This window comes from Hesperophylax consimilis, chromosome 1 (assembly GCF_061612785.1).
Source record: "Hesperophylax consimilis isolate HC1 chromosome 1, BYU_Hcon_1.0, whole genome shotgun sequence".
Taxonomy (NCBI): Eukaryota; Metazoa; Arthropoda; class Insecta; order Trichoptera; family Limnephilidae; genus Hesperophylax; species Hesperophylax consimilis.
In genome coordinates this window covers 10,316,745-11,470,177 of record NC_142836.1, presented here as the reverse complement: position 1 = coordinate 11,470,177, position 1,153,433 = coordinate 10,316,745, and the positions used below count along the sequence as shown (strand labels likewise).

Genomic DNA, 1,153,433 nt, shown 5'->3' with positions numbered 1-1,153,433 from the left:
TCCTATTCACGTTCTGACATTTGATTATAGCTGGCGTGATAAAGAAACATCCATTATAACCGGCAGAACATTTTCACTAACAAATCCTTCAGACTGGATTACGCAGAATCCCTGAAGGGGTTGTTACTTCTCGTCAGACAAAGTATATCAAATTTTGTATTGTGTGAATAAATTTTGCAAACAAAAGTGAAAACCTTCCTTTTGAAGTTAAGTAAATAAATTATGTAATTGTGTAATTATTTGCCGTTGTTTCGATAGACTTTTTTCGTCAGTCTTCGGCCATCAATTCTATTTTGAACACAAATGACAAACAAATTGTAATGCTTTTTCACAATGTTCAACTATTTTAAAACTCAATAAAAACAAAAGCCAGTTCTTAAAAATACGTTTTTAAAGTCAGAATTCAACTACAAGGTAATTTCAGAATTCTGGAGCGCAGAAACAGTGTATCCATTTATTTTTACGAGAGTGCGTTATTATGTAATGTTGTAATAGAAAATCGTGTATCTAACCATACTATATCATACGAAAATCACATTTCTGATTGCTTTTCACTTTTCTTGGAATTCACTTCGTCTTTTTATTCAAATAAGTAAGATAACACCTAAGAAATTTCCCATTAGATTTTGATACATTCACAGCAATGTGTCTGATGATAAAAGCGTATTCATTGGCAGTGGATTTGCTCGTAACAAGGCAATTCGTCTCAGGTGTCTTGTCGGCAATCTAGAGTCCAATAATTCCCTTCGCACCCCAGAAGGTCCGCAAGGAAGGTTTTATTACACAGTTCCGACCCTTGCGGAACACGCGTCATTCAAAGGAAGGTCCGTTGTCATTGGCCATTATTTTCTTCACCCTAGAGGGATACACTTATTTTGAAACATTGTTGCTTTAGTACAATTTAAAGTGACATTCTGACCTCTTTAAATTAAAATTACTTTGAGGCTGTTAGTTCATAATTTGTTAAATTTAAATCATAAGGTCATAAATTATTTAGTTCCTAACAACATGCAATAGATATGCTGTGAAATTAAAACTTTTTCCCTGATAATAATAATATTTGGTTAATTTATACAGCGCCGTCTTCATGAAAAATCACCTCAAGGGCGCTATACAGATATATCTTAAATAATAATTAATACTAGAACTACTGACTGAAAACAAGTGGTTTCCATCTAAGACTTATATCTAGTGACTTACGATTAAGGCCTATAACTTCTATCTTAGTGACATGTATATTTACAAATGTAGAAACATACAACTAACATTAACACTGACAATTTAATTTTACAAGCCCCAGAAGAAGAAGGAAGTTCTACGATATTAGGGTGTATTTATAATAAATTTTAGAACACGGGTGCAAAATGCACCCAATTGGTTAAAAGGATATATATTTTAGATAAATGAAAATAATCATCAATCTTTACCGCATTTAGATGATTCATCTGCCAACAATCAAACCGATTAACGTATTCTGTTCCCACTGATATTGTCCATTGGTAGGCAAGTCTTTTTGACTTTGTCATAAATAGTTGAACGGAATCGCTAGAGAATTTATATATATGCATCAAAAATTAAAGAATTACGGATTTATGGTAAAGAGTATCTGAAAAAGTAAGTTTTTAGTTTGGATCTAAATTCTGTTGGGCTGGTTATGTACCTCAATCCCAAAGGAAGTTTTTTCCAAGCCTTAGGGCCAGATACTCGAAATGCACGATCACTAAATTTAGTGTTTGGATTTCGCTTAGGTTCTTTCAACTTTCCAATTGCATATGTGTAATGTAATGACTGATAAAATAAACCAGAAAGATTTTACAATATTTTGTATTAGCATTGTTTATTTATTTTGGTATATTATGCTGAACTACACTTTTCCTTCTTCTCGAGCCAACGTTAATTGAAAACTAGTAAAAATAGTTGTTTTCAATGAATAATTGGTTTAACTTATATTAAATAGAAATGACTGTGATACGTTATATCTGATTCAGAAATAAGCGTTCCACTTAGTGTTCACTATACAAGTACATATAATTTTACTCTGAAAAATCTTCCCAAACGTTGACTCAAGAAGGTGGAGGAAGAAGTACCAAATAACTGACTCAGAACAAACTAGAATATTAGAAAAAAACCTCTTATATTATCAAATAATCTCTTGAAACCAAAGGTATTAAAACCATTCAAATTGTAATATCAATATAACCCTTCTCAAACAAAATGTTCTGTGGGAATGTTATAAAGACGGAACGGTCAAGGAAAGGGTCAAACTTTATTCTTTTGTAACCTTTTTATAACCTAAAAGATCAAATCTCATGCTGACTAGGTGACACAGTAAAACTCTATACATCGTAAATGTTAAAGAAACTGCAACGTTGTTAGTTCACGTTTTTCTTTTGACCCTTTCCAATACTATAGCATTTTATTTCGGAAACCAATAAAATCTCAGAACTTTATTCTCCGTGAAAGAAATGTTATACCAATATCTTTTTAACCCGAGACAATAAATCATGAGCAACATATGGAACACGGACTCAACATAAAACCTAAATGAATCTATAATCCCAACCTTCAGATCAAAATTTTATGTAAACTGTCCCCCGGTTCATTGAAATATACGAGGACACCAGGAAATTACTCGCTTCAAAAACTGGATAATATGTTTCATAAATTGAGAACTGTGAGGTAGATCGAATCAAATTCGATAATATGCTAATGGGTTTTTGTAACTTCCAATTGATAAATCTTCCATGTTTCTTTTTCTGCCTTCACGGTAGAAAAGATGTCGTGAGTAATGTTTTCCTTCACATTAAGAAAATATGTTGAACTCGAGGCGAATTTATTTAAAAAGCGGTTTTTTTATATAGTATTTTTCAGATTTTAAATATCATACATCATCCCGTCGATCTGACTAGCGTGAATATCGTATTGGAGGTTCTGAAATGATTTAACTGTCAGACCGGTTATGAAAAGAATCCATTGAGAAAGCCTTAGAGAAAACTCAGTGGTTTGGACGCCTTGATAAGCGCAATGATAATTCTAAAAGCTTTCGAGTGTCCTTGCAAATGTACGATAGGTATGATGTTAGCACTTACAGTTGACCTTTCTGTAGACGGTAAATTTATCTAATCTCTACTAACAATATTTAATATTATGTTGCGTATTATTATAACTGTTATTGTTATTATTTATTTAATGAGCAGCCAGTATTCTGATGAAGCAATCAAATCTGATTTAACAGTAAGTTTAACACTGATTATTGTGATTTATCTTTACACATCTGCCCTCTATCCCTGATAGAGGGTAGATGTAAAAAGATTGTGGTGAAGTGTATGCTTACAATCTTTACACATCTACTCTGATGATGGATACTGTAATGCTGTCTGAAACGTTGGCTAAAGAGTGAGGTAGCGCAACATGGCATAATACCCTAAATATATCACCATAACACTTTTTGCAGTTGAAAATTTCAAGTTAAATGGTGACTTTTAAATATCAAGTTGAAAGTTCTGGCCTAGCTAAGTTCTGCCATGCGTACATAAAACATGTATATTACATATTTAAATTGAATGATGGCATGTATACAAAAAAATACACATCCCACTAGGTATTATCTATCTGCGCGACATAGGTAACACAGGAACTCTAAGCTCACGAATACGTGAGAGTGTGAGCTTCACCAATTTCTCATACTAACTGCAAATAATTTGTGCAAGTAGTTTATGAAAATAAAAGATTATTTTATTTTTATGATACCGTACAAGAAATGAAATTTTCGGAATAAGCTGTTATCTGCAGTAGATTTACAGCATCTCCAATTATTCGGAAAATTCAGGATAATGGACGTCGAGAGTGAAATGAGAACGTGAGGATGAAGGTCGGGAACTTAACTTCTACCATCTAGCCACATCTGTTTGAGCATGACATAACATAGAAGATCATTCTCTATGTAACAAATAAACCATTGTTCAGTGAACCATGTTTAAATTTGATGAAATTACATTTATGTTATGAAACTCATAACATTTTATTTTAACGTATTATTTTACTCGCTATGCCTTTACTTAAGCCCTTAACCTCTAGGCATAGACTAAAAAATCATGCCGCTCTGCTAAGGTCATAGGGTGTCGTAATACGGAAGAGGGTTGTAAATTGTGGGACTGTAAATTTAGTAAGATTGAACAAGGTGATCTAACAATGGAAAGCAGCTGCGATGGTATTGCCGATCTTATCAGAATATAAGACCAAATGACTGATGGACATAGGTTAGGAGTGCATGAGTTATAATAATATAATAATAATAGCAAGTAGATACATTAATAATAATAACACTTTACCTAAAACAAGCGAACACCTTAGTACAGGTTCTCCTTGTGAGGTGTTCACAAAACATTACTACTAACCCATACAGATACTGATGATTAACGTTTTATGTATAACTGGTACTTATTATGTAAACTGTATGTAAGAGAATAGAAATTAATAAATAAATAATAACCACAAGTAGATGGGGACGAGAGTATATTTAGAAGTTTCCAAATTACTAGTATGAAAAGGGATGAGGATTATAAGTATGTAGGATACCCACTTAACATAATCAACAATTAGAACAATCAGAATCAACAATTAGTACAGAATAAAAATAGTTAGTAAGAGTGTATACTGCTTGGTAAATACGAAAATGTAGCAGAATACTGTGGTGTTGCATCATATTTGCCTACCATGGCAAATAGGACAGAAATAATAATTTTATATAAGGTATATAAATTATATATAGAGAAAAAAAATCTAATGGTAATAAACCTAAATGCTGATTTTTTTAATGACTACGTAACTAACAATACATTTTGCTTTTTTACAGTATTTTATTAAATTAATGGTGTAGTGATGAACTTGCGTTATTATTCTTTTCGAATATAAAAGAAATTATAAGGCCCGACCGACTCTAAAGTAGTTTCATTTTATAAAGCAGTTTTACTGCTTTCGAGATATTTTCACGAAACCGTCGCTTTTTATGGTACCTACGTTAGAACGTGGATGAAGATTTTAGAAATACATCATCTGAGATAGAACATTTTAAGAGCGTGCGTCCACCGTAAGTCATAAACATTTAAAAAGAATAAAATAAAGATGAAGTAAGTTTACGAACTGATTTTATTCGTGTAAGAATGGTTGGTTACGGACAAGAAGCGAGGTTAACAGTGAAATAATGTTTAACTCAACAGTAAGGTTTTACAACGTTTTTGAATTTGAATGCGTGAGGTAATCTTTACATTAAACACAACACCCAATCGTCATGTAAAAATTAAATAAAAATAATGCCTCAATATGAGAAACAACATCATCAAACATGCTAATTGCGGTTGTGCGTGCGTTAGTCTTGCGTGGAATCTGGTTCAATGAACTCGAATTCGTTGTGAATATTTAACTATTATTATCAGATAATATAGAATTAGTTGGTGTTTTAATAATGTTCAGCATAGTTGCCTTCAAAGTAGATCGGAGTTCGATTCTGTGCTGTGTTCATTAATTTTTTTTTATTTATTTTTTTAATTTCAGCTTCACAAATCCTACAATTATCTCGTGTTATTTAATTTTGCTTTGAAGGGCACCCGCAAACGAGATACTTTAGTTGCAACAACTATTTCGTCGCAGTCGCCGTCTTCAAATTGAGTGTTCACACGAAAGATTTTGGTTGCGGCAACTATTTATTAATAAAAATACAAAACATTAGAAGAACAATTGATCGGATAATCAAGGATCTGTTGCCGGCAGCCGCAACTAAAAAGTCTCTCTTGTGCGCATCTCCATAGAAACTCCATATACAATAATGGATTTTTCTGCCCGAAACTGTTGCAACGCAACTGTCTCCGCAACTAAAGTCTCCCATTTGGGTGGGCTCGTAGAGTCTGTATTTTGTTTTAAAATGGTTTCCTCTTGGAATGTTCCTCTTGAACCATTTATTCGGGGTTTAAAATAGATTTTTTTATTTGAAAATAGGAGAAAAGTATTTATCTTCAAAAAATATTTGTTTTATTTATTAAATGACGTTGAAAATAATGACAATAGAAAGACATCAGAAATGTCACACACAAGAGACGAAAATTTCGTTTTCATTGTAACTTATAGTATATTTTTTAAGATATCAGGTATCGAATGAGAATTACGCATTTAGAATACACGATCATATAAAATTTTAATATCTTCTACAAAATCTCAGAAAGGTTCTTTACACCCCCTTTATAATATTTTTTTCATAGACAGTCAAAATGGAGTATTTTTACAGTTATCATTTTAAAATAAAAGGTTATTTCCAGTTGTAATGTCAAAAAACCTTTAATATTCTCTCAAGTCAAACGCAAAACTTTTAATTGTTGAAAAAAAAAGGTGAATAAAAATCAAATGAAGGAAACAACTCTCGAATTTTTCTGAATAGTAATTTTAGAAAAAACATAGATATATACTACCATCCATTATATTTTATTGATTTTAAAAGGATGTAAACTGGAATACAGCAAAATATTAAATAAAATCCGATATGACGAACTTACAACCAACCTTCGATGAGTGGTGGAAAATATATATTATTAAATTGACTCCAACTGGGGCCCTCGGGGAACCAGCGGAGAGGGGGGGACTTAAAGAAGGGACTTACTCCAACAACCACCGCTGAGGAAGACAAGGTAAAGTCCCTGTCAGACGGTGTGAAAAAAATTCACATCAATAAGAAACTCAGTGGGGCTGCGAGGAGAAAACTCAAAAGAGAGAAGCAGGGGCGGCAGGAAGGAAACCAGGAACAACCAGAGACTGTAAAAGTCCGCTGGGGACAACCAGGGACCTCGAAGGCCGGAACCAGCAAACCAGGGACAGACCGGAAGCTAACGGGGACCGCACAAGGTAACCGGGAGCAACCTGGAACGTCCGGGGAAAAGAAGGCCGGGAAGAGGAGAAGAACCTCACCGGAACCTAAACCCTTGGGGCTTTCACCGGTAAATACCAGGAAAAAGCCCCGAGGAATTCTCACCTCTGCTACCTATGCGGAAGCCGCTGGAAATAAAATTCGGGTGGCTGTCGTCCATAGAAACAGAGAGGAAGAATTTACAAAAGAGCAGGAGGCCCTCGTGAGTGAGGCGGCCGCGGATCTGATTTTGAGCATCCCAAAGGGGCAGTTCAAACCCAGATTCGACGAATGCTTCACTCAGAGGGGCGTCCTGAAAATGACCTGCTCCGACAAGGAGTCAGAGACATGGCTAAGGGAGATGGTGCCGACCATACGGAAATGGCAGGGCTGCGACCTGGAGGTGGTGGGGTTGCAGGAACTGCCAAAGTACGTAAAGGTTAGGGCAGTAATCCCCGAAAATGGAGCAGTAAGCACCGAGAGGTTGCTACAACTGCTGGAGAACCAGACTCCCCGGCTACACACAAAAAAATGGATCGTCCACGACTCGATCAGGGATAAGAACATGTATCGCCTGATCATGAGTGTGGACGAGGAAAGTGTGAAGGTGCTGAGGGAGATGGGGATGACGGCGCATGTCGGGATAAGGAAGGCCACTTTCACGGTGCGCTCTCCTAACACCGAGGAGCGTAAATAGGAGGAAGAATGACTTAAGGATTAGGCAGTAATGGCTAAAAACTTACAGTTCATTCAAATAAACTTGCACCGCAGTCCGGCAGCGACTGCAGTGCTTAGCAGTAGAGTCACCCGGGACAGTGTGGACGTCGCGCTGATCCAAGAACCCTGGACTTATAGGGGGAAGGTCAGAGGACTAAACATGAACCAAGGTCTAATCTATTATAACGAGTCGGGGGACAGACCCAGGGCCTGTATTCTCATCAGAGGGATACCTGGCACACTGCTACCCGAACACTGCAGTAGGGACTTAGTGGCTGTGAAGCTACAGGTCACGCTGGACCAAAGAAGCAGGGAAGTAGTTGTGGCATCAGCATACATGCCCTATGACTCTGTGGAACCACCACCCTCAAGGGAAATAACGAGACTCGTCCAGGACTGCAGGGAGAAGGGTAGGGAACTGATACTCGGAGCAGATGCTAACTCGCACCACACTGTGTGGGGGAGTACGGACATCAACAAACGAGGACAGGACCTCCTGGAATACCTGATGACAGTGAACCTTGAGATTCTTAATAGAGGTAGGGAACGCACCTTCGTTATAAGTAACAGACAGGAGGTGATAGACCTGACCCTAGGAACATTGAGAGTCTCAGGATGGAGAGTATCGGACGAACCATCCCTGTCGGACCACCGACTCATAGAATTTAAACTAGAGGGAGAAACAAGCAAAACGGGGACCGATTCATACAGGAACCCAAAAGCAACTGACTGGACTAGATACTCGGAGGAACTAAATATAGGAATGACAAGATTCCCAGCTAAATACGGCTGCCCCGAAGAAATCGAGGACGCAGTAGAAGTACTAAGGGACTCAATGATAAGAGCATACGAAAATAGCTGCCCTCTGAAGACAAGTACCAGGGACAAAATACCGTGGTGGAGCAGAAGACTGCAGGAGCTACGGAAAATAGTAAGGCAAGCTTTCAACAAGGCCAAAAAGTCAGGAAACTGGGATGCCCACAAGCAATACCAGAAAGAGTACAAGGTGGCAATCCAGAAAGCCAAAACATGCTCCTGGGAGAAATACTGTGGGGAGGTGGAAACCATCCCACAAACTGCAAGAATCCAAAAAATTCTTGCAAAAGACCCAAGGGCAGCAAAAGGCCCATTCAAAAAAGCTGATGGAGGATATACCAACAGTTGGGAGGAGGAGTTGGAGGTACTGCTGGGGAAACATTTTCCCGGCTACAAAAAGTTAGAAGCAGATGATACCGGTCCACCACCAGCCCGAGTTACACGGGAAGGTAAGGACTAGGACACTGCGGCTAAAATAGTTACTCCCTCCAGAGTCAAATGGGCAATCAGAGGGTTTGACCCTTTTAAAAGCGCAGGAGAGGATGGAATCTTTCCAGCACTTCTACAGAGGGGCCTAGATACAATCCTACTTCCGGTGACGAAGATCCTGAGGACATGCTGTGCCTTCGGATACATCCCTATACCATGGCGGAAGACAAGGGTAGTGTTCATACCCAAACCGGGGAGAGCTGACTACGACCAACCAGGTGCATTCCGCCCAATTAGCCTCACCTCATTTCTTTTGAAGACAATGGAGAGGCTAATGGACAGGCACATAAGGGACGGGGCACTGAAAGAGAAGCCCCTCCACGAGTTACAGTTTGCTTACCAAGCAGGTAAGTCAGTCGACGCGGCACTGCACAGGTTGGTGTACAAACTGAAGCAGGCACAAGCGACTGGGGAACTGGCGGTAGGGCTATTCCTGGATATAGAGGGAACATTTAACTGCACCACTATTAAATCCATTGATAAAGCGGCAGAAAGACATGGACTCGACAAAACCACCAGAAGGTGGCTGAGGAACATGCTCTCAGGCCGGATACTTACGGTGACAAGGGGTGAGGTAAGCATCAAAGTGCTGGTGACACGAGGGTGTCCACAGGGAGGGGTCTTATCACCCTTGCTGTGGAGCCTGGTGGTGGACAACCTCATCCGGAAACTCAACAACAGGGGCCTATATACGCAAGGGTATGCGGATGACATTGCAACCATAATAAGGTGTTGGGATGCAGACACAACCTGAGGCCTTATACAGTCAACACTGGCAACAGTGGAAGAATGGTGTGAAGAAACAGGACTGTCAGTCAACCCAGACAAGACAGAACTAGTAATCTTTACGCGTAAAAGGAAACTAGAAGGATGGAGCAATCCAACCTTCTATGGAAAGGAATTAGAACCCTCTGACACGGTTAAGTACCTCGGAGTCATCATAGATGCCAAACTGAGCTGGAAAAACCAGGTGGAAACTGTAGGCAGAAAGGCCTGTGCTCTGATGTGGGCAACTAGGCGAATCTGCGGCAGAACGTGGGGTCTCAAACCTAAAATGATGCAATGGCTTTACACAGCCGTTGTAAAACCAAGGATCATGCACGCAGCCCTGGTCTGGTGGAGGAGAACAACACTGAAAACAGTGATGGTCACACTCAATCACATACAGGGACTTGCATGCAGAAGCATCACAGGAGCCATGAGAACCACTCCAATACTAGCCATGGGAGTGCTGCTGAACCTACCCCCACTAAACATAGAAATAGAGGGGGCGGCGATGGCGGCAGCCTACAGGTTACATTGCAATGGCCAATGGAGAGGAGAGTTGCCCAGAAACAGTCACACGGAAATAGGAATAAGACTGAGGGCAATTAGTCCGACGGCTGGGATGAAGCAGGACGACAAGCAAGCCGAATACTTCTTCGGACAGCTGTTTAAAGTGACGTACCCCACAAGGGAGGAATGGGACTCGGTCCCAGGTCCAAACTCCAAACAGGAACTAATCTGGTTCACAGACGGGTCCAAGATGGAGGAAGGAACAGGGGCCGGGGTCTGTCTACAGGGATCTAAGAGGGAACTCAGTATACCTCTAGGAATGCACTGCACTGTGTTTCAAGCTGAGATGAAAGCCATCTTAGCCTGCGCACAGGAGAATATGAGTATCGGGTACAGAAATAAGAACATAAACATATGTTCGGATAGCCAGGCGGCCTTAATGGCACTGGAAAGTAACCGATGCGACTCCAGACTGGTGATGGAATGCAGGACTATCCTAATAGAACTGGCGACCATCAATAAAGTAACCCTGCTCTGGGTACCAGGACATAAAGGTATTGAGGGCAACGAGCGGGCTGATGAACTAGCAAGGAAAGGGGCGAAAGCACCACTTGCGGGATCCGAGCCGGCCGTAGGAGTAGCAGCTTGCCACACCAAACTACATATCAAGAGGTGGGTCAAATCCCAACACTGGAAGGAATGGAAGAAGGCACCCGGAATGAGGCAATCTAAAGTACTCATAAACGGACCGGACCCTAACCGAACCAGGCAACTACTCGATATGGACAGAAACTCACTGAGGGAACTGGTAGGACTATTAACGGGACACTGCCATCTCAGGAGACACATGCAACTGTTGGGAGTGGAAAACACCAACATCTGTAGGAAATGTGAAGAGAAGGAAGAGACTCCAATTCACCTATGGTGCCAATGTCCCGCTCTGCTGGGAATAAGGCTCAGATACCTGGGAAGACACAGTGTGGAACCAGAAGACATCGCCACATATCCAATGACAGCCCTGGTGAACTTCATAAAAGGGACCGGGTTACTGGCAAGGGAATGAGGTAAAATGGGAGATAGTACAATGGGCCTATGGCCTAAGTGCTCGCGAAGAACGTAAGTAAACCACCTCCGACTTTAAAAAAAAAAAAAAAATTGGCGCAAAACAAAAAACTTTTCAGAACATTTGCCTTTGTCTATCTCGCATTTACGCATTTATAAAAAAAATCCGACAACTTTGGTGTTTCCTTTATCTACATTCCGAGAACAACAATTGGTTTAACTTTAGGAAAGTATAGGTGCGTAAAAATATTCATGAAAAACGAGACGCATTCAATATTTTGAATAAATAGTGCACATTTCGTTTTTTTTCTTTTTTTTTAATTTTTACCTTGTTAATAAATATTTTTGCAAAATATATTGTTAATATAATACTTTTTTACAAATTCACACTTTTTAACAGATTTTTTTAGTATATTTTTAACAGACATTATTTGTATATCACTGAAAACTATAATAACTACACAAGAGAAATTTCTTTCATGCAGTTTTGAATCGAAACTAATTTCGCTACTGACGTGGTAGTTTCACTGGCCTTTTAGTTCTAGCCCTTTTAGCATGTCGTCTGTCTCACATGCACTTGCCTGATACCATATATTTGCTATTCCATTTAATCAATATGTATAATAATGTTAAACAGGTGTTTTAATTAAAAAAAAAAAAGCATTTCACATTTTTACCAAAACAGTAAGTAATGAGTTAACGTTTTGTTTTTATGGCCTCATACTTAATATTAGTTCATTATAATCATATTAGTATGTTTACACTGTACATATATACTAATTTTGTTGTTTTGCATTAAATTTTAAAGCTATTTTTTTGATATAATTTGAGATTTTCATCGCTAAAAAAAGTTTGGTGGTGATTTATTTTTGGGGTATTATGTCATGTCGCGCTAGCTTCTTCTATAGCCAACGTTTCAGACAGCATTACAGTGTGCAAAATCACATCTGTCACACCTGCTATGATGATGGATACTGAAGTGTTGTCCGAAATGTTGGCTAAAGAATGATGTAGTTTCACGGCGTAATATACCAAAAATATTTTTTTTACATTTAATTTGCCATTTACTATTAATTTTGTTTTAAATTATAAAGAAACCCGTATTGTAAAACTCATAATGGCGACCATTTTAATAGTTCATCATTGTTTTTTGCTATCCTCTCACATCGGTAGTAGAATGTATATTTATGATTGAATAATATATGTCACAAAATGATGAATAATGAAAATCATGAAAACATTTTTAAAGAGACGCATAAATATTATATGCGTCCGTACATAAAACCCTTAATAAAATGTTTAGCTTTTAGACGTGTCCTAAAATTTTTTTTTCAAATTAGTCAAATTTAATTGTAATTTATTTTGAGCCCGTTCTAAAACTCATTTTAGAACGGGAGAATCTTACAAAACTTAAAGTGGGAAATAATAGGTACAATTTAACATTGTTATTTATGTTTTACGTACAAAACAGAACAAAAATGGAAAAAGGGAGGTTAAGGTTGAACGCAACGCTCTTTGTATTCTACGTGTTCACAGATGGCGTCAATTAATTAATTTTGTTTAAATACGCTTTTGCAAGGTATTGCTTTACAGTATTAAGACAAATTATTTGTTTGCGCCCTCATATACGCAATATGAATATGAATAAATAGTTCCTCATGGCTTGAAATTCGTTTCTATATATTTCCGCGAATGTTCACAAAGATTGTGTACATTTAGTATGAGGCTTATGATTCTCGGCGAAGAAAATACGTCACAATAAATATAGATAATATCTTTGAATGTTATTGCCGCATAAAAATCAAAAGAAAATAAATTGTTTTGGCTCACAATAACTATCTAACTACTGTTGGTTAAAGTTTTCCCAAGAAACCCGCACTCGTTCTTGTTATTCTTTAATCTTTCGACAAATATACCTAGTTAAAAACAATCGTTTTGTACGCAAAGCTACTTCAATTTGTGCTGCTTTACGCTTATCATATTATGTTTTTTAATTAATATTATGGTGTAATGAAGGTACATAATAGTCATTCTCCATTTAATAACTTTTTCCGTCATATTTTTTTACATTAATTTGATCCCGTATATTTTTTAGAGAATTAATATTCCGTCTTCTATCTTTTCTCATCCTTTTATCACCCTCAAAAACGTGATTCTTGCTTTATTTCATTATTGACCTTACCCCATTTTTGCCAGAGTTCCAAAATTTATCGCCAAGGTCGACGATATTAAATTGACTATAAAAGGACCAGCACATTTAAAATAGTATCAAGTGAAACATTAAAAATACTGCGACATTGATACATTGATACCTGAACACTTTCATGGACTTTTGTTTAGAATGTCACCCAATGCAATTATTGCTTTGTAGCTGAAACATTCTCAATTTAAAATCCAATCTGCAACATGAATGTGGATGGCAGTATCAACTGTCTCTAACAAACAATAGCTCCTCCCCCACCCCAACTTTTCCACCCACTGAGGAAACGGCGTGATTTTAAAAAATGTAAATTAGTTTTTATTTATAACCTGCATATTATGTTAAACAAACACTGTAAACACTTAGGATAGGTTGAATCGAAGATTTAGAACAATTCATCAAATTTAAATGTTGATTTTCAAGTTCTGTTAAGGGTCTATTCAAGTTCTGTTACTATACCATTTTTGGCCAGTTGTTTCACAAAACTAAACTAGTGATAGAACTAAGAGAAATCAACTTTTAAATATTATGAATTGTTCAAATTATGTGAAACAACCATCTTTTAGATGCCAACATAATAATTTCATCCTAATTATGATTATCAAGTTTTTTAACATCAACTCAATCAATAAACAACAAGATTTACTTTTGGATATCACTTTCGGGTACGTCCAAGCTTTGGTGAATGGATTCATTGAAAAGAGAGCCATAAATCACAAAAAAAAAAATATATAAAAAATGCCAAAATGAGCCAGGCTCATAGAATCTTCTTTAATTTATTTTTTTTTACATTATTAAAAAAACTATAACTCGTTTGTATAGATTTTTACCACTAACGTCAAAATTCCTATAACTGACTTTACCGCCTATATTAAAAAACTTTTTCTTGGAAAAGACAATTCTTAAAATTGAGATGATAATTTTTCCGCTCGCTCGCGCTTTTATTGGGTACAAATTAAATTATTCTCGTGGATTGGCTATTTACATTTCAAGTTAGTTCATTTCACAGATTTACATCTCGAAGGCTGAATCGATCAAAAACACTGTTTATTATTCAGTTCTTCGAAAAAATCACCCTTAAAAAAAATTCTTACTCATTTTGTCGGAATTGATTTCTAATGAAATTTTTAAATTTATTTTAGCGAGATATTTTGGGGTAAAATAATTGCTTCTTTTAAATTATTTTCTTACTCCACAATCTTCAAGGTATTTTAGTAAATTAATTAACATAGCATGTTATTTTGTTGTCAAGTTAGTTGGTAGATTTTCATTAAGAATTTAAGTTTTTCGTATTTAATATCACACGACAGAACTTGCTAATTAAATCTTTCTTGATTAAATAAATTTCTTATTAAATAACGATTTCTATGACTCCTAAATATAACTACAATGAAACTACCGCAAGTTCGATATAAGCGTATCGAAAAAGCTTTCTGATCGGGTAAAATTATTTTGAAGAACTCTTCTAATCTTTAATTTTTACAACAAATACAAGTTGAAAATCGCCTTTTTTTATTTGAACCTTCAGTAATTATGTATGTAGATAAACAGATGTTGTAAAGGTACCAACCAATATCTTATTGGATACAATAAAATAACAATAGTGCAGAACTGTAAAAAATGTTTTAAGCCAGTGCACAGTGCTGATTACCAACTATTATTCTTCTGTGTTTTAAAAAAAGAAGATAAATATTATTATGCAAATAAAATGTATTATATGACGCGGAAGTGGGTATTGGTGATGTGTCATAAAGATATTGTGGAATCAAGTAAATCAAATATTTGAGTCGGGTCGTGTCAAGGGTCGGAATAAACGAGCATCTATAAGAAGATGGATGATTCTGAATAAAATAAAGAGCATCTGTCAGAACAGGTTATTTTGGTGTCCATATTTCTTTTAACCACTCAGGCTAATTTGTTCGGATTTGGGAACAAACAGTTATTACCGTAAAGTCAATTTGTTCACTTAGTCACATAGTCTCCTTGAAATCGTTGTATTGTCTAATGTCATGGTAAAAAATACGATCTAACGGTGTTAAAAAGAAAAAACAATACGCTTTACATTTAAATCTAGAAATTAGCCACGTAAGTAAGAATCGTGGCTCCCTTATCAGGCACAAGAGCTCCTCTTTTCTGATAAGGTATACATGACCAATTATGAACCTTAATATTATATTTTGCAAAATATGTATGTAATAATGTAACCCATATGATCTATATTAAAATAATAAAAAATAAAAAAATGTGTTAAAATGACCACCAAAGGTTCCGACTGCAAATTGAAAAAAAAAAAAATTTCAAGAGTTTTTAGAGTTTTTGAAATGCAATTTACAGCTTCTATATGAAAAAAAAGTAACAATAATTATTCTTATTACGTTTGTTTAATTCAGCATTACAGAGCAGTGAGTGCAATCCTCTATCTACCATAAAATAATTAATATATTAAGCACGTGTACTTGGATGGCCAATATAACTGTCAATGTACCAGAGGCCTGAGGGGTAGGTAGTAATATTTTTCTAGATAATCTTTTCTATTATGATATTTATTACCTTGATCAATAGCATAGCTTGGATTGAGAATGCATTATTTCTGTATTCGGCTCTGAAACTCGAATTTAAACAATTTAAATAACAGACAAGCCTTTCAATCAGTGCTATCTATTATAAGTATATTCTTACAAATACCTACCACTGTGCGAAATTATTTAATACCTTAGTCAATCCGTGTTAATTTTATTAATATAAAAATTTATTTAAAATTGATACACAGCTGTATTGTGCTGCCTTGTGATTCATCTTAAGAGTTGGATTCTTATATTATAACATTAGACAAACTGATCCCTAGATTCTGACCCACATCTCATACCTTTTAACCTTCCCAGATTTTCTGTCATTCTTTTAATTAAAAAGACCCTCCACACAGCATTCCCAAAGATGACATAAGCCTCGAGGGAAATTATTTTCCTCAAGGTCTCCTGTGTGGAGTTAATGTAAAAAAGTGCATTTGACCTTGCCCCTGAAAGCCGATTTGTTACTTAATTCCGTTAGATTCGTCGTTTATAAAAAAAAGAGTATGCAACATATTTGTCAGTGTCACGCCTTAAAAGAACTGAGATTTTTTTACTGATCTGCATTAATAAAATTATTCATAAAACTTCACTATGCCTGAACATGAAGAGTCTTAAATTAACAAGTCATCCCTGCTTTTAAACATAATATCTTCAATACACACGTCAATCAAACAACAAAATTAACTAAAATTCCGTTCATAGATAAGTGCTGCCTGAATTATTAAGTTCATTCGGTCTTTTCATGTGTTTCCGTATTCAGACGGAAATTAATAAATCATCAAGTCATTTTGACTCTTCTTCTGAATAGGGTCTACTTCAAGAATCACTTTAGTTTCATAGATTGGTACATATGCTGCCTGAATTGTTTAGTTCATTTAGTATTTTGATGCTCCATTCTTTACATTTCAACAGCGCCCATTTCAAGAATCGTATTAAATTAATTCCAAAAGTTTGAAGACCGATAAAGTGCGAATAAAAATGGAAGACTTCGTTTCAGATATTTCATATAATTTTGGGGTATAATAGTTTGCGTTTGCCATTTCGACTGATGTAACGTTCCTTGAAATAGATTTCGGCATATTTATTTACGAGACCGGCAAGGTAGTTCCGAACCTTCATATCATTCTAACCCTTCTCGTCCCTCACTTCCTTCGGCGTCATAACTTATACTTTTAGTATCGCCTTGGTGAGCGACCGCCATTTTGACTCGTAACGTTCCTTGGAATGGCATTTGCTATAGTTAGTTAGCAGAATAGTCATGTACTTCCGCTCGTTTTCTTCTTGCCACACTTCTATCCGCTTCATAACTTTCCCCATCTGGGAATGTCGTAATCCCACACATTCAAAGCAGTCAGAATCCTACGCGGTGTCGCGATAATACGACATTTGAAAACGCGTGTATTATGTTATAAATCACCTTTAATTCATTTTCACACAGTCATATTTTAATGTACCGGAGTAATTTGGAAATAAATTTAATATTTAATTTTACTAAAAACCATTTCAAACACGGGTTTTAATAAAAATAAAATTTTGGGTTATTTTTTACTGCGCCTTTTTTTGTAAAAACTCACTTTAACGGGTATACCTATAAGTAAAATTACGTTCGTAGAGCGTTTGTGTCTTTCATTTCAGCAATATTGGTGACAACTTAACACCAGTGGCACGAGATGGATAAAAATATTCAAGCTTTTTAACCCTCGGCAGAAGACTTTGCGCAAAATTACCATCAAGTATTGTCATATCCTTAGGTGTTATTACATTTAGAGTGTCAAGGGTTTTAACACGTTTTGTCAATACAGAAGTTTTCACGCCGAAGATATTTCTCACAGAATTTTATTATAAATGACATTGTTGGATTTCTGAACACATTAATAGTGTATGTTTTTGGACTAACCAAATAATTGTATTTGTCGTAATGAAAAAGCTTCAAGTTAACTGAATATATATTTTCATTATACCTCATTTAATTTGGATTCAAAACAACACAACTATAATAATTCATCTAAAGTGATCTTATTTGCCAGACAATACTCATTTGTAACACAAGAAAATTAATTTTTCCATAATTGAAAAAACAAAAAGGTTAACAAATTATTATAAGCTATATTCGGTTTATTCCCAACCCGCCAAATAATTCAATATGTACAAGTACTTGAATCGACAATTACTGCTTACTATATTTATTTTCACCTGTAAACAACCAAATTTATTTTTGTAGGAAAGCCTTTGTTAGTGCTTAATTTCCCACTAGATGGCGTTAATATATATATTATATTTTCATTTGTTGGTAAAATATTTATAAGACGAGGTTTTTATGCACAGCACAAAGGATTATGTTTGCAGCGCCATGCATAAAAACATTGTCTTATAAACATTACTCAATCATTAAAAAAATAACAAAAAAGGTTGTAAAAATAATTCTTAGAAAACAAATAAAGGTTAATACTTATTACGACATACGCGATTTTTATTCTGTTTGAGTTTACACACTCAAACATAATCAGATACACGTATCCAATTATATTTGTCACATTGTAGTGATTGTAATGCCAGTTACAAAGCAAAAATAGCACGCATTTCCCCGATTAATCAACGTTCTACGTCTTGTTATAACGAGAATAACAACATCGCATTATAATTATCTTCGTGAAAGCTTTTTCTGTCTAAAAAGCCTTTCGAATTGACGGAAAGATTATCCATACCCTTGTGAACCAAATTCAGTATGTTACTTGTGTTCCATTCAGCCCGAAATTGGTTTACCAACAACTTTCACCCCGCTGAGATGAGAAAGAAGTCACGATTGGGTAAGCCAGCAACAATGTAATAGGACTATTTGGTCAATTATCTTGTTTTCTCCAAGCAAACAATTGGTATAATGAAGAATATATTTAGATTAATATAATATACGAGTTACACGCAGTAAAACTTTTATCAATTTGTTAGCAGAGTTAAATCAGCAGAGAAACAGAAAAATTAATATTTTTGACTTTAATACAAAGAAAATGACTTATTTTATGTAACGGCTTTACATATTGTACTCTAATTGTTCAGGAGATCAAGAAGAGTACAATATATTAAATTAACTTTTAGCAACTACCTACTGAACTATCTGATTGGTCAATGAATTAAATACCTATATCAAAAGGAATTTTTTTTAAAGAAAGAAACATTAATTTGCCGAGTTACGAATAATCTGATAATATTTGAAAATCTCCTACTACCACCACATTAAGCTGAAAATGTTGCTTGTATTGTGATGGAGGATTAAGCCAGCTGAGGGATTGAATACATGACGCCTGGGTTGATATGACCTAAATGCGATGCCAACTCGGTGACTGACCTGTTAGATTTGATTAGTTTTTGCTACATTTACCATTAGGTACTTTTGTAGACTTCTTGTTCAATTTAAATTTATATTTATGTTATCTCACTTTAAAGCCCCGTAGCACTGGAGAATTTTCTTCCCACTCCGACACAATTAATATCTCCGAAAGAAAGCCACTTCTGGATTGTCTTCAAAACCGGCAAGGTTAAACATTTGCCAACGAGGAAGGAATTTTTAAGTAGGCGGGCTAATTGGGTAACAAAAATATAGTATTATTTCTTTACTTCTCCCCAATCTCAGGTTTTTGAGCAAGGACAACATGAAAAGACAATTTTCTAAATGAATTTATCTGATAAAAGAAGACTGCTTGGAAGGATTAATTTCACATTTGAAATTAGGGGCGCGCTTTAATTTTGAAAGTGGTCACTTGAAAGAAGTTCATGAATAAATTTTACGAACACGAAGAGAAGTTTTGTAATTAAGAAATTAAATCCTTCACGGAAGACTTGGTCATGCATAAGCTGAAAAATTTAACAAACCTTTTCAGAAGTAAAATTTTATTGAATTTAGAAATTGTGTTTTGTAATATTTATCATTACAGTGTGCAAAAACTGCAGAAAAGAAAGAATACTAACTTCCAAGCATTATAAATTGCTACATGGTAATATGCTTATAATTAAATCGTTTGTGAGAAAGTTAAAAGATTATCACAGTTTAATCAAAATTAATCACATTTATTGATTAGCTATAATGTTCCTACATTTTTGAGTAAATGTAATCATTTAACTTACGTATTCAACTTTAAAATATAAAGAAACCTTTAGCAATAATCCCAAAGCAATTTTGGTATGTGAAAGCACATATAAAAAATTATCTGTTTTCCAATTATTATACAACTTCACTTTAGTCATGAATAGTAATGAATAACGGGTCACTTTAATAACTAATTTTAATAAATTCAGTTTGAAACACCTGGTTAAGAGAAGTGAAAATTCGTGAAAATTTGTATTTACACATGTAATTGACAGGCACAACAAACAAAGTTTGTTATTTTTTTAATTTTAATGAAACATAAATGACTGATGAATGAAAACTGACGTTTCTTATTAAGATTTTTTCAGATGTGCCACATTTTATGACGTGAGTTAAATTATTTGACTCATCATCTAAAAACTTATTTTTTTAAATAATATTTTTCACCTACTTAAAATTGAACTCAGATTAAAACTTTCAACATTTTTGATAGTTAAGTTAATAATTATTGCCAGCAAATTCTCCTTTGACAAATCACATTTTAATAAATCGTATTCTTGAGATATTTTCTTAGGGAAGTTTCCATTGAATCGAACATGTCAATGGTTGATATCGGAATATGTTCAATAATTCTACTTTTTATAAATCCTTTCAGTAACCAAAATATTTATAACTTTAGTTAAGCTCCCACACAAATTTTGGTATTTGGAATTGATACAGAGTAGGTACCTACACAAAATCAAATTGCTTTTCTTTTTAACCCATTTACGCCCAAGACTAAAGTAATCGTAGAAAAAAGAATTAATTCATTTTATGTAGTAGGAAATTGAGTTTTTTAACAAAAATAAAAAAAAAATATTTAATTTTTTTTTATTTACTAGAAAAAAAAGTGCCGTGCTCAAATGGGGACACTGGGCACATTCAGTATGGTATTTCTCGAAGGATGGTTTTTCAATACACAAAGTTTTTTTGCATTTTTTGCACTCCTAACGTGCCAACTGTTTTGTCAACTTCTCCGGAAAGTGGCCAAAACCAACAAACTGTAAATTGAGCACTACAGAGGCTGATGGGTGAAATTGTAGCTGGTCCATCTTCACGTCGTTACTAAGTATGTGTACATCGAACATGTATGTAAATAACACCCTCCACCACTTCTTGCCTCATATTGAAGTTCGATCCGAGCATCAAGAACCAAAGTCCCTGCTGAGCTCAAGACCGATAGGGAGAAGGAGCCTGGGAAGGCCAAGGTTAAGATGGAGCGACAACGTCCTCAAAGATTTGTCTGCCTTGGAGATTCGAAACTGGAAAGAGCTGGCGCGGGACCGAGATGAGTGGAGGAAGACTCTTGAGGAGGCCAAGACCCACCAGGGGTTGTAGAGCCAAAAGTGATGATGACGATTGAAGTTCGTTACGTTGAAATCGACTGATCGGCTTGATCGACACCGTCCTTGCCTCTGTTGTAATTCATAAATACTTGAGGAATATTTTCATCGATTTTCTTCTTTTCGATTGAGCTCGGAAGAAAATTATTGTAGTTTGTTCCCATTGTACAAACGCTGTTATCCAGCCAGCGAACAAACAATATTTTACTGACCGTGTTGAACCGGTAGTCAAAGTCAGCACGACTTTTCTTTTTCATCTCCTTGACGGGTGTGAGAGGAAATTTGCAGGTCCTACCCCCACGTACAGTTCCTGTAGCCAGATTCCCATAAATCCCGCAGCAATGCATAGCTAGTGAAAAAATTATCGAAGAACACAACATGGTCTCTAGGATCTGTGTTTAGCTTGTTCAAAAGGTTTTTCACAACTCGTGTACTCAACGGCTCATTGGTGGGTATTTTCGACTTGCCGCAATAAATATCAAAATTGTAGCAGTAGCCATCAGCACTAGCGAGCATCCAATTTTTATAACCGAAGCGTACAGGCTTACCTCGAATAAATTGTTTCGATGGATGACGTCCAAAATATTTCACCATGGATTCATCTATTGACAGATTTGTGTGAAATACTCCCCATTGCATAAATTTCTTCATGAGAACCTCAGCAAGGGTTCTCATCTTTTTCTTCATCGTTTCGCATCTTGAACATTTTATCTGATGTTTCAGCAGCTACAGTATTATCACAAAAATGTTGGTACTTTTTGATATCTAAAAATCTGTTTCTCGTCATTGCCTTAGAAACAACAGGTACATTACAGTCCTCGTCTAAAGACCAAAATAGACGTTCGCGAGGCAAAGTGTGATAACCAGATAGAGATAGAATGCCCAAAAATGTTTTCATCTCACCAACGGTAATATTGATATCATGTTTATTGTTTTGTGATGCATACAAATCAGAATATTGAAGAATCATATCGATTACTTCCTGATCAAAAATCTTCTCAAAAATTGAAACAGGATTTTTACCTTTGAGATCAGTAATTAGGTTTTTGCATCGTTGTTGTACATTATTCTCATCAAAAGGCATGTGATCGTAGCTAGGCTCGCATTTACGCCAACGGGCCCCAACATTGCATCGTTGCCTTCTAGCGGAATTCGACAAAAGCTCTTCATCAGAACTGTCCCAATCTTCTTCGTTTCTGTTAACAAAAACTTTGATATTTCCAGGAATATCTCTTGGCATGTCATTGGTAATAATATTGTCTTCATCGCCTTCTTCTTCGTCAGTGAGGATACTTGTTTCTGGGGGAAGAGCAACGATATCAAATTCAACATCTGAGCCCTCTTCTGCCATAATAGCATCAAGGGCCTCCTGGAGTCCATGATAGTTATCGCTTACTTCAAATTTCAGTTTTGACATATTTATGTGCAGTCAAAACTCTGTAAAAAAAATAATATTTTACTCTTTATGTGCCCACTGTCCCTATTTGGGGACACCAACAAAAAAAAGTAGTTCACAGTTCAGTAAATTATATATTTTACCTTTTCAAATTTTTATTCCAAAGTAAACAAAGTGTTCAATAAGATTATGTAGAAAAATTAAAAATTTACGAACGTAAACGTATAAAAAAAAATACTTACATTTGGTAATCACTGCGACTCTGAGATTCACTTTATTTATGACACTAAAATACTTTTTATAAATGGTGTTATCCAAAATGTTTGATATAAAATGCAAGACAGATCAATTAACTCGACAATAATGCACTGTTAGCAAAACTTACCACATTAATAACAAAATGGTGGGTAGATTTGAAAGCGTCCTCGTTTGGGCACGGCAGGCGTAAATGGGTTTTAACCAAATCTCACGAAGAAATAATCTATTTATATAAAAAGATCAATGAAATTTTGCACGCTTGACCTTTTAAACAAGAAGGAAGTCACTGTCTACAGTAGATTTAGTAATACTTTGCGTAAAGCCCGTGCAACGCCGGGGACTTCAGCAATTCGGAAATAATATTGTAAGGGTGTGGTGTCTTTTTAACGATGACTGCCACCAATTATCTCTTACTACAATAATTTTATACTTAATTAAAATAATAATTAATATTTAACCATACCTAAATATTTATTTAGGATAATAATGATAGGGCACTTACTTTAAATAGTTTAATTTGAGAATTTTTATAAAACAACTTTCGAATCATTGAAATATCTTACGCAATTATGCGGTTATAACTTAACAATATTTTAGTAATGCATTTTCGATATTCAATTAAATTTCGTATAACAACGATGGTTAGGACCCCGGTATAGTAACCGCTTACGAAGATTCAAATTTAAAATTTCCCAACTTTATTGCACATTAAAACAGGGTCTGCAATGTTTTAAATTTGCGCATAACACTTGACTGCATCTGAATTGGAGAAATTCAAGGAATAAATAGGGCAAGAGCTTTCCATGGAAATATTCCCCTAGACTTAAGTAGTTTTCTAATAAACTGGGTCGGAAGTATACTGTATTGGGGCTTTTCCACCCTGGGGATAGTTAGGATGGCTTTAGCCAGATGCCACTCTTAACGTATTCATGAAACTACTGGTGGACTTACTCGAATTATTCCTAGTATTAAAACGAGAAAACTTCGACTCAACTATTTCTCTCGCTGACCAAATATTTGATATTTTTATCCCCAGTACCTAGCATTATAAGCATCCAAACGCGATAAGAAACAAATCAACTAACGGTAATAAATCATTTTATTATGTGACGAGTTTCGTTTTCAAATTTTTGATGTGACACCCAACAAGTGCGCATGTACATAAAAGAGAACAATGTCGCCACCCGGTTTTGCAGTGTTGTGAGGCCAGTTAAGGTATAGGAGCTTTTTAAATGCGGGTCTGGAAGAGGATTATTTGAAGAAGGAAAAATAGTTCGTTCCACATACGATTCGACTTACACAAAAACGAGTAGAAGAAACAACCCGTTTTCATGAAGCCTACACCAACTGTGAACAGGTGTTCTCCTGTCAGTGAATTTCCACCGGGGTTCAATGCCGCCAGTTCCTTAAAGTGGGCTCCATTAAAATACCTGTAGAACTGACTTAGCATGCCTACATTGTGTTTGTGCATTAGAGATCAGTATTTTGACAACAGTTATGGTGTACATTATTTGTATAATTTTTTTTTAAATTGCTTGTTTTCAAAATTAATTATATGTTTCCACATCATGATAAACATTTGCGATGATATTGGATTACTTATATGACTTTTCAATAATAAACCAATCATTTCCTGTGTTAAAATAAAGTTTAAGTTAATTTAGCATTTAATTGTTACTTTTCAATTTCATTTCCGAATTGGAAAATACTACTCTATTCCCACAGCAACCCGATTAATGTCGTTTTTTGGAATAAGTTTGAAAATTTTATCATTATTAATTAATCGTGTTAGTACTAAAATATCAATCCAGATAATTATCTTTTTTTCAGATACTGCATTAGCAATTTAAACAATATTTGTGTTGTTTTAATATAACTTATCAATAATATGATGAAATGAGATATTAAAGGGTATAACAAACTAATTTTTAAGACTAATTTTATTTTGATTTGTTGTTTTACAATAATGATTTATTTCGTCAATCGACAATTTTAAACTAATAAAACTAACTATCCGTCACGCTATTTTGCCGCAAGGGTTGGTTGAGAGAATGGACCGTCTATGTGTTTTATTATCTATTGAATGTTTTCGATGCACGTTTGTTATTTTTCAGAGCAGTAATTAGAAACCTTTCTGAAAATCAAGAATAATGACTTATCACGGGTGGAAAGAAACTTCACCACATTAATTTTCAAGGAAACAAAACAATTCAGTCAAAAGTAACATTGTTAAAGTTTTGGAAATATTTTCCTCCAAGGCTTATTACTTTGTTGAGTTCATAAAATAAGAAATAAATACGTTTTATTATTTTAATATGTTCTAGAGTTTCATGTTAGCGAGACTCTTGAAATATAACAGCAATTTTCGTTGAATTGGCATGTTCGAGGGTTTCGTATTATAATATCTAGTAAAATTTTCCATCGAAAATGTAAGGAAGAATTAGTTACGTTTTTAAATGGCGTATATAAATCGCTTGGCGGTTGTTCAGTTTGGATAAAAAACACAAGATTCCCCGAAAATTTTTACTTCAGTGGCTTTATTGAAATCTTGAATATAAAATACCGTTACAAATATTTATCATGGATAAATTTCTATCTCTTTTTAACTCATTTTACCTCGCAAAGCTTTTAACAGCAAATATTTTTTACTCAAAAAGATTTAAGTCTAGAAATAAATACCATACAAATTAATTTGTATTCCGTCCCTCAACGGTAAATTATTTAGTGCGGTTATTATTTGGACAATTTAAGAAAAACACGATAACGATTATGGAGTCACTGAGTGTCTCCTAAAAAACCTTGATTCCATATGCTTATTTATAAATACCGTCAAAGATTTTACTGTGAAGTCTCACTGATGAATTCTAGTTAATTCACGGAGAAAAATACAGTACACATTTTAAAAAGTACTGCTATCTATAAGACAAATGTAAAACGAATCTTAATTTTAATGACTTGAAGCAGATGACAACCTCAATAAGAGAGTTGATAATCATCCATTCTAGGCAGCGACATTTCATTGCTGAAAGCCTCTCATTGCGCTAAGAAAAACGATTTTATTTTCCTGTTCTTTTTTTAATGTATTCAATTTAATTTTTATCTGCGTTTGTTTCGGGTAAATAAGGGGTCGTCTAATGAAAGACCGTCATTTGAACAAAAGTGTTGCTTGAAATGGCTTTGGTCATGTTGGTACTCCTCTTAACCTTTCTCTTGACTCTGTCCTTCAAATTCTATTTCATTAAGGGGTGCTTTAAATAGCTGACCGCCAAGCAGTGGGTTTATGGTCTGGTGTTAAAAAAAATTGACGGTTTCTTGGCTTACTATAGAAGACAACCTTATTGGACCATATACGAGTAGTTAGAATGAGTAGTATTTATGAAAAAAAAAACACTTGGGCTAACGTTTTTTCGTGGAATATTTTCTAAAAAGTGAAGAGTGCTAGCACATGGGTACCTTTGATCAAGATATTTCACTTAAACAGGATTTCCCAGTCGGATTGCAGAACATGATTTCCTAGCCAAACAAGCACAGCACTCCACTCAAGTAGTAAATAACTCATTAAACGATGCTGAAGATAAATACATTTTTAAAAGTGATTTATTTTTATAAATGAGAGTAATGTCAGCCTAACGGGGCTTTACAATTAGAGGGGTTGTTGGCGTAACTAGTAATTAGTGTAGAGTGGGGGGGGGATGGAACGTATTTTGAAAAGGAACATGTCCAAAATAAGATAACATTTTTTATTTATTTATTGATAATGGACTCATTATTAATAATCGTTTTCTTTAGTTTTAAGTTCTATATCTATTGGGTTTCATTTATAACTAAAACAATTTTATCATTATTTTCTGTAAAAAAATTTCAAACAGAATAAAACAGCAGACAACTTTGAATGCTTAACATACCGCTCCTAGCTATGTTAATCGAAAATCTGAAAATAAGGATGTAACTGAAGTTTTCAGGAATACTTTTTCCTCCGCACCAGTTCAACCCCAAACAATGGATACGCAGATTGATACACCAACGCATCAATCCAAACAACAGCCGTCCATTGTCATCTTACCTGGGATGATCCAGCAAGCAGTACGCAATATGGCAGGAGGAAAATCTGCAGGTCACGATGGACTTGTCATAGAATATGTAAAGCATGCGGCGGAGTACTTAAGTATTTAGTAATGGTCGCCTCTCTCATCAAATGGACACATTACGAAATAACTATCAAAAACCAGAATAATATTTATTCCAAAAGGCCGTCAACTGAACCTGATATCATACGTTAATTACAGGCCCATATTTCTTGATACAATAATTACAAAATCTTCGAAAAAGTGAAATTAAATTTAACAACAAAGACAAACTCTGTACAGAAGACTCACAAATGGGCTTCAACGCTGGTTGCTCCCCTGATATAGCCATATACAGCATAAAACAGACAATAAAATTCTACAAAGCAAGAAAAAACTACGGTGTAAGCATGCTTCCTAGATTTAAGCAAAGTTTTTGATAGGGTTAATCATAATAAGTTGTGGAAAAAACTGATCCAACAACAAGTACCACCGCAAATTGTAAATAATTTGAGTACATGTTACAATCAGCAGGAAAATTTTGTCAAATGTAATGATAACTTATCAGAAGCATTATTATTATTAATAATATGACGAATATTCCATCTATTTTTTTTTTCAAAACTATGATTGTTCGCCATAATGTGGTTAATTAAATAAAATCTGAAGCATTATTATTATTAAGACACTCAATGTCGAAATAACGAGTTGTTTTCCGATATAAAATGAAGAACAGCTTTCAAAGCCTTTAATGTATTATTTTTGGGAACTTTGCTTTCAGTTGAGTGGTCTGTATATCTGTTAAGCCTTCCGTCGATAGAATTGAAAAAATAAAATAAGAATTCATGACCATTTCGTTACAGCGTAAATATGTTTCATATTTCGGAACAACGGAAAAAATAACCCCAACATAAATAAAACATAAGACCCTTTCTAAGGCCTACAGCGAAAAACTGTTCTAAATACAAAAACTTTGCCCACCTTGAACAATGTAAAAAAATCCTTTATTATTTGTTTATTCGGCTTTGAAGCTCGGAATTTTCATTCTGTTATTTACGTTCGTTTGGCAAATGTATTTTGTATAAATTCAAATAAAACTCGAAATCATTTAAGGTAAAACCATGAGGATGTACTTAATGTCAACATATATTACTGCAAGATTGTGAAAGAAGATTAAAGAAAAAAGATGCAGAGTGAAATGAGTTGCATCTTCTTTAATCTGTGAATATTGGTACCAAACGTAATTCTATATCATTCTTCTTGTCCAAAAAATATTAATATGTTAAGAATTTTGAACTAGAAATACCAAAAATTGATTGCATGTCGTAACTTTTAAGATAATGTTTCAAACCAAAGGGTTTATATTGGTAATTTTATACTAGAAATGTTTTTTTTTTGCTTTGAGGCCTTACGAATATGCTTTTTAGGTTTTCAAACATTTTCATTTCTTTCGGCTGAAATCATTCCAAAACTGCAAAATTGAGAATATAAAATAAATAAAACCTCTGCTCTGATCTGTCACCTATTAAAAAAACAGAATTTAAAACCATTTTCGAGTGGCTCAATGAAATTACTAGTATGTAATTATTTTTAAAGAACATCATTATATTTGACCAAGAATGTAAATCTCTTGAAAACTTTATTTTTTTTATTATAAAATAAAACATTTTTCATTTTTCATTAATATAAATTTCTCTGACACCACATCTTTCATAAGAAAGTTCGGGGATAGTTTATAAACGGCATATTTGAGATGTTCTGACATGTTTGGCTTGCGATGCCGCAGGCCGCCTCGAAGCATCAAGCTCTTCTTATTTTGTGATTTTCCCCGAAAAGTTTCATGAAATTGTTTCACAAACGCAAGAAAGAACTTTTGCACTTAAAACAACTTCAATTTCAGCTTGTGGTACCCACGTCACTTTCGTTCTAGAACCACCTTTCATTTAACCTCATTTTTACCAGTTCCAAATCTCTCATTGGATACTAAGATGACACGCAAGCGTTATTGGAATATTTGATTTACACATTTATTTGAGAAAAACATCATGTATTAAAAAAAAGCGTTCTCAGTAAATAAAATAATATTCACTTTTGTGGTTTGACTTTCCATAAAAAAACGGCGCATACAAAACGTATTCAAACATCGCAATTATTTATCTATTAAACTTACCTATAATATTCTGTAATATATAGAGTGTCTGCTTATGTCGGGTAGCAATTTGATTAGAATACAAGCCCACAGTTTAATTCTTAGGCTAGTTTGGTCACTGTCTACATAAGATATCTAAAAACTATTAATTCCCTTTTTCCACCCCTTAGATTAGTATTTTGATTATTTTTTATGAAACTTTGCACACCTGACGTTCTAATTAAGTGGAAAATTACTGACTACTTCTGATTTCGACATTGTCTTTTCGGATTTGTTTTTTATAAAAATTTACAGTTCTGAGATTGGTGAAATTTTTGTACGATTGACCTCTAAACAAGAGAAAGGTCACCGTTCACATAAGATTTAAAAAACACCACACCCATCTTGTTTTCACACCCTAAAGTAGAATTTTGATACATCATGTTGAAAATTTGCAAACTTGACTCAAAACTCAGTGAAGGTCTTAGGTCAACGCTCAAAGTACGAAGCTCAAGCTAAAACTCATAGCTAGAAGCTCAAAACCCAATGCACAAAATTCGAAGCTCAAATCTCACAGCACGAAGCTCTGAACTCAAAGCTTAAATCTTAAATCTCCTACCTAAAAACTAAAAGTGCAAAGCTCATAGCTTAAAGCACAAAACAAATCTTTAACCAAAGTTGTTGTCGTGGTTAAGCTCCCCACGCATTGAGCGAAGGATGCAGATGATACGGCTACCACGCTGAGGAACGATCCGTCAATTTAAATTTCAAATTAATTTATTTTTCTTGAAATGTAATTTTGCATAATTTTTCTCACCAAATATGGCAGACTGGAATAGCAACGTCCATTTATCCAATAAGGATATTGATTTATAAATTAAAAGTGAATTGTAGAAAAAGTTTGGGCGCCCAACGAAAACATGACACGATCAAGTAAATCAAATGATTATGTGTGACAAAATAAGTTATAGGCGATGAAAGAAGAGAAGGGTATAAGCAGAATATATGAATGATAGAAGAAGTTGAGGTCGCCCGAGGAAAACATGAAACAAATACTTATCCGTAGTATAGCGAGGCGTATGTACAAGGCTGATGTAGATTGGATAAAAAAATGGATAAGATTAAGAAAGGGATGCTTAGATTATTTAGGCATAGAAGAATGGAGTGTTATGAGACTATATGACGTGGAAGTGAATGCTAGAAGAAGACGGCGACGCCCGAAGAAGATTATTATTTCCACCTTAAAACTATACAACTTCGCCGGGTCAACTTCAGCTTATTTCATATTAATCATTCATTTGAAATATTTCCCCACCTTTAGTTAATAATATTTATATCTGTTGCATTTTTATAAATTTCCCTATTATTCATAGTAAAATTCGAAAATATTTTTATGACTACTTGCTTTAAATTTCAGCTAATGACTGGTATTTTATAAGCATGATATATATTTAAGATAATAGAACTATTATAATTATATGCTTGCTAACGTAAATAGCCATATGGGAATGTTAAGGCCTTTATATTTAGAATTATTTGAAGTGTTTACACTTCTTAACTTCGTAACACCTCTTAATCAATAGTTTATCCAGTGTTAATAATATGAATCACCAATTTGAGCCTAATCAGGTTGGGATGTCTCTATATGCCATCTTGACGTAGATCAATAATTGGCCGAAAGACTGTTTCTAAACATAAGTTCATTCAGTATACCTCTGACCGCAATGTCTTGATTAGCACAAAAATAATGATTTTGTGTTTGAAGTCCCCAATGGAAAATCTCAATTTTATTATACACATAAACTGTGCAGATCAGTTATATCAACAAACTCATCGGCTATTGAAGTACTGAAATAACAAAAACGCATTCCTGATCATGAATCTGATATTCAAAATTAGTGAATATTCAACGTATGTATTGAGACACGGTGAAAACTTGAGAAGCAAATGTGTTTTTTTTTCTGTGAAAAAATTTACTGTTACGAAATTAGATCAAAATTTTGATTTTTTTCTTAAAATTAGTTTATCATGATCCAGGAAGATGTGACGTTCTCAAGTGTATCAAATATTTACTGTATTTTTACGATGTATAAATGTGGATGAAGCTAAAAGTGTATGCCAGTCTTGAGGGTAGTAGTTAGTTAGCTTAATACATAAAATGTTGTCGCATTTTTTTCGGTCTAATGTTTTCTTTTTATGTTTTTTCTTTTTTTTCCAGAATAATAGTTCCATACACAAATTAGTGTCATTTTAAATACCCGCTTAAGCATTACTTTGAGCAGTAGTTACGTGAAAATAATAAATTATATTTATTTGGTATTTTGTAAAACGCCCTTAACGTGAAACTCAAGCAAAATTAAGCTCTAGAAATAAGCTTTGTATAAAATAAATAATTTATTTAATTTTTAATTATCTTAAAACAAGGATAAAGTGGTCCTCTTTTTATTAAGCACTTCATCAAAATCCGCCTGATGAATTTGTAATGAAGCACTTGTTTTTTCGTTTTTGTATTAACCAGATAAAATCTTATATATAAAGTCAATATTTAACATTTTTCAATGTCGTTTGTGGATTGTAACTAACCACTATTTTACCGACTGCACACTTCAATAATGACATTCTGTCGGGTAAAACTGGAATAATGCTAGCTTAATAATGCTTTCGGAAGACGAAACAGATGTCAAACGAATTTATAATTAGGTAACACGACATAACTTATTTATGGAAAAACTGTTTTTTTTTCATTGAGTTTAATATAAAAATCTATAACAATAATTAAAATGGAGTTCTACATATTTAACGTGATGACAATAAATAAATAATAGAAAATAATGCCTCAACAATGAAACTACTTTGCGGATGAAACATTAAAGGATGTAATCTATTTATTGATATATATATATATAAATTATGTACATTTTTATAAATATAAATTGTGTATAAATATTTAAAAATATATTATTTGAAATATCCAATGTTTTAAAAATGTTGTGTTCTTTCGGGGAGATTAAAAAAAGGCCAATTAACTCTGTTGGTTTTCACAAAACATATTCACATGTTTTTTCTCCGCCTCTCTTTTTGCACTGAGACACAAAAGCTTGTCGTCTTCGCTCATCGCCTACTTGTTATAACAATGCAATATTAGCGTTATTATGGTTATATCCAGCACGATTTTGATGAAATGGGAAAGCTTTTTCAAAAATAAATGGGCCCTATAATATTTTTGTTCGGGTTAAGCGATGGCGCCTCCGCGACGTACGTTATAATAATGTGGGTGATATTTTTTTCAGGCCGGAGCAGAGCACGCGCGAACTGTGAAATAATGATACATCGTCAGTGGAGATGGATGGGGAAAACAGAATCATACTCAACGTGGGGGGCATAAGGTACAGTATACTTAAATCTTTTGTGATCCTTATATTTTTGTATGTCTCATCATCTGGACCCAAAATAATGACGAGGTGAGACCCACATGGTGTCCTTATAACTTTCCTTCTTGTAGCAGGTGCAACAAGGATCTCTAAAAATTATTTATGGTAAAATTCTTACTTAAATTCCGGTATAATTTATTTTTATTTTTTATTGCTAGTTTTAAAAGAAAATTATTTGTTTTTTTTTTGTTTTTCTGTGTAGTTTTATATTTATCGTAAGCCATAACTTAACATAATTAATAAAATTATTTACTATTTCCAAACCTTAACTCCAAGAATAATTACATTTTTTAAACTTATTACCATAATTTTGCACAAAATTTTATTATATGTGTTGCTTTCTTACAATTAACTCCATTTATCTTCTTATGTTCAATTATTGTAATCAATGTAAATGTATATTTTCATGTAAAAGCCCATTAGGGCGTAAATAAAATAATAAATAAATAAATAAATAAATAAATAAATAATTACGGTGATCAGTTATCAATTTTCTCATGATTATAATCCTGTTTCCTTCAATAGTATTTTTTTTTTTAAATAACTAAACGAGTGTCTTTATTATAATTATATGGTGTTTGTTTGAATTATTTAACAATAAATAAGTTTGCACCCAAAGTACAAATTCAACTAACACATAAAGTTTTACTTACAAAACAAGAATGAAGAACCCGCCAAAACTCGGCGTGACACCAGAAAAGTCGCCTGTACGCATAGTTTTATGTAGTTTTATAAAAACTTATTTAAATATTCATAATCGGCGTTTTGTTGATCTTTGTGAATATTTTTCATTGGATTTCCTTATTCTTTGATGCTACATCTACGATTCACAGATGACCGGAGTAAGTGAAACAATGGTATCACAACATAGAGATAAGTTGCGAGGTTGTAGATAACAGGATAGGAGGTGTGTGATATGCCCTGCGGGCGTATTTCGTGATCCAAATATCTGCCTAAGCGAGGCTTTAATTTACAATACAAAACTGTGTTTACAAAATTCAAATGGGAAGTGATACAGAGCTATTAGGTAACATTTTTGTATTGAGGGCACTTCTATGTTTTTTACATAGTTCGAAATATCCCAGTTAATCAAACCTATTCAATAAACAGCCAAATCCGTCCCGAACAGCGATTGTATTTTTAATATTTCTCACATACTGGAGCGATATTTAAGTTTTCTTTCAATAAAGAACATGGTTTAAAATTGAAAAATTGTTATAGTCACACTAGATTCGTGTAGTAGCTCTTGTTTAGAGTTTAGATCCTGGTATCACACCTGCCCTGACGATGGACACAGTTAAGCCGCCCAAAACGTTAGCCTGTCCAAGCGTTATACTCGAAAATTTAATAAACATTATTTTATATTTAGGTTCTCGGACAAATAAATTTTCCTCTACTGTACACCATGGCCAATCTATATTCTGATATTATGAGCAAAGGTCTTCCAAAATGTCAATGTTAATTACTTTGTTCACTTCAGTGATTCGACGTATTGACGCGTGTCATGTCGTCAGAATCGTAGTCCACAAGACTTAATTACATAGATATGTGTTGAAACAGTAATGTACTTAAGTGAACTCATTCACTATAATGTGTTAAAAATTTTCTTACATATTTGCCTAGAAATGACACTATGAATTTATCTATGTAGAGCAGAAATACAATAGGAAGTTAGGTGAGACATGTAGAAACGTCTTTTGTTATTATTTACTCTTTCGATAAATGCTTAAAGAACGCAAGTCGGAAGAGATACTGTTTGTATGCCATACATTTTGTAAACCACATTAAGGTGGAATCACGTGTCAATAATTCAATCGCTTAAAAGGCACAACCAGAATCTATTGTACCATTTTCTTTCTTTGTATTTCACCTTTTCGTATTCGTTTCGGTTCTGTTTTTCAAATATCTTCTCACAAATACGAGAATAATTGAATAAATTTCTCTGAATACTACAAAAAAATCAATTGTCTATGTTGACCTTGCACTTCAATTAATGTATGTGATTTATTAGATTTGACGGTGGTTTTATCGCAATGCAAACCCCTAGACAGCAAACTAATTTTGTTAATAATAAATATATATAATTTATTTATTAATTAATATTTGGGAATCGTGTAAACAATCAAAGTAACTAATCTAATATAATAATAAGGAAGTTGGTTGAAGAATTTCTGCATTAGAAAAGTTTCTTATTTCTCTTACCTATTTATTACAAATTTGTAAAAATTATCATTGAAACCAATTCTTCATCACATATACCATACCAAAATTATATCTTTCTCAGAACGCTATCTAATAAATCAATTACATTTAAATGTTTTACAACCCATTTATTTAACTACTTCGACCGTTGCTCATAAATAATATTTTTTAATGGTTTCTTTTAGGTTTTCTTTTCCCTGTGGATAATTGCTTCACAGATTTAGTATTGGATTCTCAGACTGACAAAAAATATTAACGATAATAACGACTGAATACGTTACTAGAGAAGAAAGACACCGATTACAATACTAACTACATAACATAGGTACTTACTTGCTTTCCAAGGAGCGAGATCATAATAAATCACATACACAAAGGGGAGGAAGATATAATGTATCGTAATAATAGAGACTAGATATCATTTTGGTTGGAAGAAACCATAAAACAGCATGATCTTTTATAGAATGGATGCTAATGGAAAGTAAAATTAAGCCGCATGAAAAAATATGGGATTATTAGTGTAAAAAATATTCTCATTTATATTTTTTGGAAATTACTGATTTTTTATATATCAGGATATTACCACTTACATAAGATGTCTTATAATGGTGATATAGAATATTTTTTTTATTCTTCCAAATGATTAATTTTTATTAATAAACACATCTAGCCATAATTTAAAGAATTGTAAAAAGCATTCACTTTGTGGCTCATCATAATTTATAATAAAAACACATAAATTTGTTTTTGACCACGATAGTTTTATTTTCACTCTACCGGTTTCGGAAGATCCCTTCCTTCGTCAGGAGAATATTTAAAACTTTAAAACAGTTAAAACTGTTTTAAATATTCTCCTGACGAAGGAAGGGATCTTCCGAAACCGGTAGAGTGAAAATAAAACTATCGTGGTCAAAAACAAATTTATGTGTTTTTATTATAATTTAAAGAACTTGAAAATAGAAACCAAATAATAATATTTACTCATTTTAAATATATGCTCTCATTATGCTATATTATTACTGTTATGTCTGCTTTAAATGTATCTTATGTAAAATAAAAAATAAATAAAATAAATAAATATAATACGTATGGAAAAATTGTAGGGAAATAACCATAATTTATTGCATAAACTTTTTACTCGGAAATTAATAAGAGCACTGGCAATAAAAATAAAAGTAAAATATTTTCACCATGGGCCTAGGACCTTTACAGAAATAATTTAAATAACGTAAATAAATTAAATAATATTAATAATTTAAATAAAATAAATAAATCAAATAATATAAATGATTTAAATAGTATAAATATTATTATAGGATTATTGTAGGGTAACGAAGGACTTTTTAAATATTTATATTGAGGGATCAGTAGAATTTATAGGTCCAATTAGAAGTTCTGATATAAAAATATCTGGAGTCGGTGAATTATTTTCCCATTTAATCTCTGGTGATTTGACGTGTTGTATTTGTATTATTTTGTATTTATTATGTTTATATAATGCACTTGCATAATGTAGATTGTAGATCATTTGTGGAAAAAGTGTGTGGAAGGGTTTAGTTTTTCCTGTTGGTAAGATTTAACCCGAACATAAAGTCGGAAAAATATAAATAAGTGGCTTCACCACAGTTTGTAAATGCAGTCAAAAAGCGAAATGGCTGTCACGCGTGGTAAAAAACTTTATGTTGAACTTGCCCCTTGTTTACGTTAAATCCCCCATATCAATATTGTGCATAGTATACTATGCCACATGTGTATATGCTGTATGGTTTAATTAAAATTAATTGCATAATTTTATGTTGAGTTGTTAACTGTTAATGTTACAAGAGATTATTTAAGTACACATAGTGAGTTCCTTTACATATGTAAGGATATTAGAGTAAAGAGCGCTTGGGGTAAGATATATTTTGGTTGTGAAATGAATTTACTGCATTTTTTATCGTAAATCGTACTAATTTATCGTAAATCAAAGAGAATTAACAATAGTTTTAGTGAAATATTTCAGTTTTTGAATACGAATTTAAGGAAAAACACAACTTGGATAAAAAAATAAATTATTTTTTGTGTCCTATAGCGCATTTGCGAGATTTTTGGCATTGCATATACACTGCATAAATGGTACAATTATAACGTCTTAGGCTATATTACCTGTAATTGTTATAAATAAATGTACAAATTATATAAATAAATAAATAAACTTGGTTCCAAATGTCTTGTACTCATTAGTTTGATTATACTATAAAATTAGATTTATTGAGTAATATTTATATCGGTACGTAACTAAATTAAATAAATCCTTTTAAAGTGTTTTCTTGGTACAAAATCAAAAACAAAAAACCGGGCCAAAACTTTTAGGAAGAATACATATCTGAACTATTGTCTCATTAACAATATTTTAAGAAATCACAAATTAAACAGATTACTCAGAACGATTGCCGCAGAGTCTAACATTTCTTTATTCCAAGCCAAGGTCGACTATTTCCAAAACCCTAACAGAGTGCGTAAAAACACAAAATCTTTTCAATATTTTCTTTACTCATTATCTTGTATCTTAAAAAGGTTTTTTAAAGTCTGAAACAGTGTTAGAGCGAAATCTAATTATGATAATAGAGAGACTATCCGTTTTTCTAAGAGAACGATTAATCTAGCTAGGACCCCTCTGAGAGTTTTTCGCTAATGGTTCTTACCCACGATCAGTGTCTGGTAAACGCTGCGGGCGTCCAATTTACGCCATCTTAAAGTTTCCATCTACTTCCACCCACCAAAGGATTTAAATTTCGTAAGGGATGATTGATAGCGTTACAATCACGATAATTACTTGTGAATTCTCACTGATAATTAAGGCTGTGTTTAACAAAGCCATCGCGGTGAGCATTTATGGAATAGGAAAGAGAAAAATTGGATTAGACTGTCAGTTACCGCCTTAAATGAAACCTCCTTCACTCCTTTTATTCCTTCTCCCATTTTATCCCCCCATCAGCTCTATTCGTTAGGACTTTTAACTAAATTTTTTAATAGGCTAGGTGTAGACGCCTTCATACATTGATTTTTCGTGACAGTAGTAAGTAAAGTATTTTCATTTCCGAGATAGATATATTGTAAGAATTGCTTGATTGAATAGATCTGGGGGTCTATCATAGTGAAATCGATTACTTTACTATATCAAAACGAACGGTATAACTATCGATGATTGTATACCGAATTCCCAAGCACGGTCCCGATGATTGATATCCAGGTCGATGTTGATAACGCAATAAATCATAATCGACAGACACACATGCAATACTGGTGCATCTCTCTGTAAATTGACTCTCCCAAACGTCAGACGGCTATGTAAAAGTAAAGAATGCTAATGAAGTGATCATGTCGAATTAAAATATTAACTTTAATATGCATTGGCATTCCGCATGTACTTTGAGTCATTTAGTTCATGAGGTCATTAGTCATAGCATAAAACTTTTATTTCTCGAAGGAACTTAACGGAATCAATTGATCGCGTCTTAGATGAATTAATTAATTATATGGATCATGTATATGATTGCAGTTCTAAGAGGATAGGAAGTTCACCTCCGTTCATTAACAAGCCAATTATTTTGCATAACCAACGAAATTATCCAAAAAGTCGTGTATATTGACAGCTTATCTGCGCTAAAAGGTGCAGCTTTTGTCTACCGATTGACAGAATTATATTCTGACCGTAGTCGCAAATATCGCTAACTGACCATAAATGACGGATTTTGTCAATATCGTATTAACATAGAGATTTATTGATCATCCGTTCTAGACTTCCTAAACAAACTTCGTTACTGGGGGCTAAGATCTTAGACTCTGGGCAGAGATCGCGAGCTTAAAATTATTCGATGCACGGTTTTTCTAACATAATATATTAAAAAAGTGAGTTTGTACTTTGACTTAGGTTGCAAGGCAGTATCAAGCTATAGTGAAAAAATATTAAAATCTAATCTAGTATTATTATGTTAATGACTTTACACTTAAGGATTGTTGTAAACCGAAGTGGCGCCATCTGTTATTTTGAAAAAAAAAATTAAAGTTTTCAAAACGCGGCAGCGATTTTTTATCTGATAGTATTAATAATTGATTAAAATGCATTTAGTCGTATTTAGTGACAGTATCAAATACTTAATAGCCAAGATCTTCCTCATACTTTCTTTTGCTTGTCAAAATTCCCAGCCGCGTAAGGCGAAGTTCCATTATATTCGTACTCTTGTGTTGTGTCATATACAAAATAAACATCCCGCACAATTCCCAGCCGTTTATTTAGAAGTTCTATATTTTAAAAATTCCCGTAATATTGAGTTTTGTCACATACAAAATAAATAACCCCCTACAATTCCCAGCTGTGTATGGAGAAGTTCCACTGTCTCCGTACTCTTGTGTTGTGTCACATACAAAATAAATATCCTGTACAATTTCCAGCCGTTTATGGAGAAGTTCCACTGTCTCCGTACTCTTGTGTTTTGTCACATGCAAAATAAATAACCCCCACAATTCACGATATAAAATTATTCAACGAATAAGCTCACTAGGTAGTTGATCGCCAATCTTTGTTATCGTGACGTGTAGATTGGTTTCTTGGGTTCCACATACATTTATTTATTTATTTAGTACAACGCATTGTGCCTACATTCCTGGCAAAGAAATATCTATTCCACTTTATTTTTTCTCCCCTTACCAAACCCAGAACCTACTATCACACATCATGCCAAAAAATTTGTAAATATAGTGTTAGACTGTACTTGACCGGTCAGTGGTTGAGTGGGCATAGCGCTTGGGTCTCACCCGAGCGTCGCGTGTTCGATTCCTCGGCTGGCTAAGTCCTCCATCACAACACAAGCAACATTTTCGGCTTTTTGTGGTGGTAGTAGGAGATTTTCAAACATTGTTGGGTTATTCGTAACCTGGGAATGTTTGTCTTTCTTTTAAAAATAAAAAATAAAATAAAAAAATTAATTTTAAAATTTAAAATTTAAAAGTGTTACCTAACGAACTTTATACAATTATCATAGTATGCAATTTGTAATTGGGTGGAAACTAAAAATCACTGCTATTCTTAAGTGAAAAAAAAGTCCAGGTAAGTTTTTTAGAACACCAATCATGAGATAAAAAACATTACGAAAATGAAAAAAAATACGTCCTAATTTTTTACATAGCAACCGTTTTTTCAAAACCATGTGTATCCAAATTATGAAACTATTATATTTTATTCTCAGATATGATCTAATACTATCGGAACAAATTAAAAAGAGATAAACTCTAATTACTAAATACACAGAAATCTCTTATATAGTGAAAAAATATAATAATAAAAAATAACTTGTTCATAGCTTCTGTAAAAGAAGTGATTTTCAAGCTTGACTCGACCAACGCGTCTTACCCGTATGACTATCAAGCTTGGCTCAACCAACGTCTCTTACCAGTCTGACCAGACTATCAATTATCTAATCTAGGTAGGCTAGGTACATAGGTTATTCATTTTCAAGCTTGGCTCAACCAACGTGTCTTACCCGTCTGACTATCAAATATCTCATGTCTTTGCAATTTCGTCTGGGATGAATATTAAAGTAATATGGTTATATAATATTAATAATTTCTAATGATGTAGGTATGAGTAATAATAACAAAGAATCCAAAATGGGAAAAAAGTGTAGGAGGGATGTATAGAAAAAAATTAAATCAATAAAAACACGAATTATAAAAGACTATCAATAAAAGTTTGATGAAAAAATGTCAAATAATGTTTAAATGATTTGTCACACTAAAAAACATAGATTTTTACGTTGGCAAAGATTCCTAAAAATGTCCAAAATTAGCAATTGTTTGTAGTGGGTATAAGTTGTGGTTGCACGAGTCAGTTATTTGCTTCATTAGTGTTGTTCGCTTCTTTACGAAAAAGCGTTGTGTGCGTGATGTCATTGGAACAAACCAATGACAGATAGCAATTCGGGAGTATTTTTTTTATTATTTAGAAGATTATGTAGAAATAGAAGATCCCAATGTGAATTGTAGTATTTCTTGAAAAATTATTAGAAATTTTATTCCGTTTACTTTCCACTACAACTACGTATATTTTATACTGAGGATTCAACAATGTAGGAGCATACTGTGTTATGTCTTTTAACTCGTTCCGAAAACATTTTTGTAATGTTTATCGCATCCTACGCGGAATAACAAATAATGTTCCCGTAATATAATTTGCTGGAAATAAGGAAGATTGACACAATTAAGAAGACGACAGGAAATTCAATATTCTTGTTAGAGTGCTACTCCTTTAGTAAGTTAGAATGATAGGAATATACAGTCGCTTTCCCTTAATTTATTTTTGGGAAATTTGACGGTGGTAAAACGTTTAATAAAATTTATGTTTCGAGTATGGAAATGTTTAACTAATGGAGTCTCGTTATTTCGAAACATACCTGAATACTCATTTTCTGTAGGGATATCTATATTAAAATAGCCAACCTAAAAGAATTTATGTAACTCTAGTCCCATTCATCGAAAAAAACCGTGAAGCCGAAAATATAGTTTTTTTTAAATTTTATTTACAGAAATAAAAATCGTACTTGGAACGCGTTGTATCACAAAATTTGAACATTTCGTAAAATTTAAAATTTAAAATTCATGTTCGATTATATTATCCATGTACTGTAAGCAACCAGCCCTTGATGAAATAAAAACAGAACTTCAAAGTAACGCTCACGGAACTTGAATTTTTACTTTGAAATTTCATTAATTGTTAAAATTTTGTGAAACAACCCGTCCTTAATCTATCGCTCGACGTTTACACATTTACTTGAGCTTGTTCCTACACATGTATTATTATAATGGTTGTTAATAAGATAATAATCTTTTTTTCTCTAAGATTTGTGTAAAAAATATTTGTGAAGGTTAATTGCTATTTTTTTTATTGTCTTATTTATTGCTGTCCGTATATATATATATATATATATATATATATATATATATATATATATATATATATATATTATTTTTTATGTACCCACATAATACCTCTGTCGACCTCCCACTGCGACGTGCTCGGATTCATTCCTTAGCTTGCCAAGTTCTTCATCATTGTGTGTGCATATTGGGAGTAAGAGAAAAAAAAGTGGGTGTGTCAAGCCTACGCAAGACAGAAGTGAAACTTCTTTTGTTAAACCGTATGAACCACAATCAATTACGTATTTCACTCGTATTACACTCACGACGCAGTATACTAACCAAGCAGCTGATGCTTGGCGTGGCGCAGTTCGCTGGTGTCTGAGAGAGAGGAAAGAAGAGAAGAGAGAGAACGTTCGTGAGCGGCTCCCCCACCTCAACAAGCGCATATGGTGAGAGAGGGACAGTGAACGGTGAGCGGTGGTGGGGGTACCCGCATTTTCGTGTCGATCCTGACTCGGTTTTACTCCGTCCATCGAAAATCCATTACGCGCCTAAAGAAGTTTCACTTCAATATAATATATTTTTAAAAATAATGTACAATGTACAGAAATAGAATCCCACACAAGATCGCGTAGTGCGCTCTAGCGAACGGATATTTTATCAGAGGGAGATAGTTTTAATTTTTTTTTCTGTAAATTATTACATATTATCAAAATAAATAAATTAATTAAATAAATGTAATACAATTATCATAATATACGGATTAGATAATAATTTTAATCCAACACAATAACGCAAAGCGCGCTCTAGCGGAGTAATGTTTTATCACAGTGAGATAAGTGTTTTTATTATTTTGCAATATTATTTTCTTTTAAAAAATGTTCTGACCTACTAAAAAATAAGATATTGAATGAAAAAGGCGTTAAAAACAAAAAAATAATGTGCGATGGCCGAGAATCGAACTCGGATCAACTGCTTGGAAGGCAACTATGCTGACCATTACACCACCAACGCCAGTTGTCGGGATGAGCTAAGAAGCATTTATATGTTACTTCAAAACTTTGAAAATTATTACATATTATCAAAATAAATAAATTAATTAAATAAATGTAATACAATTATCATAATATACGGATTAGATAATAATTTTAATCCAACACAATAACGCAAAGCGCGCTCTAGCGGAGTAATGTTTTATCACAGTGAGATAAGTGTTTTTATTATTTTGCAATATTATTTTCTTTTAAAAAATGTTCTGACCTACTAAAAAATAAGATATTGAATGAAAAAGGCGTTAAAAACAAAAAAATAATGTGCGATGGCCGAGAATCGAACTCGGATCAACTGCTTGGAAGGCAACTATGCTGACCATTACACCACCAACGCCAGTTGTCGGGATGAGCTAAGAAGCATTTATATGTTACTTCAAAACTTTGACTAGATCAAATGAACTTTAATCGGTGGTGGGGGTACCCGCATTTTCGTTTCGATCGTGACTCGGTTTTACTCCGTCCCCGAAAATTCATTACGCGCCTAAAGAAGTTTCACTTCAAAAATGTGTTGTTGACGGAGCGTAGCAAAGTCCTGTTTTAATTCGATCGTCTATCTGTTAATTTGTTTGTGTGTCCCGTTTTCGTTTTCGAAAATCTGCTGCAACCAACATCATTATACAAGCAAGCCTTATTTTGTCTAGATGGCTAACTTTAAATAGGAGACTTACTTTAATTATAGCACAGAAAATATTATTTTTAAATTTTGCTTGTTTTGACTTTTTTATTCGATTTTTTTCAATTTTATGGCACCTGACTGAAGACAGTTTGAAAAATTAATTGTCATTGAGACAGTGACGTTTCTTTGGACAAATTGTAGAATTTATCATTTTACAAAAAAATGGTAGGGGTATAAAATTTTATACAAATTAGGAGACCTTTAAATACAAATATGTCTGAATACTTACTTCGCAACCAAATATGTATATTTAATCAAAAAAAATACACCATATAGTACTATGTTTAACTTTCCGTTCTTACTTAACGTTTCCTGCAATCCATCCCATCCCATGATATTATATTCGTGTTATATTGGCTTTCTTAGATGTTAAATAAATATTATATGTAGTTATTATTGTAATTTTTATTATAATGTAAAATCATCATAGATGTAACTTTTCATCATACCCTGCGGTTTGTAAATTTACTTGTTATTAGATATGTGTTGTTGTACCACTCCTCGAAATATTAAAAATCAATTTGTTGTCCTTTTCAAATATTTTGTCCAAATCTTTTATTCTTTTAAAGTACATTATATTCTTTCTCCCTCTGTCTGTCTACTTATATACTCGATGAGTAAGTCTAAGAATTTAGTTATTATTATATCCTGAAGATACTTGACTTAAGCGAAACCGGTCGATATGAAAAATAATAAAAGTTCGTGGTTAAATACAAAATGTTTTATTCTATTTATAAAAATAATGCCTTGCCACAAAATAATTTCTTCTTACGACAAAAAAACATATTGTCTAAAAATAATGTAAGTAGGTATTTAATCAATTTCTGGATAATTCAGAGTGGAAGATACTACCAGTATCGCCCTGGTGTAAGACCACCATTCAGAATTGAAACGTTGCTCCAAATGGTTTTAGCCGTGTTTATTGACTAGATCTGAATAGCCAGGTACTTCCCCACCTTCCTCTTTCCCTTCCCCACTTACCTTCAGCCTCACAACATCCCCTAATTGGGGATGCCATAGTCTCACTGGCTCCAGACGGGAGCAGTTGGGACTCTTGTGAGGTATTCACTATAAAAAAAAATATCTCACGATTTCAGGGGAAATTTTGGTTTTTATTTATTATTAGAGAAAATTAGAAACATGCTTTTATGAAGGCGAGTTTTAAGCTCATAAATGATTACAAGCAATAATTAGTAAATTATTGCTTATAATGTAATGCTTATTATATTTTTTCAGCAGTAATTGTTGATTGAAGTACTAGTACATATTAAACTATTTAACAGGTTGGAAATAAGCCGACGTAGCTTGGTGGTCCACAGCGTCTGACAGGACAATTCGGACATTAAACTCCCGTCGGAGGCATTTATTTTTACTCGGGAGATATTTTCAATTTGTATTAAAATTGATTGTAGGCGACTAATTATTGCTTCTTATAATTTACTATCCTTTGTGCTATGCATAAAAACCCTGTCTTTTAAACATTAGTTTGTCATAAAAAAGAATAATAAGAGTCTTAAGCTGTTCACATAACTACTAGATAGGTTATTCGTAACCTAGGAATGTTTGTATTTCTTTAAAGAGTTGAAATATAGGAAATTTAGTAAGTCGGAAAATCGATTTGTGCTCGTGCCGATGACATGCAAGCAGAATCATATGCTTTGTTAAATAAACCATCGTCAAAATGTCAATCTTCCCGAGATGCAATTGCTTTTAGATTTCCTATTATGCAAACGATATTGATTTTTCCATTTAAATTTTAATCAAACGTCTATTCGTGTCGCTACCATTTTGCATTATAAGAACGTACTCTGTACCGGACGTAAGCCCCGAGACATGTTGGTTGGTTAGAGACGTAGGGTTGGAAGTATGATCAATATCCTTTCTCATCATAAACACATCTCCTAATCAATCTAGCATCCCTAATCTCAAGCCAAGCATCGAGGAGGTATATATTAGACATACGAGTGATTTATGGGACACTAGATGAGACCAACAAGTAGACAAACGAATGATATCCAGCATCCTAACAAAGTGTTAAGTAATAATAATTTAATAATTGTAGGTTAATTTTAAATTCAGTGAGGATTATCTGTATTTCTTACTTATTATGAATTATTTTACCACTACGCTCTTTCTGCGAGCGGTTAAGCGTAGTCACCCTACTTAATCTGTTTTTAATCAGACTGATGAAATGAGGTACCACAGATATTACGTATGTATTGATGGAGGGTCCTTATTTTTTTTACCTTAACCTAGTTTACTCATATTGAACTCGCATTAATATTGGATCATCTCATTTTTAATATACATGTAGTTTGACATTTATCACTCTTACACTTTAGTCTTACTTTTGTCCTTGCTTTGTAGTCATAACTATAATATGTCTGACAGCTATAAGTCAAAGTTGAGAACTCCACAGTTAAACTGCCAGCCTATTCTGTTATTCACATTTCTCGTAAAAACACAAAGCGTTGTCTCATTTACAACTATAGCGTTATCATGTGGTTCTTAACGGTAAAACCTTACTAAGAAGGCACTGAATTGTTGATTCAATTACATTAAGTAAGCCAAATATACATTCAAATGATCAAAGTCCTTCCTCCTAGAAAAGCCCAATACTAATTCATTAAATGGGGAAATATTTCCTGCAGATTCCAATTATTCTTAAAATTTAATTACCAAGGGACGATTTGTATTAAGTACCCACGGGAAAGTTTCCTTTCGGAATAAGATTTAGTCATTACGCTAAACAAGTATTATTATTTGAAGCCCCGGAGCTAAATTACAGAAATTATCTAATTTAATTCGAATTAATCCAATTTTCCCTCTAGTTTGTATTCAAAGCACGTGCTTTATACTTTTTCTAACATTTCTAAACCCTGATCAAATTTTTTACGTTTTCAATCCAATTCGTGATACTTCGTTAGAAAATTTAAATATTTTTTTAGTAACTCGGCAGGTAGCGGATAAAGGTTTGCCCAAAGCCATAATTTAAAGGTATTAGACTTATTCAATAAAATAACCAGACTCCATAAAAATGTTTAAAACATCTTCAGTTCAACATTTTTCGATCCTATCTAAAAATTAAAAATACCAAGTTATATAACTGAACTTCGCTTATTAGATTTATTAGGTACATACCTACTCTGTTCGGAATGTTTATGAGATTGTCATTTTGCGTTATTAATTTAATCTTTTATCAAAATCTAGAATAATTATCATATTATAAGCAACAATAAATAATGTGGTCAATTTTGATTTTTTAAATATTTTGTTGAAGACAAGATTTTCAAGAAATCGTTTATTACTTGAACGAGTTCTATTGATACTTTTTTTATACATTATTCTAGGCAGTGTATAACAATGTATTATTTTACAGACCAATTATTTTTATACCGACTTTCCGTGATTGTTTAATTTAATTTAGTTTTAATTTTTAAAGTTAATATTTGCAATCGCGAGGGTTTTTATGCGGTTTTCTGTTATAAGTCTATGTGTCATGATTTTAATATATTTTGTTTTCCTTAATATTGTAAGGGATTTCGAGAACCTTATGGTTTTATTACAGGATTCACATAAAATTCGGCTTACATTTAATCCGTTCATATTTTATTTGAGATAACGGAAAAAATAATTTGTCGGGAATTGCTAAATATCCTGCAGAATTCATCGAGAGCAATGTCTCGCGCTGTAAAACTGTTAGCGTAAAACTTTTATCTTATTACATACTTTAATAATTTATTTAATAATTTGTTTAAGTTCTTTGTCAGTTATAACTCCAAAATTAAACACAAACTTTCACAAAATTTGAGGACCTTCAGAACTTTCATTATTTTGCCTTCGTTTAACATTGACATATAATTTAAAGATGGAACTTTTGTGGCCATCAGCATGCTATTAATATCTAGATGTATTGTGCTTATTTTTCATTTCATTATGACAAAGATAGACTTTTGAAGGGCAGTTACTGTTACAAACTATGGCAGAACCCAATTAGTATCCTTATGTTTATCCGCTATGATCCAATATTTTCGTTCTCATTTCAAATTCCAACCCCTTTTTCTTTTGTACTTCGCTTCATCCTTCAAGAATTTTCTTAGCTATCATTTTAATTGAGTGAAAAAAGGAATACTAATTTATCCTTCAATTGTTCATAAAATGACAAGAAAAAATTAATTACCGAACTGCTGAAATGTATATGTTACTAACTCTTATTATGATAATTTAAGAATTTTATAAAACCACCTTAGCGACAAATTGGTTAAGTTTTTATTTTAAATTATTTATTTCTATACATACATTACAGTGCCTAAAATATTACAATAAATTTTTACATTTGTATATTAAACATAAATTTAGAACTGTTGTTAATATGGTATTTTTTTTTATGCTGGGTGTGAGGTAGGTTTGAGTAGGTGACACTGTGGTGGGTAGTGTTATATGTTTCGTGAACACCTCATTGGGAGAACCTGTTCTGAGGTGTTTACATGGTTATGATTAAATGGTACATGTATTTATGTGTATTGGTTAAATTTTTTTGTATAAATGTAAGTTGGGATTATAATTTTTTTTTAATGGTTATTGTACTTTGTTATTTAAAGATAAGGAAAAAAATATTTATTTATTTGCACATATATACATACACCCATGTATACACATACATACATAAATACACATATATGCATGCATGCACACATATAATTAAACACATGTATACATACATTCACACATACACATTCATCCATGATTATGTTTGTTTTGGTGTTATAATGTTTTGTATAAAGTGGATATCTTGTTTTTTGATCCAGTCTATGATCAGTTTTTTGTGAATGTTTGTGTATGTATTTCCCGTTAGTAGTAGTTTCAGAGTGGTGGGCACAAATTAAAAAGTTTTGTAGCGTAATACTGGAAGTGTCTTTGTCCATGTGTGGTGTGTTTTACCTGTATGTTCAGGGTATTGTTTGTTGACGACCTTGTTTTTATTGTTGTTTGAGGTGGCATTGGAATGTGTAGTTTCTGTTGGAGGAAATTTGGTAGTGCAGATTTGGCATAAAGTTGTCTTATTGACATAACGTCTAATGTTTTTAAAATTTCGCTTGAATTTGTGTAGAATGGTAGTTGAAGATGAATTTAATTATTGCCTTTTGAATTTTTTGTATTGGGTCGATTGCAGTGTTTGTAGCGCTTCCCCAAGCCAGTATGCCATGTGTAACAATTGATTTACAGAGTGCGAAATATATAGATCTAAGTATTGAATGTGGGAAAATGTTTTTAATTGACTTTATTATGTGCGTGACTCTTTTTAGTTTATTAGTTATGAAAGTAATGTGGTCAGTCCAGCGTAAGTGTGAATCAATAATAGTATACTCATACTTATAAATCCGTACATACATACTATTATACACTCGGAACGGGTTTCTCAGTGAATATCATTATATTTAAAAGGAAATTTTTTATTTTTTATTATTTAATTTAAGCAAAATGATAAGAAAATAATTAAACTAACCATAGAATAGCTTATTTTTCTTAAATTTAAAAATGAGTGGAGACACATTCCGTGTATTTTAGTTCCATGTTGCCATATTACAGAGCCTGAACATATCAAAGTAAGCGCTTATCTTTCAAAAACATAATATTCAACCCTCTGATGAATATATTTTTTCCTAACCTTCATAGGTTTATAGTCAGTAAGGGGTGATTTAATTCCAAAAGTATGAATACGCCATCTTTTTTTTAGTATCAACATTTCCTCATATAGGTGAAAATAAGTGAATTAAAAGGATAGACCGATTATTATTATTGTATTTTATATTTATTTTACGTGTTGACAAAAGATGGATGGTTAAAATTCTTTTTGTTAGGCTTGTTGTGAAAGTCGCTGTAGCATATTTTGTAGTAGAATTACACAAACTTAGTTTGCATTTAATGAAAAATGCTTGTTCTTTGGAAGTGCATTTTAGAAAATTTTACTGCTTCTTCCCTACGTTAGTCCTGAATAAACGCACCAATGGTTCACCTTGTAGTAGAGAATATTTTCCGTTTGAAGGTATGCTCTCTTTGATGGTTTATGAGCTACCTTTGGTGATATGTTGATTGGTTAATGAAGATCGCTTATAAACAGTGCCGTGAAGTAGTGCTTGATTATTTTTATAAATGAAATTACCACTCGCTTAAAGTCCGCCCTAAAGCGGCGATACGCATTACAGGGTTACCCAGCTGGCAGGAAGTTTTCATAAGTTAAAAGCTTATCAGAATGTTAGGCTGTTGCATTATTCAAAATACGTCTTAAGATATACGGTTTGTGATGTAAAGGATAAAAGCTTACTCTTCCGGAAAATTTCACTTCTTGAATATTTTAGTTCTTTTTTATTATCAAATAACTGTTGTACTCCTTTCGGGCATCTGGAATTAATCTAGTTTTGATAAAACTTACCTTGCCCTGATTGTTCACAATTGTTATTGTCGGGTATGTCGGGTAACTAACGACAATTGTAACCATAGTTTTTTTTACATACATACCTACTCGCCGTCCTAAATTTCCCCACCTTCTACGACTTATGCCTAATCAGAAATTATTTTTGTCTAACCTTCTGTCTCATTTTCGAAGTATTTTATTTTGCTAAAATAGTGTTCTTTTATAAGAGGTAAGATAATTATTATTAAATTTGTTAAAAATATTATTTCAAAAGAAAGAGAGAATGGTTATCAATTTTAATATTTTTGAGGCAAAGGGAGACGGATTATAAGTATTTCTCGTTTTTATTTTAAAACAAAGGGAGAGTGATTTACTATTTTATACCCGATTAAACTTCAATAGGGTGGAGGTTCATGTGATTCTTTTCACGATATTATCCTTTATCATCTTGTTATAACATAATCTTAAAATGTCATTATTCTGAACGTGTTTCATCATCATCATCATCAGATAGTATTATTGTCCCAGCGTCTGGACGATGTAGGCCCTCTGATTGGTCAAATTAAAATTGTCTGTTTCGGGTAACTTGAATATTAAAACACGATTCCATACTAAAATAGGATCGCCTCATAATAATACGAGATTTCTTCAAAAGCATCGTTTCTGCTCATATAATTTTTGGATAATATCGAAGAAAATATGTTTTAGAAAGTTCATAATCCATTGGATCAATTACATTACAATGAAAATTCTCCACAGTTACGTGATTATGTTTGACGTTTATAAAAATTCACGCGTTTCTTCAAGATGGCCGACAGAGCGCACCTCTGGCGGTTTAAAAACGAACCAAATGCCTGGCGCGAATATTTAAATATGCAGCTCACAATACTTGACTACTTACCATTAACAAGCGTTTTATAAGAAGATTTCTTCTGGAAGCTTATCACTTTGTAATGGCATTTATCATTATTATTTATATTTTTTTTCTTATTAATTATATCTGATTTTATATTGGCATGTTTTCTAATTTCTAAAATTTCTAAATTATTTATTTACAATGCTTTATATCCTGAGTGAAGTATTTTAAGACCTGAATTTTTATCGAAAGTGTGATCATTATTCAAAAGATTATTTGCAAACTCAGATTCACTATTTCCATTTATAGCCCTGCGATATTCTTTAGTTCTGACTTCAAAGTTTCTATTGGTTCTACCTTTGTAAAAGAAATTAAAATCATCTCAATTGAGTTTTTAAACTCCTGATTTTTTTGGTTGAATTTTGCTATCTTTATTATTAAGAATATATTTCTTCATTGTTATTAGTGTAAAACGCCAGTTGAATGGTACCAGGATTGTTTATATATATAATTTTAGAAGTATCGTTATCCACAAACAGAATTCTACGCCATTGTTTATTTCTATCTTTAGAAAGACCGTTTGAAGAGAATGTGTTTAATTTTTTTATTTAGTACCTATTTCAACTATCAATTTATTAGAATAACCGTTATTAAATGATATTTGTCTTATGAATATATTGTTTTATGGTTATATGCTATTTGTTTTTTTCAGGTCTTAAAATACTTCACTATAAATAATTTTGAAATTTTAGAAATGAGGAAACATATTAATATAAAAGCAGATATAATTAACAAGATTTTTTTTATAAACTCTCTTTTAAATATTTTCCCACTCAACTGGTCTTTCCCGTCTAACGATATTGTAATTCCTAATTATTATAAACCCAGCCTACTCTTACCCCTCCCCCCTCCTTCCACTTCTTCTTTCCCAATTGCAATCTATATTTAATTTTTGACTTCGGTGTATACACAATAAAATGTAAACATTTATTTATTGGACAATTTGCATAGCGCCGCTTTTGTGAGATATCACCTCAGGGGCGCTATATTGTAATAATCTACCTTTATATATAGATTTTTACCCTCCTGATGAAGGTGTATATATAATCTAGCTTTAAACTTTATTAGATACAGTAACAGTTGTAGGTAAAGAATTACCACCAGTTGGAGTAAAATTAACACATTTTAATTAAACCGACTGCTAATGTCATCGCACAATTACCCTCCTTTTATTCATAAACACGGGTACAATTAATCAATATGTTATAATCTATTATTTAAGTCAACTTTGTTAAAACTATCTTTAATTGTGACAAACTAAACGATATTGATTCAACTTATAGACATTGACGGTTGTAACACATATTCAAGCACTGCAAGTCTCCTATGAGCTAATTATATTAGGTACGATAACAGTTAATATCAGTTGTAGACATGTAGTCAATAATAGTGTTTCATTTGAAATAATCCATCACAAATACGTAAAATTTCATTTATTCAAACAACTGTCATTCTTATTATGCGTAAATTTAGCATGTTATTATTAATTAACTCCTTCCTGTTCCGTGTTTTAACAATATATATACCTACTCACCCTCTCTCTGTGAATGCTCTAATATCTATCTATTAAATGTAACTGTTGTTAATATCACTTAAAATGGGCGAAGCTCAACGAAGAGCCGCCCGCAGGGCCTAGCAGAAAAAAACCCGCGGAGCGGGTTTTTAACTGCTAGTTTAACTTAATGTCAGAGTTAAAATTTGGCCACACCTTTGTTATTGTATCATTTTATCTGAACTCGACAGGCCCGGACCGACAAGAGCCTGTCTACTTCTCGCGTGTCTTTTAGAATTTGCCCTCTGGTTCTGATGCTTTTTCATTCAAAATCTAACCTATCGGTCAATGTCCTTCCTTCGCACCTCTCAAATACAACATCGTATATTTTTTCTCTGGTTTATCAGAAATTTCCTACTTATAACATTTGTTTCCTTTTTGTATGTCTAAAATTAGTCACTCTAATTCTGGTATATATTTCATATACACATGCTGCGCGAAAACCTCTTTTATACTGTATTTTGTTGCATTTTTCTCAAATTAATTTCATCAAACCGTAGTTTCTTGTCCATATTTCATTTTTTTACCAATCTGTCGATTTGAATACGTCTATGTCGCAGTGTTTCCCATCCATCTTACTTTTTGCTTAATTTTCACTTGGGTAAAAATACTAATTCGTTTTCAGTATATTCATTTTCACCTTTCTCTTGATTTTGAATCAATTTCACTCATTGACTTTCTAAATCATATTTCTCAACAAATTCAGCATCTATTTTTCATCTTTACGTTTATTTTAAATCACACTGTAATTTTTTCTATACCTTGGTGGGACTTTCTCACACTTTTCTAAGTCCTTCCCATCGTGTTTCCTTTTGTAAACTCAAACTATTTTACAAGTGTTTTATGTATATATTTACTCTACAATTTTTTCTATAATTATAATTAATCTTTCCTTAATGGTGTTGTCATTAAATCTTAATACTGTTAATTAATCCAAATAACTCCCATCTTAGCCTTAATAGACTTATCGCCAATAAAATGTAAATTGTTGTCTTTATTACCCATTTCCTTGTATTACTTATACGATAAAAATGAATAAATTTTTATGGAATATCTTCAAACTCCTTTTATCCAAGCTTGAAGTATATTTCAAAGGTAATTGATCTTGCCACGTCTTACCGCAGTACTGCAGTTTAGTTGTTTCTATCTTGACTATTGTTTATTTTTTTTATTTTAATTTCCCAGACTTTTTGTATTACCTCCAAACTTATATCGTTTTCTTTTTGTTTCGATTTTGATTATGCTGTCCATCCTTTATATTAATACATATTTTCTACTTCGAGCCATCTGTCATCAAATACTGTCGTTTATTTTCCAAAAAGCTGATTTCTGGACTTTCTAGTGCATTTATGGAATTCTATCCCAAATTTTGCCGATTCCACTCAAGATAAAGAGAATATGTGTGTTAATAAGGAATTTTAAAACCGTAATTTTTTTTACAGTTAAAATTATTTATAATCTATGTGTTTACAGTCCTCTGTCAGCAATTTGGTAACCTCCATTAGATGCCGCTGATATCCTGTTTTTTGATTATGCAACTGCGCTCTATATTTAAATAAAAACTTTATAGAAATCCAAACTCTGCCGGAAAATGCAAACCATTACAAAGTACGGCACTTATGATTACGACAGTATACCGCATATCGCACATCAGCATATTGACGCTGTTTTTTTATGGGCAGTAGTGTTTGTAGTAATTAAATTGTCTTCAAAACTTACGTGAAGATAAAAATTTAAAAAAGCAGATAAATTTTTTTTGTAGTTTCAGATTTTCCAAATGGCTACAGCCTCTGCGTTTTTGTAAGCGATAAAGATGAAATAAAAATGGTTTAAGTGAAATTTCTTGGAAAAAAGGTGATAGAATAGTGGAGTGTCAATTTACATTCGCCGAAGCAAATTTGAGTTCATTACGCAGGAATATTTCATATCACACACATCATCACAGACAACCGAAATTATTATGTTGTTACGTTGAAAGTTTAAAAATTAACGATCTTGGTAAAATTTCAGTAACAATCAGTTTTTCAATCACTGATTCAGATCAGTGAAATGCCACGACAACTAATGCTGCGGATAAATTTGCGAGCTGAAACGCGAGAAGCAGAAACAGAATTGAAGATCTATAGTCTCTCGTGTCTAGGATGAACGAAGTATGTATGAAGAAAGAGTTAATAATGAATGTAAGTAAGTCTAAAGTCATGGTGTTTGAAATAGAGAGTACGAAAACAGTGTGCAATATAGTTGTGAATGAGGAATACTTGGAGCAGGTGGATGAGTTTGTATATTTAGGGAGTATGTTTACGATAAATGGGAAGGCTGACTGAGATATTAAAAGAAGGGTAAATGCAGGTAACTCCATTAATGGAAGACTGAACGCAGTTATCGCTAACAAATACGAATGAGACGGTCCTAAAACCATGGGATATTGATGTGATTGGAATGTATAAATCCAAAATTATGACCGTAAGAATTAATTGCACTGTAGTTTGAACGAAATTATTATGGTGGGTCATGTTTAGAGCCGAAATAATAGGAAGTGTATGTAATTTGTGGCTCTATTTACCCTCTGTCCACCCTTTAGAGACATTTCACGTTATTTAGTTAGTTTTCGAATAAAAAACTTAAAGCCCCCTCTCTCACCAAGTTAATCCACATTGCGTAATTAGCTAGGCCCGGAAGCAGGTAAACTATTAACAGGTAATATCCCATGTGATTTATCTACCATATTACAACAGCCTGTGTTTGTCCACTAACAATATGCTAATAGATTGCATTATTACTGCAGCGTACGTAAAATATCTATGAGCGCTTAGGCCACGTTTCAAAATTAGTCTTATATAAATTATTATATGTATAAAACAATTTTTTTTATGAATAAGAATTTATGAAATGTATATTTAAATGGTACATTATTTCTAGGGAGGTTTATTGTGTGATGGACTCGCCCTGGGATAAATTTTTGTTATTGTTGATTTATTATGGTTAGAAAGAATTTTTCAGTTGATTTCACGAAGTAGGAGTTTACCAGATGTTGGCCTTAAAGCTGCTTTAGAAACAAGTGTTTAGATTTATTAGGGTAGAGAAAAAAAAATAGGAACATGACTGTATCGTCAGAGACCTCCGTGATGGTGGTTGATAATAGTAAGCCGAGCTAAAATGCTGGTGGGCCAACACGCCACTGGACTGGGGGTAGTCAAGTTTCATCCTTTGAACGAAGAATTAGACATTTTTCTGGAGAAGTAACAATTTATTGGTTTTGAAACGATTTAAAATTAATGTGACAGGTTCTAGGGCCATAATTGATGTGTTCCTTTAGTGCATTTCTGTCTTTTGAAAACAAAAAGCATTCAGAATTCAAAAGAACATAAATTAGAAATCGCATATGGTGATTTGGGGGGTTGGTTTGGGGAGGGGGAGTCTGGATTTGAAAGCGCGGGGAGACGGTCAAGACAGTCAGCGTTGAAGGGCGGAAGAAGCAAGTCGATAGTCGTGGTTAAGGAGCGCGGGCGGGTAGTCAGTTTTGATAGTCAGGTTTTGAAAACGGTGGGAGACGGTCAGGAATAATCAGGATCGGTCAGCGTTTTAAGATAGTCGAGTTAGTAAAAACTAAGAAGCGCGTCAACAAGAATTAATCGTCGGGACGCAAACACGGCTAAAATCTTTTAGTGTAGAAGGTGCGGTTTTCTAACAGCATGAGTTTTCTGCATGTGACTGTGTTTGTTTTTTTATAATTATTTGGATTGTTGACACTAAGATGTATCGGTAAGTCTATTATAATCTAATTATTAACACTTATTTCCTTAATGTAAACCGAATAATCCAATTGTATTTTGAAGTAAGGGTATTTAACTTGAGCACTATAGGTCCGGACCTGTTAGCAAGGGAGGCCATAAATCACCTAATGCATTGAAGTGACCGGGTCTTGGCAATTACAAAAGGACTAAGAGCGGTTACCCTGAAGCCGCTTAAGATCATTCAACAATAGACATTGTTTATGAGCTAGACAATTTTGTTTTCTGCAATTTAAGATGATTTAATAATTCTCCAGTAATAATATTTAACGATTAGGTTATACGGAATTCATAAAATATATTTAATTAAATATAACTTATTCAAACATCACTCTTTTCATTCATTTTTGAATCGGGATAACGCAGCGGGTTACAGCTAGCCGCCGGGAGAATTCATCTGTCTGGCATTCCTATTCTATGAAGTGAGATTTTCATTTTTCATAAGTTTGACGGGGACGGAGTGTACGAATTTTCCGTAGGCTGTCCTATCTTACCAAAGCGACAAAAGCGAAGGGAACGAAATTTGTAATTTGGCTTGCCTAATAGGGACTCTTGTGTTAGCAAAGTCGATAACCCTGGATACCGATATAACGTCTATTTTAGTATAGCAGCGCCGGCTTTTTCCCCTGCTATTGGTGTGGTTGAGTTATTCCCGTACAAGCACCGGTTTCTGTCGAAGGTGTTGGCGGACCAGCCTTAGATAGTCACCTGGAATAGACCCCTGTTTCGAGTATTTTCAGCTGGTGAGAGGACGCTTTCACTGAGTTCAGATCGAAGGGAACAAAAATTGCTAATGGGCTTTCCTACTTGAGTTAGCTGGTAGACGAAGGAACAAAGCGGATAAGGGCTATGCTATTCTTGGCTGGCGTGTGAGGGGGATTTTCTCGCTGACAGAACGAAGGGATCGTGACTAATATGAAGTTGTTTCGGCGCTTTCTGACGTCCTTCCTGTCAAATTCAATAAGTATTTACCCCACTATAGGAGGAGAAGTCATCCAGAATTAGGTTGGAAATTGACTCCGACTGAAACCGTTTGAGCTGACGGAGATCGGATGATTTCAGATTCACGACCTGATGATTCCAGTATCCCTGATCCTTAGCGCCGGAAGTCGAGGATATCAATTTCTACCATTCATTGATATTTGAAGCGAACGGAGGGTAACAAACGATAGAGCGAATGACCATGACTTTGAAGTGGGGTAAAATCTCCCGTCTAGGAAACATTCGTTATGTCGGATGGACGCCCCGTTCAAATTAAATATTGACATGACTATTTTGAGTGTGGACGAAAGACTTGAAGTATGTTCTGTATTGTACATATGATGAATATGTGTCATTACCTCTACTGGAACGGGAAGCTGTATAGACTGGAGCCAGGAGCTATTTGGAGTAGCGTGACTGCAGAGGCGAAGTCGAACAAACTGAAGCTGAATTCATCATTATCTTTACGAGCGTAAACCAGAGGGGTGTTCACGGGACTCCCGAACTCCTGACGTTGCTGATGCAAACCACTTCAGTATATGTTTATGTTTGAGGTTAGTAGAGTGGACTCCTAATTTTCGGCATGCTGGCGAAGCTCAACTCATCATCGATTTGGGGGAGGTTGACGCGACCTAAACCTCGCGCTACCCACGTGACCCAAATGGTTCCTGACACCAGGCTATCATGCCACCGGACCAGAGCAGCTCCTTGTACCTAACGGTATAAGATGAATCTTCATCATTCATCATCAACATCAACATCAACAGCTACCACCAAGGACCCACATTCCACCTTCATCACCCTCCGGCAGGAGGCAAAACATGTCATTATCTCATCTGTCGCTGAGCGATATTCAATTCATTTCTGGAGGTGTTGGGATTGGACCATCAACTTGGCTGCTCTCGAGCTGGTCACGTTGATGGGTGGGATTTGGACGGAGACCAATCGAAAGCAACACATGTTTTGTCTCTAGCTATTCCCGAAAATACCTACTCATAGAAATAACTCACAAAACTAACAATCCATAGTCAAATCATTAACTTAGAATCTTGTGCATCTTGAATTGAATTGTCTATAGTGAATTTTATGTACTTAATTTGTAATTAATTGTCTCATTATATTAGCACATTATCAACTGCAGCAACCGGAAACGTTTGGGCGAGCAAACAAGGTAGGAAAAGGTAGTTAAAATCAGGGTAGTCGGTCATTGTCTTATTTTCAAACCATACAGAATGTAACACGCCTCATCTAAAAAGAACCAAAGTTACCACAACCAATTAACAGGATCCTTCAATGAATTAATCCCTGTCGAAACAAAAAAATTGACACAACGTGACATATTAATTCGTTAAGATTGAAGGGTTGATAAACCGCGAGAAGAGCCAAAACAAACGTGACGAAAACATTAATCCGTTAACGAGAGTAAGGGGGACGGGAAAACATTACAGTGATGCCGTTGGACCAGGAGGTGGGGTTTTAAAATGTTTTACATTCTGTTTGGTTCAAGACAATGAAAAAAATATATAAAAAGCCAGGGCTAATAGTTCAGTATTTTAAATACAAAACTGCGAAAAGTAGTGAATTTCTACAGTAATAGTTGAGCTATACGTGAATTTATCAGTAGGGTAAAAATTAATTTATTTAAATTCCAAATAAAAATATACAAACGAAATTTTATGATGTTATCCAACCTCCGATAGGACACAGTGAGTAAAGGTATTACATTGTGGAGGGAGAAAATAGTTCCTTCAGTAGTAGACCTAAACCAGCGCATTAGTTTATTTGCTTTAAATGCAAATTATCCGAAATAAAAATATCTGTGAATTATAAGCAGAGAATAAATTAGTTTATTTAAATTTTAAATAAAATTGTATCCGTAATAAAAATATCCGTGAATTTATCAGTAGGGAATAAATTAGATTATTTAAATTTTAAATAAAATTGTAAAACAAAATTTTGTATTGTCATCCAACCTCCGATAAGACATAGTTATTAAAGGTATAACATTGTGGAGGGAGAAAATAGTTCCTTCAGTAGTAGACCTAAACCAGCGCATTAGTTTATTTGCTTTAAATGCTAAATATCCGAAATAAAAATATCCGTGAATTTATCAGCAGGGAATAAATTAGATTATTTAAATTTTAAATAAAATTGTAAAACAAAATTTTGTATTGTCATCCAACCTCCGATAAGACATAGCTATTAAAGGTATTACATTGTGGAGGGAGAAAATAGTTTCTTCAAGTAGTAGGCACAAACCCAGTTCATTCTAGAGGCTGATGTCCAACCTCCGATAAGGGCTGAAATAACAGATAAAACTTTTTTTATGTTTCCTTATTCATTGAAATTATTTATTAAATGCATTTAGTATTTTTTCGACCACCATGCTAGGCACATACCCGTGTTACTTTGGGGGTAGAAAACCAGGGACAACAAAAAAAAATCACTTATGATAACAGTTTTTTTTTGAAGTTCAACTTTGAAGGGAGAGTGCAATTTAAACAAAACATTTTAAAGTCAATAATACGTACGGTGAGAAAGTTAAGGCGGTTGTAAAATCTAAACAAAGATGTATTGTACTACTAGACCGGAGCCTCTTCCCGGGGGGGACAAAACCAAATAATAGCTTATTACGTCACTTATTATGAACTTGACCATTTATAAGTGGGTCGACGGAACAGATTTATATTATCTTGAAATGTTAGAAAAAATTCAGTGAACAATAAAAGTTGCGTATTATGAATAAAGGGTTCGTGAAAAAAAAAATATGTATACATATAAACATATTTATACCTAGGGTTTCCCTGATACTTTTCAGACTCCCCATCGAATCAAGATTAATTACCTCGGTAGTGTCATCAACATTACTAAACCTTTCCCTGTCCCGATTTTCGACCAACGATTAAACTTCATAATTGGAGAATTAGATAGTTTCGCTGTAATAATATCACACAAATATTAGCAAGCAGAAATGGTTTTTTTTTCCTGCGCTATCGCGTGGACGAAGACGCCAGCGTGAACTGAGCGGATCAGCGCGGCATACTGAAAGCTTCACTCTTTCGCGGTTTTATGCAATGAAAAAGGGAATGACAGACAGGGTGAGAAGGCATGAGTGACTCTGGGATGAAAAGAGCGTAATTCGCTGTTGGAGGCGTCTAGCTGAAGGTGACCTGCGAGGTTCCTGCAAGGTTATGTGGAAGAGATGTTCGCGCGATATTCCGTAGGAATAAACCCGTTAAAGTTCTATCAAATACTCCAATGGCGTCGACCTGGAACCTGATGTAAGCCAACGCAATCTTGGCTTAATTACAACAGATTCTAAGAGGTGAAGTGTAGGTCTGACAGCACGTGGAAGGAGGGCTTCATCAGACGAAACTTACATGACACATTTTCGCGTCAGCATCGTGATATGGGATGCAATTACTTTCCCCATTTAGAGACAGTAAAGTAGGTTCACAGAAGTGAATACGCTGGAACAGTATCTGGAAGTGTTGGGAAGTCTCAATTCGTTTTCCTTCAGGCGTGGTGGGTTCTGGTAGGTCACGGTACCTTTGAGAAGTGGGTCGCCAGCTATTAGAGTATAGCCTAAGACACGCTGAGGTCAATGTTTGAGTTCTGATCACCATTCACCGTTATTGTTTGGCTAATGTAAGACAGCGTAGTTTGAAAGAGATTTCATTTGTATAGTTTACCCCTTTTTCCTTCCCCTCCCCCTCCACACTTCTTTTTCCTATAATACGACATAGTTGTTCAACAAAACTCTTATCAAAATATTAGTAGCTACTACAATATTAGGTTCCTTGAGTTAGCTTTTCACGAAAGCGGCGCTATATAAATTATTCAATAATAATAATTATTATTATCAGGCGTCCTGTAAGGAGGAATAGGAAATAAGGCACACGGTTTTACGAGAAATAATTTATCAATTAAATTGGTAAAGAGATTATCCACTCTAATTAGACGGAACTGAATTACCGCAAAACATATAGGTACACTAATAGATTGTTCATATAGAAGGAGTCCTATTCACATGAATTAAAACATCAAAACAAATTACCCAACGCTTAAAAATGCAAATAATTAGTGCGAAATAACTCTCAAGATCTTGGTTACTGTATGCTCAGTCATAAAACAATTAACAACGGCAGGAACACACAAAAGGTTAACAAAAGGGCCCCATAACGGACCTACCAGAGGTTTAACTGATAGCGTTCGGCCTAGGGAGAAAGATAAGATATAACGTCAAGTGAGACAGGGGCGGATTGGGAAATCTTTCGTAGAAAAAAAATAAATATATATAAAAAAAAAATAACATAAAAGGTAAAAGGGATTAGGAGTTTTTAACAATTTTAACAACAAGAACAGAGCAGTGGGGAGCAAGTGAAACCTAGGAAGGTTTGAAAAAAAAAAAGTATTATTGGCGAGTTCAAACGTGTTCTGCTGCTAAGTTGATGGAACAATAATAGCTGACAATAGCTTATCTCCGTATCTACTCCCACTATTATTTTTCCAGAAGGGAGCTGTGATGGACTCGCCCTGGGATAAATTTTTGTTATTGTTGATTTATTATGGTTAGAAAGAATTTTTCAGTTGATTTCACGAAGTAGGAGTTTACCAGATGTTGGCCTTAAAGCTGCTTTAGAAACAAGTGTTTAGATTTATTAGGGTAGAGAAAAAAAAATAGGAACATGACTGTATCGTCAGAGACCTCCGTGATGGTGGTTGATAATAGTAAGCCGAGCTAAAATGCTGGTGGGCCAACACGCCACTGGACTGGGGGTAGTCAAGTTTCATCCTTTGAACGAAGAATTAGACATTTTTCTGGAGAAGTAACAATTTATTGGTTTTGAAACGATTTAAAATTAATGTGACAGGTTCTAGGGCCATAATTGATGTGTTCCTTTAGTGCATTTCTGTCTTTTGAAAACAAAAAGCATTCAGAATTCAAAAGAACATAAATTAGAAATCGCATATGGTGATTTGGGGGGTTGGTTTGGGGAGGGGGAGTCTGGATTTGAAAGCGCGGGGAGACGGTCAAGACAGTCAGCGTTGAAGGGCGGAAGAAGCAAGTCGATAGTCGTGGTTAAGGAGCGCGGGCGGGTAGTCAGTTTTGATAGTCAGGTTTTGAAAACGGTGGGAGACGGTCAGGAATAATCAGGATCGGTCAGCGTTTTAAGATAGTCGAGTTAGTAAAAACTAAGAAGCGCGTCAACAAGAATTAATCGTCGGGACGCAAACACGGCTAAAATCTTTTAGTGTAGAAGGTGCGGTTTTCTAACAGCATGAGTTTTCTGCATGTGACTGTGTTTGTTTTTTTATAATTATTTGGATTGTTGACACTAAGATGTATCGGTAAGTCTATTATAATCTAATTATTAACACTTATTTCCTTAATGTAAACCGAATAATCCAATTGTATTTTGAAGTAAGGGTATTTAACTTGAGCACTATAGGTCCGGACCTGTTAGCAAGGGAGGCCATAAATCACCTAATGCATTGAAGTGACCGGGTCTTGGCGATTACAAAAGGACTAAGAGCGGTTACCCTGAAGCCGCTTAAGATCATTCAACAATAGACATTGTTTATGAGCTAGACAATTTTGTTTTCTGCAATTTAAGATGATTTAATAATTCTCCAGTAATAATATTTAACGATTAGGTTATACGGAATTCATAAAATATATTTAATTAAATATAACTTATTCAAACATCACTCTTTTCATTCATTTTTGAATCGGGATAACGCAGCGGGTTACAGCTAGCCGCCGGGAGAATTCATCTGTCTGGCATTCCTATTCTATGAAGTGAGATTTTCATTTTTCATAAGTTTGACGGGGACGGAGTGTACGAATTTTCCGTAGGCTGTCCTATCTTACCAAAGCGACAAAAGCGAAGGGAACGAAATTTGTAATTTGGCTTGCCTAATAGGGACTCTTGTGTTAGCAAAGTCGATAACCCTGGATACCGATATAACGTCTATTTTAGTATAGCAGCGCCGGCTTTTTCCCCTGCTATTGGTGTGGTTGAGTTATTCCCGTACAAGCACCGGTTTCTGTCGAAGGTGTTGGCGGACCAGCCTTAGATAGTCACCTGGAATAGACCCCTGTTTCGAGTATTTTCAGCTGGTGAGAGGACGCTTTCACTGAGTTCAGATCGAAGGGAACGAAAATTGCTAATGGGCTTTCCTACTTGAGTTAGCTGGTAGACGAAGGAACAAAGCGGATAAGGGCTATGCTATTCTTGGCTGGCGTGTGAGGAGGATTTTCTCGCTGACAGAACGAAGGGATCGTGACTAATATGAAGTTGTTTCGGCGCTTTCTGACGTCCTTCCTGTCAAATTCAATAAGTATTTACCCCACTATAGGAGGAGAAGTCATCCAGAATTAGGTTGGAAATTGACTCCGACTGAAACCGTTTGAGCTGACGGAGATCGGATGATTTCAGATTCACGACCTGATGATTCCAGTATCCCTGATCCTTAGCGCCGGAAGTCGAGGATATCAATTTCTACCATTCTTTGATATTTGAAGCGAACGGAGGGTAACAAACGATAGAGCGAATGACCATGACTTTGAAGTGGGGTAAAATCTCCCGTCTAGGAAACATTCGTTATGTCGGATGGACGCCCCGTTCAAATTAAATATTGACATGACTATTTTGAGTGTGGACGAAAGACTTGAAGTATGTTCTGTATTGTACATATGATGAATATGTGTCATTACCTCTACTGGAACGGGAAGCTGTATAGACTGGAGCCAGGAGCTATTTGGAGTAGCGTGACTGCAGAGGCGAAGTCGAACAAACTGAAGCTGAATTCATCATTATCTTTACGAGCGTAAACCAGAGGGGTGTTCACGGGACTCCCGAACTCCTGACGTTGCTGATGCAAACCACTTCAGTATATGTTTATGTTTGAGGTTAGTAGAGTGGACTCCTAATTTTCGGCATGCTGGCGAAGCTCAACTCATCATCGATTTGGGGGAGGTTGACGCGACCTAAACCTCGCGCTACCCACGTGACCCAAATGGTTCCTGACACCAGGCTATCATGCCACCGGACCAGAGCAGCTCCTTGTACCTAACGGTATAAGATGAATCTTCATCATTCATCATCAACATCAACATCAACAGCTACCACCAAGGACCCACATTCCACCTTCATCACCCTCCGGCAGGAGGCAAAACATGTCATTATCTCATCTGTCGCTGAGCGATATTCAATTCATTTCTGGAGGTGTTGGGATTGGACCATCAACTTGGCTGCTCTCGAGCTGGTCACGTTGATGGGTGGGATTTGGACGGAGACCAATCGAAAGCAACACATGTTTTGTCTCTAGCTATTCCCGAAAATACCTACTCATAGAAATAACTCACAAAACTAACAATCCATAGTCAAATCATTAACTTAGAATCTTGTGCATCTTGAATTGAATTGTCTATAGTGAATTTTATGTACTTAATTTGTAATTAATTGTCTCATTATATTAGCACATTATCAACTGCAGCAACCGGAAACGTTTGGGCGAGCAAACAAGGTAGGAAAAGGTAGTTAAAATCAGGGTAGTCGGTCATTGTCTTATTTTCAAACCATACAGAATGTAACACGCCTCATCTAAAAAGAACCAAAGTTACCACAACCAATTAACAGGATCCTTCAATGAATTAATCCCTGTCGAAACAAAAAAATTGACACAACGTGACATATTAATTCGTTAAGATTGAAGGGTTGATAAACCGCGAGAAGAGCCAAAACAAACGTGACGAAAACATTAATCCGTTAACGAGAGTAAGGGGGACGGGAAAACATTACAATTGTAAAACGTACGTGGTGATTTATTTGGACATATAACATGTGTTGAATATTTAATAATTATCCGCATGAAAAAATAATACTCTTACAATTTTATGTAATTAAGTAAAATATTTTATAATTATCAAACACGTAGGAAAAATAATTTAATTAATAGTGACCAATGTTAAACTGCACAAGAGTATCCGATGATAAAAGCCAGTGAATCACCCCATTTTATTAATGTTGTGAGACTAAGTAAAGTTTATTATTGACAGAAATGATTGGAAGTTCCCAGATCTTAATGAGGTATATAGATATTACGTATTTTTTACGCCAAGATGGCATTAACATAAATAAAGGTTGTATAACTGTATCGAACATGAACAATTATTTTATTGCATTTAATTTTAATTGCGACTGAAGTTGAACACCTGCAAGTTTGATGACCCCTTTTTCCAAATCATGATATTTACCAATTGAAAAATCTATCAATCTGTTACCAGGCGGCAAAAAAGTCTGAATCTAACCTGAAACAGTTCGATAACCCTATTTCCTAAAACGAAATTAAAATATTGACAAAGCCAGTCGCTGAGCGAAATTATTATTCGCACCTAAAAACACCTGCGTCTGGAACGATAAACAAAGTATGGTGATGATATTGACGTCAAAAGAACTTGTAAGAGAAATTATAAATAGCAAATTAAACACAATATTGGGCATTCAAGTTTTAAAAATTAACACGCGTGGACAGAACACTTCAGTTAAAACGCGATGTGTTAATTATAATTTAAAAAGTTTTAAATTACTGAGTTTCAACTGAAATCTGTAGTCGCCTCTGTTTCTCCATCACGACACAATCATTTTAAAGATTACAACTATTTGCAACGAGCTGTTTACGGCCGGCACTTTATTAGCTGAACCAGACGCATCTGTCATCATTACAATAATTGGGCGTCTCCGAGTGCCGGCTCTTATAATCAAATGTCCATGCCGCCGCTGAATATCTGCTGGCTACCAATTGAGGCTGGCCAATCTCTGCTGCATTGATGCTGACAACCTAGAAGCTGATGAATTCTTCCTGGCTACTGACTGAACCGGCCACAGATGCTGACAACCTAGAGGCTGATGAATTCCTCCTGGCTACTGACTGAACCAGCCACAGATGCTGACAACCTAACGGCTGACGAATACCTGCTGGCTACCAACTGAACTTCCCACTGCCGCTGATCACTTAGAGGCTAGCCAATCCCTGCTGCATTGATGCTGACAACTTAGAGGCCGGCCAATTCTTCCTGGCTAGGAAGATAGCCTTAGAGGCTGGCCGATTCCTGCTGGCTACCAATTGAACTGGCCACTGCTCCAGCAGTCGCCTACGCCATTTGCTGTATCGTATGGCGCTATGATGCACAATGTGCTCCAATCTGAAATTATCGCTTCGAGGATTCCGATTGTATCAGTTTTCTATCTGTGTATTAAAACCCAGTTGTATTGAAATACATATAACTATTTCTTGTGAATAAGGTTGGCTGTAAATAGGAAGTACCTATAAGCTACACCCCTATGTACGTTCTGTATACCAGTACAATACTTGTAATTAAAATGTGAATTTTGATTTAAATCGTCTTTCTTTTACGATAGTTTGGATAGAACACCTCACGGCGTTTTACTTAAATCATTACCCAGGTTGAGGACTGATGTGTGCTGGTGCTTATTATTTACAGTTTTTTTTATTGTGCAGGCAAACACGTCCCGTACAATAACCTTAACGTGAGAAATAATTTTGAACATGAGAAAGAATAGATAAAAAATACGTACATGAATTAATAAAATAATAAATTTTGAACTTGGCTATATCAATGCCTGGATACTTAATGGTTGTCTCTCATCGGAGCTGTGTTTAATTAATGTACTAATTTTTTTCAAACGTTTACTAATTTTTATCTGATATTTAAAAATATTTTTAACTAATGTTTTTATAATGTTTAACTAACACATATCAATATTAAACTATTGGTTAAATGATGTTGAATTATTGGTCAACTAATGTTTTACCGTCTTCCTAATTTCATTCTTACACGCACGATCAACTTAAATGTGGTAAAGCTGGATTCGGGCCTGGTTTAAGACCGCTTTTAAGCAAACAAATACCTCAGTCAAGGTTTTCACTGTTCTGACCTTACGAGCCTCGTAAAATTTACACCGCCTTTTTTAGTAAGGTTGTTCATGTTTAACTATCATTTTGTGCAGTACGAGTGTAGAAAGGTGAGAGCTCGAATGTGTATAAATCAGTTACCACTTTTATTGACCGGCTATTGCTATTTTGGCATTACCGGTGTGTGATGTTCATTAAGTTAAACATTGTTTCAGGTACTGATAAATAAATATTATTGTAAATCAGAACTGGACTTATTGATTACAACTCCCTGATATAATAATTAACTAATGAACCATATTCAAGATATTTACATCCACTACTAACCATATTCAATACTTCTACACTCACTACGTTTTAAATTAATTATCTTGAATGTGAAAGAAACCGTTTTTATCCCTTTCAGACTCTGTATTCACAATTTTGAGGGTAAGTTTAATATTTAATTTTTGATGATGCAAATGCTTCTATAGGATTGTGAGCATGGCTAGCTTCTTATAAAATTTTATTTAGCTGGTTAAATTACATATTATATGAAAAATGCATAAAATTTGATGTTGGTCAAAAGAATTGTTTCTTTTCATTGCAAATAATCAATGATTTTTGTTAACTTACCTATGAATATTGTGTTCTACTGATTCATTTTAATGGCGCTGTTGAGACTCAGTATTGTTTTTCCCAAGAAAATTAATAAACATTTTTTTTTAAATATCTTATTTTGTTAACCTAATTCATATTATTGCAGTAAAAATACAAACTGTTTGCCAATAAAGCTCGGGTCTGAAAGATATATTAAGCTGCACCACACACATACTACGCCACACCCACAATTTAATGTATTCAGTACAATAGTACGATATGAAACCATTAACTCTGCCGCCTAGTTCGCAGCAACTATTTTAGGAATCCTACAATTAAATTATTTACTTCATTAATTAACGTAGTGATAAATCGTAATTTTACTTTGTGTTCGAATTAATGCATGATATTGAAATGCTAATCAAAATCATTTGAAAATTTCAAATGGTTGTTCACGTTGGTTGCATTTTGAAAATCATGTCTGTATTAAAGCCCCATGTTAATAACAGCCTAAATGGCAGAATCGTGCTTCGGATGGGGTAGTCATATTACACATATTGGATTAGTACCGCAGTAAACGCCAATGAACGCTACTGAACACCACTCAGCGCCCTCTAGTAAATCAATACTGTCTCATTTGAGCGCGATGAATAAGATCAAACAATTATTTATTTTGCTCGGCCTATTACGTTACTTATTCATTAAAATTGGCAATCACGGTGTTTATTAGTCAAAGTAAATAAATTCAACGGAATTTTTTATTTATAAATTAACGCCCTTTTCCGGGCTTTTACATATGAATATTAAGAAATATAAATTCTTTATTTACATACCTGAATTGCTTCATTAACAACATTTTATATTTGTTTAAAGATACATTGAAGATGTCAACTGACTTTGTATAATTGTTTCCATCCATTAGTATTCTGGGAAAAGAGGAATACATATGTTAGTTAGTCCCAGAATTTATGCACTGGAATAAATAGTGACTTCTAGTATTATGGCCTGTTTTGTCCAAGTTTTAAAACCCGTATTTGAAAAACCTTTTTTTAATTGAATAAATGTGAAATTTTCAACAAAGAAAATAGGTCAATTGAATAATTTATACATTTTTGGTCCAGCTACCTCTTTTTTGTAGAGCATAACAATTATTTCGACAATACTACTGTGGGCAATATGCTCGAAGAAGATAAGCTAAATTTTTTTTTTTAATCCACTAATAGTACTTTTGAGTAAATATTGGACATTAAAACTCAGAAGGTGTAAACGGTGATGTTAAATAAGCGTAGGTCTAATTATACAGTAGCAAGTAATATCAGTTATGTCCACAACAAAGTAAATGAATTTGTGGTGTTTTCTGATTTCATAAATATATATATCTATTTATATTTTTTTTTAATTGCCGGCAACCCGGGCGTTTATTGCAATAACATAATTATATACAAACATAAAATTATACCGCCTCACTAGAAGATTTCTGGTCTGAGGCGGGTTCTGAGGCAAAGCTGAAAATGTTGTTTTAATAAATAATAAAGATTTTTTTTAAAACAGGTCTATCATATTTCACCACGTTGTAATATTACAACCGGCCTTCATACGCCAAAACAGTTCCTACTTTTGCCGAAATTTCATACGTGATTCAAACATGCTTACATTTTGATAAAGGAAGGGCGGGAAATGGAAAGAGGCGGGAAAAAATAATTGCGTCGTCACCGTTTTATCTGCACTGACCAGACTACAGGAGTTACATAATAAAACGAGAGGCTTAAAAGCAAAGTGCTTGAAAGCCCAGAGTAAATCATATTATCTAGAAATTTATTTATAAATTTAAGGTTCAAATATTTTTTGGGGGTATTTTTTGAAGCAATATGTTGCTTCCTTTTATGATATGAATGATTAAGCTTGATGAAAATAACTAAGTCTTACCTATTTTATGATGAATTATTAGAATACAATTTGGCAGTCTTTTAGTTTCAATACGTTCTTCGTAAATTTTGTGGTCATTTTCAAAACAAATACGACACTGAAATTTTACGTTTATTCCAAAATAAATACACATTTTGAAAACTCGTTCTATCCCTTTTTCTATTACGACACTAAATAAATATTAACAGATTTTAAAGGAGAGAAAACAAATCTTCCAATTTGTCTAACGTTTACCATAGACACTCCGGAACAATTAAAAATAATTATATAGAAGAGAAAACCGTCAACCAGTTCATCTTATCAAGGTTTGCCAATTATTTTAATCATTATTTTTATGCAAAACGAAAATAAATGATATCTAAATTTAAAAAAAATGATCTTTGAAAGGCGTTTTAAAGTTAAAGTTTACAAGAAAAATAAACTATCAAGCTAGCAATTTTAGAAACTTAAGCTAAATTTGCGTTCAGTTTATTTATATTTTAAGCTGTACCCCGCCATGCATTGCTGTGGCAATACGTGTGCTGCTTTTACGTCCTCAGATGGCGCAGTTTAAAAAAATCACCTTCTACAAGTTTTATTTAAATAATATATAAATAAAAACACATGCACATTCGCTGTGTCCGAATTTCAAAGCAATCGGCGAAGAACTTGAATATTTAATATTTTGAACAAACGAACATTTACATTTTTATTTATATAGATAAATGGCACAATATTTTCCGTTTAAAATACTAAAATCTGAAATAGTATTCAATCTGTTTTCAAAATCATTTCATTTCAGTACACATTTAAAACAGTGAATTTAATTGAAATTGAATTTCAAGCAAGAATATTATTTGGTAAGATGAAATTTTTGTCTAGACCTGAAAGGTAAATAATTGTACCAATTTTTCAACTCTTAAACCACATCTTTTAAATCTGATTGATAAACACTTTTTATCTTCTTCTTGCTCATATCTTCTTCCTTATCAATGCTTTTCAACTTAGCTCAATAAACAAAATAGAGGCCAAACACTTGAATACCAAAGATGACCCCAAGTGGCTGTCTAGGTCTTGGCGGGGATCGCCTACCTTATGCATGGCGGGCCAAATCGGGAGACACCGGTTGAGCGAGATCTTTTGACTTTCTTGAACTCAAACAACCAATCGTCTTGCACCGCAATATGAGGGATGGATCCATACGTCCGTCGCTCCTGGACACATTCACCACCAGATTCCTACACACCATACATTTTTCCTTCCCGTAATTTCACCTCCTTCGTAATTTCACCCCCGTGATAGAGATGTGTTAAATTAATTAACAAGTCTTAATATTTCGTTAACCTAGTATTTACTTATAATTTTGCTTAATATAGCAGTTAATATTAAAGCTCCGATGAAGCTTGAGATAAGCGAAGCATGGTCGAAACAAAGTGTGTTTTCACAAGTAACATTAAACATATTTAATTAAATAAAATACTTTTTTGTTTTAAAACCACGATATTTATTAATTTAAGAACCGACCGGTTTCGCTTTACCTAAGCATCATCAGGGTACAAATTAATACTATTATATTATAATACAAATTAATACTATTATATTATAATATTACAAATTAGTACAAATTAATACTATTATATTATAATAGTATTAATTTGTACCCTGATGATGCTTAGGTAAAGCGAAACCGGTCGGTTCTTAAATTAATAAATATCGTGGTTTTAAAACAAAAAAGTATTTTATTTTATTAAATATGTCAAACCACAAAGTGATTGCTTTCTACAATAATATAACATTAAACATGTTACAAGTAACATTAAACATTTATTACAAAATACCTATAATTGTAATAAATGATAATGAAAGACCTGTACAACATATATTTTTAAAGTTGTTGAAGTCTTATACGTTGTCTTGACTAAAAACCAAATAAATATTAGTTTGTATCTCGCATCGAGTGTCTTCTTATTTCATATCCAAGTTGCGTTTTGCTAAGTGAAAATTTCAGTTGATTCTATAATTTTTTAGTTAAATTGTACATATTTCAGTTGAAAGCCTTGCTTAATCTTTTTGAATTAGTTAGCAAGAATAAATGACCGCAAATAATGAAATACTCACCGCAACCCACAACCAGCTTTTAACCCTAGCTCTCTAGTTAAACCCTACGTCAAGTAATACTTGTAGGTATAGAAATTCAATGTGGTGGGAATTTATTTGTCTTGCTTACTTAAAACATTACTTTCTAATAAATTCAAGTTAAATTTTTGTAAGGAATTAAAATTCAAAATCATTAACACGTTTGGCCGTCAACGTCGTTTATTTTGATAATTGATAAAACAGGGTTTTATTGTGCAATAAGTATGCTTTTTGTGAAATAAATTCAACATTTTGCAACCATAAACCATAGAAAGGTTTCAAATTTCTTAAGTACCTCCTCAGAACATGTATATTTTTTCATCAAAAGATATTAAATATACAAATCCTCGAGTTTTGTGAATGCCTTAAATTCGTTTAAGAAATCAACTTCTTATGTATCCGAGTGGTCGGTAAAACTGACAAGTGTTTTTTTTTATATTAATGTAATTCTATAAAAACGAGATGTATAAAATAATATTTATATTTTGTTGATTTGTATAGCGCCGTTTTTGTGCAAAATCACCTCAAGGGCGCTGTACAAATTTGTGATTTATTTATGCAATTATCTATTTTATTACTACCTATAAACAAGTCAAACAATTATCAATTTATGTTTTGATCACTAAGCCATATGTACAATGCATTTGATTGATGATAGTGATGCTAGAATTTACATATGTTATTATTATTATTTATTAACATTTTATACGGATCGTTAATATACAGTACCACTCTTACCTGGTAGGTCACTTGAGATTATCACTGTTTATTGTTTATTCGAGAAATCTAATCATATTACACTGTTTATCCCAAGAGTATAGAAAAAGTCGTGCTGACAGAAGTGTAGGGAAGCACATCGCCTGAACCGGGCGATCTATCGTAAAATGGAGCGAAACTATTGAACGTTCTGGAGTGGTTAGCATATCAAAGGTAACATGGGTTTAAAGCAGGGGTAGGCAAATAGCAGTCGGCGAGCACACTCCTGAAAGCACCGCAAAACAAAAAATACATCATTCATTTCGGATACATTTAGTTATAGTTAAAAAAATAAATAAACATAAATTTGTTAAATATTTAAATAAACTTTTTCATAATTATTAGATTCTAACACGCCGTTTTAACCAAACAAACGCCATGGTAATAAATCATGTTTTTCACTGTTATGATAATGTATTTTTATAAAAAGGAAATACATAATTGGTTTCTCAGTTAAGTAAATTTCACATGTGTTAACCAACCACGTGTCAACTGTTGATTTTCCTAAAATAAAATAAAATAATAATAAACAAATTAACAAAATAAAATCATCTTCGTTTTCTGTTCAAAATTATAAAATAGGAATACATTTATGATTAAAGTTGGTGGACTGGTGGACTCGTACGCATATTCATAATAAAGTTTAAACTAGCCTTGTGTTCAGAATGATTCAACTGATTCAACTGCTGACTCATTTCGGACAAAACCACTCTCCTGTTCCAAGCACAATTATAAAATTTTATTTGTAAACTATGTGCTGTAAAAATCGCAAGAATCATTTTTGAGTTCTGTGAGTATTATAGTTGAACCCGGAGATGCGCACACAGATTCAATCTTAAGTTCAAACCAGTTTTGTGTTCCAAATGCCGGATGAAACTCGAAAGCGTTCTTAAGCACTGAATGGAGTCTAAAATTTTGTAAAATTCTAAGGAACACCAATTACTTGATCCGCAATTGTATAGCCACAGTTTTAGGGACTCGCACACCAATCCACAGTTAAGCTAAAACCAGTTTTGTGTTCAGAATCTTACGATAAAATTCGAGTTGTGTGTACATCTACTGACATATTTCCAAAGATACCATTATTGTTTTCCATGGTCAATACATGAAATTCGAGTTGCAGACTATGTGCTGCGAAAACCAGAGTTAAAACATTTTCGTGTTGTATGTAAATAAAACTGGGATCTCCCAAATGGGAGCGGGCTCACACTAACTGTATTTAAGTTAAATCAAATTTTGTATTCATCTATAATTAGAATGAACAGTTAAAACTCATCACTGTTACTGCTAGGGCCCTACTCCTCATCGTCTGGAGACTTTGGTAGCGCATTTTATCGAGCAAATTTTCATGATGCATGAATCGCGGATACTCTCCATGTACAGGTATCTAAGGAACTTTTTTGAATCTGTTCTAATTTTTTAATGCATCTTTTCTTGTATGGGGCCCATACAGCTGAGACGTCATCAATTTTAGAACTTGTAATTCAATTATACATTACAATCATTGCTTCTGGATTGCAAAACTGTTTGCAACACTTTATTACAATCCCTAGAAGCTTTTAGTATGATGATGTCAACCCCAATATATGGTCTGAATACATAAGTTTGCGATCAAAGAATACTCTTAGGCCCTTGATGGATTTTACTGGTGACAATATGTGTTTTTTATAATACAATATTTAAATTTAGTTGGGTTTTTCGAACGTGTACATGACATTTCATCTCACATTTCTTTGTATTAAGTAATAATTTATTTCATCAGCCCATGATGTAATTGAATCCAAATTGATTTGTAATTTGACACAATCTTGCCCGTCACAAATTTTCATAAGTAATTTGAGAACAAAACGCTGCGCGCGCATATTGCATGTTAGTGGCATATTTGATGCATTTTTGAATGTCATCAATTAAAATTATTTATTTATTTATTTATTATCGGACATCGTCCAAATTACAAAATAATAACACGAATAAAGTAAAATGAAAAATATAAGAGTAGACAAAGGTTCGTGAAAGCAAAGACATATGGTAGATGTAATATAAGAAAATAAAGTGACAAGTCGAATCAAGTCAAGAATACGCCGTGGGTCAGGACCACAGGACACTTATAATATTCCGTCACTTGTTTAGCGAATGGCAAAAATCATTTAGACTTATCCCAAAAAAATTAAGGTTTTGACTTGAGTTGACCAGTCTACACATTCTGGACAATGGTGAATAATATCCATAATTTGTCGAATGATGGTTATAAAATAAGTTATAAAATTATAAATAGAAGAGGCCCTATGTTCGACCCCTGTTATACTCCAGAGAATGTAGAGAATTCCTTAGACTTGTAACCCTCGATGCATACGTACTGTCTACTATTCCTCAAATAGGTGGCAAAAAATATGCTGAATTAAAAACATTAACCCTCTCCCACCCTCCTTTTTTTATTTTTATATTAACTCCACACAGGAGGCCCTGAAGAAAATAATTTCCCTCAGGGCCTATGTCATCTTTGGGGATGCTGTGTGGAGGGTCTTTTTGTGGAGAGGAAGGAGTGAACATGGGTCTTGAAGAGTCCCATGTTGTAGGAGGGAGGAAACACAGAGGCCGACAGTTCGTTCCACAGCCGAGCTGTTGAACTTAAGAACGAATCGTAGAAGCAACCCGTTCTCATGTGACAAGTGTCAACTGTGTACAAATGTTGGGCGCGCGTTTGGCGTGTATCCCGACTACGCACCGGTGCCGAAGAGATCAATGACGCTAGTTCCTTATCGCAATTTATCAATCACCCCACCGATAATCTTTTGATTCTCCGTCTCTTGCAGCGGAGCTAATAGTTGTATTTTCGTATTTTATTTTCTCTTGTACCTTTATTCCTTCATCATTATTCAAGTAATAATATTACTTTATTCCTAATATTGTTCCACCGCAAAACTAAAATAAAACAAATACAAGTACATCTGTCAAATGAGATACTGTACCAGCGCAATACAAAGATCTCACCGGTGAGAACCTGTGCTTTTTCCCCCACAATGTGTTGGTTTGTTGTGAATTGCGGAAAGATTAGAATATAAGAAGCAGATATAAATTAATATGGATTGGGTGTGGTTGACTATTTAAAATCCAATTGAAATACTAATTTTATTTAGATTTCTACTTGGGTGTTTTTGTGATTTGAATTTACCTAGGTAGCATTTTTTTAAATTTAAAACCATCATCGCAACTCATAATCACTACTTAAATTCGAGTAAAAATCCAAATGGTTTTAAACATAGTTTATTCAAGGATGTAACAAAAAAAATTAACCATAAATACAGACTTAGAATCAATGTTTATAATCAAAATAATCGCGATAGCTTGGTGTAATTAATGTATATATTCATATACGCTTGTTTCAACATACCACACATATTTCAACTTGTTTTTAATTATAAATACAGATTATTATTCAATGTTTTATATGATAACTATCACGATATCTTGGTCTAATTAATTAAAATAATAATTATACTTACTTCAACTGGTTTTGGACATAGCTAAACTTCATTCAGGGAGTTACAACAACTCAGTTGTTAAAAACTTACATAAATACATATTGAGAAATAATCTTTATGATCAAAATTATCGTTGGGGTTAAGTTAAAGAATATAAATAAACATTTGACCGGTCAGTGGTTGAGTGGGCATAGCGCTGGGGTCTCACCCGAGCGTCGCGTGTTCGATTCCTCGGCTGGCTAAGTCCTCCATCACAACACAAGCAACATTTTCGGCTTTCTGTGGTGGTAGTAGGAGATTTTCAAACATTGTTGGGTTATTCGTAACCTGGGAATGTTTGTCTTTCTTTTTAAAATTTTTTTAATTAAAAAAAAAAAAAAAAAAAAAATTCTTTCCCATCAAATCAAAGAAATCATCAAAGAAAAAATCGAAATGTTCATATTTTTTAGGCCAATAATACGTTAGTTAAAATAAAATAAGCCAATGAAGAGAGATAGGTAGGCTAGTTGAGTGGAAAGACAAAAGAGTTTTTTTTTTTTTTAATAATTTTCCTCTCCAAGACACTTAATGTAGAAATTGGTTAAAAAAAATAAATTACCTACAAAATTTAGACGCCATAGCGCTCTAAAAAGGGTTTCATTCTTATGTGACTACACGGAGAAAAACGAGTATTGCTAATTATTTGTTCAAAGTTTATTAGAAAGGCCTGCATTCCCGTTTTTAACCGGATTTGAAGAGATTCTTAGTAAATAATACTTTTTTTCCATGTAAGTCCTCCATCATTGTGCAAGGAATATTTCCTGCTAAATATGATTGATACCAGACTGTTTTCTGAAAGCAGTCAAAGCAGCAACATATATTCCTAGTTGCAAGTAAAGGGCAACCTCATGCATGTATATCAACGCGAAGGATGTATTGGTGGGTTGTCAAGGCTGCGTCGCTCGCGCTGAAGTTTGTTTGCGGTTGACAAATATCATCAGCGATATAGAGTGATGAAATTTGTTCAGCTTCTGCTTTGTTCTGGAACTTTTCTAATGTTTGCTTTCATGCAAACCTGCGGGGAAAGATAAGAGTGATTGTTGATTGAATTGTAAAAACAAACAAGAAGCATATTGGATAAAAAAATGAATTGAAAATATTCAATAAAATAGTGATTTCGCTTTACATGAGAATGTCGCTTTTACAACAATATAAAATAACGAAAGTAACTCGTTTTGCCAAACTGCGGCAGCTATTGTAAATACCATATATTTTTATACCCGAAAGTGTTAAATTAATACAAGTTCGCTTGTGGATGTGTTCATACCTACATGCTGGGAAAATGTGAAATGGAAAATGAAAGAAAATAATGTAAATACAATGTCGAACAATATCCTAACTATAAAACCAGAAAATAATGCCAGTGGTGTAAAATATCTTTTACAAGTAATTTATTTTTTTACAATTATGATTGTTTTTTTTCATCATTGATACTCCAAACATTAATTATAAACAAAACTTACATTTCTCAAATTACACCGATTCTATTAATTACAACAACTTCAACTCCCTTCACACACGACGTTTGATTTTTGACCAAATGTTATTTTTTTAAATTCTTAACAATGGCCTCGACTCACCAGAGCTAACCAATATTCATAATAATATTCATATCCCAACAAGATCAATACGGCAATCCCATTTGTTTCATTTACCTACATACAGAACTAACTTTAGAAAAAATTCACCAATTCCACGTATATGTGCCCAATATAATACTAAATTTCAAAACATATACATTTTTAGCAATACACTTCACAAATATCGATTAGAAGTAACATGTACGATCAAAAATTAATACAATAGTATGGATTGTTTCCAGACCATCTCCTATAATGAGTAGAACATGAGAACGGATCATTTCTAGGACTGGTTCTTGTATTCAATAGTTCTGTTGTGAAATAATTTTAGGGCATTTGTGTTTTCTCCTTCGTGTCTCATCAAGAACCAGATTTAACCTTCTCTTTCCTCAAACCGACCCTCCACACAGACTCCCCAAATATTTGGCCCTGATGGTACTGATTTTTACTATGCGCAGATAAAACAAAACAACTGTTTTTTTTTTATTCTATGGGAGAGTCATAACTAGTCTAAGACAAATTTATTCTTCATACGAGTGTGTTTATGGAGTTGATATCATCAGTAAAAATATTATTATTTAGCCTTGTTGTGGTAAATGAACTTACGACCGCCGAGTCGTGCTTCTTTGACTCCGGGGAGTTCGCTAAACCCATAACAAGAAGTTACACCATTATTATAATGTACTCGGAGCATTGTGTAATTATCGACATTGCGCTGCCGCGAGTTTCTGCCAAACTTTAAAACTTTACCTAGTCATTTCAGTTGATTTTGAAACAGCTCCCTTGAGGCGTCTTAGTTTCTTGTGAACATACTGCGCTATGAAATTTGCTCATAATTTATCCATCTTTGAAACTATTTATAGTCTTGTGTTTATATTTATATCAATTTCGTTTCCTTTATTATGTGACATTTATAGACTGCAAAGAGATATTTTTTATTTTAGTATCAAAATAGATTTATTGTTCAAATTCTCAAATACATTTCCCCAACCTCTCATTCTCCAAGCCTTTTATTTGCGTGATTAGTTATCCTCGTGGTTTTCCATTTTTCCTCAATATTCCATAATAATATGTCAAAACAAGTGGTTTGGCTTTTTTTAGTTTTCTTACAAATGAAACACATAAAAATATAAAGAAAAATTCAACAAGAGAGTGCCTGCCCCAATTTGGTTACGGTTTTATTCTCTTCCTACTCTACTTTAATCCACTAGACTAGAACGATGTGCGATGTTTGAGAAGAGGGAAGAATAGTCGAGAATGATGAATTCGGGTGAAAAAGTACGCCATTATAATATGACTGAAATTGATGTCACCATCAATCTACTTACTATTTTAATATTTAGCTAATATAGAAGGTAAAAACTCGAAGCTTTTTTAAAGATTTCCACAATAGATTTCTAGAATTTCTAAATGCGGAGGATACTGTCTACAGTTCAATGCAAAGCTACTTAATATTGTTCAAAAATCGAAAGTTATGTACAAAAAACGTAAATGTAATGTTTTTTTATGTACAATAGCTGTAGATCACTCAAATAAGAGATGTTGAGAATAATTAAGGGACAGAAATTTTTATATAAATAAAAATTGCGACTAACATGTGCTAATAAAGCCATGTGAATTTTTCAAAATAATAATAATAGTAGAATCCTATCTTTATTTGTTTTTGGCAGTTTTTTTTACCATCCATCTTATTTCTAAATGTAGATTTTTTTAAACTAAAGTACCTATAAAATCTATAAAAACGCACTTCTTATTTAATGAGCTTTTACGTCATAAAAGAAAGCATTTCCTATGTGGCTTGTTATAATTTCAATAGACATATTCGTCAAGAAACGATGAAATTGATAGAGCAATGGGTAATTATTAAAATAAAGTTAGTTTCAAACAATTTTTTTGTGATAAGATTTTATTTTCATATCTGGATGTTTGCAGGTAAATGGTTAAATATATTTTTCATCTGAGTGTGGAAAATGAACCATTTGTTATGTTTACCATGGTCATAAATTCAAATCATATTAGATTCGTTGGATAGTAAATAAAAACAGTAAATAAGAGAATTTTAAAGGACGCCAAAATTTTAACATTTTATTCATAATAACAATTGGGGCAGAAATGTTTGTAAAATTGTTCAATAAATAATTATTTGCGCTGTTGCGAAGTTTAACGTTTGCATTTGAGTGAATCACCGTTTATGTGATACATATTCACTATGAACCTAAGAAAGTCATTTTGAGTGTGTTTAAATATGATTCCAAATTTAGGGATGATAGATATATTTATTAATTTTTTTTTTCATATCTGTTATAATCATTTCTACAATGTTCTTCAATCTTTTCGATCTGTATTTTTGCGCTGCCTTGAGCTTTCTTGTGCTAACATATGGTTAAACCGGGAATCGAACCTGGTTATTAAATTGGCTAAGCTCAGATAAAATGGTAGAGCAGGCGACTCGTGTACTATCAAGGGCGGGCAGCTTCTTTGGTCATCAGGCTCGTCCATCGGTTAGGAGGTCAAAGGGTAGGTTTATCACATAATAATAACACATGGGTAGTAAGGCACAAGGTATATTAAATGTCTCGAGAAATACAGGTTGACATAGATCTCCCTACTAACTCTCTCTACTAATTTATGACGACCGGATCAAGCGTGGATTCTACATGAATTTACGAGAATTGAACACAAGAAAAGGGGATAGGTTGAAAGCTTACGATTCGTCTTGAGGAGTGGTATGGGGCATCATGTTGAGCCAGACGTTCCCGCGCTCACAGGCGGCGGGACAGTTGAGGCAGAGATATGCACTCGGGGTTTTACACGGGAACGGGACTCCATTGAGTTAGCTCGAGCCGTAATAGTAAACATGATTGTAAGTCGATTAGCGAAATGCCTCTAGTTTGGAAACTGTTACGAGATCGCGTTCGTTATTGCGTAATTTATGCAAGTCATTGGCGGGTAGATCGTTTCCGCGAGCGACCATGCGGTCAAGGCCGAGGTCGGAGCTAGACTGTCGGAGCGCGGCGAGGCGATTAGCTTGTGGCCGCGGCGCTGTGTGTGGTCTGTGCCGGTCACGTATTTTGACCATCTGGCGGCGTGTTCGACACACGCGGTGAGGGGAAGTTGGGGCAACTATGCCCTATTTAACAATAGGGAGACTGTATTACGTAACACATTCCCACTCCGCCAGTAAAAGGCGATGTGGTAATGAAGCTTTAGGCGCTAAAAATCCTCTTCATCTTGTCGTGAGGTGAGTAGAGAGAGAAAAAAAGTTGATTTACAAAAAAAACAAAGAAGAAAGAGTACATGGTTATGCAATGATGAAAAGACAACATACAAGGTTATGCAGTGATGAAAAGACAAACATACAAGGTTATGCAGTGATGAAAAGACAAACATACAAGGTTATGCAGTGATGAAAAGACAAACATACAAGGTTATGCAGTGATAAAAAGACAAACATACAAGGTTATGCAGTGATGAAAAGACAAACATACAAGGTTATGCAGTGATGAAAAGACAACAACCTGACTCTAAAATTTCATTGGTCTGTAAGCTAAGTTTGAAGAGCGTAGTGTTCGCTGAGTACCAAGTAGACGTAATTTCACTGAAGTTATTTAAGTTACACTTTCACTGTAACTTGACCCATTTGAGATTGCACTCAAGTATCACTAGGGCCATAGAAATTGAACTGTGCTTCTTGGTTGTGGTTGAGAGATGGTGATGCTGAGGGCCAGAAGTGTCCGGGTTCTGATGTTGTACCAGCGTGAATTCCATTATGCTGATGTGGTGGGGCAGTGGTTGTCAAGGTGAAATGAAGTTGGTAAAAACATGGAGTAATACCAGTAAGTTGATTGATGATTGATGCGTGTGATGGCTATTATGTTGAGTTTGCGCATCGGCAAGTGGTTGATTTGTACAATGGCCCGTAGTTGATTGTACGACGGCAAGTAGTTGATCTGTACAAATGGCAAGTAGTTGATTTGTACAAACGGTAGGTATTTGATTGCACAATGGCAAGTGGTTGATTTGTACAACCGGCAGGTAGTTGATTGCACAATGGCAAGTGGTTGATTGCACAACGGCAAATAGTTGATTGCACAACGGCAAGTGGTTGGTTGCACAACGGCAAATGGTTGATTTGTACAAACGGCAGGTAGTTGATTGCAGGAACATAACTAACCTTGAGCTGGCATGCTCTGAGGTTGGTTCTTTTGAATGTGGTTTGAATGATGAGACAACTTGATTTGCAACTGCACGCACGACTCACACCTAATTTGGGTGCGGTCGGGTGTTTTTTGGTACGCAGAGATTGGAGAGAAGTGAGTGATGGAAGAGAAGGCGGCAAAGAAGTGAAGCTCAGCTTGCAGGTGATGAGGAGGGCTGCTGGTCTTCTTTTTAATCCGGGGACAGGTTATTATTATAGTCAAAATTCTTGAAGTTTACCTGCCTGGTAGACCAATGATGAAAAAACGTTTGGAGAGAAACAAATTGTGTTCAAGAGAAAAGACAAAAAGACAAAAACGTTGTTGGTTAGAGAGGAGAGAGGAGAGAGTAGAGAGAGATCTATTATGCTGACTATACCATGAGTATCCCGAGATTGGGGAGACAAAAAAACTATCACGACTGGCGTGAGGTTACCTATTTGATTTACAAGGTACAGGTAGGTGGTTGTGCCGTAGTAACACCAAGTTTCTGAAAGAAGTTGGCCTTCCATGGCCGGTGTTAGCGCTTGAGCGATAACAACTTAGACTTTCAAAATTACAAGAAATGTGTTGATTACCTAGGAATGGGGTGAAGAGGAAGTTTTTGAAGCAGATTTCATGGATAAAGATTGTCTTAAAGACAGACGATACGCTATGTGCGTAGGGTACACCTTCCAGATTCATGAAATTAACCTCAAGAATAATGAGGGATGAGGAAAAAATGGCGTTGAGCGAGAAGGTCTGCTGGTGATGGAGCTGATTCTCCGTTCGATCTTTTTCAGAGAACGAAATGTGGTCAACCAGCAGATTTCTTAGCTCTTTACAAATATACATGAGTTTGATGGAAGGGTGAAGGATGGAGGGTTTGAGCAGCGAAAATTGATAGTGACTGAGCTAATTCTCAATTCGATCTCTATGTGAGGACGAAATATATCAACCAGCAAATTTCCTAACTCTTTACACATATACATGAATTTGATGAAAAGGTGAAGGAGAATACACAGTAATAACAATCTAATCTTTCACGTGTATTTGGTGAAAGATTAGGGGTCGTTTTTAATCTTCTACAGTTTGTGAGAACATGACAGACCCTTGCTCAAGCTTCACAAACCTGGGAGTTTTTCTTATTCGTCTCCCAGACAACGAGTTAGGTGGTTTTGTGTCACTGTCTCAATTAACTCCCACGACACGATACCTCATAACCAACAGTGAAGCTGATGGCTAGTCCATGGTCAATGGATAGTGGATGGTTCTTGGGTCCGCTTGACAAGAAGTCCACAGGTATCAGTTAGCGTAAAAAAATTGCTGAATGCACAGCTTCATGTTTGTTTGAAGAGAACAAAAAATTCTCACTACAGTGAAGGACATTTCCCTCAGTGTCATGAGTAATACAAAAGGGTCCCAATTAAGGGCGACAAGTCAGGGTAAAATGATCTACGTCTGGTAGAACAAGTACATAGTGTCAACTTATTTAAAGAAAACAACAACAAGATATTGTATCGTTCGCACGAATCATGGTAAATATTATAACGTTTCCACGTCTCATGTAGAAATTGAACGAATTACGAAAGAACCCTAGTATTGAAAGGACGGTACAACATAGATATTTATAACCATTTATGGGACAAATTATCTCTTTGGCCACAGTGTATGTGAGCCAGTAAAAAAGTAATTATAACAAACTTCTCGTATCACGGTAGATATTGTAACATTCTCATGTATAGTGTTAGATTTTATAACGATCCCTCGTCTCATGGTGGATATTGTAACATTCTCATGTATCATGAAAATAACATATCAACGTTCAATAATAAAAAAAAAAGTACCATTTCAATACCGGAAAAAAAAAGATACATACACAATGTCAAAAACAATCAAGTAGTGGCTATTGGTATTATCAAAAAGACGATGGCATAACCTTTGGTTGGGTTTATGCGTTTAGTAGGCAATAATACAAGACATATGCCTAAAGATGTCTTACGCGAGACACACAGTATAGCAGAAGAGACCTATTTGGTTTTACTAACTCTTTGCTTACAAAAAGGTTTGTAGTGGTTTATTTAAGACCTTTTAGGGTTTTACTTACTTAAAATGACCAAACACAAAACGAGGAACACACTTGGTGTTGCCAAAATTGCCACAAACACGAATGTTGTGAACTTTATGATACAAATTGATACAAGTGGCACCTAGAGACACAGGATGACTTAATATAAGTGACCTGGCTCGGTGTATTTGACAAGGCAAATTAATGTCATTTAAGTCAAAGTATAGTACATAATATAACAAATTGGGGTCAGAAAGTTGAGATCTTAAGACTTTACATACTCAATGTGACCGAAAGGTGTTATTGTTATTGATGAGGAGGACAAAACGGCGTTTGTTCTCCTTTACAACAACCTTTTTCAGAATTGACGTGTCAATATCAAATTCTGAAACAACAAAAAATTAGAGCAAATGGGAATATTGAGCGCCATTCAATTTTTTAGACAAAACTGAAAAAACTTTAAAAAAGGTAATTGTAACTTTTATTTGTTACACCTTTGTAAACATGAATCAAATGACGATACCAAACTGGAATTTACACACGCATTATGATTACAAGTTACAGGGGTAGAAAATTCACCTCAATTGGGTGTATGTTGCAAAGGGTCATTGTTTTATGTACGATGGAGCCCAATGGAACAAATGTGACGAACAAATGTGAAAGAACAATGTGAAAAACAATGTGAATAACAGAGAACATGAGAGAGTTAAAAAAAACATTTACATACAATGTTGTACGTGACTTTTGTGGTAGTTATGACAAAAAATAGTTATGTATTTAGTGTCGTAAGTGTCAGAATGGTGACGACTGACAACTGATGTCCAGGGTCATGACTCCGGGAGCATCAATCGTTTTGGAGGTGGAAAAAGTCTCTTGACTGGAATGATCAGTTCCAGAGAAGAATATGTACAAAATATGAGTACAATTTATATACATTACACGGTGAGGTGTGACAAAGAAACAAAAATAACAAAAGGTTTATACAAAAGAGCATAGTAGTGCATGTATGGGTGAGAAATGATTAAAAGCCACAGTTGACACTTCTGTGTTTTTAGAAAAAATGAGAAGGTTACCTTGCAGAGGTCGAAATGCGAGTTTTTATATGAAACTAACGCGATAAGACATGCTGTTTGTCTGCACGAGGGCCAAATCTCGTGGGACAAAGGTAGAGCCAAAAGTTTGTTAGCTATGTGTGTGTGACCTAGTGAAGGTGATGTCCAATGTGTCCACGCTTCCTAGTTTGACAATATCTTTCACGTGGTAGTTACCGATGTGTTTACCAGAGGCGTCCGATAGGGTATACACTACATCTGAGATTTTTCTCAGCACTTTTGCTTTAACAAAGCGAGGAGCCAGTTTTGCAGAGAAGTACAAAGCACCTTGTGAGAGTGTGTTGTTGCGTCTCCAAACTGTGTCGTTTTCCTTAAAGGTAACATGTTTCCTGCGTAGATTGTATCTGTTTGTGTCAGCAATTATACTGCCGGGTTGAAATTGCAGTCCTTTTATGTATTTCCTGTTGTGAAATGCTGCGTACTTAATCAGGACGTTTTTGGTTTTGATGAAAGGAGAAATATTCCTGTCTTTTAATTCCTTTTCTAAGCTTTGAGTACTTTGAGAGCAGATGTTGGCTATTATGCCTAAGGTGTTGTTTCGAGGATTCATTTTGTGGAAGTTGATTTAGACTTTGTGAGAAGAAAAAGAATTGTCTGAGTGTGTGGCTGGTTGTTTTTCAAAAAAAAAATACCAGGGGTTTGCTTGTGATGGTTGGTGGAGAATTTTGTGAAATTTTTCAAAGTCCCAGTATGGAAAAAAAAATGGCCAGCGGTTTCCTTGTGTTTTTGATGGAAAAGTCCCTGAGATGTGTGTTTTTGAAAAAAATTTCCGAAAAAGTTTCAAAGTTCCAATTATGGAAAAAAAATGGCCAGCGGTTTCCTTGTGTTTTTGATGGAAAAGTCCCTGAGATTGTGCGTTTTTTGAAAACTTTCCGAAAAATTTTCAAAGTTCCAATTATGGAAAAAAAATGGCCAGCGGTTTCCTTGTGTTTTTGATGGAAAAGTCCCTGAGATTGTGCGTTTTTGAAAAATTTCCGAAAAATTTTCAAAGTTCCAATTTTGGAACTTTGCGTTTTTGAAATAATTTCCGAAAAAATTTCAAAGTTCCTATTATGGAAAAAAAAATGGCCAGCGGTTTCCTTGCAATTTTAGTGGAAAAGTCCCTGAGATTGTGCGTTTTGAAAAAAATTTCCGAAAAAAATCCTAGTGAAGAAAATTTTTGAAAAAAAAAAAAAAAAATTTCTTCCGAAAAAAACAAAAATTCAAAGTGCAGATTTCGAGAGAGTATTGTTTGTTTTTTCAACAATTATTGGAGGGTTTGTTTGTGATTCGTGCAGAATCTTAAGAATTTAAGCAGAACCAGTGTTTGGTTATTTACTCGTAAAATTCCCTTTCCCTTGGACAATCGACAGGCCATTGCGGAGAAGCGCCGAGAGTCCGGGTTTACGTCAATCGCGAATCTCAATTATATGTAATGGGTAAGTCGGCTTTCAAGACTTTTCTTTCAAAAAGGATACTCTACCCACCTTTATTACATATAAAGCGGAATTATCAAATGACAGAAGGGCGTTAGTTTTCCTTGTCTATGTATTTTGCAGAACGATGCTGGCTTATGGCTCCACTAACAAGGAATTTATTTTGTATCATGTACAAGATTTTTTTTTTTTTTTTTTTCCATTATTTCTGGCTTTCACCCTTCAAGGGTGTTCTTGGCCATCATTTAAAATTATTGAGAAAGGTGTATTGAAAGGTGAATTTAAATATTAATTTTATTTAAATAGGCAAATTTCAAAATTATAATGAAAATTGGAGTCGAGTTCAGACTTAAAAGAGATGAAATGTTGAATGGAGGGGAGGCAATTTTAGTTAAGGCTTGATAGAAGAGAGGATATTTGTTTAGAGAGGGACAACCAAAAAATATGTGATCTAAAGTTCCCACTTCTAGACCACAGAATGTACAATCTGGGGAGTCAAGGACGTGAATTTTAAAAAGATGGGAAGGAACGGAACAATGACCGATCCTCATTCGAATGAGTGAAGAAATTTCTTTTTTGGAAAAATGAGGGAATTGCTGAAACCACGGTTTTGATGGTATGAAACTGTTGAATTGTATTTTTATTGTGGCTCATTCTCTCTAATAGTTGCACTTGGAAAGTAAACCATTGTGGTTTTGGATCACTATGTGATGTTTGAGATGTCCGAAAAGAAGTAAACGTCGATTGCGCACTTTGTGATAGAATACCGGTACTTAAAATTTGTCGAGTGACGATTCGTAAAACTTGTAATTTAACACCGAATGGCTTTAATGTGACACAGTTGTTTTAGATTTGACGCTATGGTTTGTAGAACAGCTATGATTTATTGGAAGAAAACATTGTTATTCAAAGGTTAATACAAAACAAGGCATGAAAACAGAGTGAAGGAGTACAAGATTATTTCCAATTTGACCTCCCGATGGACGATTAATTACCAAAAAAAACCCACGTTGCGCCAGTGCTAACATATGGTTAAACCGGGAATCGAACCTGGTTATTAAATTGGCTAAGCTCAGATAAAATGGTAGAGCAGGCGACTCGTGTACTATCAGGGGCGGGCAGCTTCTTTGGTCATCAGGCTCGTCCATCGGTTAGGAGGTCAAAGGGTAGGTTTATCACATAATAATAACACATGGGTAGTAAGGCACAAGGTATATTAAATGTCTCGAGAAATACAGGTTGACATAGATCTCCCTACTAACTCTCTCTACTAATTTATGACGACCGGATCAAGCGTGGATTCTACATTAATTTACGAGAATTGAACACAAGAAAAGGGGATAGGTTGAAAGCTTACGATTCGTCTTGAGGAGTGGTATGGGGCATCATGTTGAGCCAGACGTTCCCGCGCTCACAGGCGGCGGGACAGTTGAGGCAGAGATATGCACTCGGGGTTTTACACGGGAACGGGACTCCATTGAGTTAGCTCGAGCCGTAATAGTAAACATGATTGTAAGTCGATTAGCGAAATGCCTCTAGTTTGGAAACTGTTACGAGATCGCGTTCGTTATTGCGTAATTTATGCAAGTCATTGGCGGGTAGATCGTTTCCGCGAGCGACCATGCGGTCAAGGCCGAGGTCGGAGCTAGACTGTCGGAGCGCGGCGAGGCGATTAGCTTGTGGCCGCGGCGCTGTGTGTGGTCTGTGCCGGTCACGTATTTTGACCATCTGGCGGCGTGTTCGACACACGCGGTGAGGGGAAGTTGGGGCAACCATGCCCTATTTAACAATAGGGAGACTGTATTACGTAACACTTGTTTTCTCTTAAGCGTCTCTGAATCACGATATTTGTTCATCAGTTGTCAATGCTTAGAGCACTACGTCTTGCCTGCTGTAGTTTGCTTAAGGTAAGGTAAAGTACTTTTGTTTTCTTTCCTCTCCTATCGGTGACATCATCTAGCATGCGTTTCTACATCAAATGTTGCGGTGCTTTTGTTATTGGATCTTTTTGTATTCAGTGCTGTGGCATTCAGAAAATATACCTGCAAAAAATAAACAAAATCTTAAAAGGTAAATATAAACTACCAAACCCAAATTAAGAGTAAATTTAGTTAAGAAATTTAAATTTATTTGCAGCTCTGAAAAGATTTCGATCCGACCGAATTCCATTGCTTTTCGCTTTTTATTTTTTTTGTACTAGGTTACAAGACTCTCTTTGTATTTGGCTTTCACACTTGCCTTTCAAAGCTCTCATACTATTCTCAGCAATAGACTGTTATGTTAGGTTAGTGTTAGGGTCGAATAGAATGCGAATAATTTATGTATATTTTAATGAATAGATATACCTTCCACAATAATGTAGAAATTGGTAATACGTGATTAATTTTAGAAAAGACATGTTAAGACATAACTAAGTAAAAGTCAATACACGAGACTAAACAAGAATCGCATTTAATGAATCTGCCTCTTTCTGACTGTCCTAAAACAGGTAATCTCCTAGTTGGACAGCCAATGATCACTGTAATATGTAATATGTCGTGTTTTTTTAAAATTAATAAATAATAAATAAATGTAAATTAAGAAATATTAACGGTCTTACTGACGTGGTGAAAAATTTAATCAATAAAATAGAGACTAGGAGTTTAAATATCGCTTAATTCTTATTCGGTCAAAGAAGATTATTTATCGTAAAGGGTTAAATAATTAACTAAAATAATAATAATTTATGATTTTTTCAATGGTAGATTAAATGTTCTATATGTTTCTTCATTTTAAAGATTTCGTCAAAATAAATACTATTTTAGAAACAAGATAAAATTACATTTCATTTTTATCTGAAATATACTTAAATATTACAATATTTTAATTTCAAACATGAAACAAGTTGAAATAAAAACTTAACACACATTTTAAATCAAAACATCGAAAAATTTCAAAGAATTGAAAATGAAAAGAACACACTATTTTTCGCAAGATAACGGTCACTTCACTTTAACAATAAAATGATTTAATATTATAAAAACAATTTGAACAGAATAACCAAAAAATCAGTCATTGTGTCGTCAATATGAACGCTGATTTTTTTTTACTTTGTATTTACATACACATGTATTAGGCATTTATGTTATTAAACAACCTAACTCTCACAGAAGTTTTGTCAAATTTACGCGGTAAAATTCAAATTAAAAATAATAATTAGGATACATGCTCACTTTTTCCGATAAGATGAAACTATATTACACAGTCATTCGCGGGTAACTGACTTCCATGGCACGCGTGCGCGCTGTTATAAAATAAAATGTAAAATTGTAAGAAGAGCGCAAACGCTTAGTTCTGAAAATTGAAATGTTACGAGACATTTTTACTGTTAATAAAACTGTCTAATGTAAACAGTATACAATATTGAACAATGTGTAATAAAAACACCGTTTGACGAATTGGAAGTGGTTTTTCTTTAGTAAGGCTGTAAGTATAATTTATTTATAGTAGAACACTAAATTTTATGTAATTTTCTATCGCTAGATTAAACATTAAAAAACAATTATTATTTGAACCTACGTAAACTGAAATTACAGAATAAAATGTTAAAACATTAAATTATTGTAATGATTAAGATCAAACGAGTAAAAATGATTTTTTTTTTTTTTTTTAATTTTTTTTTATTTTTTTTTTTATTGTTTTTGTGTTTAATTCGTAGAACTCCATTTAATTTTTTTATAAATTTAATTTAGATTAAATTTGATAATATTATTATTAAGTTCTGCAAGTGTTTTAGTTTTTTATTATTGTGACAGCTGTTTCGGCTTACAAGGCCATTTTCAAACTGTAAAAAAAAAAAAAAAAAAAAATCATTTTTACTCGTTTGTACTCGTTTACTCGTTGTTGGTAACTAACAAAAGCATGTTTTGGAGTAAACTCAATTTTAAAGTTTGATCTTCATTATAAATCGTTGTTTTGGGAAATAATCTTAATGTTAATTCGAAAAATCATTCGAGCGTTGATTCTCAAATAAACAATATTTTTCGTGTCTATCAATTATAAAAAAAAAATTAAATTTTATGAAAAAATCCAATGTTTTCAAACCAACTTAATGACATAAGGGGGGACTTAGAATTATTCCATATATAGATTATAATACATTAAAACCATCGCTATCAAATGTTATGTTATGAAGCATCACTTTGTGAACCAACATTATATAATTTTAATATATCGTGGGGTTACTGCCAAATATTGGTAACTAACAAAAGCATGTTTTGGAGTAAACTCAATTTTAAAGTTTGATCTTCATTATAAATCGGTGTTTTGGGAAATAATCTTAATGTTAATTCGAAAAATCATTCGAGCGTTGATTCTCAAACAAACAATATTTTTCGTGTCTATCAATTATAAAAAAAAAAATTAAAATTTTATAAAAAATCCAATGTTTTCAAACCAACTTAATGGCATAAGGGGGGACTTAGAATTATTCCAGATATAGATTATAATACATTAAAACCATCGCTAATTCAAAAAAACAAAAAATTGTAGGTACCTACTTTTGGCAGTAACCCCACGATATATTATAAACTTTTTTTTAATTTTATGTGAAAACAAACAAGAGCCCGACTTCAAACATTTACAACGGGTCGACGGGTTTATAAATGCATACCTGCGTACTCATAAAAAAATATTATTGAAAAATATTATTATGTAATATAAAATGTAATTCTGTTTTTAATTTAGTATAATAATATGTGTGCAAGCCTGATAAAAGTTCAGGCTGAACTGAAAATATAAATCATAAAATAGCGACGTTCTCTAACAACAGTTAGGGAGAACCGACTTCTACGTCTGAAAAATACAGATGCACAAACACTGATTTTGTATATGCAAAAAAACATTATAATTTTAAAAAATTCCGAGTGCTGTGATGCTCAGAAAATAATGAAGTTAACGTGATATTGTCTTTGAGGGAAATGACATGGTGATATTATAGAGGGACGATATGATAGAGGGATAAAAAAACTCCCTTTCAAAAATTTCTATTCATAGTCCTTCACATTTTGCATCCACGAATACAAAGAAATCGATAAGTATTCAGGATGTTTCCTTTAGGCACCGCGATCACTTATACCCATGTTCCGGTCCCACGAAGCCAAACGTGTTTTGTTTTTCTAATGTCGAACTTCCTAAAACAAACTGTCACTTGAGCTTGTAGCATAAAATAAATACTGAATGAAGCAAATCCCTTGGATAAAATATGTTATACTTTATTGTTTACAGTGAGATCTGAGCCCGTGGCGAATAGCATCCCCAGATTTATATTGCCCCTTTTACAGTAGGAGCTGGAAGCTGGAATTGTGAGATTTGCTCTAAGATTAATGTCTCCGACATAAAGCAGCTGAAACAATAAAGCGCATTGTTATTTTCCCTTGTTGCTGTCCAACGTTTTAAATTGGCTCACATTGGGGGAATTCAAACAAAAATAAACAAGATCATTGCATAATACATCCTACCGTATTAACTTTTCATTATGTAATATTTTAATTCAAAACACTCTTGTCGTTCGTAATGCAAAAGTTATTAACATGATTGAACTATATACAGTAACTCTGTTTTGACACACCACTCGTTAATATTATTTCAAACGCCGCATTCAGTGAAGGTGTTCTTGTATTACTAAAGCTGTATAAATCAGTAAAATTTTGCACGAAGAGTAAAAGTTGAAACATCAATTTCAATGGTTTTTCCCGATAAAGACCTATATTTCAGGTTTTACTAATTTATCGCTGCACTTATCTAATAAAAACGGCCTTTAAGGTTCTAGCGAATAAATCTCATTTAGTCTATAAAACCTTTTTAACATTACGTCACCTCAGTTGGAGAAGGTTTGGAATGATATTTTTATTCAAAAATGACCTAGATGTAAAACCATTTTTTTTGCTCATTTTTGTAACCAAAATAACTTTCAGAGCCATCGGTGTTATATTTTCTTAGATACCAACCCTATGTCGAAGTTCTAACATCAAGTTTTTAAAGTTTGCGTTTATTTTACGAGGTTCTAACATCACTTTGAACCTTTTGCAACTACCATTATGTTTGTATCTAACAGTTGATCGTTTTTACAGGGCACAGTGTAGTTCGTCACTTTTGTTGGATAGTATTTCTAACTTTGCCTTACCATGTTCTGAGGTGTCAAAGTTTTCAAAGATGATTTCTCATAATCTGTTTACCGATTTCTGATTTTGGGGTTGATTCCGAGTTAGTGTCAAAACCTTTTGTTCGATTGCATATAACATCAGGTCACCGAGTTTTTTGAGGAAGTGAAATATCTGGTGGAATATAAGTGTTCAAGTAAATTTTAGTTTATTAATTTATTTTAATTTAATTTTTTTAAATTAAAATAATACATAGTACATTTGCGGCAAGTTCCAGAGTGGAAGATAGTCTCATTGTCGCCCCGGTGTAAGACCACCATTCAGAATTGAAACGTTTACTTGAAATGGCTTTAGCTTTTGGTTGGTGACTAATATATTTTGGTAATATTGATCTAAAATTGATATATATACATATATATATATATTACCTTAAATCCATACAGGAGGCCCTTATGAAAATATTTTTTTCTCAGGGCCTATGTCATCATCGTTGATGCTGTGTGGAGGGTATTTTTGAAGAGATAATAGAGTGAACATGGGTGTTGAAGAAACCCATGTTGACGGAGGAAGGAAACACAGAGGCCGGCAAATCGCTTCACAGCCGAGCTGTTCAACTCAAAAACGATTCGTAGATGCGACCAGTTATCATATTTACCATGTATACAAGTTGGGCATGCGTTTGGTATGTTTTTCCACTCTGCACCGGTGCCGAAGGGATCAATGACGCTAGTTCCTTGGAGCATCATCTATTATAATATCTGTAGAACAGGGACAGAATACCTACCTGACGCCTGTACTCTAAGGATTGAAGGAAGTGCCAGGTATTTCCCTACTTACCTCTTCCTCGTCTCCTTCCCTCCCCACTATCTTCAGTCTCACAACATACCCCAATTGGGGATGCCGCTGGCTCCAGATGGTTGGGAGCAGTTGGGATTCTTGTGCTGTATTCAGATACAAAAATAAGTTGTTAAATTAAAAATATCACACTTTTACGAAAATACATGGCGAATTGTTTAAAAATACTTTTGCAGCGATTAATAAGTAATAATTGTTTAATCTTAAAAAATCCCCGAAAGGAATAAATTCTGACATAATTAAACCCAATATTTGGAAGAAATGATTAAGTATTGGTCGAACTAGCAAAAAAGCGTGCCAAACAAATTAAAAATGGTACCAAACCTTTTATCTTTCCATTAAGATCGGGAATTAAAATAAATGAATTCGGACAAAATACTAATGTTTACGCTACGGGTATCAGAGAAGAAAGATACATTTTTGCTATAGTAGATGGTTTTCAAAATTGAACACAGAACTGGATAAATTTTTTTTTTCAAATCAAATGAAACTAGAAGGTCAAAATTTAATATAAAACCCAAGGATAACAAAAACCTCCTCGCATAGCGCGTCAGTGAATCACACTTTTACATTAAAAAGCCAGGTGCTAAAACCAATGCTTTGACAATGTGATTGATGAAAGTAAGCAAGACCTTAAATATATAAAAAAAAAATTAATTTTGCAGGGGAAATTAAAAACAAACAATACATTTTTTTCCATTTCACCGTACATGTAATATGTAAAAAAAAAATTATGGTCATAAAAAATGTCCTTTTCAATCATGAAAATGAAAATTCAAATAAATAAAGCTTAATTTAAATCGCTCGTTCCCTTAGCTCTTTGCTAAATACTCAAATAAGACAAAGAGCCGGTTCCTAGGCAAAGATTTCAGAAACGTATAAATTGAATGTCGAGGTGAAAGGTGTAGGAATAAATCGCTCCCAGCCGGTCACGTCCCACTGTTATCTGCAAAGGGATTGAGAATGGCGCTCCATACTATCAGTTTATTGGTTCTGAAATATTTATAAGGCCAAATTGAAAATCATTACTACAATTTAGCGTGCAGTCGTGGGTGTGAATAGTGAAACACTGATGCAAAAATATCTATGAGGTAATTTACAAGTCATGTAATTTGTGATATAAATTACCACATTACAGTTACGTTTTATAGTTCTGTCATGAAAACATCCTTGCTATGTATGGAAACAAGAAATGAAAAAACAGAGCTATCGGCGGCATATTGTCACTTTGGTCTATAATTAGTTTTAAGTATATTACCGAAGGTCTGAAAATTTGCGAAATTCAGAGCATGGTACACAACATAGTGGAACTGTTCCACCTCGAAGAATTCGGCCAAGCAAGTGAACTGGGATATAAGTTATTATAAGTATTAATTACTCGCCTGAAATATACATACAAATTGAAATATCTCCCGAGTATCGTGATTTATTTTTGTGGTACTATGCCATGGTTTGATTCTTCTTTATATAGCCAACATTTGGGACAATATTAAAGTGTTTCAATTTAGCGCTGTCCGAAACGTTCGCTAGAGAAAGAAGAAGTGCAACATAATACCCCAAAAATAAATCACTATAATACTTTAGTTTGTGAAATTCGTAACCATATCTGGGATTTCAAATAAATGATTGATAGAAGTCAGTGAAGTATCACTAAACGAATAGTGAAATTATAATATTGACCAAAACATCTAAACCATAGAATAAAGAATAACACCTAGAAGTGCCTTCCATATGAATTAGAATGGAAAAAAATGTTAAATTTATCTCAAATCCCACTAAAACTCGTTTAAAACAATGACAATCAGTAGGAATTAGACACCTAGGAGCTGGGCGTTTACTAGACGTGACCAGTGTCAAAATGTGGAAGAATCTTTTTTCACTGTTGATTACATCTCATTTGAAATTTACGAAACAAAACACAGTTTTGTATCGTAAATTTAGGCCACGATTGATGATTAGTTAAATATTTGGATGAAGAAAACACGCCTATAATGCACTTCTTGTGTTATTATTTATTCTATGACCTTAACATTGCTGTAATCCAAGCTTAACGGATAAAAATAAAACGCCTGAACCTCAAAGTATATCCCTCTAAAATAAAATAAAAATAAAATCTGAGTGTGTTCCACAGTTTGCTATGAGCGGATACTGAGCGGACCTGTGGGAAGTTGTATTATCTCCAACCCTAATAACATAATAACTTACAAAGTCAAATGACGTTATGTTGGGTTATGCTTACATTGCTTACACACTATTCAAACAGATTTATTGCAAATAACTATTGTTTACGGCACTCTTCAAACATCGTAAGTTGTTTAAACAAACAGCTAAGATCACAGAGCTGAAACAGATGTCTGTTGTAGTTATTATTAATGATTTATCAACTTAAACCATAATCTATGTTTATTTAGTCTTCAGACCGTATTTGTGAAAATAATTCTTTGCTAAAGAGGAACACATATATACAACTCCTAAGCAATAGTATCAGCTTCATGTAATTATTAATCACCCGTTTTTTGTAGCCGATCCTCGTAGTGTTCCTCGAACGAAATGGCATATATTTGCTTTTATAGTTGCGTGCGAGAGGGAACCTGACCAAGGAAAGTGGCACATCTGCCTTGATGATGGACACTGTAATGTAGTCCAAAATGTTGGCTAAAGATGGAAGTAGCGCAACACGGCATAATACCCCAAAAATAAATCCCTGTAATAATTTTGACTGTGAAAATCTCAAATCATACCCGAAATGATATTATATTTACAAAACAGCGGTAATTGTTTTATGCCGAAGCTACAAAAACTAGATGAAGTTCTGTTTTTTTTTCGAAATACCCGCTTCGGTTTACATATATATACGTCGCATTAGATATAGACAAACAAACATTGGTCATTTAATAGGTAAGTACCTGCGATCTTTCGACGAAAATAACTGATTAATTTAGAAAAAAATAATTGGAGACATTTAGACACTTAATTATTATTAGTACAAAAGACATTAAATCTCAATGTACATGAATATTTCTATGTACTTTTTACGCTATAAACAATGCACGACCTTTCTCTCTTAAAACAATACTGAATAAGAGAGGAATAAATTACTAACGTATCGTCACGAAACGTCGAGCATTTACCGAACGCTGCCAAAATATGTTGAATTGATAATGCGTCCGGTGTTTTCACTTCTTTTACATAAACCGATTATCAAATAAAAATCGACCTGCAGGCTGGAGGTTGTGGGTTCAAATCTCTAACTAACTTATTAACCATCACGCCGTTACCAAGCAGGGGTAGGCACAGAGGACGGACCGCCAAACAACTTGGTCTTGGCACAAACTTCTTGCCTCATTCATATTCATACATCGTCTCATTCATACTCTTCTATTATTCTGACTCTTGACATGGCCCGACTGGAGTATCTGATTCACTTAATCGTGTCATGTCTTTCTCAGGCGTCCCTGACTTTTGCTACCATTCGAATTTGCATCATATATCCTCCTTACACTCTTTTCTTCGCTCATTCGCTCTATATACCCAAATCATCTGAGCGTACCTTTCTTAATCTTACTTATTACGTTTACATCGTAGCTTGCGGATCTCTAAATTTTTCACAAGATCATACATGATTTTACCACACTTACGCCTCATAAATCTCATTTCAATTTACTTTCATCCTTTTTCTGCTAGTTCCATGCCTCACTTCCATACAGGATAGGTAGTCAAATCTCAGCGTGCGCAATTAAATTTGATTTGATTAATTTGTGTTAGTTCACAAATTACTCATTTTAAATAATTTATAATATATTTACTGAAACCGAGTGGCGTCTTCTTTTTAAACGTTTTTTAAAAAGATAACGCCACTCGCATGGACAAGAACACCTTATCGTTTGTTCCATATTTTCAATTTCTTAGTAAGAAAAAGCTTTCGGAAAAAAATGTTGATCTCAGATGATGCATAGCCAACACGTTACAAAAATATCAATTATCCCGTAAGGAAGTTCTCCAACTTTGACGGTTTGTTTTTCAAGATCAGACAAGCGAAAATAATGTTGAATTCAAAACTTCCTGAAATCCGCTTTCGCCAGTAAAATAATAAGCATATTTATTTTTTAAAGAGAGATTGTAAAAACATAGGTAGTATCCGAAAAACCCACTAACTCACGTTGAAACGTTGGCAGTGCCCAACGTGGTATTGATATACAAGTTATGTGACACAAAGTTGGCTTTGTTTACTGTCATTGTTCCGATCTTCGACAACATTGTTACGTGTAAAAAATTATTTTACTTGCGGTTAGTGTCATTAAACCTATATGATATTACATAATGATTGTTTTTTTTCAGATACGAAACGTACAAGGCCACCCTCAAGAAGATCCCCGCTACCAGACTGTCCCGGCTGACGGAAGCTCTAGCCAACTATGATCCTATCCTCAATGAATACTTCTTCGATAGGCATCCCGGAGTTTTTGCGCAAGTCCTCAATTATTACAGGTTAGTGTTATGATGTGTGATGTTAGGTTACTGATATATTGTGACTATGTACCGATATCACGGTATAATAGTCAATGAACTATAATAATGCCGAGACGCTGGAAAACGTTGAACATTCTTGTATACCTATTAGTTGTCTCTTTTTCTTAATGCCTCTATCATACATGGCGCTAGTCGCAAATTCGTTACAAATATTACTGTTTAACTTTATATTTTCATCAATACTGCTCTTGAGTTGTGAATATCATTTTTATAGCGTAATATTTTTAGTTTTCTGTCTGTTTTGTTGAATTTTAAAAGTGACCAAAGGGATTTGAAGTTAAAATGATTTTTTTAGATCAACGGCAACAAGTAAAAAATACAACGTTGTATTTAACTACATTAGGAGAGTTACAAACATATTAAGCATTTTTACCATAGAAGCTGCAACCCTGAAATGCGATACGGAGAGAATATGACCCTTTTCTAACTTATAAAAATCAACACTGTTGGACTCAACATGAAAGAGATCGCTCTTGTTGACTCATTCCAGATCTTCTAGTTCGTCTTAAGGTGAAGCTTAACGCTAAATCACTATTTTGATTAATCTTTATAACGAATTGGTGTACATTATGAACACCTAAAAATATGCTCTAGATAAATTGGAGATTTTCCTATCGTTTCACTTGAGCAGAATACAAACAAAATAATAAATTACTCAATAAAAAATATAAATCTCTACTACTAAAAAAAAATATTTTTTCAATAGAAATGTATGAACGCCTAAAGGAAACAACTTTATAAAATACAGTATTTGGGCCTGCCAACACTCCTTCGTCCTGCAGGCCTATTATAGAGATCTTACATACTTTCAGAATTTTTCAATACCCAGCGGAACTGTCCCAGTTTAAAACTAAATTTTATTATTGACGGATATACGAAAATTTACTTAGCTCATAGTTGTAGTTCATCCACCAAATACCACACGGAGAAAAAACGAGTAATGCTGACTTATTGAAAATCTTTTCAAATTATTAGTCATCAAATCAAATCAAATCAAAAATTATTTATTGTAAAATAAAAATTACAAAAGGTGTAGCTTATGGGTAGACCCCATTTCTTCCAGCTAACCACATTTATTTAATTACAATGTTTATATAATATTATTTGTTTTTTTATAATAATTACAATGTTTATACAGATAAAATAACAATATACCAACGAAAAAATAAAAATATATATCCATTGATGTATTATACTAGATTGGCCCTGTCTATATTAAATCCATTTTAAAAATGACCCCACATAGCGCGTACGTCACAAATATGGAGATGAACTTAACAACCCAACTCTGTTTAAACTCTTTGTACAACCGTTCAAACTCGTAAGCGAAACCACGGAGAATTTGTTGTCAGAGGTGCTGTAATATGGACATAAAACCAAAAAGAAACTAACACTTACAGCAAATTTTATGTGCTGAATAAGGGCTGAATCAGGAAAAGAATTGATAAAAAACACAAAATGATTTAAATTTATTTTATTTGTGTTTTTGAATTTTATACAGGTCCTATAGAACCAAAAACGTTTATATTTTTATTACTGTGCATAGGTTTTTTTTTTAATTTACCATAGTTTTTATATAGAATGGTATATAAATATTGAAGAAAGCAATCACTTTGTGACTTGACATCATTTTATTTCCTTTGGTTTTATTCCCAGTCGGGCTTTTGCATGCATTTTAATACAGAATATATCTAGTAAGCTATCGAAAATTATACAAAATAATTAAAGCTGATGAATATAAAATAATATTAGTAAAACGTTTAACAGTAACATAAAAATTATAGAGACTAGAACAACACTATGAAGCATTAAATAATTATACCACTATCATTCAATTAAAGTTATTTTGTCTTCAACCACTTTGTTAGAATTGAGACATTGTGTCAAATAGTTTATCAACCTTCTTCAAGATAGCATTATTGAAAACTAACCTAAGTACTAAACGACTTTTCATTAAACATAATGTAAGATTAACATAAAGAGAGAGATAAATCATATAATGTTGCGTGTTCACAAGCGAGCTGAACCACGACTTATTAAGAAATATAAGATTGCTTCGTTCCTTTCCCATAATTCGTAGTTCGGCTCGCGTTCCGGTTCGCAAATGAATAAGCAGCAATGATGAGGACAGAGCTTCAGGGATCGTATGGGAGAGGGGTAAGGGGGGAGGGGGTGGAGGTTACATGATTACAATACATACTTATTTATTTATTTACGCCCGTTAAATAGAATTTTACGTGTTATTTACGGCATTCACGCACATCGGTTGTTGCGATTCTGGTAGAGGAACAACCGGCTTGTCGATTACAGAAGAAGTTTCAGCAGGATCCAGAACCAGTCCTGTTCGAGAAGAAACAATGACGGTATCTCCTTTCGCAGGACCTGTGGCCATGGTGGACAGCAACTGTCCAATAAACAACGACATTATCAATTAAAACCTGTTTAAAAAAAAACTTAAAAATTAAAACCAATCAATACATAATAAACTTGCTTAAGTTTTCACACGAAAATCAAACCAAATAATTACCGGAATAACAGGCAAAGCTTTTCAGTCTACACGTCGGAAGCCGCTTGCAGTTGAATAAATATGTTTGGCGTGAAAATTATTGAGCAAACGCGGTTTCCTGCTGATGGTACCCAGTTATTGTCACATAATTGAATGCGGATTGCTTCTAACCATTTCTCCATTTTTTTCCGGTTTATGTGGAAACCTAAGCGAAAATACACAAAAAATAAATGAAGTTATTAAATGACGCAATTTTATTTCTATCAATTCTTCTGCAAAAAATCGAAAAGGCGAAGCCCGAAAGGCAATGACGACTTAATACAACCCTGATTAGCAAAATGTACGGACCAAATAAATCACACATACACATGAGTTGTCGCGCCTCTCAATGCGTGTCAACGCTAGACGACTAATACATCCATAAGTATCACGCGTTGGTTGCGTGATTTTCGTATGCTCACCATGTGATAATAATTAACTTGAATCACCCTATTGGTCGAATCACTTGGAGGTGTGTTATGCATGTGACGTCACAAATTTGCCGGAAATAAATCTAATCTCGTTGAATTTTTCACATTTGTTAATACGCTGCCCTCAATCGATCTGTAAGGTACTGATATTTTTTTGTATTCAGATAGCTGATTACATTTCCTAAAATAAAGTCCGCGATGGGTGCAATCTAAAATATTTGGAACTGGGTTATTTTTGTGATTGAAAAAATGAACTTGCCCAGCATAGCTGACACGCAAAATAGCTTAACTCTAGACCAACAAAAGGTAAAACGCAATGCACAGTTGCAATTTCGCATTGCGACACAATGCGTGCGCCTTTTCATAAATGTGCACGTGAACCAAAACAAAATTGAGTTGGTGTTATTTTTCACTGGTTACACCTAGTCTAGTTGTATTTAGTCTATGTATATATCCCAATAAAAATAGGCGTTTCATTTACGTGAGGTATTCACTCAACGTGTTGTGACATTTATTAACAAAGAAAGTGTTTAGTAACGATTTGAATTTGTGTGTATCTTGTATTTGTTAAATATTATGTTGTAGGTTGTTATATACTTTAATGGCCATGTAGTATGGTCCTTTTTGGAATATTGTTTTGTTTGCTTTTGGTATTAGTAAGTTTTCTGTGAGCCTTGTAGCGTATTTATGTGTTGAGTTTTTTAGTGGGAACTTGTCTGTAGATGATCGCACTAACATGCATAACTCCATTATATATATGTCTGTGACTGTCAGAATTTTCAGATTTTTAAACATAGGTCTACATGAATCTAAACGATCTGAGTTTGTAATTTTTCTTATGCATCTCTTTTGTATGATGAAAACATCTTTAGCGTTTACCGAGTTTCCCCAAAAAATATTACCATATTTTATTATTGAATATACATAACCATAGTATGCGGCTATTACTGATTCGGTGTTTAATATTTTTCTCAAGGTACCCAGAACATAAGAAAAACTACTGATTTTTGCTACAATTTTTGAGACATGTTCTTTCCATGTTTATATCTTATTCTATTCCCAGTAGTGAACAGGTTTGGAAAGGTTCGATAATATTATTGTCAATGTTTACATTTATATTTATAGGTGTAGCTTGCACTGGACAAAATTTTAAGATTTGGGTTTTGTTTGTGTTGAGTGATAGATGTTGCGATAACAGCCAGTTTGCTATTAATTGGCAAGTCTCGTTAACTTGTTTGTTAAATTCGTCAACGTCTCCATTACATTCAAACAACAAAGCGGTGTCATCAGCAAACATTGAACATTCTGTGCCAGCATCATCAGCTTCCTGGTAAATTTTGGTAAATTCGTAATAATATCAGAAAACGTGTTCATCCACCTGTGTTGGTTTTATTAATGTATCAGGACGAAATGAAAAAATGTGAGGACTTCTATAAAACATGTTCTGACACCGTGACAAAACAATTTTTTCACCGTGACAAAACAAGTTTTTTAGTGTACCTTTCAGTTCATTCGTTAATGACCTATAATCCCGTTTTTAACTGTATTATAAATAATTGGTCGAGATTTTTAATAAATTATCATTATTTTCGGTAGTTAATTTGATAAATATGAAAAATTAATGTTTCTGCGCGCATATATCTGCAATGTATATTAACTATTAATTGTAACATATTATCTGCATTACCAACAATATAATGTTATGATAAAACTATTAATTATGTGAATTAATATTATTGAAGTCACAACCATTCGGGACCTAGGCGTAATATTTGATAAAAAAACTAACTTTCACACCTCATATCGACAGCATTATTTCCAGATCCCTGAAAATGCTAGGATTTATCAAACGAAATAGTAAAAATTTTCAGAATCCCAAATCAAAAATAACGCTGTACAATTCCTTCACCCGCAACGTGTTGGAGTACGCAAGTTCTATATGGATTCCAACCTACAAAGTTCATATTCAGCGAATAGAGCGGGTTCGAAAACATGTTATGTACCACCTAGCGTATTGTGATAAACGAGCTCGATCACTCCCTCATTACACCGATAGACTAAATTTCTACAATGTACGCACCCTTGAACAGAGAAGACTAAATATTGATTTAAATTTTCTTTTCAAAATTGTTAATGCTCTAATAAACTGCCCTTTTTTACTCTATCAAATTATGTTCAACGTTCCTAGAATTATATTCCGTTACATATTAAAAAATATAAAACTAAGCTGGGGTATGACTCACCTTTACCGAGAATGTGCCGTTATTTTAACGAGACATATAAAAGTTATCCCATTGATTTGTCAATGTCATCACTGGCCAGCTTCAAATCAAACGTAAACAAGACTTAAAGCTACCTATCGTGTTGATCTAAAAAATAATTACTGTTGCTGTTATGAAATGTAAATGTGAGTGTATGTATGTGTGTATACATGTATGCATGTAGATGCATACATGTACATTATTCTTTACTTACAGTATTGTGTTCATCAATGTTGTGTTTGTCTGTAATTAGTGATAGTATCAACCAAGTTTAATTAATGTAATTGTATTTCGAAAGCTTTGATATGAATCACTGTTGACAAACCTAAGAGAAAAAAAAAATTAATGTACATATATAACGAATACAAAATAAGTATTAATTTTGAAAACAAACTGATATAGAAACGGGTGACAAACAAGGCCACTTGATATGCAATGCTTTCCCTTAACATAGATACCAGTGCTGCTGGGAAACAGGAACCTATACTTCATAAACAAATACAGAAGGGTTCCTAATTAATCATTACGATGTTAATCGTGTAGACCTAACGCCTAAAGCAACTTTTGGATTGCCAGTGAGATTAGTATTAGTTTAATACGTGAAGATACGACCTAACAAACAACATAATATGTGGAATTAATTAAATATAAAGACAAAGTAAAGTAAAATAAATTAAAATTTGTCTCTCTAATTGATTTACCGTGATGTAAATATGTCACTTACATATTTAAAAATGTTTGGATCGGGTAAAAATCTTTGTTGTGAAACATGTAAAAAAAAAGTGGGTGTGTCAAGCCTACGCAAGACAGAAGTGAAACTTCTAGTTTCAGCTGATGCTTGGCGTGGCGCAGTTCGCTGGTGTCTGAGAGAGAGGAAAGAAGAGAAGAGAGAGAACGTTCGTGAGCGGCTCCCCCACCTCAACAAGGTTTCACTTCAAAAATGCCACAGCCGAGAATCGAACCTCGCTTAACTGATTGAAAGCCAACCACGCTGAGCACCAACTGTAAGCAAAGCCGCATAAATTGATTATATTATGTAGGTTCTGAAAATATGAGAGCTTGTTATGTTTTATAATGTTACCTACATCACACCCAAAATATAATATATTTTTAAAAATAATGTACAATGTACAGAAATAGAATCCCACACAAGATCGCGTAGTGCGCTCTAGCGAACGGATATTTTATCAGAGGGAGATAGTTTTAATTTTTTTTTCTGTAAATTATTACATATTATCAAAATAAATAAATTAATTAAATAAATGTAATACAATTATCATAATATACGGATTAGATAATAATTTTAATCCAACACAATAACGCAAAGCGCGCTCTAGCGGAGTAATGTTTTATCACAGTGAAATAAGTGTTTTTATTATTTTGCAATATTATTTTCTTTTAAAAAATGTTCTGACCTACTAAAAAATAAGATATTGAATGAAAAAGGCGTTAAAAACAAAAAAATAATGTGCGATGGCCGAGAATCGAACTCGGATCAACTGCTTGGAAGGCAACTATGCTGACCATTACACCACCAACGCCAGTTGTCGGGATGAGCTAAGAAGCATTTATATGTTACTTCAAAACTTTGACTAGATCAAATGAACTTTAATCGGTGGTGGGGGTACCCGCATTTTCGTTTCGGTCATGAGTCGGTTTTACTCCGGTCCTAGAAATTGCATGACGCGCGTAAAGAAGTTTCACTTCAATATGAAAACATGCATTTGTATACACTGCAGCGATTTACATACAAGCAAATTCTTTCGGATACAAATGTGCCTTATTCTAAGCACTAAAACACATCCTTTTCTCCTCTTAACCCATCAGATATCTCCCTTCCTCTTTTTCGGGTATCATTTATCTTTTAATTTAATTAATCAAATAAGTTAATTATGTATGAAAATGTATTATAATATTTAAGGAGTTAATAACGACAGTATATTAGTTATTTTATATCGCAATGATGGAGCAATGAACTTTAAAAGCGAACTTGGATAAAACTTATACCTGTGACGTCACCAGTCACAATTCGAAAATCGAATGGTAGTAACTCATACTGCAGCGCCTACGATATCTTTGTAACACCAGTTATTTTGGATTTTGAAACCGTGACGTCACACGCTTATTGGCCGGACGGAAAGATTGTCAACATTTTAACATTTTATATCTTCGATATTCTGTGTTTTTCAAAATTTCGAAATGTTCTGTACTCAACGTGTTCAAATGAATTTGATACATTGGTAAATAGCACAAATTTGTTGTGTATGAGACAATCTTATTAGTGAAAGGTAATATAACACTTATTCGTTTTTTTTTAAAACATTGATTTTCTGCATTATTTATCGAGTTGTTTTTCAACCATGAAAAGAGTACGCAGTTGCCTGGTTTATCCATCAACTCAAAAAAAGTTCTATAAACCGAGACTTTTAAGAAATCATATTTTTCTATTAATTATTCTATTATTAACCGTTATCTGATAAAAAAATCTTAATGAATGCCGTCGGAAAATATCTCATTGTTTTTGGTTTGAAAAATGTTAAAGTAACTGAAAAATTTAGCTCACCCGCCGACCGCCTGACAAGGAATGAGGGGTGAAAATAACACCACCCTTTCTTGGGGTGAACTATAAAGAAGTTATACAAGGGGCGTGTGTGTTCAGGGTTGGTCCTGGAAAATTCATTATTTTCACACGGTGGGTGATTCTGTATTCGGTATTCTCTAGTTCGCCGGAACTATAAAAAATAAGATTAAAATGCACCATGGGGTCGAATATACTGGATATTGTGACTTGAACGCCAAGCTGGGTGAAAAATGTATCAGTGAATTTGGTAAAATTTTAGCTTTTATTGGGTGAGACCACTCCCAAGTCACAATTATAATTTTTTGGTGAGAAAAAAAGGTTTTTAGTAAACAAAAACATGCACTGCGGATACACTTGGCTGGCAGTCATAAGGTCGAGATCGAAACTCATAGCGGGTACAGTTTTTTTTATGCCTTTTTTGTATCATCTTAAGTATACGATCACATATTTTTACTTTCTAAGACTTCCTTAAAAACTAAGTGATGGTTCTAATCCATTATGCCAATAATGATACATGCAATGTTGCCATTACTTCCATAAATTGATGTATAAGTAGATTTATTTATACTCCGCCTCCTTCCGAATTTGCTCGTGGCGAATTTATGAATAAGAAATGCTTTGTGCGAGAGGCATATAGATTTAATGGTCTAGGGTAGATGCTATTCGATTTATCACATAATAAATTGCGGAGTTTAGCTGACATAGTGTGGTTTAAGCCAAGTGAAGCATTTTTGATCCTTTGTTAAAGATCGGCTAATTGTTCTGAAATATTGACGACTTTTGTTCATACCCGCCGAGCAGCTACAAAGGGATTATTTACTAAATAAAAGGGTGTATTAGAAACTGTCTATTCATGTTTATAATCTGTATCTTCTGTTTTGTCGTTTTGAGTGAAGATTACCGAAATTATGAAGATTGCTAAAGTGGATTCTTTACAGAAAGAGGTCATAGTTTATAAGATCTTTTGGCGGATTACTCTGACACCATACATAAACTATCGTTCTTCGTCAAAGACCCGCTCCAGCCCAACGCCAAAGTAGAGTGCTACCTCACTGGCCAAACCTATTCTCTGCCTGCCTGTTGTTCCAAAAACAGTGTTAGGAAAAGGCATTATTTTTCAGCATAATTACTGCCATGCATTTTTAGTAACTTTTTTTACTCAAATTATTAAATTACTACACTTAGACATCTTTCATGATTCTTTGCCAGCATGTATAGTCATTTATTACATTTTATGGTCATACATAACAGGTACATTATATCTTGTAGTAAAATGAGCGGTGAATGTCAATTAAATAAATGTTTGGAGCTTCTTGTAACCAATGCAGGGGATTAATACATGTCGAGTCATTAATTATCTTCAATCCAGAGTGGTAATTTTCTCATAATTTCCCTTGTGAAATATCACCTTTAGGAATCAAAACGATGTCTGAAATGGCTTTAGCCATATTTTGTGACCAGAACTGAATAGCTAGTACGATCAAACATCATTTTCCATTTTATTGTCTTCTCTGCTCCCTTCAGCCTCACAAAATACCTCAATTAGGGATGATATAGACCCACTAGTTCAGCACTCACATTAATAACCTTATTTTCACTTTTACGCAATATACCAACATTTTTTAAGAAAATATTTCTGGATACGTTCTCCTTAAGAGCCCCATGCAACACCCGTATTTATGGGACTATAAACTCTAGGGTATAAAATAAGTCGAGCAATGTTATAATTAGTGATAAAATAAAATCCGCTCAACCAATTAACCTTGTCTCTTCGACAAGATCTAATTTCTAAATTACCCAGCCAATTAGCATATTTTCAAAACGATAGTAGAATTAAAATATTAAGAATATAATTGTACGTACTTTATTATACCTACTTCATTGCTAGTTAAGCTTACAATAAATTTAGATAAAACAAATTGGGATTCAGTAAAAAGAAAGTTTTGTAAAGAAATTTAAAAATCAATTATATGCTCCAGCTAACATTAAAACCTTACATAATGTTGAAATTGTGCTGAAAATGACAGTGACAAAAAATACACTACGTGATCCGTTCAAAGCGGTTAGCTGGAGTTACAATTTTTCTTCAAATTTGCACTGTTTACACAACACACATTTTTTTTTTGCACCATTTACATAATTTTTCTTTTTACTTGAAACAATGTGATCGTGATTTTATTTGTTTAAAAATATATAGAATGATGTGAAAGGTTTCATGTTTATCTGTTTTTTTGTTAAAACTTTTGGTCAAATAAACTGCAAATACCCAGGAATAAAATCGTTTAACATTTTTTTTATAAGAACTGTGCATAGCTTTTTATGTAGTAAATATATTTACTTAAATATAGCTGAATGTTTATGGAAAAAAAAATTACTCCATATTATAGACAATATATGTACGTAATACTCTGTTATATTGTGTTTATATTTTTATATTAATTCCAATCATAAAAAAAAATATTTAATAAAATTTTTAAGTCAAATAGTTAAGGATGTTATTACATCTTGGTCGAGGCTATCATAACGAACAACTTGTTGTGAGGTCTTACTTCACCAGTGGATGCATAAATAAACTTGTCGGTTTTCCTGTAAAGACATTTTTAATTTGTAATGCTGCAAAATCAATTTCAAGATAATAACCAATAATAGCTGTTCCCTAATATAGATCGGTAAATTTAATGGTCCAAAATAGTATCGCTTTAATGGATTTTGCTTTCGGTTATTTAATTTCTAAGTACCCCTAGATAAATCGACCCTTGATTTTCTAGATAAGGCACCATAATGGTTACCCAATGACCTTCGTAAAGCTCCCATGTTTAAATAACCCCCTGAGAATTGAAATTCTGTGGTGTTGGGATCAGGTTTCTGCTTTTCCAGGTAGCTTCCTGAGGTAACTTAGCTATTTTATTACTTATTAGGTAACCGTGATAATAGTTCGCGTTTACCCGTCGGCCATTTGAGGTAACCTACTTACCTCTATTCCATATAAAACTAGAGTAGATACCTTTTTCAACATTATTCCGAAAGGTTAACATGGGGAGAGGAATCATCCACGTTATTCTAATGGGTAATTTGTTCTAACGTTTTCAGAAATTGATACTCTCTATGAGTTTGAATTTATATGATAATGCGTTATTACTTACGCACACGTAGAACTAATAAAATAACGGGTCGGGGAGCATTAAACGTGGTCCAATTTTATTGTTTCACCTTGGCGTTTTCAATAAAGTATCAGAATATCATTATTCTAAACATGTTACAATCAAAATGTTTCAAACAATCCAACATCCCGAAATCAACCAAAGGAAAGAATAAAATAGGTTATGATTACTTTTTTTATATAAATAATTATAAGCAATAGTTATTTGCCTGAAACATCCATACAAATAAAAAAAAATCTCCCGAGAATAAAGAAATGCCGCCGACGGGAATCGAACCCGAGGCCTTCTGATTTTTTTTTTGCGTTTCTTTATTCATAAAAATTTAAATGATTACAGTTTTTGTTTCTACAGCCACCATACTAGGCACATGTCCGTATTATTGCCGGTCAGCTGCTCTAACCACTAAGCTACGTTGGCTTATTCCAAACCCGACAAATAATTCAATATGCACTAGTATTTTTCTTACAAAAATTATTCCTAATTACATTTTTTCCACCTGGAAACACCCAACTTTATTTTTATACGAAAGGTTTTGTTAGTACTGAATCTCTCACTAGATGGCGTCGAGAAATATTAATTAATAATTTATCATAATAATGATTTTTTTCTTCTTAACTTAACCGAACTAAACTCATATACAAAACAGGTTTAATTTTGGGGTACTTTGCCGTGTTACGCTACCTCATTTTTTTTAACCAACTTCTCGGACATCATTAAAGTATCCATCATCAGGGCAGATGTGTAAACTGATAAAAAAATAAGTCACTATAATACGGCTGCGAAAATCTCAAATCATATCTCATGAACTAAAAAGTTGCAAATAAACTCATTTAAACTCTTTATAAATTAAATCTTAATTTCTACAAATATTGTCCTTTAAAACTAATTACGTTATTGATTTCTTATCACTTAGGTACTTGGTACACTAATTCACTTTATCTAGGAAACTCACTAATGTTGTGTCTTCATTAATTGGTATTATTTGCATTCCTTGTAAGTTATGAACTTGCGACCTCTAAAGCTGGACGAAATATCCTGCCACTTTGTCACTGCTGCAAATGTCACAAAGCACACCCGCATAGATTAATCATTGTCAACTGAGACAGATGCAACTGCCGCGTAATGTTGATTGGACCTAATGTATTTTATAGAATTAGGTCATTTGTAATGAGCCATATTATTATTTCGTTGTTGATATTTTACATTGAATGATTTTCTTTTAAAGATTAATTGCTTTATTCTTAGCAGTAATGATCGAGTAAACAATTTTCCTAACTTCATAAATAATCTTCACCAGCAGTTAGTTCGTAAATCACAAAATTATTAGTTTCGCATGTTTTCCCCGAAGTCCAGCAAAAACAACAAGAAAACGCTTAAAGCCAAGAAAAATAATAGCAGTTAAATGAACGATGATCATTATTCTTTGTATTATGTATTTGAAAATTCAATTCTGAATATTCAACGCTCATCGTTTTTAAGGTTGGCACTAAGTAGAATGGGAATACAAATATTAAGGCAGTAAAGTAACCGTCTACTATATCAAATGCTCTTTTTAGTATTCTACACGTAGGCATCGTATGAATAGTTAAACTTGTACGCAGAATCCTTAATATAACACTGTTGTGGATTTTATAGTGATCCCCGTGGAAAGTGTTCAAGTAAATTAAATTTTTATCGAAATTGTTTGGTTCACATTACATAGTCTTCTTATCGAGCTTTTTTCTTATTGGCAATGCTGAGGATAGTCACCCTATTCCGTTTGCGCTGGGGGCCTAGCATGATCAAATTGATAATTCAACAATATCGGATCGATTAGGCACAACTTCCGATAATTTTATGCCGATATCCCTAGCACGGTTGATTTTTTGATATTCAAACCGATATTCACATGAAATAAATAAGAAAATATTATACGGTGGCAACACTGGCGATTCTGTTTATATATCAACATTACTAAACGTCAAATAGCTACGCAAAAATCTAAAATACAAATTATTTATGGTGTCGAATCGAAATACTAACTTTAATATAATATGATCGCAGTCCGCATTTACTTTTTTATACTAAAAAGTGTTAATTATTTAACGAGATCTTCAGTCAAAACTCGTAATGTTTAAACATATTTCGTTTCTCCAAACATGAGCAGAATCAATTGTAGACCTCTTTGGTCAATTATTTAAGTCTATGGGTCGCGTATTCGAATTTTGTCTATTCTTAGATATTTGTTAGTTCACCTCTATTCATTGCCAGTTATTTTGCATAACGTGTATATTGACAGTTAACCGAAGAACACCTCGGAGGCCACGCCAAAAGCTGCGGCTTTTGTCTACCGACTGTCGGATCACATGCGCTAGCTGACCATAGATAACGGATTTAATCAGTATCCGATCGTGATAGCTTTCTTGGTGAAGTCTTCCTGATCTTGCTCCATATGAACTACAAACACCTCCACCCACCGTTCTAAACGCATTCCACATTCGGTCAATCCAATGATCTATATCTGCTTTCTCCGTTGCCGGGTAATCTGAAATGCTTAAATCAGCCATTGGCGCAGTGTAGCCAGGGGTCATGCCAGCTGTCAATGTTTGTTTATTCCCATGCAGTGACTCAACTTCCTCGATGCCGTATTATGCCTTTGTACTCCTCGAGTACTTTTGGACATAGGTTTTCAAGTGATGAGCAGAGACAAAATGCATCTGAAATCTATTATAATTGTAATCACAATCTAATTTGAGCAAAACTATATTTTAATGGCAATTAAACATGCTTATTTCATCTTTCGGTAAATGCATGCAAGATGCGAAATATTTTTGCAAAATTCGTTAAATCACTCTGAACTTTTAATTTTCAAAATTGGAACTGATGATTGTAAAATCATGCTAGACAAGCGATAAAGTATGAAGGTATCACAATTAATTTACTTATTGCAGAGATTCAGGTATTAACTACCATATGTATTCCTAATTGCCCAGAATATTTATATAGGCAAACCATTAAATATGAGTCAGTGGACATTCAATTAACAAATACAAACGATTGTTTCTGAGGCAGTTTAGTTATATATAATAATTAGGTACTTGTAGTAAAATATATTTTTTTCTACGTAAAAGTCCCTAAAAGGGGCGTTAATAAAGTAATAAGTTAATAATGCGCAATAATTCTATATTTGAAATGCTCTTTTCTTTTGTTTACATTTTTTTACAGATCTCGCAGTTTGGCGATCGACGTGTTGAAATATTAATATTAAATTAAAATGAATTATTTAATTCGAAATACTTCATTTGAGAATTTTGAATAGCGGCACTCAAATTGAGACGACTTTGTGACTCGAAATAAAATAAAATAAATTCTCTGCTGAAAATGTCGATTAAAGGTAAGCCGCCGCTATCCAAACCAGGTAATATTTCTATTTGAAATTTATTTATGCGTAAATTTTCATCTCTGTAAATATTATTCTACGAAATATATATAAATTTATTAAAAGGTTACTCGTGTTAACCTTATGCGGTGGTTCAGCCTAAATTCACTGAAAGCTGCGCAAAACATTCGAAAATTTAAATCTGTTTCCTCGGCAGGTTTTGTTATACATTTGTAAGCTTTTCACGATGTTATTTATTATGTGCTAGTAAAATGTGTGTAGTCTATTTGGATTTAGGCGTTTAATCTAAGTTACAGAAAGAAAATATTTAAACGGAGTGTTTGATTAACTCATTCTGATCAATTAATTATTATTGCAATTACTAATCATCATCTTAGTTTATTTATCAAGAACTTGATTCGATTTCACTTAATATTCAAAATTTTTAAATTAATGACATTGGAAAATTCTTTCTTGCAATCCTTTGGGAGGTAAAATCTATTTGCTGGCTTCAATTTTCATAATATAATGCAGCAACTAGTTCATCGAAATACTCTTGCAAAATATAAAAAAAATTGCTGTCAATTTGACTAGATTAAGAAAGTAAGCATTGAAAAGAATACCAAATTTTCTAATTATTTATTTATTTTCTCCATAAAACGGTTGTGCATCAATATATTACGGAGAAGATTACAAATTTGGGGTATGTATAAAAGGTCATGGGGGCAGTCTTAATTTTTTTTGTTAATTCATCAAAAGATAGTTGCTAAACTCGAAAACGTCGATAGTCAATGCAGAATTGTTAAGTATTTGAGTCGATCCGTTGATTGGCGCGTTCTGGGGTATAAAAAATGCATGAGATCTCCCACGAGTTATACTTATTAGGCATAGTTGGGTATAGTTCATAATTTATTTATGTTTTTGCACACACTATGTTTTAGCAGTCGTAGCATTTATTTAACTGAACATAAACCGTTAAAAAAATTATAAAATTGATCACGCCGAGGACGTTTTTTGTCAGAAACTTACATGTCGAATTTTTACTTTAGTAATTACACTATTTTTATGCAATAATGTTTCTTTGGATGACGAAAATATGATTCATGTTCCAGATTTAATATTATTATCTTACAGAATTCAAACGATTTATATGTAAATATAAATATATATTGTTAGTATATTATTTGATACAACAAAAAGATTATTTGTGAAATAAAAAAATCATTTTTTCAAATTAGTTAAAATTGGATATGATTTGAGATTTCACTCTTCCAAAAGAATTAGAGTAATTTATTTTTAGGTTAATATTACGCCGTATTGCAATACCTCCTTCTTTAGCAAATCAAGTCCGTCATCTGCTGATGCTCTGATGATGAGAACTGTTATGTTGTCCGAATAAGCAAAACAATATTTTCAATCGTGAAAGATTCAATACAACATAGTTTTTTCAAATCGAATGGTATAATTTAATTCTTTTTCTAGATAATAAACATCTAACAAACAGAAAAAAAATATTTTCGTTCGTTTAACAATAGATTCATTAACCATGTTCATGGAGGGAAAATTTCTATCTTATTTTGCTTGATGTCTCCCTGCGGCGAAATTATATTTTACTCCACCCTTATTGGATTGTTTTCCTTAAGAAACTCAAGCTTTATTTCGGAAACAGATTTTATCGTTTGATTCCACGGAAAAAAATAATTGGATATTAGTCTAAAATTATTCAAGCGTTAAATCCAAGAATACAAAAAAATGACGAATAAATGCAAGCTGGTACTTTCAAACACGAGAAGGCAGTGTGTAGAACGTATCGAAGCAATTTTAACATTGTTATTATCTGCACCTGTAAACAAAGTGGTTTGTTGAAACAGCTCTTTCATGTTTTGAAATAACTTTGTATTTCTGTTTTAAGTTGAGCCGATTTTGTAACTCATAAAATATCGAGTTTTCAATTCATTCACATTATTATCTTATGTAAAGCGAATTTGTTTTCTTTGAAGTAATGGATCGGTTTTAGAATTTATGTTTTATATCATATCTTTGCTTTTGTTTATCAAAACTCCTTCTCAGAAATGTAAGAAATATAAGGAGACTTTCTGAAATGTTTTACGTAATAAATACAAGGATTATTGCTTTGAACAAAAAACAAAAATATTATTTTTCGATGGAACTGTTGAAATAATATCAAGAAATTATAATTGATAATATAATATCCCATCCTGAAATAAATCATAGGTATTACATTTTCCCCGTCACTTGTGACGTGAGTCTGACATCTTTGATGACACCGGTCCAACACATCAAACTAAGATTTTGATAATAAGCAAAATTCCATGTTACTTTTACTTGGTCAAATTTAAAAATTATATTTTTTTAACAATAAAATATGTATCGTAAATCACATCTCATTCATCAATATTTACAAGTATGTACTTAGAAAACTAGAGAATACCAAGTTTGTTTTTAGGATTATTTTAATATATCATAACTTTTAACAATCATAATTATTTATAGATAAATCAGCTTGTGCAGTCTTACGACGCTAGAAACTATTAAAAAAACAAAAAAAATATTATCCTTCCGACCAAAAAACGTGAAAGGTCAACATTTAAACTATGACTCTTTGACTTGCGTAGTCTGTGACCCCGGTATCACGCACCGGGTTGGCGCTAAAACTCCTATATTAGCGTCCGCATCTCTGGAACAGAGTAGACTAATGGTGGGGGTCCCGCAAAAAGGAAAGTACATGAAATCACAACTTAATTCGACGGCGAGTAAAAATTTATTCGAATTTTTCGAACCACCCAGTCTTACAGACATTAACGTCACCAATGGAGGGTTGAACAAGGTTTTGTGTTCCATTTGCTTTGGAAGATTCATATTTTACAAAGCACTACTTGTTCTAAAAGGTACAAATTCGGTAATGTCGTTTGAACATAAAACGTTTGACTACAATACGAACGATTTATCAATAAATTTGTGTTCGACAAATTCAGACATAGGGGGTGATCAAGTGGAAATGGTCTGGCGACAAGGATGGGTGATAAGCACTTTGGCTCACTAAAATGCAAATTTCCACAATAACCATTAAAATTGGGTATCGTACCGATTCTCCGTTCTCGTGAAAGATATACACATTTCACAAGGTCCGTAAAGATTTCCTTTTTAGTAAAAAAAAATGTTCCAAAATATCAAACGAATATTCAATGTGATGTCTACAGAGAGAGCCACAAATTCCCTAAACAGTAAGACGAACACTTTAATCTACAATGAATCAAATAAAACCATATCCCTGCAAAACTTTACCAAAGAATACCTACTTCGATTCCTCAATAATATTTCTAAGGCGGAAAATAAAGAGATGTATCGTAAGGTGAAATATGGCAAAAATTCTCGATAAAGATTATAAAAAACAACCTTGCGTTGGGCTCTTCAAAACTTCCTTGGTTCATACAATGACAATATAAAGACGAGATTGTTGCGTTTTGTTGCATTATAATATCACAGAAAACTGTTATAGAGGCATGTTTATTAAAAGAGCATTGAAAACTTTATTACTCCTCTGAAGTACGTAAATCTTTTCATGTAAGTTTTCTGAGGGAGCCTGTTGTTCGTTGGGTTTCATACCTTACACATAATTTTAGTTCTTGAATAGGATTCTTGTTGCAGGGGAAACACGTTTTCACTGAGTTTGGTACAACTTTCGAGGATGTAACATGAACTGTGAAATATTATTTTAACGTGCTCCTTGTAGAATAATGCTGGCGCGTGATATTTTGTAATTATACGCATAGGTACTATTTTGCAAAATATAATGTTTTTTTTTTTTTTTTTTTACAGTATTACCGCACAAGAGTCCCAACTGCTCCCGTCTGGAGCCAGTGAGACTATGGCATCCCCAATTGGGGTATGTTGTGAGGCTGAGGGTATTGGGGAGGGGAGGGGAGGGAGATGGGGAAGAGGAAGGTGGGGAAGTACCTGGCTATTCAGATCTGGTCACCAAACACGGCTAAAGCCATTTCAAGCAACGTTTCAATTCTGAATGGTGGTCTTACACCAGGGCGATACTGAGAGTATCTTCCACTCTGGAACGTGCCGCAAATATACTATATATTATTTTTTAATTAATTAATTGTGAAATAACACAAATTAATCAAATAAAATTTATTTGCGCACGCCGGGTTCGAACCCGCGACCTTCGGATCTGTAGTCAAAAGCGTATACCACTAGACCACGCCGGCCGTCTTTGTGAATGTGAAAGTTCTTTGAAAATTTTGCTCTTCTGAATGCAATGTTTGAATAAAATTTAATTGAACTGTGGAGATTAAACATGAATAGTGAATGATCATAAACTCTTGTCTTTTTTATCGCCGATTTATTAGTATGCCTTTCAATGTATCATAAAATACTTCTAAATAATAAACGCAAAGAACTGATGATCTTAAAAATAAAATAACGCGGTCCAAAAGGAGGTTCTTATAAAATATATTAAAATATATATTAAAATATATACAAATATATAAAACGTATTTTTAAACTTACCCACTCCATTCATTCATATTTTTGAGCTTTGAAAAATGGTGTCAAGCCACACCAATGAATCATGCACACTCACTTCAAAATAACGTATTTTACGATCGATTTGTTTTAATTTTATAATCGTTGTTTACTGTCTACCTCCTTGTCTAATAATAAAACGACCCCGTACCCGCTAAAATTAACATACATTTCATACCACTTCCACAGTCCTTCTCGTTCCAACAAACTTAGTACCGCTCGGATAGTTTGTTGTACCATCATACTTAAAATCTCCCAACCCACCTCCTATGAGTTAAAACGCTGTGCACCACGGCTCGATGGGATTTCGTTCATGTTTATGCATGTTAACCTTCTCGTCACATTTGACATGACGCGAAGAGTCAGTGCCCTAGTCCAGAATCCTAGTCCGGTGAGCCTTGTGAAATTTTGCAGAACTTTATAAATTTACCTACGATCTGACATGTATAGATGGTACTATAAAGATGTAAACATATAAAGTTCTCAGTAACAATATAACCTACTCAAAAATATATTAGTATTATAAATAACACCAAAGGAGGATTAATGGCACTATTGTTACTTACAACATCAACTAAAAATCATTTTGAACATTAAGATATGAAATTATTCAACGATGTTCCAACGGACAAAATAACAGAGATAAATTACGAATTATTTATGAAAAAGCTTTAAATGTAATCAAAACATCCTCTTTCCTAAGCACAAGCAACAATAGCTTAATCTAGGAAAGACTTCTTACTATCCATGTTCAACATTGGATATTTTGCCTTAAACACGGACTCTTCTAGATAGGTAAGAAAATTTATATGTTGGTATACAATAATTAGTAAAATTTAAATGTTCGATATACAATAATTAGTAAAATTTAAATGTTTGGTGTACAATAATTAGTATAATTGAAATGTTTGAAATACTATAATTTAAATGTTTGATATAAAATTATTAGTAAAATTATTGTAAATGTTTGATATACAATTATAAGTAAAATTATTGTAAATGTTTGATGTACAATAATTAGTATAATTTTGCATTCATTTTTTTCTTACTTTTTAATATTTAAATTTGTATTTCTTTAACATATCCTTTCATCACTCACTTTAATCTTTATTTTTATTTCTATTACTGTTTAACCCATATGAGGATATGTATTTTTTCCCACGTGTTCTTTTCCCTTATGATTTATTATTTGTTTCTAGAAAATATTATTTTTGTAGTTCTAAGGCCCGCCATACACGTTCAAGTGTACTTGAGCTGAGACTGCGTACAAGTATGCTTGAAGGTGTGTGGGACGAATATTTGAAGGCGTATTGCGAATCTACATTATAATCTAAATCACATAAGACTACCATGATCCGGGTGTGAGGCTAGTATAGTTGTTGAGACAATCGCAAAATTGTAATATGTTAAAAATATAAATAATAAAAAATTAAAAACGTGTAACATAAAATACTGCCTTCTGAAGAAGAAAAAATCTCGACTTTTATGCATCGTATTATGTATTTTATTTATAGAACTCCATGTGTTTTTGCAAAGTTTTTCACTGCAATTTTATTTTTAGCTTTCGAATCTATAAAATGATGGAATATATTGATCATCTCTTCAGCGGATTAAACAATGATTGTAGGGTATAAACGATGTACGTGATTGGAAGTTAGTAACAATGTTACAGGCGGTTACAATGTATGTTTGTAATGCAGGCGGTTACAAATACACGAAAGATTAAGGCGGTTGTCAGTTGTAAGCTGTTGATAAAATGCTTGACAAACCGAGAATTTTTCGTGCGTATGTTAAAAATGTAAAACGTATGCCAAAGTTTGTCTAGAGATTGAGTTAATGGTGATGAAAAGTTATAGTTTAGTCCAAATTTATGCTGAATCAATCGAGTGAGTGCATTTGCTCTCGTACTTTTTTTTTTTTTTTTTTTTTTTTTTTATTATTTATTGAGTTAGTTTATACATTTGAATATAAACTAATATAAACAAGATCATATTTCATTTTGTAATTTTACATATTTTTACAATAAATATAACATTTCTTTTTAAATACATTCATTCTTCCTTCATTCTTCAGACTTTCAGGCATTTCATCATACATTTTTAGTCCTTTGTACATTAGGCAGTTCTGTGATTTTGTTTTTTTCATATGTGGCAATCTAATCCTATTTACATTTCTGGTTTCGTAATTATGAACATCTCTATTAAAAACAATTTCATCCTTAAAATATTTTGGCATTTGGTTGTTCATGATTTTATGTACAAAAATTAACACATTAAATAATAGTCTCTTTTTTATAGAAATCCAATTTAGCTGTTCTCTCATTTGATCTATGCTTGCGTATTTTCCTTTTCCTAGTATACATCTCATAGCTCTATTCTGTATAACATCTAGCTTGTTCAAGTTTCCTTCATTGGCCAAATACAACATAGTAGAGCAATAATCTAAATGTGGAGCAACTATAGTTTTATAAATCAGCTCTGTAGTGTTTCCATTTAGTTTATTTCTTAATCTTCTAAGAAAATTGACTTTTTTAGATACCTTCTTTAGCACATATTCAAAATTTTGCTGCGAAAGTTAGTTTTGAATCTAGTATCACACCCAGGTACTTAATTTCATTTACTTTTTCAATTTTTTCGTCATTAATTGTCAATTTTAACTCTGTGTTATGCGTTTTGTTGCCTATTTCCATATATTTTGTTTTGTTGACATTCAGTTTTAATTTGTTTAATTTCAGCCATTTCGCTATATTTTGTAGGTCTTCATTTAATTTATTGATTGCATCTATGTACTCTTCACATGAAATATAGATTAATGTATCGTCTGCAAATAATCTAATTTTGCAATGTTTTATGGTTTTAATTATATCATTAATGTAAATAATGAATAGAATTGGACCTAATACCGACCCTTGTGGAACACCGAGGTTGTTTTCTATCGGTTCTGATTCTGAGCTTTCCACTTTTGTTACCTGTTTTCTTTCATCCAGATATTCTTTGAAAAGATTTAGAGCTACTTCAGAAAGACCTATATCTTCTAATTTTTCCAAAAGTTTTTTCCTTTCTATCGTTTCAAATGCTCTTTTAAAATCTAAGAATGTTGCAATGGTGATTTTTTTATTATCTGTTTCTTTCTTCCATGTATCAATCATAATGTTTATTGCAGCTTCACAAGAGTTATTATTACGGAATCCTGATTGTTCGTCACATAATATATGATGTTTTTCCAAATACTCAACGAGTTGTTTCTTTATTACAATTTCTAGTACCTGTTCGTATTTTAGTAACATATTTATAGGTCTAAATTCTTCACATTTTCTGGTATTAACAACTTTCGGAATCGGGATCACAATGGATGTTTTCCATGTGTTTGGAAATTTTCCACTTCTTAACGATTCATTTATTATGTTCAGTAGATGAGGTCCTATCACTGGCATTGCATCCTTTAAAACTGTAAAACTTATTCCATCTGGACTCTCTTTTGATTTGGTGCTGTTTAGAATCTGTAAAAGATATGTTTCATCAATCTCTTTAAACACAAGTTTTTCTCGGTTTAGGGGAACATTTCTCACGCGGTTGTCTTCCTTCAGTTTTGGTATACTCTGATGTAATTCCGTTATGCTGTTTACAAAATATTTGTTGAAGCAGTTCTGTATGCTACCCTGTATCTGATGTGGAAATTCAATGTCATGTTTCATCCCTTTATCTTCAGTTTGCATTAATCCTTTTATGGTTTTCCACATTTTTTTAGTGTCTCCCTTTTCACAGATAATTTTATTTTTGAAGTAATCGTTCTTACAAACTTTCAGTTGTTTTAAGTATTTATTTCTTGCATTTTTGAATGCTTTCCAGTCTTGTGAGTTTTTTGAGATTTTTGCAATTTTGTACAGTCTATCTCTTTCATATTGTATTGATTGTAGTTCTATGTTATACCATTTATTTGTTCCTCTTATTTTAGTAGTTTGGATTGGTATTAACTGGTCGATTACTTCTTGAAGGTTATTTATTAATGATTTAGACTTTTCATTAAATTCCATTTGATGAAGTTCATTCATATCACCCAGAAGTTCAATTAACCTTTCACTGTTATATTTTTTTATAATTTCTGTATTTTATTACTTTGCTGGTTTTCGTATTAGTTCTTTTTGTGTTATCTGTAATGTGGATAAGGTTATGGTCGGTTATTTTTGACTTGGGAAAATGAGGAGGGCTAATAACGACATTTACCTAAATGTGTATAAAGACAAAACAAATAAAATTGATCAAAAACAAAGTAAATGTATTCCACGGAGTTAATATGGTAAAAAAGTTGGAATGGGGAACAAAATTTTAAAATTACCGTATAACCGTTAACAACTAAAAGTGTAAACTTTATGAAAATATAGTTAAATCGAACGAAGTTATTTATTATTTTCATATTTAATTTTTTTAAAACACATTTTTATTTTTAAGTTTTTGTATTATCATACTATATTTTATTTATTTACTGGGCGCCCGCGGGGCTTTTACAGACATAACACATTTCGAATAATTAATAATTAATAAAAAAATCATTAGGTTCAATAAATTTTTTTATAATTACTTCTTATAATTATTTTTCATGTTACTCTCTAGGAACATTATCAAAGAATTTGCATAAAGTAGTATGACAAGTTAATAATATAACTTTGTCACTGCCGTTAAATAGACTTTTATATATTTATTTGAATATTTTATACAATATATTCACAAACACGAGAAAAGGGAAAGATATTTCATTAATTTTTTCAGATGTTAACCAACTTCACACACCAGATTTAAACCATTTCACTAAATAAATTAGCTCTATTTGATGACAAAAATGCATCAAAGAAAATTTATAATATAATGCAACATTGTTGAAATAAATATATCTACTACATTGGATTATATGTTCCCTAAATTTTCGATTCATCTGATAAGCGCGTAAATACTGAGAAGTTGTAGAAGAATTGCTACAATTAATAGTATATGGTATGTACTGTCTTGTAACTGTCCTTCCAGGAACATGGAACAAAATTAAATGTAGCAACTTAGGGGTATTCAACATCGTTTTGATTATTTTAAACATACAGTCGCAATCAATTTATCGTTATGATAAAAACGAAAATAAAATTACATTTAAAAACGGTTTATTTTTTGTTTTAAAGTTCTGCTGAATAATTATTACTATGCGTGACAATTGTCTCTCCTTCCGGGGGCATTAATTAACGTGAAAATGTATAGGTACTTTCATTTTATTTTCTTTCGTTTTTGTCTCAATTTTTAGGTCCTTTCTGGTAAAAAACACTTATTCAATTTACCTACTTAATTCCGTTCGAGAAATGGGATTTTTGTGTAGAGCAAAGATTCTCTCAAAATCTTGTTTATAATAAATCTTTTTCAGCCCGAACTCCCGAGAGAGCAAAGCTTCACAAGATAAAAGGATAATTCTTGAAAATTGAATTCACCGCTAAACAAACACGCGGTTAGGTAGCGTTAGGTTAGGTTCTAACAACCAATTTTATCGAAATGCTAAAATTCTTCCGTTGACCTTTTGTATTATATTATTCGAGATGTAGCTTCGAAAATATATTTGTACGGGACGTGTTTGCCTGCACAAGAAAAGACTTCAAATAATAAGCAGTTCTCATCTGGGTAATGATTTAAGTAAAACGCCGTGAGGTTTTCTATCCAAACCATCGTAAAAGAAAGACGATTCAAATCAAAATTTACATTTTAATTACAAGTATTGTACTGGTATACAGAACGTACAAAGGGGTGAAGCTTATAAGTACTTGCTATTTCTTACAGCAAACCCAATTCACAAGAAATAGTTATATGTATTTCAAAACAACTGGGTTTTAATACACAGATAGAAACTAAGACAATCGGAAATCTTTCAGTGATAATTTCAGATGGGAGCACATCGTGCATCATCGCGCCATACAATACAGTAAATGGCGTAGGCGACTGTTGAAGTAGTGTCCAGTTCAATTGGTAGCCATCATAAATTGGCCAGCCATTAGGTGATCATCATCATATGTTATGTATGTTTTCAGCATCCGTGGTTTATTGGCGTGGAATTGGTCAGCATCTAGGTTGTCAGCATCAGTGCTGGTTCAGTCGGTAGCCAGGAGAAATTGGCCAGCCTCTAGGTTGTCAGCATCAGTGCTGGTTCAGTCAGTAGCCAGGAGGAATTAGCCAGCCTCTAGGTTGTCAGCGTGAATCGCTTATTCAGACGGTAGACAGGAAGAATGGGTCAGCCTCTAGGTTATCAGCATCAATGGCTAATTCATTTGGTAGCCAGGAAGAATTGGCTAGCCTCTAGGTTGTCAGCATCAATGGCTAATTCAGTTGATAGCCAGGAGGAATTGGACAGCCTCTAGGTTCAGTCGCAGTGAACAGTTCAGTAGGTAGCCTGCAGGAATTCAGCGGCGGTATGGTCACTTGATTATAAGGGCCGGCACACGGAGACGTCCCATTATTGTAATGATGACAGATACGTCTGGCTCAGCTGATAGATTGCCCGCAGTAAACAGCTCATTGCACATAGTTGTAATATTTTCAAATGATTGTGCCGTAATGGAGGAAGAGAAGCAAATAAGGCTATCAGTTGAAACTCGGGAATTTATAATTTTAAATTATAACAGATCGCGCTGTAACTGGAGGTGTTCCGTCCACTCGTGGTAATTCTTGAATTTCCGAATATTTTGTTTTAACTGGCTATTTATAATTTCTCTTACAAGCGTTTTTGTGACGTCAATATCATAAAAACAACTTGTTTACCGTTCCACATGCAGGTGTTTGTATGAGTCAGCGTCAGGTGTTTAATTTTAATTTTTTCCGGCTTGAATCGCCTAGTAATCGATTATTTTGATGTATTTTTCAACTGGTAAATATTATAATATTAAATGCAATAAAATCATTTTTTCATGTTCGATAAAATATTCATCGAAATAATCCTGTTTTTTCCAATTATTTGAAAAAAAAAAGATTTTTGGAACTTACCTAGTAATTCTTTGAGAAAATATGCAAGAGGAACTCCTGTTTTATTTTTACTTACACCTTTTTAAATAATGCACATAAAACTTTTTAGCATGCAAATATATCGTGTAGTTTTAGAACCAAGATCAGTAGAATTTTCCATAATACGAAGGCTGAGCAGTTGCAAGTTACGGGTAAATTTAAAAAAATATATATTTTACGATTCCGTTTCCAGTATTTTTCCATAGCCAGGTATTATTTCAATTTTATGATTGCACCACTCAACCGTAATTTTTCCATGCCATTCCACATTGGATAAGGCAGAAGCACATTGCGGAGTACCTACCTACTTGACTATGAAGATCTGTACCCTAAGGGTCGGTGTTTTTTCGTGTTCTCTCAATTTCCTAATACCGATCTATTTCGTATGTCCTGACGTACTGTTTAATTATCGTATAATTTGGAAGGCAGGTTTAGGTACTGCCACCTCGAGAACTATTTATTGGAATACAACACTTCTGCCATAGATTTATCAGGAGTGCCCGAGTTTATCGGATGAGGTGTGTTCAGGATGCGCCTGTCATTCCCAGAACTTTCTCTCCTTCTTTTCTTTAAAAAAATATCCTCCACACCACAGCGTCCCAAAAAAAGTGGGGCTAATGTAAAAAAATCAATAAACGCTTTGGTTTGTCAAAGATTACGAGTACTTTATTGTCGTAAGATAATTAGAACGAATGTCTTGCAGGACATCCGTTTTATTATAAATCATGAGTTATTCTAACGAGGAAAGCAATTAGAATTGAGCTTCCTACATAGGGATCAGCTAGCATCGGCTGTATTCATTCAGATACAACCAACATGCTATCTCTGTCAGATGGCTTAAGTACCGACATCTATGGAAAAATCTTAAAACTACATTAACTAGATAATAATAACTTAGATCTGCACACTATCGATATCTGGTGGGCGCCATCAAAACTACAACCATGTAACAACACTACACATACCAATAATTGTAGAATTTTATATTAATATATCTACCAAGAAGAAATACTGCATTTAAAACTTCAGGTAGCTGGCCCTCAGTTAAATTTAATATGTACTATGGTTGTCTAGCCCACTTGACATGTGGTTTGTCTGAAAGTTCTTTGATCCACTATATTCAGAAACGGTATTTGACCCACTTCTATGGCATGCCGAAACCCCTACGGCCAACACTGTTCCTGAAAATTCCTTCTGTAACCCGAGCCCTAGTTCCTCCCTTCTTGATCCTGTCCGTAAAATAGAAGTATTGCTCTCTGGAGGACGAATCGAGCAATCGCACGGAATATATCTTTATTAGCATCTTAGCGAAGGTAAAAAAAATGCGACAAATCAGCTGAATACCTATAATGCCTACCCTATAGAGTACTAAGCAGCCATGTTAACCGCAATCCTGCCAGAGTGTTTCTAAGGGCGATTCTTAATCTTAACTCCCAACATGTCTACTCTTCCATATATATACCAGCATCCGGCAAGATTCATCAACACGTATGTAATTCATTTGAATCCAATTTTGTTCAATCACTGTTTTGCAATTTTTTTTTCATACCAGCCCAAACTGCTAAAATGTATGGACCCCTATTTCACTGTTTTGTATGAACCTTTATCAACATTTTATAAAAGAGATTTCTTGGAATGTTGTTAAAAGTGTCATTTATGGGGTGATCGGATAAATCATCACAATGATAATTCATCACATCTTTAAAAATTTATATAAAGTCATGGAAAGTGATGAAACAAAAAACTTATTAACTGGGTTAAGTAGGTTAGGTTAGGTTAGGTTAAAAAAAAAATTTCATCTTTCTAATGACTTTATATCACTTTTTAAAAGTGTGTTGTATTGTCATGTTGAGTTGAGTTATCATGGAACCCATTTGTGGATAGCAAATAGTTTTTTATCAAATTCAGAATTTCATTATTTTATTCAAAAGAACCCCTTTCTAAAACAGGACGACAGTAGGTGCCAGTGTTAGGAGATTTAGAGAGTATTAAATTAGTATAAAACTCAAGAAACGCTTGTTTACGGGCCATAGACAGTTAAACCCATTGTAAATAGTAAATAGGCGTTCACTGATTAAAAACCTTTGTATTTTACCACCATAGATGGAAGTTCGAACTCTGCGAAGATTAAATAATTTAGAATCGTTAAATATATGTTTTGCGAGAATGATCGGGTAGCTCTAATTATGCTTCGTTGTAGATACTTACAAATTTATTAGAGTGAATATGATGATTACGAAAGTCTTTATAAGTTGACAGTTATTAGGTGAGGGAAAGCAAACTACACTACACTACAACCTACCTAACCTAACCTACACTACAGCATTATAATTTATACTCTCTATCAGTATTTCCAGAGTTACCATTATTATTATCCTACGAGTATGATCTCGATTATTGCCTAGGGATTATACTTAGTCATTTACAAATTAAATTTTAAAGTTCACATGGCGTGAATGAATAAATTAAGTATATTTTACAAAGTTAAAAAAAACTGTAAGTTTAAATATGGCATAAATCAGAAAAAGTAACGCGTTTTGTATGAAACTTTCTAATAAACATTATGAGACTTTTTTTGGGGGTGTCATAATTAACATAACTTTTTAAATGTTGTTGTCACCCATTAAAATCACCGTGATTTCTAGTTCCGTACAGAGCTGTTAAGATAATTTTTAACATAGCTTGGGTTCGCCATTTTTATGGCTGGGTCTATGCGAAAAACGGGCATATCCGCCGCAGGCCTCTCCTACGCACTTATTTACCATTTCCGAAAAAGGAGCACCTTAGAATTTCCTGTAAAGGAAAATGTTATCGTAAAATAGCAGGTTTAATTTCCTGGACGCTTTACTTAACAAGAAATTGTTATCTTTTTAAGTAGATACTTTAACAGGTTTATTCTTAATCTCGGAATGTTTACAAAGAAAATACTCCTTTTTACGTCTACTGAGGTTGGCTATGTGTAACGTATTTCAACGTTATCTTAAGCTAATTTTACTTATAAAGGCATAAATTTTTAAGCAATGATTCACTGCATAAATGAATCATTTTTCTGTTTCAACCATTTTCCGTACACGAGGAAAAATATTTTATGGCACAATAATTTTTTTTTACCTAGGTAAAAAAACCAATGTTTGACGTTCAAATAATAATAATGTTTATTTTAGCTGAACAGAACGGTCAGTGCAATATTCTGTCTGCCATATAAAAGCGTATATCTAAATAAATAAATAAATTACATGATATTTAGTTGAAAATCAAATTAAAAAAAAAAACATATTTAGCACTTGTACTACGGTGGCTTGAGAGAAATTCTTCATTTGTGGTGGGGGATTATGATAAGTATTATTTATATTATAATGATAATTCATGGATTTTTTTTTTCAATGGTATAATATTAATACATATTTCGTCAGTTGTTTTTAATTATATTTCTTGTCAATTTACATGCAACACCGCACCAGTCCCCTAACTGACCGAATCCAATGTGGAAATAACTTCCCCATTTTGGGAATGTTGAAAGTTTGAAGGTAGTAAGAACGAAGGTGAGAATTTTTAAAATTAACTACCGAACTGGTTACTGAAACAGAGCCTTATTATTAACTATTGTTTAAATATTTCAAACATTGTTTCGAATATCAAATGTCATAAAATACTGATAGCATCTTCTACTTTTGTATATTTTTTCGATTATATCTTTGTATTTCTAGTTTGATATTAATTAAGATGATCAGTTTTAACCTTTTTTTAAATATTATGTACCGTTGAAGCCTTATCTAAAAGAAAACAGCCTGTCATGTGTTTTCACCTGATTCATTTCGATTCACTGAGGAAACTTGTCTATTCGTTTTAAAAACTGTTGTTCTAGTACATTACAATAATACTAACTTTATAATACTAAATTAATGGATACGTAAGTTTGGTAGATTATTTTTGTAGAGGGATGATGATGGGTGGGATTTGCTTTAGAATATACAATTTCTACATTGTACATCTACTTGAATACGGCTGGTACGAGATAAAGACATTACATCCGCAGTTGTATAATATTTTTTTTAAATATTGCACATTCATTATTAAAAATGAAAGTGAAAAAAACAAAACTTTTGGAATTCGAGAGTTATGAACATAAACAGAAATATCAATATCATATTCGATTACTTTTTTTTAAATATTTGTTTCGACTCCACACTTTTGTAGATATTATGTCGAGGAGAATCCTGTACGGAGACTAATTTAATGAAACGAAATCAGCGATCCTGTAATACATCACTTTTTGTTAATTTTTTACCTACGAAATAGAAGCCTTATAACCTACATTTAAATACCTGTAAGTGTACACCTATTACTAAGCATAAATTCTGTTGAAAAACTACTTTTATGTCGGTTATTCGCTGTGTGTGTCAATTTATGCCCATCAAACTGCTAGCCAAGAATCGTATCCAACAGACTGTCAATCCGACAGAAAAAACTGCACTCAATTCAGTTTGCTAGTTTTAACAACTTCGAACAAACATGTTAATTACTTTGTTTGTGAAAGCAGTTAAGAATTTTGCCCAGAAACCTTTACAGGGAGTTTTTTTATTGCTATGAGAAACAGATGTGTGTCGCCTTCATGTATATAGCACGATGTGCGGCAGTCTTCCTTACAACTTTCAAGTTGGAATATGATATTAGTAATTCCATTTGAAGATTTGTGTATCGTTAAACATTTGATGATGTATATTCTGAAGATGTGTCTCATGATCATAATGTCAAAGATTAAAAGTTATGAGTTGGATTATTTTACTATAATGTCGAAACTCTTGACTTTTTATAATTATTCATAGTTATGTTAAATCAATTATCAATACTTTACCACGTCTCTTGGTAGATCTTACTTGTCTATAAATTAATAAGTCAAAATTTACTGTCACCACGATTAAAAAGAAAGAAACGAAGATAAGTTTAAATATTTTGGAAAATATAATTATTTTTTATGGGTAATATTATTATATATTTGTTAGGTGAGGGAAAATTAAATAGGCGCAGAATAAAATTACACTATTAAGTTCAAGTAGGTATGGTTAGGAAATACGTTGACATACGAATAATTATAAAAGTTGGAAGAATTTATTTATATTAACAAGAGCTTTAAATTTGATTGTAACTACCTATTTATAACTTTAACATACATGGTACATTATTCAGATTAACCATCAATTATTCTCTATTCAGCGACAAGACAGACACGTGGAGTTATAACCGCGAATAGGAGTAATCACAATTTAATTGAAGATTCCACATTGGAAACGAATGTACGTATCGTAATCCGAGATAGAATCGTCAATACGACAGTAACTTGGCACACTCTCACATCGTAATCTGCTTCAAACCGTTTCATTTTGCTTTGGAACGTACTCAAATATCTTCAAAATAATAATACGATGCATGATATTGCGTTACAAGTGCCACTTCATATCGCACGAGGAATATTTACTTCGAAATATTATTTCGACAAGTTTCAAATATTATCGGATGAGGTTTTTTTTTGTTTTTTGTTTTTGAATCTTTATTTAGATGTACGCAAATTTTTTTCATACATCTAGTAGGAAAATATAAAAATACAAAAAATAACAATTACATTTTAAGAGAAAAAGATAAATACACAAAATTATATTATATATGATATCTAGGTGACTAAAATAATATTGATGAGTATGTTCAACAATCAAAAATTATTTTTTACATATAAAGCACATGTCCTACGAAAAGTGCTAAGGCTTGAGGCTTCCTTTATGACATTTGGTAGGTTATTATAAAGTTTTTGCCCTTTATAAAACGCGCTGTTTTGTGTGCATGAAAGTTTAGTTTTGGGAAGCCTAAAATCTCTGCGTCTTCTCGTAGGATAATTGTAAACATTTTCATGGTACATAACATTTCTTTGCAGATAATTTGGGAGCATATTATTTTGAAGCTTATACATCATTGTTAACGTATTATATCATTGATGTTTAGTCTATGTATTATATATTATATGTTGTTTGGTTGTCATCATATTTAAATTTTGTAACATAATTTTAACTCTAGTAAAAATGTTGCATTTTGTTGCAGGTTGCCATTCGTGATAAAAGAAAATCGATAATCATAACTTACTTATTATTTTTATAGTTTTAAGGTTTTTATAGCAAGATATTTCTTTATTTTTCAGGGGGAAGAAAATATAAATAGCACAGTGGCGCAAAATCCGAAATTTTTAATTTATTTAAAAAAAAAACTAAAAAAAATGGCTACTGCCTTATTGTTTTTTATCATACATAAAAGCTTAGATAACTTTATACCATTGGCGTTAGAATATTAAAAGCAGTAATTTGCTAAATATAGAGATCTGATTGCTTGTTCCAGAATAAAATATTATTTAGTGCTGAATTACAAAACGATCGTTAATACAAAACCATGTTTGAATTCCAATTTCACCCGAAAGAGATTTAAGCTGAAAAGGTGAAATTCGAGCAAAATTTTCAAACCGTTGGTTAAAATTATAGCGGAGCCTACATTTCGTAAACGCTGCCAATTTTGTTTATAAGTTCAACGTGCCGTGGACCTCCGCACATGTTACCATATTTGCTGAACGTTTAAGCCAACTTTTCTATGCGTTCTGACACTAATTTTATCGAAATCGTCGCAGACATGTTGGCAATAATGTTATTTCGCTTATAAAATCTGGCTAGAATCAAAAAAGACTAATCTCTTTCCCTTTGGAAAGATTACATCATAATATAGCACAAATTTGGTTTGAATATTGTAATAATATCAATCAACTAATTAATTAACCTAAAACATGACATGAATAATCAGATTATCATAACATTTCCTTAATTCATGTTTTCATCTCAGAAGAGAAGGGTAGAAGTAATGGATCTTCATAATATTTTTTTTGTATTTCCCCGATATGCAAATATTTTACCAAATAAAGGGAAATTAATGCGGGCAATTATTCTTACACATTATTATACTATTATCATTCCATATCCTAAAATAGAGAATCTTAATTAGGTCTCGCTCTATCCACTGAAGTGTATTACGTATTTTCGTAGCGCTGCTAACGCTTTTCATAGAGACTTTCAACATAGAACAGTTAGATACGAGTAGTACAGTAGTTGGAAAGTGGTAAAATTTATAGAGAAAATCTTCTTAGACTCCCTTATCTACAAACATAATATCTAAAATACCCTCTTTCTATTGTTTGCTATACGGATACCGATCCAAATTATTTTTAGTTACTATGTAAAGGAGAAAAGATTGAGAGATCTTCAAGTCCCTTGTTTTTATACTTTGTGGTATTATGCCACTGGGCTAGAACAATGGTAGGGTATTTAGTTTTCCATCGAGTTTTTCCAAATTATAAAAGAAGCAGATTTTGATCCGAAAACTTTGAAACGATTTCCAATGTGCTGGCTTAAATTAGGTAAAAACATCTGACAATGTTTTAAAAGTAATCTGAACTTTCAACTATTTGCAATCGCGTCAAAAAACCTCAGCTTGGTCTTATTGATAAAAATCTTTTTTTGAGAATTCAGCCCTTGCTGGCAAATAACTAAAATAAATACCCGTATCACGTAATTCGCGCTAATTTCCTTGTTTGTTTTCTCCGTTAAATATGCTATTTTTGCTTTGAACTGAGGACAAAATTAAAAGTTTTTGCTAATTTAACAACACGTCCTGTAAAATTAGAAACACCAGTAAGCTTTTGTGTATTTACTAAAATTATTTCATTACGGTTTCGTGTGCCTCATACGAATTACTGATAATTATTTCGATTCATTCTTGTGTGTTACGAATAGATAATATATAATATTTACATTGAAATTTAATTATTTGCTAGCTACTTGTTATGCTCTAGAAGCATGGGACAAAAATCTAAAAAAAGCCATGTATTTATTTATGTTTTTTCCACGTATAACTGGGAAAGAGATGGATTAATATATCTAGGCATAACAAAACACTGGTTTTAAGTTTAACACTAGCGCAGACCCATGAAAAATCACGGGAAAGTTATAGAGGCGCTTTTTCGAACTGATATTACACAAGCATGACGCGAGGGACCGGATTCGGTAGTTTTCGGTCGATTTGCGTTACAGCGTTGGGAGCATTTAATCTCAAATTCGACTAATTGGGGGTAAAAAAGTAAACCATATTTTTTTGCTACATGTCTCATCTAAATATGATAGTATCATTTTAATTATTTGTTATTGTTGTTAATTTAAAAAAGAAAGAAAGTAATACCCGGGTTACGAATAACCTGACAATATTTGAAAATCTCCTACTACCACCACAGTAAGCTGAAAATGTTGCTTGTGTTGTGATGGAGGACTTAGCCAGCCGAGGAATTGATCACACTACGCCTGGGTGGGACCCAAACGCGATGTCAACTCGGCCACCGACCGGTGGCGCCATGTCTTTCTCGGACGTCCTCACCTTTTTTTACCTTTAACATTCACCTCATTCTTTCTCCTTGTACCTCTGTCTCCCTTCATCACATACGTCTCATTTTACCACAGATAATAATTTGATTCATATCTTCCTTCGACGTTCCCGACTCTTTGAATCTTTCACTTCATGTTTCATTAAATCCACGTTGTTAGCGTATTTTTATCATCGTATCTCATTTCAGTGCAGAGATCATTCGTTAATTCTTCCTTAGATGTCTGACTTTATCCTGCTACAGACCGCCTTCTAGGTAGGGAAGTTAAAAATTCTGGTTCTATTTATTGTTTTAAAAATTTCGCTGAAATTTTAAGATTTGTTATCTCATAAAATAATGACTTTATAGCATGTCTGATTAGTTTAAAATAAAAATCACACTACTCAGGAATATTTCACACTTCCGACTTACCTACCCATTCATCAATGCACCAACAGCCGAAATCAGTATGCTTGTTTAAAGTACGTGCTTACTTACATGAGAAAAGCAAGAGTGTCCTACAACAGCTAAAAAACTCTTTGTGTCACATTTTTACGAGCTATATTTGCATTCATATAGAAAAGAAAACGCTGGTGTTATTATGTACTTGTTTCATGATATTATCCAAAATAGCTCCAGCTCGAACAACAGTGGAAGAATATTAAAGTAACATTAGAGTAACATAACATAAAAAGCAACATAACATAACATAAATAGAGTAACATAACATAACATAACATAAAGTAACATAACATAACATTAACAACATTAGAGTAACCGGACCAAACAGAACACTTTTAGAAATTTATATACAAAGTTGATGAAAAAAATAATTACGTAGTCTGACCTAATCTAACATAGCATTTCATCAGTGATCGGTTCGTTCACTCGAGATGAAATAAACGTAAGCTTTATTGGAGTCACTTGAACACGTTGAAGCAAAGTATTATTTTTACCTTGATCAGTTGTTGCCTTTGCCGGTTGTACTAGGGGGATTGCATAGTATGCAATCCTGTTCCTGTGTCTCTTGTGGCCTTTGTAAATCGTTCCTGTTTGCATTACCACGTAGTCTGTCTTTCCATTTTAACATTAAACAATTTGATATCTTTCAGATTTTGATGATTATCAACATAGCAAGTATCATTTTAATTATTTGTTACCATTGTTAATTTTTTAAAAAGACAAACATTCCCGGGTTACACCTGACAATATTTGATAATCTCGTACTACCACCACAGTAAGCAGAAAATGTTGCTTGTGTTATGATGGAGGACTTAGCCAGCCGAGGAATTGAACACACTACGCCTGTGTGGGACCCAAACGCGATGACAACTCAGCCAACGACCGGTCGAAACCGGTTATGTTTAAATGTCTGATCCTTATCGTTTTTTGTATGAAATCCTTGGCAGATGCATTCCTTAAAAGCGGTGTTAACTGCAGTGACAGTTATAAAACGAAGTATTTTCTATTTCAGCAACATATTTCAGATATATTTAATTGCATAACGTTAAAAAGAAAAACATTGCTAGGATACAACAAAAATTTGACAACTTGTGAATTTCCCAGTTCCCATCACGAAAAGCTAATCCTATTGCTAGTGCAATAGTGTATAAAAGCTAACAAAAGATTGAACTCAAGACGAGTCCGACGATTTTAATCACTCGGCTACCACATACTCCGTCTATTTTCACTATTTACATATCTGGTTCTACGTATTTCTCCTTTCTTAATAAAATGATAATATTTTCATCCCTGAGGGTTTCGTTAATAAGTCTATTCTTAATTGTGATTAGTTCCCTATCAAATTGTCTAAAAAATAACATTGGCTCGTTAAATTTGAGTTCCGTTCCGGATAATTTAAAAAATGTTATTTCAAGGACCTCCAATTCGAACATTGTTAGTAAATTTTCTTATTTGTTCTATTTACCAAATGCCATTGTTCTTGAAGTAAACATAATACGAAGGATTCGGAACATAAAATGTTTTGTTGGATTTACATTTCGATAGGTATAGACGTTAGAGAGATTGACAAATAATGGGTAACGATAATATATACAATCCAATTTCTGTTTTATAAGCAATCAAATATAACGTTAAAAGCAACAATTTCCGCATGATAAAATATTTAAACATCGCGCTTGTTAAATCCAACTAGAATGAATTTAATGCAATGGAATCCGTTTTACTTTTCGAACGTTATTGCTTAGATATAAATTTGAAAATATTTCAACACAGGAAATACTTATTCAATTTGATCGTGCAATAACACTGGTGTTTATCAACTTTACCCCTCAAATCTACATAAGACATAAAAATATCAAACTGAACTCAGAGCAACTTTTAGCATTCTCCAATCATAACGACTATTAGTCAGGCATAATACAAGGTGTCCGGGGTAAATTGCGCTAAATTTGGGTGGTGATTCTACGACATAGTACATGTAAAAAAGACAAATTAGATAAAATCCTTAATATTTCGGAATATATTTGTCATACTTTAAATGATTGTAATAAAATCATGGATAAAATATCAAATTCATTCTCAGTACTCCATTTAAATATCAGATCAATGAAACAAAATTTCAATGAATTTTTACTCTCGATTAATTTACTAAATCATAAACCGGACGTTATAGTGTTAACTGAAGCATTCACCATTGAATACATTAAATTTTGCATACCAGAATATAGCTACTTCGTAACATCTTGTGCTATTAATAGAAATAGTGGTATTGTTGCATTTGTTAAATCTTGCTATTCAAACATTGCAGTGGAAGAAGTACTTATGCAGCCAGTTAATTGCTTAGATATTAATCTAAATGTAAATAAAATATGTTTTAATATTAAGGAACGAAATTACTAATGCAGCCAATCAAGATATGAAGTTTATAAAAAATTGGTTCGATGGCAATTTATTATCACTCAACACAGAAAAAACATATTGTATTCCTTTCACTCTACAAGAAGATGTGCCAAATAACCTAATTAACATGACAATTCATTTTAAAAATTGTGTAAATGACGGGACATGAAACTAAATCATAAATATAATTTAAAATATCTTGGTAATAGATAATTAATAGATAAAAAATTTTAAATGGAAAGACCATATATTAATCTCACTGTTGAAAGAATAAGAAAACTTATCTATATTTTCTATAGTATAAGAAATATTTTAAACAAGAAAACTATCAAAATTGTCTATTATGCATTAATTCAGTCCATATTGCAGTACGAGATTATTGGGTGGGGAGGGGCTTTTAAGGCTTCTTTACAGCCCATAATTACAATTCAAAGAATAATTATAAAAATCATCCTTAGGAAACCATATGACTCCCCTACTTTAGAGATATTTCGGGAATTTAATGTACCATCTATCACAGAAGTGTATAAGAGAATCGCCTTACATCAAATTTAGAAAGAATATTTTATTTATAAAATTCACCCCTCTGATAGCATAAGCAATAGATTAAAAAATAATGGCTTAATAGCCATTCCTATGCTTAGAAAGACCACGGCTCAGCACCACTATTCGTATTTAGGTGTGAGATGGTACAATATATTATTGTCCAAAAATAAAATTAGTGTAACCGAAACTGTGAATTATGAACAATTCAAAAAGTTAATTAAGTCCCTAAAATTGGATGATGATATATTGTCCCCCTAAATTCTTACACTTACTCAATCTGTAAAAAATATATATATTAATTTAATTGTCTTTAAAAAACTATTTTTCTAATTAGTTTACCTGATATATTGTACCCTTAATTTCCTCACGCTTACTTAATCTGTAAAAAGATATATTATTTTAATTATCTTTAAAAACATACTTTTCTAATGTGTGTACCTATGTTAATATTATGTTTGTATTTATATTAAAAGTTTTTGATTATTGTTTAAAAAATCATTAGAACTAAAGGCAAATACTTCTCCCATAAACACGAGCTCCTGGAGCTCAACTTATGGAGTGGTAGAATAATAACGAAAAAAATATACATATGTAAGTCTGCATATTATTATCATTTATAATATTAAATAATTAACAATTAATAAATAAAAATAAATAAAAATACTAAATTAATATTCAATTTTACGTTTTCAGGTAGTTTTTAGTTAAAAAAACGTTGAATTGTTTGTATAGAAAAATATTTTTTAATGGAAAATAAAAACTTCTATCATAATTATTTGAAAATTATGCAGCTATTTTTTTATAAATAATTATTCATTATAAATAGCATTTCATTAAAATTTATTATGACTCGAGATTTCAGAAATTCTGGAGCACATAAAATAAAATAATTTGATTTGCATGTTCAGCGGGTGGATGAAAAAGGGACTCTCAGGAGAATAACTATCTACATATTATCATGATGCCGAAGCGAATAGATAAAGTTTTCAGACACGTCTAACGAAGACTTGATACATTCAAAAGAATCAAAATTTTGATTCAGGTCATGAAAATATTATAAACTATAGATGGGTCTGTTCATACATGCTCATGAATATGAAGGTACAAATGTGGAAAAAATAAGCACTGTGTTCCAAAAAATGTGTAGCATTAGATTATCTCTGCCTACCCTTGAATGATAGTGAAGTGATATTTAGTCAGTTAACTTCACTTGAAAATCAGTCATTGCTTTTTTATCACTGATTTCAAGTTCTCCAGATTCTACCGGTGTATCTATTGCAGAAGCAACGATCAAATGCATTTTCATTGTTCTAATCTCGTCAATGCTACTATCATCTATGTAGTATATTGAAATAAGGTTAAATGAGAAAACTGAATGCAGTTGGCTCCATAATGGAGTGTTGGTACCTATCCTAATGTCTGGTAGTGAGGCATAGAACCGGCAGAGGAAGGATGAAAGTAGACTGAATGCTTTAGAAATAAGATCCCTGAGGATGCGTTGTAAATAAACGTGGTAAAACCATATGTGATAAATGTCGGGTTTCGCAAAGAATCAAGACTGATGTAAGCCTAATGAACAAGATTAACAAAAGGACGTCTAGATGAATTGGGTATGTAGAGCGAATGAACGAAGAAAGGAGTGTAAGGTACGATGCAAATATGAATGGTGGAAGAAGTCAGGAAGGCAAGTAACGATCAAGTGAAACAATAACTTGTAAATAAAAGTCAGAATATCAAAAGTGTATTTATGTGACGGTGTATAAATTTGATTGAAGCAAGGATTGAATGCCAAGACCTAGTTTTTTGGCGATCTGTCCACTAAAAATAACCAACTTATTTAGCCGTCCACCTATTATCTACAAATATTTCTATATCAGTATATAATAAGTTCAATATTCTACATTTTGATGATTTTTCAAAAAACTAGGTGAATTTTCGTGGTGTTTAATTGTGTAATCTGCAAAAATAAAACAATGTTTTTTTTCAATAGAACTGGGAAACTGCACTACCCCACAAATGTATGCGGACCACTCTTCGAAGAGGAGCTGGAATTCTGGGGTCTGGACTCCAACCAGGTGGAACCATGCTGCTGGTCAACCTACAGCATACACAGAGATACACAGGTGAGTAAATAACTTTCAAACTTACGTTATTTATCTGAACTTAATGATATTCAATATCCTTTGTTAGTCACATACGATTTTCATAAATATTCATCGCTTTGTTATAAATTAATCAACTTATATACACTCTCTGTACAAGTCTAATTATTCAACTAAGTGTGTCCTACTGATAGAATTAGGTCGTTAGTCTACTTTTGAAAGGTTCACATCAGAATAATATTGTATCCACCTTTTTGTCGGTGTCGGGATGAAATTAAACAGTGGTGAATTTCACATCAGTTAGTACTTTTATTCTGTCAGAATAATACACGGACGAAATAACACTTGGAAAGAATAAAACCTACTCAAATCATTGGAATTACACAGGTATAAAAAAAAACAATTTAAAAAAACTTTCTGCGTCTGAGCTACATAATTTAAATATTTGAAAAACACAAGGTGTAATTCTCGCCATGTTTAACTGCGTCCATGTGTAATTCCGTTCATGTGAAATTCTCGCAGCTTAGTGGTACGTAAAATAATGCCTGTGTAATTTTGTCATGTAACCCTTTTTATGCGTTACAGTGGCGTTTGTTCAAAATCTTTAATTGCTTTTACATAATAACACAATGTGTCATGCCTCCGGTTGATTATTCGAATGAAATTATCGAAATCAAAATCTGGCTGAAAGTATACTCAAGAAATTTTGTTTTTTTCAAAACGAGAATATAAACTAAACAACAAATATTCATTAAATGAATGAAGATCATACGTCCATATAATAATGCGAAATAAATATGTGTGTACGCTGCACGTGAATCGAATCCGTATTTTAGTAGGGAAACCGCTTGCACAGCGCGGGTATAAACTGGGCGCCTTAAAGTTTATGTTTAGACTTACAGAATTCAATACTTCGTTTATGTGAAAGCACTATAAAACAATACATGATTATTACTTCAATGGCGTTAGCCAAAAAAGCCGTACCAGCTATTAAATGCGAACTTTGGCGTTGTAATCATATGTTAGTTTCTAGTTTCAAATGATCGCCGGCACAATGTACGCAGGTAAACAGTTTTGGGAATAGTTTGGTGGAAGTCATTTCCAACTAGAGTGCAATCTCTCGCGTTATGGAAATGAAAATAGAACTCCGCTACCGAGGCGTACCCCGAAAGAGAAACAACAAAACCTCATTAAGTTCACATTCGGCTATAAATTACGTCTGCTCTGTTCAGGAGAAATAATAATTTTCCTTTGCAAAAGGCAAACTAACAAAATTTTGCATTTTTAATACGTTTCTTGGTGTGAATAAAGCGCAAAATTTCCAATGGTTTGGAGCCTGTGGGTTTATGGCATCTTTAATTGGGGTATGTTGTGAGGCTGAATGTAGTGAATAAGAGAAGACGATGGGGGGAGGAAGATTATAAGGCTATTCAAACTGGTCACCAAACACTGGGTCGATTCTGATTCTTATGGTCTCTCGCTACTAAGTATACTGTAAGTACTGTAAGTATCTACCACTTTTAAACGTGCCGCATCATTTAAAAAAAACTAACACAAAATAATCAAAATTGACCAGCGCACGCCGATATAATATGAACCCGCAACCTCTGGATTCATAGTCGATGATCTTAACCTCTGGACACTAAAGGCCATAATTTAAATAATTATGGAATTATGGTATATAAAAAATTTAAAAAATTCAATCGACATTTCAAACACAACTTTTACAAGAACACTGCTTAAGTTCACTGTTCGATCCTGGTTGATGTACGCAAAGCATATATTGGAGACATGAATACAAGTAGATTGTTCGCAAAGCATGTATTGGAGACATGAATACAAGTAAGTATTAAATCATCATCGTTCTTATTTTTTCTCTTCCAAATAAATATCTTTTCAGCTGTCAAATTATTCAGACAGACGAAAAAATAATAATACTGCGAAGGAACAGAATTTCATTAAGAGGTACCAGGAAAATCCTAATTGAGCACAATTTTTCCCAAAACAATGCATTAAAAGGAAGCCTTGGTGATATAAATGTACCTAATGACATTAAGCTACGGTCCAAGATTTTAAAAATATCTTTTAAAAGTTGATCCAATTAGGACATCAAACATAAACGACAAACTTTTATAAATAAGCCAATATTATTAGGTATTTAAGATGAAAATTAAATCTTCGGCTTTTTCGTTTTGGAAAGATTTAGCCATCATTTGGTATGTGTTTCCAATTATATTTTCTTTGACTTATTTACTTGGGGGTATTGAAAAAGCTAAATAAAAAAAGTAACTTAACATATATTCGACCGGTCAGTGGTTGAGTGGGCATAGCGCTTGGGTCTCACCCGAGCGTCGCGTGTTCGATTCAGCCAGCCAGACTTAGCCAGCCTCGGCTGGCTAAGTCCTCCATCACAACACAAGCAACATTTTCGGCTTTCTGTGGTGGTAGTAGGAGATTTTCAAACATTGTTGGGTTATTCGTAACCCGGGAATGTTTGTCTTTCTTTTAAAAAAAAAAAAATATATATATTATTTTTAACAGTGAAAGACATTATCCGAAATTTCCTTTTTTTAATTCAATTATTATATTTGATAGAAAGTGTCTTTCGAGTCTTGCTGGTTTCTTTAAAATTCCATCGCAAGCATAATTTATAGTTTATAAGTGTACACCTCATACAATCACAATTTATGTCAAATTTCCACAACACAACTCTGTTTAGTTTCACCACACGGTAACATTTAATTTTAACGAACGATTAAATGGCCTTTTAAAATAATTATCCAAGCAGCGAGATAATAAGATATAGCGATGAACCATTATCATTGACTACGATGTTATGAATAAAAAACAAATGAATTTAAACACAAAAACAGAAACGATTTGATTTTTTCACATAGCGACGGTTGTCGCCGATACATTCTTCTGCACGTGACCTTTTCTATATTCCCCCTCTTTCCCTAAAATGCAACAGCCCAACAATTACAGGTTTCACTTCCTTTTATTGGGAATATACGAATTTCACAATCGCATCAATGAGCAACGATATTCGAACCATGCATCGACATAGTTTTTAGTACATATATTAAATTAAATAAAATCCCCACATAACAGATTAAAACTCGGGTAAACTCGGTACGGCGTTAGTGAACGTTGTTGGCATTAAATTTCAACTGATATAAAATGCGATGATATTATATTTACTTTTCTTTCGAAAATGTGAGGATCGTCCAGTAAATTTTCAATTCCTTGTTTTTTTTATCCCGTAAAGGTAGATTTTTTTAAACTATTTATTTTAATTTTTTATTTATTTAAAATAGATTTCCCATACTTATTGAGTACTTACCATTAATGTAGCACTGTTCTTATTGAAAGAAAAAAAACTCTCGATAAAACTGTGGCAATAAAGCCAAAATCACATATAAATAATTTTATTAGCACATGCGCGAACGCTCATTTTAATTCATGATGTAATGCAATACTATGACGGATAGGTTTCTGTTCTAAAATATTTATTTTAAATTTTTCTAAAGTTTGTGCAGTAAATTTAAAACTCCGTTCTAAATTTGCTCCCTCCGCGTATTTTGTGAATCATGAAAAGAAGTTACTATTCACAGATGTGTCGCAATCTGATGGTGCCTGGAATCCTTTGAACAGATTCTAAGTAACTTAGACTCATTCATGTAGAAAAACTTAGAATGAAGGCAATGCTATTAAACTCGGGCTCCTATTGAGCGAGGTTAGCCTCCTGACCTTCCTGCTAATTACGAGAAAATTGTATTAGTACCCTTACCAGCGAACCAACTCATCCAACTTACCCCAAAGGGAAATTGATGAGATTTCCCAGGGATTTATATTAAATTGACATTAGATGAGAGCACTTCCGTGGATCGCGTATGAATTGGATCACGTAATAAGGAAAAAACAAACAACGGGGGCGGTTTTTAAGTTTTTCAATATTTTCAGGCATTTTATCAGAGATTTGCGGGACTGATAAATATCGGACTTTGAAGCCCTTAACCATTGATTAATGAAACAATCAAAACCCTTCGGCAGTTTCCGTGTTGGCTAGTGATTCAAATAGATGAAGGCAAATCTTCCACTGTCATACCTGCTTTGTGACCAAGTTTTCTTTGATTTCCATTAATACGAAATTAATTTATAAGTAGGACGAATTTAAGTTTCTCTACCACAAATTTAATAAAATTTTCATTTTATTTTAATGATTATTCGCATTTATTCAAAACATTTTTATAATTTTGATCTTTCAAATGTTTCAATTTGAGTAATTTTGGCTTGTTAAAATAAAGCCAGTACATACTTAAAGAAATTACATATTTCTTCTCATATAAAAAAATCTTGAGTAATTTGGTAGGAATTCGGTGAAAAATATCATTGGAGCATTCTACGCCCTCTACAAATTATTTAAATAATGTTACCAGTCGTTATAAAATCAAGTAAGAGTTATTTCAGATTTATAACTAAGTGGTCGCGACTGAAACAAGAACTGAACGAAATGAAACCAGGAAAATTGAAGAATCTTTTATAATTCGTCCCAAGAATAACCCGTACGACACAGAAAACGGCTCACTTTAGCCTTTTGCCACCATTTATTATTAGGTTGAGGAAGGTGTCACATTTCGGGCACAGACATTTTCAGCTTGGCATATTTATTTCGAGAAATTTCGCGACGTTTACAAAGTAATGTATGTTTTTTATTACTTTACACATCATCATTCAACAGTGATTTGTGCCTTTATGTCCGCTCTCTATAATGAAGCATTTTATCACACTTTGTTAATAATAGGTATCATACGCGTATATTTATGTTCACGCATGGTTCATACCAACAACTCACAATTCTAACGGGTTTTATAGTAAAAATGTGAATGTTCATTTTTTTAAAATCTTAAATCTCCGAAATTTCTTCACCGATTGCTTTTAAACGTTGACACAAGGTTGCATTTGAATACGTATGTATTTTTATATTATACATAAAGATTTCATCTGTGACAGGTAATATAATGCTTTTTGTGAAAAACAACGCCATCTGTGTTTGTTGGACAAACATTTCTTTTAAGCAGCGCCATTTGTTAGATTTAAGATTAAGATGAGCCAGAGTGGAAGGAAATCTGAAAGTACCCGGCTATTCAGTTCTGGTCACCAAACACGGCCAAAGCCATTTGAAGCAACGTTTCAATTGTGAATTGTGCTCTTACACCAGGGCGAGACTGAGGGTATCTTCCATGCTAAAATATTTGTCGTGCTCTTAATTATTTGAAATGTTAGTTTTTCTTTGTCCCAAGATAACACCTAGTATGTTGCATGTGTCTTGTGTGACGTTTTTTTATCCTAATCACTTTCTAACAGTGAGTATACACAATCGCACTCCAATCCAATCACTAAGGTTTCGCTTTATTTCATAGAATGTACTATTTATCAATCTTGTTTGTGAGTACCTACACTGAAAAGTTGTAAAAGCTTCCACGAAAATTACTACTCATCTTCATTTAGTATATTTTGAAAGCTTTACTGTAAAGTATTTTACCAATTAGTGCCAGTTTTACGTAATGCTAATGTACATCTTGAATGCTGACAAGTTCAAACAAAGTTTAAAAAATATATACTTCCAAGATATTGATTATTCGCATAACATTACTTCTGGAAAGTGTTAATCACGTTGTGGTTGAGTTCACTTTTCTTTTTTTTTCTTCAAAACTCACACTCATCACACTGATAATACGCCAAAACCTCCCACAGCTTTTGAAGTTTACTAATAGTGGATGGATTACAATGATAAACCTCCAGACACATTAGCAGTATTTTCACTCCCGCAGTATTTGCTAGAAACCCTAATTTTGTCAGCCGAAAGCTAACAAAAACGAGCAAACAAGTATAATCACACTGGTTCATTAACCCCATCCTTTCAAGCAAAAATACCAAAAGCTACTTACTATACCACCAACCAAGAACGGGATAAATTTCGGAGCTTCATTCTGTTTGAATTAATGTTTCAATATCAAGTATTTGTCGTTAGTGTCATTGCCCTTTTTGAATGATGACGCGTCACCGATTGTGTTAAATACTAAAAGCGACAAGCGACACGTCAACCCGTGTTATTTCAGAACTAATATCAACTTGCGAGGGGTGATCACCACCACACATGTGCTGAAGTTTCGGGTGGGTCCATCTGAATAGATGGCTAAACCTTTTATCCGCTCGCCGATCGAAACCATTTGGTAAAGCCTCTCCAAACCAGATCACAGCCTCCAATCTTTGGTGATGGATGTTTTCGGCTCTTTCATAATATCATATTACCCAACCCACCGAGTGTGTGGTACCAAGTTATGATTGCATTTTTTCTATTTGGGGTTGTTTGAGTTAAATATTTCAAATTCGAATGAACACTCACTTCAAAAAAAAAATCATTAAACCTTTCTTTTACAATATTCGTGTAATAAATGTTAATAATTATACATTTTGTAATATATCTTGTTTTAAGTACTAACTCAGTACATAGCTTTCACTATATGAAGGTAGTGCCATGTAATAATATAACGATGGTTTTACTTCATTTTATGATAGTAGCTCAATGTTGTGTTCCCACAAATAGTTTTCCAACTCTTCGTGGAAGGAGATTTTTAATAATAGGTTCTTGTGTTTAAATCAAGGACTTATTAATACTTCGTATTACAATGGTGACTCGATAGTCGACCTAACTAGAAGCTGGCTAAATGAGATCTGAAAACACCAAGTTTTTCTGGGAGCATTCTAACTGGTCCTGGCGACTACTGGCTGCTAGCTGCCATTTTGCGGACTTCCAAGCAAGCTCTATGCACTGCCCTTTATGAGTGTATCTTACAGTGCACAAAGCTCTTACTTTCCAACACTCAACAACAAAATTCAAGTAGTAGTAGCATGCAAACATTGTGTAAAATGTAGCACTACTTACTTACTTTGACACATGCGACTTAAATAAAACTTTTGCCGAAACTTCATTCTGCCATAACCAAAAACTTAAGAGCAAACTTTAAAAGCCAAAGTCTTTTTGTTCATTCTATATATGATCGAGTTGGCTTACACTTTCTAAATATCAAAATACATTATGGTCCGCCGAGATGATAAAGTGTCACACCTCTTGTTGAATTTAAATTTTTGTGGATGGTATGTAAAAGAACTACTTTATCGCTATTGGCTTGACCCGACTCTATTTCTATTAATTTGATTTCTTTGATCGTACTTCTTCATACCAGAATGTGCCCAGGAGATTGGTGAAGTCATCAAATCGGCGATGGATGGCTTCATACAATCGACTACTAAAGAAACTGGTGTGGGCTCAAAGCCGTGGTTCAGTCGACAATGCTCCGAAGCAGTCCGACGAAAAAACGCGGCTTACCGAGCCTACAACACATCTCGAACGCCCGAAAGCAGATCAGCATACAACAAATCGGCAAAGGAATGCAAGAGAATCATCAATAGGTCAAAATTCGAACACGACCTGCAGATCAGCAAAAAGCTGGCTGCCTGCCCACATGGCAGCAGAGCATTCTGGTCGCTTGCGGGCTCAAAAGGTCGAAATTTTTGCAAAACCAGTTTGCCACCTCTTACCAGACCTGACGGCTCACTAGCAAACACCGCCACCGAAAAGGCTAACTTATTAGGGAAAATTTTTGCGGAAAACTCGACCCTCGACGACGGGGGTGCTGTTCCGCCGTCGGTTCCTCACTGCGGCTTCTATATGAAAAAGCTGAGGATCCGGCATCGGGATGTACTCCACGTCATACGGGGGCTCGATGTTAACAAAGCTAGTGGACCTGATGGAATACCTGCCCTGGTATTGCAGAGGTGTGCTGCGGAAATAGTTCCAGTTTTGACAAAGCTCTTCAAAATGTCCCTGAAGTGTGGCACTGTGCCCTCTGGTTGGAAAAAAGCGGTAATTCACCCTATTCCCAAGAAAGGTGACCGCTCCAACCCGGCCAACTACCGCCCCATAGCGATCACATCAGTTCTGTCCAAAGTGATGGAACGTGTGATCAACGACAAACTGCTCACATACCTCGAGAAGAACAAAATTATCAACGACCGTCAATACGGATTCCGGCGGAACCGCTCGTGCGGTGATCTTCTCGCGTATGTGACGCATGTTTGGGGGCGGTGCCTGGAACGTCACGGTGAGACCCAAACGGTCGCACTAGACATATCCAAGGCCTTTGACCGGGTCTGGCACCGAGGACTTGTCAACAAATTGCATTCTTACGGACTTCCCGCATCCCTGTGTACGTGGATTGCTGACTTTTTAAGGGATAGGTCGATTCAGGCGGTTGCTGACGGTTTCACCTCTTCCTCGCACTCCATAAATGCTGGCGTCCCACAGGGATCGGTTCTGTCTCCGACTTTGTTTTTGTTGCACATCAATGACCTTTTGACATGTGCACCGATTCATTGTTACGCGGATGACAGTACAGTTCATGATAGCTTTTTGTTTGACAAGCCCCCAAAGGGCACACAAACTCCAACGGCTCGGAGGGCTTTGAAGCAGAGAATGGACGGTTATCTCGAGAGTATTTCCTCCTGGGGTAAAAATAATCTCGTCGAATTTAATGTTTCAAAGACCCAATCCTGTCTGATTACGTCTAAAAGGGATCCAAATGATAATCTAGTCTCCTTCAACGGAAGCAATCTTCCGAACAGGCCTTCCATTGATATGCTTGGTGTAACTATAAGTGACCAGCTCAGGTACGGGGGCTCCATCGAAGCCAGAGTAAAGTTGGCCTCTCAGAAGCTGGGCGTACTGTACAGGGCCCGCAGATACTTTAATAGTACACAACTGCTCACCCTGTACAAATCGCAAGTGCGCCCTACTGTCGAATTTGGCAGCCATCTCTGGTCTGGAGCCCCAAAATACCTGAAAAAAACCCTTGACTCTGTGCAGAAACGGGCGGTCCGTTTGATAGATTCCCCAATCTTAACAAACGGACTGCAATCTTTAGAGCACAGGCGTCAGGTAGGTATGCTGTCCTTGTTCTATCGGTATTACAATGGAAGATGCTCTGAGGAACTAGCGTCATTGATCCCTTCGGCACCGGTGCGTAGTCGGGATACACGCCAAACGCGCGCCCAACATTTGTACACAGTTGACACTTGTCACATGAGAACGGGTCGCTTCTACGATTCGTTCTTAAGTTCAACAGCTCGGCTGTGGAACGAACTGCCGGCCTCTGTGTTTCCTCCCTCCTACAACTTGGGACTCTTCAAGACCCATGTTCACTCCTTCCTCTCCAAAAAAAGACCCTCCACACAGCATCCCCAAAGATGACATAGGCCCCGAGGGAAATTATTTTCTTCAGGGCCTCCTGTGTGGAGTAAATATTAAAAAAAAATGTGTTATGCGTCATACCATTTTATGATTTCTACATTAGCGTCATTTTGTTTGTAACGCAAAGTTTGCTAAAAAACGCTGATTCTAGGTCCGTTTCAATTTACTTTAACAAATTGTGATCAGCCAAAAAGCACAACTAAAATGCTTGTCAGCTGATCACAATATGAGGGAAAGCTGAAATCGGCATTTAACGGGGACCTTTCAAATGGAAATAATAACAAAATAGACCTGTTTGGATATTTGATGACATTATTTGAGTTTCTCAGATAGACTAACCTAAAAATCCAATGTTGGTATTTTCCGTGAACAATAATTTAGCTGGTTACCTCCTATTGTCTTAGATAATCCATTTCCTAAGTGCGGTATTTCCTGGTAGTTTCTGGAGTCGGTAAACACTACTAAAGAGAGGGAAACTTAAGATTATATCAATTCAAATGATATAAGTTTCAAACAGTGATGTAAATTTACCAATTTTTCCGGAAAAGCTATTCTAGGAATAACCCCATCGCATAGCGATCGTATAAGGAAAACAAAACTCGTTAAAGTTTTTGACCTACTTATGCTTAACTTTTCAGAATTTTGTTTCAGCTCTAAAAATAAATCGGAACGACTGGTAATGTAATGTAAGGTCTTGGCTATGACTTTCTTATTTCATTTTATTATTTCGTGCAACGTCTAAATGACAATTTTACTTTAATTAAATGTTAGCTTAGGACGGGTTGTATCCTAAAAGTATGCATCTATTGGGACGGGGTTTTCAGATAATTTGAACAATTCAATAAATTTCAACGAGAATTTTATAAATCTCTGTGAAGCTCTGTAAAGGTTCAATTCAAGTTTTGTTATCATTGCATAGTTGTTATATATAACACATATAAAAAAACGGAAATTGAATAGAACCTTCACAAAACTTGAATTTTAGCTTTCAAATTTGAAGAATTGTTGAAATTCAGTGAAACAACCCGACCTCACTGTTATTCACATAGACATATGAATATTAGGTTATTCATAAAATTAATATTGACATGATGACGAGTGACGGCCTCCGTGGTCGAGGGGTAAGGCTCTCGACTAGCAAGCTGGAGGTTGCAGGATCAAATCCTGACGTGCGCAAAAAATAATTATTGGATTAATTTGTGTTATTTCACGATTTACTAATATAACATAATAAATAGTATATTTGCGGCACGTTAGAAAACACTATCAGTATTGCCCTGGCGTAAGACCATCACTCAGAATTGAAACGTTGCTTGAATTGTCTTTGGCCGTGTTGTTGGTGACCGGATCTGATTAGCCAAGTACTTTCCCACCTTCCAAGAGAAAGGAGAAGACCTCATCCTCTTCCCCACCTACCTTTAGCCTCACAACATACCCCGATTGGGGATGCCATAGTCTCACTGGCTCCAAACGGTTGGGACTCGTGCGGTTTCACATAAAAATAAATAAATTAAAAAGCGAAAATTTAAAAATGTTTTTAAACAATACTTTGTTAAGTGGTATGTAAAACCTACCTAGATGTTTTTTTTTTAATGTAATGTTTAAAAATATGTATATTATTTCATATTTTTTTATGAAACTACGTTGGTGAAACTTAATATATACCTGAATACAAAAAATTTCATTGGTTTTTTTTTTAATTCATACGAACGAAAAATATATCTTTGAAAATAATAAAATTGGATTATAATATTCTTTCTCACTGTATAATTTACATGTTTTATAATATGAAAACAATTATTCTGAAAGTCCTCTCGACAGAATTAATAAAAATTTGAATATTAATTATCATTTAGGTGCTCTGCCTAATGAAATAAAGATTATGAAATTGAAAATTTTGAATAATGTTAACCGTAAAAAATTAAGGTAAAAACAATTCTCTTGCGTTGAAGATTAACTGATTTTTGTATCCAAGTGCAAAGATACAAAAAATCTTTAATTAAGTGTTTAATATTTTACCCATTTAAGTTTATCGCATGTAAACATTGATTGTGAACATAATCATTATATTTTTAGTTTTTTGAATAACTCAATGAGTAAAAACTCAAATTGTAATATTTAATTATTGACAAACAAAAATTTGAGGTAGAAAAATCAGAAAAAGATATCGTCGTATCTAGGAATTGAACCCAAGACCTTGCCGGGGCGCTATTCTACCACTGAGCTAATCCGACCCTATTATCTTCGGTCCATTTCCTCTCATCATATTTCGAATTAGGTCTACCAACATTATCTTCACGATTTTTTTTATTGGCCGCTATCTATAAATATGATCACAAGATTTTTCCCGAACTAAATGCAATCTAGATAGTGTATTGGATAAATGTATCCTATTTTTTTATTTTAATGGGTGACATCCATTGACTTTTCTGCAAGTCTGGCATGAATAAGTGATTTCAATTCAGTAAATACACAGTGACTTATGATGTTTTTAAATTGTCCTCTCATTAGAAACATACTTCACTTAAGAAGATGTTCCTTCAACCAAAGCCTTGTCGTTTTATCAACGGTTTTGTTTTATCCAAATTTATTCTGTTCCACACATTTACCTAAGCTTTTAGAGATAAAATACATTTCAGAAGTCTCTCGTGTGGAAAACGAAGGGTTTTTTCCGACAATTTTTTGGAGGAAATCACACTGTACCTTCGTGAAAGCCTAAAATGATGTTCAATTTGTTGTTCAACCACAATACATTTTGAAGCAATCCATTTTCGTTTTAATTTAAGCACACTTAGTAGAAAAAACCGCACCAAATAAAGTGCGAAAGCAAAACCAGCAAACCTTTTTTACTAATTACATCAACGCGTACGAGTTTATACCAACCCTTTTCACCAACCAAGAGTTTTATTTTATCTTCTTTATCTACCCATTAATAAATTACTTTTAATTGTGATCATCAATTTAATAAACGAATTTTTTTATAAATAAAACAATGTTTGGTATATGATCAACTATTTTGAGGTTCGTTTGATATTTTTAGTTGATAATAATAATATTTGGATGATTTTATTGCTTTGTTTTATTACACAAAATCGCCTTAGTTATTGCATCTAGAGATTCAGTTATGCAAATTTGAGACTTTTGATTTAGTTTGGAGTGTAGTAAATTAAACTTTCTGATCATCTAAGTAGCAGTCAGACAAGAGACAAAATGACTCGATTATTTTAGCATCATTATTTTTAAATATAATTACGTAAAGTGGACCCAAAACGAATCCCTAGGGTATCCCTGTAGAAATTGTTGCGAAGTTAGACAGTTTTTTTCCCTTTTATGGTTTGTAAGCGATCAGATAGGTAGAAAGCCAGCCACTTTTAGATGTCGGAATTCGAACCGATGGTTCTTAATCTTTTAATGTGAAAGTCGTGATCAATCGTTTCATTTGCTGCATTCATATCTAGGAGTAAGTTAGGTGCTAATTTACCCGACTCTATGGCAAGAGTTATGTTTTGACAGCATATGAAGTATAAGAGTTATCGTTGAGTGGAACCTTTTTTATGCGGATTGACTTGATGGGGGGGTTTTGCACATTGACACCTTAGATACATCAATGTTATGCCATAATGAGCTCTAGAAAAAGTTATTTTAGAATTCAATATCACATGTTGCCGCTTTTTATTCTAAGAGGTCAAAATAATATTTTTGATTACTGTAAAACAAATAATAGATATGTTTTCATGATGTGGTCGATAACTTGGTAGCTTTAGTCCTTGTCGGTACGTGGTTGATTATAAAACTCTTGACAATCGTATTATATCACGAGTGCCGGGGCATTGAACTTTGCGAAAGGGACTATTTAACACCTCGAGCTAACAATAGTTTCCTAAGACTGGCTCACTCGCTGATAAGTAGGTACTTGTATACTCGTACATCATAATGGGAAATAGATCAGCAAACAACTCTCTCCTACGTAGGTTAGTGAAACCCAATACATCTTTGCTCGGGTTAAATCTGTTAACATTTCTAAGAAACATTAACGGTAATGTGTGACATTAGAGGTATTATATTAAATACATCTGTAGTGAAGTTAAATATATAGATTTGCTAGTTTCTCACATAGCATAATAGGTACCATTGACTGTAAATTTTACTTTCAACCATCCGTTATTATCGTGATCATCTAATTTATTTATTTTGTAGGAGTTGTTCCTACAAAATAAAGTTGGTTGTTTACAGATGGAAAAAAATATAATAAGCAGTAATTGTTGATTGAAGTACTAGTACATATTGAATTATTTGGCGTGTTGGAAATAAGCCGACGTAGCTCAGTGGTCTGAGAGCACCTCATCAGACATCAGAATGCGTGGATTCAATTCCCTTCGGCGGCATTTATTTTTACTCGGGAGATATTTTCAATTTGTATTGACATTTCAACCCAATAATTATTGCTTATAATAATTTGTTATCCTTTGTAATTTATTTATTTTAAATATCACTAAAATTAACTTATAATGAAGCTGTTTGATATAAAAAAAACCGGCTTTAAAAAAACCTGTCTCCTAATTTTTTCAAATACCAACGTTAAAACAGAGCTTGTGTTTATAATTAACCCCGCAAGTTGTCATTATTTTAGTGGAAGATTTTTCCGATTCGATTAGGAGTAAAGTAACTTTTCAATGCTGGACTTCAATGACAAGTTAGTTCATTTGTTCTCAGAATGTTTTGGATTCCACTTTTGCCGAAACACAAGTAGTATGCTTTCATAATTATATTTGGGTTACCTTAATGAACGATGCGCCATGCCAAGAGCTGAACACGAAGGAAAATACTGAGCGAATAGAAAAAACGTCTTTGCGTGTTGGAATTTGTCTTGGGGAGATCTCGATTTCAGTCACAAGGGATTGTAACTTTCGATGTGACAACATAGCAAGCGTGTTCTCATGTTAGCCTGCTAATTTATTGCTTGATATGGAACACTTCCTAACATCATATACCACATTTGATGTTGCCACAGGCTCCAGACGGTTGGGAACAGTTACGACTTTTGTGAGGTATTCATAAAAGATTTTTAAAACAAATGTTCGATGAATAAGTTGGTCATAAAAAAGGGAAGAAATCATCATAGGAAATCCAAAAATTTGACGTACAGAACTGAACGCAAAATATAATTATTTTTATTGCATGTAAGTACATTTTACTAAAAGGGAAAATTTACTGATATGAACCCGCTGAAAATATCACTCAAATATACAAAAAGTGACAATTGAAAAAATTTTGTCTCTTTCACTGCTTTGAATCTTTTCTGTTTAACATTACGAAATATGTACATAATGATTAACATATTCTAAGGATTTAAAAAAAAATTCAACGTCTCTAAATAGTATAAAACAAAGTCACTATCCGCGTCTGTCTGTTTGTGCGTTTAGTTCTTTTAAACTAAGCAACTGCTTTTGATAGGGTTTTCACTATCATTTTTGTTTTTAATGAGTTTTATTTTTCCAATGTACATTTGTTACGTATAAATTTTATTAATTACCTAAATTTTATTAATTATTTTGTTAATTTTATTAAATCACTTCTATTGACAATGTTCCCCGTTATGTTGACTCCTCCCTTCGTTTTCCTCTCAACCCCCTCCCCTTCCCTCAAATCCCCTCCAAAAAAGAACCAAACTAAATAAAACCCCATATTTCTGCACTTAAAAATTTAGTTTTAACACATTTTGATCGGGCAGTTTTCGGCCGCGTACTAGTGCTGGTAACGGGTGATTTTTCGCGTAATTTCGCGCTAACGTCTCTAGAAAAATTGCGATAACTTCAAAAATATTTGTTTTATTTCAATAATTCTTTTTGCAAATTATTTATTTTATTTCATTCTATTTTATTATATTTAGAAATGTATTCTTCATCGTTAAACTAGTGCAGAATTTTACATAAAGTAGGAAAGTTATGAAAAAAATAATATTTTTTACATAACATCCTTTATTTTACAAATTATACACAAAAATTATTTCTAAATGTAAAATAAAAATTATTATTGCATGGCTACAACCCTACAGACGCTATATAGCGAAAACTCAAGTATATTGGAACCCGTATTTTAACGTGACCCGCGCTCCACTAACAATTTATCAAAAACGTATAAATACGTGATCCGCTCTCTAGCATTAATTTGCTAAAAACGTATTAATACGTGATCCGATTACAATGTGTTAAAATAGCTAGTTAATGACATTGACGTGTCGAAACCATAGTGAATGCCAAAGAAATACAAAAAATTTTCACTATCATTTAGAAAATTTGTTCCGAAAGATTTATATATATAAATAATATATGCGTATTATATTAATATATGTAGCAACGCCGGGTACACGTCAGCTTGTTTCTAATATAATCTTGATTGTTAAAATGTATTATAATTTTTTATCGTGTCTTGTATTATAATAATTTTATTTGTTATACTTCACACATTTTAAATATGTTTGCATTGTGAAATTTTTTTATTTTTGATTTTACTGAAGAAGATATTCCAGTTCACCCTATATTGATTTATTAATAATCTGACACTTGAGATGATGTTCATAGAGTTGTAAAGTTCATGAAATTAGATTAAGTATTTGAAAAGGCTTCACAAATACCTAAGTATTACTGTTCGTACAATTTATCATTAAATAAGAAATTGGTAACATGATCGATTGGTAATCAGAAACTTATCTAGATTGATCGGTTATTGCAAAACAAAATGTCTTTCTCCACTGTGTGCTTTCTATTATTCCATCAGAACATATTTGATTTATTCCGTTTGATCGAAGTTCGAGGAAGCGTAATACGATTCAATCAATGGTTATGGTCCATTGCCACACAAATGGGTAGTTTTCTGCTGATCAAGGGCAAATACGTATTATAATTTGATGTAATATATTGTTTATTAAGTTTTTATTTTTTTCGAAATGTAATAAATATTATAGATCTTACTAAAAGTTGAGAAGGTCCCTTAGTCCTTTAATGCATTTCCTCTATAACGATTAATTTATATACTTACCTTTAAATCACTTGCGCACCATATATTCTCACTCCCATATATAATTAAATCCATATACTCAAATGATAAAGAAAAGTGCAAAAAAGTATGTGCCACTGTTGTATCCCTCTAACTTTATCTCTGGAATGCTAGGACTATATCGTTTAGACCAGTGATTCCCAAAGTGGTCTATATCGACCCCCAGGGGTCTATGACAACCTGCAAGGGGTCTACGTCAGCGAAAAATAAAATGGGGGTCCATGGAATGAAAATGGGGGTCCACGATAGTGGATCTCAACATAAACTGATAGTACCTATTTACTTACACTTAACCGACACTAAAAGTGAATCAATATTTTATGTTTTGAAGGATTACTTCATTGAAAAAGCAATCCCTTTATCAAATATAATGTCAGTAGCTACAGATGGAGCACCTGCCATGGTTGGACGTTATTGTGGATTTATAAGCTATTTAAAACAAACTTTTTTTGCACTTTTTGAGACTATTTTAGAATTTCTGGATACTAAAGATAAAATTTTAAAAGACAATTTAATTAAGTGGAAAACAGACATCGCCCATTTAACAGATTTGTTTACAAAATTTAATATGGTTAATTTGCAGTTACAAGGCGACAGTCTAAATTTGATTTAAACAAAGTCCATCTTATCAGCGTTTCTTGCCAGAGTTAAACTAATGAAGCAAAATATTGGACGGGGCGAATTTTCCCAGTTCCCCAATTTGTCACAGACAAACTACCAGGAAAACGACGTTTCAACCTACGTTCAACATTTAAATGCTCTCTATTCAGATTTTGAAACTAGGTTTGAGGATGTTTTGACTATGGTAATACCACCGTGGATAATTAACCCATATGGTGACATAGAAGAAACGAATGTCATAAAACAAGAGGAACTGACTGAAATAAGTACAAACGAAGAACTTAAGGTTCAGTTTAAGCACGGATATCAGCACTTCTGGCTGCAAATAAACATACCCGTTACTTATCCCGTATTATGGAATATAGCGAGGAAATTTTTAATTTCCTTTCCATCGTCATACCTAGTGGAAAGGGGGTTCAGCGCTGTTACCAATCACCTAACGAAAAAAAAGAAACAGACTGGACATCATTAGCCGAGGAGACTTAAGATTAAACCTTACAAAATTGACGCCAAATGTTGATAATTTATTATTAAAGCATCAGGTTCATCCTTCCCACTAAAAATATTTACTTATTGCTTAGTTTATTTTATGTTACATTTATTTTATATAACAGATACAAAATTTTATTTTGAGTAGTTTTAATTTAAATTCAATTAATAAATGTATAAAACTGAACATGTGTTTTTACTTTAAGTTTTTAACACTAAACTTCACTACAGTTAGAAATTTACAAAAAATCAATATCAGGTAAGTAGGGGGTCTACCAAAAACAGAAAAACATGGCAAGGGGTCTACGACACAAAAAAGTTTGGGAACCTCTGGTTTAGACCTTAGGAGAAAAATTGAAATGATGCAAAAAGTACGAAACTTGTAAAATTGTCTTAATGGACATATATGTGCAATCCTGATGCTCTGGAACGTATGGCGTTTCTGTATCCGATACCTTCAACAGAGCTCGCAGCACAGGTTTTTTTCCAAGAGGCAGGACCAACCTACCGATGATCATGCCTCTGGGGAGAATGGCTACGCTATGAAACCACATTTCTTATGAGATAGATATTTATGTGAACAACCTCAGCAAATTCAAGATGAAAATAAATAAATAAATTTTAACACGAGGCTGCATCTCAACAGATATAATTAATGTACTAGTATGTATGTTACAATGTGTAAATGTTGTGAAATATTAAGACTGAAGCCGGGTTTTTCCAGTAATTTCGACGAAATGTAAAAGGAGTGTGGTATTTCTATGTAGTAATGTAATTAGAGGAGTTTTTTTCAAACGAGCTCGTCGTTTCCCTGGAGAACGCTTACTTCGACCGTCTTTTCGGGTCTCCCCATTCGCGTATAAAAAATAATCTGCGTAAATAAACTTATGTGTACTACAATAGGTCTACTTTTATCCTTCCTCTACCAGTTCTATGCCCCACTGTCATACCCTAGAGTTTGGAAATCAGATTTCTACTGTGGACTGCTAGACTCATGCTAGCTAGGCAAAACTTTTAGTTTGGCGGCAATTGAGTAATTGGCGCTATATATTTTGAAGGTTTTAATGCAAAAAATTATTTCTCGTTACGCGAATAGATAAATGAACAATAAGGGAACCCATTAGTATATTGCTGTTGTTTGAAATGTGTGCCTTGGTCCAGGGTAGTAGGCGCCCAAGGGAGTTGGAATCAGGGCCGCCTTCTATGTGAATCATTCATTCTCTGAGAGTATTTACTCGCGGCTGCTTAAATATGACAATCGTGACAATTAATGATGGTCGAGAAATCAAGTTAGAGCTTGGGGGTTTTCCAGATGTTACATGAAACTTTTCTTACTGTCTCCCTGGAATGTTTAAAAAAAAATTAAAATCTAATTCATCTAGGGCTAGTGAGACTATCGCATCGTAGGGTATGTTGCGAAGCTGGAGGTAGTGTGGAAAGACAGGAGATAGAGAGATGAAGCTTGAGAAGTACCTGGCAATTCAGATTTGGTTGCCACACACAGTTAAATCCATTTCAAGCAACGTTTTAATTCTGAATGACGGGCTTTCACTAGGACCATAATGAAAGTTTAATTATCTTTATATTATATTTTATAAATGAATCTTCCATTCTGGAACGTGCCGCAATAAATTACGAGTTATTTTGAATTAGGGAGACATAATTAGTTAAGTAATTAAACGGGATCTGAACCCACAATTTCCAAATTGCTAGCCATCGAACACGAAGCGTCAAATATATTGAATCGCTTGCTATTAAACCAGTTTCATCTTGCAGCAGGTAGAAAAAGTATTCTTACAAAAGGGGAAACATTCTTAAGAAACATCTGAGTTAATAAAGAGTCATGCTATTCTCATCACTCTTGCGTATATTGTAAAGGACCGGAAAATACAGTCTGATTTTTAAAATAGCCCCTTGCTCAGAGATAAAGTTTTTTCTAAGAAGTATAAGGTAAGACGCTAACAAGGTATATTTCCGTCTCTTTTTTCTGTTTTTGAGTTTTATTATCTTTCACATAGACAACCTCACTCGAGATCTCAGCAATCCCATTAAAAACATTCAGGCTTCGCCTCGGGACAAATTTTAAATATATTTATCAAAATATAAAATATTTGAAGATTTTACGACAAAAATATTTTTATAAGACATAAGTCACCAAAAAAATATTTTAAATATAAAAGTACAAAATTTGCTAAAAAGTGCATTATTTACTCATATTCCTTTCGAACCAACCAACTTGTATTTTGTATGATCCAAAATAATGACGTTTAAATAAAGAATTATAAGAATCTGAAAAATAAAAAAATACATTAGCAAATTTTTGAACTTCAAATATAATACTCAAATGCATGCACTGAAAATATTGATTACTGATATTTCACGAACAGTTTACTAGTTTTGCAGAGACAAACAAAGTTTGATGTAACTCTCCTGAATAATTAATTTTATTAATCCGCCTATTGAAGATTGATGTACTAAAAATGCAAACCTGTATATAATGGCATGTATGTACGCCAAAATAAAAATAGACCAAAATCACAAAGCACCATATATGCATTAATTCGCTTGCATGAGTGGAACAAGCTCACCCAGACGTGCCGCCCACTTGGTAACCTGTTATTTTATGTTGGTCAACAAACGCCATTTTACCGCACTACGTCATGTTTAGACCTGTTTTGCAGACCATATCCACTATTTAACAAGATTTAGAAACCACAGGTTGCCATTACGCAAATCCTCTCTTCCTCTACCTTTATCTAACTTACATCTGAAGAGCTGCCAAGTAACTACCCAAATAACCATTTATGTTAGTTGTTTCTTCGTGCATAATATTTTATGTTAACAAATCAATGTTAATAACCTCACTATAACTAAACATGTATCGAGGTTAACCTTAATTGCCAATTATAAGGTTGATCTTTTCTTATATTTGTATGCGTTCTTTTCCTGCAGACCACCCTTGCTATCCTGGACAAACTGGATATAGACAGCGAGAAGCCTTCGGATGAGGAGATAGCCAGAATTTTCGGCTATGAGGAAGCATACCTCGCAGGGGACCTGTCCATGTGGCAGAGACTCAAGCCTAAGGTTTGGTCTTTGTTCGATGAACCTTCAAGCTCTACTGCAGCAAAGGTATGTAATTCATCGTTTAATATTTTGTAAATGTTTTGTACGATAGTATGGTATTGCCCTAGCTAGATAAAATTAAAATAAAATCAGACTTACTAATAATAAAAATACTTTCAACCGTTAAACGGTGTTTCTGTTACACATTGTAAAAATACTGTACAATTTGTATTTAGAATTATTACTAACAAAAAATGTCTCTTACTGCGCTGTGAAAGAACTGCAAATATTGAATGTTGGCAGTGTGGCGCATGCGCCTGGTGTGCCACGTGCGTGATTTTCGCGGGAAAACGAAATTTTTGATTTGTGAACTGTGATGTGTGATTCAAATATTGTTTCTATTAATAATTTCTAATCTAGTGACCAATTCATCATTCATCATTTGTTAAATTTTTCTTTATTCATTGAAATGGTTGTTACAGTTATTAGGAATGTTTAGACCACCAAGCTAGGTATAATGCAATATGTTTACTATTATTTGTGTTATTTCTCATTAGTTTTATGCCATGAATAGTGTTTTATTGTTAATATAGTTTTATTTTATCGGAAAAAGCTAAGATATTTTAGAATTATTAATGTTTATTTACTTTTACCGCGTGAATTTAATCAACCTTCCATGAAAATAATGTTTTTTAATAACATAAATACAAATTTAGAATAGATATGATTGATAAATATTTTTTTACATCTGCGTTTATATTGTGACAAAACTTTTATTATAATTTGTAATAATGTTTAATTGTACGAACGAGATAAAAAATGAAGTAAAATTTGCAAGTTATCTTGCAAATTCTCTAAACAAAATAATGTGTTTTTTGTATTTTTAATTGGCTAAAATTTATCAACGTTTTGTGTTGAATTAAAGTATGTTTCAAATACAAAAATCTAAAAGATAATTTTATTTAATTTCTAAAATGGTTTTAATTTTATAAAACAGAAAACAACCCTCTTAGGCTGGATAAGCAAAGTATATATCTATCATTAACTACTTTCTAAATTTTATGAAAATTTATTATATTTAACGAGTTATTAACGACAAAGTTAACATGGGTAAAACGTACGCAATGGTATCCCGTGACGCCAATACCGTCGTGTAACACTGGCGAGCATTATACTGTGTTGCCACAAGCTTTTCGGCACGCCGAAAATATAAAATTTTAATGGCTATATACCTTCGGTATTTCTCAAAAATTCTAAAAGTTTGTTTCTTCAAAATCCTCTAATTAATATGATTGATAAAAAACACAAAATTACAATATAGGATAGTACCTCATTCAATTCCTCAGTTCAATTCCTACTACTAAAAATGACAAAATAACAATAACAATTCCTACTACTAAAATTGACAAAATAATTCTGCCGAATCGTTAACGAATACCTACAGTATTTCCACGAAATAACAAAATACCTTTATTTTGTTAGATTATAATTTATTTCTTTATTTTGGGATATGTAGGCAAGTAAATAGGTAGTCAACTTTACTATTTATAGAATGACTTAGGTACCAAGAATTTTGAAATTTATTTTTAAGAACCCAAAATCATAATACTTTTACTCGCTTTTCGCCACATAAAATATTATTATTTTTTTATCAACATTTTCGTAAATTTTCAGCAACATGTCTAGCAGCATCGTCTGCCTTTTTTCCTAATAATCGCTCTGTTGAAGGACCACCAAGAATTAAAACATGCCTGAATTGACTCACATAAAAAGATTTACCCAAATTGAAATAGCCAGGTTTTCAAACCCCACGAACCCTTCCGAAACTCCCTTCGGCTTCACAACATTCTCCAACCCCACGAACCCTTTCAAAACTTTATTCGGCCACTTAATATCTCCAACCCCAAGAACGCTTCTGAAACTCCCTTTGGGCTCACATCATATCCCAACCCCACGAACCCTTCCAAAACTTTATTCGGCCACTTAATATCTCCAACCCCAAGAACCCTTCTGAAACTCCCTTTGGGCTCACATCATTTCCCAACCCCACAAACCCTTCCAAAACTTTATTCGGCCACTTAATATCTCCAGCCCCAAGAACCCTTCTGAAACTCCCTTTGGGCTCACATCATTCCCCAACCCCAAGAACCCTTCTGAAACTCCCTTTGGGCTCACATCATTCCCCAACCCCACGAACCCTTCCAAAACTTTATTCGGCCACTTAATATCTCCAACCCCAAAAACCCTTCGGAAACTCCCTTTGGGCTCACATCATTCCCCAACCACACGAACCCTTCCAAAACTTTATTCGGCCACTTAATATCTCCAACCCCACGAACCGTTCTGAAACTCCCCACAACATTTTCCAATTGTGTTGATTTATTGATTACATTATAAAATCATGAACCCTTTAGTTACTTTCAACCAGATATAAATTCTAAAAACAATGTCATATTTAACTGATTATTAACGTTATTATTATTTATTCTATGAAAGAACATAATAAATAAATCTACTTAAAATTAAAGACTCGGATGAAATGAGTACGATAAAATCATGAATATTAAATAAAGTAACCTGATTATAATAGAAAAGGCTTGACATTCAATGAAATGGAAATGTTGCAAGACTTTTCCGATTCTATGAATAATGAGTCAATGATAAATTATATTTGCATAATTTAGGGACTCGCATAGTTTCGTGCATGTGGGTTGCATTTGAGTGACTTTTACATGAAGCGAGCATGTTACGCTGCCAAAATCTATTTAAATATTGTTTAGAACTACGAAATGATTGAGATTAGTTGAATTACTTGCTAATTCGGGACGCAGATCATCAATTTGCAAATTTGCGTAACAATTATTTATCTTATAATTTTTCGGACAGACTTTAAAACGAAAAAGACGACCTTATTTTATGTAGAGATTCTTAATCTCGAAATAGATTTCGATGACATTTAACGAGAAATGTGTTGATCCCACGCCTTATAAAATATAATTGGTCACTCTCGGTACAATTTAAAAATACCCTCGTTATGCCGGATCCTTACAGACTCCCTGACCTGTAACATTCGCTTAATGATCTCTGACTTCCACGGCACCCACTTGCCTTTACTTCCTTCACTCGCAAGTCAACCAAATTGAACTAGGCTTTCAAACCTAATATTAACAAATGAAATATTGTTCATAATATTTTGCATACCTAAAAGAATAACAGTTTAAAAATTCCGATATTTATCTTCTGCTAACATAAAGCTATGCATAATATTTTTGATATTGAGGCTCAATATAAGTGGGTACCTTAATGATGTACACTCTTGTTCTTGATCTTATATTCCATAGAGCATTTGGCATCCAACTTCGGTAAAAGACCTTTGTTCAAAGTCGCTATCCAAAGTTATCGTTCCCCGGTCGTCAGTCCATCCCATCTGTAGGGCAGCCCTGATTGTCTTTACTATCTAAGGACGCCATCCCATCCATCATATTACAATATGGTTAGGTTTTTGAATTTCCCAACAATGCTTCGCTTAAGTGAAAATTACAAGAACTTCAACTGTAGAACTTATTTTACACCAATAGGCTTCACTTATATCGTAATTTCTATCTTTAAAGTAGATACCGTAATATACATAATCACATTTTATGTGAGTAAGGGAATCAGCTTAACGTTAAGAATTATTATTACTATTATATCAACACAGTGGTTTATTATTCACATTAGCGAGGTAGGTATTTGAACAGCTTTCGAATATAATGTAATTGAACAAAACTTGTAAGTGAAATGAAAATATTTTTGAATGATTAAACTTTCAAATTCAAGAACGTAGGCATTTTGCTATCACAAAAAATACAAACAGAAAACGGTACCTATAGGTATACATAATTACTTCCATATTTGCAAAAGTGGGAGCTGAAAATAAACAGACCCATTTTACTCCTGAAATTTCAAATTATATTACCAAGCTTCTTTTTTCCTTTTTTCAGGATCTGAAAATTAATCAAAATTCTAACAACTTCCGTGATTGAAAATGTCGTTATATTGCTTGTAAAACAACCGCAAGGTATTAAAAATACGACAATCGAAACAGTTTATTTCCTTTTCAGGGGAAAATATATCGTGTTTCAAGATTAGTAATAATGTACAAGAGAAGTGTAAATATTGAAAGATTGTAGATATTCTATCAAAGGACGTTGGTTTTCATAATATTGCATGTCGCACTAAGGGGGCTAGCACAGTGAAATCAATAAATTTAGGATGTCGGATCGATAGGCGTAACTACTGATGATTCTATACCGATCTATAAAACCCTATGCCAATATGATATTGACAAAATCCAGCATCTATGGTCGTTTGCGATGTTTGCGAGCACTTTCAAAATATGATTCCGACAGTCGGTAGACAAAAACCGCTTCTTCTGGCGAGGCCTCCATGGTTTCGGGTCAATATTCATAAGCTATTAATATGCATGTCGTTCGTTATGCAAAATATCTGGCTAATTAATGAATGGAGGTAAATCAACTAACCACTTAAGTTGAAAGAAATTGTATACACGATCCATGGACGATCGAAATAGATCAATTGATTCCATTCTAACCTGGAGGAACAAAAGTCGTTAGTCATAACTAAAGACCTTTTGTCTCAAAAAGTACATGCAGACTGCCAGTGTATATTAAAGTTATTATTTCAATGCAAAAATGTCAATTTATTACGTAGCCGTCTGACGTTAATTCATTTGCAAGCTGCCAGTAATGCTATCTATATCAATTTGCATTACCGATATAGGTTGGCGTATCAATAGTTCAACCGTGGTGGCTAAATTGCTACAAAATCGTCTGTAGTTCCGCTTATTGATCCTATATTGTAAAGTTATTGATATATGTTGTTGAGATTAGAGCTAGAGTAATTTGACATTCCGAAATATCAAAAGTCGTACATTTATGTAATAATATCAATAAATGAGAATATTTAATTGAAATACTTACCTAAATATGTATTTTGAGATTAAAAAGGAGTAAATTAATGGGTTCCTTATTCTCAACTGTGTTAATTGGTCAATGAGATATATCCATAGTACGAGATTTACGAAACAAGTAACTGAATTGTGTCTGTCCAAGTTCAAACGGATTTAATTGATCGCATTAATGACGTCTTTCAATCCTACGAGCTTAGTTAATCTGCCTCCGTTCATTAATAAACCAGTAAGTTTGCATAAAGAACGATATTATTAAAAAAACACTTTGCGTCTACCAACAGTCAGCCAAATTTAACTGACAGCTAAGTAGATTTGGCGGGCTTTTGTTGGAATTGCTTTTCAATCATTGAGCGTGCTAGGGAATGTTGCTAACTGACCATAGATCACGAATTTAGTCAAAATCCTATTGACATAGGGCTTAGATCGTCCATGCTAGACCTCCCGATGTAGGTATTCCAGAAAGCACGTTACAAACCTATGTTTTTCTGCAAACATGTGTATTTTGCTTTGTTATAATAAGAATTCATCAATATTGGGTTTTTTATTTCATTCACCTTATCAATTCTGAGAGTTCATAAAAATCACTGAACAGAAAGTAATTAAATATAATACAGCCTCAGTACTAAATTTATTAATGGTACTTGATTTCTACTAATGGCCACTGTTCGTAATACATTATATTGTATCGAGTTTGTTCTGGGTAATTCTGAATAAATTAACATCCATTGTAAAATCGCTGTATATGAGAATTTTAGGTTATTTACAAGATTCGTAACAACCGCAAGCCTAGGAATAAAAAATCTTTTATTGCACAGATACAGTACACCGCTCTTCAGACAAAAGAGTTGCTTCTCATTACTTAATTCCTCAGGCTAATTTGTTCGTATTTAGGACCGAGCAGCTATTACTCGTAGAGGGACAGCTCAAAGGGTTTCATAGATATCGTTGTGTCACTCTTACCGCTATAATTTGAAGTATGAATTAAACGGTGTCAGAAAGTGAAAACACAAAGTTTTATATTCAAATATAGAAGTTAACTACAGCATAATTAAAATGAACCCCTAAACGAAACCAAAGATCCCGACCGAATTATTGTTATATTAGATGACAAAAATGAGTCTAATAAGATGTTTGTTTTTTTGGTTCCATGTTAACTCAACACAGTGAAAATTCAAAACACTTTTGAAAAGTGATATAAATTCATTAAAAACGATGAAAAATTTTTTTAAAACAAAACCTAACCTAACCTACTTAACCCAGTTAATAAAGTTTTTGTTTCATCACTTTCCATGACTTTATATAACTTTTTAAAGATGTGATGAATTGTCATTGTGATGATTTATCCGGTCACGTGTTTTTTTACATCAATAATTTGCTTGCGAATGTTTAGACGAAAATCGTAAGGTGAGGTATTTTCATTTTTTTTTTTTAATACAAATTTTATTAAAACATTTCAAATACAGTTTTCAGTTTTCGGATACGTTCTGTAATATACCATTTATTTGAATTTTATTGAGAAGCTGAAGCACGCTCATATTATACGACTTTCTGACAGCATTTTTAAGAAATATGAAGGTCAATATGCTAGAGGCCTGAAGGGTGAAGTTATATATGTGAGTTTCTCTGAAGAGATAAGCCGATTGAAGTGTTTTGAAGCTTTGTTAGTATGCCTAAAGTAAAGTCAATTCTATCGAAATTGATCAAACATTTTCAAATATTCTTTACAAAATTCTTTCTTGAATACTGAACAATTGGCCCGTCTGAGACCCAAGTGACGAAATGTCACATGTAAATCAGTTTTCTTCCAAATAAGAATGGATCATACTTCTAGAAATAAAAATTAGCTGTTGGAACATAAACCAAAAAAAAAGAAAAAAAAAATGTTGAATACCATAAAGAACATGAAAATTGAAAATAAAAATGATGTAAAAAATACAATATGCACCAATTATATAACAAAAGTAAAAAAAATCATATTATAATGTGACATTCGAATATGCGTGTGATTTTAAATACGTAAATGTTGTACAAACATGAATTTTTTTAAACCATCTGTTGGACGTAAAAGCAACACGCTCTACTGTTTCTCTATCTTTGACAGACGGAGCCACATGGGGTACAGCTAGTTATAAATGAAATGTTAATGCTCAAAGATTTACAAAATTGATGAGGACTGGGTTAAATACAAAGGCAGGGATCATTAAAACTGACAGCGACGAACTTTTTTTTATAACTGAGAGCAGTTCTAGTGACAAAATTGACTAAAACCGTAATTTAAATTAAGTAAGTACTAAACTATATTTACTTTTTTTTATTTATTCGAGACACAAACAGGATATTTATAAAACCATTAATTATGGATTACAAAATAAAAAAAAATACAATTATAAATATCCCTAGACTAATGTGTCTGCGGCAATCACATTTACACATTCACATAAGCAAACATGTAAAAAACAATTTTTTTATCTATTTATTTTTCCTTTTTTTTTTCTAAGCACAGCAATCGTGGAGATATTTCTTGAAACAAGTTATATTATTTGCAAAAATATCTATGACAGTGTGTGTTTTAGCAAGATCATTGTATGATCGAGACATTCTAGACATAGGATTAAAATATCCAGTGTTATTGGCAAAAATTTCGGTCCAAAATATGTTCATATTTCTAGTATATTTGGGCCTGGCGTAAAAATTGATTTGATTGACTAAGTTACTATTTACACGATTATTCACAATTTTGTAAAGCATTAAGAGGTCATTTATATTTCGTCTTTTAACTAAACTCTCTAGTTTGAAATATGTAAGTCTTTGTTCATACCCATTTAGAAGATGGTAGACACCTGATCGATAAGACGAAATCCGTGTAAATTTTCTTTGGACAGATTCAAGTCTGGATACCTGTGTAATGTAATGTGGATTCCAGACTGTTGACCTGTACTCAAGAACACTACGGATTAACGAATTGAATAGAATTATTAGGCTATTAGAGTTCTTGAACACTGAACAGTTTAGTTGATCTTACAATAAAACCTAGTACTTTATTTGATTTATTTACAATGTATTCTATGTGTTGGTTGAACATTAGTTTGTTGTCGAATATAATTCCTAAATCTTTGATCGATTCAACTGTTTCCAGATTGTGACCACATATGTTATATGAGTATAGAGTTTTGTTGGTGTTCTTGGTGAAATTCATAACTTTGCACTTAGCTATATTCAATTCCATTTCATTGTCAATACACCAGGCAGATAATGTGTTAAGGTCTTGTTGTAAGAGTTCACAATCTTCCATAGATTTAATGGCTTTATATATCTTAAGGTCGTCAGCGTATAGAGAAAAATTACAGGTTAAAGCTTCTAAAATCTCACGGGGCAAACGGACATTTTACCCATTGCACTTCTTTATTTTACTTAAATTGATTAATTTTTAACTTTATCTTTTTTCTTTTTTCAATACATCAATGATTATACCAGCCAATAAACAAGACATTTTGTTCGTAACATTTTATTTTAAATGAATATATCAGCAATACCTAATAGGGTGTCCGTTTGCCATACTGTTACCCGTTCGTGTGTGCGTTTTTTTAAACTCTTGCTTATTATTTACTTAGATTTTGACTTTGGATTTGTTGATGTCTTACCGACCCATATGGGAATGGCCTTACCGTTAACCGAAAATCCGGAATATGTATGACGTCACACGTACCCCGAAAGATTTTTCGGTTGATTGTTTCCATCGTCTAACATTGAAAATTATTTAAACACTGAAAACGACCTTATAAAAAAATACTGGTAATTATTTAAGTAAGAAGGCAAATAATAAAAAAATCCTTATTTTCCATCCCTTGCGTAAAGCTTCACATGTCCCTGGTGTATATAGTTAATGTTTATTTGTCAATGCATTCACTTACCTTAGTGTCTTACGTTTTCCACTCGGTTCCGTAAGATTTGACTAAATAAATAACATTTTAATACACAAGTAGAAGCCATCTGCATTGACCTCGTCTCGCATGGCCTCTAAAAGGTGCTGCGCATTTAGCTCTCCACTTAACTGCTTATCTAAGATGAAACAAAATGGAACAAAGGTGTTGTTCATCCAGTTAAACGTAAGTATATGTAATATGGATAAACAAACAGAACACCATTAAGTGCGCATTTCCAAGATTGGATGAGAAAATAGAACAAAGCCCATTCCTATTTTTTTAATATACTTTAATGCTTCTCAAGGAACTCGAAAATATTTCCTCGGGGCCTACCCATGGTATAGGTACCTACCTATTACATTATATGCCAAACGGGTGGATTTTGAGTGGACGGTTTCTTAAGGACACGAGAAGGGTGAAAATGAGCCTTTCATGACATTTCATGTATTCTACATGTTTTGGTGTTGTTATTATGCGGCCGATGGAAACAATTTTTTTTTTATTTATCATAATTTTTTTATAAAACCAAGAAAACTCTCATAATACAAATAACCTGAAATTTTTTGTAAATCTCATATAAACATAATATAAGATTATTGTCATAGAAAGCGGAAATTTTGCTTATGTCGTGATGAAAGACTTGCCAGCCAAAAAATTGAATTCATATCATCGCCTGGGTGGAAAGCAAACGCGATCCCAACACAACCACGCACTTTAAATACAGCAAGAATCAAATTGAAAACTCTGCACAAAACGGCGCTATACAAATCATTCAAATATTATTATCATTTCTTAGGCAATCACTGATTGTAATATAATTCCAGTAAACTGTTGATGAACCAACAAAATAAAAAATGTCACCTTGATAATTCTGTAATGATTTATAAAATCATATGAAAACCACACGGAAGTCTGCTTAGTATATATATTAAACCGTTCTGATGATTCGTTAATCAGTTTATCGGTTACAGTTTAACGGTTATTATCTAACTACAATAATTAATATTTGGCTAATTTATATAGCGCCGTTTTCGTGAGAAATCACCTCAATTGTTAGATAATAGATCATTTGAAACAATTTTCTCTATTCTTCTAAGGAAGGCTTTTTGAAACAAATATTTTTTTTTTATTTTAGCTAAGTTGTGTGCCCGCTCTCTCTTTCAAAATTAAAATTGCGGCTCGATTTCCTTCGATAAACCTAACGATTGTATCGAGTATGAATGTGTTTAATGAGTTCATTTAATTGTCGTTTTGGTGTCAAAATGACCACCGTCGCCGCTTCATATAGCGGCCTAATTCTAGAAATAATCACTTCTACCCTAAGTAACGAATAACCCAATTTTCTCATTTCACCAAAGCTTGCTCCGACAAAATTCAGACCCAAATTAAATAAAACAGTAATTTTCTTTTTACCTACCCTGGTAATTTTCATATAGACCTTTATAAAGCTTCTCGACATAATGTTTCGTTAATTTATTTATAATGGAGATTATTGACATATATTTCTTATACGCTACAGAAGCTCTGTCGATAGCTATATCACTATTGATATGGCTAAAAACGGAAACGTGTAAACATTGACGCAATAAATTAAATTCACGAGGGACACAAAGGCTGACAATGACATTAAAAGAAGGATGAATTATAGAAGTGAAGCTGGGAGCCCGAAGATAAAAGCTGAAAGCAGACGGTATGCTAGAAAAGAGAACACTGAGGCGTGTGTACATTTAAACAATGTATGACATCATTACAAACGAAGAGATTCAAAAATAATGCAATGAAGTAAGCATAATTAATAAAATTAAAAAAACGGACGCTAAGATGGTTGTGACATTTTGTGCCAATAAAAATATAATAAAGTGCAAGGAGAGTATGCATAGTATAAAATGGTAGGAGAAGGCCCAATGAAGACATTATTGTGTGGCAGTCCATTCTCTACGTATTCCACACGAAAAAAATGGTGTGGTGGTTAATAGTTACTAAAAAATAAAGTATATTAACCAATCCTTCGATCAGTCTCATCAGTAAATTTTAATTTCGCGTTAAAAACAAAACGTTTTCCCCGTTAAAAACAACAAAAAAAATGCCGATCCTACTTTGTCATTTATCGGGAAAAAAAAAATCGATCTAATCCTTCAACACTCTTTTTTATGTAAAATAACAAAAGAACCGGTAGCTTTTAATAACAATTCGAATCCAATGGAAATTTTATTGTCGTTGGGGGATTGGTTCTCAAATACACATTTGCATATCAATTTGCATACAACTTCACGATGGTTTTCCGCCAAATACAAAATAAAATCATCAGAGGGACATAGCTTATAAAATTGATCAAATGTTTTGAATGGACAGACTAGAGTGCCCAATATTCAACGTCAACATTAGCATAATTTTCCGTGTTGAATTTCAAACATTCCGTATTCGTTTGAAGTATCAAACCTTGTTTATTTGATAATGTTTGGAAATTCATAAACTGATGTCAGTACTCATATATATATCAACATGTGACATGTGAGTGTTTTAAAATTATAAAATCAAAATTTACACATGCTAAGTTTGCAAAATTAGTACCTTATATCACTCTGTCAGAATACATAAACGACCTTAATGTGCCTTATGTTCCTAATAAATATACAAGATGTCCGTGGGTAAAGTCTATAATAAAAAAATCACTTTTTTTTAAATTCCAATGTTTATTTTCCCACACAAAGATATTTTTCCGTAGAAGAATATTTATTTTCACATGCAAACCATTCAACTTATTTACCTAACAACTAGCTTAAAACATTGGAATTTCAAAAAACTTATTCATATTTTTTTCTTCAATCATTTAAAATTACCCCCTGAAGTTCGCGCACTTTACCCATGGGGGTAAATATGTGTATGGACACACTTTATAATAATGATATAAGTGTAATAATATTATGTTCGAGTGATGAAAATTGATCTTAGCAAAATGGAAACAGAGGCTGAAAGTTTATTTCATCACACCATGTATTGCAAAAACCTGTGTTAGTAGAATTTCGTTATTAATTATTTTTGTTCTCGTTATTATAAATTGCTCAAAATGTACTTTCCTTGGGGTAAACACGACCGATTACAGAAACATGCTTCTGGAAGCATAGATTGAAAACGGAGTCCAAAATAATCTTCGTGAAAAAGTTTTTGACAGGCTAACCAATACAATACCACTGTCTAATCAACAGTCTCACACGGACTATAAATGAGTATGGTTGATTTATTGAAATCCTGTTAAAAACGTGATTGCAATCCATTTCTTATAAAATATTAGTATGCTCAGAATATATTGGAGTACGTGTTCATGCAGATGTCCTTTTCCTGATTATATAATATAATGAAGAAAAGTTACAATATTAGATTGTTTTATGAACATATTGTGTTCCGACATCCTGAAAATAAATTCGTATTTTACTGACGGTTGGTTGGAAACAGTTTTTTAAAAGCAATACGAATATTTAACCAGACTTTCAACAAATTGGCAAAAATTTATGTCAGAAAGTTTTCTCTGTGCGTGTACGGTGCAAATTTGTGGAGAATTACCTTCTCTGAGGTAGAAAAGTGTCCACTGGTTTAAAAATACTCAAAGTGAGTTCAAAGAATAATCCTTGTTCCTAGACAAGGTATTATAGTTCAAAGAGCTACAAAGTTTGACGTCATTTGACCCAAAAACCCATCTAGCCAGTGGCGTTTAAGTCCGAAGGTTAAATTTGTCACTTTGCCAACCGAAGGAAAGATATGGGAGATTACGTGGTGTTAGGATGTGAACAACATGCTGACTTACCTGGAAAGGCTGGGAGAACGATTTTGGAAGCAAAAAGAGCAATGGAGAGTCAGGATTGGACTGGATTTAATAAGGGACTAAAGCTTTTTTAAACAGATATGTATGTATGGTCACAAAACTAAATTGGCTAAAAAGTTCATGTTATTAAAAAAATTAAAACGTTTTTAATGGAAGAGACATTTTCATTTAGTATTGCAATTGCCACAAAAAATCTAAAACCCTCATCTATAATAAGACAGAAATTTTGAAAAATAATAGATAAAAATAAAATTTTAGAGATTTGTGTCACAGTATTGTTATGGTTCATATTTTATTTTATGTTACTGCCAATCGTTAAAAATTGTTTTCAGTTTTACATTAGGTACTGAATTACATGAATACATTGAGGTATCTACCAAAATTGACTACTTTCTGACATTCTAGTTTTCGTTGATCATAGTACGAATAGTTAGAATAACATGACGTCTTCAATATATTGTATGTGCGAAAGTATTTCTTTTTCACATAGCCCTGTGATAAAAAGATACATTGCACCCAACATCTTATTTATACTGCGTCTTTAATCATAAACAAGAAAATTTCACCGCAATTGCCAAACTTTACGTAGGTAGAGAAATAAAAATATATTTTTGTTTTATTTATCATCTCTCTGTTTCAAGTTATAAAGCTTGTAAGAAACTAGTTTGAACCGCCAGCATAGCGTTGCATTTTTGTGGTCTTCATATGCGGTTCAGCTACGTAGAGAATCCGAATTTCAGGTAGACGATAGTAAATAACGAATATGTCATAAAAATCTACGAATTTTCGATACATGCAACACGTTCTGCTTTGTAATTATTGTTTCGCCTTTTGTATTATTTTTTAAACTGTGTTGTAAAGAAAATTCAGAAAACGAAAAACAGTACGATAAGTCCCTCAGAAAGAAACACCTGACACTCGTAATAATAATAATCAAATAAAAGGTTTATTTTCAATTTTATTTGAATAACTTTTATTTTAACAACTTTTGAAGGGTATACCTTTTTTTATTTTTCTGTCTTGTTCTGTTTCACATTTTTTTAGATTTATTAGCATTATCTTATTTTCAATTATATATTGATAGGTACAATTTTCAAAAGTTAAGATACAATTTATTCCAATGAAAATTTAATATTCATGTACTCTCTGAAAAAGTCAATAGGTGTCTCATATAAATTAAAATCGGATATGTTTATACGAGAAACTATCTAGGTTACAAACAAATTCCTTAAAATTTTATAATCCATCAGACAGCAGCTTAATATACGGGAAAATGAGTTGAAATAGTATTGTTAATTCTTAATTAAAAATATAAGATCAATAAAAATGACAAGGTCCCAATTGCCGAGTTGTTAGAGGCTTTGACCCTGTAAGACATAGACCCTGGGTTCGATTGCCAGTTGTGACCGTCACATTTTTATTTTTTCTGTGTGTATCATTTATTTCATTAGGTTTTGTTTAGAATTATTAGTATTATAATAATAAACTGACTATAAATTTAATAATAATATTATTTAATATGTAAATTAAAAACTTTGGATTAACATGTCAGAATAATAATACAGTAGATAAGTATGAAAGAAGCAGAATGAGAGTGAAGTCAGATGTGTGCGTCGAGACAGAGTTGTATGACGGTTATTACTACCTATGATTTTAATTTCTACCGTATATCCTTCAGTTCGATAGAAATCACACATCAATTAAGAGGAATGGTTGCGGTAGCCCCTTTCATAAAAACCTTAAATTTGGATTTGAAGCCAAATTACCCAACCAAACTAAACAACAATTTTTTTTATCAAAAGGTGTTGCAAACATCTAGAACGGATATGTGGGATTTTATTTATTTGTAATGATTTTTTTTAATGTGGGCCAGTCTTGGTAGATTTTTGCAATCATTGTACATATTTGTTTTTTAACTGAGTTTGTGTAACTGAATTGTGAAAAACCTAGGTAGTATAAATAAATTAATTAATTAAAGAATTCAATTTAACAGTCCTAAATCTGGTAAAAAATGTTTTGGATGATGTTTTGTCCAGCGAGCTAGTGAATTTCAAAACTACCGATAACGAATAAGGTATATTGTAATATGCCTAATTATAATAAATGTATTTATAGAAAGCAAAGTATATCCCCATCCATGTCTCGTTAATTAAAATACCACGGAGAATATTTTACCGCCGAGGCGACCGCATCTACCAGGGCAGCAGAGCAGGGCGGAAGGTTATCATGCGTTAACATGGTTTAATTAATCCAGTAGGTTAACTGTGGATAAACCCGCAACTATCTAGCTTCCATACCTACTAACTGGGACATATAACAACATATTTCTGACACGCATCATATTCAACAATATATAGTAAGCCGGATTTGTACTGGTTTTTCATTATTTCTTCGGATCGAATTATCGCAGTTGATAAACTGGTATACCACTCTCAATAGTTATGCTCAATGCGTAAATTAATTGAAAAAAAAAACTGTTGAAAGTGTTGAAAATTATGTTTACTTAGGCTAATCAAAAATACTAATTTCGGTTGGGTCTGTTACTCTGGTACATACACATACATTAGAATTTGGATTTGCTTTGAGTGTCATTTCCAAAATTGGAACTGATTGTAGTAAAGCGATTAGTACCTACAGAAGGTATTTAAGACTTATCTTATTTTGTAGCGCCTACATAAAGTACCTAATTAAATAGAATTTTAATAACACTATTTTGCCACAAGGCGGCTTGTCTGCAGGTTCAACCATTTTCTTTAATTAAACACTTTATCATTTTGTTGATAAATTTAGTTAAATTTAATTTCACGACAGTGTCTATATATAATAAACGGATCTCTTATTCTGATTGTAGACGCCTTCTTTATCATATTTACACTATTCCTCCTCTAAATTATCTTTCGGGTATTTTTTTAGATATATCGAATTCAAACACAACTGGGCGATTCCATTTTTATGAATTTTTGAAAGTCAGTTTGATAAATTTTGTATCTTGAATTCAAATAAAACAATTGGACGAGTCCGTTTTTAAATTCTTCGAGTCAATGAAAATAGTTTCAGTTAAAAAAAAATTACCAGTTTTAAATAACCTCCCGGTAAGATGCGGGTGAAAAACTGGAGGGCGTTTGTCCTATTGTTTTTAATATAAAACTCTTTAAATTTTGGGTTAATCATGACAATTAGGGTCGTGTTTTGTGAATTTTCAAGGGTCTACGCTTTTTCTATATTAAAAAAACTTTATTTACTATCTAACTTACTAAGTTAACATGCATGGACTAGTAGTTACCATTCAAGTTTCAAATAGAATTGAGTTAATTTATTTCCTGCAATACAATTTCAAAGTTATTTTAAAGTTCTTAGCTCATTGCAAAAAAAAAGTTTTTTTAAAGACAATAGAGCTTCCCGTTTGAAAGCAGATAAAAAAGTTTATTGTTTTTTAATAATAGCTGCTTTTTTATCCTAAAATTTTTATAGCGCCATTTAGTGATAAGCATTACCTCAGGGTCGGTTAGCTTTTGTTTTAGAAAATAAAATATTTGCTGAATTTGACAACACTGACCTGAATCTCAACAACAATAAGTTAACACTGTTCTTTAGTTGTTGATTTTTAACATACAGCATTCGTAAAACAATCAACAACAAGTACCTACACTTTAGTAAAAATAATGCAATTAATAACAAAACCTAACAGAAACATCGGATCGAATACAAAGCATGTCATACTACCGAGCGCGTGGACAGTAGGGTATTTTCACAGTTTTTTTTATTCCCTAAAAAAAGAAACAATTACAATGATTTTATTTTATTTTTAAAAATTAAATATATAATACATATAAATATAAATTTTATATGACGATTTAAGTGTGCCATTTTCGATTTTCCGCCAGAATGACATGTGACAATGACATTTGGCTGCGAATTGGGAACTTTTCTATATCATAACGACGCTGTAGTTAGTTGGAATCGTCTCGGATTGTGCGGTTTTAGATTGTTTTTAAAATCAATAATTATGGATGTAAATATTAAAATGATGTGTTTTTAGTACCATAATCAGAAAATATGTATTAAAATTAAAAATTACGCACACATTTTCTTAAATAAATATACCCCATTTTCAATGGAACATGTATCGGCAACGCAGGCAATATATCTTTTTTTTTTTATTTTTTACATAAGCTGATTACAAACCTCGCCATCTTTGGAGATGCTGTGTGAAGGGTCTGTAAACCCCGTTGCGGTTATCCAGGCTGACAAAAAGTTTTATAGAAATAGGTGATGTTTTTTGGTAACCGGATAAATCATCACAATGATATTTCATCACATCTTTAAAAAGTTATATAAAGTCATGGAAAGTGATGAAACAAAAACTTTATTAACTTGATTATGTAGTTTAGGTTAGGTAAGGTTAAAAAAAAAATTTCATCTTTTCTAATCACTTTATACCACTCTTTAAAAGTGTGTTGAATTGTCACTGTGTTGAGTTATCATGGAACCGTGCGGAGAAACTCAAATGGCTCAGCGTGGCTCAGCGGAATCCACATGGCTCTTTCGTGTGTGTCCAGCTTTAAACGAGTAAATCTTCAATTTCTGATAATGTCTCGGCCTAGATTCAAAAAATATTAGCTGCAAATTTTTGTTTTTGTGTTTTTTTAAATATTTTTCTCCGACGATTTCAACTAATTTTACATTCATTTGGTCAAAACAATTTTCGCTAATCTTGTGCACATATATCTAACAGTGATTGTTATAAAACTTACAATGCAATTTACCCCCGGTCAGCCTGTACATTAAGCAATGCAGAGCAAGCACGTTGAAGAGAACTTAATACTTTACAAGGATTTTTGTTAATAACTACGTCGGAAGTTGAGAAAATTAGGAACTTATTATTTTGTTATTTTTTTTTAAGTTCAACGGAACTACTATTTCATCAAGCGCTTAAGACTTATTTGTCCACTTAGCTACTAACCTAATAATATACGTGTGTAATGACATACATATATTTTCAGTTTCCATTTTCTTTTCCGACGCCGGAATTTAATCTCAATAACTTAAAAAAAGAGGAAAAGATGTTTTTTCTGGGAGTCCGAACATCTATACCTCTCGATTCAGAGCTTACAAAGTTTCTGCTCTACCACGGATGTTGTCGCGTGGAATTAAAAACATTTTTCACACAACATAAAGAGATTAAACGTTTTTTTCGATTATTCCGGTTGTTAAGTGCTATCATGTGCGAGGGTGTAACGAGTAACGAAACGCCGGACGCCGGACGCCGTTTTGCCGAAGGCTGTACGATATTTTTAGCCTCCGTTGTCCGTCCAGTGCAGACTAATAGACACAACACTAATCCGTTCAGATTACCAGCCCGCCCGTGTCTGGGGGAATTTTCGCGCGAGTCTTGTTCGGAGGTGGGCATTTGTTAAGGATGAGTGACTTTGTGTGAAATTCTATAGATATATTATGTTTAATCGGCTCGAAAACTTCTTTACGCGAGGTAATGACACTTTGCTTCAGGAAAGGAAGTTATATAATGTAGGTATGAAAACATACAATCGGTAAATATACTGTACGGTAAATATCTTATTCTCAGCGTTGATCGGGTGTGGATTGGAATAAAGTCAATATAGTATTTCTTTTTTCCAACAGTGTTCTCATTTTTACCACCAGTGTCAAAAACAGCGCTACTGCACGCTGACGGTATGGCTGCGAACCAGATTTTAATGAAGTTAGTGAAAATTACAGATATCTAAATCTACATTATAATATGTACATAAGATATTCAAATGAGTACATAGACATGCACAATTTTTTGTTTACATTTTTTTTTTCGGATTCTTTGGGGGTTTGGGGAGACATTGAGAGTTCGGAGACCTATTTGCAAAAACAGTTCTCTAACATAATTTTTGACAACAGTTAATATTTCTTAGGACGGGTTGTTTCGGAGAATTTGAACAATTCATCAAATTTCAACGTTCATTTTCAAGTTCTGTGAAAGATTTTTTCAAGTTCTGTTTTTATTTCAGTTTTGTCAAGCAACTAGCCTACAATTATATAATAACAGAACTTGAATAGGACTTTCACAGAACCCGAAAATGAACGTTGAAATTTGATGAATTGTTCAAATTCTCCGACACAACCCGTCCTTAGAGACGGAAAAGTGACAATACTAGGAAACTTTTCTTAACTTTTGTATAATATTGATGTTGCTGTATTTTATTATTATGAATTTAAACTACTTCACTAAATGAGTAGAATCGTGTGATACGCGATAAAATATGAGATAAAATCTATTAACAAAAAATCAACCGTGAAAATTAAAGTAATTTGTACTGTTTTATTAAAAATATATTTTTTTACTTTGACTGAACTTTTTTGAACTTGTAAAACTGAATATTTAAAAAAAATACTTAATCGCTTTCGCATGTCATGGTATACCAACGTCATTGCTATCTGATGGTGGTCCTCCATTTCAGTCCATTGAATTTAAATCATTTTTGTATGATTGGTATTAAGAAAATGTAGTTAACTAGTCCATGTTATCATTTTCAATGTAATGGTCAGCCAGAGAGCTATACAACAATTGTAAAAAATATACTTAAAAAGTCTAAAGAAAGAAAAATATATCATTATATAACTTTATTACATTATACGAATACGAGTACACTTCTTCACACCGTCACCTGCAAAATATTCCTAAAACTTAAATATAATTAATTGTAAGAATATCTAATTATAAAAGGTGTTAAAAATATAATTCAAAATATTATAATGTAAATACATAACTTTATTAATGTTTAAACATGGGATCATTTATTTAATTATAAATAAATGAATATATAATAGGCCAATAGCTGAAGTTAAAAAAAATGTAAAGGTCTTGTATAATTTAAGATTTTTATATTTTTTATTAGTAACAGAAGAAATAGCGTACACTGACTCAGGTATAATACTGACATTGATACTGACCACGATCATGCGATCTGATCCATCACTCAAGGAGGAAGAAGTTGGAGATAAAGGACAGGTGGGGGAAAATATATTTTAAGCCCATACAATACCAGAAATGGCAGAGAAGTCAAACAACCGGATAGATATTAAAATGTTTTAATTGTTTAATGTTACTGTTTTACTTAAGTTTAATATTAAAGTTTTATTATATTGTTTAATTTAAGAAAGGAGATGTCACATCACTAATGTCCCGTATGTCACGTCACTAATGTATATAGTGGGTAGCTAAGATACTAATATCGTCTCTGATATAATAATAATAATAAAAATAATAATAATTGGATGACTTGTATAGCGCCGTTTTTGTGCAAAATCACCTCAAGGGCGCTGTACAAACTTATAATACATTTCTACAGTGATCTATGTTATTACTTAACTATTTATTTATTTTAGAGATGACATAGGCCCTGAGGGAAATTATTTTCTTCAGGGCCTCCTGTGTGGAGTAAATATAAAAAAAAAAAAAAAAAAAATTATGGAGAAAATATACAGTACAATACTTACCTGGTAGGTCACTTGAGATTAACACTTAATTAACATAATCTAATTGTTTATTGGCGAAATTTAGATACAGGATTAAGGACTTAATTGAAAAATTGAATATAACTGGACTTTCTCTTAGGAATGGTATATTTAATCTGAGGGTACGACAGCTTAAAAAAGAAACAAGTCTAATGTCGTCTGGATTAATAAGGTCAAGGTTATCATTTTTTGCCATAAATCATCTTAATAAATACAATACGAAACAGATTGAATCTTTCTCCCCAGGGACTGGAGTCAATCACTCTAACAACTGCGCCAAATTGGCATTCATTTAGTGTATTAACTGCTATAATGTCATCCAATTTCAGAGAAATGCATATATGTCCGCGTGGGTATCGTGGTTTACCACTAACTTATATAATGTTAATAGAATGCATTTTCATCGACAACATAATCTATCTGCCTAGATTCAGCTCGATGCTCGATGTCGGGAAGTTTGTTAATTTCCGCTTCCAAACCAATCATTCACTATCGAAAACAAAAATGAAATTCAAATGTTTGTATTTAAAAATACAAAATGAGTAACGTTACAAAGAACAGGAAAGTTCCAACCACAAAATGAGTAACGTTACATAAAGCAGGAAAATTCCAACCACAAAAAACATTACTAACAATATCGTTTCCTTTTTAACCAAGATTGCAAATAAATAAAAAAAACGCACCTTCTACCTATAAATACTGGCTCCAAAAATCTTTCTTACGTGTTTTAGCCCTTTGATTGAAAATAAGAACGTTATTTCCGCGTTGTTGCCAGATGCACAACTGTTTTAAATACACGATAAAAAGACAGGTATAGTTTTACACTGTTGCTTGGCTTATTTATTTTCATAGAAGGTCGATACTTTCAGTCTACTGCACAAAGGGTGAATAAAATTTGCCAATGGAAAATAGATTTACCTATTGTTGAATCTTTTAAATTTATTACACAATATAAATTCTTATTTCACATTCAATATTGACAAATATTGATATTGTAATACAGTGATCAAAACGATTATTGCATAAAAGAGATAGACTCCTTAAGCCGTCAAAGGTATTAAGAATGGAACCAAAAAATAGAGATAATTTGAATACAAAGAAGTTCCAATTAGACCATGTTTTATTGTATTATTAAAAATATATAATAATATCATTTAAAAAGATAAGTATTATTGAAATACCTTCGTCGCATAGCGATCCTTGAATATAAAACCCTGCGAAGTGCATATAATGCTTATGCTAATTGAAATTTATCATGCTGCGTTAAATTTTGTTCAGAATGGAAGCTCTTGTATAAATGGGTTTAACTCAAAGATATTAGAAAGTTTAACTATATGAACTTGTTTTGAATAATCACGTACTTACCAACCATTCCCTTTCACATCCACTATCCACCGTCAATAAACAATCTTCCAGTTACGTTATCACGGACCCGAAAGCTTTAAGTAGTGATTCTTTTTTGTGGTATTAACGCAAAAAATGTTGTTTATTTTTGAAGAGTTGGAAATTTTGCGCTTTAAATGTAGCAGTACAGTCGTATTCCTGCTTATGTATAAAGAAATATTTCAATGAAGGATTTGTTATCTATAAAACGTTAATTTAATGGGTTAAATGTTTCGTTATATGTTAATTTGGATGGTAACGTTGAGCTCTCGTGTCAGTTCACAAAAAACTAATTAGTTTTTTAAAATCCGCAGATGTGATGTTTTTTGACTGCAGAGCTTTCACTGCAGTTTCCGATATATCATTAGATTGTTCCCATGAAGTAGCTCGAAAGTTTTCTAGTTTTCATCTCTGGCGTATTCTTTTCGGACTAAGATAGTCTCGAAGTAAATTTTGTGACCCAAACAGCTGCATAAATTATTCAGCCGGCGATGCACTCAACCCTCGTTATTTTGAGTAGTATTACTTTTTGAATACTTGTGGCGCTATTTCTAGTTTTCGAGGGAAAAAATCAGTGTCAGCCACAAAAATACAAATTCATTTTTTTTTACTCCTGTTTTTAAAATCGTCTATTTATATAGATTCAAAATCCAAAGAGATGCATACTAATGGAATAAAGTAATATTGGAAAGTATTTTCTAAGGACAATTTTTTTTCAATTTTACATGTATTTCTGATTCCTGGAATGACCCCTTCTTCGTGTTCAATAATAAGAGGATGAAATATAAAACTTATTATTTATCTCACGAATTTCATTTTCAGTTATTTTCCTGAGCATTTTTACATAATAAGCAGGTGCCTCATTTCAATAAAGGCGAAAGTTGGAAGAAATATTATGTTATTGAAGTAATGAGGACAATCTTTGTGAAATGTTTTATTTTTTATATCATCTCATTTCCAGAGTCTATCTCTTATAAGAATCTTATTGAAAATTCGTCAAATACGATTATACATACCTACTGGCTCATATCAAAAGAAAAAAAAACACTTTTAATGGTAAATAATATATCGTTTCTACGAAAAGAAACGTTATTCTTGAAATATTTTGACGAAACGAAACAACATTTTATTTAATTTGACAATTTTTTAGGTGGATATAAATATTTATTATGATATATATTTTCATTTATTTTCAGAGCACAGTGGCAACCATATTTTATTTAAATATTCAACTAACAATATATTCATTTGAAATAACTTCAAAATATTGCAAAATGTCAAGTGCATAGAGATTTGACTACCATCGGGATATAAACTCTAATGCCTTTAACTAGCCGAACCACTGTCCTAAGTCATTTAGAAAAAAAGTGAAGCCTCAATACCAATATTTATTATATTTTATTGCCCTTATTGATAAAAGTTGTTTCAATAATGACCTTTATTATTAATTCCAACTCCATTTTGGATTTTTGCCTAGTCCCCTAGTCTAATGATAACTAGACAATGATAATTTTTGGTATTTTTTTTTTAAATAAACTGTTTTGAAACAGATATTGATTAATATGAACTTTAAAGTAAGTATTATTTTTCTTAATAAAATCGGAATGATATTGTTTGTAAATATAAAGAATGCAAATATAAAGAGTGCGTATTGTGCAGAATTCTTCAAATTAACCAGTGAGGTATTTTCTTTTCAAAAGGCCTAAAAACCCTATAAAACTTTTAAAACTTCTTCTACTTGTGAATCGTCGTACGGATATTAGTTATTAACACTAGAAAGACCGAAGCGGTCATTTTGACCGTTTCTTGATGTAATATGACGATATTTTGCTTAAAATTTATGGTAATGATCTGATTTTTTTTTACTTTTCATGATTCATGTTTTAACGACCATTGTGAAAAAAACAGGTAAGTACCTTTTTTATTTATCGAAATATAATGATTTATACCTACAAAGACCGCCGCGGTCAATGTGACCGTTAGGGCCATTTTAAGCTGGGTTTGTTTAGGATCTTCTTTATCCAAGTTACGCTCGCGGGGTTTATAATGCTAGCCACCTGTATATTGACTTATGTATTATGGTTGACATTATGGGGACCCCTCATATTCAAAGAAACTATGAGTAAGAACAGGTTCAAAGAAATTGTGAAATATTTGCGTTTTGATTTGCGAACTACGAGATCTTCACGACTGGCAACTGATAAATTTGCACTAGCATCGGCAATTTGGAACAAGTTCTTAGAAAACTGTAATCTGTGTTACGTTCCTGGTGAAAATTTGATGGTCGATGAACAGCTTTTTCCTAGCAAAACTCGTTTTCCGTTTACTCAGTATATAGCAAATAAGCCTGACAAATTTGGAATAAAGTATTGGCTTCTAGTGGACTTAGATACTAAATACCTATGTAATAGATTTCCATATTTAGGTAAAACTGTGGAACGTTCAAATGAGTCATTACCAGAATATGTAATAATGAAACAACCGTTTCTCAAAAAGGGACGAAATATCACAACTGACAATTTTTTTACTTCGATGAAGCTGGCAGAGAAATTATGAACTGAACAAACAAGTATTGTCGGACGATGAGAAAGGCCTGGAGAGAAATACCAGCAGTTTGCAAAACCGTTTGTACTCCACGTTATGAATAATTTATTTTGAAGGATAAAAATGGTACTACACTAAGGACGGGTTGTTTCGGAGAAGTTGAACAATTCATCGAATTTCAACGTTCATTTTCAAGTTCTGTGAAAGATTTTTTAAAGTTCTGTTTTAATTTCAGTTTTTTCAAGCACCTAGCCTATGATGATATAATAACAGAACTTGAATAGGACTTTCACAGAACCCGGAAATGAACGTTGAAATTCGATGAATTGTTCAAATTCTCCGAAACAACCCGTCCTAACTGTTTATCTAGGAAAACCGAAGAAAAATGTAATGATATTGAGTACAGTAGACAAATTTTCAATTTGGCGACAGAACAAAGAAAATTCCCGAAACGATTGAATTTTACAATTCTACAAAATATTGTGTCAATATAAATATTACGTAAGAGCTGGAAGTAGAAGGTGGCCTGTGCACGTTTTCTACAACATACTTGATCTAACCGCTATAAATGCATGGATAATTTATAAAAAAATATATCTCGTCACAATTTTACTCTATAGCTTGTTGGAGAACTAAGGACAGCATATACAAATAGCAGAGCTGGTGCAGTTGTGTTTGCTCCTGAAAAATTGACAGAAAGGGAACCGGAAAATAAAACTTCTAAAAGACAACAGTGCCAAATTTATAAAAAATGTAAGCAAAATAAAACAACCGACACATATGATAATTGTAAGAAATCTGTTTTCGGAAAGTGCCTCGGATATTATTAAAAAAAAACAGTTTGTACTAAATGTGCACCTAATTAATTAAAGTTTATCATTTTAATATATAATTATTGTTTAATTTATTTAATATTATGCCAAATATTACAAATATTACACAACTACAATAATAATAAACTCGCATGTTATCAGCGGTCAAAATGACCGCTGCGGTCTTTATAGGTATGGAGCAGTACCCGGTCTTTCTAGTGTTAAGTTATAATTAATAATGAAAGCGCATAAATACAAGGCTTTCGTATGCAATGCAGAGATTACACTAGCAAAACACTTAAACAGCTTCTTCTAAAAGTTTAATTAATTTTTCATGAAATATAAGGAAGGTGAGTTGATCCCCATTTATCGGCTCTGAAAAGATAATAGGGAGTGATACAACATCTCTGAATCGTTCCTATTATCCTGACAAACGAGCGCCACTTTTCACGGCCTCCTCTCCTCATTTATTACCCAACTATCAAAATGTCTCCCGCTAACGCTTTTACCATCTATATTGAAGAAATTTGCATACTGAAATAATTCATCTTTTCCTTATCCTGCATAACATCTCTCGTATTTTCATGAGACTATGACAGGGTTCTAACCACAATAATCTTGTTCGGAGATAATATTTTTCCCATGGTGAAACATTCATTACTTAGCTTTGTATAACTAAATATGTACCTAATAATAATACATACGCATGCATCAGTAGTTGATACACTATTATCATAAATTAACATTAACAAACCATCAAGAAAATCGACAAATGGAAGATAAAGGACACTTCTGTAATTAAGTCTATCACACAAATACAGGATATTTCTCTGCTTTACCGCAAAAATTAAGATATTATGACACTGCTCTTGTAATGATGTAGACATTCTTAAAGCTCCATAGTATGCGTTTAAAAATAAGAAAAAGATTGTTTGAAAGGGAGGTAAGTAAATACGAATGTTAGAAGGAACGCGCTGATATTAAAAAAAGACATTATTAATTGAGCGAAATTATTAAAAATAGCAAAAATCTCTCTGTCAATGTCTTAAATAGCACATAAATAAAAACTGCGATTTTTCACATGCTTGCAACATTTTAAATAATAGAACCAAATGTGTTATTTTGTAATTTTTGGGGCATACTTTGGTATTTTTTCTATTGAGACAATTTCATACTTTTCAGCTCGGAAAATGCACGATGATTTTCTTAAAAATAACTAATGTTTTTTAACATAAAACTCAAAGCTTTTAAGATAGTCGTGTTGCAATACACATTTTTTAAAATTTATTTCAAGCATTAAGTAGGAGTCAGTTACAGTGAAGGTTAGAACGCTATCGTACTAATGTTTTAGTAGTCCCCGGAGTAAAACGATTTCGCAATTAATTTTCTATCATATTAAAACGAAAAAATAATAAGAGCTTGAGAGATAATTATAATTTTGACGAGCTTTTGTTGATAACATCCTATACGATCAGATATAAAAAAATGTTTTTGTTTTTATTTTGTTTGACTTTTTAAATTTTAAAATTTAAATATTAGAGTTAATTATAACGATAAAGATATTATTGATTTTATAATGAAACTTTTAAAATGCACCGTTCTTGCTAGGAATGAAACGGTTCTGATAGCTAACCTTTGATTCAAGAGATTTAAATTAAAACTTTAAAAAATATTAAGAAAAATAATATTATGGATATTTAAAAAATTACAAGAACACCTATTATTGCATTAATTTACAAAAATAGTAAAAAAAGTATTTCCAAACTGTGTCAATCTATTCTTCTTTCGTTTCTCCTCTGTACGAGTACAAATATGGTCGATATGCCTCGTCATGATAAAGTTCAGACACGACGGAGAATGTGACGTGAAATATGTCGAATACCATTTTTTTTATTTTTTATTATTTAATATTTGTATGTTTTTTACAATAATTTGCAATGTATTTCAAGAGGCTTCCGGCTCGCATCTCGCATCTAAAGACATGATGATAATAATGCGAGCTGAAAGCGTTTGAATGTACGGGAAATGGTTTCCCATCAATGCTTTCAACTATATTTCATGTAGACATATTGACTTATGCTGTAATATTTCATTCTAACTACTGCCTTTTTGAATTCAATAAACTGGTATAATTACCGTTTCTTGTGAAAATTTTGTTTAATTCGAAAAATATTTTTTAGATTTTCAGGAGAGTATTTTATAGCTCCTTGATGCACTGAGAATTAGTGTTTTATATATTTTATCTCATTAATAGAGCCTCAGAAATCAGTATAACATACGATATATAATATTGTGCATCTAAAAGTGGCCTTACGAGAAGTGTAGAAATTGTTGGTGATATTTCTAATCTCATCCAAAAACTATTCTGATTCGAAACGGGTGTTTAGTTTTTCACGAAAAACGTTAGTAATATTATATGGTTTGCCAAAGATTTAATTTTTTTTTTAAACTGCTTTTGAACCATTGTCAGTAAAACACAGTAATAATAATTTGATGAATTACTTTGATTCATTTTATTTAGGTAATTACGGATCTGTAAGTTGGATTAGTTATATTCACCATGCAAGAAGAGCACATCTGAACAGCTTGCCGATTAAGCAAATTTACTATAAATTATCTATTTTTTGCATTAAAGCAAAGTTACTAATTGTAAACTGATTATCTGCCTAAAAAATAATATTTGACAACTCCTTTCAGGCCACGTTTCTGGGCAAGGAGCCAATTAGCAAATTTCGAACAAGGTCCTTTGATTCACTTCAATAAAGCAATAACCACCCCATTTTCCCCCTTTTCCAAGATTGGTTAGATTTTGCTACAGCGTCCATCTTTCAATATTCATACATTAAAATCATGACTACGAAGCGAGGTAATGCAGCTAGAGTTCATTTAAGAACATGTATTTTTTCTCCAAGTAAATGAACTAATTTGGAAATAATGGGTAGTAAATTGTTTATAAATTTATTTATTACAGGAAGAAGTAATTTTTTTGACTGCATTAAAATTTAACGGTTCTGATCGGTAAAACTATTCAACCTCCAAATCGAATTCATTGTGTTGCGGTAGGTATAGGGAGAAATGATTGTTTATAGTAACTTTTTCGATTTGGTTACCAAGCATGGTGTATACAATTCCAAGTACCGCGACGACTCTGGATGGAGTGGGGTCTCACCTGGGGTCATTCTTCTATTATTTATAGTTTAAACTAAAATTACATTTAGTTCACTTTCTTTAGTTTAGGTGTTCTATCAAAATTAAAATAGTTATACTATATTTAGTTAATTTTAAATTAAACTTAAAATTCCAGCCCTTTTTTACTAAAACACTGAGAGATTCTAACTTAATTCATCCAAATGCTAGCTGAGCATCCTAGAAATAACTAGTCAATTTTATTAAAACCTTTTTTGCACTTTACCGACCAAAAATAGCCAGTGAAAGCTCTTCCTGCTTTAGCTCAGATCCAATGGAAATTTTATTTTTTTCACATAGTGTATACCCTTTTACACTACTGCTCTGGATACTACGATTCCTTGCAATGAAGTAGGGTTATGCTTTATACTTTAAATAATCTTCCATGCGGCAGTTTCGCAGCTTGCGCTCGGGTAGTATGAATCAGAGGATAGGGTAGGTACAAACAAATGCGGGCCTTATGAATGGGGGCGTAATAATTACATCCCTCTGGCAAAATGACAAAATTAACACCTTTCACGGGGCAAAAGCCAGGGATTAACCGAGCGCTTCTTCCGGCGAGCGCGATTCAATTAAAGACCATTTCACCACGAAATATTTTGTATGCGAGGAATTCAGCTGTAAGCTGAAATGTTTCACGCAAATTATTCTGACGTGAGAATCAAAATTATAGATTGCAAACAGATTTCTTTATTTGCGTTTCCAGAATTTATAAGATGTTTTATTTATACAAATCTGTGTAATTTTGAGTGATTTTTCGAGACATTTTCCAATCCCATTGTGAGTAAAATTTAAAAAGTAAGTGTTTCTGAAACGGTTTGTTTGTGAAATAATGTAGTTACTTCAGTAATGTACCAAGGAATTTGATTTATCTATAAAAAGGCTATCATTACTGCCGTAGTGGTACTAAAAATATTTATTAATTTGGGAAGATAATATTTTATAAACCCTATTTTCGGTCAAATTCTGTTTCGTAGACACATTTTAAAGTTAACCGATCAATATAATTGGAGTATAGTTTTAATTTCATATTCAAAATTTGATTTTTGATTGAAAATCCAATAAACTTTCACAAAATCAGTCACACACCATTTAAATTGACATATCTATGACAAATTTGTAGAACAGCACATTAAAAATAAAAATATTAACACTCTCTCCTCACCCAAAGATTAACTGATTTTGAGCATTTATTTTGTGGCTCGCCATAATTTACTATTGTAAACTTATTATTTTATTATTTTTGGCAATAATTACTCGCCTGAAATAGACGTACAAATTGAAAATATCTCCCGAGTAAAAACAAATGCCGCAGACGGGAATTAATCAAAATATGCAAATAATTATTGCTTATAATAAATTGTTATACTCTGTGCCATGTATTAAAAAACCTTGTCTTATAATCATTAAAAATTTATTATTATTTCATCGTATTTTTCATTATTTTTTTTACTTCTTTGCTTTCAGTGGCGAATTAAAAAAATAATTTCTATTGTTGTTATTATTGATATCGTTATCCTTTTTTAAATACAAACTTTGGTACTATTTTATAATTATTGCCATATCGTAGGTACTTTATCGGAACTGTTTTATATAATATATTAGACTGGTTATAGTATAAATAAATATTAAACTTGATTCCGATAGCAGCTTCTTTAAGCGGTCAATTTTGTGTAGAATGTTTCAAGTTACCCGTAAATGTAAAATATTCCTCGACGATGCACTCTTCGTGAAGGTATTACGGAATGCAAAATGTAATTTTATTGACTTTTAGTTGAGTGGAACTTCTTACTAGTGTCGCCAGCTAATAATTTAAGAATGTTCACAAAAGACAACTGAAAGGAACTTGTGCTTTGATGGGTGGTACACAAAGAGAGAAAAAAGTCGTTTTTTTCTTAGGTCTGTCTCTTATACTATACCATTCGGGCGTACGTGGGAAAACTGTTGTCCCAGTAAAATTTCACGGAGTAAAGTATACCCCGAAAGTATTTTATGTAGTTGTACAACCTTCGTATATCTTGTAACCCATCGATTATACTGTCCTAGCGTAGCGGTGTCCTTTTCAAATCGACCATTTTGTTTTTTTTTCTGTCTGTAGATTTGTTTGTACGTTCCTTTTCCATTTCAAGATGGTGGCCGTTATTCTTTTTCAAACCATCATTATTTTTTCAAATTTGAAATCGCCGTTTTAATTTGGACTTTCTTATTGTCGTTTTTTCAACATTACGGTACATACCTACCTTAGGAAAATTTAAAAAAAGTGTTGTCATTGAGATATTGTAATGTGATAATGTTTTTTTGACAAAGTGAATAATTCAATTTTTGAAATTTTTAAAATTCTACTTAAATATAATATGATTTATAATTAAGATACTTAAGTACCTACTTGCGAGTCATGTGATTTCAGTGAAAAATTTGGTTTTGATTTATTCAACAAGAGAAAATTGGAAACAGTGGGCTCACAGAAACTAGCAAAAAAAATCATTTTCCAGGTTTCAAGATATTTACAAAAGTAGATAAATTAGAATTGCTGTGTTTAATGCACCTTTCTCAGCTTGAATAGCTATATTATTGAAATCAGTCTTTGAAAAAATTTAATATTTCAATTTTTAGAAACTTAAAAGTCATCCTGTGCGCTCGAGAATTTTTGACCCGTGCTGTTCATAATGCAATGTATTCCTTAAACCAATCTGCTGCATCCGGCTCCAAGTGGAATTCAATAATCTGATACCGTATAAGAATTCGAGTATAGTCGAAGTGTAGGTACCTAGGAACACACAGTATGTTGGGCCAGAAACTATATTGTTACCCTTTAGCCTGAAGCAATAATAAAAATCCCTCATGTATTCACCCTTCGCCGGTTCGTTCTGAAAGTATTGAGATTAAAGCGAGGTCATATTATATCTACATTACTTTATAACATGTTAGTATTGATTTCGGACGACATAAAATACAGCGACCTTTTGGACTCTTTTGTACGTCAATCTTTTTAATGGCAACTCTACACTCTACAATGCCTCTCTGCAGAGGACAGTTATTTTATGTTTTTTGAAGTAGCCTTTTTTTCCGGCTGCTAGGGGTGTTCTCTTTCAAATTTCAGCCTCTTCTTCCGTCATTCCATGTAGTTTATAATATGTGAATGAATAAAGGACAATAGTTATCTAGTATAAATTAAAATGTTAATGTTCGTTCATTCAAAATCAAAAATCTCCGAAAGCCTTCACAGATCACTTTGAAATTTTGACACAACGCAACGTTGCATTCGAAGACGCGTATGTTTTTATATAGCTTTAATATATATGTTACAGTCATAGTGATTAAATAGATATTATACATAATGACAAGTCCAACAGCCCAACCTTACCTATAATAACCTAACCCAACCTAACCTAACCTAACATATAATAACCCTACCCATCCTAACCCAACCCAACCTAACCTAACCTATAATAAACCAACCTAACCTAACCTAAACTAACCTATTCTAACCCAACCTAACCTAACCTATCCTAATCTAACTTTATAAATTAAAGGCAAATTGATTTATAATTTTATAATCTTTACCTATTCCTACTTGTTTTATTACATTATCCAAGTCTTCGAAGATATTATATAAAATGGCTAGTTAATGTGATTAATTCTGTGTCAATTATCACTTTTTTTTAAATTGATTAGACATTATAAGTAATGGCTGGAAAGTATGTATAATATCTGGATTTATTACTTTGGCTGTGACATATATATGTCATATGTGAGAGGTAAAAACATGATTTTTTAAAAAGAGCCATCTGTTGGACGTAAAAGCAACATGCGCTATTTTTTCTCTATCTGCACAGAAATACTGAGCCACAGCAACACGTGGCGGGGTACAGCTAGTGTTATTAATATATTACTAGCACAGATCTTGAAAAATCATAGGATATAAGGCTTTTTGTATTTTAAATATTCTTTATAATTTCGTTTTATATTTTTATTATATTATTGTAGTAATATGTATGTATACAATAGGGTGTATCGATTTTTAACTTTTTTTTGTTTTCAAATTCCAAGTTGAAATAAAGTTGCTACTAGGTACCACAACTTACCACAATTTTTTTTGGATTTTTAAAAAAATGTGTAGGTCTCCCGCACAAGGCCTAAAGTTTTAATTTTTTTCAAAAAATATCAATTTTTTTTTAAATTTAAAAATATAAATTCATAACTTTTGTGTTTATTCCAAGTTAAAAAACAGTAATATTAGGGCATAAAAATAAGTAAGAAACGGTTTTTTTTTATAAAATATGGTATTTTGGTCTCCCGCACAAGCCCTAAAGTTTGTTAATTTTGATGAAATTTTGTAATTTTGTGTACATATATGAACCATGTTTTTTTAAAGTTTAAGCCACCGGAATTAATTGTACTTTTCTTACAGAAGGCATAAAATGAGACAATATATATATATACATAATTCTTATATACATACACTAAAAATATATAGCACATATATACTATATATATAATATGTTTTATACCTGAAAAAAGATAGTTGGACGGTGTAAATTGTATGAGAAAGGTGTTGAAAGAAACTGATGTTATTTGCTATTACTGTTGTTTATTACAAAAGTATAAAAGGTTATAACATGTCATAAAATGTAGTATAAAAACTAAGTACAAAATGTTGCTGATTACTTTCCATACGACATAAGTGGCAGTTTTCTTGTTCTACTGCAAATTTACTGACTTGTTTAAGTATTCGTCCTTTCATCTTGGCTTCAAAACCTTAAATCAAAGTTATGTATAGTATTTACATAGGCCTAGTGAAAATTTTATAAATGTTATTACAGTTCCCAAATGAAATTTCAATTTAATATGGAAGACAATTCTATTGCAGAAGAGTTGGCCAAACGAAACCCCGGCAACATCTCGCACGCCAGATGGCTTACTCTGGCAAATCGAGTCCTTCGTTTGTATGTAGCCACCGATGATCCGACCCCTCAGCTAAGAAAGCTTGCAGAGTTCATGATGAAGGTCTACATACCATCATGGTTCTCAATTAAGTGCAATCCCCAAATCCCGCAACCTTCCATTCATTTTTTTAAAATGATTCTTTTCAGCAATTACTTGGTAGATGAGCTAAGAAAAGTCGTCCATGCAACGTTACAGATAAATGCTTTCATGGCTCACCCAGAGCATGTTTTGATAGCTATGCTGTTCGATGAACGAAAACATATCAGAGCCTTGGCTTATAAGAGAATCCAGAAAGCTCGCTCAACCGTAAGGAAAGGGGTAAGGGTATTTAAACCCCCTCAGATCAATTTTGATGCCGAAGACTATATAGATATGATTGATTGGAAATCCACTTCAGTAACCGAACCCCCTCTTGTTACTGATATGAGCCTTGAAAAGTTGGAGTCAATTGCGGAAACTGGCAGAAGTGGAAGGGTTGAATTTAGAATTCCTTCTCACACTCAAGCGGTGGAACGAATTGTCAAGGAAGTCACAGAAGCTTTGAAGCGAGTATGTGGGCTAATCGAAAGAGATAGTTTTATCCGTGCCAGACTGGAAGACCGTAAAGAGTTACCTACGTTCGAGACCAAGATCCAGTACAAAACCTCTGCAAAGGATTAGAATTTAAGTAAGTTTTTTTCGACTATTTTGTAGTTATAATGTTTCTAAATAACGTCTTTATCATACTGTCTTCCATATTAAATTGAAATTTTATTTGGGAACTGTAATAGAATTTATAAAATTTTCACTAGGCCTATGTAAATACTATACATAATTTTGATTTAAGGTTTTGAAGCCAAGATGAAAGGACGAATACTTAAACAAGTCAGTAAATTTGCAGTAGAACAAGAAAACTGCCACTTATGTCGTATGGAAAGTAATCAGCAACATTTTGTACTTAGTTTTTATACTACATTTTATGACATGTTATAACCTTTTATACTTTTGTAATAAACAACAGTAATAGCAAATAACATCAGTTTCTTTCATACCTTTCTCATACAATTTACACCGTCCAACTATCTTTTTTCAGGTATAAAACATATTATATATATATAGTATATATGTGCTATATATTTTTAGTGTATGTATATAAGAATTATGTATATATATATTGTCTCATTTTATGCCTTCTGTAAGAAAAGTACAATTAATTCCGGTGGCTTAAACTTAAAAAAAACATGGTTCATATATGTACACAAAATTACAAAATTTCATCAAAATTAACAAACTTTAGGGCTTGTGCGGGAGACCAAAATACCATATTTTATAAAAAAAAACCGTTTCTTGCTTATTTTTATGCCCTAATATTACTGTTTTTTAACTTGGAATAAACACAAAAGTTATGAATTTATATTTTTAAATTTAAAAAAAAATTGATATTTTTTGAAAAAAATTAAAACTTTAGGCCTTGTGCGGGAGACCTACACATTTTTTTAAAAATCCAAAAAAAATTGTGGTAAGTTGTGGTACCTAGTAGCAACTTTATTTCAACTTGGAATTTGAAAACAAAAAAAAAGTCAAAAATCGATACACCCTAGTATACAATAATATCAATAGAGTAACGCATGATGAAACAGCAACTGTAAATCAAACAATGCAGTGTTTTTAATATTTTAGTGTCCTCTTCGTGTAAATTCGTATCTTCTCAAAGCTTTTGTAAACTAACTAAATAAAGCGTATTTATCTGAATTTATTTGCCAGGTAAATCTGACAAAAAAATTAACTACAAAATTATGCATTTCAAATAAAGAATAATTAATTAATAAAATACTTTTGGTGCCTACTTCGCCGCTTGTCTGATATAATTCATTGGTAATATTGAAAATTGAAAAATATATTAAAATTTAATAATTTAACGCACTACGAAGTAACAAAATTTCAAATCACACAAATGCACCTTTGCCTGACAACCTAAAAGAGTATTTTTGTGATTATATATAAATAGGTAGACACCACAGACATCGGAAGAGTAAACTGAAGTAAATGTTTCATCCCATTTTTAAAGCTTTGTCAAGCAGAGTCCGCCTCGGGTTTATAAACAAAGTATACCAGTATCACTTTGTCTCGTGGTTGAAACGCATTGGAGTGGATGGAGAAAAAAATCACAATCGTATCATGAAGGTACAATCAAAATGCGTGAAAATAAATTGAAAAATATCATTTATCCAATAAGTATACCACAAAGACAAATAAATATTATTTATTTTACTCAACGGTCATTATCACACATTCTAAATGACTACAGATGTAACTTTATTAGTGTGGATGTTAAACTAAGGAATGCTTCCCCGACAAGATAAGGGTCCCGGGTTCGAGTCCTAGATGAGACCGTATCTTTTTATGATTTTTCTGTTTCAGATTTTTATTTAGGAATCGCTAATATTTTCTTCAATAATTAAATTAAGAAATGCTTGTTTCATAAATTTTTAAATGTTTCCGACTTTATGTCCGGGTAAAATCTTCCCCATTAGGAAAAATTAAACCCTTCCACACACTTTTCCACAAATGATCATTTAGTCAATCCACATTATTCAAGTGCATTACATAAGCAAAATATATACAAAACAATACAAGAACAACACGTCAACTCACCAGAGATCAAATGGGAAAATAATTCACCGACTCCAGATATTTTCATATCAGAGGGTTCGGCACGGTAAAACTCCTAACAGGGCCTATACATCTTACTGATCCCTCAACATAAATATTTAATAATCTTTCGTAATCCTACATGTATTTAAAATGACTGATTTTTGCATTTTAAAATTAACATTTTTTGATAGATCTAAAACGCCTAAATTTTTAATGAGAGAGCTAGGTATAATGCCAGTAGCCGAAATAACAAATGGTAATATTTTTATAGCATGAGAATGCCAAATTCTTTTTATCTCATTTCCTAAATTTGTGTATTTTCTTATTTTTTCATTAACAGATTTTTTAATATTATAGGAATTTGAAATAGCGAATAATATAATATTTATTCTAAGGCATATCTAATATGAAATATTTTACTAACATCAATTTATAAGTATGCATTTCCAATGGTACGATACTGATTTTTTTAAAATTTAAACAAAATATTGTATTATTATTTGTATTGATGTTATTAACTGCTTATGTTATAAACTGAGACTTAACATGTTAATACAGGAGTTCCTAGTAAGACAGGCACAACATATCACCAATGTTATGGAATAAATATAAATAAAGAATTTTTTTTATTTAAATTGCTCATTAAGTTTTTTCAGAAAATTAAAAAAAAAAAATTCAAAGCTAGTCGAAGTTTTGTTTTGATTGAAGTTTTACTTAATCTCGGCTTCGATTTTTTGACGATGAATGGGAGCTATAATAAATGTAATCTAAAAAGGAATAGATTGTTAAAATTCTTTTGTAAGTGAACCTTACGGGGTACCCCAGTAAGGACACATTTTCTTATATAAAAAAATTGTTAAATAAAAAAAAATAAAAAAAATAATGCACTAAGTAAATACATTTTTTATTCAAATTATGTTAAATTTCTGAAAACACATTTTGACCAATAATCGCCTGGTGTCGCGAAGCTGCGACTCCACTATATATTTTAGAGGTGGTGTGATATGCCACACGCCCGAAGGACCAGTCCCAAACTACTCCGAATGATAGGTATGGGACGATATATGCATCCGACAAACCCGATGGACAGTGCAATAATCAAAGGTATAAATCTGGGCTTCTGGAGCACAAGATAAGCCCAGATTGGAATGCAGGAAAGATGGACTCACCCGTTGATGACTATCACACGTCTCCAGGAGTATTAGTTGATTTCACTTCACAAATTATATGTATATTCGCCCTGTCTGATATTAATTATCACTCCGAACTCTGATAAGCAACTGACACCACTTGTCAGATTTTACATGTGTTGCAACAATATTTTTAATATGGTGACATTTTGGGATGGGTAAGAGGGTAGGTAGGACATTTGCAGGATTTGGTATTGACATTACACTTGTCCTTTAAGCCTGTGGATGCATACCTAACAATCCCATATATATTGCGCGAACATTCTCCCGGCGTTGAAAGTACCTTCCGAAATTTTAAGTACTTTCAAATAAAGTAAAAAATTAAATGTAAAACGAAGTAAGATGAAATATAAATATTCTAATCAATACGCTATTAATATTACAAAGTTAAAACGAGAATTTATAAAATAATGAAATAAAGAAATAATACTTATTGTGTAGGCAAAGGAGACAATTTTACGACTGGTCGTTTAAAGTTCCCGGAAGGGGTCCTTACGCGTGCGACACGAACCACTCCGTCTTTACCAGGGAACACCTCCTCAACAACGCCCACCGGCCAATAAAGTGGAGGCGCATCCTCTTGATGCACCAATACTATGGTACCTACTAGAATGTTATTCGCGGGACTATTCCATTTTTTTCTCATCTGCAGAGAGTGAAGATACTCTATATGCCACTTCTTCCAATAAGATTGAACGAGGTGGTCCAAAAGCTCTTTCCTTTTCAGTAGACTAATGCGTTCATTAGTCAAATCATAAGCAGGTAGATGCTGAATCGGGGTAGTCATCAGAAAATGAGCCGGAGTAAGAGCTTCTGGATAATGAGAACTGCTTAATAAACATAATGGCCGTGAATTAAGTACAGCCTCTATTTGTGTCAGAACTGTGAGAAGCTCTTCATAACATAAAAGTTGAGTACCCACAACCCTATACAGATGCGATTTAATGCATTTAATATTTGACTCCCATAATCCTCCAAAGTGAGGAGCGCGGGGTGGAATCGTCTTCCATTCAATTCTCCGAATGTTAAATTCATTGCGAAGAACTTCTTTAGTTGAATTTGCCTCTAAAAAATTATACAAGTCATCCAGACAATGCTTTGCGCCTATGAAATTTGTCGCATTGTCACTGTACATACACGAAACCGGTCCGCGTCTGGATAGAAAACGCTTAAATGCGTTTAAAAAATTGTCCGTGCTTAGATCTGATACCACTTCCATATGTATAGCCTTCGTTGTTAAACAAATAAATAGACATATATATGCCTTTTGACTTTTTACCCCACGACGCCTAGAAAGGGTTATATTTATTGGTCCGGCAAAATCTACACCCGTATGTGTAAATGCCTTTGCTTCCTGAACTCTAGCTGTAGGTAAATCTGCCATTAGCGGTATAATATTAGAAGGTGCAGTTTTAAAACAGAAATTACAAGCATGTACTCTTTTGCGTATTAGATTTCTCCCCGATAAGATCCAATAACGCTGTCTAATTATTGACATAAGGAGATGTGCACCAGTATGACAATTCACACGATGGTGAAAGTCTATAATTATATCGACAATATGATCCTGTCTTGGCAAAAGTACTGGATGTTTGTTTTCAAAAGGTATATTCGCGTTTGTTAATCTACCACCTATACGTAACAAGCCATTATGATCTAAGAACGGGTTTAGTTTTCGGATTGAAGGTAAGCATAATTTATCCCTCTGTATTAATTGTATATCGGCACTAAAATACCTATTCTGTAAAGCTTTTAATACATTCATTTCAGCAATGTTTAATTCCGTGGAATTTATAACTGTTGAGCGTGATAACTTTCGCATAAATCGTAAAATATATACCACAATTCTCAGCAGTTTTGGCCATGAGGAAATTTTTAAAGCGAGATTATATATCGGAGAATTTTCCTCTATTGACGTTATCGTAAATGTATGCGATTTTTTCAATTCCAAAGTATTCTCCTCCTCTCGTGAGGGGGAAAATCTTTCGACAGGCCACTCGGATACTGGGTTCGCAGCCCAGGGCGGACCGTGCCACCAAAGAGAATGATCGACTAGCTGTGCAGGCAGTAGTCCTCGTGATAAACAATCACTAGGATTGGTAACGCCATCTATGTGATAAAAATGTTTCGCGGGTAAATTTTCCTGAATTTCACTAACTCGATTAGCTACAAAAGTTTGCCACCGGTGCGGGGACGAGTGAATCCAAGAAAGTGCTATTTTTGAATCTGAAAAAGCAAATATATCGTTTATCGAAACGCGATTTCTATAAGTATCTATAATAGATCTAACAAGTCTAGATAAAATAAGCGCAGCGCATAATTCCAATCGAGCGAGCGACACTGTTTTCAGAGGGGCCACCTTGGATTTAGAACATATCAAATTCATTGTAGTGTTGCCACCCTTATCCGTGACATGAAGATATATTACACAACCGTACGCTTTCAAACTCGCATCTGCGAAGGCGATAATATTTATCGTGCAGTCCTCCTTTACTCCCAAATATCGAGGTAAATTTAAATTAGAAAGCATCGGTAATTCTTCCTTGAATTTGACATATCTATTAACAATACTTTGGGGTAGTTCCTCGTCCCATCCTACTTTCTCTAACCACAGCTCTTGTAAAAGTAATTTGGCATATAAAATTACCGGAGCAACCAAACCTAATACATCGAATAAACGAGCTATTGTGGAAAGAATTGATCTTTTACATATAGTTTTTTCCTCCGTCGGACATATCATAAATCGAAAACAATCAGATATCGGATCCCATTTTAATCCTAAAATGCTACATTTATCCGAAAAATCCATTGTCGCGCGGTGCGACTCTGGTAATTGGGCCAGTAAATGAGGAGAATTACTCGACCATTTGACTAATTCAAATCCTCCACACTTGAACATCGCCATTAAATCTGTAGCCAAAGTGATGCCTTCACTTATAGTATTTACAGAATATACAAAATCGTCCATATATAAATCATTAATTGCAACTTCCGCCGCTTTCGGATAACGATTTCTTTCATCGCTCGCTAGCTGCCGTATAGTTCGCATTGCTAGAAATGGTGAACAGTTCAAACCAAACGCGAGTGAATTAAATTGATAAACTCCAATTTGTTCATCTTCGTGAAATCTATAAAGAATTTTTTGATATTTACGATGGCTTTCCGTTACCATTATACGTAGATACATTTGCTTAACATCTGCGGTTAATGCTACAGCGAATAAGCGAAATTTAATTAAAAGTGTAAATAAATTAGATTGCAAATTTGGACCTGTATACAAAGTATCATTAAGTGACAACCCTGAACTGGTCTTTGTACTTGCATCTAATACAACACGAGTTTTAGTTGTTGATTTATCTTTACGAATTACTGCGTGATGAGGAATGAAATATCCCTCATCAATATTAGATGAAGACGGAACTTCAACCCTCATATATCCCTTTTCCAGATATTCAGAAACTACTTCATTATAACTGCAATGCAATTCTGGCGACGTATTAAATTTCCGTTCTAAATATTCATATCGACGCTGCGCGACACGGCGCGAATCACCTAAATTATTAGGATCTATCTTAAACGGTAAAGATACAATATACCTTCCCGATTCATCCCGTTGGACTGACTCGAGGTACATTTTCTCACATTCTGCATCTTCAGCACTCATCAACGACTTAATAGGCATGTCTTCCATCGTCCAAAACTTGGATAACGCATTATATAAATCTACATTGGTTATGGGGCCGAACGTCCACGAAACCTCCGGCGTACACGTAGGTATTTCACCCATTACAATATACCCGAATACTGTCTGTATAGCCGGTGGTGCATTCGTATTATGTTTAGATAAAACCTTATTCCCCAGCAGAATATATGGAAATAACTGTGCACCTAATAAGATATCAACATCGGATGGAACGTTCCAGGATTCATCCGCTAAGTTTAAACCCACTAAATGCTCACATGACTTTGTGTCAACATGTTGTGTAGGAAGCTTATCAGTTATTTTATCGACAACTAATAGACTAATTTTATAAGTATCTTCTGAAACGCGGGATTTAATTTTTAACGCAACGTGTCCCAATATTGGTGTCTCTACTGAACCAACACTTTTAACTACTGAATTATTTAAAGGAATTATTTTAAGATTTAATTCATTACAAGTGTTTAAACTGATTAAATTTTGTTGCGAGGCGCAATCAATTAAACACCTTACGGTTACTTGATTATTTTTATTGTCATAAGCAAATAACTGCGCGGTTGACAGTAGTACATTCGTAGCTATATTACCCGCAGAAAAATTATTATAATGTTTATTATTACGCGCTATTAATGTAATGGCTTCGTTTTTCGATTGACTTTCAGTATTCACCGTGCTCTCAAAATGCAGAGCGGTGTGATGTCGTTTTTTACAAATTCTACAATCCGATTTAGATGGACATTTCACAGTTTTATGTTTATCGCTTAAGCAGTTTACAAATAAATTATTTAATTTCACAAACTGAAAGCGAGCATTTGGTCTTAATTCGTTAAATTGTTCACATTTAAACAATTCAACATGATCAGAATGATTACATTTCCGGCACCTATTACGATTATTATTACTTGACTTCTGTTCGACCACAGCGAATGAATGCGTAACTTTGTTTTTATTATTAACAACTTTATTATCATTTTGCCCAGTTCGTTCTAGGATTTTGACATGCGACCGAATGTATTCTATTAAATCGGTATATGTAGGTATAGCTTTCTCCCGTATAGACATTTCGAAATTTTGCACCAACTGTATATCTAATTTTTTCAGTGCAACATGTAATATTATAAAATCGGTTAGGTCATCAATACCTAATTCCTTGAGTGCAGCTATGGAAGACGCAAACCTTTCGATAAAATTATTTAACTCATTTGGGTTACTAGGTGCCAATAATTTTAAATTCAAAATATTGTTCAGATAAAAGGTACCTAGCACGCGTTTGTCCTGATATTTCTTTTCGAGAGCTTCCCAAATTAAAAAATAATTTTGTTCGTTCGGAAGTATTCCCGCAAAAACTGATAACGCCTTTCCTTGGAGTTTCCCTATCAGATATTGCATCTTCTGCGACGTATTCAAATTTTCATTTGAGTGAATGTTTAATTTAAAAGCTTCATAAAATATCGACCAATTCTCTTGATTACCATCGAACGATGGCATCTCGATCGGTGGGAGCTTAATTAATGGTGAATTATTTAATTTCTGTCGATCACGTGATGAATCTTGCTTTGCTATAATGCTTTCGCGTATAGAAACTACAAAACAGTACTTATTTTCGAATTTACTCCATAAATCGAAATTCATATTGTAATTTGAATCCTTTTTCAACTGAAGTGTATGAAATTCATCACACAACGTATTAAATTGTGCATAATATGTAGCTATATTAACCGTTTGTTTAACAAAATCCTCCGAACTTCTCGTCTCCCTGTCCGCAATACTTTTCCCTTTCTCATATAATTCATTAACACGATTATGCATCAAATTAATCTTCGATTCTAGTAACTTGATTTTAATATCCTGAGTACTATCGCTAGTCGCCATGATTAATTGTATGTAGGAATTTAAACACAACAATAATTACAAATGCAACCTAGTACATACAAATTAACAAAGTATAAAGAGGAAATAATATTTATTTATAACTTTAAATATGTTAATTTTAAATACCCCGTTGGTAATCCGGCTCGAAAGAACCAAAAATGGTGTCGCGAAGCTGCGACTCCACTATATATTTTAGAGGTGGTGTGATATGCCACACGCCCGAAGGACCAGTCCCAAACTACTCCGAATGATAGGTATGGGACGATATATGCATCCGACAAACCCGATGGACAGTGCAATAATCAAAGGTATAAATCTGGGCTTCTGGAGCACAAGATAAGCCCAGATTGGAATGCAGGAAAGATGGACTCACCCGTTGATGACTATCACACGTCTCCAGGAGTATTAGTTGATTTCACTTCACAAATTATATGTATATTCGCCCTGTCTGATATTAATTATCACTCCAAACTCTGATAAGCAACTGACACCACTTGTCAGATTTTACATGTGTTGCAACAATATTTTTAATATGGTGACATTTTGGGATGGGTAAGAGGGTAGGTAGGACATTTGCAGGATTTGGTATTGACATTACACTTGTCCTTTAAGCCTGTGGATGCATACCTAACAATCCCATATATATTGCGCGAACATCGCCTGTTTTCACCATCCATTGTTTCTTTCCTGTTCTCATTTTCTTCCTACCCTAATATTCTCCGTTCTACGTAACAGATTAATAATGTACCATGTTTATTGCAATATGCAAGCATATTGAAAAGCGATGCGCATTGACATTATTTTCTTTGCAGTGCACTTTAATATTAGACCATTTTTTTCACTATCAATATACATTCACATGTACATATTCCCTTAAGGTTGCAAACTAACGTTAACTTGTCATCATAATCCACATTTGTGTTTACACTGATTCTTTTGATTCCTATAGACATATAGTCCAGTCAAGTTAAACATGAAAAGGGGGTTGTGCTTGCAAAAGGTCCAGTCATTCTGAATTTTTTATATGTTGTTAGGACCTAAACCAGTATTAAAAAAAAAATTTTGCAACTTCGAAAGTGCTGTGCGAGCGGCGGTGGACCTAAAAAACCAGGAAATTTTCGGATTTTTTTCAGTTTTTGCTCAATATCTCAGTAAAGGAAGGGTCTGACCGGTGTAGTCAATTTTCATACTTTTAAAGTAAACTAAATTTGCTATAATTTGAAACCAAAGCAAGCTATATAAAGCCATCGGTTTTCAAGATACAGTTCTTCAAAAATAGGAAATTTTTTCCAAAAAGTGAAATTTTTCCGAAATGGTTACTTATTTTATAAAATACGCATCCCACGTCAAATATTATAGGAAATAAAGTTGTTGTAAATTTAATTAGCTTTTATTTGAAACTAGATTGATATCTGTAGACTTAACGGTTCTCTCAAAAATGGCAGATAACCAAAACAGTCATAAGTGGATTTTGGGTGAAAGGCAAATAAACTACTCTCACGTCTTTTTATGGTTTTATTTATCAAACAGTTAACAGATTTTTGATGAAAAAAAGAAAAGATATTACATCTATCGGGAATTACGTCATCTTCAAATATTGTTTTATATACCTACATACCAAAATGCTTGTACAAACATCATGGTACCTACTATAAAGACAAATTACATGTACACAAAAAATAAAACTAATATAAATCATGTAGATATTGTGTCTTGGTTGCCAAATCATGTCTTTCTTTTTATCTTAGCTGGGAGAGGCGCCCAGTCTGTAGTCGGGTCATCTTCATCGTCTGAGCATTTCAGCTCCACATCCGGGACGTTAATGCAAAATTTGCCACCGCATAACTGACAGAGGACTGAGCAGTGGAGCCCAGCCTTTCTACACGAGCAGCTCCCAGAGCATCCTTTATTGCATTTACACGAAATTTTTCGCAAAAGGACAGGAGGTGCGGGATCCATCGTGGTGGAGATGGGGTTGAGTCCTTGAGAAGACAGCTTCCACCGCCATTCAGTGGGATTCAAGTTGACTCCCCGCCACTTCTGCACTTGGAGGTAGCACCTTGCTGCATGGTGGCCTGCAGCATCTTCCGTCGGTGGCAAACGGGCGAGGTTTATGTTTGTTGAAGTGACAAACGTCTTATACCTCAGTAAATCCAAAGTATCCCTCGCGATGTCACCCCCATATAGAGCCACGAAGCACTTGATGCCTGCTTCACTCACGGCTCGTGGGATAGAGTCTGGCCGAAGGAAGACCTCCACTTGCTCAGCAAGTGGTTCACTCTTGCTCAGAAGTGTGCTGATTTTGGTCTTTCCTTGGCCAAACGGTGCTGAGGTGGTATCGCACCCGGCAAACGCGTGGGTAAATAGTACCGTTCCTGGTAATTGTCGGGAGTCCTGGTTGTTGTAGGAGGTCGTAGAGTAGTGACAGCAACCAGCTTCACCCTTCGTGCTCTTCTGAAGATAGACGTTTGTCTCTTCAGCGCCTAAACCATCGAGAAGAACGAGCAGGTCGACATCTTCTCCCACTATGACGACCCGATCGGCATCTGCTAGTTTTTATAACGCCATCATGACGATCTCTCGATCAGCATCTTCTTCGGCGACAGACACTTCTACTCCCTCCTTCTGAAAGGCGTCACAGAGAAGAGTTATAAGGCGTCTCTTATTGTTTTCATTGCCCAAAACATGCTCTTCAGCAATTTGAATTACTGTGGATTCATCGAAAGTCAATTCGTAGCTGGAATGAGCTGCGTAGCGCCGGAGTCGTTCCGCTGTTTTGGTGTTTTTTTTTGGTAGCATCTTCGGGGTAGCCGCCAAAAACGATGGAGACGTTCTTCCCAAAGTGGTTTCGGACGTAGGTGGTATAACGCGCCAAAAGTGCTCGAACCGTGCTTTTCCGCTGCCACACGACCTTGTGCAAGAGGTAGCCAACATCCAAAATGACGTGAGTGCTGGCATCTGTCGGCGTGTGGCTGGAAAGAGGAGTGAAGGCAGAGTACAGAGTAGATTTTGTGCCCTTGCGCATCCCTTGTTCATTGAACAGAGACATCGGGAACGGGGCCAACTCATACTTGAAGTCATCCTGTAAATCCTGTTCAGATTTCTTTGCAATACACACTCGCTGAAAAATTGTGAGCGGATCCACAGCCACTCTTCTGTTTTTGTCCGGCAGTTTAACGGTAGAGGTGATCGATGCCAGCGTGGTAACTTTATTTTTCCGTTTTATTACTACCTTGTCGTTCATTTTCCCCACAATTTTCATTACTCCTTCCGTTCCAACTCTCTGGGCTGTGTGGCAATTAATTTCAGGACCTGCCAGTAAACCACTACTGATAGAAATTAAACTGTCAGTTTTGGGAAATGGAGGGTCGAGAGCAAACCAGTTTTTTAGTTTTTCCACATCACTATTATCTCGGATGATTCGAAAAGGTCTCATGTCTACATGCTGCTCTCCAGTATGACATGATAAGCTGCAAAAACTTTCCAGTTCTTCACAAATGTTCAACATAAACACCATTCCTGTTGTCCACCTTGCCAGAACACTTTCGGAGATTCCTCTTCCTTGGGTCAACCCACCGTAGGTTTTCATGGATCGCATCAGCTTCTGCTCAATTGTTAGGTCTGACCACAACCCAGACCAAAACTCGTCAGACCGGCAAATGGTGAAGGATCCTTTTGTGAACATGTCGTATTCACTTTTATCCATCCGATCTTATAGAGCCATCATATCCTGAAGATAGAGGTGCGCGCTCTTAGCATACAAAAAATGTCCAGCTGCGTGAAAAAAAGGGAGCATCTTGTGGACAGTGTACAAATGAAGGTTCCAATCACCAGCACGCTCTGCCTGGATGAATAGTTTTATCAAAGTGGTCATACGAAAGTATTGGACCCACAACTGTGATGTTGGACCATTCGCTTCAATTTTCTCCAAGGCACTTTTAAATTTTGCCTTTAGTATTTGGTAGGTATCAATTTCTTCTGCTGATATAGTGAGAGACCTTTCAGTGTCTCGCAGCAATTTTTCAGTCTTGTCTCGCTCTTCAGGAGTTATGTCAACCTCATAAAAAACAATGCTGGCCAGTGTGAGGTTTGCCAAAATGTGGGCTCGAACAGCTCGTGAATATGCGTGCCCATTCATATGGGTACCCATGGGTATAGGTACTAATGGGTACTTAAAATTTGAAATAGTCGTAATTATATTATAACCCTAGGATAAACCCACGATGATTAATGGATTTACTTAAAAAGACGCGAGAACAGTTTATTTGCATTTCACCCAAAACCCACTTATGACTGTTTTTGGTTATCTGTCATTTTTGAGAGAACCGTTTAGTCTACAGATATCAATATAGTCTCAAATAAAAGTTTATTAAATTTACAACAACTTTATTTCAAACAATATTTGACGTGAGATGCGTATTTTAAAAATTATTTTACAAAATAAGTGAATATTTCGAAAAAATTTAACTTTTTGGAAAAAATTGCCTATTTTTGAAGAACTGTATCTTGAAAACCAATAGATTTATATAGCTTGCTTTTGTCTCAAATTATAGCAAATTTAGTCTACTTTAAAAGTATGCAAACTAACTACACCGGTCAGACCTTTCCTTTACTGAGATATTGAGCAAAAACTGAAAAAAATCCGAAAATTTCCTGGTTTTTTAGGTCCACCGCCGCTCGCACAGCACTTTCGAAGTTGCAATTTTTTTTTTAATACTGGCTTAGGTCCTAACAACATATAAAAAATTCAGAATGACTGGACCTTTTGCAAGCACGGATGTACATCTTGACTGGACTAATAATATTTGAGAGAACATTATGTTTAAAGCTTTACAAAGCATTAATTTATTGATAAAACATTGCATGAATATTTAATTGGTAAAATAAAATAACTAGTATTTACTTTCCAGTGGACTTTTACTAGCACATTGAAAGGAAAAGATACCAATTATGTGGTATGACTTGACATTTGAAAGGCATTTAATTTTTATTTTTTTTATTATTATGCTATTGTCAACTAAATCAAAAAGAAAACTTTTATAACATAACAACAGCCGTATATTATTTCAAACGCTTTTGTACGGGACGTGTTTGTCTGTACAAGAAAGGACTGTAAATAATAAGCACCGGCACACATCAGCCCTCAACCTGGGTAATGATTTAAGTAAAACACCGTGAGGTGTTCTATCCAAACCATCATAAAAGAAAGACGATTAAAATCTGTAATCACATTTTAATTATATGTATTGTACTGATATACAGAACGTACAAAGGGGTATAGCTTATAGTTACTTCCTATTTCTTACAGCCAACCCAATTCATAAGAAATAATTATATGTATTTCAATACAACTGGGTTTTAAAACACAGATAGAAACTGAGACAATCGGAATGTTTTCAGCGATGATTTCAGATTGGAGTTGCTAAATATTGCAAATGACCAGAGAAATGTTTTTCTAGATACTAATGCGGAGGTACCCAACCTTTTAGAGCCCGATGTACACTTTTCAGGTATCTTTTTCTTCAAAGTCCAAATCTGAAAAGAATAATAACGAATGGATTATCGCGTATACAAAGAAAGCGTCTCAGGCAAAAATTTTATTAGGTCTAACGGCAAACAAATAAATGCTGTTGTTTCGTATTGATTGGAATATAACATTCCAAAAAAAATCTGAGTTACGAAATCTTTTGGAATATTTTGAAACGGATTCTTTTAAATTCCAACAAACATAGATCTAAAAATGGCGCCAAATTATCTACAGTATTTATAATAAAGTTTGTACACAAAGTACTTGAGCTTGTAGTTTGAAAATCGTATTAAATCCGCTGCCAAAGCACTTTTAACTCTTGATCGCCCACAAGCGAAATAATTCTCCCACTGGTGGGTGTTATTGCCCAGGATGGGAATCAATGTAATGAAAAGTCATTTATAAAAAAATAAAATAAAACTAGCCACCAAAACCTAATTCTACCTAGGTATTGGCAATTAGGGTTTTTGGACCTAAAAAAGTTGCGAAATGTACTGACAAAAAAGGAAATATCAATAATATATGTGGTAAAATTAAAGAATTATAAATACTATCTGTCTCTCTGGACAATATACTTATATTATGATACATTCTTAATAAAACATTAAAAAATCTGAATCAATTTATTTCATCGTCAGACTTTTCCTAAAAAATGTCAAGAGGGTGGGTGTTTATTTCCGGAAACGTGACAAGTCCCATCCGAAATGATATTTCAAAATACACGGTATTAAAGTTTTCCGCCATTTTACAAACCTTGAACCTTCGTGAAGGTGTGATCTCTTCATTACTGTCATATCCCTTTATATTATTTTCTATACAACCCATACGACATAAAAAACTGGGTCCACTTTTTTATTTCATACACCGAGTAAATTCCGGTTGGAAAGGTTCAAAAGCAACAGTTCGTCTACATTATATATAATACATTATGGGAAGAGTTCTATGAAGTATAGACTACACCTGTCCGATTTGGCCGTATATTTTCTGTTATCTGAAAACCGATGTATACAATATTTCACTGTTTAGCCTCGCCCAGGGCTTTCATTTTCGGGTGAAATGACATAGCGTGAGGTAAGGCTGTGATCGATGGGCCGTTTTGGAAATTATGACCAGATTTTAACGTGAAACATCCCCAAACACGGCCAATTTAATCACGTTAAAGACGTTGGCGCTCAACCGCCAACCATCATGATAAAAAGCATTGGTAACTTTTTAATATTCTTTCAGAAATTTCATTTAGTTTCGTATTTTTTTCAGGGATGAAACATTGTACTGCATAAAACATTATTGTAGGTATCTGTTAAAACAACGCTAACAGCCACTTTCACGAGAAATTTATTTGCATAGTGTACTATGTTAACCTAGACAAGGCAAGTGCTTAAATTAAAATAATATTGCCAAAGAAGAACAATTACATTTCACTAAAATTATTGTGGATTTTTGTAAAGGGACCAGTCTCAGTTCTTCAAATTTCGCGATGCCTATGTGGAATTTGCTCTTTTTAGCAAGATTTAATTTGAAGAAAAGCGATATTCTAATGTAACGTTAGCTCCCGAAAGTGGAAAAATCCTCTCTTGAATTCTAAAGTTTTTTAGATTTCAGAAGATTACCTAATTTTGTGGCAAAATTGCAAAAAATTACAATATTTCGAAACCCTGAAATTGACCCTTTTAGAAGCAAGCCCCAGTTTTGAAGATTGGTAAAAAGATTGTGAGCGGTTTGCTAATGGCCACTATGTATTTTAGGATTAAAGCATGTCTAGAAAAGAAGCCTTCATTTTTTTTAATTTTAAATTTAATTCGATAGTAAAACACATATTTCACTTTCCTAACTTAAAAATACAATTTTAAAAAATGTTAATATTACTAATTACTACCAACTAATAAAAGTACATTCAAATTTAGATCACTAATCTTAAACGCATATAGTTTATTTTGAATGTAATTCAAATACTGTGTTTATTGCGAATAAGTGCACAGAGAAAACTTCCTAATATAATTTTTTTTTTAAATATTCGTTTTCCGCAAACGGCACTGCAAGCCTTTGACAAATGAATTGACAGAGTTCCTATCAAAGTATTAGTTCAAAGTATAGTATCAAAGCAGCGAATGTTTTATGAGCACGGTGGAACACGTGTTAATATAATAACTCATATGTCATGTTTGTTGTCATGATATTTATTAGGAAAAGAAAACGTGCTCGCTATTTATTCTGAATAACAAATATTTGACACGAAATTGGCATGCTGCAGCTGCTGAATTGCATCACTGTTTTCACAGTATTACTTTTCTCCGTGTAAATAGGTAATTTACAAACCAGAACTTTAGGACCAAAAACATGACATTTAATTAATAGGAACAGTAGTAAGGCTTAACTTTAACAATCTATTTCATGTCCATTCACATTGATGCAACATGTAATGATCTGCCCTTTCTACTTCAAACTTTTCCTTCTCTTCTTTCTACGATAAATTTTCTGTAAGTCCCATAGGAAACTTTTCCATAAGGCTTTGGTTATGTATATCCGGGGTAGGAATATCCTCCCTGTGGTCTTTATAAGCCTTTCCTCCTCTCTTTATTACACACCCCTTCAAGTGTGTACATCCTAGTTTGTCCACGTGACGTACGACCTTGAACGTACTCATTTCACGTGACGGTTCAGTATAAAAAGGCTTCACCGAACGTTGTGTTGGTTTTTTTTTGTTTCTCGGTTTAGAATCCTAGTTATGTATGTATGTGTGGTATCCCTCGGTTCTTTTGAGATAGAGTGAGTTGAATCCATTACCGCTGTGTTTTAAAACCATTTCATAAACCTTATCTTCTAAGTCGCCTGCTCCCCCAACTAGCTACGCGATTCTATCTATCGTAGGGTTATGTGAGTATAATAAAGTGTTAGATTTTATATATGTGATATACATACGATAAATTTATGGTGTTAGTTGTCGGCGCCATCCATGTATATATTTTGGGAGGGGAAGGAGAGGAAAGGAAATGAATTTTTTTCAAGTTAAGATTGACTCCTCCTCTTACCAAACAAAACTGATGGATGATAATTTGAGCAAGGCGATCGATATCTGCGTGTCTGGATATCACAACCGGCCGGGTCTCCCCTTGTTCCAAATCGGCAACCTTCACGCCAGAATAAAGAAAACCAGGTCTCATCACCAATTTCAGAATTGCCCCAATCTCAAACACCTCCAGGAAAATCTACTTTACTGAGTGTAGAAGGGGAAAACCATAACATCCCTTTATCACGAATCTAGTCGCGAAAATGTGACACGTAAGGTCCTAAGTTACGTGCCACCTCCAGAAAACGTTGTAACTCCCACGTCGTCGGGGATTTACATCCCTTTCTAGGTCAATACATAGGTAACACACGACGATCTTGTCGACATTTTGCCTGCTTATTAACGATAGGTTGTGTGCCTACCCATTCAGCCAATTATCATGTGAGATATATGTAAGGTCTACTCGAAATGCCAAATTTGGGATGAGGACTGTCTGTATTTTAAAATTCGGTTCCAGTATTTATTTTATGAGGTTACTAGCATCCTCGTGTATTAGGTATGGGTAACTTCTACTGAATACCTATCCTCTCAGGTAAGGTATAAACGGATAATTGGTTTGATTTTTTTGCATTTAATTTAAAGAGGCTGCCTACCTCTCGAAAGATACCTGTTGAGAAAAGTTGTTCGGTTGGTAGTTTTATTTCGGAGATTACCATCTCCCTCTTTCGACTTTAGATTTGTTTTTGTGCATCCCAATTCGTAACTTAGAAAGTCAAATAATAGATGAAAAGTATTAAATTAGAAAGTCAAATAACAGAAGAAAAGTTTTCATTTTGTTCCGTCTGGTTGCATCCGATCGCTTTCAATTTGGGACGGCATACGCTAGCAAAACTTCCCCCTTTGACTGACTGTACCTGCGTCTTGTCCTATATATGAAAAGGTCGTTGACTCGTCTCTCGCTCACAGCTGATTGACAATGCGTCTAGCATATCCCTTCTTATGGGAAGATTATTTGGGTTGCAGGCGTTGCAAACTCGGTTCCTGTACCTCGGTTGTATCCTATTATTAAAAGGGTCCTCTGAAATTTAATAAATAATATAAAAAACCTCACCCTGTTAGTCACCTCCAAATCCTCGTGTGAAACTTACCTGGTTACACTATATAGCTAAATCACTTTAATTTTCGACCTCCTCCCTACGCTTATAAAAGGGTAATTAAATATTCCTGTAAATAAAATTGTACCTCCCTAATCTGTTAGGATTCGAACCCACAGTTAATAATCTATTTGATTCTCTGGGTTTCGGTCTCCGTGGATAGAATGCCATCTCGCCAAATCAATAACTTAGCCCGATTAAACACTTCCTGCCTTTATATGTTCACTTTGTTTTAAAAACGCGATCATTATTTTTATTATTTTCATGTTTTTAAGACAAGCAATCTAGTTCGAACTGTATACGAAATCACGTTTAAATCAACACAACTTTATAACACAATCGCGATTGCACAACACCTGGCGCCCCTGAGGTGGGTTTTTACAAAACGGCGCTCTACAAATTATCCAATTATTATTATTGTCATTATTATTAATTGTTTTCTCACTGAGTCGAACCACTTTCACTTCACACAAACACCGGATCAATAATCTTTCACTTTAATTCAATATTCCACAATATTCTCTAATACCATTTGAATTCAATAATTAACTGCAATTTCAAACAACACTTCTGATTTGTATCCATTTCTCGGGGCTGTCAATGCACCCAAGTTCAAGCCTCGACTGCCCGTCCCTGCGCCCTGTCCCGTGTGAATGTGTTTACTCCAGGCCTGTCTGTCCATAAATCTCCCGTCGTTGTCTAAACAAAAATTTTTTTTTGAGCACGTTCGTTTCGTTTATTTTATGTGAGTGTCCAAAACATCACAGCCTCCCTTTAGTTCTAAGCCCAGCGGGTAATCTCGCTTCCTCGTGTTAGTCGATGGGATTAGAAATAACTATAGGTAATTTACGTTTCTCGAATACCTCTGTATTTATTTTTTATTTTTATTTTAAATTTTATTTTAATTCTTCCAAAATGTTGAGCGCCCCTGTTCTTCGTTTCTAACCTAGCATCTGTTTATTTTTTGGTTCCCGTGATTATCGGCTTGTTCTACTGGTGAGTTTTTTTCCGCCCTCAGCTTTTTCAAGTGCTTTCGTGTCTCTATGGGTAGGAATTCAATATGTCATGTCACACTTGTTTATTTTCGAATTTTAAACTCTGAGTTAATTGTTTAAACAGTGTTGTTTCATCTCAATACGTTATTTGTATTATGTTCGAGTGTTATTTATTTCCATGTTGATTTGTTTTTATTTTGTGTCCTCGGCTGTGATCCGATGGTTTTTTGTCCGTCTGTGTTATTTATGACTTAAACATTCTCTGCCTTTTAGATCTGGAATAAACAATAATTGTTTACAGTTATTCTAATATCAACAGTATAAAATATGCCATATACTTCACGATATCAGAATGCAATGTTTATTTTAGATTTGTCCCAGCTATCTTATTCTTGTGTTATAATTAATCCGATTTCGATGTTTGTTTATCCTTTGGCTTCGTTGTTTATGAACATTTTAGATGTTTTTTGTCGTCACAATGAATTCAATGTTTTCCGGGTCTGTCTGTTTATTCTATTTTGCCTTTGAAGTACGATGTCTCTGTTATCATTTTTGACGATAGGTACCATTTCTTTTGCTGTTAATGTGAATTAATAAGGTTTATGAAATCCATTTTTTTCTCAACAACAGTAATGAACTCAAGCCAGCTTTTAAATCTATCTCCTGGTCACGGCACCAGATGTAATGATCTGCCCTTTCTACTTCAAACTTTTCCTTCTCTTCTTTCTACGATAATTTTCCTTAAGTCCCGTAGGTAACTTTTCCATAAGGCTTTGGTTATATATATATCCGGGGTAGGAAGGTCCTCCCTGCCGTCTTTTCTTTATTACACACCCCTTCAAGTGTGTACATCCTAGTTTGTCTACGTGACGTACGACCTTGAACGTACTCATTTCACGTGACGGTTCAGTATAAAAAGGCTTCACCGAACCTTGTGTTGGGTTTTTGTTTCTCGGTTTAGAAACCTAGTTATTTATGTTTTGTGTGGTATCCCTTGGTTCTTTTGAGATAGAGTGAGTTGAATCCATTACCGCTGTGTTTCAAAACCATTTTATAAACCTTATCTTCTAAGTCGCCTGCTCCCCCCCCCCCCCCACTAGCTACTCGATTCTACCTATCGTAGGGTAATGTGAATATAATAAAGTGTTAGATTTTATATATGTGATGTACATACGATAAGTTTATGGTGTTAGTTGTCGGCGCCATCCATGTATATATTTTGGGAGGGGAAGGAGAGGAAAGGAAATGAATTTTTTTCAAGCTAAGATTGACTCCTCCTCTTACCAAACAAAACTGATGGATGATAATTTGAGCAAGGCGATCGATATCTGCGTGTCTGGATATCACAACCGGCCGGGTCTCCCCTTGTTCCAAATCGGCAACCTTCACGCCAGAATAAAGAAAACCAGGTTTCATCACCAATTTCAGAATTGCCCCAATCTCAAACACCTCCAGGAAAATCTACTTTACTGAGTGTAGAAGGGGAAAACCATGACATCCCTTTTCACGAATCTAGTCGCGAAAATGTGACACGCAAGGTCCTAAGTTACGTGCCACCTCCAGAAAACGTTGTAACCCCCACGCCGTCGGGGATTTACATCCCTTTCTAGGTCAATACATAGGTAACACACGACGATCTTGTCGACATTTTGCCTGCTTATTAACGATAGGTTGTGTGCCTACCCATTCAGCCAATTATCATGTGAGATATATGTAAGGTCTACTCGAAATGCCAAATTTGGGATGAGGACTGTCTGTATTTTAATATTTGGTTCCAGTATTTATTTTATGAGGTTACTAGCATCCTCGTGTATTAGGTATGGGTAACTTCTACTGAATACCTATCCTCTCAGGTAAGGTATAAACGGATAATTGGTTTGATTTTTTGCATTTAATTTAAAGAGGCTGCCTACCTCTCGAAAGATACCTGTTGAGAAAAGTTGTTCGGTTGGTAGTTTTATTTCGGAGATTACCATCTCCCTCTTTCGACTTTAGATTTGTTTTTGTGCATCCCAATTCGTAACTTAGAAAGTCAAATAATAGATGAAAAGTATTAAATTAGAAAGTCAAATAACAGAAGAAAAGTTTTCATTTTGTTCCGTCTGGTTGCATCCGATCGCTTTCAATTTGGGACGGCATACGCTAGCAAAACTTCCCCCTTTGACTGACTGTACCTGCGTCTTGTCCTATATATGAAAAGGTCGTTGACTCGTCTCTCGCTCACAGCTGATTGACAATGCGTCTAGCATATCCCTTCTTATGGGAAGATTATTTGGGTTGCAGGCGTTGCAAACTCGGTTCCTGTACCTCGGTTGTATCCTATTATTAAAAGGGTCCTCTGAAATTTAATAAATAATATAAAAAACCTCACCCTGTTAGTCACCTCCAAATCCTCGTGTGAAACTTACCTGGTTACACTATATAGCTAAATCACTTTAATTTTCGACCTCCTCCCTACGCTTATAAAAGGGTAATTAAATATTCCTGTAAATAAAATTGTACCTCCCTAATCTGTTAGGATTCGAACCCACAGTTAATAATCTATTTGATTCTCTGGGTTTCGGTCTCCGTGGATAGAATGCCATCTCGCCAAATCAATAACTTAGCCCGATTAAACACTTCCTGCCTTTATATGTTCACTTTGTTTTAAAAACGCGATCATTATTTTTATTATTTTCATGTTTTTAAGACAAGCAATCTAGTTCGAACTGTATACGAAATCACGTTTAAATCAACACAACTTTATAACACAATCGCGATTGCACAACACCTGGCGCCCCTGAGGTGGGTTTTTACAAAACGGCGCTCTACAAATTATCCAATTATTATTTTTGTCATTATTATTAATTGTTTTCTCACTGAGTCGAACCACTTTCACTTCACACAAACACCGGATCAATAATCTTTCACTTTAATTCAATATTCCACAATATTCTCTAATACCATTTGAATTCAATAATTAACTGCAATTTCAAACAACACTTCTGATTTGTATCCATTTCTCGGGGCTGTCAATGCACCCAAGTTCAAGCCTCGACTGCCCGTCCCTGCGCCCTGTCCCGTGTGAATGTGTTTACTCCAGGCCTGTCTGTCCATAAATCTCCCGTCGTTGTCTAAACAAAAATTTTTTTTTGAGCACGTTCGTTTCGTTTATTTTATGTGAGTGTCCAAAACATCACAAACACTTAGTTAAAATGTTATGGTAATTAGAATTTAAGTAAAACTCATATCTGCAAACATATTGATTTCGGTTGTCTGTAATTGTAACACTGCTTCTGAGCTCGGATTTGTTTTGAATACAAGTGTAACGTTCAAAATTTTAACTGATTGTGTCTAACAATCCGACATACGATAAAGCCTCTTAGTAGTAAATGTGATGATATTTTAACAAAAAATATTTTAATTCTCATTTTCAAAATTGGAACTAATGAATCAAGAATTCGACTATCCTGTGATTTGTCACAGGTCTATGCTAGTATGTTATATTATATACTTAGTTATTATAGTACTTTAAATAATTTCTGACCGTTTCGCCTTATTTGTACATGAAATAATTATGAACAAATAAACCTACATAGAAATATTACCCATTATTTGTATAGTATACGGTTATTTTATTTGCACTTATAACGGGACCAAAATCACGAGGGACGAGTGAATATATCAAACCTGTTCCGCCAAAAGTGCGTACTTGAGAAGGGAACTTGTTAAACAAAGATACCCGTTTCCTGGTGTATAAACAATTTTAGATTATTATTTTTAGTACCTACTTATTTTGTTTGCTCGTCGCCACGGGTATATTATAATAAAATAATGCCTGATAAAAGGTAATGAGAATGGATTACATGTCATAAACAAAAAAGTTTTAGTCCTGTTGGCCTTTTATACGGGAGTGGAACGAGCGCGGCTGAACAAAAAGTTATACGTGATAATATAGTAGGGCGAATATATTTGCGAGCTGAACCTCAAAATATGGAAAGGAACGACGCAACAGCAAATGGCACGAAAAGCCGCTTGCGGTTGCTTCGTTATTTTTCATAATTTGAGGCTTGGCTAGCGTTTCGGCTCGTAAATGTATTCGCAGCATAATATTTGCAATAATTTCTAGTACATTTTCGTCCTTTTCGAGCTTCGTTAAGAATATCCATATGTCTGATCTTAAAAATGGACACCTGACACTTCAATTTAAGGGCAAAGGGTAGTGAAAATGTAGTCAATTTCAAAAAAAAGTTCTTGTGTATTTTGCAAAAAAATTATTGTCACAGGCTGTCAGATTTTTTTCAACAGTGTAAAAAAATATGGCCGGTATTTTTAATAATAGCAATGCTAAGAACTGATAAAAATATTTCAATGCAGAATGAAGACGAAAATAGGTTAGGCTAGAGTAGATTTGGAGAAGTTATTTTAATGAATAATTGGCGTTAAAACAAGCAGGTACTCTTTAGATATGCCACATCATGTTTGTGATACACGATATTGTTATGATAAGTGGTTTGGTTTCAGACATATTGACCAATAGACCTAAAGACATATTGTTTTAGGTTCCCCTCCCTTCCATTGTTGCCATACTATTATTCAATTGTGTTAGGAATGAACATTTCCTCTATACTATCATGTGTATATATATATATATATATACTAGTTGTTTTGTGAAATGTAAACCTTGTGTCTAAAAAGCAATGCTTCTGATTTTCTTTTGTTTAATAAAACAAAATCAATATTTCCTCTAAAATCGTTTGATTTGTGAGTAGGTACTGAAATACCTACCCACATAATAATAAACCGAAAACGTTTTAAGTAACCTTTTTTTCAAATATGGAATTATACAATTTGTTAAAATAAATGTCACCATCTCTATGGAAATTCTTTTTTCAAAATTTTTACAAGCCGGTAGGTACCATAATATTAATTATTCATATTTAACATCACGAGCATGCATACTCTGGCGAGATATAAATGTAGTAGTTAATACGGCCACCATCTTGAACCAAAAAAAAAATTACAAACAGATGAAATGCCAATCGGTCGAGTTAAAAAGGAAATTCGCTAAAAGCAACCGATAACTGAACATCTCTTTGACTAATTCCCATGCAGAATTTGGTAATTGCAAAAGCGGCGCGCAAATAAATCAGTGGAAGCCTGTTTTATGTAAGTGTCAAACTAATAGTTCTCAACATCACAGCCAGTTATATTTTTAACCTCAATTCGTAGGCTAGTTGAGGCAAGGTTAGAATGTTTTATGAGAAAAACATAATAACATAAGCCGATCCTTTCACCCCGAAGTTACCAAATTCGTCGCAAGTAATTCTTAGACAACTACTGCCATGAACCAATGCCTTCAGGGTTGATGTTATTAAACAATGTTTTTTTTCTATTTTTCTTTTCCTTTATTTGTCAACCGAAGAAGAGCTTAACAACGCGAAGCCCACGTTAAAAATATCCTACCAGTAATATTCCTCATGAGACAAATCTTGCCTTGGGAAGATATTATCCGATTGTATATTTTGTTTACAACACATGGACCAAGAAGGGCGTGTGTATCTCACATATCGAAAAAATGCTTCTCTTTCCACATTTTTCGTCCGTATTAACGTTTCGATCCTGGGAAGGTTTATCGCAAGCGTTAATAATGACAAATACTTCACATCATTCAAATACCTTAATTAAGATATACATTACTGCCTTATGTCATTAAATACACCAAGATTTAATCATATATTTTATTGAAGAAGAAGATAATATTAACAAATCCTAACAAAATATAAAACAGAACAAGACACAGATAATAAAAAGGTAACGGTCACAACTAGGACTCGAACCCACATCTCTTATCTTACCAGGACAGCGTCCTAACCACTCGACCATTGGGAACTAGTTATTAAAATTCAGAAGTAAAAGTATTATATTTAACTAATTTTTCCCACTTTTTTTGCGGCTTCCTTTTTTGAATGGTCACAAATTTCTGATGAATTGGTTTGTAACCTAGATTGTGTCTCGGATAAACATATCCGATTTTTATTTATATGGGATACCTATTGAATACTTTTTAAAAGTGTAAATTAATTTTCAATTCTATATTTTTACAACTTTTTTTAACTTTTGAATGTTGTACCTATTATTTTATTTATATTTCCTACCTACCTATCTATAATTTAGGAAAGTTTTCGGTTTTGAGAAAGCGAATTCTTTTTTCGCGAATCCACCTTGTGGATTTATCATCGTTACGCAGAATGTGGACAATCGTGTGTTCATTCGTGTTTTGATTGTTGTTTTAAAAACAATGAAATAGCGCTTGATTTCCAGAAAAAGGCCAGCAATCAACCTTTCACCTTCGTGTTCCCCATCTCCTTCCCCTCCCTACTACTTTCAGCCTCACAATTGGGAAGCTATAGTCTCACTGCCTCCAGGTGGTTGGGAGCTTGTGCTGTATTCATATTTTAAAAATTAAAAAACAAAAATTATCTCTTGATATGATTCGACTTTATACTGACATCGTTATTTTCTCATTGAACTTAATTATTTTTTGAGAGTGAATGTTTTCATATATTATTTATAATGAATATACCTATATCATAAAAGTAAGTATACAATGTGCATTCCGCTAAAACTGCGTGGTAGTCTTCTATCCCCATCCATGAAGAAGGTTCCCGTTTTTACCTGAAGGGCGTGCTTTTGAAAATATAAGGGTTGGAAGTTTCGCCCTCTAGAAATTTCTAGAACAGTCGAGAATATTCGAGAGTATTCAAGACCATTCCACAATATTCCAGAACATCCCGGAACATTCTGGGATCGGGATTACAGGCCGTTTCCTGATAAACTTCTAGTAAATATCGTAATGTGGGTATCTCTAAATAGAACAAAACAAAGTCACTATTCGCATCTGTTTATTTGTGCGCTTAGTTCTTCTAAGAAATGCAATGGAGTTTTATAGAATTTCATTTGAAGAATTTCTTCTGGAAGGTTTATACACGGTGTCCGGAAACTCGTAGTACAAGCGGGAAACTGGAGAATCTACACCACATGGGGAACCCGAATAAACATAAATTTTTTGATTTGAGCATTTTCACAAAAAAAAAACCAAAAAAAATATTTTTCGGCTATTTTAGGGTTAAAGTTTTTTCTGGTGTTTAGGGTTGAACAACAGATGTTTTAACCCTGCAGAGCAGAAATATTTTATGATTACACCGGATTAAATGAAGGGTGATTTCAAAATAATGCTTCAAATCCGAGTTTCTTCATTTGTTTTACTTTCAAATAGTTTTAATTAGTTGGGTACTTTGATCTTCAGTAATAATTTATAAGAATTTGATTAAAAAAAAAAAAAAAAAAAAAATCAACTTCTAACTCGATTAACTCGATAACGAAAGCTCAAATCAAAAAAATATATACTACAAAATCGACTCCAAATGTGATGTAGATTCACCAGTTTCCCGCTTGTACTACGAGTTTCCGGACACCCTGTATATACATTGATTTTTTTTTACTAAAGCGACTATTTAAAAATTGTACATACAAAATATGATTTCTCATTCAAATGTTCTATTCGCTTCATATGAGGGGGGGGGGGGAGATATTGTGGAGTTTCTTGGCTGAAATATTTTTTGTCATTGTAATTTGAACTTGTTTGATGAATACGCGGTATTTAAGAGGATTCAGTATTTTTTAATAGATTCAATATTATATTATATTTATTAAAAGTATAGAAAAGTCAAGCAATGCCGGGTCCACATCAGCTAGTGAATTATATTTTTTAAAATTAAATTAACTATCGTTAAGTTCTGCAAGTATTTTGGTTTGTAAATTTATCATTTATCTTTAATTTAATATAATATATAAAGTATTTTTATTTTTAATTTTCTCATTTATCGTTAAGTTCTGTAAGTATTTTTGTTTGTAAATCCTGGTAGAACTTAATAATAAACTTCTTTAAACTTAATTTACTTTCAAATAAAAAAATAAAAATAAATTAAGGTCTATGAATTATACACAACAACAAAACATATAATTGGGAATTAAAATGTGAACTAAAAAATGTTGCATAACAAAACAAAAACCATTCTCATGTCACTACACAAGACAATTATTATGTTTTACTGCCTCAAAAATAGATTTTCGGTCTTGGGTATAATTACTATTCTGGATAATGGTACCTACTACAAGTACCAGTTGGTAATATGTGGCACAGACAAGAAACTGGGACACAGAACAAGGCCAAGATACACGCCAAACCTACCATTGAACAGTCTTTGGACGAAAAACAAATTAAATAAGATAATTAAATGTAATGGACGGTCACACCGCGTTAAGGAGCTGTTTGCATGAAGAGTAATTAAAAAAGATCATCTTATTTTAATTGAATTTTCTTTGTTTCAGATAATATCCGTCATATCAGTCTTCTTCATCTGCGTATCAGTCCTTTCATTTTGCCTAAAAACTCACCCAGACCTTCGCGTAGAGTACACAATATATAATTCCATAGTGGGAGTCTCTAACTTTACAACAGGCAATCCGACCAACATCTCATCATGGACCACGAGCGAACCAGAACGAAAGGTGCCGCTCACAAACCAAAATAAATCACACAACAAAAGCTCCAACTCCACTATCTTGATGAACATTACACATGGGAAACCGAAGAACTTGATGAGGATAAGAAAAAGAAATGAATACAGCACGTTCTACGGAAATCTCCATAGAACGAATCCCCACGATGGAAAGTTCAAGTATTCAGCCGCTACGGCAAACAAATGGCAGGAGAACTACGGGCAACCTCACAAAGCATTCTTCTACGTCGAGCTCGTCTGCAATGTTTGGTTTACCATTGAGCTGGCTGTGAGATCCGTTGTAAGTACAAAACCCCTTTGTTTTACATGTTAAATTGTTGGTAAACGTGTAGCCATTGCGATACTACAGTATTGTTACTTATATTTTTGCAATTTTAAAAATTAGAAAGATTATGTAACTAGATTTTTTTATAAACATTAATATATCTGAAGATCGTGTTCATTTTATAGTATCAAGTTTCTAGTAAAAACCATTAATTGAATAATACACACTAGAAATGCCTTTGTGTGGATTTGAATGAAAACCGATGTCGCCATTGATTCGGCACCTTTTAGTTCTAGCCTATTAAGCACGTGTTAAATAGTAAATACGTAAACCTTTCGTCTTTAAAAGAAGAAAGAAATATTTTCCTTGTTTTTCAATTAAATATTTGACCGGCTGAGCTTTTATTTAAAAAGTATGTTAGAAATTATCATATTCCCCTATGCGGGATGATACGTAAAGTGGTGGTTTGATTCGCTGATGCATCTCAAAGACGATCATAACTTCTTGTGTCCTTGTGTGAAATGTATCCTTTAAAATTAAAAAAATTATAATATGCAAAATGTATAGTAAAAAATCATTATGGGAAAGCCATGATGTTTTCGTAAAATAAAGCCTAATTATATCATAAACTTTTATTTTACAAATGCTATCAAAACAGATTAATCAAATCAAAAGAAATTTGCCATAAACGAATTTTCCCTAGTTTTTCTTTTGGTCAATGAATTAAGCCCTTCTTCCACAGGGATACGCAAGGAACCAAAATTCAGAAAACCAACTTCATTAACCTGTCTGAGGTTTAGTAGCCGAAAGGGATTAAAATATTTTTCTCACTATCAATACTAGGTCATTTTGAGAAATACTAGGTAAATACCGTGCATTTTGTGAAAAATCACCTCAGCGGAGCTATAAAAGCTTTATCTATTTACTAACCAAAATAACCTTAGAAGGTATACAAATCTTTAAATACGAAATCATCAATTTTTATTTACGTTTTTATGCATTTAGTTATATTTAGTTAATATGTCACGCACTGAAAATTTATATATCGGTAGCTCAATTCAATTGCGCACTAGTCCATGAAATTATTTAAATTTTGAGAGAAGTAACTTTAGGTAAGTACTAACTAGCTTACATTTCTAGCATTGATGGATGTGTTTGTTTGAAAGGATGGGTTTTAAGTTTAGCTCTGAAATTTGTCGAGTCCGTAATCATTCTTAAATTATGTAGCAGTTTATTTCAGTCTGTAGCTCCTGACATTTCAACTTAATATCTGGTGTGTTATTTGGTTCCTCCAACCTCCTGATAGCTGATGACCCTGCTAACCTGAGGGTTGACTGTCGTGATCTGGTATTTTTGAATACTTATTTTTAAATGAAAATAATAAAGCTTTCGGCGTTTCTCTTTAACTCTTACTTCTTCGAATAATGAATCAGGTAGATACATATCTGAATAATTTAAACAGGCATCATCCTGTTTCATCTTTGATTCGTAGTCTAAAAATAGTTCGGAATCGATTTTTCGGCCAAAAGCCTCCAGATATCTTGCGCAGTTCAGAAAATGGTTAATACACAGGCTTAATGTTTATGTAAATATCTTTCAAAGTATAACATTTGTTTATTCATTCATTGTTTTCCTACACATGTTAATTTTTAATTAAAATATCCTACGTCGTAGGTTTGATACTTCAGCAGTTCAGGAAAAGTGAATTTGTAGGAATTCAATATTATTTCATATGAATGTTCAAAAATTGGAGGAAACTCCGCATTATTTTTTCATCTTCAGCGTAATTTATCTTTCTTTAGAAATAATTAAAATAAGGTTTAATTTATTATTGGTGTAAAACAGGCATTCATAAAGCTTTTCATTAACTACTTGTTGTCAATTAAAGTGTTATTTCAAAGCTCTAGAAATCCTGGATAGAGAATGTTTTTTAATTCACAAGACGCTTAAGCTCACTTTTTTAATAGCTGCGTTAATTAGATCAAGCTGCTTCAAATAAACACTGTTTCTGCTTAATTTAATATTATAGTGGTTTGATTTAAGGTATTTTAGGTAATGCACAATCAAATGTATAAACTTGGTCACTGGAGCCAGGATGCGGCTAGTGGCCTCTGCCAACACTTTGGTGACTGCAGCCTACCAGCACAAAACGCCACCACTGAATGAGCGCTGGGCCCAAGCTCACTCAAGACCACGCCCTGCATAGTTGTTAATTTATTTTTCGTCATATATTTTTTCAATTTCACATACCTACTGTACAAAAAATATGCATATATATGGACCGGTCGGTGGCCGAGTTGACATCGCGTTTGGGTCCCACCAAGGCGTAGTATGTTCAATTACTCGGCTGGCTAAGTCCTCCATCACAACACAAGCTACATTTTCAGCTTACTGTGGTGGTAGTAGGAGATTTTCAAATATTGTCAGGTTATTCGTAACCCGGGAATGTTTGTCTTTCTATTAAAAAAATTTAAAATAAATATAGGACGTGTGGGATTGCACTAACCTCCCCACATCCTGGAATAAAAATTATTATTATCAATAAAACTCCATCTCCAATCAATTTTAATATAGTAGACTTTTTTGGCTTGACTGTATGTAACATGTATATATTTATATTTATATTTTATGTATAAGCTGTTTGTCTCTTACCTTTACCAATAAATAAAATAAATGAATTTTTATTATAAACTAAAGACTACTTTTTTTACAGGTAGCCCCGAATCTGATACAGTTCATCAAATCTCCAGTCAACGTGATCGACTTCATAGCCACTCTGAGCTTCTACATGGACGTTATAGTCGAGTCCAGCATGGCCCAGCGGGTCAGCGACAAAACCGACATCCTCGAGTTTATCTCCATCATCAAGATACTTCGGTTGTTCAAGCTGACTAGACATTCCCCGGGGCTGAAGATCCTCATACACACCTTCAAAGCATCAGCCAAGGAGCTAACTCTGCTGGTGTTCTTTTTGGTGCTGGGTATCGTGGTGTTTGCCAGTCTCGTCTTCTACGCTGAAAAGTTACAAGTAAGTTCTATTAACACATTTTGCCTTTTTTTCATCTGTTGAGTACTTTCACTTCGCCTGTAGGAGGTTTTAATTTACCGTACTTTTCCGGGGCTGGAAGTTGGCAGGCAAAAATGAATAAATTTTCTGACCTCCTTAATTCAAATGTCGTTAAAATTTAGAGACGTTGTTCAGTAATTGCTTTTCGAAATCTTTACTTCATAGCTGATTACATGAAGCAGAATTTTTTGAACAGATGTTTAGCACAACTTTTACTGTTTGGTGTTATACGTCAACATTATTATTAGTAAATTATCATTTTGATTATGGACTTTAAAACTAATCATTATTAATAACTTCCCGAAAAATAACGTGAAAATGTGTACTTAAATTTTTCAACTGTAAATAAGTCCTCATAAAGCTTGTTATAAAGCAACTATACTACCATATGAAAAAAATAATCATAAAGCTTGTTATAAAGCCACTATACTACCAGATAAAAAGATCATCCCACAACTTGTTATAAAGCCACTCTACTACCATATGAAAAGATCATCATAAAGCCTGTTATAAAGCCACTATACTACCATATGAAAAGATCATCATAAAGCTTGTAATAAAACCACTATACTACCATATGAAAGGATCATCATAAAGCTTGTTATAAAGGCACTATACTACCATATGGAGATCATCATAAAGCTTGTTATAAAGCCACTATACCACCAAATAAAAAAAACATCACAAAGCTTGTTATAAAGCCACTATACTACCGTATGAAAAGATCATCATAAAGCTTGTTGTAAAACCACTATATTACCATATGAAAAGATCATCATAAAGCTTGTAATAAAACCACTATACTACCATATGAAAAGATCATCATAGAGCTTGTTATAAAGGCACTATACTACCATATGGAGATCATCATAAAGCTTGTTATAAAGCCACTATACCACCAAATAAAAGAACATCACAAAGCTTGTTATAAAGCCACTATACTACCGTATGAAAAGATCATCATAAAGCTTGTAATAAAACCACTATACTACCATATGAAAGGATCATCATAAAGCTTGTTATAAAGGCACTATACTACCATATGGAGATCATCATAAAGCTTGTTATAAAGCCACTATACCACCAAATAAAAGAACATCACAAAGCTTGTTATAAAGCCACTATACTACCGTATGAAAAGATCATTATAAAGCTTGTTGTAAAACCACTATACTACCATATGAAAAGACCTTCATAAAACTTGTTATAAACCCACCATTCTGCCATATAAAAATACCTTTACTTGAGGGATTTGAAATTAATAATAATTCTTGAATAATTTAAAATATTTTTTTTCCCAAAATATCACCTCGAGAGTGGTTCGTTACATACCTACCTTCGTGGAATGGATGGTCTTGAGTTCTTCGAGTGGAACATTATTTTTTGAGTAAGTAATCTTGAGGATTAATACCAAAAAGTCGAGTTCAACTGTTGACCAAAAAAAAAACCGTAAACCTTCATATAAAGTCAATTAAAAATGAGATAATTTTTCTTATTATTAAGAGCCGGGGAAATTTAAATTTAAACTATTTAAATATGTTAAAATATTTTTAAATCGAACAGGTTTTGAATGAATAATTTTCAAAGGGAGTATTTGCGAAATTACAAGTATCAACAACTAACAACCGACTGATCTTGGTTGTGGCATAATAAACAGTTACCAAAAATATTATTGCTTTATCTCGTTGGTTGTATTTTTTACATCACCAAATCCAAAATTATAATTTCGGCAAACAAATTTACCTCTACAGACTAGCCCCCCACGTTTATACTCGCTTTTTCTTTTTAAAATGTGGTCCTTAAAAATATCCAGCTATCTGGAAGCTTTTCCGCCAACACACTTTCTTCAATTACGGAAAAACATCGTACAAATATAATCAAATGGGATATTATGAAAGGCACAAGAATTACTCGGTTTCTTAATAAATGAAATGGGTTGCCTTAAGAACTAATCCTGTTTTTTACCCTATTTTATAAGTTATTGCTTTGCTTATTTTGGATTTCTAGTTATACCAATCTTCTTTGTAAAAATCTAAAAAAAAACTTTAAATGTAGTCATGTTGCGTAATATTATACTTGATTTTAAGCCTTATTTTGTTGATCTAATTTGTATCTTTCTTGACGACCAAGCAGAAAATTTGTTTGCAGAAAGAAACTCAAGAACGCGGCGAGCTTCGGCGTCATGATAATTTTACAGTTTTTTTCTATCCAGGATTTCTAGGTCAATGTAATTATGTTCGTAGTCATATCCATTTAACTGCCAAAAGTAAGACAAAATGCTGGCGACCTTTATTGTTTGTTAAATATTTTTCAATTGATAGGTGTCTATCCTGGGCGAAGTCGGTCATTCAATATATTATTTAAATTTGGTTTTGATAGTTAATTTGATTAACAAAACTGTAGGCTTAAAAACAGGTTTTCCCAACGAAGAAATTTGAATTAAGTGAGAGTTTAGCTAGAGGCTAATATCCTTAACAGAATTAATTTGCTGATCTATAAGGGTAGAACGTTATTACATTAACGAACGGACTGAGATAAGTGAGTTATTTTCCACCGCCTTAGACTCCAACGCTTTACGGGCTCGGAAAACGCTCAGGAATCATTGAAGCAAGTCTTCTAGTTTCTCAGTGGCGCTGTGGACTTATTACTTTTACCGAGTCCTCTGCTGTCACCTTGCATAACGATCGTAAAGCAAGTTCCAGTCAGTTTATTAGGTAAAAACAGAATCAAACTCAACTTTACTTGAGTAACGTGTCTTTTAAACTAGTTCTTACTTGTTACGCTAGGTGATTTCTTAAAGTTTTAAAAAAGTAAGGTTTCAAAAATCTTTTCTACTGTAACAATTAAAATTATATGGCTAGTCTTATTCTGTGACTGCTTTATATATAACTGAAATCAGTCAGGTTGACCTAGATATTCCTGATAGAACAACAGCGCAAATTTTAAGACTCTAGTGCTCACCATTCCAGAGATGAAACTTTCAATTAACTTTCTTTAATCTTTAAAATTTTCAATAAATAAGATGCTTGCGTTTAAAATAGTTTTTTTTCTGATTATTACATGATTTATATTACGGAAATAGACACCTATTGGACATGCGGTAACAACAATGTCAAGTTTATTCTAATCATTTTGCCCTTACAATTGGTCGAATCGGCTAATTTCTACTAAATTAATACATGTATCGATCTTAAATTCTGATAATGTATCGAGCCAATAATCCATAATGTAAATTTATTCAAAATTCTATCGCTTGAAAAAGCCGATAATATACCTGATATATTTCCTCTTAATAAATCTTTTGAAATTTTACGGATTTTTGTAAAGTACCCCGATGACAAAATAAAGCCCATTTGTTAAAATTGGGTGATTTACCCGGAGTGGGTAAGCCAATACACTTTTTTACCCGCAGTTTAAAATTTATCTTTTTGAATCACCATAAAAGTGGGATATATTCTCGAGTTGGGTTTTTATTCCAACGGGTTGGAGCCAGTTTTGGGGCAAACTAATTAGACTGCCCCACGTTTCAACAATTTTAGTACCATAACAAGGAAAGATATTAAAGCTTGATTGATGGTGTACGTGCTAAAATTAATTAAATCTCTCTTGATATGACATTTATCCTAACGTTTCCCAGTTTACGACCGCTTACACAAATGTGTACGTAAACAGGGTTGTAGCTGAAACTCTAGTGATTATGAATGCTTTATTCTGTATGGATGTGACACTTCTTTTCAAATTAATTTTATTTTTATTATACGTTAATATTTAGTTTTATTTCATCATCATTCCTCTGTGAACATATTTTATTTCATCATTATTCCCCAGTAAACATTTTTTTATTTTGTATTTTTTTTTATTTTAATAATAGAAGATACAATATAATAAAATAATACATAACAATCTTAATTAACTAATTACAATTCCCGGTTTGTGGAGAATTATTCTCGAGTCTAACTAGGTAGTTAGTCAATTTACTAATTTATTTATTTATATAAATATTTTATAACATTACATTCTCCTGTAAATATATTTTATTTCCGCATCATTCCTCTGTAAACATATTTTATTTCAGCATCATTCCCCTGTAAACATATTTTAAAACGTCTAAATGAATTGATATTCCAATAACTGTATTACGAGTTATTTTTCCAATTTTCTCATATTATTTTTATTAAAATTCGATGATGAATACCTATTTAATATTATGACACCATATTATCAATCATTTCCTCATAGTTAAAAGATTTTTGTAAATGTTATGGTGCGAATCCCGGTATAGGCAAACCAGTAATCGGCCTCTTGAAAGACTACCCTTCAGAATTTAAACGTGACTTGGAATGACTTTAACCTATTTTCTGACCAGTTCTGAGACTTCCCAACCTTCCTATTCCCGATTTCTGTTTCTTCTTCCCTCTAATCTACCTCAATAAATTGGAGATCACAGTTACACTGACTCCGGACAGTGAGAAGCTGTTGGGAACACTTACGCGGCACATTTTTAGTCACATCACAAGAGAAGAGAAAAAAATCTATTTTGGACCAAAATGATTATTGTCTGACCAAATGACCAAAATGATTATTGTCTTACACTTAAAAATCCGGCATATCTAAGTGACAACCCTGCTAATTTCCATTCTTATTCACCCGGTAACACACAAATAGAAATATAATCTGGTTTGTACAAAATAAACGTGGCAACATTCACACATAACTTATTTAATTTACTTTACGAGAATGTTTTATAACGCTTTATTTGTTACTTTAAATGTACGATTTTCCATCTAACTTTTCACTAAATACATACAATACAAGCAAGTATCTAGTGGTAAATATTTATATAGAAGCATATGCTTTTGAATCTGAATGACTATCGATCACTTTACGCAAAATTTTTCTACAATAATAAATAAGATAATATTTAATCTTCAACCGTTGCACAGTGGGTTCTTAAAACAAATTGAAATATCAAAACTTGAAACTAACTTGGAAAGCACTTCCGTAATTAAGTAACACAGTGATAAGATTAATTCAACAATATCTAATTTATGAAAATATTATCTTCGCAGAGCAAATGTTTTGATTCAATGAATATTTGATCAAATATAATACGGCCAATATGATAAAAATACTTTCGAACTTTCGTTTTTCTGAAGCAACAAACACTGGTGTCTCATCATTAAACCAGTTTAATATGCCTTTTTACAGCTCGCAATTTTTTTGATTTTTGAAAGTGTTGAACCTAATTTATGAATATGTACGAACCTGTTTTGAATGAATATGTTTCAGTAAATATAAGAACAATTTGGTTTCGCTATTTGAATAATTTAACGAAAATTACAATAATTTTATTCTGTGGACAGAATAATTTTGCTTCAAAATTCATGTAATAACGAGAAGCACAATAAATTATTTTGGTTCACATTTATTTCACCAAATACTTTCATTTTACATTTGGTTAACATTTATTTTAAATTATCTGTAAATAATATATATAATGGTTTCTGTTTGTTATAAGTGTACCGATTTTTACTTGAGAATTTTGAACAAAGGCTTCCTATATTTGGTAAATAATTCATATATCTCTTGGGATTAGGCAAAATGCTAAATCAATAAGAGACTGATATATATTATCTTTATGAATTATATATATTTAAATAGTCTATTTATCATTCCACGTTTCTCGAGAAGACCTAATCTAAAGTACACAAAGACTTGCTCTTTAAAGTAACTAGCTTAAAGGCTTTCTTTTAATCCCTTCTTACGGAATTTTGGCATTTTCGGCGTCAATATATAATAAATGTTTTATATTCATATTTGATTATACTCGTAAACAGAATTTTGTTGGTTTATAATCTAATAAAAATGGTGTTTGATTTGATATGTTTTATGATGAACCACATTTTAACAAAGCAAGTGTCTTCATATCTTTTAAGATAAATTGATAGAAATGTGTTTGAGCAAGTCTGTGTGCCCGAAGTATGTTATTGTTTTCTTACTTCTAGTGAAATTGATGAAACGTTAGAATTCTTTAAAAACCCGAGCGATCGCATTAATGATCGAAATAATGAAAACTAGTCGAGCGACCGTAATTTCTGAGTATCCGATTTTGAAATTCCCCCCCCCCACATCCATAAAAAAAATTGAAATGCGCGTATTCTATGAATTAATTCTATTCCAATTGCAGTTCGAGGTACTTATTTGGCTCAAAATTGAATATTTTATATTTTTGTAAGTCATATTTGGCCTACTTGATAATAACAGAAACAAATATTTATTAGTAAACATAATTTAAATCGTTAACAGCTGTTAAAAAACTTTATTATTAGTATTAAAAAATATTTCATAGAATTCGGTTTTGCTATCGGATCGCAAACTGTCCACATTAAATTAGGATATTCAACACAAATACCAAAGTAAATTTACTGTATGTTTTAAACAGACAGCCAATTTCACAATGTAAAAGATATAAGGCGGAAAATTCAAGATTTTATTACGAAAAAAAATGACAAGAGTGTAAAATACGATAAATAGATAGGTTATTAAATTGCAACTTGTGAATAAACAATTAAAAAATAACATTTCTTAACTTATGAATAAACAAAATTAGAATTTAGACACATGTGGAATCGGCTATATAATGTCAATTTGAGACATATGTTGATAAAAAGGAAGTTTTATATCAACGTTCTACTAACGCAAAGTTTAGATCGCAAGATTGTTTAAAAGAAATGTTTTACAAAAGGTAGATAAATTTGCCACATTTTGGCCCGAGATCGCTCACAAAGTGTTGCATAACTTGTAATGATATGCCAAAAATTGCAAGAGTGGATCAAAGGTGGCGGGCATCCTCCAATGATCAAATTCTGTGAAACAATACATCCTAATACTTCCAAGATTTTCTCCCGGTGACTTTGAATTACTCAGTCGTATTATATAAATAATAGATCTTTTTTCAGCCTAAGAAATATTTAACCGTGGGCAAAATAAGAACATAGCAAAAAGCAACAGAATGAAACAAGAGCTAGAAATATAATGATGCTCCTTTTTATTCAACACGCCTTTCTTTATTTTACTTTTTAGTTTTAGAACTGCAAGAGGACCTAGTTGCGAAAAAACAGCGTAACCCTCAAAACACATTGTTCAGATAATTAGTTTATCCACACACTCAACACGCAATTCCCAAGCTGTAAATATCAAATACGTAATAATATCACTCTACGGGACGTGTTTGCCTTTACAAAAAAATAATGTAAATAGTAAGCACAGGCACATATCAGCCCTCAACCTGGGTAATGATTTAAGTAAAACACCGTGAGGTGTTTTATCCAAACCATCATAAAAGAAAGACGATTCGAATCAAAATTTACATTTTCATTAGATGTATTGTACTGGTATACAGAACGTACAAAGGAGTGTAGCTTATAGGTACTTCTTATTTCTTACAGCCAACCCAATTCACAAGAAATAGTTATATGTATTCCAATACAACTGTGTTTTAATACACAGACTAGCTTTTCGCCCGTTGCAGGCAACTAATGGGTCAAAATTAATCGAGTAAGTGGATGTGAAATATAAAAAATTACATGTTTTTTGGTGTTGAATGTGGATGAAGCAAAGAGTGTGTTTCGACACTTTTGCTTTTTGCCCGAAACTAATGGGTAAATATTTGGTTTAATGTTTGAATGTGAATAAAGCCAGGAGTGTTGTACTACAAAATTTTAAAAAAGAAATGTCTATATGGAGAAAAAAAAATCTCAAGGAGCTTACTGATCATTTTTTTACCGAGCCGTTCGGTTTGTGTAGGTCGAGACGCGTAATTTGATACCCATATCGTATGTACGGTTTTTGTCACCGACATTCTTCAAAAGTTGTTATTTTGGAAAAAGAATTGCTCAATTAACACGCAAAATTTTAAAACTTTAAAAATGTAATATAAATGTTTGCATGTGAATGAAGCAATGAATGTGTGACCACAAATGTATTAAAATTTATGTGTGTTTAGAAAAAATTTGATATTTTGAGAAAAAAAGAGCCAAGGAGCTAACTGATCATTTTTTTACCGAGCCGTTCGGGTTGTGTAGTTCGAGACGCGTAATTTGATACCCATATCGCATGTACGGTTTTTGTCACCGACATTCTTCAAAAGTTGTTATTTCGGAAAAAGAATTGCTCAATTAACACGCAAAATTTAAAAACTTAAAAAAATGTAATATGTATGTTTGCAAATAAATGAAAAAATGAGTGTGTGACCACAAATGTATTCAAATATATGTATGGTTAGAAAGAAATGGAAATTTTGAGAAAAAAAAAGCCAAGGATTTGACTGATCATTTTTTCACCGAGCCATTTGGATTCTGTAAGTTGAGACGCGTAATTTGATACCCATATCGTATGTACGGTTTTTGTCACCGACATTCTTCAAAAGTCCCAGCGAGTTTTATTTTTGAAAAAAACATTGCTCTATAAACACGCAAAATGTAAAAACTTTTATTGGAAAATATTTTATTAAAAAAAAAACTTCAAACATAATATATTAAAAAAAAAAAATTAAAAAAAAAAATATTTTCATAACGCAATTAGGTACCTACTCGTTAAAAAATAAAAAGATAAAAACTTTAAATATGAATGGCTCCCGGGGCGACGGTACCCATGCCCGCCTCTCAAATTTATTACAAACACTCAAACTGGAAAAATTTTTGATTAAAAAAATGTTTATTTTACAAAACAATTAACATCGCTTCACCCTATTAATTTCTGCGCTCCTGGTCCAAATTATAAATTTGCGTGACGCTATTGATGTTGTTTTTCACTACGGGGCGACGGTACCCGTGCCAAATTATTTTTACCAAACTAAATTTTATTTCGTTCAAAAGCATTATCGATTTTTCAAAAGATAAACTACCAAAGTAAGTACCTGCACAGATTTTATCGTTTTTTTATTTTATTTTAAATCCATACGTTATATTACAACACAACGGACCTAACCTAGAAAAGGGCTAAAACATGCACTGAGTACCTGCCTACCTAGGACCTCTACCCGGTACCATCTGTGTAGGTACCTGCACCTACTTAAAAAAATACCGAAAAAATATTTACATAACGGAATTAGATACCTACTCATTAAAAAATAAAGAGATGAAAACTTTAAATATGAATGGCTCCCAGGCTAACCTTACCCAATTTCTGCGCTCCTGGTACAAATTATAAATTTGCGAGACGCTATCGATGTAGTTTTTCACTACGGGGCGACGGTACCAGTGCCAAATTAATTTTACCAAACTAAATTTTATTTCGTTCAAAAATATCGATTTAAAAAAAATTTACTTCCAAAGTAAGTACCTACACAGATTTTATTGTTTCTTTGAATTCTAAACATTTCGCTGCTAGTCTATGATTGGCTGATTTCTGATTGACCAAAAACCCGACTGTTGGCATTTTTCGGATCAAATCGCAAATGTCAAAACTTTAGCCGGTTATTGTGAGACATTTTGAACCGAGCGCCATTTGAAGGACGGCCAATTAACGTTCCTATACCTTCGGACGATGATTTTTTTCGAATATTTTAACCGTAGACTGCGCCTTTTTGACGAAATTCAATCATTAGGATGACCGCGTAGATTTGATAAAAAAATTGTACCACGTGGTTTCGTGGTGACCACGTGACTGTATTTTTTCCAATGATACCACTATGCAAAGAAAAACATTTCCTCTTAAATTAAACCACTTTCCCTGAAACAGGGGAAATTCGTAAAATTTTTCGTGAAATTAAAAAAAAAAATCAATGTTACCTGATTAAATCAGACCCGACGCTAGATCAAAATCAATTGTCTTTTTAATTTACGTTAGAGTAATGCAAAAAACGAAACATTTTCGAGCGAGAGAGGCGTACGAAAAAAAATTGAATCATTTCGCGTTCGGGGTGCGTTCGAAATTGAATAAAAATATAAACGGTGAAGGAGAAAAAGTTTTACAGATCATCCCGATCGATGAAAACGAAACATTGCGAAAATGAACAAAAATTTTGCAAAACCGCGCGTGTGGCAACATTCGTGATTCCTCGTCGGGAAACGTCGATTCCCAATCGGGAAGCTCTGACAATTATACGGCCGCAAATCGACTTTTGCCAGAGTGGGGCCGTTCTGGCGGCGGGAAAGCGCACTGAGGCGCTTCAGTATGGCGCGCCGCGAGCGCTTTCAGTTTCCGCCGCCAGAAGTTCCTCAAATTTTTGTCGACATCTCCCCCCGTACGAATCCGGTCGAGTTAACCCAAAATTAGGCTGACTCGTATTTTAGGTTTTTCCACGCCGAATTGAACCCCGGGTTCTACGCCGACAGAGAGGCGTCTCGGTCACTTTTCGCCTGAAGACCGAAACAAATGAAAGGCACCTTTTTCCAAAACGCCGCGCGCGCCAAAACGAACCTCGAGTGTGAGCGACTCGGGGGGAGAGTGGTCGCTTTTTGCATAAAGGCCCCCGAAATGAAACAAAGAAACTGAGTATTAATATATGTATAGAAACTGAGATAATCAGAATTCTTTCAGCAATAATTTCAGATTGGAGCACATTGTGCATCATCGCGCCATACGATACAGCAAATGGTGCAAGCAACTTCTGCAGCAGTGGCTAGTTCATTTGGTAGCCAGGAGGAATTAGCCAGCCTCTAGGTTGTCAGCATCAGTGGTTGATTTAGTCGGTAGCCAGGGGGAATTGGCCTTCTTCTAGGTTGTCAGCATCAGTGAAGCAGGGATTGACCAGCCTCTAGGTTGTCAGCATCAGTGCTGGTTTAGTCGGTAGCCAGGAGGAATTGGCTAGCCTCTAGGTGATCAGCGGCAGTGGGCAGTTCAGTCGGTAGCCAGCAGGAATTCAGCGGGGACATGGTCATTTGATTATAAGAGCCGGCACACGGAGACGCCCCATTATTAGGTTATGATGACAGATGAGTCTGGCTCAGCGACTATGTGAGTGCCCGCAGTAAACAGCTCGTTGCACATAGTTTGTAATATTTTAAAATTATTGTGCCGTGATGGAGAACAGAAGCAAATACAGCTACAAACAAACAAACTACCATTACTCCAATATTTAAATCTGGTAACCCAGAAGAAGTTAGCAATTACCGACCCATATCAGTAATCTCGAACATAGCGCAAATTTTCGAAAAGATAGTTAAAAAAAGGATAAACCAATTTGTAAAATGTAATAAATTAATAAATGAAAATCAGTTTGGTTTTATGGAAGGTAGAAGCACTCAGGATGCAATTGCAAAATTAACTAGTCTTGTTCATAATTCATTAGATAAATCATTAAAATGCATTGGAATTTTCATAGATCTTAAAAAAGCTTTTGATAGCATATCACACGACAAACTTATAAGTAAATTAAGAAACATTGGATTAAGTGGTACAGCTATAGAATGGATACAAAGCTCCTTTTCAAACGCCCTCAAGTCGTAAAAATCAACGATGTACTTAGTCAACAAAAAACAAGTCACTTCGGCATACCTCAAGGTACAGTCCTGGGACCGTTACTGTTTATCATTTATGTAAATGACATATTCAATCAAAGATTAAATGGAAAAATAATATCTTATGCTGATGACACTGTCATAATAATTTAAGGTACTGATTGGAATAGTGTTAATAACTTAGCAAATACTGATATTAATATACTGAAAAATTGGTTCGATAAAAACCTCCTCTCATTAAATACTGAAAAAACAAAATGTATCCCATTCTCTATCAACAAATTTAAATCAATACCAGAATTAAAAATTATAATACATCAACTTAAATGTAACAGAACTAATTGCAATCAAGAATGTTCTATACTTAGTCTAACTTCTGAAATTAAATATCTTGGTATATATATATATATAGATCAACATTTTAAATGGAAAAAACAAATTTGTGAACTTGTCAAAAGAATTAGAAAATGTATTTATATATTTATAAGACTTAGAAATATTCTTAGACTAGAAAACCTAAAAAGAGTGTACTATGCAATTGTACAATCTATATTACAATATGGTATTATTGGCTGGGGAGGAACTTATAACAATATATTAAATCCACTTAAAATAGTTCAAAGATTGATAATTAAAGTAATATTGAAAAAACCATCCAAATTTTCTACTGAGATTCTCTTTTCAATATTCAATGTACCCACAATAGACAATATATATAAAAAATATTCAATTCTACAAATTTATAAAGAAATACAGTTAAATAACTTACAATTCAATTCATCAGCAAGATATCAAAAAACTATCAAAATCCCAAAACTTAATACAAAGCACACACAAAATACCTATCTTTATCTAGGTATAACATATTTTAACATCCTTCCATTGTATCTAAAAAATATTGAAGATATTCAGGAATTTAAAATAAAATTAAAAAAATACCTAAAACTACTATAAAAGTCCATATCTTACTCTTATTATTATTTCCTTCAAATCTTGAAACTGTATTATTGATAAATCTTGCCTATTTCTTACTTATCCTTTTGGTTTTGCAAATATATTATTTACTTACTTACATGATTCCATATAATTGAGCTAGGATTCACTCACCAAACACAAGAGCCTCGTCTCTTTATGGTGAAGAAAAGCTATTATTATTTACCTTGATAACACCTTATAATATGTATAATTGTATATTTATTGTAGAAAACATACAAATATTAAATAAAATAATAAAAAATAAATAAAGCTTTCAGTTGACACTTAGAAATTGTAAGAACAGATCGCGTTGTTACCGGCGTAGTTTCAAAACTTGAATCCCCAATATTTTGTTTTAATGAGCTATTTATAATATCTGCTACAATCGTTTGTGTGACGTAAGCTTGCAAAAACATGTTTAAGTTTTCAAAATGCGGGTATTATGGTGCAAATAATATTTCGCCCAGCAACAGCTTTTGGCTTTGTCAACATTTTAATTTCGTTTTAGAAAATAGGGTTATCGAACTGTTTCATGTTCGATTTAGTCGTTTTGCTGCCTGGTAACAGATTGATGCATTTTTCAACTGGTAAATATTATGATTTGGAAAAAGGGGTCATCACACTTGCAGGTGTGCAACTTTAGCCGCAATAAAATCATTTTTCATGTTAAATACAATCACTGAAGGACGAAATAAAATGTATAAAATCAATGATGACGATATAGTTTCGATCGGGCCTACGCATCAATGTTGAAATATTTATTAACTTACGTGCTAACGTGAAGCTATTGATTTTAAGGCTTTTAGTATCTAGGCACTAAAATTAATCATTATGTCCTTGCATATCTGCTTGAGGTGTTCTTTTCGAAAACAAGTGTTCATTTATGATTTGATTTTTAGAGACATTATTACACCCGCAATTTTTTTTTCTAAGATTCCGTAATTAACTGTCCATTTTTGATTTGATACTGATAAAATGTCCTTTGCCTATAATATATTGTATTTCATCTCATCACGTATTCATAACAAATAACAAATCGCCGATGTCCGGAAAAAACCTATCTCCACTTTGATTGGGTTAGGTTAGGGAGTCCAGAAAACGGCCTAACCTCCACCCTTGTCCCCTGGATGTAGCTGTCAAAGGCTGGAAAATATGATTCAAAGCCTTTTTATACGTCAATAAAGCTTTGCCTATGGCGATTTATTTATTATTTATGGAACTTGTTTGCCAGGGGCTTTGTCAATCGCATTGAAACATTTATTTTTTCAGTTGCAAAAAAGGAAATCATTTAAAATATAGTTTGAAATCGAAAAGAGATATTTGTAAAAAATTATAAAGAGCAATTAATACTTGCCTGAAATAGCCATACAAATTGAAAATATCTCCCAAGTAAAAATAAATGCCGCCGAGGGGAATTGAAAACGCACCTTCAACTAATTTTTGTGTAAGTTATCTGAAACGGCATTGAATGTAGATTTTTTTTTTATTTCACGTCCTTTAAGAACGTTTTTATTAGTTTTATAGTCTCGGTTTCTTCGGAGTTTTTTGTGATATTCAATAAAATTAGTGGAAACTACATGATACTTTTTCCAATTAAAAGTATTCACATTTTGGCGTTTCGAGCAGAAAACTTAAGGTACAAGACTGCATGTATCGGAATTCTTTAATGCGTTATTTCTCTAATACTCAACCTACTGCAATTTTCTCAATCATTTTAAATTATAATGAATTTCGTAAAAAAAATCTTTTTTTTCCTCCGAGAGAATATAATTTAAAAAAAATTTCTTTGTCAAATCAATTTATTTATTTATTTATTTACGCCCTAATGGGCTTTTACAAAAGTAGTTAAAAAGTAAAACAGTTGTGTTACATAGTTTACAATAAATTATGATTTTTGATTAAATTAAGGTAAATACAAATTAAAAGTGTGGATTACGGAAAGCTAAATATGTATTAAGGAACCAATACATATAAAAACAAAAGTTCATTCACTACGGAGTTGTGAATTCATACATTTACCAAATACTTTTGATATTTGGCTCTTCCATTTTAAAATGAAATTTTCTTAAAATGCAACATTTCCCATGATTTCAAGCCTTATATTTTGGATTTACTGAATTTGGCAATACTCCAGATTTCTTTGATGTGACGTACTCCGATAAATATTTTTGAAAGCTAGCTTTAAATAATAATAACAAATTAAGTAAAACATGATTAATTGGAAGATAGTCATACTAACTGTGATTTTTACTGAAAAAAATATTCATTATCAATTTTTAGAAAAACACCTTTGAAAATATCATTTGGAAAAACAAAGTTTTTTACTCCACCCATCCGTTTTCTATTCTTGGTGTAAAATTAAAATTAATTATGAAATCCAAAGTAAAATAATAATCCTTTATAATATGAAATACAAGTAAACCACATTTTTTAAAGGAATACATTTAAGGCTTATTTTAATAATTACTGAAAAATTAGTAGATATTATTTTAGAACTAAAACACGTGGCGGTAAAGGACAGAGGATTAACAAGAATGGGAATATCTGTTAAAGACCTTTTCTCGGAAGTGGGCGGATTATTCCTAGTGATAATAAATAATAAAAGTCTAATTTTAGTTTTTCGTTGCTGTGTGGGTGATATAAAATAAATCCTTACCGGTGTTAATACAGAACGCAGTTATTTGAATATGTGTGAGTAAATGCGGATTTGCAAAACATGGAATACGATGACTTTAAATAACGAGCACGATTAACATTCAGATTGGAGCAAGTTTTCAAAAATATGTTTTAATTATTTAAATGATTTGTTTTACTTAATTCCAACTTTTGAAGTGAACACAATTATTCACCCTAGTGAATACCAACATAAGACATATCGTTATAGAAAATCGGAAAAGACATTACTAATTTGTTTAAAATTTCCCATACTATTTTTTGGGAGACAACTTCTTAGCCGTATAACCACTTATAGTATTTATTTTAATGTGCACGGTTGGTATGCTTGCATTGGATTTCTTTGTAAAAATATAATTATGTCATCGCCGAAGGGGCTTAATATTAAAAAAAATATCTCTCGGCCACGGAAATACGGAAAACGGAGTCACTGCAGCATTTACACATGCTAAAATATATTGCAGTGTTTTTCAGCCTTTTCCAAATTTGATTAAAGAGAGAAAATTGACATAATATAATATGATAATCATAAAAAATGGGTTTCAGCTTAACCGCGTTGGTAAAAATTGTCGATAATATCAAAACCGTCAAATAACTCTATTTTGACAATAAATTTAAAGTATTAACCCATTTTCTATCACCATTGTTACGACTAAACAAAAATAAATCTTTGCCTTAATAACTACCAATTTCCCGTAGCAATTAAAGCGTACGCATTCTCGCACTTTATTTTATGACATTTTTAACGATTCCGATTTATAGCTATGACAGCCCTCAAATTCGCAGAGCCTACTTCCGCCTGGAGCTTTGTGTGTATATCCCCGGCCAAATCTACTTCCGGCCCATTAATGCCTCCAGTGCCTGGGGCATGTGGGGGTCCTTTCCTGGAGGTACCTAGGCATTTTTTTATGTTCCATGATCGCAGGTTTGCTAGAAACCGGTAGCTTATTGATGTTTCCTGATTACTCTAGATATTTTAAACTTAACCTTGGTAGGGAAATGATCATTTCGTAAGTTTTCGATCGCAAAAATAATTTTGTGTGAACAAAAATAATAGAAATAAGATGAAGACACTCACATTTTAAATGGATCTTTTCTTTTTTTTCAAAAGGAATTTTAAAGTGGCACAGACCGATATAATGTAAAAAATACACTTTAAATTATATGCACAAATTAATAATATACTCAGTACATACCTAAATTTAATAAAAAATTATAATAATTACAGAGTAATACGTTTATTTAACAGCACGTTTGCACATTTAAAATATTTTCATTGAAAAAAATAATATAAACAACTCCATGAAAATATGAAATAGACAAAGACACAGAGAATTAAAAGGTGGCAGTCGCAACTGTTGTATATCAACTTCTTCAATTATTTTTTTCTTCGATTTTTAAATTACAATGAAGTTTTTAAGCTTCAATTAGTTTTTTTCTTATAAAATTAAATATTTTCAGTTGTTTCAAATATTTTCGATCATTGTTCAATAAAATTATCTATTACAAATTATAATATTTGCTAAGTTTACTATAAAAAATGTATCTACGTAATGTATTAATTTTTTTTTAAATAAATCCATAAAAATTCGTATAACTCCGATTGAATTTAAAACCGTTGAAGAAAACTTGACCCGCCTGATTGTGTCACCAATTGGGTCACCAACCACCCCAAAAATATGTCATAATTGACATTTAAAATTAAAAAAACCAGCAAATTATTTAAAATAATGCTTTATTCGTATTTGACAAGGTCTATCGCTCGTCTTCCGGCTTCAGAGCCAAAGTTCTTGCCCTTATTCTCATGCCGTAGCGTAGGTAGTTGGTTTTGGTATTTATTATAAAAAGTATTAGCATCCCTGCTCCAAATTATAAGTACTATGATTCCTTACAAAGCATATAGGGTTGTATGCTCATATTAAATATCCTCTCAAGCGCTTCCGAACGTTGCATCCTGACTGTGAATGGATTAAGTAATAATATATATACCAAGTCCGTACAAATGTTAAGTTTCATAATATTTTCATGAGTTTCCTAGACAATAATTCATTAAACTGTCTATCTGTTCATCTGACGTAGAAAAACTATCGAATGAAATGAAAGCTTTAAAGTTTTATTAAGAGAGTTTCATACATTTATATTGTTAGATGAAATTTTATGTCAACGCATTTTTTTCGTCACTACCGATAGTGTTTTCAAATATCCATTTCAAAATAAAAGACCAAACGATGTAAAATGATTGTTCGTGTTATTTGATGGTATAACCTGTCTCAAAACAAACATTGTCCGTATGGCAGTTCGTAGATGAGTATATGCCTAAGGTTTTTAAAGTTTAAATAAACACCCGGGCTGCCGGCAATGTATCGGAATTGAAATCTGAATTACAATGAGAGTGTAGATTTTCAAACAAAGCTCGGCAGTAAAATTACTATCTAGCAACTTACATTATGTATAAGATGGAAATTATAAATACTAGTAAAAATGTAAAAAGCTCCTTACATTTATATTTTATTCCTCATTAGCGATGTTGCAAATTTAATCAAAATGCTTGTAACGACGGAGTTTCTAATCAATATTGATTTAATGTCTTTTTAAAAGCCACTATACTCTGTTTCGAATTATGAGACTTTGGAGTAAATTTCATTGAAATCTGATTGAATACTGATTCGAACTCCCTACCCCTTGGATTTAATTAATTTTACTTCTAATCAGAGCTGAGTTTTGATTTTTGTAAAAGATCCGCAAATCGACTGAAAATATACAGAGATTTTCATTTTAAGATCTTGCTTTCTGTTTAATTTTCTGATAAATTCTATCAAAGTGATAAATTGTACTAATGGATGTAGATTATTCTGATTTATTTGATTTTAAACTCTATTTAAAATATTCAATCGGAACTTTTCCGCTTATTTTTTTAAATGCACAGAAATTCTCATCAAAAAAGATATTGCTAACAAATCAAAATGATGAAAATCAATAAAAGATGTAACAGAATAAGATAATGAAAATACAAATATAATGGTATCAACGGTAAGATAGAGATCTTGGGTTCATTTCCCAGTTGATTCCGTAATTTTTTTTCCTGTGTCTTGTTCTGTTTTATGTTTTGTTTAGATGTATAAAATCTTGATTTTCTGACTCGATTGGATGTTAAATCTCAATCAGGGAGGCTAAAGCGTCACCAACAGGTTAAAAATGAACTATGAAATCAATCAGTATATGACGGCCCCTGAGGTCGGGGGGTTAGGATCTCGATTAGCAATACGAAGGTCATGGGTTTAAATCACGGCATGAGCACGTAAATTTTAAGATAAAGCGTCACCGGTAGGTTAAAAATGAACCATGAAATCAATCAATATATGACGGCCACTGAGTTCGGGGAGTAAGGATCTTGATTAGCAATCCGGAGGTGGTGGGTTTGAATCCCGGCATGAGCACGTGAATTTTATTTCAACAATTTGTTTTATTTTACAATTTATCAATATCAAATAATATAAAGTATATTTGCTTCACATTCCAGAGCGGAAGATACTCTCATTATCGCTCTGGTGTAAGACCACTATTCAGGACTTAAGCTGTGTGGGGTGACCAGATCTGAACAGCCAGGTACTTCCCACCTTCCTCTTCCCCAACTCCTTCCCCTCACAACTTTCTTCAGTTTCACAATATACCCCAACTGAGGATGTTATGTTTTATCACATTATTATTATGAATTAAGAACAATTTACTAAATAAACTAACTAACGATGAAAAAAGCAGATGAAACGGTACACACTCAGCACACATTCCTTTCACACTCATATACGCTGACTCAACTATTAAGCTGTTCTGTAATGTGTCAATGCCTACCTATTAAGCTGTTCTGTAATGTGTCAATGCCTACCTATTAAGCTGTTCTGTAATGTGTCAATGCCTACCTATTAAGCTGTTCTGTAATGTGTCAATGCCTACCTATTAAGCTGTTCTGTAATGTGTCAATGCCTACCTATTAAGCTGTTCTGTAATGTGTCAATGCCTACTTATTAAGCTGTTCTGTAATGTGTCAATGCCTACCTATTAAGCAATACTATATATGAGATTTCAACCCAAATTACACAAATACGATACATCATCGCGGAAACCTTTTTCCAAATAGTATGATAAAAACAAACCTGTTGCATCTGGGGCGGGTGTTGCTCAAATGACACATTAAGGACGTGTTGTTTCAACTTTCATCGTTTTCAACGTTTTCTTCGGGTTATGTGAAAGTCTTATTCAAGTTCTGTCACTATAGGCGAGTTGTTTGACAGAAATTACAAAATAACTTGAAATAATCTTTCACAGAACAAGAAAGTTAACTTTGAAATTTGAAGAATTGTTCAAATTCTCCGAAACAACCCGTCCTAAGTCACTATTTTACTATTGTGGTAAATCGTTTTAGTAGCCACATTTGGGTTCCTATTTTAGTTACAGTACCAAACCAACAAAGGGGATTGCCACTACATTACACATTAACCGCTAATTTAGTCACCAAAGTAGTGTTTTAAGTGAAATTCTTTGAGATTACTCGGATAAGCCGAAAGGTTTTTCTGATTAAGGTTTATCGGGGTTTGAGGATAATGTAAATGTCGATTCCTGGATTTCAGAGAGCTGTCGGAAAACCGCAATGTAGTCGTCTGGGTTGTAAAAGGTTTTCTGCTGTAATAACTTATGTGTCATTTAAATATGTAGATAAATTTGAATTGAGCCTTACCGTGGTAAACTAAAAATAATTATTAAACGAAAATGTCTCAATATAATTTTACTGTCATTGTTTTCAACCGAAAACAACAGACTTCTTTTCACAATAATACTTACTTTCCTAGAAAAATCTTGTTTTCGTTTTTAAATTTTGTTGTTTTAATCATTTTATGTTTATTACGACAGTAAAATATACTCAACACTTAAAAAAAGTATTTAGGTAATCACATTCATTATAGTAGTGCTCTCAAAAAGTGATTACTCATTAACATCATGTTTTTTATTGTTTATTTTGAATTAAATCAAATGTAATAGGTAATGTTGTTATTAAGTTCTGCAAGAGTGCTTTATTTTGACAGCCGTTTTTACGCTCAAGGTCGTGGCAAGCATAGTAAAAATTATTTTCCCACCGCGTGGCCATTATTTACTTATGTCTTATTATTAGAACTTACTCGGAGAAAACCTACGGATAAAAAATATTGCTGATTCATTAAGAATCTCTTCAAATAATTCGTAATCCGGTTAAAACGAAATTATAGGCCTTGAATGAATTGCCAAGTTTTCTAATAAATTTTCGTGTTATGGCAACGTCGGAACACGTGTTCATAATTTTTTTAATATTTTCGCATTTACCGTTTTATATTATCAGAAAAAACGCAGGTGCACGAACACGAGTTCCGATATATTATGAGTGTACTAAAAGTTTATTAGGTGTGTTGAATTGTCATTATGTTGATTTGCGCGGTTACCAAATCTCTTAAAGGTGTGTTTAATTGTCACTATGTTAAGTTGCACGGTTACCGAATCTCGCCAAGGTGTGTTGAAATGTCATTAAGTTGAGTTACGCGGTTACCAAATCTCTTAAAAGTATGTTTAATTGTCACTGTGTTAAGTTGCGCGGTTACCGAATCTCGCCAAGGTGTGTTGAAATGTCATTAAGTTGAGTTACGCGGTTACCAAATCTCTCAAAGGTGTGTTGAGTTTTCATTATGTTGAGTTGCAGGGTTACCAAATTTAATTATACTGTCTTAATTAATTAAGTTGCGGCCGCCTAATGACTTTTTTTAATTAACCATCGGATCTTGTTTATTTATCCCTTATTGGAATTCTTGGGTTATTTTTATAACTACTCTCTATGTTTGGTGTTCACATTTCGTGTAGGCTGGGGTAGAATTGCTTGCGTATTAACTACCTTAGACAAATCTATAGATCCAAGCTGACAATCGAACTGGCAACTGGCGCTTCCACGTTCCTTGGTCTGCCATTGCTTGGTGCGAATTTTTTGGGAACTAATCAATCTTCCGCGTTCCTGTGGCGGGATTCGTAACTATTTTTCTAGGTAAATCAATTGTGCGGTTGCAATGGTTTTCCACACTGTACTTGCTGTTAATTATTTTATGAGGCTATGTGCAAATCATAATACCATCTCTTATTCATGTACAAATTGGTGATAAATAATGCTACCTATTAACCTTCACACAAATTGAACGCAGTAATTCGGTGACTTGGGGGTACATGTTACGAATATGAAGGATCAATTTATGGTTCTTTAAGTTATTAGAAACAAATAGTTTGTATTATATGAAATTTGTCTCAAAAATGGTAATCAGTAAATCATATAATAACCCTTTATGAACAATTATTATTTTATTCAATAATTGAAGAGAATATTAGCAATTCTCAGACGAAAATTATAAATAGAAAAAATACTTCGATTAAGCACTTCCCATATTATTTTCATGTTCTTAACCCATTTTGTCTTCGGAATTGAATCCAGGACCCTATAATTATAATTTTATCTTCACTGTACCTACTTGGAGAGAACTCAAGGTCTTTTCGTAAGATTATATCAACCATTGAGAAACAAATAAAAAATAACACTAAACGTAAAACACGTTTTGAAAAGTTTTGGTATCTTTATAGTGAATTTGACTTCGGTAGTGTCCAAATATATTTTTAAATGGGACAATCTAGCCGCTAAAACGACTCAGTTTTAAATCCGAGAAGCAGTCAGTGATCATTAGCACAAGTTTTATCTTAAATGGTCGCGTTTTAACTATACAAGTAAAATGTAAACAGAAGCTCTGTATTTAATCAGATTCAAATTCACATTCGCTTAATATAAACCACTTAAATTATTTTTGCGATAAAAGAAACAACTCCCGAAAAGTTTTCAGAATTTTACTTTTGTTCTAGCAGTTATTGCTTTGTTTGCATGAAAATATCCCGAAATACGATTATTCCAGAATAAATTCGCGGATAATAAGAAAAGGTAGAAATTGTAATTTTAATGTTATTTATTTGATTGCGTTGCAATAACTTTGGAATATTATTATTGCTGTTTTATGAACGCACAATCCGATTATAATATCTTTAATAATCCTGCTTTCGAATTACATGCATTGCATTACTCAATTTCATAGCACAGCGAAGTCCTGTTTCAACTCGACCATTTGGCATTTTATCTCTCTGTTAATTTATTTCGCTCAGGTTCCGGTTCCAGCCGAAAATAGTTTTGCTATTTGCCAGAGTTGTAATGATTGGATTATTTGTATTGCGCCGTTTACGTGAGAAAATCACCACAAGGCCGCCTTGAGATTTTAAATTTATTTGGACAAATATTTGAATTTTTTTTACTTAAAATATAGATGTATGATTTATAATTAGGTATGTAGGTTTTTAGGTACCTTACAAATCTTGTGTCTTGAGAAGAAATTTTGGTCTTGATTTAATAAATTAGAAACATACTTTTTTGAACACTAGCTTTACTGTTCACAGAACCACTATTTATACATTCAGTTTCCAATATCGATAATATTCAATATTTTTTCCAATTTTCCTTTGCTTTTAAAAAGTTATTGACAGTTATACATTATAAACATCTTAGTAACATCATTTCCTTTCCGCTGAAATAGCTAATAATCTTTTCATGAACATGTTACCCTGGTAGATAAATAATGTCATACATTTTAGTTTTATACAAGTAGATGTCCAATTTTGAGGAAATGGTTTTAGCGTGTGATAGAATTCTCTTACCTATTATCAAGGCCATAAGGGGTGATGAATATTGGAAAACAATAAAGCGCTAACTCTTGATAAACCTTGCAGCTTAATGTCTTGTGGATCCATGGCTATTTCTTAACCCAACATTGTTGGCGAACTTAGAGAGTGAACTAATGTACAACGTACAGTTGGCTACTTAAGTTAGTAAGAACACGCAGTGCGTCTAGTTACTTCCGACAGATTCCACGTTGCTTGCAAAAAGTAACATATTTCTTTAAACCGAAAGTTGAAGTACAACCCAAATTACGTGTTTAAGAAAAAGCAATCCTCGTCCAAGATAAAAATTGCCTGTAATTTCTCGGATATACACAATCATATTCATATTAATTATTAATTGGGAAGATGGTACTATTATGATGTAGAAGGAAACAAACATTATTGACTTATATAGATATTAAATAGTCTTGTTAATTAATTAACTCGACCACTTTGCATTTCGAATGTCTGTAAATTTGTTTGTGAGTTCCATGTCTGATTAATCCTGTCAAGGTGGTAGCCGTGTTTCATAGTATTTTTTTATTCCACCAGAGCGCATAAGCCTTGCGAGCTAACAAGTTGGAATAATCTACTGCTAGTCTAACATTTCGATTTGTATTCTATTATCTAAAAACAAGTATACTTTTAAAGGAGATGAAAGGTCTTTCATTTGGAGATACTCAGTACAATTATTACTATCGGTTACTACATAAAAAATATTAAGAGATTTCTGAAAAATTCTATTATGTAAGTTCTTATATTTAACGTTAATGCCTCTGTCATACTTTACTATAAAGAAAATGTTGGCAAGAAGTTACGCCGCAATGTATTTTTATTCATCAATATTTGAAAACCGTTTCCGTGAACCGTTTAAATCTATTTTCATGTAAGCTCTATCCACGGTAAGGGTCTTAGAGAATATAAAATTTCTTCAAGCGAGTTGGCGCGGATGTTATTCAGCCATTTGAAATATCCACGAGTACAGATATAAACACATTTTTCTTTGAGTTTGTTTCCATTCAAATAATGAGGAAACATACCACCCGTATATACAATATAAAACTGATTATTTGAATGTTTTATTTTAATAGAAATTTTAATAGAAGTACAAAAAAAAATATATATATATATTTTATATATATTTATATATAATCTAGTTGTGTTTTCGTCTGTAACTTTGGTTCAATAAACTGTACAACATCGGATTTACTTAGGACGGGTTGTTTCGGAGAATTTGAACAATTCATCATATTTCAATATCATGAGAATTTGAAGAGTTCATTAAATTAAAATGATCATTTTCGGATTCTGTGAAAGTCTTATTCAATTTCCGTTAGTAAATCATTATAGACTAGTCGCTTAACAAAGCTGAAATTAAAACAGAAGTTGAAAAAATCTTTCACGGAATTCTAAAATTAACTTGGAAATATGAAGCATTGTTCAAACTCTCCGAAACAACACGTCCTTAGAATTTAAGTGTCATTTTCAAAACTGTAACTGATTAAAAATCAGAAATATGGTATATAGAGGTACCTACCTATTGCCATAATATTTTAACAGGAGATGGTTTTGATTTTCTTTTCCAAAATTGAAATAATTATAATCCCTTGATTTGTCACGTGGTCTCCGCTAGTATTTTATTTGAAAAATACCAGTGAGTAATGAGTTATTTCATTAATCGATATCGTAATCACACAATTTTCTTACACCAAGCCATGACGTGGAGAGTTCGTGTTTCAGAATACTTTGACGAGCAACCCTAAACTTTATCAATCCGAGATGAAAAACATTGTGCTATTTGAGAAACAAGTGACTAGCAGAAAACTTTCAACATCATCAGCGAGCCTTGGACCTTATACACCCTCAAAGGTTAGGGATGCGATTACTCCATTGCTTCCTTAAGTGAAATAAAAAATAAATAGCATGCTAGCACTTGTAATCCATTGAAGCTGCGCTAAGATTTTTCTTCGTTGCCTGGCTTTAATCGAATCTTAGTAAAAAATAAAACATGTTTCTGAACCGTTAATCTCGTTAGGAAAAAATCGATTCTCCTGTTTTCATGCGGACTAACGATAGACATCGTATTGTTCTGTATTTTCACATATTTGAATGTATTTAATTTTTTTAATTTACTATCAACGCACTGATGAGCTTTTACATATTTTGCGGTTTACGTGATTAAGTGCAAACAGTGAACAGGTATAAAGGTGCACTTAAGCAGTGGCGGCTCGTAATGTTTGGGTGTTCTAGAGTGCTAATATTACAAAAATGGCATAACTGGTGTTGTAATATATTTTTTCGAAAATTCAATTTTTTGTATGAAATTTTAGGAAATTTCAGTTTGGCCGTGCGTAGCGTAAAACGTATTTTCGAAAAAAAAACGGTTTCAGCTACAAAAACGTCAATACGCCATATTTTTAATACAAGCACTCTAGAACACACAAAAGTCACGATCCGCCACTGCATTTATGTATAAATTTTAATACTCGTATATATAAATACAAAACCCAAATTAAATCTTCCTATTTCTCAAATAGATTACAAATTATTAGAAAAATCACTAAAAACTGAAAAATGGGAAGAAATTTTAATAAATAAATGCGCCAACCAAAATGCATTACTGTTTGAAAACACTTTAAATAAACACGTTTTAGAATCAACAAAAAAAAAACAAATCGTCCCCAACTCAAAAACAAGAAAAATTAAACCTTGGATTACTCTAGGATAAATAAAAGCCACTAGGAAAAAAAATAAACTTCATAAAATAACACAAAGGCCACTAGTTAACAATAAAATTGTATTATACTATAAAAAGTATAAAAATATACTAACTACACTAATAAGGAAAACGAAAAACGACTACTACTCAAAAATTATAACAGAAGCTAAAGACAATAATAAAAAAATATGGTCAACAATAAATGAAATAATAAATAAAAAGAAAAAATATAAGCACATATCAGAAATCTCAGATGGGTAAATAATATATAACGTACAAAATGACACAAAAAATGTTGTAATATTTTAAATAACTATTTTAATAACGTGGGAAAATACCTAGCAAAATCCATAAATAAGACCAATATATCTAATCCACAACAAATAACACAATGTCAAATTAATAAATTTCACCCAGTCACAGAAATCGACATTGACAGAACTATTTCGAAACTAAAAGGAGATTCTGCCCCGGCTTTGATAACATAGATACTAAAACAATAAAATCGATGAAAGAATACTTAATTCACCCCATAATACATATAATAAACCTTAGTCTAGCAAATGGCGAATTTCCCAATAACTATAAAAGAGCAATTATAACCCCCATTTATAAAACAAACTGTCGTAAAGATCCACAATATTATCGCCCGATTTCACTTCTCTCGAATATATCAAAAATATATGAAAAAATTGTAAAAAAACAAATTTGGACATTCTTAGAAGAAAATAAAATAATTAATTATAACCAATTCGGATTAAAAAAAAATACAAGTACTCACGACGCGATAGCAAAAATAATCAACTATTTATATACGGCCCTAGATTCCGATAAAAAATGTCTTTGCATATTTATAGACCTCAAAAAAGCTTTCGACAGCATATCACATAAAAAATTAATAAGTAAATTAAAATCAGTAGGTATTAGTGGAAAAGTCTTAGCATGGATAACTAGTTATTTATATAAAAAGACCTCAACAAGTAAAATTACTCAATCAAGTCAGCGATTCAAAATATAGCGACTTTTCAATACCCCAAGGGACGGTTTTGGGACCATTGTTATTTATTATATATGTCAATGATATATTCAATATTTCCAAATATGGAGACATTGTCTCTTACGCTGACGATACAGTCCTACAACTAAAAGCAAACACCTGGTCAGAACTAAATAACATGGCAAATACAGATATCAATGAACTAAAATTATGGTTTGATGAAAACCTGTTGACTTTAAACTCTAAAAAAACTTATTATTTACCATTTTTCATTAAAAAACAAGAAACACCTAAAGAAATAAACAAAATTATCCACTCTGTGAAAAATACAGAAAACCACAAATGCAATATGTTATGCACAAACATAGAAAGCAAGACCGATATTAAGTACCTAGGCATAACAATAGACCAGCGTTTAAAATGGTCCCCACATATAAATATTCTGAACAACAGAATAAGGAAACTAACATATATATTTAGATGTTTAAGAGATATTTTAAACGAAAAATTACTTAGAACCACATACTTCGCTTTCTGTCAATCAATTATACAATACGGCATTATAGGCTGGGGCGGTACATATAAAAATCAAACTCAAACAATTTACATATCACAAAAACTAATAATAAAAACCATATTAAAAAAACCCTATTCATATTCGTCCGAACTTTTATTCAAACAATTTAAGGTCAGAAAATTAAGTGCATTATACTTTTACCATGCAACATTACAAATTTATGAAAACTATATTCAAAATAAAATTGCACCCTTTAAAAATAACAGAAATCTTAGACAAACATCAATACTTCCTACTCCTAAATGTAAAAAAACAATAGGACAGTTCAACCATGAATATCTCGGAGTTAAATTTTTTAACTCATTACCAGAAAAAATTAGAAACATGAATGCAAATATAAACGAATTCAAAAGCCACCTTAAAAAGTATTCAGTACAGTTGAACTGAATCGTACCAAATATAAACAAATATAACAACACCCCCATACACACAAGCCCTGCTTATTTATGGGGGTACATCGAATACTTATATTATGTAATTAATAACCTACTATATTGTGTAATTATATTATGTAATTGTTATATTATGTAATTCGTGTATCTTTTTTTTACTAATAAAAAAATAAATAAAAATAAAAAAATAAATAAAAAAAATAAGAACGAGAAATAAAAAATAGAATGTACTTTTCAACTGCAGATATCATTGAAAATAATAATGTAATATAGGTTCATAATACATGATTTACAAGTGTACAATACATTCAGAAAATAAAAGAGAGGAATATGTTTTTGCATTTTAGATAAATAGAAAAAATATAAAAAGACTCCTACGCGATCTTCCTAAATAATTTTGAAAAAATATACATTTAATTTAGGTAAAAATATCTTTTTGGTATTTCTTAAATCGCACATGTTATTTTAAATATGTCGAAATTTGGGGTTAAATTGTTTCCAAGTGCAAGAAGGTTAGAAATAGGTGCATCTATTTGGTAGTTTTTGGGGAGCAATTTTTATTGAAAACTTATATTAATGTATATAAATATGTGTGTCTCTGTGTGTGTGTGTGTGTGTGAGGGTGAGGGTGGGTGTGTGTGTGTGTTTGTGTGTATTGTGTATTGCCTAGTAGCTCTATTTAGTATTTTAACGTCGATGAGGTGCAGAAGTTCACAACATTCTAGTTCTGAATGAATAATTAAAAAAAAATAAGTTAAGTCAGTAAATTTTCCTCTACTTTCTAGGGTATGTATTTTAACTGCATTCAGTATGAATGTACTTATTGTGATTGTTGCGAAAGGAAAAAAAAATCGAGGCATTTCTAAACACGATTTATTTATTTCACAACGACATGAATAATGTTATAACAATGGTTGTGAAGATACTTATCGTTCCCCATGGAGGCGCTTGTTAAATGTACGTAACCGGCCATTTTTCCAAGAGAAGAAGAATTAAACGAATTTAAAAAAAAACTATCTAAGATCGTTCCGTTAACCGAATCTTTGTTAAATCAACTATTTGTAATTCTGCAAGACTTGTACATTGTATTGGGACAAAACAGTTACTGCGCACATTTCCAAACACTAAATTTCATTAAAGAAGGAGATAATACTAAAAAATCAAAACGAAACATGAAACAGAACAAGACACAGAAAAATAAAAAGACAACGGTCACAATTAGGAAGCGAACCCAGGGGCTCTTGTTTAACCGAGATAGGCGTCTTCACTAACTTGACCATTGAGACCAATTTATTAAATATATCTAATATTTCAAATTCAGAATTTAAAATATCATCTTGCAACTAAATTTCATGGTTGTATTACCACATTTGGAAAGACATAATTTTATCTAAAGCATAAGTATTAAATTTTTTTGAATACTATAGAAAATAAGTATTTAAGGACACGTTAAATTATCTATAACATAAGTCATTCAAATTTGAATGAAATTAGGATTCTTCCAAAAAACTTTTATGCAATCTTTTATGTGAGATTTTAAGCATACTAAGGATCTTAAAAGGTCTACTTAATAGGCGTAATGAGTCTGGCTCGTATCTTGTAGAGCTCGTAGCAGGCAGCGTATTCTGCGCAGAGGCAGTACGTGGTATTGGGTGTAGGGACTCGGTACCAGCTGGCATTATGCTCTGACACGACTGCGGCACGAATACACCATCGCTCCGCGCCGCATTTTCTAAATTGCATGGCGTTGCACAAATGCACAGCGCACACTGCACATAGCACGCTGCCCGCCGCCAAAGGGGGAAATGTGAATTCCGCTTTTAGAGCTACGTCATCGCGCCAAATCTATGTCCATGACAGCAGAGAACAAAGGAACAATGAAGCAGTTACAACAAAATGGCGGAGCACCGTATTTAAAATGGCCGAGCTTAGCGATTGTTGAATCGGAAGTGTTTTCGGTAGATAGCGGGCGGGTGGGTCGCTTTGTTTTTCTTTTTTTAGTTGAAAATAGGTAATGCGGAGGCTGTTAAAGAGGTCGTGGATTTTGGTGAAGGCAGCCTTTACCAGCAATATTACTTTGACCCTTGAACCAGTGCAAGAGATTATTACTACCTTAAAAACCATTTTCGTATTAACAAAAAAAAATATAAAAGGCAGGTACCTGCCTTTCTTTTTATATATTGAATAGTTTTATTTTCAATTGTCTTTTAACTTATTATTTATAATCTGGTATCGGTTTCAATAAGTCCATATCACTCGCTAGCGGTTTTTAACCCTTCAGTACTTATCACATTTGTTTAGTTTGAAATGTTTTCTGTGTATTTCAGATGCGCTATATACATCTTATTTTTTAATTTTCCGTAAAAACAAATCCTGCTTTAGAAACTAAATAAACTGACCTTTCGGGTGTATGCATTTAAAATAAACATTACTTTTTTTAAATATTAAAATATTAATATCAAACGTAAAAACTGATGTCGAAAACGCTAACCACATTATTATTTAAATTTTTTTCTCCAATCTTAAAAAAAAGTTCAGAGAACACGATATTTCGAAAACGCATTTGTTTTGTTTGGAGAACCTGCTAGAAAACTGTTTCTTCACTTTTATCTCGTTCATATAATAAAAAAATAATAAATTATTTTTAAAGTTAAGCCGATTGTTACGATCGCGGCACGATATATGAATTATTATTTTTGGCTATTTTTAGGATTTTATTAATGGAATCCAGTAAAAATATTTGAGGCAAACTGTAAAGAATTATTATTTTTCTTTTTAACCACAAAAATATTATGTATTTCCGCATGATACAAAAAAAATATTTTTATAAAATATGGACGCCCAATTATATACTCGTATGACCCTCACTACGCTGGAGGGGTTAAAACTAACCAAAGATAAACAATTTTAGAAATAACTATTTCAATTATTTTTCAATGTAAAACAAAACTCTTTAAAAACTAAAATATAATTATAGCCCAAGAGATTAAAATATATGTAACTTTTGAAGTGTGGTACATTATTAATTATATTTAGTTTTAACAAAATTTATTTCGAAAAAAAATGTTGTCTTATTAAATTGTAATTTTTCCAAACGATCAATTTATAAAATTGGTTCTTAAATATTTTTTATTTAATAATTTTTACAAAAAAACACTGGACAACTTTTTTTTACACGGTTTAGAAATATCACGGTGCTACATTCATCGATGTCGTACTAAATGTCCGTAAACGGGTTCGTTTATTATCTAAAAGTGATAGTGAATAATCTTGATCACGATTTTTATAAAGAAATTTAAGATTCAACAAACCGAAATAAATTTATTTTTTTATTTCCTGTATATATTTTTAAACAAGTATATTTCTGTTACACGGTTTTGCATAAAAAATATCCACTATGTTAAAAAAAGAGTCCAATATACAGTATAATGTGAAACTACTTATCAGTGAATTTAAGGCCAACTTCTTTATTCCCGGTATCATCATGTTTGATGTTTTTCAGAAATCTGAACGCTACTGAGGTTGTGGCTCACCTAAAGCTTCATGTTAGTAAGGTGGTTCTTTGTTAACACAAAATAAAATAAATGTAAATTACAAACTTAATATTTCATAGTATGTCCTCAGTGTATTCAAGTTGATTGCAAGGGGGACTCATCAACATAAATTATTAAACTTTGCTTCGTCAATTTAAAAGTTTACTTCAAAAGACGGTGGTATGATTCGTGATCTTACTTTCTACATTTCAAAGGAATTTCCAGAAGGAATAAATTTTATTGGCTTATAACAAAGCAACCAAACCGAAATATAGAATATATAGAATGAAATATAGATAAATATTTCAACCATAACTGCAAAATTGCAAAGATTGGAAGAAAAATCACGATACATCTATCTCGCAAGAACGAGTCCAATAATAATCAGTTTTGGTGTTGGTGTATACTGCAATTTTTAACCGCAGAATCCGATCAACATCAAATTTACCAGAATATAAATAGAACAAGGTACGAAAATTAAGTATCCATACCGTAATTTCTGGCGCCATGTAATATTATTTATACACGCCTTCCTGTGAGAATATTTTCACAAAATACTTAATTACTTAATGTACTTAGTAATTTTATTGTTGTCTTCCAGTAGCAGAATTCAGCAGGTACAATATTCAATTCTGTTATATTCTTTTACTTCGGTGATTCAATCCATACATTAATTACTGCTAAAATAAGTTCTGAGCCAAATGGGACAAAGGATGGCCATGATTGGCACCAATATGATCAATTAGGAAAAATTCCTAAGCTCGACGTATTCGATAATTCGCACTACCGACGAATTCAGAACAACCTAAAGGTTATCAAAAGGGCCCGGAACTAGGTTTTTGTGAAAGAAATCTAATATGAAAATGTTCAGACTGAGAAATAAAATTTTTATTATATATATTATGAAAAGTTTATACAATAAACACCACAGTAGTTTCATCTAATATCATAAAATACTATTTGTAACCTTGTGCTTAAGACTTGTGCCTCAATATGTTATTTGTCACACTCTTAACGTACCTACGTGATACACAAGAACAGCTTGGAATGAACGATTTTACAAGGTAATATGTAGTTTTTTTTTAAATTAAAATGTACTTTAACGCTAACATACGTTGTGTTATTTATCGGAATCAATTAAAACACGGTTCAAATTGTCATCTTTGACAAAGACACGAAACTTTTGAAACGTGAGTCTTATTAATAAAGGTAGTTTACACATATATGAAAAACATCCATTTGTGTATGGTAAATGGTTGTTCAATAGTTGTGTTAAATTGAAAACACGTTTATTAGTAAGAGGGTAAAATAAATATATTACCCAATTCGTCCACGTTCCTGCCACTCAATTATACGGGGTTAAATGTTCAGGCTTAATCCAGAGCATTCATTTAGGCTTGTGCTTCGAGAACGACTCAATTCGAAATGTTTTACCTTAAGGATTATTCTAAACGCGACCGTAATCCAGATAAAAATTCCTACAACTACCTTAATTTATTAGTAATTATCATCTAAAGTGGATCTCAATAATTGGAAGCTTCCGTATTTAAGCGAGAGCTTTTATTGTTAATGGAAGTTATATTGCACAGATCGGATAATTGAATAATCCATTGTTGAATTTGTCCAAGTTGAAGGTATTGAAAAGAGTTTTTAGTAATCCATAAAGAAAATAATAAAATTATTTCTTATTTAAGGCGATGCACTACGTCGTGTAATATTTTAAATTGAGCCGCTATCAATAACAACCCTCACGTAGATGGCGATAAGGTTTAAATTCCCGCTTAAGACCATCCGCCTGTTTTGATTTATGCAAGAAAAAAACATGGCCAAAAAGTGCCTTTTATTTGATTTTGTGGATGTTCAGGCATAAATATTTATTTTTTTTCCATCATTTTATATAAACAACTTGATTATCCAGATTACACAATAAAATCATAACCGAAAATGGGTTCGTAAGTAGGAGATTTTGAACTTTAAAGCAGTTTTCATTGGCCTTTGCATTATTTTTTCTGGGCTTATAAAAAGACTTATCTAAAAAATACACGAATATTTCAAAGGCCAAGATGTATTCTAGCATCTGAAACATTTATAGGCGACCAAATTTTCAAACCAAAAACACATGATTTTGAATGACTACGTATGGCATCGCCTTAAATTTCAACGTATGTCGGGTAAGAATGCAACTAGTCACGTTTTGTTTATACGGCCTTAAACATTGACGTTTTCGTTCAAAAATAAATATGGCGGTTTTTTCTGCCGGTAAGCACAAAAACTTTCAGAATTAAATTAAGCACTGGTGCATTATCCAGTAAAGTTTTAACTGTAAGAATATAAATATGCATACATGTTTGAAACCATTTTGATTGCTTTACCGGTTTCGGAAGTGGCTTTCTTTCTTCGGGAGAATATAAAAAAATGTATGGGTTGATATTGCAATTATGATCTGCCACAAAGTAAGTGTTTTTTTTCTATACCCACGTGAGTAAACTTTATTTTACAAACGACTGAAAAAGTTATCTAGGAAAATATAAAAAAGCAAATTAAAAGAAAAAGGTATAATTAAACAATGTAAGCGTACGATTCACAAAACCAGAAACCAAAAAACCTCGCGTTAAAAAATTAAGGTTTCTAGTTTTCTCTTATTCAATAAATTCAAACAAAATTTTCTTTGAAATCATATGTTTTGAAAGCACGTATTTTAATTTCTACGTACTTAATTTACTATTTAATGTAACCCTTTTTATTTCAAATAAGGAATTATGCTATTGGTTCAAAGAAAGGTAATTATCTCAAACACAATTCTTTTTTCAAATTTTCTTCACATGCAGATAGTATTGAAAAGCTCAGTTAAAACTAGCCACCCAATCCAAGTAAGGTTTTCTTGAATAATACAATGTATGCAGCTGATTATCAAAACCTGAAACGGAGTACGAGTAGTTAAAACGGGACCTTGCCACACTCAGTAAATGATAAATGAAAAACATTATTGGTGATATAAAACAACATAATTAAATTAAAAATGTCAAAAAATTAAATAATGACATTGTTGTTTTCATATCGAATCCCATGCTGGTGGTAAATTAGGGAGTTGGCACGGTGAAAATGATGCAATTAGAACCGCCCTCGTAGAGCGGTACCTTTGTTACTTGATCCGGTGGTCGCCAGTTCTAAAATCTACAAGGTCCAGGTTAAATAACTATTAATTTCCGTTTTTTCATTTATTTTCCGCTAACCCTTTGATTTATAAGTTAATGATTTTCACATGAAAAGAATTCACCAAAAATGGAAAAAAATATGAACTCCTTTGTCTTTTTTTTCAATACCCTCACTATTACTCAAACGTATCTGTCTTATTTGCATCATGGATATAATGCATTTTTTGTTGATCATCGACCACGCCTCATAAAATTAACATGCTTGTGCTTTCTGGAACGCGCAGTATAATATAATGTACACGTAACTGTATATCAAAACAATGTTTACATTAATTATCGTGAGACACATCTACTGGAAATTAATCAAACTGTAATGTCGAGCAGTTGGGTGAAACGAGCATTGCATTATCTCGTGCTGCAAGATTGTGGCTGTGGGTAATTGTTATCTCTGCTGCACCGTACTGAATACTTAACAGATCAATCACATAGTTTATTCCCAATTCTAATTGGCATTCCGGAACATCTACACAAACACATTAGTCAAACAGAACCACTGTTTCACTGAAGCGCTCACAAAGTGACGGAGTAGCGAGTTGAAAATTCACCAACATAGCTTTGACGTGTTCCTAAAACCAATTAATATATTAAATTATTTTCTATGTGTGTTTTCAGAATCCCCTAAAGGTTTTTTTAGATCTTACAGTAGTTTTGTCTTAAACAAACTACTCGGTAATGATAATATGTATTTAATCAATTGTATAAACCCTGTGGGAGTTTTACTTGTCGTACCTAGCACACATTTTATTTCAGAGAACTTTATGAAGAACTCCATTACACCAACCTTGAGCCAAATATGAATTTAGTATAGACAGGAAAAATAAACTGAAAAAGCAAACAGAAAAAGAGGAACCGAACGGATTATCTTATTGGGATCATCTTTCGTTCAACAGCTTCATTGGAGCTTTTATTATGGAATTGAAATTACAAGCTGATCTCCATAAACATATGTAATATCGAAAAGAAGACTATTTTCCACTGTGGTTGTGGTTTACAAAGATAAAAATAAATATACTAGGCGCGACGTACTAAGATTGTACCATGTTACGATCAATTTTTCAATATATTCAGAAAAGTTAGGAGTCAGAATGTTATTGGGTTGGATTGATAATCTCAGCAACTGAAGGTAACGTGAACATAACTCAAACCAAGCTTGAAATTCAACTATAATACCAGCGTTTTTAGGTTTTAAATAATATTACTTTAGAATAAGAAAACTACAAATCAAAATAATGATCGAAAATACTAATTTCACTGTAATTTCATTTGTCCGTGCTGCAAAAGTCTGGTTCAATGAACTCTAGAAATTGCATTGGCTTTTAAGTTAAATATCAAGTTCAAAATTGGATTTGTTAGGTTGAAGAATTCAGCTAAGCGATAAAATACCTACTTATGATGTAATATTTATAACAGAAAATTATTTGTTCCTGTGAGGCAGATACTTTGTGATATGATAAAGCCCAGATACAGTTATTGTTGTAGCGACACCCTGTCGGCATTACGTATAATAAATTAAAGTGGTGCTTGGTAAGTTATTGTTTTATTTTAAATTAAAAGAATATTATTTTATCATACTTCGAATAAGAACTACCAACGTTGTCTTCATTTTTTCACCGCACATTTTTATTGGCAACTATTTTTATGTATGATCGCAAGATTCAACCCGAACTAAATGCAATCCTAGACAGCGTCTTATAGATAAACCTATCTTATTGTTTTTATTTTTAATGTGCGACATCTATTGACTTTTTCTGCAAGTCTAGAAATGAATTATTATTTTTCGGAATAACTTATTGAGTAAAACCTCAAATTATAATATTTAAATATTGAAGACAATATTAGTGATTTTTAAACGCAAATCTAAAACAGAAAAATCAGAAAAGGAAACGGTCACATCTGGGACTCGAACCCAGGACCCTTGTCTTTCCGGGACAATGCTCTACCAACTTTAAGCTGCTGCCAGACGCAAAGCTCACATCAAAAGTTAATGTACAGCGCATCATCTTTTCTACCGACACACGACGCTATCAAATATTTCTTCCTATGGTAGGAGAGGGGGTCAGTTGAATTCGAGAGCGGCCGAGGAACATAATTTCATCTGTCAAAGTGACAACTTTACTTACTGACAGCTTGAGCGCGTTTTCGAAATGGATGATACTTGTCGCCTATTGCTGGATCTGTTGGACAGCTCATCCTCAGATGATGATGCCGCCAACTATATAATTATAAATGCTATTTATAAACTTTTTAGATTTTAAACAATCTGCGCGTAAATAGCGCATTTTCACATAACCTGACATAACCTCTCCGTCGAATCAGGAAATTCGCAGTTCGCACGCCAATCGACTAAAGCGACATATAATTAATTATTGTAAAATAAGTTCACGTCGATTTCCAAAAATTTCGAAGGCAAAGGCGGCAAGGACCAACACCAGGGCAGGGAATGAGAAGAGAGCACGAGAGCTGACGAGAGCAAACCAGATTACCCAGGAAAACAATTGAAAACAATCAACAAACGAACAAACTAGAAGCTTCTCTATGTAGGTATCAGGCCGTCCAACTTTATCAAAAAACCGAATGATATTACCATATAAACATACTGAGTTAAAAATATGATTAATTTTGAAAGGGCGAAAATTTGTTTACTTCAAATTCAAATATTGATTATATTTATATTTTAAATATATGTGAAGTATGTTTGCCAAATAAAGTATTTTTTTATGTTTCTAAATTTACTAGCACACATGACGATATGAGCTAACATAATAAATAAGAAATACATTATTAGGCTGATTATATCATGGCTGTCAAAGGGAACACGGAACTTAGTTGGTAGCTCCGTAATTAAAATGACCCCCTCTCCTTTTTACGGCGGAGAGGGGGACGCAAAACTTTTCAAATATCGCGTCGGGAGCGGTTACGTAAAATAAATTCGGTTAGCGAAGTTCAGAACCACACTTATAGCGCGTTATCTTTTTACGTGTGTCGGGTCTGTATGGGATTGTATGGCGAGCGCTATTGTGCTTTATATTATCTGTTGATGTGAGCTTTGCGTGTGGCAGCACCATTACTCTACCAGTCTTTCCGGGACAATAGGGTCCCATTAGCGCAGTTGGTAGAGCATTGTCCCGGAAAGACAAGGGTCCTGGGTTCGAGTCCCAGATGTGACCGTTTCCTTTTCTGATATTTCTGTTTCAGATTTGCGTTTAAAAATCACTAATATTGTCTTCAATATTTAAATATTATAATTTGAGGTTTTACTCAATAATTTATTCCGAAAAATAATAATTCATTTCTAGACTTGCAGAAAAAGTCAATAGATGTCGCACATTAAAAATAAAAACAATAAGATAGGTTTATCTATAAGACGCTGTCTAGGATTGCATTTAGTTCGGGTTGAATCTTGCGATCATACATAAAGATAGTTGCCAATAAAAATGTGCGGTGAAAAAATGAAGACAACGTTGGTAGTTCTTATTCGAAGTATGATACAGTTAAAAGTGACCGATGAGGATAGGGTCCCATTAGCGCAGTTGGTAGAGCATTGTCCCGGAAAGACAAGGGTCCTGGGTTCGAGTCCCAGATGTGACCGTTTCCTTTTCTGATTTTTCTGTTTCAGATTTGCGTTTAAAAATCACTAATATTGTCTTCAATATTTAAATATTATAATTTGAGGTTTTACTCAATAAGTTATTCCGAAAAATAATAATTCATTTCTAGACTTGCAGAAAAAGTCAATAGATGTCGCACATTAAAAATAAAAACAATAAGATAGGTTTATCTATAAGACGCTGTCTAAGATTGCATTTAGTTCGGGTTGAATCTTGCGATCATACATAAAGATAGTTGCCAATAAAAATGTGCGGTGAAAAAATGAAGACAACGTTGGTAGTTCTTATTCGAAGTATGATACAGTTAAAAGTGACCGATGAGGATAGGGTCCCATTAGCGCAGTTGGTAGAATATTATTTTATTTCTATTTTCAAAATTGAAACTGATTTGTCGATAATTCAGACTTTCCCGCGATTTTCACGGATCTGCGCTGTTAACGTTAATACAACGTCGTTTACATTGTTCGCAATTAAAAGAAGATATATCACAACAGGGTGTTTTAAAAGCTACCGTGGTGTTAAAAAGAGGTTATGAAAGTATTTAAAAAATATATTTTATGAGCAACTTACAAGGTTCCCACCACCAAAACCACTGCAACTTGTGCAAGTTGGTTATCAAAAAAATGGGATATGGGACGGCATCACAGCAATTACGTTTTTTTTCTTCAACTGATTAAGATTATGATATACTGTGAAAATTTCAATTTAAAACTTTATACTTCCCGCTGTGCCACAGAGCCCAGATTTGAGTGGCATGTTTCAATATCGCTATGTATATTATTATCTGTATAGGCAGGCTACATACCATCTTCAGCTATTTAATCATGTTCCCTTTGGCTATATCTCCCAAAGCGCTCTCACAACGGGGGAAGGAAGCAATTAACTCTGACCAATCTTACTACTTACTACGCTCACCTAATCAGGTACCTCAACTTAATTTAATCAAATTCTAGCTTCGGCACAGTATTTATAACTATTCAATTATGTATACAGATAGGTATCAATTGTATAAATATTTTTTATAACAATCTATGACCACTTTTTAAGGTTTTTCTTATGACCTTGTTTTGACTTCAAATAAAAGATAATTCTGAATTTTTATTTTTTTATTAATGCAATAATGTTATACATTTTCAAATATTGTCTGATAATGTGGGCCTTACCGGGTACTTTTTCCATGCTGGGGCCTCCATTTATAATTTAATAAAATTCAATTTAAAATTAATTAAAAAATTGAAGGCAATATATTTAAAAAATATATCTCAAATATTTTGAGGTACGGTTGTAATGTATTGAACGATTATGAAGTGTGTTTTGTATTGTGTTGTGTATTACGTATAGATATTTTATTATTTTTTTGTAACATTGCCTGTTTGTCAGGCTTAATCGTCAATTGGTTAGAACATAAACAATGCGTTTAAACGTTATTTTATAATACGAACAATAACAATAATAATAATTGGAAATTAGTTTAGTGCCGTTTTCGAGAAGGTCAAAAGTCTTTGCAGACTCGCTGCCGCAGGCGACTCGTACAATAATTGCGCGGATCAAAACCACAGGTTTGAATCCTGGCTCTGTGATATTATAAGCACTATTGATGCACGGAAATACTAAGGTCAAAATCAACTTTTTAATTTATGCATCAATAAATTAATTAATTAATAATTATAATTTAATATAAGTAATTCTATGAACCAAGCCGAGTAGTTCAAGTGATTTTATTCGCGATAAGTTTAATGTATCGCATTCTAAAGTGACCTCAAGACTTTTAAAAAACGTGACAGTAGAAAGACAATCAGCATTCAGTTTATAATCATAGAATTTAAAAAATATTATTTTGCTTAGTTTAAATGTGTTTTTTTATTAAGCTAAGCAAAATAATACGTAATATTTAATGAAAGTGGTCAAATTCAAATGTATCCAAATGCAATCTTCGTTACTGTGGAGATAATATGAGAGCAATATGTTTCCTCAGTTAAGTGTATCTATTCTCGTAGATACTGAATACTCGGAGATTACAAACTCTCTAAGGTTTCCTCTTCGGGTTGAGAAGAACTTGTAGGGAATATAGCGGGATTCTTTTTCAACTAGAATCCTTAAAGGTACCACTGTTTTTTTATCAAGTATTTTTACAAGAGGATATAAAAATAGAAATCTATGTTGTTTGGATTTGAACGCTTCTTATAGATGAACGTATTTAGTTAAGTGGCGGAGGAAGAGTGGAAAGAGTGGATATAGTGTTATTTAATAGACAGTTCACTATCATTTGGAAGGTGAAATTTCTATTGCGAGGCGGGAAATGAGGGTGGGATTGCTTATAAATGACATGAGAACGATTAAGATTGTGCGATAGTGAACTGGGAACTGTAAACTTGGTCGTATTGGAAAAAAATAGGATAAGCTGGGAGCAATTTTGGACTAGGTGTTTCTACTCCAATTTAAAAAAGTGAATTCTGATATTATATTTAAACTTTGTTAGGCATCTAAGCGATATATTTAAAAAGGAACATCCATTTATGACACTCTAGTATTGTTAAGTACATGGTATATTTCAAGGAGCATTTTAATTACACCAATCTCTAACGATCAACTTTGCTTAGCTATATAAGAAGAAGGAGACCGATAGGGAGAAGGAGCCTGGGAAGGCCAAGGTTAAGATGGAGCGACAACGTCCTCAAAGATTTGTCTGCCTTGGAGATTCGAAACTAGAGAGAGCTGGCGCGGGACCGAGATGAGTGGAAGAAGACTCTTGAGGAGGCCAAGACCCACCAGGGGTTGTAGAGCCAAAAGTGATGATGATGATAAGAAGAAGGAAACGTTTTTCATGGAAATTAGTACGTCAGTTTTAATTCGGAGTGCACACATCTGGTTAAACATAGAAATGATTTTTTTTTTGTTTAAACTTAATTATTACAATCATATGGTAGTGATTACAATAAGTAATTCTTCACTAGGTTCCTTTAGATATTTATGGATACAGGGATTGTGATTTTATTTTCCACAGATTTGTCATTTTAGCGCAGGGTTTCTCATTTTACATCTATTTAAAATGTATTTTAACTTAGATGTCGTTTCTACAAAACATTGGTTTTATGAAAAAATTGAATCATTTTATTTTAATAAATATGTAATTACACCACATAACAGTTAAATTTTTTTTATTTTTAAATTTATTATTGAATTTTTTTTTATACATACATGGTTACATAAAATATTGAAAAATGTATAAAAAATATTGAAATAAATGTACATAATTTTAAAAAATCCAACGAAGGCGGAGCCTGAGTGTGGGTATTATAAGTATTTTTATCTTATTTATATGGTTTAAGTGGAGATACAATATCAAATATAAATTTAAGTTATTTTAAAAGAGTTACTGTAGAGATGCAATACAAGAAACTAAATCATGAAATATGCAAAAGTTTTATATTAACACAAAAAATTAGTTAAATACTAAAATTAATATCTGAAATTTATTTAAAGCTCAATCAGAGCACCAATTAGTCCTTATAAATATTCATGTTTGAAAACGTATCTTCTTTTCTAGGATATTTCAAAGGGTCTTCAAACCAGATGTTCAAAGCAGGAATGTGACAGGATTAAATCAGAAGAAATATCAAAAATTTTCTTTACTAAATCAAGTGACTTGCTGGGTTATCTACGCAATTTCTTCTTCTTACTTATTTATAGGGGTCTGATGTACTGAAAGAAATACGTTGGGCAGGCAGTTGGAAAGTGCGAGATTGAATCCACTCAGTAGAGTGCGTCCCAGTTTATGAGACCCTCACTAACACTTTCAGGGATCCGTTGCTTGTAAACCTGTATGTGAGCACAGGTTTCCATGTGTTGTTTTGTAAACCTATGTGTGAGTGTTGTTTTGTAAACCCATATAGTTTAGTATTGGTCGTCATGACTCGGGGGCTTAGAATCACCGGGGCCTAACTACAAAAACTGTTGTTTTGAGTTAAGTTTGTACAAGTATATCGAACGTGAATCATGATGTTATTGCATTTAATAAATTAATATTTCCTTCTAAGTCGCACACACCTGCAAGTTTTATTTTAAAAACGAAATAATAATGTTGACAAAGGGAAGGCTGTTACCAGGCGATTCAACCCGCAATAATGAAAAAAATATTATTCGCACAACTAAACGCCTGCATTAGAAACTGCAAACATGTTTTCGCAAGCTGACGCTGGCGTCACACGTATACCTGTAGGAGATATTATAAATACGTCACTTAAATAATATTTATCAATATTCAATAATTATAACTGATTGAAGCAACATCGCTGGTGACAATGCAATCTTTTCTATAAACTTGAAATGACCATTCCTGAGTCTCGACAGAAAGCTGCATTCGCTTCAGTTCCTCCATCAAGGCACAATCATTTTAAAGATTACAACTATTTGCAACGAGCTATTTACTGCCGGCACTCCTTCAGCTGAGCCAGACGCATTTCTCTCAAGACATTACAGTATTGGGGCGTCTCCGTGTGCCGGCCCTTATGATCAAATTACCATGACGCAGCTGACGCCCTGTTGGCTACCATGCATAATATGCTCCAATCTGAAACCATCGCTGAAAGCATTTTGACTGTCTCCGTTTCTGTTTGTGTATTAAAACCCAGTTGTATTGAAATTCATATAACTATTTCTTGTGAATTGGATTGGATGTAATAAATAATATATAACTAAAAGCTATACCCCTTTGTACGTTCTGTATACCAGTAGAATACATGTAATTAAAATGTAAATTTTGAGTTGAATCGTCTGTGTTTTATGATGCTTGGATAGAACACCTCACGATGTTTTACTTAAATCATTACCCAATTTGAGGGCTGATGTGTGCCATTGTTTATTATTTACAGTATTTTCTTGTACTGGCAAACACGTCTCGTACAGCTTGGTTTCAGTAATGCCATGGTCATATTTGTTAGTGACATGAAACTCTAAATCAAATATACAGTTGGGCATATTAGCTAGGCATACAGTTTGGCGTATGAGCATTCAAATCTTTATTTGCATTTATCTCAAAAAATATTTTTTTATAAATGTCCCTATGACCTTAAACTCCCAATGTATTTATTTATTTATTCATTTTGGGGAAATCTAAAGTTTACATTTAATCAGTTAGTACAGGGTTTTCCAATAAGATTTGTTATTTTTAAATTCAATTGTAAAAGATCAATGGTTTCGTTGCTTGTGTGGCACGTAGTGCCGTTTTGTTGAAAGTAAACGTTGTCCAGATCAATACCATCCAATTCCGGCCATAAAAAATCATTAATCATCTCTCGATAGCGCAATTCATTCACCGCAACTGTTGCTCCAGCCTCATTTTCGAATAAGTAAGGTCCAATGACTCCGCCGGACCATAAACCGCACCAAACAGTCACACGTTGAAGATAAATAGGCTTTTCAACAATAACTATTGGGTTTTCCGAGCCCCAAATGCGATAATTTTGCTTGTTGACGAAGCCACCGAGTTGGAAATGGGCCTCATCAGTCAAGATGATTTGCATTTGATTCACTCAAGTGAATTTTAATAATTTCAATGCGTTGTTGAAGCGTGTATCGTTCCATTTTTATTAATGGAGTAGTTTCTACTTGCCAAATGTCAAAAAATGACAGCTTCAAAAGTAACTAACATCTATCGAAATAGCCGCCTATTCAAAATAACATCTCTTATCGGAAAACAGTTTAAATATAGTAAAATAAAACCAATTATGTTTTTCCTCCTTGTGATTTTAACTGAAACAGCATAATACGGAAAAAGTTATTTAAATTGTTGAGAAAGTGATATGAATTAAAAAATTTATATAAAACCAATTTATATAAAACCAAAAATTTACAAAACCATACATTTATAGCCATGGAGAGAAGTTGTAGATATAAATCAAATTATAATAGAGATATAAACAATAGAGACATAAACATTATTCACAATCCATCATAAAAATATTATTTTATGGACCTCTTGTATTTGGTAAGTTCGCAACTGAAAATATCAACCTTAGATAATACGTTATTGTTATTATGGCATAGTCTGTTCAGGCAAGAATTCTGCTTAGAGTTCGTTTTGCTTTGATCAACCCTGAACAGGACACAAGAGCGTGTTGAACAATGAAGTAAAGATCATTAAATTATTGCCGCTAAGTAAAAATGAAGTTATTTTTAAGATATTTTGTGAAGTTGAGGATGGTTAAGCTTTTTATCAATTTTTATGAAATAACTTTTCCAATGTATAACTTATTTTTATATTAACACAATTCGTGGAACCACTACGCAAAAACGCATTTTTATATTTGAATGGGTCGTATATCGTTGATTAACTATTTGGAACTCAGAAAAACATTATTAGCCACAAACGTCATTTATTTATTTATTTGTACACGCCTAATTAGAGCTTTTACATACGATACATTTAAAATACATTAGATATAATCAGAGAGTAAAAGAGATATAACAATTAAAATATTTACCAACTATGAAAATATTAACTTAAAAGCGACAAACAGAGTAAGCTAAAGGGTGCACATTCCTATAGTTTTAGATACATTGAAAATTTATAAACATTACAAAGCTATCAAGATAGACATACAGATTTAGTAACAATGTTTTTATAGGCCGATAGACATTCAATTTTTATTTTTATTTTTATTGTTGATACATTTTTTTTTACAATATTTATATACTATATTTATATATTTTTTATATACCGTTGATGTTCATGTGATATTTATTCCCTTCACTGTGCAGTCGGTTCATTACTAAATTTATTTCTGCTTTGGTACCCGCAATGTTACAATGGTAAGGTAAATATGATTTAAGATTTTCACGGCCAAAAGTATTTTTGTTATTTGTTTTTGGGGTATTATGCCGTGTTGCGCTAACTCCTTCTTTAGCCAACGTTTCGGACAGCATTGCAGTGTCCATCATCAGGGCAGATGTGTTATTTGAGGTTGTGTTAAAATGTGAGCTTATGTATGAGGTTGTGATACCATGTTGCCAGCTCCAACCCTCTGAGCTAACATTAATGTAACATTTTTTTTTTTTTTTTTAAATATTTAAAGTGGTTTTCTTCGTTTAGCTCTGGTGTATCCGTCAATTACCGGATACCAAGAACTATTAAGCTTAGCTCCATCGTCTCTATTAATGTTTACGGGATTATTACGCAACACGGCATAATACCCCAAAAACAAATAACAAAAATGGTAAGGTACCTTCTTACGAACCGTTCTACTAGGCACATGAAAGTCAATCAGCCTAAGGAGTTCAAAGGAGTCAAACATGTTATTAACAATTTTATAAAGAAAAAATAGATCAGAACATATTTTTCTTTCTTTAAATGTGGCAAGGCCCATGACTTTCAACAGTGAGGTGTAGTTAATGTTTTCAATAGGAATTTCTAATCTATAATTTATGTTTCGTAAAAATTTATATTGGATTCGTTTGATAGATTTTTCATGAATATTGTAAAATGGATTCCAAATGGATGAGTTGAATTCTAAATGGCTTCTGACAATGGATGAATACAATATTTTTAAACCGGTCGGTGGCCGAGTTGACATCGCGCTTGGGTCCCACTCAGGCGTAGTGTGTTCAATTCCTCGGCTGGCTAAGTCCTCCATCACAACACAAGCAAAATTTTCAGCTTATTGTGGTGGTAGTAGGAGATTTTAAAATATTGTCAGGTTATTCGTAACCCGGGTATGTTTTTCATTATTTAAAAAAAAAAAAAAGTTTTTAAATTTTTGTAACTTTTGAAGTTCTTATGAAACCCAACATTTGCATCGCTTTAGTGGTTATGTTGTTAATGTGGGAGATAAATGTTAATTTGGTGCCAAATATTATCCCCAGGTCTTTTATTTCTATATTTTTTTAACAGATACTAAGACTTGATTGTTCATGCAGTATCTGAAAATTAATGGGTTTTTCTTCCTATAAAATCTCATGACTTGACACTTTTTTACAGTAACGGTTGATTTATTTAGAATACACCAATCAGAAAAGCTCATGAGAATTGATTGTTATAATAAGCAGTTATTAATATTTTCAATAATTCGGTAAATTTTCATATCATCTGCTAACATCAAAATAAAGACACATTTAAATACATTTGTAATGTCATTTATAAATATGTTAAAAATAATGGGTCCTAGATGTGAGCCCTGGGGCACGCCGCTTGTAGCTTTAAAGGTGTAGGACAGTTGATCTTTGATGCAGACAGTAAGTTCTCGATTAGACAGATAATTCTTAAACCAGGAAAGTGCGTTATCGGTAATGCCAATTTTCGCCAGTTTGTTAAAAAAAATTTTATGGCAAACCTTATCAAACGCTTTGCTGAAATCAGTATGTATAGAATCGACTTGTTGTCTATTAGCAAGTGCATTTGTTATATAATTTTCGTACAGGGAAAGATTGGTTAAGATTGATCTGCTTGAAACAAAACCATGTTGGCAAATTGTAATGATGGATTTCACGCTGGAGTTTATCTTTGGAAGAATCAATTTTTTTTTTTTTTTTATTAAAAAATTAATTAAAAGCTTATGAAAGGGTATGGATGATTGGATACAAATTGAACGATAATTATCATTTGTAGATTCGTTGAATTTAAATATTGGAGTTAAGTAACTTTTTTTCCACAGTTTTGGGAAATTTTCCGTTGACAGATACTTATTAAATAATATGAACAACGGAATGGATAAGCTGTCTGCACAGTTTTTAATCAAAATGAGTGCAACTTGATCCGGCCCGGAACTTAATTTGGGTGCAAGTGTTTTAAGGTAATTTGCAATTTCGGTGATGTTAATATTGAAATTAGACAATTGCAAGTTTATATCAGAATTAAATTATTCAATCATACTCCATAAGAGGATCTTAAGGACAAACCTGACCGGGGAGTTCCTACATCACACAAGTATTTTTTTTTTTTTTTCTATACTCGTATGTAATTTCTTCGTCAAGAGAGATAAATAAATATCCTCCTCAGTTTATCTTTAATATGTATACATGATCACATGAATAGATCCCAAAAAATTGTCAAAGTTAATGACTACAAATTGGTGGAACTTTTTCATTTAGGAAATTTCAAAAATTAAATATTATATTTTTACTGTACAAACGGCATAAAAGTGAAGTGACAGTTTTCTTACTTATTCTCTAAAAAAAAAGAATTTGTTTTTTAAATTTCGAATTCTTTCAATATTATGCACGTTCCTTATCAATATGTCCCGCAAGTTTTTTTTTGTTAACATTTTCATGTTTGATATTAAAAATTTTTTTTTGGAAATCCGAATGTTTATTTCAAATGCAAAAACTTTCAAAAACAATTTAATTTAGTTTCTAAAATGGTATTTATTTTTTCGATAACTTAAGAGTTAAGAAATATAATTAGCACATTTTATATACATCGGGAGCATTCCAAAATTCCATGAAATTTCACCTTGTCGTTGGGACTTGTAGATAAAAATATTATAAAACCTGAAAAATTAAGTATCGAGGGGTATTTATCTCCCACAAGTGTTTTCAATGCTCTGCCACGAGGTCCACATTAAAATTATTGAAAGCAATTATTTTTATGTGATCTATTCTAAACCAAAACATCCCCCTTTTGTAGGTTATTACTAATTACCTACAACTAATCAATAAGCACCGACTATAAATATTGGGTACAAAGGAATGCTAAAGGGATTTTATGGAATGAAAAAAATGCAGTTATAACTTCAAAATGTTTTATTTTTACAATAATTATTTTCAAGTCAATTAATTTATGTTTGTCTTGACAGTTATTGATTATATATTTTTACACTAGCCCCACACATGAAACCGAAAGGAAAATAATTTTTAGGGCCTATGTCATCTTTTGGGATACTGTGTGGTGGGTTTTTTTTAAGGGAAGGAAGGAAAAAAGGTTCTGGGAAGGTAAATTGTATAAGGTTTGGGTAGGAATCTAAGTATCAATGTTTTCTGGAGTGACGGACATATGAATATATGATTCCTACTGGGGCGCAAGGCGATAAGTTAAGAGACCAGTTAGAGAGGTCAAAGGGTCTCGCGAAACCAGCTTCTCGCAAGTGGTGGACAGGCGCATCGTAAACACACCTCACCTAATGAACCCGGCAACCCTTGCTAAATCACCAAACGTAACGAGCCACGTGAGGTGACCTATGGCAGAGGTGCTGGTTATCCAATAAATGGTTACAAAATTAATGGTACCCAAACCCGCCTCCCAAATTGAATAACAATGGCTTTAAAAACCACTGAAACATTAATTTACGTTCGGTTAATTTCCAGATACTGGCAATTGAATTGAAAATTTACGTTTATAAATAAGACACAAGAGATAATTACTTCATCTTCTTATGAACACAAATGACAAAATGACATTCGAATGATCTAAATCTGGCTTAGCCACTAGAACATTAATAAATAATATTATTATTGACTCTGAATTAAACTGTTTTTATTAATAAATATAACCATTTACATAGAAAACATGTAAAATTATTATGGTAACATGTTTCTTTGTACTCGTTAAATTTCATTGTTGAAAACTCTTCGTAGATAACCTTTCCAATTTTGTGAATGGACATAATTTATTTGATTTGAACCCTTTGCTGTTAAGGACCCTTGGACAAATACTTTCTTAATTACGAACAATAAAATTCGTTTGGTCAATAAACATAAACAAATATTTATTAAGGGGTTTTAATAAATACAATAAGAAGCGGGAAATAATTTTGACTAAAGCAGTATATTGACCTGCTTCTGCTTTGTATTACTCATATACCCAGTTTCACCTGATTTTTCGTTTATGTGTAAATTTAATAATGTTAGTAAGTATAATTACAGAAGTAAAATAAAATAAAAATTATAATGGCTTGATATGAGAAACATCCTAATCCATTGTAAAACCACCAAAACAGATTTAATAAACTTGGTGTTTTAAAGAAATACCTTGAAATTCCAGATTAACTAGTGTTTTCTTCACAATCAGAGCTAAACTAAGAAGTTCCTTATTTTTTTTTTGTTTTCTGCCCTATCCTCACAATTTTACATCTTCTGTCAAAAAAAGATTGTTATTTTCAGATTTGCGGTCGAAAAAGTTTTTCACGGAACAAACACACCAGTAGAGAATGTTTGATTAATTAACAAATGCAAGCAGAAAAGTGTTTGTTTTCGTGCTTTTGGTTGGTATTTTGAATTAAATTTTTGGATAAAACCTTTTTTTGGAATTAATTTTTTTCCTAACGTATTTAACAGTAATTACATTTCGCAGTAAACAAACTTACGATGCTTTCACAGATAAATAAGGTTTTTCTATCATTTTTCAGGTTTAATAACGATTTAACACCTTTTGCATGTTTTTCAATAATTTTCAGTGTTTTACGACGATTAACCACGTTTTTCTATCATTTTTTATTTCTTGTAATTTACAATTTTTCAATTGTCAAATAAAATATATTTTTTAATTATTGTTAAAACTCTGCCATAATCGAGATGGAATTGAAAAGAACACAAAATAGAAAGAAAAAAACTAGTTGATAATTAAAACGTGTTTGGTAACGAACACTGATTATGACGGTAGCAAAATAATCGGTTACTTAAAACCCGTTTGGTGACGAACAATGATTTTGACTGTGGCAAAATATTATTAAATCCATTTCTTACAGCCACAGAATAATGAAATAGTGAAACAATATTGGAGTTTTTTTCAATCTTAGAAAGAAGGTAAGAGACAAGATAACTGAAAATCCTGAGAAGACTGCCGTAATTAATCTCAGTTAAGCCGGTTTTACACTTTTTTAGAACCAGTTTTAACCCCTTGCAAAAACCCTACCCACCAACATTAAATCAAATGACAAGGAGCAAGTGTTTTTTTTTTGTAAAACACAAAACCACGTCTCGTTTGTTGGTCAAAAAAGACGAAGGTTTTGAAATAATTCAAGACAGTAAAAAGTAACACGTCTAAATCTAGGGCAAACTCGGACTCTATTTCGAAACGCTCTGGACCAGGATTAATCTTGAAATAACATCACTTTTAATAAATGTTTACCGTTTAATTTATCTGTAAAATGTGGAGTTTTTAACTTTCGAGAGCTTCTTGGACCTTGGGTTTTATTGAAAATTCAGTGTCTACACGCCGCCATGCCTTTCTAGCATTATCGCTTTTACGGCTCATTTTAGTGTATTTTTCAAATTAATAAAAGTAACAACATGCCTGTATAAAAACGTTGTATTTTTATATAATGCGAGTTTTACGATTTGCTTTCAACCTGAAGTGTATTTTGGTTAATAGAAATCAACACTCTTTGAAATTAATTCGCTTTGAAAATAATTTTGTTCGCCTAAAGATTTAAATAAAACAATCTTCGCTAATTTTACGATGCCAGAGCACACCGTTCAAAGTTTTAATATTGAGCTATTTATGTAGTTTTGATTAATTTATTCAAATAATAATAATATATGCGTGTAAATATTCTGATATTTTGTTACAAAATAATCCTTTTGTAAAGTCAACACAATCATTGGTAGCAAAGGAAAAAGCTTTCAAAAATCTCGAACACATTGTTCCAAAATCAAAGGAAATTCATTCGGATTTCAAAGACTTTCCAGTGTAATAAAAATTTTCGAAAAATAACATCACATAATACAGACAGAAAAATGGTGAAGAGTTCAATCCCCACTCGAAACGTACCCGTGTTTCAAACCCAAACATAATTTGTTCATCAAACAGTTTTCTAAATCCTATAATGTCAGACATTTTTTTTATTGCCCGTTAAAATAATAATGTTACATGAACACAAACACTCGAGAAGAGACCGTCCAAAGGTAATTTCCTCCATAATTCAATCAGGCCACAATTTACCAAAGTAAGCCATCAAAGTGACTGCGGGAGAGAAACGTTTTCCCAAACTCGCACTTATAGTCCCCAGAGACCAAGAATGCCAAATTTAAAAGGTAGGGAACGAAGATACGTATTACCAATTTGAACAAATAATTATTAAAATTTAACAAAGTTGTGTAAACAAGTTTCCAATGGTGAATAGAAAAGAAGGCAAATTTCAATCAACTGATGAAGTGAAATATGCTAACAATATTTTATTTATCTGAAAATTTTAATTTATTTTACACTTCCAAAATACCAACGCTTATTGAAAAGTCAGTTACTTACCATCGTTTCGTTTGTCTCTAAGGGTTGGTGGGTAGGATGGAATGACGCACACATCTCTTGGCACACGCATTTATTAAACCGTATGTTATAATTTATTATAAAACGATATTAACATCATTGACATCACCCGATTCAAGTATTGTATTCCCTGATGGTTCCATGACGTTATGGGATGAATCCAATTTCTTCTTCCATTTTCTTGTAAGCTACGTACTCTCCTGCTACATCTGTGTTCATCCAACCACTATCTTTGATCAAACCACCTAAGTGTGCCTTTTCCTCAACTCGTTCTTTCCCACTGAGATCGGCGTTGCATTCTTTTCAGGCATCTACTTTCGTAGAACGGTCAAAATCCATCTGATTACAAAAAGATTTGTGAAGAAATTATGAAAATGTAATTTAACGGGAATACAAAATAAAACGAGTTACTCTGAACAGGGAGCTGACGCCCTATCTATGAATGCTTTTGACTTTGTATTGTCAAGTAACACTGTTTACTTTAAAGGGAAAAATTCAAATGGACAAACAATGAGAAAATATGGGTAAAAGAGTAAAAGCTTTTGTTTATTCTAAGAACATCTTTGCTATAAAAAAAACGATGAATTGTATTGCTAGGGACCGGATGTTGACCGGATACTGACGACAACTTGCAAAACGATTTTCTCGCAGTCGATATCTCAAACAATATAGCTTCTTATTACAACTCCAAGTTTTTCTGCTCAAGCAATGATAATAAATGATATTTTCCTCTCCAAGAATAATGCTTCTAGGATAAAAATGAACATTTCGAGTGAGATTAGCCTTTTTTTCAAAAGTTTTTTTTTAAAGGAATGAAACTCACGCGTGGAAACGTTTACCAAAGTTTTTTTTATTGGGGCTGCTTTATTGTCTTCAAAATACTTTTGAAACGTTCTGGTGGATGTTTTTTATGATTGAAACAAAAGATCGCAGGCATGTTTTTTTGTTCGTAAGTTTCGCTATTTTCAAACAATAGCATAAATGGTTAGAAAATATTTTTTGTTAAATTTGATACACAACATTGGCGATTTTTGAAGTGAAACTTCTTTGCGCGCGTCATGCAATTTCGAGGACCGGAGTAAAACCGACTCATGACCGTCACGAAAAACCGTGATCATTTTGCTATAGGAGCCTAGCTAATATTATATACCTAGTTTAGGTCACTCTCCAAACTCAGCTTCGCGGTCTAGAGGCAGAGCGCCCGACTCTTGTCGTGAAGAACCGAGGTTCGATCCCCGCTTTAACTTTTTTTTTTCTTTTTCTGATTTTTTCAATACGAGGAAAATTGATAAAATGCTCTCGTGCTGTAACTTTTAGATATTTTGACTATATGATATTTTGGTCGAAATATAGCTTACAAATCGAGCCGGTAGAGTCGCTCGGTATTTTGATTAATTATGTTTATTTTGAATCATTAAAATTACTAATCAAGGCCGATAACGCGACTAATTACCCTCGCAAACGTGCGTGATAAGTTTTTTTAGTAAAAAAACACAGCCGTAAGTGAGTTTTTCAAAATTTTGAAATATTTTTCAAATTCAGACTCCATACGGGTATGAGACTGTTAAAACAAGATAGATCTTTTCCAAAACGGACAAATATACGGAAATATTTTGAAAAACGACATATATGACTTCACACTGCGATATATTTTCGATTCGACCCTATATAAAGCGTTAACGAGACATTATGTGATATTATTCATTTGCCGTGTTTGAAAACGAAAACGAAAAAGAGGAGTACACGTTGTATACGCGGTTCTCGTCGCGCGAGATACCTCTCCTCGCGGTCTAGAGGCAGAGCGTTCGACACTCGTTATGCAAGACCCGGGTTCGAATCCCATATTTTTATAACATAATTATACTCATTTGTAATTTTTATTGATTAAATTTTCCTAAATTCACGTTATGAATTTAGGAAAATTGATTAATGATTAATAAAAAAAAATATATAAACAAGATTTAATATTTAAAAAAAAAAAAACTACATATATTTTATTTACATATCTTCTAAAGTTATATTATGCGCTTCCTAATATGCGTTTATTGTTGTTGCATTTTATTAAGTACCCATTTCATACAAGATTGCCAGCTCGGTCTTTGAAAAATTTACAACTAGTACTGTACCTACCTTCTATTATTTCGTACCTAATAAGTACATTTTTATTTTTATATCTTATTTTTTCTAAGTTTAATAACTATTATATTATTTAAGTTATATTTTTTAGTTTGTAATTAACTTTCTTATTTTCTTAATTATATTGTGTTATCAAATTTATCATCTAGTTTTATAACTATTTGTTAATTTTTAGCTTCATCAACTAGTGAATTTTTACAACCTATAAACCATAATGACTCTCAACACTCCCCAACTCAAACACGAGAAATAATTTCTCAATTGAGTTGGGCAGTTTTCGTTAAAAATTTTTAATTTTTTCGCAATCAGCCTCGAAATATCTACATTTATAAATTATTGTAATGTGTTTGTATATTCAATAAAAATAATAAAAAAATAAATATGTCAATATTATGAATCTAGTTATACGTTCATTTGTTAACAACACGCCTATAAATAAATTTATGCTTTTTAAAACTATAATGTACAGCATTCTGAATAATAATAATATGAAATGAAAAGAGAGAGAGAAGAATACTAAAAGTTTCACTTCCGTCGTGCGTAGGCTTGCCACACACTGTATTTTTTACATTATCTCTACATGAGAGGCCCTGAAGAAAATAATTTACCTCAAATTCTATGCAATGTTTGGGGATACTGGCTGCAGGGTATTTTATTTAAAGAAAGGGGGGGAAGTTCTGGGAAGGAAAAAGGTATGAGGGATGGGTAGGAATCTAGGGGTCACTGTGTCAAAGAGTGACGGACTTATGAATCCATCCCTCCCACTGCAGTACAAGGCGATGTTCCAAGAGAGTCCTGCTTAGGTCTCCCTCGACCATTCCTTCTTGATCCAGACTGCAACGCAATTAATTGACAGATGCATCCACCGCTAAGACTACCCGGGAACCCTTCTAAGTTCCCGAACCACTTGTGGTGACCTAGGGCAGACTCGTTGGTTACCCAATAAATGGTTCCTGGGGCGGCGGCATACCCGCCTTCCAAATTGGAAAGTGCTTGGTTTACGTAATAACAAGTTTTCTTATGACTGCGTATTAGTTAAAGGTTATTCAATATTGACCTTATTATTATTATTGACTTAGGCGATACGTGAGTAAACTACCCACAACTAAACTAACGTAATCCAAAATATGTCAACCTCGGATAACGGACTTTTATGTTCAGTTTCTTCACTATGTATGTATAAACAAGAGTTAAGGTGTTGGTATGTGTTACAATAGAAAATAGTGGTAAAAATATTTAGTGCTTAGAGCTGTACTTTGCACTACGCGATGTTAGAATTCAAACCACAATAGAGTACATTGTCTTAACGTACGTTTACGTGTGGCAGTGTAGTTTCATGGGGCGATATGTGTTTGTTAGTTGTCTGAATATCGTAACTACATTATTTTAACCCTAAACAACCATTCAACCATTTCCACGCAGGGGTAGGCAGAGGGGGCTTATCACCAAATAACTTGGTCTTGGAACACACTCCTTGCTTCATTGAGATTCATACACCATTTCACACATACTCTTCTGTTATAACGACTCTTTACATGACTCGAATCAAGTATCTGGTTCACTTAACCATTCCATGTCTTCCTTGGGCATCCCCAACTTCTTCTACCAATCACATTCCAGTCATATATTTTCATAACACTCCTTTCTTCGTCCATTCGCTCTACAAGCTCAAATCCTTTCTTAATCTTATTCATTACGCTTACATCAACCTTGCATTCTTTGCAAGTATCCTTATTTCTAACGCGATCTTACATGGTCTTGGAACTAATACGGCTACGGAAAACTAAATCTGATAAAGAACCTTACGTAAATACTTTGTTGTAAATTTACAACTTTTATTTGAAAATTGGCGGTGCCAGAGCTCACCAAAAGAAGCTTCCTCTCACGGACAAGGGTCGGCGGGCGGAAAGGATTATCCTCCATTTTTTTACCTATACTAAAAAAACTACCTCAACTAAAAAGGTTTTCAGTGAGACATAACAAGTGGAATAATCGTATTAGGATTATTAATTTTCTCGAAAAGCACGAAGAACAAAAATTAAATCGTAACACTGTAGAAGTACATCATGTTTCAGTCAGTTTAAAAATTCTTTTTTGAGATATTCAAATTTTTAGTTTCACGTGGCATTTTTCGATAAAAGTGTATTATTTGATTCTTGTCTTCAATGCTTGCTCCATAAAATAAAATGGACTTCTGTGTTGACGTTTTCTCATCTTCTAACTTTCTGGCTAATTCAGGGACCATTACAAAATAATTGTAATCTCGTTCATAGAATAAGCACTTAAAACCTTTCTCCCCTTTATATAATTATTGTACTTTATTTCTTAGACTCACCATTTGAGCAACAAAGAATTATATTTCTTAGAAAAGATGAATTGGAATTACCCCTTAATACCTTAATTAATTCAATGCGATAAAACGATAATAAATTTCGATGCACACCCTTACCGCATCGACACTTCATTGACAGCGCTTCTATCCACACAGTCTCACGAAATAATGTAATCCCGACTTCTCCTTCTGCTCATTTCCTTTGTTGACGCATTCATCCAGGCGACCTCGTTTCCACAGCAGCGGAGAGCTTGCCTTTTCCCTTTTCAGTTTAACAACTCCTTTTTAATCAGTATAGATACCGGACTTGCCTCAGCAGTTTGCTAACTGCGCTCATTTATATTTCTTTCTACGTAAAGAGGAATACTTTTCTTCTTCCTGCTGCTAATTGCCTCATTTGTCGACCTTTGTATTTAACTTTTGTGCAAAACAAACTGCTAAAGCCAGAGGTTTATCTGCATAAACACTTGAGCGATTTAGGTTAATTGATGCCACTGATCATCTAAGACTTGCCATTTGGAAATTTTATGATGCAACTATTTAATACGTGTTTAGGTTATTCCTTCTACTAGTATTACGATTCATATTCCCTACCAAAGTGTCGGGCAATGAATCGGCACATTGTGTCTGTGCGATTCGAAACCTGGTATTGACACACAATTTCTTTTCTTTTCACAACCCGTTCGAGAGTAGATTCTGTCTCAGAATCCCTGGTGATATACACCCATTCAGAATCAAATGGCTATTGAAATGGCTTCAGCTTATTTTTCTATCCATTTGGTAGGTGTTAACCCTATAAAAACTATCATATCGATAGTAATCTTATAATATTGACAAAGGTCTATGTTTGATGGCGTCCCGCCAACCTTCTTCCCAATTCTACTTTCGTAAAAAAGCACTTTGATTTGACATTAAAATCAACAGCTATCATAAATCATTAAATCCGTTTCTAGAAATTTTCCAGTTTATCCCAAGCCGAGCATTTGTTCTGCGTGGTTATTTAAATACGTAACCCGTGTTACATTTCCTCAACGTTTTTCGGCGACGGAAAATTTACGAGGCTCGACAAGCAATAAATACGTGGGGTGGGTCTTATTTCAATCGGTTTGGGCTTATTTTTAAGTTCGTATTTTGTGGAATACTTGCCTTGGTGGAGATTCTAGCCGTGGTTTGTATCTTTTCAAATGACACGCGTGTTTTGAAACACCCCTTGTGAATTTGTCACAGGATAAAGTTAGTTGTGCGTAGCAATATCGTGAATATAGTTTTTTTAATCAGGATAGGCAAGAGTACCGTAAAACCGGGAATTAATTGATATTTATTTTCCATTTCACTAAAGACGTGGCAAGTTTTCATTAAGAATGGCTTAGCTACAGGCTTTAGTGCTAAGATTATGTTGCTTAGATTACAAATATTAATATAACAGCTTAATTTATTAATTTTGCAAGCTAAATATTGTATGTATTATAAACATTCCATACTGTTTCTACTTTAGTCAAACATGTCACATTATTTTTTTCATTTAGTTACAAAAATTGTACCAATTAATAGAGGTACCAACAGATGGCACTGATTACTAAATTTTTGATTCGTACCAAAAGGCACGGCTTTTTTGACACTAACACAGATGAATCTTCCCTTCAATGTGCATTCCATACACGTCAACATGTTTATTAGAATACATACAGTATTTGAATATGCGTTTAACTTAAGCGTCATTTTGCAAACAGAAACTATCTGTTTTTGACATTTTATGGTAGTGGAGTGTACATGTTAAAATAGCAGGAACTTTGCACATATTTCTTGCAATCATTTAAGAAATTTCAATGAAATTATTTTCTTTTTAATGTGAGTAGTGTAGGAGAGGCAGAGCTTATTTGCCTATACGAAATTCACGCCTCTGGTGCGGAGATTATATCTTCCCTTACGAAATACAGGGTTCCGGGGTTATGATAAACGTGTTAGCGAATTGAACACACCGGATATTGAGTTTTCAACCTAATTCTATATTGGCATTACTTTACATGAGGCACTCAAGTTCAAATTCTCCCAAACTTCATGGAAGTGATTCACGAAAACTTTCAATCAGCTCAAATAAAAAAGAATTATCAGTAGTTCATTTATGTAAACGCACTTACAATTTTGTGAAAAAAACCTTTTGAACAATTAAATAATGATTAAAAAATTAACGATTCTATCTAGAATATTGATTTCATTTATATTTTGAATTTGTTCCATTTTTTATGATCAATCACCCCCTGAAGTTTCGCGGTGTAAACATGAAACAAGGCGTTATACATGTATTTTCTACGATGTACATAGCTCCTGCCTATCTTAAATAATTTTTATATATGTAGGTACATACTCCATGTAAGATTTAAGAAATATTTTACTGCGTATTCGTCACAAAAATATTTTATTTTGTACAAAGTATTATTTCCCTTTAAATTCTTTTTATTTGGGTAGGTGCTGTTTTTTTTCCTTCTTAACTTATAAAAAAAGATATGTATGAAAGTGTTTTTGCATGTTTCTGACGTGGCATGAGTATGGGTTCCTGTCACAAATTCGTAGGTCATGTTCAAGGGCGCAACGGGTACGCAACCCACTGGGCGTTCTCTTGTTGCTTAATCGCCCTGGGGCTCACAATCAACACATCATAGGACGTGACCAGGATTGAGGCTGCATTGTATTTTACCCGGGCGATGTTAACGTTAATCTGTGTTAGTACAGTTATCGTGTCATATAGATACATATAGTTTGTTAGGCATCTAGGAAATACAATAAAATGATTATTCGTTTGAAGACGCGACCCTAAACTCTTGCGTGTTCTGTTTACCTACATATTAAATACTTTGTGTAAATATTTTATTCGTTAATCTTAAATTAGCTCACATCAACGTGTGTGCAATAAAGGTACAAACATAAATGTATAACAGATATTGAAATTATTTGTTTAACGTATTTTTGTATTATAATTTTATTTTATTTTATTTAAGTACATGATCAATTAGAAAATTAACATTAATGATTGTGGATGACATATTTTCTTAAAAACGAAGTAATTTTCTATTAAAATAATTTCGTTCGGAATTTGATCATGTGAGTTGACCAGCCTAGAACGTGAATGTCCGTGTACCTCGCAATTGTTATTTATTTTATGAATTAGGGTTATCCATCTTCAGAGACAATTCCAAAAATTAGTAAAAAATAAAAGTCAATTAAAAAAAATAACTCTCTCTACAAACGTTTTGAGCTGGTAAATTAGACCGACCCGACTTAGTATAAATATTAAGTAGATACAGTTAACAGCATTATCAGTAAAAAAAAATGTATTTATTAAATATGTATGCATTTTAGAATGTTGTTCTTTCCATTTACACAAAAAAAGAATTCTACAACATTTATTCAGCTTAAGATATTTGTCTGAATCCAGATAGTCCTAACGCTTTTTATGTTTTTTTTACCTTTTTTTGTTTCGTCATTAAACATATTCCATGTTCCATCTTCATATATTCCAATGTTGGCAAGACAATTACGACATCGTGGGTCAACATTACTAGTCGATATCGTAGTTAATGGTCCTCACCAAAAATCTCAAAAGTTTTATTGCCTTTTGTTAAAGCACAAGTAATTCTCCTCCAGAATGTCAATTAGTCTAATTTGCCGCGCAGTTTTTGTAGCAGCTATGCATTATTGACAGCCATGTCAACTTGATGAGCCAAGATTGAAAAATAGCATTTCTTGCCTCTTATTGACTGTGCTTTGGTCTAACCTATCTACTCCACCCATATGCTTATTATAATCGTGTATCCTGTTGGGTTGTGGAAATTTTATATATCTGTTTTCTACTTCGGTAAATCACTTAACAAGTACCAATAGATATACCTTATCATTGAAAAATAATCATCTCCCAAACCTTTTCATTGGAAAATATCGGTAACAACTCAATAGGTGAAGTTTTTTTCTGACTTGTGATAAACAGATATTGGTTTGAAATTTTTTAGTAAATTATTGGAAAACTTCCTCTTCATTGGTATTTTCTTATTTTCATATTTCATCCTTTTTTTCATTTTCATTCTCACATCAGACAATGGCATATTGTCAGTATTAAATCACTCATCGTCGTCGAACTATTCCACAAATTTTTCGTTTTGAAACGGTGACCCTATATAAACATTCGATTTGTTGCGTACCGGACGATTGGTACTGGACGAATGGATTGTAATTTAAACGAGGCAAAAATAATCAAATGATTGTGATTATTTATCAAGGAAACATACGAGTGGGGAAAATGAGGCTTTTCATTAATGAATGAAATTTTTTAGAAGTTCTGGTGTTTTCTTTAAGGTTTCGTTGGTACTATATTATTGATTTCATCTAAGCACCGTTCCAGCACCACAATGTAAACTGCTTTGATCACAAACGAAAATATTTAATGTGCTGAAAAGTTTAAATTTTTTTACAAATTTATCATGAGATTAATTATATTAATTACGTTGGGCCAAAATATACAATTACATGTGAAAATCAAACATAAAAACAAATGACACTTGCCGTGGTCTTCTTCTTTGAAAAAAATCTTCTTGCTTTCTTCGAAGGTAAGGACTTATAAGAAATGGAACAATCCAAGGGAAAAGAGAATTTAGGTAGGAGATGGAATAATAGGATAACCATATAATTTTTTAAATACTTAACACAATTCGTACCTCAATTTTACCATGAGATTCCAGATCAGTTAAATGAGCATTAGCCTATACTGGTGGTTGAAATCTTTGGCACAATTGGTCGCATTCATCAACATTCTCTTCCGAAAAAGACAAAATTAAGCCACTGAAAAAAAAAACACGTCAGACGTTCTTACATCTATCGGACCAAAATTGGAGCACAGAATTTTAATACACAAAAAGTGTTATTAAATATCTTAAAATTTAATTTGGTTACATGAAAAATATTAAGTATTATTATTACACTTGCGCAACCTTCAATGAAAAATTTTGATCAAATTTTGACAAATATTGTTTGTGTATTCTTATTAACACAAGCCATGGACTAAGTTTTTTTAAACTTTATGCCTAGTTATAATTATTTTTTGTTCGTAATCAAAATTGGCCCGGTGGGGCTATCTAAGTTAATCGAAATATTATGCTCCGGGGTAAGTATTTTCAGAGGTATTAACATAATATCATTAGATATTTTAACGAAAATGCCAGATATTATAACTTTAATTAAAAACAAATGCTATTGTAGACGTAAAGTCTGATAAGCTTAGAGCTTCTAGCTATGAAATCAGCATTAACCCTCCAGGTACGAAAGCAGCTTTCAAATACTACCAAATTTCAAATATACTCTCAATTTTCTATTACGCCAATCTGCCGTCAGTTTCAAACAGTCTTCCAACAATTTAATGGATTAAAGCTCCGTATAATTCTGGCCCGTCTGTGTCTATAAAGGGAGCGTGGAGTCAACCAGCTATGTCTACTGCGTCGTCAAATAATTAACGTTGTGTATATCACTTTATTTATACGATCAATCCAACATATTTCGGGACAACCATGTATTTTTCAGAGTAAATGTGAAGCTGGTAAAATAATTTACACAATTTACACAATGATTACCCAATTGATAATAACCTAATTAAAGTATTATGAGACATGCATGAAAGAGGTAGAAGCAGTAGCTGTGAGCGTTATTGGAAATTTAATGATATCATCGAAAAGCGGTTGGTTCTTCCGCTCTGAACCCAGAGGTTGCGTTTTCAAAATTAAGCTCAATGAATTGATTACTTAGATTCCTGTAATTCAAAAGAGAGATTTTTCCAAAATATAATTTTTAAAAAATGTAGGCACCCTGTTGTATGGTCGAAAATTCTTTCAATAATTGGTGAAAAACCACCACTACGAATCATAATGTGGATAGAAATGGCTTAAGCCTTGTTAAGTGACGGAGTTTTTGAAGAACCAGATACTTTCTAGCCAAGAACCAAGAACCAAGAACCAAATACATTCTACCTAGAATGATTGGCGTGTTTGTTTAAGTGATGGTATGCTGACAAAATCATACTTATATAATAATAATAAATTATTAAATCGTCAATTTGGTTTGATAAGGTTGTAACCAACCTTTGGATCAAAATGACCGTTGAAGGTAAAACGTTTGTTTAACTTACATCTACATCCAAAATAATTTTGAAATATTTCTGTTGCGTATTAACAAAGTACGTAATTTGCCAAAGTTCTAACATCAGACACTCTTAATTACCATTAATTTTGACAAGGTTCTAATATTCCTTTGAACCTTGGTCAACTGATATTCTGTTCCTAACTGACAGTTGGAAACAAAATTTGTTTGAATTTAAACTTTGCGTTGTATTTTTGTTTTCATCTCAATAACATAAATCTAAATAAATGAGATGTTTTTGAATGGATACCAAAAATAAAAACTGTTATTGAACTAACTAACTAACTAACTAACCATCACGCCGTTTCCCCGCAGGGGTAGGCAGAGAGGACGGACCTCCAAACAACTCGGTCTTGGCACACACTCCTTGCCTCATTCAAATTCATACATCGTCTCATTCATACTCTTCTATTGTTCTGACTCTTGACATGGCCCGACTCAAGTATCTGATTCACTTGGTCGTGCCATGTCTTCCTCGGGCGTCCCCGACTTCTGCTACTATTCACATTTGCATCGTATATTCTCCTTACACTCTTTTCTTCGCTCATTCGCTCTACATGTTTTTACACGATCATACTTGGTTTTACCACACATACGCCTCAGGGATCTCATTTCAACAGCATTCAATCTACTTTCATCCTTTCTTTGCCAGTTCCATGCCTCACTCCCATACATCAGGTTAGGTACCAGCACTCCATTGTGGACTGCTAAATTCGCTTCTTTGGACAATTTTTTGTTAGCGCCAACTGCGTTCATTCCTCCATTAATGGAGTTACCTGCATTTACTCTTCTTTCAATATCTCTGTCAGCCTTCCCATCTCTCGTAAACGTGCTTCCTTAATGCACAAATTCATCTACCTGTTCTAAGTATTCCTCATTCACAGCTTTATTGCACACTGTTTTCGTACTTTCTCTTTCAAACACCATTACTTTAGACTTACTTACATTCATCATTAACTGATTCTTCACGCATACTTAGTTCATCCTAGACATCCTCACTATCGTTTTGTAGTTTTTCTATTTTGATTCTTGTTGGAGTTAGTACCGTTTTCACTTTAGAGCGCCAACCGCGAAAGAGGTTTACTCTCGACACCACCAAAAAGTGGTCAGTTTCAACCTCTGCCCCTCTGAAAACGCTCGTATCCTCGGTAACGCCTCTCAACCTAGAGTCAATTACTACAAAATCGATAATTGACCTCTCATTTCCTCTTTCCCACGTATATTGGTGGATACCTTTATGATCGAAAAAAGTATTGGACAAACAGGTTCTACTCTAAACATACTTCAAGTATTCTGTTTCCGTTGTCATTCGTTCTTTTATCCCCAAACATACCTTAGGCCGATTCAAATCCGTCACGTCTAATTCCTACCCACCCATTTAAATCGCCTGCCATTATAATCCTTTCATTAATATTTTTCAGTCTCATTACATCATTCACACCATTCCAAAAATCATCTTTCTCTTCGTCACTCTCAGAATTGATAGGGGCATAACAAACAACAAGAAACACCCTTGTCAAACCGATTATTGAAAAGCAGATAAAATACACTTTCAAATTGTATTATTAGAAATAAAGTGAAATTATTGATATATTAAAAAAATTAAATCAAAAATAAAAAACCACATATTTTATTACAAAAATGTACCGTAAACAATACAGCATTTTCATTTTCTTATCGTTTCATATAAAAATAATTACTGAAAAATTTTAATTATTTTTCATAAATTTTTCTCAAAGTGCGGTCGGAACCTTTGGTTTCATAGAAGTGTACATTTTAATTATTCTTTGGTTATTTTTTCTTTCTAAATATAAATCTTGGTATTTTATTTTTATCGATAAGGGCAACACAACAATTTCTGTGAAACCATAAGAACCGTTCCAAACAGCGAACAAATTGACAGGTATTAATTTGAAGGTTAGGTATGTTATTATTGTTGATAAATAACTGTTTTGTAATACTTTTATAAATTTTTGAACAGTTAAATAGTTGTTATGAAAAATATATTTTAAGTAATCGAGTTTTTAATAAAAATATACCAAACCAATAATATGTACTTTTTCTTCCATTCATATTATCACAACAACAAAAACTATTCATACTTGCTGAACAAGGTTACAGGTAACGTTAGAACATATTGATTGTGTACATAAAAATAAAGTGATGTAAACTGAGTTATTTATCTTTTATTTAAAAATATATATCGTGTCATTGCTGGTCGAACAAGGTTCCAACTTCACAAGTAGATTGTTCTAGAATATAAAATATAGCTAGATCCAATTGAAAAATTTCTTCGTTGATAATGAAGAACCAAAATACTATATATTAGATGAAACCATAAATTCAGCAAAATGACGAAATTCCAAAACAATTTTCTGTTCGGCGATATGAAAATGTTAATAATAGTAAATATTTTTTGTTGTGAAATGTCCTCTCATCGATTGTGTGCTTTTTGCATTAACATGTTTCTATGGTATATGATTGATAAAATATCTACTTTTGTTCGTGCTTAAAACAAATGTATCATATTCTAAAACGAGCAAAACCTCTGTCCATTATGTTTGCTAACTAAACAACTAAAACCGCAGGCTTTCCCCGGAGCGTACCTAAAATTCCATTTATTATATTATAATCAAAGGCTGTTTTTCCACACGATGTGAGATCAAAAAGACTCCCCGAAAGGTAAATGAAGATTTCATAATGAACAATGATTCCAGTTAAATTCACACAACGGAACTCTTGAAAAATTCATTTTTATTCGCCGAGATCGTAAAATTTAAAACAATTTTAAACTGTATTAATATGCGCGGGCGGTCCTTCATAAAAAATTCTAACGACCACTTTCACTGAGAATTTTGAAGGTGAGAGTTTGGAACAATTCCTTTGTTCTTTTTATCAGAGGGAATAACGCCGGACGGGTTACTCTGAAAAGCAATGGGCGGAATATGCATATTTTGTTAATCAGTTCCATTACTGTCACTAATGAGCGATTATTATTATCTTTTAAGTAAATTGAAACCCTTAAGAAATTTATCCAAATATTTAGGAACTGGATGTTTCACCGTTTCGGCGTCGGTTGCGGTCGGAGCTATTTGAGGTAGATAGCTTTTGGTGTCTTAAATAATATCCTTCACAAAATGGTACGTACGGTTAAATTAAAATATATAAAAAGTAATCAAAAACTTCTTCGGTATAGATAAATGACGTGACTAATTTAATTTAATATGGAATTTCGGCAGCTATTAACACCGATGGTGTAAAAGTTTTTTTTTATTTTTTATAGTGAATACCTCACAAGAGTCCCAACTGCTCCCGTCTGGAGCCAGTGAGACTATGGCATCCCCAATTGGGGGATGTTGTGAGGCTGAAGGTAAGTGGGGAAGGGAAAGAGGAAGGTGGGGAAGTACCTGGCTATTCAGATCTAGTCACTAAACACGGCTAAAGCCATTTGGAGCAACGTTTCAATTCTGAATGGTGGTCTTACACCAGGGCGATACTGGTAGTATCTTCCACTCTGAATTTGCTAGCTATTACTAACTACTACCCATAGTAAACTCGTGTTGAATATACTCGAGGAGGTAGGTACACTTTTTCCCGAACATTATCAATAGCTATGTTTGGTGACCAGATCAGTATAACAACATACCGCAACAATTATTTTGCGAGTTTTTATTCATTTAGAAATACACAGTACATTTTATCACTAGTGATAAGGAATGTCAAATGGTCATTTCGTCTGCAATGTGAATTTTTTTAATCTTTACTATTAAATATAGGCTTCAGTAATTATAATAGAAATGAATAAAGTGTATGGATAGACGAAGATAAATTATAATTGCATATTATTAAATTTTTATGAAAAATTGAAAAAGTTTAACATTCTTTTTATGTGTTTATGTTGGAATTATGATAAGACATAGAGTAAATGCTTTCTTCAATTTCATAATTTATATCACGCTAAAAAAATAACTAAATACTTTTGTGTGTTAGCTAGGAATCATCATCCAGTCATCAAGTATAATAATTTTCAGTAGGGTGTATATGTCGTCGCCAGTGGCGACTTTTGGGTTACTAGAGTGCTAATATTACAGAAAACGGCATTATTGATTTTATTGCAATCTGACAATATACAATGTATTTTGTAATTGTTGCGTAAATGTTTCCAAAAATTATTCTTTATACTTTCCACTTAATATTATATTAAGTATTTCATACTGTGGAATAACACTCGAGTGGATGTCTTACTTTATTTTTATGTGTCTACTGAATGTAAATGAGTGACACCAATATATAACTCATTTAGATATGATATAGTATAAGGAAAATCAGTTTGATTTACATTACGCGCACAAACTATCAAAATCGATCTGTTATTCCGTACCATCAGATTGGAGACAATCAGAAGGATTATATTGGTTTAAAGAGTGGTCCAAGATGAGACTCTTGGGGCACACCAGAAGCAAATTTTGTTAAGAGAGATGAGAAACCATTGACAACTCTGATTTGACGCCGATTACTGACATATGATGCGATCCATCTATAGAGGTCACTGTTAATTTGTAGGCCTAAGAAAATCTAGTGATTAACACGGTTCTTAAACCGGACAAATTAATGGCATCCAAATGGCGTATCCATGTGACCAAAAAAGTGTGAAGAGATTTTTAACTCTTAAACCCTACCACTCTGGGAATGTAATTATTCCTACCACGGGGTACTGAAGTACCCCGGTCAGAAAAAAAATAATAAAATAAAAGTATTTGATATTTTTTAAAATATTATTTGTATTATGGCAAAGTAATAAGAAAAGACAATAAAATTTATTAATAAAAACTAATAGACATTTTTATCGTCACATGAAGGACAGATTTTGTATTGATGGTCAACACAAATATGGCGGCAACAAGTGTTACAGACAGATCGAGATTTTCTGTCCTTTGTGCGCGGACAAAAACAGCAGCGACCAGGTTTGAGATTATCAGGGACCGGCCTATGATCTTCACTATGAATATTCAAGACTGCACATATAGTTTTTCTGATATCCCGGGGTAAACTTGGCCATTGAAATTTTGCTCTCATATGAGAATATATGAGTGCCATTGACAAACTCTTAAGAAATTCATGCCGCTTAGTTATTTTCTCTATATCAATGTTAGTTGACAGCTTAAATAAGACCCAAGAGTTGACAACAACGGCATTTAGCAACCCGTAGAAGAGACACACGGGCCACCTTTTGGTTTTCGTGGACGTAGAGTACTTTTTACAAAGTTGGTCGAACACATCCACCCCGCATTTGGTTTTATTATAGAAATGTATTATTTCTGGAAGGTACACTTCATTATCCTTGTTAGGGCTGTCATGCATGGTGGACAACATGATTGCAGCTTTCTTCTTAGCTGACTTCAGAGGATAATACGACAAAAGTGTGAGAGGTCCGTCGTAGGCAAACATTGAGGTGCATCTTTCTTAATTTTTAGTGTCCAAGTATACACGAGGAATTTTTCGTTTATTCTTCTTTACAGTTCCAACTAATGTTATCCCTTTTTCCAGTAACTTCTTGGCCGTGGGTATAGACGTGAACCAATTGTTACATGTCAGGTTTCTGTTAAGTAGTACAGTTGTACGGGAGTAGTCAGTTCCATAACATTATTATGACATTTTCTGTACAGAACTAATGGAGAATCTAGCACACGAACCAAGCGCCTATCTTCTTCATTTATACCAGCCCCATCATTGTCAGGAACTAAATACTCTTCATCTCCTTCCACTTGATCACAGTCTTCATGAGATGGGACTTCAGAATGGTCCCAGAAATCCTCGATAACACCGTCGGGCTCATCTTCTGAATCTTCTCCTTTAGGTTTAGCTCTTTGTCGTCAGAAACCAACAAAGCAGCTGCAATTTTACCCCCCCCCCTGAGATTTCGAATCTGGGATTCCATATCTAAAAACAATACAACACCTCATTACACTGCATTCTCTGTCATTACATTCATAACACATTATTAGTCCATGAATGTCTCGTTACTGGACGTAGGCCCTCTCTATCAACACTGTACTCTAACCATTATCACAAAGTAAAGTAAATCATAAATAATTTGTAAACTTACCAGAGAGGTGTCGAAAAACAACTTCAGTAATTCAAGTATAACTGGAAGGAAGAACTAACACTATTCCTACCACGGGGTACTGGGGTACCCCGGAACACCTATGGACGCGACTGCACTTGCCGGGAGGTCACGGCTTACCGACGTACTTACGCGCCATTTATCGAGAGTAGATTAGCTAGAGCGATTTTTGCAACAGTGCAATATTGTCAAAATTGTTGATATTTCAAACACCAGGGGGGTACTCCAGTACCCCAGGTAGGGTTTAAGAGTTAATAAAGCCATGTTGATTATTTAAGTGATACCAAGGTTCCACGAGCTCGAGTCAGTTTCTGTCCCTTGAGCGGTGTTTAATTATTATTTAAGCTATAAAAAGAATTTTTTTCTTTAAGTACATGGACAATGTACAAATTTCCATTAATGAAAATCTAAAATAATACATTTTATGTTTGTTTTAGGATAATCCAGACAACCAGTTCAAAAGCATACCTCTGGGACTGTGGTGGGCCATCGTAACCATGACTACTGTGGGCTATGGTGACATGGCTCCCAAGACCTACGTGGGCATGTTCGTGGGTGCCCTGTGCGCTCTGGCCGGAGTGCTGACCATCGCGCTGCCGGTGCCCGTCATCGTCTCCAACTTCTCAATGTTCTATTCTCATACACAGGCAAGTTTATTTATTTAACTTAAAAAGATAGAGTTCAGCAAATGATTTCACGGTTAAGTTGTTGATCATAAGCATAACTAGTTGATATTACCCGTTATAGATTGACATTCGTCTAGATACCAAGTATTAGCATATTTATTTATTTATTTATATTTTAAATGTATATTTACAGAATAAAAATATCCAATAACAAAGATACATTATACAATCATATTTGCCTAGTGAGCAATTTAAATTTAGTAATGCTCAGGTGGAAAATGCCGATGTCAGAGGCTAGTGAGTTTAGAAGGCCTATCATTCTTCCGAGAGGCATTGCTGATGGTAAGTTAGTCCTACATCTCGGAAGAATGAATGGTTTGTGTCTACGCGCTCTTGCGAAGTTATCAGGGACGTAAAATAAAATTTTATTCAAAATTTCTGGATTGTTGATGTGACCGTTCAACAAGTTATAGGCCATCATCAGCAACGCAGCTTTCCGCCTGTTGACAAAACTATCGATACCTAGCATTCCGGAAAGGAAGGCTGATGGGTATAAATAGGGATAGTACCCGAAGTCTCGATAACGTAGAAACTTCTTTTGTACTTTCTCTACCATAGAAGTGTACGTTGCATCCCTTGGTCCCCATATTATTGAGCCACTTTCCAAAATACTACGTGCTAGGCTAAAATATAGCAAGCGAACCACGGCAGAGCTGCAAAAATGCCTGGAGTTACATAGCACAAATCCAAGCATTCTCAAAGCCCTGCTGCATATCGTTTCAATATGAACGTGAAATGTTAAGTGAGGGTCAAAGGTTATTCCCAAATCTTTCGGTTCAGAAATATGTTTATGAGAACATTGGGACATCTTATAGTTGAAGTAAATCACAGTGTTTGCTATAGTATAGCACATTATGGCGCATTTCTTAAAATTAAAACCTAATTTGTTAATTTCACTCCATACCAAGAAAGCATTTATGTCTCTCTGGAGCTATGCGCAGTTTTCTAAGGTCCGGATTCTTAAAAATAGCTTCAATTCATCTGCAAATAACAAAAATTTCGCAAACTTTATAGCATGATGAATGTCATTAATAAAAAGGGAAAAAAGTAAAGGACCAAGATTAGACCCTTGAGGAACCCCAGAGTTTGTGGGAAAGTACGTCGAGTTAGAAATACCATACGTTACGTATTGCTGTCTACTTGATAAATAGCTTACAAATAAATTTAAAACTTTTACCGAGAATCCAAAACGGTCTTATTTATTTAAGAGTATCAGCGGGTCTACGGTATCAAAAGCCTTTGCGAAGTCATTGTATGAGCCGTCAACTTGGTTGTTACCGTCAAGAGCTTGAGATACATATTCCGTAAAGACCATCAGATTTGACACAGTCGATCTGCCAGATCTAAAACCACGTTGTTCGTCTATAAAATAAGGTTCTACTTGGGCGTAGATATATTTATGAATTATTAGTTCGAACAATTTTGCCGGAGAGGAGAGGATCGCTACTGGATATTGTAGGGTATCACCGTCTTCATTGCCCATAAGCATCGATATACATATATATTTAAGTTCAGTACATCAATACCTTCAAGACTTTCATTTTTGTCATTTCATTTGGGGTATCGATAATTTGAATATGCTTCCTAACCATTTCAGTTTGTGAGATTGGTAATTTTAACTAGAATTTACCATTTTAAATTCACATAATAATTAAAGAAAATTGAATTTTTCTACAAAAACTTAAATCTAAAAACATCTCTACCTCAAGTTGAAGAGTTATTTATCCATCATTTAGTTATTTATTATTATTCAAAGCAACTTATTCTAAGACAATCGATTTATAAAAACCAACGAGAAAACTCTATAGCACCGATAAAGCAACCAGTGAGGTTCACATTATAAAAATATTCTAATGTTTCAATGAAAAAAAAATAAAAGCTTTTATTTTTCTCATTTTTTTAAAGAACTCACTAACCAAAGAGCCAATTCCATACAGACAGTATTATCTCGGTACACATTCATTTTTTCGTTCATATGCATATATTTTTTCAGAGATTAAAATGTATTATTTAGAATCTCGACCAGATATTCAAATATTTGATTTAGTTGATGTGTTCCTGAAATGTTCCGTCGAATTGTAAATTTTTATATTTGTATTCTTTTTATTACAGTCATCATAAATATGAACTACATTCAATACGCGTTTGTTCCTTCTAAGCCAATTCCAAGCTATAATACCAGAAATAACTCTGACAACATCAACTCATTAGAAACTTAAATTATAAATTTATAAATTTGAATCCTCTTTAACAATTGTTATATGTTGTTTATGAGAAAGGATATAATTCTTATTTGATTCGTATGTAGGTTCTTATGAAAGCAGTTTTATGCAAAAGGTCACTAAACAGGGTAGTAAAATACTTTAATAGCCTATTACTCTACCACATGCCGGCTCAATATTTCACGTTATAATATTTATCGATATCCTCAGATCCAACGTCAACTGTCAATAGACCCGAGAGTTGTGGTTACGCTTTTTTAAAATCAGCGCTCGACGAAAATATTGAACGGGAATTAAATTACTCAAATCAAAAGTTCAAATCATGTTTACATTTCCCGCAATTCACCCTCGAATAAGGTTTGCTTTTAAAGCGGTGATCAATCAAAAGTTTTTTTTCCGTTGTGAAGATTATGAAGGTATAACAAGGTATTTCATTTTCTTCGCTCCCTGCCTTCCTGTCGGCTAAAATCCACCCAGATTTTCCACCCCTCTAACGTTTCAGGAGAAGTATCCCGGAGGTAGGCCTCATTAATCTCTCCAACTGTATGAAACTTGTAAACTTCGACCTCACCCATGTTGTTGATTTTTCAAGTTTTATTGTTTTCCGAGAGCAAAGAAGGATGATCAGTCTTTTATTTGTTTCATCTCGTTTAACAGGAGGCCAGTAAAGGCATTCACAATATTTTAGAAAACCATCTCTTAAAATAATAATGATAATAGAAAAATTTTCATTACGCTCTACATTATGCTAAAAGCCTCTAGTAAAAAGGTATGGTGGTATTTTTTAGTTAAAAAAAATCAAATTAAATACTTTTTCCGGAACAGCGTAGCTGGGAAAAAATTTGAGGAAAATTTAATGCTTTTTGGTAAGCTCGAATAAAATAGAGCGTTTTTTTATTTTTCACAGAATACAGCAAAATCCTCATTAACGGTGAAACAAAATTTGTGTGTACTTACAAAATAATTAATAATGTCCGTCTTCCTTTTGCCGTCAGTCATTTCAAAAGCCTGTCCATTGACGTAGATAGAAATCTCTTTTGTGGACATTTTGGGGAATTTCTATCTTATTTACACACCGATAAATTAGAACGGAAAAGAACAAACAATTTTCACATTCATCTGTCAAATTGTGGAAGAAGTTTTCCGTTTCCACGATTCCTTGTACATTTCCTTTCATCCGTCTTGCTTTGAATTGCCACGAAACGTCGGGAACATTCTTACCACCCGAACAACTGAACATGCGCATTTTATGTTAGAAACAAGATAAATCTTGCTTTTTTTCTGCTGGTTATCTTGAGGCTCCATATTTGTCAAATTCTTTTAACCGTAATCATAATCTGCGAAACGGAGGTTGTCATATTGATGGATTGATACTAATATCAAGCCTCCGGCAATTTTGAACAAGATCTGTGTAACTACTTAATTGGGCGTAAATAGATAACAGAATAACAAGTCATTACAATACTATTTTAATCACAGTGTCTGTACCCAAATTTAAATATTGATAACTAAGTACATTCATTTATTGTGAATTTTTCTAAGTCTGATAAATACTTACCATCCTTATAGCCCAAAATGTATCTCTGTTTTCAAATATACAAAGTGAAATGTTAAATCTTTATTTGGATAAAATCATTGACAAATAATTGACACCAAATAAATGAATTTTAAGAGGCAAACACTTTCTAACCACTAATTTATTAAAATATATTTACCAACCAATTTCAGTTGACTTAAGCTTTATCGGGATAAAAATGTTTAAACTAAACCAAAATAAAAAGTGTGGGCATATAAAGGTAAAGAGGGTGACAGGGTAAAATATACGACAGTGGAATAGTGAGGAAGAGGTAGACTCAAATGCAAAAGAAAGAGACAACTAAAGCGATGAAGTGAAGGTAGTAAAAACAAAGTGTTTTGTTTCATTTGATAATATTTCAAACTAAAAAATGATAGTTATCGGTGAAAACAAAAATATTTTAATGTTTTCCGCCATATAGGATTCCTTTTCATTACTTTTCCGCAATAATGAATTAAACATGATAAAACTTTCTCAGGCGGAGCGACAAATACAAATTAAAATTCACTTTATTCCGAGGCGCTGGCCGGGTAAAAAAATAAAGCCTAGCAAATGTTAAAGAAGATAAATTAGTTTTAATCCATCATCAATTAAAAGACGTTTATTTTCTACTAATGTTTTATTTTTTTGTTTCGTAAAGAAAAAATCACTGAAATGAACCACGTTAATTTAATTATCGCGAAGACGGAAAATTTACAAAGTGTTTAATAGAACATTTGAAATGACAGCCTAAATTATACATAATTTAAATAAAAAAGAGCCCGTACAAACGCAAATGCTGGTATGTATAACATTCTACATTGAAAAAAAGCAGATAATCCCTTAATCCTCTGATTACAGTATCTGAAATCTACGTATGGTATAAAATTGTGCGTACTTTAACATGACGTATATCCCTTTGTGATTTTTTTTCAAAGCTTAATTTATCCATTCACTTTTTTTCCGGCCAAACAGAGGCATCACCGCAAATGACACGGCCCTCTTCGTTTGAGGATGACAGAACTGAAATCCTCCAAAAACTCGGTGATTAAATATATTTCACGTAGTTCTTTTTAGAAAATTTAAGAGAACGCCGCATTTTATACAAATTTCCCGCTTGATAAATTAAATCAAACTAAGTTCTTGTTTATAAAGATGTTTAAGGCTGTACAATTTAAGATATTTTTGGCGTTACAACGCGAACCTTTTCTTGATTGCATGGAGATAGATATTTTACTTATTAATTTTTGCTGGTGAGAACTACGCGATAAATTGTTTAAAGGAATAAATCTGCGAATTCAATTGAATAAGGAAGCAATTGAAAAAACTTCAATCAAAATTTAGTTTCTTTTACCGCGTGCGTTATTGCATCCATTAATCAAGATTTTTGTTGCTGTTGTGAATTAATAGGGACTTTCACGTACGTATTGACATTTTAACTTGTTAATATAAACAAGGATCATACATCAAAGTCTTGAATCAATACACTACATTGTTCCGCTTGCACCCATATTGAACTTTTTCACAGACAGTGACGGAGATTCATTATTTAGCCGAGGCTGCAGACATATAAATCTGATACGGCCTTCTCTTCCACAGGTTACGGTAGCTAGACTGAAAGGCACTTTCATATTGAAAAAAAAAACATAAATTTAAAGACCTATACGACAACGTATCCACAGGAAGCAACGCGGAAATTTAATTAAATTTTATAAGCCTTAGTGAACTTCCTAAGCTCATCTACACTCTTTTGTAGCGTACATTTCATGAGTTAACTACAGATGATTATGAATATATTTGTTTTTAAAGGTTTACTTTAAATTCTGCTTGTGTTTTGACGTGACTATGTCCACCACCATCGGGCATGAGAGGAAATCGTTCCCAAATGAGCGACTATTTCTGTCGAGGTAAGTTCAAACTTCAACAACTCGGCTGAAAATAAATATACCGTCGCCATCTTTGTACGAATATCTGTGTCAGTTCTGCCCTAATGTTGCAAACTAAGAACGCACAAAGTTATTCAACGATTTTTAACTTTCCGGATTCGACACGTATCTAACAGGAACATTTCTCGAAGACTAATAATTATTCGATCTGAGTGAATCAATTTCTTTTTAAAAAGAAGGGTATTTAATGTTTAAAAAAACACATTTTGGAATTCAAGTGTGTATTTTGCGAACCAAATTGAAAAAAAAATACGAGGCTGTGAATTTGAAGAAGTTCGAACATTTCTTGATTTCATTAAAGTGTTGCGTTGCATTACGCTAAATTATAATCGAGTTTTAAAATTCAGGCAAAAAAACGTAGAACATAAAATTCGAAATAGTATGACAGCGTAAACGACGGGTCCGGACCCCAAAACAAACGCGCAATATGTAGATAGGTACTGTCGCGACAGGCGGCATCTTACGAGCCTGGGTCAAGTGTAGATGTAGAATTCGTTGCTGATGAGATAGAATACGCAATATTAAGAAAATTCAATAGGTATTCAAATATTTTCAAATCCATATATACCCTACTTCTCGTAAAACTAGACCGTATTCAATAAATTTATGTTGCCAATGAATTAAAAAATAAAATTTCAATAAGTATAGATATTTATTTCTGTACATTTGATTTAGAAAATGTATTAATTACATAGAGTACAAAATAATATATCCATGTATTTTGGATATTGTGCATGCATAATGATATCTGATAGTATTATTGTCCTAGCGTCTGGACGATTTAGGCCCTCTGATTGGTCAAATTTAAATTGTTTGTTTCGGTTAAATTCCGCTAACTTCAAAATTATGACCCGATTTAATACTAAAATAGGATCCGCAGATTTCTTCAAAAGCATCTTTTCTGCTCAAATAATTTTTAGATAATATCGAAGAAAATATGTTTTAGAAAGTTCACAATGCATTGGATTAATTACATTACAGTAAAAATTATCCACAATTACGTTTTATATATTTGACGTCTGTCAAGAATCAGACATTCCAGGGTTCCTTAAAAATGTCAATCCCTCCTTTACCGGCCGCTGGAGTAGTTTTGCTATTGGCCGACAGAGCGCATAAGAGCGATATACAAATACGTACAATTTCATTTATTCAAACAACGGTAATTATTTACGTGAAACTACAGTTTTAATACGCATTTACAAATAAAACAAACATTTGATTCAACTTAATGACAATAAACAACAAGTCTTTGCATGTACGATTTTGAAAGGTATTGATATTTAATATTATTTACGTAAATAATAATTTCGCACTATTTGACAGAACACCGACATGAAGTTAACAATACGCGGAAGTATAGGCACTGCCAACTCAATAAAATAACATGAAAGACAATCGGAAGATAGAAACGCTTCGTTGATTGTAAAATTAGTCAACAAATCTCTAATCTGACATGTACTTATATGTTTAATAAAACAATCATTTTGCCAGGTATATAATATACATTATATTAAGGTATTATTCGGAATCGCTGGACATAATTCTTCGGATTTACCTTAATTAATATAAAAGGAATCTGAATGCATTTGGGAATTTTTTAATTTTAGCATTTTAATTTTTAATTACGTAAAATTTAAATTCGCTTTCGTTGTATTGGATGACAGCCGGAATAATTTCTATTGATGATATTTTCTTTTTTTGGTATTCCTGATATGAGTGGCTAGAATTTTTACCATTTACTCTATGCAAATACTAGGTAGGTGGTACTATTTTAGCCAAGCTCGAAAAATAAAATAAAGGTATTTTGGTTTCTTTTACAAGTAAGGAAATATTTAAAAAAAGGTTATTATAGGTTAGGATAGGTTAGGTTGGGTTATGCTAGGTTAGGTTAGGTTAGGTTGGATTAGTATAGTTCAAGTTAGTTTATAGGTTAGGTTAGATTAAGTTGGATTATTATAGGTTAGGATTAGTCAGGTTATGTTAGGTTAGGTAACGTTAGTTAGGTTATTACGGGTTAGGTTAGGTTGGGTTATTATAGGTTAGGTTGGATTTTTATAGGTTAGGCTGGATTATTGTAGGTTAGGTTAGGTTATTATAGGTGAGGTTAAATAAAATAATAATGATAATAATAGCGAAATAAATCATTTGTGTTTTTTAAGTAGGCACTATTTTGCCGGAATATTGTATTACATTATAACTTTTTAATTTACGTTTTTCAATTGTCTCTAGCCGTTCATTTCAGGAATACCGACAAAAGAAAATGTTATCAACATAAATTATTCAGGCTGTCATCCCATACAGCGAAAGCGAATTTTCATTTTACGTAATTAAAAATTAAAAAGCTAAAATTAAAAATTTCCCAAATGCTGTTCGATTCCTTTTATAGTAATTAAGGTAAATCAGAAGGTATTATTTAAAAATATTTCGTATTTTTCCGTGTCCAGCGATTCCGAATAATTACCTATATTAATTTACATTTAGCCATTTAGGCAATTATTCGGGAAAGGTAAAGTTTTAGCCGAACAACTGTCATTCTTATATGCCTAAACTCCTTCCTGTTCCGTGATTTAACAATATATACTCACCCTCTCTCTGTGAATGACCTAATATCTACCTATTAAATATAATTGTTGTTAGTATCACTTAAACTGGGCGAAGCCCAACCAAGTGCCGCCCGAAGGGCCTAGCAGAAAAAAACCCGCGGAGCGGGTTTTTAACTGCTAGTATGTAATAATATGATAATAACAATGTACGTCGAGGATAAACTGCAATACAGGCGTGAATACATTATAGCCCAGTCAACATTAGTTTCTTCTTGGCAGTGCTTGTTCTAAGAAACTAATCATAAAAAAATCGTAATAAACAGTTGTAAAATTTAAAAAAAATTAATTGTTTTATTTTATTTGTATAAATATTATACTAAAGGCGAATTGAAAAAGGGATATGATTATAAACACTTTTTTTCCAATTTTTTCTGTCTGTCACCCATCAAATGTGTTCTAGGCCATCATTTCAAATGATGGAGAGAGGGAAGGTAAATTTATATATCGATTTTGTTTGACTGGAAGATTGTAGTCGAATTTAGACTTAGAAGAGATGAGATATTGAATGAAAGAGAGTCAATTTAAGATATGGCTTGATAGAAGAGAGGATATTTGGTTAGAGAGGGACAGACAAAAAATACATGATCTAACGTTTTAACTTCTAGACCACACAATGTACAATCTGAGGAGTCAAGCACGTAAAGTTGTGTATGAATACTATTACAAATCGACCACGATTGACGTTTTCATGAAAAAAACTGAGACAGTATCGTACCACAAATAAAATTATAGACGAATTTTATGTTAAATATATTTATAATTTCAAAAACTTATTTTTCGCTGTTAGTTGTTTGTGTGGCGTATCCCTGCGTTATGTGGTGTGTAGAGTTATTTATGGTACGCCCTAGAACACCGAAGATCACATATCGTATCTTCTAGAATGATAGTAACTAGAATCGTGGGGAACAGTTCCCGACTGCGATGGACGTGGGCGACACTGTTGACACTATATAGTAGATGTGGGCGTTTTGGTTTCTTAAAAAAGTGCTTCAGTTTCCTAAAATAAACGGGTACTAGAAGCCTTTCAAAATAACGCTATAAATTTAAAAAAATCCTACTGTAAATAGCTTTAGCCGTATTTGTTGAATATCCAACTTGACCCATCACCTTGCGCCGCAGTGGGAGGGATGGATTCATACGTCCGTAACTCCTGGACTCACTGACTCGTCTCCTCTTTTTTTCTCAGGGCCTCCAGTGGTTAGAAAAAAAATTGGGGATGTCTACTCGACACATAGACCACTGACCCCCCAGAATTCTACCCAACCTTCATACCTTTATCCTTCCCGGAACTTTCTCTCCTTCCTTTGCCTAAAAAGACCCCACCCCCACACAGCATCCACAAATATGACTTAGGCCCTGAGGGATTTTTTCCTTAAGGCCTCCTGTGGGAAGTAATTTTAAAAAATGGTGACGGCATACGCCAATTGGTGTCGGGCGGTGGGATTTTTGCACGGTTTTCCCATTTTAAAAAAAAATACTCTTTAATCGATAGTTTGCGTGGTTTGATTTGCCAGCGAAAAATCACGTTTTGCCAACCCGAAGTTTTAGAAATTAACAAAGTTAAATATGCAACGAGGTATTTGTTACACGGAAGATGCTGATTTCCGGTCCGGTGTGGGCGCATTGGATCTTACTCCAAGGAGCCAAGGCGCTGATAATACTTAACAAGTTAGACAGCACCTTTGAGGTTTTTACTACCGCTGTGGCGACGTTTAGCTCAGGGCGTCTTACAAATATTACACGAAGCCAAATCATCCCCAACACTTTCGAAATGCAACCAAAGAATACTCCTCGGTTTATTCATCTACATCGGATGTTCCCAAAGTGGTCTATATTGACCCCCAGGGGTCGATATTGGCTTGCTGGGGGTCTATTTCAGCAAGAAAAAATTTAGGGGGTCCACAAAATTCAAATGGGGGTACATACGAGCGGACCCCCATTTACCTCATGTCAAAATTTAGAAGTTCCGTAAATGACACAATAGACCTAACACAAATATAATAGACTGAGAAATTACTTATTTGACATTTTTATATTTCGTAAAGTTGTTAACTGAGGTATATAAATATAGTCTACGTTCCCTTTCTCGTCAGAATTAGTTTATTCAAGCAAAACATTGCACATTCGAAGCCGCGAATTTTCCTAGTTCCCCTGACATGTTTTTGAAAAACGTTCAGGGTAAAAATGACGTTCAACATTTAAATGCACTTCACACAGACTTCAAAACTAAGTTTGAGGATATTTTGACAATGGAAATGGAACGTTGAAGAATCGGATATCGTGTGACAAGAAGAACTGACCGGAATAAGCACTGACAAAGAACTTAAGGGGCAGTTCTGTAGGGATAGCTACAGAAAGAAATTTCCGTTGCTTATCTTGCTTCATTTTTATTTTGTGTAATACCTCGCAAAGGCGCCCCTGTCTGCACAGTGTAAAGACAGAGGAACTATACCGCCACCCGGTTGTTGGACAGGCAAGAGAAGGTTATCTTTTTAAGAAAAAAATAAATGATTATCACATGGGACGTTGATAGTTTTAGGAAAATTCAATATTCGGCATGCAGGGGGTCTACGGAAAAAAATGGCAAGTGGTCTACGGGGAAAAAAGTTTGAGAACCTCTGGTTTACATTATAAGAATATAATATTCTTGATTATAATAACAAGAATGACAACAACATTATAATACGGAACGAGGGCACTGGCTAATGTTCGCGTTAAGAAAAAATCTTCATAAAACGCTGAAATATTAAATCCCCTCTAATAATGCAAGCATGTAGTTAAGTGCCCCACTAGCCCTATCATAGTGATCCCACTTACTAATAATAATTCTAAAAGGAATTATTGTTATTGTGTATCCATCATTCTCAATGTAAGCTGAATAAACTAAAAGTTTTTTTTTCTCTCTGCTGTGGTAATTTTTTATAACCTTATTGATTGAACCCGTTTCGGAGAGATAATATTATCGGTGACATGATATTATTATTAAGTAGTATTACTTGAGACTTGAAACGAGTCATATGTACCAGCTTTATTGTAAATATTCGGTTTTGAATTACCAACCTAAAGAGCGTAGTAAAAATAATAACTTTTTGTTAAACGAGTTATAATTCACTATGGTAAAGGGTTCATCCTTTTTTATACGTTCCAAAAATTATGTGCATTATGTTTTTGAGTTGGATTGTACTTGACCCAAGCCTTTGAAAGGAAAATAGATCATATCAGAAGGAACTATGTTAAACTATGGATCTGCCATTTTGTATGCATTAGACGAATTCTATTTCTTCTCGACCACACCCCCTAAAAAAATGTATTTCGTGCGTCACAAGACAAAGAGATGTACTCAAAAAATGTACTTGATAAATTAGACAAAATTCAATCTAAATCTTTGCGAATTATAACTGGAGCGATGCAATCGTCACCCATCAATTTCCTTAAAGTAGAATGTTCTGATCCTCCCCTTTATTTAAGGCGTCAACTATTTGCTGACAAATTTGCTCTTAAATGTTTAAATTCTAAATGTCATCAGGTTATCCCCAGCCAGCGTCTCGTTGTTCATTGACGCAACCCATTCATCTACAATCAGAGCTTCAACTAAACCTCTTCCTGACATCTGTAAAAATTTTAAGTCTCTCTCAGAGCTTCACATCATCCAAAATGATCTACTACCCTTATACAAATTAAAATATAGTCACGTCACCCTATCCCCAACAATAATAGAAGGGATCGGAATCCTTAAAAGTCATTCCAATCTCCCGGCCCGAACTGTCAATAATATGTTCAATGACATTATTTCATCTAAATGGCCCAACTTTTCTCTTTTATTTACTGATGGATCCAAATCTCCCGACTCTCCTAACTGTGGTATAGGTATTAACGTTTACCACAATAATTCTAATGACAGAATATTTCATTCAATTTCAAATCAATTTTCAATATTTTCAGCCGAGTGCATTGCAATAATAGAATCTCTCAAATATCTAATCAAATAAATTTGGAACATTCCCTCGTTCTCTCTGACTCTCTCAGTTCCCTCCAAAAACTTAAATCCAGTCCTCTTCTTCATCCTGATGATCACTTTGTATGCCTTATTCGAGAGATGATAGCCTCCAATCAAAGCTCTGGTAAAACTGTAACTCTGATTTGGATTCCTGGACATGTTGGTATCATGAGTAATGATATTGCGGATGCCTTGGCAAAACAAGGAGCGTCCAACCCTGTTGTTACCCTCGTAAACCACATTCCCCTATCTGACATTTGTTCCATCATCAAAGATAGATCCCGCAATGTTTGGTCGGAGTATTGGCACATTGCTAGTCAATCCAAGGGAGCCTGCTATGCCTCAATACAAAGGACTATTCCATCAAAACCGTGGTTTCAGCAATTCCCTCATTTTTCCAAAAATGAAATTTCTTCACTCATTCGAATGAGGATCGGACATTGTTCCGTTCCTTCCCATCTTTTTAAAATTCACGTCGTTGACTCCCCAGATTGTACATTCTGTGGTCTAGAAGTGGGAACTTTAGATCACATATTTTTTGGTTGTCCCTCTCTAAACAAATATCCTCTCTTCTATCAAGCCTTATCTAAAATTGCCTCCCCTCCATTCAACATCTCATCTCTTCTAAGTCTGAACTCGACTCCAATTTGGAGTCGAGTTCATGAAAGCCAGAAATAATGGAAAAAAAGACAAAGAAGAAAAAAAATGGCTTTAAACATTATTATTTAAACTTCTTTCTATTTTATGATGTTTGGCGGTTGATTCTACGTTTTTGCGTTCTTGAGGAATTTTGTTCAAGAACACATTAAATTAGGTAATCAATCAATGTCAATCTAATTAGTTACAAATGTGAATTTTGAAAATAATTATTATTTCTATAAATTCAATTCACAAGGGTAATGTAAGTCAAGTCCTGATTGTAGGACAAATCAGTTTTGCTAGCTTCGTGGTTATCTGAATGAACCGGCTTAATGATCAAAATTTTGAAGGACTGAAAAAAAATTATCGAAGAAAGCAAACACTTTGTGGCTTGAAATTATACAAAATGACACAAACACTTAGTTTTAAACCACTTTATTTCGAGTTATATTCGTCGACCGGTTTCGATTGGACTCAATCTTCTTCAGGACAATAAAATATAATACTAAATTATAATACAGAGTAAGGTATAAGGTAAACATAAAAGAAAGAGAAAGTATGTAGTAGAGGGAGAGAACATCAGAGACTGGTTGGTGGAGGGGGAGGGGAAGGGGGAGGGGTAGGGGTAGGGGGAGGGGTTGGGGGAGGACCAAAGGAAGGGTGGGGGTTACGGGTTAGGTTGGAGCAAAGGAAACAACTTTAAAATCGGGCTGTTGGTTAATTCTATCTGTTCATTTAAAATTTGGGAATTATTTTTCGTTGATTTAGAAATTTCCAAAGCTTCTAAGTTATTCAGGCGTATTCCTATTTTATTTTTATGAATTATTTGGACTCCCGTATTTTTATTAAATGTGTGGTTAGTATTGATTAAATGTTCGGCAAATTCTGAGAAGCCTGTGTTTGTTAAGCACCTGATATGTTCTTTAACTCTAATATTTATATTTCGCGCGGTTTTTCCTATATAGGTTGCTGGGCAATCATTGCAATTTAGTCTATAGATGCCAGAGTGGCTTAATTGATCCTCTTTGTCTTTAGAATTAATTAATTTTTTTGCTAAATTATTGTTAGTATAGAAGGCCGGCCTTATTTCTGAAGGAAGTTTAGATATGCAAAGGGAAGACAATTTACTTATATACAAAATTCTACGCCATTGAGTGGCAGCATTATTATTATTAATAGTTGGGAGGGCATTATATAGGAATTTATTTGTTGTGATTCGGCGAAGTTTTTTTGAGAAGATTTAATCAATTCTAAAGACAAAGAGGATCAATTAAGCCACTCTGGCATCTATAGACTAAATTGCAATGATTGCCCAGCAACCTATATAGGAAAAACCGCGCGAAATATAAATATTAGAGTTAAAGAACATATCAGGTGCTTAACAAACACAGGCTTCTCAGAATTTGCCGAACATTTAATCAATACTAACCACACATTTAATAAAAATACGGGAGTCCGAATAATTCATAAAAATAAAATAAGAATACGCCTGAATAACTTAGAAGCTTTGGAAATTTCTAAATCAACGAAAAATAATTCCCAAATTTTAAATAAACAGATAGAATTAACCAACAGCCCGATTTTAAAGTTGTTTCCTTGCTCCAACCTAACCCGTAACCCCCACCCTTCCTTTGGTCCTCCCCCAACCCCTCCCCCTACTCCTACCCCTCCCCCTTCCCCACCCCCTCCACCAACCAGTCTCTGATGTTCTCTCCCTCTACTACATACTTTCTCTTTCTTTTATGTTTACCTTATACCTTACTCTGTATTATAATTTAGTATTATATTTTATTGTCCTGAAGAAGATTGAGTCCAATCGAAACCGGTCGACGAATATAACTCGAAATAAAGTGGTTTAAAACTAAGTGTTTGTTTCACTGAAAAAAAACTACTGAAAACGTTCTAATTATTTCTCAATGCCAGTAAAAATTGAGGTAAAATGTATCTCCAAAACATAAAAAAATTGGCAACCCTTCTATTAAATTATAATTCTTAAATTTATCGGTGAACGGTTGCGGCAGAAGCGTTCAAATAAAAGCGTTTCTTTCCATTGATTTACGGACAGCTAATCACGGACGGGTAGAAAGAAGCGTTTCGGCAACTGTTTACAGGCAGCCAATCGAGGACGGGCGGAGAACCGTTGAGTGTGAAAGCGTTTCTTTATATAGGTTTACGGACAAAGTATGTATTGCGTACGGGCGGATAAGCGTTTAAGGGGAAAGCATTTAGCGAGTAAGCGTTTCTTTGCAACCGTATTGTGCTCTATTAGAATCATTTTGCGCGGGTTTATTGAAGGGCTAGTTACAAGTTAAACTCCCTCTCAACATCAAACAAAGGAAAACGAAAAATAACTACATTAAGGACATCAAATCTTGGCTTAAGGAAATATCGGAAGAAGAACTAGCTAATATATTAAAAATATCTTAGTCGCTAAAAACGTACCTATACTAACATATATATCCCCCTCGGTACAGGATCTCCTAGTGAGGAGGACTTCAATGATCTGTTTTAATTTTTATTTTTCATGTGCCATACAAAAATGTACCTAATTATTTAAAAAAGTAACTAAATAAAAAAAGTTTTTTTTAAGCGGTTACCTCAAAATCCACAAAACTATTGCAACCATTTTTGAACTTAAACGCTTACGAAAAAACTGTCCACGTTATTTTACTCACCTTTACTATATAGGTGCAGCCGCGGAATGCCACCACTACGGTTTATCGGTGAATCTCGTTCAAACTACAAAAATGGCAACCGTCTCCCGCCTCTCTCCACACTGCGCCGCGCCCCGCTTCTTCATTCCGCAAATAACAGTATCCTAAATATGGTGCTTACGTAAATCGTATTAATAAATTAATTCTGACAAGCGAATTCAATTATTTGGTTTTTGCAAAGACTCAAGAACCAAAAGTATATTCCCCACGCAGTTCATTATTGGGCTAATTCGACGTATTTTCTGGTAAATGGGGAGAAGGAAGGCAGTCGGTGGATGTCAGGGGAAAGGAATTTATCCCGGAAATAAAGCTTACAGCCCATTTGTCCCCGCTCACCCACTTCTCTGAAAGGAATTCTGAAGCAAAAAAAAACATCGCGATAAATATTCGAGAGTTCTGGCATTCTATAAAACACAATATTTTGCATTCTATATATTCCTATAGTACGTGTACTGTACCATTTATTTTCTCCGAGTGTATACCTACTTACATTGTGTGAATTCTTCCTAACAACAAATGCTGCATATGTTTCACTGTGTTTCAAGGAATTTAAAAAGAGAACGGGACCGTATTGTGAAATTCTAAAGAAATATTATTTCGACATTCTTATATTATAATTAAATGTATTTTTTGATTTCAAAAACATAAATATTTTCACAAAATTGGAAGGTGAAGTATTTTCTATTTTATCCAAATGATCTAAATTCAAATTTTCGCTATGCAATTTAAATACATCTTTATGCAATGAAGCAACAGCGAATAGCGCAAAACGCCACTTGCGGTTGCTTCGTTCTTTTTCCATAATTCTAGGCTCAACACGCGGTTCGGCTCGCAAATGTATACGCAGCATTATACGCTTTTACTATGATGTGCGGATTTATTTTATTTTTATTTAATTTGTTTTATCTTTTTACCCTGCATGGTTTGAAATTCTGAATAGTAATCCAAGCATTAACAAGAAAAGCAATCTAAATGTATATATCTGGACACACCCGGTGACAAATGTAGAGGTTCGTAAAAACACAGCATTGTGCACCCCCTTACTAATGGGCCTGTTTTGTATTTTGTGCGGCTGAGAAACAACCATTACTCTTCATTAAGGGTTGGTTATCGGTAGTGTAGGGTTTGAAACACGTTTATTAGTAAGGCCCAAAATCTTACATTCTATGGTTTACATTTTAAACAAAATAACTATAATTCATTGGTCACCATGAAACAGCCAGTTGCCTAGTATGGTGATTCAGTGTATCAATATCTCGTCAATTTCAAATAAATATCATGTATTTTATATAGTTTTAGAAAAGTTAATTCTTCAAAAAACATGTTCTCTTGTAAAATTTAATATTTCGTCTCTACAACATGGTTTTGTCTCTGGCCGATCTACTACACTAATCCTAGACTGAATGAAAACTTCATCTCTAGTGCCCTTGCTAATTAAAACGAACATAATGAGTAAATAACTGCCATTTTTCGAATTATTAATACTCGAGAAAGCGTTTGTATTAAACATTACAGTTTTCCTTTGCATTATGTTGCCTTAGTTGTTGGAAGTAAACGATGCCGTCTATAATTTGACGCTTATCTACCAATCAGATCTAACAAATAAGTTTGTTTCTTGAAGTAATTTAACTAAATGGAATTAAATGAAGGATGCTGAAGATAACAAGTTATAATTAATTAAATGTTTTCCCGAAATAGCCGAAAGGGGATGGTCTTAATTACTTTAATAAATCTTTTGCGGCAATCAAAGGACAGATTGTTTTCCTTCGCCTCTCATTACAGAGAAGGAAGTTTTAGTTTGAAAATCTACATTCAGACATCCATTGACCCGACCATGTAATGAGAAAACTCACTAACAACTTTAACCCTAAATCTACCATGTTCAAACTTCTCTGTAATCGAGAAGACAGTCCGTTTGTAAATGCGTAGATTTTGGTGGGACTTCTATTGAACTCGTGTTTGATTGAAATAAAACCAAATCCGGGCTAGTGTAGGATAATTTTTATACGTTACTGCTCAAAAGCAAGGGGCAGGTCTAACTACGGAGGATCCCCTTTTAGGGGAATATTATTCATAAATGCTGATTGAGTTATTAAAAAGGAGAAAGGTAAGCTTGAGATGTATATGATTGTCATGATTAGTTATTGAACAAAGCTGAAAATATGAAAATAATGCTGTTATTTTACTTTTGTTTAATTTAGTTCGTATTTCGCTACCTCATCTTTTTAAGCAAATGCTTTACCCTGTGAACATTGCAAGGTTGTCCGTAATTCGGCAAAAAATTTTTATTTATTTATTTATTTTTACATTCACAGTATATTTTGCTACAAGCTATATGGTTCTAAATTAAATTATACATAGTTAATATACCTATTACGTATGTCCTTAAAATGTCTTGTTGATTTCGTCAAAGATGAAGATTATAGTTCTTAATTATTTTTAATGAAGAAGTTGTGTGGAGAGATGAAGAGATTTTTAAATAAATAACAAGAGGCTCACTAATTGTATTTCTATTAATAAAAGTTTATGAAAATTAAGTGCAAATAGTTTTGAAATGATTTATCACGCCAAAACTTTAAATAAATTAGTTTTTTGAAAAAAATATTTAAAAATGTCCTGGTTTAACCATTTTTTGTAGTTGATGTATTCCTATACGTTTGCCCTACGAAGAAACCAAAGTTTCAACACATTTGCAAAAAAATTTTTTTTGAAGGTTTTTCTATAATTTTTAATTTAACTATCTAACCATCACGCCATTTCCCCATAGGACGGACCGCTAAACAACTCGGTCTTGGCACACACTCCTTGCTTCATTTACATTCATATATCGTCTCATACAATCTCTTATACTATTCTGACTCTTGACATGGCCCGACTCTGTATTCGATTCACTCGGTCGTGCCATGTCATCCTCGGGCGTCCCTGACTTCAGCTACCATTCACATTTGCATTGTATATTCTCTGTTGCGGCGTGAATGGACTGTAATTGCGGTATTTTGTGATATTGTTTGATCGACTTACCAATATCTCCAAGCTGTCGGCACCTTTCCACTTTGCACTGCGGTAATCACCGGTGGGGTAATTGTTAGTATTGGAGGAGGTCAAGGAAAGGAATAGTGATATTGGATTTGCGAAATGGTTCAATCCGTTATAGATTGCTATTTTTATGCACTTTTCACGGCGTTCTTTGCGGTATAACATTTTCCGTTTATAGCGCCGCGCGGTGGGTTTAATAACTCAAGATAGGTTATGCGGAAGCGGTCGGTTGAACCTTGCGGGCGGCGCGATACTTTAACAACTGACTCATGTAGGTAAAAGGCACGTTACGCGGGTGGGAAACAACAGAACCAAATACTTTGCAACAATAACTGGCCCGAGCATGCCCCCCGCCTTGACCAATGGTCAAAGTAACTAATATAACAAAGAAACACGTTATGAAAGGATTCAATAAACAATACTGAACCCGCGGTAGAACTAAATTCTAAATTAACTAAATCTAAGATAACGTTAAAGTTATTGTGTAGGCAGGGGACAGAGTTTAACGACTGCCCTGCGATATATTCCGGAGTTAGTCTTAACGTCCGCAACGCGGATCACCCCATCTACGCCGGGGTGGACGTTTACCACTACGCCAATAGGCCATTGTAGTGGTGCGATATTGTCACTCTTAATTATTACCACGGTGCCTTTCGTTATTGGATTCGAATTTGTATTCCATTTCTGACGCGATTGCAGCGTGTTCAGATACTCCATTCGCCATCGATTCCAGAAAGTCTGGACGAGACGATCGACAAGATGTTTTCGTTGCAGCAAATTTACTGGCGCATCTGACAAATCAGCAGCGGGTAAAGATTGTAATGGAGTGAGCGTTAAAAAATGCGCGGGTGTTAAAGGCAATGGAGCCGAAACATCGGTAACGCTGAGCACTGATAATGGGCGTGAATTTAGAATAGCTTCAATCTGATGAAGAATCGTTTGCATCTCTTCGTATGTGAGAAGAGATGTACCCACAACTTTATTTAAGTAACATTTAATGCACTTAATGTTACTCTCCCAGATCCCACCGAAGTGGGGTGCTTGTGGAGGATTCATCTTCCACTCGATACGGTTTTCCAACAAATTTTCTGAGAATTCTTTCTTGTAGTCCGGTGACTCTAAAAGTTCGAATAAAGCCTTCAAATGCGATTAAGCTCCTACGAAATTTGTCCCATTATCAGAATACATTACATTTACAGGCCCTCGACGGGATAGAAAACGTTTGAACGCGTTGAGAAAGACTTCGGTCGAGAGGTCTGAAGCGAGTTCAATGTGAACCGCGCGGGTCACCAGACAGATAAATAAGCAAATGTATGCCTTTTGGCTTCTAACACCCCGACGTCTATGCGGGATTATTTGAAGCGCGCCAGCGTAGTCGACCCCCGTGTGTAGAAAGGCCTTAGCTTCGCGGACGCGGCAAGCGGGTAAATCTCCCATTATTGGGAATTGCGGTTTGGGATTGACTTTAAAGCATGTATTGCACTGATGCACGCGTTTCCGAATCAAATTGCGCGAAGAAAGTATCCAAAACCTTTGCCTTAACAGAGACATAAGTAGGGTGGGTCCCGTATGCAAGTTCTTAGTGTGGTAATAATCTACTATTAAATCAACTATATGATCATGAGCGGGTAATAAAATAGGATGACGACTATCAAATTCGAGTTTGGCGTTTCTCAATCTGCCTCCTACTCTTAGGAGACCGTCCTGAATAAATGGATTTAATTTAGCAAGAACTTGCCGTACTTTCTTGCCGTCGTTCACTGACTTCATATCATCGGAAAAATGTACTTGCTGAACTGCCTTTATAATAGCGATTTCCGCAATGTCAATATGGCTTAACTCAAATTTACGCGGCAATTTCCTAATGAAGCGAAACACGTAAATGACAATTCGAATCAATTTCGACCACGAATGAATGCGAGAAGCCAATGTGCATAATAAAGGTGACACGATTGTCTTGAGGCGATTATCGGTTTTAGGTTTCATTTCGGGTGGATCAGCTACACGAGAGCACAAGCCAAAAGTAGTTGGCTGTTCATACTGATTGGGTTTCAATTCCGGTAAATGTTCTGAATTTGCGTGCTTAAATGGTGAAATAGGCCACTCGAAATGCGGCTGGCAAAGCCATTTTGGACCATTCCACCAAATGTCATTTGCTATCAATTGCGATGGTAGCATACCTCTTGACAAGCAGTCGCTAGGGTTATCAGCACCTGCGACATGATAAAAATGACTACTGTTTAAATTTTCGTGTATTTTTGCTACACGATTGGCAACAAAGGTTTGCCAGCGGTGAGGTGATGAATGAATCCAACTTAAAGTTACAGTCGAATCAGAAAAGGCAAATGTTGAATGAATAGTAAACCTAGCGGAGTAATTATCAATTACCTTTTTTAACAGGTGCGATAACAATAATGCAGCGCATAATTCTAGGCGTGCTAAGGAGACAATTTTTAGCGGCGCTACCTTTGATTTTGCGCAAACTAATTGAACCTTAATTCGGTTATCAGGAGTGGTCACATGAGCGTATACCACTCCTCCATATGCCTTTTTGCTGGCATCCGCAAATCCAACAAGTATTAACGTGCATCCTTCCGTGACTCCTATATGACGTGGAATACGAATCGACGATATTGACGGCAATTCCGCGTTGAACTGCTGCCACTGTTGTGATATCCTTGCGGGTGGGATTTCGTCCCAATCGATTTTTAAATTCCACAGCTCCTTTATTAGAAGCTTGGCTTGTACAATTATAGGTGCTACCAGACCCATCACGTCAAAGAGTCTAGCGACAGATGATAAAATATTGCGTTTCGTACAAGTTCGATTGTCTGGAGTAACTTCAAATGCGAAAATGTCATCCGAAGGATGCCATCGTAGCCCAAGGATTTTTAGCGATGCATCATTATCGAAAGTTACACTTTGCGACAGGCGAAGTTTGTAATGTTTTCGCCTTTTCACCATTTTCTTTTATTTGTTTAAAACAATATAAAATTTTCTTCTCTCTTGGCTATGACCGATATTTAATTTTTTCTCTAAGGCTTTGCATATGTGTTCGCAGGGATGGAAAATTTCTCCCCTACAACACATAAGCCTCCATGAAAATTGGACCCTTTTCTTTGATATCTACAGAAAGCTACTTAAAGCTCTCTTGTACTATATATCTTCATAGACATATGTACTCAACTAATTAATACGTTATTTACGAACTTGAACGCAAATATTTCCGTATTTATATTGTAATTAAATTCCATCAAACGTTGTGTAATTTTTTGATTTATGATATAGGATTTTAATTACCTTCATTTTTGTGGTAACCCCCTTGGTTCTGATCGAGGTGTTGAGTTTCACAATTTAATTGGTCTTTCCATTGCAAACCTAGACTTAAATGAATTCTCTGGATGAGCTAACTTTCCTATTGTAATTATTCTGATTCCCTGCACCCTAACAAAGTCGTAGTTAAACGCTGATAAAAGATATTATACATGTTTATTTGGACAGGTAATTAAATATAACTCAAATGGTTAATTGTTAGTAAATTTGATTTTGGTAAACTCTTGGGTCTGTTTGGCGCCACTCCTTTTTGATTCTGCTGCTATAAGGTACATGTAAAGATTGATTTAGTAGGTTAATGTAATTAGTTAATTGCATATTTGACGAACTCGGAATAGCCCATTTGCTGGCATAATTTGGCTCCAAATCCTCCTGCAAGTAAACGAGATGATCGTGAGTCAACAAGAAATTTGCACAATCCTTTGACACGGCTCTTTGATTGATACCTAAGTTATCGCGTCCCAAAAAGCCTTCCACGTCATCATGTACTGCCTTCAAGTTTCCCCTCGGGTCTCGAAACCCCCAAATTCCGACTCCTCCTTGGACTACAATTTACTTAGGGCGAACCGGTTTCGTCCTATATACAATCATATACTCACGGTTGGTGTGGACTTACGGGTCGTGAATCCTCATTCCACGTTTAAAAGAAAATGCGAGAGTGGTCTATAAGACCTAAAATGCAAGCTGTATGCAGGTCCGCATTCTCCAGTAAACAGTACATACGAATAAATATATGTATACATACAGTTTGGGAAAGGTTTATAACTCACAATACGAGGCTATCTACCTCGCATTCCGAGCTCGGATCTCGCACGAAGAGTTCTGCGAAACTCTAGGATTGGTAACCGAATATATACGTAAGAATAAGGTTATACTAATAAATACTAGTAGAATAAGATATTATTTGATAGTTTGTTTTGGAGAGCTATCGAACTCCAGGCTTTTTGTTTGGTTTTGACGTTTTTATTTAAGAGAATCGTCATCTCTATTTGGTTTGGTTAATGGTCTTGTTGTAGGAGCGACCACTGCCTCCTGTTTGATGAGCTGTATTTGTTTTAAATTTTACCTCCAGGTTTCAACATTAATTTTGTTCATCCTATCCCGTGATTTTCCAATTGTTTCAAGTAGTTGATTGCCACATTAGAGAGTACTCGACTCTCAAATGTCTCAGGCAACTGATGGGGTTCTGTATGAGCACCCAATCAATAATATCCAAATGTTTCGTACAATTATTCGATATAATCCTACTAACCCGTGGTTTTTCAATTGTCGATTGTGAATGATAGGTATTTGAAAGCACGCATCTTCCAGCTGTTTCAGGTAATTAATAAAAATCTATGCGACTATCTAATCAATGATATTTAAATGTTTCATGTAATTTTTTGATATAAATCTGGCTAACCCGTGATTTTTCAATTGTCGTTTGTGATTGATAGGTATTAGAGAACACGCATCTTCCAGCTGTTTCGGGTAATTAATAAAATCCTTTGTGACTAACTAATTATGGCCAAGGTCGTTTTCAAACTATGCGGTTGACCCAATTCTCCAGTGATCCCTTGTTTTATCAACAAATTTAACAATGTAAACATCTCATCTGACCCACTAACCCAAATGTGAGATTGTTTATTTTAAAATATCTCGCGCTCTCTTTGTGATTCAGTTTTGTTACCGTTTATTGTGCATAGTTAATTTAAATATTTTTAATTCCTTTATTGAAGTTAAACTATTTTTCATTTTCCGAATTTAGTAAATTTACTAGGTTAAATGAAGAATAAATATAAATATATATTTAAGTACGCATATCTCTATTGTCAAAATATGTTAAATTAGAGTACATATATTAATAAATAAATATAAAATATATGATTCTACATAGTCTTGAATATTAATAAATACATTTTTTTTTCTTTCAATAATATAGATATGTCCTCGGGTAGGTATTAAAATCGCTACCATTTCGATGCTTCGATTAATAAATAAAATACATATATATAATTACATTACTCATATATATATTCTTTATATACAATATATTATTTTATATTTATAAATATATATACAAATATACAATATACATATATTAATGTGTAATTCTTTGTTTTGTTGTTTTAATTTAATATTCAATTGATATACTTCCACTTCACAGCCCTTCTGTGTCTCCTGGGACCTGAAAATTATTTATAAAAGGAAAACTTACCCACGTCAAGGTATTTCCGGTCGGGTAGTACACAACAACCTTGATGAAGAAATCCTACCTAATTAATTGTATTTTTCAACTAATTTCAAAATAAATCTTTTCGACTATTTATTCCTATTTAATATTTTATTCTCGCTTGAATCATATAAATTAGCTGATATTTAATTTTTCTTTCGAACGAAATCCTAATCCAGAAAACCCGTTGATTTAATAACACCTTTCTAGTTTAGGCTTTTGAATGATAGCTGTTTCAAATTCTTTTTCGAAATGATAGACTGATGATTAAAATTCCGGTTAGAACGACACACTTTTAACACTGTCGCTATACGCACGATGGATTTTAATTGAACAATTTATTTATTCTAAATTTCTTTTTATATAAATTGATAAGAAAATTTTTTCCGAATTGCGCAGACTTTTAATTATCTCGATTCTTAATAAATTAATTTCTTTTCCGAACTGTTAATTTTAGAACAAAGGTTTAAACGTTTATTATTATCGAATCCTTTTTTTTGTTTTTGTGTTTCTTTTAACCTAAGATGAAGTATTTACTATTAATAATTTTTTTAACCAAATTGATGTTAAATTATAATCTATTTTTAAATATCAATTCACGAGCACATCCACTCTAGATGAACGACAAAACTCTCAATCGAATTTTTAATTTCACTTGACTGGAATAATTATTTTTAGAATTTAATTAATTCACAATTCACTTTTTGCACTTCTCACTTTACTTTTTAAGCACTGAGTTTAAATTATATTTATTTATTAACACTGTTTAATTAAATTAAACAGACTTATTAAAATTTCACTGATTTTAGCACTTGTACTCTTTCCGAAAGTCCAGGGACTTATTCAAAATTTAACACTTAAAGATTTTTCACTGTTAATCCTACCAAAAAACGTAGTACTGCCACGTAACAACTTTTCAAATCCTCGGCGCGACTGTCTGAAAACTGGTCTGTACCGTCATTTTATACCCTTTTCAGATTCCAAAAGACGTATCTGAATTTCCTCTGATGATCGATTCCATCTTTTACCAACTCGCAAATCCGAACATCCCTCCCATCAATATCGATTGTGCTTCCATAAGATGTTCTGCTTTCTGGCTCTAGGCGGTGGTCAGTTTCCATCTCACAAATCTAAATCGATAGGGTCCGAATCGGGTAAGTCTGTGTTAATCGCCCAAGCTCCCTTTGTCCTCTGCTCATACAAAATGTAGTTAAAATCTCATGATTTTGCGTTCCTTTTTTTTCTCAATTCGCGATAGGTCCGTCCTCAATAACATATATGCAGATCTCAATTTTATGCATCTCGTGCAAAAATTGTTTAAATCCATGTCGAAATCTTTACTACGCATTTTTGAATTTCGATTTGTTTAAATTCTACTTAATTTTATTGTTACTTATATGAGCTTTTCCATTTCCACCCGTACTTTCTATCTCCCTGTCGCAGATTTGAGTTTTTCCTTTATCTTTGAATTTTATTTTTATCCGCGACGTTTTCTTGCACAATTTCTTCTTGATTCTTATGTCATTTCTCATAACTCTTATAATTACTCATTTTCCAAGTCGTATTTATTAATTTCACGGATAAATTCGAATTGTATCGCTTTTCTCCACATGGATCATTTCCTATCTCCGTTCTTTACCCTTCCTTTTATCTTTTCTTCACTTTTCCCGATGTGTGTGGTCTGCTGGGAAATTTCATACTTCATTAATTATTAATTAATATATAGTTTTCCACACTTCTATGGGAGATATACCTAATTAGACTCTGGGATATCTGTCATTTTTATTGCCTGACCCAATCTCCGCCCATTCTCCATCCCTCACTTACAAGATTTCACATAAATTATACGTCTGGACATATGTTTACGCCTCAGATTTTATGTACTATGGTCGTAAATTTTATTTAATTTCAAACCTATTAATTTTAATCTCTTTTGCCTAATCTAAATACTTCATAAGCCCAACGTTAAAGTTAATCGCTTTTCTAATCGTTTATTACCTTAACGTAAATAAAAATCATGTTCGGATTTCGATTGTTTATCCTTCAAAATATACATGAGACCGCCAACCTTTTATCTTGTTTCGATTCCTCCGTAATATTGGGTAACTCTAATATATATCTAACCTAATAATTATGTAAAATGTCTACTTTTCCTGAATCTAATCTATCGCTACATGTTTAGTTTTACTGTCTTCTTCTGATACTCGATTTTCACGTCCCTAGGACCTTCGTAGCAGTCCAAAATCTCTGTATTATCCTTCCATTTGATCGCCGCACTTTTCTAAAATGTGTATTTTTTTTGCGAGATTTTTCATTCAAAATTGATTTACCAATATGTCCGTTTCATCTTAAATTGATAACGATTAATTTCCATTGTTTCCAACACTCACTCCTCTCTTTAGTACGATTTTTATCGAACATGACACCCTCCTTCTATCATAAATAATTGCACTACAGTTGAAATTCCGCCAGTAACTTTCCTTCGCTTTTCCCGTCCTTTTTTTATACTATCACGTTTATAATTTTTTTTCATTGCATTTTTGTGTGTGCGCTTTACAACTTGTAAAACTTCCAAGCACCCGATTTCAATGGTTCGATACCCCATAAATGTCTCAGTTATTGTAAACATTCCCAGGAGTTTGTCACCTTGAAAGTCGATGTTGACCCTAAAGTGCGTTCACCTCTAATTTCTGTGAGAATCGAAATGTCGTTAATTATCTTTTTTTATTGCCCGATCCACAGTTCATTCCTTTATCTGTATTTGATGTACGCCTCTCCGTTCACTGATTGGTTACTCAAAATTTTTATAGCTCTTTGTTCAGATCTATTGGTTGACAAAATTCAATGTTTATTTTTAAGCCTAGAAAAGGGGAAGTACCAGTCGTCCTAGACGATTTTACGACCTCTCTGCTTTCGTCCCGGAACCTTGATTTAATTTCAACTATTACAGGTGTCTACTGCAAGCAAGCTGGATCAATTCTTTCTCCGCCAGATGTCGTTAGCATGTCCGTTTTCATAAATAATTTGCATATTTTCTTGCAGCTATGGTTTATCTGTTTTTTTTTTTTTTCACTGTGATTTAAAGCCTTTCATCACAAGTTCCAATGGAACGTTTTCTAAAACTGTGCTGGAATTGGATGCTCTCGTAGCGAGTTGAAAACCTCCTGACTGGAAGAGCTCAATCAACTCTTCAGCCGCGCGGATAGCTTCTTGCTCATTTAAAGCAGAGCTAGCGATGTCGTCTACATAAACATCTCTATTAATAATATCCTTTGCAAGAGGGAAGCGAGCGCCTTCATCTAACATTAATTGTTTGATTGCTCGAAGGGCTAAGAACCGACTACATTTAAGACCGAATGTTACGCGATTGTATTGGTAAGCCTGAAGCGGCTTTTGCGGATCAAATCTATATAAAATTCGTTGATAACGACGATCTTCTTTGCGAACATTTATACATAAATACATTTGACGAACGTCTGCGGATATTGCAATAGGAAAAAGGCGTAAATTCAGAAGAATGCAAAATAAATCATTCTGTAGGCTTGGTCCCGTGTGTAAAATATCGTTCAAAGATAAACCAGTTTTTGTCTTTGCGCTTGCGTCCAGAACCACTCTCACCTTTGTTGTCATTTTATCTTCACGCCTAACTGCGTGATGCGGGATGTAGTATGCGTTTTCTGACGGTAAGGCTTCCACCGGGGACAGATAACCTTTATGAATATGTTCTCTTATCACTTCACCATAAAGCGGTTTTAGTTCTGGCAGATGAATAAATTTTCTTTCTAGTGCATAATTTTCTTTCTGGCGGGCCGGTTGGGAGATGCTGGTTGAGGGAGACCCTTTACAACCGGTTACCGCTGTCCGGGCCGCTCGATAGTACAGGGGCCCGACCCTCAGGCTCACGACTAAGGGTGGGCTGCCCCATCAGCGAGTGAAAAAACCCCGCCACTGCTGTTGTGCCGGTTCGTGACCGGAGGGGACCCAGCAGCAGCGTTTGGGGCGCATTGGATGCCCTCTCCAGCCGGACTCTCCCAGCCTATCGCCTAGCACCGCAGTGGGTGGGCTGGAACCAAACGCTCATCACTCCTGGACAGCCTGAACCCCAGATTCCTACCCACCCCTCATACCTTTCCTTTCCAGACCTTTCCTTTCACCTCCTACCCTTATAAAAAAAAAAAATAAAAAAAAATAATAAATAAATTCATGAACATACAACACAACAATTTTAACATCGTTACAGCGGCGAGTAGCAGGCGTCCCCGGTGCGGGCCAAAACTGTTGGTAAATTTTGCCAACATTCGCGGCCTGCACACAAATTTAAATTCCGTCCATCACCATCTTTTGTCCCAACGTCCCAACCTTCTTTTCCTATCCGATACTCAGATAGCCGAGCCGCCAGACTCCTCCTATCTGGACTGCCCGGGCTTTACCCTCGCAAGCAAATTCCGACTGAAAGGAGGAGTCTGCCTCTATAGTCGAGCTGACGTCAACTGTGTGCGACTATTGAGTCTGGAAAACTCCAGATTCGACGTAATGTGGGTGCGCGTCAATCTTGCCAGTACGGCAAGATTCTACGCATGTCTATACCGCTCACCGAACCATAGCGAATCAGACACTTCCGAGCTCTTCAATCATTTGAGCGATACTATTGATGATCTCTTGCCCCGCTACCCTTCGGCCGAGTTTATTGTTCTGGGGGACTTCAACGTTTATAACGAACCATGGTTGAAGTTCTCAGGCCCAACGGACTCGGCTGGCCGACAGGCGGAATCCTTTGCCATTTGCTACGGATTAGAGCAATTGGTTCAGGAGCCTACAAGGGTTCCTGATGTCCAGACTCACCGCTCCAATCTGTTAGATCTTTTCTTAACTACTGTGCCACACGGTTATAAGATTGACGTCACAGCGCCTCTGGGATCATCTGACCACTGCCTAGTGACGACATCAATCCCCGTTAGCCTCAGACCAACCAATGAGAGGCTGAGGAGAAAAGTGTGGCACTATAGGTCAGCAGATTGGTTCGGTATGCGGGCCCATTTCAACGCTTTTCCGTGGTCAGCTGTTTGTTTTCGGACTTCGGACCCTTCAAGATGTGCCCAGGAGATTGGTGAAGTCATCAAATCGGCGATGGATGGCTTCATACAATCGACTACTAAAGAAACTGGTGTGGGCTCAAAGCCGTGGTTCAGTCGACAATGCTCCGAAGCAGTCCGACGAAAAAACGCGGCTTACCGAGCCTACAACACATCTCGAACGCCCGAAAGCAGATCAGCATACAACAAATCGGCAAAGGAATGCAAGAGAATCATCAATAGGTCGAAATTCGAACACGACCTGCAGATCAGCAAAAAGCTGGCTGCCTGCCCGCATGGCAGCAGAGCATTCTGGTCGCTTGCGGGCTCAATAGGTCGAAATTTTTGCAAACCCAGTTTGCCACCTCTTACCAGACCTGACGGCTCACTAGCAAACACCGCCACCGAAAAGGCTAACTTATTAGGGAAAATGTTTGCGGAAAACTCGACCCTCGACGACGGGGGTGCTGTTCCGCCGTCGGTTCCTCACTGCGGCTTCTATATGAAAAAGCTGAGGATCCGGCATCGGGATGTACTCCACGTCATACGGGGGCTCGATGTTAACAAAGCTAGTGGACCTGATGGAATACCTGCCCTGGTATTGCAGAGGTGTGCTGCGGAAATAGTTCCAGTTTTGACAAAGCTCTTCAAAATGTCCCTGAAGTGTGGCACTGTGCCCTCTGGTTGGAAAAAAGCGGTCATTCACCCTATTCCCAAGAAAGGTGACCGCTCCAACCCGGCCAACTACCTAATCTATGGAATTGAACTCTGAACATAACAATAAAGTTGTCCTTAAATTATGTTAAAGTGTTGCTATATTGGTGTTTCAAAATAATCAAGCAATATATCGTTTTAAAAAGAAGTGGTAAATGAATGTATTCAAATAATTGGTTTTTCGTTGTCTTGAGTAAACAAGGTGCAATATATCTTTAAAGTTTACATTAAAAGTTTTGACAGAAGAAAACCACAGAAAAACATTAAAATAGACAGGTGATCTGAGATAAACGGACATAAAACTTGATTTTTGCCGTGAATAGTGAAATAAATAAAGTAACTCAAGATGGATCCTAAAAGTTTTATTGATAAAGCCACAGATGCAGTTCTAATTCTACAAAATTGCATTAATGACAGTTCGACAAAACTAAACAAAGAACAAATTAATAAATTAACCCCGAAAACAATTACAATTTTGGGGTTAATAAGCGAAATGGCAGCAAAAATGGCCGATATTTCTGGAGAAAATAGAATACTTAAGGAAATTACGGGTAACAATAAGCGATACCAAAATTTGGGGAAAAAAATTATTATCACTCCGAAAGAAGAGCAGACCACGGAGAAAACCGAAGAGGATATTAAAAAACAAATTGATCCAATTGAAACAGGAGTGATGGGAATAAAAAATGCAAAGGATGGTAAAATAATTGTTACATGTAGAAATAGTCAGCATATTGAAAAACTACAGGAAGACATAAAAATAAAGTTCTGTGAAAAATATACAACAAAGATCCCGGATAAAAGATTCCCATCAATAAAAGTCGTTGGAGTAACACATAAAATGGATGAAAAAGAAATCGTTCAGAACATAAAAATTCAGAACGAGTTTCCAGAAGAACCACAAAAAATGGAAGTAACTGTAATAAAAAACAAGAAATTAAAAACAGGAGAAGAATATATAATATATTTGGAAGTAGATACACAAACACATGGAATAATGTTGCAAATGCAAAAAATAAATATTGGATGGGAAAGGGTCAGAGTATTTGATGCATTTGACATTAAGCGCTGCTATAAATGCTACGGGTTCAACCATAAAGGAAGCGAATGTAAAAAAGACTCCTTTGTATGCCCTAAATGTACAGGTGGTCATAAAAGTGAAGAATGCAAGGCTATTAGAGGAACAGAAAAGTGTAATAATTGTATTAATACTAAAAACAAGTTGAAGATAAACCTAGACTCAAATCATCCAGCGTGGAGCTTCGAATGTCCAGTATACAAAAGGAAATTGGAATTGGAGAAGAAGAAGGTAAATTTTTTATAAAAAGCAACCAACTGCAAGGAATTATATACTTAAATATTCAGAGTCTGATATCGAATAATGAAGAAATCCAGATACTAATTGAACGAAATGATCCTGCACTTGTAATGTTAAGCGAGACTCACATAACATGCGATATTGAAGATAGCGAAGTTACTTTTGAAGGATATACAACAATACGCTGTGATTCCTACAGTAGACATACAGGGGGAGCAATAATAATTATCAAAAAAGACATATTATATGAAGTTATTTCTAACACACAATATGAAAAGAACTGCTGGATACTAGCGATCAGGATAACTTCTGGATATAAGAAAGGAGTATACGGAGTAATTTACCATTCTCCAAATGCAAGTACAAAAGACTTTTTATCATTTATAGAGAACTGGTGCACCCAAAACCTAGAAGAGGAAGAAGATAATATCCTAACTGGTGACTTTAATATAAATTTCAAAAATTTGAATGATACATATACTAAAAGACTTAAAAAAATTATCCAAGCATCGGGAATGAAACAACTTGTTAAAAGTGAGACACGAATAACGGATAAATCCAGGACGTTAATTGACCTTGTCATATCCAACAGATTAGATTTGAATGTAAAAGTTCTAGATAAGCCAAAAATAACCGACCATAACCTTATCCACATTACAGATAACACAAAAAGAACTAATACGAAAACCAGCAAAATAATAAAATACAGAAATTATAAAAAATATAACATTGAAAGGTTAATTGAACTTCTGGGTGATATGAATGAACTTCATCAAATGGAATTTAATGAAAAGTCTAAATCATTAATAAATAACCTTCAAGAAGTAATCGACCAGTTAATACCAATCCAAACTACTAAAATAAGAGGAACAAATAAATGGTATAACATAGAACTACAATCAATACAATATGAAAGAGATAGACTGTACAAAATTGCAAAAATCTCAAGAAACTCACAAGACTGGAAAGCATTCAAAAATGCAAGAAATAAATACTCAAAACAACTGAAAGTTTGTAAGAACGATTACTTCAAAAATAAAATTATCTGTGAAAAAGGAGACACTAAAAAAATGTGGAAAACCATAAAAGGATTAATGCAAACTGAAGATAAAGGGATGAAACATGACATTGAATTTCCACATCAGATACAGGGTAGCATACAGAACTGCTTCAACAAATATTTTGTAAACAGCATAACGGAATTACATCAGAGTATACCAATACTGAAGGAAGACAACCGCGTGAGAAATGTTACCCTAAACCGAGAAAAACTTGGGTTTAAAGAGATTGATGAAACATATCTTTTACAGATTTTAAACAGCACCAAATCAAAAGAGAGTCCAGATGGAATAAGTTTTACAGTTTTAAGGGATGCAATGCCAGTGATAGGACCTCATCTACTGAACATAATAAATGAATCGTTAAGAAGTGGAAAATTTCCAAACACATGGAAAACATCTATTGTGATCCCGATTCCGAAAGTTGTTAATACCAGAACATGTGAAGAATTTAGACCTATAAATATGTTACCAAAATACGAACAGGTACTAGAAATTGTAATAAAGAAACAACTCGTTGAGTATTTGGAAAAACATCATATATTATGTGACGAACAATCAGGATTCCGTAATAATAACTCTTGTGAAGCTGCAATAAACATTGTGATTGATACATGGAAGAAAGAAACAGATAATAAAAAAATCACCATTGCAGCATTCTTAGATTTTAAAAGAGCATTCGAAACGATAGAAAGGAAAAAACTTTTGGAAAAATTAGAAGATATAGGTCTTTCTGAAGTAGCTCTAAATCTTTTCAAAGAATATCTCCATGAAAGAAAACAGGTAACAAAAGTGGAAAGCTCAGAATCAGAACCGATAGAAAACAACCTCGGTGTTCCACAAGGGTCGGTATTAGGTCCAATTCTATTCATTATTTACATTAATGATATAATTAAAACCATAAAACATTGCAAAATTAGATTATTTGCAGACGATACATTAATCTATATTTCATGTAAAGAGTACATAGATGCAATCAATAAATTAAATGAAGACCTACAAAATATAGCGAAATGGCTGAAATTAAACAAATTAAAACTGAATGTCAACAAAACAAAATATATGGAAATAGGCAACAAAACGCATAACACAGAGTTAAAATTGACAATTAATGACGAAAAAATTGAAAAAGTAAATGAAATTAAGTACCTAGGTGTGATACTAGATTCAAAACTAACTTTCGCAGCAAATTTTGAATATGTGCTAAAGAAGGTATCTAAAAAAGTCAATTTTCTTAGAAGATTAAGAAATAAACTAAATGGAAACACTACAGAGCTGATTTATAAAACTATAGTTGCTCCACATTTAGATTATTGCTCTACTATGTTGTATTTGGCCAATGAAGGAAACTTGAACAAGCTAGATGTTATACAGAATAGAGCTATGAGATGTATACTAGGAAAAGGAAAATACGCAAGCATAGATCAAATGAGAGAACAGCTAAATTGGATTTCTATAAAAAAGAGACTATTATATAATGTGTTAATTTTTGTACATAAAATCATGAACAACCAAATGCCAAAATATTTTAAGGATGAAATTGTTTTTAATAGAGATGTTCATAATTACGAAACCAGAAATGTAAATAGGATTAGATTGCCACATATGAAAAAAACAAAATCACAGAACTGCCTAATGTACAAAGGACTAAAAATGTATGATGAAATGCCTGAAAGTCTGAAGAATGAAGGAAGAATGAATGTATTTAAAAATAAATGTTATATTTACTGTAAAAATATGTAAAATTACAAAATGAAATATGATCTTGTTTATATTAGTTTATATTCAAATGTATAAACTAACTCAATAAATAATAAAAAAAAAAAAAAAAAAAAAAAAAAAACTACCGCCCCATAGCGATCACATCAGTTCTGTCCAAAGTGATGGAACGTGTGATCAACGACAAACTGCTCACATACCTCGAGAAGAACAAAATTATCAACGACCGTCAATACGGATTCCGGCGGAACCGCTCGTGCGGTGATCTTCTCGCGTATGTGACGCATGTTTGGGGGCGGTGCCTGGAACGTCACGGTGAGACCCAAACGGTCGCACTAGACATATCCAAGGCCTTTGACCGGGTCTGGCACCGAGGACTTGTCAACAAATTGCATTCTTACGGACTTCCCGCATCCCTGTGTACGTGGATTGCTGACTTTTTAAGGGATAGGTCGATTCAGGCGGTTGCTGACGGTTTCACCTCTTCCTCGCACTCCATAAATGCTGGCGTCCCACAGGGATCGGTTCTGTCTCCGACTTTGTTTTTGTTGCACATCAATGACCTTTTGACATGTGCACCGATTCATTGTTACGCGGATGACAGTACAGTTCATGATAGCTTTTTGTTTGACAAGCCCCCAAAAGGCACACAAACTCCAACGGCTCGGAGGGCTTTGAAGCAGAGAATGGACGGTTATCTCGAGAGTATTTCCTCCTGGGGTAAAAATAATCTCGTCGAATTTAATGTTTCAAAGACCCAATCCTGTCTGATTACGTCTAAAAGGGATCCAAATGATAATCTAGTCTCCTTCAACGGAAGCAATCTTCCGAACAGGCCTTCCATTGATATGCTTGGTGTAACTATAAGTGACCAGCTCAGGTACGGGGGCTCCATCGAAGCCAGAGTAAAGTTGGCCTCTCAGAAGCTGGGCGTACTGTACAGGGCCCGCAGATACTTTAATAGTACACAACTGCTCACCCTGTACAAATCGCAAGTGCGCCCTACTGTCGAATTTGGCAGCCATCTCTGGTCTGGAGCCCCAAAATACCTGAAAAAAACCCTTGACTCTGTGCAGAAACGGGCGGTCCGTTTGATAGATTCCCCAATCTTAACAAACGGACTGCAATCTTTAGAGCACAGGCGTCAAGTAGGTATGCTGTCCTTGTTCTATCGGTATTACAATGGAAGATGCTCTGAGGAACTAGCGTCATTGATCCCTTCGGCACCGGTGCGTAGTCGGGATACACGCCAAACGCGCGCCCAACATTTGTACACAGTTGACACTTGTCACATGAGAACGGGTCGCTTCTACGATTCGTTCTTAAGTTCAACAGCTCGGCTGTGGAACGAACTGCCGGCCTCTGTGTTTCCTCCCTCCTACAACATGGGACTCTTCAAGACCCATGTTCACTCCTTCCTCTCCAAAAAAAGATCCTCCACACAGCATCCCCAAAGATGACATAGGCCCCGAGGGAAATTATTTTCTTCAGGGCCTCCTGTGTGGAGTAAATATAAAAAAAAAAAAAAATAAAAAAATAAAACCGATTTTGCGCAGCTTGCAATGAATCACCTAAGTCACAAGGGTTGCTTTTGAATGGCAAAGCCACTTCATAAGAACCGTCCTCGAGGCGAGTTGTGGTGCCTTTAAAAATGTCTTCAGCTTCTTTTTCTTCGAGGCTGTGAACTGGTTCCGAACCAATATCTTCGATTTCCCAGAATTTTTGCATTAAGTTCTCAATTTCGTGCGTAGCGCAGAAAGTTAATGCGGTGTTTGGTTGAGAATTTACTGGGGCGTCACCCATAAAAACATAACCTAATGTGGTTTGAATCGCGACTGGAAAACCGGGGGTGATTATCTTATTTGGTAGCAACAGTTGAGAAAACAGACTGACGCCAATTAGCAAATCGATTGGGCCTGGCATTGCCCAGGTGTCGTCTGCCAGCGGAACATTTATAAATTTATATGACGTCAAGTCCACCTTGCAAGTAGGTAAATGAGCGGTAATTTTTTCAAAAACTAGAGCGGTTATGGAGTATTTGAAGTAGGGATCAATCCTAAATTGAATTGTCAATGTGACACTTCCTCTTATTGATTGCGTTTTGCCACCTAAACCCTGGACTGCGAAGCGCGTTCCTGAACTGACTGCCAGGCCTAATTTTTCACAACATTGTGAAGTTATATAATGTTTTTGTGAGCCTGGGTCTAGAAGACAGCGGACGGTATTCTCTTCACCGTTTCGATCAACAGTGTGAACTTTGGCGGTAGCAAGAACTTCAGTGGTTGCCCCTTGTCGCGTGGTTGCTGACATAGTACATATCGGCGGTTCTGCATCGTTAGATTGAGTTTCTCCATTGGATGTGGAGGCGTTTGCTTGACTGGGTTTATCAAAATGAAGAAAAGTATGGTGCTTGCCATGACACTTATGACAAGTGCCTTTTGATTTACATTTTGTAGATGTATGTTGCGGGCTCAAGCAATTAAAGCACAAAGATTTTTCCTTTGCGAAGGAAAACCTTTCCTTTGGTGATAATTTTAAAAATTGTGTACAAGTGTACAGTTGCGTGTGGTTCTCATTTAGACAATAAAGGCATTTTGATTGCGTACTCGTGTAAGTATGATATGTGCGGAGTTGAGCTGTGCGACCAGTTCCACCGGAACTGGTTGAATGTGTGTTGGCGGTGTTAGGTCCACGAGTTGTTGAAGTTCGTTGCAGAATTTTGACCTGATCTTGCACAAACGACACCAATTGCTTGCAGGTGGGAATCTCAATTTCTCGAACTGAGAGCTCAAATGCTTGTGCAGTTTGCGACTCTAACTTCTGCAAAGCGCATTGTAGTAATATAAAATCCGAAAGGTCTTCTATTCCCAATTGTTTTAGTGCGGCGATAGATGCTGAATATTTTTCTATAAAAACTGTCAGATTGATTGCGTTGTGGGCTACGGTTTTTGAATGAAATATGTTATTCAGGTAATAAGTGGCAAGAGATCGCTTATCTTGATATTTATTGACTAGCGTATCCCAGATTATTTTATATGTGTCTCCAGTTGGCACTAAACCTGACGTAACATTTTTCGCGGTTCCAGTTAATTTTCCAATTAAATATTGTACGCGTTGCGAATCAGATAGTTGTGAATTTAAATGAACATTTGTTTTGAATGTTTCATAAAATAGGTGCCAATTTTCTATCCGTCCATCAAACGTAGGTAATTCTATAGCGGGTAACTTAATAAAATTATTATTATTAGTCGTAGCAGCACACGCTGATGTAGATCTTGTCTATGGATCGTTCCTCAACGAGTTACTCTTCATACCGCTCAAGCAAAATATATGTTTTATAGTTTAAATATAACATGTTTTAAATAAAATGTAATATCATAAAGTGCGCGATCTCAAACTATAAATAACACAATAATAATAAATTAAAAACACTTTCATAAATCGTATTATCCAGTGATATTTAAATTCCAGATAGTGACAGTTACTAAATTCAAACATACCCACAATACTAAATCAACATGTCGCTCGAAGAACTTAACCAAAAATTCGTGGTAACGATGAATGAATTTGAAAATCGGCTCGATAAAGTCAACAAAAAACCCGGCAACCCGAATTGTGACCTCACAAATCTCCGTGGAGACTTCAATGCATTTAAATTGAAAATGACATCGGAGATGACGGCTCTTCAAGAGAGTATTGCGCAACTTGAGCTTCGTGTGGATGCCATCGACGCTGCTTCTAGAAAAAATCTGTTACTTCTACATGGCGTGAAAGAAGATGGACCAGAAGACACGAGATCCCTTGTGAATGCGGCGTTGACCGGCCTAGGGTGCCACGAAGACGCCATCAGGGGTATCGTCTCCACCAGAAGACTTGGTCGCATGAAACCAAATAAGAATCGACCCATTCTTATTGAATTCCAGCGCCAAATCGACCGTCGATCTGTATAGGAGAGGAAGAAAGGGCTGAAAAACTCCTCTCGTCTACTAACTGAATCCCTAACAAAAACACGACAAAAACTCTTTTCCTCTGCACGTTCAATCTTTTCAAACAACAAGTGTTGGACCAGCGACGGCACAATTGTGGCTCTGCTCCCTGATGGCAGCAAGCACGCCATCAGTACCCAAAAGCAGCTGGATGTCGCTGCCGCCCTTGTGACCAAACTATCAGCCAGCACCAGCACCAGCACCAGCACCTACACCGGCTCCAGCGCCAGCACCAACACCAGCACCAGCACCAGCACCAGCTCATCCAACACCTCATTCATCACACCCGGTCCCCATCCTCAACACGATGGCTCCAAGTCTATTGGCCTGCGCCCCAGAACAAATACTAAAAAATAAGTGTATAAAAAAAAATATGTTTATATTCGCAAAGCATTTATTTCTACCAATGAGTTGCTTTCATGCATTATTATCTATTAGGCTAATTAATGGCTAATTGGAAATAATTTTCTCCCAAGGAAATAATAATAAATTGTGTTGGGTAGGCAGATAATTAATTTTATTGCAAAATAACTTATCCAAATGCTACTTCCATAACCACATTAAGTCATTGAGGTATGTATAACCCATTGTAATTAATAACAACTAATTATATTGCATTTGGGTGGGTTTTTCGATACTAGGAATTTGGCCTGCTTATTATTCTTATTTCGATAAAATTTTCTTAAACTCATTATATTTTATTATTTATTATCCTGTTTCTTCTATAACACGGGTATTTATCCCTAATGTTCTACACAAACCTATAGTATCAATTGTATATTATTATGCACTTGTGGCCATAATCTATTTACTTACCTCTTTATTATTTATTGTGCGCAATAATTAGAGACACATACCTATATTAATATATCAACAAAATAGTAGTGACTGCACCCACAGACGTGAACTATAGTTCGCGGCGTCTCGGTACCTACATTTCATTTGTAATTTATAATATGATATGAAGATTTTCATTCATATTATAATGTTATAAATTGAATGTAAATCTATCTTTGTACTCTTTTTAACGCACGTGTACAGTTTTTATTGATACATTTAGCATTAAAATTAAGATTGCCTCTATCTGCTGTGACTTCTTTTTATGATTTGAAGTTTTATATATACCTATACCATTATATATTTTTAAACATATTGTCGCCTCCAATTAACTTCATATATACCTTTGTAATTTGTTATTGCTTTGAAAAATTTATATAGGTATGTGACGTATTGAACACTGCACATACCTACTAGAAATATTATTATATTTCACTATCCATAGAAATAAAAAATAATTTAAAAAATATGTTCATATATAAATGTATATGTACGTATCTCTTACCTGTTTATTATTTACTCAGCGCAACAGACACACAAAACATATATTAATTTACGTACTTTTATAAATAAGTGAACTCCACCGCGAACTATACACACAAACTTTTAACTTAGCGTCTCGGTACCTACATTTCGTTTACAATATGATATTATGAAGATTTACATTCGTATTGTGATATTATTATGTGAATGTAAGTCTTTCTACTCTATTTTTCATATTATGATGTTATTATATAAATGTAAGTCTATCTTTCAACTCTATTTTACGCACGTAAACAGTTTTTATTGATAAATTTAGTTTGCCTTTATCTGCTCTAACTTTTTTTTTATGATTTGAAGTTTTATATATACCTGTACCATTATAATTTTTTTAATCATATTGTTACCTTCTATTAACTTCATAGATGTCGTTGTAATTTGTAATTGATTTGAAAAAAAAGTATGTAGGTATATGACGTATTGAACTTTGCGTATATTAAAAATATTATAATATTTCACCAATGATTAAAAAATATATAAACATATGTGTGTATGTGTATGTATATGTATAATATTTACGTGTATTTCACAAGTAACTCACGACTCACATATACCAACAATTCACTTAGGTATCTATGATGTAATTTTAGACATGTTTATATATCCTATATATCTTATAAATTAATATTTTGTTTATGCTAAAAATATTTCTTTTAACATACAACCGTACTATTAAGATCATCGCGCACTTCTTGCATTTTTATTTTTATTTAACCTTCCGTTGAATATAGTAATTTATATGTTTTTTTTTTAATTAGTTTTTTCTATTTCCTTATATTTTGTTATCTTCTTATATTGTTTATAATCATATGTTTTGTAATTCTATAATTCGTCGTGTAATCGACGTATTATTTATCCACAACCTTACACCATTCCCCCATTCCACTCTCACTCCCCCCCTCTTTCCTAACATGCTCTCCGTACTTGCTGCTCACATTTATATTTCACTATTTCACCAGTTTAGTTTAACATCATGCGTGTCCTTCATAAAACTCTGCATTTATTATTTGTTTTTTTATCTCTTATCTTTACCAAAATTATTTACACTTATAGAAAAACTTACATAATTCACGATGATTACTATTATGTATCAAAACTGTAGAGGACTACGCACTAAAACAGACATATTTCACAATAATATTTTATTGAATGACGATTGTTACATATTCGGTATTTCTGAAACTTGGCTAATTAATTCTATTTTAGATCCGGAACTGGCACCAACAGAATTTTACAGCGTTTTCAGACGGGATAGATCAAATAACATTACAATTAATAGCATAATAAACAACCAAGAAGATTCTCGTCGAGGTGGTGGAGTGATGATCATAACACATAACAATCTTAACGCTTACCCTCGCGAAGAATTGGTCTGCAATGCTGAATGTATCTGGGTAACTATTCCCTCTTCTAACTATACCTCCAAACGCACTATCCATGTAGCCTGTGTTTATCTCCCACAGGGACAAGGGTATGAAACTGCACTCAATTCATTCCTTTGCTTACTTGCTAACGTAAAAGATCAACATCCCGATGACATTTTACTTGTAATTGGAGATTTTAATATGCCCACCGTAACATGGAATATACATAACAATGATTTACACTTGACACCTGAAAACTTGAACTCAACTAGTTCCTCACTTGCTGACACAATCCATTATTCTGAATTAAAACAATATAATTACATAAAAAATTCAAATAACAGAATCCTGGATTTAGTTATCTGTAATGAGGAATGCCAAGTATATCGTGCATGCGATCCTCTTGTCAACGAAGACTCGCACCACCCATCACTCAAAATTATGCTAAAAATCGATATACTTCCTATTATTCACGCCCCACCTAAAGAAATTTATCAGTTTACAAAAGCCAATTACGAGCTAATCAACCAACATCTGTCAATGACAGACTGGTCATTTACTCAGGAAAATTCGGATATTGACGTAGTAGTCGATTCTTTCTACAACATTTTAAACAGTACCATCAACCAGTTTGTCCCTAAACGTATCATCAAAAAGAGAAAATTTCCAAACTGGTATTCAGCTTCTCTAATTAAAATCATTAAAGATAAACAAAAACTCCATCAAAAATGGAAATCCAATAATAATCCAGTAGACTACATAGAGTTTTCAATCAAACCTACCCAACAAAAAAACTTACAGAAGCATTGCTTTATTCAGTACATAAATTCAGTTGAATCTAATATTCTTATAAATAATAAACAACTTTGGAACTATGCTAAAAGCAAAAGTAAAACAAATGGCATCCCACAAATCATGCACCTTAAAGATGAGTCAGGCACCGGTGCTCAACAAGTGTGTCAACTTTTCTCTAAACACTTTCAGTCCACCTACGTTAATGATAAAGACACGAATGATCCCAGTATAGTCGATAGTTTTACCTATATGAATAATCATAACCCGATTGGGAACGTACAAATAAACAATTTTTTGATCAATAAATACCTGAAGAATTTAGACATTAGTAAGGGTGCTGGCAGTGATGGTATATCGCCATACTTTATCTCAAAATGTGCAAAAAATCTTTCATACCCCCTAACTAATATATTTAGAATGTCACTAAAAGCAGGAAAATTTCCTACAAAGTTTAAAGAAGCAACTATAATCCCTATTCATAAAACAGGTTCTAAAAGCAACATTGTAAACTACCGCCCAATCTCAATTCTAACTGTATTTAGTAAACTCTTTGAAAAAATTGTCTACGATCAAATTTATACAACAATTGTTCGCAACATACAAAACCAACAACACGGATTTCTACAAAAAAGATCGGTACTAACAAATTTGGTAAATTTCACGGAATATTTAACGAGCAATATGGACAATAGAAACCAAGTAGATGTAATCTACACTGATTACTCTAAGGCCTTCGATAAAGTAAACCATTTCATTTTAATTAAAAAATTAAGTCAAATAGGCATCCATGGTGATTTACTTCGGTGGCTCACTTCATACCTTCGGTGCAGACTTCAATGTGTATCAGTTGCGGGAACTAAGTCCAGTTTCTTTTCCGTGCCCTCCGGTGTACCTCAAGGTTCTCATTTAGGGCCATTATTATTTAATGTGTATATTTATGATATTCACAAATGTTTTTTACATGCCAATTACCTAGCATATGCAGACGATAAAAAAATCTACTTAGTTATCAAATCAATCGAAGATTGCATTAAACTTCAAGAGGATCTCAATCGTATTTTTAACTACTGTGAATCAAATAAACTTGTAGTAAATACCTCAAAGTGCAATAAATTATCATTTACACGTAACAAAAATAAAATTTCCTTTGATTATACATTAAACGGGACACAAATCAAAGAAGTAGATTCTATCAGAGACCTTGGGGTAATACTGGATGTGAAATTAAACTTCATTCATCACACTGATGCAATCATCAACAAAGCCAACAAAATGCTAGGATTTATAATACGTTTAACGAAACCTTTCCGCAACCTTAAGACTCTATATTCCCTTTACACAGCGTTCATCCGTCCCCACCTAGAACACTGCACACCGATCTGGACTCCTTTTTACCAAGCCCACATTGAAAGAATCGAAAGAATTCAAAAAATTTTTTTTAAAGACATTAATTATAAACAAAACTTACATTTCTCAAATTACGCCGATTCTATTAATTACCACAAATTCAACTCACTTCATACACGACGTTTGGTTTTTGACCAAATTTTATTATTTAAAATTCTTAACAATGGCCTCGACTCACCAGAGCTAATGAATTTAATAAATATTCATATTCCAACAAGATCAACACGGCAATCCAATTTGTTTCATTTACCTACATGTAGAACTAACTTTAGAAAAAATTCACCAATTCCACGTATATGTGCCCAATATAATACTAAATTTCAAAACATAGATATTTTTAGCAATACACTTCACAAATATCGAATAGAAGTAACTCGTACGATCGAAAATTAATACTATAGTATGGAATGTATCCAGAGCATCTCCTATCCTCATCCTAAATTCCTATTCCTCCCCTCCTCACCTAAAATATATATATATATATATTTTTTTTTTTATTATTTTTTTTTTTATGCAATAAAACTCCATCTCCAATCAATATTAATATAGGAGACTCTTTTGGCTTGACTGTTTTTAACATGTATATATTTATATTTGTATTTTATGTATAAGCTGTTTGTCTCTTACCTTTACCAATAAATAAATAAATAAATAATGTTTGCGGTTTTGTAGCTAAATTTGGTTTTAAATTATTTCGTGCGCGAATAATACGTGTGTATAATTCTTCAAACTGTTCCCAGCTTGAATAATCTGGTTCAGAATTCGGGTCTGACGTAAGAGTATTCTCGTTAATTTGATCAATAATTAATTCAAATTTATTTTTAATTTCTAAAATACTTTCAGATTCGGACATAAATGCTTCACCTGAGCGTGACGCGTCGAAATTGATTGGCAAATTATTTGCAAGCAAAACTAAATTTTGAACCCTTTTTAGAATAATATCTCTTTTACCTTTTAGTAAAACTAATTGTCTTTTTAGTTTTTCTTCCATTTTTAGAATTATTTGCAAACTAAAAGTTTAATTATTTATAAAATAATGCGCAAGAAACACAAGTGTACTGGGCGACAATTTGTACTGACGAATTATAGTGGAGAAGTTATTTTCCAAATAATTAAATATATTGAGCGATACTCAAAGCGATGTTTACGTACGTACTTAGGTTGGCATTAATACATATAGACGAATATATATTACGCTGTAATATCTTTGCGATTTGCACCGAATAAATTTGCTACAACAACATCGATAAATAATTTAATTACCCAAGATATCAAGGAGTACCTATACCTAGGCATGTAATTTCAAATAGCGGACGAGTATTGCTAACTGAATTCTTACACAAAATGAATGTAATTTGCGATTGAATAGGAACAAATATGGTTCTAGAATTACCAAAATGTAATTCTCAATTTAAATAATGCGGCTCGAATAGGACCAAATGTTGCGGCGTGAATGGACTGTAATTGCGGTATTTTGTGATATTGTTTGATCGACTTACCAATATCTCAAAGCTGTCGGCACCTTTCCACTTTGCACTGCGGTAATCACCGGTGGGGTAATTGTTAGTATTGGAGGAGGTCAAGGAACGGAATAGTGATATTGTTCAATCCGTTATAGATTGCTATTTTTATGCACTTTTCACGGCGTTCTTTGCGGTATAACATTTGCCGTTTATAGCGCGGCGCGGTGGGTTTAATAACTCAAGATAGGTTATGCGGAAGCGGTCGGTTGAACCTTGCGGGCGGCGCGATACTTTAACAACTGACTCATGTAGGTAAAAGGCGCGTTACGCGGGTGGGAAACAACAGAACCAAATACTTTGCAACAATAACTGGCCCGAGCATTCTCCTTACACTCCTTTCTTCGCTCATTTGCTCTACATGTCAAAACCATACAAGCGTCGATTTCTTGATCTTACTCATTACGCTTACATCAACCTTGCAATCTTTGCAGATCTTAGATTGGCGAGTTATTTGATGCATTAGTGTTTTTGGCTTCATGTGTAAAAATGAAACATTTAAACCAATATCAGATAAAAATTCGCGACTATCTATTTTATTGTTTAGCAGAACTAGCAGTCAAAAACCCGCTCCGCGGGGTTTTTTCTACTAGGCCCTGCGGGCGGCTCTTAGTTGGGCTTCGCCCATTTTAAGTGATATTAACAACAGTTACATTTAATAGATAGATATTAGGACATTCACAGAGAAAGGGTGAGTATATATTTTGTTAAAACACGGAAAAGGAAGGAGTTAATTAATAATAAGATGCTAAATTTACGCATAATTAGAATGACAGTTGTTTGAATAAATGAAATTTTACGTATTTGTGATGGATTATTTCAAATGAAACACTATTTTTGACTTCATGTCTACAACTGATATTAACTGTTATCGTACCTAAATATAATTAGCTCATAGGAGACTTAAATATGTGTTACAACCGTCAATGTCTATAAGTTGAATCAATATCGTTTGGTTTGTCACAATTAAAGATAGTTATAACAAAGTTGACTTAAATAATAGATAATTACATATTGATTAATTGTACCCGTGTTTATGAATAAAAGGAGGGTAATTGTGCGATGAGATTAGCAGTCGGTTTAATTAAAAGGTGTTAATTTTACTCCAACTGGTAGTAATTCTTTACCTACAACTGTTACTGTATCTAATAAAGTTTAAAGTTAGATTATATATACACCTTCATCAGGAGAGTAAAAATCTATATATAAAGGTAGATTATTACAATATAGTAATATCTCACAAAAACGGCGCTATGAAAATTGTCCAATAAATAAATAAATATAATGTTTACATTTTATTGTGTATACACCGAAGTCAAAAATTAAATAAAGATTGCAATTGGGAAAGAAGAAGTGGAAGGAGGGGGGAGGGGTAAGAGTAGGCTGGGTATTATAATAATTAGGAACTACTATATCGTTAGACGGGAGAGACCAGTTAAGTGGGAAAATATTTAAAAGAGAGTTTATAAAAACATTCTTGTTAATTATATCTGCTTTTATTTTAACATGTTTCCTCATTTCTAAAATTTCAAAATTATTTATAGTGAAGTATTTTAAGGCCTGAAAAAAACAAATAGCATATAACCATAAAACAATATATTCATAAGACAAATAGCATTTAATAACGGTTATTCTAATAAATTGATAGTTGAAATACTAAATAAAAAAATTAATCATATTCTTTTCAAACGGTCTTTCTAAAGATAGAAATAAACAATGGCGTAGAATTCTGTTTGTGGATAACAATACTTCTAAAATTATATATAAAAACAATCCTGGTACTATTCAACTGGCGTTTTACACTAATAACAATGAAGAAATATATTCTTAATAATAAAGATAGCAAAATTCAAACAAAAAAATCAGGAGTTAAAAAACTCAATTGTGATGATTGTCATTTCTTTTACAAAGGTAGAATCAATAGAAACTTTGAAGTCAGAACTATCGCAAGGCTCTAAATGCAAATAGTGAATCTGAGTTTGCAAATCATCTTTTGAATAATGATCACACTTTCGATAAAAATTCAGGTCTTAAAATACTTCACTCAGGATACAAAGCATCGCAAATAAATAATTTTGAAATTTTAGAAATTAGAAAACATGTCAATATAAAATCAGATATAATTAATAAGCAAAAAAAATATAAATAATAATGAAAAATGCCATTACAAAGTGATAAGCTTCCAGAAGAAATCTTCATATAAAACGCTTCGGTCAAGTAGTCAAGTATTGTGAGCTGCATATTTAAATATTCGCGCCAGTCATTTGGTTCGTTTTTATACCGCCAGAGGTGCGCTCTGTCCGCCATCTATAGCCATGCGTATCGGCCATATTGAAGGAACGCGTGATTTTTTATAAACGTCAAACATAATCACGTAACTGTGGATAATTTTCACTGTAATGTAATTATTCCAATGGATTATGAACTTTCTAAAACATATTTTCTTCGATATTATCCAAAAATTATATGAGCAGAAACGATGCTTTTGAAGAAATCTCGTATTATTATGAGGCAATCCTAGTTTAGTATGAAATCGTGTCTTAATTTTCAAGTTAGCGGAATTTATCTGAAACAGACAATTTTAATTTGACCAATCAGAGGGCCTATATCGTCCAGACGCTAGGACAATAATACATCAGTTCTGTCCAAAGTGATGGAACGTGTGATCAACGACAAACTGCTCACATACCTCGAGAAGAACAAAATTATCAACGACCGTCAATACGGATTCCGGCGGAACCGCTCGTGCGGTGATCTTCTCGCGTATGTGACGCATGTTTGGGGGCGGTGCCTGGAACGTCACGGTGAGACCCAAACGGTCGCACTAGACATATCCAAGGCCTTTGACCGGGTCTGGCACCGAGGACTTGTCAACAAATTGCATTCTTACGGACTTCCCGCATCCCTGTGTACGTGGATTGCTGACTTTTTAAGGGATAGGTCGATTCAGGCGGTTGCTGACGGTTTCACCTCTTCCTCGCACTCCATAAATGCTGGCGTCCCACAGGGATCGGTTCTGTCTCCGACTTTGTTTTTGTTGCACATCAATGACCTTTTGACATGTGCACCGATTCATTGTTACGCGGATGACAGTACAGTTCATGATAGCTTTTTGTTTGACAAGCCCCCAAAGAGCACACAAACTCCAACGGCTCGGAGGGCTTTGAAGCAGAGAATGGACGGTTATCTCGAGAGTATTTCCTCCTGGGGTAAAAATAATCTCGTCGAATTTAATGTTTCAAAGACCCAATCCTGTCTGATTACGTCTAAAAGGGATCCAAATGATAATCTAGTCTCCTTCAACGGAAGCAATCTTCCGAACAGGCCTTCCATTGATATGCTTGGTGTAACTATAAGTGACCAGCTCAGGTACGGGGGCTCCATCGAAGCTAGAGTAAAGTTGGCCTCTCAGAAGCTGGGCGTACTGTACAGGGCCCGCAGATACTTTAATAGTACACAACTGCTGACCCTGTACAAATCGCAAGTGCGCCCTACTGTCGAATTTGGCAGCCATCTCTGGTCTGGAGCCCCAAAATACCTGAAAAAAACCCTTGACTCTGTGCAGAAACGGGCGGTCCGTTTGATAGATTCCCCAATCTTAACAAACGGACTGCAATCTTTAGAGCACAGGCGTCAGGTAGGTATGCTGTCCTTGTTCTATCGGTATTACAATGGAAGATGCTCTGAGGAACTAGCGTCATTGATCCCTTCGGCACCGGTGCGTAGTCGGGATACACGCCAAACGCGCGCCCAACATTTGTACACAGTTGACACTTGTCACATGAGAACGGGTCGCTTCTATGATTCGTTCTTAAGTTCAACAGCTCGGCTGTGGAACGAACTGCCGGCCTCTGTGTTTCCTCCCTCCTACAACATGGGACTCTTCAAGACCCATGTTCACTCCTTCCTCTCCACAAAAAGACCCTCCACACAGCATCCCCAAAGATGACATAGGCCCTGAGGGAAATTATTTTCTTCAGGGCCTCCTGTGTGGAGTAAATATAAAAAAAAAAAAAAAAACTATTAGATTATATGGAAACAATAGATCTGACAATGTACGTCTTTTTTTAAAGTAATCATATTATTTGTAGTAGTGTTATATTTTTTGAGTAAATTTTTCTAAAATTTATTCTTTATACATTCTATGAAATATATTTGGGCCTTATGTAGAGAGTTCCATATTGTAGAAGCATACACCGGTGGACTACTGACCAATGAACAGAACAATATTTCTAGGGTCTTATCACTTTTGAAAACTTTACTTATTCTTAATAGAAAACCAAGCATCACGTAGGGTTTCGATATAATTTCTTCGATGTGTTTATCAAAAATTAATTTGGTGTCTAATTAAACACCTACATAGATCTTTACATGTAGACATAGATTGTAGAAGTTTATTATTCAAGTCGTAGGAAAAAATAAAAACATTCTGGTAAACGTTATTGAGTGACACCAAGATATGTTTAAGTACAATAAGTTTTATTCACAGTATGCGCATAAATGATAAAGATGGCTTTGTAGTTCCGTAAAATAGGATAAAGATTGTATGGGCTTAAAATTTTTCATATTATCCAAGTAACTATTTTGAAAGCATAAATAAAAGTCATTTATATAAATGTTAAATAAGAGTGGTTCGCGATGCGACTCCTGGAGCATACCTGAGACGATTTTAGACGAAATAGCGTCTACTTGGCGTCGCATATGCATTGCAAGAGAGCATATTCTTTCGTGATGTAGATCAAAACGGCTAAATACGTCAAAATCCAAACAAAATAATTGTGAAAATCGTTTCAATCAACAATTCTTTGAATGGTAATTTGACGGTATCTTCCGCCTTAAAACAAGTTTCAAACACAGTAATATATTGATGCATTTACGCGAATAAATATTTCGTATGTTTAAATATTAACTACTTTTAGTATACCTTTTTACTTTATCGTGTTGCTTAATGATGCGTACATAATCTGGTATGCTTTGGCACATTCTTCCTAACAATACTGACTTTAAAAAACTGTAGGAACGGCTTTTGTGTCAATAAAGTTTTTTTTTTTTTGATTTTCATTTACAAAGTTATTTTATTATGAGGTAGGTAGGTAGGTAGACGCAGACCGTTATAATATAAATTTTCTACCAGTGAAATTATTTATTTTCATAAAAATCTTATCCATTTCCAGCTCTAAATTCACTTTTTCATCAAAAAACGTTAAAGACTATGCATTTTTTTCAGTTTTATTTAATTTATTTGAGCTAATAATATTTTATGCGAATATTATATTATGGAGGCAATAAATCAAATTACAAAAATTTATCGCCTTAATTAAAATCCGTTTTCGCTGACAATTTTTCTTACTATATGGGACAAAATTTTAATTATTAATACCTTGTACGACCACTCATTAACACCTTTCTAAGGTTTGCATATTTAACGACCCGTGGTACTCGTAGACGGCGACCGCGATCATTATATAAATACGTTTGGATGCCGTAAATTGTGCACGAAAAGTCCGTAGCATGATGAGGCCAACGACTTCGTGAAAAAGAGGGTTGTAAATAAACAAAAAAACAGAGAAAATATGTGCCCACTAGAGGACTACGTAGGGAAAGGCCAAAACAAGTTGGAGCGCTGTAATAAAGTCATAAAAACACATTTTAAACGTTTGATTTTTTAACCTTGATATTCTTTAAAAAAACCATCATATTTTGTAAAAATTATTTTATATTATATTATGCTATTTTTTTGTACAACCGTAGGAAATTTTTTTAATAATACTCAGTTTAATAGCTCATGTCTTGAGCAAACTGCTTTTGTTTATTTATGCACACGATATTAAAATACACAGGGTTCGTCACGGGAATCGCATGGTTTTCAAATAAGATGTACTCGGTCAGTTTTGCTTAAAAAAAATATATATTTATGACAAAACTGACCTGTGTCAGTTGGGAATTTTTCGTTTGGCAGTTTATTTATGTTTTGAAGATCAAGTCGCTCAGATGTTGGCCATTTACTTTGATGCATAATTGTCTCAATTAATATATAACGGAATCTGTGGAATCCGAATGACTGTCTCCTGGATATTCCTCTTGAGATCTTTAAGACAGTATGGCTTATCAACATTTAATCGGGACTTGAGATATCCCCACAAAAATAAGTCATATTAGCATAGATCAGGGGAGCGAGGAGGCCAGTGAATATTGCCATATCTGGAGGTAAGAACTGATCTCGTAAGACAGTCATTGAATCACGAGCTGCGTGTGCAGTAGAAATTTCTTATACTCTGCTCATAACCCATCTGCGACGTCCAAGTTCTGGGAAGGAGAAGGTTATGGAGCGTCGTTAACGCTCTGAATTAACAGTCACATTAATTTTAGTTTCTTAAAAATAACAGACAAATCAAGGCCACTCCACACTCTCTGAGGCCAACCAATCGGCCGTACTCGCCAATCAAAAACATGCGGTTTTCGTGACGGTCCCTGTATCACCAATACCCATATTATTCTAGGCTCTAAGATTAGTTTAAATATTTGGCTCAGCCTTTACTTGTGAAGCTATTATTAAAAAATCATTTTTTATTTTTTTTAAAAGATATCGATTCTTCTGGCATATTAGAAGATATTTATGAGTAATTAATTATAACCTATGCTACGGGAAGTAATTTCTCACAAAAATGCTATTCTTTCTGGCTATTTTCTTCTCAACAATGAACACTGAGAACTAAAAATTTACAAAATTAAACGAAAACATTGTACGAAGATGTACCTAGACTCAATTATTCTACTTTTTATAGGCCACTTTTGATCAACATTAATATAAATGTTTCAAAAATTCAATTAATTAATTTCAATGATGAATATTTCAACGATTCATTTTGCCATTCTTACCTAAAGCGTTACTCATTTTATGCTCTGAAAACATATTTCATTTCTTCGATAATATTTTACAAATCTTTAAAATAAAATGTGACCGTGGGAGTCTTAATGGGTTGTTGATATCTCTATCGATTATTGCTTTTCTATAAATACTTTGTCTGTCAGAGGCTCCACCCCAGTTTAGTGATGCTTTTGTAAGGTTGATCAGTCACAACCTTTAAAAATAAATACCTACACGAATCAGGTGTTCTTGATATAAACATAATAGTCGATGCGAGATACGGGGTTATTTCCACTAAAGGAGAAGCCATATTATCCATAAATTACATTTACAACAATGGGATAGTTTCACAAATGAGGGATACTATTAAACACTTTGGAATATGGAATGATTATTTTTCGTATTGTGATAGAATCAACTGAAAATATTATATATTTATATTTTCATAAACAATTATTTATTTTGTAAACGCTCTGCAAATACTGATTCTTAAACGGTCCTATGATTACAGAGGTACCGCTGCTGGCTGAGAGCACAACATTATTATATTCATTGGAATTTCACGGGATTGACTACAAAAATTGTCCCACGAACGACTAAAGAACAGACCTGTTCGCGCGAGGGATTTTGAAGTATCACTTTTTCAAGTTAGTGCCATCGAGCATAGCTAGTTGGTAAATGGCAACGAATTTTGTAAATCCTCGTTACTGACGATTTGTGTGTTGTTTTACCGCTAGAAAATTAAACAAACAGAGTGCTTAGACTATTTTAAACAGCGAATTTCAGTGACAGCACTGACTCTGAAATGTATTGGCCGATGAAATGTCACAGATGCCTTCCGCCTGAACATATCGTTTTGGCGGCAAATCTAAGTACATCTATTGACATTTAAATTGTTTTAGACTATAGAATAAAAAATAACGCAATAACACACCACCTTGGTAACACCAGTATAAACAGAGTGAAACATTGGCTGGACAGCAATTTGCTTACATTAAACGTATCAAAAAACAAATACCTAACATTCAATTCTTAAATTGCAGGGCAACCCCAAATACCTCACTACCTTACAATACATAAAATTAACTGTAGTTTTGGAAATAATAACTCTCAATGTAAGTGTGAAGCCCTCGAGTGTTTTAAATTTATTAAATGTTTAGGTGTTATAGTTGATACTAACCTCAAATGGAAGAAAGAGAAAATGTAGCTAAAAGATGGCGCACACTGATTTACATATTTATTTCATTGAGGGAAATTAAAAAAAAAAAACAAGACACAAAAAACATCTACTACGGGCTGGATAACTCAATAATAACCTACGGTTGCTTTGGGTGGGGAGGTCCAAGAAGAACAACATTAAACCCGTTATAGAAGGCACAGAAATCTATTTTACATATTATTATGAAGAAACCTTTCAGATATTCGAGCGACGCTCTTTTCGAGGAATTTAATTTACTAGATGACCGACAGTGTAATATAAAAAATAGTAATTATGTTCATAAAAATAAAAACAAAATGAAAACAGCCGAAAACAAACATCAAAACAGAGGTAAGGGAAGAAATTAACCTTTAAACTTCTCCGTTCCATCAAGCAACAGAGCGGCTTATCATATCTCGTATTTATTAACTATTTTTGCTGAGTTAGAAGAAGTATTAACTATTTTCATATCTCGGTCCTAAAAAATACATCAAAATCCTTTCACAGCTGAAACTGCGTGAATTGTCATCCTTCGGTCCAAAAATAACAAAATAGTTATTAGATCTAGGCAGGAACGATTCCGAAATATTACTAAAAAATGTAATCTGATACTTATTTATCACGAACGCCTTGTTGTATCTTCGCTTTTGCATACTCATTTTCTAATATAATTTAATTTTTTGCCTTAATATCGCCATTAGTGTATTACCAACTCAATTTTCTTGTCATATTATTCAACAAGATATTGTGTTAATACAATGTATTATGTATTGTTACTGTCATGTAATTGTAATTATATACATGTGTGATAATTTGAAACCTGTAAATTTGACTATACTAAAACGGGAAACCTTCCTAGTTGGACAGTCATAAGCTTAAAAAAAGTGCGTTTTGGGCGTGTTTTGTGATTCAAATATTTGCCTGTTTTTGTATTGATGGATGGAGATCTACAATGACAAGCAAATGTAAGAGAGACAGAGCGCTGAAATATCGGGCTAAATGACGCATTTGTTTACATTCAAATTTGTATGGAATTTTCTTAATTATTCTATGTTGTAGACATAGCAACGTAAGACTAAAATATAAATAAGGATAATTTCGTTTTATTTTTCTAACGTTAAAAACAAATTAAATACCCTTATAGAATTTTAATGGAGTAAAAAGGAACGTGTACATACTGTACATGTAGGTGGGTATATTAAATGACTGTTAAGTAATAACTGAGGAGACAGTGATTGTTTACCGTCTGGCGGTGATTTGTTATTTAGCAGCGCTTTCGGTGGAAAAGCAAGTGAGCGCCACCGAGGCAGGCGGCAGGCGGCAGGCGACAGGCGGCGATTTCACACGTCGTCGCATTCGGAGTACATTGCGAATTTACTGCGATACTATTATCCTTGCAGCGCTATTCCCGTTCGTTAGAAAAATCTGATTTATTTCCACTGAAAATGGTCCATTGCCGGCCTCAAATGGACTTTATGGATGAATTTCGGGATTAATTGACGTTCGGGTGATGAATTTGCAGCGCGACGTGCAACGTTGTGTTGAGTAAATTTTTTTCATACATGTTGTCGTACAATGCTGTCGTACATGTTGTCATGCAATCTTGTAGATGCTGTCATACAACTTTTTTTTTATTTAGGAGAAAAAACAGATACAGATATCAATTGACAAGAATATACAAAACATCAACTAGAGAATTCACCTGCATCCAAACTATTTCTCAAGAATTGACTTAAACAGCAGTTAAAAACATTTACAAATATTTTGACTTATATAGGGGAAAAATATGTACATAAGAATATTATTTTACAAATAGAGATATGAAAGAAATGCACAATATCCTTATAAGAATTTACAAATTATTTTTGAAAAAATTTAGAGGGTAAAACAAAAAAATATATATAAATAGATAAACAATGTTAAACAAAAATTAAAAAAATATATATATTTAAACGAAGTATGTCTAAGTTGTTTACTTTGAACTTTGTAGGAAAACAGTCTTAATTTTTCTACTAAAAGTAGTGCGTGTATCAAAAAATAAGTCAGAGTCCTTGAGGTTTTGATTCTGATTAAGTGATTCGCACATTCTTTTGATTGGATCCCTGACACCAGCATTTGTACGCGTCCTGCTAATGTGGAATAAGTCGTTAAGCCTTGTTACTCTGGGTGGTACTTTGAAGTTTATTAATTTCAGTAAGTCGGGACAGTCAATAACGTTGTTACAGATTTTATACAGAGTCATGAGATCAAGGTATGTTCGCCGGTTAGATAGAGTGGAGACGTTATAACTCGAGAGCATATTTATGTACCCGCGTTTGGGTGCGGTCATTCTGTAATTGAGGCATCGCAGAATTTTTTTTGAAAACTTTCAATATTTTCTTTATAGATATCGTTAAGTGGATTTCATATGGAGATGCAGTATTCAAGTTGAAAACGGACCAGAATGTGGTAAAGAAGAAGATATGTTTCAGGTTTTCGAAATTCACGGCTGTTTCTGATGACAAATCCTAGCATGCTGTAAGCTTTATTCACAAAGTTTTCAATGTGCGCATCGAAGTGGAGTTTGGAATCAAAAATTACGCCTAGATCTCTTATACAGTAAACGCGCTCGATTAAATAATTACCAATACAATAATTGCGTTTGATAGCGTTTTGATTTTTAGTAAAACTTATTTGTTTACATTTATTGTAGATAGGTAAATTTTGTTTTCATTGCAAAACGTTTCGAACCTTACTAAGTAGCTTTGTATGAGCAGACAATCGTTTAAATTCCGAACAATGGCAAATATTTTTATGTTATTAGCGTACAAAAGATATAAACAATGCACGAAACATTTAGTAACAGTGTTAATAAAAAGAATAAACCACCAAAGAGGAATTTTATAAACAAAAGGTATTGAATTCAGGAAATAACAATAAACAAATTTGGAAAACAATAAATGAGATTATTGATAAAAAAAGGAAAACCAATGACATTTTAAAGCTACATATTAATAATAATTTGGTACAAGTTTCGGATAACCCTAAACAATGTGCAAATGCTTTCAATATTTTTTTTTCTAATGTCGGAAAAAATCTGGCAAACAAAATAACTAATAACGTAGTTAATATCACATCTGCCGTAGAGAATGAAGTGGCATCATCAAAAAAAACAATAGGAAAATTCGAAATGGTAACTGAACAAGAAATTGTTGATATAATAAAAAACCTAAAAACTGAATCAGCACCAGGTTTCGATGGGATCACTGTTGAAATTCTAAAAACACATCTTAACTTTTTGAAAAAACCTATTACATATATTATAAACAATAATCTTAAAAAGGGAATCTTTCTCAAAACTGACTCAAGTGACTCAAAAGAAATTAATAACTACCGACCCATATCAGTACTATCAAATATCTCAAAAATTTTCGAAAACGTAGCCAAAAAGCAAATACAAAATTTTATTGGAATTAATAATATATTGAGTGACCAACAATTTGGATTTCGCGCAAAAATAACCACGCAGGATGCAATCATAGATTTAACAACAAAAATATATGAAGCACTGGACAAAGGCAAAAAATCTCTTGCAATTTTCATAGACCTAAGGAAAGCCTTTGACAGCATAAGTCACAAAAAATTACTATACAAGCTTAACGAAATCGGAATTACTGATAACGCTAACACGTAGATTGAAAGTTTCCTGAACTCTAGAAATCAATATGTAAAAATAAAAAATATTCTTAGTGAACCGAGCACAAGCGACTTTGGAATACCACAAGGCACAATTTTGGGCCCTCTTCTATTCATCTTATATGTTAATAATATCTTTGAATTACCAATAACAGGAAAACTTATTTCATATGCAGATGATACTGCAATTATATTCCAAGCAAATTCATGGAATGAACTTGAAACAACTGCTAATCATGATATCAATACCTTAAAAGAATGGTTCGACGAAAATTTATTAACATTAAACATTGAAAAAACCTATTATATACTTTTTAGTATAAATAACAAAAAAATACCTCCTATCGCCTTAAATATTAAAATTCATTCAAGAAAATGCGCCACTAAAATATTAACATGCCAAAATAATGATTGTCTAATGTCTATGCATAGCAAATAAAAAAGAAATAAAATATTTGGGTGTAATAATAGATAATATCCTTAAGTGGAAGACTCAAATAACCAATATTATAAATCGATTAAGTAAACTCATATACATATTTATTAATTTAAGAAATATACTTAACTTAAAAATTCTTAAAAATATATACTACGCACTAGCCCATTCAATAATACAATACGGTATCGTTGCGTGGGGAGGAGCTTACAAAACCTCAATTTTGCCACTGGAAATTACCCAAAGACTAATAATAAAAATTATTACTAGGAAACCATCAGATTATTCAACCTCTCAACTTTTTCAAGACTTTCAAGTCCCACCTCTAAAAAATACATATATAAAAAATACGCTGCTTCAAATACACAAAGATTCTAAGAAGTCACACCACGCCATGGTACGCGTAGAGAGCAATAGACATAACACAGTGGGTCGCTTTAGTACGCCATTAATGCATACCAGTTTTGCACAACACTTCTACACATACAATGGAGTGATGTGGTTTAATCAATTGGAAATGGAACTAAGATTGGAACCTGACTATAATAAATTAAAAAATAGACTAAACAATGATATCTTAAATAGTTTGGCTACCTAGAATTGCATTGGAAATTGATTAAGAATATTTAATTAACAGTTTCTTTTTTTTTAAATTTATTTTTTATTATATATATTTATAAATATTATTATTTTTTATCTATGCACGTATATATTGTGTTATAATTTTTTAACTTTTAATTTTAATTTTTAATAAACTTTTCTATGTTCCCGCCTTTACACACGAGTATTTTAACTCTCGTAAAGGTTATATATTGTATATATATATGTGTTTTTACAGTTTTTTAATCAATGTTGCAGGCTTAATTACTCATGATTATGTTAATGCCGTTGTACATAATTTTTTTAATAAGAATAAGGTGGTCTACCTAGTCGAAAGCTTTTTTGAAATCGCAATATATTGCATCTACCTGATGGCCTCGATCCATGCTAGTAAATAAGAAATTTGAATAAATAAGTAAATTATTCATGGTAGATTTGCCTTTTACAAACCCGTGTTGTTGTTCAGTAATTTTGGCAGCAAACTGGGGATATATATTGTCATGGACAAGTCTTTCCAATAGTTTAGGGATCGCCGAGAGAATGGATATCGGCGTATAGTTTTCCACTATTTGATGCGAGTCACCCTTTAGGACCGGTATAATATAGGCCAACTTCCACCTATCAGAGAAAACCTCATCACTCAGGCATTTATTAAATATTATGGTAAGCGCCACACACAGTGACGACGCAGCAGATCTAAGGAAAAACGCCGGTATCCCATCGTGACCCGCACCCTTGTTTATGTCTATCGATTTTAAACTCGATTGCACTTCTTTTTTCGTTAGTTTAATTGTGTGAATGTGCGCAAGTCCAGAGTCCTGAACTTCTTCAAGTTGGTCAATATTAATAATTGGGTCATTGATAGAGGAAGGTTCAAATGTTGACTTAAAGAATTCAGAAAACATATCACAAATTTCCTGTGCATCGTTAGATTTGCGCCCTTCGAAGGACAATGCAGCAGATTATCCATCAGACGATTTTAATGAGGATATGTATGACCAAAAGGTATTGATATTATTTTGCAATGAATTTTCGATGTTGTCAAAAAATAACCTTCGGGTTTCATAAGTCAATTTTTTGTATGTGGCACGTAAGAAGGAAAATTCACGATAATCATAAAGACTTTATCTTTATATGTCTTCCATTTGAGCCAGACTTTATCTTTTTTCCTTGATAACCTAATAAGTTCTGGAGTAAACCATATGGGGAATTTGTCATTTTGTCGTGCCAGTACTGGAATAAGCTTATCAATTACATTGTTTATTTTTAAATAGAATCGATCTACTGCTTTTTCGGCTAATAAATTTGCAATTTCAGATAAGATCGATTTCAGACCAATCAATATAATTAATGTCCTCATTAATCTAAGCATAATTAGCTTTCCTGAAATTGCGCCTACGCTGTATTTTGTTTTTGATTTTTGGTTGAATTACAAAGGATATATCAAATTCAAGAGCTGGGTGGTGTCTATCCTCAGATAGAAGAGAGTTGTTGCTACGTGTAACATTTGTTTCGCAACTGTAGAATACGAGGTCTAAGTATTTTTCATTATGGTTAGGTATACAGTTATATTGGAGTAAGTCCATCAATGACATTGCTTGAAGCAAAGTTTTCGATGCAGCCGTATTTAAGGAGGCGAGACCTTGACTGCTGTCTTCGGAAAATGACCAAGTCAGAGTTGGTAGATTCATATCTCCTAATACACAAAATGTATTATTTGGTTGTGATGAATATACAGATTCCAGGTTTTTGGAGAACGTATCATAGACCGTAGGTTGTGAGGCAGGAGGTATGTATATTGCACATATGATGAGATTGAAAGACCTTACCGGAATAGAAATGAAGATTTGTTCGATTTGACCATTTTCCCAGTCATCGAGCCGGGAAGATGCAAGCTCCTTGCGCACTGCTACCTTCACACCGCCTCCGTCCATTTTACCAGTGAGTGTACGGTCCTTACACCGTGTAACGCGAATCTATGAATTCAACCGTATTTATACTTGCTACAAGCCATGTTTCAACTAGAACTTTAACGTCGTAGTTATTCGATAATACATTAATTAGTAGCTCCTGGGTTTTGGTCCTAATACTACTACAGTTCTGGTAATAAAAGGATATAGATGATGATGAGATCATTTCACCAGAGTAGAGTGCCGTTTGACATATTCCACAATCGCACGAGTGATACATTATGCAGGGCATATGAGGCTTCGAAATTAAATAAAAAACATAGACTACTAATTAGATCAAAGAATATGAAATATGTTGACATTTTAGAATGTGAATGAATATGTGAGAAACATGGCATTGGTTTAAAGTTATAGAGATATTACGCGGTAAACAAAAATATAAAGTAGCTTTGAAAGAAACAAATTACAGGATACAGAATACTGTGAGAAAGCGGATACCGAAGACAGCAGTAACATGTTTGTAGTCACATGTTTTGCTGATCATGTGTGATTATCTTTTGAAGGTCTCCATCACGGCGAATGGTGAAAACCCTAGAGAGATCGTTCCTTTTCGCCATAATTCTGCCGTTCCGCACCCATTTGTATTTAAAGCCGTTAGCTTTTTCGCCGGCTCGTGTTTTGGCAAATAGGATTTTATTTTTCAATGTAAGGTGCTCGTTTATATAAAAATTGGTGATGGGAGCACCAAATCCTAATTGTTCCGTGGCGAGTCCTTGCTGCAGCGATGACATTATCACGGAGTCGCTTTGTGGAGAGCTGGACGACTATATTGCGTGGACGGTCGGAGGGCGAGGAGTGGCCGCGAGCGACGCGATGCGCAGAAACCACACAGCTACTTGGAAGCGTGACGTTAATGTTGGATCCTATTTTCTCTATTAATGTCATCAAATTTTCGCCCTTTGCTTCGGGAATCCCATGGATGTCTACATTGCATATTCTGCTGCGCTGCTCCATCTCATCTTGTGCATCTCGGAGTGACTGGACTTCTTGCCGGAGGTTTGAGTTTTCTTCTTGGAGAACGCTCACACATCCCAGAATTTTTGTGTATTGGTCCTTCCACTCGTTAGATAGCGCATCTTATTTTAACTGAACAGCGTTTTTAGAAATTTTGCGAGTTTTAGACATTTTGGTTGATTTATTTCTTAGTTTGTAGGTAGGTTTCTTACAGCTGTTCAGAAATACCCCTTATTGAGTTAAAAATAATTTAACTTATTTGTCTTTGACAAAAAAAAACTCTCTTCACAAATTCAAAAAGATTTCAAAAATTCAAAAACATAAATTGTCCGTGGTTGTAGCTTACAATGACGGTGAATTCGTTGTGCGTAATTTTTCAGGGCAATATGTAAAGTTGTATCGCACTGTCGCCACGAAATACACTATTATTTGATTAATTTTTCACTAGTTTATATGTTTCAACTTTGATTACTTGTTAAATTTGCTTAAATTTCACTACTTTTGTCATTAAGTCATTAAATATGGATCTGTCAGAATCAGCTGTTGTTTTCACTTGTCCATAAATTTTTCTGTAATACAATGTTATGGTACGTGTTGTAATACAATACTGTACATGTTGTAATACAAGGTTGCCGTATATGTTGTCATACAATGTTATCGTACATGTTGTCATACAATGTTATCGTACATGTTGTCATACAATGTTGTCGTTCATGTTGTCATACAATGATATGGTACATGTTGTCATACAATATAGTAAATGTTGTCATACAATGTTATCGTACAACTTGTCACACAATATTGTCATGCATGTTGTCATACAATGTCATACAATATTGTACATGTTGTCATACAATGTTGCCGTACATGTTTTCTTACAATATTATCGTACATGCTGTCGTACAATGTCGTCATGTATCAGGCTTTCTTACCACACATCGCTCACCGGTGGATATTATTTTGCTTTAGCCATCCAAATAAGGCATACGTTTTAATGCAGCTTTAGAATTTAAAATTTTGTGACGAAACTTGTAGAGTGATTAGACTTTAGTTTGAGATGCTCTTCACAGATGGCATTTGTAGCAGTAAAGTAAAACTCTCTATAACACAGAGATTTGTAGATGTATTAATAGCATTGCTCTCCCCAGATTGTGGGGAATTAATGCGTCAGTTTTTTCAAAAATTAATTTTTTGGGAGAGAAATAATAAAAAAATTAATGAAATAATTATTTTGTTGATTTGTGTGGTTTTTAGGAACATTTGTGATTTTCATTATTATGATCTTAAAGCAAACGAAAATTTACAGAAAGTTTAATTTAATTTTATTCATACTTTTCACAAAATCACCATATATGCGTACCTACATACTTTAATCAGTCATTCCTGAAGAGATTTTGTTTAAAACTTATGTTTTAATTATCCATTCAACTGAAGTGTAAAAATGTTTTTTGATTGCTTAAAGTACTGTGTAATCATATACGCCAAATACATATTATGTGATTGCTATCGTGATTTATAATGATATTCTACGATGTTTTCTTTTTAACCTTATAACTACTGACATCTGTGCAGGCGCGCTCGAAGCTCCCCAAGAAGCGACGAAGGGTTCTGCCAGTGGAACAGCCGAGACGCAACAACCGCGACTGCGCGGCGGTCTCTAACCGCAGAATGAACGCCATCAAACACAACCACCCGGCGGCCATTATCAAGGAAGCTCCCGTTCCGGGGCGAGTCGGTGAGTCGGAAAACCATTTCTCAGCAACTTAATAGTTATATTTTTATTTCATAGATGGCATAAATTATGAGCTGGTTTTTATTTTATTTATCAAATTTATTGCGCTTTTGTACTATTTATATCAAATTTACTGCGCTTTTATATTATTTACCTATATAAAATTTTATGTTACTGTATTTGCATTTTGTAGATTAATATGAGACTAACTTTCCTTTTTATATGCATGTTTTTCGGTATTCAGTTATTTATTGTTAGGGGTATTTCAGCATCCTCTCAATAAGCTGTCTAAACAACTAGATCTAGTATATAATTTTCGATTCGCGATTTATTTATTAATAAAGTCAGAATTTACCATTTGGTACTCGAATCTACAATAGCAGCTATTTTTTTTTGTATATTTTTTTTTATGAATTTAGTTAACTTTTGGTAAGCTATCAATAGTATCGTGAAATACGCCCTAATTATAGTTAATAAATACTTGCGATATATAGAAAACTAGGTCAACCTATCTCATATAATATTGCCACTGTAAACTTAACTGTTAACTCAAAAAATTATAAATTATAAACCGTAATAATCATAATAATATAAATAATAGGATAATTTGTGTAGCGCAATTTTCGTGATAATTTTAAAACTAAAATATACGTTATCCCATTAATAGTGCTTTTGATCGCTACCAAGAAGATGACGAATTTTTTTTTACACTATTTTATTTTTCAATTTCCTCTTGGCCTATGTCATCTTTGGGGATGTTATGAGGGGGATGTTTTTAGAGTAAGGAAGGAGAGAAATTTCTGTGAAGCAAAAATGTATATGGGTGGGTAGGAATCTAAGAGTTAATGTGTCCTGGAGTGACGGAGATAGGAATCCGTCCCTCCCATTGCGGGGCAGGGTGATGGATTGAGAGAGTCCGGCTGGAGAGGTCCCAGCCGCCAAGACAATAGACAAATCTCACCTCATGATCCCGGGCACCCCCGCTAAGTTACCAAACGTAGCGAACCAATGGGGTGACCTATGGCAAAGGTGTTGGTTAACCAATAAATGGTTCCCGGGACGGCGGTACCCGAACCCGCCTCCCAAATTTCACCCCATAGTCAGTTGTGTTATTATAGAGTTTGATTTATTTATTTAAGCCTTTAAAGATTTACAGAAAACCTTTGGTTTCTTTTTTTGACACATTTATCTTTTAATTTATAATGTAATAATCACAAATAAACTTCTCAAAACAATACACATTTTCGTAAACATAAGAAACATATATAAAATAAAACAATATATTTTGTACTTTGCCAATCAATAATAGAAAATGTAATTATTGCTTGGGGAGGAGCAACAAACTCGGCTATCAATTACATAGATACCGCACAGAAAACGATCTTAAAGGTAATACTAAAAAAACATAGACTTACTGATACAGACCAAATATTCAACAGCTGTTACGTACTAGATATACGCCAATTATACGTTAAAACACTACTAAACTACATTTTTGACAAAAAAATAAATCTCAACATACACAAAATAACACTAACAGACCAGTTAGACAAGCGTACAAAGAAAACATAAAAACTCCGACAATAAATTCAAGCTTTGGACAAAGACACTACCAATACCATTCTATAAAAGCTTTCAACAGTGTAAAACTTGAAATTAAAATTGAGGAAAATAAAAATATATTCACACACAAAATTACAAAGAACAAAAAAGACAATATTACCAAAATGTCATAGCATAAAATAAAAATAAAACCTACACGTAACACACAAAACCAATATAAACACACATCACTCACAACACACAAGATTATATTTTAAATGTATTATTTTCTCTTTAAATGTATTATGTAGATTATATTTTCATATTATAAAATGAAGACCTCAGCACGGGCAAGCCACCAGTGAGGCCAACATTAGTGGAAAACTTGAAATGTTAAAAATATTGTACCAAATAAAAAAAAATGCATCCTTTGCATGTCAATAGTCTTAGTATAACATAAGATGTGTTAGTTTTTTAAATACAGTGCATAGGAGTGAAGCATAAATATTCTTTGACATGTGCATTGTGCATTACATGAGTAAAGTGTTCCCAGGCAGAGCTCGTAACCACGTCACCGTGGAGCATTCGAAAGGAATGTATGTCGTAACTTGCTTTTTATAATATTAACAGTGACCATTCTTCTATAATTGACTGGACCTTTACAATATTATACATTTGCATAGTACAACTAAGTACTCACATCGATGATTCGTAAACATAATATTTTATTGGTATGCATACATTAATTAATATGTAGAATCAAAATCAAAACGGGAGTTAGTAAAGGAATTTTATTTATTTATATGCATAAAATATTAACTTTTTCAATTGAAAATGAAAGTCTGAAGTAATAATTATGAATGTTTAGAAACGTAAAACTGATCGGAATAAAATTTTATTAATTACGTTTTACAAATAATAAGCAAAAAAGAATTTAAATTTTTTTTTTCCAAAAATAAAACAAGAGGTAAATTAATACGAATACATTTTAAAGGTACTAAAAATAATTGGGATATTCCGATATACATCCTTCAATGTGTTTCTCGTTTGTAGGCAATGCGCGAAAAAGCGCGTGCGCTCTTGTATGTTGATTTCACATAGCTCGAGGTCAAACCATTAAGGCTATGCACTATGTCTTGTAATATTTTAAACTGAGCCGCTATCAATAACAACCCTTACGTAGATGGCGATATGGTTTAAATTCCCGCTAAACACCATCCGCCTGTTTTGATTTATGCAAGAAAAAAACATGGCCAAAAAGTGCCTTTTATTATATTCTGTGGATGTTCAGGCATAAATATTTAATTTTTTTCCGATCATTTTATAAATAACTTAATTTGCCACATTATACAATAAAATCATAACCGAAAATGGTTTCGTAAGTAGGAGATTTTGAACTAAAGCAGTTTTCATAGGCCTAAACATTATTTTTTTCTGGGCTTATAAATACACTTTTCTAAAAAATACTCGATTATTTCAAAGGTCAAGATGTATTCTACTCGCAGTATTTAATTAAAGCATCTGAAACATTTTAAGGCGACCAAATTTTCAATGCAAAAACACATGATTTTACATTACTACGTATGGCATCGCCTTAAACCCCCGTGTCGAATATAATTGGACCGCATAGTTTCGGGCGGGAATTAATAGCATTCGAATTAAATTCGTTGATAATCTTGCCAGACTTGCTTTATTTTTGCTATACTGTAAAATGTATTGTTATAGAGACGCATAATTTGTTCATGAACATTTTTCATTTAAATTACATTAAGGCGAAGCGTAATGCTAAATCACTATTTTTATTAATATTTATAACGAATTGGTGTACATTATGAATACCAAAAATATGTTTTAGATAAATTGAAAGTTTTCCTATCGTTTCGCTTGAGTAGAATACAAATAAAAAAATAAATTACTCGATAAAAAATATAAATGTAAGCTACTAAAAAAATAATTTTTTGAGTAGAAATGTATGAACGCATAAAGGAAACAACTTTTAAAAAATACAGTTATTTAGACAAGATTTTCTGTGACAGTTTCAGTTGATTAACTTTTTTACTTTTTTATAAAATTATTTACAAAATAAATGAAAACCAGTTTTGTGCTTGAAATCGAACGATTCTAGACTCTATTACCTACAATATAAGGTTTACCAAGAACATACACATTTTGGCTTGTAGCTTCCTTTTAAGTATTTAATTCTAGTATTATTATTTTTATATATTCTCCGTCTAGTTGGTCCCCACCATCGAAGAAGTTCCCGAGCTGCCACTGATATTATTAAATATATTATAATAATTGATAATTTTGATAAACATTATATTTTTTATAATGTTAACCACGCCATACAGAAAAACACTCAGTTTTTAATGCAGTGCATTCAAAGTTTATTTATATTTGCAATATTAATATTTGTCGGTTCACAGAATGACTATGCGCGCAGAACAATCATGCTCTCCTATCGATTTGGCTAGTGCGCGTGCGCCTAATAACGCATGTAACCTTCCATAGTTTACCACAGACTTCCATACACTTCCATGGACTTCCATAGGCTTCTGTAATTCCAAGACTTTTTTTAAGTTTTCATGTCTGAAATGAAAATCATACAGGTAGCACGTCAGTTACCTTCGGAACAATATATTCACGGAGTAACACGAGCACGCAATCTTAAGAACTCAATATTTGAGGTAGAATTTGTTTTTTTTTTTAATTACTGGTTTTATATCCTAACTTCACAAGACTATTGTTTGTTTAAAATTTGAATCAAACAAAGTTGCGTCTTGTTTTAGTTTTCGATAGTTGGTTAAATGTTTTGATGCTTAATATTCCATGATAAACATTTAAAATAGTGGGTTAAGTCTAGTTTAATTGGATAATTTAACATGGATTTGACACTAGAAAAAACTTTTTTCGATCTCGACACACGATTTGCATTTCACCAATGTTTAAACATTGATTGCCTGGAGTCAAGGAACAACACAATATAGTAGTTATATTATCACGGAATTAACAGCAACCGAAAGATATTTAGAAAAGAAGGTAATTTTAGCTTCATCTGAAAATAGTGTAATTAAACAGGATATGAACTCTTACTTCATCGCTTTCACATTTTAATCACTGTGTAAACATGGCTGCAGGTAATAAATTGATCGCATTTTACCGCACGTTTTTATATTATTTTATTTTCAGTGAAGTAAATTTAAAAACATACAATCAATACTTTGCAATTCAGCGGAATACTTAATTAATAAGAATTACTACTAAAAAACTATGTATTGACCAAAACATGATTATTTGTCTGGGTTCCATGATTACTCAATTACAATTTCAACACAATGACATATCAACACACATTTAAAAAGTGACATAATGTTATTAGAAGCGATGAAAAAACTAACTTATAAACCTAACCTACGTTACCTATTTTACCTAGTTTTGGTTTCATCACTTTTCATGACTATATATCATTTTAAAAATTTGTTGGACTGTCGTTGAGTTGATATGTCCGGTTACATTTGGCAGAATTAACAAGATTTAATCCTAGAGTAGTCGCGCCTTTCTGTGAAACCTGAGTAGTCGCGTGGGAGGCATTTTTCCGCCCATATTAAAATCCATTTTTGCACATTTGTAGTTAAAGTAACATATTAATGTTTATAATGCGATCAAAATGAAACACACACCTTTATTAAAAAAGTTATATTTATTCAAGTAATATATAAGTCACCAAAAAATTTGGTTTATGAAAATCTTTGGGAAAAATTGCTTATTTTTAGGTGGTCTTTAACATTGCCTACGTAAATTAAAAAAAAAAACTAAAATTAACACAAATTTTATATATCTAAGTAACGTGTTTCAGCGAAAACCAGTCTTGACACATGTACATACAGTGTTCGTTGTGCAGTAACATTTTGCCCTTTTTGTTCCAAAAAGGGAAACAATGTATGTGCAATTTATCTTATTGGTCTAAAAAAAAGTAAAATAAGGATAACAATATTTGAAAAACTCAATAAAACGTTATATTTACATCAAAATAAGCGCAAACACATAAAAAAATTTAAACCATCTTTGACTATCTTCATACTTTCAATAATGGAAGCTATTAGGACACTTGAAATCGACGAGTGCTTAGCTTACAAAATAATAACAATTATTTATAGAGGGCGACAATATACTCATTATATCAATAATATCATCATTTCATAATCTTTTTTGTGAAGTTTAAAATTAACTTTCATTTAACGTTAAATATTTATTTTTGAACTTAAATTATAAAAAAGTTATGATGGCTTAAGAACATATTTTCTTCATCAAATTCTATAAGTTTTTTAGATGTAGGGTTTAATTAAATATATTATATTTCATTGAAACTTAACTGTCAGTAACTGAGTTTTAGCAGATTAAAAATAAAATTACTTTTATTAATATTATGCTATAGACAAATAAATGCTTATTTTAGGTTCTCATTGAATAAAATTTGATGTGATGATTTCAGGGAATGCCAATGGGATGAATGTGATAGGACTGGCCCTACAAGGACCCTCCGTGACCCTGGTACGAAGTCCTACCAATCCTGCCCCCGAGGACATAGGCTACACTTACCATCACCCCCTGCAAGCTAGAGGACCTACGAGTAAGAATTTTTCTAAAATTTAGTTTCACTTGATCGTGCCATCATTGGGATTTTGAAATCTAGAGTACCAACGTCTAGAGACTAACTTCTTGTTAGTCTCTAATTAATTTTGATCATTTAATTTCATTTTCGTGTTTAAGTGTAAAAGTTGATAATGATTTATTATCGCATTCATCGTCCTTTAAATAATCATCATTCGTAAAACAAACACTATGGAAGATGTTTCAAATTATGTTGCTTGCTTTTACTATTCATTTTAGTGTCCTGTTTTTTTATGACTTTCATTTGTTACACTTCTAATCTAATTGGGTTTCACAGTTAACCTGTTTCAGAAGGCAGTTATTATTTAAAAAAATATTTTTGTATGGAATTAAAAATTTCTACATCTTTTTAAGTTTTTAGTCTTGAAGAAAATGTGTACATACTTCTCCAAAATTTGGAACTAGTATATTATCTGTATTAGTACAAGTTTGTTATATTTCTTTTAAATTTAAAGCAGTATTTAAGATATAAAACTCATTTAAATTAGCAAAGAATGATATAAAGAAATTTAGTGTTTTGGCGTGAATTTATGAATGAACGTGTTTAGTCATGAAATTTACTAATGATACCTACCTACAGTTGCAATCAGATCAAGATAGCTTTATCTCTCGGCTTCTTCAAAATTAAAAAAAATATAGGTTTTTTTATTGTTTAACTGAAATTTGAGGAAAACTAGCATTCATTTTTGTCTTTATTATTTTTCAGATGAAATTATTTCTCCACCTCAAACCATGTCACTGGCCTCCCTTCAGCCTCCTTTGCTAAACTTCCCCCCTCTGCAGCCCCGTCCAGCCACCACCGGATCCATGGACCTCATGCTTCCTCTCCAACCAAAGCTCTTGCCAGGGTTCAACGTCCACTCGTCGACCAGAGAGTCGAAGTCGGAACCCAGAAACACTGTGTTTGAAGAGAGCATTAGAAACAAACTGGAACATCTTAATGAGATAAACAACGACGCTCAAAACCAAGACAATGAAACTTACAGTCAAAACGGTGATGCGATATCTCCGCTTAGACAGACTTTTGGGGATCAAGCTTTAGTTGTAGATTCCAACTATCTTCCTAATGTTTTAGTAGTAGGAAGGGACGGTAGGGTGGGGGCGTTAGGTTGTGCTAGTGATATAAATGTAACGAATAACAGAGTCGACGAATACTCCGAATGTATTGAAACGGACAGGAGTGAGAGGAATAGGAGCGAGTCCAAGTTGTCGCATATATCCGAAGAGAACACGACCGACTCATCCCAGCGGGACCGCGACGTGTCGGAGCCGAGCCTCGCGGACCAACACCATCGAGTCCGCTTATCCGTGTCCCTGGCTGACGATTCCTTGCGTGAAGTCTACATCAGTTCCAATTGTTCGGTAAAGAATGACATGAACGAAAACTTTTCCTCAAATCGAATGGACGAAGTCAATTCTAATGTGTTTAGTGAACTCGGAAAATGTGATAAGAAAGGCCCAGATGGTGATAGTGTTAGGAAAACCAGGATCCGCGATGCCACTTCTGTCCCCAATGACGATAGTGATATTTCCATTAATGGTAGTTCTTCGAAATTATGTAATCAAAGGATTAATTCTAGAAATAATTGAGCTCATTTTATCTTTGTTGTTAACGTTGATGTTTTAGAGATATTATATATAAAAATACGTTTATAATTTTTTATTTATTGTGTTTGTCTTAGAAAATTACTGAATGTTATTTAAAAAATCAAAAATTACTCGATCAAAATACAGCATAATTGATAATTTAAAAATGTTCCCTTTTATCGAATCGCGTTAAAGAATCCACTCAGACATATTTTCACTTAACATATAGGTATACAATCAGGTTGACTTTACAATTAATGTAGATAGCACTAAGATTTTATTTTAATATAAATTTATCTAAATAAACTATTACATGAAACATAACTTTTAATTCTGCTTTTTAATCTAAAGAAATAATAACTGTCCTAAAAAAAAATATTAAATGAAAAATTTTAAGTATAATATTATTGTAACTTCAGCTTGTCCTAAATAGAGTATCTATGATAAAAAAATATGTACTTAGGATATAAATTATACAAAGTAATAAGAAAGATTTTTGAATAATTCACGATTGATTAATTTGTTATTCGTGGTGATATCTTGCTATTTTTCACGGTGTGATAATTTAACTCCATATTTTTGATTTAAATAAAAATTGAATATAAATTATATTTTCAGCTATGAAAAATATTTAGATATTTGAAAAATTACTAAACTTGTAAATATAGTAAAGGAACTGTGAACGATCTATAAGGGGGGTATTTCACCATCCTCCTGATAGCTTATCATAAAATAACATAATATATATTAATAAATAAACAAATAAATACTCACAATAGGTAGAAAACTTGGCTAACTTATCCGATGCATAACCACTATTTATAGTTTCGAGTACCGAATAGTGATCTCGGACATTATAAATAAATAAATCAAAAATATAAGTAATCCTATGGATAAACTATCAAGAGGATGGTGAAATACCCCATAAATCTTTCTCATGTGTTAACAATGTTATTAAATATGTATCTAGTTCCAAACGTCTCCTAGAATGAGTTGAATAGAAAATATTTTTGTTATTTATTCCAAAAATATAATATGAATCCGTACGGCCATTACGTAAAAGATTCACCGTTTGACTATTATTTTAATTATAAAATTAAAATATTTTTTTAAATGACGTTTTCCCTCTGGTCAAAGCGATATTAATTTAATGAACTATTGTTTATTATTCTTGTAAGATTATTCTTACAAGAATACCGGAATACCTTCTTACCGGATTTATAACTTTATATCCTTCAAATGATTTATTTGTCTTGGAAAGCATCACATATTATTCTAATTGTTCCGTTGATGTAAGTATACATAATTACATAGTTTGCATATTGAAACGTTGAATTTGAATTAAAAGATTTAGAGTTTTTATACCCTGTAGAACTGTACCTGAATGTTAACAAGTGATGTCTAATATATGTAAATATTATCTATTTATTTTAATTATAATAAATAATTGACTCATTGTATGGCAATTTTATTAAATCCTTTAAATAACATAGGTTGAAATGGAAAACTAGTTAAAAAACATTTGTTTTTGCGTATTCTCATAGAAACTTACTTCTAGCTATAATGGTAAAATTTAAAAAAAGATAAAGTATGTTTTTCGAAATTTCAATGTTTATTTTTCTGTACAGAATTCTACCTTTTTATCTAAAAACTACCTTAAAACATTGGAATTTCGAAAAAAATTATTTACTTTTTTTACTTGTACTATCATGTATAATGACCTCCCGAAGCTAGCGCACTTTACCCCCGGACACCCTGTAAAGCACTAAAGTAGTGATATCATTAATAATATCCGACAATTCACTCGGAAATTAATAAGGATGTTGTTAATAAGAAAAATTTTGTTAAGAAATTTTCATTCTAAACATAGTATTAAGATAAAAATTATATATTTACAAGTCCATGCTACAATACAGTTGCAGACAAATGTCTTCGGAAAGCGGAAAAGTTCCTTTAAATTGCTTAGCAGAACTTTCTTAATAAAAATACCTTATTTAAAATAAATAATCAGATACAGTTATTAATGAAAACGGAAACAAATTCACAGTTTCGCGAGTCAAAAAACCATATGCATAAAAAAATCTACACTATACAAATCTAATACAAAAATTTATTGCGTACGTCCTAAATGTATTTTAAATCTGTATACACATGTAGCTCAAACAATTTTTTCCACCATAAAAAATCAATAAAAATTGTCAAAATACTATTATATAACAAAACTTCCAAAAATTTATAAAAATAAATCTCTACACCTTAAAAAAATCGTCATCACCCGGAAAACATTAACATTATTGAGTCCCGCCATAAATTAAAAATTACACGCACATAATAAAATATTCCAGTTCATAAAAAAGAAAATGAACCTATAAATATGAACGCTCTAAACGTTGCAAACAAGTGGTCGCCATAAAACGAACGTAATCCATAGGTAGACAATATTAGAAGTCAGCGGAAGAGAAAATAAGTTAATGGACCATAAAATATCTATTTAAAGTCCCTAAACTTCCATATGAATTGCTCCTAGCAGACAAAGCTTCCATTGTTTACATCGGCCTTCCCATCTGGTTGGATTCAACCGCCGATTTGGCAGGATTCCAACATTATTTAGTCCACATAAACTATGATAACATGTGCCATTGATAAACTAAGGAATACTACAAATGACACAATAAAAACAAACTAAACGGGGCCTTATTCGGAATTATGATACGAAATTTGTGAGTTTTAGCAAACATGATTGCTATGTTAACTGTGTAATTTTTTTCGTCGTTTAAATTAGCAATAGAAGTATTATAAGATTTTCGTATCTTTTTAAACTCTGTTCTGCTGATTTTGATTCGAAAACTATGATCTCGAATTTAAAATGTTCTTATTTTGATATTAAAAATTATCTTATCCGAATATATTATTTTAACAACTGCATTTGTGTTGCTAATAATGGTTTCCAAGTCATGAACAGCGGTATGTTCACTGTCACCTCTTACATCAATATGTCGAAAGCGGATATAAATAAAGTTTTCTGTTTTTCTGTAAGTAGTAAAAATTTCAATTTTTGACCATTTGATGTTGAATCTCTCCAGAGTATTTGTTGGTGCGCCAACAGATATATACGTAAGGTTTGAGATTCCGCGTCAGCGCTTGGCTTAACCGTAAGGTTCGTCTGCCTTATGGATAAAGGGTTTTAATAATTTTATCTGTTAATTGAAATTTAATCCAATTAATGCCATCATAGAATTTTTTTAAATCACCTCTAGAGCGGTGTACAAATTTTACGGTCTAGGCTTTATCTTACTATGCACAAACAGATAAAGAAACATACTTATCTGAAGTAAATGAAGCTAAAAATATCATCAATAAATATTGACATTTGTTACCCACACATTAACGCACCATTGCACAAAATAATAATTTATTCCTTGACTTCAGGTAGGTACTAACCGGCAAGCTTAGTTTTGTTACTAAGTTTTATAACTCTACCGTTCAAGGACACTATTTTCTGAAGATATGAGTTCTAAGTTTTGCTCTGAATTCTGTCGAGTCTCTAATGATTCTTAAATCGTATGGCAGTATATTCCAGGCTTTAAGTCCTGATTCAACAAAAGCACGCTTACAGAACTAAGTATCTGGTGAGCGCTTTGGTTTCTTCAACCTTCCAATAGCTCATGAGGTGGTATTAATAAATATGTTGCATTGGTGCCATGTTTCTTATATATGGAGGTTGTGGCATCCATGTCGATATATGAAACTTCTATTCATACGCCATAGTGGACTTATGGGGCAGCAGCATGGCGGAAGCGCGGAACGTGTAGCAGAGGGGGTAATACATCAGGTTAAGGTGGTATACAGATCGGCGTATTTACTTTTTTCTTAACTACTTTTATGTTAAGACCCTTCAAAGGGCTTTAATAAATAATAATAAAATGTAGAACTGTGCAAAATAGGATCTATAGGAGACAACGAAACAACTTACAATATGTCGCCGAAACAATGACAGTTTTACAAAGACAACAATAAATCAAATTAAATGAATTTAGAAGCTCTCGCAACTAATCTTACTGGAGTTTGGTTGCTATAACGAGCACTACCGAGTATTATTAGTACACCGAGTAAGCTAGTTCTACCATATATAGACGCTTGTAGGCTAATGTGAGATTTTTTTATTTACATCTTCCCGTTGTCAGAGATTTCCGCAATCTAAAATCAATAATAGAAAGTTTAAAAATTTACCAAAGAAGAAATTATCGTTGAAAAGAAAACTGCGCTTTAATCATTATTTCGGTATATCAAAATGTTTACCTTGGATTACCCCATTTACGCTTCTGCTTTCCTAATTTTCTGTAAAGCTGGTGAGTAAAAATACATAAATGTTTCACTCGGTATATGAATACATGTAGTGTGGGATGTAGAAATGCAGATGCGCATCGATGTATTTACGTAAGATGTTAGAACTTCAAATATAGACATTGATAAAAGCTTAAATGTAAACACCGGAAAATAAACATGAACCCAAAGACCATGATTTTAAAAATACCAATATTACAACATTTTTGCAATTTCGTGTTTATTTTAGACATCATTAAAAAACAGTTCTAAGAATATGAAGTGGATCAAAATGTTTACAATACAAGTTGTTTATCGATATGGCAAAAGTGTTTTTTTCTTATTATAAAAAAATAGTTTCGAGTGAGACGAGAATTAATATTATTTGTTAAGCTCAAGGCACAGTGAGAGTAAATTGTTTATTTTATCCAGCAATTAGGTATTTGTTCCCATCCCAAGATACTAATAAAAACATAAGCATTCAAGAGAATAACAAACAAAACACAGATGAATAAATAACGCTGATGACCAGAAAAAACCAAATACTAATTCAACATTTCTTTTTTTGTTAAGTTATGTGTCCAGAAATTTGAAATAATCGTTTTTGGATGAACGAACTGAAAATCCATTTTGCAATAAAGGAAGAATCAACTGACCGATTAAGCTCTGATTTAATATACATACCTTCAATAGACTGCTATTTCTTTAACGCTGGTAGCAGAATTGGATCGATAACATTTTTTATAACTCGGGTAAGGGTAAAAAATAGGGGAAAATCTAAAAAAAAATTTTGTATACCACCATTTGGTGTGTTTGTTTTTTTAGATACCTACATCTTCCGGCAGACTGATTGTTATTGAGGGGTGTTTTCGGTGCACCGTTGTATTCAAATACATGAAACCATAATAACATGTTAATGCTTTTTTTTTGTATTTGTACACGTTCTTAAAAACATACTATATAATGTACACCATTTCTAAAAAAAACTCAAATGGTTTTCAAATTATTAAATCCTGAAAATTATCTCCAAAACAGCGTCTTGAAAGATAACAATACCGCTCTAACAGTAATGCTGCATATTGTTGAGAGGCTAATTTATTGTGCGCAGTAAGTACAAAGCTGTGATGATCACTTGGAATCGATATTAGCCTTTGTGACATTTTTATTGCTATCTTCAAGTCCTAATCCATCAACATTGAGTCTGCGGTAGTTTTCCGTCCTTAAGCATTTTCTTAGTGCTGACTTTTAACTGGATGAAAAACGCCAATAGACCAATAGTTAAGAACCGTCAGAATTTTTTTTTTCAAAACGAGATGTTCGATTTACTTAGAATGTTTTCGTATCATTAGTAAGGAAAAAGTTCGAATCTCTCATTACAAAACAAGTTACGCAAAATCAAAACATCTTGGCCATTAACTTCAGTATCTTCTCTAACAGTCTCAATATGTTTCTACTCTAAAGATCGCGACTATTGAAATTTATCCGTTGGTGATCAAAACATTTTGAAAGGGGTCAAGGTTCTGTTAAACCCAATTTATCATATCTGTAATCCACTTGAAATGTCGACAGACTGAATCAACATAGACTGGTTTTAGACATTTTTTCTGCATAAGTTGACGATTAAAATGTTGAAACCATTTTTACTGTATTAAATTATAGTACTTACTTAGGAAACTCTGTGACTTTTTCAAGAAGGCTCAATTTTGTTTAACTGTCTTTTTATACTATAATTGAAATTAAGGTATCTACTAGGTATTATTTTTGTATTGTAGATTTGAAAAAAAAATTAATGAATTACATGATTTTCATTAACGCCTCCAGCTACCTAAACTTCGTAACAAATATAACAAAGATACCAAAAATAACATCACTTTTAAAATAATAGAATAAGTTTTTTTTATTAATTCTCCCATTATGAATTATTTATGTATTCACATAAAAACATCAACTTACATTATGAATGAGATTTTACTTAAAGTCTCGGTCGGTCTAAAATTCCGGGCAGGCAGGAATTCTATTAACATTTCAGATAAACCACTTCCACACACCGCATCCTGCATATTTTTATCACTGGACGATAAAGGCTTGGCGGAGACCCATAGACTATGGAAGGAATAACTGGAATATAAACCCGGCTTGCTGTACAATACACGAGGTTGAATTTTGTTCTACAAAAAATGACAAATAAAGAAATACAAAAAAATTATTAACCTTTTTTCATTTTTTTATGCGAATACCGCACAAGAATCCCAATCCGATTGGTGTATTTTTTTAAGTAGCGGGGAGGGAAAAAGATGAGGAGTAGCAATCTGGAGAAGTACCTGGCTAATCAGATCTGGTTACCAAACCCTGCTAAAGTAATTTAAAGCAACGATTCAATTCTGAATGGTGGTATTACACCAGAGGGATTTCGAGAGAATCTTCCACTCTGGAACGTACCGCAAACATACTTTGTATTATTTTTAAAGAATAAAATGTGAGAAAACAAAATAGGCGGGATTTGAATCCGCGACCTCGTTAGCCTTACCCCTCGACTACCGGGGGTGTCAATACTACTTTCTCGCTATCTCAGATATACTTGATAAATGGGAAAAATGAAAAACAGTGGAAAAATACATATTTTTGGACATACGTGTAACAATATCAATTGAAATTTCCTCTTCTAAAAATCATATTATGGACATAATATGTACTAATAAAAAGCAAATAATTAATAATTTGCAGCCCGAAAAATCAAAAATATTGTATTAACATGCACACATTTATAGTCTCAACCTAACCCAACCAACCAATAATATCTCAAACTAACCTAACCTAACCAAAAAAGACATACAGCTTTTGAGTACACACGTATAATTTGTATATTATATATACTATTGTATATTAGTGTCATATTGCAAAGTAGTATCTACATCGCCCTGATGAAAGACCGCCATTTAACATCGAAACGTTAGTTGAAATGGCTTTAGCCGCCTTTCATGATAAGTCCTAAAGAGCCAGGTACTTCCCGACCTTCCTACTTCCTTAGGCCTATATACCCCGATTGGGGATGTAATAGTTTGACTGGCTCCGTACAGTTGGGAACATATTGGACTCTCACAGATTGACAATATGGAGTATCTCATTCAAAACAAACAAAATATTATAAATAAAAAATTGGATACAAAACATGGAGAGATCAGAAATAAAAAAATAAACAAACATTAAATTCAGATCGAAACGGTTTTGGTCTGTATTATACTACATAACGGTCTGTATTTTTTTTATTATTTATTCTAAAATATATTAGTATTACAAAGGTATAGTATATTGTACTCCACGCTAGGAGTTCACCTGTGTTGTAGTTATTTTTCAATTGTAAAGTTATATAATAGTAAACAATACAGTGGAGATTAGTTACACAGAGAAACAATAAAAAATTAAATATAATATCGATTTTTACATAGTTTTAACAAAAACAAATGCGAAATATAACAAAATTAAATATTTAAAAAGATTGTAGCCAGTTCCATATGAGTTCTTTGTATTTGTAAGATTGGATGTTTTATATTGTGTGGAAAGTGAATTGTATAGTTTAATAGCCTGGAATCTGTAGTGTTTTTGTCCAAAGGAGGTGTTGGTTTTTGGTATTAGTAGTTGGTGTGCATGTCTTGTTCTAGTATTGCGAGAAATTTGTGAAGTTTTAAATGTGTTTAATTGTATATCATATATTCTTTATATCATATATGTTTAATATTTTTTATTTTTATTTATTATTTCTATACATACATTACAGTATCTACCAAATTATTTGCATTTGTATATAATACATAAATTTAGAACCGTTGTTAATATGGTGTTTGTTTTATGCTGGGTGTGAGGTAGGTTTGAGTAGGTGACACTGTGGTGGGTAATGTTATATGTTTCGTGAACACCTCACTGGGAGAATCTGTGCTGAGGTGTTTACGTGGTTATGATTAAATGGTACATGTATTTATGTGTATTGATTATTAATTTTCTTATACAAATGTAAGTTGAGTTTTTAAAATTTTTTTAATGGTTATTGAACATTATTATTTAAAGATAAGGATTTTTTTTATATGCACATATATATAGACCCATGTATACACATACATGCATAAATACACACATTTATATATACATATACATGCGTACACACATATAAATAAACACATGTATACATACATACACACATACACATTCATCCATTATTATGTTTGGTTTGGTGTTAAAATGTTTTGTATAAGTGGATATCTTGTTTTTTGATCCAGGCTGTGATCAGTTTTTTGTGAATGTTTGGGTATATATTTCCCTTTAGTAGTAGTTTTAGAGTGGTGGGCATACAATTAAAAAGTTTTGTAGCGTAATATTGGAATTGTCTTTGTCCGTGTGTGGTATATGTTATCGGTATGTTCAGGGTATTGTTTTTGTATTGTATTGTGGCATTGGAATGTGTAGTTTCTGTTGGAAGAAAGTTAGTAGTGCAGATTTGGCATAAAGTTGTCTTATTGACATGATGTCTAATGTTTTTAAAATTTCGCTTGAATTTGTGTAGAATGGTATTTGCAGGATGATTTTTATTATTGCCTTTTGATTTTTTTTTGTATTGCGTCGATTGCAGTGTTTTTAGCGCTTCCCCATGCCAGTATGCCATATGTGACAATCGATTGACAGAGTGCGAAATATATAGATCTAAGTATTGAATGTGAGAAAATGTTTTAATAGACTTTTTAGGTGCAGTGACTCTTTTTAGTTTATTAGTAATTAAAGTAATGTGGTCAGTCAAGCGTAAGTGTGAATCAATAATGACCCTAGGTATTTTGTTTGGTTTACCCTTTCTATACGCTCGCATTGGCAATTGGGTAAAGTTTGTTCACAGTCATGTAGAAACAGGTCTATGTTTGGTGGAGGTTAACCTCTTTGTGTAATACTATGTGTGATTTATTTTGTTTTTATTGTATTAACGGTAAGAGTATTCCAGTTTAGCCATTTTTTAACAACTGATAAACTTTTTTCGGTAATTATAAATACATCTTTCCATATGGCTGCTTGACAGAGAAGTACTGTATCGTCAGCGAAGGTCAAGATTTTACCTTCAATTTCAATTTAACATAGTTCGTTTATGTAGATGAGGAACAATAGAGGGCCAATTACACTCCCTTGTGGGGCTCCGTACGTGATCAAAAGTGGATAACTTGTCTCGCTGTCAATTTTTACTTGTTGCGTTCTGTCAGACATGAAGCTTTTAATTAGATCGAATTCTATTCCATTAATTTTTAGATTTTGAATAGTTTTTCGTGTGAAATTGTGTCGAAGGCCTTACATAGATATTATATGTATATTATATTTCTTACGTTTTTGAAAAATTAGACCAACTGGTTTAGCTTTCCTTTAACCGAGTCTATATATCTGTCCCATTTTAAATAACGGTCGAAGTATATACCGTAATATATATGTACATAATATATTTATAATTACTTCATATTATTTATACTACTAAATTTGAATGATATTTAAATTAAATCCTCAGCACCGGAAGGCCCAGTAAAGATATCACTACCCATATTTGTTACCAAAAAAGGAAGATCATAAAATATTTTTTTATTATCATTATAGATTTCATCATATAGATGTGTAGTAGCTATAGGTACATGGTAGTCATCTAATCTGATACCTGTCATAGATTCGTAATAAACGAGATAGAAATTTGGTATCTCAAGATAGAAAAAGCGAAACATTTTTGCTACACAATGTACTTAACGGTTTGCGTCCTACGCAGCCTCCCTATGTCACTTTTCGCGCGTCTCTGGAGATATTGTAACCCTAGTTTTTTTGATCAGTGAATTGTATTAATTTAACCCACACACAACAAACTAGGAATATTACAATCGATAACTTAACTATCTCCACGTTCCCCAACATTATTAATTATTAACATTAAATAACATCTTTTTACGTCTGAAGAAAATTTTGTTAAACGTTTTTGTGTTTGTTTAATATTTTTAATCATGTTAACTTCTAAACACGTTGAAAACGTTTTCCATATTTTTTTACTTTAAACCCAATAATAATATCAAATACTTAAGACTACAAGTTTTTTTCCAGAAAATATGTACGTTAAAACATTACCTATAATATATTAGTTGATAAATTGTCAGGGTGCAAAGTACAATTACGTAATAATATATTTATTTACTATTCATTAACGCCCTATCGGAATTTTATAAGGAAAATTGACAAATTATGTATATAGGTATGTGTAACAAAAAACATGGATAGTGGCATTACTATATAAAACAACTAATTCAAATACGTAATACTATGACTAACATCAAAGCCAAATAATAACACCTGATATTGTAATTAAAGTAAAGCTTCAATTATAAATACATGAATCAAAAGTAATTTTACATTTTATATTTAATAAAGAACCAGAAGACCACCATTCAAAGTTTACCATTTGTTTAGTGACCAGATTTGATTTTTTAAATTAGTTTCAATTGCTATGTTTGCATAAAGTTTAAATTCACTTTTTTTCACAGTTCTCCTCACTACAATAGCACAATACAATAGCCACATACTGACTATCTCATTCTTCTCCCCACACTGTTCACCTTTAATAAAAAATAAAACAAAGTTAAAAATACACTGATTGAGAAAGCCGTAGTCACACTGGCTCTATGAAGTTGGTACTATGCGGTATTCATGCCAAAAAGTTAAGTGGTAGGAACAAAATTTTTTCAGTTTTGGAGTCCTTTAATTTGAAAAAAAGAATGTTTAAAACAATTTTACGTGCTAGATCATGTTTTGGAGGAACCTAGTATTATGTATGTAGCTGGATTACGTGAATGGAGATAAAAGAAATGTGATCCCTTCCCTTTTCGCAGACTTGTTGCTACGCCATAAATTATGCCGGAAATGGCGAAGAGAATCGCTGTGTGTGATAATGGAGTATCCCACGAACCAAACCGAGTGGTGATGATTTCACGGTTAACGAGGTTGAGCAGAACTTTCAGATTGCTTTTCTTACCAAAATATACTAAGTGAGGTAAGTATATTTTATGAAAACAAATTAAATGATGTAGTCATAACGTCGTTTTACAATTTTTTGCACTAATTTTAAATATCTGATGATTATAATATTTACGGGAAAATGAGTTAATTTTATATCGCTTTAACTTATGTAAATGTCTTCAACCATAAAAGTTGAGAGATTTGTGACAATTGAAATACATGGACAGCAGTCTCCTTTTGGAGATTTTTTTTTAAATTTGATATTTGGGTATGTTGAGGGGGTAGAAGAATAAGAATAGGCAACTTGTGTTGTTGTTTGTGTGTTGGTTGTGACATGAACCGAACAGCTGTACAGAGCTGCAGGATAAATTAATTAAAATTTAATGTAAATAAAAGGGCGCCACTGACCGGTCCTAACAGAACAGTAGAACAGTTAAGTATAAATAATACATAGAATATTGGATTGTTTGTAAAGCGTCGTTTTCATTAAAAAATCACCTTAAGGGTGCTTAAGAACTTAAGTTATGCATTAAATTTATTCCTATCACTTAGAGTTTTAACTTATGACTAGTGGCATATAACTATGTTAGAGATTCAAAATCCGGGTTTTGGCACCAGTTGCGTGATATTCCTGGGAGGAATGATTAAAGAACAGTAATAATAACACAGGGTTATCATATCAGAAAGTTATGGGCATATTGTTGGAAAAAAATACATAACAATCCTCTCTCATGGGGAAGCACCACTATTGATTACGATAATACAGCTTACCAGAGGTAACTATTGTTCTAAACTAACTCTCCACGGAAAAGCTCTGACATGGTATAATAAATTACAAAATAACACAAAATAATCAAATAAAATTTACTTGCTCTTGCCGGGATTTGAATCTGCTACCTTCAGCTTGCTAGTTGAGAGCCTTACACCTCGACCACGTAGACACTACGCATTTCCAACGCATAAGACATCGGTGGTTTCTAAATTTCGTTTCCAGAATTCAGATAGTGTAACCCCATATTGCCAGATGGTGACCACCTCAAGTTTATAGCAGAAAAGTATCCGGATGGTTGAGATTAACATCTCTAACAGCGATTGGCCTGTCTATCCAAAGGTGTTTCCCATCCGCCATTCCCGTTTTCCGCACAACCGCAGAACCACTGAATTTATCAAAAACATGGATTACTAATATCCTTACACTTCAAACTGAGATGAGCGACATCGCCCATATCGTTCCAATGGACGTAAAATCACCTTTTAAAGATTTATATGTTGACGAGTTAAACGCACACAAATATCCACCTTGTACTCGTTAAAAAAGTGACGCAACCGGAATCGGAAAACACAGAACTTTTCTTGATGTTACCAACCTATCCAAAAGGCAATTATTGAAAAAATGTCTCATAATAGGTTATTTATGTGATGACGGGGAAAAATAGAACAAGTTAAGTAATTTTTTTGCACTTATATGATATAGGTAAAGCATTTCATAACAAATTGATTACTGCTTGTAGTAGTTCATCTATTCCTAGTCTACTCATCTCCACTTCATGTTCAATATTTTATTCGGGATCCGGGAACTCCAAATGTAGGTATATTGAGAATGAAGTCCAAGTAAAACATGAAAAATGATTTTCGAAAGAAGTTTTTTATACATTAACTCCACACAAGACCCTGAGGAAAATAATTTACCTCGGGATCTATTAAATCTGGGGACGCTGTGTAGAGGCTCTTTTTGGGGAGAGGAAGGAGTAAACATGGGTCTTAAAGACCTATGTTATAGGAGGGAGGAAATACAGAAGCTAGCAAATTGTTCCACTGCCGAGCCGTTGAACTCAAGAACGAGTCATAGAAACGATCTGTTCAACCATGTAAAAAATGTTAACAGTGCAGGCATGCGTTTCACGTCAGTGCACCGGTGCCGAAGGATAAAATGACACTAGAATTATTACGCATTTGTAGATAAACTTACCATTTTGATCTGCTAAAAAAAACAAACTTCACATTAATAGTACAACGCGTTGCGGTGATTGGTTCATGCAAATAAGATGCTGAGCGAAAATTACGGTGTTGTTAGATCTAATTTTTGAGCATTTCTATATGTGTCAGACCCATAATGTCTGTAAGATATTTACTATAATCTAATAAAGTTAAATCGTAAGCTAACCAATGCAATCATCATCATGCAACCGCAATATCGTTTAAATCTTGATGGCGCAAAGAGATGGCGATATTTGAAGAGAATTAGACAATATTTAAACTGTGTCCCATCATCTTTATCTCCCCTCCCCGCCGCCACAACATTCGCGATGTCATTATCCGATGACACGCGTTGATCAAACCTGCAAAGTAGTTGATAGGGAGGCGTAGGAAGAAAAGCGGAGACGGAAGTGTGGCGCAAACACTTGTTCGAACGCGGCTGCGCACTGCGTCTACGATACGCCACACAGTCCAGTTAACCGAGTTCCGCCCACCGCAGCGGGCGCGCGAATCGCACTGCCGAACTTCCGGCGAACTTTGGTGAAAGCTCTGTCAAATTTCAGGTATCGGTGATTCTATTTCAACCCCCTGAAAGTTATTCGCTAAACTACTGTGCTCTGTATGGTTCGATTGTGCTTGATTACAATCCGTTAAAAAATGTGAAGCTGCAAAGTGTTTTCGAAGTTGACGGTTAAGTTGCCTGCAATACGACTTGAGTTAATGGAATGAATAAATAACAAAGACTTCTTAGATCCTTGAAGGTAAAAGTTAACTATCATGTAAAGAAATATTGCTTCTGAATAGGTTATTATTTTCAATTCACAGTGTTGTATTTAAAATATAAATTCAGGAATATAATCCAATTTAAAATAAAATGTAAAGAAAAATAGAAATAAAGTCACTCAATTCATTACGAATATTTCATTACTTTATATGCTCACTATTTATGACTCTTAGAACAGACTCTCTTTGGTATTATTTTTTTTTCAAATAATTCTCATTTGATAATTTTCTGAAAATGCTTCCGTGAAATGTTAATTCATTTAATATTATTTAATCAATTTCATTACTCTTTAGTATGGGCTTAATATCCTAATCGAAAAATGCGAGGGAAAATTACTTTATTTTAATGAAAATCCAGTTGTAGGTGGTCTGCATATTTGATACTGTGCAAAAACATCCCTTAATAAGTTTTTTCATTCTGGAAAATGTGATAAGTTTAAAAGAAAAATTAGACAACCGCCACAACAAGGAAAAATAATTGGATACGTTATTGGGTAAGTTTATTTTATTTCCTTCTGTTTGTTAAACTAACTATCAATTAAGCGTGTGTATTTTTGTAGTAAAGTTATAGTTTTTTTTTCTTTCTAAATTTAAAGAAAAACATTGCTAGTTTACAAATAACCTAACAATGTTTGAAAATATCCTACCACCAGCATTATAATTGAAATATGTAGCACGTGCAATAATGGATGACTTAGCCAACAGAGGAATTGAACCTACAACCTCTGGTGGAAACCCGACGCATTTCTCAACTCGGCCACCGACGATCGAAAGAACAAGTTTCTTATTTGATGTTTTAGTTAATATATTACTGATTTTTATGTGGCTATGTGACAGTCACATTGCATTTTACACAAGCAATATATATATATTTATAGACCCTCTACACAACATCTCCAATAAGATAACATTATCCCTAAGGGCATGACATCCTGCTAGAAAATGATTGAAATAATGGTTAACTAGTTGTTTCATTATTTTTTAATAAGTAGCTTCCATCAATTTAGCTTAAATGATGTTAAATCTGGTTAAATGTGGTGTTTGAAAATAAACAAAAAATGTTAAAATCCTAAAATATTTAAGTCACTTAAAATGTTGACAGTTCGGAATCCCTTAGAGCTAAAATAAATGTTTTCTGACAATTTGACTAAAAAATTTTACGAGATCCATATTGCCAATTCAAATGTTAAATGCAACCGAACGACCCACGCATTACATCAAAAATAATGTTTCTCATTTCTGAGATAAGCCGTTTAAAATTTTGTTACGCCCAACTGTGATACACATGTCGCCAGCTGTCAAAAACTGTCCAAAATTTGCAATTGCGCCAACCAATCTGATGATATTATGGTAGCTGGCATGGTAGGAAATATTATAATAATAGTATTTAATTTCACAATATTTACTCTATTTCATGTGATAACATCATTGTACGAGATATATCAACTCATTTTTTTTTTCAATTGTCTTGACGGCAGGAAAAATTTAGACCACGAATAAATATGCAGCTGTATTTTCGGTTCATATTCTCGAATGAATGGACATTGAGTGAAAAATGCACTCGATTTATATTCATTCACGAATACTTAATAATTAGTTTATATTCGATCGTATCTAAATTAACTCAGTGAATTCAGTTTTAATACATTACCTAGCTCTTACGCCATTTTAATCTTCCGTTTTTCCCATATAATTACATCAACGAAGCAAAACGTCTGTTCCATAAGCGACCGAGAGCATTACAAATACCAATGAGGATACAATATATCTAGAATTGTTGTTGTCTCAGATAATTAATATAATAAGTTGCAAGTAAGAAACACTTACGTTTACAGTAAAATTTTAATTCAAACGTTGCTTGTTTTTGACAAAGATAAACTTCAGGTCAGGTAAACTGGCACTCCTTTCAGTTTTAGAATAGATTGCTGCTTTTGACATGATTGATCATGTTTTTTCTTATTAAACGACTATAAAAATCCTTTGGTTTAAATTTTGGTGTTTAAAACTGGCTGATATTGTATGTAGACAACCGTTTAGAAGCCGTGAAGGTTGACTAAAAGCAATCAAATTATGCAACCCTTTCATAGGAGCACCCCAGGGGTCCGTTCTGGACCCACATCTCTTCATTCTCTTCACAAATGATGTCGCTAAAATAATTGAATAATTTGGTCATCTATTCCAAATTTATTTATATATATTATATATTTATTTATTTATTAATTTATTCCCAGCAAATTTATTTTTAATGCTTACTAGAAGCACTATTGCTGGTGATAATCTGGCGTGTAAATAGCACAGACCATCAGGGAATATTTTAAATCCCTATGAAAAAATTGATTGATCAATGAATTCACTCTGCAGGAGAAGACAACTTATAACCCAGCCACCAAAATACATATGAACAGAAAGACTTGCCAGAAAATAGCACTTGCAATTGAGTTTTGCTCCTTTATCTTCAATCAGCACAAAATATATTTGAGTTCGCACAAGGAGATTATAATGTATCACCAGCTCTCAAGAGAGTAGAATTATTAATGAAGATGAATCAGCACATTGTAATAATAAGCACTGCACATTATTGTGACAAAAATATTTCAATCATTTTTGTCTTAAATAGACCTCTTTTGACAAATGATACAAACCGGATGAATCCAACTGATCAATGCAAAAGGTGTCGGTAATCGGTTATCATTCACCTGCAGAGCCAAATCCATCCAAAAATGACCAGAGATGTCTCTTTTGTCCATTATATATATTGAAAATTAATTAATTCATATATGTATTTTAAAAATTATTTCACACTAATTTTAAATTAAATTTTAAATTTTAAATTGACTGCTTCTCCAATTGCTTTCAGACTGTCTATACAGTCTGAAAACTCGCATAAATGAGTGTCTAGAAGCAATTACTCGCTGGATGATCAGATTGAAACTAAATCCGTCAAATACTAAGTTTCTCTGGACGGCCACCAGCAAAGGTCAGCATAACATTGATAACTACCCAATTACCATTTCAGGAAGTGACATTACTCCAAAGACATGTATTCCGGAAAATACCAATTCAAGACAGTCAACCATTAGGTCAGTAGCGTTATGAGCGATCAGAAGGTTGAAGGAACCAAAGCGCACTCCAAGTACTAAGTTAAGTGAGCATGCTGCCGGAGTATCAGAACCCAAAATCTGGAATGGACTGTTACATGATTTAAGAATGATTACAAACTCAACAGAATTTAAAACTAAACTTAAAACTCACATTTTTAGACAGTCATATCCATAAAATTAGAAACTTTTCAATCTCACAGTCCGCGAAATGTAATTTAACGGAATAAACGAAAAGACCGGGTGCCGTTTTTAAATTCAAAAGTTGCATTGAATACTACCTCAAGGCCGACTAGAGTAAGGGGTTTGGACACCTGACGGATTTTGAGGTTTCAAGTGATGAAGTAGTGGCGCGCCATAACAGAGCAACGACAGTTTGCAAATGACGGCGATTCTTGTTGATACTCGTTGTTACTGCTGATTCGTAGGCTGTTTTACCGCATACGTATAAATAAACTTATAGTTTTAATATTATAAAACGTCACAGAACACAACATTGGTAACACTTATTGTGGTCATTTGATTAAACAAAATGAAATAATATAATATAATATAAAATGCTCGCAATTATACATGTGTGTATTTTCCTTGAACTGTTTGTTAATAACAGAAAAAAATTGCAGTCGTAAAAACCTCCCATTCGATCCCTTCGATTCCAATCTGTTGCCTGCCGAAATATGTGAACCTGGCGTGGAATATTTCATACATTTATTAAAATAATGTTTTCAATTTGTTTCTGTGACGGAACCCGAAATTCTTTCCCGTTTTATAAAATTATCGTTTCGTCGTAACCGCTTTGGTTTTTACATTCAGAAATAAGTGTTCTCATAAACATGCGAAACACTGATAGAAATAGCTTTATTTGGCCATTCTCTATCTTGGAAAAGCGGTTTTCATTTATCTGGAAAAAGTTTTGATTAAAGTTTCGAAGGTAAAAGGAAAACATAATTTGGACTTGGAGTTAGCAATTAAATAATTCAATTAAAACTTTTGAGGTGACCTAAATATATTTTTATTATAGACATAAATGTTTTATTCGTAATAAAATAAAATGATCACTAAACCGTTAACGTTCCTATATTGAAGTTTACATTGAGTTCTACAAAACAAACACTAGTGTATTAAGTTATATTTATGTAAATAATAAATTTTCCATAACGACTTGAAATGTGCCAATTTCGATTTGCCGCCGAAAGACATGTGTGTTTTTATTCGTGAATTTGGCGGTGTTGACGGAAGTTCGAGTGACATCGGTGGCAGCCCTCTCGCCAGGCATTGGTGGTTTCTATATCATAATGAAGTTGTAGCCAGTTGGAACCGTTATGGAATGTGCTGTTTTGAATCCTTTTCGAAATCAACAATTATGAATAAAATTATTAAATTTGTACGGACAAATTTATTTAGTACGATAATCATAATTAATATAAACTTTAAATCCTCCACACATTTAAACGGTATCCATAGTTTGTCGAAATACCCAATTTTTCTATAATATATCAAATCAACTTAAAACAAAGTATTGGTAATTTCACTTAAAACTTTAAAAATCGGGTACATATAGATAACTAGCATAACTATTATTTTCTTCCATAATAATTTCGTTAGAGAACACTGAAAATCAATCTGCCTTGTTGCGTAAGCGTATAAATAATTGCTTGTATGTGCTAAAAATTCCACAGCATACATTGCACAATAATTCCTTGTGTCTCACAAAATGTATGTGGTATTTGGCTATTTAATATTCTGCTACTCAGCCAGTGTACACTGTGTATAATGTTTTAGGGTGGCCCGTGTTTAACCCGACCTCGCGGTCGCCGAGTTTGGTCGATAAACAGTCACCGACATAACTACTGTATCGTGTCGTAAAACCTTAAGTGTAATTTATTAAAGGTAGGAGCGATCGATTCCTTCAAGGCGACGAACACTGAAAACTGCCTCTATGGGACTAGCGTGCATACAATGGCCGTGTATAATGGGCATAATATCTTGTAAGGCCGGAAAGGAAAATGTCCTTGTGTTCAGAAATGCTTTTCATAATTTTCGTGCGTGGTTTCAAAATATAACTGACATGGTACACGTACAAAGAAAGAATGATGTACATAATATCTTTGAAAAGGTAATGAGGTTATTTTTAAGTGAGAACGTCTTTAAAAACCGATGCCGGTGGTGAAGACGCAATCGTGCCCTAATGTGCGACAATTTCTGTCGAAATAATCTGAAACTGCACTGACGATGGGCACCGTAACGCTATCCGAAACGTTGGTTAATGAAGAAGGAATAGCAATACAGAATAATGACCTAAAAATTAATCACGATCGTAATATGAGTATTTTTTTATATAACAGTTTTATATAACAATTGCTAATTTTATAGATGTGCGTGGTTTTTTTATATTATGTAGGTTTGCAAAAAAATCAGTAGGAACGATATTTACTGAAAGTTTAAGCATAATTTGAATAATAAATAATATTATGGACAGATATAACAAAGGTTGTGTCGTAGAACAGAGTTTATAATAATACTTGAAATGATAACTCGATAATCTGATAAAGTGAGTATGAAACGATAAGAAAAGGGACGGCTGCGCGATGATATCAGGAAATAAATAAGTGGAAGTTACTTGTGTTAGTTTAGAAAGTGTGTTTGTGCTTTTTTAGAAAGTGTTTAGTTCCTTGTCCTTGAAGTGTGACTATTTTGTTGACCTTTTCCAACTTAAGTGGGCATTAATCACACTTAAGAAAAATAAGCAACATAACCCCCTTAATTATTTTGAAAATGAACATTTTCTGCTGACTAGAATAATCTGGGTTAATATTCAAAAGTAAAGCTCAATAAATTATAATCCTATTATAATTTATTATTATTACTAATTCTATTATTATAATCAATATATCTGCTAAAAATTTAGTAAAAGCAATAAATACTTGGACAATACCTCTATTAACGTACTCATTTGGCATAATTAAATGGTCCAATACAGATTAAGATAACTTAGAACGATTAATTAGAACTACGCTAACAAAGTTTAATTGCCATCATCCAAATTCAGCTAAAGAACGAATTAATTTACCTAAAAATTTAGGAGGTAGAGGTATAGTCAAAATAACTTCTTTGAAACATAATCAGATAGAAAGGCTAAGAACTTTTTTCCATAGGAAAGCTCATAGCTCAGAAATGCACAAAATAATTTCCAAGTCAGGTAGAAATATTACATCTTTAAATTTATACGACGAGAATGCCAACATTTTTATAAATCCCAACCAGGAATTATTAGATTCCTGGTCAAATAAAATTTTACACGCAAAACACTTCAATTATCTCAACCAAACGTATGTTGACAAATTTTCGTCAAACAAATGGTTGAGTATTGGAGAGTTGAGCGCAGAAATAGAAGGATTTATGCTTGCCATTCAGGATAGAGTCATTATTACTAAAAATTATAGGAAGCAAAGATACAAATCAAATTGATTAATTATGTAGAAAATGTTTGGCTTTTCCGGAAACTATAGAACATATTATGTATATCGGTATGTTCTATATTAGCACCGTCCGAGTATACATTTAGGCACAATCAAGTTGTAAAAATAATTCAACAAAGTTTGATAATTAAACATAACTTGAGTGACTGTCGTAATATTATACCATATTATGAATACGAACCAAATCATTTTTAGAAAACTAATTTTATAAAATATATAATGATAAAACTATACTAACAGAGAGAACGATTAGTCATAATAGACCCGATATAGTTTTACATGACAAAATTAAAAAAATAACTTATATCATTGATGTCGTTATTGAAAATTCCTGTAATATTCAAAAATCTGTTAATGAAAAAATAAGAAAATACACAGATTTAGGAAATGAGATAAAAAGAATTTGGCATTCTCAGACTATAAAAATATTACCATTTGTTATTTCGGCTACTGGCATTATACCTAGCTCTCTCATTAAAAATTTAGGCGTATTTGATCTATCAACAAATTTACATATAAAAATGCAAAAATCAGTCATTTTAAATACATGTATGATAACGAAAGATTTTTTAAATATTTATTTTGAGGGATCAGTAGGATTTGTAGGCCCTGTTAGGAGTTCTACCGAGCCGAACCCACTGATATGAAAATATCTGGAGTCGGAGAATTATTTTCCCATTTGATCTCTGGTGAGTTGACGTGTTGTTCTTGTATTGTTTTTTTTATTTATTTTGCTTATATAGTGCACTTGCATAATGTTGATTGACTAGATGATCATTTGTGGAAAAGTTTCTCGCGAAATCTTAATGTTCTATCGAAAATAGCTTCATTTTAATGTGGTCATTTATAAAGTGAATTACTACGGTCAATCTTGTAGGATTATATCGAGTAAAGAAATCACTTTAAAGTAACTAAACTTTACTCCCAATGGGAACTGTTGTATTAAGCAATTCGGCAAGTTCAGTGGCAAAGTGATAAGGGGAGTAACTGTAGGAGATTTACTCTGAAAAAGGCACAAATTACTGCAGATTGCTTGTTATTTAATCATATATAGTTAAGAAAAACGGCAGTGCGGTCTATTTCATAGAAAACTTAAATTTTTATTTGAGGCCAAAATACCTTACCTAACTGAATATTTATTTCAAACGTTATGTCAAATATTTAGTTAGGATATGTGCTATTTATTTTTTGATTTCATTTTAATAAGTAATTTAAATTTTCAATGATTTTACAGGCACATTTAACAAAAGAGGATACATTTCAATAAAAAATGTAATCATAATTTGACTCTCTTTTGAAAATCTTAAGATTAAATCTCTTGCATTCTATCCATCAAATCATTTTCATTATAAAAATATGAGAAAAAATAATTGGCTATTTATTTTTCGCCACCGAGATTTGAATTCCAAAGATCTTTCACTTACTATGCGACTGTTCTAACCAATGTTACCAGTTACTTTTTTTTACCGACTTGCAATTTTTTAATTTTTTAAAAATTAAAAAAAATATATTATAATAAAATGTTACGGTATCCATCTACTTTCATTAAAAAAAAAAAACTAAACTGGCACATCTTACAAGGTCGCTACGAACATTCGTTAAATAAATAAATAATTAATATATTAGAAATGGTCGATATTCTTGGGTCGGTTACATGGAATCGGTTCCTATATTATCACAGGAACCGTTGATATTATTAATCAATAACCGGTTATTTTTCGATTTGGTTCTTTTGGAATTGGTAACAAAAAAGAAAAATATTACAAAATTTGTAAAATATCAACAAAACATTTTGAATTTTTAAGGAACTTGTTTCGTTTTATCAAAATTTCTGTAATATTATTCATGAAGTAAGGAATAACCAAATATTAGAAGGATGAAGTTGTATTTCATAAAAAAATCATAATTACGAAATTAAAAATATTAATAGAATTAGATTTCCGCTGATAAGAAAACCATAATCACAGAATTGCTATAAAGAATTAAAGATGTATCACGAAATGCCTGAAAGTGAAAGAATAAAGGAGGAATTAATGTATTTGCATCTGGGATTTTGCTCAGTTGTTAGCGCGGTTGTCCAGTCCCTGGGGAGGAAAGTTCAATCCTCAGTCAACCAAAATACATATAGACATTTTTAAAGTTTTAAAAGACATTTTAAAAGTTTACAACAGTTTAAGAGCCAGTCCCTTGGGAGGAAGTTTAAAACCTCAGTCAAACCAAATTACATGTATATTTTTTTATAGTTTTGAAAGAGATGTTAAAGGTTCACAACAGTTTAAGAGTCAGTCTCTGGGGAGGAAGGTTCAATCATCAGTAAAACCGAAAAAAAAACAAAAAATGAAAACAGATACATATTTTTCTTTTTCCATCAAGTATTGCCTAAAAAATTCCAATCAATTGCTTTGTTGTTCAATTTCAATAGGAGAGTCACAGTCACATTCGATAATTTGCTCCTTTGTGCCACGCTATGCATAGTTGATGGGCAAATTCAATACGCCGAGCGTTTCATAAAACACAGGGAGTATTCTAATAAACGTATTTTTTATTGCTTGTCGCGGTTTTTCGAACTTTGTTCGTAACACTTAATTCGCTTTACAATTTTACGATTTGCTATATTGATTTCGGAAAAGATTATTTTTTATCAGTGTTCATTTTAGATTGACATTGTGAAGTATAATTTTAATTTACAATTTTAATCAATTTGGGCTAAAGGTATGGGTACCGCTACCCCGGGAAACGTTGGATAATCAACATCTCCACCTTAGGTCACCCAAAATGTTTCGCTTCGTTTGGTGACTTAGCAGGTGTGTTTAGGTTGAGATATTGGGTCCACCCACCACAACTGCATGGTGGCCGAATCGAAAAAGGGAGACCCTTTGTCCTATACAGCCGGACTCTCTCAAATCGTTGCCTTGAACACCAGTGGGAGGATGGTTCGTACGTCGAAACGTCCGTCACTCCTGGACACACTGACCTCCGGATACTCTCACACTTTTCCTACCACCCCCCCACACTTTTCCTTCACTTAATATCACTACATCTTAAACAAACACTTTACATAAATCAAACAAATTATTTTTATATATTTAAACACTGATATTATAATTATGTATTTTACTTCTCGTGAATTGGGTGGGCTGTAAGAAAAAAGATGTAACTGTAAGCTATACCCTTTTTACTCTCTGTATAATTTAACAATACATGTTTTTTTCGTTACATAGTAAAATACTAGACATAAAATATGTTCCCTCGGGACCTGTGCGGCAACAAACGTTTATTGCTGCTCAGATCTTACATTATAAATGTGCCTGTCTTACGTTTTTGACAAATTGTTAGAAACGCTTACTTGTTTTTTTTCCCTTACTAGTATGAAAATAGAGAACTAATTTGTTTCCCGGGGATCGGATTTTTAATAATGTTTATCATTAGCGAATAACCATTAATTTTTATTTATTCTTCTAATTATTTACATTTAGGTTAATTACACTTTACTTGAAAATATTTTAAATTAAAATGTCACCAATGTCCCAATTATTATTGTATTTCAAATTATTTCTCCGTTTTTTTATCGTTTCAAGATATCTTCCATGTTTAAAGAAAATATTTTTTTAACCAAAACAATACTAGATACGACTTTAAATCTCTAAACAATATAAAAAAAGTCTCTAACTGCGTCTGTTTGTGCGCTTAGTTCTTCTAAACTATGCAACGGTGTTTGATAGGGTTATCACCATCTTTTAGAAAAAAGAGAAAAGTCGAGTAACGCCGGGTACACGTCAGTTACTAATTAATAATTTAATGAAAATATTGAACATTGAACGATGACTTTTGCATTCTCTCTTGCCCTCCAATTTACAGTTAAAAATGAGACATCTCGAGGGAAAATGTATTTTTATTTTCATTATACTGTAGTGCAGCACTAGTCACATGCTCACTGGTTCAAAGGAAGAGAGACTCGACGGACAATAGAATATATAGCAGAATATTAAATTTGTTAACAGTAGTTGATATCGCAAGTACAAGAACTCATCCTTTTGTAAAATAACCCGTAGGTGGAAAAAGATTTCCCCATTCATCCCTTCTACTTCAAATAATCCCTTACTTCAGCCCCTAATTCAACCCGCCTCACAAAGTTACCCAATTGGGTGACCAATTGATTACTCTCCCTCTCTACATTAGTATAGAAAATCCTCTAAAATCATGAAAATAGAATTACACCTTGAAATAAATTCGCTTACATTCATAATAGATGTTTACTATATAATATAATTGTTGTGATTTTAAACAAATATATCTATTCCGTTTGGTTGAGTATTTTGATCTCAAATTCAAAATTAAGTTTTGTACGTGTAGAAAAATGAGTACGGCTTTAATTTTATAAAAATCCTGTTAAAAAGTGACTGCACGATCATTTTCCAATAAAATATTAGTCATTCAGAATACATCTGAACACTTGTTCACGGAGGTGCAATTATTATTTTGAACAACACGTCTTGCGACTTCCCCACAACATATTCGTGCATTACTATAGATAAACACCATCCTACACTTATAATTTCTATACCCTACACTGGAAATGATAATCTTAAAATCTCAAGAATTTGTTATAATTTTAAAAACGCAGATTACAATAAAGTTAATGAGGTACTATCTAACATTGACTGGACAAGTCTAAATGACGGTGATATTGATTACAATACTGACTATTTTTACTCGCAACTCAATAATGTAATTTCAAATAATATTCCTCTGGAAACACGTAAAGTCTATGAAAAAAAATGAAGTCGGGATCCCCGGAACTATGAATCATAAACAAAGGAGTTCTAGTAACATAAAAGAAATTTTTGACATGTTTGCCGATTTCTTTAAAGATGCATTTGAACCTGACATTTCAGATGAACAAATTCCGGAATTTAATTCTGATATAAACTTGCGATTATCAAATATTAATATTAACATCACCGACATTACAAATTACCTTAAAACACTTGAACCAAAATTAAGTTCCGGGCCGGATCAAATTCCACCCATCTTGATTAAAAACTGTGCAGACAGCTTATCCATTCCGTTGTTCATATTATTTAATAAGTCTCTGTCAACGGGAATTTTCCCAAAACTTTGGAAAAAAAGTTACTTGACTCCAATATTTAAATGCGGGGATAAATCTGCAATTGAAAATTATCGTCCAATTTGTATCCAATCATCAATACCCAAGATTTTTGAAAAATTAATTCTTCTAGAGATAAACCCCAGCGTGAAATCCATCATTACAACTTGCCAACATGGTTTTGTTTCAAACAGATCAACCTTAACCAATCTATCCCTGTACGAAAATTATATAACAAATGCACTTGCTAATAGACAACAAGTCGATTCTATATATACTGATTTCAGCAAAGCGTTTGATAAGGTTTGCCATAAAATTCTTGTTAGCAAGCTGGCGAAAATTGGCATAACCGGTAACGTACTATCCTGGTTTAAGAATTATCTGTCTAATCGAGAGCTTACTGTCTGCATTAAAGGTCAACTGTCTTACACTTTTACAGCTACAAGCGGCGTGCCCCAGGGATCACATCTAGGACGCATTCTTTTCAACATATTTATAAATGATGTTACAAATGTATTTAAACGTGTCTTTATTTTGATGTTCGCAGATGATATGAAAATTTACCGAAATATTGAAAATATTAATGACTGCTTATTATTACAATCAAATCTCATTAGCTTTTCTGATTGGTGTATCCTAAATAAATTAACCCTTAATGTAAAAAAGTGTCAAGTCATGAAATTTTATAGGAAGAAAAACCCATTGATTTTCACATACTGTATGAATAATCAAGTCTTAGTATCTGTACCCGAAATAAAAGACCTGGGGATAATATTTGACACCAAATTAACATTTATCTCCCACATTAACAATATAACCACTAAAGCGATGCAAATGTTGGGTTTCATATTAAGAACTTCAAAAGATTTCAAAAATTTAAAAACTTTAAAAATATTGTATTCATCCATTGTCAGAAGCCATTTAGAATTCAACTCAACCATTTGGAATCCATTTTACAATATTCATGAAAAATCTATCGAGCGAATCCAACATAAATTTTTACGAAACATAAATTATAGATTAGGTATTCCTATTGAAAACATTAACTACACCTCACTGTTGAAAGTCATGGGCCTTGCCACATTAAAAGAAAGAAGAATATGTTCTGATCTCTTTTTTCTTTATAAAATTGTTAATAACATGTTTGACTCCCCTGAACTCCTTAGGTTGATCGACTTTCATGTGCCTAGTAGAACGGTTCGTCAGAAGGTACCTTACCATTGTAACATTGCAGGTACCAAAGCAGAAATAAATTCAGTAATGAACCGACTACACAGTGCAGGGAATAAATATTGCGTGAACACTAAGGACGGGTTGTTTCGGAGAATCTGAACAATTCATCAAATTTCAACGTTCATTTTCAAGTTCTGTGAAAGATTTTTTCAAGTTCTGTTTTTATTTCAGTTTTTTCAAGCAACTAGCCTACAATGATATAAAAACAGAACTTGGATAAGTCTTTCACAGAACCCGAAAATGAACGTTGAAATTTGATGAATTGTTCAAATTCTCCGAAACAACCCGTCCTTACGGTACTGAATGTCTATCAGCCTATAAACACATTATTATTAAATATGTATGTCAAATATGAACTTGGCAAACATTAAATGGAGTAATTGCGAACTATTTCTACTACTCTGCAAACTATTTTTATACTTTCCTTTAATCATTATCATTGATTTGGAGGATTTTGGCAGTTTCTCTATTTTTCATCTCAATTATTTGTACCTATATTTTGTTAACTCGTATATTTTTGTATATTTTTTTATATAACCTATATTTATCATATAAAATATAAGATCTGTATAATTTATTATCTGTAAAAGCCCTATGGGCGTTTAAATAAATAAAAATAAATTACTGACAGATTGTTATGAAAATTGTCTAAACAGTCTCATTTTTAACAGGAAAACAAATAATTTGACAAGATTTTTAATAAATTAACAATATTTGACACCAATAAGTTTTCTACGTGTATTAAAAAGGCCCGCAGCCGTTTCTTTTATTGGCATTAACTTCAAAAAACCACCCGTAAAAAATGTATCAACTTATCAACGTACTAAACAAGAATTAATTTTTTTTTTTTTTTTCATGCTCTAAGGTTTTCCTCAAACTTTGCGTCAACTATTCAACCTCATTTATTATAATAATTATTACTATAATTCGCCAAATTACCACAAAATCTAAACGCCTGCATTGGATTTTTATGGTATTTTATTAAACAAGAGTTTATTTATGTGGGTTTGCAGAATAATAATGTAAACATGGTAATCTGAACCGAGAGTCGAGTGGAGAATCTCACACATAAATAATTAATAAATATCGTAAGCGGGGTCAAGAGAGTGGAATGTTCTTACGAAAAATCTGACCTATTTTTTCTGTTTTGACGGTGTTTAGAAATTTACTTACATTCGTTGGACCGAAAACAAAACCGCATACCTATATTTTAATCAGGACTCATGACGTTTGTTCTGGAAATATTTTGTCACGTACAAATGTTTGCATTTTTTGTACAATAAAATTAACATTTAATTTGTTTTAAGTAATAATTTTCTACTCTCGTGCTCAATGATCATGCACACAATGTGCTTAATCTCCCAAGTTTAGATCTAAAAACGAAATCTCATTACTGAATACATTAATTAATCATCAAACAATTATCATTGTTAAATTTAATTTAACAATCCCAAAGGATTTAAATATGTTTATTATAGGATTAAATAATCATTGGTCGGTCGATGTGCTTCGTTGATCAATTAATTATTAGGTTAATCGGATTACCTGGAAAATGGTCGAGTGGTGAGGCTTTCGACCAGCAAGCTGGAGGTCTCGGGTTCAAATCCCGGCGTACGGAAGTAAATTTTATTTGATAAAATTGTGTTTTTTCACATAATTATTTAAAATAATATTTGACACGTTCCAGAGTAGAAAATACTTTCAGTATTTCACTGGTGTAATACCACCATTCAGAATTGAAAGGTTGTTGAAATGGCTTCTTCGGTGTTTGGTGACCAGATCTGAATATCCAGGTACTTCTCCACTTTTATCTCCTTCATCTCCTTCCCCTTCCAACAACATTCAGCCTCACAACATACCCCGATTGAGGATGCTATAGTATCCTCTGATCCAGACGTTTGGGTGCAGTTGTTACCCTTGTGCGTTTTTACACATTAGAAATAAATAAAAATTTACAAGTTTTTTTTTGGTTCCAGAACCTTTTCAGGTTAATAATTAAAATTAACTATCCATAGCATTTCTTTAATAATTTATTCCCATTAAATTTAACATGAAAATTTTACTCATATTTATGTATCAACGCTGCACACTTACACAGTAACATTATTAACATTAGATAACATGTTTATCTTTAACATCAAATAACAAACTTGTGATGGACTCGCCCTGGGATAAATTTTTTTTATTGTTGATTTATTATGGTTAGAAAGAATTTTTCAGTTGATTTCACGAAGTAGGAGTTTACCAGATGTTGGCCTTAAAGCTGCTTTAGAAACAAGTGTTTAGATTTATTAGGGTAGAGAAAAAAAAAAAAAATAGGAACATGACTGTATCGTCAGAGACCTCCGTGATGGTGGTTAATAATAGTAAGCCGAGCTAAAATGCTGGTGGGCCAACACGCCACTGGACTGGGGGTAGTCAAGTTTCATCCTTTGAACAAAGAGTTAGACATTTCACTGGAGGAGTAACAATTTATTGGTTTTCAAACGATTTAAATTAATGTGACAGGTTCTAGGGCCATAATTGATGTGTTCCTTTAGTGCATTTCTGTCTTTTGAAAACAAAAAGCATTCAGAATTCAAAAGAACATAAATTAGAAATCGCATATGGTGATTTGGGGGTTGGTTTGGGGAGAGGGAGTCTGGATTTGAAAGCTCGAGGAGACGGTCGAGGCAGTTAGCGTTGAAGATCGGAAGGAGGAAGTCGATAGTCGTGGTTAGAAAAAGCGGTTCAAGACAGTTAGCGTTGAAGATCGGAAGGAGGAAGTCGATAGTCGTGGCTAGAAAAAGCGGTTCAAGACAGTTAGCGTTGAAGGTCGGAAGAAGCAAGTCGATAGTCGTGGTTAATGAGCCCGGGCGGGGAGACGGTCAGCGTTGAAGAACGGGGGAAGGAAGTCGATAGTCGGTGGTTAGAAAAAGCGGTTCAAGATAGTCAGTTTGAAAACGTTGGGAGGCGGGAAATAAAGTCAAGGGGGTCAGAGTTTCAAGGTCTGGGAGGCGGTCAGGAATAATCAGGATCGGTCAGCGTTTTAAGATAGTCGAGTTAGTAAAAAACTAGGAAGCGCGTCAACAAGAATTAATCGTCGGGACGCGAACACGGCTAAAATCATTTAGTGTAGAAGGTGCGATTTTCTAACAGCATGAGTTTTCTGCATGTGACTGTGTTTGTTTTTTTATAATTATTTGGATTGTTGACACTAAGATGTATCGGTAAGTCTATTATAATCTAATTATTAACACTTATTTCCTTAATGTAAACCAAATAATCCAATTGTATTTTGAAGTAAGGGTATTCAACTTGAGCACTATAGGTACCCGTTAGCGAAGGAGGTCATAAATTACGAGACCTGGCCATTAAAAAAAAGGGACGAAGAACGGTTACCCTGAAACCGCTTTAGATCATCCAACAATAGACATTGTTTATGAGTTTAAAATGATTTAATAATTCTCTAGTAGTTATATTTAGCGCCAAAATTTAAAGAACACAAACCATTGTATTTATGCAGTGTTTTTATAGTAACGGATAGAACGGTAAATTAAATGCTTCAATGCCTGTTATTTGAAAATGAGTTGTCGTATCCTCCTTGGGAATTCAACTTATTCTATACGGAATTCATAAAATATATTTAATTAAATATAATTTATTCAAACATCGCTCTTTTAATTCATTTTTGAATCGGAATAACGCAGCGGATCGAGGCTAGTCGCCGAGAGAGTGCATCTGTCTGGCATTCCTATTCTATCAAGCGAGATTTTAATTTTTCATGGGTTTGACGGGGACGAAGTATACGAATTTTCCGTAGGCTGTCCTATCTTACCAAAGCGACAAAAGCGAAGGGAACGAAATTTGTAATTTGGCTTGCCTAATAGGGACTCTTGTGTTAGCAAAGTCGATAACCCTGGATACCGATATAACGTCTATTTTAGTATAGCAGCGCCGGCTTTTTCCCCTGCTATTGGTGTGGTTGAGTTATTCCCGTAAAAGCACCGGTTTCTGTCGAAGGTGTTGGCGGACCAGCCTTAGATAGTCACCCGGAATAGACCTCTGTTTCGAGTATTTTCAGCTGGTGAGAGGACGCTTTCACTGAGTTCAGATCGAAGGGAACGAAAATTGCTAGTGGGCTTTCCTACTTGAGTTAGCTGGTAGACGAAAACAAGGCGGGAAAACATTACAAACTTTTCTACGCGCATCTTCCAAGTCGATGTTCATATTACCAACATTAATCAACTTTCCTTTCCATTGAAAGGGAAACTTTAAAGCTAAATTAATTTGGCTCGTTTGTTTCTGAAAACAAATCACAACCAATTGCTCGAAGCAAGAAAGGGACTTGAGTAATTCAGAGTTCCCTGATTTAATTAGGAATACCTTTATCCAATTTGTTTCTAGTATTCATTATTGTTTATAGGACACTTTCACTGAGAACTTAGACCTCTTTAAATGCAGCCAATAAATTTTCCCCGCCTATTTTTAAAGTCTCTCTTGTATTGAAATGAACACAGCGAAACAGAAAATATTTTACTCATTTATTATCATACAGTGAAGTGATTTAGTAATTTTTTTTATTGCATAGTATTTATTTATTATTTATTATTATTACACGCCCTAATGGGCTTTTACAAACTATAAGGTTTAATAGTTGAGTATCACAGTTATTATAAATTCTACAAAATGAAAACAATAAAGGATATTCACATGGTTTAAAAAGCTGGATACAATTTTCGATAGCCATATAACGATTAAAATCTTAAAAACGTTGAATCCTGGTTATGGTTATGTTAAGTTACGTCAAAGTGAGAAATAAATGAATCTGATAACACTTCAACATGGCAGTACTAAAAGAGAGGTGTTTCATTAAAAAAATTCTGATGAACGTATTAAAACTGACCATCACATATAACTAATTCGAGAACGCACCTACTTGTTCATACATATAGTTAAAAGTCAAGAACACTTTTTCACACCAAGAACACCTATTTTAACAAAATAATACACATATTTCAGAAAAAATTACGTTCATAACATTTATGAACATGAAAGTGAAGAAAAGGCACAGAATTTTCTCACTTCAAACACGGAATTTTACCTTTGTGAAAACAATATTATTTGAAAAAAATGACAAGACAGCCATAAAATATAATTTCAGAGGGTTTATATTTAACCCAAATTTATGTGTCTTTTTGTTTGTGGTAATACGCTACTCGGGTGTATTATTTTATTTTACACAGGGTAGAGAACCACCGACCGGGGATAACAACCGACAGATGGTCAAGCCAGAAGACTTATTGCCATGGAGCACTGGTTCGGCTCTTTCGGTGACTAAAATCATAAATCTACTGAAACATTATATTTTTGTAAAAAAAATCTGACAGAGAAAATACTGTCACGTTTAAATGTTTCTCGTATTATGTACGAGATAAAATCAAGACTAACAATGATTAATAGTTACGCTTCTGTTAACTTGTATAAAAAATCGAATTATTATTGTCTAATGTTGTTGTGTCAGGTTTACATTGCTTCTCGGCTTCGGTCTAGATTCAATGATCCATAGCTCATGTTAGAAAGGATGTTATAATTTATTTCTGCTTTTGGAGATAAGATTAAGTTATAAATGTATGACCCTGATTAACATTACGTTTTGAATTAACTAATGCATTATTTATTCACTGTATCCGTATAATCAGTCAATTTCGATGCGTTTGTCATTAAACAAAGAGCAATAATCTATATTGTAACGACTATACAAATATTTCCATACGACTTCAGTTAGAACAGGCTTTTCGTAAATTGATTTAATTGGCGTGTTATTGACGAACTGTAGTTACAGCAGGTGAATTTAATTGGTACACTCAATTATTGACTTTACATGAATTGTCTAATTGTATGAATCGACAGATTATTTCCAGGAATAAATGAACTTTTTATAAATAAATAGTCTAGATGACTTGGGTTTTTTATTATGTTTGTTTATTCAGTTGTTTTATGTACAGTATTTTATTTTACACAAATCTTACAAAACTGAGAAATCAGTTCGATTGTAAGAAAGCCATCATTTTTCATATTAATTTTTATAAAGTAAAATATATAATATCACACTACACGCCCTAGTAGCGCCCTTCGTGGCAGCAGGACGCGCACTAACGCCTCCTCCAACCGCTTTGTGTTTTTTTTAGTATTTTCAAGGGAAATGAGGCAACATCCCTTTGAAATTATTTTTAAAATCAATCAATCAACATTTGAACTAAAATAAAAATAAACTTAATAATTATTAAAACTTTATAATATTTGATTTGTGTGCAGTGTTTTAAAAGTGTATATTCGGAAATTTGCTCAAAAATATTGGACATTCGAAACGAACGGCGATCGATAAATGCACCCCAGATGTTTTCAACGAAATTCTCGGAAACTGAGCAAGTTTGGACCCTGGCAAGTTTTTTACTAAGCCCAGGGTAATTTATTGCGGTCAGAATGCACCACTTCAACAATTACCAGGAAAAGGACTACATGGAGATAAATGATGGACTTGCCGAACGTCACAGCGGTGCTGCCAGGGTCTCTTATCTATGTGAGGTGCCAGCGCTTTATTAGCAGCAAATACATACCTGAACGCTGTTGTTGAACGCGGTGGACTCTCTTGTTTCAGCAGTTGGTCCAGTTCCTTCACCACCTAGGATTCTTGCTGCAGAGTCTCCATCTTCTATCTTCGTAGAACGTCACAGCGGTGCTGCCAAGGTCTGGTATCTGTGAGAAGATAGTGTGTCAGCGCTTTATTAGCAGCAGACACATACCTGGACGGATGACGAACCTCGTGCTGGCACTGTTGGTGGACGCGGTGGACTCTTTCGCTGCAGCAGCTGGCCCAGTTTCTTCACCACCTAGGATTCTTGCTGCAGAGTCTCCATCTTTTATCTTCGTGTCACCTGTTCCTTTCCTTCATTTTACTTAACTTAACTTCACTCTATTTTTGTAATATTAAATTTTCTGTAATACCTTCATCATCTGTAAAGCGCTCCTGAGGTGATATCTAACAAAAGCGGCGCTATATAAATTATCCAATAAATAATAATAATAGTTAGTATTATAATGTTTTACTTATATAATGCCACTTATCTTGAAATTATAATACTTAACATTCTAAGATGTAGGTATTTTAGTGCGATATTAAAAGTTTTTTTAAGATATGCAGCTACGGATTTACAGGCCTAGGCATTTGTATAAAAAATAATGTTGGTATTTTTTTCATGTTTGGCGAAGGTAGAATGACCCGACTTTTGTATTGATTTTCTAAACACAGGTCTGTGTTTTAATTTATTTATTTATTTATTTATTTACGGACAAATAGTCCATTAACAACACATTAATTACACGAATAAGTTTTATAAACAGAGATGACAGTGAAAGGAGAGCATATATAAATGAGGAGCGAAGACAATAACAATGACAATAATAATATAAAAGTAAGAATGGGAGATAATAATAAGTCAAAGCATGAAGATGGAAATGCGTAAACATTTCTATTTATTAATTTTTTGTTCTATCTCCGTATACATTTTGTGATTAATTCATCATAAAACTTTGCTGTTCACAGGTTTTTTTAAATTTTGTATTCCAGAATTCTTCCAGCGTTAATTGGTAATCTACCCTTCTATGTATGGAAAGGACATTATGTAATGAAAACATTTTTTTATGATCGCTTTTACATACTTAACCGATTTTTTAATTGCCTCATATCACTTTTTAGGAGATGGAGTTTTATTTTTTCTGTTTTATTTAAGTACGTGTTGTACTATGTCAATAATTATTTTCTCCATATCCTATAATTGATTCAGTTAATGCGCTTTATATAGAGTATAATATAATTTTGATAACAGGATTTTTTAGGTGTAAAAATTTCTCTAATATAGATCTTAATCTATCTAATATAACATATATTTTTAATTTGGTTTGACCAGTTGAAGTTGACCAATTATTAGCATTTTTTTTCTATGTTTGGGCATTCACATTGCAAACATAGTTTTTTTTGTACGCAAATAGTTTTTGTTTCCGAAAACATGTAACATTTACAATGTTTTATTACGTTTGGTAGACTACATGCATTTATAACATGTAGGCCCTAGATCGACCCAGTTGCTACTCCAATATTTGCTTACATTTCCCCTCTTAAATTCTCGTCAATTTTATTGTTTCCGTTTAAAAGATAATTTTATAACCAATTATTTACGGGACCTTAAATACAACATTCCTTCGTTGGTGTTAATAGCGTTTGGTGGTCCAATCTGTCAAAGACTTTTTAAAAAAAAAGTTTCCCGAAACATTTTTTTTTCATTTGATTGACTATTTATAAGGAATGTGAATTTAGAAAGCAATTTTGAGGGATATATTTATTTTAGAAATCTATACTGTACGATAGATTTATGATCCTATTTTTTCTATAAAATTTGGCTAGTGATAATGATAAATACAGGAGAGAATAAAAATTAGTCGTTAATTTTTTAACTTTTATGATTTTCTGATTTATCTATTGGTCTGACAATGGATATTTTGAGGTTATCAGGCATGAGACCTTTATTTACGCTGAGATTAATTCATTTAGTCAAGACCGAGGTTTTATAATGACAATAATAATAATTTCAGGTTGACAGAGCGGTGTGTGCAATGCTCTGCCTGCCATAAAAGTTTACATTTAAGTTAATACATAAAAAAATCAACATAGAAATAAATAGATAAGAAATGAATAAATTGATGAACACATTAGAACTTTATGGTGGCTTGAGTTTAATTCTCCATCTCTGGTTTAGAGGCGCTCCCTGCCACTGGACGACGGCCTGGACAAGAGTGTTGTCCGATCTCTGTTAGCGCTGACTCATCCCAGCTATTCTGTGGAGCATCAAAGCAGCGAACTCATGCACCCTTCCTTCGGTGAACATCTTTGAGGCGCTGCATCGCCAGGGGAAGCCAAATAGGGCTCTGTGTGCGTGGTTGTACCGTACCCGGAGTGTGTTCATGGCCCCTTGTGTGTATGTCGTCCATAGCTCGCTAGTGTAGAAGCTCATACATAATGTTTGGAAAAGTTACTTCTTCACCGGAGGACTGCACATGTTGAATCTTCTGGCAAGCATTTTAGCTCGCACATTCAGTACTCTTCTTTGGCGTTCTATGTTATTTTTATCATTTAGGTCATCGGTGATGACATGCCCCAAAAATTTGATTTCGCTGCAGATTTTCAGGTTGGCCCCGCCGAGACGTATGGGTGGAATGACAGTGGGACCAGTATTTGCTTTAAATATCAGAAGGGATGACTTTTTAGCATTGTACATCAGCCCATGATATCAACGTAAGCTTTGCATATTGCAAGAAGTTTTCTCATCGCTCTTACCGATGGAGCTAGTATGACCATGTCGTCTGCATAGCTAATATTGTTCATACATACCCCGGAAATATGGCATCCAATTCTTGTTGTATTTAGTGTTTTACTAAGTTCATCCATATACACGTTGAAAAACACTGGGGACATTGAGCCTCCTTGTCTAACGCCGCACTTTGGCTGCTTCTGATAGGCTGTCATTCCATCTGACAAAGTTTTCCTGTTGGCTGTACCATGTTTTCTATATATATTAATAATTTGTGATGGAACTTGTCGTTTGGTCAGTTTTTTCCACAACGCATTATGACAAACCCTGTCAAAGGCTTTGCTTAAGTCTAAGAAGAATGCGTACACCGTTGTTTTTCTGGCTTTATAGTATCCGGTTGTTTGTTTCATGCTATATATGGCCGTATCAGTAGAGCATCTAGCTTTGAAGCCCATTTGAGAGTTTTTTACATTGAACTCTTCTTCCGTTAAATTTAAGATGACATTTTCGAAGATTTTTACAATTATTGTGGCAAGAAATATGGGTCTCTAATTAACAGATGATGTCAGGTTCAATTGGTGGCTTTTTTAATCAGCAATTAGCTAATCATCATTGCATTCTGAATTTTTTAATGTCCATATCATTTAAAAAAAAAAATTTAAAATCATCTATCTGTGATACAGGTCTGAATCTTATTGGCATTATATTGTTATTGACAGAGTGGGCTTTCGTGTAAACAGTATATGTATGAATCATATACCTAAGCTACGCGGACGACATGATCAAGGGATCATGTCGTCCGCGATCTTCGTCGATCAAGGGATTAAGATTACTGCTAAAAACTTGTGAAGAATATGGAAAACAGCATAATATGAAGAAGACGGAATTGATTGCGTTCCACCACCGAAAAAGTCAAGATACAAGTAAGATGCTTCCCGTATACCTTAACAAAACAAAAATAAAAACATTTTCGAACGTGAAATACGTGGGGCACATTATTAATCAAGACCTATCGGACGATGGCGATATCGAACGACAAATTAGAAGCCTAAGCATAGTGTCCAATATGATTGCCCGCAGATTTTGCAAATGCAGCAATACCGTTAAAAAATACTGTTCAACGCATTCTGTACTGGCTGGTATACGTGTGAGATATGGTGTCACTACCGAACTTGCTCGATGGAACGACTCCGAATTCAATGTTATGACGCCTGTAGAATCATATTTGGATACCGAAGATACAGCAGCGCATCGATGTTCACGGAACTAGGACTAAATGACTGACTGATGCGGCTAATGGCCTCCGCCAACACGTTGGTGACCGCAGCCTATCAGCACCAAGCGTCACTCCTGAGTGAGAGCTGGGCCCAAGCGCACTCAAGACCACACCCTGCATAATGGTCCTTATTTGTTAATTTATTTTATCTATTAAACAAAAACAAAAAAAAATGTATGTCTTTATGGGAATAAATTAAATTATTATTAAATTGCATTCTGGAATTATTATTATTATTATTTATTTATTGTTTTTTTAGCACAATCGTTTCGTATGTTTTGTATTTCATTTACAAATGTTGTGCTAAATTGATCGCATGAAAATTTTGTCTCCTAGGCTTCCCATGTGTCGAAGAATTTATTTAAACTTTGCTTAGGTTTTCCAATTAGATTGTTTATTTCGTCCCAGTATTTCATCGGGTTACTTAATTATTTAAGATATTTATTACATTTTTATTGAATGTGTTTTTGGTGACATAAAAACTTTGTTTGTTTTCATTCTATATCGCGTATATTCTTAAAAAACGCCGTGTTATTTGAGCTTTTCTGGTACTTTCGGGAAAGATAATCTCGTTTTTTTAATCATGTTCATTAGGGTGGTTACAAGGTATAAGGTGAAAAATATTTTCGTTCTAATGCCGGTCTGACCCCCCTTATATTTGCCATTTGTCTAGAAAATAAGATTTGGAAAGTTTTAGCTCAATTGGATAATGGTAACTTGTGCCTCATCGAGATTAAATATGAAAAAACGATTTTTTGCAAAAAAAAACTTAATTTAATCACTTTTGATCATTTTTTTTTCCTTTGAACATTATACATTATTAAACAATATAATAAACAACATCATATTTAATAAAATAAAATAATATAAAATAAAACATAAAACAATTTTTTTTCAACTTTGTCGCTTCAACGGAACCTGCGTTTTGTTGGAGCAATTATTAGAGAAAAATCTTCTTTATTTAGCATGTCGCCACCATATTTTATAAATTATTCTCAAATCAGTTTTTTATTTAAAAATGGGCACAACTACTGGACCCCACTCAAATATTTTTAAAAACTTTCAGACTGGGTGGTCGAAGCTAGACAAGACAAAATACAAAACTGCTATTGAAGATAAAAATATTAGACATAAAATAGGGAATTCAGATAAAATATCAATTTTTCTTACAGAACAATTAAAAAACCAACAGCCAAGGGATGATTACAAAGAATTAATTCAACTTTCGTTAGTTGTGTTAGGACGTACTCCCTCAAAAGATACTTTTTTCAAAGTTCCTGGTGCCATTCATCACGCTAGATGGATGGCAAAGGCCATTTATTGTATTAAAATATATCTTTTCAGGGATCAATTTACATTAAATAATTTAGAAAAAAAAACTATCACTGACATTTGTTTATTTTTAATAAACATTTATGTAAAAGCGTGGTTTAACGCCCCCAAACCCACTTTGGCCCCCAACCAAGACCTACAATTTTTAAAATCTCTTGCAAAATATAGAGAAATCGATAAAGAACTTGCAGACAAGGCACTGTCTAAAATGATAAATCATCTGTGGTACCTCAATTCTGAGCAAGTCGCATTTTATTTCTTCGATAAAAATTTAGAAAAAAGTGTCAAAACAAGCATGGCTGTAAAAAGTCTACAATTAATTCCAATTGAAGAACAAACATGTGATAGGGATGTGAAAGCAAAACTCAGTCTCCATCAAGTGGATAATTTATTGGACAAAGATATCGATTTTTTTGTTTCTCATTAAACTCTAAATTTTTTCAAAAGATTTGAAATTAATACAGAATTTTTAAATACGGATCCTGATATATGGTGTGAAAATGCACATTATTTAAAAGCAAAAAAAAAAAATAGTGAACGGTTTCAAGGTTGTCAATGACACAGCTGAAAGAGGGGTAAAATTAATCCAAGACTTCAATTCCTGTTTGACAAAAGACGAAGAACAACGATAGTTTCTGTTACAAGTTGTATTGTAATATCGAAAAAAATTTCCTGACTCTTCAAAAGCCACGTTATCTAAGCCATTACCACCTTAATCTGATAATTAATTGTAAATGTAAATAATAATAATAATAACTTCTTTCTTTCACAATGCTTTCTTTTGTATATTTTAAATAATAAAACTTTGAACATTATTTCTTCTTGTTTTTTATACCTTTTTGGATTTCTTTTCTCGTAAATCCATCATTTTCAATTTGGATTGTGCTGTATTTACTTTGAAAACAGTTTTAACTACACCTTTCTTTATGTACCAATTGAGAAAATAAATAAAGCAAAATCTGGACAGCACGTGTAATTAAATCTTGCAATATTGTTTGGTATTTTATAAAAAAATATTTTTTTATAGAAAGTTAAATTTCAATCTTGATGAGGCACGGGTTAACCTTATCCAATTGAGCTGAAACTTCACCAATTCCATTTTTTAGCTAATTGGCAGCTTTTAGGGGGGTCAGCACAAGAAAATTCCAACATTGATTTTTTGTAACCACCCTAATGTTCATATTTTCCTGTAAAACTTTTTTATATATAAGATTTTTTTCAATTACTTATATATATCATCAAAAATATTTCTTATATTTTAGCACGGTTCTGAAGGACAGCCAATTTGTGATAATTTTTACCCAGTTTACAAACTTTGGTTGAGAATACACCAACTTTATATCAACTACACAGTTTTTTTATTGAAATCCTGTACCTACCTCTTTCCCTTTTGCTACTCCTGTTACACTATGGTCGGATATTTTATTAGTCGCAATTCATGAATATACAGTGTAACAGCGGTTATGTATTGTAATATTTATTTATTTATTTATTTATTTAAACGCCCATTGGGCTTTTACATACATTGTTATTAGTGTTATTACATTAACTATGTGACATTTAAAAGTTTACGTACATATATAAATAAAATAGTTATTATATCTGTAGTACATAAATGTTTTACAAATAATACAGAATACCATTATGGAGAACAGTTTTTTTTTTTTTTTTTACTTAGAAAAATAAATGGATTGAAATTAATCAGCATTTATAGGGACTTAAAATCATATTCGAATTGTTATTTAAATTACAATATTAATTTGTAAAGTTAAAACATATATATTAAAGTTAAAAAGTCATAAAAGAAAAGAGTGAAAAAACAGAAGCTAAAAAATGGGTTTTTTACTATGGAGTGGAGAAGTCATACATTTCAGCAAAGTGTTTATGTAGATTTCGTTTAAGCACTGCTACGGAATCTCTAAATATATCAACAACATTACCAAATTTATTACCAAAATTTTGTATTCGATTTAACGATATGTGCGCATGATAATTAGATTTGAAATTGTCACAGAAAAAGGTGGAATTTTGTCTCGTATTTTTGGAAGGTACAAATAATTTTATTGTGGCAAGAATTTCAGGGCTGTCGATTCTATAATTAATAATTTTATTTAGTAGAACAAGGTCGGAGATAATTCGCCTATCTGATAGCGTAATCAAATTTAGTTGATGCATGAGTTGGATATAATTTATATTTTGGATTGGAATATTTAGTCAATATTGTTGGAATGTACTTTATAAAACGGGGACCAAATAGGCGAATTATACTCTACTTGACTTCTTACTAAAGATGTGTACAGTGTGTTCAAACATTCTAGTGACTTGAAGTCACATGCGGTTCTACATATAAAACCTAGCATTTTTAGGGCTTTATTTGTGATTTCATTTATATGCGGATTGAATGTTAACTGTTCATCAAATATAACACCCAAGTCCCTGATTTGAGTGACATGTAATATGGTCAATACATGTTTTGACGTCATTTTTTCCTTTCACTTCACTGTCCAAACCATTTTCACTTTGGATATTCTACATTTTCATTTCTTTTGGTATCCAATATGTCAAGTTATCCAAGTTAATGTCTTCACAGTACAAATAATTAGAATCAGTCGAGGTCATTTCTAATACTTACTTTATTTCCCTCAATGTTTCCCTCATATGTTTGTGCTTTTGCTCCTCTTCCATTCTCTCGAGTATTTGCAATCGAGGAGAAGTTTGGAATACTGAACATAGATATTATACCGTTTTAATTATTTATTACCTTAAAAAAATTACGTCAATATACTGCAGAACGTTCACGACTGCACATTAAACATTCAAAATTTCCTGCTAATTAGTGAACATTTAAACACTTTGGCGCAACTTTACTAATTAAAAACCAAATTAAAATATAAAAGATATCATCGTCTATCTGTTTACCTTTAAATATTAACTGTAATTTTGGTTGCTTTTCGAGCGAAATTACTAAAGTGGCATGTAACATTTTAGAATTAAATGTATGCCATTGAATGTTCTTAGTGGTTTAAAGTAAACTTTGATTACCACGCAAGTTTCAATTGACTGATTTATGTTTCTAAGCGCTAGGGGGAAGGGGGGGGGTATCAAATCGAGAAATGCAAATATTTGCTTAATCCATTTGTCGGCTGATGTGAGTTTACGCAGATCGTGCCAAATTGTTTTAACCGTGATCGAAAGCCCATACCAAGTAAAAATTTAAGAAGGATTCGTTAAGTTAGACCACCTACTTCCCACTGTTAAGTCATATGATGTACGTATTGCAGTCATATGATGTACGTATGATAGTCATATGATGTACGTATGATAGTCATATGACAGTCATATGATGGTCATGTGACAGTCATAACATGACTGAAATCGGTACCTTAAGTATAATATTATTTGTTTAAATCATTTTTGCAACTTCCGGATATACGTAAATGATGGGTATTTTGAGAATTGCATTTTTAAAACATTATTCAAAATCAAATGATATTTCGAATTGATCTCTGGTGAAAAAATGATGAAAATTATTAAAGAAAAGCTATAAAGTTAGCGATTGAATATTTTAAATCACTAGTGATTTAAGTTTTCCGTTTCCTTAAAATATTTTTATGCAAAAAATAATAATTTTTCCTCGGAAATAATCTATCTTATTTTTATTCCTATCGATAATCTGTACAGGAATTAGATCTTTTAATATATTGAAGAAGATAAAAAAGGTTCATAACCCAATCATTGGAAATTTTAACATGTCAAAAAAATTTCATTTCGAATATGCTCCATCGATCATCCTATGACATTTTCATTATGGTATATTATCTATCCATTTCAAAAAAAAAACATTATAAACCCCAAAACGTAAAACTCGTCAATGTTAGTACACCAAATATCAACATTATATTTAAATATATTGAAATATCTAACTTTTTCATCATACAAATAGACTAATTTATAATCCACATGTAACCATTTTTTTTGTTATTCTGTTGTCTTTAAAAAAAACTGGTTATATAAATATTAACTTCCCAGCCACGAAACAATTTTATGTCGAATTTCCAATGATTATTCTGTGTTTGGTCTTACTCAAAGCAGGTTTATTTTATAGATGTTGCAAACTCGATTCAAGTAGAAAATCGAATGCTTAAAACTCTGAAACGAAAAATTAATACCAGTTGGGTACAATGAACCCGTAAGCACTTAATCTGACAAAATGAAAGTTTCTCTGGAAAGACTTAAAGAGTACCTAAGTAACTTTGCATAATTATTTTGTTTCGGCATAAAAATACTGCGTCACTAAATAATTATGATTTAAAATATCATTAATTACAAGATCATCGCAAAAAAATCACATAACTTTAAAAAAACGAAGTGTTAAAACAAATTTTTATTATTAATTCAATTATTTTTTCCTTACATGATTAACCAAAAGTTGTAATATTATGGCAAGGGATCAATTAGAATATTTATAAAACTTGGTCTCCCGCAAGTAGAATGTATTGAAAAAACATAAAAGAACATTTTTATCTGTAAGTATGCATTAAAAAGGCACATTTCGTTATAGCACCTACCTACAGCGCATGTGCACACACACACACAAAAGGGGAGGTACTTAAGAGTGTATTTGGAGGGTGCGTGAGGTATCTTCAGGGGGTGCGCGCGTGTGTAGTGTGTTTCTTTTTGTGTGTGTGTGGGTGTGTGAGGGTGTGTTTGTGCGTGTGAACGTTATATGAACGTTCCGGAAAACATAAACGGCTGCTCAACATGCTGATGAATTCTACCATGAAATTAATAGTCAAAGAGAGTTCACGGGGGAATTATTCAGTTTGGTGAGCACACATGAGCGGCCATTGTAGAATGCCGTGAGATAGGCGGCACAGGATGACCGCAAAGCCACCTTGTAATCACATTCATTAAACGTTCCTTATTCATTTCCGTGACTGCATACTTTTGATTACAAGCTGGCTTTGCGGTCATCCTTTGCACAGGATGACCGCAAAGCCAGCTTGTAATCACATTCATTCAGCGTTCCTTATACCTTTACGTGACTGCATACTTTTGATTACAAGCTGGCTTTGCGGTCATCCTTTGCACAGGATGACCCCAAAGCCAGCTTGTAATCACATTCATTAAGCGTTTCTTATACCTTTCCGTAACTGCATACTTTTAGTTAGTGAAAAATATGAACACACCGAATTTGAGATGCAATACTGATTTTGTTTTGTATTTATTTATGATGAAATAAATTTATAAAGTTACTTATTCGTTACAAAGTCGGTACCAATTATACGAAACGGTAATTATAATGATTTTCCCTCGATAGAAAAAATACGCAAAGAAAATAATTTCTTGCCTATGACTTCCTTCCAGACTTTTTCGGACGTCCACGACTTCTGCTACCATTCACATTTGCGTCATATATTCTCCTTACACTCCTTTCTTCGCTCACTTGCTCTACATGCCCATATCATCTAAGCGTCCCTTTCTTAATCTTACTCTTACTACTATTACACGATTATCCATGCATTTACCACACATACGCCTCAGGGATCTCACTTCTGCAGCATTCAGTCTTATAAAATTATTGAAAACACATCTAGTTCTGTTATTTAATATGTTATTGTTTCTAAAAAAAATTACAGTTCATCTTTAAATGCAACTTTCACATCTGTTGAGAGATTTTTGCAGATTATTGCAGTACCTACAATTACATGCTTGAATGTTAGATGGAGCGCATTAAAATAAAATGAAACAGAAATAGTAAAGCGAAATATGAAAAAAAATATTAAAATTGGTGTTTTATTACATTTTTCACATATTTCGCCTAACTTCTGTTTCCAAGCGATAATCTGCTCAGATTTCATTGTAAGGAGCTTTGCTACTACACTGTAGAGTTCAGAGTGACATGCAGGGGCTTAGCTGATTGCTGTGTTATAATATTATTACACCGACGGAGTTTTAGTGGCAAGGATGGGATTAAATGACAATGCAATAACTCACATGTAGCCAAATAATAGGAGAACATTTAACGCCGATAAAGTGAAAACATTTGTATATGTTTAATCTTTTTTTTTTAAGATAAATTGTTTTAAAATTAAAGTTAAATAACCGTTAAAGTACGTAAACATTAAAATAAATAAAAATTGGTTAATTCAAAAAATAAACGAATAATTCTCTTCCAAAACACTGTGTTCCCAAACATTGCTTTATCTTCCCATGAAAATTTCCTTTCGTAAATACAAAACTTCCTCTGGTGAACCACTGAAAATCAAAAAGTAATATTCATTTTTACGTTGAAACCATATCAAGTTTTATTGCGTTGGAGAATCAATAGATTATTTAACAAATTCCGTAATGTTCAAAGTAAATAATGTACCTGCTTGAAGATAATAGGTATGGTATAAAACTACTTTCCCAAATTTCTTCTCCCTTATATGTTATAATACTAATTATTAATATTACTGGTTGAAATATAAATCCTCATGTTTGATGCCAAATGGCTTTTTATGTAAATGAAAAAAATAAGTTCATTTGATGGTATTACAATCACTGAGAATATGATGAAAAAATGTATAAGAAGCCTTACCAAGGTGGTATTTGTTTATTTTGAGTAGCGTTGGTTACAGTTTATAGGTGTACACCTCACACAATTAAAATTTATGCTATTTTTTCACAACAATACTGTGTTTGTTTTTAATGTGAATACCGCACAAGAGTCCCAACTTCTCTCAACGGTCTGGAGCCAGTGAGATCATGGCATCCGCAATTAGGGTATGTTGTGAGGCTGAAGGTAGTGGAGAGGCGAAGTAGGTGGAAAAGAGGAAGGTCATGAAGTGCCATTCGGATTTGGTCACCAAACATGGCTAAAGTCATGTTAAGCAACGTTTCAATTCTGAATGGTGGGCTTACACCAGGTATATATACAAGGTGTTATCTTGATATTCAATCGTAAAAGATCAATGGTTTCGTTGCTTGTGTGACACGTAGCGCCGTTTTGTTAAAAGTAAACGTTGTCCAGATCAATACCATCCAATTCCGGCCACAAAAAATCATTAATCATCTCTCGATAGCGCAATCCATTCACCGTAACTGTTGCTCCAGCCTCGTTTTCGAAAAAGTAAGGTCCAATGACTCCGCCGGACCATAAATTGCACCAAACAGTCACACGTTGAGGATAGAAAGGCTTTTCAACAATAACTCTTGGGTTTTCCGAGCCCCAGATGCGACAATTTTGCTTGTTGACGAAGCCACCGAGGTGGAAATGGGCCTCATCACTCAAGATGATTTGCATTTGATTCACTCAAGTGAATTTTAATAATTTCAATGCGTTGTTGAAGCGTGTATTGTTCCATTTTTATCAATGGCGTAGTTTTTACTTGTCAAATATTAAAAAAATGACAGCTTCAAAAGTAACATCTACTGAAATAGAGGGCTATTCAAAATAACATCTCTTATTGGAAAACCCTGTACTATATACTGATAGTACCTACTTCTCTACAACGTGCAGCAAGTATACTGTATATTATTTTAACTGAGTACATTGTGAAATAACATTAATTAACCCAGTAAAATTTACTTGTGCACGCCGGGATTTGAACCTGCGACCTTCGGCTCGCTAGTCGAGAGCCTTACCTCTCGACAACGTTTAAATTCACCAGACTACACTATTGAATATTTCGGGATTGAAGTTTGCTCTATTCGATGGCCTTCTCACGAGAATAATTATTAGAGCAGCGAGATAAGATGCACTATCAAAGACAACAATATTACGACTAATAAACAAATGTGAAAGGTGTGTTAATAAAAATTTAATATCACTGCCGTGTGACTTCTGTCTTCCGTTTTTTCTTGGGAAAGGAGAAGAACAAGGGGAATGATAATATCATAATGAAAATTTAAACATGACATTGGTATGTGAGATAATCACAAAACTGTTTCAATATTAAACACCGCATAAGCAGGGAAAACGGAGATATATGAAATAAGGTAACATGGCGGGCTTGTAATATGTAGAACAGGGAATGAAAATAATAATTATTGTCAAATAAGTGATAGCTTAATTTGTCTCAAGACAAGTTATTTTCAAGGAAAATGTTTATTTACAACCTGACATATAGACACGGTTCAGTCTAGCAATATTTCAACCAATTCACAAAATTCATGATCTAGGTATATGGTAAAACTAAACTTACACGTTTAATGTGTATTATTTTTCTTGTACCATTTTAAAATAATAATGGATGGTGTTGCATTCAAAACTGCTTACGAATCACAGCTTCAAATGAACAAGAAAATCAAATTAAATGATTTGTTGGAATTGTGTGATAATATGTGTAGGAATGAACAATGTTCGGAAGGAAAGAAAAACAGGATGACCATTGACCAATCACTTACCACTGATCTCTGCAAAGTAACACATAACACAATCACAATATAATTATCGCCACAGCAAAACGAATGAGTACTAAAAAGATATAACGCACTTCCACGATAGTTATTTCCTTATTTTTTTAACTTTTCAACGAAATTATGTATTCAAAAATAACCAACTTGCTTTCAAGGTAGTCCCAATTTATCCCAATCATCAATCCTCTTTTCGTTTTTAAAAACAAATGCACTCGAATTTTCACTATGTTCTTTCCACTGAATTTCGAATTCTTTTGCAGCAAGGTGATGGTTAGGGATAAGTAGGAACTGGATAAATGACATCGCGGTAGGAACTAGGTATATTCTCAATTTCAAAATCAGACAGATTGACTGATTTTACACCAAACAAAAAAACCTAGATCAAATTAACAATACTGAGTATTAGTATTACTTATCAACTTGTACTAACAAATAAATAAGAGTTATTATTTTATCATTTTCGAAATATCCTGTAAAATTGATTGTCAAGATTATTTTACTTACATGCATTTACATGCTTAAAAATATTATTATGTTGCATTTTTTTAGTAAATGAAGTATATACTATTATCTAGCAAACTCATCATGGGTTACATAATTTTGGTATATCATTACATCAAAAGAAACACGAGAACTAATTCGTACGCCTGTTGTAATTTTTTTAATGTTATTGTATAGACAAAAGGTTTGAACGTCTAAAGTCTAAACCATTGTTTTAATGTTAACCAGTTTTTTTACAAACCGTAGATAATTTGTGTTTAAATTTAATTGCACCAATTTTGTTTTATAACATTTCACAAATTGTGGTAATACCAAGAGCTGAGACTTCACTGAATTAGGCGACTTAAATCTAATTTAAACGAAAGTGAAAAACAAAAATTGCACGTTTTTTACCGCTAAAGTTTTTCCATCAAGTTTCTGGCCTGTAACTTGAACTCGCTAAGTGATATCAAGACAGGTAATTTTAAAAACTTCCGTCCATTCAGTTTGTTAGGAATAATTTCCCTGGAAAGTTTCCGTCCCGAGGGTTGATTATTAGTTTCTGAATTAGTAAAAAAAAGTGAAGGATATTTGCAGGATTTTGAAATATTACTCAAATCATTTTTCATCTCTTTTTATGTTGAGAAGGAGTGTCATTTATTGTGTTGTCATCAATAATTTAAAAATAAAACATGTTTTTTTTAAGGGTTCGTAACTTTAATCGATTCCATGACAATTGATCCCCCGACAGTTTGCTCGCTGACAATTGATCTCCCGGAAAATTTACTCCCAGACAGTTCATCCCTCGGACAGTTGATACATTAATTAATTATTTCTTCTGAACGTCCTCATCGGTGAAGTAAGTATGAGAGAAAATACGGCCGTATGGCAAAATAATATCTGCAATATCTGCAAGTATCTCGAGTGGAAATCACAAATTTCTTTACTAACAATAATTCTGCGAATCTGAATGAGTATGCAGTAAAAATTTACGGCCGAATAACAAAATATAACATGCTGGCGGGGGGTCAACGGTCGGGTCATCATTCAATCGTAGCAAACGCTTTTACAAAAATATCTTAATTTTATTTTACGCAGACTAATTATAACCCTTTTTATTGACCTGCCGAAGTATACCCGTTTGTTAACGACTCGTGGAAGATTTATTACGAGAATTTTGAGTCCAGAAGAACCACTCATCATAATCACATCGTTTAATACTTGGCAGTAAATCATTCCGTCTGTCTTCAATCGTGATTTCTGCCTGTAAATGGTCCATTTTGCCATTTACTCGTTGCTTGTTCTCTCGTCGATCTATTTTCCATACATCAAAATCGATCTCAAGGATTCCAGCGAACACGTTTCATAATCAAATTACCCACGTTACTGCCCTGCTTCAGCTTTAAAGGTCGATTAGTTTAGAGAGGTTTTAATATCAAGTGTCGAAATATCAAGGAATACACTTTGATCAATATTGCATCAAATTGAAAGAATTCGTTTCTTAAATGAATTGGTCGCTTGCTACTTTACGTATCCTACAATACTTCAACATGTAATTATTTTGCTTTTCCATTTTAAAGATATCCAAGTTATTTTTACTCTTTTAATGGTCCTAACGATAACATTCACTTCAATAAATAATTATTTGTATCAATATTAAGTCAAACCAGAACGGCCGCGGCGCCTGGCGTAAACTACGGCATCGAGAGCGATGCCTGATTTCTTTCATACTGAAAATAAATCAGTGATTATAAAATTGAATTTCCTTAGTTTTATCTTATATTTTACATCCTTTCGATAATCTAAATAAATTTGTTTTTATAACTTTACTTGAGAAAAGAGAATTTCTTCTCTGTGTTGAGGGAATCATGCCACCAGGTATATATTTATGTAAATACATTATAATAATATTTGGCTGATTTATATGGCGTCGTTTTCTTGAAAATTCACCTCGAAGTGAATTCATGCACTATCGATAAATACCCCCATAAAACCTTTTACGAATCAAAATCATTTTTCCTATAAGCCCCAAAAAATACGTCTCCTCATAAACAAATTAATTGATTTTGATAGAAGAAAATATAACAAACTAGAATATTTTTGAGGATGTTCTAGAAATTCTAAGGACGGGTTGTTTCTCAAAAACTAAGAAACTCATCGAATTTTAAAGTTAAAAATTAAATTCTGTGAAAGTTCTATTATAAATTTGTAATTATGTCATCAGGGGCCAGTTGCTTTGCAGTACTTTAATAATAACAGAACTTGAGTAGGACTTTCAAAGAACTTGAATGGATTTTTCAAATTCTACGAAACGACCCGTTAAAAAGGAAAGGTGTTTCACAGAACTTGAATAATTCGTCTAAAGTTTTTTTATTCAGTCAATTCGTAGTTAGTGTTCAAGTTCTGTAAAAGTTTCATTCAAGCTTAGAGCTTGAATATTGACTTTGAAATTTGATGAATTGTTCAAGTTCTGTAAAACACCGCCGTAACAATCTAGCATATTTTCATTACAAGAAAATGCCGTATATCTATTGCAATTTCCAAAAATTAAATACAGTTTTCGCAATAAATTGGTTTTCACGAATGCAACACCAACTGGACGATAAATACCCACGTTGAAAGGATAGATTAAAATCTAAATATATTTATGGCTTGGTGTCCCAAAAATAATGGCTTTCCCGAAATTCGGTTAACTTTTCTGTGCGTCTAAGAAAATTTTAATGGATCCCTACAACCTACCGTATATTCTCCTTAATGTAAATTTTTTATCGTGAACGGAAAACTTTTAATATGGTAAAATACTTTATACGAGCTACCGGTAATAAAGTCAATTTATGGAGCGCTTATTCAATACGATGATAGATATGTTTTATTTGTCAGGTGTTTCGCGTTTATTATTGGGTGTCATTGAATTCTATAATTGGATCAGCTCGAGTAGCACTCTGAATGCTTTTTGCGATCGATGTGAAGGTTTCTTTTTTAGCTTTGACTTTATGAGTATTTATGTCATAATAAGTTTCAGCAAACATGTAAGAGAATATTTTGAACAATATAAAAACATTTAATTTGGTTCGTTTTATAACTAATATATTGCTTTAGCCAATGTTATAATTGATTGGTATAATCTTAAAGCGAAATAAAATCGGCAATTTTTGACGTTTAATGTCTGTTTATTGAAGTGAAACTTCTTTACGCGCGTTATGCATTTTCGAGGACCGGAGTAAAACCGACTCATGACCGTCACGAAAAACCGTGATCATTTCGCTATAGGAGCCTAGCTAATATTATATACCTAGTTTAGGTCACTCTCCAAACTCAGCTTCGCGGTCTAGAGGCAGTGCGCCCGACTCTCGTCGTGAAGAACCGAGGTTCGATCCCCACTTTAACTATTTTCTTTTTCTTTTTGTGATTTTTTAATACGAGGAAAATTGATAAAATGCTCTCGTGCTGCGACTTTTAGATATTTTGACTATATGATATTTTGGTCGAAATATAGCTTACAAATCGAGCCGGTAGAGTTGTTCGGTATTTTGATTTTTTATTTTTTATTTTGAATTATTAAAATTACTAATCAAGGCCGATAACGCGACTAATTACCTTCGCAGATGCGTGACAAGTTTTTTTATTAAAAAACACAGCCGTAAGTGAGTTTTTCAAAATTTAGAAATGTTTTTCAAATTCAGACTCCATACGGGTATGAGACTGTTAAAACGCGATAGATCTTTTCCAAAACGGACAAATATACGGAAATATTTTAAAAAACGACAGATATGACTTCACACTGCCGATATATCTTCGATTCGACCCTATATAAAGCGTTAACGAGACGTTATGTGATAGGAGTACACGTTGTATACGCGGTTCTCGTCGCGCGAGATACCTCTCCTCGCGGTCTAGAGGCAGAGCGTTCGACACTCGTTATGCAGGACCCGGGTTCGGATCCCATATTTTTATAACTTTTAATTTTTTTTATCACATGCTACTTATAAATATGTCAATATTAGGAATCTAGTTAAACGTTCATTTGTTAACAACACGCCTATAAATAAATTTATGCTTTTTAAAACTATAATGTACAGCATGCTGAATAATAATAATATGAAATGAAAAGAGAGAGAGAGAAGAATACTAAAAGTTTCACTTCCGTCGTGCGTAGGCTTGCCACACACTGTATTTTTTTTTATTTAACATCCTTTAAATTTCAGCTCTTTTTTTGGAAATAGTTTCTCTCATTGAACAGTCGAAAAATACCGTAAAATATGAGGCTTTTCTCTAAATATTGAGAGTTATTTTAATTTTTTATTCACCATAGCGTACTATAGAATGATGTTGCTGGAAAAATTACCGACACAATACTCTAATAACCGGGGTTCGCTTGAGACTCACATTTTAAATAATTCCGACGAATTCTTAAAATATATACCTATTATTTTTTCAAGAGATTCCTAAAATCCAAATTAATAAAAGCAGTACCTTGCTATAAAGACATTTAATGTAAAACGGTTTAAAAATTTTATAAAACATTTTTCAACCATGAAATTAGCTTTAAACACTAGATTTTATTTTTCTAGACGATGAATCGGTAACTCTCTCCGGAAACATCTGAGATTTTAGAAAAATGTTAATCAGAAATAATTCAATCAAACCCTACGGAAGGATATTTTTTTAGGCCTGCTAGGGCAAATTCGACCATAAGTCGGTCCATTACGCCGGGCCGCGCGCTTTATATTGTTTTTTTACGACTTCATCACTTATGACGTTAAGATTCTCACTTTATTTTAGAGATTTGCTAGGGCGTATTTAACCGTAGCTCTATCCAATACACATGGCCGAGCGTCGCATATGTTTTGTGCATTACTTCTTCACTTACGTCGTTAAGATTTCGACGTTTTTATAGGGTATTGTCTTGTATTAACCATAACATTCCAAAAAGAAAAGGCTGTCCAAAGTAAGTAATAGTATATTTGCGACGCGTTCCAGCCTGGACTCCGTGGAAACCATAGGATTAGGGTAAATGTGTAACACGTAGATGACATTGTTTAAAATTTGAAATGTCTGTAATATATTTCTCTATAAGAGATTAATTGAAAATAAGAAAAATAAATAAATTTATTCAGAACCGCCCTGGTGAAATACCACCATTCGGAAAAGCAATGTTTATTGAAATGGCTTTAGCCGTGTTTGGTGATCAGATCTGAATAGCCAAGAGTGTCCCCATCATTTTCTTCTCCATACCCTTTATTTCCCTACTACCTTTAACCTCATAACATACCCCAATATTCATTGTCTCGCTGGCTCCAAAGAGTCGGGAGTAGTTAAAACTCTTGTCCGGCACTCATATGTATATGTATTAATCGTACAAATTAGAATATATTTTTGTTCATATATCATATTAAATACATCAGACAAGCATTCCGATGGTAGTTGAACCAGACTTCATTAAATATTATTTGCATTTCTAATAAAGCTAAAGGCAGGTTTACATCGTTACTCAGCAAAATAAACTGAATACTTAATGCCGTATACTAGCCACTCGGGATGGGCACGATAAGGGCCGAGAAAATAATTCTCTCCTTGAAAATCACCTCCGTAACAATTACCTCCGATTAACACCCAAGAGGAAAGCTTTGGTGTGTTCTGATGTTTTATTAATGAATTCTTAAGCACCTCGATGGTTTATTAATTTTCTTAATTAATCTTATAACGTAGTCTCAGAAGAAGCATCTTGTGTAGTTTTATTAATAATCATAGAATTTTAATATTATTTTGTCGTAGACGTTCAACTAATCGTCGAATGCTTTAAAGAATACCTGTGAAAAATCAAGAAATATTATTATTATTGTAGGCAAGATTTGCGAAGCTGAAAGTATTTATAAAATACTATCTGACGTGCACCTAGAGTCACTCGAAGTTATGAATGCTGTGGAGTAAATTTATGATACTAGTTGACTTGTACCCGGCTTCACGCGCGGTTATAAATGGCTTGGAGTAATGTTATAATAGTAGCTGACGTGTACCCGGCTTCACTCGGGGTTATAAATAGCTTGGAGTAAAGTTATAATACTAACTGACGTGTACTCGGCGTCACTCGGGTTTATAAATAGCTTGGAGTAAAGTTATAATACTAGCTGACGTGTACTCTTCGTCACTCGGGGTTATAAATAGCTTGGAATAAAGTTATAATACTAGCTGACGTGTACCCGGCTTCAATCGGGGTTATAAATAGCTTGGAGTAAAGTTATAATACTAGCTGACGTGTACTCGTCGTCACTCGGGGTTATAAATAGCTTGGAATAAAGTTATAATACTAGCTGACGTGTACCCGGCTTCAATCGGGGTTATAAATAGCTTGGAGTAAAGTTATAATACTAGCTGACGTGTACTCTTCGTCACTCGGGGTTATAAATAGCTTGGAGTAAAGTTATAATACTAGCTGACGTGTACCCTGGTTCACTCGGTGTTACAAATAGCTTGGAGTAAAGTTATAATACTAGCTGACGTGTACCCGGCTTCACTCGGGGTTATAAATGGCGTGGAGTAAGGTTTTGAGATTCTAGTGTACCTCAAAAATAAGTGTATTTTTAGTGAAAATATTATTTTACTTGATCATGCCGTGTCTTTCTTAGGCAATGTCGACTTTTTCTACCGTTTACTTCCACTTCATATATTATCCTTACATACCTTTCTTTGTTCATCAGATTTGCCAAATTTTACCACATGTAAGTAATTGATTCATGCATTTCTGGGGCGTCCCCAACTTTTTCTATCATTCACTTCATGTAGCATCATGAAATTCACATCGTAACCGTTAAAAAACTACATTGTATCGACCCTTTCCATTCCACTGCGTATCTCATTTCAGTGTGGAAATAATGATTTAAGTCTTCCTCGGGCGTCCCGACCGTTTCTATCACTCGCTACCGTATACCATGTGATTCTTTTTTTTTTTTTTTCTTTATTCATTGAATAGTTTTTTACAAGCATTGGGGATTTTTCGACCACCATGCTAGCCACATGCCCGTGTTATGGTTGTCGATTTTCAATACATTAACATAAAGAATGTGAGAGAATATAAAAGAATATAACATAACATATTATTAAAGAATATTTAAGAACATAAAATAATGTAAATGACTATATAGTTATATAAGTAAGTATGGAAGAATACAGTAGAATATAAAAAATAGAATGAAAGTATAGAACATAAATAACGTGAAAATAGTATGAAAGTATAGAACATTAATAACGTGAAAATAGTATGAAAGTAGAACATAAATAATGTAAATAACTATATAGTAATATAAGGAAGTATAGAAGAATACAGTAGAATATAAAAATAGTATGAAAGTTTAGAACATAAATAACGTGAAAATAGTATGAAAGTAAAGAACATTAATAACGTGAAAATAGTATGAAAGTAGAACATAAATAATGTAAATAACTATATAGTAATATAAGGAAGTATGGAAGAATACAGTAGAACATAAAAGTAGTATGAAAGTATAGAACATAAATAACGTTTGTTATAATAGCATAATATTTTTTAGTTGTGTAAGTAAAGTGTTTACATTTTTAGATACATTATACAATAGTATATTGAGGAAATCTGTAATTGGTTTCTCAGTTAGGTAAATTACACATGTATTAATGAACCACATTGTAAACTGTTGATTTCCCTAAAGTAAAATAGATACATAAAAAAGAATATAAAAAGTATGTAGTCACTATTAAAAAACTACATTAAATCGACGATAATTCAATATCTCCGTATCTGATTCTGGTACAGAAATAATGCGTTAAGTCTTCCTCGGGCGTCCCCCACTTATTCTACCATCCAACCCACACTCTAATCACTCATAGCGCTAATCGGAACAAACTTTTATATTTTCAGTGAAATCGGTCCACTAGTTTTTGATTCTGTAGGGGACAAACTAAGACACATTCATTTTAACATATATTGATGCGGCAGAATCGTTGCTTTTCAAAATCAAACGCTGTCAATTTCCTTTTGGACTTAATGATATGTTTTATTGGGAAATTAGAGAGACGTCTGAAATGTATCTGTCGAATGAACACCGTCAAAGATTACTTGAAAATTGCTTTGTCAAAAATTTAAAGAAAACAAATAGACATTTCAAATATAGAATAATAATTAATAATTAAATTTAAATTAATTAATTTTCTGATTATATGTGAATGTCCAAATAAATTAATAAATTTAGTTTATAACGAATGCAATAAAAATTATAAATGTACTCTCCTTATCATTTTGAGTGTATTGCATAATTTATTTACATATATTAAGTGCAAAGACTTCTAATGTAACTTAGTCAACTTCCCAATTAGCCCGACTGAGATTCACCTGCATGTGAATTCAAAGCGAAGAGCCGTTCCCCTGCAAATTGATACTGCAAAGGATGCTGTAAATAAGATACTCTGAAAGCAACTAGGTATTCTGTTTGAGTAAAATTGTTAGCATGCATTTCAGTCAGTTATGAACGATACATAATATTATGCAAATGAAATTATGGCTTTCATTATGAATTAATTGCAAACAACTTCAGATCAAAGGCGAGTAGATTAAAGAGGATTTGTAATTGAGGTAATTTCAGAAATTCGAGAATGGCAGATATGCGATTCAACATGTTTACACGAGTTTTCGCATTGAATAGCTTCACAATTTTTACGTACTTACTTCTAAAACTAATAAAAAATAAATTCAGAACGTGGTAATAATAATATTCAATTATTGAAGACAATATTAGCGATTCTTAAGCAAAAACTTTAAACAGAATAATCAAAAAAAGATACACAATAGTCACATCTAGGACATGAACCCAGGACCTTTGCCTTTCCAGGACACGCTCTATCAACTGAGCTAATGGGACCCCATCTCCTTCGGTCATATTTAATTGTATCATACTTCGAATAAGAACTACCAACATTATCTTCATTTTCTCACAGCACATTTTTATTGGCTACTATCTTTATGTACGATCGCAAGATTCAACTCGAACTTAATGCAATCTACGCAGTTTCTCAGATAAATATATCTTATTTTAATTTGTGACATCTATTGACTTTTTCTGCAAGTTTAGGATGAATATTTTATTTTTGGAATAACTTAATTAGTAACCTCAAATTTTAATATTTATTTATTGAAGAAAATATTAGCGATTCTTAAGCAAAAATTTGAAACAGAAAAATCCCCGAAAGGCAAAGGTCCTAGGTTCATGTCCTAGATGTGACCGTATCATATATTAAGTTATTCCAAAAATAATATTATTGATTTGTGAACAACTCAACCTCCTGAACTCTAGAACTAGATATTAAAATAGAAACCAAATAAAGTACGGTGCAACTTTCCAATTTGCGACAATTTTTTTTTATTTTACGCTTCATGGTATAGTATAAAATTTTCACGTTGTTAATGGTGAAATTCTTAATACTAAGTTAATACTGTTACACTATAAATCTTAAGAGAATTCGAAATTATTGTTAGAGTGATTTTACTATGAATAAATTTTATGCTAATGAAATTGTCGGCAATAATATTGTCATAAAACGTGTATTTTCGGTGTTAATCGGAAGAACGATGAATTTTATCCCCTGTTCCGAACGATTTCACTTTATCGACATTTCAAGCTGGTTTATGTGTTCTCCATATTATTTTATTCGCAATAAATGACTTGACAAGTACTCGGAAGCTCCGCAAACTTAACGCATCGTTCCCAATATGAATAATTTATCGACTGTAAATTTATATATTTTTTTTAAATTTCAACACTTTTTAATTGGTATTGTTTTCCAAGAATACTAAAACGTCGATGTAAACTGTTTTGTTTACATTAAAAAAACTCATTCAAACTTCAATCGTTCATCGATTGCATTACGTTGATGGATGAAGATGTTTTAGGCCTCTTTTAAATTTTTATCTACTGTCGCGCGTCGGACCTGGGGGGGCCCTGACTTTCCCTCGGCCAGCTCAGAAGCGGGAGCATGAGACATCTCTCTCATAGTCAGGGTTCGGGGTCAGCGCGAGGCTCAAGAATCCATATCCCACCGTCTACACAAAACACTCCCATACAACCGCTATCCCCAAATGAAAGAGGTTAGGTTTTTATAAATCAACATTGTATTTGAGCGGCAAAATGGACATTACATGGGTGAATGACAATAGAATACAGGTTGTTACATCCTAACTAGAATTATCATCAAAGGGTTCCCTAATCTCTCTCTGGGAAATAATTAACAGCTCTCTCTAGACCGACAGGCAGCGTGGACGAATTTAGGTTATTAGCGGACACATTCAAGGGTAATAGGAAATGTAAGAGACTCACAGCATGGTGTTGTCGGGGTATCCTGTTGATTGCAGGACGGTGCGCCGTGTTTCAAACAAACGGTGCCAGCCTGTCGATGTTCAAAGCGCGACATTGTCGTACATTTGGCTTCTCGACCGAGCGGTGCGAATTGGAACGCGGGCGCCGAAACGAACACACGTCCAGCTAGGTCAGAGGTCGGCGCGTAAGAAGGAGGAACGAGGAGCTCGGTCGCCGGGGGTGGGGGGAACTGTAGCGGATCTTTTGCGCGTTACGTTTGACCCAGCAACTAGCCTGATAATTCCCGCTACTCAAGTTGGCAACTGTAGGATCTTTGCGCCTAAAATCTGTTATATGACACCTCCCCCCGCGCTCGTAAAAAGGGCGACGTGGTAATGGAGCATCAGGGTTAAAAGATCCTCTATGTGCCTCCCTTGGGGTTTTTTTGACAAAACAAGAGTTGCCCTTAGTTTGAGAGACTTGGATGGCCAGAGAGATGCCTAGCTAAAACATAATGACTAGCTTATGCCATAGGCTAGGTAACAATATTTGTGGGAAAAATGAGGAAGGGTACATAGCATGTTTGGAGCAAATAATTTTGGGGAGAGAGCAGGTGTGGAAACAACAAGTAGAATTATGCAATTAGAAAACAAAAGACATGGTTATGCAATTGAAAGACAAAAGACAAAATTATACAATTGAAAGACAAAAGGGCATGGTTATGCAATTGAAAAAACAATAGACAACATTATACAATTGAAAAAAACAAAAGACGGAATGTTAAGGTGTGATTCTAGGGTTTCATTGGTCTGGAAGCTAAGTTTGCGTTGCGTTGGTTTTTTGGTTTCGAAGAGTTGCGAAGGAAACGAGATTTCACTGACTCTAAAAGATTACATTATCACTGTAATCTGACCCATTGAGATAACACTCAGGAGTACACTTAGGCCTTGGAAAAAAACACTTTGCTTCGTTGTGGGCGTTGATGTTTGCGAAGTGGGGCTGTGGTTTGCGGGGCTGCGGCTATGGTTACAGTGGTCATTGGAGAGAGTAGTCCAGGTTCCGTAGTTATGCCAGTACGAGTCCTATGTGCTATTATGGTGGGCACGGATCGTATGTGTTGGTTATCGGAGCATAATGTAGCTCAGGATAACTTTTTAGAGATGCGCAGTTTGTGTTTACTGGGGGGGCAAAGGGTAATTATGTTTCACCCATGACCTGGTATGTGTCACTGCATGACAGAGCAAGAGACGGTATAACTGGCATTGGCATTGAGGGCAAGAAATTTGAACTCCGGGACTAGCGTGTCCGAAAGGTAGTTCAGAGTGTCATAAAGTATAGTGGGACAACTCGGCTTGCAGTGGTGTGACAAACGTCATACATATGAGTGGTATTGTCTGTGCTTTCAGGAACAAGATGGAACAAGATGGAACAAGTGTGTAGCGAGTAGTAGTCGAGGGGCCTTTGTAACCACAGCGCAGGCTGCTAGGAGGTGAGGCTCAGCTTGGCTGCTGGAGATGGCATCCGCCTGGGCTTCTTTTTAAATCCGGGGGGAATTATTATTAAAGCAAATTTCTTGAAGTTTACCTGCCTAGGGACCAATGAAGAAAAGTTTGGAGAGAAACAAAATGTGTCCAGAAAAAATAAACAAACGAGGTTTAACTGCCGGTCCGGAGAGTGACGAAGAGTGTGAGAGAGAGGTAGAGAGAGGTTCCTAACTAGTTTTGATTACATAAACATTATCCTTTATTAGGATGACTTGGCGTTTGCCGAATGACAAACTGTCTTGGTTGAAAAAACAACCGGCCTTCTTTGGCCTATGTTAACATACAGGTGGTAACATTTTCGTAGGATTTCAAAGAACAAGACAAAAAAAAATTCGTGAGCGAGTCACGGCAACAGCAGGGAAACTAATTCATGAATAAAGGTTGTCAGAAAAGACAGACGATACGCCAAGTGCGTATCATACATATTCAAAATTCATGAATGTGTTTCGTTGAGGAGAGAAAAAAAAAACAACATACGTGAAAGGTGAGGTAGGAAGCCTGTTGGTGACCGGAACAATTACCGATTCGAACTCGAAGTGAGGGCGAAATATGGTCGACAACAGATTTTCCACTTCATACATATGCCTGAGGGCATGGGGGTAGGGAGTGGGAGGAAAAAGGACGGGAATTGAGTTACGAAATTTGCTAGAGACTGGACTAATTTCCAATTCAACCTCTATGTGAGAGTGAAACATATTCAACCAGCAGATTTCCTGACTCTTTACATTTTAATAAAGTGGATTAATTTTAAACAGCATTTGAATACACATTGTACTAAAGAGGCTAATCTTTTGCGTGTATTTGGCAAAAGATTAGGGGTCGTTTTAAACTTCTACATGATTGTGAGAAAAGACAGACCCTAGTTCCAATTTCACAAACCTGGGATTCTTTTTATTCGTTTCCCAGACGACGAGTTTAGTGGTTTTGTGCCCATCGATTAACTCCTGCGGCACTATGCCCCATAATTGACAGTGAAGCTGAAAACTAGTCCTTTTGGGATAGTAGATATTCCTGGGCTTCTTTTCTTTTTGGAAAGCAGCAAAAACAGGAAGTCCACGGGCATTGGCGTTGAACAAAGAGGTTTCTGTGAAATACTTACGTAGTTCACATATAAAGGTTTGATATTATTTCGTTCGCACGATTCATGGTGAGTATTGTAACGTCTTCACGTATAGTGTACGAGTATGCAGTATATGCAAGGTACAACTCAATTATAGACAGAAGTCAAAGAGTGTAAAAACAGTTCCTTAAAGGAGATGACGATGTCGATATTATGTCGTTCACACGAATCACGGTAAGTATTATTATTACGTCTCCACGTCTCGTGTACAGGGTTGTACACAATTATACACAAAAGCGGTTCTCATGACATGTTAATGACACACGACCAGATTATACACAAGGGCGGTACTCATGGCAAATTAATGTCACACGACCAAATTATACACAAAGGCGGTACTCATGGCAAGTTAATGTCACACGACCAAATTATACACAAAGGCGGTACTCATGGCAAGTTAATGTCACACGACCAAATTATACACAAAGGCGGTACTCATGGCAAATTAATGTCACACGACCAAATTATAACACATGGTTATAAGTATTAAGTAATTGTAACGAACTTCTCGTGTAGTGGTGGATTTTTTAAGGATCTCTCCTATCGCGTGACAAATTTTACATTTAAATATAATTCAACAAAAGCTAGCAGTATCATTTGATACTGTTTGCAAAGATTTGTTAGATTGACTAACTCCGTAGCCTGGAGAGGCGTACGATGGAACAATAGAGAAGATAAACAATTTCAATGTTACTTCATTTGTTACAAGGTGCAAGATGATGGTAGGAGGTATTTCTACTTACATCGTGCGATGGGTGAGAACAGGCCCATAATGGCTTTACATACTGTTCATTGTAGCGTGCAATTGGGTTGCAAACACTTGGTTAAATGGTGAGACAAAGGTTGGGTGTTTATATTATGCAACGATGATCGAACAAAGTCCTGTTGATTTACGTTGTGATATAATTATTTGCGTTCGAAGATCAGGATAACCGTAAGGTTTTACTAACCTGTCCCGTAGGGTTGAAACGTGAGGTACGAGACATACGTGACGTAACAGTAGAGAAAAGAAATCGAGATCTCGTCATACAATAAAAGACCTTAATGGGTTTTACATACTTTTAGTTGAAGCGAGTCCAGTTATGGTATGTGGTTTTATAGGACCGACATTTGGTTTTCTTTTATAAATACAATTTCCCAAAATGGATGTGTCAAAATCCGATTTTTGGTAAATGTGAGCTTGGGTAGGACGCCATCAATTTTTGAAAGGAAAAAATTGAAAAAAATGAAAAAAAAATTATGTACATACAAAGAAGACAATTATGTGATTAATTGCTACTTGGTTCTTGCCTTTGAGACCACTATAGGGTTTTACATACTCAAGATAACGTTGAATTGGACAAGAAAGAATTAATGGCTGTACTTGACAGGTTTTCTTTTTTTTTTAAAAAAAGGGGTCGGTATTTAACACTTTGGAATTTACAAAATCCGAACTCTTTTGGATGGCACTCTTATGAGTGATTACCAATCGTTATTTTACAAGGAACAAAAACAAAAGTGGGGTGGTTCTTTCTAACACGACGAAGGGAACAAAATGAAACGAAAATGGGGTGACATGACATAAACATTGCATAGTGTAGAAGTTGAGAAGCAAAAGCGGGTTCGCGACTTCCCGGCGATTGTAACTCGAACACGTGTCTCTATTCTAAAATTATCAGTTTCAGAACAGGTGAGAAAATAAAACGTAAAAAGGGAGAAAACGATTGTCGTGAGGGAAAGAACGTTATTACAGGAATAATATTTCATGGTCATAATATGTTAATATACATTTATTTACAAAGGTAGGTTAAACTCGTTTTTGACGAATAGGTTGACATGTAGTTGACACTTTACACGCCTAATTATGGTAAGACTTCATAAGCTTACAATAGTTTGTGATAATACACAATGGGTTAGTTTAAAGTTGCTGGGGTGGTGGGGCAGTTTCAACTGTCTCCTCACTTCCAGACTTTACAATGTCCTTAATATGGTAATTACCAGTATGTTTGCCAGAGGAGTCGGACAGGTAGTAAACTAAGTCCGATATTTTTCTTACAACCTTGGCCTTGACAAAACGGGGTGCCAGCTTGGCAGAGAAGTACAGGGCTCCTTGAGAGAGGGTGTTATTCCTTCTCCAGACAACATCGCCTACATTAAAAGTGATGTGTTTCCTACGTAGGTTATATCTGTCCGCACTTTTTTGGTGGGCCAGCAATAGGGCATCAGTAACTTCACTATAAATGGCAGTAAGTTCTTTCAAACGATGAGCGTAATCAACGGCAGGATTGCTTGTGGAGGTGGTTGACGTGGGGAAATTCGTGTTCCAGTGCAATGAACCATGTACCACCTGTTCCATACCGTGTTTTAAAAAGAAGGGGGTGTAACCAGTGGATAGGTTAACAGTGTTATTCATGGCAGCTTGAATTTTATCTAAATTCTTACACCAATTACGTTGGTCTTTGTCAACCAAAATGGCCAGAGCTGTGTTAATAGTCTGGTTATACCTTTCGACAGTGTTATTTTGGGGAGTGTACAAGGTATTATAATAAATATCTTTAATCCCGTATTTAGCAAGGAAATCTTTAAATTCTTGTGCTATAAACTGTTTTCCGTTGTCAACTATTACGGTTTTGGGTGTTCCGTAGGGTATGAAAATGTGTTTTTCCACAAGTTTGACAATGGCGGCGGCGTTGGCTCTTTTTAAGGGGAAGATCCAACAAAATTTGGTAAAGATATCCACAATGCTGAGTATATGCATGTGTCCAGAATAACTCCTGGGAAAAGGTCCGACGAGGTCCATAGATAACGATTGGAGGGGTCTATCAGCACGTTTGGGTTTTCCCATTAGGCCGGCAGGGGGTGCCGTACTATGTTTGTAAGCTTTACATGTTTCACATTTGGAGATGTAGTTGCGAACTTGCTTGAAAAGACCAGGCCAGTAATACTTCAAGGAAATCTTTTTATACGTCTTGAAGGTTCCTGGGTGTATAGAGTCGGGGGCACTATGATTGTTGATGATTACTTGTTTTCTCTTTTCGAGGGGCACAACGAGTTTCCAAGAGTAATCTTCAAGGATGGACAGTGGGGCCTTACAATTGCGATATAGTTGTCCTTCTTTTATAATAAAATTGGGAAACTTTTGTTGATTGTTTTTGCATCCTTCATAGATTTTGAGATACCATTCATCTTTTGTGGATGGGGTAGAGGCAATTGTATCGATGTTTAATGTGGCAAGTTCAATTCTTGACAGGGCATCTGGGACAATATTGTCCGCACCTTTACGGTGGATGACATCGAAAGTGTATTGGGACAAGCGAGAAGACCAGCGAGCGAGTCTGCCGGAGGGATTACTTAGAGAGATCAACCATTTCAAACTACTATGGTCTGTGACTACAGTAAATTTGCTACCGTCTATGTAACCGCGAAAATGGTGAACAGAATCCAATACTGCCAGTAACTCTTTTTCGGTGATTCCGTAATTTTTCTCGTGTTTATTCAAGGTGCGGGAAAAATAGGCTACCGGGTGTTCGCCATCGGGGAATTCCTGAGTTAGGACTCCACCGATCCCTACGTTAGAAGCATCCGTGTGGAGGGTAAAAGGTAGTTCAAAATTAGGGCAATTCAGGACAGGGGCTGTTTGAAGAGCATTTTTTAAAGTCGTAAAAGCTTCTTCGGCTTCAGTAGACAAAGTTAATTGTAACTGTGTTATTGTTACATTTAATTGGTAATTGCAGAGTACCGATGACTGTCTGGGGAGCATTGTCCGCAGTTGTCACGAGTGTAGGTTTGGAAAAAACTTTAAAACCGTTGTTAACAAAAGGCAGGTGGGCATTGTTGCCAAGGCAACTAACAGATGCACCACTATCTAGTAGTCCAGAGAAGGGGACATTGTTAACGGAGAAAAGGGCATAAGGTCTTCCATCTTTAGCTTGTTTGCAACAAACCGAAGAAACATTTAAGGTCTGGTTAAAATATTTAATGTGTGATAACCAATCAGTCCATTCCTTAGACCTTGGTACAGAATGAATACCTGAGAGGTTATTATTTAGTTTTTTGGTTTTCTTGCATGAAAATTCGGTGGGGGTTTAGAGAAATCCACTTGAGGTTTAACAAAGTGAGGGTCTTGCAACCTTTCCATGTTATTTCTTGATTTTTTGAAAATTTCACGCAGTTCGTCGCGTGGAGGAGAACGATCCCTGGAGCGATGTCTCTTTAAGGTTCTGGGTTCTTTAGCTTCCAGAAATTTGGCCTGCTTGAAACAAGTGGTAGCTAGGTGACCTACTTTTTTGCAAAAGGAGCAAACTTTTTTGTTGTCAAATTCTGGTTTTAATCCAGAAGGACGGCTTGGTACAGTGATATTGTCCGTGGTGGTTTTGTTGTTTTTCCTGTCTTGGTGGAATTCCAAAATGAGGCAAACTTCGTTTAAATGGGCCAACGACACAATTTTCTGTGAGGTGATAATGTTTTCATATCTTTGTAGGAGGCCATCAGTTATAACTGGTAGTAATTCGGCTTCCGAGACAGGGTGGGAAAGTTTGATGTTGATGGACTCGGCCCTCTCTATGAATGTTGCCACAGTTTCGTTTACTAATTGTTTAATGGATAGTAACGATAATTTAATTCTGTGTTGGGCCTCTGATTTGCCGAAGCTAGTGATCAGGGCTGATCTGAGTTTATTCCAGTCCTTGCATTTTGATTTTTGTATTCGGTGCCACGGGATTAATTCTGGAGATATTAGTTCTATAAAGTTTTTCTGCAGCACGTCAAATGGAACATTTTTAATTGAGGCCGTTTCTTCGATTCGGTCAATGAAATCCAGTACATCAGAAACACCGTTATATTTGATCTTCCAAGGAGTGAGATCGTATGTTTTTTCTTGTGCCGTGATGGGTGCATTGTCTTGTTTTACTGTAACATGTGTCCTGGTTTCTTTGTTAGAAACGGGGATTTCCAAAACTGGGGTATTGGGTGCCTTGTCTTCACTTGCAACGGATAGGTTTATTTTCCTGATGAACTTCTTGTTGAATAACAAAGCGTATGCTTTCAATGCTGACTTTGATTTGTTTAGTGGTGATATTCCTCTGTCTTTTAAGACGGCTTGTAGGTGCACTTTGGATAAGTTGTGTACATTGGGAATGACACCCATGTCCAAAGATGTAGCCATTTGATTGGAATTCATTGTTAAAAAATGGTTTAAAAAAGGAAAAAAAAACTCCGAAATTTTTCTAAGTCTTTTTGAAGAAAATTTGGCCAGGGGGACACTTTAGGATTTGCATTATTTAATTTTGTGGGCACTATTCGCACTTATATTCACTGCACTCGAGGAAAGGCACGAAAAAAGGCACAAAAACAGCACTTTAGAAGCGAAAAAACACTTTTGATGGAAAGATTTTATATTTGCTTCATTTACTGGCACTAAATCGTGAGATTGAACACACGTTCTTATTATTGCGTCGAGAAAGCACTTCTTTGCAAAAAAAAAACACTGCACTTCTGAAGTTAATTTGAAACAATTCACTTAAAATCACTTTTATAACAGTCAAATGCTGAAAAAAACAAGAAAATGGACAAACACCGTACCTATATAATTAATCGGGATAAAGAATTATTTGTGTTTTACAGGTTGTAGCTGATATACTTTTTAGAAATCAGCTTCGATGGGCCGTTGGGTGTATTGTGCTTTTTTTTAAAAAAAATCACTTCCGGTGTAAAAATTGGCTTCACAGTTCTAAATCCTGACTGTTATTATTACGGTGCAATTTATGCCGAAATTAAAACAGTGGGTTTGTTTTGTTTAAACAAAGAACACAGAATCTATGTTATTGAAGAAACATTATGTTCAAACTTTCGTTATCACAGCGTTTTGGCGGGAATTTCGTGCGTCTCTTTTATTCGTTCGAGAGGATTCCTACCGTTATTTTTTCGCGGCAAAATGCGCTTGACAACAAACAAAAGTTCTCGCGGCGAAAATGCGCTTGGCAACAAAATTGCATAGTACATGTTTTCAAATTGGGGGCAATCGTAAAGGCAATTTTGTGCAGTCGGGAAGGATATGTTTAAAAAAAATTCTGCCCTAAGTTGGTCGCCAGTGTCGCGCGTCGGACCTGGGGGGGCCCTGACTTTCCCTCGGCCAGCTCAGAAGCGGGGGCATGAGACGTCTCTCTCATAGTCAGGGTTCGGGGTCAGCGCGAGGCTCAAGAATCCATATCCCACCGTCTACACAAAACACTCCCATACAACCGCTATCCCCAAATGAAAGAGGTTAGGTTTTTATAAATCAGCATTGTATTTGAGCGGCAAAATGGACATTACATGGGTGAATGACAATAGAATACAGGTTGTTACATCCTAACTAGAATTATCATCAAAGGGTTCCCTAATCTCTCTCTGGGAAATAATTAACAGCTCTCTCTAGACCGACAGGCAGCGTGGACGAATTTAGGTTATTAGCGGACACATTCAAGGGTAATAGGAAATGTAAGAGACTCACAGCATGGTGTTGTCGGGGTATCCTGTTGATTGCAGGACGGTGCGCCGTGTTTCAAACAAACGGTGCCAGCCTGTCGATGTTCAAAGCGCGACATTGTCGTACATTTGGCTTCTCGACCGAGCGGTGCGAATTGGAACGCGGGCGCCGAAACGAACACACGTCCAGCTAGGTCAGAGGTCGGCGCGTAAGAAGGAGGAACGAGGAGCTCGGTCGCCGGGGGTGGGGGGAACTGTAGCGGATCTTTTGCGCGTTACGTTTGACCCAGCAACTAGCCTGATAATTCCCGCTACTCAAGTTGGCAACTGTAGGATCTTTGCGCCTAAAATCTGTTATATGACACTACTTTATGTATATAAAAGTCTGAAGATTCTCCGCTTAGATTTTATTTGCTGAACTGTGTTTCACGTCATTTCTAAATTCAATATGGATGATGACATTCGATGTGTTGTATGTCAATTTGTTTTTACATGTAATTTCTATGGACTTATAATATGGTATATTATAAATGGTATGTTTTTTCCATTCTAATCTATGTGGAAGGCATTTCTATTTTATTTTATTGGTTGTCAAGTCGATTACACTGAATTTCGCTAATCGTTTTAGGCGTTCTGCCTACTTTTTTAAAAATTTTATGGGTTTCGTGTTTCATGTCATTTTAAAATGATAATTTTTATAATCCGGCGGAAATGTACGTATTTTTATTTTTATAGGGAAGTACTTACTTTAAAAATTCAATCTGGTATATGTACCGATTGATCGAGTGGATCAATACATCCACATATTATACTATTTTAAAGGTTGTGTGTGTTATTCTATATCTGTTAATAGTTTGATAATTAGCAAATGGGTATATTAGTTTTTAAGCTAATAGACGTCTGTCGGCTATACGACCTGTCCGTGGGTCGGTCACTGATTCGCTCACGACCATCGCCCCTACAAGATGACCCATAAAAAACAATCATCTGGCAATTTCTACACCCCCGCTGCACCGCCCCGTGCCCCTACGCCCTAGGAAGGACGAAATCGAAATGAAGCCGCGTCTTTTGTCTTCTGCCAATATGAACTAGTACAAACAATTATGCAGTGATTAGTGTATTGTTATAGTGATTATAATACTTTTTGTTTTAGAATTAAGTTTTTTTCATTTGGACATCTGGAATAGTTTTGATGGCGTTAGGATTAAGTTAAATATTATACTAATTTGTATGTTAGTGATTTATACCTAAGTATCATTATGTTAGACTAGATAAGCAGTTTGTAGAAGGGAATGGCCGACACAGGTGTCGATGAGGCTCGCTATCCATCACATCGCCAACCCTTCGGTGGCGCAAAGAGGAGGAAGGAACTCGAACAATGTCGAATTGGTACGTGGAATATTAGAGGAGGTATGGAAAGAAAGATGAATGAATTGTGTGACACGATGGTTAGCAAATGTTTAGACATACTTTGTGTAACAGAGAGTATGAAAAAAGGGAGCGGTACAATGCAGCATAACGATAGGCTCGTCATTTGGTCTGGGAGACCAGATACAGAGAGGGCGTGTCAGGGTGTTGCAGCACTACTGTCTCCCAGAATGATTGAATGTATGTTGCAGTATGAATGTGTAAGTCCGAGAATAATGTGGATTAGGTTCAAAATCGGTTTGACAAGGGTGTTTCTTGTTGTTTGTTATGCCCCTGTCAATTCTGAGAGTGACGAAGAGAAAGATGATTTTTGGACTGGTGTGAATGATGTGATGAGACTGAAAAATATTAATGAAAGGATTATAATGGCAGGCGATTTGAATGGGTGGGTAGGAATTAGACGTGACGGATTTGAATCGGCCTTAGGTATGTTTGGGGATAAAAGAACGAATGACAACGGGAACAGAATACTTGAAGTATGTTTAGAGTGGAACCTTTTTGTGTCCAATACTTTTTTCGATCATAAAGGTATCCACCAATATACGTGGGAAAGAGGAAATGAGAGGTCAATTATCGATTTTGTAGTAATTGACTCTAGGTTGAGAGCCGTTACCGAGGACACGAGAGTTTTCAGAGGGGCAGAGGTTGAAACTGACCACTTTCTGGTGGTGTCGAGAGTAAACCTCTTTCGCGGTTGGCGCTCTAAAGTGAAAACGGTACTAACTCCAACAAGAATCAAAATAGAAAAACTACAAAACGATAATGAGAGGAGTAAGTATGTGAATTGTGCAGAGATGAGATTGAATGAGAAAAAAATGGATGGTCTAAGCATAGACGAAACATGGAACCACATAAAAGTGAGTCTTTGTGAATCTGCTAGAGAGGTGTGTGGAATAAGTACGCAAGGTAGAAAGAAAGGTGATGCATGGTGGGATGATGATATTAAAGCACTGGTCTCAGAGAAGAAGAAAGCATGGTTATGTCTGATTGCGGCTGGCAGTGCTTCCAGCGAAGAGAAGGATCGAGCGAAAGAAGTATATAAGGAATGTAAGAAAAAAGTAAGAGTTGGAGTGAAAGAACGAAAGAAACGCCTGGAAGAGGAAGAAGGAATGAAAATGACAAACCATTTCCAAGAAAACATTAAGTTGTTTTGGAAGGAAGTCAAAAGGTCCCGGTGTGGCCCTGAAACCGGAAGCATGAAAGTAATAAAATCGAAAGATGGCAAAATGTTGACGAATGAGGAAAAAATAAAAGAGAGATGGATGAAGTATTTCGAGGAAGTCTTTGAAAGCGAAGTGAGTGACAGTGATTCTAGCGGCGAATCAGATATGAACGATGATGGACTGAATGTTACCGAAATTAGCATGGATGAGATAGAAAGATCAATTAAGTATATGAAGAATGGTAAGGCTGTCGGTTTCGACAATATTGCTGCTGAATATTTTAAAGGAGGTAGCCGTATAATTCTCACATGGTTGTGCAATCTTTTTAACCAATGTTTAAAGGAAGGTTACACGCCTTTAGATTGGAGAAGAGCAGTGATCATGCCATTATACAAAGGTAAAGGGTCACGTATGGAATGTGGGAATCATAGGGCTATTAGCCTGCTAAGTTCAGTTGGCAAGCTGTATGGTAGAATTTTGATTGAAAGGGTAAGAAAGGAAACAAAGGATAAAATATGGGATGTGCAAGGTGCTTTTATGAGTGAAAGGGGGTGCATGGACCAGATCTTCTCATTGCGTATGCTCACCGAGAAGTTTCTGGCAAAAAACCAGAAACTTTTCTGTGCCTTTGTAGATCTACAAAAAGCATACGACCGAGTCGACAGGAAAAAGCTATGGAAGGTGTTGTCCAAGTATGGAGTGAATGCGAATCTGACTCAGGCAATTGCGTCTCTATATGAGGGAAGCGTTGCATGTGTTAGGGTGAACGGTGGTTTTACGGAGTGGTTTGATATCACAAAAGGTGTTAAACAAGGCTGCGTAATGTCACCGTGGTTATTCAATCTATACATGGATAATTGTATGCAAGAATTGAAAGATGTGGGATTGGGCGCGAATTTGAGTAATCTGAAAGTATGTTGCCTGTTGTATGCTGATGATGCGGTGCTGATTGCTAATAGTATGGATGAACTGCAGTCTCTCGTGTCTAGGATGAACGAAGTATGCGTGAAGAATGAGTTAATGATGAATGTAAGTAAGTCTAAAGTAATGGTGTTTGAAAGAGAAAGTACGAAAACAGTGTGTAATATAGCTGTGAATGAGGAATACTTGGAGCAGGTGGATGAATTTGTGTATTTAGGAAGCATGTTTACGAGTGATGGGAAGGCTGACAGAGATATTGAAAGAAGAGTAAATGCAGGTAACTCCATTAATGGAGGACTGAACGCAGTTGGCGCTAACAAAAAATTGTCCAAAGAAGCGAAGTTAGCAGTCCACAATGGAGTGCTGGTACCTACCCTGATGTATGGAAGTGAGGCATGGAACTGGCAAAGAAAGGATGAAAGTAGATTGAATGCTGTTGAAATGAGATCCCTGAGGCGTATGTGTGGTAAAACCATGTATGATCGTGTGAGGAATGTGGATATCCGCAAAGAGTGCAAGGCTGATGTAAGCGTAATGAGTAAGATCAAGAAAGGGACGCTTAGATGGTTTGGGCATGTAGAGCGAATGAGCGAAGAAAGGAGTGTAAGGAGAATATACGATGCAAATGTGAATGGTAGCAGAAGTCGGGGGCGCCCGAGGAAAACATGGCACGACCAAGTGAATCAGATACTTGAGTCGGGCCATGTCAAGAGTCAGAACAATAGAAGAGTATGTATGAGACGATGTATGAATGTGAATGAGGCAAGGAGTGTGTGCCAAGACAGAGTTGTTTGGCGGTCCGTCCTCTCTGCCTACCCCTGCGGGGAAACGGCGTGATGGTTAGTTAGTTAGTTAGTTAGTTAGCTGGATAATGTACTTGTAATTCTTGAAGTTTTATAATATTCAAACAGTGGCACTTTATTTTGAGTTTGTGTTACCCACAGAAAACTTACCGAAGAATAGGTGTTTTAGCACATTTTTAACCAACAGTAACAGCAAAAAAAAAATTTACATTCTTTATGATTCACATGTTATGTTTAAAAAAAGCTAAATATTGAGAATTTAATTTTGAGCGTATTTATTGTAAATTTTATAATTTCAATTCCTGTTTTCGTACTCTGTTCTGTGGCGAGGTATTGAAATTCTGCAGCTCGCAATTCACGTATCATGAAATGAGGCGTGGGTGAACGGTGAACATGCGTTTTCTCTGGGAGCCATTTATGAACTGTTTGTTTATTTCTATGTCAATTCAACAAACTTTTTATCAAAACTTTACATTTCCTGGCAATGCTTTTAAAATCAATTAATCATTATAGAATTGATTGAATTTTAAATTATTTTCAAGTACCTATAGTACTGCATTTTAAACAAAATAACCGCATTTATTTTAAAAAGTAGTGCTGTGTCAAATACAAAACTGATTTTAGATCAAAAATTCATATTCATTGAGATTGCTTTGAATGGTACTCTTAGGAACGTGCTTCAGAAATTATCCCAGTTTATAAAGGCACTTTTTTACCAAGTAGTCGCTTCTGACAATTATTGTTTTGTTAGTTACTACGTAATACCAAAACCTCGGAAGCCACATGAACATTTATATAATATGCATATTTATTTATTTCTCTACTTGCTCATTCAGTTTACATATAAATACAATTTTAAGAAAGGTACAATAATACAAAAATGATCATAATATGAAACATGGTAGTAGCGTGTAAAATAATCAGTAACTCCATTTAATTGTTATGGATGTTAAAGTAGTAATTTTTTGTGAAAGCCTCTCTAGGAAAACCTGCTGAAATGTTCCCATATTTTATTTAAAATGTTAATCTATACTAGGTAAGTAGCAGTTAAAGTACGTTATAATAGCATATGTGCATATAACAACTTTTGAAAAACAAAAAAAATGTTTAACAAAAAATAACATTTTCGAAAGTCAAAAATAAAAATTTAAAATAACAAAATCTAAGATATGAACCCAAACTCCATGTTCGACGATATTCATGTCACGGTATTTTTTCACCAAATGTAGTAAACCAATTGGATGACCTACGGAAGAGTTGTTGGTTCTCCAATAATATGTAAATGGTAATCTTTATCTAAATAAATAATCTTCTATTCTAAATAATGTGTAAGTGGTAATCTGTAAATTTTTAAGCTGTCAAACAGATTTGATTAAAAATGGCTAAACGGGAATTTAGGGGGGAGAAATTCGAATTTTCTGTCAAATACATTATTTCGGCGGCGAGTTCTGATTAGCAGTCATTTTTTTAGTTGATTGTAGTTTTTTTTACTTCATACAAAGCAGTTTTTATTCGTCCAATCAATTTCAAATGAACGAAGTCATAAAACATACATAAAATCCATAATATTCCACGACAGTTGTCGTGTTTTCCATGGCTCTCTCGAAATTTCACTATATAAAACAAAAGTTGTAGCTAAAATCTAAATATGTATATTTTAATAATTTTTTAATAGTGGTGTGTTGTTATATTAGTTATATTAGCTAATATTCCGTGCCTATATGACTACAAGGGCAACTGCAAAGACTGCACAAAATAATACAAACACACAACTCCTCCTACTCCTTGACAAAATGTTTCAAGATTTTAAGGTGCAATTAAGAAGAAATCAAAAAATTAAAAAACAAAATATTATCTTTGAAAAAAAAATTGATACAAAAAAAAACAACAGCGTTGAAAAAACCCTTGAACAGAATGCCGTAATTTAAAGTGAATTTAACGAATTGCATAAACAATTGGATGCTATCGAACAACACGCACTCATTAATAACGTAGAGATCATTGGGTACCAGAAAAAAAAACAAGAAAACCTGACGGAGATTATCAAAAGCATCTACTCAGAATTAAAAATATAAATCCTGACGAAATCGAATACGAAACCCGAGTAAACTCGAAGAAGATGATTGAAGGAAGACTTGAAAAGAAATTGAAGTGCAGAAAACAAAAAGATGATATCAAGGCAGCAATCTGGACAAGGTGAGGCCTAACAGCTAAGGATATTAACTTCAATGGAAAACATCAGAAAAAAATTAATATCATAAAAATTTTAAAATATACGAAATCCACGTGACTACCAAACGTTTTCACTCCTAACATCTAGACAATCTATCTATCGAATTGCACAATAACTTTACATTAATTATATACATACTGCTAAAAGTAACAAGAATGGAAATCCTAAACTCTCCTGGAATCATTTCGATAACATAAAAAACACAATCGTCTCTTCCAAGGACGATGCACATAGATGATAAAAAAGCAGAAAATGGCTAAAAAATATCATAACAACTAAGCAACATGGTTTTATAAAAGGCAGAAATTAATCTCGAAAGTCTCTAATCTCGTTATCTCGTTCTTATTACTGAATTCATCGTCGATTACATGGACAACCGCACTCAAGCAGATATTATATATTCAGACTTTGCAAAAGCATTTGATAAAATTATTACCAAGAAAACTTTGGTCATTAGGTATACGTGGTATTTTTTTTCGTTGTGTTACATCATATACACTCAATAGATACATGCAGTAGCAATAAAGGGTTTCGAATCAGATTTCAATGAAATTTCCTCTGGGATCCAACTCGGACCATTATTTTTTTTATTTTATATAATAATGATTTGATCAATATGAAATAGAACTCTGAAATAGAATTATTTGATGATGCTAAGCTATACAAACAAGTAGAAAGTCCAAACGTTTGTGTCAATTTACAACATGATTTAAACAATATATTAACCCATTGCCAACAAAATCTACATATAATACTACATTAAATGTTTCAAAATGTCATCACATTGTCTTTTCGAGAAATAAAAATAAAATATTATATAGTATAAAATGCTTTTACTTTTGGTAAAAAAATTACATTATTTATTGCACTTTTTTTTTTTTTTTTTTTTAAATTTAATATAATTACATTTAATACAATATAAGATATGGGTAGTCCCACAAAGCTGTGACAATCAGCTTGTCTGTAGGTTCTACCATTTAATGTTATAACATAATACACATTAGCTTAAGTTTAAATATTAATACCAAATATAATGTTTAGGATAGATAAACGTTTTGTTCATTTATTAACCACTTTTTTGTCAGTTTAGGGCAGGGTTCCTCATTATTTTTCAAGTTAAAGTTTTCGTTAAATTTGTTATAAATCACAGGTATCAAATAGTCAAGTGTTCTGCTACCATACTTATTTGATATTAGTGGAATTTTTAGGCCTTTTTTTTCAGTAAATCTTGTTTTGTGACTATGCGCCAATGGCTTTTTGTACGCATTTTCTCCCGCATTATCCATAATTATAATAAACCAGAGAAGTCCTTTAATTGGGAGTAGGCCCTCAGAGCCATACAGTAATTTTAAGTTCTTTCTTTGTTTGTAAATGCTAGGTTTAACAATTTTTTTTAATTATAGCAGTTTGTAGATTTGGAATGAATTTAATATTAATATTACTCGAGTGTCCCCAAGTTCGAATTCCATATCTAAGTATTGATTCGACCATAGAATGATATATAAGTTTGAGAGTACATCGAGGCAATACAAATTTTAATTTATAAAAATTACTCGCCAAACATCGGAGCTGGTTACAAATTTTGATCACACTTTTGTCCCATTTAAAGTTATTGTCTACGATTATGCCAAGGTAAGTATATTCGTTTGCAAAATCAATTTTTTCACAACAGCAGATATTATCAATTTTTTTATGTATACAATCAAAATTATGTGCAGTTATTTTAGGTAAGTTCCACATTTTCAAGCTCGGTGATCTTATATACATGCATTTAGTTTTTTTGACATTAATAATTAATCCTACATCAAGAGACCATTTAAGTAGTTCGTTAAAGTCAATTTGTAATTCTTGAATAGCTATTTCAGGGTTTTCATTAGAGACAACTAGTGCAGTATCATCAGCAAAAATAAATCTACGGGCTATTTTAAAAAGTTTAGACATGGCAATTACATATATAATGTATAATTTTGGTCCTAAAATTGACCCTTGTGGCACCCTTGATTTAATAAATCTAAAATTACTCATTACATTCAAAATCTTTACATACATTTTTCTATTTGTTAAATAGTTTTTGAAAAATGATAGGAGTTTACCACGGATTCCTATGATTTCGAGTACCTTGTGTATGGTTATGATTAATTGATTAATATATGATTAATGTTTAATTATGATTAATTGTGATTGATTATATGATTAATTGTGTATGGCTGAGTGTATCGAAAGCTTTTGAGAAATCAATAAATAATACTAGTACATGTTTTTTTGAGTTAAGCTCTGAATTTATATAATTGGAAAATTTTTCGAGCAGTTTATCACAGCCTTTTTGTTTTTGGAAGCCATACTGACATTCATCAATAATGCCCAAATTATTTAAATATTTATCCAAATTTATAGATATATATTTTTCTAATATTTTTTCTAATGCGGGTAATAAGGAAATAGGCCTATAATTATTTATTACGGTGTGATCTCCATTTTTAAAAATGGGCCTTATGATGCTGCATTTTAGTTCAGCTGGAATGTGACTTGTGTCAATAATTCTGTTAATTAGGTGAGTAATTATAGGACTAAATAATTTAACATGTTTTTTTAGATCATACATGCGAATTAGATCCACGCCCGGTGTCTTTGAATTTTTTATTCTTCCGAAAATGCATTCAGTTTGTTCTGTATTAGCTCTTGGTAGGTACATTGAATGTTGCAAATGTTCTTGCTTCAACTCAGACGCTCGAACATTGCATTCGTGCAATAACTGATTTACACCGTCGTCAGAGAATTTTGCAAAGTTTTCTGCCACCACATCCGCAGTTTGGGAATTTAAGAAATATTTAGATATGACTTCATCACAATCTGATTTATTTTTCCTACCCAATACTTGATTTACTTCATTCCATGTTTTTTTAATGTCCTTGAAACAATGTTTAAATTTGTTATTATAGTATATTTTTTTTGTGTTTAATATTTTTTTATTTAGTTTATTTCTGTATTTCTTGAATTCGATTTCATATATTTTATTGTTAGGCGTGTTTTTCCATTTCCTCCATAATGTATCACGTAGTTGTATATTTTCAATGAGATTATAATTTATCCAGCCCTTTTGGTTATAACGCTGTTTATTTGTATTTGATTTTGTTTCAGTACTTTTTTCGTAAATATATTTGAATTTCGATTTAATTTCTTCATAAATTAAGTTAGGTTCCGTTATGTTTAGTATTTCATTCCAATCAGTGATTTCAATAAGTAGGTCGACTTTTTTTCCGATATTACAGTATATTTCGTATGGTGCGATTTATTGGTGGTACCTGCCTCATAGGTAGAGAAACGCATCGTTGTTGCAATAAGGTAGTGATCCGCTATTATAGTTTCACATACACATGAGCTGATTTCATTTGTCTCTCTCTCTCTTACATAGATATGGTCTAGACATGTAGCCGTTACATAGTTAGTCAGTATGGCTTCACGGGTCACGTCATTAATACATTTTAAAAATCCAAATTTAGCCATAATGTTTTCATATTGCATTACAATTGGTTCCTGATAATTTAATAAGTTTATGTTCGTATCCCCAAGTACCATAACGGATTCTTTAATTTCAATATTTCCCAATATTACATCTAGCTCTTCGAGAAATATTTTTTTATTTGAATTAGGTGGTCTGTATATTGCCAATATATGTAGAAGTTTATGTTTTTTGACAGAAATAGTTCCGTAGACACATTCAAATTTAGTTGGCATTATGTTAATTTGTTCAAACGTTAGGTGATCTTTCACATATAAAATAATCCTGCCTCCCGATTTGTTTTTTCGACAAAAGTAATGAGAAGTAAAACCCAATATTTTGTATAGATGTATGTCATTTTCATTAATCGACGTTTCACAAAGCGTGATTATATCAATATTACTCAGAGAGCTAGAGATAACGACAAGAAACGTATCCCAATATTTTGATAAGGATCGAATATTTAAGTTGATTGCAGTTAAATTATTATTTCCCGAAACATGTTTTTTGATAATCCAGTTCTCAAAACTTTGTGTGCGTTCATAAGCGATTTCAGAGGTGTCAAAATCTACGTTCAAATCACCCATATTGAATAATATTGTAATAGGCGGCAATAGTATTTAAACAAGTGTGAGGATTTATCAAGGCAAATAAATTGTATAAATATTTTTACGAAAGTAAACATTACCAATATATTCCTAGTTAGATTTTTGCTTTGTTCAGTAAGTTTTTGGTTAAATAATTGACAACAATAAATATTTTTTCTACATGTATGGGTATACCTAGGATAAACTAACATCAATATACATTTCAATACTCCCGTGTTAACACTATAGATACCGGACAATAAATTAGAATATAATATATTTAAAGAAGAAAAAAATATCAAAGACATGAGATACTCATATTTCGGAAGTAAAAGATATACATTATTGTGCTTATCAGAAGAAGATGTTAAGTATTTAAATAAAGTTTTGGTTAGAAGCATTGATTTTTTAGAATAATAACTTTATTGATTCATTTACAACATTTTAAATCTGCTAGATAAATGTAAAAAGATGTCTAAATAAATTTTCGCTTTATTCACTTCATGTAGTATCCTTTCTTTTGTCACTAATTATTAATGTTAGTATTTTTTTTAAATGTGAAGTTTATTTGCTCAATAATAATCAGTTTTTAAAGTAGATCTATTTATATCATTTAAATATTTATTTTTTTGTATTGGTGAGTTATCAGCAGGTTGTTTCAAAGTTGATGACATGCAGTATAGTAGTAAATCTGAACACTTTCAGGAAATATACAAAATGATAATTATTCCATGAAATCGTTATACAGGACACCAACTCAAATCAGTGAAGAGGAGGCTCCCAAAATAGCTTGAAGTGTCTACCAATTATTTCAGGTAGCAAGAAGTATTAGCTTAGATCCGAACAAAGAGAGACGAGGCATTTCAAGCTAAGGGAAGTTAAAAAATAAATAATTTTAAAAACCCAGTGATTCGTTTAAAACGAAGCAGTTAACAGAAAATCGATATCATTTTGTAGAAAGTATTTATATCTCTTTCGATGCGACAATTCTCGATAAAGTAGTGTCAGAGTTACGTATTTAACAAAATACATTAAACTTTTTGCGGGAGTGTTTTTATCTGTACTTTTAATAAAGGCTTTTATCGTGGAACATACAAGTTAGAATAATAGCAGGAGTGTTCGTCTTAAAATGAATATTTTTTTAATAACAAAAAAACCAAAGTTCGCAACGCGTTTAACATCAACATAGCGCTGCAAAAGAAAATATTTTTAAAAAATATTCTTAAATTTTCAAACTCTTTACAATGTAGGATGTTTAGATTTTACTATACAGTGGCACAACGGCCTTAAAGCCCGCTATAAAAGAAAGGTAGGTCTGCAATGAATATTGAAAAACTTCGTAGGCCAACGAGATACGAATGTGGGTCACAAACTAGAGATGGAACGGGACCGTATACATACATAAATGAACATTTTCCTTTGGGATTCGTTTCACGGCCAAGCCAAGTCTGTAAACCCTTTAAATGAATATATGTTTGTGTCGCAACATGGAAAAAACAATTCGCGTGTGAAGGTACGATTTTTATTTTTGAAAAATAACTTTATGTAGGTATTTATTATTGTTGTTTATGTCAGCTACAAAGCTATTTTTGTAATCTCGGTTTGACGATGTTTTGAGGTGATTGGGATTAATGGGAATATCTAAATATTGATATCGTTTATGCTCAAAATTCAGTAAATGGTCAAATAATTCATGAAAATTAATTTCTTACAAATGTGTGTCCTTTCTGTGATTATCGCCAAAACTCACTTGGGGTTTTGATTATATTAAATCACCTAATTGCTCCAGGTCAAACATCGTTTTGACCAATACTTCATTATTCTTGTTGAATGTTTTGAAGAAAATTAAAAATGTATGTAAAAATACCCCGCCTTACCTACGTTTTAAAACACATCGACTTTTATATTGCATAAGTTTTTTAGTAAAAAAAAAATTCTAATTTGGCGCTTTAAATTTAATAATTAACGCAATTTTTTCTTCCTAGCATACAACACTGATAGTTTTGTTTTCAAAGAATGGCTAATATTCCCGTGTTACAAATAACCTGACAATAATTTGAAAATCTTCTTATGTCGTGATGGAAGACTTAGTTTATTTAGGGCTTATTCTGAACGTTATTCTTTTCATTTTTGTATTTAACTTTATTTAAACAATTACTTATTATTTCTATCGAGTGAAGTTATTATTTTCAATCGAGAAGTATTGTAATTTTTTAATCGTGTGAGTATCTATCTAATGTGTTTCATATATAAATCAGACGCCCATGGGTAGAGAATAAAATATTTTATGATTTTTTGACACTTTTTTGAATAGTTTTTTTACAAGCCCACGGAAGAAAAACAATTTTGAGTGAAGGGTTTCCACCAAAACACACATCAAAAATATTAAAAAATATGTAACTACTGGAAAGCTCTCATTTTAAAAGATTAAGAGGGTTTTTCACAACCTCTGAGTACGCCGCCGATAAGCTATATTCGTCGAATAGCGTATACTGAATCGTCAAGTATACGTTTGTTTTTACAGCCATGTTAATATAACGATTAAAATCACTTTACGAGTATTTATTTTATTCAGATGTGGTGAAATGCCTCCAATTTTTAATTAACATTTCAATTTCTGGATAATATCTGCAATTGAATAAGGACCTATCCACTTCAACGGGCTTAATTTTCTGAGACATTTAAGGAAGACTTCTCACCACATAGCATGGGTTTACCGTTCTATTCGGAACAGTAGGAAAATCATCGTTTACGTAATATCTTTTACCTTAATTAATTTTCTTCCCACTATGGGAGAACAAAGAAAGTATCACTTTCAAAATATTAAATTATAGTACATGGTTTGGTATGCGACTTGATTTAGGTAAACATGTACAAATAATTTTCGGGATAAGATGTCATCCTATAACTGGAAGCTACATAATATAATAGTTTAGGAAAAAGAGGTTTTTGTTTTACTTTTATTTTTATTTTTATAAATGACAAATAAAGTTATATATTATTTATAGTCTACGTCACTAGGGATTTTTATTCCGAGGCGGAGGGTAGGGTGTTGTGTTTATGTTACATCATGATTTTCTCATCTTCATGACTACGTCTGTTGATTTCCTTATCTTCATGTGTATTGATTTAGGTTTCTTTCTATTGTTTTATAATTTTCTCATCTTCATGTTTACTTGGTCACATCATCTACATAATAATCTTTAATTTCATGAAGGAGGCATTTTAGAAGCATGGGATTCACGGTTTTTGCGGCAAGAAATGTATTTAATTTGGAGATGTAAAGTAGATTTGAGGTTTTTGTCTAAGTAGTGTAGGGTAGGTGTTTGTTTTTATATACACCAGTTTACTTTTGATTTGAAATTTAATGTAACTCAAATTTAAGTCTTATTTTATGTAATCATTGAAGACAATATTAACGATTCTCTCACGAAAGGAGCGAAATAAAAATAAATAAAAAAACAGAAAAGTATTGGGTCGCATCTAGAAATTGAACCTAGGATCTCAGCCTAGCCGGGGGTTTGCTCCACCACTGAGCTTATTCGACCATATCCCTTTCGGTCATATTTAACTGTATCATACTTCGACTAAGAGTTACCAACAAAATCTTTATATTCATAACACGTATTTTTATTGACAGCTATCTTTATTTATGATTTCAATATTCTACCCGAACTAAATGCAATCTAGATAGTGCTTTGGATAAATATATCCATCATATTTTAATCTTCTACATATATTGACTTTTCTATGTCTCGGATGAGTATTTTTATTTTTGGAAGATCTTTTTAATTTGTTTGGTAATGTGATCCTGACTTTTACAATTTTATGTGACAAATTATGTATACAAATAAAATAGACTGTATTGAAATTATGTTAAATTGAATGAAATGTTAAGGCACTTATAAAAACTAAACAATAAATTGTAATTATTGATTCAGTTATGTTTAGTATGTGTACTATGTAGGAATATTTTTTTTAATAAAATAAAATACTTTTTTGTTTTAAAACCACGATATTTATTAATTTAAGAACCGACCGGTTTTGCTTTACTTAAGCATCATCAGGGTACAAATTAATACTAAACAAGAAGTACATAATGTGTGTATATATATAACAAAATATAGAGGGAGACAACATGATACAAATATAAGCAACACAAAGACGGTCATAAAATACATTAACATAAGTGCACAAGTAATGGAAAAACCGCTAGATAATTATGTAGACTAATGGGTTATATCAATAAATCGGGAGAAACAAAGCATCAACTGGCATGGTGGTAAGGAAGTAAGGAGAACTGGGATTTTTTTATGGGTTTATTGGAAACAGACCTAATATTGGACTACTTGATATGTCTAATTGATTATTAAGTATCTGACTTTTGGTTTTTACAGCTTTTTTAATTTCTAGTGCCTCTAAGTTGTTTAGTCTGTTACCATGCCCGTTTTTATGTAAGATGTTAGCACCGGTGCTATGACAGAATGTATGATCTTTATCGATCAAATGATTTGCGAATTCGGAAAACCCGTTATTATTGAGGCAACGAAGATGCTCCTTTATCCTAATATTAACATTACGTGATGTCTTACCGATATAGAAAGCCGAACAATTATTGCAATTTAATTTATAAATCCCCGAATGACTTAATTTATCGTCTTTATCTTTAGAATTAATTAGAAATTTACCTATATTGTTATTAGTATAAAAGGCCGGTTTGACTTCAGAAGGAAGGTTTTTTACACTTAAGGTAGAAAAGTGATTAATAAATAAAATTCGCCGCCATTGATAATTAATATTATTATCATTGATTTGAGGACAAGGACTAGCAAAGAGGAAGCGATTAATGGCTATTTGTTTTAGCTTTTTATTTAAGATTAAATCTATAAAATTCGATTCATATCCATTATTTACTGCTATGTTTTTAATTAGTTTTAGTTCACTATCAAAATTACTATCGGACATTGGAATTGTGACTAAACGATGGACCATTGAATGGAATGCGGAGTGCTTATGTGAAATAGGGTGATTGGAGGTGCTGTGTATGACAACGTCAGTATAGGAGGGTTTACGAAAAATGTTAAAATTAATTCTGTTATTAACGATCGATAAGGTAAGGTCTAAAAAATTTAAGGTTGAATTTATGCCTATTTCTAATGTGAATTTAATCTTATTATGAAAAGAGTTTATAAGTTTGAGGAAGGAATTCAGTTGACGCTTAGTCCCTGTCCATATACACAAAACATCATCAACGTATCTTTTCCAGTACAAGACATTTTTAATAAGATGTGAGGTACTAGATAAAATTTTATTTTCTAAGTTATCCATGAATATATCAGCAATCAGAGGACTGGTAGGGCTCCCCATAGCTAGGCCGTCACGTTGCTGATATATAACATTATTAAATTGAATTTAATATATGATATATCACGTTGCTGATAGTGAACTAAAACTAATTAAAAACATAGCAGTAAATAATGGATATGAATCGAATTTTATAGATTTAATCTTAAATAAAAAGCTAAAACAAATAGCCATTAATCGCTTCCTCTTTGCTAGTCCTTGTCCTCAAATCAATGATAATAATATTAATTATCAATGGCGGCGAATTTTATTTATTAATCACTTTTCTACCTTAAGTGTAAAAAACCTTCCTTCTGAAGTCAAACCGGCCTTTTATACTAATAACAATATAGGTAAATTTCTAATTAATTCTAAAGATAAAGACGATAAATTAAGTCATTCGGGGATTTATAAATTAAATTGCAATAATTGTTCGGCTTTCTATATCGGTAAGACATCACGTAATGTTAATATTAGGATAAAGGAGCATCTTCGTTGCCTCAATAATAACGGGTTTTCCGAATTCGCAAATCATTTGATCGATAAAGATCATACATTCTGTCATAGCACCGGTGCTAACATCTTACATAAAAACGGGCATGGTAACAGACTAAACAACTTAGAGGCACTAGAAATTAAAAAAGCTGTAAAAACCAAAAGTCAGATACTTAATAATCAATTAGACATATCAAGTAGTCCAATATTAGGTCTGTTTCCAATAAACCCATAAAAAAATCCCAGTTCTCCTTACTTCCTTACCACCATGCCAGTTGATGCTTTGTTTCTCCCGATTTATTGATATAACCCATTAGTCTACATAATTATCTAGCGGTTTTTCCATTACTTGTGCACTTATGTTAATGTATTTTATGACCGTCTTTGTGTTGCTTATATTTGTATCATGTTGTCTCCCTCTATATTTTGTTATATATATACACACATTATGTACTTCTTGTTTAGTATTAATTTGTACCCTGATGATGCTTAAGTAAAGCGAAACCGGTCGGTTCTTAAATTAATAAATATCGTGGTTTTAAAACAAAAAAGTATTTTATTTTATTAAATATGTCAAACCACAAAGTGATTGCTTTCTACAATAATAATATTTTTTTTATTATTTTAAGAAATATATTTTTTTTAATAGCCTTTTTTGTTCTTAAATTTTTTCGTCATTTTTTTTTGCTTTCCTCGTTTTTTGTGTCGAGTGCAAGATTGTTGGATGCATTTATTGCCTGGAATTTATGGTTCTTTGTTCTTATCCATAGATTTTTTATGTTTTGTATGTACGCTCATCTATTAATGTTAGTTTGTGTTTGTTGAAATTAGGTTCTTGGTCAAAAATGTATTTAAGTGGTATTTTTATGTATATTTGGCGTATACCTAGAACGTCATACGTTGAACATTTGGTCAATGTAAGTCATTCTATGTTTTTTAAGACCTTAAAATATCTGATATGTGATAGATATGAGCGATCGCTGAGTTTTTTTCTCCTCTCAAGCAACTCTACCCTATTCTATAAAGGATTGGCAATGTCAATTATATTATATTAATTATTTTTTTTAATTAAAATATGTTTCTTATAATGTTTTGAGGAGTTTATTAATAGTGTGTTTGATATGTGTGATGTATTCAAGCGATAGATGGCACTAGTCATAAAGCTTACTCCAGAGTCCGACAGATGTCGCTAGAGTGTAACAATTGCCTGTGGGATATTATTGACAGACAGCAAGCTTCTAGGAACAGAGAATTACCGACCCTCGGGTAATGAACAGTGTAGCTAAATCCAGACTTATTAAATTGTTACGCAAATAAACACAATTATAGTAAAATAACCTTTTACTTTATCAAAGAGTTCCCAAAACAGAAATCTGCAAGTAAAGCAGAGACATAACAATATGATGTGTCCATCTGAGGTTATGGTCTATTATGAGTATCAGATATTTTATTTGATCAGTTTTTTTCAATAGTAGTGCAATCGCAGATGTTGGTATCTATGAATTCATGTATATGGTGTTTGTCTTATTGTTGACTGTCCTCTGGAATATATACTGTTCGTTGTGAATTTTTTTTTGGATATGTTTAGCGTAAGCATTTTTTTGTCTAACCACGTTTTCACTGGCGTGATTCCTAATTCCGCTATATTTTACACCTTTTTCCAATTTTTGGATTTGAATAGTAAAACTACATCGTGCCCATACCTAACAATTTCTCTATCTCTTAGATCCTTAATATGAATTGTGAATAGAACTTATGAAGAATTTAATGAATAAAACCGCAAATTGTAAGATTTTATTTTGAAGATATTAATTATTAAATACTCCCAAATGTTATTATTGTCTATATGCATCAACGATATAATTTTGCTATTAAAACATATTTAACGTGGTAAGAAATGGTTGAATTAAATTATCTTATGTCCGTTCGAAAATAAAACTTTTTTTATATTTGTGATAAATTCAGTTGAAATAATCCATATTAAACCCACAGCACACAGAATATATTGTGATTAGTCACAATATCAATCGAAAACATCTGGCTCGTAAAGCACAAGAAAGTTCGTATTTAATTAAATGTATCTACCTACGTCAATATCCCTACATCTGTACGTAGTATGTAGCCTCCATCAATTTGGTAATATATTTTCCAACGTTAACTCCCAACGCAAGCCAATTCACGCCCATAATGCCTAACACGTCCGGTCTGACGCACATTTTTCCTTCGCATTGCACGTGTCATGTATGCACGTTTCTTCTAACACCGTTTACTAACGATGAAGGTCTGTAAGAATTTCCTTTTTTGTGTCCATACAAGTTTTTTACCCTACCTGTTTCTTTCAAGCTCTATTACTCTCGCTCTTATTACTCTTCCTTTTTTCTCCAAATCACCTTACTCAGCTTTTTTGTAACCCGAAAAGATAAAATCAGTTTATAAAACCCACAGCAGCCATGTTTACACTGTGCCCACAATTAGTTTCACTTATGTGATCGAGTAAAGCGTTGAAACAATTGGTAAAGGCAAGAGCAATTTTTGTATGATATTTATTTTTATAGAAAAAACAATTAATTAATAGATACTATAATTTTGTTCTGGTATTTAAATTTCTTGAGGTAGGGCTTGCAACGCATCTTATTTCTGAATTTTAAGCAGGCAATAGATTATAGTTCGCGGAAAAACTAATTATGGTAGAGCGAAATAAATTAAAATTTAGTGTACAACTAATGTACCTTTTTTATGTGTGAAACTGCACAAGAATTCCAACTGCTCACAATCATCTGGAGCCAGTGAGATATGGCATCCACATTTGAGGGATGTTGTGAGGCTGAAGATAATGGGAAGGAGGAGGAGATGGGAAAGAGAGAGGTGAGGAAGTATCTGGTCACCAAACACGGTTAAAGCTATTTCAAGCAAACTTTCAATTCTGAATGGTGTTCTTACACCAGGTCGAAACTGAATGTATCTTAAACTATGAAACGTGCAATTTATTGTGATATAATATAAATAAATCAAATAAAATTTACTTCCGCACGCGGGGATTTGAACCTGTACCTCTGTGGCCCCATGGATTTACTGAGTTGTCACGACAAATAAAAATTAATTTAAAAAAACTACTATAAATATGAAGATAAAAACACTGAAAATATTTATCTTAAATATCTCATGACTAACTTTTCGCATTTTTTATAGTTATCTCGGGTGATGGTATTAAAACGACATAGGTAACCATATTTAAACCATAACTTACTTTCACCTCCGAAACTACACCACACCTACTCCAAAACGACCCAGTTGATAAAAATAAACTTGCATTATCCGTTTTCTCAAATACTTTATAGGTTCAACTCACGTAATATAACAATTCAAAAGATATTATTTTTAAGTACCTACATTAAAATAAATTTCTACTTTGATGGTAAGCAAACGTGATATAAATATTTTGTGTAAAGCAAATGAAACATTCCGCCTGAAATGCTCGCCCGTTTTATAATCCACAAAAGAATACCTGTACATTGTAACCTAACAATGCTGTATGCTGTAACAATGTGCAATTTTCTGTACAAAATAACTGATGGCTTTTCCAATAAATAGGAATACGATAAGTTAGGATTCCATACGTCATGCGCAGACCCTTGAAAATTTACGAGGTATTATCTTTATATTTATTTATTAAAATATTTACCTTGGGTTCATTGCCTTCTTAAATTTATCTATCAAAATAACTTTAAAAATAACGACTTCCTTCCAATATATTAATAAACTCAAGGCACGTTATATTCATTACGGAAAAAAATAATGACATAAAACATTGCTAATTTATAAAAAATATATTTTTTTTTTTTCTTTCCTTTATTTGTAAAATATATTTGAACACAGTTTTTTTTACATGCTTTTCGACTACCACACTAGACACATGTCCGTATTATGGTAGGCGTAATTATACGTATTCTTGTTAAAAATAGAACTGTACCTTAAAGGAATAAATTGACAGGTTTCCTAACAAACTGTCGGAAAAACACGAACACATTAATAGGATGTCGGAACACGTATTCATAAAAAATCTAAAATTGTTAATTTTTTTCATTATTTTTATCAGGAAAAGCACAAATGCATAAACACGTGTTCCGGTATATTCTGAATGGACTAATGCTTTACTAGGAAATGGATTGCAATCACGTTTTTAAAAGTATTTTAATCAATTAGCACTTCTCATTTTTCTCCCTGTTGAAAACATGCATTTTGCACATTCCATCATCTAAATTACTACCTACCTAATTAGATATGTGATGTATTGATAAATATTTTGTAATTATAATTTAATCATTGCGGCGTGCGCAAGTAAATTTTAATAATAAATAAAAGTATATATTTTGGACATGTTCCAGATCGTACTACTGAAAAACCACCAGAAGTCGCTTTAGCCGTGTTTGGTGACCAGATTTGAATAACCAGGTATTTTTCCCCCTTCCTCTCCCACGTCTCCTACCCCTCTTTACTACCTAATACCCAAATTGGGGTTACTATGGTCTCATCGTCTCCAGATGGTCGGAAGCAGTTGGTACTCTTGTGCGGTACTCATTTTAAGAGAAATAGTAATAATATAAAAGATAATAAGTACTTGCTGGTCATTTAAATGATTATTTATGATGATAAGGGTGAGTTTTCCATTTTAGTGCCGGCAACCCGGGTGTTTATTTTATTGTATTTTTTATTACATTGTTTTCTTTACCCACCTCACTAGACAAAGTCTGTTCTGAGTCGGATAATAAACGTTTCCATGATAACTCAACACAGTGACAATTCAACACACTTTTAAAAAGTGATATAAAGTCATTAGAAACGATGAAAATTTTTTTTTTTAACCTAACCTAACCCAACCTAACTTAACCTACTTAACCCAGTTAATAAAGTTATTGTTTCATCACTTTCCATGACTTTATATAACTTTTTAAAGATGTGATGAATTATCATTGTGCTGATTTATCCGGTCACCATATGTTGCATATGTCCTTGTTAATGAGCAGTGCTTTAAGTTTAAATTCTAAGATGCATTTTTTTATATGTAAACACATGATTCTAAGAAAAAAACTTTTCAATAATTTCGGTGCATGGAATGTCAATAAAAAATAATTCGGAAGAGGTGCAAGACATCTTTAATTAAAATGTGAAACCACTAAAAGTTAGTTTTATGATAAATCGAAGATTCTTACGTGTTGCTTATGAAATATTTCAATAAATATTTTTAAATTTCTCTTTAAATGCCCACGTTTTGGCCAGCGGACGTGAGCTCACGGGCGTTTGTAAATTGGCCAAATAAGGTCCAGTGGCTAAATATCTCTTCAAATTATTCGTATTTCTGTTAAAAACGGGACTGCAGGTTGTAAACGAATGAATTTTTAAAGCTTTGCTAATAAACTATCAGTAAAACTCGAATGTCTAATGGCAATGTCGGAATACGTGTCCTTAAAAATTATAATATTTTCGCATTTTGTGTTTAAAATATATAATAAAAACAGGATAAATGCAGCTGCATGAACAAGTGTTCTGATATATTATAACAGTACTCAAAGTTTATTAGGAAATGGCCTGCTATCACCTTTTAACAGGATTTTAATAAATTAGTATTCACAGCGTAAACTAATTTTTCCGCGTGTTTCCATAATATTATGTAGTGTAACAATATCGAATGTACTATTTCGAAAATCTTTTCGTTTTTTTAAGGCGTTAATACGCTGTCTATTATTAAATACCATAATGGAATCTCTAAAAGATTTTTCGAATAGGATATTGGTACCTAATCGTAATGTTATAAAAATCCTAAAATTTTAATAGCTCAAATTAATATCGATAGATATTTTTATTTTCGGCCCCTTACATGATGTGATCTAGTTCAAAGATACGATTTTCCTTCTGATGTCACGTAGAGATGTTTATAATTTGATCGTTACTGCAACGGTGCCTGCTAATTAAATGAAAGTTGGAATGTTTTTAAATATGTACAGACGTGCGAATTGTGTTGTTAAAAAATAATAATAATAAAATTTTCCAGCTGCCATAATATTATAATTGTACTTATCTAGTACCATACAAACTTTGAAAATTGAGCAAAAAGTTTTTTGTCCGATAATCTTTGAAAGTTGAGGTGGCAGTTAGTTACATAAGTTTATTGTTTTTCTTCACGTTCCAGCTAGTTTTTGATTAATCTTAATTTTTTTTGTTCGCTCTTAGTTATGGCCTTTATCCTAGAAGATAAGATAAGTTGGAATTTAGGTTTTATTCAATTATTTCTCCATGGGAAAAAGTTAACATATTTCCCGCGGGAGCACAACCCGCATCTATTCTCTCCCACGAAAATTTTTTTTTCCCTTCATCGCTGTTTTTTTTAAGTACACGACCGAGCTTTAATTTTTTGTGGAAAGATTGCCGAGAGATGTTTTAATTTTTAATAATGTGGTGGATTTTCATGGCTCGGTAATAGTTTATCAGCCGAAGATTTTTTCTATTGTAGAGTGTTTATCTAATCTGTTATGGATTTTTTTACGGTTTAATATTAGTGTTTGAATATTAAAATACAAAAATAATTTTATAAAATTTAGTTTTACTACTACAGACTTTGCCCTAGGTTTAATAATCTTTTTTGTTACTTAAAAATTGTTTAAACATTACTACCAATAAACGTGTTTTTAATTTTACACAACTAATAAGCAACCATTTAACCAACAAAATGGTTTTTTATTGGTTGTCTAACACGTTTATTAGAAAGGCGTGATGGCCTTCGTTGTCGAGCCGTAAGAATCTCGTAAGTAAATTTTGTTTGATTCATTTAGTTATTTCACAATTTACTCATTTAAAAAAATACGTGGTATATTTGTGGTACGTTCCAGAGTGGGTGATACTTTCAGTATTGCCCTGGTGTAAGTCCACCATTCAGAATAAAACCTTTGCCTGAAATGGCTTTTAATAGCCAGGTACTTCTCCACCTTCCTCCTCACCATCTCCTTTATTTCCCCACTACCTTCAGCCTCACAAAAACACAACTTACCCGAATTGAAAATGTTATATTGTAAAAGACCTTAGAATGTTTTACAATATTCTTTACAGTTAAGACTCTAATAACGGGGGTTTGCTCGAGGTTTTGTGAATGTGAAAGAGGTGAGAAGTGGAAGTGAATTTGTACAATTCAGTCAAATTTCATAGTTGATTTTAAAGTTCTGTGAAGGTTCTAATCAAGTTCTGTTGTGATTTTAGTTTTTTGAAGCAACTAGACAACGATGATATAATAATAAAACTTGAATAAAACCTTCACAGAACTTGCAAATTAACTTCCGTGAAACAACCCGTCTTAAGCGTTCTCCACAGGTAAACATTCCAAAAGCTTTCAATCTTGACTGCCGGAGTTGTAGAATTCAGTGTCCAAGTTTCCACTCCAAACAATAGTGTACAAACACTTCACCATGATGGCATATGTTTGTCTCCTAATCTTTGTTGCACGGGAAACTTTTCATATGAATGAATGTCGTATCACCCGGGTTTTTCTGATATTCTACAATAGTACCAAGTTGTTTTTTTTTTATTGTTAACCCCTATAATCTTTTCCAAATATGTTTAGATATTATGGGGTTTAATGGATAACCATTTAATTATCTCTTGATGTTATTTGAAACTCAGTACGAATATAAAATATTCTTTCTTGACTCCCCTTTTGATTATAAAACACTTTCCGTGGAAGTTTTAGCAACTGATACGTTCCAGTAGCATGTTGTCTACATTCCATGTCAATGTTTTCTATTTATTTGGACATGGAAGATATTCACGTTAAACAGTTCAATGAATCAGATTTCACGAAGGAATAACTAAAACACACCACAGATAACAAATATAAGTATGTTTGATGTTTCAGGGTGAGATATCGTTATAATCATTTCTCTTTAAGTTGCAAACAGGCACTCCCGCAACATTCTTCCTGTTGGATATAATAACACTGCCTACATATTATACTTGTCTATTATCTATGTCCAGATTGTCTTTGCTTCTGGACTTGTTCCTGTCAAGCACTTGTTAAACGATTATCAATAAGAATGGTTTATTTATTCAACTCAATACAATTATAATCGTATTCTTATTTCACCACAATATAACATGGTGTCAGGTGTGTCTATTTAAGATTGCATTGTGTGTGAAATAACGGTCAACAAGCTGTCAGTATTTGCATATTTTATCGTGACGAGCAAAGTGTTACAATAATAATTTCGAGTCAAATTCTGCAAATGTAGAATTCTACGGATATGGCGAGTGGAAACGTTTTAAGCAATGATTTCAAATATATATGATGGCTTATAACTACAACAAAGAAAAGGAAATTCAAAAAATGGCAAGATTTCTACACATGATTGGTCCCAAAAGAGTTGAAATTTTTAATTGATTTGGCCTCACTATTGAGAAGAATACGCTGGAAGTCATCATTCTACTCTTCGATAAAAATTTCATATCTACAGTAAATATTACAGTGGAAAGATTCAAGTTTTTCACCAGGAAGCAAGGAGAAAATGAAACTGTAGAAGAATTTATTGCTACCCTAAAAAATCTGAGTCAAACTTGCGAGTTCGGGAATTTACAGTCATCTTTAATAAAAGACATTTTTATATGTAACTTAAACCGTAATCTCCATTATCTGAAGGAGAGACTATTTTACAAGTAACAACTTTAAACTTGGAAAAGGCGATTAGTTTGTCAAAAGCTATTGTGATATCAAGAGAAAACACAAAAACTATCGAGGAGAACCCGTTCGTGCAGAACTGTTAAAAAAGCTGATAGATATAATCCATCAGATTATAATTAATTATTCACTGTATTTCATTGTTATATTTGTTATTATGTTACTTGTATGTTGTTTTGACTTTGTCTATATGTATTTCATTGTTATTTTTGTCTATTATCTATGCCCAGATTGTCTTTGCTTCTGAACCTCTTCCTGTCAAGCACTTGTTAAACGATTGTCAATAAGAATGGTTAATTTATTAAACTCAATACAATTATAATCGTATTCTTATTTCACCACAATATAACACTTCCTACAGGCGGTTTCGTAAAAACTTATTTCACTTCTATATGTCAATCAAATGGATGCGCATAAAGTTTTTTTGAGAAACAAATAATTGCCCATCCCCCATAAAACTTGGATCGTTTATCGCATAAACATTGTTTGACGCCAAAAATGATTAGAGATTTTCACGGCCATTACGAGATTAATTTTTGAGTTACCAAGAAAAAGTTTCCGATATTTTTGGCTAAAGAAGAAGGAAGCACAGCATGGCATAATAACCCAAAAATAAATCACGATGGCGTAAAACGTGTTTATACACTGACTCTAAAACCGGCCTTTTGTTATTTCTAAACCATCTAATAATATCTCCCATCTGATCTGATTATTTATCGATGCACTGAATTCGTGCTGCGTAAATCACGCTCACTTGCCATCACGATGTTAAATCAATCACTCACAAGGAAGCTTTAAAAAAGCTTTTTACAATATCAATATTATTTCAAATTATAATTTATTTATTGGTTAGATATTATCTCATATTAAAAGTTCCAATAAACTACAAATCATCGGAGATATTTATATTACATTTTTTTAAGCATTCGTCTTACGTGATCTTTTTTCCATACTTGTTGCTTATGTAGATACAATATCTAGTGTGCCTTACCTATATAGTATCCAAGGTTTATCGGTTTCACGCATTTGCCATCATACTCGAGCCCATAAATAACCTTCTTCCATAGATAGGGGTGGTTTTTCGAATTCCTTTTCATGTTTTTGCTGCTCCTACCCCCGAGCCTCAGGGTTGGACAAAACGTTTTTCATAACCAGCAAGAACAAATCATTGGACCCCTCTTTTTTTGAAGGCAGAGCGAAAATACGCTATTGATTTACGTTGGTGTAGCTACGTTTTTGTATGGATATTGTCAGGCACATCTGTAACATAACGTTAACCGAATATGACCTTAGAAGTAAGAACAAAGCAGCCGATTATTAATCGCAATTTCCTATTTTGATTTCTCCAATAACATAAATTTATTAATCAGTGAATTTTTGCAAGGAATTTCATCATAATACATATTCTTTGTGAGAAAAAAAACTTTAAAGTTATTGATGTGAATTTTGTCATCAAAAATTACTTGTCAATATATAGTACTATTCTACATGAAATCACTGAAAAGTAACATTCCCAAAAAATGTGGCTTGAAAAGTTTTACAAAACAAGCGGGCTCAAAAAAACACAGTCCATTTGATTATTTGGCCATTTACTTATGCATATAGGTATTATGGCACATGTATTTGTGCCAACTTTAAACAGTCTATATTAAGCACCTTGATTATAACGAAACAGAAATTAAAGAAAAAATATTAACAAAATATGATAATCAAAAGAAGTTAAAATAATTTTATAAAAATTAAACAATTCGAATAACAATAAACCATCAAATGGCTATATATATATATTATTCACATCCCAAGAAATTCGGTTATGAGTAATAGGTGCTTCCACTCCATTGTGTAAGAATATGAAATATTTTTGACGTAGTGTATTTCTGCGCTGGGAAAATGTTGAGATAGTAGGCTTTTGTGATTTCCTCCCTATCCAGGCCTTCTGTAATTTATCATCTTGAAAAAGTACCTAATGGATTAGGGATGTTTATGCGTGGCACGTACTGACTTGGAGATCAATGCTTTCATAGAGTTTATACCGCTTTTCTCAGCAAAAGATACATTGATTTTTGTTTTTCCCTTTCTGTTATTTATGGCAGCAGTTATCGGTTTTCCGCGTGTAAATTCTACTCACTTTCTATTAATCGTTCAATTTACAAAACGCTATGTGAAATTAAATTTATTATTATATTTTTTCATGGACTTGTTTGCATACATAAACTGTGTCTTCACTTCTTTGTGTGAGAGCAATTGGAAAATATACAAATATGTACACGAGCTTGTGAGATTTTTACCATCGTTGTTGACAAAAGACAACAAAAATAACTTAGTTCAATTAGGGAGGTATTTATAAAACATTAAAAAAAATCGGGGAGAGACGAAAAAACATACACAAAATAGGGTATCAGGTTCATGTTTTGTAAAATAATTTCATTTATTTACTAAACAACATTGATATGTCACTAGAATTTTAAAATGACCAAAAAAGGAGTAACGCTACAAATTACAACAAAGATAATAAACATGTAATACATGTTTGTTTAGTTGGTTATAAATCCCACGCTCACACTAAATTCGTTTTTAGAAATATATATATATATTTTTTTTTATTATTTTATTTTAGCTAATATTGTCTTCAATGATTTAGACGAAACAATACCCTAAAATAAAGCCATAATTCTAACAAAGTAAGTAAAGCAGAAGTGTACAAAAATATTGCGATGAGCGGCCTGGTATATTGGACAGACCTGCGGTTGAATTTGTCCTTTCAAATCTCTAAAATAAAGTGAGAATATTAAGGTCATAATAAAATAATATTCGTGCCGCGGCCTGGCGTAATGGACCGACCTTAGGTCGACTTGCCTGGAAAATCAATCGTTCCGTGGAGTTTATTTTAATTATTTCTGATAAAAGTATTACTAAAATCTTAAATATTTTTAGAGATATCCCTCGGGAACTTACTAATTCATCGTCTAAAAAAATAAAATCTGTTGCTTACCGCCAATTTTAGAGTTTTAAAATGTTTTATTAAATTTTAAAACCTCTTATATAAAATATTAATACTAAGGTCCTGTTTTTAGTAACCTTATACATAAATAATTTACATCCGTAGGGATCACATTTTCACCATTTCATCGTTTATAAAAAATGATGAAAATGTGAGCGTCGAGCAAACCATCATCATTCTTATGTCGCCTTAAATGAAACAAAAATATTTTTTCAGACGCTGATATTTTTTTCGGGTCAATTTACTAGATGTATATTGGAAAAAATAAATCCAATTTTTAATTACAAACCCTCTACCCTTTCTGTGTGAAAAATATTCAAGTTTTTTTCTCATTTTCGTTATATTGTTTTTGTTTCTTTATCTTTGAACATATTTTTTTTGTGCAAGTATGTATTTTAAGTACATTGGTACTTGCATCAATTTAACACTATCCATCTATATGTTTTAAACTGGGTCTATTTTAAAGATTTTTTTTAACTGTTTGTTTCTCTCATAAGTTAAAATAAAAATAAATAAGTTGCAAAGCAGTTTTTTTTGTTTAATTGGCAGTTCAGTAATATAAATAAAAAGAAGAAACCATTACTTTTTTAATAATATAATATGGAGAAAATCCACAAAATTTTAAAATTGGAACTATTGGAAATCTACGTTTTTTACCATTCAACTTGTTGATGTACCTATTCTTTTGTCAGCATTTTTATTTCCTTGGGATAATATATTATATTTTCCCATTAAACCCTCTTGTAGTGGTCCTCATCCTGAAGAATTCATTGAATAATAATACCATTAATATTTATTTGGTCAACTTTGGTAACTTTTCGAAAAGCGAAGACATTAATTTTTCACAAAATTCATAGATATTTTTTTCCAGAAAGCATTTAGAATTGGATTAGAGTAAATTTTCGGTTCATTCTTGAGTACCTTGGCTTGATGAATATTCGCCATTAAGAGCGTGAGCACACAGAGAGCGGTCAGGAGTTCCGAGTTCCGAGTTCCGCGTTCAGCGTTCATTAGAATGTACTGATACTATAACAACAACGCACACAGCGGGCAGTCAGACCGCGGCGGTCAAAACGGAACGCCGCGTTCTAAGAGTTCTTTTGCCACCGAGGCAGAGAACGCCAGAACGCCGCGATGTCTGAGGTTACAAACACGGAAAAGTTCATTGAATTGGTTAGGGAAAGGAGTTTATTATACGAGTTAAGGGATGTTAATTATTTATTCGTATATTTTGTTATTATTTATAAATATTCTAATGTCTTTTCTTATCCTTAATAAATAAATACATTCCTTAAAAATACAGCCAGCCTTTCTTTTGATGAAACATAGTTCCTCCAGTTAGTACCTATTTTGTTTTTCGATATCGGGTTGTATGATGTTATACAATTCATTAAAACTATTAATCGGCATTCGAAAATAAATATAGAATTGTTGTTCATCTTTAAGTAAATCCTGAAAAATACTTGTAAATTCGCCTTGTTCTTCTCGCGTTGTGTTGATTGGGTGCACCCAATACTTCCTTTTATTTTTAGAAGCTGCTAAGCTCCACAAGAGCAATAATTCTTCATCGGATGATGAACTTTCTAGTGACATGTTGCATATGCAAAGACCCAAACGAAACTAGAACGCGAGAATTTGAACGCCGCTTGTGTGCGTTGGAACTCTTGAGCGGTCAACGGTCACTAGAACGCAGAACTCTGACCGCTCTCTGTGTGCTCACGCCCTAACACATTCGCTGCCACGAGCTCTTGTTTCCATTCAAATAAAATATGATTGGTCCACCCATGGGATTGATTAGCACTAAACGGGTTAAAAACCAACGAGTTCCCAAATAGGTTTTTTTCTAAATTGCTGTTTTTCACAATCTTTCTAGGTCATTATTTTAGTTATAAGCTTTCAGTCTCCAGATCTCCCATTAGAAGCCGACATCTCTCCATAAGTCATCAACCCGTAAATAATAGACCATCTCAGTTCTTAACATCAACCAAAATTGGTTTTCTGTATAGTTACCAGATTTTTTACATTATTTGTGGTAATTTTTATTACTAGAAAGGAGAATTTATTCGATAACTTAATAAATATCAACACAAACATAATTACTTTACAAGAAGAAAAAATGAAATATAACTTTCCTTTCGAAAGAAATCAAAATCATAAAACTCTTTACTGAAAAGAGCGGTAAAGATCTTCCAAGAAATACCGATCAATATAAAAAGATCTTCCAAGAAATACCGATCAATATAAAAAGATCTTCCAAGAAATACCGATCAATATAAAAAGATCTTCCAAGAAATACCGATCAATATAAAAAGATCTTCCAAGAAATACCGATCAATATAAAAAGATCTTCCAAGAAATACCGATCAATATAAAAAGATCTTCCAAGAAATACCGATCAATATAAAAAGATCTTCCAAGAAATACCGATCAATATAAAAAAGAAAACGTATCATAACTTTTAAAAGAAGTGGCAAAATATGTGAATGTATAATTTTTATTAATTTTTAATCTTATTTGCTGTACCTACTTATTTTTTAACTTTATTGCTATAATTATAATGTTAAATTTTATATCGTTTTTAAAAAACTCTACATATATGTACTATTTCATGTTAATAAATAAATACTTCAAGTGATAGAGGAAAGAGTTTTCTGAGCTATTCACAATTTTACAAAACTATAACGTCAAAATGATTTCTAGCGTTTATCTGTTCATTAATCAATTAACGAATTGTTTATAATTTCAAACCTTTCTTAAACTACTCGTATATCTCTTAAATAAATTTGACACATAAAAGAATTCCTCATAATTATTTATATTTTTACTTACGTCTAGAAATACAAGTCAGGTAACTACAGAGTAAACCGACCCTTTGTTGTTATTTTCTCCGAAACGAGGGTTTTCTTCTGGCGATAATTCCGCTAATAGCGAACTGTCTCTCTTAAACCTTTTCGTGAGAGGCGAAAGCCAAAATGAGATTATCCGAAAAGAAAGTTCCCAGGTCTTAATACAATTTGCGCAATTAACTTGTCTCTATGACCCCGACGAAGTAATAATTCTCTCCGCCTCTCCAACTAAACCGCACAAGGACACTTTTGACGGGAATATTATTGGAAAGAGAAAACAAATTGTCACAGCGTGTCACAGCTAATTGGATTTGAGAACGCTACTTTGTATACGAAAATATTATTATAATTTTTTGTGCGTAATTTCAGATGTCCATTTTAAATGTATTTTTACTATTTTACTAGATTTTCACTAAAATGATATATTTTTGGGGTATTATGCCGTGTTGCGCTATCTCCTGATTGAGTCAACGTTTTGGACAACATTACAGTGTCCATCGTCAGGGAAAATGTATTATCATAGTATTTGTACCAGTACACAACATGGATAACATTTAATAAATTGTTATAAAAAATATTGTTTCACATTTAATTGTAATGATGTTTTTTTTTTTATTTCTTTAATATTAACGTTACACAACCTCACAATCGTTGTACCATTATCAATAAATTGTTTATATAAATTTAATGAAATGTTGAACAAAATATTAAATGTTGCGTAACGCAACTCGAACATCCAAATAATGCTTACACTGAAGGCTGTGAACTGTTTTATTAATAGTTAAAATATAAATAAATGTTCTAGGGATCTAGGGAAATGCACAAATCTGCTCAGACTAGAAGTGTTATTGATTTTCGTTAACTCATGTACATACATAACTTTATGTGATTTCGTTTGGTACAATAAAATATTTAATCAGCTTGGGGATGGGTAGAAAATATATGATGTGCAATCGGTAATAATATATAATATCGTCGTCATTTTGTCATCCAAAGCACGACTAAATATCTCTAATGAAAGCCAAAAAGGCTTAAGAAACTTTCTTTGTTCGTGAGTAGTTTAACATAAATATATTAAAAATATATTTATATATAATAAGCTAATTTTATTTTATTAATCATATATTGTTTCATAAATATATATATATAATACGCTAATTTGATTTAATGCTTTCTGTCATTTTATTCCGATCGCAACAACGAATATAAATAATTAATAATAATAGGGAGTTATTGAACTATTTTATTTGTATTTTGTATCTATACAACCTAAACTTTTCCAAACCAAAACATCCGCAAAATTTTTTTTTTTAATTTTTGAAAATTCCATAATTTAATCGAAGAAGATAATTTATCATAAGGTTACACAATATTGATGATGTCAATATAATAAACACATAAGATTAATTACTTATCACTTGTATCATTATGTGCCTACTAATATATTTCGTGAAAATCACATTTTTTTATTCCAGAAAATATCTAATCGTGTTATTAACGAAAGATATTCAGCCATTGTGAGCATCAAATGTCACCCAATATTTATAACTAAGAACTTTACTCTGCACAAATTAATGTTCTTTTTTAATTGATGTTATTATTTTGAAATATCGGCTTTGCAAAATATATCACTGTAAACTTGTTTGAACTATAAAACTCTTTCCCAGTATAAAACCTTTATTGATTGATAAAATAGTATGAATTATTACTTCGAATGTGTAAAAAACAATTAATTTAATAGAACTGTATTTTTCGGAATAAACATCAACTGTCGTAACAATCATTTCTCCTTTTCATTAACTTTTTTTTATTATTATTTTAAGACTTAGCAAACGCTTCGATTAAATTAGTGCCAGCACCACCATGAAATAGATTAAATTAAAATAAGCCCACTGCATGTTTGTACGCGCTATGGCGTTTTCAGCTATTCCAAAACCTCTGCGTTTAATCACAGTACGTGCTAAGCCTTAATTTTACGTTTCATCGTACATACGTCAGACTTAAGGCGAAGCTTAGTGTTAAATCACTATTTTGACTAATTTTTGTTACGAATTGTTGTACGTTATGAATACTATAAAATATGTTTTAGATAAATTGAAGGTTTTCCTATCGTTTCGCTTAAGTAGAATACAAATAAAAAAATAAATTACTCATTAAAAAATATAAACGTAAACTAAAAAAAAAAAAATTCAATAGAAATGTATGATCGCGTAAAGGAAACAACTAAAAATACAGTATTACAGCTAAGATATCTGTTTCACTTGATTAACTTTTTTGCTTTCTTATAAAATTATTTACAAAATAAATAAAAACCAGTTTTGTGCTTGAAATCGAACGTTTCTAGACTACGTTTGTCAAGCGATTTTAATGCCTATTACCTACAATATAAGGTATACCAAGAATATACACATTTTGGCTTGTAGCTTCCTCTTAATGAGGCTTTGATATCATATTTAAATAAAAAGTAGAGTTCACGCTTGATTTTATTATTCCCTCCAAAAAACGTACGTACAAAAAACATTTTTCCCATTATTCACATAAATGCTTCGGAAAAAGTTCGAAAGAGTGTTTTGTGAAAATGCTTTATGTTTTGGCCACTGGGAACCTAGAATTAGTCTCGGTGGCGTGATCGACCTATTTATAAAAGACTTGCGTTACTCAATTTAATACATGATGAAAGATACTTCAGCACTATACTACTGAACTACTCGTATATTGATCGATCCAAAGACAACTACTTTAATTTTAAGCTTTTTCGATAATCACTATGCCGCGTGAATTTTACAAATAATCATGATCTATGTAGAAATATTATCAATATGTGTCCGCAGTTTTATAATGCCTTTAGAAAGTGAAACTTTAGAATAATTATACAGCAGAATTTGTTCATAGCTGGTACAATTTTTTTTTAAATCAATAATATGTAAAAGAAAAACCTGGATAAATAAAATTTTATTAAAAAAATAAAAGTAGTTTTTTTGAAGTGAAATCAAGTAAATACCTTGTTTCATTGAAGAGATTATTTTGATGAAGTTGCTTTCCCTTATTTCAGAATAACAAGAAAATAAATTATAGCGGTTATGGAGCTTTGAGGCTTTACATAGTTACAGGGTACAGTCACATCACGCTCCGGAATAAATCTTTATAGTTAATAATCTTTATTGTTATCATCGCTAAGCGAATTGTTTTTTTTTATATTTTATTCATCAGTCAACCCACTTGAAAATGGAGAACATTTCAATGGATAATCAAAACGGTAAACTGTTATTCTTTACTGAGTTACTGCTCATACCCATTGTACATTTATAAAACAACGATGTGCCTCTGAAGTGAATGAATTCGTAAATTCATCATTTATGTAACAACGATGTGCCTCTGATGTGAATGAATTTCATAAATTCATTATTTATGTAACAACGATGTGCCTCTGACGTGAATGAATTTCATAAATTCATTATTTATGTAACAACGATGTGCCTCTGACGTGAATGAATTCGTATAATCATCATTTATAAAACAACGATGTGCCTCTGACGTGAATAAATTCGTATAATCATTATTTTACTATTATATTGCGTACTCTATCTTTGGTTCTTGGAAAGTCATCACCTTCACTCTGGCCTTTATTTACCCAAACGGCTGTTTCAATCTATTTGAACTTTGTTAAATGCTAACCTTTAAGTGAAATCTTTACTCGGCTATCGAAAGAAATGGTTAATCGGAAAACATGGCAGCTGAATATTTTTTACACTTCTTATATTTCTTACATTCCCAGGAGGTTATGTCAAAATATTGTTATTTTTTTAACTTATTGTTATATTCATAATAATATATGTTTAGGTAATTTATGCATACATATTTATTCAATATGTTTTATAAATACGATTCAATTTTCAGAAATTATCGGAATTTTTTTTCTGAGTACCGCATAAGAGTTACAACTGCTCGGAGTGAGTTATAATAAAGATTCCTTAATATGGGTTTTTTGTAAAGCTAAAAAGAGCATGAAGACAAAGTAGATGGATAAAGTGGAGGTTGGGAAGTTTCTGATCATTCATATCAGTCAATTCAAGCAAGGTTTCATTTCTGAAGAGGATCTATCTTCCACTCTCCTGATTTAGAGTTATCAGGAGAGTGGACAAGGCTGATTGGATTTATAGAAATATTATTACCAAGGATGCATTTCAATAGTCAGTATAAATACCCACCATTTCCATTGTAAAATTTAAAATTGCTGAAATTTCCAACAGCCGATTGCAATATACACGCCTTTCGCCTTTCCCATTTATGTGTTGTTTTTATGAATGTGTGTAAGTGCAAGCGAGATAACATGCTTGCGAGATGCTATAAAAGGCGATCCATACTAGGATTGTCCCTATTTTCTTAATAGCAGCTTTCCAATAAATATTACTACAAGATCCCTTATCATTATTGTGTACGCAGAGGCGGATTTGTAGTCTTGACCGCCCTAGGCCCCAGACCATGTAGCCGCCCCTTTCTCAGTACCCATCATATTGACCAGGAGTATCCAAACTTTTCAGTAAGTTCCTAGGGTCAAAACCGTTTTAATTTTCCTGCCATTATCATTCATGGTTCATGGGGTGAGATTTATCCAGGTCTTGGCGGCGGATACGTCTGCCCACCTGCTGCGTGGCGGGCCGGGTCGAGAGAGACTGGGTGAGGGAGGCCTTTTGACCTTTCCAGCCGGACTATCTTGACCCATCGCCTTGCACCGCAGTTGGAGGGATGTATTCATACGTATGTCACTCCTGGACACACTAATTCCCAGATTCCTACCCACCCCTCATACATTTTCCCTTTCAGAACTTCCTATCCTTCCCTTCCTTAAAAAGACCCTCCACACAGCATCACATCAGCTCTGTGTGTGAACACGCTATTATGCATAACAATAGCTGACGCGGTTGAGTCACTAGCGCAACTGAATCACGGTAGGGATTGGAAATACGCGAGCGACGGAGCATAATAGGTGTGGCGAGGGTGGCTGCGGGGCGTGGGGGCGCGCTGTGTGCTGTGTGTGAACACGCTCTTGCATATCGCTATTTCGTACGTAGAATATTTAGGTACTTAGGAAGTAATTTCTTGTTATCATCTGTGACTTTTTTGTCACGATTGGCCGCCCCTAATATCTGGCCGCCCTAGGCCCGGGCCTACATAGGCCTAAGGGCAAATCCGCCTCTGTGTGTACGACCTTCACCAGCTACAATAATACTCTAGCCTCTACTCTACATTGGCATACATTACAATTTATCAAATGCGTTGTGGTTTGTATGAAATGTCACTGCGACTTTGGCATTTTGCAGTTTTTTTTTTTTTTTTTTTTATAGTGAATACCTCACAAGATTCCCAACTGCTCCCGTCTGGAGCCAGTGAGACTATGGCATCCCCTATTGGGGGATGTTGTGAGGCTGAAGGTAAGTGGGGAAGGGAAAGAGGAAGGTGGGGAAGTACCTGGCTATTCAGATCTAGTCACTAAACACGGCTAAAGCCATTTGGAGCAACGTTTCAATTCTGAATGGTGGTCTTACACCAGGGCGATACTGGTAGTATCTACCACTCTGGAACGTGCCGCAAATATACTATATATTATTTAATTAATTAATTGTGAAATAACACAAATTAATCAAATAAAATTTATTTGTGCACGCCGGGTTCGAACCCGCGACCTTCGGAATGGCAGTCCAATGCGTTACCACTGGACTATGCCGGCCGTCATCAAATGCATCATGCAGTAATCAAATCAAGTGATAATCAATGCTCTGCAATTGGGAAACATGTGAACATATTATAGAAATAACGATCATTGTAAATATTCTTATTTTAATGCCATTTTTATCTATTTATGTTATTAGTTTAATTACGAGTTTTATCGGAATATTTATGCTGCCGCACAACACACATAGCACGCTAAAAGATGATAAGGGCGCTAGATTTATGGGTTCGACAAATTTATTTATGGGCACAAATTGGCTTATGCATTAGTTTATAGTTGTTATCAAGCGTTTAAGGAAATTTGTTGGAATTTTTACATCAAGTTTTATTATTTTTAAGCCATACTGGTTTCGATATTTCCGTATCATTAACTAGCGTTTTAATAAATAACTTAAACTCACTCAATATGCGTATGTATTGAAACCGGTAGCGAAATATTAAATATAAGTTACAAAAGTAAACCTCTCAATTTAAATAAATATTTATTTTTTATAAATATATTATTTATCCAGTCCATTCCATTCTTGCCAACTAATATTAATCTCTAAAATATTATTAAACACTAATAATCATGAAAAGATCATTTTATATAATCAAATATCAGTATCTAACTTAGAGTTTTAGTAATATCCGATATTCGTTTCAAAAATATACCGTGTTCCGTGGAAATATTTTTTTACGATCGATGAAAAGAAATGATACTCACGTAATAGGTCTCAAAGTGGGTTAGGAACAGTTTTATCGCACTAAACAACATTTATTCCATCCACAAACGGCGGTTTACAATAACCTTAGCGTTTTATCATTCTCGGAGATTACTTTTATAGAAGCATGGCTCTCGGTCACGCAAATGCGAATAATTACTAGTATTATTATTTAATGAGCAGGCAGCATTCTGCTGATGGGCTCATATCTGATTTCACAAATAAGTTTCACAGTAATTCAGTTGTTTTTTTTAGATAAGTGAATCCTTTCTTCTCTCCAAATAAGCATACAATCCAGCTTTACATTTTTTTTATATTAGTAGAATCAATGACATGTTGTTTAAGTTTGTTTCATGCATCCACTATTATATTTGTAATTAATTGTTTCCTTGGATTTGATGCAAGAGATTTTTTTGAGTGTCCACTTTGATTTATATTTTTTTAGTGGTGAAGGTTTTTTGGATGCTATGGGAACTATCAGAGAAGTCACCCCTCTCTTTTCTTTATTTTAAGGTTGGTAATCGTAGTTCTTTGAGTCTATCGTCGTAGGTATAGCCTGTCTTTCAAAGCTCTTGGTATTTTTGTAAATCGTCTCTGTACTCTCTATATTAGATCTATATATTTCGCAAAATATGGACTCCATATTTGGAAAGCATTTTGGATTGTTTCAAATTATTTTGGTGTTTGTGCCAATTTTTTAATAAAAACATATTTATACTTCTTTCAATAATATGACGTAATCGTTTTTATTATGAACTTATGCCGCCTTAAAAGTATTTATCATTTTAACAAACATTCTTCAACTCTAAAAAAATGTTTTACTCATTGCTTTTGAACACAAAATAAAATCATGAAATGTTTTAAAAGGTACCATCATTATTATTTTCATCAATGAGTTTTTAAAATATGACTTGTTTTCACAAAAAGAAACTAAAAAAGTGTTTTATCCCATTACTGCCTGGTTTTAAAAAAAAATTAAATCAAGTTATTCTTTTATTATTTTTTGGATTAATTAGACCTAAGTGAAAATACACAATTTATGTTAAACTACAACAATGTGAGCTACCATATGGTATCGCTGGGCGTAATTGGCCTAAAAATGGTAACAAATTAATAGCGTAGTAATCTTAAATCGACTTTTAAAACAATATATACTTTCAAGCTTTACACAATATTCTAACCGCTTAAAATAATATCGTTATTTATTAATATAACCTTAATGGTTTTCCATTATTTTTTTTTGTTTTGTGTGGTACTTGGCAAAACAAGCAATACGCAATCGATATTTTTTGCACACCGTTCTAATAAAAGGTTTGAAAGAGTTTCTAGCACATCGACGTGGAACAACAAGGTGATCCATTCGGTCGAATCACACGTATAAAAGAACTCTCAATGTCTTTCTTCTGGGATATACAGAAGGTATATCAAAACGTGTTAGATAAATTTATGAGCGAGTTTTCTTCAAAATGTCATATTTGATAATTCATTTTAATTTTTTCTCTACATAAACCACGAGTCGTCTGCAATATTCAGTCTCCATGCATAAACTACCCTATATTATTTCTTACTGCTGATGTTTATTCGATAATTTGAGACACCTTTGTCTGTTAGATCAGTTCCACCTATATTTTCATTGTTTTGAGCAATGCAATCTGGAAGCGACACTTGAAAATAGATTTAATCAATAATAATAAACAAACCATAAATAACCAAAAAACCGTTGAAATATTTCGGTAGGAAAAAATTCCATTACTCTTAGAAGCAATCGTGACAACAGTGTTGTCGAACCAACTTATTAGAAGTACATACTCCATTTGTTTTATCCAGACAGCCTTCTTTTGACTTCATCCGAAGAATCCTTATTTCGCAGAATATTTTAGTCGGGTGGTTGGATAAATATATTTGGTATATTATCGGCTACATTGGTGTTTTCATTTATCGTGTCGAAATGCTTCAAAAGGTGAAATAAAAATATTACATTTACGAAGCAAATGCTTTTTGCTAACGTTACCGACCACCAATACCATAAGGTGTTATGATACTTTGAGACCATTTTCTGTTTACACACCACAATTTAAATATATTATTGTAAAAAAATCATATATCAACTTATTGTGACCATACTATTTAATAGATATTTCGAAAAATATATAATTTAAAAAAATATATGCATAAGCAAATTTCAGGTCCGCGTTTTCGGGTACACAACTTTGTAAAGAGAAATTGACTCTTATTCACACTTCACTAGCGTCAAAAATGACTTGCCCGTTGAGTCAGATGTCTTCACACACCTCTGATACTGATGGGACCAATCACAACAAACCTCCCACCAGACGTTTAAAGATGGCGACGACAAAAGTAACATCACTATTTCGGATACCATATGGTTTCCGCGGGCGCTAAAGGGTTAACTGTCAAAAGCTTGTGAGCAGTTATAAATATGGATATTGTTTGTAATATATTTCACTTTTTACAATTTTACATTTTATATCTAGTACATACCTATTATAAAACTATTATAATAATGTTTTTATAACTTACGTTTTAATTTTTGGACTTCGCAACATTGAGACAAAACACACAAAAAGCTGCTTGACTTGTAACTTCAATAATGATAAAATAAAATTTATTTATTTATTAATTAACGCCCTTTTTGGGGGAATATTAAAAAATATACATTATTTATTGTACATAACTGAATTTCATCAATATGTAATAAGTGTAATTATTTTATACGTAGATACATTTATATAGCAAATAACATGATAGGAAGGACCTGCATAGTAATAATAATAATATAATAACTGCAAATACATACATGTATTTGCAGTAAATAATAAAAATTGAGATTATTTAAACCAACTAAAATACAAGTCGATATTAGTTCCTTGCTTCTCCGGCTTTTGACAGCCTCTGTTTTTAAACGGTTATGATCCTTGGCTAATCCCGACATGCACAAGCAAATTTTATTTGATCATTTTGTGTATTTCACAATTTATTCAGTTTAAATCATATCTCATATACGCATTTTTCTATGCTTGTTTTACAAAGTTATCGAATCTCTGGTCTAGCAAAAGCACGTGAGGCGGAAAGCCTTCTGGGCCAGATATCGACAAACACTCCGCATTGAGAGCATTGTAAGGTTAAAGAGAACCCAGCTACAAATATAGATAGTTTGTCGCGGTGGGGATGTTTATCTTTTAGAGAGAAAGAATTTCAGCGAATATAGAGAGACTGTTGTAATGCAGACTTCATATAAAGAGCTGTCACATTGAGTGACCACTTGTCACGTGCAAGTACAGTTATAGGGTCGCTAAAATATCAGTGATTTAAAAACATACTATTTATAAATTCTTATATTTATTATTACCAAACAAATTTCACAAAAAAATATACAATTCTAATCCATTGGGAACATTGATGTATTTAGTAAATTATTGGAATGCAAATATATGGCTTCAGTTTAATTAAGGATTCTTTTTGTTTTATTTGTTAATGGACAAGTTAAAAGCTGCCGTTGACCAAAAACGACCCAGAATAAAAGATTTTAAAAATTTGTTCCATCGCTCCAACGCTCCGATTGGATTTATAAACAGCTACCAACGTACCGGACTATCGATGTTGCAGTCAAAATATGATATTTTTTTGAGTATTCTTCTTTGTTTTGGTTATTTTAATAAATAAATATAAATGTATATTTATTTATTGAATGTTATTTACATACTATTACCATTATTTTAATTGAACTCTTTCGGATACCATACCGAGCTCACACCTGTATCATGTTAGTCGTACACACAGATCATAATATAATTCAAAAGCTTTAAAATTATGTTATGTAGAAGCAAAAAAATGTATTTATATCAGCCGTATATTTACATCTTTTTCAAAACATATGAATTCTTAATAATTTCTAATCATTTGATTATGAGAAAACAATCTGTAATGAATTCGCACGGAGACTAAGAATAACGAACAGAAGTTTATAATATTCATTTAGACTTTTGGAAAAATCAATATGTATCCCATATACCAATACGTGACAAATAATTTCCTAGACATATATAATCATTAAAAAAATAACTGCCAAAAATATGTGAAAATTGGTTGAGGATAATATTCTTAATTCTGATTTTTAAATATGTGATAAGAAATATGATGGACAATAATGGCTTATAATAATTAGGTTCCAATAGCTGAGTGGTTAAAGGCGTTGTACTGGGTTCGATTCCCAGTTGAGAAAGTTACCTTTTTTTATTTTTGTATGTCTCGTTCTGTTTCATATTTCGTTTTGATTTATTAGTATTATCGTCTTCTTCAATTTTTTTTTTTTTTTTTTATAGTGAATACCTCACAAGAGTCCCAACTGCTCCCGTCTGGAGCCAGTGAGACTATGGCATTCCCAATTGGGGGATGTTGTGAGGCTGAAGGTAAGTGGGGAAGGGAAAGAGGAAGGTGGGGTGATATATTATATATATATACCAATGATATATTACATTGATGGTTATAACCATGAAAAGTTATTAATGAAAGTTATTCCAAAAAAACATTTAAAATGATACCTTTATATTTCTGATAGACTATATGGGGCACAACACTTAAAACATTTACAGAAAAATACGAATTGAAATATTATTATAAGCAATAATTAGTAGTCTGAAACACCTTCATTTAAAAAAATCTTCCCTAAAAAAAATAGTCCAATTCCGCCGACGAAAATCGAAAACGCAGCCTTCTGATACGCAGCCTATGCCATGTCAGCTTATTTTTACACAGTCAAATAATTAAATAAATAATTTATTCAACAATTATCGCTAATTACGTTGATAAAGATTGCATTGGTTCCAATATCTATTATAAATCAGTTGTTAACAGCAGTAAACATTTTCTTTGTACGACAAAACGTATTCAAACCTACTGTATCTTAACCTCGTCCTGATTTTATTTATTTATTATTGCTTAGTTTAGATAGTCTTTTCGGCAGTGGAAATGGTACCCATAATTAAATATCCGACTTATATTTAAGACCTGGAACAGTGTACAATGTATTATTATTTTGTTTAGTTTTATTAATGAGAAATTTCCTTATGTCATTAATAACGTCTTTATCTCATTTTAATTAAAATATTTTATCGAAATAATAATAATTGTGTGCAAAAAAAATTACGTGTCACTTTTATATATTTAATTTAACAGTTTTTGCGGTTCCATTAGAAGGTCTTAATGATATTTTTTAAATTTTTAGTGAGTAAAATATCGAAATGAAGCAAAAATATATCACCGATATAAAATCCCTTGGCTCAAAGACGCACGCAATGGTTTTGCTTTCCAAACCGACCGACCGGTTTTTTTTTTAATTTCCATACAAATAAATAAATTTAAATAAAACTGCAATAGTTTTGCGAAGACCCAGTGAAACATAGAACAAAGGCAGTTATTTCGCTTTTGACAGTCTATTGTGGTTTGGTAAACGAGTGGATATTGGAATTTCCCCAAAGTGTTTCTCCATTTATGTAAAATAAACGCTTGTGATTTTAAAGTGCCTTTGATACGGATATGTTTTCTTAGGATAGGTGTCCTGTCAATTGCCATTAACACTAGTAGTTCCTTGAACACAAAACTTCTGGTCCAAAAAAATAATGTTTCTAATTTCTAATATAAAACAATAAAAAAATTATTTACAACATCAAAACAAAAAGTTATTTAACTGAAATAAGGATCTATACATTATATCAAAAGAAATGTCACAAATCAAATATAATTATTTTTTGAAACAAAACCTAAATATCTAAAAGTCTAAATATCTAGACAAGGTTAACCATCAAGTCAAAGTAAGGCTTGCTTAAATAATAAAATGGATGCGGCAGATTTTCGAGAACGCAAATCAATCAACTATCTAGACAAAGTTAACCATCAAGTCAAATTAAGGTTTGTTGGAATAATAAAGTGGATGTAGCAGTTATTAAATGCCAGTTAAAACATGACTCGACGACGCTCAGTCAATAGTTATATAAATAAATAAAACATTCAACTGAAAATGAACATAAATTTTTTACTCTAAGCTATTTTTTTCTAAATTCAGTATTATTTTTTTTTACCCACTTGACCCTTCTAGGGTGAGGTGAATTCGTAAAAACAACATCAAAATTCCAAAAATTCATCTTATTTTGTCTTTGATTTCAGATCCATCATGTAGACGTTGCACCACCGGTAAGCATACATTATATTTTTTGTCATAATATGTATTTATTTTATATACATGTAATACGTCTAATAAACCATACATTTTTAGTACATCTAAGTCCGCTTTTCCGGGTTCTGACTTAATAGTAGATTTTAATTCATACAAAAAAGCATATTTTTTAATCTTCCCACAGTGGTTTTAATTGTGGTATCTCATTTTGCTTTGTTATTAATACGTGTTCATAACTTCTGTTTTCTACCCTCTGCTGTTTTACATGCCTACAAGGGCTCTTTATTACTTATGCAATCCTCATTTATCATATTATGGTTTATGTCCTACTATATTACTGTATATACTTAAATATATATATATATATACCTATTTATACACCTATGTTACTTTAAGTTATATTAGGTTAGCTTTAAGAGCAAGACGTTAATGCTACAAATAAATAAATAATCTCGAATAATGCGATTTATTTGTACGAAATAAATCAGGTAAAAGCAATATTTTAGGGCGTTTTACTATTTCTTTGTAGATTAAAAAAACTCTTATTAAAATAAAACTTGTAAAAATAACTTCAAGGTCGCTATCACACGCATTGTGACCGACTGTACTAGCCACTGATGCTGACAACCTAGAGGCTGGAAATTTCGTGCTGGCTACCGAATAAATTAGCCACTGATGCTGAAAACCCATAGACTGGCCATTTGCTGCTGGTTACCGACTAAACTGGCTACCACTGTTGATCACCTAAAGGCTGGCCAGTCCTTGCTGCTGCCGATTGCTGGTCACCGATGATGACAACCTAAAGGCTGGCTAATTTTTGCTGGCTACCGACTGTACTAGCCACTACTGCAGCAGTCGCTTACGCCATTTGCTATATCTGATGCACAATGTATTCCAATCTGAAATCATCGCTGAAAACATTCCGATTGTCTCAGTTTCTATGTGTATTAAAACCCATTTGTATTGAAATACATATAACTATTTCTTGTGAATTGGGTAGGCTGTAGGAAATATAAAATACCTATGAGCTACACCCTTTTGTACGTTCTGTATTCCAGAACAATATATGTCATTAAAATGTGAATTCTGATTTGAATCGTCTTTTTTTTATGATGGTTTGGATAAGACACCCCTCGGTGTTTTACATAAATCATTATTCAGGTTGAGGGCTGATGTATTCCGGTGCTTATTATTTACAATCATTTCTTATACAGGCAAATACGTCCCGTACAAATTTGTTTCAAAACCAATGGTTTTTTTCGTAATGATAAACGGTTACCTAATAAAAATTAACAAATTTAAAAAAAGACAAATAAGTTCCTATGGACAAAAGTATTTCAATGAGCGATGATTTATTAGTTATTATTAAAAAAATAAAATAAAAAATATCCTAAAATAAATATTATAAAATTACCCTGGAACCTGGTGACTGAACAATTTGATTTATTTCCATCGTGTGGTTTTACTCACGTGTTACATTCACTAATTAATTTCTAGGATTAGTAATATTTGCCCGAACTGTCATTTTGACGATTACACCCGTTGAATTGTCCAAATAAGCCGCGCGGCCGGAACAAATTGTTTTCTCGCCACTGAATCAGCCAGTAATTCATGAATCAGATTATTGGGGCTGTCCCTACTGTTTGCATAACCACCCCAACCCCCTCCCACCATTAGAGTGGTCGGACCCTGTAGCTGGCAGAAACTTTGCACAAGGTTGACTGGTTGCACGTGACCACATCCTAGAGCCTAAAAAAACTACCCCTTTCGAAGTAAAGATTTTTCGTATCCAAGATAAAATAAATTACGTAATCAATATTAATGGATAGTCTACCCTGTATTGCCTCGGTATGCATATCCGCCAGCCGTCACCTGTAAAACGATTGCTGACCGGAGTAGTGTAATAAATAATTTTTTATAATAATTAAAATAAAATAACTTTGTTTAAATACCACTTTATTGTATATATTTATAACCAACCGGTTTCAGTTCAGCCCGAACCTTCATCAGGGTTAATAAAAACATATTAAATTAATTACAGAGGTGTATGGGTACTTATAGTTAAGCTGGAAGAGGGAGAGAGAACATCAACTTTGGTGGGGGTGGAAGACTTAGGTAGGAGAGAGGGGGTAAACATAGGTGCAGGAAATGGAAATATATTTAAAATGGGCTGTTTGTTAAATCTAATTGTTTATTTAGTAAATTGATTTTATTGACTTTAAGGGATTTTTTTTATCTCGAGTGCTTCTAAATTGTTGAGGCGTAGACCTATCCCGTTTCTATGTAATACTTCTACACCTGAAGGCTTATCAAATGAGTGATCTTTATCTATTAAATGTGTTGCAAATTCCGAAAAACCTATGTTGTTTAAGCATCTCAAGTGCTCAACTACCCGCGTTTGAACATTTCTTGCAGTTTTACCAATGTAAAATGCTTCGCAGTCGTTACATTTAAGTTTATAGATGCCAGAATGACTTAAATTATTTTCTTTATCTTTTGAGTTAATTAAAAGTTTACCTAGGTTATTATTGGTATAAAAAGCGGCTTTAATTTCTGTTGGAAATTTTAAAACACATGAGGACGAGAAATTATTAATGTATAAAATTCTACGCCAACCATGGTTTTTATTTACTGCGATGTTGGGGATACTATTGTACAGGAATTTATTACAAAATATGAGTCGTTGTTATATGAGTCAACAACGATGATCATCAAAATATCAAAATATGAGTCAAATTAGCTTCCTTTGTGACTCACTTATTTAATAATTCAAATGTATTTTCCCCTGTGTATACAATTAAGAATTCTTATGAATTAGTCAATAATTTAAAAGATTTGTCTCTACCCAATAACTGTAAATTAGTTTCTTTCGATGTTGTAAATTTATTCCCAAATGTACCTGTACCCGAATGTAGAACTATACTGTCTAATTTATTAACAAATTCAAACCTACCAAAAGATCTTTCTGACGATCTTGCCCGAATGTTTAACATCTGTCTTAACCAAAACTACTTTAAATTTAATGACGCTATAGTCCAACAAAAATACGGACTACCCATGGGTCTTCCTACGAGTCCTCTATTTGCTGACATCTTCATGGATAACTTGGAAAAAAATATTTTTAGTTCTAACTCACCTCTTTTAAATAACGTTTTTATGTGGAAACGTTATGTTGATGACATTTTTTGCATATGGAAAGGTACAGAACGTCAACTTAATTCCTTCTTGTCCCTCCTTAATTCGTTCCATAAAAATATTCAGTTTACAGTAGAAATAGGTACTAATTACAGTTTAAATTTTCTAGACCTATCCCTTTCCATTATTAATAATAAATTTAATTTTAATATTTATAGAAAACCTACTTTTACCGATACAGTCATTCATAGTACTTCTAACCATCCCATTTCCCATAAACATTCTGCCTTCCATTCTATGGTCCACAGACTTGTCACTATTCCGCTATCTAAAGTTAACTTCAATATTGAACTCTCTATAATCAAATCTATCGCCATAAATAACGGATATACCCATACCTTAATTGATAAAATCCTTGCAAAAAAACAACGACTCATATTTTGTAATAAATTCCTGTACAATAGTATCCCCAACATCGCAGTAAATAAAAACCATGGTTGGCGTAGAATTTTATACATTAATAATTTCTCGTCCTCATGTGTTTTAAAATTTCCAACAGAAATTAAAGCCGCTTTTTATACCAATAATAACCTAGGTAAACTTTTAATTAACTCAAAAGATAAAGAAAATAATTTAAGTCATTCTGGCATCTATAAACTTAAATGTAACGACTGCGAAGCATTTTACATTGGTAAAACTGCAAGAAATGTTCAAACGCGGGTAGTTGAGCACTTGAGATGCTTAAACAACATAGGTTTTTCGGAATTTGCAACACATTTAATAGATAAAGATCACTCATTTGATAAGCCTTCAGGTGTAGAAGTATTACATAGAAACGGGATAGGTCTACGCCTCAACAATTTAGAAGCACTCGAGATAAAAAAATCCCTTAAAGTCAATAAAATCAATTTACTAAATAAACAATTAGATTTAACAAACAGCCCCATTTTAAATATATTTCCATTTCCTGCACCTATGTTTACCCCCTCTCTCCTACCTAAGTCTTCCACCCCCACCAAAGTTGATGTTCTCTCTCCCTCTTCCAGCTTAACTATAAGTACCCATACACCTCTGTAATTAATTTAATATGTTTTTATTAACCCTGATGAAGGTTCGGGCTGAACTGAAACCGGTTGGTTATAAATATATACAATAAAGTGGTATTTAAACAAAGTTATTTTATTTTAATTATTATAATTATGTATACCCACAAAGTGTTTGCTACAAGTGAAAAAATAATTTTTTGTTATCGTATTCTAATTTCTCACCCTAATATAACAGTTCAGATTATCCCAGTCATTTGATTGCGAAAGCATTATAAAAATTATGCTCGGTCACATAAATTTAGAAACATTTTGTGTAATATTTTTTTTAACATGCTATTTGAATCCTATAATTTCTATACCCGCTATATCCGATTTTTTGACAAAATGATCTGAGTATGACATCTTGTTCACATTTTTGCGAGCAACAAGAGGAGCCTAAAATTGAGTTTCAAAACCCTCCTTATCATGACCAAAAACCATGTTAAAACTGCGAGTGAGAAACCAAATCCGCTATATCATACAGAAAGTCACTATCAAAACCCGCTATATCGGATTCAACGAATCACAAGCAGTTATTTTGCCAAAATACAATATGGCCGCCGCTCTGACGCTACGCTCGTATGTCAAAATGATCTACGCGTGAGTTTCTAAACCCGACATGTCGCCTCAGTTGACTTTCAAAATCACGAAGTGAGTATCAAAATCCGCTATATCCATTTGATTTATCGAAATTACTTAATTATTGCTAGACATATATAGAAAAATAAATGCTTTTCGAAATTTTATTACTCCAATTCATTATATAAAAAATTTTAATGCATTTACTTATGTACGCTAGAGATGTGACAGTTTTTTGCGGTTTTCTCCAAATCAATGAAAGTTGATATAGCGGGTATAGAAATTACACGACTCATTTATTGTTTATATAGTGAAAGTTGTATCTAATTCAACTAAATAAGTTAGTTTCAATCTATGATATTTCGTTACTTTTTATTACTGTTACTCGGCACAAATGCTCCAATTGCCAAGGGTTTTATTGCAATACAGAAAGGGTCATTTTCTGAGGCTGTACAAAGTTGTAGAGGGTAAAGATATGCAAGAGCTTAGCTAGAAAGCAACCAGGGCATAATGAGAACACATTTTACTTTGCAAAGTGTGAAAGCCTTTATTACAAACGCGAGACTTGGAATGACTTTTTGTATAAATGAACCAAGCCCCCTATTATTGCCATTATGTCTGTGCCTCGCTATGTCACAAACGAGTCAATAACTGTTGGTCTCTATTCTTCTGTGTGGGTCAAAAACAAATCAAATAACCAATTAGAAGCGGTTGTTTTTAACATTCAGAATTTTGTTGTTTTCCTCAAAATGCTGTTTTTTCAGTTTCCTTATTTTACCTTTAAATTACGTGGCACCGCTCGCAAATGAATGAATCCACCATTAAACGGATTACTTCATCTCCTCACCCTAATAACTTATAAATGACGATACTTAATTTGGGACTCAAATAAGGAAGTTGAGTCCATTTTTTTTATTTTTTTTTATCAATGTTCGCATTCAAACTTAAATACTGGTATTTTTTTTTTTTTTTTTAAAGTTTGTTTTCATAGTTAAATTAATTCTCAAAGTTTAAATTTTATTAAGCCCGCCAAAACGAGCGGAATCCGAGCGGTAACAGGCGGGGTGTAGTGTGACGTCATTAGAACTGTGAAAACCACGTCGCTTAAGCATTATGTATGGAAAAAAATTTAATTCTTCAACAAGGAATTCCAGTAATTTTTTTACCAATGTTAACCGTCTATTATAATTGATGTTATTAAAAAAAAAAGAAAATTGATTAAGATTTCATAGTTAAATTAATATTTTAAGTTAGAATATTTGCTTTTCACGCCCGATACGGTACTTGTACGGTATCGCCGTCGCTACTTGTTGACGTTCCCCGCGCGAATTCAGGACCACCGCGCAGAAAAGTAAAGACCAAAAGTAAAATAACGGTTTACAGCCCAGTTCACTGTGAGACTTTTCTGAGCGGCCGGCGGCCTGAAGTGTATCACATGCTTTGTGACATGTATAATAATAAAAACATCTAAGTTATGCAATAAACAACATATTATTATAAAGCACTATACGAATATGTATCTTTAGAAATCCATTTCATATAATAATAATAACAAATACGTACATATATTTGACAAACCCAAATAAACCTTTGGCCTATACACCTCTCTCATCTAAATCGACCATCTCTCATGTAATAGAAAGAGATGCACCATAGGTGTTCCGTTGTACGTACAAGTCACGACACATGTGACGACAGAATTCTTTCGACCAATCGTGGAGCGTATACAGTATATTGCTATTGAATGCTTTTTCAAGAACGTTTAACTAATTGTAAGAATAATAATATAGAAATATATTTATATATTTAGAATCGATATTTTTTGATCTACATGAACATATTTTTTATAAGTCAAAATATTTTTCACTCAACTTCCTTATTGCCATTTACGAGATCTGTAAGCAACCAACATTAAAGTACTCAATGCTAATAAACTTTTTACAGAAATCCGTGGAGTATCATAACTGCGTCCCAAAATACAACGTTTCATTATATTTGTGTATTTTATCTTCAAATAATAGATGCCATTAGTTTTGTAGTTTCCCGTTGTATTTGTAAACTTTGTTGATATATTTAAAATGCGTGTTAGCTAAGTTCTTTAAAATAAAATGTGAATCACTTATGTGATAAAAAATGGAGATAAATATAGCATTTAAACATTTGGTTTTCTGCGATCTAAACAAACATCAAAAATAAGTTTCGAATAAAAAAAAACAACTACCTTGAGATAAAAGCGTTTTCATTGTAGATTTTCGCTGTCAAAGACTTTCCTCGAGTCGGTTTGTAAATTAATTTGAAGTGAGTATAAACGAAAGCATTACGTTTGCATCAGCAAACCACAAAGCGACATAAAATACTTTGTCGTTATACAATAATTCTCTTTTATTTCATTATAAAGTGGATTGTTCCAGTTTCTACGGAAGATGAACCACAGTACGCACGAAACGCAGCTCAGTAAAACTGAAAATGTAGAGGAGATGAATTTCGAGTACACGATGTCTCCGCTTTACGAGGGGTTTTTGGGTTAGTCGACGATCGTAAAGGGAGGTAGGAAACAGCCATTTCTTTTTCTGTTTTAGCCAGACCAGTACTTAACCATAAAATATAACGCCTTTGTACGCCCGATCGAATATTTTCAATTACTTATATAGGCCCCTTGTACTACTGAAAGCAATGAAATCGCGATTTTACGTCTTAATCGCTATTTCAATTTCAATTCAATTCAGTGCCGGCAACCCGGGCGTTTATTTATTATTAGTTATGTACATACATGATTTTTCTCCTTACCCTCCTCACTAGACAAAGTCTGTTCTGAGGCTGGTAACTAACAATTTCTAATTACATAAAAACAAATAAGTGGTTAAAAAAGAAAAAAAAAGAAATATAAATATTATAGTAAAAATAATAATAATAAAATAAGAGGAAAATCAGAAATTAGAAACAGAGTAGAAAAAAGAAAATATATAATTTTAGATATTAAGAATATTACTTATCTCTCTTCTTTCTTTGACATTCAACCAGTTTAAAAATCTTTTGAATGCCCAATTCAAATTATTAGATGCGACATAGGTCTTTGTTTGGGCTACAAACTTATTGAATATATGTGGTGCCAAGTAAGATTCATGTTTTTTGGCAAAATTTGATTTGATATATGGTACTTGTAATTGATTGTGTGTGTTTGCTCTTGTGTTTTGCGAGTGAGTTATGAAGTGTGGTGATATTTTTATGCAGTTTTTGTAGATGATCTTCTTTATGAATAGTTTATTTATGTCTAATAGGTTATTGTTGATCATTAGCTGTTCTGTCGGATGTTGATAAGGCTTTCTGAACATAATTCTGATTATTGTTTTATGATTAATTTTAAGTGATTTGAGATGAGTCTCTGCTGCTGCTCCCCATACTGAAATACCATACATAAGAATACTTTGACAGAGTGCAAAATATATATTTTTTAGCTGAGGTAGTGACATAATGTTTCGAATTGTTTTGAAGATGTAAGAGAGTTTCCGTATTTTTTTTGTAATTAGGTTGATTTGGAGATCCCATTTTAAGTTATTGTCAACAGTTAAACCGAGATATTTAATATTTTGCGCATAATCAATTTTGTCACAAACACAGCGTGAGTTAGTTAATGAGGTAACTGTGCAGGGGTGAAGATGAAGTTGTGGGTGACTATCTGGCTGACCAGCTAATGTTTTACTGAAAGTTAAGTATTTAGTTTTAGAAATATTTAGTGTCAGTAGATTATTTATTAGCCATCTATTTACTTCAGTCATCCCTGTTTCCGTGTGTTTGAAGACGTTTTCCCATGATTGGGCTTTGAATAAAATTACAGTGTCATCTGCATAACTGATTACTTTGTACTCTATGTTCCCTAGGCTTATCTCAGTTAGACTGTTAATGTAGATGAGAAACAGTATGGGACCCAAGACGCTGCCTTGGGGTACTCCATACCTGTTGCCTACTTTGTCACTTTCTTGATTATTTATTTTTACAATTTGTTGTCTATTTTCAATGTAGCTAATGAACCATTTTAGTGGTGGACCTGTTATGCCAATGTTTTTGAGTTTTTGTTGGAGTAATTTGTGTGAGATGGTGTCGAAAGCTTTTGCTAGGTCTAAGAACACTCCTAACACCTTTGAACCGCCATCTAGGTTTTTCACTATGTAGGTGGTTAGTTCCGATAAGGCGTCTTCTGTTCCCATTTTCGCTCTAAACCCGAATTGACGGGTGGAGATCAGTTTGTGTTTATCAAGGTATGCGAGCAGTCTTTTTTTCATAGTTTTTTCTAGTAGTTTCGATAGCGAATTTAGCAGAGTGATTGGTCTGTAATTTAAGATAAGCGTTTTGTCTCCCGATTTATGTATTGGAGTAATACAACCTATTTTTAGGTGATCGGGGACAATTCCGAGGCTGAAACTTTGGTTGAAAATATGTTGAAGTGGTATAAGTATATGTTCTCGGAGACTAATCAGTATATGATTGGAGAGGTTATCTGGGCCCACAGCGCAATTTGGTTTGAGAGAAATAATTAAATCTGAGATTTCCTTTTTAGTTATTTTGTGAGCATAAAACGAATGATTTGGTTGTATGGTAGAGGATAGTTTGGTTAAAGAGTCTTCTGTTGTGCCGTTTTTTAGAAGAATTTTTTCAGCTAAGTTAGATCCGACTTTTGCAAATTGGGAGTTAATAAAATTAGCTATTTTACCAGGTTCATTTTTTGTAAGGGTTTTGTTTCCATTTATTAACAGTACTTTGATCTTCGAGTCTTTTTTCGGATTGGAGAAAGTAATATCTTTGACGATTTTCCAGATTTTTTTGGGATCGTTTTTGGCGGATTTTATTTCTTTTTTGTAGTACTTGTATTTGGCTTGTTTGATTAATTTATTACAAAGGTTTCTATATAGCAGGTAATTATTTTTTAGTTTGTCGTCATATGGGTTTTTGCGCACTTGCATGTGCATTGTGTCTCTTTTATGAATGCTGTTTACTAATCCTTTCGTGATCCAGGGTGTTATTTTTTTTTCTTTATGTGAGTAGTTTTTCGGGGTATTTTTTGTTGTATGTTTAGCAATGTAGGTTCCAACTGTGTTCATAAATGTGTTCAGCGCGTTGTTTGGGTCGGGTTCATTTATTACATTTGACCAAGATTCCTTATGTATGTCCTCTATTAGGCACTTAAAATTAATTTTGTCTTGTACGGAGTTGTTTTTTTCATCTTTTTGTTTCTCGTTATGATGTATGCTAAGTGTAGTAGTGAAATGATCTGTGACCGTTGATCGAATAATGGATGAAGATGTTTTTTCCCTAGTTTTAACAAATATATGGTCAATACAGGATTCAGAGTTTGACGTAATTCTTGTTGGTGAGTTGATTGTCGAATTTAATCCATAGTGAGTAAGTAGACTTAAGTATTCTGTGGTTATTGGTTGCCCGTTTAGTAAGTTAATATTCATATCCCCTGCAATAATTAATTGTTGTGTTTTTTTATTTTTATCGAGAAGTTTATTTAAGGAGTTGAGAAAAGGTGAGAGATTGTTATAGCTTGGGGGTCTGTAGACGGCAAATATGGAGATGTCTGTTCCGAGGGAGATTTGGATACAGTTTGCTTCGGTTAGGTTGATTTCTGTTATTGATGGGTTTAGTGAATCTTTGGCAAAGATTACTATACCGTCGTTTTGATTTAGATGTTTAGTGGAATGGAGAGTTGTATAGTCTTTTAAGTTTAGGTTTGTGTACGAATCATCTAACCAGCATTCAGTCAAGATAATAATGTCGAAGCTTATGTTTATTTCGTTTAAGAGGACCGAGAAATTATCGAAGTTCTTTCGAATACTTCTAATGTTTTGGGAAATTATGTTTAAGTTGTGTTTTTCTGTAAACAGAGAATTAAATTCTGTCGCTTTGTCAAAAGTGTGTTCTGAGTTGTTAAATGTTTCTGTATCAATATTAAGTTGAGTGATCATGTTGCGGTTGCGAAGTTACATAAGTTGATCCATACAAAGTTCACACATTTTGCTAGTGGTGGTAAATAATGAGTAGTATAGGAGTAAAAATTGAGAGTAAAATTAATCAAATACTTTGGATAATATAAACTTTTAAAAACATAAAATTTCATGGTAAAATAATTAGAATACTTTGGATAATAAAATAAAATCCTTTTAAACCATAAAATTCGATGGTAAAATAATTCAAAGATTTTGGATAATAAAAAATATTTAAAACAGTTACATTTGATGTTAAAATAATAGCAGTATTTTGGATAATAGAAACCTTTAAAAACATCAAAATGGATGGTAAAATAATGAAAATACTTTGGATAATAAACACCTTGAAAAGCATAAAATTTTAAAGGGAAATAATTTAAGTACTTTGAATAATAAAAACCTTTAAAACAACGAAATTTGACAGTAATAATATTCAAATACTTTGGATAAAAAAAACCTTTGGTACAATATAATTTGATGGAAAAATAAGTTGAATAATTTGGATAATAAAAACTTTTAGAACAATAAAGTAATATGGTAATAATGATGGTAAAATAATTCAAATACTTAGGATAATTAAAACATTTTAAGCAATAGCATTTGATGGTATAATAATAAAAAAAAACATTGGATAATGAAAACCTTTTAAAACATAAAATTTCATGGTAAAATAATTAGAATACTGTGGATAGTAAAATAGAATCCCTTTAAACCTTAAAGTTTGATGGTAGAATAATTCAAAAACTATGGATAATAAAAAATATTTATAACAGTAAAATTTGATGGTAAAATAATAACAGTACTTTGGATAATAGAAACCTTTAAAAACATAAAATTTGATGGTAAAATAATGAAAATACTTTGGATAATAAAAACCTTGAAAAGGATAAAATTTTAAATGAAAATAATTTAAGTACTTTGAATAATAAAAACCTTTAAAACAATAAAGTTTGACAGTAAAATTATTCAAATACTTTGGATAATAAAAACCTTTGGTACAATCTAATTTGATGGAAAAATAAGTTGAATAATTTGGGTAATAAAAACTTTTAGAGCAATAAAAATTGATGTTAAAATAATTCAAATACTTTTGATAATTAGAACATTTAAAACAATAGCATTTGATGGAATAATAATAAAAATACATTGGATAATAAGAATCTTTAGAAACATAAAATTTCATGCTAAAATAATTAGAGTACTTTGGATAATAAAATCCTTTTAAACCATAAAATTTGATGGTAACATAATTTAAAATACTTTGGATAATAAAAACCTTTAAAGGTATAAATTTGTTGGTAAAATAATTAAAATACTTTGGATAATAAAACGCTTTAAAGGTATAAAATTTTATGGAAAAATACTTAAAAAACTTTAGATAATAAAAACCTTTAGAGCAATAATATTTTATGGTAAAGTGATTAACATAATTAGAGTAATAAAAACATTTAGAATAATAGAATTTGATGATAAAATAATCAGAATAGTTTGGGTAGTAAAGACATTTAAAATAATAAAATTTTATGGTAAAATAGTTAAAATACTTTGGGTAATAAAAACCATTGGAAAAATAGAAATTGAAGTAAAAATAATTAAAATACTTTGAAAGACCTTTAAAACAATAAAATTTGAAGGTAAAAATGTAAAGATAATTTGGGTTATAATTTGGGTTATAATAGAAAATGATGGTAAAATAATTAAAATAATTTGGGTTATAATAGAAAATGATGGAAACATAATTAAAATAATTAGGGTTATAATAGAAAATGATGGAATAATAATTAAAATAATTTGGGTTATAATTGAAAATGATGGTAAAATAATTAACATAATTTGGGTTATAATAGAAAATGATGGAAAAATAATTAAAATAATTAGGGTTATAATAGAAAATGAAGGAAAAATAATTAAAATAATTAGGGTTATAATAGAAAATGATGGAAAAATAATTAAAATAATTTGGGTAATAAAAACATTTAAAACAAACAAATTTTATGATAAGATAACTTAAATAATTTGGGTAAAAAAAACATTTAGAATGATAAGGTTTGATGTTAAAATAATTAAAATGGTTTTGGTTATAAATACATTTAGAGCAGTAAAATTTGGTGTTAAAATAATTTGGATAATAAAAAGAATTAGAAAGATTTTTGTAAACAAAATCGGTAGAAATAATTAATGAAATGGGACTTGTAGGGGAATAATATAGTTGCAATGATTGCAATGTGTTAAATAATTCTGCCATTATGATTTATTGCAATACAGGAAGTTTATAATAGAATGCTCAGTTATCTACAGTTGAATCCCCATTTTTTTCAAATCATTTTCATGTTTTATTTCTATTATTTTTTCCCCAGTTGCTTTGCGGACAAGCAATTTATTAGACTTGAACCATACAAATTGATAAAGGGTTTCTTTGGCCCTTTGCTTCGTTTTCCACATCAGTTCCTTGAAGTAAGGAGAGAGTACTTCATTGATGAAGATAGGAGAGGTTGGGTTTAAGGTTTTGGCCTCTTTCTTTAGCGAGAGTAACGATTCCCTTGTTTTTTGGCTGTACAAGGCAATTTGTAGTTTGACCGGGGTGTTCCGCCTGCGATCTTGGGTCCTGGTCACCATTCGGATGTCTTGTAGTTGCAGGGGCAGTCCTAGCGAGCCAGCTACCCGAAGAACGGCCTCCGCGGGTTGTTCTCCCGTCCGTAAGTCCACACCCGCAATTTCCACGCTGTCGGAGAGTTTGACTTGTTCTAAATCCGCGAGTCTACTTTCCAGGGAAGAGATTCTGTTGTTTTTTTTTTCGTTTTCTTCACGTAGGAATTTAGCTTCTTTATAAATGTCCTGTACTTGTTTGAGGTTTAATAGCATGTCTTCATATTGTTTACAGATGAATTCACTGCTTTTTTTGAGGTCATTAATTTCCTCCTCAAACATTTGTTTTATTTCAAAAATTTTGTCATCAAAATGTTTAGTGAGACGATTATATAAGGAGTCGGCTTCTGATCCGAATGTAGCGGACGATGTAGCAGGTGAGTTCGGTCTGCTTTTGCATTTTGGGCATTTCCAGATTTGTTTATTTTTTAATGACATTTTTTTGAAATTGATGTCTGTGATATTTAAGCAATTGTTATGGAAACCGATGTTGCAAGTGGCACACGTGAGCGCATGGTCATTTTTGGTGATAAGGTTTAGGCAGGCTTCGCAATTCATTGTTGGTTCGCTTTTTTAATTTTTTTTTAGATAAATATTCGGAATAGAGTAGGATTCGGTGGTTAGTGCGGCCTCTGTGTGGTGATCGAGCTAATAGATTTGTAATGTTTGTAATAATGTTCTTGTTATTGCTCGCAGACACAGATGGCGTTAAATAAAAACGAAAATAAATAAATAAAGGTTATAGTGAAATTTGCTTTTTTAACTTATTTAACTGATCTGGTATGCACTGGACATAACAATTTAATTTATTTCATTTATATATTTTAATTTTCACTGTCTTGATTTAAATATCTATAGGGAAATATTTTTATGTGGGTTGATTTTGTTACACTTTGTAAAATAAATGTCAAATGTCACAGTTTGAATGATGTTTTTAAATAGATCATTTAGAACAGATTCGTGTATTTTTGATTAGGGACGGCTGGATGAATATACGTAGGATAAAGCACAGTCGCCACTTTAATCCGTTCTGGGTTCACAGAACACTTTTTAACAAATATTTTTTATAATTATGTCGGGAGATGAGCAAAACACGATATCACTCTGTTGTATTATTATTGTAACTGAATTAATTTCGGCTCTACAATTATGTTCAAATTGATCGTGTTAACTGCGAAAATATTTCTGCGAGCCATAATGAAATTCCAATTGCCTTTACATACAGGTACTTAGAACATAAAATGGAATTCAGTACGAAATTGTACTTTGGGCTGAACAAATAATTTGGCTGAAAAACTTAAAAACTTATCGTTTTATTCGAACTTTCAATGCATAACAGTACAAAACCTTCGGGGAAACAATAATTCTGCAATGCGATTATTGATTTGATTAAAATCTATGCCGTTAGTTGTTACAAAATTGTATTCGATGACTTTAACCCTACAAAACATATCGGTTACTGAGTTTTATCGCGTTTAGGTCTCACCCAGGCGTAGTGTTCAATTCATCGGCTGGCATTTTCCGCTTACTGTGGTGGTAGTAGAACCTCGACTTTTTACAAAAAATATTTATCGCCGTTTATGTGATTAATTTGATTTTTTTATATCACATTAACCATTTTCCAAATATCAAACCTCTGGCACGAAAAATGTCTCCGTCACAATTGTTTGTACGTTGTTAAGAGCAAGAATTTTTAAAATATGGGAGCAAATCACATCGAAGAAAATCTATATAATACTTTGATTTATGACAAAGTAGGGACTTTCTTGAAGCGTATATGTTTGGCGGATTCGTGGAAGGCTAAATAATATTATCCGTTCAATGGATCTTTTTATTTAATTTTCTGGTACTTAATGCCAACATCTCGAGAAAGATGAACAACACATATCTTCTTTTTTTAAATTTTATTAATAGTACTACTAAATATTTAAGTTAACTTATAACTTTTTTTTTTTTAATAATGTTTTTGAATTTAATAATAACAAATTTATTAATTTATATTTTATAAAGGATATTACAACCATTGTACATTAGTATGGACTTGGTAACTTGTTTAAAATTGAGCAAAATACTTTCAACAATGATTTTAATCATATTAAGAGCTTTCAATGAAATATGGAACACAAAATCACAAAACATAATGATAACAGTAGCAACTGGGAATTGAACCCAGATCCTCTAGTCTCACCAGAACCGACACCCTACTATTTGAGCAAGTCAGACCTAAATTTATTCGGTCAATTTTATCGATCTCATATTTAACTGCATTACTAAAATAATCTTCAACTTTATCTGTTACATCTTTCATTGGTTAAGATTAATAATATTTTATATCCTTCGAAAATATTTTTTTTTATGTAAACACCACGTATGGTCTCACACAAGGGCAATACTAGGAGATTATTTGCTCTGGAACGACCCTCAAATATACTACATATTATTTTTAATGAATACATGGTGAAATAACCCAACTTGATGAAATAATATTTACTTTTGCGACCTGTGAACCTGCGACCTCCGGATTGCTAGTCGAGAGCCTTATCCCTTGTCCCAGGAGGCCTAATAAAATGAATAATATTTGTTTTTCTTAAATATGTAAAAATTCTTGAATTACTGATTTATTTAACACCATCAGTGTGCTTGCAATCCTTAGTCGAGAGGAAAGATAAAAGCTTCAAAGTAGAAAAAAACACTTGATACCTATTACATGTCGTACTAAATTGATTTAAAGTACCTACACTTAAAATACTATTATAATTCGTTGTATATTATCACATTAATGATTATTAATAGGCGTACCTACGTCATTCGGCACTCAGATAAACGTTAATATCTGCCAATGTTGGCAACTGACTTGATGATTGGCCAAAATATGTGTTTATGATATTGCGGAAACGCACTGTAACAAGGTTAAGACAGATAAACATACCTACCTCGGCTGAATTGACAAGGTTAAGATCACCATAGGATGAAATGATAAATTTTTGTTGAAAAAACCTGTAATGAAAAGTTTAAGATCTCCATAGCATGAATTTACAAGGTTAAGATCACCAAAGGATGAAAAGACAAATTTAAGTTCAACATAGTCTGTAGTGAAAAGATTAAGATCTCCGTAGCATGAATTGACAATGTTAAGGTTACCATAGCATGAAATGATAAATTTAAATTCAAAAAATCTGTAATGAAAAGTTAAAGAATTGACAAAGTTAGGATCACCATAAATTGAAATGATAAATTTAAGTTCAAAAAAGTCTGTAAAGAAAAGTTTTGAATCGGTAAGGCTAAACTGAAATGATACATTTAAAATCAATATAGTCCGTATGACGATTAATGTGAATTTGTTGTTTGGAATATAAAGAAAAAATTTATGCCTCAAACATCAATTTAGTTTTGGTTCTTTTAAATGCTATGAATATTTGTAATATTTAGTCTTCAGTTTTTATGATACGATACTTTTCTTCCCTACCTCTAATATTCTGTTAAGAAATGAGCATGTAATTCTGAGAATGAAGCAAAATATATATATTTTTTATTAGTTTTATATTTATATTTATTTTTTGTAAAAATGGTATTATGTATGTATACATGATCATTTTTAAAACGATACGAATAAAAATATTCGATCACTGAGTATATCACAAAACTCTTTCAGTCACGAAAACAGCTCATATAACGGCCGACCTCCACTGAGAACACAAATTTCTCTGGAAGTATTATTTGGCTTATAAAAATAAATCGAATTTTGTTTGTAGAAGGATAAAAAATAAACAAATCCCGTTCATTTTAAGAAAGCAGGGTGGTTATTTATAAAGTTTACTTGTCCGAAATATTTTTCAAATACAAACTGTATGAATTGTCATTGAGTACAAATATTTTTTTTTTGTTTTCACGATCATCGGCTTCTTTTTTTGATATTAAAAAATTAATAACAATATAATTCGATCCATCTTATATTTAATGGTAACCAAATATTATCGTTAATTTTATTATACACTTGATTAAAATTTATTTTCACGTTTGTATGTACTCGTATATATAGCTTTCGTCCAATTTAATACTGATCAGTATTTAAAAAAAAGTTTTTTCTTGTTACCTATTTATAATATGATCTTTTATTCTAGTGATCTTTCGGCAAAGCTTTCTGATTGTTGACGATAAGTTATGCATTCTGATTATACAATCGTGAAAAATGCTACCATTAACTAAATCAACAGTGCTCTGAATTACTCTTAGGTCAAGGCGTGACCAATAATTTTTAAACGCCCTAAAAAAACATCTCGACTCTTTTAGATTCCAACACTAACATTAAATTTAATATTGAGGCAATCAAAATCCAAATATTTACAATACGCAACACGGATATTTGTTTTCGTTTTCCAAATTGTTCCATAGAAATTGAAATAATTTAACTCATAAATTGATAACCCCAAAATGAAAACAAAACCGAAACTGTAAATTTTCTTTTTGCTTGAAATCAAATCTTCCAAACCCCAACTAAGCTATGGAGACTGCCTAGATGCAGAATACTTTTTTAAGTGTAAAGTTTAACTTAACTTACGATCTTTATTTTAAAATCAAGAACATTTGGGTAAAAACATTAAATCTTGATTTCATTTCAGCCATTTCCAATCAGCCATTGTTACATCAGCTCCGCCTGGTAAGGATTCTTGAGTATTTTCATGTAAAAGAAACTTTTTTCAATTGATATTAGACTAAATATTTCGAAAACAAGTACGTAGATAAAAAAATAAGTAGGTATAAAAAATTATGAATTATCGATTTTGAGTTTATTTAATAGAAAAAATCCATATATTTAATGCTACAACAATATTTTCTTTGATTTGACATTAAGAATATTCGCATCGATTCCGTTCTAGTTTCCAATAAAAAGCATAAAGGCCGGAACGTGGGCTGTAGTGGTAGTGGTAGTGGTAGTGAGTTTGTTTGCACTGCGGCAGATTTGTTTGGCCTGATGGATTTCTGTTTGTCCGGCGGTTAGGCGCAGATGGAAAAAGGCAAACTCGGCGAAATCAAACACCCTCCATCCTTCAGTTGCGGTACTTTGTATATCCTCGCGACACGAGCCTTCAAATCGAGCACGACAAGGCTTTTATGGATGTTCAACCTTTATTGCTGATACCGTGAAATGTTGCCCATTTTACGCTTTGCTGGATGGCGGATTTTGGGAAAACTTTTACGAAATTTTATTTACTTATATATTGGAAGGACTTTTAAACTTTTTTAAACTTGTTGGTGTTATTTATGGTTGTTAATAAAATATTTAAAACAAATCATCACTTCCACCATTCAATCATACTTTGCTCAACTTATGTACGAGGTTGAAGACTGTTCATCTTCCGAAATCGCTGTCAAACTGTTTAAAATCGGGCGTATGACGATGTCGTGCACATTAATTGAGGCATAAGAATGGGTAATTTGTATGACTTGTTTCTAGGCTTGTAAGCTCGCCGGTGAAATAACTTGGTCTTATTTATGTGATATGTATAAAAATTTATCGTTTTATTTGTGATGTGGAGATTATTATGACAACAGTATTTGTCACAAATTAAGTAATAACGAATAATTAAGCGGGTGGAAAATAATGCTATAAGCTCAAAGCGTTTTGTAAAACTCCATATCGCTCGCCACACAATCCTCTTCTGAGATTTCACACCTGAAAGATGATGTGTTATAAGTGTGGGCGTGGCTACTATGATTTGCTAGCCATGCGATATTTGAATATATACAGCAGCGGAGGGAGTCAGAACAATTTACGGAGCGCAGCAATTGCGCGGCTGTCATCTGTCAGGGTGACAGATCCCATACAAATAAATGATATTCCGCGGCAATTCTCCAACTGATCTGACCCCCTCTCCTGATCAAGATTATAGCGCAGTATGACTTCTCAGCATATAATATGCATAGAGCACGCCCAAATTATATGTTATGCGGATAGCGTAATGTGTCTAAGGCTTTAACCATGTCGAAATACTATAACTACAATGCAAGTAAATTTCCTCTTCGACACGAATTGAACTTCAATACATTTTGGCTAAAGCCTCATTTAAATTCACGTTGAATTGAGTGACAACTTTTGGCGTGACCAGCAGAACTTTCATTGTTCCCGCCAGTTCTTGCCGGTTACTATTATTTGCTGTTACTATAATAATACCACTACAGAAAGTTTCTTAACCTATTCGCAATCTATTACGGTCCATCATCAATCATTCTAAAATCTCTTTACTCCATTCTGCCTGACTTTTTCTTTTTATTACAACATTGTACATGCACAATGTACAATAGAGGTTTTTTGTCTTTAATAAATAATTGACTACTTATAAATTACGAATTAAATAGATTATAACCCCATCTGTAGTGTCAATACTTATTACAATGATCGTTCAGCGTAACAACATTAAATTAATTAAAAAGTGGGGAGAACTAGGATGTCTTTATCGCTTCGAAGAAAAAAAAATAGTCCAGTGCTTTCATGCTTTGTCGATATCTCATTTCTTTGCTCTATTTAAATCTTACGTAAGTATATTAAAATTTGTAGGTATGTATTGGTTTTTGTTATTTAACTTTTAATAATGTTGAATCAAACATATATACTGGTAGTGCGCCCTACTGTCGAATTTGGCAGCCATCTCTGTTCCGAAGCCCCTAAATACCTGAAAAAAACCCTTGACTCTGTGCAAAATCGGGCGGTCCGTCTGATAGATTCCCCAATCTTAACAGACGGACTGCAATCTTTAGAGCACAGGCGTCGGATAGGTATGCTGTCCTTGTTCTATCGGAATTACAATGGAAGATGCTCTGGGGAACTAGCGTCATTGATCCCTTCGGCACCGGTGCGTAGTCGGGATACACGCCAAACGCGCGCCCAACATTTGTACACGGTCGACATTTGTCACATGAGAACGGGTCGCTTCTACGATTCGTTCTTAAGTTCAACAGCTCGGCTGTGGAACGAACTGCCGGCCTCTGTGTTTCCTCCCTCCTACAACATGGGACTCTTCAAGACCTATGTTCACTCCTTCCTCTACACAAAAAGACCATCCACACAGCATCCCCAAAGATCACATCGGCCCTGAGGGAAATTATTTTCTTCAGAGCCTCCTGTGTGGAGTTAACATATAAAAAAAAAAATATATATATAGATACTATTTCAGTTTTAATCGTCGTATTATTTAAGCAGATTACTTTTTTCTTGTAAAACACAAGTCAATATAAATTATGGGTTGCACAGTCAAAAAACATCATTTTACCACTTTAGAACCACGAATGATAAACCGAAAAAACGTATTGATCTAAAATAGTCAATAATCTATTAAAAAATAGTATTAATCAATTTTTAAAAAAGGGTCAAATTTAAATTTTCCTGTTAAAAACAGGACTGCAGGCCTTTGACGAATGAATTAACATAGTTCCTGACAAAGTAACAGTTAAAAGAGAATATTTCATGAGGACGGCGGAACACGCGCGGTTGCAAATATTGATATTGATATTGACATACTGATCAATTTGTTTTCGATATATTCTGAATGACTAATATTTTTTCAGGAAATTGGAATGTTGTCACATTTTTAGTTGGATCATTTTTCTGACTATCCAGTTGGACATTTCTCTCCCTCTCATTTTGTTGACAAATAATATATGATTTTTTAACTGTGGTAATGAATGCTCTGAGGACTAACGAGTATTGATGCCATCTCACCTCATATTTAACGGTGATACCAATTAAATCAACTAGCAGCAGCTTTCAGGAGAATCCCCTCCAGACTCTAGAGTATCTTCACGGTTTAAATCCGGCTTTCCTCGATATCCTTGTCACTTTGTTTAACGTCTTTGCACACGTGAAATTGGCTTATATTTGTGGAAATATCTACGATTATTAAACTTAAGATAGGATAAGAAGTTAGCTAGAAGAGATAAGAATAGATTAGAAGACGAACCTAAGAGGGTCGAGAAGATGCAGTAAGTGGCATGAATAGCTAAGAAGTCACTAGACGAGACTAAAATAGACTAGGAGAGATGAGGTGATTTTGCACAAAGACGGCGCTATGTAATCATCCAAATATTATTTTTAATAGAAACAGAATTATGGGCTCGCCGAACTTCACAGCGGTGCTACCAAGTTCTTATATTGTTATCTATGTGAGGATATTGTGTCAGCGCTTTATTAGCATCCGACACATACCTGGACGGATGACGCACCTCGTGCTGGCACTGTTGGTGGACGCGGTGGACTCTCTCGCTGCAGCAGCTGGTCCAGTTTCTTCACCACCTAGGATTCTTGCTGCAGAGAGTATCTATCTTCTATCTTCGTGTCACCTGTTCCTGTTCTTCATTTTACTTATTTTCACTTTATTTTTGTAATATTTATATTTTTTGTAATACCTGTATCAACTGTAAAGCGCCCCTGAGGTGATATCTCACAAAATTGGCGCTATACAAATTGTTCAGTAAATTAATTAATTAATTGGTGATAGTTATTAGTTCAGTTCAGTAATGAACGGTGGCGGTATTTGTGTCATAGGTTATGGTATTTTTAATGTGATTTCGTCTCAGTGATAAACAGAATAGTCTGTGTTACAATAGAAAAACATTCAAAAGATTTTTCTCAGCTTTTTTTATGAAATGGTACATACGTTTCATTAAAAGTATAGTAAAATATACTTACATATAGTAAAATAACCATTAAATATTGACTCAAAATTTTAATGAGCAGAACTTTTTCACAGTATTACAATGAAAACCTGAAAACAAAGTTGTAAAAACCGTGCTTACGAGTGACGTCACTACGAAATTAAGAAGCACGGTCCTTTCAACTATTTAATATATACAAACAATCAGTGTTTGGATCAACTGAAATCATATAACGGATAACAGGAAAAATGCGCATTCATTACTGTAAGATATCACTCATATTTTAGTTGGTTGGTCGAAATATATTGAGAAAAGTAACTTTATCAAAATTGAAACATGGCATTATTAGATACATAACACATAGTTACTTAACATACAATATTATTTTTATCTTTTTCTAAATAATTTTGTTACAATAATAATAAACACCAAACCATAATGCCAAGTTCACACGAGAACAATACAAAAGATAGACCAATATTGTCGTGTCTCAGCTCCATGAAAAACTTTGACAGCGCAGACAATGAGACAATACAACCATTCAAACGCGGAAAGCTGTGAAAATGGATAACGACGATGAGTGAGTTAGTTAGTTAGTGAGTTAGCGATAAATATTATTTCTTTTATACCAAGATGTATCAGAATTGTTGATGGACGAAATAAATAATAACAATAAAAAGCTGTTGATTAGAACTTGGGTGCGGCGCAGATCTTCAGTGGATTTTTTTTTTTTTTTTTTTTTTTTATTACATTTATTACATACAAGATATACAAATATAAAAGGAAGCTTTGACTGTCCAACTAGGAAGTTTCCCGTTTTAGGACAGTCAAATTGGCAGGTTGCGTGTACATAATTCCAGGTAGGTACATGTAAAATATAAAATAAAATTAAAATATAACATATAAATGTAAGATTGAAAAATAGAAAGAAAATATTTTTTTAGGAAAATACAATTTAGCAGTAATGAACAATAAAATCCAGATAGGTACATGTAAAATATAAAATAAAAATATAATATATCAATGTAAGAAAGAAAAATAAAAAAAATATTTTTTAGGTAAATACAAAATACAAAATCGAGGAAATCAACTCAGACTACGTTTTTTAATAATTTTTCGGAATCTGTCCTACCTAAGTCTAATAACCATTTAGTAATTTTAGTACCGAAGGCTGATAATTCACATAGTTTAAATTGAGAGGGGATTTTGTTGTATATTTTTGGTCCCAGGTATGAGAAAACTTTTTGATAAGCCGCAGTATTGCTAGTTGGAATAGAAAGGTCGTTTCTGCTCTTACTTCTGGTGTGATGATTATGATCGACTGTTATCGTTTTGTTTTTATTTTTGTGGACGCAGATTGTTATTTTTTTTATGTAACACTGTCGAACATCAAGCACATTAAACTCCTTGAAGAGAGCGTCGCTCGAGTATCTGAAGGGTTTCTTCATAATGACGCGTAGAATGGATTTCTGTGCCTTCAGTAGCGGGTATAATATTGTTAATCCTGTTCCACCCCATCCAATGCAACCGTAGGTTATGACGGAGTTACAGAGCCCGTAGTATATTTTTTTAATGTCTTGAGTTTTTATAATTTCCCGCAATGCTATAAATATATAAATAAGCTTGCGCACTTTATTAGCTGTGTTTTCAATTTGTTGTTTCCATTTAAGATGGTTATCCACTATTATACCTAAATATTTAATAGATTTAACACATTCAAGGGTTTCGCATTTACAAGTATGGTTATTATTTCCAAGGCTACACTTAATATTATGTATTGTGAGGTGATGAGGTGTTTTGGGTTGACCTGCAAGGGTAGCGCTAAATGTGAGATATTTTGTTTTTTGTATGTTTAGTGTAAGCAAATTACTGTCTAGCCACTGTTTTACTCTGTTTATACCTGTGTTCGCAAGGTGGTGTGTTTCTATCCATTCATCTCCTTCAAACAAAATAACTGTATCGTCAGCGAACGTGATAATTTTGCCACCAATGTGTTGGTTACAAAGTTCGTTTATGTATATAATAAAGAGAAGGGGCCCAAGTGTACTTCCTTGTGGTACCCCAAAAGTGTATTTTAGTGAAGTGCTAATAGCCTCGTTAATTCTGGTTTGTTGAAATCTATTAGATATATAACTTTCTATCCATTGAAAAGCTTTTCCCTTTATTCCTATATTTCTAAGTCTCTGTAAAAGAATTTTATGAGATATAGTGTCAAATGCCTTGGCCAGGTCCAGGAAAAGGGCAATAGTTTTCTTGCCATGGTTCATATTCCCTGCAATAGTTTCAGTGAGACATGCGATGGCATCATCCGTTCCCTTACCCGACCGAAAGCCGTATTGGTTAAGACTTAGAATGTTATGTTTCTCCACATATTCGTTTAACCTAGTTTTGAAAAGCTTTTCAATGACTTTGGATATCGCGCTTAATAGTGATATTGGCCTATAGTTTTCTACAAGAGATTTAGGTCCACTTTTGTGAATTGGGACAATTATTGATTTTTTGAAGTGATCAGGAAATATTCCTGATGCAAAACTTAAGTTGTAAATATATGATAGCGGAGCAGAAATCTGATTTTTATTTTTTTTTAGTATTTGTGTATTTAGACTATCTGGACCCTTTGCATGTGTAGTATTAAGGCCGTTGATTATTTTTAAGACCTCTTCTACAGTAGTTGGTTTAATATTAAATGAAAAAGATTGTTCATTTGTTTCAATTGTCGATGCTAAAGAGTCTTCCGTTTTCTGGGTCTCTAATAAAAATTTTTTTGCTAGATTTGATCCAACAGATGCAAAATATTGATTAGTATGACATGCAATTGATTGATTGTCAGTTATAATCAAATTTCCGGTATTTAATTCAGTTACAGATGCATTGGTATTTCTTTTACTTTTAGTTATGTCTCTGACAACATTCCACATGTTTTTGCTGGAATTATCCTTATCAAGTAAGAATTTATAATAACGCTCTTTACATTTGCGAATAACGGTTTTGCAAATATTACGGTAACGGTAATAGTTTTGCTGTTTAGTATCGTTCAATGGGTCTCGTTTAGCTATTTTATGAAGGTGATTTCTTTTGTGTATAGATTTAACAATGCCGTTGGTAATCCATGGTGTGAGATGTATTTTACTATATGGAATGCGTTTAGTTATTGTGTGTTTTGTTATGAATGTATTGATTTCATTAATAAAATAGTTTAGAGCATTGTTAACTTCAGTCTCTTTATAAACATATTCCCAATTTGTATTATTAAGATCATTTAATAAAGCCTCATAATCGATAATCTGTTTGTGATTAATTTTATGTTTTTTGGGTGTTGAGTTTGGGATACTGATTGCAGTGGTGTAATGATCAGTGATTGTATTATGTATTACAAATGCATTTGAATTTGTTATATTTCTGGTATATATATGATCCAAACATGAGCTAGAGCTACCTTGTACCCTAGTTGGAGAATTAATATTGGAAATAAAGTTACTTTCAGCCATAGCACATAAGTAGTCGTCGGACTGCCTATGCAATACTTCTCCTATAGTATTTATATTCATGTCCCCGATCAGTACATATTGTGCATAATCCTTAGTTTTTTTTAACTCACCAATAAGATTTTCCAGGAAATCTTGGATGTCATTGAACGATGGTGATCGGTAGATAGCTAGGATACCTAAATTTTCATTAATGTTGATTTTTAAACAATTACACTGATTTATGTTTATTTCTTGTACTAAGGAATTTAATGTGTTGTCGATATATACTACTACTCCGCTATTTTGGTTAATATGCGATGTTGTATGGTATTCGTTATAGCCTGAAATTTGTTTGGCTATGTATGAATCATTTAACCTGCATTCAGTGAGAATTAGTACATGGAACTTTACCACAGCTTTTATTTTTTCCAAAAATATAAGAAAATCATCCAAGTTTCCCATCGTTCTAATATTTTGATGAACAATATTAATCCTATTAGATTCCCAATTAAATTGCATAATTTTGTTAATGTTTTCAAAAATTATTTCAGTATTTGGCACTAAGATACTATCGATTTCATGTTGAAGATCGTTTATTACCATTAGAATTCAAAAATTAATTGTTGTTTTCTGGGTAAAGTTATAAAACAGTATTTTATTATCATATAAATACTTGTAGTACGAAATATGTAGCGACAAAACTGTAAACAAAATGATGTAATTAGGAAAATTAAAATATATATGAGTAAGAAATAATATCTGAAATAAAATCCAGGAAATAAATAACGTATGTAGTTGGTGTGTGGCATTTTCTCTTTCAAAAGACAGTAAAAAGTAGTATAAGTATGAAAAATGAGTAATATCTGGGTTATATAAAATATGTTGATTAGAGTTCTCTTTTGCCGAATTATTAGTAATATTACTAATAAATCAAATAATAATCTTATAATAAGTGTAGTTACCATTCTAGAGAGAATAAAGATTAAAATTAAAGTTAAAATTAAAATTAGGATTAAAATTGTTCCAGTACAAATTGGAGTTATGCAAAAACCTAGGTGTTCATATAATATAGTGCTGTTATGTAATAGAGTATGAAATGGCGATATAAAGCGGTAGTCAGTAGTTTTATCACGATAATCAGAATAAAGAGCAGGTAGTCAGAGCTTCGGTATAGCTTGTTCTGAGTCTATTAATATAGGTCGAGAAGAGTCATCTTTTTTCATGTAGATTAGACCTGCTTTCGTCCAGACGTACCTATATTTACATTCCGTCGCACGTTGGCGAGCTAGATACCAAAGCCGTTTGCCTTTAGACGTGAGGAGTTCTGAGACGTATATGGGTGTAATTGGGCCAGACAATCCGATTGTTCCCGTGTTTAGTTTGTCCCCAATATTTTCGCAAGACCTATTATATTTTTTTATAGCATTAAGGAGTTCCTCTTTTAACGGTATTGAATTAAAGTTAATTACCACTGACCTAGGTTTAACTGTTGGAGGAATATTTTTGTTTCTTTGTGATACTCTATATATATTATAAATATCATTTGTATTTAGTTGGCAGTCTACTATTTTACTGGTGTTGAATATAATGTCTTTTAAGGTTTGTGATGTTTCCTCTTTGAATTCTGGAAGTCCTCGAAGTTCCAAACAAGTATTGTTGATTCGTCTGTTCCTGTTTTCTTGGTCAATCTCGATCGCTATTATTCTTTTTTCTAGGTCTTCATTTCGTTCAGTCAAGAGACAAATTTTTATTTCATTTTCTTTATTTTTTTCGCTTTTTTTTTCTAAGACCTCAAGTCTTGAATTTAAGGCTGAGTTTACTTGTTCATGTAGTTTTTCCAAATTATTTATTCGATATTTTAAATCTTCTTGCTGTTGAGATATGTTTTGAATGGTTTTTAATATTTCATTATTTTGGAGCAGGATTGCATCGTATTTTTTTCCAACAGATTCATTAACTGAGTCTTTGAAATTTGCGAATTCAGTTAAAAATAGATCGATTGTCAGATTACTAGTGCCATCTGTGGTTGTTGGTGGTAAGTTCACACTGGCGTATGATGAGGCGGCAATTGTAGATTTTGGTGTTGATGAAGGTTGTTTATTAGGTTTCTCGATAGATGTCAGTTCTAGATTTTTTTCAGACGTATTTTTTTTGGAGTTTTTGTGCAAAGTTTGCAGCGCCACTGTAAAATCTTAGTTCCTCGCCGTGAGGTCTCTGCGATATCGGCACAAATGAAGTGGTAATTATCGTCGCAGATACAACATGAGATGAAGTCTGACGGGGTGTCAATGTTTTTTTTACAGATGGAGCATAGTGTATTCATTTTAAAGGTAGTTTTTCAAAGTTTCACACAAAAAGAAAAAAACGACACAATGCTTGTTTCTTGTATGAGAGATGGCAGAGCCTTTGTGACGCTAAAAACGCCTTTGGGATAGGTTATTTGTGTTTATATAATGATCGAGTCACTTTTGCACTGAATTGTATTTTGTGGTACAAACACCAGAATAATGACGAGTATTCCGCCTTAGCGAGATAATTTGTGGGATAAAAAATTCACTGTCCCAACGCGCACTATCCTGATTAGACGAGTTAACCACTTTTTTAGTTTGATTTTCTAGTATTATGATTGTTAAAGCTAGGTAAGTTGAAGCAGCTGTCAAAATACGTCAACACTGGTAGACAATATGGCGGACAATTCGGACGGATTTGTCTGCAATGATCCTTAAAGAATTACATCAAGAAGACCTTCAGGAGTTTCTTTCCACACAAGCAACAATTGCCCCCACTGCGTTTTCTCTGCACTGTTTGTATCTACATGTTATGCAATCGATGGGCCATGAGCTGCCGTATTCGTTATATAAATTCTATTCAATTAATCAATCAATCTCAATCTTTTGAGGGTTCCATTTATGCGAAAAATTCGGCCAAAAAAATGACACATACGAACGGGCTACTGCCTTTTGTGCTATAGTCCTGTCCGTGCGCGTTCACACGCGCTCAATGCGGCCGGGCGCGGTGGTTGGGGTAAGACGCTGTCCTGCGAAGATAGCCTGCCCGTCTATCTCTAGGCCAATGTCTTATCCATTACCTGTCTTCGAAACTTGTTCACACTAGGCCAATATGTCCGGAGCTGAGACAATACAATATAATACAATTGTACTCTCCTCGTGTGAACTGGGCACGAGAATTATAAACAAAAAGATACCTTAGCTTTCGAATAATGATTTCTAAAGTAGGCATTATAATGTTTTCATATAAACGTTAAATATCGCCGCCAAATAATATTGTAACCCATAAAACGTTTCCCAGAAATAGCTAAGTTATTCAGCAGTTTATCATCTAATTAGCCACAGTATAACTATTCTTATCATTATTGACACGTCATACGCCTACAATAATTTTGAATTCCGGAAAATTGAAAACTAATTTGTTTCGTCAATAATTATTCCAGTATGTTCGTCATGTTTGTGTAATATAACAATTTCTGTGTGTATTTCAATTCCACACAAGATCAAGAGAATTCGTGTTGCCAATGTGTTAAATGAATAGATTTCATGGAAATCATTATTCAGTTGGGATACATGTTTCCTTGGAAAAATAATATATTCCGATGTTTGCATGATAAATAGATAATTATTTGACATTTTGTGAAAATTGTCACGGAATTTTTGGTTCCTTGACAAATTTTTACGTAGGTAGATGAGCAATACTTGTTGTTATTTGTGGAAACCTTTTTCATCAATAACAGTTAATTATTATGAAATGAAAAAGTTAAATTAAAAAAGTTTTCGAAATTAAATTAATAAAAATTTGTTTGTGGTCCGGAATTATTAATAAAAAAGGTAAATTAGAATAATCGACACATGACAAAAGCTTTTTTTACAACCTAAATTATTTTATAATTCAATTTACCTAGCCACAATACATAGAAACGTATATAGTTCTTACGCACCGGCAATTAAAATGTTATTCCAAACTATTAAATAAATAAAAATATTTTGTGTAAAAGCACGACTTTTAAATTGGTTTTGATTTGATCAAGCATCATCAGCGCATCAGATCACACCAAGTAACAGGATGTTTTCCACTAATGTGGAAATTCCAAAACTCTTTGAATCGTTAGTACTAGATCCCATTATAAAACAAATCAATAGTAAAATTATACCCTATCAGCACGGTTTTATCACGAGTAGACTCTAAGTAACTTAATAATTTAAGAAAATTAACCTTTAACTTTCATTAAACTTGCCTTGAAACATTAGGTGGATTCGATATACACTGATTTTTCTAAAGCATTGGCAAAGTTAGGCGACATATTATTGTGCATAAACTAAGTCAGTTGGGAATTAGGGGTACTTTATTCATCTAGATTACCTCAGTAAAAGAACACTTTGTGTTAAAATAAATTCAGTTGAATCATACATTTTTGAGACCACAAGTGGGATTCCCTAAGGATCTCACCTTGGGCCAATTCTTTTTTTCCTTATTTATAAATGAAATTGTTAGTGTATTTGAAGATTTCAAACTATTAAAACTTTAAAAATGCTTGGTTTCATATGTAGAACTGCAAGTGACTTCAAGTCACTAGAATGCATGAAAACTTTGTACACTTATTTAGTAATAAGTCAGGTAGAGTATAATTCGCCTATTTGGTCTCGATTCTATAAAATATATTGCAACAATATAGAAAGGGTACAGCACAAATTTCTTAGATTTATTAGCTTTAAGCTAAACATTCCAATTCAGAACATTTACTTTATTTTTCTGATAAAACAACTCAATTTGATTACGCTGGCATATAAGCGGATTATGACTATTTTGACCTTTTTATATTAATTTTCATCATTAATTATTTTATTGACAGCTCTGCATTTTTCGTTTACCTTGCTACCTTTTTCTGTGACAATTTTAAAACAAATTATTGGGCTCATACACCTATAGATTGACTGCATAATTTTGTTAATAGATTAGGGAATGTTGGAGACATGTTTTAGATGCCGTATTGGTGATGAAAAGAAATCTTCATAATTACTTTTCGGAATTGTACGAGTTTACACCTTTATAAATATATTTCATGTATATACCATGATATCTATGTGGTACAAAAAAAACACTACGTCGTATAACGAGAGTCTTACAACTAAGGACGGGTTGTTTCGGAGAATTTGAACAATTCATCAAATTTCAACGTTCATTTACGGGTTCTGTGAAAGTCCTATTCAAATTCTGTTATTATATCATTATAGGCTAATTGCTTGACAGAACTGAAATAAAAACAGAACTTAAAAATATCTTTCACAGAACTTGAAAATTAACTTTGAAATTTGAAGAATTGTTCAAGTTCTCCGAAACAACCCGTCCTAAGACTTATGACTAGCGAAAATTAAATAAAAAATTATATCGTATGATGAGAGACTTACAACTAGAATTTATAATCAGCGACTTACGCTAATATCTTACATCTAAAACTGGTCACTGGATATTATGTAATTTAGGTAATTACTTAGGTACTTATCAGGAGTATATTATTTATATTTTAATGTAAAATTTGATTTTATCGAGGGAAGCAAACACTTTGTGATGTGACATTATATAATAAATGAAAAAAATACACTTTGTAAAGCACCACTTTTATTTTGAATTAATATTAACAGCAAACCAGGTTTCGCTTAGCTCAAGCTTCGTCAGGGCTTATCATATCAACTTTATGCAACTTTAGTTGATATGATAAGCCCTGACGAAGCTTGAGCTAAGCGAAACCTGGTTGGCTGTTAATATTAATTCAAAATAAAAGTGGTGTTTTACAAAGTGTATTTTTTCATTTAATATAAAATTTGATTATTTTCTCAGGATCAGTTGCAATTAGGCGGTATTTTTAAAAGCGTTACTATAATATTCGTGCGCTTACGAGGTTTCATTTGAAAATCATAGATGTGCTTAGCAAATCAAATAAAATCTTTTCTCAAATGCATTCTTATATCTTGCGTCGCATAACACAATATTATCCTATCAGATTTCTATTAATAATGCTCTAATGTTTCCCTATAATTCCCGCATCAGAACGCTAAGTCTATCCTATGTATGTGGGTATACCTAGGTGTGCATTTGTGTATGTTACATAAGTGTATTGTGTATAATAGGGTGAGACGTCAAAGTTTTTTCAATCGAATTTGGATATGTCAAGGGCCCTAAAAGTTGCGCATTTAAATTCTTATTCTAATTCTGATCTACCATTTTTCTCTGCAAAAGTTCTTGAAAAACATTTTTTTTGTGCTCGACTTGTTCAAACTCAAACAAATTATATACGCTCAAAACTACGTACTTTTATATAATACTCGAATATAACTTTCTCGCCAGAAAGAGCATACCAATTTTTTTTTATTACATATTTTGTTTTTTTGAGTACAATGGAGGTTATTTATCAATTTTCAACTTTTTATGACGCTTGCTAAAACGTGAATAATCTACCAACATGTTATCAAAAAATCTTTGATAATTAATATTGTACTCTCGGAATCTCACTCATTATTTATTTTTCAAGCAAAGCTATAGAGCCAAAAATTAAAAGCACCGCTGAAGTGAAATGTGGTTATTATTTATTTTATCTCTGAAAAGTTGCAGGTAATTTTTGAGACAGTAGAGTGTGTTACCTCCGAAAACAAAATTTACTTTGACAGCCCACCCTAATTTTTAAGTGAACGGTGTGTAAATGTATGGTGCATTATGCGGGTGTGGGATGTATATGGCGGTTGCAGAGCAGTGGTCGGAAAGAATGTACTCGGTTGCGCCAACTAAAGCATAGAGGGCACAGAACGCCGCGGGCAAGGAGCGACATGCAGCCGTACTTCAAACTGCTGAACAGGGACTCGGAAACTTCCAACTGAACTTTTTACTTTAAAATATGGATTTCATATTGTCACTTGCGGGGCGTGCACCGAGTCTGCACAGATGTTCAATTTTTAATTGAAAATATATTTTTTTAATTCGGTGTTTCCTTCGATTTTTTCTCATGCACATTTTTACTAAAAACTAGTTGCCTTTTACTGCCAACCATTAAAGTAATTTTTTTTTAAATATTTGTATCAGATTTCTTTACTGTAAGTCTATTATTAACAATTTTAATTTTGTTAAGTTTATAAGCAAATAATACATAATATAATATAAACTACAAGATGCTGCGAAATTTTTACCAAATAGGTATTCAAAGCATGAAGAAAATTAGAGTTTTATTTATTTTTTTCTAATAAAGGTAGAATTCTCCCGAAGTGGATCATCAGTTCAAATATTTTATCCCGTAAGAAAAACAAATTTTAAGTTTAATTTTGTCTAATTATGGTGCAATGCGACTGCATTGTATAAACTATGAACAAAACAAATTTAATTGTCACAAATCATATCCCGGGGATTAAAAGTAATAAAGGGTAAAAATGATTTGTTTTCGATTGAATCGAAAGTTTCGAACTCCAATTAACTCAACACGTATCTAATTGGGCACAATTGAATGATTGTGTTCGTATTACTCAACTGAACCAAATTGTGATTCATACGCATAATATGGTGACCGAATGACTTTTCAAACTAACAATTCAACACATCTTTAAAAAGTGACTCAAACTCATGAAAATTGATGAAACAAAAACTAAATTAAACATGTTAAGTAGGATAGGTGAGGTTAGGTAATATCACTTTTTAAAGGAGTGTTGAATTGTTATTGTGTTAAGAAATCATGGAACTGCAGAATATAATAATATAATCCCTTCATTGCTTACATTCGCCACCAGTGACAAAAAAAATAATTTGATATTAAATAGGTTATTCATTTTTTAAATTACTGATTTGGGAAAAAAAAAATTTTAAAGAAGTTGAATTTTGTTTGTTTTTTTTTTGTTAATTTCTTAACTTTCATCCGAAACTCATAACGTTTTGAGGCTGTCGTCTGAGCCATATGTAAATATTTTTTATTGCGATACAAAATAATTTTCTCCGGAATTTACTGTTAAAAACAGCTTTCTTCTATGCTAGGATAGTTTTTGGATTAAGATCATGCAACTAAACCTATTTCGTTACTTAATAACTATTAATAATTATTGCGAATATCAAGAAAATGAAACATTTCCTTTCATGTTCTTAACAAGATGTTAAAAATGTTTCAAAATTATACCATTAAATGAATCATCTATATGATAGGTAAGTTGCATGCTTTTTTTTAAGCCTGACATTATTTTAAGCAGTCGATGAGTTAAGTTGTACCTGTCTTCATTTTTTTATTTTCAAAATAAAAAAATTGCAGAATATATCATTAATGAGTAAAATACCTATATGTAAGTTAGTAACAATGACACTGTTGAAAAACTAATATAGAACAGTTTCTAAGAGAGGAAAAAGGAAATATGTATGAGTGTTATAAAGATATGGCATAATATACTATATTTTAAGTTGTGCATAACCTGCCTCATTAAAACTTTAAAACATTTGTTTTTGTTAAAATTTATTAGTGTAATAAAAACATTTTTAATACATTGAATTAATTCTCGTACCCAAATTCATATGCCCAGTGCTATACGACCAAAGCCCTATGCTTAATAAATTTTTACCATAAAACTTGAATTATATTACTTATTAGCTAAAAAAAATTCTCGTGTGTTAAATAATAATTTTGTCACTGTCCACTGCAATCACTATGTACATTTTTGCACGTTACATTAAAATAACATACCATACCTAGAATATTATGCTGAACATATTTATTAAGAGTGTACTGTACACATTTATAAATCAACGACAAAATATAATTTTCATTTTCTGTGCCAAATATGAATTACGTATCGAGACTGGTAAGATATTCAACCAGTAACCAATGATCCAGTATGTTGAAAACAATAATATTATGTACATTTTACATGTAGAATCCTTCCTTGTGGGCACAGCTGTGGTTGCATATCCTCAAAAACGAAAAAACATACTGAAAGTAGTAGTCAAAATATTATCTTTTCATTCCTGAGTGTACCAGAAAATATCTTGGGAAATACAATGAGACTTTCTTTTCTCTGGCGCAATGAAATATACCCTCACGGATAGCGCCCCCATTCGCCCACCCTCGCCGGCGTTGAGAATTGAAATGCAATATTTTTCTTGCATTTACAGAAAGGAGAAAAAATTAAAGCTTGTTTTTTGTTTTTTCAAGCTGCGGGCAAAGATATTAATCTACATAAAAAAATTTCTTTCTCTGGGATGATCGCGATACGTGAATCGTATATTATCTAGTTCTGAACTTCGGTTCAGAATAACGAGTAATCTTTTTGCTATGAAACTGTTTACTCAGATTGTTCAATAATGCAATCTCATGTAGTTATTTAAATATCACATAGCAATTAATATATTTGAATGTGTAATTTATTGGTAAAAGGACTCATAAAAGGTAATAATATATTTGCAGAAAGTCAACGTGACCATTGCAATAACTGGGAAAATATTAAAAGCTGAAAAATATGAAGGAGAATATAAAAAATCGGGAGGTTGGAAAGTATTTTTTTATGAATACAGCACAAAAGTCCCAACTGCTCTCGACCGCCTGCATGCTATGACATCCACTATAGTGATATTATGCCGTCTTGCGCTACCACCTTCTTTAGCCAACGTTTCGTGACAGCAACATCTCATATCATACTATGACATCCACATTTGGGGCATGCTGTTAGGCTGAAGGTAGTAGAAAGGGGAAGGCTGATGAGGAAGAGGAAGTCGGGGAATAATATTATCAAAGAATAATAATAAATAATATTATTTCTGACTTCCTCTGCCCGCCTTTGTTACCCTCTAGTCAAGAGCTTTATCCCCTATAGCTTTATCACGGAGGTCGTTTTGTAACAAAACATGGATAAAACTTTGGAACTAATAGCAGAATTTTTTTTTATACCGGTTTATTTTTTTAGTTCAGTTAACTGTACCTAATTGTAAAAAACCTACATCAATCATAAAAATATTTGCCCTACGCCGGGTTTTTAAATCTGACACTTTTGCGTTCTATAATTTTTCTGTTGTTTAAAACACTCGAACACAATTTTGTTGTATGCAATGTTTTCACCCAATAAAATTCATCTAATGTTACAGTTATTACCAAAATATGCAAAAATAGTCACCCGTACTAATCTCAGTTGTTTGTGGGTCCCGTGAAAATTGGTTCAATTAACTGAAATTTGCATTGAATATATGTGACATTTTCAAAATTGGAATAGATTATTTGAAGAATTCAGTTTAGATTATATTATATTTTTAGCAGAATTTTTATTTTTATTTATTTACTCGTTAGTCTTTTTAAATATTTTTTAATCTTATATATTGACGATTTTTTAATTTGATTTGTCTAAAATTCAGGCTATACCGTGGTTTTTCACCGTTCTGGGCTAGTAATATACTATTTTGACAGAAAATTATTTTCTAAATTGGAATTATAATAATAGGTATCCCGTGTCCCCATGCACTAGTTTAAAATAATGTTCCATTTTTTTCACGGAATATCACAATGTACAAATATACTTAGCTATAATTATTGGTGTATCTACGTTATATGGTATTTGCATGGATACCAAAATTTGGCAGATTATTCTAGCAACGATTCAATTTATTTTACATTAGCTCCACACGAGAGGCCAGAGGAGAAAAATGATTATATGATCTTCGAGGATGCTAAGTCACCAAACGTAGAGAACCACTTGGGGTGACCTACGGCAGGAAGGGTGGTTATACAATTAATGGTTTTAGGGGCGGTGGTACCCATATCCACCTCTCAAATTGAAATTTTACGTTTAGTTATCTATTTCTTAATAACTGAACGAAAAACTCTTCGTAATTTCCAAAAGGCTGTCATTAGTTAATGTTTGCACACGCCTTTTGTAATCTGACAAAATCAATCGAACGTGAATAAATATGTACCAGGAGAACACGAAATGTTCGTTTCACACGGTATTTAAATTTAGAGTTAGGTTTGCCCTTAGAGTGTTTGACATGTAACATAGAACAGGGTGGTCGCCATGGCTACTGTTTCGCAAACAATAACCGATTTGAAATGTACACAGTGACCCAATCAACACCGGAGCACTTGTAAATCCTACAATTTTGAGTTGTTAGGGGGGATATAAAGATTAAAACGAGTTTTTTTTTTGAGATTTTTAAAAATTCATTCTTGAAAGGCCCACAACCTTGAGGTTTTTTTTCTCTTTATTTTTTTTTATTTTTATTTTTTTTTATTTATTGCACAACAGATAGATTATCCAATTACTGTACAATTCTCAATTTGACAATCTTAACACCTATGAAGATAATTATTATACAAAAAAAACTTTAGGCTATTTAAAGAAGAATTATATATATCTAGTGCTTCTGATATTTTCTTCTTCTTCTTTATATATAAGTATATTTACTAATTTTATTTTCACTATTGAGAATGTGTTTTTTTTTTGCTTTTCTTTAAGTGATTAGACCAACTTTTATAATATCTGTAATTTCTGTTAATTTTTGGAACAATATTTATAAATTAGTGGATAAAAAGAACTTCGAAAAAGAGATGATATAAAATTATAGATTTATTCTATCTAAAACAAGCGGAATAAAATTTGGAAAAAACGCTTCGATTTTTTTATTTATCATATAAATGTAAATTTATCACAGTTTTTTTGCAAAAAATTGTCACACATTACAAAAAGTGAACGATTCTGTTTATAATGTGTATTTTCAGTAAGAACTAAACTTGCAGTTATGTAAATAGTAGACCTTACGTTAAAAAGTATGTTTCTAATTTTCTATTGTATGATAAATCAAATCTAAGATTTCCTCTACAAAGTAGATACCATGTGTGCGTAACATTTCGATCTAAATTTCAAATAAGGCATTATAGAATTTGTCCAAAGAAACGTCACTCCCTCAATGACAACACTTTTTTAAGGTAAGTATCATAATATTGAAAAAATGGGATAAGAAAGTCCAAATAAACAAGACTATGTCACATTGGAAATAAATTTTGAATGAACCATTTAAACGATCAAAAACCTTACAAACAAATATACGGACAGACGAAATGCATAACAGTCTAGTTAAAGCAGAATTTCACTACCCTCATTCAAAAAATATATGGTAACAACTAATCTGAAACTAGTGAAAAAACTGTCTGTCTTTATCATCGATACAGTGTACATGAAAAAATAAACCAAATTTTGTGCACAAAAATATCTATAACAATACATGAAGTTATGGGCAGTTTTATATTCAACACCTATTGACTTTTATTTAAGCCTATTCAGGAATAACTTTCTCTTTAACATTTTCAAAGTTTATACCCATCAATTTAATATATCATTGATGACATAAGATAATACTAACAAATTTAACGCGAACATGAAACAAAACAAGACACAGAAAATAAAAAGATAACGGTCACAACTAGGAATCAAACCCAGGAAGATATCTTACCGGGACAGCGTCTTAACCAATCAATTATTAGGACCTATTTATCAAAAACTTATCAAAATCGGATATTCTTATCAGAAACACTATCTAGGTTACAAACCAATGCATTAGAACTTTGGTGTCATTAAAAAATTTAGCTATATAAAAAAGCCAAAAATATGGTAAAAAATTAGTTGCAATATATTTTTTTTTTTTTAAAAGAAAGACAAACATTCCCGGGTTACGAATAACCTGACAATATTTGAAAATCTCCTACTACCACCACAGTAAGCTGAAAATGTTGCTTGTGTTGTGATGGAGGACTTAGCCAGCCGAGGAATTGAACACACTACGCCTGGGTGGGACCCAAACGCGATGTCAACTCGGCCACCGACCGGTTAATTCTAAATTTAAAATACGAGATCGACAAATATGTCGTTTAATAATTAGGTCCCAATAATCAAGTGGTTAAGACGCTGTCCCGGTAAAACACGAGGTCCTGGGTTCGATTCCAAGTTGTATATTTTTTTTTTAGTTTTCGTCTTGTTCAAATTTCATTTTTTAGTATTATCTACTTCAATGATATATTACATTAATTGAGTTAACCTTCAAAAATATAGTAGAAAAATGTATTGTGATAAATAAATTTATTGATTTCAGCATGTTTGTATTCAATGTAGTCCCTGAAATTGGAAACTCTCGTTCTGTTTTAGCACGACGACCTTTGGAATAAAACTGATGGAAAATAAAACCGTGCCCTTTCAAGACAGGTATTATGTGACTAAATTACTACTAATCCTAGAAACATTTCTTCCAATAAGTCTTACCCAATTTATGTTATTTGTTAAATAAAACCATGTTCTAAAAATGGTTAATTTTTAACAAATTAGTTTTTAAATGTTCGTAAAATCTTTAAATGTCATTCAAATTTTATTTCATTTAAATTACATGCATACAAAGAGTACGTGTTTTTTCTTAATTATCAGGAATTACTTTGCTAAATCCCGCATGAGAATACAAAAACGTCCCACGCCCGGGGGCTGCCTTATTAATTCGGATAATTCTATCCCCGGCTCCACATACGCCAGGATATTATGAACATGAATATTTTATCCTTCCTAGGGCCGTGAGAATAACCTCGCATAGATTCGCTATGAATATTCAAGTCCATGGAGTGAAAATAGCTGCACCACCTATTCCTGCGATTATTTATTTCTATCCTGTAAGACTTATGCCCTACTGGTGCAAACAATTACTTTTTCTGTCCCAAACAAAGATCAGTTGGCAAATTAACCAAATTTTAAATTAAAGTAAGAAACACAAACAAATTTAAAAATGAAAAACGATATAAAAAGTGAAATATCTCAAACGGTTAACGTTTTTATGTTTATAAAACGTTTAAACGTTTACGCTACGAGCTCGCATCGTCATTTCCATCATGGGCTTTGGGTCTTTGAAATATAAATTTCTCTGGCACAAAATATGTTAACATGTTAGTTTCATAATCCAAAACAAAATGTTAGTTTCATAACTCAAACTCCCTCTTTCTACCAACACTGATACTATCTTCAATACTATCAACGTTATGGACATAAAACAGCTCTTTGCAAGATCCATCTTGATTAATTTACGCCAAAACAGCAAAACACTATACAAACCAACTCAAACGATACACAATACCCGAGCCAAAAATAAATAACTTCTCCAAACTCCTTTTGCTAGAACCACCTTTGGGAAAAAAACATTTTAAATACACAGCTTGCAAACTATACAATACACTACCAACCACGATTAGAAAGAGTCAATAACCAAATTCAAACATAAAATAAAGAAATGGATAACAATTATTGGGCGTCCCACTATCGCAAACATCTGTAAACCAAATTTATTTATTTATTTTGTAAGAAACAAACAGCTTTTATATAATATGCAGTGATAGATATAAATATACAAGTTAATAAAATAAAATACTTTTTTGTTTTATATCACGTCGGGGTCACCACTTTGGGGATCAGGTGGTGAGGCACGAAATGAAAGAAAGTTGTGAAGGTCACATGTGTTTATTGGTGAGTCAGTGTAGCCGTGACGAGAGTTGACGCTGGACAGAAGAATACACCGGATGCTGGCTGTGATGGCAGGTCAAGCGCGGGTCAGTGAGTCGACGCCGGGCGCTGGTGACCGGGACTCGATGGAGGTCAGGCACTGGCGAAGAACGTAGGTCTTCAGGCACTCCAGTGCTGACGAGACGGCCGAAGGTGCGGCGGACCTTGTAGGCGGTTGAACGGGAACGGCGTGACCAGTGAGGATGCAGCGTGTCCTCGTGGTGGTCATGGTAGCGTGGAAGAAGCGCTGGTCAGAGACACTGGAACCAGGGCGCTTGTAGTCCGAGCAGCGCTTGCCAGGAACGGCGATCTGGACAAGGCGCTAAGATGATGTCCCGATAGAGTCCATGGTGGTACGGGCGAAGCCGGGTATATCTTGTCCTTCGCGGGGGCGCGGGGGCGCACCGTCACTCGTGAGATTAGTACATCGTTGGCGGCAGGTTGATGACTGACTGACTGACTCGCTGCGTCGGGCATATTTATACTACACGGCCGACGGCGGCAGTAGGTAGGTGGATGGCAACTAAATCCTAGGCACTCGCACAGACTGTACGTTTCAGGAACCTTCGATAGCGTGGCAATTATGCATAGGCGGAAGACTCGAACCTTCTGGCGAGTTCTCGTAGTATCTCAGACTGAGTGCGCGATAGTATTGTCGCGAGTAGGCAAGTAGGTCTTGTAGTACGTAGGTTGTTTACGTTGCGGTTTGGACTGCAGGTACATAATTCGGGAGTAGATACTAAGTAAGTTGGTCGAGCGGTTTATTATTAATTATTTAATTTAGATTTTTCTCGACGCTACAGATATTTTATTTTTTTTACGTGTAAATGTTAATTTATTGCATTTTGCGATGTTAATAACAAGTTTGTTTAATTCGCAATAGACAAAGAGACGATTGAGGTCCTCTTGAAGTTTAATGCAGTCGTTGATTGATTTAATAACTAAGTATATTTTTTTATCATCTGCATATTATGGTAGCTAATTAGCATGTAAAAAACATTTGCGAATATCGTATATATATACATTAAATAATAATGGGCCTAAATGAGAACCTTGAGGTACACCGGAGGGCACAGAGAAGAAGCTGGACTTTGTTCCCTCAACTAAGACGCTTTGAAGTCTACTCCAAAGGTATGAAGTGAGCCATCGGAGTAAGTCACCACGGATGCCTAATTGTTTTAATTTTTGAATTAGAATGAAATGGTTTACCTTATCGAAGGCCTTAAAATAATCAGTGTAGATTACATCTACTTGGTTTCTATTGTCCATATTGCATGTTAAATATTCCGTAAAATTTACCAAGTTTGTAAGTACTGATCTTTTTGAAGAAATCCGTGTTGTTGGTTTTGTATATTACGAACAATTGTTGTGTAAATTTGATCGTAGACAATTCTCTCAAAAAGTTTATTAAATACCGTGAGTATTGAGTATTAAAATTACACGTAAACAATAACAACAATTCAAATACTAAATAAAATATTAGAATTAATAATTTTATAAAAACCCCTTTGTAACTACGTCCTCCAATTAAATGCATTTATATTCCATATATATTTACAATATTGTCATACCTGTACCTACTCTTTCTATTACCTATCTATTGACTCCATAATTTAAAATTTATACAACTTTGTAATTTGTACTTTGATTTTGATTTTGATTTAGTCATGCATGTAAATATTCTATAAGTATCTGTATACATCTGTCTCTACACAGGTGTGCTCAAGTAGACAGATGTCGATAAATACAAGTAAAAACCTTTATATTGATAGATAAATAAAAAAAATAAAAAAAACAATATTTTATCAGAATGAAAATCTCGAAAACAGAGAGTAGTAACTTCTGACTAGGATGCAATATCAATGAATATAATTTGTAAAAATATACAAAAATAAAAATACATTCAAGGCGTGTGTGCTCTCGGGGAATCAGAGAAATACCGTTCTTTATCTTCCAATTTTCGCGAATTCCAGATTCTTTCAAATTACATAACAAAGATCGGATTTGACAGTTCAAAATTGTAAATTTTCGATTACTTTCGTGTTTCGGTGCGAGATTGTGCCATGCAAATTGTCCCAAATTCGCTCTCATCTTCCACACGAGTACCTGGCTGCTTTGAAAGCCGGGCCACAAACTTGACGACAGTGCGGATTATAATTCGGGTAAAAGGTTAACCCTTTTGTACTACAAGTCGTTTGGAGCTTATCTCCTATATTCTTTGAGAGTCTCATTTCCATACCTTGATCGCATCTCTTACAATTTCAACTACAGCATCGTCAACTTTGTCGTATACGTTCACATTTGATACTGATCTCGCCAGGTTCAATTGACCGTTGTTCTGCATAATCAAATCCGTAGTAAGTACCTACCCAGTGATACTATCTGAACAGAAAACAAAAATATTTTTCCGTATTTCTTACTGAGCATGTTACAGTTTTTATTTATGATGTTTTTTTAACAGACTCATAATGTATAATAGAATTTTCCCTAATTTTGCTGTACGGTAGCCAAGATAATTTTTATAAATCGTGGGTACAAACCAACGAATTTCTTCCCGTTTACAAGCGGGATTAGCAAAGCTGATGGATTATCCTTCAGCATCTTATTCCGTATCCATTATCTTATTTGAAAACCTTTTGTTGGAATTGGGTTGCATAACTTGAGAATAACACGGAAAATCTTTATGTAGGTACTTTCTGGATTCATAGTTAAGACATTTTTATGAACCAGAATTTTCATGTAGTATTTGGTTATACCGTGAAAATCAAAGTGGATAAATTCATTTAAGAAACCAATTTTGTGAAAAAATTTTACCTTCACAATTCTTCAATAAAAAAATGGAAATGGATTATTTTATTAACATCGTTGTATTTTTTTCGACTAGGATTGAATCACTCAATTATGCTCGCAGGTGCTTAAAACCTTTATTTACCATTGAAAAAAAATGTTTTGGGTCATGTACACCTTTTTTAAGACAAAAGCAACACAGGAGCATCCCTAGCATGGTGGTTAAAATAACATTCAAAATGAATCCATTATATATTTTCTTTGAAATAAAAAATAAATAAAAAATAATACCAACCGGAAATATTTTTTCCCCTCATGAAAATAATTTCGGTCTGTGTGGGTTAAGAAGAAACGGTGGGTTTGAATTCGAAACGAACCAACATATTCGCAAATAATAATACGGCAGCTTTAGGCCTAGGGTCGTTTTTTTATCAGGAACGTGAGCACAAAAAATAAAATTTGAAGATTTCCCTAAAGATCGTGGACTGGAAATCCTTTGTTCAATTCTCACGTATTCATATTCACATGCTGTTGCATAATTTGCCTAGCAGGAAATAACGTTTTATTTTGTGTAGGGGAGATTTACATTAATTCTCTCTGAAATAACTTAAACCGTTTCGTAAATAGTTTATGTGTTTTGATTTATTTAGTAGGAAAAACATTTGCACACGTGACACAATAAAACATAAGTAATGTAAACCCAACATTCCCTAAAGTTTAAGTTTGCGGTTTCTGAACTGTTTCAAAATAAACTGGAGTATCAAATATTCTCACTTTGAAGAACGTAGAAAAGCAGTCAACACAGAAATGAGAAACAAGTTTATCATAAATAAACTGCAAAACGTGAACAGATCAAGCAAAATGATATTTAAAGAAAATTCATCATCAAAGGCTTGAAAGAATATTCAGTATCTAAAATCTTCTTCGAACATCAGCTGGTCTTCGTGCTTCGTAACCAAAACACTTCCAGTCAAATCAAAATAAATAAATGCTACAATATCCTAAAAAAGATTTCTAAGAAAATTTCAAACGAAGAATTCCAAACAAGAGATAGCTCTATCATCTGGAAAAACAAGATATTTTATCAAGCAATCTGTTAAATGCTACATCAAATTCCTTTTAGTTGTAATCATGGAATAAGCACTTTAATATCTTTTTTTGTTATTTTTGTGGATTTCTTCTTTGAACAAAAAAACTGTAATGCCTTTTGACAGCATGAGAGATAGCGAATGTTTAGTCATCTAACTCAACAATCTTGGGATAGATATATGGAGAAGAATGAATGGAAGATATCACGCCTCTTGACTACCAGTGAGTTCGAGTACTGCTTTACCAGGGCTTCAGTCTGCAAGTTAAATATTGCCATCTCCTGAAAACTTCTAAAGGAATAGAAAAGAGGCAGAAAAATATACATCCGGCCCGCCAGCTGGTGGGCAGACGCTCCACCGCTAAGACCTGAACAAACCTCACCTTGAGAACCCCGGGACATTTGTCACCTTGTTTGAAAGCACAAAACTTTCATCTTTTTTATTGTGTTGTATTTCGTACATTAAACAAAATAAACTTATGATTTTCGCATTAGGGATCTTCATAAATTTCAACATTTTATGAATAAATACCAATATTTTCGTAGAAAGCAATCACTTTGTGGTTTAACATTTTAATGAAATAAAACAATATTTTTTGTTTAAAACCACGAATTTTTATTAATTTTAAGACCGACCGGTTTCCTTCACTCGAGCATCCTCAGGGTACAAAATTAAACTGAGTTTAATTTTGTACCTGACGATGCTCGAGTGAAGCGAAACCGGTCGGTCTTAAATTAATAAAAATTCGTGGTTTAACAAAAAATATTGTTTTATTTCAATAAATACCAAACATATGTAGGTAGGAAACTTCAAATATTATAGTATTCTTGTTCAGAATGGGTTCAAATAATTAGTAACTACAATCTGAAACATTATATTATGAAAACTTCACTTCGAAAAGATGATTATTTAGCTATTAATCGCTCTTCCGATGAATATCGAAGTCGAATAAATACGCTCCTTTCACGACGTTAAAGTTTATCATGTTTCCATTAATATTCCTTTATGTAATGATATTCCTCGGCAAAATGGGACGCTGGAAATAGCTCGCTGTTCTGAACTCGTATGAAGGTACTTCTACATACTCTGCTCGCTGAGAGAATAAATCGATTAAAAAATTAACTTGTAGTGATCAGCTTCAAACATCGTGTTTGCCAAAAAAATCTTTGCCGACGTTATAATTGCATTAAATAGAGTGGTCTTTTGACTTCACGGCAAAGTTACCTTAAATATTTTGAAAATAAACAAGTTTCATTTTTAAATGGAGTTTTTCGTTAAAAGTCAAACAAGAGGACAGGACAAGGAACAATCAATTTTGAATTTTTGTGTGATTCCTATTTGTTAATCATATTACGACCGTTTTTATGTAATTTAATTCGTGATATTTTCGCAACATATACCATTGTTCAATCATAGAGCTATACAATTAGAGGCACTATTGCGTAATAATATTATATTGTCAAAACGTGTTCTACTATTAGAACGCGATTTCCGCATCGTTTTTCAAAACGGGTAAACTGGATTACCATTTTACCGGTGAATGTTGAAATGTTCGGTATATTTTTACGAGTAATCCGATAGTAATTACCCCTTTCGCTAAATTGAAAGCATCACCATCGCATTCCGTGATAATTGAGTTGCGGCAATTTTAACCGCTTTCCAATAACATGTTAACCGAGTCAGATGTTAATAAATTTAACAAATAGATGATAATATTTGCAATATACTGCAGTATTTACAAAAAAGGTTATAATTGTATTATATTGAACAGAAATTTTTCAGACTAAAATATAAAAACAATTGAAATTTAACTCTTAGAGTTTACCAAAACCGAAAGAAATAATTTTTACGTAAGCAGTGTAGTTAAATATTAGAAGATTCATATTTATTTTTTCGTCGTACTGATGAGTTATTAAAACTCATTTTCTAAATTAATTTCAGACATTTAGAATGGTACCCATTTACATATTCCGATAATTTAACGAGTAACCAATTATTGATAGATTTTTTCCAAACTCGGAGTTTGCACGTCTAGTAATATTTATTTATTTATTTGATATTATAGAAACAAACAGTAGGTACATGAGTAACAGTGATGAACACGAACTAACTAACCATAACATTTTCGTCATATACACTCTTTCGCCCCTTTCATCGCTTATTTGCCCTAAAAGCACCAAACCATCTAAGCGTCTCTAAGTTCATCTAAGAGATCTCATTTCTACAGCATTCAGTCTACTTTTATCATTTCTCTGCTAGTTCCATGCCTCACTTCCATACATCATGGTAGGTACCAGCATACCACTGTGGACTGCTAGCTTCGCTTCTTTTGACATGTTTTTGTTAGTGCCAACTGCGTTCAGTCCTCCATTAACGGAGTTACCTGCATTTACTCTTCTTTCAATATCTCTGTCAGCCTTCTCATCTCTAGTAAACATATTTCCTAAATACACCAATTCATCCACCAGCTCCAAGTATTCCTCATACACAACTATATCGCACACTGTTTTCGTAATCTTTCTTACAAACACCATGACTTTAGACGTACTTACATTCATCATTAACTCATTCTACATAAATACTTCGTTCATCCTAGACACGAGAGATTGATGTGATTAAACAATTTACAGGAATTAGATATTTCGTTTTGGATACCTACGATATGTTTACTTGTAATGTCTGGTAAGTGGTATGTATATTCCTTAATTACCAGGTGAAGTATATAGGTGTGTGTGAGTATGTATGTGTGAGTGTGTGTATATATATATATATATATATGCGCATTGAACAGTTCATATTATTGACGTTTAAATTTGGGCAATGAATCCGAAAAAATGACAATGTTTGAGTTTAGACAAATATTATGTAGAGTATGAAAAGCTCGGTTAATTGGCGAATGAGATGCAGCGTTTGCTGTGTAATTAAGTGTGCCAAATAGCACTGAACGTCGTGTGCGTCTCAAAGGTATGTTAAAATTAGTAAGGGACGAAAATTCGGTACAGTCGATGTTATTGTTTAAAATTCTATATATAAATGTTAAATCAGCTACTACTCGCCTTTGCTGCAAAGTTTGAAATGTACATTCTAAGTTATTGTTGAATTTGGAGGTAAAATATTTTATAAATTTTTTTTGATACGTTCTACATCATCTGTGTCGAGTTGTATTATACATGTAGCGTCGCGTTTGCAATAGGTATAATTCGTATAAATCCAAAAACCGTTTTTTACCATCAGATCCAACCTTTTCTGTTACCTCTCTTATATGCCTACTAATTTTATCACTCCTAAACATCTATATCGTATCTCCATTAACCTTGGAAGGTCTCGGTGTTCGAGGTTTAAGGATCTTTACTACCAATCCGGAGGTCAAGGGTATAAATTCCGGCGTGCGCAAGTAAATTTTATATTATTTATATGTATCGTTCGACAATTAATTAATTAAAAATTATAGTAGGTTTATTTGCGGCGGTTTAAAGTGGAAGATGCTTTTGGCATAGTAAAAGACCACCATTCAGAATAGAAATGTTTTTTGAAAAGGCTTTTGCGGTGTTGGTGACTAGGTCTGAATAATCAAGTACGACCCACATGCCTCTCCCCCATCTCATTTTTTTCCCCACACCCTTCAGCCTCATAACAAACCCCAATTGGGCCCAGTTCCTAACGTTCCGTTAATCAGGGTGCATAATTCACAAAACAATTATTTTTTGAAAATAACCAAAACTTTTCAAAACTTGCTTTTGTTCATTTAACCTTTAAATTGCAAAATATTTTACAATTCAAAAATATTTTTGTAAATTACCCTATCCCAATTGCGTTGCATTATTAAAATAACAATTATTTGCTTCCCATTTTCCTTTAGTCTATCTTTGTGGGGAATGGTGGAATGCTTAATACAATAATATAAGCCAATATTTACCCTCCATTAAGCTGAATGCCTACCTACTTGTACTAATTATACAAGCTACAGTCCTGGTCTTTAACGATATTAATTAACAAGTAGCAACAGATAGAAGCCTACATTATTAAAGTACCGAAATTAGACGCTTTATTACGAACCTTTCGTTGATTGATCAAGTAAAATCTAGAAACGCCTCATGATTACAAAAATTCTATTTCTAAGAATTTTATATAATTTTATAAAATCAGTATTTTATAAATTATATTTTAAAATTTTGTATAAAAATCTTACAAAATTTATTCTCTGCCAATAGTCGTTTATTTGCTTATTGCATAGTATTTGTAAATAGATAGAATAAATCATAAAAACAAATAAGTATATTTCTTATGTGAATACAGCGCAAGAGTCCCAACTGTTCCCAACCGTCTGGAGTCAGGGAGACTGTGGCATCCCCAACTGAGGTATGTTGTTAGGCTGAAGGTAGTGAGGAGGGGGAATGAGTTGGGTAAAAAGGAAGGTGGGAGAGTATCTGGCTATTTAGATTTGGTCACCAGACACGGTTAAAGCCATTTCAAGCAACGTTTTTATTCTTAACGGTGGTCTTACACCAGGGCGATACTGATAGTATCATCCACTCCGGAACGTGTCGCAAATATACCTTTTAAAATATCAAATGAATATATTGTGAAATAACACAAATCAATCAAATAAAATTTACTTGCGCACGCCGTATTTGAACCAGCGAACGTCGGCTTTCTAATAGAGAGCCTTACCCCTCGACCACGGACAACGACCACATTTAGTAAAAAGAGGAACAAATTAATTTTCAAAAGATATTTAAAATCTATTTTGTTAAGTTTTTCGGTGTTATTAAAAATATTAACTTCTCCTAAGCTCTAAACGAATTAGTAGTGACATTATTATTGCACCGAATGTATTTTGTTGCAGTAAATATAACAGTAATACAGAACTAAAGAAATAACAGTAATGTCTGACGCTAAATTCTGACCTTCCAATGAAAATGGAATGCGGTGTTAGGTTTTAAATTAATAATAAGCCAATACAAATTAAGTTATATATGTACATAGAAGACTAGAAACATCTGTACCTTTTCTGCAGATATTACTGTTTTTTATTGCAAATTATTGTTTGATTATATAATACGAAATGCTTAGGGGTTAAGATTTATCGATTCAACGTTTAACGAATTCGGCGGACGTACTGTACAGAGCCAGCAATTACTATTTAGTACGCAACTTTACTGCTGACCCGGTATAATTTCCGAGCACGCTCTACCATTGAGTTTGGTTCTTGAGGCCCTGGAAACTCTGGGCAAAAACGGAAAAAAGATTTCGATATATTCCCCTATTTTAACAAACTGATTGAAATCTTTTACGGCGTGTTTTGTGACTGAGTTTGTTCTACTGGCATTTGCCGACAGACTACATAGAACAACCATGTATCAACAGTGTCTAATTTAATTATTTTTGGCATAATTACGGATCTTTCTTGTACTTAGTATCTTCCGTTATAATAATAATAATTATAAGAGTTATTTTCTTCCTTTTTTGTAACAAATAGAGATACTGATATCTTTACTGGGATCTCCCGTGCTGAGAATTTCATTTACATTTCATTATAATTGAGTAGTAGATATGAATAAAACGAAGTAATTATAATTATATATTTATTAATTATATTATAATTATATATTATTATATTTGTTCTTTTTAAGAAATATTTATAAATATGTTGTTTTTAGTGCAGTTGAGTAGTGTCGGTTAAAGTCTGCATTTGGTATATTTTCAAAAATATTAATATTTGGATTATTTGTATAACCCCGTTTTTGTGCAAAATCACCTTAAGGGCGCTGTACAAATAAATAATACATTTTTACAATGATCAATATTAAGACTAAATATGGACTAGTTAATGAAGTTATTCTATTTTTATCTCCCTATGTTATGTATCCAACTTTTTATTTGTGATTCAAATGTTATAATGTTATACAATAGTATTAGAAGCTTTTTGTCCGAATATTGTATTTGAAGTGGCTTGTTGGGTGTGTTTTTGACTATATACGTGTTAGTTTTTATTTCTTGTGTCATGTGTTTATGGATATAAACAAGTATTGTTTTAGAAAAGAGTTTTGGAAAAGAGAGATTTTAAATTTTTTGGAACAAATTGTCCGCTTTTGTTTATGTAGTTATTTTCAAAACCCATGATTACACCTTCTTTGCTTTAAGTGAACCTTTCACACAGCACCCCTAAATATGCCAAAACTCTGAGGCACAGTACGTTTTCATAGTTAGAGCTACAGTGCATGGATTTCTCTAGAGCAAGTAGCTTATAGAGTTTATAGGATTCTACAAGAGATATCTTTAGTGTATAGATTCGCTCCTCTACGTTCAAGACTGAGGTGGGCCTAATTGGCCTGATGGTTAGGTTTTGAGACCATAACAAAGAGGACGTTGATCTCCAAAAACCTCCCGACCACCTTTAAATTAATTCTCAGAGTATAATAATAAGGTAGGTGCTTGATTTAGTTAAAGCATGTGCTTAGCATCTAATACGCTAAGGACGGGTTATTTCACAGAATTTGAACAAATCATCATATTTCAAAGTTAAAGTTTTATGAAAGTTCTATTCAAGTTCTTTCATCTTTTCAGTTTTGTGAAACAACTAGCCAATAATGATATAATACCAGAACTGTTATAGAACCTTCGTAGAAGTTGAAAATCAACTATTAAATTTGATGAATTGTTCAAATTCTGCGAAACAACCCATCCTAAATGATGAAGTTACCCATTTCATTTAATAACCTTAATATCAACCAGCAGTAGGCTTAACTAGCGTATTTCATATCAATGTGATACCTAGCGTTTATTTATTCCTTCAAATTATTCCCGCGTTGTAATATCCGAGCAACGTATTTCGTACTAAGTGCCAGCCCTTACTTTGCCATACTACTGCGAATCGTAGGAAGCAGAACAAATAACCCGAATAAGGGAACATTACCTACCTAAAAGCATGCGGATGGAACGGTTTGTAGGGTGATTATTCCTGGGGGTGTTGTAATAATGTGGCAGTGGTAGGCAATCCAAGTTACGCTTTCCGGTGTTGGTATTGCAGATACAGTATCGGTTGGCTCTTATACAGTATTGGTTCGCGTTTCACTTCTTGTCGGAATCTAGGACACTTTTCAGAATAAAATTTCTCGTATCTGCTGATTCAATTCTACTGTATGTAATTACTGTAATAGGAATGAAAATTTTTTAAGGTTAAATAATTAAACTAACTATAATTAAATAAAAAAAAATACTAATTTCGGTTGTCGGTGCACGGGTGCATGCATGGTTTGAAATTGTATTCCTGCGTAATGCGTAAAATTATTCAAGTTCTATTCCGATTCGAATTCCTATAAACACACTATTTTTTAATCTTCTAAGCTTGAGGAATTGCATAAATGCTGGTACCAACTACCACATGTATTTCTCATTGCCCAGAATACTTGTGGAGGGAAATAATTATACCGAGTCAGTGGACGTCTTTAATTTATCTCTTAACAAATACAAAAGTTTGTTCCTGAAAGAGTTTAGTTATGTATAGTAAATATTTAATGTATTAATATAAAAAATTTACTTTTCAAATGCAAAATCTCCTTAAAAGGGCGTTAATAAATCGATAAATAAGCCTTTTTCAGCAATATAGTTTGGAACTAAAATCAGCATTGTAGTTTGGAAACTCATCTTAGAAATAAATTAATAAACAAAACTTTAAATTACTAATGTTATTGTATTGAATAAAAAATCTTATTTCATAGCTATGGAATACAAAATACCTTCAGATAACGTTTTTTCAAAGACATGTTTTTTGTAAGAACAGTTTTCTAAAAGTTTGCAGGCCCCTGCCCCTCTTCAAGCCTCGCTGGAGCTTTCTTTCACATACTTAGTGTAATGAGTGACTTCTTAATATTCTTGCCTCCTATCCACAAAGGGATGTCGGATAATATTACATTATCAAATTACCCCCCTGAGAGATGTGGTTGAGCGAAGAAACAAGACCTCCCATTCGATAGTGAAATAGAATTATTCGTCTACAAATTTGTTTACCGTGTTACATAAAACCTCCACAAATTACCGTCTCAAATGAGAGCCTAGAAGTTCGTGTATTGCATAGAGCACTTTCAAGTAAAAACACGGGACCTCGTGTATTACGGTTTTACTAATGGTACGAAGCTTTTAAGTTCATTATCTGACAAGTGCCTTAATATGCAATGATTTCGTTTATTTAATATTAAATATGTGGGGTAGGATTACTGCTTTTAATATATTATAATACAAAAATTATTTTTGTTTGAAATTTTTTTTGGTAGCTAACTTATTCATGATGCACGTTAGTGGTTACAGTTTGCACTCTGGGCCCAATTCAATAAAAATGTATGTCTCATAATAATGTGTTCCTAAGAAACTTGTAATGCAACATAGAATATTTATGAACTAATAATTTATGGATGTTATTTTAAAAGTCATCATAATTTTAACTGAATTGAAAATAAATAAAAAAATGCTAATTACTAAACTTAATTGATGTGTTGGGATAAATATTTTCTCAAATGAACCTAGAGTTAAATTTTATTTGTCAGCGGAAATCTTTTTTTTGACAGTATTTCACTCTAAAAAATGTTTTATTTTCGCAGCATCAATAATATAAGCTTTTTCCTTTTAAAAAATGTTCTATCGACGATTTATGGACGATTTACATTCTCCTGATGTATGGAAGTGAGGCATGGAACTGGCAAAAAAGGATGAAAGTAGATCGAATGCTGTTAAAATGAGATCCCTGAGGCGTATGTGTGGTAAAACCATGTGTGATCGTGTGAGGAATGTGGAGATCCGCAAAGAGTGCAAGGCTGATGTAAGCGTAATGAGTAAGATCAATAAAGGGACGCTTAGATGGTTTGGGCATGTAGAGCAAATGAGCGAAGAAAGGAGTGTAAGGAGAATATACGATGCAAATGTGAATAGTAGCAGAAGTCGGGGACGCCCGAGGAAGACATGGCACGACCAAGTGAATCAGATACTTGAGTCGGGCCATGTCAAGAGTCAGAACAATAGAAGAGTATTATGAATGTGACTGAGGCAAGGAGTGTGTGCCAAGACCGAGTTGTTTGGCGGTCCGTTCTCTCTGCCTACCCCTGCGGGGAAACGGCGTGATGGTTAGTTAGTTAGTTCAAAATAATTTTTTTAATAAAATTTTTACCGAATTGCACGGAATCGGATTTCAGAATCAAACAGTGAAAATACTGTTTTTTTTTTTATTAAAATCAAAAAACGATATTAAAAACGTGTATCGAACAATTGTATGGAGTACAATTTTACAATATTAATGCCTTGAATTCGGAAGTGCTGAGTACTGCCGAGGCACCATATTGTTGTTTTATTTCTTTGCCGATGTTAATATTTTTCACCGTCATAATAACGTATTTAAGTTATTTAATTTTGCGCACCGACCTAATATAAATCACACAGGTAATCATTATCAATTTTTAGGATTATGCAAATTAGTTTAACCAAAAAAAAAAATTATTTCGGACGTAGGTATCTTAACTAACAAACCTTAACGACATTTCACCCCTAATTGAAGGAAAGAACGCCCCATATTTTTGACTTATTACAAAATCCTAGCACCCTTAAAACGTATAACACCTTACACATACTCTTCCATATTTCCACATTTTATCATGGTTAGGTACCATATTGATTTGAGGGATTCTTTATACTATTATGATCTTAAATGATTTTGCCGCACATATGTCTCAAGAGGTTAATTAATGTATTCTAAGTTCAACAAGTATTTGTTAACCTTTTTCACAGTTCCCACTGCAATACATTAGTGATTATAGTAAAATTCAAATATAGACTGCTAGCCTCCTTTATTTTTTTTTCACTAATAATGCGTTCAGTCCTCGAATGCACTTTCATATACACAAACTCATCTGCTTGCTCCCAGAACTTACCATTCACAATTAAATGAGACTGAATTTTTTTGTCATCCGTTTCAAATGCTATTTATCATCTGCTAGGATACTTCTATTCGTAGACTCCAAAAACTAGACATACTTCTAGACATATACATAGTTCAGTACATCATCATCGTTTCTTTTCGTTTATTTTCACGGTGACATTGCACAGTGTTGGTAAAAGCCTTTTGTGATACCACCCCGTAAATCTTATGCAATGCTTTTCTCGCAAAAAGTCGTGATTGCCCGTTTGGTTCTTGATCACTCCATAAACTCACTGATAATATCTTGCTAAGCATTTTTAAAATATAGCTTATCTATGTATTTTGAATACGTGCATTTTGAACCTGGTCTTTAAAATTTGTTTCAACGTTTTTTTCCCCTTCAAAATACTTCGGCTATATGCTAAAAAAATACTAAAATCAGGCAGAAAATCGAAAAACTACCAGATCGTTGGAGTAAACCAAGCAATGGAATAAAATACTACAAGATCGTTAGGAGTAAACCAAGCAGTCGAATAAAATAATATCAGATCGTTAGGAGTAAACCAAGCAGTTGAATAAAATACTACCAGATCGTTAGGAGTAAACCAAGCAGTCGAATAAAATACTACCAGATCGTTAGGAGTAAACCAAGCAGTCAAATAAAATACTAACAGATCGTTAGGAGTAAATCAAGCAATCGAATAAAATACTACCAGATCGTTAGAAGTAAATCAAGCTGTAGAAAATAATAAACATTATTTACTTGTAAAAACACTTCTACTTTTGCACTTAAATCAAATTAATTGGCGTTCTGATTTTCAGATTTATTTAATTCATTATTATTTCATAAAAAAATATTATGGAAAATATAATTTTCTCGTACACGGATTTCAATAGTCAACATATTATTTTTTTTTAAATATAGAACAAGACAAAGAAAATAAAAAGATAACGGTCTTCTTTATCCACTCGACCATTAGTACCCAATTATTATACATACATACTTATTGATCACATATTATACATACTTGTTGATCTCATATTTCAAATTTAGAATTTAGAATATTATCTTGCCACTAATTTTTCCCTGGCAGGTATATTTTAAAAACCTTCAAATAATACCCACTGTTGAATTGGAAACCACAAGTTTCGAACGCATCAATGTTTTATATTTCGGCTTTTAAAAAACGGCTTCAGTTTATTGCTTAATAGTTATAATTATAAGTTAATTGCCCCCACCATTCATTAATCAGGTGAGAATATCGATTAACCACTATCGAGCTCGGTGGGGTGGACGGGAGGCAGTGGAAGGGCGGGTGGAGTTTGAGCGGGTGAGAAACAACAAGCGTCCGGTGCGGGCGGTTCTTGCAACCTTAAATATAATTAACGTCAGTATTGTTCGAGGTACAAACAAGTACTAATCGGAATAATTTTCGTCAACTAACTTCTCCTATTAAAACTCCCACGGTTCTGCAAACATTTAACGTTACTTGTTCCGATTTTATTGAGAATCGAAAACCAAAAGCGATTTGCAGGTAATATACTTTGCGATATTTGTTTTCACGTAAATTATGGAATTGTGCTCAATTTGTTGCGCATTTCTATCTTTCTTGTTTTCAAATTTAACTGATTAAATTCATTGTAAAAATGGGATTTATACACATCAACGCAAGATTTTGTTACATTTATTATCTAAATATAACAAACCAAACATAAAACCAAATGATTTTATTTTATTTATCGATGTACTAGCCTTAATAAATATTTTTTAAATTTACTTTACTGTACCTACCGTTTTTGTGACATATTTTCATTTAACTTATTCGAAATGAAAATCGATTTCGAAGCTAGTTTAATTAATTAAAATGAATTATTATTAGAATCGAGCATTATAAAAATAATTACGAATAGTGTAAGCACGCACAAAACTAAAAAATATATTCTGAGAAATTTCTTCCCGAATGGAAAGCATAATGCTGCATAATTTTAAACGCTCAAAATGCATTGATTATTCCATCTTTATTTAAAAAGGTAAGTACAGTAAAATAAATTTAATGGAAAAATTCGAATATAATACAAAATGACAAAATTTTGCTGGCCTAAAATATTCTCCAGACTTTAAGTCTTTGAAAAAACTTTAATATTCATGTTAAGTACATTCCCAAGTACCTGAATTTTTTCTCATTTTTCAATCGGCTGTAATAATTTTCACGTGACTGAAATTTAACGTTTATTTAACAGATTGAAATGCCGTAGGTACGTACTGCGCGAGAAAAGACGCAGAGAAACACGAAACTCATACAAATGATACGCCATTTCTTCCGAAACAAAGTAACGCGGGAACTCTCAGGGGACAAGAAAGAACACAATTTACTTACAAGATGACAGCCACACTGACAGAAATAACTCATACATACATAAGAAAGCTCTATAATATTTGTGTTCCCGGGGAAACAATTTAAAAGTATTCGCTGTGTCGTTTTGGGAAAACAGATCTTTGAGATGTAGTTTCATTGTTTCTCATACTGGTTGTTATCTAAATTTTCTGGGACAAGCGTGGAGAAATGAGTTTAATTAAAAGACAACAGCCATTTTCGAATCAACTTGCACTATGTATTTATTTACACTGGGTTTTTAATGTTCACCTACGTAGTTACAAACATTCTATTTTAATTTTTCCTTTTATTTTGGCGACTAAACCTAATACTAATAGTTTTTACACACACTACAGATATCAAATCACTAATAAATGTGAAAAAGGTTGTTAAAAATAAATACAACGACACGATGAACTTCATTGTAGAGGTAGACAAGGACATCCGAAGAACTATAATACAAAAAGAAAAAATAAATATCGGATATCAAAGAATTTACGCCGAAGATGCAAACCCGCTGGTACAATGTTTCCATTGCTTACGCTTTGGACACACATCAAGTAGATGCCTTGGGAAAGAAAAGGACGCAGCTAACTGCAGCTATTGTGGAGGCCCTCACACACATACGGCTTGTATTAATATAAGCCAAGCACCCAAATGTCTGAACTGTGAACAACATAACCTAAAAAATAAACTGACATTTCCATCAAATCACTGAGCAAATGAAAAGATTAATTGTAAGTTTTATAAAAAAATGCTTGAAATTGCACACCAAAAAATCGATTATTGAAAATCGTAATGTTTTAATGTTTTCTTCATCAGTGTACGGTACCAAGTTAGTGGAGCCCGCACAAATACTGCAAATTCAATAGGGCACCGGCACACATTGACACCTTGATCTGAGAGTTTTTGCGTGACCGGGTTGTGCCATTTTTGCCGAGCTGCCATGGTGGGAAGGTATTCTAGAAGCCACCGCCTCCAGAATATGTCTGCAAGTTGCTGGCCGATACGCCACTGGCGGCGAAGGCATATTTCCTCTTCCTTTTTGCCAAACATGGACAAGAGGGGACGCTTTCCAGCTGACCCTAGAAGAAAGTGGTTGGGGGTCAAAGGCTCTTCGTCGCGTGGGTCAACTGATATGTGAGTGAGTGGTCTGTTGTTCACTGTGAATTCAGCCTCTGCCAGGGCCGTGAGTAAGGTTTCTTCTCTAGGTGCCCGTTCCTTAAGTGTGGTGCTCAGGGCTCTTTTTACTGACCGTACAAGCCTCTCCCAAGCTCCCCCCATGTGGGGCGTCATTGGAGGTATGAAATGCCACTCAATGCCCTGGGTGGCTATGGCATCAAGCATTCTGGCATCGTGGCTCAATGATACCAGAGCGTCTCTCATCTCTGCATCGGCTCCATGAAAATTTGTTCCGTTGTCGGAGTACATGGCTGCGGGTTGTCCCCTTCGCGCAGTCATCCGCTGTATGGCCATGATGGCTGAGTCTGCGGTCAGTGAGGCGACCAGTTCTAAGTGAATGGCGCGGGTCGAGAGACAAGTGAAGATGGCTCCATATCGTTTTTCCCGATGTCTGCCAACCGTGATCTCCATAGGCCCGAAGTAGTCGAGTCCGCAATGTGTAAATGGGCGGATGTGATGCATCAGTCGAGGTGGTGGTAGCGCCCCCATTAGTGGTGTAGAGGGTTTGCTTCTCCTTATGTGGCAGGTGGGGCAGGCGTGTGCTATCTTCCTGCTTGTAGTGCGCAGACGCAGTACAAAGAAATCGCCCCGCACCTCTGCGACCGTCTTCTCCGTGCTGGGATGGTCCGCCTTCTGGTGGTAGTGGCGAATCAGGAGCTGAGTGTATGGGTGGTCTCCATCCAGGATGACGGGAGTCCGTGCTACACACTTCGTTTTCGCTAGAGCTCGCAGCCGGGTACCCATCCACAGGGCGCCGTCTTGTCCGAAGAAGGGGTTTAATGGGTTCAGACGACTACCAGTCGGCAGCATTTGGCCTTGCTTGAGGGTGGTCATGTCAGTATTGAAGGCGTCCTCCTGAGACCTTTTATCCATCTGTCTTCCGCCTCCTTGATCTCCTCCGCTCGCAGTGGGCCCCCTACAGGTTTGTTAACTTTTATCCGACATTGTTTCACAAAGCGGAAAACCCACGCTGTTGCACGGATCAGCCGTTGCCGTGAGGAAAATCTCTCGATGGATGGTAAGGCTTCCCTTGCAGTTGATAGAAGGCTGACGTAGTGAGGCTTGACCTCTAGTGTCTGGTCGTTGGGCCTTTTGACAGGTGTACGCTCTTTTGGCCACGCACTCTCAGGTAAAATGATAAAGGCCGGGCCGGTAAACCACCTTCCTTTGGGTGATAGGTCGGGCACATCTGAGTCCCTTGTACCGATGTCAGCGGGATTGAGCTTGGTTGGCACCCATCTCCAGTCGAGTATGTTGGTTAACTCATCTATTTCGCCCAGTCTGTTTGCCACGAAGGCATAGTACGTACGTGGGTCAGTTCGTAACCAGCACAATACGGTTGCAGAGTCTGTTCAGAAGTACGTTTGGGATATACGGGCCTGGCTTTCCTTGTGGATGGTCTGGGCTAGTCTTGCCGCGATGAGTCCGGCTTGTAACTCAAGGCGGGGAATGGAGAGGGGCTTCAGTGGCGCCACTTTGCATTTACTGGCCATAAATGTCGCCTGTAGGGATCCATTTACTTCTTCGGTGTAATAGGCGACAGCGCAGCAGGCTTGTTCTGGCGCATCGCAGAAGAGATGTAGGGTCACGCTGTTCTGCTTGAGATGGAGGCAGCGTCTCGGAACTGAAATGTTGTGTGTATTCAACAGGCTCAGCCATTCGGTCCACCTCTGTGTATGTTCAGGGGTAATGGGGTTGTTCCAGCCTATACTCGAGCGCCACACGGCCTGCAGCAGTATCTTCGACCGGATTGTAAGGCAGGAAATGAAGCCTACTGGGTCGAAGATTTTCATTACTATTGAGAGCAGCTGCCTTTTCGTGGGTCGCGTGGCTACTTCTGGGGTGATCGCCTCTTGGAATGAGTACAGGAAGTTATCAGTGGATGGGTCCCAAACTAGTCCAAGCACTCGTTCCGTCTCCGTACCTCCACCGCTGATCCGCACTGTGGAACTGGCCCGGTCTTCTGTGGGAACACCGGCTATGGCAGCTGGACTGTTAGATGCCCAGCTAGTTAGGTGGAATCCTCCTTTCGCGAGGAGGGCGCTCACACCGTGGACGAGTGAGGCAGCCTCCTGACAACTGTCTACCGCATCTAGGTAGTCATCCATGTAGAATTTAGAACGAATGGCTGCTACGGCAGTCGGGTTCTCATATTCGTATTCCCCGGCTACCTTGTTCCGGACGAACTGGGCGCTGCTCGGTAAACAAGTGGCTCCGAACATCATAGATGACATCTGGTAAGTATCAGGTTCGTGTTGGTTCGGTAATCTCCAGAGGTAGAGTTGGGACAGCTGATCTTTGCGCCTTATCTTGATCTGCAGAAACATTTCCTTGATATCTGCGGCAATGGCGATGTTTCCCTCTCGAAAGCGCAGAATATTCCCTAAGAGGGAAGACAGCAGGTCAGGGCCGGTAAGCAGCTGGTCATTAAGGGAGGTCCCTCGGCATCGACTGGCGGCGTCAAACACTATCCTGATCTTCCCTGGCTTATTGGGGTTTTTCACCGCAAAGTGGGGCAGGTACCATTTTCTGGGTGCGGTTGTTGACGCTTCCAGTTTAGACAGCTTCCTGGCGTAGCCTTTGTTGACCAGCTGGCTCATCTTGTCCCTGTAGGCTGCTGCCAGATTTTGATCTGCTGCCAGCTTCTTCTCAAGGGAATGAAGTCGTTTCAGCGCGCACTGCCGGTTGTCAGGCAATGTGGCTTCCGGATTACGCCACAGGAGGCCAGTTTCCCACCTCCCAGTGCGAAGACGCCGGGTAGTCGTGTTCATTAGTGCGATGGCCCTTTGTTCGCTTGCCTGGGTTCTCACCGCGGCAGTTACGCCAAGAGAGTCGACGGCAAAGTTGCATTTTACCAATTCTCTTAGGCGAATATCTGCGGCTGATTCAATTTGTAGTGCCAGCGTCGTAGATTTATTGTCACTGCCAGGCCCGACACCCTCATGGGCGATCCACCCCAGTGCGGTTCGTGACACTATTCACGTAGTGTCATGGTCTTCGCGCACTTCCCGTGAAACGATCAGATGAGCATTGTCTTGCCCTATCGAACGTTTTGGGGTGACAAGGTTTCCCTGGGCCTGTTGTTCTGGCAGGTTGAGGTCGGAGATCGTGTTGGCGATGATGTAGTAGGTGTCACTGCTATCACATCCTCTTATGGTCAGCTTCACTCGGCGGGAGAGTGTGTCAGAGGTGCACATCCCTTTGGCGCCATGGATCCGTATGCCGCGGACTGGGCCGCTCACCCCGATCCGTGTCGCGATGTCAGCGTCGACAAGTGTCACAGTTGAGCCTTTATCGAGGAGCGCGAACACCAAGTATTACTTTCCCGAGTACTCTCTGATGAGAAGTGACTGTTTGTACCAGTTACTTCTCTATTTATTGGACAAAATTATACATTAAATTTCACACATGTTCAATGAGAGTAATTAGCGATCACCCTTATCTCTTCACTGTGTTGAACAAAACAAAAACATTAGTTTTTAAATGTATGGTGGCGCCGAAAATCCATTAATATTAACTATAGCAGTCGCACATTAAGGATGTGGAATAATATTAAAGTATTATATTTATTTTGACGCAGATATCTAAATGGTTTTATCAAAAATATTAAGGACATCGTAAAAACTTGAGATCTTGTTATCTCATAATGACTTTGGCTCTGCACGTCCGATATAATCAGGATGTCATAAAATTGACATTTCTAACTACGTTTTACAAATCCATATTCTTGAAGTTTATTTTGTACTCTATAGTAGTATTTTGCACATAACTCTACAGCAGTATTCTCTTGTATTATTATTGAAACATATCTCTTTTTATATATTCTACTTACACGCCGATATTATTCAAGTTTTTTTTGTATTACTCAATACTAGGTTGTACATAGCTTCTCGGGAAATAGTATCAAATAATACTAAACCCAATAACCATAATATTAAAATATACGAGGATAATACTATTATTACAAACAGTTCGATATTTTTCTTTATAAGATGCACAAAATTAAAATCTATTTTTCAATTTATTTTTTACAAGCCTACAATATTCAAGTATATTTTGTACATCATTATTATTTTGTACATTATTAATAGATGCTATATTTCAACTTCCAACCATTATACTGAATGTTACGAGTATAATATTATATTATATTTTTAAATGGCTTTCAACTATATTGAAAATGATACTGATGTAGAATTTACCCGTGTAAGCCATTTAGAATGTTGGATTCACGCACAAAATATTAATAAATGCAATACTAACCTAACCTGTGTCCAAATAAATATAAGATCACTAAACAAATATTGGGATATTCTTCATGCCTATTTGAAAAACTGTTTGAAAGACATAGATGTAATTATGCTTTGCGAAACTGCAATTAACGAGGAACTTATTAAATTATATGATATTCCAGGATATAAATCGTATTATTATTGCAGAAAAAATAAACAAGGAGGTGGAATATTGCTGTATATAAGGGAACATTTACATTTTAAACAAAAAATAGTTGAAACCATTCACTTTGAAAATGTGTTTGGAATATTGACATTACCTAATAAATGTAATTATTATATTTTAGCAATTTATAGACCACCTAACCTCAATAAAAAGGGATTCTTAAATGAAATTTCTTATTTTTTTTGCAATAATGTAAACTTTAATGATAATATAATATTTTTTGGGGATATTAATCTTAACATACTAAATCAAAGTGATTCAAATATAATAGCTTATGAAAATATACTTACCAGTAATTACTTAACAAAATGTATTAATGATACGACTAGAGAAGCAATCGTTGCTGGTCAAATAACCAAATCCTGTATTGACCACATATATGTTAGATCTAATAAATATAACTTGTCCGCGTGTGTAATTGATTCGAGAATTGCTGATCATTTTATGACGGGACTAAATTTACAATACCATGACGTCAAAAATATTGAACAAAATGAAAAAATCACAACTGTCTCAAAAACGTGTTGATAAAGAAATAAAAAAATATAATCGGAATATTCTTTTGAAAGAAGTGGATTGCGTTACTCTGTATAATAAAATTAAAAATAAATTTAATGAAATCTATGAAAAAAGTACTGTAGTAAAGTCTTATAAACCTCAAATCAGACCTTATCTCATAAATGAATGGATAAATGAAGATTTATTATCAAAAATCAAATTAAAAGATACACTTTACAAAAGATGGAAAAATAATCCTACAAATAAATTTTATGAAAGAGAGTACAAATGTAATCGAAACAAAGTTACAAAATTAATCATTGCATGCAAATTAAAATTCTTCAACTCAAAATTTAAAAACTACTTTGCCGAGTCTAAAAAAAAACGAAATAAACAGATTGTTAGGAAGGAAGAGCAAAAGTAATTGCGACCAAGTAATATCAAACTATTTTTTTAAAAAAGAACAAACGACTGAACAAACATCTAACAATTTTGCAAACTTTTTTTCTGACAATATTAAGCAACTATTACATAAATGTGACAAAAAAGCTTTTCATATTCAAACACATAAACTTCCACACAGCATCCTCTTAGCACAAGCAAAACTTTGTGATATTGAAAAAGTAGTCAGAAGTTTAAAAATAGTCAATCGCAGGGGATAGATAAAATTAGAATGTCTGACATTAAAAAACACTTTAATATCTTAGGACCTATTTTAACTCTATTAATTAATATGATTTTATCGGAGGCAATTATACCTGAAGATCTTAAATGTAGCATAATCCGACCCATCTACAAAGGTGGTAAACACAGTGAAATTGAAAACTATAGACCGATCAGTATTTTACCTGCAATTGAAAAGATCCTAGAAAAATATACATCTGTAAAACTAATAAAGTACCTTGAAAAATTTTCTATTATTGATACCCATCAATATGGTTTCCAAAAAAATAAAAGCACAGATCTACTACTTCAAGAATATTCAAATAAAATTAATAATGATCTTAGCAAAAGAAAACATGTACTCGTATTATTTATTGACAATTCAAAGGCTTTTGATACGATTGATCATAGTAAATTACTTAAAACTCTAGAAAACATTGGAATTACAGGAAACCTACATAAATTATTTGTTAACTACTTTCAAAATAGAAAGATTTGTGTAAAATTTTTTGATCATTTTAGCAAAAATAATATTGTTTTCGCAGGCGTACCACAAGGGTCCATACTAGGCCCTACCTTGTATATAATATATGTTACTGCAATGAAATTTATTTTTTCTCATGTAAAACATTACGTTTATGCTGACGACACTGCATTAGTTATTTCACATGAGGATTTATTAATAGCGAGTACTTTACTGCAAATTGACTTTGTCACTCTTCAAAAATGGTCACATGATGTAGGTTTAATAATCAATGCTAAAAAAACGAAGCTTATGCACATCAGATCTCCTCATAATAACATCACCATAACTCCTAAAATTATTTCTCATGACTTTAATTGCATCCATAACTTTGTAATACAACCATGCTCATGCAAAAATATTGAACTTGTTTCAAAATACGTATATCTAGGCTTAACATATGATTGTAATTTTAAATGGGATATACATATACAAAAAGTGTGCACACGGCTTAGAGCTATAGTGAGCAAACTTTATAGATTGAAGTTTTTTGTTCCACCAAATACCCTTAAAATAGTATACCTATCATTGGCGGAATCCTTAATAAGATACGGAATAACTTCATGGGGACATTCAACAAAAACAAATCTTCTCTCAGTCCAAAATCTACAATATTCTTTGGTAAAATTATTATTAAACAGAACTAAATACGAACAAAGAAATGACGTACCAAAGTCATTACTATACAACTCTGTAAATGTATTATCTGTTCGTGCTTTATTGTGGCTTAAAATTGCGAGTCAGCATACATCTCAATCTGAACATAATAAAATAGTGACACATGTTCATAATACAAGACTAATTGCAAACGACGGACTTTTAGTTCCCAGATACCTGAATAAATATGGTCAAAGAACTCTAGAATACCTCGTTCCAATAATTTACAACCTGTTACCAAACTCAATAAAAAGCTGTGAATTGACTCACAGAAGGAAATGTATGTTAAAAAATTGGTTATGTGAAAGAATTTTTTTGTACTAATGTAATTATGTGTATATTTTATGTACTTGTTAAAATTGTATATGTATTTAAGAAGTAATTGTTGAAAGAACCCGTTGACAAACTGATATCAATCAGTTTAACGGGACTTAATTGTAAAAAATGTATTTTTGAAAGTTAAAAAATAAATAAAAAAAATTGTACATACAAAATACTAATTGAATTTATGTATAGTACCTAATGGTATTTCTACCCTAGTATAATTAATGGTATCATTATACCTAGTGAGGAATAAGAAATACCATTACTATAATTTATGTATGGTATTTTTTATTCTTCACTGGGGTGTCCTGTAAAGTTGTTATTTGATTTATGTATAGTAATGGTATTTCTTAGCCCTCACTAGGGTGTCCTGTCTAAAGTTGTTATTTAATTCTATATTATTTGTCTGCTATGTCGTTTTTATTGCTTTTAATTATTAGAGTTATTTATACACAGTATTATGTAATTAATGTATGATATGATTTTTTTTTTAATATTAACTCCATACAGGAGGCCCTGAAGAAAATAATTTCCCTCAGGGCCTATGTCATCTTTGGGGATGCTGTGTGGAGAGTCTTTTTGTGGAGAAGAAGGAGTGAACATGGGTCTTGAAGACTCCCATGTTGTTCCCATGTGACAAATGTCAACCGTGTACAAATGTTGGGCGCGCGTTTGGCGTGTATCCCGACTACGCACCGGTGCCGAAGGGATCAATGACGCTAGTTCCTCAGAGCATCTTCCATTTTTATACCGATAGAACAAGGACAGCATACCTACCTGACGCCTGTGCTCGAAAGATTGCAGTCCGTTTGTTAAGATTGGGGAATCTATCAAACGGACCGCCCGTTTTATCAAACGGACCTTATTTTATTAAGATATTGCATAATATCTTAATAAAATAAGAAATTTGTAAAAACGAACTCAAATAAATAACACAATTAGTTGATTTTTTTCTGAAACTTTATGAATTATCGATAAAAATGTCTATGTTAACACACCCAATATTTGTATAAAGTCGAAAAATCATAGACCGAAGGCGAAAATAGGCAATATTATTCGAAATATATTCAAGTTAGTATTCCGTGGCCTACAATGGGAATAAGTAGCATTATTTTCTATACAGCTAAGGCATAACGTAGTATGGAGGTGACTGTGAATTATTTGACGTAAACAAACTATTAAGTCAATCTATTGTCATCTAATTTTGACTGTATTAACGTTGAAGTGTTGAAGTATGAACCCTTAAACCTATCGTTAACCGTAATATGTATATATTCATTACGCTTATTTGCTTATTATATTGCACGTTATTCGGGGAATTTGAATAACCCATGATGATATAGAGTTTCTTTTGTTGTACTATGGAAACAATATATTTATAATAATGGTTGGGATTAAAATTACGTCCTCTTATGTACCCCCCTGAGCGCTATTTTCTGATTACCTTCTGAAAGTAATAACAACCAACGAAGAATTTTCTAATAAATTTCGAAATAACCATCAAAAGGTTGTGGGACAATGCGCTTTGAAATCTTTATGGCTTCACAAAAGCTCATTCAGTTGAATCATAAAGCACGTAATTTGATACATCGTTCAATCACATGTTCCAAAGTCCCGAATAAAGGCTTCAAATTCTGCTTTAGAATTTTACCTAAAATGTCACAATACACCAACACAGATCCGCTTCTCATTTGAACGTGCTGGTTTTATATTAAAAATACATAATTTTCGGGCATGTGATGAAAGGCTTTAAATCACAGTGAAAGAAAAACAGATAAACCATAGCTGCAAGAAAATATGCAAATTATTTATGAAAACGGACATGCTAACGACATCTGGCGGAGAAAGAATTGATCCAGCTTGCTTGCAGTAGACTCCTGTAATAGTTGAAATTAAATCAAGGTTCCGGGACGAGAGCAGAGATGTCGTAAAATCGTCTAGGACGACTGGTACTTCCCCTTTTCCTAGGCCTATAAATAAATATTGAATTTTGTCAACCAATAGATCTGAACAAAGAGCTATAAAATTTTGAGTAACCAATCAGTGAGCGGAGGGAGGTGTGTCTACGACGGACAAAGGAATAAACTTCGGATCGGGCAATAAAAAAAGATAATTAATGGCTTCTTCTTTCCCACAGAAATTAGAGGTGAACGCACTTTAGGGTCAACGTCGACTTTCAAGGTGACAAACTCCTGGAAATATTTACAATAACTGAGGCATTTAGGTGATGGCGAACCATTGAAATCGAGTGCTTTGAAGATTTTACAAGTTGAAAAACACACACACGAAAATGCAATGGAAAAACTATAAACGTGATAGTATAAAAAAGGACGGGAAAAGCGAAGGAAAATCACTGGCAGAATTTTCAACTGTAGTACAATTATTTATGATAGAAGGAGGGTGTCATGTTCGATAAAATCGTACTAAAGAGAGGTGAGAGTTTTGGAAACAATGGAAATTAATCGTTATCAATTTAAGATGAAACGGACATATTGGTAAATCAATTTTGAATGAAAATCTCGCAAAAAAAAAAATAGACATTTTAGAAAAGTGCGGCGACCGAATGGAAGGATAATACAAAGATTTTGGACTGCTACGAAGGTTCTAGGAAAATGAAAATTGAGTATTAGAAGAAGACAGTAAAATTAAACATATATCGATAGATTAGATTCAGGAAAAGTAGACATTTTCATGATTATTAGGTTAGATATATATTAGAGTTACCCAATATTACGAAGGGTTCGAAACAAGATAAAAGGTTGGCGGTCTCATGTATGTTTTGAAGGGTAAACAATCGAAATCCGAACATGATTTTTATTTACGTTAAGGTAATAGACGATTAGAAAAGCGATTAACTTTAACGTGGACCTTATGGAAGTATTTAGATTAGTCAAAAGAGATTAACATTAATAGGTTTGAAATTAAACTAAATTTACGAGTCTGGTACCAAAATTTTAAACGTAAACAGGTGTCCAGACATATAATTTATGTGAAATCTTGTAAGTGAGGGATGGAGGATGGGGCGGAGATTGGATCAGGCAATAAAAGTGACAGATATCCCAGAGTCAAATTAGGTATATCTCCCATAGAAGTGTGGAAAACTATATATTAATTAATAATAGATGAAGTATGAAATTTTCCTGGAGACCACACACGTCGGGAAAAGTGGAGAAAAGATAAAAGAAAGGGTAAAGAATGAAGATAAAGAATAATCCAAGTGGAGAAAAGTGATACAATTCAAATTTATCCGTGAAATAAATAAATACGACTTGGAAAATAATTAATTATAGAGTTATGAGAAATAACATAAGAAAAAAAAGAAGAAATTGTGCAAGAAAACGTCGCGGATAAAAGAAAATCCAAGAAGATAAGGAAAAATTCAAATCTGCGGCATTAAGAGAGAAAGTACTGGTGAAAATGGAAAAGCCCATATAAGGGACAATAAAATTGAGTAGAATTTAGACGAATCGAAATTCAAAAATGCGTAGTAAAGATTTCAGCATGGATTTAAACAATTTCGCACGAGATGCATAAAATTGAGATCTATATATATGTTATTGAGGATGGACCTATCGCGAATTGAGAAAAAAAAGGAACACAAAATCATGAGATCTTAACTACATTTTTGTATGAACAGAGGACAAAGGGAGCTTGGGCGATTAACGCAGACTTACCCGATTCGGACCCTATCGACTTAGATTTGTGAGATAAAAACTAACTACCGCCCAGAGCCGGAAAGCAGAACATCTTATGGAAGCAGAATCGATATTGATGAGAGGGATGTTCGGATTTACGAGTTGATAGGAGATAGAATTAAGCATCAAGAGAAATTCAGATACGTCTTTTGGAACCTGAGAGGGGTATAAAAGATGGAACTCATCAGTCAGGAGGCAGTCGCGCCGAGGGTTTGAAAAGTTGTTACATGGCAGTACTACGTCTATTGGTAAAATTCTAGTGAAATAATCTAAGTGTTAAATTCTGAACAAGTACCTGGACTTAGAAAGTTTTGTAAAAAGTCTTAAATTCAGTTTCTAAATTCTGAAAACCCCACCAGTGAAGTTTTGTTAAATCAGTTTAATTTGGTTAAACAGTGAAAATAAATATAATTTAAACTCAGTGCTTAAAAGTGTTAAGTGAAGTGCAAAAAGTGAATTGTGAATTAATTAAAAATTTAAAAATAATTATTTCATTCAAAGTGAAAACATTCAAATTAAATTTAAGAGTTTGTTATCGTTAATCTAAAGTAAACGTGATCGCGTATTGATATTTAAAAATAGATTATAATTTAACGTCAATTTGGTTAAAAAATAATAATAATAGTAATAAATACTTCATCTTAGGTTAAAAGAAACACAAAAACAAAAAAAAAGGATTCGATAATAATAAACGTTTAAATCTTTGTTCTAAAATTAACAGTTAGAAAAAAATTTAATTTATTAATAGTCGAGTAAATTAAAAGTTTGCACAATTTGGAATAAATTTTCTTATCAATTTAGATAAAAAGAAATTTAGAATTAATAAATTGTTCAATTAAAATCCATCGTGCGTATAGCGACAGTGTTAAAAGTGGTTGTCGTTTTAACCGGAATTTTAATCATCAGTCTATCATTTCGAAAAAAGTATTTTAACAGTTATCATTCAAAAGCTTAAACTAGAAAAGTGTTATTAAATCAACGGGTTTTCTGAATTAGGATTTCGTTCGGAAGAAAAATTAAATATCAGCTAATTTATACGATTCAAGCGAGAATAAAAAATTAAATAGGAATAAATAGTCGAAAAGATTTATTTTGAAATTAGTTGAAAAATACAATTAATTAGGTAGGATTTCTTCATCAAGGTTGTTGTGTACTACCCGACCGGAAATACCTTGACGTGGGTGAGTTTTCCTTTTATAAATAATTTTCAGGTCCCAGGAGACACAGAAGGGCTGTGAAGTGGAAGTATATCAATTGAATATTAAATTAAAACAACAAAACAAAGAATTACACATTAATATATGTATGTTGTATATTTGTATATATATTTATAAATATAAAATAAAATATTGTATATAAAGAATATATATATGAGTAATGTAATTATATATATGTATTTTATTTATTAATCGAAACATCGAAATGGTAGCGATTTTAATACCTACCCGAGGACATATCTATATTATTGAAAAGGAAAATATGTATTTATTAATATTCCAGACTATGTAGAATCATATATTTTATATTTATTTATTAATATATGTACTCTTAGTTAACATATTTTGATAATCGAGATATGTGTACTTATATATGTATATTTATTCTTCAATTAAACCTAGTAAATTTACTAAATTCGGGAAATTAAATAAATAGTTTAACTTCTATAAAGGATTTAAAAATATTTTAATAAATAGTGCGCAATAAAAGTAAAGAGGCACAAATGACTTCTAAGGAATTTTAAAATAAACAAATCTCACATTTAGGTTAGTGTGTCAGGAGATGTTTATATTATTTGTTTACAAATAAAGAGCTCACTGGAGAATTGGGTCAACCGCATAGTTTGGAAACGACCTTGGCCATAATTAGTTAGTCACAAAGGATTTTATTAATTACCCGAAACAGCTGGAAGATGCGTGTTCTCAAATACTTATCAACCACAAACGACAATTGAAAAATCACGGGTTAGCCAGATTTATATCGAAATATTACATGAAACATTTAAATATCATTGATTAGATAGTCGCATAGATTTTTATTAGTTATCTGAACCAGCTGGAAGCTGCGTGCGCTCAAATACCTATCAATCACAAACGACAATTGAAAAATCACGGGTTAGGAAGATTTATACCGAATAATTATACGAAACATTTGAATATTATTGATTGGGTGCTCATACAAAACCCCATCAGTTGCCTGAGATATTTGAGGGTCGAGTACTCTCTAATGTGGCAATCAACTACTTGAAACAATTGGAAAATCACGGGATAGGATGAACAAAAATTAATGTTGAACCCTGGAGGTAAAATTTAAAACAAATACAGTTCATCAATAGGAGGCAGTGGTCGCTCCTATAACAAGACCATTAACCAAATCCAATAGAGATGGCGATTCTCTTAAATAAAAACGTCAAAACCAAACAAACAAAAGCCTGGAGTTCGATAGCTCTCCAAAACAAACTATCAAATATGATCTTATTTTACTAGTATTTATTAGTATCACCTTATTAGTACGTATATATTCGGTTACCAGACCTAGAGCTTCGCAGAGTTCTTGGCGCGAGATCCGAGCTCGGGATGCGAGGTAGATAGCCTCGTATTGCGAGTTATAAGCCTTTCCCAAACTGTATGTATACATATATTTATTCGTATGTACTGTTTACTGGAGGATGCGGACCTGCATACAGCTTGCATTTTAGGTCTAATAGACCACTATCGCATCTTCTCTTAAACGTGGAATGAGGATTCACGACCCGTAAGTCCACACAAGCCGTGAGTATATGATTGTATGTAGGACGAAACCGGTTCGCCCTAAGTAAATTGTAGTCCAAGGAGGTGTCGGAATTTGGGGGTATCGGGACCCGGGGGGAAACTTGAATGCAGTACATGATGACGTGGAAGGCTTTTTGGGACACGATAACTTAGGTATCAATCAAAGAGCCGTGTCAAAGGATTGTGCAAATTTCTAGTCCACTCCCGATCATCTCGTTTACTTGATGGAGGATTGGAGCCAAATTATGCCAGCAAATGGGCTATTCCGAGTTCGTCAAATATGCAATTAACTAATTACATTAACCTACTAAATCAATCTTTACATGTACCTTATAGCAGCAGAATCATAAAGGAGTGGTGCCACACAGACACAAAAGTTCACCAAAATCAAATTTACTAACAATTAACCATTTGAGTTATATTAAATTACCTGTCCAAATAAACATGTATAATATCTTTTATCAGCGTTTAACTACGATTTTGTTAGGGTGCAGGAAATCAGAATAATTACAATAGGAAAGTTAGCTCATTCAGAAAATTCATTTAAGTCTAGGTTTGCAATAGAAAGACTAATTCAACTTTGAACTCAACACCTCGATCAGAACCAAGGGGGTTACCACAAAAATGAAAGTAATTAAAATCCTATATCATAAATCAAAAAAATTACACAACGTTTGATGGAATTTAATTACAATATAAATACGGGTATATTTGCGTTCAAGATCGTAAATAACGTATTAATTAGTTAAGTACATATGTCTATAAAGATATATAGTACAAGAGAGCTTTAAGTAGCTTTCTGTAGATATCAAAGAAGAGGGTCCAATTTTCATGGAGGCTTATGTGTTGTAGGGGAGGAATTTTCCATCCCTGCGAACACATATGCAAAGCCTTAGAAAAAAAAAAAAATTTAAACATCGGTCATAGCCAAGAGAGAAGAAAATTTTATATTGTTTTAAACAAAAAAAAGAAATATATAAAATTACTCTCACACCCTAATGAAGGTGAAACATTACAACTGAATAGCCGTGTCCAGGAGGTTCAGGTTTTATAAGTCTTTGAGAGAAAAAAAAAACAAAGTTATTGGTCAACCTATTGCAAAAACGGAGAAAATAATAATAATAAATAGGACGAAATTAATTAAAGAGTTAACAAAAAGAAAAAAATTTTATCAGAAAAGCGCGACATTACATAAATATACAGTAAAATTTAAAAATAATAATAGATTAACGTAAACAAACAATAAATCCAAAAAGAAAGTGTTAACGAATAAATCTTATAATACAAAAAGTGTCCTTATAAATAAAAATGTGTTAATTCAAATGACCGTGAACTTTAGAGTCAATCAAAATACCTTTCATACGATAATATAAACAATATGAAAGAAGTAGGTTAATGATGTCATTCACTCGAGAGGAATGCGTTCCGTAAACAAAAACATTGTTTATGTTTTGGGTTCATCGAACAAATCGGAATGTTGATATAAAGCAAGTTTAATAATCAGACAAACCCGAAAAACATCGAACTTATTGGGACAACAAAGAACATCTAAAAATTGATAAGATAAACATCGAGATTTTAAAAGTCGGAAACATCGTTGAATAATACGTATCACTCCGAGGAACAAAAAAAATAAATAACAAACGTCGAGATTAAATAAACAATGACACAAAACGAGATAGCTGGAACAAATATAACATAAACATTGCATTCGGATATCGTGGAGTATTAACGTAAACAATTATTGTTTATCTTATATCCGAAAATACAGACCAGCGGCGGTCTGTGGAAATTTAACAAATTATTCACAAAGTCAGGAAAAGATATTATTATTTCATCGCTAGACATTCGACAGAATTATTAGAAGGATAGAAAGGTTTAGACAAATTAAAATTGATTAATGTTTTGCAACACCCAATGTACCTTACTAGATATCATTGGTTTTGCAAAAATAATGATTACGAAAAATATAAAATTGATTAATATCAATTGATAAACAAAAAAAAAAAAATATGTTTTTTGATTAACATTAATATCATTATAAAACAAAAGAAAAACAATTCTTTTGAGATGTTGGGGTGTAATCTATTATGATCATGTTGTAACATAATAAATAGCGGAAATATTACACCCATATCATGTGATAGATAGATCTATAATAACAATAATATCAAAATAGAAAAGTGTAATTGTATTACATCATAGTTAATCATTAGGACCACGTGTTAGATTCAAATGGTCGCGCTACGTGCCGCCAATGTAGATACTTGTTGTCAGGATCACAAATCTCGATAATCGGCAGAGACATTAATGAGGGTGAAACATTTGATGTTTTGTTTTGTGAGGTAAGATTAATCTTACATAATATAATTTACCATATAAACGGGTAAGTTGAAATAACGTAAGATTTACTCATGATAATTTTGTTGACATTCGGATCAGGTTGTTGACTATTAAAACATATTTTAAGACACAGAGAACCCAGTCAATGGATTCGATAAAGAATTCAAGTATAGGCCAAACAAATAAACGTTGTTTTGAAAAGACAAAGTGTTAGTTGAGAATTCGAGTTTCAATTTCAAAGAAAAAAAAAACAATTCAGAGTTGGCTCGAGATTTTAATGTCGTTGACGAATGTTTATGATGGGATATATATATATGTGTATATATATACCTATTGAAAAGAAATTCATGTTAGGTATTGAAAAAAATCATGTTAGGTATTTCAAAAAAAATCATAATAGAATTTGCAAATTTTGCAAATTGAATATAGATTTGAACTCAACAATAAATCAATATGGCGGAGAAAAGAAAAATCGATGACGCGAAGGTAAGCACCGAGACAGTTCCTATAGTTGATGAACTAAGAGAAATATTCAAACGATCGCGAAAAAGTTCGTTACAAGTCGAGAATTTGAAGGCACCTGAAAATATGGGTCAGTCAGAGGGGGAGGCTAGAACATATTCGGATATCAAACAAGACGAGGGTATACAAGAGAGTGATGTGAAAATCATAAACGAACTTGAAATTTTACAGGAACAGCCAGGTGACAAAACACAGAAAAAATCTAGAGAAAAAAAAAAAAAAAAAACAAAAAAAAAAAAGAAAAACGAGAAAATTGAAAAAAAAAAAAATAGAATAAGAAAGGCAACATATATATAAATAATTAAGGAAGTTAAAATAGGAATATTAAGGTTGTCGCTTAGTAAGGAAAAAATATAGATACATAAGCCGGTAACACTCGGAAGAGCTAAGAAAATGGTGGGAAAACGTGGAATGGGGAGGCAAACAGAAGCTTTAGTGACGGCAATCGAGGAAAATGCTACAGCTGGGACGTCAGCAGTGAACATCGGAGATATTACTACAATAATTCAAGCAGCTTTAGCACCGCTTGTTGATAAAATGCAGGAACTTGAGAAACAATTAGGAAGACCAACAACAGTGGCGGTGTCAGGAGAGGATAATGCGCCGAAAAACGTTCTCCAAGTAGTGGAAATGCTACCGCAGCAAGAACGACCTTCATTTTCCGGTGGAAATCAAAACCCCATAAGTTTCTTAGAAGATATAAAAGAATACACTAGAAAAGTGAAACGTACAGATCCATTAATTGTCGTACGGGAAAATTTGAAGGGAGAAGCAAAAACGTGGGCCAAGTTATACAACAAGCGATGGGAAACAATGTTGGATTTCGAAAGAGATTTTTTAGCTACCTATTGGGGAGACATAAAGAAGAATGAGGTTCGCCGTCGTCTTGCAGAAGGGGTATATGATGCCAAGAGAGATATATCCATGCTCACTCATTTCGCGAATTATTGGGATTTAGCGAAAGCATTAAAAATCACAGAAGCACCGTTAAGCGTAGTTGACGAAATTATGAGACATTACCCTAAAGAAGTTCAATCGCTATGGTTTTCAGGACAGTCAGGAGATGAGATTGTCGCTGCTGAGTTTCTTCGAAAACTAGATACAATGGTTTGCACACCGGAAGAACGGAATACAAAGAAAAGGAGTGGGGAGGAGTTCGCCAAGAAGGACAAATACCGTGACCGTTACCACGCTATAAAGAAGAGAATTCACGCAATAGAGAGTGTGGAAGGAGGCGCTAGCTGCAGCAAGTGTGCCGAAACTACGACATCTTCAAAAGGAGGTTCTACAATAACTACAAGCGGCAAGGAGCTAGTCATCGCGAACAATTCGGGAAACGGCCGAGGGTTGATTCATTAGCCCTCATGAATACGACTCACACAGGGAGAGGGACGCCGGCACCAAAACACAACACTGCATTGAAGATTATGATGAAATGGGGGTGGAATCCAATGAAAGGACTGGGAAGAAATGAACAAGGGATGACTGTTCCAATAAAAGCAGAAAGGAATGTGAGAAGACGAAAGGATGGAGCGGAAGAAACGAGAACGGAAGCGGAAATAGATGTGGAAGTATGTGTCAATTCTTTACAACAAATAACGGATGAATGGAATCAATTGAAAGTGAACGAAGAGAAAACAAGCAGGGAAATTAGTGGGTTCAACAACATTTTCGAAGACAGAGATTATGAGGAAGTAGAAAAGGGTAGCACTTTACCGTTATTACCGGAAGCCAAAGCACAGATAGATAACACGGAAGTTCACTGTTTAATAGATACCGGAAGTCAAATCACGTGCGTTTCTCAAGAGTTTTATGAAAATTATTTAAATGATCAAACAATTTATCCTATTATGCCTGTAACGACTATACAGATTAAAGTAGCGATAGGACACAAAAGTCAGAGAATATCTAGGTTGGTTCTAGTACCATTGCGATTTGGAGATGTTATAATAAATACGCCGTGTTTAATAATACCAAAGTTAATTAGGCCAATTATATTGGGTATCAACTGGTTAGACGAATATACAGCTGAATTTAAATGTGGAGAAAACAGAAAGTTAAAAATAAAAACAGGAAATGGGAAGAAGGAAATAGAGTTAGTAAATTCAACCGTAATTCATAGGAAACCTAAACAGGAGGTTAGAAATCAAAATTTCACAAGTGGAAAAATAATTAGTATTGAATTAAATCCTGAAATAAATAATACGGCGTGCCTCGAGCGTAGAATAACGACCTTTGTGTCTGAGTTAAATTTAGATTCAAAAGGAAAAGAAGGGTTAGAAAAGATTTTAATTAAACATAAGAATGTATTTATAGACAAACCGGGTCTAACTACTTTGTACACTCACGAAATAAGAATGACGGACGAGACGCCTTTCGTTAAGCGATCCTACCCAGTACCATTTGCTTACAGAGATAAGATTGATGAAAAAATTAGAGAATTGGAGTCATTAGGAATCATCAGTAGAGAGGCCACGCAGTTTTCTAGTCCTCTAACATTTACCTTGAAAAAAGATGGGACGGTTAGGATACTCTTAGATGCTAGATTCTTAAACACCAGAATGCAGGCGGAAGTAGAAAAACCACCATTAACTTCAGAAATTATGCAGCGTTTTCATGGTGTAAAATTCATAACCACAATAGATCTAAATTCAGCTTACTTTCAAATACCTATCAGTCCAGAAAGTCGCAAGTATACTGGGTTTGTATACAATGGAAAATCTTACGTATACAAGGTATTACCGCAGGGGTTAAAAACATCAGTAGGGAGTTTTTCAAGAGGAATGGACAAAATTCTAGGACCAGGGGTGAGGGAATTCTGCGCTAATTACTTAGATGATTTAATAATATATACGTGTGGTAGTCAAAAAGATCATTTTGAACATGTAAACGCAGTGCTTGAGAGGTTAAAGGAAGCAAACATGACTTGTAAACTCGAAAAATGTCAATTTTTATTCACAGAAGTACGTATGTTAGGACATATTATAACGCCTTTGGGAGTTCAAATGGATCCGGAAAAGATTGAAGCCATAAAAAATTTTCCGGTACCCAAGAAAATAAAACAAGTTAGAGCCTTTCTTGGACTTTGTAATTATTACCGTAGATTCGCGAATAAATATGGGGAAACAACACGGGTTTTGTGCGATTTACTTCAGAAAAATAGAACCTGGCGATGGGGTGACTCAGAACAGAGCGCGTGAATAAAGAATTAGGTAGAATTTTCCGTATTTATTGTCACGAAAAACATACCAAGTGGGCGGCTTTCCTTAAAGAAATAGAACAAACCTACAATAATTCGATACACTGTTCAACAGGATTCTCACCTAATGAAATAGCTTTTGGGAAATCACCAATTTATAGTTTAGACAGGTATACTCAAGGCTGCGGAAAATCTACGAAAACAATAAATGAAATAAGATTAGCAGCACGGAAAAATTTAGAGAAAAGCGCTGCAAATCGACAGAAATACTATAATCTCAACAAAAGATTAATAACTTATGAGATTGGGACTCTGGTCAAGTTGAAAAAATTTACACAATCAAACCTACTCAAAAAAGAAATAAAAAAATTCAATCTGCTTTACGATGGACCTTATGTAATTGGGTCAGAAGTTTATAGTAACACGTATACGCTAATTGATCCGGTAACTCGGGAAATAAAAGGAGATTATAGCGCAATTCATTTAGCGAAATATTATACATGTAATAAGGAACGAAAACCGAGTTTAGAGATAGTGGAAATCAACGAATAAAATGCGAAATTTACAAATATTTGAAACTTTAAATAAACAAACGATTGAGAAATACAAATAAAAATATGTTAGGATACGATATAATTTAAGGAGGGAGGGAGAAAGAAAATTACTAAAATATTAGACTATCAGTTTGTTTGCGAGGGGCGGGTCGTCCTTAAGTCTTTAAGGTTGAGTGAACAAATTTCTTAATAAGCGACAATCATATTCTAATTTACTAATAGAGTAAGAGAAAATTTTTCGATAATATTGATTTTCTAGTTTAGAAAAAAATTTTGTGTGTTAGTGTGTAGGAAAATTTTGTTAGAAAAGTAAGAACACAGAAGGAAAACGTATAGGAGCTATATACCCACAAAAGGAACAAAAAAATATATATATATTATAAATAGGATAGGGTACGTTTTATAAAACAAGATTTTAAATTGACAGTGCATAGAGTTAGAATTTTTTTTGGAAACTTGAAATAAGGTTATCAATAGATTTAGAGTAGACATTAGGTAAAGATAAAAAGGGAACATTAGAAATTACGATATGGTTAGGTAAAATTTTCAAAAAAAAAAAAAAAAAAAAATTTTAAAGGGAAACAGGAACGATGAGAAAATTGGAGGTTAGTTAAGAACAGTTATGAAATTAAAAAATTAGGATGGACAACACATAGGCTAGAACAACTTGTTTGAATGATCTATGAAAAGACAATTAGAAATTACACAAAAAATTTTAGCGAATAAGAAAGAAAAAAAAAAAAAAAAACAAAATGCTGGAAAAGTTTAAATGAAACATGTATACCACTGATTGTCGGATTGGGTGAGGTCGTGCAAAGATATACATTTCACAAAAATATAATACTTACAAAACCAAAACAAACGATTATTTGCACACCAAGAGACCACCCGCCCTTCAGTTGGTCAATAGACCGCGAGATTGCAAACAATCTTAATATGAATCATTGTGAGGGAGGTCTTAGTCCAACCAGGTTGAGGACCACCTAAACACGCGAGTCGAGGGGCGTGTTTTTTCCCAGAAAAAAAAGAGATTAATTTTGAGTTTATCAAAATTAGAGAAAATTCCATAAAATAAAATCTACGCGAAAAAAAAAAAAATAGAAAATACAATGTGATTCAAAGTCAAGGTTGTTAACAATCCAAACAGAATGAAAAGAGAGATAGGGAATGACAGAATGGAAGGAGAGATAGGGAATAACAGAATGAGGGGGGGGAGAAAGGAAATAACAGAATGGAAAGAGAGATAGGGAATAACAGAATGAGGGGGGGGGAGAAAGGAAATAACAGAATGGAGAGAGAGATAGGGAATGATAGAGTGAGGTAGAGAAAGGAAATAACAGAATGGAAAGAGAGATAGGGAATAACAGAACGAAGGGGGGAGAAAAGCTAGACTACATTTTGAACACAATTTCGATGTCTAAAGTAGTATACAACGTTAGCCACAGCAAATTGAGTTCAGAGGGGGGAACTGTGATGAAAGGCTTTAAATCACAGTGAAAGAAAAACAGATAAACCATAGCTGCAAGAAAATATGCAAATTATTTATGAAAACGGACATGCTAACGACATCTGGCGGAGAAAGAATTGATCCAGCTTGCTTGCAGTAGACTCCTGTAATAGTTGAAATTAAATCAAGGTTCCGGGACGAGAGCAGAGATGTCGTAAAATCGTCTAGGACGACTGGTACTTCCCCTTTTCCTAGGCCTATAAATAAATATTGAATTTTGTCAACCAATAGATCTGAACAAAGAGCTATAAAATTTTGAGTAACCAATCAGTGAGCGGAGGGAGGTGTGTCTACGACGGACAAAGGAATAAACTTCGGATCGGGCAATAAAAAAAGATAATTAATGGCTTCTTCTTTCCCACAGAAATTAGAGGTGAACGCACTTTAGGGTCAACGTCGACTTTCAAGGTGACAAACTCCTGGAAATATTTACAATAACTGAGGCATTTAGGTGATGGCGAACCATTGAAATCGAGTGCTTTGAAGATTTTACAAGTTGAAAAACACACACACGAAAATGCAATGGAAAAACTATAAACGTGATAGTATAAAAAAGGACGGGAAAAGCGAAGGAAAATCACTGGCAGAATTTTCAACTGTAGTACAATTATTTATGATAGAAGGAGGGTGTCATGTTCGATAAAATCGTACTAAAGAGAGGTGAGAGTTTTGGAAACAATGGAAATTAATCGTTATCAATTTAAGATGAAACGGACATATTGGTAAATCAATTTTGAATGAAAATCTCGCAAAAAAAAAATAGACATTTTAGAAAAGTGCGGCGACCGAATGGAAGGATAATACAAAGATTTTGGACTGCTACGAAGGTTCTAGGAAAATGAAAATTGAGTATTAGAAGAAGACAGTAAAATTAAACATATATCGATAGATTAGATTCAGGAAAAGTAGACATTTTCATGATTATTAGGTTAGATATATATTAGAGTTACCCAATATTACGAAGGGTTCGAAACAAGATAAAAGGTTGGCGGTCTCATGTATGTTTTGAAGGGTAAACAATCGAAATCCGAACATGATTTTTATTTACGTTAAGGTAATAGACGATTAGAAAAGCGATTAACTTTAACGTGGACCTTATGGAAGTATTTAGATTAGTCAAAAGAGATTAACATTAATAGGTTTGAAATTAAACTAAATTTACGAGTCTGGTACCAAAATTTTAAACGTAAACAGGTGTCCAGACATATAATTTATGTGAAATCTTGTAAGTGAGGGATGGAGGATGGGGCGGAGATTGGATCAGGCAATAAAAGTGACAGATATCCCAGAGTCAAATTAGGTATATCTCCCATAGAAGTGTGGAAAACTATATATTAATTAATAATAGATGAAGTATGAAATTTTCCTGGAGACCACACACGTCGGGAAAAGTGGAGAAAAGATAAAAGAAAGGGTAAAGAATGAAGATAAAGAATAATCCAAGTGGAGAAAAGTGATACAATTCAAATTTATCCGTGAAATAAATAAATACGACTTGGAAAATAATTAATTATAGAGTTATGAGAAATAACATAAGAAAAAAAAGAAGAAATTGTGCAAGAAAACGTCGCGGATAAAAGAAAATCCAAGAAGATAAGGAAAAATTCAAATCTGCGGCATTAAGAGAGAAAGTACTGGTGAAAATGGAAAAGCCCATATAAGGGACAATAAAATTGAGTAGAATTTAGACGAATCGAAATTCAAAAATGCGTAGTAAAGATTTCAGCATGGATTTAAACAATTTCGCACGAGATGCATAAAATTGAGATCTATATATATGTTATTGAGGATGGACCTATCGCGAATTGAGAAAAAAAAGGAACACAAAATCATGAGATCTTAACTACATTTTTGTATGAACAGAGGACAAAGGGAGCTTGGGCGATTAACGCAGACTTACCCGATTCGGACCCTATCGACTTAGATTTGTGAGATAAAAACTAACTACCGCCCAGAGCCGGAAAGCAGAACATCTTATGGAAGCAGAATCGATATTGATGAGAGGGATGTTCGGATTTACGAGTTGATAGGAGATAGAATTAAGCATCAAGAGAAATTCAGATACGTCTTTTGGAACCTGAGAGGGGTATAAAAGATGGAACTCATCAGTCAGGAGGCAGTCGCGCCGAGGGTTTGAAAAGTTGTTACATGGCAGTACTACGTCTATTGGTAAAATTCTAGTGAAATAATCTAAGTGTTAAATTCTGAACAAGTACCTGGACTTAGAAAGTTTTGTAAAAAGTCTTAAATTCAGTTTCTAAATTCTGAAAACCCCACCAGTGAAGTTTTGTTAAATCAGTTTAATTTGGTTAAACAGTGAAAATAAATATAATTTAAACTCAGTGCTTAAAAGTGTTAAGTGAAGTGCAAAAAGTGAATTGTGAATTAATTAAAAATTTAAAAATAATTATTTCATTCAAAGTGAAAACATTCAAATTAAATTTAAGAGTTTGTTATCGTTAATCTAAAGTAAACGTGATCGCGTATTGATATTTAAAAATAGATTATAATTTAACGTCAATTTGGTTAAAAAATAATAATAATAGTAATAAATACTTCATCTTAGGTTAAAAGAAACACAAAAACAAAAAAAAAGGATTCGATAATAATAAACGTTTAAATCTTTGTTCTAAAATTAACAGTTAGAAAAAAATTTAATTTATTAATAGTCGAGTAAATTAAAAGTTTGCACAATTTGGAATAAATTTTCTTATCAATTTAGATAAAAAGAAATTTAGAATTAATAAATTGTTCAATTAAAATCCATCGTGCGTATAGCGACAGTGTTAAAAGTGGTTGTCGTTTTAACCGGAATTTTAATCATCAGTCTATCATTTCGAAAAAAGTATTTTAACAGTTATCATTCAAAAGCTTAAACTAGAAAAGTGTTATTAAATCAACGGGTTTTCTGAATTAGGATTTCGTTCGGAAGAAAAATTAAATATCAGCTAATTTATACGATTCAAGCGAGAATAAAAAATTAAATAGGAATAAATAGTCGAAAAGATTTATTTTGAAATTAGTTGAAAAATACAATTAATTAGGTAGGATTTCTTCATCAAGGTTGTTGTGTACTACCCGACCGGAAATACCTTGACGTGGGTGAGTTTTCCTTTTATAAATAATTTTCAGGTCCCAGGAGACACAGAAGGGCTGTGAAGTGGAAGTATATCAATTGAATATTAAATTAAAACAACAAAACAAAGAATTACACATTAATATATGTATGTTGTATATTTGTATATATATTTATAAATATAAAATAAAATATTGTATATAAAGAATATATATATGAGTAATGTAATTATATATATGTATTTTATTTATTAATCGAAACATCGAAATGGTAGCGATTTTAATACCTACCCGAGGACATATCTATATTATTGAAAAGGAAAATATGTATTTATTAATATTCCAGACTATGTAGAATCATATATTTTATATTTATTTATTAATATATGTACTCTTAGTTAACATATTTTGATAATCGAGATATGTGTACTTATATATGTATATTTATTCTTCAATTAAACCTAGTAAATTTACTAAATTCGGGAAATGAAATAAATAGTTTAACTTCTATAAAGGATTTAAAAATATTTTAATAAATAGTGCGCAATAAAAGTAAAGAGGCACAAATGACTTCTAAGGAATTTTAAAATAAACAAATCTCACATTTAGGTTAGTGTGTCAGGAGATGTTTATATTATTTGTTTACAAATAAAGAGCTCACTGGAGAATTGGGTCAACCGCATAGTTTGGAAACGACCTTGGCCATAATTAGTTAGTCACAAAGGATTTTATTAATTACCCGAAACAGCTGGAAGATGCGTGTTCTCAAATACTTATCAACCACAAACGACAATTGAAAAATCACGGGTTAGCCAGATTTATATCGAAATATTACATGAAACATTTAAATATCATTGATTAGATAGTCGCATAGATTTTTATTAGTTATCTGAACCAGCTGGAAGCTGCGTGCGCTCAAATACCTATCAATCACAAACGACAATTGAAAAATCACGGGTTAGGAAGATTTATACCGAATAATTATACGAAACATTTGAATATTATTGATTGGGTGCTCATACAAAACCCCATCAGTTGCCTGAGATATTTGAGGGTCGAGTACTCTCTAATGTGGCAATCAACTACTTGAAACAATTGGAAAATCACGGGATAGGATGAACAAAAATTAATGTTGAACCCTGGAGGTAAAATTTAAAACAAATACAGTTCATCAATAGGAGGCAGTGGTCGCTCCTATAACAAGACCATTAACCAAATCCAATAGAGATGGCGATTCTCTTAAATAAAAACGTCAAAACCAAACAAACAAAAGCCTGGAGTTCGATAGCTCTCCAAAACAAACTATCAAATATGATCTTATTTTACTAGTATTTATTAGTATCACCTTATTAGTACGTATATATTCGGTTACCAGACCTAGAGCTTCGCAGAGTTCTTGGCGCGAGATCCGAGCTCGGGATGCGAGGTAGATAGCCTCGTATTGCGAGTTATAAGCCTTTCCCAAACTGTATGTATACATATATTTATTCGTATGTACTGTTTACTGGAGGATGCGGACCTGCATACAGCTTGCATTTTAGGTCTAATAGACCACTATCGCATCTTCTCTTAAACGTGGAATGAGGATTCACGACCCGTAAGTCCACACAAGCCGTGAGTATATGATTGTATGTAGGACGAAACCGGTTCGCCCTAAGTAAATTGTAGTCCAAGGAGGTGTCGGAATTTGGGGGTATCGGGACCCGGGGGGAAACTTGAATGCAGTACATGATGACGTGGAAGGCTTTTTGGGACACGATAACTTAGGTATCAATCAAAGAGCCGTGTCAAAGGATTGTGCAAATTTCTAGTCCACTCCCGATCATCTCGTTTACTTGATGGAGGATTGGAGCCAAATTATGCCAGCAAATGGGCTATTCCGAGTTCGTCAAATATGCAATTAACTAATTACATTAACCTACTAAATCAATCTTTACATGTACCTTATAGCAGCAGAATCATAAAGGAGTGGTGCCACACAGACACAAAAGTTCACCAAAATCAAATTTACTAACAATTAACCATTTGAGTTATATTAAATTACCTGTCCAAATAAACATGTATAATATCTTTTATCAGCGTTTAACTACGATTTTGTTAGGGTGCAGGAAATCAGAATAATTACAATAGGAAAGTTAGCTCATTCAGAAAATTCATTTAAGTCTAGGTTTGCAATAGAAAGACTAATTCAACTTTGAACTCAACACCTCGATCAGAACCAAGGGGGTTACCACAAAAATGAAAGTAATTAAAATCCTATATCATAAATCAAAAAAATTACACAACGTTTGATGGAATTTAATTACAATATAAATACGGGTATATTTGCGTTCAAGATCGTAAATAACGTATTAATTAGTTAAGTACATATGTCTATAAAGATATATAGTACAAGAGAGCTTTAAGTAGCTTTCTGTAGATATCAAAGAAGAGGGTCCAATTTTCATGGAGGCTTATGTGTTGTAGGGGAGGAATTTTCCATCCCTGCGAACACATATGCAAAGCCTTAGAAAAAAAAAAAAAATTTAAACATCGGTCATAGCCAAGAGAGAAGAAAATTCTATATTGTTTTAAACAAATAAAAATAAAAGAAAATGGTGAAAAGGAGAAAACATTACAGGCACAAGGGCAGGAAAGGCATGTTTAAATATTTCACTACGTTTTGTTACTTCTTTTGTTAAAATTATATTTTATAGCTAAGTTTTCTAAGTTTTTTAATGTAATAAAAGAAAAAAATTCTTAGAGTAAAACTCCTTCTATTTAATTATGTTTAAATGCCTCAGTGTTGAGTGGTTATACTTGACTACAAAATCAAAACTCGGTCGAAAGTCGCGGATTCAAATCACCTTTTAAACTATTTCATATATTTGCGGCGCATTCCAGAGCCATGCCAATAACGCTCTGGAGAAAGACCACCACTCAGAATCTAAACGTTACTTTAAATAGTTAAATCGTGCTTGTTGATCAAATCTCAATAACTAGGTACTTACGCACCTTTCCCTTTCTCACCTCATTCCCCTTTCCAATTTTGAATGCCGTAGTCTCACTGGCTCCAGACAGATCTTAGCAGTTGTGACTCTTGTCACTTAAAGTTAAAAAATAAATACTTTTCCCGTTTTGACAACTTGATTTTACATCATAAAAATACTATGTGTGCGGGAACTTGTTACGCGGTACAGTTAAGAATTGTAAGATTTCTGTGAAATGCCACCTTTTACAGTTTTTAAATTGTAGGTAAATTATTTTTAAAGTTTCCTTATTCGTTGAATTGTTTGTTACATGCATTGAGGATTTTTCGACCACCATGCTAGGTACATGCCCGTGTTATGGTGGTCGTTTTTCTTTACATTAACAAAAAGAATGTGAGAGAATATAAAAGAATATAAAATAACATATTATTAAAGAATATTTAAGAACATAAAATAATGTATATAGTAATATAAGGAAGTATGGAAGAATACAGTAGAATATAAAAATAGTTTAAAGTATAGAACATAAATAACGTGAAAATAGTATGAAAGTATATTTATTGTTTTGGTGTTTAATTCGTAGAACTCCATTTATTTTTTTTAATTAAATTTTAAATAAATCAAATTTAATAATGTTATAATAATTACTAAGTTCTGCAAGTATTTCTGTTATTTTTACAGTTTTTAATGTGACAGCTGTTTCAAAAAAAAAGTAGAACATAAATAATGTAAATGACTATATAGTAATATAAGGAAGTATAGAAGAATACAGTAGAATATAAAAATAGTATGAAAGTATAGAACATAAATAACGTTTGTTATAATAGCATAATATTTTTTAGTTGTTGTAAGTAAAGTGTTTACATTTTTAGATACATAATACAATGAAATCTTAGTAACAATTCTTTGGCCTTGAATATATTACATTTTATTCCAGTGTTTACCAACGAGCATGGATTAAAGGTCAATCGTGCTCCTTGTTATGAATTTAACAGTGTTAACTTAGAGCGAAACGGTATATTTCTTAGGATAATTTAATTATTTTTTAAAATTAACCTACTGCTTGTGCCTACTGCTTGATTATGGTTTGTTCTTGGGGCTCTTGCGTAGTCTTGATAAAATTATAAAACGGTTATTAACAACCTAACTTACTCTATCTCTTCACCATAACATTAATAAAATACACCTTTATTATATAGGTAACACATTATTCAATTTGGGCGGCGGGTTTGGGTACCACCGCGCTAAGAACCATTTATCGGATAACCGATAAGCTGCGTGGGTTGCCAGATCGGGAGAGGCTAGTTTTTGGAAGAACCTTTGACCACTCCTATTGGTCTCTCGACCCATCGCCTTGCGACACAGTGGGTGGAATATATTCACATGTCCGTCACTTCTGGACATACTGATCCCTAGATTCCTACACAACCCTCATAACTTTTACCTTCCCAGATCTTCCTTTACTTCTCTCCTTAAAAAAGACCTTCCACACAGCATCCCTAAAGAAGACTAAGGCCCTGAGGGAAAATATTTTCTTCTGGACTACGTGTGTGGAATCAATGCAAAAAAAAATGAAAGTTATTAAACTTTGAACTAAAACTAACTATTAAGGCGATGCCCTACGTCGTCTAATATTTTTAATTAAGCAGCTATAATAACAACCCTTACGCAGATGGCGATAAGGTTTAAATTCACGCTTATCATCATCCGCCTGTTTTGATTTATGCAAGAAAAAAACATGGCCAAAATGTGCCTTTTATTTTATTTTGTGTATGTTCAGGCATAAATATTAAATTATTTTTCGATCATTTTATAGATAACTTAATTTGCCACACTATACAATAAAATTATAACCGAAAATGGGTTCGTAAGTAGGAGATTTTGAACTTTAAAGCAGTTTTCATAGGCCTTATACATTTTTTTTTTCTGAGCTTATAAAAAGACTTATCTAAAAAATACTCGAATATTTCAAAGGCCAAGATGTATTCTACTCGCAGTATTTAATTAAAGCATCTTAAACGTTTCTAGGCGACCAAGTTTTCAAACCAAAAACACATGATTTTGTATTACTACGTATGGCATCGCCTTAATAGAACCATCATCAATTTTCTTCACGGGACTCTCTGTCTTTGTACTATCTCTTTGCGTTATCCACATTTTTACATCGCCTAATATCTAGATATTATTCATCTGTTATATCGACCCTTGACATAATTCGACTCAACCACTGGGCTGAAGCCCCAAAATACTTGAAAAACTGACTTGATTCTGTGAAAAACAGGCGAATCATGTTGATTCTTTTCTACTGGTATTTGAAAGGAGCCTGTTTTAAGAAGCTAGCAGCACTGATCCCCGTGTGTACCGGTGAACGTACACGAAACTCGACTGACTAGAGCGGAACAGCGTTAACGGTTGATGTTCGTGTAATTACTCATTTACTAAGAATGATGATTCGGTAACAGGATAAATCATCACAATGATAATTCATCACATCTTTAAAAGTTATATAAATTCATTGAAAGTGATGAAACAAAAACTTTATAAACTGGTTTATGTAGGTTAGGTTAGGTTAAAAAAAATTTCATCGTTTCTAATGACTTTATATCACTTTTTAAAAGTGTGTTGAATTGTCACTGTGTTGAGTTATCATGGAACCGATGATAGGATATATATATATATATATATATATATTTAGATAGTATATTCCTATTATGTGTGACCATTGTTCTATAGAAGCATCACTCTGTTTGAAGTTAAATCATTTAAATCAAAACCGAGCCTCCATCCACAGAAACCCTTAAAATCAAGATAACTTTAGTCATAATCGGGGTTTCAAAAGTTTGTTCCCCTTTATGACAATTTAATCATATTGCTCTGAATGAAGACTCCGCTTAACCAAACTTATTCAATTTTCTTCCACAATTTATAAGCCCATAAAGGATTTTAAATGCATATGCCTCCGGGAATGATGAGCTTCGGCAGTAAATTTATGTTAAATATGTCTTTGTAATATACCTACAGTATAATTTATTTTAATGAAGTTCTTGAATAGATACATACTTTATTTTCCCAAAAATTTAAAAAAACCATTGCTACGAGTACTATTAAAAATTGAGGAAATATTGATGAAGGTTGAACTCGTAAAAATGCAGGGTTTAATGCAATTAAAAATTTTGTTACTTTATTTCGTCTAATTTATGTATAAAATACAAATTTATTATAATAAATAGCTGACAATGAACAGTTTTAAATAAAAATTGTTGATCGAAGACATTTTCTATGTTATCAAATACTCACTAACATAATATTTGTAAATAACTTGTTAACGTTGTAATGAACTTCATTCGAAATTCCAAGAAATTTGTAAATTTTATTATCCTTATTATGGACAACGGTTAACTGTAGTTTATAAACATATTACATTTAATAAACGAAGTCCAAATATTGAGCTCTTTTCTACCATTAATATGTAGTTTATAAATATTTAATTTGAAAAGGAGAAGCGTCGGTGGTTATCACGGATCCCTCAGGGTAGTAAAATATAAACGAGTTAAGTCTCTAATATCCTGTCAAACATCATACATTTCTATTTTGAAGATAGATACCTCCACGCTTACGTAGTACTTTATGTGCTTTATTTTGAATGTTGCCACGCTGTTTTCTTTTATTAATGAGACCTTTTTGCGACCTTTTTTGTACAAAATGAATTCAGAAAAGTGTGGGTTAAACCGGTATGTATGTTATTTATCCTTACTTTTGATGAAATTGATTAAACATTTTAAAATATCCATTTTTCTCTCAATCAACCTCCCTAATAAAGACTCCATTGAAAAATTCATTTCTATTAAATAAATACACTCTGACAACATCTAAATCAATTAAAGTTCGAAAGTCTGATAGTTGATTTGACGATGAATGCTGAAACCAGAATAGACTCATGCGGAAATTATAGAGGTCCAACAGAAAAAAAAACTCTGCTGTCACTTTAAGGGACCAGTAGATCCTTGCTCAAAAACAGTATATGAGCCAAATAAATTCCAAAAGATCAGAATCAGAATTTCGTACGAATTAACCCACGACGTCCCTTGAACTCAATTAACTGTAATTTCTGTTTAAGTCACTGTTCCAGCTAAGATTAATTTAATAATAATAACATGGCATTTATGGCTCCATGATAACTCTACACAGTGACAATTTAACACATTTTTAAAAAGTGATATATTATGTCATTAGAAAGGATGATAAAAAAATAATTTAAACCTAACCTAACCTACCCAGTTAATAAAGTTTTTGTTTCATCACTTTCAATGACTTTATATAACTATTTAAATATGTGATGAATTATCATTTTGATGATTTATCCGGTCACCGACATTTATATAACGCAGTTTAGTGTCATTTCACTTCAAATGCGCTTAACTATAACAAACTTAAAAATGTTAATTTAGTATTAGTGGTTCTTAAAATTATTCTAACAGTGTGCCTTACCCAATACAGATCTAATATTATAACACTAAATACACTTTTTATACAAAGTGATGACAAAACTTAGAATAACAATAACAGCAGGATAAGACAAAAAAGAACATTAACCTTTTCGTCCCGGAGAGAAAAAAATCACATAAGATCCGAAGGGGGGTCACTAGAGACCCCAATTTGTTTTGCTTATTAAAGGATGTTAATGGCATAATATTGTGTAATTTGTTTTAGTAATAATTAGGGGGGAGTATATTCGAAGTGTTTCAGAAGTCATTATCAAAATATTTTCATAAATAAAGTCGTAGTTAATATTCTAATGAATTTAGATAATAATGCGCCTTTTTCCATACAAAACATGGAAGGCGGGCCGATAACGAGCATAACTCCTCGATTCTGAATGTCGACTGGCGATTGGCGATTACAGCGTAGCTAGTTTGTTGCACAGGATGGTCCGTAAATGATGGATCTATTTATAAATACATATTTTTAAGTTTTAAAAACCTACCACTACTAAACTAGGTACGGATGTTATTTCGAATATTATGGAATATTTAGATGTTAGTGAAGGTTATAATTCCTAATTTTTGATATTATGTAGTATATTTACAATTAGGGTCAAATCGTAGTGTTTGCCTTACCATAAATAATGGGTTCGTTTGTATGTCGAGGGGTTCGAAATACAACGAATTTTTCGAATATAGTGAAAAAAAATGTATTTTTAGAACTTAAACGTGGAGTAAATTATATTTTACTGTAACCTCAGATATTCCTGTTTTTGATTTTTCTATATTTTTATGGTGTTTTCACCACAACAGTCCCAACTGCTCCTATCCAATCCTCTGGAACCAGTGAGACTATGGCATTCCCAAATGGGGTATGTTGGAGTGGCGGCTCGGAACTTTTAGGTGTACTAGAGTTTATTTTTATTTTTTTTATAGTGAATACCTCACAAGAGTCCCAACTGCTCCCGTCTGGAGCCAGTGAGACTATGGCATCCCCAATTGGGGGATGTTGTGAGGCTGAAGGTAAGTGGGGAAGGGAAAGAGGAAGGTGGGGAAGTACCTGGCTATTCAGATCTAGTCACTAAACACGGCTAAAGCCGTTTGGAGCAACGTTTCAATTCTGAATGGTGGTCTTACACCAGGGCGATACTTTTTTTTATTTATTTTTTATAGTGAATACCTCACAAGAGTCCCAACTGCTCCCGTCTGGAGCCAGTGAGACTATGGCATCCCCAATTGGGGGATGTTGTGAGGCTGAAGGTAAGTGGGGAAGGGAAAGAGAAAGGTGAGGAAGTACCTGGCTATTCAGATCTAGTCACTAAACACGGCTAAAGCCATTTGGAGCAACGTTTCAATTCTGAATGGTGGTCTTACACCAGGGCGATACTGATAGTATCTTCCACGGAACGTGCCGCAAATAGACTATATATTATTTTAATTAATTAATTGTGAAATAACACAAATCAATCAAATAAAATTTGAAAGAGTGATAATATTACAATTAATAGTAGACCCAAAAGTCACGAGCCGGTACTGGTATTTTGTAAGGCTAAAGGTAGTGGGGAGGGGAAGAAGATGGAGAAGAGGAAGTTGGGGAAATAGCTGGCTATTCAGTACTGGTCACCAAACAAGGTCAAAGTTATTTCAAGCAACAACCTAAATGAATTCTAGTCAGTAAATTGTGAAATATCACAAAGATTAAAATTTACTTGCGCACACCGGGATTTGAACCCGCGACCTCCGGTTTACTAGTCTAGAGCCTTACCCTTCGACAACGGATGCTGTAATATTTATGAAATAAAAAAATATATAATATCAAGTTGCAGGGCGGTAGATGCTTTCAGTATCGCCCTAGTGAAAGACCACCATGTAGAATCCAAACGTTGCTTGAAATGACTTAAGCCTATATGGTAACTAGATGTGAATATGCATATACTTCCCGCTTTGTCTTACCCATATCCTCCCCCTCGCCATCCCCACTATCTTCAGCCTCACAAAATACCCCAATTGGGGATGCCATAGTTCCACTGGATAGGACTGTTGGGGCTCTTGTGCGGCTTTCACACAAATTAATTAAAACCATAAAATTTTATGATCTAATTTATAACATTGGTAAATATGCCGTAAGAAACTGCAATAAATACATGCCGACTGATTACATAAATTCTAATATTAAAAGTACAGAATAAATATTTTACAATCCTGAAATAGATATTAATTTGTAAACACCATTTCATAAGTAGGTGTGAATGAACTACTTACCAGTCTGAAGATGCCCATAGCAGGGCGAAACTAGTCCGGTTTTGCAGAGAATTATTTACCACGAAAATTAAGAGAATTAGCAACTATAACCCAATATAAAATTTAACAGACGTTTGCGATAGACTTTTTAACCATATAGTACTCTGTTTTTATTCAAGTTCCTTCAAATTACTTAAAAATGTATACAAAATATGTGTCTCTTTCTGACCGATTTCTTTTCCATGTGAGAAACAGAGACAGATATAATTTTAATGTTGTCTCTAAACATAAAACATTTACCGGATGCAAGCTAGACAGGCCGATCTTTGTTCGGCAAGTGAACATTTTAGCATCGCAAAAGGAAATACCAGTAGTGCAGTGTACGCGACCGGAAGTTAGCCCTTTCCATAAAATGCAACTTTTACGGTCCAGTTAGTAGCTCGCTGGATCGTTCTCGGTGGTGAGCGGATAGTGGGGATGGGGACGGGGGAATTTTAGCCGATGCTACGAAGCTGAGGTGCGGGGCAGGGGACAGGAATTTTGCCGGAATTTTGTACAAATTATTTAATATCTAAGAAACTAGAAATAAAATATATATTTTTTAAATGCAGATCGATAACCAAATAGTTTTTTTAGGATTAACTAAATTACAGAGTATGTGGTGTAAAAAACAACTTAGATATAGCATAAAACTCTCGTTAGTGTTAGTGTGTTCCCCCCGTCCGGTACGGGAGTGTTAAAACTAAAACATAATATAAAACAGGAAGCAGTTTGTGCTCAGAAATGAGAATTTTCTGAGGAGACATTTTAAAAAGGTGGAATAAGAAAGCAACCGAAATCAAACAATTACCGGAAGTTTTAGAATATGGCTTATTATAACATATTGAAAAGAAGTTAAGATTTATGAATGGTTAGATTTTTTAAATAATTTTGTTTTTATAGCCCGTTTAAATTCAGCCAAATTCTGGAGATTAGTAAGAGCTGAGGGAAGCCTATTCCAGATGAGCGGGCCTGTTACACTAAAAGAACGATCATAGTAAACGGCTCGATTTGACCTAGAAAGTTCGATTAGAGGATTACTAACATCTAGATCTGCTGACCTTAGAGTAAGCTCTCTATTGCTCAAGTTTTGTCGGACACATAGTTCCGATATATAGGCTGGCACCATTCCTTGCAATGCTTTGAAGGTCATTAAGCAGATCTTAAACTCTATTCTTTCAGGGCATCAAAGCCAGTGAAGGCGATCCCTTAGAAGTGGGGTTATACGACAAGACTTGGATTCACCAAAAAACGATGCCACCTAAAATTTTTTTTCGCGAAAACATTTTGCAAATTATATCTTTTGAATCTCTATCCTCGTGCAAACTGTATCTAATTTAAACAGTAAACAGTGTCTAAACAATAAACAGTGTTGAGTTCAAGTGACTTCACAGGTAAATATTTCTTTATTGATACGGATTTTCCGGACCGGTTTCGGTTCACCCAGAACCTAGTTGTGCAAAACTAGTGTGCATTAATGGAGTGCATAAGTGACCTATAGTGTTTTGCCTATTGCTCTCAACATGAACCATGGCATGGTGTGACTTCTTATACAGATCTTTGTGGATTTGAAGCAGCGTATTTTTCGTATATGTATTTTTTAGTGGTGGGACTTGAAAGTCTTTGAAAAGTTGTAAGGTTGGGTAGTCTGGTGGTTTTTTTATTAAAATTTTTATTAACAGCCTTTGAGTGATTTCCAGCAGTAAAAGTGATGATTTGTAAGCTCCTCCCCATGCAACGATACCATAGTGTATTATTGAATGGGCTAGAGCGTAGTAAATATTTTTAAGAATTTTTAAGTTAAGTATATTTCTTAGACTAATAAATATGTAAATGAGTTTTTTCAATCTATTTATGATATTGTTTATGTGAGTTTTCCACGGTACACCTATATATTTAATTTCATTTTTATTTGTTATGCATAAACAGTCATTATTTTGGCAAGTAAATTTTTTTAATGTGCATTTTTTTTATGTATTTTAATATTAAACTTAACAAAAGGGTTTTTTTGTTTATACTAAAAATTATATCATATGTGTTTTCAATATTTAATGTTAATAAGTTTTTATCACACCATTCTTTTAACGTATCGATATCATTGTTAGCAACTAGTTCAAGTTCATTCAATGAATTCGCTTGAAATATAATTGCAGTATCATCTGCATATAAAATGAGTTTTCCTGTTAATGGTAATTTAAAGATATTATTAACATATAATATGAATAGAAGATGGCCCAAAATGGTGCCTTGTGGTATTCCAAAGTCACTTGTGTTCGGTTCACTGAGAGTGTTATTTATTTTTACATATTGATTTTTAGAGTTTAGGAAACTTTCTATCCATATTTTAGCATTATCTATAATTCCTATTTTGTTATTTTGCTTGTTCAGTAATTTTTTGTGACTTATGCTGTCGAAGGCTTTCTTTAGGTCTATGAATATTGAAAGAGATTTTTCGCCTTTGTCTAGTGCTTGATGTATTTTTGTTGTTAAATCTATAATTCCGTCCTGTGTGCTTATTTTTGTGCAAAATCCAAATTGTTGGTCACTCAATATATTATTAGTTTCAATAAATTTTAGTAGTTGCTTTTTTGCTACCTTTTCAAAAATTTTAGAGATATTTGATAATATTGAAATAGTTCGGTAGTTATTAATTTCTTAAGCATCACCTGATTTAAAAATTGGTGAAATAATAGTTTTTTGTATATAGATGGAAGGATTCCCTTTTTAAGACTATTATTTATGATATGTGTAATAGTTTTTTTCAAAAAGTTAAGATTTTTTTCAGAATTTCAACGGTGATCCCATCAAAACCTGGTGCGGACTCAGTTTTTAGGTTTTGTATTTTGTATTATAATGTATTGTATATAATGAGGTGATATCTCACAAAAGCGGCGCTATATAAATCATCCAATAAATAAATAAATAAATAAACAACAGTTTCTTGTTCCGTTATCGTTTCGAATGTTTTTACCGTTTTATTTGACGAAGCTACTGGAATTCCTAATGTGGTGGTATTATCTATGTTGTTAGTTATTTCGTTTGCGAGATTTTTTCCGACATTTTAAAAAAAATTATTGAAAGCATTCGCACATAGTTTTGGGTTATCAGAAACTTGGATCATATTATTGTTAATGTGTAGTTTTAAAATGTCGCTTGTCTTTCTTTTTTTATCAATTATTTCATTTATTGTTTTCAAATTTTATTTACCATTGTTACCAGAATTTAACACTTTTTGTTTATAAAATTCTTCTTTGGTCATTTTAATTAGTGCCGTTAGTTTATTTCTGTATTTTTTAATGTGTGAAATAATTGAAGTATTAAGTAAGAATTTTTTTGTAAGTTTAAATAATTTTTCTTTTTCTCTAATGGAAACCACTAGACCAGGGGTCTCAAAGATACGGCCCGCGGGCCGCATGCGGCCCTCGGACCCTATCAATCGGCCCGCGAGCCGTATGCGGCACTCAGGTCCCATCATTACAGCTCGCTACCACGTGACAATATTATGTCGCGGAGGACAGAACCGCACTCTTTCATTGTAGATTTTAGATACTCAGAGGACAGTTGATGCCTACGCGTGTTTAAAATTGCAAGCGATTGATTTACAGTGTAATTTCAAGAGACGCGCGCATCGGACGCGGTGCGCCGTGCACCGAGCGTGAGCGTAACCTTTTCTCTTACGCCGGCTGGTGGCGCTGGTCTGGTGCACGACTCGTACTCACGACGCCCCCTCCCCCCCGACCCCGCACCACAAGGGTCGCAGTTGCCGGTCGCCGGCGCAATCAGATTTAAGCCTTAGCATCGAGCGGTCGCGTCGAGTGTTTATATTACTTACGTACTCATAGTTTGTTGTTCATTCAAGTTCTAATATTGGTACGTGGCATAATGTCGCAAAAACGTAAAGTTGATAGTGAGTGCAGAGTTTTTCAGACAAAATGGGAAATCGCATATTTTTTCATGGAATGGAAAGGTAAATCACTTTGTTTGATTTGCAATCAAACAATTGCTGTTTGTAAGGAGTTTAATTTAAAGAGACATTATGATTCGAATCACAAAGGAAAATTTGAAGGTTACACTGAAAATATAAGAATGAACAAACTATTATCTTTCAAGTCTAACCTTCACGGCCAACAGTCGATATTCACTAAAGCTAAAACTGAAAGCAAAGACGCCTTAAAATCCAGTTTTAAAACCTTTCACTGATCGTGATTTTATTAAAGAATGTATGTTAAAAGTGGCTGATGTTTCATTCCCATCACAAAAATCAACCATTCAAAATATTCCGCTGTCAAGAAACACTGTTGCTTCAAGAATAAGTGATTTTTCTCAAAATTTGGATTCCCAGCTGAAGGAAAAAATTAAGGAATTTACACACTTTTCGCTGGCTATTGACGAGAGCACTGATATTATTGATACTGCTCAACTTGCTGTCTTTATACGAGGTATTAATAGTAACTTTGAAATATGTGAAGAACTATTGAAGTGCGTTCCATTGACAGGCACCACTACAGCAAATGATATTTATTCTGCTATTGAGCATTTAATAGTAGAATATGAACTCGGCTGGAATAAATTTTGCAGCATAACTACGGATGGCGCTCCTGCCATGGTTGGCAAACATTCGGGTGTTGTGACTAAATTAAAACAGAAAATATCAGATAATTTTGTGGGAATTCACTGCATCATTCACCAGGAATCACTCGCATCCAAATATTTAAAAATGGACCATGTCATGCAACCGGTAATTAAAATAGTAAATTTTATAAGGAGCAGAGGTCTAAATCACAGGCAGTTCAGGCAATTTTTACAAGATTTGGACGAAAAGTATTCCGATGTACCTTATTTCACGGAAGTTCGTTGGCTAAGTCGAGGGGCAGTTTTGGAAAGATTTTTTGAGTTACGTGACCCTATTCAAGCTTTCATGTTAGAAAAAGGCAAGTCAATTGATTATGACAACGACTGGTGGCTTGATTGTGCATTTTTGGTAGATATGACAAAACACATGAATGACCTCAATATAAAGTTACAGGGTAAAGACTTGATCGTCACTCAAATGTATTCGCATTTACAAGCCTTCGAAACAAAATTGAAACTGTGGGAAATTCACATAAAAAAACCAAACACTCGATCATTTCCCTCGCGTGAAATCATTTGGCCCAGTGACCAGACAAAATTGGATGAGTATTTTCAATTTTTGCTGAATCTGATCACAGAATTTAACAGTCGTTTTGAAGATTTTCGCAAAAATATAAAATGGAATTCCCACCTTTCAACAATCCATTCACTTTTGATGCTGCACTGGCACCAATTCATTTGCAAATGGAATTGATAGATCTCCAATGCGACAGCATTGTAAAGGATAAATTTAAGGAAGTTAATGTTACTACATTTTATACACAATATTTCAAGAGTTTGAATTAATATCCAAGTATAAGAAATCATGCGGCACGTATCCTGTGGTAGTACGTATTTATGCGAGCAGATGTTTTCCGTTATGAAAATAAATAAAAAAAAACATCGTTCACGGCTTACGGATGAAAATCTCCAATCGATTCTAAAAGTAACTACGACGAATATGACACCCGACATCAATGAACTTGTCAAAAACAAGAGAAGTCAGGTGTCCGGCTCAAGATAATTTACCTTGTTACCCTTCTTTTTAACTTACTGAATTTATAATAAATAGGTACCTAACTAAATAAAGGTTTTATTTTTTAAATATTGAGTCCAGCCCGCGTACACACGCCAAATTTTATAAACGGCCCTTAAGAATATCCAGTTTGACACCCCTGCACTAGACCATGGGTAATCCATGGTTTAATTTTTTGGAATTTTTTTTAATATATTTTTTTGTGTATTTCATAGCTTGAATCCTTTATATGCTTTTGTAAGGTGTCATGAAATTTTGAAGCACTTATATTTACATCTTCTGTGCAGAGTTTAGATTCCCATGTTTCGTGAGACAGTTTTTATGAAGTGTTTGTTGGTTTATCGATATTTTAGGAATGTTAGATTTATTACTATTATTAATGTTTTGTTTTTCTATGCTATAGTTAAGAATACATGTATGATGGTCCGTTATGTTGTTTCTCCATATTATTGTTTGAAGATTATCAGTGTAGTTGGAATTACACCATATATGATCAATACACGATGGTATTTGATTATTAAATTCTCTAGTATATTTATTTATACAGGGTTTAAAATTTAAAGCTGTCATCATGTTGATATAATTGTCCTTTTCAATAGTGTGGTTATTGTCAGCAAAGTTAATATTAATATCACCAATTCGAAAATTATTTGTACATGTATAATTTTAAATAATATTATTTAATTCTGCAATAAAAGTGGATATAAGAGCTGAGTGTGTCCTGTATATTGATATTATTTGTATAGGTAGTTTAGTATTAATGCTCAATCTTATAATAATACAGTTTGCATTAGTCATATTCGTTTCAATAAAGAGTACGTCTTTAAATATCGTCTTTGTGTATATAACAATACCACTATTTTTGTTAATATAATGTGAGCGCTGAAAGTAGTTGTAATTGGGAAGAGTTGGGATGATTGAGTTGGTGTTTAAATGGGCTTCAGTCAGTATGATTATGTCATGATATTTATTTAATAAATTTAGGTTTACTAGAAAATAATCAAAAATTTTCTTTTTGGATCGTATGTTTAGATGCATTATGGTGAAGGAATCTGGAGTCACTTGAAGTATTGTGTTACAGTCATTTAAGTTGTCACAAATTAAATTTTTTACGTAATTTTTTTTTTCAGATGTTGAATAATGTAGTCATCCATTTCTAGTTTTAGCAAAAGGATTAAATAATATATGAGCGTTTGATGCAATTTTGTTCAGTGAAGCGAAGGAATATATTTTAAAAATATTCTGATATTTGTAATCGTACTGTATATAGTTTTTAAACGGTTGTGAAACGTTTTCTTTAATCACATTTAAGGTTTTGAAAAATTTAAACGCTTTTTTAATTTCTAGTATACTGTAAGAGTTTTTCGTAAATGGAAATAAATTGATATGTAAATTACTGGGAATTAATATACAGAATATATTTAAATTACATTTTTGTACAGCGCTCTTGAGGTGAATTTTCACAAAAATGGCGCTATACAAATCATCACAATAAAGTTATTATTATTATTTAATGCTGGAGTAAGTATGTCAGGTCAGCTCACGATCGGGGCTCCTTGGAAGTCAGGGTTCCAAGAAACCGGGCTTCTTGTATAGAGCTAGCAGACTCTTCAATAGTGACCAACTAACTGCTAATGCTGTACTAATCTCAAGTACGTCAAACAATTGAATTTGGGAGCCACCTCTAGGATGGAGCCCCGAAAAACCAAATTGCTTCTGTGCAAAAGAACGCGGTTCTTCTGATTGGTAACCCGTTGATAACACATCAAATACCATACCTATCTGTATGGAGCCTATAAAACAATATAGAATAGCCTATAAAAACCTCAAATATTAACTATATTTGAATGGAGCCTGCTCGAAGGAGCTAGTAGTATTGATTCCCTGTGCGCCAGTGCACGTACGCAAAACTCGGCGGACACGAGCGGAACAAACGGCTTCATGAGAACGGGTCGTTTCTTCGCCTCTTCAAGACCCGCATTAATTAATCCCTTCCTACAGCCCCTACTTTTACCCGCTTCAAGGCACTGGCCAAGAGGGGTGATTTTGTGAGGTGTAACATTAAAAATATATATATTTTAAACATTGTTCCGTCTTGGGATTGTAATTCAGAAGGTTCCCGTTCAAATCAAACATCGCACTATCTGTTCAATGGAGCAGATTCATAAATTATGTATAAAAGAAAAATCTTGAAGATTTCAATGCTTACTTAGTGTCCATTTTTTAAATGAGTTCATTGGGCAAAGTTTCTTGTGCGTTTTGCAATATTAATGTTTCCATAAAATTTACCTGGAAAATTTCATCCCAAAAGCGGCACCCGCCCTCGCATTTTACCCTGAAGATCTACTCTTTGGCAACATTGGGAACGTGACAAGCAAAACCATAATCGGGAAACTCGCTAAACGCATGCGCACGGTTGACATTTGTAATATGAGAACGAGTCGCATCTTTGAATCCTGGTCGTAGAGGCGACAACAAGTTCAACAGCTCGGCTGTGGAACGATTTGCCGGCCTCTGTGTCTCCTCCCTCCTACAACATTCATCTTGAAAAGACTATGTTCACTCCTTCCTCTTCTCGAAAAAACCCTCCACACAGCATCCCCAGAGATGACATAGGCCCCGGGGAAATATTTTCCTTGGGGCCTCTTGTGTCGTGAAAAAAAACAGTACCAATTTTATTTGCCACTTATATGCATTTACAGCTAGCTTTTCATCCGAAATTCAATAATATACCAAAATAATGGCTTAAATCGAATATTTTTCTATGATAATCCATACTTTACAATTTATAATCTAGTAGGTGGCATAAGTGTTTTTGCATTTTAGCGAAAATTATGTATAAATATAGAGTTGTACAATTACAGGCGCTATTACGTACAAATATCTCATCGAATCGTGTTCCACTAGCCATAATCAGTGCGCACTGCGCAAAGAACGGATATTGTAGTTTTCGATCGTTTGGCATTACATAGTTGGGGGCATTATGGGCGTTCAGGGCAAATTGGGTTAATTGGACGTACAAAGGTGGAACCTACTTTTTCACTTCATGTCTCATCTAAAACATCAAAAAAATGACTTCATGTTTTATTTTTGTGTATAAATGTAAACATATGTCAAAAAAATATTTTTGTTGCTGACCAGATTGATTTTACTTTCTATAAATTGTTAGTTTTACTCTCACTAATTAAATAAAAATAATAATGAATTACCCATAAAATATTTCGAATTTCTACAGTTGGTTTATAAAAATAAATATTTCAAGTATTCAGACGCATTTCAGTCACACATTCATATTTTATGGTGAGCACCTGTAAATAGGTTACGCACTTCAGTCACACATTCATATTTTATGGTGAGCACCTGTAAATAGGTTACGCACTTCAGTCACACATTCATATTTTATGGTGAGCACCTGTAAATAGGTTACGCACTTCAGTCACACATTCATATTTTATGGTGAGCACCTGTAAATAGGTTACGCAATTCAGTCACACATTCATATTTTATGGTGAGCACCTGTAAATAGGTTACGCACTTCAGTCACACATTCATATTTTATGGTGAGCACCTGTAAATAGGTTGCGCACTTCAGCCACACATTAATATTTTATGGTGAGCACCTGTAAATAGGTTAGAGAAATTAAGTGTTCTATATATTTCAACAGATGCCGGAGAGCCTTTTGTCGCATTGAACGCTAAATTATTGGCGCGGAAAATTTACTTGGCGGCTTAAATCTTTACTTTCCAAATGTATCTAGTTTGTAGGTCACCCCGATCATAAAATACAAAAATATATTAAGAATAATGTTAACACTTCGTGTTTCTATTTTGTTAATAATTCATCATAATAATTATTCATCACTTTCAAGTAAGGAAAATTCTCTACGCACTTTTTTTTTTATCTATTCATTTTCGGGAAATTGACAGGTTACATTTAATCAGTTTTTACATAAGTATTATATAGTAAAATAAAACTAATTATGGATTTCCTCCTTGTGACTTTAACTGAGACAGCATAATAAACTAACTAACTAACTAACAATCACGCCGTTTCTCCGCAGGGGTAGGCAGAGAGGACGGACCGCCAAACAACTCAGTCTTGGCACACACTCCTTGCCTCATTCACATTCATACATCGTCTCATACATACTCTTCTATTTTTATGACTCTTGACATGGCCCGACTCAAGTATCTGATTCACTTGGTCGTGCCATGTCTTCCTCGGGCGTCCCCGACTTCTGCTACCATTCACATTTGCATCGTATATTCTCCTTACACTCCTTTCTTCGCTCATTCGCTCTTCATGCCCAAACCATCTAAGCGTCCCTTTCTTGATCTTACTCATTACGCTTACATCAGCCTTGCACTCTTTGCGGATATCCACATTCCTCACACGATCATACACGGTTTTACCACACATACGCCTCAGGGATCTCATTTCAACAGCATTCAATCTACTTTCATCCTTTCTTTGCCAGTTCCATGCCTCACTTCCATACATCAGGGTAGGTACCAGCACTCCATTGTGGACTGCTAACTTCGCTTCTTTGGACAATTTTTTGTTAGCGCCAACTGCGTTTAGTCCTCCATTAATGGAGTTACCTGCATTTACGCTTCTTTCAATATCTCTGTCAGCCTTCCCATCTCTCGTAAACATGCTTCCTAAATACACAAATTCATCCACCTGCTCCAAGTATTCCTCATTCACAGCTATATTGCACACTGTTTTCGTACTTTCTCTTTCAAACACCATTACTTTAGACTTACTTACATTCATCATTAACTCATTCTTCACGCATACTTCGTTCATCCTAGACACGAGAGACTGCAGATCATCCATACTATTAGCAATCAGCACCGCATCATCAGCATACAACAGGCAACATACTTTCAGATTACTCAAATTCGCGCCCAATCCCACCTCTTTCAATTCTTGCATACAATTATCCATGTATAGATTGAATAACCACGGTGACATTACGCAGCCTTGTTTAACACCTTTGGTGATATCAAACCACCCCGTAAAACCACCGTTCACCCTAACACATGCAACGCTTCCCTCATATAGAGACGCAATTGCCTGAGTCAGATATGAATATATCATATATTAATTCAATTAAAATATCATATATATATAATATTTTATATTATACATATTTTTTTTTTTTAGATATCGTTTTTGAAATATTATTGTTTTTATTTACACACATATTTAATTATTAAAAATAGTAAATTGATAGTTTTCTAAAATAATTGATATTTTTATCTCAGTAGCAACATGGCAATAAAAATATAGAATTACGGTAATAATACGACGTCCCAAAGCTACCTGTAGATACCATAAATCGATAATATCTTCGGAGGCCGGAACTGTGAGAGCGAATAATAAAACTTCACCCAGTTGACTATCGGTGACAAATACATTTCACCTTGCATTTTTGGTTAATTTATGGAATCGTTATAATGCATGTTTACCGGTTAAGCGGTGAATAATGTAATTTCCTCCTCAAACCGGTTAAGTTAAGTTTATCCTAACTGCAGTCTGTAGAATTTATTCAATAACATTAAAACTTTTTCTCTGTAATGAAAGCAAATAATAACAACTAATGGTCCCCGTAATGCTTTGCTATTGCTAATGTTTTTCTCGGGCGTCTATGACTTCTTCCATCATTGTATATTGATATTGCATTGAGATTATTATTATTACATTTGATTATTCTGAATGTGTTCCCAACATCTTCTACCATTCAAACACTCCTGGCACTAAAACACTACATTACATCCTCTTTAATCCGACTCCATGTCTCATTCCGGTGCAGAGATGTTGCAGTGAGTATTCCTAAAGTGTTACCAACATCTAAAAAATTCAGTGTTTTACAGCATTTTTTGCTTCTCTTGTTTTCAAATACAAAAATTAATACCACCTTCATTTTTGATCCGCGTATTCCGATCAATACCACCTGCCTTTTTGGTCCACCTATTCTGATTAATACCACCTGCCTTTTTGATCCACGTATTCCAATTAATACCACTTGCTTTTTTGATCCAATTATTTTGATTAGTACCACCTGCCTTTTTGATCCACGTATTCCGATTAATTATTTTTGAAGGATTAGAAAGCTCCACTTTTCTAAATGTTACCCAAACCTCAAGTGAACAAAGTAACAAAAATTATATTTATGCAATCAAGTTGTTTCCCAAACTAATGATAAAAACATTCAACATATTGTTCTCACTCGAATTTTCCATTAGAAAATACAATTTTTGGCAAAAGGGTCCGTCTTAGGATTTCACATCAATCCGGCGTTTTAGACAGTATCCGTCTTCTTTGTACTAAAACACATATTTTATTTACTGACTTTATTTATTTCAAGAGCAAATCGACTTTAACTGACAGCTTATCTGGGCAGTAATAATTTTTTTGTTTACTCTTGTCAAGTTGTTTTGAATACACAAAATAAAATTAAAATATCTATAAATTGACGTGATCATAATAGCCGCTTTTTGCTACTCTTATTAACAATGCTACTTTTCTGATGCTTGTCAAATTTATATTCAGACAGAGCTGTCACTTAGTATCAAGAAAATATAGAAAGTGAAACGAATTTTCGGTGTTAGATTTAAATTGATGTAGATTTAAATTTGTAGCTGTCAGTTGTAATAAAAGTTCGATCTCTGAATTCGAGATCACAAAAATCATGAAAACCACAAAAAGTTTACATTCACTGTACTCCATCGAAAAAAAGGTGAAAGAAAATCATTCCTCTATTAGTAATGAATTATTTGATCCAATTATAATTAATTTGTGCATTTTAAAAATAAATAATTACATGATATTCCTATTAAACAAATAAATTATTGTAGAATATAGAATTCTGAGAAATATAGGTTGTTGCGTACCGATCGAGTGGTACTCGACGAATGGATTGTAATTGTAATCGAGAAAATAATATGAAAATATTGTGTTTATCACAGGTAAAATGAGAAGAGGAGAAGGAGGCCTTTAGCTTGTGAATTTTGTTGCTTCAATTGAATGTTCTGATGTTGGTCTTGAGTGTTCGAGATTTAATCTAGTATTGAGTCACAACACGTACTATTTTTTGATCATTCACAGTAATATTTATGCAATGTATGATGACTGGGGCTGATATGTACTGTTTTACGATAATTATTACGAGGGTGGCGACAGATATGCAACGATATGCAACAACGACGGAATCATAAATATACCGCTCTTTAGATCGATATCTTTGGGCTTTTTGTATGTAACGGAATTATACAGTACTTAACCACAAATATACAAGCAGTACCTACCGTGCGGAGCAGAACAGTAGACAAGGTAGAGGAAACTCAGGGCCATTTAAAAAAGATGCGACCATAGACAACATAATTGTCATAACTCTCAGCCTACTCTGTTCATTCACTAGCCCAAAAAAACTATTATAAAAATACAAATGTCCTTGAAGCAGAAAAATGTCGAAATGTTTCCCAAGGGCAAGGTTCATCTGACTAAGAAAATGAACTTTTACAGTTTATTTCCTTAAGATGAAACTTGTTAATCTGAGAAGAAGAAACCCAAAATTACAAGAAAAATTCCGACAGTACGACGATGAATTCCGACATTTTTATGCCTATTTTGAACTCATTGTTACATATGTTTCAAAACTTTAATTTCACCAAAACAATAAGACAATACATGATAACACTAATCAATAACATAATGAGTTAGTCGATATAATAAATAACATTTATACGTTGTGGAGGAAGACATATGCCAAGTATGTTACGTAATATAAGCATGGCATTATAAGCACCATTAATACTCCTAGCAGGGTAACCAAAGACTCGAAATCATGTATAGACCACATTATGGTTAAATCAAAAAGACCAATAAGTAGTGCAGTATACGAATCAACAATCACAGATCACTACACAACAATGATAGGCCTGACTTCCCCAACTATGAAATCAACTTTCCAAAATAACACCGCAAAAAAAAATAATTAACTACGAAAACCTAAAACAATGTTTAAAAAAACAGACATGGGAACATCTTACAAAAATTAACTCAACAGAAGAAGCCTGGAATTATTTTTTAACATATCTACAAACTCTCATTATACAAAATACCATAAAAACATCCACATCTATTCCACACCGCAAAGGTAGACTTAAAAAATGGATTACTCAAAGCATCATAAATAGCATTAAAAAAGGGACAAACTACACAAACAAGTTAAACTGAACCCTTATGATATCTCACTTTATTTCTTCTATAAACGGTACAGAAATATTTGTTCCCTTACGATACGTAAAGCCAAAGAATTATACTACCGAAAAAAACTGATAACAGCAAATTATGACCCTAAAAGCGTACGGTCAATTTTGAGGGAAAGTACGCATTCACAGAAGAAAAAAGATGATACCATAAAAAAATTACTAATTGATGATGAAGAACTCCACTCCCACGAGAATTCTACACATATCCTCAATTTTATAAACAAACACTACACTAATATTGGTGTTAGCCTAGCTGAAAATATAAAAACTACGTTTCCTCTCACAGATATCCAGGAACCTCAAAACAATACAACAAACATCAATAATGATAATTACAACAGAAATTTCAAATAACATAATGTTACGCTAGAAGATACTAATAAAATAATTCAATCATTAAAGAATAACACAACTACAGGACCGGATTGTGTTGACTCTAAAACTATCTTAACACTGAGCCAACAACTACTAAAACCACTCACATACCTAATTAATCTTAGTCTAAAAGAAGGAATCTTCCCTAGCTTACTAAAAAAAGGTCTTATTATTCCAATTTACAAATATGAACCTCAAAATAATGTAAACAACTACAGACCCATAACGCTACTAAATACCATTTCGAAAATTCTTGAAAAAACTATTAAAATACAGCTTCAACACTATCTAGAATCAAATCACATACTCTCGATCAACCAACATGGCTTCAGGAAAAACATGAGCACAGAACATGCAAAAGCTACTGTAACGGACTTCATTACAAAAAATCTAGACACTAAGAAAAAAGTTGTATCTATTTACTTAGATCTATGTAAAGCCTTCGACACAATTTCACACGAAAAACTATTCAAAAAGCTAAAAAAACATGGGCATTAATGGAATAGAATTCGATCTAATTAAAAACTTCATGTCTGACAGAACGCAACAAGTAAAAATTGACAGCAAGACAAGTCATCCACTTTTGATCACGTACGGAGTCCCACAAGGGAGTGTACTCGGCCCTCTATTGTTCCTCATCTACATAAACGAACTATGTGACATTGAAATTGAAGGTAAAATCGTGACCTTCGCTGACGATACAGTACTTCTCTGTCAAGCAGCCACATGGAAAGATGTATTTATAATTGCCAAAAAAAGTCTATCAGTTGTCAAAAAATGACTAAACTGGAATATTCTTACCGTAAATACAATAAAAACAAAATACATCACACATAGTATTACACAAAGAGGTCAAACTCCACCTAACATAGAACTGTTTCTACATGACTGTGAACAAACTTCACCCAATTGCCATTGCGAGCGTATAGAAAGGGTAAACCAAACAAAATACCTAGGGGTCATTATTGATTCACACTTACGCTGGACTGACCACATAACTTTCATTACTAATAAACTAAAAAGAGTCATGTACCTAATAAAGTCAATTAAAAACATTTTCCCACATTCAATACTTAGATCTATATATTTCGCACTCTGTCAATCGATTGTTACATATGGCATACTGGCTAACACTGCAATCAACCCAATACAAAAAATTCAAAAGGCAATAATTAAAATCATCCTCCAAGTACCATTCTACACAAATTCAAGCGAAATTTTCAAAAAATTAGACGTCATGTCAATAAGACAACTTTATGCCAAATCTGCACTACTAAATTTCCTCCAACAGAAACTACACATTCCAATGCCACCTCAAACAAAAATAAAAACAAGGTCGACAACAAACAATACCCTGAACATACCGATAACATACACCACACACGGACAAAGACACTTCCAGTATTACGCTACAAAACTTTTTAATTGTATGCCTACCACTCTGAAACTACTACTAATGGGAAATACATACACAAACATTCACAAAAAACTGATCACAGCCTGGATCAAAAAACAAGATATCCATTTTATACAAAACATTATAACACCAAACCAAACATAATCATGGATGAATGTGTATGTATGTATGTATGCATGTGTTTACTTATATGTGTGTATGCATGCATATATGTGTATTTATGTATGTATACATGGGTGTATATATATGTGTGCATATAAATAAATTTTTTTTTTCCTTTTTCTTTAAATAACAATGTACAATAACCATTTAAAAAAATAATAATTTAAAATCCCAACTTACACTTATATAAGAAAATTTAACCAATACACATAAATACATGTACCATTTAATCATAACCACGTAAACACCTCAGCACAGGTTCTCCTAGTGAGGTGTTCACGAAACATATAACATTATCCACCACAGTGTCACCTACTCAAACCTACCTCACACCCAGCATAAAACACTATATATACAACAGTTCTAAATTTATGTATTATATACAAATGTAAATATTTGGTAGACACTGTAATGTATGTATCGAAATAAATAAATAAATAAAAATAACCTAAAAACTGTCAATTCACTTTAAACTTGAACTTTCGTAGGTAGGTTGAATATATGTTTGTAACTCGCTAACACTATACTGGCTTATATTGTATTTTTATCACGAACAACTTTAACACGTAATATTTTCGACGCGAAATGATAGTATTTCGAAAGAAAATGACAACCCGCGTGTATAAATAAACCACTCTCATTTTGTTGGAACGATTTTAAAACTGTCAAACGGAAAAATTCCGTCATTTCTTTCTGTTATACGAGTCATTATGGTAGAGAGCGAGAGATCAAACCAATCCTTCTGCTCTCACCAATGAGATCTGAGCTTTTAGAGATATTATTCGTTTTCTATAAGAATTTTGAGGTGGGCGTGGCGGTTTCAAATGAGTTTCAAGGCCAAAGCTGAGAGAAATGCCCCTGGACGGAATTAACATAAAAAACAAATGATACTTGTTTTTGGCTTCTATTTATTCAAATCTTCTTGCTTGCTTTTTTCGACGATGAGACCTTTAGGAAATGGAACAAAAACAATGAAGAGGGCAATTTAGGTAGGAACCCGATTTTTGGGATAGCCATAAAAGTCTTAAACATAGTCATCCATAATTGGTTTATTTTGGCTATACTCGTATAATACTTAAGTACAACTGAAATAAATGTAAAATTTTCCGAAAATTAATAAATAAATTTATACAGTTAATTTTTTTTTGAATAATGTTAAAAGTTTGTTTAGTTATTTTTTTTTAAATGTTAGGGTCAATACCGATTTGGCGTCAATACAATTGTCCATCAAGTAGCGTAATAGCATTAACGGTCATAGTGGTTCGGTGGTTACCATCCTTGGCTACGAATCAAGAGGTCGCGGGTTCAAATTTCGACGTATGCAAGTAAATTTTATTTGATCAATAAGTATTATTTCAACACGTATTTATTTAACCCTTCAAGCCTCGGTAGGTCATTTAATACTAGCCACAAATATCAGATTCCATTAGAGGCTGTGCAGGACAGTTCTGACCGGGGCGGCCATACATTATAAAAGTAGTTAGTTTTCAAGTATTTTTTTTATTAATTTATTACCTTAATTAGTTACATTTGCATTATTTGACTAACATCGACAACACCGACAATTCAGCAAATGAAAATATTTCTAAATTTTATAGGGTTGGAAAATTATTAAATGACAAGCCTAGACCAATAAAAATAGAACTACAAAATTCAACACAATCCAGAAATATTCTAAGCAAACGAAGTCTTCTCAAGAACAATGTCAGAATTTACCCCGACTCAACACCGGCGTAACAAAAATTTCTGAGCGATCTGATGGTTCAGCTGGAAAAAAGGAAAGAAAATGGTGAAGATGTCACCATAAAATACATTAACTCCACCCCCCGAATCGTGCCGAATCGACCAAAAAACTAGGAAGTTACAAAAATATTCAAGAAATCCCACCTAACCGAACCAGAACCATAAAAATCTATTATCAAAACATCCGCGGACTGCGATCAAAACTCGATGACCTACAAGCAGCTCTACCTTCTCATCATCATGACATCATTATACTTACGGAAACCTGGCTAAACTCGGAAATCAAATCGACTGAACTCGGTCTTACTAACTACAAAGTATTTCGTTGCGATAGAAACGTCAGATCAAGTTCCAAGTCAAGAGGTGGAGTAGTTTTAATTGCAATAAAACAGAAGTTGTCAGCAAGAAAATTAACCACGAAACACAATAACATCGAACATATTTTTGTGCAAATAACGACTCCTCTCGAGAAAATTATATTTGGAACGGCCTATCTACCACCACTTTCTGACCCTCAGTCATATAGAAACAACTGTCAAGACATCGAAACAATTTCATCAAAATATCCTGACTCGAAAATTGTTATTCTTGGGGATTATAACTTACCAAACTTAATATGGAAAGCAAATAACTGTGGTCTCATCATAAACGAAAGTGAAAACGATCGTGCACGTGAAATTTTGGACATGGTAAACTTTCTAAACTTTCATCAACATAATTTTATATACAACAGTAACAATCGCTTATTAGACTTAGCTTTATCAAACTATCCTAAAATGTCTGTTGAACTCTCAAATGATCCACTTCTACCTTTAGATAATCATCATCCTCCCCTATACATTAAATTAAATATGACATGTGATAATGAAAGGAAACCTTCACAAAGCGTCCTAAACTTTAAACGAGCCGACTTCGACTCAATTAACTTCCAGTTCTCAAATACAGGCTGGTCTTTTTTATCCGATGAAAGCGTTGATGAATCGTTAGATAAACTTTTTTTATATTTTTCTAATACTATTGAATCCTATGTACCTTTTTACACACCAAGAAGCTATACCTACCCGGTTTGGTTTTCATCAGAGCTTACAGCCTCTCTTCAGCAAAAAAAGAGTCAACACAAAAAATTCAAACAAAGTAAATCCATAAATGATTATATAATCTTTAGCGAAACTAGGAAAAAATGTAAAGGTCTTTCCAAACAATGTTACAAAATGTACATAACCTCTGTCGAGGACACTGTCTTTAAATCCAAAAACCTTTGGAAATTTCTTAAAAAAATGAACAATGAAAACACAGACTACCCGCCAATAATGCATATGAATGGAATCAGTGCAAACAATACACAGGATATTGTAAACCTTTTTTCGGACTTCTTCAAAAATGTATATGATGAAGACACTCCAGATGATAAAATACCCGAATACAAATTTAATATGACCACAAACTTAACAAACTGCCAAATCACACAAAAGTGTTGCGAACAAAAATTACTTTCCTTAGACACTGACAAATCCGCTGGCCCAGACCTCATTCCACCAATATTCCTCAAAACATGCTCTAATACAAGGCTGCCCAACCCCAGGCCCGCGGGCCACAATGTGGCCCGCGAACGAATTATAAGTGGCCCGCGTGAACCATTTTCAAAAAACCCGCCAATTTGAAAAAGTGTCGCGGGCTCGCGGTAAAACAAACATTGCAGCTTGCGCGCGGTCACCAGTGTTGCCAATCGCATATGATGTTTTTGGGTGCGCGGAATTTTTTTTCAGCGAAGTTCCGTAACAACCCCCCCCCCCCCCATGGATTTCAAATATTTTGTGGGGAGCACTCATTTTTATTTTTTTTGTGGGGAATTATGTTTTATAGAAATTCTCTAACAACCCCCCCCCCATGGAAATAGGAACCGTCAGGTATTCAGTGGCCCGCCAGTGATTCAAAATCGTCAATTTGGCCCAACTGTTAAAAAGGTTGGGCAGCCTTGCTCTAATACATTATCTAAACCACTTACATTACTATTTAACCGTCTCTTGTGCCTTGGACATTTTCCAGACCGCTGGAAATCTAGCTTCATTACACCGATCTACAAAAAAGGAGACGATACTGACATAGCTAATTATCGCCCCATTTGTATACAGTCAGTACTGCCAAAGCTTTTTGAATCATTGGTCCTTGATGAAATCTATCCCAAATTAATAAAATTAATTAATCAAAAACAGCACGGTTTTATCAAAGGAAGATCCACCGCAACTAACTTAACGGTATTTCAAAACTTCACTATACAATCATTTGCAGAAAACAAACAAGTCGACTGTATATATACAGACTTTTCGAAGGCATTCGACAAAGTATCCCATAAACTACTAATCCAAAAACTATTTGCTCTAGGAATAAGGGATAACATGCTAAAATGGTTTAGTAGCTATTTGTCAAATCGTAAACTGTTCGTTAAAATAAAATCTTGGATGTCGAAAGCTTTCCGGGCTACCAGTGGCCTACCGCAAGGTAGTCACCTTGGCCCGGTTTTGTTCCTCATTTTCATCAATGATATAACCAATTGCTTCAACGATGTCGATGTATTGCTCTTTGCAGATGACGTCAAAATATACAAGAAAATAACTGATATAAATCATTTCCATATACTGCAGTCAAATATTAGTAAGTTTAGAGATTGGTGCGTTCAAAATAATTTATTTTTAAATGTAGTAAAGTGCAAAACCTTGACTTTCTTCAGAAACAAAAATCCTGTTTTATTCGAATACTCCATCAATAACATAGCTTTAGAAAGAGTCACGGAAATGAGAGATCTTGGAATTATTTTGGATGAAAAACTAAGATTCACCAATCATATCCATCAAATTGTGAACAAAGGTATGAAAACACTAGGCTTCGTATTAAGAACAACTAAAAACTTTAATTCTTTGCAAGCCATTAAACTATTATACGTATCTCTAGTAAGAAGTCTAATTGAATATAACTCAGTAGTTTGGTCTCCATCTTATAAAATTCACATTAACAACATTGAGGGAATACAAAAAAAATTTCTACGTTTTATATATTTTAAATTAAATATCCCTGTCGAAGACTTAAAATACAATTTCTTACTAAATACTCTAAAAATACATACATTAGAAGATAGACGTAAAATAAACGATTTAACGTTCTTATTCAAAATACTTAACTCTAAATTCGACTGTTGTGAACTCCTGCAACTTATAAACATACATACACCCACAGTAACAACACGACAAAATACAATATTCTACAGCAGCACACATAAGCGTAACTTCATTGCCCACTCTCCGATACAACGACTTCACACCATGGGAAATCATTACTTGGGTGATGTTGACATATTCAATACCAATTTGGCAAGTTTTGTGGATCATTTAAAACATTTATTTCAACAATACTCCTAAACACATCATGTAAACCAACAAATAGCTGTAATTTTCTGTTTTTGTTTCTTGTGTTTGTATGACTTGTTGCATAGCTTTTATCAAATGTAATTTTATTCTTATTTTTTATGTTTGAAAGTATTTGTCAAATTAAAATTATACTACCAACCATGTAAAAGCCCTCTGGACGTTAAATAAAAAAATAAATTAAAAATAAATAACATAAAATATTACATAGGATACTTGCAATACGTTCCAGAGTGGTAGATACTCTCAGTGTCGCCCTGGTGAATGACCAACTTTCAGAATCGAAATGTCTATGTTTACCTTGAAAGCCGTATATTGTGATCAGATCCTTCAGAACAGCCAGGTCCTTCCCAACTTTCCTCTATCCCATCTCCATGTTCTCTTTATACCTACTCCAATCGGGTTTTCCAGTCTTACTGACTGCGGTAGCAGAGAGCAGTTAGGACTTTGGTGTGGTATTCACATTTAGAAGAAAAACAAATTTAGATTCATATTCACATAATATTATATTTATTATATATTATAATAAAACAAATATGAATCTTTTTTTCCATTTTAATTTTATTGACCGTAATCGGTTTCAGCTCGTTAAAGCTATATTCAGACTGGTCAGTCTATTTATCTCTGGTCAGTCCATCCATTTTCAGACTCCAGTCTGAAGATGGCTTTAACGAGCTGAAACCGGTTACGGTCAATAAAATTAAAATGTTAAAAAGATTCATATTTGTTTTATTATAATATATTATAATGGAATTCCACCATGAATTCTGAATTTCAAAAATAGAAATATTATATTTATATTTGACTTATTTTTAGACAGCGCTTTTGTAAAATATCTCTTGAAGGAGAAAGATTATTTGTATTGAGATTATATTAAAGTGATGCGTTTTTCAATACAAATAAGTAATTTTTGCTCAAGCCGGGTTTCACGCCCGCGTCCTCAGGCCGCAGTTTAGGAGTTCGACGACGATACTCTTAATGTAATCGTACAAAGTGTATGATCACTGATAATGCTTTTTATCGTTAAACAGTACGTACCTGACTTAAGTAACATGTCATAGATTACTTAAAGTAAAAAACAAAATTAGTTTAAGAAAGTTACAATTTTAATTTTGAATACAATAATTATAGATCCATAAAATTACAATGTTGGTTTTCGAAAATGATTTTTGAGTGCATTAAGGAAACAAACAGTTTTACAATTTTATATAAATAATAACATTTTACAGATTGAATTAACCAGTGAATTTTCCACATAAAATTCTGGTGACTTATAGAAAAAAATATAAAGAAACAGAAAACATAAAAACACCGTAATCAAAATAACTGAAATATCTTAGATATCTTGCACACCTTAATATATATTAATATATTCAGAAATAATAATGATGTGTCTTTGTGTGAATGCTATTAATTATATCCTAGTTAGTCTTATTTTGAAACATTTAATTCATGGCGAAATATTCTCCTATGACTTTTTAACACAAAACCTTTATGAACTTGTGGGTGTCTACATAAATCATTAATATATATGAGAAAAAGTATGGGACACTGCCATGTAAAACGCCAAAATTGATACTGGTTGGAACAGACGATTAAAGTGATGGTAACTAACGCATTGTTTTCTGCCTATTAGGTATTGTTTGAACCATTCAAATGCCTTATTCTTTATTCCAATTTGCTGGAGCTTAGCTAGAAGTATTGGACGAGAGACTGTGCTAAGTTGCCTTAGATAAGTCCAAGAATATTGCCAAAAATTTGTCATCTTTGTCCAGGTTTTGCGTTCTGTGTGATGTTTATTCTAAAATTGTTGATTCTGTGTTTAGCCCTTTTATGAAGCTATGTTTTGTTTGGCGAGAGAATGTAATATTTTTTAAAGTCTTTTTACCATTTTCTCCACAATTTTCAATAGTGATGATAGTATGGATATCGATCTGTAATTTGATATATTAATAGGAGTTCCGGTCTTAAAAATTGGTTGAACCAAAGCATTGTGTTTGTGTTTTTTTGGAAATTCCCCTTTATTGAGGCTGAGGTTAATGATATGTACCAGTGGTTGGTTTATAAAAGGTTCTAGAATTTTGAATATATTTGAGGATATTTTTTCATGATTACATATATGTGAAGGTTTTAATTTTTGTAAAATTGATTTGTGAAATTTCAGAGTTTGTGGTGTCTGATGTGATTGTTTTATTTTTTTTCACCAGTAGGTTGAATGATTATGTCGGCAAGAGCATTTTCATCGGTTGATGTCTTATTTAAAATTTGTGATGCTAGATTTTTGCAAATATTACAAAAATATTCATTTATGTGATTGGTCTTGGCCATTAATGTTTAATTTATTGATTGGTGGCATTGGGAGATCAGTGTTAGATATTTCTTTGATAATTTGCCAGATTTTTTGTTATTATTGCCGGCCCTGAACAGTTTCTCTTTATATTAGTTTTATTTAGTGATTTTTATAATCTTATTATATATATATTTCTGTGTTTTTTATAAAATATTTGGGCTTGTATGTGCGGATAATTGAGTATTTATTTTTGTGGAGCTTGTCCCGTTTTTAATACAAAAATATAAGCCATCTGTGATAAATGTTTTTTTTTAAATTTTATTTTTCACAGGGGATTCAGTTATTCAATGATTTTAATTATTTTAAGGAGATATAGTGATGAACTAAGGTTTTATATGCATAGCAAAAAGGATAACAAATTATTCTAAGCAATAATTATTCACCCGAAATACCTATACAAATTTAAAATAAATTCCGAGTAAAAGACCCGTAACCGATTGTCGGTCAACTGCTCTAAACGACTAATCTTCGTCTGAGTGCAGGTCAGGTACTCTAACCCACTAAGTTGCGACGTAGTGTAGAGGTTTAGAGCAGCTTACCGGCAATCAAAAGGCTGCGGGTATTTCAGGCGAATAATAATTTATTAGCCTAACCTAGTTTTACAACGTTCGTTTTTACTTAGGTAGAAGAAATATTGGGAAATTTAAAAATATATTTCAACAGTTTATTATTAATTGAACTCCTACCACGCACATAAAAATCGTATGGCAAATTATTAGATTATTAACCATTAGGAAATGAAATGCGATATTTACAAACGAACGTAAATATCTACGAGCTCGAGGATTAAGCAGAATTAATGCAGTGTAAATCCGATTAACACATGAATGAACAGTCACTCAATGTTTATCCAACAAGAAAGCAGATAATGCAAGGAAGCAATACAAATAAAACTCAGGAGGGATATATTTTAATAAAGCAATATACGATTGTTATATGGGACACCATATAAGAGTCCCACCATCCGGAACCAATGGGGCCAACGCACCCCCAATGGGAAAAAATGTGAAACAAGATAAAATGGAAGAAAGGAAAAATGTGAGAATCATACTGTAATCAAGATCTAAAGATAAAACAATATAGTGATTTAAAACTCGGCATTCTTGGTTGAGTGGTTACAATCTACGACTACGAATCTGGATATTACAAATTAAATATGCGCAGACAATGTTATTAAATTAATTTCACGATTAATTAATTTAAAATATTGTATATTTGCAATAATTTCCAGGGTAGTGTATTCTTTCAGTATTTTAAATACTCAATTATAATCTAGTTTCCGTTCAGTAGTTAAGCTATGTAAGCCTGCTTATTTTAGGTAATACATTAATGAAGGTTTGTTTACATACAAGTTTCCTATTACATTAAAATTTCACCCAAAGCACACAACGTAATATTCAAAAAAAGACGGCAGTAATATTTTCTTACTACAACTTTAATAATTCACGCAAAAAACGCGGCATTCTGGCTTACATTTACAAACTGCTTGAATACGTTTAATAATTAAATCTACGCAGCCAATCGCCTAGCGCTCTGCACACACCACAGTGTTTGTACTTTGGGTACCGCATCAACAATAAATCTACATAATTAACGGGCTTTTTGTAACAATTTCTCTCGGTATTTTGTGGAACGTCTGCACTATCTTGTTCTTGAAGAAAAGTGCATTATCATTATACCTAAATATTCGATTTCATGTTTTCATGGTTACATATAATCGCACACAAATAATAACACATGTGATTAGTAGAATGTTTAGACTATGTAAGATGACCACTGCACGGAGAAAAATGATCCTGTTAGAAAAGAGACAGCATGCCGGATAAAATATTAGTCAATAAAATTATACTTTTTGTTTTAAAACCACGAGTTTTTAATAATTTTTAGAACCGACCGGTTTCGCTTTACTCAAGCATCTTCAGGGTACAAATTATTACTAACGAAACCGGTCGGTTCTAAAAATTAATAAAAACTCGTGGTTTTATTTTTATTTTAATTTTTTATTTATTTATATTTTAAATGTATATTTACAGAATAAAAATATCCAATAACAAAGATACATTATACAATCATAATTGCCTAATTAGCAATTTAAATTTAGTAATGCTCAGGTGGAAAATGTCGATGTCAGAGGCTAGTGAGTTTAGAAGGCCTATCATTCTTCCGAGAGGCATTGCTTATGGTAAGTTAGTCCTACATCTCGGAAAAATGAATGGTTTGTGTCTACGCGCTTTTTCGAAGTTATCAGGGACGTAAAATAAAATTTTATTCTAAATTTCTGGATTGTTGATGTGACCGTTCAACAAGTTATAGGCCATCATCAGCAACGCAGCTTTCCGCCTGTTGACAAGACTATCGATACCTAGCATTCCGGAAAGGAAGGCTGATGGGTATAAATAGGGATAGTACCTGAAGTCTCTAAGATAAAGATAACGTAGAAACTTCTTTTGTACTTTCTCTACCGTAGAAGTGTACGTTGCATCCCCTGGTCCCCATAGTATTGAGCCACTTTCTAAAATACTACGTACTAGGCTAAAATATAGCAAGCGAACCACGGCAGAGCTGCAGAAATGCCTGGAGTTACATAGCACAAATCTAAGCATTCTCAAAGCCCTGCTGCATATCGTTTCAATATGAACGTGAAATGTTTAGTGTGGGTCAAAGGTTATTCCCAAATCTTTCGGTTCAGAAATATGTTTAAGAGAACATTGGGACATCCTATAGTTGAAGTAAATCACAGTGTTTGCTCTAGTATAGCACATTATGGCGCATTTCTTAAAATTAAAACCTAATTTGTTAATTTCACTCCATACCACGATAGCATTTATGTCTCTCTGGAGCTGTGCGCAGTTTTCTAAGGTCCGGATTCTTAAAAATAGCTTCAAGTCATCTGCAAATAACAAAAATTTCTCAAATTTTATAGCATGATGAATGTCATTAATAAAAAGGGAAAAAGGTAAAGGACCAAGATAAGACCCTTGAGGAACCCCAGAGTTTGTGGGAAAGTACGTCGAGTTAGAAATACCATACGTTACGTATTGCTGTCTACTTGATAAATAACTTACAAATAAATTTAAAACTTTTACCGAGAATCCAAAATGGTCTAATTTATTTAAGAGTATCAGCGGGTCTACGGTATCAAAAGCCTTTGCGAAGTCGTTGTATTCGACGTCAACTTGGTTGTTACCGTCAAGAGCTTGAGATACATATTGCGTAAAGACCATCAGATTTGACACAGTCGATCTGCCAGATCTAAAACCATGTTGTTCGTCTATTAAATAAGGTTCTACTTGGGCGTAGATATATTTATGAATTATTAGTTCGAACGATTTTGCCGGAGAGGAGAGGATCGCTACTGGTCTGTAGTTAGAGACCAAATATTTATCCCCATCCTTATACACTGGTGTAACTTTAGAGATCTTCCATAAATTAGGAAATGTTCCCGTGCTAAGTGAAAAATTAAAAATGTAAAGTAGGGGTATAAATAAAGGCTCTATACAACCCTTTAATAAAAATGACGAAATAAAATCAGGTCCAAATGACGTTTTCGCTTTGAGTTTTTTAACTGCAGCTAACATATCAGATTTTGTGATGTTAGGAATATCAACATTCTGCGCTGCTGATGATGTATAATTCCCCGGTATAAATGAACTAAAATCCGTAATTTGCTGACTGTAAACCGATTTAAAATAGTCCGCAAATGCTTCGGGAATATCAATTCCCGAGTGTGATTGTCCATTCCAAGTGACATGGTCGACAAACCCACCATCACTTCTTTTGGATGAGACATATTTCCAGAACGACCTGGGATCAGATTTGATGTTTTTTTCAATGATATTAATGTAATTTGTATGGGCCAATTGCATACTGCGTTTAACTTTAGCTCTAAGACAACAAAAAATTTCACGTTCTCTTACTAGTCCAGTTTTCTTCCATTTTCTAAAATGTCTGAACTTTCGCTTTATATCACTAATAATTTCATTGGAAAACCATTGAGGATACTTTCTTTCATTCTTCGGAATGCGTTTCCTTTTGAAGCACATATCGAAGTAATTATAAATAGTAGAATATAAATAGTCTACGGCTAAATTAACGTTACCAAAATTCATCAAAAGTTGCCAATCGTGCGATTGTAAGTGATTATAAATCTTTTTAAAATTGCCATTTTCGAATTTCCACCCGCGCATTTTACTCATAAATTTATTATTATCATTAACTGGTTCATTTTTACATTTTTTTTCATATATAGAAACTCTACGTCCAGTGATGGATGGTAAGGATCTTCGCTAACTAGCGAAGAAATAGACTTGCACACATTCAAATCAAAGTTACTCACAATTAAGTCTAATGAACGTCCTTTCGAATTTAACACAAAGTTTTTGTTTGACATTTGAAACAAATGCAATACATACGAAAAATTCAGAAGTAGTGTTTTTGAAATTTAAACACGAGTAGAAATTAAAATCACCTATTTGCAGTATTTTTTTGTTATTTAGTAATTTGTGATTTGAGATAATATTTTCAAAGAGGCTAGTATACCTTTCAACAGGTGATGCAGGTGGAATGTAAACAATACATGTGTATATTTTCAATCCATTTAAATTAATTTTCAGCCACATATTTTCTCCGTCAGTCTCGAGATGTTGAAGTCTCTCGGCACGAGGTCCATCGTTATTCCGCCGCAAGGCGACCAGTACTCCTCCTCCTCTTGTCTGTCCTGTGTGACGGTCTCTTCTGTGTACTTCATAGCGCTCATCAAACAGCTGTGCATTATATACACTACTGTTCAGCCAGGTTTCTGTAATTACAATGATGTCGGTCTCTTGCCCTAGCACGCTCATTAGGAAGTCCTGCGATTTCGACCTGAGTCCACGGGCATTCTGGTAGTAGAGAGACGAATGGGTGACATCATCATCGCCATCTAGTCACTTCCGGGCGCTCGGCTCCTTATCTTGGCGAGATGCAGTTTGCGGCGTCGCAGTAGTTTCTCGCGGCTTAAAGTACTGTAGTGTCGTACCGGCACTCCTCGGGGCCACAAGTCTTCCTGCAGGAGCTTTTCATAGAATTCCTCCTTTACTCCGATTCGGAATGCAGAAAAATTATTTTATTTTATTAAATATGTCAAACCACAAAGTGTTTGCTTTCTACAACAATAGAAATATTAGTCATTCAGTATTTGTCGAGAATACGTGTTCTTTTCCTAATAAAGATCACGGCGGATTGCGACAATATAAGTATGTCAATATCAATATCAGTATTTGTTTTAATAAGCGTTCCGCCGTTCTCATTAAACATTCGTTTTTGACTGATAGTTTATTAGGAACTCTGTCAATTCATTCGTTGAAGGCCTGCAGTCGCGTTTTTAACAGGAAAACGAATAATTTGACCAGATTTTAAACAAATTAACAATATTTTGCATTGGTAATTTTTCTCCGTATGCTAGCATTAACTTATTGAAACACAAAGCTAGTTTGAAAGGAAATTGCATTAATCAATTTGGCATACATAGATACTTACTATGAATTCAAACAGCCAAAAGAGAACTTACTAACCAAACAGCTATTCTATTTTTATATTCCATTCAAAAAATGTATCCAACCTATTTACAGTAGCGACGCTTCTACAGTTAGATTATGGACCTCGCACTTTAATATCAAACCTCATTCAGTGTAACATATTCGTGTACCTAGAAACTGGCATGCATCTTAGTGTAACATATTCGTGAACCTAGAAACTGGCATGCATCTTAGTGTAACATATATAGAAACTGGCATGCATTTTAAAATCACCTTATCATCTAAGGGTCAATATGATGAACAAAAAATTGTGTGATAGAACCCATCATTTTTATTACATATGCTGTGTCCTTTTCTTGAAATAGCTGTACTAATCCTTTATTGTATACAAATGCAGCAACAATCCAAAAAACTTTGATTTTTCAAATACAATTTCAAGATGGTTTCATTGATTTTTAGAATCCTTCAAACCCATGAAAAATATTATACAATTAATGCATTCATATTCACGTTATTACAAATTTTGTACAATTTATGAAATACAACACGAGGTGATTGTGATATGTAAATTTATCGACGATTGTCAATGCTATCAAAACTCATAACAACGAAGTTTCATGTTGCTTCAGGTTGCTACATGTTGTTAATCACCATTGTAGTTTCGATGCAACATCGTCTGAAATTGCAACTGCACTTAGTACAGGGAAACCACAACAACATGCTAACCATATTCCCAGGATGTATCACGTATAGATTTCATACAAATTAAGTCTGAGGATGTCGTATGTTTTGTAGGTTTAGATGATAGACATCTTAGATATCATTAGAAATTCACTTCGATACGTAGATTCCAATCGGTAGCTAATATAAGTTTAATATTCTATTTATTGTTATAAGTTATAAGTCCATTTTGTTCAAAGGTTTTCCATGTTACAAGAAACCTGACAATATTAATTACAATTCTTCCTACATCTGAAAATGTTGCTTGAGGAATGATGGAGGACTAAGCTTAGATGGGAGCTAGCAGAGAATTGAGCCCGTAATGGGAATGGAACCTGATGCTTTGGACCACTCGGCTACTAACAGGTCAAAATATTTATGAAACTCTCCAATATTAGGGGAAATTTGGTAAAAGTATTCAGCTTATTTTTTTAATACCATCCAAAGTTAATTTAAAATTCCAAAGGGTTTTTATACGAACCGCACGCAAAGCTAAGGGCTTGCGGAATTTTGTATTGGCTCATGTTAGCTTTTGGTTAATTAAGTTTGTTTAATACTTTTATTCTGAAAGTTTCATTATTATTATGCTAAATCATGCATTTTAAAGCTAGCCATGCATTTTTTCAACAACATATTGTTAGCTTCTTTTGGTGGTTTCACAAATGTATATTATCAAGTATATTTTTTCCACATTCCGGATAACGTACGAAAAGTTCAGCAATTTCACTCGGTTTTCCCGCTAACACTATATTAATTATACTATCAGAAGATATTTTACTTGCCAAGAAGAGCAGTAATTAATTTGAGATAAAGAAGTTAAAAATAGAGAACATTGAATGTAGGGAACTCTGTTAACGGTGCACAGAATTAGTCTAAAGAATGCGGGCTAACAAATCACAATAGTGTGTACCAACTCTGATGTATCCAAGTCTATGGATGTATAGAACTGGCAGAGGAAGGATGCAAGAATTTGAATGAGATTCCTGAGGCGTTTGTACGCTTAGACCTTTTTTTACCGTGTTACAGCTGTGGAGAGAATTCAAGCCTTATGAAAGGTATTTTTATGTGAATACCTCACAAGAGTCCCAGCGGCTCCCAACCGTCTGCAGTCAGTATGACGTTCATAGTCGTTCATATCCCCAAATGGGTGCAGCGTATGTGAAGCCCGACCTTATGGTCGTCTTGTATAGAAGTAATTTATTGTCTGATGATAATCGACTTTTTTTCCTAGCATCGGGTAGAGTGCAGCTATTGACTTACTTCCTGATTTGACTTTTTCTTTAATGTGTTTTCCCCACGTTAATTTAGAGTCCAAGGTTACTCCGTGGTATTTTAATGATTTTTCCCATGGAACCTTTTCCCCAAATGGTATTATATTCGGTGGTTGTTTTGGCCTTCTGCGCGAGAATACAGTTGCAGCACTTTTTGAGGGATTTATTGATATTCTCCATTTTTTGCACCATTTATTTATTTATTTATTGCATCTCACTATCCATAAAACACTTTTTTTTCGCATAAAAATCAACCCCACTAGGACTGAGCCTGTATCGAGGTTAATAATTTACATTATAGTGAAGCAAACATAAGAGTAATCACAAACATAAATTAATTCTACATACAAACACAAAATATTTCAAAATTAAAGAAAAAAATATGTATTAGATGTGTTACCAGATGAGTAATTTGACAGTTTATTGTAACAATATTTGAACCATAACTAATCATTATTCAAAAGAAGAAGCAAAGTAGATAATAAAGACAGATAGGGTGACATTCAGTTTTTAGTAAATGGGACTTATATAAAATCTTCTTGGATAAGAATGGCTTGGAGCTGAACGCCTCTTGTAGCAGTGGACGCAACAGTCGAGCTTGGCATGATATTCTTATCATCTGCAAATTGGGTGATTTTGACATTATGGTTTATTTTTTTTTTTTTTTTTTTTTTTTTTTTTTTATTGTTGATACATTTTTTTTTACAATATTTCATATTTCAATTTAGTAATGTTGGCCTCACTGGGTTGTTTACCCGTGCTGAGGCCCCCATTTTATAATTTAAGAATTTATACAATTAAAAGAAAATAAAAGAAAAACAACATTAAAATAAAGATAAATTTAAAATAAAAAAAATAAAAAAATAAAAAATAAAAAAAAAATAAAAATAAAAAGTCCCATTGGTTTGGGAATATCGCTTGAATATATATTATAAAGGGTTGGAGACAATTGTCCTCCTTGAGGGACTCCGGCTAATAAAGTACGTACCAAGGAGAAAATTTCATCTAATTTGACCTTAAATGTACGATCAGTTAGATAACTATAAACTATTTTTATGAATGAAATCGGGAAGCCCAGTAGGAACATTTTGTAAAATAGGCCATGATGCCATACTTTGTCGGAAACTTTGCTTACGTCGAGCGATAGTATAACTGTATGTTTATTTGTATTGAATCCGTCAGTGATGAGTTCAACTACACGGAGAAGTTGATGAGAGGTCGAGTGGCCAGCTCGAAAATCATGTTGAAAATCCGGTAAAATTTTAACAAATTCTTTTATTCTTACGAGAATGATTTTTTCTAAAAATTTTCCTAGGTAAGGAAGAAGGCTGATTGGGCAATGATTTTCAGCTAAAATTGGGTCTTTGCCTTTTATAGGTATTAATATTACGTTAGCTTGTTCATTAGCAAATTCATTTGGAAAACAGTCGACTATGACATTCGCAATTGGAGCAGGTTGTGAGGCTGAAGGTAATGGGAAGGGAAAGAAGACGGGGGAGAAGAAGGTGGAAGAGTACCTGGCTATTCAGATCTGGTCACCAAAAATTACTTTAAATTGTTAAAGACATGATTTTAGCCATTTAAAGCAATGTTTCGGATTTTATTGGAGGTTGTTCCCCAACACTATACTGAAAGTATCTACTACATTATATTATTTAAATTGATAAATTGTGAAACAACTCAAATGAATTACTTGCGCGTAGTCGAGTACTGTAACAATTCAACCACGCAGGTCGTCATTAAATCAAATTAATTTACAAAGATAAAGTAAGGGACGCTTAGATGGTTCAGACATGTCATTTTTTTAAGAATACCTCTAATAACACGAAAGTGAATGGTAAAAGTTTTGAATACCTATACAACGCGAAAGTGAATGGTAAAAGTTTTGAATACCTATACAACGCGAAAGTGAATGGTAAAAGATGCCAGGACGCCCAAAAAAGACGTGGGACATTAAACACGTGTTACATAAACTATATGCATCTCCTACTAACATATGTTCCTGCATTCCTTCAATCAACCTGTTTCAGTTTGCAATACCTACGTGATTGAAAATCGCAACATTTTATCGATACCTCGTCACTCTACTGTGCAGTGCACACGTTAAGTGTATAATATATAGAGTCTGCTAAGAGAACCAGGAAGGTTTACACATGCTCTCACCGTACGTGTTTCGGAAGACCAGGAGTAAGTCAGTTTTTAATTCTAACTAAATGCTAACCAACTATTCTAAGAAGTTGTGTCAATTTGAAAGGTTAAAAAATCATTGATTACAGTCCACCATAGCAAAATGATTCGCATGCAATGTGTGACCACAACACGAGTAGAATCATGTCAAGTGAATGAAGCAATTGTGTGGCGGTTCACCATTTCTGAGTACCCCTATGGAGAGACGACGTGATGATTATTACATTAAAACAAATCTAAATATTGATTTCTTCAGTTTGATTCAATCGTATGGACGTACGAGTATAAACATAATTCCATTACCGGAAACGTTTAATTACGGTTCGCAACCGGAATACATCGGAAGCGTATTAATCAATGTTGTGTGAACATTTCATAAAGCGAGAGCGCATTCGGCGAATAATCTATTCTATTCGGTGAGTTGAATTCATCGAAATAGAGTTTGATTCATAACGAGCTTAACGAAGATTCAATTGATAAATGAAAACATATCAGTTTGTTCGATTCTCGCCAAGTAATTGAAAAATGCCTTATAAAAATGAATATTTGAACATTGATACTCGATTCTCATGCGGATATCATCGAATACATTAATTATCCTTTCAATTTAAAGAGTTACAGCCTTACTTAAAAATGTGGTTTAAATATTACGCGGCGCGTAAGGTCAGAAGGGTGAAAAACTTTACTTATGTTTGCTTTTGCTTAGTTAAAACGATCTTAAACCAGGCTCAAGGCCGGCTTTACCACATCAAAATTAAGCGGGCGTGTAAGAATTTAATTAGTAAGACGGTTGGTAAATAAGTTTTATTGTGAACGGCTTACACAGTTGTCGTAAGAATTAATGATTTGTACTATTGTTTTCTACTGCGCAAGAATCCCAACTGTCTGGAGCCATTGGGTCTGTGGTATCTCTAATTGGGTTATGGTGTGAGGCTAAGGAGAGTGAAGAGGGGAAGGAGACGGTGATAGAAAAGTGTGAACGTATCTTGCTGTTCAAATCTGGTCACCAAAGATAGCTTAAGCCATGTTAAGCAACGTTGATTCTGAATGGTGGTCCTTCATTAGGTCCATACTGAGAGAATCCATCACTCTCTCTTCCTCATAGTGTCTTAGGGTAAAAAATATATCCTCACAAATGACCACCTAAATATGTACCTTTGAGCCGGTGTAACTCTGGTTCAATGAACTAAAATTTGTCAGGGTAAGTTAGGTTAGGTTAGGTTAGGTTAGGTTGGATTAAAACTGATTGTGTGAATAATTCAGACATGCGATAAAGTACGTACCTCATATAATATTCAAATATTATGATAATATGTCACGTATTATTTTTAACTGAAAATTATTTTAATCGTCGTTTTCAAAATTGTAACCAATTTTCTAAATCAGACTGTCCGGGTCTGCGCTACTATTTATGCTGGCAGAATTGAAGTACTTACCCCAACAGGTAATTTAATCTTGTGTCGTGTTACCACAGCTGCGGTGTTAGTGACCAGTAAACTCATCAAAAATGTCAGCGGTAAATACTGAACTCCAAGTGGAAAATTATCAACACGAGCTTTCTGAACATGTATTACTATTTCATATTTGCATGACTCGCTAACCACTTTTTTGAAAATATATCAATATGGTGTTTTTTGTAAAAATATAAAAAATAAATCATTTAAGATGAAAATAAAACTGATCCATTTTTTATTATTTACTGGTTAGGTTAGGTTGATTAGATTAATTGTAACAATTTATGAAATGTTATGTCATAAATATTTATACATTTCAACCTCCAACTGCTTGCCTTGTTCTAGTTTTTGAAGAAAAAATATATACACGATGGTTCCGTCCAGTAAAAGTCATCTTAAGACATTGGACGGAATTTAAAAAAAATATCTATTCCCTCCAAGAGTAAAGCACAATAAAACTTTTTGTTCCGGAAAATCCCAAAAACAATGAGAAACCCGCTAATGCTATGGAACTCTCTCAAAAATGGGTGCAGCTGTTATAAAAAATCAAAAAGTTTATTTTTTTTCCTTTTCTTTTGCCTAAACTGTGGGTTTATTTGTTTTTAAAACCCCAGAACAGATATTTTTTGGATGATAAACTTTTTAGAAGCATTTTTCAGAGAGTGTTTATATTAAAAGTTTGCAAAGCAATGCTTAAGCGCGCGTATAATATATTATAACAGCGTTATAAAAAATATTATAATCTATAATAAAACCAATAACACTTAAAATGTTTTACCACTATTGGAAAAATGTTATTTTGAAGGAGAAAAGTTTAAAGATTCTCGTAGGAAAAAAGCTTTGTTTCTTTAGGAAATGAAGTAGAATTGGTTCTTGGAAGGAAAGGGGTATGGGCGTGGGTAGGAATTTGAAGATCAGAAGTAACAGACGTTTTAATCCATCCCTCCCACTGCTGTATAGTGCGATCGTTCGAGATCTGTCTGGAAAGGTGAAAGAGTCTCCCTCAACAAGCATATCGTCAAAAAAGCAACAAGTTGATTAGGTTACTGTGAATTTACAGAAGTATTAACAGAGGTTACTTATAATAAACGTTTCTTTAAATATAACATATCTAATATACAACCACCAGTTGAGTGAAAATTTAAACACGTTTTTTCGTAAGAGGGACTGAAGGTGCCCCACCACTTATCCAACGATGGTACTTATAAACTGATTATTTACCTTCTTCGCCTGCAAATCAAGACTCTATTTTTGTAATAAAACGAAGCAACAATTAATTGTTATGAACGGCTCTAGACCCTCCAGTGTCCCTATATCAGCGTTTGTTTGTTGTTATTTACACTCAATAAAAAATATACAGTGCATAAAAAAATAAACAATTTGAAATAATTTCTCCAAGTTATTGATGGATCTAAAGAGAGAAAAAAACTCAAAAGTTTATAATTAAATTTGTTTCCACATTTTGAAAACGATAAGAAGATATCTAGATAGGGCAGTTAACTTGCCATCGCAGGGCTGTCCCATCATGAATATGCGTAATAATTAGCCTGCTTATCAAATGCTTATCGTCAAAAACCAGTTTACCTAGAGTTTTCATGTAGAAATCTGAATTGAAGAGAAGAGACTCTGTTCAAGACTCTAAGGGTAATAAAGTGATTCTCGGATTAGTAAAAGGGGGCATCAGACTTGTGCTAACTAACATTCCTCATGCACGCTCACTGTGTTTAATAATGGTTTGTTTATGTTGTACTGTTAACAATTATGGCAAAAAAGTGATTTAATTTTCACGATTCAACTTGCCACGTATTATTTTTCTAGTAAATTTCATGCCATTATGTGGTTTCTTTTGCCGATAATTCACTATCTTGTGTAATAAATGTAAATAAATCTGGCTCGATTTAAATGTGGTTTAGTATGGAATGATTTCTCCAGTTCACGAATCTGTCGAGACGGTAGCGGTGACATCCCATACGTGGGGGAAATACGAAACAGAAGGAAACTTATTACATTCGGATCTATGACGTGACGCAATAGGGACACGTACAAGAAGATTATGTACAAATTAGACCTATTTGATATTGGCTTGGGTCATGTTACGTGGTGCGGGGAGAAACTGTTAACATAATAATATGTTTAGGGTCGAAGGAAAAGTACAGTTGTTTATTTATTTTGTATTTATTTACAATATGAATAACAGATATACCTTATTTAAGTTTTAAGCTGTTTAAAAAATATTTCTCGTTCCAGAGATATGAAACAGTTACGAAATTATGTTGACAACCGGGTGGAGCAAGTAGATCCTTGACCCAAGAACAGGGGTACAGAAATCATGGGTTTTAAATCCGACGAGGGTAAATTGCAACGTTTTATAATTAAAATAATACAAGCGCATACCCATGAAAAATCAAGGGATATTATAATTCTAACATATGGAAGGCTTAAAATATTTATAAAACATTTCCTTCAAAAGTTAAAACAAAAATATAAAAATTTCAAATTCAGGATTATCATTTGTTATGAAAATATTTAGAAACATAACAATTATAATTAGGTACTAATTATTATTTTGATTTTTGTCTATGGTTATTTTGACAGCCATAAAATCGGCGCAAAATAACGGGAAAGGATTATTCTTGCAAGGTTCCACACTTTCCAACGGAGCCCAGTTGGGCGAGGACTCAGTTGAAACGTCAGGTGCCAAGTTTATATGGAGCAATTTAAAAAACCGTTCGGAGCAAGTACGCGACGAATCGTAAAAGTAAAATCAGGCATCCGATCCTGAGATACGCGGAGTAATGGTTAAATGTAAAAAAAACCCGCGCCGAAATACGCGCAATGTCGGTCGACAATTTTAAAACCCGCGTGAATTAAACGAGTGCCAAAGTGCACCGGGCCGCGTGTTCCGTTTGGGATGTAATCCACGTTTAAAGAGACAATCCTCTCTCGCTTCGTACATGCAAACCTTGAGTACGCTGAGGAATACTAGATCGTTCGGATGAGTATTGTATTTGGGTGCGTGAACGCCGCCTACCGCCATTCACACGCGCGCCTTGAAAGGATCCGTAATAATCGGGTGGATGGACACCGGAGACTGGTTTCCTGGCTGGAGACTGGACGAGAGGCGGAGCTGGTGGGCCGGTCGCCCGCGCCGAAGCAGACGTTCCCCTGGGAGGAAGGCATCTCCACTCATCCGCGTTTAGATAGTTAGATAGGATAGAATCGGTCTGATAGGGGGTAAGTCCTTTAAAATCCCTTGCTTAATGTTTACCCTGTTATCATGAAATAGAGTTCAACTTATATGTACAGAAACTTGTTTTTTACTCTGATTTACTTGTGAATAAGCCCATATGCCCACCACCCTGAGAAGGGTTCTTATGTCTCACCGCAGAGCTCGGCATATCTTGCCCCCGGCAAGGTTTGGCGTCCAAAGGTTCCACATCGGAACCAAAGCCGACCACTGTGATGATGACCAATCCTTATATGCACCCATTTAACAAGAGGTGTTGACCGGCTACTACCCCTAGCCTCACAAAGTAGGTACAACCCCACTCACCAGCTTATCACATTATTAATTATTAAAATAAAATCATTTTTGTATCTACTTTAACCTTTCTATTCTTTATACTTTAGTTTTTCAGTTCCAATTTTTGAAATTTATTAGTACACTGACATGACCAATAATTTTATGACATTCACAGACAACCGAAATCAGTATGTTTGATTTTCACTACTTATATTTATCTCATTTAAAATTTATTCAGTATTTGAAATTAGTGTATGCGTTATTAGTGTGTTCATGTTCGACATAAAAATATAGGCGAATCGTATTGATAAGATATTGCGAGATTTAAAGGATCCTTGAAATATCCTCTGCAGTAGGTACTCAGGGGCCATAATAATTATTTGTTGAATATCAACGGTATAAATATACCGTAAATCATAATTCATGTCACAGAATAACAATTAACTGTGACATTTGATCATAAAATGACGACAGAAAGTATAAAATTAATACTAGAAGGAGATACAAGTACGTACAAAATATTATCAATTAGTATGAGTAGACTTACATTGTTTTAGTAATGATTTAGAAGATATGATAGTAAAGTCTTTTTGTACCTAGCTTCTGTGCAGTTAAATAGATGCGCTATAATTAATATATATTATATATTTCCATAGGTTTCTTCCCGTTAATTTCTCAAATTTCATTTCTTCTATCTTCTTAAAAATTAAGGAATGCGTAGTCCCATCCGTTTCAAGCAATGGAACGCTTGTGCGGAACCAAATAAAAAAAACAGTTCTATAAGGCATAGAAAGCATTATGTGGCGTAAAGTAAAAAGTTTAATTTTCTGTAAATCGCAATTTTCGTTTTACAGTAGGGTGTGAGTTCCGAGGGTCCGACTACCAGACAATGGATACCCTTCCCATGCCTGTGGTTACCAATCTAACAAGGTCCTTTAAAGGGACATCTGAATCACCCGTAAACAATGTGCACGAAAGCCATTGAGGTTTGAGTCTCACTTCAATAATTACGGCACGATTTTGTCCTAGACCCCAGGACTATGTGGGGATCCTTTTACTATAAGTAGGCTGTATAAAACCAATTCCTTGAGTTTCAATTCAATTCGAGGGCCATTTTTTACTTAAAATGTAATCGGAATTCAATTTGTTTTACATATAGCTTTTACTTACCAAGAAAAACAAATAAATAACGTCTGTTATTTTGGATAAACAACCTTGAATGAAATCGTTTTGTACAGTTGATTTTCTCTAGATATAAACTGATTTTAAAGTATTATACGTAGTAATAACATTGAACATAATCTGAATCAATACATTAATTAATTAATAATCTTATAAAAATAAATAACTTTTCGTACACCAATATTCAATCAAAATAGTCGGCATGTTTCGAAACTTAAAGTTTCATCGTCAGGATAACGGTATAATGAAATTTAATTGGTTAGTATTAATTTTACGTTTATCCTGACGAAGAAACCATTGTTTTCGAAACACGTCGAGTATTTTGATGAAATAGTGGTTTATATAAATTGTTGGTTTTTATCAAATTAAAATGGCGCCACAAAGTGAATAAGAAATTATTAAAGATTTAGTAATTGTTAATCATATCAATTTCTTTATAATGCCCTTCCAACTATCAATACTAATAGTAAATTAACTACCCAATGGCGTAGTATTTTGCATGTTAACCAACATTCCAATTTTAAAGTTGTTACCTTTCTCCCTACATAACCCCCACCCTTTACCTACCCCTCTACCAGCTGGTCTTTGATGCTCTCTCTCTCTAAATGTAAATGATTTCTCTTTCCCTTTTGTTTGCCTTCTTATTTTCTTCTTTTAATTTTAATTTGGTTTAGTGTTTGCTTTCTTCGATAATTATAAGTCTATTATATTACGATGACAGGGAATATTCTTCCTACAGGCTTTTAGACGGCCTCCGTGGTTGAAGGGTAAGGCTCTCGACTAGCAAGCCAAATATCGTGGGTTAATTTGTTTTATTTCACATTGTAATAATTAAAATTAATGTAAAGCATACTTGCGGCACGTTCCTAATTAGAAGAAAATCTCAGCATCATCCTGATATGAAACCATCATTGAAACGTTGCTTGAAATAGCTTCAGCTGTGTATGACGACCAGATCCTAGTAGCCAGTCACTCCCCAACTTCGTCTCCCCCATCTCCTTTCCCTCCCCACTACACTTCAGCCTCACAACATACCCTAGTTGGGAATGCCATAGTATCACTGGCTCCAGACGGTTGGGAGCAGTTGTGCAGTATTCAAATAACAAAAAAATATATATAAAAAAGATTCTTGTTAAATACTTGTTGCTTAACACGTTTTCCGGAATCAATTCAACTGAAATGGTTTTATTCCACGTCTTTGGACGACATTATTAGGTCGTGAGCTGATTATAAAATTCTTTCCCTGTAAACCTCCAGATTCAAATTTGTTTGCTCAAATAACAGTTCTGCAAGGAACAGAAGGTGGACTGGTAGTTAAAACAAAGCCGAATTATCCTTGTTAATCCCATAAAAGATAATTAATAAGAAAGAAGGGATTTGTGTGGATATAATTTCCATTCCTTTCGGTTTTACGACTTTTCACACTTTTCTGATGTAGTCTCCTCCTCGTCTTCGCTGAAGAATATTGTATAGTTGATTCCCATTATATTTCATGAAATAATTTTAATGTTAAAAAAAATCACTGCAGCTCTCATTGGGATAAGTTCTCGCGTGGTAAACTCCGACATTATGAAATGGCAAGGTTTTTTCTGTTTGGAATTTGTAGGTTAACTTGATGTTTTTCGAATTATGTTGTTCATAAAGTAAATACGTAAATTCATCTGTCCGTTATGAGATATTAAATTTTAAACATGTATTACTTTAAACATAATATAAGCCATCTCATCATGTATTATATTCTATTCAATGAATGGTCCAATGAACCGAAAAAAAGCCAAAAAATCTTGTGAGCTCGTGTCAGGATCAGTAATAAATAACCAGTAGGTAGTACATATTATTAAAGTAACATTTGCAATTTAATAGCGTAACATATTGACTTTTATTATTGATCATCTATTTAATTTAATAAATGATAAATCTACCAGGCACATCGAATAATGTTTTGCAGAAATCTAAAATTAATAATAACAATAACAAGTTGGCAGTAAATTTGATATGTGTTTTTGGTATTCAAACTTGTTTTCTTTCTATTAATTTTTTTAATACATTGGAACAGTCAAACAGGTTAAAAAATGAAAATACAAAAAAATAGTGTAAACAAAAAATTCCACGAAGGCAAAGCCTGTTCGTGGGTATTATAATACGTTTTAACATATTTCTATGATTTACGTTTTTGAAATTTTTAATAATATTTTAGTTTTCGGGGAATTTTTTTTTTAAATGGAATTACATACTAGATAAAATTTTAATAAAAAGAAAAATGGTGAAATTTTGTCTATGCGTAAATATTATAATATGATGACTTAAGACTTACAAGAAAAATATATCCATTTCAGTGAATTTTAGCCATCATTTGAAATGTTGTTAATACGAGTTGATGTTTTGTGTCAGTTTGGTTTCTCGATGACATTACAATACATCCAGACTTATCATTTTTTTTGTATTAACTTCAGGACATTTTTGCAAAACTAATTTAAATTTGCTACAATCAGTACAAAACTCTATGGTTTAATTACTAGTTTCAAAAAATAGTTTCCACGGAGACGTAATATTTCATTGTTGTATCTAAACTTTAATATCTTGCCTGTGCAGGACTTACTATGAGACAAAATATTGATTCAGCATAAATCTGACTCTGAAAAATCAATTGGAACACAACACTAGGTGCACAAAGAATGAAGGCATGCTTGTTCCAAAATATAACAATAAATACGGTCCAGCGAACCCTAAAATATAGCGTGCCCAAAATGTTCAACATATTACCAATCAACATAACAAAATGTTAGTTCCCAAATAGATTTAGGTATATGCTTAAAACATGGCTCATAAGTAGAAATACTTTATTCTAGTCGTCACTATAAATCAATATATAGTTGTTATTTATTAGCGCGTAGATAGATTTAGTATTATTTTATATTGTGTGTGCCAATAATAATAATCTGAATATCTTATGAGTAGTAACAATATTATCTATATTTATAATTAGTAATAATTTTATGAATTCATATATACATTTTAGTTAAACGTGTACATTCTGTTGACAAAATGCTTAATTGTAGTTTAACGAGATAATACTTTTAAGAACAATAAAAAATAAGCATAAAACAAACCCACACAGGAGACCCTGAAAAAAATAATTTCCCTCATGGCCTATGTCATCTTTGGAATGCTGTATAGAGGGTCTTTTTTAAGGAAAGGAAGGAGAGGAAGTCCTGGGAAGGTAAAAGGTATGATGGGTTCGAACTCGGAATAAAATATGAGATGACCTACTGATATTAGTTTGTCTTTCTTACAGTGTGTTGCTACACTATCTCACTATCTATAATGGCACTTAAAATCGTCGTAAAACAATCGAAATAATCGTTTTTTTATAGTAATACAATAATTTTTGTGTATTTACGAATGAAATCTTATTTCTTGATTTTTACTAGTGTTTGCAAAATAATGAAAACATTAATAAAAACAAGTAATTAAAACATTAATGAAAAACCTCCGTGTGTGATGACAAACGGAATTTTAATGCAATTTACTTATAGGTAGCATATGACCGAAAGCAACGCGTGGCAGTTTAGTACTAAAACAAAGAAATCTAAATTACTACAATTGACATGCTTTTGGCTTGCCGCTTTGAGATTTTTACAGAGCGTCTATATACACTGTAACGTCATTAGTTGTAACTAGTAAATTGTACATTTTAAAGGCAATTTAATTTAAGTTTCTTAGGATTCATCTTTTAAAATATTCACATTATACCACTATTAATGTTTAAACCTTGCATTTGTTGACTGTGACGTCCTACAGTGATGTCTTAAATACGTTGGCTCATGATATTGAACTTCTGTTTTGTGCTCCAATACATTTGACGCTGATGACTTAACAGTGTAAGGACATTACATTAAAGTTTTTTGTTTGGCAAACCTCTAAAGGGCACTCATATGTCAATTGCTCAAAGGTTTTTGAAGCAGAAAATAGTTTCCTCACGTGACAAGAAAAATGAGCAAGTTTGTCAAATATATTGTTTCACAGACCGAAGCGTATCTAATTACGATTAAAAAAATCAAAAATAAATCTATTCCTCTCCAACAAAAGAAGCGTTCCCCATAAGAACTTAAGATTTGTATTCACATTATTATTAATAAATTTATTTTATTATCTTGACGAAATTTTGCTATTATTCGGTGAACAAAATAAGATTTTATAAAATCTGTGCTGAATCATCAGTTGAATACTTGGCTATGAATCATCTTCCTAGAAGCTGAGCACATTGAATAGAGGCCACAAATACTAAGGCAGTACCTTTTAATGTGCCCATACAAATCACAAGTTCTATTGATAAATTTCATTGCCACTTCTGGTATAGAATCAATAAATTCCTGCAAAAATCCCTCGACTCCACTCTGATTCTATAAGAATTACCTAACAAATCAACGAATGGACAAAAAAAATCGTTAAAACACAGAAAACAAGTGGTAGTGCTATGACGGGAAGGTAGGTGCTCTGGCAAACAAGCGTCGTTGATACACAAACGGAAGACAACGAGAAATACACTCCTTAAACTGGCAATAATCGCATGAAAACTGGTTGTTGTGACAACTTTGTTATGACCAGTTCTAGTACTATAGGCCAGTTTTTTGTGGATCCTTCATCAAACAATGTGAATATATTGAAGACGTTGGCTCACTCTATCCTTTTATTAAATATGAAATTATGATAACATGAGCTCAAAACGAAACCTGAAAAAAAACCTGTGTACGAATCTTTGTGTGCTAACGTTTAACAATTTCCCAAAATTCACAAAATTAACATTCAAAACCTTCATTGCGCGTTTTCAGTACAATCATACCGCCGTAAAAAGTTTTTATTCAGTTTAAACACAGTCCATACACGTTCGTAACGTTTGGTAATTTTAGTTTTTAGGTTTTTCTATTTTATTTTTTGCCAATCACCACCGGAGAATTGTTCCGCTTGATAAAATGGCGCAACACTCAGTATTTACCCGCTCTCAGCTACTGCAAACGAAATACTCGAGTTGCAAGCCGAGTATTTGTTTAACTATTCCACACTTTACCCTAGCATTTGCTAATTTTTTAACCAAAGAAATTTACTTGAATAAAATAAATAGCTGTATTCACCAGTATTTAATCAAAAAGGATCGACATATTTCAAAACCAACAGTAGCTTTGAGAAATTTTCATAAATGTTTTATAAATTAGACCTTGGTGCTTTAAGTACCCCAAATCACCAGCCAAAGTTGTCACATCATATTATATGGCACAGCAATTAGGTACCTCGCATCTCCTGGTATAGTTATTGTCGCACAGCTCCATAAAGGACCTCAGAGTTTCTCCCTTGAGGGGTAGTTCAGGATTTAAGTCACCAAAATCCCTTGTAAAGACCCTTCGAATTCATATTGAATGAGAACTTGGAAGCTTTTGTATGTACTAACAAAATCTGTAGGTACTTGGCATTTGCTTCCACCTATTGTTTGAAGTGCGTGCATAGGCAAGTACTTGAAAGAAATATCAAAATTGAAAGGTGTGGATTAAAATTTAAATCCGTTTCGAGTATTTTCGATGTTTGTCAAATCTACTCGTATGCTATAGAAATTTACACATTTTTTCACGGAAATTCTTAAGAAATCGAATTAATTAATAACGGATTAATTTACAAACGAAATAATTAAATTTTTAGTTAACACCTAAAGAACAGTTTCAAAGTAAGTACCTACTCTTATATGCCTAAACCACCATTAATATCAAGAACTCTTAAAACAATTGATATTCTTTTTGGATTTTAGTCATGATCTTAGTTCATAATATACAATGTCAATATCACCACTGAAATCTTAAAACTATGAAGCATTTATTTCACTATGTATGCCTAGTCTTAATAGTGCGTAATCTAAAGAGTGTCAACTCACTAGGTGCGAATAGTCTTTATACTACGAACTTTATACTTATTGGTATTGGCTTCCATTTATAAGCATTCTCAATCAGTTCATACTCAGTTACATGAACAAGAACTCTTCCCTTAAGAACGCAAATACGGGACAGTAAATAATTACGTCTAATATTTACCCAAAACCCTGCCTGTTGACATAACTGATGACAGACAACAACCTGCAGATTGTACTTGATGTAATTGCAGCCGATTGGCCGTATCCAGTCTCCAGGTCGAGCAAACACGCGATCCAACATCTTACACGGCGTATCATAATCCCCGTGGAGGTGGCTCTACATCGAGAACCCCTGGGCAAACATTAATCTTAGATTAACAAAGGAACCTCTGCAAACACTCCGACTCATCTCTTAGCGTTTCAAGAGCTTGGAGGCTTGAAACTAAGTCCCGAAACAGGACTGCTACGTCAGCGAAACCATCAGAGATTATGATTATTAAAACGTATACATCATTTATAAGATCTTCTCTGACTTTGTGAAAGAATATTGTACAGCTTTTGGTGGTCGGGCACCTAAATTTAGCAGACAGTTGGTCGGAATTTTCGAATCGAGTGAAAGATACTCTCAGTACTGTACTGATGAAATACCACCATTCAAAATCGTTTTTTAAAAGATGTTTTAAGTTGTTTAAGGTTTGGTGACAAGATCCAGATACTTCCCTAACTTATACCTAGTACCTTTAGTCGGAGGTGCCGTAGGCTCCATACGGTTTAGAGCAGTATACAATTATCACACAAAAAATCTATATCGGAATATCGGAATCAAGATTCATGGCAACACTACAATTTGAAATAGAATACTACAGTTTAGGAATGTTGGTTTAAATAATGTACAGGTTTATCTATGTAATCTACACGGAGAAAAATGAGTATGGCTTATTTATTAAAATACTGTTAAATAGGTGATTGTTATCCATTTCCTAATAAAATATTATTATATTCAGAATATATCGGAACACGTGTTCATGCAGCTGCGCTTTTCCTAACAAATATAATGATGAAATGCGAGAATATAAGATTGTTTATCAACACGTGTTCCGACATCCTTATAACATATTTGTGTTTTACCGACAGTTTGTTAGGAAACCTGCCAATTCATTCGTTAAAGGCCCGCAGTCCCGTTTTTAATAGGAATACGAACAATTTAATTTTGAGAGGCTGGTTTGGGAAGACCCTTTGACCTCTCTAACTGGTCTCTCTCTTAACCCATCACCTTGCGCCGCAGTGGAAGGCATAGATTATTCGTCCGTCACTCTTGGACACACTGATTCCTAAATTCCTACCCAACCTCATACATTTTTCCTTCCCAGAACTTCCCCTCTTTCCTTCCCTTAAAAATACCCTCCACACAGCATACCCAAAAAATGACATAGGCACTGAAGGAATTTAGTTTATAAAGGGAGCTTTATTTTCCTAGTGGCCTCCTGTGTTACTGTAAAAAAAAACTCTTTCGAAAAAATAATGGCCAGTATGACCTTGCCAAAGTTTTATTGGGTTTCATTTTTGGAGTATTATGCCGTCTCTACCTACCTCCTTCTTTAGCCTACGTTTCGGACAGCATCATCAACAGGCCAAATATATGTTATTACACATTTGCTCTGATGATGGACATTGTAATGCTTTCCGAAACTTTGGCTAAAGATGGACGTGACGTATCTCGGCACGATACCCCAAAAATAAATCACTATAATACTTTTGGCTGCAAAAATCCAATATCCAAAGTATAATGTTGCATTCCACGCTCATTACAGATGTTATGCATTAAAAGTATTATTAATTATTACCAAGCCATAACAAATTCATAATTTTTCTTATAAATTTAATTTTTATATCTGTTCAACAAATTTAAAAGCATTGTTCATCAACGAAAGTATTATTTCAATAGAGTAGCCGGTTATTTGAGCGCCAAGAGAAAACAATGAATTTAATCAAAACAGAATGAGCTTTAAGAGTAACTTTTTAATTAAAATCTGATTGGAAATTATCGATTCAGTTTGTTATTACCCTGCAAGTAGGATCATGTTTTAAATAAGGTAAATATATCGTATGAATATCAAATGAACCTATTTGATGACCCGCCTTTACTTGAACATTATAAAGTTTACAATCTATATAAATAAATGTTATTATTCATTTGTTCAATATCTGAAATCTCCAATAGTTCTACACCGATTGCTTTAAAATTTGGACACAATGTTACATTTGAATACGCGTGAGTTTTTATATACCTTTTATTATATAGATGTCACCTGTGACAGGTAAAAACTTTATTTTTTTACAATACCACCATCTGTTGGAAAACATGTGTTTTTTTTTTAAACAGCGCCATCTGTTGGACGTAATAACAACAGGCGCTATTGTTCTTCTGCAGACAGATACAGCTAGTATTAATATATAAAAATCTATGTTAACGAAATTTTGAGATTTATATGAAATTTTTTGGTTCCAGTTTAGATATATGATAGTTTTTACCCAATAGGTGGTGCGGTTGTCGAGAATTTTCTTATCGAAAAATACACACAACCCCAAATTTTAACTTCCCTACATGGAAGGCGGTTTGTGGCAGGACAACGTCTGTCTGGGCCCACTAGTCTAATATATAATGACTATTTATTATTATGAACTTTATATAATGCCTATTTATTTTTTTTATTTTTAACTTCCGATTTAGTTGTCCGGGTTAAGTCTTCCCCAAAGGAAAAACTTAACCCTTCCACTCACTTTTCCACAAATGATCATCTAGTCAATCAACATTATGTAAGTGCATTATATAAGCAAAATAAATACAAAACAATACAAGAACAACACGTCAAATCACCAGATATCAAATGGGAAAATAATTCACCGTCTCCAGATATTTTCATATCAGAGGGTTCGGCTCGGTAGAACTTCTAACAGGGCCTATAAATCCTACTGATCCCTCAACATAAATATTTAAAAAATCTTTTGTTATCCTACATGTATTCAAAATGACCGACTTTTGCATCTTTATATATAATTTTTTTGATAGATCTAATACGCCTAAATTTTTAATTAGAGAGCTAGGTATAATGCCAGTAGCCGAAATAACGAATGGTAATATTTTTATAGTCTGAGAATGCCAAATTCTTTTTATTTCATTTCCTAAATCTGTGTATTTTCTTATTTTTTCACTAACAGATTTTTGAATATTACAGGAATTTGGAATAGCGACATCAATGATATAAGTTATTTTTTTAATTTTGTCATGTAAAACTATATCGGGTCTATTATGACTAATCGCTCGGTCTGTTAGTATAGTTTTATCATAATATATTTTATAAGATTCGTTTTCTAAAAATGAATTTGGTTCGTATTCATAATATGGTACTACATTACGGCAGTCAATCAAGTTATGTTTAATTACCAAATTTTGGTGAATTATTTTTAAAACTTGATTGTGCCTAAATGTATACTCGGACGGTGCTAATATAGAACATCCCGATATAATATGTTCTATAGTTTCCGGAAAAGCCAAACATTTTCTACACAAATCATCAATTTGATTTGTATCTTTGATTATATGCTTTCTATAATTTTTAGTATTAATGACTCTATCCTGAATGGCAAGCATAAATCCTTCTATTTCTGCGCTCAACTCTCCAATACTCAACCATTTGTTTACCATGTATTTGTTTTATGTACCAATTATTATTATTTATCTACTTAATGCACTTAATAATCTATTATTTTCTGCTTACTTTTTGTAAGTTTTATTATAAACTCATAGTTATTTTAGTATTATTGTGTACTTAAATTTCTTTATTTATTATATATTTACATATTATTACTTAAATGTTAGTATTTGTGTTTTTATATTTTCAATGTTGTATTAAATTTATCTGTTTTTAAATTTTAGTATAATTTTACAGCTCTACATCTCCACATAAATTACCTTATGAGATGCGCGACTTATGATTTTATTAAAGAATATACTGTTTTATTAATAAATAAATAAATTTACATTAAAACCGATAGTTTTCTTTTTCACACAATTAAAACAATCGAGCGAATGAACTTTAAAACTCACTAAGATGGCCTTTGTTTCAAGTCCCAGTTTCAATCTCAATATTTTTCTTTTAGTGAAAATAATTCTACGAAATATCTGATAATATTATTACTCCAGCGTCTGGACGGTGTAGGCCCTGTGATTGGTCAAATTCAAATTGTGTTTAAATAAGACTTTAAAGATTAAGACACCATTTCATACTGAAATAGAATCGCCACATGTAATACGATATTTCTTAAAAAATATCGTTTCTGCTTATACAATTTTTGGATAATATCGAAGAAAATATGTCTTAGAAAGTTCATAATCCATTGGATTAATTACATTACAGTGAAAATTATCCACAATTACGTGATTACGTTTGACGTTTGACGAAAAAAGCAAGCGTTAATTCAATATGGCCGATACCCGAATACGCATCGCGGCTAGGTGGCCGACAGAGCGCCCCTCTGGCGGTGAAGAAACGAATCAAATGACTGGCGCGTATATTTAAATATGCAAAATTACTTGAACATCAAGTGTTTAATAATAAGATTTCTTCTGGAAGTTTAGTTCTACTTTGCAATGGCATTTTTCATTATTATTTATAATTTTTTTTTGCTTATTAATTACATCTGATTTTATATTGACATGTTTTCTAATTTCTAAAATTTCTAAATTATTTATTTGCGATGCTTTAATCCTGAGTGAAGTATTTTAAGACCTGAATTTTTATCGAAAGTGTGATTCAAAAGATGATTTGCAAACTCATATTCACTATTTCCATTTAGAACCCTGAGATGTTTTTTAGTTCTGACTTCAAAGTTTCTATTGGTTCTACCTTTGTAAAATAAATTACAATCCAGCCCAATTGAGTTTATAAACTCCTGATTTTTTTGTTTGATTTTCGCAATCTATATTATTAAGAATATATTTATTCATTCTGTTATTAGTGTAAAACGCCGGTTGAATAGTACCAGGAATGTTTATATACATATATAATTTTAGAAGTGTCGTTATCCACAAACAGAATTCTACGCCATTGTTTATTTATATCTTAAGAACTAGGGTAAAAATACCGTTTGAAGATAATATGTTTAATTATTTTATTTAGTATTTCAACTATCAATTTATTAGAATAACCGTTATTAAATGTTATTTGTCTTATGAATATATTGTTTTATGGTTATATGCAAAAAAAATTTCAGGTCTTAAAATACTTCACACAGGATATAAAGCATCACAAATAAATAATTTCGAAATTTTAGAAATAAGAGAACATGTTTATAAAAGTAGATGTAATTAACAAGAATTTTTTTTTATAAACTCTCTTTTAAATATTTTCCCACTTAACTGGTCTTTCATATTGTAATTCCTAATTCTTATAAACCCAGCCTACTCTTACCCCTCCCCCCTCCTTCCACTTCTTTTTTCCAATTGTAATCTATATTTAATTTTTGACTTCGGTGTATACTTCGTTCATGAAACATGTATTGGTTGTATATAATAAAGTGAAGTTAAAAAAGTTATTTGTTTTTTAATAAAATAAAGTTTAATCGGATAACATTATTTTATCTATTTCCATTGTATATCAATGCATACGTACATAATAAAATGTAAACATTATATTTATTTATTAATTGGACAATTTGCATGGTGCCGCTTTTGTGAGATATCACCTCAGGGGCGCTATATTGTAATAATCTACCTTTATATATAGATTTTTACTCTCCTGATGAAGGTGTATATATAATCTAACTTTAAACTTTATTAGATACAGTAACAGTTTTAGGAAAAGAATTACCACCAGTTGGAGTAAAATTCACACCTTTTAATTAAACCGACTGCTAATCACATTGCACAATTACCCTCCTTTTATCCATAAACACGGGTACAATTAATCAATATGTAATAATGTATTATTTCAGTCAACTTTGTTGTAACTATCTTTAATTGTTGTGACAAACTATACGATATTGATTCAACTTATAGACATTGACGGTTGTAACACATATTTAAGCACTGCAAGTCTCCTATGAGCAAATTATATTAGGTACCATAACAGTTAATATCAGTTGTAGACATGTAGTCAATAATAGTGTTTCATTTGAAATAATCCATCACAAATACGTAAAATTTCATTTATTCAAACAACTGTCATTCTTATTATGCCTAAATTGAGCATGTTATTATTCATTAACTCCTTCCTGTTCCGTGTTTTAACAATATATACTCACCCTCTCTCTGTGAATGACCTAATATCTATCTATTAAATGTAACTGTTGTTAATATCACTTAAACTGGGCGCAGCCCAAGCAAGTGCCGCCCGCAGGGCCTAGCAGCAAAAACCCGCGGAGCGGGTTTTTAACTGCTAGTTTAAAATTAATACCTGTTTTTGTTGTTTCAGAAACAGCTTGTCTTTCGACCAAAGGCGCATCATGAAATATTGGTAAGTCAATAAAATGAATAATAAAATTTAAGTATTCCTCCATAAGTCCAATTCCAAAGAAAAGGTAGCTGGCATTAATAAATTAAGTATAACTTGGGAGGTTTATGGACTTTAAAGATAGATGCATATAATTAAACATTAATTCAAGCAACCCTTCTCTCGCCCGTGGGAGCCATTGGAAAGGGGGTTGAATACAAATTTCTACGAAGTCCATTTTAATATTTTCCGTGTTGGCATCCCTTTTTTGGCAAAATGGATATGTGGATGTTAATAACGGCCATACGGTATTATAATAAAAAACGTATCTCCCGAAAGGCAGTTATTATTACATGCCTCTTTCTGCGGAAATGTAACTCATCTAAAACTCCATAAAAACTAACGGCCAGCCGAAATGGTATTTTGACTATAAAATTTTACGGGATGGACCAAAAAATTATTTGATAATTTGTGTTTTTGTTAGTAAGCTAAATAATAAAAAAATATATATTCATTACAGAACATTGTCGAATTGAATCTAATTTTAAACGGCCTAAATGTATGAAGGCTTCTGTGGTCCGTATGTTCAAATGTTCATATCCCAGCGTTTAATTTCACATAAAACAAAAAAAGGAATATACTTAGAAAAACGTCACTATGCACCCAGTATCTTTTATTTATCCAGGTATTTAAGGAGTAAGAGGGGACTGCGGGCTAGTATTAAAAACTAGTTCAAAAATTTTCGGTATGCACAAATACATTCAAAATATTTATAAACTTAGCTGCAATCATTATCCTGCTTTCTATATAAGAAAAAACAGCATGTAATGTAAACGTCTGAGTGAATGGACACTTACGCTGTTTAAATGCTAACGGTTTTTCCGAACTTGCCAATCATTTCAAATCACAGGAACTAGTATTTTACATCAAAATGGTGTAGGTATTAAATTAGGCAGATTAGAAGCATCAGAAATTATGAATTTTTTAAATACAAATACGTCTGACTAAACAGCCAAATAAATTTATCGAATCAAAAATACACCCTACAGCCATATATTTAACTTGTTCCATGCAATCCATCCCATCTCATGATATTATATTAATGTTATATTTGCTTTTTTAGATGTTGAATATTATGATATATTTAAATATTTTATCTTTTATTATATTGTAAACTAGATCATTGTTTGCACTACAAATCCATTAACTATTGATTGTATGTATTTTGGTGATTAGATATATATTTTTGTCTCCCTCCCACTTATTTAATATCAATTTGCTGTCTCTTTCAATATATTTTTCTCTGTGTAGTATTGTACCTTTTTTATTTTTTTATTTATTGCTGATAGTATTATTACGCTATCGTCTGGACGGTTTCAGCCCTCTAATTGGTCGATTTCAAATGTTATGTTTCAGGTAAATTTCGCATAGCCTTCGCGCAAACGAGGAAACTTTCGTGCCAAAAACATATTTAAAATTTGTTTATTTTGGCCGCCGTGCCGTTAGAAAATGTACTATTTTTTTAATCGCCTCAAAACATCGTTTCTGCTCACATAATTTTTGGAAAATATCAAAGAAAATATTTTTTAATAAGTTAATAATACACTGGACTAATTAAATTACAATAAAAATTATCCACAATTACGTGTTAAATATTTGACAATCGTAAAGAATCACGCGTTTTGAGGTTCCTTGAAAATATGATTTAAAAATATACATAGCCAGTTAGAAGCAAATTGCTGTAGGTACCGCATCCGCTATGCTTGATGGTGTCAGTTAGCTGTCAATATACACATATTTTTTCAATAATATCATTTGTTATGCAAAATAACATGACCATTGACAAGCGTTTAATAAGATTACATTATTTTATATACTCGTATTTTTTGTATATCAATGTATATGTACGCAATAAAATGTCTACATTATATTGGGTAAAACATTAACTACCGTTTCAATAGGTACGCATTAAAAAAAAACATTTGATTCAACTTAATGACAGTAAACACGAACCTTTAGCATTTAGGATTTTGAAAAATATTGATATTTAATATTACTTACGTAAATAGTAATTTCCGTGTTTTAACAATATATACTCACCTTCTATCTGCGAATGACCTTAACTAACTAACCGCGGGATGGGTTTTTAGCTGCTAGTTATTTAATATTTTTTCTCCCTCTCTGTGTTTACCTTTGTATACTCAAAAACTTGTCTTGGTATTCAGTTATTATTATATACTTGACTTAAGCGAAAACGGTCAGTATATACAATAATAAAAAGTAGGGGATAAGTTTTGTTTTATTTAAAAATATAATGCTTTACAAGAAATTAAAGACTTCTTTCTACAAAAAACATTTAAAATATTTAAGGGTAAAGGTATGAAAAAGATTACATTTAGGAAGTAGTTCAAACTATTAATATCTCTTTACAAACGTACTTAACTATCAATTTAAGTAAGAATTTGACTCTAAGTAGGGAGTCACTAAAAATGTCCACCTGGAACGCAATTCAAATGACATCGACGAAAAATCTAGAAGTTATTGGAATAAGAACGCAAATTAAAAATGTACATATTGTTGAGCAACATATCAACGAGTTTCGTTAATACTAACTCGTAAACCGGGCGTAACTATTAGTTCCGTTGCAACACCGCAGATTATGGATTTTGCAGGACACGGTCAAAGCGCATTACATACTCTAATCTCAAGTAGACAAGGCACAATATCTGTCTATTTCCCATTTATTCAAATGCGTGTATCAAAACATTAATATTTGAAAATCTGTTTTCGTATTATTTACTACTGCTTCTTCTCATGATTACTAAGAACACTAAACTGATATGTTTCGCATGTTATCATTAATGACCGACTTATCAAATACATCAAGTTTCACTTTTTATTTCGGTAGTGAATGAATGCAAATTTTAGAAGCGGAAATTTTCCCACTTCCTGACATTCAATCGAGTTGAAACTCGGCAGATGGTCTCGTTATCGATGACAAAGAAATTTTGTCAACTTTTTGTGGCATCACTTACACACATCTGCCTACATATACGCATTTCCTTGAAATCGACATTATCAGACATTACAGCAGTTAATATACGAAATAAATATCAATCCTACCCGATCGGCATTTGGTGAGGTCGATGGAGTTGTCGACTCCAGTTTCTGGGAGAAAGGTTCAATCCTCAGTAAAACCAATAAAAAATATATTTATTGTTATTAAGTTTAATTTGTAGAACTCCATTTTATTTCAGTTTGATAATGCCTTCAGAGGGAGAAACAGCTGTCACGCGTAATAATAATTACACAACAGAACTTGTTTAAAAATAAACTGTTTTTATAAACCCAATAACAATATTATTGAATATATAAAAAATTTAAAAAATATGTATATATATATATATGTTTTAAAAAATAGATATATTAAAGAAAGAAATCTTTGTTTTTTACTGGTTGATATTTTTATAAAATATTTCACACAAGAATATACAAAACATGGTCAGATATATTTATGTAGTCCCTGAACCGATTCTATAGAATTCAACAGGGTTTAATTTTTTGTTTGCTTTTTTTTTACCACACCATAAATATCAGCTGCCCGGAGTGTATCTATCTACCCGCAATGTGGGAATTTTTCAAAATTAAAGGGTGTGGCTCAGGGGAAGGAGAGGTTTTAGAAGTATCTGGATATTCAGATCTAGCGAATAAACCCAACTTGAGCCATTTGCAGGAATGATTCGTTTTCAAATGGTTGGAATGGGCGATACTGAGATTATCCTACACTCCGAGATGAAAACTTCTAAGCATTTTTTCATTATTTTATATTTTAAAAGCCCCGTTATAATAATATTATATATTGATAAGGAAGATAATTAGAAGCCTTTGTATGTACATTTTTACTTTGTTCGGCAAAATTATACGGCTGTTTGTTTACGCTCTCAAATTTGGTGGCGCTACGGGCGAATAAAAACTCCGGAGTTAAACCATAACAAACGATATGAGCTTAATCATGCCTTTTTGTGCTTTACAGATTACACATTGAGCCTAAGCACTACCTAGTGTACCTACACACACTGGATAAATCAGGAAACCTAATTCCATACCTTTAAGCACGTTGAGGTAGAGTTTACTAGAACGGTTTATTATGAATAATCAATCCAACTTTTAGAATTTTTTTAACCATAAACTAACGTTTATAAGACAAGGTTTTATATGTATAACACAAAGAATAACAAATTATTATAAGCAATAATTAGTCGCTTAAAATATCCAACGTTAATAGGCAAGAATTTTTTTTATTTATTGGGTGCTAAATAACAAATTTCTTCCACTTGAACATTATTTGAGCATTAAAAAAGGATGGGAAGGATTTTCTAGTTTAAAAATGTAAAAATGAATTAAATATAGTGTTTTATTTGAGCACTGATATAGATGTTCTGATATTTCTGGCTTAATTTTGTGAAACATTCTTAAATATGTATTTAGCTGTCGTAAAGAGGGATAATTAAATATATTTTCCAGAATTGGTAACCAAACATGTCTTAAACTAGTACCTTTTTTAACGCCCTTCGTCTGGTTTTAAGTCCGCAATATCTGAGCACTAAACCAAGGATCCGACGCTCTGACTACCTTAAATTAATAATAAACAGCACGCTTTAACCAGTAAAACCAGCACCTAAATATGCTAATTTTAAGGTATTTTCTGTCGGGTATACAGTAACTAGGTTGGTCGATATGGGACTAATTCGTTGCATCATTTGTCATTCGTCATTGATCCCTTCGGCACTGGCGCATAATCAGAAGACACGCATATGAACCTTACACGGTGGACATTTTCCGGGTTCAAAAGTACAGTAACTCGTTGCATTTAGGTATGAAATCCTGCTACCCAAAGATCCGCAGTATTTCCAAATAAAACATACAAGGCTACATTAGGTCCCAAAGAATCCCTCAATGCCTACTGTGCGAAATTAATATTCCACAAAAATAAAACTTTCAAACGCATTTTTTTTTATTTTATTAATGGATTCACAGAATCGACGATAAAAATTCGTGATGATTTATTTTCCACGTATTAATATTTCATCAGGTTATTCACGGAACGACGCCATCAAAGCGTTAAATGTTATTTTTGCATATTTGTAGAAATTGAACAGACCAATTTTTAAAGCCTAAACGACCATTATTTTTACTCTCAGCTTTTTGGAAGCAGTTATCAATATTTCAATAAATTGGTGAACTAATAAAGAGATATGTATTTTATTAACGTAAAAGTGATATATTTAACATTTTTAACGGTAAAAAGAAACATGTAAGAGACGCCAAGCATCTAATATAATAACTCTAACGCTGAGTAAACATTGATATTCTTTACTTAACCTACAAGTTACTGTGTTCATAAATATATCCATTGGAACAGTCTCTCTTAGACAAACTATTTGGGCAGCTAAAATATTCTTACGACTGAAGAAATTTAATTTGATTGTAAACCATCAAAGATGATATTGCATATCTAAAAACGAAAAAAAATCATTATATACCAAAAATAATACAATTCTATTATCTTTGTTTTATACCTATATCAAAACTCATTAAAACAAGAGTTGGAAAATGGGCTTTTCATTTTTTAATTCGTAGAAAGTAGGACGTTATGGTAGGGTCATGGTGATTTATTTGCTGAATCCTAAAATGAAATCGTGTATCTTCCAAGAAATGGGATTAATTAACAATTTTGTATTTTATTCGCAGAAGTAAATTTATGTACATAGTGACACACTGTACACGAGGGACGGAAGACGTATGGGGATAATAATGGTTTGAATTAGATTTTATAATAGCTTTCAAAATATTTATGTGTTTTGCTGTGACGTATCCAAGTCATGAAAATAAATGTCGTTGGTGGTAAATGAAAGCTCCTAAAAACCTTAAATGGCACCCGGGGGGATAAGATCTTTTTTTTCAAATCTGGAACTACGCCGAGGTCACCGATAATCCGGAGCCATAGCAATTCAGAGCTAGCTAAGTCTTCAAAGGCCTAAAGCAGAAAAATCGTGGATAAACAACAAAAGAAGACTGCATCAAATCCCATTTTCAGCAGCTCTGCTTTTTTTACCATCACCGCAACTACGAAATCTTCACCAACAACAGCCATATCTAGTCCGGCGCTTCTATCTACTGAAGAAGACAAAACTCTTCCGCTCAAAACGAAACCAACATTGCCCTTAGAAAAAAAATTGAGCGTAGAATCAACTAAGGGAAAATAGAAATTAAAGAGGAAATTGAAGCCAAAAAATACGTCATTTGAAAGTCCAGAACATTGTGGTAAAGTCTTCATAGACAAACAAACTTTTTCTGAAATTACTAACTTTAAATATTCTAAGTACAAACCGCAATTTTAATGACTTTTTTATACTACTGTAAAGGATTCATGTGAATTTTGATGTGATTATTCTAACCGAGTTCTGAATAAAAGAAACATAGCAACTATAAGAAATTCCTAAATATAAAGTTTGTCACACTGAAAAAAAATATAATCAAAATTATTACGTTATCGTTTACGTTTTGGAAAAACTAATAATTACAGTTAAAGAGCCTGACACTGCAAAAATAAATTGCTTATTAGTAAAAATAGAAAATTATATATATTGTGGCCTTATACCACTCACCATCTTTCATAAAAATCTTAACTTTTTAAGATTTTCAAATTCAGTACTCTTTGAAGTAAATGACGTTCAAAATGTTATCGTAACACGAGATAGGTATTAATATAGATTTCCTGAACGAAAACCATCCAAATACTACAGACTACAATATACTCATGACGGAATAAGGCCTAAAAATACTATTTTTCTACCCACACGGAAAAATACTTGCATAGACCATATTATAGTAAATTCTCCTAAAAGAAGCAATGCTAGTCTTAAATTTTCTATCACAGATTATTTCCGAGTAATGCTGGCCGTAGAGATGAAAATTGTTAGAGACAATCCAATAAATATCGCTATCAAGTATTCTTTCTAGAATTCTTGAAAAGCTCTGTTATGTTTGCACAAAGCTTGCAAGAGCTTACTGTATAGTTATGTATGTCAATCACGCGTGGCCGGAAATCGAACATGCGCCCAGAACATGTAAAGACACTAATACACACACAGGAGCTCGCGATATCTCTGCATGTCACGATCACGCGGGCTAACAGCCAATCATGTACTTCGTGTCCTTATAAGGGCATGGGGCACGCGCCAAAGAGTGGGACAAGCCCCCCCCGCGAGCGACCAACGCAGGTCAAGTACTTGCAGCTAGCAAACAACGCGGCAGTTTACCGCCGACCTCGCTGAGCTCCACACGATGTAGAGTTCAAAGTTAACATTACCGCCAAATAAGTGTCGCCATAAATATGGACCTGCGGGCATTCATTTTATAATGTGCCGAGTCTCTAGATTCAGTTTACCAATGTCGGGACAACCTTCCGCCGACTACACCGTCATGGATATGAGTGTGTCATATCCCTGGGCCGCGGCCGTGCACCCGCCGCCGCTCACCGGGTTCAAACCCAGACCGCCCACCCCCGCTCGAGGCCGCTTCTATGCCGCCTTTCGCTGCGAGCCGTCTCAGGCCGCTCCAGGCTGCGTCAGCTGCCGCCCTTTCGCCGTGAGCCGCCCACGCCGCTTCTGCGCCGCTCTGTAGGAGGCATTCCCGCCCAGCATCAGCCAAGGCATTCCGCCTACGGCATCAGCACGACCGTCTCACCGCATCCGCCGTAATCCACGTGAGCTAGTATTATACCTTGTCCATCAGAGCCTAGATTCAGTAGATCGCCAATATTAAGGATAGGCCTTAAAAAAGCTTTGTACCTTTCGTAGACCTGTTGATAACCTGTTTTACCTGTACAATAAACACTCATATCAAGAGACTTGTTTCATTTGGGAAATTGACTATATATTAATCCACACCCTGAAGATCGGAGTACAAGCTCAGCTTGTGTACTCACCTATAGTATATTACTTGGCTTGAATGCTAATGTAACAAACTTATAACTATAAGTTACGTTATCAAGCCCTAATGTAACAGCTCATTGACGTCAGTTGTGTGTGACTGTTGAATCCTGGAAAACTCTAGATTTGACCTAATGTGGGTGCGCGTTAGTCTTGCCAAACAACTTTACGAAATATAAAAATACAAATATTTCTAATCCAAGTCTTGCAAGTCTTAAGTGCCCGTTAGAATAATAATGTTTAGAGAAATGCAAATTTTTGCGGATATTATTACTGATTTCGTTTGAAACCGTGATTTGCAATCTACTTTCTTTTCGTTCTCCTTGTACAATAAACCTTTATGATCTGTTGCATCCGAAACTGCTGTTTTCTAAATCAATACAGATCTAAATATAGAACAGTAAATCTGTCTGCCTAGTTACTTTAAAAATAACAAAGTAAGATCAATTAATAAGCACAAACTAATCTCACCACAATAATTTGGCTTCCAACAGAAAAAAATCTACTGAAAATGCGAGCACAGATATGACAGAATATCTGGCGATGAACTTAGATGCAGAGATGACATACTTTGGAATCATTCTAGATTTACAGAAAGCGTTTGACTCAATATCATAAAAAATTAAATTGAGAAAACTAGAAATGATGGGTGTAAGAAGTATCCTTCTCTCGTGGTTAGATGACTACCCCTTAGAAAGAACTATGAAAAAGTGGTAAAGAATGATAATAAATTAAGTAACTCGCAAAAAAATCATTTTGAGTACCCCAAGGCAGTACGCTTGGACCAATACTTTTACTTGCTTATATAAACGAGCTATGCAAAAAAGACCTTGAAAATGGAAAAATTATATCATTTTCCGATGATTTAGTTTTACTTTTTAAAGGAGAGATGTGAGAGTATATAAAATCAAAAGAGGTAAGCCTAACCGTAAAATAAAAATAAAAAGTAATGTAAATGACACTTGTACCCCAAAAGCATGCCAAGACCTTGAAAAGGTGGAATTAGTCAAATATCAGGGAATTTTATATATGACTCTTTAACCTGAGGAGCACATATTATAAATACAAATACGGAAACTAATATTCTTCCTGAAATATATACACGCAACATTATTGACAAGAAAATAATTAATAGTGTTTACTATGCATTGTGCCATTCAATTATTAGGTATTCCTTCCTATAAGCTGGGTCGGTGCACCTAACACCATTAGATCAATAAGAAAAGGCACAAAAAGTTGTAGTAAGAGTGATGGTTAAAAAACCTTACATATCCATCGACAACTTTATTCAAGGAAACAAAATTATTTGATGTGAGGTTGATGTACATACATGCACTTAAAATGTGCTATACGAACAACCCCAAGATTCACCGTCTTGTATTACACCGTTACACGACAAGACTAAGAACAGAACAAAGAGTGATAGTAACAAAAATGAATACATCGTTTGGACAATGTTTTCATATATCCCTAGCACCTAAGTCATATAATGGATTCAAACAGCAACAGCAATATAAAACAGACCCTCTGTACGGGACGTGTTTGCCTGCACAAGAAAAAACTGTAAAATATAAGCACCGGCACACATTTACCTTTGTCCTGTGTAATGATTCAAATAAAGCACTTGAGGTATTTCATTTGAACCATTACAGAGTTATTTAAAATATCATAAAAATGCAGGGAATATCGACTATTGTAATATGTTTGCCTCAATGAATGCGTCTTGAGAAAGACGATATATTCGAAATTTGTAATTTGCTTTTGAAAAGAACGCTTTTATAAAAGCGGTTGGTTTTTATTGCGGGTGCAACTTCTTGTATCCCTCCAGGCTCAGTCAGTAACGGCTCTGTGACATCGGGGCCAGTGAGCAGGACCGCACGCTGGAGGGAAGGCTCTCCGGGACTGGCTGGCAGGCGGGCTGGCAGGCGGGCTGGCTCAGTCGGCAACGTTCAGTCCCCTCGATCCAGGGAATATCGACTATTGTAATATGTTTGCCTCAATGAATGCGTCTTGAGAAAGACGATATATTCGACATTTGTAATTTGCATATTGAAAAGAACGCTTTTATAAAAGCGGTTGGTTTTTATTGCGGGTGCAACTTCTTGTATCCTTCCAGGCTCAGTCGGTAACGGCTCTGCGGGGCGCTGGCTGGTTCAGTAGGCAGTGGCAGATCCCCTCTCCGAGGCTGGCTGTTGGGAAGGCTCAGTGAAGCCCGAGGCAGAGGCGCCGCGACGTCGGGGCGTCGTTGGCTTGTCGGTGAGCAGCGAGCTCAGCAGCAGGCAGTTGCAGTAGACAGCGGAAGTGGAGCGGGGGGGGGAACCGGGTTGAAATCAAACGCAGCGTGTTGGTCTCAGGTAGCGAAGCGGGTCAGGCAGAGCGGACAGCGGTAGGTGTTGCTCGGTCCAGGGCTTATGGCGGAATGGGCAGGGACCGGTTTTTGCGGCGCTTTTATAAGATTCTATAGGACCGCGCCTCCAACCCTTGATTGTATTATGAAATTCCCGTAACGAGCTTGCTTTTTTCTTGCTATGAAGCTCGCCACGTTTGTAGGATAAAATCTGTTTATCTCAGAAATATAGGAATATTTTATAATATTAGACCTTATCTGCCTCTGTCGCCCTGCCAAAACCACATCGTCGCAATATTGTTTATTTAGTTATAATAAGACATATTCTACAAGATAAGTGGTCAAATCTCTGTAACATTTTCAGAGTTTCGCTGATTACATAATTATCTTACGTGTAACATATTTTATTTCTATTCGAGCTTATTTAATTAACATATAAGTATCTTTGTATATAATTATTTAGTTAACATTGTTTCCTATTATTACAGGAAGGGCTTGCAAATTTGTATTATTTTACAAATTTCTTGGATACACGTGGGCCGTTCAAGCAGGTTTTGTGCTTAGCCAATCAGCGGCTGCCTAGCCAGAGTAAGATGGTTGCTTGAGTTGAAGCGAGACAACTGCCTTTTAGGTCCGAGCGATAAAATTTACCGTTAAACGGCAGGGCAGGTTTTTAAACATGAGTTACCTATATGTAAGGCAGGTTTATCAACATTAGTTTTATGGAAGGTTTTACATAGTTTTCGACAGTGGTAAATATGATGGCATTTTGTTGTGTTTTTTATAATTGATGTACATTTTATATTGATGATGCTGATGACGTTCGATACACTCCTTCCCGTGCAGTAGTGGCTGCACCGAGCTATTTTTTCGAACGTGTCAGTCTTCGGTGGTGGTTGCTGCATCCGAATCCAGTGATTGAGTGCGTGGTCACTCCTCCCATCTGGCCGTGGTGATTACTCTTGGGGCTTGCTTGTAAGTTCTCGGTTCCGGGGAGCGGCTGCAGGGTGACGCGCGTGGGATTTGGGCGCGCTCGCAGGTTTTGAATGGCGGTGAACTGGTATCCTTTTGTGTCGGGGTATCTGTCGTGCATTTTTGAGTTGTTGCGTATCCGGGGGAGGGGGGCATTTCAGGCCGGATGTGCGCTTAGGTGCGCGCTGGAACTGTGAAGGGGCCAGAGTTGAATCCGGCTAGCTTGTTGCTGCAATTTTGATGACAAGCCGGACATCATGTAGTCACGGGGATTACTTTGCGGCATATCCAGAGCCGGCATTCGAAGCCGGTACGGTCACTACAAACTTGTGGGTGACAGGCTAGCCATCATGTAGTCACGGTTCACTGCATATCCGGGACCGGCATTCGAGGCTGGGACGGTCGCAGCAAACACGTGATTGACAGGATGGCCAACATTTAGTCACAGTTTGCAGCATATCCGCAACGATTCGAGGCCGGGACGGTCGCCGCAAACTAGTGGGCGATAGGGTGGCCATTATGTAGTTGTGGTTTGCTGCATATCCGGGACCGGCATTCGAGGCCGGGACGGTCGCAGCAAACACGGAGGTGACGAATCGGGCTGCGCTCCAAATGGTGTCGGCTCTCGAGATGTTACGTATCCGGGGGCCGGCATTCGAGGTCGGGCCGGTCGCTTCAAGCTCGTGGGTAGACGTAGCCATCATATGCGCGCTCAGGGGGGCTCTGGAGGTGAAGGTGGCCCAGTGTAGTAGGGGGGGCCTGTCCAAAGAGGCGGGCTGCGGTACTGCAAACTCGGCAGCTTGGCGGCAAATCGTTTTATTTTACAGGCCTGCAATCTGTTTTGCGTGCGTCCCTTGGCAAAGCGCACGTAATGACCCCCAGTGTACTCGAATTGTGTGTCGTCATCTTATCGGAGCCCTGGGGGTACGGGCCACTGTATAGCTGGCACATCGTATGAGGTAGTAGGTTACCCCGGCTGTAGGCGGTGTCACTGGTTGCATATGTTTCTGGCCGCCAGCGCGCTCGGGGTGCATGTTATACCCCGGCTGAGTAGATATTCTGGCTGTCTGGCGGGCAGGCTGACACCTCTCACGGCTCTGCGGGCTAGTGCAAGCAGTGTGAGCGTTGTTTGGTTGCTCACCCGGGCAATGTTACCGGCGATGTTACTGATTATCACTGGCGGTGTCACCGGTTGCGCAGGACCCATGCGCATTGTATCGCGGCTGATTAGATATACTGGTTGGCTGTTGGGCTGTCCACTGTAGAATTTGAGTAGGTACGACACCGCATCCGGGATGTCACCGGCAATGTTACTGGTTGGCACTGGCGATGTACTGGTTGTCACCGGCGATGTACTGGTTGTCACCGGCGCACAGGACTCGTGCGCATTGTACCTCGGCTGTTTAGGTATACTGGTTGGCTGTCCACTGTAGAATTTGAGTAGGTACGACACCGCCTCCGGAATGTCACCGGCAATGTCACTGGCAATGTACTGGTTGTCACCGGCGCACAGGACTCGTGCGCATTGTACCTTGGCTGAGTTGGTATACTGGCTGGCTGTCCAATGTAGAGTTTGACAGGCAGTGGCTCATCGTGCGGCCCTGAGTATGAAAGACATTGCATCCGGGATATCACCGGCGACGTCACTGGTTGTCACCGGCGATGTTCTGGTTGTCACCGGCGACGTTACTGGTTGCGCAGGACTTGTGCGCGTTGTACATTGGCTGAGTTGGTATACTGGCTGGCTGTCCAATGTAGAGTTTGACAGGCAGTTGCTCATCGTGCCGCTCTGAGTATGTAAGACACTGCATCCGGGATGTCACCGGCAATGTCACTGGTTGTCACCGGCGATGTACTGGTTGTCACCGGCGGCGTCACTGGTTGCGCAGGCCTCGTGCGCGTTATACATTGGCTGAGTTTGTATACTGGCTGGCTGTTGGGCTGTCCACTGTAGAGTTTGACAGGCAGTGGCTCATCGTGCCGCTCTGAGTATGTAAGACACTGCATCCGGGATGTCACCGGCAATGTCACTGGTTGTCACCGGTGTTGTACAGGTTGTCACCGGCGACGTCACTGGTTGCGCAGGCCTCGTGCGCGTTATACATTGGCTGAGTTGGTACACTGGCTGGCTGTCCAATGTAGAGTTTGACAGGCAGTGGCAAGCCGTGTGGGCGTTGTTTGCTTACTGGAGCGGTGACTGTGTGTAATCACCGCCGCCGGGATGTCACTGGTTGCACAGGCCTCTGCTCTATATACCTCGGTAAGCGACAGCAAGCTCAAATAAACCCGAGCCATGTGGGGCCCGGGGCCGAGGTGCTGCGACATCGGGAGCAGCGAGCACAGGGGAGCACGTGGGCCCGGGGAAGAGGCGCTGCGACAACGGGGCCTTGGTCTCCGGCAAGCCCGGTGAAGAGGCGCCGCGACGTTGGGGCGTCGGTCACCGGCAAGCTCAGGGAAGCCCGGGGGTAGAGGCGCCGCGACGTCAGGGCGTCGTTGGCCTGTCGGTGGAGCCCGAGCCAAGAGGGCTCAGGGCATGAGGGAGCCCGAGCCGAGAGGGCTCAGGGCTCGGTGGGAGGGGGGTGCCCGTGGACTGCTCTGACATCGGCTGGTGTTCCAGCGAGCAGAACCGCACGCTGGCGGGAAGGCGGTCGGGAGCCGGCGTGTGTCTGCTTTCAGGGCGGGAAACCGGCATCTTAGATGACTTCCGGGTCTCTCAGCCACTGCAAGGTGATGACATCTCCACCGGGGCAGGACTGAAGGCGTGATGTGTGGTTCCGGCTCGAATGGACCACTTTGTACGGGACGTGTTTGCCTGCACAAGAAAAAACTGTAAAATATAAGCACCGGCACACATTTACCTTTGTCCTGTGTAATGATTCAAATAAAGCACTTGAGGTATTTCATTTGAACCATTACAGAGTTATTTAAAATATCATAAAAATGCAGGGAATATCGACTATTGTAATATGTTTGCCTCAATGAATGCGTCTTGAGAAAGACGATATATTCGAAATTTGTAATTTGCTTTTGAAAAGAACGCTTTTATAAAAGCGGTTGGTTTTTATTGCGGGTGCAACTTCTTGTATCCCTCCAGGCTCAGTCAGTAACGGCTCTGTGACATCGGGGCCAGTGAGCAGGACCGCACGCTGGAGGGAAGGCTCTCCGGGACTGGCTGGCAGGCGGGCTGGCAGGCGGGCTGGCTCAGTCGGCAACGTTCAGTCCCCTCGATCCAGGGAATATCGACTATTGTAATATGTTTGCCTCAATGAATGCGTCTTGAGAAAGACGATATATTCGACATTTGTAATTTGCATATTGAAAAGAACGCTTTTATAAAAGCGGTTGGTTTTTATTGCGGGTGCAACTTCTTGTATCCTTCCAGGCTCAGTCGGTAACGGCTCTGCGGGGCGCTGGCTGGTTCAGTAGGCAGTGGCAGATCCCCTCTCCGAGGCTGGCTGTTGGGAAGGCTCAGTGAAGCCCGAGGCAGAGGCGCCGCGACGTCGGGGCGTCGTTGGCTTGTCGGTGAGCAGCGAGCTCAGCAGCAGGCAGTTGCAGTAGACAGCGGAAGTGGAGCGGGGGGGGGAACCGGGTTGAAATCAAACGCAGCGTGTTGGTCTCAGGTAGCGAAGCGGGTCAGGCAGAGCGGACAGCGGTAGGTGTTGCTCGGTCCAGGGCTTATGGCGGAATGGGCAGGGACCGGTTTTTGCGGCGCTTTTATAAGATTCTATAGGACCGCGCCTCCGACCCTTGATTGTATTATGAAATTCCCGTAACGAGCTTGCTTTTTTCTTGCTATGAAGCTCGCCACGTTTGTAGGATAAAATCTGTTTATCTCAGAAATATAGGAATATTTTATAATATTAGACCTTATCTGCCTCTGTCGCCCTGCCAAAACCACATCGTCGCAATATTGTTTATTTAGTTATAATAAGACATATTCTACAAGATAAGTGGTCAAATCTCTGTAACATTTTCAGAGTTTCGCTGATTACATAATTATCTTACGTGTAACATATTTTATTTCTATTCGAGCTTATTTAATTAACATATAAGTATCTTTGTATATAATTATTTAGTTAACATTGTTTCCTATTATTACAGGAAGGGCTTGCAAATTTGTATTTTTTTACAAATTTCTTGGATACACGTGGGCCGTTCAAGCAGGTTTTGTGCTTAGCCAATCAGCGGCTGCCTAGCCAGAGTAAGATGGTTGCTTGAGTTGAAGCGAGACAACTGCCTTTTAGGTCCGAGCGATAAAATTTACCGTTAAACGGCAGGGCAGGTTTTTAAACATGAGTTACCTATATGTAAGGCAGGTTTATCAACATTAGTTTTATGGAAGGTTTTACATAGTTTTCGACAGTGGTAAATATGATGGCATTTTGTTGTGTTTTTTATAATTGATGTACATTTTATATTGATGATGCTGATGACGTTCGATACACCCTCTTAAAAATCGAATTACAGTATGGATGATAGAAAGTGGCGGAACAGAATCTAATAACTTCGAGAATAAAAGCATGGACTGACTGAATTGAAATTGACTGGACTGGACAGGATTGGACTGATGACTGCGCTGGATAGAACTCGAGGACTCGAGAAGCAGATTTAGAATCTGCTGTTAGACAACATTACTCCGGATTTGTCTATCATCACCGTGGCACCCAAATCCGTTATTTTTGTTTTTTTTTTATGTATATTTTTATTTATACTATTACTTTTACTTCAAATATGCATGTGATTGTATAATTTTATATGTTACATGTTCTTATATGTTTTATGTTACCACCTTGATACGGGAATTTGCCTAGTTCCCGGTATTTTATAAAAATAATAATTAAAAATAAATAAAAGCTCCCTTTATTACGAGCGCGCTTAAAACCGAGTAAATTTGAAAAATTATAATGAAGTGAATGTAATGTGGTGTAACCAAAAATTTACCAATTTTCAAAAATAAAAATAAAAGGAATCCTGTAAACTAATGTACTAGTAATAATGAGACTAGAACCTTTTTTTAATTTTTTGGTTTGTAATAATTTTTCACATTTACTAGGTTTTCAGCTCGCGCCCTTAGGGAAATGTTTGGGAAGCCCCTTTCATACAAAACTTAAATTTAGAGATGGCTTACTTAAAGAAGACCTCTTAATCCTAAAACAAAGGTCTAGAACAGTAAAAACTAGTCCTAGAAATCTTTGTTGACATAATTTCATTATTATTTGTATAAAGACGGAATAGGTTTATTTTTCATACAAAAATATTTAGCTACAAGATAAAAAATGCATACTTTAGTGGAGCTAAAAGATCCTCTCCCGAAATGTTTAATTACTGCCTGACGTCCACACATATTTAGAAAATTCATATTTTGAATGTCAAACAAGGCATTCAAATCCTCTTTCAGCATATACGCATGCCTTTTTTCGAATGCGGAAAGTTTCCGCATGTAAAATAAGGTACTTGTGTCGCATCCCTTTTGAGTAGGTATTCCTACACGACACGAAAACAGTTTGAACTTTTCTCTGGGCTCGGTACTAATGAGTAGGGAATTTGTTTGATGTTTGCCGTTTTCGTTGCCTGGTAATTTTTCAATAAACGTGCTTTTTTTACTTTTCTTTTCCTTTGTTCATTTTTGTGTGATAAATTTACACCCACATTTATTTGTTTCGAAATATTTCGCACATTGGAATTGATTGATGTTTTATTTAATTGCTTTGTTTATTGTTGAATTAACATAAATAAAAGTGTTCATATTTTTTGAAGTGAAACTTCTTTACGCGCGTCATGCAATTTCGAGGACCGGAGTAAAACCGACTCATGACCGAAACGAAAATGCGGGTACCCCCACCACCGATTAAAGTTCATTTGATCTAGTCAAAGTTTTGAAGTAACATATAAATGCTTCTTAGCTCATCCCGACAACTGGCGTTGGTGGTGTAATGGTCAGCATAGTTGCCTTCCAAGCAGTTGATCCGAGTTCGATTCTCGGCCATCGCACATTATTTTTTTGTTTTTAACGCCTTTTTCATTCAATATCTTATTTTTTAGTAGGTCAGAACATTTTTTAAAAGAAAATAATATTGCAAAATAATAAAAACACTTATCTCACTGTGATAAAACATTACTCCGCTAGAGCGCGCTTTGCGTTATTGTGTTGGATTAAAATTATTATCTAATCCGTATATTATGATAATTGTATTACATTTATTTAATTAATTTATTTATTTTGATAATATGTAATAATTTACAGAAAAAAAAATTAAAACTATCTCCCTCTGATAAAATATCCGTTCGCTAGAGCGCACTACGCGATCTTGTGTGGGATTCTATTTCTGTACATTGTACATTATTTTTAAAAATATATTATATTTTGGGTGTGATGTAGGTAACATTATAAAACATAACAAGCTCTCATATTTTCAGAACCTACATAATATAATCAATTTATGCGGCTTTGCTTACAGTTGGTGCTCAGCGTGGTTGGCTTTCAATCAGTTAAGCGAGGTTCGATTCTCGGCTGTGGCATTTTTGAAGTGAAACCTTGTTGAGGTGGGGGAGCCGCTCACGAACGTTCTCTCTCTTCTCTTCTTTCCTCTCTCTCAGACACCAGCGAACTGCGCCACGCCAAGCATCAGCTGAAACTAGAAGTTTCACTTCTGTCTTGCGTAGGCTTGACACACCCACTTTTTTTTTATAACGACTCTTCCTGAAAAGAGTAAACCTACATCACAAATTCCTATTTTTCAGAATAGTTAACAATTCCGAGTAAATGATTCGGTTTTGCGTTCATGAAAGAAACCATTTTCCATTCAGAAAAACATACCCAACAAATGGGTAGAAATTATAACTTTGCTTAGCCACATGCTTTGTTCCCGTCTTTCCAGCTATTTAACCAATTAAATTGAGTTGGTCAAAATTGACAAAATACACATTATTCTACACAACTTATTTAGTAGACCCCAATTTATTTCATTTTTAAATTCATTGATTTGAATTTCTTTTGTTTCCGGGAACGAATCAATTGGGAGCAAATATTGGAAGCGAAAATTCACACATTTCCTGACATCCGATCGACTTTTGGTAGTAATCACGCACACACACGCGGACACACACGCATTTCTTTCAAATCGGATGACATTACAGCAGTTAATAAACGGAATAAATGTCTGCATACATTAAGCGAGATTGGTAGTGTTTGTTTCTACCAACCTGTTCCTGGGAAGGTAGGTGCAATCCTCGATCAAAAAAATTAAAATAGATGCATCATATTAAAAAAAAATCTTGTGTTTAACCTGTTGATTTTTAAAAAATTTAATAAATACAATACACTTTTGTACACTTCTTATTATCTTTTATTATTTTAAAAATATCACTTTTGAGTTGCAAACTGGTTTAGGGAAAACTCTAACAAAAAATAATATTTTCATGTGCTATACTTTACATGATTTTCCACTAAAGGGATACTTTCCTTGTGTAAAAGTATGCAAATAAGTGCAGGAAAAAGTTGGTAACCATCATTAACTCCGGGTAATTCCCGTAAAGATAAGAACGGTGCCAACAGTAGAACTAAACCCGTCGTGCTTACACGATGCTACAAAAAGCGGAAACAACCCGTCTCGTATTTGCATCAAGTTGTTGAGGAATTTGTTGGTTTAAATACCCCAGAGAACAATTCAACTCGAAGACTGGGTTCTTAGTCTGTTTTGATTATAAGTTGCCATTATATAAATTGAGAGGAGTGCATTACACGACGAAACAAATGAATTTAAAAATTATTGACGCACTTTTTTATTGCTCAAAACTCGAGATAAATTCCAATAGATAGGTATCGAGTAACAAAGAAATAAAAATATTTGCTGTTAAAATAGATCATTTTTAAGAAAACATATACAATAATTGTATTTTAGTTGAACACCCCTAGAAACGGACCAAAATTGAACTTAATTTTACTACCATACATTTTTGTAATTATAAGAATAATTTTAAAATTTTGTTCATATTAAATGATTTCTTCATAGTATATGTTTATTTAAGCAATCATTTTCGTAAACGATTCAAAAATCCATTCGGAACTTAAAACTACTCAACGCATTTTTCAAAGTTCCGCTCTTGTAGTTCCATTGTTCCATGAATAGCCCAGTTAATATATAGCTCTCGCGAAGAGAAGTTTTAATAGTAATTTGGCGGAAACTGTAAGATTGCGGTTCCGCCATTGAATAAGGAATCCGATCGTTAATTAATTCATAATCTAGAGGAACAGATGCGACAAGCTTCCATTGAATCCATTAAAGTTTCGGAAATTTAGGTGGAGCTTTATGAACTCTTAGGATTGGTTGTTTCACAGAATTTTAACAATTCATCAAAGTTGATTTTCAATTTCTGTTATTATTTCAGTTATGCGAAGCAACTGATCCTTAGTTATATAATAAGAGAACTTGAATAGATCTTTCATAGAACTTAATTAACTTTAAAATTGATGAATTTTTCCAATTTTTTTAAGCAACCCGACCTTATTCAGTTGGTCAATAGCCTTTATTTTATAATTTAAAACACAAATTAATGAAGTGCCAAATACCCATACTAGATACTTGCTATACATTTTATTTACAAAAATAATTATTCAGTTTTGTCAAGTATTTTGGTCTCAAATTCAAATTTAAGTTTTGTATGAAAAAGGCCGCTCAACATTTCGTCTTAAGCAGTTGAATCTAAAGGGGTAAAATTTAAATAAAATAGTTTTTGTTATAAAATGACAGATACATAAATACGGATAGTATACGAATTGCAAACTTAAGGCGATGCCATACGTAGTAATGCAAAATCATGTGTTTTTGCTTTGAAAATTTGGTCGCCTAGAAATGTTTCAGATGCTTTAATTAAATACTGCAAGTAGAATACATCTTGCCTTTGAAATAATCGAGTATTTTTTAGATAAGTCTTTTTATTAGCCCAGAAAAAAATAATGTAAAGACCTATGAAAATGCTTTAAAGTTCAAAATCTCCTACTTACGAACCCATTTTCGGTTATGATTTTGTTGTTTAGTGTGGCAAATTAAGTTATTTATAAATAAGTTATTAATAAAATTAAACATTTATGCCTAAACATCCACAAAATAAAATAAGAGGCACTTTTTGGCCATGTTTTTTTCTTGCATAAATCAAAACAGTCGGATGGTGTGAAGCGGGAATTTAAACCTTATCGCCATCTACGTAAGGGTTGTTATTGATAGCGGCTCAATTTAAAACATTACATGACGTAGTGCATCGCCTTAAGAGTTGCTTTTAGAAAGAACTGTTGAAAACTTCTCAATAAAAAATTTCTGTTATATACTATAATGTATGTAATAGTATAGTATCCATCATCAGGGCAGATAAGGTAATTGAGGATTATGATGAAAGGTGTGCTTATGTATGCAATACCCAAAACGCACCGAGCTCGCTTTTTTACGGAAGCAATTGAGATTCACAAAAACCCCATTAATATTACAACTAGCAATATTAATTTGGTTTACTACTAAGTAATATTAATAGCTTAGCTTAATAGTTCTTGATATCCTTTTACTGATGGCTAAACCAAAACTAAACGCCGAACACCATTTAAAATTTTAAAATAATTTTGATATTTCAATCCTTAGAGTATTGGAATGCGCAACACGGAATCGGAACTACATACGAGAATATATTCACACTTCACCATAATCGGGATTGCAGGCCCTTAACGAATAAATAGATAGATTTCCAAATAAACTTTTAGTACAGCAAGAATACACTGTAACGATGTCCCAAATGTTGGTTAAAGAAGAAGATAGAGCAACACGGCATAGTACTCAAAAACAAATCACGATTATACATTTGGCGGTGAAAATCTCAAATCATATTCAAAAGAAAACCTTATTAAAAAAATAGGCACAAAAATGCGAAAAACCTTAGGCTAATGCAAATTTACCTCGCCTTTATATTATAATATCATCTAATCAGCTTTGTTTTAGTATGGTGAAATCTCGTGAATCTGCTTAGCTCTCCCGTAAACCTTATTTTCAATCTCCTCCGGATAATCTGCGCCCTTTGATCGAGTATACAAAGTCGTATTTTCTCCCAATATTCCGGACTCCCACCTCTCTTTGGCCTATTTTCTTAACAAATACTTCAAATGTGTCGTATAAACCGCGGGTAAACATTTGTTTGGAATAAAAACGGGTTAAGAATAACTATTAAATGATAGTATATTGTTTACTCGAAGCAAAGTTTTCAATTTATGGGTCGTGGGGTTTTTGGTATGATTGCCAATTTTTTTTTTCGTTTGCATATATTATTTTGAAACTGCGTTGTTTGATTTTTGTGGTATCGAGTAGGTATAAGCGACATCAGGGCAGATTACACTCATAAACCATTCCTGAAAAACCTAATTCGTTAAGTTTGGTAATTTTTATTTTACTTATATTAAAAGTTAATTTAAAAAACAATAAAAATTAATTAAAGTTAACCTGTAAGCAGTAAAATAATATACGATCTTTCTTTATTTTATCGTAAATCAGTGATTTTTCATGTAACCTCTTATTTTATGTAAATTATATTTCAGCAAGTCCAAATAGCCTTAAAACTAACATTGTATTATGTAAAAGATTATATTATACGAGTAAAAACAGTTTTCCAAGATTTTCTCGACAATAATTTAGAGTACATATCTATATATCTTTTTCATTCGGATACTATTGTTTTCTAGGAATAATGTAATCTCAAGATTGCTTAACTCAATATCAAAGAAAGATCTGAATTTATAATTTCGGGAAGAATGGGCCTTCGGAATACTACTTTATCCCTTCAAAATAAAGCGGACATTTGAGATACGAGGCATGATGCTACGAGTAGAATAAAATTCAATTGATTTTGCTTTACGGTCGAATGATTAATAATTAGATACAACGAAATCAAAGTTCTAAGTACCAAAAGTTATTTTTCAAAGCAAAAGTATGTAATATTTCCGCCTTTTCCCGCCATCATTTTCTTTTTATTTGTTTAAAACAATATAAAATTTTCTTCTCTCTTGGCTATGACCGATATTTAATTTTTCCTCTAAGGCTTTGCATATGTGTTCGCAGGGATGGAAAATTCCTCCCCTACAACACATAAGCCTCCATGAAAATTGGACCCTTTTCTTTGATATCTACAGAAAGCTACTTAAAGCTCTCTTGTACTATATATCTTTATAGACATATGTACTTAACTAATTAATACGTTATTTACGAACTTGAACGCAAATATTTCCGTATTTATATTGTAATTAAATTCCATCAAACGTTGTGTAATTTTTTTGATTTATGATATAGGATTTTAATTACCTTCATTTTTGTGGTAACCCCCTTGGTTCTGATCGAGGTGTTGAGTTTCACAATTTAATTGGTCTTTCAATTGCAAACCTAGACTTAAATGAATTCCCTGAATGAGCTAACTTTCCTATTGTAATTATTCTGATTCCCTGCACCCTAACAAAATCGTAGTTAAACGCTGATAAAAGATATTATACATGTTTATTTGGACAGGTAATTTAATATAACTCAAATGGTTAATTGTTAGTAAATTTGATTTTGGTGAACTCTTGTGTCTGTGTGGCGCCACTCCTTTATGATTCTGCTGCTATAAGGTACATGTAAAGATTGATTTAGTAGGTTAATGTAATTAGTTAATTGCATATTTGACGAACTCGGAATAGCCCATTTGCTGGCATAATTTGGCTCCAAATCCTCCTGCAAGTAAACGAGATGATCTTGAGTCAACGAGAAATTCGCACAATCCTTTGACACGGCTCTTTGATTGATACCTAAGTTATCGCGTCCCAAAAAGCCTTCCACGTCATCATGTACTGCCTTCAAGTTTCCCCTCGAGTCCCGATACCCCCAAATTCCGACCCCTCCTTGGACTACAATTTACTTAGGGCGAACCGGTTTCGTCCTATATACAATCATATACTCACGGTTGGTGTGGACTTACGGGTCGTGAATCCTCATTCCACGTTTAAAAGAAGATGCGAGAGTGGTCCAGAAGACCTAAAATGCAAGCTGTATGCAGGTCCGCATCCTCCAGTAAACAGTACATACGAATAAATATATGTATACATACAGTTTGGGAAAGGTTTATAACTCGCAATACGAGGCTATCTACCTCGCATTCCGAGCTCGGATCTCGCACGAAGAGTTCTGCGAAACTCTAGGATTGGTAACCGAATATATACGTAAGAATAAGGTTATACTAATAAATACTAGTAGAATAAGGTCTTATTTGATAGTTTGTTTTGGAGAGCTATCGAACTCCAGGCTTTTGTTTGTTTGGTTTTGACGTTTTTATTTAAGAGAGTCGCCATCTCTATTTGATTTGGTTAATGGTCTTGTTATAGGAGCGACCACTGCCTCCTATTGATGAACTGTATTTGTTTTAAATTTTACCTCCAGGGTTCAACATTAATTTTTGTTCATCCTATCCCGTGATTTTCCAATTGTTTCAAGTAGTTGATTGCCACATTAGAGAGTACTCGACTCTCAAATGTCTCAGGCAACTGATGGGGTTCTGTATGAGCACCCAATCAATAATATTCAAATGTTTCGTATAATTATTCGATATAATCCTACTAACCCGTGATTTTTCAATTTTCGATTGTGAATGATAGGTATTTGAGAGCACGCATCTTCCAGCTGTTTTGGGTAATTAATAAAAATCTATGCGACTATCTAATCAATGATATTTAAATGTTTCATGTAATTTTTTGATATAAATCTGGCTAACCCGTGATTTTTCAATTTTCGTTTGTGATTGATAAGTATTTGAGAACACGCATCTTCCAGCTGTTTCGGGTAATTAATAAAATCCTTTGTGACTAACTAATTAATGATATTTAAATGTTTCATGTAATTTTTTGATATAAATCTGGCTAACCCGTGATTTTTCAATTGTCGTTTGTGATTGATAAGTATTTGAGAACACGCATCTTCCAGCTGTTTCGGGTAATTAATAAAATCCTTTGTGACTAACTAATTATGGCCAAGGTCGTTTTCAAACTATGCGGTTGACCCAATTCTCCAGTGATCCCTTGTTTTATCAACAAATTGAACAGGGTAAACATCTCATCTGACCCACTAACCCAGATGTGAGATTGTTTATTTTAAAATATCTCGCGCTCTCCTTGTGATTCAGTTATGATACCGTTTACTGTGCATAGATAATTTAAATATTTTTAATTCCTTTATTGAAGTTAAACTATTTTTCATTTTTCCGAATTTAGTAAACTTACTAGGTTAAATGAAGAAAAAATATAAATATATAAGTACACATATCTCTATTGCCAAAATATGTTAAATAAGAGTACATATATTAATAAATAAATATAAAATATATGATTCTACATAGTCTGGAATATTAATAAATACATATTTTCTTTTTCAATAATATAGATATGTCCTCGGGTAGGTATTAAAAATCGCTACCATTTCGATGCTTCGATTAATAAATAAAATACATATATATAATTACATTACTCATATATATATTCTTTATATACAATATTTTACTTTACTTTTATATAGATAAATACACAATATATATATATATATATCAATGTGTAATTCCTTTTTGTTGTTTTTACTTTAATATTCAATTGGCATACTTCCACTTCACAGCCCTTCTGTGTCTCCTGGGACCTGAAAATTATTTATAAAAGGAAAACTCACCCCAATCAAGGTATTTCCGGTTGGGTGTACACAACAACCTTGATGAAGAAAAACTACCTAATTAATTGTATTTTTCAACTAATTTCAAAATAAATCTTTTCGACTATTTATTCCTATATAATATTTTATTCTCGCTTGAATCATATAAATTAGCTGATAATTGATTTTTCTTCCGAACGAAATCCTAATCCAGAAAACCCGTTGATTTAATAACACTTTTCTAGTTTAGGCTTTTGAATGATAGCTGTTTCAAATTCTTTTTCGAAATGATAGACTGATGATTAAAATTCCGGTTAAAACGACAAACACTTTTAACACTGTCGCTATACGCACGATGGATTTTAATTGAACAATTTATTAATTCTAAATTTCTTTTTATATAAATTGATAAGAAAATTTATTCCGAATTGTGCAAACTTTTAATTAACTCGACTCTTAATAAATTAAATTTTTTTCTAACTGTTAATTTTAGAACAAAGGTTTAAACGTTTATTATTATCGAATCCTTTTTTTTTTGTTTTTGTGTTTCTTTTAACCTAAGATGAAGTATTTACTATTAATAATTTTAAACAAAATTATAATCTATTTTTAAATATCAATTCACGAGCACATCCACTTTAATTTAACGATAACAAACTCTTAAATTTAATTTGAATGTTTTCACTTTGAATGAAATAATTATTTTTAAATTTTAATTAAATTCTTAATTCCGTAATCACTTTCTGCACTTCACTTAAACTTTTTAAGCACTGAGTTTAAATTATATTTATTTATTAACACTGTTTAATTAAATTAAACAGACTTATTAAAATTTCACCGATTTTAGCACTTGTACTCTTTCCGAAAGTCCAGGGACTTATTCAAAATTTAACACTTAAAGATTTTCCACTGTTAATCCTACCAAAGAACGTAGTACTGCCACGTAACAACTTTTCAAATCCTCGGCGCGACTGTCCCAAAACTGGTGTGTAACGTCATTTTATACCCTTCTCAGATTCCAAAAGACGTATCTGAATTTCCTTTGGTAATCAATTCTATCTTTTAACAACTCGCAAATCCGAACATCCCTTCCCCTAATTTCGATCGTTCCTACATACGATCTTCTGTTGTCCGGCTTTGGGTGGCGGTCAATTTCCATCTCACAACTCTAAATCGATAGGGTCCGAATCGGGTAAGTCTGTGTTAATCGCCCAAGCTCCCTTTGTCCTCTGTTCATACAAAATGTAGTTAAAATCTCATGAATTTGCGTTCCTTTTTTTTCTCAATTCGCGATAGGTCCGTCCTCAATAACATATATGTAGATCCCAATTTTATGCATCTCGTGCGAAAATTGTTTAAATCCATGCTGAAATCTTTACTACGCATTTTTGAATTTCGATTTGTCTAAATTCTACTTAATTTTATTGTCAAATATATGAGCTTTTCCATTTCCACCCGTACCTTCTATCTCCATGTCGCAGATTTGAGTTTTTCCTTTATCTTTGAATTTTATTTTTATCCGCGACGTTTTCTTGCACAAATTCTTCTTGATTCTTATGTCATTTCTCATAGCTCTTATAATTACTCATTTTCCAAGTCGTATTTATTAATTTCACGGATAAATTCGAATTGTATCGCTTTTCTCCACATGGATCATTTCCTTTCTCCGTTCTTTACCCTTCCTTTTATCTTTTCTTCACTTTTCCCGATGTGTGTGGTCTCCTGGGAAATTTCATACTTCATTTATTATTAATTAATATATATTTTTCCACACTTCTATGGGAGATATACCTAATTAGACTCTGGGATATCTGTCATTTTTATTGCCTGACCCAATCTCCGCCCATTCTCCATCCCTCACTTACAAGATTTCACATAAATTATACGTCTGGACATATGTTTACGCCTCAGATTTTATGTACTATGGTCGTAAATTTTATTTTATTTCAAACCTATTAATTTTAATCTCTTTTGCCTAATCTAAATACTTCATAAGCTCCACGTTAAAGTTAATCGTCTCTCCAATCGTTTATTACCTTAACGTAAATAAAAATCATGTTCGGATTTCGATTGTTTATATTCCAAAATACACATGAGACCGTCAACCTTTTATCTTGTTTCGATCCCTTTGTAATCTTGTGTAACTTTAATATCTATCTAACCTAATAATCATGTAAAATGTCTACTTTTCCTGAATCTAATCTATCGCTTTATGTTTAGTTTTACTGTCTTCTTCTGATACTCAATTTTCATGTCCCTAGGACCTTCGTAGCAGTTCAAAATCTCTGTATTATCCTTCCATTCGGTCGCCGCACTTTTCTAAAATGTGTATTTTTTTTGCGAGATTTTTCATTCAAAATTGGTTTACCAATAAGTCCGTTTCATCTTAAATTGATAACGATTAATTTCCATTGTTTCCAACACTCACTCCTCTCTTTAGTACGATTTTTATCGAACATGACACCCTCCTTCTATCATAAATAATTGCACTACAGTTGAAATTCCGCCAGTAACTTTCCTTCGCTTTTCCCGTCCTTTTTTATACTATCACGTTTATAATTTTTTTCATTGCATTTTTGTGTGTGCGCTTTACAACTTGTAAAACTTCCAAGCACCCGATTTCAATGGTTCGATACCCCATAAATGTCTCAGTTATTGTAAACATTCCCAGGAGTTTGTCACCTTGAAAGTCGATGTTGACCCTAAAGTGCGTTCACCTCTAATTTCTGTGAGAATCGAAATGTCGTTAATTATCTATTTTAATGTCGGGTCCATAGTTCATTCCTTTGTCTTTCGTAGACACACGCCCCCCCCCCGTTCACTGATTGGTTACTCAAAATTTTATAGCTCTTTGTTCAGATCTATTGGTTGACAACCTTCAATATTTATTTTTAGGCCTAGAAAGGGGAAGTACCAGTCGTCCTAGACGATTTTACGACCTCTCTGCTTTCGTCCCGGAATCTTGATTTAATTTCAACTATTACAGGAGTCTACTGCAAGCAAGCTGGATCAATTCTTTCTCCGCCAGATGTCGTTAGCATGTCCTTTTTCATAAATAATTTGTATATTTTTTTTGCAGCTATGGTTTATCTGTTTTTTGACTGTGATTTAAAGCCTTTCATCACAGTTATGTACTAAGTATAGTAAGCACTAAGTAAATTTTACCTTTCTACATTATACTGAGCAGCGCATGAAACAAGAATCTCAGAGAACAGACTAAAAAATAGCTTCATTAAACCTTTGGAACGAAGAAGGATTGGAAATCTTTGTTTAGGTTAGGTAAGGTTAATAGTGTATGCCAAACCCGCAATTTTGCATAAAAAATTGCAAGGACAAAGCAGGAAAACGATAGATGACATTGCATTTTGTTTGTTATTTGTTTTTGGGGTATTATGCCGTGTTGCGCTAACTCCTTCTTTAGCCAACGTTTCGGACAGCATTGCAGTGTCCATCATCAGGGCAGATGTGTTATTTAAATAAATAATTAAATATTAGTTATTTAAATAAATAACACATCTGCCCTGATGATGGACACTGCAATGCTGTCCGAAACGTTGGCTAAAGAAGGAGTTAGCGCAACACGGCATAATACCCCAAAAACAAATAACAAACATACTTTTGGCCGTGAAAATCTTAAATCATATTTGACATTGCATTTTATTTAGATACTCCACTTTTATTAAATAATATCATTAAACATACTGATTTCGGCTGTCAGTGCATCGGTGCGTGATTTGAAATTGTATTCCTGCGTAATGCGTGAAATCATTCAAGTTCAATGATCATTTAATTTTCCAAATTGGAACTGATAAGTATAAATCGTATCATAAAAGCGACAAAGCAGGTACAAAAATTATTTTATTAATAATTTATTATTTGATATATGATTTTTTTTAAGTTTAACAGATGCTAGATACATTACTAGAATGACAATTCGTTACTAATATTATGTAACTCAAATAATGTTTTAAATAAGACGACGGCCGGCATAGTCCAGTGGTAACGCATTGGACTGCCATTCCGAAGGTCGCGGGTTCGAACCCGGCGTGCGCAAATAAATTTTATTTGATTAATTTGTGTTATTTCACAATTAATTAATTAAAATAATATGTAGTATATTTGCGGCACGTTCCAGTGTGGAAGATACTACCAGTATCGCCCTGGTGTAAGACCACCATTCAGAATTGAAAGGTTGCTCCAAATGGCTTTAGCCGTGTTTAGTGACTAGATCTGAATAGCCAGGTACTTCCCCACCTTCCTCTTTCCCTTCCCCACTTACCTTCAGCCTCACAATATCCCCCAATTGGGGATGCCATAGTCTCACTGGCTCCAGACGGGAGCAGTTGGGACTCTTGTGAGGTATTCACTATAAAAAAAAAAAAAAAAAAAAAAAAAAAAAAATTTCACTTAAATTAAAAATCAAGTGATTAATGTTGCTTTATCTTTTGCCTCAACAACTTCCTTTGACTGTAACGTATCCACCATAAATTGCTGAACTCATATGATAAGAAAACACCGTTCACAAATAAAATGAATTTTTTCAATATTGACTCAATAAACTTTATCGCCCTCCGATTTGTTAGTAAAATACCATCTTACTTATCCTTACTCATCTTCTATACCCCATCTCCTTTACCTCGGAGAACCGTATCCACTGAACACACCAATCATGTTAGGTGATTATTTATCAGATGATTATAGATAAGGCAGTTTATTACAACATTAAGTGCAATTTGAAAAATAATTGGCTTTTTACCCTATCCCAATAAAAAAAATTGCCTTTTTACTGAAACCGTTACTGGTATTCCTACAAACGATACCGGAGGTGAAGATTTTTGATTTTGCTTGGGTTCTTATTGAATGAAAAAGGTTGTTAGGTCATTGCGTTTATTGAGTCAGTGTAGTAGCGAGATGACTCCCGCCCGATGTTCACGCAGTTGGTGGATGTAGTCGATGGTGAATTCCCCAGGCCGAAGATCAACTCCACGTCGGTAAATGTAGTCAGCGGTGAATCCTCCAGGTCGATGGTCGACATCTGGCTGTAAGCGGAAATGAACGGTGGCGGAGTCGGTTGGTGGAGACCGGACATGTAGATGGTGTTCAGCTCTGGAGAAGACGTTGAGTCTTCCTGGTACTCCAGTGCGAAGTAAAAGATCCGAAGGTAAGATTGACCTAGTTGGCAGCTGATGCAAGCGTGGATGGGCTCGCTACGCGGGAGATGCAGGCCGGCGAATACGTCGCAGGGCTAATATGCAGACCAACACGTGGGGGGCGCAGGCCAGAGAAGATGATACAAGGCCATGGCGCTGTTGCGATTCCGCGGAGTCGATGATAATTCGTAGCCTCTCCTTTGAGGTCGTGCAACGCCGGGCGCAATAGATCCGTGGCTCTTGGTGGCACGGTGAGGTTAAGAGCAGGACGCGGAACGGGGGCTGGACAAAGAAGCCGCCCAGTTTAGTTTTCGGCGGGCGCTCGTACTGGGTACTCACTTTATCCGCTTTATTTAACCGCTTTATATAAGTTACATGCATTCGAGATCAGGTACTATATGTACTAAGCGCCGCTCTGAAAAATCACGATTATTCGAGATCTCATCATTCATCATCATTCTAGTAGCTACCGCTACAAATTTGTATCCATGCTAGAAAATAACAGTCAATGATATAATAGTCAATGACCCAGTGCTGACCATTCACCGATATCGTAATGTGTGTTTAATGTATTTACAATATTAATTATGCCATGATTTTCGATGGCGGAATGATAGTCAATAGACTGTTCGTAATGTAGAAGATACCTTCGACTTGGTAATTCTTTTGGGGCTTTTTGGAGTAACTGGTAATATTGATCCCTAATGCAATTAAGAGCGTCAACGACCCCAGCTGTTAAGAGCGTACCACCATGCACAGTTGATCTTAGCATCATGAGAACTATTAATTAATTAATCACAAAACAAGAAAGAAAAATTAATAAAATGATTTTGAAACAGACATTATCAAATAACAGCATTAATAACGACACTTGCCATCGTCAGCATAAAATCTTATTCTATTCGGGTTTTTTCTCAGCTTTCTCTTGTGGTATTTTTCATTATTAGATAGCCCATCGTATCTTTGTGATAATCTCGAAGTTAACCACGAGAACTGGAAATTTACAGGAAAATTCGAGCTTTGCCACGAGCTTCCATGAAAGTCCTTTTCTAAGTTGAGCCATTTATAAAGCCAGTCAGGTTTATCCATTAAAATCTTGCCATAAGAAAGCTAACATTTTCATCACAACGTTCTGAGAAACGACTATGAAAACTGAATCCCTATAAAGTCCAAAGCCAGCCAGCTAGATTATTTACACTTTCTTTTCAAATTTAAATAAAGCAATTATTTCTATGTCTTTTCTATCAGAAAATAATATCAGATTCGTCTTGTGGCAAATCCTGTAAGAAACCTCCTGTATTTCTATTTCACATTTCCTTGAGCCAAGAGCAAGAAATAATCTTCTTAAAGTATTACTTGGTAGAAAATCCACTCGGTTTTCCTGATACTAGATCTTCGATATTATTTTTATTTGACGTTGCGCTCGACGAATCTCCACGCTCCTTAGACTTACATTTTTGTCTGAAGGTACTAAAGGAGTAGCATAGAAAACCCAGAATAGAAAAGCGAGTACTCTAAAGTGCGCCTGGTTATTAATCATTCACGCCACTCTGAATCTTTTTACTCGAAGTAAATATTTCATGCGAGCATCCCGCGAATAAAACATCGACGATGAGATTTTTTTTGCAAGTCATTAATCAAGAGTCTCAACGATAAACCATCTTAAATTGCGATAATATCACAAGACTTTCTGCCTCCAAATCAACGGATTATGATTGATTGATTTTATAATAATATAATTTGTCTGATAGAATAGATGTACGCCATTTCACCAGATAATATTTAGGGTCGAAAAATTCTTCGCCCTTTACTTATTTATATCCGATGAAGTAAATATATATATTATAAAATTCAATATCCAGATTGGTAGATATTATCTGAATCAACCCGATGAAAGGTTGACAATCAGAATCTTTATATGAAATGGCTTTACCCGTGCATAGTGACCAGATCAGAATTCATTGATGTACTTCGCGAAAGGTACTGAAGATTGAACGAGCAATTTTTAAAATTATCCATAATTTTTTTTAATTCAAAATATACGCACGATATAGTATTGTATAATAAGGTTTGTCACCGTATGAAAAAATTCTGATTTGTAATGTTACACAGTAACCACCACGATTATCTTTTTAAAAAATATAATTTTTTCTCTTTCCGTGTGACAGATTTTGCATCCATTTTCGTGATTCAATCCCACCCATACACATTTATACCAGTCTTCATATCACACAATGTTGATTATGTTAAATTATGCAGAAGGGTTGTGAGAACAAACTCGTAACCAAAAACCAAACAACAATTTCATCTAAGCATTTAAATTTAACCTTTTCACTCGAAAGTAAATAATTTGTTTTTTTTATACGAGACATTTCCCGAAATCATTAAGGACGGGTTGTTTCAAGGAATTCGAACAATTCATCAAATTTCAATGTGTATTTTCAAGTTCTGTGATGGATCTGTTCAAGTTACATTATTATTGATCAGTTACTTCATAAAACTTGAATAGAACCTTTACATCACTTGAAAATCAACTTTAAAATTTGATGAATTGTTCCTATTCCGTGAAAAAAACCCGTTCTACGAAATACAAATACCTGCATAATTTTTTTACCTTTCCATACAGTAGGTAATATTGTACACTTTGAAGGTATTTAAAATATATACTCGTTCCTCAGAACTTACTGCAATGCGTAAATTGAATCAAGCAAACTTTTTTAAGTAACCTTTGATAGTGGGACATGTATTAAATAAAGCTCCATTTATCGTAATCGGTTTCTAAAATTAAAATTGTAAAAACAATTGACTCAGTCTCCATTGCAATAACTACAATTTAAAAATAATGTTTGAACGCAGTATTTGTTTTTACAGTTTCGCAGGAGCCTATAACATCACATTTGGGTATTCTGTGAAGTTTAGGGAAATCAAGAATTATAACTTGGTTTTAAATTAATTCGATTGGGGTTAAAACCAACTATGTGTTGTCAAATATTTTTAGAGTGAATTTTCTTATTCATCGTGCCTAGTAATTTGTGTTAAGAATCACAAATTCCGCGTTAGATTAATTGATGCAATTCGCAAAGATTTGTTCTGTTACACAATCAACTCGCTTGACAGATACGTCTCCAATTAGCAAGCAACGCACTTACACTAGCAGCTCACTTCATTAGTGTACACTGTACACAGATGTCGTAGCTACCACCTAGCGTCGTTCTACATTCGCGACCAACGTATCTACTAGAACATACAAACATAGTGGGATGTCGTAGTAATGTACCAAAGACTTTTAGTTCCGTAAAAAGTAGTAACAACGTAACTAGGACCCTGCAAGCTTGATTCGTACAGTGGTGAGGTCTCTTTGTTACGTTAGAAATATATATATATATATATTCCAAACAACCCTATTTCAACCCTTAACAGAAGAACAATGGACTGAACGGGATAGAAAACATCTCAAAGAAAAAATAAACTCCCCCGCGGCGTGCTGACAATAAATTTCCTTCGCTCTTTTGGCATTGTGGAAATAAATTCCCCAATGAAAACTGAAATAGAAATGATAAATGTAAAATAAGTTTTAATGCTTTATCGGCTATTTAATGAGCAAATAATGCTAAGTACACTTTTGTCTAAAACTAATTTATTGTGGTTGCCATTTGAAAAGTTTTACTCTGAATCGGATAATTTATTTTAGGAAAGCATATAATTAACGAATAGCGTATTTTCAATGTTTTTAACTTACGCTTCTAAATTACGATAGCGAAGGATTTTTATTTAATTTTTACGTTGACGAATTAATATACTATAACGATTTAAAATGTGCGTTTTCTATGTCACAATGTCGTTGTAGCAGGTTGGAACCGTTTCGGAATGTATGGTTTTAGATCGTTTTTGAAATCGTTATTATTAATGGAATACATTAAAATTACATGTTTTTAGTACGATAATCATAGTCAGAAAAATAAACACATTTTTAACGGTATTCATTGCACTATAACGATTTAAAATGTGCGTTTACTATGTCACAATGTCGTTGTAGCAGGTTGGAACCGTTTCGGAATGTATGGTTTTAGATCGTTTTTGAAATCGTTATTATTAATGGAATACATTAAAATTACATGTTTTTAGTACGATAATCATAGTCAGAAAAATAAACACATTTTTAACGGTATTCATTGCATATGAAAATACCCCATTGTGTAATGTTTTGTCGTGTACACCAGCAAAAGGGTAAAACCTACAAAAACCCACCATTACTATTCTATTTTAAATAAAAAGAATTTTTATTTACCGAATTTAAATAAATCTATCATAATTATTTTTAGGTATGCTTTTAGAAATAACACCAATGATAGGTTGTTTCACAGAATTTGAAAAGTTCATAAAATTTCAAAGTTAATTTTCAAGTTTTGTGAAAGTTCTATTATTATTTCAGTTAGTGAAGCTACTATCCCATAATTTTGTAATAACATAATTTGAATAGGTATTCCACAGAACTTGAAAATTTAAGTTGACACTTGATTAATTGTTCAAGTTCTGTGAAATAACCCGTCCTCAATAATCATGACTACGGACTATGCTCTTTGGTATTTACTAAGCCAATTTTTTACTTGGCAATAGAATAATTTATTCACAATATTCAAATTGCGCCTACAATTTCTTATTCAACCGGAAACTCGCGAATCGCAAGTACTAAAACAACAATAATTGATGAGCTTGGAAGAATTGTAAATTACCTTTTCGCAAGTTGCGGCCGCGACCATTATGCCGCATTATGGGTTTACGAAAAAGTACAGCTAAAGTACCATTTAAAAATATACACCGATGAAGACATTGCAGACTTGTTTCTTGGGAATGTACTGAAGCTTAATAAAACATCAGGATTGGAGTCACACCTACTTAACCATAAAAAAGACTCATTTACAAAAAAAGGAAAAGTTTTGGGGGAAAATAAAATAGCCTACAAACTACAGGCTTTTAAAAAAAAAACAAGGTTCTAATGAAAGCTTTTGCCAACATGTTCATTTTTTTTTCATTTTAACGAGCACTGAATTTTATCTCTGAGATATAAAATGACGTTTGCTACCACATAATGCCATTTTTTGTGCGCTAGCTAGTTTCACAATTGTTGCGGTACAATAAAATGCTGAGAGTACCTTGGATAGCACAAAGCACAAACAGACGGTTGCTAGGCTATCTCAACAAAAAGAGAAAAATCTTTGTGCGAGAGAAGAGATCTTCCAGAAAGAAGAATTATAAATTCTTTCATTATTTGAAAGAATTTATAATTATTTCATTTATATATATGTACATTTTTTCTTCTCTCTTTTATCAAACATCGTAAGAACGAACGACAAAATGAATAGAAAAATTTTATTTCATTTCTCAAAAGCAGTTTATATATATTTGTTCTGTAAGTTTCCTTTCGTTATCACTGTTGTTTCTAATTGTTATTATATATTTACTTAAATCTTGCTTACTTACCAGTATTTTACAGACTTAAGTTTTACCTATATTTTCAACTACTGATTTATACAATATTGTCATCAAAAAGCCGCTATGGACTTATATACAGAGTGTCCGGGGGTAAAGTGCACTCACTTCGGGAGATGATTTTAATGATCGTTTTAATTTTATGATATTTTTATATATTCTATATATTTTTTAAATAGTTTATAAACAAGTTGTGCTTTGTAATTAGTAGTATTACGTCTATTTTTATTACTTCTGTATATGGATTTATAACGAACGATTTATAACACTCGCATACACAAAATAATTAGCATTTTAAATATTGAAGACAATATTAGTGATTTTTAAACGCAAATCTGAAACAGAAAAATCAGAAAAGGAAACGGTCACATCTGGGACTCGAACCCAGGACCCTTGTCTTTCCGGGACAATGCTCTACCAACTGCGCTAATGGGACCCTATCCTCATCGGTCACGTTTAACTGTATCATACTTCGAATAAGAACTACCAACGTTGTCTTCATTTTTTCTCCGCACATTTTTATTGGCAACTATCTTTATGTATGATCGCAAGATTCAACCCGAACTAAATGCAATCCTAGACAGCGTCTTATAGATAAACCTATCTTATTGTTTTTATTTTTAATGTGCGACATCTATTGACTTTTTCTGCAAGTCTAGAAATGAATTATTATTTTTTCGGAATAACTTATTGAGTAAAACCTCAAATTATAATATTTAAATATTGAAGACAATATTAGTGATTTTTAAACGCAAATCTGAAACAGAAAAATCAGAAAAGGAAACGGTCACATCTGGGACTCGAACCCAGGACCCTTGTCTTTCCGGGACAATGCTCTACCAACTGCGCTAATGGGACCCTATCCTCATCGGATATTGTCTTCAATATTTAAATATTATAATTTGAGGTTTTACTCAATAAGTTATTCCGAAAAATAATAATTCATTTCTAGACTTGCAGAAAAAGTCAATAGATGTCGCACATTAAAAATAAAAACAATAAGATAGGTTTATCTATAAGACGCTGTCTAGGATTGCATTTAGTTCGGGTTGAATCTTGCGATCATACATAAAGATAGTTGCCAATAAAAATGTGCGGTGAAAAAATGAAGACAACGTTGGTAGTTCTTATTCGAAGTATGATACAGTTAAAAGTGACCGATGAGGATAGGGTCCCATTAGCGCAGTTGGTAGAGCATTGTCCCGGAAAGACAAGGGTCCTGGGTTCGAGTCCCAGATGTGACCGTTTCCTTTTCTGATTTTTCTGTTTTAGATTTGCGTTTAAAAATCACTAATATTGTCTTCAATATTTAAATATTATAATTTGAGGTTTTACTCAATAAGTTATTCCGAAAAATAATAATTAGCATTTTCGTTTGACAACTTTTTAAAAATGAATTAATAAAAATGAGATGGTTTTAGGTACGAACTAATTCATAATAATATATAACACTATCATACTCTTATAAACAGTTTGTTCTTGTTACCTACGCATATTTATATTCATATCAAACATCCTGTATATCACCATTTTGAAGTCGAATATTAAGCCGCGTTAGCACAAAGCGGGAATAAACCCTTAAGGTATTACTTACCAGTTTTGTTTTTGGAATTATCGTATTATTCTGCAAAAATATAAGGACCAAACACGTTACGTACAAAGAATGTATAAGGATATTTGTTTGTTTGTTACGCAAAATACTGTGAATTCCAAAAAATAAACACCGACTTTAACAATTGAAAAAAAAAATTATTTAATTGTTGAAGATCGCTTAATAGAAACTGGTGAAACGTTGATCTTAGAATTAACTGGCAAATCTAATTTACTTAATTTTTTGTATTTTAAATATTATTTTATATATTGCTCCACAGTTGTCGATTCAATCAGTATTGTTCTGATGACAGACAGAATGGAGCGTTTCTTATGAATGATATAACTTTATTTATAATCAAAACCACTTTCCATTTACTTACAAACCTTCTCTTTCTGTTTCTATACCTTTTATCATCACTTATTTCCACCATCCTACAGACACCGGGCTGGGGACTATTGTATGTTGTCATATTGTCTCCAGTTTTCTTGGAAAGAGAGCTTCTAACGATTTACTAATTTATGTTACTTCTCTGGCTTCTGTTCATTAGAATATCTTCTTCGTCTATTGACTCATTTCAACATAACTGCTAACATAGCCAATCTATTCATTTGTGATTGAACATATTATATACCAGCCCGCTTTGAATAAAAGGTTACGTTTTCTTACGTAACACTATCGATTATAAGAGAATTTTGAAAGGGAACTGATAAGAAACAATATAATTAATATTCCTTTCAAATGGCTATTAATTGTGAAAAGGTTTAATTTAGATCATAAACTTATCTAACAGGAGTTTAAAAGATTTATTATTAAGATTTTTTACAATCATTCCATACCATACGTAGCCATCAATCAAAGTTGGATGATGTCACGTAGGTTAAATGTAGGCAAATAAACACGTCTTATGAGACTTTTCAGGATGCGTGGGACAATCTGATGCTAATTTTGTTTACGTTGTGAGGATTTCGATTCGTTAATTGATGAAAGATTGTCTTTATAGACCAAACTTTTAACAGAGCAAAATACGCCAAGCATAAACATTCTATCAATACAATGAAGATACGAAAAAAATAAAAATTATAATATAAATACCTCGCAGAGTATCACAATTTTTAGAAGAGAGAGAGAAAGAGAAAGATTTTTTAACCTTACTATTTTTACACTACATATCTGCTTCTAAGGATGTTACTTCGACGGGGCTCCTCATCAGCCATCGACTCCATAGGTTCCAGGTCCCATCCTCACAAAGGAGTTCTCCGCCTAGCAAGGAGTTCTGCAACTCCCGGTCCCTCGTCAAGTCGTCGTGATTTGTATGATCCGGCGCAACTATCCAATCCGCTCTTCAAGAGCCAGCTCAGAAATCTCAATACCTAACATCGCGGACAAAAGAGAAAAAAAAACAGGCTCTCAGCCCAACTCGAATTTCCATCGATTACCGAATTACACCGTCAACACGCCTACGACCAGTGGGACTCAATCCAAGAAACCCCCGTGCCCTTTAAGGTCGACAAAATTCACCTCAGCAGCCATGTTGCCTGCTTGCCTCTTCGCTCACCACTTACTGGCAGGTACTAGTGATTTCGTACCCACCCGTAAATAAAACAATATGTATATGTTACATTGCGTTTGACTCTCTAAGTCAACGAATTTGATTATATAGTAAAAAAATGCGATAAACTTGCTACTGGTAACTCTTGAAATCTATCTGACTTGATTTTTTTTGTTATTGTAGAGTGGACACGGCTAACGTATGGTTTCAGTACCTACTTAGCGAGCACTTAGGTTATAGGCTCGCTGTGCTATCTCCTATTTTACCTAATTCTTTTAACAGTCACCCGATCCCTCTTATAAAGTTAAAAAGTTTTATATTAGATATGAGGCTCTGTCTTCTTGTTCCATGTGTATTCCCTGGTCTCATCTCGCATCTCCAATCTACCTTGATTCCCTGTAGGCCCCATGAAAATGGAAGAGTTCAAAGAGCTGGTCTCATCTCTCTTCTCCACACCTCCGTGGTTCTCCGAAGGCCCCGTGATGGAAGTGTTCACTCCCCTTTGGTTTCCTAAAAGCCCCACGAGGGAAGAGGATCTCATCTCTCCTCTCCACTCCTCTCGGAGGAACCGTTCGTGACACTGTTCCCCGGGTCATTTATCCTGAGCACGGTAGCTCACTCCTTAGCTTGGAATGGCTATTTCAGGTCGCGTTTCTACTTCTTGAACGATGGGTTCGCCACATTCCTTACGCTCACACAATCTGAATAAGATTACGAATGCGCATAGGAAAATGAATATTAAAAATATTTTTTTTCTGAAAGTAATTATCGCACAGTGCTTCATATTTTACAATTTTCTTTTCAAACATGTTTTTCCTAAAAAAATATTATTTTACGCTGAAGTCATACTTCAGCTGAAAGCAATAAGATAGAATCCCCCTTAAGTACACATCACGTTTTCCAGTAAACTTAAAAGGAACAAAGGTTTAAACATGCTGTTAACACGCACATAAAGGGGAACAAAGTATTACAGAGATTATTAGTTCAGTACTTGATGGAAACATTAAAAGCCTTTTTACAAGTTTGCTAGTTTTAATGTCTCTTGTTTTTATTTACTTCACACGCGAAGTCGCACTTTCCGCCCCTGACCTCCTCGGGGTTTTTTGCGGATCGCACTTTATACTTTTTACGTAAATTATTTGAGCAAAGTATTTTTTTCTCCTTGCTTATTGGTTCCTTGTTTCCCAGCTAAAGAGCCACAATCCATGGGCGGTGAGGAACATACATTACGTCAAGAGAAAAACTACACCTTTTTTGGAGGGCAAATCATTTTTATTGGTCCCTTGATTTTGGTTTGACTTCAAAGAAGAATGTATATTTTTCTAATATAATGTTTTGTAGAAATCATTTTTATTTAAAATTATTGTCGATTTCTTGGAATTTTACTTTCTATGGTTGAAAAATCAAATGGATGAAAATAACAATAAAGAAACTGAAAATAACCTTATATTTTTATCAAATATTTTAACTGGGCATAACTTGTAGTGAAAGGGGAGCAAGTGACTTAACGATATGCATTTAGCTCTCGATCCGTATGACTGCTAACGTAGCTTCTTATACATGTCGACTAGTTGAGTTGTTTTTATGTGCTTTGCTGTGCCATCATTTTGTATGATACAAGGATCACAAATGATTTCGCATCAGAGAGAATCATTCAGTCGATAAAAAGATATTTTATTAATAAGTTTTTTTTAATATGTTTAAGTTATAGAACTTGCTCCCTATTTGAAGATTCAATTAAATAACATTAAGCTTATTTCTTCGATGCCAGCTTTAAAAATGATATAAAGCCTTAACAAGCTCTTTTATTGATGCAATAGACCCCAGGACACACTTTTATAATAGAAAATAACACGCAGGACGTTAAAGAGTCCATTCCACAATTCAAGAAAATAATTTTTATATTTTGGTTACATTTATATCCCTGGTCGTTCATTTTTTTTCTATAAAACAGTTCCTAACTACTCTAACCCTTTAACCAGAGATCTCACATTTATAAGAAAATGTGCTATTAGTTAGATATTACTAAAATGATAATGTCACCGATCTGTATTAAATGTGTAGGCAGCTTAACTTAAATTAGAAAATTTCCGTTTTAAAAATATTTTTCGCTATATTTTTAATAAACGAAATTTAATTAGAGTAAGAATAATAATGTATTCTGATGAAGGATGCAAGGCTATTCAGAAGAAATTTTAAACCTTTTATGAAATATTCCTCCGAAAATCAAACAATATAATAACATTAGAATTATGAAAAAATTGAATGTAAATTTTATTCTGTCGATCTTAGTGTCCAAAAAAAATTAAAAATTGTTTTCTCTAATTAAATAATCTTTAATGTAATAATAAAAGTCAGTCAACCTCAAAATTTTTCAAATTTTCTAACTAAGGGCATTACTTTTATGTTGCCTAAAAGCGAACATATTAATAATCCCTCTCAGTACAGACCTATTACATGTTTACCGACAATATAAAAATTTTTAACCTCTTGCTTGACAGATTTAATATATACTCATTTAGATGAAAAAAATATTTTATCTGAACAACAAAAAGATTGTCGCAGAAAACATATGGGATGTAAATAACAATTAGTTATTGATTTTCTAATTCTAAAACAGATTCCAACTCGAAAACGTAATTTACATACTTGCTATATAGACTACCAAAAGGCTTTCGATAGTGTCCCGCACTCGTGGCTGATCATAGTATTAAATTTATATAAAATTAACCCCGTTATTATTTGCTTTTTGGAAAATATTATGGCTTTTTGGAATACCAATTTACTTATCAATTTAAAAGGCAAGAAAATAGTAATACCGGGCATTTCAATTAAAAGAGGGATTTTTCAAGGAGACTCATTGGTCCTCTTTGGTTTTTCTTAGCATTGAATCCTCTATCTAAAATATTAATTAAAAGCAAGTTTGGAATAAAAATTAAGGGTAAGAGATCAGTAGGATTTATAAGCCCTGTTAGGAGTTCTACCGCGCCGAACCCTCTGATATGAAAATATCTGGAGTCGGTGAATTATTTTCCCATTTGATCTCTGGTGAGTCGACGTGTTGTTCTTGTGCTGTTTTGTATTTATTTTGCTTATATAATGCACCAAGTGTGTGGAAGGGTTTATTTTTTCCTATGGGGAAGATTTAACCCGGACATAAACTCGGAAATAAAAAAAAATTGTTAAATTATAAAAGTTTTTTATTTTTAAATAAATTTGTTTTTTCTATTTAAAAAATAAATTGCTGTAGGTATACATAAATGTAATAGTTTACTATTTTATGATAACTCAATTTATTTTTATTTTTATGATAATAACTAATATATCACCTTTCATTTTTATATTTTTGTCCATATGTACTAATTAATCTATGTATATTTTTTAAATTTGTTCATTTTAACTATCCTGACGAAGAACTTCTAACTTCTTCCTATAAGATTCATTATTATAACCAGTGACATCTAAGACATATATCTACTGACTTATGACTAAGGCTTAAACTACTGACTTAAAACTAGTGACTTGTTGAATTATATATGTAGCGATCTACAAGATTCATCTTTAACGTCTCGCCAATACAAAAAGCATCGTAACCGGAACACTCCAGACAATGCGAAGCGATCCTACGTACCTACCTGTCTACGAGTTCCTACTTGCGAGCGAATTACCTACGTCAACAAGTTGCGAGGTGGACTAGTACATTACGCGCATTCGATAGAAGGTTCTAGCGTATTGCCTAGGCATAATTTCAGTGCCATCGAAACTACCAAACGAATCTCGCTGAAGCAAATGACCCGTAGTTAACCAGAGGTCTCGCGTACTTACCACCGCCATCGGCTGGGCTATATAAATAGGCCCGACGCAGCGAGCAGTCAGTCAGTCATTAGTCAGCCAACAATTTGCAAGTCTCGCAAGTGAAAACCCGCGCACCTCCCATGCGCACAGGACCTTACACCCGGCTTTGCACGGTTCATTCATGGACCCCATCGGGATCATCACAGCGCCCTAGCCCCGGCCATCTGGCCATCGCTACACTAGATCATAGCGCCCTGGTTCCAGCACATCTGACCAGCGCTACATCCACGCACCTAGACTACGCGTCATCAGGTCCACCGCACCTTCGGCTTCCCTATTCAGCACTGGAGCACCCGGAAGACCCATGATCTTCACCAGTACCTGATACGTCAACGAGTCCGGTCATCCAATGACTCAAAGGCCCACACTTTGACCAACACTTCACCGCCTTTACCACTTTACCTGGGTACCTACCTGAACGTATTAAGCAGATTTTTCACAAAAATAAAACATCTTTGGGTTATATTAATAATATATTTATACAATGCGCAATAATGGTCTGTCATTTTGTACTAACGCCTTTTCATTGTAAGCAATTTGAAAGGGTTTAAGTGAACTACAGTGAGATGTCAATTTCCTTTGGAATTCGAACTACCTGGCTACCTATCCTGTAACGTAGCGCTCTGAAAATTTCGTTTAATCATTTTTTATATATGAGTATTAAATCTCAACCTACTATTTTTAACATCTCTGTTGCTTATTATTATTTTGAAATATACCTACTTGACATCGTAAGCGTCCTAGGTCAACATGACACTTGATCCAAAAGAATTTAATTATTTTTCCCCGGAATGCTGAAAAATATTATATTTAACTTTCTCTGAAACCTTCTCACAATGTGCTAACTTCTTATGTGACGTAGATACGTGAGCTAAACAAAATATAATTTTCTGTGGTTACTTTATGTTTTGAATCTCAATATTTGCCTCTCGATTTAACCCATACTCTTTAAAAACTAAAATCACATATTTTAATAAGCCATTCTCATATTTTATTTTGCTTATGTCTTTCTGAAATATGAAATAAACGTTAGATTTCTTTATTCCAGTATACCGAATAATGGATTTTATTAACTTAACCGTAATTTGATCGTGTTAAACTATAAAACCATCATCGTGGAAAAAAAAATTATATTTTAAAAAACAAAATTGACTTGATTTACATAATAGCCGTACACTTATCACTTATCTAGAATCAAGAGTAAAGAGTGCTCGTCAGAAAATATCACAAAAAAATTCACCGAAAATTTATTTCCACATGATTAGCATAGTAGTATTTCTAAAAATACAGCTTTTCTTGCTGTTCGTAAACAAAGAATCGTCACAAAGTCTGTGTTTTCTCTCTCAAATAATAATTATTCATGAATTTCAAGGGGTGTTCCTTCGCTCGGTTCACTCGAGTGTGTAATTGAAGCTGACAGGTCTGCCATTTGCGGTTTTAAAAAGTTACATCATCTGAGATGACACGCGCGCCGGCTAACGTGTTCATCCCTCTTAAAGTTTCGTAATGTAGGATCAATTAAGTGTGGTTTTGCGAGGCTGTAAACATTTTATGTATTTTGAATAACACTCAATAGATAACCACATATATTCTAACAGCCTTACGAAAAAACATGGTGTAAATATTACACGGTACATAAGGTCAGAACATTGAAAACTTGACTTATTACAAAGGCGTTTGTTTGGTTAAAACAGTGGTAAAGCCGGCCTTGAGCCTGGTTTCGAAGTTTTTCGACAGATAAGACAATTTTTCTGTATGAAATTTCTAACCAACGCAACAATGTGTTTTTGACTCTCGGCATCATTTCCATCTTGAGCTATGGAGCGCTTAAACATTAATGTAACTGTCAAAAATAAGTGCCATGTTGCGCGTTCCGTATTGTATAAAAATGAAAATAAACACCAATTTCTGGCTAATTGTGTGTTAAAGCTGGCAAAACGCATTTTAAAATTTTCGAATCTGCTCTTATAACTACCATCGAAATACGTATGATTTTAGCTAACGGGGATTGGAGAATTATATTTTTAATGTCATTAACAAAATAACAACTAACAATCTGCTTTCAAAATATCACAACATCTTAAACTCCGCTTACATGATACTTGGATAACTCCCAAATAATGGTTAACTGACTCGAAGAAGATTACATTTGATCGATTTTTAAATTATGGATAAGCTTATTAGCATGCGATACCAGAGTAAAGTTCTTCGGCTCAACATAAATAGGTCATCAAATTTTTGTAAATATTCCTCATACTACAAAGAAGGGTATCTATGTATATTACATCAACTTTGAGCCGTTATTTCGTCTTCGATCGATACGCCGTTGTTTGGTAGAAAACTTATGTTTGCCGAATAGATTTACAGACAGAATGTAATAAGTTTCTTATGAAATATGTATATTTGATCTCAACGGTGTATTCCCAGCTTAACAAAGGAAAAAGGACGGTACCCTATTCCGAGTATTTTATGAATGGGCGCCCTGACATTTTGGGTAGACGTGCGTAGTCTTTTGGTGAAAAACAATCCTTTGTTGAAGAATATGCTCGAGAAAATGCATTCAATCTACGTTAATTTAGCGATTCCAAAAAAAAATTCCTTAAGGTAACATGGATATGTAACAAGCATCCATTTTAAACTTTCGATTTATTTATGTGCATTTAAGTATCGCCCTTAGATAATAAAATAAATGAAAATATGACATGGAAGCGTTCCGACAGTCGCCGAGCTACAATCAAACGGCGGAGCCAGAAAAAAGTATGTGTTTTTGTAGCAACAGAGTAAACAGTGGTTTCATACTACTAATAGTTATATCTCCATTATTTCTATTATATTATGTATGGCTTTACCCCAACTATAGTTTGGTCCCTCAGCACTTTGCGTAAACGATATTTTTGTGAATATATTTCATTTTCCTGTCATATGGGTATTTCACATGCCCTAAAATTAATCGACCATCAGAGAAGCAATTCTTCTCACACTGAGCCTCCTGAGACCTGTATTAAGACTCAATTCAAATGTGTTTTTTTTCGACATTATCTAAATTATTAAATTGAAATAAAACAATTACTTTGTTTGTAACAAACTTATTGAAATTTTAATTTATAATAAATTTACTTTGACCGACTGGTTTCGCTTATCACAAACATCTTCAGAGTATAAAATAACATTTATTTTAATTTTAATTTTGTATCCTGAAGATGCTTGTGTTAAGCGAAACCGGAAAATTAAATAAATAAAATGTCGTGGTAAAAAGTAATAATTGTTTTATTTTCATTAATACATCAAAACCCAAAGTGACTGCTTTCTACCAAAATATTAATTATTACAGGATCGGGATTGCGGAATAGAATTTAAAAATCCCGTGGAATTCCGCAGGACATGCGGAATCAGCAGATTAGCAGATCGACCAAGTGATAAGTGAAATTAATTTCGTAGTATTTAACACACATTGTTCTCTTTGTTGTCGCAGTACCGACTTTTATGCATCTATCCATCTGCACTAGCGTATCATGTGACGCAAGATTGCATCTATGATTTTAGAATAAATTTTGAATCCCACAAATCCCACACATGAAATTAAATATTGCTGAATTCCCGCGGGGTTGCTGAATTGAGAGATGTGGGATTGCAAAACCCTTATCACAACGGTTCTTAAAAGTATTTTTTTTTTTATTTGGCCTTTTAATTTAGACATTTCTAAGTAACTACTTAAAAAAATTGGTATACATTTTTTGGCAGAAAAATAAATCTTTTATTATTTTTCAGATGAAACATATTACAAAATTCTTTTCTTCAAACTTTAAAAAACCTACGAATATATCAAAACTATACAGGGTGTATCGGCACTAACCCGACAAACTTTAACCAGCTATTCCTTAGCACATTTGGAGTAAAAAATGTTATGGGCACTTTGCTGTCCGGTAGCATTTTTTTTTCAATTAAAAACAAATTTTTTTAAAATTTCCGCACTACATCACTGTCATTGGCATTGCGTTTCGTGTTAAACAGCTGTTATAAGCAAGTGTGTCAAAAAGCGTCTTCGCTCTTTCGCACACACTAAATAATAATAGTTAAAAATGAAACGAATGGTGCCGTGCTATTTCGTTGTGACTGTAAACGTGCGCCAATATAGGTACACACGTGCATTATTCAACGGAATTCGAATAAAATATTTGCCAGATGGGTTTTCAAACTTTATCAAAGGATAAAACAGTGGTGACATGTGGTGAAAATATGAATAATAAATTTTTTATTAAAAAAAAACGTTACCGGACAGCAAAGTGCACATAAGATTTTTTACTCCAAATATGCTAAGGAATAGCTGGTTAAAGTTTGTCGGGTACGTGCCGATACACCCTGTATATGAAATGGAAATAAAATTTTATAGTCAAATTATATTTTATTTTTAGAGATTAAAATATAAATTACATTTCATTGAACTTATATACTGATTAGTGTGATTTGTGGGACTTGTATTAAATAAAAATCTACCTACTGATTAGTTTGTGGGATTTGTATTAATTAAACATTGAACCTACCTACGTGCTGATTAGTTTGTGGGAATTGTATCGATTAAACATTCAACCTATCTACTGATTAGTTTGATTTGTGTTACATGTATTAATTAAACATTGAACCTACCTACCGATTAGTTTGGTTTGTGGGACTTGTATTAATAAAAACTTTTTTATAACGAATTAGAAATATTTTTCCATGTCCAACTAGGAAAATAAATTCTTGGTAAAGTAAACAGAGTGGAAAAGAGATGATTAAACTTCAAAACGCCAATAATTGAGTCTATCTTCTTTCGACACTTCCCTATCTTCATTTTTCAACTCTTGACGTTACATTAATTCATTTCAGGCGAGTTAACATTCCCATAAAGCTATATCTTTTAAATTATCGAAGAAAGCAAACACTTTGTGGCTTGACATTATACAAAATGAAACAAACACTTAGTTTTAAACCACTTTAATTTCGAGTTATATTAGTCGACCGGTTTCGATTGGCTTTTACCTGATTATTCACTGGAACAAAGTATTCTGCCCGTGGAGCATTGAGAAATATCGTAAAAATGTGACATTAATTCATTATGAGTAATTTATTCACGTGACGTTTATTCAAACTAGGTTCATTAAGAACCCGCCCGTTGATTAATATTGTCAAGTGACGGCATATTTATGCAAAATAAAGGAAAGAAAGTAATTTTAATTGTTCAAGCGAAAAAACAACACGTCATAAAGAAAATTTTGTGGAGAAAAAAAGTTTTATTATTCATCTCACACTGGAACAATTGTAAGTTTTTTATGAAATCCCACGGGCCCGCGGGATCTCACTGATTTTTTTTTGAAGAGGTATTTAATTGAAATAGTTTTAATATATTTTATTTTTATTTTTTATCAACCATCTTTGTTTTAAGTTCTTAAAATATGAAAACTTGTAAGTATTTTAAGAAGACTTTGCTAAAAAAAGATCGTAAAAAAATATGAATACATAACTGTAACTGACAAGAGTCTCAACAGTCATGTCTATCCTTTGTACTAGTAATATTATAACTATTATAGCAAATATTATAGCACTCTGCTTTCACACTAGCTGGTGGGACTGTCATTACATTTCGTGTTTTTTGTGTAAATTTATAATTATTTCCATCTCGCGAATCCCGCACATAAAAAATCCGTTTGAACAAATATTCTTGTAATCCCACGGGATTGCGGGTTTAGTCTAGTTTTTAGTATTAGTTTGTATAGTTACGCTATATTCCCAGTGATAATTTGTTTGCACCGGAATGAAAACTACGTTAGATAAACCGACCAATTTGTAAGTCTTTGAACAAATATTCTTGTAATCCCACGGGATTGCGTGTTTAGTCTAGTTTTTAGTATTAGTTTGTATAGTTACGCTATATTCCCAGTGCTAATTTGTTTGCACCGGAATGAAAACTACGTTAGATAAACCGACCAATTAAATAAGAGTGGTAGTGTTCTGTATCTCTTACCTCGGAAAAATGCATTGTAAGTCTTCTAGAGAAGTTTCTAAATATTGTATTGGTTTTTAACTAGCGATTTCCTAGCCTGGAGTCATGGTAATCAATTTCATTACCTGCCTGCTTAAAAAAAAATCATTATTTTACTCGCCATTTATTGTTTGATGTTATAAATAGTTATTTATAAATAGTTTTTTATAAATAGTTATGTTATAAATACTAATTCAGTGAGAAGACTATTTTTAATTAATTCATCCGTCATCCGAAATATTGGAAGAAAAACGACCTAAAAGAGGGTCAAAGAGCGGTTAAACTTTTCATCTGAAGTTTTCGTTCCAATTTCAAATGATTTATTAAAATAAATTGGGCTTTCGGTCATATATTATCCTCCGTTCGTTTTCTATCACAAATATCATTCAAAAATTATTCTTTAAGATAGAAAAAATGTTTTCTAAGAAACAAACTCATCGTTTTCTTTTGAAGTAATTATCTGAAAAATATATTCTCCTCAAATTCAAGGTCCAAAAACAAATTAATGAAGCCTGATTTCTTAGTAGAATGATCAAACAATCAAACATCAAGCATCTTATTTACTGAGTATTTAGACGATGACGTCATTTGAACATGTTAATTAGCCGATAATTGAAAACTCAGTTGATACACCAAACATTTTATCTCAAATTGACATCAATATACCATCAAGAAAATCAACAAGGAGGATGAAAGACATTTTCTATATTAAAGCCCACCACACAAATACAGGATATTTTTCCCCTGTACCGCGAACATTAAGAAATTATAACATTATACATGGCTCTAATAATGAAATAGACATTTTTAATGACCAATTTAAACACTTTGAAAAAAACGTATTACCTTTAATCATATTAAGCTGATATTGTGTTGAAGCCCTTTTATTTAAAGAGAAGTAACATTGTACCTACCTAATCAGTGTCTCACCAGTACAGGTGTGACAATAACAAATCGTTTATGAACATATTTGTATTTACCTTTTACCCATTCTTATTTGTTATTTACTTCTGCATATTTAGCTTATTAATTTTGTTACTATTTTTGTTATTATCATTTTGTTATTATTATGTATTTAAACATCAATGTATGTAAATTTTTGGGCACCATGCCTGTTTTATGTACTTAAATAAAAATAAATAAATAAAATAAAACTTTCGTCTCGTTTCCCTTTAGACTTATTTATTTATTTTATTTATTACATTACATTAGATACATGTACGAGCAATATATATAGTATAGAGAAAAAGAGTCGTATACAGCAAAAATGACAAGAAAATAATATTGCAATAACTGTATTAGTATATTAAAAATAAGTAAAAGAGTTATTATGAATTGTATACTTGCATATCTATTTTAGTTTGCTTCTTTTTTTAAAGCAGGAAATCACATTTTTCCTTTTAATTTAGAATGTTTAGACAAATAAGTTCATTATAATACTGTACTCCTTACTTATTTTGTTAATTTAATTTCAAAAGATTTTTTTACCATTTTTTTTCCATTTTAATATCACCTGGAAGGCAAATCATATAAAATTGCTCCCTTTCGTAGGTAATGGATTATTTTTCGTTCCCATTTCGTATATTTATCTATAGCGTTTAAATGTATATTACCATGTTGTCGCGTAACGTGTTTATGTATGTGTGACATTTTAATGAATTCTGTGTTTGTCGGAATGTGTTTATTGTTTATTTCATATTATATTATATTCATAAGGTTTTTTATTGTAAGCAATTTTGTGATTATTTCAATAAAAAGGGTTCAGTTTATTTCAGTAATGACTTTATTCTTCTTCAACAAGTGTACACTTTGACAGGTCTCTTCTCAGTAATAGACAATAGGAACAAGGTTAAACAGTATTGCCAACAAAACAATGTTTACAGATACCTTATAGCCAACCTAAGATAATTGCATTTATATTGCCATATTCTAACACCCCTTCTCAATGTAAATACAGTTGTTAAACATAAACAAACTACATAAAAATAGTTCCTATATTAACATTGATAATGTTATACAGTTTTGGCCATAACACCACACTTATTTAAATGTTTTACAATCAGCTCTCTACTCAAAGCTTTTGTTAATATGTCAGCTGGTTGCAAATTTGTGTTAACATATCTTACACAAATCTAATTTTCTCTGACCAATTCCTTAACAAAATGATAGCGAATATCTACATGTTTTAATCGCTTTATAGCATCTGTATTTGCATTTATCAATGCCGACTGATTGTCACAAAATATATTAACAGGGCAAATATTTTTAAAATCAAGTTCAGTTAGCAGATTTATAAGCCATGACACATCACTAGCAGCCATGCTCATAGATACATATTCTGATTCAGTGGATGACAAAGAAACAGAGGCCTGCTTCTTTGAACTCCATGCGACAAGACAATTATAAATCAAAAGTATATAACCAGAGGTGGATTTTCTGTCCTTGATATCACCACCCCAATCAGCATCGCAATATCCTTCCAAAATGATATCATTACATTTATAAATTAACTTATAATTTAGACTATACATTATATATCTTAACACTCTCTTTAATGCACTTAATAGCTCATTGTTGGCGCAGGTTTGATACCTACTTAACATAGAAACCGGAAAACACAAATCAGGCCTGGTACCTGATGCAGCATACATTAGACATCCTATCATTTGTCTGCACAAATTCTGAATACTGTTGTCTACAGCAGTACTGTCTTTTACAAATATTTTAGTGTTAAAATTAGGGTCCATAGGGGTTGACATAGGCTTACAATTTTGCATATTAAATCTTTTTAAAATATTCTCCAAATATTCTCTCTGATCTAACTCTGTAATACCAGTTTTCAAATTTTGCTTTACATTTATACCTAGGAAATTTGATATTAGCCCTAAGTCTTTCATTTTAAACTCTTTACATAATATACTCTTAAATTTAGAAATATCTACCTCCTTTGTACCAAAAATTAAAATGTCATCGACATAAAGTAAAATGTACATTTTCTCATTGTCATAATACTTTAAATATAAACATGAGTCACAGTTAGATTTAACAAAACCCTCTTTCTTTACTACAGAATTGAATTTTATGTTCCAACACTTTGGTGAACTCTTTAAACCGTACAGTGACTTATTTAGCTTAACAATATTATTTCCTTCAGAATAAGCCCCTTCTGGCAATTTAATATAGACTTCCTTGTCTATATCGCCATACAAAAACGCCCCTATTACATCCATTTGATATATAGGTAAATTTAATTTAGTCGCTATCGCTACAAAAATTCTAAATGTTGATAATTTAGCCACAGGAGCGTAAATGTCACTTAAATCAAAACAACCATTTTGTTCAAACCCCCTTGCAACTAGCCTAGCCTTATACTGCTTCACATTACCATTTCTTTTAATCTTAAAAACCCACTTGCTACTTACTACCTTTTCATGTACTGGTGCATTACAAAAATCCCAAGTATTATTCTCTTCTAAAGTTTGCAATTCTCTACTTATTGCCTCTTTCCACCTATTTGCATCGCTTCTTTCCATAGCTTCTTTGTATGTCACTGGCTCATTTTCTTCACTTACAACATTTTGACATTGATAGAATGTTGTCGGTTTCCTCACCCGCTTGCTTCTCTCATTTTGAGGTAACAATGTTTCATCTAGGTCTGATAGTTCATCATCACATGGCTCATATTCACTTTCACTTTCACATAAAGAACTGTTTTCGGTGAGATTTGTATGACTGTCATTTTGAGTAACTTGAGTTTCCTCACATTCAGCAACCTTTTGTTCTTCCACTGTTTCTTCTGATGTCAGCAAAGTTTGAGTATTCTGATCCGACACATCCTCAATTTCTTCTGTTTCCTCTTGACTTAAGAAAATTACATCTCTCTTTACATCTACGCTGTTTTTCTTAGGGAAGTAAATTCTATAGCCTTTGACGTTTTCAGCATAACCTACCATCAAACCCTTCTCACTTTTCTTATCCCATTTCCTTCTTTTCTCTTTTGGGATGTGTGCATACACTGGTGAACCAAATGCCTTCAGTTGATGAACATCAAAACTACTATTTGTCCATATTTCATATGGAGAATTTCCTTCTTTACCTTTCCCAGTTCTATTCAAGACAAAAGCAGCAGTATTTACCGCTTCTGCCCACAATTTCTTAGGTAAATTCTTCGCGTGTAGCATTGTTCGTGCTGCTTCAACTAGGGTTCTATTTTCCCTTTCAGCTTTCCCATTTTGTTCGGGAGTATAGGGAACAGTAGTCTGGTGGGTTATCCCATAACCTGTGGGCCCATAACCTGTGATTATTTCAATAAAAAGGGTTCAGTTTATTTCAGTAATGACTTTATTCTTCTTCAACAAGTGTACACTTTGACAGGTCTCTTCTCAGTAATAGACAATAGGAACAAGGTTAAACAGTATTGCCAACAAAACAATGTTTACAGATACCTTATAGCCAACCTAAGATAATTGCATTTATATTGCCATATTCTAACAAATTTATTTTCCTCGAACAATTTTAGTAGGTGTGTGAGAATTTAAGTAAAATAACTTTTTGGTTACCTAGTTTTGTATTAGGTATCTGTAATGCATTTAGGTACATTTTAAATTACAATATGCTTTTCCCTAAAGTACCTCAATCGGTACCGCCGCCCCGGAAACCTTTTATTGGATAACCAACACCTCTGCCATAGGTCACCCCAAGTAGTTTGCTACGTTAGCAGGAGTGCCCTGGTTCATGTGGTGCGGTTTATCTGGGTCTTCGTGGCGGAAGCACATTGCTTTGCACCGCAGGGATGGATTTATACATCCGTTACTCCAAGAGATAGTGAGCCACCAGATTCCTACCCACACCTCATTTTTTTCCTTTCCCAAAACTTCCTCTTCCTCCTTCCCTAAAAAGACTCCCTCCACAACATCCCCAAAGATGACATAGGCCATGAGAGAAATTATTTCATCGGGGCCTCCTATGTTGAGCTAATTTAAAAAAGGTGACAATATATTAGGCTAATGTATATATTTTTAAAAACATAATAAAAAATAAATAATAAATCTGGTAAGACTTAAGTAGAGGGGGTGATTTAATCTCTAACTCTTTATTGTATGTGTTTATTCAATGTACACTAAATTTCTCGCTAGCCAGGATTAGAAATTTTGATTTATGTAATTTTTTAGCCATTCTTTTAGCCACCGTATCACAATTTGGTTTTGGTTATTTCGTAATTCATTACCTGCCATGACTTTAGTTCGAGTCACTGTGATTGTATTCCCAATCCAGCGAGACTGACATCTAGTAATATATGATTTGATGCACGTAATATTGACTTCCACAAGTAATTTCTAATCTTTCTTCGTTTGCTGAAGCTTGAAGAAGCAGCACGCAATTTAAATATTCTTCAAAGACTGCAGATAAGAGAGACTAACTAGAGAAAGTTAGGTGGCCCTTTAACATCAGTTTTATAATGCCCAAAATCCTACAGAACTTTCATGATAAGGTTTACAATCCCAAACGTAGAACAATCAGTTTAAAATTTCTGTATCCAAAATTCACGTGTTTTAAACCCATGCTTTTAATAGATATGCTTTTTTCATAAGAAAAAACGCTCTAAAAATATATATGTATCCCATAATAACCCTCCATTTTCAACCTATCAACATTTTCAGAAATAATATATATATTATGCTATAGTCCTACTAGCTCCGGACATTTGGTACGCTTGTACGGTGTCCATCAATTTCAAAATTAGGGGATTTGGTTTAACTATCATCACTCACCCCAAAAGCACACAATTATGATGAAAATTGTTCTCAGACATGAAAGTTGATGTTGATCATGATTAAGGTTACAAGACCTTCAATAATCCATAATAATATCAACATGACACTATTAACTATTATGTCGATAGTCTTATTCTGAACCAAGTTGTATTCAGTAAACTCGTGGTAAAGGTCCAGTATACGGTTTACCCGGTGCGAAGTTTCGGACATTGATTGAGGCCATTTTAAGTTACCGACTTGACGGTGGCTGGGCCTGGGCAGGTCCATGGGTTAGGTCTCTGTCAGGACCAGGGTCAAACTGCGAGATCAATCTTATCGGACTGGGATTAATTGGGCATGTCTTGAATCGCTGGACCGAAAAAATACTTGATTGATCAGGAACATTTGCCATTTATTATTCGGTGAATGCAAAGTTTACAACTTATTTTAGGCATCTTATAACAAAATAGGCAAACAAAGAGTAATGTAATATTCAATTTCTAAAAAGGGGAATACAAATAATGAAATGGCCGAATAATGGTTACTAATAATATAATATAATACTTTGAGGTACTTTTAGATAAGTTTGTATCTCCGGAAAAGCTACATACAACTCTATTATTGCTCCACATTTTAACAATATGCTACAAAAGAGAATAAAATGTGTTGCAAATTCTCAAAAATAGAACAACGAGAATAATACGATAAATAAAGGCGAAATAGAATATCAAAAGTAACTTAAATGTAAAAGGAAATAAATTAGCTAACAGTGAAACAGATGCTTACCTTGAACGCATTGATATTATTTATACATGAAATAATATACAACCTTTTACCAAAACACTTTTCAAACAAAATTATATACAACAAGGACATACACAAATATACACGAAAATTTGTAATGAAATTAGGCTACACAAGCAAATACACAAAACACATTACTATAAAGAGGAAAGCAATATTATAATGCGCTTAAGTTACAAAATAATACAATCAAAATATAAAATAAATTTAGGTATTTGCTTCAAACTCGAAACAGCTATTTACAGTCGTATTTACTAAGATACAGAAGATCTGTGGAACATGTTTTTTAAAATAATTGTACAAATACACTTACATTTAAAGGATTCATCAAAACTCACGATACAATAGGGAATATTTATTTAATACGATGAATTGCCATTTTCAAAAAGTAATTTGGTACTTCAATTAGTAGTTCTAACAAAAAAATGTCAGAAAAGCGCCACTAAAAACATAATAAGAACACACATTAACACCAAATTGCAAGAATAAAGGATAGGAAACTTTACGATTCTTCGATGTCAAGTGACAAAAGTCTTCAATGTGTATGGTTACCTTGTCCAATATTTTAAAGAAGCATTCAGTGCCAGAAAAAAACGATGACCTTTAAAAAATTTAAGAATCATTTCAAAAAAGCATCATCAAAAAAAACATTTAAATTATTTTTTGCATAAAATTGTTTTACCTAAAATTTAACATTTTTTTAAATTTTAGAAAAGGCACTGAAAATACTTCTCGGAATCAAAGATAGAAATCTATTCACATAAAAATATAAGGTGTCTACCCAAGCTTAGCAGGAAACCATCATTATAAAAAAAGTAATCCCTGGCTTTTTGGCATAATAAAACATCAATTTTAAAATTACTTTTGAGATCAGGCTTCAGTACTTTTATTTTTACATGTTCTTTTCCTTTACAAGAAGAGTACATCAAAATAATACAGACTATCATTGGAATTTGTAAGACAAGAAAACAAATTGTGGTCGATATTTTCCGAACAAAATAATATATGAGCAAAAACAAGAACCCTGACTCGTTAAATGGTATTCAACAAGTTACGTTATCATAATTTTAAATACTGTTTAATCTTTGTTTCACAGAACTTTTATAATTCATCAAATTTCAATGATAATTTTGAAGTTTTATTCTAGTTCTGCTATTATTTGGGTACTGTGAAACATCTGACATGCAAAGATTTTAAGTCACTCCAGTAAAGAAAAACACACCTTGGTTTAAAAATATTCATCTGAGTTTATTTACAATAAAAAAATTTACATGATGACTTGTACTTAAAACTCTACCCAGTTAAATGGCGGCTCGACCCCACCTGATATTTGCCCGCTTTGCCCAGAATACAAAATATAAAAAGTGAGTTTCAAGGGAGCTCATTGTATTTATTAAAAAAAGATATCAAATTAATACAATAACAAAAATTGACCGAATATTTTCACAACAACCGCTTACGTATGCTGATTATAATATTTCTTATAAATATTAGAGCGCTCCCTGTATCATTTCTATTTACATAATAATTATCTCATTTTCAAATCATCTGCATTAATCTTCTTATCCTTTTTGAACGCTTACAACGGAGCCTTAAGAGCTGGTGACTTAAGATAGCTAAAGCTTTTTCAAGAAAATTGTCAAATCTCACAAGAAGTCTCTGTACGGCCAAAGAACTAAGCCACACGTTTCAGACAAGAAGCAAATAAAAGCTCTTCGGTACCAAGTTCCTTTGTAATGAGCACGTTTGTCCTTAGGACTGTCAACACCACGCAACACGATTGCTCGATTTTTTTTCCAATTGAACTCGATACTGCTTTGCCTTACCTTACTGCTTTTCTTGTGGTCCATGCCTCCACGCCATTTCAAAAGGATTTTATTTTCACAAGACTAGAATTTCGACTTTTGTGATCGAAGATCCATTGAACACTGAATAAACAATACAACATAACAGTCCATTAATAAGGCTCGTATCTATATGATACGACTTCCATGGTCAAGGGGTAAGGCTCTCGACTGGCAATCAGGAGGACTCGGGTTCAAATCCCGGCGTGCAGAAGTAAATTTTATTTGATCGAATTCTGTTATTTCATAATTTAATCATTTTAAATAATATAAGGTATATATGCGGTACGATCCAATGTGGAAGATACTCTCAGTATCGCCCAGGGGTCATCCCATGGGGATGCTATAGTCTCACTTGATCCAGGCGGTTGGGAGCAGTCGGGACGCTTATGGAGCATTGTTCTTACGTATATCTTTCATACTTTTTCATATGCACTTTGTATCGCTGTATTAATTTAGTATTAATGTTTAGTGAAAGACCCAATCGAATGTAATAATGTTTTCTAATTATATATTTTTTGTTTATTTTTTAAAACAAAATAAAGCAGTTAGTTAATCAATTACAAACATGCTTTACAACAAACTTCTGCCTGTTAACTCTTCAAAGTTACTACACTTTGCTTTGCAACTACTTTTATTAAGTAAGCTTATTGAACTCCTTTGTACAATTTTCTAAAATCATGAAACTACTTACTTACTTACATCTTTCTTACTCAATTTATTGTTTTATATACTATACATTACATATCATAAAGTATAACCTGTAAAAGAATACTTGAATACAAGGTAAGAATAAATAAAATAATAAAATAAATAAATTCTTTCTTCATTAGTTGCAAAATTACTTTGTGGCGTCATTCCAATTATATATTATTAAAAGTGGTGAATACAAAGTATTTCATTTTCAAATAAATGAATTCTACCTAAATAAATAAATAAAACATCTATTAAAGCACAGTTATATATAGAACATCTAAATGTGTGTGATTCCCATACTAGTTCGAGCGGTTGTGCTTGCAGCTTGGGGCGACGGAGACAAACGACATAATAATGACTGAACATTACCGGTACGCGGGCGGCGACGGAGATAGACAGGTTTGCTTCAAACGATCAAATAATCTCGTAAATATTTGAGCAGATTTTACTATGCATAATCTATGTATTTGGAATGGCCACGTACATTATAGAGTGTTATTTGTGCTCAATCATTTTTACCTTTGATCCAATGATGGTAGATATTATTACAGTATGTGCTTCGTAACTTTGATTACAGTGAAGCGTTGTGTTTTTGTTAGTACGTTTTATTCGTTTCTATTACTATCATTTGTGTTCCAAATTAGAGAGAATGTTTAATGTCTTAGCAAAACTTCGATTTAAAAATATGTATGAAAATCATTTTTGTTCTCGAAAAACTAAAAAAACTGGAAAAGGTTGCTCCTTGTCAACTTATACGTAGTAAGGTACATTTTCGTATTTTACCAACACGTAGGGGTGGATTTATTTATTTACGCTGGAGGGGGATTTACAGAAAAAGCTGTAAAATTTAGAAGGGTGTATACAAAATAAACCAACCAAATTACCTACAATATAGAGGGCATGAGATATTATGATAAAAAATAATCATTTATTTATTACGAGAGGGGCACATGCACCATGAATATAAAATTTAATAGGTTACGCGTAGGTCTTATATGGCTGAAAATCAAATATTTTAATGAAAGTTTTATGTAATTAGCTCTGTAATTTGAACCGTAAATACCAAAATCGTTATCTTATCGGGGAATATTTTTAGCGAATTTTCTTTTCAACCTTCCGGTTAAATTCAAATTTGGCTCTCTGCCCGATTTTAAATACAAATATATCATATATTGTATTTAACAAACACACAAATATTTACATGGTCAGTGCCGGTCAGTGGTTGAGTGGGCATAGCGCTTGGGTCTCACCCGAGCGTCGCGTGTTCGATTCCTCGGCTGGCTAAGTCCTCCATCACAACAAAAGCAACATTTTCGGCTTTCTGTGGTGGTAGTAGGAGATTTTCAAACATTGTTGGGTTATTCGTAACCCGGGAATGTTTGTCTTTCTTTTAAAAAAAAAAAAATAAAAATAAATGTTTAAATAGACAAAGGCTTACGCCTTATGCCTATTACAAATTTGATGTGAATGTCTAAAAATATAACTTACAATATCTTTGATGGTTTTGAAGACCATTCGTAGATTCTGTTTATATTATCATTTCCTTATAAATCGTGGATCCAAATTTCGAGTGTTGCCTTTTAACATTGAGAGTGAAAAACGGCAAAAAAATGTCGACTTCAACAACAGTCAGATTTCATCAAAATTAGGAATGACAATCGTGGCATTAAAGAAATCACATTTTGATGGGAGTATTGACATCTTTGCTCAAATGTAAGACAGTAAGTAACCTCAATAACTGCGGATAAAACGGATCATTAATTACATTTAACTGTTGTGATGTTGAAATCCTCATCTAAGGAAGCTATGATTTTTTTAAAACTCTTATATCCTTTCCAGTAGTAACTTGTATTGTATAAAATTATTATAATTTACTTTTAGAATAAATACTCATAATAAATAAATAGGTTACCAAGACATTACCAAATTAAATAGAAGAAGTACGTTTCGACTCAATTGTCCTCCAGTGGCATTATCTTTGAAAAGTAGTTAGTGAAATGTGGTTTCTGAAGTTCTTCATTGAGATGAAGTGTCACATATAATTAAATATCCGCTTCTCGAACGTACAACGAAAACAGCGTCTTCACCCAAAATATCTATTTTCGTATGAAACGATAGCATCTTAATTATTATTAACAGTTGACCTTTTTCTGTTACGAAATACTTTGGGAACATTTTATCTTTACCACCATAATAGAATTCTTTAGCCAGTGGCGTTGCAAAACTTTGAGGGGTCTGGATAGTCTTCTGGGGGACGAGTCTTGAAAGAGGCTATGGTAAAACATGGAATACTTAAAAAATTATTTATTACAAAAAAAAAATTATCTTTATTTGAAAAAATTGTTATTTAAGTTAATTGTTAGCTAAGTAAAATATATTTTTTTTAAGAGTGCATTACTTGGTGGAACACAGGCACTTTTCTATCATAATATTTTTAAAAATGTGGCCCCATGATCAGTAAAATATTATTCATTCAGAACATATCTAACCATTTGCTCACGCAGGTGCCTTTAATAATAATAATTGGATAACTTATATAGCGCCGTCGAAAAAAACACCTCAAGTGTCCGAATATATGAAATGGACGACAAGCGAAACAATTATTATTTTGACATACACATGTTCCGACTTCATCATAACATATTCATGCTTTACTGATAGTTTTTTATGAAATTTATCAAATTATTCGTAATAGGCCTCCAGTCCCAGTTTTAACAGGAAAAATAATAATTTGACCAGAATTTTAATAAATTAACATTATTTCATATAAGTAAGCTTTCTGATTTCATGTAGTCTCACTACGAAAGCTTGCTGCTAAATCAGATTTAAGCGAACACAATTTATTTAAATACAGTTCCAAAACAGGTACCACTAAACCTCTCGTGAACGTTCAAAGTACACAAATATTTCCAAATAAATTCCTGGACTCGGTCGTAGTAGAAATTGTATTTTTACGTTCTTGTTTTGAATTCTTAACCCAATTAGGTAATTATTTGACTAAAGCTTGTGTTCAAAGTTTGTTTATCTTATGCTCTTTATTGCACTCACGTATATTGTTAATTTACTGATCTAATAGAACTTGGGAAGTTTGTTGCTACACCACTGATTTCATAAAATCTACATTTATACTTTGTCTCTCTGCAAACAGCTGATTTTCTTTTCCTAACTATCACCTTGTCCTGCAGTCCTTTGGGACAAAATTTTATTTGATGGGTCATGATACTGAAAGAGATAATCTTTCAATTTACCCCAATCACAGCATTTATTGGGCTAGGTGGAGATTCCGCCCATTTTTCATACGAACCTCTTTCCAGTCCGCTATAAAGTGATATGATATTTCCCATATTCACAAAGCCATTTTATGGAGCCTTTTTTTATTAAATTTTATTTTAATAATCTCACTTAACAACAAACCATCTTCTGACGGCCATTTTTCGAACCCTTATAAATCTCATTTACAACTAAATGTAAGAAGTTTGCGAAACGAAAAAATGATACAGGCGCGTTCATGTGTTGAAATCAACCTTGTTTGGATTAATACTATAAAGCGGGTTTTCTGAGAAAATTTCACTCCAGAGCCCACAGGTAGAACTTACAATACAAAATAAATAAGTTTTGTTCTTGTGATTTTCAGGCGTTTTTCACCCTCTGGCCGCCATGGCCAGAGTTTGAGACATCACTATTCAGAATAAAATAAAATAATGCTTTGGCTTTAGCTATGTTGAGTAAACGGATGTGAATAGCAATGCATTTCTCACCTTCACATCCCAGTCTTTAACTTGCAAAATTCTGAGCTTAAAATTTACAAACCTAAGAAATTTTTTCTGACGTCTTTCTTTGTTATCAGAGTGAACTTTATACAAGGGGGACCAAATAGGTGAATTGACTTTGACACTTGACTTCTAACTAATGAAAAATCGAGGGTTCTCATCCAATCTAAGGACTTTAAATCAGTAAAAGTTCAGCAAAGGAAGTCAAGCATCTTTAAAGCCTTATTAGTTATATAGTTAAAGTGTGCAATGAATGTTTTCATCGAATATTACACATAATTCACAAATTCAAGACACTGGTATTAAATTAATATTATATAATGTAGGTTTACGTTACATATTATAATGATTTTTGTAAAATCGTATTACTTATAATAAAGCATTTTGTTCACACCATTGATAAAGTTGAATTAAGTTCGTGTTTAAAATTTGACAATCGTATATATTTTGTATTATTTTACATATTTTTAAGTCGTCAACAAATAGCAGGACTTCTACATCATTAAATTGATCAACAATGTCATTGATGAATATTAAATAAAATATCGGGCCGAAGAACCCTCGAGGAACCCCACTTGTGACCTCAAATATATAAGATTGTACAGAATTAATCTTTATGCTAAGCACCCTATTGCTAAGATAACTAACAATCCAACTCAATAATTTACCTTTGATGGCCAACAATCGGAGTTTATATATATATGTATTTGATGTCGAACCTTGTCAAAAGCTTTACTTAAATCAGTGTTTATACTGTCCACTTGTTGTTTGAGAACAAAGGATTCAGATATTTAATTTTCATAAATCATTAAATTACTTAGGTAGAGCGACATGTGATGAAGCCGTAAGGTTAGGAACAACAATGTTGTTGAAAGGTTTTACAATGGTATCTAGCACTCATTTCTAAAAATGTTTCGGTAAAACAAACATTATTCAAATCGGTATGTAGTTTGATATATCGCTTTTATCACCTTTTTATGAATTGGTGTTAACTTACTTTTTTCCACCGAGCTGAAACAGACCCAGATGAGATGTGTATATATTCGGTGGATATATTTTTTGTGATTAATACATTTTTAATTCCCTTGTGAACCATTTGGGATAGTTAGAAGGTGTGAAGTTGAGCCTGGGAACAAAGGGTTCTATTGACGTATTTAAAAATGAATAAAATTGTTCTAATTGAGTATTTAAATTATTTTTCTCGTCTAAAAATGACCAATCTAACGAGGTAACATACTGTAATATTATGGTATTCAGCTTTGGAGAAATTATGCGATGTGGGAGTTAGGTTAGGAGATCTTCCAGACATATTTGTTACGATAGTGTCTAATGGTGGATTTTCATCGAGGGGTAATAATAACTCATTACATTTCTCAACTACTATTTTTTAATCACTTGAAAACACTAAATCTAACATTCGATTGTTAGAATTAAACATATTTTTTTATTGAGATAGTCCCATACTTCCCTCAGATTGAAAGCATTCTTCAAAAGAGAATGTCGTCATTCCACATTAGGCAACATTAAAAAAACAGCAAGTAAATTTATAAGACGCTCGAAAGACCTTAATTTGGAAACTGATTAGAGTATGCTGGAAAAATAAATCGAATGTTACCAATAGTATGACTATTAAAAAACCTATCGAATGTGCTTCGAAGTGCTTAAAATCAAGTGCTAATATTTTAGATGAGACCTCAAATAACAACCCCTTCCCAAGAACACTTTTAAATTCAACTCCGAAATAAACTCGTATATCTGAAAATGACACTTTTCCGCCAAGTGAAACGACGGGGGTGAATTGACGCCTCCGATTAAACTCATCTTTACACTAATAAAATTTTTATCATACTGCAAGTATTTCTGCTGCAATAACAGAAAGTAAAAAAAAATACTTTAGTGGGTGCACGCACTGCGATTAAACAAAGCGGTTTTGGAATAGCTGTAAACGCCAAACCGTGTACAAACACGCACTGCGCCTGGCGTTTTTATTAAATTCTATTTCATGGTTATTCTTATTATCTGGTTATCTGATTCAGCTATTCCAATCCGCTGCGTTTAATCGCATTTCGTGCCCCCACTAAGGTTTAATGATTGCGTGGGAGATTCTTACGACGCGCAAAAATATATTTAAAACGTCCTTAATTTTTCTTTAAATACAATAAAGACGAAGCCAAATAAACTACAAAAACGTTTTCACATTTCGATAATACAGTTTTCCAGAAGTTAATTATGCCACTTCTATCGTGCGGTTTATTTACCCTTACGTTTTATCAATTTATTTTACCATTACTGAATACTCATATCTTCCTCGGTGTTTATTTAACTGTTAAAATATTCAGCACAAAATCTGCACCTTTTTTCAAAGAAAGCTTTTTTAACCCCTACACCGATTAGCTGCCTTAGCAAAGTATTAACACCGTACTAGCTGTGAAACTTGAATATCTAGGGTAAGTCTGGATATTTAAAGAATTCAATTATAGCGCTCGCCGTCTCAGCGGTAAGATGGCATACTTGATTTAAAAAGAATTTTAAATGCGACTCCGGCATCCTTATATCCTGAGGCTGGGCAGATTGAAGTTTTTACCGCAAGGCCTCTTTATCCCCGAAAGCTTGGGATATTTATGTATCCATTATGGGCATGTATCGTTGGCTGGTCATTACTGATGCCATTTCATATAACGATCGTTTCTAAATAATGAATGAAGCAGAGTATGAAACACGCTAATGTTATATTTCGGGAAAGTAACGAGAGCAATCAGTCTTTGTCATTTTGGTGCTAGTACTGATTTGCTACTTTTGTGCCCAAACAATCCTTTACGAAATAAGTATTTTAACTAAACGGTGTTACTTTTCAAACGAATGTTTATTTATGTACTTGTTAACGAAAAACCAACACTTTATATTTTACAATACGATTTAAGCATAATAATCTTGATTTAAACATTGATTGTAGATTTCTGTACAATAATAATTTTGTTTGCATGAGTAATAAATGTACTCTATATAATTGATTTAATGTGAAGTAAATTATAAGAAACTAACAGAATAATTTGTCGATTGGTTCATATATTCATATTATTTAGTATTTCTAAAATAATTCAGGCCTGTCCAAAGAGTTTTGGAATACATTAAATTAAAAAATGTCATTAATTTTGCCATTATTTTTTATTATTTCTTTCCGTTATTGTTCTGATCTGCTTTTTTTATATGCAATTATAATAGATTATAAATTATCATAAATACCATTTGCATAAAATACAACTAGCGTGATATTAACCCATAGTAATGGGAGTACTAATGACAGTATTCTCATTGTTTCTGTTACATGTAGTCTTGTTTTTATTTGATCTAATTTTTAAATCCTGCAACAATGAGAAGGTTCTGCATTATTTGAAACATGCACATAGCCTTCATGTAGAGGGGTACAAATAACACAATTCTATAAAAAACAATCGGTAGGTAAAAACAAAAATACTTGTCGAATGTTCAACCTCAACGTTTTTTAGGTAATTATCTGGAGTCCAGTTTTTGCATTTAAATTATGTGTATAGTTTCAAAAACAATATCAAATACCTACTGATTTCAATTTGCACTTATTAAAGTTGTGCTTTATGTTTTTTAGTTTTTTTACTCTGAGCAGGAGGACTTAAAGCATATAATTTTCCTCGAGATCTATGCCATTTGTTGATGCGTCATCATTTGAAATAATTCATTTGAATTGTTTTCCAAGCAACAATTTTCATAATTATTGACTAATCTAAAAACTATTGTAGCACTTTTACCTCTGAAAGTTAGACGCATATTGCAAAATAATAATTAACGGAACACTCTTCCACTGGTTTATCTTCTTCGTCTTTCTAAGTCTTTGTTTCACTCCCAAAAGGACTAAGTTAATACAGAACTGAATGTTTTACTTCCACAGCCTTCCTGACTTTACATTCCCTAATGCAAAATAGACAAAGCTTTGTGTCTTCGTCCACAAATTAAGGACATGGCGTACCTGGATTAAACAATTATTCCCAATGAAACATTAGGATCGAGATAGAAAAAGGAGACCGTTGATGACAAGGGTGGCACTCAAACTCAAGAAGAATAAATTAAGGCAGTATTTTGTAAAGTTATTATAACACCATGAGCATTCTCGGTTCAAGACAAAATTAAAGGTGGTATTGTGTCAATGTTTTAAAACTTAAACTTTTCTCAAGTCGTTGAAAGATAATAACAATCTAAGCACTTATATTTCGTACAGCGAAAATGTTTCTTTATGAAAGCTGTTAATTCTACAAAATTCGATTAGGATTTCAATCAATCTGTGTTGACATTCCCTTCAAGAAATATTCAATTTTGATAATAATTGTTTAATCAACCTCCGGGGAAGACCAGACAACGGGCCCTGCCTTTTTTCTGTTCCGCTAATTTAAAGAAATTACAATTTTTCTTAATTAATAATATTGATTAGAGTATGCTGAGAACAAATACGGTAGATATAAGCGTCGAAATTTTGATAAAGCTTGTGACATCACAGTATTACCATTCGATATATAATTTGTTCAGAATCCTGTATCGTGTAACGTCATTGATGTATCGTTATGCCCAAGTTCACTTTGAAAGCTCATAAGTTCGTCATTTTAAAAACTAATATATAACTCTTAAATACGATACATTTTTATCTAAATAAAAAAAATGAAGACGCACTCATTCCGCCATTGTTGATAATTCTCGCTTTATCTACCGGAAGGAACTAGTCATGTTTTTCCGCCGTCAAATATATATGTTGAATATATCTCGTTTTATATCGATATATTATTTAATATATCGTTTTAAAATTCGTCCATTGACGTCACATCATTTGGCCGTGACATTGCTGAATTGATTACACCTCATCAAATGGGTATAACAAATCCATCGCATAACACGGGACGGCTTCCTGCAGCTTTCTACCCTTTCCTCCCCTACCTTTCCTGTGTCGGTCCATTAATAATCGTGAGTAACGATTGTCCTATCTACCATTAATCTCCCGACATACAAGCGGGGGAACAGTTTACAAACGTCGGTGTTATTGATTCATGGCTCTGGTTAGTCAATTTTGCGTAATAATGAGCAAATCAATCAGACTAAGATCGTGTTTGGTTCGATGGGAATTTACCCTCATTGGATTCCAAATGATGACTTCTCAATAATTCTCCAAGAACAAGGGCAAAATGTTTAAAGGAAGGTGACAAATTGATCGTAATGATGGTGTCGCTAGCATGGGAATTGGAGGATGTGAGTTCCGATCCTGTTAAAGTGAAAATCTTAGACCACCAATTCCCATGTCTCTTTTTTGTTTGTAAAACAAATTTGCATCCCTTATAGGTCAAGATGTGACTGATTTTTAAAATATTTTGTGAAATTAAATCAAGGTGCATTTTAAATAAATTGGATAATACTGGCTTCTTATTAGTGTTGAAATTATTAGATTTTAGAGAGTTTAAAATAATCGTCATCGCGATGTGTTTGTTGTTAGTGTCTTATTGTCAATTTGTATTTTTTACTGCAAATATAAACCTTCACCAGATTTTCTAAATGCGTAAAATATTGTTAGATAGGGTGTGATAGAGATGGGGATTAACGGTAATGGTATAAAATGATTTTATTACAATTATATGGATCTTCTCATAGCAACCACCCCCTCCCACAGTACCAGTTATGCATAGTTTTAGAAAAAATTATAGTCTGAAGATGGCTATAATAAGCTTAAACCGGAAACGGTCAAAAATTAAATAAGTTGAAAAAAGTTTTAAATTGTTTCAATATCATTATAATTGAATTCTAGCCTGAATCGCCAGTACCAAAAATAAAATCATTTAGGGGTAATTTTACACATAAATCATCCCTACTATCAAAATCTTAATGTCCTATTGGAATTCAAATAACTTTTGTGTGTTAATACGTAAATAAATCATTTTTCCTGCAGGCTATTTTAAAAGCTCCCTTTCCGAAATATTGAAGTCCCTCGTTAAATTAATTTCCCGATTGGCGGTGTTACCGGGGGGAGATTTCAAAAGCCTTAACTGTATCATAAAAACCTCGAACACCTGAGCTTTGGCTTTCACAGTATTGAAAAAGAATATTATTCAAATTCAATGGTCGGTTCCTTGAATTTTGGTGGAGTCGTTTCGCCGATACCATTCGATAAAGTGAGAGTGTTTTCCCGGAATGGCTTTCTGCGCCAAATTAAAATACTCGGTTTTATCGATTTTTCAAACCAAAGTTTCAGATTCGGTAGGTAGTTTTTTCAGTCATAACATTAATCTAATTTGTAATTCAAAGAAACAAAAAACCTATTGTTTTATTTTTTAATTAAAGGTTTAGTTTTTTGGACTTCTGGTCTCGCTTTATTTATTACCTATGAGTCTGTTTCACTTATATCATAGATTTAAAAAATTTCAAGTCTTTGAATAAGATCAATCGTTCAAGTTTTTTTTGAGCTCGTAAAATACGTACGTGAACAACGTGCAAAAAAGTAACATTTATTTAGTTTCCTGTTATAGTCTCCACGGATCGTATCCTTGAATAACAAAGTTCAGTGGATTATTAAACTATTCATGGCCAGCTTTTTATGTGAGTACCGCACAAAAGTCCCAACTACTCCCAAACGTCAGGAGCCAGTGAGGAATACACAATTTGAGTATGTTAACTTACTTGGACTTGAAAGTGATGGGGAAGAGGAAGCAGAGAGGTACCTGGCTATTCACGCAAGATCGTGATTTTAACACGTGACTTCGGGATTCATAACCAAAGATCGTAACCAGTCAACCACAGAGACAGTACAATTAATAGATTTGTACCAAAATCTGGCGTTCCAAGATTTCATCATAGTTATTATCATTTTGTATTGCCGAGCGAGTTGCAAAAATTTGTAAGTATCACGAGTTATATCGAGTTCCCTATTGGGAAGCGAGCCGCATTGTCAATATACCGTGGACGGCAAATTTGTATTTAGCAAACAGTTTTTATTCTTTCAAACGATACGTACTCTTACTAAGAATAAAATATGAGTCGGATTATGACATATAATATGATACCTACGTACTTGAAATATATAAATAATAAAATTCCAACTTTCTCTCTTTATATATATTATGTTAAAATGAGACTTTTTCAGCAGGATGACAGATAACTCTTTTTTTTATATTTTTTTTTTATTTCCTGCCATATAAACCTCGATGAATTTACAATACATAGGTGGGAGTTAGCAGATAAATTTTTACATTGGTATTTTGATATCAAAAGTATAAGTTTCACATGCGAAACAGTATAAAAATAGAAAAGGGGAGGTTAACTTGAACAATCAAAAAGAAACAAAAAAAGAAACAAACAGGAATATACATACAAGAATAGAGCCTTCTTTTCTACAAGCTTAATATTCATTAAGATAGAAAAATAGACTCAAAATAATGAGAAACCTTTGAACTTCAATTTTTCTTTTCTCTGTTCGCAGAAAAAATGTTGACCTGTGAAATGGGTGGCTATTGGACACCAACCCCTTCTCCATCTTTCGCGCTGACATCGGCCGTGAACGCAGTGACAGTGACACCTATGACAGTCGCAGTGACAGTGATAGAACCAGTGACCGTCACTGAGACAGCCGGTACCGCCACGCCGGAAGCAGTCACCATGTTGGACCAGCGCCGGGCGCCATGCTCTTCCGCTAGAAGGGGGCGGCAAGATGACCCTCAGCCCCATCTGTAACCAATTACCTGGTTAATCAACTTAGATAGAGCCTTCGTCAGAGGGAATTACTATTCTCAAGTGAGTATTCATATTTTTTTCTAGCTATCACATCATGGCCAATATTGGTATCATTGTCTAGTCGAGTTTTGGCGTTTTCAATTTTGCGGAATGTTGTGTGGTAAATATAATAGTAGAAGGGTAAATAGGAATTCTGAATAACCGTCTCTCGTTTAAGCAATACTGACAGCTTATTTCAAACTATGAAATATACGGGTAAGGCTGTGAACTTATAAGCAACTGAGTTTTAAAATTCAATTAATTTCATACGATACCGCTCGAGATTTCCAACTACCCGGAATCTGTTAAAATACTAATATATAATGCATAGTACATTTACGTAATATTAGTAAGGGGTTTTAACTCAATAAATAGTCAAGTTAAAGTGCAAATTTTTTTATTTATTAGCAATTGAAAGTAGTTGTTATACATTCATATTTATTAGCGTTTTAAAATAGTTTTATGCATTCATATTTATTAGCGTTATAAAATAGTTTTTATGCATTCATATTTATTAGCGTCATAAAATAGTTTTTATGCATTCATATTTATTAGCGTCATAAAATAGTTTTTATGCATTCATATTTATTAGCGTTATAAAATAGTTTTTATGCATTCATATTTATTAGCGTCATAAAATAGTTTTTATGCATTCATATTTATTAGCGTTATAAAATAGTTTTTTTACATTCATATTTATTAGCGTTATAAAATAATCGTTGTACATTCATATTAGACATTGTCTGAAATCAACCAGTAAAATAACGACATTCAAGGAAAATTTAAGAAAAAAATAATATTATAATACGTAATATTATTTTATATATATACTTTACGCTGCAAAAAGTGTTTTTTGAAATATTTCCTAATAGGTTTACATTTAAACATGGAATCGGTATCAATAATAACGGTAAGAGGAAGTGATGTTATTCATTTGAAACTTATTTATTAAAAAATTTTGAAACTTTTTTACTAAAAAACAATTTACCATTTAGGCTAATTTGTTCGTTTTTTGGAACAACTCATATTGTCTCATAGAAATCATTGTATCTACATTATGTATCTACTCTCATGATGAAAAATATGATCTAAACGGTATTTGAAAGAAAAACGCCGCTTTATATGCAAATCTAGAAGTCAACTACGGAAGAATTAAAACGTTCACCTTTATAAAATAATTATTTTTATTTATGGTCACATTAAAAAAATTGTATTTATTGAAAACTATATTTCAAAAGCAGTTTTTAGTTTTCGGATACGTTCAGAAATATTCTATTTATTTGGATGCTAAAATACTCCGACCTTCTGTCAAAGTATGGCAGGGGCCTAAGGTATTCAAATAAAATATTTAATAAATGCTTGGCCTCAGCACGGGCAAGCCACCCAGTGAGGCCAACATTACTGGAAAACCTGAATTGTAAAAAATATTGTACCTAATAAAAAATAAATAAAATAAAAATAAGACGTACAAATTTACAGAATTTTATTAAATAATTTTAAATCACAAACTAAACTAATTTTACATGTTCCTATTTAATTGAACTTATTTGGTACAAATATGTCAGTTCCTTTACATTAATAATATTACTAAATAATCATCTCGGAAATAAATAAAAAAAATAATGTCGAATTCCTTGAAATTTGGACAAATTGAGTTTTAAGATTAAAGTGGCATAATAGTATTGGGTTACGGCTTTACGTTTTTTTAAGAAAATGAGTGACAAATTTCAAGCCTACATAAAAAACAACAGGAAAGATTTCAAAATTTATTATTGGTACTTTTAAAGATTTCTTACGCCTTTTTTTACGGAGAGGAAGTTCTGGTATAAAAGTTGGGTGGGGGTCAGTGAGTCCAGAAGTGACGAACATATGAATATATCCCTCCCACTGCGTCGCAAGGCGATGAGTCCCAGTTGGAGAAGTCAAAGGGTCTCCCCAAATCAGCCTCTCCCAATCTGACATGCATGCAGCTGGTGGGCAGACGCATCCTGAACACACATCACCCGATGAACCCTGGCACCCCTACTAAATCACCAAGCGTAGCGAAACACTTGGGGCGACCTATGGCAGACATATTTGCTATCCAATAAATGGTTCCCGGGGAGGCAGTACCCAAACCCGCCTCCAAAATTTAAACCGCAATAATAATAATATAGGATAATTTTTTTTAAATGGTAGTGCTCTGATTATCGGGACATTTCACTTAATTTTTTTTCATATAACTGAACTATCCATAATGACAAAACAAACATTAACAATACAGCAAACTTTCAAAGCCTGCAAACATTGCCGGAACGTTATTAAAAGTTGATCGTAATAAGTATGCATACCATTAAAAAATACATTTTAACAAACATATTTACATATTTGTTATCATCATCATCATCACTTTTGGCTTTACAACCCCTGGTGGGTCTTGGCCTCCTCAAGAGTCTTCCTCCACTCATCTCGGTCCCGCGCCAGCTCTCTCCAGTTTCGAATCTCCAAGGCAGACAAATCTTTGAGGACGTTGTCGCTCCATCTTAACCTTGGCCTTCCCAGGCTCCTTCTCCCTATCGGTCTTGAGCTCAGCAGGGACTTTGGTTCTTGATGCTCGGTCATTCTCTCCACATGACCTAGCCACCGAAGTCTTCCCAGTTTTATGAACTTATATTTGTAATAATCATTTACTTTGTTGCTCGTCATAATTTACAATAAAAGATATAAATTTTTTTTAGACCAATTTCAACACCAACACCCTTTCTTCGTCAGGAGAATATTAAAACCATTATTATTACGAGAATATTAAAACAGTTTTAATATTCTCCTGACGAAGGAAGGGTGCTTCCGAAACTGGTAGAGTGCAATTAAAATTAAAGTGGTCTAAAACAAATTTATATCTTTTATTGCAAACATATTTAAATCGCACATCCCCATTGGTTGGCTGTACGTTTTGACTTGCGCGTTGGTCGGTTATAATATCGCTATGAATCGGTTTATTTATTAGTGCAGATTGGCTGCTGGAATCCGGCATTCCATTTTGACAACATAAAAAAAATTGAAAACTAGGCGGCGTTTTGTCTATACAAACGTATTACTTCTCTGGGTTTTAACACCAGTATAAATACTTTTCAGCATAGTATAAATATTAAACACTGAAATGTCCTTACGTATTGTGTTTTTGATATGTTACTTCTTATAGGAGTTAGGACCTTCCAAAAATACTCTAAATTGCCTCGTTTTAACACCATCAAAAAACTTTCAGTATACAAAAATTATAAACATATAATATTTTCTTCTGATACCAAGGATATTAAAATATAAGTCTTATACAGATGTTGAAAAAATATTAAAAAATCCATTAAATTTTGGAAGAGAAAACCTGCAATACAAAACCTATATTTTGACGAATTTGATTATATTACCGGCTCATACTTGACTTTTTACTTGAATTGGTTTTAGAATTATATCTGTTAACGCCGACTTATCGGGTGAACATATTTATTTACATAGGAATGTACATATAGACCTAGCACAAGACACCGCCAGCGAACAAAGAGGTGATTAGAAGTTAGAGCACAGATTAATGGACAAAACGTCAAATGACAATGGATTCAACCGATTTCCATCCTTTAAACGCTTTCACATTAAATTTAGACAGATTCTATGCAATTCAAACTAACCACCGAGACGGAATGGTTGGACAAGGTGCTGCATAGCATTTTCGTATACCTGTCGCACGAAGGTATTTGTCTAGCGTGAGAAATTGCTGGTGGCATTATATTATGAAATTCGATTAGCTTTAAGCTGATTTGTATGCATTTATATCAAAGCACAACGTTATTCGTTGCATTTTGATACTGAAAACGACATAAATGTTCGTTCGAAATAAGGCGATAAACATGACAGTACAAAAACGTGCATTAACGCATCTCGTGACGAATATTCTAGTTATTTTCGTGGTTTATTCTTGAATTAGTCATCTTGCGCTACCTGCTTCTATAGCCAACGTTTCATACACCGTTACAGTGTATATCATCAGGGCAAGTGTTGACACTGAAACGTTGGCTAAAGACGGAGGAAGTACTACACGGTATAATGACCCAAGAATAAATCACGATAATCCTTTTGGCTGTGAAAATATCAACTCATGTCAAATTTCTAGTACATTATATTACAAAGATTAGAATAAATTAAGTTTCATTTTAATACCACTTTATTGTTTATATTTTGAATATATAAAACCAACCGGTTTCGGTTCACCTTGAACTTTCATCAGGGTTATTTTAAACGAATTCCCCTCCCCTCCACCTACTTTTACACCTCACTCTTTAATACCTCCCCATCGCCCCTCCCCCCTAAATTTATGTTATCTCTCCCTCTTCTATCTTACCTATAAATACACTGTTACTCTGTTATTAAACTAATATATTTTTCTATATAACCATGATTATTTAGATCTCGATTAGTATTTCCAACATACGGCCTCAGTGGGTGAGGCGTAATAAGAGGATCGTTAGGTTGCGGGTTCAAAACCCGTTGGACCTATGTTAATTTTTTTATTCATTTGGGTTATTTCATATTTTTTAGTATATGTACGTTGTATATTTGATGTCCAGGGTGGAAGATACTCTCAGTATTAACCCGGTATAAGACCACCATTCATAATTGAAACGTCGCTATTAATAGCTTTTAGCTGTGTTTGGTGACAAGATCTGAATAGCTAGGTATTTAACCTTTCTCTTCCCCTCTCTGATACCTTCAGCCTCACAACGTATGCTAATCGGGGATGCCATAGTCTCACTGACTCCAGATGTTTGGCAGCAGTTGGGACTCATGTGTGGAATTCACATAAAAATCAATTAAAAATATTTTTTATGGCCGAAGTAATGTTATATTTTATCTTTGCGTTTTAATTCTAAAGGATTTTTAGTTTTAAGGTGATAGCCATAAAAGTCCATACAATAACAATAAATTTGTATGGGTCAGTACAAAAAAAAAACAGATGGCCCATTACTGCCTTCGCATCTACAATAGAGGCTATCGTGACAGAACCATATCAGGACCGGATCGAATTTTCACAAATCGAATCGGAATAATTCAGGAGCCAATCACTCGCAATGCGGCTAATGCTGTTCCTTAAGTCCGCGTCTTGGCATCAAGTCATTCCGATTTGGCACGGGACTCTGACCCCATTGCACAGAGGAGGTAGCGTGGAAAATGACGTGGGTCGCCTGTGGCGTGTTAGGCCCTTTTTATGCATGCCACGCAGGTTGCGAGCGTATTATTTGCCCAAGGGTGGCTTATTGGTAACTGGCATTCGTGCGAGATCCAAAATGTTTGCACTCTGGATTGAATCGAGTGCGAGCCATTATTGGAGTTTCATGTGGATATCGTCATTTTTGATTTCAGTAAATAACAGTTCGAGCCCTTATATGGAATATGAACAATGAAAGGAAAAATTTAAAACCACCCTACTAAATATTGGCGTTTAGTAGAAATACGTGAGTCAGACTGTAAATAACATCCATCAACTTATTGACTTATAATAATAATGGTTTGCAAATGAATTGTAGAAGTATAATTCAGGTAAGTTTTGATAATTTTATTTAGGCACCAGAAAGTACTCAAAAATGTCCTGTATTTTAATGCTATAAATACATATGTTACGTGCTCTAGATTGATGAAATTGTAGCCACTCTAATGTAGAAGTCAAAATGTTGATGCGATTCTCAAATTTGACGTAGGTACTTCTAGCACGCGGAGAAAATTTACTATTGCTAATTAATGCATTAAAAATATCTTCAAATTGTTATATAATTCGATTCAAAACGGGATCGCAGGCCGTTTCCTGATAAACTTTTAGTTAATTCGTACTTATTGGAACTATTTACTTATCATATCTCAAGCAACCGAGAAAGTACACGGAGAAAAATGATCCTGTTAAAAATGGGGCAGCAAGCCAACTTCTTGATAAAATATTAATCATTAAGAATATATCGAGAACACGTGTTCTTTTTCTAATACATATCATGACGGAATGCGATAATATCAATATTAGTATCAATATCAGTATCAAAATCAGTATTTGTATGAACACGTGCTCCGCCGTCCTCATAAAACACTCGCTTTTGACTGATACTTTGTTAGGAACCCTTTCAATTCATTCGTTATAGGCCTTCAGTCCTATTTTTAGCAGGAAAACGAGTAATTTGACAATAAATTAACAGTTTTTCATATAAGCAAGTTTTCTCCGTGTAGGTACCAATGTTTGTTTATCAATTAATAATACTTTATTCGAAATTCGTATTTTTTCGTTCAAATGCTTGACAGATGCTTAGATGAATTAAGTGAATGCAGAAACGTTACTAAGACAATACGCTCGGTTTCACTGAACTAGGTCCATTGGACATACTTTAGCGGCCCGTTCATACGCATATTCTTTGAACGGCTATCCTCTTCATAAGCGATACAATTTTTTTTGTTCGATTATTATGAATATAACATGTATTGTATTTTTATAATGTCATTGGATAGATGTTGTAATTTTTCAAGCTTACTAACATTCGATATGCAAATTTCTTCTTTTAATAGGCAACGATTTTGTGGCAAATTTTTTTTTTATTATTCTTTCAGCTTCTCAAATACTACTATTAGGTATAATATCCCGTGATTTTTGACGGGTTTAGTATGATAATATTTTTTTAACATGTTTTTTCCCAGTGATATTCCCAAAATTCATTAAATATTTGTAACTTTTCACATAAATCGTGTCATATTTGTATTACTGCACGAATGGTAAATACCAGTTAGGTATCATCTGGAATGTACGAATTCCAAACTATACTAATATAAATTTACGTTGTGGTATATGTATAGTAATACCGTCTCGGTCGACACCAGCAGCGGGTGTCAAATGGAATGAAGGATTTGATTTAGCTTTACGTGTTACGTAGTACTGATTATCCAAAATCTGCTCGGAATAACACTCGTACCGGTCACGTAGTTTGTGAAAGCCCAAAGTTCTCGAGTCTTCGCCTACTGTCTCAGTAATCTTCCATTCTCGTATCAATTGAGTGATTTTTTGTTTGTTTTTCCTTGTGGTGTGACCAATTGACTGATTTTATCTAGTACATTTCACATATTTTGGTCATTCCGTTAAGAACTTCATCGGTTACCATATCTGTCTAGGGTGTATTGAGAATGCGTGTACATATAAAAAATCTAATCTAATACATGTTCAGTGTTAAAGCTAAGCTAAGTGTTCAGGTTTCCAGACATATATACAAAAATTTAATACTCAAACAATTCTACATCTAAAATTTAAAAGCTACGCATGGAAACTGCTTTTTAGACTGGAATTATATACACACAGAGATAAATTATAATTGCTTAGTTATTAGGAATCTCTTTCAATTATTTTTAATCTAGTTACAACGGAATTACAGGCTGATTTCTGATAAACTTTTTGGAAATTCCGAACATATCGGAAGACGCGTTCGCTGATCACGTACGTGCATTTATTTTGATAATACATAATGATGAAATGCGAAAAATTATGATTTTTATTTGAGATGTGTTCCGACATTTATTTATTTATTTATTTTTTCATGTTCTCCATAAAACGGTTATACACCAATATATCATGGAGAAGAATACAAATTCAAATGTTTACATAGGCAGTTTTACTATTTTGTGACATGTGTTAAAAGATAGTTATTGAATTGTCTGTAGGTGACATTGAAAATGTCGATGGCTAATGCAGAATCGTTAAGCAGTTGAGTCGCTCTGTTTATTGGCGCGTTCTGATAGGCAGAAGTCCTCGCTTTCGGAGCATATAAGAGTGCATGGGATCTCCCTCGAGTATAATTGTTAAGGACATAAAAGTAAACCTCTTTCAACATAGGCGGATTGTGTATTGTACCAGAGATTAACTTTAAAAAGTGTTTGCCTAAAAATATTTTTCTGCGGGCTTCTAATGTATTGAAATCGAGCATTCCTGTTAAGAACAAGGATGGATACAGGAATGGATAGTATGTATATTCCCTCATTTACAGGTAACGCATAAACCTTTTTTGTACTTTTTCTATTTCTAAGATATGGTTTTGTTCAGAAGGGGCCCAAATAATGGAGCTGTATTCCAGGATGCTGCGGACAAGTGCTTCATATTTTCTCCGTATTGCAATTTCATTAGTAAATGATCTCGCTTTACGAAGAACAAATCCAAGCATTTTGTTGGCGCGGGAGACAATGTCAGATATGTGGGATTTGAAAGAGAGATTTGCTTCGAAGATCACCCCAAGGTCACGAATCTCGTTTTTCCGTGTTAATATATTTTTATTAATGTGATATGAGAATAGAAATGTATCTTTGGATCTTGTCATCGTGATAATACATTCGTATTTTACGAAACTTTTATGAGGAAACCTATCAATTCATTCGATAAAGACCTGCGTCCCGTTTTTACTCAGATTACGAAAAATTTGAAGAGATTCTTAATAAATAAGCAATACCCTACTCAGATTTATCTGTGGCAAGGTGTTAAGGATCGTGTCCGACTTACCTTAACTAGAGATTGTTGTCATCATTTGGAATAAAAAAATTAAATGAAATTTTGGTCTACAGTGTTTTTTTTTTCAAAAACATACCACAACAAAAATTTTTACACATGTCGTCACTGGTCACTTAGCAAATTAACCGTTCAACCCCTCACCTCGATCCTAAGTATCCAATACTAACTGATTTATTTTATTTTTGGTTGAAAAAATATATATTTGGGGATCAGGTGGTGAGAGGCACGAAATAAAAGGCGGTGTCATGAAGGTCACAGTGTTTATTGAGTCAGAGTTGCCGTAACAAGAGTTGACGCTGGACAGATGTATTCACCGGATGCTGGCTGTGTTGACAGGTCAAGCGCGGGTCATTGAGTCGACGCCGGGCGCTGGTGACCAGGACTCGATGGCTATCAGGCACTGGCGATCTGGGGAATCAATACTCCAGTGCTGACGGAAAAGGCCGAAGGTGCGGCGGACCTTGTAAGCGGTTGAGCGGGAGCTGCGTAGACCAGTGAGGATGCTGCGTGTCCTCGTGGTGGTCATGATACGTGGATGAAGCGCTGGTCATAGACGCTGGAATCAGGGTGCTGTAATCCATGTAGCGCTGGCCAGGGACGGCAATCTGTAACAACAGTAGGTAGATGAATTGCAACTAAATCCGAGGCACTCGCACAGTCTGGGCCTTTCGGGAATCTTCGACAGCGCGGCAATTATGCATAAGCGGTAGACTCGAACCTTCTGACGAGTTCTCGTAATATGCTAGACCGACTGCGCGATAGTATTGTCGCCGGTAGGTTGCTTTGTTTTGTTTACGATCCCGGCTGCAAGTACGTAGCTCGGGAGTAGGTACTAAGTAGGTCGAGCGGTTTATTATTAATTAGTTAATCTGGATTCTTCTCGACGCCACATATATCAACAATCACCGGTAACCAAAGTTTTATTTATATTTTTATTCCAAATAATGTTAGGACCTATTGTTAAAGTAAGTCAAGTACGTCCTTTTATACCCTGTATATACTCTACTACAATAGATCTCAATAGCTTCGTACTCACAGGCCGGACCGTAACCGCTATGGTATCAAATAAATATTTAAACGGTCAAAAGGGCAACCTAAAGCGTACTAAAACAATTATTGTGACCACAATAGTGCATTCGAGCCCTGCTATCAAATGATCCACCCTTTTGGCATCACTGTTTCATAATATGATAATATTATTATAATCATTTAGGAACTCGAACTGCGTTGTTAATAAAAATAAACCCTTGCGCCAAGCAATTGTCTATGTCTTGGTTTATTCTAAAGCAGCCATATGCGTTTGCGGCAAAAGGTCGTGGGAATATATGAGGTGATTTATGACCGATAGTATATTCGTATTGCTTTTTTATAATGTTCAGTTATTGCTTGGCTGAATTTCACAAACAGAAATAGTAATATCATTATAGGAGACTGGGAGATGTCGTCAAAAGGGCTAATCCTCTAATGGGAAAGCTAGAATGCACCACTATAGTCAAGATTGGCTTCACACACTTTATTTAATTTAATCATTTATTTGCATGTTTAAAAAAGGCTTGGTGCATTGCGCGTTCTCAAAATACGTCTCTGGATAATATGTTTTAATTAAAAATTTAAATTAAAACACTAATTAAAAAAAACGTGTGTTACACCTTTCATAACAGAGTCGTTGAAAACTATACAGTATTTATGGGAGCACAAGGTTGGTGAATGTTTGTGCCAAGGGGTATTTGGCTTTCCATCAAATGAGCCAGCGGAAGCCCTCGTCTGCTTCCAACGTTGTAATTAATCTCAGCATCAATCATGCACAGTGAAATACAGTGAGAACACTTCACCTGAGACGTATATTCATGGAGTATTTTGATACATTTTAGACGCGGAAACGAAGACTGCAGGCGTTTAGAAAATGAAATGTGTTATTATATTAATAAAGAAGATAATACTCATAAATCTAAACGAAACATGGAACAGAACAAGACACAGAAAATTAAAAAGGTAACGGTCTCCACTTGAAATCAAGCCCAGGATTTCTGTCTTACCGGAACACCGTTATTATTATTATATGTATACATCTTGTTATACTTATCAAGTATTGAATGAAACTTCTATAGTTTTTTTAGATCACTTTTCAACATATACTCTTAAATACCTTTCGTAGACATAATACATCATCATCTGTACATAATCGTTGTGTTATTATCGGCAAATTAGTTTTACGTCAGTTAGGAAACCAGCATTAATTAGCAGAAATTAGTCAAAAGTGTACTCGTATAATGGTGAGAATTTCATGAAAAATGCACTTTTTATTTCATTCACAACGCAACTCTTTTAAATTTGCATTCTACTATCTGTTTATCTATCTGTGAGGTATGAAGCTATAAAACATTATTTCAACTGTCAGAAAATAAGACAAGACGCCATATTATTTAAACCTTATGATGATTTAATAAGGTAGTAGATTTTGGAGAAAATACTGTTACAGCATAAGAGTGAAGTTGGGTATGAACTTTTGAGGGCACCCCACCACTTTCCCAACGGCGTTATAAGAAAACATGTAGCTACCTCCTTCACCGCACACGTCATGACTTTATTTTTTGTTTCACCAAGCTACATTTATTTTGGACGACTCTCGGCCCTCCAAAATCCATGCAAACGGTATTAGTGAGCACTATGCAAGTACTTACATTAACATAAACAAAGGAAAGAAAATTTTTAGCTCAAACCGGTCGATATGTAAAATACCTGTTTTATTTTAAAATATAATGCAACTGGAAATTGGCTTCTTACGAAAAAATTTAATTAAAAACCTTAGACCATAAAAATATTTGTTCATTTCACTAAACTAAGTGAATGGTTTTCAGTTTCAGAAATCTACAACTTTGATAAAATAAAACTTCTATTATAAATACGTTACCTGAAGCTGGGAGTAACCAAATTGAATTTAGAAATTTGTCTGTAATTGGCTTTAAATTTTTCAATTTCGTACTCATTGCCTTTCCAGCGTAATCCGTGTGCCAGCAAAACCTCTTATTCGATCTAGGAAGTTATGGTGCCACGCGGTGTATTTTATTCACTGCATTTTACAGCAGCCAACTAGCGTAAAAATTCCAATTAATTCAGGAATTTAGCCGTTCATTAAATTTGATTGCTGTGATGACGTAATCACCTTGATTAGTCGGTAACTCAGGGGAAAATCAGTTCTATTTAGAAAAATGTACTAATTTACCGTTAGTTGAATTCGTTTTAAATTTTAATTTAAGTTACTTTCTTTCTGAACACCTTATTATTAAATCTTAATTTTCCTACGTTTCTCCCCCTTTTTTACGCAAACGTTGCTCTATAAAAAGGTTAAAACTTCTCTCAAAAACACAATATATATATATATATATTTTTTTAATAAAATCCTTGCATCTTTTGTCTATTATATCATCTTAAAATTAATAAAGAAATTAAAAAATAATAATGACACAAAAATCCTGCCTTGAAGAATGCATTAAAGGTTGGGTTTGAAGTTTACTTAAAAGTTTTCTTACGGATGCATTCTATTATAAATACACTACACATAATTATAAAAAATAATAAATAAAACATAATACTCCTCTTTTCTGATAAGGTATACATGACCAACTATGTACCTAAATATGATATATTGCAAAATATGTATGTATTAATGTAACTATGATCTATATTAAAATAATAAAATAAAAAATTTAAAAAAATAAGTGGATATTTTTAATAAAATTAAAGAGCTTTTAAACAATGACCGTAATATTACAAGAACACAGTGAAAACGTAATTATCATGATCCCGAGATAAAATAAAAACTTTTTATCCTTTTAATCGTGGACCCTCTTTTACTATCTGTGGTAAACAAAATTTAAATCCAAAAGGAGTTCATAAGTATTATGATTTTATTTGATAGCCAGTCAGCAAGAAAAGAGTACATTTTGTCTGTACGTATTACTGTACACATTGCACATGTAGTGTTACAATCAAAGCGTATACATGTTTTTGAATGTTTATCAATCAACCAACATCGAAGTAAGTGACAGATCGTATCATTGATTGATTGAATTACCTCGATTGACATTTGTTTGAGAAAAGATCACCAAATTGCTTTGTAACACTTTTTATCTTGAATGGAGATAGAAGTGTAAAGAGAATACATGACGCGAATGTGAATGGTTGAAGTAGAAATAGGAGACGCCCGAGAAAGTCATGGGGTGTGTATGGGACGTCGTATGAATGTGAATGAAGGCAGAATTTTAGGCCAAGACTGAGTTATTTGACAGTAGTTGTAGGAGCAAAACCTCTAAAACGAGCTTTCCCGTCATGAAAATTAAACGACAAAGTAATTAAGTTCAACTTATTTTCTGCGTCTAAAGTCATTTACGTTGTGTACTTTTAAATTTTAACTTACCCTTCAAACGCCATAATTATCAATCTCTCAATAATTAAAGAAACCCTTTTATATTTTGCAATTTAATTTATTTCTGTATTCAAGAATCCAGATAACAGTTAAAGCAGGGTAGTATAATTATTTTATACGTACTAAATATTCACACCGTACTTCCATAAATTAATTATAATACGATATCAAATTTATTGGAATTTCCTAATTTCGGGATAGGTAGGTACGCAATATTCATATCACAATGCCGGGCACTATTTAAATTCCAACCAGTGTTTACAATCCCGGGACTGTTTGATATTCAGGATGGAACTCTAGCAGATAGCCAAGTCACGATTCGTCATAACAGCGGCACCATCAGTTGCCCGATAGCGCCCCTAACAAAGGACTCTTCTCTACTCAATATATCCCAAAAAGAACTTTCCTCTGTGATGTGCATTCAAACACCGTTTGAAAGTGGATTGGAACTTGGATGCTGCACTGAAATAATTAATTTTTTTATTTCCACGTTTTGTAACCTTCTCATGTCTGTTGATATTTATTTACGTTGTAGACTGAAGGCGTACATTTGTACTTTGGCGTTTTTAAAGTTTCTCTGTGTGAACGACACATGTAATTTAATGCTGTTTGAAGATGTTTTAGAACTTCGTTTTGTGTTTATTTTTTATGTTAATCGGTAGGTAAACTTGTCTGGTGATGTTTATTTAAAATAAAATTTTGCATATTATCTAAAAAATAGTTTTCACCATGCCATGCCGTTTTAAAATGGTTCAATTCCGTGATCGTGAAAATATTTTGAAAATATGAATAAAGATGATTCTGCTTCCTGTGCAGTATACGTTTTGATAAACATTGCAAAATGCATGTCCATTGCAAATAATAATTACTACATCATTGAAAATAATATTAAAAACTGTCAATGAATGTACTAAAATAGAGTAAGGAAACGAAAATAAATAAAGATAACGGTCGCAATTGGGACTCGAATCCAGATCCTTTAATATCACCGGGACCAATATGTTATTGAAACCAATTAGGTCTCAGTAACTCAGTTGATAGTCGTCGTTAGATAGTTAAATAGTTATAGTAGGTTCGAGTCCCAGTTGCGACCGTTATTTTCATTTTATTATCTTTGTTATTTTCATTTTATTATCTTTGTTATTTTTATTTTTGCTGGCTTATTCAATTTTCATTAATAGTTGTTAGTATTGTTTTCAATGATTAAATTTATCAAGGGTGTTTAATCTTCGGGCCTTACTTATAAACGTGTTTTCAATTGTACACAACTCTTTGACCACCATTAATGGATCGTACTTCATTGTTTATCAGTTGTGTAAATTTTGAAACACCCTTTTTAGTATGGAGGTTATAAGTTAATCATATAATAATTATTATTATTACTATTCGATGTCAAGGGATGGAAATTCTTTGGTACAAAATTATATTTCAGCACAAAAATAACCAATTATATATAAACAGGCTAGAACACAATCATAATACTCGTTTTAACTTTAATGAAGGACTTATTGTACCTAAGCATACAAATAAATATGGACAAGGAACGTTAAACTATATGATTCCCAGTTATTCCCAAAACAAACAATTGGTGAACTTACTGAAATAATTAATTTGTAATAGCTTACAATGATATATTATTCTAAAGACTTTTAAAATTGTTATTTATATTTACATAGTTTTCTTTTGCTTCTCTGTGAAATTGTTAATTTTTTGTTTCATGCATATATAAGTGTAGATTTTTAATTGTAAACTTACCACAATAAGATTTATAAAATGTAAAGAACCCGTTAGACAAACTGCTAAAAAGCAGTTTACATGACTTTTTTGCCTTATATTTGTAAAGTGTGTAAAATATAATAATAAAAAAGGATATTTATCAGAAGTAATATTTTTAAGCGAATATAAAATAACTTAAGACTTTTTCAAATGTAGCACGTTAAGATATACAGGGTTACCGGGGTAAAGTGGTGATTCTACTGGATAGTACAAGCATAAAAGAGAGATAACTTTTTCAAAACTCCAAAGTTTTGAGTTAGTTTTTGTATTAAAAAAACATGAATTCTTTGTTTGGGAAAGTAAATATTCTTATATGGAAAAATAATTACTAAAGGAAAATTAACATAGAAATTTTGAAGAAAAAAAAATCCTTTTTATTTCTACCATCATGTAGAATCACTTCCCAAAGGGCACCATATTAAAATAGGTATCACATGGGGTTCTCTGTGGCTGACTATGATAATAAATTAAATTAACAATTCCGCAACATTATAGCTTTGAAAATTAAACACTTTTATCTAATTAATCGTTACCCGTGCATGACAGTTTCACCGCTAAAAAGTTGGTGCTTAAATTTTTACAAAACTGAAGTTTTATGATATGCACGTAACGTTAGCATGGCGTACCTAGAAGAGATTTACTGGGGAATAAACATGTAATTTTTTTTGCTGATTTTCAACAATGAAATTATATTTGACGTTTCACAACCTGAAATATAACTGTAGATTTAAACAAATTATACATACTGGTTTAAATTTATTGAGACCTAAAATAATGAGCTTTACTGTCCGGTGAACAATTTTTTTAGATACCTATATTTTGTTTAATATGTCTGGCCACCATTTTAATACATCACCACCGTTTTAATATGTCTGACCACCGTTTTAATATGTCTGACCACCATTTAAATATGTCTGACCCCCGTTTCAATATGTCTGACCACCGTTTTAATATTTCTAACTACCGTTTTTATATGTCTGACCACCGTTTTAATATTTCTGACTACCGTTTTAATATGTCTGACTACCGTTTTAATATGTCTGACCACCGTTTCAATATGTCTGACCACCGTTTTAATATGTCTGACCACCGTTATCCTAAATTATCAAATCAAAAATGTCTAAGACGCTTTTTGTTGTTTGAATGAATTCAATGTCGAAACTCCAAATATATAACCAGAAGTTTAGTCTCAAAAATAACCGTAGAAATAACAAAAGAACGACAATAATAATTTTTAAATGCCATAAATGAACATAAATGCTTTTATTTGGGCTTAGGATGAAATAGTACCCTAAGATGATATCGGAATCTTAACTACGTAACGTACGGTATGGATGGACCTACGGTCGAATTTTCCCCAGAAAAAACTATAAAATAAAGTGGAAATCTTAACGACGTAAGTGAAGAAAGCGGCAACAAAAATATTCTTCGCTAGCCCAGGGAATTGGACGGACCTACCATCGAATTTATATCACGCCTAGAAAATGTATCTTTCCGCGGGATTTATTTTAATTATTTCTGGCAAACGTATTACGATTATACCAGATATTTATAAATGAATACCTCGGTAAGTTACTAATTCATCGTCTAGAAAAACAAAATCTGATGTTTACCTCCAATGAAAAACATTTTATTAATTTTTCAAACCGTTTTACGTAAAATATTTTAATGTTAATATTAATTTCAAATATAAATAACTTACATCCGTAGATATCGATCTAAAAAATTTATCGTTACGAATTTGTATGATTCAATTAAAATGCAAAATTAATTCACTGTTATTAGAGTCTTGTTTTGTCTTAAATTAAACATAGTTGCGGGTTACGCACAGGTATCGATTTTATCATTACATTAGCTCTTGTGCGTGTTTTGCCTCCCTTTGTACCAAAATAACCCCATAACTAACGAGCTATCACTGAGCATACATTATCGGTTTTGTCATTCTGATGTTATCTTAACGACATCAAACCTCGTACTGGTTTACGTCTTGTGATGTGTCTTATGTCCCGTATATGATACCATTTGAGGGTACTAGTAGGTGTACCTTGCCACTAAATAGTTTGATAAATGCGAGGAAAATAACTTACTCTTATTTTCATATAACTGTATCCATACAACAATGTATATTTTTTTTAAATTAAAAATTTCTACACAGAAATGAGATGGAGTCGAATTAAAATGAATGGTGAAAGAAATTGGAGACGCCCGAGAAATATATCAGCAATAGCAAAGAATTGCAGGCTGCACTAGTTTATAATAAAACAATAACTTTATATTTATCAATTTAATTTTTGTAACTATAACCAAATAGAAGACAGATTCCCTCTCTTAATCCTTAGCTGAAGACATGTTTTTAGCTAAAAATAAAGAATAATATCCTTAGATAAAGACATATCTTTAGCTAAGAATAAAGAACGGGACTTTTCCTCCAGGGGGGTGAGTTTGTATCTTTTGCGTTAGCTGTAACGTTCATACGTATATAATAAACTCTTGATGGGTGAGTCTGTTATGTACGTTACATATGAGTCAAATATTTGAAGTCGATTTTACTTGCATTAGCTAACGCAAAAGATAAAGACGTGCTCTAGGTTTCCTTCAAGGCAGTGTAATACTGGCTTGAAGAAACTACGGTGGTAGCGAAATATATTTATAATAACAACAGAGCATTTTTTTGTTTTCAACTATTGTAATTTCACTACGCAATGTATCTACTTCACATGAAAATATATTTAATAGATTAATTAGGAACCTACGGTTAGCACCGTTCACAATATTTTTGTAACTATTCATTGCGATGAATGAATAGTTGCGAACTATGAATTATATTATAATCATAATAGTACACACGTAAGCAAAAATCCTCACCCTTCCGCTGATATATTAACAATATAAAGCGTAGTCATAGTCATACCCATAGTCCCCATGCGTCAAGCGCCCGTTCCCCTAGTTTTAATCTGAAAGTATGTTTATAAGTATTATTATTATGTCGTAACCTCTCGTGCGTTCGTACTAACATTATGATTAATTGATCACCCCGCTGGAACGCTCTTTTGTAAACTATGTTCTCTGAATAAATTACATTCAGTTGACAGGTTCTGTACAGTAAAATATGTGAAATGAAAATTAACATGGCGTTTGATGATTTTAATAAAAAATATCACGAACTTTACAGCGAGTGTTAATTTTGGAACAAAGAAATACAAGTTTTTTTGTGTTGAGTAATTCACAATAAATTATCAAGATTTTAAACTAACAACATCATATTTCTAACATACCATTTTCTATAAGAAAATGTACAAGGAAACGCTTCAAACCCATGTCGCCGAATACTTTTTCAGTATGAATTGTCATCAATTTAGGCACGGCAAATCATTTAGTATTGCAGAACACTTATTTGCAATGATTGTAAAAGACGCTGAAGAAATCTGACATCAATGATTACGTCTACTTTATACTTTGCTAAGTCGGGCCATGTCGAGATTCAGAGTAACAGAGGATGAACGAATGTGTAAATGTGAATGGAGCAATGAGCGTGTGCCAGTTGTGTGGCAGTCCATCCTTATTTCCAACACCTCGTGTCCTCAATCGTTAGTAAGTCAGTTAGCTAGTACAATAGAACATAACATGACGTTAATGTTAATGAGTTAAAAGTAGATTTTTTGTGACTTTTCATTAATAGACAAAATGTAGCACAAAAAACATGTTGATTCCTTCCAAATATCTTATCCTTGTAAGGTTGAGTTTTTCCTAGACCTGTCTTTATATAGTAAAAGAAACTGTGAGGTCGTAAGAATTGAGGACTTTTTTTTTTTTTTTTTTTACAGTATTACCGCACAAGAGTCCCAACTGCTCCCGTCTGGAGCCAGTGAGACTATGGCATCCCCAATTGGGGTATGTTGTGAGGCTGAGGGTATTGGGGAGGGGAGGGAGATGGGGAAGAAGAAGGTGGGGAAGTACCTGGCTATTCAGATCTGGTCACCAAACACGGCTAAAGCCATTTCAAGCAACGTTTCAATTCTGAATGGTGGTCTTACACCAGGGCGATACTGGTAGTATCTTCCACTCTGGAACGTGCCGCAAATATACTATATATTATTTTAATTAATTAATTGTGAAATAACACAAATTAATCAAATAAAATTTATTTGCGCACGCCGGGTTCGAACCCGCGACCTTCGGATCTGTAGTCAAAAGCGTATACCACTAGACCACGCCGGCCGTCACTAGTACTAATTTAAATAACTCATATTATAACTCAACGTAGTGTGAATTCCAATTCATTTAATGGTACCGAGTTTAAGTTTGGATGCCTCCAAACACTTATATTAGGGAGATTGATGAATTAATAATATTCTATACATCGGCAAATCTGCTCCTGTCCCCGCCCTTGCGTTAGGGCGGCTGCCGATATTGTGCATTCGCATCCTGCACAGTGCACCGCACTGGGCGGCTGCAGTTCTCTCTGCTTGGGTAGTCAATTATGATCCACCCCTATAGTGGTATAGGGGTGGATCATATACACATTGCTCTGGAAGGATTGAACAGCGTTTGCATACAGTTTAACATGTACATGTTTGCAATTGGTACTGTCGGAAAATCATTTTACAACAGGAATCAATGAGTAGAACACAAAATTATCACTGTTTCGTAATGTAGTGAGTGCATATAAAATATTATTCTGTTTTTAATTTTAAATAAATAAAATTAAAGTAATCGACTTTAATTTTATTTAAAAAATATACAAATAGAATTTATGATGATTAATTAGATTTTTTAATATAATATAAAATTATTTTAAAATACTAATTCATAATAGCGTGATTTATTTTAGGAAAAAAAATATTATAGAATAGTTTATATGTATAACGACCCAAAAAGTTAGGAAATAATTCCACCGTAGATTCAATGGTAGCGTTAAAGATAACGTAAAATAAAATTAATAAATAATCCTTACAAATTAAGATCCTTAAAGTTTTCAAATTATTTGAGGAGTTAGTAATTACTTCGGCCAGACTTAAGTGTTCTTTTTTTATATCGTATAATTTATCCTTGTACTAACATCCAAAAAATCAGATAATATAATAAAAAAATTGCTATTACATATATAATATTATTTTTTAAGTCGACACAAGACTCGTAATGGGGATTGCTCGAATTTGTAATGATAATAGTAGGTTTGGGGGTTTTGGGTTTTAATTGTAGGTTTCAAAAGAAAAGGTGAATTTCTAATTTTTTCGAAAAGTATTTATTTATTCATCAATATCCATTTTCTCCCCTTCAAAGTAATCCCCTTCAGATATAATGCACTTATTCCAGCGCTTCTTTCAATCCTAGAAGCACTTCTGGAATGCGCTTTTCGGTGTGGCCATCAGTTCGTTCTTCGATTCTGACTTTATCTCATCAATTGTGGCAAAACGATTTCCTTTCATTGGTCTCTTCAGTTTCGGGAATAGGAAAAAGTCACAGAGAGTCAAATCTAGTGAATACGGTGGTTGAGGTATGATTGCGATGTTGTTTTTGGCCAAATAATCACGAAAAAGCATTGACGTGTGAGCTGGTGCATTATCGTGATGCAAAATCCATTATTTGTTTTTCAACAATTCCGATTGTTTGAGCCGTATTGCTTCACGCAAACGTTGCATAACTTCCTTGTAGTATACCTTATTTACCGTACGACCTGTTGGCAAGAACTCAGGATTCACCACACCATTGTAATCGAAAAAACAGTGAGCAAAACCTTCACATTTGATCGAACTTGGCAACATCCTCTGCAACTTCCCTAATAGTGATTTGATGATTTTCCAAAACCATTTTCTACACTGTTTCGATGTCTGTAAAGCATTTATACCATTATAAACACTTTTTGAGACAAATTAGACTCGCCAAATGCTACAGTCAACATTTTAAGTGCGTTGGAGCACTTTATTCAATTTTTTACGCCAAATTTAATTCATATTCTTTGATTCATTTTTTTCAAAAGTAAAAATCGAAGAACACACAAAAACGTAACTAACCTTTCTAGTTGTCAAAAACAAACCACTAATCCAAAATGGTCGATAATGCTAAAATATGATAAACATATGTTTACCAACATAACAAAAAAAAAATCGATACTCTAATGTACACAGCCCGCGAAAATTCAAAATTTACCTTTTCTTTTGAACAAATCTCCTATTTATATATATATTTAGACCGATACCTACTGATGTATTATTTATATTTAAGATTAATAAAAACAATGAGTTTTTTAACTATAAAATTAGCGGTACCAGAATAAAGTACCAGATTTTTTTTTTTTTTTACGATCAATTAGTAACTTCCCAAAATATTCGTTAAGAAACATTTGAGATTGTTTCGTTCATCAGAAAAAAAAACAGATCAATTTTCTAGGCTTGCTAAGGAAAATGCAAGTTTTCGATGTTTTTACTCGATTTTTTCACTTATGTTGTTAAGATTCCCACTTTATTTTACAGATTTTCTATGGCATATTCAACCGTAGGTCTCTCCAATACGCCAGGGCCATGCGTCATATTTATTTTACATGGCTTCTTCTCTTACGTCTTAAAGATTTTTATTTTAGTGTAATGTCCCGTCTTAATAGTATTTCATGGATATACTACATTATATCACTGAAAAGATAACAATACAAAAGCTAGCATGTACTTACACCGCCCCTTAAAATGTATATAATCACTCACCAGTTTTAAATTGCATGGTGACATGTCATTGGTACCGATCGATGAAATTATTTCTAAAACCTTGCAAATTGTTTACCTCCTACTTTATCTAGGTGTTTTTTTTTTTGTAAAATTATAAAATAAAAATTATTTTACTTTCCGTGAAATATTTTTATGTCATTATTTCTAAAGCCTTGTAAATTGTTTACCACCCATTTTATCAGTGTATTGTTTTGGTGTAAAATAATAAAATTATGTTACCTTCCGTGAAATATACTCGTATATTTTTGTAATTATTTCTAAAACCTTGTAAATTGTTTACCACCCATTTTATCTATGTATTGTTTTTTTATGTAAAATAATAAAATTAAAATTATATTACCTTCCGTGAAATATGCATGGATATTTTAAAACAAACTTTTTCATAAACGGCAAAAAAGAAAGCCAAGAAGTTGTTTTACATTAATGAAAAAAGTTTATTAAACTTTTGATGTAATGTATACAGGCGCTGGCTGCTGGTAGCAGTACTTAATAAAGCGTCTCGCTTAAGCTCTCCGTCACGTTTTACCTTAACGGATTCGCGTCACTTATAAATTCATAAAATTAAATTGACAACACAACGTGGACGGATGTTTCCCGGACATCCGTTATGAAAGTTTAAGCCTTCGATTAAATTGCGACATTGCGTGCTGCGGAGATATAGTGACTTATTTTTTCATGTTTTTTTTCGGCACGAATCATCCCTACTTACGCATATACTGTCACGCTTATAATTTAATGGACATATTGTCCGTAAATTAATAAATAAGTAAATAAATAAGTAAAAATTTACATGTAAAAACATTATCATATTGGAATGTCCTAAAACGGGCAATCGCCTAGTTGGACATTTTAAGTTCATTAATTGTATTATGTAATATTTACAAACAAACAATAAATAAATAAATAAATAATAAAAAATAAAAAAAAAATAAAAAAAAAAAAAAAATTATCTGGTTTTGTGATTCATGTTTTGTTATCATTCCGATAAGATTTTATTAAATAAAAAAGCAGTCAAAACTTAATCTCTTTTATAATAGTGTGCCAATATTGTTGCTTGTTTGCAATTTGTTTACTTCGTAGCCCGTTGTCTCACGGTTTGGTAGGGGTAAGTTATCGTTAAGAAATCGAAATATACCGTAAGACCCTGCAAATAAGTTCCACAATGTTGGCGCTACGAACCGTAGTGATTTTCACTTTTCTGCGCAAGTTTTACAGCATTTGGGTTACATAAATTCCTTGACCGTGGAACAACGGGCTTAGTTACTTCTACCAATTATTACAGGTGATTGGATTATCACTGACGTTTCAATCTATCAACGGGGAAGATCTAATCTTTCTTGTACTATAACTCGGATTAAGTTATTCTGTCGACGCCTGTATTCACCGGTGAGTGTAGCTAAGAGGGTTTGTTAACATTGTTAGCAGAATGTTCTAAGCTTCCCCTGGGTTTTGTTAGTATTACAAAGCCTTCAACTTTCTCAATTTTCTTTTAATCTTTTGATGGGGTGAATCAATATATTATCCGTATTCCTTACACCTAATTACTTCTTTAGTTTATCAACAGTGCAAAACGTAACTTTTATTTTCGGACCCCGGTGCGACTATTTTTAAACATGCGTAAAAATTTACTAGTCTGAGTGTGACGTTGAAAACGGTTACATATCATTTGTAATGCCTTAATAATATGTCGTTCAGATAATCGCTAGTTTTTGGATCAAAAAACTGTCCCCAAATAACTGTGACGGTAAAAACGACTACATAGCCTTATGAAGTTATGATAAGCGCTACTTTAGAATCCATTTAGCAATATAAAATAGTATCAATAGAGATTGTTGTTCAATGCCATTATTTGGTCCTGGCATTAACTGCTGTCCTATTTCCAACATATTAAACCACCAAAATTATATTATATAATATATAATTCATTTAATATCTCTGTTACAGGTCATATATGTAAGATTTTATAATTATGCAGATGCAGCTTTATACAGTGAATTTGAGTCTGTAGTGGCATCACATAGATGCATTACTCCTATATAAATTAGCGATAACATCATTTTTTATTTATTTTTGTTGTGTTTAGGTAATTCGTAGAACTCCATTTAATTTTTTTTTAAATTTTATTAAAATCAAATTTAATAATACAATTATTAAGTTCTGCGAGTATTTTTTGGTGTTTGTTATTGTTACAGCTGTTTCGGCTTTCAAGGTCATTTTTAAACTATTTGAAACCTTGACAAATGAAATTAACAATTATGTTATTAAATTTGATTTTAATTCAATTAAAAAAAAAACAACAACATTCAATACCCGAAATTTTAGATTTAGTATTTTTTACCTCCTCGCTCTAATGTTTTATTCTAAGCGTATCGATGTAAAACAAACTGTAAACAAAATTCTTGATTGAACAGACTATATCATCTAGACATCTTCAATTTTGATCTGAAAAAATATAAAAAAGGTCATAAAATTATGTTTCTCTACTTCTCATGATTGACATTTGTGTTGTTGTTTATGTAATAATGTGGTTTTTTCAATTCAATTTGTTTTGGATCCTGTTTTCTCATTATTTTTTGTCAAATGTTTAAAATAATAAACGTAACTTTTTATTTCCCAAAGATTAATAAATTATGTTGAAATCTCGAATTTAACCGTGTTTTTTCACTTGTTCGTAGAAATGAATCTCATCAACATGGACGCGGAGAACCGCGTGGTGCTGAATGTGGGTGGCATCCGGCACGAGACGTACAAGGCCACCCTGAAGAAGATCCCTGCCACCAGGCTGTCTCGCCTCACCGAGGCGCTCGCCAACTACGATCCTATCCTCAATGAGTACTTCTTCGACCGGCATCCCGGAGTCTTTGCGCAGGTCCTCAATTATTACAGGTAACCACTTAACCGTCAAAAGTCATTCAACAGTCAATCCAAGGGAGCCTGCTATGCCTCAACATGAAAGACTATCACATCAAAACCGTTGTTTCAACAATTCAACCCATTTTTCAAAAAAACTTTATTTGAATGAGAATTGAATATTGTTCCGTTCCTTCTCACCTTTTTAAAATTCACGTGCTTGATTCGAGATTATACTTTCTGAGGTCTAGAACTGGGAACTTTAGATCACATAATTTTTGGTGTCCCTCTCTAAACAAATATCCTCTCCTCTATCAAGCCTATCTAAAATTGCCTCCCCTCCGTTCAACGTCTCTTTTCTTTTTAGTTTGAACTCGATTTCAATCCTTCATATAATTATAAAAGTTGGCCGCTTAAATAAAATGAATATATAAATTCGCCTTCCCTCGCTCCATAATTTGAAATGATGGCATAAAGTTTGCGTTTGAGGGTGAAATCCAGAAATATATTTAAAAAGCTAACCATCATTAGCATCAATAACATAAAGGCAGCAAATAACTCACCAATGTTTAGGATCGTTAAAAAAATGTATGTGCGTCCTACGTAACTATATTTCAATGAACTCAAATTTACGTTGAATGTGTCATTTTCAAAATTGAAACTGATTGTATGAAGAATTCAAACCAGCGATAAAGTAGCTGGCTAGTCTGCGCTGGTTAAAATAATAATAATGTAAATATTATGTACCGATTCTAAATTTTTAAAAAAATTTTGTCAATAAGGTCAGTTTGCAAAATTCTATCAAGCAGTTTAATGGGATTTTATTGTACCTAATTATTTATTTAACATTTGTTAAAAAAGAGATTTTTTTTAAAACCGTAGCATGCATTGAAAATGTACATCTGAATTACATATTTTGAAAGGCAAAGTTATAACTACTAGCGATCAGGCAACCATTTTTAATATCGTGGTTATTGTTTCATCTGATAAAGTTAGACCAAATCTTTCATTTGGTCACAAAAAATTGCCAAAGATGCCTCATAAAATCATGTAAAATCGTCATCTTCTGGGGCTTATATTCTATAATTTAAGGCAAAAATTGAAAATCTGATCCACATCCGTACTTTATATATACCATGTCTTTTAACTAAAAAAAACAGTTTACTCTAGTATTTTACTCAAATTTAAATTTTGTATGAAACAGGCACCGCAGCCGTTCCTCTTAAGGGTGGTTAATTTGAATAAACTATTAATAACCGAAATACAAAGCTTTATCTACAGGGATCGTCGCTCTACTTTCAGAACATAATATTAGATTCTAAACACCATTACTGCTAAACCTAATAGCATGATCTTAGCATTGGATTGGAAAGTACACAGAGCTCCACCATTGAGAACTTTGGAAACCGAGGAACTTCAAAGTCTTTTTTCATAAGTGCAAAGTTTCAGCGAATTCCTTGGATACAATTGATCACGGAGGAATGTACATCGTTTCGTTTGGTTTGTTTTATTAAATTGAAAAGCACTCACCGTATTCTTCGAATATTTTAAGACAAATAAAATAAGATGTGACATCCCAGACGTACTACAATTCCCAGGAGAGTCTCTACTTGAGTGACTCTTTTCATTCGCAGGTGCATTACGACAAAGATCTCTCGCCCGTTCTTACATTTTCAAAATAGTACAATGGAAGTTTTTTCTCGGTAGCTGAACAGGTCATAACATCTTGGAGTTTGGAAAACAAGAAATATGCTTTGTTAATTGAAATTTCTGCTGTTATTTTTCTATTTGTTAAAAATCTCATCAAGAGGTGGGTACTACAAGAACAATAAAGACAGTTGGAGTTTAACCAATCGGTTAGTATTGAAATAGAAAAAAAATATTCCAATTTGACTTCAAGTGTAATTCAATAATTTTTCAATATTATTTATAACGTGATATTCGCATCTTGATCATTTAAGTATTTGAGTGTCTCGTTATACTGAATCTATGATACTAGATATACCTCTAGTATCATAGATTCAAAATTTTAAAACAATGCACTATATACCTAGTGCATTGTTTTATATTATTTTCTCTTTAATATTCTTTTATTCCACTTTTTCTTTCGGTATTCTCACTTACCAATACCTTTGCTCTTTTATTTGTTCTCGTATTTTTTCTATATTTTGGTTTTTATTACGTTAATCATCTTACATTGCTCTGCTTTTTTTGCACGAGCTTTGCTGTTAAAAAAACTAAAATTCTTTAAAAAAATTAATACATTTAAAAATGGGATACCTAATATTAATAAAAATCTTTAAAATATGTATTATTTTAGCAAAATAAACTAAAAACATTATAATAATGATTAATAATATAGTGTAAAGGGCTGTTTATATCAAAGACTTGATGGATAGGAAGCCTCCGCATTAAATCCTGCAATTGTCCCACCTACACAATCTGCTCATTCTAAAATTGTCACCATGGCTGGAATAATTGTTAAAAGAATAAGAAAATGTCAAAAACTACCGCGGATGGGACAGATTGATATGTGGTATAAAAGAGACTGCGAAATATAATTTTTTCAATTCAGTATTCATCACATTTAGCTACACCAGTGAAACAGATTGAAGCTGGCACTTACTCTCCCCAACCTGAAAGGGTCCTTTTTCTCCTTTATTTCAATCTTGGCCAATATTATGTTCCAGAAGCCCAAATTTTATATATTTAGAAATCCAGCGAGTCCATCGAGTGTGATGGATGCCTAGTAATTAACTCTCCCATATATAATAATAGCATTTGACATAGTTTTGGGACTGGTCCTTCACTGTGTTGCAAGGGCTTCTCCCAGCAGCACATTCAACGCAAACTTATACCCAATTTTGAAACACAAGATAGCAAATAATAATACAGGCATCCATGTACTGCATAAAAATGGATAAGATATGGAGTGCCAAAAACACTAACAGCCTTACTAAAGAAAAACCATTTCAAATTCGTCGAACGGTGTTTTTGTTACGCATTGTATAAAGAATGTGAAAAGTTAAGATTCGAGTTTTTATTAATAAAAAAAATATCTTTTACTCTGTTTTTTAACTTTTTAATATGCGCATTAAGGTCAATCGTGATATTCTTTAGGTGCGGAAGCTGGAGTCGACAGTTGTTTTTATTTCTTCTTGAAATATCTTCAAAGATCGTGTTTTGTTCATAAAATCTTCAATTTACTATTATATTCGTGTAATTCGACACATTTACAACTTATTTTTGCTATTTTTCCTCAGTTTTAGACAAGTCATCATATAATGATAGCGTAACGTCATAAAGTTAGGTTAAATGGTTATGCCAGTATTCAAATTATATTTTATGGTCTATATTTTACAAGAACTTCTTTAGAGTGAAATTTTTTTCATAACATAAATGCCTTTTGCACATGTTGGTAACCACGTATGGAAAAAATAAACGTTTTAAAATGTACTAGCATTGCGTTAAGCATTTTACGTTTTTTTTATTGTTTTTTTTATTATGTGCAAGTTCAATTTGTTTTTGTTGTGTGAATGTGATAAAAGTGAGTTTTCTTGCAAACTCCTTAAATAAAACAACTGTGTTTTTGTTTTGATTTTTCTGAAATTTTGCGACGTTTTGATATAAATGTTTGTGGTAAGCTTTTATTTCAACTTTTTTTATGTTTGAAATTAAAATATTGTCATTATTTTAGTATATTTCAAATCAAATTCAAATGGTATTGGTTTTTACGATATCTTCAAAATGAAGAAATACATAGAACATTTAAAATACTTTTTAAATTTCCGAAATTTTATGAGAAATTTTAATTATTTAGTATATATTTATATACATATATTATACAACAGATTAACTACACCATGTGACTGGATACACAATGTGTATATCTTATATATCTTTCCATTAACTATTTTATGTCAGTTTCTATTTTACGTTTCATTTAGTAAGGTTTAATATATACGGTCGTTTATCAACTCAATAAAATATTCCCCAAGTTACCTATTGATTAAGAGCACTCACTTTCCATTCCTCTTCCTCCTGGGACTCCAATTTTGTTTTCGCCCTCTGCACACTTTAACGCATTTATTTTGTAATACAATATGTACAGCTTAGTCGAGTATTATACTACCCTGAAGAAGTACGGTAGTAGCCAAAACTGATCGGCAATAAGTATAAAAAATATTAGTGGTATACACAAAGTCATAGTTTTCATTTAAATTAAATATGTGGATTTTCTAATGCCATTAATCATATTAATTGATATTATAATTTAATTTTTTGATATCATCATGGTGAGCAAGTCCTTAAATAAAGACAAAAACATGTTTAGACAATGAAAAGTAAAAGTAAACCGTGTTTTTTATACAATATACTGACACAAAAACATGTTTAAACAATGAAAAGTAAAATTAAACAGTGTTTTGCATACAATATACTGACACAATGCACGTACTTTTACAAATCTTCTTAGTTAACCTTAAAACATTACAACATTCGGATTGCAGAGGTACAAGTAATAAAAGTGCATGTTACATTGTTTAACTTAAGTTTCCTAAGTCGGGGCACAATACGTTTGCAGGTTATATGAGTTTCCACTACATTTTACAACATTTTCTTATATAATACGCTGTTAAAGCGCATTTCCTGAATAAACCCTGAAAGCAAATAAAATCGTTAAAATTTTATGTTTTCCTAGTATTACATAATTTCGCACCAGACATTTTTACTTCCTATCAAATTTTTGAAACAAAACAGCAGCTGTATAATGGTGACTGCTGATTATCCTGTTCTTGGTTTGGCTTACATCTGAATGGCAACATTGAAAAATTATGATCGCAACGTTTCAATTTGAAGAAATATATTCCAGTTCAAAGACAATTCAATTTTCGTTTTAATACGTAACTAAGAAAGTTCAAACAGTTCATTTAAATTTATTCAAATGATTATATATTTGATATTTGAATTTATTCAAAGGAATTAAAATTGTATTCACTTGAAACGTTTCTGCTAGATTTTCTGCCGATTGTTTTTCAAAAGTTACCTATAAGGCGAAAACAATGTAAATTATAAAAAAATGATTTTAATAAAATTACCTGCAGTATATTTGCACTTCGTTTCAGACTAGATGAAATTCTCGGTAGAGCCCTGGCACTATCACACTATCATTCGTTGGATCATTAAAACGTTGCATAAAATGGCTTTAGATGATAAATGTTTTTTTTTTGGTATAATTTTTTTTACATTTCAGAGTTATCCAGTAATGTTGGCCTCACTGGGTGGCTTACCCGTTCTGATGCCACCATTATTAGGTTGATTACATCTATATTGCCAGATCCTTGTTGTTATTTTTTCCATACCTAACTTCTTTCCTGGACATAATACTTCCCAAATAGTGATACTATATTTACTCTCACTTTGAGCAGATGGAACTCTTATGCAGAAACTCAACATGAGAACTCCTCCCAATGAGACAAGCAAAGCAAAAGCCATTTTATTATTTGCTATCAAGATAAGTTAAAAAAAAAACCAAAAAGAAGAAAAATTAAAAAGTTAACGTACATTGAGAATTTTACAACACAATATGGTGATGATTTATTTTTGGGGAGAAACTAATCTTCTTGCGGTATTTTCAGTACAGGGATAATGTAATCATTGTTACCTCGGCCAGCCATGTGTGAGGCTGTAATTGTGTTATTTCGAAAACATCCTGCGGCATTGTTTCAGGAAGGCTGCTCGTTCACCTACGAATTTATGTTCTCGTGTTTGACTTCTTTGAAATATTTGTGATGTTAATTGCAGCGGGCTTAGCTTAAACAACAATGTTAATACACTAAAGGGGGTTACTATTTGACTTTCTTTATAGTTAATTGAACATCATCAATATTTGATAAAGCACTAGGAAGGGTATTAAACGCTAATTAATATTTTCACAACTTTCTGAAAGTTTTTAGAACTAATTTTTTGGAATATCTGAAATTTTTTTGGAACTTTATTTTTTATGTATTATATTTGAAAGTAGGTATAAGTGGAGTTTGAATTCTATCGATTTACTTCAGAATACTAAATCACCAGATGTGATTAGGCGCTTAGTTTTATCGGTCTTTTATTTATGGCAGTTGAGCGCGGTAAAGATAGGAGTGGCTTTTAAGGCTTAGGGAAGTTGAAATGGGTATACTGAGCCCACTTGAATAGTCATGGTGACGAAGGGTCTCGATTTAAATTGGTAATATATACACATATTGTGATGCGTATACTTGTAAGTATTAAGGTTTGTATTTATAATTAACCAATACAACCTTAAATTAATAGTAGTCCCTTTCAATAAGCACAGGTCTATAGAAAAGTGATTACGCCGGTACTCGATGTGGGTTTCTAACTCAATCTATTCGACTGTCGGTGATCGTCTTAATGGTACCTACCTACCGCCAGTGCCTAAGTTCATAGAAATACTACTTATGTAATAGGTTTGCTGGACGTGTTTATATTTACAATATCCTTAGTACTTAACATTTCTAAGGAGGTCTCCTTAACACTTCTAATAGGCCAGTGCAATTAGCGATTCGCGATCGAAGTAATTCCGGTAGTCCCAATTTTTTTATATGTTATATAAACTGATTTCCTGATGTAAAATCTGAGTTTCCGACCTTGGCGCACCTGTGCTCCCGCCGCCATTTTGAAAAAACTGGCCGAAATCGGGCCAAAATCTAGTTTTTCCCAAATATCTCATTTCCAATGCAAATTTCGGATAAAATATTTTAACGAGTATAATAGAACATAACATAACCTACAACTTTTGTTCAAACAAATTTCTTCTATCTACTTATTAGAAGTACTGAGGTAGAAAGTCGTAAAGGTGCGTGTATTTTTGAAAAAACAAGTTTTTTGCGCGACTAGGTTTGGTTTTTTATAAATACCTCGTTTCCAGCACAATTTTGTGAAAAATTTATTGATAATTATTTTGTAGAAAATAAAATTTTGTTAAAGAAATAGGTATATAATTTATATTTTTTATCTCTATTACGTATCCAAACTCTAATCCACCAAAACCAGGCCAAAAATTGAAACAGAGGTTAAGTGTTTTAAACTTAGCATTCCTTGATTTTTTTTTTCTTTAACAATTATTGTTCTAAGAACATATACGTTGACAACAATCGTCATGCCTGTGTCAGACCTAGCTATAAATATAGTAGATAGACTATTTCAGCATATCGGTCGCCATACATTCCCAATGGGAAGACCACTAAAATAGGCCAAGCCACTACATTTGTGCTCGCAGCTTGGTCTGACATGCCTATCAACGTAATCACAACATACATTTAAGATTATTAATACAATTAAGATGATAAGGTACATAAAAAAAGATAAAAAATTGGTATTTTCGTAAAATTAACATATATTTACATTCTTTTCTTTATTAGTTAAGTTGTCAGCAAAACAAAAAATAAAATTAATGGTAGATCAGTTTAGACAGAAGTACGAGCCCTTGACTATAGTTTCTTACTTCTGGCCCTGAATAGCTTCTTCATCTGTCTTATCACCCATATTTGTGGCGACTGGGTCATCATATTCCTTGTCATCGTCATCAACGAAGGCTTCTACAGCATTCTCGCAGGAGTTGCCATTGCAATGAATGCAGAGTAGGGAACATTTCAAACCCGACTTTCTGCAGGTGCACTTTCCAGCGCAACCTTTTTTGCATTGACATGATATGAAGTTCAGCAAGGCCTGAGGTGCAGCTTCCTTTTTGTTACTGGAGTAAGTAACCCAACAGCATCCTTTTTCCACCCCCATTCAGTCGGATCTTTATCGTTACCAAGCCAAGTCTGCACTTGCAAGTATGTTCTTGAAGCGTGTTGCTGGACTGCATCTTTGGTGGGTGGTAGCCTGGATAAATTGAATTTGTTCTTCTTTTACTCCTTTGACAAAAATGATGTACATTCAATTTTCCAAATTTGATTTCTCGTTGCCGCCATACAAAAGTGCAAATAGCTGTTCGGCAGCCAAAGTGATTGTTTCTGTCTTTGCTTTTGGGTCTTGAAATAAACGAACAAGTTCATTTACTGAGTGGTTCTTGAGAAGAATATTACAATATTTGTGTTTGCCTTGACCGAACGGAGCCCCAGTTGTATCGCAACCACTTATGGCATGAAGGAATAAAATGTTTTCAACTATTTCAATGTGTTTAAAACATTTATTCGAGTACAACGCGTTAGGTAATTTACCTTTTCCAACTTTTTGGTAATATACGTTGGGAGGTGAGAGAACTGTGAGGAGTACCAGCAGATCAATATCCTGACCAACGATTATGACTAAATCATGTTGAGATGACAACGAATTTGCTGTGTTCACTATGAGAACGTCAGCATCCTCTTCAGCTTGTACTGTCGTTATGTGGGATCGTGCAAATGAGGTTCTGAGTAGGGAAATAAAACGAGACTTGTTTTTCTCATTTCCCAGAAACTTTTCCTGTGGCACTTGTGGGTGCATGCTTTCAAAAAACAAAACTTCAGCAGAAGTTGTAACTCTGGCACGCCGTGCTCTTCCACCCCTTTAGTGCTTTTCTTTTCCATAGAATCTGGGTAACCATCGAATACTACTACTGCATTGGATCCATAATGATTTTGTACATACCTGACGTATTGCTGGAAAATTTTTGAAAAAGGTTTAGCACGACCCCATACAACGTTGTGCAGTAAATATCCTACATCAATTACGTGTATTTTACTGCTTCCCAGTTATGTATTATTTGGTAGAGGGTTGAATGATGAATAAAATATAGACTAGGCTATACTATACTATAATATATAATAATACTATAATATAGGATCAAGACGTGACACGCGGCAACTGAAGGGAACCGTTGGGGAGGAGTAGAATAGTGGGGGGTAGCCCCCCCACACCGAAGTGCCCTCTAATAAATTTATAGATGTATGTATTTAAAAATGCAAACAGAAATCTAATAACGTGATAATAAACCGTGATAGATTTTCTGTGCGTACCTACCTAGATTTGTTTATTCTTTATATCGGTAAAAAAATTATATAAACATAAAAACTGCAAAGCTTTTATTGAAATTTTATGTTCTACATAATTGGTATCAATAAAATTTTTATGAAATTCCACTGGAAACGAGGTATTTATAAAAAACCAAACCTAGTAGCGCAAAAAACTTGTTTTTTCAAAAATATACGCACCTTTACGACTTTCTACCTCGGTACCTATTAGATATAGAAGAAATTTGTTTTTACAAAAGTTGTAGGTTATTTTATGTTCTATTATACTTGTTCGAATATTTTAGCCGAAATTTGCATTGGAAATGAGATATTTGGGAAAAACTAGATTTTGGCCTGATTTCGGCCAGTTTTTTCAAAATGGCGGCGCGAGCACAGGTGCGCCAAGGTCGGAAACTCAGATTTTACATCAGGGGATGAGTTTATATAACATATAAAAAAATTGGGACTACCGGAATTACGTCGATCGCGACCCCCTTTTGGCGCTAATTGCACTGGCCTATAAGGAGACCTTGTCTGTAAACGTGTAGGTAAGAATGAGTTTTCTCATGTATCACATTATTTATTGGCTGTGAGGCAAATATTTAGGTGGAATTATTTGATACTATTACGAATTTAGAGACCGTTATTTCACATTACTGGATTCATAACATAACATAGAGAGAACTTTTACAGAACTTGAATATTAACTTTGAATTTGTATGATCTTTTCAAGTTTTGTAAAATAACTGGCCCTTAGGCTTTTGAGATGTTATGCTTGGCGTGTAAAAAATAATGTTGAAAACTACTGAAATTTACAGGTAAATTACTTATTTGATCGTAACAGGAAAGCAGATGAAAAAAATAGATGCACCACTCTTTTTTGTAAAAAAGTTTTTTTAAATATGTCCCTCTGAACACGACACATTTTTTTGCCGTTGACTAAATCAATACAACAATGTAAATTGAAAACACTTTATTGAGAACCATAGTACACTCGAGCAACTTGCAAACAAACGCTCACGCTAATATGCCATACCAAGCACCTTCTATATCTTCAATAAAGATAACCCCCTCTAAGTCATTAACTTCTAGAACCACACCACAGCCACAACAAATGTCGCAAGTGAACACACATTTAAAATAATAAGAGTCATTTCCTTTTGTTCCTCGTATTTATGTCGGCTTCTAATTGCCATTTGGATCGTGCGTAGTTTCCCATGTCTGTTTAATTTCCCGCTAAAACATTTAGGGCGGCCCGCACTGAAAACAAAATGATATTAATTCGTTAGGCGTTGAGATTAACCAATGTAGTATTTCTGTGATTATTTCCCGGCCTATGCGAATGAACGTGGTCCGTGAAGAAACCGGGTAGTTAACCTTTTCCAGGATGAGAAAGGCCACTTGAACGAGAAAAAGTTTCGCAATTTCATCAGCTTGGGGGAAAAGGGCACCTTGTCGGGCGGGTTAATGCCTAAATTACATTTCTTCGCTCACCAGGCGAGTTCGCACGGCATCGTTAAAAATGTAAACTTTTAATCTTGCTCGAGATCTTGCTTGCCCCGGCAAGGAATCGCCATCTTTATGTGCTGAATTATGGATGGATTTATTTTTATTGTATCTTATGGCTGTGAAGATCACATTGTTCGAGAAATAGGTCACTCCTTGTTGCGAGAGAAAATTTTCAGAGATGTGATCTTATTACCTCGTTGGGTATATTTAACGATAGCCAAACTGTAAAAAACGTATTTTATAACAAAGTGTTACTAATAAGTGGGTATTTACGAGATATAAAATGCCTCATTTATTAATTTATTTTTTAACGGCGCCGTTATTCTAGTGATAAATCACTTTAAGAACCCCAAGTGCGAACATTATAACTTATAATCACCGATGCATAGTGTACAGCCAACAACTTGCTAACATAAAAATACTACAGTACTTGCGTACTATAAAAAAATTGTTAATTACTATATTAAAACACATATAACTTTGTTTACATCACTTTAATATGTATAACCTCTACATGTTGCATGAAAAAAGTTCACCTCATCAGGAGGAAGTATATACTAAAGTCAAAAATTAAATATATATTACACTTGAACAGTGGAAGATGTTGTTTTTGACTTTAGTATATACTTGTTCCTGATGAGGTGAACTTTGTTCATGAAACATGTAGAGGTTATATATATTAAAGTGATGTAAACAAAGTGATTTGTAATTTAATATAATAAATAATATATCACAAAGTGATAAGCTTTCAGAAGAAATTTTCTCCGAAAATTACTGTTTCAGTTTGTTAACAATAGTTACCATCGACAAAATAAATAAGAAATGTGTGCATTTTGTTGAATTTCTGTGCCAGATGACATAATATCTACAAGTTTGTGCATATATTGTCTGAAAATTTGATCTGAAACTGAAGGTTTTTGCAGGAATGAGGAACATTTGATACTTTTTTTTAAACAATAATGACCTTCTATCTTAAAAACATGTATAATTTTTGCTGTTATATTTAGTTTTAATAGTAATTTTTCGTGTCTCCCGAAAAGGCATCAAATCTATGAACGTAACCCGTGATGTCACCGATTCTCAGTCTCAAAATCCTCCTTTATTTTCAACCGGCATTAATTTTTTTTATGACAACCGAGAGGTTTTTTGTTTTATTTTCAAGATTTCCCGCTTTTAACATCGACGCACACTAGGTAAAATGTTAGCATCTCCACACTTAGGTTATCGTATTTCATCAAAGTATAAAAATGCATCCATGACCACACATATTAAACAATTTTAAAATGTGCATTAAAAAAATTTCATCGGTTCGAATGTGAATGAGGACCAGATTTGTCAATGCATATGTTCCAAAATACCCACAAGAGATAGAGAGATTTTTAAATTTCCCACAAATGCCCTACTAGTTCCTTTACTTCCAAAACGAAAAAAAATCTATTGAAGTTTGCATTATCTAGTAATTTTCGGATTTTTTTTTCAGGTTTTACAAACTATTTTAATTAAAACGAAAACCAAATACATTGCGTTCTAAAAATTATTGTAATTTTTTTCAATGCGCTTGAATTATCAAGAAATGCCCAGAATCCCGGCATTTTCCACAGTAAAAGTCCCCCCCCCCCCCGCAAAAAACTAATTCTTGTAAGAAATTCCCAGCTATTTGGGGAATTCTCCACGTATTGGCAACCTTGATGTTGATTTTGTAGACCGTAGATATATTTTTAACCTCGACTGATTGTGAACAATCAGCAGTTCAGTCATTCTAACCAAACGGTATGTTTTAATGAGATGGTGTTTTGTTCGTTAATAACCATTTATAAATTTAACGCATTATAATATATAATTAAACTCATAAATTCAGAATCAGCATTAGTTCATTTTTATATGAATAAATATTTTTAAACCATATTATTTTTCACTGTAGTTCCTAATTAAGAGTGGTTACAAACTTCAGTAAATCAATTTGAAAACTTTTTGATGATAAATTTTAAAATACACATTTTCCATCTAAAACACTTGTAGGAAACATAAATTGAATTTGAGTGTTAACCTAACCAACACATTAGAATTAAGAAACGTCATGTGTTTTATTCTGACAAGATTACTAATGACACAGTTTTCGTAATATATATTCCTGATTACTTGTTACAGCTGCTTTAAATCCAACGTTCAATCAATTTGATAATCAATGCCATTACACCCAGACAGGGCGGTGTTTACATATTAATTGAACAATCCATACCATATAAATGTGCTGAGCGGTAATAAACCTATAATAGCTTCAAATTCAAATGCATGTAGGTACCACTGCACTATATAAATTGTAATTTACGGGTCGATAGCACGGCTGGAAGTGACGCGTATGAAGATGACATATTGTGGGTAATAAATTGAACGAGGCGTCTAGATTATAAAAGCTATGCTGAAATACGGCTGTGACGAAAATCGATATTATGAAATTATTATTCATTATTGAACGCCATTATTTAATGTTGACTCTTGTTACCGAGAAAGCTCTCCATTCATTTGTAAAATGTATGGGTTAGTAACTTTCACATATGTTCTCCTTAAATTATGACCAATGTCGTCTAAAATTATACATTTGTATGGCCGTTTTCATGTTAAGTTAAACGAGCTTTTATTTTAATTTCTTACGTTCAATGTATGAAAATAAAGTGTTCCAAAGATCTCACTGGTAACCCTTCACTACGACGAGAAGGCACAATCTTCTAAATTGTATTTTTTTCGGCCCCACTAGTATATACTTAAATAGGGGTTCAAAAATGGTGACGAATTCGTCACATTTTTGCATTGGGTTTTTCTACTTACTTTCCATTCCGAGCTATCATTCAATGTTTGAAGTAAAAACGTTAAAGTCGATGTTTTGTTGATTTATTAATTATGTTTTTTGTGTGAACATAATCTAGAATGTATTTACAGAGGTAAAATTTCTTTCGTTGTTTATTTTCTGACGCAACGTTACTAACAAGGCGTCTGAAGCATATTTTTTATATGGTTGTAATGAGTAGTTTTCTGTTTTTCTTCTTCTACATTCATTTATATTGTTAATGTTAATTTAAAATGAACAACTTAATTCATTAAACAGTTTTCAATTGTGGCTGAGACTCCTTTTAGCAACTTCACTTACAACGACTTGAGGTATTAGACGAACTATCAGAGCAGAATTTGTGCAAAGTTGCTGGGGGAGCGTTTATTATTCTGTTATGGTAATACAACCTCAGAAGTTGTAGTGCAAATCTTCCCTGTCATGGCGCTACCCTCCTTCAACCCCTGCACCCTCTGCACTCCTTTCTCGAGGGAGGGGGCCGCAGTAGCCGATGGAACCGAGGAGTGTTGACAGTGGAGGATTGAATATGCATGAAACTGCCAGCGCCCCACACAGGAGACATGTTGCTTTACATAAAGAGCAGTTTAGATCGCACTACCTTTTTAGATAAAGGACTTTACAAACTTTTATTATTAGCGTTCACCAAATTTTTCAAAGGGAGAATGTCATATAATGGAAAAGGGTGGTTGGATAATTTGTTAAGGAAAATTGGATTCTAGACAAAACAGCCAAGAAACCTGCCTTAGCAATATTGAGCTAACCAATATTGATGTTGTACCAACGTGAGCTGGGAAATGCTGAGACGATAGTAAAGGCGTTAGGCGATGAAAATTAATGGAAAATATCTCACTTGCTCTGAAAATGTTTCTTGCGAGAGTCGCTTTTTGCTTTTAAATGAATCTTCTGAAATTCATTGGTATCAGTAATGAATAAATGTATTATTGTTAAATTTAGCCTTGATACCCGTTAGTAAAATATGAAGAAAAAAAAACTTGTTCATCTTCTATTTTCATTGAATTTTGAGTTTAAGTGGATGAATACTTTGGGTTTTCCTTTGGAGAATAAAAAATCTAAGCTAAAGAAAACACAAAGTTTGTGTCTAAAAGTCTCTTGGCACGCATTTTTTATTATTCCTTATTTTTTAATCTTTTTAATCATAATTATACGTAATGTTATATATCGAATGTCCATTTTCCTGGAATTCTAATTCATTGGTTAGTTGGAAAACCTTTGGGTTCTGGTCATATACATAATTGAATGTTTGAGGTGCTTAATATTCCTTCATTCAACGAAATTGATACTCGTACTTTCAATTTTCTTTGATTTCGAATTAAATTTGTATAATGGTAATGTTTTATTCATTTTCCTGATTTTTAATTTATTTTAAACATGCAAAGTTTGTTTTTTGTCAATTCTCCTAGCAATACCTAATTGCAACTGAACCAAATAAAGCAAAGGATAGAATTTCAGTAAGTTTAAGCTTTGTTTACTTCCATGCTAAAACGTGTAGTTGGACATTCACATTAATGTTCAGATACCGTAGCGTATACATTCTCGGTAGTCTGTTGATGTCTAATTTCAGATTTGTATGGTATTCTAATATCTGAGGTTAACTGAATATAATGTTAACATACCTATTTGGAAAGTTTTAAAGTTCACAAAACGCACAATAGGAACTACTAGAAGTTGACCCAAATCGAAAATTGCCGAGCACTTAAATGTAACAGAAAAAACCCAAAACAGCTCGCCTAATTATGGAGGCGATGAAAATTCACAAAAACCCCTTTATTATTAATAGAGATGTCGGGCATAAGCTTAATAGTTTGGTTAATATGTTTTTTTAATTATTATCATGATATACCGACCATTATAAGATTAACGCTGGCAGCACTGTTTCACTTCTACACAAAAAAAATACTTCATCATAATCTGTATATCTGCCCCGATGATGAACACTCGCTGTCGCTGTGCAGTGCTGTGGTTAAAGAATAAAGAAGCGCGACATCGCATAAACTCCCAAAAATTAATAACGATTGACTCATGGGTATATTAGAAATATAAATACGAGTAATGTAATAATTTCTAAAGTATGTATATATTCTTTCACACAGTTAGCGGTTAAGTTTTTTTTTTATAAATTAAAACATTTTAGAACATTGATAAAACGCATCCCTTAAGTAAGCCGTCATAGAGTAGCGAAATAGGTTATACATATTTGATGCATGAGGTTGCGATTTTAATTCTCAGCTATTATAAATAATTAAAATATTTATTATTATATGTTACTTAATTATTGTACCATATTGCATACAAATAAATGTAATTCACACTTATAGAAATTATTTTTATGATGCTCAATTTATATTTCATAGCCTTCAAGAACATATAAAGTCATCTTTTTTTATTTATGGCATAATATACATTTTTTCATCCTAATCCCTTTTAAAATAACAGCATAATACATGTGATAGTTTTAATTATTTTCATATTTGTCATTTTTTTAATTAATAGTATAATATGTTATTTCTAATCAAATATCAACACGTGGTCACCCTACATGTTTACTACATTATAATGAATTGGCTGAAATTGGCTTCCTTCAGCATTCTAGGTACCATATAGGTAATCAATATTTGTAAGAAACATTAATGTACAAATGATGCCATGTGAAAAAACAATAAATAAAATAGATACAAATATGACGAAAACTATTTACATGTTACTTGAATCTAGTGTTTGGTTTGAAATAATGGCTTCCTTTCGTTGGTTGAGCACAGATGAACATTGTGTGACGTTATTATTTCACAGTATTTGCATTTTCGTTCTCTCTTTTGACATGAAGCTGGCACGTGAGCCGAGGACACCCCCACCCCCTCCCCTTCTTCACCTTTGTCAAGCAAATGAGAAGCGCGAAAAAATATAAAACATCCTCCCTACAGATACAAAGACTTCTGAATAATGCAGTTAAGCAACTAGATCTTTTCTGCCAAAATTTGAACTAAATTGTTAAAAAGACAATATAATCACATAATGCAAATGCTAATTGACATGTTGTTCTTGTATTGTATTGTATTTATTTTGCTTATATAATGCACTTGCATAATTTTGATTGACTAGATGATCATTTGTGGAAAAGTGTTTGGAAGGATTTAGTTTTTCCTATGGGGAAGATTTAACCCGGACATAAAATCGGAAAAGTAAAAAAAAAATATAATACCAACCCCTGGCAAATAAGTATGTAAGACCAGTGTTCAGTTAATCACTAACCATCTTTTCATACTTTAAGAGCTGTATGGATAGATTATTAACAGTGGTCATTTGGAATATGTAAAATCAGTTCAATCAATTTGTTTTTTTCTCACTTACTTTTCATTTAACAAATTTTTCGACCTGTCTAACCAAAGACCTTTTGTTAACCATGCAGGCGCCTGTATTTGCTACCAGCAACTGGACGGCAAGCATGCGTAATTTATGGAAGTTTATATTTTCATTTATAGAACTTCTTTAAAGGCAATATGTTTTGAGGTGGGCGGAAATCGATCCGGCAATCCTTTTTCCGAAATTTATCAATGGTGTAAAATCCATGGAGGTTTCCCAAATATGCTCTATGTGTATATTATTATTGGTAAATATCGTCACGATTCCGAAATTACAAAAACCAATTGACACAACTCTGAAAATAGTGATATAGGTCTCAAATTGCTCGCGACTCTCCTTGATAACCAAACCTATTGTGAAATAATTGTTTCGACGTCCGAAATAAGATTATTATAAATGCTTTTCATTTCCAAATGGCTTCGATTATACGCGTTATTAATTGGTATATGTTTGAATCTTAGTTTTTAGCAATTTTATTTTTTTAAATCCGTTCAATCTCGATTATGATATATAATAATCCTTATATCTCAATCAATTTTAAACGTTGTGAATTGATGCCTCGCCTGAAGCCCACTTTCCTCGACCAGTGCCAAAAGTGGAAGCAAGCCAAAAAGGTCGACGTAATTAGAGATGAGAATTTTAATTGGACCAATTTGCATGGTATTATCCCGTCCTTCAACTATTTGTGGCATTGCTGGTTTGTTGAATTTTAGCACGCTCAGATTAAATCAAGGTGTATTTTAAAATTAATACACTAAACATAATAGGTATATATAAATGTTTTCTGTTTAGTATTTTAATAAAGTTTTGATGGTAGTTTTGATGATAGTTACATAAATGACGAATTATATAAATCAATAAATCTAAACAAAGAACGTATTTGGTAAGATTTGATTAAAAACATTATGGAGGTTAATTATTATTTTTTGGTAAACTAATGTTTAAGACAAGATTTTTTATGCATAGCACAAAGGGTAACAATTATTTTTATAAACAATAATTATTAGCCTGAAACACTCATCAACATTGAAAAATCTCCTGATAAAAGATACATGACGCCAACGGGACATGAACCCGTGTCCTTTCGATTTCCGGTCGACAGCTCTGACCACTGATCTATGGCGGCTTATCTCTTATCCGCGAAATAATTCAATATATACCTACTAGTGTTTCATTCAACAATTACTGCTTATTACATAAGTCCCGTTGGCGTCATGTATCTTTTATCAGGAGATTTTTCAATATGGATGAGTGTTTCAGGCTAATAATTATTGCTTATAAAAATAATTGTTACCCTTTGTGCTATGCATAAAAAATCTTGTCTTAAACATTAGTTTACCAAAAAAATAATAATTATATAAATTCAGAGCTGAACTCAAAAAAACATGTACTAGTATTATTTATTGATTTCTCAAAAGCTTTCGATACACCCAGCCATACACAATTAATCAAGGTACTCGAAATCATAGGAATCCGTGGTATACTCTTATCATTTTTCAAAAACTATTTAACAAATAGAAAAATGTATGTAAAGATTTTGAATGTAATGAGTAATTTTAGATTTATTAAATCAGGAGTGCCACAAGGGTCAATTTTAGGACCAAAATTATACATTATATATGTAATTGCTATGTCTAAACTTTTTAAAATAGCCCGTAGATTCATTTTTGCTGATGATACTGCACTAGTTGTCTCTAATGAAAACCCTGAAATAGCTATTCAAGAATTACAAATAGACTTTTACGAGCTAATTAAATGGTCTCATGATGTAGGACTAATTATTAATGTCAAAAAAACTAAATGCTTGTTTATAAGATCACCTACCTTGAAAATGTGGAACATACCTAAAATAACTGCACATAATTTTGAATGTATACATAAAAATATGGATAATATTTGCTGCTGTGAAAAAAATGATTTTACAAACGAATATACTTACCTTGGCATAATCGTAGACAATTACTTTAAATGGGACAAAAGTGTGACCAAAATTTGTAACCAGTTCCGATGTTTGGCGAGTAATTTTTATAAATTAAAATTTGTATTGCCTCGATGCACTCTCAAACTTATGTATCATTCTATGGTCGAATCAATACTTAGATGTGGGATTCGAACTTGGGGACACTCGAGTAATATTAATATTAAATACATTCAAAATTTACAAACTGCTATAATTAAAAAAAATGTTTAACCTAGCATTTACAAAAAAAGAAACAACTTAAAATTACTGTATGGCTCTGAGGGCCTACTTCCAATTAAAGGGCTTCTCTGGTTTATTATAATTATGGATAGGGCGGGAGAAAATGCGTGCAAAAAGTCATTGCTGCATAGTCACAAAACAAGATTTACTGAAAAAAAAGGCCTAAAAATTCCACTAATATCAACTGAGTATGGTAGCAGAACACTTGACTATTTGATACCTGTGATTTATAACAAATTTAACGAAAACTTTAACTTAAAAAATAATGAGGAACCCTGCCCTAAACTGACAAAAAAGTGGTTAATAAATGAAAAAACGTTTATCTATCCTAAACATTGTATTTGGTATTAATATTTTTACTTAAGCTAATGTGTATTATGTTATAACATTAAATGGCAGAACCTACAGACAAGCTGATTATCACAGCTTTGTGGGACTACCCATATCTTATATTGTATTAAATGTAATTATATTCAATTTAATTTATAAACAAAAATATTTTTCCTCAAAAATATTATTCAAATCGAATGGCTGAATCGAAAATCGAACGCCAAGTGGTTATCATGTCTAGCGGAATTCTTTTTTCACATTTACTCTACACCGGAGACCCTGAGGAAAATAATTTCCCGAAGGGTCTATGTCATCTCTAGGGATGGTGTGTGGAGGGTATTTTTGGACACCAATGTTATAGGAGAGAGGAGGCACAGAGGCCGGTAAATCGTTCCACAGCCGAGCTATTGAACTCAATAATGTGTCGTAGAAGCGACCCGTTCTCATGTGACAAATGTCAACAATGTACATATGTTGGACACTTGTTTGGCATGTTTCCCGATTATGCACTTTCCATTATAATACCAGTAGAATAAGGACAGCATACCTACCTGACGCCTGTGCTCTAAAGATTTCAATCCGATTTATTGAAAACTTTCCTCTGACTCAGGTTATCGAGTAATGCAAACTAAATACTCAGTTTTATGCAAATGATCACAAATGAGCAGAGGTTTTACCTATTAAAACGTTATTTTTAATAATTGACGAGCTATAACGCGAAAACTATTGATTGTAAACAAGTTTCCATGTTCAGTGAAATGTATTATCAACATGACCTGAATTCTAGTGTCTAAACTATTTTCATTACTAACAAAACCGTGAAAAAAACATACTTATTCCTAATAAAAATTAAAATACCGGTATTTTTATCCAGTATTGATGAACGAACGAGTGTGAACAAACATGCAACAATTCATATGGAGATAACATATTCATGCATAATTCAATTCACAAACATTATTTTTTAAATGAATTTAGAATTAAAAAAAAAATTTATGTTAATGTTTTTTCAGATTCGTCTTCACATATTCGAAAGCCTAATGAGATTGTTTGTAAAAGATCCTTCTTTTTAAATCCGCTTCCACCATGAAAAATACTTCCGAGACTTACTTTATGAATAATCGTCATTATCTTCTATAAAGTCGCTTTTTGTAACCGAACGTTTAATGCAGATAAAATAGATATTGTTCTTCTTTGGTTAGGTAGGTGACACACTACGCTATACGCATCACGTTTTAGTATATTTTAGCACAACGCACAACATATACTACCAATGGGAATGTATGGTGAGCGATACGCTGAAAAAGGCAAAGCGAAAATATAGCGCGCTTATAGTGTGGTCTGTCACAGGCTTCACCGTCTGTTAGAGTTAGAAAATAAAAGCTAGTCAACGATTCACTCTTCGAAGCTGCATAGGACAACTCAGCATAACATTACATTTTTTCAGCTTTCCCAAAACAACAACAATTTATTATAAAATTTAAGAAATAGGTTTTTTTGTCTCCAAATCTAACTACCGAACCAAAAAGTATAAAAATGAAATATGATATTTGTGAAAAAAATACAACCTTAGAAAATCATAGGAAAAAAACTAAATAGCAAAGGAAATTTTTATTTAAAACTTTAAGAAAAATAGGAACGTCCATTTAGAATGTAAAAATTTCACATATCTTCTGAAATTTAATTATGTGCTTTCTTTAGTGACTCTAGCCGGCCTTGATGGGAATAAGGCTCAGGCCTGCACTGTGTGAAATTAAGAGACGTCTAAGCACCCAATAACCTCGGTTAACTTCAAATAGATTGGGCTACTCTCAAAGGAGTCGTGGGAAATGGGAGTGACAGACCCATGGCTTCATTTCTTACGGAAGCTGCACATAATATGCAGAAAGTCTCTGTATCAATGATAATAATTATATGTACGCGGTCAGATCATCTAGTTAAGTAACGTCCATGTGTATCCTTTAAAATAATAGAAACGCATCGAATGCTTATAAAGCAGCAACACTAAATAATCATTATTTTTTAATAATTATTATTTGTTGTTAATTAGCCTAAAACACTTATATAAAATGAAAAAAATCTTCCGAGAAAAAATACACTCCGCCGACGGGAATTGAACCCGCAACATTCTGATACAATTGTTTCAGGCTAATAATTATTGCATTCAAATAATATGCTATCCTTTGGGATGTGCATAAAATGCTTGTCTCGTAAATATTAGTTTATCATTAAAAATAATAAAAAAATATATCATTTGGATTGTGTTTGATTCTGTATGTATCAAAGAACACTTGTCTTACGAATTCGAAGCCACTAGCGGTGTGCCTCAGGGTTCACACTTAGGACCAATATTATTTATACTGTTTATAAACGATTTCACTTATATTTTCTCTGATGTTCACATATTATTATTTGCTGATGATATGAAAATATTTAAAATCATTAAAAATATCAATTACTGTTTGTCCAACTAACCAATTTAAAAAAATTTGCAGAGTGGTGTTCCATTAACAAACTTACACTCAATATTTAAAAAATGTCAAGTTATGAGTTTTTTCAGAATAAAAAAACCCCAATATAGTTTTACACTGAACAACCACATTTTATTATCTGTACCTAAAATTAGGGACCTCGGTATAATCTTTGATAGTAAATTATTATTTTTTTTATTTTTTATAGTGAATACCTCACAAGAGTCCCAACTGCTCCCGTCTGGAGCCAGTGAGACTATGGCATCCCCAATTTGGGGATGTTGTGAGGCTGAAGGTAAGTGGGGAAGGGAAAGAGGAAGGTGGGGAAGTACCTGGCTATTCAGATCTAGTCACTAAACACGGCTAAAGCCATTTGGAGCAACGTTTCAATTCTGAATGGTGGTCTTACACCAGGGCGATACTGGTAGTATCTTCCACTCTGGAACGTGCCGCAAATATACTATATATTATTTTAATTATATTTTAATTAATTAATTGTGAAATAACACAAATTAATCAAATAAAATTTATTTGCGCACGCCGGGTTCGAACCCGCGACCTTCGGAATGGCAGTCCAATGCGCTACCACTGGACTATGCCGGCCGTCACAGTTACAGTTACTAATCACATTAATGTCATTACTAGTAAAGCAATGAAAATTTTGGGCTTCATTACTAGAATATCTAAAGATTTCAAAAATATCCATACATTAAAATTACTTTATACAACTCTAGTCAGAAGTCAATTAGAATATAATTCGTCTATATGGAACCCTTCCTACAAAATACATGCAAACTCCATTGAAAGAATCCAACACAAATTTCTCAGAACAATTAACTTCAAATTAGGAATTCCCTCTGACGACATTGATTACGATTCATTATTACAATTAATGCATCTCTTATCGTTAAAACATAGAAGAATACTTAATGATCTAATTTTTTATTTAAAATAATCAATCACCGGTTTGACTCCCCTGAATTAACTTCGTTGATAAACCATGTTCCCTGTAGACCAACTAGACTCAAGTCACCTTATTATTGCAACAATACTGGAACTAACGCAGAACAAAATTCAATAATCCATCGCTTGCACAGATTAGGCAATGAATATTCCAACATCGATCACGCTGATTGTCTATTATCATATAAAAGATGCATAAAATAAAAATTTTCGGGTAATACCATACCATCATAATGTTTATGTACTTCAGATTAAAAACTACTAGTACTCGATAGGTAGAAGCTGATATCAGTGCATTATATATCATAGTCATCATAGGTACTATGTAAAACTTTATCGGACTGCCAAGCAGTGTCGCACATTATTATTATACATGCGATTCTCCCATTTATTACTTTTGTTTCCTTTTCATATTATAATAGTATATATTTTATTCTTTTCATTTTCTAATAGTATATACCTTTCTAAAATTTTTTATTTAATTTTTACAAACTTTTAATGCCTTTCAGACATTTTATAAGCACTTCATTCTTGCTTATACTACTTTATTGTATATTATTACATATAATTTCTTACTTTGACTTAATACTATACTACAGATTGTTACTTATATTTTATTTATATTTCTTTTTTCATACTTTTAACCTTACTACTATTTACTGACTATACCATTATACTTACATTTATATTGTTGCATTCCTTATGTTGCTATACTATTCTCTGTAATTTAGTATGTGAATGGCACATGTTGTGCCGTATATGTGAAAATAAATAAATAAATAAAAAAATACATTGGGCAACATTGAGATGACTGATTTGTTTTCTTACCTCACCCTTTTTTTATTTTCATGGTGTTTAAAATGATTTATTACTATTTTTGGTAAAAACCGATTTATTTAGAATTTTTTATCTCAGTGGCACTTACCAACTGCAAGAATCTGTTTTCCCCCTTTTAATGCAAATGGCCTGATAAATCGTCTCAATGTGACCTAACCACACTTTTGATAATGGACTTTAAAGGTGAAACAGCTGTCATAGTCATAAGAACAAAAAATACTTGCGGTATTTTTTTTTTAATCCAGCATTCAGAGTGAAACGTTTTTCTTTTATGAATTGAGGTTAATTTTCAATCAAATGGTTTAAAACAGAATTGTAAATGTTTAAATCACACCTTTCATCTTGGACTCAGCAAGTCCTTATAAGGATAAGCCCCGACATAACTGGATTCACTTAAAAGTGTGAGGAATTCCGAATTCACCTCTCGCACATTGAATAATTTAATATTTTGATCCGCATTCCGTGTTTCCATAACAACATACCGAACGTTAACCGATGTTTGTGAACTTCCTTCGCCAATACTCTGGGGTTATCGAATAAATTGATTTCCTTGTTTTTTTCTAGGGTCCCCCTTAAGAGAACCCTCTCCCTTGCCTTACCCAAAAATGTGGATCTTATAGAACTAAATGGATTCAGAGGAATTGTTTTACCGCCTCTGAGAAAATACGAGTTGTTTGGAAGAGAAGATTATTTCATGAAAATAATTCTTATTTGAAAACAACGGTTAACTAATGGTCATGTTTTGTAACGCTTTAGGTTAATACGACATGCAATCATATTATTTCTATTTTTCGGTTGAATGAAGTTATACGTAATTATGTTCAAAACATTAAACCAATCTTCATAATATTTTTAAAAATTCATGGAAAAGAAGGAATGTTTGTTTTTTTGATGAAGTTCTTTTTTTACTGTGTGTGTTATTAAAAGTTGATTTATAGTATTTTTGTGTAATTAATAACGTGGATAAAGATCATATATCAAAACGATATTAAGTATACTGTTTATCGTAAAGAACTTAAAGCCAAACGATTACATTATTTTGTAAGTATCCCTTATCATACTCGAACATCATTTTTGTTTTCTGCAAAGAATACAAAACCAATTTCTTGTGCGTAACGCAAATCCTGTCTACAAACATTTTCAAATTCTACCAAGCAGAAAATTTACTCTATCTTTTAAAGAACCAAAACCGGTAAATCCAATATTATTTTGATATCGAACTTCAAGATTTTAAAGTTATTTCTTCCATAAAACCTTCACCATTCTGTCGTGAATCATGAACATCACTATTTTACGGATTCACGGCAGAGATAGTAATATTTTTCCAGATTTATCTACCGTGGTAAAAAGTACAGGGTGGCTGAAATAGAAAGCGAGTTTCAAAGACTATTACTCAAATTGGAACTCAGCTCTATTTAATGTACATAGTTCATTCAACGAGCAATGTACTGGTAACGATTGTGCAACTGAAAAAGATGACACTAAAGAGCGAGATGTGAGGACTATAAAAGTGTGTGAATGGTGGTCCATTGTCTCTTTTCCAACACATATTACTCGAGATTATACATTATTGACTATTATTCCACCATCTTCAAATCATATAATTTATTTAATAAATACATTAAACGGGCATCACTTTAATATATAAGGGGATGTCTCTGTAAAAATTTCACACCAACATTTTCTTTCTTCCAGAACGGGCAAACTCCACTACCCAACTGATGTCTGCGGACCCTTGTTTGAGGAGGAACTGGAATTCTGGGGTCTGGACGCCAACCAGGTAGAACCTTGCTGCTGGATGACCTATACGCAGGTTAGTCAAAATTATTATCTAGCAATTTCCGATTTAGCCGCTTAATAAACGAAACAATTGAATGAAAAATATGTGTTTTTTTCGTGGGTAAGTACCTCTACATGTACACGCATTCAGAAGCAAGCTGATATTTATTTTTTTAAAGGTTACGTAATTGCAATAAAGTCCCGTTAAATTGCTTGAAAGTTTGTCAACGGGTTCCAATCTACTTTGTATTTAAAAAAGAAAATCAGAGTAAAAAGTAAATCAGTACAATAGTCTTTTTCACATAAAACATTTTTCAGCATTTGTGAAATGATATCAAGTAGATAGTGTTTTACTCTCGAGGATTGTAGCTTCATGTAATTTTAATTAAACAAAAATATATATTTAAATAAATTTTCCGTCGAAATAGTCAACATTAAACATAGTATTTTATTGAAATCAATTAAATGATGTAAATATATTCATTTGCAGTTCTTCACGCGAATAAAAGGGGTGACGGATTACGTAATAAGGTCAAGGTTTTTTTATATATCCCACCTCAAAAGATGATGTGTTATAAGTGTGGGCGTGGCGATGATATGCGCCGTGATCTGTTAACCGGACTATATTTGAAAATTATGCGACACCTTCTCCTACCTATGGCAGGAGAGTGGGTCCGAACAATTTACGAAGCAAGTAATTAGGCGGCTGTCATCTGTCAAAGTGATAGATCCCATACAAAGAAATAATATTCCGCAACAGTTCCCCAATTGATCTGACCCCTTCTCCTGAGGAAGATTATAGCGTAGTGTTCCACCCTAAAATATAATACGTATACGCAAACCAAAATTATACGAGCATAATATAGCGTAATGTGGCTAAGACTTTAACCTCTCTGGGCTTCGAAAGAAATTTTCAATGAGAATTTTTAGCTTTTTAATTAAAATTTAGTAGTACATGTTAATTTTACGATAAGGATTATAAAACGTAGACACGAAAGACTTTTTCTTTATAAATTCTAGAATTCATTAGTCTATTAAATAAACAAGTATGGTAAATAAAAAGAAATCATAATATAAGACGGCATAATTATGGGGCATTGCTCGATGCTCACATTTTAATCATTTCTGTTAGTAATTTCTAATTCTAATTTTAAGTATTTTATGTAAAACGGTTTGAAAATTTTATAAAACGTTTATCAACTATAAAAAGCTCCAGATATTATTTTTCTAGACGGTAAATTAGTAACTTCCCGAGGGATCACTCTAAAAACATTTGAGATTTGAGTAATTCGTTTATCAGAAAATTTTTTAATAAACCACACGAAAAGATCGATTTTCTAGGCCTGCTAGGGCAAAGTCGACTATAAGTTTATACATTACGCCGGGCCGCGCACCGAATATTGTTTTTACCAGACTTCATCACGTATGTCGTTAATATTCCCACTTTATTTTAGAGATTTGACTGGGAAAATTTAACCACAGATCTGTGGCGTACGGAGTATCAGTTTGTGCACGGCTGCTTTTTTAAGCCCCGCGTATCCAATTTCTATCGATTTATAACAAGTTTCTCGTTAAGTATTTAAGTTATAAAGCTCCAAAAAAAATTATACAATCCCTTGATAGAAAAAAATCGCAAAGTAAGCTACGAAAATTATTAAACACTTTCTGTTTGATTTGTTATAGGCATGAAAAAGATCACAGTGTATCTTTAAATGAAACTAAAGCATTTTTACTCTATTTGAAACGAGTTGTGTTTTATTAAATATTTTCACCATATTCGCTTAATTATTATCGTTTTTTAATATCAGCGCGCTCCCTCTAACATTTCGTATTTACATATCTCCCTTTCAAACCATCTTTGAACGCTTACTACGAGGCCTTATGATTCTGGCTTTATTTTAGGGTATTGTTTCGTCTTAAGGATTTTTTGCATCTCTCGTGAAGTTAAGCAAATTGAAAATAATTTTCTTCAGTTTATTTTTTATAAAACTGTTAAACCATTGTTTAAAATCTCTTATCTCGGAAGCTTCTGCAAAAGGGTCTAAATAAATCCTTTGGTTAGGCAGTACAAAAGGCTTCAATGGCGTTTATCTCTTTATTTACACATCTGCTTTGTATATCTTCTTCAGCCAACCATTAGTTCGTTGTTTATTTTTTTATGGGAATACGATAGTCCTACTGCTTGAAGCAAGTTGTCTATGGTATGGATGATGTTTTTAGATTAAAGAACTATAAGAAGGAAAGGATAAGTCTGTAAGCTTGGAAGAGGGAATTAAGTTTGTAAAGTACCTACCTGCTTATTAGGATAGACTAATGGGTAGGAAGTCTGGCCAACAGGCGGATGAGTTTAATACTCGGAGAAGGTAACATACCCCTTTTTAGAACAAATTATGCACTATCAAAAGGTCTCTACGTACAATTATTAAAATTTCTAATTTCTGATCAACATTAAAATTTTGAAAAATAATCCAATCATGTTATATTTAGCATAAGCTTTAGGGTGACATGAATTATCCTCAAAGGAGCTTCAATTCAAATATGCATTGATTTTAAACGTAATTTCGCTTTCGTTGGCAGTGTTAATCTGATAGTATTATTGTCCTAGCCTCTGGACGATGTAGGCCCTCTGATTGATCAAATACAAATTGTCTGTTTCGGATAAATTCTGCATAGGGGGTCTGCAGGCAAAAAAATACCACTCTGCCCCTCAATTTAAAGCAACCGTAAGGTTCATTTCGGTTTGCAGGTGACCGGATCCAAAAAAATAGGACATTAAAACTTAAGACCCGATTACATACTGAAATAGAATCGCCACATGTAATACGATATTTCTTCAAAAATATCGTTTCTGCTCATATAATTTTTGGATAATATCGAAGAAAATATGTTTTAGAAAGTTCATAATCCATTGGATTAATTACATTACAGTGAAAATTTTCCACAATTACGTGATTATGTTTGACGTTTATAAAAAAGCACGCGTTCCTTATAATATGGCCGATACGCACGGCGGCTATAGATGTCCGACAGAGCGCACCTCTGGCGGTGTAAAAACGAACCAAATGACTGGCGAGAATATTTAAATATGCAAAATTACTTGACCATTAACAAGCGTTTTATAAGAATATTTCTTCTGGAAGCTTATCACTTTGCAATAGCATTTTTTATTATTATTTATAATTTTTTTTGCTTATTAATTATATCTGATTTTATATTTACATGTTTTCTAATTTTTAACATTGCTAAATTATTTATTTGCCATGCTTTTATCCTGAGTGAAGTATTTTAAGACCTGCATTTTTATCGAAAATGTGATTCAAAAGATGATTTGCAAACACAGATTCACTATTTCCATTTAGAGCCCTGAGATGTTTTTTTAGTTCTGACTTCAAGGTTTCTATTGGTTCTACCTTTGTAAAAGAAATTACAATCATCCCAATTGAGTTTAAAAACTCCTAATTTTTTTGTTTGATTTTCGCCATCTTTATTATTAAGAATTCATTTTTTTATTAGTGTAAAACGCCGGTCGAATAGTACCAGGAATGTTTTTATGTATAATTTTAGAAGTATCGTTATCCACAAACAGAATTCTACGCCATTGTTTATTTCTATCTTAAGAAATAGGGTCAAAATACCGTTTGAAGAGAATATGTTTTTAGTATTTCAAATATCAATTTATTAGAATAACCGTTTTTAAATGCTATTTGTCTTATGAATATATTGTTTTATGGTTATATGCTATTTGTGTTTTTCAGGTCTTAAAATACTTCACACAGGATATAAAGCATCGCAAATAAATAATTTAGAAATTTTAGAAATTAGAAGACATGTTATTATAAAAGCAGGTATAATTAACAAGAATTTTTTTTTTAAACTCTCTTTTAAATATTTTCCCACTTAACTGGTTTTTCATATTGTAATTCCTAATTCTTATAAACCCAGCCTACTCTTACCCCTCCCCCTTCCTTCCATTTCTTCTTTCCAATTGTAATCTTTATTTAATTTTTGACTTCGGTGTATACTTCGTTCATGAAACATGTATTGGTTGTATATAATAAAGTAATGTTAACAAAGTTATTTGTTTTTTAATAAAATAAAGTTTAATCAGATAACATTATTTTATCTATTTCCGTTGTATATCAATGCATACGTACACAATAAAATGTAAACAGTATATTTATTTATTAATTGGACAATTTGCATAGCGCCGCTTTTGCGAGATATCACCTCAGGGGCGCTATATTGTAATAATCTACCTTTATATATAGATTTTTACTCTCCTAATGAAGGTGTATATATAATCTAACTTTAAACTTTATTAGATACAGTAACAGTTTTTGGTAAAGAATTACCACCAGTTGGAGTAAAATTAACACCTTTTAATTAAACCGACTGCTAATCTCATCGCACAATTACCCTCCTTTTATCCATAAACACGGGTACAATTAATCAATGTGTAATAATCTATTATTTCAGTCAACTTTGTTATAACTATCTTTAATTGTTGTGACAAACTATACGATATTGATTCAACTTCTACACATTGACGGTTGTAACACATATTTAAGCACTGCAAGTCTCCTATGAGCAAATTATATTAGGTACCATAACAGTTAATATCAGTTGTAGACATGTAGTCAATAATAGTGTTTGATTTGAAATAATCCATCACAAATACGTAAAATTTCATTTATTCAAACAACTGTCATTCTTATTATGCCTAAATTGAGCATGTTATTATTCATTAACTCCTTCCTGTCCGTATTTTAACAATATATACTCACCCCCTCTCTGTGAATGACCTAATATCTATCTGTTAAATGTAACTGTTGTTAGTATCACTTAAACTGGGCGAAGGCCAACCAAGTGCTGCCCGCAGGGCCTTGCAGCAAAAACCCGCGGTGCGGGTTTTTAACTGCTAGTTGGGTTTATTATATTCAAAATGTCAAAATTTGGAACGAAGTACTTTGTAAATCATCGATTATAATTTACTAGCTGACTTGTACCCGGCGTTGCTTGCTTGGGGTAAATTTTTAATTTTTTGTATTTCTTTGGCATTCACTATGTAACAATTTCTAGACATTTTTTGTTTTTTAATGAGTTTTTTTAGTCACAATGTACATTTGTTACGTATAAATTTTATTAATTAGCGACTGGTTTCGACACATTCGTGTCATTAACTAGCTATTTTAAAACTAATTTTAGTTTTAAAATAGCTAGTTAATGACACGAACGTGTCGAAACCGGTCGCTAATTAACAAAATTTATACGTAACAAATGTACATTGTAAATTTATAACGTTATGAATTTTAGAGTAACTACAAGTGGGTCGATTTTTAAGGTGGAAATAAAATTATTGTTTTGCAATATGTATTTATTTTATTGTCTTCCTCGGGCGTCCTCGACCTCTTCAACCATGCACTTCCGTCGTATATTTTCCTAACACCTCTTTCTTCGTTCATCACTTACATCTCATTTGACCACAGATAATCAATTGATTCATGTAATTGAATGTTGAACTGAATCGTACCAAATATAAACAAATATAACAACACCCCCATACACACAAGCCCTGCTTATTTATGGGAGTACATTGAATACTTATATTATGTAATTAATAACCTACTATATTGTGTAATTATATTATGTAATTGTTATATTATGTAATTCGTGTATCTTTTTTTTACTAATAAAAAATTTAAAAAAAAAAAAAAAAAAAAAAAAAAAAATGTATTCTTTTACAAATCACTTCATGTACCTAGTATCGTGAAATCCACATTGTTACTCTTGAAAAACTACATTATGTTGACTTTAATTCGACTCCATATCTCATTCCAGTGCAGAGATAATGTTAAGTTTTTCTCGAGCGTCCCCGACTTCGATTCGAACCACTCTCTAAACACTAATAAGAACAAAATTTGAATAATGGTATAGGAACGCGTACGGGACAAACAAATAATCATTCTTTTATCTTAATATGTAAAAATCATGTTCGTAAACACTAATCTCCGAATACATATATTTATTTCACATAAAATCAATCGAATATTTCTTTTCCTACTACAAAAAACCTTTATCTGTTCATTGCATAACCACTGACTGCATTGGTGGTACACTAAGTTTTAAGTTCTAACAACATATTTCTTAGCCTTGCTCAACTGCAAGCTTGAGTACTAGTTACTAATTCAAAGGCTTTTCCGTCTGTCCGAGTTACTACCGCACATAAAAAACCTGGTTTTTCCAAAGTTCTAAAAAACTCACTGTAGGAGTTCTAACGTTCCGAGACTGGGGTGACTTTTTCCTTTAAATTCACTTTCTCAGTTCTGGAACATTGTTATTGGTCTTTGTTCTATCCTATCGGATAATTTACTGACCAGCTTTGGTAGTAGTAGAATTTATTGACGATTATCGGCTGTAGGCCCGCGATAATTTATCAATCGTGTTGTTTCAAAGTAAATCAAACGAAAGAGAAATATGTTTTTTCAAATAGGTATATTTTTGTTGTATTGTATGAGGAATTGAATAAATCGATGCCTAACCGTTGTGTCACGTAGTTTTTTAGTAATTAAGTACTAAACACACATTCGCAAATGCAACCCATTTCACCATTATTGTGAGTTTTAACCAACACACGGCGTATTAAAATGAATAAAATGTTATTTTGTATGTTATTTAATGAATAACTTTAATTTTAATTAATAAAATTATAATATTTGCCAAGTCAAAAATATTTCACCAATAAATGAAGATATCATGTATCTCGACGTCATCTAGTGAGAAATTTAACACTAACAAAGCCTTTCCTACAAAAATAAAGTTGGTTGTTTACAGGTGGAAAAAATATAATAAGCAGTAATTGTTGATTGAGGTACTAGTACATATTGAATCATTTGGCGGGTTGGAAATAAGCCGACATAGCTCAGTGGTTACAGAGCACCTGACCACGGCACGGGTTCAATTCCCGTTGGCGGCATTTATTTTTACTCGGGATATATTTTCAATTTGTATTTGTATTTCAGGAGACTAATTATTGCTTATAATTAAAATGTTTTTATTTCTTGACATGTTTCATGTAACTGGTTCACGGCTTGTAATTTTTGATTAAACATGATTAGCTAATTTTTTTTGAGTTTTCGACATATCTTGCTACATTTGTACAAAATCCTACATAAATTTTGTCTATGTTAGGATAATTTTCACCAAAATATATTACGAACATTTCAACTTTTTTTGTGTATTATTCACAAGTCACAAGTATCCCGTTTTTTGGTACTTTGAGTTTAGAAGTAATAAATTAGGGAAAAAATATACTTTTTAGCTTTTACTTCAGTGAGGACTCACTTTCAGAAAAACATGACTGAAAATCAAATTCTAAGAATTTACTGGTAGAGTTCAGCAGTCTATTATACAAAAAACTCACGTAGGTAGGCACCTAATTCATTTGATATTTTCCAAAATGATTTACGCGTAAGAATATTCCACAAGAATTCCGTTCAATACTCCCACCCAATAAACTTTAACCCTTCAAACTAAACCTTTTCTTTAAGGGCACATCTCATGTCCTTGGAAAGTCAATAAGAGACCCCGTTCCAAGTTTGAATTGGCGGGACAAAGGTGTTTCCCAGCCATATTGGGGAAGTTTTTCAAGCGTGGCCATTGAGAGAGTTCCGAAGAAGTTTGGAATGTCCTCCTTTGGTTTTATTGTACCATATCGTGTCTGGCATTGTAGCAATCAACAGTATTCAGCGTTCAACGGCCCAATGAAGCCCGCTTTGAGACAACAGCCGTAAGTGGTGTCAATTGGCGACCCGCGTGAAGTTTCAGTGTTATTTCTATAATATCGGAAGCAATTTGCAGGATTAAGATTAAATTGTAAGCAGAGTCAAGTTATTGTGTACTAATAAAGAATGATGAACGGGTAATAACACATAGCACGTTCCTTGAAGTCACTGGTTTTACACAATAATTTATTGTGTACAATGTTAACTAACATCTCAATATATTATTATTAACTTACATTACTATATTTTATATTCATAACTATTATCTCTTATTTAATAACAAGAATATTCCTTCATGGAATGAGTGGATATTTATTTATTTATTGTGTGATAGTGTGTTGATAGCCTCCTTGGTCTAGAGGTAAGATTCTCGAGTACGGTTCCAGAGGTTGCGGATTCAAATCTCGTTCAGTTTTCAAAAATCATAATCAAAATATTTATAAGACCTAGTTTAAAGAAGTCATCATAAATAAGGTTCCCGTAAGGACAACATAAAACATTTCATTGTTCAAACAAAACAAAACAAACACACACACAAACACACACATACACACACATATATTTAACAATTTTAATGGACATAGATTTTAAAAGTCGCGATTAACTTCGTTTTGGTAATATAGTGATTTAGTTTTGGGGTATTATGCCATGTTCCGCTACGTCCTTCTTTAGCCAACGTATTGGACATCATTACATATCTGCCCTGATGATGAACTCTGTAATTTTGTCCGAAACGTTGACTAAAGAAGGAGCTGTCAAAATATCAAATCATATCTATTTTCTGGTACTTTGAGTAACGGGTGCTTTTTTACAAATTATACTTTTATAATATATTATATTGATATTATAAGTTAACCGTTTTATTTTTAATTATGGACGTGTAGCCTCATAGACTCCTTAACAATTTGTGTTTCTTAGTTTAACACATTTCTCCCCACTCCCCACGACTAAATAACACATTAGCTTCAGTTTTAGCAAGTTTTAATATCAAAACGACCAGGGATGAAGAAGGTTGCGTCGCTCAAGGCTCAACACGTGAGTAAAACTTTTCGTAAAATTGGCTGGAGCCTGTCAGACAAATCTCCAGACACACATATAACATGAATGAACAACACTTTATATATATATATATATAAAGTGTTCATTCATGTTTTGATTTTCTTGTAAAAATAATAGAGTAAATAATAAGTATTAAAGCAGGTTGTTCCCGTTCCAAATGACAATCACAAAGTTCACTTCAGCAGCCGCTAAGAAAAATATTACGACAAACTGATCCATCTTTCCCAAGAGTATGGCATCCCCGATTGTGGTATGTTGAGAGGCTGAAGATATTGGGAAGGTGAAGAGGAAAGTGGAAGAATATTTGGCAATTCAGATCTGATCACCAAAGACGTCTATAGCCATTTCAAGCACCGTTTCAATTCTGAATTTCGGATTTAAAGCAGGGCGATACTGGGAGTATCTTATTATGTTTTTTATATTCCATAATATTATTTTACAATTTACAAAAAAAAAACATTTTATTTAAAACAAGTTCTGCTCTGTAATAATTACGACACGTGACAGCTTTTTCGCCTTCTGAGGGCATTATCAGACAGTTTGAAAATTAAACTTGAAAACAATAAATATTCTTGTGATTTCTTCAGGCGATTTTTAAGATTATGACTGGGGTTTTTCTAGTTATAATCTCAAACTTTGTAATGATCAGCCCTCTCTTACTTTTCCTTCTCTTCTTTCTACGATAAATTTTCTTTAAGTCCCATAGGTAACTTTTCCATAAGGCTTTGGTTATGTATCTATCCGGGGTAGGAATGTCCTCCCTGCCGTCTTTCAAGCCTTTGCCCCTCTCTTTATTACACACCCCTTCAAGTGTGTACATCCTAGTTTGTCTACGTGACGTACGACCTTGAACGTACTCATTTCACGTGACGGTTCAGTATAAAAAGGCTTCACCGAACGTTGTGTTGGTTTTTTTTGTTTCTCGGTATAGAAACCTAGTTATCTATGTATGTGTGGTATCCCTCGGTTCTTTTGAGATAGAGTGAGTTGAATCCATTTCCGCTGTGTTTTAAAGCTATTTCATAAACCTTATCTTCTAAGTCGCCTGCTCCCCAACTAGCTACGCGATTCTATCTATCGTAGGGTAATGTAAATATGATAAAATGTTAGATTTTATATATGTGATATACATACGATAAATTTATGGTGTTAGTTGTCGGCGCCATCCCTGTATATATTTTGGGAGGGGAAGGAGAGGAAAGGAAATGATTTTTTTTTCAAGCTAAGATTGGCTCCTCCTCTTTACCAAACAAAACCGATGGATGATAATTTGAACAAGGCGATCGATATCTGCGTTTCTGGATATCACAACCGGCCGGGTCTCCCCTTGTTCCAAATCGGCAACCGTCACGCCAGAATAAAGAAAACCAGGTCTCATCACCAATTTCAGAATTGCCCCAACCTCATGCACCTCCAGGAAAATCTACTTTACTGAGTGTAGAAGGGGAAAACCATGACATCCCTTGTCACGAATCTAGTCGCGAAAATGTGACACGTAAGGTCCTAAGTTACGTGCCACCTCTAGAAAACGTTGTAACTCCCTCGTCGTCGGGGATTTACATCCCTTTCTAGGTCAATAACATAGATAACACACGACGATCTTGTCGACATTTAGCCTGCTTTTAGCGATAGGTTGTGTGCCTACCCATTCAGCCAATTATCATGTGAGATATATGTAAGGTCTACTCGAAATGCCAAATGTAGGATGAGGACTGTCTGTATTTTAATATTTGGTTCCAGTATTTATTTTATGAGGTTACTAGCACCCTTGTGTATTAGGTATGGGTAACTTCTATTGAATACCTATCCTCTCAGGTAGGTATAAACGGATGATTGGTTTGATTTTTGCATTTAATTTAAAGAGGCTGCCTACCTCTCAAAAGGTACCTGTTGAGAAAAGTTGTTCGGTTGGTAGTTTTATTTCGGAGATTACCATCTCCCTCTTTTGAATCTAGATTTGTTTTGTGCATCCCAATTCGTAGCTTAGAAAGTCAAACAATAGATGAAAAGTATTAAATTAGAAAGTCAAATAACAGAAGAAAAGTATTCATTTTTGTTCTGTCTGGTTGCATCCGATCGCTTTCTATTCGGGCGGTCATACGCTAGCAAAACTTCCCCTTTGACTGACTGTACACTGCCGTAGCCTAAACGACTCTATCCCTCATAGTGTTCGCTGTTTCAATTGTACGCCAGTGTTGTGGTAGGTACCCTGTAGATAGGTATTTTTATACTGCGAATTTATATTGGTTGGCCTAATTTGTTATAGGTATTTTATGTTTCGTCGGCGATTCAATACCTACCGCAGGGACAACGTCATGATTTGATTCGTAATGTTTTAAAAGAATAACAGATCGGCAGGTAGGTAAATTTTCGATATGACCCTCGGTCCAAGGCGTTCCTCTAAAACAAAAGTTATCGGCCTACATATGAAAAGGTCGTTGGCTCGTCTCTCGCTCACAGCTGATTGACAGTTCGCCTAGCACATTCCTTTTAATGATAACATTATTTGGGCGGCAGGTGTCGTAAACTTAGTTCCTGTACCTCGGTTGTATCCGTCTTTTAAAGGGGTCCTCTGGAATTTAATAAATAATATTAAAAACTCACCCAGTTAGTCATCTCTCACTCTCAGCGTGAAGCTTACCTGGTTACACTATATAGCTAAATCACTTTAATTTTCGATCTCCTCCCTATCGGCTCCTTTCCTCATTTTAGCGAAATCCTTGCAATCTGTTCAATTTTGGTCCCCTCCCTACGCCTATAAAAGGGTAATTAAATAATTCTGTAAATACAATTGTACCTCCCTAATCTCTGTTGGGATTCGAACCCGAGTTTACGATTTGTTTGATTCTCTGGATTTCAGTCTCCGTGGATAGAATACCATCTCGTCAAATCAATTCCTCCCTAGCCCGATTAAAAAAACTTCCTGCCTTTAAATACGTTCACTCTGTTTTACAACGCAATCATTATTATTATAATTTTCACGTTTTTAAAACAAGTAATTTAGTTTGAACTACATATTTACGAAATCACGTTTAATTTAACACATTTTATATTATAATCGTGATCGCCCAACTCTTAGCGCCCCTGGGGTGATTTTCCACAAAACGGCGCTCTACAAATTATCCAATTATTATTATTGTCATTATTATTAATTGTATTCTCACTGAGTCCAACTACTTTCACTTCAATTAAACACCGGTTCAATAATATTTCACTTTAATTCAATATTCCACAGTACTTTCTAACACCATCTGAATTCACTAATTAACTGTAATCTCACACATCACTTCTGCTTTGTATTCATTTCTCGGGGCTGTCAACGTACCCAAGTTCAAGACTCGACTGCCATTCGCCCTCTTTCTTCTTTCCCGTGGGAACATGTGTACTTCAAGCCCGCCTGTCAATAAATCTTATCTGTTAGCCCAAACAAAAAATTTTTGGAGTACATTCATTTCGTTTATTTATGTGATTGTTCAAACCATCACAACTTGCACAATTATCGTATTATTGTACGTTTAAGTGCAATTTCATTCAAAGAGATACGACGCAGTTAAATGTCATGATGCATTTCATAGCGTCTCGGATGCATTCTCTGGTAGCATTGTTAAAATATAATTGTGATTTTTATGTAGTTTTTCAATGGTTCTAACGCTTTATAAATGACTACGTAGTTTCTGTTATCAAAACCATAATATATAATTATGATTTATGCATTTCTTTCTTTCATTACCTCATAAAATATTTGTAGCTCTAAAAAGATAATGCGAAAATACAACTTGAATGAGCTGTAAGCCAAAAGTTCAAATATATTTAATTATAGTGCTCATGGCACTAACTTTCATGAACTTTGAAATTAAATTTTATTCATTAATATTTTTGTACAGTAAACAACATTGTTTTTATTGATCCTTTCGTCACAGGTGCAACCAAACGCGTGTTCAACACATTTATTCATTACTCGTATGTTAAAAGAATAGAGTCCTATTTAAATAAAGTGTGAAAAATCTCACGTTTCCGTTTTGTAAACGATTATATCTACCGTAATAATGGGGACCGTTGGCTAAACTTTTTTAGGCTGTCATGTCAACTTAAGAAAAAATACCTTTAAGCTTTTTCTGACAATTTGACCATGACATTAGGCGGAACTTTTTTCCATTCTTATGCTTTATAGCTCAGATGTGGAAAAAAATGTGTTTTATCCCTGCCATAACATATGTATCTTGAACAGTCAGGTTCTCCCCTTCCTTTCTTTAAAAAACACTCCCTACGGTATCCCTAAATATAAAACTTTTTTTGTAATAATATTTGATTCAAGTATTGTAATAAGTTTGTATGTGTTTTTATTCCGGTGATATTTTAGGTCTTTTTTAAGCTTTCCTGACTTCAACCATTCACTTTCGCATCATATTATATTTTCCTCATACTCCTTATTACCATATTTTGTATTATAGTCCTTATTTTTAGGAACCCAAATCAGAATTCTTCTAAGCTATCAATAATATTTCAATAATATCAGAGAGCCAAGCTAACCCTTACGCCAGCAATTCGACCAATCGGGTCGCTCCATCGTAAAAAGGATTTTTAAGACTTCTGAATATAGGGGTAATCTTAACACACGAATGCACCCTTTGATGACGTTACCCGAGACAATCTTCTTTATTCAACAGGTCCAGTCAGCCGTGGCTAATGTGTTAAAGTGTATTTCATATTCATTTTATATTTCGAGTAGGTAACAAGTACCAAGTACTCGGAGAGACTTTATGAAAGTTTATTTTTTGCCCTGAATTTGCATTCAGCCAAGAATTCGAAGCCGTTTGAGTAGGTACTCTTCTTACAATCGTAACGAAATCAAAGCTTTCTCCGAACAAGAAAACATATTTGAATACCTCCTTAAATTATAACAAACTTGGCTTTCAAACCGTGTTACGTAGTAGCTTTTATGTCAAAATATCCGATAAATTCAAATTTATTCAATTAACATTTTATGTTGTTGAAGTATTTAAAGTGAAAATTTCCGGAGCTTAGTAAATATATATGATTAAATGTTTAATATAAGCAATTATTATAAGCGTTAAACACCCATTCTATGCATAAAACTCTTGTCTTAATTAGTATGTCATTAAAAATAATACATATTTTAATGATTATCTGTTAGTGGTTATAATATAACGAATAATATTTTTCAAAGCCACGGCAAGGCTGAGATCCTTGGTTCAATTCCTAGATCCGCCTGTTCTTTTTTCTGATTTTTCTGAGTCAATTTTAAAATATGTTATTCCAAAACTAGAAAAAAATATAATCACCCTAGACTTATAGAAAAGTTAATAGATGTCGCACTTTTAAATAAAAATGGATATATTTTTCCAAGACACTATCTAGTTCGCATTTAGTTCGGGAAGAATCTTACAATCACACATAAAAACAGCAGACAAATAAAAATATACGATAAAAAAATTAAAATAATTTTGGTACTTCTTAGTCGTATCAGGTCAGTGGTAGATCAAAGCCCGGGCAAGGCTGAGGTCCTGGGTTCAATTCTATGTACGATAGAATCATTTTCCAATTTTCGTTATGTCGCTAATATTATCGTCAATGATTAGATGAAACTATATTTTTATATGAAAATCTATGTAATAATAATTGAAACTATTTTTACTCGCCTACAAAATAAACTCATTGTGTATCTATATTGTTTCGCAGAAATATTACGATTATCAGCACCCAAATGTTTTTTTACCAGATGGATGGATATTTCTAATTTTAAGGTATTTTATGCGTAATAAGGGTCATAGCGGATAAGTTGATAGTGATAGTGATAGTGATTACCAATACTACAATATATAAAATTAAGATGAATTTACAAACAAAATCTTTAAATATATTTATACCTTAGACACAAAACAGTATAAAGATTTTTAAATCAATAATTTTATTTTTAATCGATCTTACAGCAAAATAGGGTTTTTTAAACCACAATTACTAAGCCTTCCGGGACAATACTTATTTTTCCCGTAATGTTGAGATTTCTTATAATTCATAAAATAAACATTTTTTCTACCTTTGTATTTAATTCAAATGTTTCTCCTTTATTTCTAAAGTATTATAAACGCTCCGTGAATCAAACCGCATTCAACTATGTATGTGGGTCTCCCCAGAAATATAAAATATAAAATTAATTAATGAACAAATAACATACGCATATCGCGGCACACCCCTAGAAGCATCGTAATGCGACATATACCGTTCATCGAGTTCCCGAGGAATAATGACGGCAGATTGCATTTCAAATATCTCCAAGTCAAGTAATAAGCATTCCTTTTGGTTGCTCCCTAAACCCACCCACCCCTCCCCCTTTCTTCATTCGTCGGGTGAGAATATCTGGCGCCTTCTCTGCGACATACTTAACTCTACCTCCGATCAGGGATGAATTTATTCTCATTCAGATTCTTCCCCAAATGTGATGGCTGGTTTTATCTCTATTATTACATATTTTAATTATTTTATAGAAATTGACTTCTGCAGTGTGGCGTTCAAAGGAATATTTGGTATTTTATTTTGGCATAAACCCATAAAATACCAAATGGAAAATGCAAAGGGTTAAACATCATCTTTTTCAGAACAGTTATGTAACTTTTCAATTAGATTTTTAGACGTATTAACTAAATCTAAAAATAATAAAAGTTTCAGTTTTGTGTGATCTTTATAACTTTCAATGTAGGAAGTTCACATATCTACTGTTTAAACGGGTACATTTTAGCTCGACCTTTTCGGGCTAACGTTCAGAAATTCTTTCATAAGATGAAAATAAATCTCTCCTCCGATGTTTATTTGAAATTGAGAAGAGTCCGTTTATGTATAGACCTTAAGTTTATCCCTAAAAACTTACACGTAGAAAAAGCAAGTACTTTATGGTTGCTTTTCCGCTAGTGAAGGAAAAAACATCTAAAAATTTCATAGTTTTAAAAATTGACCAATTCTTTGGAGGGATAAGGGCTGAGTTTTTGTTTTCGGGATAACCGAGAAATTTGAAGTTTTGGTGAAATTAAAATTTATTTTGGGCGACTTTAAGCTTTATAATAAGGAATTCCAGACATTTTTTTATGAAAACTTAAATACTAATAATAACTTCTATTTTTAATACCTGTGGAACTTTTAAGAAAGTCGATTTCATAGTTAGAATAATTATCAAATTATGCATTGACGACTGAAACTCGGGTGACGTCATACGTACCTCGGTTTTGTCTGTTTCCAGTATGGTCAATACTTCTCAGGTCGTTATGAAAACCAAATTTAAACATTCAGTAATATTTCCAAAAAAAAATATTTTTTGGAAATAATTTGTATACTGGAATGGTAACCCGTGTACGAGTACGCTGCGCAACTTACATGCCACAAAATTGTTCGCATTTCAATGCAAGCGGTCCGCCAACCCAAGAGAGAGGTAGGGGTGTAAGTTCTGTTAGAACCCCGCCGACCATTCATTGGGCGAATCTTTTACTATTTCAATAGTTTTCAAATGACCATTTATTATTTCTACATATAATTATATCTAATAACACTTAAACAGGGTGTCCGAAGATAAAGTGTAGTAACTGTGGGCGATGATTCTACACAAGGAATTAAAAAAATTAACAACTTGTTTAGAAATTACAATTTTCATTTTCCAATAAAAAATATTTTACTATAGAAGAATAATATTTATTTTCCCATACAAACAATTCATCTTTTTAACCTAAAAACTACTTAAAACATTTCACAAAGGTTCATTTATCTTTTAACTTTTAAAATTATGTAGATTAACCCCTCTTGAAATTAGCGTACTTTACCCCCAAACACCCTGTATATTCAGAACCAACGTTCGTCGATCAGTTTGAACATATATTTTTGATAAATTTTTATCACTCAAATTCCTTATTGTTTTTCAAATAAAAAACTATTATTTATTATGGAATAGGATGTACTTACGGGAACCGATATAGCTGAAAACACATCATCTAAATTATGACAATATATTTTCAATATTATTATTTTTCTCAAGTGTCTAAATATATATATATAATTGTAATAGTTATGTAGGTATAGAAATGGTTACAAATGAATTTTATATGAAAAGATGTACTATAAAGTTAATTATTTATATGACTTTTGAAATCATAACCTCAAAAACGTGGGATATTCAGAATACAGAAAATTGGATGAATTTCAGCAATGGTTGAAATTTAACACTTTGAAACATAAGTGATTATTGAGTAATTAAAGTGATAATTTTACAATGTTTCATTCAAAAGCGGAAAAATTTATGAATAAAAAACATCTTGAATTTGGCAAATGAAATTCAGCAGGTGAAAATCTAAATTTCTTACAAGGAAATATATATATCCAACGTTTTATCGATGGTCAAATCACAAAATTCATTCCCCATGACGTAAATACCCGACATGCCATTGATTTGCTGCGTTTTGACGGGCCTTGCAAATTAAAACTATAAAAATTACTTTTTTATAATATGTAGATACCGGTATAGTTTGGACTAGAGTTCCTGTAATAACAATAAGAATAACTGTGAAGTTTACTACTCCATAACATTTAGTAAATATTTTACTATATTTTAATAGTCAACCATAAATCTCTTGGATTATACTATATATATGCTAGAATATTATTTTAAAAATATTTAAAGCTGAAATTATTGATTCTCGAAAAAATCGTTTAGTTTAATGTGTCCATTATTCATAAGTTGCAAACGCAAAGTTGTTTTGACGTTTGTGCGTTCAACATATCATTTGGCGTGTCATGAAAACATTAATAATTAGACTATTTTACAGTGTTCCTGGTTGCTTTATAAAAATCATGATGCAGGTCAATTTGTCAGGAAAAAACACTGCAAACAGCACTCAATCATGATACAAACATCAATCTGACAAAACCAAAATAATTTCGATAAACAAAAATTTAAAAAACTGTCATGGCCGGACATTTTAAAAATTTACATAAAAAAGCAAAGGTTTCCTAAAAAAGGTTACATAAAAAAGTTTGTAAAAAAACAATCTATGAAAACTTCAGCATTTAAGGTTATATCGTGATATATTTTTTTGTTGTCTATAAATTTTAAAAGATCACCATTTTGTGATTTTCTCAACTACTATACTAGGTTCATATCCGTATTGTGGCAGTCGTGCACGTTTATGTAAGAAAAACAAAATAATATTTGGTAGAAAAAATAATAAAACATAAGGGAATAGGACATGGTAAAACAATTTATTTTTTTTAAATACGTATTTTTAAAGAAACCATATTAGAAATATAAAATAAAGATTAAACTGATTGATGAAAATATATTATAAAGAAAATAGTAATAAAAATATTAAAAGTAAGATTAGAATACATTCAAAATTATACCAAAATATTTTATATAATTTTTTTCTTTAACATAGATTATACGTATTTATTTATTCATTGTCACAAGTGAATTTAGTGATATAAAAATATATTATATTACTTCACACTACGAGTATATCTGATGACGGGGTTACTTTTTGATAGTAGATAGTTTTTCGGGAAGTCTTTGTGGCATGGAACTAACAGAGTAAGGCTAATCTAGACTGAATAACACAAGAAATTAGATCCTTGAGTCGTATGTGTATTTTAATCGTGTGTAACCGTATTACGAATGGATATACGATAATAATCCATGGAGTATCGGGAAAATTTAACATTAAAGTTGATGGAAGAAAAAGTTTGGGAACGGCCTAAAAATATAATATGATGTAATATACATTTTTTTCCATTCAAGATTATTTTTTTATATCCATCAAGAGACCTCTAATATCAACATTCCTATATTTATTTTTTTATTTTATTGATACATGATTTAGAGAGTACATGTGGTTTTTTGTGATATTTCACTCTCCATGCTAGGGATGACCCTGTGTTATGGCGGGTAAATTTTAAATTTTGCGGACATAGAATCCATACATTACTATAATATAAAATAGAGAAATAAGAAAAATGATGTATAATTGAAATAAAAATGATGTATAAGTTTGCGTTGCAAAAAGAGGATGAAGATACATATAAGAATAGATATATGGTAATACAGATTAATGGTTAACTTTGCTAACATTATAAAAATAACAGATTTAAAGACCTCAGCTTTTAGACGCTTAGATTGCGAAAATTGCGTACGAAAGTGGGTCTAAATGTCCCATTTGCCGAGATGGCCAGATTCCTCACGTCCCGCCCGTCCATCGCGCGGGAAAAGAGTTATCGGTTCCAATAAAGGCGGGATTTATGGTACAATTAAACCGCACCAGTAGTACGAGTCCCGACATGGACGCTGTATTGAATAATATACGGCAGATATCAAATCGTGCATGATTAAGTATTTGTTCGCCGCTAGCACCAATATCGATCAGCTATTCGGGGAACATGTCGTGCGTTGTTAGCACTTTTCAATGTGGTAACGCCTTCCAGGGGGTCTAGCATGATTACATTGTTAACTTTCATCGATTTTATATCAATATCCTGAGAACGGTTGCGCTGTCGATACCCAAACCGATATTGACACGAAATTAATAAGAAATACTTGTGGGATAGCAACAATTGCAGATTTTTCTATGAATCAACATTCTTAAACGTAAAACGGCTACGTAGAAATATAAAGAAATTAACAATGTTGAATTAAAATACCAACGTTATGGATTGGCAGTTTTCATATACTTTTTTACAGTAAAAAGGGAGTTCGTTAGTTAGTGAGGTCTTTATCCGCCACTTGTTATTTTAACAAATTTCGTTTCTCTGAGCCCGAACCAATCTTACGTCATCAGCCCGAAAGAATTCAACTCACCGCGTATAAGCCTTCTTTCAATTCTAAAATCCCCTGTATACCACTCAATTTGATTGCTTCCACCGATGCGTGTCAACCGTTGAATGTTGCGTACGAGATGGTTGGTTCAATTTGGACATTTGCTCCTCTGGAGAAAAAAAAAAAAACAAAAATTTTCAATCGCTCTAATAGCATCATCAACTATTAATACGAAAATAAAACGACAAACGCGGACAAAAAAAGCTCAAGGAATCAAAAAAAAATCAGTCGTGTGATGCTACGAAAAGAATAAAAATTATACATTTTACGGTTTCATTTGTTGCATCCTTTTCAATACATTTGAACTGCTCCAAAGGGATAGCAAGTGTTTCATTCCTGGTATCTCAGTACAGAGTATTAGAGTACATCTTCCTTGTAGTACCCCACGAGCAAGTTAAATCCTCATATAATGTTTAAAAAATTCGTGAAAACTTGAAATTCATTAATCATGCCTGTCATTTTATTTATTTTTATTCATAACATTTACGCTCACCAAACACTACGCCCGACGGCTCCCTAATCAGACTGAATAAAATTGTTTCAACCGCTCAACCACGCTACAGAGGTTCAAACTTTGTTAGAGGTTGGACGGTAGTGGAATGGGTGGCGCTACCACCGTTCAACTTGTACCTCCATGCCCCTTTATCGCATATAACGTATCTCCACCAACACCTTCGTGTGATCTAGGTCCACACAGTTCAACGTTCAACTCAACAAGATTAATAAAACCGCTCAACCAAATAGAATGGTCTGTATTGCCCAAAGAACTTCGTTAGTTCAACTCCATTGAAGCCAGAGATGACCTACGTGGTCGAGTACTAAAGCTCTCGACTAGCAGCCGGAGGTCGCTGATTCAAATTCCGGCTTGCGCAAATAAATTTTGTTTGATTATTTTGTGTTATATCACAATTTACTTATTTAAAGTAATATATTTATTTTATTCCTTTTTTTTAACAAACAGTGCCATCTGTTGGACTTAAAAACAACACGCGCTATTGTTTCTCTATCTGCACAGACAGACTGAGCCACATCAAAGCGTAGCGGGGTACAGCTAGTAAAAAATATTGTTTTGTGTTGTTGATATTGTCATTTTAATTTATTGTTTCTCGGAAGTTAGCCATGAACTGTACTATTACTAAAACATTTTAACATATAATCTACTAACATTGTATTCTCAAAATAAATTCATAAACGCTTTACACATAGAATATTTAGTTGGCGTTGCATTTTTATCCTAGTATATCTGCTTCAGCACAATATATACCTCATACCTCTGTTCAAACCTTCCCAAGGATGAAATTTCATCTACTTCTTAGAGTATATTTTTTGGTTAATAAGTTCTTTGTAGTTTTTTTACCTAACATCACGAATTTACTTTAAATTACATTTAGTTTTTTGCCTAACACCGCTAATTTACTTTTAATTACATTTAGTTTTTCGCCTAACTCCGCGAATTTATTTTTAATTACATTTAGTGTTTTGCCTAACACCACAAGTTTACTTTTAATTACATTATTCCATGAAGTTTACTTTGTTTTTATGACATTGGATCTTCAATATTATTTGCTATAATGCATAAAACTGTCTTTAAGACCTGCAGAATCTTACGATCATTCCCTGCTCCATTTAACTCTTGAGTTAAAGGTTTATTTTATTTTTTCATATCCATTTTATTAATAAAATACAAAATACTCAACTATTGATGATTTACATGTATTACATTACATTACTGAACTCGTGTTTTTTTAGTGACTTCAGCTACAATAACTTATTTATAAAAAGGTACAAGTTATATTGTTCAGAATTCAATGCGGTCTGCGTTAAATTTTCATGTATTTGCGCTTATTTTATGGTATCGAAAATGTCGATGGCAGTCAGAGTGACATTTCGTTCTGACATCTAGAGAGCTGATATTGCTGTATGCGATAGTACCCGGTGGTACCTCCTAATGAATACGAAAATTGACTGACTTATGAATTGATCGAATCTAGTGCCATCTAAATTATCTAATAGAAATACGGGGAAAACCCCCCAACACGTATTTAAACAACTTACAAATAATACAGAATCAAGTTATAAAAAAACTTTTTTACTAGTATACCCATTTTCTTGTATACACTGAAGTAATAGTAATCTGAATTGACAACTAAATCCATAATTCTTTCAAGTTTTATATCTCGATCTAATTATTATGGAATTGCTTTTTCATTGAGATGTGGGTGCTACCAGGTTCTATGCAATTCCGACTATAGGCAGGACGCGTGACTGTCAAATTACGAAGTCAATGTTGTCGCTAAGCAAACTTCAACACTCTATGTATTTAATATGCTTGCGGAAAAACAGCACATAAATCAGCAGTAGCAACAATCGCCGCCATTGGCAAACTATCGTTGCTCGATGACACTGACTTGATCGCGTGACACTTCAAAATCCGTCATGCACCCAAGGCCTATACTGTATTCAGCCTTAGTTTTTAGTTTGTCACGTTGATTCTTATGTTTGGTGGATGTTTTAAAAATGATTTTATTTACCTGGGAATTCCCTTGAGATGACGTCACATAAATATGCGCCACAAAAATAAAGCTTCTATTTAATACAAATTTAGTTTCTTAATACCCATTTTCTGATTTTCATCGACATAAATTCGCTCTCCAATATTGGACCACCTAATAAAGCCAATGCCTCCAAGTTCATTAACTCTTGGAACATCGTGAAACGAGCCTTCTTATTTTCCTTTTTCTTTCCCATCACCTAAATATTTCAACTTGAGTTCACTCTCCAATATTGGACGAGCTAATAGACCCACTGTCTCCAAGTTAATTTTCTCCTTTAAACTTCGTGCAACATCATTTGTAAAGCCTCTCTAAATTTTGGTTTGCGCGGTATATGAGAATATTGTAAATGTGCATTAGTTATGCAAAAATCGTTATCCAGCAAAATTTCAACGCGTAATTGCAACCGTAATGACGAGAGTCTACATTAATGTAATAAAAAAAATACTGTGTGTGAATAGCTGGAAAATAACTTCTACGAACACGAAGGTCCATTGCATAAACTTTATACAATGGGGTGTACCACAAAAACGTTATTATATACTATAGGATTTAAAAATAATTGCTTCGGAAAAAAATGTTTCAAGCCAAAGTGGTGTAACTGACAAATCAAAACTTTTCGGTATTTTTTTATATTAGCTCCACACAGGAGGTCTTGATGGAGAGTTCGATGTGTTTGGAGAGTATTTTTAAAGAAAGGAGAGATAGAGGAATATCTGGGGATGAAAAATGTATGAGGGATGGGTAGAAATCTAGGGGTCAGTCCAGGAGTGACGGACGTTTCAGTTCATCCCTCTAACCACGGTGCAAAGCGATGAGTCTAGAGAACCCTGCTGGAGAGGTGAAAAGATCTTCCTCAACCAGTCTCTCTAAATCCGGCCGACCACACAATATGTGCCGCCAAGACCTAGACAATCCTCACCCATGTACCTGGGGACTCCTGCTAAGGCACCAAACGTAGCAAACCGCTTGTTATAGCTAATTATTACTCAATGCTTACATCATTTTCTATTCATAAACTGAGGCTATCTCATAAATAAATAAAATTAAGTATAAAAAAAATCACGGCTCTCTACACAAAGGACGAGTTGTTTCACAGAATTTGAAAGATTCATTTCATTTTCAGTTCTGTGAAGCAACTGGCCCATATTGATATAATAACAAATTGAAATTTGATGATTTGTTCAAATTCTGTGAAACAACCCGTCCTAAGTGTTTTCACACTTTTTGCTATCTTGAAGTCGCGATTCGTCACTTATGTCTGTTGTGACATTATTATATATTCGAGTAATGTCGAAATAACCATAAAAATTATATTTATTTTTAACATTTTAACATTTTGTCACCATATTATTTTCACCGAAAAGTAAAAACGGTGATGTAATTATTATAAAACGTAGATCTTTAAATAAACCTCCCAGAAAAAAAATAACGTTTTTCTAGAAACCTGTCTTAATTATTCCAGTTTTAATGAAATCGTTTACATGACCCCAAGGTCCAACCCATTTTAAATTCAGGAAATCTCATTAGAACCTCAATTAATTTAACTAGAGGATACCAAACTCCTACTTAATTCCGCTAATGCATTCGCAAATTAATGGGCTTTACTCTTTAGATTAAAAAAGATACATTGCGGACTAGAAGAAGATATTTATTAAAAAATGTGGTTTGTATAAACAGAGTGACCTAGTTTAGAGTTCATAGAATTAGCAGTCGGTAAATTATTTTTAAACAACATAATAACAGAAATTTTGTGGACATTTAACACTTCATTGTGATGATATTTTTTTGAACAAACGCACCAAATGAACGATTATATTGGTGTGATCGTAGCTTTAAGAAATTCAAGGAACACAAAGGAACAATACGTGTTGGTAGTCAAAATACGATTGTAACCACTAAACACATACGTATTTCGATTTACGCATTATTCAGAAAGAGTTATATCATTTTAAAAATATATCTTTTAGTGTAATTTCACGAAAAAAAAAACATTCGTGAGATTTCAAATTTTAATACAGAGTTTTGTCGACTGTTGAAATGCGATTACGGAAGATATGTATTTAATTTTGCGAAAAAAGGTTCTTCTAACGGGTAATTTAAAAGAAATAACTTATTTTATATCACTTTATTTTTAACTAAAGTATTTGTTTTTTAATATAATGTATGTTATAATAAACACTTGTTACAAAAACTTATTAATTAGTTTGTTTGTGTGAGTTTTATTTCATCCGGCAGAACGATGAAATATATATATATTGAATTTGGATTGACAATAATAAATTTTTGTTGGTTTTAACTTATTTATAATTGAATAAGGTAGTTTAACTTTCCGTTTACATTTCCACAATATTTTTTTCGCTATTGAAGCTGATTGGTGATTTAATTTGCATACTTAAACCGTGTTTTGCGCAATTTTTCACAAAAAGAAAAAAAAGGGCAGAAAAAATGATCCAAATAATAATTGTAAAAATTCTAGAAAATATTAGCTGTTTTTTCGAATAATCTTAAATTAACACTGGACATAAAACAAATCTCTAATCTAAATGGGGGCGTAATAGTTAGCAACGAAAAATAATACACCAAATGGATCCATCCTTATCCAAAAGAACTTTTTCTACTCGTAGCGCGTGAACGATTTACTAAGATAAATAAGATACTTTTAGAATCAACATGGAAAAAGACTGTCATTCAGATTTTGAATGACAACTTCTTATTACATATTATTATTACTACCTACAATTTTGTTAATTTGAGAACTGTACACTCGCTGGCACAAAAAATCAATAAAAAGGCTTAGAGTATTGAAATTTGTATAAAAATGACATTTGATTAACTACTGAATATAATTAAAACTAAATTATTAAATTCCATTAAAAAAGTATATACGTTAACTTCATCTGGTGGTACAAGTCTAGTACTAGCTTCGCCTCCTATCCGCAAAAAACCGAAGACAATTCAACAATTTTGAATCCAAACAATTTTGTAGACGGTGTACAAAATGGTCTCATAGTATGTTATAGTTTATTACAGGTTGCAGGGTTGAAGTTAGTGACAGTAATGGGTATATATATTTATTTATTTTATTTAAATCGAAATTTGCTCCTTTTTGTAATGTGAAAGATTTGTTGTTTAAATAATAGGCAAAAGGTTGCTCAAAATAGCTTTATCTATGTTTGGTTACCAGACCTAAATATGTAGATCTTTCTGTTTCCTGTCTCTTCTTTATCAAACCTTTTTCTGTTCAATATCATGCCACAATATCATGGATGCAATACTGGTTTCGGGCAGTTGGGTGTTGCATAAAATATTAAAATATTGTTTTCCCAAGCTTCTTCCACATTTTCTTATTTTCTTCCTCTTTTCATTCCGTAAGTACTCTAGTGTGGCTTTTAAATTAAAGAACTAACTTAAATGTCTCTGATGAAGCCTGCATCCCGTTGTGTAGATTTGCACTCTAGTTCAAATCTAGTTCATTTAATTTCATTGACCTTTGGATATTTCGCCTAATATGAACGATATGAAACGGTTACGTGATAAAAACGTATGACTCACACATCGTTAATTCTCAACGACCGTTAAATCGGGAAGATTTTGTCACAAATGTGAATTAAACCCATTTAATATTGTTGGCAGACGTTAAACTTTAACGCGTCACCGCCTACTGAGGGAGATTGTCATTTTACTGCCGTGATAATGTGACATCGTGTATAAATTATTGCGTATAAACAATTCAGATGATACAAAGTTTATACAATCTGTACACTTGCGAATTTAATAATTCCTTGGCATTTCGGTACATGAAAATTTCTTTTTAAAGAATTTCTTCCCTTGTGCCTCTCATGTAGGTTGGGTTATCATTTTTATTAATTTTTGTACCTCCGTACACTTAATTAATAATATTTTAAATGTCGTTTTAAGGTATCATCCTACTTCAGAAGGCTTTTAAGTATTTTTGGGATTTTTGTACGGGTTCTATAAAAAATATTTCTTGATATGTCAATTTCGTTGAATTTATTTCTTAGGATATTTATTTAAAACACAAAAACTGAAAAGATTTGAGTTAATATGGTTGGGGCTACTTTCCGAACTAGAATTATGATTTTGTTTTGTAAAAATAACAAAAAGTCTCCAAAAATAAGCCTATTTTAAGTGATATTTTTATTTTTACAACTACCAAATATCAAGAGTTCATAATAATTCTAGTTCCAGGAGTAGCAATACATGTGACAAATATATAGTTTAAATGTTTTAATGATCAGTTCAGTATTTCCGTGTAAAAAATCAACGAAGGAAGAAAAATGGTGGTTTCGAGAAAAAAGCATTTAAAGTTTTTCTACGAAAAAATCTCTCAGCTAATCAGCGATGCCAGCACCATACATAATGCCTTCCGCTTGTTCAAACAGATCATTTTCTTCAAGTCTGGCATATCTTTTGCTCATTCTTTCTGTTTTTGTATATAAAGCTGAAAATATTAACAAGGGGCACAGCTGCAAGGCTAACGAATACCTGCTCGCTCAAGTAAAATCACGCCAGAGAGCGCCCTCAAATAAACTCAAAATAATAATACTTTGATCGATATGAAATTTCGAAATTCATCAAATATATATATTTTTTAAAATTAACAATGTAGGATGATACCTTAAAAAGTGTTTTCCTCTGTTTGAAAATCGTGAATCGCGTTTATAAGCAGAGATTGCAAGTGATTTTTATATGAGGCAAAGAGTTTTTGTTTACCGTCGTCTGTCGCTGACTTCAGATGAGATTTTTTTATGAAATGGTTCGTAATTTCCTGTTGCCGGATGTATCCTTTCCCAATAGGATATTGGTTACTTGGTCCACAAATATTCTTGACGTCGCCCTACATTTTTGTATAATTTATGTCTTGTTTTAAAGAAAACACGGGAACTTGTCTAATTATGTATATATTTTAGTTGACACGCTGAATTCTGAATACCTTATTATTTACACTAAATTCAATCAAATGTCAAATGTCAAAATATTTTAGTAAAAATAACGATAAAATTTCCATATTTCTACGGAAACGGCCCATCTTTCTCACACTGTGACGTCTTTTGAGTGACTTGATGGTTTATTGCATTTTGGAAAAAACACGTTTCTAATTACGTGATAAACTTTCGTTCGAATTTACTCATGCTCTTTGTGTACACAATATATGTGCCAAGTTTGTATTGTACGTCAAGTTTGTAATATACCTACGACTGTAATTTGGTATTTTGCATTGGCAATTTTTGTCGTAAGTCTTTTGGAGAGTTTTTTCGGTAGTGCTATCGAAATAACAATTGTCTTTTACAAACCTCTATTATGCTCTTCAATTACGTCAGAAAACCAACAAACAAAAATAATAAATAATCAATTGTTTTTAGGATACAGCAGACCCACAAAAATGTAAACCTATAATCATCTCATCACTCGTACATCCCGCTAACGAGGTAGTTTCATAACACCACTTGTTATTGAATTCCATGTTAACGCTTTGAAGCGTTGCGTTGGTTGGTCGTCCATCGCGTTAATTTGGCTCGCCACACGCCGCGCCGCGTTAAATCTCTTTGTATGGACTCCAGAGTTAAAAGTTCTGGAGCGTGAATTTTCCAGAATCCTAATTTGAAGCACCAACACTGCTCTAAACCACTGAGTGTTATAATAATAACAAATTCCTTTTGTTTCGTGTTGTATTTTTAAAAGCTTTTGCCGCTTCAGACCTATACATCATTTTTTTGGCGATAGGTCGAAGTATTTTGCTATTTTTGTAGTTCGAAAAATGCCATCGTTTAATTTTAAGCAATTCTTTACCCCACATAGTTCTGATTAGTGAAAGCAACCCTAAATGTATGTAGCTTTCACATCGTTTTGCAAGTGAGCTTAGAATGGAAATACCTTACCTGATGTCATCGATTATTACGTGTTATTGAATATAACTACCCATCATTGGGGTCCCTTTTCATTATTATGGTCACTAAGAATCTCGGCATTACATATCGCTGTAAAAATCATATGAGAAAAGCCAAAAGTAGAATACATTATTTATCTTTTTTCAAGAGTTATTCAAGACGTTATATTTGAAAACGGCAAAACATTTTTCGCAAGTATACCTTTAGCAACAAAATATGTCCAAAAAAATGTGGGTGAGGAATCTCTACACGGAGAAAAATGAGTATAGCTAATTTATTAAGAATTTCTTCAAAGTATTTGTAATGATAATGACATTATACACGATCAAGGCAAATGCAGGAGCATGAACACGTGTTCCGATGTATTAGGAGTTTACTTTACTTAAAGTTTATCAGGAAACGGCCTGCAATCCCGTTTTTAACCGGATTACCAATAATTAGAAGAAATTTTTAATAAATTAGCAAAACTCGGTTGTATTTTCCACAACACTTTTAAAACCTGTGTAAATACATACCAACAATATTATAAAAGCTGTTTAAAACTTATCTTGATAGAGCTTTGTCTGTTCTTATTTGATTCAAATTTTTTTCACCATTTTGTGTTTATTTAGAAACCTGCAATCATCTTTTGAGGATCTGTTCTAAATTAGTTTTCAGAAAATTACTTTCGAAGGTAATTAAGAAGTAGAAACCATTAAATTAGGCATCTTAAATTGCCTCATTTACAACGGACGCCCCTGCTCCGTGTTTATATATACCTTAAAATTTTTCGATAAATGTTCACTGTTAACTTTTCGCATATTTTAGGTGAGCGAGCATTTATTAAGGAATTGCGGAACAACATTTTCGCAAATCCGTCATAAGGAAATACGACAGTGCCCAAAGTGCAGCAATTACATATATAAAGTAAAATTTCGCACCAGTAACAAAAAGATTATTTTTTCACTGAATTTTCATGCCACTAACCAAAAAAAAAATAAAGATGCTTTTTAAAATGTTTCCAGTACCAAATATTGATGATATATTTAAGCAAACTTCAATTATAAAAATGTGTAAAGAAAAAAATAACACAGAATATCAAGAATTTTACAAACTGATGAGAAATGGAAATCAATTTATTACGCCAATCTTTAAAACAACTCAAATGCAAAACCATTATATTTACCAAGCCATAAAAAACTACAATAATCTCCCTTCCGAATTGCGCTGTATTACGAACCAACAAGAACAAATCAATAAAATCAAACTTTTTTTCAAAAAAAACTTATATTAAAAAAATATATGGATATATTATATTTATATTTTACACATAACATTGAATCACTGAAGTAAGAATCGTGGCTCCCTTATCAGGCACAAGAGCTCCTCTTTTCTGATAAGGTATACATGACCAATTATGTACCTAAATATTATATTTTTCAAAAAAATGTATGTATTAATGTAACTATGATCTATATTAAAATAATAAAAAAAATAAAAAATAAAAAATTTGACTACTAGAAATGTTTTTCACTACAACAAATGGTAGGATCGTGTAGACCACTTTTCACGGGTGGTTATTGCATGTGATGTCGCTTGTAACGTACTCAGATCTGGGATAGAACAACATGCAAGGTGACTTATTTGTTTACTCCTCTAGAAGGGGGTTAAAAAGTCAAGTTATTAAAGCCATTTGAAGATTAGATCTGACAATTTTATAATTTCGTCATTATTTTTTTAATGTCAGAAATTCAAATAATCCCTGCTTATTGTTGTACTTTTAAAATATATTTCTTATCGTGATTATCGTGATGATCGTGATTATATTTAAGTAACGGCTCTTGTTAGAGTTTAACCAAGGATTTTGAGACATTTGAGGCTGCTAAAATTCCATTGGACTACTTACATTGTAAAAGCAACTATTAAGTTTTTTTGTCAGAGTTTCATATTTTCTGCGTTCAAACCACCAAATTTCTTAAGGAAAAAATTAATAATATTCCATTATGTTCGATATAAATCAATCACCCTCGATCCGGTTAGGATTTCAGAGGCTTGAAAAATTGATGCGATAGCTAAATATTGTTACAAAGCCAGAGAACAGTGAACACAGGCAGAGCTAGTGGCAGAAGCTATATAGCTGCCGCGGAAACGTAGTGCTGCTTTGAAATTCAATATCCCCGTGGCTCTAGTCGCGAATAGCTATAAAAAGAATGTTTGATGGCACCTGCTCAAAACGCTGGAAATGTAATTTAATTTTTGAACATCCATCGGAAGTGAGCAAAGCCTTACTCATTCAACCTTTGTCACATTTGACCCACTCCGCGAGTCAAAAGAGGGATGGTATAATTTTAGGGTTAAATTATTCACACACAAAGAAAACCACCCGTTGTCATACTTTTATTGGAATATTTTATACGAACATTGAAATAAAAATCACATTACGACCCTTTTTTAACTGTGCGTTGACTTTTTTTATACAAATACAACAATTAATGTACTTTTGAGATTTTTATTTGTTTAAGAGACACTTATAATACAAGAGTGGCCTTCTGCTCAAACGTACTTGTCAGTACTAAATCTAGACGCAACTAAGAAATTTCTATTTCAAGTGTAAAATTATTATTATTTGCATGATGAGTTATCTCAGCTTTCAACAGTAAAACTTGTAAATTGTAAATGAAAAATTTCGTCTTTTCAAAAATTTTACAAAAAAATTGTTTAATAAACAATCAATTATTTATTTTGTTATTTCTTGAGAGAAATTTTATCATGATTTGTTATTCTGACCGTGCATAAAATTGTTATTTCGACGGTGTGTCTCTTAAAGTGGGATTTGTTTTGATTTTCAAAATTGGAACTGATTGCGAACAATCTTAAACAAGCGATAAAATAGGTAGAAAAATTATCCTATTAATTAATAATTTTATATTTTTGTTAAAAATTTTTGACAGCTTTTGTAATTTTTCAAGATTACTAACGGTGTTCATTCGAAAGGCTAATTTCTGTCGTTTTAAAAGATAAATCGTGATACTGGAAATAATACTTTCAGCTTTACAAATCCTACAGTTATAACATCACGTGATTATCCACGGATCTGAGCTGGTTTAAAATAATATATTCTTATGTGTGACCAGTTTTGGTTTTTTGCGCCTTGTTGTTCGCAATGAAACTGTAGCACCCTCCTGTCATGTTCCTATCAAAATGTTCCCATTATCACATAGGGTTACGCGTTTGTCAAGTACTCGCTTATAAATATTAGAAATTCATTAATACTCAGCAGCAATCTACCCGAATCAAGCATTAAAGCCACCCCAAAGAGTGGTAGACAAAGGCGCTACAGTCAAACGTGAAAACTCACAACCCTTGTGCATTATTCAACTCGTGTTAAAGGTCAGGGGTATGCCAACCTCTACTGCAGAGTTTACCAACCCGCCGTGCGCCGCTCGTAAGCAAGCCTTATTAAGTTACAGGTTGCTAGACATGAAAACCTATTCACTATCCAATCTAAAAATTTATATTATCATGCGGTGCATACTCTAACGTGCTTTCTTGTCATGAAACGAATAAATATTTTAGACAGACTTCGTAATACGTATGATTTAACCGATGTCTACCGCGACCACTCATGTACAATCTAAAATTTAGTTGTTTAAAATATTTGGAACAGTTTTATTTTTTTTTTTCATGTGCATGTTTTATCGTTATTTTAATTTATCTATGTTCAGTAAAAAACCCAATCGAGCGCGTAAAACGTAGCTCGTTGTAGACTGACTGAGTACCTTCTCGCTGTTGCTTATATAAAGTGCTAATACAATTCAAGTTGCACCTAAGAACGTTTCCGTAACATTCTTTTGCTATGGCTACAAACATTGCCACCCGTAACGCTGAACAACGACTGAAGTTTCCAGTATGTTCTATGACGGCCTAGGTACCTTAACGCTTGGCACTGGGTACTAAGTAGTACTTGACACTGGCTGACTTGAGTAGTGGCGAACCTCTACAGTATCATAAGTACTTATTTTGTACACTTTTTAGTATGTACAATTATTGAACTCCTACTGTCCATAGAACTTCATATATTATGATAACTTGTGTCGTACCTGCTTTTGCATTCATACAGAGTTTACTGTCCACTTACTATGGTACTCCTAAAGAACTTGCCTATAACAATGTATAGATGTAAAAGCCTCCAAAGCGAGAGTAACTAAACGAACATACGAAATTTACACTTTGAAACAAATTGGCAGCATTAATTTTTACTCGGGAGATATTGAAGTGAAACTTCTTTAGGCGCGTAATGGATTTTCGGGGACGGAGTAAAACCGAGTCAGAATCGACACGAAAATGCGGGTACCCCCACCACCGCTCACCGTTCACTGTCCCTCTCTCACCATATGCGCTTGTTGAGGTGGGGGAGCCGCTCACGAACGTTCTCTCTCTTCTCTTCTTTCCTCTCTCTCAGACACCAGCGAACTGCGCCACGCCAAGCATCAGCTGCTTGGTTAGTATACTGCGTCGTGAGTGTAATACGAGTGAAATACGTAATTGATTGTGGTTCATACGGTTAATTTGAAAATAGAGAGAGAGGAATAAATTAAATTTGAAAATAGAGAGAGAGGAATACTAGAAGTTTCACTTCTGTCTTGCGTAGGCTTGACACACCCACTTTTTTTTCAATTTGTGTGGGTATTTCAGGCGAATAATTATTGCTTATAATAATTCGTTATCCTTTGTGCTATGCATAAAAAACCTTGTTTCATAAATAATATTTTATCTTTAAAAATAACAGTTTTCCTTTAATGAGCATATGAATTCAATTAAGTTTTAGGGAAATGTTAAGATATACCTAATACATTTTCTGGAATATAATTGCTAGCTTAAAAAACTATCAGGGTGTTATGGTATTTCTTCAATTACTCACAATATTAAGATATTTAAATTCTGTTCAAATTTTTAGGGATAAATGATATAAGTTTATGTTTTACTGTACATTTAAGTGAACATCATATCCGGTATTGCTAAATCTTTATTTGAAAGATGTTAACAGAGATTTTGTTTTTAAAACGTAATTTATTTTCGTAACAATTGTAATATTTTCATAATAATTCATCATAAAAACTTTATAGCAAGTCATTATAGGGTAACCCAAAAGGTTCGCGACCCCTCCTCCTGTGCTGTGACGACCCCTGCACCCGACTAGGGCTGTAACGACCAGACCTCGGTCCATTAATCTTGCATCTTGCACGTAGGTACGGAACAATCCGTCATGTAAAATGGATTTATAGAGGTCATTTTTCCTAAAACTCACTTTACTCCGCTTCGACCCACTTCCAACTGTGCTTGTTAGGAACTCCGCTGTCTTTCTTTACACTTTATACTGGTATCAAATGTCATGGCGTGTTTTACTCGTACATATAAGAATTTCGTTACGGGTGGAATTCTTTATTTATCCATTATTTCCACAAAAAGCAAGCATTGTTGGAGCAAGCAAGGAATTAACGGCAATGGCAAATTTGCCAAAATGTCTTGAACGATCACTTGCCATAAAGTGCTTGTTCGTAAAACCTAAAAAAATATCAGATAAACGATAAAATCTAGGTGGATTCATAGGCTTTACATAACGTAGAAAACACTTCAAATGTTTCCATATTAATATTTTAATTAAATCGAATAACTAAATCGAAAACCGAAAACATATCGCTCGAGTGGTTAAAAATGTAATCCTGTAAATCAGTGATTCTTCTCCCGTTTCTGTGTTTATGCTGTTATGCTAGAATTTTTTATCATAATTTGATCAAACGCTGAAACGACACAAGAATCAACGATTAACGAAAATCATTCAAATGCTATAAAAAAACAAACATATTCTAATCGTTGATAAAGGGAATAAGGGGTCGTTTGGCTTAAGGTGGTGATTAATATTTTTTTTATTTTTCTTTATTAACTTCTGCATTAAAGCACTTATCTTGCACTATTAAACTAAATACATACTCGTATTCAGTCATAATACAGGTCGTAAAGATACTAGTCTGTTTGATTTATGTGGTGATCTCGACTGTAACAATTTGTGGTAGACTGATTCCAGTTTGTAATACTTTGGTGTGGTACTTCTGATAGAGATTTAGTGAGTTATCTGAAATAATAACATAGTATGGGTATACTATTTACACTATTTATTGTCGCATTAACTGTATAAGTTACTTGATGGAAGCTTACTGGTTAAAAGACGAAATAAAATAACACACCCATTTACACGTCAGGATAATATCTTTCATGCATTAAGACATGTTCATTATAATTTATAATCTTCCACGTAAGTCAAGTATGTGCTTACTAATAATAATAATAAAAAAAAATACAAAGTCATTTCGTACTTAACGATCGTAGGTAGTTGCCTAAGTACCTTAAGTCATTTTCTAGGATTAATATTTCCCTTGTAAATTTCACGCTGTATTTAATGAAGGCTTTAACCTTTGGTACTGATAATTACCCTATCTACATACTCCAACAACACTTCGTATAGAGGGGTAAATAATGGCATTATAGAGCAATGCTGATTAATAAGGGTGAATTATTATTAACAAGTAGCTGAGGTTGTTAATTCTAGTGTACCTGTCAACTAGGTAATAGTTAACTTAATTTTTGTCTTTTCCGCCATTCACTCCATGTAATATCATGAAATTCACATTTTTGCTGTTAATGACTTTTTAAATTTTCAATATTTCTTTATTCTTAATGATTAATAAGAATGATTGGATTATTTATATAGCGCCGTTTTCGTGAGAAAATCACCTCAAGGGATTTTTGGAGTCTATGGGTCACAAACAAAGAAACATGCATTTTTATAAATATATTTGGAACGTCATAATCAAATATTCCGTCAAATCTATTCGTGTTTTGTTGAAAAATATTATTTGATCATTAATTCTTCAATAATGACGGGCAATTTTTTCTTACGTTAGAAAATTTTTTTTCAGTGTACCATTTCAATAAAACGAGGCAAACGTAAAGTGCTATTTTTAAAGTAATAATTAAGGCGAAGTAATGGAAAATCACGTGTTTTTGGTTTGAAAATTTGATCGCTAAGAAATATTTGAGATGCTTTAATTAAATGCTGCGAGTAGAACACATCTTGGCCTTTGAAATGATGGAGCATTTTTTTCATAAAATCTTTTTATAAACCCAGAAAAAAATAAAGTTTTAAAACTGCTTTAAATCTCCTTCTTGCGAACCGTTTTTTGGTTATGGTTTTATTGTATAACATGACAAAAAAAATTCTTTAGAAAATTATGGGAAAACATTTAAATATTTGTGCCTGAACATCGCAAAATAAAATAAAACACACTTTTGGCGATACTTTTTTTCTTGTATGAATCAAAATGGGCGTCTGTTGTTAAGCGGGAATTCAAACCTTATCGCTATCTAGATAAGGAGTGTTATTGTCAGCGGCCCGATTCCAAATGTTATATGACGTCTTAGAGCTAACTAACTAACTAACTAACCATCACGCCGTTTCCCCGCAGGGGTAGGCAGAGAGGACGGACCGCCAAACAACTCGGTCTTTGCACACACTCCTTGCCTCATTCACATTCATACATCGTCTCATACATACTCTTCTATTATTCTGACTCTTGACATGGCCCGACTCGAGTATCTGATTCACTTGATCGTGCCATGTCTTCCTCGGGCGTCCCCGACTTCTGCTACCATTCACATTTGCATCATACATCCTCCTTACACTCCTATCTTCGCTCATTCGCTCTACATGCCCAAACCATCTAAGCGTCCCTTTCTTAATCTTACTCATTACGCTTACATCAGCCTTGCACTCTTTGCGGATCTCCACATTCCTCACACGATCAAACATGGTTTTACCACACATACGCCTCAGGGATCTCATTTCAACAGCATTTAATCTACTTTCATCCTTTCTTTGCCAGTTCCATGCCTCACTTCCATACATCAAGGTAGGTACCAGCACTCCGTTGTGGACTGCTAACTTCGCTTCTTTGGACAATTTTTTGTTAGCGCCTACGGCGTTTAGTCCTCCATTAACGGAATTACCTGCATTTACCCTTCTTTCAATATCTCTGTCAGCCTTCCCATCTCTCGTAAACATACTTCCTAAATACACAAACTCATCCACCTGCTCCAAGTATTCCCCATTCACAATTATATTGCACACTGTTTTCGTACTCTCTCTTTCAAACACCATTACTTTAGACTTACTTACATCCATCATTAACTCATTCTTCATGCATACTTCGTTCATCCTAGACACGAGAGACTGTAGATCATCTATACTATTAGCAATCAGCACCGCATCATCAGCATACAACAGGCAACATACTTTCAAATTATTCAAATTCGCGCCCAATCCCACCTCTTTCAATTCTTGCATACAATTATCCATGTATAGATTGAATAACCACGGTGACATTACGCAGCCTTGTTTAACACCTTTTGTGATATCAAACCACCCCGTAAAACCACCGTTTACCCTAACACATGCAACGCTTCCCTCATACAGAGACGCAATTGCCTGAGTCAGATTCGTATTCACTCCATACTTGGACAACACCTTCCATAGCTTTTTCCTTACGACGCCTCTGTGCAAATTAAATTTGACTAACTCTCAAGACTTATTCAACCACCATTCCATGGTTAAACAAAAGTGGCATATCCTTAATTTTATGAAACAAAAAAGTTAAACACATCGTGAACATTAATAGAATTTATCAAATGATGTATGATCTATTAAATTAGATATATTCTTTTCATTACTTCAATTAAAATTTTGTTTATTTAGAATATAATGAAATTAACCACGTCCTGCTAAAACACATACACACATGTGTGTATTACCTTTCTCTTATTTTCCATCCTTGTTTTAGGCTTTGTGATTTTTTGTATATATTTTTCATTTTGGAAAAGGTACGTTATTCATTCACAAACAGCATTTTATAAATCCAAAATACAATGGTCAACAAACGCTGAGAGCTACTTTATCTAAAATTCTGTTTATGAAATGTAGTAAGTCATATATGTAGATAATCGCTTATATCTAGGTTACATGCAGTTGATAATACCTATGCATTACATACGGAGAGATGACTAACATGATTTTTTTATCTTTGAGGAAAGTATATACAGGAAAGTTATATATAGCATCATAATATGTCTCCAATCGAGACCGCCGAGGTGGCGTAGAACAGGGACGTCTAGAGGCGCCTCGTCAAGGCTATGTGCTACTGTTATGGTTATTTATGCAGGATGTGTGATATGATAAAGTAGAATTTTTATAACACTCTGAGTTGGATTATTGCGTTTATTAAACCGAGTACAAGATTACGGATATGTCTTAACTAGCTACATTCGTGTTTATAAATGTGTCACCTCTCTATCTCGCTCTTTACTGGCAGAGTCAACTACACTATTTTAATCTCACACTATGATTCCCGAAGAAAATATGGCATGGGGAAGAAAGTGAGGTGAGACAAATGATTGAATAAATTTATTTTCTTCGTCTTTCAGCATCGCGACACGCAGGAGACACTGGCGGTACTGGACCGCCTGGACCTGGACACGGAGAAGCCGTCTGACGAGGAGGTGGCCAGGAAGTTTGGCTTCGAGGAGGACTACTTCAAGGGTACAGTGTCCTGGTGGCAGAACATGAAGCCGCAGATGTGGAGCCTATTTGATGAGCCCTACAGCTCTAACTCTGCCAAGGTAAGATGTTTATTATATAAGATGTTGATAATTATGACGCATATAAGTAACTTTGAAATTTTTGTACCAAAAATGCGCATTTTAAATTATCTTCTTGTAGAAACCATAAAACGATTTATCGTGATTTTTTTGGGGTATTGAGTCCCTATCCGCTTATACCACTATTAATCTTTAGCCAAATAAGTGGGAAGCGCAACACGGCATAATACCCAAAAATAAATTACCATATAAATCACAAATAATGTTGGCAATGAAAATCCCAAATCTTACCTATAAACCTTTTTTATGTTTAAATTATTGATTTAAAGTAGAGTACTTATTTTTTAAACATTCTCAACATTTGGGAAGATATTAATACTAAATATAACCCAATAAGGGTTATTTAAATGGTGATAAAATATATAATTTATTTTTAAAGCAGTATTTTTACAACATTTTTTACATGAATAACAGTTTTAAATAAGCGTACGATTTTACTCAATATTATATTGTTTCAAGTATGGTGCTTGGGTTTAGGAGAGGAGTGTTAAGTAATGCAAAATAAATATTTTTTCAAACTACAAATAATGAAAACAAAATAGAATTAAAGGTATCAACTAAGACACGGATAGGTAAATACAGAAACATAAATAAAAAATTTCAAAATTTTGAAAATAATCCATATTTATAAATATTATTTACGTATATAATCAATCAAAAGAAATTTTCAAAAATTACCATGAGTATCTCACTGTTTTGAAGAATAAACAAGGTCTCCAGTAAAAATTTAAACGGCGTAATCATTGTAACACACATCAATTATTGCAGCAGCAGTTTATTTTTAACAAATGAAAATAATATAAAATAGAGCTACTAACTATAATTATACTGAAGAAAAATAGATATTGGAAAATTAGAGAAATGTTGAAGGAGTTAAATATCATGTCATTTTAAACAAATTATTTAATTCAATACTATATTTTCAATCTACAATAATGGATGGCTATACATCAATTGAATTTGTAAGAAATAAACAGATAAAATTGTTCGAACATATTGATGATCATTATTCAACAGGAAAAAAACAATTTATTTAGCTTTTCTGAAGTCCATGGGTCTTTCAATTAGCAACAACCGTTTTCTTTCAAATCTGTAGAGATTATTTTTTCTCTTTTTCAAAACGACGTCTTTTAAAGGCGTAATTGCTGAATTTTATTGCTCAAAAGTCGGTATGGTTGTACGGAAGAATATATTTTAAGACTTTTAATTTAAAAGCTTTTTAGAAAAAAACAATAAGTTATTCAAAGAAAACGCAATTAGCATGAATGACTAATAAAATATCTTCAAAGTGACCAAATTTAGAACATTCGACTAAAACTTCAAAGTTAAAACGATTATTCAGGAAAGCTTATGGAACGCCATTTCTGTTTGAATTATTCCCTGTACAAGTTGCTCCAAATTGTACGAGCCGAAATTGTTAAGTCGCCAAGAAGTAACGGGGGAGGCACCGTAGAATTATTTCGCGTCGAAGTTTTAACTAAATACTATCTTACAATAATTAATGTGGTTGTCAATCTTCAGAAGTTTACGAGTGTGTTCAAAGTTTCCCCTGCGTATAAGTTAAAAACTTGCGAACATTGTTGTAGACGAGGACTAAGAACACCGGTTATGTTTAAAGTGTCCACATTTTGCGGCTGGTTTAATTTGCATAATTGATGACTTGGATGAGCACTCAATTTATTATGTAAAGTCTTCGAGAGAAAGTTGAATGAGGAAATTATATTATTACTTTTCATTTTTAAAATAATAATTGTTTTTCGGTGTTCGTTGTTGTTCTACTTGAACCAATTTGAAAATAACCATTTTTTAAATGATTCAAGTTTTACTATTTGATGTCTTCCGTGATTAAAATTATTGAATATAGTAAACTTATTTCCTCTTTTACTTTGATGTAATTTAAGAAAAAAAAACAAATTATTTTCAGTTTCAAAAGATTTCAATGTCTTTTCTTTGATTTTATTCATATCAAATCAGTGAAAACATAAAATAAAGAGGAAAGGGCCTTGTTTTTGGCTATTAAAGCCTTTCAAATCCGGCATGTTTTTGAGTTGAAAACTTTTTACCAGAAAATTCCGACAAAAAACCTTTTTTAATAAATGATTTCACTCATGAGGTAATAATTTCAATCTCATCTTATGGGGTATTTTTGAAGAGATGAAGGAGTGAACCTGCGTCTTGAAGAGAAACCATTCTACTGCCGAACTGTTCAACTCCTTGAACTTGTCCTCGCGTAACAAACTTCAACTGTGCACAAATGTTGGACGCGCGTTTTGCGTGTTTCTCGACTGTTAACCGGTTCCGCTGGATGCTGGTTCATAATAAAAAAACATAAATAAGTTTTTTTTTTTTTGTTACATTTGGTAACAAAACGGAAACTTTTCCCAGTGTGACAAGCTTAGCTAAAATTTATGTTACAATAATTATAGTGAAAAATCAATAAATTTGAAATCCTTCTTTTTTATTTATTTGAAAAAACGGAGATCGAAAATATTTAAATTATGAGTAAATCTGATCCCAAAATTGACCCAATGCAAATTGCGTAATCTCCGGGTTTTTCACACTACGCCGGAATCCTTTAAGTAGGGGAGACCGGGACAATAAGGAATTTGCGTCAATTTTCTTAAAATATTATCAATGTTTATTATATTATAATTACATTCAAACTTAAATACTAAAGTTATTATAAGTTCATAAAGTTTGCATTTTTAAGCCTGCCAAAACGACCTTAATCCGAGCGGTTAGAGGTAGATGGGTGCGTGACGTCATCTGTGCTCTGCGCGTCTACCGTGGGTAGTACTGGGTTGGCATTTTGTATGAAGAGTTTCTTTATTCTTCGTTAAGGAATTTCATTATTTTTTATAAATGTTAACCGGCTAAAGAAATAACGAATATTTTTTTTAAAACAAAATTTGATATGATTTTTAATTCAGGTCAAAACATCGTAGGACATTGGAGCTCACACGGTATTATCCTTTTACCTACGTAGCTCACAGGCTTATTACGTTGCTGCAGTTTGAGGTATACTCGCCAGCGGGGTTAAACCATCGCTCTTACGTAAATTTTAAATGAGTTCCTACTTATTAATTTTTACGAAAACGTCAATTTTGGTAATACGTGATTTTAGTTGCGGCTGTACTGTCTTTTGATTTATGTTGTGAGCAAATAATTTCAATATTGCCGCTTTTTATCGCAATATTACTGAAATTTATCGATGTTCCGGGAACTTACTTGGGAATAAACCCCGGTGCTCTCAAAAACATTTAAACTCTCACTCAAAAGTGGAAAGGTGCCAGATCTTCGGAAAAGAGCGATCGTCCACCCAATCCCAAAGAAAGGAGACTGCTCCGATCCTTCTTATTACTCCCCCACAGCCATCACATTCATACTCTCAAATGTATTAGAACCGGTGTTTAATAACGAGTTGCTCTTACCTGGTGAAAAACAACACCCTAAGCGATCGGCAATATGGATTTTGTCGAATCCGATCGTGATGCGATCTGCTCGAGGATATACATCATATATAGGGGCGGTACTTGGAACATTTTGTAAGAACTCAAATCGTCGGGTTGAATATCTCCAAAACCTCTGATAGGGTTGACACCGGTCGTTTGTCGGAAAGTTACCATCGTCCGAATTGATTCAACCTGCATAGTTGGATTGCGGACTTTCTCAAAGAAAGAACAATTCAAACTGTAGTTGACCACTCTTCTTCCTCCGCACCAAATCAATGCGGGGGTGCCACAAGGAACTGTGCTGTCGCCAACAATTTTTTTTGAAGTGAAACTTCTTTAGGCGCGTAATGAATTTTCTGGGACGGAGTAAAACCGAGTCAGGATCGACACGAAAATGCGGGTACCCCCACCACCGCTCACCGTTCACTGTCCCTCTCTCACCATATGCGCTTGTTGAGGTGGGGGAGCCGCTCACGAACGTTCTCTCCCGACACGGGACAACAATCGATGCAGTTTTTGCACGATTCATTAAGGATTTAAGTGCTCATGTATATATCTCGCACTTTAGTTACCATAACCCAATTATCACGACATTAGGAAATGATATTCATGAAATTGACAATGAAAATGGCACATGATTGGTAAATTGTCATTGTAATTTCTTTGTAATTTTTAATTGTAATATTGTTATTTATGTAATATTGTATACTTGTGAATAAATTGAAAATTTTTGGAACTATACATTAATCGAACGTCATTCATCTATAAGAAAATATTAGAAAAAGCAAATCCATGCTTCGTCGTTGAATTATTTAACCTCTAATTTTCAAACTAACCTAAGAGAGAAAATAGAGATGATGAAATGAAAATAGAGAGAGAGGAATACTTGAAGTTTCACTTCTGTCTTGCGTAGGCTTGACACACCCACTTTTTTTTTTGTTTCATATTAACGATCTCGCTGAATATGCACCAATTCATTGCTACGCTGACGATAGTACCGTTCAGCAGGGTTATCTTTTTGACAAGCCCTCTTCCACTCTTGATGAATAAAAACTTGACCACCACCTCAAGAAGGTTTGTGCCTGGGATAAAGCCAACCTGGTCACTTTCAACTTCTCAAAAATATTTTTCATCGCAAAAGTTGTTAAGTAAGGCTGCGTAATGTCACCGCGATTATCCAATCTATACATTGATGATTGAATGCAAGAAACGAAAGTGGTGGGATTGGGTGTGAAAGTATGTTGACTCTTAAATGCTGATACAATAACAATAACCATTTTAATATTATTAAGATGGAAAACCTTATGCCTAAATTCTTTATTTTTATTAACATTCTGCTACTGGAACAACTGACCCCGGATCGGGGTCAGTTGTAGCATTTCCTCCTATCTGTTTACGTGTTTATAGCCCATTTTTTTAAGATTTAGAAAAATAAGAATTTAGTAGATAACTAAATTATCTGCCGTTGAGTGTGAGTATTTTTATCATATAAGACGTAGAAATTTGTACAACTGCTCCAGGTCTCCCCTAATTGGTGTTTGGTCAGTCTATTGGCTCGGAAAATTACAGCCGGAGTTCTTGTATAAGGTGGCAGTATAAATATAAGGATATAAATATCCCTTTTTACCACCGACCATACCATTAAAATACCGCCTGCCGATTGGCTGCGTCCGGTCAACTTGAAATGCCCAACGAGTGGGAAATTTAAAATAAGAACGGCCCCGCTTACGTCACTGGGCACCCGTATTATTTTTCAATTACAAGGCGTCACGAGCTGTAATTATTGTGGAGACGTTCTTCGTATTACGGAAAATTATTTTCCACTCCAAGTCTTAAAAATCAGATTTTTATAAGTGAAATGATGAAATGGAAATTTGATTCACATTATATAATTTCAGAAAACTTTAAAATTTACATTTATTCCTTATTTCATTTAATGTTCATAAAGATAAATCAATGCTTTAAAAATAATATATTACAAGCCCAAAATGCTAATGCATAATAATCAATGATTACCATATCATAATACGGGAATGTGTCTAGTTTGGTGGGTCATATAATAATCAATGATTACCATACCATAATACGGAATACGTCTAGTTTGGTGGTTCATAAAATAAATCATTTTATTTTATCAAGTTTCACGGGTGTTCAATTTATCTGTTTTTATTCTCGATAGATCAAACATCGAGTGGCAATTTTTAGTTTATCAGTTACACTCGTGTACACACTTGTATAAAACAAGAATGTTATGTATAATTTTATTCAAGTTGTATGCGAAAGACGAATTTCTAGAAAATCATGGTCCCGTGTTACCAAAATCCACACACCATCCTCCAGGGAACATCTGTAGAAAATGTACCGCAACATATGATTTCTTAGACCAAGTTCTGAAACTAGGAAAATAAAATAAGACAAGAGACGAAGGAGATTAGATTTGGCCGCATTTAGCAAACTTAGTCACATACTCAAAAAGATCATACCTCAAAACCTCCCAACAAGTGTGTTATATATATGCCTACTGTCAGTCCTCACTTTGTGGGCAAAAACACGGACCCTCACTAAGGACTTGGTGAACAAAATGGCCCACTAGGTGTCTTGCAAAACAGAAAACTAGTTTACAAGTTTATAACATTTGTTATTTTTTTTATATATTCCCCTACTTGCTACACTAGCTTGCGCCGTGTTGTAGCAAGTAGTGTTATACGACTTCATTTTTAGTAAAATATATATTTATTTATTTTCAAAGAAAAACAAACATTCCCGGATTACGAATAACCTAACAATTCATTCATTTTTAAAATGTCCTACTACAACCACAGTACGCGGAAAATGTTGCTTGTGTTGTGATGGAGGACTTAGCCAGCCGAGAAATTGAACATACTACACTGGGTGGGGCCCAAACGCGATGTCAACTCAAACACCGACCGGACAAAACACTACAGTACTATGATAAAATACAACAGAAATAAGCTAAGATTAACACGAATAATAAAAACACTCCAAGAATAGTGTTTAATTAATCAAAACAATAGACGCATTATGTTTTATCTAATTACTTGATTTTAAATAATTTATTGAATAGCTAACTAGATAAATAGAAAAAAAAATTGAAAAAGTTTATTTAAAAATATTTTTTTCAAAACTTATAACTGTCCAGAGTAAAAAAGAAAGAGTTAATTAAATTTAATTTACGCGACAATATGCATGATATTTTCAGCCACCAAGAGATCACACATTATAAGGTTTTCCTTCTAGTATAGAATAACAGACTACCGGATTAGAAATAAGACAAAACTGACAATAGTGTTGCTCAAATGGGATCTTGTTGGGCATCTAGTATGACCAAGAGATGAAAAAGATAAAACAAAAAACAAAATAAACTACAAAAGACTGCCTTGGATGAAGAGAAAGGGTAATAAAAGCAAAGAACTACCACTAATCGACAAAACTGAATGCATTTGAGGAAAGCCTATTTAAAAACCTAGACCAAAGAGAATGAAAAAAGATGCTCGCCAATAAAAATGTGGCGAAGTACCTTAGGACGTTAAAAAGCCTTATTTTTTCCCTATCCCTTTCTTAATGTAACTTATTCAGTAGTTATTTACTAGGTAGGTTACCACATAGTCCTTCTTGAGTGTGACAATAAACTTTAACGGAGATCGTTTTTACTTAAGGCGAAGCTTAATGCTAAATCACTATTTTGATTAATCTTTATAACGAATTGGTGTAAATTATGAATACCAAAAAATATGAGTTAGATAAATTGAAAGTTTTCCTATCGTTTAGTTTGAGTAGCATATAAATAAAATAAGAAATTACTCAATAAAAAATTTAAATGTAAACTACTAAAAAAATCTTTTTTCAATAGTAATGGAATTAAGAATAAGGATTTTTTTTTAATAAACACAGTATTATAGCTAAGATTATCTGTGACATTTTCACTTGATTAACTTTTTTGCTTTAGTATAAATTTTTTTACAAAATAAATAAAAATCAGTTTTGTGCTTGAAATCGAACGTTTCAAGACTCTGTTTGTCAAGCGTTTTTAATGCCTATTACCTACAATATACACATCTTTGGCTTGTAGCTTCCTCTTAAAGTTCCAAGGTAGTTTCATAATATCCAACTTCATTAGGTATATATTTACGACTTCCAGTGAACGTACCTCACACACTGGAGAAATAGTAACGAGTCATACAAATCCGTATATGGCCGCTATGAATTTTTATGAAAATGTATTTTTTAATGACGTAAGACATTTCCGATACTTTGATTTTATGGATTTACTTTGAAAGCCGGAGATAAACATCTGGGCTTTATGTTTCATAAAATTCATTTTGCCAAAAGTAACAAAGAAATCTCTTTGTTTGTTTTGATGGTGAGAAAATACTTCAAAACACATTTTTGTTTAGTATGATAAATGCTAAAAAAAACATTGAAATTGTTCTAAGCAAGTCAACACTATGAATATATTGTGATCGCGGTGATAGAAACAATACATTTAAGCTTGCATGTTGTCACATAATATTTTAGAATATCTACCTACTTTGTAGAGAAAGTATTTTTCACTTAGGTATATATTTCATTCGTAGCAAAATTCTATTCGTATTTCGAATAAAACCACATTTTTCCACTATTTAAACATTATATGTCTTTTTAACAGATTTTCCCTCACCAGTCTTTAGATTCACGTAGCAGTTATGTGAAATACTTCTAGTCAAAATAAAAATAAAAATAAAGCAGAAATATATTTGTTTTATTTGTATGTAGATTGTGGGTAGCAAAACTACTCGCGTTGTCTCAGTAACGTAGATTCACTCTATTCATTCATATTAGCATCTGACAAACATGTAATCAAATAAGCATTTTGAAAGAGCACTGTCCCGGAAAGACGAAGGTCCTGTATTCATGTCCCAGATGCGCCCGTATTTTTTTCAAAATTCATCAAAATTTCGATTGAGAATCGATAATATTATCTTCAATAATTGATGAATTGATTATTGTTAAAATAATGTTAATACCCATGTTACCGCTTGTTTGGCATGATAAAAAGTTTAAATTTGTAAATTAAAAGTTCATTGCACTTAAAAAATAGTACGCATTACCTAGGAATATTTCTCATTACTTACCATTACAACAACTGAAATTCGTACGTTTTATTAATCATAGCTTTATAATATACTATCTATACCTATTATACCATTTTACCACGGTTACACCTAATTTTACGGAGAAATTTTAAACAATTCACTTTGAATAATTCTTCGAATCTATTGATTGAACGTCAAATTCAAACGTCAGTTTGACGACTTGATTGACGACGAATTAATTTGACACGTCTGTAGTAAGTTACTTCGAGAGATTACACTATAATTACGCACATTCAATTGATATTTAATGTAATTAGACAATAATAAAGTGATTGCGCTTGAAAGTGCTTCAACTGCCATGCTCAGTACCTTGCTAAGTGGTTTGCCGAGCAAAATCACAAAGCCAAGTCCGTAGCTTACTACTAAGCTAAACTACTGCTTACCGATTACTAAATTATCTCTCACGAATCAATCGCATTCACTTTCTCCGGTAGCTCACTTCATACATTCGAAGTAGACTTAAATGTGTATCAGTTGAGAGAACTTAGTGCAGTTTCTATCCCGTGTCCTCCGGCGTACCTCAACGTTCTCTTTTAGGGCCATTATCATAAAATACAATATATATATATACATTACCTCCACACAGGAGGCCCTAAAGAAAATGATTCCTCACATCACCTATGTCATCTTTGGGGATGCTGTGTGGAGGGTCATTTTAGAATTAGAAGGATGGTAAGTTCTGGAAAAAAAGGGTGCTAGGAGTGGGTAGGAATTTGGAGGTCAGGGTCTCCAGGAGTGATGGACGTATGAATGCTTCCCTCCCACTGCGGTGTAAGGCAATGTTCTGAGGGAGTCTTGTTAGAGTGGTCAAAATGTATCCCTCAACCGGTCTCCCGATCCGGCCTGCCACGCAATTGATGGTCGGATGCATCCGCCACTAAGACTCGGATAAAATTGACCCAATGAACCCGGGTACCCCTGTTAAGTCACCAAACGTAGCGAATCACTTGGGATGACCTATGGCAGAGGTGTTGGTTATACAATAAATAGTTCCCGGTGCGGCAGTACCCATGCCTCCCAAATTGTAAATTTAATGATTTTCACAAATGTTTTTTACACGCCGATGATAAAAAAAATTTAATTAACTGTCAAATCAATCAAAGACTGCATTAAACTTAAAGAAGATCTCAATCATTTTTTATTCTAGTGCGTATTGAATAAACTTGTTATAAATATCTAGAAATACAATAAATTATAATTAACACGCAACAGTTTCCTTAAATTTCCTTTGCGTATACATTAAACGGTACACATATCAATGCAGTAAAATCTATCAGGGACCTTGGGGTAATATTTTGATTTTAAATTAAACTTTATCTAACACATTGATTAATTCATCGACAAAAAAACCAACAAAATGCTGACATTGATATTTTTAATTTATATTTCTTATATAAAAACCTTTCCACAACATACTTTTCAAGAATCTTTTCAGTATTCCCTTTGCACGGCATATATCCGCCCCTACTTAGAACACTGCATACCGATCTGGGCCTCGATTCTCGACGAAGTCATTCCACTAGAACAACGAGTGTTTCGATCCACTCGTTAATCGAGTGGAATGACTTTTGACGTTTGGCGTAAAGAAGTATGTACCTTCGACGAGACTCGAGAATAAGAAAGTCGACCAACGTACGTACTTTCAACGGCGATAGCGAGAGGCCTGGATTCGAGAACCGATACCCAGGACTCCTTTCCACCAAGCCCATATTGAAAAAATCGAATAATTAACTCAATTTATAAGGTAAACTTTCGTTTTTCAAATAATTTTACCGAATTCATTAAATTTCACAAGTTTAACTCACTTCATACACGATGTTCATTTTTTGTAATAGTTATATTTCACATCCTGATGAAGCTCGACCGTAGCGAAACCGGTAGATGTAATCATAATAAAGTCGTGGTTAAGAAACAAAGTGTTTTATTTGATTTAATATATATATATATTTTTTAATCTTGATAATCGCACTGACTGGCCAGAGCTCACCAATATAAATGTTCATATTACGTTAAGATCAGCACGACAAACCAATATGTTTTGTTTACCGCAATGTAGAACCACATTAGAAAAAAACCCCTATTCCTCATATAAGTGCGCAATATAAGACAAAATGAACATTTTTAGCAATAACCTTCAGAAATATCGAATAACACGTACGTAAATTTATACCAGAGTATGGAATGTATCGGGAGCATCCCTATCTTTATCCTATATTTCTCTTCCTCTCCCCCTTACTTAGTTTTAAGACAAAATAAAACTCCTAAAGCAATTATAGCATCAGAATTTTTTTGGATTGACTTCGATTAAAGTTATGCTAAGTATACACACGCGAGCCGAACTGCCGAACTCAACTTATGGGAAAGGAACAATTCGACCGCAAATGGTGCGAAACGACCGCGCCGCTTGCAATTTCTTCGTTCGCGTTTAAGTTCGCAAATACGTACCATAACATGCATCATCTTTGTATTCTATGTATACGAGCTGTTTGTTTCTTAAATAAACAATGCGGGGGAAATAATGTGGCGAGATGAAAAAATATTTATTGATATCAGCGTTCTTACCAAGGTGAAAAATGAAAAAAATTATTGCGACAGAAAAAATAAGAATATTTCATATATACATTAAAAATGGTCGCCTGATAGTAATTTATCGCTGTTATAAGTTCCAAATTTGAAAATATCATCTAATACTTTATTTTATTATGTAACTACCACAGACCCGCGAAAATTCAAGGGATATAAAAAAATTTCAATTGTATTTTTAATGGAAAAGTTTTTAAAGAAATAATAATTATCAAAAGTAGTTTTCACGTCCCACGTATTACGATAAACTACTTAGAATACAACAACTATGCTGAGCTTCACACCACCAACTCTTGTAAGAATAGCGACACTAATTTATTATATATACCTAGGTAGGTACTGAAAATATAAGAATTCCGTATTTTTTTAATTTTAGAATGTTGCATACATCACATCACATCCGAAATTATACTGTTTAATAATTGTTATTAAACAGTCATATTAACATCCACGATACATCAGTTGGCTGCATGAATGCCAATGTATACCGAGGCAAGATCAAACAAGGTTAGAAGTCTATCAAGATTAGCGCTGCCATGTTGACGTGGCGTGATGGAGAAGTGTGGAGGTGAAATGGTCTCCTTTAATAGAATCCCTTACATATTGATAACAGCCTCATCTGAATGGCGTCTCATTTTCGTCAAAAATATGACTGGAGCTGCGTATAATGCCATGGAGTTAACAGAAAGAAAACATAATAGTGCTAAATATCCACCACTCTTTTTTTCTACAAATCTTAACGCTAAATAGTTTTCTTCCCCGAAGTTAAGGGTGCTTTTGCATCCCCGATTTTATAAGGCTGACGAGAGTATGAGATGAAGAGGAGGAAGGTAAGAAAGTACCCACCTATTCATAACATTTGATTAAACACCGATAAAGTCAGTTCAAGTTGATTTTTCACCGGGACGACACTGAGAGTATCCAACGAGGTGGAATTGCAATAAATGTATCTATTATATATTTGAATTAAATTTCAAGTGGAATAAACCATGAATATGTCACTATTTTTTTGGTAAATGATTTAGCCTTCATAACACTGTTAAATATGTATCTATAAAGACTGTCTGTAAAGAAAATAATAATAAAAGAAAACCAATTTATTAAATATATATTTAAAAATTATTTGTTCAAGCTGTTCGGAACCTGCAACCTATGGATTCGAAGCCAAGAAGCTTACTACTCTGCGGAAGTGTTTAGATTATTGTATAGGGTTTTATAGGGGGAGTACACAATTCTTTAGTTCCTCGGGGTCCCCCCTTCCACAAAATTTTCTGATCACCATCAATCATCATTGTTACGTTGCGAAAACCCACATATGTAGAAGCATAAACAAGTCGCAAGTCGGTCATATCAATTAATCAGGTACCTCCCTGAAACCGTAAATCTCTCCTACACTTTAGCGCCAAACGCGGCGAGAATACATTTCATCGAAAGCCAAATAGTTCGCCCATTCGACCTTTGCTAGCCCAGCAACAAATTGACACAAGTTGAATTCATAGACTCCTGCGTAATGTTGGATCGGTCGCGGCACTACGAAGTTCCCATATAACGCTTGCGTGTGCCTAATTATTGTTTAGGTGGACATTTCGCTTACATAATGCCGGAATGGTTTCGTGAGCCCCCGTCACTTAAATTCTGTACCATTTGGGGCGTGATGCCAGTTGGTCCCCTTCGTGAGCAAGGCCAGAAAGTGGTTTGATGCAGCCTGGCCCTGGAACGATGAGTTTCCAGAAATATATAATTCTTTTGGGGCAATTGAAAGTGAAAGCTGAGAAATACTGGACACGGTTAATTCTAGCTAGGATTGTGTAAATCTCGTGCATCGCAAATAAACCCATATTGTACCATTCACCGTGTTCCCATATACGGTTCGATGATAACTCAACACAGTGATAATTCAACACACTTTTAAAAAGTGATATAAAGTCATTAGAAACAATGGAAAAAAAATTTCAACCTAACCTAACCTACATAACCCAGTTAATAAAGTTTTTGTTTCATCACTTTCCATGACTTTATATAACTTTTTAAAGATGTGATGAATTATCATTGTGATGATTTATCCGGTTACCCCCATATACATAGTTGCTAGAATTCTAATGAGATCTCGGTCGTGTTTAAATTCTCACTACCTGAAGATGGTGGAGTCCTCAAATATCTCCGTCGTTTGCTGCTAGCCGAGGTATATTTACCAGTAGGTGAAAGGATCTAATCACCAGATGACCCCACCTGAGAGGCTCCAGGCTCCTAACCTGAACCTTGTAATTAAACTCCATCTTTCTAAGGTATATCTTTTTCTCCAATGATTACACTTATATTTAGTAAAAAAGTTGTACGTATTTTACATATATCATCTAAATTTAGTACGTCGATGGGTGTTACAGAATATAATAAGACGTCGTAGGGCCTCGGCATTTATGAGGAATTTCTTTTAAAAAATTGGTTCATTCATATAGACATTAATTTCGGCTTCAGATCACTAAGTTCTTTTATATTGACAAAAAAACACCAGTACTTCAAACCTGCAAACGTTATTAGGAGTATAATAATTTGTATAATTTATTAAACGCTATTTTAAAAACATGTGATAAAACATTATCTGAATATGGTCCACTCTCAATTCTCATTATAATTTTGTTTTATCGACATAAAGAGATGATCGACACATTTGGTCATCGTATCTTATCAACAATGGGTATAGGTATAATTCGTTTTTAATGCGATTAAATAAGTCGAAATTTGTAAAAATGTGGTCATAAACTCAACATATTATAAAATTAAGGATATGAGTTCAAAAGATATTTGAATGTTGTGACTATGTGTGATGGAAAATTATTTTTTAAATGTGTTCTAATTTATTTATGCAGTTAAGTATATCATAATTATATGTATATTACTTTACATCTGTGATATTTTGCCAAACACTAATTGTGTTACGTAGACAAACAATAACTGTGTTACGTATGCAAACACTAATTGTGTTACGTATACAAACACTAATTGTGTTACGTATACAAACACTAATTGTGTTACGTATACAAACACTAATTGTGTTACGTATACAAACACTAATTGTGTTACGTAGACAAACACTAACTATGTTACGTAGACAAACACTAATTGTGTTACGTAGACAAACAGTTGGATGTTTAAAAATATATATTTAAATGTTGTCATCATGAACGCCACGGATTACGATTTTTATTATACCTATTTACATTTTGTATTCCATACTCAGAAATCCATAAAATAATAAAACAAATTTTCCTGCTCCAGTCGATTTCGAAGGGGATGATTAATTCACAGATACAAACAACACATTCAGATAGGGCCATCAATGTATTATCTTATTTAATAGCTATAATATTATTAGTGTTTGTTGATTTATTCGATCTTCGGGGAAGCTTGATTAATTTTAATTGTATTTTCGATTAATCGCATCTAAACCGTCGTTTTCTTAATGGCACGATCGTACACCGAGTCTATAAATTAATTAGTACCTAATTAACGTTTCATCGAGGTTCGATAGGGTTTGCCTTACTCGGGGTTACGGCTCTGAATCATGCATGAACTACGCATTATTTGCTCATAAATTTAAATTGAAATTCATTAAACGTATTTCAATTTGACTGCTGGATGTTGTATCCTTAGTGAGCATAAAATAAAAACAACTGAACCCTACTGATTCAACTGTTTATTTTATCAGAGGGCATGATTGAATTTAAATTTTACGTTGAAATGTAAGTCACTGTTTTCCATTTCATTCAATTTAGTTTTAATTTCATTTTTTTATCTAAATTTTAAACCGTGTACTAGAACAAAACTGTATCTAAAATACTCTTTCAGGGTGGAGATAATTTTTTATCAGAGTAAAGCCCCTGATGGAGAACTACGCTCAAATTATGTTGATTACAATAAAACTGTGCATTTGAGTAAAGATTGACTGACAAATCAACCCGAACAAAAATTACGTTTAATTACGTTGTTGTAATATGAATTAAATTTTTAACTAAGGTTTCGGTCAGTTTGGTTTTTCCAAGCGGCCTTTAGTATTTTTTTGCATTCTCAAATAAAAAATAATAAACAATTTGAATGGAGTCTATCGAAGAAATAAATTCGGCAATAACGTTTCTTCACAAAATACTATTATTTGATACTGCCAGGGCTATTTGGAGCTCATGATAAGGCAAGTTAGTAACAGGATTCAATGTAATGGTCCATTAAATCCCACTCTAAATAGTTACAATAAATTTCTATTAATCGTGATTGGATTCCGTTTTGTTTGTGAACGAAATGGATAGTAATGTTACGCCAAAATTATTTGATTGTTTGAATCATTATTTAATCGATGCCATGTTGCGATAATTGTCATACACCACCCTCCCACATGAGAAAACTGTTTTATAATGGACCATTGGTTTTCAAATAATAATACTGTAATAACTCTGTCAAATTTCACCTTTCTCTTTACTTCTTTTTTCATCAAATATCGAGTTGTTCTGATGATTTAATGCGACTTCTATTTGGTCGTGAGATATCTCGATCTTGGGCGCCGTATGTGGCTAGCTTCATCAATAAACAATGTAACACATTGTTGAATTCCTCTTAGCTAACACCTAAACTGTGTTTATAGTGGGAGTTTTTTAATATTTTGATTTATGTTTTTATGTCAATGAATTAGTTATCGAAATATTTTATCACGGTTTTCGATCGAAATAATTGAAAAATAATCAAAACATTAAGTCAATTTAATAAATCTTCGATTAAATTAAATCTTCTTGAATTTATCCACACGCAAAGAGTGTTCTTCATATATTGTATTTTCAAACAACTCAACGTTGTATCGGAATGAGAACCTCGAAATCACTCGAATACCAAAACGTTTCGTAATAAGATATCTGGATTATGTCCCTTATTATTTGGCGCTATTGGACCACGCGATGGGTTAACAAAAGCCCGCCACACGCTAATATTCCTGCAACACACTATAGGTAAATTACTGTCCGCGGCTATCTACTCTATATCCCTCGTTCTCATTTCCAACCCAATTGAACCCGCATTACCGAATTGAGCAGTCCAACTCTATCGCTAATCGAAAAACCATTTAAAAACGTGAATTATTATCCCATTAATCTCTGAAAGTTTCGTAATATATTTCTGGGAGCATTTATCGCTTCTGAATTGAAATGATATTTAAAAGAATAGAACACCGAGATCGTAAATTACATTCCAGATGGGATTGTTCTTATTCTAGGCGGGAAATCGGTCCGGAAACGGAGGCTGACGATTGGCGAAGTTCTGCCGTCCTCTGGCCTACTTCCCGCTTCCGGTGGCGTCGTAAAAAATGTGAATAAACTAAAACGTCACAAAAGCAGTAGTAGGCCATTTAATGTCCGGAACGCCAATATTGGCTCGGATCGCGGCTATATCATTTCTTGCAATCTGCTGATTTTTAGTTCTTCGGCCAATCGATTTATTTAGGGTGCAGTGGTATGAAAACCTCACGCGTGCGATGGTTCTATTTACTTCTAGTTTTTGTTATAACTTGATAATCAAGCAGTCAATATTGATTCAAATCTAGAATTGTTGGGAATTAGCTTGAAAATAAAATTAGTGCCATCCAAACTATAATTTGTTTTTTTTTAAAAAAACATCAAATATCAGGCAATTATACATGTTACCAATTCCGATATGTAAAAAAAAATCAAAATGGTCAACAGAACTATTAATACCTAGGAACAGTTTGGTTTAAAAATTACAAGAAAATATAAGATGCTATAATCATATCTTTAAAGAATTCAAAACACAACTAATTAAATATCCTGAAAACTTAAACTAAAAATATATAAAAACTGAAAAAAAAATAAAAAACACAACATTATCTTTAAATAAATTTCTTGGAAAAAAAAACAATATTTTTCACAATAAGAAGAAAAGAGATCCCCAGTTGCGACCGTTACCTTTTTTTATTTTTTGTTTTCTGTTTCATATTTCGTTTAGTATTATTAACATTATCTTCTTCTTCAACGTAAGTTTTTATAATATTATTGATTTGTTTAATCTTCAAAAGGTTATTCCAATAAATAAAAATATGTTACACCTCACAAGTGCGCCGCTGTCTGTACAGTGTAATGGTAGGGGAGCTTTGCCACCACCCGGTTGGGCAGCTTTTTGAGGAGGGTTAAAATAGGGGCTGTAGGAAGGCCCGGATTATACGAAGGAGGAAAAACATACGCCGTTAGCCGCTTTACACAAAAACGAGTCGAAGAAACAGTTCATTCTCATGAAGCCAACACCAACTGTGAAGGGGCGTTCCGCTCGTGTCCATCAAGTTTCACGTACTTGAACCGGTGAACTGGAGATAAATGCTGCTAACTCGTTAGAGAAGGCTCCATTAAAATACCTGTAGAACAGACTCAGCATACCAACATTGCGTATGTGCATTAGAGATGGGAATCGGTCTGTTAACAATGGATTGTCGATCAGACGGACTGCTCTCTCTCTCTCTCTCCTTTGCACATTTAAATAAATATTTTCTTTATATTATTATGTTTACCCACGTTTCTTCCTATTCTGCTGATCGAACAATTGTGTACCGCGAAAGATTACTAGTAATTGAATATGTAAATGGTTGGTAATATAGTCTAGTATCATTAAAACATACGGCCAGAAATATAGGAACCTCCAATAAAATAAATAAATTCGAGTATTATGATTTGTCTAGAATTCTCTACAAAGAAAAATCTCTTATGAGCTCAATTAAATTCAATCCACTCTAATCTTCCATACGTTTAGAAACCACGGCCTCATGTAAAAGCGGAAATATATACGTAGAAGAAAAACTTTTGTTTGATATGTGAGACTTACGTAATACGATTATTTTTTTGTCATATCCTAAGTGACACATTTATTAGCTTCCAGAATACGGCCGGTGGAAACATTTTTAAGAAACGTAATACAGGGGGTCCGGGGGTAAAATGCGCTAACTTCGGAGGTTGATTCTACATGATTTTAGAAGTAAAAAAGAAAAATAACTTTTTCCAATATCCAATGTTGTAAGGTAGTTTTTAGTTTAAAAAATGAATTTTTTGTACGGGAAAATAAATATTCTAGGAATTTCGTAATAAATTGTTTATCTTTTTTACTTCTACCATCATGTAGAATCTCCTCCCGAAGTTAGAGCACTTTACCCTCGGACACCTTTATATAAATATTATTACTTTCGTCCTAATTTCATAGGTTCTTACCACTGAATAGATAAACCGATAGAAGTGTAATATACACTGATTTCCAAGAAAACTGATTTTGCCAATTTTCAATTAAACCTTTTGACCTCTAGGCCCCAGACAGATCGATGAAATTGATTATAAATATATTGTGAAATTTAAGAATTAGTTATGTTAAATTTAATCATAAGTTTACATTTAAATGTAACAATACCAGGACTGAGCATTTCAAACACTCGCTTGTACCTTTATTATATCAAGATATTTATATACGCAGATATGGCGGATATATTTAACTATACGCATCTTAGGTGCAAGAAGGCTATATAATCATATCTTTTCAATCAATATTAACTTAACCTCAGTCTACTTAAACTTGTTTACTATATTTTTATATTGTATCTCCTACTTGTGTATCCTTCTAGAGTTTGTATGAATTCTATACTTTCTGTCGTCATTTATGTTAATGAAATTATTTCGATAATTGAAAATGTTCCGTTAATTTTACACGAAGTTTAAAAAAATTTACTTAACTTCGGGCACACTGACACGTCTTCAACAAGCTTCTATATGTTTATCTGTTTAGCTGTACAAACAAAGCATCGTCACACGTATGTCTACTTTTCCAACAACTATAATTGCCATTAGACCCTCCCCAACACCCCCTCCCTCTACTGAATTCAATTTAACCCCGGCAAAATAATACCACTAGAAAGCCTTCACACGACCAAAGTGAGAAAGTTGTACGGATAATAGCTACAACATTTTTGGCGCTACCTACTTGAAGGCAGAATAAAAGTAATGTTGAGAAAAGCACGAATAAAAATGATTGTGGCTGTTTAAATCTCATTTTTACAACGCGTCAAGTATTTTTTACGCCCCTGAAACGATATCTTAGAACTAATACAATAAAGTGCTGTAGTTAGAAGAAATGAGAGCCTTAAATCATTCAAAAGTATATCTTGTTTTCATGTTAATGGTTATTTACAGTTTTAAGCTGTCTATAAAACTCAATTATTATGACAACAATATAAATGATTTACAGGATTGAATTTTTTTTCTTTTTGTAAGGAACTCAATAATTTTCTTCTAACCTGACTATCAGTTTATTTTTTTGTTACGAAATGTTTTGTATATTGTAATAGTTATTATAATAACAAATAATTTTATTTTAACGTGACCTCTGACGTCGCCAGTCACCATTCTTAAAAAGCCTCTTTTTTTCAACCAGCGCTGCATTGGAGTCGAGACGTTTTTTTTATTATTTAGATTACCTGCTTTTAACATTGAAGAATACTGGGTAAACGTTAGCATCTCGTTACTTGGGTTTTTGGATTGAACCATAGTGCAAAAATACATCCATGGCCACATCTGATAAACAATTTACCAGTATTTAAAAACCTGCATTACAACATTTTTATCGATATTTTTATGAATTGAACCAGGTTTGCCAAATTTTATTTTTATTTCCATTATGGCTTTAAAAATAGCTTCATGAAAAAACGAAATATAGTACGTTCTCACAACTATTATTTATTATTTATACATATTATTTCTCAATTTGGTTGGATATAATAAAATGACCAGATCCCTCATTTTCCTTAAAAAAAATTCTCCCCGCAAAAAGCCCGTTTCTTGAAATTTTAGAAATTCCCCACAAGTTGTTGAATTGTAGACCAATTGCAAACCCTGATGAGGATATTGTAGACCATAGATATATTACTCACGTAAACTGGTTGTGATGATTTAGCGATTCAGTCGTACCACCCAAATGCGTCGTTTTTTAATGTGACAGTGTTTTATTCGTTTTTATATTTATAAATTCTAGTATAATTAGATATAAAATTCCTTCAGAATCAACGTTTGTTGATCTTTATGAAAATATATATATTTTTTAAGCCATAATATTTAATAAATAATAAGCCAATTATTAAAAACTGATTTAATAATTGAGGCAATCATCAAAGTATTACCTCAATAATAATAACACTCCTAATAATAATAGCGTATTCCATAAAGTAACCATGGGTAGTGCAAATGCAATACATTCCATATTTCGAAATTAAAAAGAAAATAGACAGAATAACAATACGTAGGTACATAAAACAAAAACAGAAAAGAAATAAAATGCGGAAAAGAAGTGAAAAACGTTAATCAAAAAATGTGCTGTTTTTGGGGGATATTTGGCCGTCTCCCGTCTCCAGATGGCTATCGGGGTGGACTCCAGGCAACCATGGTAGAGATGAGATGATTTTATTATTCGATTGCTGTAGTCTGCGCCATAAACTTTTAATATGATGGGTGAGAAGCGCTCTGTAAGAGTGCACTCGTCCCTACAGAAAAACTTTACGTCATCACCAAACAGTTAGTTATTTGAAACTACTTTTTGACTTACACGTATACTCAATTATTCATAGAAGAGCCTTTCCCAGATCATCCGATTACATATCAGTCTATGGTGATGATCTGGCTTGTAGTCACACAGACCATCAGGGAATAAATTAATTCCCTATGAAAAAAATGGATTGATTGAAAAATGGAATAATTATTCACTCTGCAGGAAAAATAACAACTTATAATCCAGCCACCAAATACATAAAAACAGAAGACTCACCAAAAATATCACTCGCATTGAGTTTAGCTCCTTAATCTTCAAATCCGGCAGCGGACGGAAATCGGCACAATAATACTTGCATTCGCACTATGAGATTATAATCTGCCACGACCAGCTCTCAAGAGAGTAGAATTTAGAATAATAAAGAATTAACACATTGTAATTCTAAAGTACTGTCAATTTATTGTGACAAAAATATTTTAATCATTTTGTCTTAAATCCACCAAACAGGAATAGTGCCCTCTTTTGTCAAATAATATAATTCGGATGCATCCATCTGATTAATGCAAAGATGACTGTAATTCATTATCACTCACCTGCAGAGCAAATCTATACAAAACTGACCAGAGATGTCTATTCTGTCCACTATTTTTAATTTTCAAATTTTATTTCAAACTAATTTTAAGTCTACTGCTTCTCCAGTCTAGTTTGGTCCATTTTAATGTAAATCCGTTTTAAGCTGTTGAAATGCTTGCCAAAAATCAATTTACCTGCACACATTGAGACCATCCCGGCCCAAGGTTCATAGAAAATGTATGGCTATTATACAGGCACTCGTGACGTAGCTCGAAGACCTGTTGGAATCCGAAAAAAACGATCACGGTTTTCACTGGGTATTATTTTTTGGTAAATCTAAGTTAATTTCCTGGCACTTATGTCTGTTCATAAGAGTCGAATTACATTACATACTTTTAACCACTGTTGAATTTGACAGCAACCTCTGGTATAGAGCCTCGGAATAAAAAAAACCCTTTACTTTAGTTGACATTATTGGTTTGGTTATCATTATTAATCTCACGAGAACGGGTCGTTTCTACGACTAGTTCTTGAGTTCAACAGTTCGGCTGTGGAAAGATTTTCGTGTTTCCTCCCTCTTACAATATTCAAGACCCATTTTCACTACTACATCATCTCAAAAAGACCTTCCGCTCAGCAACCCCAAAGATGACAAATACTCTGAAAACTCTTCGGGGCCTCCTGTGTGGAGTTGATGTTATAAAAATCTGTGTTGAAATTTTGCTTATTTCGGTATAATTATGATTAATTATAAAAAAATTGTATTATTCCATTCAGCTGTGATGAAAAGAGTTTGGGCTATTTCGGTACGGGAGTGGAAGGAAATGGGTAAGAGTAAGGTAGGAAGTAGTCTATTCACATATAAATAAAAATACGGGCAACGCCATTAGAAGCAACGCTTCGATTCCAAATGGAGGTCTTTCACGATTTTCACCATTTTTGCTGAGAGTATCTTTGACCATGTGCGATTATTGAATTAAAATATAATATATAAATAAAATTATTCTCAACGCTTTCCCTGTTACATCCTCGTGACGATAGTTTGCTAAATGACTCTTTTAATTTGAAAATTTGAATGTCTTCAAACGCAATGTCTACAAGGTACTTATAAATAGCCTCGATTCTACATTATCAATCCATAAGTAAAGCTACAAATATTCCCTTATATTCCGAACATTATTTTTATTTTATACGTCACTATTTTCTAGCCAATCACAGCTCTACCCCCTCGATGAGCTGACCTTGTTAAAACGTTTTCTATGAACCTTGATCCCGGCGATGGGCGATGAGAAGCCTGATAAATTCCCGGGAAAGAAGCTGAATAAAAGTTTTTGCAATAAAAGAAAGCATTCTCTACCCTTACCTAAACTCCATTTCCCTTCTCTAAACTTATTTGCTTCTATAATAGGTACTCCTCCTACCGTATCTTTAGCGAACCCTCTGAGCCCGCCATGGCTGTTTTTCTTTTCCTGCTCAAAATCGTATCACGTGGTGTCAAATTGAGGTTACAGGAATACTTCATTTTTCCTTTTTACCAAAACTGACCAATTACATCTGCCTTCGTGTTTTGTAATACTTTCATGTTGCTAACTTGGTTCGATTCGGTTCGATTTTAATGATGCGTTATCAATTACATTTTGTTTGCTCAATTTGCTGTTAAATTAAAATACAATACTGTGTGACGGGGTGATTCTTTTTACACCTGAAACGGAGATATACAAATAAATATTGTGGCGTTAATTTAAATTTTACATGAGACCATTTTTTCAGTAAAATTAAACAGTATACCCAGATTAATGAATAAGTGGGAAAAGTATTTAAAATATTACTTTCTGTGGTGGTAGTAGGAGATTTTCAAACATTGTTGGGTTATTCGTAATCTGGGAATGTTTGTCTTTCTTTAAAAATAAAAAATAAAAAAATTAGCGTAATTCTACTAAGAATTAAAAATTTCAAAAAAGACTATAAATTTTAATGGCCCGAAAAAGCTGTTATTAAATGCTTGAATAAAATAATCAAATTATAATATCAGTGGGTAAAAAGCTGAATTTGTAATTTATTTTAATCTTTGGAACGAACAAGGTCCATCTACAATCGCGATTGTTTGTAACTTTTTGAAACGTTTTGTTTTAATTTAACAATGGCATTATTAAGTTATATTCAAGTTCTGTTTGTATATGATTACTCTCCAGTTATTTCACATAATAACAGTAGTAAAAATAATATCAGAACTTGCATTGGACTTTCACAGAACTTGATCAAATTTTGTGAAACAACTGGCTCTTACCTTTTTGTTCTAAGACATATTTAAAAATTTAAACCATAGAATATTTTAAAATTTATTTAAATTATTATAACTGTTAAGGCGATGCACTATGTAGTAATGCAAAATCATGTGTTTTTGGTTTGAAAATTAGATCGCCTAGAAATGTTTTAGATGCTTTAATTAAATACTGCGAGTAGAATGGCCTCTGAAATAATCGAGTATTTTCTAGATAAGTCTTTTTATATGCCCAGAAAAAATAATGTATAAGGCCTATAAAAACTGCTTTAACGTTCAAAATCTCCTTCTTACGAACCCATTATCGGTTATGGTTTTATTGTATAATGTGGAAAATTAAGTTATTTATAAAATGATCGAATAACATTTAAATAGTTGTGCCTGAACATCCACAAAATAAGATAAAAGGCACTTTTGGGCCATGTTTTTTTCTTGCATAAATCAAAACAGGTGGACGATGTTAAGCGGAAATTTAAGCCTTATCGCCATCTACATGAGGTGTGTTATTGATAGCGGCTCGATTCAAAATATTACACGACGTAATGCATCGCCTTAAATTGCTTTGTACAAAATTATTGTCAGCAAATTCTGGTTAGAAATTGCTACCAATGATTACAGTTCGGTATTATTTTAATTAAATTTAGTTTTGAGTTGGAATATATTTTTCTTGTCCGTGGAAAGGACATTAAACTGAAATAATGAAAAGAGAATTCAAAGTAGAAGGTCAAACTTGGATACTGAGCATACCATTTCTAAGGTGGCGGAACTAATATATTTAAAACCAAAGGAAAAACTTGCTAAGGGCAAACTCACTTTTGGGTTGCTTGGTCTTAAATAGTTTTCGACTTTACTTTCAATGGTTAAAGGTCTTGCTTTTTTTATCTATAAAAAAGTAAATAATAAATATAATCTTTTGGCATAATTACATTTATAATGGAGGCATTATATTTTCCTAGCAAATTCTTTCCTTTTTTACACATAAGAAGGAGAAACTTTGAGGAAAAATAAAAAGAATGAATTGTTGTCATTGATCAGGCAATTTTGAGCAATGTTTCGATTCTGATTGTTAGTCTTATATTTGGGTCATAGCGAGAGAATCATTCACTTATTAATCAGGCCATTTCCAGTAATGTTTCGATTCTGACTGTCAATCTCATATCTAGTCCATACCGAGAGAATCATTCACTCATAAAAATGTTAGAAGTTGCCGTCTTATCTACTGTGAAATATTTCTACAAACTTCAAACAAGCAGCCCTTACCTTTACCTTACCACCGGAGACCGATCTTCCCGACATTATCTCTAACAACGCGGGATCTGAAGGAATTAGCAGCAATATTGAGTGCAGGACAACTCCTTGGAGGTTCATCCTCCTGGTAAATTGGACAACATTTGTACGTATTAAATAGTTAATTTGAAAAAAATCTGAATTTTATATTTTTTAATTGGAACACATCAACACACCTTATAGAATCACTAGTTTTAGTGGAAAGAATTGCATTTCGTTGCCCTAAACGCAATACCAGATCGAATACCTTATATATACACAACATTTCAAATCCAAATAAGAACAAAATTCTTTGTCCGGACATATTTGCAAATCTTACAATACCTAAGAGATATTGATATTTTTCACTGTACCCTTAAAATTTTAGAATCAACCTTACTATTTTTATTGTTCGTCTATTCTTTTCATTATTTTTTTCAGTCATAACATAAAATATCTACTTACTTTCTAATCTGTAACCAAAAAAAAATTGGAAATGGAACTTATTTGTTAATTTTATATTTAAAATATTAAATGTAAAATTACTACTTTTGTATTAATGTATGTTTCCTAAATAAAGTCCAATAAAACTTTTAAAATAAAAATCACAACGAACATATTGTAGATTCATACTTCCACAATTTAAACATGTGATTATCAATGTTTGATAATTTTAAAAATCACTGAACGTAAGTCCAAAAACAATAATGATCAGGTACCGCTAAACCGGACACGAGTGTTATACCTAGGTGATACCACTAAAAGCGCCACGAGACTAACATGATCCGCTTTAATTATTTTTATCTTACCTGAAAACCTTTTTCTGTCGAACTTTGGGAAGGGTCGGAGCTTTCAAAAGTTTTGTTTTCCAATAGAATTTATAAATGAGTTTAAACATTTTAAAAAGTTTCAAAATTTAACCGTCCCTTTTTGTTTGGGAGTTTTGACAAATAGACCACTTAACAAGATTGTTATTCGAACTAAAGCTTTTCATTCCCATCAATACTTAAAATTGTGGTCTCAATTCAGGATGTCATTTGCTTATGAAAGAGTTACTTTTCGGTAATGGATCTATTATAATATACATCATTTCATATCGGTACTTTTAAGCTCTTAAAGTGAACCATAAAAAACTGCGCCATGTAAATAATATGTTACTAAGCCGTTTTCAAATGTTTCATCAAAATTTGAGTGGCACGATCCGAAAATTTGAGTTAAAAGAATTTATACAATTTTTTCCTCAGGCCTTTCAAAAACAAATGTTGTCAATTTTCTTTACAAGATATTTTTTATTGATAAATAATAGTATCCTTTAAAACCGTTATTAATCTATCGAAAAGTTTAAAAAATAAACCTTTTAAGTAGAGACATCTGCCCTGATGATGGACACTGCAATGCTGTCCGAAACGTTGGCTAAAGAAGGAGTTAGCGCAACACGGCATAATACCCCAAAAACAAATAACAAAAAAAAAAAAACTTTTAAGTAGAGAGTTATTAATTAATTAATTAAATAATTTTGTTACCTAGGTGTTTATTTATAATTTGGGAGGCAGATATGGGGTATATAGCGGGTACCGCCGCCCCACGAGTCATTAATTGGATAACCAGCACCTCTGCCATAAGTCCGACCAAGTGGTTTAGTTGGTTTCGTGACTTAGCAGGTGTGCCCGCGTTTATGGAGTGAGGTTTTTCTAAGTCTTGACGGCGGGCTGTATCGGAAGAGACTGGTTGAGGGAGACCTTTAACCTCTCCAGCCGGACACTCTCGGCCCATTGCCTTGCAACGCAGTTGGAGGGATGGATCAATACGTCCGTCACTCCTGCACCTACTGACCCTTAGTTTTTTTACCCATTCTCCATACCTTTCTTCTTCTCTGAACTTCATCTTATTACTTTCCTTGAAAATACCATCCACACAGCAAAAATTTCAAGTAGGAATGACTAACGCACGTCATGACAGACAACCGAAATGAAGATGTTTGATTTTATAGAGTGTCGCAATTCTGTAGTAGTCATTTATTATCCTGTTTACTCTCCCGCTTCAAAGCTTGACCAGGAAATTGCAATGTAGTGCGGTTGAAAAATTCCCTGTCGTTACCAGGACTTCTTTGTTCTAAGTCACACATTTCAAACTGGACAAAGCCGGTCACTTTGGATTAATACCCCACTGTGCGGTGGGCGCCACCACCGAGGGTCGGAAATAAAATCCTTTGTCATCTGATGACAAATTATAAAATGCTAAACATTTATTTATGTACCTCATTCTAGTCGGTTTTCTTCAATTACTTCTGAAATCATTCAAACCAAGAATTTTGTGTGTGAGTGTGTGTTTTCATTTAAATTATTTTTAATTGCAATTTTCCCTACAAGGGTGCATATCGTTTAAATGTGAGGGGAAAATAATGGAGAGTTTTGATGTGCAGTATTTTGGTCATTTGAATTTTTACCGTTAATTTATTTTCAAAATTTTTTTCAAATTTCAGATTACTATGAGTTAAAAACGGCGGTTATTATCAAACGTTGCATAACCATTTCCATTTTAATGACTATCTCTGAACCTAAACCTTACACTTACTTTGATAATGTAGGTAACGTAGAAATATTTTACTATCTTGGTTTGATAAGGTGAGTTACATTGTTTAAAATAGGTAAGGCAATTTGAGAAAAATGGTTTGATCTCAATTAACTATTTTGAATATGTGAAGTAAAATTATTTAGTTTCTTGAACATCAATAAGTACCCTTTCCCCAATTTTAAAACTCGTTGATAATATCTATGTACACAAATATATTTTAAGCCCTGCATTCCGGAATTCTACCAGTTTATAACATAGTTCTCTTGAAAACTGTTAAAGAAGTGTTATTTTTTAAGATAATATCTACAGATTTGTAAAGCCGAAACGGTAATTATATGAAATTGCCTAGATAGAAAGAAAAATCGCAAAAGACGGTTAAAGTTTGTTAAAATCACATTGTTTTCTGTTATTTAACGTGTTATAGGTATGAAAAATTCACACTGTATCTATAAATGCAACTTCTTTTTCAACCATTTCTTGATAATTTTTTTCTCTTTTTTAAATTAGTTGTGTTTTATTAAATATTTTTATAATTTTCGCTTAATTATTATCGTTTTTTCAATATTAGCGCGCTACCTCTACATTTGTATTCACATATCTCTCTTTCAAACCAAATTCTTCTTCTTTTTGAACGCGAGTCTTGAGGCTACCCCTAAAACGTTCTCTGACCGCTGCCGTACAGCACAATAAATTTAACCGGTTAAGCACCAACTTTATCCACTCTATTCGTAATCCTTTCCCACTTTCATATTTTTCCCTGGAACATATTGTTTGGCTGCTACCTAAGTCCACCTTCTGGGTTCGTGTGAAATGTTAATCCATGATAATAATTATTAATAGACCAAACTCTTTAGTGAGGGTGGGATTTGTCGGGTTGAAGGGAGCTTTACTCGACGCACCTGTGGACGATACACGTAAAACAATCACTATATTTCATATATGGTCAGTTAGGAAATATCCTTTTCTGAGGTGCAGAAATAGGTTTTGTCAGCATTATTTAATTATCCAACCCCTTTATGTGATAACCGCGCTAGTTCCTCAACTGCTCGAACCGTGTGGAGCTAAAGCATCTTTAGTGATTGTTGCCAAGCTGAAGGAAGCAGAGTAAGGGGGGTGAAGTGGAAGGTTGTGAGCTTAGTCTAGCCAAGCCTAGACAATTTTTGTTATTTTTTACTTGGAAGGTGGGAATGGGCACCACCGCCACAAGGAGCTTCCATTCCTTCATTTCTGTAAAAATACCCTCCATACAGCATCCCCAAAGATAACATAATCTTTGATGGATATCATTTTTCTCAGGCCCTAATAAAAATATATCTCCAACCGCAATTCCAGACCGGTTTGCTTAAAGCCAAGGATCTTACCACTCCACCAAAGTGTCATGAATATCGTCGAACATCTACAAGTTGTTTTTAAATTTACGAATATTGTGAAAAAAAAAAAACAATTTCATCATTAACTCCGGCTGTTCTTTCACTTACTTTATCCTAACCCCGTTGGTCTGATATCTACTTGAAAAGCCGAGCAAAGCTCTCCAGCGCACGAGGCTTATCACTACCCATTTTCACACTGGCGTCATCTGTGGCCGACTTCTGAAAACTCGACTCGGTTCGAAAGTTCGATCCGCGGAGCGCCATAAGCGTACCCAAAGCAACCGGTAAAAGTGTACAGTGCCTCTGTAATTTTCATTTTTAACCTTTGCGACAGTTATGATTTAGTTGACCTTAAACTTGTCAAAGATTTATGGCCTTTCGGTAGAGGAAATGTGCTCCAACAAAACTCTGCCCCAAAAAATTATTTCATGCTTCGTTTCCAGCGCTATTTAAATCGGCAGTTTTGCGCGTCGGTTTCTAGAATTATTATTCTACAAAAAAGAATACAACAGTTAGTACTCATTAGTTCTTGCCCTTTTATTTTATACTTATTTAAATCTTGTTGAGTTGAACTTTAAATAGTTTGAGCGTCCTTATTTAATTTTAAAATAAATTGGTAGATAAATAATTAAAGAACGCGTCACTAAATAAAATAAGTTAATATTTTTTAATATGATCATGGTTTTTGGGTAATTTGAGTTCGTGTCAGTACAATGAACTCTGCACAACATGGTCGGGGTTCGTACCAAATATTCAATTCCCTTATCTTTTTTCTTAAGGGGGTCTTAAAAGTGTCAACAATTGGTTAAATATATGTAAATACGAGTTCATATAAGGGAAAAAATAAGACAATTATCTGGAAAATGTTATATCTACCCAAGCGATTTTTGGCGTATTATGCCAAGTTTGCAAAAACGTTTTGAGCGATCGCCGATCGCCGTAATGTGCCATTAAGCAGTTTTATATGTTTCCATTTTAATATTTTGAGGCGTTGTAATTATATAACATGGTAAATATGATACCAATCGCTCGTAAAGTATTTTAATAATAAATCTATTTATTTTACCAACTAGGAGTTGCTATAGTTTTTTTAGGGTTGGTTAATGGAATTTATTTGATTTTTTTTTTCAGTGAAAAAAAACATAAAATATTTACTGAAAATTAAAATCTATCCTTTCACAATAATGCAATTGAATTTTCGGAAACTTCTTTCATTTTTTCCTTGAGATATTGTGTAAAAATAAATTGGTTGGTAACATTATCTTCGGTTTTCATTACAATTTGCGGGCGAGAACTGTTTTTTAACCTATGATATATAACATACAACCAATCACTTAGATTTAAGTATAATATAGACTTTATAACTAATAACGTAATAATTGTGTAAAAGCTTTCATGGCGTGAATAAATAAATAAATAAAACTTTCATTTAAGATTTATTACTAGTGACCCATAACTAAGATTTATAACTAGTAACTTAACTCTCCGAGGGGCAGAGTGGCCTAGCCAGGCCAATTTGATTTTCAAAAGTGATTTTGTTTTTTTTTATTGACTTTTTAGCAAGCGGTATCAATGTAATTATAACTTGGCGAGCTATGTGGAATGTTTATTCCAGAATGACACAATACACATTACAAACAATTCAGTCTTAAGATTTATTTTCCCACCATTTCTATTTTTAACATTTTAAAATAACATTTTTTCCCTCGTCTGCGCAAGTAAGGTTCAATTTCCAAAATAAAATAATTTATCTAATACTTTTGTATTTTTTATGAACATAATGGCTTCCAACTATGACTAATCCAACTAATCATGATTTTTAGAAATAAGTGCCCATCGTAAATTTATGTTTAAGTGTTAGGTTCGATGGCATTGACCAGCCTACCTACCTTTCGAACTACGGTTAGCTTATAGGTAGTTATAAGCACCTAAAGAGGCTAAGGGAAATCAGACCCTTTTTTCTTAATGAACTTGTATTAAATTTATGTAAAGAGAAATAGAAGAAAGTGTTTGTCTGCATTCCATTCGGTGTCGTTGTACCATGATAGTAGAAACAGTGCTGTTGTCGATGAGTTTGCGTTTATTTGCTATAATAAAAAAATAAATAAAAAACAAGATAAAACTTCAAGGACTATCCCACATGGCCTGGACAGGCCATCGCATAAAGCATCAAGGTCTGATGGGTCTGCAATTTGGATACCAACCACACGATCAAAGGTCAAATTTACACCGTAAAACTTCCAGATTCTGATCGTAAAGTGAATCAAGGTTGACGATGTGATGTTTTGGACATCCACAAAAATAAACGATAAATAATAAAATAACGTGCTCTAAAAATTTTTTGTTTAAACAACGACGGAAGATTTATTGACAGACAGGCCTTGAGTAAACAGATTCCCACGGGAAAGGAGAGACCGGAGGACAGTCGGGTTTGGAACTTGAGTGCGTTGACAGCTCCATGAAATCTATACAAATGAGAAGTGTTGTGTGAAATTGCAGTGAATTAGTGGATTCAGATGGTGTTAATAGTATTGTGGAATTTTGAACTAAAGTGAAATATTATTGAACCGGTTTTGTGCGAAGTGAAAGTGGTTGGACTCAGTGAGAAAACAATTAATAATAATGACAATAATAATAATTGGATAATTTGTAGAGCGCCGTTTTGTAAAAAACCCACCTCAGGGGCGCCAGGTGTTGTGCAATCGCGATTGTGTTATAAAGTTGTGTTGATTTAAACGTGATTTCGTATACAGTTCGAACTAGATTGCTTGTCTTAAAAGCATGAAAATAATAAAAATATTGATTGCGTTTTAAAACAAAGTGAACATATAAAGGCAGGAAGTGTTTAATCGGGCTAAGTTATTGATTTGGCGAGATGGCATTCTATCCACGGAGACCGAAACCCAGAGAATCAAATAGATTATTAACTGTGGGTTCGAATCCTAACAGATTAGGGAGGTACAATTTTATTTACAGGAATATTTAATTACCCTTTTATAAGCGTAGGGAGGAGGTCGAAAATTAAAGTGATTTAGCTATATAGTGTAACCAGGTAAGCTTCACGCTGAGAATGAGAGGTGCCTAACTGGGTGAGTTTTTTATATTATTTATTAAATTCCAGAGGACCCCCTTTAAAAGACGGATACAACTAAGTTTACGACACCTGCCGCCCAAATAATGTTATCATTAAAAGGAATACCCTAGACGGATTGTCAATCAGCTGTGAGTGAGAGACAGGCCAATGACTTTTCATATATAGGCCGAGAGGCGCGGAGTACAGTCAGTCAAAGGGGAAGTTTTGCTAGCGTATGCCGTCCCAAATTGAAAGCGTTCGGATGCAACCAGACGGAACAAAATGAAAACTTTTCTTCTGTTATTTGACTTTTCTAATTTAATACTTTTCATCTATTGTTTGACTTTCTAAGTTACGAATTGGGATGCACGAAAACAAATCTAAAGTCGAAAGAGGGAGATGGTAATCTCCGAAATAAAACTACCAACCGAACAACTTTTCTCAACAGGTATCTTTCGAGAGGTAGGCAGCCTCTTTAAATTAAATGCAAAACATCAAACCAATTATCCGTTTATACCTTACCTGAGAGGATAGGTATTCAGTAGGAGTTACCCATACCTAATACACGAGGATGCTAGTAACCTCATAAAATAAATACTGGAACCAAATATTAAAATACAGACAGTCCTCATCCCAAATTTGGCATATCGAGTAGACCTTACATATATCTCACATGATAATTGGCTGAATGGGTAGGCACACAACCTATCGTTAATAAGCGGGCAAAATGTCGACAAGATCGTCGTGTGTTATATATGTATTGACCTAGAAAGGGATGTAAATCCCCGACGACGTGGGAGTTACAATGTTTTCTAGAGGTGGCTCGTAACTTAGGACCTTACGTGTCACACTTTCGCGACTAGATTCGTGACAAGGGATGTCATGGCTTTCCCCTTCTACACTCAGTAAAGTAGGTTATCCTGGAGGTGTTTGAGATTGGGGCAATTCTGAAATTGGTGATGAGACCTGGTTTTCTTTATTCTGGCGTGAAGGTTGCCGATTTGGAACAAGGGGAGACCCGGCCGGTTGTGATATCCAGACACGCAGATATCGATCGCCTTGCTCAAATTATCATCCATCAGTTTTGTTTGGTAAGCGGAGGAGCCAATCTTAACTTGAAAAAAAATTCATTTCCTTTCCTCTCCTTCCCCTCCCAAAATATATACATGGATGGCGTCGACAACTAACACCATAAATTTATCGTATGTATATCACATATATAAAATCTAACACTTTATTATATTCACATTACCCTACGATAGGTAGAATCGAGTAGCTAGGGGGGGGTGAGCAGGCGACTTAGAAGATAAGGTTTATGAAATGGTTTTGAAAAACAGCGGTAATGGATTCAACTCACTCTATCTCAAAAGAACCAAGGGATACCACACAAAACATAAATAACTAGGTTTCTAAACCGAGAAACAAAAACCCAACACAACGTTCGGTGAAGCCTTTTTATACTGAACCGTCACGTGAAATGAGTACGTTCAAGGTCGTACGTCACGTAGACAAACTAGGATGTACACACTTGAAGGGGTGTGTAATAAAGAAAAGACGGCAGGGAGGACCTTCCTACCCCGGATATATATATAACCAAAGCCTTATGGAAAAGTTACCTACGGGACTTAAGGAAAATGTATCGTAGAAAGAAGAGAAGGAAAAGTTTGAAGTAGAAAGGGCAGATCATTACATCTGATGCCGCAAACCAGGAGAGATAGATATACAAGCTGGTTTGAATTCATTACTGTTGTTGAAAAAAAAAAAAATGGATTTCATAAACCTTATTAATTCACATTAACAGCAAAAGAAATGGTACCTATCGTCAAAAATGATAACAGAGACATCGTACTTCAAAGGCAAAATAGAATAAACAGACAGACCCGGAAAACATTGAATTCATTGTGACGACAAAAAACATCTAAAATGTTCATAAACAACGAAGCCAAAGGATAAACAAACATCGAAATCGGATTAATTATAACACAAGAATAAGATAGCTGGGACAAATCTAAAATAAACATTGCATTCAGATATCGTGAAGTATATGGCATATTTTATACCGTTGATATTTGAATAAATGTAAACAATTATTTTTTATTCCAGATCTAAAAGGCAGAGAATGTTTAAGACATAAAAAATAAAAGACAGACAAAACCATCAGATCACCGCCGAGGACACAAAATAAAAACAAATCAACATGAAAATAAATAACACTCGAACATAATACAAATAACGTATTGAGGTGAAACAACACTGTTTAAACAAATAACTCAGAGTTTAAAAATAAACAAGTGTGACATGACATATTGAATTTCTACCCATAGAGACACAAAAACACTTGAAAAGCTGAGGGCGGAAAAAAACTCACCAGTAGAACAAGCCGATAATCACGGGAACCAAAAAAAATAAACAGATGCTAGGTTAGAAACGAAGAACAGGGGCGCTCAACATTTTGGAAGAATTAAAATAAAATTTAAAATAAAAAAATAAAAAATAAATACAGAGGTATTCGAGAAACGTGAATTACCTATAGTTATTTCTAATCCCATCGACTAACACGAGGAAGCGAGATTACCCGTTGGGCTTAGAACTAAAGGGAGGCTGTGATGTTTTGGACATCCACAAAAATAAACGATAAATAATAAAATAACGTGCTCTAAAAATTTTTTGTTTAAACAACGACGGAAGATTTATTGACAGACAGGCCTTGAGTAAACAGATTCCCACGGGAAAGGAGAGACCGGAGGACAGTCGGGTTTGGAACTTGAGTGCGTTGACAGCTCCATGAAATCTATACAAATGAGAAGTGTTGTGTGAAATTGCAGTGAATTAGTGGATTCAGATGGTGTTAATAGTATTGTGGAATTTTGAACTAAAGTGAAATATTATTGAACCGGTTTTGTGCGAAGTGAAAGTGGTTGGACTCAGTGAGAAAACAATTAATAATAATGACAATAATAATAATTGGATAATTTGTAGAGCGCCGTTTTGTAAAAAACCCACCTCAGGGGCGCCAGGTGTTGTGCAATCGCGATTGTGTTATAAAGTTGTGTTGATTTAAACGTGATTTCGTATACAGTTCGAACTAGATTGCTTGTCTTAAAAGCATGAAAATAATAAAAATATTGATTGCGTTTTAAAACAAAGTGAACATATAAAGGCAGGAAGTGTTTAATCGGGCTAAGTTATTGATTTGGCGAGATGGCATTCTATCCACGGAGACCGAAACCCAGAGAATCAAATAGATTATTAACTGTGGGTTCGAATCCTAACAGATTAGGGAGGTACAATTTTATTTACAGGAATATTTAATTACCCTTTTATAAGCGTAGGGAGGAGGTCGAAAATTAAAGTGATTTAGCTATATAGTGTAACCAGGTAAGCTTCACGCTGAGAATGAGAGGTGCCTAACTGGGTGAGTTTTTTATATTATTTATTAAATTCCAGAGGACCCCCTTTAAAAGACGGATACAACTAAGTTTACGACACCTGCCGCCCAAATAATGTTATCATTAAAAGGAATACCCTAGACGGATTGTCAATCAGCTGTGAGTGAGAGACAGGCCAATGACTTTTCATATATAGGCCGAGAGGCGCGGAGTACAGTCAGTCAAAGGGGAAGTTTTGCTAGCGTATGCCGTCCCAAATTGAAAGCGTTCGGATGCAACCAGACGGAACAAAATGAAAACTTTTCTTCTGTTATTTGACTTTTCTAATTTAATACTTTTCATCTATTGTTTGACTTTCTAAGTTACGAATTGGGATGCACGAAAACAAATCTAAAGTCGAAAGAGGGAGATGGTAATCTCCGAAATAAAACTACCAACCGAACAACTTTTCTCAACAGGTATCTTTCGAGAGGTAGGCAGCCTCTTTAAATTAAATGCAAAACATCAAACCAATTATCCGTTTATACCTTACCTGAGAGGATAGGTATTCAGTAGGAGTTACCCATACCTAATACACGAGGATGCTAGTAACCTCATAAAATAAATACTGGAACCAAATATTAAAATACAGACAGTCCTCATCCCAAATTTGGCATATCGAGTAGACCTTACATATATCTCACATGATAATTGGCTGAATGGGTAGGCACACAACCTATCGTTAATAAGCGGGCAAAATGTCGACAAGATCGTCGTGTGTTATATATGTATTGACCTAGAAAGGGATGTAAATCCCCGACGACGTGGGAGTTACAATGTTTTCTAGAGGTGGCTCGTAACTTAGGACCTTACGTGTCACACTTTCGCGACTAGATTCGTGACAAGGGATGTCATGGCTTTCCCCTTCTACACTCAGTAAAGTAGGTTATCCTGGAGGTGTTTGAGATTGGGGCAATTCTGAAATTGGTGATGAGACCTGGTTTTCTTTATTCTGGCGTGAAGGTTGCCGATTTGGAACAAGGGGAGACCCGGCCGGTTGTGATATCCAGACACGCAGATATCGATCGCCTTGCTCAAATTATCATCCATCAGTTTTGTTTGGTAAGCGGAGGAGCCAATCTTAACTTGAAAAAAAATTCATTTCCTTTCCTCTCCTTCCCCTCCCAAAATATATACATGGATGGCGTCGACAACTAACACCATAAATTTATCGTATGTATATCACATATATAAAATCTAACACTTTATTATATTCACATTACCCTACGATAGGTAGAATCGAGTAGCTAGGGGGGGTGAGCAGGCGACTTAGAAGATAAGGTTTATGAAATGGTTTTGAAAAACAGCGGTAATGGATTCAACTCACTCTATCTCAAAAGAACCAAGGGATACCACACAAAACATAAATAACTAGGTTTCTAAACCGAGAAACAAAAACCCAACACAACGTTCGGTGAAGCCTTTTTATACTGAACCGTCACGTGAAATGAGTACGTTCAAGGTCGTACGTCACGTAGACAAACTAGGATGTACACACTTGAAGGGGTGTGTAATAAAGAAAAGACGGCAGGGAGGACCTTCCTACCCCGGATATATATATAACCAAAGCCTTATGGAAAAGTTACCTACGGGACTTAAGGAAAATGTATCGTAGAAAGAAGAGAAGGAAAAGTTTGAAGTAGAAAGGGCAGATCATTACAACGAGTGGTGTTGGATTTGGTTGACTAGTATCACTATCTTTTTACATTACTCGACTTTGTCGGAAATCTGATGAGAAAGGGACTTATCATTGGCATTGTTCGCGCAAACAGGGTGTTTGTCCCGTTATGTTCACATGTACAACATATTGACACCCTTATACACACTTTTTGCACACCAGTCTTTATCTCAAATAAGTTTGATAACCCACACCTCTAACATGGCCTGGCCAGGCCACATTGCCTTTCAAAAAGGGTAAAAGTACATATCCCATCTGAGGGTTAACTACTTTTAACTAGTGACACCTATTACATTTTCAAGACCAAGTGAGTCTTCATACATATTTTTTATCGTTTTTCACGTGAAACCGCACAAGAGTCCCAACTGTTCTCAACCGTCTGGAGCCAGTGAGACTATGGTATACCCAAATTGGGGTATGTTGTGAGGCTGAAGGTAGTGGGAAGGGGAAAAGAAAGGTGGGGAAGTACATGGCTATTCAGATCTGGTCAACAAATAGGGCCAAAGTATTTCACGCAACGTTTTAATTCTGAATGGTGGTATTACACCAGAGCGATACTAAAGTATATTCCACTCTGAAAATTTATATCTTCCACTTTCTTTCAGAAATATTAGGCAACAAAATTTAATTGATTAATTGACTAGTAGTTCATAATTTTTTGCGTCTTTTAGTCATGAGTTTTCTTTTTTATCAAAAAAGTTACTTGTTAGTTGTCGAAAGTACTTGAATTTTAATTTTGAAATCTAACCTTTTTTAAAGTTTTTTTATTTTATTTCCGGCTAATTTAGTAATGATTTTTTACAGGATACTTTATTATTAAGGAAGATGGTAATTTTATGATTTCCATTACCGACCACAGAAATTCTAAAGTAGTCGAAGAGCAATTTTAATGGGTCGAAGTTTAAATAACAAAAACCATTGAAATGTGGCCAAAGTTAACTTCTTCTGAAATCCCCTCCAAATTCAATTCAGCTTTTATACAACAAAGAACGAAAAGAAAACCGAAAAGATTTATGGACTTCAAAATATTAAGAAGGGGAAATTATGTTAAAGTTATTCGAGAAATTCATAAAATTTCAAAGTTTTCCACTTCTGTTCCGTTCATGTCTCGTTTTATCTTTGGGTCGTGATATCGAATTCAGTGAACATCATTTTCACCGAAGTGAACCAAATAAATAACGATGTCAAAGCGAGTGATCACATCAATTATTCACGTGCATATGTATTACGTACCAAATCTAATCTACTCGATTTAACACATAATATTCATACTTTAATTTTATTCCTTTACATATTCCAGATTTAACGAGGAAAATTCCAAAAGTTAAGGCAATTTAAAACTTCTTTTAAATGTTGAATGTACGAAAACTCCGCCTCGTCAACTTGGTTAATACAATTTCTGACACTGACATCTCATTTTCTTTTCTTTTTTACTTGACAGTTTTCGCGTTTTAAAATTATTTTTTCCATTCACATTTTTCATACCAATATTTTCTTAGCACTTCACTACGTCTCAGAAAAGCGCTAGTATTCTTGTGAACGATTAAATATTTTTAGGTTAAGTATATTTTAGTAATGTGCCTAACCTTAATTTAAAACAGAAATAGAAATACATCATTTCCAATGACAACTTTGACGCACTTGTACTTAAAGACTTACCCACTTCCTAATAAACATGTTTTTAATTTCACACAACTGTTAAACAACAATATACCATATAATGTTTGTTTATTAGTTTGTTTTTTGTTTATTAGTTGTGTAAAAATTTAAAACACGTTTATTATGAAGGCCCTTAGTAAATTATATGGACAGTGGATTAAAATAGGAATGATCTTTTTGCACATGTTTCCTGACAATCATTAGTAACATTGCTCCCGACTTCAAAGATAAGATTGAATTCTTCGAAAAAGAATTTCTTCAATATATCTTCTTTTCGCTAATTGATGTTTATTCTTTACGTAATATCAATGTAATAAAATGTTTAGCTAGCATTTCATCAAATAGAAGAAAACTGCGTTTATTAGCTAACGCTAAGAAGCGTGGGTAATCCGTTTCACCACAGCGAAGTGAGGAACGCTATTGGCCGAATTGATACCAGATTTTACCGCCATTCTAATTCTATGAATTTAGTGACTTGGTGAATAATTACTCAACAACTTAACAGTTTACTCAGAGAAGGTGAAATACCCCTTATAATTTGATAAGTATTCACAATCTCTACTTACACATTTACAAACTTGCGAACGGATAAATATCGACCTAAACCTTAAACAAATAACGGAGATAGAACACTTTTAAATTCTTTTACTAAACACACTTACTAACTATCATGCCATTTTTCGCAGGTGTAGACAGAGAAAAAGAACCGCCAAGTAACTTAGCCTTAGCACACTCCCCTTGCCTCATTCACATTAATACATACTCTTCTATTATTCTGACTCTTGACATGGCCCGACTAAAATATTTGATTAACTTAATCATGCCAAGTATTCCTCGGGCATCCCCGACTTCTGATACCATTCATATTTACATCATATATTATTATTACACTCCTTTCTTCGTTTATTATCTTTTACTGCACCTAAATAAAAATAAATACTTACATAACATAACAGTTTCGAACAGTATCTCACTCATTTCTAATGCAACAACGTATCTGGAATAAACCTGCCGGAGTACGTACCAATCCTTGCCCCAAGCCGCGTGATGATCTAATATCGATTCCAGGTAGCGTATTTTTCGCGGTTGAGCCAATCGCGGGCGCGGTGTGGAATCAGTTCAAAGAATCAAAGGAAAAATCTAGGTTTACTTTTTATTCCCCCTTGGAAAAACAACCCCGTTCTTTATTCAAAATACTTCAATATTTCCATGTTTTTATTTTGCGGTCTCATGAATATACAAGTGTATATGGATAAAGTACATTTATGTATACATACAGGGTGTAATAGAACGTACCCGAAGGATTTTAATTAGCGATTTTATCCATCTCGTTCCAGCAGCACGGTAACAGAGGAGAGAGAAAGCGCGTATCACGTGATTCCGTCGCGACGCGTAGCAGTGTGATCAGTGGCAACCTGCGATAGAAAAACTTTTTTTTGGTTTTTAACTGAAAAAAAATCGGACAGCATAATGACATCTATCTAGAATATAAATTTTGTTTTATGTAAGTAAATTACTTATATTAGCGTACAAGCACATCACAACAAAAAAATGCAGATTAATGGTGTGGACGATATTTTAATTTGTTTAGTTTTTTAGTACTTATTATGTTTTTTTCATTTTTAAATGTAGTAATTGTTTTTATCTTATGTATTGTGGCAGTCTAAGATTGCACTGTCCTAAAATCCAGTAAAATAAAAATAAAATACTTATTTAGTTTAAAACCACGAGTTTTAAATTTATTTATTTACCAGCGTGGTGATTAATTAGTTTTTATTATTAAAAAATAATTACTTTAAATAAATAATAATATAATAAACAAACAGATAATCATTTTATTAATGTTGATATATTTAAAAAAACTTGTATAAATGAACACAAGAGAATCTAGGAGTAACTAAGATGTCTAAATAACGAAAAAAACAATTGGTTTCGAAACATGTCGATTATTTTGATCAAGTAGTGGTGTATACAAAGTGATTTATTTTGATTAAATTAAAATGACACCACAAAGTGAACTTGGGATTATTGAAGAAAAAATATTAAATTCTTCTTATAGTGCGATTTTCTTTGGGTACGCACAGCATTTCAGCAGTTGTGGACTGAAAACTAAAAACTTTAGCTTAGTCTGCCGTTTACATTTGAAATTTGTTTTCCACATTCTATAATAATGTAGGATCGATATCCGCAACCATACGTATGCACAACGGGTGTACCTGCTATACGCTCTACACCAAGGCTGCCCAACCTTTTTAACAGTTGGGCGAAATTGACGATTTTGAATCACTGGCGGGCCACTGAATACCTGGCGGTCCCTATTTCCATGGGGGCGGGTTGTTAGAGAATTTCTATAAAACATAATTCCCCACAAAAAACACAAAATATTTGAAATCCATGGGGGGGGGGGGGTTGTTACGGAACTTCGCTGAGAAAAAAATTCCCACCCAATGCGCACCCAAAAATCATATGTGATTCCCCACAACAATTTTTCGAATTCCATGGGGGGGGGGGTGGCTACAAGATTCCATTTCGGACGCTAAAAGTATCAAAAACCGGTGTATTTTTGTTTAAAAAGTAAGTTCAACAGGTTAGATTTTTTCGTCGCTGTTTCTCGTTCTGAGTAGCCTAAATAGCGATAAATCGCCTTCGTTGGCAACACTGGTAACCGCGCGCAAGCTGCATTGTTTGTTTTACCGCGGGCCCGCGACACTTTTTCAAATTGGCTGATTGGCGGGTTTTTTTAAAATGGTTCACGCGGGCCACTTATAATTCGTTCGCGGGCCACATTGTGGCCCGCGGGCCTGGGGTTGGGCAGCCTTGCTCTACACCATGAATATACCATAGACCTAGTCCGGCGCGTCGAAACATTTTATAGGTCGACGTAACACAGTCGACGTTAAGCGACGTAATTCACATCAAGTACGGCGCTAGCTGATGATGGGGGGGGGTAAATTGGCCATCCATCGGGTATCCAAGTGACGTAACAAGGCGCAAGTGGTCGTCAAACGACGTTAATGTAATCCTGCCACTTAGAGATCCATTGCAACCTCACTGTGTGTAACATTCTTCGTTCATGAGAAAGAGGGAGAAGTTAGAACGAAGCTATTTTATTTTTTTTTTTTTTTTATTTGGAAAACCAACAGTTATAATCATTACAAGGTATGGTGTAGTAAGTGTTAAATTATTTAACCAATAATAGGTTTTCACTAAGGTATTTTAATTATTTAGTGAACATATATAATATTTATGTTAGAAAAAAAGTTACAATTAGCCTATAGGGATGGGATGGCGGAAGGGAGGGGGATGGGATGGATCTAGTCTGTGTAATGTGTAACATGTACGTATGTGTATTAATAAAAACATAATAATGATAATATAATTATTTATTGATTTTAGGTTTGAAATTGTGGGGTGCTGAGTTAAATAAGTCTAATTTACTGTGTGAAGTATTAAAATTGTATGAAGCACGGTGAATAAAAGCATTTTGTTTTGAGTTAGTGTTACATTGAGGGATGTTTAATGTGTGATTTTGTCTGGTTTGTCTGATGGGTACTCTTAATTGAATTCTTTCTAGTAATTCCGGGCAATCTATCACAGAGGTGGCAATTTTTTGTAAAAATAGTACGTCTGCGGAGTTTCTACGACTTTCCAGTGACGAAATCCTGAAAAACGCTGCTGACTCCTCGTGACTCAGATGAGGACGATAGGCCCGAAAATCAAGGTATCGTAGAAAACGATATTGCACTTTCTCAATCCTTTCTATGTGTGACTTATACCTGGGATTCCAGACTTGAGAGGCGTACTCCAGAGAACTGCGTACATACGCAAAGTACAGCATTTTCATGGTATTTACTTTTTTAAAATTTTTGCAAGTTCTGAGTACAAAGCCAAGTACCTGGGAAGCTTTTGCAACCATGGATTCGATATGGCGCTCAAAAAGTAATTTTGAATCTAACACTACTCCCAGATCCTTAGCCTCTGTCATTTTGCTCAGTATTGTGCCGTTAAGGGAGTAATTAAAAGAAATGGGATTTTTATTTCGGGTGAAGCTGATGGTGCCACATTTTTTTACATTTATTTGCAGGTTGTGTTCTGCACAATAAATATTTAGGCGATTTAGATCTTCTTGCACGCGGGTACACTCATTGATACACGTGACAGGGGAGAATATTTTCATGTCATCTGCGTATAATAAAGTTCTGGAGTGGTGAAAACATTTCCCAATGTCATTAATATATATATTAAAGAGTAATGGTCCCAATAATGACCCCTGGGGTACTCCCGACGGCACGGTTTCCCAGTTCGATTTATAGCCACCGACAACTACTGCTTGGCTACGGTTTTCAATATAGGACGAGAGCCATCTGAGGAGGTCTCCGTGTACACCGATTTGTAAAAGTTTTCTCAGCAAGATATCATGAATAACTAAATCAAAAGCTTTGCTATAATCTGTATATATTGCATCTACCTGTATACGCTGATCCATGTTATCTTGTAAGAATTCGGTGAATGCCGTTAAGTTAGTGGTTGTAGATTTCCCCCTCATAAATCCATGTTGGTTATTATTGAGTGACGATCTCAAGGCCGAAAACATCTGGTCATACACAATTTTTTCGAAAACCTTACTAAAGATGCAGAGCTTTGAAATTGGCCTATAATTTTCGACGTTAGATTTTTGGCCATTCTTGAAGATGGGAGTTACAAATGCCGTTTTCCAAGTGTTTGGGACTATTCCCTCTTTAAGGGAGCGACTAAAAATTATGGATAGCGGTTTAGATAGGCTGCGGGCACATTTGTTTATGAAGAAAGGGGGAATTTTATCTGGGCCTGCGCCTTTTTTGAGATCTAAATCTTCAAGGTGTTTCTGTATATGATGCTGGTCGACTTCAATATTATTAATGCTAGCAACACAGAGCTCTTTGGGGTTGTCCGGTAGGATCTGGATGTTTCGAGCATTATTGTTGTAGACAGACATGAAATATTTAGAAAATAAGTTACAGATGGCAGACCCATTTTCAGCTTTTTCGTCTTTAAATGTCATAGTGTTCGGAACACCGTGGGATTTGGAGTTGGATTTTATGTAATTCCAAACTTTTTTTGGGTCGGAGGATATATCACGTTCGATTTTTAATAAGTAAATATTGTGGCATTCCCAATTAAGTTTTTTGTGGCGTGATCTTAGTAAAGAGAAAGTGGCGTAGTCAGATGGGTTTTTGTATATCTTAAACTTTTTAAAGTATTTGTATTTTTCTGATGTCAATTTAATGAGGGCCGAATTATACCATGGCGGGTATTTAGAATTCCTATATAGTTTTTTGGGAATGTGTGCGTCTATAAGATTATTTAATTGTGAATAAAAAAATTTTAATGCCGTGTTTACATCACCAATCGAAAGGAGCTCATGCCAGTTTACCTGGTACCTATCAACGGTACCATGGAACCAATGCCTCTATCCCATGCGGTAAACCGAACTAGATTAGGTAGGCCAACTTCTCATCTTTCGCAAAGATGCTGACCGGTTATAAAACCCTTGGTACATATTGTTAATCACCTTCCGTCAAGTTTACCCGGTTTACCGGCAAACTAAGTCGCCCATAAAACTGATTTATTTTGCAAGTGCTAGTTCGCAGGGAACACATTACTTTAATACTAAAAGAAAGATCGTGTCCTATTTAGAGGCAATTTATAACAATCTTAACAGTTTTAAAATGCAATTTGTTTTTTTTTGTTGACTTTAATTTTAAAATTATTGGGTTTTCCGCATCATTTTAGGATGGTGTTTATTTTAAACAGTTTTACTCATGATTTTATTTGTCACGAATATTTCAAATACCTTCTTTCATTAATGACTGTTTGCGCGTGTCAAAAGCTTTTTTAACCATAATATTAATATAGCAACATGCAAGGAGAAATAGGCTAATGGTTGTGATAAAAAGAGCATGCTCGTAATATTCTAACGGAAGTAGAATGAATACGTAATAACACCTAGTATTTTTACAAATGAATTCTTTTTCAACTGTGTAAATACGTACGAGTTAAGAATTTCACGGCCAAAAGTATTTTTTTTATTTGTTTGTTTTTTTTTGTTTTGTAATCCCGTAAATTAGAGACGATGGAGCTAAGCTCAATAGTTCTTGGTATCCGGTAATTGACGGCTACACCAGAGCTAAACGAAGAAAACCACTTTAAAAATGATACGTTAATGTTAGCTCAGAGGGTTGGAGCTGGCAACACGGTATCACAACCTCATACATAAGCTCACATTTCACCACAACCTCAAATAACACATCTGCCCTGATGATGGACACCGCAATGCTGTCCGAAACGTTGGCTAAACAACGGCAACACGGCATAACACCCCAAAAACAAATAACAAAAAAAACTTACGAGTTCATACGTTGCAGCTATGTTGAACCTACCCTCTTCAAATATATCGACAGGAAAACCATTATTCTCTCAGTAATCTTTGTTTAAAAACTTTACGAATCCCTCTTGATGCGAGTACCTACCTAAGTATCTGGAAAACTGTTCTTGGTCGTTTTACGTTCTTGAACTGGAACAGTGAGAATTTTCTTGTCGCTGGATAGAACATTGCGTGGCTCGCTTGCTTTATTCCTACACGACGCTACGTTGGTCAAGTTTTACTATCTCCAATAAACAGATTACGGTGTCACAACGTAGAGTAATGTTATTTCAAACCGCCAGATGTCGTCTGCTACTTGTAACGTAGTGACGTTAGTGGAAACCAACAGATGTCACTGCAAACTTCTTGCCAGTTTAAGTGTCATCTTTACACCCCCAACATTTGTGTATTTCGCGTTTTGAGCATCACGTCTACATCATCCCTATGTTTCACGTATTCGCGTCGTAAAACGGTTGTCAGATAATGGATCACCGTTTTCTCGTGTCATGAATGTTCTGTTGATGTTGTGTTTAATGTCTCGTGACAGTGATCGATCAACGCCATCATTTCTGAAGCACTGGATTTAGCTTTCCATTCTACCGTATTCTTTAACCGTGAACTCGATTTTACAATATGTGTACAAAAAGTAGATTAGAGAAGAAAAGTCAAAAATTCAAATCCTGGTTAAATATTGCGCATTATCAATCCTTACTCAACCGAACATTTATATTACAAAGACAGATTCGTAACCAAAAGAAAAATTTACATTTCTTTGTACCTACCCCTTTTTTGGGTTTATAAAGCCAGCTTGTATCGACATATATCATTTATTTAATGCTTAGTACATATTCTGACTATAAAATATATTTTATCGTATTATAATAAAAAAAAATTAAATCAATTTAAATTTATTGAGTTTTTCACGGCCAAAAGTATTATATCTATTTATTTTTGGGGTATTATGCCTTGTTCATCATCAGGTCAGATGTGTGTTGGACACTGTATTGCTTCACGAAACGTTCGCTAAAGAAGGAGATAACGCGACATGGCATACTACTCTAAAAATACATCATTGTAAAACTTATTGACATCAATATAAAAAATATATATTGCGGCGGGAAAGAGAGAGTAACAACAAGGCAACTATTTTAATATAAAGGGATACGTTAGATATTTTTTACAAAAATATTTGGATTACAGCTTTTGAAGGTTCAATTGGTTCAAAGTGCGGAAATTGTGAAAGAGAATTTATATGTTAATTTTGTTCAAGTTTTAGATAGAGCATGACAGAAAATTTGGAGTAGGGCAACCAACGAATATGTGATCCCACTTCTAGACCACAGAGAGTAAAATCCGGCAGTCAAATTTGTAATTTATATATATATATATATATGGTAGGAAGGAGATGAACACGACGCTTTACCGGGAACCTGTTTAGAATGTGGTTATGGGTTAAAATTAATTGATTATTAATGACTTAATCATTATTGTTGAGGGTTGTCTTAATTTCGAGTGTTGCCGATTACTTTGATATTCATTATACTCATATGTAATATATTAATTATTGCCTGTGTCGTTATTAAATTTGTGGTTTTGTGTGATTAGTAAATTCAGAAAACCTTTTATTTGTAAACGCTCTCTACTGATAAATTATTTTATAACCATAATAACCATAATAAACGTATTATGGATATTCAATTCGCTGTAATTATTCTTATTTAGCTCAAGCATCGTAGTTTTAAAAACCTTTTATTTCGTTACTTCATAGAATACAACTGTAATCTTCTTAATTTGAAAAAAATCTCTAAGTACTTCGTCTTTCGATAAAAAAGTATTTATCTACGAATATTTCCGCGTATGAAACACATTCATTATTATTTTCACTGTAATTTATCAAATGTGATCATTGTTAAAAATATATAATGGCCATATTTTATGTAAAAGTCCTCTGGGCGCTTAAATATTATGTTAAAGGTAAGTAACAAGCCTACATATGAGATCAAAGGATCTTAATAAACTTACAGGTTAATTATTCTTTTATTTTCCTTACCTTCATTAAAATATCCATTTTTATACAACCCCTGTGTTAAGAAGGTTCCCGTGAAAACTCGTTTGAAACGTGTATGTAACTTTTGAACCCTTCTGCCAGGATGTTAGTTGGGAGCCAGGGACCAGTAATCCTGCGTATTTTATCCGCGATAAGAAGCGCTGCTCTTGGGGCGGGCCATATAACGGGCATTAGGGCCATTACGCCCGGATATGGGGTACTCCAACTCGGCGTTACATTTTTGCACTCACTTTCCTCATAACAGAATGCATCGCCGCCAGAAGACAGCGGGTGGACCTGTGGGCCTGATGCTACCGAATGATTTCAATTATCATAATAACGGTTTTATGCGGTGTGTCAAAAAATGACTTTATGTCATCTCCTATTTTAGATCGCAATGTCATCTACATCATAAATTCTGAAACTGTTAAATATCAATTTGGTGTCAAAAATAAGAAAAAAAATACTTCGTTTTCATAATATTCGACACGAAAAAAAAAGTATCGGTAGAGGATTGTGAACATCATAGAATAAGGAAGAAAGCGAGAAATGCCCTGTGGACATATTTCGTGATCGAAATATTTGCCTAACGAGGCTTTGATTTCCTATTCAAAACTGTGTTTACGAAATTCTGATGGATACAGAGCGCTTGGCTATTTGGCTAAATTGAATGTCTATGGGCTAAATGGAACATTTTTCTCCATTCAAATTTGTATGGAAGGCACTTATTTTTTTTTTTTTCTATGGTTAACATGGATAAATCTGAGTGGAGAATAAAGTTGATTAAAATTATCAAAAATTTAAAAAAATCCTTTTAAGACATAAAATATTTCTGTTGAAACAGGAATTTGTCAAAATTAAGCAACTATAAATTTTCTGATCCCGTTTTTATGTGGATACCGTCTGGAGCCAGAGAGACTATGGCATCCTCAATTGGGTTATGTTGTGAGGCTGAAGGTAGTGAGGAGGGGAACTAGATCGGGAAGGTGAAGGTTGGGGAGTACCTGGCTATTCAGATCTGGTCGCCAAACATTGCTAAAGCCACTTCAAGCAACGTTTCAATTCTAAATTGTGGTCTTAAACTAGGGCGATACTGAGAGTAGCTTCCACTCTGGAACGTGCCGCAAGTATACCATATATTATTTTAATTGAATAAATTGTGAAATAACACAAATTAATTAAATAAAATTTTCTCGCGCACGCCGGGATTTGAACCTGCTACCTTCGGTTTGCTAGTCGGTAGCCTTACCCTTCGACCACGGACGCCGTTAAACATATCGAATAAAACTCTTTCATAGTCTATAGTAATATAATGCAGACGCTTCCATACTTTGTTAAAACGACCTTCCATGTTTAAAAATGTATTTTTTTTAATGTTATAAAAATCGCCTGTCTGAACGTTTGGATGATTTATAACATTGTAAAAATATTTTAAAAAAATATACGCTTATTTATATATAATAACAAAAATTTAATACGACAACTTGATCATTACATTCCCGCACCAGCAGCTCTGAAAAAGTCTTATAAAAATAAATACTTCCACGAAAAGCGAGTTCCTATATTAAAACATAAATTACATATTTTCTTAGGATTATCTTTTTTACATGTGACCTGAAATTTCTTTGAAGACCTATTACCTACACAAATTTTATGCAAATATTCACCAAAAAAGTGTTTATATTAAAGAACTTTATGTACACATCTTCCGTGTTTGATAAATTTCCACCACGAAGTAATTTATATTAAAAATATATTTTCATAACTGAAAAACATACTATCATACTAAAGACATTTTTTAATCTAACTTTTAGTGTGTTTTTACTTCACAATTTAAACAAGTTTATTTGGGTTGGAATCAAATATAAATTTAAAACGGTAAAATAAATTCCTACTTAACAATTTTAGAATAGGTTATTTGGGATACTTAATAATTTAGCAAAGTAAGTAAAAAAGTAAAATTATGTGCTCGGTTTGCAGAACGTTTGAACGAGAAGTTTTGGAACCAAATAAATAACTTATTGACCATTACAATTTATTATTTGTTTTGTTTCCCATCTCAAATGTTTACTTCTTTGTTCGGTTATTTATTAGTAGTCTTCATTTGACTTAGAGTGAGCGAGGTTTGAGAATCCGATTCCCGCAGTCTAGTAAAAATATCTTCATATGAAGTTTTTGATTAATGTATTAGTAGTATGGGTTGTGTTTCTATTATGCTGGTTATCAAAATTGATTTCTCTAACAATAATGACTTTAAAGATGCTGCTAAATAAGTAATCTATGAAAGTTTGATATTTCTGCCTACAAATAATATATATTAATATCATACGATGCAAAGAATGCGGTGCTGATTGCTAACAGAATAGAAGATCCACAGTTTCTCGTATCTAGGATGAACGAAGTATGTATGAAGAATGAGTTAATGATGAATGTAAGTAAGTCTAAATTCATGGTGTTTGAAAGAGAGAGTACGAAAAAAGTGTGCAATATAGTTGTGAATTGGAGCAGTTTTTGTATTTAGGGAGTATATTTACGAGAGATGGGAAGGCTGACAGAGACATTGAAAGAAAGGTAAATGCAGGTAGCTCCATTAGCGGAGGACTGAACGTAGTTGGCGCTAACAAAAAAGTGTCGAAAGAAGCGAAGCTAGCAGTCCACAATGGAGTGCTGGTACCTACCCTGGCATAGAAAGGATGAAGGTAGACTGAATGCTGTAGGAATGAGATCCCTGAGGCGTATGTGTGGTAAAAATATGTATGATCGTGTGAGAAATGTGGGGATCCGCAAAGAGTGCAAGTATGATGTAAGCTTAGTGAGTAATATAAAGAAAGGGACGCTTAGATGGTTTGTGCAAGTAGAGCAAATGAGCGAATAAAGGAGTGTAAGGAGTGTAAGGATAAAACATTGGTTACATGTGGTGAAAATATGAATAATAATTTTTTTATTAAAAAAAAATGTTACCGGACAGCAAAGTGCCCATAACATTTTTTACTCCAAATGTGCTACGGAATAGCTGGTTAAAGTTTGTCGGGTACGTGGCGATACACCCTGTATATTACACTCTTTACAAATATATGGCAAAAATTTCCCGATAAACTGCTTTTTAGCAGTTTATCTAACGGCTTCTTTACATTATAAATCTTATTATAGTGAGTTTACAGTTAATTTTTCACAATTATATGTAAAAAAACAAAAAATTTAAAAAATTACAGAAATAGCAAGAGAAAAATATGAAAAACATAAATAACTATTTTAAAAGTCTTTCGAACAATATATCATTGTAAGCTAATACAAAATTAATTCTTTCAGTAAGCCAAGTCTTCAGTAACTTCACCAATTATTTGTTTTGGGCACAGTTTTTAATTTCAGCTGGTAACATGTTAAAACAACTGGGAATCATATAGTTTAACGTTCTTTGTAAAAAAATTAATTATGTAAAGAAACACAGGAAGAAAAGATTTCTAAAGTAAAGATAGGTACATGGAATAATAACCTAGAGATATCCAAATGCGTTTAGTTTCGAGAAGCGTACTCCTTACATGAAACTGTTTCCGTTTCTAGACGTCATATAAACAAACTGAAACGCCCGCCTCTGCCACACATTGCCAATGTACTTATGATCTTATATTACCCAAAGTAATTGGTTTTTAGAAGTAGATATTTCTGGAAACATGCTCAGAGCGTTGCAAATTCTATCCCATAATAATTATAATTAACCTTGTTGTTGTAACGTGTTCAGCCAGTCTACTTCCTAATCCTAGACTATACGACACGATAATTTCATTGCAAGTACGCGTTTGTACATCGTGTTTAATATGAACAACATATGTTATGTTATTTCTAGGTTCAATATAATCCAAAACAAACAACAGTAAAGTTGTTAACAGGGATATAACGCTCGTATAACATCAAGAGCCCTCTATAGTGATTTATTTTTGGGATATTATGCCGTTTTGCGTTACCTCCTTCTTTAGCCAATGTTTTGGACAGTATTACCGTGTCCATCATCGGGGCAGATGTGTCACATCAGATGTGAAAATCTCAAATCAAGAGCACTTAGTTCGACATTTTAATAATATTGCGCATTTTCTTTTGTAGGCAATCGTCACGTGTTCTACAAGCCAAGCCTTTCATCCCCGCTTTGTAAAATTATATGAATGGGGTAAATTGAATGTCTATGAGCTAAATGGAACATTTTTCTCCATTCAAATTTGTATGGAAGGCACTTATTTTTTTATTTTTTCTATGGTTAACATGGATAAATCTGAGTGGAGAATAAAGTTGATTAAAATTATCAAAAATTTAAAAAAATCCTTTTAAGACATAAAATATTTCTGTTGAAACAGGAATTTGTCAAAACTAAGCAACTATAAATTTTCCGATCCCGTTTTTATGTGGATACCGTCTGGAGCCAGAGAGACTATGGCATCCTCAATTGGGTTATGTTGTGAGGCTGAAGGTAGTGTGGAGGGGAACTAGATCGGGAAGGTGAAGGTTGGGGAGTACCTGGCTATTCAGATCTGGTCGCCAAACATTGCTAAAGCCACTTCAAGCAACGTTTCAATTCTAAATTGTGGTCTTAAACTAGGGCGATACTGAGAGTAGCTTCCACTCTGGAACGTGCCGCAAGTAGGTATACCATATATTATTTTAATTGAATAAATTGTGAAATAACACAAATTAATTAAATAAATTTTTCTCGCGCACGCCGGGATTTGAACCTGCTACCTTTGGTTTGCTAGTCGGTAGCCTTACCTTTCGACCATGGACGCCGTTAAACATATCGAATAAAACTCTTTCATAGTCTATAGTAATATAATGCAAACGCTTCCATACTTTGTTGAAACGACCTTCCATGTTTAAAAATGAATTTTTTTAATGTTATAAAAATCGCCTGTCTGAACGTCTGGATGATTAATAACATTGTAAAAATATTTTTTTTAAATATACGCTTATTTATATATAATAACAAAAATTTATTACGACAACTTGATCATTACATTCCCGTACCAGCAGCTCTGAAAAAGTCTTATAAAAATAAATACTTCCACGAAAAGCGAGTTCCTATATTAAAACATAAATTACATATTTTCTTAGGATTATCTTTTTTACATGTGACCTGAATTTTCTTTGAAGACCTATTACCTACACAAATTTTATGCAAATATTCACCAAAAAAGTGTTTATATTAAAGAACTTTGTGTACACATCTTCCGTGTTTGATAAATTTCTACCACGAAGTAATTTATATTAAAAATATATTTTCATAACTGAAAAACAGTCATACTAAAGACATTTTTTAATCTAACTTTTAGTGTGTTTTTACTTCACAATTTAAACAAGTTTATTTGGATTGGAATCAAATATAAATGTAAAATGGTATAATAAATTCCTACATAATAATTTTAGAATAGGTTATTTGGGATATTTAATAATTTACCAAAGTAAGTAAAAAAGTAAAATTATGTGCTCGGTTTGCAGAACGTTTGAACGAGAGGTTTTGGAACCAAATAAATAACTTATTGACCATTACAATTTATTATTTGTTTTGTTTCCCATCTGAAATGTTTACTTCTTTGTTCGGTTATTTATTAGTAGTCTTCATTTGACTTAGAGTGAGCGAGGTTTGAGAATCCGATTCCCGCAGTCTAGTAAAAATATCTTCATTTGAAGTTTTTGATTAATGTATTAGTAGTATGGGTTGTGTTTCTATTATGCTGGTTATCAAAATTGATTTCTCTAACAATAATGACTTTAAAGATGCTGCTAAATAAGTAATCTATGAAAGTTTGATATTTCTGCCTACAAATAATATATATTAATATCATACGATGCAAAGAATGCGGTGCTGATTGCTAACAGAATAGAAGATCCACAGTTTCTCGTATCTAGGATGAACGAAATTTGTATGAAGAATGAGTTAATGATGAATGTAAGTATGTCTAAATTCATGGTGTTTGAAAGAGAGAGTACGAAAAAACTGTGCAATATAGTTGTGAATTGGAGCAGTTTGTGTATTTAGGGAGTATGTTTACGAGAGATGGGAAGGCTGACAGAGACATTGAAAGAAAGGTAAATGCAGGTAGCTCCATTAGCGGAGGACTGAACGTAGTTGGCGCTAACAAAAAAGTGTCGAAAGAAGCGAAGCTAGCAGTCCACGATGAAGTGCTGGTACCTACTCTGGCAGAGAAAGGATGAAGGTAGACTGAATACTGTAGGAATGAGATCCCTGAGGCGTATGTGTGGTAAAAATATGTATGATCGTGTGAGAAATGTGGGGATCCGCAAAGAGTGCAAGTATGATGTAAGCTTAGTGAGTAATATAAAGAAAGGGACGCTTAGATGGTTTGTGCAAGTAGAGCAAATGAGCGAAGAAAGGAGTGTAAGGAGACTACATGATGTAAATGTGAATAGTAGCAGAAGTCGGGGACGGTCGTGGAAGACACGGCACGACCAAGTGAATTAGATACTTGAGTCGGGCCATGTCAAGAGTCTAGAATGGTCGGGTCATGTCTAGAAGAGTATGTATTAGACGATGTATGAATGTGAATGAGGCAAGGAATGTGTGCCAAGACTGAGTTTTTTGGCGGTCCGTCCTCTCAGCCTACCCCTGTGGAGAAACGGCGTGATGGTTAGTTAGTTAGTTATGAAAACAACACTTTATAGACATCTAGATTTATAGTTAAGTACTATCCGTAACAACACACTACAAAGCTGATAAAAATGTGATTAAACATTCCGCATTAAAACTATTTTCATATTCCAAACTCATTTTCCTTCGTTAGGCTGCGCAGAGCCTTTACTAATAATTTTGCGTACCTACTTCCGTACATATTAACACATATGGCACACCTCCAAAAGGCATACAAAGCCAATGCAGAGCACATCTGTTTTCACTAAGGCTATCTGCATTGCAAAACACTTTAATAATATATTATTTAAATCTCTGAACAGCCAGCTATTTTACGTGCTTCCTGTACTGCGAAGCTTATTTTGGAAACTTTTCACCCAAAAGCTTTACAGCGCAAAAGCTAGGCATCCTTATTATAGCTACAAGTCATGGCTTATTAAAACAACCATACTATTAAAATACACATCACATTTTGTTTATATTATCTTTAAAATGGACCAAAATATACCTTCGAAGTTGAATTCGACAAAAATGATAAACCGTTTCGGATTCGACATTATTTTCACGGTTACATGGATTCCTCGGCCGATTCAAAGAACTTAAACCGAAATATATTCTGGATACTGGGAAAAAGCTTAATTAAACCGAAAGAGATAAAACGCTGATTGCTTTAAAAAAAGAAAAGCTTCTGGTTTGAACGATATTGTTCGTATTCTGATAATTACGCGCGTATCCTAAAAGTTTTATGTATAATGTTGGCGAAGCATAAGCATTACTAAAATACTCATGTGTAATACTGCTATTTTATTACAAGGATTTATTATTTTTGTTATATCTGTGATAAATCCGATCTTCAAAATTATAACATTGAATAAAGCAGAAGAAAATACGATCAGTCGAAAAAATATACAGCTTTTTTCATAATAATGTTCTCTTGTACCTCTATAAGCGTAAGTCTATATCTGCTAAAATTAAAATTCGGCATTTGAATTACAACAACTATATTGTTCACTGTCGCATTGCAAAACATAATATTATTATTTAAAAATTAATACGCCATCATAAATAATACTTCTGTGAACTAAAATCAATTAGATTAGACACAATTTAAAAAAATTATACTAGCTACAACTTGTTTTTTTTTTATTATACAGGGTGTATCGGCAAGTACCCGACAAACTTTAACCAGCTATTCCTCAGCACATTTGGAGTAAAACATATTACGGGCGCTTTGCTGTCCGGTAACATTTTTTTTCCATTAAAAACAAAAAATAAATAAAAAATCCACACTCCGTCACTGTCATTTGCATTGTTTGTCGTGTTCAACAGCTGTTATTAGCAAGTGTATCAAAAGTGTCCTCGCTCTTTCTTACACACTAAATAATAATAGTTAAAAATGAGACGAATGGTGCCGTGCCATTTCGTTGTGATTGTAAAATCGCGCCAACGTAGGTACGTACGTACATTATTCAACGAAACTCGAACAAAATATTGCCAGACGGGTTTTCAAACTTTAACAAAGGATAAAACATTGGTTACATGTGGTGAAAATATGAATAATAAATTTTTTATTAAAAATGTTACCGGACAGCAAAGTGCCCATAACATTTTTTACTCCAAATGTGCTATGGAATAGCTGGTTAAAGTTTGTCGGGTACGTGCCGATACACCCTGTATATTACACACTTTACAAATATATGGCAAAAATGTCCCGATAAACTGCTTTTTAGCAGTTTATCTAACGGCTTCTTTACATTATAAATCTTATTATAGTGAGTTTACAGTTAATTTTTAACAATTATATGTAAAAAACAAAAAATTACAGAAATAGCAAGAGAAAAATATGAAAAACATAAATAACTATTTTAAAAGTCTTTCGAACAATATATCATTGTAAGCTAATACAAAATTAATTCTTTCAGTAAGCCAAGTCTTCAGTAAGTTCACCAATTATTTGTTTTGGGCACAGTTTTTAATTTCAGCGGGTAACATGTTAAAACAACTGGGAATCATATAGTTTAACGTTCTTTGTGAAAAAATAATTATGAAATGAAACACAGAAAGAAAAGATTTTTAAAGTAAAGATAAGTACATGTAATAATAACCTAGAGATATCCAAATGCGTTTAGTTTCGAGAAGCGTACTCCTTACATGAAACTGTTTCCGTTTCTAGACGTCATATAAACAAACTGAAACGCCCGCCTCTGCCACACATTGCCAATGTACTTATGATCTTATATTACCCAAAGTAATTTGTTTTTAGAAGTAGATATTTCTGGAAACATGCTCAGAGCGTTGCAAATTCTATCCCATAATAATTATAATTAACCTTGTTGTTGTAACGTGTTCAGCCAGTCTACTTCCTAATCCTAGACTATACGACACGATAATTTCATTGCAAGTACGCGTTTGTACATCGTGTTTAATATGAACAACATATGTTATGTTATGTCTAGGTTCAATATAATCCAAAACAAACAACAGTTAAGTTGTTAACAGGGATATAACGCTCGTATAACATCAAGAGCACTCTATAGTGATTTATTTTTGGGATATTATGCCGTTTTGCGTTACCTCCTTCTTTAGCCAATGTTTTGGACAGCATTACCGTGTCCATCATCGGGGCAGATGTGTCACATCAGATGTGAAAATCTCAAATCAAGAGCACTCAATTCGACATTTTAATAATATTGCGCATTTTCAATTGTTCGCAATCGCCACTTGTTCTGCAAGCCAAGCCTTTCATCCCCGCTTTGGAAAATTATATGAATGGGGTATTTTTTGAGGCTGAAGGTAGTCGGGAGGGGAAGGAGATGGGGACAAGGAAGGTGGGAAAGTATCTGATTATTCAGATCTGGTTATCAAACACGGCTAAATCCATTTCAAGCAACGTTTCATTTCTGGACGGTCGTCTTACGCCAGGGCGATACTGAGAGTATCTTCCACTCTAGAACGTGCCAATATATTATATTCTATTTTAAATAAGTAATTTGTGAAATGAGACAAATACACTTGCGCACGCCGCCGCCGAGATTAGAGCCGCGACCTTTGAGCATTACCCCTCGACCATTATTATTTCGGACCTGCCGGTGACTTTTGATGGACTCAACCCTTTACTTTTGGCGCTCTGTATCGGTTTGTAAAGATATTAATATTGTTTGGTTGAAGTACCTTTCACAAATGAATTTTAAGTTATTTAACTTTCTGTGATGTTGATTTTTTAATCGAATAAACCTACCACAAATGAATTAACGATTATTATTCTAAAGAAAGTTATAATTTACTATCCATTATACTACGGCTGACAATGCTCGTCTCGAAAAATATAAACGCGCGACTAGGTTTAGTAAAACAGTAACCGTGCACTTTGTAGAAAGAATCCATCGCATGTGAATCGTAAACCGCTAAAATCATCTGTTAACATTTTGTTGAACTACAACCTTTCATGAATTCGTGCTTTAATTTCCTCAATCCCGAAAGCAGATCATAAGATGTGCAACCTTTTTGCACATGTTTGATGCCGTCAAATAACTAAAATACATTATGTTATAAGTTATAAATGTATAAAACTACGAAAGCATACACGATTCTTACACAGCCAGTCTAATTTTCAGTCTGATTTCAAATTTGAACAAATACAAAAATATTGATAATGTATTCGTAAGATTCGTAATATATTATGAACCTACTATTAACTGTGCGTAGTGAAGTCTTTTTTTAAGTCGACCGTTTTTTTTCGTCTGTCTGTAAATTTGATTGTACGTTCCATTTCAAGATGGGGGCCGTTATTCAGTAAATATTATTTTTTGAATAATAATAATAATGATTTATTGTCTTCTTTTCTTAGTAACATATAGAGATAATGATATACTCACTGGGATCTCCCGTGCTGAGGATTTCATTTACATATTATAATGTAATTATAAGAAATAATTATCACAACAAAGTAACACAGGAATTCAATTATAAACATATATCATGTAGTATAATTTTTGTTTTTAAATAATTTTAAAATAAGTAGGATAGTGTTTTTTGTATAGTTCAGTTTAGATGGGAAATCGTTTTGTTTATTTTGACTCTTAATAACCTTTTTTCATTATTTTTGAACCTACCTGTCTGAAGAAAATAAATAAAAAAATTCTCTGATATAGTGAAGTTTCTTTGAACAAATTTCATAATTTTTTTTTCATTATTCGATCCACACAGGAGGCCCCGAGAGAAAATATTCCCTCAGAGCCTATGTCATCTTTGGAGATCCTGTGTGGGGGTCTTTTGTGAAAATGTATAAGGGATGGGTAAGAATCTGAGGTGAATGTGTCCAGGAAAGACGTACGTACCCACTGTGGTGCAAGGCGATGGGTAGAGAAAGTCAAGTGAGGTTAAAAGGTCTTCCTCAACCAAACTCTCCCGATTCGGCCAGCCACGCACGGAGGGCTAACGCATCCGTCGCCAAGACCTACACAAATCTCACCCCGTGAACCCGGACACCCCTGCTAAGTCACCAAACGTAGTGAGCCACTTGGAATCACCTATGGCAGGGGTGTTGGTTATACAATAAATGTTCCCCGGGGCTGCGGTACCCATATCCACCTTCCAAATTATTTGAATTTTAAAAAAATGTTTCATAAAATATATTATGGTTTATTATTGATTCGGTAGGTATTTATGTAAGTGCCTACTTAGAAATCTTGTGATTTCAGAAGAATTTCGTTTTGTTTTATTAAATAAGATAAAATTAGGAAAATACTTTTTTGAACGCAAGGTTGTTCAGAGTTCACTGTTCACAGAACTACTAGTTTACTTTGGGTTAGCACGAAATGAGATAAGTCTTAAGATAAAATATATATGTTAACGGAAATGTGTGTAATCCGTCATTGTATTCAATTCCTAGGAAATATACGTAGTTCCTAAAATTGCCCGGAAATGTGTGAAATAAATTATATTAGACACATTTCCTAGGAAATCTATACATTTCCTAAATAGCAATTGGAAATGTAAAACAATTAAGATATTAATGGGTACGCGCGGATAGCGGGGAAAGGGGAGGGTATTGCATCGTCTGATGTCTGATCATTGATCATGCGATCGCGCTAGTGCCGCGTAAACAGTCAGTGCGTACGCACGTCCAACCTAACCTAGCCTAACCTAACCTAACCTAACCTAACACAACCCAAAAGAATTTTACTTTAATATTGTGACATTTATAATTACTTAAATAACAGACTGATTATTTACCAAATTAAAGTTTAACTTTATAAGAATATAACAAATAAAACAACGTGTTTTATTACAGAAAGCATTCTTTTTATACATTTCCTAATACGATATTGGAATTATATACAATTCCTATATATAGAACGTACGTATATTATACGAAACATAAATTAAAAATTTTCATTCTTTTTTAAAGTCTTTTCACACTGAGAATGGGGTGAAAAACACAAAAAGACCGTGTAATCTACACCCCAGTTCTCTACCTGTGCCCTGTTTCTCCGAACAGTATTGAACTGAACACCTCTAATGCTATACCAGTTTGACGTCAATCCAGCACCGTAGCAATCACCCGATCGTTGACGTTATCATGATTTGTGGCACTCGAGGCGGCGTGATCGGGCCCCGATACCTGACATGCCCTCAGATAACTGCCAGAGATAAAGGCAGGGAGATTTATGGATGAGGTGCTTGAAGACCTGGCTTAACCGAGGTGTACCTGTGGTACGCGTACCTAAAACTTTTATCTATACATTAAGTGTATATAGGTTTTCAGTTTTTGTTCTAGTAAAATAAGGCAATAATTTTCAAGATTTCTTTTAAAAAATATAATACTTGTAGTATAAACTTCTTCAATAATTTAATTAATTCAATCGATATTAGCTAGTCTTACTGCTAGTGCGTCGTCCACCGGGCTTTTAATGATAAACTTGGTGATTAATTTCTAATTAATTTACTAATAAGGCCTTACTTTTAGTGCCCAGCGAAGTCAGGCTGAGTGATAAGATAACCATTCTTTGTTAATTAGATATTTTACAGAAAGCCAAAGCAATGACATTATACAAATGAAAAAACAAACTTTATATGTGGCTTATTGTATGTACTCTTTTAGTTATATATTAAATTTAACATAAAAACCTGAAGAATCTTGAGATAAACGAAACCTGGTTGGCTGTCATTTATTAATTCAATAAAAGTGGTGTATTACAAAGTGTGTTTTTCCATTTAATATTTTTTCACATTTTGTCTAAACTAACACTAGGTATAAAATGCTTTTAGAATCAGTAAACAAGGTTTTGAAAATTATTTTACATTAGTTTATTATGGCAGCATTCGGCGATGTATAGAACACCTACGCTCTGCCCAACTTCTCATGACATTGTGAATTAGTAATATATAATTAATATTATCATATACTATGCATATTACCGTATTATAATCATTTGATTTATGACATAGAATCTCGCGTCAAGAAAAATGTGTTTCCAATTTTCTCTTATTTACTAAATCAAAATAAAAATTTCCTCTAAAATCGGGTTTACAGGTGGGTACTTACTTAATTATAAACTTTTTTTTATTCCAAGCAACATTTAAAAAAAGAATGTTTCTATCCAAAAAACGTCACTAATCTCAATGACTTTTTTTACTTTCTTCGGGAAGGTAGGTAGGTAGAAAGTCCAAATAAACACTAAGATTTCACATTAAAAAAAAAGAATATTTATGAACCATTTACCCTGCTCTAATGCTTTATCAGTTGTATAAGGGTCATTCCGCCGTTTCGTTCATTTTTTTCGTTCATTCCGCGGATTTTTTTTTTTTTTTGCCTTTTTACTATATATTTTTATAGAAATGGGTTCCCGTACCTATCAGATGTATAAAAGTGAAAAGGGCACCTTTGTGCGACACTTGGATTCGAAGAAAATTGATGGAAGGTAATGAAGGTGTGGATGGTAATGAAAAACTGTTGGATGGTCATTTAAAAATTTGGATGGTAATGAAGTTTGGTAATGAAATATTAATAGATGGTAGTGAACATGTTTAAGGTTCTTAAAATGTCTGTGAATAATGAAATTTGAATAGAAATTGAATAATAAAATAGATTTCAAATCATGCTAAGTATCATTTGACGTGGTGAGCGGATTAGGAAAAAGAAGAAAAACCTATTATAGTGAAAAACTAAATGCTTTATTCAGACTTTTGAACATTGGAGACAAGAAATACATTTTTTCATACGTAATCAGTTCTGCTTACTTATGCTTTTGCAATATCTGTATGAATTGTTAAAAAATAATGGAAAAAAATATCAAAATACAAATTAAGAAAAGGCAGCTGGAACATCAAACCCAACACAACTAAAATTTTCCTATTATACTACTTACCCAGAAATTATAAGGAATAGTCAAATTCTTTATAATTACGTTTTATAAGTAGGTTTGTACACAAGAAATACAATATTTTCACATTCCTAAGCAAACATTGTAATATTTGAAAAATAGAAATAATAAAAATAATAATTAAAAATAAGAAAAAATCAGAAGTCAATTGAAATGCAGTTTAAAATAAAATCAGAGATACTTAAAACAAACACAACATATGTAACTAATAAGTACAAGATAAAGGTCTTACATCTAAATAGGAACATAATATTTAAGGAACTTGAGATCATTCTTGTGAAAGTTTTTGCTGGAAAACTATTTCAAATCAAAGTTCGGCAAATTTTTGAAAGTGAATTGTCCTCTTTCATTCTCATCTGGATCTTGCAAGCGCTGAAGAATTTGTGATTCCAAAATGAAATCGTCGTCACTAATTGTTGGCCAGACAAATTTTTTGGAATTCCCTTGAGCTTTTTTCAAAAAAATTACTTTGTACTCTAGTGTGTACTCATGTTTTCCAATAATTTTCCCAATGAAATGATGTGTCGTGTTAGTTATTTTATATTGAACCATTATCCAGTCATCTAAGTAGTATTTGAATGGCGCCTCCTTATCCTCTTTGTTGGTTTCCTCGTCAATGTCCATGTGTGGGAGTTCCACAGTTTTGGGGGACTGCTGTTTTGATTCATCGAAATCAGGATATTCTACTCTTAGGGATCGGATGAACTTCTCGAACTCACATTGATCGAAAGGATTGAATTCTTGCGTACTATTTTTATAAAGGGAGCTGCAACGCCTTCAATTTTTTTTGTTCGTTTCTTTTCTCGTTCCTGAGTTTGCTTATCTGGTCCTGTAACGTCTTAATGATTTTCAATGATCTATACCTCAATTTTCTAACATTCGTTAGACCACGCACATTTTTTTTAATGATTTGTTGTTCATTCTCGACTGCGAGAGGGTCAGGATCTAGAGTATTTTGCACATTATTGGGTACTTCCTTGACATTTTCATGAATTGGAGGCATATTTTCTACTGTAATCGTTTCTATTTTACGCTGCTCCTCTTTTTTCTTCCAATAATTTACAGAGTTCTTTCGCCATCTTCGTCTTTGCTCTCTCTGGGCTCTTTCACTCATATCTTCAATGCTGCAAATCTTTTTTTGCGCTTTTCGCATTAAGTATCTTTTTTTTTCTTTCGCTTTCTGAAGACTGTACAGTTCCGGATTGTTTTTAATCTCAGCATATTTTTGTTGCTTACGCAGCCTGTCCTTGGATAACTTTTCTTCTTTTTTCAGTTTTTTATTTAACTTTGCCATTGTGGATTATGGTGTTTAGCCTGTAACAAATAATAAAGAAAAATTATCATAAGTATCGGATCAAGTGAGAAGTTGAATAACAAATATGGATAATTTCAATTTCGTTATTTTTACAGGAGAGCCCAAAAATTGTTACACTACTTTTATATCTTTGTTTAATCTTTTTTCCCTAAATGATTTAAAATCTAACAGTAATGATATGGTTTTTTAATCAAGAAATTTGCGTTGGACTCTTAATAATGCCCTTTATATAGATTTTTGTTCAAATCTGGATTTGTTTAGAAACTTGAAATTTTGTAAAAATTCATCTGTTTTAATAGACAACTGAAGTAATGAAGATAAGTAATGAAAATAATTGTGACTGTAGGGGAATAGTTAAACCATTTGTTTAATATATTATTCGTTTACATTTGAATAATTATAATTATATCATTGAATAAAAAAATCGATTTTCAAATAAAAATTCGCAGGGTAAATTTTAACAGATTGTTTTTCCATATCAGTAAATAGATAAAACGAAAATATGTATTTCACCAAAACTGAAATTGTCCGACGCTAGAACGCAAGAAACTGCTTTTATTGATAATATTAACTTTTATGAACCCCCAAACATGGTCCCAGATGCACGTAAAAATAACCCTTACAAATTTATCATTACCCTCCACACCTCTAAATTACCATACGGCAAAAAATTTTACGATACGGAAGGTAATGAGACGGAGGGTAATGAGGTTTTGACAATCTTTCCTTAATAACTCGCTTAATAATGACATTACAAATCTTTATGTTTCAATAAAAAATAGTCCGACTAATTATAGTTTATAGGTTCATGATTCGAATTTTTAAAACATGTACTTACTTTAAAAAATGCTGGAAGGTAATGATGCCTGGTCGGTGACAAAATCGTTTTCGAGCACGGAGATCGCAGATATTTCTTTATTCAGCGACGCACGTCCTCCCCCGTCCAGATATAGCGGTACACTGATTAGTAACGGAGGCGCGGGGTGGGGTACAGCTGACGAACAGTGACAAACACGGTCACAATTTTAATTACCGCTTTGGCGGAAGACGACAGCGATTTTTTCTGGACAAAAACAAAATCTCAATTCTTTCTATGATACAGTAACTTTAAAAATAAATTAAACACCAATAAATATGCAAAATTAGTTTTACATTCAGGTCAATTAATGAATGTAGTGATTTTAATAGTGTAAAATGTTCTTATTTATTGATCAATTTACCGGTCCCTCATTTACACGGGGAAGGTAATGAGATTTTAGCATGTTTTTTGTATACCATAAAGTTATTAAGTAACAAATGCCTAATCCGGTAAATACTACTTTTTCCTTTTTTAAATAACTACATTTTCCAATAAAACTTTCTTGAAAAACATTATTTTTCATATGACTTTTTTGCAAGAACATGCGATTTGAACGAAACGGCGGAATGACCCACAAAATGAAAATGTAAATCACGTGCAAAAGATAATAATGAATTTCATTTCTCAGTTCGTAGAAAATGAATATGAAGTTTCTAATTTCTAAAGTTTTTTCTCATCTCCAAATGTTTGTCCTCCCTGATCACAGTCCATAACCATATAACTTTTTTCATATTTTTCCAATCTTCCATAACATCGAAAATAATGTGTCTTCCAAGGACTATTTGTTTTCCAATTGGTTGGTTTCAATGGGTCTTATCTCCAAAATCCCGCGTGATATCTCTGTCCATTACAATACATCACGTTATTATGTCCAGATGGCGGATTAATAATTACATTGGCCCAAACCTTTGACTTTATTAGAGTTCACTTAACCCGAGGTTAATCATTGTGAATGATGTGTGACAATTTTATATTTTTTTCCTTTTATATAGTGCCGGATGTACCTTTAACGAGGCGAAAATCTATCAAGATATGTAGAAATTTTGAAAATACTTTTTTCTGTGACGGTAAGTCAAGAGATTATTTAATTTTCATACTGCCAAAATCATATTTTTAATTTATCTGAGGTAGTTTTTTTATGTGAATACCGCACAAGAGCCCCGACTATGCAAAACCAGTAGGAATATGGCGTCCCCAAATTAGATATTATATTATATTGTGTGGTAGAGGGGAGTAGGAATGGGAAAAGGGAAAGTAGGGAAGTACCTGACTCTTCAGATCTGGTCACCAAACACGAAAAAATCTATTTCTAGCAATGTTTCGATTCTAAATATAGCAACGTGTATTTGACCAGTACGATACTATTTAACGGTTAGTTAGTTCATTAATCAATTTATGTACGTAAAATTTCCAGTGAAGCGTTCCTTAAACTTGTCCGTCTTAGTCAACCCTTTAGCGTTTTGTAGTCATGTTTAATCCTCTTCAATCTGCCGAAGGAGCGCTCTCGCTAACTTTTCTATAATTGATGGTCAGATGCCACTTCTGAAACCGTTTCCGAACTATTTCACGCTAAACACTGGACAGCGACTCAACGCAAAGAAAATATATGGAGCTGTGGAGAATTACAATGCCATAATACACAGACCATATTCTACCAATATGTTCAGCTTTGTTGTGCTTCAGTTGCGTTCATAAATATTAATGTTTTTTTTTAAATGTATAGTATATTTCGGTTAAATAAAAGATAGAAAAGTTTATGTAAATTCTTTCATTTTTCAAAAACATTACTTAAACCAATTATCATTCAAAAACATTAATCGTTCAAATGTAACATTTAGGATGGGTTGTTTCAAAAGATTTTAACAATTCGTCAAATTTCAATGATGATTTTCAAGTTATGGGAAAATGCTTATAGGTTACATACTATTTCTTCCAGCTAACCCAGCAAATACACATTATATTACAAAACGCAACAATGACATGAACAAATATATGTAAATAAATAAATAAAACAGAGGTATTTAATTTATGTAAGGTATTCATTAAAGTGTAGTGACATTTGTTTAAAATAAATGTTTTAGTGATGATTTAAATTTAAGTATGTCGGTTATTTGTTTGATGATACGTGAAAGGTTATTATATACTTTAATGGCCATGTAGTTTGGTCCTTTTTGAAATTTATTTTCGTTTGCTTTTGGGATTAATAAGTTTTCTGTGAACCTTGTAGCGTGTTTATGTGTTGAGTTTTTTTGTGGGAACTTTTCTGGAGACGATCGAACTAACAGGCATAACTCCATTATATATATGTCCGTCACTTACGTTACGTAACAGAACTTGAACAAAACCCTCACAGAACTTAAAAATCAACTTTGAAATTTGATGAATTGTTCAAATTCTGTGAAACAACCCGTCCTTGAACACTTTCAAAAGTAACAAACATTTTTTTTAAATTTTACATATTCGAATATCAGTATTAAATTATGTAATCCCAAAAGCGCTGTGTTCTAGATTCTTATTTTCATTCGACATTCAAATGATCAACTCCCCTACAAAATATGCAACCGTACTTGTAAATTCGCTACAAAAATCGGTTAGTAGGCGTCCGTCAAAAAACACCCGAGAAAGGGCACTAGTGTGAATGGGGTAGGGGGCGCTGGGGGAATGAGCAACTGTCGGTAGGGCGGCTAGGGGGCGGTCAGGGGGCGGGAGGCCGGCGGCAAGGTGGGCGGCAACTGCCGTACCTCGTTCGACTTATCGATCCCACGACCACGTGGCCGCATATTTAGCCTCAAGTGTTCCATGTTGCTTATTATATTACATAATGAGCGCACGTATGAAAAACTAGAAAGTACGATAATAATATGTTCATTCCACTGAGAGGTCCATTGCGACCGTTTTTTTTTTTTTTAGAAAGCGTTCCTAACGGATATCGGCGGAATGCCTTTATAAAATCACTCGATGTTGTTTTTCAGAGGCCATCGAACAAATATTATAGGGTATTCGGTGTCATTGGCGGTACCGGTACCGGTGCACAAAACGGGAAACACAATATGACCAACCCACATATAATATACGGGGTTGACATTTGCCGCATGGTGACGGGTTGTTTTTACAACCATTTCCTTTTGTTCTCATCCCTACAGCATAGGTCTCTTTATGCCCAAGTTCATTACATCCCCTTCTCAAAGTTCTGTGTAGAGTTAATGCATTTGTCGAGGTATTTGCATCTTTATTGCGTGAATGCAACCAAATTCATTATGTACTGGGAATTCAAAACCGCAAATTTCTACCTCGGGCTTTGTAAATCCTCCTCACTTAGCTTAGTTAAAACTCAATGCAATCTCTTGCATTCTGATTAATTAAAGTTTGTTTATTTCACCAAAAGAAATTACAGAATATATCATTAGTAAGTAAAATACCTTTATGTAAGTCAGTAACGATGACATTGTTGGAAAACTAATGTTACAATCATAGAACAGTTTCTAATAGAAGAAAAAGTAAATATGTATGAGTGTTATAAAGATATGGCATAATATACTATATTTTAAGTTTTACATAACCTGCCTCACTAGACGAACCTGTGTTGAGGCAGATTTTTTAGTTAATTATTTCTCGCATATTGTCTATGGTTTACTTATAGATGTTTAATATAGGTTCCTATACAGCAATACATTATTTCAGGTTACATTTTTATTAGCAAACACACAATACAAATACCGCAAGTTTTAGCACAATACATACTATAATAACTATCAATCACAAGGCATTTGGTTAAGTAACATATAAAGTAGTTATCACAAAACCAATCAATAATGTTATACATATTAAATAGCACCTAACTTTCTAAATATATAGCAGATAATAAATATATATAATTGTGTTTAAATTACATATGTTATCTTCACTGGAATATTGATTATTCAATCTTAAAAAGCATGTTCCAACGTAACAGATGGGTCGATTATATTTTAAATTGACTGTTACTTATGTCTACAAACTCTTTAAAATATTTAAAAGAATAATTTTTTTCTTTCTGATCTTTATAATTCTACACATTTTCCTTCATGTAGGAATGTTCTCTGCATTCGATTTTGAGTCTTAAGGACTTAAGCAATCGCCCCAGCACGTAAATAAATTTGTTTTATTGTATATCCCATCCAATCCATTCTAGATTAAATATAACTATTGTTTGCTAATCGTAAACGTGTTTTCTGTAATTTTAAACGGTTTTGTGGCCTCCAACACCCAATATTAAACGATAATTTTACCCTTCAAAATCCCAACTAATTTCATATTGAAAGGATATTAAACTTTGACCTGTATCTAATCATATTTCAAACTTTCAATTGTGTTCTCTTAAAGTGCTTTGGGAACTAAATATTCTAGCTCTGCAAAAATGGGATTGGTATTTTATCAATTTAATGTGATGAAAATTAATTATGCGTTATTTTCCTTACAGTAAATTTATAAAACACAAATTTAAAAATATTTCATAATTTTGTTTTGCGCTACCTATCTATCATTTTAAGCGTTATTTGGTGGGTTCTAATGTGTTTGGCTATTACTCTTGAAACGCATTTTCGACCATTCGCAGCGCGGAGAAAGATAAGAAAAAATTAACCTCAAAGTAAATTAACGGTAGTGTATAAATATTCAATAGTAGTTTATAAGTGTTAAATGTTTTTTTTTAATTTTTTGTAAAATGTATATGTATTTTTAACCTATAACTTGACGGCATCCGTAGTCCAGGTGTGAGGCTCTCGACTAGCAATCCGAAAATCACGGGTTCAAATCCCGGCGTGCGCAACTAAAATTCATTGATTAATTAAAAATAATAAATAATAATATATAATAAATAAATATAATTTGCAATTTCACGTAAAAATAAATAAATAAAAAACTAAGAAATAAATAAAAAACAGAAAATACGGTTTTCGAATAGAGTTTCCAAGGTTTAATAATTTAATTAAAATAAACCTTTTCAGCCAATTGCGCCAGAATTATATTATGTTGAAGTGAATAATCGATAATAGTTCAAATGCCTAATAATGAAATATATGTAATCAAGACTGGTAATTACATTCTTATTTGAAAATTTGTATTTACCTTTATATCTAGAGGCGTAAGAGTCCATATTGTCTTCATATCAGAATCTTCTTTAAAAATAAAACGATTTATTTTATTTGATAAATTAAAGGTAAACCTCTTATCTTCAATGAACAATATTTCTAGTTTATTATTCAGTGCAAATTTAGAGCATCTTTTCCATTTTTCGGGGATTTTTTCACAATTCTCAGCCTTTTCACAGCGATAAATTCCATTTTCCATTATTTTAATTTTTTTTTTTTTTTTTTAATTTTATGAAATTCAGATTCATTAGTAGCCATTTAAAGCGAATAGATCTGGTAACACTAAAATTTTATTTTTTTAAATCTGCCTTTTTTATCTATTTTTCGTGCAGATAAATTTTTACAAAATTCTCTCTTTTCAACTTTAATTCAAGCATTATTGAGGTAATTTTCTGAAGAAAACGGTGCTACAGAAATCCTTGAGGATCACGATAATCTAAATAGTAGTTTTTTCTACGTTTGAAATAATAGCTTAAAATAATTTCTCGTTAAAATTTGTTTTACAGATTATTCACATATTTTAAAGCTACTGTATTTAAATCCAAATCCCGTAACTCCCCAGTCTCAACTAAATGTTACTAAGACAATAAACATATCATAGTTGATCCATTCCCAGGTGAATTTGTAATTGCAAGTTGTTAAAAATATTATCAATATTTTATTTAAACATTTCTTAAGAATGCTACAATTAACTTTAAGCAAACATAAGTCTTATTTCATATATTGAATAATAACATTATAACCCTATAAGTCCCAACTGTTCCCAACCGTCTCGGGCCAGTGAGACTATGGCATCCCCAATTGGGGTATGCTGTAGGGCTGAAGGTAGTGGGGTGGGGAAGGAGATGGGGAAAATGAAGGTGTGGAAGTACCAGGCTATTCTGATCACCAAATATGGTAAAAGTCATTGTTAATATTATTTAAGTTATGTTGATGACTTTTAAAATTCGGGTACATAATATAATAAGTTTTTTATTCTCAGGGCCTGTGTCATCTTTGGAGTTGCCGTGTGATGAGTTCTAATTCCTCAGGCTTTGCTCTTGTAAAGTCGCCCATTCTTGAGAACTTAATTCCAATATCAATAGCTTTAAAGTCTTTAGCGTTAATAATGGTTTCTTCAACTAATACTCACTTATTTTATCATACGCGGTAAAAATTTGATTCCTCTGTCATAAAATGTTCGTATTTTGGTCAAATTTGTTCATAAAAGAAACGAAAATCAAAAACGTAATAATTTTTTTTTCAATATGCATGTATTGAATCTGATTTTGCTTACTCCCCGTGTGCTAAAAACATTGTTCTCAAAATAAAATCCCAGAAATATCGGCTTAAAAACTATCATAACAAATCTGAATACAATAACCGGCTTCTACTGTATTTTGATCTCCCTGGCAAGTTGGTATCTAGGTACTTTGGAACAAACAGAGGTATTATTTCTCTGAAAATTTATCAAATTAATGTGAATTCTCATTTATTTTAACAATAATCCAACAACGCTGAGAAATCCAGAAAGAAAGAAAAATCGGGCCAAATCCACAACTTCTGCAAACAACTTTGGACAAAGAGAAATAAGAACATTTATTATCGTTTGAGTTTATCAAAGAATATTTAATAATATTTCTGAAGGATTCAGATCGCCGTCATACAGAAAACAATGTCTTGATTTATTTTTCGTTTCTTAGCAGATGTTATTATCTATCTATTTATATTCATTTTTATTTTGTGCCGTTGGATTTTGTGAAAGGTCATTTTTGAGCTCTTTATTTGTCACGAAAATTCTTTAATCTTTCGTGAGTTACGCAAATAAATAATAAAAATTCGTAATTATTTTATATCTCGCTTCACAGCAAACCAAGAAGTTATAAAATATATAGCGATCCAAAATAAATAAAACATCAACTAAATTTAGTATACAAGTATATTATTTAAACGTTATATAAAAAACGATAATATGTAAACGTTACAAAATGCGGAGGATGCACTGATTTATATTGCTAAAGATAAATGTGCGAAATTATTTGTGTACAGATTAACTGTGTCAAAACAGTTTGATTTGAGATTTTCACGGCCAAAAGTATTATAGTGATTTGTTTTTGGGGTATTATGCCATGTTGCGCTACTTCCTTATTTAGCCAACGTTTGGACAGCATTGCAGTCTCCATCATCAGGGCAAACGACACTACAATGCTGTCCGAAACGTTGGCTAAAGAAGGAGGTGGCGCAACACGGAATAATATATCAAAAACATATCTCTATATGTCAAAACGGTTTAAACTAAATTAATTAAAACTAACTAAATTATGAAATTACACAAGATTGGAATAAATTAAGTACCTATCATTATAGATATAGACTCAAATCTGAGCTTCCCAAAAATGCAGACTAAGCCCGTCGTCCCACAAGGTCGATAACGGCATGAAATCAACAAAAACCGGAGACCGTAAGCAGAAAAGTAAAGTTCACTACGGTTTGCAAAGCAGCCATCGTGGGATCTTTCTACTCAGGATCTCCGGTTTTTGTCGATTTCGTACCGTTAATACTAAGAGAAAAACAACTGTGTTTTGTGATTATATTTTTTCTTCGACGAATACTATTTCAAAACCGTTAACACTGAATATTTTATAATTATTTGTTACATTTTACTGTGCTACGTTAAAATTCACCATGACAACGAAAGTGAAAGAGATCTTTCAAAACCCAGCGCTGGAGAAAGATTGGTTAATTACGAAAAAAAACATTCAGTCTTTCATTTTACGTTATCCTCCGACAGACACCGCTATTATCGCGTTCCTGTCCTGCAACCCTTAAAAACAGTCAACTTTGTTTAACGATATTGGTCACGTAGCTCGTTTTGTTTAAATATATTATATACAATCATTACTACACGGCTTCGTCTTACTTTCTACACTCTTTTACTAGCGAACAATTATACTGAAAAAATAATATTGCTTCTTGCCTTATTATTTTACCAGGAAAAAAAACGTACAAAGCTCTAAATCACGGTATCGGGGTTGCGTTGCAGCTGTAAGATTGTTGAATTGTCGTAGAAATTCCAGACAGAAAAAATTGTGAAAATTTTATCACACCAAAGCCGGGAGAGCAGAATTTTTAGTGAGACGAATAAATTGATTGATTTCACTACCCTGCTTCTTCTAGTTCATTTTTACTGAACTATTGAATAATGTGTTCTTTCTTATATTTAGACCGTTAAATGTACTTTTGTAAACTTCATAGCTCTTGATAGAAATGGCGTTGTGAGCTGAAAATATCATATATAACTCATATAAAAAATCAAGATAGTAAAATTGTTGTAGAAATCATGTGAAGGCGTCCTATTCTTACATTTAATCATTTATTGTTTCAGATAATCGGAGTAATATCCGTGTTCTTCATCTGCGTGTCCATCCTGTCGTTCTGCCTGAAGACGCACCCAGACATGAGGGTGCCCTTCATCAGGAACGTGTCCGTGAAGACCGCCAACCAGAGCACGGGCTGGGTGCTCGACAAGACGCAGACCAACGCGCACGTGGCCTTCTTCTACATCGAGTGCGTCTGCAACGCGTGGTTCACCCTCGAAATCCTCGTCAGGTTCATTTCATCACCGAACAAGTGTGAATTCATCAAGTCATCAGTTAACGTGATCGATTACATCGCGACGTTGAGTTTCTACATCGATCTCATCCTCCAGAAGTTCGCTTCCCATGTGGAGAATGCGGACATCTTAGAATTCTTTTCAATCATCAGGATAATGAGGTTGTTCAAACTGACGAGGCATTCTTCTGGGTTGAAGATTTTGATACAGACCTTCCGGGCTTCCGCTAAGGAGTTAACTCTTCTCGTGTTCTTCCTGGTGCTTGGTATTGTGATATTCGCGAGTCTGGTTTATTATGCCGAGAGGATACAGGCCAACCCGCACAATGACTTCAACAGCATACCCCTGGGGCTGTGGTGGGCCCTGGTTACCATGACGACAGTGGGGTATGGAGACATGGCACCTAAAACCTACGTGGGGATGTTTGTCGGAGCCCTCTGTGCACTTGCTGGGGTAAGTTTAACTTTATTTATTATTCTTTACACCCCTATTTATCTATTCCTTTCTTTACCGATAAGTAGTGACCGGCCTAAACTAGATTTTCAACCGAAACCGAAACAGAATTTCGGCTTCCGTTTTAGTTTCTGCCGAAACCGAAATTTATTTAAATAAATTTTAAAAACACTCACTACCCCTAAATAATGGATATTTATTGCTAAACTTGTGAGAAAATCGGTTTAACACTTGGATTCAGGACTATAACAAGCAAAGCAGTCTTGTCTCTAAAAGTATTTATGTTAGACAATAGCAATATTAACAATAAAAATAACTATTTATTATTTGACCAAAATAAATATTATTTTAAAATTGCAAACCCATTAAATTTGGAATCTTAAAACAACTTTTATATGTGACAGCTTATTTTAAAATAATCTTTAACTTATTCTAGAGGTATGCACACGCACCCGAGTGACGTGATCCTACACATCACGAACGCAATTTTTGCCGCGGCCGAAAACCATTTAGATAATTACCGAACCTAGCCAAAACCAAAACCAAAACTTCGGTCAGTCACTACCATTTAGGTAGGTAAACCTTCTATCAAATGATTAGATTCAAATATTTAAGGACATTCGTGGTTATAAATGAAACATTATCAGTAAAATAAAATGTTACAGTATCAAATATGATTTAAGATTTTCACGGCCAAAAGTATTTTTGTTATTTGTTTTTGGGGTGTTATGCCGTGTTGCGCTAACTCCTTCTTTAGCCAACGTTTCGGACAGCATTGCAGTGTGGTGATGTGTGGCAGATGTGTGAACACATCGATGTGGCAACACACAGATGTAGCAACACATCTGCCCTGATGATGGACACTGCAATGCTGTCCGAAACGTTGGCTAAAGAAGGAGTTAGCACAACACGGCATAACACCCCAAAAACAAAAAACAAAAATGTTACAGTATCGTTCGAATAATAGTTTGTAAGTATACCTCGTTTGATTGCTTGTTCAAAGTTTCAGGGTAAGTGTATTTACTCGAAATTAACACAAAAACTATCAAAGTTAAGTTGAAAAATATTTGGAATCTAGCAGCAGGTTGAAAAAAACTCAATAGGTTATTGTATTTCGGTTAATTGAGCAATTTACCATCATAATTGTAATAATATTCATCAAAATTCTACAGAAGGGGTGAAATATATAAAGGGGTGAAAGTTTTGCTTTGTTCAGGTAACTTCTAAAATATTTTTATGCTGGCAAGGCATGCGAACAAGGGGATATGTATGAGTACGTGAGAGTATGTGTAATGTGTAGGTTTATGAGTAGTTGTGCGATGGTGTGGGGTTGCTTTGAACACTTTTCTAGACGCCAACTTGACACACTTGACGTTTCACCCCTCTCGTCTCATTTAAGTTTCACGGCATTTTCAAAATTTTCATAAAAATTACACACAAGACCTACAATGCCACTGTGCACTTATATTACTATAAAGTGGAGACTTTGATAAATACTATCAAGAAATTAATTTTAATTTGGTAACCATATATGTTTCCAACAGATTTGCGAATTTTGATTCACGGAGAATTCTAGGTCAGAAATTAACATCAGATATTAGGTGCATGCTTGTGCAGTATTCGGAATACATACTTTTGTCGAAAAGAATTTAAAAAATAACAGATGCTGAACTTGAACACTGTGATATTTATAAATAAAATAATTAAAAACCTATTGCCAAAATACTGAATTATATACAATAAGGACATTCATAAACATAATACGAGAACGTGCAATGAAATAAGGTTACCAAAAATGGACAAAGCCAATACACAAAATAGTTTACTATTCAAAGGAATACTTTATTATAATTTTCTGCCAGAGCCCATAAATACCTCAACAATTGATAGATTCAAGGTGGATTGTAGGAATCATATTAATTTTAAATACAATAAATAATAAAAATGTAATAATGTATGTACGTAATTAATAATAGATAAGATACATGTAAGCTTCGATGTACAAATGGTTAAAATAAAAAATATAAATTTTAAAAACTAAAAAATGGGCTGATGTGTCAGTAACAAGCGAACGCAATATTTGTTTTGAATCATTATGTATTATTTTTATAACTAGTCATAAGATTACATAATAAATTAATTTGCATATTATTTGCGTATGCATAATGCACATTTGAGCATTTTTGGTGGTTAATGAATATTTGAGCCGTTATGAGTCGTAAGTGCATATTGCAGCACTTTTTGTCCTTAATGCATATTTAAGCCATTTTATTCTTCAAACTGCTCAAATTAGAAATGGTCGATGTTTTTGTATTTTCTGAGGAAACGATTATTTTTAAGATCGGTTCCATTTTAAAAAATGAGATTTGTAGTTGAGCCGTATTTTTTCGTAGTTTCGCTGTTCCCCTCCTCAATGAAATAATTTTATTTTTAGGAACCGATTAACGTAGACTTCTGCACCAATATATACAATCCTAACTGTTGTTCTAATTGTAAATATGCAGCGTTCACATATGGAATGAAATATCTCTGTATTCAATCAAACCAGCAACCTTCCTTCTCAAAGTTAAATGTACGGTACGCCATCTTTTGTAATAAGATCTCCAAGGATATCAAGGATACTTTCTGTACTTCGTATATGTGTATACTCTGTGTTCAGATATTCGTGGAAGGGACCAGGTGCGCCTGAAGTCAGGTATTGCTACCTAGAAATCTCGACTGAGAAAGGGGATGAATGATTGCGTGACGGGATTATAAAGCCGGTGTCACCAGGAATGAAATTACCCGAGACTCAATAATAAGGTAACTGCATACCTACGTAGTAGTATTCTCAAGTTTTTTCTTTTTTAACTTTTGTCGTTAAAAGTTTCCCTTAATCTTCCACGGTTACTAGTTGTAAATACTTCACTATGCTTAGGACAATGATCTACTTCATTTGTGTTTAATTGTTACTTCTACAGCCGCATTCAGATAGGAGTGAAAAAATCTCATTTTACAGATTAACTTATTACGTGTAAGTATATTGAAATTAGGTTAACTGAACAATCCCAAAATGGATTATTCAAAAAGCCCTATTCATAAGGGAGTAAAATGATCAGCTATATGACTTTTTTACGTGGGAGTTGACAGACGACCATTTTATTGTATGTTTAATAGTGCCAAATTATAAAAATTCTTGAATATTTACATTAAAAAAAAAATGAAATTGATACACCATTAGCTGGTCATGGATATAATTGTTTTAAAGACAGACTTTTTATGAATATACATTTATAACTAACTTCAATTTGTAGTGTTTTTAGTAGCCACCCCCTAGCAACAATTAATTAACAATAAAAAACAAATAGTAATCTCTCAAAAGTTGTCGGAGGCTTTGAAACAGAGGTGAAAATAGAGATTTGCATGACAAAAGACACCATTAGCAAAATGCAAAAGATATGGAGTGACAGAAGCATAACGAAGACCACTAAGATGAGACTCGTCAGGGCGCTGACTTTCCCTATATTTCTGTACGGTGTGGAAACATAAACAGCCAACGATAGGAAGCGGGTAGATGCCGTAGAAATGTGGTATTGAAGAAAAATTCACAGACTTTCATGGACAGCCAGACGCAAATGTATCCATTCTGGAAGAGCTGAGCATCCACAACAGGCTTTCAACTGTCTGTCTACAATGTATGAAGATACTTTGGACATGTTGCTCGCCAAAGTGAGGACTCCAACTAAGAGAAAAGTCACTGGCAAATTGGAAGACAGGAGAGGCAGAGGAATATCACCAACGCGCGATCAAAATAGTTTTAACTAGTGGATCGCATTCATTAAGCATCTTTTTTTTAAAGTAAAATGTGCAAAAAGAAGAAATTTTTTAGACTGAACAATCGGGTTCTTCCTATGTAAACACCAGTATCGTCGAAAGAGTCCTGTGCTCGAAGAATGAGTATTCCTAAATGGAAGAATTGTACGGAGCCCTAAACATGGCATGTAGGTATGTCAAAAATATTATTTCTGAAATAGCAATGCAGATATCACTGCCAAGATCATTATCATTAAAATCATACTCAAAGCCGGAGGGGAAGAGAGAAAATTAACACTTCAAAAATAATTAACATTATATTAACGGATGACCTTTCATAACCGTAGGTGCAGATGGGTCTTGGGCAGAATGGTCTTATAAAACTAGTTACAGCTCGTTATCTAGAACCGCATGTATAATCATAATCGGCTATAGTACGCCGACAGTTTTATTTATCGGTAAAAGGAATTCATTTTTTTGCATTTGCTAACAGAACTAACAGATCACGGATGTTTCAGGAACTGGGAAGGTTCTGTAACTGCCATGAAAGCGATTCTGTAGCTATATGCATGGCTTAAAATATCTAACACTTATTGGAGACGGTGATAGTTCTATCACAAACATACTACAAGTAGTTATGTCTTATGGCCCCAATGCGTTCTTTATAAACGAAATTGAGTGTACTAATCATGTAGTTCGAAATTACTGTAACAAATTAAAAGTTCTTACAGCAAAACTGCAAATAAAAAAGATAATGTTTTATCCTCTCTGAGAAAAAAATAAGTTGATAACATATTAAGGGCTCACATAACCCTGCGCGCTCTGAAAACTAAGTAAATTTGTAGTGACCTAGTATCACCCTTGTTCCTAAAAATCGGAGTGGGGATCGCAATCCTCAACATCGAGGAGCCGACATAAGAAGAAAAAGCAAAAAAAATCGGTAAAAAATTCATTTCTATTGTATCGTCCCGTAAAATTTTATTATACTGAAAGTATTCTTTTCTGAATTAGGCTTTATATTTTGGTGATCCAGCCACATCGGCCGTCTCATGTCTCATATAGCGGAATAATCCATCGCTGTATGATTGCATCTATAAATGAACAGCTCCCAGCTACTTCCACCTTGTATATAATTTATTTATAGCCCGCTAGATGGAGACAGCGTAGCAGACCGACTAAGCTTATCCGAAATAAGAGTCTGTTGGATTAGCGGTGAGCGCACCAACCATTTTATGATTTCTTCAGTATAAAAGGGGACAGTTTTTAGATCTAGCGGCAATTTTTGATTGTCATTTGTTTTTTAGCAGAATTCTAAATTCTTTCCGAATGAAGGGAAGTTAGTGCAAGTCCACACACTCATAAAATATATACGTAGATATATCTATATCCCAATACTTGTGGAAAATTAATAAAAAAGTAATGGTTTTCAATTAAACCAAATTAAGTGTACATGTATTAAACATACTGTATGACATTCCTTTCTATGATTCGTTTTCATTATGTAGTTTGAAGTATTAATGCCTGATCATAAATATTAATTAAACTATTCTACATAGTAGGTAACGATGTATTCGTGCTCTGAATTTTCTCTCTCCAAAACTTAAACAACAACTTCCGATAGATTTTCTATTTTTATATATTTGAGTGCCGATGCTTAAACATTGTAATATTGTTTATTTTTTTATTATTTATACCCGCTAAACTGCTCAAGCAGTTTGTCAGCAGTTATTAATAGATATTTCAATTCCTCTAAACTTATATATATTCTCCGGAAATCCACCCATCATCTGCTAGTTAGTAGTTTAAGTTCAGAATTAATCTGAAATGGCTGATACCACATCTAGTAGTTATCTCTCCACTAGGCTTCACCCGGCTGCGTTCCATGTGCATCTCATAAATAGTAATTGAAATCCATTATTGATTTATTGGCAGACTTAACCTTTGCTCTTTCCGCTGTAGAGGTAATATTTATATTGGCAATACAGCCTTCCTCACTGTGCCCCGTGCTAATACAAACTTCGCCACACCCTTAATTTTAAAATACACGAGCTCAACATGCACCTCGGATGCAGTAAATTGAATTTAGAAAAACACTCTGAAAGAAATACATTATTGGGGGGAAGCGTACATTTCCTTCGTGTATTCGTTGTTGGTAAACATCATGGTTATCAGGAAGAAAATTGCATTTTAACGAAGGGATCGGCAAGCAATTTTGAATTTTGAAAAAATGGATGTTGGTTGAATAAAGTTTTGTTATATTTCATGATAAATGTTTGTTATATTTCACCTCATGAGATCACAAATACACAGAGGTCCTTACAAGCTACGCGACTGCGATGCAACCACAAGTAGCCTACTGATATGCTTCTCTTTAAAGTTGATTCCGTATACGGCGCTACGCTAAGTGCAGCCATGGAATTAATACGATGTGAAGTGTCTCTAGCGACGAAGACAATAATATTGTTTGTTTTAGTTTTTATTTTTGGAATAACTAATGAGTAAAACCCCAAATTTAAATATTTTATCATTGAAGATAATATTAGCGATTCGCAAACAAAAATTTGAAATAGGAAAATTGAAAACTGAAGGAGGATCCTAGATGCGACCGTTTGATTTTATGGTAGTTTTTCTTTATATTTACAAGCATAAAATTGATGTTAAATAATATTTTGGGTTCACACATACCACGAAATAAATGTAGGGGCCTTCGTTGCCGCCAAGAAACTACATGCCAAATTGACTTTTCTTTCCAACCTCAATTCACGCCTTCTCCGCTAAAACAACTTTAATCAAAATTATAGTTATAAAATTATGAATTTTTTTCCCACCTCCAGAAAAAATTTAACATTCAAACCACATTCGGACGTCAATTCTGTCAAATGCGTTTTAGATGCGAATGCAACTTTCTTAGCGGGCTACCAGAACTTGGTAGCGTGCAACCAACTTTAAACCCGTAGTCGACGAGTCGTATCGTGTACGAACACTAGCAAAATAGTATGGCTGATACTCACGAGTCGCTTGTCGGATAATGGCCTTATCCGACAGAGTATTTACTAGTAATGTGGGACAAGTAAGATAAATACGCACATGACCCAATTGAATATACTAATTTTACTCATTATTGATCAGATTTTCAATTATTTTCAGAGCAGATTTGAGTATAATAGTAATAATAATAAAAATAACATGGCATTTATATAGAGCAGTTTAGTGTCATTTTACTTCAAGTGCGCTTAACTACTCGTATAACAAACTTTTAAAAAATGGTAATTCAGTATTAGTGGTTCTTAAAATTATTCCTACAGTGTGCCTTACCCAAATAGAGATCTAATATTACAACATTAAATACACTGTTTATACAAAGTGATTACAAAACTTAGAATAACAATAACAGCAGGATAGAACAAAACACGAATATTAAAACTAAAACATAATATAAAACAGGAAGCAGTTTATGCTCAGAAATGAGAATTTTCTGAGCAGACACTTTAAAAGGTACAATAAGGAGACAACAGAAACCAATCAATTACCGGAAGTTGTAGAATATGGATTATTATAAAATATTGAAAAGAAGTTAAAATTTATGAATGGTAAGATTTTTTAAATAATTTTGTTTTTAAAGCCCGTTTAAATTCAGCCAAATTCTGGAGATTAGTAAGAGCTGAAGGAAGTCTATTCCAGATGAGAGGGCCTGTTACACTAAAAGAACGATCAAAGTAAACAGCTCGATTTGACCTAGAAAGTTCAATTAGACGATTACTAATATCTAGATCTGCTGACCTTAGAGTAAGCTGTCTATTGCTTAAGTTTTGTCGAAAACATAGTTCCGATATATAGGCTGGCGCCATTCCTTGCAATGCTTTGAAGGTCATTAAGCAGATCTTAAACTCTATTCTTTCAGGGCATCGATGCCAGTGAAGGCGAACTCTCAGAAGTGGGGTTATACGGCAATACTTAGATTCACCAAAAATCATTCTTGCCACAGCATTAAAAACTGACTGGATTCTATTGATTTGTTTCTGAGGTAGGCCGGCATATGCACTATTGCAATAGTCCATACGTGAGACGACGAACGAATTTATGAGTGACTTTGTTCCATCAGAGGGAAGGCATCTCCTGATTGATTTTTTCTGCATTAAATGGAAAAAACCAGAACTTACTGCCTTTGAAATTGGCAATTCAAGAGAAAGAATATTGTCCATAGTAAAACCCAGAAATTTTATTTCTGCAGAAGGGATTATATCTGTATCCTGAATACGGATTGGACTGAAGTCAAGAAGTGCTTGCCTTCCAGGGGAAGCTATCCACATAAATTCTGTCTTTGTGGGATTTGTTTTAAGTTTATTGACAGACATCCAACTTGAGATTGTGTTAATGAGGCTAACCACCTCGTTTTTAAGGACGTCTTTTTCGTTCGGAGAACAAAACTTGAAAATCAAACGATCATCTGCGTAGCCTTGTGATTCAAAGCCAGCTGAGTGAATTAGTCGTTCAAGACGATTCGCATAGTATTATATACCCATTTTTCTAACACATAACTAACAGAACTTAGCACCGTTCTTCTGCAGGGGTAGGCAGATAAGATGGACCGCCAAACAACTCGATCTTGGGACACACTTCTTGCTTTATTCACATTCATACATCGTCTGTTACATAGCCATCGGTTATTCTGACCCTTGACATGGCCGACTCAAGTATTTGGTTCACTTAATCATGCCCAGCGCCCCTGAGGTGATATTTCGCAAAAGCGGCGCTATAAAAATCATCCAATAAATAAATAAATAAAAAAATGGGTGTGTCAAGCCTACGCAAGACAGAAGTGAAACTTCTAGTATTCTTCTCTCTCTCTCTTTTCATTTCATTCTCTCTTTTTTTCTGTCTATTGACATATTTATAAGTAGCATGTGATAAAAAAAATTAAAAGTTATAAAAAAAGAAAAAAAAAATTAGTTAAAGCGGGGATCGAACCTCGGTTCTTCACGACCACAGTCGTGCGCTCTGCCTGTAGACAGCGAAGATGAGTTAGGAGAGTGAGTTAAACTAGGTATATAATATTTACACCTTGCTAATGTTTTCAGTATTATTAGGGCTTTTTTATACTAATTTTCATATATTTATTGGCAGGTAGAGTAGAAATTAATATTGTTTAGCGTTTGCCAACGACTATACCATGTTGAACACACCGGTTCTCGTCCGATCACCGAAGTTAAGCAACATTGGGCGCGGTCAGTACTTGGATGGGTGACCGCTTGGGAACACCGCGTGCCGTTGGCCTATTTTTTATTTTAATTTCATGTTTTTTTTATTTTTTTATCATTACTATAATTAATAATATCATAAAATTCTTTAACTTTTCAAGTATGCTACAGGCCTAAAATATTACTTAGTGGATTGATATTATGGTCAACCATTGAAAAAAAAAATTCCTACAAACTTATTAATGTAATTACGATCTTTTTCAAGCGCGTATGTAATGATTATTTTTATCAACCTCGCACACACCTTGCTAATTTTTTCAATATTATTAGGGCTTTTTTATACTAATTTTCATATATTTATTGGCAGGTAGAATAGAAATTAATATTGTTTAACTTTTGCCAACGACCATACCATTTTGAACACACCGGTTCTCGTCCGATCACCGAAGTTAAGCAACATTGGGCGCGGTCAGTACTTGGATGGGTGACCGCTTGGGAACACCGCGTGCCGTTGGCCCATTTTTTATTTTAATTTTATGTTTTTTTTCATTTTTTTATCGTTAACATCATAAAAAATTTTATATCATTCTTTAACTTTTCAATTATGCTACAGGCCTAAAATATTACTTAGTGGATTGATATTATGGTCAACCATTAAAAAAAAAAAATTCCTTAAAAACAAAAAAATAATATTCCATGGCCGAGAATCGAACTCGGATCAACTGCTTCGAAAGCAACTATGCTGACCATTACACCACCAACGCCAGTTGTCGAGATGAGCTAAGAAGCATTTATATTTTACTTCAAAACTTTTACTACATCAAATGAACTTTAATCGGTCCCGCATTTTCGTTTCGGTCATGAGTTGGTTTTACTCCTCGAAATTGCATGACGCGCGTAAAGAAGTTTCACTTCAATAAATAATAAATAAATAAATAAAATAATAATAATAACATAATGTGTTGTTTCACATCAAGTGCGCTTTATGTCTTCATATCTTCATTGGGAGTCCCGGACTTCTTCTGTGGACATAAAATATATTTATTTGTATGCATAAATTGTTCAGTGCGATAAATAGAGTTTTGTCAATATACCAACTGTAGATCTTAAAATGTCATAAAACGTACAAATATTTTCTAAAAATTATTCAAATAAAAGTATATTTCTCAAAGGATCCCAAGTAAATATAGTGGGGAAGTGAAAGGTGGGGAAATTCTTGGGAAATCATCTGGTCACCAAACACCACTGAAGCTATTTAAAGAAACTTTTCGATGTACAAATATCACTCCATTCTCGCAACTTACCCCAATATCATAGTCCCAATGTCTCCGACTAGTGTGGACGCTTGTTTGCTATTCGCACAAAAAAACATTTGGTTGTTATTTAAAATATTTTATTATCGCTTATGCAACAAGAATATTCAGGATCATTTCATTACTGGGAATCTGGTCGGTTTTTACCTACCCGCCTCACTAGAAAATTCTTTTTGTGAGGAAGGAATGAAACTACATTTATCATACATATAATGAATAACTATATTATTGTATTCAATCTCGATAACCTCTTGGTTTAGATGAGTTGCACATATAAAGAACAATAATAACACAACAAACCCGTGCAACTAGAATTGGCTCTACGTTGAACTTTGTGGTGGTACTTACTAAAACTTATTTCGGTCAAAAAAACTAGGTATTTTCGCTATGCACCATTTATGTTTAATATTCTTCCAAATCATATTAAGTCTACCAATTCCTTAGTTAAATTTAAAAAGTTAGTAAAGATGTTTGTATTGACAGACGATTGTCTTAATATTTTTTCATCCTTGTCCTTTCTTAAATAATAACGTTTTATATAAGTCCCATTTGTTAAAAACCAAATATCACCCTAGCTGTCTTTATTATCTACTTTGTACCTTCTTGGGAATAATGATTAATGATTAGTTATGGTTCAAATATTGGTACAATACTCGTATACTGTTGAATTACCCATCTGGTAACTCGTCCAATACATATTTTTTCTTTCTTTTTGAAATATTTTGTGTTTGCATGTATTATTACTTTATGTTAGCTTCACAAAAATACAGGCTTAGTCCTTGTGAGGTTGATTTTTATGAGAAAAACATGATTTATGTATAACGAGATGCAATAAATAAATATACTTCGGCAACCAGACACAACAGAATGGTTATAAAACATGAGCAAAGTTTATTTTAGGTTAGGTTAGGTTTTTGATTGTCACTTCAATGTTTTACTTAGTCATAGAAACGTGTAAAGGACCAACGGATATATATTTCAACTGCGCCTGAAACAGTGTATCGCCGCAATCCCTTTTCACCAACGCTATTATTATGACGTTTTTTAGGTGCCGGCAATAGCCCTAACCGTGCCGGTCATCATCCAACTTCGCCACGTACAATGTTATTGTTTACTAATTCAATAAGCTCATGCTTTTATTAGATATTCATTTATTTTATATTTTTTACGACATTTTTTTCGACTACGCCAGAATGAGTATACGACACTGGCGATATAATACATATCCTACGGCCGGCGTTTTCGTGGTGCTGACAAAATACTGCCCGTACCGGTCATCATGTCCAACTTCGCCATGTACCATGTTTTCGTTTAAAATCTAAATAAGCTCTTGATTTCACAAAATTCCTGTTTTTTATAGGTATAATTTTTTTATATAAACTCCACACAGAAGGCCCTGGTGAAAAAAAAAGACAGACAAACCTCACCCCACGAACCAGGGCACCCCTGCTAAGTCACTAAGGAGGGGTGTTAGTCATCCAATAAATTCCCGGGCAACGGTACCCATACCCGTCTCCCACATTTATTTTGCGCCTGAATTAGTGTATGCCATAATCCCCAGCACTGACGCTAGTATATGGGGTGTTCCAGGTGCTGACGATAGCGCTGCCCGTGCCGGTCATCGTGTCCAACTTCGCCATGTACTACTCCCACACGCAGGCGCGCGCCAAGCTGCCCAAGAAGCGGCGGAGAGTGCTGCCCGTGGAGCAGCCCAGGGGTCCCCGACTTCCAGGTACGATCATTTCTCATTTATAACTCATATAAACCGCAGGAAGAAGGTAAATAACCTCAATTTGTTATATGACATTGTAATTTCTCTGGATATAATATAAGACACAGCACCCTTCAGGCGACTTCACGAAAACGGCGCTTTACAAATCATTCAATTATTATTATTATTAAGATATATTAAAATGTTACCCTTTTACTGTAAGCTATATTGCTACTAAAAACTATGGCAAATAGTTATATTAAGCTTGTTTTAATGAAATATCTACTTCGCAATTTTGAAAAATAGTTGACTTTTGAATTGTGAACTCTGGCTCACATGTGATACAAGGAAAAGAAACCCGCTTTCTTTGTCTGGAATTTATAGATCAACGCAACTTTTTCAGCTTGCGATGAAATTTAAAACGATAAATGCTGGTTAACTGCCAAAATGTAGTAAAATATTTAAATTAATTTTAATTTTAAGTCATTTACGAGGACTTGAGAATATTTTTAGCGGGTTTTGGAATTTTACACAGTTGTTGTTGATGAAGGAAAAACAGAACTCTTGAGGTTATTATAATATACCCATCGCCGTAGTACATTGTAAGGGTTTTCCATTCCACCCTTGTAATGGACCTGTTTGGGGTAAAGGAACGTAAAGAATTTTTTTTTCATAAATTAAAATACGTTCAGAGAATAGGGAGAAACGAACAGACTATGGACATCTCTGGGACATACTAGAAGCTTTATTATAGAAACCTACGTCGGTAATAGGTGTTAACCACGTAATAATTGAAAAGAGGCGTGATGGAGCTCAACGAATCAGATCATTCCCAAAATCAATTAAATAATTTTTCGCCAATCACGGAGACTAAGGGCGGTCTAAAGACACGAAACACTCTAGGTTGATTTACTGTTGAGCTAACCTTGGGATCCGGTCTCACGATGCGTGTAAGGGCACTTGGAGAACGACGATAAATTTGCATTCTAAGGTAGAAACGAAGCGATACCCAACCAGCGATAACGAAACAGGGGGGTGACGGTTTGGCGAAAGAAGATGGTTTTTTAGAATGTTTTGGTCCAGAAGACATATTACGAGGTGATCCTCATAGAGAGAATTGTTTACGATCGCTGAGGTTCTGAGTGCTATTTCAAGTGTTGACAATGGACACGAATTTTAACTTAAGATGGGATGTTTGGCCGAAATTGCCTAATTATATTAACACGGGGGAGATGCAAGTTGGGTAATTAAGAAAAGACATAAAAGTTAATGGGTCACGAAGTCTTTGATTAACGATCAAAATTTTACGACCTTTTTTTGCGCGTAAACAAAGTTACGAGGATAATATATTGAAATTCCTGGATGGAGCGAGAAAGGGGTATATGGGTTGGGCTAAAACTAGACGCAAAAAAACTGTAAAAACAGGGATGTACTGGGCGTAGATCACCGAAAAGGAAGGACCAGGAATCGAAAAGAAACCCGAAAGGTAGTTTAGCTCATGATGGAAGAGGTGTCACCGACTCGGGTAGTGGACAGCGATGGGTTACGAAAAATTACCAGAAGATATGCGGCGGATATCACGAAAAGAGTCAAAACAGGTAGGCGAAATTACAAAAAACGTGTCGAATCAAATTTTGGAACGAATGCCTACGTATGTCATCACCGAGAGGAAGGTATATGTGTCCTGGGATCACCCACGGATCGTGTAGACACCAATCAAATGCTAGAAGGCAGCACACAAGGAAGGATACTGGATTGCGCAAGCGCTGGACATAATAGGTGAAAAGCTTCCGTTAGTTGGGATAATTTATCGATTATATTATCGATATCAATAGCGAATTTCTCGGAAAGATTTCGAAAACAACGATATAGAAATGAGCTACACCTAGTCTATAGGCCGGAAATCAACCAATATTACGGACACAACACGTGTACGAGAAAAAATAATCAAATAATTTTACGCAATAATCTACATCGCCGTATATCATTTACGAGAGGGCGCTCGGAAGTCAGGCCACCGAGTACGCGCCTGTACCCGTCTCGGCAGGGGGGTAGGTGTCTACCTCAACTCGGCAGGCGGGGGCCAAAAATCCTGAAACGGGGTTATGCAATTCTAAACTTAACGGGAAGTGAAACCTTGAATTCATAAAGGCGAAAGTCGCACAAATTTTAAGTCGATTTATTCGAAAAAACATTATTAAATAGCGTTGTTTGGAGGGAATCAGGGCTTTTTTTCGTTCTAACTTGGTTGGAGTCGGTCTTCGAGATCTTTGGCGTCGCGACAGTTCTGGCGTGCGATTTTTAAACTAAACTTATAGAGTTTTAAATGTAGTGAAGTTGTGGGTTTTGAAAATCAAGGTATTTTCATGAAGTTAGAGTGCTTTTAATATTAATTGAAATAATTGAAGTGTTTTAAAATTTAATTAGATTCAACCAAAAAAAAAGGGTAGACTCATAATTAGCCAATACTAAATTCACGGGTTGGAGTCTCTTGGTTTGGACTAATATAGAACGATGAAACTCAACTGCAGTAATGTTTAATAATAACGCGTGTGCCATTAGAGGAGGAAAAAAATAGAGAACCATAATAATTATCAAATGACCTGACGAAAACGGCTAAGACAAAGTTCTAAATTTATTGTGAAATTGAAGAGACAGTGTTTTTCTTGCGAGCACGGGAAGGATTTTAACGGTTTACACGATATAAGAATTGAGTGAAAAAATCGAAGTGAACGTGGCAGATAATATATGAAAGGTTCTAGGGAGGGGAAGGGGGTTTTGGGTAGATCTCGGCAAATACTTAGATACTCTAAAATAGTCGATAGGGAGAGATATCTAGACTAGGTACAGTGGAGGCCAACAAATACCTATGCATGTCAACTATCAACTTACGGTTAGGGAGGAAGAGATATTCTATTGAAAGAAATGATCCGCTTAAACATTCCGAAATCTAGTATTCGGTAATTTATGTGCTATCTACGGGGCGGCGTATGAAAATAGAAATTTTAGCTAGAAAAATTAGATACAATATGGTTATAGTTTCTACTGGCGAGTAGACGGGTGACATAGAGAATCGATTTCGAATTTAATACGAACCTTTAACGGCTTAGGGGCTTCTGCTCATACCTACAGTTCCTGGACGCGGATTAATGTACATGTCGTCGATATCCCGACTGGACTGGTAATATTACGATTTTGGGTGAGTGAACTTGCATGAATATATATTTCCAGAACGTTAAGATTGCGACGAAGATGGGGCTGCAACTGATAAAATAGTATCACATTTAGAACTGTTTGCTTGCTTCTAACAGCTGTGTTTAGCACGAGGCCAATGACCCACTTATTTGTAAGCAGTTAGTGGCGACACACGACCCAAAAGGAAAAAAGGGGACCCCATAAATCACTCGACGTCCGTGCCTGACGACAAAAGTCGTACATTCTACCGAGTTGGCAGCCGCGCAGAGGCACCTCGAATCAACATGGAAGCGACTAGCTGCAACCAACTCATGCTCAAAACAAATAAAAAAATAAAATTAATAATATTTGTATAACCTTATATGTTCACTAACAAATTCCTAAATACCTTTGGCCTCGGCTTAGAACTCACCGTTGGAGTATGTTGTCCGTAAGCTGTCTTGGGAAAGCACACAACTTCCTCGGCTCAGAAGATTTTCTACTTTCCTCATCACGCGATTTCGGGGCGTCAACGTTGTATGGAGAATCACGAAGAGTTCGGGAGGTCATCCCTTTTCGCGGGACCGGGTCGGATGAGAGGACACGAGAGGCAGTATGAAAATTAATGTCAAGTTGGAATGTTTGGGCCTTGGTTCGCTGCGAAGGCGTTTAATTGAACGGGCTCCAAGTCTTTCAAAATCGCGTGGAGGGGACGTCGGCGTGATGAACGAGGGTTCAAAATCGGAGGACGAACACATACTAAAGCGGGGTTTACCCGGAGGTTGATGCAACTCGACTGGAAAACCCTCGAGATCCTTTGCAGCAACCTTCGTGAGGTGGATAGTAGGCCTGGCGGCTAGTGGACGTTGAAAGCCTCACCAGAACAAACCTATTTGAAACATGCACGCGTTTAGCATCATGACAAGGGACGCAATAAAAAATTCCCCTTTTACAGTCAGTAAAGTAGTCCGTTGGAGGAAGCGGGGCGGGGTGATTTGGGATATTCCAACAGGTGCATTATCTCTCCCTCTGACGTGAGCGGTCCGGAGGTGTCAAGGCGACTATAAGAAGAAGTTAGACCAGACCTCGGGGAAAGCCAGACACGTATTGGTTCTTGGGGTTTTGCATTTGGAAGAATAGCGACCATTTCATTTGGGGCAGTGAGGTGCCGACCCAGTTTGCAAAAAAAAAACCTTTTCTCGTCATTCAATCCGTTCCCATCTCCTTTTCTCTCGTTTCCACTTCCATCCGCAACACCCAAAGTTTACTAACCACAGCTAAACCCATTTATCTAGTTTCAGTACATCGTTACAGAGGTCGACGAGAGAGTCCCGGTACTTATGCGGAAACAACACACTATTCAACGAAGGGTTTAATAGCCCGTACACAAGAGGGGGGGGGAGGGGTACGGTTCTATGTCACAATCTAGAATTTATAAACACGGGGACGTTAGAAATGGCGGGGATACAAGGCAATTGTAAAGATATGATATAAGCTGTTAGGTCGATTAGTAATAGGGTCCAGTATTCGAAAGTTAGGTGAGACACGTACTCGTTCCTTGTAGAACTCGCTGAGGGTCGATGGACGTTTTCCCCACGCTTTGGCTAAAAAGAACCGGGAGTTACCACAGAAAGGAGACATTAAATACCTACCACCCCATAGCGGGGGGGCTTCGAATTAACAAATCACACAACGTGAAGTTAAGGGATTTATTGTAGATCAACCCCAAAGCGTAGGCCTTATTTTACTGTGTGCGATACCACAGGGGCGGGGAATATTCAGAGTTAGCTAGGCCCAGCACGATATCGTTTTGCAAAAGCGAAACTGAACGCTGGAGAGAAGGAGGTATAAAAACCTCATTCAAGCGAGTTAGGACAATTAGGAGGTCGAGTCAACACATTTGGTGCCTTGAGAACCAGGAGCCGAGAGTTTTACAAGTTGGGGTGGCTTCATTGACCTTATAAGCGATAGAGGTACGAGTATGGTGTCTCAAGAAAAAAAAACATGTCAGGAGCGAATAGAAAAAAAATAGGTCGAAACGAATGTGGGTCAGTTGTAAAATAGTCTAGACAGGTGAACAAAAATTAAGCTGGACGCACTGTTAGACTCTAGTGTCATTTGTGATTTAATTACTTACGATGGAGACGGCGAGGCGCCGGACAATAGTGGAAAAAAAAAAAGGTTACCTACTCTTACGTATCTACAGCCGGTGGTAGATTTATCGCTCTGAACACGGCAGGGATGTCGGTCGGCTGTTTGTTGGGACTCGTGTGGCGCCGTTTTGGGTAAAGTCGCCTCAGGCGCGCCGTACAAATGAATAAAGAGAATTAATACACAATACGGTAGTTAGTAATGAATAATATAAATTGAGTACTTTCACGAGACTAATAATAAAAGGGAAAGGTTACACAGTTAAATGGAAAAAAAAAACGTAAGCTGATGTTAATCAACATTTCATGAGAAAAAAAAAAGAGAAAATAAATAAATAGACAAGTTAATTACGGAATCTTTATTTGAGTGGAGGTTTGTATTAGTTGATATTGCGAAATGTACGCCAACCTTCGATAAGGAAAAAATATACAAATCAGTTAAATGATCATAATTTGAGAAGGGCTCGCATTTAGATGGTGAAACGTAAAGCATCTGACTAGTATTTTGTAGACCGCTTGAAAAAAAAATAATATGAAATGAATATTATTCAAACATTTTAAATGCCTTACGAAAGTGGGTAAAAACCGTACTAATATCGGTTTGTCGTTTCGAAGAGACCTATCGATGGTCACTTGAAAATTATTGCAAGCTAAAAGGAACTAATAGACCTTTTCATGATTTACAACGGTCGGGTCATAAATCTTAGAAAGAAAAAAATATCCACCGAGCATTTGCGAGACGATTTGTAGTACATAAAAACGGTTTGTTATCTTTGGATAGCGTGATATTAAGGGGAAACCTAACCGGTGAACATTTTGAAGGAAACAGCTTCGAAAATACAAGCTTTCATACAAAAGGGATCCGTCTATCCTCTTAATATAGAGTTAAACTTCGCAATGGGTGGTGATAACAGATAACAGATATTGTATGAGCTTTTGTACGACGTAGTTTGGAAACGTTATGCGTGCAGACATCGGTAGTCTCGGAATGTGTATATTACAAAATGGTCGGTAGACAACGGTTTTTCGATACCTAGCAAGCAATATAAAGAGGGAGAAAGTGTGAGATGGTAATAATAATAATAAGGTAAACCGAAGACTAGTGAGATTTGACTTGGTTACGAATCGGGACAGCCGGGATAGTGAGAGAGGGGAGATAATAATTATTTTGTTATGTTTTCGTAAAGGTTTAAATTAAACGTAGTGAGTACAAGCAGGGATACAATACGTTTGCGTACCACGACGAGTTCATTGAACCTACAGTGAACATTACCGGTGATTACTATCAAATACTTAAGTTCGTTACGTAACGGATGTTTTTCGGTGAAATAAATGCAGTGTTCTTGTGAAGTGAATAGTTACAACCATTGGATATAATCTAACTTAATATTTGAATAAAGTGAAAACAGTGATATTGTGAGAAAAACTACAGCGTGAAATAGTGACTAAATTCTGTGAATAAGAATAAATAAATCCGTTTCAATTAGTTCAACAAGTAAACAAAACACGTTCGGTACAATACGAATATTAAAACAAAAGATAGGTAGTCTCGCAAAGCTACTACTTGGATGACTTAGTCATATATTTGTGCGGAAATGTCGATGAACATCTAGGACACGTAAGTGCAGTTTTAGGGAGGTTGCGTGTCCAATTCAATAAACCAGATTTAATCCAATTCAAGTTTTATCAAGGCTTATTGATAACCGGCCACACATACGGATTATTATTTATTAAAGAAAACGAAAAAAATTATAGTCACGCGAGAATTCAAAAAAAAACAGAAAAAAAAACCACATGCAAAATAGCTACGCGTTTTAAATAGATTCATGTTGCGTGCATACCATCATGGAAAAAAAAACATACAACCGAGACTTCAGTCAGGTACCCATAGAACTTTGCTTCGACCCTTTGGGGGTGCAACAAAAACTTAGCCATAAATGTGTAGTTAAGAGGAAACACGTTTACTGACGAAGCGCCTAGAATATAAGGCAAAGTTACGAGTTTTGTGACAAATGAAACCGTGTTTCATCTTAATGAAATCACGAGTGGTAGGAGGCGGCAGATTTATGAATGGCATTGTGCCTTACGTTTTGTTTAAAGGCATTTGAGTTAAGACACGTACAGGGGCGAACTTCGTGGGAAGCAGATAAGCCAAAAATTAACGGAAGATTGGAAAGAAAAAAAAAGGAAAAGACCCATTCTAGAATTTATTTTGCATTTAGGGAAAATAGGAACATCTCCTCTTAGGGAGGTAAGGGGTACGCAACCTTTGGAGTACGAAAAAAAAAATTTGAAAAAGGAAGAAAAATGAGTCAATCTAAACCTATTGTTAGTAATGATTTCACCAAATAAACACCAAAACGTGTTTATCCGCTGTAATCCTTACTAAAGGGAGGCTGTAATGGACCTGTTTGGGGTAAAGGAACGTAAAGAATTTTTTTTTCATAAATTAAAATACGTTCAGAGAATAGGGAGAAACGAACAGACTATGGACATCTCTGGGACATACTAGAAGCTTTATTATAGAAACCTACGTCGGTAATAGGTGTTAACCACGTAATAATTGAAAAGAGGCGTGATGGAGCTCAACGAATCAGATCGTTCCCAAAATCAATTAAATAATTTTTCGCCAATCACGGAGACTAAGGGCGGTCTAAAGACACGAAACACTCTAGGTTGATTTACTGTTGAGCTAACCTTGGGATCCGGTCTCACGATGCGTGTAAGGGCACTTGGAGAACGACGATAAATTTGCATTCTAAGGTAGAAACGAAGCGATACCCAACCAGCGATAACGAAACAGGGGGGTGACGGTTTGGCGAAAGAAGATGGTTTTTTAGAATGTTTTGGTCCAGAAGACATATTACGAGGTGATCCTCATAGAGAGAATTGTTTACGATCGCTGAGGTTCTGAGTGCTATTTCAAGTGTTGACAATGGACACGAATTTTAACTTAAGATGGGATGTTTGGCCGAAATTGCCTAATTATATTAACACGGGGGAGATGCAAGTTGGGTAATTAAGAAAAGACATAAAAGTTAATGGGTCACGAAGTCTTTGATTAACGATCAAAATTTTACGACCTTTTTTTGCGCGTAAACAAAGTTACGAGGATAATATATTGAAATTCCTGGATGGAGCGAGAAAGGGGTATATGGGTTGGGCTAAAACTAGACGCAAAAAAACTGTAAAAACAGGGATGTACTGGGCGTAGATCACCGAAAAGGAAGGACCAGGAATCGAAAAGAAACCCGAAAGGTAGTTTAGCTCATGATGGAAGAGGTGTCACCGACTCGGGTAGTGGACAGCGATGGGTTACGAAAAATTACCAGAAGATATGCGGCGGATATCACGAAAAGAGTCAAAACAGGTAGGCGAAATTACAAAAAACGTGTCGAATCAAATTTTGGAACGAATGCCTACGTATGTCATCACCGAGAGGAAGGTATATGTGTCCTGGGATCACCCACGGATCGTGTAGACACCAATCAAATGCTAGAAGGCAGCACACAAGGAAGGATACTGGATTGCGCAAGCGCTGGACATAATAGGTGAAAAGCTTCCGTTAGTTGGGATAATTTATCGATTATATTATCGATATCAATAGCGAATTTCTCGGAAAGATTTCGAAAACAACGATATAGAAATGAGCTACACCTAGTCTATAGGCCGGAAATCAACCAATATTACGGACACAACACGTGTACGAGAAAAAATAATCAAATAATTTTACGCAATAATCTACATCGCCGTATATCATTTACGAGAGGGCGCTCGGAAGTCAGGCCACCGAGTACGCGCCTGTACCCGTCTCGGCAGGGGGGTAGGTGTCTACCTCAACTCGGCAGGCGGGGGCCAAAAATCCTGAAACGGGGTTATGCAATTCTAAACTTAACGGGAAGTGAAACCTTGAATTCATAAAGGCGAAAGTCGCACAAATTTTAAGTCGATTTATTCGAAAAAACATTATTAAATAGCGTTGTTTGGAGGGAATCAGGGCTTTTTTTCGTTCTAACTTGGTTGGAGTCGGTCTTCGAGATCTTTGGCGTCGCGACAGTTCTGGCGTGCGATTTTTAAACTAAACTTATAGAGTTTTAAATGTAGTGAAGTTGTGGGTTTTGAAAATCAAGGTATTTTCATGAAGTTAGAGTGCTTTTAATATTAATTGAAATAATTGAAGTGTTTTAAAATTTAATTAGATTCAACCAAAAAAAAAGGGTAGACTCATAATTAGCCAATACTAAATTCACGGGTTGGAGTCTCTTGGTTTGGACTAATATAGAACGATGAAACTCAACTGCAGTAATGTTTAATAATAACGCGTGTGCCATTAGAGGAGGAAAAAAATAGAGAACCATAATAATTATCAAATGACCTGACGAAAACGGCTAAGACAAAGTTCTAAATTTATTGTGAAATTGAAGAGACAGTGTTTTTCTTGCGAGCACGGGAAGGATTTTAACGGTTTACACGATATAAGAATTGAGTGAAAAAATCGAAGTGAACGTGGCAGATAATATATGAAAGGTTCTAGGGAGGGGAAGGGGGTTTTGGGTAGATCTCGGCAAATACTTAGATACTCTAAAATAGTCGATAGGGAGAGATATCTAGACTAGGTACAGTGGAGGCCAACAAATACCTATGCATGTCAACTATCAACTTACGGTTAGGGAGGAAGAGATATTCTATTGAAAGAAATGATCCGCTTAAACATTCCGAAATCTAGTATTCGGTAATTTATGTGCTATCTACGGGGCGGCGTATGAAAATAGAAATTTTAGCTAGAAAAATTAGATACAATATGGTTATAGTTTCTACTGGCGAGTAGACGGGTGACATAGAGAATCGATTTCGAATTTAATACGAACCTTTAACGGCTTAGGGGCTTCTGCTCATACCTACAGTTCCTGGACGCGGATTAATGTACATGTCGTCGATATCCCGACTGGACTGGTAATATTACGATTTTGGGTGAGTGAACTTGCATGAATATATATTTCCAGAACGTTAAGATTGCGACGAAGATGGGGCTGCAACTGATAAAATAGTATCACATTTAGAACTGTTTGCTTGCTTCTAACAGCTGTGTTTAGCACGAGGCCAATGACCCACTTATTTGTAAGCAGTTAGTGGCGACACACGACCCAAAAGGAAAAAAGGGGACCCCATAAATCACTCGACGTCCGTGCCTGACGACAAAAGTCGTACATTCTACCGAGTTGGCAGCCGCGCAGAGGCACCTCGAATCAACATGGAAGCGACTAGCTGCAACCAACTCATGCTCAAAACAAATAAAAAAATAAAATTAATAATATTTGTATAACCTTATATGTTCACTAACAAATTCCTAAATACCTTTGGCCTCGGCTTAGAACTCACCGTTGGAGTATGTTGTCCGTAAGCTGTCTTGGGAAAGCACACAACTTCCTCGGCTCAGAAGATTTTCTACTTTCCTCATCACGCGATTTCGGGGCGTCAACGTTGTATGGAGAATCACGAAGAGTTCGGGAGGTCATCCCTTTTCGCGGGACCGGGTCGGATGAGAGGACACGAGAGGCAGTATGAAAATTAATGTCAAGTTGGAATGTTTGGGCCTTGGTTCGCTGCGAAGGCGTTTAATTGAACGGGCTCCAAGTCTTTCAAAATCGCGTGGAGGGGACGTCGGCGTGATGAACGAGGGTTCAAAATCGGAGGACGAACACATACTAAAGCGGGGTTTACCCGGAGGTTGATGCAACTCGACTGGAAAACCCTCGAGATCCTTTGCAGCAACCTTCGTGAGGTGGATAGTAGGCCTGGCGGCTAGTGGACGTTGAAAGCCTCACCAGAACAAACCTATTTGAAACATGCACGCGTTTAGCATCATGACAAGGGACGCAATAAAAAATTCCCCTTTTACAGTCAGTAAAGTAGTCCGTTGGAGGAAGCGGGGCGGGGTGATTTGGGATATTCCAACAGGTGCATTATCTCTCCCTCTGACGTGAGCGGTCCGGAGGTGTCAAGGCGACTATAAGAAGAAGTTAGACCAGACCTCGGGGAAAGCCAGACACGTATTGGTTCTTGGGGTTTTGCATTTGGAAGAATAGCGACCATTTCATTTGGGGCAGTGAGGTGCCGACCCAGTTTGCAAAAAAAAAACCTTTTCTCGTCATTCAATCCGTTCCCATCTCCTTTTCTCTCGTTTCCACTTCCATCCGCAACACCCAAAGTTTACTAACCACAGCTAAACCCATTTATCTAGTTTCAGTACATCGTTACAGAGGTCGACGAGAGAGTCCCGGTACTTATGCGGAAACAACACACTATTCAACGAAGGGTTTAATAGCCCGTACACAAGAGGGGGGGGGAGGGGTACGGTTCTATGTCACAATCTAGAATTTATAAACACGGGGACGTTAGAAATGGCGGGGATACAAGGCAATTGTAAAGATATGATATAAGCTGTTAGGTCGATTAGTAATAGGGTCCAGTATTCGAAAGTTAGGTGAGACACGTACTCGTTCCTTGTAGAACTCGCTGAGGGTCGATGGACGTTTTCCCCACGCTTTGGCTAAAAAGAACCGGGAGTTACCACAGAAAGGAGACATTAAATACCTACCACCCCATAGCGGGGGGGCTTCGAATTAACAAATCACACAACGTGAAGTTAAGGGATTTATTGTAGATCAACCCCAAAGCGTAGGCCTTATTTTACTGTGTGCGATACCACAGGGGCGGGGAATATTCAGAGTTAGCTAGGCCCAGCACGATATCGTTTTGCAAAAGCGAAACTGAACGCTGGAGAGAAGGAGGTATAAAAACCTCATTCAAGCGAGTTAGGACAATTAGGAGGTCGAGTCAACACACCCTAAAAGACATTTATTGGGATGTTAATTGAAAAATATTGTGCCTATTGTGTACTATTATTGTTGAATCCTCATTAAATGAAAGGGATCCTGTGAGAGATATAAATAAGTAATGTAAAGAATAACGTTTACAAAAATTATATAATACGACATTTTATATTATATGAACAAGAAACTTTATATCAGTCTATTTATGTTCATAAGATCATAAGGTGGAATCTAACATCACGAACATCCATCAAATAGACTCCACAATCTCCCCATGCGCATTATTGAAACCGAATAAAGGAGATTAGATATTAGATTACAGACTGTTCGGGTGGAATTAACTTTTAGGAAAATTCGAACTCCTTATGGGAATTGCCGTAAAAGCATGTAGAAGCCAAAGCGGTCTCAGATTTCATTTTAGGGATCAAATATGTAACGTATTTAAAGTGGACTTTAATTTACAATCCAGAATAAAGACTAACAGTATTATAAGATTATAAAATTGAAAATCCTTCGCAGCAATATTGTAACATTGTAATAATGGTTTTTGTGAAGTAAAATTAGGAAACATGTTTTACTGAAACGACGCTACTTTAATTAGAATTGTGCTCGAATTTATTAGCGTTGTTCTTAACTTATTCGTTAGTTTATTTGTAAATTACTGCGTGAATTCGTTAGCACATTGATTTCTATGATAATTTATTCAAATATAATTGAGCACCAAATTTACATACGGTAACTGTATCATGCTCTACATGCTGCGCGAATCAAGAGATGTTTCTCAATCTCTTACGGCTGTTTTACTTTCTGTTTCGTATCAATTTTTGCTTGAACTGTGTTATTTTTTTAGCAAAAATAATATTTGGACTAAATGAAACACGTGTTGAAATGGGAAGGAGCTACGATAGGAGAAGGGATTGGAACAGATAAGAGGTAGATCCCATTGTAATAAATATGGCATTGTTAACTACTAACCAATTGAAGTTGACATTATGTAAACTAATCATAATAATATAATATTTTTGTTCCCGCACGGAGAAAAATTGCTAGTATTCAATATTGCCAATTTACTGAGAATCTCTACAAATTATTCGGAACCAAGTTAAAAACGGAATTGCTGTCCCTTAACTAATGGAACTGTTATGTTTCCTAATAAACTTCTAGTAAAATACGAATGTGTGAACACGTGTTCATAAAAATCATATTTTGTCGCATTTCGTCATTGTATATTATCAAGGAAAATGCAGGTGCATGAACACGTGTTCCGATATATTGCGAATTAACTAAAAGTTTATTAGGAAACAGCCTGCAATCCCGTTTTTACCCGGATTACCAAAAATCTGAAGAGTTTTTTGATAAATTAACAGTGTACTCATTTTTGTCTCTTTATCGCTCTGTTCCCTTGTCTTTACACTATCTCCCATAATAACTAACACTCAATTGTTAGACGCTTATTCTTTTTACATTATTGAAAGATTAACATACGTGTTCATGTTTTAACTAATATGCTATATAATCGTAATACATAAGAAAGTGTTGTGTTTTATTTATATTCTTTATTTAATAACTTTTTAACCTTATTTCAGCCATCAAAGTCAGATCAAGAGTTCGTTACAAAAACTATTTAGAATTTAATCTTTTGGAATCTTATTCAGGATAACCTTGATTTCCGGGTTATTTGTGCCGATTCTATTATCACCCTTGGGGTAATAACCCAAGAAGGCACTTAGGTACCAATATTTGATCTGGATATAATTTAATAAACCCTTTATCGCGTCAGGAATCATTTCTGCGGAAATTAGTATTCATAAGAAATCCACTGCCTACTGAATCAAAGTCGATACGCATTCATTTGTGTCTCTGTGATCGAGATTTATCTTACAACAATATTATTTTCAAAATAACAGCAGGAAGCTACTTTCGCAATTCGGATAAGTTTTATTTCATACTCCAAGCAGAAGTCGTGTTCGGAAGGCATAAATTATTATTATTTGCGGAATTGAAATATTACACGAATTTAGTATAGGCAAATCATATAAAGAGGATATCTTGGAATATGTTTGTCTTGTTGAAAGTTTCAAAAAAGTTTTTCTAACTGTTTTGAAATATCCGTCCAAATTCCCCTCTGGTTAGCAAATGCCCAATAGGTATTAAAAATCATTTATTTCACCTAGCGTCAGAGGATACTCGAGTACTTACTGAAGTCAACCGTTTAAATTCTTAATTTATGAATATTTACGCTTTATAATGTCCACATTATTTTCATGAATGTTTTTAACTAACTTTTCACTGGCTTAATTACATTACTTGTAGATACCTACTCGGAGAAAAATGATTGTTATTCATTTATTAAGCATCTCTTCCAATTATTGGTTATCCGGTTAAAAACGGAATTGCATGCCGTTTCCTGATAAACTCTTTGTAAATTCCTTATATATCGGAACACGTGTTCATGCACCTGCATGACAAAATGCGAAAATATTGGTATTTTTATTAAAAAGTGTTGCGACATCGTGATAACACATTCGTATTTTACTAAAATTTTATCAGATAACGTATCAATTCATTCATTAAGGGCCTGCAATCCCGTTTTTAACCGTATTACGAATTATTTTAAGAGATTATAAATAAACGTGTTTAAGCTTTAACCTTTTTTATTTTGTTTGTACAATAAAGATATTTTGAATTTGATGTTGATTTTTCATCCAAACGCCATTCTTCGTCCTTTGAAAGGGTAAATAACCGTTATTTACTTCATCCAGTAGGTACACCACAAAACAAGCAAGGATCTCTTTAAAATAATTTACCTGTACGTGTGAAACAACGTACAATGTACGTCTTCCATACTCGCATTGCCCTCCTTTTCTCATGTCGCTTTTACCCTTTAACTTTCAACTTTAAGCAGGAGACACGTGACACGGTGAATTATTTAATCTAGGAGCAGCTCCGTTAGCTCCGGCTTTAGTCGTACAAGACTTTCATAGACACTGAATATTATATAACGGCATAAATAAGCCAGCATTGTTTTTTTCCATTATAGTTATTGTGTGCGTTCCATCCTCTCTGCAGTGGTAGGCAGTCCTCTATGCAGTGGTAGGCAGTCCTCTATGCAGTGGTAAGCAGTCCTCTCTGCAGTGGTAGGCAGTCCTCTATGCAGTGATAAGCAGTCCTCTCTGCAGTGGTAGGCAGTCCTCTATGCAGTGGTAGGCAGTTCTCTCTGCAGTGGTAGGCAGTCTTCTCTGCAGTGGTAAGCAGTCCTCTCTGCAGTGGTAGGCAGTCCTCTATGCAGTGGTAAGCAGTCCTCTCTGCAGTGGTAGGCAGTCCTCTCTGCAGTGGTAGGCAGTCCTCTATACAGTGGTAGGCAGTCCTCTATGCAGTGGTAGGCAGTCCTCTCTGCAGTGGTAGGCAGTCCTCTATGCAGTGGTAGGCAGTCCTCTATGCAGTGGTAGGCATACATACTACTGTGTATTGTCATATGAACAATATCATAATGTACTTTAATGTGGAATAATTCAAAGATGTTCTGTAAAATTATTATTGTTATAATAATATTATATTGACCTTTGTAGTTAGAAACAGGTATATTTAAATATTTATTTAATTTTGTATAATTTTATTTAAATTTTTTTTAGATTTTTTTTTTTTTTTTTTTAATTTGCCGGTAACCCGGGCGTTTATTGACATCAATATTTGTTTGCAGATTATGTGCGCTACCCGACTCACTAGACAATATCTGTTCTGAGCCGGGTTGCAGTATCTACCATTACATATATCAATAATAATAAAAGTGAATAAAAATACAAAGAAAATAAATAAAAATACAAAATACAGGAAAATAAACGTAATTAAAAAATAAAAGATTACCTAGATAAAAAATCTAAATATAAATTATTAAATACATATGTAACAGTAAATGAACGTTTTTTTTTTTTTTTTTTTTAATATGTCATATAAAAATTAGCATGGAAGGTTTGCAAGTAACTTGTTAATGCAATTTCTTTTTTTGTTCATTAGCCACGTATTAAAGTATTTATATGTACATTTTCTGTTGATTTGAGTTGTATGTTGTGTTTCTTTTTAGAAAATATTGAATATGGAAGGTGCGAGGTAAGATTCATGTTTTTTAGCAAGAGTGGATTTAATTTTTGGCACTTGTAAATGATTGTTAGATTTAGCTCTAGTGTTCTGGGAGTGAGATATGTGTGAAGGTGACGATTTTATGCAATTTGTATGGATAATTTTTTTTATGAATAGCTTCCTGATATCAAGTATTTTATTTTTAATTAAAAGATTTTCAGTGGGATAAAGATATGGTTTTTTGAACATAGTTCTAATAAGTGTTTTATGAGCTGTATTAAGTAGCTTGATGTATGTGTCTGCGGCACCACCCCATGCCGATATACCATAAATTAAAATGCTTTGACAAAGGGAAAAGTAGACATTTTTTAGTAGTTTAAGTGACATAATGTTTCTAATCGTTTTAAAAATTTATATTTGTTTCCGGATTCTCATTGCAAGTGAAGTTATGTGAAGTTCCCATTTTAGTTTGCAATCCACTGTTAAACCAAGATACTTAATATTAATATATATTTAAATGCTGTCACGTAACTCTCAGTTTTGAATATCATAATGAAGCCTTTAAAATAAACAGCTTTGATTTTTAACAAACTAACAATAACATATTCAAATAATAACCTTGATATCCATGGGGGCAGTGTTGTTTTTTTTCCTTTTTTTTATTTTTCGCTGTTGCAGTTACCCTTCCGTCAATGTCCTTATTAGCCTTCCCGTCTCTTGCGAATATAATTCCCAAATATCCAATCTCATCAACTCGCTCCAAGGATTCGCCATTCTCTTGTGAACATACCTTCTGGGTACACAAACCCATCCGTACGCTCCAAGAGCTCGCCATTCTCTCTTTAACATGCCTTCGGAGTACACAAACTCATCCACTCACTCCAAGAATTCACTATTCCCTTGTGAACATACCTTCTGGGTACACAAACTCATACACTCGCTCAAAGAATTCGCCATTCCCTTGTGAACATACCTTCTGGGTACACAAACCCATCCACACCCTCCAAACTGTACTTTCAGAATCCTATCTTTCACGTACAATATCTTCTAGCTTACTTACATTCATAATTAATGTATTTTACATACTTGTTCCATCCTAGATATAGACAAGAGAAACAACAACTCTTCCATACTATTACTTACATAGACATAAACAAGAGAAACAGCCACTCTTTCATACTGATACATTCCTCTGTAAAACATAATTGTACTAATGGAATGAGACCTTGACCCCAAGTATTAATAAACATTGTTAATAAAGCATCTTTACAACAGAAAGCTTCGGGAAAATAATAAAATTAAAGGAGAGTTGTACACCAAAGTACAAGAAAACAAACCGATTAGTAAAAAAAATTACTGCCTGTGGTGGGGAGGGTAAGCATTTATGATTCGATTCATTTAAGATTCTAAAATAACTCAGGACAGACAAATCAATACACGTTTAAAAAGTGATAATAAAGTCATTAAAAGTGATGAAAAAAACTAGCCTATAAACCTAACCTAAAGTTACCTTTTTTCATCGCTTTTCAAAACTTTATATCACTTTTCAGAAATGTGTTGATTTGTTGCTGTCCTAAGTTGTCCAGTTACCTAAGATTCTAGGGGTACCAGTCAAATTCAATAACTTTGGTTTGCGGTTCTACAACTAAAATTTGCAAATTTTTTTTAACATTGCATGATTCATAAATAAAATAATTTTTTTAAGTTTCGGTGAAGATAAGTCGTTGTGTATAAAAGGTCCCTGAAAGGTGGCTACTTACTATATTATTGACTGTAAGTTACTGAAAATACGTTCTACTGAAAGTTTCTTTAGAGTTGTCATAGTATATTTCATATCACCTTTGACAAAAATCTGTGTAAATTGCCTGTCAGACCGCTTCATATATCAAAGTAATGATAATCCTCCACATCATTAATCCCAAAGTTCATGTGGCAATTTGGTGGCGTAGCGCCCGTTTAATATTGCACAATTCCATTTCCCGCCCTTAATTACAGGGCAGGCAGGTCCCGGGGGCCCGGCGGGGTCGCTGACCGGGGCTCCGGGCAGCGGCGGGGGGGGTGCCGGGGGGCCCGGCCAGCCCGGAGGGGGGGCCCCGGCACAGCAGAACAGAAGGATGAACGCCATCAAGGCCAACCACCCCAAGGAGATGATGACGGCTAAGATGGGTATGGATTTAAATTCTAATTACTACGTTTATCTATTTTTTTATATGGGTTGCCGCTTTGAGGTCTCTTGTAACTTCTGTGTATGTTACATGCGTCGTTTGTAAGAAAGTGGAAAATTAACCAGAGAAATGCCTTTAAAATGTAAGGCCCGCTTTTTTTTCTCCGAAACTCAAATGAGATTATTAAAATGAATTCAAAATTTATTACGTTAGTTATTGTTAGCAAGCTATTTCTATTTTATAAAGTTATGATAATGTGGTGAACACTTTTCACACCCATAGGTTAGTTTATATAGATTATTCGTAATATTTGTTATTTCGATCCGATTATTCCTAATATTTGTGAGTGTTTGTATATGAAGCTGACATATTACGCTATATTCTCGTGGCTTGGCCTATTTCAGCATATCGCTCGCCATACAATCCCAATGGGAGCCTTTGCGTGAAGCGAAATTCGACAAGTTTACCTTATATTATTACGTTCCGAATTCTACATCGGGAGACATTCATCTAGCACGACCACCAAATATGTCAACATTGACATGATAAAGGTTTTTATCGACATAATCGGCGATTAGTCGACCTTCACCACCAATAAAAGCTGCTTAGTTTATTCAGACCGTCCGAACCCTAGGTAAAGATGTTTATTTTTTGATAAACATCGTTTTCACAATTTCACCACCAAATTTTTAAATATTGTCTTATTGGCTACAAATTTTAACTTAGGTAACGGATTTTATCAGTTGACCACTATCATTTTAACTGATTTTAACTTTTGGTCAAAAATAATAAGCAAATTCCTAAATATTCATAAAAATAAGTTTGATTTTCACGTTTCTAAACGACACAACTTTGTACGCCATAGATAAAATTTATCCATGTTGTCGTTGAAGGGCGATTTTTTCCGATATTTATCAAATTATCGTCATATTGCGGCACCGGGCGTGCTGGTGGTATTGACAGACTAACGTTTACAGCTTAGTTTCTCATATCGATTCTTCTCAGTTATACATATTTCCGTTCTAGGCCCCCAGGCACTCCTGAGATAAGAAACCTTGCATTTATTTGACTAGAATATTTAGTTGTTCTGTAAATACAATATTCACTTAGTTGTATAAACTAGATTAGGCATTTCACATTAAGTTACCCATAATATGAAACTTGCACGAGAGAATATTAGTTACTCACCGTAAGTAAATCTTTTAGCAGGAAAGATTACAGATGTATATTTTAATATAAATCAAGTAAGTAAATTTACGCTACTTGATTAATTGGCAAATAAATTAAAACTAATACTTGAATTAACCGCTTGGCTTGATGACTGACAAGAGTCAGTCGGTGTGCTAATCAAGCTAGATTATAGGCTTAATGCTTACTTAATATAAGGTCATAAATCCTGCATAAAAACAGCTCCCCTGGACATACGTCATTATAGCATTAAGTATCATGTTTTTATTTTAAATAATTAAACCGATAATCAAGTACTGAAATCATAGAAAAATATGTGAATGTTTTCAAAAATACGTGACTGTATTCATAAATATGTGACTCTATTCACAAATATGTGACTGTATTTATTAAATTTTGATTTTTATTATAAGTCTTTAATATTATATGTTTTTTATTTTATTTTATTTTTGTATATTATAAACATTTTATAAAAGATTATTTGAGAATCATAAAAATATACTAGGTGGTATATTTCTGAAATGCTACAAATATATTTAATTTCAATAATATTTGGATAATTAGTACAACTAGGTTACTCTGAAATCAGATTCTTCGAGTTAAGAACAATGCATGTATGCCACAAACATTAAATGTGTGTTTGTTGCGTGCATGTAAGAGTAAATAAAGGTATTGTAGCTCATAAAAGGTGATTTAGGGGTTATATAGTTATAGTAATAATTACTTCGCGATATAATAGAGTTTACTATCATATTTTCTACATAAATTTTATAGCAATATTTACAAAATATCTCTTTACTTATTTTAAAATATATTTATCTTCAACAATTTCTTATGATTAGTACCGACGACAACATGGAACTCGACACTTTTATTGCTTAAAAAATAGCTGATATTCATTAATTTGCAAGTTTATAATTAAATGTAAATAAAGATTATCCGTTAAGCTTGACTTCAATTTGAAGATGTAATATACTCATGTACTATGTATGAATATTTGTATGTAATATTAACAATTTACATATGTGTTGCTTTTGAAATGTTGTCTTAACAATAACATAGTCTTATGTGAGACGGTCCGATATTTTTCGTCGCTTTCATAAATCATATTTCATTATTGCAATGTTGTGGTCCGGCGACTGTCCACAGATGGAGACCACGGGGAACTCGAGGCCATGATCCAAACCACCCCAAACCACTTCAAGCGCAAGAACCTGAGCATGCTATAACGGCCGCTGGGCCGAACCGCTTCTGGGAAGCTAGGCCCGCCGACACCCCTCTAGAGATCACCCTCACTCGCCCCTCACAACCCCACATCCTACCACCCCAATACTAACGTGACTGTGACGTCATCCCCTTGCACCGCTCTCTTACTAATTAGTACCTTAGAAATCATCATTTTTAGTACATATTCAATTCTCACCATGTTTAAAACACTTAAAACCATTCCCGTTTTGGAATAAATAACTGTCCTTTTTTAACAGTTTTTTAGAAATATTTCTAAAAGCATTAACCTATTTTAAGCACTCTTTTGTCATCGAGCAAAATATTAAAAGCGCTCTTCGTTTAAGCATCTTCCGCAATTCATATTTTTAAATGGGTGCTCTTTTTGTCATGATTATTATAAAATTTCACCACGGAAGCACTTAAATTAAGTAATTTAATCCCCTCTCATGTTTTCCCACAATATTTATCAAACTCCTACAGCTTTAACAAACATAATAAACAATTGCTTCAAAGCTTATTTTTACATTTCAAAAATAATTTACTAAATTTAACTCCTACTCACACGACATAATTTATTTCATTAACACATTACCAACTTCTAGTTTCAATATCCACATTCATTAAAATGTTCATTTGACCAAAACAACTCCTCTACTAATCCACCTCTCCGCAGCCTTGTGTGTACTCCCGTAGAGGCTTTAGCAATAACAGCTTCCGACCGCCATCATTTCAGGTTTGATTTAATTTTATATCGTCTTGTTGTTTCTCTTGCATCTACCTATTCTGCTTCATGTTTCGCATTTCTTGGTGTTGTCTGCCCACCGGCTCATTGTTGCTTGTGTACATTTACTGCATCTAAACATATCTGCTACAAGCTTGCTTTGTTTGTCTTCCTGTGTGCACAGATTTTTTGTATTGTAGTAGTTGTAAGTTTATTTGAATTACAGTGATCAAATGGATTATTTTTCAATTAGATCAACCTTAAAACAATTGTCCTTTCTCAAGTCAAAGACGACGTTACCAATAATCAGCGCGAATCTTTTATTTAGACATTAATAAAAATAGTTTAACTATGAACGATATTTTTAGTAATCAAGCGCAGTTTGTACCGTCAGTTTTTAATTTGGCAAGGTCGAAAATGCTTTTCAACGACTAAACATAAATACCCACCCCACGATTTACCTACGTTACAGGATACTCATCCCGATTGGCGGAGTTTCCCGCCATGAGATTGACTTTGCAAGTATTTTCAGATGAGGTTCATCACAACACTAACTTCGGCAGGAACGGAACGAAACCAACAACTGTGGACGTTACTCGAAACTAAATGAACACTGGGTACCCTGTTGACTTAATAAGCATCTTGCTAAAAACCAATTTAATACGTCTGCATTATTTGTAAAACTAACCTCAGAGGATGCCATAGTATACTCAACTAATATTATGTTTCTAGAACCTAGTCAGTTTCAGAGAATGATAAACATTATAACACAACAATGTTACACGAAAAGCATATTTATTCATTCACCACCATCATGGTTTGTTTCGTTTAATTATTCATCTATTTATTTAATCATTACTCTGTGAAGTGAAACATTTCAAACCTTGAATGTTGACTTCATTGAAAATTGTATTTGCTTTTTAATTATTTATAATAATAATTTTAATTTCTTTGGAACTGACTGAAACAGATAGTTTGCTTCCTCCCAATTTTCTAATTATCGTTTTCGTGTAGTTACTAATTTTATTTAAAAAGTATGTACTACCTTCCTAGTTACAAAAGCATGTGATTATTTGCGATATTTAATTTCATTGTTATTAAGTTAACCTGGTCATGTAGGTCTCTATCTGTTATCTGAATTCGTGTGTGAGAAGATTAAGCTGCATGTGTTTGAAAATCAGAGTTATTTCTTTTGAGTTTGTTAATGTTACCCCTTTCTTAAAGTTAGTAATTCGAAAACGAAGGAAATCTTTTTTGTAGAATTCATAATGCTTAAAAAAATAAATCAAGTAACTTAATTGCTTATTTTTATCTCCTGCAAAGGGAAATTAGATCGCTTTTACAGTTTTATCTATTAAGTCTGTTGAATATTCGTAAATTTGTAGAGAAAACGTAAAATACAAATTTTATTAATTCGTTGTTGTCTCGTGAAAACACAACCCCGCATGATGTTCACGGTTCTGTTTTAAATTGTTGTTTGGGTTATAGAATTGTGCATTATTTCATTATTTCCGTAACGGTTTGCTTTCTGGCAATATATTTTAATATTGTTCACCCATAAGTATTAATTTGTTTCATCTTTTATTTTGATTTTAAACAAGTCTACTATTTATTCAACCGTGAAATTCATTCTTTTTTTTTTAAATCGAACAACTTTTCTGGGTAGCGCAAATTGACCTGGTTTGAATTGGTTTTAACTTTTTTTTTAATTTCGTAAATATTACATTTTTTTTAGCTGACTACAAATAGTGAATTTTATTGACGTAAACATGAAAGATTGCGTCTTGCAAATGGTGAACATTTTCTGCTTCACGCATTCGTGTTCTTTCGAACATATTTTCCATCACCATTTCATAACAAATATTGATTTCCAGTTGGACGACGGTCGCTGACTTATTGACGCACTTTCGTTCTTTCAAATAGATACATTTAACACAGTTAACGCGGCAGCCAATTGAAGCTACCCTTGAGGGAATGAATCCTGTTGGAACCACAGTTATGAATGGTTTTGCACAGTTGGTGTCAAAAAAATTTCTAACATCATCAGATATAGAACAGCGTCGATGGTAACTGCGGCACTGGCTACATTTTCAAAGAAAAAGCGGACAACCTACACTTGTGTAAATGCTGACGAGCTCTTCTTGGATTCTCCATAGCTGATTTCTTACAGTTTTTCTAGTTAACCAAGCCTTTTAATTGAAAATTTGCTTCATTGTTCAATATCAAACTGTGGAAGGGATCGTGATTTTGCAATGCGTTTTTGCCTGTCCGTCGGTCTTAATGCTTACACAAGATGGACTTTATTTGTGAACATGTGTAAGGTGGCCAAAATCCTCTGGACGGACATCCGCCATAATCCGAGTTGAGGCGAACATGTCCTTGTTGATGTTTCTGGACAACCCTGCTCACACTCCTATACACGTTGAATATATTCATCCGGTACCAGTGAGGTTCCTTTCTGACCCGTTCTTAGCAAAAATGTGCAACCAGACGATTTATTGATGGCACTGTGACAAACATTAATATATCGACGATATGGACGCTGCGTCAATACAATTGACCGTTGTTTTTTTAAAAATTAAATTCAATGTTTTTGTTCGATATTGTTTGTGTATCGTTCCATATTAAATCCCATAAATCATGTTAAAATAAGTCGAAATACAACAAATTAAAACCATAAAGGTTATTTTGCGCCACCCTGTATTTAATTAACTTTTTACAATTGACATTAATTCAATATCACATAGGGAACAACCCACATTCACAAATCTCGAACTACAATATAAAAGGTGTTCTAAGCTAACCCACGACTTAAAAAGATTGTACTACCCGACATCTTGCAAATAATAAAGTTAACTGTTGTTCTTGGTAAGTGAGCTAAAAATCATTGTAGAAAAATTATCTACAAGTTTCTTATTTTTCTCTTAAGGATAATATAATAATATGAATACCTACATTGAATAAGTAGGTAAATATGTAACTCATTAAATGATAAGTAGGTAAATACAGATGAGCCTAAATGTAATGATGTAATGCGCCTACCGCCTAGTAATGAAGTTTGTTGTTTGTTGGTGTTTAGTGACAATGAGCATGATCCCCGGCGTGGGGCTGACGGCCAACTTGAGCTCCAATGGCTACGAACTGAACCCCGCTCTGGCCATGATGAAGGCCACGCAGTGCTTCGAGAACCTAGCCTTCAACAGCCGCCCCCAGGATGCTGAGGCCATCCTCATCAGCAAAGGCCTGATGGAGAAAAACGTCACGGAGAAAGGTTTCCTGGAGAAAACCGGCGCCAACCTCTCCGGCCTTGACAAAACCAGCCTTCTTGAAAGGGGTTACTTAGAAAAGAACCTTATAGATTCATCCTCCATGTTCGATCGGGATACTACCCCTCTTAATCAGCCTGGACCTATTCTCAATCCAACCGAAGATAATAATTCTAGCGAAGAGGACAAAGATGAACTTCAATCCCTGGTTTCGTCCTAATGCTCCTCCCACCATAAACCTTGGTTCATTTAAGAGTGATTTAAATAAATAATGTTTTATTTTGGACCATAAAAGAGTGAGATAATTTAATTAACTTTATCTGCGATCGGATCGCAGCGCCAAAGTGTACATTTTAATGAAATGTTTGGCGGACCACATCAAATTTAAGATAAAGTTTCTAAAATAATATGTATATTATTTTATCTGGATACGTTATAAGTTGTTAATAAAAAAATAAAAGTGATACATAAAAAATCGTTTTAAGGCTTGTAAATTGTAGGAAAAATAAATTATTTAGCTTTAGTGTGTTACTCAACCAAATTATCCTTACTCTTAGTATACTGGCTAATTAGCTTTTGACATTTTCACAATTTGACAAAATATCATGTTAGGATATATTATTATGAATGTTTTAATTTCAATATTATTATTGTTATATAATGCAAATTAATTTAGTAGCTTGTATTAATGATGCTGAGCACAACAGTGATAATATTGAAGATTGTACTTTTAATGTACATTTTAAAATACTAAATTTAATATTTAAGTATCCACAATATACACAGTATAATATATTATATATAACCAATGTCGTTACACTATATATTTAGACTTGTTATTCACTTGTCTCACAAAATTAATATAAAATGTGGCGAGTAAGAAATACTCCTTTGTTTCTTGTAAATTCTCAATTCAAACTTTGCTCATGTATGTTAAGTTAGCTAAAAAATATGTGTATGAACGAAATCAACAATAGGTCCGAACGGCGTTTTCGTATTCAAAATTTCCGTCGAATACCACCTCAAGGCCAACTAGAGTTACAAGCCTGGGCGCCAGATTGTGAGGCGTCAAGTGATACGTGCCACGTCATAATAGAGCAATGACAGCTTGCAAATGGCGGCGATTCTTGTTGTTATTGCTGATTTGTATGTTGTTTTACCGCTAGCATATAAATAACAAAGTTTTTAGACTACTTTAAATAGTGAATTTTAGTTGGCGACAGCACTGACTTCGTAATTTGGCAGTTGCGCGCCCAGACCTTTACTCTGGTCGGCCTTGCATTTTCTCTATGACGCATAAAAACTTCGTCCTTGAAAACATTACAATTGAAGTATTGTTTGCTTGCCACTTTGATATTTATACAGTGCATTCATATAAATTGTAACGTCATTGTATATTACATTGTTATTAATATAATGTTAGAATTAAACGAATGTAATTTAGGTTTACTCCGGTAACTATTTCAGGATCTGGTAAACAAAATCATTTCGATTTATTGTTGTTTGTTATAAAATTTTAAAACCAGAAAACTTACTTTTGTATTCTCACACCCACACAATCATAAATATTTATCAGATCTGAACCATATCAAGATGTTTACAAGGCAGTACGATTCATCATAAAAATAATTCTTTATTTTTAAGAATCAACTGCTATACACTGTAGAGATCAACAATGTTAACTATTATTCGAAAAAATAATCTTGCTTTTAACGTAATTGGTGAAAACGTGTGTAAAGAAAAAAAAGAATTACAATACATTTGAGTTAACTTTTATGTTTAAAAACAAAAAACAAAAACCAAACGAAATTTGATTGAGAAAATTTCATATTGGTATGTAACTAGTCAAAATAATAATAAAAATGTTTTTCTTTTTCATTCAAGGAACATTGATTGTCTATAAACGTTTCACACATAATTCGTTGTATGTACGTAGATATAAAACAATATTATTTTCAAAAAAAACTATACAAGTAAAATCCGTCATTAGACAAATTAAAGGTGAGAGAAAAATAATTTTTTAAAGAAAAATGGACAGCTCTTTTATGTAAACTTTATAAAATATAATTCCATGATCTCCATAAAAAAATACGATAATTTTGTACTTGTGGGGCTGTACGCACAGCTTTTGGTTTTGTTTTTATTCTTGGGTCCCGCTCTTAGGGATACAAATTACACAATCGAATTTGAATAAAAAATATTCTATGAATCTCTTGGTATAATTTGGATTAAAATGTCGACGTTCAATGTTCCGCCCTTCTATGTAAAAGCATGAATGAAAATCGACGAATTGAGTGTATTTATAAAGTAACATTTTATTAAAAAATAAATAAACAAAAAATATTCTAATTTTATATTTTGGATAAAAAATTGCTTATTCTAATTCAAAAACGTATATAAGGAAATAGAGAAAAAAAATATACCAACTATTTTTAAATTAGCAATATTTTCCTCTCTTCTTACCACGATTTGAGATAATATTATATATGTATATACAAGTACATATATTATGAATATTGTTAACAATTATATTCAAAACATTATTATTTATGTGCAGTTTTAGTCATATTATAATGGACCAGTATTGACATTTTGTTTGATTGTTTTACTGCATTATGTTTTCCCCTAAGACCGACCAGCTTATGAAATGTGCAACCAATGAGTGAAATGCACTTGTTATTTTTTAATATTTAAATAATATACATTTTAGCATATTTTTAACTTTGCATCAGGAAAAAACCTACCTAACGTATCTACGAGTACATGTTGTTTGAAATCTGATATTAACAATTGATCAAAATCTCACGAGTGATTTATTTTTTCTTCTATCAATCATCGACACTGATAAATTTGCACAGTTAAAGAATGCTGAATACTGAAAAGATGAATAAGAAAATAACTTAATGTTTTTATTAATATTTCATATTTTTTAAAACACTACATGCATTAAGCTTATGTGTATTAACATTTACATAAGTAGGAAGAATCTTGATGGAACTATGTTAACAGACTAGTGTGAGTTATATTATTTCGAACTATATAAAATGGTAAGAAAAATAAACGCAATGGATAAGTGGGGCGATGAATGATTTGGACCAAGAAGAAACTTATTTTTGTGATAATAATAAATAACTATTGATGTATAAGCTTGCACACTCTTCTTCTATCCGTACTTTTAAAATAAATAGTTGTTTGAGCCAAACTTCGTAAATCAAATCTGTTAACAATATTTTTTACCTTATCTGCTAGATTTATAGTATTAAAAATTGATGTGCTTTCAAACTCGCTGTCAGTTACTATGTAAATAGTGGTGAAACGATAATGATTCTGAACGCCATCGGTAATCATCCATTGCAAAAGTACTATTTACCTTACATAGGTTACAGCAATGTCTATTCAATTTTCGATTTTTTTACTGTAACGTTAGACAAATATCGGTGTATTTTTTCGGTAATTTTTTTTAGAAATTTGTTACATGGAACATTTTTTGTTATTGTCATAAATAAATCAATTTATGAAATTTCGAGTTTTACTTATTACAAGTAAATCAAATGATTTCAATAACAACAAACCAGTAGAGAATCGTTGCAACACTATTTGCAGAGTGTAATTATGTGCATACTCAATATGAACTTTCATTTAATTAAAAAGACCAATATTTTTATGAAAATAGATTTCAACCTGTTTATGTTTATATTTACTGCAATTTATGTTTCTCCTTTAATTACTTCGGGCGTACCTACACGCACATTATGAAACATTTTACAGATAAAGCTGTTTTTAAAACAATTTCAATACGAAAAAAATAAAACTTTAAAAACTCTCTCGAATCGCACAAGATTTACTTGGAAGACAAATATGTATGAAATATATTGGTATTTTAAAACACCACTGTATTTAATTATTTTCAGTATTTTCGAAATAGAAATAATATTTAATGTTTTTATCACTTTGCAAGTTTTAAAAATTTGAATTAGAAACATACTGCAACGTGACACTTGACCATAAATTTTAGACATACATGGAAATATTTCTCTATCCAACACCAAAATTCATTAAAAAACAATGCTTTACTTACCTGTGTAGTTCTTAAAAGTTTAATTGCTTAAATGGGGATAGTTTAAAAAATATGTAAATCGCTACTTTAGTTATGTCATTATTATTATTTGCTAATTAAATCTGTACCTTTACATTTTGCAAGGTGAAAAAAGGAAGTAAATATATTCTCTGTAAATACGAGTTACTAATATTAAAATGAATATGGGAGTGTAATTTATTTTTATAATTTAATTATAAATATTTAAGGCTCATTTCCACTTGAAAAGTGAAAACACCCGCGCACGAGGCAGCTTTCTGCCAGTGTCTTGTATTATAGCACGAGGCAGCTTTTTGCCAGTGTCTTGTATGAGAACCTGAGACAGTTTTTTGCCAGTGTCTTGTATGATAACACGAGGCAGGTTCCTGTCAGTGTCTTGTAAGATAACACGAAGCAGCTTTCTGCCAGTGTCTTGTATGATAACACGAGGCAACTTTCTGCCAGTGTCTTGTATGATAACACGAGGCAGCTTTCTGCCAGTGTCTAGCGGAACGATATAACATAATATTAAATAATTATTATTTTAAATAATGAGAACGATTTGTTTAGTGATATTGATGAAATATCGATAAACCTCATTTTTAAATAATTTATTGAAGTATATCAATGGAAGATTAATTATTTTATCAAATTTTTGATCTGTGTAAAAAACAGACTTTTGAGTTTTGTAAAGCCTTTTTTATTTGGCCTCAAATTACAACATATCAAGACCTATTGATATTTTGTCTTTATCGAATGAACACATACGAATCGTTCTCTAAATGAATTTTGCACCACAATATTATTCTGCTTCATGGAAAAAATAATGATTGTAAATTTTAAAAAGGTATGCATTTTAATATTATGTTTGTAAGTACAAAGTACCACCAATCATTTAATGCATATGTAATGCTTATCTCCCTTGAATATCTAAATAAATAGTATTCAAGTTAAAAATTGTTTATAATATGACAACAATGATTATACTATTATGCGATTTTAAAATAAATTGATTTGAAATATACTTGATTTTCACATCTGACTTTTTATTACTGTTGCTCCTTATATCCTTGGTCACTATTTTTAAGGAAATCTCAAGTTAATTCGACTTTTCATTTTTTCCAGACAGAAAACTCACTTTGAGGTAAGTCGGGGACGACCCTCTATTAAAAACAAAAAATTAAAATACCGATTGGCGCAGCAGCTCTTTGGAAAACGTGATGCGCGGAAAATGATGACTGCGCAGTTGAAAAATTACAAAAAAAACGTAATCTAATGATGTTAAAACTTTTAACAGTTGTAATTATTTATTTTCATGAAAATTATAAACGGTGTCCGAAAACTCGTAGTACAAGCGGGAAACTGGTGAATCTTCATCCTCAAAGAGCAAATAAACTGTTTTTCGATCTGATCATTTTGATTGATTTTAAAAATTTATACTACAAAAAGGACTCCAAATGTGTTGTAGTTTCACAAGTTTACATACACTATGCATAATATTGCATTGTCATTTTTTTTACTTTGTAGATTATCTATTGATCGGTTTAAACTAAAGTCCTATGGTTGGTGGTAAGTAGAAATAAAGATTTCTATAAAAAATATATTCAGTCTTACTTGTAAAGATTAAAAAGATATACGTATTAAACTTTTGACATTTCATTAAAAAAATCGTTAAATGAAGTGTTCGTAAGCTCCACGAAAATTTCAAACATCTTTGGCCAGTTAAATTCAAACCAAAGTAATTATTGGGCATGTATGTACATGGGTAACTTTTTTTCTATTACATGTTATAAATTTAATAATATTAAATAAGTACCCAAGGTTGATGCATTTTTTTGCAAAAACGCTCAATTAGGCCCGGAGATTAGAACTATTTTTGATTAATTTTTGTAATTTGAAAGGATTATTTTGTTATTATATCATCAAAATATCATATCTAGACAGAAAATTAATAGGACTTTTAACATAACAGAAATTTCAACTTTGTAAAATTGTGAATTTTTCAATTTCTGCTAAACAACCCCTTAATAATAATTGAGTTTGTTTGAAAGTTACAAAGTAACTATTATAATTTAGCGTACTCCTTCCGTATTATTAAACTACCAACTAAAGATATTACAATATATATTTTTAATTACTACTCCCTACAGCATTCTGTGCTCCTCGTATATTTTATACTAATTTATACCGAAAATTAATAATGAAAGAAGTAATTACTTCAGCATTCTATGGACCTGGTTAAAACGTATATTTTTGTATGTTTTCATATATCTACTAACTGAAAGAAGTTACACTTTTTTAATTAATACCTTCGATGAATTGGTTGGTAATCACTGCCTTAGAGCGTAGATCCGCTCAGGGTATTCCTGTTGAAAGGTTTAAGTACCTATATTATTGTGATTATCTTGGACCCTTTCCGAGCTTAACCAAACTAACCCCAGCTAGACTGAACTAATCGGACTATATCTTACCACTAACCTTACTCGATCCTTTTCTATCCTAATCTGCCGAAGTTCTCCAGATTCTTTTCTACAAATATGTAGGTAGTTGCTTACCATGATTTCATGATCAAATCGAATCAAATTATTATTATCTTCTATATCTCTTGCTGAACCCCTAAGCCTATTATTCTCTTCGTGAGAATTAGAGCCTTAATGTAAGCAATGAATTATAATACCCCGTGTAGCCTAACAATATACCTTTTTCATTTCTGAAGGTAGAGGATTAGGTATAAATAATAATTTGAATGAAATAATATAATATTCTTACTATTAGCTTATACTTAGCTTCCACTCTCCGGGGTGTTCTTAGACATTGAAACAATGTATAAGAGTTATTAAGAGTAAACACATTGTCATTTTTTCCTAAAGATACTTACATATTGTGAAAAATTATTCGAGAAAATTAATCAAATATTCGTCATTTTGCTGTCCATGAGTGTTCTGATTAATTTCCAAAAATCTAATCAACAATTTCTATGAGTACCTTCTATTATTTGTTTATTCGCATAAAGTGAAGGGCGACAGTTTTATTTGAATCAGTAAATGAATAACTTCGACCTAAAATGTAAATTGCCTCACCTTCAGCCCAGAAGCTTACATAAATCTTTGCGAAATTTCACTTGAAATCCAAAGCACGTCTGTATTTTTTTTAATTTTCATCTCTGTGATTATTTGATAAAATTCAGGTATGAAAAGGCCGGTCAGTATCTGCTTTTGGTGGAATTTTATAACAACAATTACCAAACTGGCTACAAGTACCAAAATATGTTACAAATTAACATACTTATGTATGCAATATCAACCACGTTAATATAGAATTAATGAACGTGTTTAGTGAAAAAATATTTTTTTAGTTAGCTAGATCTTATGTTGACAGTCCTTATTTTACATTAATCCCACACAGGAGGCCATGAGGAAAATAAAATCCTTCGGAGCCTATGTCATCTTTGGGGATGATGTGTGGAGAGTATTTTTAAGGAAACGAAGGATAGGATGTTCTTCGAAGGAAAAGGGATATGAGGGGTGGGTAGGAATCTAGGGATCAGTGTGTCCAGGAGTGTCGGACGAATGATCTTTCCCTTCCGCTGCGGCGCAAGGCGATGGGTCAAGAGAGACCAGATGGAGAGGTCAATGGGTCTCCCCAATCCAGCCTCTCCCGATCCGCAACGCCACGCAACTGGTGGACCCCTGCTAAATCACCAAACGTAGCAAACCAATTGGGGTCACCTATGCAAGAGGTGTTGGTTGTCCAATAAATGGTTTCCGGAGTACCCAAACCCGCCGCCCAATTTGTAAATGTCTGCATATAGTAAAACATTTAAGATGTGTCAATTGGTAGATACAGAAAAGTTTAATTATAATTTCATGTTCACCAAAAATTTACTATCAATAAGACTAGGAAAATTTCCGCTTTGTAAATCTAAATGTAAACTGGAGCAGTCCGCTCCGAGCGCAGAATTGCCAAGGCGTGTGACAATACCTAACCCCAAAAAATCCTTAGATTTATTTTTTGTAAAGCGGCGCTTAACAAACATGCAAATCATCCAATACATAAATACACAAACTTCAAATAACAAATAAAACAAATTCACAAATGGACAAATGGACAAACTGAATAAACAACTCACAGAATGGATAAAAACTAAAGTTACACAATTTTTTTCCAAAACATCTCACCCCAAACCAAACATAATAAAAAATTATTAGCATGTATATTGTGTTTTTTTTTTATTAAATAGATTAATATTATTTGGTAACGTTTTAAATACTCACATTAATTTCATCTGCTTCTATTTTGTTTTATTCTCTTTCGTCTTAGCTGTATCTTTAAGTACGCTTCATGTCGTATCCTTTTCTTTTCACTAAATTATGTATATGTAATATGTAATATTATGATGTAACAACCATTAACCTATTATGTATATAATTCGCCATTGGCGGAACCACAATATCCTCCTCAAGGGCGATGATGTTTTTTTTCTTATAATGGTATAACAACACTTTCGTAAAACACGCGAACACTTCAGCACAGGTTCTCCTAGTGAGGTGTTCACAAAACACTCCTAACCTATACGGATACTGACTTTTAATATCCCTTACTGTTACTAATTGTGTATACTGTATTTAAATGAACAGAATCTATGAATAAAGTGATCACTTACCTAGAATCTCCGACCTCACCCGCTACGGGCGCCATTTGGCTTAGGGCCGGCCCTAACAGTGTTAGGGCCGTTGCTAATATATATGTTTTTTTTTTTTTAATTTAATGTTAATCAAATTTAATAATATTATTATTAAGTTCTATTATTAAGTATTTTTTGGTTTTTGTTATTGTTACTGTGTCACAGTGACACTTGCAGAACTTAATAAAAATATTTTTAAATTTGCTTTACATTAAGTTTTTTAAAAATTAAATGGAGTTCTACGAATTAAACACCAAATATATAAAAAATACATTTTTTTTTTTAAAACTAACCGTGATAGTTTAAAGCTACGCGATATAGATGGCTCTTGTATACATAGATAATAGAGGTTGTAGAGTTATCCGACAGATGTCGGCAGTATATATGTATGGTCCCCACTCTTTAGTGGGTACCGAGATTTGAGGAACAGTGAGGTTTCAAGAATGAGAAAGATTTTGAGGGCATAATAGAACGAACATTTGTCATATACAAGTGTAACACTCGTCACCTCTTTTTGTTTTATCTATTCAAGTGTATTTATACATGTGAATCAATTTTACAATTAGTACGGTGAATATGAAAAAACCCAAAAAAACTTTCTTTAAAAAAATGTTTACAGATTAGGAAGCAAGTAGATATTAAAAGTTAAATAATAAAGAAATAGTTGTTACAATTTAATTACATTGTGAGTTGTGAGGTTACTTTGATTTGAAACGTTTTAAGGGTACAGATGAAAATATAAATAAAATATCTCTTAGGGCATCGTAAGATTTGCAGGTACGTCCGAGTAACGAGATCTCTGCGTATTTCAATTTGAAATATTGTTTATAAAATAAGATATAAAAAAAATCTATAGTTGTATATACGTATGTCTGTGGGTAAAGTGCTCTAACTTCGGGGTGTTTCAACACTATAGTACAACTAAAAATGACAAGTTAGAAATTAATACGATTTAAGGTAGTTTTTAGGTTAAAAACAGTTGAATTGTTTGCATGGGAAAATAAATACTCTTTTTTTATGTGAAAGTTCATATTGGAATTCCAAAAATATCTTTGTAACTTTTTTTCTTCTACCATCATGTAAAATCACCTACCGAATTGAGCGCACTTTACCCGCTTTATCCTGTACAAAAGAAAAACTTTAAATTAAAATGGAGTTCTACAAATTAAACCAGATGACAATAAATAAAAAATTATCGGTGGGAAGGTAAAGTTAATTTCAGACAAAAGGTATTTACAATAAATAAAATCTATATACGGTAATGTTACATGCGGTGCTAAAAAAGTTTTTATGAAAAATATTTCTATGTATGAAAATAAACAGGGCAATAAAATACAATCATTTCTAATAGAGCTGGTGAGTCAATAAAGCTGTTGTTTAAATAAACAGTATTGTTTAAAGTATTACTGTATATGTGTATATACCGTAAACTGTATAAGGGATACGGCAGCCCGGCCAGTGGATTAATCTAGTTTTAGTGTTAAATAAAGTTGCCAATAATAAACCACTTCATTCGACCAGATTAACGTGTGGAATTTGACCCTAAAAGTTTATTGTATCGTAACTTTGTAGTTTATAATGATATCGCTTTTGCTTCTATTCCATGGTGTACATGTATTTTTAGATAGGCACGCAGTGGGGTAGCGGCAAACTCGATCAAAACTGGCTGGAACCCAGGCATTCATTGCATATTAAATATAGAATATATTAAATCTATCCTTTACCATTTTCCAATTACAGGAGGACGTGACAAATCTCGATATTCTATATAATAAACTGAGGATGGGTTGTTTCATCAGAAATTCAATTATAAAATTGCCAACAAATGGCCATACAGCGCCATCTTGTTTTCTTTTTGACAGTTGAAAGAACCTCATTTAATGCCGACCAAATTTTGATCAGTATAAGAAGACAACATTTATAACAATCTGTTAGAAAGCTGAAATGCACCTAGAATCGGCGTTTAAAGGGGACTATTCAAAGATCAAAACCAAAATGGCGCTGAATGGGCATTTGAGATCTTTGTCTCGCGTGAATTTCTGCGAAACAATTGGGCCTAAGAAAATATCGTGTCCATCCAGAAATGATATGATCTGTGTTGCTTTCATCAAGTCCCTACTGCCCAGATCCAGGTTGCCGATTTAGATAGCGATTCACGATTAATCTTCAATTTAAAGTAGGTAGGTTGTGAGGCTGAAGGAAGTAGATAGGGGAATTAGATGGAGAAGGGATGGAAAGCACCCAGTTATTCATATCGAGTTATTTAAACACGATTCAAAAACAGAAATTTTATCTAAGGCAATTTTAAGAAATGTTCAGCATCTATATTATGGTATTTTACAAGAGCGATACTGATAATAGGTACATCAGGTTTTTGATATGTTTATTTTACAAGAACGATACTGACATAACTTATCAGTATCGCTCTGGTAAAATTATGGTATTTTATCAGAGCGATACTGGTCATATGTACATAAGGTTTTTGATATGTTTTTTTTATTTGAATACCGAACAAGAGTCTCAACTGCTCCCTGTCAACTGGAGCCAGTGAGTATGGCATCTATGCATCAATGCCAGACTGTTGCATCACAAATAATTGGTGCATGTTGCGATGCGATGGGTGTGGGGAGTTAAAGTATATGGGAAAGATGAAGAGCCTGGCTATTCCGCTCTGGTCGCCAAACACAGATAAAGCCATTTCAAGTTAAGTTTTTATTCTGAATGGTGATTTTTCACTGATAATATCTCACAGCTATTTTGGGATATCTTCTTGGGTGAGAGATTCCGGAAACTGCCCACGCTGCTCGCCACGCCACTGGCATAGGTATCGTACGATCGAGTTTACCCCATCCTACCTTCGCCGAAATAATTACAAAGTTTAACCGATACTACCCGTTGATTACGTATCACATTCACTTTGATTGGGCTCTCCAGGCAGCGAAAATCCACACTCTGATGGGCGTGATAAACCAACGCCAACGCTGCCAGGTATTAATTTGTACACTTTCGGAATCTTTTTGAAATGAGTATAAGACATATTTAGCGTTATAGATATGTGCTTCTTGAACGATGTGTTTTTGGTGAATTTGTCACAGTTTGATAAGTAATAATCCCTTAATATTAACCATTTTTGTGGGGGGGGGGGGGTATGGCAGAAGATGGGACAAGGACAAAAGAGAATATTCGAGAGAACGAAGAAATTTCAATAAAATTTCTAAAAAATGCATAGGATCATCAATTTTATAATTTTTGATCGAAGTTTTTCTAATCTTTATTAAGATGTATGCAAGATTTAATATGGTACTTAAATTGGTATTTAAAAAAATCTCGGTAATTTACTGTTTTTGGAATGTTATTATATTATATTATATTATATTATATTATATTATATTATATTATATTATATTATATTATATTATATTATATTATATTATATTATATTATATTATATTATATTATATTATATTATATTATATTATATTATATTATATTATATTATATTATATTATATTATATTATATTATATTATATTATATTATATTATATTATATTATATTATATTATATTATATTATATTATATTATATTATATTATATTATATTATATTATATTATATTATATTATATTATATTATATTATATTATATTATATTATATTATATTATATTATATTATATTATATTATATTATATTATATTATATTATATTATATTATATTATATTATATTATATTATATTATATTATATTATATTATATTATATTATATTATATTATATTATATTATATTATATTATATTATATTATATTATATTATATTATATTATATTATATTATATTATATTATATTATATTATATTATATTATATTATATTATATTATATTATATTATATTATATTATATTATATTATATTATATTATATTATATTATATTATATTATATTATATTATATTATATTATATTATATTATATTATATTATATTATATTATATTATATTATATTATATTATATTATATTATATTATATTATATTATATTATATTATATTATATTATTTTATATTATATTATATTATATTATATTATATTATATTTTTTATGAATTTGAGCTTCGTTACATAAGAATATAAAACCAGAACAATAATTTGAATGTGGAGTTTCAATAGAATTGTATACAACTCACATTGTCTTGAGATCCAAGTAAGTTTTGGTCAGTTTTAAGAATCCAACTTTATTAACATTTTTTTAGGACGGGTTGTTCCGGAGAATTTAAACAATTTTTTCAAATTTCAAAGTTACTTTTCAAGTTCTGTCAAGGTACTGGCCTATATTGATATAACAACAGAACTTGAATTCACAGAACCCGAAAATTATCGTTGAAATTTGATGAATGGAAAATTCAAAATTCGCCGAAACAACCAGTTATGTACTCCGAAGAAGTTTTAAATTGTATGATTATATTATTGAATATACAAAAGAAAAACTTAAAACTAAAATCGAAAAAACTCAAGTATTTAAGTATTTGCCAAATTTTAATTTATCATCTGATATTACACCCAAATATTTAATAAGTAGGAGTAGTCTTCTTATTATCATGTCTAAAATGCCACCTTCCATCATACAATACTTAAAATGTCATGGTATGTCACCTTGAAACTTTAATATAATCACAACACAACAAACAAATAACAACGCACAACCTTATAACTATTCATCAAACGGCTTCTTAGACGCGACGCGAGTATATTGCAGTGTCTGTGCTGTATCCTCCCCCCGAGGTAAACAGTAAACAGGTGAGGCGGGCCGACAGATAGAGCGCAGGCAGACTCCCGCCCCGGGACACGGAAGGGGAGGTGCCGGCCGACGGGCCGAGGAAGCCTGCATTACCCGCACTTTGTCATACGTGCGTGCTAGGGGCTGTACTTGTACACTGTACAGATACTTGCGGAACAAAAGATGTCTTGAAAGCTCAGACGTTAATGATGACGGCTTCTATTTCCATTTCGTCGCGTTTCGTTAGTATTTCACGTCAGTTTGATGGTGAGATTTTACTTTTAGACGGTTCAAAGCAAATTTTCCCTTCACAACAATCTATTTTTAGCCGTGCTTAATTTGGTGTTCAGTGCTCAAAGAATCGAAGAGTTCTGGTTTTATACTACTACCTATTTTGCTTATTTCGTATAAAGTGGCGTGTTTTGTTGGGTTTATAATTAAATTGCTTTTCAAAATTCCATAATATAATTGTTTTTTTTTTTTATATTAATAATAAAGACCATTGACTTTGTGCAGAAGGGCGGTCCGTTTGATAGACGGATTGCAAACTTTAGGCACAGGCGTCACGTAAAAATGCTGTTTAATTTTTACCGGTATTACAATAGAATATGCTCCGAGGAACTAGCGGCATCGGTGCATAGTCGGTAAATACGCACGCCTAGTATTTGTACACAGTTGATATTTGTCACATAAGAATGTGTCGTTTCTACGACTTGTTCTTGAGTTTAACAGCTCGGCTGTGGAACCATTTTCAGACCTCTGTGTTTCCTCTCTCTTAAACATGGGTCTCTTCAAGACCTGTGTTCACTTCGTCCTCTCTTCAAAATGATCCTCCACTCAGCATCCCATAAGATGACATGGGCCTTGAGTTAAATTATTTTCCCCAGGAGCCTCAGGAGGACATATATAAAATACAGTGAAATTAGGACGTATTGGACATATGTGAAAGTTTCACAAGGAATACTTTTCTTTTAATTACCTTCTCAACAAAAACACTTTTTACTTGTTTCCCATACAAAACATCAAAGATGTAATTTAAGCAAGTTTCTATTTTTGAAATGAGTTTAGAAAAAAAAAGCGAAACCGGAACTAACTATTTACCAAACCATAAAAATTACAATAATCTAACTGCTGTTGCGCTGTATTAATCACCAATCAGAACGAATATTTAACATATTTATAAATTTTAGCCGAATAAATATTATTATGTACCAACTAAAGTACCAATCTCAGCTCATATCAGTCACTGAATGGAACATGAAACAGAAAAATGTAATGATATAGGTCTCAACTGGGAATCGAATCCCGGATATCTGTCTTACCGGGAAAATGTCTTTGACCGCTTGACCATTGGGACATGATTATTAGACGTCAATTTTTCCGATCTCATATTTCAAATTCAACTCATCTTTAATAGCTATCTTTTTAAATGATTCCAATTTTCTAAAGAATTGGTTTGTAACATAGATAATGTCTCGGATAAACATGCAAACAATGTTCTTTTATAACCAAAAAATCTTGAATTTAATACCCGGCTAGCTTGAAGTTTACTGTGCAGAGGTTTCCAAGTCCATAACTTAGATACACTGAACGAGATCGTCTCGTTCATCCCATATAAAATAATCATGCAAGTTTTTCGATTTTTCCCTTTGTACTCGTTACAAAAATCTTTTGATTTTGTTAGAGTACATAACTTTTACATAAATTTGTAAGTACCTTCGTATTCAAGTAGAAGTGTGGCATGTATTTTTTTCAATTTCACGGAATAATTGTTTTGATTTGTATTTGTACACCCAAGATGATCATTTATTCGTTTATCAAGTTTTTGTGAGAACGAAGGAATCTTTACTCTTCCAGAAGAAGATGGCTTGTACGAGATTTTAAATCATATAAAATTACTTTTGTTTTGTTGAAATTTGGATGAAAAGGAACAGCAAGCTATATTAGGACTAGGGATAAAATAATTATTAAAAATAGAATGTTCTACAATACGTCTCTAAGAACTCTTTATTCTTGGAAACCATGTTTGAGTGCATCTCTATCGCTGTGATATTATTATATAAGGTAAAAATATTATAACAATTTTTTTTCCAACTCATTAGTTAGGAAGGTACAGCATATCTTCAAAACATTGCTTAAACATTTATAACATCATAAAAACTGAAAAGACAAAATACAGTTTCATACTTGAGATTTGACGTACGGATTTCTGTTATTTACTCATTCGCTATAATTGAACCATTCATCTGATAAGTAGGAAATGCTTTTTTCAGACCTCTTTAGCCGGAGACATGACACAGTAAAGTCGGATTAGTTGACGGACTCAAATCAGGCAATTTGTTGTTTCTGGAAAAACCCTGACTCTGATAAGTTGGGATGGGTTGACCTGGCAGCCATGGCAGGCCACCGGGATTTCACGGTGCTGACTGGCAGTGGGCAAAAACTTTCAATTCAAGAACTTACAGCATGTTTATAAATACATTACTTTTATAATAAAAACACATAAATTTGTTTTTGACCACGATAGTTTTATTTTCACTCTACCGGTTTCGGAAGATCCTTTCCTTCGTCAGGAGAATATTTAAAACTGATCTACTACACAAAATATTGACACATAAATACAAAAATGTTAAGTGTTTGAGGGAGATGTGGACAAAGTGGAAGGGGTGATTACGGTAATTCCAGGAAGAACAGAGCGGTTAACTGGAAATATGTCAAGAATAGGACTATAAGACAGATTAATTTGGTTATTTATTATACTGGAGTTATTATTGAGGGCTTTTCTGATTTCAAGTGCTTCTAAATTATCTAATTTTTTGCCTTTATTACTACGGTGAAGAATTTTAACCCCTGTATCTTTACTAAAAGTATGATCGGTGGAAATGAGATGATTGGCAAACTCCGAAAAATTATTGTTATTTAACAAATAACAAATAACAATAATTTTTCGGAGTTTGCCAATCATCTCATTTCCACCGATCATACTTTTAGTAAAGATACAGGGGTTAAAATTCTTCACCGTAGTAATAAAGGCAAAAAATTAGATAATTTAGAAGCACTTGAAATCAGAAAAGCCCTCAATAATAACTCCAGTATAATAAATAACCAAATTAATCTGTCTTATAGTCCTATTCTTGACATATTTCCAGTTAACCGCTCTGTTCTTCCTGGAATTACCGTAATCACCCCTTCCACTTTGTCCACATCTCCCTCAAACACTTAACATTTTTGTATTTATGTGTCAATATTTTGTGTAGTAGATCAGTTTTAAATATTCTCCTGGCGAAGGAAGGGATCTTCCCAAACCGGTAGAGTGAAAATAAAACTATCGTGGTCAAAAACAAATTTATGTGTTTTTATTATAAATTATGATGAGCCACAAAGTGAATGCTTTTTACAATTACATTACTTTTAATTGGACACAATTAATCAGATACATTATGAGATTCATATAGCTCTCATATATGGTTTATAGCAACATGTTTTACATTAACTTAAGAGTGGTAGTTATTTTCAACTACGCCCTGATACCGCCCTTATATATAATATAACCGTATTTAGTTACCAGATCTGAATAATCACACACTCCCCAAGCATTCCCTTATCGATTGTTCTCCTCCTCCTTTTTTCAATACTGAATGAAAATCGATGCCGCCACTGACTAGCAGTTTTTTTTGTTCTAGCCGTAGAGTAAAGAAGAACACTAGAAATGCCATCCACATAAATTCGAATGACGCTGACTTAGTAGGTAACTTTTGGTTCTAGCCCACTTAGCACGCTCTGTCTCTGTTGCACTAAAACTGTTAATATTAAGAAAACTATATGAATATAATAAATGTCTACTTAAATACAAAATAAATATTCAATTCATACATACAAACGCATAATTCATTAAAACGCCCCAAAAGTACACACACATTTTACACGGCAATAGGATAACATACACGTAAACACCATACATACTCACCATGGCAAGCAATCCATTGTTTACGAGGGGCAACATATATAATTGCCTTACAGACACCAATAAAAATGAAAAAAGTGTAGGTACATTTAAAAAAAAATGTTCATTTTATAATATTGGTATGTTATGTATTTATGTGTAATGTTATTAAAAATATATTTATTTTTGCTATTTTCAGTTAAAGAAGTAAAAATGTAATTTCCTTTTATCTGAAATAAAACTTTTTAAAAAATGCCACTTACCTGGCATTGTTTATCGCCATTCCATTTTAATTTCACAATGATGGTGAACTACAGTCCTGCGTAATGGGATAATCCTCATACTTTTATCCCTCACACTCACGTGGTATTTCTTCTGTTTTTCTTGATTTTATATACTATATCCAATGATTATTCTTTCAAACAAATAATATATCTAATTTTTAATAATATATAAATCTTTATTTTATTAATCTACATAGACCAATTGAGTCGTCGATTTTCAAAACCTGGTCCGTACATTTCTGCTGGTTCATATACATACATTCACCAAAAGTGCAGTAAATTGAAAATAAATATTTTTTTAAAGCATATTTGTAAAAAGCATTAACTTTGAGGATTACCATATTTACAATATAAATACATAAATTTGTTTTTGACCACTTTATTTTAATTACACTCATGAGTGTAATTAATAATAGTTGAATTGAATAGTTAAATTATTAATGTTATTCGATTAATATTAAAACAATAATGTATAGTTTTGGTATATGTATGTTCTTTTTATATTTCAAGTGTTTTAAACAGTTTATCGTGACATCTGCAAATGTTCGGAAAATTCCAAAGCGAGTTTTACAATTAGAAAAAAAATGTATTTTTGATGGTCAAAAGCTAAGTCGAGAAAATAAATAATATTTAAAGAAAATCCTTGTGTATTTTAATAGCAAGTCTGCCCCTGTATGTAGCGACAGCACTGTGGAGTAATTCGTCCGTCAGGGTTTTTTATCGCCAACCAGCTTCCACACATGTTAGTAGTTATTCTCAAGTTATTAGTCACGTTCAGGTGGATAGTTAGCAGTCGTTATTCCTTTCTTACTAAAAGAAGCGGTCACGTAACGGTTGATCTAACTTCTAACTCATTTATAACTACCAACAATAATAATAATAATTCTTAAATCATTCATTTTCCTATCATTGGTTTCGTGCAACGAGATGAAGAAGTTTGGTTTCTTTTTTCACATCATTATTTGCTTGTTATTTTTTATCGTTGTGGGCAGCATTTTAATAGTTTGGGCGCAAACTAAACGGATTAACAGTTAGTTATTTCTTAAATTTCATATTTTTTCATTTGAGTTCCTGCTTATGTTTGTGTCTTTTTGATATTGTATTAGTTACATGTTTACAACTGTACGCCTGGCCAATTATTCACAATAATTGAGAGCAAGGCGTGCATTCCTAAACATATCTAATTTTACTGCGGCCGAGTAGGCTAGCTACGGTACCCTTGTCATAGAGTTTTGTTTTTATAGTTTACTGTGTTAGAAACTAGAAAAAAATAAAAGTCAAAAATAAATATTTATGTTATTTTATAAACAATTATTTATTGATTATATGTACATAATCTTTATTTAAGTTAACCTACTGACCTGACTCTTTCAAAAACCCAGAAAAAAATTTAAAACAAAGTTTTCTCTAGATTTTTAAAATAATGTATCGGTACAAATTGACGATTACATAATGAGTATATATAACCTAATTATTATAAAATGAATAAAACATAATTATCTTAAGAAAATGTTACCCTTGTCAGGATCTAACGTAATTAAAGCTTTACGAGTACATTACATATATTATATTGAGCTGATTAAAAACATTCCGTATATTAAGTTTTTTTAAATTATTAATATTGTTGTCACATTCACCGTTTTTATTCTCAAGGTTTCTTATTTCATGAAAGATTAAAAAAAAACTGAAAAAAATGAAAAATAACTGAAATTTTACACGTCGAGCAACCTGTAACTACAATAATTTTTTTTATACCATACCTCGTTCAAACCGATTTGAAGAAAGACGATGGTAAAACTAAAATCCAACGGTGGAGAGAAAATGATTGACGACAATTTTGATGATTATGAAATAAATAATTACTCAGAAATGTCGGCGATATGATGATTATGAATTGGATGACAACAATGAAATGATTGACGATTGGTGATTTTGAAATGGGTGATGATTGTGAAATGGATGATGTTTTTTAAATTATCTAAATATGAAATGGATGATGATAATGAAATGGACTAGGTATAATGATGACTATGATTTTTTTTATTTTACTTATTTTATGATGGGTGACAATTTTGCAATGAATTCGTCGTGGTTTTGAAATAGATGATAATTATGATCTTTACTTATGATGGTCGATATGGATGATGGTTTGAAATTGATTATGGTTTTCAAATCGGTAATTGTTATGACGTTGATATGGTTATGAAGTCGATTATGATTATGAAACGGAAGACGGTTGTAGAATTGATTAGATCATGATATGGATGATGGTTTGAAATTTATTATGATTATGAAATGGAAGACGGTTGTGGAATTGATTAGGTCATGATATGGATGATGGTTTGAAATTTATTATGATTATGAAATGGAAGACGGTTGTGGAATTGATGAGGTCATGATATGGATGATGGTTTGAAATTTATTATGATTATGAAATGGAAGACGGTTGTGGAATTGATTAGGTCATGATATGGATGATGGTTTGAAATTTATTATGATTATGAAATGGAAGACGGTTGTGGAATTGATTAGGTCATGATATGGATGATGGTTTGAAATTTATTATGATTATGAAATGGAAGACGGTTGAGGAATTGATTAGGTCATGATATGGATGATGGTTTGAAATTTATTATGATTATGAAATGGAAGACGGTTGTGGAATTGATTAGGTCATGATATGGATGATGGTTTGAAATTTATTATGATTATGAAATGGAAGACGGTTGAGGAATTGATTAGGTCATGATAAGGATGATGGTTTGAAATGGATTATGATTTTGAAATGGGTACCTGTTGATGGGTACATGATGTTGGTTATGGTTTTGACATATATTATGTTTATGAAGTTAATTACAGTTCAATTTAATCATTTTATTTTAATTATGTATTACTACCTTTTAATTATGAAATTGTATAGTAATAATATGTTTAGTTATAAGTACCTATTAGTTATGAAATTGATTATGCTTATGAAATGGGTGAGGGTTATTTATTTAATTTGTTTCAATGGTACAGTAGTACCTTTTAGTTATGAATTGATTATGGTCATAAAATGGGTGATGATTTGAATTTGATTATGGTTATGAAATGATTATGAAATTAATGATTTTCATTGACTATTAACTATGCAAATGATTATTTTTATGGAAAAGATGAAGACAAGTGATCTGAAAATGATCAACAGGATGGATTGGTCAATCGATATTGCATGCTATTTGGGAAAAAATAACTTAAATGGAATCTAATGGATTGTTCTGATGAAATGTATTATGGTGATAAAATGGATGGCTATTATAAAATATTTTATGATTGATGATTAAATAATAATTGACGATATATATATGATCTAACTATCATCAAAATCAATTATATGACCTTCAAGAACAAGGCACTTGCTCATACTTCAGACACATGCCAATATTGGCCTCTGGGTTGGGTTTGGGCGCCGGGGGCCCGAACTTGATGGCAACGAAGAAAGGCGTGGCTGAGGTCTCGATCCTGCAGAGCGGGCGGCCTCCCGCGCGGCCCCTCTGCTGCGACGGTATGGGGCGGCCCTGACACAGGTTGGGCCCGCAGTGGTACGGATCACACGAGCCGGGACTGTACGATGTAGTCTGGAAGAAAATAATACGTATATATTAACGAAATCTATTTAGTTTTTATCTATTTAAAGGCAAACATGAATAAAGTGAACTTTTCGAATTTTCTTCAATTTTTAAAAATCTAATAATAGATTACGAGTAATTGAAAAATCTTTCTTAATAATCTTCAAAGATGACTAGAAATAATGCCCAAACTACAGAGGAATCAAACTTTTTATTCAATGTGGAAGGGAATACGCCAGAATTCAGAAAAAGTTTCGCGGATCACTGGATGTTGGGATAAGTTTTTAGATCAGGAAGAAATATCATGATCAACTTACATTAAGACTGGCAATTTCGCATCTTACTTGACAGGGCTACCTTCACGGTTACTTTTTATGTTTAACATATATATATATATATATGAATCTGGCGAAAAGTATTGATAGAATATAAAGAAGAATCATGAATATTTATGTTTAAATTTGACTTAGTTAAAGTTGTCTTTACTTCATGGGCCAAATCAGTCGTTATAAAAAGACACCAGATGTAATAAAATTTGGTGTTGCAAAAAAAGACTCGTCGTTACTAACTGAGGACATATATGGTAAGAGTAACATACATACATGGTAAGCGGATCAGGAACGCTTACAATAGTGGATAAACCGCTTACACAAAGTATAGTGTATAGAGGTAGGAATAGGAAAGAATCTAGGCACTTCGGAATCAAAGGTCATGGTTATGAAGAAATACTGCATACAATGTTTTTTCTCTGCTAACGGATTGCAGTTAAACAGGTCAACCAATTCAAGTTCCTTTGTGTTCAAATGTTAAGTGGTGACCGGCGAAATAGAAAGATCGACCGGAGAATAGTTATGCCAAATGGAGTTCTTTTTTTGTCCAGTTCAGTGAAGGTAAGAGACCAAATTGCCAAAACTAAACCTCCAATGTTTAAGTCAGTGTATTTTCCCAACCTTAATCGTGCACCTTAATAAGATACTGCAACTGGATGATTAATAAGATACTACATTTAAGGTCCAGGCTATCGAAATGGTATTATTTTGTAGTCAATAGGTTTATTGAAGTCACACTCTGAGACCAATTGAGAACTTTCACGGTAATTGAAGAGCGAACCCCCACAAAAGTCTACCGAAGGAGCATAAAATATGTATACCTGGAGGAGCAAAAGATCTCCGACTTAATGGTATATCTAATAATCCAAGGAATCGAATAAATAAAAAAGATTAGCCTGAGAACTCATCCACATTGAAAAACCTTCTGATAAAAGATACATGACGCCAACGGGACTTGAACCCGTGTCTTTTCGATTTCCGGTCGACATCTCTGACCACTGAGCTATGGCGGCTTATCTCTTATCCGCGAAATAATTCAATATGTACTAGTGTTATGGCTCATATATACGCCATAGCTCAGTGGTCAGAGCTGTCGACCGGAAATCGAAAGGACACGGGTTCAAGTCCCGTTGGCGTCATGTATCTTTTATCAGGAGATTTTTCAATGTGGATGAGGGTTTCAGTCTAATAATTATTGCTTATAAAATAATTGTTTCCCTTTGTGCTATGCATAAAAAATCTTGTCTTAAACATTAGTTTACCAAAAAAATAATAAATAAAAAAGAATTGAAATTTCATAATGATACGTTAACACTTCGGAGATCAGTCGAAGTTTTTTCTCATTTTAAGAGCAAACAACAACTTATGTTTAATCTTATTATTGTAAGTAAATCTAGTTGTTAGACTGGTTTACTTTGCCTGCTTTTAAAATATTTTTGAGCTCAAAATTCAACGCAAATTAAAAATATTCAATAGCAATTAAAATGATTCGCCTAATCGATAAAACAACTTTTCGGTTCAAGTATTGTGAAACACTTAACACACCGGCTCTGGGGCGATTAATACTCTGAATAAAATGACCTAAATAATACTAGTACAAACTTTGCTAATATACATCCTGCCCATAATAATGAATAGCCCCCTGAAGTGTAATCTGTGACTTTATTCGCGTCGTTTTAATTTATGGCATAACATTGGGAAGTATGTAGGTGTGCGATTATTCTGAATAATAATATATAAGAAGCGGCGAGTTTGTAAACTGGATCAATCGATGAATTCAGCTACTCGTACAAGCTATAACCCGTCCGCCGAACGACCAATACACAGTTATAGTCATAGCACACAGAAGAAATTTAGAAGTGCTTCCATGCAAAATTTGAATGGAAACAAATGGTCGATTTAGCTCACTAGCCCAGCGCTCTGTCTCACTTACACTGACATCGTAGATCTCCACCCTATTTGAATTAAACTCAGTTTTGTATTGGAAATTTAAGTCCCGATTGGACAAATATTTAGATCACGAAGCGCGTCCACGAGGCATTTCTTGTGTTCGTCTTTATTCTATGGTTATGGTAAAGTTTCAAATTGCTTTATAGATTTAAAATAATATTACGGTATTTTTTCATTAGCAGTGTAAAATTTTGTAATTAAGCTAATTAAGATAACTAGTTGCGGACACTGATAAATAAAATAAAAACAAAGAATATTTCATTTATAACAAACTGAAAGGCGAAATTAGACAACGTTATAATATTTTTACTTGAATATCAAACAAATCTTAAAATGGCAGGTCCATTCAGAAAATAGGAGGTTGGAAAAAAAAATACTTAGCAATTCAAATCTAATTTTAAACATAGTAAAACTTGGGGTGAATTTCTTCCTCTTTTCTGGGACAAGGTTTCGGACAGTTTTTCTGTGTCCATTACCATGACAGGTATGATGGGCACTGTACAAACATAATAGTCTAGTGTCTAGTTTAGTGAAGTGGTAAAGTAAAGTAAACGAATCTCTATCATAATTAATGTTAATAAACTCTAGCGTTGACAACAACAAATTATAAAGATTGAAATTACGAAGCTGTCTACTGTAATTAATTGGATTATTACTTGTTTATTCGAAGGCATTTTAACAATACGATTTTTTTTCAATTAGGTAATTATTAGTATTTACAAATTATTTTTTGTCCACACGCACACGTCAAATGTAACAAACATTCGTAAAAAAAAAAAAAAATATTTTTCGATTTATCGTGAATATTTTAATATCAATAAATAACGATACTGTGTTGAATTTATAAAATGCAAATAACTGTGTATTACACAAACGCGCTTCTGTACTCACTCGTAAGTCAAACACGCGTCCCATAATTGATATTTCAACTGATTTGACATGTTCCAGGAAAGTTTAAGTTATATTTAACTCAACTTAAAATGGCGCGACAGACGAGTACCGAGGCAATACAGGTGACAAGTTTGTAATTAAACGTGGAAATGTAATTAAAGTTTTCCGGACATCCTCTGTGAGGAACGACAGAATGGGTAAATGAGGAAATGTTCAATACTCCACTTCACTGACACGGGTTGTACCTATATTGCCATACGACACACGTTAACGCACGCCATTGCAGAAAACTTTTTCCTTTGAAATAAATCACAATAATTAAGTCGTAGTTTTATTATTGATTAAAACAACGCTTTCCTTTTTTACGTGGCCCCTGACAAAGGCCTTTATCTACTGTGCATAATCAGGTTACTTTAACTCGTAAACCAAAAGCCTATACTAAAGGCTGCAACCGCCCTTAAACGCACCTCGTCAAGAAATAATTTGTTTTAAAAATAACATAAAGGTCCTGTATTATAAACAACGTTGTGAAGCGGGTTGGAGCAAGAGCAGCAGAGCACACGCAATTGCTTGGCTTGAGATAGCCACGAAAATCGCTCTGTCCGGCTTGTTTTCTACACATCCAGGATACGCTACACACCTGACTGGCCAGAGGAGACCTGCCAGCCCCTTGCACAGGCGCACGCGTCCTCAACTGCCTTTCTCATATCTTACATCAACGAAGACTCACACTGGACCCAACCCTTCCGAAGAACCTGTATCCTATACTAAAGCACAAGTTTTCAATTTGGTAGGCGGGAATGGGTACCGCCGCCCTGGGAACCATTTATTGGATTACCAACACCTCTGCCACAGGTCACCCCAAGTGGTTCGCTACGTTTGGTGACTTAGCAGGGGTGCCCGGGTTCATGGGTTAAGGTTTGCCCGGGTCTTGGTGGCGGGTGCGTCGGCCCACCTTCTGCGTGGCGGGCCGGTTGGGAGATGCTGGTTGAGGGAGACCCTTTACAACCGGTTACCGCTGTCCGGGCCGCTCGATAGTACAGGGGCCCGACCCTCAGGCTCACGACTAAGGGTGGGCTGCCCCATCAGCGAGTGAAAAAACCCCGCCACTGCTGTTGTGCCGGTTCGTGACCGGAGGGGACCCAGCAGCAGCGTTTGGGGCGCATTGGATGCCCTCTCCAGCCGGACTCTCCCAGCCTATCGCCTAGCACCGCAGTGGGTGGGCTGGAACCAAACGCTCATCACTCCTGGACAGCCTGAACCCCAGATTCCTACCCACCCCTCATACCTTTCCTTTCCAGACCTTTCCTTTCACCTCCTACCCTTATAAAAAAAAAAAAAAAAAAAAAATTCATGAACATACAACACAACAATTTTAACATCGTTACAGCGGCGAGTAGCAGGCGTCCCCGGTGCGGGCCAAAACTGCTGGTAAATTTTGCCAACATTCGCGGCCTGCACACAAATTTAAATTCCGTCCATCACCATCTTTTGTCCCAACGTCCCAACCTTCTTTTCCTATCCGAAACTCAGATAGCCGAGCCGCCAGACTCCTCCTATCTGGACTGCCCGGGCTTTACCCTCGCAAGCAAATTCCGACTGAAAGGAGGAGTCTGCCTCTATAGTCGAGCTGACGTCAACTGTGTGCGACTATTGAGTCTGGAAAACTCCAGATTCGACGTAATGTGGGTGCGCGTCAATCTTGCCAGTACGGCAAGATTCTACGCATGTCTATACCGCTCACCGAACCATAGCGAATCAGACACTTCCGAGCTCTTCAAACATTTGAGCGATACTATTGATGATCTCTTGCCCCGCTACCCTTCGGCCGAGTTTATTGTTCTGGGGGACTTCAACGTTCATAACAAACCATGGTTGAAGTTCTCAGGCCCAACGGACTCGGCTGGCCGACAGGCGGAATCCTTTGCCATTTGCTACGGATTAGAGCAATTGGTTCAGGAGCCTACAAGGGTTCCTGATGTCCAGACTCACCGCTCCAATCTGTTAGACCTATTCTTAACTACTGTGCCACACGGTTATAAGATTGACGTCACAGCGCCTCTGGGATCATCTGACCACTGCCTAATGACGACATCAATCCCCGTTAGCCTCAGACCAACCAATGAGAGGCTGAGGAGAAAAGTGTGGCACTATAGGTCAGCAGATTGGTTCGGTATGCGGGCCCATTTCAACGCTTTTCCGTGGTCAGCTGTTTGTTTTCGGACTTCGGACCCTTCAAGATGTGCCCAGGAGATTGGTGAAGTCATCAAATCGGCGATGGATGGCTTCATACAATCGACTACTAAAGAAACTGGTGTGGGCTCAAAGCCGTGGTTCAGTCGACAATGCTCCGAAGCAGTCCGACGAAAAAACGCGGCTTACCGAGCCTACAACACATCTCGAACGCCCGAAAGCAGATCAGCATACAACAAATCGGCAAAGGAATGCAAGAGAATCATCAATAGGTCAAAATTCGAACACGACCTGCAGATCAGCAAAAAGCTGGCTGCCTGCCCGCATGGCAGCAGAGCATTCTGGTCGCTTGCGGGCTCAATAGGTCGAAATTTTTGCAAACCCAGTTTGCCACCTCTTACCAGACCTGACGGCTCACTAGCAAACACCGCCACCGAAAAGGCTAACTTATTAGGGAAAATGTTTGCGGAAAACTCGACCCTCGACGACGGGGGTGCTGTTCCGCCGTCGGTTCCTCACTGCGGCTTCTATATGAAAAAGCTGAGGATCCGGCATCGGGATGTACTCCACGTCATACGGGGGCTCGATGTTAACAAAGCTAGTGGACCTGATGGAATACCTGCCCTGGTATTGCAGAGGTGTGCTGCGGAAATAGTTCCAGTTTTGACAAAGCTCTTCAAAATGTCCCTGAAGTGTGGCACTGTGCCCTCTGGTTGGAAAAAAGCGGTCATTCACCCTATTCCCAAGAAAGGTGACCGCTCCAACCCGGCCAACTACCGCCCCATAGCGATCACATCAGTTCTGTCCAAAGTGATGGAACGTGTGATAAACGACAAACTGCTCACATACCTCGAGAAGAACAAAATTATCAACGACCGTCAATACGGATTCCGGCGGAACCGCTCGTGCGGTGATCTTCTCGCGTATGTGACGCATGTTTGGGGGCGGTGCCTGGAACGTCACGGTGAGACCCAAACGGTCGCACTAGACATATCCAAGGCCTTTGACCGGGTCTGGCACCGAGGACTTGTCAACAAATTGCATTCTTACGGACTTCCCGCATCCCTGTGTACGTGGATTGCTGACTTTTTAAGGGATAGGTCGATTCAGGCGGTTGCTGACGGTTTCACCTCTTCCTCGCACTCCATAAATGCTGGCGTCCCACAGGGATCGGTTCTGTCTCCGACTTTGTTTTTGTTGCACATCAATGACCTTTTGACATGTGCACCGATTCATTGTTACGCGGATGACAGTACAGTTTTTTTTTTTTTTTTTTTTTTTTTTTTTTTTTTTTATTGTTTAACTTATAACATTGTTACATTGTACATAAAATAAGTTAAAAATAAGTAATAGTGTAAAACATATGTTGTTGAATTTCTACTCCAATGAAGAGTGCTAGCTCTTGAGCTTGGCGTAGGAGTTATTTGACAATTATTTCATGTTTATATCAGTAATTAACATTATTACAGTACAATAAATATAAACTTAAAAGAGGATTGTGACGTTAATTTTGGTTGAAACATGAATTGAAGTTATAACATTTGATAGGTGATATTAATTTTTTTTAAAGATAAATTTGACCTTCTTTTTGAATAAAATAAAATCTGGTATTTTTTTCACTTCTTCGGGAAGACTATTAAAATATATTATGCCTTTGTAAATGTAGTTATTGTGCATTTGTTGTGTTGAAAATAGAGGAATTTGGATGTTAAAATTATGCCTTAAGGATGAGTTAAATTTAAGTTTTTTTACTACAGTTTCTTTATATATTTGTAATATTGCATCTTTTTTATAGAGGTCTTCAATTTTTGGTACTTCGAAAATTTTGAACAATGATGCTGAAGAGAAAGTTGGTTTTTTTTTCAAAATTACTTTGATAATTAGTTTTTGTACCACTTTAACAGAGCTTAAAAATTTTTCATATGCACCTCCCCACCCAATGATTCCATACTGAAGTAATGATTGGACTAGTGCGTAATAGACTTTTTTCAGGTTGTTTATCTTGAGAACATTTCTTAATCTAATGAATATATAGATACATTTTCTAATGCGTTTAACAAGTTCACATATGTGTCTGTTCCATTTCATATGTTGGTCTACAATTACACCGAGGTATTTTATTTCAGTTGTTTGGTTTAGTATGGTACATGATTCATTACAAACATCTTTGTTACATTTTTTGTTGTGTATTATTATATGAATGTTGGGGTTAGTTTTGAATTTATTTATTGTGAATGGTATATAAACTGTTTTTTTTGCGTTAATTGTAAGTAGATTTGTATCGAACCAGTTTTTTAGGATTTGGATGTCATTATTTGCATTTTCATTTACAATTTTCCAGTCATTACCCTTAATTATGATAATTGTATCATCTGCGTAAGATATAACTGTTCCACTGAAGTTTTGTTTGAAAATATCGTTTACGTACATGATAAAAAGTAAAGGACCCAAAACAGTACCTTGTGGTATCCCAAAATCACTTGTGAGTGGTAGACTAGATGCGTGATTAATTTTTACAACTTGTGTTCTTTGGTGAAGATAACTTTTTAGCCAACTTAATGCTGTGTCATTAAAACCTACGATCTTTAATTTTTGTATTAGTTTGACATGAGATATGCTGTCGAAGGCTTTTTGGAGATCAACAAAAATACCAACACATTTTAATGATTTGTCTAAAGCGTCTTGTATGGTACTAGATAATTTAGCAATGGCGTCTTTTGTGTTTTGTTTTCCATGAATCCAAACTGATTTTCGTGAATTATATTATTAATCTTTATGAACTGAGTTATTCTTTTTTTGGCAATTTTTTCAAATATTTTTGCAATGTTTGATAGTAAAGAAATAGGGCGGTAATTGGTTGGTTCTTCCGGATTGCCGGTTTTAAATATTGGTATAATTACAGATTGTTTGTACATGGATGGAAAAACTCCGCTTTGAAAACTTGTATTGATTATATGAGTTAATGGTTTTGATACTTGTGATTTTATACATTTCAGTGTTTGTATTGTGACCCCATCAAAACCAGGGGCAGAACCTCCTTTCATACCTGTAATAATTTGTTCAATTTCTTCTGGTGTTGTTGGTTGAAATAATTCAAATTTATGCTCATTATTTACTGTAGTATTTGGGTCATTTGGGGTAAGGCCTTGTTGGATTTTTTTAGCGAGGTTTTTTCCTACATTAGCAAAAAAATTGTTAAATACATTTGCGGCTTCTAGAGGTTTATCTTTACAGCAGATTTTTGAATCATTATGATTTACATTGTTGATTGTTTTATTTTTTAAATGTTTTTTATCGACAATTTCATTTATGATGGACCAAATCCTTTTACTGTCTTTTCCAGATAATTCAAGTTTTTGTTTGTAGTAGTCATCCTTTGTGTTTTTTATTAGATATGTAAGTTTTTTTTTTATAAGCTTTGAAATGTTTTTGTAATGTTATATTTTCCGGTTGTTTTGTATATTGTTTGTAGAGTGTTTCTTTGTGTCTAATTGAGATGATTAATCCGTGAGTTATCCATGGTTTGATTGGCTTTAGTTTTGAAGATGTTTTGTTAGATTTAATATTTCTACAAGCATTTATGTGAAAACTCAGTTTTTTATCAAATATTTTGCAGCATTCTTCTACATCGTTACATTGATATATTTCTTGCCATTCTTTTTCGTTACTTAATATTTTAGTGAGAGAATTTATATTAATACTATAGTTGTATTTATCAGTATTATTAACGGCCGTTGTGGTTGGTAATGAGAGGTTTTGATGTTTGTAGTCATATTTAAATATACATGCAAAATGATCCGTTACAGATGTTTTAATTACCGCAGATGATATATTTTGTATATCTTTGGTGTTTGTGAATATGTGATCGATACAAGATGGTCGTTGTCCGATAATGTTTCTGGTGTATGAATTTATACATGAAATGTAATTTAATTCTGCTAACATATTTAAATAGTTATCTTTATCGTTAGAGGAGTAGTCATTAGCGATATTTAAGTTAATATCTCCGATGAGTATTGTTTTTTTGTTTCTATGATGTTGTAATATTTTTTTAATTCTTCTATGTATGTGGTTATAGCAGAAGAGTGTGTCCGATAAATAGCAATGATATTAAATGAATAATTCATAAAATTTATCTCCAAGTTTAATAAATTGACATTATTCACCATTATTTCATTTACACTTGTGACAGCGTAAATATTTGATACAAATATGGCGACGCCGCTATTTCTGTTAATTTTATATTTTGTTGCATAGTACGAGTAACCCGGTATATTATAATTAATTTCACTCGATGAATGCGTTTCTGATAGTATTATACAGTCAAGTCTATTTAATTGTTTAATAGTTATTAGAAATTCTTCGAAATTTTTTTCCAAAGATCTAACGTTCATGTGTATTATTATTAGGCTGGCTGTAGGTTTTATATCTATAAAATCGTTTGTATTATTTACCGTGTCAAAAATCCTTTCGTCTATTTTATATGAATTATCTATTGCGTTTATTATAAAGTCGTTCATTTTGAGGTAGTAATAAAATTAACAATAATGTTGGCGCTGGGAATACACTTCACATTTGCAATTATAATATTATATGTGTTTGCTTGTACATTATCACTGCGTGTTAACACTTTGCGGGCGGGCTTTTCGTAATATTTTTTTGAAATATTGTGCATATTATTTAGGTTTTCGTTACACTTGTAATTAATAATATGCATCATTAGTCGTAATCGATGCGATCCCTCGCAATTTTCAGCATTTTGTTTCTATAGTTGCACCTAATACTGTTGGCTGCGTGGTCCGTGGTGTTTTTTTCTCCATATTTAGAATTTTGTCTGGTGCAGTTTACACATGCTGGTACTGTTTTTTCTCTTCCCGGACATTTTGAAAGGATGTGATCGCCCATGCAGTGTGGGCAAATTGGAGGGCTGGTTCGGTGTAGGCATCTTTTAGCCGTATGCATGAACATACAGCAATGAAAACATTGAGTCAGTGGATCGCAATCTTCAATTTTTACTCGTTGAAACTGTATATTTAGTTTACCGAGTGCAAGGAGACTTTTTCGCATTTTGCCACTAGTTTCCATGATGTAGCTAGTGAACTGGCGCGGCTTTTCGTTTATGTTTGTGTTTTTTATCTCCGTTATAAGTGTGATTTTGTTGTCTTCACTTTCCTTGTAAACATCTTCAATTCCTTCGTTCTGGGTAATTATTCCGCAAACTATTTCGTCTTCAGTAAGATTGGATTTTAATCCTTTTATTATTATTTTTGGTCTTTTCTTTTGAATTTCATTTACCACCAAATCGGTATTCAGTTTTTTTATTTCGGCGGTTAAGGTATTTGCATATTCCTTTTTTGGGCATGATATTATTATTTTTTCTTCTTTTGTTTTTCTCAAACCATTTATTCCTATCTTTATGTTGCTTAAATTTATTTCTTTTTTTATTATCATTTCAATTTCTTCTGCTTTAGCATTATTTTTGGTCGACGAAATGATGATTGAGAATCTCTCTTCTTCTCGAGGAGTGACTTTGGTTGTTGATAATACCTGTGCATAGGATGGTGTTGATGCGCTTTTCATTATTTTTTCAAAGTTTCCCACCAGTTGGTCGTTTTTTTCGATAAGTTTGTCTTGTAGTTGAATTATTTGTTGTTGCATTTTTAATATTTCAGATTTCACTTCATTGTCAAGATCAATAATAATTTTTTCGATATTTGTTTTAGTTTTCGAGTCTTTAACGGTTTGTATTTTTTGAACTTCATTTTTTAGCGTATTTAACAACTCTTCTACCGTCATGAAAGTGTTACGTTGCGGTGTAACGGGAGCGCGAAGACAGTACCGTGCGGGCTGCCGTTACGAGCGTAAGATTAATACTGAAATTTCATGATAGCTTTTTGTTTGACAAGCCCCCAAAGGGCACACAAACTCCAACGGCTCGGAGGGCTTTGAAGCAGAGAATGGACGGTTATCTCGAGAGTATTTCCTCCTGGGGTAAAAATAATCTCGTCGAATTTAATGTTTCAAAGACCCAATCCTGTCTGATTACGTCTAAAAGGGATCCAAATGATAATCTAGTCTCCTTCAACGGAAGCAATCTTCCGAACAGGCCTTCCATTGATATGCTTGGTGTAACTATAAGTGACCAGCTCAGGTACGGGGGCTCCATCGAAGCCAGAGTAAAGTTGGCCTCTCAGAAGCTGGGCGTACTGTACAGGGCCCGCAGATACTTTAATAGTACACAACTGCTCACCCTGTACAAATCGCAAGTGCGCCCTACTGTCGAATTTGGCAGCCATCTCTGGTCTGGAGCCCCAAAATAACTGAAAAAAACCCTTGACTCTGTGCAGAAACGGGCGGTCCGTTTGATAGATTCCCCAATCTTAACAAACGGACTGCAATCTTTAGAGCACAGGCGTCAAGTAGGTATGCTGTCCTTGTTCTATCGGTATTACAATGGAAGATGCTCTGAGGAACTAGCGTCATTGATCCCTTCGGCACCGGTGCGTAGTCGGGATACACGCCAAACGCGCGCCCAACATTTGTACACAGTTGACACTTGTCACATGAGAACGGGTCGCTTCTACGATTCGTTCTTAAGTTCAACAGCTCGGCTGTGGAACGAACTGCCGGCCTCTGTGTTTCCTCCCTCCTACAACATGGGACTCTTCAAGACCCATGTTCACTCCTTCCTCTCCAAAAAAAGACCCTCCACACAGCATCCCCAAAGATGACATAGGCCCCGAGGGAAATTATTTTCTTCAGGGCCTCCTGTGTGGAGTAAATATAAAAAAAAAAAAAAAAAAAAAAGTATAGGACGCCCGCCTCGCGGATGGTCCGAGGTTGAACGAGGCCGTCTAACCCCATCAAGAGGCCCCTGTTCCTAAAAGGTATCGGAGTGCCAGAGGTGAGTGAAGGCACAGGCGTGCCGCGAACAAATCACGAAAATACTAATCTGAAGTTTTCCTCCGTAGATACCGGCAGGAAGGATCGAGTACCCCCGGTCATGATGACCCTGGGGAACAAGACGCACTCGCAGACTACCTCTGCGATGCAAGGATATCTGGTGACAGGCAAACTGTTTACCTTCAGGTACAACAGAGGTGGCATGGCCAACATTTTTGTGCGCACGATGGAGGATCACTGTGCCTTTACCAACGGGCTGTGAGAGGGGGCTCGCGGCTTCCATACCTGCACGGCCGAGGCTGATAAGCTGAAGAAGGCAGTCATCGAGGGTCTGCCGAGAGTGGAGACTGCTGAAATCACCTCGAACTAGGACCTCGAAGCATAAGGCTTCCCGGCCATCAAGGTGGTCAGGATGACAACCGCTTCAGCCGACTACCCCATCTACCTGACCCACTACAATGTTATGGGACAGCTGCAGGCGGCCATCAAATACTCGTGCCACTGCCACATACGCCTGCAGAAGCACCACATTCATCACCTGCAGCACGGCACGCCGTGTTACCGGTGACAGGAATTCAGCCACGGATCCCAAAACTGCTTACATACGCCAAGGTGTGTGAAGTGTTTTGCAGAGCATGCTTCGGCAGAATGCCCCAAAAACAACGAGAGACGAGCCCGCCGCATGCTGCAACTGCGGAGGCTCACATCTGAGAAGCTACATAGGCTGCCCGAAGCGGGTAGCATACGTCGCCTCGCTCCAGCAGCGACCCAAGACGCCCAGCACAGCAGGGTCCCAGCAGGCCACCTCCTCAGGCGGAGACGGATGGACGGGCCTAGGCCAATGTAGCCGAAGGATCTGCCCCCGCCCAACAGCAGTGCGAGTCACAGCCACTTCCCCCCCCCCCCCCCCCAGCAGGAGCACTTTCAGCGGAGTTGATATAATGGCCCTGCTCCAAGGTCTTCTGTGCGTGCGATCCCAGATACTTTACACACAGACTGACTGAACTTTTCTACAAATAACTTCATTCTTTTTAGACTCACAAACTCAAATGCGGACGAATAAGCAACGATCTATTTATATAATATTTTATAATTTTTATGTATATGTAGTTCTTTTACCTATCTTTCGATAAGTATATATTAACATAAAACAGACACACACACACACACACACACACACATACACACACTTTAAAATGCAGTACATCATATACCGATGTTACTGAAGGCCGCCTCTGTTTCAAGTTGACAGACGGCCGTTTACTCCTGTATACTGTTTTCTGCGATTTTCTTTATTCCACAGGCAAATGCGGAGAATTCCCAAAAATAAGATGCAGCTCAATTTCTCCCCCGATCCCAACATAACACAAACAGATACGTATGTAGTATATGGCCAAGGTTGGCTGCTGGTGAGCTGATAACGAAGAGTATGATCCTCCAAAAAATTAAATATTAGTAAGGTACTTAACAATTTTTTTTCCTACCGACAAAATACCTCTAAATAAGGCCTCTAAGTGTATAATAGCCAGGTAACATTAATATAACAACCGTATGAGGTAAAAATTGTGAGGGGCAATGCGCCGGCCGTTCTACTTGTATAAAGAACAGTTATACAAGTAGAAAATAAGAATCTAGGTAAACAAAAGTGAGGCGGGTTAAGGAACTTTTTATTCTGTTCTATGTGCAGGATAATTTCATGCGAGGTCTCCAACACAGGCCTCTGATTCTTCCCAGGTGCATAACTACATCATAAATGCTAATACACCTGGGCCCTGGGAAGATTTACTAACTGCATTGCAGGAAATGTGAATATTTCCACATGTCTTTCAACAAGTTTAAATACGAAGTTTTATGGAAATTAACTGTAAGTACCTACCTACTTCAGTGTAAAATGTTTGTCCTACTTGTAACCATATATATTTATTACATTGACTTTATTTATTTTAAGGAAATTTTTATTGCCTTTATTTATATGTGTTTGCAAAAAAAACATAGAGTTGGAATTAGTACCCGCTAAGCTACTGCAAGTAACTTGTCGGCAGGAGCTTAATTCAATAATATTGTATAATACAATAATGAATAAATAAAAACAATAATTACATTTAAAAAGTGATTTGTTGTTCGGGTCTTGAAGAGGTCCAGATGAAATAATGTAGGAATAAGGTCGGATGCCAATAAAAGAGTTCACATGGTTGCCGTCATGATTTAAAAAAAAAAAGATTTCTGAAAATGACCATTTTCCTTGCAGCCGAAATGAAATAAACACAAGTATTCCTCTTTTGTCCGAAGAGTTGAAAAAAATCTCCATAATAATCTCTCATCAATAAAACATCAACAAAAAATATTTTTATATAGTTTTAGACGTCCGCTTTAAATTGAATAACTCCTTGGTTCATTCGTGATTTATGAAAACAACCAACCCCAAGAAATTCATCCCCGTCACACGGGGTGACAATGCGATCTCTGCACCCCTGTCGGCCAAACGAAGAAGTTCCTTGTCCGTAGTTCCCATATCCTGAATACCTCCACAGTTCGGGAATATCACCGTTCTGAGTGGCGCTCAGGAACTGCGTGTAAGGGTTCCAAAAGCTGGATGGATTCTGAAAACAATATTTGTCACTGCTTAAAGATTTTACGAAATCAACAAGAACTGTGAAAAAAATTGTAAGAACTGTGCAAAAATCTTACAAATGAGCCATGCAATCAAATCTCAGCATCACTTTTTTAACCCATTTACTGTTTGGACCCAGTGGTGTGAGTGGTGAATACTGTGAGGAGAACGAGAAGAGGAAAAGGGAGGATGTAAGACATTGTGGTTATAAAAGTTTGTTTAAGCCAATTCAAGCTATATACCAAATAACATCAAAGGTAGTCCCTCATCAGGACGTGTACTTTTATACGTTATATAGATTATAAATATTCTTACCACTTTGTCTTCATCAGATCTCATTGCTACCGGTCCATCTCCGGATCCCGTCACCTCTGCCGTACTTTCCAACGGCTCTCCAACCATTTGTGCTATTTGAAAAAATTAAAATTATTGATATCTTTAGAAGAATCAAGAAAAATAACATGAAATCGTTAATAGGTATACCATCTTGAGTTTCGCTAATATCTTGGTCCACAGGTCCGCTCACAAATTCAGAACCCGGTCCACCAAATTGTCCTGGCATTACAAAAGAGCCAGGGACATTTCCAAATGAACCAGATCCAGTTCCAAACATTCCAGGTCCAGTTCCAAATATTCCAGTATCGCCATATCCTGAAATTCGAACAAAATTATGTTTTTTGGGAAAAAAAACAGATTAGTAAACAGTTTTGCAATAAATATTGCCTACAGCTAGAGTTTCTCTAATATTTTAATCATATTACGAAGAGTAAGAGGTACAATAATACCCAACTTATGAAAAACGTATCAGAGAAAGACAGCGAAGCAAATGTTTTTGAAATTTACTATCATATTACTTTGGGCTGCATTTTGTGAAGATTTTCCCGATATTATTATTATTTTTATTATTTATAAGTTACATATTATATTTTATTTATTTATAGTTACATATTATCCAACCGACTGTTGAGCATAGCACAAAAATAGAAGAAAAAGAAAAATAAACAGAAGAAGCATAAAATGAAGAAATAGAAGAAGAAAAACAGAAGAACGAAAAGGAACAGAAGATGATTAAAATAAGTGCATATAATCCTTACAGGGAAAATATAAATCCCAAATTGTAAATAGTAATGAATATTACCCATGGCATACTGATTCCCTTGAACCAGACTTGGTCCTATCCTGAAGCTCTCTTCGTCACATGGTTCATAGGCTATGGAGCACATGCCCTTGCTCTGCCTCACACAGGCCTTGTAGTTCTGGTTCGCGAGGTGACGCCCATTCTCCGCAAAGTTGAAGCTTTCAACAATCCCTGGAAAAAAAGTTTTAGTCGGAATTAATACAGCTTTATAACAAGACATAAAACTAGAACAGCTCTGCTCGGCAAAGTATGTAGCCGTATAAAAAGCGGCGTGATGGAGGAGTATTGGGAATGTTTTACATTTAGGTGACTGAATTGTGTGAAGGCAAACACAAAACATTCGACCCCACATTCAGATTTTCTACCGACATAAATATATCGCACTACCTTGAACATACATTTTTAGGTACTTAAAAATATATATTATATCTTATTTTGTAGATAATTTCCGTTCAGAATCTGAGTTGAAAAATAATTAAATTGTATTATGAAATTCCATCGATAGAAAAAAAATCGCAGTATGCTCCGAAAATCACAAAAAACACCTGATTCTCTTATGTAACGAGTTCTGGATATGAAAAAGATTTGAGTCTTTTGCTGTATTTTAAATAAGTCGTGTTTTATTAAATATTTTCACAACACTTCGTTATAATCGTTATTTTTATATATCTCCCTTTCAAACCATCTCCAGTAATCTTCTTGCTTTGTTGGCTCTCTGGAAGTTGTAGCGTCGATGATGTTTAATATTAATTTACTGAAAATATCATTCGCAGTATTCACCTTTTTGCGAACTCTTTTTGCAAGTGTATTAATTTTATTTGATGTTCCTCCCCATAAATTAAATTCTTGCGTAATTTTCTAATATATTGAGAAAATTGCATAGTGTGTAATGGGGTGAGAAGGAAATTATAGCATGTTTGAAAATATGAAATGTTTATAATTACGATGATTTTCCAGTGTACAGTACAGAAGCATCTACGGTTCTTTTATTTCAACTAACATTTCCTTGCTGTCCTTGCATTTCCTTATCTGTTCCTCTCCTGTTTATCACTATCCTCGCGTGGCACTAATTATTAAAACATTTCCCCAACATAATATTAAACTGTTATTCCCCACCAATACTTAAACTGTTATTTAAACCTTTGTTTTTCTTCACCGGATTATGTTTTGCTTTAATTTTGTATCATCGCTTTAAAAATGCAATACATTCAAACATTGATCAAAAATTAAAAATTCTGAAAGTACCTACATACCCGACACTCGGAGAAATTACTTGAGTTTTTTTGTAATAGAGAAGATGAGAGGTTCATCAAACTCCGTGAAAAGAAGACAAAGCTTTGAACTCACACAAGAAAAAAACTTGAAAAAACTTTTAATGAAAATGGTTGCTTTCCAACTTTCAGAACTCCAGCGAACCCGTCAGAAACATATGCGCCGAGGTGAGCTTTTGACGTTTACGCGCGTGTAAAGTTCGCCTATAATCGTATTACGTCTAATAGGTCTAGCCTTACTCGCTGAAGTGAACTCGCGTGTTTGTAGAATTTAATGTGTCATCTAGGTCGCGTAAAGCAAACTCCATCTCTTATTACCTCTACAACTATATTATTCGTACTATCGATGGAATTCATTCCAATAAATTGGGTTGATGGGTTTCTACTATTATAATAGGACGACTAACGACAGATTTCCGGACTGCGAAAATTCTTCGTGTTACCGCAGCTCTATACTACATCTTCTGTTTACAATTTTTTTTTCTTGCCATATAATCCCGATGAGTTAGAAAATTAATTTTGCTACGGTAGGAGCTTACAATAATTCTACATGTTTTTAATAATGTTTTCAATGATGGAAATCTATTTATGTGAACTAAAAACATACTCATAATATTACTAGTTTTTGTTTTACTTGAGATATTTTATTTGTGAAAATCAGAAGCTTAAGTATTCTGACGTATACACACGAACCCTAATAATTACAATGATAATAAGAATTGCAGCAGATGTTTTTATCAAAGTTTACAACAAATCGTTTGCTTAATATTTGAGAGCACTATCGCAACAATATTGTAGCGATATTTCAAACACAAACCACAAACAGAGATTACAAAAAATGAAACAGATGGATAATATGTAAATATAAATAAATTACCCGAACAAGAACTTAACAGAAGTTTATTTACACATGATTGTTAATGAACAAACAAGCAATACAAAATATGTTGTAAACAATAAATAGAATAATAAAGTTTGATTTAAATAATTATCTAGTTTAGAGAGTTACGGGGGTTTCAAAAGCGTATAGTTCCGTAACTCACTTGAAAAAACTTACGAGACCCGTCTAGCACAGCATGGTGGGTGAAGAATAAGTTTTTGTGCAAGCATTAAAAATTTATTCAGAAACAGAAGCCCTGCTTTTTAAAAAGTTTTTTTTTCAGCTAGATGTAATATTAAATTTATCATCCAGATAATTTGACTGACCGGTTTTTGACGGGACCACTGCAAAAACTCTGGAGTTTAGAGTTAATAATGAGTGATAAAGCCGCTAGCTTTAATGTGGATGTTCATATTTCATAAAGATAAAACAAAACATGCGAAAGCTTTTATTCGATAGTCATCATGGAGAACAACGGGACTTGATCCGAGTTCTCTAAACAACACCGCAGCAGCGTGAAGAAGTCCTGACAGCATTCCTCGTCCTTCTGAACTGCATGAAGTGAAATCAGAGCAAGACAAGCAGAAGTTATAACCATAAAACCACGGATAATGTGGCCGCATTAACGTAGAGAAATATTTCAAACATTTATCCAGCTAAAGGGAATAACCCACCTCTTGAAGATTTCAAATAATCGAACCACTCCGCAACGTTCCACAGAGTACACGGAGAAAAATGATCCTGTTAAAAAAGTGATAGCGTGCCAATTTCCTGATAACAGTCACTAATATTAGTCACTCAGAATTTATCAAAAACACGTGTTCTTTTCCTAATTAATATCATGACAGAAAGCGAAAATACCAGTATGTATTGACATATTGATATTGATCAATATTATCATTTGTATGAACACGTGTTCCACCGTCCTCATACAACATTCGTCAACTGATACTTTGTAAATTCGTTCGTTAAAGGTCTGCAGTCTCGTTTTTAACAGGAAAACCAATAATTTGATCAGATTTTTAATAAACGGTTCACGGTTGACGTTGGCTTCATGAGAACGGGCCGTTTTTACGACTCGTTTTTGTGTAAGTCGGCTCGTATGTGAAACGAGCTACCGGCATCTATTTTTCCTCCCTCCTATAATCCGAGCCTCTTCAAAGCCCGCATTAACAAATCCCTTCCTACAGCCCCTACCTTATTCCGCCTCACAACGCCGCCCTACCGGGTGGTGACATAGTTCTCCTGTCTGTACACTGCACAGGCAAGGACACTCTTGTGAGGTGTCACATTAAAAAAAATTAATAGATAAATGAAAAAAATTTAAAAAATTAGCAGTATTTTATATCAGTAAGTTTTCTCTGTGAACAAAACCCAAGGTTTTTAATGCCGCCTGCCATACCCTCTCAACAAAAGCTTTCATATGCGATTCCAAGATTTTCGTATTTATTTAAAATGCAAATTTATCTGTACAATATATAAGATGATTTGCGTTCCACAATCAGTTAACTTCCAGTGTATTGTTTGTTTGTTTGTTTGTTTCCTAGTGTCTGTTTGTGTAACATACCCGAGTCCGTGGTGAAGTACTGTGCGCAGTCGGCGGGGGCGCGCTGAGCAAAGGGTACCTGAGTGACCCTTATCTCCCACAGCCGCTGGAGGGTCCGCCGCCCGAGCCGCATCCTCATTGTGACGGATTTCACTTTGTTGTCTATATCGTAGTAAACTGCAAACGAGTGGGTTCATCAATTTCATAAATATTTCAATCACAGAAGAATAATACATTTATTACTTGCATAAATCCTTTAAAAATATATTTTCAGTCTGTAAATTGTTATTATAATGTATTTAAATATCTTCTACAGAAAACCAGCGTTATGCAGTGTCTACATAGTTTTGACATAATGAATTTGCCGTAATGACATTTGCCGTTTTTCATAATAAAAAGATAATGGTACTTTTGTTCCGAAAAAGTATGTTTTTAACACAGTATTGTGTATAAGTGTATGTATAATTTCAATAAATAATATGTTATGATAATAATTTGTAATTGCTCAAAAATATGTAACAATCGTCGTGCTAATTAAATTACGTGTCTCTCTTTGTGACTCTTCTGTCTCTTGTGTCTCTTGTTTCTCCCGTGTCTCTCGTGTCTCTTGCATCTCTCGGGCCTCTCGTATCTCTTGTGTATCTTGTATCTCTTGTGACTCTATTGTAATTTTAGGTACATATTTAAACAGAAAATATGAATACTTTTATACAGAAAATCTTCTGTGGTGGCCAAAAAATACGTTGCGCTAGTTATACTATAAATTACTTGAATCTGTATTTGTGTCTCCTTTTTCACTTTACTCTCTTGGTACTATTTTCATTTGAGGGAGCTTTTACATAATTTGGTACTTTTATTTGTTTTTTTAATATTTATTTAGATGTCCAAGTATATTTTTGTAATTTTATATACCTATTTGTGTGTTAAATGAGTTTTTAATACTATATTGTTCTCACGTAAGTGAGAACATCTGTAAAAACTCAGTATAAATAAATAAATTTGATAACAAATAATTATAAGCAATAATTAGACGAGTGAAATATCAATACATATTCATTGTATTGATATTTCACTCAAATACATGCCGCCAACGGGAGTCCCGTTGGCGGCATTTATTTTTACGCGGGAGATATTTTCAATTTGTATTAATATCTCACTCGACTAATTATTGCTTATAATTATTTGTTATCCTTTATGCTATGCATAAAAGCTCGTCTTATAAACATTAGATTATCATTAAAAATAAAAATAAATTTGAGTTCATTTCAAATATGACAGAGCTTTTATAACTGGATTGTTTTCACGCAACTGTAAGAATCTTTATTATTGTTTAATTTATTTAAACTGATTATTTATAAGTAAGTGCGTTCAAAAAAACTTCTGAAGGCTTTGAAAACTAGTTTAATTGAGACGATTTGCGATCCCTTCTCTTTTTGAGTCTCTCTTTTTCAGAAAGACTTGTAGTGTTCATTATCAGAGCAGATATGAGAAGAAGGAGGAATTGCAATACAGCTTACTAGTTATCTTTGTTTACATAAAACAATAACTTGGTAAACACCATTTAATTTTTTAAATTTATGCTGACTGGGTTTCGCTACAATCGTAGCTTCTTTAGAGCTGTAATATATAATACTGTATAATACAGTACTATTTTGTAATATTATATGTATGAATCAACAGTACACTAATATTGTAATATTATTATATAGTATTATAATACAGTATTATACAGCCCTGAAGAAGCTACGGTTGTAGCGAAACCTGATTGGCATAAGTATAAAAATAAAAGTGATGTTGACTAAGTAATTTTTTTATTTAAATAATAATTTCACATCACAAAGTGTCGTTTGATATAAACAAAAAGTTATCTATGTATCGGCTTGTATTATCTTCCGCTATTTTCGACAATCCATTGCTAACAGACCGATTGCCATCTCTAAGGCACAGACGCAATATGGGGATGCTAAGTCAGACATGTATTTAATGGAGCCTGCTCTAAGAAGCAGCATTGATCCCCGGTGCACGTGACACCCGTTCACAGTTGATGTTAGCTTCATGAGAATGGGGCGTTTCTTCGACCCGTTTTCTTGACCCGTTGGAACAAGCTACCGACACCTGTTTTCCCTCCTTCATATAATCCGGGCCTTTTCAAGACCCGCTTTAATAAATCTCTTCCTACATCCTCCACCTTAACACTCCTCACAATGCTGCCCAAACGGATGGCAACTTAGTTCCCCTGCCTTTGCACTCTTGTGAGATGTCACATAAAAATAATTTCTGTCACATAGTAATTAATTTTTTTTACTAGTCTCAGTTTTCTAAAAACGTATTGAGCACGTCATAATATGAAATTTTTGACTCGCAGAATTTGCGCGTTTTCATAAACTTCATAGTTTACAATTTTTTTTTGTAAATCCTAAAAATATAGATTAAACGGTAAAATATAGGTGAATTTATTTGCTATAAAGTATAATCACTTAATATGTCTCTGTATCAAAATTCAGGGGTATGATTTTTTTAATGAGCTCAACTCATATTCCAGTTATTGACATCCAGAAACTTAAAAATAATCCACAAATTAAACTTAATAATAAAGAATATGTAAGAACATAGAATATAAACCCTGTATAAAAATAAATAGCGTTGAAAAGTTATGAGAAAACACAGATTTTTTTAAAGTCCAATTGTAACCCGTAATAATATTAAATCAGTATTTCTTTATTATCACAAACATATTTAATGATCATTGTAAATCATTTCAAGGTAAAGGAAGGTCAGGTCGGTACGAGTATGGTCTGAAACTGGTTGTTGGAAATACCACTAGAACAAAACTAAGGTATCACATCACTCGCTGAATTTACTAGACATGTTACATAATTCCGAGCTTTATTCACCAGGCACTGTCAAACGAAGAAGCCATTAGGTGAACATCATTATTTTATTTTTGTACAATAAATAATAACAATTTGAAGGCAATAATAACAATGAAGGCCTCAGCACGGGCAAGCCACCCAGTGAGGCCAACATTACTGGAAAACTTGAAATGTAAAAAATATTGTACCAAATAAAAAATGTATAAATACCTCTGCCACAATTTTGAATTACTATTAACTTTTGTCTATTTTAAAGTTAATAATACGTTTTGTAAAACTTTTCATCCAAAAACTCAGAACTTATAAATACAGTTGTTTTAGTTTTTGTTTATGGTTGCGGTCCTTGGCTACGAATCCGTGGGTCGTGGGTTCCAATTCCGATGTACGCAAGTAAATTTTATTTGATTCATTTGTGTAACTACACAATTAATTTATTTATTTTAAATTATATATTATAAATAGGTAGATACTTTCAGTATCACCTTGGTAAAATTATATATTATAAATAGGTAGATACTTTCAGTATCACCTTGGTAAAATTATATATTATAAATAGGTAGATACTTTCAGTATCACCTTGGTAAAAGACCACAATTCAGAATCGAAACGTCGCTTGATATGGATTAACAGAATTTGGTGACCAGATCTGTTTAACCAGCTACTTCCCCAGCTTCTTCTTCACCATCTCCTTCCCTCCTCTCTACCGACAGTCTCACAACATATCCCAAGAGGGGGATGTCAATATTCCACTGGCTCAAGACGGTTGGGAGCAGTTGGGACTCTTAATTGTATATTTATTTATTGGATCTTACTATAGATAAATCATGTTTTTTCTCATAAAAATCAACATCACTAGGAATAAGCCTTTATCGAGGTTAACAATTTGCATATGAGTTAAGCAAACACAGAGTTATCACAATCATAAAGTAATACTACATACATACACAAAATATATCAAAAAGAAAGAAAAAATATGTATTTGATGAGTTACCAGATGGGTAATTTGACAGTATATTGTAACAATATTTAAACTATAACTCAACTCATTAATTTTTAATCCCAAGAAGAAACAAGTAGATAGTAAAGACATCTTGGGTGACATTCAGTATTTAGCAAATGGGACTTAAGTAATTTATATATTTTTACACTTGAAAACTGTTTCGTCTTTTGAAGACATTCACAAACAGTATAAAAAAAATATTTGTTCTTTGGGAAATCGCAATGACTTTTGTCAATTTTTAGGTAATCGATGTACGAATTTTTTTTTAATATTCTGAATGCTTTCACATGCTTTTATTTTCAAGGAAACTGTAACAAGTCATTTTATATAAAATTATTTATTTAATAGGGGACATTTTAAAAAGAAGTGGACAAGAACTCGCTCTCCACCTGCTCCCAAGAAGAATTGACTCCTCGTATAATTTATTCCGTCTACATAACTGGATCTGCCTAGTGCCTACCTCAGCCTACCCGGAAAGAGAAAGGCCCGGTTTTTCATCATTACTGTAATCATTCATCCTAATTACAAACATTGTGGAATTTTTTGCAAGACATGAATCTATCTTAAAAACACAATCCCTACACTACCGTTTAGTAAAGATTTAAATTGGGTTGCATGATATTATTAATTAAAATAATTATGTACACTAATAACTAGTTATTTCTCCTTACTTATCCCTCAAATAAACAACACCAAATTTGATTTACTTTATAACTCAACCGATTCTGATGTTCAATATAACAAAAACAGTATATTCAGATCAGGTCACAAAATATTGCTAAAGCCATTTCAAGCAACATTTTGCTACTGAATGGTGGTCTCTGACTCTGGTCTCCGAGTCAACGCGACCTCTAGCCAGGGTCAAAAAGCTTACAGCTCCACGACGGAAGATTTTAGATCAGATTTACTAGTAGCATCGAATTATACTGAAGTACCTTCACTATAACGACTCAAATGAAAGGAAAATCAGCATTGTATCTTCTAGTAAGATTATCATCAAAGGTAGTATAAATCTTTCGAATCTCTCGATCTCTTAAATAAAGATTACTTACATCAAATATATTATAACATTCCTTCAAGCAATTAGGTGGTTCTAGAACTCACCGTGTTGTCCACTATTAATCCCGCAGAGCCTGAAGTCCTTGGAACCGCCGCCAGACATCACGAACAAGTCCGAATCGCAGTCGCCCGTCAGTCTATTAGGCTGGCCCTGTAATTACACACAAATTGTTCAATGTGAACTGTGAGTGAACCGCCCAGTAGTGATGAGAATTCCTCCTAAGTTCACGGGAGCTGGATTTAAGATCTGATCATTAGTCCAGTTTGGTAAGGGCGTTTCCTGGTTAGATGGCATACTTTTGAAATATTTCCGATAACTAGATAGTTGTAGGTACATGAGTAGTATCTGAAGTAGAAATCGCAATTTGTTTCCTCGTTAGTTTAAAGAAACCGATTTGAGATCTGAGAATTGAATCCAGTTTGGTAAGGGTGTCACCAAACTCATTAGGGAATTTGTTAGATTGCCTCCTAGTTATGTAGATGCCTATTAAATATTGCCGTTGACAAGACAGCATTTGTATATGAACGTAAGTAGCGCGCGTGGAATAAAGACGAACGTATTACGTAATATTCTAGTGTATGAGAGAATGATTCACAGGTCAACATTGTAATTTGTTTCCTCTTAGTTCAAAAAACGCAGATTTACCATGTATTTATAACCAAACACACTAAGGACTATCTAAATAGTTTCCTAGATAGGTATACACCATCAGTTATTAACTTCTAGATGGATATTGTGAATTATTCTCGGGCCACCGTTGCAATTTGTTTGCTCCTTAATATAAAGTAGCTAGATTTGAGATATATACTAAAATCGAGTAAAAATGAGCAAAGGTTACACCAATTTAGGAAATTGACTAGCCGGTTGCCTAGTTAGATAGATATTTAGGGAATTGATTAGCTGGTTGCCTAGTTAGATAGATATTTAGGGAATTGACTAGATGGTTGCCTAGTTAGATAGATACTTAGGAAATTGATTAGCTGGTTGCCTAGTTAGATAGATATTTAGGAAATTGATTAGGTAGCTGGTTGCCTAGTTAGATAGATACTTAGGAAATTGATTAGCTGGTTGCCTAGTTAGATAGATATTTAGGAAATTGATTAGGTAGCTGGTTGCCTAGTTAGATAGATATTTAGGGAATTGATTAGTTGGTTGCTGGTTGCCTAGTTAGATCGATATTTAGTTAGTTATCCAGTGAATGATTCTCAGTTCACCATTTTAATTTGTATCCGTAATGTAAAGGATCCAGTTAACCCACTAAACTCGTTAGGAAACTGACTGGCAAATTCCCTAGTTAGGTACCTATTATTATTTACCTGTGTATGGTATTTTTTTGGGTAATCAGCTGAATTAATGATTTATTTCCTTAAAGTAAATGACAGATATTCGACATCTGAAAATCGAGTCCAGTTTAGTAAAGTTGACAACAAGTTCACTGGGGAACTGACTAACCAGTTTACCTAAGAGTTATTGCAGATGACAGTTATTGAGTGCTTGATTCTCAGGTCAGCATTGCAAATTATTCTACACTTAGAATTGTTGGAAGTGCATCGCATTCATGTCACTAAGATCATACAGTAAATTACAACTAAGCCCCGCTAGACATAATTTAAGTCTGATGACAGTGAATGTTTCTGAGGTCACCCGTGCAATTTGTTCTCTAACAGTTTTAGATTTATATGCAAATGTCATTGCATTCTAGGTTGTTATTAAGCCCACAAGGTAATAACTAATAACTTTACTTACTCTGTTCACATAGAAGAAATCAGTTTTAAATCTTGCAACATGAGAGTAGATACATGTTACAATAAAAATCATTTCTTATTAGTGCAATCATTATTATGTATTTATAACTTTTGGTATTATTAAATATTACGAACTTACCATGGGTATAAATAAAACTGTATACACAATTTAAAAACAAACGGTAAAATTAATCGTACTACTAGACAAAAATTTAAAATATTCCATTATTGCGCGTACATCACAAGTTTTTAGTTCCATTATTAATATTATTATTGTGTTTGAAAATAACGGTGAACGGAATATAAGTACCACTACACGTAAATATGTTTATTAATGTAGGAAACTAGAAATCATTAGAGTTTGATAACATGAATTTAGAATTACAGTAGACAGAAAGCAATCGTATGGAATGTTCATTCGTTTATTGCACCTGGTGCCAGTAATTGCTTTTGCCACTTTTATTGCGTTCATTTGGCACGTGCGAATTGCAGAGCTTATTAAGTTAGAGCTGGTTTTATGTGCAATTATTATTTGATTAATATATTTTACACTGCACCAGGGTTGATGGTTGAAGCTTTAACGTCCTAAAATTTTTGACGAAATTCACCGACATCATATTTGAGGTAACGTATCTGTGTTTTCTTCAGAAATAAATAAAATAAAATGTTTAAAAGTTTTCATTACTTTTTCCGCTCAGTATAACGTGCTCCTAATAAATATATATATAATGTCGAGGGAACTTGTGTACTTTAACTTCATTACTTCCAAATAATTTGTAACCAGTTATCTCTGTGGTATTGCTACAAAAATGAACATCATGCATACATAAATTGCCGAATATAATTATGACCTTCAGACTGTTACTGATCACTCTCTGAATGTTCGACGATGACGATATATTTAAAGTAATGACTGAATGTGTCGCTCAATAAATATTCAATTCCTTTCCAAAATTATATTTTTTCCGGTAATACCTTATTTCATATGATACTGTAAACAAATACATACCATCATTTGATATTACCTGATTTTTTAGTAATTTAATTCCTTAAAAATATTTTAAAGAGAGTTTCCTATAAAAAAGAAATGATGACAACTTTAAAAATATCATTTGTATCATCTTACGCTGTAAAACTTAGTATGTTTATCATAAAATACTCGTTTTTCGACATTTATAATTTTGTCTTCATTTTCCAAGCCTTTAACATAAAGTACTCGTAATTAGTAACTATGTATAAACCTTATATAAAGTTTATAGTCTCTCCCTTGAAGTTTATAGTCAAAGTTAACGGGGTTAAGATATCTCACCAAATTGAAGTGCACGAAGTCCAGTCGAAGTTGTGACGCCCCCTCCATCTTGTACACCGTCAGGGTGCAGCTGTCCAGGCTCCTCGCCAGGCTGGGGAACTCGGGGGACACGAAATACGTCAGGTTGTGCTTTATCTCTTTGCCGCAGGTCACCGTGACTGGGGAACGGGAATAATTATATTATCACTTTGCCGCAGGTCACTGTTACTGGGGAACGGCATAAATAATATTAATGGTTCTATTGGTTACCCATATTAAAAATTTCCAGACAAATATACTACACGAAACACAATCTTTTATTTCAATTAAATCTGGAAAACTCATACTTAGCGGGAGTCCTATATTCCGGAGTTCATTGGTCAAGTATAATAATTAATGACAATGACTGACGCCTCAAAATGAAGATTTGCTTAAACTTACATACGCAGCAGACCCCGAAACCGTGCGCACAGAACCCGCTGGAGGTGCCGCCCTTCTGGTGGCAGCGGTAAGGGTTGAGACACGTGCCCGAGCGCCGCCGGTCCTCCGCAAGGCATTCGGACTCGGTGGAGGGGTAGAAGAAACTCAGAACTGAAATAAATAAAAAAAAAAATCATTTTTTCATTTGTTAGAATAAAAAATAGAAACGGATTTATCTTATTAAAATAATATTTTACATCTTTCCTACGAGTACATATTATAGGAAGGTATTCAACCAGATAAATACTTAGAGAGGCGCACATAAATAGTATTAGCAAAGGAAATCACGGGTGACTGGAGGTGTCATCAGGGAAGCAAGTCATCATTCATAATGGTCACAATCATCATTCGTGAAGAAACAGTATGAAAACATCGTATTTGCGTAGGAGCTTCGTCAAAGGAGTAATTATTAATGATCGTGATCTAAACTCACAGGGAAACGAATGGAAAAATATAGGGGGGGAGGGTGGTATCAATGGACCAGCGCAAAGAATGGATTACTTATTTCAGAATCTAACCGTTTTTAAAATCCAAGACCAGGCCCAACAGCAAGCAATAAATACCCCGTACAGACTTCCTTTTCTACTCTCCGTGTCTTCGCGACTTCCATTGAAGTGTGATGTATTTCGTTATGTCACTCGAGCTCCGGATACAAAGTTCACGCTGTGGACTTTAAATATAAATATGATGCTATTGATTTTTTGTGAGCTTCGTGTGTGTATTACTATTTTTATTTATTTTTAAATGTGTTCGAAAAGTCGTTCAAGTTTTATAATGTTTTTTTTAAGAACAGCAAATAGCTAAGATTGGACCACCATAGTGGTTCCACCATTGAACAGGTCCAAAAGTGAGAATGATTTTTTAAGAACAGCGATAAGCGATGATTGAACCGCTATAGTGGCTCCACCATTGACCCGGTCCAAACGTGGGAACGATTTTTAACCAGCATGATCCTGGCATTACAAACCTTGTCTCTTATCCAAGTTGCTCTAAACGCACCTAGTATGATGTATGGGGTACCCAAGGCAATACTAAACCGAAGACTCACCACAAAAACGAACAAGCGAATGAATTCTCCCATAGAGAATGTTATAATACGAAAACAGTGTTTAATATAATATGTGCAAAGCCGTGGTTCAAGAAGAGTCGGCCTGCGTTAAAAAATACCTTGAGAAATAATGCCTTTTATGTTTTACTTTTTTGTAATCCACAAATCCAAAAGGGACCAAATGAATATTCGTTGCATTACCTGTAAAGACGTTTGAAACTGATAAATACCCAACAAAATTAAATAAAAAGTGTGTTCGGGACTGTGTCCCTTCGAGTCCCGTTGGCGTCATGTTTTTTTTTTTTTTTTTTTTATATTAACTCCACACAGGAGGCCCTGAAGAAAATAATTTCCCTCAGGGCCTATGTCATCTTTGGGGATGCTGTGTGGAGGGTCTTTTTGTGGAGAGGAAGGAGTGAACATGGGTCTTGAAGAGTCCCATGTTGTAGGAGGGAGGAAACACAGAGGCCGGCAGTTCGTTCCACAGCCGAGCTGTTGAACTCAAGAACGAATCGTAGAAGCGACCCGTTCTCATGTGACAAATGTCAACCGTGTACAAATGTTGGGCGCGCGTTTGGCGTGTATCCCGACTACGCACCGGTGCGGAAGGGATCAATAACGCTAGTTCCTCAGAGCATCTTCCATTGTAATACCGATAGAATAAGGACAGCATACCTACCCGACGCCTGTGCTCTAAAGATTGCAGTCCGTTTGTTAAGATTGGGGAATCTATCAAACGGACCGCCCGTTTCTGCACAGACTCAAGGGTTTTTTTCAGGTATTTAGGGGCTCCGGACCAGAGATGGTAGGTCAGTATTCGACAGTAGGGCGCACTTGTGATTTGTACAGGGTCAGCAGTTGTGTACTATTAAAGTATCTGCGGGCCCTGTACAGTACGTCCAGCTTCTGAGAGGCCAGCTTTACTCTGGCTTCGATGGAACCCCCATACCTGAGCTGGTCACTTATAGTTACACCAAGCATATCAATGGAAGGCCTGTTCGGAAGATTGCTTCCGTTGAAGGAGGCTAGATTATCATTTAGATACTTTTTAGACGTAATCAGACAGGATTGGGTCTTTGAAACATTAAATTCGACGAGATTATTTTTACCCCAGGAGGGAATACTCTCGAGATAACCGTCCATTCTCTGCTTCAAAGCCCTCCGAGCCGTTGGAGTTTGTGTGCCCTTTGGGGGCTTGTCAAACAAAAAGCTATCATGAACTGTACTGTCATCCGCGTAGCAATGAATCGGTGCACATGTCAAAAGGTCATTGATGTGCAACAAAAACAAAGTCGGAGACAGAACCGATCCCTGTGGGACGCCAGCATTTATAGAGTGTGAGGATGAGGTGAAACCGTCAGCAACTGCCTGAATCGACCTATCCCTTAAAAAGTCAACAATCCACGTACACAGGGATGCGGGAAGTCCGTAAGAAGGCAATTTGTTGACAAGTCCTCGGTGCCAGACCCGGTCAAAGGCCTTGGATATGTCTAGTGCGACCGTTTGGGTCTCACCGTGACGTTCCAGGCACCGCCCCCAAACATGCGACACATACGCGAGAAGATCACCACACGAGCGGTTCCGCCGGAATCCGTATTGACGGTCGTTGATAATTTTGTTCTTCTCGAGGTATGTGAGCAGTTTGTCGTTGATCACACGTTCCATCACTTTGGACAGAACTGATGTGATCGCTATGGGGCGGTAGTTGGCCGGGTTGGAGCGGTCACCTTTCTTGGGAATAGGGTGAATGACCGCTTTTTTCCAACCAGAGGGCACAGTGCCACACTTCAGGGACATTTTGAAGAGCTTTGTCAAAACTGGAACTATTTCCGCAGCACACCTCTGCAATACCAGGGCAGGTATTCCATCAGGTCCACTAGCTTTGTTAACATCGAGCCCCCGTATAACGTGGAGTACATCCCGATGCCGGATCCTCAGCTTTTTCATATAGAAGCCGCAGTGAGGAACCGACGGCGGAACAGCACCTCCATCATCGAGGGTCGAGTTTTCCGCAAACATTTTCCCTAATAAGTTAACCTTTTCGGTGGCGGTGTTTGCTAGTGAGCCGTCAGGTCTGGTAAGAGGTGGCAAACTGGGTTTGCAAAAATTCCGACCTATTGAGCCCGCAAGGGACCAGAATGCTCTGCTGACATGCGGGCAGGCAGCCAGCTTTTTGCTGATCTGCAGGTCGTGTTCGAATTTTGACCTATTAATGATTCTCTTGCATTCCTTTGCCGATTTGTTGTATGCTGATCTGCTCTCGGGCGTTCGAGATGTGTTGTAGGCTCGGTAAGCCGCGTTTTTTCGTCGAACTGCTTCGGAGCATTGTCTACTGAACCACGGCTTTGAGCCCACACCAGTTTCTTTAGTAGTCGATTGTATGAAGCCATCCATCGCCGATTTGATGACTTCACCAATCTCCTGGGCACATCTTGAAGGGTCCGAAGTCCGAAAACAAACAGCTGACCACGGAAAAGCGTTGAAATGGGCCCGCATACCGAACCAATCTGCTGACCTATAGTGCCACACTTTTCTCCTCAGCCTCTCATTGGTTGGTCTGAGGCTAACGGGGATTGATGTCGTCACTAGGCAGTGGTCAGATGATCCCAGAGGCGCTGTGACGTCAATCTTATAACCGTGTGGCACAGTAGTTAAGAATAGGTCTAACAGATTGGAACGGTGAGTCTGGACATCAGGAACCCTTGTAGGCTCCTGAACCAGTTGCTCTAATCCGTAGCAAATGGCAAAGGATTCCGCCTGTCGGCCAGCCGAGTCCGTTGGGCCTGAGAACTTCAACCATGGTTCGTTATGAACATTGAAGTCCCCCAGAACAATAAACTCGGCCGAAGGGTAGCGGGGCAAGAGATCATCAATAGTATCTCTCAAATGTTTGAAGAGCTCGGAAGTGTCTGATTCGCTATGGTTCGGTGAGCGGTATAGACATGCGTAGAATCTTGCCGTACTGGCAAGATTGACACGCACCCACATTACGTCGAATCTGGGGTTTTCCAGACTCAATAGTCTTACACATGTATCTTTTATCAGGAGATTTTTCAATGTGGATGAGTGTTTCAGGCGAATAATTATTGCTTGTAAAATAATTGTTACCCTTTGTGCTATGCATAAAAAAAAAAAATCTTGTCTTAAAAACATTAGTTTACCAAAAAAAAATTATTATTATTTTTAAGATGCCTGCAAATACATGTTTCTGTATTGATATTTCCAGTGTTTCCGTTTTAATGTTCATTGTGTTTCTTTTTTAATTGTTCATTTTGTTTATTGTGAAAAGAGTCAAAATATGTAGGTATATTGTCACTTCCTAATGTTAAAAAAGATAACCGATGATGAAACTAAAAAGTATTTTATTCTAATTTTTTATAGTTTAATTGATTATTATGGTTTAATTGATGTTTAGAGTTTTTTATTATTGCTATTGAATATCTTGTTATGTATTAATATTAAAGTTATAAAAGGTGGCTGTGATTGGACCCTGCTTCATAAATGTTTTGGTCCGATCATAGCAAACTAGTGGACCAAACAAGGTGACAGTTATTCAAATTAGGCAACCCATTTTTTCGCTTTTATCGTGCATTGTGAAGTTGTAAAATTCCGTAACTTATCCTTTTATTGTATGAATAATCAGTTGGTTTTAATGAATCAATTACGTTTATTCTATGTACCAAAACTAAGGAGCTATACGCCTTCAAATATGGGTATTCCAATCAGCGCAACCTTCCCCTAATATTTCCGTAAAACCAGCGTCCTAATAATACAATAAAATAAATATGAATATATTATCATATTTTGTATAGAAGCTTCTTCCAGAGAAAAAAATACCAATCCTCCGTCAGAAATCATATTTTCAAGTATATTAGACAAACTAATTTCTGTTGTTGATGCATGGGTAAGTAATGTGAAATATTCCTGTGTAATGCTTATCATTATTCCAGTTCAATGAACTTTTAATTTTCAAAATTTGAACTTCTTATTACTGTAAGTACCAAAATTATATTATGAACGAATAATTCTTTATTCCAAATGCGTATTTGTTTCACTCTCACTAGTAGTCCAGTCAGCCTGTGTCGTAGAACACCATTTAGACCAACTAAATAGTATAAAGCTAATTTTTTCCCCATCGACTACTACCATTTAGACAAGTGTTTAGAAAAAAGTCCCCGCCCCTACCCCCCTTGCTTCCCCCCCTGTGCCCCCCCAAACATGAAAAGTGTAAGGGTTTCGTAAATCGCGTCTATCTCAATTATTAAACAACATATCGGATTGAAATTTGTTTTATTCTCTTTGTTGTAACATTTTCTACAAAAAAAGTTCAGTTAACTTTCGTCGTAACTTTTACCGTTTGTTTGTAATTCGTATGATAAGGTAAAAAAATGTATATTTTTTGGCACATAATTTTATATTTTGTCACAGAACTTTTCAGGCCGACATTTTATGAAAAAATATTTCCTACAAAAGTTGTAGCCCCTATTATTACCTTTAAAATGATATAAAATAGTACTTACTTTGTTGGAGATCCAGCGAGATTATCATGGCGGGTTCGGTCGAGGTGGGGCCGGCCGGCGCGGCGTTGCAATGCAGATATTGTTGTATAGTGATAGTGTTTTTTATCTTCAAGGTACACTATTGCATTTTCCATAAATAAAACTAATCGAGTCTCGGTGAAACCTAAATTCCCCACTTTTTAAATTTGTTTCAAATAATAATAAGTCCTTGTATACAGCGAAAATAGGTATTTTAAATAGTTTTTGGTTTGAAAATGCATGTAATATTTTTTAAAGATGTTATTTTAGAACAAAATAATTGCGGTATCTTAATTTGATCATATCCTAAACTTCCATGAGAGGTTCTTCATTTTCCTCGACTTCAACCAAAGTTACATTGCTGCATGATCCACCACAGCTCCCGCACATTTCTGTGCAATCAAGTGATGCTTTAAAGCAGCTACAATTATTTTTGCAAGCCTTTTTGCAGTTGCAGGAAACTAAGTTTATAACTTCTTCAGGTACCGGTGGTTTTTTTTAGTGCACTGGGTACAGCATGTTGTCTGTTAAAATCGATCCCCAGTCCGTAGCGCTGATTTCCTTATCTCCAATCCATTTTTGAATCTGATAGTATGTTCGATAGGCGTGTTGTTCAGCAGCATCAGATGTTGGAGGGAGGGACGCCATTTTAAATTTGGATTTTAATGACATTTTTGCAACAGCTTTATAGTCCAGTCAGTGGGGGATAAAAAAGGGCTCCACCTTGCAAAAGGTTAGGTAGTAGCGATTTTCACATATGTTGTTAAGATTGGGACTCTAAAGAAAAAAAAAAGTTTTCGACCTTGGGAAGGTCGAGCTCGACCCGCCATCTTGGATTGAAGGTGCCAAAATTTGTTTTTTTCAAAATAATTGTGAATTGGTCGTTTTTACAACCAAATTGTTGAAGGCAAACTTAAAGACAACTAAATTACCTACATTTTTTGTAGAGAGTTTTTTTTTGTAAGTCTAATAGGTAACGAGTTACAGCGGTTGAAAGAAGAAAATTTTGACAAAAAATTGTAAAACTCCAGTTTTCTTGATAAATTTTGTATTGTATTGTATGGAATCGGAATGATTATTTTGGGTCAATTTGCGAGAAGTACGTTCACTATGGAAGAAATCACTATGGATCACATGCAGTCATTGTTTTCGATGAATATCCGCTTGATGATGGTGAAAAAACACGAAAACCGCAGAAAGACTTCGCCGATCGAAGAATCACATGTCTGCAGATGTTCTTTTCGATGAAACAATGCCAGTTCAAGTTTCAAAAGAACGATTTTTAGTCAATGAAAATAACAAAGTCCGTCTGATTTCGATGCTTACAAAGCAATTTATACAGGATGATTTTACAGTTAAGCAGGCTGAAGAAGATGCTGATGAATTGATTGTCAATACTGCGATTTCCTTGTGTTCATCATATGACGCTGTTTTCATTATTGGCGAAGATGTTGATCTCCTAGATCTGCTGACAGCATTAACACCACCCAAAAGTAGTATATATCTTCGCAAAACCGGGAGAGGCAAAACTTTTGAAAGACTGTATTTCGCGAATAGTGTTAAATACAAAGAGACGGCTGAGAATATTCTGTTTCTTCATGCCTTTAGCGGCTGAGATACAAAATCGTCCTTCTTCAACCAAGGAAAAACAAAATTTTGTTCGCTTGTGCAAAATGACACAAGACTCAATGCCATGATAGGAATCTTCAAAAAACATGATGCAACACCAGAAGACATAGCAGTTGCAGGAACACGCTTTCTTGTTGTTTTGTACGGGGGTGACATGGATAAGGAAACCTTGGAAGAAGTCTGCTACAAACGTTTCGCAAAGTCGACAACAAAAAGCAAATTCAATCTTGCCTCTTTGCCACCAACGAACGACGCTGCACGGTACCATGCATTTAGAACGTACCATCAAGTCCAAAAATGGTATGGAATCCAAAAAAATTTAGAAAACTGGGGCTGGAAACGTGACACCAACGGGCTTGTTCCAGTAAGAATGACAAAGAAACCAGCACCCGAGACTTTATTAACATTTATTTCATGCAATAGTTGTAAAAAAGCATGCGGCGTTGCATGTAGCTGCTGGAAAGCTGGATTGAAGTGTTCTATTGTATGTGGGTGCTGTAATGGTCAAACATGCCGAAATTCGCCAGAGGTTCACATCGATGTCGAGGACGAAGAAGAAGAGATTTTGTCAATGGAAGCCCAGAATCTCAGTATCACAGGCAATGAGTTAGATGATGACATTGATGACGAAGACTGTTATTACGTAACATAATTTATAGTAACATAATTCATAGTAATGTAACATAATTTCGAAATCTACCATCGCTGGTATATCTGTGGAGTAGACCTACTGAGGATACAACAGTAAGAAAAAATGCGCCATGTTCTCTACCCATGGTGGTGTGGAAATGAGTTCACAAAATTATTATAATTATGTAATGAATAACCCGAAAAAATTACAAAGTTGGGAATTTCATAATTTTTTAGAAAAATATTCACATTTCCGCCACTGTAACTCGTTACCTATTAGACTTACAAAAAAAACATTCTACAAAAAATGTAGGTAATTTAGTTGTCTTTAAGTTTGCCTTCAACAATTTGGTTGTAAAAACGACCACTTCACAATTATATTGAAAAAAACAAATTTTGGCACCTTCAATCCAAGATGGCGGGTCGAGCTCGACCCTCCCAAGGTCGAAAACTTTTTTTTTTCTTTAGAGTCTCAATCTTAACAACATATATCAAAATCGCTACTACCTAACCTTTTGCAAGGTAAAACTCCCCACTGACTGGACTATTAAGGTACATTGAATATCTACTGTCATTCAGACTTGCAGACCTTGTGCATCCATATAGTTTCAAGACAAAAGTCTCTCCTACCTCTTTGAGAATATTTTTGTCTGCCTGTTTTTCATAAAACTGTAAAACTTTTGTGCGGAGATCATTTGATGAACTTAGCAATTTGTACGCGTTAATTTTGCCCTTACCGAATAAATAAGATGTGGTAACACATCCTGTGATAGCATGCAAAAATAATACCACATCCTTCATATCACCAATCTCTTCACGAATCTTGCTGATGTCATACGTTGATGGTGTGCCAGAGGGTTTGTGAAAGAATAGTTGCACATTTTGACACTGTGGTAGCCCTAACAATAGAACGAAAAGATCAGTATCCTGTCCGACAACAACTACAGGCCTCCCACTTTGAATCTGGGAGACATCTATTGCTCTTCCGACCACTTTAGTATCTGCATCTTCCTCCACCACAATGGTTGGAATGTTTGCTTCATTAAGCTTCTGAGAGAGCTGTTCAATAAGCTGGCTTTTGTTTTTTGGATTTGCCAAAAATTCATTTTGCTTCACAGAGCATTCCATATTAACGTTGAATTTCATTTCTAGAGATGTTTTTTTACTTCTCCGCATATGTTCGACCCCTTTTGTGGTGGGATAGTCAGGATACCCATCGAACACGACATGACAATCTTTCCCATACCGTTTCATTACAGTATCAACATACTTCTCTATGATGCTGCTATATGTTACTTTGTCAGGCCAAATAACATTATGCAAAAGATACCCTCCATCTACTACATATATTTTTGGGGGCAAATTTTTAAAAACTTCGTTGCTAACTGTCCACTTTTCAAATATTTTCATAAGACTTGATTTAGTTCCCTTTCTTATCATTTTATTGTTTTCAAATAAAGACAAAGGGTATGGGCTAAGTTCATAGTTGAAGTATTGTTTGAGATTATTTGTTCCTTGAGACATACATATAACCCTATTAAACAGCTGATCAGGATTAATTGGCACTTCTTCAGATCTCACATTTATACCACTTACTACGGAGCCTATAGTTTTAACTTTATTTTTTCTTTTCAATTTAACATCTGCAAAATTATTTCCTTCGATGTCTTTCAAGCATTTCATTCCTACATCATACGCTTCATCGCAGTTTACACCCGAACTTGTCACTACTAGACCAGAGGATAAAGAAATTAAATCGTTGCTCTGTCGGAAAGGATTATGGATACGCAGCCACCCGAGAAACTTATTAATATCTTGCAAGTCCCTTTCTCTTCTACTGCATCTAAGTTCAGTGTGCTGTTCGTTAAACTGAGTTAAGCAGCCAGAGAACTTCTCGAAAGCCTCACAAATTTGTAGGGATGCAGGAACGCAAGCAATGAACTTGGTTAGCGTCCTCTCGCTTAATCCTCGTCCATGAGTAAGGCCACCTATGGATTTTGATGATCGCATTAATGTCTGCTCTATGGTCATGTCCGTCCAGATACCGGTAAAAAATCCATCTGTACGCCGAACTGTAAAAAAACCTTTATTGACGAACCTTTCGAAGTCTTCATTTGACATCTTCGATTGTAGACTCAACATTTGTTGTAGGTATATGTGTGCGGATTTGGCGTAGAGCAAATGTCCAGCAGCATAGAAATACGGTATCATTTGCTTGACTGTATTAATGTGCAAATTCCAATCGCCGATTCTCTCTGCCAGAATAAAGTCTAGAGCCAAATTCACCAATTTAAACTCTTGTAGCCACAGTTTTGAAGTTCTACTAGTTTTAGCCAAATCTTCATACACTTCTTCTAGTCTTGTCATTATTTCATTTGTTTTACACTCTCTCATGGCGTCTTCAACAGTTGTTTGTTTGTTAATTGTTTGGATATGAATATCATTAAAGTCGTTTGTAATCATTTCTTTAAGAGATGAACATTCCTCGAATAGCAGTAACATCAAAGCTGCCTGGGTCATCATGTGAGCTCTATAAGACCTTGCGTAAGCATGTCCTGACATAAGGTGAGGAATCGTTGATTTTCCATAAACAGAGGTCCACATTTCTTCGATTCCACTACCTTCCATAAACTTTCCTAAGCAACCAAGGAAACTCATTAGAAGATGGAATCCGCCTAGTCTGACGATTACTCCAGATATTTCACTTTCTGTAGAAGAACTTGCAACAATGTCTACTGCTTTCAGGAAAAGTGGTTGGTCAAAAGTGACAATACACGGCTGGCCAGCTAACTTGCTCTCTTTAGAAGCGTAAGCTGTGGTGGATCATGCAGCAATGTAACTTTGGTTGAAGTCGAGGAAAATGAAGAACCTCTCATGGAAGTTTAGGATATGATCAAATTAAGATACCGCAATTATTTTGTTCTAAAATAACATCTTTAAAAAATATTACATGCATTTTCAAACCAAAAACTATTTAAAATACCTATTTTCGCTGTATACAAGGACTTATTATTATTTGAAACAAATTTAAAAAGTGGGGAATTTAGGTTTCACCGAGACTCGATTAGTTTTATTTATGGAAAATGCAATAGTGTACCTTGAAGATAAAAAACACTATCACTATACAACAATATCTGCATTGCAACGCCGCGCCGGCCGGCCCCACCTCGACCGAACCCGCCATGATAATCTCGCTGGATCTCCAACAAAGTAAGTACTATTTTATATCATTTTAAAGGTAATAATAGGGGCTACAACTTTTGTAGGAAATATTTTTTCATAAAATGTCGGCCTGAAAAGTTCTGTGACAAAATATAAAATTATGTGCCAAAAAATATACAATTTTTTACCTTATCATACGAATTACAAACAAACGGTAAAAGTTACGACGAAAGTTAACTGAACTTTTTTTGTAGAAAATGTTACAACAAAGAGAATAAAACAAATTTCAATCCGATATGTTGTTTAATAATTGAGATAGACGCGATTTACGAAACCCTTACACTTTTCATGTTTGGGGGGGCACAGGGGGGGAAGCAAGGGGGGTAGGGGCGGGGACTTTTTTCTAAACACTTGTCTAAATGGTAGTAGTCGATGGGGAAAAAATTAGCTTTATACTATTTAGTTACATATAAAAACACAGGCTGACTGGACTATAGGTCCAGTGGACATACTTTAGCGGCCGGCTCATATAAAATTATTTTAATGGCTATCATTTTCTTAAGCGGTGCTACATTTTAGTTCGATTAGTATAAATATAACGTGTCTTGTATTTTTACAATGTCACCGGATAAAAGTCAATTTTTCAACTTTACTACCTTTCGATAAGTAAATTTCTTCTTTTGAAGAGCAAATATCCGGAAACTTCACAAATCCTACCATTATAAAATCCTGTGATTATTATATACATGGTTTTAATTTTTCTTTCTTCGATTCGACTAAAACACCTTCACAGCAATAATACAAGCTCTGGCCAATTTCAGCCAGAGCTGTGAAAATATGATTGACCTAATTACGTCTCTCAATCTTAAAGCCATTTGAAAACGAACCGAGAAAGTCTCTTTGGCGGTTTGTAATTTGTGCTGCATTAGTTTGCATTGTGATAGTACGTTTCGCCGATTAAAACTTTCAATTCTTTTTGCACTCCACGTGTACCAGTAGAATCTTCAATCATAACTTATATTACAGCACGGCCGCAAAGACTGACCGCAAAATATAATGATACAACACCTTTTTTCAATACCTCTCTATGAAAGTAAAGTAATCCACTGCTTGCTGGGATCGTCAAATTAAGGTCAAATAATACCTTATTATCGCTAGTTAGTGAGTTATTATGTTTTAATTAATAGAACATAATATTATTCATTGGTGGGCTCGATAATTTCAGCTCAGTTTTATTGGTAACGGTAATATTATAATTTCTGCGTATGTACAAACCAAAATTTAAATGTTCTTTCTTCTTTATACCTGCCAACGTTTCGGTCACCTAGCCTTGCTGTGCGTATTAATACTAGGACAGATGTGGTAGCTGTAAGCCATGCCCTGATGATGTTCACTGTAAGGCTGTCCGAAACATTGACTAAAGAAGAAGGGTAAAGCGCAATATGACTTAACTCTATTATTATAATAAAACAGCTTGCACTTATGAACTCACAAAATAACCTGCATACTTTTATTAGATAGACATAAAAATGAAAACCGTCTCTCAAATTTAATTTTAAGATATCGATAGCCCATTGGGTAGAACGCTCGACTAACAATCGGGTGGATCAAATTTGATACTCACAGAGCGAACCGTATATTTTCAGAACAAGTCATCCGCGCAATGAATGGTATTTTAAAAATGAATATTCTTTATTGCCGATTAACCACGGTGGTTCTCAAAATGCTCAAAACCATTTCTATAATGTTATAATACTTATTCTTTAATGTACAAGACCAAAGAAGCCATTAATAATAAAAGCATTGACCATGACAGTGTCTGTTATGACCTGCATGGGGCGAGAGGAACTAAACAGTTTGAGCACGTCACTTTCACCTCGTCTACGAAACCGTAAGTAGGGCTCGGCCCTAATCAAAATACAAATATAATTATTATTCATCACTTTTTGCTCTACTAAATACGTAATGGTAGTTTTGCTACATTCTCACTAAAACACTGGGCATTACAGCAAAAAAAAACATTTTAATTTCGGCTTGAATTATTCATATTCTTCGAATAAAAGCAGTGGGGTATTTTCACAAATCAGGGATGCTGTTAATATGTGAGGAATATGTTTTAGAGTTTATTTTTCTGGTTCCGATCGTCGCACTTTAAATAAAAATAAATTTGTCTGCTCATTTCTAAACGGTATTAATTTGGCTACAACTTAAGCCCCCGCAATCCAAATTTCTACCTATTTATAACATATTTCTCTTGAACACTTTAAGTTTTTGAATTCCTAAAAAAATTTATACAGCCGAAACGGTAATTATGTGAAATTCCCTAGATAGAAAAATCGCATAGACAATAATATGAAAAAAAATCACAATGTATTTTTAAATGCAACTTAGACCTTTGTCGAGAGATTTTTGCTCTATTTTAGTCGTGTTTTATTTAAAAAAAAATGTTTCATTATTATCGTTTTTTTTACTTACTTAACTAACGCTACTGGCTGCTAAGACAAATGTCACCGGGGCCCGCGAATGCCCCTACAACATTGGGCGGTGTGTCATCACAAATGCCCTCCGCACGAACATATTGTTTTAGCGCCAAATCAAAAATTGCATATATTTGAAATCGTTTTAGAAATTTTTATCATCAACATAAAAAAAAATGTAAACCTCATTATTGTCGTTATATTTTTAAATTAAAAAAACTGTAAAACACTATTGTTGCACAATCTAACTTATTGTTTGGATTTATTCGATTGGACAAAGCGAGTATTTCATTGTTCGTGAGTAGCAGATTATTAATGGGATGAATAGTGATAAAGGAATAAATTATTCAGGAATATTACGGAGACCGCTATGGCTGGAACCTTCTTTTGTAGCACGGGTACCGAATAACTTAGTATATTCTAACATTTGGAAGCCAATTTAACTATTGATGCGAAGGAATTTATGAAAACCTTACCCACTCCATGTTTTTCTACTGACCAAAATAATATTGTATGTAAGCTTTTGCCACAAGGTTTTCGCTTTTATAATTTCTATAATGGTATTAATTGTTTTCAAGTTCAATTTATAGAACTCCTTTTTAATTTAAAAAATATATACAATAACTGTCCTTTGTTATTTCATTTTTAAAAACGGTTTATTTATAAAAATCTTTTTTTTTAATTATAATAAACTCAAGAGTGGTGTTCTTGTAAAAAATCACAAAAGCGTGGTTACCTCAAAACATCGAAGGGGGTACATAAGCGGCATTGACGCATATCGTTGCTTCGGTTACCTATAAAACATTTAAAGGGTCAGGTACCGAATATATAATGAAATTAATTAGTTTATAACATAAAGAAACTTAAGTTCCATATACCAATCATCAATCTCATTTAGAAATCACCTCAAGGTCGCCTACCTCAAAACCCATTAGACGCTTACCCATAAAACATTGAGAGACTGATTATAATAATGAAATAGTGCATCCGCCATCGACAATAATTATGTAAATAAAGACCCATAACATGACTTATTTTAAAAAGACCCCTAGGCCGTTTACATTATAAAACATTGGCACAAACGCCCGTGTACCAAAATGAGAAAGCTATGAGAACATTTTATGTAAAAGAGACGATAATGTTAAAATGTGTTATTATGGACCTACCATCATAGAATAAGGAATAATATTCTTTATTCTATGCCTACCATACATCTCATTCATAATACTGTTTAAACGTAACAATTCCAGGACTGAGCATTTCAAACACTCACTTGTAGGTACCTAGATTACAAGAAGATAGCAATAGATACGCAGATGTGGCATATCTATTTAACTGCACGGAAGGTAGGTACAAGAAGGCTATACTAACATATATTTTCAACCAATTCTAATGTAACCTAAGTCTACTTATACTTGTACATTATATTTTATTTGTACTGGTATCTCCTACTATTATATATGTCTTTCTGTCATTTTACGACCAAATGCCACAGTTAATTGTTATTCTTTATTAATTATTTCTGGTATTTGCTTATGATTGTATACTGTGACATGCAATTATTGTTTTTGACATATTTATACCGTGAATATTAAATAAATTATCCCTTTTTAAAATAACCGAAAGAATCATCATGGCACTGTTCTCCGGTTGTTAATTTTCTCTGATGAACCCTACCCGAAAATTTATTGTTTGCAGTCTCGTGCAGACATTGTTTATCTTTCATTTATTACATCGTTTATTTATTCAGAATTACGGTACAAGATATCTTGTGTTGTGAACCTGCACCAACAGGAATGCAGTTTATTTCCTTGTCTAATTAAATGCACAAAACTGCATCGATGTTCATAAGGAGATACGATTCTGGGTTATCAGTTATCAGGTTATCACCAACGCATCAGTAAAATTAACCGGGAGAGTGGGTTATTTCTGCATCCCGTTCGGACGACATTCTCGGTAGGTACCTACGTAACCTACCTACATGTTCTCTTCGCAGGGCAACGTTATTTTCCTTATTCTTTTAAAACTAGGGCCTAGAGTCTTTAATTAAAAACCTGAAGACTTCTGAAAAGTTCTGGTTCTGAAGTATATTAATAATGCTATGAATAAAACCGTTTAGAACTATGTTTAGTAGCAGAAAGTATTTTCAATTGGTTTTTTTGAAAAATCATGTGAACAGATTTATCTGCTGAAAACTGATATTGAATTCGACGACTCACAAATGTAAGCGCAGCATCATGCTGCATATACATTTGCGAATCCTTCCTGAACCAAAAAAAATCCAAATCATCTCGAAAGAGTCTCATTTCTGAGAAACATATTGTAGTCAATAATACAGATACAGGTTTATTTCCGACTTGTTTCCAGAATAATAAAAGTTTTGAATTTAAGGTTTTAAATTTCAATCATAAAATGTCGATGTCTTGTTTTTATTCGTTCTGTTTGTTGTTATTTACGACATGCAAATATAAAGTGACTAATTATTGGCATAAATTTATTCCAAATGCTTTTATTATATTTACGACTTTTAATTTATGCTTTGGGTGCCTACACTGCCTACGCACCTATAACACATTACTATTTACCTCTTGTGATTAATTTGCGATGATCATTGCTAAACTTTATAGTAGTCAGATAGGTCAAACACAAGGTTCGTAAAAAATATATTCTGTTTAATACATTTTCTACGAACCTTGGGTCAAACACACAAAAGTGCCCCATTTTATTAATTAACCACGAGCAGAATTTCTACAAAAGTGGAATTTTTCTCTTCTAAACCATAATCATACAAAAATGTAAATAATAAAAAAGACCCTTTGGTCAGGGTATTTTGAATAAGGAAGTACCTACTGGATTTTCTAAGATAACTAGGCCTAGAGATAAGTGAAATAAGGAACACCAGTGAAAAATATTATTGCCTAAAAAATATATTCGCGTAGATCAATAAAGGTCGATTCTGAATTTATAATTTAAAATGTTATACCTACGTAGAATTAATAAATCGTCATTTATTAACGAATAAAACACCATCACATAAAAACATTCCGTTTGGTTGGTACGACTTAATCTGCTGATTGTTCACAACCAGTCTACATGAGTAATATAACTATGGTCTACAAAATCCACATCAGGATTGCCGATTCGTGGAGAATTATCCAAATTACGGGGTTTTTCATGAATTGGGTTTTTTGGCGGGGAGAGCTTTTTGTCGACAAAATGCGGGGATTATGAGCTTTTCTTGATCATCCAACCATATTGAAATCTAGTATTGACAATAATTGTGAGAACGTGCTATATTTCGCAGAAAATTTTCAAAAAATTGCTATTTTTAAAGACTGAACGATAGAAAAAATCCGGAAATTACTAGATAAATAGATTTTTAAAAAAATTCTAATTTCAATACAGTTTTGATTTATTTTGGAGGTATGTGTGGGGAATTCGAACATTTCTTCATCTCTTGTGGATATTTAAGAACATGTGCATTGGTAACCCTGGTTCTGGTTTTAAAAGTTAAGCCCTGATAATATGGAATTTATAAATGCCTACGGACTTTTTCCTTCAACACAACTGATAAAGGAGTAAACCGATTCCCACGCTATCCCAGCTTTCTACCCACGGTATTATCGACCACCGTAAACGGTTTTCATATGATTTAAAAATATAGTAATCATCTATATTCTACAAAATTACTTTTCCACAGAATTGTGTGAAATGGCTCACTCCAAAACCGTTGGCATTTCAATATACTCGGGAATAGATTAGATTATCGGGGTTTCTACCAGAGAGCAACTTGACAAACATAAATATCTCTCAAGCCGAGCTTAAGCAACTGAATGTGTGTTACTAACCTTTACTTTGTGTAACTTCAAGTTACCAACAAGAGAAAAAATATGATAGTTAAATAAATTATCATCAAGTGATTATCATTATTATTATTATTATTTTTTTTTTTTTTTTAAACTTCCGATTTAGTTGTCCGGGTTAAGTCTTCCCCAAAGGAAAAACTTAACCCTTCCACTCACTTTTCCACAAATGATCAGCTAGTCAATCAACACTATGTAAGTGCATTATATAAGTAAAATAAATACAAAACAATACAAGAACAACAACACGTCAAATCACCAGATATCAAATGGGAAAAAAAAAATTCACCGTCTCCAGATATTTTCATATCAGAGGGTTCGGCTCGGTAGAACTTCTAACAGGGCCTATAAATCCTACTGATCCCTCAACATAAATATTTAAAAAATCTTTTGTTATCCTACATGTATTCAAAATGACCGACTTTTGCATCTTTATATATAAATTTTTTGATAGATCTAATACGCCTAAATTTTTAATTAGAGAGCTAGGTATAATGCCAGTAGCCGAAATAACGAATGGTAATATTTTTATAGTCTGAGAATGCCAAATTCTTTTTATTTCATTTCCTAAATCTGTGTATTTTCTTATTTTTTCACTAACAGATTTTTGAATATTACAGGAATTTGGAATAGCAACATCAATGATATAAGTTATTTTTTTAATTTTGTCATGTAAAACTATATCGGGTCTATTATGACTAATCGCTCGGTCTGTTAGTATAGTTTTATCATAATATATTTTATAAAATTCGTTTTCTAAAAATGAATTTGGTTCGTATTCATAATATGGTACTACATTACGGCAGTCAATCAAGTTATGTTTAATTACCAAATTTTGGTGAATTATTTTTAAAACTTGATTGTGCCTAAATGTATACTCGGACGGTGCTAATATAGAACATCCCGATATAATATGATTATCATTATTATCATAAATTATATCAAGTGTTAAAGTTTAAGGTTGCGCTAAATTTCTGCTCAATTTTCAAAAGTAGATAAGTACTTACTTTTCCCTTCTCTCCCTCTGGGTTCTTTCGGAAAATCAAGATCATTGCCTTCATTTTTCCGTCGCTTTGCTGAAGCACTTCTGTGCGCATCCTTCTTCCCTGGTACTTTATCATTCCAAATATTATAATCTCGCAGTTCCCGCGACTCACTTACCGGCGCGAAAAATAACACGGATATCAACAACAACTTCAAATTCAAACTGTTCCATTTGCTCCGTTTAAGCATTGTTCACACCACGAAATCACACGAAAAACGATATATCGGAAAAATTCGGTATTTACCTACCCCGACTTTTTTGTTGTGTAAATTAAACTCATTACTTAAGTAGGCATCTACTTCACTAACATTTTTGTATTAAACTAATACTTTTTCCAGTGGCTGACACATTGAAATCATTTTTCAAATAAATGTTTTCGGCACTGAAATTGTTTGATCAAGAAATGGTTTATCCGCATTACATTAGATGGTGTTGGCCGTGCCGCGTGCGCTTCGCGACTGCTTGCGGCTGTGATTTCGTAAAATAAAATTGCAAAAAGTTTTATTGGGACCATCACTGCTACACTTGCAGTTAGCGGTTCTTGGACCCGTCGCGCGAGCAGGGATCCACCGCGGAAGCGTCTGACCGGTTGCCCGTCTTTTCCCGGTAATTTAATGAAGAAGTCAGCCAGCAACCGACGCACAATAAGAGGCGTAATGACTTGTTAATTTCGTGAAATGACCAGTCATCTCCCATATCATTATTTTGTGGGTAGGTAGGTTAATGGAGGAGAACAACCGTTTGTTTTCGTTTTCATTAGAACGGTACCTTTTTTGGGTCAGAAGTATTAGGGATTGTGACGCGGTAAACCGGTTTACCGGTAAATGGCTTAGCACCCATTATCTTTTTTTCCGGAACTCTTTTTTTTTGTCAAAAACTCTATAATTTTCAAATAGCATTGCGTTTTGAACTTCCGCGATATCTGCGACGCTTCCAGAATTAACAAGACGCCAACGTATTCAATCGTATTAGCCTACATACACTAACCTAATCCGACAATATTTCAAAAACTTTTGCTACCATTGTTATAAACGGAAGATGATGTACGATGGACGATTTGAAAACACACGATTTTTTTTTTTTTTTTTTATATTAACTCCACACAGGAGGCCCTGAAGAAAATAATTTCCCTCCGGGCCTATGTCATCTTTGGGGATGCTGTGTGGAGGGTCTTTTTGTGGAGAGGAAGGAGTGAACATGGGTTTTGAAGAGTCCCATGTTGTAGGAGGGAGGAAACACAGAGGCCGGCAGTTCGTTCCACAGCCGAGCTGTTGAACTTAAGAACGAATCGTAGAAGCGTCCCGTTCTCATGTGACAAGTGTCAACCGTGTACAAATGTTGGGCACGCGTTTGGCGTGTATCCCGACTACGCACCGGTGCCGAAGGGATCAATGACGCTAGTTCCTCAGAGCATCTTCCATTGTAATACCGATAGAACAAGGACAGCATACCTACCTGACGCCTGCGCTCTAAAGATTGCAGTCCGTTTGTTAAGATTGGGGAATCTATCAAACGGACCGCCCGTTTTTGCACAGAGTCAAGGGTTTTTTTCAGGTATTTAGGGGCTCCGGACCAGAGATGGCTGCCAAATTCGACAGTAGGGCGCATTTGCGATTTGTATAGGGTCAGCAGTTGTGTACTATTAAAGTATCTGCGGGCCCTGTACAGTACGCCCAGCTTCTGAGAGGCCAGCTTTACTCTGGCTTCGATGGAGCCCCCATACCTGAGCTGGTCACTTATAGTTACACCAAGCATATCAATGGAAGGCCTGTTCGGAAGATTGCTTCCGTTGAAGGAGACTAGATTATCATTTAGATCCCTTTTAGACGTAATCAGACAGGATTGGGTCTTTGAAACATTAAATTCGACGAGATTACTTTTACCCCAGGAGGAAATACTCTCGAGATAACCGTCCATTCTCTGCTTCAAAGCCCTCCGAGCCGTTGGAGTTTGTGTGCCCTTTGGGGGCTTGTCAAACAAAAAGCTATCATGAACTGTACTGTCATCCGCGTAACAATGAATCGGTGCACATGTCAAAAGGTCATTGATGTGCAACAAAAACAAAGTCGGAGACAGAACCGATCCCTGTGGGACGCCAGCATTTATAGAGTGTGAGGATGAGGTGAAACCGTCAGCAACTGCCTGAATCGACCTATCCCTTAAAAAGTCAGCAATCCACGTACACAGGGATGCGGGAAGTCCGTAAGAAGGCAATTTGTTGACAAGTCCTCGGTGCCAGACCCGGTCAAAGGCCTTGGATATGTCTAGTGCGACCGTTTGGGTCTCACCGTGACGTTCCAGGCACCGCCCCCAAACATGCGACACATACGCGAGAAGATCACCGCACGAGCGGTTCCGCCGGAATCCGTATTGACGGTCGTTGATAATTTTGTTCTTCTCGAGGTATGTGAGCAGTTTGTCGTTGATCACACGTTCCATCACTTTGGACAGAACTGATGTGATCGCTATGGGGCGGTAGTTGGCCGGGTTGGAGCGGTCACCTTTCTTGGGAATAGGGTGAATGACCGCTTTTTTCCAACCAGAGGGCACAGTGCCACACGACTAGTGATCAAATAAAAATAAATCCACAAAAATTGTTCGCCTACCATACGATTAAGCTGGGCTCTGTTTTTTTTTCGAAATCTAAATAAAAATAATATTTAATTTATCGGAATTTTAGAAAAGAAAACATTAGAATGAAATATTTTGTAGTTTAAAAAAAAAAAAATTTCATACCTTTCAAACTGGTAACGTTTTTTTCTATTATTGTGCTCGATGTACAGGATACCTAGATAATTAAAAAGATTTTTTTCGGCTAAAACAACTCTCCCAACAGATATCGTTACTACAAAACCCATCATTTTCGTAGCTCTGTTAGCGATAGAAGTTATGAGATACAAAGCAGAGTTTCTGGTCAAAAATTATGCCTAGGTCAAGTAAACTACTAGTAGTACTAGGTCATGTATTTCGACTGCAGAGATTAATTTAGTCAATATTACACAATGAATAATTATATATTATTTGTTTTTTAATTTTGTAGAACCTCATAACTTGGCATCTGTTAATATTTAGCTGTTGTTTATTACCAGAACACAATTTAACTAAGGTTCTTAAGTTATTAAGTTTCTCACACCTTAAACGGTTTAATATCGTCGGCTAAGAGTAATACTTCGACACTATAGAAAATACTGGTAACGTCATTGAATAATAGACTAAATAATAAAGGTCCCAGGTGCGAACCTTGGGGGACACCACTGGTAGCAATACAATCATAATTATACGATCATCTTAACAAAAAGTTTTATATTACATAAGTAACTAATCAACCATGCCAAGAAATTGCCACTTATCCCTAATATTCCGAACCTATTGATTAGTATTTTGTGGCAGACCTTATCGAATGCCTTGAAAAAATCAGTATAGACGGAGTGTACCTGTCTTATATTAGTCAATGCTGTGTTTATATAGTTTTATACTTTACGGTTTGCAAGAGTAGATCTATATGAGATAAATTCATTTTGGCAATTGATATAACAACATTTTTAATATTAGAGGATATTTTGCTAAGAATGATTTTTTTCAATGAGCTTAGGAATACTAGATAGAATGCAAATAGGTCTGTAATCGCGTAAATAATTTTTTAGCCCTTTTTTAACACAATAGTGAGATAGCTAGAATTCCAGCTGTTGGGGGAAATTACCTGTTTTAAAAGATTTGTTTAAGATTATGTACAATAGATAAGAAATAATATTCACACACCAGGACCAAAACATAGATATATACTCGTAATATATCAATGGACCAGAACTTGTTTTGGCTCCATGAGTTCAATCGAGGTTTAGATATATTTTTACTTTCAATTACTAATTCAGAGAGTGGGAATTTAATCCAGATAAGGTATATTGCTACTGAATAACTATTAATCGACAAAAACTATAAATGATTTGATTGACAATCAAAATGGCGACGATTCATTTTAACCTCCTTCTCTCGCTCTCTCCTTATTCGTTCCCGTTATGTTGGCCATGGACAGATCTATATATTTATTTTGAAAATAACGATTATTTCCGAAGTTGAAACTATATTTGTACGTTCCATTTAAAAGTAATCAAAATAATCAAATAAATGTCTTGTATAAGATTCAGTGAGATAAATAATGTATTTCAGTTCAGAACTTAGGTACTTGTTGTACCCGGTCCACGGAATTAATGGCGATTTAGAACAAAAAATCGGAGTTGATTCAACATTTTTTTTCTAAAATTCTTCCGAAATTTTATTTATAATTTATCAGAAGCCCGGGTGCAATGCCCTCTCCTGGCCGGACGTAGATACCCAGGGTCCCTCTAGGCACTCACAGAGTCGGAGCCTTCCCTAGGGGGGGGAATTATAAGGGTTATAACTTATTTATATTCGCGTTCAAATGTAGATACCTACATACATATCTATTGTACCTTATATTTGTTAAAAAAATTTGAAATAATTAAAATTCCATCTACTTTTTTTATAATATTACTAGTGGATCCCCCGCAATATTTCGCTATTGCTAATGTCTTTTTAGGGCTCCTCCAACTTCTTCCACCAATCATTACTGTATACCACAATTTTACAGTTGAAAAACTACATTGCATCGACTTTAATCCGAATCCGTATCTCATTACGGTGCAGAGATATTGCGTTAAGTATTCCTCGGACGTCCCCGACTTATTTTACCATTTAAACATCTCTAAACACTGGCACTAAAACAACAAACTTTGAAATTTTCGGCGATATGGGTCGACTACTTTTAGAGTTTTGCGAGCACAAACATACGCAGGCTGATATATTAAGATTAGAAACCAGTTAAAATTCAACTCAATCATTCCCCATTTACCCAAAATACCGTCTTTCCTAACCGCAATACTTTGAACTGCGATGCCTTCATCCGTGAATCAAATGACAATTCTTCTTTTATTCAAACTCTCACCATGTTACTTATCTCTATAATTAATAAAAATAATTCCCTACTGTCCAACGCTGCCTCTTTACTCTCCTCCTTATATTCTCTTGTTCCCAATGGCTGCCCTGAGAGCAGGAATTCTTCAGTGGAATAGTAGAAGCGCCTTCTTCAATAAGGCTGACCTCATCCGCCTTCTACAATTAGACACAATTTGTATTGCTGCCATCTCTGAGACTTGGTTTAAACCGTCTCAGCTCTTCAAGGTGAGTGGCTACCAATGTCTGCGGGACGACCGCATTGATGGGAAGGGTGGTGCAGCCCTTCTAATCAAAAACTTCCTATCCTTCACCCCTATTTCCATTAAACCCCCAGATTCATCCTTCCAATTAGTGGCAGCTACTTAACTGTCTCTAATATTACATTTGTTTCCCTCTACATTACCCCTTCTATCTCATTTGACATTTCATTATGGATCCACATGTTTAGAAAAATATCTTCTCCCCTGGTCATCCCTCTCTGGGGTTCTTCATCCGCGGATCCCTCAGGAATCAAAATAATTGACCTTATGGACTCCTTGAACATGTGCTTTCTAAATGACGGATCCCCAACAAGGTTAAGTCTACCTGGGCAGAGCCCTAATGCGGTGGATATAACTCTTTGTTCCCCAAGTATATATCCACTAATTTCAGACCCCTGCGGCAGTGACCACTATCCAATTATTATAAATCTGGCTCAACGGTTAAATACTAACTTCTTTGAAAGAAAGCCAAAATTTATCGCAAAAAAAGCCGTCTGGTGCCATTTTAGAGAATCTATCCAGGGTCATACCCTCTCCCTGCCTACCCCTTCTTCAGATAACTGCACCTCCTCTTACAAATCTTGGTCTGATTCCATTCTAAAATCTGCTGACAAGTCTATTCCCAAATCATCCCCTGTAGGCACGAAGGCTCACCCTCCCCCCTGGTGGGATGAAGATTGCCTTCGAATGCTGAAGGAGAGGAAAGCGGCCAATAAGACATACTGCCAACAGATGACAATGGAAAATTTCTTGAAAGCCAAGAATGCCTAAACGTACATTCTATTTTATCCCCTGCTACTCCGGCGGGGGAGGTTTGGTCCATGATTCGCAGGTTTAGGTCTTCCTTTTCCCTTCCGAAGTCATCTCACAATTCAGGTATTTGGATTTCTGACTTTCTTAACAAAATGGCTCCTGTACCTAAGTACCTAATTATCAGAGATGTGCTTTATTTCAAATAAATCCATTTCAAATGGAAATGCAAAATGCAAAATGGGTATTTTCCATTTTGCATTTTAAATGCTTTTCTAAAAACCATTTTGCATTTTGCATTTTAAATGCTTTTCTCAATGCATTTTCCATTTTAAATGCTTTTTTGCAAAATTCTTCCTACTTTCTCCACTCATCTTTTTTTCATAAGCCCCAAATATCAGTCGGTCCTCAACCTCGCTATGAGAGATAATTTACATTTGTCAAGTTGCTCCCTGGTAGGAGCCCTGGCAATTGAGTGATACCATTACAAAAAATACCGATTCAAATACTGAACATGGCCATGACGCTGTAATATTAAATGTTAGATAGCAGTTTCTATATTTTTACGTTGGCAACATTAGTCCCGCGCAAATTTTTTGTGGTTTCATAATCTGTAGTCGTGGTGCTTTTGGATTTACCATCATGTTATATGTTTGTTCTACATTGATGTCCATTATTATGACAAAATTGTTTAAAAATTCTATATTTATTTTAATTGTTTGACCTGAGAAACCATTTTGCATTTTCAATGCATTTTGAAAATAGGTATTTTGCATTTTGCATTTGAAATGCTTTTCTAAAAACCATTTTGCATTTTCAAATGGAAAAGTTTTGACCCATTTCCATTTTGCATTTCAAATGGTTTTGGGTACCCATTTTGCACATCTCTGCTAATTATGTACCTAATGCTTATGTACCTAATCTTGACGAAGTGCCTTTTTATCTTAAACCCCAAATTCTTCTTCTTGGTTAGATAGTCCATTTTCCATAGACGAGTTAAAAAGAGCCACGGAAGACCTAAAAGACTCAGCTCCGGACAATGACGAAATCTTGAACATATTCATCCGCCACACTGATGACGATTCCTTTTCCTACTTTCTCTCTCTTGTCAATATCTTCCTGGACTCCGGTATTATTCCACCGGACTGGAAAATTAAAAAAATCATTCCCATTTGCAAAAGTACCAAAGATCCAAGTCTAGGCTCAAGTTACAGACCGATTGCTCTTTCTTCAACACTTTCCAAAGTAGCTGAAAGAATGATTAAGAATAGATTAGACTGGTTTGTAGAGAAAAATCATATTCTTCCCCCTTCCCAGTTTGGATTTAGAAAGGGTAAAAGTACCCTTGACAACCTTTCCTCTCTTGTTACAGATGTCAAATTAGCGTTATCTAAAAACGAATATTGTATTGCAGTATTTTTAGACATCTGTCGTATGCTCCACACGACAATGTAAATATACCGATTCTAAAAGAAAAGTTAGTTGCGATTGGCATTCCTCCTAAATTGGTTCAATTCACTATCAATTTGCTCTCCGAGAGAACTGTTTTTGTAGATGGATCCGAATCCTCTTCCTACATAAGACAAATATTCAAAGGACTCCCGCAAGGATCTGTCTAAAGCCCGATACTGTATAATATTTACACATACGATATGGAAAAATCAATTCATTTCATGTGCAACATACTCCAATATGCTGACGACTTAACGTTTATTCATCGCAGCATCAGCAATTAACAACGCTCTTAGAAAACTCTTGGCGTGGTTAAATAGTAATGGTCTTAAACTTTCCCCTTCCAAAAGCAAAGTTGTTATCTTCACTCGTCGACGAAAGGTCCCAGATATTCAGGTGAGATTTGGCGATAAAGTCATCCCTATCTCTAAGGAATTTAAGTTCCTCGGAATGTTTTTGGACTCCAAGCTTACTTGGAGCTCTCATATAAATAACGTTGTTACAAAATGTGAAAGCAACATCAATCCCCTTAGATTTCTAGCCGGAGTGTGGTGGGGATCCCACCCAGCTTCTTTAAAACTTCTATACAATGCCCTCATCCGAAGCCATCTCGATTACGGATCTTGTCTGTTTGATTTTCTTTGTCCACTTCAAATTCTCATAAATTAGATAAAATCCAGTCAAAATCTCTTCGCCTTGTTTTAGGAGCCATGAAATCTTCTCCAATCAACGCAATGCAAGTGGAATGTTGCGAACCTCCCTTACATATAAGAAGGCAATGCCTAGCAGAAAAATATGTTCAATAACATCCCATCCCTTGATTCCTATACTTCGATCCTTAAAGTATGAGGTTAATTCAAATCCCTTCTGGAAAAATCATTCCCCTTCCCCTTTTCTATGATTGCTACAACTCTTTCCTGAATTTATCTACAAACACCTATCTCAATGAATCTCTTCCCTTATGATAATGCCCCTATGAAAGCTTTACTTTATATCCGAAGGTCCATCAATTTATAGGAATAAGTAAAAAGAAACATTAAAAACTCAACTCAATTAAATAATGCAGAAGTTAACAAAATTATTGAAAACAACTGGCCAAATTACATGAAAAATTTCACAGATGGTTCCAAACTCAGTCAGGGCTCCCATTGCAGGGCCAGTGTCTGTGTTCCTCACAGAAAATAGTGTTTCCGACACAAACTTCCCAAAGAATGCTCCATTTTCTCTGTTGAATGCATAGCTATCATAGAAGCTCTTCAACTCGTCAAAACATTAAATATTAAAAACGCACTCATCCTTTCAGACTCGCTTAGCTCACTACAAAAAATAAGCGCATCCCCACTCAATTCCAGTAGCGACTCTCTAATCTGCTCTATCAGGGACCTACTGCATTCCATGTCGCTGGCTCATGCATCAGTGGTCCTAGCCTGGATTCCGGGACACCTCGGTATTACTGGAAACGACATAGCTGATTATATTGCCAAGGGAGCCACTGCTCATGGTCCGTTAAGTGATATCCCTATTCCGGTTAGAGACCATTTCCTTATTCTAAAAACTAAGTACCAACTCCAACGGTCTTCTGAATGGAAAAAATCCTCTCTGATAAAAGGTCACCAGTACTTATTAATTCAACTTCTATTCCTGTTAAGCCCTGGTTTCACAAATACAATGCAATGCCTAAAAAATATATTTCTTCCATAGCCCGAATGCAGCTGGGTCAGACTTGTTGTCTTAGCCATCTTGCCAGGTTCCACATAGTCAGTTCGCCGTACTGTGATTGTGGGTCACAGGACACTCTGGACCATAATTTTTTTGAGTATCCTAACAATGACCAATTTCCAAACTTCATGCATGAATTGGTAAAACTTAATATTGAATTCCCTACCAGTATACCCTGCCTTCTTAGTCTAAACCAGTCATACTCAACCTGCGGCCCGCCAAGCTATTTTGTGTGGCCCTCAATACATTTAATATCAGGAACATGGTTTACAAAATCTGGCATTCTATATCACGTTAATTTGAGATTAATTGCGACTTTGACGTACAGACATTGAAACCGAAGAGGATAGTCGTTGTCGTGTCAACATCAGATCTGGTATAAGAGTGTTGGTACTGCACACGCTAGATCTATCTCCAAAAAACAAAGATATGACAGACAAATATGCGCCCAAATAATTTTGCTTGTGGCAACACATACATTTTTGACAGTTCCAAAGTCAAATGCGTCACATTCACAGTGGTGCCAAAAAACGGTGGTGGTGGGTTTCATGATATTTTTTGTCATACCAGTATCAGTGTTGCCAAGGAAAAAATCTAAAAATCAAATATTGTGTGGGGAGCACTTATTTTTTTCGGGAGAATTTTTTTTGTGGGGAATTATGTTTTACAGAAATTCTCTAACAACCCCCCCCCCCATGGATTTCGAGTAATAAAAGTGGGAATCAAGCTCACGTAGAATATTTGTGGGGAATATGTTGGCAGAATTTATGCGAGTTCATTAGAATTACTGCATCTGAAATTCGGCTACATTAGGATACTTAATGTTTGAAAAACGGCAACATTAGGCCAAGATCCATTGCCAACACTGACCAGTATAGTGTTGCGGCCCGCGTAGCTTTACAAACATATGAATGTGGCCCGGAGAAGAAAAAGGTTGAGTATCATTGGTCTAAACACTCCTGAAATTTACCATTTGTTGGAAAATTTTATTTCAAAAATTGCCTTAATATCTGATATAAACCAAATTTCTTTCACTTTCATTTGTATTTCTTTTTATTTTCTTTACTTTCTATCTTCACTAATCCCAACTCTGCATATTTTGACTGTTTGAGTTAAAACACTATTCTATATTCATCTGTATATTTTTCTTGATTCATTTATTGTATTTGTTTCATATTATTTCATAGTACTGTTTAAAAAAAAATACTACTAATTTTGGAAAAATCTGTTCTTTTAAATAACAAAAAACGCTCACTACTATTGTACACAGGTTCGTATTTGTTTAAATTTTGTAATTACCTATTATTACCAGCTCTGTATTGTTTTTGTTAAGTTACATTTATGTTATATCTATGTTATGTTTATGTTGTGTTATGTTTATGGAAGGTTTATGTTTATGATTCGTTATATTTATGATACGTATGTTATGTTATGTTTATGTTATGATATGTTTATTTTATTATTTCAGACCTGGTTGTGTTACACAGAGTCATTAACAACTTAATTGATAGTCCTGCCATCGTTGCCACTATTAAATTCCATGTGCCGACTAGGAATACAAGACAAAATATAACATTCTTCTGCAATACATACACAACCAACTATCAGACACACTCACTGACCAATAGGATGCATGACCTGGGCAACAAGTATGGGGGTACTATTGATTTATTTATTGACTCCATTTATAGAATTAAGCATAATCTACACCAACACTTTGTCAAATCCTACAAATTGGAGTAGCATTGGTAAATTAGTTTTAATGTTTTGTCTTATATGTAGTGTTGTTGTAATTTCTTTTTTACTTTATGTTACTCTTAGTTTTTTTTATTATTTCTTAATATTTTCTCATCGTACTTGTTATCACAATATAACAATTGTGTATTTTGTACCTACTTTACAATGGATTACATCTATTTACTGTCAGTATCTCCTGTATAATACAGATATTCTCCTATGTACACTGCATCATGTATCACTTTTATGTAAAAGCCTTTTTAGACGTATATATAAATAAAGAAATTATGTTCATGGTATGTTTGTGTTATGTTTATCTTTGTTTTATAATCACTTTATTTTACTCCCATTTGCTGTATTTGTTTATAAGATTGCCAATTTCATAGTTGTTTTAAAAAAAAACACTACTAATTTTGGAAAAATCTCTGGTTAAATAACGAAAAACGCCCACTAATATTGTACACAGGTTACAATTTTTAGTATGGGTACCAGCTCTGTACCGTTTATGTTAAGTATGTTATGTTATGTTTATGATGTATAATCAATTATATTGTCATTTGTTGTATTTGTTAATAAGAAAAAAATGTTAATTGTGTATGGCCAAGATCACCCCTAATGGGAGAAAGCCATAATAAAGAATAATAAAAAATATATATATATACATATATATTCTTCCTGGCGACTTGATTTTGAAAGCTTGGGAAATATCATCAAAAGTACTTACCTGCCTAATTTATGAGACTTTAGTATCAACATGATTTTTTTTTTGCGAAAAAAAAGTACTTCAATTCCAAACCCCTTATACTACTTGAAATAAAATCCGTAGGCACTTAGAAATCGCCTTCAACTCAACAGAAGTAACATGGATTGACTAAATTGGCGAGTATTGTAGACAATAAATAGAGCATGTTTATTAGTAAGTTGGATGATAGGGGGGGTATTGTAGACAATAAATAGAACATGTTTATCTAGCGATATTAATATATTTTGATAATAACTTTACATAGGTAGCATTAACATTTCATTTTGAGAAAATCTCGACAGCTTTAGCGCAATATAAAATTAGTGATTTTTATAGCCAATACCTTTAAATTGTTATTAATATTAAACAGTTATTTGTACATTTCTTGCGAAACTTGGTGTTGTAGGAAGAATTCTGAGGTAATGTGGAATTATGGCAGGGTTAATTGACCAGTTCCCGGCGCAGGGACAGTCTAGTGTTACTCCTACAAACACAACACTTGTCTACTGCGGGACTCCCTCCTCCTCTCACTGACTTCCTGGCAGCTACACTTACACTCATCACTGCCCACGGCCATTCAGGGACATAAAACAGGTTTACAGTTTGTAACTCTTTTTAATAAAAACAGTAATAGAGGTCTTCAAAATTTAAAATTAACCTAAATACAACCAATTTGGTAACTCTATACGTACATTACATACAAGCGGGACAACTTCCCCAGAACGGTTACCTTTCCCTACCTAACTAAGAAGGTGGACATGATGGTGACCCAAGTAATACAAGCCCACAGCGCACCGCACAGTAGTTGGTACAAAGCTATCCCAGTATAGCCACTAGTCTGTGAGCACAGTGTCCACACACACTCTCCCCACTTGTTCTACCACAAGTAACTCCAGTTAGTTGCAAAGCATCATTAGCAGAGCTATACAAATCACATCATGCACAGACATTAAGCATATCCATTACTTAAATTATAACCATTCATTTCAGTTATCCATTCGATACAATTCAATTCAAAAACCCAAAGCCTTAAGATAATTATTATTTATTATGCTCAAACTTAAGGGGACATAGTAAGTAATAAAGTTGATATAAATATAATAATATGTAGGTATGTATATTATGTTTTATATGGCAGTATTAGTTATCGTGATAATACATCGAATATCTTGTATTTTTATATGTTTCAAATGGATATTATACATATTAATGTGCAGAACTATGAGACTGAATGAAGAAAACATTAAAATACCATCATCCATTCAAGATATTACATTCTTTGAGTGACAATAATTGTACAACAAAATTTTTGCATTCATCATTGACGGTTGACATTAATTTTAAAAACATTATGTATTTTGCAAGGTAGACAAACTTATCAATGTGAATTCATCTGTCCATAAGCCGAATCTGACTATTTTCCAGACCACAAAAAAGAGGCAGCAATCAAGAATTAATGTGACATTATCTTTGTATCCAATGTTTTTGAAGAATATAATTTGATTCCACCAGTGTAGGACTATCGAGCCAAATGGTTTTTATTATTTACACGGTGATGAATTCACAGCGATATTGTTATTTTATAACCATTTTGTATGGGAGAAACATTAACAATACTTCTTCAAAGCAAACCATTATCTATGAACATTTGTAAAAAAAATATATATATATGGTGATTCCATTCTGAATGGCGGTAGTTTGCGATTACATATACAATAATTTATGCGAGGTTTCCCATTGGGGAAGGTACATAATCCAGGAGGGTAGCGAGAACTATGGGGAGCATAAGCTACTATAGACAGAAGCAAAGAGGGAATATAAAGAGATGCAGTTTGCATGATTTATTGGCTTGTAGCCAGCAACTCTCTAAGTATGGAACTGGTTCCTCCGAATATTTTTGATCACACGCATAGTTCAAATGTTCAAAAGATTTGCGTTTTAAAAATTTCAAAAGAAGCGCGTTGGAGGCTTGAGACTTCAGACGCCCGGTCTACACAATTTATACACCTAGGATCTTTGTCAACACGGTACAGGGGGGCATCATTCGGTCAATCAAACAAATCCCTTTGACTCGATCACTTGGTCAGTGGGTCGTGATCAACTCGAGTGGTGAAAAGTGATCAAGCGACACGGGTCTAACCATAACCACTGAGAAATATTGTAGGGATAGGTCATTTAGAAACTTCATTAACCGGGACGCTGTTCGTACTTAAAATGACTTGTACCTAACATTGTAAGGATTCATAGATGACAATATTTATAAATGGGTGAAAATTTCTATAATTAAGAACACCGTACACTCATGAAACAACGAAGCTTAGTACGAGACAAATTACCGTAATTTCGTTGTGCTCAGTTTACAAAATGTCAACTTTTATTCTTAACTACAAGTTTAAGTTTGAACATAAGACTACACATTACTTATGTTACTTTGATCTTAGATCTAACAATCCTCGGTACATTTACCTTCTAAAGATCTTCTGGAAATATTCCACGTGTTTTTCCATTTCCATTTTGTAAATTTATCTATCTATCTAGAAAGGGCTTCACTGCGTGTATAATTAGCTATTGATTATTTCACCAAATACTCATAATAACAATCATTGTGTTGATAGTAGAATACACAATTAAATTAGATTAGATCCTACATACATATGTATATGTATAACAAGGCTGTGCAATGACTTTTATGTCTCAAATATTCTCACTCTATGTACAAAAGCAAAAATATTGAACAAATTCACAGTGAATCTCACCTCGCCAAACAAAATACAAAAGAATGTTTTTTACTGGCTGATTTGATAGACAAATCATACATTATAGCCTGCAACATTTATATTATATTTTTGCAGATACTTGACTTTCGTACAAACGAATTAAAAAATTGACAACCAATTGTAATTGCAAGAATAACATAAAAGAAGAAAAATAATAATAAAAATGAACATTCTTTCTTGACCAGCAAAATGCCATTATTGTTGGTAGCCATTGATGTTTAATACACTTTTTTAATATTATTTGTCACTTGAAATTAGGGCAATAGCTGCCTTAAAAAAAGCATTTAGCATAACCTGATCCACTGGTCTTTTGTATAAAAAGGCACAGTCAAATACAATTATTTTACTTTAATCTGTCACTCAAAAAGGTGCCGGCCTAACTTTTACTCGACGCATTCTGGAACGAGTTTATGGAATCTTCTATTCCCATCATTAAACAAGATATCTTTGGAATGCTATTAAAAACTTACAAATAACATACACAACAAAGTATGTTGATTAAAATTATTGTCTATCTCCGATCTCACTTTATGAGAAAAGATTTCAAAGATCAGGCTGCCAACCAAAATTAACAGAAAAAAGGAAAGCGCCAAAAGGTTTAGCAACAAGCATTGGTCTGCTCATTAGAATTTGACTCCCAAACTAATAAAAGTTTTCTTTAATCCTGTCTTGGTTACATTTTTTTAGTGTGTACTAATCAATGGCATTGTGATGAAGATTTTGCTGCTATTTATCAAGAAATTAAAATTACTAGTTAAACAACACTATTGAAGAAAAGTGCATCTTATGCTACGCATAAGTAGGACAAAATTTCCGCAACTGCTTAGTTCATTTCCCATAATTCGTGACTCGGCTCGCGGAAATTTTGTCCTGTTTATACATTCTAAGTTCCTTCACTTTCACAAACATTTGCTGTCCTCTCAATGAAATTTTTATTTATGATGCGAAAATTGATTTAGGCAAGCCCAAAACTTACTTCAATAATTCCTTCAGCAATAACTTAAAACTCTTTCTGCCGTAAGGTTATGAATTATTTTAGTGAACACTGGTGACAAAATTACAGAGAAACTGACAACACTTTACAAGTACATAATGATCAACTCAATGTTTGGAAAAGATTGTTAAGCATTAAAAAATAAACTCAGTCTCCGATTATGAATCATGTTGTTGTTTGTTTTGGCATGCGCACATTCAAGAATTCAAGGCACATAATATTATGCAAAGACAGTTATTTCCCTTACTAACAACGCTGTGCTTCTTGAGCGTGCCATCTGTGATGATGATGAAGTATCATGGCTGGGTATATGTGTAACGGATAAATGCCGATTGATCTATGGACAAGATACAATGTGAAGTTATCTTTAACAGATGCAGATATACAGATAGTTGTCATATTAGTAAGGGAACACTATACAGACAGCATTAGTTACAGATTCATTTACTCTCTTTACAATTAGTACAAATTAACTATATTATCGACATTCATACAAACAGATATTTTTGGTGTTTCATACAAGTGTAAAGATGGGTACTAGATATTATATTATATTATACATAATACTCTTCACATGGGGAATTCCTTATAGGCGCAACATTTGGTTACTGCCGTATATGTATTATATTTAAAGTTACTTTTGATAACTAGTGCATATTTCCTGCGTTACAGTGACACTCACCGTTACATAAAAATGCTTTTGTTCTCTTACAATCGATATAATCTATTTTACTTCTGAATGCTAATAGTAGTTTTCAATCTTAGAAAAATATATCTATAGTGTTTTATGTGTCTACAAGCTGCTATGGCGGCCATCCTTTCTAGCCCAATACTATAGACTTTCTTTATAAACTCACTTGGATATATCTCTGTCTGCAACCTGAGTTTCCTAGCTGAATGTTCACTTGAGGATGTAACACAGTACAAACAATTGTAGGCCTGTGTATTTGAGAGAACATACAAATAATAGGAAAAGTTTTATGACCTAACATCAAATTTACATTGATTGGGTAGCACCATTATTAACATGTAACACTTTATAATGTATGTATTATAATACATGGACGTTATCTGCACTTAACAAGATAAGGCTGGACAAGCCATGGCAGAGTTCAACAATCCGTCAGTTGGTTGGTCAGTTGGTCAGTTGGTCTGTCAGTCTGTCGGTCTGTCGGTCTGTCGGTCTGTCGGTCTGTCGGTCTGTCGGTCTGTTCCATCAGGGTCTGTGATGCCGGTGTACAGGGTCTAGTGTAGCCCCTACACCACTGCAGACCCGCCACTTACCACCTTCTCACCACTACCTACACTACTCTCTCCCTTCACACTATACTCCACTAGCTCCACTACACTCTCCTAACCAACTAGGCTAGTTTTACTTAGTACAGTATGAGGAATATATTACACATAAACTTTGTAATCAATCGATAACAAGATATACACTTACACAACAAAGGAACATGAAAAAGACTAAAAATGGATATTTACCGCATCACGAGGAATAAAGTACACACATTCACTCCACATACTCAATATTAATCTAAATAAAAACAATTATTACAAATATTGTTATTTAGTGGAAATGAGTGTTTTAACTGAAGCGAGACTAAGTACAACAATAAGTGTAAGGTGTTGGTTGGGTTGGTTGATTGTTTGACTTGGCAGTATTTAGTATTAGTTCACTCGGGTTCAGACGTGTTGGACATGTTCAAGTGCGACAGTGCGACATCAATAACAATAACAACAATGTCTCGTAGACACTAATATTTGGAATACAGCCATAATCTTAAGCTTGTTAAGTTTAGCTAATAAAGATTCCTTATGTTGGCACAGAAATGGTTTGGCATGAATGGCCAGACGCCATGGCGCATACAATGCCCTACCCAAACATTACTCGCTAACTACAACACTAACCTACAACAAACTAATCTAGCATACTGGAAAGATACACACTTAACCTTTGCATGTCCATTAAAACTATATTCTTGACCAGAACAGTACATACATCACTAACCCAAGTTCTGCAGCCAACAAACAGTACCCGGTACCCGATACCCGATACCCGATACCCGATACCCGATACCCGATACCCGGGTACCAGCCAGAGGGCTTCAATTTAACAACATATCGTGGGGTGCCCTCGCTACTTCGCTATTTGCGGCTTTTCTACTCCTTTTTACGGAATTTTATATACAAATGTAGTATGTATTTTGTAAACAATTAAAATATATATTTTATAATGGATACATACAATTTAGCAAAAAATGATACTATGGTACAAATTCAATAATAAAATATGGTATCTTTTGTACATTCATAAAAAATATTGCCGTATGTGAATGATTATGTGCTGTTTGAACTAAATGTGATTGAAGAACTACTATGTACAGATTTTAGAGAAAAGTGGTTGTTTATCAATATAAGCGCTGAATAAATCTAGAGTCACCCCCGGGATCCAATAACCAAATGAAAGCTGGCAATTACATACATACAATAAGGTTAGTACAACCAGTATGCACGCTTTTGTACACTTTTGCTATCTAAGCCAAAAACACCTTACCCTGGCTTCCTTAATGTAAAACTGAAGCAGGAAAAGGCAGAGTATTAAAGTTTCAGAGAGAATTACCAGTGTTGTTTTCCTGTCAACGGTCCGATGAAAAAATAAACCTAGTCAATCACATTTAGCCTCAAATTCGGCAAAGAATCAATATGTATGTATTGTAATACATTAAATAAAATTTGCTTCTGACGTAATCGCTCTCGGAGCAATCTCCATCATTTGAAAGTGAACACATTCTGGTTGGTGATTCATTTGCCCGCTGCACACTACCGCCGTTTATTTTTCTTGAAACTCTAAAGGTACTACTAATAATTACAGGGTGGATAAAACTTCCGCAGTGCAGATTCTTGTTGAACATCACTAAAATGAAAGAACTTTTAATAACAGAAGAATGACATTTTTTCTTAATAAAAACATATTCTAAATGTAGTGAGAAATCAATATGATACGCAGTACGCACCCAGTATTGAATAAAACTCAGGTGCCAATTGTATTGTACGGTAAAAAAGTCAAATTGTCAATAAGAAGTGCAATAAGAATAAGACACATGTAAATACTGGCTTAATTGGGAATAAGATTGCACTTGATTTTTTGTTAAAAATCCCCTAGTCCTTCAAACTAACTCGACATGAAAATGTTTGTTGTTTGTCAAATTAGTTTTTGTTAGTTTGTTATGAAATCAAACAATATGATAAAACATAATATTATCATCAGATTAGTAGTACATGAGAAAACATATATTTCATCTTTAGTACGGTTGGGGTAAAGTTCATATTCTTCCCAATGAAAGATCTGTCTTACAAGAACACATAGACAAGTGGTATTAATGGTTGTTTGATTGCGGGATGACAATGTTCATTTGTTTTTTTCTCTTCCATTCGTCTCATAATATGTTCATTTCATTAAATGATATGCTTATATAAAATTGTGATATTAATATTTATGATTCTGTTAAACACGAGTATCATTAAAAATAATCCTATTAGCTTAATAACAAAAATGTATTTTTTAAATTAAAATTATATAACAATTCTAAAAGTAGCAAAAACACATTATTTCCACTTAGCCACAAATCAAAAAATAACCTTTGCTTTTAAGAAAATTAAAACAGGTATAAAATATAGTCTGATGGAATATAAAAAATTATGAAAATTAATACCCATCAATTAAAAAAATTTCTCCAGTATCACATTTGAAAACAATGAAGATAGATTTGTATCACTTTAAAAACACTGAATTTCTTTTTAAATTGTAATATTGAGAATTTAGATATAATTAATTGCAGGGAACATGCAGTCTTAATACAAACATTCTAAATATTCAACTGAGCTGTATAATATTCAAAACATTAACTTTTTTGTATGATTTGAGATTTTCACGGCCAAAAGTATTATGGTGATTTATTTTTGGGGTATTATGCCATGTTGCGCTACCTCCTTCTTTAGCGAACGTTTCAGACATTATTACTGTGTCCATCATCAGAGCAGATGTGTAAAGAATGTGGTGAAGTGTGTGCTTACGTATGTAGATGTCATACCATGTCGCCAACTCCATTCGACGGCCGGCGTGGTCTAGTGGTATACGCTTTTGACTACAGATCCGAAGGTCGCGGGTTCGAACCCGGCGTGCGCAAATAAATTTTATTTGATTAATTTGTGTTATTTCACAATTAATTAATTAAAAATTAAAAATAATATACATATAGTATATTTGCGGCACATTCCAGTGTGGAAGATACTCTCAGTATCGCCCTGGTGTAAGACCACCATTCAGAATTGAAACGTTGCTTGAAATGGCTTTAGCCGTGTTTGGTGACCAGATCTGAATAGCCAGGTACTTCCCCACCTTCCTCTTCCCCATCTCCCTCCCCTCCCCAATACCCTCAGCCTCACAACATACCCCAATTGGGGATGCCATAGTCTCACTGGCTCCAGACGGGAGCAGTTGGGACTCTTGTGCGGTAATTCTGTAAAAAAAAAAAAAAAAAAAAAAATCTTCTAAGAGCTGGTGATACATTATTATACTAAACGCAAAAAACCATCTTAGAGGATTGGAGTTGGCAACACTGTATCACAACTACATACATAAGCTCACACTTCACCATATTGCTTACACATCTGCCCTGATGATGGACACTATAATGCTGTCCGAAACGTTGGCTAAAGAAGGAGGTAATGCAACACGGCATAACACCCAAAAAAATAAATCACTATAATTATCTTTTTGAGATTATTGAAAGTTGTCACTGTTTACTGAGTACAAACGAGGAAAACTTTCTTGTTATTTAAAATATTTATACAAATTTCATGAATGATTCAAAGAATGGTGAACTGACCAGAAAGACTGTGTATATTTTCACTGGACGGTGGATACTCTGAGTGTTGGGAATGCACGGTTTCAACTTGCATTCCCAACACTCAGAGGACGGTGGATACTCTGAGTGTTGGGAATGCACGGTTTCAACTTGCATTCCCAACACTCCGAGGACGGTGGATACTCTGAGTGTTGGGAATGCACGGTTTCAACTTGCATTCCCAACACCCAGAGGACGGTGGATACTCTGAGTGTTGGGAATGCACGGTTTCAACTTGCATTCCCAACACTCCGAGGACGGTGGATACTCTGAGTGTTGGGAATGCACGGTTTCAACTTTCAACTACTAAAAAAAAAACTGACAACTTCAATCACAAAAAGAATCTAATCATTTTTTTACTTTACATATTTTGGTTTTCATAGTACATCATTTTCATACATCTCAAAATATATTTGTAAATCTGTAAGCTGTACAATGTATTAATTATTGGAAAGCATGTGAAAGATATTACTTTATATAATAATACAGCAAAATATGTAGGTGTAAAAGCTGCAAAAATTATATAAAAACTTGCGTAAACGTGGATTGTACAATACAAACATATGTATTTAAAAAATCTAATTTTTTAGAAAGCACCATTTGCTATTTAGACAAAGGTTTCAATTTCACATCTAGTCACTCGATAGATTCAATCCATTACCAACATGAAGAACTTCATTTTGGGGGATCAAATAATCATAGAAACTACCACTCGGAATGTTACTGTAAATGTACTGTTCAAGAAACATTGAGAATGTTTGCAAGGTTTTATTTAGACAGGGATTGATTTTACCTACTTATTGTCATGATGTTAAAAGATTACTTGCATTATTGGTTGCTAGTTTCCTTTGAAGCCATTTGCAGTCTCCATCTTTGGGAATTATTTATAAATCACAAATTATAGTAATCATTTTTATTAATTCAAAATGATTGGCAATAGCGCAGGCCTTTTAAACGGGATTAAGTTTAATATGAAATAATTGTAAACCATTCATAGAAATTAAGGGGAAACACATTTCAGAATTCCGTCACAGATTATGCCAAGAATTCATTTAACTAACACAACATAGGTAATAACAATAAACTGTTGGCTATCAAGTAGTATCTTTAAAAAAATGGCAATAATTTGATAGGAAGTTTTAAAAAATAATTATTTTAGATAATGAAAAAATAAATTTAAAAAAAACAATAATTACAAATATAATCTCTACGAAAGTCGCTTGAAGGTAAAATAAGACTATCAAAATCGTAAAATGTATAACAAATAAATAACAAATTAAAAATCTGATCTTTCACACCAGCAACTTAGTGAAATAATAAAAGTAGGCGCAACCAACATACCGTTGGACTCAACATCTTCAGTCTTAGAAGGTCTCGCTTCCAGCTAACTTACAACTTACTTTCACGCAGAACAGTGATTTTACTTTCATACAAACTCATGCACACATGCACAGACATGGATACACACAAACGCATAACAGCATCCCCTTTCTACCCATTACTACTGGATATTAACAAAGAATAACATAAACAAATAATTTGCTTTGAAAGTGATACAAACACAAGAAATAAAGCCTCTAAATGAATAAATTACTATTTGAAGACCTAGTTTTCTCGTATATAACACATTTGTTAATATCACAATGTTATTTATAACAACATTCGATGCATAAATATATAATCAGTCTATTATTAAAAGAGACTACCAGGAAAATAATATTTGGTAAATTGGCGACATTAATCGAGGATTTAAGAGGCTTGTTGATACAAACTACAAAATGTAAACACACTGTTAATGATAATTAATGCTCCATACAAAAAACCATTAGAATTACAGATATTAAAAATTAACTTAAAATAATGAACACTTTGTGTGAAATAATCTTATTAGGTAAACATTACATTCTGTGTGGGTCGCAACTTACATACTACTTACCTTCTGACCAAAACATGGAACACTAGTCTAACGCAATCATTTCTTCCTTCACACCAAAATAACAAACAGTCTCTAAGCAAAGCAAACAAACTGACGGAAAGTGTAATAATTGCCAGTGATGTACAAGTAACAAAATGGTAAGTCATAATACATTTGGCGGAAGACACTCTCACTGTATTACGGTTACGTTACAAGCACTAGTGACCTATACTCACAGTACAAAACTAATATTTACCAATACATAATATAAACACCCCAAAGTTCCTCATTATTGTAGTTCTTTCTAACAATCAAAGAACTCGCAATATTCTCCTCCCACATTAAGACAAGTGTCTTTATACAGTCAATTAATTTTTACTCTTAGCAACCGAATTTTTAGAGTTCTTGAGTTCTTCACTTTTAGTGAAGTCAATTTCGGCATAGGTGAAGGCGGGGGTCATGGAGTGGGGGGTGATGGGCGGGCGGGGGCTGCGCTCAGCCGGAGGGTCGTGCTCCAGGCTGGCGTAGTGCAGGCGAGCCTCTCTCTCCCCAGCCACTGAGTTGGGCCGAGAGCCTCCAGGAGTGCCCCCCACCTCGCTACTCACAGAGGAGGGCCGGGAGCGCACCACCCCTACCCCACTGGCAGCCCCTACCCCTGCAGCCGCACCCTCACTGTTCACACTGGGAGGTCGACTGCTAGAGCCGTTACCCTTCTTACACTTGTTGGTATTCACTGAACTAGGACGAGACGAGGTCAGCTTCTGAAGTTGTCCATTCTGGGCCGCAATCAGGGTTTCGTAATCCTCAGTGCAATCTTTATTCCCCTTACATTTGTTATCAAAATGTGTTCCGGCGAGCTGACGATTCAACACTGACTCTATAGGCTTGGGAGAGCCAGACTTGGTGCTTCTAGGCTCGCACATATCTCCCGCAGTAATGGGCTTAAAATTGGCCATGATAGGCTGAGTTTGACTTATGACTAATATAGGCTTCTTCACAGTCTGGACCTGGTTGATATTAGTGATGTTGATATTAGATTTTGTCAAAGGATTGGCCATCAAAGTTTTATTAGCCAAGGGATTAGAAGATAAAATACCCTGGTTCTCTTTTGAATTAGCATCTGTGTTTCTAATAAGACCGGCGTTGGTAGAAAAGGCTGGCATAGATATCTTTCTCACCGTGATGGATTGACTACCATTGGGCGGTTTGGCGGTAGAGAATGATAAGTCAAGGAGAGTTTGGTTGGAATGAGAGAATCCCATTGGATGATGAGTGGAGGATTCATCAACAGACCTTTGTTGTATCAGATGTTTTGATTTACTAATTGTTGCATCTGGATTCAAGCTTATATAATCAAAATCAGGAGCCAATGCCGAACCCTGAACCTTGGTCGCTTTATTGATAAGCTGCTTAATGCTCTTGTCAACTGAAGACTTGGTTGCAGATTCATTGATCTCCCTTACTGTTGACAGTCTCCCAGGAACCATCTCCATATAAGCTGATACCGGCTCTAAAGAGTTGGCAATAGTTCTTTCAATAGAGTTAGTTTCTGACCCAGAATTTTCAATGTTGGAAAGGTGAGACAATCTAAGGGTTCCACTACTTGCATCCACTGGACACTTTCTTCCCGGCATGATCTCTGAAACAGCCAAAGGTGCCTTGGGGGTGAAGGGCTTCATAGGGGAACTGGGACTATTTAGGCTGAATGAGAATATTGTCTGAGACTGATTACCAACAGGCGTAACCAATTCCTTGGAGTTTCTTCTAGTATGTTTTTTGGTTCTCTTGAGACTGGAGAATGGGCTGGGGGTCACAGGGGTCACGGGGGAGATGCCCGGAGAAACCTTGGGTGGTGTTCCTTTGTGTGCCTTAACCTCAGATTTCTCACCTTCTTTCATTAAAGTGGCTATATTAAATATCGGACTAGCGCTCAAGGAAGCTTGAGATTTGGAGTCCTTGGGGTTATTACAATTAATTGTTATCGGAAGGGAAGATATTCGATGGCGGTTGTGTAATTTGAGACCCTTAGCATTGCTCCAAGACATCTCCACATACCCATCTGGCGTGGAGGTCCGAGGGGCGACTATGTGTATCGATTCCATCGCAGATGTTATATCGGAAGTCTGCAAGGGAGGTGACATAGTAATGGAAACTTTTCTAACCATTTCAGGAATTATCTTGGTGGTGGAGTTTGCTGGACACAGTGGCTCTGAAGGCTTCATTTCTACATAGCCAGCAGATACATTTCCTGGTGACATGTCCATGTACCCCTCGGTGTCAGGACACTTCTTCACAATGGGGCTAGGCTGGGGCACAGACAGGGTCAACTGACTGCTCCTGGAAGCACTCTGCAAGGGAGGGGGGGGAGGGGGCATGTCCGTCTTTGCCGGAGGAGATTGTGTCCGATTTGTGAAATCCATTTCCATCAGGTCATCCAAGGGCTCCGCAGAGCTGTGGGTAGAGTTGTAGGCGTGGCGGGAAGGTGTCCCAACAGTCCCTGCTAATATTGGGGCGCTAGACGATTTGCTGTTTTGGTGTGATGCTCCCGTTAGATGCTGCATGTGACAGTGAGGTGGAGTGCCGTGGTTAAGTATTCTGTTGTCCTTGTATGTTTTGGATCTGCTGCCAACAGAAAAAGCTCTCTTTCTTGCAGAATCAGAAGCCATATGAGATTCTGGTCGATTGATAATTTTCTTTATATGCTCAGGCCTAGAACCAACACTATAGGCTCTAGCAGGTCTATTCTCCTCATCCTCCTCGGATGGGGTGAAATAAGAGGCAACCTTCTCAAGGTGGAATTCAGAAAAGCGAAGATCAGTGGAGGGAGTCCCGCTGGTCACAGAGCAGGTAGAAGCAGCTGGAGACATAGCGTGAGTTGTTCCTTCCTTGGAAGGTTCCATATCCACATAGCCGCCATCATCAGTTTTGGTGACCATTGAATTGTCTGGTGCCTCCTCTGCCAGAGATGATGTCCTCGAATGGTTTGAGGAATTGCAACCAGCGCGGGAATGCATCCTATAATAAGTCAAATGAACAGGAAATTAAAAACAACTCTCTCTCAAAAGAAATAGAATTAAAAGAAACATAACATCTTGAAAAGTGACAAAAAAATTTACAATAAGGAGTTCCAGTAATTTTTTTATTAATATTCTTCTTCTAACTTAAATACTGGTATTTTTTTAAATTTAAATGTCCTTTTCATAGTTTTAATTTTTCGTCCGCAAAATGATCGAAATCTGGTGACATCATAAGTACCTCAGTTTTGTCGGTTAACATTAAGGCCATTCCCACATAGATCTATCGAAATCAAAAATTCCGAAATAAATTATTAGCAGTAATTTAAGATTAATAATAGATTTCCTAGTAGCTCACTGCACTTGCCTTGATTTTATGGTATTATGAACCTTAAAAATATATTTTATTAGCTTGTAAGGAAATGATGCTACTTGCTAATATTATTCTAGCTTGTAGTTTTGTCACTTTCAAATACAATAGAACCTCTTTAATTCGTAATCCACGAGACATCAAAAATTAAATTTCGAATTACGTGGAAAATTTCTTTTTAAAAAGACGCCGAAAATCGAGTTCCTCGGCCGCACCTTCAAATTCGGGTAGTATCTTTGTAGTAAATTCGTAATAATACGAATTATTCCCGTGTAAATCGAATTTTCGTAGCCAATTACCGCCGCGGTTTGGTTATTCAAAGTACATTCGTAGAAAATACCACACATTTCCGATAAATAAAATTTTCGCAGCTGATTACCGTAGCGGCCGGCCCTTTAAATTCGGATATGCGACATAAATTCGTAAAAATACGATATATTTCGTCGTAAATCGAGATTTCGTGGCCGATTACCATCGCAGCTGGCCTTTTAAATTCATATAATAGCGTTTGATAAGGTTTGCCATAAAATTCTTGTTAACAAACTGGCGAAAATTGGCATAACCGGTAACGTACTATCCATATGGCACGAACCAAACATGCCATATGAACGTTTTTTCATATGGCACGTTTGGTAATAAAACCAAAAATTACCATCTCACGCCGGATCATTTTTAGTTTGGTAAAATCAGCCATTTTAAGTGATAACAAGTCAAGTTTTTCACTGTTCCGACCTTACATGGTAAGGAGTATTAATATAAGGAGTAAACAAGTTTATTACCGTTTTTTATTTTTATCTTTAGATTAAACAGACAAAATAAAATTTTTAAGGAAATTAACAATAATATCGCCTTTCCGCGTATAAACACGTAACCATTCACACATTGTCAAATCAAAGATATTCTTTCTATGTGTTGTGTTGTAAAGTTTCAAATAATTATATTATTTTTCTCTTTGTAGATCAATACATGATTTATCCATAGCAGCCGGAAAAAATACTCCAAACAAGGTATGCTTCGAGCAAAAAATGAATTTGAGTGCGTTGGAGTCACGGGGGTTGGGGGGGGGGCTGGACTTTTTCATCATAATATTATTTTTTTTTAACTTTTTTATTTAGGAAAAAATACAGCAAAAACACCAACATACGATAGAACCAAATGAGCCTACTGTAAATATTGCACACAAAGGACCAAACTTGGAAGATTTAGACCACGAGGATATTCTTATTGGTTCATCAGCCACTACGTTTGACTTCAAATATCTCGCATTTACTATTCGTCACCTCATTTGGATAGGGTTCTAACTTCACTTAACTTGTTCTGAGATATGAGGTGTCAAAGTTTGAAAAGACGATTTCTCATAGCCTATTTACCTATATTCATGATATATCGGAACACTTGTTACATGCACCTGCTTTAGCCTTCATGAAGTATATTGTCGAAAGGCGAGAATTTTTATGATTTCTATGACGCGTGTTCCCAACATCGTGATAATAGGTTTGTATTTTACTAAAATTTTATTATTTAATAATAATCTCAAAATCAGATTGAATAACATGGTAATCAGTTTTTATATCTATATTGTTTAGGAGCAAAAAAACAGCAATTCTTTGGCGAAATTACCGAAGACCGAAGACCGAAGACCGAAGACCGAAGACCAACGATGGAGCCGTGAAGAAGAGGTGATAGAAGAAAGCGATGACATTTGCATAGAAGGGCAGAGAGTAGTACAATTTGATTATTTTTTTAAACAACTCCAATGTATTAGTCAACATGATTCCCTTTTTAACTTTAAGCCTAGATAACTAATCGCTCGTCGAGGCGACGATGCGCTACTTGGCGAAATTCGAAATCACCAACTTGCCCCCGCTCCCCGACTTTAACTCTTTCACTACCTTCCTAATTTGAGTAAACAGTGCAGCATGTGACGCGATTGCGGCCACACGTATACTAGGACGTGCCCCATGACCGTCTCGTCGTCCGCTGGACGAAATTTTAGTTATAATAACAATTTTTATTTTTAAGGTACGTACATTCGGTTCCGTGATAACTCAACACAGTGACAATTCAACACACTTTTAAAAAGTGATATAAAGTCATTAGAAACGATGAAAAATTTTTTTTTTTAACCTAACCTACATAACCCAGTTAATAAAGTTTTTGTTTCATCACTTTCCATGACTATATAACTTTTTAAAGATGTGATGAATTATCATTGTGATGATTTATCCGGTTACCCTTACATTCATATATTCTTATATTCATTGTTAATGTTGGCGAATTTTCTACAATAGAAGCTCCGGTTCCATCTACGTCAAACATGCGTAAAATTCGCTACCTGTGTACATCCAACGCCCGGAGGATGACCAAACAATGATATACAACAACGACAAATCAATGACAGACGTCAAGTATAATTTTGCTCCATATAAAATAGTGGAATAAAGCGCAAAAGTTTAATGTAAACATTATATAACTTGTGTATCTGTGCATCATAGTGCGGCGGAAATTCTGGAACTAATTTTATCAACAAATTGATGTGCTGCGTATGAAGACTGCAACTTCTGGTAATCGTGACACTACGATATTGTGAGAAAACTAGGTGTTAAATGTGATATCTGTGAAATCCCAAGTAAAAAATAAAATCCAATAACAACCATCGTCTAAATAAAGTGCACAAAAGTTTTAAAAAATTAACACATTTTAGTGCAAATCGCTGCAACACTGTGTCATTTTGCAATAAATAATTACCAATTATTAAGGTTAAGTTGTCAAATCATTGACATCAACAACACCATAGGAAACGAAAGATTACTGTGATAAAAACAACTAAACTTAAACTAAAGTTAAATAAAAGTATAATAACTTGCTAAAACAATAAATAATTACCAATTATTAAGCTTAATCTTGAAATAATACTACTCTTAATATATAAACAAAAGAACTGCAGTGACATCTATTGACACTTACTCAAAGCTAACATTGATAATAATAATACATACAGTTATAATTCGCCAAACTGCACATCGGGGCCGTGGTTCTGTGGTCTAACGCGACGACCGCTCTCTTTTAATTAGGCTACCTCGGTTCGATCCTCAGACTGGCAAAATCTTTTTTTATTTTTAAATTATAAAATTACATATTACAAATCACGTCTCTAAATTAAAAAAAATTACACAATGAGTAGACAAAGAAAGCCAGCGACATCTAGCGACGCAGAGGAACTTGACGCACATACAAATAAGACCCAAAATAGCTCGAAACAGAAGATCAAAGACTCCCATCAGAGTGCAAGTTCAAATGACATATACAAATCTAGTGAAGACAATATAACCCTTTATGAGCGTCTTACAAAACACTTCGATAGTAAAATCACAGAAATTAAAAAAATGTTTACAGATGAAATCAATGATCTAAAGAGAAGCAGTGATTTCATTTGCAATCAGTTCTTCATCTGCTGTCGAAGTTTAAAATAATGGAAGATCTACAAAAGGAATCTAAATTCTTGCGAGAAGAAAATGAAAACAAAAGAATTAGAATCTCTTCTCTGGAATGCCGTGTCGCAGAATTAGAGCAAGAAAAACTCTCTGATAGCTTAGAGATGGCGGGCGTACAGTTGCAGCCGGGTGAACCACCTGACATTTTAACATCAAATTTGATCGTTCTAAAAGTTTTTACTACTCAAATTATTTCAATTATTTTACCAGAAAATTATCTTGTTGTAATTGTTTTTATTGCCCACATTATTTTAAAGATTTATCATCAAATTTTATTTTTTTTTTTTTTTAAACTTCCGATTTAGTTGTCCGGGTTAAATCTTCCCCAAAGGAAAAACTTAACCCTTCCACTCACTTTTCCACAAATGATCATCTAGTCAATCAACATTATGTAAGTGCATTATATAAGCAAAATAAATACAAAACAATACAAGAACAACAACACGTCAACTCACCAGAGATCAAATGGGAAAAAAAATTCACCGTCTCCAGATATTTTCATATCAGAGGGTTCGGCTCGGTAGTACTTCTAACAGGGCCTATAAATCCTACTGATCCCTCAACATAAATATTTAAAAAATCTTTCGTTATCCTACATGTATTCAAAATGACCGACTTTTGCATCTTTATATATAAATTTTTTGATAGATCTAATACGCCTAAATTTTTAATGAGAGAGCTAGGTATAATGCCAGTAGCCGAAATAACGAATGGTAATATTTTTATAGTCTGAGAATGCCAAATTCTTTTTATTTCGTTTCCTAAATCTGTGTATTTTCTAATTTTTTCATTAACAGATTTTTGAATGTTACAGGAATTTGGAATAGCGACATCAATGATATAAGTTATTTTTTTAATTTTGTCATGTAAAACTATATCGGGTCTATTATGACTAATCGCTCGGTCTGTTAGTATAGTTTTATCATAATATATTTTATAAAATTCGTTTTCTAAAAATGAATTTGGTTCGTATTCATAGTATGGTACTATATTACGGCAGTCAATCAAGTTATGTTTAATTACCAAATTTTGGTGAATTATTTTTAAAACTTGATTGTGCCTAAATGTATACTCGGACGGTGCTAATATAGAACATCCAGATATAATATGTTCTATAGTTTCCGGAAAAGCCAAACATTTCCTACACAAATCATCAATTTGATTTGTATCTTTGATTATATGCTTTCTATAATTTTTAGTATTAATGACTCTATCCTGAATGGCAAGCATAAATCCTTCTATTTCTGCGCTCAACTCTCCAATACTCAACCATTTGTTTGACGAAATTTTGTCAACATACGTTTGGTTGAGATAATTGAAGTGTTTTGCGTGTAAAATTTTATTTGACCAGGAATCTAATAATTCCTGGTTGGGATTTATAAAAATGTTGGCATTCTCATCGTATAAATTTAAAGGTGTAATGTATTCTAAATGTTTTTATTACCCAAAGTATTTGAATTATTCTACCATCAAATTCTACGTTTCTAAATGTTTTTATTACCCACACGATTTTAATGATTTTTCCATTGAATTTTATTGTTATACATGTTTTTATTCTCCAAATTATTTTAATTATGTTACCATCAAAATTTATGGTTCTAAATATTTTTATCACCCAAATTATTCTAATTATCTTACCATCAAATTTTATTGTTTTAACTTATTTTATAATCCAAATCATCTTAACCATTTTAACTCCATAATTTATCGTTATAAGCGTTTTTATTGCCCCAATTATTTAAATTATTCTACCATAAAATTCTACTGTTCTAAATGTTTTTACTATCCACATTATTTTTATGATTTTACCATCAAATTTTATAATTCCAAATGTTTTTATTACCCAAAATATTTTAATTATTCTACCATCAACTCTATTGTTCTAAATGTTTTTATTACCCACATAATTTCAATGATTTTTCCATCAGATTTTATTGTTCTGGACGTTTTTATTATCCAAATTATTTTAATTATGTTAACATCAAAATTTATGATTCTAAATATTTTCATCACCCAAATTATTCTAATTATCTTACCATCAATTTTTATTGTTCTAACTGTTTTTATCGTCCAATTTATTTTATCATCATTCTTATTACCTTTCTAATCCTTCTAACCTATTTATCACTGATCATCTTAAACCATTTAATTCATGGTCAATTGCGATGTTTACAACCGCAAAGGTTAGTATAATGGCCCTCTAAAAATGGACTCTGTAACCAATAATATGATACCTAACATATCTAACAAATCTAACCTATCAATCTACCATCAAAACATTAGATCAATAAACAAAAACTTTGACCAATTTCTCATCCAACTCGATATTACGAAAATCAAATATGACATAATTATAATAAGGAAGTTGAGTGAAAAATATTTTGACTTATAAAAAATATGTTCATGTAGATAAAAAAATATTGATTCTAAAAATATAAATATATTTCTATATTATTATTCTTAGAATTAGTTAAACGTTCTTGAAAAAGCATTCAATAGCAATAGACTGTAGACGCTCCACGATTGGTCGAAAGAATTCTGACGTCACATGTGTCGTGACTTGTACGTTCAACGGATCACCTATGGTGCATCTCTTTCTATTACATGAGAGATGGTCGGTTTAGATGAGAGAGGTGTATAGGCCAAAGGTTTATTTGGGTTTGTCAAATATATGTACGTATTTGTTGTTATTATTATATGAAATGGATTTCTAAAGATACATATTCGTATAGTGCTTTATAATAATATGTTGTTTATTGCATAACTTAGAAGTTTTTATTATTATACATGTCACATAGCATGTGATACACTTCAGGCCGCCGGCCGCCCAGAAAGGTCTCACAGTGAACTGGGCTGTAAACCGTTATTTTACTTTTGGTCTTTACTTTTCTGCGCGGTGGTCCTGAATTAGCGCGTGGAACGTCAACAAGTAGCGACGGCAATACCGTACAGTACCGTACCGGGCGGGAAAAGCAAATATTCTAACTTAAAATATTAATTTAACTATGAAATCTTAATCAATTTTCTTTTTTTTTAATAACATCAATTCTAATAAACGGTTAACATTGGTAAAAAAATTACTGGAATTCCTTGTTGAAGAATTAAAATTTTTTCCATACAAAATGCTTGAGCGTCGTGGTTTTCACAGTTCTAATGACGTCACACCACACCCCGCCTCTTACCGCTCGGATTCCGCTCGTTTTGGCGGGCTTAATAAAATTTAAACTTTGAGAATTAATTTAATTATGAAAACAAACTTTAAAAAAAAAAAAAAAAAATACCAGTATTTAAGTTTGAATGCGAACATTGATAAAAAAAAATTAAAAAAATGGACTCAACTTCCTTATTATAACAGAATGTTGGCTAACACCTTCTTATACCCCCAAAAACATCCCCAATTACACCCACTACCAAACCATAAATCACATCAGACAAAATGACGGCATTGTGGTATATATATTAAACAACACTTATAACTCGTATAACGTCAAAGAAATTGCCATTACTAACTCAAACTGCCTTCAAATAACACACAACGTCAACACATGTATCATTGCACTCTACCGTTCACCTTCTAAAAATCACATCAGACAAAATGACGGCATTGTGGTATATATATTAAACAACACTTATAACTCGTATAACGTCAAAGAAATTGCCATTACTAACTCAAACTGCCTTCAAATAACACACAACGTCAACACATGTATCATTGCACTCTACCGTTCACCTTCTAAACCAAATATCTCCCCATTTTTGCAAGACTTAAATTACTGTCTCACTGAGTTAAATAAAATAAAGAACCTAGTTTTAATTGGAGACATCAACATCAACATTCTAAAAAACAACGAACATCCCCAATGCCAAGACTACCTAAATACTGTAATGTTTCATGGAATGGTAAGCACAATAAATTCACCAACACGATGCACGCAATACTCATCCTCCTGCATCGACCATATTATGGTAAAATCGACCAACCGACACACCTCTGAAATTCATATGTCATCAATTACAGATCATTACGCCACTTCCTTCACAATGGGCTCTAAATGTAAAGAACAAAACCAAGCACCAACTGCAATTGCAAAGAAAACAATTGACTATGACAACCTAAACAATACGATTACCTCCAAATCCTGGAACATACTGTACAATATAACAAATACAGAGGATGCCTGGAACTACTTCTCTACCTTCCTAAAAGACAGCCTTAACCAGAACACCAAAATCATCACCATTAACACTCCTAGAGCGATCAAACCTCTTAAACCATGGATTAACCATACTATTATCAACTGCATTCGGAAACGCAACACTATACACAAAAAATGTGCCAAGAATCCATACGATAACACACTCCACAATTTCTACAAAAGATACAGAAATATCTGCACACAAGTCATCAGGAAAGCCAAAAATTTATACTACAATAAAAAAATCTCCGAATGCAACAACCCGAAAAAAATATGGAAAGTCCTCAAGGAAGCTACCAATTCATACAAAACCACCGACGTCTTAAACGCTCTCAAAATCAATGAAAACACTGTAGACTTTACATGGAAACCTAACACAATTGTCAATCATATCAACCATTATTTTGCAAATATAGGTTCAGAACTAGCAAATAAAATCAAAACAAATAAATATACACTTGACCCTACCAACCCCGCAACAAATGATGAATTCCCAACACGCCTCGTTCTTAAAACAGTTACAGAAAATGAAGTTTCGATAGCAATAAAGTTTCGATGAAATACCCAATACTGTTTAAAAAAAATTGCCCCCGGTATAACTCAACCACTAACTCATCTTCTTAATATTAGCATCCGCCAAGGCCTTTTCCCCACTATTCTAAAACAAGGTCTTATTATCCCTATTTTCAAAACAGGCCCCAAACTTGACGTCAGTAATTATCGCCCTATTACTTTGCTTAATTCCCTTTCGAAAGTGTTTGAAAAGATCGTTAATACTAATCTGATGGAATACTTGGAAACCAACAAATTATTATCTCCACGTCAATTTGGTTTCAGAAGACACAAAAGCACTAACGATGCCATAGCCACGGTTACTGACTATATCTCTGGCCATCTGGATAAGGGCTCGAAATGTCTGTCGGTATTCCTCGACCTTTGCAAAACATTTGATACAATCTCACATAGCAAATTAGAACGCAAAATGTTCAATATAGGTATTAGAAATAAGGAATTAGACCTTCTCTCTAGCTTCTTATCTGGCAGATCACAATGTGTTAAAATCAGAACAACTAAGAGTCAGAATCTGCCAATTAGTTACGGTGTCCCACAAGGCAGTGTTTTAGGTCCAACCCTCTTCCTGATATATATTAATGAGTTATGTAACCTTGATATCGATGCCACTATTGTCAGTTTCGCCGATGACACACACCTACTATTCCAATCGAAAGAATGGACTACCGTATACGCCAAAGCGGAGGAAGGAATTCAAAAGGTAAAACAGTGTAAAAGGTAATTCACTAACTCTGAATGTACCTAAAACAAAATACTTACTGTTTAGTCTCACCAATATCCCAATGTCACACCTAACTCTAAAAATACACGTTTGCAAAAATTCTCCCCTTGACCGGAATTGTGACTGCCCATGCCTAGAACAAGCAACCAATATCAAATATCTAGGACTAACCTTTGACACACATCTAAATTGGAAACAACATATCTACAACATTACAAACAAAATTCGTAAATCTATTTACTTTTTAAAACAAACACGTAATTTCCTTGACCTTAAACTTTTAAAATCAGTATATTTCTCACTATGCCAATCACACATAGAATATGGAATTTTAGCTTGGGGTAATACTTCTTCTAGTGCCCTCGACCCCATTATTAAAGCACAAAAATTAATCATAAAAATAATTCTCAAACTCCCTCTTTCTACCAACACTGATACTATCTTCAATACTATCAACGTTATGGACATAAAACAGCTCTTTGCAAGATACATCTTGATTAATTTACACCAAAACAGCAAAACACTATACAAACCAACTCAAACGATACACAATACCCGAGCCAAAAATAAAGAACTTCTCCAAACTCCTTTTGCTAGAACCACCTTTGGGCAAAAACATTTTAAATACACAGCTTGCAAACTATACAATACACTACCAACCACGATTAGACAAACAGAGTCAATAACCAAATTCAAACATGAAATAAAGAAATGGATAACAAGAATGTTAGTCTTTCTTTTAAAAAAAAAAAAAAAAAAAAAAAAAAAATATTGGGCGTCCCATTATCGCAAACATCTGTAAACCAAATTACACGTAAACAATAACAACAATTCAAATACTAAATAAAATAGTAGAATCAATAATTTTATAAAAACCCCTTTGTAACTACGTCCTCCAATTAAATGCATTTATATTACATATATATTTACAATATTGTCATACCTGTACCTACTCTTTCTATTACCTATCTATTGACTCCATAATTTAAAATGTATGCAACTTTGTAATTTGTACTTTGATTTTTTTTGATTTTAGTCATGCATGTAAATATTCTATAAGTATCTGTAAACGTCTGTCTCGACACAGGTGTACCCAAAGATATTAGAAGAACGAGATATGCTATGTTGGCCGCCGGACTGTAGGCGGAGTACTACCTAATTAGGGTACTTTGAACGGTATCGGGACGTGTACGCACAGAAATCTGTTCTATGTATTAGTGCGTATACCTTAGCGTAAGCGAAGGTGTGCAGTAGTATTTGTGAACAAAACCGGCGACACTCGGCAAAACAATTCCACACAGAATGAACTGCTCATAGCACATCTCGTTCTTCTAATATCTTTGGGTGTACCCTAGTGAGACAGATGTCGATAAATACAAGTAAAAACCTTTATATTGATAGATAAATAAATTTAAAAAAATTAAAAAAAACACCGTTGCACCAGATGTAGAAAGGCTATCTGTGGTCCACATAATGTTGACATGTGTGGTCACTGTGTAGACTGATATTTTGATATTAATTTGTTCATTATAAACCTTACTTTTGGGCCATGTAACAAGTTCCTATCTTAATTAAATATGTTTGATTTATTTCTAGTGTTTTATTGTGTAGTCCACTCGACGAAAGTGTAGTTACAATGAAACAATGAAAACAATTTAGTTATCTAGGGTTAAATAAAAAAATAAACTTTATTTTATTTCTCGAGGTCAATATTTATTAATGCTGTTATTAATATGCATAGATTTTCTATCACATAAAAAAATTTTAAATTTACCAAAAAAATCCACCTTCGATTTTCTGGAAAACAAAAGCTCAAATAAAAAAAGTCATAACCCAAAATTGACTTTAAATGAAAGGTAGATTCATTCACAAGTTATACCGTTTATACAACGAGTTTCCGAACACCTTGAAAAACAAACTTTCTTTGTTTCAGAAATGTTTCTCAAATGCGATTCATAAAGCCAAAAGCCATTCAAATCTAATTAGATTTGACAACAGCAAGTGAATGATGAAACATTTATAAAAAATGACAAATTAAATGCTTTACCAAAATAGTAGGTTCTGCAAATAAGTCATACCTTTTTACTAAGTTGTTTGTTTTACTTAATATTTACGATTTCCGATTGCGTACGTTCATGATGTGCTACATAATGAACGCATTTTTGAAATTGTATTTTAACAAGTTCATTAATGTACAACTACCGCCCTCTAGCGACAAAAAAATGAAGACATTTTGACAGTTTGAGAAAATCCGCTGGCGTATAACAAGTAGGGAATGCAATCTCGTTCTCGCGAGATCTCATTCTCGCGAGATCTCGGCCTTTTTTAGCGAGATTGATCTCGGACGAAAAAAGGGCAAGATCTCGCGAGTTTAACGAGATTGCACCCGAGCATAAAAACGTCTTATTCGAAGCGCGGACTGAGGGCTCGTACACGTCAACACGATACGAAGTCGTATCGTGCTACGGAGAGAGACAGAGCTAGTGCTAGACACGGACGGAGTTGCGATCCAGGTAGCGATCGCGGGACGAGGTGTCTCTCAGATTCGTTCGTGCGTGCGATTGGTCGAAAATTAAGCCGGGCGGCGCCGTGCAGACTGCAGCGTTATCAGCGCGCACTTGTTTACTTGTTTTGTTTACAGTTGTTGCTAACTAACGTGTTACGTGTTTGAGTTTGATTTCATTTGAGTATTTTTTTAGTTATTTATTTTAGTTAAAAGTTTCTTACGTGATTTACGAGTGGAATAACGAACGATGTCGGCGAATATAGTTTATAAAGACTATGAGAGTGTGTCGGAGGTATGGAAATACTTTTTGAGAGCGGAAAATGGATTGAGTGCTAAGTGCAAACTTTGTAAGAAGATTCTGAAAACCAAAGATCGATCTCCGCGTGGCTTATATGTGCATTTAAAATCGATTCATAAAACGGACACGAAAACGAAGAAAGTCATATCACCCCCGCCTTTGCCGTTGCCGCCACCATCATCAAATACTGGGGCTACTAATCAAAAAATGGAATTAGTAACAGCATCTGCATCTACGTCGAACGTTTGTCCAGAATCACCAGGATCGTCGGCACTAGCGCCACCAGCAAGTAAGAAGAGGCAAAAAATTACTGATCATTTCCTCCCGGTTGAAGATACTTCTATGGAAGAAAAAGTATCAAGAATGGTAGCCAAAGATGGACTTCCTTTCCGTGTTTTCTGTACTTCCAAAGATATGAGAGATCTCTTCAATTCTTCGGGACACAAATTGCCTATGTCCCCAAACACAATTAAACTTATAGTTATGAATTATGGCATGACATTGAAAATGAAAATAATGCGTGAATTGGCTCAACTGAAGGAGAATGATCACAGATTTACGCTTACATTTGATGAGTGGACTTCTTCTATGAACAAGCGATACATGAATGTAAACGTACATACATTTTTGAACGGCAATGCTCTGTTTTGGAACTTGGGGCTGATTCGCGTCTTTGGAAGTATGCCTGCTGAAAGTGGTGTCAGTATTTTGAAAACAAAGTTAATCGAATTCGGCCTTATTCTGGAAAAAGATATTATCAATATTACTACAGATGGGGCAAGTGTAATGGAAAAGTTGGGTCGATTGATATCACCTTTGCATCAGCTCTGCTATGCCCATGGAGTTCAACTTGGCATAATAGATATTATTTATAAAAAACAAACTGATGTTGACGAACCTGTGTTAGAATCTGAAAATGAGGAAAACGACGATGAGATTCCTTTGGAAATGGACGAAATTTCTAGCACAGGCTCAGACTCAGAAGATGATGTTTTTCATTGCTCTATGCCTATAATAGAAGTAGACCTAGATGCAGAATATGCGGGTTTTATTGAGAAAGTAAGGAAATTGGTGAAACATTTTAAAAGATCACCTACTAAAAATGATACTCTTCAAATATACGTAAAGCAAGAATTTGGAAAAGATATTAAGTTACAACTTGATTGTAAAACTCGATGGTCGAGCCTAGCAGACATGATATCTACATTTATTAGAATCAAGCTGTGTGTCAGCAAAGCTTTGATCGACCTCAGCCTGGAAGCTGATCCGAACTTCTCTTTGAATGCGGAAGAACATGCGGTTTTAGCGAACTTAGACAAGGCATTTCAACCTGTAAAACTGGCTGTGGAGGTGTTATGTCGTCAAGATACAGACTTGGCTATCGCAGAAACAACACTTAGGTTTATGATTCGCAAACTGGAAGAGCTAAAAACTCCATTGGCAGAAAAACTAGCTGGCTCCTTGAGAAAGCGCATTCTTGAGCGTCGGACGAATTTGACAGCATGCTCGTTGTATATTAGAGATCCAGCTAAATACCAAGCAGATAAAGAAGAGCTTGCGAAAGACGGAACATTTAAATTGCCTCCGAAAAACGTGATTCAAACTGAAATTAAATCACTTATAGAGCGTTTGCATCCACAATACAGTCTGACTAATTCACAAACACAGACAAATTCAGATCCATCTTGGTCGATCGCATCAACATCAGCTGCCACCACTAATGATATAGCTGAATTTGATGATGACGATAATGATCCGCTTTCATCTCTTTCTGAGACACGCAAGAGTATTTCATTGCAAGAAGAACTTCAGGAAACATTGACTGCTGCGTTCAAAGAACCTAGAGACAGAAAACTAACTACGAATTCTCTGGAGGCATTAATCAAAAAGGAAATGAATTTATACGAGTCCGGGGGGTCAAAAGGCGAACTTTTACAGTTCGTGGATAACTGCCTGATATCTGTGGTTCCAACTAGCGTTGAATCCGAAAGGGCCTTCTCAGCGGCTGGTTATCTGGCCAACAAAATAAGAAGCCGTTTAGCAGACGATTCTTTGGACATTTTGTGCTTCTTAAGGAGCTATTTTCAAAATAATTCGTAATAATGGCTTGTGATTTGAACTGAACAAATTTTTCATTTGATTGGTATATTTTGTTAATTAATGTGTAATTTCTAATAGTCTATTCGTGAAAATAAATGTTTATCTTATAATACTTATAGTTTTTATTATTTTTTTCCTAATTTATACAAATATTGTGATTATTTGCAAAAATAAACACACAAGACTGCCAATCTCGCGAGATCTCGAAATTGCCGAGATCTCGCGGTACTAGATTCATAAACTCGCGGGATCTCGCTTGAGCCCCAATCTCGCGAGATTTGCATTCCCTAATAACAAGCGCTTAACGAGAAAACTTCTTAAAGCAAAATGCAATGTAAACAATCACATGAATATGAATCACGGCGACCCATAAACCAAAACTGACCTACCTACTTACGATTTACCGGAAATGTGACATCTGCTTATCGTGCGTCTCTTTCCTTCGTATGTTAGTTGAACCCAGAATTCTAGAGAAAGCTATATTTTGCTAATATGTCAGAGATAGGTATGAATTTTAGAACAACAGATGTTTTAACCCTGCAGAGCAGAAATATTTTATGATTACACCGGATTAAATGAAGGGTGATTTCAAAATAATGTTTTAAATCCGGGTTTCTTTATTTGTTTTACTTTTAAATAGTTTTAATTAGTTGGGTACTTTGATCTTCAGTAATAATTTATAAGAATTTGATCAAAAAAAAAAATCAACTTCTGACTCGATTTACTCAAAAACGAAAGCTCAAATCAAAAAAAATTATACTACAAAATCGACTCCAAATGTGATGTAGATTCACCAGTTTCCCGCTTGTATTACGAGTTTCCGGACACCGTGTATAATTCAATAGGTCAGGTCAAGCGTGAATTGACGGTACGCACCGACAGTCGGTCGGTGGTATGCGATCGTCAGGACCGACCGTACGCATGCATATCGTCAGGACTGACCGTATGCACCAATCGTTTTTTCTAAAATGAAGCTGGAGCAACAGTTACGGTGAATGGATTGCGTTATCGAGAGATGATTAATGATTTTTTATGGCCGGAATTGGATGGTATTGATCTGGACAACGTTTACATTCAACAATCGGCGCTACATGCCACACAAGCAACGAAACCCTTGATCTTTTACGATTAAATATCAAAATAACACCCCTTATTGGAAAACCCTGTATATATATATATATATATACAGTAGAACCTCGTTAATTCGAAATCCAGCGGACATCAAAAGCAAATTTCGAATTAACGAATTCCCATAATTCGAAATTTTATGAAGAAAAAAAAAAGACGAAAATCGTGTTCCTCCGCCGCCGCACAGTGGGCTGAAAATCGCCTTTCATAGACATAGAGACTTGAATTTTCAAGGGTAATTTTTTTGGCTAGAAATGGATTCTGCTGATCATTACTATGCTATAAAATGTCGTACGAAGCAATTGCGTGGACAAATGAAGGAGTTATAATTTTTTTAAGAAAAATTTGCATGGCGCTGACATTAAAAATGAGGCTGTCTCTGGAATCATAAGGTTGGCCGTTCTATCTTTACACACAGATAATACTACTATTTATTTGTATTTTTTTGACATACTTCATATTGTGGCGCAAGGTGCGATTTTTTTTTTAAAAATCCTAAAGTGGAAAAAAATCTTTTTTTTGTTGATGATTCATTTTAATGCTTAAATGCTTTACATATGAGTATGCTTTGTCTAGTTTACAATATTTTATTTACACTGCAAGCCAAAACACTGTGCACAGTGGGCTGAAAATCGCCTTTCATAGACATAGAGACTTGAATTTTCAAGTGTATTTTTTTTGGCTAGAAATGGATTCTGCTGATCATTAAAATGCTATAAAATTTTGTATGAAGCAATTGCGTGTACAAATGAAGGAGTCATCATTTTTTAAAGAAAAATTTGTATGGAACTGACATTAAAAATGAGGCTATCTCTGGAATTATAAGGTTGACCATTATATCCTTACACACAAATATACTACTATTTATTTGTATTTTTTTGACATACTTCGTATTGTGGCGAAACTTGTGATTTTTTTTATAAAAATCCTCAAAGTTGAAAAAAAAACTTTTTTATGTTGAAGATTCATTTTAATGCTTAAATGCTTTACATATGAGTATGCTTTGTCTAGTTTACAATATTTTATTTACACTGCAAGCCTAAAAGCATTTAAGCATTAAAATGAATCATCAACATTAAAAAGGGTTTTTTTCAACTTTGAGGATTTAAAAAAAAAATCGCACCTTGCGCCACAATATGAAGTATGTCAAAAAAATACAAATAAATAGTAGTATTATCTGTGTGTAAAGATAGAACGGCCAACCTTATGATTCCAGAGATAGCCTCATTTTTAATGTCAGCGCCATACAAATTTTTCTTAAAAAAATTATAACTCCTTCATTTGTACACGCAAATGCTTCGTACGACATTTTATAGCATAGTAATGATCAGCAGAATCCATTTCTAGCCAAAAAAATTACCCTTGAAAATTCAAGTCTCTATGTCTATGAAAGGCGATTTTCAGCCCACTGTGCGCCGCCCATTCAAATTCGGGTGGTATGTTTGGAGTAAATTCGTATTAATACGAATTATTCCCGTTTAAATCGAATTTTTGCAGCGTATTTCTGTGGCGATCGGCCCTTCAAGTTCAGTTATTTTAATCAAATTCATAAAAATACCACACATTTCCGGGTAAATCAAATTTTCGCGGCCGATTAACGTCGCGGCCGGCCCTTTAAATCGGATATTCGAAAAATTCGATATATTTATGAGTAAACCGGAATTTCGCGGTCGATTTCGGTCACAGCCGACCTTTTAAATTCAGATAATTTAAGTAAATTTCGTAAAAATACGTCATATTTCCGAGTGAATCGAAATTTTGCAGCCGATTTCAATCGCGCCGGATCTTTTAACTCAAGTAAATTTAGTAAAAATACGATATATTTCCGCGTAAATTGAAATTTCGGAGCTGATTTCTGTGGCGCCGGATCATTGAAATTCAGATATATGAAATAAACTCGTAAAAATGCGATATATTTAAGCGTAAATCCAAATTTCGCGGCGGATTTCCGTCGCAGCTGACCCTTCAAATTCAGATATTTATAATAAATTCGTAAAAATACGATATATTTCATTTTTTATAGTCGGCTTTTTAAATTCAGATATTTGAAGTATATTCGTAAAATATGTCGTATTTCCGCGTAAATTGAAATTTGGCGTTAGAATTCCGTTGCAGCCGATCCTTTGAATTCAGATATTTGGTGTAAATTCATAAAACTACCACATATTTCCGCGTAAAACGAATTTTCTCGACCCTTCAAACTCAGATATTCGAAATAAATTGGAAAAAATACGACATTCCAATGTAAATCGATTCCGATTTACAAAATAATAATACTAATTAGGGCGATGTATAATCACGTATAAATACACTTTTCAGCATTTAACCGTCATGGCTGTCTTTTAGATTCAGATTTACGAAATTTTATAAATTATTTTCGCAAAAAAAGAAGTTTTTCGAATTACACAAACAAATTTTCGTGTGCGGACAAAAATAAATTTCGAATTACGAATCAACGAATTTCAAATTAAAAAACCATTTTGTGTGAAAAAAATTTTCAGTGGATATTTTTTGGAAAAAATTTAGAATTATGCGTTTTTTCGAATTATCGGGGTTCGAATTAACGGGATTCTATTGTTTTATTTTTTATTTTTACACTGGATTTCTTTATTGACAATTTAATGTCGAGAAATTGCATAATGCTTTAGTAGAAGTGTAATTAATTGAAAGAGAGCGATACATACATTCTGGTAGGTTCCGAACTAGCCGGAGACATTGGCATGTATCCGCCGGAGTCCTGGGGTGAAGTTCCCATGATGGGCACCGGACTGCTCATCTCGGGAAGCCCTCCGACGGATCTCTTTCTCAGGGAGTGGTCCTTCATGTGCTCTTTGATGGAGTGCTCCTTCTGCAATTGGTCTGTCATCACCCCGAATGTGGTGAACCCTCTTTCCAAACTCTCGGAGAGACTCTTCTGTGTGTAGGTCTTCTCCACGCTCTCAGACAGACATTTCTCCGGCTGCCAGAGACAGAGCGGGTCGTCTCCAGCTTCCTCGGGGATGCTTCTCTCGTCGGGAGTGCGAGAGTTGATCAGACGGCCCATAGTGGTGTGGGGCATGTCGTCCGGCAGAATAGTGTGGTGAGGGAAGCTATCCGGTTCATCTATCGATACGCTGGATCCGGCACTGTCAGTCGAATAGGCTCCTATAAAGAATAGAGTTCAAAATACTTCAGCTACAGATATTAATATTTGTTTGAAATGTGGTTATTCGTATTTCACGCATTTTAAATGCACAGTCAGGTTATATAGGCGTACCGCTGACAGTTCCATTGTAACCATTCCCTCATTCTCATAAAGTGAGCATGTGTTAGTACAGAACTCTCAGAAGGACTATTGTGATGGTAATGGTACAAGGCTTCTTTTTATTGAGAAATTAGTCACTTCAGTTGTGTGTTTATATGTGTAAAGACAGCTTTATTATTATTTTATCCTTACCCGAGTGAGGACTGAGAGGGCTGTTGGCAATGCCTGTGGGTGGTGAATGACTCAGGCCGCGGGAATACATGCTGTGTGGGCGGGGGCCTCCCACAACCCCACCCATGCCGACCCCGGGCCCTGGAGCCACCCCGGTGGCCTCGCCGGGCCCCCTTCGAGCCGATGGCAGGCTGTCGCAGCGCTCGCGCGCCCCCAACGCCACGCCCTGCATCAAACCCACTGAAACATCCAAACAAATGACTTGGTTCAGAGTGCACATGCATAAAACGATCATGCTTTTTTTCTCTTTTCCCTTGCATTTTTATCAAGGTATTAAAAGCAATGATAATATGAAGATTTTGACCCTCAGTAAACAAATTCAAATTAAATCCTTGATTAAGATTTTTTTAAATTATATTAATAGAGATATCTGTTATTCTTCAATGATTAAATATTACAATGAGGTTTATGAGTTTCAAACAGCAATTTCAATAAATTGATCCATTTAAATATATTTTTCAAAAATCAGTATTAATTTGATTTTGTTCACCTTATTTTGTTTATTCTGCTTATTGACTCCAGACAGATTATTTTTCAATGCTACGAAAGTTCAAGTTTGAGGAATTAAGATTTTTAATGAACTCATATTTAAAAACTAACCATAAATCTTTAAAAATTATTTTTTTCAAATAGAAAACCCCCTGTAAAAAATATCACAGTTATATTCATTGACATTACAATATTTAGAAGACTAAGGACGGGTTGTTTCGGAGAATTTGAAGAATTCATCAAATTTCAACGTTCATTTTCAAGCTCTGTGAAAGAATTTTTCAAGTTCTGTTTTTATTTCAGTTCTGTCAAGCAACTAGCCTATAATGATATAATAACACAACTTGAATAGAACTTTCACAGAACCCGGAAATGAACGTTTAAATTTGATGAATTGTTCAAATTCTCCGAAACAACCCGTCCTTAGGGTCAGTTTTTGCACAGAATTTGAATAATTCATCAAGTTGATTTTCAAGTTCTGTGAAAGTTCTATTCGAGTTCATTTTTTGTTTCAGTTCTGTGAAACATCTGGTCCATAATGAAATAATAACAAGAACTTGAATACAACTTTAACAGAACTTGAAAATTAATGAATACTGAATTTTTCAAATCCTGCATAATAACTGGCTCTAGCAGTTTTATAAAACTAAGCCATGAGAATTGTACTGAATGCTCACTAGACCAAACTAATATTTCAAATTTTTAAACATATGAAGGGATCTAAACGTAATGTCTTTTGAACAAATTGTGTACTTAAACATGATGATTTTCCTTTTTAAAATGTTTAGCAGCCAGCAAAGTTAAAAATGTATGCAAAAACTTTATTTTATTGTTTATATTATGTTATTACATACATATATGTTTATATTAGAACATAATATTATGCAAGCCTTGTACATATTATGTACCATTGTTAAATAAATAAATATTCAAATACTAAACATGCTTCGTTAAATTTAAATTGATTCTTGTAGTATGTTTAGTTGAAAAATAATATGAAACAAAGTATGCATGTATTTGGTAAAAATGGGCAACTTGTTATGTGTGTATTTGGTAAAAATGGGCAACTCGTTATGTATGTATTTGGTAAAAATGGGCAACTCGTTATGTATGTATTTGGTAAAAATGGGCACCTTGTTAAGTATGTATTTGGTAAAAATTGGCAACTTGTTATGTGTGTATAAAAATAGGCAACTCTTTATGTATGTATTTGGTAAAAATCGGCAACTCGTTATGTAGGATTTGGTAAAAATGGGCAACTCGTTATGTATGTATTTGGTAAAAATGGGCACCTTGTTAATGTGTATTTGGTAAAAATGGGCAACTTGTTATGTGTGTATTTGGTAAAAATAGGCAACTCGTCATGTATGTATTTGGTAAAAATGGGCTACTCATTATGTACATTTAAAAAGCATCCCAAAGGTTAGTATTTGATTAATTCATTAATAAAATAGTTTTTTTTTTTACATCGTTCTGCAGAATGAAGCAATATTAATTATTATAATAATTCATTCTGTAAAACGACTTGCAAAAGGGTGTTATTGGATTTGATGGTTATATAGCACCCTGGGAGACGACAAGCAGGAAGAAAAATATAATCTGTTTATAAATGTTCTTTTTTTTATGCACAGGTATATAAAAATCTTAGCATGCATAATCCAGATTATCACATTTACATAAAATAATAATATTTATTTATAACGATATGATGAAGAATTTTTAAAAGATTAGCGACTAGCATCAAAGCAAATCTTACCAGTTTTACATAATCTTGTTTTTTATTATGAATGATCTTCTGTCTTCTGCCAATATGAACTATTATAAACAATTATGCAGTGATAAGTGTATTGTTATAGTGATTATAATATTTTTTGTTTTAGAATTAAGTTTTTCATTTGGACATCTGGAATAGTTTTGATGGCGTTAGGATTAAGTTAAATATTATACTAATTTGTATGTTTGTGATTTATACCTAAGTATCAGTATGTTAGACTAGATAACAGTTCGTAGAAGGGAATGGCCGACACAGGTGTCGATGAGGGTCGCTATCCATCACATCGCCAACCCTTCGGTGGCGCAAAGAGGAGGAAGGAACTCGAACAATGTCGAATTGGTACGTGGAATATTAGAGGAGGTATGGAAAGAAAGATGAATGAATTGTGTGACACGATGGTTAGCAAATATTTGGACATACTTTGTGTAACAGAGAGTATGAAAAAAGGGAGCGGTACAATGCAGCATAATGATAGGCTCGTCATTTGGTCTGGGAGACCAGATACAGAGAGGGCTTGTCAAGGTGTTGCAGCGCTACTGTCTCCCAGAATGATTGAATGTATGTTGCAGTATGAATGTGTAAGTCCGAGAATAATGTGGATTAGGTTCAAAATCGGTTTGACAAGGGTGTTTCTTGTTGTTTGTTATGCCCCTGTCAATTCTGAGAGTGACGAAGAGAAAGATGATTTTTGGACTGGTGTGAATGATGTGATGAGACTGAAAAATATTAATGAAAGGATTATAATGGCAGGCGATTTGAATGGGTGGGTAGGAATTAGACGTGACGGATTTGAATCGGCCTTAGGTATGTTTGGGGATAAAAGAACGAATGACAACGGGAACAGAATACTTGAAGTATGTTTAGAGTGGAACCTGTTTGTGTCCAATACTTTTTTCAATCATAAAGGTATCCACCAATATACGTGGGAAAGAGGAAATGAGAGGTCAATTATCGATTTTGTAGTAATTGACTCTAGGTTGAGAGCCGTTACCGAGGACACGAGAGTTTTCAGAGGGGCAGAGGTTGAAACTGACCACTTTCTGGTGGTGTCGAGAGTAAACCTCTTTCGCGGTTGGCGCTCTAAAGTGAAAACGGTACTAACTCCAACAAGAATCAAAATAGAAAAACTACAAAACGATAATGAGAGAAGTAAGTATGTGAATTGTGCAGAGATGAGATTGAATGAGAAAAAAATGGATGGTCTAAGCATAGACGAAACATGGAACCACATAAAAGTGAGTCTTTGTGAATCTGCTAGAGAGGTGTGTGGAATAAGTACGCAAGGTAGAAAGAAAGGTGATGCATGGTGGGATGATGATATTAAAGCACTGGTCTCAGAGAAGAAGAAAGCATGGTTATGTCTGATTGCGGCTGGCAGTGCTTCCAGCGAAGAGAAGGATCGAGCGAAAGAAGTATATAAGGAATGTAAGAAAAAAGTAAGAGTTGGAGTGAAAGAACGAAAGAAACGCCTGGAAGAGGAACAAGGAATGAAAATGACAAACCATTTCCAAGAAAACATTAAGTTGTTTTGGAAGGAAGTCAAAAGGTCCCGGTGTGGCCCTGAAACCGGAAGCATGAAAGTAATAAAATCGAAAGATGGAAAAATGTTGACGAATGAGGAAAAAATAAAAGAGAGATGGATGAAGTATTTCGAGGAAGTCTTTGAAAGCGAAGTGAGTGACAGTGATTCTAGCGGCGAATCAGATATGAACGATGATGGACTGAATGTTACCGAAATTAGCATGGATGAGATAGAAAGATCAATTAAGTGTATGAAGAATGGTAAGGCTGTCGGTTTCGACAATATTGCTGCTGAATATTTTAAAGGAGGTAGCCGTATAATTCTCACATGGTTGTGCAATCTTTTTAACCAATGTTTAAAGGAAGGTTACACGCCTTTAGATTGGAGAAGGGCAGTGATCATGCCATTATACAAAGGTAAAGGGTCACGTATGGAATGTGGGAATCATAGGGCTATTAGCCTGCTAAGTTCAGTTGGCAAGCTGTATGGTAGAATTTTGATTGAAAGGGTAAGAAAGGAAACAAAGGATAAAATATGGGATGTGCAAGGTGCTTTTATGAGTGGAAGGGGGTGCATGGACCAGATCTTCTCATTGCGTATGCTCACCGAGAAGTTTCTGGCAAAAAACCAGAAACTTTTCTGTGCCTTTGTAGATCTACAAAAAGCATACGACCGAGTCGACAGGAAAAAGCTATGGAAGGTGTTGTCCAAGTATGGAGTGAATGCGAATCTGACTCAGGCAATTGCGTCTCTATATGAGGGAAGCGTTGCATGTGTTAGGGTGAACGGTGGTTTTACGGGGTGGTTTGATATCACAAAAGGTGTTAAACAAGGCTGCGTAATGTCACCGTGGTTATTCAATCTATACATGGATAATTGTATGCAAGAATTGAAAGATGTGGGATTGGGCGCGAATTTGAGTAATCTGAAAGTATGTTGCCTGTTGTATGCTGATGATGCGGTGCTGATTGCTAATAGTATGGATGATCTGCAGTCTCTCGTGTCTAGGATGAACGAAGTATGCGTGAAGAATGAGTTAATGATGAATGTAAGTAAGTCTAAAGTAATGGTGTTTGAAAGAGAAAGTACGAAAACAGTGTGCAATATAGTTGTGAATGAGGAATACTTGGAGCAGGTGGATGAATTTGTGTATTTAGGAAGCATGTTTACGAGAGATGGGAAGGCTGACAGAGATATTGAAAGAAGAGTAAATGCAGGTAACTCCATTAATGGAGGACTGAACGCAGTTGGCGCTAACAAAAAATTGTCCAAAGAAGCGAAGTTAGCAGTCCACAATGGAGTGCTGGTACCTACCCTGATGTATGGAAGTGAGGCATGGAACTGGCAAAGAAAGGATGAAAGTAGATTGAATGCTGTTGAAATGAGATCCCTGAGGCGTATGTGTGGTAAAACCATGTATGATCGTGTGAGGAATGTGGATATCCGCAAAGAGTGCAAGGCTGATGTAAGCGTAATGAGTAAGATCAAGAAAGGGACGCTTAGATGGTTTGGGCATGTAGAGCGAATGAGCGAAGAAAGGAGTGTAAGGAGAATATACGATGCAAATGTGAATGGTAGCAGAAGTCGGGGACGCCCGAGGAAGACATGGCACGACCAAGTGAATCAGATACTTGAGTCGGGCCATATCAAGAGTCAGAACAATAGAAGAGTATGTATGAGACGATGTATGAATGTGAATGAGGCAAGGAGTGTGTGCCAAGACCGAGTTGTTTGGCGGTCCGTCCTCTCTGCCTACCCCTGCGGGGAAACGGCGTGATGGTTAGTTAGTTAGTTAGTTAGACAATTTGAAGATTGCACAATTCCTTATAATATAAAGTTTAATATATTATTAGTTATGTCAAACCTAAACAGACATTTTTGTAAATTAAAATAAAATCTTTGATAATTTAGAATAAAGAATACATATTTAGAAAGCTTTTGTATCAAGTTTGATTATAACATCATAATAAAATGGGTGTTACAACATGGAACAGAATTATATACCAGAATGTGAGAATTAATTATTGAAAATTGTTGTCCTTTTATAAATATTTTTGAATTTTTTCAGTTTATTGTCAACAAGAGTGTTTTAATATTTAATATTTCGTAGTCTGTTTATTTATACATAAATACTACCTTAAATATGAAATACAATACATTTTTCCCATTATATTAGTTAGTGATTAATATTATGTAGACATGCCTATATTCTAAATACATACAACTTACTAAACTGACACTATCTACTGATATTGCAAAGATACTGTTTATTGTCCACACTGAAAGATCTTATCACGCCAGTCACCATTACTGTTACCTTCAGTCATTTGGTTAATAAGACAAGTTACATAAAAATGATTTAAAGCTAAGGTCTTACACTTTTACTGCTAGCCTTGACTGTAAAATATTGATGAATGTCACCTTCAATATTTTTGTTTTCGTCAATAAACTAAACTGTGAATGATTTTTAAAAAGGAATGTTCTTCCGCAAACAGATATCATACGGTATTTTTTTTTCTTTATTTATAATACTTTATCTAATAGATTGTTGAATGATAAAATAAAAAATAATAAAATGACAGTGAGGGTGATTGGCAGTAAACGAGTTAATTTGCAACATGCAAAAGTGCTTTTATCTGGTCAGCGGTGCATTGCAAAGATCTCTCAGTATTGGTTTTCATACATTGCCTTCGACATGTGCATGGGGATACGTACGAGGAAATGTTTGGCCGACAGAAGCCATGCGGCAACCGGTGCTAGCGCGGCGAGACGTGATGAAGGCCTTCTGCCAGCGCTTGCACCCATTGGTGAGCCCCCGCGGAGGCTCGGCCAAGCGGGGCGCTCCCACCCCTGCCCCCGCCACAGCCCTCTCATCGCCCGTCAGGGGCAGCGAGCGGGTGCGCTCATGGACTACACTCAACACGGCGCCCTCCTCGCTCGCCTTGCCCGCCTGGCAGCCTGGTGAGGACAAACAACCGTCACAGCCAAAACCCACACAACACATCTTCACCTTCCTCATCCTTGTCCTCATCCTCGACACACAACCATAACTAGACCTAGGGCCAATCTTAGAGACGTCTATGTATGCACTGTGTACATACATTCCATCCTAGAGGTTGTATGTATACCGCCCATTGGGTTATGGAGTGGCAAAAGGAAACAGGAAGAGTGAAGTTATTAAGTACTCGGCTTCTTAGTCACTAACCCATTTCAAAGAGTGGTCCTCCGTCAGAGTTACAACGGCATGTCTCTTACTGCGAAAGGATTTCCAGCTTAAAACTTTTATAGCTAGCAGTATATACAATGACGACTCTAAGATATCCACAAACCCTACCACGGAGGGTAATAAAATACCACTTATCTAGATGTCAATCCCGTCTGGATACTTGTAATTCATTTCGCTCCAGTTAAATCACACCAAAATTCACTCATTTTACCAAATAATTTGAGAGAAAAAGTTCTCACTACAACAATATCAATGTTGTGTTATGTTGTGAAGGATGGATTTCACATGACTACGCTCATTGGTTCAGTTGAAGTGGGGATTTATTGCCGAGTGTAATGATATCCATTGACATGCTGACTAATTATTTAATGGTAAAAACTTTTTTAAATACTTCTTATTGTTATCATATAAGTTACACTAGGAACCTTCTAGTAAATCGGTTGTGTAAATTCATCATGCAAAACTAATTCATTTATTTACACTGCAAATGGTTTTTAACACAAATGTTAGGAGCACACTTAATGACGAATCACAAACAATCAAAACTTTTAAAAGCATTATATAAATATTGAGTTAGACTAGGAACCTCCAAGTAAATCGGTTTTTTTAATTTTATCATGCAAAACTGATTTGTCTTTTAAAAATTTGCAAATGGATTTTAAAGACTGATGTTAGGAGCTTATCTTATCGCTGAATCACACACATCCAAAACCTTCAAGTGAAGGAGAAAAACTTTTTACACCATTATTAATTCTGTGCCGTCCGTAATTCAGATATTTCAAACAGAGAATCAAAAAAAACCTTTGGTTCCATGCAGCAAGAAACTTACTGAGAATTTAGTTAGGATCGAAAAAGAAACAGACAGCTAATGAGATTTACTATATTTAAGTTGTTTTAAAAATTGCTACATATATAATAATAATATTTGGCTAATTTATATAGCGCCGTTTTCGTGAGAAATCACCTCAAGGGCGCTGTAGTAACTATCTAGACAATTTTAGTTTCCAGTAAATAATTATGTTAAGAGATAAGTTAATAAATTATTTGATAGAAAAGAGACGAAATGAGCGCTTTGAGATTTGTTCCATAAATTTGAATATTCATAAAAATAAATTTTATTTAAATATTGTTATGTTAAATGTGACTGAATATTGTAAGAAAGTAGTCACAGTTGATAGAAATTAAATTAATCAGTATTTTGACAAACACCTCTTCCATTATGGTGAAGTATTGAAAACATAAAACGTTTACATGCAATTAATGAATATGTATTGCATTTCTAAGATAGATTGGTTTAACGAACAGATAAATATAAAGTGTGATACGTTATCCAATGAATATTAGTATGAAGGAAGTGAGCATAATGAGAACGCGCATATACATCAAATAGTAGCAGATGTTGCCAATCCCAATTGACCGTGTGACAATGAATGACCAACAATCAGAAGCAACATGTATTGTAAGCCCGACACAACACTGGAGCGCATCTGTAAAGTGGCAGGATAAAGGGATGTGTGCATACCGGAAGGTTGGGCAGCCTCCCCTTGCGCCCCTTGCGCCCCCGGGGCACCCGCCGCCCCCGCCCCCTCCTGCCCGGGCTGCTGGGGGGCGCAGTATGCCGCAGAGGCGTTCTCACAAGGGCTAATACACAAGCCCACACAACTACGTCCGCTGCAGAATGTGCTCTCTGCAAAAACAGCCATGTGCAAGCCCACTCGTGGTCAATGTTTCGACATACAGACAAACAACACAACCACCATCGCCAGACACTTCATACAGTTACAATTACAGTTCAACATTTATTCTATTTATCTTTATCTAATCTATAGACGCATCTGGCTGCTTTGAACATAATTATTTAAAGAGATTCCATTGAACGAAAACCTTCAAATTATTTACCAATCCTAACATCTTCCAATGTAAATAAAATATAAAATAGAGAGACTGCAGTTCTGTTGTTGATACAATAAATCAGGATAAAAATTACATTACTTGCATGTTAAATTAACCCATTTAGTCCCCTGTGGAATGAGATATCTAATATTATTTTCAATTTGGAAAACAATAATTAAACTCTTGCCTTTAGAGAGAGGCAAATATGTCTGGTACAGCAAGGGCTTGGAAGCTAAAAGTTTCAAGCTCAAAATATCATTCAAAATTAATAAATATTTATGGTTATTCCTAAGTACATAATATCTCCGTGTTATCTTTATGGGTGTTGATTACTCTGGAATTATCATTGTAAAAACAATCAATTTCCATAAAAACATAACATATTTGAGTACATACAATAGATCAGAATCGGATGTATTTATTCATTTGTTAAACTGTTTGACTAAGAAAGTAAGACCTATTCATTGTAGGAACAGGAAATATTATCACTTATTATTAGGTACTAATAAATAGTTATTTAATAATTATAGATTCAAGACATATTTACCAACACCTACCACAATAGTAAAAGAAAGCACAAAACATTCAAAATAAATCACGGTGACACCACATGCCAAATAATATGAACATTTAAGTATCTTTATTATGCATAATAATATATTCATTTCTATAAACAGTGAGAGTTTTTTTTCCATTTGAAGCCGAAAGAGAACCAACCATACCAGAAAATAGTTACTAGAAACTAGAAATTTGTGTAAAAGTATAAACTGTGAAGATGTTAACACTTTTGGAAGAGCATAGAAAGGTTTAGGCTTGGTTTAATCTGCACCAACTCCTTTTCCAGAGAATCACATTTATCCAACGAAAGATTTTTAACAATTCGTTCCTAACCTAATACATTTAAATAAATTATATGTGGAAAAGAAAAACTTTTTAACAAAATTAACAAAAACGTGCTCAGATGTAACACAGGATTAAACTTTTTTATTCAATTAACATAATTTTTGTTTGTAAAATTGAAAATGCTAAAATACTATCTTTAACAAAATAAATCTATTTGCCAAGTACCTATGTAATGAAAACAGTAAATGCAAAAAACATCAATAAAATTTCAATTAATTTAATCACAAACATCAAATCTATTCTACCTAATAACTGATTTTGTATTTAAAAAACTCTATTACTACAAAGGTGCATTAAACTACTGAAAATATATAGACACCACTCACTAAAATATCAGTCAATAAAATGATCACACACAAAAGTTAATTATTGTAAAGGAAAAAGTATATAATGCTAAACAAAAAATAATTTTAAATGGACAAGTACAACTGCTTATTTATTAAAATAATAAATTATTGAATCAGTGTATATAACTGAGATTGAAGATCAGTAATTGAAATGAATCATAATTTTTTTTTATTATCAAATCCTTTCGTTTTGATAAAAAAAAAGCAGCTGTACTGTAAGTGTATCTGATGGGTAAAAAAGAAATAAAACACAGAATGAGAAAGGTGAACGTACCACTGGAAGGCGAGAGACCGTGGGACTTGGTGCCCGTATGGGTCTGCCGGCGAGCCAGGACGGAGATGGGCTTGGATGCCTCGTTGGCCGATGAAGATCGCAGCCGAATGGGGCCCAACTCCTCCGTGATGTTGGCAGAATTTGACATGGCACTGCAAGATTAAACAGGTTCAAAGATTTAGTAGAAATAGATGTAGAATAAAATGAATAACTGTTGCTAGCTGTGAAAAGACAGACTGACAGAACACATCCATGGCATTATGTGCATATTATAAATTAGAATTTTGTTAATATAGGTACATACCTATATTTAAAAGAGCTCATACAATAGCATTTATGTTTTAGAGTAGGGATCCTATCAAGTGAAAAGTACTGTACATCTTGGTAACCAGACAACTCAGCACAGTGACAATTCAACACACTTTTAAAAAGTGATATAAAGTCATGATAAGTAATGAAACAAAACTAATTAAATAGGTAATGTAGCTTAAGTTTAAATGTTAGTTTTTTCATAATTTTTATTTTCCTATCACTTTTTAAAGGTGTGTTGAATTATCATTGTGTTGAGTTATGGTGGAACGGCTAGCAATACCCGTGAAAGCCAAATGGATTTCAAAGGGATAATACGTACTGCAGAATGGTTGCGCTCATGCTCTGCGCTATGTTGGGGTCCTCCGTGTGCATCCACAACTCCCCGGCCCCCGTCACGCTGGAGCGACCCACCTCCATGTAGAAGAAGCACTCCGAATCTCCACATCTTTACGGAAAATAAATATTGTCATCAGTTATATTTATTTAGTACATGATGTGATAATCATTCAAGAATTGTCTATTCCACCGCGTACGAATAAGGTATTCCCTCTTTATAAATAAAATTCTATCTTAGTGAAAAACTCCATGGAAGTCTCTCTGGAATGGAAGACTTTCAGAAGGTGGGCATACTGTACAGGGCCCGCAAATAGTACACAACTGCTGACCGTGTACAAATCGCAAGTGCGCCCCACTGTTGAATATGGCAACCACCTCTGGTCTGTATCCCCAAAATATTTGTAAAAAAAAACCTTGACTCTGTGCAGAAATGAGCAGTCTGTTTGATGGATTCCCCTATCTTAGCAAATGGATTGCAATGTTTAGAGCACAGGCGTCAGGTGAAAATGCTGTCCTACCGGTATTTCAATGGAAGATGTCACAAAGAACTAGGGTCATTGTTCCCTTCGACACCAGTGCATAGTCAGAAAACACGCCAAACACATGCTTAACATTTGTCACATGAGAATGGAACATTTCTACGACCAATTCTGGAGTTCAACAGCTCGGCTGTCGAACTATTTGCAGGCTTCTGTTTTTCCTCCTTCCTACAACGTGGGTCTCTTCAAGTCCCATATTCACTCTTTCCTCTCCTCAAAGAGACCCTCCACACAACACCTCCAAAGATGATATAGGCTGAGGGAAATTATTTTCCTCAGGGCCGTGGAGGCCACTTGATACAATAATTATTAAATTCAGATTGAAAACCAATTTGTGTATATTTGATCCAAATATATTTTTTGTATGCACAATATCTACATTATACAGATAGGTTTGTGAATCCGTATTTATATTTGGTTGCCATTTTGAAACATTCAAATTGCATACTGTATGCAAACAACAAATGCAACTATTTCAGCCCTAAAATAACACAAAAAAGTAGCTTATCGTAAATATTATGAATTTGATGATAACAGTACCTAATCTGAATCATATCGATGATAAAGATTTGTTTGAACAGCATAATCATAAATATGTTTACAGAACAGTAACAAAGTTCTCGTAATTGGTTATTTAAGCAAACAGTCAATGACACCATAGAAATCATTATTCATACACATTATATAAGCACTTAGTGGTTTCTAGGGATTTCATTAAACACACATCTTATTCAGAAGGTTTATACAACACACATATTAATCTACAGAGTCAGATTGCGTGTTCTATATTGGTGTAGTATAAAAATATTGAATTTATAATTTCATATAATTACTATAATAAAGAGTCACGATTTTGATAGTTTGATGAACCTTTGAAAATTTTCTTTATAGCTATCATTATCAACATTGATAAATAAATAATAAAGTTATTCAACATAAGATAAAGCAAATCAAATCAGCTCTGAACTTGAACTAGAATAACATGGTAAAGGGAGATGATATATTTAACCCTTCGCAACCGTATCAGATGATTCCGAGAAAGCAGCTACATTTTCAACATAAAGGCTTACCGCCTTTCTTATAAAAGCAATGTTATTACTATGCGCAACCTTTGGCGCATTCGTTACATCCGATTTAACTGTACTAACGCTGAACTAGTGCCTAAGAAAAAAGTGTCGAACTTATTAGATAAGAATCTAATAAGTTAGACAGTCGGTAACTAGTGAAACTACTTGCGTGTGCGGCCGCATACCTGTTAAAAATTGTCCACACACGTTTTGATCTCCACCAGATTTTTGTTTTGAGCAAGTGTGGTAGGTTCTCAGGGTTTGCATTACATGTTACGTAGTTTGAACAAAAACTTTATGAATTATCCCTTGTTAGAAGGACTTTGTTTTATTTTATTTGAGTTTTAATTTTTTCACTTGTAGAATAACTATAAAAATAGGTAGTATCTTTTTTACAGTGACTTCGTTGTGTACCTGAGAAAAAATGCACATCCTTCCATAGTGATACATAATTTGAAGAAAAATTTGTTAATCTAAGTTTCTAAACCTCACCCTGTCTTTTCATTGGCCTGTATGGAATCGACACAAACTGAAATAAATTAATTTTGTTTTATAACAATAGCTACACAATTAATTGTTATTCTAGTACCAATATATCAACAAGTAACAAATTAATAACCTACTGTACTCCAACATGGAGGAACATTATCGGTGTACCAGACGAGGTACTGCTGTACTGCTGCCCTGCCCCACTTCCTAGGTGCCCGGGACGGCCGGGGCGCTCGCCCGGGACCAATCAGCATGCCCCAAAGCAACGCTGTACATCGTTATTTGTTGTTTGATTAAGTATCCAAATGTTTAGATTAAGTTTGTGGGAGTTCGGCGGTAGATTTCACAAAATTAAAACATAGATAAAACAGCCAGACTCTTCTTAACATAATTAGCCGATAACAATTAATATAAGTTTAGAAATAAGGAAAATAATTAAGAACCCCCTGAATATGTCGGGCCGGCGACCCCCACACTGTAGCAATGCATGTTTGTTTCCTTAATCAATAAAAATGCTCGAGAGAAGTGGTTAGGGTCAACTGAAAGAGCATGAGGAGTAGAGTGGTTCTGGAGGTTGGTTGATAAATAAATCGTAGCAGACGTCACAACCCGTGAACCAGCATGGACCCGCGAAAGAAGGCAGCGCACTAACCCTGCCCTCACTGAACACGGGAGTGGAAGGTATTGCAATAAATACAGCGCACCGGCCTTCAGCGGGCACTCTCCGCTTCAGACTGCCACCAGCTGCTCTACTCCTGCTCGCCCTGACTGCTTCTCTGCGGATCTCCACCTTGAACTTCTCTAGCGCTTTGATACCTGACCACAGAAGCTCATCCCTGGAACAGCAGATCCCTACACCGGATATACGGCTCCCTATGTTCGTCTACCTCGTGTTTATGTGTGAGAGATTGGAGGTCTCTTACAATCGGCTAAGATTATAAGTTATTTTTTAATTGAAGATTTGTTGCAGCCCAAAATGAAGTTTTCAGCATCCTATATTTTGGATTTTGGTATTCATACAAAAAATAATCATTCTCCTAAATTTACAACATTATTTATTATTTTTTAACCCTTTTTGTGCCTTTGTTTTTTACTTATATATACTTAGAAATGCCAAAGGAATCTTTTGTTTTTGATGTCATTTACCCTTGTCTCGAAAAAAACTGTATCGTTTCCAAAAAAATTTCCAATTTTAATAATTTTTTCGGCGTTTTCTTAATAAAAACTTGTACAAGGATAATAAAATACAAAGAAAATTATGGAAATATATAATGTGAACAAAAACTGGAATATAAAAGTTAACATGTGTGCTTTCCCGCACAGACTCCATGGAGCCCCTTCCTACAGCAGGCACAAATCAAGTTGCTCCTCTTCACAGCGCTGTAATCCTTGCTGCTGCACCGGTGTTACCGCACCACAATGTCACTCCCACTATCACTTTCTTCACAACTTGAAGAAGGTTCATTCTCACTCGAACTATTTTCGTATTCCGACATTTTGGGTTAAAAATTGTCTTTTTCTAAATTCCTTTTATATTGTAATTACTAATAATATTATAATTTGAACTTAATGTAACACGTAAAAAGACAAAAAATTAGCGATGCATGCGAGCGACCTCCCCTACTGCGCGCTAAACAGCAACTGATTTCGCGAGCACTATCGCGCTCGTGGCAAATTTGTTAGGTACACACGCGCGTGATGGCGCTCGTCGGCACTCTAAGGGTTAATTAATATAGATATAAGTAGGTACACTGGTGTTATATAAATTACATATCTGTACAAAATATATCGATATTCGCAATCTCACCAAAGAAGAAACTGATTCTTGTGCTTTGTGAGCGATATATATACATATTATATTTTGTGAAATTAGAACTTGCTTGTTATTAGAGCTCGGACGGGGGTTTTGATTTATTGCATAAAAAGTGTCAGGAGAATGGCCGCACTAGAAGTTTATTTTCGCAATAAATTCTAACCAGTATATTTTTTCCACGGATTTTTTGGAAGATCGATGTCCTGATTTTTATAAGTGGAGGGTGAGTGGAAAGGACACACATACGTGCGTGCATAGTGGAGTGTGCGAAAATTTTAAATTCCGTCATTTTTTGAAAACCTACTGAATTCAGTTGGAAAATCACCAAAATTGTAATCTTTTAAAATTTAAAAAATTAAATAAAAAATTCACTGTGTGGCCTACCTAAACACATCAATTATTTTTTTTTTGGCCCACTAAATGATTTGAGTTGGGCCACCATTTCGTGGTACAAAAATAATCCCCAAAAGTAAAATCTCTCATTTTTTAGAAATTCAAAGAAACAATTATTTTTTAAAGCTTTGAACATTTATCTATTTTTATACATAATTGCCATTTCGGTCAATCCATTTTTGTAAGCGCTGTGACAATTTTTGTATGACAATGTCTTCTCAGCTAGCCTCCATATCATGGAATCGTAGAACCCCATTTTTTACCTTGTTGTCGTTGCTGAAGCGCGTTTGTGGTCTTCTGTGAGCATTCGAGAGACCCATATTGGGCACACCTTTCGGTTGTGTCAAAAATATCATAAAATATAATAGGTGTGGGCAGGATGCGAAAAATTATTACAAAATAATTCTTTGTATTTCTAAAAAATAGGAGACCTTACTTTTGGGATTATCCCCGTATATTAAAATGATTGCTTACTTAATTTTATCTACGCATGAATGTGCAAATATATTCACGCACTCGCCTCTTTCTTTCTTTAATATATTGGATGGGAAAGTTGATGGACCGCACATAGAATGAAAAAATTAGAGGGAACCATAATCATGATGCTAATATTGAAAATTCTAGGTAAGAAAAGATTAGTGTGAGATTTTTTATTGATAATTTGACGAGCATTAAAAATATGTAGTATGAGATTGACGAGTACTGAAAACAGTGGTAAGTTGGCAATTATTTTAAATAGTCTGAGAATTTATTATATTGTCATGTTTGAGTGTTAAAAATAGCATAAGAATAATACCTCCGTATGCTGGTGAGAGAGTATTCGATAGTGTCGGCCGCCCGCATGTCATGGGGGGTGATGTAGCGGGGGTTGGTGCGTATCTTCACGAGGGAGAGCGACTTGTCCCTCAGGCACAGGTTGTACAGGCCCAGGATGCCCCGCGAGGCTCCCAGACCCTTCTTCTGGATATGCACCTGCCAGATATGCTCTGCCAGGGAAACAGTATTATTAACTTTTCTGTTAATTAACACAATATTATATTGTCATAGAGAGGTGACACTTTTATAACAGTCACTAAATATAAATACCATAATAAACAGAAACCTTTTTAGTATCTGGGTCCAGAGACTCCAATGTAAAATTATATTTTTGGCCAAATAAAGCAGTATCACTTTTTTGTGACAATATACATATTATGTTCATTGTGCTATTACAAAGTGTACACAGTTTTGTGACAATGAATGTATTATTTTCAGATATACACATAATTTTGACATAACTTTTTAGTGGATAAAAAAATATTATTGTTGGTGATTTTAACTTACACTCCTGTGCGACCAGTAAAGCAACAAGATTTTTTTTAATATTTTATGGAACTGTTCCAAATGGACCAGATAAATTTAATCACCGATGTAAAGAATAGGACACTGGACATTGTTATCAAAAAATTTGTTCAAATCTCTGTATTCACTTGTTAGTGAAGATTATTAACATCCATATTTATACAATGGCACTCAATAAAAGAAAAGCCAGTCATCAGAATTTATTAAATAACGATAATGGTGTGTTAAGCGGAGATGGAAACCCGAAGGTGGTAATTTCGATTTATTTTGTTTCAAGTTGAATTCTTACGACTGGAAACCTTTATTGAAACTTATGTTGATTTAGCCGTAGAATATTCGTATCGTATAACTTATGACCTTTTTGACATAATTTTTTAAAAGAAAGCGTGAAAAGAATATCCCGTAAATGGTTTAATGGTGAGATTCTTAGGGACTTGAAAAGGAAATACAAACATTACAGAAACTGGAGGCGCACCGGATCGGGAAATGTCTTGTATTCTGAGATCTAAAATCAAATGTTGCATAAATACTACATAAATACTGAATTATTTAAAGAATATCAAAAATAACGTCAAGAGTGATTCGAATGAGCGAAATCCTTCTGGAAATTTGTATCCGAAAAGAGGAAAGATGATGGGTTTCTCAAGCAAATCTCATGGAATGGACATACTCATATTGGTGCCGATTTCCAGAAGCATTTGCGGAATACTTTAGGGCCTCTATTATTTTCTATGTTTATAAATGACATAGCTCTGTCCATAAAATTCGTAATTTCTTTGTTACTTGCTGACGATATTAAACTGTATACCGGTATAAAGATGAAAGAGAACTCCTTTCGTTTACAATTCGATATAGACGGCATAGTAGAGTGGAGCAATCGATATAAACTTTACTTTAATAACGGAAAGTGTACAATTATGAGCTTTACAAGTGCAAAGCATACACTCTACTTTAACTATAAAATGTCTGGCACCTCGTTAAAAGATATTTCTTTAACAAAGGATTTAAGTATCACTTTTGACACGCGGCTGACTTGGTCAATGAATCGGTGTGCAACACTGCCATGCGAATGCTAGGTTTTGTAATCTGTAACACAAATTTTTTTCTTATACGGCAGTCATAAAAATGCTTTATTTTACTCTGGTTCGTAGCATTCTCGATATTGGTTCAGTAATATGGGAACCCGAAGATACCCTGCACTCAAATGATATAGAAAAGGTGCAAAAAAAGTTTATGCGATACCATTACATGTGAGAGTTTGGGTACAACCCCTTGTTATATCCCTCTGACTTTCTCGCTGGAATGCTAGGACTAGATAGGACGAGCGTCATTGATCCCTTCGGCACCGGTGCGTAGTCGGGATACACGCCAAACGCGCGCCCAACATTTGTACACAGTTGACATTTGTCACATGAGAACGGGTCGCTTCTACGATTCGTTCTTAAGTTCAACAGCTCGGCTGTGGAACGAACTGCCGGCCTCTGTGTTTCCTCCCTCCTACAACATGGGACTCTTCAAGACCCATGTTCACTCCTTCCTCTCCACAAAAAGACACACAGCATCCCCAAAGATGACATAGGTCCTGAGGGAAATTATTTTCTTCAGGGCCTCCTGTGTGGAGTTAATATAAAAATAAAAAGATCGTCTAGACCAGTCATTCTCAAAGTGTGCGATAACGCCCCCTTGTGGGCGCTGGAGGCTTTCAGGAGGGCAGTAGAATCTAGAGAGACGACAGCAGACAAATTCTATCTACAAAAATCTGACAGAATTTAGCTGTATTAAATAATAATACTTTGTTTTACTTCCTTATAACATAGTTTAAGGTACGATTCCGGGACATTTTAAACATGGACATACCAGGCTGGGTGTTGGATCCTTTTTCAAATGTCAACACAGCAGGATCATCCCAGTTAGAAGAACTACTTATAGAACTGAGAACAAATGAAGAATTATAAATTACTAAATGCGGCGCCACAACTGTATTTAAGTGAATTCGATCCTGATATTAACAAACTCGTTAAAATGCATCAGATTCATCCTTCACATTAGATAAATATTAAATTCAACGTCTTCTTTTAATGTTAATAAAAATACTTCTAAATGCGATTAAATATGAGTTATATTAAAACTCATTGAACATTCTTTGATTTCAGAAATAGGATATGGGTCACACCCTCTCTATCTTATCCATATAATAATGTATTACGTTTTATGTCCCCGATAACTTCACAAGAGCTAGGCAGCACAGTTTTTTATTTTTCCAAGAGGGAAGACCAACCTCATGCGTCTGGGGAAAATTACTACGCTTTTAAACCAACTTCCTTCAGAGATAGACATATTTCAGTCAAACCCTTAGTGAATTCAAGATTAGAATAGTTAAAAGTATTTTTTAACACAATGCTGCATCACAATAATGCTGATATAATCAATTAACGTATTCGTAGGTATATTAATATAAGTGTAAATGTTGTGAAATGTTATTGGAATCACAGTTTTCACAAATAAATAAATAATAATACTTGATGTTTGATGAAAGCCTAACCAATCCTTTAAACCCTTTGACTGTTGAATATGCAGCGCACCCTCATATTACCTGAGCAGAATTATAAATAATACTATAATATTTTAAATTGAGGCGAAATAGGTAGACTCTACCTGAAATTTGTCATTTTGTAGGCCAATTTTAGACGTATGGACACTTTTCTACAAAAAAACACAAATTGATTTCGAAAGATCGTTATTTTATCTACCAAAGCAAGACGTTAAATTTTGAAAAATAATATTATTTTCATATCATAATAAAGTGTTACCGTTGGTCGATGCGCAGATTTGTTGCATTTTCAAAGGTGAATTTGTATTATACAACAAATATTTCAAATCATATAATTAAACAGTATAAACAATCGATAAATTATCTACAAATTTTATGTATAAGAATTTTGTTTTTATTTCAAATAAAATTACTAATAAATAAATCCGAGCACGCGCTTTGTGATGAAAATCCCTCAATTTGATTATTTATTTATGGTCTTATAAATTAGTATAGTTCCGATTGTTAACAAAAATAATTTACCAAAACATTAATAAAGAAATATTAGAAATAATTCATGACCAAAAAATATATTCTATATATTAGTATATAATAGTAATTAATTTTGATTCGCGTTTGTGGCTTGCGATTACCCCGGCGCAAGCCGAAATTTTGTCATACTCCGCTGCGGCGACTGGGCGGCGTACGGACGTCTAGTCCACGCCGGTCTAGTTAATAACATTTTAAAGAAATTCCTAGCTTAAAAATGGGGAGGAACATACCCTTGGAAAAAAAATTTATTAGAAAACACAAATTATGACATCAAAAACGTATGTGAGAGATATATTTTCAGACAAAACAAGGGTTAGTGATATTTAATTATCCGTGTACATTGTACGTACTTATATGCTACAGGGTCGTTCGAACGAATCAGTGAGAATACGCATATATTTTTTGTAACGTTTTGCGTTAATTTTCTGTTGATTAATTTCCAGGGAAAAGAATCAACTATGGACTATCAGGAGTTTATGTTTATCATCGATGTTCCATGTATAAATGTTAAAACTTATGCCAAAGTACATGAAACTGTTTGTGGATAGTGGTCAAAAAGTGTACGAACCAAATAAATTTTGATTTGTGATGTGTGATTCAAATCATGTTTTTGTTCATAATTTCTATTCTATTGTCCAATTCACTATTACATGGGTATAATTCAACATATTTAATATTTTTTGTGTTACTTTTGTCAGTTTCATAATGTCATATTGAATTGAGCCTCTTGTTTTAGGAAAAAAAACGAGGTTATTTTTGACATCCTTACCTATGATTTTTCAATTGAAATTTACCTCGTGAATTTAATAACATTTCGAAAATTAAACAATAGTCAGGTCTTTCTACCTTCGTTAACCATGGAAACAAATACATGAAAGAGATACAATATTATGCAATCGCATAACTACATATGTAGGTAGGTACCGTAGAAAACAGTTGGAAATAAAACCTAGTTTTAATACAATACTACTTCAGTTGCAAGGAATAAACCCTATTTTCAATATCATATGTGTCAAATCAAGTAATACTTTAAAGATAAGTTATTACAAATAAAACTTACTGGTTATAATAGTACATTCATATACCTACCTATTTTGTATCTACTAGGTCAACGCACTGCATTTGTATTAATTTATGTTTACGCACTCCGACGTATAATTTACAAATATGTATGTAACTACTTATTAGGAAGAAAGCTACAAGCGAGAATTCAACAACAATAATTGTTATTTCATCGGAACCATGCTGTAATTTTCGTCAGCCGCGCGGGTGTAAGGCTCGCAGTGGAATGAATTCGGTATTTCTATCTCGTTCTAAAAAAGCGTTCGATCGCGAGATCGTCTTTTAACGAAATTTGAATTCTCGTTAAATTAACATTTAACATACAATATGAAATAAAAGATAGTCAGAATAGTTTTTTTTACAATATTAAGAATATTTTAAAACACTAATTATTATTTCTAACATACTTTTTGCTTACTTTTGACGTTGCAAGAAAAATATGTAAATAAGCTAGGATGGAGAGCCGCAGCGGTCATACAGTCCTCTCCCATCGGGGCTCCAGATCAACAGTCAAAGGGTAACAAAGGTTTATATTACACATTACACCAATTAAGTGAATGTTAATTCTCTACAAAAGAATTCCAACTGGAAAACCAGAAGATAGAAGATTTGATTTCTGCAAATAATAATTGGAATAACATCCCTCGCATAATGAACTAAGGGTTTTTAAAAGAAAGATGAAAAAGTTTACAAAACATACGGAATTCATGTTTAAAAAACATAACATATTGATGACACTGTAAGGTTAAATTGTGGAAGATTGTGGATTGCTCGTCTTTCAAATAAATTTCGCAAATAACTCAATGTCAGATTAGTAAGTAATAACATTGTGAAAACGTCACATCTATTTAAAATAATAATAATAAATGTCCAAGAATCAAGGTAGTAAACTATTTGTATATAATTATGGTGTTGTAATAAGTATGTGCAAGGCATAAAGTCGGCCTTGACCATCCTATTTGTGCTATAATCAGATAAGAAATGCATTGTTGTTGTTATTTGTTATCATAATACTGTAATTGGCTGTCAGTTGAAAGTGAGTGAGAGAACGGTAACAGTACTCACGCCTGGGGTGCGGCAAGTTCTCCTGCATGGAGCCGGGGTGCAGCAGCTCCAGCAGCGCTGACAGCCAGTCTGTCAGGGTCTCTTCATCATCCGCCACCACACACAGACACTCTTCCCGCGTGTACATGGCGATCACGTGCTTCTGGCGCGTGTCCAGGCGTCGAGTGATATTGAAGCAACTGTTGAGCGGAATCAATCTCTTGGGCTGGCCGTGTGACCTCCATTTCTTCTCAGAGTCGTAGTACTCCAGGCGGGCTGAGTTCTCCGGGCTCTCCCGCCGCAACACAAAGTACTTCTTCTTCATGGACTTCAGCTTCTTGAGATAGCCCCTCTTGAAGACGGCCGCCGTGGGCGGCGCGCGCTCTGCGGCGGACATGGCCTCGCTCCTCACTTCACCTCGGGAACACACTGCGGCCGCCAGGGTTCTGTTTCATCGTCCGGGGTCTAATGTTTACCAACAACGACGCCACTCGGAGCTCCGCGGACCTAGCAAATGTCAAACGCCACTAATTGCAAATCACTTGGGCACGGCGATAAATGGTCCCGTGTGTAAGGTCTAGGACGCGCGTTTAGTAATTATTATTATACGCGCATTCCTTCATACGTAACGATCCACCAAAACAAGCACATTCCAGGTCAATGAAAGCCAGGAAACAGTCATCATACAATACGTAAGTGAATGATATCTCTCTCACTCTTTTACGTCGGCCCCTCGCGTGAGTAGAAGTGAGATAGTAGTACACGTAGACGGCCAGACGGACGTACTAATGTACGTGCAAAACATTGCTACATGAAAGTCACGCTTTACTATTTTTCAAACTGTAAAAATGAGCAAACTGGCAATATCCACATTAGATGACAAACACGAAAACATAATTTGATCGATTATTCTCGGTAAAATGATATTACGCACTCGCAATAACTTAATTGCGTGTTGGATAAACGATCAGCAAGGTCCATTTCAGACGGATGAACAAAACAATAATTTATTACAACAGAAAGCATTTCAACACTATTATGATGTCACCCGAATTTATTAAGCAAAACTGTTTTGAGTGCCAGATAATCGTTTAGCATTACTGATAAATAGTATCCAAATACAGAAATAAAGCAGACACGCACTGAAAATACGTCTCATGAAAAACAGTGACAGATAAAAAATGTGCTCATGCTTTGAACCACCATCACTTCGAAAACACCTTGCTATTATACACCATCACAATTATTTCACCCACTTTTCATATGTCAACAAAGAACTAATTGCTGAAAATGTAAATACAACACCGTTGTACATTTTTTTCAGTAAAAATGACTGTTTTTACGCCGCCCGTATAACCATTCCATAGACGACATCAAACAACAGATAGCGAATTTCAGCTTTATATTTATAAAATGGCGCAAGAATATCAATAAAATTAAAGTAAGAACCTGAAAGAATTTCTTTTTTAAATATTTTTTAGAAATTTCAAGGAGTAATAATAAAGAAAAAATACTGTATTTGTATTATGCTTCCTCTTTCGGACTAACTATCAATAATCTACGAGAATCTCATAAGAAATAAAAACAAATCAATTTAAAGCAGGGACCAATGTACTATACATGTTAGTGTTTACAAACATTAAAAATTTTACCAAATGAATGGACATACGAGAATGTAGAAATATTACCATTCCATGTAGATAATGGGAGATGGGAGTGATTTACCAATTTACTATTTTCCTCGATCTTTATGAGTATTCAACCACAACAAAGCGAACACTAAAAATGCCTGTTGAAACGCATCTTTAATGATTCAAAATGTCAGCATCAACTCTTAGGGCACTCGTGATAATAATCGGCTTATATTTAACAACAATAATAGAGCTGGTCACCCATTAATGACGGATATAGGATATAATCGTGGGCAAACCATTGAGTTATATAACCGCAATGAAGCAAACCGATAACAAATCAGCGAAATTATGATGTATTATAATAATAATATTATGTATTTTATTATTATCTTGGAGAAGTTCCTAACTTCGCCAAAATTAAAAAAGGCATATAAAGAACATCAAAAGATAACTGACACATAATTTTTAAAATTCAGATCCAGAAGGAAATTACTCGCGAAAACGACATTAGAAACCGCCAAATTCAGTGATGCCAACCGAACAGGGCGTTTTGATGTGATGGTGTTTTATCTTTAAATTTTGTTGTTAAATAATGATTTATTAATTTTAAATACAATATTACAATAATTATAATAATTTTTATTCCAGGATGTGGGGAGGTTAGTGCAATCTCACACGTCCCATATATATATACATATTTTTTGTACAATAGGTATGTGAAAAATGAAAATATATATAAAGAAATAAATTAACAACAGAGTACAACTATGCAGAGCGTGGTCTTGAGTGAGCTTGGGCCCAGCGCTCACTCAGGAGTGGCGTTTGATGCTGGTAGGCTGCAGTCACCAACATGTTGGCGGAAGCCATTAGCCGCATCCTGGCTCCAGTGACCCGGTGTCTCATCAGGCCGGCAAATCTATTTAGTCCTAATTCCGTGAACATTGTCGATGCGCTGCTGTATCTTCGGTATCCAAATATGATTCTACAGGCGTCATCATATTGAATTCGGAGTCGTTCCATCGAGCAAGTTCGGTAGTGACACCATGTCTCACTCATATACAGGCCAGTACAGAATGCGTTGAACAGTATTTTTTTAACGGTATTGCTGCATTTGCAAAATCTGCGGGCAATCATATTAGACGTTCGGTATCGCCATCGTCCGATAGGTCTTGATTAATAATGTGCCCCAAGTATTTTACATTCGAACATGTATTTATTCTTGCCTCGTTAAGGTATACGGGGAGCATCTTACTTGTATCTGGATTTTTTCCGTTGTGGAACGCAATCAATTCCGTCTTCTTCAGGTTATACATCATATTATGATGTTTTCCATATTCTTCACAAATGTTTAGAAGTAATCTTAATCCCTTGATCGACGGAGCAAGGAGGATCTTGTTGTCTGCGTAGCTTATATGGTTTATACATACACGACAACCCGCTCTGATGTCCAGGCGACTTGACAACTCGTCCATACACCCTCCTTGCCTTACTCCTGACTGCAAATAATTATGTACTTATTATTCAGAATTGACATTTGTTGATCTAAATTCTTAATGACTATACTTTAGCCAACATATTTTTCGCTGCAGTTCCTTATTGAAATAAAGGGGCTATAGATAATAATATTGTAAGAACGATACAACAACAAAAACAAAGAAAGTAAATATATATATTTTTTTATTCATCTGTAAACATTTACAAAATCTATTATATACATTTTTAATAGACTATAGTTCAAAATCATCCAAAAATTCTGTATTGATTCCTTCCAAGAGTGTTTGCGCTATAATATCATCATCCAAAGTTTCATCTGGATTATTCGGTTCATTTAAACTTTTAGTGGCTGCGGAACCTATAGTAAAAAAATAAAGTAAGTCTTGGCTGGTAATAGTTACCGATTACTCAAAAAATTTCTCAATATTCATAATATTTGAATTTTGAATAACACAACATTTATTTTAATTTTATCATAACTATGAGTGCAGTAAACTTGAGCTGCTTGAATAAATGTAGACTGAAATGAACTCAATTAATTACCTGGATGAGTACTCTCTATTTGTGGACTTATAGAAGAATTCCTCAAGACTGTTACAGTATCTGATCCTAAAGAGATTGTTTCCATAGAGAATATCTTTGCCAACACCCCTTCACAAGAAATTCGTAAAGCGTTACCATTTTTGGTATATTGATTTTCCTCATCGCTGTATAAGCCGAGTATATTATTATTTGTGATATTCAAAATAATTTTTTTTGAAGCTGTGCCTGTAGTAAAGACGGAGGTGTTTTTCAAAAGCATGACAGAATACTGAGGGGCCAGGTACGGGCCTAGGTGCTCCCAGGCATCCCGGTGAAGTGTGCATTGGATTTCAGCTGAAACATACAAAAGTATAAAAACCATGTTCCAAAAGTTGATCACAGCAAGATCAATAAAGGTACGGTGACATATTTACTAATTTTTTGCAATTTTTCTAAATACAGTTAATAAATTTAAACCAAAGTAATGGCTTTTAAAGAAAATTATTTTTAGGTTCACACAACCAGTTGCAATAAATAGGGATGCCGCTAATAGATCTGTTGTAAGCTCTCCCTCTTTTTCATAAACGACATATGTAACAGCAAAAGAGGTTACAACTGAGCTCTCAGTGGCAGTGGCATAATAAATTGTTTTGTTTTGCATTCTTGCAATTGCATCAGCACTCTTGAGAAAAGGTTGCCTGCAACTTTAGCTATAAAAATAGTCCAATGAATCCAATGCAGTATAACCAGACAATACTCTTTGGTTGTCTTCCCCCGCACCTGTCTTGTCTCGTAATATGATGAGAGGATCCTGCAGGGTGCGATCGATGCTCTGAACTACTCCGGTCAGCAGAGGAACCTTCCGTCCCTCAAGCTGATGCGACAGCGCTTGGGCTTTGACGTAGGCTATTGTGTACTGCAACAGGATTCGGGAGTGGGCTGGGTTGAATTTTACATCATTCTGCATTGCTAGCCATGGACCTTCCTCGAACACTGTGTTGAGCAGTTGATTTTGGGAGCATGCATAATTCTAAAATAAAGAAAATATACCTATATTGTCTGTACACGAAAAGATATTTAGACCTACAGTGTTAATTGTTGTGCAAAATCTTCGCTGATTGTTATCTTATTCATTGGTACACCAATGCAGCATTCCTCATGCATACAAATATGTTATATTAGAACTCATAGCAAGCCACCTGGTGCCATGTAGGGGTACCAGTGAGTTCCGTTTTAATCTCTCCTTTTCTCATGAAGAGAGATTACAACGGTGCTCTTACAGACAGAACCATATTATCAACGGTTCCATGATAACTCCTCAAAATGACAATTCAACACACTTTTAAAATGTGATATAAAGTCATTAAAAATGATGAAACAAAAACTAGGTTCAATAGTTACTTTTCATAACTTTATAGCACTTTTATAGGTGTGTTGAATTGTCATTTTGATGAGTTATCTGGTCACCATTGTCAACATTGTAATGAGGAAAGTGATTAATTAAAACTTTACCTGTGAGGATTGAATCTTATTGCCGTGATTTTCTAACCCTCTGTCCCGTAAAGAATCTGGCAAAATTCCCGCAGGACCTGGAAACTTTCTTTTTCTTTTGTTTCTGTTAGGAGTTTCAATTTCTGTTACAGACTGGTGAAAAGCATGTGTCATACTATTAGCAGGACATGGCAATGGTCGTTTGATAGGACTACTGACAAATTGACCATTCAATTTATCGATTAAAACGTTTGCTTTCTTTTCCACAACTGCGGGTTTTTTTAAAGTTTCTGTATTCATACATATTATGTCGCTCTCAATCGTGGACAGATTCTCATCCAATATCTGTTGGAAAATTCAAATGAAAATTAGAAGGGCAATATGGTGGCGCTCCCTGCGATTTTATCACTTTTTTCTCAAAACATGTATAAACACAATAAGATTTTTTTGTTTGTAATGGATAACACCGCGTAAGCTATTTTTAATGGGCTACCGAGCAGGTAAGCTGTGATAACCAGCTCCATTCCTGTACGCCGGGAATATAAAAAAAAATAATGTAGCGATCCTACAACTAAATATTACCACAATGCAAAATGTTTGCTACTTACATCATCGAAGTCATCAGATTGAAACATTTTAGTATAAAAAATATGATTTTTTTATTGAGTTGTGACTCGTATTTGTTTTATTATAATAAACAGCAAGACAATGGGCCACTGTTGGCCACTGTCATAAATAAACCAACGCGAACCAATGCCACTGTCAATATTTTTATACTTCATAAAAATACGTAGATAAAGAATAATTTTGACATTGCGCGCTAAACCATCTAGTGATGTTAATATTCGAAGCATTCGGTTCGATACATAAATCAACTATCATATTCGTTTCGAAATAAATCTATGGGACACAGAAATAATGTATGTACGAAAAAAATCACAAAATCGAAATCTATATAAACCGAAATGATTTTAAACCATGTTTTAAACACAATAAGAAACTCCAGTGAAAACATGTTTGCTTAAAAGAAATATATTCGTGTGGATGAATTAACGCTGATTCGTGTGAAAAATAAAGCGAATAAAACACCATCGCATTAAAACACACCCTTTGGTGGGTACGACTGAATTTACTGATTCTGACATTACAACCAGTCTATGTGAGTACTACATCTATGGTCTACAATTTCCACATCGGAACCGATAAAAATGTTGTTTTTTATTTCGTTGTTGTTGTTGGAATATAAACATTATTTAGGCGACCATAATAATTTATATTTTATAAAATTAATGATACTAGTACAACTGACCGATGGTGATAGGTGTATTATTTTAAAACATAAATTAAACCTAAAAAGCCCTGGACGGAGGAATTCGAGAACAATTTGAAGTTGCGAGGTAAGGGGGAAATATGTATGAAAAAAAAACGAAAACCTACATAAATTTCTTAATGATTTATCCCATTCACTGTCTCATCAAACACCCTTAAAATATAGATATATGATAGGTGTATTATTTATAAACATAAATTAAACCCAAAAGAACTAAAAAGCCCTGGACGGAGGAATTCGAGAACAATTTGAACTTGCGTTGTAAGAGGGAAATATGTATGAAAAATACCAAAATCTACATAAATTTCTCAATGATTTATCCCATTCACTGTCTCATCAAACACCCTTAAAAATCATTAGCCGTTATTACTGCATTAAATATAACTATAAAGTATATAAATTCGTCACCTAATAAAATAGTCAACATCCATCCAAAAAACCGAGTATAACGAAACTGAAAATATACTACCAAAACATCCGTTACGAACAAAACTAGACGATCTAAACGCAGCTCTTCCATCCCATAATCATGACGTATATGCACTTACGGAAACCTGACTTGACCCTGCAATAAAATCATCTGAACTTGGACTCACTAACTACAAAATTTTTCGTTGTGATAGAAATACCAGATCAAGTTCGAAGTCAAGAGGTGGAGGTGTTTTAATAGCGATTAAACTAAAGTACTCATCTAGAACGTTACAGACGAAAAACAACAACATTTAACATTTATTTGTGCAAATCTCTACTGAACTGGAAAAAATATATTATTGGAGCCACCTACCTACCACCACTCTCCGATATTCAAACATATAGAAACCCTCTGCTTCAAGGACATTTTTATTTTATAATAGTTTTTTTGGGCTAGTGAATGAATAGAGTAGGCTGAGAGCAATTATGTTGTCTTTGGTCGCATCTTTTTTAAATGGCCTTGAGTTTCCTCTACCTTGTCTACTGCTCTGCTCCGCACGGTAGGTACTGCTTGTATATCTGTGGTTAAGTACTGTATAATTCCGTTACATACAAAAAGCCCGAAGATATCGATCTAGAGAGTGGTATATTTATGTAGAATATTGTAGAAACCATTGTGAAGACAATGAACTAATGAACATCTCCTGTCAAAATACCCAAACTCAAAACGTGTTATTCTAAATCTAAAATGGGAATCCAATGACAGCGGCTACATCACAAACGAAAGCGAAAATGACCGGACACAAGAAATCTTGGATACAGCAAAAATTTTAAACCTGTACCAGCACAATTTCATTTATAATAATAACGATCGCTTACTTGACTTGCTACTATCAAACATTCCTAAAATATCTGCAGAACTATCTAATGATCCGCTCTTACCTGCCGACAATCACCATTCTCCCCTATACACGTAATTAAACATACTATGTGATAACGACACAAAACTTGAACAAAAAACTCTGAACTTTAAACAAGCAACTTTGACTCAATTAACTGCCATTTCTCAAATATAGACTGGTCTTTTTTGTCTTATGAAAATACTGATAAATCTTTAGACATACTTTATTTTACATTTTCAAACACTATTAAATCCTATGTACCTTTTTACACACCGAAAAAGTATACCTAGGTACCCAGTTTGGTTCTCATCGGAGCTAACTGCCTCTCTTCAGCAAAAAAAGGTCAACACAAAAAATTCAAACAAAGCAAATCCATATAATAATAATAATAAGCCTTTTATTCTGAACTTCTGTTAGGTAAATTAATATTAGAAATGTTTTGTTTGTTATAATATATCCCGAAGCTCAGTTTGCCTCTTGGCATAGGCCTCCTCTAACAATTTCCATTGGGACCTGTCACGCGCTATTCTTCTCCATTGATGTCCAGCCGTGAGTTTTAGGTCGTCTTCCCATCTCATGTGTTAACGTCCTCTACTTCTCTTGCCATCTCTGTGATACCAGTCAGTGACATTTTTACACCATTTCTCTTGTGGGTCTCGGATCATATGACCTGTCCATCTCCATTTTTGTTGGTCTATTCGGGTAACTATATCGGCAACATTAGTTATCTCCCTTATTTTGCTACATCTCACTCTGTCCTGTTTTCTTATTCCTGTCAAACTTCTCTCCATGGCTCTCTGGCAGCGTTCCAATTTTTCTCTGTGGCGTTTGGTGAGTGCCCAAGTTTCGCATCCATAGGTGATGACTGGAATTATACACGTGTTGAAGACTTTCCTTTTTATTTGCATACTTAGTTCCTTGGATTTCAAGACTTCTTTCAAAGACCAGTATTTCTTCCATCCATTTGCTACTCTTCGCTCGATTTCTTTAGCGGTTTGATCTTTGTGTGATATTATTTGTCCAAGATAGATGTAATCTGACACATATTCGATTGGTTGGTTGTCAATTTTTATAGTTACTGGATCAGAGTTTTTAAGCAATTTTGTTTTGTCTTTGTTCATGCATAGGCCGACTTTCACACTTTCCTCGTTTAGTGATTCTATCATTTTATTTAGGTGCGTTGGGTTTTCCTCAAATAGGACTATATCGTCTGCAAATCTTAGGTGGTTCAGTTTTGCACCTTGCACGTTGATACCATATTTTTCCCAATCTAGTTTGCGGAAGATACTTTCTAGAGCAGCCGAGAACAATTTTGGTGATAGAGCAAATCCATAGCTGATTATATAAACTTTAGGAAAACTAGGAAAAAAATGTAAAGATCTTTCTAAACATTGCTACAAAATGTACATAATTACCAGGATAATGTTTTTAAATCCAAAAATCTCTGGAAATTTCTTAAAAAAATAAACAATGAAAACACGGATTACCCACCAATAATGCAAATGAATGGAATCAGTGCAAACAATACATTTTTTCAGACTTCTTCAAAAACGTATACGATGAAGAAACCCCAGATGATAAAATACCCGAATACAAATTTAGTAATACTACACACTTAACAAATTGCCATATCACACAAAAATCTTGCGAACATAAATTACTTTCCTTAGACACTGACAAATCTGCTGGCCCAGACAACATTCCACCAATATTCCTTAAAAAATGCTCTAATGCATTATCTAAACCGCTTACAGTACTATTCAACCGCCTCTTGTTCCTTGGATATTTTACAAGCCACTGGAAATCGAGCCACTGGAATTCCAGCTATCCTCAAAAAAGGAGACGACATTGACATAGCCAATTATCGCCCCATTCGTATAAAGTCAGTACTTCGTAAGCTTTTTGAATCACTGGTCCTTGATGAAATCTATCTCATATTAATAAAACTAATTGACCAAAAACAATACGGTTTTATCAAAAGTAGATCAACCGCAACTAACTTAACAACATTTCAAAACTTTATATTAGAATCTTTTGCAAAAAATAAACAAATCCACTGCGTATATACAGACTTTTCGAAAGCATTCGACAAAGTATCCCATAAACTACTAACCCGAAAACTATTTGCCCTAGGAGTAAGAGATAACATACTAAAATGGTTTACTAGCTATTTATCAAATCGTAAACTATTTGTTAAAATAAAATCTTTGCTATCGAAAGCTTTCAGTGCGGCCAGTGGCCTACCGCAAGGTAGTCACCTTGGTCCGGTTTTGTTTCTCATTTTCATTAACGATGTAACAAATTGCTTCGACGATGTCGAGGTATTGCTCTTTGCTGATGACACCAAGCTATATAAAAATAGCTGATGTAAATCATTGCCAAATACTATAGTCAAATATTAACAAGTTCATAGATTGGTGCGTACAAAATAATCTGTTTTTAAATGTAGACAAACGCAAAAGCTTGACTTTCTGCAGAAATAAAAATCCTGTTTTATTTGAATATTCCATTAACATTACAGCTTTAGAAAGAGTCACGGAAATGAGTGATCTCAGAATTATTTTGGATGAAAACTAAGTTTCGCCAATCATATCCACCAAATTGTAAACAAAGGCATGAAAACACTAGGCTTCGTATTAAGAATACAAAAAAATCTACGTTTTACAAATTTTAAATTAAATGTCCCACTAGAAGATTTACAATATCATTTCTCATTAAATACTCTAAAAATACACACATTGGAAGACAGGCGTAAAATAAACGACCTCACATTTTATTCAAGATTCTAAACTCTAAATTCGACTGTTGCGAACTTCTGCAACTCATAAACTTACGAATACCTGCAAAAACAACACGACAAAATACACTATTCCACTGCAACACACATAAGCGCAATTACATTGCGAACTCCCCAATACAACGGTTTCACACTATGGGAAACCAATACTTAAATGATGTCGATATATTTAGTATTAACTTTGCGAATTTCGTGGATCACGTAAAAGATTTATTTCAACACTATTCCTAAATGGAAGCTGTATTTTTGTAAACCTGTCAAATGGCTGTATTTTTTAATTTATGTTCTTGTTCTTTTTATTTATTTTTTCTTTAATATACTATTTTTTAATGTAATTTTTTTTTATTATTTCCTTCTCATGTTTCAAAATTGACTGTCATCACAATTGTACCACCTACATGTAAAAGCCCTCTGGGCGTTAAATAAATAAAATAAATTAATACAAAATAACACAAACATAAAATAATAATAGTTTTTGGAGATTTGGTAACGAGACAATGAAAGATGGTGGTTGTGATGTCACAGCGTTTATTTTGAGTCAGTAGCGCAGTTGATGCACAGTATTGAGTGAGATGACTCCGGACCGATGACGATGACACTAGGTGTAAGCGGCGATGACAGCGGTGGAGTGGTCGAGGCGGTAAAGTCGGCGGCTCGACACCGCGTTGGTGGAGACTGGACTAAAGGATGTGTTCAGCACTGGGGATGACGTGGAGTCTTCCGGGTACTCCATCGTGAAACAGGATAGCCGAAGGTATTATTGACCTGGTCGGCAGATGAGCGGGAGATGCAGGCCGGCGACGATGTCGCGGGGCCGAGGCGCAGACCGGCGAAGGTGTCGCAGGGTATAGGCGCGTGGGGAGCGCAGGCCGGGGATGATATCCAGGGTCGAGGCGCTGATGTAATCCCGCGGAGTCCATGATAAGCCTCTCTTAAATGTCCGTATAGCGCCAGGTGTAGTATGTAGGTCCGTGGCTTGTAGCAGAGAGGTAAATTAACGAAAGGGCGCGACGCTCAGTAAGCAGGGCTCACAGGTGAGTGATTTATTTATGGCTTGCAAGCTGGTCACCGTTGTAACTGCTGATTAAGACGCCGCATTTTGCATTTCGAATTGTAAATGAGCAACGCCCACCTCTTTTAGTTTTCATAAAGTTCGTATAGATTCACCATCGTCCTAATTATAAGAGAATTTAATTAGTTTGCTACATCTGTTGACGATAAAAGAAAACATTGAAAAATGTATCTAAGATCAGAACCAATATGTCTCCATTATTGTGCCGGTTATTTTCAAACTGTGGGAATTATTTTTGCTCTTTTTAATATTATATCATAATGTAACTCGTAAATATATTGGCAAATATTTTATACTTTATCAAATTTTACAAAGTTGGGCAAAGTTGCCAAAACAAAAGTCACCATGCATTTAACGGCTACGCGTAGTAAGGGTCGACGAGTTGTTAGGTATTTGGTTCTTGATAAATAAACTTTTACACGAATACTAGCGACTTTACTGAACGGACGCGCGCGGGAGTTAAAATGCCCATAATTCTCAAACTACGGATATTACGGATTTAATTAATTAAATCTTTTTATATTAAAATAAAATAACTCATCTAAAGATACACGCTTTTAAAAAATGAATACATATTTAAAAATTTCTCATATAAAGTTAAAAAAAAAATTTTAAAATTAATTAAGGTTTTTCTTATAAGATTTATGCATAAATATATTAAACCTACTTTTGTTTACATAACATACACGTATATTATATATACTTATAATAATTACATATTTAAAAAAATATATATTGTTTTAAGCTTTTTTATATCAACAGGGTTTGAACTCTAGGTTCCTCCTAAGGACTTGTAAAACAGAAGACTTTTTGTAATTATTTATTTATTCATTTAAACAGTACAATAATTTTAAAGAGTTATCTAAAATGTTTGCATTATAACATTATGAACTACAATCTACCATTCTTTACCCCATTACGACGTATATGTGCTGACGGAAAATCGGCTCTACTCGGAAATAAAATCAACAGAACTAGGACTTAAGGCGAAGCTTAATTAATGCTAAATAGTGATTTTCCATTAATCTTTATAGCGAATTTGTTTACATTATGAATACCAAATAATATGCTTTATATAAATTGATGCTTTTCTTATCTTTTCTCTTGAGGAGAATTCAAATAAAAAAATTATTAACTCCATATAAAATATAAATGTAAGCTACTAAAAAATGTATTTATTCAATAAAAATGTATGAATGCACAAATGAATCAACTTTTAAAAAATAACATATTATGGCATAGACATATGAATATTAGTAGACCTGCCCTAAGTGATTAAAAGCGTATTATTTCCCACTCCCCATACCGGTTCCATTGGAGCCGGCTGGGCTCGCGTATGGCTTCCCGTGAATCTTGAGAATGTGACGTCATCATTCTTGTTCGAACTAGCGTCGAGCTATGGTCGAGGCATTTTACGAAATAACACGGCAAAATGTTGGCTTGTGCTATGAAAACTTGTAAAAATAGATGTGAAAATGAGAATAAACCCAATTGTCGTATTACATTCCATATGTAAGCATTATTTTAAGCTTATTCACATCGTATAATATGGATCAGTTGTAGAAACATATACTATCACATCGAGATACATCTGGACGCAAAATACAAAGCCGTTTGCATAAGAATCAGGGATGTGCCTTCGCCTTTTGCGCTTTAGGTACCACGTTTTAGGTACGCGCTTGTTTCGTATGTACGGTACTGCTGGAACGAGAAGGAGTGCATATCACGTAATGCGCTAGGTTATACTGAGTGGCGATGTGTGATAGAAAATCATGTTTTTTGTTTTTAATTGAAAAAGTGTCATCGGAAGGCAAAATGATGTCCAAATTTTTACTCCAAATACTCTTAGGAATCGCTGGTAAAAACTGTGTGTATATAATTTCATTTGTTTTTTTAGTTGTTTTACTTTTCTTTCTTAAAGATTTCAATATTTTATTATTAATACGAACAGAGGGGTTGTGACAACCCTCCAACATTGGTCGAATGTAGCGATTCCCAAGTGTGCGCATCGTTGTTACTGGGAAGTAAATTATGAACACTTATAAAAGTGTCTTAACTAAATACGTAAACAAAATATTCGACTCTGAAAATAGAAGAAATTTTTTTTGCCGAATTTGGACTTCGCAAATTTGTTCATAACGTGGCGAGTAATTTGCGCTCCCATGTAAAAATGTCTATCCATTCAAAAGCAGATTTTACTTTTTAGAACTAAATGGTGATATTATAATGCGAGATGCCTATATACTGTCAGATTGATTTATTGACGAATCACAGTCAGCTTTACCCCGATCGTTCTTCAACAGTTGATTTTACCCCTCACCTTTAATTTCTAGTCTATATATTAATATGTCTGTGTATTATGGGTAAGATTATCTGTGACAGTTTCAGTTGATTATTTTTTTGCGTACTTATAAATTTTGATACAAAATAAATAAAAACCACTTTTGCGCATGAAATCGAGCGTTTCTTGACTCCATTTTCCAAGCGATTTTAATGCCTATTACCTGTGTATTCGTCACGAAATAAGGCAAACAAAGAATATACATATTTTTGGCTTGTAGCTTCCTCTTAATTCGCGGCATTCTGCATTTCGAATTGTAGATGGGCGACGCCCATCACTTTTAATTGTCATAGAGTTCGTATAGGGTTACCAATCCATTGTGTTTTTTCCTATAGAACAATATTTTTCCATGGAAAAATATTTATTTATCCTTTAGTTTATTAACTTATTTACCTGAAATCGACCTTAAAGCGTTTGAATTTCGAAAAATTAACATTTTATTTTTTACTTATTTAATCACGCAGAATTACCTGCATCCTGTGTGGAGTTACGTAATTTTTTATTTTATTTATTTGGGAAAATCAACAGATTATTTACATATATAAGAATAAACTAAATAATAAAGATAAAATCCAATAACAGATTTTCACTTAAAATTATAATAATAATAAAAAATATTAAAACAAGAAACTAAGGGTTCTGTACCCGTGGCCTGAGAAATTTACAAAAAATACAAAATTGTAAATAATAAATAAAAAATAATAACAGATCTAGGAACACAAATAATATACTAATAACCAGCTAAATTTCAAAAATTCAAATTTAACTGATATACTAATAACCAACTAAAATTCAAAACAAAATGTATTGTAAAATTTCAACACAGCAGCAATCAATAACACTACACAATAGCAATAATAACAATATAATAAATGTATATAAAAACATCATCATCATTTAATGGCCAATACAAAACAAACTTACTCGGTTTTTCCAGTTATCGATGCATTAAATATGTCTTTAAATTGACGCATTCTAAAAAATAATATAAAGTATAAAATTATAAAAACAACTTGAAAAAGTTGAATATGTTTTGTGATACAGAGTTGTCCCTTGAGGATAATTTCTAATACTCGATTTTTTGCTTTACTTCACTTTTTTCTTTTTTAAATAAAAATTGAATTTCATAAAGATATTTGTAAATTTTATAAAAGTATACGTGATAGATACATTTGAATTAAATATGTTATTCAAAATATTTGTTTTGTTTTAAACCACTTTATTTTGCTATATACGTTGACCGGTTTCGGTTGATCTCAACCTACTACTATTTCTAATGCTTCTAAATTATTAAGGCGTATTCCTATGTTATTTTTATGTATAATTTTGACTCCTGTATTTTTATCAAAAGTATGGTTAGTATTAATTAAATGTTCGGCAAAGTCTGAATAACCAGTATTTGTTAAACACCTGTCGTGTTTTACTCTAATATTTATGTTACGTGCAGTTTTCCCAATACATATTGCCAGGCAATCGTTGCAATTAAGTTTGTAGATACCAGAGTGGCAAAAAAGGACTGCGGAATTCATTCAAGAAATAATCTCACAGTTTTAGAACAATCAGCTTCCATTGCCTTGTAGCAAACGAATTTTTGGCGAATCGTAAAAAACGATATACCTATGTACACAAGCCGCGGCCTTTGGAGATTTCATTTATGTTTGTTATTTATTTCCCATTTTTGAAAAACAATATTATTTAACCGATAAATGCAATATTCACGTTAAATAAGGTATTCAAATATTTGAAATTAAATATTATTTACAATAAATCATGTAATTTTAGATGCCAAAAATTCTAACACACGTCCACTATGCCTGCCGACAGTGCCGACTGCGCGGGACTGAAGAATGTTTGAAATGGTCTTATGTAAATCCGAATGTTAGAGAGAGGGCGCTAATATTTAAAGCGATTAAAATGAACAGACGTAAGCGACTGCTGTAAAAATATTTAATAAAACACGACACATTTAAAATAGAGCGAAAATCTCTTGTCATAGTTTTATTTGCATTAAAAAATACACTCTAATTTTTTTTTCATTCCTTTAACATATTAAATAACAGAACACAACGTGTTTTTAATAAGTTTCGGAGCTTACTTTGCGATTTTTTTCTATGGAGGGAATTTCATATACTTAACGTTTCGGCAAAACCAATGTATAGATATTATCTTAAAAAATAACATTTATTTTTTTTAGAACTTCAAGACTTTGAAGGAGTTAGCGAGAAACTATTTATAAATCGGTAGAAATTGAAAATGCCGGGTCTTAATGATTGACTGACCACATCTCGATGCGCCCGTTTTATAGTCGCCCTGTGCATCAAGAATATTCTGGCATCTAGGTAGATGGTTCTAGCTAGAGTCGCTAGAGGGTTCTGGATACGATGCTTTTTGGATGGGCGAACATTCTAGAATATTCAAGTGTCAACGCTGCAAGTTCAAAAGTTAATCATACAAGATGGCTGCCAGGCAATTTCCCATCACCCTAGATTTGGCTTCAATGCAATTCATACAAATCGCACTAATGCTCTGTCCAATACTTTTTAGATCAATGTTTATAAAGGATATTTTTGATGTTAGCGTAAAAATCAAAATACAATAATACATATATTAATACACAGTTTTTTTGTTTTTTTTCGAGGGCATTTCGGCGAAAAGCGACCACTCTCCCCCTCAAGTCGTTTACACTCGAGGTTCGTTTTTGCTTGCGTGGCGTTTAGAAAAAAGTCCTATTCAATTGTTTCGGGCTTCAGGCGAAAAGCGACCGAAATGATTTTCTGTCGGTATAGAATCGGAGGTTCAATTTGGTATGGCAAAAATTCGACAAAATTGAGTGCGAGTTTGTATGGAAATATTTCCCCGAAACTCAACCGGATTCGTTCGGGGCTCAATGTTGACAAAAATTTGAGGAACCTCTGGCGGCGGAAACTGGAAGCGCTCAAGGCGCGCCATACTAAAGCGCCGCAGTACGCTTTTCAGCCGCCGGGATGGCCCCACTGGCAAAAAGTTGATTTGTGGCCGTTTAATTGGCAGAGCTTCCCGGCGACAAATCAATGTTTCCCCAGGAGTGTTGCCACACGCGAGGTTTCGCAACGGCAAAAATTTTGGTGCATTTTCTCAATGTTTCGTTTTCATCGATCACCATCGATCTGTAAAACTTTTTCTCCTTCACCGTTTATATTTTTATTCAATTTCGAACGCACCCCGAACGCGAAATGATTATTTTTTTTTTCGTGCGCCTTTTTTGCTCGAAAATGTTTCGTTTTCCGCATTACTCTAACGTAAATTTAAAAGACGATTGATTTTGATCGAGCGTCGGGTCTGATTTCTTCAGGTATCGTTGTTTTTTTTTAATTTCACAAAAAGTTGTACGAAATTTCCCCATTTTTAGGGAAAGTGGTTTAATTTAAGTGGAAATGTTTTTCTTTGCATAATGGTATCATTGGCCAAGAGATTACCATGTGGTCACTCAAAACCAAGCGGTAAGCTTTTTTTATCAAATCTACATGGTCAACCTAATGATTGAATTCCGCCGAAAAGGCGTAGTCTGCGGTTAAAATTTTCGAAAAAAAATCGTCGTCCGAAGGTTTAGGAACGTTAATCGGCCGTCCTACAAATGGCGCTCGGTTCAAAATATCTCACAATAACCGGCTAAAGTTTTGACATTGGCAATTGTGATCTAAAAATGTCATTTTTAGACAGAAACCAGTCGGGCTTTTGGCCTATCAGGAATCAGCCAATCATAGACTAGCAGCGAAGTGTTGTAGTATTATTTTAGTGTTGTGAATTCAAAAAACGATAAAATCTGTGCAGGTACTTACTTTGGCAGTTTATCTTTTTAAAATCGATAATGCTTTTGAACGAAATAAAATAAAGTTTGATAAAAATAATTTGGCACGGGTACCGTCGCCCCGCAGTGAAAAACTACACCAATAGCGTCACGCAAATTTATAATTTGTACCAGGAGCGCAGAAGTTTGTAGGGTGAAGCGACGATTTTTGTTTGTAAAATAAACATTTTTTTAATCAAACGTTTTTGCAGTTTGCGTGTTTATAATAATCATTAAATTTGGTATGCGGGAATGGGTATCGTCGCCCCGGGAACCATTCATATTTAAAGTGTGATCCGTTTATTTTTTAACGAGTATGTTCTAATTGCGTTATGTATATATTTTTTCGTAGTAGGTGCAGGTACTTACACAGATGATACTGGGTAGAGGTCCTTGGTAGGCAGGTACTGAGAGCGTGGTTTAGCCCGTTATACAATATTGGGTCCACATACAATGATAAAGATTTTTCATTTACGAATCAAAAATAAATAGGTAATGCTTCATTCACATTCTGAATTTTTTATTATTATTTATAACGAATAATTTTTTGCGTTATAAATATTTACTAGGTTGAAGTAACGATTTTATTTTAAAATATATCTTTTTTTAATTTAAAGTTTTTGCATTTCGCGTTCAATAAAAATCATTTAATTTAGGGAGGCGGGCATCAGTACCGTCGTTCGGGAGCCATTCATACATAGTATTATCGCTTAATTTTTGTACGAGTAGGTATCATATTTCGTTTTGCATATATTTTTTGTCCAATTTTTTTTTTAAATTAAATTAAGTTTGATATGAAGACTTTTTTCCTCCATAATGATAATTCATATAAAGCCATTTCTGCGAAAAATTACCTCGAGGACGCTGTAATCTACCAGGAGCACAGAAGTTTGGGAAAGTAATTTACTATGAAAAACGGTTTATTTAATTGTTTTTTTTACCATCATTTTTTCAATTAAAAGTTTTGACATATGGTTATCGTCGCCCCGTAGTGAAAAACTACGTCACACAAATTTATAAATTATACCCGGAGCGCAGAAGTAAGTCCGTTGAAGCGTCTATTTTTTTTCTTAAATATATGTTTTTTGATTAAAAGTTTTTGCTTTTCGCGTGTTTATAATAATATTAAATTTGGTAGGCGGGCATGGGTACCACCGCTCCGGGAGCAATTCATATATAAAGTGTGATCCCTTTATTTTTAAACGAGTAGATACCTTATTGCGTTATGTATACATTTTTCCGATATTTTTTTATGAAATTTAATTAAGATTGAAATGAAGACTTTTTTCCTCCTTAATGATAATTCATATAAAGCTATTTCAGCGAAAAATTAACTCGAGGACGCTGTAATCTACCAGGAGCACAGAAGTTTGGGAAAGTTATTTATTATTAAAAACGGATTAATTAATTGTTTTTTTTTTTTTAATTAATTTTTTCCAATAAAAGTTTTTACATTTTGAGCGTTTACAAAGCAATGTTTTTTTCCAAAATGAAACTCCCTTGGACGTTTCAAGAATGTTGGTGAAAAAAACCGTACATACGATATGGGTATCAAATTACGCGTCTTGACCTACACATTACACAACCCTAACGGCTCGGTCAAAAAATGATCAGTAAGCTCCTTGGCACATTTTTTTCTCAAAATATCCATTTCTTTCTAAACATACATATATTTTAATACATTTGTGGTCACACACTCATTGTTTCATTCATATGCAAACATACATATTACATTTATAAACATTTTTTTTATTTAAAAGTTTTTAAATTTTTCGTGTTAATTGAGCAATGCTTTTTCCAAAATAAAACTCCCTGGGACTTTCAAGAGTATCGGTGACGAAAACCGTACATACGATATGGGTATCAAATTACGCGTCTCGACCTACACAACCCGAACGGCTCGGTGAAAAAATGATCAGTCAGCTCCTTGGCACTTTTTTTTCTCCAAATATACATTTTTTGATTAAAAGTTTTTGCTTTTCGCATGTTTTTAATAATATTAAATTTCGCAGGCGGGTATGGGTACCGTCGCCCCGGGAGCAATTCATATTAAAAGTGTGATCCCTTTATTTTTTTACGAGTAGGTACCTTATTGCATTATGTATGCATTTTATCCGATATTTTTTTATGAAATTAAATTAAGATTAAAATGAAGACTTTTTTCCTCCTGTTAAAAATGTACGAGCTATTAGCTAAGTTCACCACCAGTTATTTTACAGGGTCCTGCCCAGCACCTAGCGGTCAGAAGTAAAACTAGGGCCTATAGATAAAACAGATGTTTTGTTTATCTGTTTGGCTTTCTTTGACAGTGTTTTGTTTTGATAATTAGCTTGTCAGTGTGTGTTATTTGATTAGGTTATAAAAAGCCTCGCCTAGTGGATTTTGTTGTAATATGGCAATGAAATAACATTCAGTTGGTAACACTACATGCACAGGAAGTAGGTGTCAAAAGTATAAGTCTCTGTAATGGCTGTAATGTGTGTGCTCTGCTACAATAAACGTTATTTTGGTTAAAAGATCACCATCTATTATTTATCAAGACTACAGGTTAAGGGCCCAGGCACATGTGAAAAGAGGAAAAACATCTTGTAATGATGAAAGGCAATCAGAACATGTTAAAATTGGAGGGGTCAAGAAACTGGAATGTGTGGAAGTTCCAGACTGCAGTATTGTTACGTGGACAAGGATGGCTGAATATAGTGGAAGGTCGGAGTACAAAACCTGAAGAAAACGCACAGAAAATTGTTTGGGAAAACAAGGATGCAAAGGCTCAGTCCTTAATAGTCACAAGGATGTCAGAAAATGTTATGTTACACATTATATCATGCTCTACTTCAGCGGAAATGTGGAAGAAGTTGCATAGTGTGTATGAACAAAAAACGGAGACCAGCATTCATATTGTACAACAGCGATTTTTTCAGTACAAATATGAAAAGGGAACAGAAATGTCTGCATTTTTATCAAAAATACAAGAATTACAGAACCAGTTAAAACAATTGGGAGAAGAAATTTCTGAGAAATTTGTTATAACTAAAATACTCATGTCGCTACCAGAAGAATATAAACATTTTGTTTCGGCTTGGGAATCTGCCCCTGATGACAAACAAACCTTGGAAAACTTAGTGGCCAGGTTGTTGATGGAGGAAGAAAGATTTATTGAAAAGAATGATGAACTTCAACAAACCCCATCATCGTCAGCTTTCGTAATGAAAAATAAGAAAAATGTTTTAAGTGTGGAAAAATCGGACATTTCCAGAGCGACATTATAAATCGCAGTGCTGGTTTAATAAAAATAAAGACTCAAGTAAATACAACACAAAGAAAAGTAATGCGTTTGTCGTATTAAATAAAATTTACGACAATTATCAAGATTCTAAGTGGCTCGTAGACACCGGTGCGGATGAACATATGTGTTGTGATAAAGCTTTATTTACAAATTTAACAGACATTTTGAATAAATCAGTGATAGTCGGTAATGGCGAGTCAATTAGTGTGTTGGGCTGCGGCCAGATGGCGGTACAGGTGGAAAACAACACGGAATGGGTTGACACTACCATAGACAATGTGTTATTCGTACCAGATTTGAAAGTTAATCTGTTCTCTGTCAATCGCGCTGTTAAAAAAGGTTATGTTATGATGACAGATGACAAGTCTTGCAAATTTTACAAGGATGGAGATATTTGTGCTGTAGCAAAACGAGACGGAAGCGGTTATTATATGGATTTACGTTTTAAATGCAATACTGCAATTGTGGCAAAATCAGAACTAAATGATTTTAGTTTATGGCACGAAAAATTAGCTCATCAAAACTTTGAGTATGTCAAGGAATTTTTACAGAAAAACAACATCGATTCACAACAAACTTAGTTCCGAAATGTGAAAGTTGTTTACAAGGAAAAATTCACCGATTGCCGTTTCCAAAAAGTAATTACACCAGCAAGAAGACATGTGAAGTAATTCACCCGGATACGTGTGGCCCAATGGAAGAAATGTCATTAGGAGGGTCGAAGTACTTTGTTCTGTTTAAAGATGACTACTCAAATTTTAGATATGTATATTTTGTCAAAAATAAATACGACATCAAGAATTGTATTGAAGACTTTCTAAGTAAAACTGAAAATATAACTGGAAATAAGGTTAAAATCTTTCGAAGTGACAATGGACTGGAATTTATAAACAAAGAAGTGAAAGAAATGTTCTCAAAGCGTGGTATAACCCATCAAACGACTGTTCCATATACTCCAGAGCAAAATGGAAAAGCTGAAAGAGAAAATAGGACTCTAGTGGAGGCTGCAAGGACAATGCTACATGCAAAAAGTTTACCAAAAAAACTATGGGCAGAAGCTGTAAATACTGCAGTTTTTGTACTTAATAGGACTGGAAAAAGCAAAGTAAACGGAAAATCTCCCTTTGAAATATGGACAAACAGAAATTTTGACATCCGTCAATTGAAAGTGTTTGGTACACCTGTATATGCGCACATTCCTAAAGAAAGAAGAAGAAAATGGGACAAAAGGGGTGAGAAAGGACTAATGGTTGGTTACAGCGAAGATGTGAAAGGGTACAGGATATATTTTTCACATAAGAATACCATAGAAACAAAGAGGGATGTAATTTTCTTAGAAAATGAAAATAAACTCCAGGAATCAATTGAGATAATATATTTAGAAGACAAACCATCACAGATGACTAAAACAATGGTAAATGAAGAAATTAGAACATTGGAAGATGAAGGTGGTATGAAAATCTCTACTGAAGAAGATATGCTATATGAAACCAAATCGGAAAGTGATAATGAACCATGTGTTGATGAGTTGAGTTCAAATGAGTCAGTGAGTGAAGATAATCCACTAGCACCCTACTGTGAGAGATCAAAAAGAACAATGAAACAAACTTCTTTCTATAAATGCAACAATGTACAAATTAATGTTGATCCTGATCCAATGACATACAAAGACGCTGTGAGTAGGGATGATGCTTCCAAGTGGCAGGAGGCCATTGAGAGAGAGAGCTGCAAACACTGAGAGAAAACAATACGTGGGAAGTGTACAATGAGCCAGTAGATCCAAGTAAGGTTGTTAGTAGCAAATGGGTGTTCAAAATTAAAGTTCAAATCAATATAAAGCCCGGTTGGTTGCTAGGGGGTTTGAACAAGATAATTTGTTTAGTTATCAAGACATTTATGCTCCAGTAGCAAAATTATCCACTTTTAGACTTTTTGTTGCTATTGCTAGTAAATTAAACTTGCAAATCTATCAAATGGATGTTACCGGTGCATTTTTGTATGGAGAAATCCAAGATGAGGTATATATTCAGTTACCTGAAGGAGCTTATTCTAATAATGAAAATATTGTAAAATTAAACAAATCACTGTATGGTTTAAAAATGTCTCCTAAGTGTTGGAATAATAAGTTCAATGATGTCATGACTAGAGAGGGTTTTCTAAGATCAAGCTGTGATTCGTGTTTATACAAAAGGTATAATGGAAATGATAAAATTTTTGTATTGTTATATGTTGATGACCTATTAATTTTTGGAACAAATAACTCTGAAGTTAAACAGCTTAAAAAGGCTTTGAACAGTGAATTTAAAATGAAGGATTTGGGATGTATATCTGATTTTCTAGGTATTAATGTGAGTCAGAACTTAAAATTTGGTATAACTGAACTAAGTCAGAAAAGTTACTTAGAAAATATTCTTGTAAAATTTCAAATGGAAAATTGTAAACCGGTTGCTACACCGATGGATAAAAATTTTAATTTTTAAATCTTCAAATCTTCAAAAAAAATCAAAAGGTAGATAAAAATATTGAAAAATTATGTAGGCAGATAGTAGGAAGTTTAATGTATGCTGTACAAGGTACAAGACCAGACTTATGTTTTGCTGTTTCAATGCTAAGTAGGTATCAATATTGTGCAAATAATATATTGTTAGCTGCTCTAAAAAGGGTATTCGCCATGTTAAGTATACATTACATTATAAGTTGATTTACAGATGCACAGATGTAGGTTTAGAGGGTTTTTGCGATGCAGATTGGGGTGGTAATATAAATGATAGAAAGTCCACTTCTGGTTATATGTTCTTTTTCTCAAAATGTTTAATATTATGGAGTTCTAAGAAACAAGCATCTGTGAGCCTGTCGTCAACTGAGTCTGAGTATGTGGCTATGAGTATGGCTGCTGGTGAGGCTTGCTGGTTGATAAACTTATTGAATGATTTTGGTTTTCAAAATGTTTGTCCGGTAAACATTTATTGTGATAATCAGTCAGCAATCTTGACTGCAGCTACAGCATCTATTAAACGTTTGAAGCACGTAGATATTCGTTTTCACTTTGTCAAAGATCTAGTGAAAAATAATAAAATAAATATTAAATACATAAAAACTGGCGAACAACCAGCGGATATTCTCACTAAATCTTTGAGTAAAGAGTTATTTGTACGATTTATTGGAATGTTATGACATTGAGGGAGGATGTTGTAATATGGCAATGAAATAATGTAATGTACAACTTATAATGTAATGTATGGTCATTCTATGGATAACCGTAAACAAACAACAGCTGATTCTGACAGCTCCAAACTTATTACCAAAATAAGTGACAATTAAGCAAATCAACACAGTAATCCAATAAAAACCTAAAAACCAGTGTTACGTAAAACAAAGTGACAGTTTATCCGGTAGTGGCAGTGTAAAATAACTACACATTTTGTTAAAATAAATATATGCCAAACCACAAGTCATTGTAAACCAAAGACAATTTATGGATTTGAATTTGTGAAAAAAAAGAAGAAAAAAAAGTGTCATTTTTGTCATAGACTAAACAACTAAATTATATATTTTAAATTTTAATAAGGGGCATTTATGAACAAACAATAGAAATTTTCCAACGAATTAAATAAATAAATACAACATCAAGAAAATGTCCAAATCTCGCAGCAAGTTTTCCAACGTGAAGAAAGTACTGACAACATCGTCACCACTAACAACCGCGTCTGGCACAATGGACTCTCCGTCGGAGGCTCATCAGTCGATGATTAACATTGACAGCGACTCTATCTTGGAATTTATCAATTCCAAATTTGAAGAAATGAAGGAAGTTATGCTCAACAAAATTGCATCAGAGCTGCAAGAAATAAAAAGCTTTACTAACTTCGTTAACGAAAAATACGATGACATAATACACAAACTGTCAAAAATCATGGATACACCAAATCAAGTAAATAAACTCAAGGAAGAACTAGCCGAAAAAGAAAAAAGATTGGCTGCAGTAGAAGTTCACCTGGCAGATCTGGAACAATCAGCCCTATTGAACAGTATAGAAATAAGCGGTATAAAATTGCAAGACAACTTATCCCCAGTCCATACTGTGACGCGGATCGCGGAGCTCGCGGGCGTCATAATGGCACCAGAGGATACCTACAAAATTTCAACCAACAAATCAAATGATCAACAAAAAAAAATCACGATTAATTTCGCAGACAAAAGCACGCACCATGTTAGCTGCTAAATATAGTGATCCGATAAAAAAATTCAACGGGGAAGGAGCCCAATACGTTTACCTAAATGCAACACTAACGCCTTATTATAAAAATCTACACTGGAATGCCAGAAAAAGGGCACAAGAAAAAGAATATAAGTACGTATGGGTGAAATCGGGAAAAATTTTGGTAAGAAAAACAAATGACTCAAAGGTGGTTGAAATAAGACACCTAAACGATTTACCTACTAAGATGATATAAAAAAAAGAAGAAAAAAAAACTTACTACACTATTTACTCAATATGTTTATTATGGCTTCTACAAAGATAAAAACCAATTTTTTAAGGGTAATTAACCGTAATACACCAACACCTGATATACCAAAAAAATTTGCATCTCTGAGAAATGCAACTCCAAAACTGATTATAATCAAATTTAAAAATCCAAATGGTCGAGATAAGTTTTTGGAAACTGTGATGTTCTCTCCTTCAGGATATACAGCCGTGGACTTCTTGCCACAGACTCCCAACACTCCTTGGATGGAAGATACCTCTTTCAGTAATAAATAGGTTACTTGTTATTAACTGGTTTATTTAGAATATCGCGTGTACAATATAACTGCGTTGGTCAACCTTTATCGGTACTCGCTAGATCCGGTCTCCCAGTGGGATTCCAATCAAACCTAACCTCAAGCTGAGACGCCCTCTGTCGTCGGAGGCTAAAACTAAGAGCACTGCCATCTGTGTCTGAAAGCCCGAAGCTTTATACACAACAGAAACAGATAAAAATTGCAATAAAAAACAGAGAAAAATGAAGTGAGACGGAACATTAACAAAACAGGATTCGCAAGACGGCGTGGACCTATACACATAAATGAACATCTAGCCACTCACACAACAAGAAGACTATATCTCTACAAACTATTTGCAAGAAATTACCTTTTCACCTACTTATGGAGTACAACAAGGCGAGTATATATTCGCCATCGATCAACCGACTCGCGAGCAATTCAATCTAACTCAGAAAATACCACCAACCTCATTGAAGAACAACTAGAGGAAAACCAACAAATTGATGACATAAGTACAACAGCGGAAGAAATTGTTCCTGAAGTAGGCGCCAAACTGTATCCTTATATTACTTCGTACTTAATAATAACCATACACATTCCCAAATCTTATGTAGATTATCATGTTTGGCTTTCCATCCAAATTTCTATTTTTATCCTTGTAACAAATGGTTTCTGCACTGAATTTTGACTTAGAAACAATAAATAACACAGAATACACTTTTAACCAAGCAAAAGAATACAAACTCCTTGTCTCAGGAAAACACAGTTTAAGCATAATATGTCAAAACATAAGAAGTATTCAAAAGAAATTTGATAGTTTCTGTGTCCTACTAAATGAAATAGATATAAGTTTCGATATCATTATCCTAAGTGAATGCTGGTTAGGTGATTCTTACACCAACTTAAACTTAAATGACTATACCACATTCCAGACCACAAGACACATAAATCAAAATGATGGTATAGTAATCTTTGTCAAAGATTCAATTAAATCTTCCATATCAGAAATTAACATAACTGAAGCAAACTGCATTCAAATATCCCTTGGCCCATGTCTTTCTATATTTGCTATATACAGACCAAGTTGCTACAACAATCTCTCCCCTTTCTTAAATTCCTTAAATAAACTTCTTGAAGAACATAAAAAAACTCAACAAATAATTATTGCTGGTGACATGAATATTAACATATTAAACTGCCTACCAAAAACTACGGAATTCTTAAATCTTTTTACTCACTACGGACTTAAATCTACAATAAACTCGCCAACAAGAACTACATCACACTCCAAATCCTGCATCGATCATATATTCGTTAAAACTAGAAGAAAAACTTTTTCATCCATTATTCGCTCAACTGTCACTGACCATTTTACAACTACATTAAACATACATATTAACAAAGAACAAAGTAAAAACAAAAATGACAACATTCAAGACAAAATAAACTTTAAGTCCCTAAAATCGGATATTCACGATGAACTTTGGACTAACGTACTAAATGAAATAGACCCAAACACAGCGCTGAACACATTTATAAATACGGTTGAAACCTACATAACCAAACACACCACAAAAAATCCACAAAAGAACTACACACATAAAGAAAAAAAAATAACACCATGGATCACAAAAGGAATAGTCAACAGTATTCATAAAAGAGATGCAATGCATATGCGAGTCCACAAAAACCCGAAAGATAACAAACTAAAGAATGATTACTTACTGTATAGAAACCTGTGTAATAAGTTAATTAAACAAGCCAAATACAAATATTACAAAAAAGAAATAAAAATCGCCAAAAATGATCCTAAAAAAATTTGGGAAATTGTAAGAAATATTACTTATTCCACTCTGAAGAAAGATTCACATATCAAAGAACTATTAATAAACGGAGACAAAGTCTTAACAAACAATGAACCTAATAAAATAGCTAATTTTATTAACACACAATTCTCAAAAGTTGGCTCTACCTTAGCGGAAAAAATTCTTTAAAAAAACTGTACATCAGAAGTCTCTTTATCCAAACTTTGCTCTTCCATACGACCAAATCACTCGTTTAATGCTTATCAAGTAAATACAAAGGAAATCTCGGATCTTATTAAATCTCTCAAACCAAATTGCGCGATGGGACCGGATAACATTTCCAATCAAATACTGATAAATCTACGATAATACATACTCATACCGCTTCAGCACATTTTCAACCAAAGTTTTAGGCTCGGAATTGTCCCTGATCACTTAAAAATAGGATGTATTACTCCAATACATAAATCGGGAGACAAAACTCTGATATTAATTTACAGACCAATCACTTTGCTAAACTCACTATCTAAACTTCTAGAAAAAGCTATGAAAAAAAGATTACTTGCGTTCCTTGAAAAACACAACCTGCTCTCAAGCCGTCAATTTGGATTTCGTGCCAAAATGGGTACAGAAGATGCTTTATCAGAATTAACCAACTACATAGTGAAAAGCATAGATGGCGGATCAAAGGTGATTGGGGTGTTCTTAGACCTAGCAAAAGCTTTCGACACCATTTCGCATAACTTACTACAACAAAAACTCAAAAATATCGGTATAACTGGTCAACCGCTAAAATGGTTTGTCAGCTACATTGAAAAGAGACAGCAAATAGTAAAAATAAATAAATACAGCAGTGACAAAGCAGATATCAGGTATGGAGTACCGCAAGGCAGCGTTTTGGGTCCCATACTATTCCTCATATATATAAATAGTCTAACTGAGATAAACCTAGGAAAAATTGAGTACAAAGTAATCAGTTATGCAGACGACACTGCAATTTTGTTCAAGGCTCAATCATGGGAAAAGGTATTCAAAAACACAGAAACAGGGATGACTGTAGTAAATAAATGGCTACAAAATAATCTACTAACACTGAACATTTCAAAAACAAAATATCTAACTTTTAGTAAAACAAAGGCTGGTCAACCACATAGCCAACCACAACTACATCTTAACCCCTGCACCAATATTTCGTCAAATAACACATGCTGTACTTGTGACAAAATTGTTTATGCAGACAATATTAAATATCTAGGTTTAACTGTTGACCATAAACTAAAATGGGATCTCCATATTAATATATTATCAAAAAAAATACGAAAATTATCATACATCTTCAAAACAATACGAAACATCATGTCATTAAATCAACTAAAAAATATATATTTCGCACTCTGTCAAAGTATTTTAACGTATGGAATATCAGTTTGGGGAGGAGCAGCAGATACTTACCTCAATTCTCTTAAAATAAATCACAAAACAATAATTAGAATTATGTTTAAAAAACCTTACCAACATCCGACGGAACAGCTAATGATCAAAAACAAATTACTAGACGTAAATAAACTATTCATAAGGAAGATCATTTACAAAAACTGTATCAAAACTTCACATCTCCTCATACCTCACTCGCAAAACACAAGAGCAAAAATTAATAAGCACTTTCAAGTTCCCCATATCAAATCAACTTTTGCAAAAAAACACGAATCTTACCTAGCACCACACATTTTCAATACCTTCCTAACACAAACAAAAACTTACGTCACCCCAAATAATTTGAATTGGCTGTTCAAAAGATTTGTATTATGGCTGAATGAAAAGGAAAGAACAGATATTCAAAATATTCTAAATAAATAACATTTCATACAATTTCTCACGAAATTATATAATATTCAAATAAAACAAATGCGAGAAACTGCAATTTTGCAATACTAATTATCATGTAACCGCTATATCTATATTCAATTGTCACAAAATTTAATTTTACTTTTATCTATGTTACATAGGCAATCTTCTCATGGAATGTAACTAATAAAAAATAAAAAAATAAAAAAAAGTATGGATGTAAATATTTAATATACCACCACATAATTGTATCTTTTTGTCTTTTTACATACATATATATATATATATTTTTTTTTTTTTAAATACATACATTTCTTTTGGAACAAATATAATATGTGATTTACCCGCCTCGGAACAGACTTTGTCTAGTGAGGCGGGTAAAAGAAAAGAAAACAATGTAAACAACCATAAAATTAAATAAACGCCCGGGTTGCCGGCACTGAAACTGAAAAAAAAATAACATTCAGTTGGTAACACTACATGCACAGGAAGTAGGTGTCAAAAGTATAAGTCTCTGTAATGGCTGTAATGTGTGTGCTCTGCTACAATAAACGTTATTTTGGTTAAAAGATCACCATCTATTATTTATCAAGACTACAGATTTCTCACATCTTCTCTCTTAAAAGTAGTAACAGTCAGTCATTATGGTCAACTGACCGTTATTAAAAGTGTTTTGCTCGGGTCGGGAATATTTTTAAACTCGTAACATTAAATAAAGTAAAAAATGCAGTTTTGTGGAACAAAAACAAAAACTATGCGTCTGTTATTTTGAAGACTTCATCAAACCCCAAACAATTCTTAACACCTCCATAGTGATAATTCTTATAAAGCTAAGCATCTTATAATTTTTTCCAATAAAAGTTTTTAAATTTTGCGTGTTTATAGAGCAATGTTTTTTTTCCAATATAAAACTCGGTGGGACTTTTGAAGAATGTCGGTGACAAAAACGGTACATACGATATGGGTATCAAATTATGCGTCTCGACCTACACAACCCGTGTTGCGTGTTTATATAACAATGTTTTTTTCCATAATGAAACTCCCTTGGTCGTTTCAAGAGTGTTTTATTTTATTTTATTTTTTATTTTTATTTTATTTGGAAAACCAACAGTTATAATAATTACAAGGTATGGTGTAGTAAGTGTTAATTATTTGACCAATAATAGGTTTTCACTTAGGTTTTTAATTATTAGTGAATATATATAATATTTATGTAAGAAAAAAAGTTACATTAGCCTATAGGAATGGGATGGGGAAGGATGGGGTATAGGATGGATCTAGTCTGTGTAATGTGCGAATGTGTATTAATAAAAAATAAAAATGATAATATAATTATTTATTGCTTTAAGGTTTGAAATTGTGGGGTGCTGAGTTAAATAAGTCTAATTCACTGTATGAAGTATTAAAATTGTATGAAGCACGGTGAATAAAAGCATTTTGTTTTGAGTTCGTGTTACATTGAGGGATGTTTAGTGTGTGATTTTGTCTGGTTTGTCTGATGGGTACTCTTAATTGAATTCTTTCTAGTAATTCCGGGCAATCTATCACAGAGGTGGCAATTTTTTGTAAAAATAGTACATCTGCGGAGTTTCTACGACTTTCCAGTGACGAAATCCTGAAAAACGCTGCTGACTCCTCGTGACTCAGATGAGGACGTGTTATGATGCAGGGCTAGACTCTTTTTGTTTTAATATTTTATTCATTAATTTGTTCTGCATCATCACATTTATCCTCGCCGATTCTCTAACCTAGTTAGGAACTGGGCGATTGTCGCTGGTATTGGTTTTGGTAAAATTTCGAATCATAATTTAAAATTTAACATCTGAACCGGGCGGAAACAAAAATCACTTCTTGGCTGGACAGTCAACGTGTGGGTTCGTGGACTGTACAGACGATGGTCGCAGTGCTTTTCGTTTTTGAATAATTAATTGTACGGAATATAATTCCTTTTTTGTCGCCGATGAGTGCGATTTTGCTTACGGGCACGGCGGTAAACGTTTTTGTGACCGAAAAATAACCATTCCCGAAGTGGGAAATAGTGATTTCGCTGGACGGAAGTTGTTACGGACGGACCACGCGACCTCCGTTATACGATTGAACGGGAATCCGTAAAGTAACGGTCAATCCTGCGTAGGATTGGATCATACGCGATTTATATTTTGTGCTATGAATGGCTGTCAAGCGGGAGCTTCGTTCTTTTTGATTTCTGGAGTTTGAATCCCGACATCGCACGTGTTCGACGGGCCGAGAAATAATAATAATAATAATAAGTGTTTTATTTTATTTTTTTTTGTTGTAACAAATAGATATAATGATATCCTCACTGGGATCTCCCGTGCTGAGGATTGCATTTACATATTATGTATAATTTAATTATAAGAAAATTAATATTACATCAAAGTTACAAATAAATTTAATTATGAACAAATATCATGCAATATATATACCTATATTTTTTTTATAATTTTAAAATAAGTAAGATGTTTTTTGATATATATATATATGAAGTGTTTTTTGGTATAGTTATATATATGAAATGTTTTTTGGTATAGTTCAGTTGATTCTGTTTTAGTCTGTGTTTGATTTCAGTAAATTTTCTATTTCAGATCTTCCTATGTTAAATAGCCCTATGTATGGATTGCAGCATCCCCAGGAACGGCTACCCGCTTATAGATAGCTGGAGTTTATGGATGTGGCCAGGAGGAGTATATCCACCTTTCCAGAAGATGGATCACGCTTCTACGGAGTTACGTCAGCCGCCGAATGGGTGTGCGGGACGTTCCGTCGCTTCTCCCATCAAGAAAAGCAGTGTTCGGCATTAGAAAACGCGATGTTCGGCACCCGTAGTTTAGATACAGATAGCTAAAAACTGGTCGGTCTTTGGGGTAAGTCAAAATTTTATAATTCTGTTAATCTGTTGAGCTAGGGCTCATCAGCAAAATGTCCAAAAGGTTTCCAATACATGTAATATCAATCCATGCACCGCCTTTTATTTATGTACATTGAGATACCTTCCTAAAAAAGAAACTATCATGATACTGACACGCGACCTTGGTTGCGAACTTTCACACCTGAGATTATTGAGTATAAACATTCTAGATGATTAATTCTAACCTAGATTGGCGCGTTCTACCGAACAAAGTTTATACAATTATTATTATTTGTACCCTGGGTCAAACCCTGGGTAAAATTCGGTTTATGGGAGTCACTCGAATAACCGAAATTGAACTTGATTTAGACTAATTTAGGGCTGGGGAATCCGAATCTGTAAGAATTAGGTGGGGGTCGGCACTATTAACTGAGTTATAGAGTTTTGAAATTTCGTACGCGATACATAGAAACCATGTTTTATTTATCAACTATGACTTAAGAAAATCAAATTATCAACTATTTACTTTGGAAATTTCAGTAGTGCCAACCAAAAAAAGAAAAGTGTTGCCATATAATAATAATATTTTTTTACAAAATAGGTTAGGTGTTTAGTTTGGGTTAGAGTAGGCAGAAGAACATGGGAAAAAGGTATTAGAATTAAATCACAAACCAGTCTATACAAACCTAGCGTAGCCCACAAACTACTTGAAAACTGGGATATAACTCTAAAGGGGACGCGAGCAGGCGTTATTAAAGGGGCAATTTTGTGTAACAGGAAATAACATGGAAAAAAGGTATTAGTATTAAATCACAAACCGTCTATACAAACCTAGCGTAGCCCACAAACTACTTGAAAACTGGGATAAAACTCTAAAGGGGACGCGATTTATTTTTTGGATGGCACTACTGAAATTTCAAAAGTATTAAAAGTTTTTAATTTGATTTTCGTGACAAAATATGGCGGCGGACTGTCCGAATATGGTGATAATATCAGATCGCGAAGTGCAATTTTATTAAACTTTGATCGTCTGTATCTCCCTCAATTTATTCTTCCGCGCCTTAATTCTTTTTTTAATGAGTTTCTACACACTTTTCTCATCTAGAAAGTGCATTTTTATTCAATTCCCAGAGTTTGGCGTGATCTGCATTTCACCCTTATTTTGTTCTCTTGGAGCTCTGATACGTAACTAGTAATTTAATTACAATCATAATGTCATAAACTATAATACGTGTCTTTCTTACAAATTGTACACCTTAAGGTGCCTGTAAACGATCAAATTTGTTTGTCAAATTTAACGTTTGCTCGTCACGTGTTTGATGAGCAAGGCCTGGCAAGGCCGCAAACGTTCAAATGAAGTTTGTCAAATATTAGTTCATTTATTTACAGCTTTCGCCGGGAATTGTCTTTTGACGTTTATTGTATCCGGTCTGAAGTGGGGTGAATAGCGAAATATGTTGTGTTGTTAAAAATGACGGATGCGGCCAAAGCATTTCTTGCGTTGACATCAGCTCTGTGTCTTAAAAAGAAAAAAAAGAAGGTGTTGATCTAGAGAATGGCTAAAATTAAGAGCTAAATATACCAATATATATTTTTTTCACGTCTTCTTCCGTAATATTGGCGCGAAATACTTTTAATAAATCCGTTATTGTTTTTATTCCTATGTTTCTTTTATTCTTGTCCATATAGTCCCTGCATTTTACTTTCCACAGTTGCGGTAGATCGCGATATATGGATATAAAATGTAATAAAAAGTATCTTTCACTTATAACATTCGATGACGCAGCACTCTCCATAGTGATGGCAACACGAAACTGACGTTTGTTTGATAAACACCCCCGCAAACGTTCAAACATGTTGTCAAATATCGTTCAAACTTTCCGTCAATCAGAATTTCTGACAAACACGTCAAACACGTAGTTTGTTTGACAAGCACATCAAACAAGGCCGCAGACGTTCAAATAATTTGACAAACACGTAAATTTGACAAACAAATTTGATCGTTTACAGGCACCTTTACAACTGTCAACAGTGCACATAACCTAAAATGTTAACCTTGTTTGTCAATCCCGATAACTGTCAAAGTGACAGCAGTGAAATTGTTATCGCATGATTGTATGAATTTTTTATGTGCGTTGTTTTAAGGAATTGTGTGAATGTTAGGGATCATTCCTCCTTTATGGTACCGTTTAATAATACATTGAAACATGTTTATTTATTCATGCAGTTGACAACTGATTATTATTATCCACAAATAACAACGCATATCGAAGTAACGGGAGTCGGTTCATTGCCATTAGTTCATAGCATGGGTTGCGTCTTCGCTAATAATTTCAAATAATAAATGTATATTCTAATTAGGTAATTGTTTTCATTTTGAAAAGTGATTTTTTTTTCTCGTGTGGATTTAATACGTGAATAAATAATATTCTATTATAATACATTGTTCAGTATTATAATAGTACGGAAAAACCAAAGCTGGCAAAAGAAATAAATATTTTTTCCAGGTTGCCACAAATATTTATTTTTTCAAAGTTGCCACAAATATTTATTTTTTCAAAGTTGCCACAAATATTTTATCAAAGTTGCCACAAATATTTTATCAAGGTTGCCACATATATTTTATCAAGGTTGCCACAAATTTTTTCAAGGTTGTCACAAAATATTTTTTTTTACCTTATTTATCAAGGTTGCCACAAATATTTTTCAGGGTTGCGAAATTTTTTTTTATTTTTTTTTATTAATTTTTAATTGGAAAAAGGTACGCAGCATATTGTACCAGACGTACTTTCTCGCATGGATCTTGCGCTAATTTCGGGTCTTGACTCTCAACCTACGTCGGACAAATGGTACCAAAATGCATGGCAAGGTTGCCAGGATTTTCCTCAAAGATTTTCTAACTTCCAAATTAAAGATAACGAATTGTATCGCCATACGAAAACTCAATTAGCCTTACGGGAGGACACTGCTTGGAAGAAGGTGATTCCTCAGGAAAATAGGAAAGCTATTATTTCAGACTCCCACGAGTCGACTCGTTCATGTCATCCAGGAGTTTTTAAAACATATAAAAAGTTACAACTTCGCTATTTTTGGCCTAACATGTACAAAGATGTCAAAGAATTTATTAGTCATTGTACTGTTTGCAAAGCGCACAAAATCAGCACGGCACCACCGAACGGTTTATCTTCTAACCCGAAAAAAGTAACAAGGCCTATGCAGATGCTATCTTTAGATTTGGTAGGACCTTTGCCTCGTAGCTATTCAGGACATACGGTAATTTTAACTTGCGTTGATGTTTTCTCTAAATTCACGTGGTTATTTCCGCTGCGCAAAGGCACCGCGGGAAGCATAGTAAAGAATTTAGAGGAAAAATATTTTCCTAGTACACGGTGTACCGAAAACTATTATTTGTGACAACGGGCCACAATTCATCTCAAAAGAATTTAAGGACCTCCTTAAGAGTTATAATGTTCCACCCCCATTTTATAACTCGTATTATATTCCTCAGAATAATGTCGTCGAAAGATACAACCAAACTCTTGGAACCGCGTTGTCAATCCTGGTGGAATCCGACCACCGTAAATGGGCTAAATTTCTGCCACAGGTTCAGTCCGCAATGAACAACACTGTTAATTGCGCGACAAATTATACACCGTACTTCCTTATGCACGGCAGGGAGCAAATTCTCGACGGAGATTTGCACCGTATACCTATAGATAATGGGGACAATGATAACTCGGAAAAAGGAGCTTCGCCCTCCGCTTATGCTCAAAGGCTACAGGGTCTAGCAAACATATACAAGCAGGTTTCAGACGCTTTGTTCAAAGCCTACAAGACGGGAGCGAATCGTTATAACTTACGCAGAAGAAACGTCACATTTCAAGTAGGGGACGTCGTGTGGAGACGAAACTTTGTTCAATCAAACGCGTTAAATTACTTCTCTCAAAAATTGTCCCCACGCTTCGTGCAAAATGTTATAATAAAAAAGAAATCGGATTTAGTGTATACCCTGGCAGACCTTACAGGAAAATTATCTGGCGATTTCCATGTACAGGATATCATCAAGACGAACAATGTTCCGGTATAAATTCTTTTCGAACATCAGTGCCTCCGAAGGTCTGGCCATCTTTCGTGAGGATTGATATTATTAATAATTAAGAACTTCGGTTCTTTATTAGAATTTCTAAGCACGGAAAACTTCACCGGCCTGATCAACCGAGTTGAAGAATTCCCATGCCATCTGACAGACTTTGGTCCTGTCATAATTTCATTTCGGAAGAAATGTTTAAATACCTCGCGAGGGCGTTTTTATAGATCTGTTATTGTTAATTATAAGCTACTTGCTTAAAACCCTTAACCATCAACTCCGGTATGAATGCTCGAATTGAATGGACTAGAAATAAACCTTATTAGAATTAGTAATAATCAATTTAGTATTTATTTATTAGTAATAATTTATTTATTTACTTAAACTTAAGTACACAAAAGACTCCAAGTGAACAAATGAACACTAATTTAAAAATATTATGAATTTTGTATAATGTAATTGGCTAATATACCTTAACATGTAGTATGTGTTAGGATATAACATCTTGAAATGTAAGGAGTTACATTTCCACTGTCTCTTTCGTTTCATGATGGTGAAAACAAAGAAGCATTGTCTACAAATTACGTGCTTGAACACTGGTTGTTCTCGTTTCATCATTAATATGTAAACGGATATTTTTGTCATTGTTTTACAGTAAATGTCTTCATGGGTCCTGAAAATATATTAAAGACTGCACCAAGCGGTGCACTGAACATTTAATCTCCTAGTGATAAAATGGAGCTGTTCGCTTTATTGCTGATGAAACGAGACATAACTTCCTTGTTTTCCTTTATAAGTACGGTTCTGACTTATAATGTGGAACGATATCCCACCACCGATCCTTCCACATTTTAAGCCACTTCGTTGATATGTTGATCCTTGAATCATATTTTCTTATATTTAACCTTAAGACCAGAACTTGGGGAGATGTACTGAGACCTTTCCTTATGTTCTGAGTCAAATTTTTCTCGATAAACGTTAATTTTATTTATTGTTGATCCATTTATTTCTCATCAGTTATGTCTGTAAATACACTGGTGTTACTTGTTACAATTAATGTTTCAATTTATGAATTTTTGTTTTTTTTTGTATTAAATCTTGCTATCATGTAAGTAACCTGGGATGTTCCTTTCCTATTGTTATAGAATTTATATTATGGAAATTCTAAGTTTGTATTACATACTTGTTGGTATTTTCCTGCGAGACTTACTATTATCAACTTTGTTGAACAACGGTTTACAGAGAAAACCATAAGTTGTTTCATAACAATATCGATTACGCCTTCGTTACTGTTGGACGTATACCTAGATCACTGCACTAATAATAGTTGCATATCACTTAAAACGATTTTTTTTTTTTTTTTTTTTTTATTCTAGATAAAAGAAAATTACATTTTTCACTTATTTAACTAGAAATAACATATATATTACACATAAATATATTACACACTGATATTATTCACTTTCATTGTTTTGTTGATTGAGCATAAAACTGAGCAATTTTTTTTTAAATGTACCTATACTTTTTTCATTTTTAATTTCGTCTGGGAGGCAATTGTATATGTTGCTTCCCTCGTAACCAATGGAATGCTTGCCATAATGAGTATGTATGGTGTTTAAATGTATTTTATCGTGTTGGCGTGTAAAGTGTGTGTGTACTTGGGACGTTTTAATGAGTTCTGTATTTGTATGTATGAGTTTATTATTTATTTTGTAAATAAGAAGACATATATTATATTCATATAATTTTCTTAATTTTAATAGTTTTGTTTCCATATATAATTTTTTTGTTGATGTTCTAGATTTGAAGTGAAATAGTTTTTTGATTACTTTGTTTTGTGTTACCTGTAGTTCGTTTATATATGTTTCACATGTATTTCCCCAGATTTCAACCAAGTAGTTTAAATGTGAGTGTACGAGGCTATAATATAAACCTTTTTTAATTTTATTTGGTAACAGATATGATATCCGGCTGAATACGCTTATTAAGGGGGTGATTTTATCTTTAATATCTTGAATATGCTGTTTAAAAGTTAGGTGTTTATCAATGCACAGTCCAAGATATTTCTCCTGTATCAGGATTTGCAGGTTGTTATTTTCAATTTTTAAGGGTACATGATTGCACCTTCTATATTGATGGCTGTATACTCTATTACTTTGGCTCCATTCTTATGCGATGGTTGTTGACTGCTTAACACTCTTTGTTGAAATAAGATTGTGTATTTTCATTAACTGCTCTGTTCTCTTGTGTGCACCCCCATACGACCTAGTTAGGTAGATTAGGTAGAAACATCGACAAAGTGTTTTCTTATCTCCTATGGAGAAGTAGAGTCAGTGATAAGTGAGGGTTGCTATGCTCCCTAAAAAGTGTTGCCTGACGGGCTTATAACCCTATTTTGGGTCAGTGATGCATTTTTGCATTTGGTTGTGTAAAATGAATGTGATAGACACTCAGGTATTATGTTAGTTATAAATGTAACGTCAACGGTTGTCCATGACGCTAAGTCAATTAGTCTTCACCCAGCATATTCAAGCTGGCGGATCCCGTTCACGGAACATTGGTTGTTATGTTTAGATTAAGTTTTTAAGTTTAGTTCCTACAATTTTATAGTTATTTAAGTAAGAATGGCTGCACCGCAAACCTGTTCATCCTGCCTTACGTTCGATGAAGTGCGACCGGAGTTGCGGCACGCCCATTCGCTATTCTCACTTTGGTTTAATTTTTGTTCTTTGAATACTTCCTATTGATGATTATTATCTACTGCTGATATTTATTGTTAACTTTGTTCTTCTGTTGTAGTAGACCCTTGGACCGACCTGGAAAGAATAGGGTTAGGTTATTTCGACAATTTTATTTGTTTGAGGGCAAACATTTGGTGGCGAGAGGGGTAATGTTATGATGCAGGGCTAGACTCTTTTTGTTTTAATATTTTATTCATTAATTTGCTCTGCATCATCACATTTATCCTCGCCGATTCTCTAACCTAGTTAGGAACTGGGCGATTGTCGCTGGTATTGGTTTTGGTAAAATTTCGAATCATAATTTAAAATTTAACATCTGAACCGGGCGGAAACAAAAATCACTTCTTGGCTGGACAGTCAACGTGTGGGTTCGTGGACTGTACAGACGATGGTCGCAGTGCTTTTCGTTTTTGAATAATTAATTGTACGGAATGTAATTCCTTTATTGTCGCCGGTGAGTGTGATTTTGCTTACGGGCACGGCGGTAAACGTTTTTGTGACCGAAAAATAACCATTCCCGAAGTGGGAAATAGTGATTTCGCTGGACGGAAGTTGTTACGGACGGACCACGCGACCTCCTTTATACGATTGAACGGGAATCCGTAAAGTAACGGTCAATCCTGCGTAGGATTGGATCATACGCGATTTATATTTTGTGCCATGCATGGCTGTCAAGCGGGAACTTCGTTCTTTTTGATTTCTGGAGTTTGAATCCCGACATCGCACGTGTTTGACGGGCCGAGAAAGAGCCCTATGTATGGATTGCAGCATCCCCAGGAACGGCTACCCGCTTATAGATAGCTGGAGTTTATGGATGTGGCCAGGAGGAGTATATCCACCTTTCCAGAAGACGGATCACGCTTCTACGGAGTTACGTCAGCCGCCGAATGGGTGTGCGGGACGTTCCGTCGCTTCTCCCATCAAGAAAAGCAGTGTTCGGTATTAGAAAACGCGATGTTTGGCACCCGTAGTTTAGATACAGATAGCTAAAAACTGGTCGGTCTTTGGGGTAAGTCAAAATTTTATAATTCTGTTAATCTGTTGAGCTAGGGCTCATCAGCAAAATGTCCAAAAGGTTTCCAATACATGTAACATCAATCCATGCACCGCCTTTTATTTATGTAGATTGAGATACCTTCCTAAAAAAGAAACTATCATGATACTGACACGCGACCTTGGTTGCGAACTTTCACACCTGAGATTATTGAGTATAAACATTCTAGATGATTAATTCTAACCTAGATTGGCCCGTTCTACCGAACAAAGTTTATACAATTATTATTATTTGTACCCTGGGTCAAACCCTCTTAACAGACGATAGGCCCGAAAATCAAGGTATCGTAGAAAACGATATTGCACTTTCTCAATCCTTTCTATATGTGGCTTATACGTGGGATTCCAGACTTTAGAGGCGTACTCCAGAGAACTGCGTACATACGCAAAGTACAGCATTTTCATGGTATTTGCTTTTTAAATTTTTTTTTAGGTTCTGAGTACAAATCCAAGTGTACCTTGGAAGCTTTTGCAACCATGGATTCGATATGGCGCTCAAAAAGTAATTTCGGATCTAACACTACTCCCAGATCCTTAGCCTCGGGTGAAGCTGATGGTGCCACATTTTTTTACATTTATTTGCAGGTTGTGTTCTGCACAATAAATATTTAGGCGATTTAGATCTTCTTGCACGCGGGTACACTCATTGATACACGTGACAGGGGATGTACGGGACGGCACTGTAGTCGCCGGCCGCACAGACGATGTAGCGGGAATGGCCGGCTGGCCGCTTCGACGCCTAGGAAGAAAAGTCGGGGAAAAGGAGGGAGAATGTGGGAAAAGGGAAAAATGTGGGAGAAATGAGGGAAAATAGGGAAAAGGTATAGGGAAAGGGATAAATGGGAAAAATGTGGGAGATTATGGGAGAAAGGTATAAGGCAGGGGGGAGGAAGGTAGGGGGGAACCTGCGCCCTGACAAAGGACGTTTCGACTTTTGCAAAATGCTTCTTCTTGGTGAGCACCAGGGAGCCAGGAGAAAGAAGAAGGCCAGGTTGAAGTGAAGGTCCCAGGGCAGAGAAGAGGCTTAAAGAGGCAGTCAGGGGCAGTCCAGGAGAGATGTTGTCGAGGCGATGGTTTCTGGATCTCTGAGGAATTGTGCAATTTTTCCGCCTTTTACGGGGCCAACGGGCCCTGCTCTGCCTTTGTTTGCGAGAGATTCCGAGAATTATTTCGAGTTCCCGGAATCTTCATAGGGCAGAGCGATGAAGGCGCCGTTGTTGCGCAACGCGCTAGCGGACGAAATTGCCTGGGTCCCCTGACTGTTTCCTCAATCCGCCTGCCCGGGTCATATTTTATTTTCAGATATTTTGTGAGTTTGCACAAATAGACATTTACATATAGATATTTTAAAGGGAAGCTTTGCATAAATTTCGATTTTGTGCAAACGGCGAGTTTTGTAAAGGAAACTGCGTTTGCACAAATTCAAACTTCATGCAAGTCATCCATGTTTTTGTACAAATTTTGAACATTTAGGTTATTTAATTATCAGAGGGTATTTGGGGGGTCAAGCCTTTGTTCAATCAACCACGACTGCCCCACCTGCCGCTTACGACGGAGCAAGCCCTCTCCTCCACTGATGGGGGTTCTCCCGCCAACCCGCCTAGCGCACCACGTCCGCCCCTTTACACACTGCGGACTGGACTACTTCGGGCCAATGGAGGTCACCGTCGGCAGACATCGGGAGAAGCGCTATGGAGCTTTATTCACCTGCCTCTCCACCAGTGGCGGCTCGTGACTTTTGGGTGTACTAGAGTGCTAATATTATAAAAAATGGCATTTCTGATGTTGTTATAGCTGAAAATGATTTTTTATTTTTTATTCGAAAATCGATTTTTTGTATGAAGATTTTCAGGAAATTTCAGTATAGCCGTGCGCCGCACGGAATTCCTGAAAATCTTCATACAAAAAATCAATTTTCGAAAAAAAAAAAAAATCGTTTTCAGCTACAACAACATCGATGAAGCCATTTTTTGTAATATTAGCACTCTAGTAACCCAAAAGTCACGAGCCGCCACTGCTCTCCACCCGCGCCATCCATCTGGAGCTAGTGGTCTCGCTGTCTGCCGACTCGGCGATTATGGCCTTACAACGGATGACCGCCCGAAGAGGTCAGCCCAAGGTGTTGTACTCGGACAACGGGACGAACTTCCGTGGTGCGGACGCGAAAATTCGGGATGCCACGGCAGCCCTGCAGCAAGATAACAGGATGACGGACGCCATGACTACCAAGGGCATCGAGTGGCGCTTCATCACCCCCCTCAGTCCCCACATGGGGGGAGCCTGGGAAAGGTTGGTGCGCTCGGTGAAACGAGCCCTGAGCGCCACCTTAAAGGAGAGGGCGCCAAGGGAGGAAACCCTGCGCACAGCATTGGCAGAGGCTGAGTTTGTGGTCAACAATTGGCCACTGACTCATGTCTCTGTCGACCCGCGGGACGAAGAGCCCCTCACCCCAAATCACTGTGATATTCCTTTGTGAAAATAGTGTTTTTTTTTTTTCTCCAGGGCAGTGACCTTATTGTTACCATGTTTTTCTCTAGTGTTTTTCCAGAACTCTCTAGAACGTTCTAGAAGCTCTCGCGTAAACATTCTTCTGTGACGTCACTTGTTTACAAAATTCTTTCCTTCTCTTCTCACCACGTGCTATTTTTTTTCAATGGATTGTTCTAGAACCTTCTAGAGCCTTCTGGAATCTTCTAGAGGCTTCTGGAAGCTTTGTTGGATCAATCCTAAATACTTTTTTTTTTATATTTATTGATTTTTCTTTAAAACATTTTTTGATATCCAATTTTGACATTTCTTCATATGTATTGACATTTTTGAAAAGTTTTTTCCCGACATTTTTCCCAATTTTTGGGGAAAATTTTGTAAAATCTGGGGAAAATTTTATTTTTTCCCCATTTCTTTTTTTTTCCTTTTTTTGTCTTTTTTTCCCTCTTTCTTTATAAATGGCGTCTAGTGAGGGTCCTTCCGATGATTCGGACAGCTCCATTGGGAATTCTGCGATTCCTCCGAAGAGTCGTAAACAATTGTTGAAAGAAATTGAGGATATTTTATCCATCATTCCGCCTACTGCTGGACCTTCTAAAGCCACAAAATATAAAAAAGTGTATAAAGTCCCATAGGGATATTGTTACAACTGAGGCAGACAGTGAAGCAGGAGCTGCACAAACTACTGCCCGGCATATTCCGACTATAGCTGATAACCAGGAAGTGCCCTCCACTGCTCCCTCCACCACTCCGACTGCTGAAAATAAAAGACGAGCTGAAGCAGGTACTACACAAACTACTGCCCAGGATACTCCGACTAGAGCTGATAATCAAGAAATGCCTTCCATTGTTCCCTACACCACTCCGAATGCCGAAAATAAAAAACGAGTTAGGTACAGTGACTCGCCTGGCAATCAAGAAATGAAGGCAATTCCAGCTCTGGAAAAATGCCAAAAAATTCGTGTAATAATCTCAGACGGGAGTAACAAGCTTAATAAGGCTGATAAAAACTTGCTGAACTCCACCCTAGATGACCTCATGTCGGACATTACTCGTCTGATGTTGGAAATGAACACTCTCTCGACAAGAAGTTCTACCATAGACGAGATGTTGAATGCTCAATCGGCCATTACAACTAGGCTAGACCTGCTCATTAACTCTCGATCAGTTCCTGCTCCTACTATGCCACTACATAAGGAGACTTTCTCCTATGCTAACGCTGCTGCTAAGTGCTAACCTGCCTGCTTCAGTTCAGTTCTAGCCTCCGCGGTTAGAACGTGTTACAATTTTGCTCCGCAATTAATATTCTCTATATCAGTTCCGGTCAAAATTCTTACAAACCTTTTAGCGCCACCAGGTGTATTTTTTTACGGGCTTTCCGCCTGTAATATTTTTTTTTCCTGTGTTGTTCTTTTTTCCTAGTGTTTGATAGCATATAAGTGTTTAAATTTAACAATCCGCCATATTGGTGGTTCTCACCACTTCCCCGGTATCCATTATCGATACAGGGTAGAAAGTTTACTTCCGCATCGTTTAACAAAAAGTTCCGGTGAAATTGACACTACTTTGAGTTTTTTATAGTGATTTCAAATTTATACCGCGGTGTTCCTCATTGAAATACTACTTACGGCTGTATTTCGCAGTGAATCTCGACGACACATACTGTATCAGACGCAGAATTTCTTTCTGCGTCGAGTGATCGTCGCGGTTTTTTTTGTAAGTGCCATACTTTTGGTTTTATAACCGTTTTAAAGTCCAACACGTGGTCAAATCTCTAGAATATTCTACGATAATTTCTGTGAAGTGACGAAAGAACTTGTGCGAACTGCTTGGAGGACTGACCCTTCATTTGGCAACAACGGTTAATTTTGCAACTTTTTTTGAAAATTAATATGGTTAAGTCCAAAATTTTTAAATCTCAGGGAAGTGCCATATCCGTTTGAACATTTTTTTTTTTTTAGATAATCCATTCACAGTGGAGGACTAATAAGTGGATTTTGAAAACATTAAATTTTTGCAGTTTTATTAAATACATTGGGGAGGGCTACTGAAAAGATATAAAATTAATTTACTAAAAATTGGGTAATTGTTAAAATTCATTGGGTAAACGCGTAACTTTGTCAATTTCAACTTTTTTTGAAATTTGACAACAGTTTAGGTTAAAAATTTTCCGCATTTTTTTCCCCATTTTTGGGGAAAATTTCAAAAAGTGGGGTAAATTTTTCATTTTCCCCATTTTTTTGGGAAAAATGGATTCCGACGTAGTTGCGCCTGGCGAAACCGGTGGTGCCACTGGCAGACGTGCCGGACCATCCAGTACGCGGGAAAGTGCTCTTTTAGCCCGTATGATTAGCCTTCAGGCGGATATTTTGGGCGCCAGAGCTCCTGCAGGTCCCTCCAAAGGCAAAAGGAGACCAAAAAGGAAAACAACGTCCAAAGACCAAGATGCCTCCACGCCTGGTGAGTCGGATTTTGCTGACTCTTCAGACCATGAAGATACTAACCGTTCTGCACCTATACCAGAATCACACGAAATGGTCTCCATCACCGTTGCCGCGTCACCCAACGCTGAAAACAAAAAAAGGGTTAGATATAGTGACTCTCCCGACAACCAGGAGCACAAAGCCATCCCTGCTCTGGCTAAATGCCAAAAAATTCGCTGCATCCTGATGGACGGAACAAATAAACTCAACAAGGCCGACAAAAGTATCCTGAACACAACTCTCGATGACCTCATGTCGGATATCACCCGACTAATGCTTGAGTTAAACACTCTTACTACGCGAAGCTCCACCATAGATGAGATGCTTAATGCCCAATCTGCTATGGCATCAAAACTGGATCAAGCACTCCTGACTCGCCCGTCGACAACCACTGCTCCCTTTCCGAAGGAAACCTTATCCTACGCCAGGGCTGCTTCGTCCCTGCCTGCATCTAAAAAAATAGTTATTAATGGGTTCGAGCGTCCGATTCCTAAAAAGCCACTTACAATTTTGGTTTACCCTGAGGCTCCTGAGGGAAAAACCTCGGAGCAAACTCAGAAAGCGTTGGAGAAAATCCTTAACCCCAAGAAGGATGATTTCCAAATAGTCCGATCTAGGAAAATCAAAGGAGCGGGAATGGCCTTTCAAGCCAAGGACTCCAAGGATCTGGAGAATATAAAGAAAGCCGAAGCGAGACTTACTGCAAATGGCCTGAAGATGATCAATCCCTTGGGCCGTCTTCCAAAAATAGTGATTTACAACGTGCCAAAGGGCGATCAATCCGCAGATCAGGAATTATTCACTGAGATTTTCTCCAATAATTTATCTGGCCAGACCACATTGTCTTTGGAAGATCACCTTCGGACTATGCGGCGAGTCTCGCTGTTTGGCAAGCGCGACACTCCTACCATGAACATGGTGGTGGAGACTGTGGACGTGGCCTCTACTCTCAACACACTTTTGGGCAAGTTAGTCCCTGTAGAGTCAGTAATTGGGGAAAGTGACCACCAAAAACAGATTAGAAATCTAGCACGGCTTCCACCTAGAGACCTCGCCCAAGAGGATAGAATCACTCCCGTCACTAGAGCTGAAATAGGTGCTATAATTAAGGGTTTGGGTCCAAAGAAGGCACCAGGGCATGACAGACTCAACGGCGAAATAGTGAAGCATGTCTGGGTCCACGCTAAAGAGGAGCTCTTTCAAGTGATGGAATCGTGCCTGAGAAGAGGAATTTTCCCTTCTGAATGGAAGAGGGGCGTGCTCAGGATTATACCTAAAGGGAACGGCAAACCACTCACCGATGTAAAGGCTTATCGCCCGATAACCTTGCTCCCAGTCCTCGGTAAGATCCTGGAATTACTTATTCGGCAGCGTCTTCGCAGTACACCGCCCAGTGAACTTCAATTTGGTTTCGTCCCGGGTAAATCCACTGTGCACGCCATTTCGTTTGCGCTTAACTGGGTGAAGGTCTGCACAAAGAGGTATGTTGTAGCAATCTTCTTAGATATAACTGGTGCCTTCGACTTCGCGTGGTGGGACATGATACGCACAAAGGTTAAAAGTAGGAATTGTCCAAAACGCCTGTTTAAATCGGTTGACAACTACCTATCGGGACGAACTGTCTCGATATCCCATGGTGATTTTACTATAGAACGCGAAGTAAATATGGGCTGTCCCCAGGGCTCCGTTCTGGGACCTGAATTTTGGAATATTGACTTTGACGACTCCTCTAGGTTACCCTTGCCTGAAGGATGTATCATGATCGACTACGCGGATGATAAAATGTATCTTGTCTCGGGGAACAGCAGAAAGGAAATTGAAGAAAAGGCTGGTGATGGTTTGAACACCCTCCTTAAATGGGGGGAGAGGAATAAGATGACCTTCGCTCCCCACAAGACAAAAGGTCTCCTGATGAAGGGCTCTCTCAGTAGAACAAGAAACCCTACCATCCGGATGGGAGACACCAACATCAAATTTGCAGACACGGTCAAGTACCTAGGTGTAACACTCGATCGATCGTCCTCATTTCTGGCTCATGTTAAAGATGTTTCAAGCAAGGCTCAGGCGCTGTTCCTAAAGCTAAGGAGACTCTCCACCGCTGAATGGGGACTACGCAGTCCGGCACTACGTGCTCTCTACAGGGGCGTATACGTTGCGCAAGTTTCGTATGCTGCCTCTGTTTGGGAGCACCGCCTGGATAACTGCCTTATACTCCTCGCTCTTACTAGGGGCCAGCGAACTTCTTTGCTGGCACTATCTGGCGCATACCGTACTGTTGCTTCGGACGCTTTGCCAGTTTTGGCCGGCATTTTGCCAATCGATCTGGAGATTAGGGAAGTCTTAACCAAGCAGAGACTTTCCAGAGGATCCCCGGCAACCCATCTTGGTGTCGTTCTGACACCAGGTGGACCGGGAACTCTCCCTGGACTGCTTCGGACGATGAGGGACCTTTCGCTTAAAGAGTGGCAGGTCCGTTGGGATAGGTCGAGCATGGGAAGATGGACCTTTTCCTTCTTCCCATCAGTTAAACTCAGAATGGAAGGGGCCTTCCTCAAACTGGACCATCACATGACGCAGCTCCTCTCAGGACATGGGGAATTCAGGGGGAGGCTTCACAGCCTTGCCCTGTCTACCCATCCCAATTGCGCTTGTGGCAATACTTACCAGTCGGCCGAGCACATTCTGTGGCACTGTGAGATCTTGAAGGATGCCAGAGACGAAATGATAGACGGTCTGAATGTCCCCATTAGACTGGTGTGGAACACCGATCTTGTTTCTAACAGAGTTAATTTCGAATGTCTGAGGAAGTTTACTAGGATCTGGGTTGAGAGATGGTCTGAGCTTAGAGTCGCTGACTAGCGTGATAACTGAGAACCCCTGGTGTATTGCTCCTGCTCCATGACTAATTCTTTTACAAATCTCCGATTATTGTTTATGCTATTCTGTTCTTCTTATTTTTATTATTTTTCTTTCCTTACTGTACCAGCTGCTGCAGATGATTTTTCTTTCGCTTACATTTCTTTTAAATAACTTGTCTCTTATTTTTCTTCTTATTTTCAGTTTTCTTTTCTTATGTTTTACTTTTTTGTTATCTTATACTTCACATGCTGTCCTCTTTACAGACTATGCAGATTTTATTTTTACACTTTCAACTTTGTTTTTTTTGGCACTTTTGGATTGTTTATTGTTTTCCTTTTCTCTTTTCTTTTCTCTTCTTTTATATGTATTTTTTTTTCTTTTTTCAGTAACGGCAACGAGTTTACAGGCTAGAACTGAACTCCGTTGTTTGTCTTGTATTGTTTACTTCTCCCCAATAGGGGTTGGACAACGGGCCTCGTCCCCGCATACTTTGCTGGAGCTTCTTTTATTTCCTTTTTTTTACCGGGGGACTCCGCCAATCACCTGCGCCACCCCTGAGGAGCGTTGGTGGTCAGAGGGGTGACTGTGCGGATTGGGGTAACCTCCACCCTGCCTCCGACCTCCTGACGCTTCTTTCCCCTAGGTTCTTTAGGGTTTATCCCTCTTTTTCCCATACTTATCTTCAGGGCACCACCGGGTGGTCGGCTAAGGGGTGTGGAAGTCCTGACCTGCACCAGTCACCCCAACCACCACCAATCTCTCAACAGGACTGCCAGACGTGGCTCGGCGAAACTCCCCCGTCACTCTATTATTTCACTTTGTTCTTTTTTGTGCTTACAGGTACTGGAGTGTGGGTTCCCTCCACCAACTATTTGCCTGACACTTGTTACTTGATTGTTTGATGCTCATTGTTCTGTGTTGTCCTTGGATTAATACCTGTAAGCGCTCGCATACCGCTTCCTAACACCGTATGCGGGGACATTGAAGGTCTAGCTTCATTTATATACTTTGTAGAGCCGTTTATTCAAAAATTAGATTCATGCAAGAACTCCGAAGGGGTGACCATAAGTCACCTATACCGGGGTGGGACAGGGCGGGTGTAACCTTCAATGCTTCAAAAAAGATTCTGGTGAACGGTCATGAACGACCGATTCCTCAGAAACCGCTGACTGTCCTATTCTATCCTCAGGTGCCGGAGGGTAAAACTTCGGAGGACACTCTGAAGAAGCTTGAGAAGGTTCTCAACCCTAGACAAGATGACTTCCAGATTGTTCGGTCCCGCAAAATCAAGGGTGCTGGCATGGCTTTCCAAGCCAGAGACAAAAAAGGATTGGAGAACATCAGGAAGGCCGAAGCGAAGCTCGCTGCAAATGGTCTTAAAATGATCAATCCACTTGGACGCCTTCCCTAGATTGTCTTATACAATGTCCCTAAAGGAGAGCAATCTGCAGACCAGGAGCTCTTCTCTGAGGTCTTTACCAATAATCTAGTAGGTCAAACGACGCTTTCTCTTGAAGATCATCTTAGAACCATGCGGCGAGTTTCGCTTTTTGGCAAGAGAGACACTCCCACCATGAACATGGTGGTTACATGTCACCCGTTAGCCAGAAAAGTTCTCATATACAGCGGTATGTGCTTCCTTGGATGGAATGCCTGCCGTACTCGGGATTATACGGGGGCAACCAGGTGTTTCAAATGCCAACAATATGGGCACATTAGTAAGTATTGTCAGCAAGACAATGAAACCTGCCGTCACTGCGCCACTTTGGGGCATAACTACGAGACTTGCCCTAAGAAAGCCCTTCCCGCTGTCTGTGCCACTTGTACACGTTAAAAAACCTGCCGACCATCCCACAGGGGATAGAGATTGCCCTGCCCAAGCTGCTGCAATCAATGTACAAGTGAGGATGACAGACTATGGTTCAAGTTAATCTTATGGCACTGGAAACTCTACATGTTTCTTGTTTCTTCTTTAATAATAATAATAATAATAATAACATGGAATTTATATAGCGCAGTTTAGTGTCATTTCACTTCAAGTGCGCTTAACTACTCGTATAACAATCTTAAAGTTATTCCTACAGTGTGCCTTACCCAACACAGATCTAATATTATAACACTAAATACACTGTTTATACAAAGTGATGACAAAACTTCTTTGTACTTTGGACTTATTTCTAGCATATACTTATCTACTTTTATAGTAATCCACACAATGTGTTTCATATGTTTTTATTTTTACTTCTTTTAAAGTGTCCCGAAAAAAAAGATGTAGACAAACTATCAAGTATGATAAATAACGAAGTCAGGGAAGCAAATGCAGAAGAAATAAAGAAAAAACAACCTACAATGATCTTCAAGGGAATTTCCAATGACTACAATAAAGAGGACTTTGTTGAGGACATAATCAACCAGAATGAAGGCATACAAATAATAACTCAAGGTCTAAACAGAAGTACCCTATTTGAAATTAAAAAAATAATAAAAAATAAATTTAATGACAATGTTAGCTACATTGTCGAAATCAACAACAAAGTCAGAAAAGAAATAATAAAAGAAGGAAAAATCAACCTGGGGTATCAGCGAATATACGTGGAAGACACAAATCCTGTCGTACAATGCTATTTTTGCCTTAAATTTGGGCACACATCAAGCAGATGCCTACAAAAGGTAACAAATAAAATTTCGTGTATGCACTGTGCAGGAGACCACTCCTACAAGGACTGTGAAAATAAGGAAACTTCTCCAAAATGTAAAAATTGTGCCACAACAAATGAAAGATTCAATCTAAAAATACCAACAAATCACCTAGCAAATAATAAAGCTTGCCCATATTATCAAAGAATGCTTAAAATAGCTTTGGAAAAAATAGAATTCTGACTATATCATAAAACTAATTTACTAGTTAGATTGTATTATAAAAACTATAATATACCTTCAGTACTTTATATAAAAATCTGTATATTAATTCCCAATAATTTACATATCAATTTATTTCCATTTACGAAAAACTCTCATTGTATACTACAAATTATAATATCGTTTAAATTCTTCAAAACTTTAAATCTGTTTAAAGAAAACATTTCACAACCGTTTAAAAACTATATACAATACGATTACCAATATCATAATATTTTTAAAATATATTCCTTCGCTTCACTGAACAAAAATGCATCAAACGCTTATATATTATTTAATCCTTTTGCTAAAACTAGAAATGGATGACTACATTATTCAACATCTGGAAAAAAAAATTTACGTAAAAAATGTAATTTGTGACAACTCTAATGACTGTAACACAATACTTCAAACGACTCCAGATTCATTTACCGTAATGCATCTAAACATACGATCTATAAAGAAAAATTTTGATCATTTTCTAGTAAACCTAAATTTATTAAACAAATATCCTGACATAATCATACTGACTGAAGCACATTTGAACACCAACTCAATCATCCCAACTCTCCCCAATTACAACTACTTTCAGAGCTCACATTATATTAACAAAAATAGTGGTATTGTTATATACACGAAGACGATATTTAAAGACGTACTCTTTACTGAAACGAATATGACTAATGCAAACTGTATTATTATAAGACTGAGCATTAATAATAAACTACCTATACAAATAATATCAATATACAGGACACACTCTGCTGTTATATCCAGTTTTATTGGAGAATTGAATAATATTATTTTAAATAATAAATGTACAAATAATTTTCTAATTGGCGATATTAATATTAACATTGCTGAAAATAATCACACTATTGAAAAGGACAATTATATTAACATGATGACCGCTTTAAATTTTAAACCCTGTATTAATAAATATACTAGAGAATTTAATAATCAAATACCATCATGTATTGATCACATATGGTGTAATTCCAACTACATTGATAATCTTCAAACAATAATATGGAGAAACAACATAACGGACCATCATACATGTATTCTTAACCTTAACATAGAAAAACAAAACATTAATAATAGTAATAAATCTAACATGCCTAAAATATCGATAAACCAACAAATACTTCATGAAAAACTGTCTCACGAAACATGGGAATCTATACTCTGCACAGAAGATGTAAATAATAGTGCTTTAAAATTTCATGACACCTTACAAAAGCATATAAAAGATTCAAGCTGTGAAATACACAAAAAAATATATAAAAAAAAATTCAAAAAAATTAAACCATGGATTACCCATGGTCTAGTGGTTTCCATTAGAGAAAAAGAAAAATTATTTAAACTTACAAAAAAATTCCCACTAAATAATTCGATTATTTTACACTTTAAAAAATACAGAAATAAACTAACGGCACTAATTAAAATGACCAAAGAAGAATTCTACAAACAAAAGATGTTAAATTCAGGTAACAGTGGTAAAAAAATTTGGAAAACAATAAATGAAATAATTGATAAAAAAAGAAAGACAAGTGACATTTTAAAGCTGCACATTAACAATAATATGATGCAAGTTTCTGATAACCCAAAACTATGTGCGAATGCTTTCAATAATTTTTTTTCAAATGTCGGAAAAAATCTCGCAAACGAAATAACTAACAACATAGATAATACCACCACATCAGGAATTCCAGTAGCTTCATTAAATAAAACGGTAAAAACATTCGAAACGATAACCGAACAAGAAACTGTTGTTATAATACAAAACCTAAAAACTGAGTCCGCACCAGGTTTTGATGGGATAACCGTTGAAATTCTGAAAAAAATCTTAACTTTTTGAAAAAACCTATTACACATATCATAAATAATAGTCTTAAAAAAGGAATCTTTCCATCTATTTACAAAAAAACTATTATTTCACCGATTTTTAAATCAGGTGATACTAAAGAAATTAATAACTACCGACCTATATCAGTATTATCAAATATCTCAAAAATTTTTGAAAAGGTAGCAAAAAAGCAACTGCTAAAATTTATTGAAACTAATAATATATTGAGTGACCAACAATTTGGATTTCGCGAAAAAATAAGCACACAGGACGCAATCATAGATTTAACAACAAAAATACATCAAGCACTAGACAAAGGCAAAAAATCTCTTGCAATATTCATAGACCTAAAGAAAGCCTTCGACAGCATAAGTCACAAAAAATTACTCTACAAGCTTAACAAAATAGGAATTATAGATAATGCCAAAATGTGGATAGAAAGTTTCCTGAACTCTAGAAGTCAATATGTAAAAATAAATAACACTCTCAGTGAACCGAACACAAGTGACTTTGGAATACCACAAGGCACCATATTGGGCCCTCTTCTATTCATATTATATGTTAATAATATCTTTAAATTACCATTAACAGGAAAACTCATTTCATATGCAGATGATACTGCAATTATATTTCAAGCGAATTCATTGAATGAACTTGAAATAATTGCTAACAATGATATCAATACGTTAAAAGAATGGTTTGATAAAAACTTATTAACATTAAATATTGAAAAAACATATTATATAATTTTTAGTATAAACAAAATAAACCCTTTTATTACATTAAATATTAAAATACATTCAAAAAAATGCATATCAAAAAAATCTACTTGCCAAAATAATGACTGTTTATCCATAGGAAATAAAAATGAAATTAAATATTTAGGTGTAATAATAGATAGTCAACTTAAGTGGAAAACTCACATAAACAATATCATAAATAGATTAAGAAAACTCATTTACATATTTATTAGTCTAAGAAATATACTTAACTTAAAAATTCTTAAAAATATTTACTACGCTCTAGCCCATTCAATAATACAGTATGGTATCGTTGCGTGGGGGGGAGCTTACAAATCATCACTTTTACCGCTGGAAATCACTCAAAGGCTGTTAATAAAAATTTTAATAAAAAAACCATCAGACTACCCAACCTTACAACTTTTCCAAGATTTTCAAGTCCCATCACTAAAAAATACATATACGAAAAATACGCTACTTCAAATCCACAAAGATCTGTATAAGAAGTCACACCATGCCATGGTTCGTGTCGAGAGCAATAGGCAAAATACAATGGGTCGCTTATGGACTCCATTAATGCATACCAGTTTTGCACAACACTATTACACGTACACTGGAGTGGTATGGTTTAATAAATTAACGACTGAGATGAGATTAGAACCGGACTTTAATAAATTTAAAAATAAAATTAACTTCACTACAATAAATAATTTAACGAATTAGAATGACGATGATATCTCACTATATTATTTTATAAATTATTGTATAAAAAAACTAAAATCTCTTCACTTTATATGTTTTTATGATTCTTTTTTTCTTCTATTTACATATGTATGTTAAGTTTTTATTATTTTCCCTTTACACACGAGTTTTAGACTCTTGTAAAGGTAAACATGTTAATTTTTATTGAAATATGTTCTTACTATGTAAATTTAAACATTATACTGTATTTTATAAAATAAATAAAAATATTAAAAAAAAAAAAAAAAAAAAAAAATCTAATTCTCTTATTCTTTCAGGTAAAACTTTATGATTGTTAAATTTTTGACTTTATATTGTTTATTGCGATTGTTAATTTTCATCTATTTAATAGACACTAATGTTTTCTGACTGTATGTTTTTTTTTTTTTTTCTTTTTTTTTTTTTTTTTTTCTATCTTAGATCTTGAAACCATTCAGACCAGAACTGAACTCCATTGCTTGTTTAGTGTTGTTTGATATCCCCATAAGGGGTTGTTCACGGACCTAGTCCCCGCATAAGCTCACTGAAGCTCTAGCACTTATGGAACTCTGCCAGACATCTGTGCCACCCCTGAGGGTGGTTGTGGGTCAGAGGGAAGTCCGTGCTGACCTGGGTGCCTTCCGCCCTGCCTCCGACTTCCTGACGCTTTTCTCCCCTAGGGTCTTTAGGGTTAATCCCTATCATCCCATATACTTTCTTCTGGGCACCACCACGAGGTCGGCTTAGGGGCGCGGCACTTGGACCTGCATTTGTCTTCCCAACCACCACCAATCCATCCTCGGGACTGCCAGCTGCGAGGCATTGAACCACTTTTCTTTTGTGTTTTCTTTTTCTCTTGCTTACAGCTCACCTGAATTCGGTGACCACACGATATTTGCGATGGTTACTGATCATGTATTTTTTTCTTTTTTTTTCTTATTTACCATGTACTTCTCATCTCTTTTCTCTACTTTAGGTTGCTGATACTTTGGTACAATATGTTCCTTTTTCTTTTTTCTCCCTTTTTTGTTCTCGTAAATAGACTGTGAATTCTACGCTTTCTAACTTTGTCCTGATTTTCTATGTTTATTTGTTCTTGTTTTAAATTTTTGAGAAGTATTCATTGATCATAACACCCATTGTAGTCACTCATCTGTAAGCGCTTGCATACCGCTTCCTAACACTGTATGCGGGGACATTGAAGGTCTAACTTCACTTTAAATTGTAGAGCCGTTTATTCAAAAAAATTAGATTCTTGCGAGAACTCCGAAGGGGTGACCATAAGTCACCTATACCGGGGTGGGAAAGCGGTGGGTAACTTCAATGCTCGTAAAGAGCCTTCAGGGGGTCGGCTTGGGCCCGTCCGACAGCGCCTGATGAAGCGTAGCATCCACGCTGTAGCCCGGATCAGCCGGTGCCATGAAGAGAACCTCTCGACCAGAGGTAGGGCCTGTCCGGCTGTGGCAATGTGCCCGATGTAGTGTCGGGGCCGGGTCTCGAGGGTCTGGTCGTCTGGCATCGTGAGGGTGTGCTCCTTTGGACAGTCGCTCTCCGGTGTGATGAGGAAGGCAGGGCCATTGAACCATCTTCCTGCTCCCGGTCCCGGGAAGTCCCGGGTGCCGATGTCGGCCGGGTTCTGCTTGGTGGGAACCCACCTCCAATTGGCTATGGAGGTGAGTTCATCTATTTCGCCCAACCTGTTGGACACGAACGCAGAGTACGTGCGCGGATCGGTGCGTAACCAGCACAGCACTGTGGTCGAGTCCGTCCAGAAGATGGTTGAAGCTATCCTCGCTTGGCTCTCCAACCGGATGGTTCTGGCCAATCTAGCCGCCATGAGTGCGGACTGCAGCTCAAGGCGGGGTATCGATAGCGGCTTGAGAGGTGCCACCTTGCATTTGCTGGCGATGAAGGTGGCTTTTAGGGTGCCCTGCACTTCCTCCACGAAGTAGGCGATGGCACAGCAAGCTTGCTCCGAGGCGTCGCAGAAGAGGTGCAGGCTCACGCTGCTTGTCCTCTGTCGGAGCGATCGTCGTGGGATGGAGACGCTGCTTTCCTGGAGCAGGCTCATCCAGTCCCTCCAGCGTTCGGCGTGCTCCGAGGTGATGTGGTCGTCCCATCCAACGCTCGAACGCCACACGGCTTGCAGTAGGATCTTCAACCGTATGGTGAAGCAGGAGACGAAACCCACCGGGTTTAAGATCTTCATCACGGTGGAGAGGAGCTGCCGCTTTGTAGGCCGTGTGGCTTCTTCTGGACTGGCCGCTTCCAGGAAAGTGTAGATGAAACGGTCGGTAGATGGGTCCCACACCAGTCCCAGGACCCTCTCGGTCTCGCTGCTCCCGCTGCTGATTGCTACCGTAGAGGTGGCGCGGTCTTCAGGGGGTACATCGTCGATTTCGTCCTGGCTGTTTGAGGCCCAGTTCGTAAGGTGGAACCCTCCCTTTGCAAGGAGGGCCCTTACGTCTCGGACTAGGGCAGCAGCTTCGTCAGGGTTGTCCACTGCGTCCAGGCCAGTCCAGTCCAGGTTGACGGCCGGCATAGTCCAGTGGTAACGCATTGGACTGCCATTCCGAAGGTCGCGGGTTCGAACCCGGCGTGCGCAAATAAATTTTATTTGATTAATTTGTGTTATTTCACAATTAATTAATTAAAATAATATATAGTATATTTGCGGCACGTTCCAGAGTGGAAGATACTACCAGTATCGCCCTGGTGTAAGACCACCATTCAGAATTGAAACGTTGCTCCAAATGGCTTTAGCCGTGTTTAGTGACTAGATCTGAATAGCCAGGTACTTCCCCACCTTCCTCTTTCCCTTCTCCACTTACCTTCAGCCTCACAACATCCCCCAATTGGGGATGCCATAGTCTCACTGGCTCCAGACGGGAGCAGTTGGGACGCTTGTGAGGTATTCACTGTAAAAAAAAAAAAAAAGGTAGTCGTCCATGTAGAACCGTGAACGAATGGCTGCTGCGGCGGCCGGGTACTGGTGCTCGTACTGACCGGCCACCCTGTCCCGCACGTACTGGGCACTGCTGGGCGAGCAGGTAGCCCCAAACATCATGGACGCCAGCTGGTAGGTGTCCAGCTGTTGCTGGTCTGGCGACCTCCACAGGTAGAGTTGGGAAGACTGGTCCTCTTTCCTGATTTGGATTCTCAGGAACATCTCCTGGATGTCGGCGGCGATGGCTGTACCGCCTTCCCGGAACCGGAGGATGTTACCCAGGAGAGAGGACAGCCAGTGAGCAGTTGATCATTTAATGATGTCCCTCGGCATCGGCTGGCGGCGTCGAACACAACCCTTATCTTCCCTGGCTTGTTCGGGTTGGTGACGGCGAAGTGGGGAAGATACCACTTCCGAGGGGCAGGGATTGGGGGAGAGGCGTCTGGCGTAGCCTTTGGCGACAAGCTGTGTCATCTTGTCGTTGTACGCCGCTGCCAGGGTTGCGTCCGCCGCGAGCTTCTTCTCGAGGGACTGGAGCCGCTTCAGCGCACACTGCCGGTTGTCGGGTAGTGTGGCGTCAGGGTGTCTCCACAGGAGGCCAGTTTCCCACCGCCCAGAAGGTAGGGGGCGAGTGGTTTTTGCCATTAATGCCATGGCCTTTGTGTCCATGGCATTGACTCTGGCCGCAGACGTGACGCCGAGGGAGTCGACGGCAAAGTTGGATGTTACCAACTCCCTCAAGCGGGCTTCTGCAGCGGTCTCCGACTGGAGGGCCAGTGTGGTAGCTGACCCGTCATTGCTGAGGCTCGAGCCTCCGTGGGCGATCCACCCCAAAGCGGTCCGTGACACTATTCGGTTAGTGCTATTCTCACGGACCTCTCTTGATACGATAAGGTGGGCATTATCCTGCCCGATCAAGAGTTTTGGGGTGACGCGTCTTCCAGGAACGCGCTGCTCCGGCAGGCTCAGGTCAGCTACTGTGTGGGCGGTGATGGTGAAGGTGGGTTCCAGTCCAGCGCCCCGGATCGTCAGCTTCACGCATACGGAGCGGGCGTCGGAGGTGCACATCCCCTTCGCCCCGTGCAGCCGCAGACTGTGGACTGGGCCGTGTGCGCCGATCTGCGCTGCGGTGTCGGCGTCGATGAGGGTGATGGTGGATCCCTCATCCAGGAGAGCGAACGTCGACACTTCCCCGTCCGTGGGGCCCCGCAACACAACCGGCACTATTTTTAACAGCACGTGGCTGTCCACTGTCTGGCGTCAAAGATTCACCTCCGCGACCGTCTCCCGGAGGAGCAGCCGATGATGTGGGTAGCGGAACTCACCCACACCACACCACACTGTCTCCTTGCAGTCCCTGGAGTGGTGCGGCTCCAGGCACTTGCGGCACAAATTGTTGGTGCGCACTGTCTCCCACTGGAGGGAGAGCGATTTAGAATTGAACTCGCGACACTCCCGGGTTTTGTGTGGCTCACCGCACTGAGCGCATGCACTTTTCACTTTGTTCGCTTTTTTCACTACAGGCGGTGGTGGGCGGTTGGCCTTCCCCTCTGGCGGTGTGGCCACAGCGTTGGCCAGAACATGCTCCCGGCGCCCTTTGCCGGATCGCAATGGATCCACCATCCCGCTGACCGGGATCACGCCGGCGACACCCCTCAGGAAGGCTGCCAGCTGGAGGATGGTGGACTGGGTTGTTTGCCCCAGCATCCGCAGCTCCAGCAGCCAGGCCATCCTCAACGTGCACGGCATCTTGGCGGTGATGTCGGCCAGCAGGGCGGGGTTGGTGAGGTAGCCTCCCGTCCTCAAGTCCCGCAGGGAAGCCACCAGGTTCTGGATGGTCCCGGAGAAGTCTGCGATCTCCTCCAAGGTGGCTTCGGCAAACAGGAAGGGCAGCTTCCTCACCTTGTCCAGCATGAGGTTGGCGATTGAACCGGATCCGCCGTACCACTCCTCCGGGGTCGCGATGATTTCTGGCACGCGGTCCGGATTTAGCAGGAGCGAATAAACATTCTCTCTCGCCTTCCCCTTGAGCGCACGCTGCAACCGTATCAGGTTCTCGCTCAGCGTGAGCTTGCAGGTCGAGGTAGATTGCTCATACTGCGCAATCCAGGCCAGCCATTTGAGGGGGTCGCCTGAGAATGTGGGGAGGTCCTTGGCGGTGGACTACCGGGCGATGAGGGTGGTCATCCGAAGGTCCTCCTCCACTGAGGGCTGTCCTGGGCGCGCGTGGTGCGCATGGCGTCAGCCAGCAGGGTGCCCAGCTGTGCCAGGAACGGGTCGGCGCCTTGTCGGACCCACTCGCTGGTGTGATGGGCAGTCTCATCGGCGGTCGGCTGCGGGGGAAACAGCGGCGAGAAACTTCTGTTTCAAATTTTCGTTTGTGAATCGTTAATATTGACTTTAATAATTAAATATTACAATTTGAGGTTTTACTCATTAAGTTATTCCAAAAAATAAAAATAAAACAATAATATTTGTATAATGTGCTTGTGTCTATTCCATGGCTGTATTTTTTTTTCTTTTTTTCTTGTTTATTTTTGAATATATTGTATGAACTATATAAATGTAATACGTAAAATCCTATTTAACGGGCGTAAATAAATAAATAAGTATATATTCTATGCATGTAACCTCCACCCCCCTTAACCCTCAGCCATACGCTCTCTGAAGCTCTGTCCTCATCATTGCTGCTTATTCATTTGCGAACCGGAACGCGAGCCGAACTACGAATTATGGGAAAGGAACGAAGAAATATTAGGTTGCTTCGTTCCTTTCCCATAAGTCGTGGTTCAGCTCGCTTGTGAACACGCATTTATGTTAATCTTATATTATATTTAATGTAAAGTCGTTTAGTACATAGGTTAGTTTTCAATAATGCTATCTTGAAGAAGGTTGAGTATAACCAAAACTAGTTGATACAATGTCTTAATTCTAACAAAGTGGTTGAAAACAAAATAACTTTTAATTTTATTAATTTTATTTGTAAAAATGTACCTATTCATATTCTTATAATATGCTATGTTATCTCTTATAATTGTTTTAGGCCAACATGAAGAAAAAAAATAGAAATTATTAATTATTTAGGTAGGCAAGAAAATTGCAAAATATTAAACCAATGATGTGAAATGTTCTTGTAGAGACTAGAAAGTGTTTTGCGTTTTGTGGCTACAAACTATAAAAAGCTTTAAATAAATTTAAAAAATATTGATGAATCATGTCTGAACTTTTGAAGGACATCGGAATAAGTATTGTAGTGCCAATTCCATCAACATGTGTCAAAACCTGAACTTATATAAGAAATACGTTAAAAGTTGGATAAGAAATAATTTTGCAGCGAGTAACTTTTTTCTATAATTTAAGCTATCTGTTTCAAAATAACTAAAATACCACATGTCTTTCTGTAAATTAAAGATTAATTTCTGTAAATCAAAGAAATATACATGCATCTATGTTTTATGTGTCTGTGTGTGTGTGTGTGTGTGTGTGTGTGAGAGGGTGTGTGTGTGTGTGTGTGTTGTGTGTGTATGTATATTTTTAAATTAAAAATATATATATATATAGAAACTTCTGAAAAAAAAAACCAATCACATTGATCTCTATAGATACTTTTTACATGTTTAAAAATATATATTTTAAACACCACTGTTTTATCCTTACACTATAATACCCACGCTCAGGCTTCGCCTTTGTGGGATTTTTTTGTTACTCTTTCATTCTTTATTACTATGTGTGTACCTGAATTGTATATGTATCAAATTGTGTTAATAAAAAAAATGATGGTAGTATAATTATTTAATGATACGTAGTGTTGTTCTAGTCTCTATAAGTTTTTTGTTACTGTTAAATGTTTCACTAATATTATTTTTTATTCATCAGCTTTAATCATTTTGTATCATTTTCGATAGTTTAATAGATGAATTATTAATTTAATTATTAATTTAATCCACACATAGTGAGATGGGCAATACGTCACTATTGTAACTAAATGTAATATTAAAATAAAATAAATAAATAAATATAAAATAAATAAATAATCTGTTTTAAAATGCATGCAAAAGAACGACTGGGCATAAAACCAAATTAAATAAAATGATGTCAAGTCATAAAGCTTTCTTCAATAATTATATACCATTCTATATAAATACTATGGTAAATTTAAAAATAAAACCTATGCACAGTAATAAAAATGTATACGTTTTTGGTTCTATAGAACCTGTATAGAATTCAAAAACACAAATAAAATAAATTAAAATCATTTTGTGTTATTTATCAATTCTTTTCCTGATTCATCCCTTATTCAGCACATAAAATTTGCTGTAAGTGTGTTTCTTTTTGGCTTTATGTCCATATTACAACACCTCTGACAACAAATTCCCCGTGGTTTCGCTTACGATTTTGAACGCTTGTACAAGGAGTTTAAACAGAGTCGGGTCGTTAAGTTCATCTCCATATTTGTGACGTACACTATGTGGGGTTATTTTTAAAATGAATTTAACTAGACAGGGCCAATCTAGTATAATACATCAATGGCTGCAATAGTATTAATATAAAAAAAGGATTTAACAAACTACCCGATTATTAATTTAGTTTTTATTCGTGCAGATTCGTACGTTTTTTCGATTCGTTCCAGTGCCATCTAGCGTCCAAATCAGATGTAATTGCATGTCCTAGCATGGGTCACTTTAAATTTTGTCCCAAACAAATCTCCTTTCTTTCTCTTTGCTATAGAGACAAAGGAGGTAAACACCATCATGTCTGACGTATGCTTAGTATCATACAAAATTTATTTTCAAGATGTTTTCGGACATGACCACGTTGAGATATATCTACGACCTAGGATTATTAAGATATTACAGGGTGATATGAAAAAATATCAGTCGATATTTTTTTGTGTAATAAAGGATAGCCACATTGAACTCTAATTTTACTCAAATTATGTTTGTCATTGTTGACGTAATTTGCACGGAATAATTTAAAACGTCAAATTCTGTGGATATCGTATTGAAAGAAATCGCAAACAATTCATTGAATCGTGACAAACGTATTCATTGCAATTGCAAACAATGCATTGTCGCTTTGACAAAAATACAAAAATCGACATTCGAATTTATAAATTTTAATTTTGCTTTTGTAAAGATGATGAGTCATAACTGTCATGACATTAATCTTAATTACTTTGATTACGTCATTGGCTAGTTATGCGCCCTCAACTTAGGGATTACCGACAGCGATGCGCTAATCACATTATCAGTTGCATTTTAGCACTTGAGTAAGACGCATCGTTTACACAAAAATACCACGTTTTTACTATCAAACCACAATGGAATCTACTGGCACAGGTATGTACAATGTAATTATTTTTAATTTTTTTTTTCTTTAGTTGTTCTGTATCGTGTCCTCAAAGTTGTCACCTAAATTTCACGCCTGATTAATACGTTACTCAACTTTGAAGGCATTTTAAAAAATAACACCAAATATCATCTCGTGGTTTTTACGATTTATTAATGGTCAACTAATAAATTTTCATGTCCCAAAAAATTGGCTGCGTCTGTCCGCGACTAAGGATTTTATGATTTTTTTTTCAGACGGAGGTAATTCTATAAAAAATTTCGAACTCGCAGAAGTGTTCTTCGAAAGAGAAAAATCCGATAGACAACTGGCTGTTTTTCAGAAAATATGTTCATTTATGAATTTTATTAACGTCGATGATGAAAATCGGGACAAGATAATAAGGACTTTCAGCAGACTTTTTTGTTTAAAATTCAACAATTTGCTGAATGACATTTCACGCAATCGAGAGAAATTTCGTGCACGCAATGAGACGTGGCTAAACCAACAAATACAGTTACCATTGGGTTTAAAATGTCTACAAGATATAACCAATCAGCCTGGACCAAGTTGTACCCGCGGAAGACCCCTCAAGCCATTCGAGGAAGCTTCGCTCAAGACCAAAAAAAGGCGCGTATCGGAGCTCGTGTCTGGAACAAAATCAGACGAGCTGCAGTTTGCTGCGGATGTGGCTAGGGGTACACCAGAAAAGGGTGGGACGTCTTCACTAACTCCTCATCAAGCACTAGCCCCGTATCTCGATCTAGATCTATCAGAAAGTAAATACAAAGTGTTAAGAGCTGCAGTAAATGCTGTGCACCCAAACTGCTTTCCAAGTCTTTGCCAGCTTAACAAAACGAAGAATGTTCTCCTGCCATCGTTAATCACAGTCACTGAAACTTCAACTGAAGTTAATTTACAAGAACTTCTGCAACTAACTGCACAGAGTATTATCAATTTGGCTACATTGGAGGAGGGTAGCGATAACTTAAAACTTGTATGTAAATGGGGTTTCGATGGCAGTTCGGGTCACAGCCAGTATAAACAAATATACACGGATGCTTTAAGCACTGATGAATATTTGTTTCTGATAGCATTGGTGCCATTAAAATTGATTGATCTAGATTCTGGACGAGACGTTTGGGTAAATCCAAGACCATCATCGACACTCTACTGCAGACCAGTAAAGTTTATTTTCCAAAAAGAAAACGCAGAGCTTGTGCGCAATGAGGAGGAGGAGATGAATGAGAAAATCAGTAATCTGCAAGCTTGTGACCTAGCTACCGAGAGTGTTCAAAGATGTCGTGTTAACTGCGAGATGTTGTTCACTATGATGGATGGTAGTGTGAGCAACATATTATCCGGTACAAACTTCACGTCTAAGTGCCTAATCTGTGGAGCAACTCCAAAGGAGATGAATACGGAAAACGTGTTGAATCGTCCACCTAATACTGAGAACTTTCGATTCGGTTTGTCCACCCTACACTGTTGGATTCGATTTTTTTAGTGTATTTTGCACATAGCCTACCGACTACCTGTCAAATCCTGGCAAGTTAGGGGGGAGTAGCAAAAGAAAATTGTCGATAACAATAAACAAAAAATTCAAAAAACCGACTTCAAATAAAAAATGGGCTTGTTAGTAGACAAACCGAAGCCAGGATATGGCTCTACAAACGATGGCAACACAGCAAGGCGTTTTTTCTTGAACCCCGACCTCAGCGCAGAAATTACGGGTATTGAAAAGGAGCTAATTGTGAAATTTTCTACAATTCTCAGAGTGCTCGCAAGCGGCTACCACATCAATCTCGATAGTTTTAAATTATTGTTAAACGAGACGCGACAAATGTACATCAGTCTTTATGGCTGGTATTATATGCCTAGCAGTGTTCACAAGGTACTACTTCACGGGTGTGAAATAATCGACGCATTTTCCTTGCCAATAGGACATTTATCCGAAGATGCGCTAGAGGCGAGACACAAGGAGGTTAGAAAAAATCGATCAAAATCGAAAAATAATCTCATACCCGTAAATGCTCGAGAGAGGGCTCCAACACAAACCTGATCAGAATATTGCTGTTGACTTCTGAACCTCTCTTATCATCCAAAAGGAATATAACTACAAATAAAGGCGTGAAAATGGATGGAGAGGTTCAGAAGTATATTAAACAAGTAGACGAACCTTCCGCCACATCTAGTCTAAACCTACATCTAGATTTAGAATTTAGTAGCGACCAAGAATCTTCGGATTCAGATTAGTTTAAGATCCCATACATGAACTTATATCACACTTACCAATTATGTAATTTGTTTTCTACTTTCTCTCTGCAATGCACTTACTACAACATGTACGTGTAACTATCGTATTATTAATTACTCAATAACTACAATAATGTACTGTTCACTCCTCTGCTAACCACAAGCTAATGCTTCCTTGGAAGAGTAGTATAAAAATATTTTAACATAGAAAATCAATTTAAATCTATTTTATATGTAATAACTTTATTTTTTTATGTAAAAAAATTATAAATAAAGAAATATATCAAAGTTTACAAAAATACTAATATTAATATTTATGAAATGTGTTAAATTGGACACAATACAGTAGGCGTGGAATGCGTGCAAACCATCATCAAACGGGACGAAACTTATATTCGAACTTTAACAAATTTAATTTTAAACACGTTAATATTAATCTATGTCTAAAAATATTCTCACACTTCAACTGGATATATTTATACAACATGAAATCTGTCAACGAAGCTGTGGAATATTTTTACTCTGTATCATTTAGTATATTTGAATTATGTGTACATTTAAAAAAAATTATCGAAAGCAAATGTTAGCTACCCAGTTTGGTTCGATAAAAATATTATAGAAAAAATCAAATGTAAGGAATCTCTTCGCAGGAAGTACAAAGCTACCACAGACATAGGAATTAATAGACGAGAAGATAATGGCGAGGGGTAAAATCAACTGTTGAAGAACGAAGGGAGTGAAGCTGACTGTGATTCGTCAATAAATCAATCTGAGAGTAAATAGGCATCTCGCATTATAATATCACCATTTACTTCTTAAAAGTAAAATCTGCTTTTGAATGAATAGACATTTTTACATGGGAGCACAAATTACTCGCCACGTTATGAACAAATTTGCGAAGTCCAAATTCGGCAAAAAAATTCGGTTCTATTTTCAGAGTCGAATATTTCGTTTAAGTATTTAGTTAAGACACTTTTATAAATGTTCATAATTTACTTCCCAGCAACCAACCAGCTTTGTGTTTCGCGTCCAGACGTTTCTCGATGTGATAGTAACAACTGATTCATATTATACGATGTGAATATGCTTAAAATAAAGTAAAATAATGCTTATATATGGAATGTAATACGACAATTGGGTTTATTCTCTTTTTCACATCTATTTTTACAAGTTTTCGTAGTACAAGTCAACATTTTGCCGTGTTATTTCGTAAAATGAACCGATGATGCCTCGACCATAGTTCGCACAAGAATGATGACGTCACGTTTTCAAATTTCACTTGAGGCCATACGCGAGCACAGCCGGCTCCAATGGAACCGGTATGGGGAGTGGGGATAATACGCTTTTAATCACTTAGGGCAGGTCTACTAATATTCATATGTCTATGAAAGCTACTAATAATAAATCAGACTATTTATTATTTTCTGCAAAGAGATCCGATCTCAAAAAAGAGATGTCTCTAAAAAAGAACAAATATTTATCCGATATTGAAAATGGGATCAAAGAAGACCCCAAAAATTTCTGGCAATATATTTGATCACAAAAAGCAGGTAGGGGTACTCCTATTGGACTTATGAATGTCGATAAAATAATCCAATGTCCCCAACAAGTTTCAGAGAGATTCGCGGACTATTTCCAGTCGGTATACAACAATATGAGCCCTCACCTAGATGTAGAAAGTCTCCGGGCTGAGGTGCCTAGAAACACAGGTTCAATATCTCTGGAACAAATTAAGCCTGAGGAAGTCAAAGCGTGTATTCGGGAACAAAAGCCCAACAAGGCCACGGGGCCAGATGTAATCCCACCTCACATCATTATCATGTTGGAAGAACATTTGTTTAGCCCGATATGCTTTATCTTCAACCTCAGCATTTCAACTTCCACTTTTCCTCAATCCTGGAAACTTACCAAGGTTAGCCCGATACATAAATCTGGAACAAAAACGGAAGTCCAGAACTATAGACCAGTAGCAGTTCGGTCAATACTCCCAAAAATATTTGAAACAATAATTTGCGAAAAGCTAAACAAACAAATTAAACCGTTTCTTTGGGGAAACCAACATGGATTTCTATCATTTAAGTCCACCGTCCCTAATCTTCTAGAACTCTCACAGAGAGTAGCAAGAGGATTAGATGCTCAACACCAAACTGATGTGATCTACACGGATTTCGCCAAGGCGTTCGACCGAGTAGATCATGACGTACTGCTACGAAAAATACATAGAATTGGTTTCGACAAACCCCTCCTAAATTTTTTTGTCACGTATTTAAAGAATAGGAAACAATATGTTTGCATCGACGGATACAGGTCTAGAGAATTTTCTGCATTCTCTGGAGTGCCACAGGGGTCAAACCTAGGACCTCTACTATTTATAATCTTAAATGATGACATTCAAGAATGCATCAAACATTCCACTTGCCTGCTTTTTGCTGACGATCTAAAATTACTTAAGAAAATTTGTGATGGTCAAGATTGTGTCAAATTGCAAACTGATTTAGATTCAATTTCACCATGGGCTGATGAAAATAAATTATTTTTTAATACAAAAAAATGTGTCGCTATGTCGTATACACGTTCGAGAAACCCTATCAAATTCGATTATTGCATCAAAAATGATATATTGTCAAAAGTAAAATCCATCAAGGACCTTGGGGTAGTCTTTGATCCCAAACTAACGTTTTCGGACCATATATTGCAGTTGACGACATCATGCTACAAGCTTCTCGGATTTTTCATAAGACTCAGCAAACAATTTTCCAATCCCGAGGCAATGATGACTTTGTACAACTGCATTATAAGGTCTAAAATTGAATACGCCTCCGCTGTATGGGCCCCATACCAACAAAAATACATTGAAAAATTAGAACAGATTCAAAAAAAGTTTTTGAGATACATGTATTTGAGAATGCACGGAGAGTACCCGCGATTCATGCATCACGAAAAATTGCTTGCCGAAACGCGCTACCAAAGTCTCCACTCGAGGAGGAGTGGGGCCCTTGCAGTAACGGCGTACAAAATTCTTAATAATTTAATAGATAGCCCATACCTTCTGGAATGCTATAAGTTATACGTACCGAACAACCACAGACAGGGACGGCACCATGATCTGCTATGTATCCCACGTGGCAGAACGGACGTATTGGCTCGGAATAGCATGACACGAGGTATGGCGCTGTTAAACAACGCCTCCAAGACTATCGATATTTTTAATAGTAGCCTTGAAGAATTCAAGAGGCATATGAATGCAGAAAATCACTATTTATAACTCGTTATTTCTATTCTTTTTCTTTCATTGTTTCGTATCATTTATTTATTATTCTTTACATTGTGTAGTTAATGTTACATGTGTATTGTAAATGGACACACAGTCTGTAATACACAAATTGAAAAAAAAAAAATTGTGTATAAATATGTATATTTTAAATATGCGCGAACTAACTATGATGCTAATGACTAAGATTTAGAAAACGGCATTTTTTTTTTTATTCTACGCGTAACCGGTTTTATGATTTTTGTCCTCTCCCCCATACACTTCAATGCACTGTGTATCGTATTGAAAGAAATCGCAAACAATTCATTGAATCGTGACAAACGTATTCAAATAAAGTGACAATATTAGTTTATGTCTTATAATGTTATATCCTGATAACATTCCACAAATCTTCTTATCGAAATGCTCATCAGTATTGACTTATCCTCTAACTAAACTTTTTAATTTGTCCATAAAAACTGGCATTTTTCCGATAAAATGGAAAACAAGCTTTCTGTCTCCAATATTCAAGAAAGGTGATAAATCTGATATATCCAACTATAGACCTATCTGTATCCAGTCGTCAATCCCGAAAATACTTGAATCTGTCCTGCTCTCTAAACTCTCGCCTGAAATCAATAAAGTAATTTCACATCGACAACACGGTTTCATAGCAAAAAGATCTACTCTAACAAACTTAATGATATATCAGGAATATATAACTAATTCCATGAACAGACTCAAACAGACGTAGTGTACACAGACTTTAGTAAGGCTTTCGACAAAGTCTCACATAAAATTCTTTTAAACAAACTAAGATCCCTAGGTATAACTGGGCAAATTTTAAGATGGTTCGAAAGTTACCTTCACAAAAGAAAAATATCAGTAAAAATCAATTCACATTTTTCACATCACTTTGAAATCTTCAACGGAGTCCCACAGGGGTCACATCTGGGCCCAGTGTTATTTTCCTTGTTTATCAACGACATAACTACCATCTTTGATGGAGTTATGATACTTTTATTTGCGGACGATTTAAAAATTTACAAAACAATAACTAATCATAATGACTGTAGCGTATTGCAATCAAATCTTGTGAGGCTACAAGAGTGGAGCACCCTTAATGAACTGTTTCTCAACATTGAAAAATATCTATCAATAACTTTTACCCGAATCAAAAATCCCATTAAATATCAATATAGTATCGACAACAACAACCTAAAAAGAGTCGAACAAATTAAGGACCTTGGTATATTATTTGACAGTAAATTAACTTATGTTCCTCATATAAATGAAATAACCAACAAGGCCATGAAATGCCGGGGGTTCATTCTGAGGAAGATAAAAGAATTTAAAACAATTAATTCCTTCAAATTGCTTTATACTGGGTTGGTAAGAAGTAATTTGGAGTACAACTCAACAATCTGGGCTCCATTTTATAAGACTCATCAGCAATAAATCGAAAGAGTACAACATAAATTTCTAAGGTTTATTAATTACAAACTTGGAATACCAAACTAACTAACTAACCATCACGCCGTTTCCCCGCAGGGGTAGGCAGAGAGGACGGACCGCCAAACAACTCGGTCCTGGCACACACTTCTTGCCTCATTCACATTCATACATCGTCTCATACATACTCTTCTATTGTTCTGACTCTTGACATGGCCCGACTCAAGTATCTAATTCACTTGGTCGTGCCATGTATTCCTCGGGCGTCCCCGACTTCTGCTACCATTCACATTTGCATCGTATATTCTCCTTACACTCCTTTCTTCGCTCATTCACTCTACATGCCCAAACCATCTAAGCGTCCCTTTCTTGATCTTACTCATTACGCTTACATCAGCCTTGCACTCTTTGCGGATATCCACATTCCTCACACGATCATACATGGTTTTACCACACATACGCCTCAGGGATCTCATTTCAACAGCATTCAATCTACTTTCATCCTTTCTTTGCCAGTTCCATGCCTCACTTCCATACATCAGGGTAGGTACCAGCACTCCATTGTGGACTGCTAACTTCGCTTCTTTGGACAATTTTTTGTTAGCGCCAACTGCGTTCAGTCCTCCATTAATGGAGTTACCTGCATTTACTCTTCTTTCAATATCTCTGTCAGCCTTCCCATCTCTCGTAAACATGCTTCCTAAATACACAAATTCATCCACCTGCTCCAAGTATTCCTCATTCACAGCTATATTGCACACTGTTTTCGTAATTTCTCTTTCAAACACCATTACTTTAGACTTACTTACATTCATCATTAACTCATTCTTCACGCATACTTCGTTCATCCTAGACACGAGAGACTGCAGATCATCCATACTATTAGCAATCAGCACCGCATCATCAGCATACAACAGACAACATACTTTCAGATTACTCAAATTTGCGCCCAATCCCACCTCTTTCAATTCTTGCATACAATTATCCATGTATAGATTGAATAACCACGGTGACATTACGCAGCCTTGTTTAACACCTTTCGTGATATCAAACCATCCCGTAAAACCACCGTTCATCCTAACATATGCAACGCTTCCCTCATATAGAGACTTTTTGAATTGCCTGAGTCAGATTCGCATTCACTCCATACTTGGACAACACCTTCCATAGCTTTTTCCTATCGACTCGGTCGTATGCTTTTTGTAAATCTACAAAGGCACAGAAAAGTCTCTGGTTTTTTGCCAGAAACTTCTCGGTGAGCATACGCAATGAGAAGATCTGGTCCATGCACCCCCTTCCACTCATAAAAGCACCTTGCACATCCCATATTTTATCCTTTGTTTCCTTTCTTACCCTTTCAATTAAAATTCTACCATACAGCTTGCCAACTGAACTTAGCAGGCTAATAGCCCTATGATTCCCACATTCCATACGTGACCCTTTACCTTTGTATAATGGCATGATCACTGCCCTTCTCCAATCTAAAGGCGTGTAACCTTCCTTTAAACATTGGTTAAAAATATTGCATAACCATGTGAGAATTATACGGCTACCTCCTTTAAAATATTCAGCAGCAATATTGTTGAAACCGACAGCCTTACCATTCTTCATACACTTAATTGATCTTTCTATCTCATCCATGCTAATTTCGGTAACATTCAGTCCATCATCATTCATATCTGATTCGCCGCTACAATCACTGTCACTCACTTCGCTTTCGAAGACTTCCTCGAAATACTCCATCCATCTCTCTTTTATTTTTTCCTCATTCGTCAACATTTTTCCATCTTTCGATTTTATCACTTTCATGCTTCCGGTTTCAGGGCCACACCGGGACTTTTTGACTTCCTTCCAAAACAACTTAATGTTTTCTTGGAAATGGTTTGTCATTTTCATTCCTTCTTCCTCTTCCAGGCGTTTCTTTCGTTCCTTCACTCCAACTTTTACTTTTTTCTTACATTCCTTATATACTTCTTTCGCTCGATCCTTCTCTTCGCTGGAAGCACTGCCAGCCGCAATCAGACATAACCATGCTTTCTTCTTCTCTTAGACCAGTGCTTTAATCTCATCATCCCACCATGCATCACCTTTCTTCCTACCTTGCGTACTTATTACACAAACCTCTCTAGCAGATTCACAAAGACTCACTTTTATGTGGTTCCATGTTTCGTCTATGCTTAGACCGTCCATTTTCTTCTCATTCAATCTCATCTCTGCACAATTCACATACTTACTTCTCTCACTATCGTTTTGTAGTTTTTCTATTTTGATTCTTGTTGGAGTTAGTACCGTTTTCACTTTAGAGCGCCAACCGCGAAAGAGGTTTACTCTCGACACCGCCAAAAAGTGGTCAGTTTCAACCTCTGCCCCTCTGAAAACTCTCGTGTCTTCGGTAACGGCTCTCAACCTAGAGTCAATTACTACAAAATCGATAATTGACCTCTCATTTCCTCTTTCCCACGTATATTGGTGGATACCTTTATGATCGAAAAAAGTATTGGACACAAACAGGTTCCACTCTAAACATACTTCAAGTATTCTGTTCCCGTTGTCATTCGTTCTTTCATCCCCAAACATACCTAAGGCCGATTCAAATCCGTCACGTCTAATTCCTACCCACCCATTCAAATTGCCTGCCATTATAATCCTTTCATTAATATTTTTCAGTCTCATCACATCATTCACACCAGTCCAAAAATCATCTTTCTCTTCGTCACTCTCAGAATTGACAGGGGCATAACAAACAACAAGAAACACCCTTGTCAAACCGATTTTGAACCTGATCCACATTATTCTCGGACTTACACATTCATACTGCAACATACATTCAATCATTCTGGGAGACAGTAGTGCTGCAACACCCTGACACGCCCTCTCCGTATCTGGTCTCCCAGACCAAATGACGAGCCTATCATTATGCTGCATTGTACCGCTCCCTTTTTTCATACTCTCTGTTACACAAAGTATGTCCAAACATTTGCTAACCATCGTGTCACACAATTCATTCATCTTTCTTTCCATACCTCCTCTAATATTCCACGTACCAATTCGACATTGTTCGAGTTCCTTCCTCCTCTTTGCGCCACCGAAGGGTTGGCGATGTGATGGATAGCGAGCCTCATCGACACCTGTGTCGGCCATTCCCTTCTACGAACTGCTTATCTAGTCTAACATACTGATACTTAGGTATAAATCACTAACATTCAAAATTAATATAATATTTAACTTAATCCTAACGCCATCAAAACTGTTCCAGATGTCCAAATGAAAAAACTTAATTCTAAAACAAAAAGTATCGTATCACTATAACAATAAACTATTCACTGCATAATTGTTTGTAATAGTTCATATTGGCAGAAGACAAACGAATAAATTAATTATACATGTCTAATGGAATTACTAAACCTAAGCGATTTAACTACAAGACGCACAGTGAGTGACTTAGTTAGCCTTTTCAATATATCAAATGGCAACCTGGACGCCCTCGATTTAACGAGCTTAATTAATTGCGTATACCTACCCGTGATACCCGTTTAAATGCTCTATATTTTGTTACCAAATCTGCCAATAATTACGTAAACTCTCCAATTCAAAGGCTTCATACACTTGGAAACAAATATAGTTCAATCGATGTCTATCATTTCCAATCGGTTTCCAAATTTAAAACCAAAATATTAGAATTTTTAAAATAAAACAATAAACATCTAGCTATTGCACCTCCTATTGAATTATTTCCTCAAGATCGACAAAACAGGCTTATACCTACAAACTATCATGTTTAGATTTGCTTTTTGCTTGGTTTTATATGTCTAATGGTGAATGTTATATTATTGCTTTACTATTCTTTATTTATAATCTGCACAATATTTTTTTATATAAACTATGTAAAATGGCTGACCGATCGCCCTCAATTTAGGAGGCCACTACAACCAGTCAAACGCAGTAGATTTCCTAACAATACTGCCAATAATTATTTCGTTAGCTTTCTAACTCAAAGGCCTCATACACTATGTGTCGTATTGTATCATGTTACTGCTGCCACTACCTAGCATTTACATATAAACTTTACATTTCTCATTAAGACGTAACCGGGCGCTGATTTTTCCATACAAACGTAGTCCCCATTTATCGTTCTGGATTTTAACCCTATAGCAAATAGATTTTCAACATAAAATAGATATCGGCGACTTGCAGTTGCTCCTAAGCGATCGGCAATATGGATTTCGTCAAAACCGATCGTGTGGCGATCTACTCGGATATATGACGCATATTTGGGGGCGGTACATGGAACATTTTGGTGAAACTCAAACCGTTGGGTTGGATATCTCCAAAGCCTTTGACAGAGTCTGGCACCGGGCTCTTATCGGGAAGTTACCATCGTATGGGATCCACCCAACCCTGCATAGTTGGATTGCGGACTTTCTGAGGGGAAGAACAATTCAAACCATGGTTGACGGCTCTTCTTCCTCACCGCACCAAATCAATGCGGGGGTGCCACAAGGATCTGTGCTGTCTCCGACGCTGTTTTTATTGCACATCAACGATCTCGTTGAATGTGCACCAATTCACTGCTACGCTGATGACAGCACCGTTCACGAGGGTTATCTTTTTGACAGGCCCCCTTCCACCTATGATGTACGAACAGATCGGGAAGTTTTGAAGCAAAAAATTGACCACCACCTCGAGATGGTTCGTGCCTGGGGTAAGGCTAACTTGGTCAGTTTCAACGTCTCAAAAACCCAAGCGTGTCTGATTTCGGCAAAGAGGGAGATCAATGACTGTCTGGTGCAATTTGATGGGAGCACTCTCCCCAATAAAGACTCCATTGAAATGCTTGGAGTTACTATATCAGACCAGCTCAAGTATCGGGGATCCATAGAAGCCCGAGTAAATCAGGCCTCCAAAAAGTTGGGCATCTTGTACAGGGCTAGGAGATTCTTCAACAGTGACCAGCTGCTGACCCTGTACAAGTCTCAAGTCCGCCCAACTATTGAATTTGGGAGCCACCTTTGGGCTGGTGCCCCAAAATACTTGATAAACCTGCTTGAATCTGTGCAAAGGAGAGCGATCCGTCTGATTGACAATCCGTTGTTAACAGACCGATTGCCTTCTCTAATGCATAGACGCAATGTAGGCATGCTGTGTCTGTTCTACAGGTATTTCAATGGAGCCTGCTCCAAGGAGCTAGCAGCATTGATTCCTGATGCACCGGTGCATGTGCGCGAAACTCGACGGACACGAACTGAACACCCGTTCACGGTTGACGTTGGCTTCATGAGAACGGGCCGTTTTTACGACTCGGTTTTTGTGTAAGTCGGCTCGTATGTGGAACGAGCTACCGGCATCTGTTTTTCCTCCCTCCTATAATCCGAGCCTCTTCAAGGCCCGCATTAACAAATCCCTTCCTACAGCCCCTACCTTATTCCGCCTCACAACGCCGCCCAACCGGGTGGTGACATAGTTCCCCTGTCTGTACACTGCACAGGCAGGGACACTCTTGTGAGGTGTCACATAAAAAAATAAAAATTAACCTAGTTTTTGTTTCGTCACTTTTAATGACTTTATATCACCTTTTAAAAGTGTGTTGAATTGTCATTTTGAGGAGTTACCATGGAATCATAAAATATGTAGAAGGGAATAATTTTTATGCCAATTATTCTTAAGTTCCTGAATTTGCTGCGGGCAATTATCTTGGTGGTCGGAGTGATCTTATGATTCTAAAATCAAGCACTTTTTAATATGATTGATTTTCCTTTACAGAGCAGTAACTGCGAGCTGTACACATCTAGAATGTATTGCATGCCGTAACTGTCCCAATGTTACGGAGAAGAGTTTATCACCCATACGAGGCAGAATAATGCTAGATCGGAACCGTCCGCGTATGCATTGAGTTCCATGTAATGCCGGTGGAAGTATCCTTGAAATTCAAACGACGTGCTTTTAAAACTTTTGGAGTTAATTGAGAGTCATTAAGAGCGTCTACTATTTCTGTTTCTGATAGATCGGTCGGGATACCTCTTACTCTGCCCATTCTGGTTAAATTGAAAGTAGGTATGAAAGATTTAAATTTATTATTTGAAAGAGAACCTATTTTTTAACAAAATCATTAGCTAATGTGGCTGATTTAAATTCTATGGATAGTTTGTATCGACCTTCCGGTTTTATTGATCCATTTATGATACCGAGGTTATTGAGTTTTGAGCTAAAAATAAATTTACCAAAATCCAGGGGATGAATTATTTTCCCCTGTTCAGTCCTTTGGACATTGACAATAAATGGAGCTGAAGATGAAATAGAATACATAAGCTCAATGGCTTTTGCTTCTGGAGGAATGGTATCATTATAACTTCCATGAGAGATTGGGGCTTCGTTTGATTGTGAAAGAGATTTAATTTTAGGAGGTACATTAAGGCAAAGCGGAGGACGTCGTTTTCGGGAAGGAATGGTTACAGAAGTCTGGGTATCATCAGTATCGTAGTCGTCTACAATATTAGAAATGGGCTCAGGATCCGGAGGTCGATTTTCATCTTCCTCCATTTCAACAAATTAAAAAAAAAATTAAACAATAATTATTATTTTAGAAATAAAAAATGATAGAAATAATAAACGCAACTTCGTCGCAAACCAATAACACAAACAAAAATAATGAATACGAAAAGGTAACAATAAATAAATCTTATCTGTACGCCGCGCCGCCGTCAGTAAGCCGTCAAACACAGAGCACTAATAAACACGACTGCACACTTCCGAGGTTCAGTGAACTACTCCTTATATTAATACGCCTTACCATGTAAGGTCGGAACAGTGAAAAACTTGACTTGTTATCACTTAAAATTGCCGATTTTACCAAACTAAAAATGATTTGGCGTGAGATGGTAATTTTTGGTTTAATTACCAGACGCGCCATATGAAAAAATGTTCACTCTCACAAATGAATCAGAGCGACAGTGAATTCTCACACACTTTGCATAAAGGGCACGCAAATCAACATCGTGACGTTCGTGCTAACGGTTAGGAAAAGGAACGCACATTGAATATTGTATTTTATGCGTTTCAAAGAACATGACAGTTCAAAAAATACAATGCGACAAATTTACGTGAAAAAAGAGTATTTGTGAGTACTTTCCGTTTGTGTAGCTTTCTTAGATTATTGCAATGCTTTAAGTGAGTCGGTATTCTACTTTTAGACCCAGAAATGAAACATTTTGATGGCATTTTAGAAATATATACGCCGTGAAACAGGGAGCGATAGTTTCACCACCGTTATCGGGGGCTTCTCTCCCGTAATGAGTAAAAAACCGTGAAATGTGTTGAAAATTTGGTGCAAGATGAAGTATTTATTTAATTGTTAATATCCACAGATATCATAACGATAATAAGAGGCCGTACTTCTAAAGATGTGTGTATTATATACAATTTTAAATTAAAAATATTGTGTAAAACCGTTATTAATGCGATAATCATGGATCGAAGTTTTAAAAGTGGGTTGTATGGTGTATCAATGTTTTTATTTTTTATAGTCGAATGCCTACAACAACTACAAAAAAAATAGACAGACTGAAAAATAATAGTCCATTAATTGGTAACAAAAAATATGAAGTCTGAGAATGACATACGAAAGGTAGTATTAAGCCGTTTTAGAGAGCCGTTTTCCAGCAAATCACCATTCTGCCCTATAACCCACTCTTAACTAACTTGTCTGTATAACTTAGGAGTAGGAATATTCTTATTTTTTACTATTTACTTGCTGTTATAATATGTCAAATGGAAATGGTTATATGTATTTTTACTACTACTTTTGTGAACTTGCAATCTTCAGAATATTATTTTTTTATTAACTATGTATGTAAAAGCCCAATGGGCGTATAAATAAATAAATGTTACAAGAGAGAAAAATAAACGATATTTTAAAACGAAGTTATAATTTTGGTCAGTGGTTTTGCGGGTGCAATAAAATGAATGTACATTTACTTTTGCTGTAATTGTTTACTTTTTAAATATACTTATAAACAATGGACTGAGGTAGGAATTAGTGATTTAAAAACCTTTAGGGGAAAGATCTTTCAATAGAAAAAAAAGATTAATTAATTATATGTGTAAATAATTAGATAAATAATCTTAAATTAAACAATATTGTACAACCGGCTACAGAATACGTGAGGACCGGTAAATTAGTTACATACATTAGCGATTTTATAATATATAATACCCATTAGCAATATGTGTTAATATTTCGTATTCTTTTATTCTTCTACTTCTGGACTCCTAGAGCCCCCTCTGGTCGTGACGTTTTTTATTCTTGAGCCCCCGCATTCCAAATTTCAACGACTTTAAAACACTTTAAGTTTTTCTCTTGAACAATTTTTTAAATTCCCTTAAAAATATATGTTATTTTTGGAGATAATATCTATACGTTTACAATAGTTATATGAAATACCCTCGATAAAAAAATCGCAAAGTATTCTCCGAAAATTATTTAAAACACATTTTCTTCTATTATTTAATGTGTTATATTTATATGAAATAATTCACAGTGTATCTTTAAACGCAACTTAGAAAATTTTCGAGAGATTTTTGCTATACTGTAAACGAATTGTGTTTTATTAAATATTTTCATAATTTTCGCTTAATTACAATATTTTTGATGTTAGCGCGCTGCCTCCATAAATAAACCATTCTCGCTCTGTCTAACATTCGTATATCTCCCTTTCAAACCATCTTCTTCTTCTTTTTAAACGCCTTCTACGGAGCTTTAAGATTACCCGCGTATAACATTGAAGAACACTAGGTAAAATGTTAGCATCTCGTCACTAATGTTATAGTATTGAACCAAAGTACAAAGATAGGTCCGTGACCGCACTACATTTTCACTCCATTACTACATTTTCACCAGTTCCAATCAGTTCTAACGTGAATGTGGACCAGGGTTTTCACTGCTTAACATAGATAAACCATTCACTGCATATGTTCTAAAATACACAGAGATGACGAGATAATGAAATTCCCTTACTTACGAATCCTATGATTTCAGAGGAAATTTGGGTTTCATTTGTGAGAAAATTAGATATATACTTTTTATACTCTTCACAGAAATACTGATTATTATTTTATACTAAACTTCACTCAAAGGAAGCAAAAAAAGTTTTGTAGAATAAAAGCCTTATAATCTATACAACAAAACTTATTTATTTTTATAAAAGAAGGATGATAATTTGATGAAACATGGAACTCAATGCATACGCGGACGGTTCCGATCTAGCATTATTCTGCCTCGTATGGGTGATAAACTCTTCTCCGTAACATTGGGACAGTTACGGCATGCAATACATTCTAGATGTGTACAGCTCGCAGTTACTGCTCTGTAAAGGAAAATCAATCATATTAAAAAGTGCTTGATTTTAGAATCATAAGATCACTCCGACCACCAAGATAATTGCCCGCAGCAAATTCAGGAACTTAAGAATAATTGGCATAAAAATTATTCCCTTCTACATATTTTATGATTCCATGGTAACTCCTCAAAATGACAATTCAACACACTTTTAAAAGGTGATATAAAGTCATTAAAAGTGACGAAACAAAAACTAGGTTAATTTTTATTTTTTTATGTGACACCTCACAAGAGTGTCCCTGCCTGTGCAGTGTACAGACAGGGGAACTATGTCACCACCCGGTTGGGCGGCGTTGTGAGGCGGAATAAGGTAGGGGCTGTAGGAAGGGATTTGTTAATGCGGGCCTTGAAGAGGCTCGGATTATAGGAGGGAGGAAAAACAGATGCCGGTAGCTCGTTCCACATACGAGCCGACTTACACAAAAACCGAGTCGTAAAAACGGCCCGTTCTCATGAAGCCAACGTCAACCGTGAACGGGTGTTCAGTTCGTGTCCGTCGAGTTTCGCGCACATGCACCGGTGCATCAGGAATCAATGCTGCTAGCTCCTTGGAGCAGGCTCCATTGAAATACCTGTAGAACAGACACAGCATGCCTACATTGCGTCTATGCATTAGAGAAGGCAATCGGTCTGTTAACAACGGATTGTCAATCAGACGGATCGCTCTCCTTTGCACAGATTCAAGCAGGTTTATCAAGTATTTTGGGGCACCAGCCCAAAGGTGGCTCCCAAATTCAATAGTTGGGCGGACTTGAGACTTGTACAGGGTCAGCAGCTGGTCACTGTTGAAGAATCTCCTAGCCCTGTACAAGACGCCCAACTTTTTGGAGGCCTGATTTCCTCGGGCTTCTATGGATCCCCGATACTTGAGCTGGTCTGATATAGTAACTCCAAGCATTTCAATGGAGTCTTTATTGGGGAGAGTGCTCCCATCAAATTGCACCAGACAGTCATTGATCTCCCTCTTTGCCGAAATCAGACACGCTTGGGTTTTTGAGACGTTGAAACTGACCAAGTTAGCCTTACCCCAGGCACGAACCATCTCGAGGTGGTGGTCAATTTTTTGCTTCAAAACTTCCCGATCTGTTCGGACATCATAGGTGGAAGGGGGCCTGTCAAAAAGATAACCCTCGTGAACGGTGCTGTCATCAGCGTAGCAGTGAATTGGTGCACATTCAACGAGATCGTTGATGTGCAATAAAAACAGCGTCGGAGACAGCACAGATCCTTGTGGCACCCCCGCATTGATTTGGTGCGGTGAGGAAGAAGAGCCGTCAACCATGGTTTGAATTGTTCTTCCCCTCAGAAAGTCCGCAATCCAACTATGCAGGGTTGGGTGGATCCCATACGATGGTAACTTCCCGATAAGAGCCCGGTGCCAGACTCTGTCAAAGGCTTTGGAGATATCCAACCCAACGGTTTGAGTTTCACCAAAATGTTCCATGTACCGCCCCCAAATATGCGTCACATATCCGAGTAGATCGCCACACGATCGGTTTCGACGAAATCCATATTGCCGATCGCTTAGGATATTGTTATTCTCGAGATATGTGAGCAATTTGTTGTTAACCACCCTTTCTAATACCTTCGAGAGTATGGAAGTGATGGCTATAGGGCGGTAGTTAGAAGGGTCGGAGCGGTCCCCCTTTTTTGGGATTGGGTGGACGATTGCCTTTTTCCAAAGATCTGGCACCTTTCCACCTTTGAGAGAGAGCCTAAATAATTTCGCGAGCACTGGAGTCATTTCTGCAGAACACCTCTTGAGGACCAAGTCAGGTATTCCATCCGGCCCACTGGCTTTGTCGACTTTCAGCTCGTTCAAGACTCGGAGAACCTCTCTGTTCCGGATCTTTGGTTCCTCCATTTGAAAACCGCAGTGCGGAATGGAAGGGGGAGTCTCTCCGTTATCTTGAAGAGTTGAGTTTTCCGCGAAAATTTTGCCTAATAATTCAGCTTTCTCGCGGGCCGAGTTAGCCAGCAGACCATCAGGCTTGGTCAGAGGTGGGAAAGTGGTTCTGCAGAAATTTCTTCCGATCGAGCTAGCAATCATTATCGATTAAATAGTTACATATGTAACCTATTTAACCTAGTTTTTGTTTCATGACTTCATAACTTTATAACACTTTTTATAGGTGTGTTGAATAGTCATTTTGATGACTTATCCGGTCATTATATTTTATAGTGTCTATATTATATTATATCTCTTTAGGTTGTACCTCTAATGCATGTACATAGTTTTATTTTTATTTTTAGATATTATCACTTGACCTGCCACGTGGTTGATATTTAGAATGTTTTATGTTTGTTATTTCTGTTTTTATATTATTATTTTATAATGTGCATATATGTGTACGTCTTTATGTGTTTGTATGAATTGATGTGTTATGTATACATATATGTCCATAAGTCCCTTAATTAAAAAGCATAATAAGTTAAAACACCCATAAACAAACTACTAAAAAGTAGTTTATATTGGGACTTTTCTCTTTTGTTATATTATTATCTCTTTCTTATTATGTGTATACATATATGTCCATACCTCCCTTAATTAAAAAGCATAATAAGTTAAAACACACATCAATAAACTACTAAAAAGTAGTTTAAAGGGACTTTTATCTTTTGTTATATTATCTCATTCTTACTGTTGTTTTATTTTTCTTCTGTAAATAAAAATAAATTGTTAACCATTCTCAACTTGCCTTATTCCTTTATCGGTTATTTCCATGCATCCTGCTATATTTAGATGCTGCAGAAATTTATTGGATTTTGAAATAGCTAACATGCACTTATCACCCACTTGTGGAATACCCTCCAGGGAAATCTTCCTCAAGCGTTGAAACTTTTTCAATAAAAGTATTATGCACGAATCTGATAAAAACGTACAGTGCGATAGATCAACTTCTTGTAAAGAATTCTGATGAAGTGTTAATGTTTCCAATGCCCCTGTTGTAAGCCAACTGCATTTCGCTAACTTTAACACTTTCAGGTTGAGACTGTTTAATATAATAGGCTGCAGTGAGGTGGATGTGAGATTCTTGCATTGGCTCAAATTAACATTCACCAAGTGACTGTTTACATCCAACAGTGGTACCAGAAGTTCATTAGTTAAAAAACTACTCTTGACAAAATTTAAAACTCTCAAATTGCAGCAGGAAGATGACAACACCTGAAAGTAATTCAAATGTTAAAACACTAGCTAATAGAACATAAGATTGAAATTTTTTTAACGCGAATTTAAACGAAACATGTTTATTTTATAACAGAATGAGGGATGATCTGCCATCAAATGCAAAAAATAGGTACCTGAGTAGGTATGAATAATGACTTAATACATGAAACATTATTAGAACTTCTACAGCCTTGCAGTTTCAGTAGTAAATTCTGATATTTTTTTCACGTAAACATAAACACATTTATATAAACATTCCGCAACCTGTGAAACTGCTCACCTTGAAAGATTTATCAGGGAAGGAATGATTGTTAATAATTTTCAATATTTTCATGTTATTAAAATACATGTCAATCAACGCTAAAAGGTCTTTCGATACACACCTCAAGTTAAAGCAATCTTTTAACTTAAGCATAGGTAGGATAATGGGTACAAATATATCATTCCATGGGATGTCTAACAGGCTGATTTCTTTAACCATTTTTAAGTAATAAAGGTGTAGTGATGGTGGAATAGAAAATATCTGCACTTATATTAACCCATAAACCCCAAGACAACACTTTTTGATATTCATCTCTTTCCTCCCTTTATTCTTTTTACGGATATCGTAAATAAACCATCTACACGAATATCAACGCCATGCATTATTTGGCATTCCCATAATAATATTTGTCACTTTTCAATCACTTGAATCATAAATAAAATCATGTTATTGATATTCAGAATGACAGCTGTCATCACAAATAAACCACTCACGCTGTCGTTTGTCAATGTTATTTGCATAGATGAAGATATCCGATCATAAATTATGAATTTCATTATTCTGAAAAATAATATATAACTTGGTAAGGGTGACCATTGTTTCTTGCGCGTCCTGGCACTATTTATACCTCATGTAAAACACATCGCTCTTACCATTTTTAATTTTGGAATAACTTAATGAGTAAAACCTTAAATTGTAACATTTAATTATTGAAGACAATATTAGCGATTCTTCAACGAAAATTTGAAGCACATCTAGGACATGAACCTAGGACCCTTGCCTAGCCGGGGCACAGCTCCGAGATGTGACCGTATATTTTTCTGATTTTTTGTTTCAAATTCGCTAATATTATCTTCAATAATTATATCAAATCGAATGGTCTAGATGTGATTTATGTTACATAAGTAAACGGTGTCAAATCAGACGTGATTTAATATTAAAATAATTATCTTATTGAATTTTGGGGTGTTATGATATCTTGCTCTTCCTTCTCCAGGAATTAATGACCGTCTTGCACTGTCTATCGTTATGGGAATTATGGCAGATGTGTAGATTATGGTGAAAAGTGTGTTGATTCGTGCATACAAATACCTCACAAATCACTAAAATTTCAATCAGCAATTCAATATCGGTTAAGATATCGTAGGTATTGATTTTTTATCTGCGTAATATCTTACTAATGTCATATTACGTTAAAAGAATCCGTAAATGGCATCTTTATAAATTTCTGAGTCGGTGTTAATCACGTAGGTAACATCTGAATAATAATAATATATGGTAATATCATGGGTGTAGAATCTCCATACACCTTTTATATTCTGAATGAATTCAACCCTCTAATTCTGAGAAAGCCTAGTATTAATTAAGTTCTATTAAAATACACTCTCATCTGGTGATGTTTACTAAGACTGTCCTACGCTTCTCTAAAATTTGAAAAACGTTGAAACCAACAACGCTCAACGCATTGCTTAAAAATCTTATTCGTAGCTTGTAATAATGTCCAACATTTTCATATCTACAAATACACACGGACCTAAACAGCCCTGGACAGAGCATTAGTGCGATTTTGTATGCCAAATCTAGACGAGGGGAAATTGCCTGGCAGCCATCTTGTGTGACTAACTTTTGAACTGATTTGTATGCAAAGTGGTGCATAACGAACTATTATTATTTTAATTTTTGTGTTCCTTATGTAGTTATAACGGCTTATTTTTTTACATTAAAAATTTATGTTGGTTTTGGTATTTTTCATCACTTTCCCCTAAACTCGCAACTTCAAATCGTTTTCGAATTCCTCCGTCCAGGGTTTTTTAGGTCCATGCAAATACACGATGAATTTTGTCTACCAGCAACATAGAAGTAAATAATATCGTGAGTGGAATATCTATGATAATATCTCTATGACCAGCAATGGTTTTCAATCAGAATTTTTCAATAATGCGAATCAGAAAAGAAAATAATTAAATATCCCAAATTCCTATTTTTTTAAACATGCCAAATTATACAGTTTCATTTGTGTTGGATGTACTTTACAAATTCGATTAAAATAAATACACGCTAGATTGCTTGCACATTCTTCATCTCCAGAATCGACAAACTTAGTACAATCCTTAGATATATCCTTAGATGAATAAAAAGAAATATAATCAGTACTATTTAAAAAAGAATACCTATATAATAAATACACCACACACACTCAAGTGCATGTGAGGTTCCTCTATTTTCTCATGAAGAGTGAAATAACCTAAACATACCCTAAGATTATTGATAACTCTCAAGATTTTTGGTTATGAATTCAAATATACGAGAAAATACAAATCGCGCCTTTGGTGTCTTACAAAAAAATAAATAATTACAAAAAGTGACTGACAGCAAAACTTCAGAGAATACAGAATAAAAAGTAAAACAACCTGTTTGTTTAGTTGCCGCAATTGTTACTGATTGTTTCATTGTTTGTTACATTGCGAACTTCATGAGCATTCACATGCGCAGTTTGGCGTTGTTTTAAAATACCATAAAGTGGCCTATTAACTAATATCGGGAATTTCTTATTAATTCTTGGCATCACTGTCAATATGGCCATCTTAATACAGCCTTTTGTTAGTGTTTTCTGAATATGTTTTCTTAGATAATATCCGATAGTGAGCAGTTCGTTAGTTTTAATCGAACAAATTTATTCGTTGATTTATTACAAGCGTTTTTTTATTGTGTGACAATTCGTTAACTGACGACAGGTTTTCCCTGCTTGAAGTGGCACCTTGTAATCGGTATTACCGGGAAAAAGTACGTGATCCGGGATACGTTATATGGAATTACACATTGTTTTCCTTTTCATTTAAGTGCAAAATCGATGGTTCTAAATATTTTTTAAGTTTTTTATAATGCTGAATCAGTGTTTAGGTTTATATTATGATTTGGAGTTGTTATGAGCGCGAATACATTGTACAACGTAAAATGTAGAATCCACAAGATGGCTGCCGACGGATGCTTACATGCCCGTTATGAAATTACAGTAAATTCGTCATACTGGTTTGTGATAGGATACTGATTGAAGTGCGTATTTTAATATTATTCAATGTTTCGCTAGACTAAAAGTTCGATGACAATATCAAGACTAAATAGTTTATGTCAACAAACAATATGATGTGCCGAAAAGTGTGGTGGGGAAGTTTCATTATGACTTTTGACATTTGAAGTTCGTAGCACTTTCCTGTATGACCCGCTAGAAGGGTGTTACAATGGGAGAACCGGCTGTCGTCGGCCGTGAAGAGTGGACGAAATGGATTCTCGAAGCCATAAGAAAAATACGCTCTCAAAAACAACGTCCCAGTGTTGAAAGGATATGTCACGCGATTCGTCAGCACCATAACTTTCACGAGGACGTTGTAGGCGAAAACCTGGACTACGCCGTTAAAGCTGGTTCCGTATTAAAAGTGTATAACAAGGGACAGAGTTCTTACAAAGATCCCGGAGGCTGTCAAAGCAAAACATTGAGAATTGGCAAGGGAGTAGATCTGTGTAAGATATTCTCTCGGTCTGTGCGGGAACTGGGGGAGAGAGACGGCTCCAATGTAAAGGCAGTGGAGAAGTACTTGTACCAGACCTACAGTGTGGTGCTGGAGGAAGGTGTCGATCTGAAGCAACTGCTGCGGATAGCTTCCAAGCGGGCCATTGCCCGAGGCTTTGTGACCCAACATGGGAAGGTGTACAAGTCCACAGATCGCCCGCTCACTGGGATGTCACCTGTTTCCACCCCAACAGCTAAATTTAAAAAGGAAAAGAAGCGGCCGACTTTGGAAAGCACCGAATCTAAGGTATTCCTTTTGACATTCACTATTATTTATTATATTTAGGAATAAGCATGATAAACTGATGAAAAAACTTTTGTGTCACTAAATGTTCACTTTTTAATTTCCCTATACCCATTTATAATCCAATTTATGAAATTTTATTTATTCATCTAATTGCTTCGGGTTGCATTTATTTGTTTTCTATCTTTTGCCAACAGTTTCTACAAGAGTAATGTAAATTATAACAACATAACAGAATTTAGTGCACCACATGTGCGTTATCAAACAATGCATTTTGATTGCTTAAAATCAAATATATATAGGTCGACCATATCAACATAAACTTTACCTTGACCTCTAGATTTTGATGACTAAATATCATTCTAGTATACTAATTTAAAGTAATATACAATAACAATAATTGTGCTCAGTTTGTGGCTAATGTTGGAGAAGGTCAAGATTTAAATCACATTGTTACATTGATAAACAATACAAAATAGAAACACTTTATTAATAGCTATAAAATTTCCCTAACCGTCGCTCTTCATATTTGCGTACTCAATGCAAGTTATTAATCTGCTATATGTTATATGATTACCTACCTTAACTACGTGCAATTTGTCCACAGGCTTGATAATTTCACAGTCATTTTTATTTGTTTTGTTCTGTGACCTTGATGGAATACAAATTGACCTTGATTAGCCCAAGTAATCTGAACCGTTTACAATTTTGTTTATAGGTCATACAAACAGCCTTACTAGTTAACATCTCTTAAATTTTACAAGACTAGTAAACAACCGTCTAAGTATGGTAAACAGTAGTTTATCCATCATGTAAAATTTAAAAATCATTTATTAGTAAGACAGTATGTGTTTATGTTAACCTTGTAAAATTAGGAGCTTACTAACATAGAATTATTTGAAATGTTAATCCAGATCAAAATAAACAAATTGCTATGTAAAAATTAAAAATAGCAAAGACTTCATACTGTTGAGATCGGACATTTTGTATTTTTATTTGAGGTTCTTTGGTCTGGACATCGTAGAATAGAGCAGTGTTGAATATCATATCGTCGGTGTAAGTCCAATACCACATTCAAGAGGAACAAAAAATATCTAGAGATATTATATCTCTGTCAAGAGACACTTTAAAAATATTCAAAAAAAAAATACTACTGTCACTTAATTAATCTCACAAATATCCTTAGTTTTCCATAACTTCCTTTCTTTTTTAAAATTTATTATATTTATATATTATCCTTCACTACTATCAAAAAAAAATACTACAGCAAACATACATTTATGTACAATGAATTATTTAAGTACTAACTGACAACAACATTTATGTACACTCCCCTTCCATACACAAGCAAATGCTTTCAATGGAAGAGTAGTAAAAAGACCCAAGATGTAAAATGAATTAAGTACCATGTAAACATATTATTAAAAATAAAAAATAGTTACAAAAAAAAAAAAAAATGTGCACTCTTGCTTGCTTATGTACTGGGGATGGTTCATTCATGGTTATTGACTTAATCATAATACAAGCAGTATATTACTAATGTACCCTTATAATATAATGTTTCATCTTTTTTATATTTAGTCCTTGTATACGTATATCCTTGAAGTGATTTTTCATAAAACTGCTCTGTACAAATAATCAAAATATTATTATTATCCTGTACCGATACAATCATTATCAAATCTTATCAGACAAGGTTGCACAAATCCGATGCGTGGATTCTATTCTATTCTATACTGCCGTGGTAAGTAAAAACACAATGTCTTCCGTGAGACTCTCTTTCACTTACCACGGCATTATATGTGTACCGCTTTTAGCGTCATTTAAACCCTCCATCTTTGTTTTAAATGATGAATGCAACAGAAAGAGAGGTTACGACAGTTCTCAGTGGCACGACCCTATCACCCTATAGGACATTTACATTTTGTGAATGGTCTATATGATGAATATAATGCATTATATTCAATGGTAACCGGTTAAAACAGAAGAGTGGCAAAACAGAATATGAATAAAGAATAGGTTAGGTTAGTTATTTGATTATTTGTTTTTGTTCTTCAATGTTCTGTATTGATGTCCAGGTGGCGTTGGCCCCCCTGCAGCGCGCCATGCCCATCTGCTCGGAGTGTCTGGGCACGGAGGCCAGGAACCCCGCCGGAGTGCCCGAGGTGCTGAGCTCCTGCAGCCAGTGCAAGGCCAATGTCCACCTCTCCTGTCTCAACCTCAAGGACTTCCAGCTAAACGCCCCTATCTACAGGGTAACCCTTTAAATTATGCACATAAAGAGTATGTGTGAGACTATGTATGAATGCGGATGAAGCAAGGAGTGTGCCAACCAAATTGTGTGACAGTCTTACTCTCTGCCAACCCCTTCATGAAACGGGTGTCATGATTAATGGGTTACCATCACAAAAATATTATATTCCAAAATTGTTATTCTGATATTCTTTGTTCTGTATTTTATTATAAACTAGCTGACGTGTACCTGGCATTGCTCATGGTTATGAATTATTTTGGAGTAAATTTATGAGATTGTTAATTCTGGAATTTAAGCTTTAGCCAGCATTAGCAATGTAAGCGACCGAAAATATAATTTTTACGATTTGATTATAAAAATCGACTTTTCTATAATTATAATATGCAAGTGAAAACAGCCTTATTGTGTCTTTGTCGCGTGATGCACACACGCTGACAGTCAACAAGTAAGCATGTGAATGAGATGGCAATATAATCATATACTTCTTTACCCATAGGTAATAATATAATTTTAGTCAGGGAATCTTTATATCTTAATAAAATGATAATAAATTGTAATTTATATAGTATGAAAAATTAAATCAATCCTCAGCCATATTCTGTCAGAAGGTTGGAGTATTTCCACTTTGCAATAAAATCCAAATAATTGGAATATATCTGAACGTCTCTGATAGCTAAAAACTGTTTTTGAAAGATTTATTTATTTATTTTATTGATACACGATTTAGAGAGTACTTGTGGTTTTTTGTGATATTTCACCCTCCATGCTAGGGATGACCCTGTGTTATGGCGGGTGAATTTTACAGTTTGCGGACATAGAATCTATACATTACTATAATATAAGAAAGAAAAATGATGTATAGCTAGTTTGGGTTGCAAGAAGAGGATGGAGAAGTTAGAGAATTATAAGAAGATGAAGAGACATTATTAGTGTTATTTGATGATGAAAGTCGCTTTCAAATTTTGTTATTAGAAATATGTAAAATGTTAGCTAAATGTAAGAAAAAAGTAAGAGTTGGAGTTAAAGAACGAAAGAAACGCCTGGAAGAGGAAGAAGGAATGAAAATGACAAACCATTTCCAAGAAAATATTAAGTTGTTTTGGAAGGAAGTCAAAAGGTCCCGGTGTGGCCCTGAAACCGGAAGCATGAAAGTGATAAAATCGAAAGATGGAAAAATGTTGACGAATGAGGAAAAAATAAAAGAGAGATGGATGAAGTATTTCGAGGAAGTCTTTGAAAGCGAAGTGAGTGACATTCTAGCGGCGAATCAGATATGAATGATGATGGACTGAATGTTACCGAAATTAGCATGGATGAGATAGAAAGATCAATTAAGTGTATGAAGAATGGTAAGGCTGTCGGTTTCGACAATATTGCTGCTGACTATTTTAAAGGAGGTAGCCGTATAATTCTCACATGGTTGTGCAATCTTTTTAACCAATGTTTAAATGAAGGTTACACGCCTTTAGATTGGAGAAGGGCAGTGATCATGCCACTATACAAAGGTAAAGGGTCACGTATGGAATGTGGGAATCATAGGGCTATTAGCCTGCTAAGTTCAGTTGGCAAGCTGTATGGTAGAATTTTGATTGGAAGGGTAAGAAAGGAAACAAAGGATAAAATATGGGATGTGCAAGGTGCTTTTATGAGTGGAAGGGGGTGCATGGACCAGATCTTCTCATTGCGTATGCTCACCGAGAAGTTTCTGGCAAAAAACCAGAAACTTTTCTGTTCCTTTGTAGACCTACAAAAAGCATACGACCTAGTCGACAGGAAAAAGCTATGGAAGGTGTTGTCCAAGTATGGAGTGAATGCGAATCTGACTCAGGCAATTGCGTCTCTATATGAGGGAAGCGTTGCATGTGTTAGGGTGAACGGTGGTTTTACGGGGTGGTTTGATATCACAAAAGGTGTTAAACAAGGCTGCGTAATGTCACCGTGGTTATTCAATCTATACATGGATAATTGTATGCAAGAATTGAAAGAGGTGGGATTGGGCGCGAATTTGAGTAATCTTAAAGTATGTTGCCTGTTGTATGCTGATGATGCGATGCTGATTGCTAATAGTATGGATGATCTGCAGTCTCTCGTGTCTAGGATGAACGAAGTATGCGTGAAGAATGAGTTAATGATGAATGTAAGTAAGTCTAAAGTAATGGTGTTTGAAAGAGAAAGTACGAAAACAGTGTGCAATATAGCTGTGAATGAGGAATACTTGGAGCAGGTGGATGAATTTGTGTATTTAGGAAGCATGTTTACGAGAGATGGGAAGGCTGACAGAGATATTGAAAGAAGAGTAAATGCAGGTAACTCCATTAATGGAGGACTGAACGCAGTTGGCGCTAACAAAAAATTGTCCAAAGAAGCGAAGTTAGCAGTCCACAATGGAGTGCTGGTACCTACCCTGATGTATGGAAGTGAGGCATGGAACTGGCAAAGAAAGGATGAAAGTAGATTGAATGCTGTTGAAATCAGATCCCTGAGGCGTATGTGTGGTAAAACCATGTATGATCGTGTGAGGAATGTGGATATCCGCAAAGAGTGCAAGGCTGATGTAAGCGTAATGAGTAAGATCAAGTAAGGGACGCTTAGATGGTTTGGGCATGTAGAGCGAAGAAAGGAGTGTAAGGAGAATATATGATGCAAATGTGAATGGTAGCAGAAGTTGGGGACGCCCGAGGAAGACATGGCACGACCAAGTGAATCAGATACTTGAGTCGGGCCATGTCAAGAGTCGGAACAATAGAAGAGTATGTATGAGACGATGTATAAATGTGAATGAGGCAAGGAGTGTGTGCCAAGACCGAGTTGTTTGGCGGTCCGTCCTCTCTGCCTACCCCTGTGGGGAAACGGCGTGATGGTTAGTTAGTTAGTTAGTTAGTTAGTTAGTTAGTTAGTTAGTTAGTTAGTTAGTTAGTTAGTTAGTTAGTTAGTTAGTTAGTTAGTTAGTTAGTTAGTTAGTTAGTTAGTTAGTTAGTTAGTTAGTTAGTTAGTTAGTTAGTTAGTTTACTAGCTAACCCGGTAAAGATTGTTCTGCCATATAAATATTATTTCTGTTGTTAAATAAAAATAACGAATGTAGTGTAAGTATGTGGGGATGGGATATATTGCAGAAAGGTGAATGGAGCACTGAAGACGATGACCGCCGACAAAAACAAAAAAACACCGACCATTCATTTTCTCAATTCAATGTGTTTCATTAAAGTAACGGACATATTCATTGTTTGATCTTTTAAAAGTTAAATGAAAAGTGAAAAAAATCTGTATATTTTTTATCCTAAAGTATGAAAATGAAATAAAGAAAATCAATATTAATTTCGAAGAGCAATTGTAGTGTACAATATTTTTTGTCAGTCCGTCTTTAGCTAACACAAATTAGCTCGATGGTTTACCCACGCGAGAACATGCCACGTGTAATTGTCCATGTGAAAAACATGATGTTCCCAAATCTAAGCCACAAACAGACATCGTTTGGCCTTGCGACTTATTGATCGTCATTGCGAATGCCAATCTAATAGGAAATTGAACTCTTTGAATTCAATTTGCACGTCTGTGTGAATCATGGGAATTCGTGGCAACAAAACATTTTGTTCTTGGAATTTGCCATTCAAAATGGTGGCTTCGATAATGTTTTTCATTACGACCAATCGCGTGCCATTGCACAGAAGTGGATGGCAATATGAACAACGGTAAAAAATTTTCATACAAAAATACTAAAATCACGATCAAAAAATGGTAGGGTGGGGGTAGGAAGGTGAAAATTTGGGGTTATAGATATTTTTTGATACACAAATAATAAGAAAAATACAAAAAATAATTTTGTCAAAAAAAGCAGAAAAAAATTTCTGGATAGGGACACCCTAATCACCTAGCGGTATGAAATATACTTAAGAACCTATTCTCATACCTAACAGATATACATAAAAAATTTCATAAAAATCGGTCCAGCCGTTTCGGAGGAGTGCAACCACAAACATGAGTGACAGGAGATTTTTATACATATAGATATATATTTTATATTAAAAATTTTAATGCAAACATTAAAATGGCTGGCTCAATTTACGTTTTTTGTAACCAAAATTACTGATAATGAAAAAATGTATAAAAACATCCATATTTTATTAGACAAATGTATTACAAACGTTAAAGTCATCTCACTTTTTTGTAGTTTCTATAATAATAAATTCACGTGTCGATAAGTTTTTCAAATTTTCGAGTTGTTCCCTAACAAACAAATTTTGAAGGGTTATTAGAAAACCAAATCCCGTTATTGTAAGCTGTACAGAAAGTGGATAAATGAAAGCAACGAACAATCTTAGTCCCCTCTCATAACTAGAAGTATCCAAATAGGTACTATCGACATACACTGATCCATTATTCCTTTGTGAAAGATAAATCGCCTCCCCAATTAAAAAGTTATTTGCTATTGTATTTAGTCAGTTAATGAAATCAGGAGTAACATTTTTAAAAATAGAATAATATAAAACATTCCAGAAGATATTCAAATTGATACTTTTTCTTTGTTCGATACTTTCATTAGTTTGCATTAAAATTGGGCTTGTGGCCAAGTTTTAAAAAGTTTACTTGGGGTCACCTATTTCTCATCACTCAGTTGGTAGTTAATATTATTGTATAGTAATGAAAACATAGATATTACTATTGTTTATTTATTTATATAATTTGTACATTTATTTATAACAATTACAGGTAATATAGCCTAAGACGTTATAATTGTACCATTTATGCAGTGTATATGCAATGCCAAAAATCTCGCAAATGCGCTGTAGGACAAAAAATAAATCTATTTTTTTATCTACCGCATTCAAAAAGCACGTAGCTATATATGTATGTATGCATAACTTATTATTATCCGATAAGTTGGTAACCATTCTCAAAACAACTTTCTCTGTAGATTTACCAAATATGGAATCTGAATTTGCTGTAGGGACTAAGTGCTATTAACTGCTTTTATTCAATTTATTGTTGTTTTGCACGGGAAGTCTATCATTTAGCTTATTTCACTTTCAACAATATAGTTTTATACACTTTTTATTTATTATATTTATGATAATTTACGACAAACTATGGGAAAAAAAATTATTCTGTTAAACAGATATCCAGCATTGTTGATTAATTGTGGTGGTTGTTACTATGTTGATTTATTTTCTTTAGATTAGGTATAAACCTAACCTTAAAATTTATCATTTTATTGTTTAGGGCTTTCTCCCATACGTAGTAGAGAAGAATCATAATATATAGATATTTGTCCCAAAGAAGTGAACTCTCAAATTCTACAGTTTTGTCTGATATTGTATCAAGTGAATACTTGGGTCAGGTCATGTCGAGGGTCAGAATAACAGAAAAGTGTGAATGAACTGAATGAAATAAGTAGCTTGTGCCAGGGAATAAAGAAGTTGAGTGAAAAATATTTTGACTTATAAAAAATATGTTCATGTAGATCAAAAAATATCGATTCTAAATATATAAATATATTTCTATATTATTATTCTTAGAATTAGTTAAACATTCTTAAAAAAGCATTCAATAGCAATAGACTGTATACGCTCCACGATTGGTCGAAAGAATTCTGACGTCACATGTGTCTTGACTTGTACGTACAACGGATCACCTATGGTGCATCTCTTTCTATTACATGAGAGATGGTCGGTTTAGATGAGAGAGGTGTATAGGCCAAACGTTTATTTGGGTTTGTCAAATATATGTACGTATTTGTTGTTATTATTATATGAAATGGATTTCTAAAGATACATATTCGTATAGTGCTTTATAATAATATGTTGTTTATTGCATAACTTAGAAGTTTTTATTATTATACATGTCACATAACATGTGATTACACTTCAGGCCGCCGGCCGCCCAGAAAAGTCTCACAGTGAACTGGGCTGTAAACCGTTATTTTACTTTTCTGCGCGGTGGTCCTGAATTCGCGCCGGGCACCTCAACAAATAGCGAGCGCAATACCGTACCGGGCGGGAAAAGCAAATATTCTAACTTAAAATATTAATTTAACTATGAAATCTTAATCAATTTTCTTTTTTTTTTAATAACATCAATTCTAATAGACGGTTAACATTGGTAAAAAAATTACTGGAATTCCTTGTTGAAGAATTAAAATTTTTTCCATACAAAATGCTTAAGCGACGTGGTTTTCACAGTTCGAATGACGTCACACCCACACCCCGCCTCTTACCGCTCGGATTCCGCTCGTTTTGGCGGGCTTAATAAAATTTAAACTTTGAGAATTAATTTAATTATGAAAACAAACTTTAAAAAAAAAAAAAAAAATACCAGTATTTAAGTTTGAATGCGAACATTGATTAAAAAAATGGACTCAACTTCCTTATTGTGCAGCGGTCCATCCTCTCTGCCTACCCCAAGGGAAACAAACGACTTGATAGTTATTATAAATATATAAATTATAAAATATTGCTGTATAAATTAGCCAAATATTATTATACATTTGTTAACATGTAATTGTTGGGTAATGTTATATTATGTGTATTTGTTGGGTTAGCTGGAAGAAATAGGATGTAACCTATAAGCTATCCCCTTTGTACTCTGTATTTTTGTGCAGTAAATATTTTTTTAAATTATCTGATATTTTGAAAATCACATTTTCTATCTTTAAAACTTATTTGAATCATTATCAGCATTGTCAACCACTTTGTGCAGTGTTAGATAAAGATCAAGCTTATTTCATCTTATACCAGCTGCTCATCAGATATTTAATGTATTCAGCACCTCTAGTAAACTGCGTTACTCGTCCAGAAGCTTATATTATTATCTGGTGTTACCACTGCTGTGTAACATTACCCGCCATATCAATCCTACGATTAAAGTCACTTATATTTACTCTTAGGTGGTGAAATAATCCCCTACTATTTCTGTTTAATAATGTTGTCTACTTGCCTTAGGCCGTGGCCTGGTCGTGTGCCGAGTGCGACCGCTGCTCCGCCTGCCAGCCCGCGCCCGCACCGCCCTCAGGCTGGACCCTGGGCTGCTCCTCGTGCGCGCGGCACTGGCACGCAGCTTGTGCCGCCCCTCAGCCGGACCGGCGCGCACCTCGCCGCCCTTGGCGCTGCCGCCACTGCCTCGAGCATCACCCTTCCCCTGCCCCACACCCGCCCTCTACACCTACCACAAAACAGAAGACAATCAAGCGCAGGTACTTGACCACTATTCATGGGGTATGGAATTATTTTTCCCAATAATGGAATTAACTATTTGAGCGAATTATTGTATTTTTAAATGAACAAATTAGTCTTCCGAGTACATAGGGTGTTTATTGAGCTCATAATCTCTAGTCCTTTCTAAATTAGGGCCAGAGTAAATCATGAAAACTCCCTTTTCATGTACAAATTTGACCAATACTATAAATTATCATTATTACGCCTAAATGTATTTTACTTTGTAAATAATTTTTTGTAAAAAGAATGTGTATTTGTTTAGATTGTCGACAACTACGCCGAAGGCAAGAAGGAGCAAACAGGTCCTCGAGAGTTCTCCAGAGACGGAAGATGAGATATCCGAGGGTAATGATACAAATATCCCATCCACTGCCATCATCGAGTCAGACCAGCGCATGTCCAAAGAGAAACAAAAGTTTTTCAGACTATCGGCTTTTAATCCTGAGAAAAGGAAGCGTAATAAAGATGCGGTTTTGGCCACATTGGATAGCTCCGATAATGTCGCTCTTAGGATAGGTAGAAACAATAATAAATGTGCACTCTCGTCGGATTCGGATTCGTCGGACGACGAGAGGCTTCCTTCGCCCAGTAAGTCAGTCCCTAGTGCCACCGTGCCCAAACCCCTTGCCCCGACCCTGCAGACTCTCGTCCAAGATACTAAATTCAATGTTCCCCATAATAATTTTAAGTTGACTGGTAGTGCTTCGTTAAAGAATTGTGATAAACTGTTAATACCCCGCAAGGTGAGCACCAGCAGCTGGAGCAGTGAGAGCTCTTGCAATGAGAGTTCCGATTCCTGCAGCAGCGCTAGTTCCCGCCTCAGCTCGCCCCACAGCTCCCCCGTCCTCAGCAAGCCTCTGGCTGCCGTAACCTACAACACCACCTTCCACCGCCTTGGGGCCACGGGGGGCGACAAGTGGGGCTTCGCAGCCGAGGCGCAGAAGGAGTGCTCGCTGGTACCGCGCAAACTGGAATCTGCCAATCTACAACTACCAGTACTTACATCACTTCCAGCACTGCCAGCATTGCCAGCATTGCCAACTGCTGACACTCTGACAACTCGAACCTTTGGCAGTTTCCAAGCCCATCCTCGCAACAGGGACCGTCTGCTCACCACACTGTTTGACGGTCTCTCAGAGTTCTATGCTGTCCGGCACGGCTGCAGGGTACGTTCCAGCAGTAAAGTAGAGCAAACTATTGCTGAACGACCCCCTCCTCCTCCTCCGTGTCGGGAAGTGTTGAAAGAAACCAGAAGTACTTTAAAGAATTTAAATGACTCCCTCAAAAGCGTTGAGAATTCTCCTAGTAAACAAACGGAGTTTAACAATGACAGTTTGCAGTACAAGTTGGTGCCCACGAAGGATGAATATTTGAGCCGCACCCCGGCACCAGGGGTGTACAGCCTCAAGGAGAATGAGCTAGTGATTTCGCAAGACTCGGCGGACTTGAGGTGCGACTCCACCCCGCCAGGGGCGCTAGAAGACAGAATAGACATGTGTCCCTCGAGCCTGGTGAAGGCTGCCGTGTACGCCAAGCGCCACGAGTTTGGACGAAGTGATATGCTCAAGACATTCAACCACCTCAACTTTGTAATGAGTGACTCTCAAGGTCACAAGTATTTGGGTTGGGGGTTAGGATTAGGGAGTGACTATAATTTGCCAACCACCTTTGAATTGAGAAAACAGCAGCTAATAGCTGACGTGAGCACGATCAAGTCTCCATTAACGCTTGTGCAGCCATCCACCAATCGGACGGGTAAGGACAGTTCATCCGCCACTCGCTCCTTCACCCTCCCTCCCCATTCCATCCCACAGGCTTTGGTTCATTTTATAATCACTCTTTTCTTAACATATTATTTTACAAGTTGGAATATTATTTGATTCCCCAAACCATCGATATGATGTCCCATTCAAGATACAAAGTGCAGATGTATGCTATAATCGCCCAATATAATAGCAGAGATACCGTAACTGTAACTGAAGTATATCTGCAGTGTCCAGGAGTATTGATTCGACTATTGATTCATTGTAACATTCAGCTGGTAACGTCTGTGCTATTTGATGAAATGCTCTCCCTCATGTGTTGCCCTGTGTTTTGCTAGCTAACATGGGTTGGTGCGGCATTCAACAGTTCAACTATTTGCTTGGTGCACAACCCAAGGCAACTGTACTGTTGAGTCCGCACTGCCTTCCCCTCCCCTCCCTTGGCATGAAAAGGTAATTGTGTGGTGGATAAGTCCGGTACCAAATCGTCCCATCATTGCTAACACTTTTGGGGGATCTGTTCTTACATTCTGTTCTGATTGATGGCTGACTGGAACAAAATATACATTACTCGTAGTTTGATCACATTCATTTACTTTTCCAGTTATTTTGTTCAAATTTCTCATGCCTGGTCTGACTAAAGCCATATATGTTATGTTGATAAAGATTGATTTTCTAAAACTTGTATGATTATTCTTGTGGTTTAATTCTATAGATTCCTTGTGATGGTAACTGGACTTTAACAGTATCCACACACTCACCTTTCCTCGCTTATGTTGGTAGCACTGCTCAGGTGTCGCAATTACATACATTCAACTCAATTATTACCTATTATTGTATTGATTATATATATACACATTGTAAAAGTCTTACTTCAGCAGTGCTACAATGTAATTTTATATTATCACAATAATATTTTTACAATGTTGATGTATTGTTATCATGTCTCATTAATGCTAAAGGAATATTCATTTCTTTCAAATTCTATATTAGTAATAATTAACTATCCCGACAAATATAATTTTTATTTTGACTTCAATGTAGCTTGTGATATTTTATGTGTGTACTATAATTCCGGTGCATGGAAATAATAAACTAATAATGAATGAAATATGTAATATGAAAAATTGGTATTAATGAGAGATAGTTTTATAGACTACTCTCATCTTCTTTTGTATGTTTAGTGAAGGAACATTCAATGATGTTTGTGTTCTAAATTTGAAATAATGTTGATAAATTGCAGGGTGGCCCATTCCGGAATTATCAGGAATTTTTAAAAATATAATTAGGAATATCCTTTTTTCCTTCATAATACAGGGTGTCCGGAAACTCGTAGTACAAGCGGGAAACTGGTGAATCTACATCACATTTGGAGTCGATTTTGTAGTATATTTTTTTTTTTATTTGAGCTTTCGTTATCGAGTAAATCGAGTTTGAAGTTTTTTTTTTTTTATTTTTTTTAATCAAATTCTTATAAATTATTACTGAAGCAGGGTGGCCACAGACCTGGAAAACCGGGAAAACCGGGAATTATCAGGGAATTTTACCGAACCGGGAATTATCAGGGAAATGTCAGGGAATTTTAAAATATTCTTAAAATATCAGGGAATTCCAAAAATAAAACGAAATTCGTTATTTACGATTTGTGAAGTCCCAAAGTTGTGTTTTATTACTTTTACTTGCGGCGTGTGTAACAATAGATATGCCGACAAAGACAAACTAGATAAGTAGGTATTTTTTTATTATTATTTTCGTAAATAGCCCTTGCAACACAATCATGTCGTAAACCACCCGCCTTGGTTTTTCCCCTATACTATGTAGGTGCGAAATCTGTAAAGAAAAAGCTAGCAAAGTTACAACAAAGTGTCAAAAGGGTCGGACACCCAGTACGGTCGTAATAAAATTTAAAGATCATCATTATCAACATTTTTACAAAGTGTCAATACAGTAGAACCTCGTTAATTCGAAATCCACGGGACATCAAAGATCAAATTTCGAAATAACGAATTCCCACGTAATTCGAATTTTTATGATAAAAAAAAAATGCCGAAAATCGATTTTCTCGGCCGCCTCTTCAAACCCGGGTGGTATTTTAGCTGTAAATTCGTATTAATACCAATTATTTCTTTATTTTCGCGGCCGATTACCGTAGCGGCGGGCCCTTTAAATTCAGATATTCGCAATAAATTCGTAAAAATGCTATATATTTACGCGTAAATCGAGATTTCGCTGCCGATTTCGGTCGCGGCCTACCCTTTAAATTGAGATATTCGTAAAAATACGATATATTTCCGCGTAAATCGAGATTTCGCGGTAATTTTCCGTCGCAGCCGGCCCATTATTTCAAATATCTGTATTTAAATTCGTAAAAATATGATATATTTCCGCGTTAAACGAGAATTCGCGGCCGTATTCCGTCGCGGCCGGCTCTTAAAATTCAGATTCGAAAAAAATTCGCAAAAATACGATATATTTCCGTGTAAATCGAGAATGCGCGGCCGATTTCCGTCGAATACGATATATTTCCGTGTAAATCGAGAATTCGCGGCCGATTTCCGTCGCGGCCGACCCTTTAAATTAAGATATTTGATGTAAATTCGTAAAAATATGAAATATTTCCGCGTAAATCGAATTTTATCGGCAGTTTTTCGTCGCGGCCGGCCTTTTAAGTTCAGATATTTGGTGTAAACTCGTAAAACTACAACATATATCCGCGTAAAACGTATTTTCTCGGCCCTTCAAACTCGGATATTCGAAATAAATTTGAAAAAATACAACATTCCAGTGTAAATCGATTCAGATTTACAAAATAATAATACTAATTAGGACGATGTATAACCACGTAAAAATACATTTTTCGGCGTTTTACCGCCACGGCTGACTTTTAGATTCAGATTTACGAAATATTATGATTTATTTTCGCAAAAATCAAATTTTTTCGAATTTCACGAACAAATTTTCGTGCGCGGACAAAAATAAATTTCGATTCCCTTTATTTATGTATCTGTTCTAATTTTCTGGCGTAGATGAAAATCGTGTTTCAAAAATAAAATTTTGAACGATATGTCCTTATACCAAATAAAACATATCAGGGAAAAATATAGAAACTGCCCTGGAAAACCTGGAATTATCAGGGAATTTTGAAATCCGGTTTTTGTGGCCACCCTGTGAAGATCAAAGTACCCAACTAATTAAAACTATTTGAAAGTAAAACAAATGAAGAAACTCGGATTTGAAGCATTATTTTGAAATCACCCTTCATTTAACCCGGTGTAATCATAAAATATTTCTGCTCTGCAGGGTTAAAACATCTGTTATTCAACCCTAAACACCAGAAAAAACTTTAACCCTAAAATAGCCGAAAAATATTTTTTTTTGGTTTTTTTTTTTTTTGAAAATGCTCAAATCAAAAAACTTTATGTTTTTTTGGGTTCCCCATGTGGTGTAGATTCTCCAGTTTCCCGCTTGTACTACGAGTTTCCGGACACCGTGTATAATATCAGATTTGTTACAATAAGAGTCCAGTAATTAGTAAATTAATGATTAAAGATAAATTAAATTCCAATGGAGTGAAATTGGAAAACACATGTATTTCAAATGGCAAAGTTTTAAGACATTTGCTGCAGCACCATGATTATTGAATCAAATAAAATCTGTGTACATATTACTAAAACAAAATTGAAAACCCATTGTTTAAAATGCAATATTTCTTCATCAAGTGAACACGCTTCATCTTGCAACTTGCATGAAAATAATTTTTATTCCGCAATCATGCTTTTATATAAATGTAAAATCACACCCACGGATGATACTCTCAAAAAAAATACTAAAACTTATGGTAAGACTCTTAATTGAATAATACAGTAGAACCTCATTAATTTGAAATCCCGGGACATCAAAAATCAAATTTCCAATTAACAAATTCCCATGTAATTCGAAATTTTATGAAAAAACAACACCGAAAATCTACTTCTTCGGCCGCCCCTTCAAATTCATTTAGTATCTTAGGAGTAAATTCGTATTAATATGAATTATTCCTGCGTTAATCGAATTTTCGCAGCCGATTACCGTCTCGGCCGGCCCTTTGAATTCGGAAAAATACAATACATTTCCACGTAAATCGAAATTTCGTGGCCGATTTCCGTCGCGGCCGACCCTTTAAATTCATATATTCGTAAAAATAGATATATTTCCGCTAAATCGAGATTTCGCAGCCGGCCCTTTGAAATTTTATCGCGGCCGACCACTTAAATTCAGATATTTGATGTAAATTTGTAAAAATATGATATTTCCACGTAAATCGAATTTCTCGGGAGATTTTCGTGGCGGCCGGCCTTTTAAATTCAGATATTTGAAGTAAATTTGTAAAAATGCGATATATTTATGCGTAAATCGAAATTTCGCAGAAGTGTTCCATTGCGGCCGACCCTTTAAATTCAGATATTTGGTGTAAATTCGTAAAACTACGATATATTTCCGCGTAAAATGAATTTTCTCGGCCCTTCAAACTCAGGTTTTTTGAATTAATTTCGAAAACATATGACATTTCAGTGTAAATCGATTCAGATTTTCAAAATAATAATACTAATTAGGACAATGTATAACCACGTATACAATACATTTTCCGCCTGTCTTTCAAATTCAGATTAACGAAATTTTATTATTTATTTATGCAAAAATCGATTTTTTCGAATTACACAAACAAAATTTCGTGTGCGGGCAGAAATTAATTACGAATTAGCGAATATCGAATTAAAATACCATTTTGCATGAAAAAAATTTTCCGGGGATATTTTTTGGCGAGAATTTCGAATTACATTTTTTTTTTCGATTTAACACGGTTCTACTGTATATGTATTCTTAAAAAGCAATGTATCATTTTGAGAGTGTGAATCGTATTGTTAGAAATAAATGTGCAGTAGAAACTTTGTATAAAATAAAAGCACCGTGATCCATGAGGAGTTGCACACATTGTATGGGTCACGGTGATATGGCATTTTGTTATAAGAATATTTGACTTGCGTGCAGAGCGCGCCACGTTGCCCCCCGGCGTAACGGAGAAGGATGTGGAGCAGTTTAAGGAGGCCCGGGCTCTGGCGGCTCCTGCCTCTCCTCCGGCCCCTCCTGCCCCTGCATCAGCCTTGCCTCCGCCCACCCCCGCCACCCCCGGGCCCCCGGGACCGCCTGCCCCCCAGCCGCGCTGCCCGGCTGCCATACAGTTTGGCAAGTGGCACATAGACACCTGGTACTCCAGTCCCTTCCCGCAGGAGTATGCTAGGTAAATTAAAAACCTGTATAAGGAATAATGCACAAATCGTCATTGTAACATTAATAAACCTTTTTACATGCTTAGAGGATAATAATTTTTGGATCATTTCTAAAACGCAGTTTTTGTGAAAAATCCTTAATCACTGAATTACCCATAATATATAAATTTATGAAGTATTTATATTTTTGTGGTTTGGAATTACTAAGTAAACCCTCTTAATTATATTTATAGGAGAGTTGTTAATGATGGGTGATGGTTAATCGTCATTCAATTACTTGCTTGCCTTCTTATCACATATTAGAAATTATATTTCATTTATTCCAAAAATCACCTCATTTGACCGATACCATAATGCATATCTACAAATATATATTTTTTTGCATTATAATAAACGTTAAAAATAATATGATTGCAATAGAAAATTTTTTAACTTAGTACGGTTACTGTTTCAGATTACCCAAGCTCTTTCTGTGTGAGTTCTGCTTAAAGTATGCCAAGAGTCGGGCGGTGCTGTCGCGTCACCTGGACAAGTGCTCGTGGCGTCACCCGCCCGCCACTGAGATCTACCGCTGTGGCGACATCTCCGTGTTTGAGGTGGACGGCAACGCCAACAAGATCTACTGTCAGAACCTCTGCCTGCTGGCCAAGCTGTTCCTGGACCACAAGACCCTCTACTACGACGTGGAGCCCTTTCTGTTTTATGTCCTCACCCAGAATGACGAGAAGGGCTGCCACTTGGTGGGATACTTCTCCAAGGAGAAACATTGCCAGCAGAAGTATAATGTGTCCTGCATTATGACCATGCCCCAATACCAGAGACAAGGATATGGACGATTTCTCATTCACTTCAGTAAGTATACTTCTAGTTTTTACCAATTTCCATATATATCTAAGTATATCTTCATAAATGCATTTTCTTCTTATCATTTATTATCATCACTCTTCTCGGGGGCTTTTACGAATGAATATTTAAAATGTATTGCATTTATTACCCGTAACTAAACTGCCTCAGTAATCTTTTGTATAAAGTATTTTTTAAGTGATAAATTGTAGATGTTCACTGACTCATAAAATAATCATAATACATACAATTAAAGGTACACTTTTTCTTTCTAGGCTATTTACTTTCAAAAGAAGAAGGACAACCCGGCACCCCTGAGAAACCATTATCAGACCTTGGCCGGGTGTCATATCATGCATATTGGAAATCTATTGTTTTAGAGTATCTTCATGCTCATAGACACGATGAAATAGTAATCGGCGATATCGGTCGTGACTCGGGAATGTATAGCCATGACATAGCCACCACTCTTCAAATTCTGGGTTTCATTAGACATATTCCAATGGATAATGGCTACAGGCTAGGTCTGTGTATCAACTGGTCTCGTGTGGATATGCACATGAAGAAGATAGAGGGGGCTCTCAGATTGAATATTGATCCTGAGTGTTTACGCTGGACTCCTCTTCTGATACCCACCGTCAATCCCTTCAGATCTGATATGGATGTTTCAATAGAAGCTGCTGAAAAAGAAATCAAAGAAGCTGTCAAATCTGAGGAAGAGGTTGAAGAGGAAATAATCTTACCTAAAAAACCTATCCAGTGTGCTGCCAAAATTGTGCTCCAAGAAACAACATTAACGCCCAAAATTGACCAACACTCTGTTATAGAATTAACATCTTCGGGCAGAAGAAGAACCAGACCCAGTAAATATAACGAGACCACCTTCACCCTGACCCCTGCAGTAGCAGCTGTTAACCCAATCACAGAACCTCTAGGGAAAAGAAAAAGGAAAGACAATTCCCTTGCGACGGAGGAAGTGCCTAACGGTGAGCTAGTCAAGCCAGCAGTAGCTGCCATTGAAGCACCTCCTCCATCCATTGCCCCCACACATTGTGACACAGTACTTGATCCTCCTGTCAGTGATGTGAGAAGTAGTCGAAGTAAGAGCCTGGCTAGACGGGTATCACAAAGAACCAGTATTAGTGTTGAAAATGCAAAAGAAAAAGATATTGGAAAAGAAAAAGAAGTTGCAAAAGAAAAGACCAAAGCTAAAACACCTGCAAAAGCGAAGGTTTCGCCTGTTAGACAGATTGAAAAGAAAGTAATTCCCGAGGTGAAAGCTGTTTCTGAAGAAGTCTTTTCTGATAGTCAGGATAGCAGTCATCATTCGGAGCAAAAATCAATTGTAAATACTAAAAATGTTATTCCTAAACGTAAGCGTGGTTGGATAAGAGGAAAACCCAGAAAGAAGTTAAAGGCTTCATTTGACAAGAAAAAACAAACAACCTTGACAGAAATGTTCAAGAAAAAGAAAGTTACAGATAAAATTGATAGTAAAGATGCAAATGATACGCGATCTGATCTTAGTGAGTCTAATGATAGAGATGTGGAAAGTGCCCCTGAAGATAAGATCATGGATAAGGAACCAGTCAAGGTAGATATTGACAAGCAGCGCCAACTATATCTCTCTATCGAAGATGTAGGACTTAAACCAAAGAATTCTCAATCGGAGTCTGCCAAGAAGAAAAAGGCATTCAAAAGGAGGAAGTCTGGTAATGAGAGTACGGAAGATTCATCCGCTGAGGCTGATGATGAAATGGAAATTGATGAGCCAGAGTATCAGGAAAAATCCAAATTTGAAAAAGAACTCACTCCTGAAATCCAAGTTCCTTCACCACAGGAATGTAGTAAAGCAGTTGAAGTTGGCGAAGATTCAACTGGCGATACTTCAAAAAGCCTGGAAAATCAAGAGGATGAATGTAAAAATGAAACCCCGCAGAAAGCTGATCCGACAGAAGACACTGATAAGACTGTGGCGGAGATCAGTGAGATTGTATCCACTCAGTTAGAGACATCAAAAGAAGACATCACTGATGCTCATAGTGGCGATTCACCCAAAACTCCTGAAAAAACTACAGAATTACAAGCACCTGCTGAAAATGTCATTGTTGCAAAGAGCACAGTATTGAGTACACAAGAGGCGAAGACACTTTTACTAGACGAGAGGGAAACAATAGTGATATCAGAGTCGGAGGATTGCAGCAATAGTCAATCAGAATTCCAAATATCCAAGCCACCAGATTCTAGTGTGATTGTTACTCCCGAGAAATCTGGAAGTTATTCCTCAGAGAAGAGGTTATCCTCTCCACTGTCACAGTCCAACATCGCCATGGAATTAGCCAAATTACCCACTTTTCAAATTAGTGATAGTTCTCCAGAAAAAACTAGCAATATTCCTGATAAGGAAATACCTTCCCCAGCCAAGAAAGATGGCGGGGGATCGGTTCTCTCTGAAATAATTGATTGTGATGCGGTGAATCAAAATAATAAAGCTCCTGTGTTATTGGAGAATGAAGTAAGCAGTGTGGATAATACACCTGCTCCAAAAAACACTGAGACCCCGCTAGAAGACAAGACAGGCAGCTTGTCTTCGCCCTCCACTTGTTTGTCTAGTGAAATATCAAAGGAAGTTCTGAATGTGGATGCCCAGAAGAATTTTTTTCAGTCAAGCATAAATCATCAAAAGATGTTTCCTGAAAATAGCATCACTAATGAAATTCCTAAAAAAGATCAAATGAAAGAACAGAGGCATTCAGATTTCATACCCGATTATGATCAAGTCATGGATGTTTGCAAATTGCCTGGGAATTCATCCTCTGACCAAGGAAATCCCAATGGACGACCTGAAATCTCTCTACCTCCTCAAAATACTCCTCAAGTTAATAAGGAATATCGGGCCCAGACAAAATGTGAATCTGTACCTGTACAAGCTTCATACATAGACAATAGTAACACGAGCAATAAGCCACCATTTCACACGGAGCCAGTAAAAAGTATCCCAGACAATGTCGATATTCGCAAAAATACTATAGATTCATTTCAATCCTCAATGAAGACACCTCCAGAAGTGATTTCCAAGTTCACCTATCCCCCTCAAGAAGCACAAAGTTCCTGCATAAAGATGCAGACTCCAAATACATCTAAGCAAAATTTCATTGAGTCAAAGGGACCAGACAAATCTGAAAATCAAATGGGTGTTTTAAAAATTAGTGGGACATTTCATTCTGACCCCGCACCCCTAGTGAACAAGATCATTCCTAAGATGGATGTACCAATGCCCATAACATCTCCTGTGGTCACCCCGCACATCAATGTGGTCCCTGAGCCCCAGGGCGGGGCCATTGCCAACAACCGCTATTGCGTAGACTACGGCCAGAAAGTGTCCACACCCATATCGAGCTGCTCCCAAGCCAACGATCCTATGATATCTCAGTCAACTTTAGCTAATAATCTACCAGTGCAAGTGAATCGTGATGGGCTACATTTTGTAGTGAATCCTAACTTGCTGAATCCTCTTGGAGAAGACCATAAAAGTGACCCTCAGAATGTATCAAAACCAACCAAAAGTAAATTAAGAGATGTTAGAGTCAGCTCCTTGCATAATAAAATAGACAAACATGATCAGAAGAAAGTTACCAAGCCTGAAACACCTGTACAAAGTAATTGCCAAACCAAAACTTACTTTCCTGAACAAGATCAAGTAAAGAATATACCGGAAGCTGTGCCAGTTTCCAATATAATCAACATTCCAACTGCCATACCAACCAGTTGCAAAGGAGAAACAAAAGCCCACGAACCACCCAAAAAGCAGGACTTCTACAAAAAAGAAAAAGCGCCTCCAAAATTAGCTGAAAAGAATACCAGTTTAAAACATGACAAAAACTGCCCCAAGCAAGATCAGAGTGAAGTCAATAAGCTTTTACCAAAATTGAAATATGAAAATGACTTAGTTGGCAAGGCTGAATACACCATAAATCAAATTCCCAATTATCATACGAGCCACCCACAATATCAATGGCCGCCTCACTGGGATCCAACTAGGCTCCATGGGACATGGGAACAGAGTAGATTCTTAGAACATATTCAATCAAAGAATCCTGAGAAAAATCCCTACTTCGACAAATATCAAGGTTTTAACTTACCTCACCTAGAAAATATGCCAAAATCTCCACAAAAACTTCATCACAAATACGACCAGAAAGATTTCCACAATATCGCAGCCTACACTGCTTTATCTGCGTCCCCACTCTACCAACCCACTGGATTGCCTCAGCATTACAAGGAATCTAAACCGGCCCAAATAAAGCAGCCTGAGTGCAATCAAAAAACCGATTCCTGCAAAGTTAATTCGAGACAATCAAAAAATTCATCATGCCAAACCCAAAATGACAAAAATAAAGTACCCAATACAAATGCTTATTCCAAAGAACAGCAACAAGTAAACAATAATAAGCAATCCAACGAAGTGAACAACACAATCTGTAACAACCTCGCACAGAACTATGAGAGACAACAGAATCAGATGATAGCTGCCAACATAATCAACAACCAGTGCAAAAATGCCTTGGACCATAATCAGTTCAACCACAACAATGTGCCACATCACGGGAATACCAACACCAACCAGTGTGGCATTCCAGAGAACAAAGCCCGAGGGGACATGTGCGAGAAGAAGACCTCCCATCTGACTTGCAAGAAGGAAGACATTAGCAATAAGGATACACAGCAGCAGATGACACAGAAAGAAGAGATCTGCCAGTCTGTTAGTCCAGCCTTACCCTCACTCGGAGTGTACACACCTGACTCGACCAGTAACTCGGTGCACAGTGTGCAGTATGGAGCTTGCGAGCTGGACGTGAGCCAGCTGGGCTTGGAGTCCCCCACCAGCATAGCCTCGGACCTGGCTTCCCCCTGCTCCATGATGCACATGCACCCGAGCCCGCAGCATGCCCCCCACCCTCTGCACGCCTCCATACATATCCCACCCATCATGACCGGGAATCAGCCCAAACAGAAGAATGTGCACAATCGGAATAGGTGAGTTTAGTCAAGCTATAAAGTCTGCATAGCTCCCATAGAAACATTGTGCCATCTCTCATGTTTCACCATATAATATTCATTTGTCAATAATCCAGACCCTTTCCATGTTTCCTGTTTCCGCAATATGATTTCTGTAATGTTATATCTTTTGTTCAGGGGCAACGCCAACAACAGCCAGAACAGCAACCAAGTGAACGCCTCCACTGGCAACACCGTTCAGGAGAACGCCCAGAAGAACAACACCATGAGGGGTACGGCAACACCGCCCGCTAGGCACCGTACCACACCGCCCATGTCGCACCAACACCATGGTGAGTTATTTACAAATCAAAATGACATCCCCAGACCCAGCCTATCATAAACCTTTTCAATTAACATGATAGTTTATTCTTTTCAGTGGGCGTAGTATCCCAGCAAAGCATCCAAGGGGGTGCCATGGCCTATCAGGCTATGGGCTACCTGCAGGGCCAGCAGAGCTTCCAGCAGGGCTCTGCCGCCGCGGCTCAGGCTTATCAGGGCCAGCGGCAGGCGTGCGCCGGACAACCCTTCTATCAACAGGTATGTCATCAACGGAAATTATTGCCTAAAACTGAAACTTGTCAATAAGGAACTCCAGTCCCTTGTTTCTATTTTTATTAATAATGACCTTCTAACTTAAATACCAGAATATTTTATTTTAGTACTAGCTGTACCCCGCCACTCTTTGCTGTGGCTCAGTCTGTCTATACAGATAAAGAAACCATAGCGTGTGTTGCTTTTATGTCCAACAATGACGAAAACAGTGTGCAATATATTTGTGAATGAAGAATACTTGGAGCAGGTGGATGGGTGGTAACTCCAGCTAACTCCATTAATGGAGGACCGAACACAGTTGGCTCTAACAAAAAATTGTCCAAAGAAGTGAAGCTAGCAGTCCACAATGGAGTGCTGGTACCATAGACATATAAATATTAGTAGATCTGCCCTAAGTGATTAAAAGCGTATTGTTCCCCACTCCCCATACCGGTTCCATTGGAGCCGGCTGGGCTCGCGTATGGCCTCAAGTGAATTTAGAAAACGTGACGTCATCATTCTTGTGCGAACTATGGTCGAGGCATCATCGGTTCATTTTACGAAATAACACGGCAAAATGGTGGCTTGTGGTATGAAAACTTGTAAAAATAGATGTGAAAAAGAGAATAAACCCAATTGTCGTATTACATTCCATATATAAGCATTATTTTACTTTATTTTAAGCATATTCACATCGTATAATATGGATCAGTGTAGAAACATATACTATCACATCGAGATACGTCTGGACGCGAAACACAAAGCTGGTTGGTTGCTGGGAAGTAAATTATGAACATTTATAAAAGTGTCTTAACTAAATACGTAAACGAAATATTCGACTCTGAAAATAGAAGAAATTTATTGTGCCGAATTTGGACTTCGCAAATTTGTTCATAACGTGGCGAGTAATTTGCGCTCCCATGTAAAAATGTCTATTCATTCAAAAGCAGATTTTACTTTTAAGAACTAAATGGTGATATTATAATGCGAGATGCCTATTTACTGTCAGATTGATTTATTGACGAATCAGTCAGCTTTACCCCCTTCGTTCTTCAACAGTTGATTTTACCCCTCATCTTTAATTTCTAGTCTATATATTCATATGTCTGTGGCTGGTACCCACCCCGATTTATGGCAGTGAGGCATGGAACTGACAGAGGAAGGATGAAAGTAGACTGAATGCTGTAGAAATGAGATCCCCGAGGCATTTGTGTGCTAAAACCATGTATGATCGTTTGAGAAATGTGGAGATCCGCAAAGAAAGCAAGGCTGATGTCATAATGAGTAAGATTAAAAAAGGGACGCTTAGATGGTTTGGGCATGTAGAGCGAATGAGCTAAGAAAGGAGTGTAAGGAGAATATATGATGTAAATGTGAATGGTAGCAGAAGTCGGAGACGCCCGAGGAAGACATGGCACGATCAAAACAACTCAAATGGTCTCATAGAAATCGTTGTGTCTCCCTTACCATGTTAGAAACATGAACTAAACAGTTTTAAAAAGAGAAAACACTAAGGGCCAGTTGTTTCGGAAAAAATCATGCGTGAGAAAGTCATCACATTGTCAATCGGCTCAATTTTCCATAAATTGGGTTGTTTCATCATCCGTCAAGAGAAAATTCTACAAAATATTCATGAAAATGTGATCACCCGAAATCGGCCGGTTAACGCGTTTAATAATTTTTTTTTAAGAATGACGCATGCGCAAACGTCACAATTGCGATCTGACAGATTGTATGTACTACAATGTACCGATTACTGGTGATAACGACCTGACTATTTTGGCAAATAACGCAAAGAAAACCCAATGATTAAAATTTATGAAGTTAATGGTGTGGGAAGAAGTCAAAAATAGTTTTTATATTGTTGGTTTCAATAATTGAAAATGATGAAAAAAACTGGTAAAAACATTGAAAAGGTTCAAGTTTGTTTCTCTTGTCGACTGACCAATGTATCACAAACTATTGCCGACTGTAAAATTGTATATTTTTCGATAATTTAACAAAAAAATTTCATGTGATTGACATTTTCGATCAGATGAGCCAGATACTTGAGTCGGGCCATGTCAAGAGTCGGAATAACAGAAGAGTATATACGAGACGATGTATGAATATGAGTGAGGCAAGGAGTCTGTGCCAAGACCGACTTGCTTGGCAGTCCGTCCTCTCTGCCTACCCCTGCGGAACGGCGGGATGGATTTATCCTATAAAAACAATCCATAAAATGTTTGTGGGCTAGTCTGCCTAATAAACATTTGAATACATATTATATAGTGTCCAACGGGATGTTCAGGATATACGTTACCTTTCTACATGATTTCCCACACTGGCTTTGAGTCACAGAAAGAGTTCAGTTTATAAATACAGAATAAAGCACTGAACAGACTGGCACAGTCATACTAAGCTGATAACTGCGTGATGGACAATCGTACCGCTGAGGTCGGCTAAGTCTGGCCTTTGAACAGACTAGTTAAACCCTCGGAAGGATCCTGAACATAAGGGGAGCCTAGAGATATTTTCTCAAACTTCAAAGGACCCTGAAGATAAAGGGAGCCTAAAGATATTTCCTCTTACTTTTAAGGACCCTGAAGATGAGGCGAGCCTAAAGATATTTTTGGTATTTTTAAAATTTTGATGTTTTAGATAAAAAGACAACTTTTTATTACTAGCATGCAATTGAATTGTGTTACTAGTACGCAATGTAATTGTGTTACTAGCACGTAATGGAATTGTGTTACTAGCACGTAATGGAATTGTGTTACTAGCACGCAATGGAATTGTGTTACTAGCACGCAATGGAATTGTGAATAAAAAAAATCACCCCACTCGTATGTATGTATATGTTAAAGTGGAATATTTTGAAGTTCAGTCATACCAAAGATATTCATTATGCAATATTATCTCATTAATTTTCATTATTTTTACATATATATTTTTTGTTTCAGGGTGCTGGTGGACCATCGTGCTCCCTGGCCCGCCTGCAGCAGATGGCAGAGGGGGGAGCGGGAGGAGGCGGCGAAGGGGGTACACCGCCCCACCAGGGCCCCACTCCCCCCGCCCCGCCTACCACCCCGCACTACCACAAGTACTATGCCCAGGCCCCGCCTGACTCAGGCCGCAACTCTAGAAACATTCCTGGTAATTGTCATATGATACTCCTCATGAACCTTCTGGCCTCCAGCTTTAGACAACTCTCCCTCAAATTCCTCCACTTTTGCCAATTTTTTCCAAGATGTCAGTCTATTATCTCTTCTAAAAAAAATTAATAAACAATCCCATTTAAAAAAAAAAATTGTCAATTGTTTTAGCAAAAATTATACATCTAATAAATCCTTGAGAGTAAAAGTGTTAAATAACCAAAACATGGAACAAATTAAAAGTAGTAATTTTTTATAAAATATGGCTTGCCTATTTTCCACAACAAGTATTTTTGCCACAATCTTGTAAATCATTTGTATGGACGAACTCATCAAATAAAATAGGTGATTTTGCAGGGAACGTGGCCAGTATGCAGCAGCACATGCAGATGGCCGCCGCATCACACGCCTCTTCACGAATGAGCCCCATCAACCCCAACCTGATCAGCGCATATGGCTCCCCGCTCAACGGCTACCGCATGGGGCCTCAACAAGGGGGCCCCTTCCCCGGGGCTCCACCCGCACAGTTCAACGCACCCACGCAGTTGCCCAGTGCTGTGCAGATGATGGGACAATACCAATATCAAGACCCCAGAGCTACAGTCCAACAGCAGAATGCAGTGTCTTACGGATATATCAACACAGGGCTGATGCAGTCGCTGAACACCACCATGAGAAGATCCTAAAGCATGACCTTGACATGATTGAGTGTCGAAGCATTCCATCGTGTTTTGTGACTCCATGGCACCCACAAGGCGCCTTCTGGTAACCTTGGTTGGTTTTATGTTGATTAGGCCCACCATACGCAACCTTTAATAATAAATAATACATACATTAACGCTTTAAAAATAAATCAATTCGAGTGATATTATTTAGACTTGCATAATGTGAAATTTAGACGTAACTAATAAATTTTCAATAATAGACTTTATGGAAAATTGAATGACTAAAAGGATTGATATGATTATGAATAGTAATATGAGGCAAGCAAACTTTAAATTACACATTTATGATGTTGATTGGGGACTTAGATGGAACAATTTACTCAGGGGTAGACCTGACCTTACACGCAATAGCTGCGTCATCGTACAATCTGCTTTCAGTTACTTTCTCTCTGTTTGGACATAAAAACACACAACAATAAGTGTGTCTAGAAGAACCACTTCAAAGTCGATAAATAATAATAATTTAAATAATTGGATGGTTGAAAGAAAGTCTGTTAAGCTCTGAGGTGGTAATTAATTAAAATACTCAAAGGCATAAAATAAAGGTGGGAAAGCCCTACTCGTGTCATATAATATGTACTTTGGGACAGTGTTGCACAAGGCCATAGTAATTATTATTTGATTCACCGAACGTGGAACCCTCCAGTATGTACAACGATAGTGAATTGTGTTTGTGAACTGAATTGAGTGGCAACTCAAGAAGGATTATGTTAATTACATTAAAAACCTGGTTTACCTACCAAAATACATCTCAGCAGTTGTGATTGGTTCTAGTTTTTATAAGTGTCATTTTTAATTTAAATCATTACATTGTTCTTAGTTTTTTTTTTTTTACCGAATATACCAATCTCATATTATATTGTATAAACTTTAATCTTTTTTATGTAAGACTATCGCATCGCATTACTTTAATATAGCCAATAAGATGTTTATAATAATATATCCGTTGTTAATGTAAAATTTATCAAAAAAAAAAGTGAAAATAATATTTTTTACATTTTTTTACTACACATAGTGTTTGCATATGGTAAAAAAAGAAATGTACTACATAATGTTTTGTTTAGTGTTTGTTTGTTTGTTGTTAATGAAGAGAGTCATTCACTTGTTAGGTGCCTAATAGAATCAGAACAAATGATCAATAATAATACCTTGGACGTTTTATTTATTACATTATTTTATTTTATTTTGTAAGAAGCTAATATATTATAATTGAACTCAGTATTTCATACTTAAGTTTGTGATTTTTATAATTTCTAATGGTAATAATTTTCCCAGTTTGAAGGTTGGAAAAGGATGTCTGTACCTAAGTTAATTTGGAATATGTTAATATAATATTTTGTAACCAAATCAGTTTTAACCATGTACCCTCGACGTGTTGCACCATTTAGTTGTTTAAAGCAATGTTTGTTTGTAGCAGTGCAGCTCTGGTGTATCTAATATCTTATTTATTGGGTCCCCCTTTTCTCACATTAATGTAACTATTGTACAAGATCTGCTGACAGAGTATAAAGTTAATTGTTACTTATGAAAATATCTGTAAAATCTATTGTAAATAAGTCTAGCTGTAGCTGGTGTTATTACACAAAATATAATTTTGTGAAAATTACCATCCTCTTTTATTGTTTACGTTATAAACCATTAATTAACACACCGATACACACAACATGTGCTTCAAAATACCAATGGACATCATCAGGTTCCCGCTGTTAGCTCGAGGTAAGCAAACTAGAGACATTGTTTAAAAATGTCGTCGCATTCTGAACCCTTCTTTTTTATGATTGTGAAAATGTCATGGAGTTGCAAAATCCGGTCTGGAATTTTTCGGAAATCTGGAGATAGTTACGAAAAACTGTTTGTTACACCTTGAATATGCCTTTTATGCTAAATATCAAAATAATAATATATTTTTCTCTCGATATTTAGCAAAAAATATTAATATTATTTTTCAATATACTTAACTTCTTTATTGCCAGCGCCTAATATCTACCAAGTAGCAGCTGATTATATTTTCGTTTTTTTTATACTTTCATAATTACTTAAAATGTTTTTGTAAATTGTAAAACCAGATGTTTATGGACATTTTTGCCAAAGTTTGTACATTGCATTTTGACTCAATTGGATTTTTCGTAGTTATGTGATATAGAATTTTGTAAAGTTATATATTTTTAACATGCTTCCCTAAATAGTATAAAATTTTATTTATTTTATTTTTTATTTTTTAAAGAAAGACAAACATTCCCAGGTTACGAATAACCCAACAATGTTTGAAAATCTCCTACTACCACCACAGAAAGCCGAAAATGTTGCTTGTGTTGTGATGGAGGACTTAATAAAGTCGTTATCTGCATCTGTCTGTTTTTTTGGGTGCTTAGTCCTTCTTAACTACGCAACGGATTTTGATGGGGTTTTCACTATCATTTAGAGAATTTCTTTCAGAAGGTATATAATACATGCATATTATATTTATAAAATGTAGAGATAAGTCAATATTTATCGTAGAATTCACAACGCCGGGTACACGTCAGCTAGTATTTATTGATTTACTTTAATTAGTCGGTTAAATACAACTTTCAAACCTGTATATATTTTTAATTAATTATTTAGATCAAAAGAAAGTGTGTTTTTACCAATGACTAAATAAAATACCAATATAAAATTCAGTCCAAATCGTAGCACAAAAATGGCTTCCAAAATGGCTGCAATGCCAGACCGTTTCTATGGTTATTTTCAGTGGCTTCACATTTTATTGACATTTGGGGGAAACAACAATTGTTTTTTATTTATCATAACCCATTCCATTTAAATAAAACGCATTTTTGTTAGCACAATTACTGTATTTAGGTCGCATGGCTTTGGAGCACTTTTTTTTCTTGTGCACGTGTATCACAAACATGTTATACATGCACCTATGAAACTGAAAGGTAATAAACAAAACAAATCATAATAAAACTTGGGTAGGAACTTTCACCACCAGTTGGAATAGTGATTTCCTAATATTCCATTCTTAAAGTGTAACAAAGAAAAGAAAATAATTTCCTTTGTTTAGCCAAATACCCTAAAATATTAATAATAAGTCCAACAGTGAAAAAGTAGCAATATCAACAACTCTAGCCGCTAGAGGGAGCTAAATGTAGCATGTTGCTTTGACATTTCTTTCAATAGTGGTAAATGGAATGTATTTAGCATTTGGTGGTGGTGTTTTGCACTTTCTAATTTGGATTTTGATAAAATATGTTTTAAAAAGTAGGTGCCGTGGTTCAGTTAACAAACAAACAACAAAAACACTCCAAAGTCTTTTTTCAAGATGCCAAAAAACGTTGACAGGTTATTGTTGGAGAAATGATTTCGTTAAATCCTAGCAAACAAAATGTTCTTGATTACGTAAAACATGGATTAAACCATGAAAATAAAAACTTTAAGGTTAATTCAGCAAAGCTGTGTTAGATCAATGTAGCATTCTGTGTTCAAGTTAACTAACTAACCATCACGCCGTTTCTCCGCAGGGGTAGGCAGAGAGGACGGACCGCCAAACAACTCAGTCTTGGCACACACTCCTTGCCTCATTCACATTCATACATCGTCTCATACATACTCTTCTATTATTCTGACTCTTGACATGGCCCGACTCGAGTATCTGATTCACTTGATCGTGCCATGTCTTCCTCGGGCGTCCCCGACTTCTGCTACCATTCACATTTGCATCATATATCCTCCTTACACTCCTATCTTCGCTCATTCGCTCTACATGCCCAAACCATCTAAGCGTCCCTTTCTTAATCTTACTCATTACGCTTATATCAGCCTTGCACTCTTTGCGGATCTCCACATTCCTCACACGATCAAACATGGTTTTACCACACATACGCCTCAGGGATCTCATTTCAACAGCATTCAATCTACTTTCATCCTTTCTTTGCCAGTTCCATGCCTCACTTCCATACATCAAGGTAGGTACCAGCACTCCGTTGTGGACTGCTAACTTCGCTTCTTTGGACAATTTTTTGTTAGCGCCAACGGCGTTCAGTCCTCCATTAACGGAATTACCTGCATTTACCCTTCTTTCAATATCTCTGTCAGCCTTCCCATCTCTCGTAAACATACTTCCTAAATACACAAACTCATCCACCTGCTCCAAGTATTCCTCATTCACAGCTATATTGCACACTGTTTTCGTACCCTCTCTTTCAAACACCATTACTTAAGAGTTATTTACATTCATCATTAACTCATTCTTCATGCATACTTCGTTCATCCTAGACACGAGAGACTGTAGATCTTCTATACTATTAGCAATCAGTGTTCAAGTTTATGTTATATATCATTGTCAATGTTGATGTTCAAAACACATTTACAGTGTAAAAGCAGGGGAGCTATATCACCAGCCGGGAGCTATAGCTATGTACACCGGGTTGGGCAGCCTTGTGAGGCAGGTTAAGTTAGGGGATTTAGGAAATGATTTATTATGAGTTATGTGATCGTACAGATATTGTAACGATAGGGGGGCTGGACACAACTTGTCACGAAATCAGCTTCGGGGAGTGTGGAGAAAAAGTGGAGTGAAGCTACGTCAAAGTACAGAGAAGAATTGATTTCTAAATCTGACTTGATACTTGAATCTAATACTTAGGAAAAAACTGAATTTAAACTGGAAGGGAACTGATTTTATTACTGAATAAAACACTTTTTAAATATTTCACTTGGAGACTTGGTTTTGGTTTTCAGAACAGTATTTTCAGATACATTAAAATGTATGTTATGTTAAATTATAGAGAAAACCAACCAACAACTCATGCCGCTAGTGTAGTAGGTTGCCATCATAATGTATGGGAAACAATGGAAGTTGAAGGTATTATTTTTTTTTTTTCCCGACTTTATGTCCGGGTTAAATCATCCCCACAGGAAAAACTAAACCCTTTATAGTGTATTAATATTATAGGGTATAAATATAAAGGGATGAGCAATGGCAAGGGAAGAGTGCAGCTATGCGATGCTTGGTTTTCTTTTTCTGTATTATTAGGGCGCTTCCTGTTATTCTCTATTCAATGGTTTTTACCAATTTCTAAAGAAAATATCCTTTAATTTTCTGGTGTCTTAAATAGCCTACATAATATATTTTTGGAAAATATGGAGTTTTATGTAAATTTTAACCAACATGAAAAAAATCACGTTTAACATTTCTGGTATGGAATCCGTTAGTTCCATTCTGTGACTAGGCATATATTTTTTTAACATCGTTTTTAGGGGCTTTTGCATAGGAATAGTTTAAGGAATTACATTACTTGTCTACAGTTTTGTTGTTGTTGTAAATAACTAAATTGCCCCAGCAATCTTTTATATTTTTTACTAGCTGTACCCCGCTACGCGTTGCTGTGAAACAATAGTGCGTGTTGCTTTTACATCCAACAGATGGTGCTGTTTTTACTTATCACAGGTGACATCTATATAATATAGGTATATAAAAACACATGCATATTCGAATGCAACGTTGTGTCAAAATTTCAAAGCTTTTGATGAAGAACTTTCGGAGATTTAAGATTTTTAACAAACATTTTTTTTTTATATAGATAGATGTTATAAATTGAAGATATCAACATTATTACCCTCCATTAGTATTCTAGGCAATAATATTTACATATTATGGCAGTTAGTCCCAGAATTTCTGCACTGAAAAAAAATCATGACTTCTAGTAATCTTGTACTGGAGAAAACTTTAAAATAAAATGTAAAAGTAACAGAATGGAAAGCATAAAATTATCAAGACAGATTTGAAGGCCTCCGTGATCATAACGATGTCATGGGTTCAAATCTCGGCGTGTGCAAGTAAATTTTATTCGATTAATTTGTGTTATTTCACAATTTACTCATTTAAAATAATATAAGGTGCAAATATATAGTATAGTATATATTTGCAACTTAGGGTGGAAGATACTCTCAGTATTGCCCTGGTATAAGACCACCATTCAGAATTGAAACATTTGCAATGGCTTTGGGCTTTTTTGATGATCAGATCTGAATAGTCAGGTACTTTCCCACCTTCCTCCTCCCCATCTCCTTCCCCTATCCACTACCTTCAGCCTCACAATATACCCCGATTGGAGATGCATAATCTCACTGCAGTTTCACATTAAAAAGAAGAGGGCTGTGAAATACCCCCTTAGAGAAATGATTCTTTAATTGAAAGAGGTTAGGCCTGGACATATATAGATATGGCATGTATCAATACGGTATCCACAGATATCAGTGTTACTGAATGCTAAGTAATACTGACAGATCGAACTGTATCATGTAGGTTCATTCAGAGTCAATTTCAAAATTTGAAAGTAACAATCAATGCGTCTTGTGCTGTTCAACTGAAAACGCCCAATATAAAATGTTTAGAAATTATTGGCAATATGCGGTATTGAACTGACATACACTATCTACAGACAAAAATGTAGATGTTTTCTTCAGATTCTTGCAGTACATAGTCTGCAAATAGAATTTTATAACTACCCTCGGTGGAACACTATAACGGTATCCTTCGAAATGCGTTAGCACATGAATCTGTATACGACTTCACTAGTCAACCAGTTTAAATTATAATAAGGAACTCCAGTCCATTTTTTTTAATCATAGACCCTAACTTAACCCTTTAAATGTCGAAAGGTATTTTGCTTGGATGTACAGACAGGCCGCGAATTTTTTAGCTTTAAAAGAAGCTTAATTTAGATCACTCTAAAGTCAATATAATCTGTGAACTGTTTTATTATAATTATTTCTTCATCATCCCAATAGATGTCACCGTGGGTTCCATATTTTAGATTTTTCAAATTACTTGAGTTTGACAAGCAAAATCGTCATATAGAACAGCGTGTTAATGCGCTCAGTTTGTATGGCCGGCCTTGTGAGCACGGCTACCTAGAGCGCGTAAACGCGCTTAAGACACACAACTGGTTAAATACCAGTATATTTTTTATTGTTACAGTTTTTTTTAATAGCCTATTACTCTTAGTTTTGTAGTTATAATTTTCAAAGTTTTCATTTTTCGGGTATCTCTAAAACGCACTAAATCTATGGACATGACCAGTGATGTCACGAGTCACCAGTCTTAATATTATCCACTTTTAACATTGAAGAACACTAGGTAAAATGTTAGCATCTCATCACTAATGTTATTGTATTGAACCAAAGTGCAAAAATATATCCATGACCGCACCTGCTAAACAATTTACTGGTATTTAAAAAACTTGCATTACGTTTTCATCAGTTCTAATATGAATGTAGACCAGGGTTGCCAAAGCATAGTTCTAAAAATACCCACAAGAGATGATGAGATAATCAAATTCCCCACACGTTCCTTTACCTTCATAATTATACCAAATTCTATTTAAATCGGCATTTATTTTTTATTATCACAATTTTTGTAAATATTATTTTTCAATAATCATGAAATTCCCAGAATCCCTGAATTTTTCCTTGAAAAAGGTCCTCCCTGCATAAAAACCAAATCTTGAAAAATCTTAGAAATTCCAAGTAACTTTGGGAATTCTCCATGAATTGGCAATTGTGGATATTGTAGAATTACGATTTATAAATTCTACGTACAATAACATATTATAATAAAACATATATTCAGAATCAGCGAATTTGAATACATTTTTTTAAGTCTTATTATTTTCACTGAGTACCTTATTGTACTTGGAACAAGTTTTCCTGCAATGCGCAGCAAATTTATCATAATTGTGGTCTGCAACTAGATTTTTATAATTATTTATTTGAATGGCACAAGTGCCATTTAACATATGCACGGAACACGAAGATGATTTTATATTTATTCAGCTTAACTTATATGATAAATACTAAAAGAAAACCATCTTCGCATTCTGGATGTAATTTTTTTAAATCTTTTTTTGCATTGATTTCAGCAGGCCGCACTAAATGGCTCAAGGCTAAAAAATGTTGCTTGTGCAATGATGGAAGACTTAGGTTCAGAGGATTGAACCCATAACAACACATGGGTGCGAACCTGATGCGTTGGGCATTGATTTCTGTAGGAAAAGGAAAATAAATCAGAAAACATAACGTAATTTATTGTTTATAATTTATTGTTTTTGTTTTCTTGTATACCAAGATGGGAAGTCAGAAATTTGGAGCGCTTTCCAAGCTGCAGTCTATATTATAAATAACAAGGCCACTATCCCAATATGTATTATGCATTCAATGTTAAAATTATCTTTTTAGAGCATAACACTCCATTATGACATTAATTATGTTTTTATTTTTGCAAACTCCTTCAAAATTGGGTAAACCCAAATATTTGTGCTTGTAAAAGTTGAAAATAACTTACGGTAACAGTTAAAATCGAGGGTAATTGCTAAACGGTATCATCTTCAGGTACATTTTATACACTATCAAATAAGTACAGTAAGATTGTAAATGCCACACAATAAGTTATTGCTTGCTGAACAATATGCTAACAAATTAATAATAATGTCCGGCTATGAATGTGAGTTTGTATTCCTCGTAAGATATAAACATGATTGCTAATAATTGATTAGTTCTAATAAGTCGTTTAGGAAGAGAAGTTAGCTTTTCCAGAGAAGGTACAGCCAGATCTTTGTATAATTTCTGAAGCGGCGTATATCCCACACTTGACACAGACTTCCAAAGACTTTCCTAAAACCAGTTGGGCGAGGAAACCTCCGGAAAAGGCATCTCCGGCTCCATTAGTGTCCACAATCTTTTCTTTGGGCAGGGCAATGACGGGGATCTCGGTAACTACTCCGTTATTGGCAAGGAGGACGGGTTCTCGTCCTTGGGTTACTATGACTGTGCGGGCTCGTTTCTGGTTCTTCTTTGGGAGCAAACAAGCTTTTAGGGCGATATCCTTCAATGACACTTCGTCCCATTTCATTTCTTTGGCAAAAGTTGATATTTCCTGCAACAATAACATCATTATAATACATAATCTTCAAATATTTCATGTTTAAATATCAGGAAAGTGAAGTACGTACAGTTTCATTTCCGAACAGAATGTCTACATAGGGCATGGTCTCCATTAAGGGGTCCTTGTAGAACTGGGAAACGAAAGGAGCGCTAAGGTTCATTACCATGGTATAGTTATTGTCATGGGCATGTCGGGCCAACCTTATGATGGAGGGTGGACTTACAGCTAGGAAGAAACCCTGTAAATTCAAATAATCACCATTAATGAAATAACCTTGCAGTTTAGCATTTCTAAATATGTACAGTACATAGTAAGTTACTTAGATAATTAGATACCATGCGAGGGTTTAGGATCACTGTTTTGCATAAAAGATAGTGATCTTAAGAGGAAACCGGGTGGTTTTTTTTCCATACAAACGTATTCCTCATTTCCCTCTCTGGATTTTGACACTAGAGAAAATATTTTTTTTACATAATATGAATATTGACCGCAAGCGTGTCGGTACGTTTTGATTTTTTTGATAAGTTACTTTTTATAGGAGTTATAACCCTTCAAAAATTGTTGAAATTGCCTTTTTTTTAACGCCATCAACAAACTTTCAGTATACAAATAAGACGATGTATTTTTAAAAAAAGCAAAACGTACAGACATAGAATGTTTTCTTCCAATACATTTGGTAAAAAAAATCTTGGAAATCGGTTCAGTTTTGGAGTAGAAAAATGAGGACTACAAAACCTCGATTTTGACAATTTTATTTAGGTATTATCAGGCTGAGGTGCATGTGTCCCTTTCTCTCAGTATTCGGGGGTGAGGGGGGGCGGAGAGGGTTTTGTTGAATACGTATACAGTCAACGAAGTGATGTGACATTCTCAATAATTATATCGACACACTAGTCCACTAGTGTTGTCATGTCCCGAGTTATCGATGTTTTTTTTTAAATTATTTTTCTGTTTGGTGACTTATCTTGAGTGTGCCAATACTTACCGAGCTTATTTACTAAAGTTATTGTGACAAATTTAATTTGTTTACGTCAAATAAATTAATGGAAAAAAATTGAAAAAAAAAACACCTGTTACAGACAGACCCCGAGATGATTCCGTTCCGTATTGCCGAGTTGGATATGGAACACAAAAGTTAATTAAAATATTTTTTGATAACTTTTGAAGGTTGTACTCAACATAATATTATCCCTTTATAGGACACTTTTTTTAAGATACAACTACCGAACCAAAAAAAAACTTTTATATTTGACTAAATATATTGTTCTAGATTTTTTTTCAAAAAAATTATATTTTACAAGAAAATGTGTGATGGTAAGTACATACACCACTGATCGTTTGATGGAATGCTGGTACAGCGTATGTTCAGTGGTACATGCATCTACCACATGTTGTTGAATCGATTATGTTATTATAATATCATATTATACAAATGAATATTGAAATCTATGTATAAGAGGCACCATATTGTTTATTGTGCTACATATTAGGTACATACACATAACTAGTTTAGTTTTTATTTAACTTTTTTAATACGTTATATTATTACAGAAAAATGCACTTTTGGGAATACCTCCTACATCACTTGACATTTTCAATCTTCTTCAATGATCTCATATTTTTTGTTTTTAAACGCTTTATTGTAAAAAAAATTACTGTTTAACATCTACACAATGAAATTAAAACAATTTATGGTCCAGACCTTTCCCTCGCCGGTAAATTTCTTGGTATGCGACCGTCAATTATTTCTGGTAAAAGGCATTGGTGGTAGAAATTTTCTAACAGTGGAACGATTTTTTGCCAGATTTCATCGTCCCTCTCAATTTTTTCATAAAGCAAACCTTTTGGACTCCACATAACAAAATAACAATAATTACGTCGAGTAATATGTAACTGGCCTTGTACTTGGTAGAAGTAATTATGATTCCGTTTTAATGTTAAAGAATGGTCTTCCAATTTACAGTAATCAATTATCTTTTGTGCAATTCCCTCTTCTGGTGACATATTTGCTATACTATAAGGGCATTTAATTTCAATTATAGAATCCTCACCGATAAGGCCATCCGGACTTGCCGCTAAAAAGTTTTTCGTTTTATCGATAAATAGCCCACAAGCGGATACCTACCTGCAAACTTGTTTTTTTTGAAAATTGCTCTATTGCTAGGCTTTCATTTTCTTTTCCATAATTTGTGGCCATAGTTCCTTTGAATTGTGAGTACAGTAAAGAGTTTAATACTCCCGTAACTGAAGTTTTTTTCCGAAGCTTATATATTTTTCCAAAGTTAGACGCCGTTATCCGCTTACGTCTTTCAATTGCCCACAGATTGTTATTGCTTTGGCCTACCGTATTCCGTTCGAGCTCTTCCTTATTTGTTGAAGATAATTCTTAAAAAATTCTTTGAGAAATTCCTCTTTTTTCGTTTCAAATATTTCAGGTGGCATATCTGGTTCTAATTCCAATTGACCATAATTTTTTTCATCGGGCCCTGTAACTTTTTTTCTTTTTTCTGTCGTATTTTCATTATACTTTAGTTTTTTTTTTCGACACATTTGTGTATTCTCCTTCGAACGTCGTTTCCTCTCTATAAAGTGCTTCGTGTATTTGCCGGGACTGTGGCCTTGGATTTTCTTTTGTATTCTTGAATGGGTTGCCAATTCACTAATCCACGAAGCTACTGCTCCAAAACATCTTGCTTGGTAAAATCCTCTTGTAGTAAAATTTACCCTTTTTCCACCTATAAATTTGGCGATAACGTTGTTGAATTGCTCCACAGTGTTATTTGTCACGTCAATAATAAGACTTTCTGCATTTGCTATTAGAGACAATAAGAATTGTTGGATATCAGTCCATATTCCACAATCTCGAAGATCGCTTACTAAATTTGGATCATCAGTATACTTCTCCGGCTTGCAATAGTACGATGCACAATTTTTATGATCACCAAACACATGATTTGCGGTATTTTTTATGTCCATTTTCAAATTTTTTATTTTATCACTTTGTACTGTGTTTTCTTGCTCTTTCCTGTAATTTACTGCTCCAACTACAGCTGTTCTCATGCGTAAAACGTTTGCTTCAACCTTTTTCCTTATATGAACTGGTACAAAGCCTTTAGCGTTGTTGGTTTTTTTTCCAAGTGCTTTCATTTTGTTGCAAAAATTGCGGAGTAAATGATTTTTGCACTCTATTTTTTGTACTATAAGGTTAGGACCATATGGCATTTGTTGCATTATTTTTTTCATCACCAACTAGTTTGTTAAATTTCAATCCATGCATTTCCATGCTTCTCGAGAACCCTTCTGCTATAATGTGGGCTTCCATGGCATTAGCACTGTCACGCCAGTTTATGAAGCACCTATGTGCTCAGAAGCAACTATGTGTAGTTTAGTAGCTCTAGCACATATGCAGCAGTATGAGTTTCGCACTCCCAGAAATAAAACCTTTTTAGTTCGTAGTCCAACTGTGCACCCTGCGCCAGATGAGGAGCTAAATCCACTTTTGTACGACCTCTTTGCCCAGGAGCCATCTGCAACCACCGTTACCAAAGGATAGCCACCCTCGTCTACGTCACCGTTTAAAATGGCTAGCCTTTTTTCTTCTTCACCAGCTGCGATCATTTCTTCTAAGGCACATTCTTCAATTATTGGCGCTAAACATTGTTCTATGTTCGTGTAAGTCTTACAATCCATATTTGGCATATTTAAAACCCCACAAATTTCATTCCATTGTGAATACCCATTTCCTGTACACATCACTCCTTCGACGACAGAAGTATTTATAGACATTTTCCGTTTCGGGTCTTCGGAGTGTACGTATTCTATTTTCTTGCACATTTTGCACTCGAAAACATACTGGCTTAGAAGACCATTTCGTCGTTCCTTCACAAATTTTAAATCGGAAAATGTGCAGTTGGTGTGTTCGTGCTTTATATTTGATATCTCCTTTTTTATGTGTGCAGCAACCTGTATACACGCACCCACAAGTCTCATTTACTTGTGCGTGTGCAGAAGATGAGCTCGGAGCAGGCAGTCACATGTATATAACTACGCACAAGTCGCGATGTGACTGAGGTGATGAGCGAACAGCAGGCGCTCTAGTTGCGAGTTGCGACGTGACTTTTTTATGTGAATACCGCACAAGAGTCCGAACTGCTCCCGTCTGGAGCCAGTGAGACTGTGGAATCCCCAATTGGCGACTTAATTGGACTAGTATTACAAAACCCTGTAAGCTGTTAGCTGATTTGGCCGTAACTAAGTCGCCGCGTGTATCATTATTTCTCCAGACAATTATTTTATATTATATTTAATTAATATTCTTTTTAATGAATATTATTTTTAATATTGTGAAACAACATAAATTAATTAAAATCAATTTACTTGCGCACGCCGTGATTTGAGTCCGAGACCTCCGGACTCGAAGTCGAGAGCCTTACCCCTCAACCACGGAGGCAAAATAGATGTATCTACGTACATATTTGTAGTAAGTAATAATAATAAAGTTAAGTACAATACAATATTAAATAATGTAGACCTCGCTATTTTATTACGAATATGTACCTAGGCACCTACTTAATTTTTGGAATAAATGAATAACAGTAAATGAAATAATCTGATCGCGATAATAAGTCGCTATCGGGCGCGGCGCGACGATTCGTGCTTGCACCTGCAGCCACGCACACACACGCATTGGGGTTCACCAATACACCGATAGCGCTTTTGCAGTCCCCGCTGAGATGAACGAAATAGAAATAATATTTACAAATACCTATCGTTAAAATTTCTCGGCGCTCCTGCGCGCCCTTAAGCCCCCCCCATGTACAAGAATAGCTCAACAGCTTATTGTGAAGAGCAACATTATTAATAGTTGGGCTGGAGTACAGTAGGAGTAAAGTGGGGTCAGACCTTGTGACCCCTAAAACTGCAGAAAATGAGCAGTATTCTGAGTTTACATCTCATGAAAAGTTACTTTTGATCGGATGCTAAATTTTCACCGTGCACCAGCTGATTCTATTTTCGTAATAACGTCCTTGTTTTTGGAAAATTTATGTTTTGCAAATTGTACCGTCTCACTAGATAATGTGTTTATATATTTATAAAAATAGTATATAATCTTGCCAGCGCCCTTGAGGTGATTTTGCACAAAAATGGCGCTAAACAAATTATCCAAAATATTATTAATCTACCATAAGTAGTTTCTCTAGAAAAGCTAGTTATATTCAGTGAAATGGATTTTTTAATACATAGTAACCTTAAGGATACGCTGGCAAAATAATCACTGGCCACTAACAAAGTGTTTGGCAGGAGTGCGAGTTGGAGTGATCAACCGTCACAGGCATCCGGAGTATGGGTGTGCACAGCTCCGTATGCAGCGCAGCAGCAAGTAGGGTGGAGTAGCCGGTTTCATCCGGGTAATTGTGACAATAAATAATTTACTTACTGAAGTATAGATAATCTCCGCCTGTTTGATGAGTGCCTGGTTATCGGGTATATCGAGATGGTTCTCGGTGAAGACCTGCGCCGCCGCGAGGTTTGCGCACAGCGAACGTTGCGTGCCGGTGATCAAAACCGCACACGTCCCCGTGGGCTGCTCGTCTGACAGTTGGTACTGCACGTTCACTCCATCCGCACTGAAAATTGAAACAGTTGAGTTATAATAAGCCACTTGCACAATGTTTTTTTTCAGATCAGTAAGGATTTCTTAGGTCACGATTAGGTTAGGTTCACAATTAAATCATTAAAAATAATATAATGTATATTCGCGTTACGTTTCAGAGTGGAAGATGTTCCCAGTATCGCCCTGGGGCCTTAGCATGAGATCGATCGAACTTAACGATATCGGATTGCTAAGCGTATCTACCGACGATTTTATAACGACTTCCCTAGCATGAGAACGCTATTGATATCTCTAACGACATCGATAAGGCAATAAATACAAATCGATATACGCTGGCAATACTGGGACGGAATTGTCTATGAATTGGATAGACGTCAAACGTCAGATTTCAAGCGTGACCATTGTAACCGCCGTGTTTTTTTAATATTTTACGATGTCGCAAGCAATGGTAGCTGGGCAAGTTATTTATTTATCTTTTTATGAGAAAGAATTTCCATTATTATCAAAGAGATATACTTACATTCTATTGTGTCAAAATTTTGAAGTTATTTTTACTAATATTTCAATCATACGCAGTATTTTAAGATATTCAAAATGCTGATATTATGATAAATACAGGTAAAGTGCTATATAGTCAATGAATAATGACTATATAGCACTTTAATAAGTTTTTATGTTTCCATGTTAAAATTCGAAGTTATGATTTTTTAAATGTCGGCGAAAAATTATCATGAAATCTCTAGCAATCGAAGCAAATTTATTTATTTCACGTGGTCGTTCCAGTGGTGGATAGATTTATATTGTGTTTTTGTTTTACTAAGATATCAATAATATTTAATACTCTCACTTTAATGTATACTGGAAGTCCTAATGTATTTTTTGACACTAGAAAAGGAGTTAATTGATCAATGAGATCTCTAGCCATAATACGAGATATTCGAAACAATTGCCTGAATTCCGTCTCTGCAAGTTCGAACGGATTCAATTGATCGCGTAAACGACGCCTTTCAATCCTACGATCTTCCCTAACCTGCCTCCTTTCATTGAACCAGAAATTTTGCATAATGAACGACATTATTAAAAAAATATGTATATCGACAGCCAACCAAAGTTTTAACTGACACTCAAGACCCCACGTTATATTCGGCGGGCTTTTAGCAACCGTCGGTCGGAAGTTATCCTATCGATACATTCTCATGCTCGCAATTTTAACGATACCGTCGCTACTTTGACCATAGACAAGGAATTTTAACAATCGTCGGTTGTTATATTTTGATCGTGCTAGCATATGTCGTTAAGTGCTCATTGATGACGTATTTTAACGATATTGTATTGCTATAGGGCTATATCGACTTCTCATGCTAAGGCCCCTGGTGTAAGACCACCTTTCAGTATTGAAAAATTGCTTGAAATGGCTTTAGCCATGTTCGGTGACCAGATCTGAATAGCCAGGTACTTCCCCATTACCCTAAGCCTCGCAACATACCCAATTGGCGATGCTATAGGCTCACTGGCTCTAGACGGTTGAGAGCAGTTGGGACTCTTTAAAAAATATAATAAACTTTTATGCAAAATCAATCACAAATTCATGAGCATATAATTCTTTAGTTCATTTTCCATACTCGTTCGGCTCGCGGATGTATACGTAGCATTATGTGTACAAAATGTATATTTACAAAAAATTTGGTTTTAACTTTCGCACAAATTATTGAATATTTTTTTTTCTAAATCCTATTATTTTGTTTATATTTTCAATTTTATGGATGAGCAATAAATCATTTTGAGTTTAAACAGTCAGGTTTTTTTTTACGTTAACCCCACACAGGAGAGACTCAGGGCTTATGTCATCTTTTGGGATCCTGTGTGGAGAGTCTTTTATTAAGGAAAGGAAGGAGAGGAAGTTCTGGGAAGTAAAAGGTATGAGGGTTGGGTAGGAATCTAGGGATCAGTGTGTCCAGGAGTGACGGAATATATCCTTCCCACTGCGGCACATAGGTATGCCGAGATAGGTCAAGAGACTAGTTGGAGAGGTCGAAGGGTGTTGGTTATTCAATAAATGGATCCCGGAGCGGCCGCCCATTTCAGTTTGGCAGTGCACTGCACCGATTTCCTGAAAATCTTCATACAAAAAATCGAATTTTAGAAGAAGAAAAAAAACGTTTTCGGCTACAACAACATCAATAATACCGTTTTATTTTAATATTAGTACTCTATTACTCCCAAAAGTCACTGATTATATGTTTCTTTTATGGTTTTCAGATGCAGATTAGACATACCGGTTTTTACCTACTAAATAAAATATATCTACTTGATATATTATTATTCAACCTTTATAAATGCATTCACTACAAAATTACATTATTTACTTATTTTCCTTATGCTGACCTTGTTCATTATTATTATTAATTATATTACTTTGTAAATCTGTATATCATAAAAGCAATGTAATGCTGTACCTCTTGACAACTAACTACACTGACCAGATAAACAGCTTTTGAAGAATAATGAATAATAAAACAATTAAATGTGAGATAAATTACTTAATACAGCATCCTTATTAAATAGTGAACTCAGTGATAACAACAAATATATATATTTTTTAAATCATTGCCTCATCTTTTTACTTTATAATTGTTAACTATTTAATTCTGGAAAATTAAAATAAATTATAAATTTCATGAAGAAGATAAAATTATTTTACAATATTTAACAGTACTATGTACTTGTTTATTCAGTAGATAACCTTTAACACTGGGAATCATGTCATATTATGTAAAACCAACGTAAGAACCAACAACAATATAATTCTTATGTAATATTTATTATAGTTACTCTTAATATTACTGAGCAATTTATTTTTTTAAAGATATAGCATAAATGTAATACAAAAAAGTATTAACACAATCTAACGTGTTTCGGCCAATTGTTTATGTGTATCTCTAACTATCAAAAATTTTCATTTTAAGATTCACTATCGTTTTCAATTATAATTAGCTTTTACCCGCGGCTTCGCTCGCATGGTATTGGAGAGAAATTACCGTACAACACAGCACCCTTGAGGTGATTTCTCACGAAAACAGCGCTATATAAATTAGCCAAATATTATTATTTATTATTAAAGGATTTTTCCAGAGGAATGGAATGTTTTTCTGGGATGAAAAGTAGCCTGTCCACTTCCTAGCAGTGGCGGCTCGTGACTTTTGGATGTGTAGTGCCTAAGTTTAAAAAATTCGCCATTATAGATGTTTGGTCCAAAATGTTTTTTTTTTCAAAACTTTTTTTTAGATTTTTTGTATTAAAGATTTTCAGGGAATTTCTGTTTGGCAGATTTCCTAAGAATCTATATACAACAAAACCGAATTTTAAAAAAAAAAAACACATTTTGAGCTACAACATCAATAATGCCATTTTTGTCATATTAGCACTCTAGTACACCCAAGTCACGAGCCGCCACTGCTAGGATATGCTGGCGAACAAGAGGTTAATGTATATTGTATTACTAAGTTATTTTCGAGTCACAAGTTTTATTTTCTCCTCTATTTTAAATAAAACCTTTATATTAATAATAACCTTTATATTTATATTAATAATAATAATAATTTTTACCTTTTCTACATATAAAAAAATGACAATACATAAAAATCAATAAAAAAATGTAATTTATATGTTAAAGCAATATTTGCAGGTTTATTAGAACATAAATAATAATATTCTTGAATCTATAATGAGTTCGTCACTGGATCTTATTGTCCCAAGATATTTGAAATAGAATCATAAGACACAGTCCATATAAATCCATATAAATATTAGCTTACAAACACACAAACTCTTAAGAAAGAACAATAAATATCTCTAGATAAGAGATGTCTAGATGAGAGGCGACATGTCGCCTGCCTGTTGTTTACTTCAACTTTTATGAAAACATTCTAATTTGTTAAATCTTCACTGTACAAAATAAAATAAATGGAAAACAGTATGTTACAATAAATTATCAGATCCTTTGCGAATAAAATAAAAGTTATTGACACAAAGTGCTGCAGTAAATAGACTGACAGAACAGCAGCGTTTGGACGCGGGACGGTAGATGTACCAATAATGCAAAAAAAAAAAAAATGCCAGTTCCACACGGCGGACCAATTTTACGTTTTTACCTGAATAGTACCCTAAAAAGTAGTTTATTTTTTTGACTTGTACTATCACATAGAATCATCTCCCGAAGTTAGTGTACTTTACCCCCAGACACCCTGTACAAGTGATTTCCTCATTATGTGATTTTTAACAACTAATTACTGACCAATAAAACACAATTTACGGCATTTCTGTGCTCCAGGTATTTTGTTCCTGTCGACAGGTTCACGTTTCGATGTTTATTATTTAACCCATTGGCCTCCGAATTGTTTTGTACCGAAGTTTTAAATCTGCAGTGGTGTACTAAATCTTACATAACTTTTAAACTAAACATGCAAACGAAACAATTTTTTTAAATTTACTCGTTCATTGAATTAAGGTATGCAAAAAATATATGCAGTTTTTTAAAAAATAATAATAATATGATTAAACGAGTATATAAAAATATTTTTTTTATAAAAACCATTTTTTTTTTCTTTTTTTTATAATTGGATTAAGAAAAGTTTTACATTAATCATACTTATGACCATAATATATTTTTTTTCAATTTGGGCTGATGTTAGCCGCCCACCACGCATTTTACGAACAAGCTTGTCAATAAGGAAGTTGAGTCCATTTTTTATATTTTTTTTTATCAATGTTCGCATTCAAACTTAAATACTGGTATTTTTTTTTTTTTTTTTAAAGTTTGTTTTCATAGTTAAATTAATTCTCAAAGTTTAAATTTTATTAAACCCGCCAAAACGAGCGGAATCCGAGCGGTAACAGGCGGGGTGTAGTGTGACGTCATTAGAACTGTGAAAACCACGTCGCTTAAGCATTATGTATGGAAAAAAATTTAATTCTTCAACAAGGAATTCCAGTAATTTTTTTACCAATGTTAACCGTCTATTATAATTGATGTTATTAAAAAAAAAAAGAAAATTGATTAAGATTTCATAGTTAAATTAATATTTTAAGTTAGAATATTTGCTTTTCACGCCCGATACGGTACTTGTACGGTATCGCCGTCGCTACTTGTTGACGTTCCCCGCGCGAATTCAGGACCACCGCGCAGAAAAGTAAAGACCAAAAGTAAAATAACGGTTTACAGCCCAGTTCACTGTGAGACTTTTCTGAGCGGCCGGCGGCCTGAAGTGTATCACATGCTTTGTGACATGTATAATAATAAAAACATCTAAGTTATGCAATAAACAACATATTATTATAAAGCACTATACGAATATGTATCTTTAGAAATCCATTTCATATAATAATAATAACAAATACGTACATATATTTGACAAACCCAAATAAACCTTTGGCCTATACACCTCTCTCGTCTAAATCGACCATCTCTCATGTAATAGAAAGAGATGCACCATAGGTGTTCCGTTGTACGTACAAGTCACGACACATGTGACGACAGAATTCTTTCGACCAATCGTGGAGCGTATACAGTATATTGCTATTGAATGCTTTTTCAAGAACGTTTAACTAATTGTAAAAATAATAATATAGAAATATATTTATATATTTAGAATCGATATTTTTTGATCTACATGAACATATTTTTTATAAGTCAAAATATTTTTCACTCAACTTCCTTATTCCCGAACCACACGCTATTTTAAAAAAAATTCAATGACGCTGAAATATAACAAAATTTCAATCGTAAATATCAGGAAAAAACTGTACCAACGGAGTCCTGCCAACTACTACGAAATGAATGCTTAATTATCTACAGAGCGATTGGCATTTAAAATTTTAAACACAGATGTCAATAATGTATTCCTTTTTCGTTTTTAAGCCGACGACACCAGACCCGCCGGGACGGCGTCGTTTGAGGCCAATGGGTTAAATAATACCTCAGAAAATTACGGATAGTCTTCTCGACAAATGAGATACAAATTTGGAAAATGGCAATAAATAATTTTCTTCTAAAAATATTATATTATAAACTCGACGTCATAAAAATCGCACATCTTCGAAAATTTCTTTCAAGAGTAAGTTTCCCCAAGCCAATATATCCAACCCAAACACTGGAGGATCATATTACTCAAATGTATTTGTATATATTGTATTATGTATTTAACACAACATCTCATAGTGAATGGAGAAGCTAGGCAGTTCAATGTGAAGTATCAAGTGGTTGATAATCTAGGACCCATGTTGCTAATTACCTCTAATTACCACTAACTAATACAATAGCTGTGTAATCAAAAATTATAGTGGCATCTAATGGCTTTGTGTGGCTACTGGTAACTATAAATATTGATCAAAGCTATCTAAATATACAGACAATGCTTCATTGTGTATCTCTACTTTGATAAGCAGAATAAAAAATAAACCATGATAGTAAAGTCTATAAACGTTTTACGCTTTTCCTGTGGCTGCGCTATGCACTATGCATTACTATGCAATACGCAACTGAATAGCATCAACTTCCAAGCTAGGGGAGATGAAGATGGGAGAGAAAGATTGCGTATTATGCCTTAAGAAATTTATTTTCCCATCGGGGCTTCCTGTGTTGAGCTAAATTAAAATCGGTACCTGGCTGGGCCTAGGTGGAAGTCCTGCCCTGACCGAGACAACGCATTGTATCTGTAGCTGGCACTAAACTTTTCAAATTTATTATAAAAAATAACAGATTTATGGTTGTTATGCCAGTTATAAATGTCTTTTTTTTTCCTATTTTATTTTTCTTCTCCAATTTGTCTAATTCCCCCCCCCCCCCTGTTATCTGAAATTCATTAATATTATCATAAAATACCTTGCTCGTTCTTTCAAAATTGCTGAATAGTTGTCCTTTCCCACGCAGCCGAAGTATGTCGTCACTTTTGGCTTCTCGAGGAACCATTGCGCCACGCGGAGGGAGTTCTGAACACTTCCTCCAGCGATGAACTCGGCATTGTATTTCTCAATCAGCTCGGTGTACAGGGGCTGGTGCCGGGGTTCTGCCATGATGGCGTCGTCAGGTTTCATGCTGTACTTTATGAGGAGATCCTTGTCCACAATGGCGGAGATGTCCAGGAGAGGATTGCCAATTCCCAGGAGACGTCCTTCCCTGAACAAAAGTACATTGTTGTTATTTAAAACTGCTGTAATGAGACATGATTCCTTCATAATACTCACCGAAAAATAAAATGTTAAACTTTTGAAGCAAATAAATTACTATTAATACCACCGTATAATTAATAGCGATGGTGTATTCAGAATAACGAAGGTGTCATTTAACCCTACGTAGAGTTCGTCAAAATGTTAAGTGGTAATAGTTTTGCAATAATTTCTGTCCATACTACGATTTTTTGTTGCTAGTCCTGATATTTTGTATTAAATATAAAATAGGTCTTTAGGCAAGTTTTTTTTTTTTATAAAAATTTATTTATGTTACAAAAAACAAATAGCATGTTTTAATAAATTTGGATATAAAAAACTTGCCTAAAAACCTATTTTATGAATGCAAAATATCAGGAATACCAACATTTTAAATTCAGTATTTACCATTAGCCCTGATGTAAATAGTGGGCTTTTATAGTAATCAAGTTGAATCAGATTGTTATTTAAAACAAATATATTGTATTAAGCTTAGTCAGCAATCCTAAAAGATTACCAAAATTAGAATAAAGATATGTTTTCTTTTAATTATAACCTCATTATTATATATATTTTATTTTTTATGTGAGACTGCAAGAGTCCCAAATGCTCTCAACCGTTGGAGCCAGTGAGACTAATGCATACCCAATTGTAGTATGTTGTAAGGCTGAAGGTCGTGAGGAGGGGAAGGAGATGGGGAAGAGGAAGGTGGGGGAGTACCTGGCTATTCAGATCTGGTCACCAACCACGGCCAAGCCATTTCAAGCAATGTTTCAATTTCGAATGGTGGTCTTACACCGGGGCGTTACTGAGAGCATTTTCCACAAACATGTAGCAAATATACTATATATTATTTTTCTAATGAGTAATTTGTGAAATAACACAAATTAAACAAATAAAATTTACTTGCGCATGCCAGGATTTGAACCTGCGACCTCCAGCTTGCTAGTCGAGAACCTTACCCCTTATGTCGGGAGACCGTCGAAACACAGAGTACGTTACTACATAAAATTGAAATATAAAATAAATGTTTGTCAAAAAGTCGAATGGTTTGCTTATCGTGGTACAATAACAGCGTTAACTGTCCAGGGTTAACATTATAAATACTTGTAGCGATAATTTACATATTATTACACAACTTTTCGCGTTGAAACATTTTTTTATCGACACACTGCTATATGTTTATCAATTTAATTTTCAGTGACACAAAAAGTGTAGATGGTTGAATATTTTACATTTTACTTCATTCATAAAAGGTAATAATATTTTCAAAAATTGACACTTCATCCAGGGACAGTTATGGAGGGGTTATAAATTAATGTACACACGTGTATTATATCGCAGATTCTAAGAGTTAAATTATTTTAATAAAAACATAATTTGAATTTTAAAAACTTACTTCAATGTATCCATTTTCAAGATATACAAATAATAATATTTTTTATATCTAGAAAAAAAGTATTTTTTCGAAACGCGTCTCTCAAGCGAGAAAGCGGACAGAATTCTGAATGATTCTGAACATTCTGAACATAAATATACCACTCTCTAGATCGATATCTTCCGGCTTTTTGTATCCAACAGAATTATACAGTACTTAACCACAGATATACAAGCAGTACCTACCGTGCGGAGCAGAGCAGTAGACAAGGTAGAGGAAACTCAAGGCCATTTAAAAAAAGATGCGAACATAGACAACATAATTGCTCTCAGCCTACTCTATTCATTCACTAGCCCAAAAAAACTATAATAAAAATGTCCTTGAAGCAGAAAAATGTCGAAATGTTTTCCAAGGGCAAGGTTCATCTGACTAAGAAAATAAACTTTTACAGTGCATTTCCTTAAGATGAAACTTGTTAATCTGAGAAGAAGAAACCCAAAATGACAAGAAATTTGCAAAAACACTGAAGAAAATTTCCAAAACATGATTGTCCGACAGTACGACGAAAAATTCCGACATTTTTCAGCCTCATGAACTCATGGTTACATATGTTTAAAAATCTTTAATTTCACCAAAACAATAAGATAATACAGGATAACACTAATCAATAACATGAATAAGTTTATCGATATAATAAATAACATTTATACGTTGTGGAGGAAGACATATGTCAAGTATGAAGCATTGTTCAAAAGACCGAACGAATAACCTAAAACTGTTAATTCACTTTAAACTTGAACTTACGTAGGTAGTTTGAATATAATATGTTTGTAACTCGCTGACACTATACTGGCTTATAATGTATTTTTATCACGAACAACTTTAACACGCAATATTTTCGACGGAAATGATAGTATTTCGGCAGCAAATGACAACCCGCGTGTACAA

General features: G+C 34.1%; 12 protein-coding genes and 2 non-coding genes across 22 annotated transcripts in view; 6 read left to right on the top strand and 8 right to left on the bottom strand.

The window, feature by feature from the left end:
* The window catches only part of LOC149426277 (uncharacterized), a 375,377-nt gene extending 12,335 nt beyond the window's left edge, over positions 1–363,042 (top strand). The window contains exons 2-11 of the mRNA XM_089648535.1: positions 32,621–32,716; positions 97,766–97,915; positions 137,712–137,844; positions 158,255–158,434; positions 219,932–220,402; positions 223,101–223,415; positions 291,765–291,974; positions 353,874–354,036; positions 360,068–360,205; positions 360,953–363,042. Coding sequence (XP_089504661.1) covers positions 32,673–32,716; positions 97,766–97,915; positions 137,712–137,844; positions 158,255–158,434; positions 219,932–220,402; positions 223,101–223,415; positions 291,765–291,974; positions 353,874–354,036; positions 360,068–360,205; positions 360,953–361,836 — 2,688 coding nt within the window. The 5' untranslated portion in view covers positions 32,621–32,672 and the 3' untranslated portion in view covers positions 361,837–363,042. The remainder of the gene's footprint in view (positions 1–32,620; positions 32,717–97,765; positions 97,916–137,711; positions 137,845–158,254; positions 158,435–219,931; positions 220,403–223,100; positions 223,416–291,764; positions 291,975–353,873; positions 354,037–360,067; positions 360,206–360,952) is intronic.
* Positions 363,043–375,723: 12,681 nt separating this feature from the next.
* On the top strand, positions 375,724–878,546 carry Shaw (potassium voltage-gated channel shaker cognate w). The gene is made up of 12 exons (XM_089648338.1): positions 375,724–375,908; positions 376,289–376,424; positions 472,765–472,791; positions 616,333–616,374; positions 685,362–685,672; positions 709,799–710,009; positions 735,198–735,315; positions 772,963–773,157; positions 844,984–845,664; positions 857,558–857,699; positions 875,908–876,078; positions 878,415–878,546. Exons 6-12 carry the CDS (start codon positions 709,801–709,803, stop codon positions 878,492–878,494), a joined length of 1,596 nt encoding a protein of 531 aa, XP_089504464.1. The 5' UTR covers positions 375,724–375,908; positions 376,289–376,424; positions 472,765–472,791; positions 616,333–616,374; positions 685,362–685,672; positions 709,799–709,800; the 3' UTR covers positions 878,495–878,546.
* LOC149426276 (uncharacterized) lies at positions 527,911–531,074 on the bottom strand. Its single transcript, XM_089635466.1, has 2 exons — positions 529,957–531,074; positions 527,911–528,016 (listed from the first exon to the last, which is right to left on the bottom strand). Exons 1-2 carry the CDS (start codon positions 531,072–531,074, stop codon positions 527,911–527,913), a joined length of 1,224 nt encoding a protein of 407 aa, XP_089491592.1.
* Positions 531,554–532,972, bottom strand: LOC149426275 (uncharacterized). Its single transcript, XM_089635456.1, has one exon. The coding sequence runs from the start codon at positions 532,970–532,972 to the stop codon at positions 531,554–531,556; it is 1,419 nt and encodes a 472-aa protein (XP_089491582.1).
* LOC149426274 (5S ribosomal RNA) lies at positions 854,612–854,730 on the top strand. The gene has a single exon (XR_016303326.1). It is a non-coding gene; the product is annotated as a 5S ribosomal RNA (ribosomal RNA).
* LOC149426273 (5S ribosomal RNA) lies at positions 855,053–855,171 on the top strand. The gene has a single exon (XR_016303232.1). It is a non-coding gene; the product is annotated as a 5S ribosomal RNA (ribosomal RNA).
* A 561-nt stretch (positions 878,547–879,107) lies between the features above and the next one.
* On the top strand, positions 879,108–883,078 carry LOC149426271 (uncharacterized). Its single transcript, XM_089648452.1, has 2 exons — positions 879,108–879,225; positions 882,293–883,078. Exon 2 carries the CDS (start codon positions 882,298–882,300, stop codon positions 882,697–882,699), a length of 402 nt encoding a protein of 133 aa, XP_089504578.1. The 5' UTR covers positions 879,108–879,225; positions 882,293–882,297; the 3' UTR covers positions 882,700–883,078.
* A 20,290-nt stretch (positions 883,079–903,368) lies between these two features.
* LOC149426270 (uncharacterized) lies at positions 903,369–950,841 on the bottom strand. Its single transcript, XM_089636312.1, has 10 exons — positions 950,357–950,841; positions 931,964–932,113; positions 931,544–931,701; positions 928,534–928,639; positions 923,578–923,733; positions 919,860–920,030; positions 919,205–919,372; positions 919,037–919,128; positions 918,531–918,710; positions 903,369–903,853 (listed from the first exon to the last, which is right to left on the bottom strand). Exons 1-10 carry the CDS (start codon positions 950,580–950,582, stop codon positions 903,617–903,619), a joined length of 1,644 nt encoding a protein of 547 aa, XP_089492438.1. The 5' UTR covers positions 950,583–950,841; the 3' UTR covers positions 903,369–903,616.
* An 11,319-nt stretch (positions 950,842–962,160) lies between these two features.
* On the bottom strand, positions 962,161–1,017,790 carry chico (insulin receptor substrate 1 chico). Of its 5 annotated transcripts, XM_089647983.1 has the most exons (10): positions 1,017,719–1,017,762; positions 1,016,427–1,017,262; positions 1,010,673–1,010,862; positions 1,005,559–1,005,684; positions 1,004,928–1,005,079; positions 1,003,033–1,003,197; positions 1,001,000–1,001,242; positions 994,461–994,679; positions 993,709–994,168; positions 962,161–975,639 (listed from the first exon to the last, which is right to left on the bottom strand). In XM_089647983.1, the coding sequence occupies exons 2-10, from the start codon at positions 1,016,800–1,016,802 to the stop codon at positions 972,993–972,995; spliced, it is 4,578 nt and encodes a 1,525-aa protein (XP_089504109.1). In that variant the 5' UTR covers positions 1,016,803–1,017,262; positions 1,017,719–1,017,762; the 3' UTR covers positions 962,161–972,992. The 5 variants fall into 5 exon arrangements, with proteins under 5 accessions (XP_089504109.1, XP_089504035.1, XP_089504283.1 ...); XM_089647909.1 differs by having other exon boundaries at positions 1,016,427–1,017,790; XM_089648157.1 differs by lacking the exon at positions 1,001,000–1,001,242 and having other exon boundaries at positions 1,016,427–1,017,790.
* Positions 1,017,791–1,019,726: 1,936 nt separating this feature from the next.
* LOC149426268 (homologous recombination OB-fold protein-like) lies at positions 1,019,727–1,022,328 on the bottom strand. Of its 2 annotated transcripts, none has more exons than XM_089636296.1 (5): positions 1,022,155–1,022,328; positions 1,021,568–1,021,891; positions 1,020,803–1,021,085; positions 1,020,077–1,020,409; positions 1,019,727–1,019,891 (listed from the first exon to the last, which is right to left on the bottom strand). In XM_089636296.1, exons 1-5 carry the CDS (start codon positions 1,022,179–1,022,181, stop codon positions 1,019,767–1,019,769), a joined length of 1,092 nt encoding a protein of 363 aa, XP_089492422.1. In that variant the 5' UTR covers positions 1,022,182–1,022,328; the 3' UTR covers positions 1,019,727–1,019,766. The 2 variants fall into 2 exon arrangements, with proteins under 2 accessions (XP_089492422.1, XP_089492428.1); XM_089636302.1 differs by having other exon boundaries at positions 1,020,836–1,021,085.
* A 49,668-nt stretch (positions 1,022,329–1,071,996) lies between these two features.
* Positions 1,071,997–1,073,253, bottom strand: LOC149426267 (uncharacterized). The gene has a single exon (XM_089635445.1). It carries the CDS (start codon positions 1,073,251–1,073,253, stop codon positions 1,071,997–1,071,999), a length of 1,257 nt encoding a protein of 418 aa, XP_089491571.1.
* Positions 1,073,254–1,095,155: 21,902 nt separating this feature from the next.
* LOC149426266 (uncharacterized) lies at positions 1,095,156–1,099,264 on the bottom strand. Its single transcript, XM_089636289.1, has 3 exons — positions 1,098,785–1,099,264; positions 1,098,035–1,098,501; positions 1,095,156–1,095,303 (listed from the first exon to the last, which is right to left on the bottom strand). The coding sequence occupies exons 1-3, from the start codon at positions 1,098,983–1,098,985 to the stop codon at positions 1,095,174–1,095,176; spliced, it is 798 nt and encodes a 265-aa protein (XP_089492415.1). The 5' UTR covers positions 1,098,986–1,099,264; the 3' UTR covers positions 1,095,156–1,095,173.
* Positions 1,099,265–1,101,264: 2,000 nt separating this feature from the next.
* LOC149426265 (uncharacterized) lies at positions 1,101,265–1,130,970 on the top strand. Of its 4 annotated transcripts, none has more exons than XM_089647789.1 (11): positions 1,101,265–1,102,581; positions 1,104,657–1,104,833; positions 1,111,768–1,112,018; positions 1,112,303–1,112,385; positions 1,118,832–1,119,081; positions 1,119,525–1,119,922; positions 1,120,189–1,124,950; positions 1,125,110–1,125,264; positions 1,125,351–1,125,511; positions 1,128,448–1,128,640; positions 1,128,985–1,130,970. In XM_089647789.1, the coding sequence occupies exons 1-11, from the start codon at positions 1,102,006–1,102,008 to the stop codon at positions 1,129,323–1,129,325; spliced, it is 7,347 nt and encodes a 2,448-aa protein (XP_089503915.1). In that variant the 5' UTR covers positions 1,101,265–1,102,005; the 3' UTR covers positions 1,129,326–1,130,970. The 4 variants fall into 4 exon arrangements, with proteins under 4 accessions (XP_089503915.1, XP_089503818.1, XP_089503754.1 ...); XM_089647692.1 differs by having other exon boundaries at positions 1,112,303–1,113,795; positions 1,128,997–1,130,970; XM_089647628.1 differs by having other exon boundaries at positions 1,112,303–1,113,795.
* Positions 1,130,971–1,137,427: 6,457 nt separating this feature from the next.
* Adk2 (Adenosine kinase 2) lies at positions 1,137,428–1,152,635 on the bottom strand. Its single transcript, XM_089636278.1, has 5 exons — positions 1,152,507–1,152,635; positions 1,150,785–1,151,078; positions 1,143,728–1,143,917; positions 1,138,358–1,138,528; positions 1,137,428–1,138,281 (listed from the first exon to the last, which is right to left on the bottom strand). The coding sequence occupies exons 1-5, from the start codon at positions 1,152,518–1,152,520 to the stop codon at positions 1,137,916–1,137,918; spliced, it is 1,035 nt and encodes a 344-aa protein (XP_089492404.1). The 5' UTR covers positions 1,152,521–1,152,635; the 3' UTR covers positions 1,137,428–1,137,915.
* Positions 1,152,636–1,153,433: the final 798 nt, after the last annotated feature.

Bases quoted from the DNA above. Each gene is read 5' to 3' on its own strand.
- LOC149426276 (XM_089635466.1), bottom strand. From the start codon at position 531,074: ATGGATAAAAGGTCTCAGGAGGACGCCTTCAATACTGACATGACCACC. The intron at 528,017-529,956 runs GCAAAAATGGCA...ATTATATTTAAG, and splicing joins CTTCCCACCATGGCAGCTCG to GTTGCAAGAACCGCCCGCAC.
- LOC149426275 (XM_089635456.1), bottom strand. From the start codon at position 532,972: ATGAACACGACTACCCGGCGTCTTCGCACTGGGAGGTGGGAAACTGGC.
- Shaw (XM_089648338.1), top strand. From the start codon at position 709,801: ATGAATCTCATCAACATGGACGCGGAGAACCGCGTGGTGCTGAATGTG. The intron at 773,158-844,983 runs GTAAGATGTTTA...TTATTGTTTCAG, and splicing joins ACAGCTCTAACTCTGCCAAG to ATAATCGGAGTAATATCCGT. The intron at 845,665-857,557 runs GTAAGTTTAACT...GGGGTGTTCCAG, and splicing joins CCCTCTGTGCACTTGCTGGG to GTGCTGACGATAGCGCTGCC.
- LOC149426271 (XM_089648452.1), top strand. From the start codon at position 882,298: ATGAGCATGATCCCCGGCGTGGGGCTGACGGCCAACTTGAGCTCCAAT.
- LOC149426270 (XM_089636312.1), bottom strand. From the start codon at position 950,582: ATGCTTAAACGGAGCAAATGGAACAGTTTGAATTTGAAGTTGTTGTTG. The intron at 928,640-931,543 runs GTGAGATATCTT...GTGTAATTACAG, and splicing joins ACTTCGTGCACTTCAATTTG to GGCCAGCCTAATAGACTGAC. The intron at 918,711-919,036 runs GTAAGAATATTT...TATTGTTTTCAG, and splicing joins GATCTGATGAAGACAAAGTG to AATCCATCCAGCTTTTGGAA.
- chico (XM_089647909.1), bottom strand. From the start codon at position 1,016,802: ATGTCCGCCGCAGAGCGCGCGCCGCCCACGGCGGCCGTCTTCAAGAGG. The intron at 1,001,243-1,003,032 runs GTATGCACACAT...TGTCCTCACCAG, and splicing joins GGAGGCTGCCCAACCTTCCG to GCTGCCAGGCGGGCAAGGCG. The intron at 975,640-993,708 runs GTATGTATCGCT...GACTTATTATAG, and splicing joins AGTTCGGAACCTACCAGAAT to GATGCATTCCCGCGCTGGTT.
- LOC149426268 (XM_089636296.1), bottom strand. From the start codon at position 1,022,181: ATGTTTCAATCTGATGACTTCGATGAT. The intron at 1,020,410-1,020,802 runs GTTATACTGCAT...TGTATGTTTCAG, and splicing joins CAACCAAAGAGTATTGTCTG to CTGAAATCCAATGCACACTT. The intron at 1,019,892-1,020,076 runs GTAATTAATTGA...TTTTTACTATAG, and splicing joins AATAGAGAGTACTCATCCAG to GTTCCGCAGCCACTAAAAGT.
- LOC149426267 (XM_089635445.1), bottom strand. From the start codon at position 1,073,253: ATGCCGGCCGTCAACCTGGACTGGACTGGCCTGGACGCAGTGGACAAC.
- LOC149426266 (XM_089636289.1), bottom strand. From the start codon at position 1,098,985: ATGGTTAAAGAAATCAGCCTGTTAGACATCCCATGGAATGATATATTT. The intron at 1,098,502-1,098,784 runs GTGAGCAGTTTC...AATTACTTTCAG, and splicing joins TCCCTGATAAATCTTTCAAG to GTGTTGTCATCTTCCTGCTG. The intron at 1,095,304-1,098,034 runs GCAAGTTGAGAA...TTTCCTTTACAG, and splicing joins ATAACCGATAAAGGAATAAG to AGCAGTAACTGCGAGCTGTA.
- LOC149426265 (XM_089647628.1), top strand. From the start codon at position 1,102,006: ATGGGAGAACCGGCTGTCGTCGGCCGTGAAGAGTGGACGAAATGGATT. The intron at 1,112,019-1,112,302 runs GTACTTGACCAC...GTATTTGTTTAG, and splicing joins CAGAAGACAATCAAGCGCAG to ATTGTCGACAACTACGCCGA. The intron at 1,125,265-1,125,350 runs GTGAGTTATTTA...TATTCTTTTCAG, and splicing joins CATGTCGCACCAACACCATG to TGGGCGTAGTATCCCAGCAA.
- Adk2 (XM_089636278.1), bottom strand. The intron at 1,138,529-1,143,727 runs GTAAGTAAATTA...TTGAATTTACAG, and splicing joins CGGAGATTATCTATACTTCA to GGTTTCTTCCTAGCTGTAAG. The intron at 1,138,282-1,138,357 runs GTACGTACTTCA...TTATTGTTGCAG, and splicing joins TTCTGTTCGGAAATGAAACT to GAAATATCAACTTTTGCCAA.